The 1153433-nt window shown below is 40.7% G+C and overlaps 9 protein-coding genes, 1 non-coding gene and 2 pseudogenes across 24 annotated transcripts; 6 read left to right on the plus strand and 6 right to left on the minus strand.

The window, feature by feature from the left end:
• The first annotated feature begins 11953 nt into the window (after positions 1-11953).
• On the plus strand, positions 11954-63567 carry NT5C3A (5'-nucleotidase, cytosolic IIIA). 4 transcript variants are annotated; one of them, XM_046020161.1, is made up of 10 exons: positions 12079-12186; positions 48570-48624; positions 55081-55179; positions 56270-56339; positions 57426-57472; positions 58152-58237; positions 59725-59814; positions 61400-61562; positions 62120-62320; positions 62842-63567. In XM_046020161.1, the coding sequence occupies exons 2-10, from the start codon at positions 48589-48591 to the stop codon at positions 62941-62943; spliced, it is 894 nt and encodes a 297-aa protein (XP_045876117.1). In that variant the 5' UTR covers positions 12079-12186; positions 48570-48588; the 3' UTR covers positions 62944-63567. The 4 variants fall into 4 exon arrangements, with proteins under 4 accessions (XP_045876118.1, XP_045876117.1, XP_045876116.1 ...); XM_046020160.1 differs by lacking the exon at positions 12079-12186 and adding an exon at positions 43700-43796; XM_046020162.1 differs by lacking the exon at positions 48570-48624 and having other exon boundaries at positions 11954-12186.
• Positions 63568-68543: 4976 nt separating this feature from the next.
• On the minus strand, positions 68544-107765 carry FKBP9 (FKBP prolyl isomerase 9). The gene is made up of 10 exons (XM_046020159.1): positions 106455-107765; positions 95009-95154; positions 94394-94583; positions 93581-93726; positions 89838-90027; positions 84148-84293; positions 79980-80166; positions 76142-76287; positions 73664-73827; positions 68544-71081 (listed from the first exon to the last, which is right to left on the minus strand). The coding sequence occupies exons 1-10, from the start codon at positions 106679-106681 to the stop codon at positions 70905-70907; spliced, it is 1719 nt and encodes a 572-aa protein (XP_045876115.1). The 5' UTR covers positions 106682-107765; the 3' UTR covers positions 68544-70904.
• Positions 107766-110774: 3009 nt separating this feature from the next.
• Positions 110775-128053, plus strand: LOC123951775 (annotated as a pseudogene).
• Positions 128054-162171: 34118 nt separating this feature from the next.
• KBTBD2 (kelch repeat and BTB domain containing 2) lies at positions 162172-183767 on the plus strand. The gene is made up of 5 exons (XM_046020741.1): positions 162172-162635; positions 173202-173403; positions 173518-173709; positions 176924-177089; positions 180178-183767. The coding sequence occupies exons 3-5, from the start codon at positions 173540-173542 to the stop codon at positions 181711-181713; spliced, it is 1872 nt and encodes a 623-aa protein (XP_045876697.1). The 5' UTR covers positions 162172-162635; positions 173202-173403; positions 173518-173539; the 3' UTR covers positions 181714-183767.
• Positions 183768-207669: 23902 nt separating this feature from the next.
• AVL9 (AVL9 cell migration associated) lies at positions 207670-267254 on the minus strand. Of its 2 annotated transcripts, none has more exons than XM_046020737.1 (16): positions 267122-267254; positions 245276-245396; positions 243558-243643; positions 240690-240761; positions 237564-237653; positions 236181-236247; positions 235303-235343; positions 234523-234561; positions 229222-229291; positions 228384-228919; positions 220422-220556; positions 219100-219319; positions 216490-216607; positions 212587-212640; positions 212020-212108; positions 207670-207959 (listed from the first exon to the last, which is right to left on the minus strand). In XM_046020737.1, the coding sequence occupies exons 1-16, from the start codon at positions 267212-267214 to the stop codon at positions 207892-207894; spliced, it is 1899 nt and encodes a 632-aa protein (XP_045876693.1). In that variant the 5' UTR covers positions 267215-267254; the 3' UTR covers positions 207670-207891. The 2 variants fall into 2 exon arrangements, with proteins under 2 accessions (XP_045876693.1, XP_045876692.1); XM_046020736.1 differs by having other exon boundaries at positions 207670-209171.
• Positions 267255-273725: 6471 nt separating this feature from the next.
• LSM5 (LSM5 homolog, U6 small nuclear RNA and mRNA degradation associated) lies at positions 273726-276686 on the plus strand. Its single transcript, XM_046020901.1, has 5 exons — positions 273726-273800; positions 274913-275008; positions 275262-275289; positions 275946-276018; positions 276425-276686. Exons 1-5 carry the CDS (start codon positions 273755-273757, stop codon positions 276455-276457), a joined length of 276 nt encoding a protein of 91 aa, XP_045876857.1. The 5' UTR covers positions 273726-273754; the 3' UTR covers positions 276458-276686.
• A 9754-nt stretch (positions 276687-286440) lies between these two features.
• LOC123951510 lies at positions 286441-287976 on the plus strand (annotated as a pseudogene).
• Positions 287977-376946: 88970 nt separating this feature from the next.
• LOC123952345 lies at positions 376947-377083 on the minus strand. Its single transcript, XR_006820608.1, has one exon. It is a non-coding gene; the product is annotated as a U4 spliceosomal RNA (small nuclear RNA).
• Positions 377084-387657: 10574 nt separating this feature from the next.
• Positions 387658-924150, plus strand: PDE1C (phosphodiesterase 1C). 8 transcript variants are annotated; one of them, XM_046020565.1, is made up of 20 exons: positions 403752-403852; positions 492409-492459; positions 521806-521977; positions 815379-815492; positions 817827-818009; positions 818969-819035; positions 824359-824475; positions 826644-826784; positions 835558-835658; positions 838158-838286; positions 839376-839477; positions 840032-840152; positions 849310-849391; positions 852720-852840; positions 853739-853914; positions 862550-862780; positions 875152-875229; positions 906601-906669; positions 912153-912213; positions 923526-923651. In XM_046020565.1, the coding sequence occupies exons 1-19, from the start codon at positions 403768-403770 to the stop codon at positions 912164-912166; spliced, it is 2154 nt and encodes a 717-aa protein (XP_045876521.1). In that variant the 5' UTR covers positions 403752-403767; the 3' UTR covers positions 912167-912213; positions 923526-923651. The 8 variants fall into 8 exon arrangements, with proteins under 8 accessions (XP_045876526.1, XP_045876521.1, XP_045876518.1 ...); XM_046020562.1 differs by lacking the exon at positions 912153-912213 and having other exon boundaries at positions 923526-924150; XM_046020564.1 differs by lacking the exon at positions 923526-923651 and having other exon boundaries at positions 912153-913838.
• Positions 747140-747978, minus strand: LOC123951681 (synaptosomal-associated protein 23-like). The gene is given in 1 exon segment (XM_046020571.1): positions 747140-747978. A coding segment is annotated over 1 exon segment (636 nt). The 5' UTR covers positions 747895-747978; the 3' UTR covers positions 747140-747258.
• Positions 924151-957636: 33486 nt separating the features above from the next.
• Positions 957637-976830, minus strand: PPP1R17 (protein phosphatase 1 regulatory subunit 17). 2 transcript variants are annotated; one of them, XM_046021156.1, is made up of 5 exons: positions 976761-976830; positions 971049-971155; positions 967143-967310; positions 965493-965645; positions 957637-958869 (listed from the first exon to the last, which is right to left on the minus strand). In XM_046021156.1, the coding sequence occupies exons 2-5, from the start codon at positions 971128-971130 to the stop codon at positions 958790-958792; spliced, it is 483 nt and encodes a 160-aa protein (XP_045877112.1). In that variant the 5' UTR covers positions 971131-971155; positions 976761-976830; the 3' UTR covers positions 957637-958789. The 2 variants fall into 2 exon arrangements, with proteins under 2 accessions (XP_045877112.1, XP_045877113.1); XM_046021157.1 differs by lacking the exon at positions 967143-967310.
• Positions 976831-1015611: 38781 nt separating this feature from the next.
• ITPRID1 (ITPR interacting domain containing 1) lies at positions 1015612-1122081 on the minus strand. Of its 3 annotated transcripts, XM_046021044.1 has the most exons (15): positions 1121986-1122023; positions 1113864-1113889; positions 1093709-1093890; positions 1092372-1092420; positions 1091999-1092042; positions 1082331-1082382; positions 1079295-1079381; positions 1076865-1077067; positions 1073103-1073677; positions 1066288-1066345; positions 1028443-1028525; positions 1026801-1028066; positions 1021312-1021439; positions 1020198-1020309; positions 1015612-1019731 (listed from the first exon to the last, which is right to left on the minus strand). In XM_046021044.1, exons 3-15 carry the CDS (start codon positions 1093866-1093868, stop codon positions 1019426-1019428), a joined length of 3123 nt encoding a protein of 1040 aa, XP_045877000.1. In that variant the 5' UTR covers positions 1093869-1093890; positions 1113864-1113889; positions 1121986-1122023; the 3' UTR covers positions 1015612-1019425. The 3 variants fall into 3 exon arrangements, with proteins under 3 accessions (XP_045877000.1, XP_045876999.1, XP_045877001.1); XM_046021043.1 differs by lacking the exon at positions 1113864-1113889 and having other exon boundaries at positions 1121986-1122081; XM_046021045.1 differs by lacking the exons at positions 1113864-1113889; positions 1121986-1122023 and adding an exon at positions 1105318-1105352.
• Positions 1122082-1153433: the final 31352 nt, after the last annotated feature.

Below are 1153433 nucleotides of genomic sequence, written 5' to 3' on the forward strand. Positions count from 1 at the left end.
TAACTACTTTATGTTGCCAAATAGTTGGGAAACCATAATATTTAACAATATTTAGGTCTGAGGACAGGGTGTACAATCCTTGAGAAACCCCAAAGTATGCCCTCTGAATGTAAGGCATTTCTACATTCTTTTGGTGGAACCTCAGGGTCCAGATTTTCCTTAGAAATAATGTATTAGGTATTCAGTGCAGTTTAATCTCTCCTACACTTCTTTTCCTATATAATTTTCTCTTTTCAGTTTTTCCCCTAAATTTGGCTGTTTTCATTACAGGCAAGAGAAATGGTTGAAGAAAAATGGACTGTTTATATGTACATTCAACAATAAAGGTGTTATCAGTTCGCTTTTTTAGTAGCCAAAGAGTTATCTGGATTCAACCTAACTACTTTGAGAGTTTTGGGGGAGAAAAAAGCTTATGCCTATGAATTATTAAAAAGCAAATGCAGGGGTGCCTGGGTGGCTCAGAGGGTTAAGCCTCTGCCTTCGGCTCGGGTCATGGTCTCAGGGTCCTGTGATCAAGCCCTGCAGGGCTCTCTGCTCAGCGGGGAGCCTGCTTCCCTCTCTCTCTCCGTCTGCCTCTCTGCCTACTTGTGACCTCTCTCTGTGTGTCAAATAAATAAATAAAATCTTAAAAAAAAAAAAAAAAAAGCAAACACAAGGGGTGCCTGGGTGGCTCAGTGGGTCAATGCCTCTGCCTTCGGCTCAGGTCAGGATCCCAGGGTCTGTCAAATAAATAAATAAAACCTTGAGGAAAAAAAAGGGAAAGAAAGCAAATGCAAAATTTAAATAAGTGATACAGAACTAAAATATTTTAAAGATCATTTAAAAACATACAAAGATGCAAAGAAGGTGTTATAGCTGAATTGGGTTGAAGTCAAACCCCCAGGAGATCACAATGTGACTGTGTTTAAAGATAGGGCACTTAATGAAGTAAAGGTAAAATGAGCTCATTTGGGTGGGCCTTTATCCAGTATAACTGGTGTTCCTACAAGAAGATGAAATTAAAGACACAAACATCTGCAGGCAGAAAGACAATATAAGGACATGCTGTGAAGGCAGCAGGTCATGGAGAGGCCATAGAAGAAACCATACCTGCCAAAACTATGATCACACCAGAACTATGAAAAAAGAAATTACTGTTATTTATTCTTTTTAAAGATTTTATTTATTTATTTGACAGACAGAGATCACAAGTAGGCAGAGAGGCAGGCAGAGAGAGAGGGGAAAGCAGGCTCCCTTTTGAGCAGAGAGCCTGATGCGGGGTTCAATTCCAGGACCCTGAGATCTTGACCTGAGCCAAAGGCAGAGACTTAACCCACTGAGCCACCCAGGCGACCCAAATTACTGTTATTTAAACCACTCACTCTGTAGTATTCCTTATGGCAGCCCTAGCAAACTAATGCAAAAGCAAATAATATAAGAATAGGATAGTGTGTTATATGTTGTTTTCAGTAACATAATGTGAAAAAAAAAAAGAAATAACTTTTATAGCCAACAAATAAGCCAGAATAATTCATGCATTCTGGTATGACTGGCTCTCTTTTCCACCAAAAAAGGAATATGAATATTCTTGTACATTATTATTAAATATAACATTTCTTAATTTGAAATATTCTTACTAGCTCTACCCCCACAAATATAGGTTTTTAAAAAATTAAGCCTCAAAATTTTCTTTGAATGCCAACAAATTAATATGTAAGCAACAACACAAACCTGTACCTCTCTCTAGAGAAGGGTAAGGTCCCTAGATAACTGAAAGGTGGAAGCTGGTCACCAGAAAGACCAAAAAAGATAGGAGGATTTGAATTTTAAGTTCCTTCCTCACTTTCCCAGAGGGGAAGTTTGCTGAAGATTGTATGGGAAAAAACAAAACAAAACAAACTTGAATGAGGAGATTGAGAGAGCTTTGTGTATCCCTTTTCTACTAAATTCGACTCTCTTCATAACAGGCAAGAGAAACAGAATGAAAAATAGCTATTTGTATATATACTGATGTGATGGGAAGATGATGCACCAAGAGAGGGCCTATATACTGTTTGCCATCCCCAAGCCCCATACCGTTTCTTAGACATGTTTTCCATTTAACTATGTCCTTTATAGTAAACTGGTTAATATGTGTGAAGTTCTTTTCTGAGATCCGTAAGTTCTAGTGAATTTGCAAACGTGAGGAGGAGATGATGGGATCCCCCAAATTAGTAGTTGGCTGGGCAGATGTTTGGTGGCCTGGCCACCCCATTTGAAGCTGGCATCTAAAGTGGGGGCAGTCGTATGGGGTCTGCGCTAACTGGGTGTTGTCAGAATTGAATTGTCCAATTCAATTAAACCTAGTTGGTGCCAGAGAATTAATTGTTGTTTCAAAAATATGCATTTGGTGCTAAAAACAGTGAAATTCACTAGAACTTCCTTTACCTAGGTAAACCTATGGTTGGGAAGAGAATGCATAAAAAGGCGGTGACAAACAATCTGATTCCTGACAGACCACATGATCACCCAAGATATGGAGCAGCAACTGGCCTGCTAAACTAAAAGGTAACAATGAGATTCAGAGATAGATTCAAATCCCAGGGATTTGGTTCACTTGATGCATAAGGAAATGCAGACTAATGAGAAAAATGTGAAATATATAACATCTTGGTTGTTCTCAGGGTTTCATTTTGTTTTGTTTTTGGTTTGTTTTGTTTTGTTTTTAAGATTTTTATTTATTTATGTGACAGACTCAGATCTCAAGGATGTATAGAGAGAGAGAGGAGGAAACAGGCTCCCTGCTGAGCAGATAGCCTGATGCGGGGCTTAATCCCAGGACCCAGGAACCATGACCTGAGCCAAAGGCAGAGGATTTAACCCACTGAGCCACGCAGGTGCCCTGGTTGTTGTCAGTTTTAATAGCTGAAATGAAAATAAAAGAGACCAGTGGATTGAACCTTGATGCTGGACCAAGCTCAAATATTTGTTAGTCCCAGCTCAATCCACAGCCTCAAAGCCACCCCCAAAGAGAATAATTATTCTGGAACAACAGAAATTACTTCTAAAACCTCTGGTCACCAAGAAAGTATTGCACACTGGAGGAGGGCAAAACCACGAACTTATTGAAAACAGGGGGTTCCAAGTCCTGAAAGTGATTGAAATTGGCAAGTGGATTCTTTGTGTGCTTGCCTGTGGTGGCCACCTGGGTGGATTCAGTGGGTGGATGTTTGAGAAGACTCAGAAAGGCAGAGATGGGTTGAATGTAGCCATATTTTTTTTGCACCCTCTGAGGTATGAAATGTCAATAAAAACTGTCTGTTTGCCAACCAAGGGTCAGAGACTGCAGATAGCTAAGTGTCAGATTCCCAGTGCAAAGGCTTTGAACATGGCTGACAAAATCAGACTGATGCCAGTAGCCCCAGGAGGCTACAAATGGGTCTTGATAGGAATGGACACTGTCTCAGGGCTGGACTTTGCTTTTCTAGTCGAAGCAAACACATCAGAGTACTTCAAGAGAATCTGAACAGAGAATATTACACCAAATTTGGACCACTGAATCATACTTCTTCAGACCAAGGAAAACAGTTTACAGCCCATAATGTCTAAAATGGGCAGAGCGAGGGGCACCTGGTTGGCTTGGTCAGTAGAGCATGTCACCCTTGATCTTGGGTTCTGAGTTCAAGTTCTACATTTGGCGTAGACTTTACTTACTAAACAAAAAAGAATAAATAAATAATAAAATAGCAAAGAGATACCCTCCTCAATAATACGTCGATAGGGAATTGGAAAAAGCAATTGAAATATTGGTTGTCTAAATCTGGGGTGTGAGGGAAGATAGGCATGAAGGACTGGCTTACACACCTTCATGAATATGTACTTAACTCAAGATTTAAGGGGAGTGTCCCTACTAGATAGATTCCTTTGTTTTTCTGGCAGATCTGGCTATGAGCTTCTGAGGGAGGTTGCTGGTATGACTATGCAATTTTTCCCAAGGAGAGGGAACTGATACAAACTATATACTTAACTTTCTTCCCCTTACCACCTCAACCTTCTTCTTCCTACCTGATGCAGTAGTCACAGGACCAGGGACAACTACAAGTGCTGAAAGCACTTCCTCAGCAAGGAACTGTAACTATATTTTTAAATTATTATGTCTGAATTCATTAAGGGCCTGATAGGGAAGGATTTCACTCTGTCTGGCAAATTGAGGTTAACAGTGAATGCAGCTGTATTACCTAGTGATAAAAATGGCCCACTAATTCTGTATCTATGTAACCTTGTTACTGAAAACCCAACTTCGACTGCCTGTTGCTCAAAAAGCCAATACTCAAGAGACTAGTTTTGACTGGAAAGGAATATGAGCTTTATTCAGGAGGCTGGGTACCTGGAGAGAAGGCAGACTAAGGTTTCTGCCCAGCCTAGAGATTTTTTAAAGGGGTTTAGATCAGTTAATCAGTTAAGGGAGTGCAGTGGTCTGTAACATTTCTCAGTGCACACTACAGATGCCAGCTACAGATTTTATCCTGGTGCTCGGAGGTTATGCAAGGGGGTCTGGTTTCTTTGGTTCCTAGGGGTATTGTGCAAAAGGGTCTGGTTCCTTGGTGCCCAGGAGTGGTGCAACAGGGTCCAGTGACATGCAGAAGAGCTCTGTTCTTTTTCTAGGAAAGAATGCATGATTTATAGATATACACAGAAGGGTTTAATTATTATTTTTTAAAGATTTTATTTATTTATTTGAGAGAGAGATAATGAGAGAGAGAGAGAGAGAGCATGAGAAGTGGGAGGGTCAGAGGGAGAAGCAGACTCCCTGCCATGCAGGGAGCCTGATGCGGGACTCAATCCTGGAACTCCAGGATCATGACCTTAGCCAAAGGCAGTCACTTAACCAACTGAGCCCCCAGATGCCCCAAGAAGGGTTTAATTAATCAATCACATGGACTAAGGTGTTTGTTAAAGCTTGAAGACTGCTAGCTTGGCCTGGAGGGGCTGAGGCAACTTCATACCCTGTGTGAATGGGAATGGGGAGATCCCTACTAAACTAGTATTGTTGCCTGCAATACAGACCAGGACACTGACCCACCCTAACATTCCTTCGGAAGGTGGAAAGGTTTAAGTATAAATGGAGAGAAGGAGGAATAGTAGCTGAGGATAAAGGGATGAGTAAACGGGTTATGAAATGAGGGAAATCCAATATTACATTAATACCTGCAAAGAGGCTCAAAATAAGAAAAAATAATCTTTTTTCTTTTTTTTTTAAAGATTTTATTTATTTATTTGACAGAGAGAGAGAGATCACAAGTAGGCAGAGAGGCAGGCAGAGAGAGAGGAGGAAGCAGGCTCCCCGTGGAGCAGAGAGCCTGATGCGGGGCCCGATCCCAGGACCCCGAGATCACGACCTGAGCCGAAAGCAGCGGCTTAATCTACTGAGCCACCCAGGTGCCCCAAGAAAAAATAATCTTGTCTCTTAGTTCCATTATAAATAATAGTTGCCTAAAAAATGAAGCCATTTCCAGTATTAGAACACTTAAGATCTAGAAAGCAAGCCTACAAACATGAGAAGGCTCACCCTGGGAAACATTTTCATATGAAAAGATAATGGACTGGACTAATTATTAATTATTGAATGGGACTTTAGTAATGTGTCAGTATCTTAATTCTTATAATCTTTTTTGTTAGAGATCCATGGCCTGTGGTATAAGGAAAACAGACATGTGGTATCTGTCTCTGGACAGAGCTCCTAAACATTCTAGTTATTTCCTTAGTAAAAAGAATATCTTTTGTAATTTATAACAAGCCCCTCTGAACCACAGAGAAGTTTAACTAATAAAGTGACTCAGAATCCAAACCTCTGAATAGTCCAAATGAAAGCTGGTCACCAGAAAGACCAAATTGGTAATTAGAGGTTTGGAACTTTCAGTCCCACCCCTCAGCCTCCAGGGAGGAAAGAAAAAGTGGAGCTGGAGTTGTGGTTCAATAAAACGATTCAATCTGGCCCTATTTTTTTAAAAAAGATTTTATTTATTTTTTTGACAGACAGAGATCACAGGTAGGCAAGAGAGAGGGAGAAGCAGGTTCCTCGCTGAGCAGAGAGCCCGATGCGGGACTTGATCCCACCAGGACCCGAGATCATGACCTGAGCCAAAGGCAGAGGCTTAACCCACTGAGCCACCCAGGCGCCCCTCAATCTGGCGCTATTTATTAAGTACCCAATGAATAAAACAAAACAAAACAAAAAAAAACAGATGTCCTTCAATGTGTAATGGGTAAATGGTGAAACTTGTACATCCATACCATGGAATCCAAATCAGTCCAAGAAAAGAGGAAGTATTGATACACAGAACTTAGATGGACCCTAAGGACATTAGCTGAATATATCAGTGGTTTCTGGGGGTTAGTTTTGGGTAAGGATGTGGCTAGAATGTGGTCATACAAGGGAACTTCATTGGGAGGGTGTTTGGGTCTTGTTCCTGGATCCTGTTCTATATCCTAATCCTGATGGTGATTTCATCTGACAAAATTATTTAGAACTATATACCAACAACAAAAGAAAGTGCTTGTGAAAACTGATGAGATCCACAGAAGACGTGTAATTGACTTTCTATATTTTACCTATATGAATTTACTTTGTAATTGTGCTATAGATATAAGATATAGTTGTCAGATAACATCATTCGGGGGAAGCCTGAATGAAAGACACATGGGGAACACCTGTGTGGCTCAGTAGGTTGGGCGTCCGACTTTTGATTTCCGCTCAGATCACGATCTCAGGGCAGTGAGATAGAGCCCCACATCTAGCTGTGTGCTCAGTGGGAAGTCTGCTTCTGTCCTTCTCTGTCCTGTTCCCTCTGTCCCCCCTCCACCGCTGCTTGGATGCTCTCTTTCAAAACAAAGGAACAAACAAACAAAAATCTGAAAAAAGAAAAGCACATGGGAATCCTTTGTACTACTTTTACAACTTTTATGGAAGTTTAAAATTATTTCAAAATGAAAATTAGAAATACGTGTAAAGAAAAGAAGAAAAGAATGAAGTTTTTACTTCCAAGATACTTCCAGCCAATGTCTTTTCTTTATGCTAGGAAGAAAGAAATTAGTCAGATTAAAAAAAAAAGTCTTGGTGGAAATATAATATGTAGCAAATAAAAAATGATATGTAGCAAATAAATGTATAATGAATATTAACATTTATGGGAGAGTTTCTGAAAAACATTTACATCACTCCTTATTGCTAATTGTGTTAATAACCATGTAAATCAGCAGATGATTAAATTTCAAGTCTGAGAGTGACTCTTAAACAAATCTAATAAATCCTTAAAATTCACATTTATTGATTTTTTTTAATTTGAAAGAGAAGTGACAGTATTTATTAAATGGCCCATATTCTCGTTTATGTACCCAAATGCATAGAAATATTGTAATATATGTAATATGATATTTTTGGACCACCAAAGATACGTCATTCCCTTGCAGCCCAGATCACAATGTTCCCTAGCTTTCCAATATGAAATATCACGTAGGTAACTGTGAACCTTCTGATGACCCAGAATCAATGATGATATTCTCATGTTTTCCCTGGACCTGCTTCAAATCACCTGCATTCTTTTAGTGTAATTTAAAACTGAAATAGAATTACCAAACCCATTCCAACCAATGTTCAAGTATCTTGCAGCAGCCAAGCTTCCAGTTCAAATGTATTCCATGACATTAGCCAGGGTAGACAAAAAGAATCATAATTAATGAAGCCATTAGTAAAAAGTAAGACAAGGCAGAATTTAGTGGAACTTAAAAAAAAAAAGTAGGCATGGGAGATGAAATGTTAAGTCAATGTTCTGTTTATTCTATTTATAGAATAATTACCTATGTCCCATCAGGCTACCAAATTACTCTTTTGCTGTACAGTTAACTTACTTTTCTTACATTCAGATGTAAGAAACTAATTCTTTAACCCAGTAAAAGACTACAGTGGTAATTGTAGAAACCACAAAAATCCATTTGTGAAAAGATTTTGTACCATTAATTTCCCTTCCTAAGAACTGAGTAGATTTAAAAAATCACAGTGGGTGCCTGGCTGGTTCAGTCATTAGAGCAAGTGACTTGATCTCAAGGTCTTAATCGTGGTCTTAAAATCAGCTAAATTAATCTAAACTACTGTGACAAGCAGGGGAAATGGCCTCAATCCCTTGCAAGAGACCTACAAACTAGAGGGAAATAGAAGCAATAATCCTATTGCAAGAAGGAATTATGAGGTATTAGTACATGCATCCAACTTCAATCATAGGCCAGAATTTGTTTTACCATTTGCTGAGAACCTACTGAAGTGTAGGTCACAGGGAAGGATGCTCAAGTACCACATGACATTCCTGAATGGAATACTTTAAAATTTTTGTCATCTTTTTCTCAGATACATTCACAGGTTCTCACATATATTGTGCTTGTATTGAAATGAACCAAAAAAGCTAACATCCTTCCTAAGAAACTGATCACTCCATATCCCCAAAATCATTTTATGGCATCAGAGGATCAATCTTGTCCACAAAACAAGACACAGAAAGGGCATTCACGTCCTGATAGTTAATTCCAAACTTGTTTTCTTACCAGATGCCTAATCAGGTGGGACCTACTTTACATTTCTAAGAACACTCTCTCCACAAATTTCCCTTTAAGAACTCCTGCTAGGGTTCTAGAAAGTTGGCACAGGGCTGGAACAACATGATCAAGAATGGAGGGTAAGAGAAAAGTAACCCTTAGCTTCACTGCTACCTCTCATTTGCTCTTCTCCTGCAACTCGTTCCATATCCCAGGCAAAAAAGGAGCTTCACCAGGCAATGCCACTAACTCCAAAGAGCTTCTCTGGATCCCTTCTGTGTTACCCCTAGAGACAAGCAGGGTAAACGACATCAATCCCTTGCAAGAGACAAGACAGGCAAGAATAAGTCCCGATTCTTACAAAGAGGAGGAAATGAGGTGAAGCATTTTTGGCCATTTGTATGTCTTCTTTAGAGAAATGTTTGTTCATGTCTTTTGCCCAATTCTTGACTGGATTTTTTGTTTTTGTTTTGTTTTGTTTTGTTTTGTTTTAGTGTTGAGATTGAGAAGTTCTTTATAGATCTTGGATACCAGTCCAAATCTGTAATGTCATTTGCAAATATCTTATCCAATTCCATAGGTTGCCTTTTAGTTTTGCTGTTTCCTTTGCTGTGCAGAAGATTTTTATCTTATGAAGTCCCAATAGTTCATTTTTGCTTTTGTTTCCCTTGCCTTTGGAGACGTGTCTAGCAAGAAGTTGCTGAAGCCAGAGTCATTGCTGCCTATGTTCTCTAGAATTTTGATGGATTCCTATCTCACATTTAGGTCTTTCATCCATTTTAAGTGTATCTTTGTATGGTGTAAGGAAATGGTCTAGTTTCATTCTTCTGCATGTGGCTGTCCAATTTTCCAAGCACCATTTATTGAAGAGACTGTCCTTTTTCCATTGGACATTCTTTCCTGCTTTGTCAAAGATTAGTTGGCATCAGGGAGATACAAATCAAAACCACAATGAGATACCACCTAACACCAGTCAGAATGGCTAAAATTAACAAGACAGGAAACAACAAATGTTGGCAAGGATGTGGAGAAAAGGGAACACTCTTACGCTGTGTAAGAGTGTTACGCCTTACAAGGTGGGAGTGAAAGTTGGTACAGCCACTCTGGAAAACAGTATGGAGATTCCTCAAGTTAAAAATAGAGCTACCCTATAACCCAGCAATTGCTCTACTAGGTATTTACCCCAACGATACAAATGTGGTGACCTGAAGGGACACCTGCACCCCAATGTTCATAGCAGCAATGCCCACAATAGCCAAACTATGGAAAGAGCTCAGATGTCTATCGACAGATGAATGGATAAAGAAGATGTGGCATGTATATACAGTGGAATATTACTCACCTCTCAGAAAGGATGAATACTTACGTGGATAGTATTATGCTGAGCAAATTATGTCATTCAGAGAAAGACAATTATCATATGGTTTCACTCATACGTGGAATATAAGAAACAGAGCAAGAGGTCATAGGGAAAGGGAAGAAAAACTGAATGGGAAGTCATCAGAGAGGGAGACAAACCATGAGAGAATTTTTAAGAAAATATTTTATTTATTCATTTGAGAGAAAGAGACAGAGCACAAGTAGAGGGAGAGGCAGAGGGAGAGGAAGAAGCAGACTCCCCGCTGATCTGAGAACCCAATGTGGGGCTCCATCCCAGGACCTGGAGATCATGACCTGAGCCAAAGGCAGACACTTAACCATCTGAGCCACCCAGGTACCCCAAACCATGAGAGGCTCTTAACTATAGGAAACAAACTGAGGGTTTCTGGAGGGGAGGTGGGTGGGAGGATGGGGTAATTGGGTGATGGGCATTAAGGAGGGCATGGGATGCGATGAGCACTGGGTATTTTTTTTTTAAGATTTTATTTATCCATTTGACAGACAGAGATCACAAGGAGGCAGAGAGGGAGGCAGAGACAGAGTGAGGAAATCAGGCTCCCTGTTGACCAGACAGCCTGATGTGGGAATCCATCCCAGGACCCTGGGATCATGACCTGAGCTGAAGGCAGAGGCTTTAACCCACTGAGCCACCCAGGCGCCCCAAGCACTGGGTATTATACCCAAGTGATAAGTTATTGAACACAACATCTAAAACTAATGATGTACTGTACATTGGCTAATTGAATTTAAATAATAAAAAAAGAGGAAATGATAGAGAGGCAGTGAGTGGGATATAGCAGAAAAAGGACAGCAGTGGTGAAAGGAACACTGCCTAACTTCATCTTTACCCTTTTGTCGTAGCACTTTTTATTTATGTATTTATTTTAAAGATTTTAATTTATTTGAGAGAGAATGCAAGAGGGAGAGAGAGAGAGAATGAGGGGGGAAGATCAGAGGGAGAAGCAGACTCCCTGCTGAGCAGGGAGCCGAATGTGGGACCCAATCCCTGGACCCTAGGATCACCACCTGAGCCAAAGGCAGTCACTTAACCAACTGAGCCATCCAGGTGCCCCAATCATAGCAGTTTAAAAAAAAAAAAATTGTGATATAAAACACAGAAAATTTGCCAACTTAACCGTTTAAAAATGTATAGTGCTCTTAACTATAGACACATGGTAATGGATCTCTAGAACTTTTTCATCTTCCAAAACTGAAACTCAATACTCAATTTCTTCCTCTTCCTCCAACCCTCACAACCACCATTCTACTTTCTAAGACTTTGACCATCTCATGTAAGTAGAATAATGGAAGTATTTGTCTTTTTGTGACTGGCTTATATCACTTAGCATAATGTGCCCACGATTCACCAGTGTTGTCAAATACTGAAGAACTTTCTTCTTTTCAAAGGCTGAATAGTAGTATTCCATTCAATGTATATACCATATTTTCTTTATTCATTCATCTGTTGATGGACATTTCAGTTGTATCACATTTTAGCTATGGGTGTGCTGATATTTGAGCGCCTGCTTTCAATTCTTCTGGATATATACCAGCATCGCTGGATCATATGGGAAATCTATTTTTCATTTTTGAGGAATTTCTATAGTTTTCCATTATAGCTGTACCAATTTACATTTCCAACAACAGTACTGTTGGTTGTATCCTGTTGCATAGCAGTTTGTAACGCCTTCTGGGGGCTGTAGTCGGAGTGGCTGAGGAGGGTGGAAGGTGGAAGACGGATGACTTTTTCTGCTTGGGTCTGTTGGAATCAGATTTCTACTGTAGGGAGCTGGAGTGAACCACTCCGTGGTCCTCATCAGCACAGAGATCATTGATGCAATTCCCTTTTGGGTCCTTGGACAGTTCCTCAGAGGTAGGATCCAAGGAAGACCAGCCTCACACCCACCTTCAGCTGCAGACGCAGGCCACGCCCCCCACGCCTTCCCCTCCCGCGAGTCAGCGCGAGGGGTGGGGCTTTCCGTGGGGCAGGGCTTGTGCGGGAGGGGGGGGCGGAGGCGGGCTCCCGCAGAGCGGCCGCGGGGCAGGGCGTCCCAGCTTCGGTGCAGAACTCAGCAGTCCAGCGACCTCTTCTTTTCTGGCCGGGAGGCGCAGGACTCGCCATTCATGGACCGGACGGCTGTGGCGAGGATGGGCGCGGTGGCCAGTGCCAGTGTGTGTGTCCTGGTGGCGGGGGTAGTGCTGGCCCAGTACATATTCACCTTGAAGAGGAAGACAGGGCGGAAGACCAAGATCATCGAAATGGTGAGTGCAGGGCCCTGCATGCCCGAGCGCTTGATGGGCCGCAGGGCGTTCCATCTGCTCTTACCTTCCCGTGCTGGCGCTGCTGGAATGCAAAGGGCACACTGGGGACCTGTTCACCCCGCAAGTGGCAACACCGGGGCCCGGTGACCTGGTCTGGACCCTTCAGGGTGTCACTTCTCTGTCTTTTGTTGTGTCTCCTTTTGAAACAGAAAGGCAGCAAGTAGGTGACTCGGAAACCAGCCACCTCCTGCAGCAAAAGCCATTTCTCAAGAAATAAACGGAACGTTCTAGGCTGGGTTGCTGCCTAGTTCCTGCAGCCAAATGCTTGTGACTAATCCAGTTCGGACTGAGTTGTTTCTGCACTCTGGCTAGAATGAGTTAGATTATGGAAAGGTGTAACTTCTCAGTGGTTGAGAGAATGCCGGTTGAGCCGATTGGCATTCAGAATAGTTTATTTTATATTTGAATGTTATTTCTTCTTGTCTCAAACTGCCAGGAAGTATCTTTGTGTTCGTTCCCCCCCTCCCCAACCTCTTGCATAACAGTATTTTAGACATTTATTTCCAATTTTATTGTGAGAGTGTTTCAAGAATCCTACTTAAGGCATATGATAAGCAGTGTTTGCTTCAAAGTTGAGGATGTTTTCAATTTTGTTTTGGTTTGGTTTTAGTTTTTGTTTTAGTTTGGTTTTTAGTTTTTGTTTTTTAGTTAGAATCCACTCATAAAGACCAGTGACTCATAGAGTTACATTATAATGCGCTTACTGGAATGCATAAGCTCATGTTTTCTCCCAATAATGTGCTACACATGTGAACATTTGGGGTCAAATATTTATGAAAACTAAGTTGACAGTCTATCACCATACTAAATAATATCATTTTAGGTTCATATACTTAGAATACTCAGCCTCAAGTATGTTTTCATTGATCAAAGACACTGTCCTCTTGGTTGCTGTTGGCCCCAGGTTGAATACAGAAATATTTTCCCCGTAACTAATAGTAAAAGAAATGGTAACCCTGTGTCTCATGCCAATAATACTTGAAAGTTTTGTTTATTGCTAGAATTAAATTATTCTTGGATTACTATTTTTTCCTCTACTTCTGTGGGTACAGCTGCAAATGTTTTATCTCAGAAATTTTATTTTATTTATGTTGCTGTCTGGTTTAGAGAACTTTCATGGCCTCCTTTTGCCCCAAACCAAAAGTTTATATTCTATAAGGGGGTGGGGGGAACCAACTAATTGTCGTATCTTCCAGCGTGTACTTAAACTGTGAATTGGTTTGTTTTATCACTTTTCTAAACTGAATAGAGTTAAAAATTAATTCTTTCATAAAATCCCACATTGATACCATCCTAAAACAGTTTGCCATCTTTGTGAAAAATAATGAAAGCCATCAGGCAGGCGAACTTTACTTATTTGTAGTATAGAAATCAGTCAATCTAAAGAACACGGAGGACATGGGGAGATGGAGAGGAGAAGGGAGTTGAGGGAAACTGGAAGGGAAGATGAACCATGAGAGACTATGGACTCAACCAGAGGGTTTTGAAGGGGGCGGGGGTTGGGAAGTTGAGGAACCAGGTGGTGGGTAGTAGGGAGGGCACATACTGCATGGAGCACTGGGTGTGGTGCAAAAACAATGAACACTGTTATGCTGAAAATAAACAACAAAAAAAGAAAGAAATCAGTCAATCTTATACATATGTATATGTAATGTTCTATTAATTAAGATTGTGATATACATGCAGACTGCTAGTAGCTTTTAAAAGGAAAAAGTTGAAAAAGCTCTATTTTTTTTATTATTATTTTTTTAAGATTTATTTATTTTCGAGAGTGGGGAGGGGCAGAGGGAGGGAGAGAGAGAAAGAGAGAGAGAGAGAGTATTAAGCAGACTTCACACTGAGCATGAAGCCTGGGTTGGGGCCAGATCTCATGGCCCTGAGATCACAACCTGAGCAGAAACCAAGAGACAGGGCTCTACCGACTACGCCACCTAGGCGCCCTGAGCTTTATGTTTTTAACTTGTAATTTTAATAGGCTGCTACTTCAAATGGGATAAACATTTGATTGGGAATCTGAAGATTTGGGTTCAAATCCTGGTTTTCTGTTAATAACCATGCGTTAGGGGGCATGTTTTGCCCATTTCCCGCCCTATCCTCCAAACTCCCACCTTAGAGAATCTGTACAAACCTGTGAATGTCCAATGGATGTAACTTAAACTGCTCACAAGTAATGGAACCAACAGTAACTACCTAAGCAAGGTGGGCCTATTCTTACTGTCTAGGTAAACAAATAACATCTGGCACTGGACTTAGATTATGCACCGCTTTAAACGCTTTGAATTAGAAGACACAATAGTGTGGCTCGTGGGGTGTGCATGCTACAGCTGAAATGTCCGGTAGGACAGCAAAATAAATATACAGAGTAAGCCTATCAGAAGACATGGCCTAACATGTTTAGAGGTCAGAGACATCTGGGTGGCTCAGTCGGTTGATGGATTCTTGGTTTCTGCTTGGGTCATGAGCTCAGGGCCATGGGATTGAGCACCTCAGTAGGCTTGTGCTCAGTGGGGAATCTGCTTGAGATTCACTCCGTCTGGCCCAAACCCCCCTCAAGTGTTCTTCGCCCCTTCAAATAAATAAATAATTTTTAAAAGATTTTATTTATTTATTTGACAGAGATAGAGAGATCACAAGTAGGCAGAGAGACAGGCAGAGAGAGAGGGGGAAGCAGGCTCCCTGCCGAGCAGAGAGCCCAATGTGGAGCTCAATCCCAGGACCTTGAGATCCTGACCTGAGCCGAAGGCAGAGGCTTAACAGAGCCACCCAGGTGCCCCAATAAATAAATCTTTTTAAAAAAGGATGTTTAGAGCTCCGAAATAACCCATTTTTCATAGTTAATATACTGCATTATTAAATTTTTATTTTAGAACAGTTTTAAACTCACAGCATAATTAAGCAAATAAATAGAGTCCCAGCCAGTTCTCCTATTACTAACATTGCACATTGGTATGGTACATTTGTTAAAATTAATGAACAAATATTCATACATTTTTAAATATCCCTACTTTGTTCAAATTTCCTTTGTTTTTAGCTTATGTCCTTCTCTGTCGTAGAGTTCCATCCAGAATACCACCCTATTCATGTGTCCTTATCTCATCTTGGCTGTTACAAGTTTCTCAGATTTTTCTTGTTTGTTTTATCTGTGGTACTGTAAGAAATATATATTTTGTTTTTGTCGCAGGTTCCTGCCACATAGCTCCTAAAACACTTGGACTCTGGGAAGTGTTAATAGTGTCCTTTATATGCTAATGAGGCAGGCTGAGCGGTGGGGGGTTCCCAAGATGGCTTCAAGAGGGGGGCTGGTTGCCATAAAGATCAAGGCATGATTAGAGGATTAGAGCTTTCAGCATGTCCCCTCTCTTCTTTGAACAAGGGCTGCTGTTCAAGCTGATCACCTGGTCAGTAATTTATTTGATCAATCTTACCCACATAACAGACCTCCATAAAGACCTCTAAAGGAGAACTTACAGGTTTGCAAATACCTTGAGGTGTGGATTGAGTGGTGTGTTCTAGAGAGGACATGGAAGTTCTCCACCCCTTCTTTGTCTTGCCCTATGCTTCTCTTCCATTTGGCTGTTCTAAATTGTGTTTTTTTGGTTTTTTTTTTTTTTTTTAAGATTTTTAACTTACTTATTTGACAGAGATCACAAGTAGGCAGAGAGGCAGGCAGAGAGAAGGGGGGAGGAAGGCTCCCTGCTGAGCAGAGAGCCCGATGCAGGGCTCAGTCCCAGGACCCTGGGATCATGACCTGAACCGAAGGCAGAGGCTTTAACCCACTGAGCCACCCAGGCACCCCCTAAATTGTTTTTTTTTTATATGAAACCTGTTATAGTAAGTAAAGCACTCTCCAGAGTTCTATGTTATTCTTTCAGATTATGGAACCCCAGGAGGGAGTTGTGGGAATCCCCAAATTCACAACTGGTCCATCAGAAGTATGGGTGACAACCTGGGGCTTGTGACTGGCATTGGAAATGGGGATAGACTTGTGGACTGAGTCCTTACCTCATGGGATCAGGCACTAACTCTACATAGTGTCAGAATTGCATTGTATTATACAAAAAGTTGGGGCATGGTTGGTGTGAGGTGTGAGAAATGTGTTTTTAAAAAAGTTAAATATAGAACATTTAGTAATATCTGGCTCATAGTAACTGCTTATTAAATAGTAATTGTAATTATTATACCAAAACACAGACTATCAGCCAACTCTCATATCTTAGTCATTTGTCCTTATGAACACTATTAGGGCAAAAAAAATTTTTTTTTAAAGATCCTATTTAATTATTTGACAGCAAGATAGAGAGAGAGCACAAGTAGGCAGAGTGGCAGACAGAGGCAGAGGGAGAAGCAGGCTCTCGGCCCAAGCAAGGACCCTGGGATCATGACCCAAATCGAAGGCAGCTGCTCAACCAACTGAGCCACCCAGGTGCCCCAGGGCAAAAGTTTTGACCACTGGTATTATTTTTCTCAACTTTCTCTCTCCTAAGCCTTCATTGTAAAAACTACATATATCCCCAGTAATGATGGCTTGCAGTTTTTGTAAACTGGACCAAAAAGATCAAGATTGCCAAACCTGTATAGAAGTTGATAACACATGCAGTAGAATTTTGCACATGTGAAATTAGTATTTGGGGTGAACTGTATTTGGGAATGAATTTCCCCAACCTCTCTTAGATTCTGCAAGTTTCAAGTCCTTCGTCATTGCTGTTGACCATCACTTATCACTTGGTCTTGAGTTTAACTCACCATTCTAATAAAATGTGCCTGCTCAGATAGGACTTGTTCCCTCTGTGGCCTTTTTAGTTACTCTTAGTAAAAAAGATTCTGGAACAAAGCTTGAGCACTTGCTAGTTTCCTATCAGACAGAGAAACCTACTCCAACACAAAATTTAGGCTTTGAAGAATGAGGAATGTAATCATATATATAGTCTTTCATACAACTCCCTTATTTTAAATGATACATGACAATTTTAGTATTTTTTTTTTTGGTTGATTTTTACTCATGGGCAATGCTTCCATATTTTATTCTATTCAGACAGCATTTATCTACTTTCAAATTAATTTGGCTGAGTATAAAAGCATTAACAGATCTTCCTTGATCTGTGGGGTTATGTCTCTATAAACCATCATTAAGTTGAAATACGGTAAGTCTGTAATGCATTTCATACACCTACCAAACATCATAGCCTAGCCTAGCCTACCTTAAGTGTGCTTGGAACACTTACATTGGGTTACAGATGGGCAAAATCATCTAACAAAAAGCCTATTTTATAATGAAGTTTTGAATATCTAATATAATTTATTGACTGTACCAAAAGTGAAAAACAGAATAGTTGTATGGTACAGAATGGTTATCAGTGTAATGGTTGTTTATCCTCGTGACTGGGTGGTTGACTGGGAGCTAAGGCCACTGCCAGTGCCCAGCATCAGAAGAGAATATTTTACCGTACATTGCTAGCCCAGGACAAGATCAAAATTCAAAGTATAGCTTCTACTAAATGCATGTCACTTTTTCATGACCTAAAAGTCAGAGAATTACAAGGCAAACCATAAGTTAGGGTCATCTAATAAAATTGTAAGGAAATAGTAGGAACTGTAATTTTTCCTCATAAAAGAAAAACCGAGTGCTTGAAACTAAATAATGCTAAGTGTTTAGTGATTAAAAAACAGAAGTGTACAAATTTAAGTATTAAATGTGGCTTCTAAAGAGAATTTTAAAAAGTATGTGGTCAAACATCTGGGTATTAGGACAGCACCAGTGAAACTCCTTTCTATTTTCTGGATACAAGATGCAGTCACTTTTAAAAAGGAAATTATTTTATTTTATTCTATTTTATTTTTTAAGATTTTATTTATTTATTTGACAGAGAGAAGGCACAAGTAGGCACAGCGTCAGGCAGAGGGAGAGGGAGAAGCAGGCTCTCCACTGAGCAGGAAGCCCGGTATAGGCCTCGATCCCAGGATCCTGGGATTGTGACCTGAGCCAAAGGCAGCTGTTAAACTGACTGAAGCACCCAGGTGCCCCAAAAAGGAAATTATTTTAAAGTAAAAACATTTTAAATATATGTGTCTATATATTTATACACACATATCCTGTTTATAAGAATTTGTCTTATTCTTTCTGGTTTCTGGACTACGTTAGGAGAAATCTTACAAGGTTTTTAAAATTTATGAATGAATGCTAACTTTCCTGTCCTGCAGTTACTGGCCACAGAACTTCTCTCCTGCTCCAAGAATCTCAGTTTTCCCCACTGTTCCTCTTTAGTCATCATTCTTACTAGATAGATTGGCCAAAAATGTGGGCTTTATTTATTTTTATTAAATTTTGAATTTAGCTGTCCAAATCTACATTGATCTCTTAGTACAGTAACTTAGAATTTCGTCTTTTGTTGTATTAATTCCAGAAACTAATTCAGAAAATTTATTTCATGTCTTTTAGGACAGAAAATGTAATGCCCTTAAGATACTGATAACAAATTGACCAACTTTTCCAATTATCAGTTTTTAATTTGTGCTTTTGAAGTTTTTTAGAAAGCAGACAATATGTTTTATTTTTTTTAAGGTGGTTTTTTTTTTTTTTTTTTTTGAGAGAGAGACAATGAGAGAGAGCATGAGAGGCGAGAAGGTCAGAGGGAGAAGCAGACTCCCGGTGGAGATGGGAGCCCCATGTGGGACTCGATCCTGGGACTCTGGGATCGTGACCTGAGCTGAAGGCAGTTGCTTAACCAACTGAGACACCCAGGCACCCATGTTTTATTTTTTTATTTTTTATTTTTTCCATGTTTTATTTTTTAATCCAAACTGCTAAAAGATTGAAAACTGACTTTTAAATTAAAGGCCCATCTATGTATGTCACTCTTCTGTTTGCTGTTAAATTAAGTTGAAAATACACCTTTCCCAGGGAGTTTAAAAACTTAAATAAATTATGTTCTTGGAAGAGAATGACTTCATTAAGTTAGACTAGTAAGCAGAGCTGGCTGAGGAAAACATTTTTTTTTTTTTTTTAAAGATTTTATCTATTTATTTGACAGAGAGAGAGAGATCACAAGTAGGCAGAGAGGCAGGCAGAGAGAGGAAGGGAAGCAGGCTCCCTGCTGAGCAGAGAGCCCGATGCGGGACTCCATCCCAGGACCCGGAGATCATGACCTGAGCCGAAGGCAGCGGCTTAACCCACTGAGCCACCCGGGTGCCCCGGAAAACAAACATTTCTAACCTCACATATAGAACTAGAATTATAGTCCTTAAGCTAGAGAAAGATAAAAAGGTCTTATTATGAAAAATAGAGCTAAGCTTGATTTCTGTGATCTCTTCTAAAGATGTGATTAATATATGAAGTCAACATGATGCAAGGGATGTAAATAGAACACAACTTTATTTTGCTTTCTGGTGGCACCTTTCAAATCTACTCGGTGATGGTAATTTTTCTTGCCACTGGTGAAAATTCTTGTAGGCCTGTGACTTATTGCTCACTCTCAGATTGTAAAAGACAGTCTTTTAAAATCACAAGCAGTCAGTCTCATTTCTGTAAATACCAGTGTCTAGTCATGTATTATACATGACTTCAATATTAATTCTGTGGTGAGACTCCTGGATGGACATTACTAGTACCCACCAATATTTTTAGCTCTTTTCCCCTTCTTATATTTGGGCAAGCTTTGCTGTTCTGGCCAATAGACTGCCTGGAGTTGGTATGGCCACTTGTGGGCCAGTGTAGTTATGAAAAGGGACACAGTTGTCCGTAGTCTTTGCTACTGTTGGAGTAAATCCTGAAGTATCATGATGACATGGAGATGACACAGTAACAAAGCAGCCTGGAATATTGAGCCAATATGTGGAGGACAACTGCCCCGGAAAGTCATCTGGACCCATACTGGACTTTGTGTGAGTGAAAAATAAACTTTTGTGTGTGTGTTAAAGAACTGAGATTTTTGTGTTGTTACTGCCTCATAACTTACCCTAACTAATACAGATTTCTTCACTACCCCAAAGCTGTGGCTTACTGCAGGTGGCTCCTCCCCTCCCTAGTTAGTGGTGGCCAGTGATCTGGGATGAGAGAAGAGGAGATAATCAACCTCTCCTGCTCTTTCCCCCCACTAGCCATCGCTTCAGATTTGGGGGTTAATAGGGTAGGGGGAAGGATTTCTTTCACTGAGGAAGTGAAGAAATGAGAGGGATTTTTTAAAGGTTAATTTATTTATTTGAGAGAGAGAACATGAGGTGGAAGAGCAGAGGGAGAGGTAGGGAGAGAGTCTCAAGCAGACTCCCCACTGAGCATGGATCCTGACACAGGCCTCAATCCCAGGACACTGAAATCATGACCTGAGCTAAAACCAAGAGTCAGACCAACTGAGCCACCCAGGCACCCCTTTTCTTTCTTTCTTTTTTTCTTTCTTTCTTTCTTTTAAGATTTTATTTATTTATTTGACAGAGAGAGAAATCACAAGTAGGCAGAGAGGCAGGCAGAGAGAGAGGGGGAAGCAGGCTCCCTGCTGAGCAGAGAGCCCAATGCAGGACTCGATCCCAGGACCCTGAGATCATGACCCGAGCCAAAGGCAGAGGCTCAACCCACTGAGCCACCCAGGTGCCTTACTCCTTTTCTTTTTAAGGTTTATTTATTTATTTTGGAAAGAGAGAGAAAGCATGTGTGGAGAGGGCCAGAGGGAGGGGGAGAGAGTCTTAAGCAGACTCCATGTTGAGTGAGGAGCCCTGTGAGAGGCTCAATCTCAAAACCCCAAGATCATAACCTGAGCCAAAACCAAGAGTCAGACACTTAACAGATTGCCACCTAGGTGCCCCAAAATGAGAGTTCTTACTTGACTAGTTAGGTTTGTTCTCTCTGGGCCTGCAAGGTATTTAAAGTTGACTTTCTCTTCTTTCACTATAACCTCATAATGTGGGCACTTTTAAAATTTAATTTAATTTAATTTTTTGGCACCCCTCCTACCTCAGCCTGATTTTTTTTTTTTTTTTTTTTTTTTTTTTTTTTTGAGTGATCCACCCCATGTGGGCTCTTGCCTTTGAAGTCCCTCCCTTTCAGGTGGTTAAGGGCCCAGGAATCATGAAGCCAATTCTCTCCATTTTCCTTTCCTCACCTTAGTAGGATACCTGTCCCTGAATTAAACTGAAACAGAAAGATTCCTCATTTAACATCTATTACGTAAGTTTAACATTCTGTGAAATTTTTTTTAGATGTTAATCACTGTTATGAACTGAATTGTGACCCCCTCAAAGGTTCTTTTCACTGGACTGAGAATCAACTAAAAAATCAATTGACAGGGACACCTCGGTGGCTCAGTGGGTTGAGCCGCTGCCCTCAGCTCAGGTCATGATCCCAGGGTCCTGGAATCGAGTCCCGCATCGGGCTCCTTGCTCGGCAGGGAGCCTGCTTCTCTCTCTGCCTCTCTGCCTGCTTGTGTGCTCTCTCTCTCCTTCTCTCTGACAAATAAATAAATAAATAAAATAAAATATTAAAAAAAAAGAAATCAATTGACAGATTAACAGGAGAAAATCAAATTTAATAGCATATGTATGGTAATCCACACAGACATGGAAATTCCAAATACAGGGAAAATGAGGTCTGTATGTCATTCTGAACAAAGAAGGGAGTAGGGGCCCGGGACTTGACAGGAAGAGAATACATTCATAGAGCAGTAAGTAGAGTAGATGTTTGCCCAGCTGTATAGTTGGGTCACTCAGGTAAAATGTATCTCTTCTTATTCTGGAAAGACCCCCACTTTAGAGTTCTTCTAGGTTGTTAAAGGATGGGCAAAAGTTTCTCTTGAGCCCACAGGCCCTTCATTGCCTCCAGCTCAAAATAATCTTCATGCCAGAGTGGCCTACCTTGGGGCGGCCTGCCCTCAGCCCCTACATGCTTTTGAATGATAAGCAAACATTCCCATTTCTTGAGTCTCAGCCTCTATGTTCTGTGTATTCCGTGGCCAATCAGCCCTGCCTGTGGGCGATATGACTTTCATCTAGTATTCAAGGTGGACACTGGCTTCACTTTCTCTAGAAGCTCCCCAAAATTATCATTTCTTTTTTTTTCCTTTTGTTTGTTGTTTCTTTCTTTCTCTTAGGATTTTATTTGTTTGAGGGAGGGAGCGGGGGAGGGGCAGAAGGAGAGGGAGAAGAAAAAGCAGACTTCCTGCTGAGCAGGGAGCCCAGCACTGGACTTAATCCCAGGACTCTGTGATCATGATGCCAGGGAAAGGCAGAGACTTAACAGACTGAACCACCCAGGTGCCCCATTTCTATTTTTTTTTTTTTTAGTGATATTTATTTATTTATTAATTTATTTATTATTTTCAGTGTAACAGAATTCATTGTTTTTGCACCACACCCAGTGCTCCATGCAATACGTGCCCCCCTTAATACCCACCACCTGGCTCCCCCAACCTCCCACCCCCGAGGTGCCCTCATTTCTAATTTAAACACTTCTCAACTTTTTACAAAATTATTTTTATTAACATATATTGTATTATTTGCCACAGGAGTACAGGTCTGTGAATCATCAGGCTTACACATTTCACAGCACTCACCATAGCCCATACCCTCCCCAATGTCCATAAACCAACCACCCTGTCCTACCCCTCCCACCACCCAGCAACCCTCAGTTTGTTTTGTGAGATTAAGAGTCTCTTATGGTTTGTCTCCCTCCAGATCCCATCTTGTTTCATTTTTTTCCTTTCCACATCTCAACTTTTTATGGCTTCCTTATAAACACCAACAATTACTCCTTATAGGTTGGTGCTGTTTTTGAAACTTGAGTGAGTTTCCTTCCTGGAGATAATTTCTAACAAAAATGCATTCCTTTCTTCTATTTTAAGATAACATTAGATGTTCTCTGGGTACTATACTGAGTAAGTGGAAAGCCCACTATTGAGTCTATATTTAGAAAAAGGAGGGGGCGGGGAACCAAGATTTAAATATGACTGCTTAAGTGGCTCAATGCTCTTACACAGGCTTTTAAAAATATCTCTGTATCCCAACTTTAATTTGTATCAGCACTCAGATTTATGACCTTTTAGGACCTGTTTTTTTTTTTTTTTTTTTTTTTTTTTTTTTTTTTTATGCATTTAAGAGAGATCACAAGTAGGCAGAGAGGCAGGCAGAGAGAGAGAGGGAAGCAGGCTCCCCGCCGAGCAGAGAGCCCGATGTGGGACTCGATCCCAGGACCCTGAGACCATGACCCGAGCCGAAGGCAGCGGCTTAAACCACTGAGCCACCCAGGTGCCCCTTAGGACCTGTTTTTAATTCGTTTGTTTTATAAAGCATATTCTCCACAACTCATGTGGCATTTCCTGATGGTTTTTCATAAAGTAGCAGTTTATACACTGTCTTGTATTGTTTACTGTTATGTGTGTTCTTTAAGGGTCTAGGCTGGTACGTATTTCTTTGTCTTTTATTTTTAAGATTTTATTTATTTATGTGAGAGAGAGAGCATCCACATGGCGGTGGCGTGGGGTGGGGAATGTTACAGTGGAGGGGTGGTGCGGTGGGGTAGGGGCAGAGGGAAAGGGAGGAGGACGCTCCTTGCCAAGGAGGGAGCCAGTTGTTGGGCTGGATCCCAACTGACCTGAGCCTAAGACAGACACTTAACCTACTGAGCCACCCAGATGCCCCCTTTGTCTTTCTTATTAGTTGTACCTAGGAGAGAGACCCAAAATCAGTGTCTTTAATAAACAATAAACATTTTATTTTTCTAATATAAGGAGAGGTCCAAAAAATAGGCAGTTGATGGCTAATTAGGGAGTACAAGGATGTCAAGACAGAGGTCTTTGAAATTCTCTTAGCTTTTCTTGTGGTCACAAGATGGCAATTGCAGTCCTGGCCAACATGTTCATCTTCCAGGGAGGATGACAGTCAATTCAGTAAAGCAGAACTTTCTTCTCACATGTCACTGGAGAGAACGGTGTCATATAGCCACCCTAACTGTGAATCTGAGGAGTTTTTTTGGCTGAGCAAATGGCCACCCTCCAACAAAATTGAGATTCTATTAGTAGGAAAGAAAGGGAGGAATTAGGTAATAAGCAGTCTAATAGTCCATAGTCCCTGTTCCTTTACCATATCCTATACTATAGTCCCAATTCCTTTTCCATATCATTTGCTATTCAGTAAATTTATTTAATAGTTGATCAAATAAAAGCACATATATAGAATCTGGTATTCCTGGTGGTCAGTTGGCTGGTAGAAAATAGAACATTCCAGCTGTTACAAGTCTTTGGTAATACAGCAGGACAGAATACAGACTCAGAATAGCTTTGCTCTTCTGCCCACCTCAAGCATAAAGATTTATTCGTTTACCACTAGTTCTTGAGACATCAGTGCTGCCTTCATACATGCTAATGAGATTTAGAAGCTAGTGTCACAATTATGTGTCACAACTAGCTTAAAAGTTAGAGTCCTAATGGTGTGAAATGTTGGGGTTCGAAGAGAACGGTCAGGAAAGGATTCTTGAGGGGCACCTGGGTGGCTCAGTCGGTTAAGTGGCTGCCTTTGGCTCAGGTCATGATCTCAGGGTCCTGAGCCCCACAACGGGGGTTCTGCTTCTGCCTCTCACTGTCCCTTTGAGCTCTCTCTCTCTCTCATAAATAAAAAAATCTTAAAAAAAAAAAAAGAAAAGATAAAAATTCTTGAGATTTCTTCAGTGCAAAAAGGGTGGTTTTATTAAAACACAGGGACAGAACCCATGGGCAGAAAGAGCTGCGCTGGGATTGTGAGGAGTGACTGATCATACACTCTCAAACTGGAAGGGGATTAAGTCTCTGAGGAATTTGGAAGCAAGGTTTCCAGGACCTTGAGGGACTAGCTGTTATTAGGAAAAGGTCATTTACTACTGTCTTGGTACAACCTTAGTCATGAGATCCTTCAGATGTATATCAGTGGGCCATATGGTTGGAGGATGATTGCTAACACATATCTTGGGGGATAGGTATAGAGATAGAGGAAGTTTCCAAAAGGATTTTCATATGTTGAAGTAGACTTACAGGATCATGGAGGTTGGGCTAATGTCAATCTAAGGTTGCCTTTCGCCTTTAGCAAAGTATTAACATTGAGGTAGTTGAGTTCCTGGAGGAAAGATCACCCTTCCTGTCCCAAATACTTGTCAGTGGGCTGTAAGTTATAAGGAGCTTTAATTTTTTTTTCTTTTGCCTTTGTTCTCCACATCATTAACAGTACTTCTATAGTGAATGGATAAAAATGTGAGAGATGGGGCTCCTGGGTGGCTCAGTGGTTGAGCCTCTGCCTTCGGCTCGGGTCGTGATCAGGTCCTGGGATCGGGCCCCGCATTGGGCTCTCTGCTAAGCGGGGAGCCTGCTTCCGCCTCTCTCTCTCTGCCTGCCTCTCTTCCTGCTTGTGATCTCTCTCTGTCCAATAAATAAATCTTAAAAAAATATATATTAAAGAAATGTGAGAGAGATCTCAAGGAAAGGGTGTGTGAAATTCAAAGGAATAGGAGATTACATTGGGTAATGTTTGATGGCTGTGGTGTTTGAAGGAGAACAATTATGATTGGTCAGTCTATATAAAATATATTGTAAATTAAGGGGAATTATATTAAACTCTTAACATTGGCAAAGAGTGTGTTCAAAGTCATCTTGAATCCACAAATTTGCAAGTATGGAGTAACTTGTACCAGACATATAACTTTGTCTTTTTTTTTGCAAATCATGTTTGTCATGTTTCCTATGTATTATCCTCATTCAAGTTTAATCATATTTGCAGCTTCAACAAGAGTGAGCTCTTATCTACTTAGCTGTTTTTAGGTTAGCCAGAATACTTCCTGAAACAGCTGGAGTTTTTACAAATTTTTTTTTTCTTTCTTTCTTTCTTCCTTTCTTTTTTTTTTTTTTTTAAGAGTTTATTTACTTACTTGACAGAGAGAGAGAGACACGGCGAGAGAGGGAACAGAAGCAGGGGGAGTGGGAGAGGGAGAAGCAGGCTTCCTGCCAAGCAGGGAGCCCGACATGGGACTCAATCCCAGGACCCTGGGATCATGACCTGAGCTGAAGGCAGACGCTTAATGACTGAGCCACCCAGGCACCCCAACGAAGTCTCTTTTCTAGGTAAAAAATATCACATCCTTAGATCGTTGACTTTAAGCTCTCCACGTGATTCCAATGGATGCTAAAATTTGAGAACCGTAGGAGTGAAGAATTCAAATTCTTTTTTTTTTTTTAAGATTTTATTTATACATTTGACAGACAGAGATCACACGTAGGCAGAGAGGCAGGCAGAGAGAGAGAGAGAGAGAGAGAGAGAGAGGAGGAAGCAGGCTCCTTGCCAAGCAGAGAGCCCGATGTGGGGCTCGATCCCAGGACCCTGGGATCATGACCTGAGCGAAAGGCAGAGGCTTTAACCCACTGAGCCACCCAGGCGCCCCAAGAATTCAAATTCTTGACACCAGCAAAATTACAAAGTTTACAAAATTTGTTTAAAAAAATCCAGTTTAGGGGGCACCTGGGTGGCTCAGTGGTTTAAGCCGCTGCCTTTGGCTCAGGTCATGATCTCAGGGTCCTGGGATCGAGCCCTACATCGGGCTCTCTGCTCCGCAGGGAGCCTGCTTCCTCCTCTCTCTCTGCCTGCCTCTCTGCCTACTTGTGATCTCTCTCTCTCTCTGTCAAATAAATACATAAAATCTTTAAAAAAAAAAAAATCCAGTTTAGTTGCTGACAAATCATCAAAACTGGGGGCACCAAACACTGCATGGAAAGAGAAATCTGAGTCATGAGTATATAGAAAAATGGGCACTTTTGTTTATTCTGTTGAAAGCATTATATACATTGGTTAAATTATAGTGCATTGCTTACACTGTGGTACGGTTAGTATAATAAAACATTGTGCAACTTTGAAAACAAAGTAGGGGTGCCTGGGTGGTTCATTCCGTTAAGTGTCTGACTTTGGCTCATGTCATGATTGACATAGGAAAGGTGTTAGGGTTCCAAGCTGATGGCCAAGAAAGAATTCTTGGTAAGTCTTTGGTGCAAAATGGTTTTTTTTTTTTTTTTTAATAGATTTTATTTATTTATTTGACAGAGAGAGACAGTGAGAGAGCAAACATAAGCAAGGGGAGTGGGAGAGGGAGAAACAGGCTTCCCGTTGAGCAGGGATCCCAATACAGGGTTCGATCTCAGGATCCTGGGATCATGACCTGAGCCGAAGGCAGATGCTTAACGACTGAGCCACCCAGGTGCCCCAAAATGGTGGTTTATTAAAGCACAGGGACAGGACCAGTGGGCAGAAAGAGCTGATCTGGGGTCATGAGGAGTGGTCCATTATATACTCTCAAGTTGGGAAGGGGTTAGGGATAGCATAAGTCTCTAATGAATTTTTGTGTTTTTTGTGGGTTTTTAAAAAAAAATATTTATTTTTTTAATTTCTTTTCAGTGTTCCAGAATTCATTGTTTATGCACCACACCCAGTGCTCCATGCAATACGTGCCCTCCATAATACCCACCACTAGGCTCACCCAACCTCCCACCCCTGGCCCCTCCAAAACCCTCAGATTGTTTTTCAGTGTCCACAGTCTCTCATGGCTCATCTCCCCCTCCAGTTTCCCCCAACTCCCTTCTCCTCTCCATCTCCCCATGTCCTCCATGTTATTCCTTATGCTCCACAAATAAGCGAAACTGTATGATAATTGACTCTCTCTACTTGACTTATTTCACTCAGCATAATCTCAGGAATTTTTGAAGCAAGGTTTCCAGACCTTGAGGGGCTAGCATTTATTAGGATAAGGTCATTTGTCGGGATGTGTGGGTGGCTCAGCTGGTTAAGTGTCTGCCTTCAGATCAGTTCATGATCCCAGGGTCTTGGGATCAAGTCCCACATCTGACTCCTTGCTTGGTGGGGAGCCTGCTTCTCTCTCTGCCCCCATCCCCTGCTGTGTACATGTGTGCTCTCTTTCTCTGGCAAACAAATAAATAAAATCTTAAAAAAAAAAGAGAGAAAAGAAAAGGTCATTTATTACTGTTTAATAAAACCTGAGTCATGAGACCCTTCCAGATGTATATCGGTGGGTCATATGCTTGGGGAGGTGATTGCCAACCTGTATCTTGGAGGGTTCAAAGATAAAGGAAATTTCTAAAGGAATTTTTGTATGTTAAAGTAGACTTACAGGATCTTGGGCATCAGACGAAGATTGCCTTTGCCCTTAGCAAGGTATTAACATCGAGGCAGCTGAGTCCCTAAAGGAATGTCACTCTGCCTGTTTTAAGGACTTGTCAGTGGGCTGTAGGTAATAAGGAAATTTAACAATTTTAGTTCTGCCTTTGTTTCCCATGTCAGTGAATTTAGGATCCTGGGCTTAGCCCTGCTTCAGGTTCCCCACTCAGTGGGAAGTCTGCTTGTCCCTCTCCCTCTGCCTCTCCCCCTGCTTGTGCTCACATGCATGCTCTCTCTCTCAAATAAATAAAATCTTTTATACATACATACATACGTACGTACATACGTACGTACAAGAAAGTAAATCAAAGTTAACATCTTAAAAAGTTCAAAAGATGGTAACTAAGGGGAGAAAACACGTAGTAGAACAGTTGTGGCTCCAAGAGAGATATGCATGTATGTGCTTGAATGTCATTGGAAATTCGTAAAAAACTGCACTAGTAGCTGTTTGTAGTTGTTACTAGTAATGGTGGAACTTGGGAGGATGAGACTGAGGAAGGAGACTTGTACTGTTTCATCCTTTAATGTTTCGCACAGTTTGAAATAGCATGAGCATGTATATCTTAAAAAAAAAAAAAGATTAATTGAAGCAACATTTAAAAAAGTATGTTGGGACCACATTGTAGAAACATCTGAATTGTCAGTAGTGGGGTGTTTGCAATGAACTTGCTGAGGAGCCTTTGAGAGTGTTCTATTTTTTTAAAAGTGGTAAGATCTGGAATGCATTTTAGTTGCTTAATCTCGTAGCTGAGTACACTTAATTAGCATAACTAGAATCAAGAGGCAAGGAAAGTGAGGAAAAATAATTTTCCCTCCACCTTTCTAAGTTCTCTGCTGGGGACCCTTTAACAAAAGATAGAATTAACAAGAGAAAAACAAGTTTTACTAACAAGTATACATGAGAGATGCCTTGGGAAAAGTAACTCTCTTAGGTGGTTTAAAATTATACCAGCTACAGTAATAAACAAAAAGAAGGGCATGGAAGAGGCCTATTGTTGGGTGGGAGGAGGAAAAAGGTGGTAAGCCTGAATAAGAAATGATAATTCAGACTTAAGTGCACTCCCTCCATTGATTTGAATTTGTGGTGCTTTCTTCATCTTCTTCTGCCTTCTCTTTTGGTACAGAGATGGAGAGGCACATAGAAATGGAGATTTCCTGGGCGCCTGGGTGGCTCAGTGGGTTAAAGCCTCTGCCTTTGGGGTCCTGGGATCGAGCCCAGCATTGGGCTCTCTGCTCAGCAGGGAGCCTGCTTCCCCCTCTCTCTCTGCCTGTCTCTCTGCCTACTTGTGAGCTCTGTCAAGTGAATAAATAAAATCTTTAAAAAAATTAAAAAGTTTAAAAAAAAGAAATGGAGATTTCCTTTATAAACATAATTTCTCTGGTAAAAGGGAGCTTCTACTCTTTTCAGAGCTTCTCCTGTGTCTACTGTTTCTCTGAAATAATCAGCTCAAAATAATCCTCATGCCAAAAAGGCATATGTTGGGGCGGCATTCTGTCACTGCAGGAGCAGGAATTGAGATAAGCCTGGATTAAAGAGGATGAAGCCCTAGACTGCTATGGGAGCTAGAGAAAGAGGACAGAACATCGACGGATTGCAGAGGTGAAATCTGTAGGATTTGAAAGAGAACAGTATTTGTAACCCCAGAATATGCCATCTTCTTTTTTCTTTAACTAGAGATGGTACTTAAGATGATAGCTTGACCCATTTCAGGGAGTCCCTCCATTTTCCTGGGTGTCTCCCATGTATTCAGGAGGGATGCATGTTATTAAATTTGTGTTTATTTTTCTCCTATTAATCTGTCTTCTGTTATAGGAGGATTTCAGTCAAGAACCTAGAAGGATAGAGAAAAAATTATTTTTCCTCTCCCACAGATTTTATAATCTTTGCAAAGTGTCTCAGATTATCCTTAATTCATCATAGCAGTTTGAATGTTCCCTACAGCTTATGTTAAATCATTCCCATAGATTTCTCTTGTTTGCTTTTAAAGTAATCCAGACATCACATTATTTAGATTTACTGAATTAAGCCTCTAAAGAATATTTAAATATTCTTTAATATTTAAAGTTAAATATTAAATCCCATTTTAATCCTTATTCTCTTTTAAATTAGGTGTTGTAATTTATCTCTACTTTTGGCACAGTAACTTATATGAAATCTAATGTCAAACCTTACCTGAGGTTCCCCCTGCTTTAAAAACAGCATCAGGGAACTCTATCCAATTCCATTTTTGTGTCAGCAGGTGGCAGACTTGGTGCTTGGTGCTTGGCTTGATGCTAGGTTTCTAAATTACCTTTCTTGTTTATGCATTTTAATGCTCACTCTCTCACTGTCACCAGCCTGAGGGGAGTAGATTTTGTCGCCCCAAAGCGTGCCACTTTAGTATGTGGATTATTGGGAGCTGAAGACAATCAAGACTCAAAGGGGTCAGAAAGAACTTTTTACCTCCCTTTTAACAGCCTAAAAGATTTTAGAAAAGGAGCCTGTACCAGGAAGAGAACTATTATCAGAGATTACTCTTTTATCTGAGAGACTTACCTGCATGAAGGCAAACATTGCTCTTCTCATTTTCTTGGAATTTCCTTCTTCCCCTTTGAAGCCCCAAGCCTCTCCTCCTTTCTCCTTAGCTCAGGATGATTTATAAGCCTCAATTGCCTGACTGCCTTTGAGTCTCTTATCTTTGTGGGTTCCCATTTGTGTGAAATTAAGGATTTCTCTATTAATCTGTCTTTTTATTATGGGATGGATGGCCTCAGCAAAGAACATAAAGGGGTCCAGGGAAAATTATTTTTCCTCACCTAAAACCATTAATTTATAAAATTTAAACCAACTTCGACAGCCTTTGCTGTTATAGATTGAAATGCCATTGTCTATTTTTTCCACATGTGTTATTTATCTTCCTCATTTTTCAAGGTGCTAATAGATTATAGCGTTGTTTATTGGTTGATTGGAAGGTTGCTCAAGTTGTTTAGTAAGTTCCTGCTTGTGAGTGGGTGGAAATAGATAGTCACATGTGGGTTGCTGCAAGATCCTTCCTGTCCCCACTTTATCTCTGAAGCCTTGTCATGGCACAGCCCTCTCATTTATTTTACCTCAAATGCCCGACTCAGAGCCTGGGCTCAGAAGAACATCATCCCCCCCCTGAAAAAAAAATCATTATCTTTTTATACAGTCTCCCCCTGAACAGTTTACATTTGTCTAGATTTCTCTGTCACAGTGTTCTAAGGAAATAAGACACTGGATCAGTTTTGATGGAGATAGGAAAAGTTTGAGAACCTGAGCATTACGCATAGTGAAATGTTACAAAATTGAAACCCACTAAGTCACATTAAGAAAATAAGGGGGAAAGGAAAACGGGACTACACTGGGACTAGAACTAGAAAACAATTAGAAACTGATTCCCATTTGTGTTTAGTTGGGCACTGCCCTATTATTCATTAATCAAGGAAAGGGAACTAAAAATTTGGGGTGTCTACTTATGGCCAAATTCTCCGTGCATGACCTTATTAAATCCTTAAAAACACAGTCCAGCTGGTAAATTGTCATAATTTTTATTAATTTGTTTAGGATGTAGCTTAGTAAGTAGCAGAGACAGCACTCTGTCAGACTTTAGCTCTTTCTTAAAGTAAGCATGCTTCTCAGTTGGGAACAACGATTACTTTAATGAAGTTTTGTTCTGATGCTGATCTTTAAAAATTTTATCTCTTGAGGTGCCTGGGTGGCTCAGTGGGTTAAGTCTGCCTTTGGTTTAAGGTCATGACCAGAGTCCCAGGATCAAGGCCCTCATCTAATTGTGCTTCCCCGCTCAGTGGGGAGTCTGCTTCTTCCTCTACCCCTCCCCGCTCTCATGCGCTCTCTCTCACTCTCTCAAATAAATAAATAAAACCTATAAAAAATCATAAAATAAAAATTTTAAAAATAAAAATATTCTCTTTCCAAGCTAATTAAATGTTTTATTCTATTTCATTTTTTTGTGCACAACTATGTATGTATGTTATATATATATAATATGATGTATATATACAGAGATGTCCATGTGTACGTATATGGTTTTATCATATAGCCCTAGTTTTGGTAGGATGGGGAAATGTATCTAGCATTCCATAATTACTCAGTTATTCTGTGCTTTATAAGTATTGTGGCTTATCTAGTAAATATAACTTCTTTAATAAATTACATAATTGATTATTTGAACTCTAGAGTATCTTGTAAGGAAATGAAGTTATACAATATAATGTTTGAGAGTTTTGTAGTTGGTAAATCCTTGCTTCTGACGCAGCCCTGCCATATTCTGATGGTTTAACCTTGGACAATTTCTAAGTCTCAATTTCCAGTTCTTTGGACTGGAGAAGATTCACCTAAAAAATCTTCTGCCCCCTTCTTTCTTTCAGGATGTTATATTAGGAATATGTTCTTAGTGTTTATGTTTTTTATTTTGCTTACTTTTTAAAATAATTATACTTTAGGAGAATTCCAGTAGTATATTCTAAGTATCTATGTGGGTTGTTAAGATTTAAAAAAAGGTGATATGCATACAGTTTCAAACTGTTTACCACATAGTAGTTATTCAGTAAATATTTTCTTTTCTTCTCCTTTCTTGAAACAAAGCTATTCTTTTCCCAACTTTCTTTTATTTTTAAAATTTAGTTATTTTTACTTAAATTCAGTTAACATATAATGTATTATTAGTTTCAGAGGTAGAGGTCAGTGATTCATCAGTCTTACATAACACCAAGTGCTCATTACATCACGTGCCCCGTTAATGCCTATCACCCAGTTACCCCATCCCTCACCCCTGCCACTTTAGAGTCTCTTACTGTTTGTCTCTCTCTCTGATTTCATCTTGTTTTATTTTTTTCTCTTTTCTCCTATGATCCTCTGTTTTGTTTCTTAAATTCCACATGTCAGCAAGATCATGATAATTGTCTTTCTCTAATTGACTTATTTCCCTTAGCATATAACCCTCTAGTTCTATCCACATTGTTGCAAATGGCAAGATTTTTTTTGATGGCTGAGTAGTATTCCATTGTATATATATACCACATCTTCTTTTCTTTCTTTTTAAATACCACATCTTCTTTATCCATTCATCTGTCGATGGATATCTGGGCTCTTTCCATAGTTTGGCTATTGTGGATGTTGCTGCTATGAACATTGGGGTGCAGGTGCCCCTTTGGATCACTACATTTGCATCTTTGAGGTAAATACACAGCAGTGCAATTGCTGGGTCATAGGTTAGCTTTATTTTCAACCTTTTGAGGAACCTCCATGCTGTTTTCCAAACCAGCTTTCTTTTAGACATGATGTTCTCTTATAAGAGATTCAGATTAAGTAATGATTTAACAGTTGTCTCTAAACAATATTTTCTTTGTGCTCTCAGGTTTGGAGATAAAAGAAGAATGTTTAGTTAGAGCATCATACATCCTTAAAGTTAAAAAGATTGGGAATGGAGAGATATCCAGCATCCCAAATGTTGGGTAACGGTTTTGTCTTTTTTTTAAAAGATTTTATTTCCTTATATGAGAAAGTGAGAGCATGAGCAGAGGGAGAGGGAAAAGCAGACTTCCCGCTGAGCACAGAGCCCAACATGGGGCTCCATCCCAGGACCCTGAGATCATAATCCCAGTTGAAGCCACCCTGGTGCCCCTGAGTAATGGTTTTTAACCTGAGTACCTAGCACTCTGGGGCCTAATCCCTGCCTGCCTGCTATCATAATTTGTAGATGGTTAAATTGACCTGAGTACCATATGTAAAAGCTTGGCATATATAGTTATATCATTTTCAGTTACTGAAATTTAATTTTGCTGAGATCGTATGGGAAACATGGTTTTTTTGTAAAGCATAAAGTTTCTGTATGCATTCGATTCATTTTGAATCCCTTCTAATGCACTTAAAGCAAGCACAGATCATATGATTCAGTATAGATGTTTTTAAAAAATTATTCATGGGGCTCATGCATGTGGATTTCCAGTCATGTGACTCAGTTTTAGGGAATTTTTAATAATTAAGGACTACCTGTATTAAGATACAATTTTTAGGAAAGAATTTCTTCCTTTTTATTTACCTATTTTAGGTTTCATTTTTCCCTTGATTATTTTTTGTTTCTGATACAATACATGCTGATATAAAAATTCCTAAATCTAGATAAACAAAAAGAAGTAATCTGCAATTTTCACCACCTTAAAAAAAACGTATTTTAGTAAGTGTACTCCATTATTTTCCTATTTTCCTATTCATATAACTATTAAGTATCATTTTTTCCCAGCATGAGCTCACACTGTAACATTGTTTTTAATAAGATTAACCACTTTTTTTTTTAAGATTTTTATTTATTTATGAGAGAGAGAGAGAGCAAACAAGGGTGGGAGGGGCAGAGGGAGAAGCAGGCTCCCTGCTGAGCAGAGCTGAGGCCAGGCTCCATTCAAGGACCCTGAGATCATGACCTGAGCTGAAGGCAGAGTTCTTCATTGTTGAACATTTAGATTATTCACCATTTTTCATTATGATAAATATGGGTTAGTAAACATTTGTGTTGCATCTGTGCAAGTCTAAGACTGTTTAAGTGGAATGCTGAGTCAAAGGGCATGTGCAAATCTAAAGCCTTTGAATGTGCTTCCAGTTTACCTTCTGAAAAAGTTGTACCGATTTACATTTCCACTAGCAGTATATACAAGTACCTATCTCCCAGTTTTCCTGGCAATAAGTGTCATTTTTCCCCTTATTTTTGCCAAATGATAGTTTTTTTTAAAAGTATCTGTTACTTTTGAAATTTAACTTTTAAAATTAATTGGCCATTTATTTCCTTTTCTGAATTGTCTAAGTTCTTTTTCTTGATTTGCAAGGACTTTTATAAAATGTTTTTAACTGTAGAAATATGTTAGAGGGGCGTCTGGTGGCTCAGCGGGTTAAGCATCCGCCTCCGCTCAGGTCATGATCTCAGGGTCTTGGGACTGAGCCCCGCGTCAGGCTCCCTGTTCAGCAGGGAGCCTGCTTCCCCACTCTCTGTCTGCCTCTCTGCCTACTTGTGATCTCTTGCTTTCCTCTCTCTCTCTCTCTCTCTCTCTGTGTCAAATAAATAAATAAATAAATAAAAATCTTTTAAAAAAAAGAAAAGAAATATGTTAGAAATATATTTCCAGGTTTGTTTTTTTGTTTTCACTTTCATTTTTGAGTAGTCTGTGTATGACCCTCCTTTCAAATCTTTTCATGGCTGTTCTTGCTGCTGCTTCTTTTTATTGAAGTATAGCTGACTACAGTGTTACATGAGTTTCAGGTGTGCAACATAGTGATTCAGCAATTCTGTAGTTACTGGCCTTGATAAGTCTAGTCACCATCAGTCACCATACAAAGTTATTACCGTCTAATTGACCATATTGCTTGTGCTCTACCTTTCATCTCCATGATTTTATTTTATAACTGGAAGTTTATACTTCTTAATCCCCTTTCTCTTTTTAGCCCCTTTCCCCACCCACCTAAATGGCTTCTTTAAACTGTGGACTAATACTTTATAATGTCTTACAGAGCTTAATTTGTATATGACTCCTCATTTACACATTATGACTTCATTTGGTATCCAGAGTGGGAAGAAAATATAGCATATTGTTTCGTTTGTGTTGCTTACTCATTAGTTTATCCTCCCAGAAAAAGAATGAGGAAGGCTACTCCAGAAAACATAGTAAGGTGGAATTTTGCCTCAATAGATAATTTTCATTTTATCTTCATAAACATGACTTAACATATGCCATGTGCATTTTGTCAAAAGATATAGTAACATTATGTACACTTATGCTCTCTTGGGACATGTACCTTTTAAAAATATTATTTGTTTCCTTCTGGGTATAATAATAGATTTATTACAGAAAATTTAGAAAATACCAAAGAGCATGAAGAAGAAAATTCTTCTGTGATGACTGTTGTTTTATAATATATTTGATTCACCCATGTTCAGTGATTATCTGCACTATTGAATTTAGTTTGTTACTGGCTCATTACTTAGGACTTTTATATCTATATTCATAAGTGAACTGAGGTTATGTTTCTTCTTTTTGTACTATTTTTGACAGGCTTTGTCTCAGGATTTTATACTAGTTAGTTTCATAAATGGAATTGGCTAGCTTAACCTTTTTGTATATACTGTTAAACAGTTTATCTAGCATGGGGCCATCTGTTCTTTAAAAGTTTGAAAGAGTTCACTAGCATAACACCTGACCATAAAAAGCACTTTGAAGTCCATTCTCTGATAAACCTATTTTTGTAAGTTCTATTCTGATGAGCATACATTCCATCATTGGACAGAATATATGTTACCAAGACTTTGCATAGGTAAGTACTTTGGTTTAACATACTGAGTTTATTAATATTGAAGGGTGTTTCAAAAGGACTATATTTTGTGGTTTCTTCTATTTACATACCTTTAAAACTCAAGTTAGCACTTATCCTCCATGTAGTTTCAACTGATTCTTTGCTACAGGTTATTCCTTCATGAACTTGAATCTCTTTCCAAATAATTTACTTCATCATTTTCTTCCCTTACTATATTTTTTAAAGATTTTATTTAATTATCAGAGAGAGAAAGTCAGAGAGATAACACGAGCAGGGAGGAGAGGCAGAGGGAGAGGGAGAAGCAGGTTCCCCGCTGAGCAGGGTGCCTATGTGAGGCTCTATCCCAGGACCCTGGGATCATGACCTGAGCCGAAGCAGACACTTAACCGACAGAGCCACCCAGGTGCCCCATTTACCTTACTATTTTTAAAATGAGTTTATCCCGCATAGAAAAAAGAGGATAGTAAGCTAAGTCTTTGTACTCTCCATCTAGAGGTACTGGATATAATACACCAATAATAAAAGCTTAAGTAGCATAACCATTTTTGCCATTTTTAATGTGACCCATACCAAAATAGCAATCCTAAACAATACTGTTTCTTTTTAACAGACAGAATGCCAACTGTATGATATGGAAGGAGTCCAAAATTAAAACAAAGTTTTTCTTAATTCCATTTCAGACACAGAGATCCAGATATAATAAAATGAAAAAATTTCAGTGTAAGCATCTTGAAATATTAGAACATACTGCATTTGAGAGGAGAGCTAGGAAAGACTCTCTTTGTTTATGATGTTGTATTACATACGAGTTTCTTGAACTTGACCTATTTCAAGTTCCTCTAAATGTCATTTCCTCTAAAAGAGTTTAAACTACAGAATTTATTGCCTTTTTAAAAAAAGATTTTATTTATTTATTTATTTGACAGAGAGAGAGAGAGACAGCAAGAGAGGGAACAGAAGCAAGGGGAGAGGGAGAGGGAGAAGCAGGCTTCCCGCCAAGCAGGGAGCCTCATAGGGGACTCAGTCCTCGGACCCTGGGATCATGACCTGAGCCAAAGGCAGACACCAAATGACTGAGCCACGCAAGCGCCCCAGTATTTTTACTTTTTAAGTTAAAAAGATATAAACTATGTTTGTATCTTCATTTGAGTTTCTGAAAAATAAATTACTCAATCCTAGATTGTTGCAGAGTTTTGAAGAAATGCATTGAGATTGGAACCATAGTTTCTCCTCAGTTTGCATATATGTATACAAACTCATAAATGCAGCAGTCAACTTCACTAACAGTCACTTAATAGTCTAAGTTTTTGGTATGATTTTAAGTGATAAGAAACTTTCTGAAAATCTTTACTTCCTGTTCATTTCTCCAAAATGTAATAATTCATTGTTCCATCTTTGGTTTTGCTCCTTAAACATTTAAAATCATATTCATATAACTATAGGAAATAAAATGAGGGTTGCTGGAGGGGAGCTGGGTTGAGGGGATGGGGGTAATTGAGTGATGGGCATTAAGGAGGGCCCATGATGTGATGAGCACTGGGTATTATATGCAACTGATGAATTAATTTATTGAACTCTATCTGAAACTAATGATGTACTCTATGTTGGCTAATTGAATTTAAATTAAAAAACAATAAAAATAAAATCATACTCATATAAACATTAGTAGCATCCGTTCAGTTCGGTTTTGAACAGTCACAGTACTAAAGTTAGTTGACTGTTGCCTTCTTTAGAGAAGTTTTAAGAGAAGTCAGATGCCTAGATGGATGTTTTGGCATGTTTAAAAAAATCATCTTCCTATATATATCATGTAGCAATTACAACAATTAGCAGGAACAAGTTTTGCAAGAGTCCTTATAAAGTATTGCGTCTCACCTCCTACTGAATGGTTTCCTTATATGATTTTATTGTTTTGTTTGGAATAATTTCTTAGGGTGTCAGTCAAGTTCAGATTGAAAAATACATTCCATAGCCAAGTAATAATTGGATTGTAGTAAGCTGAGCTAATAGTTAAGTCTGAGATTGGATAATTGAGAAATAAACTATCTTTAGTACAGGTTTTATATAGAATTATGAAGTGATTTCTTTTTTTTTAAAGATTTTATTTATTTATTTGACAGAGAGAGAGAGAGAACACAAGCAGAGGGAGTGAAGAGGGAGAAGCAAGCGCCTCGCTAAGCAGGCAGCCCGATGCGGGGCTCGATCCCAGGACCCTGGGATCATGACCTGAGCCGAAGGCAGATGCTTAACGACTGAGCCACCCAGGCATTCCTGAAGTGATTTCTTACACATACGACTATTAGTTAATGTAATATTTTTATTCCCTTTACTTCCCTTACCCCCGATTAAATGAACCAATTAATAAGTTGCTAAGGTTTAAACTAATAGATTTTATTTTCTACGGGCTTTTTGTTGTTTTCATTATTTTGGAATTTTGAGAAACTTTTTAATGGCAAAATATGAAGTGATCATTTTTAGCTTTTCAAGTTGATTGAATAATCAACAGTATCTAAAACCTTGTAACTCGTCCCTCAGAAGTACAAATGGATATTTCTTTCTCCGTTGATAAAGACAGCCTGTTATAACGATGTTATAAGGGGAGAAAAACCTTCCAAAGATTTGAGTCCTGTATGAGAATTTTTCTGCTCTTTGGTGTGTCAGTTGTAGGTGTAGTGTTTCCTTTCAGAGCTTTACGGGTGATTTCTGTTTCTATGACCAAAAGTAAAGAAACTCCAAGGCAACAGGGACCAGTCATTGAGTCCAGAGATCACAGATCATTGTGCTGCTAAAAGAGCCTCCCTTTACAAATTCTTACTTCTAAATCCTTTATATTCCCTTTCAAAAACAAAACAAAAAACAATATCTAAGAGCTATTTGAAACAAAATTCATTTTCTTTTACTCAGTACTTTGCTTATATTTGTGTCCTTGTTCTTTTTTCTTGGCACAGTTTCAAAACATTATTCTTATTCACAGACATTTCTAGCCCTCCCATGTAAGTAATGTGTATATTATTGCCTAGAAACAGCATGATATAATAAAGTCACATAAGTAGTAAGTAACTTCTCTAGACCTTAGGTTTCTTACCAGTGATAAGGGGAGAAGTATTATCTTTCTCTTAAGGCTTTACCGAATAAATAGAACATATTGTCAGGGAATAAGAATATCCTGTCCCCTCGGGGTCCTTCTAGCTAGAATAAGAATCAAATTGACATGAGACAGATTTACAGGAGAAAATCAAACTTAATAGCGTACGTATGGGGAATCCACAAATTCCAAAGACCATCAGGCAAAATGAGGTATATGTCATTCTGAACTAAGGAGAAGATGGTGTAGGGGTCTGGGAATGCAGTCCTCTGAAAGAAGGAAAGAGAGTAAATGTTTGGTAAACAAATATTGTTAGGTCACTTGGAAATGGTAGGATGAGATCAAAGAGGCCTTGCTAGGTTCTTCTCCATGGACTATACCTAGTTCATAGCATAATGTAGTTATCTATGGCACTAGCTCTCTTCCTGGAGCAGGTCATTTATCTAAATTCTTTTTAGGCAGTTGTAGAGGGTGGGTGGGGGTAAGGAGCTTTTCCTAAATCTGCTGGGTCTTGCTTGCTTTTAACTCAAAATAATCTTTCTGCTAAAGTGAGCCATCTTGGGGCACCTGGATGGCTCAGTGGGTTAATCGGCTGCCTTCAGCTCAGGTCATGATCTCAGGGTTCTGGGATTGAGCCTCTCATTAGGCTCCCTCCTCAGGAGAGGGTCTGCTTCTTCTTCTCCCTCTCACCCTACTCCCGCTCCTGCGCTCTCTATTTCTAAAATAAATAAATAAAATCTTAAAAAATAAAAAATAAAGTGAGCTATCTTAGGGCAGCGTGCCCTTGGTCCCATAGTATATAAAAGGCCATTGCATGCTTCTGGGATTCTGACAGGGTAGGAAAGTGCTTGAAAAATGTTAGTCCCTCCTGGAGGGACAGCCCACCAGGCATCCCATCCCACCCCAAGTGCTTATACACACTGGGTAGAATTGATCTTATGGGAAAAGTTCCCTGTAGTCAGGGAGCAATGCTCCTCTATTTCCTCTCTTCTCTCCTTAGGCTAGCAGAGCAGAATGCTAGCAAAGCCAAAGCCAAAGTCATCCTCTATCCCCTTAACATACTAGCCATCTTTCTTTTCATGCTGTATTTTGTTTTGTTTTAGAATCAACTGGCTGAATTCCTTGTTCTGTCTCTACTGTAGAAATACTGTTTCAAGTAATCCATCCATGATGTTGACTAGCTCCAGTTGTTTTACTTTTTTTTACATTTTATTTTCTGATTATGGACGTGGGTGGTGCTACTACTGTAACATTTCTAAGAAGCCATTTTTTGTTTCCCAAGGAATGTATTTTATAAAACTCAGAAAATAAAAATGACCCCTTACTCCCATCTAATACTGTCTTATATATTCTATTTTAGACTTTCCTATGCTTGTATAAAGACTTTTGCCCAAAAATTAGACTCTTGCTGTAGATATTCTCATAACTTTTTCACTCAATCGTAGATCATGCACTTCTGAGTATATCTGTAAATCTCGATCTCACAGAGCCTTGGTGTCCAGCGATATACAGACGTGGATTCTGAAGTCAGACCTGAGTTTGAATCCATTTCTGCCACTTCCCAGCTACTGCCTTAATTTCTTCACCTCAAAAATGAGGATAATAATAGCACATACCTTCTAGGGTTATGAGTATTATATGAGACGAAGTACGTCAAGTGTTAGAAGTACCTAACACATAGCAAACATACAATAGATTTTAACTATATATAATAATAATTTTGGGGAACTGTATAATCTTATATTTTGTGTGTATACCGCAATGTATTCACCTCTCTTATGTTAAGGAACATTTAGATATTGGGCATTTAGGTTGATTACTGTTTCCCAGTATTATAAAACAAGTCTATGAGGCGCCTCGGTGGCTCGGTTGTTGAGCATCCTACTCTTGATCTCAGCTCAGGTCTTGATTTCGGGGTCATGAATTCGAGCTCTGTGTTGGGCTCCACTCTGGGTGTGGAGCCTACTTAAAAAAAAAATTCTATAGAAGTCTATAGTATATATCTTTGCAACTAAATCATCGTGTACTGCCTTATTTCCTTAGGTTAAAATCCTTAGCACATAAAATTGGTGTGTCAAGGGGAATGTATATTTCTGAAGCTATTTTTTTTGAAGAGTTTATTTATTTATTTGACAGAGATCACGAGTAGGCAGAGAGGCAGGTGGGGTGTAGGGAAGCAGGCTCCCTGCTAAGCAGAGAGTCTGATGCAGGGCTCGATCCCAGGACCCCGGGATCATGACTAGAGCAGAAGGCAGAGGCTTTAACCCACTGAGCCACCCAGGCACCCCTGAAGCTTTTAGTAGTAAGAACTCTTACTCCAGCATCCTTTATTGTTCTTTTTTTTTTTTTTTCAAGTTTTTTTATTTATTTGATGGAGAGAGAAATCACAGGTAAGCAGAGAGGCAGGCAGAGAGAGGGGGAGAAGCAGGCTCCCCGCCGAGCAGAGAGCCCAACCCAGGATCCTGAGATCATGACCTCAACCCACTAAGCCACCCAGGCACCCCTCCTTTGTTGTTCTTGAGAATGACTTATCTTGAGTCATCTTTCTAAGTGATATCTTTAAAATTCTTATCATTGCTACCTATATTAATATATTACAGGTCAGTTAAGTCATCATATTCATACATAATACAGGAGTATTTTCAAAAAGGATCACCTGGTAGACCTTGAGCCTCCTATAGTAAAGTATAAAAGATTTTTCTCGTAGAAGAATGTTTTGTTGTGAATCTTCCATTTTATTAAAATAAGATAGCAGTGCCAAATTTTTAACCTTTGGTAGATTCCAAGTTTGGGTAATTTGTTAGTGGCCTTTTAAAGAATCATTTAAACATTTTTTGCATTGTTTTTAATAGAGCATACTACTTCACAAAGTTTGATTACTGAAATGCTGCGTGAGTTTGATTTCTCTTGAACATAGCAGAGAGAAGGCAGATATAAAATTTTATTTACGAAAGTGTAGCTTCCTCATGTTCCTAATGATAAAGCTTCCCAGAGGGCCCATAGCATAACTTATCTATCAGACCCTGACATATGGTATTAGCATATTGCAATCCTGTTATTCGGGTTAAAAGCAAGACTGGGTCTCTTTAAAAGTTAAAAATATTTTTCTTCATAACAGTTTGACTGTTTTTATTTGCAACAGGAAAGTAACTTTTTTTTTTCAAATTTTTAACCTTAAAAAGTAGTTTTCGTTGTTTGTTTCAGATTTTTTTTAGCAAATAAAATTTACAGTGTAGGCGATATGAAGAAAAACATGAAAGTCACTTAAATCCCATGCCCTGCAGTAAAGGTTCTGAACATTCTAGTGACCACACTTACATGCATCATGTCTTTTCTCATGTGTCTTAAATGAGGTAACCTTTTTAAAATTGTGATAAAATACACACAACATAAAATTTGCCATTTTAACTATTTTTAAGTGTATGGTTTGGTGGCCTTGAGTACACAGACATTGTGCAACCGTCACCACCATCCATCTCCAGAACTCCTTATTTTCCAAACTGAAACTTTGTACCCATTGAGCAGTGGCTCCCTATTCTCCTCTTCCCCAGCCCCTAGCAACCACGACCTACTTTTTTTTTTTTTACTTTATATTGAAATATAATATTCATACAGAAAAATGCACATACCACAAGTACACTGACAGCCAAAAACAGGATGAGGGAGTATTTTTAAGTGTTAATATGGAAGTTCCGTTTTTCTTCACAGCGCACGTTGCCAGCTCTAATAGTTTTACCTTCTCTGAACTGTCACATTATCTCAATTGATCATTTTCTGTAGATTGGCTGGTGACTAGCTCAGAGCTAGCAAGTGTCACCCGGAGTATAATAAAGCACTGTGTAGTAATGCGTCACAAGACCATTTTTGCATAGAGCTTAGCCAAGGCTTTTGGAACCGCCCCCGGTTGCACCTTGTGCTATATTAGTACTTCTCAGACAGGAAGAATTTTCTTTCACTGGTGTAGCTTGTCCGGTTACCTTCAGGGTAAGTGTGTACAGTTCATGTAAACAAATAAGTTTCTTGGCTTAATTACTTTGTTTGACTCTTTTTGGTTCAGGATCTTGTTGAAATTGTAGGTATTTAAAAATACAGATTAAGGAAATAAAAATAGAGTAAAGCACTATAATGTAAAACTTTACAGTTTGCAAAGATATAATTATGTAACACTTTGCAGTGTGTTGGGTCTCCTAAATTACAATTTAAAGCATCTAATTTCAAGAGTTTCTTGTTTCACATGTAAATGTTGAGAAAAAGCAAAGTATCCTCAGAAATCTCTTTTCAAAGGAAAAAGAAAAGCACTGTAAGATCCAATTTTGTTGTTCATTTAGTTGCTCTGTGACTCAGTTTTGCTGATTACCACATGCTTTGTATCCCTAGGTCTAGGAACCATATATTATGCCTCGTATAAAGATAATGCACTTTTATTTTGTACTTATTTTATCTAAGATCTCATGGAATAGGATTATACTGGTAATGTTTTATGAATTGAGAAAAGCTGGATTACAGTCTCTAAGGTTTATAACAAATTGTATTTTGAAAATTAAGGTTCAAGATATATTGCTATAAAACCTTAGAACGTTGTGGCTAACTTAGTTTTAAATAATTGAATTTACCTTATTTTTTATAGTTTTGGTATTGTTTTCTTCGTGTGTGTGTGTGTGTGTGTGTGTGTGTGTGTGTTTAAATCAGGAGAATTAGTTAATTCAGCAAACCATTTCTTAAAGCAGTTTACTTGGTTTTTATTGGCAGTCTTTATCCAAGCCCCTGCATCTCTGGGTATTGCTTACCACCTATGCTCTTGTTCTAGGACAAGTTCAAGGACAGAACTCAGAGTACGCTAAGGGTAATCAGTATAAATTACTCAATCTCCATGCACCTTGATTTACTCAGCATGAAAAATGCCATGTTAGGGTCGTGGGGGTGGGGATCATATATGAATAAATTCCAAGCTCCGAAATTATCTATTTTCTTAAGTATCCATAAAATTCTGACTGAGAAGCCAAGGTTTACTATTTGAGAAAATTGGTATAAATTGCCAATTTTTAAAACACTAGCATTTGACATCTATTTTTCCTCTCTTCTATTTCCTTCTCTTCCCTTCACACCTCAGTTTGTTTTCTCTTTCCCCCAACAGGCTCAGGAAAGACCTGAGAATATTCAGTTTCATTTTTGTTTCATGTCTGTATCGAGAAAGTTTCACTTTCCAGTTTGTATATTTTTTTTCACTGCTGCCTTGAAAATCTAATTAGGAAGAATTATTTAAATACTCCAAGAAACTGATGTACAATGCTACCAAAATAACAAACTTACTTTTCTTGTGCTAATCACCCTAAGAAAGTGCCATTATTAAAAACGTAAGTAAGTTTAGGAAAAGCAATACAGGTTGCTGGAAAAGTGCAGCAAAAATGGAAGTTTAACACTGTGACTGATACCCTGTCCATATTATAGTAATACTTGCCTTTTCCTGTGTAAGTAATATACAGTTTACCGTTCAAAATTTCGTTAGTTTATTGTTGTGTAAATGTTTCGGCAAGTATAACTGAAACAGAATCACAACTTCTTAAGCCAATGATATTGATGAACTCAATTTTTTCACTTTCCCATAAGACAGAGTCAAGTGGGCCTTTAAAAATATTCAGTTTGCATTCAGATACTTTAAAACTTATATAAGGCAAGTAAAATTTTCTCATGTAGACATAGAAATTTTCAGTCATTGATTTGTCACTATCTTTTCAAGGTAAAGTTAATGATCTTAGAAGGAAATACCACAATCACGAAAACTTTTCAGTTATCAAGTTTGTGCTATTCCAGCGAAGTTCTTACCTCTTGCTTCAGTCTTTAGCTTTGTCCTATATATTCTGTGTAATGAACACCATTAGAGCAGAGACCTTAACCTTATAGTGAAAGCACACAGAGTAATTATTTTCCAATTTCCACACTTTCCAGATGACATTTAAAATTCAAAAGACTTTAAAACTTCAAAACTTCCTATGAAGAGGGGTCATACTTCCAGGCTAGTATTTTCTATTTTTGAACGTGTCTTCTACACTTGATGTGTTTTTCCAACAGCTCTTCTCTTGAAGCATCTGCAACAGATGACTGCTGGCCAAGTGAGCCAGAACATTATATACCAAGTATAGGTTTACATGCTGATTGGTTTAAAAATACCCTGCCCTAATTTTCAGTGCCTTCCTTAGAATAGTGCCAGAATGCTGGCATTTATGCTTTACTCTTGACACTTTTGTAATAATAGAGACAATGGGGTGATTTTTTACATTAGGACACAGTATCACTTTATGTGATATTATCTCTGAACAAGGATACATTCTGGTCAGATTGCCAGTGAGGACTGGGAAGAATGAAGGACCTTCAGTTGAAATTTGTATAGTATCCATGAACTAGTAGGTTTATCTATCAAAAATAATGTCCTAAAATTATCAAATTTCTGATGACTCTTTGTTTTTGCGTTTTGTTTAAATAAAATATGTAGAGACCAACCATGAGAAAGACAATTACTTTTTTACTTCCTGACACTGTTTTCTTTCCCCCTTTTATCTTTTCTTACTAAATGTAAATGAGCCAAACTTGGTGGTGGGGGAATAGGAATTGGGCTGCCTGGCTCTATGTGACAAGAAGATCTGAGATTCTTAGATATTAAAATGTATTCTGCACTGCTTGAATTCTGTATTCCTTTGGGCTTTTCAAATGCTTTGTAAACTGTACAGTACTTTTCCACATTCTCCTTCCTCTTTTTCAAGCTAATAAAATGGTTTTATTTAAAATTGTGCTTTCCGAAAAATATACACCCCTGTTCAGATATTAAACGTCAAAGGAAAACCATAAGCATATTGTATGCTTTGGTTTCTATAGTGATTTAGAAAGTGATTTAACAGGCAACTTCTGTGACATCTCCTTTTTTTAGATCAAGGACCAACAGAAAGGAAGGGTTACTTCAGTTTGACTATAATGATCTAAAGATTACTGACCCCCAAACTACCATTACAGTTACATTTGGGGGGTAGTGATCAAAACATTTATAATTTATAGAGTGTATAGAAAGATAAATAGATACTTCTGCAAATACTGTATTATTTTTTTGGACATGAAAAATTGGTGGCATTTTACTATTTGAAATAATGTTTATTCAGCTCGAAGATGCCATCAAGTATAAGACCATTAACTTACTAACGGCTTTTCTGAAAGGGTAGGGAGAATACCTCTTTATAAGACACTTGCAAATTTTATGTATTTAAAATGGAAGGGGGGAGGAATGAATTTTAGAATTGAGACAATTTTATTTATCTGCTACAATACATTTTAATTATAAAGAACATAGATATAATGTCTAACTTTTTAAAGATTATTTTTTTTAGAGAGGGAGAAAGCAGGAAGAGTCTAAAGCAGACTCCACACTGAGCTCAGAGCTCATTAATGGGTTCGATCTCACAATCCTAGATCCCAACCTGAGCTGAAATCAAGGGTCAGTTGTTTAATCAACTTAATCGCCCCTATGATGTCCAACTATTAAGAAAAAGTCAGATTTTTTCCCTTTTGATAAATTTGCCCTTTTAAAGTACTGCTTTTGTTAAAAAACTTTTTACTTACCTAGTGTAAAGTAAAAGTGGAGTCATTGAGGAACAAAAGTAAGTAATTTTCGCAAAGATTGATACTGAAAAAATGAAAAAAAAAATAATGATAAGAGGTATTTTATTTTACTAAGAGATATTATAGGGGCGCCTGGTTTGCCCAGTGGGTTAAACCTCTGCCTTCGGCTCAGGTCATAATCTCAGGGTCCTGGGATCGAGCCCCACATTGGGCTCTGCTGAGCAGGGAGCCTGCTTCCCCCTCTCTTTCTGCCTGTCTCTCTGCCTGCTTGTGATCTCTCTCTCTCTCTCTCTGTCAAATAAGTAAATAAAATCTTAAAAAGAGAGATTATAAAGCTATATCTTTTAGTTTGACAAATTGATATGTATAAATTCCACCCAAACCTGTAAAATTATCATTTAGTTTACACTATCACATACTTATTCTGGGCCAGACACTAACTCAGATAGTAGTTGCCTTATGTCACAAAATTAGAGTTTTGTTTTTTTTTTTAAAGATTTTATTTATTTATTTGTCAGAGAGAGAGAGAGAGTGAGCACTGGCAGGCAGAGGCAGAGGGAGAAGCAGGCTCCCTGCCGAGCAAGGAGCCCCATGTGGGACTCGATCCCAGGACGCTGGGATCATGACCTGAGCGGAAGGCAGCTGCTTAACCAACTGGGCCACCCAGGCGTCCCAAAATTAGAGTTTAATATGAGAAAATTGAAGAATAAACTTGACTTTTGTATATTACATTTCTCCTTATGTTCAATTCATATCTTCCTTCATTGATTCAGTAATAGTAAAGCATAATATTCCCACAAACTTCATCCTTATGTATAGAGAAAATGTTGATAAAATATTCTTGTAATAAAGCATTTTCTTGCAAATATAAACTTTAATTATTCAAGTCTTATTAACACTATGTAAGTTCTTATAGGGGAGCTGCAAATTTTTCATACAAAATTCTTAACCAAAGCCTTTGTAAGATAGAGAAAAATCTCTGCTGAGCTTCTTAGGAAAGAGGAAAAGGTGCGGTCAGTAACTTGGTATTTAAGTCAAACCAAAGTTCCACCTTACTATGTCATTAACCTACAGGAACAGCCTGAAATATATGTATGTCACGTGTACTTTTTTTCTCTCTCTTTTACTGTGACATCACCTGGGGAAATCCAGAAGATTGGATAACCAAGAAATGCCTAATCAAGATTCTGCTGTACATGTGAAAATGGTGGGTATTTGAGTATTTCCAGTTCCATTTATCTATGGTGAATCTTCACCACTTTTGCCTCTTTCTCTAACCAGATCATCAATTATGGGACTGTAACTTTATGCAGTCTTTCTTCACAGTGTTTGATTCACAATAGAACCTCAAATATTTGTTGAATTGGACTTCAGCTTACCTTAGAAAATTTTTTTGCATGAAATATAATGTGTATTGTAGTCTTTCTCAGCATATAAAATGGTTATCCCATTCCTTTTAGTGCTAAATTTTCCTTGTTCAGCAATAACACACTTAAATTATACAGCATGGGATGTTTTAAGCATCTGAATTAAAATGATAAATGTTTAAATTAAAGAAATAAAAAACTTCTTGTATAACAGTAGAGCTCGTTGCATTATAGACATTAGAATGAGGATGGAAAAACATAGGCCTTGGAGTCAGAACTTGCTTCAGATGTTAATTTAGTCCTTAAGAGCTGTGATACCCTTGAATGAGGGTAATAATCTCGCCTTTAAGAAATTGCGTGAAACCACCAAGCTCTCGTTTTATTCATAGTTTTCCCAGCTTTCTTAAGATATAGTTGACAAAATTGTGAGATATTTAAAGTATACAATGCTATGATTTGAGATTTGGTATACATTGTGAATCACCTTTCCCATCTAGTTAACATATCCATCACCTCACATATTTACCCTTTTTTTGGCGGGGGAGGTCGTGGGGGTGGAGAACATTTAAGTTCTACTCTCTCAGCAAATTTCAGTTACAGACTAGAGTGTTATAAACTACAGTTACCATAGCATACATTGGATTTCAGACCCTATTCATCTTATAAGTGAAATCTTCTTATCATAGTTTAATGAAAAAGTATGTTAAGTGCCTAATAGCACATAGTAAGCACTCAGTAAATGTTGATTTCCTATGTTAGTGAGTGTTTTAACTATGTAAGTAGCATTTGTATGTAAGGAAAAAATTGTCTCTGTTTTCCATATTCACAGTGGAAAAATCCTAAAAAAAAATTCACAATTTATCCCTCTCTTTTAAAGAGGACAGCTCCCCCCATGATCACCTTATATCTTCTCTTTCTGTTGTTTTGTTGTCATTCTTCCTTTTCTCTTGTCTTTTTTCTTCCTAGTTTTCTTTTCATTTGAGTCTATAAACCAGAACATGACTTAGCATGCAAACAGCTTTGTATCACAATTAATAAACCTCTTGTTCAGCTTAGCTGTCCTCATCCAGCATGTGACAGGAGGTGAAGCCTGCCTCAAAGTGCTGATTAAGCTGCTGTCGTGTAGTGTTATTGCTGTTAGGATGGAACATATGAAATTGCTGTACTTTTGTATTTTGAATAGTCCAACATTGGCAGTTTCATTTGGTTCAGCCTAATACATCGGCATGACCTTTGCTTCCATTGCATGATTAGCATTGCAATTTGTCTCTGATATGTAAAATTCAGTCAATCTAAACTTTTTGGGCTTGAGTTGACTTTTTTTAACCAAAATAAAGACAAGTGATGTAGGAATGTCCTACCATATAAATTGTTGTTACCTGGGTCCCAGAACTCTCTAGGGTGTCTTCTTTGGAAATGAGTAGCACTGTAGTCAACCCATAAAGAGACCGAGAAGGAAAACCAGCCAAAAAATGGGGTGTGTGTGTGTGTGTGTGTGTGTGTTTTAAACTATCATTGCATTACGTTGCGTAATTTTTACCTTGGGGTTTGCTTTTCTAAAAATGTTGATACATCTTTTAAGTTGTATCTTCTTAAGTAGGTAAGGAGTTGACAGCTCCTGAGGATGTTGTTCTTAACTTCTCATGATCTGGGTCCAAATCTCTTCCCATACTTTACACACACAACTCTCTCTTCCTCTCTCTCTCTCTCTCTCTCCACCACATACAGTAATGTTCCAGACAGAGCTGTTTATCTTTTTCCTACATTAGACCCTGCACTTTGGCTCATGATCTCAGCGTAAACAAATCCTGCTACTCTTTGAGAGCCTAGCTCAGTTGGCTTTTCCTCTTTTGGCCCCAGCAGAGGTAATCACAGGTCTCTTATGTTCCTCTTATATTTTATCTGGATATCTGAGCTATGCTTTACTTATTTGGGCTCCTGTATTAAAATCCATGTTAGAGAACATGTGCCTTGAGTTTAAGATGTTTATCTTACTAAAACTTTTGTATCTCTTACAGAGCAACCTTACGTTTAGTGACTATATGCTCAATGCATGAATTTGGCCTACACTCCCTTAATGTGGAAATGGGCCAAAAATGCGATAGGCAGTGGGAATTGACTATCGTTACACTTTAGTAATGTATCGTCTTCCAAATAAATCGTCCATGTATGTGAGTGGCTATACCAGTGGAATAGGTGGCTTTGGATCTATACTTTTTTTAAAAAGATTTTTATTTATTTATTTGACAGAGAGAGAGATCCCAAGTAGGCAGAGAGGCAGGCAGAGAGAGAGAGAGGGAAGCAGGCTCCCCGCTGAGCAGAGAGCCCAATATGGGGCTCCATCCCAGGACCGTGGGATTATGACCTCAGCTGAAGGCAGAGGCTTTAACCCACTGAGCTACCCAGCCACCCCAAGAGCTATACTTTTTATAAAGTTGTAGTGCCCACTCCTCTGCACCAATGCAGTAATGAAGTCTTTTGCTTCTACCAAATATGAACATTGGAAAACAAAACAAAAAAAAAATTTCCCCTGAGAACTTCAGACAAAGATCCTTAAGTCATGTAAACTAATTTTTGTGTGGGCCATTTTCAGAGAAATACAGGTAAAACATCATTAGGACAATTTTGTGACTATGCCAGGCAGGTACTCTGTTATATCACAATGTATCTGCAAGATAATCAAATATTGCTGTAGAGTTGTGAATAAAACTGTATAACTTTGAAATGAACGTCTTCAGAAATCATTGCTTTTTGATTATGGAAGGAAACTAATGATTAGGAGCTCATTTCATCTGTAAAAATGCATTTTACAGCCAAAATACATGTATTTTAGGTTTTTGTTAGTCATCTTTAGCATTAAGTCAGATTTGGCTCCAGTCAACCAAAATGCCCTGATTCTTGTCAGGAAAACTTTGCTCCTTCAGCATTTTACATTATGCCTTATAAAATGAATTTGTTTTCTTTTGTTTGCAAGTGGCAAACATTTTAGCCCCTTATTTTTTTTACCATAAAATTACATCATAATCAAGTTGAAAAGTTTTCATACAGTTCAAAATAACTTGCCCTTCCGACTTGAAGCATCGTTATTTTAAGTGCCCCCAAACAGGTGTGGTTTTGTCCAAGAAGAATTACCGAAGAAGGGATTTGAGGAGGTAACGAAAGTGTGTGATGTATGATGAATTTGTATTCCTACAGTATACTTTTTAATATCGTGATATTCTGACATTCTTTGACATATTTCATGTAGTATTGAAAAAATATATTTCTTAGGTTGCATTGTAAAATATTTGAGTAAAATGCCCACTATCTCAGTTTCCTGAGAAATATTTATAATATGCTTTGGTGAATTGTCTATGTATTGTGGGGGAGGGGGACAGTATATTTCCATAAAATCCAAAGCAGATATGGTTATCATTTTTAAAGTTCTTACACCTGTGTCCTCTTTACTATTGTATTCTCTGCTGCTCTTCATCTGTTCTCGTCAGTGTGATTTCACCCTGGTGCTATTTGGGTATTCACTGCTTATTTATCTGAAAACGAAGGGCTGTTGTACAGAAGCAGGGATATCAATCCTCCGGCCTCTGGTTGTCTTTCAGGCCCTAGTGATACTATAATCCAGTCTAATAGTTGTTAATTTAGCAGAAACCAACCTACTTTGAAGTGGCTTTGGTACTATTTTCCTATTCATTATCTGAAAGAGTTTATCCTATCCTATTTAGATTTTTTTTTTATTTGACAGACACAGATCCCAGGTAGGCAGAGAAAGAGAGATAGGGGAAGCAGGCTCCCTGCTGAGCAGAGAGCCCGATGTGGGGCTCCATCCCAGGGCCCTGAGATCATGACCTGAGCTGAAGACAGAGGCTTTAACCCACTGAGCCACCCAGGCATCCCTATCCTATCCTATTTAAATACAGGTGTTGTTGTTGTTTTTTTTTTAATTGAATGTATTGTAGGATGTTATTTGCATGAGGCAGGACATCTTTGTCAGTATGGACACACTGAGATAAAATGTTTAATTTTCTTGGTGAAAATATAGTTAGTAATAAACATTTGCTTTCAGTAATGGGTTAGTTATTAAGTCAAACATATGCTGATTACTATGCATCTGCCTGTTAAGGCAGAGGTAAGACCAGAATTTAGTTGTTAGGAGATGGACTTACTAGTTAAGTATTCATAAGGGAGCTACAGAAGTAATACTCCAAAACAGCAACGGTTTCTAAAACTCAAGAGGAAAACAGTGTAAATACTGCTAATCATCATATCTCTTGCATGTAGCATCTGACACAAAGTAAAACACAGGTAAATATTTGTTAAGTGAATTAATGGGTTAATGAATGAAGAAAAGGAATTTAGGAATAATTGCCTATTTACTTTTCTCATCTATTGAAACATCATTGTAAAATAAATATTTAGGTAACCATTATTCTGTTGACACCTCTAAAGTCCAATTAAGTTAAAAGAATCACTGTATGAAAGTTAGTTGCATGGCAGGTTATCCTGTGCTATTTAAATATGGCTTTTTAAAATTAAGTATATTGTAGCATCTTTCATTCATGGAGAAAAGTTTAATGTTAGCATTTCTTTTTCCCATACCCTTCCATTTGTATCTTTCAGTCTTAGGAAAACATTTTAGCCTTTTCCAATTTTCTAATCTTGTCTATTATGCAGAGACAGCATAGGACCAGAGAGACTCAACTGGTCACATGCTCTTGGAGCAGAGCTATAAGGTCTAGGGAATTTTCCATAATCATTTCGGTGATACACATGAAATATGTTAATATTGGTGATAACATACCCAGAATAATAGCATATAAAGTAAATAAAGGTTACTGGGTACAAACTAGTATAGAACCTTGATCCGAGGTTCTCCTACTGTCTTTTTATACTGTGGAGCTATTACATGCCCTCCAATCTCCTTCCCCTGCAGTCTTCTTGTACACATGCGCTAAGAACTCTGTGAGCATTTTACTCTCATCAGTTTCATTCTCTTTATGATAGGGTAGAAGAAAGAAACAGTATTTAACATTAAATTATTGAGCAACACTAAATCCTGAATAAACCAGCCTAGTAGCTGCCTAAGCCCAGGTGTTCTAATATGTTTGTTTGTTTGTTTGTTTGTTTTTAAGTAGGCTCCATGACCAACATGGGTCTTGAACTCACGACCCAGAGATCAAGAGTCTCATGCTGGTGGTCTCATACTTCTTAGTAGTTGTCTTAAATTGAAATAAGTCTGTTGTAAAATTTATGCCAAGAAAAGTGAAATTATTTGGGATAATTTGTATTATATATAGTACAATAAAGGAACAAAGATCTTGAAGCACCTTTTCAAGTTAAATATACTTAAAATATATTTTAATTACCTATACAAAGGTACACTTGTAGGATTCGATGCCCTGTGTGGAGCCCAATGCAGGGCTTGAACTCACAACCTGAGATCAAGACCCTACGTGAAATCAAGAGTCGGATGCCTGACCAATTGAGCCACCCAGGCGCCCCTTAAGGAGAAAGATCTTATAAGAAAACTCTTTATCACTAAGTTCAGATATTCTCCATTCCACTCTAGGGTTTTATTTTGATTAATGAATAATGCATAAAAGATTGTTATAATAGTATATGAAATAATAATTTTAAAAGCTGGATGAAAAAATATATGAGAATGATATAAACTATTCATATACAGGCATATTTGTAATCATAGAAATGAAAATAATGGAAAATAAATTTAAACGTTTACTTCAGGTAATGTTACTTCAGGTAGTAGAATTCTAAGCCATGTTTATTTTCTTTTTTATATGTTTTTTGTTATTTCTGTGGTAACCATGCATGACTTTTATAATTAGAAGAATTACACTTTCTGATAATATATTACAATATAATTTGTCTTAATCTTTGAGATAGAAACTGTTGATGTGCTTCAAAAAATTTTATGTGTGTAAATGGTAATTTGATATGATGATTTGCCTTTTTTATTTTTTTTTAAGATTTTGTTTATTTATTTGACAGACAAAGATTACAAGTAGACAGAGAGGCAGGCAGAGAGAGGAAGGGAAGCAGGCTTCCCGCTGAGCAGAAAGCCCCATGCGGAATCGATTCCAGGACCCTGGGATCATGACCTGAGCCGAAGACAGAGGCTTTAACCCACTGAGCCACCCAGGCGCCCCATGATTTGCCTTTTTTAAAAATAAAATGCCTTAACATTTTTACATCTTAAAATAATATAAGCTTCTGCTTGGTATCAAAAGAACCTGGGAAAAGAGGAATTAAAAATAGTTAATTAACTTCCTTTTATTTTTTAGATGCCTGAATTTCAGAGAAGTTCAGTTCGAATCAAGAACCCTGCAAGAGTAGAAGAAATTATCTGTGGTCTTATTAAGGGAGGAGCTGGCAAACTTCAGGTGAATAATTATCAGGAAGTCTTTATTATTAAGACTTTATTTTTAATGTTCAGGTGGACTCATCTCATGTTTTGCTCAAGTCTGTGTAATACTGAGTTCTAAGCTAACAAATGCAGTGCATAAGTATTAAACCATTTCAAGAATAATATTCAAGTTTGGGACGCCTGGGTGGCTCTATCAGGTGAGCACCCAACTGTTGCTCTCACCCTAGGTCTTGATCTCAGGGTCGTAAGTTCAAGCCTCCCATTAGAGATAAGTTTTTTTATTATGGTAAAAAACACATACTATGAAATCTGTTCTTTTAATAAATGTTTAAGTGTACAGTACAGTGTTGTTAACTCTACGTGAATTGTTATGCAGCAGATCTCTAGAATTTCTTTATCTTGCATGACTGAAACTCTATACATATAGAAGGGCAACCCACATTTCCTTCTCCTCCCACCCGCCAGCCACTGACAACCACCATTCTATTTTCTGCTTCTATGAGTTTGACTAAATACCTCGCGTAAGTGGAATCATGCAGAATTTGTCCATCTCTAGTGGCTTATTTCCCTTGGCATAATATCCCCTCAAGGTTCATCCATGCAGTATATGACAGAATGCCCTTCTTTGTAATGGGGAGCTTCATAGGGTTTAATTGCCTCCCCTGCATTTTTGTACATTGACCGGGTGGGTTGAGGTTGTGCAACATTTTATCTGTATCAAGAACAGTAGCCCAGTCACCTGCAACTATAAATTTTTAAATCAATTAGTAAGATTTGATTTGGTGAGGATGCTGGGGCACTTAAGGTATTGCTGCATAATTAAGGTGATTCCCAGGACTTAACTACGAAGTTATACCTTAAGTGCCCCAACATTGTCATGAAATAAAATCTGGTTAATCAGTACAGGAGTTTGCAGTTGGAGGAGATAGGGCTGCTGTTCCCAGTAGAGAGCTGCATTAGAAAATAGAATGCAAAGAGAATAACCCATGGGGTGGGGAGCAGGTCAGGGACTGAGTACAGTCCCATACCTCTAGGAAGGGTGCAGTACAGTACGTGTCTGCCCTCAGTGGCTGTATGTTCCGTAATGCCTTTCCCCTTCTTTACAGATAATAACAGACTTTGATATGACACTGAGTAGATTTTCCTATGAAGGGAAAAGATGCCCAACGTGTCATTGTAAGTATGGCATTCATAAACAAATTCATGAAAGTAATTCTTATTTTAAGATCCTTTCTTACCTATATGATCTATGAGATTGACTGGGGTTTGTTTTTCTCCTCCTCCTCCTCCTACTACTTCTTCTTCTTCTTCTTCTTTTTGGACATTGAAAGTGAGAAGACCTGCCCCTTTTTTAAATTTCATTTCAAGGATTTGTTTTTTCCCCATGTTGTATAAATGGCTATTTTCAAGTGTGATTTTAATTGCAAGAGAAATGAAGACTTCTGAAAATTTTCTCCAAATGTGGTCTGTTCATTATTTATTCAAGAAACATTTACATGGGTTTTAAACTATGGATAACCTAAAGAAATAACATTTATCAACCACTCTGGTTTTCTAAAAATGTTACTGAATTTTTTGTTGTTGATAAATAAATAAAGTAAAAGAATGATTAAAGAAATATCCAGTTAAGATGCGTTGGTAGGATAATATACCTTTTTTGTTCTCCAGACTTGGTAGTGAGTTTTAAAAATAATACTCTTCAACCTGACAAAGAAGGAGTGAGATAAGGGCTCTCATCTACTGGAAGTACATGTGGAATTTGATAATTTATATTAAAACCACTAGAAATCATACCCTTTGGCCCAGTAGTTCTTTTTTTTTTTTTTAATTTATTTATTAAACAGATAGAGATCACAAGTAGGCAGAGAGACAGGCAGAGAGAGAGGAGGAAGCAGGCTCCCTGCGGAGCAGAGAGCCCGATGCGGGGCTCGATTCCAGGACCCTGGGATCATGACCCAAGCTGAAGGCAGAGGCTTTAACCCGCTGAGCCACCCAGGTGCCCCTGGCCCAGTAGTTCTTTGAAGAATCTCTAAAGAAGTACTCCCAAATACAGGAAAAAAGCTTTAGATCCAGAGTTTAGATTTTAAAATCATTAAGTTCTCTAGCAATGCCATGTGTATGGTAGCACTAAGGCCAAAAGTTATAATGACCACACTAGTGGACTTGGCATTTAAACTTAAAAGAAAAGTAGTAAGTTATTTCAAGTAGTGGTAGTATCAATCAGAATATTTCTTTTAATGCTAGTTTGCTTTCACTCTTCAGATGTCATTGACAACAGTAAGCTGATTACAGACGAATGTCGAAAAAAGGTAAACACTAATGGGAATCCAGAGTTACTCAAAGACTTCTTTTTGCCTGAGAATTTCTTCAGGTTCATTCACACAAACAATAGGTATAAGCACTTCTAACCATACCTAGCACATAGTAAAGACTGGGTAAATGTTAGTTTTATTGTGTGGGTTATATGCTCTCAACATTATTTTAATGAAAAAATTAACTTTTTAACAAAAACAAAATTTACATAAAAAACATGATTATCAGAATATTCTGGTGTTCTTATATTAGCGTACATTAAAACAAAAGTACTTTGGTTTTGTGTAGATTTTTCTCCTTTAAATTGACCAGGAAATTGCCTCAGTTCTCTCCTTTCCTTGAATATGTGTCTGTCTGTGTTTGTGTTAACAACATAGGACTCCAAAGATGAATCAAATTTAGTACTTTCATATGAGAACGAAAGGTTTTTTTGTAGTAATAATTTGATTATTAGTCAGTTTCATTGAATTGCTGACCTGAAAGTACTTTGCTACATATACACTAGATCAACAAAGATCTCTTCAGTTGATATATGCATTGGCCAGGTATTCATGATCTCATCTTTAACAGCAATTTATGGAAACCATTTGTTTATATCATTTTGCTTTCTGTAAAACTCAGCAGCTTAATAACAATTCTGTCATCCTCATGATTAAGTTATTCATTTATTTCTAGTTACTGCAACTAAAGGAAAAATATTATGCTATTGAAATTGATCCTGTTCTTACCGTAGAAGAGAAGTACCCCTATATGGTAGAATGGTAAGTGTGTATCAGGCAAAGGGTGGGTTAAAATTATAATAAAATAACACTGCAATTACAACTGATGGTTTATTTTCCCCCTGTACCATATATCATAGATTCATAAATTATCCATCTAGTTAGAGCAGTGATTAAATACAACAAAATGAGCTATAATTTTCTAATCACTCTAAGAGTCTAGAATTTGTTTTGTTTTGTTTTCTTTTCTTTTTAAGATGAAGGTCAGTGAGGATAAATTTGGAATCCTGCACTGAAGACTTAAATTAAAAAGCAAGCATTTTTTAAAATATATAGATAAAATGTGGCTGAATGTGTATAGAAAAAGAATTGTGATTTAAATTGACTCTGAACCGAGCTGGAGCCAGCAGGTTGACATAGTTGCTGAGAAATGGACCCCTGGTGCTGGTTGCTCTAACAGAAATGCCGCCTTCCAAGCAGACCACACTGAAAGCATTGTGTTGAGTCCAGAGAGGATGATGTTATTAAGAGAAAGTTGACAAGCGTAGAGGCTGTCAGAAGAAGCCACTAAGAAAATCACAGGAACTGGAGCCATCCCATTTGGGGAAGATTTCATGGAATAGAGAAAGCTGTGATTTGAGAAGCAACAACTGTGGTTTTAGAATCTTAACAGACCAGGAGCAATGTTGTTTATCTTCATTATCCTATGACCTAACCTGAATACCTTACACACTTAGTTAAGTGTGTATGAAGTGCTATGAAATGTTGAAAAGTTGAACCTGGGCCACATACCTGTGGAAGCAAAACTGGAATCAGATTTGGAAGTTTTAAGAAGACTGATTTCAGCATGATGAAAGAGAGGACTGTTTAGTAATTAGAATTTTCTAGCAATAATATAAGCTTCCCTGGCAGAACAAGCTCACTAACTTAGTGATGGGAGCTGACCCAGAGTGGAGGGTCACAGGGCTTCTGTGTATCAGGTAGAGAGGTTCTAAAGGTCTGTGACTAAGATGCAGTGATTACAGGTGCTTTGATATAAAGCATCATAACAAGGATTTTCTCTTTTGCACTCGAAAAATAAAATAACTTGAAAGATATTCATTTATAGCATTTATAGCATTAATTTGTAGCACTAAGGTATTTCATGACAATTTAGACTACACACAGGTGAAACAAATGGCTTTTCTCCGATTCTTCCTATAATCAGAGAAATGATTATGTCTCCTGAGGTTGGATATCTGTAGATTAAGGAAAGTTTTACACATAGTATCCTTTCATCATCTTACTAACACATTTAAACTAAGAGACTTTGGGGAGAACTGGGAAATGCAGTAAGAACATGTTCTATTACATTTTGAGACATTAGGGTATACATTCATGAGTGACGAATTTAAATTTCTAAAATTTAATTCCAAATGATAATGAATGAAATACTGCATTATCTTTCACTGAAGAATGCTTTTTAATGAAGATGATAGTTTTAATTTGCTTTAATTGATACTCTCTTTTTCTTTGATAATAAACTCCAGGTATACTAAATCACATGGTTTGCTTGTTGAACAAGCTTTACCAAAAGCTAAACTTAAAGAAATTGTGGCAGAATCTGATGTTATGCTCAAGTAAGTTTCTTGGGTGTTTTTTGCTGTTAATTGTCTACAGACTTATAAATGTATTCAGGTGTGTGCTTTTATTAAAATAATCTGTAACTATTTGCATATAAAAACGTAGCCCTAATACGCCACCTGTCACAGAATAGGGTGAGGTAAGGAATTTAGAAAGACATACTAGATCTTGGTATAGGGAATAACAGCCTTATGAGATTTGAGTTCGTTCGTTCTTTCTTGCTTGCTTCCTTCCTTTCTTTCCCTCCTTCCTTCTTTCCTTTCTCCTTTCTTTCCTTCCTTCCTTCTTTCCTTCCTTCCTTCCATAGGCTCCACACCCAGTGTGGAGCCCAACTCGGGGCTTGAACTCATGATTCTGAGATCAACACCTGAGCTGAGATCTAGAATCAGATGCTCAGCTGACGGAGTCACCCACACATCCCGAGATTCTTCACATTAAAAATTTTAAGAGTAAAGGTGCCTGGCTGGTTTAGTCGGTAGAGCATGTGACTCTTGATCTCAGGGTCATTAGTTCAAGCTCCACGCTGGGTGTAGAGATTACTTAAATAAATAACACTTTTTTAAAAATTTAAGACTAACTTAAAAATTTATGAAACCAGGACCGTTTTGAAATTTTTTAAGAGAATACTTCTGAAAAGACATGAAATATAAAAGGAATGTTTATAAATCAAGTTGAAAAAAATTTTTTGCTCAAAGTTTATAAAGTTACATGAATCTACTTTCTGAATTCTCAAACTTCCTTGAAAACTATCTCTAGGAAAGGTGACTATGATTTAGCAAATAAAAATATTTGTGGTACATGAATGATAAGATAAAAATTTTTTAAGAAGCTTCTTTCAATACGGTTTACCACTTCTAACAATTTTGAACTCATTAGGTAAATATGATGATGCCATTTCTTTTTTTTTCTTACTTTCTTTTTTTCTGATGATGCTACATTTTAAGGTGGTTTGCCTCTAAGGAGGAAAGCATTAAATGTCAGAAAGAGTGTGAAGACAGCTACTGAGTATTTCATTCCTTTGTAGGCAGCTTAACCTGTGGCCCAGGAAGAGCAAGAAGGCAAGAAACTTAGATTAATAAGATAAGAACGTGACCGACAACTGTTACACCCTAGGTAGGAGAGATGCCAGCTATAAAGAGAATGCCCCTCAGCTCCTCCCCCAGCCCTGTTTTCTAAGAGGAAGTAGTTGAGCAGGATGGCCAGCAGGAGGTGCTCCAGCTCACCCTAAAACCCTAAATGGGTTTTCCAGGCTGAGGTTTTTTCAAGATGTGGTTAACTATTTGCTGTTAAAGGGTATAGATTGTGAACTGTAGGCTTATATCCATATTTAATTTGAGCCTAAAAGCATCTAATTTGTACTATTAGAATTTATTAAACGGAAGGCAAACAGTTAACTGTTGTTTGAAAAACTTGTACCAGTGTTGTCATAGACATCAATAACGGTGCTCTTGGGCAGAATTCTGAAAAGGGAATATAAATGAGCCATGGAATTAGGTACAAAGGTTTTGCTTTTTTCATTTCTAGGTGAAAAAGGAGATGTATCTTACTCTTTAACAATCACTTCCTACCTCCATCTTGCAGGGAAGGGTATGAGAATTTCTTTGATAAGCTCCAGGAATACGGTATTCCTGTGTTCATATTTTCGGCTGGTATTGGTGATATACTAGAGGAAGTAATCCATCAAGCTGGGGTTTATCACCCGAACATCACAGTAGTGTCCAACTTCATGGATTTTGATGACAATGTAAGTATAGGAAATCATTCTAAATAATTACTTATAAAATCGGAATATATTTTAATCATATAAAGGCAGTTGTTTTTTATTTAATGTATATTCATTAAATTAGTTCACTCAAAAGGCCTACTATAGGACTCATCAACTCCCAGGGTTATATACATATCCATGTTTTAAAAATAATATACCCTTCTTAAACTTTTGTTTCCTAAGCTACAGACTAATATTAAAATTAGGGAAAGTTCTTTTAATGTGATTTAATGCAGCAACTTTGAAGACTCACTATCCACAGGTGGGAAAAAAGAAGGAATTAGAACTGTCATTATTTGAACAAAGTCTTCTCATCAAAACAGTACATTGTGTGATATATAGAAAATGGGATCTCCAGTTAGGAAACAAATGAAAAGTAAAAATTGGATTTTCAGCTCATTGTGTGTGACATTTAAAGTAGTCTCTAGAAAGTCATCAACTTCTCAGAGCCCTTCTTGCCAATATGAATGTGAAAATAGAACAAATAGAATTTGCAGTTTGAAACCTATTGTTTCAAAAGATTTATATTTTTATAGGGAGTGCTGAAAGGATTTAAAGGTGAACTAATTCATGTATTTAACAAACATGATGGTGCCTTGAAGAACACAGAATATTTCAATCGACTAAAAGACAATAGCAACATCATTCTGCTGGGAGACTCCCAAGGGGACATAAGAATGGCAGATGGAGTAGCCAACGTTGAAAACATCCTAAAAATTGGGTATCTAAATGATAGAGTAAGTATGTAGATGTGTCATTTAATTTTCTTGTAGAAAAATAAGGATGGAACTTAATGGGCAGTTGTTACTAAACATGTGTGAGAAAGTAGTTAGAGACATTTTGATTGTTCTTAATCCGTTTACTTTGGTGTGGTTAAGGGGGTTGGGATGCACATGTGTGCCGTCGGTATTGGGGTGGCTTCCCTGGCCTCTTCCCACTAAAAACCTGTAGCACTCCCTAGTCTTGAGAGTCAGAAATGTCCCCCATGTTGCCAGGTATTCCTTGGACGGTCTCCCCAGTTGAGAACCACTGGACTAGAGAGAAATGACTTTGGATATAAAGCCACCATGTGGGATAATTTCTATGTCCCTAAGCCTTCACAGTTTGAAAGAATTTTTTTATTTCACAGGTTTTATGAAAGTAGATTTAATTTGCTACATTTTGCCCAAAAGATTGAACCTAACAATGAGATTCATACTGAAACCATTTGTTTCTCCTTTCTGCATATCCATTTAAATTTTCTGTTGTTGTTGATTAGGTGGATGAGCTTTTAGAAAAGTACATGGACTCTTATGACATCGTTCTAGTAAAAGACGAATCACTGGATGTAGCGAACTCTATCTTACAGAAGATTCTGTAAATAAGCATTCTTCAAGAAGACCTCACTCCTGTGGGTGCAACTGACGCGAGAACTGCTCACCTGTTCATCCTGCGGAAAGACTTCTATTTATAATGCGTTCTTGCTCTTGAAGTTTTTTTTCTCTCCATTACTGAGGTATTTTTGGACATAGTGAATCCATCAACTGGAAGCTCCTTTTTCCCCACCTCTCTCAACACACTCCTCAACTCTATTTTTTAACAGATTGAAAAAGCAAATCATAAAGCCAAAATTTGAAAAATAACTCACTGCATTTCCAGAGTGAATTTTTTAGTGTAATGTTATCATGAGGTTTTTGAGGAAACTTTTTACTCTGGGAAAGTTTGTATAAGTTTAAAAAGAAGTTTTATGAAGTGGTGAAATAATGTATGATTTTAAGTGTTGCCACTTTTTTTGTAATTGGGGTGATTTATACTGATGATATCACCGTCTCCTGAAACTGTGTTATGTTTGGCTATTCTGTTTTGTGAAAGTCAGTATTTCCGAGGAAATATTGGCACTCAGTGTTTGAAAAAACCTTGCTATTCACATGCCACTAATCATTACAGAATGTTCTATATTGAAGCACTGATAATACACATGAAGTGAAAATCCTTTTTAAAATTATACTGTCAAGACAATTATTTATTCAACAAATATCTATTAAGCACCTGCTGTGTTTTTCCTGTGTGTGTGTGTGAGAGAGAGGGAAAGAGGGAGAGAGAAATCCTACTGTCATTGTCATGGTGTCTATCTAAATTGAATATTTTTATTTTTTTTTAAAGATTTTATTTATTTATTTAACAGACAGAGATCACAAGTAGGCAGAGAGAGGAGGAAGCAGGTTCCCTGCTGAGCAGAAAGCCGGATGTGGGGCTCGATCCCAGGACCATGAGATCATGACCTGAGCTGAAGGCAGAGGCTTAACCCACTGAGCCACTCAGGCGACCCTAAATTGAATATTTTTAAACTTACACATTATAAGTTTAAGGGTAAAAAGATAGTTACAGAGGAAATTTCACCAGCCTTAGAGAAAATACTGGGGACTGGGAAAACAATTTCCCTTCATTGAAAGTATCAGTAAAAGAGGGTACTTTGTTCTAAGTCTAAGAGTTTCAGAAATAACCACAGGCAGGAAACAAAGTGTAGCTGGGTCTCCTGTTAACTAAAACTAAGTACTACTCAATTCCTCTCTGCAGTCTGACTTCCCATTCCAAATTTCTACTGCTCAATAATGGGTTTCCATAAGGTTTAGACTTTGCCATTGTGATAAATGTGACCCTGATTCTAACCATTTTTACTCCAGAGTCTACAAGCCACTAACTCCATAAAGCATCAGAGCTGTGATACAGAGCATGTTCCAGCTGGTTCTGGACATGCAGTGTGGTTGGCAGTCTCTAGTCCAGTTTGATGTGGCAGGTAGGCAAGGTCTTGCAGTGAAAACCTTTTCCCTGGGGCAGCCCATCCCATCCTCTACCACTACTCGTCTTTTTTATAATAAACAATGAAACAAAGTTTGTAGTGGCCAAAAGTAGCCTACTCCCTGCTTTAGTTGGGAATTTCTGATCTAATGGTAGCTTTTTAATCCCATATTGCTACTAGAGTTGGTCATATTTTTTTTTTAAGATTTATTTATTTATTTATTTGACAGGCGGAGATCACAAGTAGGCAGAGAGGCGGGCAGAGAGAGAGAGAGTGGAAGCAGGCTCCCTGCCAAGCAGAGAGCCCGATGTGGGCCTCGATCCCAGGACCCTGGAATCATGACCTGAGCTGAAGGCAGAGGCTTTAACCCACTGAGCCACCCAGGCGCCCCTAGAGTTGGCCATATTGACTGTTTTCCAAAGGAGCTTATAATAATTGTAATTACAAAAATTGTACAGTTATAAAAATTATAATTTCTTCTACAAAGAAGCGTGATGCATGGAGTAAGTGTGAAGAATACTGAAGTTATGACCTCCATTATAATCATGACTCAGCCCTGTACTAAGGCTATAGGTCAGGCACCTCCCTATAAAATGAGGGCCTGGAGGGCATGCAGCCTCTCTAGCCCCTTCCACCCACGCCCTAACTGGATTATCAAACCAAGGCCCCTGCCTCTTCTCCTATGACCCTATCACCTCTCGCTGCCCATTTCTACCGATATTTAAAATAATTGGTTTCCAAGTTCAGCTTTCAGAGTAGTTTAATATAGCCACTAGGAAATTGGCTATAGAGTCACTGTCCGGATTTGAATCCTCTTTCTACCAGTTAGTAGCTGTGTGACCAGGACCCATTAACCTGTGTTCCAGCTTGTGTATCCATAAAGTGGAGGTAATGATACATCCTCTAGATATAGCACTGTGAGGGTGACATGTACTCATCAACACCGATGTGTGCCTTTAATTTTTGTATTTGCATTTAGAATAGCTTAGCACTCGTATCCAATATGGTTAGCTCTTACCCATCCACGAAGGCATAAGCAGTCTGGATGGATGGAGGGGACAGAAAGCTCTTTCAACTCCCTAGTGAACACTGGCAGTGTGTAGTAACTACCGTGTTCTCTAAAGGGTCTAGCATTAGCTGTTAGGAGTTTTTTGGGTTTCGTGGGGTTTTTTTTCTTTAAATTTTGAATTTTACTTCAAGAGGTAAAGCAGTTTTGGGTGCTGAGATGAACAATTTTGATAAAACTGAAAAAGGAAACAACTGTCAGAGATACTAGTTTGTTCCAGAGTGATTTTGCAAGAACTCTGCATTCCATGGTGTGTTTAATAGACACCAGAGTTGATTAAGTAGATTATTAAAGGTTTGGGTTTTTTAAAAAAGATTTCATTTATTTATTTGTCAGAGAGAGAAAAAGAATGCACAAGCAGGGGAAACGGCAGGCAGAGGGAGAAGCAGGCTCCCTGCTGAGCAAGGAACCTGATGTGGGACTCGATCCCAGGACCCTGGAATCATGACCTGAGCTGAAGACAGACGCTTAAGCAACTGAGGAACTCAGGCACCCCATTAAAGTTTTTTTTAACCAGACTTTAGGTTCAAGGTTTTCTCTTTAGTGTACCCCATGGAGCATTAGGAAGGAAAAGATACGTGGGATCTTGAATAACTAAACTTGAATAACCTGCAACTTGTCCAAGTTTCCCTCAAGATTGACCAGTCCTGCCATGTATTATACTTACTCTGGTATTTCAGTACAACTTTAGTAGATAAGATAAAATGTGCCCAAGGTGGAAGGGGCACAGGCGTTCAAGTCAGTCAAACCTGGATCTGAGTCTTAAATTCTCTCCAGGATTCTCTCCAAGGATTCTCTCCTTGGTTTCCTCATCTCTAAAGTTGGGTACGAACTTGAGGTGAGGACTAAGCAAACAGTCACTTGTTCAACAAATACTGATGTCCTTGCTGTGGGCTAGGTCCTGGAGAAACAGTAATTAACACATCCCACATGCTTCCTGCCCTTGTGTAGCCTACATCCTAGCAGATGAGTCAGAAATAAGATACTATGAAAAAACCAACACAAATATTTTAGAGAAGGTAGCTAGAGAAAGCTCTGAGGAGATATACTATTTCAGCCAAAACCTTAAGGAGAAGGAGCCAGCCATGTGAGGAATTGAGGGAGAAATATTCCAGGGAGAGGTAACAAAGTCCAGAGTAAGAAAATTTACGGTGTTCAAAGAACTGCGAACTGGTGTAACAGTATTATGAGCAAAGGGAAGAACGGAATCATGAATGGCAGGTGAGGGTGTCAGATCACACACTTTATAAATCATGCATTTGGTTTTACTGTCCCTGCAAAGGAGTGCCATGATCATGCAAAATGGACTGGTGGGGCAGATCTACCCCAGCGAATCAGTTAGGAGGCTGCTGCAGAAATCTGCACTAGAAATTACAGTAGGACTCAGAGGGAAGTGGATCATTTTCAGTAGTTTAAGTTTAAAAATGACAAGACTTGCTTTTGGATTAAACGTGTGGAGTGAGAGGAGGAAGGGTCTCGATGATGTCTGGTTTAATCAAGTGGGGGCAGGAGAAGAAAAGAACAGCCTTGGGTGGAAGGTGTTGGGAAGGTTGTGGGGATGTACATTCTCTTTTGGACATGCAAAGTTTGAGGTGCCTGTGGGGTATACAAAGGAAGATACCAAACAGATTAGAGCCCAAAGGAGAAATTTTGGCTAGAACCATGCATTAAATATCTGTGTTTACATGAGATCCAAATATGGCGAGTGTAAGCTGGAAGGAATTCCTTGTTCAACATTAAGGAATAAGACCACACAGAATCAAACACTATTTTAATAAGCATGAAAGTTTTATATCTTCATCTAGCAATAAATAATTGGAAGCACTATTCTTAGTTTATAAAAAGATGCAGATCCTCCAAGAAAGCCAAGGGAAAATGTCTTCAAAGAAAGCAAACTTGGGGCACCTGGGTGGCTCAGTTGGTTGAGTGTCTGACTCTTGGTTTTGGCTCAGATTATGATCTCAGGGTCATGAGATCAAGCCCCATGTTGGGCTCTGCACTGGGCCCAGTATCTGCCTGAGATTCTCTCTCCCACTCGTGCTGTCTCTCTCTAAAATAAATACATGCATATGTACATAATATACAAAAAAGAGAGCAGTTCCTAGACACCTAAGATGCTGAAGTGCAGTGTATCAGCGCTTACGTAGAGTTGTAGTCAGGTCAACTCTCCTGCCAAAATGAAATGTGTTCTGTCTTTTAAGTAATAATTTTGAAAGGTATTATAAATTCGTAAGTAATCAGAGATCAAAACTCACTGTAGATTTTAACAAAATAATGCAGATTGCTGATGCTTGCAAGGTAGCCTAGTGGTGTTTCAAGCACACAGGACACATGCATGCTAAAGTGTCATGTTCACAGTGATACTCTAATCTCCCCCTGGGCATCAATGACCTACTTCATGTTTAGGGCCCAAAGTTCAAAATCTGCATAAGTCCTAAGTTAGGTGGTCCCAATCTAGAGCCTGTGAACAGCTTTCTATCAAGAGATTCAAGCTGCCTCAAGCAGCAACCCAGAAACTGAGTATAAAATATGACTAAGAAAAGTGCTCTGTGGCATCTCTACCCTGTATTTGGCTCCCTAATGAGTACTCACAGTCCTGCCGGCAGAGCTGTAACCCATAATCATAACACAAATGTAAACACGTGTTGCAGTAGCATTAAAAAGTGAGCCCATCTAAGCAGCTGGTCCTCCCAGAGACTAAAGCCCCTGACACACTCACAGATAACTGAATGCCCTCCTTAGCAACAGGGAAGAATGAGTACCCAGGGAGCCCCCAACAAGCCAAGGGTTTAGAATGATATATATTATACATTATTATTTATATGTAGCATTAAAAAAAATTAAGCTGAAGTCACAGAAACAGAGTACAAAAGTGGTTACTGGGGGATGGGAGAAATAAGAAATTGGTAAGAGGGTACAAACTTTCAGCTGTAAGATAAGTAAGTTCTGAGGATTTAATATGTAACATGGTGACCTATACTGTACAGTTTTTAAAATTTGCTAAGAGAGTAAAACTTAAATGGTCACACACAAACACACACACAGTGAGGTGCTATGTCGAGAAGAGATCCTTTCCAAGTAAAGGATATACGTATATCAAATCGTAACATACACTTTAAATATCTTACAATTTTATTTGTTCATTATACCTCCACAAGGCTTGGGAAGAAAAAGAAAAAAAACAAAAAAAACAGAACAGGCGGCAGGCTAGAGACCCAAGAAGAGCCAGCATTTCAATCTGAGTCTGAAGGCCAGAGAAGACCAAGGTTCCAGCTCAGCCATTGGGGCAGGCAGTTTAAAAACAAAAACAAGCTAAGGGTTCCCTCTGTTCCTGAAGCTCTGAGGCCCACAGACCTTAATTTCCCCAGAGAAACATGTCTTTTATTCAGCCAACCTCTCTCCAGCACCAAAGAAAACAGCCAGTGAAGAAATTCAATCAGAACCAACTGAAAATCAGAAGCAGAGAATAAACACCAGGTTTTTATCTTCATGAAGATGCGTAAGGATTGTGAGGTGTTACAGGTTAAATGCATTCCAAAATGCAATTCAGCAAGATTATTAGCCTATCTAGTACACTGAAGGAATTCGGTTAAACAGAAAATCTGGAGTGACTGTGTGCTCTATAGAAGACAGGTCGAGGAACGTTAAGTTACCACGACAGCAGCAGCCGGGAGGCCGTGGCATGCGGCTCATCTGCCTTCCAAAAGCCGAGTCCCCGAAGTCGCTTCTGCAGAGTAAACAGTAACATCTGCTTTTAAAAACATATTTTTCTCTATATGTGCCGATCATTCGCCCATTTGCTCCCACTCCAACCCCTGTAGTCATTCTCCACCTTTCTCTGTGCCCCCAAAAAGCTGACCTCTAAGACTCCTCTTCCTTTGGCCTCTGGATTGGGTTCAGCTAGTGGGAACCAGGGACAGGACAGAAAAGGGGGTGTCTCTGCCCTCCTCTGCTGTAGTACCAGCTACAGTTCTGGGCATGGCTGTGGCTCCCCTTCACCTTTCAGGCCTGGGGTGTAGAACAGCCTCCTCGTGGTGCTCCCCAAGCGCTGTCATGTTACCTTGACATCCTTACTAGGTCTCTGAGCCCTGTCCCCACTCCTGTAGAGTTCTTTATGCAGCTTCTCTTCAGAAGTCCCATGTGAGGGTGTGTTTCCTACCAGAATGCTGACTGACACACCCCGTATACTCTACCTCACACTCCTTCAAATGCAGAGGCAGTCCTCCAATATTTAAGGGGATTGTCAACGGATAATTGAGGTGTATTCTCATGAGATCCTCTCAGCCTCCAAGTAAAACTCCACAAAACCTGATATTACAACTCGACTTTTTTGTATACGAAACGAGTTTTCCAACATTTATTCCATTGAATGAGTGCACAGCATTTTCATGAACTATCTCAGGGCTACATCAGTACAAAACAGTTTAAATTAGTAAAATAAAGCAGTTTCAAAAGGAAAATCATTGGTTACTTCAGGGTGGATGCCGCCACCACTTGGGAACAGAGGACATAAGGCAGCTAGGTGGTTACTGCATAACATGGGCACAGGCTGGCAGGTAACGGTGTCCTTGTTTCCCTACACAGAGAGAGGTCCCTGGGCTTTTGGGCACCTCCCTCTCCACGACACGAATGAGCGAAAATAGGTCACCTTGTTTATCTTTTGGGGTGACATTTCCATCTTGGTCACAGTGAGAAACTCTGGAGCATGGCTTAGCCACCAGTCCTGTGCATATCTATCTGATGGAAAGATTGAGGGAGGACGGAGCAATGGGAGTCAGAAAGGGTGAAGCAGATAATCTTGCATAGCAAACACAGAATCAATTCTCTATTCGTGGTCCAGGATGCCTTTTGTTTGGTCCACTGATTTTCTTCTTAACTTCCAAGTTAACCCAGCCAACTGGAAGACCACAACAGGTAGGGCCTGATTAACTATAAAAGCACATGTGTACAAGTTGTGTGTGTGTGTGTGTAGCAGGAAGTGGAAGCTGGGCATTACCAGATCCTATATAGGCTTTTGGGGAATACTGCTGGGACATGGCATTCATCTTTCTGCTCATCTGGAGAACACTTAAAACACCAGCTAGTTAAAGAAAAAAAAAAATGTGAATCCTCTTCATGTGGATATCCTGGACACTTTCTCTTCTGTTCCCACTAAGATGATTGTAACTTCTGTATGACACTATTTTCCTTCAGTAACAAAACTACCCGGAAGGCTCACAAAACAATGGCTGACAGGGCAGCCATTTCAGTATTCTGCTCAGCCTCTTCTGAGGCGCCTCACTTCAACTTTGTTTCGTATCACTGCCATGTGGCCTAAAATTCTCACCATGTGCATCGACCCATCCCTGACATGCCCCAAGTACTGTGTTACCATCTACTGCTTATGGACAATTCCCCTTCTGAGAGACCCTCACGCCTCACTTCACATTCTGCCACGACAGGGGGCTTGGTGTCACACAAGTGGCCCGAGTCAGGTTTAGAGTTCATCATGTTTGGCCTCCTGGTCTTTGAGTTTAAATTCTTCCGCCGTGACCTTCCCATCTCCATTCCGGTCCTGGTTGGTGAACATATTCTTCACGATCATCTCAGCATCAAAACCAGGAGCAAGTTTCCCTTTGCCAGATGCCACCTGGGCATGAATGTACTCTGAGAACTGGAGAGGGAACAGGACAGATCATGAGATACGGCAGCCAAGCCTGGGCCTGAACAGAAACTGAACAGAGCAACCCAAGAGCAATGGGGCTGGAATTGGAGTCTGAGCTTACAAAATGGACACAATTTTATGAGCTACACAAACTGGTTTTTTTTTTCCCCCTCCAGATGCAGGTTAAAAACCCCTGATTAATGACTCCAGGAGCAGGTTCCAGGCAGCCAACACTACAGCGATTGGAGCTATCCTGTCTTCCCTAATCAACACTTAGTTCTCCACCAAAGGCTGATCCCCTAACCACCTTAGCCTCTGAGAACACTACTGCCTGCGTTCATCCATACAATAAAAACATTATCTACTGTGTGCTGAGCACCATCCAAGATCCTAGAGAGACATCAACTTAAAAAAAAACCTCCCCTTGTAATTCTAGCATATCTTAGAAGGAAAGACACAATTAAAAAGGAACATTTAAGAAATAAGTAAATCGGTGTGCCTGGGTGGCTCAGTCATTAAGCGTCTGCCTTCGGCTCAGGTCATGATCCCAGCATCCTGGGATCGGGTCCCACATAGGGCTCCCTGCTCAGCAGGAAGCCTGCTTCTCCTTCTCCTACTCCCCCTGCTTGTATTCCCTCTCTCTCTCTCCCTCTCTGTGTCAAATAAATCTTTAAAAAAAAAATAATAAGTAATCACATATTACATTAGAAAGTGAAATACTCTAGAAAACTGAAGAGTGAGCCAAGCAAGGAAGATCAAGAGTACAGGTAGGGGAGGAGGTTGAGGTCCTAATCCAGCAGTCAGGGTAAAACCCTAGTGAAAAAGGGAGACCTGTGCAAAGGCTTGAAGGAAGGGAGGGAACCAGCCAAACAGTTATCCAGGGAAGTGTCTTCTGAGATGACAGGCAGCTGGTGCAAAGACCCAAGGTGGGTGCATGCCTGGTGGTGGTGGAGAGAAACAGCTGGAGAGGAAGTTACAGTGAGCAGGTCATGGAGAACCTTTGTGGGCCTTTACAGGCCACTGTGAGGACTTTGGAAAAGGGGGCTTCCGCAGGGTTCTGAGACAAAGCAAGCCATGATCCGATTTAAGTTTTAGAAGGACCGCTCTGACTGCTGTGAGGGGTAGGGGTGAAAACACGAAGACTTTCATAGAGGTCCAAACCAGAGGTAGCAGGCACTGACCACGGTGTTACAGAGTGGAGATGGTGAGAAGTGGTCAGGCTCTGGATAAATTTTCAAGATAGAGCTAGAATGATTTCCTGCTGGATTTATTATAGCCTGTGTGAGAAAGAGAGGAGTCGAAGATTACTGAGTGCTCTTGCCTGAGCAAGTGGAAGGACAGAGTTGCCATTGGAGGAGATGAGGATGGCTTTGGCTGAAGCAAGTCCATGGGAGGGAGGTAGCAGGGGTTCAGAAAGTGAAAACGTCAGGTGGGTAGTTAGATGTAGGAGTCTGAAGTAGAGAAAGAAGACCGAACTGGAGCTGTAAGTTTGGAAGTCATGCGTCTTTGAATGGCAAAGCCATGGCATTGGTTGAGATCACTCAGGAAGTGACGTTAAGGTGGAGAAGAGAACAAGCTTAGGACTCAGGCTGGGGCACTCCCGTATGAAGAGATCAGGGGGAAAACTACTGAGAAGGACTTAACCAAGAGGGAGAAGCAACACCAAGAAAGTATGGTCTGGAAGCCCGGGAAAGAAGGCATCCTGCAAAGCAGTTGGCTTTGTCCAAGTATGACGAGAATGAAAAGTGACCACTGGTTACAGCAACATGACAGGCACAGTCACCTTACCAAGACCAGGTTCAGTGACATGGAGGGAAAAAATGTCTGACAGGAGTGGGTTTAAAAGAGTTTTGACATTTTTGCTGTGAAGGGAGCAAAGAAATAAAAGAAATGGAAAGATGCGCCAAGAGAAGGGAAAAAAGAGCATGTTTTCGTGCTAATGTGAACCACCCAGTAGTTGGGAACATGTGACTGCTGTCAGAGAGAAAGTGGAGAAGACTGGAGCCCTGTCCTTGAATAAGCAGTTACAGAATGGGCAGAGTAGTGGAATTCAGCAAGGTGTGACAGGATAGACCCCTCTACTGCCCAGCTCTACGAAGGGGCATTTGCTACAGAAGAAACCACCCAGCACCTAGATGATCAAGATGGGAATATGAATCCTGGCTCAAACTGCTGCGTAGCTATGTGACCCTGGGCAAGTCATTTACCTTCTCTGCGCACAGCTGCTTCTTCTGAATGGGGATGATGATTACATGGCTGCCACAAGGGCCAGGCAAGAAAATATATGTGAAAAAGTCTTAGCATAACGCAGTATACAGTGAGCACCCAGGAACTGAGAACTGAATTGTGAGCCCTGCACTCAATCCCCATACCTCTCAGGGGCTCAGTTTCTTCAGAGGAACTGTGAGCTTCAACTGAGAGCGTGTGTTAGAAGTGCTTGGCACGTGAGTGTGTGCAGGTTACCATCATCACAAGAAATAAGCACAGGTGTCCTCCTCACCCTGAGAAGGCTTCACATTCGGAATGGATGCCCTGACCCGATAAGTCTGCCTGGGCTCCTTTAGTCCCGCTTTCCTTCAAAGGTCAGTTACCTCTTCAAGGAGGACTTCTCCATTACCATCCTTGTCGATTTCTTCAAAGAGGTTGGGTGAAACCTCGCCGTTCCATATGAACATGTACCCCTCAGGCAGACCGGCCACGAGCTCCAGCAGCTCAATGTCAAACACCAAGACAGCGCTGCCAGGCACTTCTCCATCTGCCACACCAATAGGGGAGGAGACAGTGTTAGCACCACCAGACAGCAGGCATGCCCAGCTCAACCTCCCTCCCCCACCCAGGGTTCCAGCTGCTTCATGGAATGCAAGCATTTCTTGTGAGAGCAAGAAAGTTCAACCCTAGCAAGAAGGTTTTTCCAAACTGTACAGGTTTTTTCCAAACTGTAGGTAGTGACCATTAGCGGATCATGAAATCCATTGACAGGATGGTGATCAGCATTTTTTTAAATTAAAGAATGAAATAGGTAAGGTATTATCATGATATTAATTATTATTAATATAATAATTATATTTTTATAATATAAAGGATATTATAAAATATAAGGATAGGTATGATTTTATGAAACTTGTGTTTCAATTTTACATATATAAAACTAAAAGTATATGTATAAAGTGCATGTTTATGTGTGATATAAATGGGAAGATAAAATGTATTTCTTATTCTTTAAGAAGTTTTTACTTATTTCTTTTAGAGGAAGACAGAAAGGGCGCATGTGTGCACACACAGGGGGAGGGGCAGAAGGAGAGGAAGAGACTCTCAAGCAGACTCCTCACTGAGTGCAGAGCCCAAACTGGGGCTCGATCCTAAAACTCATGTGATCATGAACCAAGCAGAAACCAGGAGTCAGATGCTTAACCAACTGAGCCACACAGGTACCCCCATGAAATGTATTTCTTACTGTAGGTCTTGGTGAAAAAAGTTTGAAAGCCATTATAGAGACTACAATTATAGAACTTTTGAATAAATCCCACAGCAGAACTTTAAGAATAATACAGTATGCCTTAAAGTCCTGATCTAAGATATGACTATAAATACAAATTTGTGAATAGTATATACATTATGAGCCCAAAAGAAATTACATAAGCATGTGAATATATATATATACATATATAATATGTCTTATTTGAAATTATTTTAACTATTTATAATACATATCCCATGGTCTTATAAGGTACACGTTTTTAAAAGTGTTTCTTCTTGAATTGGGGGGCACTAGCAGGCAGTTGGGATTTTTCAGTCTTTTTCTTTCTTTTTTTTTTTTTAAAGATTTATTTATTTGACAGACAGAGACCACAAGTAGGCAGAGAGGCAGGCAGAGAGAGAGAGAGAGAGAGAGAGAGAGAGGAGGAAGCAGGCTCCCAGCCAAGCAGAGAGCCCAATGCGGGGCTCGATCCCAGGACCCTGGGATCATGACTGAGCTGGAGGCAGAAGCCTTAACCCGCTGAGCCACCCAGGCACCCCGGTCTTTTTCTTTTTTAAAGGAAGCTCTACACCCAACATGGGGCTCAAACTCACGACCCTGAGATCAAGAGTCACATGCTCTGTGGACCGAGCAAGCCAGACATCCCAACAGACAGTATTTTTACAATTATTTTAAAATTGTGAAAAAGAGAAAATCAATCCAAAGTGTATATATCTCTTTTATAAATTAGCACTTCCCATCTCTACATCCCCACTCCAGAGAGTAGAAGCATAAAACACTGAAGAAGGTGAGTTTCCAAATCCCCTATGTGTAAGACTCATTTTGGCCCAAATCATGAAGTACACCATACCAGCTGTGAGGGCAAGGTAAAGCCAGTATTTCCAGAAACTGAAACTCATCTCTTCCAAAAGGAAATCTTCATAGATAGCTTACAAGTTCAGCAGAAGTGAAAAGTGAAGGCCTGTAGCATTCCACTGTCCCAGGAACCTGTTCCAGAAGGAAGCCTCAGCTTCACTTAAGACAGATCACCTGTAAATCTCCTTTAGACATTTCCCACACATGGCTTTGAACACCCAAGGCTTTTTTTCGCAAAACTCCTGCTTTCTTAAGGAGGTGTGGGGCATTAACAAGGCATTAACACTGAATCACTGAATTCACAGGACTCTTTAAACAAAGATGTTAAATTTAAGTATTAACTCATGATATGAATTATATTATCACATATTATAGTATTAATATTATATTTTATCTACAACAAATATATTTTAATTATAATGTATAATATTATGATTATATATTATAATATTAATTAGTTAATGATATTAATTATAAACCCAGAGGTTCTTTGGGATTTTTTTAAGTTATTTTTTTTTTAAGATTTTAAGTACTCTCTACACCCACTGTGGGGCTCAAACTCACAACCCCAAGATCAAGAGTTGTATATCTGTCAGTAGAGCCAGCCAGGCAGCCCTGATTCTTTGGGTTTTAAATGGAAGAAGCATATTGTGGTTCTAAATACGGCACCCCTCAAGGCACAACATTCAGACTATGAACATGCCCCAGACATCCCGTGATGCTGTTGCTTACTCACCCACACCAGCCTCCCCATAGCCCAGGTGGGGTGGAATGATCACTGTCCGTTTCTCTCCAACGCACATCTCTCTGAGACCCATATCCATTCCCAACACAACTTGTCCAGATCCCAGAACAATATTATACGTCTTGCCTAAATTCCACCTGAAAAATGAAACAGAAGAATCCCTGATTAGGTCATCAACCTATTGATAGTTGAAAGCGTTTTCGTGAGAGCACATCTACATCTCTTCTATGATCTTTCTGCCAAAGATACAAAACCCCTGTCTAATCGGGAGAAAACATCAGACAAGCCCAAACTGAGAAACTACAAAAATAATGCAAAATTCTCCAAAATAATGAAAACGTGCTCTTCAAAAGTGTCAAGAAAATCAAGGGAAGTCCAAGGAGCCATTCCAGAGCACTGGAGCATACAGAATGGGATCCTTTTGCTGTAAAAGACCTTATAGGAACAACTGGCAAAACTTAAGTGGGGTCTGAGGATTAAAAGATAGTAACATACCAGTGTTAGCTTTCTGGTTATAAATTATGTGTTGAATTATGCAGGAGAATGTCCACATTTGTAGGAAATGCACACTAAAGTACTCAGGGGTGACGGGATGTCATGGTGGCAACCCACTTCTCAATGATTCCAGGAAAAAAGAAGTCCTTTGGACTGCTCTGAGAACTCTTCTCTATATTTTAATTCCCAGTAAGGAATTTTCATGAATTTGAAAAACACATTATAAAGACTCTGGGTTTTGGATTTAGCAAGATCTGTGTTTGAATCTTGCTTCTGCCACCTAACTGGACCCTGAGAAATGAAATCTTCCCATTTCCCCATGTAGAAACTGGAGGTAGTAATAGCCATCTCACAGGGGGTATTCTCAGTAGTAAATAATATTCTCTGCTGGCACCAAGGACAAAAGTGTAAAGAGCTCAGTAAGTGTACAGCCTTGAGTGTGTGGAGCACTTATATCTGCAATAGTTTTTGATTTTAGAAAAATAACTGGAAGTTTAACCTGAGCCATGGTTTAAAGTATCCTTGATGTCCACAGTCCCGGTGAAATCCACATACATAAAAGTTGGGGCTCTATCACCTCGATCACTACTGAAAATAAATCTCTTTCCAAACATACGGCACTACTACGTTCTACCACTTCCTAAAGATAAACAATGGGGCTGTTCTTCAGTAGCAAGGAAGAAAAGCCTCCCCAGTATCTTGGAGTCCCCTTGATGCCCGTTACCAGGTGGCAACAGCAGGAAGGCACAACCCCTTTGGGTTCACATCCCTTTCTCAGGCTCTCCAGCCTCCCCTGGGGGCAGGGCTACTGCCACCTTCCGATCTCAAACTGGTTCCCAGGGCCAGGCTGGTTGTCAGGCACGCACCAAGCAAAACAGGGTTTGCATTTGTCCTACCTGGGACAAAGTCAAAACAAAGCCAACTCTGGCACAGGACGCCTTGGCCCACCGCCTGTGGGAGGGAGCAGGACGTCCTCTGTCCCGCCTCCCACACAATTCCTCCTTTGTCAGCAGCACAGAGACACCCTCACACCGCCTTTCTCCAGGGACCCTTGGCGACCTCCCACAGGACTACTCTGTTTCAAAGTCTTACAGAATATTCAAAAACTCATTTGGTTGTCAAATAACAAAGGTTTATTCTTCCTCTCTGAGGCCAATTTAAACACACATTGAGAAAATCCTCCAAGCGAACATTTTGCTTTCCTGTGTCACCTCTGGATGCCCCAGGAATTCTTCTCCCTCAGATCAACCTTTTATTTTTATTTTTTTGCCAGTTCTTCTCTGACATTCTCCTCATTCCTTCTGTGCATTCCCAGCTTCCCATCCACTGCAAGCTTCCTGTTTCCCACTTGCAAGCTGCCCTCTCTGGCTCTTTGCCCACATTTCCCTCCACCCTCTCAGCAGCCAGCCTCTCTCAGCGCTGAGGAAAAGCACCCACAGCAGCACCTGCCTCCTTGTTTACGGGCCCGTGGACGGCTCGGGGTGGGAGCAGGTCTCCCCTCCCTCCCCCACACACAGGAGGCAGACACCCACCATACATCCCATTTTCCCATCATCTTGCAGCTTACACCCAGAACAGACCACAGGGATGCCGGATGTTACTCTTCAGTGTGGATTTACACGGAACACAAATGACTCTCATGGTCTAGAATGGAGTCTGGTGAGAGGAAGGAACATCACATGGCTCCCGGATACCCTGTAGGAATGCTGTGAATCCACCAAACATTAGAAGGCAGGAAGGCCGATTCTCCCCACCCTACATGAGAAGCATATCCTGAACCCACTGAGAAGGAATTCCTTTGTTCATTTTCCACCCCCACTTCCCCTCAGCCCTGCCCTGGAGTAAGAGCACCAGACAAGAACATGAACATTAGCAAGAGCAGTGACAGCAAACCACTGACCTCACAGACGATTCTAACCTTGTGGACCATTTTCACACGCATAAGCTCGCTTGACCCCCCAAGCAACAAGCCATGCTTCTCCGCTGCCCTCCAAAGGCTTCTAATATGAATGCAAGGAGGTTGGTTGCAAAGGGGGTCCTTGTAAACCTGAGCCCCAGAAGCTAGTACGTATTTCATTGATTGTACAATGCACATATTTTCACATTTTAACATCTCTATAATTGCGATACACTTTATGATCAGCAGCATGTTAACTTTTACTTTCTCTGAGATACATAAAACACGACACTTCTAATAATCAACACATTTTAGATCTGATGAAAAACACTAAATGCATTAATACACAGGATCTCGAAGCACCAAAGAGAATATTGTCAAGAACGTGTTCCTAGGGCTCTGTCTCCATGTCTGGCTCTTGCCAGCCACCCACAATGTCACCTGCAGCTAGGAGGCAGAGGGGCAGGTGGGAGAAAGAGAAGGCCCTCCTCAGGCAGCATAAATGCAGCAACTCACATTTACATGAAGCCCTTCTTTCTCCCCAGCCCAAACTTGGGAATCTAAGTCAGACTCAGTTTGAAAATGGATGTACTAAAATAAAAATATAAAGGAAGGCTGAGATGTTTCTTTCCCAGAGAACAGAATATTTTACTAACTTACAACTATATCTGAAGATTCAGAAACATAAGAAGCAAACCTCCTTTTTACCAAAATTGGCCAATGATACTCATTTATACTGTTGATTCCTATTAATAAAATTTCAGATTCACTTCAATCAATTAACATTTATAAAATGCTCCCTGTGTGCTATACTCTGGGCTAGGTGTAAGGCACAAAAATATGACTAAACATGTTGGGTTTCTCTAAGATATTCAGACCAGCAACAGAAATGGAAACAATAATAAATAACTAAAAATAAATAACTATGTTTTGCTAATAAAAATAATAACTTAAAACATTATGAGACACAGAAATGGGAGCCACTGATTCTTCCTAGGAATTAAGGTAAGACTTTGCATTTTAGCCATGGCAGAAGTTGGCCAAAAGGAAGGGTTTAGGCAGTGCACATCTTGCACCACTGCACCTGGCAGCCCTATGAGGCAAAAGATGGGCCCTAACGGAAGAAGAGATCAGTCAAGCAGAATGGAGCTGACAAGTAGAGCCTAAAGCACCAGACTGTGGAGTTTGTAATGTAGTTGTGGGTTAATTTTTAAGGACAGCAGTTATAAAATGACATCTGCTTTTTCAGAAAGACAATTTCACAGGAGCAAAGTGAGATTATTCATAGGGAACTTTCAGAATAATGTACCTGAGCAATGAAGAAGCATGGAGAGAAAAGCCCTCAACCAGTATCTGACGAAAAGAAAAGGAGAATCCTGGGAACCTACGGCTATTATCCTCCAGGCTTGCTCCCCTACCGTCCCCAGTGGCCCTTACGTGGAATCCAGCAGAGTTCCATCCAGAAGCGAGGCATTGTAGTGATACTTGAGGTAATCCCCCTTCTTACTCAGCACGGAGCAGTCAGGAGGCTTATAGTGGGAGGTGATGCTGATGGAGTCAGAAGGGTTGTGGAAGTCAATCACATGGATGTCAAACACCAGCACAGCCGAACCAGGGATATTCCCTAAAAGTCAGACGCAGGAAATGAATGAGTGAGTCCTCCAAGCAGCAGCACACATGCCTCCCCGTGTCACCAGGGATGTCCCCACAGACCTCCAGTGAGAAATACAGGGACCTAGACAGGAAAACCTAGCGAACAGTGGGAGACTGAAGCTGGAAGGGCCATTAGAAGTATCCTAACCCTCCTGGGGAAACCGAGTCACAGAGTTGCCCAGGATCACACAGCCAGTTAAGAACACAGTTTGGACTACAATTCAAGAGGATGAGCTACTGCCCATGGGATCGCTGAGCCTGAAAGAGTATACTGAGTTCATCACAGACAAGGAAATTAACTCAGCCAAATTTAGGCTCAGTTGGCTCCTACAGAAGTAAGACGGGAGACGAGAAAATCCGCTGTAGAGGAAAAGTTCACTCCGGTCCCCCACTGCTGTGCAAGAGAAACTAAACTAACAGAAACGTCACAGGGAGAAACTCCCAGCCAAAACCGGCCCGTACACACCCCTTATGATATAGCATACCTAACAGTTCACAAAGTACTTTACAACACATCCCAACTCTTCTACACAAAATTATTAGTATAGTTTTCTTTTCCATCATCTCCACTTTTGAAAACATTACCTACATCTGAATAATAATTTTACAGTTTACAGAAGCATTTTTCACATACGCTCTCTCATTTTTTTAAAGATTTTATTTTTAAGTAATCTCCACACCCAACAAGGGGCTTGAACTCACAACCACAAGACCAAGAGTTGCAATTTGTACTGACAGAGTCAGCCAGCATCCCTACACTCTCTCATTAAATCCCTGCAGTCACCTTGTGGGGGATTACTGTAAACCCAGGATTAGCAGATGCTCCATGAATTTAAGGACAGCTCAGGGGGCTGGTGAGGGGCAGGGGAACTCGTTAAATATATGCATCAGCAGTTAGACATGCCCCCAGATCATTTCAGAAAAGTTTAAAACTTTGTAATAGCGTTACTTAGGGGGCGGCTGGGTGACTTGGTCAGTTAAGGATCTGACTCTTGGTTTTAGCTCAGATCATGATTTCATGGGTCATGGGATCAAGCCCTGCTTAGGGATCTCCACTCCGCGGGGAGTCTGCTTGAGATTCTCTCTCTGCCACTCCTGCTCACATGTGTGATTCTCTCTCCAAAATAAAGAAATAAATCTTTTTAAAAAATTACCATTCTTAGAATCAAGGATGTATAATACTTTCATTAGCATTTTACAGATAAAAAGCCAACTCAAATAGACTTTGTTCAAGAAAACAGCACGGCAATAGACAGAATTCGATAAAGATGTGGGACACTAACAGTACCTACCTCCCACACCTGCCACACACCACACACAATTTTCTGTGTCCATTTCTTGGTTCCTCTAACACACAAACACACACACACACACACACACACACACACACACAGTCGATGCTTATTAAGTACTAAGAACACTTCTAAGTGCTTTCTGTGTACTTATTTATTTCGTTCTCATGTTGATCCTATATTCCCAACCTAAGAGTGCTTAGAAGGTAATTTGGAAGTTGGGGGATACAAAACAAGGAAGCAATGTTTCCACAACCCCTCGGACAGAATCCATTCTCCGCTTCAGGGCTGCAAACACAATCAAGCATCCTAATTTTAGAGTGGACCCTGTGGAACAGAGTAGACAGCAGGGAGGCGCAGAGCCTTTCCAGAAGGCCTACTCCCTCTCTTCTACCAGTCCTGCAGGGGAAAATGGCCTCAACAAAATGAAACGCCAAGAATGGAGCTGCAGAACCCCATGGAGAGCCCAGCATTTCATTCCTTCCACAAATATTTATTGAATGTTTACTGTGTGCTTGGCCCCATGGTATGCACTCCATGTCCTGACACCCTTCTGGCGTCAGTCCCTGAGGGATTAACATTAGGTCCAATGCAAACCCCACAAAGAGGCCAGAGAGATGCTAATCCAAAGAAGACAGAGGTGCCCCCCGCTGGCCCTGTGCAAGAGCACCTGGGGGGTACCTGTCAGAGTGTCCCTGCCCCTACAACAACATATGATTTGAGATGAAGCAGCCTCTTAGCCACAGAATTTATGAGTCTTCAGATGTTTCCCAGAGCCTTATATAATTCTTTGCAGAGCTCTGGCTCATACTTGGTAGAAAGCCAAAAGGAAAAAAATAATTTCAGCAAATGTTTTCCATCAATACATTATTTTTAGAGAAATGAAGGATTAATCCTGAGGGCTTACAAAACACGAATCCTCAGAAAGTATTTGTCTATTTCTGTACATATTTGAGTAGAAGTTTACGTGATACAAAACAGTGGGTCATCAAGACACAAACAGGACATGAAGCAAGGCCTGTTGACTATGTCTTAAGTTGTGACCTGGTGCGGCTTTATAGATCAGACCTTTAGCAGGGCCCCTTGCTGGCTCAGTCATAGAGCATGTGATTCTTGATCTCGGGATGGTGAGTTTGAGCCCCACACTGGAGGCAGAGTTTACGTTAAAAAAAAAGAAAAAGAAAAGGAATCTATTGTATTTATTAGTGTAGGTGAATGTGTATTTTCACTTCATGTTTTTTTAGTTTCCTATTGTTACTATAACAAATTTCCACAAATTTGGTGGCTTAAAGCAATGCACACTTATTCTCATAACTCTGGAGGGTCCAAAGACTGAATTCGAGGTGTTGGCAGGGATGCGTTCCTTTTGGAGGCTTCAGGGGAGAATCTGTTTCCTCACCTTTTCCAGCTCCCTGTAGCTTCCCTCATTCCTTGACCTGTGGCCCCTTCATCCAACTTCCAAGCCAGCATTTTCTCCTCTCTCTGATCTCCTGCTTCCCTCTTACAAAGGCTCTTGTAAGCACCTCAAGGCCACCTGGATGACTCAGAATAACCCCCCACCTCACGACCCTCACCTTAATCACACCCACAAAATTCCTTCCACTGGGTAAGGCAACATATTCACAGGTTCTATGGATAGGACAGGGACATATTTGGGGCCACTATTCCACCTACCCCATTACAATGTTTATTCCTGCATGGAGGAATTGAGGGAGATTTTTGTTTTCTTTCATTATCCACATTTTCTTTTTTCTGAAGTCAGCACGTATCATTTGTATAATGTTTAAAAGGGGGTTTGCTGGGACACCTGGGTGGCTCAGTTGGTTAAGCATCTGCCTTTGGCTTGGGTCATGATCCCAGGGTCCTGGGATCCAGTCCCACACCGGGCTCCTTGCTCAGTGGAGAGGCTGCCTCTCCCTCTGTCTGCCACTCCCCCTGCTTGTGCTCTCTCTCTCTCTCTCTGACAAATAAATAAATAAATAAAAGGGGGTTTGCTATTAGAGAGACAAAAGTGTTCTAAAATTGGCTTAAGGTGATGGTTACCCAACTCACTACATTTACTAAAAGTCACTGAATCGGGGATGCTGGGTGGGACAGTCGGTTAAGCATCCAACTCTTGGTCCCGGCTCAGGTCATGCTCTCAGGGTCATGAAATCGAGCCCTATGTTGGGCTCTGTACTCAGCATGGAGTCTGCTTGAGATTCTCTCTCCCTCTGCCCCTCCAGCTCATTCTCTCTCCAAATATCAATAAATAAATCTTTCAAAGTCACTGAACTGTACACTTAAAATGGGTAAATTTTATGGCATATAAATTACACCTCAATAAAACTGTTAGAGACCAAAGACCAAAAAGGGGGTGGTTTGCAATAGATGTTCAAATGGCTCAAAAAAAAAAAAAAAAGAAAACTGTAATTAGATAGAGACGATAAATACAGTAAGATGTTAATAGTTGAAGAATCTAAGAGTTCATCTCAGAGTTCTTTCAACTTTGGCATAGGCCTAAGAATTTTCAATAGGAAAATGGGCACCGGAGACAAGAAGAAAGAATAGACCATCTCTAGAAACCAAAGATATTGGACATTCAAGTCTTTAGTGAGACTTTTGGCTTCCACATTTTGGCTCTCAAGAACCAAAATTGCCTGGAAGCAGTCAGAAATCACCTCTTCCTTCTTCTCCATAGCCAAGGTGAGGTGGGACCACAATCCTCCGCTTCTCTCCGATGCAAACACCAAGTAGACCTTCATCCATGCCAGCAATCACGTAGCCCTGCCCAATGTATGTGTCAAAGGTGTGGTTCTGTGAGTAGCTAGAAAAGAAGGAAAGAAAGAGGTTCCTCACAAGCAACACCACAGTAGCTGGGTATGCTAGTCAGCACCACAAGGCAACAGGAAGGCAGAGGACTCCAGATCCCGGAATAGGCTGAAACTTAGAATGTGAGGAAACAGGCTCCCCTGAGAACCCACATTCCCAAGAACTCACACACACACAGAGCGGGAGCGGCCGTAAACAAAAACACTCCCAGGAACAAGCCCTCCATCCCTCTGGTTTGGTCAGGTTATGGATGGGATGCACATGACAAGAAGCAACCACACAGAAATGCAACTACTGTACATTGGACTATGCTTGGTAACCAGGTCAAGTTAATGAAAAAGGCATCCAGGGTGACTCTTACTAGAAACTAAGAATGTGTCCCAAGGACAATGTCTCCAGTATCTAAAGAAAAGAATATCTGTATATATGAGACATTAATATTTGGATTGCCAGAAAAGTAATACACACGCACGCACACACACACACACACACACACACACAAACACACACACACACATATATATATATACACACACATACATACAATTTAACTCTGCAGTCCCCAACAGAGCCTGGATGACTCTTCTTACTGAAATCCCTCCTCACCAAGCCACCTTCTGGTGAGATACTTGGGTTTCCCAAGTGCCACTGGCAGGAGGCCCAAGCATTCTGCTCAGTGGAGAGATCCAGCCTTTTTATAAGCTGCCAATTGAATCCGATTCCTGTGAGTTTGGTGAGGACAGGAATCAATTCCCCAAAGCCAGATGTTTCTAGAATAAAATAATAAAATTTAATATGCCACGTCTACTACCAAAGTCTGAACCACAGTGATCTGCATTCATGTGGCAAGAAGCCTGTCCTGAAAGAGCCAGTCTGTTTAGCCATTACTTCAAACGCGGCCAAAGGATGACTGCCTCAGAGAAGACAGCCAGCTAATCGGGGACAGGGGGATGAGAAGACCGAGCTGTGAGGGGCTGTGCCTCCTCAGTAGCCCTCAGAGACCAAACACAAGGCCAAGGGCCATAAAAATGAGAGTAGCAGATGATTTTCCTCATCCAGGAAGACCATCATCTACATAGCACCCCAGAAGAGACTATGGAGAAATATCCTTTCCCCCACATTGTGGAGTTCCAGCACTCAGCCCCTCACATGGGCCAGGAGGGCCAGGAGGAGAACACAGCCAAGGAAGGCAGGCTTGGCTCCCTAGCATCCTCGCACCATGAGCCAGCCTCTCACCTTCCCCAGGTTACTAGCTCTCTGGAGATCATCACCGGAGTACACCTTACCACCAGACATTCAGGAAAGAGGAAAACTCCTCCCAGATGGGGTCCCTTATAGAGAGACACTAAGCAGTGGGAGATGGCAGGTGCCTCAGAGAAGTTTGAGCCACTGGGTGAAACAGCAAAGGTTCCATGGGGTTTGGGGAGACAGTGGACACTGAGGAGGCAGGATCTGCACAGGGGAAAGGAACTGGGGTAACAGTGAGGCCAAGGCCAAGAGGCAGGAAAGAGCCTCAGAAAACAGGAACGACGGAGCAGAGTGGCCATAAAATGTAGAGAACTTTGAATAACTTTAAAAGAAGATTTATATGGGAAACCATCATGTTCCCCAGTGGGAAAACTGAGAACTAGAAAGCTGTCAGTGCTCCCCCAAACTAATTTATGAATTTTGAAACAATTCCAATCAAAATCCGAACACCATGTATGGGGGAGGAAAGGGACTCAAAAATTTATCTAGGGAAAAAGAACCTATTTAAAATGATATTTTGAGGGGCACCTGGATGGCTCAGTCTGTTGAGCAATCCTGCTCTTCATTTCACCTCAAGTCACGGTCTCTAGGTCGCGACACAGAGCTCCCATCAGGCTCCATGCTCAGCAGGTAGTCTGGTACTCTCTCTCTCCCTCTGTCCCTCCCCAGCTTGTGCTCACTCTCTCTAAAATAAATAAATAAATATTTTAAATGAATGAATGAATAAATAAAATTATGTTTTGGGGGCATCTGGCTGACTCAGGACAGCATGCAACTCCTGATCTCAGTTCGAGCCCCACATTGTGGGTAGAGATTATTTAAAAAAAAAAAAAAAAAAAAAAAAGAAACCCCACAAAACTTAAAATTGCTGTTTGGAAGGTACAGGATATAACAGGCTCTCATTCCTGTAAAAAATTAAACTGAGAGAATGTATTTCACTGTATATGTGTGAAAGACCTATGAAATTAAAAATACTGGCTCCTGCAGAGAGGAGAGTATCCGAGTTTGAGCCCCACACCAGGTGTAGAGATTACTTTAAAAAAATTAAAATCTTGGGGCACCTGGGTGGCTCAGTCATTAAGTGTTTGCTTTCACCTTGAGTCAGATCCCAGGGTCCTGGGATCGAGCCCCTTGTTGGGCTCCTTGCTCAGCAGGAATCCTGCTTCTTCCTCTCCCACTCCCCCTGCTTGTGTTCCCTCTCTCACTGTCTCTCTCTCTCTGTCAAACAAATAAATAAAATCTTTTAAAAAATTAAAATCTTTAAATAAAAGTCACATTTTAAATGAGTGAGGGAAAAATAGTTTTCAGTAAAGTATGTTTGAAAAACTAGCTAACCATCTGGAAAGACATAAAGTTAGATCCTTATTGTCACACTGAATACCACAATAAATTCCAGATGGATTGAAGATTTAAACATGAAAGATTTATGAACATGGAGAGACACTGTGGAAGGTTATTAATATTTATGGCTAAAGGGGTTAATGGTAAATATTACATTTTATTAAATTATTAAATTTATTAAATTATTACATTACAATACACCTTTGTATTGTTTCACTTATACAATAAGAACATAATACTTTTTTTTGAATAGGCTCTATGCCCAACGTGGTGTTTGAACTCACAACCCTGAGATCAAGAGTCACATGCTCTACTGATTGAGCCAGCCAGGCACCCAAGAACATAATACTTTTTAAAATAGAAATTTTAATAAAGATTATTTTTTTAATTTTTTGAAAGATTTTATTTATTTTTTGACAGAGAGAGACACAGTGAAAGAGGGAACACAAGCAGGGGGAGTGGAAGAGGGAGAAACAGGCTTCCTGCCGAGCAGGGAGCCCAGGACCCTGGGAACACGACCTGAGCTGAAGGCAGATACTTAATGACTGAGCCACTCAGCTGCCCCAACATTTTTTTTAAGGATTTTATTTATTTATTTGAGACAGAAAGATACAGAGAGAGAGAGAGAGAGAGAGAGAGCACGAGCAGAGGGAGAGGCAGAGGGAGAGAGAGAAGCAGACTCACCACTGAGCCAAGAGCCCGATGTGGGGCTCGATCCCAGGACACTGGGATCATGACCTGAGCCAAAGGCAGATGCTTAACCATCTGAGCCACCCGGTCAACGCCCTTAATTTTTTTTAAGGATGAATTTATTTATTTGGGAGAGAGACAAAGAGAGAGTATGGGAAGAAGGGCAAAGGGAAAGGGAGGGAGAGAATCTCAAGCACACTCCCCGCTGAGCACAGAGCCAAACTTGGGCCTTGATCTCACAACCCTGAGATCATAAGCTGAAATCAAGAGTTGGACACTCAACTGACTGAGCCACTCAGGTGCCCCATGGTTCCTTTCTTATGGAAAGAAATCTGGTATACACTAGAAAAAATGGTCTTTTAATTAGTAGATTTTAAAAATTTTAATTTAATTAATTTAATAGAATTCCATGGAATAATGGACAGAACCAAGCTCACAAGTAACAACTAATAACACACACACACTGAATATTTTCTGTAGTAGAAAAAGAATAAAGACAACTCAAATGTTCATCAGTAGGAGAATAGTTAAATAAATTTGGAATATTCACCCAATGAAACACTAGGCAGACATAAAGTATAAGTAATTCCTCTCCCACTGTGTGTGTGTGTGTGTGTATGTGTATGTATTTTTTATTAAGTAGGCTCCATGCCCAGCATGGACCCCACTGGGGGCTTGAACTCACAACTCTGAGATAAAGCCCTGAGCTGTCTCACTATATATTAATATGGAAAAATCCCAAGGTGAAAAAAAAAAAAGCAAGAGGCAGATTAGTGTATTCTGTATACTATATACTATACACTATAAAGGGGAGAAAATAAGATAACATCCATAGTTGTTTATATCTGCATTAGAAAAAAATCCACACAGTGGAGGAATAAAAAAGAAACTTATTAAGAAAAGTGGTTAAGGGGCACCTGAGTGGCTCAGTCGGTTAGGCATCTGCCTTCTGCTCAGGTCATGATCGCAGTGTCCTGGGATCGAGTCCCACATTGGGCTCTCTGCTCGGCGGGGAGCCTGCTATTCTGCCTGCTTGTGCTCCTCTCTCTCTGTCAAATAAATAAAATCTTTTAAAAAAATTTTTTTAAAAAGTGGTTAATTTTAGGGGTGCCTGGCTGGCTCAGTAGGTAGATTGTGCAACTCTTGATCTCAGGGCCATGAGTTCAAGCTCCACATCGGGTATAAAGCTTACATACATACATACATACATACATACATAAAGGAAAGTAGTTAATTCCAAGTGGCTAGGAGAGAGGGAGATGTCAGGTAGGCAGGGGTGGGTAATAGGAGATATCGTAATCCACCCTTAGTTTTAATTTTGAATCATATGACTATTATTTTTCCCCCAAATCAAATGAAAATTGTAAAAGAGGAGACCCTAAGAATAGGAAAGATACATCATTCAAACAAAACAATGCCATCTAAAAATTCTTCTGTACTGTTTTCAGGTGATGGGAGAAATTAGAAGTCCACAAGCCTCGGGGAGACAGGTGGGCTGCTGTCACTACCTGTTTGCTCCACAGGAAGCTGAGGAGGTGGTTTCCAAAGAGCTCGTGCCGCTTGAAGGAGCAAGACAGAGCAAGCCACCTGCCCAGCCACCTGCGCAGCTGCGGAAGCCTCAGAAGCAAACCAGGACAGTAAGTAACAACAGCGGCATGGTAATTCGCCTCTGCAGCGGGACGGGAGCTGGAAGCACACAGCCCGACTCCTCCAGGAGCCTCTGAAGTTCACAGAGCACTCTCGCCCCCCCACCCCCCAAGTGATGTTATAGAGTAGTCTTACATACCTTGTCTCTTTAACCATTTCTGGGGAAAGGTACCAGTTACAGGAGGAAAACCCTGGAGTGCAGGGAGGTCAAATGCCATGCAAAGTCACCACACACCAGGACAAGAACCCAGGTTTCCTGGCACCAAGTGTGTTCTCTTCTCATCCTACCACCCAGGACTCGGTTCTGGCCACTTCCCATTGTGGATCCCATAGCTGGCTGCACATTTGGATAGTGGGGCACAGTGTGGGCGATGGTGGGAGTAGAGGCTGAGTCACTCCTGTTTTCCGGCAAACTTATTCCCCGCAGACCCCAAGAAGGAGACCGTTCTAACAGCCTCTGAAGGAATTCAATGTCAGAAAACAAAGATATGTTGGAGATGAAAATACTAAGTATAAATCAGCATTGACAGAGTATTCAGATCATGGTCCAGCCAGAGGTAGACTGTATTTAATAAAATGTTCTGATGAGTGAAGGCTCCAGTTGTTTCCTTACCTGGAATCAAAGAAGGTGCCGTCCAGAAGGGTGCCATTGTAATGATACCTGAGAAAGTCCCCACTTTGACTGCGCCGCTCACAGTTTTCTGGGACTACCTTATTCTCAATGGAAATGCCATCCTTGGGGTTATGGAGGTCCAGTAACGCAACATCAAACACCAGAGATGCCTGTCCAGGAATGTCTTTCCCTAGCATAGAATGGAGGAAGAAGATGAAATCAGGACACAAGATTTAGGAAGTCCTTTTTTTTTTTTTTAAGGTTTTATGTGTTTATTTGTTAGAGAGAGAGAGAGAGAGCACAAGCAGGGGGAGCGGCAGGCAGAGGGAAGAGCAGGCTCCATGCTGAGCAAGGACCCTGGACCCTAGGACCCTGGGATCGTGACCTGAGCCAAAGGCTGATGCTTAACTGAGCCATGCAGGCGCCCATAAGAAGTATTTTTAACTACAACTCAACTCCCACTGTGTTGGTATTACTCATTCCTTGAAGTTTCCAAGTCAAGGAAAGAAATGTTCTTTCACATGTTGGGTGGTCCCCCAGGGTGTCCAGCTATGTTCTGTCACCACTGTGTCCATGGTGCCCAACCATGCACTGGCGAATATAATTTGAAGCCTGACTTCTTCAGAAAAAGGAGTAAACCGATATTAATGACATGCGAGACTACTACAATCATATTGTCTGCTAGTGCTGACAAATCAAGGCTCTATGTGGGTGGTTATGAACCCATATGAAAACCCAAATACATGCCTCCGTGGGCTTCTGTTTGTGTACAAATGCAAATCAGACATTTAAAGGCATAAATTCTAAAACTTGGACCTGGTTCTACAGAATACTACATAGACTTGTTCTCTGGAACCAGCCACCAATTTTTTTGAAAAGGCAAAATGCAAAATTCAGTTTATTAAGTGCATCCAAAACAGGAGATAAATAAAATTAAAACTAGCTGGAGGTGGGGCGCCTGGGTGGCTCAGTGGGTTGAAGCCTCTGCCTTCGGCTCAGGTCATGATCCTAGGGTCCTAGGATCAAGCCCCGCATCGGGCTCTCTGCTCAGCGGGGAGCCTGCTTCCCTCTCTCTGCCTCCTCTCTGCCTACTTGTGATCTCTGTCTGTCCAAAAAAAAAAAAATCTAGCTGAGAGGGGGAAAAATGGCACCCCTAACGCAAAATATAAGTCATCAAATTGCTTCTAACTTCTGGATGGTACTGCTCCTTTTGGATACTCCCAACAGTGGGGACTTCATGAACATCTACAAAATGATAATCTACATGAAGAGATTATTGGGTACTAACTCATCAAGCAAAGATCAACATCAACCAATAAATAACTCAATTCGGTCCCTTGAGATAAAGGAAGTTAACTGACAAACCACCTATCTCAACACTCTTACTTGCCATTTGTTACACCTTGCAAAGGAGTAGGCTTGGGCGAGTGAATGACACAGCATACTAAGCCTGAGTTCCTTCAACCAGCTCTTTGGCAGAGCCCACCCCTCCTCCTTCCCCTCAAGGGAATAATGAAATCTTCAGAAAGGGGCTGCTGAGTCAGCCTGTGGAATGTAAGGTGTGGTCAGTCCCCGAAGTGTGCGAATGGGTGTATGTGTGTGATAGAATAGGAATCTTTTATACTTTTATGTATTTTTTAAATTTAGGAGAAAAAATAAAACCTTAAAAGTAACTCCAGAATTTAAATTTTTCTAGCATTATCAGGGACTAACTGAATATTGGTTTTTCAATAACAACTTTATCAAGATATAATTTCCGTACCATACAATTCTCCTATTTAAAGTTATACCTGGGGCGCCTGGGTGGCTCAGTTGGTTAAATGTCTGACTCTTGATTTTTGCTCAGGTTATGATTTCAGAGTTGTGAGATTGAACCCCGAGTCAGGCTCTGGGCAGGGTGTGGGGCCTGCTTAAGATTCTCTCCCCGCCCCCGCCCCCTGCTCCCTCTGCCCCTCCCGACCCTCTCTAAAATAAATAAACAAACAAGCAAATAAATAAATAAATAAAATTATTCCTGGATACCTGAGCACAGTATTAAAGTAGTAAAAAACAACTATTTCAAATAAACTGCTTACTTCAAATATTTAACACAGTTTTTATTTAAAATAAGTAAATAATATTCCTCAAATTAGGCCAGGCATCTAGTTTTATTATGTATGAGGTATGCATCTGGATGACATCGAAAGGATGTGAGAGCCAAGGGAAATGGACTTGCACTGGCTAAGGACGAGACCACTAGAGTAACAATCAGAATAACAACATGTCTTGGGGAATGGAGAATTAAGATGTATTTACAGCAGTTGTTTCCACATTTTATTTTTCTTTTAGCAAGGAATCCCCACCCTGCTTTTTGAAGGGACTGTCTGGAGATCCCCAGCAATAAAAGAGGAGGTGGACAGGGGAAAAGGCTGAGCCCCGCTTCCTCCTCTCTCCTCCTGCTGTAGACATAGAGTGCCAGGAAACATAGCTTGGAAAACATTATCTTGGGTTATTGTAAGTTAGGTAAACTTATTATACAATCAGTATAACAAATGTCACCGTCAGTAAACTTAAATGCATCATGTTTCCATTTCAATTCTTAACTACATATACCGGGTTGTTTAAATGCCAGGGGGTTCTCTTTGATGTGTTAGCCTGTCAGTGTGATTAAATATGCCTGAAATTAAAATATGAGTAGCCACAAAATGCCATTTACCAGCCAATACTCTGTTTGCTCCCTTCAAAAAAGGACACTAGTTTGAATTCATGCTTTTTCTAATATGAGGTTTTGCATCTGTCCACAGGGAACGAATGTCACAGGTAAAACCCACCCTGGAGGTACAAATCAGGGGTGGGGGGATGGAAATGGCAAATCTGGCATCATATACTAAATTTCTACCTTGAGATCTACAACATTTGGACTTTCTAGTTTAAATCTCATTTCATAGATGGGAAAATGCAGGCTGGAGAGGCTGGTGCCCAAGGTTACAGCTTATGAGGCAGGGGCAGATGCTTTACTTATGAACGCCAATGACCATGAGTAAGTGGAAGTTTCCACAATTCGGTGCTGAGAGGTAGATGATTTGGACTACCATTGCCCAACGGAACTTTCTACAGTGATGGAAATGCTCTGTACCTGCACTGCCCGGGACAGCAGCCCTCGGCAACATGTGGCTCTGAAGTACGGGAAATGTGGCAGTGTGGTTAAGGCACAGAATTTTGGATTTTACTTAATTTTAGTTTATTTTAAATTTAACTATAAATAGCCACATGTCGCTAGTGGCTATTATATTGGACAGTGCAAGTCTAGACCAAAACATCTGGCAGGTTTCACGTGGTAAGCTGAATGAATGACAGCAATAAAAATATAAGGACAGATGAGGGGTGACTGGCTGGCTTAGTTGGAAGAGCACGCAATTCTTGATCTTCGGGTCATGCGTGGGGGTCCCAAACTGGATATAGAGATTACTTAAAATTAAATCTTAAGGGGCACCTGGATGGCTCAGTAGGTTAAGCATCTGCCTTCGGCTCAGGTCATGATCTCAGAGTCCTGGGATGGAGCCCCATGTCAGACTCCCTGCTCAGCAGGGAGTCTGCTTCTCCCTCTTCCCCTGCAGCAGCCCCAGCTTGTGCTCTCTCACCCTTTCTCTCTCTCTCTCTCTCAAATACATACATAAAATATTTTAAAATAAATAAATAAAATCTTAAAAAAAAAAAAAAAAAAAGGACAGATGGGAGCGGCTTGAGGAATGAGAAAGACTTACCATCTCCCTCTTCTCCATAGGCCAGAAAAGGAGGTATGGTGATGATGCGCTTTTCCCCCACACACATCCCCAACAGCCCTTTGTCCATTCCAGGAATCAGCCAGCCAATGCCCACATATGTGTCATATGTTTTCATGCGATTATGACTGAAAACCAATGAGAAAGGGGGAAAGTTCCATGCTATTGAGGGTGTTTCCAGCTCATTCCTCAATAAGGCTTTAGGAACCCAATTATCAGATAAATAGTGAAACTATACCCATCCCTGACGACAGGCATTTTTAGGTCTTTGTTCCCAAAGACAACAGAAGTCCCCAAAGTTAGAAGAAATTAAAGTCATGTAATTAAATCACAGTGATTCACAAAAACAGGCCTGGTACTCTATCTAACCAAATACGCTATAACAATAGGAACGCCCTTAAGGGTTCGCTGTTCTCTACCTTAGCACTTTACTCCTTGCATTTTTCCATAGCTTCATAAACATTCAGCCTTCCCCTCATCCCTCCATGGGAAAACTATAAAAATGGACTTAAAAAAATGCATCAACCTACTTGGAAATAGGGCCCTTCACTTAATGATGAGCTTCCAAGACACTTAATTTAGATAAACATTGTTCTTACATTCCTGTAAAATTTATTAAAATTTGGACTCTGGCTTTACAGAGCATGACACATTAACCAAAAGCCATGAGTGAGGGAGTTGGCACAATGGAAATTGTGAAGGGTCTCTCTTCTGGTTTCTCCAAGGGCATAAAAAGCAGGTGAGACAGAAGGAACTAAGGGGCATCTCGATATTATCTGGAATGGTGGCACTTACCTTGAATCAAACAGTGTCCCATCCAAGAATGTTCCATTGTAGTGGTACCTTACAAAATCCGACACCTGGATGGTCCGAGGGCAACTGGGAGGTGTGAAATAAGTGTGAACCTGAACTTGATCTTCAGAATTCCAAATGTCCATCAGAAGTACATCAAAATGAAGAACTGAATCAGGGGGGATCACACCAGCTAAAAATCAAAGAGAATTCCCACTGAGAAGCTGCTGCCGTTCAGGCCAGATGAATAAACACCTAGGATGCTGCCCGGGTGTTCAAGAGGGTCGCTGAACAATTCCAAAATCGGTCATACTCCCTCCCTCATTCCTCAAAATAAAATTGAAAGAAATGAGAAAAAAAAAATGGTCCTCCTCTCAGCAAGGGTGACATTCAATACAACTGTGTTAATAACAACTTCTTTCACATCTAGAAGAAATGAACCAAAGATGAAATTTTAGCTGTGTGTGTGCGTGTGTGTGTGTGTGTGTGTGTGTTCACCGCTTCTCATTGTCCTTGATTTAAAGCTTCTGAAGATTCTCTGATCTCCCTGACTGAATACCTCTCAGAGGATCTGGTTGTTTCTGCAAATGTGTTTATAAACACAGAACAAGAACTTACAAACTCCTTCACTTCCATAGGCAAGCTTTGGGGGGATCTTCACAAAACGCCTCTCATTTACACACATCCCAACCAGAGCTTGGTCCATGCCTGCAATCAGTTGTCCTTTCCCCACAAACACGTTGAAAGTGGAGTCTCTGTCATAGCTGAAGATCCACGAGGTAGAGAAAAAGAAAAGTATAAGTTAATCCTTCCCTTAGTGAAACCAACCAGTAAAAATGTACCCATGGACAGAGTGAGGGCACTGGAAACCAAAAACAGCCGGAGAGGAGTTACTGGCACAGGAAATGTCTTCACTAACAGTACTTGCGGGGCTGGAATTTTTTTATTACTTTGAATATGGCCAGCAAATCGAGTTAGATAAGCAACCCTGTTTATATATCACTTTACAAAGTAGCTACCAACACTTTCGCTAAAAGAGTTTACTCCTTTTCCATGTCATTGGTATTTAAAAACAACAGCATAAGATACTAACACTCCAATTAACACAAACACTTGATTGTTCTTTTGTTTCTTTAGGTCTATAAGTTAAAGACACAGCATGGTGTAGCATAAAGGATATTTAAACTTTCTGAAACTGTTTCCTCTACCGCAAAATGGGAGTAACAATAATAGCCACCCCAAGATCTATACGATACTACAATCTGAAAAGTGCTCAGAAAACCTCAGAGTTACGTCAGTGTTACTATAATTATTACAGGTGATGGGAAGTCTGATATGGTCTTGAAATCACAAACATATGTGATTTAAAGGCTGGCTGGTGATGGCCTTGGGTTGGAAGATAAATAATGGAACTGTGGCCAACATCCATGCTCTCATCCTTTTTAATGTCAAATTCTGCATCCAATAAGGGTTTGCCTATTAGGAGACTGTGCTAGGTGCTTTGGAGGATATAAGAAGTCCAAGGCGTGGATTATGCCTATTAAAAAAAAAAAACTAGCAGAGATATCCAGAGAGTTTCAAACACTGTGTTTACAAAAATAACTACAGGGCTTGGTTTATAATAATGAAACACTGGAAAGAGCACAGAAATTTCAAAGGCATGGCACTGGTTGCATTTAAGGCAAGGACATACAATAAAATGCCCTACGGCCATTTAAAAATACCAGATTTATATCCATTGGCACAGAAGGACATACACAGTAACAGAGTACGGGTTACAGAGCCATAGTATAAAATCATTCCATTTTGAATTTATATATAGATGCATGTGAAAAAATCCACTAGGTGATATATAAAATATTAACAATGGTAATCTATGAGTAGAGGATTTCAGGTGGTTTAATTCTTAATTGATTACTCAAATGATCATATTTGATCATTTGATCAAATGATCAATAATTCAAAATGATCATTTTGAAATGATATTTCAAATATCATTTTTGAATGTAATATTCATGTAAGAAAATATTAAGAACTGGGAGTCTGGGTGGCTCAGTGGGTTAAGCCTCTGCCTTCAGCTCAGGTCGTAATCTCAGGGTCCTAGGATTGAGTACCCCATCAGGCTCTCTGCCCGGCAGGGAGCCTGCTTCCTCCTCTCTCTCTCTCTCTCTCTCTCTCTCTCTTTCTCTGTGCCTACTTGTGATCTCTCTCTGTGTCAAATAAATAAATAAAATCTTAAAAAATATATATTAAGAACTGTTGAGGGGTGCCTGGGTGGCTCAGTTGGTTAAGTATCCCACTCTTGATTCTGGCTCAGGTCATGGTCTCAGGGTCATGGGAGGGAGTCCCGCATTGGGCTCTGTGCTCAGCATGGAGTTTTCTTGAGATTCTCTCCCTCCCTCTCCCTCTGCCCCTCTACACCCATGCTCTCTCTCTCTGTCCCTCTCAAATAAATAAATAAAATCTTAAAAAAAAAAAAAAAAGAGTGGTTGGGACTGACCTCATTAGGATGTCCTACCCTTCATTTGGCATATTACTTCTTCATTTTCCCTAATAAATAGCTTAGAAGAGCAACACAGTCCACTTCACCACTCGTCAGGGCAGCTTCCTCAGACCTGCCCCTTTTTTTTCTTCTACCTCCTAGTTTTACAATTCATTTTAATAGCCTTTTTTTTGCAGGGTCAGGGAAAAGAAAGCAAGACTCCAAGTTCAGGTTAGCAAGCCAGAGGACAAAAACACATGGTCAGCTTTGAGGCCAAGACAGCTTTACACCTCCAACCTCTACCTCCAGGGACCAACACCCGCCCCGTGGAATGCCAGCTCTTTCATTTCACTTAGCTGGGGACTTGCCATGCCCCGCACCACCATCCAGCTGGTGGGTTTATATTAATAATGAACCAGAACTGGAAGCTTCAAAGACATCCCAGGTACAGAGCATGTGCAAACAGCTACAATGTACTGGCTGGAAACCACTTCATAAATTAGTCTTCCATCCATGGAACCTGAATATAGTTCCCAAATTTAATACGAGTTTTTAATAAGAATTACCATTTAGAGAGTGTTTATTACGTGTCAGGCACAATGGCAAACTAAGCTTTCTCACATGCTATCCCTATTTAATCATCACACAACACTTCAAGATAGACGCTGCTCCTTGGGCTCCTTGGAGTCAAAGAATCTCCCAAGCTCACGATGTTAGCCAAGGGGGAAAACGCTAGAACCCACGTCCATCTGACCCTTCACCTCCTAGTCCAGGCCCTTCCCCAGGTGGCATATAAAAATTGTTGGCTCCTTGCAATATTAATATCTTCATTTGACTGCCTCAGCAAAGTGCTAAAAACCAACAAAAATACACCTTCTGAAAGAAGAGTTTATAATTTACATATGTGAGAAACTGACAATGCAAGACTAGTCTTATCTCCGGCTTAAAACTGACCATCTGGAAAAATAAAGTCGTTCTGAGTAAATCTGTGCTCATCAGCACAACTGGCCCAAGTTCATAGGCAGTGTCAAGCCCAGAATTGGTTATGAAAATTATTTCCGCAAGCTCTGGAATAAGCACTTAATAGAGCCTGTCCCCATATCTGGCTGATTTACACCTTTTGCAGACGTCCCACTTGAGGTCCTGCAAGGAACAGATGATACACCCAAAGTAGGCAGCTCCAGGAAAGTTTAATGAAGGGACTGTGTGCAAAGGAGGGTGCAGGGTGCAGAGAACACAGGGACAACGTGGTATCTCTGGGGACAAGTAAGAAGTGTTATTGTCAAATCTGGGCTTGAAGGATCCAGGGACAGAGAAGGTTCAGGGCCACCTGACAGAGGCTTAGCTAGGACCCCCAGTCTAAGGACACAAATGGAGACTCTACAGGTAGGGAGCCAAAGGAATAAATCTCTCCACGTCACTCTCCTCCCTCTGATCTGCTGATGTCACACTGGCTGAACCCAACCAGAAGCCAGGTGACAGAAACGGTCATTGATACAACCCATACTAAGTATATGTATTTCATACAGCCTCACAGAGCAAAAAGCAATAGATCAGAAGAAGAATGGACCTAGAAAGGCAAATGAAAATCATCTAGCACATACAACAACCCCCTTTCCTCTCCATCAGCTTGTTTTTCTCCCTGCTCATTCATTGCTGTAAAGCCTTTGATTGCTTCTACTTTCTCTTGCCCCGAAGGGGTGATGAGAGGTGGCTGCAGCAGCCCCCAAGGATGCTCTTCAAGTTTCCTGGCCCAAGGATCACTAAGACAGGAGACATCACATAAAACCCATCACATGCAAGTCATTAAACCATCTACACATGAGCACACATGACCTTGTGGCATATTCCTCAGGATGAGTAACTGCCTCTGTGCTGCATTCCTGAAGCATAAATTTCTAAGCCCAGAAGCTATTTCTTTTCTTTCCTTTTTTTTTTTTTTTAATTTGACAGAGATCACAAGTAGGCAGAGAGGCAGGCAGAGAGAGAGGAGGAAGCAGGCTCCCCACAGAGCAGATGTGGGGCTCGATCCCAGGATCCTGGGATCATGACCTGAGCCGAAAGCAGAGGCTTTAACCCACTGAACCACCCAGGTGCCCCCAGAAGCTATTTCTAAACATAGGTTTCAATCTGCAGTGAGGATGAACTTTTTAAAAGAACATATGTTGGGGCTCCTGGGTGGCTCAGTCGGTTAAGTGTCTGCTTCAGCTGAGGTCATCATCTCAGGGTCCTGGGATTGAGCCCTGGGGCTCCCTGCTTGGTGGGAAGTCTGCTTGTCTCTTTTCCTCTGCCTCTCACCCCTGGCTCAAGTTCTCTCTTGCTCATTCTCTCTCTTAAATAAATACAATCTTTAAAAAACAACAATGACATAAAAACACATGTCATGGGGAGCCTGGCTGGCTCAGTTGGAAAAGCATGCAACTCTTGATATTGGGGTCATGAGTTTGAGCCCCATATTGGGTGTAGAGAGTACGTAAATAAATAAATAAATATTTAAAATATATAAATAAAAACAAAAGAACGTGTGTCAAACTGAACATACTCTCTCCCTAGAGCCCCCAAAGCCTATTCCTTCCCCAAGTTCCTAGGCTCTGCTTCATCAAAAACAAAACAAAAAAAAAACAAAACAAACAAACAAAACAGAAAAAACAAACGACTTAGGAAAACAGAGAAGAGACCATTGCTGTCAAGAGCTGGCAACAAAATTTTAGCAGACGGAATGGGAACAAAAGTGTAGGATCTGCCGTTGTAGGAAAGAAACAGAATCTCTGGGAAACAGAAGGGGACCTGGCCAAGGGTGGAGCCGTGTGCCTCCCCAGTCTGCAGAGGTGCAACGTGGAAGGTGGCAGCACAGAGGGAAGGAAGCCTGGAGCTTGAAAGTCTGCATCCAAATCAGCTATACCCCACTCCAAGTCCCTTCTCTTCCTGGCAGCTGGGCAAGTACAGTTCTAAGCTTTATGGAATTACTCACCTGATTTTTAAAACTCAGATTTTAAAAACTTATATGCAAAAGTAATACAGGATACATCGTTTAAAAATTAAATTAATTTTAAAACTTTGACAAAAACTTATATATGCTTATACTACTTGTGGCTGAGATTATTTTGATCTTGGATCCAGAAACGAAGGAACAATGGCCATTACAGAAGGAAGAGAAAACTGCCCTGGGGTTAGAACTGAAGTCCTGCTCAGCTAGGAGAGGACATGTCCGCTTTCTCTATATGCCAATTTTAGAATCAGTTCAGACAAATAAATGCTGAATATGGTACTTTTCCCCCATTTTTATTGAGATATAATTGGCAAATAAAAATTACATCTGTTTAGAGGTGCCTGGGTGGCTCAGTGGGTTAACCCTCTGCCTTTGGCTCAGGTCATGATCTCAGGGTCCTGGGATCCAGCCCTGCATCCGGCTCTCTGCTCAGCAAGGGAGCCTGCTTCCCCCCCACCGCCGCCTGCCTCTCTGCCTACTTGTGATCTGTCTGTCAAATTAAATAAAGTCTTTAAAAAAATTACATCTGTTTAAAGTGTATGATTTGATGTTTTGATATATGTATACAGTGTGAAATATCACCGCAATCAAGCTGATTAACATATCCTCCCTTAGTTACCATTGTCTTTGTTTTTTCATGGTAAGAACACTTAAGATTTACCCTTTTAGAGGTACCTGGGTGGCTCAGCGGGTTAAAGCCTCTGCCTTTGGCTCAGGTCATGATCCCAGGGTCCTTGTGCCCTCCATTGGGCTCTCTGCTCAGTGGGGAGCCTGCTTCCCTCTCACTCTCTGCCTGCCTCTCTGCCTACTTGTGACCTCTGTCTGTCAAATAAATAAATAAACTCTTAAAAAAAAAAAAGATTTACCCTGTTAGTAAATTTCAAGTATAAATAAGGTATACTTAAATTTCAAGTATATAGTACAGTATCACTGACTATATTCACGATGCTATACATGAGACTGAATTCCTTTTTTTGAGGATTAAAGAGACTGCCATATTTTGAGAATGCATAACAGGAGGGAAGCAAGAAAATAAAAAGCCAGCCCACTGGGCATGAGAACCATGTTTTGGGTGCCTGAAAGTTGTCCCAGTCTCAGGCCAGCTCAGATGACTGGCTCACTTGGGACCAGCCGGACAGGAGGACTGTGGTCCTACCAGAGCCATCCATGAACGGGGCTGAAATACGCATGAAATGCACAAAAGCAGAAAGTCACCTCCTAGCTGTTAGCCTTGCTCTGAGATGACCCAGGTAAGATTCAACACCGTCCCCTGGCTGAGTTCTACCACTGAGCCTGAGCCCACCTGCAGATTTGAAAAATCTGACTTTTCTGCCTCCCAACTCTCTCCCTGGGCCACATGCTCTCAAAGGTGACTCTGGGCTTCCCAGACCCTTTGCCCAACATTACTTCCCCCAAATGGCCACTTCTACCAGCTGCTAAGGAGCCGTGCGTGGCAGGGGAAAAAGACAAGCCCTTAATGAACTGGCAAAGTGTCTATCGGCTAACAGATGGAAAAATGAAGGACACTGCCATACAGGAAGAGAGAGAAGGTGAGGGAGAAGAGAGGAAGGAGTAAGAGTGAAGAGGAGGGAAACGAGAAAGAGCACGTCCATTCTTGCCTCCACAGAGGACCAGACCCTGAAACGCAAGCAGTTGGCACGTTAAAGTATCATTAAGAGAAAAACTTTGCAGAGCCAAGTGAAATCATTCCACGGCTATTGTAGATATTTGTTTTTTCAGCAACTGCACAAGTTAAAATATTAGAGCTCTATAAATCTTATTCTACACAAGTTCTCAGCCAGTAAAATCTAGCCAAATTAAATAATCACTGTAAATGCACAGTCGCTCACAATGACCCACAAATGAAAATTAAAAACAATGACTTTAAGTCTTCACAGGGTGTTTACTTGTTCTTTAAAAACAGGAGGCTTTAATATTTTATTTATGTATGTATTTATTTGAGAGAGAGAGCAAGTGCAAGCAGGGGGCAGGAGGAAGAGGGGGGAAAAATCCCAAGCAACTGGAGGGCTCCATCTCACGACCCATGAGATCATGAGCTGAGGTAAAACCAAGAGTCAGATGGTTAATTGACCAACCCACTCAGGTGCCCCTGCAGGTGAATGGCCTCAAGAAAACGCTAGTTTCTTCAGAAACCTCCTGCCTGGAGGTTGGGCTCTTTTCCTAAACTCAGCAGAGCCCCACTGGGCTAACACACAAACAGTAACTTCCCATCCGGCACCGGGCTTTTCCATAGGAGGGCCGCTATTCTGATTCACACTCTAAAACCTCCCTAAATGAGCCTTGTCATGACCTGACCAGTCTCCCCATCACCAATTAACCTCTCCAGTCCAGCTTGACACCATCTGTACCGCACCCAGTTCCCTGGCTCTTCTCAGAACCAATCCTGCAGAAGGGGTGAGGCTTAACACGCTTTCCCTCAATACCCACCAGGTGCTAACGGTAGATACTCAACAAATATCTGTTGAATGAATAAATATATAAAATTAAGCAGACCCTCTGTTAATAAGTCTTTGATTCTTTTAGAGCAATAGTTCTCAAAGTGTGGTCCTCAGTCTGGCAGCAAAAGCATCACCTGGGAACTTAGAAATGCAAATAAATTCTCAGGCCCCACCCAGACCTTCTGATTCAGAAGCTGGGTAGAACAAGCTCTCCAGCTGATTGTGACGCATGCAGAGTTTGAACATCACTGTGTGAGAGCATCTCACCCAACAGAGCATGCAGTAGGCACAGAAAAATGTTTACTGAGCCTCAGGACCTTGAGGGTCCGCAGACAAGCCTGGAGGCTGTGAAGGAACTGACCAGATGCTGGCTTTGCCTACTAAAGATAACAGGAACTTAACAAATTTCAATCACTGGAAGGAAATTAGAGCAAGCAAAGAGGCCGTCCCCCTCACCCTTATTGCTAGGAAGGCTATGGAACTCCTAGAAAAGCTGAACAGGAGTGGCTGACAAGGAGCTCGCAAGAGCTGGAGAGGGTGAGCAGGAGCCCCCTGGAAACTGTAGCCTGGGAGCTGCTGTCTTCTTCGGTCTGGAGCAGCAGCCACAGAAGCATATTAACAAGCCCACAGAGGCTCCATTGCCAAGGGCTAGAGGGCTGGGCCTCCTGGCAAGTGCAAATGCTCATAAGCTGAAATGATATTAACTGCTCCCAAGAGATGCAGGAAGAAAGCTCTATGAAAAGAGGAGCCCTTTGTGGCTTATGGCTCTGGTCAGGGTAACAGCTATTTTCTTCTGAGCAAAACCTCCAAATCAGCACCCAGAACCCAAAATACCTTAGATTTATCCTCCCCTAAACTTTTTGGGCAGGAATGGCAAAGTTGTGCCTTAATGCTTCATAAATTCCCCCAAAAATGGAGGCCCTAGAGAAAAACCCACACTGGTGGAACATCTACTGTGTGTCCTGCCCTTTCCACCCCGCTCTCCACACTGCAGCCACAGAAAAGTCTGATCTCTCACACCCCTGATTAAAATTCTTCAATGGCTTTCCATTGTCCTAGACAAAGTCCAAATTCCATAGCCAGGCAAAAAAGATCCTCAGAGTTGGGCCCAGCCTTCCTCTCCAGCCTCCTCTGGCCTCTCTTTTTTCCCTATCGGCCACTCCCCCACTCTCACTCCAAACTCAGGCTGTAGTGAAGAGCTTTCACAGATCCCGAAACAACACTCCCACTGCCCACCAACAGGCCTCCGTATCCGCTCTGCCCTCCACCAGCCACATCCTTTCTTCCCTCCACAGCCCTCACCCCTCAGCTCAGCTCTGGTCACTTTTTTTTTTTACTTTATTTTATTTTATTTAAGATTTATGCATTTATTTTAGAGAGACGGGAAGAGCACGAGCGAGAAGGGCAGAGGGAAAGAGAGAGAGAGAGAGAATCTCAAGCCGACTCCATGCTGAGCGCAGTGGGGCTCCATCCCATGACCCTGACTGAGATCAGGGCTTGAGCCAAAACCAAGAGTCACTCAGGTGCCCCAGCCCTATTCAATTTTAATCATCTTCAGGTCTTAGCCTTGCAATCTTGGAATTTCATCCCGACCACTCTCTCTCTCTCTCGCCAACCCCATGCAACACACAGTTTGAGCTTTCTGTGTGTTTCCATAGCTCCTTGCCTTTCTTTCATTATATATATGCATGGACCACAGACTACAGAGTCTGGCTGCTCAAGTTCAAAACCTCACTCTGCGACATAGTAGCCAAGACCCTTGAGCAAATTACTTGAACTTTCCAAACCTCCGTTTCTTCATTTGTTGTTAAGGTACCTACTTCATTGTCTTGTGAGGTTAATGAATTTCTTTGAGATTAAATGAATTCATACATTGAAAGGTATATGGTAAGAACTGTGTGAACTCTACATGACAGACAAAAGTGTATGCTGTTATTCTTTCTGTGTATATCACACGACACCGTGGCCCGGACTACAAGCTGTAGGACAGTGAAGGACACTGTCTTCAGGGGCAGACACTACACACACATTTGCTGATTGGATGGAGTGCCTCCTTCTAATGTCTTCTATTGTCCCACACTGCCTCACAGTGGCTGCCATGACTAGAGGGAGGAAAGTACCAGACAACTTGTTCTAGTGGGAATTATTAATTACTGTCAGCACGAGCAGGAAATTCTTCATTATCTTCTAACTAAAGAAGCAGATGAAAGAAGATATACAAATGGCCAACTAACATATAAAAAGATGCTCAGCATCATTAGTCATTAGGGAAATGTGAACCAAAAGCACAATGAGATACCACTTCATTCCCCCTAGGAGAGCGAGAATAAAAAAGAAAATTACAGTTGTTGGGGGAGAATGTGGAGAACTAGGACCACTCATCCATTGCCGGTGGGAGTATAAAATGATGAAGCCGCATTGGAAAACAGTTTGGCGGTTCCTCAAAAAGTTACACAGTCACCATAGGACCCAGCAAGTCCACTCCTAGGTATAGATCCAAAAGAAAGAAAAGCACATATCCACACAAAACCCTGTACACAAATGTTCATTGGCCAAAAAGTATAAGCAATACAAATGACCCACAACTGATGAATGGATAAACCATATACGTATAGTCATACCATGGAATGTTACACACCCTTAAAAAGGAATGGCGCACTGGTACATGCTACAACATGATGAACCCTGAAAATATTATGCTAACTGAAAGAAGCCAGATACAAATCACTACAAATTATAGGATTCCATATAGTGATAGAAAGTAGATCAGTGGTTGCCTAGGGCTGGCGGGGAGGGGAGTGACCTAATGGGTCCAGGCTTTCTTTTTTGGAGTCATGAGAATGTTCTAGAATTAGACAGCGGTGATGGCTGCACAAATCTATGAATATACTAAAAACCACCAAATCGTATGCTTTAAATGGGTGAATTGTATGGTATGTGAATTATATCTCAGTAAAGCTGTTAAAAATAAAAAGCTACTGAAACAACAGAAAGAAGGACCATCTTTAATCACTTGCCTATGTACCAGTTTGCATGCTAAACTGCTTTTGTATATTTATTGTCTGAAATTCCAAAAAAGTCGAGAGAGGCTATAAGTATTTTTTAAAAGATGACTTCTGGAATGAGCCTGCACAGGCTAGGGCAGAGGCTCAACCAATTGTTCTCTTTGCCTAAGCTGGTGATTCACTGAGAGAAATGCAGGCACAGACCTGGGTTTGTACAAAGTCTTAGGGAAGAGAGCGGACTGTAGCTGGAGAAAAAGGTCTCTTAACCCTAAAGCTCCACTGGAGAGAAGCTGCGAACAAGCTGGGAACAAGTACTGTGATCTCAGGACAGAGATGAGGGAGGGAATCCTGGGCATGGTTCAAGGCTCCAGGGCAAAGCTGAGTGACCTGCCCACATCCAGTCGCCAAATATGAAGGGGCAGTAGTACTTTCGAGCACAGACCCTGACCTTGGACTGTCAGGGTTTTCAGTCGGACTCCATTTTAACAAGTTTCTTAGCCTCAGTGGCCTCAAGCGACCTCACTGGTAAAATAATGGTACCCACCTAAAAGATCTGTTGTAAGAAATGAATGAGTTCATTGTACAGAAAGCACTTAGAACTATTGGAACTATCCTGGCACATTGTAATAGCTCCATAAATGTTAACGGCTGCTATCATCAGTTCATCGTCACCATTACCACCATCATCATCTACAGCGAGACACATCATCTTATTCAACAAATCTGTCTGTCCAAGGGAAAGGGAGGTGGCAGACAGACATCAACATTTACTCTTGGGGTGGAGGTCTATTTGCAGAGTGGCCATTTTACACCGATTTCACGTTGTGTGAATGCGCCGGGAGGACAGGAAGTTCCAGCCTCTCTGCGCCAGGTCCTATCCAAAACTCCAGCCCCAGGCCGGCGGACCAGGGGAGCGTAAGGCTCGGTAGGCTCACCGCACCACGGAGAGGTTTAGGGTCGCTGGGCTTTTGGGGAGAAGGAGGAGGAGGGGAAGGAGGAGGAGCGCAGGGGTTCGCGGGGCGGAGCTGGGGGAGGTCCGTCGGGAGGGAAAGGCCCGTCCGGAGAGAGAGAAGCCAGAGAGCGGGCGCTGCTGCTTCAGAGGCCCGGCCGGGCGTCCGGGGCGCGGTACCTGGAGTCGAACTTCTGGCCGTCGGGGAATGTCCCCACGTAGTGGTAACGCACGAAGTCGCCGCTGCGCACGGTGCGCGGGCACTCGTCGGGCACGAAGCGCCGCTCGATCTGCAGCTCCGTGTCGAGGCCCAGGCCCGCCACTGGCGCCGCCTGCCCGGTCACCCAGAGCAGTAGCAGCAGCAGCGGCGGCGGCGGGGGTCGCCAGCTCCGGGTCCTGAACGCCATCAGGGGCGTCGAGGAGAGCAGCGAGGGGCGGGCGCGGGGCGCGACGCGGAGCCGGCTAGGGCGTGCGAAACTCGGGCGGCGAGGGTCGGAGCTGGGCGCGCCGCGGCGTTTGCAAACGTGGAAAAGACTGCCCGCCCTCCCCGGGCGGCAGCCGCCACCCCTCTCTCACCCCCCGCCCCCCACCCCCCGGCCACATCCAGCGAGGGGAGGAGCCGCAGCCGCGCGCCAGGGCTGGCCTGCCGCGCCCCGCGCCGCCCGGGCCCTGCCCGGCCCTGCCCTGCCCTGCCCAGCGAGCGGGCCCGCCAGGGGAAGCCGGCTGGCAGCTTCAGAGGGAACCTGTCCTTGAGGGAGAAATCGTGAACTTCTCGGGACGGGGCTTCGGCCCAAAGTTGAAAAAGGAAAAGCGTTTACCACCCAGGCCAACTCGCCGGCCCCCGCCCGTCCCTGGAGACTCTCCAGATTTAGCGCCACCAGAGACTCCTACGTGGCCGCGGATCCAATTACTTCTGGCTGCTTTGAGTAGGGAGGGAAACTTAGATTATTATGTTTTTTAACTTAGTTACAAGAATGAATTCCACATGAAAGAGACTGAAAACATTCTTCAGGGGGGTTTTGTTTTTTTGTTTTTGTTTTCAGGATAATACTTAAAGAGAAAGGATGAGGCGTGTATTCTGAAACTCCCCTGATAGCTGTCCAGAGAAGGTTTTAAGTTACTGTGACTGTTCCCCAAGCCATTAGTGGATGGACTGTGAGCTAGTACTTAATAGCAAAGTAATAGCAAAGATTGCGCATGGTCCCGCAAACGTGACTAAGCTAGGTAGGACTTCACAGTAAAGATCCAGAAACCCCAAGAAATTCTTTTGCGTACTTAAACGAATTCTTAACTTAGAATTGGTTGTTCTTACTTATTAAAATTTTGAACTAATGAAAGCAAATCACCAAGGCTTTCTCAGCTTTTCTGGAAAGCAAACTATCCCGAAACTAAAACCTGGTAAACACGGGGAGAGAGAGAGAAAAACTGGGCACCAATCTAATTTATAAATATAACTACAAAAATAATAAAATGTGAGCAAATTTGTTTGTTTTTATGCAGAAAGGCATTTTTATTATAGCACGGGACATGACCCATCTGTAGAAAGAATTGCTGGTCAAGATTCTTATAATTGCAAGTGAGAGAAACCCAACTCACCTGGTTGCTGCATAGAAGTATATCCTAAGGTTTTCAGATTATTTGATGGCTTGTTATAAGGTCACTGGTTTTAGTTGGAGAACATCTGTTCGTTTGTTTGTTTTTTTCCTTTTATCTTTTCCTTCTTCTTTCTTCTTCCTTCTTTTCTTTTACTTTAGGGGCATAGCTTGGGCAACAATAAAGCCTTTTGAGGATGGGAGGAACAATTCTGGTTCAGCTTGGTTGATCTGAGACCCTTAGATTTACTTTGGTTTGCACTGTGGAGTCGTCCGACTTGGGTTTGGGGTGGTTAGGCACTGGAGTCTGGCCAGGCATCCCTCTGTTTATTGAATCTCAAGGTTTCTTCATGTGATTTCTCCTCATGAGTTAATTTGGGCTTCCTCACAGCATGGTCACAGCTTCAGGGCAGTGGAACAGCTTACATTCCTGAAGGCTTTAGGAGGAAATATTTCAAGAGAACCATGTGGAAGCTATACGATCTTTTCGGATCTAATCTTAAAAATAATGAGGCATCACTTCCACTACTTTCTACTGGTTACAGTGAAATCACTAAGGTTGGTCTAGATTCAAGGAAAGAGGCATAGAGCTCATCTCTCTATGGGAGGAGTATCAAGATCATTTGTAGAAGACAAATGAGAGAGATTATTGCAGGCGACTTGGATAATGCCATTTGCCACAATAACTAAAGTCATAAAATATTAGATTACAAATTGCAATGTCAAGTTACTAATTTACAGGAGGAGACCTACTGTTCCACTCACCCCAATACTCAGATCTGAGAAAAACAGCATTCTCCTCATATTAGAATCTGGTATAGTACACTGTCAGGATGGTGCTGGGTGAGAATGGAATCAGAGCACAGAGGCTTGGTGAGTCTTGAAAGGTATTTCCTTTAAGATGGGGCCAAATTTTGCAGCATTATTTACTACAACCAAAATATGGAAACAACCTGTGTCCATCCATACATGAATGGATAAAGAAGTGAAATATTATTCAGCCATAAAAAGGAATGAAATCTTGCCATTTTTGGACAACATGAATGGGCATAGATGGTATTATGCTAAGTGTAATAAGTCAGACAGAAAAAGACAATATCATGATTTCACTAACTTGTGGAAACTAGAAGAAAAAACAAAGGAATAGAAACAGTTTCATAGAGAACAAATTGGTGGATGCTACAGGGGTCGGGGGGAATGTGTGAGATAGGTGAAGGGGATTAAGAGGCACAAACTTCCAGCTATAAAATAAGTAAGTCACAAGGAAGAAAAATGCATCACAGGGAATATAGTCAATCATATTGTCGTAACTTTGCATGGTGACAGATGGTAACTACACATATCAAGGTAAACATTTCTTAATGTATATAAATGTTGAATCATTATGTTGTACACCTGAAACTAATATTGTATGTCAACTACACTTCAATTAAAAAAGAAAAGATGTACTGTTACGCTGAAAAAATAAATAAAATGGAAAAAAAATAAATAAATAAAAAAGAAAAGATGGGGCTAGGGTTGGTCAAATTTATGCCTCATTCTCAATGGTGCATATTTCTCTAGTGTTCAGAACACTTGTCTGTTTATATAATTTGTGTCTTCAGCAGACAATGCTGGACAAACACCATCTTTTTTCCCTGGTTCTCCTTTTTTAGATTCTATAGACCATTTTCTTTCTGTAATACAATTAATTCACACTTTTTGTTTCTTTTTTTTTTTAATTTTATTTATTTGACAGAGATTACAAGTAGGCAGAGAGGCAGGCAGAGAGAGGAGGAAGCAGGCCCTGCCAAGCAGAGATCCCAGTGTGGGGCTCGATCCCAGTACCCTGGGATCATGACCTGAGCCGAAAGCAGAGGCTTTAACCCACTGTGCCACCCAGGTGCCCCACACTTTTTGTTTCTCAATAATATCTTCCTTAGACCATATTCTCCTCGACTAGATGAAAACATCTTGCAAGACATTTACAGGCTACTTTTTGGCCCAGCAACTGGATTGGTTTATGCAACAGTTCCCTTTCAGAGGGAAACCTGATTTCCAAGCTCTGGGATACATCAGTGTAACATGTGTATCTGTTCATAGCCTTTGTGTGTTGGTTCATTTGGTTTTTTTCTAATAGATATGAAGGAACTCCTTATATATTTTAAGTATTACATATTGAACGCCACATTTGAGGGGAATATTCCCTATGCTGTTACTTTTACTTCCTTTGTGGTTTCTTCCATTATGTTAAAGCTAAAATAGTGAGCGGATAAAATAGTGAACAGATGCATTTACAAAATACAACGTAGTTAAGCACTTTAACAATTCGCGGCCTGGCTCCATGACTAATACTGCTGCATCCTTGGGCATGTTATTTAACTCTCTAGGCCTCTTTATCTATAAAAGAATGGTAACACACACGAGTAATAACAGCGCCTTGTAAGTTTTTAAAAGATTAAATCACTTTTCTTACTGGCTCAGCTCAATGACGAGCACATAAAAAGCGCTCAGTGTCTATAGCCTTCCGTGCAGCACCCAAACCTTGTCTAGATAGACTGCAGGATGGCTCTGTCTTAACCAAGCTCTGGAAAATCAGAGAATTTCTCTGAGGTGTCTTGCATTCTTCAAAGCTGAGTGATCCCAGCACCAAGTAGCAGCAGCCAATGTTTAGCCAGGGGGGCTGCAAAGCCTCCCTGTTCAGGTCCCCGGGTCCTCCCAGGGAAGGGGCGCGCGTGAGGGGGCGGGGCTCCCCGGCTGTTCCGCAGGCCTCCACCGCCCCGCTCACGGCCGCCGCTAGGGGGCGCGCTCCGGCCTAGCCGCGGGGCCCGGGAGCTCCCAGCGCGGACTTAGGGCCACTACACGGAAGGCGGGGACCAAGAGGCCTCGGCGGGGACAGCTGGCCCTACCCGGGCGGGCGGCGGGAGGGGGCGCTGCGGGGCCGGCCGGCCGCGGCACGGAGGAAGTACCGTCTTCGCCGCCACAGCCTCCTCAGGCCGCCGCGGGGCCCTTTCAGCCGGGCGGGCCGCGATGTCGTCCCGGCCGGGGCGCGACGATGCGGGTGCCGGCGGCTTGCGGCGGCCGCGGGATCCGAACGAGCAGGAGCTGCAGCGGCGCCGGGAGCAGAAGCGGCGGCGGCACGACGCGCAGCAGCTGCAGCAGCTCAAGCACCTGGAGTCCTTGTGAGTCCCCGCCGCCCCCGCTCCTCCGAGAGGCGCTGGGTCGCGGTGAGCCGGCGCCGCGGGGGCGCGGGAGGCCGGGTTCCCGGGGACCCGTGCGGCGCTGGCACCCAGACTTGCAGTTGCGCCTCCGCGAGGAGGAAAGGGCCGTTCCCTCGGCGCGCCGAGCGGCTTGGGTCAGCAGGGGAGCTCGGGCTTTATTCCCCGCCCGAGGTCATGCGGCCGCGGCTCTGCGTGGCGCTGAGACCGTGCGGCACTTCGTGGTCGCTGGGTGGAGAATTGGGGACTGAACACGCGGCAGGTGCGGTGAGCGCTGCCGTCCGGCCCTTTCAGGGTGGTCGGTTCACGGGGCCCGTCGGGCACCGGATAAACCCCCCATTCTCTTCATCTGCCGCTGAGAAGGGAAGAGAACACGCCGTCTTCTACCGTTAGTGCGGTGGAGAGGGGAGGGCTGGAGAATGGGGTGACGGACCTGTCCCTAAAGATCCCAAAGATGGAAGAGTGGAGACTTGTTCTCTTTAGTCTTGAGGGCTTTTACCAGCAAGTGGGGGCTACAAAGAGGCCAATTCCAGCTCAGCCAAAAGAATTAGGACCAGAGTCTCCTGGGGTTGCTGGTCAGCATGGCCTGACCGAAAGGGGCGCGGTGCGCCCCCAGCTCCGGCGGGGTCAGGGAGAGAGCCTGGAAGCCGCGGGAGGAGGGCGGGTTGTAAAGGAGACTGAAACCTCAGGTGGGAGATGGATTCATGACCTTCCCGTTCTTTTCTGTGATTCTGTCTTTCTGTAGTTAGCTGGCAGACTTGTAAGATTGGTGCTCACGGAGTTCTTCCATACACACTTCGATTTGATTTCAGGCACTTGCATTACCTAAGCTAAGATGATGATGTAAGGAAAAGTCCTCAAAGGACTCAGATTCTTTATAATTAATCTGGGAGCTTTGACACAAAATGCATTGCACTGTTGGAGGCTGGCCTGCTCTTTTCAGTGTGACCCTTGAGCCATCAACTATCTTCCTTTATATTTGTGAGAACAGTTGTAAATGGGATTTTTTAGGGAATGTGATTGCTAAAGATTTCACAATGTGTAGTTCCATCACACTCCTTTTCATCTTGGCAATAACAATTACATATTTTTCAGGAATTTGGATTTCTGTTAATTGGCCATATGTTGTTTTTGTACAACTCCTGTGGCTCATAGGAAGTATTACTGGATTATTGGATTCATAGACTACTACCAAACTCCCTTTGGTCTCTGTGCATAAGCCATGGCATCAGTATTTTAAATGAATGGCTGCAGATGAACTATATCATTTCCCCAGTTTGTGCAAATTTCCACTGTTCTCCTAGATTATGCCACCATGTTGTATAGGAAAATATTTTAAGCATTTGCTTTGGAAAAATCACTGTACCACACCTAAGAAGCTAAATCTATTCATGCCTACTTGTTTACTATGTAATCTTCATGGGGCAGATCCTCCTCTGCTCAGAAAAACTCCAGATTAGAGACTCATGGCCTTTGTCATTTACTCCCTGCCAAGTTGTTTTCTTCCACCTCTGTTGCCCCAGATCTTAGCCTCTGTGATGTTAGTGCTCCAGTCTAGAGGTGCCTCATAAGGTTCTTGAGAGCATGGACTTGTCTTCAACAAAGGACTGAAGCCAGCATTGTGAAGTGTGTGGGATAAGTCAATTGCCCAAAATACACAGTGAGAATGAATCGAAATTCAAACTAAAAGTTTTTACCTCCAAAGCCCATGAAGTTTCTACCCTGCCTTACTTTCCTTCTGCAGGATTCACATTAACACTGATTTAAAACTGAAAAATACTCCTGCTAGAATTCTACCTACTCCAAGAAGTTAGAATATTTCCTTGTATCAGGACAGTTATAAAGATGTATTGTCATTTCTGAGAGCAGTTTTCTTTATTTTATTTTATTTGATTTTATTTATTTGTCAGAGAGAGAATGTTTGTGTACATGCACAAGGAGGGGGAGCAGAAGGCAGAAAAAACAGCAGGGTCCCCGCTGAGCAAGGACCCTGGGATCATGACCTGAGTCGAAGGCAGAGGCCTAACCAACTGAGCCACCCAGGTAACCTGAGAGCAGTTTTCATTTTATATGTTTTTTGGATTTAACTAATTATATCCTTATGCCCTTAGTTCTCCCTTCTAGTACCTAACAACATGCCTAGCACAATATTTTATTACTTCTACAAGGAGTAAGTTTTTATATGGAATCTTTAATACTACCTGAATATCAAATTTAATTTTGCCTATTGTACCTGATCCTTTTTTCTAGTAGGAAAATATCAAGTTAGTTAGGGCTAGGATGGAGGTTATATTCCTCAAACTATTACAGAAATAGCATTGATTATTAAAACAGAAATCTAGCATATATAACTCTATAGCAGATATGAACTCCTAATAGCATATTTTTGCCTCCATTTTTCTTTCTTAGTCCCAAGTTATCTTGGTTTTTCTTTCAGAAATATATTGACCTGTGTTTATACCGACAGAGCTGTAATGTAGTTACCACTGATTTCATTTTCTTTTGCAATTAAAAAGCATTTTGCAAGTTAATGCATGTAGATTTGAATAGAATGAAAAACAAAGATCTCTTCCATTTATAATCCTTAGTTCCTATCCCTAGGGGCAAGCATGTAACTAGTTTCTTTGCTATCCTTTAGAGGTACCTAAAAGGTGTGTATCTGTGTGGCCATATATAGTCTCTTTCTTCCCATACACACAAAATAGAAGTTTATGAAATACACTGTTTTGTTCTGTATCTCCTCCCCCCCCCCTTTTTTTTAAATTTAAACTGATATGGAGCTTGCCCCGTGTCAATATATAATTCACTTTTTAAAGATTTATTGATGTGTATCTGTTCATAAATGTAAATCTGTTCATTATAGAACACCTAATTACTCACCCTTGCTTCACCATCTGGGTGCAGCAACGTTGAATCTCTCACATTTCCAAGTTTCTGGAATCTTCACAATTTTAAGCCAGCTGCTATGCCCAGATGTCCTCAGTAAAATGTTCTTTGTGGGGGTGCTAAATGGACCCAGGATGTTTGGTTATCACGTTTCTTTTTTTCATTCTTATTTTCCTTCATGGTCCCATAGGCATTCACAGTTAAAAGCCAAATAAACACCCACGTGGTGTATGTTCTAGCTAGAAGTGGGTCAGCACTGAAAAGTGAACATGAGCATTTGGTACTAATTATCCAGATTTGGAGTCCAGAATCCTTTTGGGGCAATTCCGGCAGAGTAATGGGAAGTGAAAATGAATTGGTTGCATAGGCATATTGTATATGTTCCCTTGGCGGGGGTGGTCTGAGCGCTCAAAGGGAAAGTCCATTCCCTGCTTACTCTAGCAGTATTCTTACTGAATGCTGCCTGTCGTCCAGGCACTGTGCAAGGGTCCTGGACCCTGGGTCCAGTGAGGCTGTCAGAGAGCTGAGGAGCAGATGGCTCACTCTGCAGGCAGGGTGTGTGGGCAGAATTTGAACCAGGATCTGCAGGGAAATGGGAGAGGAAGCCTCTAGGACAGATCAACTCCATTTCCTTCCCTTCCAACAGGCCCTTCCCTCCAGCTTTGCTCCTGCCTCCCCGCCTCATGCTGCCCCCAACCAAGTAAGAAAAGACTTCTTAACCTCCTCCCCCATGTGCCTCTTCAGTATTGAGTAAGTGGATGTTATGCTACACAAACTGACAGCTGTGACAGTTTGGAACCATGATTAGCTCACAGGTCTTCTTTGACATTTCCCCTGTAATCTCTTGCTTTCTATTCTTCAACAATAAAGTCACTGTGCTCAAACAGCTAGTTATTACCTCAGTGAATTTCAGCTCTGGATCTCTGCAAGATGTGGTATAGCATCAGTTTATTTATATGGGATCTCCAACTGCTGGGCATATTTTATTAACTGCTTTCAATTTAATGTACTTTTAAGGTTTTACTAAAAATATCCTTATTTTGGCCTGCAGTTGCTTTTTGTTCACTAAAACGTGTTACATTCCTGTTAACATGATTGATGATGATTTTTTCTTTTCATTTCTAGTTATGAAAAACCTCCTCCTGGGCTTATCAAGGTCAGTGTGAAGTTTGTGCCTTTGGTCGTCCTCTTAGACATATTTGACTCAGTGCTCAGACTCAGTAACTTGTTATGAAAACCTGTTGCATATGGTTTTAAACGTCCTTTTATGGAACCCTGCTTCTTCCTGCAGATGCCAGTCGATTCATACACTTTGGGCTTTCTGTGTCCAGCCTGTGCCTTTGTAGAAATGTAATCAGCCATGTGTCTGTTCCCTAAGAAACGGTGGCAGGCCCACATGTTCCTCAGCGATCAGTCCCCTTCTCCCTCTCCCTCTCTCTCTCTCTCTCTTTCTCGCTGTGGCTGCATCTTCTCGCAGCTACGCTCCTTCTCTGACTTGCTGCTGGTTTCCTGAGTATCATTAGCTCAGAGAACAGTAGTCTCTGAGGAAACTGGAAGGTCTCCTGGTCCTGCCCCTGGTGCAGGACACCCCCCTACCCACCTCCACCCCTGGCAGCACCTGGCCCTAGAGTCCAGTCTCTCTGCGGGAGGGAGACCTAGAGGGCTCCGTGGAGGCCAGAACAGCTTTCTGCTTGCTCTGTTCAGTGAAAAGGAAAGATTGTTACAAAACCTTCTTTCATTATAAATTTAATATTCATGGGAACTGAAAACAATCAGATGGTTAAAAAAAAAAGCACCTTAATTGTGTAACAAAGTTATTTGGTGGTAAAACACACTTCATAAATACAGCAGGTATGAGATTGTAAAATATAACAGTGGTTTCCAAGGGATAATAATTTTTTTTAGCTTAACATGTTATTTTTATTATTTCAGGAAATCTTGTTTAACTCTATACTTTGCTTCATTCTACAAGGCTTTTAAAGGTAGCAGAAAAGTTTGTGATCTGAATCTAATTTTTGTGATCTAGAATCAGGATTTGGAGCTCACAAATCATTCCCAAGTGAACAATACTAGTAATATCTCTCTAAGAGTAACTATATCATTTTTATGATATAGTTCTTCTGGTACATTTATTTCTGGTTTTTCTGTCAGATATAATTTGTTTTTCTTTCTAGTACTTGAGAGGGTGACTTAGGATGACATGGGCATGTCCAGCCCATGAGAGGGCCAGCCAGTGCTGTGTTCTGAAGCAGGTAGGAGAGAATTCCTGGGCTTTTTTGCCATGTTGTGTACAGGCTGTTTCCTTTTTTAGGAAGATGAGACTAAACCGGAAGACTGTATACCAGATGTACCAGGCAATGAACATGCCAGAGAATTTCTGGCTCATGCACCAACAAAAGGACTTTGGATGCCACTGGGGAAAGAAGTCAAAGTTATGCAGTGTGAGCACAGGAGAGTTGCAAGTAACACTCCTCCATACACGCAAGTTATACACAACGATTTACAAAGTGTGTTTACTTTTTTTGTTGTTTAATTTGTTGTCACCGCAGCCCTGTTAAGCCAAGGCATAATCTCTGTTTTATAGTTAAGGAAGCTGATCTGCATATGTGTTCGTAGTCTGAGGTAAGAGGTAGAGGAGAGCTTTAACTCCAGGGCTTCTGACTCCAAGGGCAGTGGTCACCCACAGGACCATAGCTGCCTTTGGAGTTCACTCTTCAGCAATACTCCAGTAACAAAAAGGATATTCCATTGTAGAAATGCCAGGAAGGACAAGGGATGTATTGGAAGGCAGGTCCCTTTGGGTCTTGCATCATCATTCACCACCACACCCCCGCATCAAGGTCAGTGTTAAGGTTTCATCCATGTAACCTGAGAGGAGCTGTGGGCCCCAGAGGGTGGGTCCATAAGGTGTGTTGTTCGTGCACGCCCCCACCCCACCAGGGCCACAACACTTTCATCTAGCATAAGATGGTATTTGAAGAAAGGGTAGTGCTACCTTTTAAAGACATTTGTTTGTCCAAAGATTCTTCATACACATAATTAAAATAGTTTCCAATCTCTTTTTCTCCATTTCCATTTACAGATTTTTTTTTTTTTACTTGGCTATTTTGATATTTATCTTCATATGTCTAAGATCACATATGTATTGATTTTTCAGGTTTAGGTGTTATTTGTTGACATTGTACAATGGAAGATGAGAATTTAGCTCTCTCCTGGTCCTAACACACACATCTACCCTTATGATATCACATCTTCCCCAAAATGGTTTTTTCATAATTTTGGTTAGATAAGTCTTTGATGTTTATTTTGTTATGATAATATCCAAAGCTGAATCATATAGGAAACTGATTACTTTTCGTTTCATGCATCCTGAAGACTTCCCTTCTTTTCCCTGGATTAATGGTTGTCTTGTTTTTTGGTATTTGTGTGTGCATGTGTGTGTTTTGTTTTATTCTGTTATTGTTTTTGGCTTCTATGTACTGATTTTTACTCAACCTCAAATTGTTCTAAAGGTTCAATCTTAAGACCTTCACATGCTTAAGGCATTCTATTAATTTCATCCTCTGACAGTGGTTGCTCCCACGCTTGTCATCCAGAGATCTCCCTTTGCTTTGGGTTTTGAATTGAATGTTTGTGTCCCTCTACAAATTCATATGTTGAAGCCCTAATCCCCTGTGGGATGGTATTTGGAGATGGGGTCTTTGGGTAGTGATTAGGATTAGATGAAGTAATGAGGGTGTCTCTGATGATGTGATTAGTTCCTCTTAAGAAGAGACCAGAGAGCTTGCTCTCTCCACTGTGAGGACACACTATGAGAGGACACAGCTGTCTACAAGTCAGTAGAGTAATCATCAGAAAACAACCTTGTTGGCAGCCAAATTGTAGATTTCCAGTGTCCAGCACTGTGAGAAAATAAATTCCTGTTGTGTAAGTGACCCAGTCTATATTTTGTTAGGGGGATCCCGAACTAAGACACCATCATTCTGCAGTTTCCCTTAGTTTCTTTCCTCTGTTGAATCTTCTGTTTCCTATATGTTGAGTCATCTTTTTTGTTATGATCTCCTGTTATGTTGGAGCCAAGACCATTAAATGGGGAAAGGACAGTTTAAAAAAAAAAAAGAAAAAAGAACAGTTATTCCCATGCAAAAGAATGAGTTGGACCCTTATCTACTATAAAATCTCTTAGAAGAAAACTTAGGGCAAAGCTGTACAAAATTGGATTTGGCAGTGATTTCTTGGATCAAACACCAAAAGTACAAGCAACAACCAAAAAAAGGGACAAATTTGACTTCAAAATTTTGTGAATAAAAACATTATCAATAGAGTAAAAAGGCAGGTTTCAGAATGGGAGAAAATATTTGCAAATCATATCTGAAAAAGGATTATATCTATAAAATATAGAGAACTCCTAAAAACAATGAAGAGACAATCTGATTGAAATTTGGTAAAAGACTTGAATAGACATTTCTCTAAAGAAGGTATACTGATATCCAGTAAGCTCATGAAACGATTCTCAGTGTCAATAATCATTCAGGAAATACAAATCAAATGTACAGCGAAATATCACCTCATACCCATTAGGATGGGTACTAATCAAAAAAACGGAATGTAACAGATGTTGGCACATGGGCACATCCTTCTAGCTTCCCAGGATCGTGTCAGAATTTTTGAAAGCCCTCCATGGACATCTCACTCCCCAGATCTTTTACATTTTTAGCTGGGTTCTTGTTTATCAAATGATATCACAGCCATTGGCAACTGTGATGTTACACAATTGCAGGTGGTTGTTTTCAACAGATATCCTGAGGGATTGGGCTTTAGGAAACGCTGTATGACTGGTTACATAGCAACAACATGCTGCCAGTGTGGCTCTATGCTCTGGGATTAGGGGTTTTTGGGGGGCTCAAAACCTGGTCTTACCCCCTTGAGGGTTCAGGACTCTTGCTTTTCATAGCTGGCATGGTTGCAAGGCTGTTGGTTTTTAAGTTTATTATGGAGATCAGGAGAGAGGGCTGGGAGTGGGTCAGGTTAAAATGCCAGAAATCCTGCTGTTCTTACCAAACTTCACTAGTTTTTCTTTTCTTTTCTTTTTTTTAAGATTTTTATTTATTTGACAGAGAGAGATCACAAGTAGGCAGAGAGGCAGGCAGAGAGAGTGAGAGGGAAGCAGGCTCCCTGCCAAGCAGAGAGCCCGATGCGGGAGTCGATCCCAGGACCCTGAGATCATGACCTGAGCTGAAGGCAGTGGCTTAAACCACTGAGCCACCTAGGCGCCCCTTCACTAGTTTTTCTTGAATGAATGCTCCTCAGATTGTGGCAAACCTTTGGTTAATTTCTAGAGTTTCAAATAAATTGATTTGGGCAAGTTTGCAACTATTTCCAGTGCTTTTATGTCACTTTTTTTTGTCACTTGGGCTTTTTTTTTTTTAAGATTTTATTTATTTATTTGACAGATAGAGATCACAAGTAGGGAGAGAGACAGGCAGAGAGAGAGAGAGGAGGAAGCAGGTTCCCTGCCAAGCAGAGAGCCCGATGCGGGGCTCCATCCCAGAACCCTGGGATCATGACCTGAGCCGAAGGCAGAGGCTTTAACCCACTGAGCCACCCAGGCACCCCCACTTGGGCATTCTTGAATTGCTTCCTGGCTTGTTCCTTTTGAAAAGAATCCTCTTCATTGTCATATTTATGGGATATCAGGAAGAGAATGAAAGCAAGTAAAAATGTGTTTAGTTTGTCATCTTTACTTGGAAATCTATAGGTTTGTGGGTTTGTTTGTTTTTTTTAAGTTTGAAAACCACTGCTCTGTTTTATGAGGTGGTTACTTACATTATTTATTTTAGAGAATGGGAATGAGCATGGTTAAGTGGGGGAAGAAAGGGGCAGAAGGAGAAAATCTTCAAGCAGACTACCTTCTAGCTGGGAGCCCTGCCCAGGGCTTGATCTTACAATACATGAGCTCATGACCTAGCCAAAACCAAGAGTCGGATGCTTAACAGACTGTACCACTCACGTGCCTCCATTTCAATTACCATTTTATCATTATTTGCATTGACTTGGAAAATAAGTGTCTGGACTGGGACCAGAGCCAGTTTTACTCTCTTCTGATTTTCAAGGGCCCTCAGGGGACATAATGATGTGTTGATATGGTCATAAATTTTGTGAAATTTGCCAAGGCAAGATTTTTTTTTTTTTTTCCTAAAGAACCCCCACCATAATTTAAACTCAGGCCCCACAAAATTTTGACTCATCCCAAGTGGGATAAAAGACACATGTACATGTACATCCTTTCATTGATTTTACTGATTGTGGTGTTATCTAGAACAGTGGTTCTCAAACTTTAATATGTCTATGAATCACCAACTAATCTTAAAATTCTTGTGTTTCCGCATTTCTGGGATGGGTCTAACACTATGCATTTCTAACCGTCTCCCATGTGTTGCTGATTTTACTTGCCCACGACCGCATTTTGAATAACAAGAATCACCTTTCCTTTAACAGTAACAGAATTTTGAACCCCAAGAACTTTGGTTGGAAGGAGTATAATCCTTCTTTCCTGAACTTTAAATGTCTGGGGAGTTAAAGACAGGGACAGCTCAGAGGCAATCAGCAAAGAATCTCCAGACTTCATTCTTTTGTAATGGTTTCCTGTATCCAACCCTCAGAATTAAAAGAGAACATCCCTTCTCTTTCACTTCATACTTTGAGTACCTGTCAGCACAGAGCAAACTTGGCTGATCTTACTCCTGCTTCCTGCTTCCTGACTTCCTTGGTTGGAGTTCCTTAACATCCAAAAACAGGGTCTCACTTAACTCACCACTCATATGACTTCCTGATTGCCTCAAATCCAGATGGTTCTGAGAGGATGAAAACAGGTGAGGGAAGTAACAAGGATCTCACCCATTCCTGCTTTGTTCACCACTTCATTTTTCCCACATCAATGCCAGATGCCAAGTCTGTAGTCACTGAAATTCCATGAAGGTGTGTGTTTCCCTCTTTTGCCCAGGAATGTGTGTGTGCATTTTCCTATTATGCCTCCTCCCAGTTCCTCATCAGGGCCATCTTCTTCTAATAATAAACCTTTTACAAAGGACAGTTTCCCTATTCAGCAGGTGAGGCTATATTAGAGTGCTAATGGAATTAACATTGTAAGATAATTTCTGATTTGTTTTAATTAAAGGTGAGGGATTTTTTGGTAGTTATTTACTCAATCAGAGAAAGAAGTTATTTGCTCTAGTATCTAAAATTGTAAATGAGAATCAGAGTCTCTTGATGAATAGAAGAGACCTCCCCTTTGAAAAATACTATAAGCTACAGTCTAAAAACAATTTCACTCTATAGTACTTTTACATTGGATTACTTAATACCTATCTGGTGAAGTGATATTTATTCCTAAAGCTACATGAATAAAGATTGTTTGGGGAAGCAATTAGTTTCCCTTTATTTCCTAGGATCTTACATGGTTTATCCACTCATTGCATTTGCTTTTAGAATTGGAGTTTAATGAAGAAAAACTTTAATATGATCTACTGATTCTTCATCTTCATTAGATGAAATTGTTATCTTACAGACATATGTCTCTTTTTCCTTTGTTTTTAGGTTGGCGGTGTAAATGGTATGGTCACCGAACAGGCGACAAAAAAATGACCTTTTTTTTTTATCAAAGGCAACCAGAAGTTAGAACAGTCAGAGTAGTAAGCAGAACCCTACCTTGTCAATTTACATTTTTCAGAAATAGTGGATAGTAATGAAACAGGCAGTAATCAGTGAACTGGAAGTTCACATAAAATACATTTGCAGAAGCTTTTTCGCCAGAGTATCCGGTGTTGACTACATCTCTCTCTTTTTTTTTAAGATTTTATTTATTTATTTGACAGACAGAGATCACAAGTAGGCAGAGAGGCAGGCGGGGCGGGGTGGGGGAAGCAGGCTCCCTGCATAGCAGAGAGCCTGATGTGGGGCTCGATCCCAGGACTCTGGGATCATGACCTGAGCTGAAGGCAGTGGCCTTAACCCACTGAGCCACCCAGGCGCCCCTACATCTCTTATTAAATTACATTTGTGTGACAGTTAACAAAAAACTAACTTTTTATTAAAGTGTTATTTGTTTATACCTTGGGAATGATTCTTTTTCTAAAGCAGACTTTGTTAATTATTCAATCACTTCTTTTAACTTATATAAAAACTCATGTTTCATGAATTTTCATGAGGGTTTTAGTTTCCCAGTCTTTAAAGACTAGATGTCTTTAAATTATAAGCTAGAAGGGCACCTGGGTGACTCAGTGGGTTGAGCCTCTGCCTTCAGCTCTGGTCATGATCTCAGGGTCCTGGGATTGAGCCCTGCATCAGGCTCTCTGCTCAGCAGGGAGCCTGCTTCCCTCTCTCTCTCTCTGCCTGCTTGTGATCTCTGTCAAATAAATAAATTTAATTTAATTTAAATAAATAATAAGCTAGAAGTGTTATATAAATTGTATATGCTCTTCAGTTGACAGTAAAATGGTATATCATTCCCTTACTTTATTTTATTTTTATTTTTATTTATTTATTTTTTAAAGATTTTATTTATTCATTTGACAGAGAGAGAGATCACAAGTAGGCAGAGAGGCAGGCAGAGAGAGAGGAGGAAGCAGGCTCCCTGCAGAGCAGAGAGGCCGATGCGGGGCTCGATCCCAGGACCCTGAGATCATGACCCAAGCCGAAGGCAGCGGCTTAATCCACTGAGCCACCCAGGCGCCCCTCCCTTACTTTATTTTAATAATATCTAAGTGTACTGAGATTATCAGCATATATCAAACTGGGGCCAACATTCACTAAAGTTTTTAAGACATTTAAAGCATTGTGGGGGCGCCTGGGTGGCTCAGTGGGTTAAAGCCTCTGCCTTTCGCTCAGGTCGTGATCCCAGGGTCCTGGGATCGAGCCCGGCATCGGGCTCTCTGCTTGGCAGGGAGCCTGCTTCCTCCTCTCTCTCTCTCTGCCTGCCTCTCTCCCTACTTGTGATCTCTATCTGTCAAAAAATAAAATAAAATCTTAAAAAAAAAAAATAAATAAAATAAAACATTGTGGGGCAGGGGTGCCTGGGTGGCTCAGTAGTTTAAAGCCTCTGCCTTCAGCATGGGTCGTGGTCCTGGGGTCGTGGGATCGAGCCCTGCATCAGGCTCTCTGCTCGGCGTCCTCCCCCACTCTCCGCCTGCCTCTCTGCCTCCTTGTGATCTCTGTCTGTCAAATACATAAATAAAACCTAAAAAAAAAAACATTGTGGGGCAACTGGGTGGCTCAGTTGGTAACCTGCCTTCAGCTCAGATCGTGATCCCAGGGTCCTGGGACTTAGCCTCACATCAGTCTCCCTGCTCAGCGGAGAGTCTGCTTCTCCCTTTTCTTCTGTCCCCCACCCGCTTATGCTCTCTCTCTTTCTCAAATAAATAAACTCTTTTTAAAAAAAGACATTTAATTATGGCTTTAATTTTCTGAAATTATTTAATATTAATTATTTAATAATTATTTAATAATCTGAAATTATTAATAACCTAGGTGGAATGTCAGTTTTTACAGATACTATAACTAAAATATAGTTTGGTGATAAATCTCAAAAACTTTGAAGATAATCGTATTTTTTTGGGCTCAGAAATCCGATTTAAGGAATTTAAGGATATAAGAGAAAATCAATATGTACACAACTGTTTATGAATAAGGATATGTATATATAAGGATAATTCTTATAATTTATGATTAAAACAATGGAAACAAAAGAAAAATGGTAAATTTAATAGTCCAACATATCAACATAAATTTCTGTAAATGCAGATTAGTCATTAGAAATTATTATTTACATATTTTGAGATTTTATTTTTAAGTAATCTCTACACCCAGCCAGGGGCTGGAACTCACAACCCTGAAATCAAGAGTTGCATACTTTACTGACTGAGCCAGCCAGGTACCCCAGGAATTATGTTTTAGAGGACATTATGTCAGGCACCTGGGTGGCTCAGTCTGTTAAGCATCTGCTTTCAGCTCAGGTATGATCCCAGGGTCCTGGAATCTAGCCCCACATCTAGCTCCCTGCTCACTGGGGAGACTGCTTCTCCCTCCACTCTGCATGCTCTCTCTCTCACTCTCAAATAAATAAAATCTTAAAAAAAAAAGGACGTAATGTCATGAGAAAATATTCACAAAGACATAAGTGAAAAACAAGAGTTGTGTATATAAGAGGATTACAGTTTTTCATAAATTACTAATAATGATTGAAAGAAAGAGATCAAATGTTAATAGTACCTCCCCAGGAAGGGAGGTAATAGGGTCTTTTTAAAAGATTATTTACTTTGAGAGAGAGAAAGAGAGTGTATATACATGTGCACACAAGTTGGGGGAGGGACAGAGGGGAGAATTTTCACGCATACTCCCTGCTGAGTGCGGAGCCCAATGTGGGGTTCAGTCTCATTACCCATGAGATCATGACCTGAGCAGAAACCAACTGACTGAGCCACCCAAGTGCCCCAGTAGGATTTTGTTTGTCTTGCAGGGCTTGAACTCACAACCTTGAGATTAATACCTAAGCTGAGTTTTTTGTTTGTTTGTTTGTTTTTTAAGATTTAGAGTGGACATCTAACCAACTGAGCCACCCAGGTGCCCCTTGTTTGTTTGTTTGTTTTTTAAAGATTTCATTTATTTATTTGACAGAGAGAGACAGCAAGAGATAGAATACAAGCAGGGGGAGTGGGAGAGGGAGAAGTATGTTCTTATGTTCTTTATGTTCTTATAAAGGATATTTCAATTATAATCTATATTTTTCTAATTAGAAAGTCCTTTGTCACAGCCTTCAGCAGGTTTGCAGTGATAATAACCCTTAGGAAGGATTAGAACATGTTAAATAATTATACCAAATAGGAAAAAAAAACTGCTTTCAGTCACATATGGATTTAATTTTTATTTAACTAATAATCCATGAAGCCTAACGCAACCTTAACCTTTTCTCATCCTCAAGGCACATGAAGATCCCATGTATGACATCATACGAGAGAATAAAAGACATGAAAAGGATATAAGGTGAGATGGTCCTGGTGCTAACAATACCCCCTTAAAGTCTGAAGTTATATAAAGTTGGAAACACCAGTTCCAGTATTAGATGAGTGTTTTGGTGACTATGGTACTTCAGTTGTCAACTATTTGGAAGGCAGGAATCATCACAGGAAAGGCCAGTGGGTAGGGAACCTGCAGGACAGCTTCATTTCACTTGGGTTAGGTTAAAGCAGTGGGCTTGGTCCTGCCTGCTCACACCCTGATAGTTGATGTTGACAGTTGTAACTTAGTTTATCTTCTCCAGTGTCTTTACAGAGCTGAGCTATTCTTAAAAATTATCCTTAGACATGAATAAAGATAAGATGAAGAAAGTGGAGGGTTTGATTTTCTCCAACTGGTTACATAGAGTTCTGATTGTTAAAGAGATAGATTATCTAGATTATCAAGTGGCCAACTTGAGTGGTTGTGGGTGGTTGGAGGGTGCTGATGAAGGAAGGGAAGCATCTGTTTGAAGTTATGTAGCAAGGACTGGAAAAACATGCAGAAATATTTAGGACAGTGAAAAAAATACAGAATGTTTTATACACTGGATACACTCCTGTCAAAGAGGCACCAGTGTGGACAAGAATGGGGAAAACATGGACAAGAATGGGGGAAAATAAAAATAGTATCTTCAGTAAGGTGGTTATTCATGATGTTTTTTACCCTCACTGCTGCTCTTACATAATTTTTATCTACCTTTTTTTCGAGTTAAATATGGTTCTTTGGTTAATCTTCTATGTGTAGGATACAGCAGTTGAAACAGTTACTGGAGGATTCTACCTCCGATGAGGATGGGAGCAGCTCCAGTTCCTCAACAAGTAAAGAGAAACACAAGAAAAAGAAGAAGAAAGAAAAGCATAAGGAAAAGAAGAAGAAGAAGAAACAAAAGCATACATTCCAAGTCAAATGAGAGTTCAGACTCGGACTGAACAACTCGACTTGTTCAACATTCTCTTCTCCCAAATCAGACACTGCGGCCAAAGACCAGAGGCGTGCGATCGGGGAGGACTAGGAGAGAGCCGCCGAGAGAGCAGGGTATTTGGTTTCCCGCATGTGAATTCTCACCTGCCTTCCAGCAGAGGTGTGACCCCAGGAGGGTGAGTTGTACTGTCCTGGGCGCTAGCTCTGGACAGCAGCTGATGTCAGGCAGGAGAGCTTTGTCCACTGTCGTCCTCCCGCTGATCCCTGCAGTTTGTGATTCCTTCAAGCTGCCTCTGCCAGGGAGGCGGGACCGAGGGAATGAGTCTCTGAGGACGCTCCAGGTGCTGCTGCAGCCTTTCCTCCCCAGGGCGCTACTTAGTTCCCAGAGACTTCAGGTTTGATTTTTCTCTGTATGCGAGGATAATAAAAGCTCATTATTTTATTTATTTAGAAAATATTCATTATTTTTGAATCGTAATATACTTACACAGTCCAAATTTAAAAGGTTCATAAGGTGTGTTTGATGAGGAAAAATCTTCCTCTTCTCTCTCCCAGCCACTCAGTTCCCTTCCCCCATGGCTAATTTTACCAATTTCTTGTGAAGTCATCCAGAAATATTTTTATATCATAGAAAAAATGTTTTCTCTCTTTTTAACATACCATAAACATTTGTCTGCACCATTTCTTTTTCATTTTTTTACTGAACAATATAAAGCATATTGGGCCTTCCTGCACTCAAAAGATCCCTGTTCATAAACCCCTGGCATGATTGCTTGAGATTTTTTTTTTTTATAGTGAGATATACTGTAATACCATTGATAAATCATGTATTTAACTTGCTTATGTTTTATTGCTATTTTCCCATGACTATTATTATTTCCATAATAATAGATTCAGAAAAATTATAATGGTATAGAGATTATTACACTGGGTCAGCTACCCACATCCCCATATACATCTTCATCCCGTTGGCTAAGCACAGCCCACCTGGGAACTTGTCCCTTTGACTGCGCTGCAGCTGAGGCAGCTCAGCAGGTTGGGTAGGCCTGCAACTTGGGGAGGGTGTCTGTTCTTTGCCAAGCCAAAGCAGAGCCGGATCTTGCTCATAAGCAAGTGTCCCTCCCTCACCATCGTCTGTTGCTGCTTTCATCATTCTGGGTCCCAGGAACACATTATTCCTACTTTATGCCACTTTCCCTGGGGATTCCCCCTCTTTTTTTTAATTTTAATTTTTAAAAATTTTTAAAGATTTTATTTGATAGTGGGCATGTGTGCACATAAGTGGGGGAGGAGCAGAGGGCGAGGAAGAAGCAGGCTGAGCAGGGAGCCCCACGTTGGGACCCATCTTAGGACCCTGGGATCATGACAGGCAGACCCTTAACAGACTGAGCCACCTAGGCGTCCCGCCCCTCTCTTTAAAGTATAAATGATGCAGGCCGGGTTGACTCTTTCTCCAGCTCTCTTCACTTAGTGCTCCTAGTCTTGGCCTTAGAAAATTTATCTCAGTAACACAGTTGACCCAGATTGGAATGGCCAGGATTTGTCAATACTGAAAATTATAAGGCCAGTAAATTCAGCCATGTCTTACACCTACCCTTGGCATCCTAGCTCAACATGCAGCAGGAAATTCTCCTTGCAGGAATTTTCTTCCTCCTCCAGGAAACCCATTCATCATAAACATACTCAATGACAATACAGGAGAATAATATAGATGATTGTCAAACTTACGGTGCAGCAAAATCATCTGGGGTGATTGTTAAAACAGATTCCTGTGTCTTAACTCCTAGAATTTTAGAATTTCTGATTACTAGGTCTGGAGTGGACTGGATAATTTGCGGTTGTGACAAATGCCCAAATGATGCTGACACTGTTGGTCTGGGGGCCAGACTTAGAGAACCACTGCTCTAAATGTTAAACCTCTTCCTGATTTTTTATTGTTATTGTTATTGTTGTTTTTAATCTAATTTTTTTCAGTGTAAACCTCTTTCTGAAGCCTTCCTTTACTTCCTGCTTTAATTGAGATCTTGTGATGCCCCCTGGGTGGCTCAGTCCATTAAGTGTCTGCCTCCAGCTCAGGTCATGATCTCAGGGTCCTGCGATTGACTCCTGTATTAGTCCCCTGCTCCACAGGGAGCCTCGTTCTCCCTCTCCACTCATGCTCTCTTTCACTATCTCAAAGAAATAAATAAAATCCTTGAAAGAAAGAAAGAAAGAAAGAGAAAAAGAGAAAGAAAGAAGGAAAGATATCTTGCCATCTACTGCAACCCTTGCAAGTTAATTCCTGTCTCTTCTCTCTCACTCCAGGTTTCTCTGTCTACTGTTTCTGGCCTAGGTTCCATGGTCCTTTACTACAGTCTGTCATATCCCGTGACCTGTAGTCTTTTTGCCCAGTTTACCCAGAAGAACGTCAACCTAACCTCTTTTTCCTCTGCTCCAACTCCCAGACTACTGAGCCTATCAAGCTGATCAAAGTTCTTCATCCTAAAATCTCCCCTTTCAGACTCAGTACTCTCCAGTCCTATTTAGGAAAGGAAGAGAAGTCACCAGACCTCCTTCTACTAAGGTATCTATCAACCTGTCATTGTGGTTGTGGTAGGCAGAATTATAAAATAGCCTCCAAAATTTTTTGCCCAAATCTTGTCGAAATGTTACTATAATGGATTTTACCCACATGATTAGATTATAATACACAGTTGACCTTTTCAAAGGGTGCAGGGCTGTATGGTGTGGCCTCTTACCCCAGTTGAGACAACTCTGCAGGATCATTGCAGCTCAGGAGCTCCCAGTGGTACTTTGGCTAAAGACTTTGTTGTTACTGCATCACATCCATACTTCTTTCCTATGCTTAATCAGGCTTTCTTTGCCCCTTCAGAGATTTTATTCCCCATAACACTCCCCACTAAATTTTCTGCACACAAATCTTCATGTGAGAGTCTGACCCTAAGGAACTCATTGTGCCAGGAGGTGCAGTAACTGCTTGGGAAAATGAAAGGGAAGGTGTTGTCAGGATGTACCCTTCATTTGGACTTATGTTTCACTTCTCTTTCAGCCTCTAGAATAAAGGTAAGACTTTGGGAAGGATTACAAAGCAGGCCCGTCCTCTTTTTGTGCTTGCTCTTCCATATACCAGCATTACCATCTTCCCCACCTTCTAGGGTCCAACATCTTCCCAGTAGCCAGAGAGCCCCAGTTATGGTCCATTTAAGTGCCTTCAGTTAGTCCACCAAAAGCACTTGAAACTCATTTTGCAGATGTCAAAAAAGCAATCAGATTCAACTCATACTAACACATTAATGAAAACCACACTCTTTAATCTTCTTATGAGCATTTATAAGCAAATGAATTAGATTGTTGGAATTTGAACGAATCAGGATTGTTGGTGGGGAGTTAGAATAGTGGATGCCTTCCTGGTTCCCAGATAAGCAAGGAAATTGGATTATATGGACTCAAGTCTTCCTTATTGTTCAGTTACTCCAGCTAATGCATTCCTACCTCAGCTTTCCCATTTTGATTATGTTCTGGGCTTGGAATGATGGAACAGTGACAAGGCCAAAACTGTTCATCTAAATTGACACTAAGCCATTCATTCGCAAATATTTGAGTGCATATGATGTGCTAGGATCTATATGAACTATTCCATGGAGCTACCAGCGCTAAGGAATACATGGTCTCGAGGGTGAAAAGTAACTCTCTTGTCATGTCATGGGCTATGAAAGTGAAAATGCAGGTGTTACTAAAACACACACAGGAGAGTTCCATACTCCAGCCATGGGTGGGGATAGGCATCACAGATATTTTCCTAGAATATCTACCCAATCTTTTAGGTAGGGGTTAGGAGGGAGATAAGTCACAAAAGCTTATCGTAAGACCAACTTTAGAAACCGTACTATATTTTGCTTGCCTTTTTGCATCTCAGTGAAAACATGCAATGCTATCACTTTGCACCATCTCCTTAATGCATCTTGAGAGTTAACTTTGTTACCACAGGTAGTTAAATGCAGTTAAAAATATAAAAATAGAGTAAACAAGTATAGTTAACTCATCACTGGGCAACTCAGAGGCAATACTGAGTGAACCCATCCATAGGTATCAAAATATTATTCATACCATCACCCAGAAAGCCCTTCCAGGAAGCAACTCTAGCCTTTCCACATGTGCCCTGTTCTTACAAATACCCTTAAGGACAGTCTTCATCCACATATAAATATTTTGGCACTTAGTCACAGACTTAACCTGTACCATATATTGGGAAAAGACTGGTTCCACAAACTGACCATATAGGTTGTAGTCTCTGAGTGTAAGGAGCTCTTGTTTGCCTTGTTTCTGTGAGTGTACACTGGGAATAAGTAACATATACTACAACTCACCAATGGACATACCGGTCAGTGGAGCTACTATAAGCCTGGTTTCCATTTGTAAAAAAAATAAATAAGCTGCTGTCTCTATCATCAGGGTAGTTCCTATTTGGGGGCATCCTTCATCTCTTTATTCTGTCCTCAACTCACCATCCTCTTCCCCATTTTAAAGGTCCCTGGAGATAACAAGACAGTAATACACCTGGCAGAAGTATTCATGAATAACCCAGCTCTACTGGTGGTGTTACCAGTGATGTGGCCATTTGGAGAGAGGAAGAAAATGCTTGAGAATCAAACACACATGCAATTCAATTTATTTGTTGTTTTAGTTCTTTTAATTCCAAAGGCTTTATAATGTCACATTTTCTTTATGTTGGTATAATTGCTTTCTTAGTTCAAATCAAGGGATAATCCTGTGTTCTAGGCCATCATGATGATGTACTATTTAGCTCTTCTATGGAGCTGGAACACAGCAATTTGTTTCCTCTGAAATAACAGAATAAAAGAGTTCTTTAAATTAGCTGTATAACAAACTCAAGATATACAGAGAGTCATTACTAGTATCTTTAGTTTTCATCTTTACGATAAAGTTAAAGGTCTTAACATTTTGCCTGAGCAGTATTAGTCTTTTCTTATGACCACTGTAGCATAGGAATGGCCTTCAAAGGGCCAATAACCATGTGTTCCCTGACACCCTAGGCCTAGGGGTTGAAGGTGTGGCAGGGATACCAAGACTCAGTGTGAAGAGAAGCCCGTCATGCCACTAGCCCCTTAAGGAAGACCTTGAACTTCAAGTACCCAGTTCTCCAAGCTCTAAACTGGGACACTTTGATAAACCACTGGGATAACTTACACAATCCCATATAACCCACAACAGACTACAATTAACATCCCTGGGAATTAAACGTGGAAAATCAGCATAACAATGACATTCCATGGAACTGAAAGGCTCTGGCTCCAATCTACTTATAAGGAAGGATCTATAGATCTACAGATCTGTTACCCAGTCAGAATGCTGCCGTTTTTCACCGCCCACAAGCAGTGTTAGTTTTGCAAGGCAGAACACGCACTGAGTAGGAAACCCCAAACAAAGCCCTAAAAGCCAATCATGAGACACCCAAATTAGATACAGAATAGATACCAACCTCTGTACCTGCTATTTCCTAAACGTTACAGTATCTGGCTCGAATCTCTTTGAAACTTTGTAAGGTACCTCGGTTTTCCATCTCTCACAGTTACCTGAGGTAAGAAGTGATTCATACATTAAATAATCCAAGTTACTTAAAAAAACCAAAGGGGAAAAAAAAATACACCCTTCTTGAAAAAAATCTATTGTTCAAGATACTATTCTGTATCATTCTATAGTCCTTGACAGAAGAAAAAAAAAAAAAGTAATGGACACAATCTAGACAATTTGGCCTGAAAATTACCATCTTAACTGTGTAACCAAGAGTAAATTAGAGTTACCTTCTTCACAGGGCTGTGATAGAATGGAATAAACTGATTCCTACACACTGATGGGAAATGACAGCAGAGGCAAATGAGACTTTGAGAAGACTAAAGATAAGATGGACAGTGTTGGGGCACCTGGGTGGCTCAGTTGTTAAGTGGCTGCCTTCGGCTCAGGTCATGATCCCAGGGTCCTGGGATCGAGCCCCACGTTGGGCTCTCTGCTTGGTGGGAAGCCTGCTTCCTCTTCTCTCTCTGCCTGCCTCTCTGCCCACTTGTGATCTCTCTCTGTCAAATAAATAAATAAAATCTTAAAAAAAAAAAAAGATGGACAGTGTTTTGGTTTAGAAACTAGGACTAGAATTTAATTAAATTCTCCCGGGGGCCCTTATGCATCCCATTCGTCACTTATCTGCTTCATTTCATTTTTGCTCCCCAGGTATAATCATCTCCCAGACTCTACTTTGGGCCCTTCCCACTTGTTTGAGCCCTCTCCCTAAACATGAGGTGATCCAAACTCAAGCTTCAACCAGGTATGTATGATCTGCTAGTCCGGTCCTCCCACTGACAACCACACAGTAAAGCAAGACAACTTCCTTTCCCAAGCTTCCTTGTCTATGGATGTTATCATTTTCTCTAGATACAAGTTCAAACCCCAGCCTTCTTTTTTTTCTTTTGACAAGAGATAGAGAGCACAAGCAGGCAGTGCACCAGGCAGAGGGAGAGGGAGAAGCAGGCTTCCTGCTGAGCACGGAGCCTGATGAGGGGCTTGATCCCAGGACCCTAAGATCATGTCCTGAACCAAAGGCAGACGCTTAACTGACTGAACCACCCAGGTGCCCCTCCAACCTTTTAATTTTTTCTTAAAGAATCAGTTTTGTTAATGGATTCTCTGAAATGTTATCTTTTACTCCCATGTGAGTTAGGACCCTTTATACCCAATGTTCAGTTAAGTGTTGGTGGTATAGTGGTGAGCATAGCTGCCTTTCAATGTTCAGTTAAACTGACTTTATACAGGGGTTCCAGCCATATGGATCAAATTCCTCCTCCACTATACTGCCAGCTGAAGAGGCCTAGAGCACATTACTTCCTGTCCCTTCTCTACTCAATTTGCTTTGGGCACCTCCTTACTGCCTACAGGACAAAAATCTCAAAAGGAAAATTTCTACTATTTTAGCCCAGTCTGCTTAGACCCACTTGCCCAACTCGTCACTGGTCTCCCTTCCGGCTGGCTCTTCTCAGGCTCAATCCCTGGAACACACTTGACCTCTCCTGGCTACACAATCGAGCTCATGCTACTGTCTCCATTCTTACTCCAAACCACAGCCCCCAAATTTGTATCAAAATTCACCATGTCCACATGGACTGCCTTTTCTCAGCAACTCCACCTAGCTCTATGTCCATGACTCTTTTCCCTCTCAACCCTCCTGTCCTTTACCACCACCCAGCTTTCCGTCAACTCCTACAGCTCTTTGTTCAAATTACATCAGTTTCCTAGAATGCAGGACTTCAAACCTGGAATCTCTCCCAATCCTACAAACATGGGCACCTACAGTTGTTTAAGAACATACCTCCAAAATGAAGAAATACTGCTGATCTATGGCTGCCTTTGCATCCAGGACCCAGTGTGGAACCACCACAGACAACCAAATGGAATGAGTCCATTAGTCACTTACATTCCCAGGACTTGGGAGAGGCTCTCTTGGACTCCAGTCCCTCCTGTACAGCCATGGTACGTTCTCCTCGGAACCTGCCATCCTGGCCTGTTACTTTGCACACCACAGGGATGCTCTCGTATTCCCCAAGCTTTAACCTGTACTTTTTTCTAGTGCGCCACACAATAAGTTGGGGAGGGAAAGAGCACTCAGCTGGCATCCTGATGATCCTGCCAACCTCATGATAAATCCTCCCTTTGGAAGACATCACACAGCCCAGTGGACTAACTTCTTCAAAGAGGCATTCTATCTCAGACATTTCATCTTCAGCTTCCTCTTCCAAATCATAGTCTTCTGAATTGTTGGGAAGTACAGTGTTTAAGGCACTATTTTTCTTCAATAAATAGACTGTGTTCCCACTTGAGATGTTGCTCAGGGATTTCTGCTTCCTGCCTTTCACAGTTTTTTTAATCTTTGCACACTTTTTGAAGTTCTCATGATCCTCCTCCTCAATCTCATCATTCATGGTCATTTCTTCTTCATCTGTGTTCAGTCTCCCATTCCTGATGGTTCTTCTCCGTGATCCCTTAGTTTTGCAATCTGCAGATGGCTCTTCATCATTGGAAGGCATTTGCTCAAGGGATCTCTCCAGCTGTGCATCCTGCCACCAGCTCCTATCACACTGAATCCCTTCATCTACCCGCCTGTTATTCATCTGGGCCAACCAGGCAGAGCTAGACACATACTTTGAGCAGCTGTTCCACTCTACCACCTCTTCCAATTCTCCACATCTGAATTCTTCTGTTGCCTTTCTGCTCTCTGGTGAGGACTCAGGAGATTTCTCATGCTCTGCATCCTGCCACTGGCTCATATCACACTGAATGCCTTCATCAACATGGCTGAACTGGGTGAGGGAGGGATGGGGGAGGACATAATTCTCAGGGTAGCTGTTGCGTTCTACAACTTCACCTTTGCCCACCTTCACAGGGAAGCCACAGCCCCCACTACTGTTGTCTGTCATGCTTTCCCCAAAGTGAATGGGACTCCGGGTTTTGGACTCTAGGCTCAGGTCCTCAATGGCCTTATTGCTGGAGCAGACTGGCCTTTCCTGCTGGAGCTTATCGCCATCTCCAGAAGACTGGCACAGACTGGAATTCAGAGTATCCTGGATTTCATCTCTGTCTTTTGCTTCATCTGGAGAGGACAGGAATTGGAGAACAGCTGCATAGCCTTTTTCTTTACCCAAATTCATGTCCATGATGGAGCCCGACTTTACCACCTCATTATGTCTTATACCATGACACTGTTCCGACCACAGAGTGCTTTCTTCATCTTTACACATAACGCCATCTGCACCCTCGTGACGGTTATGAAGCACACTTCTACTCTCCCGAGAACTCTGTGAAATCCCACTGTGCTGCACCATGATGTCTGGCATGGCTTTACCGTAAGCCCGGTCATACAAATGGATAGTTTCCTTCAAAGTCTTCCAGAACTGTGTTACAGGGGATCCTTCGCATTGTTCTAGCCCCATTTTCCCTTTCTCAGATGCATAGTTTACTTGAGGTGATGCTCTATATACAGTGTTAGAACGGCTCTCACCATGTAGCTGCTGCTTCTGGGCAACAGAAGACAAAACCCCATCTGTTGCTTGAGGAATGTTTTCAGTTTCTGTGTCACTATTAGAAGTTGGGATACTGGTCACATCACCTGCTGAGTGGGTGTCTTGTTTCTGAGTCTTGTTTTCAGCCTGATGAGGTTCAGTCTGAGTCCCTTTCATCTTCGTTTTCTTTCCATAGCCACTACACTGCCGGAACTGTGCTGTGTTACAAAACATGGGTCTTCGGTTAAGGGCAGTGGGCAATGGGGACTGAGGGATGAGGAAGCCAGGAGACTCACTGAGTATCACTGAATATGGGAAATACAGACTTCCATTTCTGAAACCTAGGAAGAGAACACAGTAGTTAGCCACTCGGTCTCCTGCAGCCAGTCACAGCATTCAGCCAGGATGCAGCCAGCTGACCACACCAGTTGGTCAAATATACAGTGTTTTCAATGCCAGTTGGTAGCTGCTGGCCACCACTTCTCCCTGGATATCCTCAGGATTCGACAGGGGAAAGGACAGTGACCAGAACCATGGGGCCTCCAGAACCTTCTTTCACCATGAGAGCAGGTATAGGTTCTGATGGGTTGGTCACCAGGCCATCAAATATTCAGTGTATTATGAATCACCCCTACTTAGTAGTGACTCTTTTTCAGAGAGACCTAGCACCCAGTAAGGGTAATTTAGGATTGTTGTGGCTGGGGAAAGAATAATTATGTCAGCCCGAATAGAGCAAAGAAGAACAAAAGTTCTTTGTATGCACAGGCCTTTCTAAACCTTTTTATTCAGCACTACTCATTCACAGACCCATCTTCAGTCTTCCAGTTTTCCAGTCTTCAGAAGTAAACAGGGCAATGGTGCTAATAATGCCAGACACATTTCTGTCATACAAATTCATGTGGGGAATGGGATTTGATTTCTCAAGACAGATATAAGTGACAAATGAAGTTAAGATAAATCTTCTACTTAGTATATAAAAGCAATAATTATATTCAGATCAGTGTTCATCAGGTAATTTACTCAATATTAAGGTTGATCTAATGAACTCAATTTTATGGTTTAAGGCTGCATCAAAATGCCTCTTGGTCCTGGCCTAATCTACTTATATATAAAAGTATATGGATTTCTTTCTTTATCGAAAGGAAGTAGATGAGTCTCAGCTTGACTTCGACATGGCCTGCAGAGGTTAGAAGCCAACAGAATAAAGTTCATGAGTCAGATAACTTCCTACCATACATGTTGTACTATATCATACAATGGACCAAAATACCTTAATGCAGGTCCCTGCCACTAGCATCTCTCCCAGGACCCTATTCAGCTACCCACTGCAGACACATTACTTTGTCCATCACTAATCAGCAAAATCTATGGCTACTCTTTGTAATACCTTCCCTGTTCTGCTACCATGACCAGGACTTTAAGTCATCTCCATGTTTTTACTTCAGTAACTACTACTAGGATCTTCCTTTACCCATCTCCCTGACATTCACAGGTCTGTAATCCAAACTAGTTCCAAAATTATCTATATTCCTACCTTTTCTTTCCTTCCTTTTTTTTTGGGGGGGGGGGGATCTCTATACCCAGTGTGGGGCTCAAACTCACAACCCTGAGATCAAAAGTCAGATCCTCTCCCAACTGAGCCAGCCAGGTACTCCCAGGATTATCTTTCTGACTCAGGTATGACCCCTCACTTGAGAGACAATATTTGAAGTATTGTCACTGCTAGTCGGGAAATGAGGAACAATGACCACAATCCTTAGGATGCCATAAAAGCCCTCATTATCTGACTGGTCAATCTATCATCTCATTCTTCCACTAAGCCTATATGCTCTAGCCATATGTGGGTTCCCCCACAGGCTAACTTCTCTTCACTTTTCAGAGAACTCCTCCTTTCCTACTTCTTCCACTGCTACTAAAACCTTTTGTTTTTTAAATGGAAATCTTGCCATTAGTGACAATAGATGGACCTTGAGGGCATTTTCCTAAGAGAAATTGGACAGAGGAAGACAAATGCCATATCATCTCACTTCTATGTACAATCCAGAGAAGATGAACTCAGAAACAGAATAGTGGTTACCAGGGGCTGGGTGGTTGGGTTAATGGGGAAATGCTGGCCAGTGGCAAAAGAAAACTAATTCATCTTGTTATACAAAGGAGGGTACTGAGGCAGCAAAGAGAATTTAATATTGATTCAAAATCAGCCTATTTATAAAAACATGAATTTGGCCCTCTATTTCAATTGTACAACTATGTGTACTGCATGCCTAATTAATGTTAAAAGCTGGTAGAAGGGGCACCTGGGTGGCTCCGCCTTTGGCTCAGGTCAAGTTCCCAGGGTCCTAGGCTCAAACCCTACATCAGGCTCCCTGCTCAGTGGGAAGCCTGCTTCTCCCTCTCCCACTCCTCCTGCTTGTGTTCTCTCTCTTGCCATGTCTCTCTCTGTCAAATAAATAAATAAAGTCTTAAAAAAAAAAAAAGCTGGTATAATTTCTGGTTGTACGTAAGAAGAATATGTAAGAAGTTTGGAAGTCACTTACTCTGAACAAAGTAAAAAGCTCAACTGAAAAATCAAGAATTCTTCCCAGATTCTATACAGCAGTAGGTTACAGAGCAAAGTGCTATTCCCAATGTTGGAGAGATACGTGAATGTAGACAAGCACAACTTACAGGGGCACAAACCCAAGAGGTAAAAATTCCATGGGAACTAGTAGTGGATAGGGAAACCTGAACTGTTATCGACAAATTAAAGGCTCAGAAAGAACAAATCAGAGAGTTAAAAAACTTCAAGGGGACCCATTCATAATGAACCCTTGCCCCCTCCCTTGTTTTGAGTTTTATCTGCAGTAGCTCAACCAGTTTCTTACAGTAAATCTAGGGAAGAAATCCCACAGGAAGAGTGGGGAAGAGAAACAACGGTAACATATACAAGGAAAACTCTATTCCTACTGAAACTGGACATCAGGACAAGCTAGTTAACCAGAGCCTAACTGATAAGGGGGTAGGCAAATACTTATCTCAACCCCACCCTAACAACCCTTCCTTATCCAATGGGAGGAGGAAGGTGAAGAACATGTATAGTTCAAAGTTCAAAGGCACCATCTCACTAAAAGACCAAGACCTAAAACTACAGTTCTTCAGTAACCATAGGACTATCATTCCTGTCCCACCTCCCCAACTTAACATGTTACTAAAGGCCTATTTAGAGCAGTACTTTTTATCCAGCACAGAATGCCTGGCAATCAAGAAAACATTACAAGATATACTAAAAGCCAAAACCTGTGTAGTCTGCAAAAAAATTCACTTTCAACATAAAGACAAGGATGAAAAGTAAATGCATGAAGAAAGATGTTCTGTGCTAATAGTAAACAAAAAAATGGCAGATGCAGTGGGTAAAAAAAAATCACTAAGGACAATTGATCTAAACAGCACCTTTAACCAACTGGAAATAACTGACATCCACAGACTACTTCATCAGGCAGAATACACATCTCATATCCATATGGAACATGCACCAAGACAGTCCATACCATGAGCCAGAAAACACTTACACAAATTAAAAACTACATTAATCATATAGAGTCTGCTCTTAGCCTACAACTGAGTATAGAAAATAAAGATAGCTGTAAAATCCCCCAAATACTAAATAACACTAAATACTAAATAACACTGAATCAACAAAGACACAAATGACTAATATCAGAAAAGAAAGAGGGTACATCACTACAGATCCCACAGAGAGTAAAAAAGATGGAAAGAATCCTATGAACTTTATTGTCACAACTTTCCAAACCTATAAAAAATGGGCCAATTCCTTGAATGATAAAGTTGGACAGACTCAGACCAGTAGAAATGGACATCTGCACAGATTTTTATGTATTAAAGAAATGAATCACTTAACTGACAACCATCCAGAACAGAAAGCATCAGGCCCAGAAGGGCTCACTGGTGAAGTCTACCAAACACTTAAATTACAAATAGATCAATGTAGGATAGAATAGAGACCCTACACACAGACCCATATAAATATAATCAACCAATATTTGACAAAGGAGCAAAGACAATACAATGGACCAAGGACAGTTTTTTCAAAATATCATCCTGGAACTGGACACATATGTGCAAATGCAACCCTAGACACATAACTTACAACAAACATCCTTCACAAAAATTAACACAGAATGGACCACAGACCTCCATGTAAAACACGGAAACTGTAAGAACAAGAAGATAACACAAGAGAAAACCTAGATGTCCTTGGGTATGGTGATGACTTCTTAGACAAAATACCAGTGGTGTACATGATCCATGTAAGAAAGAACTTGATAAGCTGATCTTCCTTAAATTAAAAACTCTTCAAAAGATACTGATACTATCAACTGAATGAAAAGTCACAGACTGGGGAAAAATATTTATAAATACATGCCTGATAAAGGACTATTACCCAAAATATACAAAGAACCCTTAAAAATTTAAGAAAATAACCTGATTTTAAAAGAGGCTATAGACCTTAATAGATATCTCATACACAGGGGTGCCTGGGTGGCTCAGTGGGTTAAAGCCTCTGCCTTTGGCTCAGGTCCTGATCCCAGGGTTCTGGGATCGAGCCCCACATTGGCCTCTCTGCTCAGCGGGGAGCCTCCTTCCTCCTCTCCCTCTCTCTGCCTGCCTCTCCACCTACTTGTGATCTCTGTCAAATAAATAAATAAAAATCTTTAAAAAAAAAAAGAAAGAAAGAAAGAAAATACACAAACGTTGCCAGATAAACATGAAAACGTGCTCCACATCATATGTCATCAGGGAAATGCAAATTAGAGCAATGAGATACTGTACAAGTACTAGAATGGCTGAAGTCTTAAACACTGATAATACCCAGTACTGATGAGTATGTGCAGCAACAGGAACTCTGATTGCTAGTGGAAATGCAAGATGGTACAGATGCAAATGCTATAAAATAGTGTGAAAGGAAGAAAGTTTGGCAATTTTTTGCAAAACTAAACATATTCCAAAACTTGGGAAAAACCAAGATATCCTTCAGTAGGTAAATGGATGTATAAATGTCATAATTCAGACAAAGCAATATGATTCAGCAGTAAAAACAAATGAGTTATCAAGTAACAAAAAGATATAAGGAAACTTAAAATGCATATTACTATGTAGAAAAAGCCAGTATGAAAAAACTACATACTATGTGATTCCAATGATACAACTTTCTGGAATAGGCAATGCTATGGAGCCAATAAAAAGATAAGTGGTTGCCAGGGGTTAGGAAGAATGGAGGCATGAATAGGCAAAGAATTTTTAGAGCAGTGAAACTATTCAATACAGTATCATAATGGTGGCTATCTTTCATGACGTATTTATCCAAAACCACAGAACATGCAGCTCTAAGAGCACACCCTAACATAACCTGAGGGTGAAATGTGCCATTTTAGATTCACTGATTATAACAAATATCATGCTGGTGAGGGATGTTGATAATGGGAGAGGTTATGTACAATGGAGGGCATAAGGGAAATCTTTCTGCCTTCTGCTCCACTTTGCTGTGCACCAAAAGTTGCTCTAAAAAATGAAGCCTACTAGGGGGACTGGGTGGCTCAATTGGGTAAGTATCTGCCTTCAGCTCAGGTCGTGTTCCCAGGGTCCTAGAATTGACCCCCGCACTGGGCTCCCTGCTCGGTGGGGAGCCTGCTTCTCCTTCTCCTGCTCCCCCTGCTCCTGTGCTCATTCACTCTCTCTCTCTGTCTCTGTCAAGTAAATAAATGAAACCTTAAAAAAAAAAAAATGAATCTATTGAAAGAGAAAACCAAAGTTGGCGGCATCACAATTCCAGACTTCAAACTCTATTACAAAGCTGTCATCATCAAGACAGCATGGTACTGACACAATAACAGACACATAGATCAATGGAACAGAATAGAGAGCCCAGAAATGGACCCTCAACTCTATGGTCAACTAATCTTCGACAAAGCAGGAAAGAATGTCCGATGGAAAAAGATACAGCCTCTTCAACAAATGATGCTGGGGAAATTGGACAGACACATGCAGAAGAATGAAACTGGACCATTTCCTCACACCACACACAAAAATAGACTCAAAATGATGAAAGAGCTCAATGTGAGACAGGAATCCATCAAAATCCTTGAGGAGACCACAGGCAGCAAGCTCTTTGACCTCAGTTACAGCAACTTCTTTCTAAAAATATTGCCAGAGGCAAGGGAAGCAAGGGCAAAAACAAACTATTGGGACTTCATCAAGATCCAAAGCTTTTGCCCAGCAAAGGAAATAGTCAGGGCACCCGGGTGGCTCAGTGGGTTAAAGCCTCTGTCTTCGGCTCAGGTCATGATCCCAGGGTTCTGGGATCAAGCCCCGCATCGGGCTCTCTGCTCAGCGGGGAGCCTGCTTTCCCCCTCTCTCTGCCTGCCTCTCTGCCTACTTGTGATCTCTGTCAAATAAATAAATAAATAAAATCTTTAAAAAAAAAAAGTATGGAGGTTCCTCAAAAAGTTGAAAATAGTGGTACCCTACGACCCAGCAATTGCACTACTGGGTATTTACCCTAAAGATACAAATGTAATGATCTGAAGAGGCATGTTCACCTGAATGTTTATAGCAGCAATGTCCACAAATAGCCAAACTGGAAAAAGCCTAGATGTCCATCAACAGATGAATGGATAAAGAAGGTGTGATGTGTATGTGTGTGTACACACACACACACACACACACACACACACACACACACACAATGGAATACTTTGCAGCCATCAAAAACCTGAAATTTCGCCATTTGCAACAATGTGGATGGAACTAGAGGGTATTATGCTAACCGAAATAAGTCAATCACAGAAAGACAATTATCATATGATCTCTGATAGGAGGAATTTGAGAGGCAGGGCGGGTCATAGGGGAAAGGCAGGGGGAAAAAATGAACAAGATGGGACAGGGAGGGAGACAGACCATAAGAGACTCTTAATCTCAGGAAACAAACTGAGGGTTGCTGGAGGGGAGGGGGATGAGAAGGATAGGGTGGCTGGGTGAAGGGCATTGGGGAGGGTATGTGCTATGGTGAGTGCTGTGAATTGTGTAAGACTGATGATTTGCAGACCTGTACCCCTGAAACATCATACATTATATGTCAATAAAAATTTTAAAAAAAATAAAGCCTACTAAATACAGGTAGAGATCCTTGAATATGCATAGAATATATCCAGAAAGATACCCAAATCACTGGCAATATTTTCTGACTCGGAGGAGACTGGGAGACTGGGAAAAGGGATTAGGGGGTAAAGACTTCATTCCTTGTTTATATACTATTTTAATTGTTAGCCCATGCATTTGGTTAGTTTTTCAATAAAAAAAATGATTTAAGGGGCGCCTGGGCGGCTCAGTGGGTTAAAGCCTCTGCCTTCGACTCAGGTCATGATCCCAGAGTCCTGGGATGGAGCCTCACATCGGGCTCTCTGCTCAGCAGGGAGCCTGCTACCTCCTCTCTCTCTGCCTGCCTCTCTGCCTACTTGTGCTGTCTGTCAGATAAATAAAATCTTTAAAAAAAAATGATTTAAGCCAGTTTCAAGTGAAGAGATGTTCTGTTACTCATAGAATAGTTACACCTCTCATTCTGAATAATTCCTAGTCAGAATGACTAGGTACAAAATAAACCACAATAATCCCTGCCCTTTAGGTTAATACATCCAAAATGCTTTGAGTCCACTTGTTCAACTGAACTCATGTTATATTCCCTCAAGGAACATCTTTACAACCTTGGCTATGATAGACATGCTGTTTAATATACAATTTCATCAAGCTATTTAACAAATTCTAATATATTCCTCTCATTTCCTACTTAACTCTATCCAAAAATGATGTAAATTATCTTCAATCAACATCTTTCTGTACTGGCATCCATTCTTCTCTTGGCAATAGGTCCTTCAAGCTCCTTTGAAAAAGGAGAGACCTTCTCTATCCAAAGGGAATCTGACAGGCTCATACCACCTTCAACATGGGGCATATAACCTAGACTAATCATGGAGACTAGTTCATCTTCTGGTGTGGTAAGTAGAACAAGGATAACATGTGACAAAGCCAAACCACCAGGAGTCAGCTTTGGAACTCTTTTTGAAACTACTGGAAGAGAAGGCTCTTCTCTGGGATCCTTAGCCAGAAAATCATTACAGGCCCACAAATTCTGTAACTATCTTTGTCACTTTGAAATGGCTGAGAATGAGAACAATACAGAGAAAGCCAAAACCTAGGAAAAAAACAAAATTAGAAATAAAGGAATACAGATTCTAATATGGATTACGTCCTTGGAGTCCCTATTTACCTGGCCTGAAGTGGCTTCTTTCTTGGAATTCTTGGTTGCACAAAACAATAAGTCATATGAACTTTTTTTTTCCCACTAAAATATCTGAGTTAGGTTGCAATTAAAACAAACAAGCAAACAATACAGATGGGATTCCTACTCCCAGTACTTATCACTCTAATTCTCCTAAACCACAACTCTCAGGACAAATATTGTAAACCTTAAGGTGAATTACATGAAAAAAGTGCAGAAGTACAGAATCTCAGCCTTTTAATTAAAGTTCAAGATATAATATGCATTTCTTTCAGGAATTTTCCACCCTCTGACCTCAAGAATCTTTCTCAGTTTTCCTCAGAATTCCTTCATCTGAACTATTCCAAAATCACATTTCAACATCCATATGAATTAGGGATCACCAGAGAAAGCTAATGGAATGTTTATATATAAAAATTTCTTTAAGAACTAGACCATGTGGAGGTACAAGTTCAAAATATGTCAGGTAGGCAGTCTTGTTGGAGACACAATGAGGAGCTGAAGTCCATAGGTCATATGCTGGCAAAATTCCTTATTCCTCAGACTGCAATTTTAAAATGGTTTCCACTAGGAGCTCCTTGGACTAAAGATTCTACTACTTAGGTGGGATCAGTGATTGATGGATGAAAAATCTGTCCTTATCACACTTAGTTTTCTCCTTGGAAAACAGTTGCATACAATACACAACATGCTTTATCTACAGCAGGGTACACTGAAGAATAGATTTATCATTATCTTTGCCACTGGAGGCACGAGAATGGAGAATCACTCCATGGATACCTCTGCCCTGCTTAAACCCCCCTCCCATCCCATAATGCATGAAATCCTAGATTTCTACCTCCCAAACATTTAAGCCTCATCGTTCTTCTCCCAAAGTACTTTTTTGACCTCACCAGGACAGCTTTAAGAATCTTTAGGCCTTGTTGAAAAAATTATAGGGACTAGTAGCTCTAAGGTGCCTCTATAAGACTGGTCTCATAATAATAGAATTTTGGTTTGACTCCTGTGTAACTCTGGGCAAGTCCAGGACTCTGAGCCTCTGTTCCCGGATTTGTAAAACACAGACAGCAATAATACCTAGCTCATGGGGCTGTTGAGGTCAAATGAGAGAACCTACTTCCAGTATTTGGCAGAATAACTGACATATGGGTAGAATTCAAATTTTATCTATTAATGTGAACTTCAAACACTGGCCCTGTGTGCTGTCATAATCTCTTTGTGTCAGGACAGGGTGAGGGAAGGGAAGTCATGGATTTTAAGGTATTAGAAACCGTCAGGCATTGCTTGAGGAGGAGGGTCCCTAACCCCACTGAACTTCTTGGATCTCTTACCTGCTCCAGGAACACAGAACGGACTATAGCTGGAATTCTGGTACCAAGGACTCGGGTAAGTCTGCTGGCCCACGGCGTGCACATAAAAAAAGGGTCTGGCGTTACCGCCCTCAAAATGTGCATTGTTTTCTGGAGAGGAGTTCATTTTCTAGGCTAAAAAACAGGTGTTCATATTTAGGAAAGTGCAGTGGCACTCAGCGCTGTATGCTGCTATGAAGGGAGAAATCATCCTAGTTCCCTTTCAGAACCCCAAGCGTGGTGGCAGGGTCCTCACCGTCTCTTCCCACTCGCCTGGGATCAGAGACACAGGGCTGCACTGCACTGAGGACCTGAGCAGTGCTGCCCATGGGCGGGGCCGCATCTTGCCAGAACACCTCAGTTCCGAGGTGTTGGACTGAGGCCTGGGAGGCCAAGAGGGAAACTGTGCAGCGCCTGGAGCGCCAGGGACAGCCCAGGAGCTCCACCCGGGGCAGTGGCTTGGACCCGGCCTGCAGGTACTGGTCTGTTGGCCTCACCGCCAGCATGCCTACCCCATACCACCTCCTCCCCAGTCTGAAGGCGCCCATCCCCTGAGCCCAGTGTCTCCTTATCCACAGCTCACCTCCCCGCCCCCCACCCCGCCCTGGTCCCACAATCCAGTCCACTCCACTCCCTCGGGACCCGCAGCCCCGCATACCCATCTGCTCCAAACCTACCTCTGTGACCAGCAGAGTCTCTGGCAACTAGTGCCCTGGCTCCTGCCCTTACATACCCTGGTTGGCACGTGCTGCCTGTTGCGCAGGTGCAGCTCTTGCGCAGATGGCCCGCGCATGCGCTCCGGGCGAGGCCCGCTCCCGGGCTGCCCTGACTGAAGGCACCTGAAGAAACTCGCGTGGAGCTTTCTGCACCGTGCGAGCTCCAATGCGTGCACACCCAGGTGTCAGTGCTTCCAGAGGACGGATCAGTCCCTGTCCCTCTTGCTCTCCCAGACTGTCCCTTCCGTTTGAGTGTGTTCAGTTAGGACAGCTTAGGACACCTCCTCTGAGCTCCTGGTGTCCCTTGGGCCTAACGCTTCAGACACAGGAAGAGGAGCTGACCAAGGAGAAGGAGAGAGGAAGGAGGAAGCCAGCCTGGTCGGTGCAGGCGATTCACAAAGGAGGGGCGCTCCAGCCTGCTTCCCACTGAGGCGAGTAAAAACCAGGGGAGCAGAGACTCAGGCAGTTAAGGCGCCATTGGTTGGGAGAGTGAGGGACAGGGGGCCTGGAGAAGTGGCCTGTGCACTTGCAGGTGGGCAGGTTGAGGGAGAAGCTGGAATACACGGACTCCACTTTTTTTGCACGTGGGAGACAGGAAAGACTTGTAGGAGAGTAGTTACTGTGGGGTTGGATGGACGATTGTGAATTTTTTGTTTTGTTTGTTAAAGGTAGAGATTTCGGTATCTTTATGGCCAGAATGGACAGACGGGGAGATGTTACCTATAGTGGAGAGAGAACGGATGTTAGGAAGCACAAGGCAAGGTTAGCTCAGCCTGGTTACAATGCTGTGCCTTGGACAGAAGTTACTGAGATAATTGGGAAATGAAGTCCCGAAGGCAGGGTTTCAGTGCTTTAGCATCTGATGACCTTGATTTTTTTCAGTGGAGGGCCGGAATAAGACTTGCAGGGAGCCCTGAAAATTTGGGATGACTCTTTGTATTACTAGGTAGAAATTGTGTATGAACAGAAATAGTAGTGCCTGAAACTGGATAAAAGTTTTTCTTTCACATGGAGAAGTCTGAATATATGCCATCCATCTAGCGCTGGTCTGGAAGCTCATTGCTGTCACAAAGAACCCGATCTCCTTTCTTTCTGCTCTGCCATGCTTAGCAATGGTTTCCCTCTTCAAATTGGCAAGCGTTTCAAGATGCCTCTTCCAGGCAGAAAGCAGGGAGTTGAGAGGGGAATGGGTAAAAAGGAGCACAGAGGTTACTACAGCTTCTCTCTGTTATCAGTTTTGCTTTTAAGGAACTTTACTAGAACACCTACCCAACTTCAGATTATACCATTTTGGCTTCCATGGGTGAAATGTAGGTGCCTTTTAGCAGGCATATTTCTACATGAAATAAATTGAGATGCTGTGACTAAGGAAGAAAATGGGTATTAATTAAACTGACAGCTAACAATGTCTGCCATACTGCTGCAGGGAAGAGAAAAAGCAGTCATCTACAGATGTGCAAAAGGGTTGCTGGTAGAGTTGAAGGCTGACCTAGAGTGAGGATTAGCAATTTGTATTGTCCCTCGTCTGCAGTGGTATGTCACTTGCTCAGTCATACTCAGTTGCATGGGAGAGACATTGAACAACTGGATGGATCAACGAGTGGTTTTGCAAGGCTTGTGGAAAGAAGGGCAAGGATTCAAGAAAGTTCAGTGTAATGGTGAGAAATTAAAGTAATGCATCATACTCATTATATATACCATGCCCTTGCATGACCCTGAACATGAGTGCTTTCTTAAATTTTCACCCTAGAGTGCACCCTACTTAGTGGCTAGTATTTAGTCAGGAAGAAAAAGGAAGTAATGTTGGAGAGGAGCTGAACAAGTGGAGAAAAAAATTAATGGGGATCTTTCCCATGAGAGTGAAAGAGATAGAGGGAGGGGGCTTGTGGTCAGAGAATGAAAAATTTAAATGTAGGATTTCAGAGTTGGAGCAGTTGCAAATTGTATAACAAGGTCCACATGGTGGCCAAGCAGTGGTTTGCTGAAATGCTGTGGAGTGAAAATCATTGACACTGAAGAAGGAAAAGATCAGGGAATATGGAGTTTTGGATGATTCACCCCTTCCTTCATATGGTATATGGCAGTCATTTCAAGGTTCCAGTATCCTCAGTGAATGTAGCAGAGTGATCCACAAAGTGAAAGAGAGAAGTATCAGAAGATGTTTGTATTTATAATTTTATATTTTTCTTAAAGAGAGTCCCTGAATTTTGTAGTACTCAGTCCCCAGAAAACTTGGATTTTCCACAAGCTAGTGTCCATGTCTCAGACCTGGAGTGCATGAAGACTGGGAGAAAGAAGAACCCCCTTCTGAGGGCAGCTCAGAACAGGAGTGTCCTTGGGAGAAAGCAAAGCTTAGCAACTATTCAGTAAATAGGTTGAGGGATATATTGGGTTGTGATTAGCCAAACAGGACTTCTAAGTCACATAATTGAGAGGTTGGTAGGTAGATCATTAGGGAGAAGAACTGGAATGAGAGTGTCCCAGAAATGCCAGCTAACTGGAAACTTTGGATTTGGGGCACTCAGGAAGATGTCAGGGATGAAACTAACTGATTTTGTACTACTCAGCCCATAGTGGTACTATCTGGTCCATAGATACCAACTTGACCTCTGATGTAAGAATGTTTTTGTGCCATCTGTGGCATTTTGTGTGGGGTGTGATGTCTGAGGTTAGATGGTGGTTGCTATTTTTGTGTTAAGGTCCAATTAGTGAACTCTGTGTTCTCTGCTTAGGATTCCAAATGGGTATTATCATCATCTCTATTTTAAGATGATGACACCTGAGATTCAGGGAGGTTAAGTAATCTGCCCATATATAGGAAGTTGCTATCCTAAATTGAAAGGAGATTGGGCTAAAGCCTTTGGATCCCAGTTCCAGTGCCTTTTCTGTTGCTTGAGTTGTCCCTGACCTCCTCTTTTTGACAGTGGACAGTCTCTGTCTCTCATTAAAGTAGTGATTTATGCTTTCCCCTCAGCTGACACACTGAATTTTAGATTTTAGAAATGCTAGAGATAAAAAAACATTTAAAAAATGAAGAATGCCTTTGATGAACTCAATAGACTGGACGTGACTGAGCAATGAGTAGTGGATATAACACAAGAGATTTCAAAAAGTGAGAAAAGCAAAGAGAAGAAAGAATGAAAAAGAACAAAATATTCAAAAACTGCAGGAACACTATAAAAGGTGTAATTTGCATGTAATGGGAATACCAGAAGAAGAAACCAAAAAGAACAAAACCAATAACTGAAGTAATAATGACTGAGAATTTTCCCCAAATTAATGTCAGACAGCAAATCACAGATACAGAAACCTGAGAGAACATCAAGCATGATAAATACCAAAACCAGCCAAACAACCAACCAACCAACAAAAATACTACACCTAGGCATATCATTTTCTGACAGGTTTTTAAAAAGATTTACTTATTTATTTTAGAGAGAGAGATAGCATGATGGGGGGAGAGAGAATCTCAAGCAAACTCCCTGCTGAGCAAGGAGCCCACGGGGCTCAATCTCATGACCTCTCAAGATCACGACCTGAGCGGAAACCAAGAGTCAGATACTCAACCAACTGAGCAACCTACGTGCCCCTAGGCATTTCATTTTCTTTTTTTTTTTCCTTAGGATTTTATTTTATTTATTTGAGAGAGAGAGAGTGCCCGTGCATGCTCAAGCCAGGGGAGAGGCAGAAGGAGAGAGAGAGAAGCAGGCTCCCCACTGAGCAGGGAGCCCAGTTCGGGGCTCAATCCCAAGACCCTGGGAATCATGACCTGAGCTGAAAGCAGATGCTTAACTGATAGAGCCACCCAGGCGCCCCTTCTTTCAGGACTTTTATCTTTCATTTTCTGTACTTAGAAAATAATATGCCAGGGAGCCTGGGTGGCTCAGTCGGTTAAGCATCTGCCTTCAGCTTGGGTCATGATCCTGGGGTCCTAGGATGGTCCCAGAATCAAGCCCTACATCGGGCTCCCTGCTCAGTTGGGTGTCTGCTTCTCCCTCTCCCTCTGCCTCTCTCCCTGCTCATGCTATCTATCTCTCTCCCTTAAAAAAAAAATCTTGAAAGAAGACAGAGGAGAAAAACATCTTAATGATAGACAAGCAAAGCTAAGGATTATATCCAACTTCTCAGAGTCTATGCAAGCAAGAAGAGAGTGGAACGAAATATTTAAAGTGTTGAGAGAAAAAGTTCCACCAACCTGGAAATCTGTACCCCACAAAATTATCCTTCAAAAGTGAAGGAAAATAATGACATTCACGGACAAAAATAGAAGGAATTTGAAAGATTTCTTGAAAGAAATGTTAAAAGTTTTTAGAGAGACAGAAAATGATGTAGGTGAGAAATTTGGATCCATATAAAGAAAGGAAGCTTGGGCCTCCTGGGTAGCTCAGTTGATGAGGCATCCAACTTGATTTTGGCTCACGTCATGGTATCAGGATTGTGAGACTGAGCCCCACTTGGGCTCAGAACTCAGTGGGGACTCTGCTTAAGACTCTCTCTTCCCAGGGCACCTGGGTGGCTCAGTCGGTTAAGAATCTGCCTTTGGGTCTGGTCATGATCCTGGGATCCTGGGATCCATCCCTGCATTGGGCTCTGCTCAGCAGGGAGCAAGCTTCTCCCTTTCCCTCTACCTCTCCCCCTGTTTGTTCTCTCTGTCTTCCAAATAAATAAATAAATTCTTTTAAAAAAAGATTCTCTCACCCCCTCTCCTTCTGCCTCCCTGGGTGCTTGCTCTCTTTCTCTCTCTCAAGTAAATAAATCTTTTTTTTTTTTAAGATTTTATTTATTTATTTGACAGACAGAGATCACAAGTAGGCAGGGGCAGGCTAAGAGAGAGGAAGGGAAGCAGGCTCCCTGCTGAGCAGAGAGCCCGATGCGGGGCTCCATCCCAGGACCCTGGGATCATGACCTGAGCGGAAGACAGAGGCTTTAACCCACTGAGCCACCCAGGGGCCCCTCGAGTAAATAAATCTTAAAAAAAAAAAAAAAAAAGGAAGGAAGGAAGGAAGATCATCAGGGAAAGAATATGTGAAAGTAAAGTAAAAATGCTCATTTTCTTATTCTTAATAAGAAAATCAATTAAGAATGTTGATCTTGATTGATCAACAGATAATAGTTTATTCAAAATAATAATAACAAGGGGCGTCAGGGTAACACAGTTGGTAAAGCGTAAGACTCTTTGTTTCCACTCAGGTTGTGATCTCACTGTTGTAAGATCAAGCCCCTGTAGGGCTCCACACTGGGCCCAGAGCTGCTTGAGATTCTCTCTCTCCATCTCTAAAATAAATAAATCTTAAAAGATCATACCAGCAGTGTATTCAAGTATGTGTGTTTATGTGTGTATGTATGTACACACATTTATGTGTATATGTATAAATGGAATGATAGCAATGATAAAAGGGACAGGAAGTAGGAATTAGGAATAGTTTGTTATTATAAAGTACTCGCACTACCAAAGAAGCAGTATTATTTGAAAGTGGTCTTGGATTAGTTGTAAAAGTATGTAACAATTTGTAAGGCAACCACCAAAAAGAGTGAAAACAGAAGTACAACTGATATGCTAAGGAAAAAGAGAAAATGGAATCATATAAAATGGTTGATGAAAACCAGGAGAAATGAGTGAAAGACAAACAAAGAATAAGGGCAAGAAGTAGAAAACAGTGGGATGCCTGCTTGGCTCAGTTGGTTAATCATCTGCCTTTGGCTCAGGTCATGATTCCAGTGTCCTGGGATCAAGTGCCTTATCAGGTTCCTTGCTCAGCCAGGAGCCTGCCTCTTCCTTGCCTGCACTTGCCCTGCTTGTGCTCTTTTTCTGTCTCTCTCTCTCTTTGACAAATAAATAAACAAAATTTTTAAGAAAAAGTAGGAAATAGTAATGTATATGGTAGATATTAATTCAGCAATATCAGTAATCTGTCGGTGATCTCAATGCATCAATTAAAAGATGCAAGTTACATTGGATCAAAAAAATAAGAGTCAGCTATGTGTTGTCTATAAGAAACTGACTTTAAATATAAAGACACATAGAGATTTAGAGTAAGTGGATGGAGAAAAGATGTACCATACTAACACCAATCAAAATCAAGTGGAAATAGCCATATTTATTTCAGATACAGCAGACTTCAGAGAAAGAAAAATGGTCAGGGAAACAGCGGGGCAATACATAATGATAAAAGGCAAACCATTCTTAAGATGTATGTGTATAACAGGAAAATACAAACTGTTTGAGGCAAAAACTAATAAAACTGTAAGGAGAAATAGATGAATCCACTCTTATAATTGGAGACATCAATACCCCTCTATCAGAAACGGACAAATCCAGCATAAAGAATATCAGTAAGGACAGAGATAAACTCAACAACACCATCAATCACCTGAATAAAAAGAATAACTATAGACTACTTTGTTCAACAATAGCAGAATCCACAGTCTGTTCAAATTCACATGGAACATTATACATAATTGTGAGAAACTTGAAGTTTTCCCACTAATACCTGCTTTAAAGTAAGGATATCACCTCTCAAGACCCTGAGATCATGACCTAAGCCAAGATCAAGAGTCAGCCACTTGACTGACTCAGCCACCCAGGTGTCCCCTACTGTCACTTTTCAATGCCATGCTGGAAGTCCTAGCTAAGCAATAAAATAAGAAAAGGAAATTTAAAATATACTAAATTGGAAGGAAGAAACACAACTATCTTTCTTTGTAGACGAAATGATCTCCCATGTCGGAAATATGAAAGAATGGACATGGAAACTCCTGGAACTAATAAGTGATTATAGCAAGCTTGCAGGATAAAGGGTTATTATTACAAGAGCCAATCACTTTCACATTTACCAGCAATGACAAAGTTCACTTTGAAATTAAAAACATTACCACTTATATGGGCAATTTCCCAAAATGAATGACAAAACATGTACAAAACTCTAATGAAAGATATCAAAGAACTAAATTAATGGAGAGAAGTTCTATGTTTAGAGATTAAAAAGACTCAATATTGTCAAGATGTCAGTTCTCCCAAACTTGATCTATAGGTCCAGTCAAAATCCCAGCAAGTTATTTCATGGATACCTACAAACTGATCCTTAAGTTTATCTGGAAAGGGAAAGACCCAGAATGGTCAGCCCAATATTAAAGGAGGACAACAAAGTTAGAGAACTGACATTACCTTACTCCAAGATTTATTTATAAAGCTACAGTAATCAAGACACTGTGGTATTGGTATTGGCAAACAAATCAATGGAACAGAATAGAGAGCCCACAAATATACCCACATAAATATAGTTAACTAATCTTTGACAAAGGTGCAAAGACAATAAAATGGAGCAATGATAGTATTTTCAACAAATGATCCTGGAGCAAATTAACATCTACATGCAAAAAAAAAAAAAAAGAATCTAGACACAGACCTTACTCTTCATAAACTCTTCACAAACGTTAGCTTAAATAGATCATAGACTTAAATGTAAAATGCAAAAGCTACAAAATTCCTAAAAGATAGCGCAAAATGGTATGGTAATTACTTTTTAGATACGACACCAGTGATGTAACTTATTTAAGAAGGAAATAATAAGCTGGGCTTCATTAAAATTAAAAACTCTATGAAAGACACCACCAAGTGAATGAAAAGACAACAAGACTGGGAGAAAATATTTGCAAAAGATATATCTGATAAGGGACTGTTACTGAAATATACAAAGAACTCTTAACACTAAGAAAACAAACCTCCCAGTTAAAAAATAGGCTACAGACTTTAACAAGTACCTCACCAAAGAAGATACGCAAATGGCAAATAAATGTGAAAAATGTGAAAATATGCTTTACGTCATTATGTCATTAGGGAATTGCAAATTACAACAACATTGAGATACTACTATACACCTATTAGAATGGTCAAAAGCCTGAACACGGACAACACCAAAGGCTGGAGAGAATGTGGAACAACAGGAACTCTCGTTCATCCTTGGTGGGAATGCAAAACGGTACAGCTGCTTTGGAGGACAGGGTGGCAGTATTTTATAAAACTAAACATACTCCTACCATATGATCCAGCCAAATTAAAAATGCACATTTTGTCTCTGCCACAGTGATAGTAACAATTTTGCTAAATAAAGTACTAAGGACTCCCATCAGTTTTAGGATTAGAATATTTCCCTTTTAAGCTAGGAAGAATCAAACAAGACACAGTAGTACTGTATCAAGTTATCTTGTTTTAATTGCACAATAGAATCAGGAAGTAAGCACAATTATTATTTTTCCCATTCTACAGATAAAGAAACTGAGACTTAAGTAGGTTAGGTAATTTGTCTCAGATCACAGATCTGGTAAGTGACAAAACCAGGCCAATTTTCATTCTTTTCTTTTTAACTTTTTTGGAGTAAAAATGCATAACATGAAATTTGTCATTTTAACCTTTTAAGCACACAATCCTGTGGCATTAATTACATTCACAGTGTGATGCAACCATCACCTCTATCCATATCCAGAACTTCTTTATCATCCCAAACAGAAATGCTCTATGCATTAAATAAGAACCTCACTCTTTCCTCCTACTAGCCCCTGACAACCATCATTCTATTTTTCTGTTTCTTTTTTTTTATTTAAAGATTTTATTTATTTATTTGTCAGAGAGAGAGAGAGCACAAGCAGAGGAAACAGCAGGCAGAGGGAGAGGCAGGTTCCCTGCTGGGCAAGAAGCTCATGTGGGATTCATGACCTGAGCCGAAGGCAGATGCTTAACTGACTGAGCCACCCAGGCATCCCCAGTTTTCTGTTTCTAAGAATTTGACTGCTCTATATACCTCATGTCAGTGGGATTATACAATGTTTGCCCTTTTATGTCTAGCTTATTTCAGAGCCTGATGTCTTCTAGGTTCTTCCATATTGTAGCATGTGTCAGAGTTTCATATATATACATACACACATATATATGTTTCTCATATATATATAGTTTCACGCCCCATGACATAGTTTGATTATTGTGGGAATTGCTGCTATAAACTTTGGGGTGCAGGTGACCCTTCAGATCACTACATTTGTATCTATGGGATAAATACCCAATAGTATAATTGCTGGATAATAGGGTAGCTCCATTTTCAACTTTTTGAGGAATCTCCATACCATTTTCAAGAGTGGCTACAACAGGGGCGCCTGGGTGGCTCAGTGGGTTAAAGCCTCTGCCTTCGGCTCAGGTCATGATCTCAGGGTCCTGGGATCAAGTCCCACATCGGGCTCTCTGCTCAGCAGGGAGCCTGCTTCTCCCTCTCTCTCTGCCTGTCTCTCTGCCTACTTTTGATCTCTGTCAAATAAATAAATAAAATCTTAAAAAAAAAAAAAAGAGTGGCTACAACAGCTTGCATTCCCACCAACAGTATAGGAGGGTTTCCCTTTCTCTACATCCTCACCAACATCTGTGATTTCCTGACTTGTTAACTTTAGTCATTCAGTTGCCTTCTTTTTAAAGGCTGAATAATATTCCATTCCATTGCAATAATATTCCAATGTTATATGTATGAAAAATATTCTAATATATATTATGATATTTTGTTTATTCATCCATTGATGGACATTTGTTTTTACCTTTTGACTATTAAGAATAATGTCTTTATGTACATGGGTGTAAAATATTTGCTCGAGTCCCTGCTTTCAGTTCTTTTGGGTATATACCTGGGAGTGGAATTGGTGGATCATATGACTATTTTATATTTAACATGTGGAAATGTTAGACATTTTAACAAATGTTACTTATTAAGTGATTAGTGTGCTAGGCATTTTATTATGTTGTCTTGAATCCTTGTACAATCCTAAGGTACAGTATCCCCAAGTTTTTTTGTGAAGAAATAGGTTCAGAGAGGTTAAATAACTTGCCAGGATGACACAGCTACTGAATGGCTGCTTGAAGATACAATCCAGCCCCGTGCTCTTCTGAAGGACACTCTCATTGCCTGCATTGGTCTCATGGGTTAATTGTGTTTGTGGCGGACATTACTGATGGTCTTACCAGTGGGCTGAAACACCTTTTGCCTGCTAAATGAACTCTGATTTTGTCCAGATAAAGAAAAGCAATATGGTCAGAGAATGTGGGACTTTCCCCCTTCTAACCCAATGAATGACTGGAAACCAATTACAGCAATCTCATTTTCTTGCCAAGAGATGTGAGAGGAACTTTGCTGAGCAGTTTGGGTAATATTTTTATCTCATAACCCAAGAGAAGAGAAAAGAAATATCACCTCTTCTACCTTCTTGCTCATACTGCTGAGAAAATGTGGTAGTTCCTAATAATTGAAGTGACACGAGGATGCAACTGGCTAGGAGGAAAGAAGGCCGAAAAACAGAGTAAAGATCATAGAAAGACTCTGGTTCCAGACAATCTAGATTTTTTATTTTTATTTTTAAAAAAGATTTTATTTATTTATTTGAGACCGAGAGTGAAAGAGAGAGAGAGAGAGAGAAACCCCAGCTGGGGGTGGGGCACAGGGAGAGGGAGAAGCAGACTCCCTGCTGAGCAGGGAGCCCTACTTGGGGCTCCACAAGGGGCTTGATCCCAGGACCTTGAGATCATGACCTGAGCTGAACACAGATGCTTAACCAACTAAGCCATCCAGGTGCTCTCAGACAGCCTAGATTTTAATCCTAACTCTGCTGGCTTATTAGTAGTATGGTCTAGAGTGAGTTAATTCATCTCTCTGTGCTTCAGTCACTTCTTCTGTAAAGTGGAGACAATAGCAAACTCATAGAGTTGTTGTAAGGACTAAATGAGTTAATATGTATGAAGTACTCACCCAGCAAGTGTTAGCTGTTGTTGTTATTATTATTGTTGTTGCGAAACAAAGTCCTTGGACACTCAGAGGCTGGTAGACATATAATCCCTGGAGTGGAATTCGCAATTATTAACAGCCTACTTTGCTTTCCTCTGGTAACACACAAGCTACTCAGGTACCATTTGACTTTTTGGAACATGGTTACTTTTGCATTGTCTACACAACCTTTCATATTATCTTTCTGTAACACAAAAGAAATTACTGTCTGCTGATAATTTTCCATTTCCTTTAGGATAGATTCCAAACATAACATATAAGATGCTTCGTGATCTGTACTATCTCTTGTTTTCCTCTCTAGATAGCCTGTCATTCCCCACATTTACTCTGTGTTTCAGTCATGGCCAAAGACCTCATTCATTTAACAAATAGTTATGCTTGCCTAGACAAGAACTGTGTAAGGCACTGGAGAATCAATATATAAAAGTACTTTCTGCCTTCATGGAGCTTACATTATAAAAACATTTAGTTAGGGGTTGCCTGGGTGGCTTAGTCAGTTAAGCCGCTGCCTTTGGCTCAGGTCATGATCCCAGGGTCCTGGGGAGTCTGTCTACTTGCTCAGCGGGGAGCCTGCTTCACCCTCTCCCTTTGCATGAAGTTCCCCCTCCTTGTGCTCACACATTCTGTCAAATGAATGAATAAAATATTTTTAAAAACCCAAACATTTAGTTACAATCATCACAAAGGTTATAAGGTAGAAAGTGCTGTGTGCAATAAAAACATATAATAGTGAAACCTAACAGAGCTCATTTAAGCCGTTATGACTTGACCCATGCTGTTCCTCTCTTGATCCCTTCTTTTTCCATCTGCCCTACTCCACTTTTTCTGAGCAGCCTTTCTTGACTTGCTTGTTCTTCTGATGGACTCTCATAACACACATTGCTTTCACATATTGAAAGCATATTGCTTTCACAGAATTTATCCCATTGTTGGTTTGCTTGGGTTTTTTCGTCCATCATTTCTATATGTGTCTTTTATCTCTGTACCCCAGGGCACTAAAATAAATCTTTGTTGAATGAATGGTATCCACTTTAAAAAACTTTTTATTTTGAAGTAAATAGACTCAGAAGAAGTTGTAGAAATAATACAAAGTTCCTTGAGTACTGATCACCCCAGAGGTAACATTTTACATAACTATGTACATTATCAAAAGTAGGAGACTGACACTGGCACAATGAAATTAACTAGACTATAGACCTTACTCAGATTTTATCACTTTTGTATACAGTAGTTTTAAGTAGGTATTATATATAGTTCTATTATGTTATTGTATATATTGATTTGTGATTACACCACAATCAAGATATAGAACTGTTCTGTTACCGTAGAGAACTCCCGTGTTCTACCCCATAATAATGATGTCCATTTTAACTATTTTTCTCTGTATTATTACAGGGAAGCAAGAGGGAGGGGATATATTGCACAATAGCTCTGGAATGCACTGTCCCCTTCGGAGATGGCCCTGAGAACTTCCTCCCCGAAATCCAAGATTTTTAAATTGGTTAGAATGTTAAAATTAACAATAATGTTTTAGATTATTTTATCATCTTAAATGATTATGACTTATAACATTCAAAAATGGTTAAGCACAGAAAAGACTCACATTTAGAAAATTTATAGTTGCATCTTTTCTTTTTCCAAGAAGTATTTGTTTTCTTTTCTAGAATCATAACAATGTTTCAAATACAGTCTTAGGAAGATACTGTTTCATGGCTTTTGGCATTTAATTAAAAGAAAATGCCTTGTTAACTGAAAAGGAGAGCTTGAAACAATGTCATATGCCTGGTTTTGGATATAGATCACAGGGGAGCTGCTGTACATTGCAGAAAAGTTAATGTAATCGCTAGAAAATACTATTTATGATCTCCCTAAAGTAGACACTGTTAACTACTTGTGATTGTTCAGCTTCCAAGCTGAGGGGCAGGATCTGTTAAAAAAAAAAAATGATGTGGTGTTGCTGCTAATAATGCCAAGCACATTATAATTGTTCTATAATAGCAGCTGTAGACAGAAAGCTAAACAAAGAGTCAACGTCCTCTGACTGCAGCAAGCCCCCCACCCCCAGCCCTTTTTAAAGATTTATTTATTTATTTTAGAGTGTGCGAGAGAGTGGGGGGTGGAAGGGAGAGGGAGAGAGAATCTCAAGCAGACTCCCTGCTGAATGTGGAGCCCACTGTGGGGCTCTTCTTACGACCCTGAGATCATGACCTGAGCAGAAGTCAAGAGTTGGAGACCTAACTGACTGAGCCACCCAGGTGCCCCTGTCTCTTGTTCTTGCTCAAATCTCCTCTGAGGCTTTTAAAGGGGGTATAAACCTTGAGAGAAAAATAGCAAACAAATAGAAATATTTAAGGATAAAATGTTCAACCGGTTCTTTTTCTAGTTAAAACAACCAAAAGACTGGACTTCTAGCCTTAATCCAGCCTGCTAGCTCTCTGTTTGTTTGTTTTAAATAATTTTATTTATTTATTAAGTAGGCTCCATGCCCAATATGGGACTTGAATTCATGACCCTGAGATCAAGAGTCACATGCACTACCAATTGAGTCAGCCAGGAGCCCCAACACTCAGTGTTTTAAATGTTAAAACTGGGGGCACCAAGATGGCTCAGTGGGTTAAATCCTCTGCCTTCGGCTCAGGTCATGATCCCAGGATCCTGGGATTGAGCCCCGCATCAGGCTCCCTGCTCAGTGGGGAGCCTGCTTCCTCCTCTCTCTCTGCCTGCCTCTCTGTGTACTTGTGATCTCCGTCTGTCAAATAAATAAATAAAATCTTTAAAAAAATTTTTAAACTGATGCTTCAAGTCTTAATGAACTAGCAGACTGCTATTTGTCTGATCCAGCATCCATTCCCAATGCTTTTCTGTCTTATAACTTTGAATTAGAGCTTGGAAAAACTTAGGTCTTCATAGCTGCATTTGGCCAAATTATGGTTCTAGACATAGAGATGCATATGGAAGTCTGCTGAGTTGAGGGTATGAGGTGCTTTCTTGAGAAGCCTTCTACTTTTTGAAAAAATAAAAATAAGCATAGATGGCTTAGGCCACTCCTTTCCCTATCTTCCTGTCTTCAGTAAAGTATGAAGGCTAAAACTGCTGTGGCCATCCTGCAACCATGAGAAATGTCAAAAGAATCACAGAAATTGTGGCTCTGCTGTTTTTGAGCTGTTGAAACCAGGGTAACTGACTACCTACAGACTTATATGACCAAATATTTGCTTACTGAAGTCAACGGGATGAATTTTTTAAAAATTTGCAGTCAGATGCATTCCTAACTGTACAGCTATTAAAATGGCACCTTTTTAGTCCTCTCTTTCATCCTCACAATTAGCTACACTTCTGTAGTGACTGATATAACTGTCTAATTACCCCAACTAGAAAACTCAGCCATACCTCACTTCTTATTTTCCTTTACCCTCTTATTAACCAAGTCTTGCTTATTTTATTTAGCTAGTTTCGTCGTCGTCTTCTTTTTTTAAAAGATTTTATTTATCTGAGAGAGAGAGAGAACGTGCACAGTGGGGTGGAGGGGCAGAGGGAGAGAGAGAAGCAGAGTCCCTGCTGAGCAGGGGGATGAATTTGGGGCTCAATCCCAGGACCCTGGTATGGTGACCTGAGCTAAAAGCAGATGCTTAACTGACTGATGCTTAATCCTGGCCACCCAGGGGCCCCATCTAGCTAGTTTCAAATCCATCTCTGCTTCACTATTCTCATTGCCACTGAGTTTGGACTCTCTCTCCATCTTCTATCTGGGCTATTAACAGCTTCCTAACTAGTTTCCCTACTTCCAGTCTGATTACCCATCATGCTTCAGAATTATTTTTCTGAAATTTTATCAAGATATTCTGCTTAAAAATTATAAATGGCTCTTTTGTCTACAGGATGAAACACAAACTCTTTTCTTTTTTATTATTTATTTATTTACTTAAAAATTAACATATAATGTATTGGGGGTGCCTGGGTGGCTCAATGGGTTAAAGCCTCTGTCTTCCGCTCAGGTCATGATCCCAGGGACCTGGGATCGAGCCCCATATTGGGCTCTCTGCTTAGCAGGGAGCCTGCTTCCCTTCTTCTCTCTCTTCCTACTTGTGATCTCTGTCTGTCAAATAAAAGAAATAAAATCTTAAAAAAAAAAAAAAGTATTATTAGCCCCAGGGGTACAGGTCTGTGAATCGTCAGGCTTATACACTTCACAGCACTCACCATAGCACATTCTTATCTTCTTTTTAAAAAAGATTTTATTTTATTTTCCAACATTTATTTATTCATTTATTTGATAGAGAAAGAGCGAGAGAGGGAATACAAGCAGGGGGAGTGACAGAGGGAGAAGTAGGCTCCCTGCTGAAGAGGCAACCTGATGAAGGGCTCAAACCCACCTGGGATCATGACCTGAGCTGAAGGCAGACACTTAACGACTGAGCCACCCAGGTGCCCCTATTTATTTACTTATTTTTAAAATATTTAATTTATTTATGCCAGAGAGAGCACAAGCAGGAGGGATAAAGGGAGAGGGAGAGAGAATCTCAAGCCAACTCCAGGGACAGCATGGAGCCCAATGTGGGCTACATCTCATGACCCTGAGATCATGACCTAAGCCCAACCAACAGTTGGTCAGTTAACCCACTGCACCATGCAGGAGCCACAACACAAACTCTTACCAAAGGTATCATTTGTGCCTTCTTGTTCAGACTTTGCAGCTCCAGGGTCCAATTTGGCACAGAGTAGGTGCTCAAATGTGTTAAATGACTGAATCTTTTATATATCTTCTCTGCTGTTTACTATCAAACCACTTAAGCATTTAACCAGGCTAAGCAGAATGATACCATACCTGGCACTCAATAAAGATTTGTTGAATGAACCTATTTTCTAAATTCTACCGTAAAATCCTTTACCAGTATTCCCAAATACACACATCTTGGCGTACATTCAGTTGATCTAACCTAGCCTACAGGAAGAGGCTCTTTGGTAACTAAAGGCTTTTAGTTTATAATTAGTCATGTACATATTCCAGATTGGGAGAGTGTAAATTACAAAGGTAGGTGAGGTCTGTGTGGGCATTCCTGACAATTTTGCATCCATGAATAACTTCTATCAAATGAGAGAGCAAATCTACAACTTTCTGCTTGCTAGCAAGCTGTACCAAGTTAACCAAACCAGCGTGGGCCACAGCCATCTGCTGCTACAAAGGCTTAAGCTTGTGAAGCTGAAGGCGCTCCTTTGGAACTTGCAGGGGTGGGGTGGGGTGAGGTGGGGGGAGCAGGTAGCCACCGCATTGCAGCACAAACCTATCCGAGGGATTCATATACAGCTGCTCCCCTCCTCACCCTGACAACGGTTTCCTCCACTGAACTGCGGGCCCTTTTAGGTGCTGCTGTGAGGTTTTCCTTGGTCTTGAAAGACCTGGACAGAAGCCTTTCTAGATGAGATCGGGAAAGCCAACCCTGCTCTGAAAGTGGAAGGCGCATTTTGGAGAGCAGGGACTGAGGAGACAAAGCCCATTCGGGCAGCCTCCCAACGTCTCCCTTCTTCCCGTGGTCTGACGTTGTCTAGTCTTCCTCTTTCCCTATTTCTGACCCAACCTAAACATTTCTGTATTTCAAGGGGGGGAAAACAGCCTATGGCATAAAATTTCGTGCTTTGGTGTCTGGGTTTCCTAGGACCAAATTTCTCGGGCCTCTCCCTTTGCCGGTCAAGCCTAAAACCTCCGGCGTCCCAAGGCCCCCGGTGTCGCGGCGACCACCACGACGCGCACGCGCCCTCAGCGGGCTATCGGCTGACCTCCGGGAAACCCCTCCAAAAGCGCCTCCGCGTCACCTCTCACCGCCCCCTCCCTTCCTCCCTTTTCCGCTTCCTTTTTCGCGCTTGCGCGGACCCAATTGTTTTGGCTTTCCGGTGGGATCCAGCAAAGGAAAAGGGCGGGGGAAGCTAGGGTAAGGGCGGGAGAACGGGGAGGGGGATCCTCAAGAACCCGGGAAACTGCAAAACTGCCGCATGTGCCGCTGGGCGGGCGCGAGCGGCGGGAATTGAAACCTGGCGGAGGCTGGCTCACTGTCCGCTGCCGCGCGTTCCCGGGCCGCGGAAGGGGCCCGCGAAGGGGGCGAGCGCGCGCCGCAGGGGCGGGGCAGGAGCGGCGAGCCGGGCGTCTCGCGGCCCGGCGGCTCCCGGGGGAGGAGTCTGGCGGTGGTCGGGCCCTGAGGAGCGTGCGGCGGCGCCCGCAGAGGACGCTGCTTTCCGCGCAGGACGGGCCGACCGAGGGAGGGCGCGAGGGGAAGCCGGAAGGAAGACGAGGCGGCGGCGCCAGGCTTCCTCGCGGGAGGCGGAGGCGAGACCCCGGCCCTGGCCTGGGCGGGAGAGCCACGCCCCCGCCGCCGCGCCCGAGGGACCCAGTGTTTTCGGGGTCGCCGGCCGCACCGGATCCCAATCTTCCGGACCTGGGGACACTGGTGAGCAGGCGTCGCCAGCGCCGGGCGAGAGGGAGGGGCGGGCGGGGAGAGCCCGCGAAGACCTGTGGAGGAATTGGGGAAGGAGGGCAGCGGTGGGAGGGGGCTCGGCCCTTTGTGGCTCCGTGGGCGGGTGGGGGTGGCCAGGGGGCGGCGGCGGCATCTTTCAAACCCGAGACGTTTCCGCCGCGGGCGGGGGAGGGGCGCGGGCAGCCGGCGCCGCCCTCCGCACCCTGCGGCGGCCCCTCCGCAGCCCGGCGCCGGGCAGGTTTGTGGGGCTGGGGCGCCGGGGTGCGCCGCTCGCGGGGGCGTTTCCGGCCCCGGGCCCCCGGGCGGGGCCCGGGCCCTGGCCCCGGTTGGCGCCCGCCCTTGCCAAAATAAAGCCGTTTCCCTTAACGCCTCGCGACGGGTTTGCGAGATGGTGGGCCGGGGAAGGGCAAGCCCTTCCTTATATATTTTTTTCTTTACCGGTGCATCTGAAGTAAGCAAGAGATGTGTAGATTAACAGGGAGCCCATTAGGATCTAAGGATTTTTAAAAAGCAGAAGCTGCCTTTTGAAACAAAATTGTGTACGTGTTTACTTCAGACTGTGAAATCGTTAACTTATTTGAACTCGACCACCTCCCTCTCCCCATGAATTGACAAACCATGAAGTATAAGAATATGCCTTGGTTTGACTTGAAGCAGTTATTCTGAGTTAACGTCTTCCCCTTCCTCGGCCCCCCGACCCCCCCCCCCCCCCCCCGCAGTTTAGCTATCGTAGGTCTTGTTTTACAGCGACCTCCAAGGGAGAGGAATGAATACACACTTCATGGGCTACAGACCCTTAGGATTGTCCATTACCTCTGGTCCCTTCACGTGAAAATGGAAAACCCAAAATGTAAAATGAACTTTAAAAGAGCATGTTTGTATGTAGTGTTTATCTTCTATATCGCTCAGCCTTATAAAAATGTAGGGTACAAGGCTGGTCACGTGTTGTTTATACATGAATCTGTAGGTCTGGCTCACTGAGCATTCAGGCATTCAGAAACAAAACCGTATCAGCAATGTGGTCTGACCAAAATTATATTTTCTTCTATTGAGGCAGCTAATAGGGTGGAATTTTTTTTTCTCCTTCCCTCTGAATTGTGAGTTTTTGCCTGAATTTGGGTAATAATGGACTTCAAATCTCTTGTGATTGTGACTTAGTTTAGTTATCCTTTGGTAACTTTTTTTTTCAGAAGGATTTTTTTTCCCCCCTGACCTAAAGTAAATTGAGAAGTCAAACCAGTCTTTTGTTTTCTAGTCTTGATAATGTGACATTTTGCTGTTCTTTTCATCTGGCAGCTAACTAATGTTAAGCTTACTTCTTCACTTTCACCTTTCGTTGGTCTAAGTGCTAATTGAAACCCCTTTAGTTTGGGTACGGAAATCCTCGTCTGTGGGTAGACTATATAGTACTATGACATTTCTGTTGAGCATCCCTTATCCTCACTTTTCCACGTAGTGCTATTTTCTCTACACGGAGTTTTGTAGGAAGAGTTCAAAGTGTTATAACTCTTCTCCCCTTTTTGTTTGCTGTCATAGGAAGTATAAAGTCTGTTAACTTTATTCATGGGGCCTATAAGGAGGAGGGTGGGAATAGCTGTGTAATAGTTCCTAAGCCCACACAATTCTGTAGATTTTCTTTCTCCTAGTTAATGGAAATAATGAGCTATTCCATAAGAATCAAACATTGAACAGTGAATTCCTAGAAGTTTGAATGTAATCTGGAAAACCAAAAGATTTTACACATTTATTTAGACGAGTTGTTTTTCTTATTGCCTAGCTTCCTAAGATTGGGGAAAAAGGATTTGTCCTACAGTCATAAAACACGTGAATGAAAATGTTGAACTTCATTATATCTCAGTCTTATCATTTTCAGTTTTGTGGAGTTTGGATAGAACAGGTAGTATTTGAGTATTAGAAATGACAGGTTGAGGTCACCTGGGCGGCTCATTTGGTTAAGCGACTGCCTTCACTCAGGTCATGATCCTGGAGTCCTGGAATCCAGTTCTGCGTGGGGCTCCCTGCCCAGTGGGGAGTCTCCTTCTCTATCTGATCCTCCCTCCCCATGCTCTGTCTCTCATTCTCTCAAATAAATAAAATCTTTTAAAAAAATGAAATGACAGGTTAATTACAAGTAATTTTTTAAATATTTGAAGATTACACCTGGTTCCCTTGCCAGGAATTTGCAGTACCTAGATTTCCTCAGTGTGAGAAGAAGGGATTGTTGTGGATTTGGAGAAAATGTAATTTAATGAGAGAAGCTTTCAAAATTCTTGGCTGTCTTTGCTCCACTTCCATACCTCCTACAAATGGTGACATGTAGTAGCTTCCATGGTAGGCAAAGGATTCTAAATATTCCTCAGTTTACTTTTTTTTTTGGAAGAAACTGAGAAACTTTAGTAGTCATAATCATTGTTAACTGACTGTACCCTTAATGACTATACCAGTATGTTTGAGTATCTGGGAAATACTTTCTTCTGCTGTTGTGACTGAAAAAAATAATTGACTTGGTGGAAAATGAAATCCCAGTGAGAATGTTAAGGTCAGTTTTGCTTTAGTCTACATTTCTCTAACTTTCTTAAGTCATTGCAGGGCTGATGAAAGAATAAAAAGCAATATCCAAATAAAAGGACATACTATAATCATAGGATTATTCTGTCACAGGTGGCATCTCCTTTATGGTCTTTTTTAATATTTTTGAAGTGAAATAACTTACTAATCGTAATGTAGTACGAAGCTTATACTTCTGATCTGAATTTACTTGATGGGGCCCTATAGAGTTTTCATAGTGGTTGGAAATGAAGAACATAGGAATAGACCTGAGGTCTGATACTTGGTTAGAGTAGGGGAAGCTATACTGACATTTACCCAGCTTGATAAATTCTTCAAAAGGCAAGGTGTTTGTTTTTTAATAGATGTTTGTCACAGCTCCAAAAAATTCTGTGTAGTGGTTGACAGTCATTCTAAAGATAGAGTACTTTTCCAGGTATTCTCAACTGTGAGGGTGGTTTTGATAATTTGAAAGCAAACTTGCTGGCACCAATATTTTGTCCTCCCTATGGAGAAACCTATCACTTCATTAATACGAACAATGTTTTATTTTGTCACTGGTGCTTTCTGGTTCTCCTTTAGTTTTTTTTTGGTTGTTGTTGTTTTTTGTTTTTTTTTTGCACTGGCATCAGCCCTTTCAAGATTAGCCTTTGTTGAGGCAGATTCATGATTTGTACCATCAGAATACTCCCTAAATCTTTGAATGTCTAAGATCCCTTTCACCCAGGGTAAAAAGAGAACTGTGTTTGAGTGCTGAGACCTTGTAACTGGGATGCCTGGACCTGGTACAGGTGTGGAGATTCAGGAGTTGGGAAAGTGCCACAAAAAGTTTAGCCAGTGAGTGCATTAATAAGTACAACTGTAGATGTTTATGTAGTAGTGTAATGTGTCAGGCACTGGTCCTAAGATCTTTATGAAATTCACTTATCAACTCATTGAGAAGAGTTCCATTTTTATCTTCCATTTCACTGATTAGCATACTGTGGCACAGAAAGTAACTAATTTACAAAAGGTTACACAACTAGTAAGTTGAAGAATTGGGCTTTCACAACTCCACAGCTCATGCTCTTAATTTTTTGGCGATAACTTGACATTCAGAATGCCTTGGATCCTTTCCAAGAAAAGTTTTCTATCTTCTGTGTTGGCGATTGTGGCGTTGAAAGATGCAGCACCATCTAAGTTAATAATGTGCAGTAGGGAAGCACTTTGTCCAGATGATGACCTACAGTCCGCTGCCCTTCCTCTCTGTTGTTATTTCATCCTTTGTAGAATTTTGTCCAGATGATGACCTACAGTCCGCTGCCCTTCCTCTCTGTTGTTACTTCATCCTTTGTAGAATTTCTTTGCAGTCCTTCTTGGCAACCTCCTTCTCATCTTTTTATTTCATTTAACATACACAGCTCAGTTAATTGCAAATTAATCTCATTTTTACATTCAGCAGTTATTTAATACTTTATTCTTTCCTTGATCTTCCAGGCTTTGCCTGGTTAACAATGGAAAAGCTTGCTTTCCTTCTATTTGTGTTTCTGTGGCTGCTCAGTGGAAGGGTACTACAAATGACACACCTATGGGATGAAAAACTAGGTATCAAAGTGAAATTAGACACCCCGCACCCCCAATAAAATCCACTGCCATCAACATCTGAAATCTTTGTGTTTGGAGTTATTTTTTAAAATTTTAACCTTTTCATGCCTTTCTCCAGTTAATCTTGGTTTCTACTCCTTTAATAACAATGTTCAGAATCTATAAAATATATAGCTTATTGTTACTATTCTTTAATTGTGATTAGCAGTATTTACTTTGTGTAGGTTTTCCTTATGGATAGAGTTTTGGGCATATTTTGGCTTTTGAAACCTGTGGACTTAAGCATCTTTTTTGTAATACTGTTATTTTACAGTCACATTATTTGAGGAAAACCTGTTTGAATAAGTTCCTGTAAGAGGTGTTTCAGATTTTTAAATAGAATTGTGTATGTTGGGGCGCCTGGGTGGCTCAGTGGGTTAAGCCGCTGCCTTCGGCTCAGGTCATGATCTCAGGGTCCTGGGATCGAGTCCCGCATCAGGCTCTCTGCTCGGCAGGGAGCCTGCTTCCCTCTCTCTCTCTCTCTCTGCCTGCCTCTCTGCCTACCTGTGATCTCTCTCTCTCTCTATCAAATAAATAAATAAATAAATAAATAATCTTAAAAAAAAAAAAAAAAGAATTGTGTATGTTAATCTGGATTGTTGACTGATTGAATCCTAATCACCTAATAGCTGTGTTTGTTTCGAAGCTGTTTTGTGTGGTAGAATTCACTCAATAGAGAAAAAAACTTATTAGAACCCCAATTTTTTCTTTTTCGTTTTTCTTTCAGTCATAGTTTATAAAATTTCCTACTTCTATAGGTAGCCCTTAGATTTAAAAATGAGGTGGACTTTGTCCTCTACTGTTTTGCAGGAAGTCAGTGGGTAGAGAATAGAAGAAGGGATCTCGTCCTGTGTGTGGCATTCTGACTTTATTTAGTACTGTTATTCTCTGCCATCAACCAGGTCAGTAAAAACCATTGAATTGAGCCTATAACTTAGAAAAAGAAGTTATAATACCCATAATTTTTATATCAAAGTTCATTGCACTTTATTAGATTCTGAATTTCATTATATTATGTTTGTACAACTCCCATTTAATTCTTCCTCTGGTTGGCATTTTTCATTGTGGAATATGTTCTGATTCTCTAATGACCAGCTTTAAAATACAGGATTTTAAAGCATATCTCTTGACACAAAAATTGTCTCTTTACACATCTTGTGGTTCTCAGATGTATGCAGTTATTATTGTAGTTGATGAAATAGAAAATGGGTTGTGTTTCTGACTCTCTAATATTTTTTCTCATTGTTTTTTCTTTATTTTTTTCAACAGATTATCTTGGAGAGGAATGTCCTTTATGTTTTTAACCTCAGTAAAGGGTACTCACAGTACCCAAAAGAGAAAGTGTTTCAGAAATCCACTGAACCTGCAGTAGGTGGAGAAAGCAGTTAGTTGTGTGATTAGGTAACAGTTCTTAAAATATTTTAGGTGAAAGTGGAATATATACAGGTTACATTAAGAATTAACATTTAATTCAACTTTTAAGCATTTAAGGCTTGTGCTTTTCCCCTGTTTTTGTGATCTAAAGGGAAAATATTCTTCTAGGAAAAACAACTTGAATTATGCATTTTAATCACAGACTCTTAATATTTGATCAAGAGGCAGTCTGAAGCAGAGATTGGTACATGTGGTCTGTAGCCTGTTTTTGGAAATAAGTTTTACTGAAACACACTATGCCCGTTTGTTTACATACTGTCTTTTGCCGCTTTGGGGCTATACCAACAGAGTTAAGCATTTGGGACAGAGACTTTACAGCTTGCATATTCTCTAGAATATTTTGTCTTTGTGATAAGAGGAGAAAGTAGTATACCCTTTAAAGTTTATTTTTTCTAAATTAGATAATCATTGTGTATGTAAATTTAGAAGGCTTGAAAAAGGTCTTCAGTAAGTTTTTCTGCTTTTTGTAGTGTGAACCACTGTTCGTAGTGGAGCCAAGTGCTAGCTACCTCCTTTGCTCATTAGTACATTGCAATTTTTCTTACGATAGAATAAAATTTTTTGTTCTTGTGTTATCAGAAGTATGGAAATGAAATTTCAAGACAGCTAGGTTTGTTTATTTTTTAAGATTTTGTTTATTTGTCAGAGAAAGAGCACAAGCAGGGGGGGCAGCAGGCAGAGGGAGAAGCAGACTCCCGGCTGAACAGGGAGCCTGATGCAGGACTCCATCCCAGGACCCTGGGATCATGACCTGAGCCAAAGGCAGACGCTTAACTGACTGAGCCACCCAGGTGTCCCAGGACCGATAGATTTTAAGAAAAACGTTGCTTCGTTTTTTCTTTTCCTCTATATTTTGCACTTTTTAGTTCTTAAAATTCCTTACTTTCTTAAAAAAAACTTTTTGGGGGCACCTGGGTGGCTCAGTGGGTTAATAAAGCCTCTGCCTTTGGCTCAGGTCATGATCTCAGGGCCCTGGGATGGAGCCCCCCATGGGGTTCTCTGCTCAGCAGGGAGCCTGCTTCCTTTCCTCTCTCTCTGCCTGCCTCTCTCCTTACTTGTGATCTCTCTCTGTCAAATAAATCAATTAAAAAAAAAACAAAACAAAAAACACTTATACGTGACTTGTTTCACCTATTTGCTGCCGCCTTTTTAGCTTTTGTTTAGAATAACTAGTTTTAAAACTTTAAATGATAATCATGGTTTGGGCTATAGTCTGTGGTAAGAATAAATGCTTATGGTGTTTTGGGGCTCTAGTGGCTGGCAACTCTCAGTCTGAGTACTTAACAGAACAATGACCAGCACTTAATGAATACTCAGCAAACATTTGTTGAGTTCAACTTAAGCAACCATTAATTCATGATAGAAAATTAAATAATTTCTTGATTCCTGGGAATCGGTCTGTGGGTGCTAACTTCTGCAGATAACAGGATGTGTGACTTATTTTGAAGCTAATTTTAGGTATAACAGAATGGTATGTGACATAATAAATTTATTAAAAAGGGAAAATTCATAAAATATGTCAAATCACTGGTAGTACAGTACAGATTATAAAATATCTTTAGGATATTGATTTCAGGTTTTGTTTTTGGGAGAGGAGGAATCTTGTTATAGTAAATGGTTATGTTATGGGCATTTGAGGGTTGTTAATTGATCATTTTAAACTTTGCACCTTTTCACGTTTTTAGTTAAGATATTTTGAAGTCTGTAGTCTCATAAGTGACAGCTTTATTTTGAATTGTACTATATACAGATGTTTAAATTATTAAACTTAATTACTTGATATCTAAATTACTTACCTTTTCTGCCTCCTTTATTTTATTTTAAAGATTTTATTTATTTGACAGAGAGACCACGAGAGGGAACACAAGCAGGGGGACTGAAGAGGGAGAAGCAGGCTTCCCGCTCAGCAGAGAGCCCGAGTGGCTCTATCCCAGGACCCTGGGATCATGACCTGAGTGGAAGGCAGCTGCTTAATGACTAAGCCACTCAGGCGCCCCTCTGCCTATTTTAGTATTAAGATATTGTAAATAAAAATTACCTTATCAGGAAGAAAGTGAACCTTAGATTACAAAGTAAGGCCTGGGAAATAAGGGTGCATAAAGCAGTCATAATGAGGATTACATAAAGTTGGCTAACTGTGTAATTTTATAAAAGCAGACTTTACTTGTTTCAGTATGGTTTCATGAGTATGATTAAAAAAACTCAGATCTAGTAAAACCCAGACATAACAAATAAGGCTAAAAGAGTTACAGCAAGAAATCAAGTCCCTACAAAAAATCAGGTCATAGTATGAAGTTAAAGAAATAACCAGAGGGAGAGGCTGCTCAGCTAATCTGCAAGGAAATCTGGGGTCTAGCAGTGTGATCCAAATCCATCGGGGCCCTGGCTACCAGTTCCTCTCACCTGGGGTAAATATGGATGAGGACAATTTTGGGTCTTGAAGCTAGGGTTAGGACTTCCCAATTTATCAATGCATGCATTTCTGTAAGATAAATTTCTAGAGGTAGAATCGATAGATTGAGATATTGAATATTTACATTGCCAGATATTCTGCATTCTGTAGTCGTTCACTTGTAGTTCTGAAATTCAGAAAGCTCTTAAAATCAAGTTTGAAGAGAAAACTAACAAAACTCAATCTGAAGTAACATGAGGCTATTTCTAGTATTGTCTTCACACTGTTCGTATTTCTCACAGAAAAGATCGTAATATGTTCAGTTATGGAGTGCTGCACCAGACTTCTTGAGAGAGTCCTGTAATACATGATATATATACCATATTACCTCTGTAAAACCTGAAAAATTCTAAATTCCAGAACATATCTAGCTCTAAGGATTTTGAATAAGGGCATGTAGGTATGAATTGGCTTATGCTCCTGTGTAAGAATACTCGTTGTCCCACACTGTTACTAACACTGGATCTTGCATCATTGATAAGTAAAAATAGCCAGTGATTTTAGGTATTATTAGCCTTAGAGGTTGTAGTAGTAGATGAGATTTATAGCGTAACTGTGAGATCTGGAAGAGCAAAGTCATTACCTTAAGTGACCCAAAGTCTCACTCTGCCTTTGCACCTGTTTTAGTTACGTTTAGAGTTAAGTTGGCTGGAAGTTTGACAGTGTATATCAAGTTAGCAATTCGTGTAATAGTATAGTTTGGCAGGAAGTACAATGTGATCTTCTCTTTGACATATGGGAGATACTTTGTGAGAAAAAGTGTTAGTGGTTTCAATCACGGTATTATTTCACGGTATTATTTATAGGTTTCCTGTGAGTAGTACTTGATTTTTTGATTATGGGAACTAAGAGTTATCTAATTAGAGAAGAAGTGACAATTTTTAGCTATTTATTAATTCTGTATGGGTTTTACCTCTTTTCCTGATTTGTAACTCCTTTGCCATATGTTGTAATTACTGATTTCCAAATAATTTAAATTTTATTTCAGCTGGAATTTCTTTTAATGAATGCTTTGCAATATAACATTTTTTCCTCTCAGGTGGTTAGTGAGTTGTTCCAACATTATTTGTTGAAATAAGGCAATCTTTCATTTTAAAATGCTAGTGTTTAGTCTCTCTAATTTCTTTCTTTTTTTTTTTTTTAAGATTTTATTTACTTATTTGACAGACAGATTACAAGTAGGCAGAGAGGCAGGCAGAGAGAGAGGAGGAAGCAGGCTCCCCGCAGAGCAGAGAGCCCGATGCGGGGCTCGATCCCAGGACCCTGGTATCATGACCTGAGCCGAAGGCAGAGGCTTTAATCCACTGAGCCACTCAGGTGCCCCTAGTCTGTCTAATTTCTTACATTTACTTGGGCTTATTGTAGATTTGTAATATATATATATTTTGTAATATATTTTAATATTTGATAAGAATCACGAGGAAAAACTTGTCCTCCCTTCCCCTCAAATATCTTGGCAACTTCTGTGCATTCTTTTAGATGAATCTTCTGCAGATAGGATTTAGATTGGATTTGTCTTAAAGTTACACATTTTGGAGAGCGTTCATATTTGTATAATATGGAGTCTTCCATGTAGTAACACATGTCTCTTTATCATGTTTTAAAAAGTTTTTTTCCCCAGTAAAATTGTATACTCAAAAATTTCTAGGATGGGGGCGCCTGGGTGGCTCAGTGGGTTAAAACCTCTGCCTTCGGCTCAGGTCATTATCCCGGGGTCCTGGAATCGAGCCCCGCATCGGGCTCTGTGCTCAGCGGGGAGCCTGCTTCCTCCTCTCTCTCTCTCTGCCTGCCTCTCTGCCTGCTTGTGATCTCTGTCAAATAAATAAATAAAATCTTTAAAAAGAAAAAAAAAAAGATTTCTAGGATGGAACCACTGTGCAAAGATACATTGCATATACTTCCCTTACTGGACTGAAATACACATATAAAAAACATAGTGTATACTTTGGAAATAAACTAATGGAATCTATTTACCATATAGTTTAAGTAATTTAAATTAAGTATAAAACCTTTGTAAGCACATTTAGACTATATCCTGAAAATAAGGTTCTCCATGCAAGAGAAAGGGTTGTTTTTTGTGTGCGTGTGTGTGTGTGTTTCCTCATAAATTATGGTCCTGTATTGCCACTAAACAACTATGAGATTTGGCTTTGCTGCTAATTTAAATTTTTTATTTTAAAATAACTAAAAATATGTGCTTATTATTCTAGAATGTTTATATTTTGAAGAAAAGACAAAAAGTTCATTTAAAACTGTAAACGTTATTTTCTTCCATCTTTTTTATTTTAAATCTAATAAACTTTAAAATGGCCCTTTTCTCATGGTTCATTTTTATGGTAGTGTCTGTAGTTGAACTTCAAATAAATACAATTTATATATAAATCTGCCTTTTAAGCACTGTATCCTAAAAATGTACTGGCCTGGATACTCTGACCTTTTTTTTTTTTTTTTTTTTTTTTTTTTTTTTTTTTTTTTTTTTTTAGTTACTCCAGAGGATTCGCAGAACATAGGATGTCACTGCAAAATCTACCTCGTGTGTTACTCTCTTTAACTCATGAGCTGCACAACAATTGCAAATTTGAGCAAGACGGCTGCAGACTGTGTTGAGGAACTGAAGAACCTAATTAACACAGGATGACCTAGGAGTGATTCTAAGCATATAACAAGATACTCATTAGCGAATGTGTCAGTCTTGATTCTGAATGCTGCAGATAACAGCAAGCAGAGTTTCTCCTTTTTTTATTTCTGAAGCATTCACTTGACCTTCCATCAGTGACTGACTTTTCCAATCTGTTCCAGGAGATATTAATGGAATACAGTCATGTCCACTCAAGACGAGAGGCAGATCAATACTGAATATGCTGTGTCCTTGTTGGAACAGTTAAAACTGTTTTATGAACAGCAGTTGTTTACTGACATAGTGTTAATTGTTGAGGGCACTGAATTCCCTTGTCATAAGATGGTTCTTGCAACATGTAGCTCTTATTTTAGGTAAGTACTTTAATCTTACTTGGTTTTTAATTTCAAAATGCAGAATGCCAGCTTATTTTAATGTTTTAGTAGGAATTCTTTTAAATGTTTAAGTTAAAAAAAAAAGATGTCTTAATGTTTTGCTTAACTTTTCTATCCCAATGGTGTAGTGCTTGCCAGATCACTTCCTTGCATAGAAAGGACAGGTGAAAGAAGTTTTTACAAAGGTTTAAATATAAGAAATTTGTTGAAATTAACTCAGGTGAAGTTTTAATTATGGGGAGGCAAAAAGATTGAAAGAGAAAAATTGAATAATTTTTATTTACCATTGAGATTTTAAAATACTACATTTAGAAAAGAGTAGTCTTTGTTGATAGATATAAGTAGGCTTGAGAATAACTTTTAGAGGATCATTGTTGCTATTCAGATATGTTAAGGACTTTATTTCCTTAGGAAAAATGTTTTTCTCATTCTTGGTTATTGTTATCATTTATGATATTGGCCTTACCAGACTCCTTGCCAGATTTAAATATTTAGTAATTAATAACATTGTTCTCTGTGCCTTAGAATTTAGAAGCTGATTCTTTGTAATAGCAAATAAGTAAGTAAAGCGTAACTTTACATTTTTATGATCTTCTGAAACTTTTAATCTTTTTTAGGTAGGTTTCTCTTTATTATGTGTTTTATGCGAGGAATAGAAGCAAAGGCATAGAAATTATTTGTGGTCTGTCCTTAGGTTGAATTTTTTTTAATATCTGAAAGGGACAGGGTGAATAAAGATGAGTTAAATGTGAACCAGTATAATCTTTTCACAGATATTAGTGGCCATAAAGTGGAGATCATCAGTGAAAGTTAATTTCTGCTGTTCTTTAGTGACAACTGTAGACAGGACTTGATTTTTTAAGGTTAACATACATGAAGGTGTAGAAACGTTGCATTTCTTAATGTAACATATCTCATGATTGCAGAAGCTGAGGCCCAAATGCTAATTACCTTTGCTGTGTCTGCAGTTGTTTCAGGTTAAACTGTGGAGTTTTCATGCAATTTCAGACACTGATTTTCTTAGAAAGCTTAGCATATTTGCAAACAGTGGTTCTAAAACTTGGTTGATCATCAGACTCCTCAAGTGCTTCTACAGAGATTCTTGGATTTCAGACCTAGAAATTCTGATTTAGTGGGTATGGGTTAAAATTTCAGAATTTTTTATGTTTAAGAGCTTCCTAAATGATTGTGATAGTTTCTTCTTTAGATCTGTTGGCTTAGTTAGATGGTATTAGAAATTGGAGGTTATAGATTTGAGTCAGTACCTAAGCTTATTAGCTCTCCCCTTTTAAAGATTTTGAGAGAGTGAGAACAAGCACTGGGGCGGGGTGGGGGGAGCAGAGAGAATCTCCAACAGACTCCCTGCTGAGTGCAGAACCCCAGGCAGGGCTCAATCCCAGGACCATGATCTGAGCCAAAATTAAGAAAGATTCATCAGAGAAGTAGTAAGCAACAGTCCAGTACCATGCTGCTTAGGACAAGAGAGGTGGGGTATCAGAAAACTGGAGTCAAGGGCAACACACGCCACAAAAGCAGTTAGGTAGTCACTGGTGTAGCTCAGAATGAGGACTAAGGACAACCTTTTCCCATTCTTTCTCTTTTTTTATCCTCATTGAACTTTACCTCAGGTTAGTCATTGGGATTCTGAGTGCATTTTTGAGTGTTTTAGTCGCCCTCAGATAAATTACTCACCTTTAACACATGTCACTTTGTAAATAAATAATTCATAGCCTGTTGCATTAATGCTTGACCTTCTCCAGAGTTTCAGCAATATTAAATACTTAACTGATTGTTGCATTATTTCCTTACCTTAAAGGTATCCAAAATTTAACTCCCCCTTTTCCCAGGATTAACTTGACCTTGCAATTCCTTGTCCTTAAAATTTTTCTCTCAATGACTAGAAGTATTTTTTCAGGCACTTAATTGGAAAATAAACACATAGCTTTATTTCCCTCTCTACTCTATTCATTTCCTCTGTTCAGAAAATCACTGGATCTTGATTCATTGTGATAGCTTTTGTAATTTCTGCCACCTTGGGGTGGGTTCTTCTTATTCCTGTTGTAGATTATTGCAGTAGACTCAGTCTGTTTTCCTGTCTCCAGCCTTTGGCCCTTGAGGTCAGTAGAGTAGTCGTCCTTAGAATACATTTTATCGTGCTGATAAATCCAGGCATGAAACCCTTCTCCACTGTAAGGAAAAGCTCAGACATCTCCGTCTCTCTTTAAAAGCCCTGTGACCTGACTGCCACTCAACTGCCCAGCTTGCTTTCCAGTCTCTTGCATGAGCTCTTATGTCCCTGGAAAAAATGGTCATGTTCTGCCGTGATTCACTAGTGTATCCATGTTGATGGCTTTTCTCATCTTGTCGTTGAGGAGCCTAAGCTAGGGCTATTGTGATACCCACTTTTGATCACATACAGATTTTTCTCAGGTATGCATGCAGTACTATTCTTCGCATTGTTCTTTTCATCTCTCAACTGTAGTGGGTGTTCCACTTTTTCTCTACACCACCAGTTGCCTTTTTGGTGTGGTTTCCTGTATATAATACTTTTAGGGAACCTACCATGTATATTTTTAGGGAATCATTTGAGCGAATGACATTTTTAACAGCTTTATTGAGTTATAATTTACATATCACAAAACCCACCCATTTTAAATGAATTTTAGTATATTTACAGACAAGCAGAACCATCTCTACCATCTAATTTGAAACATTTCACTCACCTTTGTGCCCTTTTACAGTCAGTCACCATTCTTACCCACAGTCCTGGGTAGCTTCTGATCTCTCTTCTGTCTCTATATTTGTTTTTGGCGGGGCTATTTCATATAAATGGAATCCTACAAGATGTGGTCTTTTGCATCTGGCTTCTTTCTTTGAGCATGTGTTAGAGGTTCATCTATGTTGTAGTACGCATCAATACCTAGTTCCTTTTTATTGCTGAATGGGATTCCATTGTATGAATATAGAGAGTAAATGAATTTTGATGTTTTCACTCAGAATGGCATAACAGAATAGTCTGATACATCTTTGGCACTGAATTGTGCTTTTTTCGCTGTCTCCCTCAAAGCTTTCCCTAGAACATGTTCTTCAGCAAATGCTCTAAATAAACATCTGTGTTGTCTCGTTTCCTTTTTATGTCTATGTATGTTTTACCCTAAACCCTTAAGCTTTGTTTTCTCTCTCTCTCCGGTAGGGCCATGTTCATGAGTGGACTCAGTGAAAGCAAACAGACACATGTGCACCTGAGGAATGTGGATGCAGCCACCTTACAGATAATAATCGCTTATGCATACACGGGTAACTTGGCAATAAATGACAGCACTGTAGAACAGCTTTATGAAACCGCTTGCTTCCTGCAGGTAAGCAGGTCTTCCTGTTATATACATAAACTGTGGTTTATCTATTCAAGAGACATTGTTTCATAAGTGTTGTGTTAATCAATAAAACTTTCTTACTTCAGATTTTAGAAGGTAGGGTTTTCTCTTTTTAAAATGTACAAGGGAGGACGCCTGGCTGGCTCAGTTGGAAACACAGGCAACTCTTGAGGTCAGGGTCCTGGGTTTGGGCCTCATATTGGTGTAAAAAGATTCCTTAAATAAATTTTAAAATAATGTATAAGGGAAAAACAATAGGATTTGATCAGCCAGTAAACTTCTTTAGTTTTATGATGGGAACTTAATTAAAAGATGGGTGAAAATGTCATACTGGTTTCACATTCTGATACACCTGAGAATGTGGATTTCAAGTAAAAAAAAAAAAAAATTTTTTTTTAGAATTTTATTTATTTATTTGACAGACAGAGATCACAAGTACGCAGAGAGGCAGGCAGAGAGAAAGGAAGGGAAGCAGGTTTCCTGCTGAGCAGAGAGCCTGATGCGGGGTTCAATCCCAGGACCCTGGGATCATGACCTGAGCGGAAGGCAGAGGCTTTATTTAACCCACTGAGCCACCCAGGTGCACCTCAAGTAAAAATAATTTTTTTTTTTTTTTTTAAAGATTCCATCCATTTATTTGACAGAGGTCACAAGCAGGCAGAGAGGCAGTCAGAGAGAGGGGGGAGCAGGCTCCCCGCTGAGCAGAGAGCCCGATGTGGGGTTCCATCCCAGGACCCCGAGATCATGACCCGAGCCAAAGGCAGAGGCCTAACCCACTGAGCCACCCAGGCGCCCCAGTAAAAATAATTTTTAAAAGTACTTATTAAAAAGTACTTATTAAATTTAAGCGCTTCAGGGGCACATCATGCTCTCTGCTCAGCAGGGAGTCTGCTTCCCTCCCTCTCTCTGCCTGCCTCTCTGCCTACTTGTGATTTTTTTTTTTTAAGAGAATCTTTTTTTTTTTTTTTAAGATTTTATTTATTTATTTGACAGAGACCACAAGTAGGCAGAGAAGCAGGCAGAGAGAGAGAGAGAGAGAGAGAGAGAGAGAGAGAGGAGGAAGCAGGCTCCCTGCTGAGCAGAGAGCCCGATGCAGGGCTCGATCCCAGAACCCTGGGATCATGACCTGAGCCGAAGGCAGAGGCTTAACCCACTGAGCCACTCAGGTGCCCCAAATCTGAAGATTCTTATGGAAATTATCAGACTTTAAGTATTTATAATAGCCATGTGACTATATTTGAGCTATTAAGGAGAACTATTTAAAAAAGTGATCATTGATCCATTTACAGATAAACTATTTTACTCTATTTTCCTCTCAACATTTAAAAAAACACTTAAAAGGAATATTAAAAAAATACATTCCTCATTCCTTTCTCTGGTTTTGAAAGAACAGTTTGTACTTCAGGAACAGTTTCTCTGAGGGGAGACCCTTGACCCTAAAGGTATTTGGGGAGAGCAGGTCATGATACGTACTAGGTACTTCATAATGTGTGCTGCATTGAGTATGAATGACACTGAATGGAATTCTGGGAACCAGAACTCAGGCCATGTTTTATACAGTGTCCTGCTGTACTTCCAACTCTGGGGAAATTGAGGTCCATAATAGCTTCCTGGTGATTTAGAATTAAAGGCATTCATAACCTAATTCCAAACCTGAAAGGAGCAAATGCGTACAGTCTGCACGGTCTTTCCATAGTTTAAGTTTTCAGTAACCTTTTTTAGAACCAGAAGCTCAAATCAAGTATTTTTTAGAATTGGTGGCTCAGTGGGTTAAAGCCTCTGCCTTCGGCTCGGGTCATGATCCCAGTGTCCTGGGATCGAGCCCCGCATCGGACTCTCTGCTCTGCGGACAGCCTGCTTCCTCCTCTCTCTCTTTGTCTGCCTCTCTGCCTCCTTGTGATCTCTGTCTGTCAAATAAATAAATAAAATCTTAAAAAAAAAAAAAATTGAGGAATTTTAGGAAATTTGGGTTCCAGGGTACTTTATTACTGTAAATAGTGACACTGTTCCTTACAACTTTTTTCCGACCATGTTAATGAACTCTGTATGCACATAGTTACCAAATATAACACAGGACTCTTTGTAACACAGTAACTCTTTGTGACTACCAACATGACTTTCCATATTAACCACAGAGAATGATAATGCTTTTATATGCCTGCTACTATTCTAATGTTTTATCTAGGTTAGAGGTTGTGCTTTATCTATAGGTATATAGATATCATCTAATCCTTATTATAATCATTAGTAAGGATCTCCCCATTGTATACAGGAGAAAACTGAGGCTTAGAGGAGTAAACCTGCCTAATACTGCCTAAGTACTGACCATCCAGTCTAAGCACCCTGACTTCTCACTGTAAACTATTTCTAGTTAGTTTGCTGTGGTATATTAAGTAGAGTAGGTAGCACTGCTGATTCAGCTGAGATCTACTTTTCCTTCTTAAGGGGAAAAAAAACAAATCTAGGAAACACAATGGCTAAGGTGGGTTATTTAAATATAATTTATAACTGCATATTAATATATTTATTCCTTCGGTGACATAATCTTTCTAGATAAGAAAGGCAAATAAGTACTTAGTCATTGTGCCTGGTTTTCTTGTTCTGTGGTACTATCTTGTTCATGTTGAGGAAACCAGATTCTACTCAACAGCAATCATTTATAATGAATGATTATCATTTATCATTATAAATTTATGTACTGTGATTTATATTGTTTCCATTTGTTTTTTTTTAATTACATATTTTTAAAGCCTAGAAAAGTACAGAACTTAATGTATACATTTCCATACTTTTCCTTTAATACCATTTATTGTTAAGAGCCTATTTTTAATGTTACACTATTAGCTCCTAAATAGGACACTTAAGTAGGCCACTGGACCAGTAGTAGAAATGAAAAACTATGCAGATTCTTCTAATTTTATTATTACTGGAAGGCATTATCTCTTTGCCCAAGCATACATATCTAAAAATAGAAACTATAGTATAGGAATTTGATTAATAATACTTGGATTTTAAAAAAAACTTGCATTTTATATAAAAGTAAAATTTGTCTTTATCACCCCCCCCATTTTAGGTAGAAGATGTACTACAACGTTGTCGAGAATACTTAATTAAAAAAATAAATGCAGAGAATTGCGTGCGATTGTTGAGTTTTGCTGATCTGTTCAGTTGTGAAGAATTAAAACAAAGTGCTAAAAGAATGGTAGAGCACAAGTTCACTGCTGTGTATCACCAGGAAGCTTTCATGCAGCTGTCACATGACCTACTGATAGACATCCTCAGTAGTGACAATTTAAATGTTGAAAAGGAGGAGACGGTTCGCGAAGCTGCTATGCTGTGGCTAGAGTACAACACAGAATCACGATCCCAGTATTTGTCTTCAGTTCTTAGCCAAATCAGAATTGATGCACTTTCCGAAGTAACACAGAGAGCTTGGTTTCAAGGCCTGCCGCCTAATGACAAGTCTGTAGTGGTTCAAGGTCTGTATAAGTCTATGCCCAAGTTTTTCAAACCAAGACTTGGAATGACTAAAGAGGAGATGATGATTTTCATTGAAGCATCTTCAGAAAATCCTTGTAGTCTTTACTCTTCTGTCTGTTACAGCCCCCAAGCAGAAAAAGTTTACAAGCTGTGTAGCCCACCAGCCGATTTGCATAAGGTTGGGACTGTTGTAACTCCTGATAATGACATCTATATAGCAGGTGGTCAAGTTCCTCTGAAAAACACAAAAACAAATCACAGTAAAACAAGCAAACTTCAGACTGCCTTCAGAACTGTGAATTGCTTTTATTGGTTTGATGCACAGCAAAATACCTGGTTTCCAAAGACCCCGATGCTTTTTGTCCGTATAAAGCCATCTCTGGTTTGCTGTGAAGGCTATATCTATGCAATTGGAGGAGACAGTGTAGGTGGAGAACTCAATCGGAGGACTGTGGAAAGATACGATACTGAGAAGGATGAGTGGACAATGGTAAGCCCTCTGCCTTGTGCGTGGCAGTGGAGTGCGGCAGTTGTGGTTCACGACTGCATTTATGTGATGACACTGAACCTCATGTACTGTTACTTTCCCAGGTCTGATTCATGGGTAGAAATGGCCATGAGACAGACGAGCAGGTCTTTTGCTTCGGCTGCGGCTTTTGGTGATAAAATTTTCTATATTGGAGGGTTGCACATTGCTACCAATTCTGGCATAAGGCTCCCCTCTGGCACTGTAGATGGGTCTTCAGTAACTGTGGAGATATACGATGTGAACAAAAATGAGTGGAAAATGGCAGCCAACATCCCTGCTAAGAGGTACTCAGACCCCTGTGTTAGAGCTGTTGTGATCTCAAATTCTCTGTGTGTGTTTATGCGAGAAACCCACTTAAACGAGAGAGCTAAGTATGTCACCTACCAGTATGATCTGGAACTTGACCGGTGGTCTCTGCGGCAGCATATATCTGAACGTGTACTGTGGGACTTAGGGAGAGATTTTCGGTGCACTGTGGGGAAACTGTATCCATCCTGCCTTGAAGAATCTCCATGGAAACCACCAACTTACCTTTTTTCACCAGATGGGACTGAGGAGTTTGAACTGGATGGAGAAATGGTTGCACTACCACCTGTATAGCCGGCGAGTTGAGGGAGTGCACGCCTGATGTCTGTGCTTTGTCATTTCCTTTGCTAAACAGGAGAGGCTATGAAAGGACTAAATATGAGTACATAAAAGTCTATCTTTGATAAATTTTATTTTTATGCCCTACTTAATATTTGCATCAGTATAATATATATCCGTGAGTCTTACAGAAAGATATGCTTCCATAATATGAAATAGATTATCCAATAATTGAGAAACTTCTACGTGTATCATGAGAGCATAAGAATCTGGATTATCTAATAACATTGTTAGCCCTGTGTTATGTACAGTTCAAAAAGTTCACTTATTAAAGTAGTTTCCTGTTCCTAGTGTGGTATATCACAAATTGTGCTGAGGTTATTTTAGTATACGTATTTCATTCCCGTGCTTCTGTTCCAAAGTCCTAGAATACTTTTTTTTTCAGTGTAATTAATTCAGCTGCACTTGACACTAGTGTCCATGTTGGTACAGAAATGTCAAAACCCTATACTATAGTTGAGGAAGATCTTCCATTTTATGGTATTGCACAGGGAAAGCTATGACTGCAGGATCAGTCTAACTATACTATTAGGTGCATGTATTCTCTCTTCACTAACTTATATTGTCTATCTAGAATACAGGTCTTCCAGTCAGCTGGTCATTTACCAGGTGTGGACTTAAGTTGCTGGGCTTGCAATAAGAATTGCTAGTCCCTCGTTGTGCGGGTCTGTGTGGAGCTTTAATCAGTAAATGGCTCCACTTTCTGTATTACATTAACATTGGCTCATGCATATAACTACCTGCTGCTGTTGTATTTCTCCATCTTAAAGATTTAGAGTGGGTTAACCAGGTCATTACATCCTAATTTAATAACAAGCATTACTGTAGAGTGACTGTATAGTTACCCACTAGCTGTCAGGGTGTGTGTGTGGTTTTTTTTTTTTTGACCTGTTGTGTGCGTGTGTGGGGGGGTGGAAGTAGAAAGGTGAACTGTTCAGGAATTCTCTGCACTAGCCGTGCAGATGAGCAGGTAACTAGTGCTGCTCTGGCATTAATCCCAGGAACCACTAGCAGTAGCGGGGCGCCGCCAATCTAACATGAGCACAGGTGCTTCATGACAAACCTTACTAGCATGTTCAACTGCATCATGTTCTGGCACTGTATTTTGAATGACATTAATTTATTAAATAAATTGTATATATTCGATATCTGTTTTTCTTTTGTGATGGGAATGGTGTGCTTTTAGTTTTAATTTTGCTGGGTCAGTTTAGCTTGTTACAGGTAGGGTTCTCCCCCCCCCCCCCCAAGAATTTAACATATCCATCCATCTATCCTGCTTTCCTTTATTACTGTCTGATTTGAGCCTTACTGTATCAATATAAACTACACAGAAGAGACCATGCCTTTCAACCCTGGTCCTGGATTAGGATCCTTTGGAGTACTTTTAAATGCCTGAGCCTCCCCTGAGCTGAAAGGGACCACAATTTCTGGTGGGTGGACCCATTAGGTATCTTTCAAAGCACTTACTCAAGATGATTCTTTTGTGCAGTCCCATCGAGAGCAGTTGAGTGAGGCCTTAAATAAGGATTGCGATAAGGATTTCCTTCTGGATGGCCAGTCTTCCTACAGTCTTCCTACAGCACATCTCAGTCATGTTCACAAACTGCCTCTCACTGCCTACTGAATAAAGTCTGCAATTCATGAGCACATTTAAGGCTCTCTGTAATTTGAGTTTAAATTACTTTCACAGCCTTATCTTACATTATTTTTCCATAAACTTTAACTCCTAATCAGGCTTTTCCTATACTCTGCTGCCTTTGCCTGTGCTACTGGTCTACTCACAGTAGTCTTTTTGTCCCTATTCTGCTTGTAGCTGTCTTTCTATATTTAAGATCTATATAGTCTATATGAATGCTTTCCTGATATTCCACCTCTTACCCTGTGCAGAATAGAGTCCCTTCTCACACATCTTTAGTGCCTTTCACCTTGATCTGTTGATTATGCCAATGGTTCTACTGAGTGTTCTTACTGGCACTCTCTGCTATAAAATGATCCATGTTTCTTTTCTTTTTTTCTTTTAAAGATTTTATTTATTTGACAGAGATCACAAGTAGGCAGAGAAGCAGGCTCCCCGCTGAGCAGAGAGCCCGATGAGGGGCTCGATCCCAGGACCCTGAGATCATGACCTGAGCTGAAGGCAGAGGCTTTAACCCACTGAGCCACCCAGGTGCCCCTAAAATGATCCATGTTTCTGAGAGTAGGAATTTTCTTACATACAGCTCCACCCCCCTACAGTGTAGCATTGTTGGTGATAAAAATGAACAAAAGCTGGTCCTATAAAGGCCTTATGTTTGAAACAGTCAAACCCAAAATATACCAAATTTTTTATTCTCATTAGGAGTTCCACTTAAAGTCGTCATCTTTCTTCACTTAACTCTCCATCCAGCTTAGATCTGTCCTCTTACTACTTCTGCCACTTTCTTGGCAAGATCCTAGACTCCTTTGTTTTACTGTCATTATTTTATAACTGTGTGGCCAAACCCAAATCTCAGCTGAGTTCCGTTCAGTCTGCCTCTGACTGAGGAACATAACCCAGTGAAATAAAAAATGATGGCCGTGGATTACACTATAAAATCAAGAGTATCGTGGAGGAACTTCAGAAATAAATTTGTGTCTTAGCTTAGATGGGACCTTTAAGAAAAGCCATTTCTAGGGGCGCCTGGGTGGCTCAGTGAGTAAAGCCTCTGCCTTTGGCTCAGGTCATGATCTCAGGGTCCTGGGATCAAGCCCCACACGGGGGCACAGGCTCGCGCCACTATGGGATTGGTGGTCCCCATCCTCAAAGGTCTTCAGCAGGAGCAAGACACCCATCATTCAAGGCAATGTGAAACCTCCAGTCTTACGAAATCTTCACCTTCCCCCAACTCTACAAGCAGATTAGTTCACAGGAAAAAATGGAAAACTTCCTGAACTGCGTCACCTACTGCACCTGCCCCCACTACAAGTTCTTCCTCCGACGCCAAAAGAAAAGAATCCAGGATCTGTACTAGACACAACATCCTTTCCAAGCTCCTTACAAAGTCTGCTCTGTGATTACCCTGGCTCCCAAACTGGCTTGTGCACCAGCATCCTGTCAGGAACTGAAATACTCCAAGACTCTACCCAAACCTTGAACTTGAAGTAATCCTTCCTGAGTCTTACACAGCCATTGCGTTTCTTCACTATCTTCAACTTCTCTAAATGGGTCCTTTCCTTTCTTTAGATAGGACCAAACCATTTTTGTTTGTTTTTTTTTTAAACAATCTTTTCATCCCCCCCTTCTTTCTTTTCCCCTTCAAAAACTAATTCCTTGCCTTTACTGTCTTTTTTTTTTTTTAAGATTTTATTTATTTATTTGACAGAGATCACAAGTAGGCAGAGAGGCAGGCAGAGAGAGAGGAGGGAGCAGACTCCCTGCCGAGCAGAGAGCCCAATGCGGGGCTCTATTCCAGGATCCCAAGATCATGACCTGAGCCGAAGACAGAGGCTTAACCCACTGAGCCACGCAGGCGCCCCACCTTTACTGTCTTTTGACACTGCATCTCACCATTTACCAGTGAACACATGTGAGATTGGTTTCTGCCATTATCACTCCACTGAAACTTTGTAAGTTCAGATTCCACTTTGTCTTGTCTTGACACATACTACTACTTTAAACTGCTGAATACTTCATTTGAAAGACTCTAAACTTGACTTGTGACATGACACCCCTCTGTTTTTTTCCCCTACTTCTGGGGCCTTTGCTTAGATGCAGATTTCACCTCTAAGCAGCTCTTAAATCTTGATCTTATATTCACGTATCTTAAATAATGCTGTTTACTTAAATGACTTAAGTTGATTTCCTCTGGCCTAGATCTTCACCTGAGAGCCACATTTGGAATAGCGTGGTCGCTAAAACAAAGTGCCATTGACTAGGTGACTTATAAAGAACAGGAATTTGTTTCTCACAATTCCGGAAACTAGAATTCTGAGATCAGGGTGCCAGCATGGCCAGGGTCTGGTGAGACCCTCTTCTGGGCCGTACAGGCTGCGGACTGCTTGTATCCTCACGTGGCAGAAAAAGATTGAGCATGCTCCCTGGCCTCTTACAAGGATACTAATGAGATCATGAGGGCTCCATCCTCATGACCTAATTACTTCCCATGACCTAATTATTTGCCAATACCATCAGGTTGAGATTTAGAGTTTCAGCAAATGAATTTGGGGAGTGGGGGGAGGGGACACAGTCCAGAATAGATAATCCAACTTAAATGTCTCCATGTTAGCTCAAATTCAACATGTCTTAAGATCTTCCCCCACTCCCATCTCACATGTATGGTTGAGGTTCCCTTAGTAAACAGCACTGTCATCCATCCCGCAGCTTAAGCAGAATCTTGAAAGTTCATTTGACTTTTCCCTCCCTCTCACCTCTGTATCCTGTGAGTCACAAGGTCTTACAGTTTCCCTTAAAACATTTCTTGAACCTCTCCTCATTTCTAACACATTAATACAGAGGCCCTATCATCTCACCTGGAGAACTTAATTTTCTAAATCTCCTTTAAAAAAAAACACAAACCTGGGGCACCTGGGTTGCTCAGTGGTTTAAGCCTCTGCTCAGTGGGGAGCCTGCTTCCCCCCCTCTGCTTGCTGCTCTGCCTACTTGTGATTTCCCTCTCTGTCAAATAAATAAAAAAAAAAAAAACCAAACCTGCTTCACTGAGCTGTAATTCACATACCAAACAATAATTCAGTGGTCTTTATATTCACAGTCATAGTCATGCAGTCACACAATCAGAGAACATCTCATGATTGCAAAAACCCATACTGAACTCTCCATCCCCCCCACGCCCCCGCAAATGATCTCTGCTGGTACTCTTTTTGCTCATGCTTTTACCACATTGCAATCAACATAATCTTTTCCCAACAATTATGTCATATTTTTGCTTAGAACTTTTATTGTCCTTGGAATGAAGTCCAAGGTCCTTTCTGATTTACAGGGCCTTTAGAATATGATTTCTCCGTACTCTTCTGGCCTCCATTTCTTCCTTACAGTTTACAAACTCACTAAATGGAGATTTTTAGTTATTTTAATAGACTGAGTCTTCTTTCACAAATGCTTTTATTTGCCTCACTCTTCCCCTTTGGTTAGATCTAAGGTAACAATATATTCTACTTTATACTTGTTTTCCCCTTCACTTTTAAAAATTTTCCTGTTTGGGAGCACCTGGGTGGCTCAGTGGGTTAAGTCTCTGCCTTCAGCTCAGGTCATGATCCCAGGGTCCTGGGATTGAGCCCCGCATCAGGCTCTCTGCTTAGCAGGGAGCCTTCTGCCTCCTCTCTCTTTCTGCCTACTTGTGATCTCTCTCTCCCTGTGTCAAATAAATAAAATCTTAAAAAAATAAATAAATAAATAAAAATTTTCCTGTTTGGATGATAAAATACTATGGTAACCCCTGCCTAAATTCAATTTACATGTCAAGTAATCTCCTTTAGGTGGCTTAAAAAATTCTATTGTGGGTTCCCTTTATTTAGATCACAATTCATACCCAACATTGTCTAACATTCCTCAAGCTATCTTATAGTGACTTGTTTTGATTGTCTTCACCACTGCTTTGAGGGTAAGGGCTTGCATCTACCTTCTTTATTTCTGTATCCTCAACATGTAACAATGCCTGGCACATGGTAGACACAAAATAAAATCTATACAAAAGAGTGCATAGGCACAAAGGGAATTTGAATTCAGGCCAGTATTTTGGAATTGTAATTGGTAGTAGAGTATTTCTGACACTATGGAGAAAGGATTTAACAAATAAGTTAACATCAAATGAGCTGGCATTTAAAAAAGAAAAAAAAAAAAAAAAAAACAACTTACCAACATAAAGGGTTTGACCAAGTAGATTTTATCCCAGGAATGAAAGGGTGATTTAACATCTGAAAATCATATAACATAACCATATTAGCAGAATAAAGGAGAAGAATCATATGATCATCTCAGGAGACATAAAAATTTGACAAAATCCAATATCCATGTATAATAAGAACTCAGCAAATTAGAGAAGGAAATTCACTCAATCTGATACAGAACATCTGTGAAAAACCCAGAGCTAATACACTTAATGGTGAAAGACTGAAATCTTTCCCCCCTACGATCAGGAACTAGACAAGGATGCCTGCTTTTATCACTTCCACGTGGAATTGTACTAGCCAAGGCAACAAGGTAAGAAATGGAAAAGGCAAACAGCTTAGAACTGAGAACAATAACAACTAGAATAATAGCAAGTATCCTTAAGCAAGGATACAAGATCAATACATAAAAACAAAAATCAGCTGTATTTATGTATTATCAACCATAAAAATTCATTAACGATGACATAACAAAATTAAGAACAAATTTAACAGAAGACGTGTAAGACATTGATAACTACACAACATTGCTGAGCTTGAAGAGCTAAAGAAATAGAGCATGTTCACGAATTGAAAGAATCAATATTGTTAAGATGGCAATTCTCTTTGAATTGATCTACAGATTCAATGTAATCCCTATCAAAATGCCAGTACACTTTTTTCTCTCACAGAAATTGAAGAGCTGATTTTAAAATTTTTCCAGAAAAGCAAGGGAAATGCAATAGCCAAAATCATTTTTACAAAAAGAACAAAGTTTGAACACCTACACAGAAAATTTCAGGTGTGCCTGGCTGGCTCAGTTGATAGGGAATATGAATATTGATCTCAAATTGTAGGTTCAAGCCCCACATTGGGTGTAGAGATTAGTTAAAAATAAAATCTTTTAAAAAATTCAAAGTTTTACTATAATGAAGACAGTGTGGTACTGGCATGAGGACACAGAATATAACAGAACCCAGAAATGTATTTTCATGTGTTTATGGTCCATTTTTTAAAAAAAGATAGTATTTATTAGAGAATGAAAGAGAGAACACGAACAGGGGGAGGCTCAATCCTAGGACCCTGAAATCATGACCTGAGCCAAAGTGCAGATGCTTGACAGCCACCCAGGTGCCCCTATGGTCAATTTTTTGACCAAAGTGCCAGGATAATTCAACAGGGAAAGACAAACTTTTTAAAAAATGGTGTCTAAACAATTTTTTTCCCTTTAAATTTTTATATATAGGAACATTCGTAGACTTACCAGAAGAACATGGATGAGTTCCCCTAGGTCATATTGTGACACCTGCTGGTATATAAGAATATTTCAAGTTGTTAGTATTTCTAATATCTTTAGAGAGCTTTTATTTATGTATTTAAAGATTTTGAGACGCATGTCTCATGTACGCATGAGTGGGGTTAATGGGCAGGCAGAGGAAGAGGGAGAAGCAAGCTCCCTGATGAGCAGGGAGCCCAATGTGGGCCTCAATCCTAGGACCCTGGATCATGACCTGTGCCAAAGGCAGATGTTTAACCAACTGAGTCACCCACGTGCCCCTCTTTAAAGAGCTTTTAGAAATAAAAAGACTGGGATGCCTGGGTGGCTCAGTTGGTTGGGTGTCCAACTCTTGGTCTAGGCAAAGTTTGTGATCTCATGGGGCTCCCACTCAGCAGGGAGTCTGCTTGAAGATTCTCTCCCTCTGCCCCTCCCCCACTCATGCATGGTCTAAAATATATTTTTTTATAAAAGTTAAAAAATTTGGGACACCTGGGTGGCACAGTTGGTTAAGCATTTGCCTTTGGCTCAGGTCATGACCCCAGGGTCTTGGGATTGAGTCCCACATCGGGCTCCTTGCTCAGAGGAAAGTCTGCTTCTCCCTCTGCCTCTCCTGCTCCTCCTGCTTGTGGTCTCTGACAAATAAATAAAATCTTAAAAACAATAAGAACTAGGGTGCCTGGGTGGCTCAATGAGTTAAAGCCTCTGTCTTCGGCCCAGGTCATGATCCCAGCATCCTGGGATCGAGCCCCGCATCGGGCTCTCTGCTTAGCTGGGAGCCTGCTTCCCCCTCTCTCTCTGCCTGTCTCTCTGCCCCCTTGTGGTCTCTCTGAACTGACAGTCACCCAAATAAATAAAATCTTTAAACAAATAAATAATAAATAAACAAAATCTTTAAAATAAATAAATAAAATCTTTTAAAAAATAATAACTAAAAGAAAATTTAAAAGACCAAGGGCTCTATAGGAAGTTGATCCTGTGAGATAATCAATGAACAGGGAAAGATATGGCTAACGATATGAAAACATGCTCACCTCATTCATGTTAAGTGAAACACAAAGATAAAACCAACAATGAGATAACTATTTCTCATATATTAAACTGGCAAAAATCCAAAAGTTTGACATACTGTTGTTGGAAAAACACTCACAATCAAGTGGTTGGGAATTTGACAATACCGGTAAAATTACTAATTCTTTTGACTAGCAATCCCTCATCTAGTGCTCGCTCCCAAAAACAAACTGGCAAAAAATGTTTTTTAAATGTAAACATGCACAAGGCTGTTATCCCTTACAACATTATTTGTAACAGCAAAAAGACCAGGAACAACTCAAATTTCTATCAGAAGAGGATTGGTTAAATATCAAATCCATAAAGAGCTCCAGATTAAAAAGCAAAATGGAGAGAGTGAGTGGGTGGGTGTGTGGTAAAATATATACTATTTTATGTGTATTTGCTTCTGTGTTTAAAGCAGAACAATAAATTACAAACATTTTTAAACAGTTAACTAGAGAGAAAAGAAAGGAACACAACAAGGGACAAAAATTAAGTCATTTTGACTATATCTAGTTTGGTAAATTTGACTTTGGAACTAGGTAAATATATTACACAATTATAAAACAAAAGTAAATTTAAAAACTTGAGGATAAAGCTAATGAATCTAAATTAGTATCCAGTGGGTGGCATAACCACACAAAAAGTAACTCTTAAAGCAGTAACTTATGCATCCCTAGTGGTATAAACCCTAAGGAAAAAAATCTCTGGGGTACCTGGGTGGCTCAGTTGGTTAAGCATCTGACCCTTGATCTCCACTCAGGTGTTGATGTGAGTTCAAGGTCCAGGTGAGGTTCCATGCCGGATGTGGAGCCTACATTAAAAGTAAATAAAAATCTTTCCCCGTCATTAGTCACATTATCAGTGGTCGTGTTAGTATCCCGAGACTGTTGGGTACGTACCATGTATTAAAGTAAATGAGTCATAATCTAATTTGTTATTACTAGAATCTCTACAACTGGGATCCTCTGCATGGGAGAACGAAATACCTAGGTACAACAGGGGGAAAGTCAAATCCTTGTGGTCTGAGTTTGCAGTGCAAGTACCTGCATGGACTCACAATACATCTTAAACAAAACAAATTTTCCTCTTTCTGCTGAATAGGCCTGCAAATAACTACCAGTCAGTGAGCAACTGATTCACTCCTGGACTGAAGTTTTGAGGTAATATTTCCTACTAAATGGAACCACAGATTCTTGGAGAAAAGGCTGATTCTAGATATGGGGCAAGGAATGTACAAAGGAGGCTAGAAATACCTTATACCAGCTATCGAGTTAGTGATCAAAGAATGCTGCAGTCATGCCAAAGACCTGGGAACCAAGCAGCCAACAGGAACCACTGGCCAGGCCTGACCAGGGCACCGTGGGATGGGAAACACCTAGGATTCAAGTTAGCTGGAAAGGCCTGAGGGCCCACCAGGACAGGAGGGGCATTTGGGGTCTGCCAGCAGTCACCACGCAAAACCTCCTCAATGCCAGCCGGATGGTTGGATGGATGGATGGATGGCTGATGGCAGGCCTCATCCCACTGGCTGGAAGGGCTGATGCCTGAGGGAAGGTGTGGGGAGAAACTGCCTGCGTGAGACAGCTCCTGGGATCAGCCCCCGGTGTGGCTTGTAGGGAGAGATGGGGGCCATAGAATTTCTTAAAAAAAACAAAACAAAACAAAACAAAAAAAAACCACCACTGGCCAAAGAGAGGACAAAGTGAGCAACAGTAAGAATAACTCCAGGGGCGCCTGGGTGGCTCAGTGGGTTGAGCCGCTGCCTTCGGCTCGGGTCGTGATCTCAGGGTCCTGGGATCGAGTCCCACATCGGGCTCTCTGCTCAGCGGCGAGCCTGCTTCCCTCTCTCTCTCTCTCTGCCTGCCTCTCTGTCTACTTGTGATCTCTCTCTGTCAAATAAATAAAAAAAAAAAATCTTTAAAAAAAAAAAAAAAAAAAAGAATAACTCCAACAAGAGGAAGATAAACACATTAAGAAATTTTTGAAAAAATTAAAGCTTCTGAATCATAACACATAACCCTTCACATACTGTGGTTAATTTTCTCGGCCTTTTATCATCGTACTAGTAGCATCATTTGGCGGGGGCAGTAAAATTCAAACATCAGTAAATGTATTTGAAAGCAGACATCTTTCCCACACCAACACATACTGTGTCATGTATCTTCTGTGTTGAAAACATTTCCTCTGGGACGCCTGGGTGGCTCATCAGCTAAGTGTCTGCTTAGGCTCCGGTCATGATCCCAGGGTTCTGGGGTCAAGTCCTGCCTGGAGCTCAGTGGGGAGTCTGCTTCTCCCTCTCTTCCCCTACTCTCTCTCTCTCAGAATCTTTTTTTTTTTTTTAAGAGTTTATTTATTTATTTGACCGAGAGAGACACACTGAGTGAGGGAACACAAGCCGGGGGAGTGGGAGAGGGTGAAGCAGGCTTCCCGCTGAGCAGGGAGCCCAAAGCAGGGCTCCATCCCAGGACCCTGGGATCATGACCTGAGCCAAAGGCAGATGCTTAATGACTGAGCCACGCAGGCACCCTCTCTCTCAAAATCTTAAAAAAAAGTAATTCCTCTCTGTGAGGATGCCAGCTGTTTAATGGTACATAAAGGGACCTATTTTACCCTTAATCTACTGAAACTCCTACAGGATACCACTATATGTCATTGGTTTTTTCCTGCTAAATGGTCTACTAAATATTTAACCTCTTTATCTTCTTTGGAAATTAAAACATTAGCATGAAAATTTTCAAACATTTTGCCTTAACTTTATTTGAAAAAAGTGTACCCATATTTGAATTATTAAACCCTAAATGACTTTATATCAAAAAAATATCATTAATCATCTAATGTGATGAATGACAAAGACTCTATTCATGAGTTCCTGCCAAAACGTGACAACTTATTAAAAAAAAAAAATAGAACTCTTATGTAAAAGAAAACAAAAAAACCAAAACAAGAACCACCAAAAAAATACCACTCCAGTGGAATATATTAAATATGTTTAATCCACCAATTCATTTTCAAAACCCACAGTTGATCATTATTAGAGGATAAAACAAAGGGAAAAATTGAAGCATTTTATCCTTCCTTTTATATACAAACTAAATCATGCAGTAATAAAAAAAACCAAGGGCAAATTTTTTCTTTCTATTATATTCCAGCTAATAGATAAGAAATGACAGCATGAGACTATCATTACTTCTTATGGCAAAATGGACCTGGGCAATGATGATCAATGGCTGCTATTAAAAAAAAAAAAAAGATAATTAGGTTGGTAGGGAAACAGCCTACCTATAGTCACCTTGCCCTTCTCCATCAAGACTGAATCTGATATAGTTTCTACACCCAAGTACCGGTTTATGAAAGCACAGATGTTAAAAGATCATGTTAAATTATGCCAAGAGGATGCAATCAACAAAATCCAGATTTTGGGAAACTGCAGGACACAGGACTCAAATATCTTAACAAACTGAAAAAATATATAAAGTTGTGGAAGGAAGAACCTATAACAGAGATTTATCCACCAATAGCATTGTGTAGACTTTACCTTGGTCCTGATTCAAACAAAAAATAAACATGGCTTCACAAACACTTGCACACAAATGTTTATAGCAATGTTATTTATAATAGCCAAAAAGTGGGTAAATAAAATGTGGTATAGCCACACACTGGAATTCAGAAAGAAAAAAAAAGAATCAAGTAAGGGGTACTTGCGTGGCTTTGCTGGTTGAATGTCCAACTCTTGATTTCAGTTTAGGTCTTGATCTCAGGGTCATTGGTTCAAGCCCTGCCCTGGGCTCCACACTGGGTGAGGCCGTCTACTTAAAATAATAACGTACTTATTCATCCTATAACATGGATCAGCCTTAAAAACTTTATGCTAAGGTGAGGAAGTCAGACAGAAAAGGCCATATAGTATTATTCCATTTATATGAAATGTCCATAACAGGTGAATCCATAGAATGTATCTTAGTGGCTGCCAGGGGATGAGTCGGAAATGGGAAGTGACTGCTAATGGATACAGTTTCTATTTAGGGTGATGGAATTAAGATAGTGATGATGACCGTACAACTTTAAGCCACTGCATTGTACACTTTATTTCTTTTTAAATGATTTTATTTATTTATTTGACAGAGACAGACAGATCACAAGTAGGCAGAGAGGCAGGCAGAGAGAGGGGGAAGCAGGCTCCCTGTAGAGCAGAGAGCCCGATGTAGGGCTCGATCCCAGGACCCTGAGATCACGACCCAAGCCAAAGGCAGAGGCTTAACCCACTGAGTAACCCAGATGCTACTGAACTGTACACTTTAAATGGGTGAATTTTATGCCATCTGAATTGTAGCCCAATAAAAAATATGGCATTCATGAGACAAATGGAAATTTAAATACAAATTTGCTATCTGGTAACACCATTATCAGCTTAAACATTAAAACATTTATCTTTTAGAGATACATCTTAAATATTTATGGATTAAATAGGATGCCAGGGTTTGCTTCAAAAATAATACAGGGTAGTTGGAAAATCAGGATTTTGCAGCTGTCAGAATAAGAACTGAATCAGGCAAGAATCATCAATGGATGCTGTGATGATCCTAAAATATGGCTGCAAATTCTTTATAATCTCCCTTCAAGAGTTGGTACTTAAAAAACAAAAACGTTGGAGCTTAATTCTTTCTTGTTAGGTGGCTTAGACTTAGTCACTTCTAATGAGCAGACTGTAGTGGAAGTGAGTGTATGAACCCCCCAACCCCCGGGGTCCGTCCCAAAAGGCATTGCTCTCTCAGGACCACCTGCTCTAGAGGAAGCCACTCCATGCCATGAGGGCACAGAAGTAACGCTAGGGAGAGGTCCCTGAGGCAAGGAGTGACAGTTACAGCACTAACTTGCCAGATGTGGGAATGAAGCAGCTTGGAAATGGATACACCAGCCCTAAGCAAGCCTTCAGATGATGGCAACTTCTGGCCAACAATGAAATCTAATCTCACCAGAGCCCCACATTGGGTTTCTTGCTCTACGGGGGAGCCTGCTTCTCCCTGTCCTCTGTGCCCCCCCACCCCATCCCTCATAAATAAATGAAAAATCTTAAAAAAACTAAACAAAACAAAAACCTGGGATACAAATGGTGTGGAGATAAAATCGACTCAGTGTTAAATTTACTGAAAGTGGTAACTATACTCAATGGTATGTAAGAGACTATCCTTATTTTAAGGAAATACACAATGAAGTAGTTCAAGGTAAAGGGCCAGGATATATGTAACTTAACCCCCAACGGGCGGGAAAAAAAGTGTTTGGGGGAGAGGTGCGTATGTGAGAGAGGCTGAGAAAGAACATATAAAGAAAAGCAAATGAAATAAAACGATAGTAACAGATGAACCTGAGTAAAGGATAGTAGGTGTTTGGTTTTGCTTTACTGTTTTCATTTTCATTACTTACTTATATCCTTGAAATTACTTCCAAATAAAACGTTTTAAAAATAATTCTGTGGGATGGAGGGAAAAAGTGAGGGTAAAGATGAATTTAGATTGGCTATAAACTGACAGCTATTGAAGCTGAGTTGTATACTGTAAAAGGAGGTTTATTATACTCTTCTGACTACTTCTGTGTTTGAAATCTGCCACAGGAAAAGGTGAACGGGAAGAGAATTGAACTGGGAAGATCCCAAGTGTCTCTTCCAGTGGTTCCATGGTCTAAGGGCATTAAATAAATAAATAAATAAATAAATAAATAAATAAATAATTTTTTTTTTAAAGCACATTCACAGGGTGTAACCATCAGCACCATCCATCTCCAGAACTTTTTATCTTGCAGAACTGAATCTCTGTACCCAGTCAGCAGTAACTCCCCACTCCCCCCTGCCGCACTGCTTCTGGCAAGCACCCTTCTGCTTTCTGTCTCTGGGACTGGGACTACTCTAAGTATGTTACACAAGCGGGATGATACAGTATTTGCCCTTTTGTGACTGGCTTATTTCACTTAGCATCATGTCTCCAAGGTTCATCCACGTAGCAGCACAGGCAGAATTTCCTTCCTTTTAGAGGCAGAATAATATTCCATTGTGTGTATACCGCACATCTTGCTTATCCGTTCCTCAGTGGCTGGATGCTGCTCGCTTCCACCCCTTGGGACTATCGTGGAAAATGCTGCCCTGAACATGGTGCATGTGTACCTCTTGGAATCCCCACTTTCCAATTTTAAGCCTGGATTTTTACAAATTGTTAGAGAAAGAAAGTTATATTTTAAATTCCTCTTGCCATCTATGATTTAGTCTGATGTTCTTAAGTGATCTTTAAAGGGGCAGTGATAATGCTTTTCCTGATAAAACAGCAACACAGTCTTGACCACTGAAGCTGAGCTTTGGCTTCATTTGCAGTGAGTTCCTTCACGTGCAGTGCTATTCACATGACTGCTTGAAAGTTGTTTCTGTTGGATTTGATAATAGAAACCTTGTTGTAGGTTTTGGACACTGTGTAAGAACAGGGTAAAATGACCAAGGCTGGTCAAGTTCATGAGAAAGGGCACGTGGGCCTGGTTTCTCTTTAGCCGCACAGTTCTCTCCTTTGAGGCCCGAGAACTATTCTCCCCGTGTACCCCAGGATGGTGGCACTTCTTCCCACTCGCCTCAAGGGCTACACAATTGCATGGACCAGCATCGTGGGCCCTTTTCCACTTGGACGGTATTTTCTGGAACTGCTAGATTTCCAGATGAGAAGTGTTTATTCTGGATCGGACTTAATTTGGTCAGCTGAAGTCTCTTGGGTATGGAGAGTTTTTCTTACCCTTGGCCCACTTTCTGTGGTACTAAATATCCTTTTACAGTTTCACCCAGCACTCTGTAAAATAGAAACAGTTGAAAGCACTGCTTTATTTTGTTTCCTGAGCTCCTTTTGCTCTTTCAGTACTCAGTTACACTGCGCTTGGTAAGCTGTAACCACAGAGCCCCGCACTGCGAAGGAAGGTTTTGCTCGTGTCACAACAGTCATCCACTGCCTCCTGTGTGCCAGGACCCGCCCCCCACCTCCCCCGGCCATTAGAGCACTAGCTAGTTAGCCCCCAGAATAGTAGGCATGGTGATGGAGACGCATCCAAGGCCGGAGAGGCTTCTACTCACAGGCAGTGTCTTCTCTACCTCCATATGTGCTTGGATCGTCCCCTCCCTCCAATGCTGTAGCCAGCTTCTCACAGCAGTATGGGGAAAACGGAGAAAAGGTACGGGAAGGAGGAAGAAAAAATGCAGAGAGAAGCAAGTCAGATTCCTGCCCACTATGAACCACCTGTCTTTGGATAAATTTTTTCGCCCCTCTGTATTTTCATCTCTGCATTACCCCACTTTTCAGTGATTAACAGCCATCTAATGTGACAGTGAGCACCACACTTATTAGTATCACACTTAAGTATCATGGCAGTCCTTTTGGTTGTTTCCAAGTTTCCATTATTCGTTATAATGACACAGAACTCCATACACATACCTTTTTCCTCCTTCTGGATTTCTTTGATATAAATTTAGGAATGGAATATTGACCAATCTTAGGATAAGATTAAGTCCATTTAAAATGAGTTAGATACTCACTTAATTAAGGTACAGAGCCATAAAAATGTTCACTCCAGCTTTAATGCTTGATCCTGCTTCTTAGAAGAGCATTTTTCTTTTCCTTAAGTAGCCTCCATGCCCAGCATGGAACCCAGTGTGGGGTTTGAACTCACAACCCTTAGATCAAAAGAGTCGGACATTAACCGACCGAGCCACCCAGGTGCAAGGGCATCTCTTTCAAAGCAATGAAACAAGTATTAGCTTAACATTCAAACACACTCAAAAAAGCACTCTTTTGGAGTGTGGGAGCCTGATCTTCTACAGGAAGCGTGGACACCTAAGGGAGGAAGGAATGGTCAAGTGCTGAGGAGAGGTGTCCACTTCAGTCAGAGTGGCCTTACTCACCACTCCTCCAAGACTCAAGCAACTTTCCAGTGGAGAAAGTAAGTTGGCCCTTGAATAACATGAGTTTGAATTGTGTGGGTCCATTCATACATGGAGTATTTTGATATAGCACAGAACTGTAATGTATTATCTCTTCCTTATGATTTTCTTAATAATGTTTTCCTTTCCTTAGCTTACTTTACTCTAAGCATACAGCATACAATACATATAACAAACAAAATATACATTGACCGACTGCTTACGTTATCAGTAAGGCTAGAGGTGAACAGTAGGCAATAAGTAAAGTTTTAGGGGAGCTGAAAGTTAACACAGATTTTTGACTGCACGGTGGAGGGGTCGGTGCCCCAATCCCTGATTTGTTCAAGGGTCAACTCTACTTCTTTTACTTCCTGTATTTGCCACTTAGGGGATTTCCCCCTCCTTACTCTCTAATGTGCTCTCCTTATTATCACCTCTTACCCCTTTCTTTACTCACTCTTATCTGTTCCTTTTCTGCATCATAGGCCATGGGCCTCCCTGAGGGTGGGCTAAAAATCTGCTCTTACCTTTACTGCCTCTATTCAGAATCTTACCTTCTTCACTCACTCAAGAATAGAGAGAATGCCACTTCCTCCAGGAAGTCTTCTCTGATTGTCCCAGCAGAAAGGAACACCATGGCACTTTACTGGACTTCTTAAGACACTCAACACTTTATACCAAATTTTTGAGCAGGTCTCCTCTTGTCTTCTGAACTCTAGACAGGATTATACTAAGTGGTTTTGAATCTTTACTTGCTGCTGCTAGGGCTGTAGCAGAGGGGAGCTAAGTTTTTAGCTGTCAGGTTATAAGTTAACATTTTTTTGGACTCTTATACAGAGCATTTCAGTTCTCTAGCGCCTTTATACTATGTTTTCATATATACACTGGCTCTCTGACATGTAGGTTTCTACGAACTGAGACAAAGCCCCCATGAAGGACATTTTCAATACAGGAAATCCATCCGCATACCCTAGGAATTGTGTTAGAAACTTTGGAAGCACAGCCTGCTCTTAAGGGAGAAGAGTTGCAGGATTTAATCTGGTAACTTAAAAGGAAACAAAAAACATGTTTCCCAGCCAGAGCAGTAGTGACTAGTATCCTTCATTTGTAACAAAGACCCAAAAGGAAAAGTCTACGGATTCATTAAGCCCAGATACTCACAGCAGAGGAATTAACAGCACTCAGGACAAAAATGTTTTAAACTCTGGGAGTCTCAAAATGAGGGAGCTGTCACCAATAGAAAAACATGCTTCAAAGGTGGGAAAACCACCTTTTAAGAATTTAAGACTTAAGAATTATAGTCCTCCTGTCCCCGTGATTTTAAATAAAGTGGGTGATACAAAGAAATGCTTTCATCTTTATCTGTTACAACTTTACCTGGGAATTTCCACTCCAAAGGCATCTAGTGGGCATGAATGATTGACGGAGGCCACTGAGGCGGCACTGGTGTCTCATGAATGACCTTGCACAGGGGGCCGGGGCCAGGGCCAGCACAGGGTCACTGCAGCTGAGGATGGTGTGGTTTAACTTCGGTCTCAGTGGATTCTAGGAAGTACGGCCGAGGGACCATCTTCTAGGGCACAGCCAGGAGGAGCAGGTGGAAAGGCTGCTTTTCAAATTCTCTGCTCTCCTACTTTGACCTAATTATCCTACAGAGCAAAGCATGTGGTTCATCTGGGAAGTCAATCAGAAAAAAAAAAATTCATGGATTGAAGTGAATATGAATGAGAATTCATGATGCAAATGGACTTTTCAAATATACAAAGCACTCTCTCCCTGCTTGTAAACTGTGTGGAGGAAAAGTGAGTTTTACCCAAGTCTAAACCTATCCACACAGAGCTGGTGAGGCAGGTCTCTGGGTCTCCTGGTAACCAAGAAGAGTGAATTAGATGCTGGAGTGTCCCCTGCACACCCTGAAATCACTCAGACTTGCTTTTTCCTAACAAGCCCTACTAAACTTTGGCTAAATCAAAGAAAAACACATGTTCTCACAGTGATTGCTTTTTGATGGAGGGTAGCATCACAGGGGTTCTGTTCCTGGGCCTATTGTTCAAGGCACATGTGATCTGAAGTCAGCAGAAAGGGGTGAGGCTGGACTACTGCAGAAAGGAAAGGGTGCTGTTGGTTCAGAGAACATCAATGAATTTATGGCCAAGGGCAGTGTAATGGTAGTGGTATCCCCTCCTCAACCAACTTTCTAAAATGCACACCCAACCTGCCTCTGGTCAGCAAAGAAGCGGTTCCAGGTTTTCCCCCTGCCTTCTCAAACCAGTCTATACCCCTTCTCCTGGCTCACAGGGTTCTCCCCATCCTGACCTGGCCATTAAGGTCCCAGGCACACCAAAGAACATTCACTTCTTCCAAGTATGCCTATGCTGTCTTCCCAGCCCCAGAGCCCTCTATAGCTTACCACCTTTTCTCCCATCCCCACCTCGCTCCCACAACTATCACCCAGGCTACAGGTCTCAGCTTAGGCTCCCAGGGGAGGAGACTTCTACTTGTACCTGTCAGATGCAACTGGCCATGTGATGTGCTTGAACATAACCTTTGCTTATGCCTGACCTGGCCCTCTTTGCCCCGTGGTAACTGCTCACCTGCCCTGCTGAACACCAAGCTCCAAGAGGGCCAGGAACCACGTGTGTGGCACATGCTATGTGCGTGCATAGTGGGCACTCAAATACTGGATAGGGAGAAGATAGGGTTTAAAATGCAGTATGGGGGCGCCTGGGTGGCTCAGTGGGTTGGGCCTCTGCCTTTGTCTCAGGTCATCATCTCAGGGTCCTGGGATCGAGCCCCACATCAGGCTCTCTCCTCAGCAGGGAGCCTGCTTCCCGCCTCTTTCTGCCTGCCTCTCTGCCTACTTGTGATCCCTCTGTTAAATAAATAAAAAAAATCTTATAAAATAAAATAAAATAAAATAAAATAAAATAAAATAAAATAAAATGCAGTATGAGGGACTTTGGTTCATCTTAAGAGTGGCTTCCCAGGGTAAGTAGCCAAAGATGTACAAAATCTTGGGTCTCTGGAGGCCAGTGTGCCTCTGATGCAGTGTTAAAAGTTCTTAGGGTCTGTGGCTGCCCAGGACAGCTCGGGAAAACACTGGACCTCTATGTGATTGTTAGACTTGGGGAATGTCAGCCCTTCGGAGGAAAAAAATGAAGTTCCTTCATCCATCTCCATAAACCGGTGCATAGAACCTGTAACAAAATGAGAAAAATTAAGACGAATTAAATTAGTACAACTCAAACAGTTAATTATTTGATTTAAAGGGTTCTCCTTTCCTCTGACCCTATGCTCTTCCCATGTTTTGGTATTAAAATGTCTCTGTATAAGGTGATAATGGTAAGATAATTTAGTAGTCCTTACTTGGCAAAAGAAGAAATGCCAAAACTTTCTGGCCACATTGGGAAGTCGGGGTGGTGGGAGGTATTGGACTTCTACTAGAGATCACTCTAAAAAAGAAATTCCAGGTGTTCAGGTGAATAAATATGAAAGGCAAATTTTAAAAGCTGCTAGAAGATTATATAGAATATCATGACCTTGAGGTAGAGTAGGGTTTCTTAAATAAGACACAAGAACATATAATTTCCTCTAATCGTAAGAGGAAAGATAGATTTAACTATATTAAGAATTCTAGTCATCAAAACATATCATAAAGAATGAAGACAAGACAGAATGAGGTATTTGTAACATACATAATTGACAGAGAAGTAATATCCAGAATACATACATATATATACATACAAAAACTTGCAAAACATTTAAGCAAGTAAGAAACAGACAACCTCATAGATAAATGGGTAAGAGACGGGAACAGGCATTTCACAAAAGTAGAAATATATATGGTTAATAAATAGATGAAAAAGTACTCAACCTTATTAGTACTCAGGAAAATGCAAATTAAAAACTACAATGAAATAGCATTTCACACCCACCAGATCGGCTAAAATTTAAATTTCTTGTGATACCAAAGCACTGGAGACACTGAAAAAATATTCAGCAGTTTCACTCTCACATTTATACCCTGGAGAGACAGGTGCAAGTGCCCTGGGACATGCAAGCCAGAACAGAGTAGCACCGCTGCTCCCATCAGGCCTGAACAGGAAACAGTCAAGTCTACCTATGGCAGACTTGATGAACTGTGGGACAGTGGCACAATGGCATGGTATTATAAAACACTGAAAGAGAAAAATCCCTCAAAAAACAAAATTAACAAAGAAAGACCTAATACAAAGGGTTGATTCTATTTATGCAAGTTCAAAAATAAACAAAAAATAAACTATGCTGTTTGGGATACATACATAGGAAGGAGGGGGTAAAATTATAAAGAAATGATTATCTCGAGAGTTCAAAACACTTCTGGAGGAGGAAGAATCATTACTGGGGAGACATGGACTGGGATTTTTTTTAGGTGCTAATACACGGTTTCTTATGTGGCTCATGGTTACATGAATGGTCGCTTTAGTTTTATTTTACTGTATGTCCTTTAATCTTTTCTGTACGTGTATTTCACTTGAGTTGCCTTTCTCTTTTTTAAAAAAAGTGTTTTACTAATAGCAAATCTCCAAGCCTGGGAGCACCTATTCAGGTAGTACTCGATATATGCCGACTCCTAGTGTTTCGGAAAGGACTCAGAGTAGCCCCAGGGAGACTTTAAGGGAGAGAGGCTGGAGCTGGGCCTTCAACTGTGGGTTCTCTCAATAATGCTTCTCTGACAAATAGGGGGGTGGGAAAGTGATACACAGTGAAGGTTTCAGTTGGCTGGGGGGCTTGCGGAGGCTAGGGGAGCAGTGGAGAAGCTAACAGAGGACGGGTTACCATGTTCTAGGCTCTGCGTGCCTCACTTAGGAATCTGGCCTTCATTCCATAGACAGTAAGTAGACACTGAAGGTTACCATGGAACAATTAAAAATTCCATCATGTTTTAGGTCTCTGGGTATGGAGGGAGGACTGGCAACAGGGAAACCAGTTAAGGGTCAGACACAACACACTGGGAATGTGGAAGCAGAGTTGGGAGGAGATGGGACTGAGACATAGGACTCTGGAAGAACAGTGAGAACTTAGTGAGAGAGTAACTGACTTTTCCAAAAACTGCTCTTCTGTCCTTTTCTATTCTAAGCTAACTCGAGGGGTACAAAGAGGAACTCAAGATAGATGCTGCACAAGGACAAATAGCTGAATCATGGAAGGTAAGAGGAGGACTAGCAGACATCCTTGATGCCGAGGGCCTGACCTTAGTCTTTAAATTCCCTACAACTACTGAAGAGAAATGCCTGGGCAGGAAGCAGCAAGAAAAGGACAGGACGGCAGTCATAACCCAAACCAGAACGAGCAGTCTAACGAACCCCAACATAATCATCACCTGGCTTCAACAATGATCAGTATTTCATCATGTGGCTTTCGTCATTCTCCCACAGTTCCAGTCCACATCTGTGTGCTCCAGGAGTGTGGCTGGGTCCAGTGAAAGATAAAACACATACATTGAAATGATCTGAATCTTGGTTCTTGTGTTGTGTGGGGACCTCTGCAGTTCCAGATGCGGGTGTTCGCCAGAAGAGCAAAGAGCATGACCATTCTGATCTCTGGTGCCAGCTATTCCCTAGCTTCAGACTCCAGAATCACACAAAGTGTGTTTACCTGCGATTCCCTAACCTTGTGGAGATGAAGCCCAAGCAGAGAAGACGTCCGTGAAGGGTTGTTCCTCGGAAAAAAAAAAAAAAAAAAAAACTGGCTCCACGACATAGTTGTTCTAGATGTTACCAGATTAAATAACTGCCACTCCCATCCTATCAGAGTAAAGAACAGGCAGTTGTGACCTCGGAGGTGAGGGGGAACTGTCCGCCTCAGCACCGCAGAGCCTGACGCCAGGTGACAGAGGTCCTTGGAAAAGGGGAGATGTCGGCAGTGCCCAGCTCCACTGTCCCCAAATACCTCATCATCTCTGGGGTGCTAATGGTCCATGTCAGAGAATACTGGGACCTTAAACTTAACCCCACACTCAAGGAAGTGCACCTTTCCCCGGGGGCAAAGAAAATTGTCTGCTTCTGTGAAGTGTGTCACAAAGCTCCTCCTTTGTAGAACAGCTGTAGGAAAATCACAGTACATGGAAATAAATATGAAAATATGCCAGGAGCCCTCAGCAGAAATGCCAAGGGCTATTCTGAAGCTTACCAGTCCAGGTGGGAAAACAAGCTGCTCTTGACAATGTTCTATTCCCCCTGGGGGTTTCTGTCATGAGCGTGGGATGAGGTATTATCACGTGACCAATCATGCAATAATAAAAAGCATACTTTGTGCACTTAGCATTCCAGAGAAACTAAGGGGTTCTTCCCACAGGGGCCATCACCTTAAAAACAGAGGCACCACCATAAGCAGTATTAAAATGAGCTATTTTAAATGAGCAACGAGTCCTCTGGTTCAGTCTGTGTGCTGGTTTCTTACATAAAGCTGGCACTGCTGGCCACCCGAGAAGCAGGCCAGAGACCACACTGACAATATGAAGTGCACTTCTAGAAAGACAGGCCAAGTCCGACTGTATGCAGGACAAACAGGATAATTTTATTCTTATTTTTCCTTAAAATAAAGATACAGTAGAAGTTTTACAATTCACTATGATTAGACGTGATTTATAATTTTAACATTTTTTTTAAACAAATGACAACAGAAACAAAGAACTAGTACAAATTATAAAACTACTGGAGCAAAGAGGAACTATTTTTCCGATCAAAACATGTGCCACAGCTAAACCTCCTCAGAAAACTTTCTAAGATTTCTTAGCTAAACTTTCTTAGAGAGGGTTTGTGGGAAGCCTTTAATCTCAAATGTTTAACTGTTTTTGTGACCACTAAATGCCTTCACCAACTTGTTAATCAAAGGCTTCCTAAACTTAGGAACCAATGACCAAGTGGCCTGAAACACATAAATCTTGCTCCCGTTTTTTCCAGCTATAAATTATTAGTATTTCAAGAAAACAAATATTTTCTAAGCACAGAAGCTTTCTAAAAAAAACTTCAATTACCTTTTCTGGCTCAGTACCTGACTGAAATGTTCAGATGTTTATATTGCACACGAAAAAATTTGAGCAGCATACTATGTGTATGTGAGAAGCTGATGAAAAATAAGACTGGAAAAAACCCCCTAAATTGTATCCCATTTACATGATTTAAATATATAGTTTCTATATCTTTAATTAATATAAGTAAAAAGGTAAACTTCAGAACAGCACAGAAATACAAATCATTAGAGTTTTACAAAATATACTCAACCCCTCTACGTGCACAATCGTTTAATTCTGGAGTTATCACACAAGGGAGGAGCTAATTTCTTCCCCTTCGTAGGAAAGCAGGAAGTCATGTGTACAAAGTTATTTATATGAAAAGAATAAAGATCCACATTCCTTTTCTTTGTCCTTGACAAATATTTATGGAATGTTAGAAATTATGACAAAACAATTCCAATGTCATGAAGTCCAAAGACCTGGAATGAAAAACTCCTAGTGGCATGCTGTGTCGCGTGGAAGGACAATCATCTTCTAGAAGCTGGGACTGCGTTCCCTGTCAGCCTCAGAGGCTACCACTGATTTGGATGGAAAGGCCGCAAATGCTGTGCCACCTCTGGTCAAAGAATCAGAGCATGCAAATGCTGATGTCATTTCAAGAGTCCCAACAAACTGCCCAATGAAACGTGGGTGATATTTAGCAGCTACCTTTCTAAAAGGCTACTTCCCCAAACTGCTGACACAGATAAAAGTTCATGCGGTTCAAGATCAGCTCACTGCCCCTCACAGAGCTGACTGCTTCCCAAATCATCATGAGGCCCGGGGGGGGGGGGGGGGGGGAACACTGGCTGGCTGTAACTTCCACAAAACAAAGAAAGAATAAAACCTGACTGTCAGGTAGATAATGTTATAGCTTCATTTTAAAACCTGTAGTTAGTAGATTAAAATTCTAACTTCTTTGTAAAAGAATTCTTATAACCTTTAGCACATTAAATACTACTTTCAAAATACCTTCATTCAGATTTTAAGGAACTTGTTTCTTAGCCTTGCAACTTCTAACTTGTCTCCCTTCTAATATGCTTTCTCCTTGCCTTTCTAAAGTAAATTATTCTTAAAAGAAAAAAAAAAAAGCAATGCTTAATATAGAACTCAGAAAGCAAGATAAGGTTGAGGAAATCACGTCATATGCTCTGGTTCGCTGCCCGTGTATATTTCTGCTGTTTCTTAGAGCAAAAAGTAGATGAGGATTGTTTTAGAGCCTGGGTGCTAGCACATCACCGGTGGATCTGGGGACAGGCTATTCACCCTGGTTACGAGAGTCAAATGCATACTCAAGATAACTATGCCTCACTCTGACATGCAAATTTTTCTATTCATTTAGCCCACGACAGGCGGCTGGTAGCCTTAACTCTTCTCCTTCCCTATGTAAACTATCATTACAATGCCTTAGTAGGAACTAAATAATGCCAGGGACTTATTGCCAGCACTCCTTTAATTTACCTAGATGGCAGTGAGGCCACCAGCAAGCTATAGATGCAGTCCCTGTGCCTGGCACACCCTGGAAAAGCCTGGCTGACCCTAACTCCCTCAGGCCTACTTACAAATGCTCAATTCTTCGACAGAAAAGCACTGGAGCAAGTATGGCCCAACAAAACATCCACCTTTACTACTGAGATGTCCAAAGACGGCCCAAGGTTGGCTCCCATCGCTCAAAGAGCCAAGGAGGCTAGAGCCTCTGGGGCTGGCCACTTAGCTGACACCTGGAATCCAAGGGACAAGCACAAAGGCTCATGCGACAAAGGGCCAGGCTTCCTAACATCAAGTGTGCTGGCTGCCCCCAGGTCCCTGCCAACAACATATTAGCTTATGCTCCCTGAAAACTCCAATGCCTCCTAGAACCTGAAGGAAATATGGTTCAGTCTTTTGACTACTTCTCCAACAAAAGTTCTATCTTTTGAGATATTCAATTTATGTTGAAAGCCAGTTAAATAACCACCTTAAAGAGTTGAACTCTTAACCAGAAACATTAACAGAAAGTTCATTAAAAGTATATATAAAAATGGCGAACAAGTGATCCTAAAGTAAAGTTAAACTACTTTTATTTCAGTGGGGTATCAAAATGTGGACTGGCCTGCTTCTGAACAGTGAGAAATGGGAGTTTGCCCTAAGCCCTCACACCATCCAAACTGGAGGATGGACCAGTAATGTGCTGGCTTACCTGTCACGGTGCTCTCAGTTCTGTGAACTTTGGGCAGGTGAGAGGTAACAACTGCACACCAACACCAACTACACAACCACACTATGACACTCCAAATAATGATGTGGCCACATGAAACAAGATGTTAGAATGAATTCTTTAAGTGCAACACTGATTAAAGTACCTTTTAAGGTTTTGTTTGGTATTACTTTCTTCTCTTCAAATAATATTTCCTGAGAAGGCTGTTTCCCAGCAGAAGTGGAATTAAGAGAGTTCTCACCATAAGCCTTTTCATTGATGATCACTGAATTTGAGTTGTCTCAAATTGAAATACACTTTCAGGTTTGCTGGACTTGCATTAAAACACAAATTGGAAAATTTAGAGATATTTAGAATTATGTCCCTATGTCCATTCCACATGCCCTAGAAAAATTTACTTCTTAAGTAAACACTTAATTTTTTAAAAAGATTTTATTTTTCTAAGTAGGCTACACATCCAATGTGGGCTTGAACTCATGACCCTGAGATGAAGAGTCACATGATCAACTGAGCCAGCCAGGCGCCCCATTCTTAAGGGATAAATCAAATATAATCAAGTGTTCTCCTTAATTAAATGTTTTCCCAATACTCTATCATATGTAGCTCATACTCACAATGTATTTTCCAAGTGTCCTTTGTTACTGAACAAGCAGTTTGTCCCCTGTTAAGTACTCCCTGAGAACACCCATCCAAAGTCCCCTTGAAAAGCAAATGAGAGCTGAGCACAGCAGATACAGGACGTCCAGTTGTGTAAAAATCTTCAGTAGACAGCACACATGCGCATGTATCTAAAGTGAGACCAGAGGTCCTTTGTAAAAACCGGGGCTGTGTTTTTCTTCTCTTGCCTCTTGGTTTTCTAAATGTGAGCACAGATGAGATTTCTACTCAGTATTTATGGATCATCTTGTTTTTCTTTTATAAATACTTTTATAAGGGGGTAGGATTGATTACAGAAGGATTTTCCATCAGGGAGTGGGAAGGCCAAATGCCTTGAAAAGCTGTATGAAGAATAAGACTAAGAAAAAAACCTGTACATCTGTAAACACCCATGGAAAACGGTTCAAAAGAAGAAACAGAAGGCACAAACTGTGGGTTAAAAAATGCTTGTAGAAGACTGCAACATAACTAGGGTTGACAGAACTAACACCAAGGTCTTCCAGAGTCTCGCTGTAAATACACTCATGTTAACCTGCTTGAACACCATTGCAACCGGCACCATGCTCTTTCTCTGCACACCCACCTGCACAGTTGGGAAGAGGAAGAAAGCACAGTGACACTCCTTGACGCTTCAGAGCAAGTGTTTAGGACTGGGAAAGAATAAATTAAAAACATGAAACAAAACACTCCATCCTCAGAACTACCACCTCTGGTTTTTGTGTTTCTGGGAGGAAGTGAACTGATAAATATATTTTGTGGGCAGAAAACCAACCAACAAACAAAAAATCATCATATAACTCAGCAAAGTAATAACAAAGGGCTGGATTGTATGGCCCCTTAACTTTATAAGCACATTTTAGGGCCAACTTGAGAGAAATCAGAATAGTAATATAACTTAATTTTAGCACATATAAATGACAGTGGCCATCTGGATATTCAAACAGGAAAAGAGAACAAAATTTACAAAGTAAAAACTTGTCTAAAGTAAACAAACGTATACTATCAGAACTGAAAATTCATTAGAAGTTTCACTGTGTTTTAATCAGGCTCAGACTGAAACAAAAGTAGTCAATTTAAACCCCAACCTGGAAAGCCATCCCTGCTATGGCTGCGATTTCATCTTTCCAGCATCCTGCGACAGTCAATTAGACAGAGGACAACCGTCCCTGTAAACAGTTCGACGTCCTGGTCCCCTGCTATGGACCTGTGGCCGATGAAGAGAACAGTCTGGGAGCAGCAGACAGACGGAAGACATTTAAACCTAAGGAAGCAACAGCAGCCTCTGGACGCCGTGCTCAGGGCTTCCCGTCGGGGGGCTCAGTGAGACTCTGGGGGGCGGGACTGGTGAAAGTAGAAAGCCACGAAGACATAGCTGTCTTCGCACTGGAAAAAGCTCCTCCAACTGACTGGCCTGGATGGAGAAGAGGGGAAAAACAAAAGGAAAAAAGTCTTCACTTTTGTTAATAGACAGTGAAAGATCAATGCTAATCAACGAATGTTAATTTACTGTAACATCAATATGTTAATAGTTGCTAAAATACCATTTAAATTACTAGTTTCAAAACAATCCCTGTCTATGATGGTCTAGAAGGAAACTGGGTAACTTCGGGAAAAGAGCCTCCTCCCCTAACCATTCTGAAGGTGGTCAGCCGACTCTTCCCTTAATACCTCCCATGCTAGGCCAGTGGTTCTCAACCCTGGCTGTGCATCAGAACCAGTTGGGAGAGCCGAGAAAGAACTATGTGCTCTCAGTAGCATAAATCCAAGTTGATAACTAATAACCACCTACACAGGGAACAGTGGTTATATGCTACTTAAAGGAACTGTGCTTTTGTCATCTGAAACGATACTGCAATAAATGAAGATGTCAACTGCTCTATCTGCCTCAGGTTGGTTTTGTTTTAAAAAACCTTATCTCCAGGGGCGCCTGGGTGGTTCAGTGGGTTAAGCCGCTGCCTTCAGCTCAGGTCATGATCTCGGGTCCTGGGATCGAGTCCCGCATCGGGCTCTCTGCTCGGCAGGGAGTCTGCTTCCCTCTCTCTCTGCCTGCCTCTCTGTCTACCTGTGATCTCTCTCTGTCAAATAAATAAATAAAATCTTAAAAAAAAAAAAAAAAACCTTATCTCCAGGGGCGCCTGGGTGGCTCAGTGGGTTAAGCCTCTGCCTTTGGCTCAGGTCATGATCCCAGGGTCCTGTGATCGAGCCCCGCATCGGGTTCCCTGCTCAGTGGTGAGCCTGCATCTCCTTCTCCCTCTGCCTGCCACTCTGCCTACTCATGTTATCTCTCTGTCAAATAAATAAATAAAATATTAAAAACAAAAACAAAAACAAAAAACACCTTATCTCCAAAGCTGATGCTTTAATTATTTAAGTTGAATCACATATTCCCACTATTCTTAGAGAGAGGGAGTGTGGAAGAGAACTGGCCTTAGAACGTAAACAGCAGGAGCATCACTAAAAATAAAGTAATGACTGACATCTTAAAACGAAGTTTTAAGACACTTAAAACGAAGGAGAATTTTTCCTTTAAAAAAATAAGAAATCAGAAATTAAACGCATAATATTGTATGGAAATAAATGCTTACATATTAGATTCCATTCCCTTTAATGAAACGAACCCACTGATGGAGCTATGTGCTGTGTGTCATTTAAAGGGACGGGTCTATTGAGTACATATGTAATTCACTCACCCTGTCTATCTCCAGATACGCAGAATGTTAGAGCTAGGAGGCCTGCACAGAGATCCCCGAGGTCCAAGGCTTTTGAACTGTGATCAGTAAGGGTTAGTCAACCTCTCCCAGAAGCTAAGGAAGGAGATGGCTCCTATTTTTACATATTGATATGACAAAGCAAATGTGGCAAAATGTAAATAACTGGCAAATCTGAGATAACTGGGAGCTCCTTATACACTGCTGCACCATATAAGTTTGAAATTATGTAAAAAAAAAAAGTTAAAAATATAGAAAAGGAGTAAGACTTTTTTTTTAGAACGGATATGGAACAAACTTTAAATTATTTTAACTGAAGAAAGCTAGATGCAGAAGAATGCATACAATAATAGCAGGATACCATTTGTCTGGCTTCGGTTGTCAGGGTAATACCGGCCGCATTAAAAGAACTGGGAGGGATGCCTGGGTGGCTCAGCCAGTTTAAGTGGCTGCCTTTGGCTCAGGTCATGATCCTAATGTCCTGGGATCGAGTCCTACATTGATCCTTGCTTACTGGGGAGCCTGCTTCTCCATCTGCCTGCCACTCCCCATGCTTGTATGCATGCGCACACATTAAATAAATTTTGATTAAAATAAATAAATAAATAAATGAACTGTGTAAAATTGGTAGTATTCCTTTAATATTTGATAAAATTCATAAGTGACGACATCTTTGCCTGGATTAAATTAAAAAACCTGTGGCATGATTTTTAATTCGATTTATTTAAGAGATATAGGGCTATTTAAATTTTTGATTACTTATTGAATCAGTTTTGGCAATTTGAGTCTTTCAAAGAACTTGCATATTTCATCTAAATTGTCAAAAATTGTTCACAGTATTCCCTATAATCCTTTTAATTTCTGTAAGATATATAGTGATGTCCCCTTTTTCACTCCCAACACTGGTAATTTGTATCTTTTCTTATTAGTCTATAAAGGTTTTATTAATACTGTTAATGTTTTTAAAAATGACCTGTTAGTTCACTGATTTCCTTTATTTTATGGTAATACCTTAGAAGAGAGCATTCCTAATGCCTACATTATTATGGTGCTCTACTACTTATAAAAAATTGCAGGAGGGGCGCCTGGGTGGCTCAGTGGATTAAGCCGCTGCCTTCGGCTCAGGTCATGATCTCAGGGTCCTGGGATCGAGCCCCGCATCAGGCTCTCTACTCCGTGGGGAGCCTGCTTCCTCCTCTCTCTCTGCCTGCCTCTCTGCCTACTTGTGATCTCTCTCTGTCAAATAAATAAATAAAATCTTTAAAAAAAAAAAAAATTGCAGGAAATGTTGAATCCTTGTAAACACATCAGAACACATCAGAAAATTGGTATCTCCATCAGGTGTGGCAAAATTTGCTGAACTCTGATATTATCTGATGTCATAAGAATTTTCAGGAATAAGGTGAAAACGAAACCTTTGTATTCAACCATCTTGTATTATTATATGATACAAAGATCTCTACAACTTTATGATTTTATCAATGACACGCTGAGTACAGAGAAGAGATGTCTTACAATTCTAATCTGTTTCTGTCTAAAGGCATATCTTACCAACAGCTTTTCCCGTTTGTACAACATTTCGGCTGGTTGTGACCATGACGTTTCCAATTTTTTTGCCGCGTTCACTGTTTTGAACAGAACTAAGTAAAGCAAAGAAGTTTTAGGTGTATTACAAAAATTTACAAATACCACACCCTATAACCACCCCCAAAACTGGATTATTGAGAAAAGAAGCTAAATTACTTATCATGTATCAATTAATTTAGTAACCTTAGGGACGTAAACTTCCAGAAAATACTAAAATAACATGCAGACAAACCAAAAAAAGGCCATAAGGATGCATGGTTAATTCTCCCTACAGTTATGACTTGCTAAAGTTACTTCACCGGAATAAAAATGGCAAATTCTGTTATTAGTTCACACCATTCTCTATGAAACAGCAGTGTTTTCACTCTGAAACATACACACTGCTGAGCTAGAGAATGTTATGCACATATTTGGTTACTATTTGAAGCACAAGTCTATCAAGTGGAGAAAAACAATTCCTAATTAGCAATGAAACACATGGCATAAACTCAGACATAAAAATTTTCCTAGTTTTTTTTCCTAAATACTCACTGTGAGAATCTTAACTTCATGTCTGACACGGAGTACTGGCCTTGAAAAGGATGGCTGTAAAACAAAGTTTGAGACTATTAGACTATGAATTTTACGAATAAAGCTGCAAACAATGCTGTCACAAGGAAGCATCAGTAAACCTTGCAGGGGTGACTCAGCTGGGTGGGGGTGTTCTGCACATGACAGCAGGAAATGGGGCTTTGAGCACAGATCATTACTCACAGTCCTGGGAGCCTCTTTGAGCTTATTTCCTCCCTTGTAATATAGGTGGGTATTTTTTTTTTTTGGAGTGGGGGGGTGAGAAAGAGGTTTGTGTTAATGCTACACTAATGTTCCGATTTATTTGGTCTGGGGCTGGACTTAAGCATCAGTGTTTTTAAAAAGCTCCCCAGGATAGTCAGGGTTAGTCACTACCTTAGGCCACAACCATGGACTGTACCTTGATTCTGGCCGTCTTATAAATGCTTGCTATTGGTCATCTGGAGATTTATGTACATCAGTAAAATCTGTACTTTCTGGGGTGCCTGGGTGGCTCAGTGGGTTAAGCCTCTGCCTTCGGCTAGGGTCATGATCTCAGGGTTCTGGGATCGAGCCCCGCATCGGGCTCTCTGCTCAGCAGGGAGCCTGCTTCCCCCTACCTCCCTTTCTGCCTGCCTGTCTGCTTGTAATCTGTCAAATAAATAAATAAAATCTTAAAAAAAAAATATGTACTTCCTATCTGGAAAGCAACTAAAAATTTAGGTCTTAAAAATGTACAAAAGAGGGGCACCTGGGTGGCTCAGTGGGTTAAAGTCTCTGCCTTCGGCTCAGGTCATTATCCCAGGGTCCTGAGATAGAGCCCCGCATCAGGCTCTCTGCTCAGCAGGGATCCTGCTTCCTCCTCTCTCTGCCTACATCTCCACTTACTTGTGATCTGTCAAATGAATAAATAAAATCTCTTAAAAAAAAAAATGCACAAAAGAGGTGGGTGGCGCCTGGGTAGCTCAGATATTTCAGCGTCTGCCTCTGGCTCAGATCATGATCCCAGTGTCCTGGGATCAAGCCCTCAGGGAGCCCACTTCTCCCTCACCCTTTACTGTTCCCCCTGCTTGTGCTCTCTGCTCTGTCAAATAAATCTTAAAAAAAAAAAAAAAAAAAGAAGTACAAAAGGGAAGAAAGGAAGAAGTGTATGTGTGCATATATATACATATACACACACACATATATATGTATATGTGTGTGTTTGTGTGTGTGTATAAAAAATCAGGCAACTTGACCAAAGCTGTACTGGAAAAGGAGTCAATAAATATCCACATTCTTATTTCACCCTGAGAGGTCTCTCTCAATGTCTAACAAAGACAATGACCCTAATGAAATCTATAGCTACACTTACAAAAACACCAAAATGCTATTCATGGCTTTTCAAAAGACAATAAATTTCCTTATTGGCCATATTAAGCATATGGGATACAATTATTTTTTCTGGATTCCTGACTCACAGGCTGACAGAACTGAGAGGACTTAATCAGCATTTCTTCATATTCCTGGGAAGCCCTGCCTCAAGGATGAAGCATACGGGTTGTTCACTAAGTTAGAGGACTGCCTCTCTCCTCTTCTGAAGCTGGACAAAGGGTTTCATAGATCTCAAATCTTACAATTACTTTGGAATACGTCCAAGTTATATCCCCTGACAACAACTGAAGACTAGCATTTCTTGTTTTTAATTTGGTAAAAATAATGAAAAACTGCTCTTGTATCTGCATAATTTCCTTACCTATATATATCAGGTCTTTCTTCAGCTTTTTCTTCAATCTAAATAACCCCAATTTATTTACACATGTTTAAAAGTACAGTTTTATGTCCTTTAAAACCCATTCCAGCTAAGCCTCTTACAGATCGGCATTAAAATGTGACCAGGTTATCAGTACAGAACATTGGGGAAAGAGACCTTCCAGGCTGCACTGTGAACGATAGAGGTGGACCGTCAGTCGCTACTCCCCGCCCTGCCTCCCCCTCCTGCCCCATCACAGTGAGGGCCACCAGGCAAACAAACTCACATCTGCTTTTCTTCATCATTCTTTAAAACACAAACCTTGTGGTTAGTGAGGGAGAATACTTTGAACTCTAAGCTCTTTCATTTAATACTATTAAGATTTTTTTTGCCTTTTAATCCTCTCTGTTTTTACGACATTCAAATGCCAAGAGAGGTTTCTGTTATAGCCCAGTGTGAGGATTAAATTCACCAAAATTGTTGCTGAACCCGGTCATTTTTCTTGATAGATGATATAAAGTTTAACAGACACGTTCTTTAAAACCCGGCTATATTTCATCCCTGCAGATGCTTCCCTAAGTTACTTATGACATAAATATCTGGATTCTGTGTGGGGAGAGGGAACAGTCTTTATAGAACCACTTAAATCATATCCCCAGTCTAGCTAAGTTAACCCCAGCTCCTAAATAATAATCAGGACAAAGCTGATTTTTGTCCAACTCTTACCAAGAGGTATAAGTTTAAAATACAAAGGAAAACATTCAGTGTATACTTATATCACTAAAAAAAATCATTTTAATCATGTAATTTAGAAAATAAGTCCCTGGGATGTACAGTAGTTCCCCCTTAACTGCAGAGGACACATTCTGAGACCCCAATGAATGTCTGAAACCACAGACAGTACTGAACCCTATATGTTTTTTCCTATATATACATACCTACAGTAAAGTTTAATTTATAAATTAGGCAAAGCAAGAGATTAACAACAGTAATGAATGATAACATACAACAATAACAGCAATACTCTATAATAAGTTATGTGAACGTAGTCTTTTTCTCTCTCTCGGAAAATAGTTCTTACTGCACTGTACTCACCCTTCCTCTTCTTGTGATGATGTGGGATGGTAAAATGCCTAGTGATGAGATGAAGGGAGGTGAAGGGCATTTACTGTGATGTAGCGTTAGGTTACTACCAACCTTCTAATGACACGTCACAAAAAGGATCATTTGCTTCAGGATTGTGGTTGACCCCGAGCAACTGAAACCATGAAGAAGGGAAGGGATACTACGTACACATTCTATCAATGGAGAGATCTCCTTAGATTCTACTCTGTTCCATTCAAACAAGGTAACATTGCTTCATAATAGCCCCACTTCACAGCATGTTTAAATGTCTTTTATGCCTATATGGATAAAAGTCTGTCAACATTCATTATTCTGACAGGTATTAAATTTTGCTGGTTTTAGAATCTGAGTTGGAAACTAAGTTTGACCACGCATCTAGGAATTCAAGTATCAACTTTAGTCTTTTCACACTTCATGTTTTAAAATAACCTCTCAGGGACACCTGGGTGGCTCAGTTGGTTAAGCCACTGCCTTCGGCTCAGGTCATGATCCTGGGGTCCTGGGATCGAGTCCCGCATCGGGCTCCTTGCTCGGCGGGGAGCCTGCTTCCTCCTCTCTCTCTGCCTGCCTCTCTGCCTGCTTGTGTGTACTCTCTCTCTGACAAATAAATAAAATCTTAAAAAAAAAAAAAAAATAATAAAATAAAATAACCTCTCAGTCTCAACCAATGGTATTTCCTTCAAGGGTTCTATCTTGTTTGACCATTCTGCTAAAGCACAGATCCAGGGAAAGGGAGAGAACTATCATGTACTGAGCATCACCATGTGCCAGACTTCCTCTTCTGAATTATGCCAAGAGCTGGGAGAAATGTTAATCCTTCCAAAAATGTCTTGAGCTTTTTGTGTAAGAAGTAAGAATAGGGAAGCAGTTTTCAGCTGCTTCTCTGTATTTGGGATTTTATAATCTACTTAAGGAGATTTTTGGAGATATTCACGTTGTCATCAAAGTTAAGATATGATCTTTATACTGGGGCATACTTCGTAAATCAACTATGTTATGTACTATCAATCCTCAGAGGATGTGCTTACTTCGGATTTATTTCTGTAAGTGCCGGATGCTTGTTGCTGTTCCACACCCTGTAGTTGTGAGTATTCTTCCAAGCTGTAACAAAGGTTGTCCCATAGTCCGATATTATCTTTTCATTATCTGTCAAGTAAATATTTGAAAGTTCAGCCAGTCTGTAGCCAGTCAGGGATATGAAGACTCATAACCAAAATGGGTAAAGGAATGGTTTTATGCCCCCCACCCCCATGCTTTTTGGGGGAGATAGCCTACCAGATATCAGGAAACTTGGGTCTAGTTCCAGAAATCCTGTTAAGAAGCTATGTGGCCTTTGGCAAGTCACTTAATCACTCAGAACTTCATTTTCCTAACCAGAAAATAAGAGGGTTGAGCCAGATATATTCTAAGGTTCCTTACAATTCCAAAATATTTCCATGTTCTCCTTACCGAGGTTTGGAGGCATAGTATTATTTATCAAATGAAAACTGCAGACTGGGCAGTGAGTAAATGTATTGATGTATACACATATGGAGTAGGCAATAAGAGCACCTTTCTATCTTTCCACAAATGTTATATTTCTTTAAAAAAAAATCAGAATGGGGGCGCCTGGGTGGCTCAGTGGATTAAGCCGCTGCCTTCGGCTCAGGTCATGATCTCAGGGTCCTGGGATCGAGCCCCGCATCGGGTTCTCCGCTCCTCAGGGAGCCTGCTTCCTCCTCTCTCTCTGCCTGCCTCTCTGACAACTTGTGATCTCTCTCTCTGTCAAATAAATAAATAAAATCTTTAAAAAAAAAAAAAAGAGTATGTATTCAACAAATTAAAAAAAAAAAAATCAGAATGCATACATTAACTGGTTCTTTGAGTCACTCTTTTTTCTTCCTTGAATTTTTTCTTACTATTTGGTGAAACTCACCCTTTAATCTCCATGCATTTCACTGTCAAAATACTTAAGAAACAAAGGAATTTTCATATTTAATGTTGAAAACTTTTCGGCTTTTTTCATTATCATGGGGAAGCTTTAATGCAGAGCACTTCTGCTTGGAAGAGTAGAAAAGGTTTGGAGAACAGATTCAAATGGCTTTTGCTTCATATACTAACTGTAAGTTGCTTGCTTTGAAGGTGAAACAGGACTTTTGTTGCTGGGAAAGGAAGAGGATACACAGGATTCCAAATGCAACATTAAGGAACTACTTTTAAGAACATATTCCTCAAAGAGCTCCCTGGGCTGAATCTCCTTTAGAACAGCAGCATGGGCCTGAGCCAGATTATATGAGTTTGATTTACAGCTCAGCCTCCACCAGAGGGATGAGTAAGCTACTTAACCTTACTGTGCCTCAATGCCTCTCCTGTAAAATGAAGAGGACATGGTCTCTACCTCTCTACTTCCAGAATTGTTGCTAAAGATGAAATGAGTTAGTAGAAATAAAGTGCTCAAAACAAAACAGGTCCCTGCACATATGCCAAAAAGGAAAAAAAAAAAAAAAAAAGCCTAGTTACTGTTATTACTCAGCATTTAGAGCTACCTAGGCAATTATGTTTAAAAAAGTAAATTACTCATGAAGCTAACATGACTGGTGGAGACTGGGGTTTCCTTCTTAGATTACTGAATGATTCTGAACTAGAGCATTTAATCTTGGTATCTCAGCTGTTACATCTGTAGAAGAGGCAGATATTTAAAAATATCCTATTAACAAATAAGGAGTTGCTCCAGAGCTTTCCTTTACAGATGAAGCACACACCCAAAGCCTTGATTTCAAATGCCACACACACTTCATGAAGAACTAACCTGGGAGGGCACAGCACTGATGGGACAGTGTGAACACACTGCTACTGTCGAATTACGTGCTTATAGACGGCTACAATGGTAAATTTTAGGTTATGCGTATTTCATCACATTTTTAATAACTTCCTCCAAATAGTGGTTAATTGAAAAAAAAGGAAAACCAAAAGCTCAACAATTTAACAACAACAACAACCATCACCTAAGTATTTGCTACATGTCCACAGTGGTAGGCAACCATGTGCAAAAGCTCACTGTAGAGCTTCATTTTCTCTTTTTAGTATAGATTTCTTTCCCTATGGAAATGAAATGGTTTTAATACAGGAGTAGGTCTATCTTTACCTGCTCTATTTTAACTATTTAATAGGAATAGGATTTCTTAGAATGGAAAATCTGAAGGTTTAATCACTCGGAATGTGATTTCCAGCAATTTCTTTCATATTTCTTTTCTCCCTTTACATATCTTAAAAACATGTAAGCAATGTTTATAAACAGCCCCCAGATACTGACACATCCTTCCTTCCACATGGTCCTTGGGAACACTAAGCAGCCATGTAAAAGTGACCTGCATTTACTGTCTTGATAGTTTTTCTTTGTAACAGAAACATAAACATAAGTTTCAAAAAATATTTGGAATGGGATCCATTTTTGTAAAAGGATCACCACAAACACCACAAAACTAAAATCCAACACATATGCATAGAAGAAGGTCTGGAAGGTTATAAAGTACTCAAAATGCTAATAGCAGTTATCTCTGTATGAAGGAGTAACAGATAATTTTATAATGAAATTGTCTTCCTTATGTAATTCAAAACCTCATAAAGATTATGAAAGGAAAAGGAGCTGTGCTCCTTACCTAACTGCAGTGTGGCAGCCAGGAGTGCGTGGATGTAGACTGCAAACTGGGCTCGGATCCACTCGTCACCTCCCTCCCAGCCTGTGCCATCCAGGAAGACATCATCCCGGTTCTCTGTCACGTGCCTCACTAGGTAATCTGCGAACCTGAGGTCTGCAGTGGTTGGGTTAAGCAGCTTCCTGAGTTCTGGATCATGGATCTGGATCAGAGCTTCTTCTACCTAGAGGGTACCCAGGTACAAGTCAGAGTCTGGGCATTCACGCGGACATCCATGCCATACTTTAAAGAGTAACTACTGGGAAGTTGAAGCTGGAAATAAAAAATATGAATAACAGCATTCTCAAAAAGTGAGGCTAAGAAAGAGACAGGTTTTTACACTGAAGTTTTTTTCTTTCTCTATTTAAGAAATCCTCATTTTCTTTTTAGAAAATATATGCACATTTTATTTTGAATTATAAAAGTAACTTTCATTGATTGTAAATATCTTGGAAAATAGAAATGTAGAGTAAAAATCACCTTTGTCACACAACCAGAAATGAATACAATTAATAAGTGCAATTCCTAAAAATTCTTGAGTATACAGATACTTTGGAATATTATTATATAATATTTGATATACAAAGAGAAGTATGTAACATACAGGTTAGTTTTGAAGTAATACACACATACCCAAACAACTTTAGAACTAGGACCTAACCAATAATGTTGAGACAACTGTGTGGTCCCTCCATCTGTATCCTCTGCCTTGGAAGGTATCAACCTATTTTAATTCCTCAAAATTGGGATTCCAGATTTTTCATTTATGATACTAGAAACATTTTCTGACAAAGCATGTTTTGGTACTTTTGATTAGAAACTACAAAAGCCTGGGATGGGTGAAATTTCCTTTTTTTAATTAAATCTATTGTAAAACTAAACACGATCTAAATTTTTATCGGTTGATGTCAAATATTTATCTGTAGCGCCTTCCTCCTGATACCAGGAACATATTAAAGGGGCTAAAAGTATTTAAACAATAAACACATTTTAAGTATGAGATCTTAGTAGGACCAGACTGTCTGGCTTGCAACCTGGCTCACCCAATTACTAGCCGTTTGAATTCTCTGCTCCTTAGCTTCCACACGTGTAAGATAGGAAAAGCAATAATGCCTATCTCACAGGCTGTTAGAATTACATCAGTTACTATACCTAAGGTGCACAGAATGCCTGGCACAGGAATTTTTACCTTTATTAGTGTTACTCCTATGCTGTCAGAATTCTAGTTAAGAAAAAAAAAACAGGGACCAGCAGTGTCAAGGACACATGCTCATACATAAGCCCACCTCCACAATGGCATCACTGAGGTGCTTCTGCTGGCGGAAAAGGATGTTAGTAGCCCCAGCAACGAATCCACGGACGGTGACATCAGAGAGAAGATGATGCTGCTGCAATGCCATGTAAGGCAAACACAGATATCCCTAAGAATCACAAGAGTGAGAGACAACATCAGGAAAGTAATGGACAGCCACGTGGCTCTCTCTTCAAGCCTAGAAGAGCTAAGTAGGAAAGGAAACTTCTGAACCCTGCCCACTGCCATACCATCTCTAATACAGCCCATCTCTGACTCACTTCAGTACTATTCCAGGGGAACTGCACGCCTTGACTACGCCAGTTAATTGCTTCCCTCTTCCATGAGTGGTGGTCAACATGAAAATTGTCTTACTTTATTATTTTATTCTCAGGTCAGCTTAAAAGCTTCCACAGTAACTAAGGAACTGGACTTTTTCATTTGCGAAATGACATTTTAAGCCCATGAAATAGTATGCTATCTAGCAGAAAGCTGTTAGTTCTTCCAGAAAAATTTGAAAACACATAATCACCAATATACTGTTATGAGAATACCAAAGCACTGAATGGCATTTGTTTTATTGCCCTATTGTTAAAAATCATGCACAAATATTTCAAGATATTTGCTATTACATGTTTAAGGCAAAAAAAAAAAAAAAGACACTAGCAACAGCTGTATATTTAATTAACTTCTATTTGAACTGTATTTAAAAATACTGCCCTGAAAATTATAGTTGGACTGCCAAACCACAGTTGGCAATTAAGTGGACAAAAAGCAGCATATTTCCTGAGAATAAAGGTGTTAACACTTCAAAGATGCAATGAAGGAAGATATGGCACTTCTGCTGGAAGATTCTAAATCAAGACAAATTTCCAGTAAGTGGCACAACTTGTATATGCAGCCAGGAGGGCACACTTGTTACACCCTGAACTTGTTTTCAATCTCAAGTCCTGTGACAATATCACTTCTTCTCACTGTAAAAATAAATAAAGAAAGAAGAGAACCAAAGGCACTGAGCTAGAGAGCTTTCTCTGGATGATGTGTTACTAATATTATGAGACAAATCTCTGTGACTGTAGGAGGAGACATCTCTTTTGCTACTTCATGTTCTTTACTGTATCCTAGAACATGCATTGTACCTAACAGGTGGTTGTTAAATAAATACTTATTATGGGAGAGGAGACTTCCAAAAGTTTGAAGACAGGTCTAGTAACCTGGTTTTATTCTTTTTCTTGACAGTATCTTTCTCTGTTCAATAAAATGCTAACTAATAGAGGCAGCAAAAATAAACCCATGTGTATGCATTAGAGATACTCAGTACCGTGCTTCTCAATCGACGCCCCTCTTGGGATTAAAGGCTGAAAGGACCTGGGCTCCTCATTTAACGTCACTCAGCGGCTTTAAGGCTCAGGGTTCATGCTTTACTTTGTGAGCTATGTATTAAAAACAACAGACTCGGGCGCCTGGGCGGCTCAGTGGGTTAAGGCCTCTGCCTTCGGCTCGGGTCATGGTCTCAGGGTCCTGGGATCGAGTCCCGCGTCGGGCTCTCTGCTTAGCGGGGAGCCTGCTTCCTCCTCTCTCTCTGCCTGCCTCTCTGCCTACTTGTGATCTTACTCTGTCAAGTAGATAAATGGAATCTTTAAAACAAAACAAAACAAACAAAAAAACACAACAGACTCCCCTTGCCCCCAGGTACCTATTTCTAAACATAAATATTATAATGGTGAAGTCTCTTTATATAATAGCACGAAAACAAAGAATCTTTTTTTAAAGATTTTAATTTATTTGTGTGTGTGTGAGAGAGAGAGCGAGCAAGAGCATGAGCGTGAGAGGAGAAAGGTCAGTGGGAGAAGCAGACTCCCTGCTGAGCAGGGAGCCTGATGCAGGACTTGATCCCAAGACTCCAGGATCATGACCTGAGCTGAAGGCAGTCACCCAACCAACTGAGCCACCCAGGCGCCCCAGAAGTTTGTTTTTTAACATCAATAAACACTTTTTAAAAAAATATACAAAAGTGCATTCCCTAAAACACTATACATATGCTCTTTGACCAGCATTCTACTTATAATTTATCCAGGTATACCTGCTCACATGTGAGATCTGTAAAGAGTTAATTATTGCAGCATTGTTTATTATAGCGAAAGACTGGAACCCTAACTACTCATAAGTGGGAAACTGAATAAATCGCTCATCTGCACAATGGAACATCTGACAGCTATAAAGAGGGAGAAATTCACTTCCAAGGAATATTTGGTAAGAAAGATTAAAGGTATAAAAGTGGGGAGGGATGTCTGGGTGGCTCAGTTGGTTAAGCGCCTGCCTTCAGCTCAGGTCATGATCCCAGCGTGCTGGGACTGAGTCCCAAATCCAGCTCCCTGCTCAGTGGGAAGCCTTCTTCCCTCACTGCTTATGCTCTTTTGGGCAGATAAATAAATAAAATCTTTTTTTTTTTAAAAAAGTGAGGAATAGTCTGCTATTTTGTATATAAAAAGAGGGGGAAATATCTACACATTTATATATGTATAAAATACCCCCAGAGAAAGACACTGATAACGCTGGTGACCACTGGAGGAGAGGGCACCTGAATAGTAGGGGATGGAATGAGAGGGAGACTTTTTTATAGATGGTTTAGAATCTTTTGAATATTGAGCCATGTGAAAGTATTACACATTTATAAAATTAAGAGTTCAAAATGGCCTTAAAATTATGTCAATTACTTCAAAAAAAATTGTAGATATATAAAAGATTTCTATTTATTCACCTGAGAGAGAGAGAGAGAGAGAGAGAGAGAGAGAAAGCATGAGCCAGGGGTAGAGGTAGGGGGAGAGGGAGAAGCAGAATCCCCACTGAGCAGAGACCCCAATGTGGGGCTTGATCCCAGGACCCCAGGATCATGATCTGAGCCAAAGGCAGACACCCAACTGACAGCCACCCAGGCGCCCTGTGTCATACTTTTAATGATGATCTATTTTTCCTAAATCTTTTAAAGTTCCCTATGTATTGTAGCAGCAAGAGTTCAGGTCCTTTCACATAAAACAGCCTCCATACCCAAGCTCACTTCTGACTTTTCACTTTTCTAGGGTACTTTAATTTCCATGTTTGGAGCTGTAATATATAAGAGTAAAAAAAACTACCAAAAAACCCAAATAAACAAAGAAAACAACAACAAAAATACCCACCAAAAAAGGCCTGAAACAGTATCTGCACACCCATGTTCAAAGCAGCAGCATTTGCAATAGCCAAAGCGTGGAAGCAACCCAAATGTCCACTGACAGATGAATGGATAAACAAAGTGTGATATGTATGTACACCAGATTATTATTCAGCCTTGAAAAGCATGGGAATGATGACATATGTTATAGCATGGATGAAGCCTGAGAACATTATGTTAAGTTAAACAGGCCAGTCACAAAAAGATTAATAATGTATGACTCCACTTAAAAAGGTGTTAGAGTAGGGGTGCCTGGGTGGCTCAGTGGGTTAAGCCTCTGCCTTCAGCTCAGGTCATGGTCTCAGGGTCCTGGGATCGAGCCTCGCATCAGGCTCTCTGCTCAGTGGGGAGCCTGCTTCCCCCTACCTCCCTTTCTGCCTGTCTCTCTGCCTACTTGTGATCTCTCTCTCTCTGTGAAATAAATAAATAAAAATATTTTTTTAAAAAAAAGGTGTTAGAGTAGTTAAATTCATAGAAACAAAAAGGGTGGTGGCCAGGGGTTGGGGGAATGGGGAGTTATTATTTAATGGGTATAGTTTCAGTTCAAGATGAGGAACTTCTGGAGATCTACAGCACACCGATGTGAATTTAACTTAACACTACTAAATTGTACACTTAAATATGGTACACGGCGGGGTGCCTGGCTGACTCAGTCAGTTAAATGGCTGACTCTTACTTTAGGTTCAGGTCATGATCTCAGGGTCAGGAGACACAGCTCTGCGTCTGGCTACAGACTGCATGTGGAGCCTGCTTGAAATTCTCTGTCCCCCTCGCCTTCTGCCCCTCCCCCCTTTAAAAAAGATAAACAGAGCAAATTTTATACACACACATACACACACACGGATTTTTTTAAACCACAACTAAAAAACAAAAACCCCGCACCTCAGCTTGGTAAACCTAGCAAAACTGTCATGAGCTAATTTGCTAAAGAGCTGCAAAAGCACACAGTGGGCCTTCTCTCTTGTGACCTGGAAGTGGCTACTGTGTGATAAGGACTGGATGCCATTTTCTCAGCTTTCCTCTGGTCAGGGATGATAAACATGCTCATGAACTGGAAGCCTCCCTGTTACAGGGATGTCCCTTCTCTCCACAAGTTATCCAGAGTTTAAAGGTAGTCCCTACCAAAATCTCAACCTGTTCGAGAACTTAAGTTGATCCCAAAATTGATGTGGAAATGAAAAGGGCTAAGAAATGCTTAAAAATCAATAATAAGCGGCAAAGCCTTTTTTCTGCCTGACAGAATATGCCTATGGGGGGAACTGCCCCAGGGATGGACAAATAAATCTATAGTACCAATGAAACAACAAGAAAAAGTCCAGAAAGATTCCTTCCTCAAACATACAGAGATTAGTTCCAGTTAATAAAAACCAAACTGTGAAAGTCAAAGCTATATAGCTTTAAAAGATAACCTAGTACACCAAGGTAGAGGGGACTGCTTAAATAAGACCTCCAAGGCACTAACTATAAGATAAAAAATGATAAACAAAAGGGTATTTAGAATATATGAAGTCCCTCAAATCAGTGACGAGAACAATCCAGTAGTTTTGAAAAAATACCACACAAGGGGGAATCCAAATGGTTAACAAGAATAGGAAAGATGTTCAATCTTAACAATAATAATTTTTTTAAGATTTTTTTTTTTAAATTTATTTGACAGAGAGAGAGAGATCACAGGTAGGTAGAAAGAGAGGAGGAAGCAGGCTCCCTGTCGAGCAGAGAGCCTGATGTGGGGCCAGATCCCAGGACTCTGGGATCACGACCTGAGCCGAAGGCAGAGGCTTAACCCACTGAGTCACCCAGGTGCCCCTAAAGATTTTTATTCATTTGACAGAGAGCACAAGTAGGCAGAGTGGTAGGCAGGGGGACAGGGAGAAGCTCTCAGCAGAGCAGAGAGCCCAATGTGGGGCTCAAGCCCAGGACCCTGATATCATGATCTAAACCAAAGGCAGACGCCAACCGAGACACCCAGGCACTCCTCAACAATAATTATTGAAAAAAAAAAATGCAAACCAAGAACCACAAAAATACTGTCAGATTGGCTAAATATTAAAAATCTGACAGGGGCGCCTGGGTGGCTCAGTGGATTAAGCCGCTGCCTTCAGCTCAGGTCATGATCTCAGGGTCTTGGGATCGAGCCCTGCATCGGGTTCTCTGCTCGGCAGGGAGCCTGTTTCCTCCTCTCCCTCTGCCTACTTGTGATCTCTCTCTCTGTCAAATAAATAAATAAAATCTTAAAAAAAAAAAAGAATTAAAAAAAAAATCTGACAATATCAAGTGTTGGTAATAATGCAGAGCAATTGGGAACTCATACCCTGTTGTGGGAATGGTGGAAATTCTCAGAATCACTTCAGTAAACAACTGGGAATTCTAGTTAAGCTGAAAGCAACCATTCCACATGATCCAGTATTCTTGCTTTTAGGTAACTGAATGCTCTACAAACTCTGGCATGTGTCTAGCAAGATTCCTGAAAAAGAATTTCAGAGCCTTCTTTAGATGAATGGATAAAGAAGATATGGTCCATACAATGGAATATACAATGGAATAATATGCCACCATCAGAAAGGATGAATGCCTAACTTCTGTACATGGATGGGACTGGAGGAGATTATGCTAACTGAAATAAGTCAAGCAGAGAAAGTCAATTATCATATGGTTTCACTTACTTCGGAAGTATAAGGAGTAACATGAAGGACATTAGGAAAAAGAAGAGGAAAGTGAATTAGGGAGAAATCAGAGGGGGAGATGAATCATGAAAGACTGTAGACTCTGAGAAACAAACTGAGGGCTTTGGAAGGGAGGGGGTGGGAGGATGGGTGACACTGGTGGTGGGTATTAAGGAGGTCGCGTACTGCATGGAGCACTGGGTATGGGGCATAACCAGTGAATCTTGGAACACTGAAAAAGTTAAAAAAGAAAAAAAAAATTTCATAGCAGCATTATTTGTATAGCTAGAAATTGGCAACAATGCAGATGTCTATTCATACAATTGACAAGCTTCACAACAGCTGAAATGGAAAACTATATAGGAATAACAAAACTCAGTGTAATGCAAAAACATGTATGAAACTAAAAATAATGCCAAGAGAAAAAAAAGTATATATATATAAATATAAACATATATATATGTGTGTGTATATGTATGTATGTATATATATATATATATATAAATATATAAATATAAAATTTTATTTATTTGACAGGGACACAGTGAGAGAGGGCACCCAAGCAGGGGGAATGGGAGAGGGAGAAACAGGTTTCCCACTGAGCAGGGAGCTTGATGTGGGGCTTGATTCCAGGACCCTGGGATCGTGACCTGAGCCAAAAGCAGACATTTAATGACTGAGCCACCAAGGCGCGCCCCTGTGGTTCCACTTAAATAAGATTCATAATTTTTGGCTAGCCAATCAAGGTATCTTTGATAACCTAAATTTGAAAATGAAAAGCTGTAAGCAAGCAAACTAAATATAAACTCAGAAGCAATACTTAAAGGAGATTAATACATGTGGTAGATTAAAAAAATCTGGTTTCTAACTACATATATTTTTAATTTTTTCATAAATTTATTGTTTTACTAAAAAAGTTACAAACTGATATTAAGATTTCTAAATTAGGGGGCGCCTGGGTGGCTCAGTGGGTTAAAGCCTCTGCCTTTGGCTCAGGTCATGATCCCAGGGTCATGGGATCGAGCCCCACGTTAGGCTCCCTGCTCAGCAAGAAGCCTGCTTCTCCCTCTCCCACTCCCCCTGCTTGTGTTCCCTCTCTTGCTGTGTGTGTGTGTCTCTCTCTCTCAAATAAATAAAATCTTGAAAGAAAGAATGAAAGAAAAGAAACTTCATTATTTCAATCATAAAGCAAATTAAGATAATTTCAGAATCCCCCAGCAGGCCGTAAAATGAACAAAGCATTCTCTGTTAACCATTCAGCAATACTGACTTGGGGCAAAAACTTATTTGTAAAGCTAGATAAACACAGGAAGAATTTATTATAGAGGAACGAATACATATTCCAGTCAACACTACCCATCTTTCTTTTCCACACAGTCTTAATTCATGCACGAAGGACAGTATTTAGAGAAAACCATAGAACTTTGCTCTAGTTACCAAAAAGATGTATCTGTCTTTCATGGTAGACTGCAAGATCATAGAAATAGATCATAGAAATAGAATTTAGAACTTAGCATGGCACCTGGCATATGTGACACTAAGCTCATAGACAACCACAGCATTATATATTTTACAGTTTGAAGGAAAATTTTCAGACCTGAAAATGTGTTCAATACTGTAAGTTAAATTCTAAAAGGGTTGTTGGGGACACCTGGGTGGCTCAGTCAGTTAAGCGTCCAAGTCTTGGTTGACTCAGGCCATGACCTCGGGCTCAACACTCAGCAGGAGTCTACCTGAACATTATCTCCCCCTCCCCTCTTTCTCTCTCAGACAAACAAGTAAATTTTAAAATAAAAAAAAAAAAAAAAAAGAAAAAAAAAAAGGTGGTCAGATTCTTTAAGGGCCTTAATAAGGAACACTAGGGGCATCTGGGTGGCTCAGTTGGTTAAGTGTCTGATTCTTGATTTCAGCTCTGGTCCTGATCTCAGGGTCATGAGATTGTGCCTACACTGGGCTCCTGGCTCAGTGGAGAACCTGCTTGAGATTCTCTCTTCCACTCTCTCTCTAGCCATCTCTCCATTTCTGTGTGCACTCTCTAATAAATAAATCTTACACAAACAAACACACACACACTAAACTTTACCTTTGTGAAGATGGCCAGGGGCATGCCATATTGGTCTTCTTCCAAACCGGAAATTAGCCCTGGTATCAGTACCACCTGGCCTGTGTTAGCTTGAGGTTGTACAGTAATTGGATGACTGTCTGAGGGCACAGACTCCTTTGGAAATGAGTTTGTCTGTTCTGACCCCTGTTCCCTTTCTTTCAAGGTAGGGTCCTCTAAGATACTAGGATCCAAGGTCTCCCAGTCACTTTCTGAAGACTCTGGAGATGGGCGAGAAGGAGGTTTCAAATATTGACTGGTTTCATTGGGTTCCTGTCCTTTGCTGTTGTCATCTTCTACTTGGAGCAACGGTTCTTCGGTCTTGATGACAGCATCTCCTCCGTGGTTTCCTGTCATCATTTTCTTAACAGTTCCTGAGTTGGTATTTGAAATGGCAGGAGCAGACATAGATACAAAATCATCTGCAGGGTGATTACTTTCGTGAAACCCAGCATCTTCAGACATACTCTTTCGGGGTCTGTACTGAGAACAGTCACTGAGACCATGTTCAATCATGCCTACAACATACAATATTGGAGAACAGCTTGGCTTACAATCAAGTGGGAAAAGATAAGAGTTGCATATTCCATTCTAAATAGTAGAACGAACTCTCCTATAAAAATTTTAGTAAGTTATGCTTACTCACATTTTAATTAAAAAGAAAAAAAGAAAAATCTCATACAAGAGAAACCCAATGTCAAAAGAAAACCATGTCAAAATAAAAATGTTATCCCTAGCAAGTTTATTCTTAAAAATTTTAGCATTGAAAGTTCAAGTAAAAGTTAAGCTAAATAAAGAGTAGATACCGTTACCCTCTTACCTGGAAAAAGGGATAACACAGTCATCAGGGCACCCACCAATTTATTCACTGGAGAAATATAAAAGAGAACCTGAAATGAATTAAGTCAAGATTAAATTAGAAAATCCACGAATCTACAACATAAAAAAGAGGGGGGGGGAGATAGAGAAGGAAAAATTCTTCTTTATAGAAGGATAACAGCTAATACAGCATTAATGAAAATTAATGATTCAGTTGAAAATTACCAATGGAAGCTAAAACTACTGTGAAAGGTATTCACATAGCTTCAAATTTATCAACCCACAGATTAGCTATTAATGGCAAAGGGAAACACAAGTACCTCATTATGAAGAAATCTGGGGATTACCACTTTAATCAATGATCAAGTTTTCCATTACCAATAATACTACAAATAGTTATGGACCTCCTGGTGTGATAACTCTGAGAAGGACACACCTGTATAGTATGCTTGCCACACAAGTTTACTCTGAAACTAGTCAAAAGAAAATAACCAGACAAATCTAATAGGATTCTTAAAAAAAAAAAAAAAAAAAAAAAAAAAGCCAGTGCCATGAAAAATAAAAAGAAACTAAAAAAAGAGCAAGGTGGTAAAGCTGTTTGAGATTAAAGGATTAAAGAGAATTATAAGGCAATACATGATGCTTGGCCCCCTAGAAACAAACAGTTTATAGGACATTATTATAACATCTGAGGAAATTTGAAAATGGACTGCATTTCTTGAATGTGAAAATGGTATTTTGGTTATATGGAAATATACTCTATTCTTTTTTTTTTTTTTTAAGATTTTATTTATCCATTTGGCTGAGAGAGATCACAAGCAGGCAAAGAGGCAGGCAGAGAAAGAGGAGGAAGCAGGTTCCCCGCTGAGCAGAGAGCCCGATGGGGGGGCTCGATCCCAGAACCCTGGGATCATGACCTGAGCCGAAGGCAGAGGCTTTAACCCACTGAGCCACCCAGGCGCCCAAATATACTCTATTCTTAAGAAATACATCCTGGGGTGCCTGAGTGGCTCAGTTGGTTAAGCATCTGCCTTTAGCTCAGGTCTTGATCCTGGGGTCCTGGGATGGAACCCCTTGTCAGACTCCCTGCTCAGTAGGGAGCCTGCCTCTCCTCAGTTGTTCTGGTCTTTCACTCTCAAATGAATCAATCAAATCTTTAAAAGAAAAAGGAAAAAAAAAGAAACATAGCTTAAAGTTTTTAGGGGTAAAGTACCATGACTTTAAAATTATTAGGATTGGTGGCAGGGTGGGAATGAACATATACAAAGCAATATAATGCATAAGTAGCAAAATGTTAATCATCAATACAGATCAAGAGTGTAAAAATTCATTAGGGTGTTTTTTTCAACTTTTCTGTAGGTTTGACATTTTTCAGAGTAAAACTTGAGAAAAAAATCAGAAACAAAATTAGATGTTTAAAAGCAACACTGGGTAATCATTAAATTAGTTGAAAAAAAAACAAGCAAAGATTTGCTTAGGCGAGTTTTTTGGGTTTTTTTTGAACAATTAAATCATTCAGTGACACAGAAGTGCTACTTGAGAGAGGAGAGGACCCACAATTGTCTATGCTTTCCTTATAGATGATCTTATTTAAGGAGTGCTAAGTACAGAGAAACAAAATGCTGCATTAAAGGACATCCTTATTTCAACAATTCAATATAAAAAGAGTGTATCTGTGATTTGCACATTAGATAAAGTTATATGATCATAAATGTCACTACATGTAGCTAAGCTAAGTACTATTTTGGAAGATTTTTGTTTTAGATACATATACCCATGTGTGCCCTGGGTTGCAATGCAAAATACTTTTTATTATGAACTGCAATAACAAAGTTTGAAACCTACAACTCAACAAGTAAAGAAATAAACAAAAAACACCAAAAAACCTGATTAAAATGGGCAAAGGACTTGAACAGACATTTCTTCAAGGAAAATACACAAATGACCAATAAGCATATGAAAAGGTGCTCAACATTACTAACCATTAGGGAAATGCAAATCAAAACAGGAGATACCACCTCACACCTATCAAGATGGTTATGATAAAAAAACTAAAAAATAACAAGTGTTGGTAAGGATGTAGAGACACTGGAATCCTTGCACGCTGCTGACGGGAAGATGAAATGGTGCAGCCATTATGGAAAACAGTACGGTGGTTACGCAAAAAAAAAATGAAAATAGAATTACCATCTGACCCAGCAATACCACTTCCAGGTCTACACCCAAAAGAACTGGAAGCAGGGTTTTGAAGAAATGTATGCATACCAACATTCATAGTAACATTTTTCATGAAAGCCAAAAGGTGAAAGCAACCCAAGTGTCCATCAGAGGACAAACAGATAAACAAAATATGGAACGTACATACAATGGATATTATTCAGCCCTTTTTATTTTTTTTTTTTAGAAGATTTTACTTATTTGACAGACAGAGATCACAGTAGGCAGAGAGGCAGGCAGAGAGGGAGAGGAAGAGAAGCAGGCTCCCAGCTGAGAAGAGAGCCCAATGCGGGGCTCGATCCCCGGACCCCGGGATCATGACCTGAGCCAAAGGCAGAGGCTTTAACCCACTGAGCCACCCAGCTGCCCTTGCTCAGCCCTTTTTTAAAAGGAAGGGAATTCTGACACATGTTATACATGGATGAGCCCTGAGGACACTATGCTTAGTGAAGAAGCCAGTCACAAAAAGACAAAAACAGCATGATTTCACTTTTATAAGGAACTCAGACTAGCCAAATTCATAGAAACAGTAAGTAGAAGGGTCACTGTCAGTGGAGAGGGAAAAATGGGAAGTTACTGTTTAATGAGTGCAGTTCTAGTTTTGCATAACGAAGTTTGTGAATGGATGGTGATGACAGAACAACACAGTGAATGTACTTAATGCCACTCAACTATATACTAAAAACTGGTTAAGATGATAAATTATGTGTTTCATGTATTTTACAACAATTAAAAACATTTTTAAAAAGTTAAAACATTGCACATATAGTACGTTAGATTCATCATTTAAAAAATTACCTTTTTTCTCTTTGAAGAAGAAATACATACTCATTAGAGAAAACCAGCAAAGCATTTCCTTCTCACTTGGGTGGCTCAATCAGTTAAGTATAACTCTTGATTTCTGCTCAGAAATCTCGGGGTCCTGAGATCGAGCCCTTTGTCGGGCTCTGAGCTCAGGGTGGAGTCTGCTTGAGATTCTTTCTCTCCTCTCCCCCTCTCCTTCTGCCCTTCTCCCCTGCTCATACTTTAATAAGTAAATAAATAAATAAATCTTGAATAAATAAAAATATTACCTACATTCTCACCAAAATGCTCATGTTGTTCCTTCCAGTCTCTTTTTATTTTTTTTGAAAGACTTTTTAAACTTATTTGAGAGAGAGAGAGAATGAGAGAGAGAGAGCATAAGAGAAAGGTCAGCAGGAGAAGCAGACTCCCTGCCGAGCAGGGAGCCCTATGTGGGACTCAATCCCGGACTCCAGGATCATGACCTGAGCTGAAAGCAGTCACTTCACCAGCTGAGCCACCCAGGCACCCTTCAGTCTCTTTTTAATGAATATATATTAACTTATAAAATTGGGATCATGGGCTTGATACGTACTTGGACAAACCACATAACATTCAATGAAACATCTTTATAATAAAAAAATTCTCAGAATCTCTTTAGTCATTTGGAATCATATACAATATACAAGATGAACCAGTACTTATTCACTGATTACTCATTATTATAAATTATTCTGTGACAGAATGTCTTAGATGAAGCTTTGTGTCCAACTCACATTAATTCTGGAAAATAAATCTCTAAGAGAAGAACTACTGGATCAAAGGAATGAACATTTTTAAGGTAACAAACCACACTGGACATTATAAATGGCTGACTTTCCAACATCCATTCTGCCCCTACTCCACTTAGCACAGTAATATGCGATACAAAACTGGCCCCAGATCCAAGGGCAGCTCCTGTAGTCTAAACCAGAGGTCAGCAAACTTTTTCTATAAAGGATCAAACACTAAGAATTCTTCCTTTGCAGGCGATATATATGGTCTCTGTCACAACTACTCAACTTTGCCACTATAGGGCAAAAGTAGCCATAAGCAGGAAGGAAAAGAATGGGAATAACTGTGTTCCAAAATAAAAATAGATGGTGGGCCAGATTTGGCCCTGGGGCCTAGTTTATAAACCCTTGGTCTAAAATCATGACAATCCAATCTCTTTGTACTAGAGAATGGTCTGGAACTAGTTTAAACCAACTAGTATATGTACTTTTTTTTTTTTTTTTTAAAGTATATACTTCTTTGGCAACAATTATTTGTTCACTTCAGGTACATGGGTTCACGAGTCTAAACAAATAGCAAAGGAAGATTATTATATGATTTGGGAATAGGTATTATTTCTACCACCAACGCCAATTATTATTGTTGTTTTAGATTTCATTGATTGATTGAAGGTTTTATTCATTTACTTTGGAGAGAGAAGAGCAAGGGAGCATGCTAGCACGCAGGGGGAGGTACAAAGGGAGAGGGGGAGAGAGAGGGACAAGCAGACCCTCCGTGCAAAGCACAGAGCCCAATAGAGGCACTGCGTCCCCCAACCTTGCAATTACAACCTGAACCGAAATCAAAAGTTGACCACTTAACTGAAATCAAGAGTCGGCTGTTTAACTGACTTAGCCCACCCAGGCATCCCAATTTATTTATTTATTTGAGAGAGGGAGAGTGCACGTGCACTAGTGGGGGGAGGGGCAATGGAAGAGGCTCTCAAGCAGACTCCCCACTCAGCAAGGAGCCTGACCCAGGGCTGGATCTCACAATCCTGAGATCATGACCTGAGCCAAACCAAGAGTCTAAGACTCAACTGACTGAGCCACCCAGACACCCCTATACCACTAGTTATAAGTGAGAGAGCATACAGACCAATTACTGTTGGCAGTTAACCTACACTCCAAGGGACACCAGGAGCAAGATAAAGCTAGCACTGCAGACTGTGGAGCAAAGAGATGGAAAAAAATCTCAATAGTTAATTATACGGTAGAAGAATTCAATTAATTAGCCATGAAGTCTGCAGTAATCCAATACATCATTTCACTACTATTTAAGTCTGTTTAAATTGGTTAATGTCAAACTGCCCCTAGAGAAGACTAAACAAATTTATACTTCTGTGGTAGTGAACAAGAATATGTGCTTCAGTCCACCAAAATATGATAGGCAAAAAAGCCTTAATTTATACTTTACCATTAGTTTTAATTCTATGTAGTATTTAAGGAATGTCAACAAATGTTAAATATTCCGTTCCTTCAAATCTCACCTTTTTTTCAAGAAGAATTAGTTTAAACAGGATTAAGACCTAAAGAAAAAATATTGTATTAAAATAAGAAACTCAAAAAAAAAAAAAGAAACTCAAGCCTATTACTCATTTGCCTTTTCCCTTCCTCAAACACAACCAAATATCATTTAATCAATAATATTAACTACAGTGCTCAAAACCACATTGAAAATTATGAACTTACACTGAAAATTTTAAAATTATGTATTTACTAAGAACCACTTAAATCTCTAACAAATTATGCTTTTTGGAAGGAGTTATGTTATTTTTGCTTGAAATATCTGCAAGCTCCTTCGAGGGAAGGGACTATTCATTGGATGTCCTCACACAGCAGATACTCAATAAATGTATGTAAATGAATGATCAATGTGTGTATATCCCAGTCAACATATCTTTAATAATAAAGATCACAAGACGTAAGTATAGATATTTTATTAGAAAATGTTTCACTCTCAGAGCAACATATAAACTACTCTGTAAAATTAAAACATGTTCCTTTCCACTCTAATTTCATGACATCTGAAATTACAAAGACAAGAGAAAAAATAATCCTCTTCTGTACAGAAATAGACAGTATTCCTATATTTTTAAAAATGTCTATCAGCTCAACCAACATTTTCGACTTTTATCATTATGAGAACTGTCTTAGAAGAAATAAAATATGGTATGCTACAATCTGTATTCAACCTTGCAGCAAGAGAATATGCTCAGTTAAATGAACACAGGTTTAGGACATTATAAATTAAATAAAAGGTATCATACCTTGTGTCGAAAATGAAGCACAAGATCTCGAGGAGACAGACCTGCAATGTTACCAAAAAAGCTAATCTGTGATGACAACCTATGGGTTTTGTCAAAGAAAGTTTCCTCCCACCAAAGGAAAGGTAGGTAAAAGTAGGAACAGTAAGAATATGGGAATATTAAAATATTTACATAATATCTGATTATGTAACATATATGCTTGGAATTTATCAAATAACTGTTAACAGTCAAACACAGCAAATTCAGTAGAACTTCCTACAATAATAGAAATGTTCTAATCTGCATTGCTCAATACAGCAGCTACATATGACCAATGAACATTTGAAATGTAGCAGGTGTACTGACAAAAGGACTTTTTAACTTTAACTTTTATTGATTCTAATCTAAATGTAAATAGCCACATGAGGCTAATGGCTACTTTATTAGTTTTTCATCATGCAAAAGATATTTACCAAGTGACTATTGAGCACCTTGGATACCAATGAATATTGTGGATTATCAAAACAGTATAAATCAAACAAAACTCCCAACTTGAACAATCTTAGCATAAAAAGAGCTGAGCAGTTATAACAGGGAACTGACTTGGCCAGCATTACCATAAGAAAAAGAAAAAACTTCCGTTATTATTCTGAGAAGCAGAAATTTGCTTTATAGGATAATAGTTCTAAATATTGCTACAATTATGTTATAACCTTTCTCAGTAGAAATAAATACTGGTTAAGAAGATATTTAAGGTATCAGCAACATCAAACATTGAAGAATTTAAATTTAGATCCCATAAGAAATTTAACTTTGATTATGAAGTTGTACACGCAACTCGGTTTACCAAATGTAAAGAAACAAAGGCGTTTCTTCTGATTTGTAAAAAAGCGACTTACCAAGATATACTTGGGATCCTTCTAATGAAGTTCCTCCCAAAGAACTATTCATATGCTCATAAAGCTCCTATAAAATACAGATTCAACTTAGAACATTTTATAATCATTTCAGACACTAAATTAGAAGTATGATGACCAGGAAAAAACTGGTTCTTTAACTGAGGCTGTTTGTTTTGACACTAACAATGGAAGTCTCTCTCTGAAACCTTACCAGTTTCTAGCACTCCCTCCTTCTCTTCCTCTTCATTTTACGGCTTATTAGTTCACTCACATGATGGTATGGATTCTAGGCTAAGTTCCCTCTACTTTTCCTGCTAAACACCTTACACCTTATTGTCCTATACTCACTAAAATCCAGGTGAGATCCGTGTTCTGTACATTCATTGCAACCAGTCATGTAGTCTGGTTTTTTTTGTTTGTTTTTTGCTTTGGGAGATTGGAACCAGAAAACTGATAAACATATTGTGCAGTATATTAATAAGACAAGCAAGCTTAGAGAAGCAATGCCATAGCAAAAGAGGTACTATCCACTAATAGAAACACTTATGTTAATTTTAGTCACTTGTGGTCATTATTTCCTAATTAAAGGCAGTTTGGTTAAACTTAATAAATCTCAACTGTACATTTTGGGCAGATCCTTGCTTTTCAATGTTATTTCCTTTTCTTTTCTCAATTTGCAAATCTCTGTGGAATTTTTTTTCTTTTTAAATTTTTATTTAAATTCTAGTTAGTTAATATACAGTGCAATATTGGTTTTAGAAGATTTCAGTGATTCATCATTTACATACAATAGCCAGTGCTCATCACAACAAATGCCCTCCTAAATACTGGGTACCCATTTAGCCCATCCCCCACGCACCTCCCTCATCAACCCTCAGCAGTTTGTTCTCAATCCTTAAGAGTCTCTTATGGTTTGTTTCCCTCTCTCCCTTTTTCCCCCTCCCCTTTCCATATGTTCATTTGTTTTTGCTTCTTAAATTCCACCATGAGTGAAATCATATAGTATTTTTCTCTGACTTCTTTCGCTTAACATAATACACTCTAGCTCCATGCATGTCATTGCAAATGAAAAGATTTCATACCACATCTTCTTTATCCATTCATCAATCAATGGACACCTGGGCTCTTTCCATAGTTTGGCTATTGTTGATAATGATGCTATAAATACACTTGGGGTATACATACCCCTTCTGATCTGTATTTATGTATCCTTTGGATAAATAACTAGTAGTGCAATTGCTGGATCATATTAGGGTCAATGTTACTTTCAAAGAAGAATGTCTTTCTTAAGCTAACAAGATTATCTTCACAGTATTACTGATGAGAATAACTGATTCATTAATCTGTCTTCAGCCAAATATATCTATAGAGGGATATAGTTACCTTTAGAATGGAAATTTGGGAAAAATCCTTCTCTTCAAAATATGCATGTGTAATCAGCTGAAGTTTTGCTTGAAGTAAGCCATAGAGAGGCTTAGAGAAAAAAAAAATACTATTAGTTTGGTAATAATAACAAACAAACAAACATCTTACAACTTTGTAATTGAAAGAATAGGGAGGAAAAACTCACTTCAATTTTAGTATCTTTATTATTCACAGCTAAAAGCTGTTAAATCACCTGTTCCAGCTCTATGGCTCCTGCCAAAAGTGCCTGACACACTTCTGCTCTTATCACTCAGCGACATAACCTGGGCACAGAACCTCTCCACATTTGTTTACTGATGTGAACACTGGCATATGAAAAGATAGTACATCTCATGGGGTTGTTTCCAGAATTAAATACCACAGGTAAAAGCACTCAGAGTGTCTGGCACTTGGAAAGCATTTAAACGCTGGCTATTACAAAATTTCAAACATTTTAATTCTGCACTGTTTTGCTGGTGTGTGGTGACACTTAATCATCCTTATAATGGCCAGTTCTTATTATCTAGTTCAACATTCATAATTAAACTTAGGTTCATTTCCCTTTTTTGCATTCTACAGAGGCTTGGAACAACTAGTCTGTGTCCTTTATGAAAATATTCTTTTTCATCCTTCAACAAAATTATTCCTTAATTCTTATTTTTATTTAAGACCCTCTTCGCTATTTCCATCCTTTTTATTTTCAATGTTCTTTCCTAGATGTTTCCTGATTTGTGTTCTTCTTAGAATGCAGAGACCATGTTGTATATATACTCTAATTAATTAAAACAGTACCAGAAGAGCTCCTCCCCTACCAATATCCCTGTTAACACACTATTACCATCTAAATTATTTAATACAGGGTGCGTGGGTGGCTCAGCGTGTTAAGCCTCTGCCTTCGGCTCAGGGCATGAGAGTCCTGGGATCAAGCCTGCATCGAGCTCTCTGCTTGGCAGGGAGCCTGCTTCCCCTCCTCTCTCTGCCTGCCTCTCTGTCTACTTGTTATCTCTGTCAAATAAATAAATAAAATCTTAAAAAAAAAATAAAGTATCTAAGTATAGTCACATTTTATATATTTTAAATAGATATTTTATATCTATTTCATGTTTTTATATATAAAGACTATAATCACTATGAGCCACCAAACGCTTTTGCTTGAGCTAGCTCCCCCATCCCTTATGCTGTTTAAAGACAGTTAAAATCAGATTTTCACCCCAATTTTATCATATAAGTTGATGAGAGTTTTTCTCTCATCTCATATATTTTCTCTCATCTTTATTTGTAAAATGAGAGCAATAAATACTTAGATCTCACTGCTTTTATATGAGGATTCAAATGACAATTACATCTAAAAAGTATCTGGTATAGGATTAATGCCTGACCTACAGGCATTTTACAGAATGGTATTTATTGTTATTGTAATTCTTCTTTGAAGAAAGATTACACAGGATGTCTTTCAGCATGTCACACTTGCTTTAATATCTGGTACTCCTATACCTTGATCATCTGGCCCAGTATAAAAAAAGAATTCACTGATGTCTACTTTTTAGTATCCTTGTGGAAACTATCTAGGTGCAATCTGCCAATGTTCTGATAGTGGGGTCTTTTACAACCATTTTTTTTAAGGAGTCTATTCTTGTCCTCTATTTAAAATTATGATCTTGGAAGCAATATCTGATCCTCAAAATCTTATTAAGTCCCACAGTATAAACTATTATTTAGGGTTTTTTTAAGCTTAGTAGTAAAAGTCCAAAGAAATCCCATTTTGCAAAATTCAACATATATTAAGCAAACTACATTTAAACTGTCTGTGGATATAAGAAATTGGACCAGACAGGGGCACCTAGGTGGCTCAGTCTGTTAAGCAAATGCCTTCAGCTCGGGTCATGATCTCAGGGTCCTGGCACTGAGCCCTGTCTCGGGTTCCCTGCTCAGTGGGGAGTCTGTTTCTCCCTCCCCTTTTCCTTCTGCACCTGGCCCCGCCATGCTGTCTCTCAAATGGATAAAATCTTAAAAAAAAAAAAAAAAAAAAAAGAAACTGGGAAATGCAGAAGAAATAACTAAACAAAACCTACATACATTTGGTGACTAGGCAAATGAAATAGTCTCCATTTTGATTTAGGTTAAATGCAGAAACATCTGTATTCAATAATCATATAGCTATAAGATAATTAATATGATTGAGATCTAGATTTTCTCCCCAGAAAGGAGATTTGGGAGATTATATTTATATGTAGAATTAGTCATTCGATGTTATTTATAAAGGTGCTATTATCCCATTAGTTTAAAAAAAAAGGAACATTACAAATGATTTAATGAAGAGCTATGAAAAATTAGATGTTATATATTTTCTTCAAAAAATAAAAGTTAAAATATACACTTGCATCTGATCAACCTGTACACAGATGAAACAATTTTAAAGTAGATTATTGTACAATTCATTATGTCATTCCTGTTCCTCAAAAATTTTAAGTTTTTTTAAAGATTTTATTTAATTTTTAAAGAGGCCAGAGCATGCCCACAGGAGCATGGGGTGGGACAGAGGGAGAGAGAATCCCAAGCTGACTTCCTGCTGAGTGCAGAGCCCCACCCTGAGCTCAACCTCAAGTAAATCTGAAATCATGACCTGAGCTGAAATAAGAGTCAGACGCTTAACCCACTGAGCCATCCCAGGTGTCCCCCAAATTTTAAGTTTTTAGAGAGCAAGTTAAGGTTACAATTTTTCAAAGCAAGAAATAATCTGAGCGCTTATGATATTTTGAGTTTTAGTAATATATTATTTACCCGAAGTCTTAAAAACAAAATAAAAATGGATAAATGAAATATATCAGCTACCTCATTTTGGTCAAGTGTCAACCTATTTTCCGAATACCTAGCTAGGAGATTTCCTTTGTCTTATCTAGTTGTGGATAGAGGGGCAAATGAGAATAACACTGCTGAAAGGTAAAGAGAAAGAGGAGATGCACGACAATAAATAAGAGCCCCTAATGAATTTTAATCTATTACTGTTTCCATAAATCTTTCCTTATTCTAATAGTGCCTTATTCTCAAGTAAAAATCTGCCATGAATTCTTAACAAACACATTAACAAGTTATTTGGTCTCTTACCAACTTGCTTAGAACACAGACACTTTTCTGAACGGTCTCTCTGGTGATATCTGCTTGCCGTACTTTCAATGCCTGTGTGAACAGTCATTATTAGAAATATTCCATAGAGATATTTTAAAATCATCATCTTTCAACATAAAAATAGCAGGAAGATAGAAAAAATTTCTTAACTTTAATTAAACTCCATATATTGAGAATCTCAGAAAATATTTATTGACTGAGTCAGCCAGGAAACTTTGTGCTAGAATCTGGTAGGCACTAGGAATGTAACTGCGAGAGATAATCCCTACTCTCAAGGAACTTACTGTATGATGGAGAATACTTTATGTGTAAGTTGCCACACCCATAATGCAAATCAAACGTCCTTCATTCTGGTTTGAAATGGGCACCCTTTCAGAGACTACTGTTCCTGGTGAGAAGAGGTTAGTTTAAGACATGACAAAAACTCCCAAGATGGAAGAACTGGCAACAGTTTTGTTAAGGTGGTTGTTCTTTTTTGTGTGTGTGTTAGCAAATGCTACCATGCGGAACACTAAACTTTATTCACTTTATTTATATATTTAACAGTCCTAAAGTATTTACTTCCTGCTTTGACAAAAAATGAAAAATATAGGAGCACTGACTGACTCCTCTTTAGGAGAAAAGGATAATATGTACAGCTACAGAGAGTACAGTTCCTCCTTTACATACAAAGAAAAATATTAATAAAAAAGTGCTTCATTGATCGAAAAGGGCTAAGAGCTGCAAGCATTTATTCACACTGTACATCAGACCCAAGAAACCTATATCATAACCTCTTGGCACCTGTCACTAGGAACTGCACAATCTTTAATTAGACTGACTTTTCCCCACCTGCTCAGCCAGACCATACAGAGTATGGAGAACATAAGGTGGTTGTTCAATGCTTCCTGGACGTTATCCTGGCAAACTGGTATTGCAGCCCAGCCCTGAGCCTTGAGGATTCTGAGGATGACCACATGAGATGTCTATAGTTCTCTGCTAGTAAGGAACAAGCCTTCATTTGATCAACCTCAGATAATTCTGTGAAGGAAGTAAGAACTATTCTTCCCCTCTGTAGTATACTACTGCCTGACACCTCCTTGGACCTGTCCTAAGGACAAAGGGGCCTCAGTGTCTTCAACTGGCTGATGACTGACGACTCTTCATTAAACTAAGTCAAGAACAGAGAGCTTTCCCTCAATCTGTTTTCTACCTCTCTGCCTTGATTGGACTCATCTATCAGGTCTCACTTTCACTCAAAGGGAATCAGTCTTTCTCCTACACTCTAGGTCCTTCCGGTACCTGTCTAATCCTTCTGGTTATCGGGTAAGGATAGAAAAATTTGGAGAAAACGGCAACCTCCATATACTGCGAGTGGGTCAGACCCAGGGGGTTAGGAAGACAGGCAGTATGAAATGCCATTTAAAGGCTATGCAGAGCATGACAACTGTTACTAATGTTGACAGCTTTGGAGAAATTTACTAGTGCTTACACAACCTATAGGAGATGATGGTAAAAGGAACAGATATCCAAGATAACCGGGGGGGGGGGGGGCGCAATTCAGTTCATCTCAGAGAAACATTAAAGTTAACAGTATATGAAGCAATCAAATGTACAAAGCTATCAGACTAACTCTTACTCTTAGGTTTATCCTTATCTTTAAATCCAGTTATTCCATAAATATTTTACTAAGTATGTCCGATGTTCCAGGCCCTGTGCATGAAGGGCAATTTCACAGTAGTTAACTACTTTGAGTAAGATGGAATTTACACCTGCCATTTATTTTGAAATGATTTAGGGAAAAATACAGACACATTCTCAAAGTGCGTGTGCTAGAATGCTGACATCTGTTGAATTTAGACGGTGGGCATACAGGTGTTCATCATACAATTCTTTTAATTTATTTGCATGATTGAAGTGGTCATTATAAAACGCTAACATAAATTTTTTAAAAGATGAAGTTAATTATTAACCTGAGGAAGCTTTTAAAACTTATAATTGCCTAAGCTCTACTCCCAGAGATTCTGATTTAGTCACAGCAGAAGGAAAGGCCAGGTGTGTATTTAAAAAGTCTCCAGGTAATTCTGGTTAAAAATCACTCTTTTAGAGCAGTGGTTTGCAATCTTGGCTACATAATGCAATCACCTGAGGAGCTTTTAAAAACTCCTGATAACCAGAACATTAAATCAGAGTTTCTGGAGCTGGGACCCAGTCAGCTCTAGCAGTTGAAGCTTTCCAGGTGACTCCAATGTACAGTGATGTTGAGAAACACTCACTACTTTAGAGTATTAATGATGTCATGTTAGGCAAGAGATTTTTACTCAGGGTATTTTCACCACAAAAAACTAGTGCTGCTCAGAAGCAAACCAGCATGAAAGGGAAAGCTACCCATCTTGGCTTAATTTATTACTTAGAGTTATTACAGTATTCAGGAATTGGCTGGCAGGTAATTTAAGAATCAACAAAACCTTAGTTGTAGATAATTAAGACAAAATGCACATATTTCAAAGCTACTAAAGTACCTTCCACTAATTCTAAACAGCTGCTTAAAGAACAACATACATTATCACTTCATTTTTCTAAAATTATATAACAAACACTAGAAAAAGAAAATTCAAGAACATTATAAAAGTTTAAATACAAAAAAAAAGTTTAAATACAGTATTTTGAAGACAAATGGATAATTTAGGTATAGCTATATAAAAACAATGGGCAAAATATTTTATGGTAATTATAGTTACCCATGTCAACTTACAAAAACAGTCATGTGAATAAACTGGTACTACAGGGGAAACAGCTTCAAATTGTTTATAAAAATCTAAAATAGTATCAGTGTTTTGTTGTTGTTGTTCATTGTAACTATCATACCTTGGCTTCAATTTGTCGATAGCAGGAGATACCATATACTGTGGCTCCATTTCCATTTCTGGGTGGCAAGTGAAAAAAGACAGTATCTAAGAGATACACAGAAAAATGTAAATACCAAAGTGAATTATCCTTATTAATAAATAATGTAAACTGAAGTATTATAATACAGTTAATTATAACCAAAATGATGATGTAACAAGGAACCCAGGTCATACCTACTTCTAGCATCACGAAACCAATGTCTTCTTAGAACCCATCTTATTGCTTTACTATGTACATTCAATTATGCACATTCTCAAAAAGCCCACAGGGCTGAATTATAACAGGTTAAAACTGAAACTATAATTATTTATCTCAGAAAATACTTTATCAAACCATAAGAGATTCTTAATCATAGGAAACAAACTGAGAGTTACTGGAGGGAAGGGGGTGGTAGGGAATGAAGTAACTGGGTGATGGACATTAAGAAGCACATGGGATCTAAGGAATACTGGGTATTATATAAGACTGATGAATCACTGACTGCTACCTCTGAAACTAATAATACATTATGTTAACAGAATTTAAATTTAAAAAATTTTAACAAAAAAGAATATACTTTATTTCAGATTGGAAGAGGTAGAGAATCATACAAACAAAGGTAACACATGAATCTTGAATAGAACTAAGAAATTCTTGGAATAACTGAAGAAATTTGAACACAGATTAGATAATTAAGACAATATTACTGAATTACTGTTAAATCTCTTAGCTGTCATAATGGTACTGGAAATTATCCTGAGGAATGATCTTATTATTCGTAAGAGTGCATGATGAAGTATTTAGAGGTTAAACTCTAATGTCTGCAACATGGTGTTAGACTTTCAAATAGGAGAGGCAAAACTGTACACACACATAAATATAATTTGTGGGGTATCCACTATACTATTCTTTCCATTTTTCTGCAGGTTGGAGCACCTGGGTGGCTCAGTGGGTTCAGCCTCTGCCTTCCGCTCAGATCGTGACCTCAGGGTCCTGGGATCGAGCCCTGCATTGGGCTCTCAGCTCAGCGGGGAGCCTGCTCTCCCCCTCCCCCTGCCTGCCTCTCTGCCCACTTGTGATCTCTGTCTGTCAAATAAATAAATAATTAAAATCTTTTAAAAAAATAAAAAAAGATTTTATTTTTAAGTAATCCCTATACCCAACATGGGGCTTGAACTTACCCAAGATCAACAGTTGCATGCTCTACCAATTAAGCCAGCCAGCCATCCCTTACATGTAAACTTTTAAGCAGAGCACTGTAATAGCAGTGGTTCCAGGGGTAGGTAATCCAGGGGAGGTAATCCCAGATGGACACTGGAGTACTAATCAGTATGTCTGCAGCTAGAGCCCTAGTCAATTGGTAGCTAGTACAGCTAAGCCCTTTAGTTTGCCTCTGAGAGGAGTCCGAGGATAAATGCAGAAAGTGCTACCAGTAGCACATGTCCTAATCTGGCCACTTACTTTGCTCTCCTGGCAAAAGAATAGCTAACGCTCATTAACATTACTAACATAAACCCAGCACTCCTCTGGAAATCTTCTAGTGCATGACTAGTCATCTCCAAACAAGCATTTAAATATTTTATGAGTAGTCACAAGAAGCCAAAGGCCTTTCATTTACCAAAATACTTAGACTCTAAAATGTCTTGGTAAATTAGAAAAAAAAAAGGCACCTACTAATTGCTCCATTGTTTACATACCTTCCTGGTAGTTGTGTGCGCCATCTGGTAAGGCAAGGAAGGGCAAATACTTCCATTCTTCAGGTAAAGTGTGGCTGTCATGACCATCTCCTGGAATCAGGGGCGGGTAAGAGAATTCAACCTAAAATAGTAAGGAATATTGGCCAAAAGGTTTAATCATGATCAAGGGAGCATTTTATCCTGATAGGCAAAAATACTTTAAGAAAGATTGTTTAATTTGAGAGGGAAAAAACTCTCAAGCAGACTTCCCGCTGTGTGGAGTGCAACATAGGGCCCTATCTCATGACCCATGCAATCATGACCTGAGTATCTCAAGCCCACAGCTTAACTGACTGAGCCACTCAGGTGCCCTGGCAGCAACAATTTTTTTTTAAGATTTATTTACTTTAGGGGCACCTGGGTGGCTCAGCGGGTTAAACCTCTGCCTTCGGCTCAGGTCATGATTTCAGGGTCCTGGGATCGAGCCCCGCATCGGGCTCTCTGCTCAGCAGGGAGCTGCTTCCCCCCTCTCTCTCTGCCTGCCTCTCTGCCTACTTGTGATCTCTCTCTGTCAAATAAATAAATAAAATCTTAAAAAAAAAAAAGATTTATTTACTTTAGGGATGCCTGGGTGATTCAGTTGGTTAAGCGTCTGCCTTCGGCTCAGCTCAAGATCCTAGGGTCCTGGGATTGAGGCCCACATCAGGTTCCTCGCTCAACAGGGAGCCTGCTTATCCTTTTGCCTACCCTGCTTGTACTCACTCTCTCTGGTCTCTCTAGCAAATAAACAAAATCTTAAAAAAAAAAAAAAAAGATTACTTTAGAGAGAGCAAGAGAGTGCACATGGGGAGGAGGGCAGAGGGAAAGAGAGAAAATCCCAAGTGGACTCCACATTTAGCTCAGAGCCAACACAGGGCTGGATCTTATGACCCTAAGATTACGATATGAGCCAAAATCAAGAGTTCAATGCTCAACTAACTGAGCTATCCAGACGTCCCCTGGCAAAAATACTTTTAAACTGTGAATGACAGATGTAAGGATCAGCTACACTTACTGATGCCATTTGGCATTTTCAGCAAACCTACTATACATAAGAAGAAGAAAAAAGGAGTAAAAGGAGGAAAGATTTGTAAGTCTTTTCCCCCTATTTAAAGGTGTTCAGATTTTAATATGCATAGGAGGATAGCAGGTAAAGTGGTAGTGACAAGACTGGAGATTTACATTTGTGAATTATCATCAAATAGCCATGAAGCCCTGAGAAAAACCAACATCCTACTGAACTGAGTAGAAGAGGTCCAACAAAGACGAATGAGAAGTTTGAGCCAAGATCTAGGTTTGCTTCTCATCAATTGGCTCCCTTGCTCATAATACTTGTAGCTCTGAGATATATATATATATATATATATATATATATATATATTTAATTTATTTGGGGCACCTGGGTGGCTCAGTGGGTTAAAGCCTCTGCCTTCAGCTCAGGTCATGGTCTCAGGGTCCTGGGATTGAGTCCCGCATCCAGTTCTCTGCTCAGCAGAGAGCCTGCTTCCCCCTCTCTCTTGCCTACCTCTCTGTCTACTTGTGATCTCTGTCTGTCAAATAAATAAACAAAATCTTAAAAAAAAAAAAAAGATTTAATTTATTTGACAGAGAACACAAGTAGGCAGAGAGGCAGGCAGAGAGAGAGAGGAAGCGAAGCAGGCTCCCTCCTGAGCAGAGAGCATGATGCGGGGCTTGATCCCAGGACTCTGAGATCATGACCTGAGCCAAAGGCAGAGGCTTAACCCACTGAGCCACCCAGGACTCTGAGATCATAACCTGAGCCAAAGGCAGAGGCTTAACCCACTGAGCCACCCAGGTGCCCCCAAATGATTTTTAAATAGGTGACCTAGTTCCATATTTACAATCCTTAAAGATACTCAAAATCCTTAATCCAAAATCCTTAAAGATACTTCTTTCACTAAGAAGACTCTCTCCGACCCCTGACACTACCACTCTAGCCATCTAGTCATCTTCTTGCCCCCACTTGCAGAAGAAATCACTGTTTTCAGTTTGAAAGGATTTTTTAAAGATTTGGGTTATGGACGGACTAACTTCTCTCAGAGATCAGTCATTTAAGATTAATTGGCTGAAGGCTGAGTATAGATAATCTCAAATTATATTTCATGTTTCTCTGCATTTTTTCTATGTATCACAGAGGTTTCACATATTGTGTGGAAGAAGGTGCAATATGAAAAAGAAGTAATGGAGACATATTCAAAGTTGATACTATGAAGCTGGTAGTTACAGAGTTAAAAACAAAAATCCCAATTCAGAATTACTTCAACACCAAAAAGCCAAAACAAAACCTAGAAATAAGGAAATAAATCATTATATTTTATGTAATCAACAACAAAGCCTAATATACACTTATTATTAAGAAGTCCGGGTAATTATTACAACATGTTTCCTTTTGGGAAGCCACAAACCTTAATGTATAGCTATTTATTTAAAAAATGTTTAGTATAGTGTAAATATGCTTTTAAGTAAATACAAACATTCTGGACCCAAATTCTCACAAGTTCGTCATGAAGTACGTTGCTCTTTATGTCCAAATGTTTAACATGAAATTCCAAAAGAAAGTAGTACACCAATGCTCAACCTTAACTTTTAATGATGGAAATGCAATTTGGAATAATAAAATTTTTACTCATATATTGAAAAACATGAAAAAGATTATTATTTTGTGTTTACAAGAGTATGGGTAAATAAATAGGCTTGGCTATGGGAATGTGAATTGGTAGAACAGTTTAGAAGGCAATTTGGCAATACTATCAAATCAGTAACACATACACCATTTGATTCAGCAATTTCAGTTTTAAGAATTCATCCCACAGATACAAGGATATATTCATACAGATATGTACAAAAATGTTCCTAGCAGGACTTATCATCACATTAAAATTGGAAACCTAAATATTCATAAGAGTGATTACATAAATTTTATATCCGTTCTATACAGTTAAAAAGAATGTTAGATTCACATATACTGATAAAGCAAGCTAGGTATGGTATATAGTGTGGTAGGTAAAATAAAAGCCCTCAAGAAACATCCATGTCTTATCCCTGAAATCTGTCTGTATGTTACCTTACAAAGCAAAAGGGACTTTGCAGACACAATTAAAGATCTTAAGATGGGGGTTATTGAGGTGGGCCACTGATTTCACAAGGGTCTTTTTAAGAGAGAGGTGTCAAAGACATCTGAAGATGCTAAGCTTCAAGATGTTTGGAAGACTGAAGAGGGAACCATTAACCAAGGATTGAAGGAGACTCTAAAAAGTAGGAAAAAAACAAGAAAATCGATTTTCCCTAAGTGGCCTGAAGAAACACAGCCCTGCTTGATTTTAGCCCAGAGAAACCCATTTCTGATTTCTAACCTCCTGAATTCTATATTTGTGTTATTTTAAGTTGCTAAGTTTGTGGTAATTTATTAGAGAGCAACAGAAAACTAATACATACTGTTAAGTTTAAAAGGCAAGCACAGTATCAGTAAATATAGTACAATCCTACATATACGATGATTCCATTTATGCAAAAAACTATAATACTCTATCTTTCCAAATCAATTTTTTAAAAACTTGCTTGAAAAGATGCAAGCTTAACTGCTAACAGTTTACCTCTGGAGGGTGAATAGGGTTGGGGACTGGAGATAAAGGAATATTCCTGATTTTTGTTTTTAATGTCCATCTTCTTTTTTAGAAAAATTTCAATTTACAAAGAAGTTGAAAGAATATAAACAACCTTATAAACTTCATCTATATTCACAAACTGTTAATATTTTGGCCACATGTGCTTTACCTGTGTTGCATGTGCATACACACACTTTTTCTGCATCACTTGGCAATAAACTGAGATTATAATTTACTTTTAAGTAAACTAGTATTTATTTTTAAATGGATATGCATTGCTTTTAGAATTTAAAAAAGAAAGAAAGAAAGAAAGAAAACCACAAACAGCTTCTAGCTTTTGAAGAAATCTTATTTCCATCCTAGACTCTTGGGACACAAAGGTACATATACAGAGATACAGAAATCTGTCTTCTTTTCTGAAGATTTAGTTAACAAGTTACCAACAGCTGGAGTTTAATATCTGATGCTTTGCTATGTTCAATATATTCTTCCAACTCCTCATTCTACTGAATGAAGATGTTTTGTATGACTCTAGCTGGAACTTAAAATGAAATCAACTCATAAAATTGTTGTTAAGTGTTGATACTACATATACTCTAAGAATTCCATGACTAAAATTAGGTTGACTTTAGGCTGACTTGGGCCCAGAGTACTTACAATATTGTTTCTTTGAGGTGTTAAAAGGAAACCCCCAGGCCCAAGCCACTTAGGCCAAGTCCCCAAACCAGGCTTAATACCTAATCTAACCATAAATTTCAACCTCCCTGAAAAATGCAGTCTTAACCAGAGAGTCTGGAACTTTCTGATCAGCACTCTTTGACGTAATCTGTCATATAGGCCCTCTCTATCCTGCAAAGGAAGATGAGGAATTCGCTTAACAGAACACCCTGCCTTTCTCCCAAGGGAAAGTGACTGTGCCCTGGAATAATCCTTCCTTTTCTTTTGTGAATAACTTCCTTGCCCTACCCGCCTTCTATAAAATCCTTCCATTTTGTACAACTCTTTGGAGTTCCCCACTACTTACTAGACAGGATGCTATCCCAGTCAACAAATCGCTTAATAAAGCTAATTAGATCTTCACATTTACTCTGTTGAGTTTTTGTTCCTTGACAGGAAGAATGTATTCAAAATTTCAATTTTAGTGTATGTGCTGCCGAAGCAAGCACCGTATTAAAAATTTCAAACAGCTAACTTTTGGGACACAACTTTTCCATAAATTGTATACTGCCTGTACTGTGTTGTCAGCTCTCTTGAATTCTTTCTTCGGCTGTGTTATTTGCTACCAACAAATTCTTGCATCCGGAAACTGCTGAAGATACTAATCAAGTTCAAAACAATTCACACAAACTCTGTTCTCTGTCTACACATACACAAAATTTTCAGGGTGATTTAGTAATGTTTCATGATTTAATCAATCCTCTACTGCTGAACACTTTTTTCAGGGTTTTCTTTTTTTTCTTACATCTTTATAAACTGTTTAGTAGTATTCAAGTGAGGCATAATAAAAAATATATACTGGGTCCTGTCCTTGGTTCTGGGCCTACAACTCTTAAAACCCTGGTATTTCATGGGTGAAGGGAGCACCTTTTGTTATTTACAAGACAATTTCAACTGTATCGGGGTTTATCTAACGAGGGGACTTGGTGGTGGTGGGTCTACTAAAAAGCCTTAGGATGGGGCCTGGTCACCAGAAAGCCAGACTTCCAGGAAGGACAGAGGGGCTGGAGATTAAGTATAGTCACCAATAACTAATGACTAAATCAATCATGCTTATGTAATGAAACTTCAATAAAATCCTCTAAACAATGGGATTCGGGGAGATTCTGGCCTAGTGAAGACAATGAGGTGCCAGGAGGGTAGCATTTCCAGTGAGGTCATGGAAGCTCTGTACCCCAACCACCACACCTGGTCCTATGCATCTCTTTCATCTGGCTACTCCAGAATTGTGTAGTAATTTTATAATAAACCAGTAAAGGTAAGCAGTTTTCCTTAGTTCTAGTTGTACCAGCAAATTACAGAACCTGAGATGGGGGTATGAGAACCCTTGAATTTGTAGCTAAACTGGAGAGAGGCACAGGCAGCCTGGGGACCCAGGACTGGCATCTCAAGTGAGGGTATTTTGGGGGACTGAGTCCTTAAACTTGTGGAGTTTGACACTAACTCTGGGTAGTTAGTGCAGAATAGGACTGAATTGTAGGATACCCAGTTGGTGTCTGGGGAAAAAGAAAACAAAAAAAGACTTTTATTTCCCAATCAACAGGGCTGTAAAATCTTAAGTCGTATAACTTCATATTTTGAATACTGACCACTCTATATGTTCCCCTTTGGATATGTGCAAAATAATCCAGACAGACACAGTTCATGGCACAGAGGCTTAAGAGAAATTCTCCTGGAAGTTACCTGAGATTCTCAAATACTCAGTTGAATCAAAATGTAATTTAGACAATAATGCTAATTAAACTAAGCAATACCATAAAAAGTAAAGGTAGTTATAGTAAGCTGTCTCACTGCACAACCCTGGTGGGAACGACCAACAATAGTTTACATGAAGGGCTCTCTCTGCAGCTATGCTGTGCAGTCTGTACAGATGTACATGACAGCCCTAAGTCTATGTGAAAAATCATTGACAAAACCAAAGTAAATTTCCAAAGACTAAAAACAAAACAAAACAAAAAAAAAACAGAATGATTATTATCCAGTAGGGTTTTACTATTAAATAATGACAATTTACAGTCCAAACTTTTAAGTTAAATTTCAGGATCCAAAAAAAAGTATCTGGGGGCGCCTACGTGGCTCAGCTGATTAAGTGTCTGACTCCTGATTTCGGCTCAGGTGATGATCTCAAGGTTGTGAGATCTAGCCCTGCCTCTGGTGGAACTGGGCATAGAGCCTGCTTAAGATTCTCTCTTTCCTTCTCTCTCTGCCCCTTCCCCACCTTTAAAAAAAAAAAAAAAAGATCTAGTAGGACATCAGAACATACAATATGTGACAGATATACCAATGTCTCCCCAAAAGGTAATGTTATTAAATCCTGCATATTTCAAGTATCTCTTTTTTTGTCAACTCATGTTCACATGACTGAATCTATTTTTATCCCAATTAGCAGTAGTAGTAGTTGTTTACATACTTCCATGGCTGTAACAGAAGAGGGGGAAAGAGACAACAGCTAATTTCTAAAACGTGAAATCGGAATAAAGATGCTCTAATCACAGGGCGCCTGGGTGGCTCAGTTGTTAAGTGGTTGCCGTAGGCTCCGGTCATGATCCCAGGGTCCTGGGATTGAGCACCACATCAGGCTCCCTGTTCAGCAGAGAGCCTGCTTCTCTCCCTCCCATTCCCCATGCTTGTGTTCCCTCTCTAACTCACTCTCCGTCAAACAAATAAATAAAATCCTTTAAAAAAAGAAAAAAAAAAGATGCTCTAATCTCAAGGAATAAAAAGGCAATTTTTCTAAAGGCTAAATGAACCGTGTAAGAAATGGTAATGTTTGTTCACACCATGAATGGTAAAAAATTACCACCTAGGGGTGCCTGGGTGGCTCAGAGGGTTAAGCCTCTGCCTTCGGCCTGGGTCATGATCCCAGGGTCCTGGGATCGAACAACGCACTGGGTTCTAACACCGCACTGGGCTCTCTGCTCAGCGGGGAGCCTGCTTCTTCCTCTCTCTGCCTCCTTGTGATCTCTGTAAAATAAATAAAATTGTAAAAAAAAAAGTACCACCCATTTTCAGAGTTTATAAAGCAAACTGTAAAGATGTCCCCTTAGGACACCTGACTGGCTCAGTCAGTAGAACATGTGACTCTTTATCTCAGGGTCATGGGTTCTAGCCCCACAATGGGCATGGAGCCTACTTAAAAAAAAAAGAAAAAAAGAAAAAAAAAAAGACTGCATTTATGTGGTTCTCAGTATACAAAAGACTGAGAAAACAACAAAACAGTAACATAGTACCCTGGTGTGAACTCCAAGTACTTCAAAAGTATCCTCTGTTTGCTTTCTAACAATGAAACATCAGGGAACCATACAACTAATAGAAGCCACCATGCCAAAGAGCATACAAATCAAACACATTTATAGTACTCGCAGATACTGCCGGCCCAAGAGGTATGCTTCCTAGAAATGCTGAGTCAGTGCTCTGCCTCTACTCCCTTTCTAGGCACCTCAAGGATTCCACCTACCCTTCACTCAGAAGCATGGGTGTTTGTTTTCTTAACAGTTAAAACATTTAGGCACCAAAGTCAAGGCCTTGTCATGTTTTTGTCTTTAAAGACAAACTGTCAGGGGGCACCTGGGTGGCTCAGTGGGTTAAAGACAAACTGCCTTCTACTAGAAGACATGTCTTCTCGAAGTTATTTACTTTGCCAAATCTCTAGAAGAGTCAACATTACAAGAGAACTGACACTTTACCTCTTTTAGTCTCTTAAAAAGTTGGCAAATGACTATACTTGTCATCTGTTTATTTCTGAAACAGACTGTGCTTAGCACTCTTCTACCTCAGCATGATACATTATTTTATAGTTTCATGAGCGCTCTGGATGCCTAGAAAAATAAAGTGTGTACTGTAAAAATGCAATGGTACTATTGAGCCTTAACAATTAAAACCAAGTTTTACCGTTTTTAAAATTAAATGGAAACAAAACAAAAACTAAATGAAACAAGTATCTTAGTTTAAAACATGTGCTTTTTTATCTTTAAGTGAATAATGGCTGCCAGTTCTATTTTTCCTAGAATTAAAGAACTATTATACTATTCCACATTCCTTTATTTGAGATGAGATACTTGGGCCTTTTTTTTTTTTTTTTAAAGATTTTATTTATTTATTTGACAGAGAGAGAGATCACAAGTAGGCAGAGAGGTAGGCAGAGAGAGAGGAGGAAGCAGGCTCCCTGCGGAGCAGAGAGCCCCATGCGGGGCTCGATCCCAGGACCCTGAGATCATGACCTGAGCCGAAGGCAGCGGCTTAATCCACTGAGCCACCCAGGCGCCCCTACTTGGGCTTTTCAATTGGAATGGTCACTTCCAGTAATTCACCAAAATGACCGACACAAAGGGAAAGAAGAGAGGCACCAGCTCTATCCTCTAGGCCTTTCAAAAACACAGAGTTGTTCCTTCAGCCACATACATGCAAATCTACAAGAAAGGTTATATTGTGGACATGAAGGGAACTGCCACTGTTCAAAACAAAATGCCCCACAAACGTTACCACAGCAACACTGGAAGAGTCTACAGTGTTACCCAGCATGCTGCTGGCATTGTAGACAAACAAGGCAAGATTCTTGCCAAGAAAATTAATTTAAGTATTGGATATATATTTTTTCTTTCTAGGTAGGCTCCATGCTCAGCATGGAGCCCAATACAGGGCTTGAACTCAAGACCCAGAGATCTGGATAGGAGCCAAAATCAAGAGTCAGATGCTTAACTGAGGGAGCCACCAGGCGCCCCTATGTACCAAACATATTAAGCACTCAAAGTGCTGAGATAGCTTCCTAAAGCATGTGAAGGAAAATTATCAGAAAAAGGAAGCCAAAGAGAAAGGTACTTTAATTCAGCTGAAGTGCTAGTCTGCTCCACCCAGAGAAGCACACTCTGTGAGAACCAATGGAAAGGAGCCTGAGCTGCTGGAACCCATTCCCTACAAATTCATGGCAGGATAAGTGTAAAAAAATTAAAAGACCTCAAGACTGTAAACAAGACAAAAAACAAAAAAGACAGTTGAGGTACTTGGATTACTAAAAAAACAAACAGATGATGTGTACTTTAATTTAAATAGAGAGTTTTTTTAGGGGTGCCTTGCTGGCTTAGTTAGCAAAGCATGTGACTCAATCTCAGGTTCTTGAGTTTCTCTCTGTATCTCAAATAAATTAAAAAAAAAAAAACCAACAACAAAAGACTATTATATGGAAGAACAAGATATTTTGCTGGTATCAATATTACATTATCCTGTTTTTCTACTTTAAAACTACTGAAACTTTACATAAACATACACGTTCATTAACATGAAACTGTATACACAGCCATTAAAAGTCTATAGAAGACTTTACAAAGCCATGCTCTTTTAAAAATTATTTCTTCCAGAAAGGAAAAATCTTTAACTATATATGAAGAGTGAAATTGAGAAACTCTACTAGTAAGTATTCATCTCCATTCACCTCAAATATATTTGAGAATATATAGCCTTATTATAAGGATTTGGCATTCTTTGAAATACCATTATTTGCAGATCTACAACTCACAAATCAGAAATGCCATCAGATATGGAATCAATGAATTTGTGTTTCAGAAAAATAAAGTACCATTTATTTCCAGTAATACCAGATTACTTTTGTAGTGCTACTTTATGTAAAACTTGGTAAAGACAGCTTCAAATGTATTTACTAATTATGAGGTCTTACTCAAAAGTAAAAAATAGTTTTGAAGAATCTGAAATGTATTTTACTCTCTAGGATCCTTTTACGTTACAGAAATCTAGAACTCCTATATTAATCTAGGTTCCAAATAAAATAAACACTTTGGTCATATAGCACAAATGTGTATAACTACATGGAAAAAAACCCCAACTTTCATAAACTTAAACCTGATAATTAAGAAAAAACAAAAACAAACAAGCACTTAAATTTTAAAGTAAAATGTTGTTTTATTTGTAACATCCCCAAACTGGGAACAACAACTCACATGTCCTTTAATAGGAGAAAGGGTCAAGGATGGCATACAAATATATATTATACAGAAACTGCTGACAAAATCAACATGGATCAATCTTAGACATAACACTGAGTGAAACAAATCAGACACAAGAGACACAAATCTATGGTGACGTAAGTCAGAAGAGTGGTAACCTTCAGGCAAGTCATGACCAGGAGGAGGCGTCTGCATGGAATTTCTGAAGTGCTGGAACTGATTGTCTCTTGATGTGGAGGGTGATGACACACATGTGTGTATGTAAAAACCAATCACACTACACCCAGAAGTTGTGTGTACTTTATTGTTGATAAATTATGCCTTAAGAAAATCAAATACTGCTAAACCTCAATTTCCTTATCTATAAAAGAAGGCTAATGAAACCTTGGTGCATTGAGAGGAATAAATGGGATAATAAACATCTAACAGTACTCAGTATACAGCAAACATTCCATAAATGGCAGCTAATACTATCGCTAATAATATTTTCATAGAAGAGCAATAATAAATTGCATGGTGACTAAACCTTGTATTGCTATAAATTCTTATTAGTTTTTTAAGTCATTCACGAAGGCAGGAATTATATTTAGGGCACATTAGAATTGTTGCTACAACTTGACTACAAAGAGTGGAGAAAATCACTGTACTTAATGGAAATTTATGCTTTCAGTTATACTAGCATCCAAGAGATGTCTGTGTTTTTGTATTAAGCTATAGCTTTTAGGGGCGCCTGGGTGGCTCAGTGGGTTAAGCCGCTGCCTTCGGTTCAGGTCATGATCTCAGGGTTCTGGGATCGAGTCCCGCATCGGGCTCTCTGCTCAGCGGGGAGCCTGCTTCCCTCTCTCTCTGTCTGCCTCTCTGCCTACTTGTGATCTCTGTCAAATAAATAAATAAAATCTTAAAAAAAAAACTATAGCTTTTATATCTCTGAAGATACCATGTTTATTTAACACAATACATAGAGGACATAAAAAATGAACCATTGTTTCTTTGAGTTATTCTTTTTCTCAATTATACACTTTTAATGCTCAAAATTCAAAGACTGCAAATGGAGAATTTTTACTAAGTCCTAGCTCTGCACAAGTAGGAGTTTAAATGAAGAAAATCATATGAATAGTAGTTTTTGAAATAGCTTTTTTAAAGATTTTAATCATTTGAGAGAGAGAAAAAGAGAGCACAAGCACGGGGAGGGGCAGAAAGGGAGGGAGAAAGACACACCCTGCTAATCAGGGAGCCTGGTGAGGGACTTGATCCCAGGACGGAGATCATAACCTGAGCTGAAGGCAGACCATAACCTGAGCTGAAGGCAGACGTTTAACCCACTGAGCCACCCAGGCGAAATCGCCCTTTCAAAAGTATTGAAGGATGCAGAATGGGGCACCTGGGTGGCTCAGTGGGTTTAAAGCGTCTGCCTTCAGCTCAGGTCATGATCCCAGAGACCTGGGATTGAGCCCCACATCAGGCTCTGTGGGGAGCCTGCTTCCCGCCTCTCTCTGCCTGCCTCCCTGCCTCCCTGCCTACTTGTGATCTCTGTCAAATAAATAAAATCTTTAAAAAAAAATGCAGAATTTTGTGTTTTTTTTTATAAAAAGAAAAGTTAAAAAAAAACCGTTTTATTTTTACAGATTTATTTTTAAGTAATCTCTACACCAGCATGGGGCTCGAACTCACAACCCCAAGATCAAGAGCTGTATGCTCGGTAGACTGAGCCGGCCCTAAAAAATAACTTTTAAGTATTTAGATTTGAGTTGTTATTAAAAAGTATAAAAGGCTAAGATCTTAAGTGTACAGATTTCATTGATTTTGATAATTTATACAGCAACAGGCAACTATTCCATCAAGACACAGAATTATCATTATCTCAGAAAGTTCCTCTGTTCAGATGGCTATCAACAAACACTAGTTCTGCCTCTTGAACTGAAGCATATGTTTCTGCATGTAGGTTCTGATGATGGGTATTTAGCAAATGTTTTATTTCATTTTATAATAATGTAAATGAAGGGGAATCTTAGCAATAACCTATTTAGAACCCTCATTTTATAGACAAAGAAACTGAAGTCCATAAACATCGGGCAACTTGCCCTAGGTTACACATCTAATAACCATTAGGGTCAAGCTAAAACTCGGGAATCTTAATTACCAGATGCACTTTTCTATTATTCAAACAGAGAGTGGTAAAAGAGAATCTATCAGAGCTGAAAGTACAAAGGAATATTAGAAATATTATATACAAAGTTCCTCTACAATGGAAAAGATAGGACAAGGATTTGTATAAAACATGGTAGAGTGACAGAAACCGGTCTTTTTTTTTTTTAAGCCGCTGCCTTCGGCTCAGGTCATGATCTCAGGGTCCTGGGATCAAGTCCCGCATCGGACTCTCTGCTCGGCGGCGAGCCTGCTTCCCTCTCTCTCTCTCTGCCTGCCTCTCTGTCTGCTTGTGATCTCTCTCTGTCAAATAAATAAATAAAATCTTAAAAAAAAAAATGAAATCTCCATATTCAGGCAAAAAGGAGCAATGATTCTACCAGAAGGATGTCCTTTGTAGCATTATTCAAAATAGCAAAAAATGTGGAGTACCACCTGAGTTTCTAAAAAGGAGAAAAATTTAAAATTTCCAAAAAATACTATTTAGCTACTTTAAAATGCTGTAATTCAATATTTACTAATATGGAAGATACTAATGGCACAGTTACATAACAAGGCAAGTCATAGAACTTGATTACAGTATAATGTTTTTAGAAAAAGTTATGTACATTTGTAAGGAAAAAAAGGAGGGATAGTCATCAAGGTCTTAAGAGCAGATTTCTTTAGGATACAGGACTTTAAGTGTTAGTTTTCTTTTCTTTTTTTCCTCTGTTTTCTCACTTCTTTATTGGTGAGTACATATTATTTCTAATCATAAGAAATGTTGTGTGTTTTTTTTTTTAAACAACTGGAATGATTTAAAAATTGCCCAAAGTATCAATTTAAATAACATCCTCAAAAAATATCCCAAGAACAAACCACGGTTTTAACCTGATGGTATCTTAACCAAAGAACATAATAGGGCCGGTCTTTCTCAAAATTATTAAGACTCCTCTTTCTCTATGACTTCATCTTCCTCTTGTAGTGCCCAACCCCCAGTAGATCAGAGCCCTTCTGTAGACTTCCCTCATCTAGCAAAAATCCATGCTCCTCAAAGGATGTGAATCACATTATACCATAAGGAAGAAGGTTATTTACAAAACCCAAGCATTTTACTAGGGAATCAAAGACTTAAGCCGAAGAAATTTAGGCCCTATTAGGCACTTTCTAGTTACCTAAGAGGATTTATAAGAATTATAAGATATATAATATATATAAGAATTATAAGAAAACAAAAGAATTTCCACTTATTTCTAAACTTCCATGACACAGGTTGACACCTAGGATAGCTATGATGCCAAGGCCTAAAAGAAACTATTCCACTGGGTTAAAGCTGCTGCCTTCGGCTCAGGTCATGATCCCAGGATCCTGGGATCGAGCCCCGCATCGGGCTCTCTGCTCCGCAGGGAGCCTGCTTCCTCCTCTCTCTCTGCCTGCCTCTCTGCCTATTTGTGATTTCTCTCTGTCAAATTAATAAAATATTAAAAAAAAAAAAAAGAAACTACTCCACTGCTAAGGTTCCAGCCTTGCAAAGTCATAGATTTTCATAATTTTGGTATATAAAAGCATGACTAAAATCAGACAAAAACCTCTACTAAACTAATCAAGTCCAAGAAATGAAAATGCCAGAAGAGGCTAGAAAATGAAATCTTGTTTCAGGACAGTTTCTCTGAGTAACTAAAAAGAATCTTTAGATATTATTCCTTCCCTAACCTCTAACTCCCCAAAAGTTTGTTCTTTCTGTTCCAAAGGGCTTCTATTCCAACAAGAAATCACAAACAATACTCCAATATTTCAGCATGGTCACCACAGGATTCCATCGATAGCAGGTGCCAAAACCGCATGCTTGTTGGGCATCCATTTGTCACCAAAACCTCAATGGGTCAGGGCTTGGCGCTATCACCCTAACATAAACCAACCCCCCTCCCCCAATTTCCTCAATCCAGCCCTGAATCTGCAATGTAACATTCTGCTACTCATGGAGATTTTCCCATGGTCAGCCCACCCAGACCAAGAGGAAAGTGTCCTTTTCTCTTCCCTTCTTCAGTTGCTTTATTCACCTTGGAACTAGTATAAACATGAGTTTTAGTTCTTTCATAATTTTTTAAAGAAGTATATTTTTTAAGGAAGTATAGCCTGGTAAACCAGTTTATTCAAGAATTTAAAACAGCTAGCCATGTATACAAAACTATGAACTCTATCAGAACAGTGGTAAAAAAATCAAGTAATAATTCCAACTTTTTATGGTATCACTTTGAAAAATAACGGTTCCCTATTAATTTTGGTGTTTAAAAAAGTTCCAATCTGGGGAGCCTGGCTGGCTCAGTCCATTAAGTATCCAACTCTTGATTTCGGCTCAGAACATGATCTCAGGGTTGTACGATCAAGCCCTGAGTCAGACTCTGTGTTTGGCATGGAGTCTGCTTGAGATTCTCTTTCTCCTCCCTCAGGCCTCCGCCTTCCCTCTCTTAAAAAAGGTCTAATTTATTTTTGAAAGAACCTAAAAGTTTGATATTTATTTGATGATTTTGCCAAAAGTCATGCTAATCTGACAAATACATTTTTCATATTTACCACCACAAATAAGGAACAAAAATCTGGAACACATAATCTGTAACAAACTACTACAGATAAGGTGTCTATAAATTACACCACATCAAAAGTTTTTGTTTTGACATTGGGGAGGCGAGGCGAACCATAAGAGACTATGGACTCTGAAAAACAACCTGAGGGTTTTGAAGGGTCAGGGGTGGGAGGTTGGGGCAACCTGAGGGTTTTGAAGGGTCAGGGGTGGGAGGTTGGGGGAACAGGTGGTGGGTAATGGGGAGGGCACGTTTTGCATGGAGCACTGGGTGTTGTGCAAAAAGAATGAATACTGTTACGCTGAAAAAATAAATAAAATGGAAAAAAAAAAAAGTTTTTGTTTTCTTATTATCCCCCCCAAGGTATTGCAGGTGAGCTTTTAAGGAAGACGAGTCCTTAAAAAAAAACCAAAAAACAAAAAAGGAGGCGGGGAAGAAGAGTCCTTTGCCAAATGATAAATTAAAAATAAAAAAAAAGTTCAGCAAAAGAGTTGGAATGGATAAATAGTTCAAAACTATTTTAAATGTCAGGTTAGTACTTTCACTTAAAATGATCTAAATGCTAAGTATATCAATAAACAAGAAAAATCATCACTAGAAACCAACCTGTTAACCTAGAGAAGAATTCACTCCCACAAATCTAGGTGAAAAAATGATCAAGTGATAAACTTAGATGTTCATTTAATTTAAAAGAAAGAATTTTTCGTTAGGATACATCTGAACAGGGGAGCCTGGATGGCTCAGTTGTTTAAGCACCTGCCTTAGGCTCAGGTCATGATCCCAGGGTCCTGGGTTCAAGCCCATATTGGGCTGTCCACTCAACAGAGAGTCTGGTTCTCCCTCTCCCTGCTGCTCCCCTGCTTGTGCTCTCTCTCTCCCTCTTTCTGTCAAATAAATAAATGAAATCTTAAAAAAAAAAAAGAAGATACATCTGAAGGCCTGAAAGGTGGAAAAATGCAGGAAACAAGATGAATAATCATCTTCTATGTCTAGTTTGGGGATCTTCAACACAACTGTATTAGAAGATGCCTTTAACCTTGTGGTTCACGTGAAACTACCCGACTCCCTTATCATATCACTACTGAGCACCTGTATAACAGAAGAGTCTACAAAGATTTAGTACATCCTCCCATGTTAAATTATCATGCTTATTAACCCAGCAGACTGCTGAAAGGCATTATTTTTAAACAAAAGTTTTACTTCGGTGCACTTCAATGTAAAAATTACTATCCACAAATGAGTATGGGAATTTTCACCATGAATAATCTCAGGGCATGGAGATGGAGCTTTATTAGGTTCTTTAGTCCCTGAACCTGGCAGCCTGATAAATGAACATATGGCCTGGCATGCTTTGAATCTCAGGGCATGGAAAGAAGTGATCAACAAGACCAACAGCATTCTGAATACTTGGAAGAGTAGTTTAAGAAAGCACACTTACACAGCCTAAAATAATCTGAAGTCAGAATCACAATTCAATGAGCTATGCACTTTAAATCCTTTATACCTGTAGTAAAATCTTAAACTGGAGAATAAAGTGGTTGATTAACCCATCCTGGGAGAAATCTTACATTATTAGAGCCTCTGAAACACTTGGTATGTTGATTAAAGAAACAGCAGTCTCTAGGACATTCTAAGAATGCATGTAAGCACTCACTTTCCAAAACAATTCGATTTTGAAGGATTAAGAAAGCAGAGTTGTAGGACATCTAATCTTTTTTTTTTTTTAAGATTTTATTAATTTATTTGACAGACACAAATCACAAGTAGGCAGAGAGGTAGGCAGAGAGAGAAGAGGCAGCAGGCTCCCTGCCAGGCAGAGAGCCCGATGTGGGGCCCGATCCCAGCATCCTGGGATCGTGACCTGAGCCAAAGGAAGAGGCTTTAACCCACTGAGCTACCCAGGCGCCCCGCTCTAGGACATCTAAAATGACACTGAGGGGTGCCTGGCTGGCTCAGTCAGAAGAGCATTTGACTCTTTTGTTTGTTTTTTAGATTTTATTTATTTGACAGAGAGAGAGACATCACATGTAGGCAGAGAGACAGGCAGAGAGAGGGGGGGAAGCAGGCTCCCTGCTGAGCAGGGAGTCCAATGTGGGGCTAGATCCCAGGACCCTGAGATGATGACCTGAGCCAAAGGCAGAGGCTTATTAACCCACTGAGCCACCCAGGCACCCCAGCATTTGACTCTTGATCTCCGGGTTGTAAGTTCAAACTCCATGTTGAATACGGAGATTACAAAACAAAATCAAAAAACCTTAAAAAATAAAAGACACTGATTTGCAGAAGTGAGGAAAATCCTCAAGAGCAAATATAACATATACTGGAAATTTTAGTACACTTTTTTAAAATAATACTTTTCCATCTGGCAAAATCAACAATGTTCTCAATATTTTATAAAAATAAGACAAGAGGAAGGGCAATCAAAAAATGAAAAATTATAGCTGAACTATTTTCCTATCTTTTCCAATACTATTACTCATCCATTGGACAAATTAGGTCTCTGGCAAAAGTTTCATTGTTTTTGACTGAACTGACCAGTCAGTTCTGCTGTCTTGAGTGGAATGACTGTTTTACCATTCCCTACACCCAACCTGGCTTTACCACAGAGGGTTTCCAATGAAGGTTTTTTAGATTATACATTCATCCACCCTTAACTCTCTTTAGAGTTCAGAAATCATCTTGTCACCTATCCAACAAATCTTCATTAGAGGAATAAAAGAAAATTAACAGAAGATTACTAGTAACCAAAATTTTCCTGAGAAACAGTAAAAGTTCTACTAAAATGTGTGACTCTTGTAAAAGCTAGAGAATACTCAATATAAATCTAAAAATCACCTTTTTACTCACTGTGCATTTTGACTTTGACTAGATATAGCAAATTCTTATTTGATTTGCAAAATGAGATTCTTAAGTCTTCTATTTTCTGCTATAAGAGAGATAAGTTTAATTTTTAAGAGCTGCATTCTTTCAGTCAGCAGTAAGAAAATAACCTATTGGGAATGCAAACTGGCATGGTCACTGAAAACAGTATAGAGCTTCCTCAAAAAATTAAAAATAGAACTACCATATGGTTTACTAATCACATTACTGGGTATTTACCCAAAGAACACAAAAACACTAATTTGAAAAGTATTTGTACACTTACGTTAATTGCAGCATTACAACAACCAAATTATGGAAGCAATACTCATAGATGAACGGGTAAGAAAATGTGGTACATATATAATGGAATATTATTTAGCAATAAAAAATGAAATTGTGCCATTTGCAAAAATGGATGGAGCTAAGTATATAATGATAATAAGTGAAATCAGGCTGAGAAAGACAAATACCATACGATTTTACTCACATGTGGAATTTAAGAAACAAAACAAACAAAGGGGAAAAAAAGACAAACCAAGAAAGAGACTCTTCACGGTAGAGAACAAACTTGATGGTTTCCAAAGTGGAGGTGGGTGGGTGGATAAAATAGGTGACGGGGATTTCGCTATATTGTAAATCCGAAACCAATGTAACACTGTATATTAATTATACTGCAGTTAAAATTTAAAACTTTAAATAGAAGAACCTATGCTAGATTTCTCATCTTTCAATGCACTGTGGCAGACTCCCTTATATTTTCTTCCACTCTATCAGCATCCCAGATGAACAGACACTACTCAACAAGTATATTTATTAAAAAATAATTGCCCTGGTCTTTGTGAAGTATCATGTGCATTACAAAAAAAATACAAGGCATGTATTTTTCCTTTTTCCTTTCTACTAAGCGCTTACAACCTAAAAGTGCTATTAGAAGAGATAAAATTGATTACAACGACTAGGGACATCTGGGTTTCCGTGTTATGGCTGAGAGTCTCTTCTTAACCAAAATTTCCTTAGGCTCCTCAGAACTCTCTTCTTAATTAGGGCCTTGCTTGTTGGGCTTCCTTATTCTCTGCATTATCTAATTTTAGCATGACTCCTTTTAGCTAGGTATAGCTAGAAACCCCCTTTACTCCTGATGTAGCAATTTTCCATCCACTGACCCTCCAACTCTACTCTTTGGCCATAAATGTCTCCTTTTCCTCATATTCAGAGTTGAGCCCATGTGCTCGCTTCAGAAGCACATACATAGTTGAGCCCAGTTCTTTTTTTTTTTTTTTTTAAGATTTTTAAAAATTATTTTGTCAGGGACAGAGAGAGAACGCTTACACACACAACAGGGGGAGCAGCAGGCAGAAGCAGGCTCTCTCCTGCTCAAAAGCCCAGTGTGGGACTCCATCTCTGGGGTCCTAGGATCATGACCTGAGTAGAAAGCAGACACTTAGCCGACTGAGCCATCCAGGTGTCCTAGTTCTATACTGAGGTCTCTTTTCCCCTATTAAAATAGCTCTCCTGAATAAAATGTTTTTATTTCTTTAACTATTGTCCAGTTCTGGTTTTTCTGACAGCACCAAACCAGCTAAGTGTTCTTAAGTTGCTTAACGTTTTTGGGTTTCAGTTTACTCATCTGTAAATTGAAGGGAGATGAGAGTAGAATGAACTCTAGGGACCCATGCCAGGTCTAAAATTCTCATGAAGAAACCTGGTAGAGGAAAATGAGGACAGAACAACTAAGCGATCTGGATTTGCTCGAGGTCATGGGAGCTGTGAGGCCAGAACCATCCTCCAGGTCTCCCGATTCCCAGAACAGTGTTCATTTAACAAAATCAGCTGTCTTTACCTCAATGCTGAAACCAAAAGCCTAACAAATCCAATGAAATGCCATGGCATCCAGCAGTGCTACTTTAGCTGAAAGTGCCTCCTTCATTTTACAATCTGTTGTTCAGTTTTCTTTAATCTCTAAGCAACACCACATTTGTTTCCTAAAATAAATAATTTTTTTTCTTTCTGGGAATATAAGCAATATTCCTTTTGACAATAAAACTGGCATAAAACATAATCCTGAATTTAGATGACAGCAAAGATTAAAAGATTTTATTCTCTCTCTTACCAATATTTCCTTCCTGTTTTTGAGATTTTATTTATATGAGAAAGAGAGAGAGAGCATGGGGCGGGAGGGTCAGAGGGAGAAGACAGCTCCCTGCTGAGCAGGGAACTTCAGCGAGCCCATTTGGGACTCGATTCTGGGACTGGATCCTCGGACTCCAGGATCATGACCTGAGCCGAAGGCAGTCGCTTAACCAACTCAGCCACCCAAGTGCCCCTTTCTTCTCGTTTTTAAAAGTCCCAGTTTGGTTTGGAAGTGGGCCCCTACTTCTTTATCCTAAAAGACTCCTAAATGCCATACGGCTCAGCAGAATGAACACACTGATGGCAGAAGCAATTCTACATTTGACTCCAGGACTGTTCTGCAGTGTGACCTCAGCAAGATCAATTTACTTCCTCCAAGTTTCAGTTACTTCACCCATAGCCAAAGTGAGTTGTAAAATGATAATTAAGATCAAAGATGTTAAGTTTTAAAGTACAAAAAATCTTTAAGAAACAAAAAGAAATAAGGAAAAAAAGAATCAAACCAAAAAGGAAAAAAAAACAAAACCCAAAAAACAAAAAACAAAAGTCCAGACTCTTATTAGAGAATTGTGGAAATCACTGTATTGGACACCTGAAACTAATATAACACTACATTAATCAAATTAAAAATTTTAAAAGTATTAAAAATCTAATGTACACGGTGTTTGCATGCCAAGATACAATCTCAAATATCCACCCTCTTCTAAATATAAGGCCATGTTTTAAAAACTTATACTCTACTGCTGCTACTTGGAATTTTTTTTAATACCACACTAAATAATGCCAGTTTCTCCTCCGTGTCTTTCTATGCCATTTTCCCCTGAGAGACAAGGAACAAAATACCATACTACAAAGTTAAGCAATGGTTAGAATACATACAATCACAACCATCTATTCACTCCACTTTCCTGTTACCATCCTCTAATGAATTTAAATTTTGCCAGCAAAAGTCTTCTAAAATGTTATATTTTCTGTTAAACGCAAGAAATGAAATGCTACATTACCTAGTAGTGGCAGTCAGAATCTTTAACACATTTCAATTTCCTGCTCACTAGCACATTATGACATCATTGCCTTCCAGCGTTTGGGCTCCTGAAATAATTCTTTCTGTTTTGTTCCCCTACCTCCAATGTATATACTGCAAACGTTCCATTGTTCCCGTTCACTATTTCAGTGAAGAAGCGTGATAGAAATGACTTTGTATTTGCACACTCCTCTGCCCGGTAAATATACCATCTCTTACCGCAACTGAACTGGAAAGGTCAATTTCTCACCAAAAGGCAAGATTTGGACAAGATCAAATAGCAAAACCAAGGGCCCAGTGGGAAGGGGGGGAGGAGTCAATACACCACCCAAACAGGATGCATTCTAGGGCTTCCACAGATAAACAAAGGAAGTTGATTTTCCCACGACGACGCCTGGGCTTCAACCAACCCTAATTTGTGTGGAAGCCCACTGAGCTCATTACCTTGAAAACGCAGCCCAAGTGCTGAATTCTTCTAAAGGTTCCCATTATAGGTGGACACCCAGAAAGTCAATAGAGGCTCAGATGAATGAGGAACTGAGTGGGGCTGACCTTCGATTCATCCTCCCACTCCACCAAGGAGCCTGAACACCTACCAACCCCAACATACCAACACAGAACTCCTCCGCTGCTCAAAACAATTTCGGGGGCAGGAGAAAGAAGGGAGTGTGGGGAACGCGCCTCGGGTGCGCCGAGTGCGAGGAGCAGGTGTGAAGTTCAGAAGCACCGAGCCGAGCTGAGGGGAGTGGGCACCAGCTGCTCGCGACCGCACGAACTGCCGGGGGCGGGTTCGAACTCCCTCTCACCTGGCAGCCCTTCTTGTGATGAAAGCCGACCACCACGATGTGCAGAACGGGCCCCCGGGGGGCGCCATCGCCTCCCCGCCCGGCCTTCTCCATGGGCGGCCGCCGCGGGCCGGCAAGCCGCCGACTTCAACCGCCAAGGGCGGCGGGCCCGGAGAACCCCGCGGTCCCCAGGAGGACGGCGAGCGGGGGGTTTCAGGTGTCAGCGAGGGCGCCGCATGAGGGCCGCGCAGGCGGCCCGGAGGAGGCCGAGGCTCCCGCAGCTCCGTGCCGCCCCCCAGGGCCGCGGCCGCGCTACCCTCATCCGCTTCCGCTGCTTCCGGGCTGTCACCTGATGCGGCGGCCGCCGCCGGCGACGAGGGGCGGGGCAGGACCGGGAGGGAACCTGACGGGGCGGGGCCTGGGTGTGGAGCTGGGCCCCAGAGGAGAGGGCACAGGTCGGGGGCTGGGCCTGCGGGGCCACAAGGCTCCTCTGTCTCCTGCCTTTTCGGTGCGACCTTAACACGCTTTTTTTCCCTTTGCCCTCTCTTTTTCCTTCTTAAAATCTCCGCCCCTTCCGTCCTCTTTCTTTAGCTTTCCTCCTTTTTTAACGTCTTTTCTTGTTCACTCTCTATTATCCAATTTCTTCATTCATTTCCTTCTCCTCTCTGGCTTCGGTAACAGGGAGTCATATTGGTGGGGCTCTGTAACTGTGTATTCAACCTTTAAATTACTTGCTTCTCCAGGTTTTTTTCTTTTGCTTCGTTCTAGGTTTTTTTTTTCTTTCTTTCTTTCTTATTTAAGTATTATGTATAGGAGATTGGAAGCGCCTCAAGGCCTGCAGTAAAATATCCTCGACAATAAAGGAAGTTTACAAGGAGACCTGTAAATGATTATTCTGATTCCGATGTTTAAATATATACATATATATATATATTATTTTCATTCTTTCTTTTTTTCTGCCTTTAGTACTCTGGTCAGTACAAAATATACGTGGTCTGTTGTCACCAGTATATCTAATGTCCTAACTGATTGTACTACAATTTTATTTTTAAAGACTAAAGGATAGGTACCTCCTTCAAATAGAATTCGAGATTACTGCAATAATTGGCTGTGAAGTTTACCATTACCAGTTGCCTCTTAGTTTAGACAGCCTTAGCAGGTGTTATTTTACACTCCTGGCCTTGTAATTTAAGGACTTGCCTTCTAATTGAAGTAGCTGAGAAAACCAGTAGGCTTCCTATAAATGAATTTAGCTTCTATGATTCAGCAGGAGTGTGTTAATGCTAATAAAAATACTGTAGAAATCTTTCAAGGTGTTTCTCCCATTTCTTTACTATATTAGAAAATTCTTGGTGTTGGTTCAGAACGGTGTGTGAAATTATAGTATTCCCTGCATGCAGAATATCTTACAGTTTTTTTTTCCACCTGCCTCAATATTTTCCACAATTGGCATACCCCAAATTAAAGTCTAATAGAACAGTCTTTTTAAAAAGATTTAAGGGTAGGGCATTGGGGTGGCTCAGTCAGTTAGGTATCTGCCTTCTGCTCAGGTCTTGATCCCAAAATCCTGGGATCTAGCCCAGCACCCCTCCCTCCCTGCTCAGCGGGGAGCTTGCTTCTCCCTCTCCCTCTGCTGCTCCCCCTGCTTGTGCTCTCTCTTTCACTGTAAAGTAAAAATCTCTTTAAAAGAACTTTATATCTATAGTGAACACCAATTACTTAATTCACTGTGCAGGAGACTCAGTTAAAGCTTTTTTTTTTTTTTCATTTGACAGAGATCACAAGCAGGCAGAGAGGCAGGCAGAGAGAGGAAGGGAAGCAGGGTCCCTGCTGTGCAGAGAGCCCGATGCGGGGCTCGATTCCAGGACCCTGAGATCATGACCTGAGCAGAAGGCAGAGGCTTTAACCCACTGAGCCACCCAGGCGCCCCTCAGTTACAGCTTTATAAAAATCTGTAACACTTTGCATCCTAGACCTTCCAACTAAGATTAAATCATTTATTCATAACTATTATGTTGCCCAAATGCTTAAGAAGTATGTTATTAGGAAAACTGGGAGAGAAAGTAAACAAGGGAATTTCCAGAAAATTTTCCATCTCTAAATATATAGGCTGGTCACTTAACAGTCTAGAATGACAACCTTTACATTGTGGTTTGTTTTTTTTTTTTTAAGATTTTATTTATTTGTTTGACAGAGAGAGAGATCACAAGTAGGCAGAGAGGCAGGCAGAGAGAGAGGAGGAAGCAGTCTCCCCGCAGAGCAGGGAGCCCAATGCGGGGCTCGATCCCAGGACCCTGAGATCATGACCTGAGCCGAAGGCAGCGGCTTAATCCACTGAGCCACCCAGGCGCCCCCACTGTGTTTGTTTTTAAAAGATTTTATTTATTTATTTATTTGAGAAAGAGATAGCAAAAGAGAGCACACGCAAGAGGTGGGGAGAGGGAGAAGCAGACTCCCCACTGAGCAGGGAGCCTGACATGGGGCTTAATCCCAGGACCCTGGGATCATGGCCTGAGCTGAAAAAAGACGTTTAGTTGACTGAGCCACCCAGGTGACCTTACATTGTTTTTTAAATGAGCTGTATTAATATAGAATAAATTCACGAACAAGATATTGTCTTTAAGGACAAATAGCTGTTGAGGGAAAAAAATAGAAATTTCTACTTATTTTAAATGTTGGAAGATGACCAAGATTGTAAATAATTTGAGATAACAGAATATTTTCTGAACATTATATTGAAAGGAAGCTTTTGCATGTATTTTTATGATGACATTTACCACCAGGGAAAAAATTAGAAGTGCTTCTCTGAACACATAATAAATTGAAGAGCCTCGGGGTGCCTGGCTGGCTCAGTGGGTTAAGCCGCTGCCTTCGGCTCAGGTCATGATCTCAGGGTCCTGGGATCGAGTCCCACATCGGGCTCTCTGCTCAGCAGGGAGCCTGCTTCCCTCTCTCTCTGTCTTTGCCTGCCTCTCTGCCTACTTGTGGTCTCTCTCTCTGTCAAATAAATAAATCTTAAAAAAAAAATAAATTGAAGAGCCTCTTCAAGTTACTTATATTTTATGATGAATTATGGATTCTATCTTATGTCAGCTCTGTAAGTAAGAGCTAAGGGGAGAAAAACCCTAGAGATACAGAGCAATGACATGTTTTCAAGTTCATTAAAAATTCTCCATCTGGAATTGGACTGTTGTTTCTTTTTGTATCTTGCCTCAGGAGAGAACGTGATAAAATAAAACCACTCCGTGCAATCCCCATTAACTCTACTGTGTAAATGAACTATATCTCTTTTTTCAGAGTATAGAGAGACTTACTTCTTTATCGATAGTATTGAAAATTGCTAATGGAAAACAAAGTATTGACTTTCTGAAATTATATTTTTCCTGAATTTTAAAGTCTATTAAGTAGCGAGAGTGCTTTGAATTTGGTCCCTACTCTCATTATGGTGTGGTGAAAATAAAACAAGAATAGAAATAGAAAAGAAAACCAGGAAAAGAAAAGGGCTTTACAAACAAATTTGGCATTACTTAGTCTTTAGAATCTTATGAAGATTAAGCAGAATATTGATGAGGATGAATAAATAGTGAGAATCAATTTAAAGAACATTTATTAGACCCTACAATATACCTGGAAGTGTGGTAGGCACAGTGCATCAAAAGAAATTAAAGGGATGCGTTGCTCAGTTGGTTAAGCATCCGCCTTTGACTCAGGTCATGATCACAGGGTCCTTGCTCAGTGGGGAGCCTGTTTCTCCCTCTGCCTGCTGCTCCCCCTGCTTGCCCTGCTTGTGTGCTCTCTCTTTCTTCACACAAATAAATAAAATCTTAAAAAAAATTTTTTTTTGCCTCATCTATGTCTGGTTATGAAACAAGATAAATGTGAAACCAGCTAGCAATGCTAGCTTTTGTAGCACCTACTCTAAGCCAACCATCATGTTAATAAGTATTAGGAAATAAAGATAAGCAATAATAGCTTACATTTAACGGATAGGCACTGTGTGTCAGTCTGCTGGCCATTTTTCATGGATTATTTCATTTAATCTTCATAACAATCCTAGGGACGCCTGGGTGGCTCAGTGGGTTAAAGCCTCTGCCTTCGGCTCAGGTCATGATCCCAGGGTCCTGGGATCGAGCCCCGCGTCGGGCTCTCTGCTCAGTGGAGAGCCTGCTTCCTCCTCTCTCTCTCTGCCTGCCTCTCTGCCTACTTGTGATCTCTGTCTGTCAAATAAATAAATAAAATCTTTAAAAAAAAATCTTCATAACAATCCTAAAGTAGATACTATTATTCTCATTTTTTCCAGTGGGTAAATGGACACTTAGAAAGGTTAAATAGCTTGCTGAAGGTCAAATGACTAGAAGGAATTGAAGTAGGGATAGGATCTGAACCAAAGTCACTTAACTTCAGAACAAATGAATGTAATTTCTGTACTCTACTGCTTACCAAAATTCTTGACATTGAGGAAATCACGGTCTTTGGGGAGGGAGGTAACCCCCCATAAGGATAATTATAGGAGAATACATTGAGAGAATTTTAAGAACTGTTAACATTGTGAAACAACGAGAGAGCCTACCAAATCTGCAGGTCAGAGAAACTTCACAGACATGGTCACATTTGAGCAGGTCTTGAAGGATGAGCAGGATTTTACCAGAACTTGTGGCTAGACCATCTGAAATGTAATAAAGTAAGATCATTAAGGACTGGAGTTAAAGGAAAACATTTGGGGAGGGAAGAGTTTTATGCCAAAGTTAGAAGTATGTAAAATTGAAATAAAAGTGCAGCAAATAGGTTTGGTGGTGGGCACATGCCAACTGCACATGGTGTTCCCTCTGCTTGAAAGGCAGCTCCTGCCCCCTTTCTGCCTATCCAGTTCTTATAACCCTTCAAGGCTAGACTTCTATCAATTTCTCTGTGAAATTTCCCAAACTGCCTATGCGGGCAAGTTATCTAACCTCTCTGAGCATGAGGAATTCCATTTGAACACCTGTCTCACACGATAGTCATAAAAATTTTAATTAAGTGTATCTAAGTTTTCAGGCACACAGTAGGTGCTCAGTAGGTGTGAAATGCAAAAAACAAAAAGAAAAACAAAACCCACCCCATAAAACCCAAAAAACCAGAATTGGTTTGGTGTTTAGAAGTCTGAACCCTAGGAAGTTTAGAACTGAAGGAGTCATCTGTTAGGACTTCTGAATCTTCTTACCGACATTTCCTTAAATCACACCAAGGATCTCTAGTTCTCTGGGGTCCCTGAAACTAAGAGGTCTTTTTGCTTTATATGCTAAATTTCATATGCCTTGTACATAATGTTTGTTAGTAATCTTTCTCCCCGCATTCATCCTTAAGCTCCTACAAGGGCAGAAGACGTTGTAGTTGTTTTGTACACTGTTTTATACTCAGCAAAAATGCCAAGTAGTGTGTAACTAAATGCATATTTGTTCAATGAAAGAATGATGGAGGCATTACAACTATCTGTTGTATGAACGAATGATGCTCTTTCTGGACTCCTGTTTAGACTCTTCAGCTTTATGTTCCTGGGATACAAATATAAAACATACTTAATGCAAAGAATTTGCTTTCTATTCTTTTAAAAAGAGAAGTGCAAGGGTGCCTGTGTGGCTCAGTGCTTAAGCCTCTGCCTTCGGCTCAAGTCATGATCCCAGAGTCCTGGGATGCAGCCCCAAATCCGGCTCCCCGCTCAGCGGGACGCCTGCTTTTCCTTCTCCCACTCCACCTGCTTGTATTTCCTCTCTCACTGTGTCTCTGTCAAAAAAAAAAAAAAAAAAAAAAAAAAAAAAATCTTAAAAAGAACAAGTGCAAAAGCATGGTTTCCTAAGTGCAATGACTTTAACAGAGAGTGACATCTGCTGGTTGCTTGTTAGACAAGACAGTGAGTGTTGAAAGTGAACACGTAGTCTGTAATAAATTAGACTCCTAGATATGACAAGAATGATAAGGTAGTAGAAATAAAAAGAAAATGAATTTTAAATTTCCACCTTAGAAAAGTTAAAAAAATGCTGGTTGTGGGTTTTTAACGCACTGGACTTTTAAAAGAAGCCATAGATTCTTTGTCTCTCCTTCTTTAAGTAGGCTGCACACCCAGCGTGGAGCCCAACCAGGGACTTGAATCCACAACCTGCTATCAAGACCTAAGCTGATATCAAGAGTTGAAGGCTTAAGCTACTGAGCCACCCAGGCTCCCCAGGAGTACATTCTTTCAAAAATGGTTTTTACAAACACTGCAACACAGTGAATTGGTCGCGGAAAAAATGAATTGGTTTGGTCTGCAGAAAGATCCTGGCTTGAGGTGAGATGCATCTTCATAGGGGCAATAAGACGACTCAAAGGTTGCTGTGGTTTGCAAAACCTGGGTTACAGGAAGACTTTATTCACAAGGCAAGATACCTTTAACGTCTGTCGGAGCCTGGGGAAACGGGTAACTGCCGAGACTACACATTGTTCAGTGGACAGAAACTCTTCCCGGGAAAGAAGCGGCTGGGCGCGACTCCGCGGACTGGTTGGATCACACGTTCGGTCTCAGATTGGTCGAGCCTGCCCGGGCTGCGGGAGAGGTGGGGCGGGGGCGTGGAGCGGAAGCGCGCTCTTTCAAACTCGCCGTGCGAACGTCGTTGCGGGCAGGCCACTTCCGGCGTAGCCATGGCGGCTAACGCTACCACTAACCCGTCGCAGTTGCTGCCACTAGGTAATCGTGGGGTTGGGGACCGGGGTGTTCAAGTTAAGTTTTTGGGGCCAAGGGGCTGAGGCTGAAGTAGCCTTTAGCCGAGTTTTGGGGGAAATGTGTCGAGGAAGTGCTTTACCCTCCGCTCCTCGTCCCTGGGCTCCCAAGTCTCTGTGGCCTCCGGCCGCCCAGGCGTTTTCAGCGTGGTGGGGTCCTTGAGGCGGGGACTTGTGACTCCCCAACCAAACGTCACCGGAAAGGTCCACACTTAGTAATGCGTCGTCAGTCGTCTCTGTTGTGGGCTTGCCTCTACAGTCATGGGTAGCACACGCACTCCTCCCCTGGCATTTAAGCACCCCAGATAAGACCCTGTTGTATGGCTGGTTTTTGAGAGAAGCACTGGCTCCTGGGATGAGCTTAAAAGAGATATCTGGAAACTGGTTTTGTTACTCAGCAGTTAATGAGCCTCTATGCACTAGACACAATGGCTGGTCACTATTCGACAAATTTAAATCACACCCATTGCCTTCAAATAGCACACAAACCATTGGAGGAGCTAGAACACTGGACAAGTAAACGTCATGCTAAGTAATGCTAAGCCTGCTAAAGAGATGTTCAGACTGCTTTCAGAGCACAGAAATAGTGACAGGAAGAAATCTCTGGTGAAGACGACTGTGCCTCGCAAATTTTTGTCGATGAAGAGTTGATTTATTAGAGGTGGCTGTAACTTAGAAGTTTTCATTCCTTCATTCCACAAACTTTTTGAATGCTTGGTGTATGCCAGGCATTGACCATTGAGGATATAGTTAGGGGAAAACAACCACAGTCTCTGCTCTCATGGGACTCAGACTCTGATGTTGGGCATTCATGTGTTAATTAGATAACCTAAACTAACATAAAATCATAAACTGTGATAAACTTCAACAAAGGAGAGGTAAGTGGTAAAAAGAAAATTTTCGTTAATTATGCAACAGGGATATGTGCTATAAGATCTAAGGTTTTTGAATGAATTCCTGGTTTATCTTTCACCATATGCAAGTAACAAGTGCCAGTAGCACACAAGTATTTGTTGAAATAATGAATAGGTAAAATAATCTTTTTCTTCCCCCCCTTTTCTTTTTTTTTTAAATATATAGAGCTTGTGGACAAATGTATAGGATCAAGAATTCACATTGTGATGAAGAGTGATAAAGAAATTGTTGGCACACTTTTGGGATTTGATGACTTTGTCAGTATCCTTTTGAAAAGTGGTGGTGTGGGTTTTCCTTGAGTAAGAACAGAAGTAAGAATATCGACAGTTAGTACTTGCTGATTATTATAATAAAAATTTATTCTCAGCATGATAGTGTTCTAAGAGGTGTGTGTACTGAAAGAAGAAAAAGTTCCTGCCACTTACAAGTATTTGAGCCATTGCATTAAACATTGTAATTAAAACTGAATAAAGGTAGAAGCCAGAGTAAATTTAACCTTGACAGCAAATTTCAGATATGGTACTGGAGGATGTCACTGAATTGTGAGTAGTATTAAAAATTAAAGAAATGGCTGGGGGGGGGGATCTCTCTTTAAGTCAATTTTAGTATTAGTGAATTTAAAATGATTTATGAGAAAACATTGCCTGTTCGAAATACCTTAGAGATAGAAATTTTTTCTCCTGACTCTGGTAAAATTGGATCCTGCAGTTACCATGTAATTATTAATGAATTGTTAGGAAGTTAATGGAGACAGAGCTTTAACACAAAAGAAACTAAAAACAGGCGAGAATGTTTGGGCTCAGGCAAATCAAGGTACTGATAGTGGGAGCATTTAACTATAACATAAAATATAAATGATGGCTCTATTATATTAGTTATAAAGATCACAACCATTGTCTGCTTTCAAAATTGGGATGATTACAGATTGGTTTAATAGTAAACATTCCATTTCATGTTTGATATTCTTGGCAAGTTTCAGCTTCTTTTATGAAGATCGGCCCTAGTGCATATGGATCTTAGGCCAGTCAGTTCACTATGTTGCTTTTGGTCATCCAGTGGATGACCTATGTCCCCTAAAACCACAGATAGAATTGCTTGACCTCACATTCATTTATATTCAAGAATAACTTTTTAGGGATTAGAATGTTGACTTTGACTTTCATTGTTTATCTTGATTATATTTTATTTCTCCTTTTAGTGAAATCACACCAGAAGGAAGAAGGATCACTAAATTAGATCAAATTTTGCTAAATGGAAATAATATAACAATGGTAAGACAGTGAAGCTGTTTTCGTTGTTGTTGTTTCAGACACTAGCCCATTTTTTGTGAGGCAGGTATTACAGATTACCTACCTCGACTAAATAAGTGTTCATGGCCCAGTGGCGTTTAAGTTGGGAAGGAGATGCTCTTGTGATCAAGGCTCTAAAGCTGAGCTGAAAATGACAGTAGGCTTGGAGATTAGTTTGCTTGGGCTTTTAAATCTTTTTGTTTGCCAAGAATTATTTAGACTCTCAATATTAATTGATGATATTGTGAATTGTAAACAGAAGCAATGACCTAGAGAAAATGGGAGTGTGAGGGAGGAGCAGAGAGGCACAGTGGCTTTGATGGATGAGGAGGGCTTTTTAGATGGTGTGGGTGGTGGTGTTACTAATACTCTTTTTCCTTCTATGCAGCTGGTTCCTGGAGGAGAAGGTCCTGAAGTATGAATGGATTTCCTTGACTTAACTGTTTTGTGTTATAATGACAACAAGATAGACATTTTTTTTTAACCTTTTAATGTTTGGATTCTGTAAAGCTGAGTTTCCCGTTAAAGGGAAATGTTTTGAAGATGCATTGTAAATGCCCATTTTTGTAAATTAATCATTATTATCTTGGAAAAAGAAGAACAGTTTGTTCTTTGAATACTAAAATAAAAGCGTTTTTGGTTAACTGTCATTTTATTTTTTGTACTGCAATAACCAGTGTAACAAAGATTATAGTTATTTTTTTTTTTAACATACAATATATTATTTGTTTCAGGAGTGCAGGTCTGTGAATCATCAGTCTTAAACAATTCACAGCACTCACCATAGCACATACCCTCCCCAATGCCTATCACCCAGCCACCCTATCCTTCCCATTCCCCTCCCCTCCAGCAACCCTCAGGCTGTTTCCTGAGATTAAGAGTCTCTTATGGTTTGTCTCCCTCCCCATCCCATCTTGTTTCATTTTTTTTTTCCTTTCCCCTACAACCTGCCCTGCCTCTCAAATTCCTCATGTCAGAGAGATCATATGATAATTGTCTTTCTGTGACTGACTTATTTCACTTAGCATAATACCCTCTAGTTCCATCCACATCATTGCAAATGGCGGGATTCTGGGTTTTTGACGGCTGCATAGTATTCCATTTGTGTGTGTGTGTGTGTGTGTGTGTATCACATCTTCTTTATCCATTCATCTGTTGATGGACATCTAGGCTCTTTCCGTAGTTTGGCTATTGTGGACATTGCTATAAATATTCGGGTGCACGTGCCTCTTCAGATCACTACATTTGTATCTTTAGGGTAAATACCCAGTATTGCAGTTGTCTGGATCGTAGGGTAGATCGATTTTTAACACTTTGAGGAACCTCCATACTGTTTTCCAGAGTGGCTGCACCAGCTTCCATTCCCACCAATAATGTTGGAGGGTTCCCCTTTCTCTGCATCCTCACCAACATCTGTTGTTTCCTGACTGGCTAATTTTAGCCATTCTAACTGGTGTGAGGTGGTATCTCACAGTCATTTTGATTTGTATTTCCCTGATGGCGAGTGATGTAGAGCACTTTTTCATGTGTCTGTTGGCCATTTCAATGTCCTCTTTGCTGAAATGTCTGTTCATGTCTTCTGCTCATTTTTTTTTTTTTTTTAGATTTTAATTAATTATTTGACAGAGAGACACAGTGAGAGAGGGAACACAAGCAGGGGGAGTGGTAGAGGGAGAACAGGCTTCCCACAGAGCAGGGAGCCTGATGTGGGGCTTGATCACAGGACCCGGGATCATGACCTGAGCTGAAGGCAGACGCTTCACAACTGAGCCACCCAGCGCCCCCTGCCCATTTCTTGATCGGGTTATTTGTTCTTTGGGTGTTGAGTTTGATAAGTTTTTTATAGATTTTGGATACTAACCCTTTGCAAATACCTTCTCCCATTCTATTGGTTGTCTCTTGGTTTCGTTGACTGTTTCCTTTGCTGTGCAAAAGCTTTTGATCTTGATGAAGTCCCAATAGTTCATTTTGCCCTTGCTTCCCTTGCCTCTGGTGATGTTTTTAGGAAGAAGTCGCTGTGGCTGAGATCAAAGAGCTTGCTGCCTGTTTTCTCCTCAAGGATTTTGATGGATTCCTGTCTCACATTGAGCTCTTTGATCCATTTTGAGTCTATTTTTGTGTGTGGTGTAAGGCAATGGTCCAGTTTTATTCTTCTGCATGTGTCTAATTTTCCCAACACCATTTGTTGAAGAAACTGTCTTTTTTTCCATTGGACATTCTTTCCTGCTTTGTCGACGATTAGTTGACCATAGAGTTGAGGGTCTATTTCTGGGCTCTCTATTCTGTTCCATTGATCTATGTGTCTGTTTTTGTGCCAGTACCATGCTGTCTTGATGATGACAGCTTTGTAATAGAGCTTGAAGTCCGGAATTGTGATGCTGCCAACTTTGGTTTTCTTTTTCAACATTCCTCTGGCTTTTTGGGGTCTTTTATGATTCCATATAAACTTTAGGATTATTTGTTCCATTTCTTTGGAAAAAAAAAACAAACAACTGATGGTATTTTTTTTTTTTTTAACTGATGGTATTTTGATAGGGATTGCATTAAACGTGTAGATTGCTTTAGGTATCCATGAGCATGGAACATTTTTCCATTTCTTTGTGTCTTCCTCAATTTGTTTCATGAGTACATCGTAGTTTTCTGAGTACAGATTCTTTGCCTCTGATTAGGTTTATTCCTAGATATCTTACTGTTTTGGGTGCAATTGTAAATGGGATTGACTACTTAGTTTCTCTTCTGTCTTGCTGTTGGTATATAGAAATGCAACTGATTTTATTTCTCCAGAAAGAGATTCTCTAGTATCTTCCATACTTTTTTCAAGCCCAGCTAGCACCTTGATAATCATCATTCTGAACTCTAGATCTGATATCTTACTAATGTCCGTATTGATTAAGTCCCTATCTGTCGGTACTCCCTCTTGTTCTTTTTTTTTTTTTTTTGAGGTGAGTTTTTCCCCCTTGTCGTTTTATCCAGATAAGAATAGAGGAATGAGAGAGCAAAATACTAAAATACTAAAATACAGAAAAATATACCCTAACCAAATCTGAAGAGACCCAAAACTGGGAGAATAAAGGAGAGGGGAAAAATATATATTATCTATATAGATATATAGATATAGATAAATATATATGGTAAAGAGTGTGATCAGGCTGGTGACTAGAACAAAACCATGTGCTAGATTTAGGATATACTTTGATCTGTTAGGAGAAACTGTATCCCAAAATTTTAAAGAAAGAAAAACCTATATGTATACAAGAAATAAGGTTAAATAGAATGAAGGGATAGAATATGACTTTAACAATGAAAATTAAAGATTTTTTAAAAGGTACTGAAAAGATAAAATAGTTAAAAAATGTTAAAATAGGAAAGTGGAAAAAATTTTTAAAATAGAATAAGAAAAAATAAAATTTAAAAAATTTTACTTTGAAAGACTAAAGAATCATTGGAAAAAAGCTATGAATTCCATATAGTGTATTCCCATATTTCTGACGTTTTACAGTTCTCATTGATCAGTGAACTTGGTCTTGGCTGGATGTTCTTGCCTATTTCCTAAGGGAAAAGGCCTGTTGTAGAGATTCTGAAATGTCTTTGCCCAAGGCAGAATTACACCGACCTTGCTAGGGGCCAGGCTAAGTAATCTGTTTGGCTTTGCTCTTAGAAGCTTTTGTTCCGTGAACACTTTCTGTAGAGCTGTGGAGCTCTGGAGGACGGGGAATGAAGATGGCGGCCTCCTGATTTCCAGCTGGTAGGAGCCGAGAGCTTGGGGCCCCAATCCTCAGTGTGCCCTCAGAGAAAAGCAGTCAATCACTCCTTTCTCCCTGGTTTCCTGCTGCATGCTGTGCTCACCCAGCCTGTGACTGAGCATTTCTGTCTCTGGCGTGTGGCCTGTTTGGAGTCTCCAAACCTTGCAGATTCCCGGAGGAGGAAGGAGGGGATCTCCCTGCCATTTGTGGAGTCCCTGCTCAAAGAGCAGTGGCCTGATTGTGTCTCAGATCATGGTTTAAGGTAACTTCGAGCTGAGAGCCCCTTCTCGGCTCCATCTCTGCAGCCGGCTTCCCCGCTCTGACACCTGGGGGCTCTGCCACACTCAGACACCCCTGGTCTTTCTGTGACCCCACAGGTCCTGAGATAACACTGTCCCTGCAAGGGCTCCACCCCCCTGCTTAGCTTCCGGACCCACATCCCTCAGCGGAGCAGACTTCTAAAAGTTCTGATTTTGTGCCCCTCCCCCGCATCTAACTTCCCATATGTCGCCTCAGATTCATTTCTCCGCACGTCCTACCTTCCAGAGTGTGGTCACTTTTCTGTTCTAGAATTGCTGCTCTTCTCTTCTATCTCCTGTTGAGTTTGTAGGTGTTCGGAATGGTTTGATAACTATCTAGCTGAACTCCTGGGACCTGATGATATTAGGTCTCCTACTCCTCCACCATCTTGCTCCTTACAAAATTCAGTTTAAACTCTGGTGCCTTGAAATGAAGATTTTTCTACTGAATTCAAGTTCTATTAACTCCAATTAAAAACAAGCAAACTTCCAGTTATAAATAAGTCTTGAAGATGAATAGTACAGCATAGGGAATATAGCATATAATATTGTCATGACATACAGTGACAGATGGTAACTACACATGTCATGGTGAGCACAGTGTAATATATAACATTTTTGAACCACTAAGTTATACACCTGAAACTAATAACATATATTGACTGTACTTCAATAATAAAAAAAGGCAAAGTATATGGGTAATATACATAGATTGTAGAAATGGAGATAAGTAAAAAAGGAAATATTCATTACATTTCTGCTGTATAGCCTCTTAGACTTTCTCAGTACAATAATACACGTTATTTTTACAAAAACTTGCTCATCCAGAATATACTGTTTTCTAGCCCCATTTAAGACCTTAAAAAAATTTAATTGGTGCACATCTTTCCATGTCAAATATTTCAATAATATTTGTGTTTGCATCATATTTCATTAAATGGTATGCCATAATTTAGCCTATTTTTACTACTGGCCACAGTAGTCTAACTCTTTATATGTTTTTATTTTTCTTGGAAGAAATTGATAATGTGAGGTTAAAGGGTACAGTAATGTTGCCAACAAATAGTTTCTATCATCCTGCACTTTTTCAGCAGTTTTTCATGGTATTCTTCTTCTTCTTCTTCTTCTTTTTCCATAGTGCTCTTTACACACTTCCCAGCATTGGCTATGTTCTGTCTTCTCCTCGCCTTGCTACTGTGATAGGCAAAACCTGGTATGTTTAAAGTTTTCTTTTGTACTCATTTGTATTTTATGGATTACTTATATGAGGCTTTGCCATTGAGATGCTTGTCTTTTTCTTGCAAATTTGTAAGAATTGTTAAGAGGTTACTCTTAGTCATGTATTTTGCAGATAATTTTCCCAATTTATAGTTTGCCTTTTATTGGTACTTTTTTGGACATAAATAATGTATTTTTATGTAGTCATATGTTAGTCTCATCCCTTAGAATTTTTGTTATTGGTACACATGGATTAGAAAGGCCTTCTTTGGTATGATTATATTTTTTGGTGATATATACACACATATATATATATATATATACACACTTGTATCTTTTAAATCTTGCATCCATCTTCAATTTTAGGGTTTCCATAACAAAAAAGGATCCAGCTTTCTTTTTTCTTTATTTTTTAATCCATCTTTATTTATTGTTTTTCTAAAAAACAAAGCACTGCTTTGTGGTTTGGTTTTGTTTTGTTTTGTTTCATGGTATAAATACTCCTACTGTGGCTGATTTCAAGCTGCCAATGGTTTAACAGCTAGCTTGCAAGCTTCCCCAAAGATATAAGGGTTGGTTCTCAGGAGCTACTAGGAGCCTATTTTGTTCCTTGCTCCCCCAACTTCTGACTCTTGCTAGAGAATATTTTCCTCCTGTTATTTCTTTCTCTTTGGAAGGGGATCAAATATAATAGTGCCCTCTTTTTACCTTTTTACTTATCACCCAATGGGAAATGGGCAGTCATATTCAGCTCTTAATTTTTTCCCTAGGAGTTAGCTACAAGGAGCTCATTTTCTTAACTTCAACATGCTAGGAGTTTTAGAGAAGGCTGACTTCACTTAGGGAGGCATGCAATTACCTGTTGCAAGGTGGATGAGTCTGCTGGGGTTCTTACCTACAGATAAGTGGTATCTCTTAATCTAGTCTTTAACAGTAATAAAGATGATAGTATGACTCCCATCTGCTTCTGCTTTTGTCTTATGCTGCAATTTGTTTAGAATGGGTACTACTGTAAATAAGGGTCTCTTGACCTTGACACTATTGACATTTTTGTCTGGATAATGCTTTGTCATGTGGACCATCCTGTGCATTGAAGGATATTTAGCAGCATCCCTGGCCTTTACCCACTAGATGCCAAGAGCATCCTTTCTCTTCTTCCCCAGTTGTGACAACCATGGCTCCAGATGTTACCAAATGTCTTCTGAAGGCAAAATAATCACCCATGGTTGAAAATCACTGTTCTAAACGATAGGGATAGTAGTTATTGGATAGGGATAGTAGTTACTGGATTCAAAATTCCCAAATGTTTGGTGCATGGGTGAAGTGTACTGTATCTAGACAATAAATAAAAATTGGGAAGAAAATGCTGTGATTGAATATTCCAGTGGGATAAAATGGGTGGTTTGAAGCTGAAATGATCTTGTATTAGGTGCTGACCATATAGGATTTTCACTTTGGCACGTTGCTGGGGAGTGGCTGTTTTCCCACCGGTATTGTTTCCTCTCTGGAGGCAGGGCTGCATGTGCTGGGCCCTAAAGTGGTGGTGAGGCCTTAGCAAAAATGAGAGCAGCAAAGGCAGAAGGTTTGCTGGCACCGATGACTGTTGTGAGTTTTCCCTCAAATTTTGGTTTGAAAAACTATCAGAATCACTCAGAAACTAGCAAAGAACACTGTGGTCCAGGCTTGTTGAAGTGGGGTGGGGCCTTGGGCCTTTGTATTTTTATAGTGTTCCCAAGTTCCCCTGATAATTAGAATCCTCACCAAAGCTTGAACCCCACCGTCTTAGAGTAGAGACTGTTGCAGGGATAGTTTTTAAAGTGGGTGTGATTGAAACATGGTTTGATGATAGAGATGAAAATCTTGTATATGTTAGTGAATGGAACAGTTTTTGCTGCATTTAAACTGCAAGGCAGCCAAGTTCCTTGTGTACTATGGAGTACTAGTGGAGTTCTAGTTTACATCGTTAGTGCCAAGCCTTCGTAGGCAATTATTCATCTGCAGCCTCCAATGCCAGACTTTGGTCTGGACCAAGGAGGAATTTGTCCATAGGCAGGAGTAATGCTGTTCTTCCCCATGCATCTCATAACCTTGAGTTTTGATGATTGCCAGGTTTCTCCATTGTAAAGTTACAATTTCCCCCATTTTTACTAAATGTTTTGTGTGGTGATTATCCAAGACCTTGCAAATATCCTGTTAGTCATCCCACTTTAACCCACCAGTTTTTGTATTCATCAATGTTTCTTACTGAAATTAATTAGTTATTAATTATTACTTAATAAGTAGATAATGTATTAGAAGGCAAGGTAGCAGTCAGACTCACAGGGATAAGACAAGAAACTACTTGAAGGCGGTTGTTTCTAAGTATCACAAATAGAATAAGGACTAAATATTAAAACATTTTGACAGACAATCTACTTTATCTAAGACTGACCCTGACTCTGGTTGGTGCCCATTTTATTTTTAAATTTAAGAAAGATCATGAATGACATAAACTGACCAGTAGAGGGCACTGTGGACCAGGCAGCGAGTTGCTGAAGTCCATGCTTCCAGGCTTTTGCCCTTTCCCCAGATCCTGCTTTTGGATTCAGATTTCTGGTCTTACACTCTGTTGTACTTACTATTGGATCATACCTCAAGGGCAGGTAAAGGGTTGAATCCTTAATATTTTGCACTTATTTTTGACAAAGAAGAATCTTTTCATTCATATTTTCTATATGAGTGTCTTTTTTACTATAAAATTTATCTTTTAAAAAAATACTTATTTGAGAGTGTGTGCACGAGTAAGGGCGGGGTGGAGGGAGAGGGACAAGCAGACTCCACTGAGCTTGGAGCCTCATGTGAGAGCTTGATCTCATGATCCTGAATCATGACCTGAGCCAAAATCAAGAGTTGGATGCTTAACCAACTGAACCATCCAGGTACCCCTATAAAAAAATTATCTTTAAGTATAGTGTTGTGGATAAAAACATGGGCTCCAGAATCAGACTTACCTGGACCCTAATCCCAATTAATCCTTTATTAGTTGTGTGAGTTTAGGTGACTACTTAATGTCTTTGGCCTCAGTTACCTCATTTGTAAATTGGGATTATGACCTCTTAGAATTGTAAAAATTAAGATAATATATGTAAAGTATCCAGTATAGTTTCAACCATATAGTAAGTGCTCAATAAATGGCAGTATCACTATTGTTTAAAGAGCTTCTGGATCAACTTATTTTTATCGTTTTCCATCACAGCATTTCCATTTCAACAATTCAGTCCATTTGCCTCTTAGTCTATAACATTCTCTCTGAGAATTGAGCCTTTAGTTATCTTTGAATCTTTTATCACAAAGCACAGTGCTTGGGCAAAGGGGCTCAAGTGCTACTTGTCGAATTAAGAAGAGACATCAGAGTAGGAAGCTTTTTTTTTTTTTTTTAAAGATTGAGATTGAGAAAGTGGCCTTTATTAATCAGAAAATGGCCGAACTTCCAAAGCAATTAGCTTTGAGTTTTAGAGGGAATAAAAGAGGCAGGGAGATTTTAAATTTTGTCCATGGTTATCATTAATTCATTAATAAAGCAATCATTTATCAAGCACTTACTTTGTGCCTGCCTTTCAGAAACTCACATCTTGGCCAGAAAGCTAGGAGAGATCTCCATAGTGTGGTACAGTGTGAGGGATGCATTAGCTTTTGGAGTTGGAGCATGTGGAGAGGGCAGGGTGGATTTTGCTTGTGTGGGAGTGGGAAGCAAGAAAGGCCTTTTGTCTCATAATTGCTGCTCCTTGAGACATGGGTCACATTAACATGTCCTCATAGTAACCCTGTTATTTGTCATTAGTTTCAGCCAGCTTCATGGGTCAACATCTCATGAGGGTAGTACGAAATGGGAAGGACCTTATTTTTCCCTTTACTGAATTGTCTGGAGAGCATCTCTTGGTGATTGCAGCTGGAAGTGTGACATTTAATTAGTGGAGAAAATTGAGTCAGGCAAGAGGCAGCCTGTGCCAGCAAGGGGGTGAGAAAAGGATGGGGAAGAAGTGATATGCTCAATGGGACAGTTTGGCCCAGGTTTTCATGTAGGTCCAGACTGGATGTTCATATTGCCACAGGTGGAGATTGTAGAAGCTTAAGGACTTTTCCATAGTGATGGGAACCACAAATGAGCTAGAAATGGACTCCTAGAAATGGAGTGGGAAGAGGGGCTGTGGGTACACAAAGTGAAGGGGAGAGTGATCACCTCCACTACAAGTAGTCTGGAAAGGCTCTCCAGAAAAGATAATCATTGAGCTGAGTTTCAATGTTTGTTTGCCTGCTAAAGGGGAAAAACATTCTAGGTAGTGGGAATAGACTATGCCAAGGCACTGAAGCTTTCTTTTCTTCTTTTCTTCCTTTATTCTTTCCTTCGTTCCTTTTTCTCTTTCTCTCTCTTTCTTTCTTTTAAGATTTTATTTATTTATTTGATGGAGAGAAAGGGAAGTAGCAGGAAGAGGGAGAGGGAGAAGCAGACTCCCCACTGAGCAAGGAGCCCGATATGGGGCTCAATCCCAGGACCCTCAGATCATGACCTGAGCCAAAGGCAGACATTTAGCCAATGGCAGACACTTAACCAACTGAGCCACCCAGGGAAGCCAGCACTGAAGCTTTCTAAAATGCCACAAAGAGGGGCACCTGGGCGGCTCAGTGGGTTAAAGCCTCTGCTTTCGGCTCAGGTCATGATCCCAGGGTCCTGGGATCGAGCCCCGCATTGGGCTCTCTGCTCAGTGGGGAGCCTGCTTCCTCCCCTCTCTCTGCCTGCCTCTCTGCCTACTTGTGATCTCTCTCTCTCTGTCAAATAAATAAATAAAATCTTAAAAAAAAATTAAAATGCCACAAAGATCTGATGCATCAGTGTTTTAAAACTCATATGATGGACGGCCACTTATATCACCCAGACTCTAAAACTTATTCCACCTGTGGGCAGAATCTCTCCACTTAATAGGTGCTGAATTTCTGTAATCCCTATCTCTGAAAAATGTCCCCCGCCCCGAGAGGGAGGTAACATGTTAAGTTTCTGCCCTGTGGCTTGTTCCACATCAGTCCCTCCTCATAAACTCAAAGCAGCAAAAATAGCTGGATATGTAAAAGGTTTGTGTTGAGTGGGTGTGTATTAAGGAGTGGTTTACATGGTTCAGGTTCAGGTATGATTTCAGGATAAGATGTCTTGGGACGGTCAGATTCACTTCACCCAAAGCTCTAGGAGGACTGGAGCTTTCTGAAGTTTCCAGGAATTTTTTTTAAACATGGGTCCCTTGATCTAAGGGAAATCTTTTTCCTGAGAGGTGAAGAGGCTCTGGTTTCTCCAGGAGGTTTTGGAGTTAACCACCATTGGTTTTGCTCTTGGCTGTGTCACTTTCTAGCCTTTTGAGATGGAGTGAGTTTATTCTCTCTCTAGATCTCAGTTCTCATAGGTATGTGTATGTGTATATGTATATGTATATGTATGTAGAATTGGGAGGATATTATGTATGACATAGGGCTGTTTTGAGCATTATCCTGAGTCCATGTATATATGGAACCTGGCCTATTATGCATACTTAGTACATGTTAGGTCTTGTCCTTTCCTGAACTATTGCTAGGGGCTGGGCTAATGCACACTGTGGGGAAACCATTCCCCACCCAGTTACTGTTTGAATCCAGATAAATCTAGTTAAAATGGACACTAGGAACATCTGAGAGAGGACATTGTGTTTGAGACGTGGAGGTTAAGGAGTCTGCCTGTGGATTGGATTCTGGGAACTGTAAAGGATGCTGTCAATGCCCCCTGCGATAGCCCTGAGGCCCACCATGGAGGTCATTTGTAACTTGGGTGGACGGTTCCCATGTCACGCCAATGACCCAGTCAATCACATGATTCTGTTTGAAGGTTTTCTCCAGCCTAATGAGCATGCTATGCCTGGAAGTGCTGGGGAATTACTGTCCCCAGGAGTGGCTCTCAATTAATGGGGATGGGAGTTGATGGATAAAAATCCAAGCTCTCTTGCTTCTAGGTAGGGACAGTTGTTCTGTGCAGTCTTTTGGAGGGTCCCCAGTGGGATGGAGCCCCAGTTGTCATAACAGCATTAACACATCCTGTCACACCAGGTAACACACTTCTCTGCTCCCCCACTTGCTTCCTGGGATGACCTCCAGAAGTACTTGTATGCAAATCATTCTGTGCTTCTACTAGCTGGGGCAGATCACATCATTACCGTGGGCCTACATGCTGCTCAGATCCAGGGCTTCTGTGTTATCCCTGTGAGTGACTCACATATAGAACCAAGAGAATATTGCAGACCAGAGGAACTGTGTCATCCTTGCCCACAAAGCAAGAGGCTGTATCATTCACAGATAGACTGAATGTGGCATTTGCCTTGCAACACAGAGAAGGAAGGAGAGTCATGGAGATGGGTAAGATGATTCTGGTTGGTGATTAATTAAAGATCAGGTGGCCATCCTCGTGGATGACATGATCAGCACAAAATGCAGGCAAGAAAGCCACTAAAGTTTATGGTGTTTTTACTCATGGACTCTTCTTGGGGGCAGCTATTTGCAGAATTAGTAATGCTGCCTCTGAAGCTGTTGACATCACACACACCATTCTAGAAGAAGAGGACAAAACGAAACACTGCTCTAAGATTCAAGTTATGGGTATTTCAGTGATTCTGGCTGACGCATTCTGAAGAGTGGACAACAGTACATGTCTCTTAGTCATGGTCCTTCATATCTCCAGAATATTATGATTTCATCCATGATATTCTGAATTAAAGTTTTTTTTTACTTTAGAATTCAGTAAAATACAGAACGATGACTATTAAAGCATCAGATTTCTGTTTTAAACTTTGGAGCACATCTCTGTGGTTTTAGGAAACAGTGGTTAGCGCTAGAGGAATGTTTGTTTTCCTTTTAATTGAACTTGTCTTGAATGAGAAGCTTTGGTGTCGTTTTGCCTTGTGGTAAAGGGGAACTTTTACCTTTGTTCTTATGATACTCTGAAGCCACAGTCATAGAATTATGTAATTTTCTTATATAATCCCTTTGTGGAAATTCATAGTTTACATATTTCTGAGGTTGTCAAAGATAACGTCCTATTAAAGCACTTTGTGCATTAGTTTATGTGTAATTATAATATTATTTGGATAAAAATGATATTAGCTCTTTCTTTTTGAGTGTACATTAGAAAATCATGAGATACCCTGAATATTGACTTTTTGAGTTCAAGTAAACTAGTTAGCAATTTTGCTTAATTTAAAGAATTTTATTTAGCTAAAAATTCCAATGAGTCTTTTATTTTCTACTAGACAAATCAGAGGCAATTTAATCATAACTAAATGCAGTTTTATTAATTGCCTCTAATGCAATTGGGACTATCACCACAACTTTTAAACTACCACTTCTAAAGACATGTGGTAACTGCCCACACTTACTTGTACTTCTGAGTCTTAAAATTCCAAAGTCAAGTCCAGCAACAGAACTAGTCTCTTCAAACTTACCATCATATCGATGAACAATTTCTGATGGCCTTAGTGGGTTGCAAATTAAAGTTGGAAGACGCACAGAACTGCCAATTCTTTGAGGTACACTGTAATATATCCTTCTGTTTTGTTTTGTTTTCGTTTTGCATTGTATTTGACCCCCTATCCTTCATTTTCCCCTCAATAATCTTATGTTGTGGATTTCCCTCAAAATAAAGACTACCTTAAATCCATTAGCACTTATTCAGTTTGATCCTCTTTTTTTTTTTTTTTTTTGCTTTTTGATAGAAGAAATGGGTAAATCTGCTATGAGTGCTTCTAAATGCATATTTAAACACTATCTTCTTTCTGTATTTATTTCATTCATATCAAATATACTTTTGCTTTTTGTATTCTGAAGCAGCAAATCTGTCAGACAATGATTATTTTAACTGCAGTTTTTAATCTGAAAAATATAGATAAGAGAATGTCAAGAAAAAGGTATTGATAAGTAAATCTTAATTGTTTCATTAGGATAATGTTCAAAGATTTTCAAAAGTGATGATGAGGAAAACCTCACTGAGGATTATATTACCCACAGGCTGATAGTTTACTACAGTTCCCTAAGTGAGGTCTCCTGCCACCTAGATAGCTAAAGAGAAGAGTTGAACTTTAGATAAACATTGGGTGGAATATCCAATCTGAATAATTCAGATCAAAAATAAAGGTGGGGATTTGCCTGGCTAGACAGAGCTTGGGAACCTGCATTCTGCTATATTTTAATAAAGGGAGAGAATATACCCTCTGATCTAAATTCTGAATTTAAAAATCAAAGCTATTTATCAAACAAATTTGAATAACATTTCCAGTTTTAATCTCTGACAGAGTAAGGTCAAAATTTAAAGCTAGCAAGTAGCATTTCGTTATTACTGAAGAACCAGTGTAGAGCTTTCAAGGGAGAATTTCTTTTAAATCTGACAAGCATTACGGTGTAACAGTGCATCTCTGGAAAGAACTGGTTTAGCATGATGAAAGGACGATGGTTTGAAGCCGTGTACTTTCTGTTATTTTTGAGAAATCTATGAACTCTGCATTTGAATATCTTTCCTTGGAGAAATGGAAATGTAGTTTTTGATTTGTTTATGAAGACATCTTGACATGCAAATATAGACATGTTGACATGGCTATCACCAGTTGATTTAAAGATAAACATTTGGCTTTGAGTCTAAGAATATACTGAACTAGTTTTACAATAATGATTCTCAGACAGAAAATCTGACCTAAAAATCTGCATTGTCAAGTGCCTGGGTGGCTCAATCAGTTAAGTGACTGCCTTCGGCTCAGGTCATGATCCTGGAGTCTCAGAATCGAGTCCCACATCAGGATCCCTGCTCAGTGGGAGTCTGCTTCTCCCTCTGATCCACACCCCACCCCCACCCCGGCCATGTTCTCTCTCACTCTCTCAAATAAATAAAATATATTTTTAAAAAATCTGCACTGTCTTTCCCTGGTTTGAGAATTTATTGTTCTATCATTACTTAACATTACTTTTGTATTCTGAGTATTTTATATTATATACATTTGTGAATTAATTAGTATGGATTTGGCCATACTCAGGCCAAATTTTAAGACTTAGGGATTGTAATCCAGCCAGGTTGATAAAGATCCTCTGTAAACAGCTGATCCCAGGACTTCCCCAACTCTTGTTCCTCACTGGTCCAGAAGACCAGCCACATTTTCTGGTCATGTCTAACTTTGTTGAATTAGGAGAGGCTCAGCCTCCATCTAGGGATGGGAAATATGAACATGCAAAACTCATTGAACCCCAAACTCAAATTATATAAAAAATTTATAGACATTCTTATTAAACCATATTATATGATGGTAATGTCCAGGAATAGTGACTCCGTAGTGTCTGTATGGAATATGATGCTTCTCCAGTACCATGCTAAAGGTTTTTAATAAAATCATGTAACAAACTAAAACAAGTGACAAAAAAGAACATCCCTTTTTCCTTAAGGCTATCTTATTCCTTCTTACTGAGGGTGTCTTGGAAGTTATTCCAGTCAAATGTTCTTTGTAAGTTGAAGGAGTGAAGAGGCATGCCAGAACTATTTGGGATCCACACAGAAATCTGTACAAGAATGTTCATAGTGGCATTATTCCTAATAATCAAAAAGTGAAACAGCCCAGATGCCCACCAACAGATGAATGGATAACAAATAGTGGTATATCCACACAGTGGGATGCTACTGAGCCATGGAAAGGAATGAAGTGCTGATACATGGTACCACACGGATGAACCTTGAAAACATTGCACTAAGATAAAAAAAAAAAAAAAGAAAAAGAAAACATTGCACTAAGAGAAAAAAGCCAAACACAAAAAGTCACGTGTGATTCCTTTTATATGGTATATCCAGAATAGACAAATCCAGAGACAGAAAGCAGATCAGAGGTTATCAGGGGATTCGAGTAGGAGTGACTGAGGAATGACTTCTTAAATGGGTCCAGGGTGTTTTAATGCGGGATGGAAAAGTTTAGAAACCAGAGAGAGCTGGTGGTTGCACAACGTTGTGAATACACTGACTACAACTGATTATATACTTTAAACCAATAGTGCTTTAAAAAAAAAGATTTTACTTATTTATTTGAAAGAGAGAGAGAGAGCACTAACTGGAGAAGGGGCAAAGAGAGAAGGAGAAGCAGACTTCCCGCTGAGCAGGGAACCCAAGGCAGGGCTTGATCCCAAGACCCTGACATCCTGACCTGAGCCGAAGTCAGATGCATAATTGACTGAGACACCCAGGTGCCTCAAAACTGGTTGAACACTTTAAAATAGCTAACTGTATGTTATGTGAATTTACCTCATTTAAGGAAAAAAAAAAACCAAAACAGCTGGGAAGGTGTTCAAAAAGTCTGAGCCTTGACCTTTCCCAGCCCCACACTGTGATTTGGCTCCTAGGGAGCATATTGACGTCCAAGCTCATGTTGTAAGCAACGTGAGGTGACTACCTGGCTTAGGGTGACTCATCATCATTTGTTAAGCAACCTGGAGGCTTGAGAGCAGTGCATTTCGGGCAATTTGCTGATTCCTTTAGGCACTCTTAATGCTGAGCTCTGTGGGTAGCAAGAAACAGCATGTGATTAGAGCAGAAGCAATTACTCTTAGAAAAGCATCATTAATTTTAAAAGCTCTTGTCCTGAGCTATGTGGCTAAGTGGAGACAAATTAGGATGCTGTCTAGAAGAAAGAAAGTGTTTTCCCCTCTTGAGGAAAGAAAGGAAACTTAAAGTCATCTGTTCAAGTAGTTAATTCTTCAGGGGGTGGGAGTGGCAGGTTTGGGGGCTTGATGGCGTTTGGTGGTGGTTTCGTTGTAGGAGACTTCGGGTTTGTGTCAATTCTACCGCAAGCTGCTTCAGTTCTTTGTTGCTTTGTCTCTGTGGCAATAAAGAGGAGCTGTTCCCATTTCCCACTTGCTTCCCACCTTCTGGAAGACAGACTTCAGAGTCTTTCTTAGTCTCGTTGGTAAGGAGGAAAGGGCAGGGAATCATTCTCAAAAGACCTGGTTTGTAGGATTTGTTCTGGGATCCCTTTTTCAGGCCTTGCCCTTCAGTAAAGCAAAACAAAACAAAGCAAAACAAGATAATCTCCCAGGTTCTTATTTAGAACCAGATCCCGAAATGCAAATTCTTACTAACAAGGAATTCAAAGCACTTGGACAATGGGAACTTTTACTCTTCACTTCTGAAATCCCAGTCTGACAGGATGTAAAAACCAAACCAAACCTCAATGAGTCTTTCTCTGAGGCTTAAAATAGTACATATTGAACACATAGTGTGTCCTAGGCTTTGTGCTATGTTTTATAAAGAGTATGTCATTGAATGATATTTTGAGGTATTACCATACCTACTTTACAGAACTAAGGTCCAAAGAAATTGCACAACAACCTGAAATCTCAAAATCAGTATTTGAATGTAATTTTTTTTTTTTTTTTTTTTTTTTTTTTACTCTAAGTCTAGTTCTCTTTCTACATCACAATATAGCTGGCTTTGCTTTGGGAAATGACTGAGCTGCTGTATTTACACTTTCTCTTCCCACCCTTCTCCCCTTTCTAGTTCTAAAATAGAATTCCGATTCCTTTAAAAGAAAAAAACCCCACACATCCAGTCTCTATAGTTCTATACCTCCGATTCCATTTTTATAGCCCATAGTAATATGACTTCTGCCTCTTTCTTTCCAGTGTAACACTGCAAAAGAGCGTTTCCAAAACACATGGGCATATTTAATTCCTATTCTTGCTGGACCTCTCCATGGTGATTGCTTTGTTGGCCACTTCTTCCTCCTCCTCTGGTTGTCTGGTCTTGGTCTTTTCTGGCTTCTTTGCTCTCTGAATGTTCTTCCTCAGTCTCCTTTGAGGGCTCCTCTTTCATTAAAAGAATGATCCACAGTGGAAATATCCTGGCACTCTGAGGGAAGCCCTGTTGCCACTCACAGTTACACAATGGTTGGATATCAGTGCATTTCCCAAAGTCTGGATGATTCAAGGTAGCTAGCACACATACAGGACAATTCCCAGGTTAGGCTGAGACCTTGTCTTCTTCGCTTCTGAATCATCACTGCTTGGCCTATTATTGGTATAGAAAGGAATATATGCTGAATAAATAGAATGATGGGCATAAGGGTCTATTTAGCCAGAGCGATTCCATCTGGTTAAACGGTGATTTTGTTGTTTATGCAGTACAACTTAAACTGACCCTGTCTCCCCACCCCCCTAGGGGACTTACTTAAAAGCAAGTCTGGGAAACCAGTCCCAGGTAACAAAGCCCAAATACAAGGGCGGGTCAGGCCAGATGGAGACATCTAATCAGTGGGGCGTGCATACTGTCTCCCTAGCTACCAAGGAGTATGGGCCCCACCTTTTGGGCGCCTTTTGGGCACCAATTCTGACCAAGGTGATAGGCTAGTTCAAATATCTACTATAGGGTAGATTGTAATTCATTTGGTCACTTATGTGTGACCTAGCATGACTGTGCAGCTTTCTCTGTGTGTTACAATCTCATTGGCCACCTGTGCGTGGCCAGGCCCAACCACATGGCCTTTGCCCTTAAAAGCTAGTCTGTAAGGCAGAGAGGGGTCACCTCTTTGTAAGGACGGCCCCGGCTGGTCGGTTTGATTCTCGATGCTTGGCGCGAAATAAAGCTTTGCTTGACCTTCGCTTTGTATCAGTCTCGCTCCTTTGATTACGGACCTAACAATGGATATATCAACAAACAGAGAGTGGGTCCATTCCATGTAGAGGGTGCAGAAGGTGCCTGTGAATGTGGCCAGAAGTACGTGGGGCTTTCCTAGGCAACTGTGAGGAGCACAGTGTGGCAATAACATAGGGGGAAGTGCTGAAGAAACTGTGGATGATGAGGCTGGAAAGTATAAAAAAAAAGGTCAGACTTTGAAAGGGGAAAGAAAACAAAAGAAAAGATCACTGAGTATCTTATAGAATGCTGGGCATTGTCTAGTGCACTCTTCCATATTATGTGGTTCTGTAATGGTCTATGCCTCTCACTCTCTTTGAGTTATTTCCAACCTTGTAAGTTAAGCAACTTAAAGAGTAAGGCACATGATTCTTGTCTATAGAAATGAAAATGAATTTTGTCAGGTGGAGATGCAGTTGAATGCCCATCTCCTTCAATCCCAAAGGATACAGGTGGAAGGAAGCATCCAGTTTTGCTTCTGTTAACAAATTCATTTCAGCTTTTCTGAGTGCCTATATATGTATCTGCTCTATGGATACGCCTTTGGACTGGATTTTATTTTATTTTGTTTTTTAAAAGATTTTATTTATTTATTTGACAGAGACACAGCAAGAGAGGGAACGCAAGCAGGAGAAGTGAGAGAGGGAGGAGCAGGCGTCCTACTGAGCAGGGAACCTGATGTGGGGCTTGATCCCAGAACCCTGGAATCATGACCTGAGCCGAAGGCAGATACTTAACAACTGAGCCACCTAGGCGCCCCTGGACTGGATTTTAACACCTTACCAGTTCCTTATTAATTAGTGGGCTAAATAAAATCTTTGACAGGTGTTCATTTCATATTTGTATGAAGTCATGATTTTACCCTTCATAAAAAAGTAATTTTGGTAAAAGTAGATGGGAGTTAAATTCTGAAGGGTCTTGAAAGACATTCTAGAGGGTTTAGATTTTATATAGTGTTAGAGGCTTTAAAAAAAAAAGATTTATTTATTTGAAAGAGAGAGATCAGGGGGAGGGGCAGAGGTAGAGAGAATCTCAAGTAGACTCCCCGCTGAGCACAGAGCCTGATGCAGGGCTCTATCTCATGACCCTGAGATCATGACCCAAGCCAAAATCAAGAGTCAGATGTCCAACTGACTGAGCCCCCAGTGTCAGAGCCTCTTAAAGCTAAAACAAAATGGGTTTCATTTTGTGTTTTTGGGCTTTGGAGCACATGTGGTTGGGATGGAGAGACCAGCTCCTGGGTGATTGCCAGAGTCCAAGTAGGAGATGGTGAGAGATGGAAGAGGACTGAGCACAAAACCTTAGCATGCAGAATCATGCATGCTGCTTTGTAAGCACTTAATGAAGGAATAAAGCAATGGATAAATTAAGTACTAAGTTTAGAAAAGAGACAGACAGAGAAGCATTTCTGAAAATAAGTTTAATTAGACATACCCATTACCTTCCAGACTCAATAATTTAAACCTTCTGATTAAATTCTTTGGGTTATATTTTCACTGACCCTTATTAATATGATTTTTTTAAGGTAGCACCAATTAAAAAAGCTTCTTAAGACATATTCTGACCCTCTTTACCTCAATTCTATATTCACTGTTACCAGGTGGTTTCTGGTGACTCTGAGAGTCTTTAGGCCATAGGGTACCTCAGTTGTCCTCCATGAAGAGTATTATGCTCTTCAGAGAGGTAAATGAAGAAATTGGCACTTTGACATCGTGGTAGACAGTGAGTCCCCAGTGAACCCGGTGAACCACTTGTGGACTCTCCTCCCACATTGGCCTTGTGGCTTTTTTTCTTTCTTTTTGATTTTAAAAAAGATTTTCTTTTTAAGTAATCTCTACCCTAATGTGGGGCTCAAACTCACAACCTTGAGATAGAGTCACATGTTCTACAGACTGAGCCAGCCAGGGGCCCTTCCCTGCGGCTTTTTTGGCCAATAGGGTATTAGTAGGCATAAGAAAGGCAGAGGCTAGATACACAGCAGTACCTTGGGGCTTGTCCTCTGGACCACTCTGGCAACCGTATACCATGCTGTAATGAACGTGAGGCTGCTCTGTTAGAAACTGCATGGGGAGGAGCTAGATTTGGAGATGTCACATGGAAAGAAAGACCATATGAAGGAGAACCAGGGTCCCTAGCTGAGTTCCCCACTAAATGCAAGCTGCATGAGTGACCCCAGCTACAGTCTCCCACAAACTTAAGAGAAATGATAAATTGTTATAGCTTTAAGCCAGTATGTTTTGGAGTGTGTGTGTGTGTGTGTGTGTGTGTGTGTGTGTGTGTGTTTCATGTAGTGATAGAAAACTGAAACCAGGTGACAGCAGTTTGCCTAGAGGGCAACCAGGAAGAGTACATCTGAATGAAGTTCACTGTTTGAAATATTCTCAGTCAGAGGCCTCAGTGATTCTGTTCAACCACAGTTCCGATCTCCAGGAAAGTAACAAGTTCGTGAGCTCTTTCAGCTTCAGCACTCAGGTGGTTGAGGTCAGAGGGTCTTTCAGCACCTCATTTACTTTGTCGCCTGCCTTGTTCAGCCTGGGTCCCTCTGGAGGGAAAAGTAGCATGGCAAGCCCTGAGATACAGCAGATTCTAGAGGGATCCCAATAATTGGCTATGTCAGACAGACGCCGGTAAAACTGGTTTCACCATAGCAAGCTCTCAAGGGGCTTGGGGGAATTGGGTCCATTTGGCTAATTATTCTTGATATTTCTCTCTCATTCTCTCTCTAACACACACACACACACACACACACACACACACACACACAGAAATTTGGAACGCAAAATTAGAACTAATGAAAATAAGGTATGACAGCCTGAAATGATTTGTCTTGTTCTTGCTTTGAATACATATTCATCTTACAGAGGTGGGATTTTTTTTAAATGATTTTATTGTTTGGATTAGAGAGAGAGAGAGCAGGGGGAGGGGCAGAAGGAGAGAAAGTCTCAAGCAAACTCCACACTGAGTGCAGAGCCCAACATGGGACTCGATCTCATGACCCCAAGATCATGACCTGAGCCAAAATCAAGAGTCAGACACTTAACCGACTGAGCCACACAGGCGCCCTGATAGGAATTTTAATTGCAAAAGTTAGCTACTCTTGGGTAACCTAAAATGTGACTATGTGTCCAAAGATATAAAAATCAACTCTCTCGGGGGCGCCTGGGTGGCTCAGTGGGTTAAACCGCTGCCTTCAGCTCAGGTCATGATCTCAGGGTCCTGGGATCGAGCCCCGCATTGGGCTCCCTGCTCTGCGGGGAGCCTGCTTCCTCCTCTCTCTCTGCCTGCCTCTCTTGTGATTTCTCTCTGTCAAATAAATAAATGAAATCTTTAAAAAAAAAATCAACTCTCTCTTTCCAACATTGCCTATTAGGAATTACTCACTTTAATTTCTACCTTTTATTCCTTGTTCTCCTACTCACTCTACTTATCAACATCTATAATATTGAATGATAACTTTAGTTGCTTTGCTTGAAGAGTAATATTTGGTTATAGGTCCATGAATGGCTGTGGAGCCTTTGGCCTGGTGGATAACCCTGGCCGAAGCAAAAGCAGACTACTCAGGGCAGTTTTTGTAGAGGATCTGTGAAGGAAGGGCAAAGGAGTGAAATAGTGAGCTCCCAGAGTAGGTCTGGAAGTGTTAACCAAGGGAGAGTCGTTGGGGGTGAAGTCTGTGTGCTGAGCCTCTCCACAAATCTGTTTCCCTTTCTATGGACTCTTCAGTAAAATACCCTTGGATAGTAAATTTGTTGTGGAATCAGTCTGTTTTGATATTTATTGAAGTGCTGAGTCCTTGGGTGTGGGGTATAGCAGAGACTGTCCATGGAAATACACACCATCTGGGTGCCAAGGGTAATGTTTGTGGCAAGAACGCCAGTGGCGTAAATAGTAGAAACTGGTGCTCACACAGTGTGCCTACCCACGCTTTGAGAAGAACACTCCTCTTCTGTGAGCAGGCCAAGAGGATTTGATTCATTAAGGACCAAGGTCTTGGGGAGAGGGAGGGGTAATGGGTAGGTTGGGAACACGAGATGGAGCCACTGTTGCTTGTGTAATCTTGTTAAAAGAAACTGATTTTGTTTGGGAGGCAACCACAGCCTCAAGGTTGGCTTAAGCTGATCACAGGTAATCATGGGATTCATGGAATTTCCCCCCACTTTTTTTTTTTTTTTTTTTTTGCTAGTGATGCTGTTTAGGGAACTGGACACAGGACCTGGTTCCAGCCAGTGAGATGTAAAGGGGGACATTTGCTGGGTGAATTCTAGGGTGCAAATTTCCTCCCTAATATAAAAGAGAGATCTGTACTAAGAGAGGGCCCCTTCCCACTAATCCTCTTCCTTTCTGCTTGGATTGTTATTGTGTGAGGCTGCAATCCTTGGAGATTTGACAGCCATCTTGTAACCCCAAGAAGAAGGTCAACACAATCACAGAGAGGCTGAACAACCTTGGAACTACCCCCTTCCAGACATTTTGTTAGGTGAGATGAACAAATATGCTTGTGGTTAAGCTACTGCTGGTCAGGTTTTCTGTTACGTGCAGCAGATACAGAACCCAGGTAACCCTCACCCCTACCTTTTGTCATGGGCGAGATGAAGTTGGGTGCTTTGGTGTCCTCTCCTTGCATGCAGAGTTGGGAATTTCCAAGTTGCAGCCAGAGGCAGCTGCAGAAGGGAGGCAGTGTCTGGGGCTGTGAAGGGTTTGCTCTCTTTGCTAGGCAGCAAGCCGCCGTCTAGTCCCTACAGAGCTCATGCCAGCACTCGGCACCCGCTTGTTCCTTCTCTCTCTCTGCTTCCTTTACCTTCATCTACACTCTCTCAGTTCTTCCTCCAGGAACCACATACGCCTGCGGGGGCAGTAGCCTCCAGAGAGAACCCCGAAGCAGCTCGTGCTCCAATTCACTGGAGTGTGTCCCACTTTGCCTAGGATCTTTTCAACCTAGACAAGGTTCCGTGAAGCCCCCTTGGCTCATGGGTGTAGGGGCAGTGCATCACTCACAACCTCCTCAGATCCTCTCTGAGGAATGCCCCATGGTGTTGTTGTCTGGCCCCTTCTTCCACTCCCTGCCAGGTACCTGAAGCTCTAATGCGAGCTCTGGCTATAGCATCACTTAAAGGGCAAGTCATTTAACCTCTTTCCGTCACAGTTTCCACACAGCTGGCTAATTAGACCTCTATTTAATTGTTATTGTGGAGATGGAGGGGAGTGGAAATTCCCCGTCTCAGTGGGGCATTGCCCTTCCTCCTATTTTGGCCTCCTGTACAGGTTTGGTGGTCCCCGGACTCCCTGCTGATGGCTGTGACCCAGCCCTCTCATCACACCCTTGACCTGGTGACTCATCCTTTGTTTTTCAGGCCAGGGCTTGATAGTCTGTGGTGACCCTAGTTCTATTCTGAATAAAGAGCTTTTTAGATAAACTGGCAAAAAAAGTTCTTTAGAAGTTAAAAAATAGAATAAATGCACAGAGATACAAAACAATTCTGTCATTTTGAAAATGCTGCAGATTTGATAAATGGTGGGAGTTTGGCACAGCACAGTGGTTAAGAACATGCGTGGGTCTGAGTCAGAAAGACCTAGATTTGAACTTGCATAAACTTGGACAGGTAGCTGAACCTCCCTGAGCCTGTTTCCTTGACCATAAAATGGGATTAGTACCAAACTGACCTTGCCATATTGTAGTGATGACCTGAGATGATGTATGCTGACATGTTAATGTTTTCTATGGGCCAGCGCTGTACATACAGCCGGCATTGTACAGATGAAAGACCTGAAGTGTAGAGGTGAGATAATCCCCCAACATCATGCAGCTGGTAAGTCACGGGACTGGGCTTTGAATCTAGGATATCTGTCACCAGAGGCAGATGCTGTAAACTGTAAGTCAATGCTGTAAGTTAATGCTGTAAACTGTAAGTCAAGTGCTGTATTAGTATCTCCCAGCACATAGGAAGTGCCCACGAAAGACTATGTCTGGGGGCACCTGGGTGACTTAGGCAGTTAAACATCTGCCTCTGACTCAGGTCATGATCCCAGGGTCCTGGGATTGAGCCCCACATTGGGCTCCTGGCTCAACAGAGAGCCTGCTTCTCCCTCTCCCTCTGCCTGCTGCTCCGCCTGCTTGTGCTCTCTCTTGCTGTCAAATAAATAAAATCTTTAAGAAATAAAAAGAAAGACTACCTCTTATTATTATTATTTATAAATGCTCATTAAGTCTGAAGTGTCATTAGATGAATTTGTTCAGAATTCTTTAAAATACTCCAAAGATGGTACAATAAGAATAATACAAGCTAGTAGATGCGAGGACACTGAAAAAAATGTTAAAAATTAGTTTTAGCTTAAAACTTAATTTGTAATCATTTGCAAATAATTGCAGACGTACTGAAGAGAGTCCCAAGACCCTATGGTCAGATGTGGCCTGCCTGCTTGTTCTTGCGTATATCACTTTCTCCTAGGCTCTCAATCACCATGTCACTGTTTCTGCCTTCCTGCTAGGCCCCACTCATGCCCATGATGGAGCCTGGTAGATAGGCCCTGGGTGATAGACCGTTTCCCTCCGGGCAGCTCTCTCCCTGGGCTGGTCACTGGCTGGGCCTGCCCCCTACCGGACGCATGTAAGACCCCACCTGGTTTCATTGGTTCCACTTTTAAGTTTCTGTTCTAACGCACATTCATAAATCTTAGTTTATGATTTTGATAGCCATTCTCGAATAAGTGAGTTTATTAGGTGTAATTGCTAACTACTTCCTAGGCAGTAGCCCATTTAATTTGCACAATGAGATAGATACTCTTATTAATTCTAATCTTAATATAGACCTTCAAACTCTTTGTTTAAAATAAAAAAAATCTAGCTAGAATCATAGGTTTTAAAATAGCTTGTACATGTGGGAGAAAAGCAAAGTGCCATTATTTTTTTTTCCTAGCTTAAAGAAAATTTACAAATATTTGTACCTCCCAGAAAACAAAGCTATCAATTTAAATATCATTACCAAGGCAATACATTATTAAGAAAAAAGGCCAAGTAAAATTACAGACTTTACGAGCTGAAAGCTTACTTTCACCATCTGGCTGTCTTAGAAGACTCCTTTGTTAGAAAAACCATTTGCAAAGGCAATTTTGTGATGTAGACTCTTCATTGCTTTTCTGCAGCTGGAAAGGAGACCAGTCTTGTGGAGATTTCTTTCACCAGCTGTTGAGGGCATTTCTTTTCCACAGCCATGCCTGGTATTTTTCATTAGTCAGTACTGAGAGAAATAAAGGCTGGCCTGAGAAGCTTAGAGCCTATAATGAGCTCAGGAAAACGGTAGAATAGAATTATTGGCAAAGGGAATTTGGGCACTGTGCTGAGACAAAAATAGTCTCACTTTGCCCTTCCAGATCCACTCTTCTCTCTTTTTTACCCTGCTCTATGCCCTGGGATATCAGGTTGCTGGATGAAATATAGGAGGCTCTGTTAAATTTGAATTTCAGTGAACAAATCTGTTTTGAATGGAAGTATTTCTCTTGCATTATTTGGAACATACTTATACTAAAAAAAATTATTTGTTATTTATCTGAAAAGTTTTTAAAGATTATTTATTTGAGACAGAGAGAGATGGAGAGAGAGAGAGAGAGAGTAGAGGAAGGGGAAGAGGGAGAGAATCTTCAAGCAGACTTCCTGCTGAGCGTGGAGACTGATGCAGGGCTCCAACTCATGACCCATGAAATCGTGACCTGAGCTGAAACCAATAGTTGATATCTAGCTTACTGAACCACTCAGGCACCCCTATTTATCTGAAATTTAAATTTGTCTGGGCACATGTAATTGTATTTGCTAAATCTGGCAATCATACTTGGGAGGCTGTTCTGTCTTTGCTGCATTGACAGACTTCTGTTCTCTGGCTTCCCATTGGGTTTGATCAATGGGAAGCACTGGCAAGAGAGGGGGGACAAGAGGAGAAGGAAGGAGTTGGGGTATTATTCTCTTCTGGCTTACCGCAGATTGACTGTCTCCCTCCAATGAAGCCACAGCTCTGAGGTTCCCTTTTATTTTATTTTATTATTATTATTTTTTTAAGATTTTGTTTATTTGACAGAGATCACAAGTAGGCAGAGAGGCAGGCAGAGAGAGGAAGGGAAGCAGGCTCCCTGCTGAGCAGAGAGCCCGATATGGGGCTCGATCCCAGGACCCTGGGAACATGACCTGAGCCGAAGGCAGAGGCTTTAACCCACTGAGCCACCCAGGCGCCCCTGAGGTTCCCTTTTAGACGTAGGATCCCCTGGTCTTTCTCACACTGGGATATTGCACTATCCCTTGTTGGTTTCCCTATACAGCTCACACCTTTGTAGATGAGAGCCTTTATTCAACTCTTGTTAATTGTCCAGTTTGAGAGTGCCATCTGCTTCCTGCTGTACCCCAACTGATGTAATATTTTACATCTAAAGAAGATACTGTTATTAATTCTATTTTGCAGATGAAAGCAATGAGGTTCAGAGAAAGGTTAAGTAACTTGCCCAGGGTTTCAGTGCTATAAATGGTGAAAACTAGGTAACAAACCTAAATTTGTCTTTTCCAAAGCTCAGTTTGCTGCTATGCTTGCTTTATTAATGAGCTTGATGTGACTCAAGGCTGGAGCTATGGGACAGGTTACATGAGCTTTATTGTTTATGCTTTTATACTAGTATGCAAAATCAGAGACAGATGCCGTGAGGTCCCTATACCCTTGGCCCTGATGCCCTGATACTTCTCTCCTCCCTATGCTGGGGGCCCTACTTTCCTGCCTTCTTGACTTGGGTTTGACCATATGACTTGCTTTGGCCCATGGAATGAGTCAGAAGTGATGGACGCCAGTGATAACACTCAATGAACCCACAGAACTTGTAAGATTCAAGAAGGACATATGAGTGGAGTAACCTGAAGTAGAGTAGGGAGTGAGAACCAGTCTCCAGGTGGAAAATTGGAGGTTCTGGCTAATCAGATTGGCACAGAGGTCTTCCCATTGCCTGGGGTATGATTATTGATAATTGCTGTTTTGCTGGTACCATTCAATATTCATGAACATTTTTCTAAAAAGTCAACAAACTGGTTGTGGGAAGATGTTGCATCTTAGTTTAGTCTCTTTTTTATAGTTTTCACTTTTCTGGTTTGTAAGAGCGCAAGCAACAGTGAATCAAAGAAATCCTTAAATTTAAAAAAAAGTAAGAAATTTCTTGGATTTATCATTTTGCTGGGTAGACGTTGAGAACTTTGTCTTAACTGTCAGCAGAACAGATAAAAAAAAACATTTCCTCAGTCCAAGAGCCTTGCACTGCCTATGAGGGCAGTGAAATCTCTTCTGGAAGGTCATGTGTCAACAGCTCTTTGTAGGAAGCTCTAATTCCATCTCTACAAGAGATAAGGGACAGACTGCCCTCCTTGTAAGCTTCGTATGTACCTGTCTCCCCCACAGTGGCCACGCCATCTTTATCTTTTATTCTCAGCATCTGATGTAGTTCCTGGCATGTAGAGGTTGTCTGATGTCTGTGGCATTAAAGTGAATTGTAGTCTTTTGCATTTGAGAGATTAATATACAAACAGACAATGGTGAGACTATTTTAAAAAATACAACTTGGACCAGTTGTGTACAGCAACTGGTCCAGGAAACCAAGTGACAACTCTTATAGCAACTGGCCCCAAACGACCACGACTTGGTTAATAACCGACAGCTTCTCTACTTTTTACCCCTGCTTCTAATTCAGGACCAACTGGAGATGGCCAGATATGCTCCCCTAGCCAGTCACATAGGACACCCCATTTCTCATTAGCCTGCCTACAGTCTGAGCTTGCAATAGCCTCTAGTTGGGCACAGCCACAGCCTTCCCCTTTTTCTACCAAAAGGCTTCTCCACTCCTCTGCCTATTTTTCGTCTCTCCAAGGGTAAGTGATGGTAGCTGATGCCCTTGCTATAGTGAACCCTGAATTAATAGCCTCTGCTTATTCTCATATGGGTGCCCTTCATTTATTTTCAGATATTTGGAGTAGCTGCTTCATGTAATGAATTGAAATAGGGAGATTTAAACTATTTTAATTAAAAGTAACAAACATTTATTGCATGCCCAGTATTATGTCATGTGCTAGGCATTTTCCTCTTTAAAAAGAAAATGGTTACTGTAATAATTTTAATTTCTAAAATTTAAAATTTAAAAAATAATAATTAAAACTTAAATATTTAACAATTTTAGTATAATAATCACTGTATTTTGTGACTTTATAAAAACGTAGACTGATTTATTATTTATTAAATTATTTTATATTAAGATCTATTATAATAGAAGTGCATGGGTAGGAACAAACCCCAAGTCACTTGAAATTTTATTGGCTTTTGGATCCAAAATATAAGTTGCAATGCTAAATCTATGAAAGAAACTATATCCTGGTATGATCATGGCCACTATCCCTTAGTAAACTATTTCTGTAAATGGCTAGATAGTGAATATTTTTTGGCTTTGTGGGCCATATAATCTCTTGTCTAAATGGCTCAACTCTACTGTTGCAACTATAGATAATATGGAAATGAATGTTGTTTTATTCCAATAAAACTTTATTTATGGACCCTGAAATTTGAATTTCATATACTTTTCACATGTATGAAATGTTCTTCCTCTTTTTATTTTTTCCCAAACATTTAAAAAATATTAAAAAAAAATTCTTAGCTCATAAGCCACATAAAAACAGATGACAGGCCAGATTTGGCTCTGGGTCATTATTTGCCATGTAACATAGAAATACACTGAATTTCTTTTAACTTAATAGGATACAGATGATATTGAGATTAACCATTGCTTTTCCTACATATTTCTGCTTTTCCTATGAATTTCTGATTTTATATATCTTTCTATATGATATATGGTAAAGGAATCTATCTATCTTAGGAGGGATTGATTTATACACACATGCACATTTCATATAAAATAAAAAAATATTTTCACATACATATACTTCATATAATATGTATATGTATCATTATATCATATATATATGTATCAATATAATACGTACCATTAAAAAACATTATTGTAATGTTTCCCTCTATCCGCTGGTGTTCTTTAGAATTACGTTTCCTCTTTCTGATTTAGACTCTGGCTCACAATTGGGTGGGTGGGGATGAAACAGAACCATCAGCCCAGCACATGCAGATGTCCTTTAAAGTCTGAGGGAATTACAGACATTAGACATACAGACTACAGGGTAGGGAAGAGGAAACTGAAACACTCCTGCTAATAGCCTTTAGATTTCAATCATAAGACCTCGGGCAAAAAAAAATTCAACCACAGTAAAACCCATGGGTCCTTGCTGGCAAATTGGTGGCATACTGGCCTCTCTCTCTCCTTCCCTCTGTCTTTGACAGATACCTTTAATCTATCACTGTGCTCTTTCCTGCTCTGCATGGATGTGGCTCCAGATTCCTGCTAAACACCGTGCTGCAGGCAGCCACTGCCAACCAAAAGCAGGCATAACGAATGAAACTGATTGGCCATGTCTGCTTTACTTTTGTCTCAGTCTTGATCTAACAAAAGCTCTGTTGTTAAAATTTTATCCTGTGAATGGTTGAAGACTCTGGGAAGGAAGGCTCCTGTGACTTATAGATTTGGTCTTTTTTATTTCAGATCATGAAATCTAGTGTATTTTGTTTGTTTTTTTGGGGGGTACTTTTAAAAATTTATTATCCTTGGAAGTGGTTCGATTTAATGTAATTTAACACAACTGAGGCAAAACATATGAACTTAAATAGAGTAAGAATAGATTAAAAATTCTGCATTTAGGTTCAAAGGTCCATGTACCAAGGGAGGGAAGCAGCTTCCAGAAAACGGGCTTAGGGTATTAGTACATAACGATCTCAGAAGACATTGTTGGATGTCCGGGGTCTGCTAGATTATAGGAAGGAGCAGTTCCAAAGTTTTCTACCTCGATTAGACCACCTCCAAATCATGGTCTTCAGTCTGGGAATTCAATTTTAAGAAAAACATTAAACAAGAAAACAATAACAACAACTAGAAAGTATTGAAAGGAGCACAACGGAGGAAAACAAAGGCTCTGAACAGCCTCTAGTATGGGGAAGAGCTGATGAAGTAGAAAACAGTTCACTTGAGTGAGAGAAGGCTGATGGAGCACAGCTGCTGTCTTCATCTACTTATAATTTTACCACCTAGAAGAAGGCACAGGTCGACTTTGTATTGCTCTGGGAAGTCGTCCTTTGCTTCTTTTTTCTAAATAATTGCATTTAATAAAAATTATAAAATACACATAAAACTTACCATCTTAAATCATTCGTAAGTGTGCAATTCAGTGGTACTAAATATATTCACATCATTGTACAATCTCCAGAGCTTTTCTTCTAGTAAAACTGAAACTGTTCTCATCAAACAACTCCCCAGGCCGCGTTCCTCCCAGGCCTCGGCAACTGCCATTCTACTTTCTGCTCTGTGAGTTTGACTTTTTTAGGTTTCTCATATAAGTGATATTACACAGTATTTATCTTTTTGTAACTGACCTGTTTGATTTAGCATAGTGTCCTCAAGGTTCATCCCTGTTGTAGCATATGTAAGAATTGCCTTCCTTTTTAAGGCTGAATAATAGTCCATTGTCTGGGGGCGCCTGAGTGGCTCAGTGGGTTAAAGCCTCTGCCTTCGGCTCAGGTCATCATTCCGGGGTCCTGGAATAGAGCCCCGTGCCCAGCTCTCCGCTCAGCGGGGAGCCTGCTTCCCTTTCACTCTCTGCCTCTGTTTGTCAAATAAATAAATAAATAAATAAATAAATAAAACTCTTAAAAGAACCCAACCAAACAAAAAACATTTCTTAAAAAAAAAAAGTCCATTGTGTGTATATAGCACATATTTTTAAATCTCTTCATCTCTTGATGGACATTTTGGATGCTTCCACGTTTGGCTCTTGTGATTAATGCTGCTATGAACGCGGGTGTACAAATATCACTTGGAGCCCCTCCTTTCAATTCTTTTTTTTTTTTTTTTAAGATTTTCTTTATTTATTTCACAGACATAAATCTCAAGTAGGCAGAGAGAGGGGGAAAACAGGCTCCCTGCTGAGCAGAGAGCCCGATTCGCGGATCGATCCTAGGACTCTGGGATCATGACCTGAGCCAAAGGCAGAAGCTTAACCCACTGAGCCACCCAGGAGCCCCCCTCCTTTCAATTCTTGTGGGTATACCCCCAGAAGTGGTTTTGCTGAAGTGAAAAAAGTGGTTAACTTTTTTGAGGAGCCACAATCCTGTTTTTTATAGCAGCTATCTCATTTTACATTCTTACCAACAGTGCACAGGGTTCCAATTTCTCTACATTCTCATTCGTACTTGTCATTTTCTGTCAGTTTTGTTTTTTTGTTTTCTTTCTTTTTTTAAAAATAGCATCCCTCCTAATAGGAGTGAGGTGATATCCCAGTTGTGATGGGGAGTGTTTCTTAACGCATGGAACTCATGCTTCTTTTGAAGGAAAATAAAAATCTCAAGCCCTTTAAAATGTTACTTGAAATTTCAAAATAAATGGAATATCTAGTCCCAAAACAAATCCAAGCAATGGTCAGTTTTAATGTGCTTTTCCCAATCACACAGACTTTTAAACCCCACCAGGGTGACCTTCCTCCTTCCCACAATAAACCTCTCCAGTAGAAAAGCTAGAGCAGGGTTTGGCAAACTATAGCTCACAGACCAAATCTAGCTTGTCTACTGCTTTTGTACAGTTCTAGAGCTAAAAATCATTTTTTACATTTTTATTTTTTCTTTATTTGAGAGAGAGAAAGAGAATGAGCAGGAGGAGGGGTAGAGGAAGAGGGAGAGAATCTTTGTGAAGATTCCTGCTGAGCACGGAGTTGGAAGCCTGGTTCAATCCCATGACCCCAAGATTGCAACTTGAACTGAAACCAAGAGACTCAACCAACTGAGCCACACAGGCGCCCCTGATATTTACATTTTTCAATGGTTAGGAAAAAAGAATCAGAAGAAGATTTTGTGACAAGTGAAAATTGTATGAAATTCAAATTTTAGTATCCATAAATAAAGTTTTGTTAGAACATAGTCATACATATGAATTGATGTATTGTGTGTGACCACTTTTATGATCCAATTGCAGAGGTGAATAGTGTGACAGCAATTCTATGGCTTATAAAGCCAAAAATATTTGCTATTTGGCTCCTTATAGAAAAGTTTGCCAACCTCTGCCCTAGAAGAATGTTTTCTAAAGAATTTGTGCTCTAGGGGCACCTGGGTGGCTCAGTGGGTTAAAGCCTCTGCCTTCGGCTCAGGTCATGATCCCAGGGTCCTGGGATCAAGCCCCGCATCGGGCTCTCTGCTCTGCAGGGAGCCTGCTTCCTCCTCTCTCTCTGCCTGCTTCTCTGCCTAGTTGTGATTTCTCTCTGTCAGATAAATAAAATATTAAAAAAAAAAAAAGAATTTGTGCTCTACTCTGGAGTAATATAAATGTAATTTATGTTGTGATCTGGGACATGGACACACACCATCCTTACACACAGAATGAATCAAAAGATTCATGAAACAGTTCCTGACTTTATTTATTGTGATACATTCTAATTCTATTCTATTCCATTCCATTCCATCCCATCCCATCCCATATGAAACAAAGCCCAGTGGAAACCCACTAAATTCATTTCATGACCCAATGGCGGATTACAACTGCTCGAACAATTCTGCTGTAGATAACAGAACCAAGGACAAAATGAAATGAGACTGATTTCAGCACAGTATCAAGACCAGCTTAAAAAACTTTTTTGTTATGGAAAATTTAAAAATATACAAAAATAGGGAGAATGGGATTAGTAACTCTCATGAGCCTATTACCCTGCTTCAATAATTACCCATTCACAGCCAATCTTGTTTAATGTCTATTCCCTTCATGCCTTCACCTGGGTTATTCTGAAGCAAATCCCAGACCTATCATTTCATCCGTGAATATTTCAGAAGGTATCCTTAAAAGATAAGGGTTGTTCATGGAAACTTAAGCATAAAATTCATGTAATCTAAAACATTTACAATAATTCCTTAATACCATCAAATATCCAGATAGTTTCATATTTTCCCAATTCTCACAGAAGTGTTTTAATAATAGTTTATTTGAATCAAGATCCAAATAAATTACAACTGTTTAATATGTTTTTTTTTTTTAAAAAGATTTTATTTATTTATTTGGCAGAGAGAGATCACAAGTTGGCAGAGAGGCAGGCAGAGAGAGAGAGAGGGAAGCAGGCTCCCTGCCGAGCAGAGAGCCCGATGCGGGACTCGATCCCAGGACCCTGAGATCATGACCTGAGCCGAAGGCAGCGGCTTAACCCACTGAGCCACCCAGGCGCCCCTGTTTAATATGTTTTAAAAATAGCTTTTATGGGGGCACCTGGGTGGCTCAGTGGGTTAAGCCTCTGCCTTCGGCTCAGGTCATGATCTCAGGGTCCTGGGATTGAGTCCCGCATGGGGCTCTCTGCTCAGCAGGGAGCCTACTTCCTCCTCTCTCTCTCTCTCTGCCTGCCTCTCTGCCTACTTGTGATCTCTCTCTGCCAAATAAATAAATAAAATCTTTAAAGAATAAAAATAAAAAATATCTTTTATGTATAAGATTCTGCCCTACCTTCACCTGTAATTTATTTGTTGAAGAAATCAGTTGCTTATCCTATAAAATTTCAGAGTTTGGACTTTTGCTTTTTGTAATTCTATGTTGCCATTTATCATGATCCTCTATCCCTTATATTTCCAATAAATTGGTGTAGATCTAGAGCTCTCGTTAGTTTTGGGTTTGATATTTTTGGCAAGACAGCTTCCTAGGGGGTGCTGTGAACTGACATCAGGAGGCATATACTGTTTGTTGGTCTTGTTTCTCTTGTACTCTTAGGGGCCACTGCAGATTATTGCCTAGAACATTAATAACAGCTTTTTAAAACATTTGTGCTAATTGGTAAGCAGACTGCCTCTGAAAACAACAAGAGTCAGTTAACCAATTCTCCTTAGGCTAATCTGTAACATTGACTGCATTTCAAATAACATCTCATCTTTTCAGGGGAATGTGATAAAAAGGTAAATCTAGAAAAAAAATAGTATAAGAAAATCCAAGGAGATTTTAGAAAGTTATTAAAACATTATTAAGTTGCAGTAAATAAACTGTTCACAGGAGCAGGATAGTAGATTAATATTTGTCCCATGTTATTTTTATAAAAGTGAAAAATGGCAATAACTTAAATGACCAACATTAAGGTAGAGGTTAAGTATGTTATTGTGTGTCAAGAAATGAACATATTACAGACATTTTAAGTTGTGTTTTATGAAAAATATAATTAAGTATGAAGATGATATATTAAGGGAGAAAATCTGGTCTCAAGGTAGTATATAATAATCTGATCCTCACTTCATAAAATCTGGATATATTGGACTGGATATCTATGATTGGATGAGTATATATGATTGGGAGACACTCTCCCAAAAATAATATAAGTCATATCTTAGGTATTATCCTATGTAATACCACTAAAATAATGAACATATACTTCGTTTATGTTTTAATGGTGAGTAAGATAAAGTGTGGTGGGGTTAAATTTTATTCTTTATTTTTTTTATTTTATGCTTTTCTGTAGTTTCTAAATTTTATCCCATGAAAGTATATCACTTTAATGATCAGTGAAAGAATATATTATAAAAAGTAATGAAAAAAATAATGAACCCTCCATTACTGAGACATTAATTAGGGGCCATAAGTTGTGATTGTTGTTTTTTTTTAAGATTTTTATTTATTTATTTGACAGAGAGAGAGAGAGCAAGTGAGAGAGGGAATACAAGCAGGGAAAGGGGAGAGGGAGAAGCAGGTCTCCCGCTGAGCAATGCAGGGTTGGGGGGCTCGATCCCAGGACCCTGGGACCATGACCTGAGCCGAAGGCAGACACTTAACGACTGAGCAACCCAGGCACCCCAGGGACCATTAGTTTTAATTTTACTTTTTTTTCTTGGAGCCCTATAGAAGGAAATCCGTCACTGGATAGTAAATGGGAACAGACAGATGGAATAGATAGGAAGATCCAACTTAAATTTTGTTTCTGATTTTTACAATAGACAGAACAATTGTTGGAGTCAGAGACCTGAGAGTCAGAGCTAGACTTGTGTCTTTTCTTACCACCAGTTAAGTTTGGGCCATCCATTTCAGCTTTTCAATTTTTATATTGTTTGGATCTAGAATAGGGTAGATAATATCTTTAGCCTTTCTAATTTACTAGGATCCTACCATGACAAATGTAACAATGGAATATCTAGTGGGAAAACATCCTGTGTGTCACTGTTTTGAAGAACAATACTTGTGATGTTTATTCCTGTATTGTACCCAGAGGCTTAGCAATGCCGTCACAGTGCCAGCGCTCTGTGTCCCAGCCCTTTTCCGCCTCTCAGATTTCCCTGGAGCAGATCATCCTCTGACCTTTCAAGGTGAATTTTTCCTTTTATTTGCCAATGCGTGTGGTTACCGCTCAGCCTTCCAGCATTGTATTATATTCCTATAGGCCCCCCTCCCACCCTGGGCAGGAACCATGTCTAATCCTATGTTTGGCTGACCATAAAATGCTGTTGGCACCCCATCAGTGTGAAAGGAGCCTGGCTGAATTGCTTCTTTGCTCCCGTGTGTTCTGACTTGACTTGAAATCATTCAGTTTCATGAGTTTGGGGTCTTCTCTAGAGTGCTCTGAACTTTCTTGGGAATTGTTTAGGCTTCCTCAGCAGAGAGCAGTGAAAATAAGGCTGAAACACAACTTCTGTGAGTGAAGCTGGTGAAAATGTTAACTGTTGTGTTGGGATGAAACGGTGGCTGGGGTGTAAGATTTGGGTTCTACCTTGGGCTCTGCGGCCCCTAACATGCTGCTAGCTCTAGTCACCCCAACATGACCAAGGAGGAGGCTGGGGGCTGTTGTCTGTCTAGAGCCTATGATTTCATTTATGACCTGGGTTCCATCTGGCCTTCGTAGGGTCTTGGGAAATCATTTTCACATTTCTGAGCCTCAGTGTTCTCATCTGCAAAATGAGGATAATATTATTTATATCATAAGATTGTTGTAAGGATTAAATGAGACAAACTACCCGGTGGGTTCTCAAAGTATTCTTTCCTACCCTCTTTCCTTCTTCTTCTTTTTTTTTTTTTAAAGATTTTATTTATTGGGGCGCCTGGGTGGCTCAGTGGATTAAGCCGCTGCCTTTGGCTCGGGTTGTGATCTCTGGGTCCTGGGATCGGGCCCCGCATCGGGCTCTCTGCTCTGCAGGGAGCCTGCTTCCCTCTCTCTCTCTCTGCCTGCCTCTCTGCCTACTTGTGATCTCTCTCTCTGTCAAATAAATAAATAAAACCTTAAAAAAAAAGATTTTATTTATTTATTTGACAGACAGAGATCACATGTAGGCAGAGAGGCAGGCAGAGAGAGAGAGGAGGAAGCAGGCTCCTTGCGGAACAGAGAGCCCGATGTGGGGCTCGATCCCAGGACCCTGGGACCATGACCTGAACCGAAGGCAGAAGCTTTAACCCACTGAGCCACCCAGGCGCCCCCCCTCTTTCCTTCTTTACTCAGACAGGGATAAACTAATCTCCATAAAAAGAATTAGCTAACTAAGGCTTAAAGTACTCTCTCATAGGGATACTTATAGTCTACAAGAGGTTCTTTTTTCATTTTTATTATTTTTTAAAGATTTTATTTACTTATCAGAGAGAGAGAGAGAGAAAGAACTCTCACGGTTGGGGGGAGGGGCATGGGAGAGGGGAGAGAGAATCTTAAGCAGATTCTGAGCTCATTACAGGGGTTGATGAGGGACTTGGAGCCAGGCTTCACCCAGAGTTCCACACAGGGCTCACACGGGGCTAGATCCCTTGACCCTGAGATCACAACCCTGAGATCACGACCCTGAGCCAAAACCAAAAGTTGGGCACTTAAATGACTGTGCCACCCAGGCAGTCCTCCACAAGAGATTCTTTTTTTTTTTTTAATATTTTAAATATTTTTTTAATATTTTATTTATTTATTTATTTATTTGACACAGAGAGAGAGAGATCACAAGTAGGCAGAGAGGCAGGCAGAGAGAGAGGGGAGGAAGCAGGCTCCCTGCTGAGCAGAGAGCCCGATGTGGGGCTCTATCCCAGAACCCTGGGACCATGACCTGAGCCGAAGGCAGAGGCTTTAACCCACTGAGCCACCCAGCGCCCCGCTACAAGAGATTCCTAAAAGATGATGTCAAAGAAAACAAATCTGAACTTAGTAAGGAGAGGCTTTACTCTCCTGCCCTGCAAGGGGGGAGGGATTATTGTGATTGGGAGAATGCCCTGACCATGAGATCTGCAAATGTCTAAAGAGTTAGGCAAAAGGGCTTTTTGTTTTCGTTTTTTTTTTTTTTTTTAAGATTTTATTTATTTATTTGACAGACAGATCACAAGTAGGCAGAGAGGCCAGCAGAGAGAGAGAGGGAAACAGCTCCCTGCTGAGCAGAGGGCCCAATGTGGGCCTTGATCCCAGGACCCTGAGATCATGACCTGAGCTGAAGGCAGAGGCTTAACCCACTGAGCCACCCAGGTGCCCTTCATTTTTGTTTTTTAATAGAGAGGAGTAAACAAAGCCAGAAAGAACTGGATATAGTGTAGTGGGATGAAGGGGTGAGAGTATCGGATAGTAGATCAGGGAATATTTTACCCTGAGCCCAGCCTTTTCTCAGGAGGGTTGTGTGCTGGCTCAGGATGAGAGCAGGCCAAAGTTCAGAGGTCTGAAAAAAGTTCAGAGAAAGGAGAGAAGCTTAACTAAAGTTTGGTTAAGAAGCATTTTGTCCAGTTGATCAGTGGGGATAAAATAGTTCAGCTAATCATTTATGAGGCAAACAATGGAAATTTGGGGGGTCAGTGTCCTAGCTTTGTCATTGGTAAATGAAGAGGCAACCTTGGGTCTTATCTAAGTCATTTGAGGAAGGGTGATTTTGTAGTAAGCCATTTTTCCGAACATGGTAGGGCAGGGGTCTTCTCGGCTTTAATTATTTTCCAGGAGCACAGGGCTCAGGTAAAATTCAACACTGCCACTGCTAAAACCTTCAGGATCCAAAGGCACCTAGTTGGTGTCATCTTTGCAGGATTTTGATGGGTAAGTCAGAAGGTCTTTCCAATGCTCCTCAATGCGTACTCTGCAGAGCATCCACCAGTGGAAATCTGGAGGGAGACCTCCTGTCTTTCATGGATCAGGTCAGAGGCCTGGAATAGGAAAGACAAGGGCCATGAGAATATCACCTATACCTTGCACGTTCTCTCACAGTTTCCTTTAACCATACAAAGCCCCCCTTTTTGAAATGCTCATGGAAAAAATAGGAGTGTTTTAGTTTTCCAGGCTCATCTCTTCTCACTGACAAGAGAACTGGGAGATTCTGGTTATCAGGAGCAGCAACATCAATCAAACTCTGTTGATCTGAATCTCCCTCCAGGAGAAAGGTGTGTGTGCATGAGTGTGTGTGTCCTGGGAAAGGCCTGGGTTAGCTGGTATGGCAGAGAGAACTCTGGAGGCTTAGGGTAGCAGTTCTTTACCATCCCATTCAGAAATACTATGTTAGGTACTTTCACAACAGGCACAGCCAAATGGAATATGTCACTTAGCCCAAGTCCAGAACATCTTACCTCTTTCCACACCTATCTTTATATTATTGCTAATGATGCCTATGTCAGGTTTGCGAGAAAATCAAGTCCAGGTGCAAGAATAGTGAGAGAGCACAAGCAGGGGGAACAGCAGGCAGAGGGAGAAGTAGGCTCTCCGCTAGGCAAGGAGTGCAATGTGGGACTCAATCCCAGGACCCCTGGGATCATAACCTGAGCTGAAGGCAGATGCTTAACTGATTGAACCACCCAGGTGCCCCACAGTTGAAGATTTTAAAAAGTTTTTTTCTTTTTTCATCTTGGGATTCATTGATCTGGAAGCTATCTCTATGCTAATACTACCTTACACATACTTATTTGTATGCCATTTTACAGATGACAATGTCAAGTGTCATGCTGTCACAGAAAGGGCACTGAATGAGGAGGAAGGGAGGATGGGTCCCAGGCCAGTTGTAGAACCACTGATAAAGTCTTTCTTTTCACACACTTCAACCTTATTCTGTGTATCACACAGTTGTTTGACTTCACAGTTCAATGTCTGAAAACCTTTGGAATGGGAAGCAGTGTGGTAGGAGACTGGATCTAGAGAAAGGAGTCCCAGAGGCACCTGGGTGGCTCAGTCTTTAAGCATCTGCTTCAGCTCAGGTCATGATCCCTGGGTCCTGGGATTGAGCCCCGGATCGGGCTCCCTGTTCTGCTTCTCCCTCTCCCACTCCCCCTGCTTGTGTTCCCTGTCTCCCGTGTCTCTCTCTGTCAAATAAAAATAAACAAATAAATAAAAAATAATAAAGGGGTCCCAGACATAAAACCCAACCCAACCACCAACTGGCTGCATAACCTTGGGTAAGACCTAAAACCTATCTGGGCAACAGGATTTTAGCTGAAACATAATACCAGGCTTCCCTTTCTGCTTCTGGTCCCACATTAGGTCTCACCACCTTTCCACTGCAATCAGAGAAAAGCTGGGGCCAGCTGCGTAGGCCTGTTAATATGGCCCCTGGATGCTCTGGCTTCCCGTCTTGAGAGCCTCCAGGGCCCGTCGGCATCTGCCTCCCTGCTTCCCTGCAAGAAATTATCTGAGTGGTCCCCCCTTGCGCCTCCACCATCCTCTGAGACTTCAAACCCCCCAGCCCCCAAAGTCTTGGTTTCCACAGAGGAAGGTGCCCAGGTGAGGGCCAAGGGAGGAGGCACGCTGGGGAGGGGGATTGCCAAATCTTCAGGGACAGCTGGGAGCAGGGCTCCTCTAGAAAACACAGTCTGGAAGTGTAGTGACATTGGCTCTAAGAAGAGTGAGAAGAAAACAAATGTAGGCTCCTCCTCTACCCTCACTAAACCCTCCAATCTTTTGGGGGACAAAGAAGGCCCAGAAAGGAGCTGCAAGGACACACCAGGCCCTTGGCCCCAGGTGAACCAAGTACAGAAAGTAGAGAAAAAAGTATCTCTCACTTTAATGCCATACCTCTTCCTTCCCCCACCCTTCAGTAAGTTCTCTAGACAGCAGCTGCACGCCGACCCCTCCAAGTGTCCTCATTTACCAGACTGTAGAGCACAGAAACGCCCAGGTTGTCCTGGGTCCACCCTGGAGCACGCTCTCCCTTCAGCCTTCTCCTCCTTCTCCAGAAGGGGCTGCAACCCGCGGGGTCAGAGGCGGAGCAGAGACTGGGGGCGCTCCGGCGAGAGGAAGGTGTAGGTCTTTGGCAGGGAAGGGGTGTGGGTCCCTTGAGGAGACGTGGCCGCTCACCTGGGCCCAGACTGGCCCTCTGAGATGGGCTCCTTCTCCTCCGCGCTGGCTCGGTCCCGAAGCTCTGTGGTGCACTTGGGCTCGTCGCCACCGCAGCGCGAGGAGCCACTGGCTGCTCCCGCTGCTCGGAGAGATACATTCGCCTTTCTCAAGACCCGGAGGCGAGGACCCGGGCGGGCAGGGACGCCCTATCCGCCGGCAGCTTGGGAGGCTCAGCCAGCCGCGCCCAGCCAGGAAGAGTGCGCGAAGTTAGCGAGTCCGGAGCTGTCCCCGGTGCTGAAGCGTGCAGAAAGTATGTCCCACCCCGGCTCGCCCCGAAGCCGTAGCGCCACGGGTAAGTCCTATTTTGTATAGGGATGTAGAGAACGCAGGGAGCTGCTGCCTGGAGACCTGTGGGGTTCTTCTAACCACCAGGGGAAGAAATAAAGGCTCTGTTTCTTAACAGTACTTCGCTTTCCTTGTTCTCCTGCCCATAACTTTTTTTTTTTAAACAAGTTAAGATTCATTTCTGGTTCAACAGAGAGTTATTTTGGATGGACCATCTTTCACAGGGATTTAAACAATACATGCAAGGCAGTTTACACTGTAAGGATCCCTTTACCCAGCTTTCTACTGGCACCAGAATCACGCAGAGACGTCATCCTTGTTGTCTTGGAAAGATAAGGATAAATGAGGCTCATCTTCCCATCTCCTTCCAGGAGAATTGGGAAAAGGACAGAAGATCCCTGTTTGTTTAAGACCTTGGTTCCATCTGTGAAGAAGGAAACCAGTATTTGACCTAGTGTCTTCTGAAGGGTTTGTGGTGCATGGTTGGGGGAAGACATTGTTAAGGTAGGAATCAAGGGAGAGGGGAAAAAAGCACACAAGATTTGGGGTCAGGTGGATCCGAGTCTCCAGCTGCTGCTTTCATTTTGATCTTGGGCAGGATGCTCTCCTTTCGCCTCAATTTTGTCATATATGACAGGGATGATAATAACTCGAATCTCACTAGATAGCTGAAAAATCTAACCAAGACGCAGTGCATGTAGAACTTTGAAACTGAAAAATGCTATGCAAATATTCAGTATTTTGCTGGAAACTGATCTCTGAACTCTTCAGCTGAAACTGAAGGGACTAGTGAAACTTTTCAATTTTTAGTTTAAGATGTTCAAAGGCTCCATTTCATAGGACAGGTGCTATTCTGTGTAAATGGGTATAAAAGTCTTTAGTTGGTACATGTAATAAAAAAACACCACACGGGCACCTGGGTGGCTCAGTGGGTTAAAAGCCTCTGCCTTTGGCTTCAGGTCATGATCTCGGGGTCCTGGGATCGAGGCCCACATCGGGCTCTCTTCTCGGCGGGGAGCTTGCTTCCTCCTTTCTCTCTGCCTGCTTGTCTGCCTATTTGTGATCTCTGTCAAATAAATAAATAAATAAAATTTTTAAAAAAAAACACAAAACTCTCACACTAGTGAAGTTACTAAATACATCAGCTGGCCTTTTGTTTCATATGAATTCCCACTTTATCCCAGGCAAGGTTGTGATTATTCTCACTGCTATTGTTTGTTGAGTTTTCAAAAAGGATTCGGTGTAATCAGTGGACAATGTTGCTTCCCCTAAAGAGAAAAAGATGCGGTTGGTGAAGAGGTAGATTGGCTTATACATTGACTCATAAGAGGATACGTGTATCCCTATACCTTTGTGAATTTTCTTCTAAAAAATATTGTGAGTTTATTCGTTGACTTTTATTTGTTCTTGGGTCATTCAAACAACGTTCCTAAATAAAAATTATGAGAAGGTACATACATACTGTCCTTGCAAGGATGGATTTATCATTTTAAAATATACTAGTCTTGGGGAGCCTGGGTGGCTCAGTGGGTTAAGCCTCTGCCTTCGGCTCAGGTCATGATCTCAGGGTCCTGGGATTGAGCCCCACATCCGGCTCTCTGCTCAGCAGGGACCCTTCTTCCCCCCCTCCCCCGCCTGCCTCTCTGCCTACTTGTGATCTCTCTCTCTCTCTCTCTCTCTGTGTCAAATAAATAAATAAAATATTAAAAAAATAAAATTAAATATATTAGTCTTTTCCACTCATAGGACCTATTTTTGTGGTATTAATGGAAGGAGAACCAGATTTGGAGTCAGGGTACCTGGGTTCTGCTAAGCCCTGCATTCTAGGGCAGGAGACCTGTAGTCTAAGCCTGTATTACCTGCTCTTTTAAAATGAGTACAATTAGGGGCTCTTGGGTGGCTTCATTGGTTAAGTGCCTGCCTTCAGTTCAGGTCATGATCCCAGGGTCCTGGGATCAAGCTCCACATTGGGTTCCCTATTCACATTATCTTTTTCTGTCAAATAAATAAATAAAATATTTAAAAAATAAAATAGAGTACAAGTAGAGTTGTACCAACTCCTATGACATGAAACTCAAAGGAAATTATGGAGAAAAAATGATTTGTAAACTGTAAGTGCTATACAAATGTAAGGTATTATCAAAGTTTCTGGAAGCTTAGTATTTTCTAATGTATAGGATGCAAATTTAATTTTTTATAATCTTATTATGGTCTATCATAGTTACATTGGATGGAATATGGAATCTGCTGTGAAACTCTTCAATATTAATTTGTGTGATATTAGTTGAATTACAAATATATATCTCCACAGAAGAATATTACCATATTTTTTCCTCACAGTTTTGATGATGTGGACAGACTATTTGGGCATCACAATTAATTCACACATTTATGATGCCTGCAGACCAATTTCTAGGAATTTGCATTCAATTAATTTCTGCTCTGGTTTGATGAATAAACCTATAAATACTACTAACTTTAACTCTGTATAAGAATTAATTTTTTCTATTCCTTCCATTTTATTTCATAAAGAATATCACCAATTAAAAATGACATTTTGAGTTTTATATTACCTAGGATATGTATGCAAAGTTATTCAATTTTTATATTTTGCTCTTTAAAAAATGGTATTTGAGCTTAAATCTTTGAAGTGTGGTAGGTTTAGATAGCTGGAATTGTAGATCATGCTCAGTTTTATCATCTCTAAAAATCAAGGGAAAAAGACAAGGTTTACTTACATTTGCTTAAGGGAATATTTAGTAATGAGTAACTTTTCAAGTAGCCAGAGGTAAATGTTTATACACCAACTTAACAACAGCAACAAAAAAAGAGGGGTAGTTTAGGGCTTTAGTGGGCAAGTATGGAAGTTTCTACTGTGCTTTTTGGGTGCTAGTGGGCAGCTGAATTTTCACACTTCCCAGTGTTAAGTGTCAGTCTTTTCTGACTCTGGAAATGCCCTCAGAAAAGGAGGGCCAATTGCAACTGTATTTTTAGGAGGCTCTGCTTAAGTTTAGGCAATGATTCTTACTATTGCCACTGATCAGATGCTTTTAGTTTAAAGTAAATTTCAAATCATTTTGGTGGGCTATTTATTTCTTCATCAGCATTTGCCTAGAACTCAGTACCCTCATATGTTAGAACCAGAGGTTTTCAAATTTTGGTGTTTATCATAATCACCTGGAGACCTAATTCGAGAGGCCCAGGTTTATAGGTATGGGATAGAGCTGGGAAGGAGGCGGTGGTTCTTTGTACTTTAACCAAACTTCCCAGGTGAATCTGTTACCACCAAAGTGTGTATTACACTAACCAGGAGGCTGGTAAAACACAGAATCCTGGGCCCCATCTCCAGAGTTTTTGATTAATAAGTCTGGTAGGCAACATAAGAATTTCCATTTCTAACAAGTTCCCAGATGCGGCTAATGCTGTTGGTCAGGGACATTTTTGAAAACCACTGGTCAATGCATAGAAACCACCTAGAAGGGTCACTATTCTTAGGTGTATCGTATTAGCCATAATTGAGTTCTTGATTTTGCACCTTGATGCATACTATGGAGGAGAGAGAAACTGGATGCAAGATAGTTTTCATTTACCTAATCTTTCTGTTCTACCTGCCTAGATCCTTAGTGCCACTGTCTTGTCAATTTCTAAAATATCAGGATAATTATGATTCTTTATCAGTTTAATTTGGATTTTTGTTTTTGGAATTTTTTAGCTGAATGAAAAAGACTTGTTGAGGAGCAATATTCTTTACCTTTTAAGATTTTTCTGGTTAGTCTAAAAATTAGATTGACATGAGACAGATTAATAGGAGAAAATCACATTTAATTATTTAGATACAGGGAATCCACGTAAACATAAAAGTTTCCAAAAACAGGCAAAATGAGGTGTATATGTCATTCTAGACTAAGGAGAAAGGGGTAGGGTACAAAGGGAAGGAAGACAATTGAAAATGAACACAGTAAATGTCTGATAAACGAATGTTTACTGGGCCATCTAGAAACAATGGGACATAGAGAGGAATTCTAACAAACAGACTTTGCCAGGATCCTCCCTGTCTACCATACCTAGATCATATTATACTGTAATTATCTATGGTGATAGCTCCATTCCTGCAGCAGGTTGTCTGTCTAAATTATTTTGGAAAGTTAGGAGGGGAGGTAAGAAATAAGTACTTCTTGGGTCTTCTATTTCTCAAGAATAATCAGCCTAAATTAATCCTCATTCTAAAGAGACACATTTTGGGTGTCAAATTTTCTCCCCTGCAAATTGAGTAATGTGAAAATAAAACAAAACTCTTATCATTTTAAAGATCAGTGGGCGGGCGGTGATGCAACTAGTGTCTTAATCTTCAACACTTCAACAGCATCTCCTAGGATAGGTCCCTGTTCCAGTTCAACTCACCGTTCACCCCAGTGAGGGGTGTGTGTGTGTGTGTGTGTGTGTGTGTGTGTGTGTGTGTGTTTTAAGCTGCCTTCTAGGAGTGAGCAGTTAACATTAACACCGTTAATTTAAAGTTAATTTAAATCCAAGTTAATTTAAACATATACGAGCAGCCTTCTAAAAACTTAGCTTAATGACAAGGAATACTGGTGTGCTGGGCGAGTGCTGGCCCCCATGGATTTGGCATTATTTTCAGGAGCTACTCTCCTCTGCCATAATGCCTTCTACTTCGGGAGGCAGTAGGACACCCAGTGTCCTATTAAGTCTAAGAATTCTCCGAACCACTTTCCTTTCATTCTCTTTCCTAATAGTTACTGGAAGCATTGCTTTCAAAGGCAGTTCTCACCTAAGGTCAGAGTTGAGTAACCTCTTTATCCCTGAGCCCCTACCAGTGTATTTACTCCTGTTGGGTGGAAGACTTGGGGAAGAATGCTTCACAGCTTAGAAAACCCCTAGAGTCTCTTTATTATTTGACCTTCAGGACAGTTTTCTGAGGTCGATGGGACAGATGGCCTTATTGTTCCCCTTTAATAAAGAAAGGGAATTGAAATAAACTTTTTATTCATTATTGATGACATGCTTTATCCTGGATCACTTGCAGTTAGTTAGATTTTTCTGGTGGGCCATTGTTTCTTCCAGGAAGCATGGTGCCAGGGAAAGAGGTTCTGGAATCTTAATCCCTGACCCTGACACTTCCTGACTACCTAAATTGAACTTTCTCAGAGCCCATTTCCTTATGTGGAAATGGAAATAGAAATAGTATTGACCTCATTTGTATAAGGTAATTGATGTAAGGCATTTAACCCACGCTTTGGGACATGATAATCCTTTAGTAAATATTGACTATCTTTACAGATAAACGGACTCCCATAGCACAGGCAGAGCAAAGATAGAGATCTTTTGATTTCTAGTCCAGTTCTCTTTCCACAATGCCATATTGATTCTTCTGTGGAAATAGAACAATTAAGCGTGGTGAGGAAGGTAGGGAAGAGAAGTATATAGAACCAGAGAAAGATTGAGGGCAGAGGGGAAGCCAGCCAAAAAGCACAAAGCAGTTCATTTGATGTTAGAGGGTTGGGGTCCTAGCTTTCCCATTTTTGGGATAAGGACATAGTTTCCACATACTTCTGTTATCCTTGGTGTTATGTTGTGTGTAATTTACTCACTATTCAACCCAGACAGTGGTGTGTGTGTGTGTGCATGTGCACGTGTATGTGTGTGTGTGTGTGAGTTTTAATCTGCCTTCTAGGAGTGAGCAGTTAACATTAATACTGTGATCAGAAATAATAAGTATATTCCTAAATTCTTCAATCATTCCTTGAATTGCTCCAACTGTTATATCTAATTGCATTAAAGGATTTAAAAATTGGTGTAAAGGTTATTAGAAGTGATTTTTCATTGGTCAAAATGGGTAGTGCTTAAAGTATGTCAGTTGGTAAGAAATATTGTCAGACACTTCTGTGCTTTCATGAATGAGGTATAGGAACATGGAGAGTCCACAGATCTGTACCACCTCAAGTGGCACCCTACTCCTAGGTTTCTGATTTGGTTCTGTATTTTCCTCTTTGGCAGAAGATTTAGGGTTTGTTCTTGCTTGGACTGCCATCTGGTCCTCCTGAAATATGGCTCATCCACGTGCAGTGGGTCAGAAACAGTTTTCTGTGTGTCCAGGATGAGGAGCAGAACCATAAATGTTGTGAGCACTGAGGACATGAGCACATTTGGAGTTGTTTTTCCTTGTTTTAGCTGAGGAAATAGGCTCATGAAGGCCAGGTGACTTGCCCAAGATCACAGAGCTACTAAATAGCAAAGCTAGGATTTAAACTTGAAATTTGGTTGGTGAGATGATAAATCTAGGTGAAATAAAGGTGAACAGTGTCAGATGGACTTCAGTTATTTAAGTTGCATGGTATGGAACATAGCAATCTTTCTCAAAGTATGCTCAGAAACCCGCCTCAGAGTTACTTGGGGTTTTTGTTAAAACACATTCTTCTGGGCCCCTTCCAAGGCCTACTGAGTCAGAATCTGACAGTGGAGCCCAGAAGTCTGCATTTTTACACACATACCGGGGGAATCTTTTTTATACTAACTTTGAAAGCTGTTCCCCTTTGGTGTTCACAGCACCCTTTGGAGAGTCTAGGCACCTTGCTCATAGACAGATTCGGGCCTAACTGGGACCAAGTGAGATCATGGGTGTTCGAGGGCTTTGAAAGAGTGTGCATACATCAGACTTTGATTTGATTTTCATGGAAGGGTCCAGACCAAGAAAATAAATGTGCATACTGGGCCAGAGCTGGCAGCAGCTGGACCTAAGGAGCAAATATCACAAGAAAACTGCTGTGGGCTTTGTTCAAACTTGCCCTTCTCTGATGTCACTTGTACTTCAAAATCCCTGAATCCGAGTAGAAGAAATAACATCATCTTTAGCAAGTCACTGATTTTAGTTTACAAAGGTTTTTTTGTTTTCTTTTAATGAAAATTGCCTGCTGAGGGAATGGAAGCTAACCTCCAGAGGAGTCTTCCTGAGCAGGAAGGGAGCTCTTAGAGAGGCTGCTCTTTGCTCAGTTGCTCTCTGTCATGATCTCTCTCCACATTTACTATTTTTTAAAGATTTGTTTATTTATTTAAGTGGGGTGGAGCGGCAGAGGGAGAGGAAAGAGAGAGAATCTCAAGCAGGCTCCTCATCAGTGTGGAGCCTGATGTAGGGCTTGATCCAACGACCATGAGATCATGATCTGAGTGGAAATCAAGAGTTGGGGGCTTAACTGACTGAGCCATCCCACTGCCCCTCATTACTATTTTTTGAATATCATTTTAGCAAGATATATCTTACTCAACTTTCTGGAGGATACTAGAAAGTTACTAATTTGAACAATATATGAATTAGAAGTCCAAATTCAGTGACAGACTCTTAACTCCCACCACTTTCCATTCCCTAGGTTATAGATTTCAGGAGGATTCCATCATATAGCCATTTTTTCCCTGCCACTTAGAGTGCTGGGCTTGTTACTGATGTCACATCTTCCTAATAGACCTCACTAAAAATGAAAGGAAACCTTAATAAACCTCAATAAAACTGTGCGGAAGAAAGGAACCATAAAGATCAGTACATGTACAACCTATTCACTTAATCTTCTTGGTATCATGGCAAATCTTGCCTATCGGCCAAATACTCCAAAAATTGGGTGGACCTCATTTCCATGCTGTTAAGAACTCTTTATAGGAAGGCTGTTTGGAAAAGTGTTTTCTTGACTTCTTAAGACCTATCTGGCTGTTTTTGTTGAATTCGTTCCTGGACTTTGACACCCTAACAATGAGCATTTTCTTCCAGTCATGGAGGCAAGAAGTGTTACTAATCAGAGAGCACCCCCACCAGAATAAAGCCTCTATTCTGAAGGAAAAACTGAAGCTTGGTCTTAAAATATATGTGTTGCTTTACCTTCCTGTGTCTGAATCTTGTTATGCAATGGTGCTCTTTGGACAGCAAGCAATGAAGGTTTTTTTTGTTTTGTTTGTAAATGATTGTCAATGTGTGGAGAAAAAAATTAAATCATTATATTATATTGGATTATATATTATAATATGTATTATAATATATTATATAGAATATATTATATTACATTATATTGGAACAATAGAAACTAACATTTATTGATTACTTACTATGTGCTAAGAAACTGTCCTATGCATTCTTTATGTACCAGCATTACACTACAAGGTGAGTACTGTGTTATCTCCTTTTTATAGATGAGGCACTAAGGCTAGGATAATTAACCAAGGTCACATATTTAGTGAGTTCACACATCTAATGAGATCATGCATCTAGTGAGTGCTGGGGATAGGATTTGAACTCAGGTCTTAAGCACTGTGCTAAACTTTTAGACCAAGGCATCAGCAGCTTGAGGCTGATGAAAAAATTTGACCAATTTGTTACTGCCATAGTAGTAAATAGTATGTGAGGAAGACAATAATGCTGTAAAAGTTTCCAGAAGTACATTTATCATTATGTTTCATTATTGTAATGTTGTGGGCTAAATACAATGGTGAATATATTGATAGGTTGACTATAGATAATGTTCAAATTACTATCTTGGCTCAGATTATCTCTGGTTAAAATTAAAATAAGAATATAATCTGTCATATATATATTTTTTATTATAAGATTATAAATTTATGATATCAGAAAAAATTTGAGTTAAAAGAAAAAGCTCCTAAAGTATCATCTCCTTAATGAAACAGCTATTTTGGCATTTGTGTATGCCATCCTGTTTTTTGTTTATGGGCATAATATGACATTTACCTAGTTGTGATTATAGTATTTTTTTTAATAAAAATTTTCCTGGGGAGTTAATATTATTTAATTGTTAAAAGACCAGGCTCTAGAGTGAGACAGTTGGGAGTGAGAATCCTGGTTCTCCCCTTATGAGCTCTGTGGTCCTTGGCAAGTTACTTATACTCTTTGAAGGTCAGATTCCTCATCTGTAAAATGGGAGGCAAACAACTGGCTTTACTGAGTTGTTCTGTGGGTTTAAGGGTTTAAGGCAAAGCTCCTACCATGGTGTAAGGCACAGAGTCACTGCTCAGTGGACATTAGCTATTATTTTTATTATTAGATGTTGATGAAAAATTATTCTGCTACTTGTTAAAACAGTAAGAAGGATTTTATTCAGGACTCTTGCAATAAGAATATTACAATACAATAATACAATATTATAATTGCAGTAGGAATATTACAATTACAATAGAGAAAGATTTCACTCCTAACTCTGGGTACAGCAAAGATAAATGGGGATTTTTTAAAAAAAGATTTTATTTATTTATTTGAGAGAGATCACAAGTAGGCAGAGAGGCAGGCAGGGAGAGAGAGAGAGAGAGAGAGAGAGAGGAGGAAGCAGGCACCCTGCTGAGCAGAGAGCCTGATGTGGGGCTCCATCCCAGGACCCTGGGATCATGACCTGAGTTGAAGGCAGAGGCTTAACCCACTGACCCACCCAGGTGCCCTGATAAATGGGGATTTAGAGCTTAACTAGCAGAGTGAGGGGTCAGTGACTAGAAATTACTAACTTTTACCAAATTACTACAAGGAGACATCAGGGGTAAGAGGATTTTTGTTGAACTGACCTAACAGGATTCTTGCTAAAGGCAGGAGAGAGATCTGGACATCAAAGAGAGGCATAAGAACTTGATCAGATATCAAGAGTGATCAGCTGTCAAAGGCAGGGGGATTCTTGCTAAAAATGCACTCGGCAGGCCTGGCAAGGACAGGAGGAACAGGGAAAGCCAAGGGTGAGACCTTATTGAGATAGAGACTCAGAGAAGCTTAACTAAAGTTTAGTCAAGAGGAAAGTCTTCGACAATGTATGATTTTATTAGTGGGAGTGAGGCATTTTTAGTATAACTTCCTTAGATCAGTACTAACCAGCAGTCAGTGCTTAAGAAAAGAAAAAAGCAGTGCCTTTGAAAGGAAATCAGTCAGAACTAGGATTAACTCCTGCTTTGTATCAGCCTTTCTGGGTGCCTCTCAGCTTTTCTCCTAGATGTGGGTATGGTGAGAGCTTCTAGACTGAGTGGAACAACACAGGGCCTGAGGGACTGGTGTCAGGCTTTGCTCCTAAGGTGCTTGAGCTCATTAGAGGCCCAGAGCATTGGTCTTTTGGAGCTTCTACCCAGGTCATTCTGCCCTGAGAGGGGGCGGCACCATTTTCAAACATTCTTGTCCTTCTGACCCTTGGGCGAAGTGTGTTGGCCAGGAGAGTAAGGCATGGGTGGGGGTTTAAGGCTAGCTCCCATCTGTGGTTCTGCTATCAGTCTCTAGACTCTCACAAGTCAGTAGTTGACCCTCCGCACCCCACCCCCCCACCAACCTGGGGGGTCACTCCTTCCGCAGCTCTTCATCGTTGGCGGGTCCTTCTCACTCATTCCCTCACTCCACCTGTCCTGATTTACAGACGTATGTTCTGAGTCTATCATAATGTGACTTGACCCCCCAAATATTTTCTTTTCCAAAGAATATGTATAGACCCCCACCCTAAGCCTGAACCTTACCCCGTCTCCTGCCTTGTTCCTGATGCGTCTTAGTCCCTGACAGTGTCCTTGAGCCTGTCTGTCATCCCAAACCCACTTTCCCTTTACAGTTTGAAGAAAATATAAGCTGGGTGAGGGTCAGGAATGGGTGGGGGCTGAGGGATGAGGCTAGATGGTTAAATTGTTCACACTGCTTAGTCACGCTTAGTTAAAAAACACCTGCTCACTTCAATACAGCCGCATCAAAATGTCACCTGGTTTCTCAGGAGGGGGTAACCATTTGGCCATATCCCTCCAGGGTTATATTTTGAGTTTCCTGGAGGAGCAGGGCAGGGATGTCTCCACATCTGTCTCTCCCTTCCAGGCCATCTCTCCCTATTTCCAGGGAATGCCCAGGGGTTCTTCTCACCCCTATCCCTGAATATAAATGTCCAGGTCATTCCCAAGCACACTCTGAGCCTCTGCATCCCAACAGGAGGGAGAAAGAAAAGGAGGAAAGGAGGAGGTTCCTGGGGGGAACCTTTTGAATTTAGATCAAAGATACTCAGTGTGTCTTGCCAGCAACGCCCAGGCCCCCGAGTCCATATCAGCGCCTGTCGGTGTGTCTGTCTGTGCACGCCCTGAAGGACTCCAGGCTCCAATCCCTGGTACATCAGGTCACATCACAACCCAAGGCTGTGGGAGTGGAGCCGTTGGACACAGGGCTGTAAGGGATGTGGCAGGGATGGGTGTGGCCAGCACCACTCACTGGCCATACCCCCTTGCCCCTACCATCATCTTTTAGAAGTCTCAGATCCTTTCCCTAAGAGCAGTCCCTGCCTAAATCAGGAAAAAGCTGTTCTGCTGGGATTTTCACCTCTCACATGACCTTGGAGATGACTAACCTGTAAATCAGTCATCAAGACTTTTTGCTCTTTCCGCTCTGTCACTTTTTCCACAGCCACACTAATTGTGGGCTCCCCAGGGAGAAGGAAAGGAGGCATGTCCTTGGTGCCCCTGCCCCTCCCCAGCCTCCTGCCTTTTGCTTTGTTATCATTAGTCCTGGGTTTCAGGCTCCACTGGGTACAGAAAAGGGAGAGGGAAAGAGGGCCAGTTAAGTAGGGGCCCCGGATCTCTGTTTCCAGACCCACACTGCTTCTCAAGCTGTCTTGGAATGGAAAGAAATGATAAGGTGAATCCTTTTTCTTTTTTTTCTTTTTGGGGCAGAGGCCATAGAAGGAGAGGGAGAGGGAGAATCCTAAGCAGGCTCCATGCCCAGCTCAGAGACCCAGGTGGGGCTCGGTCCTTGGACCCTGAGATCATGATATGAGCAGAAATCAAGAGTCAGATACTTAACTGACTGAGCTACCCAGGTGCCCCAGGAGAGTCCTCTTTATCCCCTTTAAGAAAATTCCTCAAAAAATATATATATTTTTTAAGTGGCTTCCTTGGACATACAGACTTTGAAGGGCCTAGGAAAAAAGCAACATGTGTAGTATTAATATATTTTTTTGATACATCTATTAAAAAATCTCGGGATGCCTGGGTGGCTCAGTCGGGTAAGCGCCTGCCTTCAGCCCAGGTCATGATCCCAGGGTCCTGGGATCGAATCCCACATTGGGCTTCTTGCTCAGCATGGGAGCCTGCTTCTCCTTCTGCCTGCTTTTCCTTCTGTCTACTGCTTCCCCTGTCTACAAACCATTTATTTGTCTGACAAATAAATAAATCTAAAAAAAAAAATCTCAAGTTGTAGAAAATTTAGAATATTACTTTTTCTACTGTTATACTTCATAAAACAATTGTGCTTAATCTTTTACATGCATTTTTATCATTAGTATAATTGTGTTCTGTAAAGCCATTTTGGGGTCATCTGACATTTTTCACAGCACATCATCCTCCCCTGTGTCTAAGTTTGTACAACAGAACTCTTTGAACCTGTAAATCGTGCTGTCGCTAGAAATTTGACAAGGCAGGCACTGACTGAAGTTTAGGTTTCAGTCACTCAGATTTATGTCTTTCCCCTTTTTGTGAAGTCTGAGTTCTATTCCACTGGGAAGGAGAGACTGGAGAACTCAACTGTCAATCCTTTTTTGAGGGCTAATTTTGTGCACACACAAACAAAATCCTTGTTCAATATTAGGGCATTCACAGCATTAATTAATATTTATAGCTGCTGGGACCAAAAACATCATCTGATAGTGGCTAATGATTTCTTTTACTATCTCAATATGAGTGAAAATAGCTTTATTATTTTCATAAAAATAATGCAAGCTTTTGGCAAAAAGGTCAAACAATAGAGAACAGTACAAAGAATTACAGCACAAGTAAACTACAAGCCAAAGATACCTACTGCTAATAGTTTGATAAACATGCTTCCAAGTATCTCTCTAGGCATACACACAGAAAACACACATAGGCATGCATACATATATACATATCATATTACTTAAATGGAACCATTTTATACATGCTATTTTATAATGTAATGCCTTCCACTCAATAGTATTTTGTAATCATTTATTATATTGCTATAGTCATACATCATCATTTTAATTGGGTGCCCTTCTGTATACATAGTATAATTTACCTTTTACTCTCCATCTGATGGATTTGAAGACTATTTCCGGTTTTCTTTATCATCAACAATCCTGTATCTTGCTAAATTTTCCTGTTGCTTATAGCAGTTTTTTTGGTCAATTCTCTTGGGGTTTCCAGATATATAACCATATCATAGTAATAGTTTGATGTTGCTATTTCCAGTTTCAATGCTTCTCATTTCTTTCTCTTGTGTAGTTATATTTGTACTGACTTATTTGGAGTCCAGCATGGGGCTTGAACTCATAACCCTGAGGTCAAGACCTAAGCTGAGATCAAGAGTCAGGTGCTCAACCCACTGAGCCCCCAGGCATCCCCAGTAGTTATATTTATAATTACACTTTTATTACCCTGGGGACCAGGTTAAATTATAGTAGTGAGAATGAGCCTTCTTATTTCTGACTTTATTATATTGCTGTCTTTAGAATAAGTGCATATATGTGTATATATAATATATATGTGTATATGTATAATATACACACATATATGGAAAAGAATATTTGTTATATTAAGGAATATAATATCATATTAAGGATATATATGTGTGTGCATATATATTTATGCATCTCTCTCTCTATATATATATGTATAAATACCTCCCCTATGGAATTATCAAAGATTCCTATTTTATTGGGCTATTTACTTACATATTTTTTCTCCACATTTTTATTTGAATTCCAGTTAGTTAACATGCAGTGTAATACTGGTTTCTGGCGCAGAATTTAGTGATTTATCATTCACATACAACCCCCACTGCCCATCACAACAAGTACCCTCCTTAATACCCATCAGCCATTTCACCCCTCCCCCTGCCCACCTCCCTTCTAGTAACCATCAGTATGTTCTCTATACTTAAGAGTCTGTTTTTTGATCTGTCTCTCTTCTCCCGCCTCTATTTTCGTTTTCTTTATTTCTTAAATTTCACACATGAGTGAAATCATATGGTAGTTGTCTTTGTCTGACTGACTTACTTTGCTTAGCATAATACACTCTAGCTCCATCCACATCATTGCAAATGGCAAAATTTTTTTTTCTATTTTATTTATTTTTTCAGCGTAACAGTATTCATTGTTTTTGCACAACACCCAGTGCTCCATGCAAAACGTGCCCTCCCCATTACCCACCACCTGTCCCCCCAACCTCCCACCCCTGACCCTTCAAAACCCTCAGGTTGTTTTTCAGAGTCCATAGTCTCTTATGGTTCGCCTCCCCTCCCCAATGTCCATAGCCCGCTCCCCCTCTCCCAATCCCACCTCCCCCCAGCAACCCCCAGTTTGTTTTGTGAGATTAAGAGTCATTTATGGTTTGTCTCCCTCCCAATCCCATCTTGTTTCATTTATTCTTCTCCTATCCCCCTACCCCCCCATGTTGCTTCTCCATGTCCTCATATCAGGGAGATCATATGATAGTTGTCTTTCTCCGATTGACTTATTTCACTAAGCATGATACGCTCTAGTTCCATCGACGTTGTCGCAAATGGCAAGATTTCATTTCTTTTGATGGCTGCATAGTATTCCATTGTGTATATATACCACATCTTCTTTATCCATTCATCTGTTGATGGACATCTAGGTTCTTTCCACAAATGGCAAAATTTCATTCTTTTTATGGCTGAGGAATATTCCATTTTATATATATATATATATATATATATATATATATATATACACACACACCACATCTTTTTTTTTTAAAGATTTTATTTATTATTTATTTGACAGACAGAGATCACAAGTAGGCAGAGATGCAAGCAGAGAGAGAGGAAGGGAAGCAGGCTCCCTGCTGAGCAGAGAGCCCGATGTGGGGCTTGATCCCAGGACCCCGGGATCATGACCTGAACCGAAGGCAGAGGCTTTAACCCACTGAGCCACCCAGGTGCCCTGACACCACATTTTTTTTATCCATTCATAAGTTGACAGACATTTGGGCTCTTTCCATAATTTGGCTATTGTTGGTGCTATAAACTGGGTGCCTATATCTCTTCAAATCAGTTTTTTAAAATATCTTTTGGGTAAATACTTAGTAGTACAATTGTTGGATTATAGGATATTTGGCTTTTAAAAAAATCAAGAATAGGGGTAGATATTTGTCAAATGCCCTTTTAGCTCCTAAGAAATCTGTATGGCTTTTTTCCTTAGATCAATAAATTTGAATAATCAATACATCTCCTGATATTAAACCATCTCTGCTTCCTAGAATCAGTTTTACTTCGATAATGCATATTATTGTTTTGATATGCCTTTGCCTTCTGTTGGTTAATATTTTATTTATGATTTTTGCATTGATATTAAGTGAAATTTGTCTTTAGTTTTTACTGTGTGTGGAGTATTGAGCAGGTTTTGATATCAATGTAATACTCTCTTTACAGAAATAATTTAGAAATTTTTCTTTCTTTCTCTAGACAAATTTAAATACCATTGGAATTACCTGTCTTTGAAAGTTCGTATAATTCTGCCAGAAAAACCTTGGTCCTGGTGCTTCTTGGTGGAGGGGGCTGTTTTTTGACAACTTCCTCTTTCTTCTCTAGAAACTAAAAACCACTGAAGATTTTTGGTTTCTTCTGAGAAATCTTTAGGCAAATTTTATTTTCCTAGAGAATTCTCTATTTCATTCAGGTTTTCAATGTACTTATTTAGGCTTGAGTGGTGCGTTATGTCTCTCTGAATTTTACTGAATGCTTAAGCAGTATGGGCTTGAGCTTCCCTACCAGTTTAATTAGTGGGCCACACACATTACTCCCAGCCACCCCAAATTTCTAGTGTCCAGGGTCTGTGGACCTGTGCGTTTCTTCCCTCTGCATGCTGTTGCCTGCACATCCCCCCACTGCGGTCCCAACGAACACAGCTCTGATTCCATGGTTCCTTGAAGTACCACTAACCAAAAATTGTGGATGTAGCAGTTTATAGAAAGTTTTTTTAAAAAGATTTTTTTAAAAATTCATTTTGAGAGAGAGAGAGAAAGAAAGAGAGTGTGCATGAGAGAACATGAGCAGAAGGGAGGGGCGGAGGGAGAGGGAGCAGCAGATTCCCTGCTGAACCATCCCAGGACCCTGGGATGGTGACCTAAACGGAAGGCAGACACTTAACCGACTGAAACACCTAGGCACCCTAGAGAGGAGATGAGCGACCTTGATCTCAACACAGCAAACAATTTAAAATTGTATATTAAACTCCTCTGTTCTTTCCTTCACATCATCTCTTGGCCTACCTCTTGCTGTTTTGCTCTTTTCTCTTTCCAGCCTAGTATCATCTTCCCTGCCCCTCAAAATTTTCTTACTTATTAGAGTGGGTTTTCTAGTTCTTTTAGTCTCTCTCCTCTAGTTTTTATGGTAGAGCTTATCTTTTTCGCAGTTGAATACAACAGAACCCAGCAATAATGGTGCCCGGGGATGAAAAATTTCAGATATAACACAACTAACAATTTTCCTCCCTCTATGGAGCTGGATTTTAAATTCCAGTTACCTGGGGTGGGAGAGTGTGATGGGGGGTTGGGAGGGGGAAGGGGGAAGGGACTCCTCTGTGACCATGTTGGATGTTCTCCGTTCAATGTGCACTAGCTGGTCAGGTACAGAGTCTGGGTCTTCCTGCCCTCTTCCCTGCCAGGTTACCCCCACCCTCACAGGGTTTTGACTGGACGGTGTTTCTCTCTGCCTGTCTCAGTCAAGAAAAACCAAACAGTTCTAAGGAGTACCTCTACAGTCCCAAACGCATGCGCATTATACGGTAACTGGAAACCCCTCTGAAAAATATTGCTTTTCATTAACCTTGCAATAATGCAACTTTAGCATTTCATGCAATTGGATTTTCTGGATTCCATTTTTTTTTCCCATTATGGTGGGGTTTATTGTAAACATCAATACATTTTGCTGAAAAGAGGAAGTCTGCAGCCAGCTTTGAATAGCATTTCTCCCCCCTCCTACATACACTAGAAATAGAGGTCATCAGTGCGTCTGGGCATGCTTGATGTTCTTCTCCTTACTGTTCTCTCTACAGTTTGTACCTGAATGTATTGTATTTGAGGATTTTACTTTATTTTCCTTCTGCTGACCTAGGAGCCCCAAGGAAGGGCTTTCTTTTCTTTAGTTTTTCAATCCAAGTGCCTGGTCCTGGGTCTGGCTCACAGTAGGAGCTCAAAAGGTGTGGTGGAAGAATGCATAAAACGCCGGGAGATGAATCAGTCTTTGGCTGTGAGAGGAGCTTGGTGGTGGAGATCTGGAAAGGCAATGAGTGGGTGGAGCCTGGATGCTACTTGCAGTTTAGCCCCTGTGGGGGTAAGACACTTAGCTTCTCTAGGCCTTTATTCCTTTTCTATAAAATGAAAATAAAAATACCTGGAGTATCTATCTCATGGGGTTGTTGCATTTACCAAAGAATGTAATGGACATGAAAGGCACTTTGGAAAGTATACTGAGCTGCAGAAGCGTGATGACTCAATGGTTTAATGCATGGGAGATGGGCGTGCCTCTAATGGGTATACAACTATGCTAATAGGCTTCTGACTTCCGTCCGAGCTTTACGGCGGAATAGGGATTCTGAAAACTCATCTTATGAATTCCTAGAATAATTGATAAAGCACAGCCAACATTTCTTAAAATGCAGAGCTGAGCTTGTGGGAAGTTAAGAGAATCTCTTAGGGGAACCAAAGAAGTGCAATGGGGCTGCTGATCGCAGTAACCAGGCTTTAACTCCTCTGGGGGGAGGGGGTGGCAGGAGACCAGACCTCAGGCTCAGGTTAATTTGGGAATTGGGACTGAAACCCTTGCATAAAGCAAGGACCCTTGTGACTGAATGTGCCAGAAGAAATTTTGTCCACCAGCAATAAGAAAAAAAAAAAAAAATAACGGCATGTTATATATTTTGTCCTGGGCTTGGGTGGAGGAAAAGAGAAATCTCTTTTAAGCCTTTATTTCTGAAGGTCTGATGTTTGCGTTTGAGTTCCTGGTTCACACTATCTGTGTGCCCTGGGACACTATAGTGTTTATTGTCAGGTTTCTCGGTAACTAAATGGAAATGAGACCGCCAAGACAAGCGAGGGTCCGAGAACAGATCTTTATTGCGGGCACCCTCCGGCGAGGTTCCACGACTCAAAAGAGGGCAGTGAATCGGGGAAGTCCCGCGCAAGACTAGGTGGCAGGGGTTTACATAAAGTTGAAAAGCAGAACTCTTTCCTGTTGGTCGGCTCATATGCAAAGGAAGGATTGTAATTCGACCAGTCAGAGTTACTTCCTCTTATGCAAAGGAAGGATCATAATCTGACCAGTCAGAATTACTTCCTTTTCTGGGGTTTGAGGGGTATTGGGTTCGGTTGGGGAAGTCCAAAAGGAGAGGTGTAGGGGTCGGCGTCGAGCTGTCAGCAGGTCATTGATCCATTGGCGTCCCAAGAGGAGGTGATGACGGGAACCTCGGCCATTTTGGGGTATCCGCCATCTTGAAGAGTTTCCCTTCCTGTCCAGCCCCAACATTTATAACATTCAACATGTATAATATAAAAATGTGTACATCATAAAAATGTGTACATTTTTATAATATGTGCTAATGTGCAAAATAAAGTAGACTTGGTTGCTAGTGCCCTGGGCTCCAGGCAAAGGCAATGTAAGTCCTTGCTTAACACAGGCCTGCGGGGCTCCCACAGATAAAGTCCTGCTCTATTTAAAGTTGTAGGTACACAAACCATCTTCAGCTGAGATATTTCAAGTGAGTAAAGCAGGACGGATAGAAATATATTATCATATGATCCCATTCTCAAGAGAACACCCTCTCTCGTCTCTCATCCCGTATGCACTCATATACAGCTCCTCCCTGTAAGTGTGGATATGATTCACTGAGCATAAACAAAGTACAGGCAACATATTGGTTGTCAGCAAGGGTGATCTAGAGTGGGTATATGACAGGAAGGGGGGCAAGGGGCAAGCAAAGATGGAAAAGAGGTCTACGCAATCCTGGTTCTTGCCTTCTTCCTCCCACCCATGCCCTAAAACCCTCTGCAGGGTTTTGATGGGAGAATGTGTTTCCCTGCTTCCAGAAAAATGAAACAAATCCAAGGAGCACCCCCGGCCCCTTGCCTATGGAGCAAATGGGCACGAAGAATATGTATCATCACGAAGAATATGTAGAGTCAGCAATGCCTGTGAACAAATAAATAAGTTATGGGACGTGAAGTTGAACACTAGTGTGGATGCCGTAATTAACAGTACCCATTTAGGGACTGCTTGCTCTGTGGCTAGCACTTTGTAAATCCTTTGCATGTACAACTCCTTCAGCCTTCATAACATAGGGATCATCCTGGTCGTATTTCAACCATGAGAAAAGGGAAAGGCAGAGAGTCCACAGAATGTGTCTAAGGTCACAGGACCACCTCCCTGACTGGAGGCGTCAGGATTCAGGCCCTACAGCTCACTGCCCTGTGCAGGGGCTTGGTCATTGGGCTAATCTGTATGAGTATGGAGGGCCGCATGCAATAGTGAAGATTTTTTTTTTCCAAGTTTTTATTTATTTATTTGACAGAGAGAGACACAATGAGAGAGGGAACACAAGCAGGGGAAGATGGGGAGGGAAGCAGGCTCCCCGCAGAACAGGGAGCCCGATATGGGGCTCGATTCCGGGACTCTGAGATCATGACCCAAGCCAAAGGCAGACACACAATGACTGAGCCACCCAGGTGCCCCGACAGTGAAGATTTTTGTGTCGAGGGTGGTAACATGGGTACATTTTGAATTATTGTTGTTGTAATTTAATTTTTCTTAAACTTTCTACCTTTAAAAATAAAGAAGAAATGGGAAAAAGGGCATCTGTCATCTTTCACAGCTCTCTCCTCCACTCCCAGTACCTAACACAGTGACTGGGAGGTACTATGTGAGAGTAGTTACCGTGTGCATCATTGAATCTGTCCATATAAAAGGTGACTTAGGGGGTTCCCTGCCAAAGTGTAGGGGTAGCAGAAGTGTTTATTGAATGGAATCAGATTGAATCATGGAGTGGTTTCCCATTGATTGTGAACCAAATCAACAGCCGTGAAGGGCAAACCAAGCCAATAATCCTACAAATTTAGGGAGGTCAAGAGTGTCATTGTTGCAACCTTCACGTTTCCACACCTCAGGCTGCTTTGAATGATTAAAGTGATGAGTGGTTTTAGTGCTAGTTTACATTTATGATATGGCTTCTTCCTTCTGAGTGTCTCCAAGCCTTAGAGTACGTCTTGCTGGGTCTCACTGCTAGGGAGCAAGGTTGATTATTTCATAAGAGGGAAAGGGGCCAAGCAGGGGAGTGAGTGGTTTAGAACTCAGATGTAGATAGAGCTCAGAAGAGGAGGGCAAAGGGACCATATGGATTTGGGGAAGTAGCAGTCTATGGCGGAGAAGGGTAGAAATGAGGCCTTCAGGTCACCGCCGTCCAGGCAGCGTGGGACCCAGGTCTGCAGGTTTGCAATCTTCCTTTGGAGTTTCAAAAGTGTCAGTTTATTAATTTACTTGCCATGTTATAGGACATTAATGGTCAGTGAATTCTCTCCTACACGGAGAGCTGAAATGTTTTCAGAAATTTGCGTGATGACCAAATTTGCGTGAGGTTCTAGGCTCCCACCTCTGCTTCGGGTGGGTCCTCCAGGCAGCTCTGAATCCCCTGCCCCCAAAGCCATGGGGCAGGGCCTGGCACAACCTACACATTCATGTCTTCTACAGGCTCCCAGCTTTTCTGAGTACCTGCTTTTCTTAGACGGGGCCCAACATGGTTAACTCTCTCTATAGCCTTATTCTGATGACTCACTTCTTAAAAAAATTTGTATTAGCAAATAATGTATTATTAGTCCCAGGGGTACAGGTCTGTGAATCACCAGGTTTACACACTTCACAGCACTCACCATAGCACATACCTTCCCCAATGTCCATAACTGATGACTCACTTTTGACACCTTTTTGGGGACTTACTGGAAGTTTGACAATAACTGCTGATATTAGCTGCACCCAGGTGCCGTGCTTACATTTTGCAAGTGCCGTTTATCTCCTTTTCATAGATAAAACAACAGAGGCTCAGAGAGGGTGAGTGGGAGGCAATAGAGTGCGGTGCTCAGGAGTCTGGAATTTGGAGTCAGATAAGGGGTTCACTTTAGGCAAATTATGCAGCCTTTTACTGTCTTGGTTCCCTGAGTTATTAAATGGGGATAATAATATCTCAATTGCATGACAGACATAAGGATAAATAGATCATGTGTATCAAAGTGCTGAGCAGACTACCTGACCCCTAGGAAATCTCTAATAAATGAGAGACGCTATTAGTACGGAATAGTATGTGCTAAAGTCACATGCCAGCAAGATGATAAAATCAGAACTGGAACCCAGGTCCCCTTCAAGCTGAAGCACACTGTGCTGAAATGCTGAACTGCTGCAGATTCTCTGATGAAGTCTAGTCACCCCCCTCAGAAGCAGGAGTGGCCCCTTAAGCAGAGCTGTCTGCTCAGCTTGGGAGCTTTTTTTTGTGTTTTGCCCTTTTTTTTTTTTTTTGCTTTTGCTCAAACCCTGAAGGCTGGTCTCCAAAGAGAGGGCCATGCACACCAGGGGAGCCCCAAGCAACATGCTGGGGGTTGTATGAAAACATTAGAACTTCTACTTATGTTTATTTTGTTTTGTTCATCTGATTTACATTTCCATTCTTACAAGTTTTATGAAGATCGTATTATGTTAGGACAACAGAGAGTACCCATAATTTACAAATAAATGAATAAGGTATCTTGGGAGTGCATTCCAAAATATTTTTACAGGTTGGGATGTACAATTAAAACTTTGGGGAGGCTCCTTGTTGAGATAATGGTGCAAGCAAGGTTATGACCGTAAATTAGGTCAAATCTATGGCGATTTTCAAAGGGTGAGCAACTGGGAAATCCGTGTATACTGGGACCTCAGATGGAAAATTGATGACATTTTAGCCAAGAACTACTTAGGCAAAGTGAAGGTGGGTTCTGAATCACCCAGGAGATGTAGGTGATTCTGGCTTGGAAGGTGCCTGCGAGGGTGGGAGCTGCTCAGGAGTGACCCTGGAAGCAGACCTTCTGCACTCTGGCCCTCCCAATACAAATGCTAACTAATAGCACATTCATGAGCTCACTCAACTGACATCTGTGATTTGATTTTCACTATCTTGCTTGGAGTTAACCAACCAGTTGGAGCTATTCTGTGACAACATAAAATATCAGCAGGAAAGAGCTTTGAACACCTTTCTAGTTCAGTGGTTTCTGACCTTCCTAGTTCCATGAAAAAAGGAAGGTTTCCATGGCCAAATGCTTGTTGGAATTGCTGGCAAGACAAAGGTAGACTGGTTTACCCATTGCTGGGCTTCTCAGATGCATTGTTCTAGAAATGTGCTCTGTGACTCCAAGAGCAGAATCTAGCCTGATTTTCCCATTATTTTACAACTGTCTCAATCATAGAGCACCCACCTACGCTCCCCCCACTCTTTTTTTTTTTTTTTTTTTTTGGTATAGAGCATCTCTGTAGGAAACACTGGGGGAAAATGAATGAGGACATTCAGGTTTAGAGAAAGAAACTGATTTGTCAAAGGTCATGACTTGAGTAAGGCTGATGCTTCTGTGCCAGGTACTGTGGTATAAACCCGAGTAAGGCAGAGTCCTTTTCTGTTGAGGGCTCCCACTCTTGTTGGTGACACAGTTGTAATATGGTGTGATTTTAGAGACATACACAGTGTGCTGTGCTTCTCGGAGGAGGCAACAGTGAGCTCTCCAGGTTTAGAGCTCTGTCTAGGATATCAGACGATTCCAGGACTTTTAAAAAAGAGTATCTTGTTCAGTTTGTATAAGGATTCCATGAAGTACTTGTGTCTGTTATTCCGATCATTCTACATCCACAAATTTAAGGATATAATGGGGAAAAGGCTTTAAGGAAAAGCAGTGGTGTATTGGAGATGGCTAGTGGGTTTGTGCAAACTAACTGTGTACCTGTGTCCCCAGTCCCTCCTTCTGTGGCTTTCTGTGGGGGTTAAAAATCAGTCATGCCAAAGTATTTACACCATGGAAAACACTAGAAATCAAGGCCCCCCCCACTCAGTTGTTAAACATTTGCCCCCATGCCACTGAACAAAGATGTTCACTATTTATTATACTTACGAAGTGGGTATAAACTAAGTATCTGGCAAGAGGACACATTAAACGATGTTCTTTTGTTTTATCTGAGGATGATTTTCCAGTTCCTCTAGAGGTTTTTTTCCCCCCTGGGAGTCCTTCTTATTACACCCTAACAATTGTTTAAAAAAAGATTTTATTTATTTATTTGATAGAGATCACAAGTAGGCAGAGAGGCAGGCAGAGAGAGAGAGAGAGAGAGAGAGAGAGAGAGGAGGAAGCTGACTCCCTGCTGAGCAGAGAGCTTGAGGCAGGGGTCAATCCCAGGACCCTGGGATCATGACCTGAGCTGAAGGCAGATGCTTTAACCCAGTGAGCCACCCAGGCACCCCCCTAACAAATTTTTTTTAATAAAAGATTTTATTTATTTATCAGATAGAGATCACAAGTAAGCGGAGAGGCAGGCAGAGAGAGGGGGAAGCAGTCTCCTCGCTGAGCAGAGAACCCAATGTGGGGCTTGATCCCAGGACAGTGGGATCATGACCCAAGCCGGAGGCAGAGGCTTTAACCCACTGAGCCATCCAGGTGCTCCAATAACCTAACCATTTTTATTGTTACAAATTTTATTGTATCTCAAATATCTCTGGCTGTTCTTGGTGTTGATCATATTCTGCAAAACAACTTCCTTGTTGTTTTGCAGAAACAGTTCTAGCTAATTAAAATGCTTTTCCTTATATTGGCCCAATATTTTTTCCCTATAATTTATGACTTCACCACAGTTTTTACTTTAGCTCAATTAGAATAACATATGAGAACTATAATTCCCCTTCTCAGCTTGCCAATAGGAGTTTAAGCCCAGCTTTCTTTTTTTTTTAAGATTTTATTTATTTGACAGACAGAGAGCACAAGTAGGCAGAGAGGCAGGCAGAGAGAGACAAGGGAAAGCAGGCTCCCTGCTGAGCAGAGAGCACGATGCGGGACTCGATCCCAGGACTCTGGAATCATGACCTGAGCCCAAGGCAGAGGCTTTAACCCACTGAGCCACCCAGGTGCCCCTCATTTTTTAAAGATTTTATTTATTTGGGGCACCTAGGTGGCTCAATGGGTTAATAAAGCCTCTGCCTTCGGCTCAGGGAGCCTGCTTCCTCTCTCTGCCTGCCTCTCTGCCTACTTGTGATCTCTGTCTGTCAAATAAATAAATAAAATCTTTAAAAAAAGATTTTATTTATTTATTTGAAAGAGAGAGAGAGAGACAGAGAGAGAGCATGAACAAGGAGAGGAGCAGAGGAACAAGCAGACTCCCTGCTGAGTGCAGAGCCTTGCTCGGAACTCAGATGCTCCAGACCTATCCTAATTGGCCTCTGTGTACCTGTTCAGCTTTTCTACCTCTACCTCCTCCCCTTACTTTGCACCCTGGCAGTGTGGAATCACATAATTCCCCATATATCCCCTCCCTTTTCATGCCTCTGTGCTTCTCCTTATGCCTCTTCCTGTAGTCCTTGCCTCTTCATCTTTTTGATAAACTTTGAGTTCTCTGTTGAACAGACACCTCCTGTAAGAAACCTTCCCTGATTTCCCATCATATATCGACTTTCATAGCATAGTCTTCCCTTGACCTGTTTTGACTGGCACTTATTACATTGTGAGGTAATGTGTACTATACATGTCTTGCCCTCCTTAATGCTAGTTTCTCTCCATTCTTTTATTACTAGCATCTAGTACAGTTCCTGGTACATAGTATATACTCAAATTTATCACCTTTTCCATTTTCTTCAAATAGTTGGAGATCCCTATCATGCCTCTCCTTCAGTTCCCTCTTCTCAGGTCTCTGTCTCTCTCTTTTTTTTTTAAGATTTTATTTATTTATTTGACAGAGAGAGAGGGAGAGACACAAACAGGGGGAGTGGGAGAGGGAGAAGCAGGCTTCCCACTGAGCAGGGAGCCCAATGAGGGGCTCAATCCCAAGACTCTGAGATCATGACCTGAGCGGAAGGCAGACACTTAATGACTGCAGCACCCAGGCACCCCTGTTCTCAGCTCTTTTAAAAATTTCCCTTATGATATACATTCTGGATAATCTCCTATTGTTTGAAAAAAAAATTGAACCAGAGAGACATTTCATAGTTTTCCACAACCTTTGCATCACTAGCAGACAATACACCTTAATTACCAAAACCCAGGGGTCCCAGTGGAGGGCCAGATAACCCAAAAGCTTTTTGTTACTTATTTCTCAACAATTAAATTTTCCACAAATAGCCTTGTACAAGGTCAGCTCTACACGATGTTATTTCTGAGTAATTAGTAACCTGCATCTTTTTTGGTATCATTATTAAGGAAAGCCTAACAGGTATACATTTCCCAGAAGTATTGAATTGTTTGTGGCATTGGGAAAGTAGCTCATAAAACATTGGTTAAAGGAAGACATAAAACGGAGTGAGTGTTAACGATCTCCTGGCAACAATAAAGCAAAATATATGATTTGAGTGTTGGCACAAATTCAGGCAAAATTCTTGGCAGGAAATCTGAAGAGGCCTCCCAAATCAAGTTGCATTAGGATTACGTTTTTAAATTTTATGTCTAGATGTTCTAACCATTATTGGGAGTGATATTGAATTCTCCTTCTACTATTGTTGAGTTGTTGGTTTCTTCAGTTCTGTCAATTTTTCCTTCATGTATTTTAGCGCTTTGTTTTTAAGTGAATATATCTTCGTTTTTAGTGAATATATCTTCTTGATGACTTGGTCTCTTTATCATTATAAAATGTCCTTTTTGGTTATAATAATGTTTTTTCTTAAAGTCTATTTTTGTCTGATGTTGGTATAACCACTCCAGCTTTTTCTGTGATTACTATTTGCAAGGTATATCCTTTTTCCTCTTTATTATTATTTTTTTTCCTTACCTTCAACTTATTTGTGTTGAAGGGGAAGAAGAAATTTTCCTCTAAGATTTTTCTAGCTGGACTAAGAACTAAATTTACTTTTTAAGATTTTTCTCTTTAAGTTTAGTGTTTTATAGCTTGACTACAATGCATTTGGTATGATTTTCCTTCTGTTCATTCTGCTTAAAATTTACTGGTCAACCTGGAACCACTTTAAACTTAATGTTTGACTTAGGGTTTTTCTATCATCACAGGTAGTATAGATTCCAGTTCTGAATCCATATGAGTAAAGTCTTGTGATTAAGAATTCTCTAGGGTGATTCCCGCCTGCTCCGCCACCCCTTTTTCATGTTCTACTCAGAGTCAGGATCAAAACATTGACGATCTCCACTGTTTGCCCATGCTATGGTGAAGGTTTTTTTTTTTTGTTGTTTGTTTGTTTGTTTGTTTGTTTTGTTTTTTTAAAGATCTACTTCATACCATTGAGGATGGTGTTTTTTGGAGGTCCTGGTTTTCAGTGAGACCTCTAATTCAGTCTTCCACCTCATTCAAGTTCCATGCTTTATTTCCTGTATGCCTGTGCTCAAGAGGCCCATTAAAATCAGTCCCTAACCACCAGGGATGGACAGATGCCTCCAGAGAGAATGCCAGTTTTTAGTACTTGCATATCTCTCTGGATTTATGGTTTCTCATTGTTTCTAACTTCTGAGAATTTCTTTTACTTTTCTGCCAGCTCAGCCATGTAAGTGAAGGAGATTTAAAAATGTTTTACTAGCATTTTAGGTGTCCTGTGCCAGGAGTCTTTTTCCTTGACAACTACATCAGTCTTATTGCAGAAAATTAAAGTCAGTCTATTCATTCAGTAGAATAATCTGGCTATTACATGTGGAAATGATCTTGGTATCACTCCAAGCAGTAGCTGTGTGAGACTCACCATCTATTGAAGGGGCATAATATATACACATAATAAATTGATGTAAAGGATATGATGGTTCTCTATAAAGAGTAAGGGGGGACACCAGGGCAGAAGTGGAGGGTCTAGGAAAATCTGACAAAAGCTGACTTGAGCTGGGTTTTGAAAGGAGGGTAGAGAGACAAAGGAAAGAATGAAGGGAGCTGGGTCAATAAAGGCATAGAGGTGTGAAACATCATCTTTCCAATCCCAAATCCAGAGCTCCTTGGCCATTCCAGTCTCTGGAACAAGTCTCAGGCCTGGTTTTGGGTGTTAAGGAGTTCCAGGCCAGGATGTGTCAGCAAGCAGTAACCTCATGCTTGGTCCTATTGATTTTGTGCCTTGATTTCCATAATTAGTCTGATGCACAATGCCAGTTTCCTCCCGTATTTGTTTTTAATTATTATTTTATTAAATTAAAAAATTAATTTTAAATTAGAATTAAATTTTAATTTAAATAAATAAATGATTAATATAAAAATTAATTAATTAATTAAAAATTAATAAATAAATAAAATTTTTAAAAAAATTAAATTTAAAAAAAATTTAGATATACTTGACATATAACATCGTGTAAATTTTAGGTGTATAAGTGTTGATTTGATTATATTGCAACATGATTATTACTGTAGCATTAGCTAACACCTCTAATATGTCATGTGAATTTTTGTGTATGTGTATGTGGTGAGAAAAAATTGCAATCTGGTCTCTTAGCAACTTTGAAGTTTATTATACAGTATTGTTGACTATAATCCCTATGCTGTGCATTAGATAATTCTTGACTTATTTATCTGGTAGTTCTCAGGCTGTGTCCTTAGCAACCTCTCCCCAGTTTCTCTACCCACCCTGAGGCCCTACCATTCTACTCTCTATCTTTAAAAGTTCAGCTTTTTTAGATTCCACATATAAGTGATATCAGGCAGTATTTGTCTTTCTCTGTCTCATGTACCTTACTTAGCATAATACCCTTAAAGTCCATCCATGTTATTGCAAATGGCAGGATTTCCTTTCTCATGGCTGAATGATATTCCATTGTATATGCATATACACCACATCTTCCTTATCCATTCATTCACTGATGGACACTTGGACTGTTTTTATATCCTGCCTGTTGTGAATATTGGTGCAATAAAAATGGGAGTGCTGATAATATTTTTGATATCTCTTTGAGATGTTTTCACTTCATTTGGATATATAGCCAGAGGTGAGATGGATGAATCATATGGCAGTTCTATTTTTAATTTTTTGAGGAAACTCCCTACTGTTTTCTGTAGTGATTGAACTATTTTACATTTCCACCAATAGTGCACAAAGGTTCCCTTTTATCCACATTCTTGCCAACACTTGTTATGTCTTGTCTTCTTGATGATAACCATCCTAACTGGTATAAGGTGATGTGTCATTGTGTTTTTGATTTGCATGTTGCTAATGATTAGTAATGTTGAGCATCTTTTCAGGTACCTGTTGGCCATTTGGATGTCTTCTTTGGGAAAATGTCTGTGTAGTTCCTCTTCCCATTTTTTAATCACTTTGGGTTTTTCTGGTTGCTGTTGTCCTGAGTTGTATTGGTTTTTTTAAATATATTTTGGATATCAACTCCTTATCTGATATGTGATTTACAAAAACTTCCACCCATTCTGTATGTTATCTTTTCATTTTGTTGATTGTTTCTTTTGTTGTACAGAAGCTTCTTAGTTTAGTATAGTCCTATTTTTGATTTTTGCTTTCACTACTGTGCTTTAGGTGTTATATTAAAAAAAAAAATTACCAAGACCAATGTCAAGGAGCTTCTTCCCTATGTTTTCTCCCCCAGAATTTTGTGGTCAGATCTTATGTTTAAGTCTTTAAAAATTTTCAGATTAATTTTTTGAGTCATGTAAGATAGGGGCCCAATTTCATTTTTCTGCATTTGCTTTTCCAGTTTTTTCAACAACATTTATTGAAGAGACTGTTCTTTCCCTGTTGAGTGTTTTTTTGGCTCTTTTGTAAAATGTTAGTTGGCCATACATGCAGGGGTTTCTCCTGTATTTCTTGTTTCCCATACCTGCTCCTGTCTGGAGCTTATCTGACCTTCTGGGATTTAAATCCTGCCAAGTTCTTGCTGGTTCCCCCTGGGTATAGTACTTCATGTGACTATAAGCTAGCTCCTTCTTTTCAGTCTCTGCCAGGCATAGTGTCAGATAGCCTTTGTAATCTTCTCTCATTTCATTTTCTCAAACACTCATTGAAGGAGATCGTGTTTGGATTTCAGTGGACAGAAACAAAGTACTAAGATGAGCTTCCCACCAGAACTCTGTCAGGAAGCACTCATGTTCCTAGTACACCCCCACTCATGTTTGCTTTTGGGGGACCATGGGAGAGCAATGGTCATGCTCAAGAAGGAAGTGCCATGGAGCCACCTGCCCCCTGCTCCTCACATTGAATGAAGGTCTTTCGAAGGCTGTCAGAAGAGAGGAAGCTGTAGCTCTAGTTTCTTTGGCATTATAGAGAAGCAAAAATAAAATTTACCTCCTGCTGGCTCCCAGATATATGTCTTTAGTCTAGAATTGTCTTCTGAACTACAGACTGGCATATTTAACTACTTACTTGGTATCTGTACTTCGAATTTTCTGAGGAAGCTCAAAACCATCATGTGTATAAAGATGAATTCATCTTCTCACCTAAATTTGGCTTCTCCTTCTGGGTTCCAGTGTTGGTGAATGCTACCTTGATTCAGTCAGATGCCCAAGCCAGGGATCAGAGCAACATCCTTGCCTTCTTCTCCCTACAAATCCTGCAATAGTCCATCTCTGCTCATTTTTTTCTGTTTCATTAGCCACTTCCCCAGCCCATTTCCCCACTATCATTCATCCAACTGGTGCCCCTGCCTCCTTTCTCCTGCTCTCTTCTCATCTCTTTTCCAAAACTAGCTAGAGTCACCACTTTAAAATCTTGGTGCTCAAAGTGTGGTCCGAGGACCAGCACCAGTGACATCACCTGGGAGTTCATTAGAAATGCGTGATCTTAGAATCCTAAAATCCCAGGCTCCACCTCAGATCTACTGAATTAGAATCTGCGTTTAACAAAACCCTGAGGTAATACCTAAGTACATTAAGATTTGAGAAGCATAGCTCTAAAATGACTATCTACTGATGTGTCTGCCTTTTAAAAGCCCTTAAAGGCTCCCTACTGCCCTCAGGAAAATCCCACCTCCTTAAATGACCCCATAATGCCCTTTAAGAGCTGGTCCCTGTGTACTTACACAGATTTGTCTCTCTCTCGCTGCGTGTGACCTCTGAGCAACAGTCATTGAACTGCTGTCAGTTCTCTGGTAGACTGAAATCCGTGCCTTTCCTCTGTATTTGCAAGTGATTTTTCTCTGTCTGGAATAGTCTTTCTTTGAAACATTTCTTTCTCAAGGAAGCCCTTGTGACCTTCCATATCTAATTTGGTTTCCCTTTTATGTGGTCCCATGGTACTCTGGATTTCCCTTATCTTGCTAATTAATTTTTTTTCTTTTTCAAATAACATTTATACAGCACCTGTCTGCATTGTGCTGAGATGCAAACCACTGAGAATATCTTGGATTGTAGATGCTTGTTTTATGCATGTCTTCCCCTCTAGACCCAAGGCTTGGTGTAGATGGAAACCATGTTTATCCACTTTTGAATACTTAGACCTAGCACAGAAACTGGCATGAAAGGATACTCCATAAGAGCTTATTAAATGAATGGGGAGCTCCAACTATACTGATGATGAGTATGGGATCTAAAAGACCTATTCTGTGAGTTAAGAAGCTAATTTTGGCTTTTGAGCAGTCTGTGTGGGTCCAACCTTTTCAGATTTGTGTGTGACAGACTTTTATTTCCTTTGATTTGAGTGTGTCTTCTCAGTCTTTGGGAAACTGGTAAATGGAGGCAATGGGAGCTATTATCTTATTTTAAAGATGCAGAAACTGAGGTTCAGGGAGGTTAAAAAACTTGCTAAAGGTTTTATTGGCTATAAGAGTTAGACCTGGGATTCCCTCCCAGGAGGGGCTGACTCCAAAGCTAAGGACTATTCCGAGTCAGGACTTGAGTAAAGGTCAGGTTGGCTGATTCTGTCCTGAGTGAATGAATGAATGAATGAATGAGTGACTCCATCATTCTGATAGTTATTTTACTAGATCAGATACTTTGCATTCGAAGGTCATCCATCTCTAACCCTGGTCTTTCCCATTAACAGCAGACTTTCCTTTGGCCCCTGCCATGTGGGATCTGAAGCCTCTTTTTCTCTCCATAGAACGCCAGATCTAAAGGAGACCTCTATAAAGTCCAGTTGATTCCATTCTCTGTTCACCAAGGCTCAGAGACACAGAGTAATTTCCCCAAAGTCACACAGCAAGTGAGTGACAGAGCTGGTGTTCAAACCTGGACCTTTGAGTAGTTAATTCAAAGCTCTACCCCCTGGACTTTGCTACTTAGTTTGCAGTAGGTATGGCACAAATGTTCGTGTCATAGTGCTCGTGTCATAGTCTGGTGGTTGCTGCTCAGTGCTGGCAGCTCCTGCGGTGGATATAATGACTCAAGCCTCAGTCACAGGCAAGTCCCCTGTGAGTTTTAGTAAGCAAAAGAGACGTTCATGTCTTGAGCTGTAATTATCCATTCAAATTCCTGCAATTAATGTCAAAGATAATAACTTGATAGTTATTATTAAATATAAATGTGGATAGTCCTGAGATGCCCCAGTGTAGCTGTCTATTAATTTTGAGTGGAGACATCAGCTGGCTGAGGTCTTGCCTCATGACTGTGTGTGTGCATGCGTGTGTGCACGCGCATGTGTGCTCGTTGTGTGTGTATGTGCACGCGTGTGTTTGAATGTAGCACTTAGTCAGCCAGAGCAATGTATTTGGGAATTTTCTATCTGCTGTTGTCTTTGAGGGGCATGAGGAGCAGGCAGACATGTCCTCAGGCTAGAAGAGGTCTGCCTGGTGGCGGTGAGGAGTAGAGAGAGCACAGGTGCTTGCGTCAGATGGACTGTGTTCATATTCCCACCCTGACCTCAGGCAAATTTCTCAACTTTGTGAATTTGTAAAGTGGGTCTTAGAATGCCTGTCTCACAAGATTACGTAAGGTAATGTGTGGGAAGTTCTGTACACAGTGTCTGGCAGCTTCTAAGTGACGCAGGAATGATTAATGAACTATTGAGGAGGAACTGGTAATGTTACCCAGTAGGTAGGGGCTTGTGGAGGGACTTCTTCCCAAAGGCCAGCCTTGGAGGCAGTCATAGGCTGCCAGTCACATTTCCAGGGGTCAGCCGCCTGCAGCTTGTCCTGTTGCTCCTGGGATGGGCTTTGTCCAGAAAGTCCAGATAACACCCGAAGGCCTCTGGGTCTGTGGCACACTCAGAAGCCTTCTTGTTTCTGGGAAGGGGTCTGGCAGGACCCACTTCTGGGGACAAGGATTCTGGGCAGGTGGGCTAAGACAGAGACTTAGGACCCTTACCGAAGAGTAAAACAGAGACAAAGCTACCAGAATTTGGGCCCAGGTCTCAGCAGGGCAGAGTCATGCAAGCAGAACTGGGGCCAAGATCAGAGGCTAGTGCTGGATGGTGAGTCCAGGCAGGATGGGTCCTCAAAAACTCCTCCAGATTAGACACTGAGCTCCTTAAGGGAGGTGTGTTAGAAAGCAGGTGCTGGGCCAGACTACCTTCATTCAAATCCTGGTTCTGCCGTCTACCAGCTTTGAGATTTTAGGCAAGATACCCCACCTCTCTGTGCTTCAATTTCTTCTGTGAAATGGGAGTGATAATCATATCACTTATCTTGCAGTCTCTTTGGAGGATTGAATGAGTTCATTTATGTAAAGCCCTCAAATCTGTGCTTGGCATATGGCGGTGTTTGGTAAAGATTTAGAAGGTCTTCTGTGTGCCAGGCACTGTTCTAGGCTCTAGGAACATGGCAGAAGACGAAATAAAGTTCCTTCTCTTGTGGAGCTGATGTTCTCCCCGTGGCGGTGGTGGTAGGAGGGGTCCGACAGACAATAAACAAATATACAAATGAATTTATACTGTTAAGGGATAATCTGTAGGGCAGGTAGCAGGGCAAGAGGGTTGAAGAGGGGAGATATTTTAGGTAAAGTGGTCAGGAAAAGCCCCTCTGGCTAGAAGGCTTGAAAAGAAGCATGGGTAATTGAGAGAGTTGTGTGCCCATTAGTTCTGTAGGCTAAAGAAAGAGTAACTGGGACGCCCTGAGGTGGGAGCATGTTTGGGCATTGAAGGAGCACTAGGAAGGCTAGTGGGGCAGGAGTGGAAGGAGCCAGCAGGATAGTGGGGAATGAGGCTGGAGGAGGGGTTGGAGTACGTCACACAGAGACTCAGGGTGAGCCACAGTGAGGACATTGGACTTATTATAAGGGAGATGGCATGCCACGGTGGGTGGCAGGCAGTTAAGCAGAGCTGTGCAGGTTCATGTGGGGTGTACTGACAAACGACCTCTCTGGGGGGCCGAGTGGGCAGGAGACTGGTGACCGGGGGAGCAGTGGAGCAAAGTTCAACGCTACTGCCGTAGAACAGGCAGAGAGAGTGGTGACTTGGATGAGAGAAAAGCAGTTGTGGGTGAACAGTAATCATTTTCTGCATGTAATTTGGAGGTAGAGCGGATATGGAGAAAGAGAGCAGAGTCAAGGATGACCCCAACACCTGTGGTCTGAGCAGCTGGAAAGACGGAGTTACCATATCCCTCTGGATTTGAAGAAGGTGGAGCAGTGGGGGAGGAGAAGGGGCTGAGGGGAGAGCATCCCTTCTGCTTTGGATGTGTTACATTTGAGCTGTCTCTGAGACATCTAATTGAAGTTTGCCAGGAAGGTTATTCAGGGGAGAGACTGGAACTGGAGGCGTGGAATGGGGACGTTGTCAGCAGTATGTGGGCAAGTTCACCTGGGAAGTGAGAAGAGAGAGAAAAGAGATTTCCGGGGACTCAGCCGAAGGGTACCCCAAAGTGGGAGGTCAGAAAGATAAAGAGTCCTTAAAAGAGGCTGGGAAGGAATGGACAGTGAGGTGGCGGGGGGGACCAGGGGTGAGGGGTCTGGAAGCCAGCGGAGTGCATGTTTCCAGAGGGGAGTAGAGATCAAACGGGTCACAGGAGGCCCAGTGGAGTGAGAACTGAGGTTGACTGTTGATGTGGGGTTGGAGTCATTGTTGAACTCGGTAAGAGTGCGTCAGTGGAGCAGTGGGGATGAAAGCCCAGTCAGGGCAGGCTCAAGGGAGGATGGGAGGAAAGGAGAGACGGCAATAATTATAGATTCATTTTTCAAGGAGTTTTATTATGAAAGGGAGCAGATAATTGGAATTCTAGTATCTGGAATGGTGTGCAGTTGAGCAAGATGATCTTTTTTTTTTTTTTTTTTTTAAATTCTAGAGCAAATAACAAATTTGTGTGCTGCTGAGAATGATCCCGTAAAGAAGGGATGCTGGTAATGCAGGGGAGGGGGGCAATTGACAGGAGCCAAGTCCTTGAGTAGACAATAGAGATGGACCTGTGTGCCCCGGGGAGGGGCTGGCCTTAGATGATAGCTCATACCCCTCAAAGGAGCCCCTGGGGTTGGCTGGGTGTTTCCTGAGTGGGGAGAGACTGCTGTGACACAGTGAGTTCTGCAGAGAATGTTGGAAGACTCGTTCCAACGCTAAATTCTTTTTATAGTCTCAGATTTCTGGTCTTAGATGTACAGCGAATTTGATGCACTTATTACCGGAAACCAGAGAGGGCAGCCACTAAGAGCAGCTGCAGGAAATTCTTGGCTTCCAAATTATGCAGTTGTCCATCAACAGCTCAATTAACGCTCTCAGGCAGCCGTGGGTTCGTCAGCTGTGTCTGCATTAAATAGGGTCAGGGAGAAACCCTCAGGAAAATGAATGAGATGAAAGTCCACTGTTGGGTTTATTTTCAGTTATTCTAGGCAACTCTTATAAGGGTGGGATCTTGGGCCACTTTATTTCAGCGTTGCTGAGAATTGACAATCTGAGAGGATGGCCCTTCAAATAACAGACTACTTCCTGAAGCTTCAGGGACAAAAGTCTTGCTTTTTTTTTTTTTTTTTAAATTAGAAGGAAGGCAGTTTCTTTTTTTCAGGAATCCTGAGTTGTAGGAAGTCTCTGTTTGCCAGCCCTAATTATGGCTTATAATAACCTCGTAGGCCAGCTGGGTTAGCTGGTGTCATTGTCCTCAAACAGGACATTTGGCGATTTTGCTGTGGGTGAGAATGCCGCTCTATGTGTTTCTGACATTGTTCTTTCTCATTGCAAGCCAGATCTCCCTTCTATGTCCTTTTCGTTTGCAGCCCTAGTGATGGTCTTGGTTGGTGTCTCTGATCCTTGGGTCTTTGACTCAGGGGGTCTCTAGCTGTGGTATTCTTAGCTGTGTCCTATCAACTGGACTCGGGCTTCTGTGTGTCCTACCTACACACCTCACTCAGTATGGCTGCTGAGTTTCTGGCTGCCAGTCCTATAATCTAATTGGCAGAGGGATGGTACCCCAGGCCTCACCTAAGGCCTGATGAGATCCACCTGACTGTCTGGATCAGCCTCCTACCTGTATTGAAATGCTACAGTGGGCCAGGCCTTTTGCTTGACAGAGGGACCAAGAGATAACTGGGACAGTCCCTCAGGGGGATCACAGGACAGTAGGGAGAGCAGCCACAGGGAGAAGTCAGAGAGAGAGAGAGCTTTTTCAGGGATCTGCGAGTCCTGGGATGGGGCTGGGCTGAAGAGCACTGGAGTTGGGGCTGGGGAGGAAGCAGGCCAGAATCTGGACCCCTTGCTGAGGGCAGTGGGGAGCCACTGAAGTTTTAAGAAAGCAAGTGACATGTCAGATTTGCATTTGAGATTTGCATGCGAGAATCTCTCCGGCTTCCGCTGCCTCCAGGAGTATGGATTGGAGGGGGCAGGAAGACTGGTGAGCAGGCTTTGTTCATCTTTGCCTCTGCCTGAGCCAGGGAGGTAGCAGAGGGGATGTGGGGGCTGATATCAAGGAATGTAAATGCACTCCATTGGCAGGACTCGCAACTTGGCTTTAGGACATGATGCCACTGAAATAACTTGCACAAATCCAATTACTTCCTGTCCCCATACAAACCCCTTACTCTCCCAGTCACATGGGCTGAGCAGCCGTGTGACTTTAAATATTGCCTCTCCCTTCTAGAAATATTCTCTCTTTGTAGAGATTGAGGGATGGGATTATCTTTCTTTGTGGACTCTCGTGCACCAGAAATCATGACGCCAGTCTATGGGAGGTTGAGATAGAATGGAAGAGGAAATTCACATGCTGTTTGCTTGGTGAGAGGCAGTAGAATATGGCATTGGAGAGCATGAATTTTGTACCTAGACTACCTGGCTTTGAATCCCAGCCCCACCACTTATTAGTGATTCTGGGTGAGTGACCTACCCTCCCTATGCCTCAATTTCTCCATCTCTAAAAGAAGGATAATAATTGTAACCTATTTTATGATATTACCATGAAGATTAAATGAAATAATACCTGTAAAATAGAATAGGACTTGGCAAGCTAGGATTTAATACATCGTAGCTATTATTATTGGTGACTTGAAACATTTCAGGACAGGAGGCAAGCATGAAATGCTTCTCAATGGCAAAGTAACTATAAAGAGACCCACCAAAATAGTCCTTCCCCACTGGGGTACCAAAGAGGCAGGGCACGGCCCACAGACTATTTAAAAATAGCTAATAGAAAGTGCACATTAATCTGGGGCGAGTATCACAGGCTAACCAGGATATTGCAGTACACTGTGGTTATAACAGTGGTAGGAACAAAGTGCTTTGGGAAAATAGGAAGACATCAGTGCTGTTCCTGGTGGGAGGGCTGGGAACAGGCAAGGAGATTAATCAGATTCCCACACTCCTTCCCAGAGACCTGCCTCACACACTTGTGACTAGATGGACCACCTCTGGCCAGCTCCCACTTTGCTCAGCTATTGAATGTCCTGGGGTCATTGTCTAAGCCTTTCCATTTCACTTTCTAGTTTGACTGGATAATGGGAAGGTAGGGGGAGAGATGGCAGTATCAAAGAACACAGTAACTTGTATCTGGGTCCATGAAGGGGTGCCCAAACTACATGAATGCTTATGGGATCTTTTTTCTTTATTAAAATAAATTTTTTTTTTTTAAATAAGTAAGCTCCATGCAGGGCTTAAACTCATAACCATGAGATTGAGACCTGAGCTGAGATGAAGAGTTGATGCATAACCGTCTGAGCCACTCAGATGCCCCTATAGGATCACTGAAAAGAAGTCATCGTATTTTTATATTTCTACAAAGAGGCATGGGCTCAGGAAGCTCAAATGCTGATTTAGCCCATTAGACTTGCTGCCAGAGAGGGTGCCCCATGGAAAAGAGATGGCTTGAAGGTTAGGAAGAGAGCAAGGGCAGAGAATTCTCTGGTATGGTGGGTCTACCAAGAGCAGCAAGCACCCCTTCCAGGGGTACAGGGCTCTGTGGTTAAAGACTTCACCTGATCCTCCCTCCCAACAACCCCAGGGGGCAGGGGAAGGCAGAGGCAGGGGGCACTGTGTTTTATGAGAATTTGAGAATGCATGATATAAAATATTAAGAAAATCTTACTTTATTCATGAAATGAACATGATTCTCTCAAGTGTTAAAAAATCTTTCAGGGATCCCAGAATTTCAAAGCTGGCTGGCAGATGGAATTACCAGTGGTGTTTATGCTAATGCCCTGTGGCTGCCTGGTTTCAGCTGGTAAACAGAACTACCCACCACTATGCGTAAGGGTTGGTTTGGAATTATTCAAGATTTAAATCACATCAGGTCTTCAAGATTACTTCCTTTGCATGAAAAAGCAAAGTCCTATATTATCAAGGTCCTAATTTGACATTAGGCTCGGGGAAGTTGCGTCTCCGGTGCAGTACATAAAGCTGTTGGCAGCAGAGCAAGGACTGGAAGCCAAGTTGCGTGACCCCGATACCAGGGCTTTTCCAAGGACAGCCTATAGCCGGGTTCCTCAGCCTGCACTATTTGATGTTTTGGGCTGGATTCTTTGTTGTGGGATCTGTTCTGGGAACTGCAGGATGTTTGGCAACATCTCTGGCTTCCACTAGATGCTGGTAGAATGGAGACCCCTTCCCCTCTCTCCTTCACCCTCTCCCATCCCTTTAAGTCCTCCCCAAATTATCCTTTTTTATTTTATTTTTTTTTTACAATTTTATTTATTTATTTGACAGGCAGAGATCACAAGTAGACAGAGAGGCAAGCAGAGATAGAGAGGAGGAAGCAGTCTCCCCGCCAAGCAGAGAGCCCCATGCGGGGCTCGATACCAGGACCCTGGGATCACGACCCAAGCTGAAGGCAGAGGCTTTAACCCACTGAGCCACCCAGGCGACCCCCAAATTATCCTTTTTATCATCTATTTCCCCAAGGGACTTAGGAGTTACAAGGACTTTTATAATGAGCCTGGTTCCTGGGAACTCAGTGGTGCTTGTCTACTATCAGAGATGATGTGTAACTCATGGTTTTGCCTTGGCCTGAGTGGAACTGGGCGTCGTGGATGTGGGATTGGCTGAGAGCCAGGGTAAACCTGAGTTCACGTGAAGATGGTGGTATATTCATGCAATGGAATATTAGCCATAAAAAAGAATAAAATCATGCCATTTGCAACAACACGGATAGAGCTAGAGAGTACACTGCTAAGTGAAATAAATCTGAGAAAAACAAAAACCACATGATTTCACTCATATGTGGAATATGTGGAATTTAAGAAATAAAACAAAAGAAGAAAGGAAAAAAGAGACAAACCAAAAAACCAGACTCTTAACTATAAAGAACAAACAGGGTTACCAGTGGGGAGATGGACAGGGGATGGGTCAAACAGGTGATGGGGATCAAGAGACCAAAAGACAACTGACAGAATGGGAGAAGATATTTGCAAACGACATATCAGATAAAGGGCTAGTATCCAAAATCTATAAGGAACTTAGCAAACTCAACACCCAAAGAACAAACAATCCAATCAAGAAATGGGCAGAGGACATGAACAGACATTTCTGCAAAGAAGACATCCAGATGGCCAACAGACACATGAAAAAATGCTCCACGTCACTCGCCATCAGGGAAATACAAATCAAAACCACAATGAGATATCACCTCACACCAGTCAGAATGGCTAAAATGAACAAGTCAGGAAATGACAGATGCTGGAGAGGATGTGGAGAAAGGGGAACCCTCCTCCACTGTTGGTGGGAATGCAAGCTGGTGCAACCACTCTGGAAAACAGCATGGAGGTTCCTCAAAATGTTGAAAATAGAACTACCCTATGACCCAGCAATTGCACTATTGGGTATTTACCCTAAAGATACAAACATAGTGATCCGAAGGGGCACGTGTACCCGAATGTTTATAGCAGCAATGTCTACAATAGCCAGACTATGGAAAGAACCTAGATGTCCATCAACAGATGAATGGATAAAGAAGATGTGGTATATATACACAATGGAATACTATGCAGCCATCAAAAGAAATGAAATCTTGCCATTTGCGACGACGTGGATGGAACTAGAGCGTATCATGCTTAGTGAAATAAGTCAATCGGAGAAAGACAACTATCATATGATCTCCCTGATATGAGGACATGGAGAAGCAACATGGGGGGGTAGGAGATAGGAGAAGAATAAATGAAACAAGATGGGATTGGGAGGGAGACAAACCATAAATGACTCTTAATCTCACAAAACAAACTGGGGGTTGCTGCGGGGAGGTGGGATTGGGGGAGGGGGAGCGGGCTATGGACATTGGGGAGGGGAAGCGAACCATAAGAGACTATGGACTCTGAAAAACAACCTGAGGGTTTTGAAGGGTCAGGGGTGGGAGGTTGGGGCAACCTGAGGGTTTTGAAGGGTCAGGGGTGGGAGGTTGGGGGAACAGGTGGTGGGTAATGGGGAGGGCACGTTTTGCATGGAGCACTGGGTGTTGTGCAAAAAGAATGAATACTGTTACGCTGAAAAAATAAATAAAATGAGAAAAAAAAAAAATTAAGGAAAGAAAGTTTGCAAGTGCCCTTTCTAAACAGACCCATAATTTCCAAAAAAAAAAAAAAAAAAGAGTGCACTTATTGTGGTGAGGACTGAGTAATGTCTGGAATTATTGAATAACTATATTGTACACCTGAAACTAATATAATGCTGTGTGTTAATGATACTGGAATAAAAATAAAAGAAAATTAAGGGACTTTATTTACCAAAAATTTGAGTTCATGTGATGTCAGGGATTCAGAATGTTTTCTATCTTGCTCAAAACCTTTGATCAATGGGGTTTACCTTATGGCATCTGTTCTAGTGACTATTGGTATATAACAAAACACTCCAAAACTTAGTAGTTTAAAACAACCATTTTATGATTCAGTAGATCAGGAATTGAGACAGACACAGAAGGCATGGTCTGTCTCTGTTCCATTGTGTCCTGGGAGGGTCTCAGCTGGGAACACATGAAAGCTGGGTGACTCTTGACTGGGGGCTGGAATCATCTGGAGGCTCATTCGCTCACACGTCTGATGCATGGAACGACTAGAAGACAGACTGCCTCTCCATGTGGCATGGGCGCCAGCATGACAGCTTCCATGTGGCTGCACTTCTTACACAGTGGTTCCAACACAACATGTGAAGGCTCCAGCCCACAATCAGTCACCTTTGATCTCACCCCAAAGTCACATAGCCTCAGTACTGGGACACTCTGTTAGCCAAAGGGGTCACCAGTCCACTCAGATTCAAAGGGAGAGAACATTTCACTTTTCCATGGAAGGAGTGTCAAAGAGTTTTGTGGCCATTACTGAGATATAATTCACATACTAAATCATTCACCCGCTTCAAGTGTACAATTCAGGGTTTTTTAGTGTGTTCAAGAGTTGTGCAATCGCCACCACAATCAATATGAGACTATTTTCCTTACCTCAGAAAGAATTCCCTTATCCATTAGCAGTCACTCCCCATTTCCTCCTGGATTCCTGTTCCCTCTGCCCTAGGTAACCACCAGTTCCTTTTCTGTCTTTATAGATTTGTCTATTTTGGACCCTTATAGACATGGAATCATATAATATGCGGTCTTCTGCGACTGCCTTCTCTCACAACATCGTGTTTGCAGGGCTCCTCCCTGTTGTAGCATATGTCTGCTCTTCATTCCTTCTCATGGCTGAATATTGTTCCGTTGTGTGTATACACCCCAGTTCTTTACCCACTCAGTGCCCGGTGAGGGGCTGCTTTCTGGTTCATAGATGGCCAACTTCTTGCTGTATCCTCAGATGATCAAAGGAGCAAGGGAATGCTCTGAGGTCTCTTTTCTGAGACCATTAATTGCATTCATGAGGGTTCTGCCTTCACAACCTGAGCACCTCCCAAAGGTCCCATCTCCTATGACATCACATCGAGTTTCAGGGGACACAAGACCTTCAGGCCTAGCAGCATCCACCCATGCCATTCATTCAGTGAGTATTGACTGTGTATGTACCGTAGTCAGGCATCCCACTAAACACTGGGAATACAAAGGGCAGCAAAAGCAGGCGTGATACATAACTTCCTGAATATATAAGCCTGGGGAGAGCAGACACATGTCAAATAATGACTCAAATGGTGGTTATTCACAAACTGAAAAGGGCTATGAAGGAAACTCTTGGTTGCTTTGAGGTTGTATAACAGGGAGGTTTAAGCTGGCTTGGAGAACCTGGGAAGACTTCCCAGAGGAAGTGATATTTGAGTGGAGGTTGAAAGCATGCATAGGAGTGTGGTAGGTGAAAGCAAGGGATACTTTTGGGGGGAAGGAGAAATAGGGTAGAGGATAGTATGCGAGACAGAGGAAGCATTGTAAACAAAGAAGCAGAGACTGAAAGGAGCAGAGCAAGGTGACGTGAAGTAAGGTCCCCAGCATTAGATGAAGGGCAGCTTTCTGAAGGCGGAGTCTGGTGTGACCGCACCTGCTGCACACTAGAAGCCGACCGTGGGTTTCTCCTTCGCCTACAAAGTTTTGACCTCACAGCATTCGAATGCACAAGAATCAGAGCAGTGCTGAATTTTCTCCCACAGCTTCCCTTTGAAGCCAAGTCAAATTACACTGGTTTTCAAAACAAAACCCGAACATTTGAGGAAGAGGTGGGCAAACTGATACTGCCTTTGTCGTCGTGTTTTGTCCTCTCCAAACCCACTGGATCTGTGCCCTTACCTCCTTTGGGAATGCTCACCATAGCAACAAATAGGTTTGTTTCGGATCACTCATCTTAGTAATCATATTCTGTGCCCAGACACCTTATAGATCACAACTAAAATTAACATTTAGTGGACAACAGGAGTGGCTCACTAGTTGTTTCTCTTCATTCCAGGTAGGTCAGCGCCCGTATTCTAGTGCTGCCAGGCCAGGAAGGTGAGCTGAGAGGTTGGTCCTTTCCCTGTAAGTGGTGGTCACAGACCTAATGTGTGCCTGGTCCTTGCTGCACTCTGTGTGGGGTTTAGAGTCAGGAAAGACATCATCTTCGTTCCCACCCACCCACTCCCCAGGAATTTGCCATTAAATAAGGAAACTCTATTTCATTAAAAAAATTAAATACCAAATTAGTTTCATCTGTAATTATAACACAATTCAAAGGTGAGATGGACATGTGTGGGCCGGAGGATTGGAGAAGACTGGCATGCATGGGGTTTGAGTTGACTTTGAGGGATGGGTGGGTAGGATTTGGATGGGTGCTGGGGAGGAAGGAAGGCATTCCAGGTAGAAGGGACTGCATGAGCAAGGGTTCTGCAATGGGAAGGACATAGTTATGCCCACGAGAGTGAGGAAATGGATCCGAATGGAGCAGAGCAGAACGCAATAGTTTGGGTCAAAAATAAACATTCAGTAACAATCCTTTACATTTGTACAGTTTGCATTTAAATAATGTAAAAAGAATGGCCATTCATAGAGAGGTAGTATGGCACAGTGGTTAAGAGCATAAGCTTTGGAGCTAGATTCTTTCATTCATTCTTTAACTGGTAACTGAACCCTTACTACGTGCTAGGCACTGTTACAGGTATTGGAGATAAACATGTAACAAAACAGGAAAATGTTCCTGTTACGGAATTTATTATTTTATTTTTATTTTTACAGATGTATTTAATTATTTGAGAGAGAGAGCGAGCGCACAAGCACGGGTAGTAGGAGAGAGAGAAGCAGACTCCCTGCTCAGCAGGGAGGCTGATGTGGAGCTCAATCCCGGGACCCTGGAATCATGACCCAAGCTGAAGACAGACGCTTAGCTGATTGAACTACCCAGGTGCCCATAAGTTTCTGTTATGGAATTTACATCCAGTGAGAGAGACAGATGATAAAAAAGTAAATAAGTATATAATATATACAACATACATATAGATAACATGTATGTTATACACATGTGCACACACATATGTCTAATATTAGACAATGAAATATGCTATGGAGAGTAATAAAGCAAGAAAGAGGGATCTGGTGTGCTGGATCTAAATCCCTACTTTGCTACTTACGAACTGTATGATCTTGAGCAAATTACGTAACTTTCCAGTATCTCAGTTTCATCATCTGTAAAATGGGAATAATAATAGTCTTTGCTCATAGAGAAGTGAAGCTTCCGTGAGTTAATGTGTTCACACTGAGCCCTGTACCAGGTGATGCTCTACGAATGTCGGCTGTGCTATGTGCTCAGCTCTCCTCTAGGCTCTGGGGGGTGCAGGGGTCATCCAGGTCTCTCTTCCCCATACAACCCCCCAGCACCCCCAAGTCTAGTCTTTTTACAGAGCCCAGCACGTCCTGATTTGATCCTGTGAAGGGGGCGTGGTCCAACTATATTATCAGCTCCTCTTGCTACTGGAAACACTGCAGCTTGGAGTAAGCAGGTAAACGTGCTAGAGAGCGAGCTGGGAAGGAGTAGGGGCTCTGATTTGATTCCAGTTATATTGTGCTGCTACTCAGCATATAAGAATTGCTCCTTTCTGGGGCGCCTGGGAGGCTCAGTCCGCTGAGTTTCAGACTCTTGATCTCAGCTCAGGTCTTGATCTCAGGGTCCTGAGGTCAAGCACTGTGCTGGGCTCTGTGCTGTGCATAGAGCCTACTTAAAAAAAAAAAAAAAAAGTTCCTTTTTGATCCCCACTTTCTCTGGCCTTGGAAGTTAACATTAAACTTCAAAAACTAAAAATGCCTGTTGGGATTGTGGAAGAAAAGATGCTGCTGTATTTGGTTAGCTTGTTCTGGAGAGTGCTGGCAGTCCCTTGATTTGGTTTGGGGACCTCTGAAAGAGACATACTTTGGTGGTGGGCAGACACTGAGTGGGATGTGAAGGAGGAAGAAAGAGAACAAAACACAATACAAGATAAAATAAGACAGGAGTTGTGTCAGGCAGGTTCTCCTAGGGACGGAGGAAGGCTCTGGTCAACGGCACAAAGCCCGTGGACTCCTTGTGGGGCCACTGCCTGTTCCCTGTAAGTGCCTTTGGGCAAATTTGAAAACCTGAGAATTGCTAATTAGAGACAAAACAGAAACTCATAATCACTGGAGGTCCTAGACGGAGCTGGACATTTCTGACCTCTTGGGCATGAAGATGCGTATCTTCCCCAGTGAGCAGGATGAAAAGCCTGTGTAGACAAATGTTAACATTGCATCAGTCCTAAATCCCATGGAGTGCAGCCCTGAAGGTCCAGGCTCCAAAGTTCTATGTTCTGACTATGAAGGCAGGTCGATAAAGAGATGTGGGAGTTAAAGCACTGAAGTTCTTTCCAGGGAAGCAAAAGGAAGTGGGACCTGGTTCAAGTGAATTTGAAGTAAGCTTCTGCTGATCTTGGAATGGTCCACCTAATTCTGTTAGAACACCCCATTTCTATCCCAGCCTTTCCTAGCACCTAAACTCCTCAATGTCCACGAAGTTGAGTTTCCTCTTGCAATGTTTCTTTTCTGAAGCCAGTCCCCAGAATCAATGACAGAAAGAAAATAATATGTATTTAAAAATATGGGTCAAATTTAAATACAAGCATATGTTTTATTTTACATTTTCTCTGGATTACACACTGTTAAGCCACATCACCATCTCCTAAGTTGTTTATCCACAAATGATATGCTCCAAAGTGAAGACTGGCCTGGGGCCTCTGGGTGGCTCAGTTGGTTAGGCAACTGCCTTTGGCTCAGGTCATGATCTCAGGGTCCTGGGATGGAGCCCTGCATCAGGCTCTTTTCTCAGTGGGGAGTCCGCTTCCCCCTCTAGCACTGCCTTCTTCTTGTGCTCTCTCTCTTTCCCAAATAAATAAATTAAAAAAAAAAAAAGTGAAAACAGACTTTTGCAGATTAGGATGTTTGTGTAGATCTTGACAAAGAAGATGTGTCATCCTGGGAGGGAGGATGTTCCCTCTAGGACTCTCCGTTCTGTGAGCATCCTGTCCTCTCCCATTCTAATCCAGGCAGGAATTATTCTCTCTCTTAGGTATGGAAATGAGCCTAGAATACACTTATTCATCATTCATTTGTAAAGTAAATGAGTTTTCTATTCTGAAATAGCAGGTATAATTAATTCAGTATAAATCTGAGAAAGCAAGGCTGGAATAACAGAAGTAGATGGTTAGGTAACCATGACACATTAAGTAGAATAATTAACAAGCCATCAGCTAGTTCACAGGGGGAGGATTCTCAACAAACTCTGCATGGCACTCCTGTTGTGGATTTCTGTCACATTTATAGAATTTCCACGATAATTTGTGAGTATGCTCCTAGATCATGTCCATCCAAACAAGATTCCGGATAATTTAAAACACCTATGTTAAGTACAAAGGACTTTGGTTCCCCCAGGGCCCGTGTCTTCTGGCCTTTGTGCTCACTCCGTGTCCTCTTTTAACAGCTTCCTAGTTAGCAAGGTTTTATTTCACTAAGCAGGCACTTATCTCTTGAAGTCATCAAGGCAAGATCATTGTAATTAACAAGGGGCAGAACGTTTTTATTTTGCTCTCGCAGTGTGTGGGGAACAGGAAGTTTCCCAGGGAGACATTTCGGGGTCATTGGCAGTTGACCAGTATCTTGGATGAGAATACCTCTGATTTCCCGGAGTTCCAAAGTCGGAGGGCTGGCTGAAGCCCTGGTGATCATTTGCTCTAACATGCTATCCCTGTCCTCCACGATGTCCCTGACAAGACCATCCACCCACTCTGTGATGGAACAGATCATTTTCCGCCATCTGATCTTGGTCCCCCAGTTGTCCCTTCTGTGCGTCGTGGGTCCCAGATCTTATCATACAGTCATGTTTCAAGATCTTATCGGGGGAATTCATTTCAATGAGGAACATATCCCAGTGAAATAAAAAATGATGGCGTGGATTACACTATAAAATCAAGAGTATCGTGGAGGAACTTCAGAAATAAATTGGTGTCTTAGCTTAGTGGGACCTTTAAGAAAAGCCATCTCTAGGGGTGCCTGGGTGGCTCAGTGGGTTAAAGCCTCTGCCTTTGGCTCAGGTCATGATCTCAGGGTCCTGGGACCAAGCCCTGCATTGGGCTCTCTGCTCAGCGGGGAGCCTGCTTCCCTTCCTCTCTCTCTGTGTCTCTGTCTACTTGTGATCTCTGTCAAATAAATAAAATCTTAAAAAAAAAGAAAAGAAAAAGAAAAGCCATCTCTAGTATTTATAAAACCTTGAAACTCCTTTAGGAAATATCTATCTCATAAATTTGCAGTGATGAGCTTTAAGGTGTAATTAAGTTTAATTTTTAATTCAGGTGACATTTGTTTTTGCCAGGCCCTGGGATCAGTCAGGAGACTGCAAAGAGAAATAAGTCATGGTCCCTGTCCCAGGTCTACCTGGAAGGCAGATGAATAAACAGACGATAATACAGCATACTGTGAGATTCTTCGGAAGAGGAACAAAGGGGGAAGGAAATTCAGATGAGGGCGCATTCGTTCATCCAGGTGTGGGTGGTCAGGGAAAGCTGAGAGGTAGCCCTAAAGATGTTGGAACTTGCAGTATCCTGACACGCCAGCGGGAGCTGTCGGGATTTGGCGAAGAAGCAGGAGCAGGGGAAGAGGACGGGCCTGGAGTGAGAACGCACTGTGATAATGCACACGGAGATGCCATCTCCTCGTTTTCAATAGAAATGCTTTCAGACTCAAGGTGCTGCAGTGAGTGCCTGGAGCACGACTACCCCTCTTGCCCCTTCCCGCGTCTCCTGGGAAGTCGTGCGTGTTTTCCACTTAACTGTGGATCTGCGGTGCGGGGTAGGGGGGGCTTAGCTTGCCACAGGACGGAGGTGCACCTAGAGTCTTACCTCCTCTACATCCTAGTTAGTTAGGATGTTAGTTAGAAAGTTCAGAGCTCCCCTTATTAACCGCAAGTGCAGTTTTTTTGGATCAGCCCATGACCTTTCTGCCATATCTAGAGTTCTCCCTGGAGGCCACAGGTCACCTTGAAGACTACCTCCCTGGAGGGACTTGGAAAGTTCCTTGACATTTGAAAGTGAATTTGCCAGCAATCCCCTTGGAGCAGAGGGCTCACTTGTTGTTTCTTTGATCGCATGACTCCCCCTGGTGGTTCTCTGGTAGAATAGCATCTTCGAAGAGCTGTCTTACCCTTTGGTTGTGCTGCAGAAAAGGATTTAGAATTCATCTTTGTCACAAGTTTGCGCTAATAGCAGCCATTGCTCACTTAGTGCTGTTTAATGTGGGAGGGGACAGTACAAGTGAGCTCATCTGCATATGATAGGGCTATTTGATGGTGCACTTGGTTGAGTCAGGGACTTCAGGGAGTCACTGGTTTAGGATACATCCTTTCTGGCCTCCTACGGAGTCCTCTTACCCCAGATATGGACCTGAAACTCGATCCATTGTCTTTAGAAGACCACTGTTAAAATGCACACTCACTTTTTGGGTTAGGCAGAGAGAGGGAGTCTTCATATGGGCAAAGAATAAAATAACGTTTATTGAGTACCTATTGTCTGCCAGGTACTGTTCTAGGCTCCTTCCCATATCTTCCCATCTTTAGCTACCTATGCTGATGTTCCTGGGATAAAAATGATTTCAGACCCAGGCCATTTCCCTGTAAGGTCATTTGCAGTCTTTAGACTATGGATGCTGATTTCAGTTCAGTAAACCCAGTTGCCATGTGTGCAGTCTACTCCCATGAACAGAGCAGCTCAGATGTTTTTATTATATTTAGGGTTGGACAAAATTACGGATGCTTCCTTTGTGTGGCATCACAAAAAGTGTATAGTTTTCAAGTGTATAGTCAAGTGTATAGTTTTCTTTTTTATAATCAATTACATAAACAGAAGTTTAAAACAACATACATTTATTATTTTCCAGTTTTGGTGGTTTGGGAGGTCCCACTGTTGAGGATCTCATGAGACCACAGTCTAGGTGTGGGCTGGAGAAGTGTCTGCTTCTGAGCTCATCTAGGTTGCTGGCAAAATTTCTTTTCTTATGGCTTTCTGAAGACTCTAGCATTTTGCTGGCTTTCAGCTGAAGGCTGCCTTCAAATTCTAGAAGCTACCTACCGTTCTTTGATATGTGAATTTCCTCAACATGGCAGCTTACTTTATCAAACCCACAAGGCAGATCCTTAACCTTAGGTAGGGCTCTGACCTGATTAAGTCAGACCCACCCTCAATAACCTCCCCTTTGATTAACTCAAAATTAGCAGATACGGAACCCTAATTACATCTGCAAAATACCTTCTTCTTTGTCATATTCTATTGGCTAGAAGAAAGTCACAGATTCTGCTTATAGTCAAGCGAAGGAGATTATACAAGGCATGACTATGAGGGAGTAGGGATCCATGGGGGCTGTCTTAGAATTCTGCCTACTGTAATAAGATTGTTCTTTATTCTTTCTTATTACAATATCATGAAAACTGCCAGTCCACAAAGACAGACTAGCCCATAGAGTTCCACTCTTCCTCAGTTGTTCAAAAAAATTCAATATCTAGCACTAGCCGGTAGCACCTGTATTGTTCTACCTCTTGGCAGAAGCTGCCAAGGTGTTCAGTTGCCCAGGTGTTCTCAGCTTCAGGACTAATAGTGTTTTCTTGGTCATAGGCCAAGGGGTTCTTGTGCTCTGCAGCTGAGTCTCTGCTGGCCTAACCAGGCTCCATTACAAGATGTGAGTGTGGGTTATGGGAAATGGGTTATGGGGTGAGGACTTTAGATTCTCTTTTAAAAAACTTTATTGAGATATAATTTGCATACCATTAAAATTTATCCATTTTAAGCACACAGTTCAATGGGTTTTAGTACATTTATACATTCAAACCATCCCCACAAGCCAGTTTCAGAATAATTCCATTACTATAAATGTTCCCTTGGGCCAATTGCCTTCAGTCTCTGCTCCTACTCCCCAGGTCCAGATCACTGCCGAACTGCCTTCGGCTCTACAGTTCTGCTCCCCCGCACCCCAAAATATAGAGATGGAGTCTGCACTATGTGGTCTTTGGTGCCTGGTTTCTTTTATCAAGCAGAATGTCTGTGTGGTTCGCCTTGCTGCATAACCGTTATCTGTTCCTCTTTATTACTGCATAGTATTCCTTCCAGGACTGGCTACATAATTTGTGGCCCAGTGCAAAACGAAAATGGCAGATCCCTTATTCCAAAAAGCAGGAAAAAGAGCCATTATAGTTTTTAAAGTGCACAACTTTCTCCTCTCTTCTGTAGTCTCTTTCTCAGCCTGTCGTGGTGTTTTTTATTTGCTATTGACTATTGGTACCGTGTTCCCTTAGGCATGGGGATATTGTGTCCCTGTGCACATGGCCCACCAGCAGCTGGTTTGCCTTTCCCATCAGCCACAGGACCAACATGCTGTGGCTTGGCTGGGGGAGCAAGTTGAGGCAGGCATCTATCTTTTGCATGGGCCCACTGCCTCAGCCTATGGTGACAGGTGACCCCCAAGGGTTGCATTACCTCTCTGCTAGGATGTGCTAGGTACCTAGATCTGAAGCATGTTCTATTGGACTTCACTGACTGAACAAAATTCAAGGATAGATTTACTAAAAATTTCAAGACAGCGACCATAGAACATTGAACTGTAAGTGTGGGGCCTTTCTAAGTGCGGGGCTGCATTCCCATGAAGCTAGCCCTCATTCCACTGTGTATTCTATCATTTTGCTTATCCATTCACCAGATGATGGACATTTAAGGTTCTAGTTTGTGGTCAATATGGGCATTTGCCTATGAAAGTCTTCATGTGGACATATGTTTTCTCTCCTTCTGGTGGGTACCTGGGAGTGTAATTGCTGGGTCATATGCTAAGTATATTTTTAACTTTTTAAGAAACTGTCAAATTGTTTTCCTACATGGCTGTGCCATTTTACACTTCCTTTAACACTATCTGAGGGTTTCTTCACATCCTCACCAACACATACTATCTGCTTTTTTTTTTTTATTATAACCTTTCTGCTGGGGGTGTGTGTGATGATATCTCATTATGATTTTGATTTCCATTTTCTTAATGACCTGTAATACTGAACATCTTTTCATGTGTTTGTTTGCTATCCATAAATTTTCTCTGGTGGAATATCTATTTACATCTTTTCCCATTTGTTTTTAAAAAAGATTTGTTTATTTCTTTTGTGGGGGAAGGGCAGAAAGAATCTCAAGCAGACTGTGCACGGAGTATGGGGCTCTGTGCGGGGCTTCATCTTATGAACCTGAGATTATCACCTGAGCTGAAGCGAAGAGTCAGACGCTTAACCAGCTGAGCCCCCCAGGCATCCCTCGTATTTGTTTTAAAATTGGGTTGTTTGTCATCTTATTGAGTTGTCAGACTTCAAAAAAGATATGCTCAGGATATAAGTCATTTCAGCTCTACGATTCACAATTTTCTCCTGGCCTGTGACATGTCTTTATTTTCTTAATGGTGTCTTTAGAAGAGCAAAAATTATTAATTTTAGTGAAGTCCAAATTATCATTTTTTTTCCTTTATGGTTCTTACTTTTTTTTAAAAATATTTTATTGATTTATTTAACAGAGAGAGACAGAGAGATCACAAGTAGGTGGGGGAGGGGGGGAAGCAGGCTCTCCGATGACCAGAGAGCCAGATGTGGGGCTCGATCCCAGGACCCTGAGATCATGACCTGAGCTGAAGGCAGAGGTTTAACCCACTGAGCCACCCAGGTGCCCCTGGTTCTTACTTTTGATGTCATCTGATTATTTTTTATTACTCTCCAAGGAAGAAAATGGGGGCCAGGCAGTCACCATTCTTTTACTTGATTTGGGGCACTGAAAGAGAGATTTCTCTTGATTATGTTATAGAAACGCACAGAGAAAATGAATGTAATTTTTAGATTAACAGAGGCTTTGCGGCCATCCTCTGTCCTCCTCCCCCTTGTGGGCATGCTGCATGTACTTTGGGAGAGGCTTGGGGGTAGGCTTAGGGGCGATGGAGAAGAGCCACAGCCTGACAGATACACTCTATGCACACAAAAAGGGAAAACGTGGGAATTTCAGGGATAAGGGGATCCTCAGGTTCTGGATGAGGGATTTTTTCCCCCAGAATCTATGACTGCATGATCGTGTTAGGAGGCGAATGGTTTGAGGCGGAAGCTCTAGTTACTCTTTGTTTCAAAATCTAAGCACCATTCAAAGCTAATGACCAGACGCAACCTCATCTAGCTAAACATGCACGTGGATAGTAGATGCAATCCTTGTAATATAAATGACTGAGAGATGACTCGGGACATTGTTAGATTCTTTTTTTTTTTTTTAATATTTTTTATTTATTTGACAGAGAGAAATCACAACTAGGCAGAGAGGCAGGCAGAGAGAGAGGAGGAAGCAGGCTCCCTGCAGAGCAGAGAGCCTGATGTGGGGCTCGATCCCAGGACTCTGGGATCATGACCTGAGCCGAAGGCAGAGGCTTTAACCCACTGAGCCACCCAGGCGCCCCACATGGTTAGATTCTTAATATCTTTCTGTTAGCTTAAAAAATACTTACTGAACACCACATATACCAGGCACTGTTCTGGGCCCCAGAGATGCCTAAACAGGACAAAACAGACAACAATCCTTGCTCTTGGGGAGTTTATATTCTGGGAGGAAGGAGACAGAGAAAACATAAAAAGGAGGGAAAATGATACAGTGTAACAGAAGTGATAAATGTTGTGGGAAAATGATGGGGGATCCCATCCCCTACTATCTGGAGACATTTCATATGTCTACAGGGTGGTGAGGGGAAAACTCAGCGAAGGCACTGCTATTTGAGGTGGGGAGTACTATCTGGGGGAAAGAGCAAGAAAGGAGACCCCAAGAGGTGGTATGCCCTTCATGTTCAAGGCCTGACACAGAGGTCAGGTAGACTGAGCAAGGAAGAGTGGAAACAACCAAGCTGGAGGCAAGCCAGAGAGAAACAGAACCAGTTATGGAGCCCTCAGAAACTGGCCAACCTTGAGCTCTTACAGAGAGTGAACTAGAAAAAATTTTGTGCAACTATTTACTATTTTTTACATTTCTGTTCCTCAGGGGTATAATAGTTACATTTTCCTCAAGTGATTTCCCCGAACAATATAATGAATTCAGCGTGTCATTGAATAATAGTTAACTTCTTAAAATGCGAAATGGTACAGTGTGGATAATAACATAGAACAAATGGATCTAAAATGTTATTACAGAGCTGCCAAAAAGAAGAAAATACCAGCCTATGTACAAATGAATAAAACCGAAATACAAAAATGCATCTATTTTCTTTGAAATGGGTTTTAAATGGATTAATTAAAAACAGAGACTGTGGGAAATTACTAAAGATAATTTATTACAAAGGAGGCTATAAACAGAGAACCACTGTCTTACCACGAGGACAGATTTGAAGAGCAACTCAACAGGGAGTGCAGTGCAATTATTAGATACAAATAAGATGCATGCTTGAAGATATTTTTACACATACTCGAGTAATATGGAGAAATGTGGATGGTAATTCAAACACAGTGTCTTCTCATGCGGGAAAGGAGGTGCAGCATGAACGTGCTAACTCTCCTTGCAATGCTGGCAGGGCCCACCCTGGGTGGCTTGTGAACCCAGCTCATGGTCTATGAGAGAGGAAGAGACTTGGCAACAAGCTCTAAGTCAGGAGGCAACATGACTCTTCCAAAAACGTGTGGAGTATGTGGTTTGAATCAAACAGATACTATCAGTTATTTAAATCAGAATGGTCTCCAAGCTCGAGGGTCCTAAATTGCCAAAACTGGATCTTTAAATGTAAAGAAAATTCCTGTTTTGATCCGACTGGAGTAGACCCAGAAGTAATTCCTGTACAAATTGACCTGTTTTTGTCTTCCTTGACGGTCACCTTTGCCCAGCTTCGTTAGAAACTGTTGTTGGCGCCCTCTCGTGGCAGGACCAAGCCGCAGACTAGTGACTGGCAACACTCTGGGGTTAACATTCCCTGACAGCCTTTATATGATGAGGAATGCCTGGATCAACTTATCTCATGTAAAATCTAACATTTCTCTTTGTTAAAGATGCATATTACAGAGTCTAGTAAAATCACTCAAATGATAAGTTGGGCTTAAGAATAAATAAGCACAAAATGGGTTAAGTATAAAAATTTTGTTGGAACATTTCTCCGTGATAATAGTAACTAATACTTTAGGTTCTTACTATACTTCTACTTTTTAAGATTTTATTTGGGGGGGAGAGAGAGAGAGAGAGCGAGAGCGAGCATGAGCAGGGAGGAGGAGCAGAGGGAGAGGAAGAAGCAGGCTCTCCACTGAGGAAGGAGCCCAGTACAGGTCTCGATCCCAGGACTTGGGGTCATGATCCTAGGACCTTGGGGTCATGACCTGAGCCCAAGGCAGACAGTTAACTGTCGGAGCCACCCAGGTACCCCTAGGCTCTTACTATTCTAAGTGCTTCATATTTATTAACCCATTAAGCCACACAACAACTCTATGAGATCTATTGTATTCTCATTTTACACAAGAGAAAACGGAGGCCTCATTTTCACAAAGTCACACAGCTCAGTGAGTGGGAGAACTGGGATTTAACTCAGGAAGTCTTGTTCTAGACCCTGTGCTCCTAACCACTACTCCACATCATTGCTTATGTGGCTGAGCATACAAGTGGTTTTATGTGATGCCTTGATCTCTAGCATTGACTATCATCCTTTAAATAACTTTTCAAAAGCAAAACAAGATGATGTATTTGTACATATATTTTTGTGTATATATATACATATTATATGTATGTGTGCACACTCATATATATATAAAACATATTTGAAGCAAAATGTATCACCTAAAGACAGATACATAAAAGGGAGAATTATATATACAAACCTAGATAAAAACATGACTTTGACTTTAATTATAAGCTTTTTAAAAATTTTATTTATTTATTTATGTTAGAGAAAGATGTAAGCGTGAGTGGGAAGGGCAGAGGGAGAGGGGATCCTAAGCTGACTCCACACTGAGCATGGGGCCCAACACAAGGCTTGACCTCATGGCCCCAACGTCACAACCTGAGCTGAAACCAAGAGTCAGGTGCTTAACCAACTGCACCACCCAGGCGCCCCATGACTTTGACTTTAAAAGAAAAATATTTTGTAGATTTTTTTTTCTAGTGATGCACATATTCCCAATAATATTTGTTATCAATTTTTTGTTATCAATTATTTAACGCTCTTCACATTGAGATTGATAATTAAAAATTCTGCATGTCTTAATCTCTATTAGTCTAAGCTTCTCGAGAGCAGAATTAGGGTATGATTCATCTCCGAGTGCTAGTAGTGGAGACTGTTTGCATTTGTTGAATGAATGAACAATGGAATGGACGAATCAATATATCTGCCAAACTTTTTGCAAGGTAACGAGTATTCACAATACGGATAGCAAATGGTCCTGTAGTGTTTATGATTCACGACTCTCATAACTACTTCCTATACACCGACTCGCCTTATCTACAGCAACCTCATGAGGTAGTTACTATTATACTCTTCATTTTACAGATAAGGAAACTGAGGCATGAAGGTTAGATAACTTGTTCAAGCTGTAAGTGGCAGAGCTAAGATTCAAACCGGGCAGTTTTGTCCTGGGGGCCATGAGGTCAGCCATCATGCCACGTGACTTGCGCAGACAGATTTGTGCTGGCCTTGGCTGTAATGAGCGTGCTTACAGAGCTGCAAGGCTACACACCCAGGGGCTTTCTCTGTGCTTCGTGCTTCTGTGAGAAAAGTCCTGGGCAAGGACTCCCTTCAGCTCTGGGAAACTCAGACTTCCCATCCCGGCCCCCCAACCAAACTCACTGTGCACTGCTCCCCATCCCCAAACAGACCCCTATTCTGTGTCCCTGTCTCAGCAAGTGGCAATAACTTGTCTGGGCCTCCTTTCTCCAGGGTTGTCCCTGTCCTATTTCAGAGTGATTTAAAAAAAAAATAAAATAAAAGGACTTGATTTTATCAAGCTGTTTTACGTTCACAGCAAAATTGCCTAGAAAACAAACTCAACGTGGGTAAAGCCAGGTTAAAGTCAGTAACCCCACACCTGCCCCCCTCTGAGCTGCTGCGTTGCTGCTGGAGAAAGGGTCACAACCATGCCAGTGGGACCCATTTCACCTAGAAGACTGCAGACCCCAAAGAGTCCCCCTATACCCCTAGAAAGTCCCACGGTTCCTTACAAACGTTCTTCAACCTTGCTCATCTTCTCTACCAGCCTTGACCCCACAACCTCCTCCAGCTGTGACCTCATCTCTATGGTCCTATTCAAAGCTAAACTTTGAAGTGGTTAGGTGGCTTCCCTAGTGCCATTTCCTTACCCTGCAGTCTCCCTCCTGTCTACATTTCCACTGGCTTCTGTAGCTCATTCTACTGAAATGGCTTTACCAAGTCTCCAGTCCCATGTCTTACTACACACAGTTACTTAATTATCAGCAAAATGTACAAAAAAATTTAAATGTTTTTTTTTTTTTAACTTCTCTCCCAAATTTTTAAATGTTGGTGAAATACACACAATACACAATTTGTCACCTTAACCATTCTAAAATGTACAGTTTAGTCATGTTAATGCACAATTCACATTGTGCAACCAATCTCCAGAGCTCTTTTTGTCTTGCAAAACTGAAACTCTGTACCCATTGTTGTTGACTTGTATGACTGCCTTAGGTATGCTGGACTTTTTTTTTTTTTTTTTTTTTTTTGCTCCTCCTCCTGTACATCCTGGACATTAACCTCTTTTCAGATACATGATTTGCAAATATTTTCTCACATTCTTTAGGTTGTCTTTTCACTCAGTTCATTGTCTTCTTTCATGCACGGAAGTTTAAAATGTTGATGTAGTACAATTGATCTATTTTGTTGTTGTTGTCCATGCTTTGGATGTCATATCCAAGACACCATTGCCACAACCAACGTCATGAAGCTCTTTTCCTGTATTGTCTTCTGAGAGCTTTGTTGTTATAGTCTAGCTCTTTGATCCATTTTGAGTTAATTTTGCTATGTGGTGTAAGACGTCCAACTTCACGTTTTTTGTGTGTTTTGTCAGTTTTCCCAGTGCCATTTGTTGAAAAGGCTTCACTCCCTCTTTTCTGAATCCTTTCTCTTCTATTGCTCTGTGACTCCTCATGCTCCTGCTTTGCCTCTTACCTCAAAGACTCTTCCTTTTCCATCCATATTGCTGGTTCCTCTTCTTTCTGACCTCTGATCTACACAGGCTCAGTACGTGTCTCTTGCCCCCTCTCTTCTCTGGGTGATCTCATCCAGCCCTGTGGCTTTAAACAGTGCCACCCTGCCTGCTCCATTCTCTCTCTCCATCCCAGATCCTGGACTTTAGGTTCACACATCCATTTGCCATTTTCATGTTCTCATTCTGATGTCTAATAGACATCGTAGCCTCACATCTATTGATTACCTCAAAGAATTCTGCCCATTCTTTTTTCACTCCCTTCTTCTTTGCTGATTCTCCCCTAAGAAAGAATATGTATAGCAGTGAACGTTTTTAAATACCATCCCCCCTGCATTTTGCTTCTCTAGTTTGGGTCTCCCAGCTGCCTGCCTTTGTAGTACCTGCTCTTTCACTATGAAAGCACTCAGAATGTTAGCTGATTGTAATGGTTTGTTTCCAGCGATGGGCTCTCTCTCCAAGTAAACTATTCGCGCTAGGGTATGCGCCCTCTTTGTTTGAGTATAATGTCTATTGACATTATATATTGAGTATAATGCTCAGTATAATGTCTAGTCCATAATAGAGGCTCCAAAGGTATGTATCAATCGAACAAGTGAATTATTTGACAGTGGGGTATGGGAGGTGTACAGGTTAGGAGACCAGAGTCAGGGAGTCCATTCAGGTGTCTCTCTAGGTCAGAGATAATAAATACCTGGGCCAGGGAAGTAGGAATATATTCCTTGGAAAGGAAGAAATATATCACGAAACATGAAAGCAGAATCTATGGAATACAAACGTCTGGGGATGGGCAGGAGAGACGAGGACGCAGGACACTGGTGTTGAAAGTAGGCTTCCAGGATGGGGCCAGGGACTTCTACATCATGCTCACCAAAGTCGTTTGTTCCCATGCTCCAGTACAGAATTCTCCTCTTTTCTATGGAAAGTTCCCTATAGGCAGTTCCTGGGAAAGTGTACCGGTGTCCAATGTGTGAAGATTGCAGAAGATATTTAAGTGTTGCTTGGGCAACTCTGTTCTCTGAGCACTAACACGCACTTTCCAATCCCAAGTTATACCTTGTCTCTTATGTCCAGTCTTTGAGCATTTGGTTTTGGAATTTAGTCTACGTTTTTTAGCTTTTTTTCTTTTTCCTTCACAGATGTATACACATCAGCTTAAGCTCAGTGAACTCTCAGTTGAGAGAGTCCCTGATTCCAGCCCACATGATAGTTCCCATTTCTGTGTTGATTGTAGTAAGGTGATGAGACGTACGTTTCTAATCACTAGTTCCATCGTGTCATTTTCCCATTTTCTACACACTTACTTGACATAATAAGGGCAAAATGCAGTGAAATATTCAAATAAGTGCATAAACAATCTCTCTTTAATGGATACAAGTGGGGGTGCTGTTAAAATTGAACTATCAGCTGAAAGCTGGCATGACAACCTGAACGGTTTGCTAATATACAAGAGATTCCCCGCACTGAGGCCACCTTTGCTAAGCAGTGCCCTGCTAGAAGGGAGTGAGGGAGATGGAACTCTACCTATATTTTAGGAAATTTGCAGATAGTTCCATATCATATCATTAATGGACTGTTGCTATTATCAGACCCATTCCTTCCACTCACTGTGTTCATTTCTTTTATAAGAACTTGTTAGCGGATGAATTGTGTCCCTCCAGAATTCATGTACTGAAATCCTAATCCCTAGTACCTCAGAATCGGACTGTGTTTTGAGACATGGCCTTTAAGGAAGTAAGTAAGGGAAAATGAAGTCATATGGACGGACCCCAATCCATTATGGCTTAGAAGAGGCAAAGAGAAGTCTTCTTCTTCTATGTGAAGACACAGGGAGGAGATGACCATCTGCAATCCAAAGAGAGGGGCTCTAGAAGAAGCCTTCCCTGTCAACATCTTGACCTAGGATTTTACTATTTGAAAATAAATTTCTGTTGTTTAAGCCACCCAGTTGGTGGTACTCTGTTATGGCAGCCCTAGGAAACTAACACAGAGCTCTTTGACTGAATGTCACCAGCCTTGCTGAGACTTCTTGGCCAACATCTGAATCTCACAGGGTCTCTGCAAAGAGTGGTAGGGGAAGTGGAAAGGCAGACCCTGCAGGGCCCATGTGAGGAGGAGAGGTTGTGAGCAGTAGGACTTGTCCAGGGTCACGCACAATGTAGAGGCCAGACTGTAAACTTAAGGTCACTGTTCAACACATAGTCTCCATAGAAGATTTGGATGGGTCAAATTTTAGTAAGTTTGAAGAGAGGCTACTCAAGGCCCAAAGTCTTGAGTATGTCCATGCAAACACTTATATGAACAGGTCTTTATTTTTTTAGGTTATATGATAATGTTCTTCAGTGTTTCCCAAGAATGGTCCAAATGCAAGAAGTTGTAAGAGAGAAAACAATGATAGAGGAGAGAAGAGTTTATGAATCTACCCTCAGATTTCTGCCAAGATGTAAAAATAAAATAAAATAAAATAAAAAGAAGTAAAAGTCAATTGCAGATCATTTTTAAAGAGAAGACTATTTTCTTGTCTCATTTTAAAAGTCATAGATATTTATGGTGTAAAATTTGAAAGGCAAAATTTAAAGAAAGAAACGTGTCTCCCTCAATCCTGCCGTTCAAAGATATCTCTTTTGAACATTGGAGTAGCTGTCTGTTCAAAATCTTATTCTAAGGCTGTGCAAATATCTATCTCTATCTTTGTATATCTCACAAAAGTGACATTATGCCTAGTATATACTATATTATAGCCTCTGTTTTTGCAGGCTCCACACTGGGTAGGGCCCAAAACCATGACCCTGAAATCAAGACGAGAGGTCAAGAGCTGGATGTTCAATTGACTGAGCCACCCAGGCGCCCCTGAGAAAACCCTTTTTAAAGGGTGTATTGTCTTCAGTTACCTTGAAACTAAGGTTCTTGATTTAAGCAATCGCTACTGAAGTTATTCTTTCTCAGTAATTATATGTTGTCACTGGAGGTAGTTTAGTTTTACAGAAAGAAAAAATTTTTAATATTTTATTTATTTATTTGACAGAGAGTGAGATCACAGGTAGGCAGAGGCAGGCAGAGAGAGAGGGGGAAGCAAGCTCCCTGATGAGCAGAGAGCCCGATGAGGAGCTCAATCCCAGGACCCTGAGATAATGACCTGAGCCAAAGGCAGACTGAGCCACCAGGTGCCCCTACAGAAAGAAATCTGATTAAAATATGAAATTAAATAAAATGTATTTGATGACTTCTAAAATTTTTTACTTCTTTTTTCATTGATTTGTTTATGGATGGTTCATCTTTTTTGGACTTCTAGTGTGTGTACCTGAAAAGGTATCTGTTCCATGAATTCAAATTTGAGGTTTCAATGCCCTTCCTCCTCATCTTTGTCTCCTTCTCCTTCTGAAATACAGGGCCTGTGGTATTTTTAAACTTTTATTTTTTGTTGTTGAAAATGTCCAGTCTATGAAGCAAGTTCAAAAGGCCTGACCTTTTGTTTTCATTAAATTATGGAGGAAATAGAGAAAGTTAATGTGTTTACTTTAAAATGAGGAGAATCACAAGACAAAAAGCCTGCTGCATTGCTATGATTGTTTAGTATCTGTTCAGGGCTGACTGAGTCCCTGCCCCGCACGTCCCTCTAAACGATTTCGTTCAATGCTCGCTGTACTCCAACAATTTAGGTTGCATTTCCTCCGTTTTCTCTGGGCAGAAACGGAGTGGAAGAGGTTGACTCACTCGTGCAGGGGCACACGGATGATGAGTGGTGGGCGCCAATGCATGTGGTTTTTCCATTACACAGAGCCATTTTTTCGATGACCAGAGCAGCTCCTCAAATAGTTTCGGGATGTCTTTAATTAGCAATAATCGCGCCTCGGATAAACCTCATTGGCTACGATACTGCCACTGCGCAAAGCTGTTTCGGGATGTCTTTAATGGGCATTTGGTGGTAAGGAGCATGTACACACAGGCCAGTAGTGATGATAAAATACTCAGACTCATTCTGTGGGTGGCTATGGGAATCATTCTCATTGTTTTGTAGTCATGAAGCTGTATCATGTATCGTATATATCATGGTGAGTAAATGCGTGTGTGCGAACATAGTATATATATGCGTAAGAAAGACTGCCCTGAAAGGGACACAGCCATGCCTTCACAAACCTTCAAAATACAGCCATATCCTATCGCCAAAACAAAAATTTGCAGCCAAATGCTGTAACAACAATATGTCAAGGCCAAACACTTAAAAAATGCACAGAAAATTAATATTTGTAACTACAATGATTTTACTATTTATTATTATTATTTTTTTTATCTTCACTCCTTAGGCTTGATGCTGGGCACTGATGGGCTGTGACCTTGGTTTACCTTGACTATGATTTTGGTTATTTGTTGCAGTGGTATCTCCTTTGACTGCCAGCTGCTTTTAAAGTCTATTTTTATTGATGTATAGGACAGATATATTTATTTTTTAAAAAGATTTACTTGTTTATTTTAGAGAAAGGGTGTGTGTGTGCAAATGCAGTGAGAGAGGGGCAGAGGGAGAGGGAGAGAAAGTCTGAAGTGCACTCCTCATAGAGCCCAGAGCCCACCTGGGGCTCAATCTCATGAGGACTCTGAGATCAGGACCTGACGGGAAACCAAGAGGTGGTTGCTGAACCAACTGGGCCATCCAAGCGCACCCAAATATGTTTAAATGTAGACAGATCACAAGGCACAGGCTGACAGATTTTCATGAAATGGACGTGACAGTGTAGCTGGCACCCAGATTAAGAAAAGGGATGTCACCAACATCAGAGAAACTTTGTACCCAGTCTTAGTTTCAACTGCCCCACCCCCAATGGATTCCACTCTCCTGACTTTTGTCACCAGAGATTAGTTTTGCATGTTTGTAAGAGTCACATAAACTGAATCACAGAAAATACTATTTTGCATTTTGTTTCATTTTTCTTTCTTTTTTTTTTTAAGATTTTATTTATTCATTTGAGAGTGACAGAGACAGAGAGAGCACGAGCAGGAGAAAAGGAAGAGGGAGAGGGAGAAGCAGGCTCCCGATGTGGGGCTTGGGGTGGGGCTCCACCCCAGGACCTGGAGATCATGACGTGAGCCAAAGGCAGACACTTAACTGACTGAGCTGCCCAGGTGCCCCTTGTTTCATTTTCCCACATGATGTTTGTGAGATTCATCGACGTCCTCTTATGTAGCCTATAGTCCTTTCTAGGTAGCATTCATTTGTGTCACTACCTCAAATTTGTTTTATCCATTCTCTTGTGGATAGACATTTGTGTTTTCCCCAGTTTTTGAATGTGATGAATGGTGCCCCTAAAAACCCCTTGTACATATCTCCTGGCACAAATATGTCCGTATTTCCACTGGATAAATGCCTAGGAGTGGATTGCTAAGCCAGAGGGCCTGTGTATGTTTAGCTTTAGTAGATGCTGGCAAATGCTTTTTCCCCCAAAGTCACTGTATCTGTTTAAATCCTACAAATAATATATGACTAATTTAATTGCTTTAAATCTTTGTCAACACTTGGCATTAGTATTCTTTTTCATTTTAGCCACTTGGTAGGTATACAGTTGTAGCTCATTATGGTTTTCTTTTGTGTTTATCTAATGACTAATGAAGTTGAGCACCTTCTTCAGAAAAAAAAATGTGGTTAACATACAATGCAATATTGGTTGCTGGAGTCCAGCACATTTTTTCATATGTTTACTGATAATTTGAGAATCCTTTTTGCGAAATGCCTGTTCAGATCTTTTGCTTATTTTTCTATTGGTTTCTCTATGTTTCTGTTATTTATTTATTTATTCATTTATTAAACCATAAAGGGCATATAATATATTAATTTCAGCTGTGAAACATAGTGATTTGATATTTCTATAACATTACAAAATGATCATCTTGATAGGTCAAGTTATCATGTCACTATACAAAATTATTACAATAGTATTGGCTACATTACCTGTGCTGTAACAGCACTATGTTTTCCTTACTGATTATAGGGATTCTTTATTAATACATGTCCCAGATAATGTAGTGGCTGGCGGTAGCACGAAAGTCCTGGGATTCTGAAAGGTGTGGTATGGGGGAGGGGTGGAGAGAACAGAAAGGGAGGTTGTGGCCCCAGAATAAAACCTCACTTTCTTCTTCTTTCCGCCCTGACAGTCCTGATATTTAAGGTAGCTATGCCTTTAGTGCCTCTGGTGGCTCTGTGCTTCACCAAGGGGTAGACTGGCCCTCCCTCTTGTCCTGTTAATCTGGGTTTCAAAGCCTCATATTCTGGGAATCTATCCAGTATTATAAATTCACCATTTCAGGTGATTTTGTCTAGTCCCAAACTTGGGAGTCATCTCATTTTTTCTCACCTCTCCTCCAAGCTCTCACCTCTCCAGTCCCACTGCGTCCTGTTGATTCTATGTCCAAAGCAGGCATCCAACGGGATCACTTCACTCCTCTTCTACCAGCAGGACCTGGCTCAGGGCACATGGTCTCTCCCCTAGGCCAATGAGATGGCTTCCAAATGGGCTTCCAACTGCTACAGAGAACTGTTTCGAAACATAAAATTTGTACCTTTCTTTACTGTTCTTTATTCTCCCTGTTATTATTCCTCATAATGCCTTCTCTTTCCTTCATAGCACGTATCATGATTGGTAATTACATGTTTCTTTCTGCCTTTGTTTTCGTGTCTTCTCCACTGACCTGTCAGTTCCATGAAGGGATCAGGCCTACTTTGTACATCAGGCATCTCAGTAAATAGTTGTTGAATTTGAATACGAGTGATTGAATTAATGCCTCGTGTCAAGTCTGAATCAAGCCCCCAGTGCTCCCTTCAAGAATTCATCCAGCCTCTTCTAGCTACTTCAAGGGTTGGAGCTCTCACTGCCCCACGGCCACCTACCCTATATTTGAAAGGAATGCAATTATACCTACCTTCAGTGTTCAGGAAGGAGGCAAAGTGTGTAAGTTGAAGGAAGCCTAGGTCTCAGCAAGACTGAAAACAGGAAAATCTTCCCAAGGCACCAATGTCCTCACTTAATTATTTTTGTTGGAAAACTCCCCTCAGTTAGCAGATGCAGTTCTCGGCTCTTAGGCCTTAACCTCCCTCCCACCCATAGTGTTTCTAGGGAACTTGGTGCACTTCTGTTCTGGGGACAAAACAAGGTTGGGGGTCGATCCTCTTCCCATGCCCTGCTTCTGACCTCTTTTCTGGGACTGAGGTCTAGAGTGGAACAAATTATGGCCTGGGGCTCTGAATAGGCTTCACCCATCTCCCAGTGGCTCATCTCCTTACCCAAGTGTGTATTTAACACCCTCTCATCAAAGGTGCTGGCAGGGAGCTAGATATCCAAATGCATCACTGGAAAGAGACAAGACTGCAGTTTGAAATTCTGGCTGTATTGAGGCCGTGTCCCCAGTGTTTAGCTAGTCTATTAAGTAGTAATCTAACCCTGTGATGATCTCAATTAATTTGACGTTTTCCCCAGTCCCCTTTAGATAGTCTGTGTTCAGTGCTGTGGGTTCACGAGCAATTTGAGATCCAGCACAGGAAAAGTCTGCCTCTGTTCTTTCTCCTTGTACTCTCACAGTTCAAGGTCAAGGTGGAATCTATCAGTGTTACTAAACAAGGCCGTGAGGCCAGAGAGATCTGGACTGAAGCTTGATAGAGTCACTTACTAAGTGGGACCCAGGCCAGGTCACTTACTTTGCTGAGCCTCAACTTCCTCATCTGCAAAATGGAGAGAATACTTATCTCCAGGGCCATTGTGAAGATTAAGTAAGCTATAGAAGGTGTCCAGCGCTGTGGCTAGCAAAGAGCAGGTGTCCTACATGAAACAGTTCTTTTCCAGTCTCCCATCTTCTGGTAACAATGGCAAAGATGGCTTCTGAATCTGTTTGGTTGTTCTAGGAGATATTATATTTACTCTTGATTTCAGAACAGTATTTGTTGAATTGCTGTGGGTAGTGCCAGTCTCCTTTATGTTTCTGATTGGGGAGACAAAGGCAAGGTGTGAAAGGTGATTTCAGCAAATGAGCTAGAAACAGGTCCAGACCCTGAGGCTCCTAATAATCTATCTCCACTTTGTTCTCAATTCATTTCCACCGGTGTGGGCACAGAGGGCTTTAATTCCCTCCTACCCATAGCACAGACCTGAATAATTAGAATCCCCCAGATGCCCTACTTTATGTAGTAATTTCAGACATGTTCTTATCTGAGTCTTTTGTACAACACTGACAATGAAGGAAAAAAGAAAAAGCAAAGATTTGGAGACAATTTACTGATGTTTCCTGGGTAGTAGAAGAACCGATGGCTATTATTTTTCTCTTATCAGATATCCACATGTGGCAAGTGATAACTTATTCACATCACTAGTAGAACTTCTCCTTCTCCCTCCTCACACAAACATGCTGAATTAAAACACTGGGCAAAGTAATTTAAATGTTAAATTTAAATGTTACTGCACCGCTGAAGTAAGGGTGAATCTATATACAGTGGTCGAAAGTAGAAAGCAGGAGGCTCAAGTCATCCCAAGGTTATCCATACTGGAATAAAAGCTAACCAACAATTGAGAGGGAGCATTGATGTGTTTTTGGTTGCAAAATAGACAGGGCTTATTCCATTCATAGTAGGTGCTCAGTAAATAGGGACTGTGTTGATGAATGATGCTTCTCTTCTGAACATCTCAGAATATTTTGCTTTATCTATTTTCCTCAGTGAGGAAGGGTTTAGATCCTCCCAAAACAGGGATACATTTATTAAATCCATCAACTGATAAAAATTGATTGAGTTTCTCTTATGTGCTGAGCAAGGAGCCAGAGGCAGGGCTCAATCCCAGAACCCAAGGATCATGACCTGAGCCAAAGGTAGAGGCTTAAGTGACTGAGCCACCCAGGTGCCCTGAGTCTGGGTTTGTTCTGAGTGTAGTGGGAGCCATTGGAATGTTTTAAGAAGGGGAATAGTGCATTCTGATTTGTGTTTGAGAAGAATTTTTCTGGCTTTTACTGGGAGAGTGGATTGGAGGGAAGCAAAAGAGGAAGCAGGGAGATTAATTCAAAGGTTATTTAACAAGAACCTTTGGATGCCTGGGTGGCTCAGTAGGTTAAGCCTCTGCCTTTGGTTCAGGTCCTGGTCCCAGGGTCCTGGGATAGAACCCTGCATTGGGCTCCTTGCTCAGCAGGAAGTCAGCTTCTCCCTCTTCTGCTGCCTGCCACTCCCCCTGCTTGTGCTCTCTGTCTCTCTGTCAGCTAAATACATAAAATCTTAAACAAAACAAAACAAAACACCGAAACCCTCCCCAAGAACCTCAGTGACATGGCATTACATACCACTTGAATGGCTAAAATGGAAAAAAGAGAATATAATATCAAGTGTTGGCTAGGGTGTGAACAATGGAACTCTATATACTATGATGAGAGTGTAAAATGATATAACCATTTTGGAAAGCTGTCTGGCAGTATCTACTAAAGCTGAATGTATATATCACTTATGAACCAGCAATTCCACTCTCGAGGATATGCTGAATAGAATTGCCTACATATGTCTACATATGTGCACCAAGAGATGTGAAGGAAATGTTCATGGCAGACTATTTCTAATAGTTGCAAACTGGAAACAATCCAAATATTCATTACAGTAGAATGGAAAAATAATTTGTGGCACATTTGTCCAAAGGTATATAATTCAGCAGAGAGAATGAACTGTTTCTACACGCGAACAACATGGATGAGTCTCACAAATAGAATTTTTTTAAAAAATCAAGTAACATACAGTGTAGTGTTAATTTTCAGCAGTAGAACCTAGTGATTCATCACTTACCTGTAGCTCCCAGCACTTGTCCCAACAAGCACCCTCCTTAATGCCCATCACCCATTTAGCCCATCTCCCTATCCACTGCCACTCCAGAAACCCTGTTTGTTCTCTATAGTTAAGAGCCTCTTATGGTTTGCCTCCCTCTGTTTTTTAATCTTTTTTTTCCTTCCCTCTTTTTCATCTGTTTTATTTTTTCAATTCCACGTATGAGTGAAAGCATATGATATTTGTCTTTCTCTGACTGACTTATTTTGCTGAGCATAGCTTACTGTAGTTTTGTCTATGTTGTTGCAAATGACGAGATTTCATTCTTTTTGATGGCTGAGTAATATTCCATCATATAACACACACACACACACCCTATATCTTCTTTATCCATTCATCACTTGATGGACATTTGGGCTCTTTCCATAATTTGGTTATTGTTGATAGTGCTGCTGTGAACACTGGGGTGCATGTACCCCTTCGAATCAGTATTTTTATATACTTTGGGTAAATACCTACTGGTGCAATTGCTGGGTCCTAGGGTAGTTCGATTATTAACTATTTGCGGAGCCCCCATATTGTTTTCCAGAGTGGCTGCACCAGTTTGCATTCCTACCGACAGCATAAGAGGATTCCCCTTTCTCTACATCCTTGCCAACAACTGTTGTTTTCTGAGTTGTTAACTTTAGCCATTCTGACAGGCGTGAGATGGTATCTCACTGTGGTTTTGATTTGTATTTCCCTGATGATGAATGATGCTGAGCATTTTTTTCATGTGTCTGTTGGCCATTTGTGTGTCTTCTTTGAAGAAGTGTCTGTTCATGTCTTCTGCCCATTTCTTCACTGGATTATTTATTTTTTCAGTGTTGATTTTGATGAATTCTTTAAGGATACCAGGTCTTTATCTGCTATGTCATTTGCGAAATCTTCTCCCTTTTTATTGGTTGCCTTTAGTTTTGTTGATTGTTTCCTTCACTGTGCAGAAGCTTTTTATCTTGATGAGGCCCCAATAGTTCATTTTTACTTTTGTTTCCCTTGCCTCTGGAGGCATGTCTAGCAAGAAGTTGCTGTGGCTGAGGTCAAAGAGGTTGCTGCCTGTGTTCTCCTCTAGATAAACAACATTTTGAGTGGAAGAAACCAGATGCTGAAGAAGCTGTACGATTCCATTTACATACATTTAAAAATAAATGAGGGGCACCTGGGTGGCTCTGTTGGCTAAGCGTCAGACTCCTGATTTTGGCTCAGGTCATAATCACAGGGTTGTGAAATTGAGCCGCACTTTGGGCTCAACGCTGGGTGTTGGCCCTAAAGAAGATTCTCTTTCTCCCTCTCCCTCTGTCCCTCCTCCCTCCTCTCTCTCCCTCTCTAGAAGGAGGCAGGGAGGGAGAGGGAGAGAGAGAGAGAGAGAGAGAGAGAGAGAAATAGATGAAACTAATCTATGTTAAAAGAAGTACAGATTTTGGAATGGTGGTTCTTCACAAATTCCTATGACACTCTCCCAGTCTGTTGGTCACCCATCCTAGGTGTGCTCAGGCAGATCACACTTTTGTGTCATCTTCTGATTCCACATCTGTCTTTACTTCAACTGTGAGCTCCTTGAATGTGGACCTGTAGAGGCAGCTTTAGAGTAATGATTAATTGCAAGGGCTCTAGAGCTAGGCTGTCGGATCCAAATTCTGGTTCCATCACAGATGATCTGAGTAACACCAAGTAAGGTACTAAGTAACGCAGTCTACTTTATCTGTAGAATTGAATAACAGTAGAACATTCTTCATAGACAGCAAGGACTCAATAATGCAAATATACATGCAAGTGCCCAGAATAATATTTGTCCTTAGTAAGGATTCACTGAAATCAGCTATTATTGTAATCATGTTGTCTTCAAAACCCATCAGATGTCTGTCCGGCACATGTTATATGGTACATAGTTGATACTTTTACTATGTATATAAGATGCTAATTATATGAGCAGAAGCATAAGTGGAGGTAGAGGAGAGAGTGATTCTTGTGAGCTGGGGAAGGGGATTTGAACAACCGACACAGTTTGAAATCGGTCTTGAAAGGTTGGTAATGTGGACAGATAGGGAAGGTTAATGGTTAATTCAGCAGACATTCATAACCTGTTCTCACAAAGTTAGGCCATTTGGTAATTATAGAAATTGAATGTGAAAAATAATTAGCATTAAGCTGATTTCATCTCAAGTTAGCAGCAGACCTGGTATCAAAATTCCATTTCTCTCTTCCCCGGTGTCTGCTGAGGTGTTACTAAGTGTTTTGCTCTAGGAATATAATAGATTTTAATTATTGAACGACGCACTTGAGAAAGCAGAAAGAAGTCAGGAACATTCTGTGACTCTGGGGCATCTACTTTACACATTCTGGAGAAATTAACATACTATGCTTATGTTTCCACAGCCACCCAAAAGTAATTTTACGGTGACTTGGAGATTGCTTCCCTCTCCCACATCCATCGTCACTTTGCCTTTTGTGAATTATTTTTCCTTTTGGAACTCACCTGTGCGGTCTTCTGGCAAATCAAAGCCAAGCTAACAATGCATGGCTCTGCTCTGTGATTGTGTTAAAAGAAAGGCTGCTTCACAGAAGAAGAGAGAGATATTAATTTGTCTTTTTGGGGATGTGCATACTGATTGTGGTTGACATAAAACTCTTTGAGGTTTTTATCCTTTTGTCATTGGGCAATCGTTTCTTCAGCTAAGAGTAGATGAGGGCTGCTGTATAAGAGGGATCAGGACTGTTGTGAAATTTATCTTAGTCTTCCCGCACTCCAAAATTCATAGCCTCTGGGGCAAGATGGAATTCACTTTGAACAAGGACTCTGTCACTTGGTAGTGGTGCACCTTTGATTTTGAGCCTTACTTTCCTCTCCTGTAAATTGGGCTTATGACCTTGTAGGTGGAGTGGGTTTCAATGAGATGGATTGCTGCGGTGACAGTATGAGGCAGAGCCCCAGAGGGGTATAATCGGTGCTTAAGAAATGCTTTTTTCCTTGCTCTCCCTTTCTTTTCTCCCTTTCTTCCCCTTTCCTTTCTCCTTCCTTTCTCTTCCTTCCTCTTTCTTTCTTTCCTTCCTTTCTCTTTCCTTCTCTCTTTCTTTTCATTTATTTATTTTATGTCATCTCTTTCTCCCAGAAAGGGTGTTACATGAACACATTTAAATTGACAGACATGTAAAAATTAATGTGCAGATGAGACTCTCATTTCATGAATGTGTGCGAGACTGTGGATGGATGTGTTTACGCGTGTGAGCTTCCGGAGGGCATGCAGGTGCAAGTGTGACAATATTCCTAGGATAATATCTTGCGTAGTACCTTCAAGACCACCTTTTCCTTCTCTTCTACTAAGCAAGCAAATCTATTAACCAAGAACGACAGAAAAAAGTAACAGACTGGTCTGAAAGTGCATTGGACAAGAAAAACCTTTTTTATTCTTATAAAATCTTTGATATTTATGACACACATGATACTTGAAATTCAAAATGCACAAGCAGTTGTCATTCTCAAAATATGCTATACATTGGTTGGTCTCAGTGAAACTCAAACCTCTGTGAACTGTACAAAATATTACTATACAGAAGGTGTGGTTAGTCAATAACCCATCAATTAGTAGGTTGAAGATTCTGTTTGGCAAATTGGCATTCATTGAGTTGACCTCAAATCACCTTGTCTTCTCCCCTCCGACCTCCACTTGGCTGGGCTGCGTGTAGGGAAACTTGCTCTGTGTCCCAGGCTATGGCATTCTGGGGGGTCTTTTATCTAGCCTCTTCATTTTGGATTTGGGAATAATAAAATGTGTAATTGTGTTTTATTTATTTATGCTCAGAAAGCATAAAAACTGTACGAAACCGAGGGAAATACTTTTAGTCATCATAAAATATGTGCAATTAAACACCATATCAAGAAACATTTCTGCGGGAATGTTTTCACTTTAGAATAGACTTCTTAACTTTTCAGACTTTGAACCCACAGGGCTGGCAGTGGGGAGGAAGAACGTGCAGCAGACCTGTTGAAGGCTTGTGTTTAAATCCTGACTTTGCCACTTATGAGCTCTCTCATCTTAACATTTCTAAGGTTGTTTTTTTTTTTAATTTATTTATTTTGGGGGGGTATTTGAAAAATGGGAATCATTTTAACTACTCAACAGGGTCGTGGCAAATGACATTCTACAGCGGAGTTTGTCCTGGTTTTCTATTCCTGCCTTCTCTGGACCAATGCTCTCAGGGTGCAGGAATATTTCCCACATGGGGTTCTCCAGGGGTCTGAAGGAAGCTCCGTTCACTTTCCCAGATGGTCCCTTTTCCCGTGATGGTTTGCCCATTGTCCATATGGTTCAGTCCCTTCATGTGCTGGTTGAAGAGACAGAAGTCGCGGGGGTGGGTTGGGTGGGTGGGGGACCGATGCCATCACCTGGAGAGAGAGGAGAAAAAAGGAGCCTGTAACAGAACACTTGGGAACAGCAGTGGTTAAGGGGCAGAGGGAGGGAGGAAGGCCAGCCAGTGGGGAGCAGGCATGGGAGTGCAGGAAAAACCAAAGTCAAAGGCCAGGCAGAGGCATCCAGGATGTCCACCTCTGGTTATCACCTGGGGCCTGACAAGATCTTTCTTTTCTTGGCTTACAGAAGCCAGGAGTACAGCATCTGCAGAGGAGTGCCACAGCCCTGGGGAGCCTGCGGAGAAACTCAAGGGTGCAGAAGAGCAAGGTAAGCCCCACAGAGCCACACCTGACTTCGCTCAAAATCCTCCAAATGCTCTTCCTTCTGCTCTCGCCAAGCTCAAGGGAGCGGGACAAGTACGGTCAGTTCCACTAAAATGATGGCTCAACCAAGACTCAGACACAAATGCTTTTGTCAGCCGTTGCGGAGCTGGGATTTGAAACTAGGTGTCCTGAACGTGAGTACTGAGTTCTTTGACTGGACTGGCTGTAAAATTAGTCTGGAGACTTCTAAGTGTTTCCTGTTCCCAGGAAGCAAGGCAGTGCCTCGTGCTGGCATCCTGGCCATGCCAAAGGCCTGGATGCAGGACTCTGCGCTGTTTGTTTTTGTGGGAAAATACCCAGGCAAATGTGGTCCGTTTTAACATTCTCATAGCCAGTCTCTTAGTGATTTTTCGCCTTTCCTCCTGGGCTCACTGCCCTTTTCCCTGGTCACTTCTGCCGGGTAAGTGGGGGTCCTTTCCTCCCAGTGAGAAGAGACCACGGGCAGCCCAAGAAGGTACGTGCACTTCAGAGAACAGAGAAGACTCCTGCTGCTTTCAGTTGTCCTCAGTCACTTGTTCTCTTAGCATTTCCCTACTTCGTGTTCCTGCTGCCTTTCTGGTTTTTTTTTTTTTTTTTAAGATTTTATTTATTTATTTGACAGACAGAGATCACAAGTAGACAGAGAGGCAGGCAGAGAGAGAGAGGAGGAAGCAGGCTCCCCGCTGAGCAGAGAGCCCGATGCGGGGCTCGAACCCAGGATCCTGGGATCATGACCTGAGCCAAAGGCAGAGGCTTTAACCCACTGAGCCACCCAAATTATTTAAATTCAAGTTAGTTAACATATAATGCCTTATTGGTTTCAGGAGTAGAATTTAGTGATTCATCACTTCCATACAATGCCCATTGCTCATCACAAGTGCCCTCCTTAATGCCCATCACCCATCTACCCCAACACCCTGCCGACCTCCTTCCAGCAGCCCTCAGTTTGTTTCCTATAGTTAAGTCTCTTATGATTTCTCTCCCTCTCTATTTTTACCTTATTTTATTTTTCCTTCCCTTTCCCTATTTTCATCTGTTTTGTTTCCTCAGTTCCATATATGAATGAAATCATTTGGTATTTGTCTTTCTCTGACTTGTTTCACTTAGGATAATACATTCTAGTTCCATCCATGTCGTGGCAAATGGCAAAATTTCCTTCTTTTTGATAGCTGAAGCCTGTTGCCTTTATGTTAAGTGACCCTCCCCAGGGGAGCAGAGTGGAGCCTTGCCAACACACGGCGCCCCCCAGCGGTGCTGGTGGGAGGCACAGCCATGAGGCCCATGTCCCCAGGGGCTCCAGTGTGGAGAAGAGGAACCTGTGTTTCCCAAAGTTCCTGAGGCTGTGGGTAGTGGTTGTTTGGGGAGTGCTAGACACAGGGACGCTGTGAGAGTTTGTAGTGTGGAAGGATTTCATCACACTCAGAAGGAGACTCGGTTCTGAGTCCAAGCATCTCTGAGTTAACCCCAGGTTAACCATCAGTTAACCCCAGGTCCTCTGATGTGTTCAGTGTTGCGGGTCACGTTGTCTCCTAGTGCCATTCCCCTCCTTGTTTATGAGAAAGGAGCACTGCAGTCATTCAGGCTTTTCAAGGAACTTTCTTCTGAGAGGTCAGGGTTTGTAAACACTGAAGAAATGTTGCGAAGTGCTGGAAATCACGTGGGCGATCAGAAGTCCTGGAGGGAGAATCGCACTACTAGTCGTTAGGGCAGTCTGTACCCCTCTCCGACCCTGTCCCTTTACCTACCACTTGCCACTCTTCACAGGTGACTATGTCAGAGACTCCTGTGAAAGCACAGTGAAATGCGTATGGCTTGAAAACAAGGGGTGATGCCTGGGTGGCTCAGTCGGTTAAGCCGCTGCCTTTGGCTCAGTTCATGATCCCAGGATCCTGGGATGGAGTCCCGCATCAGGCTCCTTGCTTGGCAAGAAGCCTGTTTCTCGCTCTGCCTCTGTCTGCCACTCTGCCTGCTTGTGCACACACTCTCTCACTCTCTGACAAATAAATAAACTCTTTAAAAAAAATAAAAAAGAAAACAAGGGAATGGTGACAAAAAGAGCAGATACTGACACTGAGTCATTCCTACAGGCTGGACACTGCTCTAAGCACCTTTCACATCTTAAGTCATTTATTCTCACAACAGCCAGATGAGGTACTGTGATTGTTAGGGTACGGAGTCGACCACCCCTCAATTAGACAGAGAACACTCTCGATAATGCAAGTCACACAGTGAGGTTTATTTCCAGCTAGCTGGGGTCCAAGTATCTGCCCGGCGCAGCAGATTTCAACAAGGGCCCCGAGCACTCAAAGCCAAGGGTTTATATAGCACTTTTTTGTAGCTACATACATGTCTTGCCCCCCACTTTGACGGTTTAACTTTGTTTAACTTTTTGGCACCCCGGCGTCACCCTGGTGGTTAGGTGAGATTTAGGTTTAGAAGAAATTTAACTTTATTTACATTTCCCTCCGCCTCAGCCTCCTTCAGTTTTATGGTGGGGAGGGTGACATTAGGGCTTAAGGAACTGAGTTATTTGTCTCTTGAAATTGGGCTATTGAGAAGTTAGCTTCTTTGTTATAAATCACTAGGACATTCGTAAATCGAGGGAGACTCCTGTCTTGCAGGATTGTGATCTCTGCAAGTTAACTATTTGTTTTTTATTAACATCTGGTCCCTGTGGCACCACCGCCTAACCGCCCTGGTGGTATATGATTAAGTTGCTATTTCGGGTTTTAGCTAGTTCCTCTTATCTCAAGTTACTTAGGCAGGTCGGCGGGTTAGGGATGCTCAGTGAAATGGCTTCCCGGCCTTCAGGATGGCCATTCTTATGCTAACCCACTCTTACAGGATCAGTCATGAAGAAACTGAGGCCGAGCCCAAGGTCAGATGGCCAGTGAGAGCAGGGCCAGAGTTGGACCCGGGCAATGGAGCTTGTGCTGTTCTTTGCAGTGTTTTACTGTCTGACTGTGAGGATGGGAGAGATGAAAATGATGCAAAATGATTAGCGTGAAAATGACACTAAGAATCTAAAAATAAATCCTATCACTTTTGTTTATAGCCTTTTTTTTTTCCATTTTATTTATTTATTTATTTGTTTATAGCCTTTTATCACTCTATTTAAAAAATGAGACTAGCATTGGGGCATCTGGGTGGCTCAGTCATTAAACAGCTGCCTTTGGCTCAGGTCATGATCCCAGTGTCCTGGGATCGAGCCCCGCATGGGGCTCCATGCTCAGCAGGAAGCCTGCTTCTCCCTCTCCCTCTCCCCTGCTTGTGTTCTGTCTCTTGCTGGGTCTCTGTCTGTCAAATAAATAAATAAAATCTTTAAAAAAAAATGAGACTAGTGTTAATGTTATCTCCTCCAGGAGTTTGTGGACTGGACTAATAGTGCCCATGCTGCATCCCCTCCCCCCAACTTCCCTCTGTCTTGGCACCATCTATGACTATTTGTCGATTCACTCAAGGGTCAGCAGGTGTAAACCCTGAGCTGCCTGAAGTCAGGGACCAGGGCAGGTGGACCGTGGGGCTTAGAGTTTGGACCTCTGGGCACTCATACAAATTTCTTCCGATTTTTCTTTCCCTTCCTATTTCTTCGATGTCCCTCACATGTTCCTAGGAGAGGCTCTGTTGAGAGGTTTCAGGGGTCCATCTGGGTATCAGGGATGGTGGTCTGTAGTCCTCTAAGCAGCTGCTGATTTCAGGGCAAATCATCTTCATGGCATCTGGGATTTTCTCCTTTATTTTGGTGCAGCAGGAAGCTGCGGGTGGTCAGTGCTAGGGGTCTGTGACAGTGCTATGGAAGGGAACCACACCTGTCAATGATACTTGGAATCGGGGGTGGGGGAGAAGCTTGGGAAGTGGGTAAAGGCCCCCTCCCCCAGGGACAGAAACCTCAAAGGCAGCTCAAGGGCTGTTAACCTCAAGGACATAGTTCTGTATTCCAGGTGTGGGGCTGGGAAAGGAAGAGGCCTCTGACTAGCCCCGGTCTCCTCCCTGCTTAGTTAGTTCTTTGGATTTTGTTAAAAAGGAAGAAGTTGAGAAAGTAAGAATGAGTGGAAGGGCCCTCAATCAGATGGGAGTGTCTGGAACTTTACACCTTTCAGAAGAAGAAGAGAGGCAGCCTAGCATGGTGGATGGAGGCCTGGAGAGGAGTCCGATTGGCCCCCATTTCCATCTCACATCCACCTTGCCGCGGCTGGCCTCGTTTCTTCATGTGCAAACTGGGAATCACTGTGAGGGCTAAAGGCGATGTGTACGTGAGAGGGTCAGGCACAGTGACCTCGACAAACAGGAGTTGAAAATGAAAACAACTACTAGAAGGACATATTGGCTTTTCTCTTCTTTTTTTCAGTTTAATCACTGAATTACCACCTCATTTTCACCCTTTTCCACTTATTATTTCCAACACGTGCTCTTGCATTTCCAGTGCCCTTCAGTTTTCCTTGAGAGGCAATTTGGTTGTCACACATTCTTAGTTGATCCCATAACTGTGTGCTCAGTGCAGGCTACGTGTCAATGACAATGCTTTGTGGTTTGTAGGGTACCTTCAAAATCAGAGAGAGAGTTAACGAAGCCAAGAGGCAGCTCGTGGGAAAAGAAGAAACCAATCACCTCCATTCTTCTAAATGCCCTTTGCTGTCTAGAGAGGTGTTTTGTAAAAAAATTGGATTGCCAAATAGATGTGTGAGAATTTATCACAATGGAAAAAAAAATACCTTTTGGTAACTTAAATAGCTGACAAAAGCATCTCAGCATAAATCATTAATACTCCCACCTGCTGCCAACTGTAGCTGCTTTCTTTTCTCATGATAATATACACTGATTCTCTTGCAGAGTTTTGGGAGCAGCAACATAATCAACATCTGGAAGAATCTGCTTGTGATTCTAAGATTTCTGTCGTCTTGTCAATGTAGAGATTTGTGCTTTCCCTACCCTTGAAGAATTTTTTTAAAAAATTCATGATCATAGTTTAGAATTTCAACTGTCCAGGTGCATAATCTATGTCTTTGGGCATCAGCTTGCCTTGTTTGGTGAACATAAAGTTCCAATGTAGAAGATGTTGCATTACTGACGATGTGGTAGCAGGATTTCCCCATTAGGTCCTGGTATGATGGAAGAATGAAAATACCTTCTAAAAAGAGGAGCCAGGAGTGTTTGGGCAATGAACATGAATTCTTTTTTACTAATTCTTATGGTAAAGAGGGACCATCTTATCCTGGTCCATGGAGCATGTGGAGAGCATATCTTTGACTTAGAAGGCTGACATGTTCATTTCCATATTTTTGCTTGAAGCTACTGTTAGAACCCAAATACTCATGTATTCATTTAACCAGTATTAACTGCCTGCTAGGTGCTAGACATTGTTCTAGGTGTTTGGACTATATCAGCCAATGAAATAGACATTGACCTCATAAAGCTTAGGGATGGGTCATTGATCTGGCTCAGGATAATTTAGTTTAATATACATTTTATTTTATTATTATTTTTAAAGATTTACTTATTTATTTTAGAGAGAGAGAGAGAGAAGGGGAAGAGGGAGTGAGAGACTCCACAGGTGGTCTCCCTGCTGAGTGCAGAGCCCAACAACATGCAGCCTGATCCCAGGACCCTGAGATCATGACCTGAGCCAAAACCAAGAGCTGGTTGCTTAACCGAGTGACCCACCCAGGCACCCCTAATATACATTTCAAATTATAAAATGTTTTAGACATGAGAATACAGGAATTAATTTAGATATCCATGTCTGTACTGACAACTGATTTTAAAATGTATATTTTTCTTTCTTTTGTAATTATGGGCATAGTATAACATTTAGAGGACACATCAAAGAAGTAACGATATTTCACTGATGTTCCTGGGTGGGAGGCCACCAAGGGTTCAGCCAGCCTGTGTACCTGTGAACTAGATCAAGCCTGAGCTCACCAGCTCTGGGAAACCAAGTCACCTATGACCCCAGCACCAGAATATGATCATCGGTCCCATTTTGGTGGGTTTTCATCCTGTCTTTCCGAAGTATATTTTTACCTAATTGGAACCATATTGCATCCTACTTTGTAGTTTGTTCTTTTTTCTTAATGTAGTTAATCTTTACTCTAACTGTGTTGGTCTGTCACATTTTCTCCAAAATACCAGCATCCTTATCATTAACAGCAGCAGAGTCCACATCCAGACACAAAAGTGGAGTATGGTTGTGTGCGTGCGTGTGTGTGTGTGTGTGTGTGTGTGTGTGTGTGTGTGTGGCTAGCTGTGTATATCTGTGTGGGTACATGTTTGCTAGTGACAAAGAACATGTTTGCTATCCTGTTGGAGGTGAATTACTAAGCTGGAAGAAAGTACGAGATGAATTTAGCTGCCAGTGAGCAACAGATGGAGGAGAATCTATTATAAGTCATTTTGTACTTGTAGTACGAAATAGTTGGATCCAAATTGGTGAACCCATTTTGATGTTGGAAATCCTCTTTTGGGCTGCCTGTCTGTTTTCTTTGGTTCCAGCATTCCTGGCGCTCTTGATAATTCTGTTGCCAAGGTTGCCACTGAGAGGAGTTACTTTCTCCAGGGATTTCAGAACTGCAGTGAGATACTCTTAACTCCATAAAACATTCTTGTTATTGGAGGTCTTGAAATGAGGTGTATGCATAGAGTCCTTAGAACAGAGCCTGGCGTATGGTGGCTTGAGCCGTGTTAGACCCCTAAAAAACTGTGCTCCCTTACCCACGTCCAAGTGCATATGGGAGCAGATTCTACCTATAACAGGTTGTCCATTTGGGACCTATTGCTATGCAAGTTGTTACCTTGGATGCTCTGTATTTATTCTAATCCCCTATTCCCCTGAGCCTCATCAAGCATGTTTGATGCGGCACATTTTGCTGGCCTACTAAGGATCATTCAGCAATTCTCTCTGTTATTCCTCTTGCCTCTTAACATACTGGCATTTTTCTGTTTTTATATATTTAGGTTTTCTAGTTACAAAAAGAAAAAATCATATGTCACAAGAATCATGTCATTTTTAACTACTAAATGAATTATAATTTTGGCTTGCTTTCTAAAGTCAGAGCTATAACATACTATTAGAACTGTTTGTACTCTTAAACCTTCTCTAAATGATAACACCAGCAACAGAACACATGAAAAAGAGGTGTTTTTTCTGGGGCAAAGCTTTAATTTATATTGTGGTGGTGGGCTTAGGTGCTTTGGTCAAGTGAGCCTGGTCTTTATTTATTTTTTTTTTTAAAGATTTTATTTATTTATTTGACAGACAGAGATCACAAGTGGGCAGAGAGGCAGGCAGAGAGAGAGGGAAGCAGTCTCCCCGCTGAGCAGAGAGCCCAATGCAGGACTTGATCCTAGGACCCTGGGATCATGACATGAGCTGAAGGCAGAGGCTTTAACCCACTGAGCCACCCAGGCACCCCAAGTGAGCCTGATCTTAACATTGAAATGTTATAAATCTCATTTGGGGGTAGATTTTTTTTCCTCAGCCCTAGCACAGGTGTATAAACTATGTTAGCACCTGGTGATTTGGATGTCAAATTTGGTTAAAACAGTGGTATGGATAGGGTTTCAAAGGATTCATGTTTACCAAACCCTCTTTTCTTTCTTAGTTTCATTTCTCAGATACCCTCTTACAGGTTGGTGGGGCCATGTGACTGATTTTTGGCTAATGGAACTTGGGAGGAAGGGATATGTGTTTCTTTCAGGCCTAGTCCCTAAAATTCTTCTTCATGGTCTTCCATCTTTTTTCTCTCCCTTCATCTGTCAGCTAGATGTGGGGCATCCATTGGAGGACCCTGGGGACCTAGGGGTCAGTGGAGTGACCTGGTGGAAGGAGTCTGGGCCCCTGAATCAGTCCACAGTTACACACCTTCCCTACTCACTGTTGGGCTTTGTAATGAACAAGAAATGAATCTTTATTATGGTGCCGGGCCACTGAGACTTTGGATATTTGTTACAGAGGTTACCTATGCAAACTAATTCAGGATGTGGCAGATAGTAGGCACTATATGTATATGATTATGATTATGATTATTATTTTTCCTATGGGCCTCCAAGAAGCAACAGAATGTCAGAACCCTCTCAAGGAAGTCTGAAATGAGAAGAGTTGATAGGGTGTATCTAAGTGAAGCCCTTGAGAGAAAGTGAAGAATCAAGAAGGAAACCCAGATACAGGTGGGGTTTGCAAGGGAAGACATGGCCTTGGGTCAGGAGCCAGATGGAACCATCATGATGGAAACAGATGGAAACATCATGATGGAAATAGGTTGGAAATAGACCAGGAATGTTTGGGATGAATATTGCAAACCAGTAGTAGTTTTTATCCCTGGCTTCTCACTAGAATCATCTAGTGAGCTTTCAAAAAATACCAGTGCTTAGACTTCCCATTCAAGACCAGTGAATCAGAATCTGTTTTGGTGAATCTTGGTGTCTGTATGATTTCTAGTTCCAAGGTGATTTCAGCATGCTATTGGCATGAAGAACCACTTTTTTTTTTTTTTAAAGATTTTATTTATTTATTTGAAAGACAGAAATTACAAGCAGGCAGAGAGGCAGGCAGAGAGGGAGAGGGGAGGAAGCAGGCTCCCTGCTGAGCAGAGAGCCGGATGTGGGGCTCGATCCCAGGACACTGGGATCATGACCTGAGCCGAAGGCAGAGGCTTTAACCCACTGAGCCACCCAGGCGCCCCAAGAACCACTGTTTTAAGTGGCATGGAAATGTCTGTGTTTTGCCTTCGTTGAGCAGTGGCAGTGGGTACCGCCTAATCTTATAGCACACTAAAGAGGTAGTTGCAGCCAGAAGAAACTATGGTTCAAACACACCATTGCCCAAGATATCTATAACTATTTTTCCTGCAGAGATATAGAAGGTCAGCCCATGGGTTTGCCATGGTGCCTTTGAGTTCCACTGGGTCTGGGTGCTCTGGTCAGGGGACCAGGCTTTGTCCCCATTCCATAGTTGTCATGAGCCATGTTCATGCTGTCCTGGGGAGTGATGGAGCTTCATGTCTATGAGCCTGGCTTTGTGTAGAGACAAAACAGCATGGAGTCAGCGGCCATTGTGGACCATGGGGCATAGTGACTGCTAGTAAAATATTATGCTTTTAAGGGTGTGGGCAATCACTTTCCTGAGCCACAAGGCATCTCTTTCCAGCAGCTGGAAAAAGATACTGGAGAGCCATTAATGGAGCTCTCCAGAGTGAAGAGGATTGTTCAGCCAGAGAAGGAACAGTGTGAGGAGGTAAGAGCTTCCAGGATGAGGGGTTTCCTGGTTACATGACAGTAAACGAATTCACCAGAAAGCTGGGAAACAAATCAGGAGCAAGCTGTGTCCTGGATGCCCAGGAACAAGAAGGCATCTTAAGGAGGCTGCTTGGTCCACTGAGTTAATGCTGCCAGGAGACCTAGAAGATAGGAGCCACAGCACATCTACTAAATGCCTGGGTGTGCTAATGTGTGGGTGATGAAAATGTTGTGGAATGGGGAGGCCACTGGATGCTGGTGTGTGTGCATGGGTGGAGAGCAACCGAGCATCTCCTCAGGTGCTGTCTGGGCCACGCCCTGTCTAAGCTCTGGACTCCAGCTCTGAGGAGCTCTGTGAGTGTCCGCAGCTCAGCTGAGGCCTGGAACCTATGGCTCCATTGCTCTTGGGGTGACTGATTCTCTGGAGCTTGGAGCCAGGGGTGAGAGGACCCTAAGCCTTGTTTCTCTTGCCTCCAAGTATGGGTTATCTCAACACTATATGTAGAAAACAAGCACAGAAGGGACCTAGTGTCCTAGTGATGATGATAATTTAAAAAAACATTTACTGAAAGTTTATCATGACTCAGGTTCAGGGTAAGTCTTTTTTTTTTTTTAAAGATTTATTTATTTATTTTGGAGAGAGAGAGAAAGAGTGCAGAAGGAGGGGCAGAGGGAGAGTGAGAGAGAGGAATCTCAAGCAGACTCCCTTGCTTAGTGTAAAGCCCTAGGCGTGACTCAGTCTCAGGGCTCCAAGTTCATGACCTGAGCCAAAATCAAGAGTTGCATGCTTAATGGACTGAGCCACCCAGGTGATCCTCAGAATAAGTCTTTAACATAAATTAATCATATTATAAATCACCTATTCCCTATGAGATAAGTATTATGTCTCCATTTTATGGATTCAGTGTGGCTAAGCAATTTGTTCAAGGTCACACAGCAAGTAGAGGAGCTTTTTGCTTTAGTTTATTAATTTTAAATGTTGCTAACCTGTTCATTATGGAGCTGTGTTTTGAACTGGCTCCGAATCTCATCATAGAGGAAGACGGAGGAATGGCAGAGGGAGGGAATGCCTGAGAATGAGTCTCTTACCCCGTCATGTCACCTCTTGGCATGCAGCATTGCGTATTACATCCGTGTTCACTCTTTAATTCATTAAATCTAGTGAGGACCTACTCTGGGGCAGGCACTGTACTGAGCCTGGGATGGAAGATCCATCCCTGCTACCAGGAGCTCATATCCTCATGGGATGACCAGCGTGCAAAAAAGCAGTATGAGTGCAGTGTGTTAGTTCTAGGATGGACATCCAGAATGGGGTCCTGGTGAGGCTCCTGGGACCAGCCACTCCTGGAGTGGCCATCTCCCTCCAGGAAGGACAGGCAGGAAATACTTTCTGGAGGACCTAGGACATCAGTGGAGACTTGAAGTTTGAGGAGGAGGTCTCTAGGCAAAACCAAGTGGTCTGAGGGGAAAGAATATTCCAAGCTCATATTCTGGATTATGTAAATTAAATTCAAGATAGTCTTTTTTGTCACTCGCATTCTCAAAATCTCCAGACTACAAAGGCTATTGGAAAGATCTTCCGAAATTCTCAGTGCAAAAAAGAAATAGAATTTACTCTAATTTGCTACTTAATCCTTTTTGCCACTGAAGAAATTTTTGAGACACTGAAGGCAGGTACTGAAAAATAGTCACTTTCACAACTGCACTAATAACATATAAACGTAGTAAAAAGAGTAGACAGGAGGTTGTCCCTATCACAAAGCAAAATTGCCTTGTGTGCAAATAGAATTCTGTAATCTCCATCAGGGCCTTCGAAGTATCTTTCCAGCACCTTTCTTGGACCCTCAAAGGTGTAGGCACTTTCCTTTTTTCTCCCTGTTTACGTAGATGGTCTCTGCCATCTCTGGGCCTAATTCATATGAGAAATAAAGAATGGGCCCTAGGGAAGCAATAGGGTAGAAGCAAAATGAAACTGAGAGGGGTGTTAGTGACGGCTGAAGAGGACTTGCCTCCCGACATGCAGACTTTGTGAGGCTGTTCTCTCATTCCGATGCTCTGTTCCAGAGACCGTCTGGGGCTTATTTTTCATGTAAAGTCCTCAAATCCAGGGACCACTTCTTGGTTAGCATAATGCCTAACATAGTTGGCATTCAATAATGATTGATTGATTCCTCCGTTTCTCCGTTCATTTCTTCTTCCTCTGTGCTCTGCTTTGAAGGAAGTATGTTTGGTGGACTAGTGAGCACTCCTACTTGCAAGCAAGAAAAACTCCCTTATGCTGGGTCATTCACAAAAAGGGAATGTAGTATATGGTATTAGGGCATTTTATGGAACTTAGGAGGGGCTAATTTTCAGATACTGGCTGGAATGGGTCTTGAGTGTCCTGAAACTAACCATCTTCCTTCCTTCCTTCCTTCCTCTCTCCCTCCCTTCTTTCCTTCCATTCCTCCTTTCCTTCTTTAAAGATTTTATTTATTTATTTAAGAGAGAGAGAGTTCTTGTGGGCATGTCTGTGTGGGGAGGGGCAGAGGGATAAGTGCCCTGTGTCATTCCCACAATCCTGAGATCATGACCTGACCCCAAATGAAGAGTCAGATATTTAACCGGCTAAGCCACACAGGCACCCTTGGGATGTGCTGGAACTTTCTTTTCACCTCTCATAATTCCTGTTCCCAGCAAATATACTCATTAGCTCCATCTAGATTTTACCAATTACAACCCGAGGAGCAGGGTTGCAGTTCAGAAACTTCATTGCCTGCAGCCATTCCTGTGATCATGTGAAAGCGAGGGGGGCCTTTCCCAGAATTTGGAATAGCTGTCAGATAGCTCAGTGGGCGTTCATGAGGGGTATGAACAATGCTCTTACTGGGGCAACCTGGGTTTACAATTCTTCGACCATTAGCTATTGGGAGAATTCCAAATGGTAGACAGCTTCCTACCTGAGAATGGTTGAAATGTGTTAACAAAATGTCAAAGAGCTGTCTTTTCTTTGGTATGACAGATAAAAAGTTATTTTCTTGGAAAGCTGACTTTTTGATAACAGATGCTACATACAGCGTCTCATCTTTTTCTAGACATTTTGACCAACAAACAATAAATACATGTTATTGGCACTCTTTCTCATAAAAACCCCAGCACAGCGAGTTTCCAAGGACATGAGAGTAGTACCTGTGTCAAAGGGGTATCCTGCCAGATTTTTACTATTTCGTATGTAGTTGTTACATTTCGAAGGACATGATTTCATCCACGAGCCATGAGCTGATTTAGGTACTGAGTTATTAAGATGAAGTAGGGTCATGCATTACCTCTTGGGAGAGAGTCATCTTAATCTAATTAATATTGGCCAAATACTGGATCAAGCTATGAATGTGTATATTGTTTTTTCCTTCCTTCCCTCATGACACATTTGTTGCTGTACCTTCTTTGTTAGAATCCACTCTAATAGTTAAAAAAAAGATACTTCCTTTCCAAACTTATTTTATCTTATTTTAGATTTAAATTTTATTTTATTTGAGAAAGAGTGTGCATGTGCACAAGCAGGGGGAGAGGTAGAGGGAGAGAGACAAGCGGACTTGCTGCTGAGCAGGGAGCCCCATGTGGGGCTCTATCCCAGGATCCTGAGATCATGACCTGAGCCTAAGGCAGACACTTAACCAATTGAGCCACCCAGGTGTCTCCCCTCAACTTATTTTAAAATAAATGTAATAAAACTAGAAGTTACCCAAGTCCAGACAGGTGTAAGATATTTACTGTAATCTAAGAGCAAACATTTTCTGTAAAGGATCAGATTGTAAATATTTTTGGTTTTGCAGGCCATACGGTCTTGGGCACAACTACTCAACTCTGCCTTTTGTTTTAAAAGCAAGCCATAGACAATATGTAAGTAAAGGAGTGTGTTAATGTTCTAACACTGAAATTTGAACTTCATATAGTTTTAACATGTCGGAAGACATGGTCTTCTTTTGAATTTTTTTCACTCACTTAAAAATGTGAAAGCCATTCCTAGCATGAAGACTACACAAACAGGTGACAGGCTGCATTCGGCCTGGTGGCCTTAGTCGGTCAACCCCTGGTCTGACAAAGGTTGCAGCATCCATACATCCAAACAGCTTAGCTGTTTGGTTTAGTTTTCTTACTTCATAAGCATTCTTCACTGAGCATTTCTGAGCAAGCAAGTGAAAGCAATGCCTCTTTTGATCTTAGTCTCAAGCTCATTCTTTCTTGGCTTATGTAATGTTAGCTCTCGACTTCACTTGGTTTGGTGTGAGAGCTCCACACTGAGAAGGCTGCTTTGAGACTTTGCACTTGAAGCAATGCATTTAGCGGTTCGTAGGTGTGCAATCTCTAAAACCAGGGAGAGAGGTAATGATTCTGGGGAGAAGCAGTTTAAAAACAGTTCTAATTGTTCAGGCAAGTTATTTTTACCAGTCTTTAGGGGACAGATAAATGATCACGTTGTTATTATTTTTATAGATTGTATTTCAAAAAGCTTTTCTGCTAAGAGTGATTAAATACCAAGTTTTAATTTCGCTCACTCAAGGAAAAATTTCCACTGCATTAGGGTTTTCTTTTTTCTTGATAATTTACTATAGGAGATTATCACACCAGGCTTTCAGGCTCCTCACTCCAGGATTTACTGTGACACAAAAGAAGGCAGGTGCTTCTGCTAAAGGTTTGGGAAAGTGGGGGAAATACAGGGGAATGGGAACTATTGGAAACTCCTTTTCATTACTAAATTTAAAAATATATCTAATATTTTAGGTAATATACATAAAAATGTTATATGTAAAATTTTCCTTATTTACAAAATTAATGGTGATAGCAATAACTAAAATATATTGTTGTCATGGAGAAGAATTTTCCAGTGTCTACATAATGAAAGTTGGGAGCCACTTGGCAATTGTAGTAACTGAATGCCCACTGTATGTCTAGGTTTCATCCTCTCACTTAATCCTCGTGATAAGATGAGGAAAGCAAGACTCATGAAGGTCTAGCATCTTTCTCATGGTTGCACAGCTGGTAAATGGTGGAATCAGATTTCAGACCCAAGTCTGTCTGTCTGTAGAGCCCTTTTGATGCTTTCATGTTGTAACCACTTCCAGTCTCAAGGAGTATCTTAGAGTCGAAGCAACCCCTGGCTTCTAAGCTGAGATGTGTCATTATGTGTGACATGAGGTCCTTGTCACCTGTTGCCTTGTGGATCAATTAATCTTGCTATTGATCTAAGGATACTATCAATATGAGTGTGGGTCTAAGTGTCTAGGTCTTTCCTGAGATAATTTATAACTGAAGTTCCAAGACATCTGACATAAAGAAAGAAACACCTATGTCTCTGAAAGTATATGGTTAATTGAAAGAGATTCAGTTCCCTGAGACATTCATTAACCTGGGGGGCTTAAGGGTTTTATGAGTCCCCTGAAATTGTGTGTAGAACACTGCACATGTGTGTATTCGTGCCTTTTTTTTGGAGAGGGTGTCTAATTTTAATTAGGTTCTGAAGACTTGTGGACCCACTGCTCCCTCAACTCAACTGGAACCAATTAGGAATAAACCTGATTGACTCTCTAAATATACTTTAGTATATGTGCTGCCAAAGCGAGCACTCTCTAAATATACTTGATTGACTCTCTGACTGATAAGTGTTTATTAATTGTGTCAAATCCCATCACAGCAAATGAAGTTAAATTATTTGTAGTCTCCCAATAGTTTGAGCATAGCACTGTCATTCTACGTGTGACAGTGGGTGGACTCCACCAAGGGACTGGGCTCTGGTCTATTCATATGAGCTCCCTAGTCCCCGACATAGAACAGTGCAACTCTAAATCCTCAGTAACTGTTAGCTGGTCATTTCAGGTACTGGAAGGGCCAGGGATCGGTGTCAGAAAGTGATACTATGTCTAACCGCTGCCACTTTCTATCTGTAGGACCTTAATAAAGCCTCTCTGAGGCTCAGTTTCCTCATCTGTAACAAGAGGGTTAGCTGTAGGACTGGTAAAATCTCTTACCTCCCTAAATTCCAGATGTCAATTATTTGGCAAAGCCATACTGGAGAGAGCTGGGACGTGCTCTGAGGAATGGGCTAGAACACGGTTGTAAATCGAATAGGTTCGAGCCTCTGTGTGAAAGCACATGGCCACAAATATGGGTTGCTTTGATAATCATCTCTAGTGAGGGACTGCTGAGAAGTAATCTTTTGGAGCTCCTGGCTAGTTGGGGGGACAACTGCTGGGAGGAAGTGGGCGTGGCGATTTTCCTGACTTCCTTGTTTGGAGTAAACTTTGGCAGCATCTAACCGGCTTAGATGTTTGCTTTTCCATCTGTTGATGTGCTTTTTGGGAGCTCTGCTGCCTGCCAGAGAAAACATCTAGAAGCACGACGCCAGATCTGAGCCATTCCCTTGAGTCCCCAAACCCCACCAGCCCCCAGAGAGGGGAAGGCGAAGTTGAGAGAGAAAACAGGCGAGCGCGCTGGCTTCGGCGCTCACAGAGAGTACGGTGGAAAAGACAGGGATTTCGGCTCAGCCCCCGTCCCCACGCTGGGGCGCGCGTCGCCTCCCTTTCCTAGTGCTCCACGCGCCCTATCTGGAACTTGGCACCGGGGATGGGGCAGTGGCGCCGCGCGCTGATCGCTCTGTGCGTCTAAAACCTCGGCGGACTTGCAGCCACAGCACCGGCAGCCGGCGCTTCGGGCTCGCAGTGGGCAGGCGGCCGGGCTGCGGGGACCGCGCGCCGCGCGGCTGGGGGAGGGGACATTGCCGAGCGCGGGGCGCGGGCGCGGGGTTGCGCGCTGCGCCGCGGGGAACCCCGGGACGCCGCCGGCCGAGCCATGACGGACGCCAGCAACAGGAAAGAGGGCTTCAAAAAATGCCGGAGCGCTACTTTCAGCATCGATGGCTACAGCTTCACCATCGGTGAGAACTTTATAACCTCTGTCCGACTCCTGGCTCCTTTCCTCTGGCTGCGAGGGTCCTTCCTAAGTGGGGGCAGGAGGTGGTCAGGGGTCTGGCGGGGCCCCGGGGCTCTCGCGAGGGGAGCCCCGGGGAGCGGTGACAGGGCCAGGGAGCCGCGTGAGTGGGGGCTTGCCGCGCCCGGGGCTGTCCCGGCGGTGCCGCTCCCACCGCTCTGACCCGGCAGCCTGCTGGAGCTGGTTTTCAGGGTTACCCCTTTCCGAACAGCTCCATTTCCTTGCTGCGACTTTAGCAACGTAAATCAGAGAGGAGAGATAGAGACAGGGATGGAGGCAGAGAAATGGAGAGATGGATCTAGAAATACTAAAAGAGGGAAGTCAGAGAGCGACTGAAAGACGTGGACACCATAGAAACTGAGACAGAGATACACAGAGACATTATGGAAACACCTAGATATCAGGTCAGAAACAGAGACAGAGACTAATAGAATGACAGAGAGGTGGGGATAGTGACAGAAACAAGAGATGCAGAAGCTGAAAGAGACAGACACACAGAGATAGAGTCAGAGACAGCATGAAGGACGGTTTTTACAAAAGTTTAAACGAGGAGAAAGGGGCACAGAGAAAGGCAGGTGAGGGAAGTAGGGATGTATGTAAGAAGGTAGGGAGAGGGAGAGGAAGAGGGGAAGAGAGAACCAGCCCGACAGGCACAGAATCTAGGCAGGGACGGATGGATCATGTTACTGAAATGTTTGAGCCAAAGGGGTCCCCTGTCCTCTGGACTCGCTGTGGCTCTCTGTTTTCTTCGCTTCTCAAACCTGTTACCAAGAGGGGTACCAAGAGGGGCTATTAGAGGTAGCAGGACTAGTGGGCTGACCCTTTTGAGGCTGAATTTCAAGTGAACAGTTCCGGATGTTTTCACTACAGGTCCCATGCTGTGCACTGTTTTGAAAGAAATGGCCAGAGATTGGCCCCTCATCTTCCCAGGAGGTGGACAAAACCAGGGAGGCTTCCTTTCTGGAATGTCAGAGTTTGGAGAAACAGGGCAAAGCCAGGTGCCAAGGAGCTACTCCAGCATTTCTACTTCTGGGTATGCTCTGGTCACTATGGCTTTAAATCTGAACTTAACCCCAAAACCTTTGAAAATGAGGTGGTATGTTAATTTGCTTTTTGGTGGGCTGCCTCTGCTTGCCATTGCAGCAGGAAATTGCCAGGGGCAAAAAGGTACCAATGGAGAGGAGCTCATTTTTGGAACACTTTGTTCCTTTTAATGAAGTGGCCCAAGATTTCTTGGCCATGGACTGAACACGTTCCTTTCAGAATTAACTCTGAACTCCTTAGCCTGCTTCCCAAGGCTCCCCATTCTGGCTTGAGCTAGGGTTTCCTGCCTCAGCTGTCACTTCAAACGTGTATCTTCCCCACACTCATCATTATTTGCCTTTACCCAGATCCCAGCCCTCAGAGCCTTTGCTCTGTTCAACCAAGAATGCCATTTCCCTAACTCTGCTTTGAAAAATCTCATCTATCCTGTCTCTCACTGGCCACCTCCTGTGCTGTCCTTCCCCATCAGAAAGAAGTTGCCCCTCTGCACTCCCTTGGCCTCATTGTTCTTTGTGAGAGCGCACACACTGTCTAAATTACTTATTGAGGTGCCTATGAAACTATGTCTAATTTATCTTTCGCCCTCTAATGGTGATGATGACTGCTTGGGAGTTTTTGTGAAAATGAATTTAACCTTGCCAAGGTCAAAGGGATTCATTAACAGGCCATTAGCAGGCCATCATGTTAATATTAGTTTTCTTGAATCTGGTAAGAAACCTTCCAAAAGTGATTTTTAAAGCTTTACTTGGTAGTTCCCTCTGAGATCTTCTAAAACGTGTGGCTTCTAAAACCCAGGTTTCTAGTATGTTCCTCCTCCACCTAAACCCTTCCGTCCTTTTGCTCCCGTCTTCACTAGGAGAAAAGATTTGGCACATTGGTATGGCCTGCAAGTTATAAGGGACCTCAAAATTGAGCTGGTCACTTCCTGGTGAGAGAGCTGCCAACTTATTTCAGATCTCTGGACATTTATTCAGTTATACCTTTCCATCTGTCCTTCTTCCCTCCTTCTTTTGAAAAGTGCTTACTGAATTTTACTATATTAAAAGATACAATTTAGCACAATACCTGGCACATGGTGCTCCTTCAATAAATGGCAATTGTCATTATTCAGGGCCCTAAGTTAGTATCATGGGGGAGTTGATGAAGATAAATCAGACTTAGAATCTGGTATTCAAGGAATTTGTACTCTTGAGGTGATGTGATTTGTCCATATATGACTTTTTACTAAGCTGAAACTTGTATGTGACTTTAGAGATATTTTAGAACTTTTAGGCCAATATAGACATTTGAGAAAACACAGATAATCAAAAAGGAAGAAGAAAATCACTTGTGATTTTATCAGCCAATGCTAAAAATTATTAATGGACATGTTAAAAATGTTAATAAAAAATTATTAATGGACATATTAATATGACCTTTATATACTCCCAGTACTTTTTGGTGTATATACTTTTTAAAACAAAATGTAATGATAATATTTGGTAGTCTATTTAACATCTTATTAGCTTTGCTTCATGTTATATGTAAAGCATTTGTTTAATCAATCTCCTATTGTTGGTTATTTAGTGTCTTTTGATTTTTTTTCAGTTTTCATAATAATGAAAAAGGACTAAATCTTTGAGAGCATCCATAAATACTTTTGCGAATACATTTCTAGAAGTATAATTGCTTGGTCCAAGACTATGTATATTTTTAGGGATTTAAAAAAATACATTTATTGCTCAACTACCCTCTGGAAATACCTACTTACACTCCTACCAGCAGTTTATCAAGCTGCTCATAGACTCTCATGAATGCCAGACACTTATAATTTCAAAAGAAGTTGCTGGTTTGAGAGTTGGACAGAAGTATCTCAATTCCATGTTATTTCACTTCTTTTGTAAAATTGTATTTTTATTTCCTTTGTCTATATGTTTTTCCTCTGGGTGATTTTATTATTCATTTTAATTTGCAGGTACTTTTAATTTATAGTGTGTAATACATGTTTATTATGCATATAATCATATATTAATGATAGATAATATGTAAGTATAATGCTGTATATTAATGATATAATATACAATTACGGTATATCAATCCCATAATTATATAATTAATATATATCAATAATATACATTATATACGCACATGTCATTTTTTCTTTAAGTTGGCTGGGCATGGAGCCCAAGATGGGGCTTGAAATCATGACCCTGAGATCAAGACCTGAGCTGAGATCAAGAGTCAGACACTTAACTGACTAGCCATCCAGGTGCCCCAATGCATACATATATGTCTCTCTGTGTGTATATATATACTCCTATATACATATCCAGTTGATCCTTGAACAACATAGTTTTTTTTTTTTTTTAAAGATTTTATTTACTTATTTGGAAGAGAGAGATCACAAGTAGGCAGGGAGGCAGGCAGAGAGAGAGAGGAGGAAGCAGGCTCCCTGCTGAGTAGAGAGCCCGGTATGGGGCTCGATCCCAGGACCCTGAGATCATGACCCTGAGCCGAAGGCAGAGGCTTAACCCACTGAGCCACCCAGGTGCCCCGAACAACATAGTTTTGAACTGCACCGGTCCACTTATACATGGATTTTTCCCCAGTAAATACAGTTCAGTACTGTAAAATATATTTTCTCTTCCTTATGATTTTTTGGATAACATTTTCTTTTTTCTAGCTTACTTTATTGTAAGACTATATCATGTTGTACATATAACATACAAAATGTAAGTTAATCAACTGTTTATCCTATCAGTAAAGCTTTCAGTCAACAGTAGGCTATTGCTAGTTAAGTTTTTAGGGAATCTAAGTTACATGTGGATTTTCAGTTGTGTGGTGCATTGATACCTCTGTCCTCCACATATTCAAGGGCCTTTCTCCCCACTTCCTCTCTCTGTGTGTGTGTGTGTGTGTGTGTGTGTGTATGTATATATATATGCACACTTAACTTGTCAGTGCCGTTTCATGTATATTACAAATACTTTTTTCAGGTAGGAGGACTCCTATTCCTGCAACATCAGTATGTGGCAGTTAAGACTTGCTTTGAAACATACAGATATCTTGTAGTCCACACTCATGGTTGCCAGTGTTAGGGAGAAAAAAATTTTCTCTACTGTTTAAGATTCTTCTAGCTGAATTAAGAATCAAACTGACATGAGACAGATGAACAGAAGAAAATAAAATTTAGTTCTGTACATACTGGGAATCCACACAGACATGAGATTCCAAAGACAGACAAAATGAGGTATATATGTCATCCTGAACTGAGGAGAAGGAGGTAGGGTCTGAAACTTCAAAGGGAAGGAAAGCAATTCACAAGAAGATGGGAAAGAGTAAATGTTTTCCAAACAGATGTTTGCTGGGCCATTCAGAAACAAGGGGCATAGAGAGGAATTTTAACAAACAGACTTTGCTAAGTTCCTCCCTGTCTATCATCCCTAGTTCATATAATACTGTAGTTATCTCTGGCTCTCTTCCTGGAGCAGGTCCTCTAAATTCTTTGATGTAGGGGGAAGGTCAAAGTTTCTTTCTAAGTCTTTTGGGCCTTGATTGTTTTCAGCTCAAAATAATCTGCATGCAAAAGTAGCACATTTTGGGGGTGATCTGCCTTGGCCCCTACACCAACTAGTCACATGGTTTCTGCAGGGTGCAGTAAGTAGACAGCCCCTCTCTCACCATGTGAGAGAAGATTCCCGATGAGATCCTGGTGGCTCCCAGATTGTTTCTTTTCAAAAATGTCTGACATTGTCATTGGGAACCACCTCCTGTTCTAGTCTAAATTAATAAATGCAGAATTTCTAGGTCAAGGGACTTTACTAAAAGAATTCATGTTATGGTACTGGCAACTCGAAAGATTCTTACTAGGGGAAGCTGATGAGGACAGTGGAGGTCTTAGGAGTTCTGTAGGAGGGGAAATGTGACCCACCCTGTGATCAGGTCAAGAATAAAATTTGGGGCACCTGGGTGGCTCAGTGGGTTGGGGCTCTGCCTTCGGCTCGGGTCATGGTCTTGGTGTCCTGCGGTCGAGTCCCACCTCAGGCTCTCTGCTTGGTGGAGAGCCTGCTTCCCCCTCTCTTTCTACCTGCCTCTCTGCCTACTTGTGATTTCTCTCTCTGTGTGTCAAGTAAATGAATAAATTCTTTAAAAAATAAAATAAAATTTGGAGGGCTTCTGACAAAACTCTCTGTTGAATGGACATTTCTGCTCTAAGGGGAGGGAAGCATCGACTTCTGGTTCAGACTGGCAGGGAGAAGGCTTCAGCTGTGGTTCTCCATGGGGGTGGTATACCTTAGGGGGTGTTTGGATATATATGGTGCACTTTTGGTAGTTGCATGGAGCGGGGCTGTGGACAAGCTCTAGAGACAGTGAGCAGAGTGCAGAGGAGTTCAATGTTTTACAGAGTGAGGTACAGCTCTTCATAATGGGGAATTTCCCTAAAGACCAACAACACCCCCATGGAGAAAAACTGTGAGAATTCCCTCTGACATGGAAGCCTGGGGCCCTTAAACAAGCCTGTGCCCTGGCTTTGGGACCTCTGGGACATTGATGGTCAAGGCTGCAGTGAGAACAGGTGCTGCCATATATCAAGCGTAGCTGTGTGGTTTGGACCAGGCTCTGATCTAGGTGCTTTACTCAGCTCATTTGATCACTTTTTGTAATTCTGAAAGTTATCCGTTATGACCCAATTTTAGGAGAAGAAACCCCTAAGAGACTCTGAGAGGGACTAATTTGCTGGAAGTCATCAAGCTAGGAAGTAGCGGAGTTGGGTTCAAACCACATATGCTGTGACCCCTCAGCCCAGGGTTTGCCCCACACCATGCTGCCTCCCACAGTGGACTTAATTTCTGCCTACATCTTGGAACCAGTCTGTTATCCTGATGAAGAAAGACCAGGGAATTTGCCATGTCTGCTGGACCAGCCCAGGCGGGGGCAAAACCAGCAAGTGTTGGAGCATTGTCACAGATTGGGCAGGGCTGCTTCTGGGGGGAATATCAGGTTGAAGAAACAAGGGCTTGCTAATCTGCTTCCCACCAGGATTCCTCTTCAGCCTCATCATTCCGCATGTCGTGATGCAAATGTTCTTATGTCCTCTTTATATAATTTGCTCAGGTCATGAAATCAGGTGTGCGATCAAGAGGTCTTGGAAATAAGACTATAATGTTGAACATGTGCCCTACCAGAAAGCCCCAACTGTCATCCAGCATTCGTGCTTTGAGAGTTCCATCCCTAGGAAACCATTGAATTTTCAACTGTAGCAAGTGATTATAGTGATTAGTATTAATTCAAGCTGTATGTTGAAGTTCAAGCGTAATTTGACTCTGGTGAGGTACTTGTGACCTTGCATCTGTGGGTATGGGTGTGGGTGTGGGGGGAGGGCAGTATTCTTGTTTTCCAGGGGAACTCTCCTGGTCTTTTGGGGCTTGGATATCTATTTGGGTTTTATTAAGGACATGCACAGATTTTTACGTTTCCCATGAGGCTGCCTAAAATATAAGCACATAGCCTTCCCCACAAAGTGAGGTATGTCTGCAAAAAACAAAAGCACTGCACTTTTTTTCTTTTTTTTTTTAAGCTACGTGAGTGGGTCTCACTTAGTCTCTTTCGGTACTCCTTACCACTTACTCTACAGATGAGAAAATGGGGCTCCAGGAGGGCCCTCACTTCCTTTCTCCCCTCTAGGGCGTTGTAAGGAAATGGGTGAAGCCATGGGCTGGGAGGATGTGAAGTTGGTGGCGTATATGGCAAAGAAGCTGCTTCCTTCAAAAATGAATCTGGTGGTGTGGAAAATTCTAGGCCTGTACTGAAGCGGTGTTGCTAATAGAGGGATGTGTTTCCTGTAGCAACTGCCACTGACTCCCTTGCCCCTATGTTTCTCTCTGCAGGGTTGTCCCAGAGGAGGAAACATAAGGGGCCCCTAGACAGCAGAGGCCCAGGGGGCTGGGAGTGAGGGTTCCTGTTCTGCCCTTGGATTGTCGGAGCTGGAAGCCCATGCTAAGTGGAGAAGGTCTGCTGGTAGACGCTCCTACCACAGGGCTTCTGGGGTGGGCAGGGGTCTGTGGTAAACAAGGCCAGGGTGACTTGGCTGTATGCCTTGGGGATGGGGCCCACTCTCCATCCCAGTCATAGAGGCCCCTGTCCTCCCTTGGTGCATATAGCTCAGGATTTTCTCAGTCCAGTGTGGTCTCTGGGGTCTCTGAATGTTCGGGCTCTTTCCATCTGCCCGCTGTCTGTCTGGGTGGAGGCAAGACATTTGCGTATTGCCTGCTTGGTTGGGGGTGATGGTAGGGAGCAAAGAATCGAATAAGGATCCAAGGCAAAATACTTTACAGCCACCTCCCAGTACCCATGGCCCTAATTCCCTCCTCTTCCCATCTCTGAGAAGGCTGGAACAGAGTGAGGGGAAGGGGTATGTGGAATGAGGGGTCGTGCTGCCTGGGCCTTGCCATCTCTGCTCTGGCACCCATCTCCCCGACCCACTGTGCCTCTAGGGCAAATCATTCTCTGAGCCTCCGCTTCCTCATATGTGAAATGTAGAGTGTGAGTCTTAGATATGGAGCAGTAGTGAGGATCAGGTGAAGTTATAGGAGAAAAAAATAGCTTTAACTCTAAAATGCCATTCAAATGCTTCTTATTATTAAGGAAGACTTTATACTGGTTAAAATTTGTACACCCTTCTTGCCAGCATTTATACTTGAACAAAGGGCGGCTGTATCTGTGGCTTGAGGAATGAGGCTCTCACGATGGGGTTCTGATTGTCCGCTAGCAACAGGAGTACACAGTTTTAGGGATGGGTGTCTGTGGGGAGGTTGCATTTGTAGTGAGAAACCCTGGGCTTTGGGAGTCACGCAAAGACTTATTGTGCTGGCCAGGCAAGTCAGTTAGCTTCTCTGAGCCTCAGTTTCTTTCTTAGAACAAGTGAGGTAGTACCACCTTCCTTGTGGGTGAACCACAGCATGGAGAGTGAGGTGCCATGCACCGTGCATGTCTGTCACACCGTATGTCTTTGCTCAGTGTCCCTTCCCTTTATCTGAAATCATGCCATGCCTAGAGCTGGCTCTGGCTGGGAGTGGTGCAGGTCAGTGGTGTATGATCCTGAGGGTTGGCGGGTGCCCTGTGGCAGGCTCAGTGGTGGGTCTGTCTGTGCTGGTGTGGGAGTGAACACTAGGAAGTACAACCATGCTGGTCCCCAGCCCAGGAACAAGAGCGAAGTGTGCACTGGGCACTCCTCTGCCATGTCATGGACTGGTGCCCCTCCCTGGGCCATACAGTGTACCTGCAATGTCTACCCAGCTTCCACGGATCTGGCAGAATCCACCTGGGGCCATGAGGAAATTGGAGTAGTTCCAGAATTGTAGGAATGACCTTCTGAGCCAGGCCTGTGGATCTGTCCTGGGACATAGAAGGAAAAGGGGAGCAGGATGGTTAAATTGGACTTATTTGAGTACAGAATATGACGAGCTCTGGAGTTAGACACCCGGTTTCATATTCTGAACCCCATCTTCCTTTTGTTGCCATCTTAGAGAGCTGACAACACATGGCTGAAGTTCGGTGTCATAAGCTATAAGTGGACACGATAAATAGTATCTACCTTGCTGGGCTGGGATATTAAATGGGATAAAATGCAAGTAGAGTTCCTAGGTGTTGTCTTAGTCCATTTGTGTTGCTGTAACAGAAAACTGCAGACCTGGTGGCTTCAACAACGTGACTTTGCACAGTTCTGGAGGCTGGGAAGGCACCAGCGGATTTGGTGTCTGTTGAGGGCCTTCTTCCTGGTTCATAGATGGCCATTTTCTCGCTGTGTCCTCACCTGACAGAAGGGTCAAGGGACCTCTCTGGGTCTCTTTAAAAGGGTGCTAATCCTATTTCTGAGGGCTCCACCCTCATGACCTAATTACCTCCCAAAGGCCCCACTTTCTAACACCATCACATTGGCGATTAGTGTTCAACATATGAGTTTTGGGGGGACACAAACACTCAGTATATAGCACTATTATTATTGGAAGTTAATAAATATTTGCCAAATATAGCATGAACTAGACACTATGGAAGAGCGGGAGAACCATGGGGGGGAAATGTCCAATTCTGGACTCAGAATTGAGAGTTGGGGTGAGTTTCTTACCAACTTGCTCTTTCATCCTGTCTGAGTCACTTAACATGGGCATCATTTTCTCCATCTGTAAATGAACTGGTTGAGTAAGGCAATCTCTGTGGTTCCTGCCACTCGAGAATGAGGTGAGCCTTGAGTCCTAAGGTCCACCATAACTTTCCCAGAGTGGGAAGGTGCAGGGGAATGGCTAAATGAGGTTCACTGGATTTCTGGTGAAAGGTGCTTTGCAGAGTTCAGAACAAAGCAGAGGTAAATTCGATGTAAGACTAGTAGAGAGTTGGGTGCTTGGGTGGCTCAGTGGGTTAAGCCTCTGCCTTCGGCTCAGGCCATGATCTCAGGGGCCTGGGATTGAGGCCTGCATTGGGCTCTCTGTTCAGCAGGGAGCCTGCTTCCCCCTCTCTCTTTGCCTGCCTCTCTGCCTACTTGTTATTTCTCTGTCAAATAAATTTTAAAAATCTTAAAAAAAAAAGACTATTTAAAATTAGTTAAAAATTAAAAACAAATAATTAGTTGAAATTATTCTTGGAGTTAAGTAGCCTAGATTGTGTGTGTATAATTTTGTGTGGTAATTCTGATTCACAGTGAGTTTGATGACCACTGAGCTAGACACAAGGAAGGAACCAAAGGCAAGAGACTGTGTCTATGCCTGGGCCTTCCAGGCATTCCACTTTTATGATATCAGATCCTTGTGGGAAATGGGGCAAATGAGTGGAGATTTCCAAGTGTATTTTTGTCAGCAGGGTTGGGTTTATTCTGATGGTATAGGAAGTCTTCATGACTTCAGTTCATGTTCCTAGATTTGTTTATTATGAACCATAAATGTGATAATAGATTTATAGTTATGGGAGCATCTATCATGGGTTCTGCTTCATAAATGCTTGCTGGATTTGAAAAGCAGTATGTACGGAGGTTAAGAGCATGGATTCTGGAACTTGACTACCTTGGTTTGAATTTTGTCTTCATAGTTTATTAGCTGTGTGATCTTGGACAAGTTACTTACCCTTTCTCAATGTGCTCATCTGTTAAATGGAGATACATTATCTGTCTCCTGGAGTGTTAGAGGATTAAATGAGTTAATGTATATCAAGCACTTGGAACAGTACCTGGTACATAGTAAGTTCTGTATAAATGTTTGTTATAATATTATTTTTGTGTTATTATTATATTCATGATACATATCCATAATGACGATATATTTCTACTATAATATTATCATGAAGATAATACTAATAACCAACTCTAAGTCCGGTTTCATCAAACACTTGTATATAGTGTTCTTTGAAAAGCTGTAATTATGACCTCGGTCTTCTTTCTGATATTCAAATTTGGCATTTCCTGCCAAAAGGCATTCATTCACTTTTGTGTCCTTGGGCATTGGTGTCCTGATGCTGTACAGTTATTTTCAATGAATCCATGGTGGACCTACAAATTCTCCCATCTTTTCAACCAGTATCATATTTTAGGATTTAATGTGTCACTTGTGATGGCTTTGCATGTGAGTCCCTAATTTCTAGGCCCCTTTTAGATGATTAACTCTCCCAGGCCAGGATGGTAGGTGGAAAGGAACGTGATGCAGGAGACTTGGGCTCTAGGCCCAGTGCTGGCCTGTTCTGTCCCTGTGACTGTGGGAAAGATCATGAATCTCTTTAAATCTCAGGTTCTGCATTTGTAAATGGGGTTGGCAATTCCTTCTTGTCGCATTGGGAGAATTCAATAGGATGAAGAATGTAAGAACCTAGCTCACTGTAGGTGCCCAATAATTGGTAGCTATTGGTTATGATGATGGAGAGGCCCTGCAATCAGGGAGCGGGCAAGGCTCCCAGGCCCACAGCTGCTTCCCTGGATGGTGCTCACCAGCCTGCTCCCTGGCTGCCTCCCACAGACCCCCACCAGCCACTTATGTTGAATGCTGGCAGGGCTGCAAGTCTGTCTTTGTTTTAGTATAGGATTTCTGACCAGGCTGGTATCTGGAACTCCTGACTTACCCCAGCCGAATGCTTCCAGCAGGGTCTGGGTAATTGATGCCAGCTGCTCTGGGGAGAGCTGGTTGGCACTTCCTGTGCTGTTTGGCAGGCAGGCTCTGGAGTGTGGTGGGAGCTTGGCCCGAGAACCAGGCCTCCCCCAAGGAGCCCTGGGGAAGTGGGTCTTGGAAGCAAAGTTGTTGGAAGTTGGTTTTTACTTATGGACTTAAGAGTTTCTTCTCTTAACGCTTTCCTTTTTTTTTTTTAAAGTAGTCTCCATGCCAAATGTGGGGCTTAAACTCAGGACCCTGAGATCAAGAGTCACTGACTCAGCCAGCCAGGCACCCCTCTAAACTCTTTCCTATGCATACTTTCCCTTCTATCTCCCCTGCCTTAGTTCAGACCTTTCACTTCACTCACTGATCTACTGGAATATTTCTAGCTGGACTCCCTTCACACTCTTCTCAACACAGCAGCTAAATCTTCTTTTGGAACATACAACTGATCTCTTTGTTCTCCAGTTTAAAAACTGTCCAGTAGCAAATTTCTGGGGAAGATGACAGAGTGGATACCTGTCCCATGGATACAACTAGAAAACACCCACATCAGTGTAAATAACCCAGAAAAAGACCCAAAGATGGGTAGAACAGATTCCACAGCTAAATGAAGAGAAGCCATCTCATCAAAGTGGGTAGGAAAGGCAGAGATGTATTTGGGAGCTAAATGGACCCACAGGGACTGTCTACAGGACAGGAGGGAGAGATACTGCAGACTCACGGAGAGGAGGGAAACAAAGCCTCACATCAGGCACCCCAGATATGGGGAACTTGCATGGGGAAGAGGAATCTCCATAATATTTGGCTTTGAAAACCAGAGGAGCCAAATTTCAGGAATTCTTACAATCAGCAGGGCTTAACATTTGGAACTTTAAAAAATCAGTGGACTTGATTTTGGGAGAGCTGGATGGTGGTTAGGAAGCTGGGTCCCTGCCCTTAAAGAGATAGCACAACAGTCCCGGAGATACAGCATAGAAGGAGCAGTTTGGAAAACATCTGATGCATACATGAGGGAGATTTGTTTACTTAGAGCATGTGTTGGAGGGACAGGAATCATTCAGAGACTCCTCCAGGACCTGAAGAGCTGGTCGGCACCATTTTACTCCCCTGCCCCCAGCCTAGACACACACAGACACCTGCAGGAACCAGTGTGATGCCAGTACTCACTACCTAACTTGCTAACACTGCTTGCTCTGCCCCTGTGTGCTTTTTTTGGACCACTCCTCTGGACCTTTCTAGCACCATGCACATTGCACCCATGCTTTCCTGAGAACTCGCTGCCTCCAGCCTTGTGGCAGAAGTTTTTTTTAAAGTAGCTCCAGTTCTCCTCCCACAACAGACCTGTGCAAACCTTGCTAACATTGCACATTCTGCCCCCATGTTCTCCTGTAGTCCTTCGAAATTCCCCCTCTAATACGCTCTTGGCTAGAGCCTATCCAAAGTGGTACCCTAAGCCTGGCAGTGTGCAAGCAGCTCTGATGGGGGCCAGCACTGCTCTAAAGTGACTCTTGCCGTGGGGAGATAACTACACACACAAGTCCAATTGCAGCCCCATCTGTGGGCTGGGGGCAGACATTTGGTCTGACTACAAGCACTGCCCCAAAAATGAAGGCTTCTCAAGAGACAACCCAGGGAACATGCCTTGTAGTTCAGTGCTACTGCATCTCCGGCCTGGTCTGACTCAGGTCAAGCCCAAGTGGCCCCACACTGGCCCAGTAACAGCGCAGAGACCAAACCCTGTCTAGATCAGGCAAAGAGAGACATTGCAGTCAACTGGACTGAAGGCAAATGCAACTCTGCCAGAACAGTAGGGTGCACACAACACACATAGGAGACATCCCCGAAGCACCAGGTTTGGGTGAACAGGGGACATTGCTTTGCAGGGCACTACAGGACCTCTTCATAAGGCCACCACAGTAAAAGCAAAAGAGGTAGCTGACTTTTCTAAGACAAACAGACACAGAGATTTAGACAAGATGAAAGACAGAGCAATAGGTCCCAAATGAAAGAACAGGACAAAATCACAGCAAGAGAGTAAATGGAACAGAGATCAGTAACATACCTGATAGAGAATTTAAAGCAATGGTCATAAATATATTCACTGGACTTGAGAAGCGTGGAGGACCTCAATGAGACCTTTAACAAAGAGACTGAAAACGTAAAAAGGAACCAATTGAAGATGAAGAACTCAATAACTGAAATTAAAAAATACACTAGATGGAATAAATAGAGTAGAGGAAGAAAAATAATGGATTAGCAACCCGGAGGATGGAGCAATGGAAAAAAAAAGGAGTGAGAAAAAAATAATAATAAAAAATGAAAATAGACTTAGGGAACTCAGTGACACTATCAAATGTAGTAAGATTCGGATTATAGGGATCGTAGAAGGAAAGAGAGAGAAAGATGCAGAAAATGTATTTGAATAAATAATAGCTGAAAATCATCTGAATCTGGGGAAAGAAACAAAAATCTAGATTCAGGAGGCACAGAGAACCTCCAAAAACATCAACGCGAAGAGGTCCATATCAATACACATAGTAATTAAAATGGCAAAAAGTAGTGATAAAGAGAGAATTTTAAAAGCAGCAAGAGAAAAGAAAACAGTTACATACAAGGGAAACCCGATAAGGTGATCAGTGGATTTTTCAGCCATAACACTGCACACCAGAAGGGAGTGGCATGATATATCCTAAATGCTGAAAGAAAAATCTTGCAGCCAAGAATACTCTATCCAGCAAGATTATCATTCAGAATAGTAGGAGAGATTAAGAGTGTCCCAGACAAAGAAAAGTTAAAAAGAAATGTCAAAGGGGACTTTTTGAGTGGAAGGAAAGACCATGAAAAGGAATAAGAAAATAGGAAGCACAAAAGCAGTAAAATTAAGTATATCTATAAATATCAGTCAAGGGATTCACAAAATAAGATGATGTAAAGTAGGGGCACCTGGGTGGCTCAGTCATTAAGCATCTATCTTCAGCTCAGGTGATGATCCCAGAGTCCTGGGATCAAGCCCCACATCAGGCTCCCTGCTGAGTGGGAAGCCTGCTTCTCCCTCTCCACTCCCCAGCTTGTGTTCCCTTGCTGTGTCTCTCTGTCAAATAAATAAGTAAAATTAAAAAAAAAAATGATGTAAAATATAATACCACATATCTAAAAAAAAAGAAAAAGAGTAAAGAATGGGTTCAAACTTAGGCAACCATCAACTTAATATAGATTGCTATATGCATAAGATGTTATATATAAATTGAATGGTAACCACGAATGAAAACCCTGTAATATATGGGCAAAAAATAAAGGGAAGGGAATCCGAGTGTATCACAAAAGAAAGTCAGCAAACCACATCAGGAAAGAACAAGAGAAGAAAGGAACAGAGAACTACAAAACAACCATAAAACCAGTAACAAAATGGCAGTAAATACATACCTATCAGTAATTACTTTGAATGGATTAAATGCTCCAACCAAAAGACATAAAGTGAGAGAATTGATAAAATAGCAAGACCCAATTATATGCTGCCTACAAGAGACTCACTTCAGTCCTAAACATGTAGTTTGAAAGTGAAGAGATAGAAAAGCATTTATCATGCAAATGGAAGTGACAGAAAACCGGATATCAATACTTAGACAAAATGACTTTAATTAATTAATTAATTAATTTATAAAAAAGATTATTTATTTGTCAGAAAGAGAGAGCACAAGCAGGAGGAAAGGCAGGCAGAGGGAGAAGCAGGCTCCCTGCTGAGCAAGGAGCTCAATGCGAGACTCAATCCTAGGACCCTGGGATCATGACCTGAGCCAAAGGCAAATGTTTAACCAACTGAGCCACCCAGGCATCCTGACAAAATTGACTTTAAAATAGACTGTAATGAGACAAAGAAGGATAACTATATAAGCATAAAGGAAACAATCCAATGAGGAGATAAAAGAATTGTAAATATTTATGCACTCAACACGGGAGCACATTTAAAAAGATCAAAGGCATTCCTTGCATCTTTTCTGACCACAACACTATGAACTTAGTAATCAACCATAAGAAAAAATCTGGAAAGAACACAAATACATGAAGGTTAGATAACACGCTCCTAAACAATGAATGGGTCAACCAAGAAATCAATGAGGAAATAAAAAAATAAAGAAATACATGGAGATAAATGAAAATGAAAATATTAGTCCAAAACCTTTGAGATGCAACAAAAGCTGTTCTAAGGGGGAACTTCATAGTGATACAGACCTACCTCAAGAAGCATGAAAAATCTCAAATAAATAGTCTGACCATACATACACCTAAATGAGCTAGAGAAAGAAGAACAAACAAAACCCTAAACCATCAAAAGGAAGGAAATGATAAAGATCAGAGCAGAAATGAATGAAATAGAAACTAAAAAACTAAAAAAAACTAAAAAGAACAGATCAATGAAACCAAGAGCTGTTTCTTTGAAAAGATCAATAAAATTGATAAGCCTTTACCTCAACTCATAAAAAAGAGAGAACTCAAATAAACAAAGTCAGAACTAAAAGAGAAATAACAACTGACACCACAGAAATACAAAAGATTATAAGACAATATTATGAAAAATTATATGCCAACAAACTGGACAACTTAGAAGAAATGGATAAATTCCTAGAAATATATAATTTTTCAAAACTGGATCAGGAAGAAATAGAAATTTAAGCAGACTGATTTCCAGTGATGAAATGGAGTCAGTAATCGAAAAAGCTCCCAACAAACAAAAGACCAGTAAAGTCCAGGATGAGATGACTTCTACCAACATTTAGTATATGTGCTGCCGAAGCGAGCACTTCTACCAACATTTAAAGAAGAGTTAATACCTATTCTTTTCAAACTATTCTAAAAAATAGAAGAGGAGGAAAGCTTCCGAATGCATACTATGAGACCAGCATTATCCTAATCTCAAAACGAGAAAAAGGGGCACCTGGGTGGCTCAGTGGGTTAAAGCCTCTGCCTTCAGCTCGGGTCATGATACCAGGGTCCTGGGATCGAGCCCCGCATCGGGTTCTTTGCTGGTAGGGAGCCTGCTTCCCTCTCTCTCTCTTTGCCTGCCTCTCTGCCTACTTGTGATCTCTGTCTATCAAATAAATAAATAAAATCTTAAAAAAAAAGAGAGAAAAAGTACGCAAAAGGGGAATTATAGACCGACATCTCTGATGAACATAGATATAGAAACTTTCGTCAAAATACTAGCATACTGTATCCAACAATATATTAAAAAAATCATTCACCATGATCAAGTGAGATTTATTCCCAAGATGCAAGAGTGTTTCAATATTTGCAAATCAATCAACATGATACATCCACATCAACAAGAGAAAGAATAGAAACATATGATCATTTCAATAGATGCAGAAAAAATATTTGATTAGGTACAACATCCATTCATGATAAAAAACTCTCAACAAAGTAGGTCTGGAGGGAATATACCTCAACATTATAAAGGCCATATGTGAAAACCCCGCAGCTAACAGCATACTCAAAGTGGAAAAACAGAGCTTTTCCAGTAAGATCAGGACAAGACAAGGGTGTCCATTCTCACCACTTTCAACTTAGTACTAGAAGTCCTAACCACAGCAATCAGATAAGAGAAAGAAATAAAAGGCATCCAGACTGGTAAGGAAGAAGTAAAACTGTCACTATTTGCAGATGACATGACATTGTATGTAGAAAATCCTAAAGACCCCATCAAAAAACTGATAGAACTGACAAATAGATTCAGTAAGGCAGCAGGATACACAATCAATATGTAGGAATCCATTGCATTTTTATGCACTAATAATGAAGAAGCCAAAAGAGAAATTAAGAAAACAATCCCATTTATAATTGCACCAAAAAATAATAAAATGCCTAGGAATAAATGTAACCAAGGAGGTAAAAGCCCTATACTCTGAAAACTATAAAACAATGATGAAAGAAACTGAAGAAAACACCAACAAATGGAAAGTTATTCCATGCTCATGGATTGGAAGAACAAATATTGTTAAAATGCCCATGCTAAAACAATCTACAGATTTAATGCAATTCCTATCAAAATACTAACAGCATTTTTCACAAATCCAGAACAAATAATTCTAAAATTTATATGATCACCAAAGACCCTGGATAGCTAAAGCAGTCTTGAAAAAGAAGAGCAAAACTGGAGGCATCACAATCTCAGATTTCAAAATATACAACAAAGCCACAGTAATCAAAATAGTATGGTACTGGCACAAAAATAGACACATAGATAAATAGAATAGAGTAGAGAGCCCAGAAATAAACCCATGCATGTATGGTCAATTAGTCTTTGACAAAGCAGGCAAGAATATACTATGGGAAAAAGACAGTCTCTTTAACAAATGGTATTGGGAAAACTGGACAGCTACATGCAGAAGAATACTGGACCACTTTCTTAACCATACACAAAAATTGACTCAAAATGGGCTAAGGACCTAAATGAGACCCAAAACCATAAAAATCCTAGAAGAGAGCACAGACAATACTTTCTTCAACATCAGCTGTAGCAGCAGTTTTCTAGACAGGTCTTCTGAGACAGGGGAAACAGTAGTAAAAAGAAACTACTGTGACTACATCAAAATAAAAAAGCTTCTCTACTACAGAGGGAATGTTAACAAAACAAAAAGACAGTCTACTGATGGGAGAAGATATTTGCAAATGACATATCCCAAAAAAGGGTTAATAACCAAAATATATAAAGAATGTATACAACTCAACACCAAAAAAACCCAAACCCAAATAACCCAATTAAAAATGGGCACAAGACATGAATAGACATTTCTCCAAAGAAGACATATAGATGGCCAACAGACACATGAAAAGATATTCAGTGTCACTAACCATCAGGGAAATGCAAATCAAAACCATAATGATCTATCATCTTACACCTATCAGAATGGCTAAAATCAAAACCCACAAGAAACAAGTGTTGGTGAGGATGTAGAGAGAAAGAAACCCTTGTACATTGTTGGTGGGAATGCAAACTGGTGTAGCCACTGTGGAAAGCAGTGTGGAGGTTCCTCAGAATATTAAAAATAGAATTGCCATATGATCCAGTAATTCCACTGCTGGCTATTTACCCAGAAGATACTAAGACACTAATGCAAAAAGATACATGCACCCCTGTGTTTTTTTTTTCTTCTTCAGCATTATTTGCAATAGCCAAAGTATGGAAGCAGCCTAAGTGTCCATTGGTAGATGAATGGATAAAGAAGATGGGAGATATATATAATGGAATATTATTCAGCCATAAAAAGGAATGAAATCTTGCAATTTCAACAGCATGGATGGACCTAGAGAGTATAATGCTAAGTGAAATAGTCCAGTCAGAGAAAGACAAATACCATATGATTTCACTTATATGTGAAATTTAAGATACAAAACAAATGAGCAAGGAAAAAAGGAGGCAAACAAACAAACAAACAAAAAAACCAGATGCTTAACTACAGAGGACAAACTGATAGTTACCAGGCAGGAGGTGGGTAAGGGATGGGTGAAATAGGTGAAGGGATTAAGAGTACAATTATCATGATGAGCCATGAGTAAGGTACAGATTTGTTGGAGTTTTATATTTAAATGGGATCATACATGTTTTCTATTACTTGCTTTTTAGAACATAGTGTTGGGCACCTGGGTGGCTTAGTTGGTTAAGCCTCTGCCTTTGGCTCAGGTCATGATCCTGGGGTACTGGGATCAAGTCCCACATTGTGGGGGGGGGGTCCCTGCTCAGCGGGGAGTCTGCTTTTCCTCCTGCTCCTCCCCTCAACCCTCACACTTGTGCTCTCTCTCTCACAAAAATAAATAAAATCTAAAAAAAAAAAACCCCACCTCAAAACCTAATTGTGTATATGGACATTTAAAACCACTCTGCTTACTCTCTAACTTAGTACCTAGGTCCTCTTTCATGCTTATCTCAGTTTTCCTAATCCCCCCACTTTGTGATACCCCACAAGCCAGGTGAAACTTACCTGAGCATTTCACAGCATGGCCTGTTTGGACAGTGATGTCTGACCAGTTCTCTCTCTCTCTCTCTCTCACACACACACACACACAAACACACACACACACTCCACATACACTGATTCTCTCTCTCTCTCTAATTGAGCATTTGTGGTTTGCTAGGCATTATTCTAAGGGCTTTGCAAGTACCTGCTCATTTAATTCCCTATTTTCTGATCAGGCAGGGAAACAAAGACTCTTTCTTGGGAAGTGGAGAAACCAGGACGAGTCCGGGGTTTCTGAAGCTGCGGTGGTTATGTGTGAACCTGACTATACATGGGAGATGTCAGAGGAAGGGCTCTTCCTGTTCCTGTGGCACATACCTTAGGTAAAAATTCAAAGCAGTTTGGGACATCTACCATTTCCTCTTCTCCCAATGAGAGGGTTTATGATCTTGGAGGCTGGTAGACTGATATTAAAAAATAACATCCCTGGGCCAAGTGTTATCTGAGGGATTTATAAAGAATGAGGCTAACACGGATAGGAAGGTCTCACTGCCTACAGGAGTCAGCAAAGGCTTGGACTCGGTTTTTTTTCAGTCTTGTCTTATCTTTCCCTCCCCTTCCCTTCATTCAGTTTTATTGAGGTGCAATTTACATACCATAAAATTCACCCATGTTGAAAGTACAATTCATGATTTTTAGTAAATTTATGGAGTTGTGCAATAATCACTATGTATAACCACTCTACTGTTTTATTTTGAATAGTGTTCATTATATTGATATATACGTTTGTGTATCCATTCGCTGGTTGATGGACACAGGTTATTTCTGGTTTTTTGTCTATTACGAATAATGTTGCTCTAAACATTCATATACAGGTGTTTGTGTGGATATAGGTTTTCATTCTCTTGTGTGTGTTCCTAGGAGTGGAATTGCTAGGATTGTATGGTAAATTAATGTTTAACTTTCAAGAAACTGCCAGACTGCTTTCCAAAGTGGCTGTACCATTTGACGATCCTACCAGCAATATATGAGCCCTTGAGCAGAGTTTTAAAGAAGTAGGAATTAGCTAGATCTGTGTTTTTCAAATACTGCAGGCACAGGCCTGACTGCAGAAGAACCCAAGGAGGACTTTGTTAAAGATTTCTGTTACCAGGAATTGGAGATCCTGATTTCTAGTTATGCAATGGAGCCCAGGCATGCACATTTTAGAAAGCTTTCTAAGTAGCTCTGATGTGCAGCTTTGTTTGGGAATCACTGAATTGGATGAGGTTAAGGATGGGATGGGCATGGGAAAATTTTGGGACATTCTAGGCAGAGAAAATGGCATGCAAAACCAGCATAATATGTCATTTAATGATTAGCAGCAGGAGTCTTGGGATTTCATGTTCATTGTAGGAGAATTTATTTTGCATTCTGATATTGCAATTGATTCTCTCTGGCTTGCTGGGCAATCACTGCTATTTACCCTTCTTTTCTGTAGGTTAGAGGTGTATTAGGTTTTCTCTAATGGAAATGACAATATTTTTTTTTTTAAAGATTTTATTTATTTATTTGACAGAGAGAGAGATCACAAGTAGGCAGAGAGGCAGGCAGAGAGAGAGGAGGAAGCAGGCTTCCTGCAGAGCAGAGAGCCCAGTGTGGGGCTCGATCCCAGGACCCTGAGATCATGACCCGAGCCGAAGGCAGCGGCTTAATCCACTGAGCCACCCAGGCGCCCCTGGAAATGACAATATTTAAACATTCTAGGGAGACACAATATAGATCCCATAGTTAAACACCTTGAGGCTTCAGTTTATGTCTGCTTCCGTGCAAGTCGCCTGGCTCCTTCTTCCCTCCTGATCCCTGTTAGTGGAAATTGCATTTACTGTCTGTGCCGACACTTGACCCCGGGTCTCTGGTGGCTGTCAGTCTGAGTTCTACAGAAGTGGGAGATTAAGGCCCTCTGTGAATAAAGAGTTGGAGTCTGTGGTAGGGCTGTTTGCAGAGTTGGATGCATGACGAGGGGAAACTTGTAGTAATTACTGAACAGATGCCCTTAATGAGGTCTCTGCTGGGTTTCCAGCTGTCAGTGAGAGCCCTGCATTGGGATGGGAACATCGCAGTCACTGGATCATTATGTGACATCACATCCTCCCCTTGTTGTCATAGCAGCTGTAATCATCCCCCTGAAAGTGTCCCTCAGGGTGAGGGCAAGACACATCTTTTTCCATTAATGGGAATCCATGGTGCTTTCTTCCATGCTAAGGAGAAAAAAACTAGCATGTTCCTGCTCTTTGAAAGGAGAAAAAACTTAACAATTTTCAGCATGATTTTACTACTATTATTGCTACTATTTTAACAATTACTATGCATGTCATACATGCTGATTATAGAGACATTTACAAAATAAAGAATGGCAAGGAGAACACAAAATCCTACTTGTAATATCAATATGTACAGACAATCACTGTGAACATTTTGGTAAATTTTTTTTTTCTGCTTGAGTTTTAACATGTATGTACACTTATTATTGTTTAAATATGAGACCATTGCTGTATGGTTGTTTACCTTTCCCTCCTACCTAACAATATATAATTAATATCATTTCATAGCAAAGTCTTTTTCTTCAACAGAGTTTCTAAGGTATTGTGGTTATTTAGCTGATCTCTGCTGTTGGATGTCTATGTTCTTTCTGTTTCCTTGCCATCATGAATACCATTCAGTGACTCTCATAATTTCTACATCTTTGTAAATCATTTTGCCTTAGGGTTAATTCTTTGAAGTCAAGTTGTTGAGTAGAAGTATTTTTGAAGGTTTGAAATGTACAATCTAACCTCCCACAATGTTGATCTAGTTTACAATTGCACACATAATGTGTAAATTTGCCTGTTGACCTTTACTTACATTGGATCTCAACCTTTAAACTTGTACTCTGATATGTCAAACAATGGCATGTAACTCTTCTGTTAATTTATTTGATTATTTTTGGGTTTGAACCCTTTTTTCTCATGTTCTTTTATAAGCAGCATCTGTATTTCTTTTATAAATAGCATATTCATTTTTCTATTTGGGTTTCTCTAATATAAAGCTTTTATATATTAAGGCTGTTAAACTTTGGTAATATTTGCTGTAAGTAATTTTCAGCACTCGTAAATATCCCTTTTAACTTTGATGTTCAGACATTATATTTTATTTATTTATTTTTAAATTTTTATTTATTTATTTGACAGACAGAGATCACAAGTAGGCAGAGAGGCAGGCAGAGAGAGAGAGGGGGAAGCAGGCGAGCAGAGAGCCCGATGTGGGGCTCGATCCCAGGACCCTGGGATCATGACCTGAGCCGAAGGCAGAGGCTTTAACCCACTGAACCATTCAGGTGCCCCCAGACATTATATTTTAAAATAAACCAAACAGGGGTGCCTGGGTGTCTCAGTGGGTTAAGCCTCTGCCTTAGGCTCAAGTCATGATCTCATGGTCCTGGGACTGAGCCCCACATCGGGCTCTCTGCTCACCTGCTACCCCCTCTCTCTCTGCCTGCCTCTCTGCCTACTTGGGATCTCTCTCTGTGCATCAAATAAATAAATGAAATCTTTAAAAAAATAAAATCAAACAATTTTTTCACTTATGGTTCATGTTTAGAAAAACCTTTTATACAGGGATTAGGAAAATCTGCATCTCTCTTTTCTTTTAGTACTGTATTTATCACTTTATTTTCATAAAATCTTTAATTGAAATCTCTGAATCCATCTAAATTTTTTTGTAATAAGGTAGAGATTTAATTTTTTCCCCTCCAGATTATCCATTTTTTCTCTGCATTAATGTAAGAAATTAATTTCATAATATGATAATATTGACACACATCTACATATACACATTTGAGTCTCTTTTTGGAATTTCTATTTCCTTCTTCTTCCAGTCTTTTCCTATACTAGTGTGATGCTTTTTAGCTGTTGTAACTTTGTGATACATTTTAAGATCCAATATGGCAAGGCTTCACTCATTCATCTTTTTCAAATGTTCTTGGCTATACTTACTCATTTTTTTTTTTTTTGTTCTTGATGGACTTTAAATTTCTGGTTTAAAATTCCATTTAAGAGTCTTTAGGGGAGTGCCTTGGTGGCTCAGTTGATTAAGCATTTGACTCTTGATCTCAGCTCAGGTTTTGATCTCAGGGTCGTGAGTTCAAGCCCTGTGTTGTGCTTCAGGCTGGGTGTAGAGCCTACTTAAACAAACAAAAAGTCCTTAGGATTTTTAATAGGGTTGTAGTTAAGAGTGTGACTTAGCAACTTCCTAGGTGGTCTGATTTTAAATAAACTTTAAAAAATGTTACATGGCCACTGAGAAATAGAGCCTATTTTCTGTTTTCATGCGTATCACGAAATATATTTATTAAATTAATTTAATTATATTATAATTATATAATCCTGACTAATTACCCAGATTAGTAATCATATTACTGCAATTATTCAGATCCTTATCTATTTTTTGACTGCTTGAGCTGATGAAGACTACTTGTTTATCAAAGCCTTCTCATTATTGTATCTTGCTCTTGTTTCTCTTTGCTTTTAGCTGTATATGTATTTTGTTACACTATAATTTGTTTTGTAGAATTAATGAGAATTATATATTCACTTCAGTTTTATTCTTTTTCAATATAGATGATTCTCTGGATATGTACCACTAAGTGGTTTTATCACTGTCTTTCTTCAGTTTTACACTATCCTTTGTTTGTATGTGTTTGTATATGTGTGACTATATAGTATTCTCATTATCAAAAATTCAAGTTAATCAGTCCTCTCCCATTTGCTTTCCAAAAACATGAAACTCCCTAAATTTATATCTGACATCTTGGTGAACACCCTTTACTTTATTGGGTGTGTGTGTACATGAACATACACATTCACAGTGTGCTCTGGGGTCATTCTGTACATGTTGGTGTGTAATCTACATTTTTTTCCACTTAAAACTATGTCACCTTTTTGTTGCCGTAAATAAAAAAACCCCATTTAAAAAAAATTTTTTATTTATTTCTTATTTTTTTATAAACATATAATGTATTTTTATCCCCAGGGGTACAGGTCTGTGAATCGCCAGGTTTACACACTTCACAGCACTCTCCATAGCACATACCCTCCCCAATGTCCATAACCCCTCTCCCCCTCTCCCAACGCCCCCCCCAGCAACCCTCAGTTTGTTTTGTGAGATTAAGAGTCACTTAGGAAAGCCCATTTTTTAAAAAGATTTTATTTATTTATTTGACAGACAGAGATTACAAGTAGGCAAAGAGGCAGGCAGAGAGAGCAGGGGAAAGCAGGCTCCCTGCTGAGCAGAGAGCCCGATGTGGGACTCCATCCCAGGACTCTGGAATAATGACCTGAGCCGAAGGCAGAGGCTTTAACACACTGAGCGACCCAGGCGCCCCCAGACGCCCCCAAAACTCCCATTTTAAATGAAGGTCTTGGTTTGAAATGTTTCTATTTTTCATCACATCAAGAAATTAAGCTTCTTTCTCATTTTTTCCCTTATCCTTTTTGTTTTACTCTGTAAAATATTTTGTTTTTCTTGCTCCACTTTGATAGTTTTAACACTTTAAATTGTGGAAATTTAATATAATTATCATTATAATTGTTATATTTGCCCTTTCTGACACGAACAATCTTTCTACTGAAAGAAAATGACATGTTTCTTTCTTTCTTTTTTGGTATATGGACTATATTTTCTTTCTTTCTTTTTTTTCTAAGATTTTATTTGTTTGACAGACAGAGATAACAGTAGGCAGAGAGGCAGGCAGAGAGTGAGAGGGAAGCAGGCTCTCCGCTGAGCAGAGAGCCCAAGGTGGGGCTCCATCCCAGGACCCTGAGATCATGACCTGAGCCGAAGGCAGAGGCTTTAACCCACTGAGCCATCCAGGTGCCCTGGACTATATTTTCTTGACCTTTTCTCTAGTGTTTGGAAGACATGTTGTAGTATTAGTTACCTTTCATTTTTCAGAAGCTCCTTTAATCAGCTTTTTCAGATAGGGTCAGATGTGACATGGCACCTTTGGTGATAAGGTCCCCACTTCTTAGGCTATGTTGATACAACCTGGGGCTTAAAAATCCAAATAGTTTTTTATATGATTCTTTTTAGCATTGTAGATTTTTCTCTTTAGGTAAGTTTTGTATTTGATTTAAATAAAATAAAGTGATGGTTAATTTTATATGTCAACTAGAGTAGGCTAAATGATGCTCAGATAGCTCTGGGGGTATTGTCTGTGAGGGTGTTTACTGAAGAGATAAGCATTTGAATTCATAGGCCGAGTATAGATCACCCTCCTCAGTGCTGGTGGGCATCATTTAATTTGTTCCAGATAAGAAACTTCTTATGTTCATTATTGTGTGAGCCAATTCCTATAATAAATCACTTCCATATATCTGTATGTATCTAGTTGGTTCTGTGTATCCAGAGAACTTTAATATAAACTGCTTTCTTGAGATACAACATACCATACAATAACCTACTTAATTATACATTAAATTATTTTTTAGTAAAATTACAGAATTGTGCCACTGTCTTACCATCCAATTTTTGAACATTTCCATCATCCCAAAAAGAACCCGTATGCCCTCTGATAGTCCCTGAACCCAGTTTCAGGGCCGGTTTTCTGCCAATTGTTTATCTCTTTTAACTAGTTTTATTTCTCACTGCTGGTTACTTTTGTGCTTTTCTGGAACTCTTGTCTTAATCTTCAAATTGTTGGATTGCAAATTCAAGAAACTTTTAGAAGCTCCTGTGTCTCTTAAGAGCTCATACATGTCAAAATACTTTCTTTTTTTTTTTTTTTTTAAGATTTTATTTATTTGTCAGAGAGAGAGAGAAAGAGAGAGAGAGCGAGCGCACAATCAGGGGGAGTGGCAGGCCTAGGGAGAGGGAGAAGCAGAGTCCCTGCTGAGCAGAGATCCTGATGTGGGGGCTCTGTCCCAGGACCCTGGGATCATGACCTGAGTCCAAGGCAGACGCTTAACTGACTGAGTCACCCAGCTGCCCCTCAAAATACCTTTCTAACAGAGCAGATAAATGGGTGGCATAAAATTGCTGGGTGGTAACTTTTTTCTTCGTCAGAATTCTATAGGCACTGATTCAGCATCTTTGGATTTAGCCTAGCATTGGAGAAATCTGAAGCCTGACTGATTTTTCATACTTTATAGGCAATCTGGCTTATCTTCTTGAGTGCTTATAGTTTTTCTTTTTTTTTTTAAATTAAAAAAAATTATCCATGTAGTTAAATAGTTTTTAAGTGTAGGGGTATATGTGAGTCTCTCTCTCTCTCTTTGTGTGTCTCTTTTTAAAATTATGTTATATAGTCACCATACAGTACATCATTATGGATCTCTTTTAATGGACTTTTAGAGAAAGTCAAAGTTCTGTTTGATCTGCCTATGCAATTCTTCTTCAGGTTAGGAATGATTTCTTCTGTTGTATCTTTGGTTATTACTTGTCTTCCATCTGTTCCATTTTCCTTCAGGAACACCCATTATCCCTGGACTGGCTTCCATACTCTACTTTCCATAACGAGAATCAACTTTGATTTCCATGTTCTTTCCCTGACTTCTCTTTGATTTGACCACCAACTGGATTTTGTACAGCATCTTTTTGTTTTTTAACTGTTTCCGGTGTGTATTGCTTCTGCTATTGAATTTTTATTTTCTCAGGGTCCTTCTTTTCTCTTCTGCACTTGTTTTCTTTGCAACTTTAATTGCATTTTAATTTCCATCTGCTCATGTTTATGCTTTTTTTTTTTTTTTTTTTTTTTTTGCCATGTAGTCTAATCCTCTTATCATGTATGGGGCATGATGGTATCATTACTCCCAGCCCAGTTTCCTAATTCCATTAGGCCATTGTCTGATGAGCCCTGCCTCACTGCAGTGGCGTCTTTCATCTCCTCTATTGCTGGATTCCTTGGCACTCTGAATGTGAACAGCCATCCGTGTGCATTGGTCATCAGGGCTCATCCTGATGGTGTATGGCCTTTATCTACAAGAAATTTACTGTGCTGTCACCAGGTCTTTTCTCACCCTCTCAGTGTTGTACTTTCTAGAATTTGTGTTTTCTGATTAGAGTTGGAAGCGGTAGGGGGTGGAGTTGGGGACGTCCATGAGGGAACAGAACCTGAGGCTGAGAGATGGAAGGGGAAGTTTGAAGCATCTTTATTTCTGTCCATCTCTCTCTCTCTCTCTGGTCTTGTGGTCTGTTTCATTTATCAGAGGCAGGCTACATCAAGATCCTCAGCAGCTGTGGCTTCAATCCAGTGCCATCGACTTTATAATCCTCATCACTTGCTCCCAGGTTCTGATATTGGGCTGTTTTAGTTTTGTTGTGACTTTTTATCTTTTTCTTATTTGCTATTAGTGAGAATTCAGAGGCATCTGCATTGTGGCTCTATGCCATTTTGGGCCAGAAACATCTATAGCCGGTTTCCTAAAACTTGTGCAAAAAATTTTAAATGCCTATTGGCAATTGTTGAAGACTGCAAAAGTGAGGTCTAGAGAGGATTAAAAAATATCTCTTCATATCTGAGTGGTGCCATATGTTGCTTATTGCAGGAAAACGTGGTGTGTATGCAGTTTATAAGTGATGTGCAGTGTAGGGATTTTTAATTTTTTTAAAGAATGAATCCAGGAGCAGAATAATGAACAACTGTTTTTGATAAAAGCCAGGATTTTGTTCTCTCTGTGCTAATCAAAGCTTCATTTCCTAGTGCTTTCTTTCTCCAGTGGTGGTCTTAGAAGAAGTAACTGATGTTTGTTCCTTAGTTCTTGTGGACCAGGTACTGTGTGAAGGCTTCACAGGTAGTAGATCTCTTAATTTTCACAGTAACACTGTGAGAGGGCATTCTTCCCACAGAAAGTTTAAATGATTCGCATAAGATCTTAGAACTTATGAGGGGCAGAACCAGAGTTGGAATCCAGCCTGTCTTGCTCAGGATCCCCAACTCCTAACTCTCACACAGCACCACCTCTCAAAATAGCTGTGTTTCCTGAGGTAGCCAACCCCCTTCTAGATTCTGAGATTCCATTTAACCCCTAACTGTAGGGCTTAATGTCTGCTTGCTCTTGCCTTAAAAATACCTCTCGTCTGTGTTAACAGAAGACCCGAAGATGATGTTTGGGAGGTTTAAACTTTTTCTCTCACTTGTTTTTTGAGTTGTGTTTAGATACCATTAATACCTAGGTAGGAAAAGACAAATGCTCATTTAAGTCTTGTTTGTGCTTGTTTTGCCAGTTCTGATACCTTCTTTCTTGTCTTTGCCTTTGTTTACTTTCTGTAAAGTGGGGCTGAGAATAGAAGTTACAGTGAAAATGAAAGTGCTCATGAGTCTAGAGTACTTATAACAGTGCTTGGTACATGGTAAATGATCAACAAACTTAGCTACTGTTGATAGTATTATTGCAATAAAATTTTCTGCTCTCATTATGGCCATTTATATTCCAAGTACATGCAAATATGTTTGCATTTTCCAAGTTGGCTATCTTGCCATTTGTAGATAAGGTTTGCTAACTCACTGAACTGTCAGCAACAATTAGAGGGTCTCCCTAAGTGAGCATGGTTAGGTATCATGTCATTATGTCAATGAATTTGCTAGATGTTTTCACCTATGCAAATGACTTCCTGTCTTGGACTTTTAGTTACACTAATGTACAAGTGATTTATCAGCTTTCTGTGGTCATGAGGTTTGAGAGCTGGTGTATAAGTGAACCACTAGGGAAGCTCTACACTTTATTTCATTGCCCATTCCAGGAGCTGTTTGCAGGGGCAATCCAGGAAGACTTGTGGCTTTTGTTTTATTTTTCCTGATGTTCCCGCCAACTTGCAGTAGGGAAGTCTTAGGCTAGACGCCAGGATACAGAATGGGGTTTTGGAGGATTCTCATATGAAAGATGGCTACAGTCAAATTGAACTCTTTGCCTGCTATGGTATTTCTTTGTTTGATGCCAAACTCTTACTGTGAAATATGTTTCCAGGTTGACTTGCTTTCTCACTTTTGGTTCAATAGGATTCATGGAGGAAGGGGCCACTTGTATGAGTGGCTGTGCAGATCTCGTACCCACAAGAGGAGCTTGTGTGAGCCCCACTGACATCAGTGGGAGCAGGGCATGGGCATGTTGCAGAGAAGTTTTTATTTAGAAGTATTTTTTTTTTCTCATTTTAAACTCTGAAATACACATCAAGGAATAAAAGCTCCCGTCTCATGAAATATATGAGCTTACTTTCCTTGCTAGAAATAAAAAGTGTGCTTAAAAAAAAAAAAGTGTGCTTATGTGGAAGAGGAACACTTTTTTTGTTTTTTTTTTTTTTTAAAGATTTTATGTATGTATTTAGAGAGAGAAAGAGAAAGTGTGAGTAGGGGGAGGGGCAGAAGGAGAGGGAGAAAAATCTCATGCAGACTCCCCGCTGAGTGAGGAGCTCCTCACAGGGGTTGATCTCAGGACCCTGAGATCATAACCTGAGCTACAACCAAGAATCGGTCACTTAACCAACTGACCCACCCAAGTGCCCCAAAGAACAACTTTTTGAGCAATAATCTCCTCAACCTGAGCTTGAATTCGTCATATATGAAATTGAGGAATTTAGGTTGATCAGTGGTTTTTCAACAGTTGGTAGAATCCTGGGGCCTAGGAGAGGTGCTGTAGGAATCAAGCATATGTTTGATTAAAACATCAGTTGTAAAATACATTTTTAACTTTTGAAAAAACTGCTAAATACATTCACTTGTTCTATCAAATATACTAATTTTCTTGAACATGTCAACAATTATAAACATGTTAATTTATGTTGTAAGATTAGCTACTTTTCTAGTAGAACTTGTAATAAAGCTTCTTCTGTTATTTCAGTTTATTTGAAAATTATCCTGAGATTATAGGGTGAAGAGAAAAGCTTATCTAGTTTGTCCTTATTTATAAGTACAAATCTGATTTTTTTTTTATCCTGTGTAACCAATATAGTACATGACATGCTCATATAATCCATAGGAATCATCCTTAAATCCCAATCTGAAATGTTCACGCCTGACAAAACAGCATCTAATTGACCTCATTGACCCACTTTATAATAAATACGTGAGTTGGGGCGCCTGGGTGGCTCAGTGGATTAAGCCGCTGCCTTCGGCTCAGGTCATGATCTCAGGGTCCTGGGATCGAGTCCCACATCGGGCTCTCTGCTCAGCGGGGAGCCTGCTTCCCTCTCTCTCTCTGCCTGCCTCTTTGCCTACTTGTGATCTCTCTCTGTCAAATAAATAAATAAAATCTTTAAAAAAAAATAAATACGTGAGTTTTACCTTTTAAATAAAATTATGATAATTAAATACCATTATATCCTTATTGGAGTTCTGGATGCAATTCCATTTGAATAAAAGGTTTACTGCTAAAAATGTTTGAGACATTGTACTAGATGTTTCACAGTGTCCTTCTATTCCAAAACCCTCTTCAGATTTAACTTTACTGTAAGCCTTGCTGTTGTCCTTTGGTGTATGTTCATTAAGTACACAACCCTCCACAACTCTCTTCTGTAATGACAGGAGACAAGCTTCGGATCTTGTCTTAAGATCTCTAGAAAAGAGAGAGAAGCATGAGTTGATATTCTAAGGGTATTATTCTCCTTAAGAACCCAAGAAAGTGGTGATACTAGGAATCAGTGTCTTTAGATTTGGGACACTGGCACATATGACTTCGGTTGTCTAGGATTCTACCACAATTACAGTATTGATGCAACTGATTTTGTTAAGAGTCAGTTGGCTTCATGCTGACTAGAGACACAGCAATAGCCATGATGCCTTCACAAATTGGTTATACTTGTCTTCAAAGGCAAAATTTGAATCCCCTGGTTTTCAAGGATGTTTTCCTCTGACCATCACCATGCCCATCTCTTCTGCCTTCTGAGCCCCGAACTGTATTCCACCTAACTAACAAACAAATGCAAGGGCCAAAAGAAGAACTCCAGTGTGTTCTGAAGTCGAGTACCAGTTCCCACTCTGACAACTCTTTGTCCACTGTGGCTAAGGAAATCGTTGTGGGATGACATGTGTCCTCTGGTGTTACCCCAACATACTTTCAGAAGTACTGTAATTACAGGAAGTTCTTGGTTTATGTTTATGCACTGGCTCAAAGCACAGGACCAAGACTTTACCAATTAATTTTTATGGACAGCTTTGTTTTCCTCTAATATTTTGCAGAATAATAATAACTTTGCAGAATGCTGGCTGCCTACCCCCTGGTTTACGGGGTAGGCCATGTACCATCATTCTCTGAGTATGCACCCTTCTCCGTGTCTGTCATCGCTGCTGCTGCAACTGCTTTTCTTTTTTTGCAGCTAATGTTATTTGAGAGCTGTGCTGGAAGAGTCACTTCCTGGATGTGATCCAAGCTGAAGTAGATTTCTTCATTGCCAGGTGTTGAGACATGTTCTGCTTAATAACCTAAAGGTCACCAACCATACCTCTATCTTGAAGCAGATGCTACAGAAGTTACTGATGAATTATTCCATACCTAATAACATGGGGTTATCTAAGCATATGGAAGATGCTTAATAAATAGTTGTTGAAATTATAGGATGGACCCGCCCTCTTTTGCCCAATGTATTCTTTTTTTTTTTTTAAAGATTTATTTATTTATTTGACAGACGGAGATCACAGAGAAGCAGGCAGAGAGAGAGGAGGAAGCAGGCTCCCTGCTGAGCAGAGAGTCCGATGTAGGGCTCGATCCCAGCTCCCTGGGATCATGACCTGAGCCGAAGGGAGAGGCTTTAACCCACTGAGCCACCCAGGCGCCCCGGCCCAATATATTCTTTTACACTGTCATGTTTGAACTGTATGCCCAATGAAAATAGCTTTTACAAGCACCTGGGTGGCTTAGTCAGTTAAGTGTCTGACTCTTTTTTTTTTTTTTTTAAAGTTTTATTTATTGATAGAGGAGAGAGAGAATGAGCATGAGCTGGAGGAGGAGCAGATGGAGAGGGCTAGCGAGAATCTCAAGCAGACTTGGGGCTGAGCATGGAGCCCCATCCCACAACCCCAAGATCATGACCTGAGCTGAAAACAAGAGTCCGGGATGCCTGAATGGCTCAGTAGATTAAGCTTCCCACTCTTGATTTCAGCTCAGGTCATGATCTCAGGGTCCTGAGATGGAATTCTGCATGGGGCTCCCCACGCAGTACAGTCTGCTTGAGATTCTCTGCCTCCCTCTCCCTTTGTCCCTCCCCACCATGTTCACTCTCTTTATCTCATAAAAAAATAGCTTTGCATTTCTGTTTTTGTTCTCCAGATCCTCGCTTAATGTGGCCATATGGCTCCATTAGCAGGTACTTCCTTAAATCTCATTGTCTAGAAGTAGGTCATGTGCATAGAACAATCTCTGGCTTCTTTGAAAGGCATTGTTATTGACTTAGACCATTCATGAATCAGTCCCTGGACTGGGTCCAGTGCACCCAAACATAATCAGGATTCTGTCTGGTAGGATTTGCAGGGAGAATGGCTGTTGGTTAGCCAAAAGTTTCTGACACAGGCAACCTAACTGACTGTTTTGCTGGTTGAAAGTCAAGATTTTTTCTATGTAATAAATCTTACTGCAGGCCATGAACTTTGGCCATGAATCTTACTGCAGGCTTTGAGACTCCATTGATTTGTGCAAATAAGTGTGTTGAGTTTTCAGAATATACTTGAATGGGAGAATTCTATCTTCATTTGTTCAATGAAAAGTAACTTACCTTTTGCAATCTCCTTGTGAAACAGGTAGCTATATATGTACATGGTCTGGTCCTGTGGGATGTTCAGAATGTTTGTCTTGGATGTGTGAGAATGTAATCATTTCCTGGTCCAGCTGCATCTCCCAGCACAGGGCAGTCAAGCTGGGTTATGAGGTCTCCCACTGAATCTGGGCCTCATTGTGCTTAGATGTACATCTTATTCCTTGCTGGTCCTGCTGTTCTTTCTAACCTGTAAGGCGAGTTTCCATACTCTCTGGGCATAGAGAGCTCTCCAAGTTTCATTACGTATTGCTATGCTCCCCAGTTTATTAACTCAATCTAATAAGCATCTTCGTATCTCAGGCAAGGTCCCTCCCAGGCTGAGATGCTGCAGGGATGAATGGGTTAAGACACAGTAGAGGTGGGGTGCCTGGGTGGCTCAGTGGGTTAAGCCTCTGCCTTCGGCTCAGGTCATGATCTCAGGGTCCCGCATCGGGCTCTCTGCTCGGCGGGGAGCTTGCTTCCTCCTCTCTCTCTCTGCTTGCCTCTCTGCCTACTTGTGATCTCTCTCCGTCAAATAAGTAAATAAACTCTTAAAAAAAAAAAAAAGACATGGTAGTGGTAACTTAGTGGCACTTGTTGCAGGTAAACCAGTGGGAGAAATGACAGGTCTGCAGTACCCAGGCATTTTCCAGAAGAGGGCCTTGTTTATCTTGTCAGATTCTTCCATTACGGCTCCATCGTTTTATTTGCAACAGAAAGGCACCTGAGAAGCCTCTCCAGTCATTCTTGAAGGTGGAGCTAATAGACCACAAAAGGCTGTTCCCCTGACTGGTGTTTGTTTCACTCGCAAGCATTTTTCCATTTACCATTATCCGATGGTGGAGGTCTTGTTGCCAAGTCAGGGAGGCATGGTGTACAACCTCTGACAGGTGGGCCAGCCCCTTCCTGTCCTGCCTATTTGTCAATAAGGTGTGAGCCTGTTAATTTTCTTTTTTCTTTTCTTTCTTTCTTTCTTTTTTTTTTTTTTTGGAGGCTGTTAATTTTCTAAATCATCACAGGTAATTTCTTTAAGTTCAGTTAATCTGATGCCATAACTTCCTCCAATACAATGGATTTCCTTCTGATGAAAGCTACCCATTTCACAGCATCATTCCTATTTCAGAAATGCTTCTGTTCCTGGATAAAATGTTTTTAAGCTTTTTCTTTAAAAATTGGTACCTCTTGTGGTTTATCTACTCTAGACTATCATAGCATTCTATCATCATATCCACTCCTTCAGAGGAAGGAACATGTGCCCAGTTTAGCACAACAGTATGTGCTGAGGTTAAAAAAAAAAAAAAATCCTTCTATAGGCACCATCCCTGCCTGACGGGTGGATTAGATTGTCCAGCAGGCTCACCACTTGGCAGGCTGGCACTGTGGAAGGGACTTCTTAAGGGTCCATCTCTTTTTACAAATTCATCCAGGCGCTGTTTGCACCTCTATTTTGACTTGGAGGAAACTGATATAGAAAGGTTATAGGCCTTCTGCTAAATGGCAGAGCTGGAATTTGAATCTGGATCCCACCCACTCCAAAGCCTGTGCCCTCTGCACTGTGCATCCCCAAGTACCATAAGATTGTTGAACAGGATTTCTAGGATCATGGCATCCAGCCTGGGGGCACCTCAGGTCTTGAAGCTAGGTGGCATCTTGGTCACTCTTCCTGATCAGCTTCTTCTATGTGGACTTTCAACTTGCCATTGCATGAGATGTTTTCCTTAGGTCAAGCCACTGGAAACCAGTCTCTTTTTCTAAAGATCTTTGGGGCACGGTGATGGGTGGCATGGTCACATTTGAAATTAACTTGACTTCCTGAGAGGTGTTTCAACTCTTTCCTTCTTGACTGTGCCATACATATATTCTTACCTAATAATCCTGGGAGAAAGCATTTTCCTAGGCCTCATTACCTCTTGCAGATTTTCCTTTTTTTTTTTTAATTACTCAAATGCTTTTTGATTATTGTAAAAAGAAAAAAATCAGAAAATACAGTTGTGCAAAAAGAAAAATTAATTAAAATCACTCTAAATTTTACCACCTGGAAATGAGTACTGTTAGATTTTGTAGTGTCTTATTTTAGATTTTTTTACATGCAAAATTTGCATATGAAATAGAATTGTTATATATATGCTATTTTGTGCTCTGCTTTCTAAACTTTTTAATTGGATAGCCTGCTTTTATTGCTTAACAATATGTACAAACTCCCTTCCATATGAATGTATATAGATCCACATCATCATTTTTAACAAGTACACATTATTCTAATATACATTTATTATAGTTTAAGCAAGGCCTTGCTACTCAAAATGTGGTTTGTGGGCCATATCGGAAACTTCTTAGTAATGCAGAATTTTGCCCCTAGCCAGAGATCTACTGGCTCAAAATCTGCAGTTAAACACAACCGCCAAGGGCTTCAAGTCACATTGAAATGGGTGAAGCACGGGTTTAATAAAGTCACCATTGTTGAACATTTAGGTTGCTTCCAGCATTTTAACTATAAACAACAACATGATAAACATTTAGCAGGCATTTTTATATATACCTATATACGGCTACTGTCCCAGCTGTCATGACAACCTGACTTTGGCAAGGTCGGGTTACTAGTGTTTTATAACTCTTGGCCTCTTTCAGATCTCATGGGGAAGAATTCACAAGATACGAGAGGGTCTCTTCAAGTGAGCATAGCAAATGGTTATCAGGGGTGCTATCTGGTACTGCTCCCTCTCTTGGCCCCTCCTAAACATCACTCAGGAATCCTTTCACCCGGCATGTGTTTGAGGATGGAGAGGGGGAGAAAGGTGTAGTTCAATGCTATTAATTATAAATAAATTATAAATAAATGTTATTTGAAATATTACCCATTATCCTAAGTGCCCTTAAATACTAGACTTATTTTCCCCATTCCAGTGAAAGGCTGGAATTCAAATAATTGATATTAAAAACAAGCTAATAAATTGCATTGTAGGCAATTTTTTCCTTATTTTTTTTTCTCCAGGCTCTCTTTGGGACATCAAGCTCATTAGTCTTTATTTTACATGAACCTAGTCAACAAATATTTACTGTGTCCCAGATGCGTTAACTCTCTTTTGGAACCAGACAAGGTAGAAATAAATAAATGTAAAGCCCCCACATTAAAAAAAAAAATTACTCAGTAGTATTTTTCTGTATCCTTTATATTCTGTGCTTTATATATATTATTCAATCCTTTTATCATTCCAGAAAGACAGGTGTCATTAGTCTCATTTTCTTTCTTTCTTCCTTTTTTTTTTTTTTTTTAAGATTTTATTCATTTATTTGACAAACAGATCACAAGTAGGCAGAGAGGCAGGCAGAGAGAGAGAGAGGAGGAAGCAGGCTCCCCGCTGAGCAGAGAGCATGACTCGGGACTTGATTCCAGGACCCTGGGATCCTGACTTGAGCTGAAGGCAGAGGCTTAACCCACTGAGCCATCCAGCCCCCCCCCCCCTTTTTAAAAAAGATTTTATTTAGTCTCATTTTCTAGTAGAGGAACTGAGACTGGAGAAGTTGGTGACTTGCCTATTGCCATGGGTGGGGCATTTGGTGGGCCCAGGGTTTAGACCCAGGTCTGTCTCCAAACTCCACTCGTCATCCTGTCACCAGGCCATATTGAGCCAGGCACCTTCCTAAGCCTTTTGGAAAAATGTAGGGAGGAAACATTTGGACACATCAAGACTGAACTGAACTTAAAATTTCCTACATCTGGTCTTACCCTAACTTCCTCAGTGCTGGGTCTAAGAAGGGATCTGCACAGCTTGGGCTCCTGACCTGGCGAGGTCTACAGGGCCAAGATGACAACCCCAGGAGCCTGCTCCTTTTCTGATTTCATTGGACTTACCACATCTAGTGTGCTTTCCTGATAGCATGCTAGCCTGCCTTCTTTTACTGACAGGCACACTCATTATTACCTTTAGGACAGTTGTCCTCCCTAAGCCTTTTTGAGCCTCTGTTTCCACTTCTTTAAAACAGGGAGAATAATCCCTAATTTCATGGATGCATATAAAGGGCTTGAGCGCTCCATAAACTGGAGGCATCATAATTGGTGTTTGTGGTTGGCCTCTGCTGGGCAGAGAAATGAAGCCTTGATCAGGAGAAAAAGAAGCAATTTCAGAAGGGATTTTCTCCCACTGTGACATTATATCCCTTTCTAGTCACTGACAGGGGTATGAGAAGAGATCCCACTTCAGGTAGATGGGGGTCATTTGCTGGAAAGTTAGAGCATGAGAGAGAGATAGAGATAGGGAGGGGGGTATTTTTTCCGTAGTTTGAGGGGCAAAGCACCTTTTGTTTTCCCCTTCTCTTCCAAGCCATCCCTGCCTCCAATGCTTCATGGGTTCCGCCCCTCCCCACTTTTCTCCACCTATTCTTTGCATGGAGATGCCCTCGGGTTTGGGTATCAGCCAACCCTCCTTTTCATTGTACTTGCTCTGAGTGTCCCAGTCATTTCAAGGTATTTGATGCTACCCATGTGCCAGACATTCCCAGACTTTTCTCCTGAGTCCTGAGATCACTCAAAAACTCAGAAGCCATGCTCTCCACTGTTTACTTGACATCACAACCCTACTGTCTCTAGAGGCATCCATGTCCCTAACTGACTGCACTCTTAACTCCTCCCTCTGCCCTTAGCTGAAAGAACCACAGTGTATGATCTGGCCTGGACACCCCTTTCCGACCACATCTTCTTCTTCTTCTTCTTCTTCTTTTTTTTTAAAGATTTTATTTATTTTACAGAGAGATCACAAGTAGGCAGAGAGGCAGGCAGAGAGAGAGATGGGGAAGCAGGCTCCCTGCTGAGCAGAGAACCTGATGGGGAGCTGATCCCAGGATCCTGGGATCATGACCTGAGCTGAAAGGCAGAGGCTTAACCCACTGAGCCACCCAGATGCCCCTCCGACCACATCTTCTACCTGGGAAAGCCCTTCGGGTCTCTAACTTCGGAGTGTAATTGACCAGGACCTCTCTGCCTAGTTTGGCTTGGCAGGGGAGTGCAGGCTTCGCCCATAAGGCCTCTGGCAGCCAATGACTGGGTTTCAGGGAGGGAACTGTGGGGCTCTTACTGCTGGTTGGGGCTGGGTACCGGCCTGCCACACTTCTTTCAGATGATGGTGTAGCTCAGGGTGCTTTCACCCGTCCTGCTCTTCCTGCCTGCTCCCCACGGGTTGTGGTCACCTTCTCCAGCTCCCTCCCCCATTTACTCACAGGGATCTCAACTCGTGACATTCTTACCCATATAATCCCATTTTTGCATGGAGGACCAAGGCTAGCGCACTATTATTTGAGCTCATTCTCCTCTCAGGGTCTTTGCCCTTGTAGTACCCTCTGCCTGGGATGTTCATCCTCAAGTCCAGCCCCATCTCATCATTCAGGTCTCTGCTCAAATGCCATATCCACAGACAGGCCTGTCCTGACCATTCTACCTGAAGAAGTAACCCCCTCACTTGTGGCCCCAGACTTTGTCACTTAACAGATTTTGATTCCTTCATAGCTTTCTGAATTCTTTTGTATTTTATTGCTGACTGCTTTCCCCCAGCTATCAATTAGAAAGTAAGCTCCAGGGTTGGCTGGGTGGCTCAGTTGGTTAAGCCTCCAATTCTTGGTCTCGTACTGAGCTCAGACCTCATACTGGGCTCCATGTTGGGCATGAAGTAAGTCTACTTAAAAGAAAAAAAAGAAAAAAAAAAAAAAGAAGCTCTTAAAAGGACAGGGACATTGTCTGTCCTGTTTGCAACTGGGTTCCAGTATTGGCAGCAGTTCCTGGCATATGCTAAGTTCTCAAAAATGATTTCTTGATTTGTTGTTCTCTGTATCTCTTCTCCTTCTGCTGATGGTGCTACTTGCTTACCCTAGTTTTCACCTTATCAGAAAGTTGGTATTTCTCCTTAATTCCTCTCCTGGAGATTTTCCCTCTTACATATTTTTCAAACCATCCCTCTCCCTTTCTACAGCCTCTTTCCTGTCTTTGTTTCTCACCAGGATCATGGCTGTGACCACCTAACTTGTCTGCTTTGACAGATCTGTCTCTTGTGCATTTTTGAGATTGATCCTTTAAAAATGAAATACCACTGGTCAAGCCCTTTGGTGCCTGGCTTAGATCCTGATTTGAACAAAACAAATACAAGAAGACACTTTGGGGTTCTTTCTAAATTTTGTTGAAAAATATAGTATATTCTCCTAAGATTACTCTCTTAATAAATTATTTTCTGTCAAATTCATGAAACTCAATTATCAACTATAGCAATGTTTTAATTGCCATAATGTGCAACATATTATCTTAATATTTGAGGCCACATGTATAAAAATACACAAAATTTTTACTTACACACAAAACTTGAAAATAAAAACATAGTAATATATTCAATGGTTGAGCTCCTTTCATTTACAACCCTTAATTTTATATTTACTTAGGTATTTGTTGCTTGGGTGTAGCTGATACACAGTGCTGTATTGGTTTTAGTTATATAACATAACGATTTGGCAATTCTGCACATTGTACAGTGCTTGCTATAATAGGTGTGTTTGCCCCCTGTTATTGTACAAACTTATTACAGCGTTGACAGCTATATTCTCGAGATTGTGCTTTTCTTCCCTGTGATTTATTTATTTTACAGCTGAAGCTTGTATTTCTTAATATGTTTATTTAGTTTTATATACAATAAGTAATGATTCTTTCCAGTTTAAAAAAAAAGACACTTTGGTTATAACTGATAATTGAGCACAGACTGGGTATTAGATATTATTAAGGAATTATTAATTTTCTTGTGTATAACAATGCTGTTATTAAGTTTAAAAAAGTTTTTATCTCTTATAGATAGGCATTGAAGATTTCATTCATGAAATGATGTCTGCAGTTGGCTTCAAAATAATGTATGCTTTTGTTTCTTTTGTTCTTCTGGCTTGGTAATATCTCCTTTCTCTCTTGCCATTTCCTCCCTCCCCTTGGAGAGGAGGTTCTCCAGATATTCCTACATATCTTTTAGGAGCTTGCTCAAATACCACCTCTTTCATGCAGCCTTCCCTGATTGTTCCATTAGACATGATATCTTTTTTCTGGGAACACACATGACACTGTATGTTCTTAATTTCTGACAGTATGATTCTGACCCATTTTTCAGTTATTTGGATATGTCAGGATTCCTTTAGTGGTAAGTGACTCAGTTTAACTGACGTCAGTGAAAAACTTTACATAGGGACTCACAAAACAGAAAACACCAAAGAGTAACCTAGATTTAGGCACAGCTGGAGTCCATGGCTCAAATTATGTCCTTGTGCTTCTGTCTCTGTCTCTTTCCATCTCTTGGCTCTACTTTCCTGTGCATTGGCTTTACTCTTAGGCTAACTCTGTCTTGGTGGTGGCTTTCAGTTACATTATCATTAAAACAAAAGAGAAAGAACATTCTTCTCTTTCCCTCTTATTTCAGGCATATATCCCTATGATAGCGTATCTCTATGATAGAATTTTCTTGGCTTGAATTGGATCATGTGCCCATCTCTCATCTTCCTCTGTCTGGGGAACATTTGGATACACTGGTTGGCCAGGCTTAAATCAGGTTGCCACCCCTAGAGCTGAAGGATGGGACCAGATTCATTCAGGCCTCAGCAACTGAGAGGAGGAGCAATGTAATTATCTGGGCAAAAGGGCAGTGAGACAGAACAAGGTACTGATGAAATGAGTTCCCTTCTTTCTTATTTCTTCCTTGCTAATCTTGGCCTCCCTGGAGTGGTCCATCTTTTCTGTTTTGTTAACTGCTTAACTCCATTATTACTCTTAGAATTTTTTTAAAATTAATTTTTTATTGAGATACAATTGACATAACATTCTATTAGTTTTGGGGGTACAACATCCATTACTGCTCTTCATTTTGTATATCTGAATGAGTTCTTCATAAACTGGACTATTGCCCTTGCTTCTTGGCAAAGCCATCCCAGATTCCAAAGGGAAATGTAATTTGGATTAAAGAACAATAGGGGATATTGTAGTGTGAGCTGGCAGAACAAAAAAGCATCTGTTTGGGCATTTTGGAAAAGCCTGCTTGAAAAGGAAGGGAGAAGTGCAAAAGGCTTCCAGGCAGAATGTTAGTTAGAACTGAATGGTTGGTTTTTTTCTAGCTCTGTGTTAGGACCACTCTGCTTCATCAACTTTAGGACAGCTAGAAGGAGGATAGGATCAGTGTAGGCACTGATTGAGATCTCCCTCCCCAGTGGGCACAGTGTGATGAGAGACCTGACAGCTTGGATCCATTTTTGAGGAAATCAGAAACAAGTTTTGAAAATAACTGTGTATAAAATACATGGGCTTTTGAGTCAGATGGACCTCCATTCTCAGTGCAGTCATTTAGTACCTATTTGACTTTGGGTGTGTTAGCTAATCCCTTTGAGGCTCAGTGTTTTAATCTGTGAAAGAAGGTGGTCACGAGGGGCGCCTGGGTGGCTCAGTGGGTTAAGCTGCTGCCTTCGGCTCAGGTCATGATCTCAGGGTCCTGGGATCGAGTTCTGCATCGGGCTCTCTGCTCAGCAGGGAGCCTGCTTCCCTCTCTCTCTGTGCCTGCCTCTCTGCCTACTTGTGATCTCTGTCTGTCAAATAAATAAATAAAATCTTAAAAAAAAAAAAGAAGGTGGCCACGAAGGGTCATTGAGGTACTATATATAAAGGGCTTGAAGATGATAGGGGCTTGATGAATGTTGGCTTCTTTTCCTTATTTGATAAACATGAACATCTTAAATAACGCCTGTCATTTGCACACTAAATCTTCAACACCTGTCAGTGTTTTGGGGGTTCTCTATTCAGTGGTTCTCAATTGTTTGGAGTGTAAAGGTATCCTAGCGATCTGGGGACCATTTACAATCATCACTTTGCAAACATCATAGTAAAGTTTGGATCAGTCAAAAATGATTGGTGGATACTAAATCTAGAGGTTGGGTAGAATTTTGGGGAAGAGGAGTATATTTGCCTGGTCCTCAAACATCTCGCAAGGAAGGAAATAAAACAATAGGGATATTGAGAAAAATAGGACATTACCTTTGACCAAGTGATCAAAATTAAAATGACCTGTGAGAGATAGATGGACATTGTGTGCCTCCAAATGTGAGACTATAAGAAAGAAACACCAACTTTTCTATTGCTGTTTGCTTTGTTCAGTTACCCCCCTTCCCTTCACTGCCTCCCTCCCCAACCCTGACTCTGATGGTCACAGGCTTCCGGCTTTGGGCCAGACTCAAAGCCAAAGTCCTAACCACAGAAGTCTTCTCTGGTGAGATGACCATTATTAGTGGGCCTGGAAACAAGAAGACAGGTTAGGCCTAGTCCTCAGGGTCTGATGATACCTTTTTTGGGGACTAGCCCAGTATTTAGGTGGAACAAAGAATTTCTGGCTGGGGGGAAGCTGGGCCATGCTGTGGTTTGTGTTGTGTGTTTATGCCGTGACATTGACAGACGTGTGTAACGGAGGTTGTTGAGAAGAAAGCTTGTGGGATAAATGGACTCACCCTCTTATGCAGGCTGGAGGAGCTTGTTACGGGGACAAGTAGCCTCTATTGACAGCGTTCTCTTTCTCTAGATCTACTTCGGCTACTGTAGCAAGATCACAGGGTGGAAATGTGGTGATGTTTGCTTCGCAATTTCCCTTGGGGTGGATGAGAGAACAAATAAAATTCTTTTAAGAGCAGTGTTTTTGTTTGTTTGCTTTGCTTTTAAAAATTTCAGCCCAAGAGTAGTGAGAAAACCATTTTAAGTCAGATCCAGATTCAAGGCCAGGAAAGCCTCATCACCCCTATGAGGACATGTAGAGTTTTGGGAGCTTGTCCAAGGTTCCCCAACTGTTGAGAGGTGGAGTTCAAGTTGAATCCACTTGTTCTGACTCCAAAGCAGTGTCCTGTCTAGAGCAGAGACTTGGGCAGGCCCTGAGCACTTGAGGCATTTGTCCTGTACCTTTGGGGCATTGTCCAGCCATGCTCACCTATGCTAGTACGCAGGTGGAATGTAATGAGGCACTGATGAAGGCAGTGACTTGGGGTCTTGGTGCTGCCCCTCACTAGCCTCGGTCCTCTCTTCCTCTCCTCTTAGAATATGGGAAAGCAGTTTATCGAAACTTCTGTTTGGAGGAGAAAATTGCTGATAGCATCTCTGGGTCCAGGGAGTTAGGAAACACACACCATACGAAATGTTAAAAATTCAGGACTTTGTATGGAGAGGGTGGTTGGGTGATGGACATTGGGGAGGGAATGTGCTATGGTGAGTGCTGTGAAGTGTGTAAGCCTGACGATTCAGACCTGTACTCGTGGGGCAAACAATATATTATATATTAATAAAAAATAATTTAGGACTTCAAAAATATCTTTTTCCTCTTGATAGATTTTACTGACTGCCTACCATGTACGGTGAATCATCAAGGTCCAAACTGTGGAGTGAGATGGATGAAACCTATAGAACCCGCCATGTGCTGGGGTCATGGCGGATGTCACCTTTTTCAGTCCTCAGAGTGGCTCCAAGCACCGATGTGTAGACTGAGGCTCCAAGGGGGTAACTGACTTGGGCCTACTAGGCTTTTCAAAAAGCAAGAGCAAAAGCTATTTCTGGAAGGAGCTGAGCCTTTCGAAGGATTCTTAAGAGCATGAGGACAGATGTTTTTTGGCTTGAATGAAAAAACCACAGAAGGCTGCAAGCTTGTCCAAAATAAAGTTTCAGAAAGTTGGCTGCCTTGTCCACTGGGCTTCCTGGAGCTTCTGTGTGTGAGCCAGTCCCCAAATTGAGGCCCTACATTCATTGACCTGGCTACTTTTTTTTTTTTTTCCAAGCATGATGTTTCCTTAGGGACCCCAGAGTCTTAAATTCCCTTGCTGGCACAGAGCGTGCTGGGCACACAGCTTGTTAATTGAGAATTCGCTAGGGGCATGCCCTTGCCTTCATCCCTCTGCACTCCAGCCATCCCCAGGTCATGCCACATGCGGGGGCCCAGCTCTCATGGGTGAGAAGGGAAGCACGTGGAAAATGTGTTGTTGAGAAACTGATTGTCAGGCTTTGTGTCTTGAAGAGGCAGGTTACCAGACAAGACAAGGGCTGATATTGATCCCGGATTCAATGTAGACTCCATTGCATCCAGTTTGGAATGACTGTGATGGCTCGGTGCTTGTGCTAGCATATGAGTTAATTCTGAGAATTAGGTTTTATTATCCCATTATATAGAAGAGGAACACAGATTTTAAGTGGTTAGGGAACTTTACTGAGGTCTGCCAGTTGGTAGGAGACAGATAGCAAATTTGAATTCAGAGGCATTTGTCCTGTATCTTTGAGGCATTCATTAGTTCATCTGCTGCCTCTGGAAACTCTGCTCAGGGGTCTGGTGTCTTTGAATTTGCCCATCTGGCTCCTTGGAGATCATCCAATTTGCCTGAGCAGATAGATGGAATGGGCAGCATGTATCCATCCCCATGGCTGTGGAACAGCCCCGGTGAGAGCTGGTCTTGCCTGTCCCTCACAGAGGTGGTGTCAGGATGCAGTGAGGCTATTTGGTTCCACTCTCAGACATAGGAGGTGGCCAAGCAAAGTCAGAGGGCACCAGACAGAGCTTTGCTGGTGAGTTGATGGCCAGGAGCAGCCACCGTGCTGGGGCTCTAGCCTCATCAGGAGCCTATGCTGGGCTTGGGCAATGGAGTGACATGTGAACTTGAGTGAGATTGTCTGTCCTGCTGCCCAGCAGAGAGCCATGACCTCTTCTATGTCATGATGACATTATGAATTGGTAATAATAGTAATAATAGTAGTAATGGTGGTAACAATAATAAAAATCACTCATAGAATGATGACAAGGTGCCAAGCACGGTTCTAAGCATCTTAGAAATATTAACTCATATTAATCCTCACAACAACCCTTTAAAGTAGGTACAATTTTGATCTCTTTTGTAGATGAGAGTACTGAGGCACAGAGATGTCACATCATTTGTCCACGATCACACAGTAGATGAGGGAGCTGGGATTTGAGTTTAGGGAGTTGGTTTCTGGCACATCGTTGAGGTGGCTGTAAGTCTTCATTGAGCCACTGTCTTTCAGGCCCCTGTCCAGGCCCAGAATAGAGGCGAAGCAGACACAGACAGCCACAGCAGGTGGTGGTAGTGCTGTTCCTCTTTCTAATTTGTTTGTTTTTCTCCATGACCTGCCTTTTCTCTAACTTCCCTAAATTCTTATCTTTACTGTTTCTGGGTCCTCGTTCTTGCCTCAGTTCTGCATTGGCACAGGGTAGCCGGCTGTCAAATTCGGGTTGGGGTGGCTTGTGTGTGAGTTCTCGGAAGTCAGGAACAGTACGCCTGATAATCCCAGCAGCAGCATGAAGCCCGATGCATAAAATATGCTTGTGGAGTGGAGAGGTGGATGGATGGACAGATGGACTGATGAATTTCAGCCTTGCTATTCCGTGAGCAACTTCAAAATGACCTTTCCTGGGTGAGGGAGGGGATGGGGACTGGCTAAAAGAAGGTAGAGACAAAGCAAGACACTGAGGTCAGAGACTGGGCCGAAATTGGCAAGAATGGCAACACTTACTGATTTGCAATTCATAAATTTGCAGTTTAGGGGCACCTGGGTGGCTCAGTCGTTGGATGTCTGCCTTCGGCCCAGGTCATGATCCCAGCGTCCTGGGACTCCCTACTCAGTGGGAAGCCTGCTTTCCCTCTCCTAGTCCCCTTGCTTGTGTTTCCTCTCTCCCTGTGTCTCTCTCTGTCAAATAAATAAATAAAATCTTTAAAAAAATATATTTGAAATTTATATACATTGTCATATTTCATTCTCACAATAGCACACACTAGAGGTAGAGCAGGTGCTCTTAGTTCCATTGTCCAGACGAGGAAACTGAGGCCAGGAGGAACAGTGACTTGCCCAAGGTCACATTACTGTGTATTCAGTGGTTCTTTCACTGCTCCATGGGACTGACCCAGAGTAGGGCCGGGGAGCCAGCTGAGCAGTGCCTGGAGCCAGCTGAGCCTGAGTGGGGAACAGGAATTCCTTGGCAAGTCTGGTAGAGATGCTGGCAGAGGGAACTGGCTGCTTGTGGGAGAAATATAGCCCCTGGTGAGCTGGCTGCCTTTAGCCCCAGGGCTCATGCTCTGGAGAAAGGGAAGCGGGGATGTGGATGTCCAGGGCTTTTCCTCCAGATGGTGTGCTCTGCTGTCCCTCTCCTGGGCCTTCCACTCCAACACCTGGCAGGACAGTCAGACTGCCTGGCCACGGTGGGAGCCCCTTCTCTATAACTCCAAAGAGGATGTCTATACTGAGCTTTGGGAAAACTCCATTAAACAAGGAAATAAGATTTTTTATTTCCATTTGAGTGGAAGCCGGGAAATGTCTGGTTATTCAAGTTCAGATGCTCAGGTCTCTGAGCTGGATTCTTGCTGGGAACCCTACCTCATGTCAAGTGGCAAACACGTTGGAACTAGGCTGGGCAATTCTTGTGAAATGCCTTTTGATGTCTTTCCCTCATCTTCCCTGTGAATCACTCTGGGTCAGACTTTTACCAGCTTTTGCCTCCTGAATGGTTTTCTTTCTTCTAAGCCTAGTCCTCCCATCCTTCTCCACAGCTGCCACAGTGCTCTGTCCAGAGCACAGAGATGACTGTGTCCCCTCTCTGTTTCAGCATTCTATGTGTCCTTATGTCCCTCATGAAAGATAGCCTACCAGGCCCCTTTGGCCTCGCCTCTCCTGTCCACGTGTACCTAACTCTAGGCCCACAGCAGTATGAGCCACGTCTCTCCCAAACTTGCCATCCATTGTCCTGTGTCCATGTTCTCGTTTCTGCGGGAATGACCCCCATCCTCTTTCTCTGTATCCTTCAGGGCTCCCTGCAAATGTACCGTCCTCAGTGAAGCTTTTCATACCTATTACCTCCTGGCAGGCAGGACGAACATCCTTCCCTCCTCCATTTCCATAGCATTCATAATATTTCCAGTGTTATATTTAAAATAATGCATTTTAGTCATTTGCTTGTGTCTGGCTCCCTGGATTTTCTCAGGGACAGGAGAGAGGGCCTGTCAGCTCAGTCCCCGGTCAGCACAAACCACTGCTGCGTCTGATGATGTTTCATAACTGATGACCGTGAAGCTGGATGCCAGTAGGGCAGTCCCCTACAGCTGCATTCTCTTTCCTTCTTCTCAAGCGCAGCGAAACGTCCAGGAACCCAGAGAACTGAGAATATTTCAGTAGAGGAAGGTGTGCCTGCCTCTGTGTGTGTGTGTGTGTGTGTGTGTGTGTGCGCGCGTGTGCCTGCACGTGTGCATGTGACGCTTTCTGGGATTTGGGTTTCAGGACCCTGGAATTCTACTTGTTTTACTGTCTTGGGAGCTCATGGCTCTCTTAGTGCAAAGCTCCAGATTCCATTTTTATTCCTTATGTGCCAGTCACTGAAAAACAGGTTCTCTTGAGCACTGCCCATGGTGACTTTAGGGAACAGGTATTATTCTCATTGGAAAGATGAGGAAACTGAGGCCCAGGGGGGTTAGATAACTTGGCAGAGGTCACAGAGCTAGTACGTGGTAGCCTAGGGTTCATAGTCAGGATGCATTGGCCTCACCTGGAAGCTTGGGCAAAATGCAGATTCGTAGGTGTGCACCAGACTCACTGAATCAGAAACTGCACAGGAGGCCTAGGAATTACTCGGAACTATCCAGGTAGTTCTGATGCACACTCAAGTTTAAGGACTTTGAGTTTGGTCTAGCTGTATTCAAACTAAGCTCTACTCCAGGCCTCTCCAAGGCCTGTTCTCATTCTCCTGCTTCCTTAGTGAGAAGGGGGAAGGGTGTGGGGCCAGACACCCAGACACAGAAATAAATCTGGGCAGTTTATTCTGGTGTCTTCCATCTGAGTGGCCTTGAATCCCATGAACTCATTCATGCTCTTAACAGCTTTGTGAGGTGACGTCAGCCACCATGGGGTCATGCTCTAGACCCTCACCAACCTCTGGTACCTCTTGTTATCAAGGCAGATGATTTCCAAAGCAGAGAGCCTTGGGTTTCATAGCTCTTCTGGGAATAGTTTGGCAATGGGAAAAGATTCAGTGTTTTGGCCACTTTAGACTGGCTGCTTTCAGTAGAGTCCTGAGGAGAAAGGGGAGTTGTTTCTTTGATTTTTTTCCTGGTCAGATTTTAGGATGCGCCTTTGACTTTGTGGGGCAGCCATGATCTCCTGAGAGAACTTCCTTGGCAGGAAAGTCCTTCTTGGAAGCACAGAGTTGATTGGAGGGCCCTAGAGCCCTCTCTAGGACAAGACCTCCTTAGAAGTAGGTAACTCCTTCTAGCGGGGGTCTCTGAGGTCTATTCTGCCTTCCTCTTGCTCTCGTGTGCATTTGCATACCCACACGTGCATAGGTGCCTTTTCACATGTGCACACACACACACACGTGCACAACACACTCACACATGACATTCACCCAGTCTGGATGGATTTGCCCAAGTTGGTGCTGTCTCCAATGAATAAAAGAGCAAAAGTCAGCATCTTTCTCTTCTTCATCTGCCTAGAAAATAGCATTTATTTATTGCTTTTGGTCTATGGTGATAGCAGTGAAGGAAGCCATTGGACATCCTGGTTTCATTTTAAAGTGTCTTCTCGTGAATATATGCAGAGGCCCTGTTTCCCGGACTTGTCAGTACGAGATCGCAGTTGCAAATATCACTGGTTTTTGTCCCCACCTATGTAACATAGGACTTCCAGCCTCCTGAGAGTCTCACTGTTGATTCTGGAGATATCCATGAAAGAGTTTCAGGTGTATGCAACCATTTTTTTATTCTCTTATAGTCATGACAACTGTGACTCGCATTCACATATGTTCTTGGAGTGGAGTCCAGCTCAGATCCTCAGATATGGTCTCATTTCCTTGTTTTACTGGTGTACAGGCCTTCTGGGGTTCCCCTATTACTGTCCTGCTTTATACCCTTGCCCTTCTTTTTCTTTTTTCTAAGTAGTGAGCTCCCTGTGGTTTCCAAAGGCATCATGCTAATCCCTGTCCGTATGATGGTATTCTTAGACTTGTATGCTTGGGAATTTTTTTCATCTGTTTTCAAAGACCAGCTACCACCTTATCCAGGAGTCCTTCTCTGACTCACTGACCCCCTGCTCCCAGAGCGGACACTGCCTCTTCTGGGTGCTTCTGTGTATATGTGTGTGTGTCTCCGTGTATGTGTGTGTGTGTGAGTCTGTGCAGCATTGTGTTTACCATGCAGCATTGCCTTTAGTCACTTACACTTCATCTCCCATGTCTGTGACCTCAGTGTGTAGCTCAACACCTGGCCCATTGCTTGTGCCAGAAATGTTTTTCTGAATGACATTGAAACCAACTTTCCCTCAGTCCTGCAAGTGAGCCAGAGGAGAAATTATTGGCTCCATTTTGTAGATGTGGAAACTGAGGTTGAGAGAGATGGCTTGATAAACCCTGGGTCTTCTAGCTGATATGTGATGCAGGTGGGTCACAGGTACTTCCTGCCTAATGGCAAAGGGCTCCTGAGCTGAGCTGCCTTCTGGCCTTCCTTCAGCCCTTTCCTTCCCTAGCTGCATAAACTCAGTTGTCTTTTAGAAGTCGTCAGGACCCCTTGGAAATCCGTCATTTTAAGAGAGATGAGAAAATACTAAAACAACAGCCCATTATAAGCAGATTCTCATTCCAAGTCTGGGGTTTCATTCATTACAGAGCATTTGCATGAAGAATGGCAGCTGTGTTCTCTGGCAGTCTGGGTAACACTGATCAATCATCATGGGGTTTCAATAAAGGCCACTTTGGCTGTGGATGGCATAGAAAGGCTATTTACAGAAATAGTAAAAAAGGGTCTTGTTATAAGGTCACCAATAAGATGGCCCTAAGGATTGTATTTAAATAAGATTTTGGAGAGTCTGGACTTACTAGGTTTTTGGAAGTGTGAATCCTACTTCCAAAGATGACCTTAGATTTCACTGAACAACCTGTTTATAGGTTGTTGCAAACATTAAGTATCATTTTCTCTAAGGCGTATCATCTCATACCGAGATGCCTGCAGTAGCCCCGGTTGCCCCTCCCACCCAAACCTGTTCCCCTTCCAGCCACCAGGATGATCTTTGAAGAACTCAATTCTGAATGTACCTTACCCATTCTTAAAGTCCACTGATGGCTTCCCATCCAATATGCTACTCAAAGTGTGGTTCCTGGACGGGTGCCTGTTTGTTATCAGTAAGCCATGACAAGTGATGCAAATTGAGAGCAGGCATTTGAAATCTTTTATAGTAACTGGCAGAATTATTTTGTGTCTGTTTGGTAGTGAAAAAAATGGGGCTTGCATTTTGTATGCCTTTCAATTGTTAATTTTCTGGTAGTAAACTTTTATTGGTTTTAACAAAAGTATCAGCACATGACATACTGGAAATAATTTGAACAGCACTGACCTGCTAGGCCTGAAGCCTCAGGCCCTGCCTGCCTCTCTAGATTTGGTTTTCGGTCCTCTCACATCCTCCCCACATGCATTTTCCCTCCATGTGGAGCTTTGCAAACGCTGTTCCCACTGCTTAGAATGCCTCTTCCCTGCCTGTCCTCACAATGGATTTAATTTCTGCTTGTCCTCCACTCACAATTTTCCAAAGAAGTCTTTTTTCTTTCTCCTCCCAGACTAACTAGTCATATGCTCTCATTGCCCCTGGTTCTTCTTAGTACTTTACAAAACCATCATCAAATAATTGTACAATTTGTTGCTTAAAGCCTGTTTTTCCTGGAGAATATGTTCCATGAGGGAAAGAGCTGTGCCTGTTTCATGGTTTGTGCCCTGTAATTGTGAGATATTGCACAGTGCCCCACTCAGATGAAGAATCAATGGGAAAATGTGCTTGCTACACGATTTATATGATTATATTAGCTATAATTTTAAAACAAGAGAGAAGTTGCCTAAGTAGGCAAGTTAGACAGGAGGGGACACAGGTGATGATCTGTTTAACATAGAATTAGATGGTCACCCCTGAATAATTGGCAGTTACCTGAAAGATTCATAATCCCTAAGTGTCCACTATATAGGGAAATACAAAATGGAATCCTCTCTGGAGACATTAGCCATCAGCTGCGTTGTCTTTCCAACCCTGGGGCTGATTACATCAATCAGATGCAGTCTCAACTAAAAGAACTTCACCTTGGGGTGCCTGGGTGGCTCAGTGGTTTAAAGCCTCTGCCTTTGGCTCAGGTCATGATCCCAGGCCCTGGGATCCAGTCCTGCGTCCGGCTTTCTGCTAATCGGGGAGCCTGCTTCCTCTCTCTGCCTGCCTCTGTGCCTACTTGTGATCTCTTTCTGTAAAATAAATAAATAAAATCTTTAAAAAAAACAAGAAACTTCACCTTGGCTGGAGTGCAGAGAGGGAGGGATGAGGGAAGCAGCAGGTGACACACCTGGAGAGATGACTAGGACCGAGCTTTGAGAGCAATCACAAGGACTCTGGACTCTATTGTAATAGCAAGGGGAGCTGCAAAGTTTTAAGGGGGGTGGGGTAGAGAACAGAGAATGGAGAAAGGGCAAGAGGTTATAAATATTTTAATTATGCCTTTCTTATTCATGGGTGGATAGTTTAGTGTGTATATTATCCTCCTCTGAGCCAGGCAGCTCCTCTGTGCAGGTGCTGGGGAGAGAGCAATTCACTGACAAGGAAGAATCGTGAGTCTGGAGAGCAGTTAGGAGCCTGCTATGGTGGTCCCAAGAGGGAGCATGGCATTGGAATAGGAAACCAGGAGCATGCTGGCAGTGGTGGGCTGGAAAGAGGCAGGCAGATGACAGGTAGAACCGACAGCATTTGGCAATGGATTTGTTGTAGAAGGTGAGGGAAAAAGAAGGAAGGATGATGGTGACCAGGTGCCCGGCCTGGAAAACCAGGTAGATGAGTCAGCTTTCCCCTGAGCTGAAGCTTCAGACTGCTTTTGCTATGTTTAGATTGGGCTAGCCCAGCTTCAGAGGTGCAGGCAGAGGCGTGTGGGAAGAGGGCTTACAGGGCAGAGTCCCGGGCTGCCTGACTTAGGCCTGGGTCTGCCTGGACTGTGGACGTGCCAGCTGCAGGTGGGTGAATGCCAGCTCTCTCCAGCTGTGAGAGGCTAGGGAGGGCAGAGGCCACGGAGGAGAAACAGGCTGCTGGGGAATCTGCTACTACAATTTAAAGAATTTAGCATTAGCCGTGTGTGTGTTTGTGTGTGTGCATGTGTGTTTGTGCGCTGATAATCCGTCATTTTCTTTATCTGCATCATGCTTCACTAAAGCACTTGACTTAATCCGGCTTGACTTATACAAATGTCACCATCTGGCACTAGATCATGCGCCTTTTCAATCAAAAGGAGCGGAATGATTCCATTCAGAAATGCAAGTCCATGACCAGACGCCTTCGTGGTGCGTTACAGCCAAGAACTTGTAATCAGCCTTTGAGGTATTTTTTAAGTAAAAAGCTTATTTGGATTAACTTTGAGACAGATTTCATGCAGGAAAAGGTCTCAGCAGTTTTGGGGCTGTACTCTGCCCCGAATCATCATGACAAACCTCAGGCAGCTGGGCGTGCTTAGGGAGGGACGTGGGTCATGTTGCTTTGGAGATGAGTTGTAAGAGGATGTGGCTACAGCATTATCAGGCGTAGTCATCATCCTCCAGCATTTTGTTAATAGCCCTCGCCGCACTGGGCAGGGAGCACGGACATGGTTTAGCAGGAAGTGCACCAAGCAGAGGTGATACGCCGCTGGCAGGGTTTCTCAAAGTGTGGTCTGTGGACCATCCATACCAGCATCAACTGGGAAAGGAGCGGGTGGGATTCTGAGTTGGCTGGTCTGAGATGGACCATGGAAGCTCAACTTTTAGCAGGTGTTTCTGACACACAGAGAACTGGAGAATCACTCTGAAAAGCCCATGTGTTTGAGTCAGATAGACCCCGGCACCAGCCCTGCTCCTTCTTGGCTGTGTGTGAGATCCATGGTTACCACTCACTCTCAGCCCTCATCTGTAGCATGGGGACAGTAGCAGTGACTACCCCAAAACTCAGTAGTTGAGAGGATTCAGTGAAATACTGAACACAGATGTTGGCAGGTAAGTGCCAGTAAGTGGGAGCTATTGGGCCATTATTCAGCTTCTGCTAGGCCAGCTGACCTAGGGAGGCTCGTGTGTCTTACGACAATGTTGTAGAGTTGAAGATGCTGGGCGCATGGTGGAGTGATAGCAAAGGCTCATTTGACTTAGGTATATCTTAATTTCCCCCTCTCTCTTATGTAATTTAAAATTCTCCGAGCTTATATTTTGCATATGCATTCTTTATTAAACACTGCCTTACTGCGTGCATTTACCTTGCACGTTGTTTAAAACGGTATAGAGAAGACCAAAGAGACTGTACTTGACAATTGACTTAAGGGATTTTCAAAGGCAATCCTTAAGCACATGTGATCTTTGCTTTCTGAGCTAACTTTACAGCCTCACCCCCACAGAAGGTGTGACTCCGCTACTATCTTAAGATGCAATGATTGACTTATTTTTGTGCCTTTGACTTTTTTTTTAAAATCTGCAAAATGGAAATAATCTCATGGATTGTTGGGTGGATACATGAGAGAGCGGTTGTGAAAGGTACTTAGTTCTTAAACAGAAAAAGTTTTAAATTACTCCAAAGTAGAATTGACAAAAATAATCACCAGAGTGGTGGGATGGCTCTTTAAGAGCAACTCCAAGAAAGCGGAATTTTCTGTACCATAGTCAGTTTTGTTCCATAACATCCCTGGTACGAGTCTGTTCAGACCCAGGTTAGATACTTCCAGTGATGAAGGGGAAATTAACATCCCCCATGGCAGCCACTTCCTTCTAGATACCTTTGATGATTGGACATTTTTTTTTTTAATAATGTTTTATAAAACATTTGACTCCCAACAGGCTCTCATGCATTAGCACTCAGAACATATACCCAACCCCTGTTCTGTATGACAGCCGCAATATTGGAAGACTATGGATGCTTCTCTTCTTTACTATAAACCACTCTGCGGAGACTCCCACCTAACATGTCTCATGTCTGTTCTTCACATATGTAGTAGCAGTTAGGTACAAAAGGAAGCTTTTCATAAAGTCTTTTCTCTTCAGGTATTGTGTTTTCCTAGAGCTGGTGACATTTGGCCCATTGGTGTGGTTCAAAGTTAATGATGGTGCAACCCCTGGGTCAGAGTACTGGCTGCAGCAGAGGGTCCTGGCGTGTCTGTTTGATGAGAGGTAGTATAGGTTGTTTGCAAGGGTTGCATTTTTCCTTTTGCACGTCTTACCCGTCCTTCAGGTCTTGGTAGAGCTTACCTTCTCTAGAGGTCTTCCGTCAGTCTGTTGTGTCCTCTGGCTTTTTATCTTTGTAATTCACTAGGTAGGCTTTGCTCCAGGTTCTAAAAAATTCCTTCTGGGGCTGAACCAAGCTGTTGTTTTGGTTTTACATGTTTTCATCCTCCGTACATTTATTTCTCAACTCCCCCACTGCACTGTAAGTTCAGTTAAGGCCAGGACTTGGGCTTGTGCGTGTAAGTATTTCTAGTCCAGTGATTTTTCACGTTCTTGGTATTCATTGATATGATATGGATTTGAGGACGATTTGGTCTTTCCTTCAATACTAAATTCTCTCCCTTGGAGACCTCAGCCATTTGTTTCTGAGTAGTGGTTTCTGTGTGGAGTCCTTTATTATCTAGAGCAAACTCCAGACTTCTATGTCCCGTTGCCAACTGAATTTCAGATACAGTACTAACTAATTACCTTTTACTCCCTCACCTGGGCCACCCAAGCCTGCTCTGAGTGGAAGCATGTCTTACTTCAATAGCCAGTGCTTGCCTGTGCCTACATAATATATTCAGTTTTTGAACTGAGTCAATTCAACTTTGGAAATGTCTGTGAAATCCATTCCCTCTTCTCTATCCCCACTGTCATGCCTCCCTGGAGGCCTGCACTACTACCACATAATTCACACATTCCTTTTCTTGGGTTTTCTTTTTGGCTATTTGCCATGAGCTCAGTGCCATCAATCTCCACTCTTGGTTTCTTCAAGGCTTGTCTTTCCCAAAAGCCATCTGTGAATTCTTAATTTTAGAAATCCTGAGTTCAGTGTTTTTCAGATATAAGCATGGATCAGAATATTGTTGGGGTGGGGGGATGGCTCGGTCGGTTGAGCAGCTGCCTTCAGCTCGGGTCATGATCTTGGGGTCCTGGAACGAGTCCTGCATCCAGCTTCCTAATCAGCTGGGAATCTGCTTCTCCTTCTGCCCCACCCTGCTTGTGCTTTCTCTGTCTCTGTCTCTCTCTCAAATAAGTAAATAAAATCTTAAAAAAAAATACAGATTCTTGGGACCCCCATTCCCCGAAAATCCCAATCCAGAATGTCTGTGTCAATCTGGGAATATGCAAGCTTCTTGGGTGATTCCAATGCAGGAGGCGGGTTGATGACACACTGAGAAATATTTGCCTGCTCCCATTTACAATATTTTTATCCACAGAGTCTTCTAATTCATGTGACATTTCTTTTTTTTTTATTTTAAGGTTTTATTTATTTGACAGACACAGATCACAAGTAGGTAGAGAGGCAGGCAGAGAGAGAGAGGGGGTAGCAGGCTCCCCGCTGAGCAGAGAGCCCGATGCGGGGCTCGATCCAGGACTCCGGGATCATGACCTGAGCTGAAGGCAGAGACTTTAACCTACTGAGCCACCCAGGTGCCCCTCATGTGACATTTCTTAATCCGCAGATTTATGGAAACAAATGCTTGCCTTGGAGAACTAGGTATAAAATACCTATACTCACAGTTAGGTCTAAGATAGTCTCAGATGGTGGTTAATGCTTTTAGATATTCATGTGACAGTCAGAGAGGAACTTAAAATTGGCATGATCTTCATGATGCCTCTTTCTAAAAGATTTAGTGGACTGCATGGGTGGTGCAGTTGGTTAAGCGTCTGGCTCTTGGTTTCGGCTCAGGTCATGATTTCAGGGTGGTGATCGAGCTCTTCCTCGGGCTCCAAGCTCAGCATGGAGTCTGTTTCAGACTCTCTCCCCACTGCCCCTCCCCACCATGCAAGCTCTCTCCCCCTCTCTCTAAAGTAAATAAAAACATCTTTAAAAAGAACAGTTTTTGGTTTACACTATTGTCAAGCTTCCTCTCTTCTGAAGTCCTATATCATCTTGTTTGTACCTCTTTCGTGATGCCAACATCTTAAAAAAAAAATCATTACATTCTCCATGTGTATTTGTAGAATGAAAGAATGCAACATCTCTTCCCTTTTGAGGAGTCCAAGTCTTTAGCTTAGGTCTGTTTAGTGGGTGACTGGGCAATGAAACTGTGAGAGTTCCATCTTTGAGGATCCCCAGGAAAACACCACTTCTAGGGGGTGTGTTCCATGTATGGATGGGAAAAGAGTTTTCTAGTCATGTACATTTTAGAAACACCACATTTATCAGGTTTCTTTTTTTTTTTAATATTTTTTATTTATTTGACAGAGAGAAATCACAACTAGGCAGAGAGGCAGGCAGAGAGAGAGGAGGAAGCAGGCTCCCTGCAGAGCAGAGAGCCCGATGTGGGGCTCGATCCCAGGACTCTGGGATCATGACCTGAGCTGAAGGCAGAGGCTTTAACCCACTGAGCCACCCAGGCGCCCCTTATCAGGTTTCTTTACAGCAGAACATCATGAGGCTGTCGTATGCCGATCTGCCCTGCATGTCTCTGGGATGGGAAGGCTGTTTGTAGGGTTAGCCAGCATTATCTGGCAAAGCACTTTCCTATACCTTGCTGCTACTCCATAGAATGTCTATTAGAAAACAGTGCTTCATAAAAGACATCCAGATGGCCAACAGACACATGAAAACATGCTCCACATCACTCGGCATCAGGGAAACACAAATCAAAACCACAATGAGATACTACCTCACACCAGTCAGAATGGCTAAAATTAACAAGTCAGGAAATGGGAGATGCTGGTGAGGATACAGAGAAAGGGGAACCCTCCTACACTGTTGGTGGGAATGCAAGCTGGTGCAAACACTCTGGAAAACAGCATGGAGGTTCCTCAAAAAGTTGAAAATGGGGCTACCCTATGACCCAGCAATCGCACTACTGGGTATTTACTCCTAAAGATACAAATGTAGTGATCTGAAGGGGCACGTGCACCCAATTTTATAGCAACAATGTCCACAATAGCCAGACTATGGAAAGAACCTAGATGTCCATCAACAGATGAATGGGTAAAGAAGATGTGGTATATATATATATATATATATATATATATATATATATATATATATACAATGGAATACTATGCAGCCATCAAAAGAAATGAAATCGTGTCATTTGCGATGATGTGGATGGAACTAGAGGGTATTATGCTTAGTGAAATAAGTCAATCAGAGAGAACTATCATATGATCTCCCTGATATGAGGAAGTTGAGAGGCAACGTGGGGAGTTTGGGGGGTAGGAAAGGAATAAATGAAACAAGATGGGATCGGGAGGGAGAGAAACCATAAGAGACTCTTAATGTCACAAAACAAACAGAAGGTTGCCGGGCAGAGGGGGGTATGGAGAGGGTGATTGGGTTATGGACATTGGGGAGGGTATGTGCTATGGTGAGTGCTGTGATGTGTGTAAACCTGGCGATTCACAGACTTGTATCCCTGGGGCTAATAATACATTATATGTTAATAAAAAAAAGAGAGAGAAAACAGTGCTTCAGACTGAGGGAGCTGGTGATAGGTGAAAATACTAAATACCCACAAAGGAAAAAGGAACTAAAGTGGATTCCATTTTCCACATTCAGTATCAGGGCTCACAGGCACCTGCTCTCAGAATGCTGCTTCAGTTCAGGACCAGCCAGACCAGGGCAGATGGTTCTGGAATAATGAAAGAGCTCTGGAGGGCAGGTTTCATGTGTGAGTTGGGCTTCATGGCCTTCAGGTGTACCGAAAGCGTTAAGACCAGCCTGGGCTCTTGCCCTGTTTCTTGTAATCTAGCACTACTGCTTATCCCAGACTCCGGGACTGGGTCCCTGACTGCCTCTGTCTCCCTCCTTGGGCCTTACATGGCCACTTTTCCATGTCATTGTCCTTTCTCTTCCCCCATCTCTGCACAAAGGAAAAACACAGCACTCATTCATTCCACAAATTGTGGGAGTTCTGCCTTCGTATCCTGCTTTAGGCCTCTTCCTCCTACATTTCCATCATTTGTCAGAAGGCAGAAGGAGCTTGCTGAGAGCGGGAGCGTGATGTTATCTTGTTTTTGTAAAGGAAGTGTGTCTCATAGTAACTTTTGTAAAATCTGTCTCCTTGGAAACCCACTGACACATAAATTGTCATCTTGAAAGGCTTTTGAGACATGCTTCATTCTTTCACCATTTCCAAAACTCTTATGTCTGTCCTTCGTGATCAGGAATACTGAGACTTTCTTGTCCTCTTTGTCAGGTCGTAGTCCCCAGATTTCATGGTTTCTTTTTGGGAAAGAAGGTGATCAAGAAGACTATCACGGATTTAGTCCTAAAAGCTCAATAGACTTTGCTCTTCACAATTACTCTCAAAAGCTGGTATCATTGCCCCCCATGTGTCCATGAAGAGGAACTAAAATTAGGTAGATGACATCCCCCAGGATAGAGGCAGGATTTGAACCTACTGACTCTTATCTCCAGCTGTTTGATCCTTAGAAGGACTCTTCCAGGCCCCACTATCACCACCTCCCACCTCAACTGCGATGTTCTTAAAGACCCCAGTTTCCTTCAGATCTGTGTGATGGATGGGGGACTCTATTTTGGTATTTCTCATGTGCACCTTAAACCATTTTAAGTCCACCAGCACCATTTCCCATGACATGTGGGTCAAGGAGGTGTGGATCATGAACACCCATAGATAATTTCCATATCCCATTTTAAACTAGTGTCACCAGCTTCCTCCTGCTCAACAATGTCACCCCAAACAGGTGAACTATGAGGGCTCAAAGGACTAATCTGAGTGTTCCCCATGCTCCCTGCCTTGTGGGCGACGTGCGTACATCAGCAGAGGAAGACCAGCACTGCCAGCATGTGGGGCCACCCCCTCCCGTGTTCACTTGTAGGAAGCTCTTTATCTCAGAGCCATTTCCCTAAGAAATACATCATGCATATGTTCTTTGTGCAAGTGTGTCATGCCTGGGTGATCCAGGTAGGCCTCATTCTTCCTCCTCCTAACATTCTTCCTTTCCACCTCAGTTGCCCAAGAGATGGTTTTTCCACACTTGTCCACCAGGAGTAACTCATTTGTGACAGGCACTTTGGAAAGCCAAGATCCCAAGTCATCCATCACCATCTTCCAGACACTCATCTCCATATGGCTCTTGTATCCTTTAACTGGACCAGTGTCTCTCTTCTCCTTGTTCCCTTCAACCTTCCACAGGGCCCAGTGGAACCCTCATTCTCCTATTTGTAAAAATCCCCTGTGTCCTCTCTTTTCTCTGAGTGGCTGGCTGCTTTGCCTCTTTGCTCCATCTAGAACTGAGCTGGCTTCAGAGGACATGGCTTCCACGGGGTGTTTTATTCTCCCATCCCCCACCAGGCCCAGAGGTGTGTACGTGAACAGCTTCCTCCTCATTGCTGCTTCAGGCCACTGTTCTTTCCTCCTCCTGAAAAGCCCCCAGGTCTTGGGGAGCTCCTGCCTCAGTCTGTACTACCCACTATAACTATCCAGTCTGTTATAATCTTGGGTATACCATCTCCAGTCATTCCTTGAAGACTTTTTTTTAGGGAACAGTTGGATATCCATTTCATTTTGCATTTCACAGCTTATAAAAACCTTCCTGTTCTGTCTCAGTCCTTATCAGAGCCCTCTAGGTGGGGACTCCTAGTTTACTATTTAAAAGCAAAGATACAGGGGCACCTGGGTGGCTCAGTGGGTTAAGCCTCTGCCTTCGGCTCAGGTCATGGTCCTAGAGTCCTGGGATTGAGCCCCACATGGGCTCAGTGGGGAGTCTACTTCTCTCTTTCCCTCTAACCCTCCCCCCTGCTCATGCTCTCTTTCTCTCAAATAAATAAAATCTTTAAAAAAAACTATAAAAAAATAAAAATTCTTGACCACGTGAATCTCATATTGGACCCTTATCCTACCTGGCAAATCTTAATGCTTATCTTCCCTTTGAGAGACAACTGTTGTATATCCTCTCACGTCTTCTCAGAATTTTTGCACATCTTATCACCTCCTCATTCTCTGCTGATAACCTTGCTTCTTATTTCTCTGAGAAAATAGAAGCAATCAGAAGAGAACTTCCACATGGTCCCATTGCCACATCTTCAACCTTTCTTGCATCGGTACTTGCATACCCTGCATTCATATTTTACACTTACTGTTTCTCCCTGAACGCACTGTTCTCATACAGTGGATGGACTGTGTCTAAGGCCACTATCTCTACAGTGCAATGGACCCTATATTCTCTCTGCCTTCTCAAGAACTTTGCTTGCAATTATCCCTCCTCCACAGCATCACCAATTTTTCTTTTTCTTCTGGATCATTTTCACTGGCATGCCAACATGCTTTAGTAGCTTCTATCTTTAAAAAAAAAAATCCTGTATGGACATAACATTCTCCTCCAGTAATCACCCCATTTCTTGGATCTCCTTGATAGGAAGATTTCTCAATATAATTTTTACACATGAGGACTTAGTTTTTGCTCTTCAGTCTGTGCCAAACCCACACTCCACCACAACTATAGTGACACTGCTTTTGTCATGATCATCACTTCCACATTGACCTCCACATTGGCCAAATCCAGCCACCATCATATTTGATCCTCAGCAGCATTTGACATAGTTGCCCACTCCCTCCTTCTTAAAACTCTCCTCCACCTGGCTTTATGTGCGTGAGTGTGTGTGTGTGTGTGTTAAAGATTTTGTTTATTTAAGAGAGAGAGAGAGCACAGGAGCAGGGGCAGAGAGAGAGGGAAAAGCAGACTTTTGATCCTTTTGAGACATGTATCAGAGCACATCCTTCTCTTGCTCAAGGCCACCTGATGGCCTTCCATGGTCTGGAAGGTCTTGTTCCCAGATCTCTCATTCAGTTGCAGACAAAGGGGTTTCCTTGCTCTTTTTCTCCCCTCACTTTCCCTTCTCTTCCACCTCTGCCCTGACCCACTACCAGTCTCCGTATTATGGTTCTCTGCTCAGATACTCCTTTATCAGAGACTCTCCTGACCATGCTGTTTCAAAGAGTGCTGTTTCTATTTCTATCCCTTTAACTCTGTTTTGTTTTTCATTATAGTGAATAATGCCATCTGATTTATTAAATATGCATTAGTTTGTTTTCTGCTTTCCCTCTCTGAAGCTCCACAAGAGCTTTGACTTTTTTTTGTTTGCTATTGAATCCCGAGCCCCTGGAGCAGTGTCTCGTACATAGTCAGCCCTCAGCTGATATTTGTAGAACGAGGGCAGGCATCTTCTATCCTTAACCTAGGTAATGATTCATTACCATCACATAAAGATTATGGAATATTTTAGGCCTACAACATATAGTGAATAATATAATGAGCATCTGTATGCCCACCGTCAAATTAAAGGAATAAAATGCTATTTTGTTGGGATGGGCGAGTTTACGTTGCTATACCAAACAATTCTCAGATCTAAGTGGCTTAAGACAAAGAAACAAACACAGGTTTTACCTCTCACTCATGCTTCACATCCATACATGGGGGACAGAGACCCAGTCCAGGATCCAGTCTGTGGGTATTGTTGTCAGTCATGGAAAGGAAGAAAAGAAGACCAAGCACAATTTTACTCAAAGGCTGCCACCTACAAGTGACACTTCTGTATACACTTGCTTGGCAGAAGCAAATCACACATACCTGCCTAGCTTAACGGAGCGGGGACATGCACTTAAGGGAGGGGAACTGAAATATTTGTGAGTAGGCCTACTGACTGTCAGTTACACATTTTGTTAAAGCTCTCTGTGAACCACTTCCTGGCTCCATTTTTCCCCTATCTCTAGAAAACATCACAATACTTAGTTTGGTGGCATTTCATTGTGGTGTTAATTTTCATTTCCCTGGTTATTAGTGAGACTGAGCATCTTTTTGTGTTTATTAACCATTTTGGTTTCCTCTTTTGTGAATTGCCTGTTTATATGACTTTACTAATTTAAAGAATTATTACATTATTTCTTGCTTTTGTATTGTTTTACTAGAGTTCTTTGTGTAGTTTGGAGACGAGCACTTTGCTTGATGGCTTATATTGCACTTTATTTTTAGAATCTTTGAAATACCGTAGTTTCAAAATGCTTTATTATTTTTAAAACTCTTTCCTTTTATGGTTTGTGCTTTTTGCATCTCACTTAAGAAATCCTTTCCTACCCTGAAGAAAAAACATTTTCTTTTGAAAGTTTTGCTTTTCATGTATAGGGCTTTATTTACCTGGAGATGAGAGTTGTAGATGGTATGACTAAGACTTACTTTTCTCCAGTATAGATAATAAACAGTTTCAGCACCTACTAATTTGCGATGCCTTTTCTGTCTGTCATATGTCAATTTTCCATGTAGCAAATATTTCAGGACTCTTTATTCTATTCTGTTCTTTGTGTTTCCTCTTGGGCTGATAAAACATTCTTTTTTTTTCTGTTTTTTTTTTTTCATTTATTTTCAATGTAAAAGTATTTATTGTTTTTGCACCATACAGTGCTCCATGCAGTACGTGCCCTCCCTATTACCCACCACCTGGTTCCCCAACCTCCCACCCCCCGCCCCTTCAAAACCCTCAGGTTGTTTTTCAGAGTCCACAGTCTCTCATGGTTCACTCCCCTTCCAATTTCCCTCAACTCCCTTCTCCTCTCCATCTCCCCATGTCCTCCATGTTATATGTTATGCTCCACAAATAAGTGAAACCATATGATACTTGACTCTCTCTGCTTGACTTATTTCGCTCAGCATAATCTCTTCCAGTCCCATCCATGTTGCTACAAAAGTTGGGTATTCATCCTTTCTGATGGAGGCATAATACTCCATTGTGTATATGGACCACATCTTCCTCTGATAAAACATTCTTAATGGTTTCATAATTAAGTTCTTTTTTTTTTAATATTTATTTTTATTTGTTTATTTACAGCATAACAGTGTTCATTGTTTTGGCATCACACCCAGTGCTCCATGCAGTACGTGCCCTCCCTATTACCCACCACCTGGTTCCTCAACCTCCCACCCACCCCCCACCCCCCTGCCGCCCCTTCATAACCCTCTGGTTGTTTTTCAGAGTCCATAGTCTCTCATGGTTCATCTCCCCTTCCAGTTTCCCTCAACTCCCTCTCCTCTCCATCTCCCCATGTCCTCCATGTTATTTGTTATGCTCCACAAATGAGTGAGACCATATGATACTTGACTCTCTCTGCTTGACTTATTTCGCTCAGCATAATTTCTTCCAGTCCCGTCCATGTTGCTACAAAAGTTGGGTATTCGTCCTTTCTGATGGAGGCATAATACTCCATTGTGTATATGGACCACATCTTCCTTATCCATTCATCCGTTGAAGGGCATCTTGGTTCTTTCCACAGTTTGGCGACCGTAGCCATTGCTGCAATAAACATTGGGGTACAGATGGCCCTTCTTTTCACTACATCTGTATCTTTGGGGTAAATACCCAGCAGTGCAATTGCAGGGTCATAGGGAAGCTCTATTTCATAATTAAGTTCTAATATCTGGTAGAATGAGAATTTTTTTCCTCCCACCTCTGTTCTTTAAGATTGCTTTGGCTGTTTCTGGGCCATTGTTCTGTTTTAAAAATTTTCGAACATGCTTGTCAAGTTCTATGAAAAACCTTGTTGGAATTTTGATTTATTTGTTCAACAACAATTCTGTATCACTTACTCTATGCCAGGCACTGTTCTAAATGCTTTGCAAATGCTTATTCAGTTAAAAGGTATACTTTTATTTGGAGAGAACAGATATCTTTATGCTGCTCAGTTTTCCCATTCATGAACGTGGCAAAGATCTGGCTTTCTTAAATATCTTTTAATAAAATTTTGTGATTTTCTCCATAATGGTCTTGATGTTTCAGTCCTTGGCACCTTGTAAATTTTTAGTGCTGTGGTAGAATATACCATTTGAAAAGTTATACTTCCTAATTGTCCATGGCTGGTGTAAAGGAATTCAGTATAGATTCTTATTGTTAACCTTAAATCCAGCAAGTTTACTCAACTCTCTTACTAGTTCTAGTTATTTGTCTGTGAATTTTCTAGGATTTCCTACATGAAAATTAGAACCTGTGCTGGTAGGACTCCTAATTGAGCAGACGTGGCTATAGTGGGTATGCTTATCTCGTTCCTGACTTTCTTTCTTTCTTTCTTTTTTTTTAAAAAAAAAAAGATTTTATTTATTTATTTGACAGAGATCAAGTAGGCAGAGAGGCAGGCAGAGGAGAGAGAGGGGGAAGCAGGCTCCCTGCTGAGCAGAGAGCCTGATGCTGGACTCGATCCCAGGACCCTGAGATCATGACCTGAGCTTAAGACAGAGGCTTAACCTTCTGAGCCACACAGGTGCCCCCTCATTCCTGACTTTGAAGGGACTCCTTATTCTTCACCACTGAGAAGAATGTTTGCTTTACCAGGTATGTAAGTTTCCTTCATTTTAGTTTGCGGAGAGATTTTTTTTAAAAAAATATTTTATTTATTTATTTGATAGACAGAGATTTCAAGTAGGCAGACAGGCAGGCAGAGAGAGAGAGGAGGAAGCAGGCTCCCTGCTGAGCAGAGAGCCCGACCCTGGGATCATGACCTGAGCTGAAGGCAGAGGCTTTAACCCACTGAGCCACTCAGGCGCCCCGAGATTTTTGTTTTTTGTTTTGAATTTTATTTTTGAAATTAGCACAGAATATTTCCTGGTGTATAGTTCTAGGTATTTTAACACATGCTTAGATTTGTGTAAACACTGCTACAGTAAGGGTATTGAACAGTTCTATTACCCCCAAACCCTTCAGCTATCCTTTATAGTTAAACTTTCTCTCTAACCCTCACCTCTGGCAACCACTGATCTCTTCTCTGTCATATAATTTAATTCTTTTTGAGGATGCTACACAAATAGAATCATGTAGTATGTATCCTGTTGAGCCTGGCTTTTTTCACTCAGCAGAATGCGTCTGAGTTGTATCAAAGTTGTGTGTATCAGTTGCTTGCTGCTTTGTGTGGTTGAGCATTATTTCTGTTGTATGGTCCTAACAGTCTGCCCATTTACTCACTGAGGGGCATTTGGGTTGTTTCTGGTGTTTGATGATTATGAACGGAGCTGCCATAAACATTTGTATACAGGTTTGTGTGTGATGTAAATTTTTGTTCCTTTAGGATAAATACTTATTATAGTAAGTGTATGTATACCTTTGTAAGAAACTGCCAGAATGTTCTCCAGGACCATTTTGCGTTCTCACCAGCAATGTTTGAGAATTTCAGTGTTCTGCATCCTCACTAGCATCTAGTAAAGTCAATTTTTAAAAAAAATTTAGCCATTTTACTCATCCTAAGAGGTGTGTAGTGGTATCTCATAATGGTTTTAATTGCATTTCCCTGATGGCTAATGAGGTTGACCATCTTTTCTTTGTGCTTTGTAAGCTTGCTATATATTGTTTTCAGTGAAATGTCTAACTCTTTTGCCCAAATTTTTGTGTTGTTTCTTTTCTTACTATTGAATGTTTAAAGTTGTGGTAAAATTTACCACTTTATCATTTCCAGAACTTTTACATCATCCCAAACAGAAATTTCATTCATTAAATAATAACTCTCTAGAATGCTTAGTCAGTTAAGTGTCTGCCTTTGGCTCAGGCCATAATCCCAGGGTCCTGGGTCTGAGTCCCCATCAGGCTCTTTGCTCCATAGGGATCCCATTTGTCCCTCTGCCTGCCACTCCCCCTGTTTGTGCTCACTCTCTCTCTCTCCCACATAAATAAAAATAATCTTTAGATAACAACTCCCCATTCCCTGCTCCCCCCAGCTCTGAGTAACCTTTATTCTCCTCCCTATCTTTATGAATTTACCTATTCTAGGTTTCTCATATGAGTGGAATTATACAACATTTGTCCTTTTGTGTCTGAGATGTGTCCTTTTGTGTCTAGCATAATTTTCAAGGTATATCGTTTTTAAGGTATATACATGTTGAACCCTGGATCAGAATTTCATTGCTTTTTATGAATGAGTAATTTTCCATTGTGTGCATAGTCCACAATCTGTTGATCCATCAACAGATGAATAATTGTGTTGTTTCCATCTTTTGGCTATTGGGAGTAATGCTACAATGGACATTGGTATACAAGTATCTTGAGTCCCTGCTTTAAGTTCTTTTAGGTATATACCTTGGAATGGAATTATTGGGTCATGTGGTAATTCCATGTTCAACTTTATGAGGAACCTCCAGACTTTTCCTTAGTGGCTGTACCATTTTGCATTCCCACCAACAGCTTACTACTCAGTTTTGAGAGTTCTTTTTTAAATATATCCTGAATACAAGTCTTTGTTTGGTATGTGTCATTTATAAATATTTCCTTTTAAAAAAAAAAAAAGCTAAATTTTAAAAAAAGATTTATTTATTAATTTTTTTATATACATGGTTTATTTATTTTTTTGAGAGAGAGAGAAGGAGAATGTGTGAGTGGGGGAAGGGTAGAGGGAGAGGGAGAGAATCTCAAGCAGACTCCTTGTTGAGTGAGGAGCCCAATGCAAGGCTGGATCCCAGGACCCTGAGATCATGACCTGAGCCAAAATCAAGTGTTGGACACTTCACTGACTAAGCCACCCAGGTGCTCCTGTACTTTTGGTGTCATATCAAGAAATCATTGCCAAGACCAATTTCAAAGAAGATTTTCCACTATGATTTCTTCTAGGTGTTTCATGGTTTCAGGTCTTACCCATGAATCTTTAATTCTTTATGTGTTGATTTTTGTGTATGGTATAAGATAAGGATCCCATTTCATTCTTTGCCTATAGATTTCTAGTTTTCCCAGCAACATTTATTGAAAAGGCTATCCTTTTTCTATTGCATATGCTTGGCACTTTTGTCAAAGATCTGTTGATTGTGTATTCATGGATTTATTTCTGGGTTTACCATTCTATTCCATTTGTCTATATGTTTGTCTTTATGCTAATGTTCTTCTTTATCTCTGGTCACTTTCTTTTTATGAAGTCTGTTTTGTCTGACTAATACAACCACTCCTTTTTTAATTTAATCAGTTTTTTCATGGTATATCTTTTCTCACCCTTTTGGTTTTAGCCTTTCTATAGCATGACATTTAAAATAAGCTTCTTGTAGATCTCATGTAGTTGAACTCTTTTAAAAATCCATTCTGGGGCACCTGGGTGGTTCAGTTGGTTAAGTGTCCAACTCCAGGTTTTGGCTCTGGTCACAATCTTGGGGTCCTGAGATTGGGCCCCATGTTGGGCTCTGGGCTTGGCATTGCAGTCTGCTTGGGATCCTCCCTCTCCCTCTGCCCCCCCCTTCACTGGTGCTCTCTCACACTCTCTCTCTCTCTAAAATGAGTAAATAAATATTTTAAAAAATCCGTTCTAATGATCTCTTTTAATTGTTGTATTTAGATATTTTGCATTTAATATATTATTGGTATGTTTAAGTTTAAATCTATTTTATTATTTCTTCGGTTTGTTTCCTCTGTATTCCTCTTTTGCTTTCTGTGTTCTGCTTACTTTTGGGTTATTTGAACACTTTTAGTCTCTCATTTTGTTTTCTCTGCATTGTTTTACTGAGACTGTCTATCTTTCTATTATTTCAAGAGTAGTTGCCCTTCCTTGTTGGAGAATTTTCATAATAGCTGCTTTAAAATTTTTGCCAGATAATTCCAACAACTTATCATTGCAACATTGATATCTGTTCATTGTTTTTACTCATGTTTATCATCATATCCAGAAAATTTTTTGAATTTTATCCTAAACCTTAGAATATTGTATGGTGAGACTTTGGGTCTTATTTAAATCATAAGAATACTTTAGATATTTTTGTTTTGGCAGATGGAACCAAGGTGTGTTCAGACTTAAAGTTCTGACTTGTTTTCTGTAGGTTGTGATTAGAATATCAGCTCTGTTTACAAGCCTTGACAGTGTTACTTGGATCTGTCCCATGTGTACCACTCAGCAGTCAGGCTGGATAGGTACTGGTCTATTGGTTCAGCTTTTAAGGTCTATGCTAGTCTGTTAAGAGTCAGATTCATGGGTGCCTGGGTGGCTCAGTGGGTTAAGCCTCTGCCTTTGGCTTAGGTCATGATCTCAAGGTCCTGGGATCAAGTCCTGCATCGGGCTCTCTGCTTGGTAGGATCCTGCTTCCAACACTCTCTATATCTCTGCCTGCCTCTCTGCCTACTTGTGATCTCTCTCTGTCAAATAAATAAATGAAATAGTTAAAAAAAAAAAGAGTCAGATTCATACATGTACTGCTCAGAAGTGAGCCTGGAAGCTCATACAGCTTTCACTGGTTTGTTTTCCTGAACTTCTCCATAGCTCCCCTCATACTTTATGGCTTTTTTAGGCTCCCCTTTTAGGTCTCTGGTGAGAAAGCTGGAAATATATTTAAGTTTCTTTAGTACACATGTCCCATGATTGTACCTGAATCCCTGGCCAAGGAGTGGGCAGGAAGATGGAGAGAGAAAAATAATGCACTGGGGGTTTTATCACTCTCTTTGGACCACAGATCCTTTGATCAGAGAGGAAGATACTCCCCTTTTAGAGTTGTAAGGGCTTATGGGTGTCTAGGGTCTAAGATACAATAGAATACACAAAATAAGAAAAAAGATACGTGGATTTTCCCTACTCAGACTATTAGAAGACTCATTTTCCAATCCTGTTCCAGTCCTGGATGTATTCACCTCGCATTCTGTTTTTTCATGGTGATGTCTACTCTGTATTCATTTTGATATCCACTTAACTTGAGGAACGGCCAGGGGACAATGGAAGAAAAATGGAAGAAAACGGAGAAAACTTAACACTGGTTTGGTGGTGCTTTGAATTGTTGTTTCTTTTAATTTGCCTGCTATGGTTTACTTTCAGCATCCTCAGATAGGGGCTCTGTGCATGTTACCCAGGTTTCATAGCTGCCTCCAGTGGGAAAGGTGGGCTGGAGGCCGGGCTTCTTCCATCTTATTACTCATCCTTTCTGTTTTATTTTTATTTGTTTTCTTTTAATCATAAGTAAGCCTTGAGTTTTTTTCAAAGTCTTTCCCTTTATCTGTTGAGATGATATTTTTGTTTTCTTTTTTTTTTGATATTTTTGTTTTCTTATATAGTCTCCTAATATTCTAAAAGAGAGAGATTATGAGATGACTAGATTCTCTGGCATTAGTCTTACAGTTCTTTGATAAGGATAATTTATTTAAGCTTTATAATAAAAAGGACATTTTTGCTTACCGTTTGCTAACTGGTGTTGGGTCTGGTGTTTATGTACTATTATTTCACCTACGTCCATGTTCGTGTTAGTAACATCATGGAAATATTCTATTTTCCCATATTCTCTTCCTCTTTTAAATAAATATTCCCCCCTGCCAGCTTTAAGATGTACTTAGCTCCTGTGAAATGGTGGGTTGGTCTTTATGTTACAAAAATTGGACGTAGTGTGAAGGAAGAGGTCAAACTAGAAGGTAGCTGTGCAGAGACATCCGTTAGCGGTCACTGGAGGCTGGTACAGATGTTGTATGACAGCTCCCAGTATCAGTTTGCAGGTAATTCAATAGTCTGTTCTTTTCTGGGCTGCGCAGGGTGTGGAACCTGGGAGCCTGGAGTCTTGGGTCCTCCTCCTGCGTGGTTCCGAACCAGCTGTGTACGGGAGAAGTCTCAGGGACTCGTGTAGCAAAGTTCACATAAGGTGGGAAGGACTATTTTCAGGGATATTTAAAATGTCATCTCATGAATGTGGTTGAGCCAGGACAGACCAGCTAAGTGATTTTAGGCAGTCATCCTGTCTCCCTGAACTTTGGTATCAAAGTGGGGATCTCTGTGACTCTAGAGATCTTCAAGGCCATCATGCCTTTGAGCCTACTTTTTTTTTCCAGCTCCATTGTCTGGAAAGGAAACTGGGAGGCCTTGTCGGGGTGGGAGGTGGTAAGAAAGGACCATTCATGAGGCAGCCCAACAGGAGCAGGGCCGAACAGCAGCCCCAAAGGGTGAAACACTTTAATTGGCATCTTCCACAGAACAGCAAATTGAGTCCTCGGATTTCCTCCCTGTGTTCTTTCTCCCTTGACTCCTCCTGTCACCCTGGCTAGAGCTCGGGCAGAACTGGGTTGCTGCCTGGGGGCCATCGCCGTGGTGTTCATGGGCTCCCAGTGAGGCCTGTGCAGAATCTGAGCTCTCCCTTCAAGGTGGTTGCCAACTGCCTGGAGGGCCACTGGGGAGCACCTAGAAGCTTCCACTTAGCAACAATTTCCCTCCCAGGACCTGAAAGGCCTGCAGAGGAATGCACTTCATGCTTATTCCGGAGAAACTTCTGAGCTCTGGCCCTTTCAGTTCCTACTTCCTTCCAACCCTCTTTTAAGCCTGGGCTTTAGAAAATTGTCTGGTGAGGGACGCTTCCTTGAGATCCTTCACTCTCTGCCTCCACCTACAATCAAAAAAGTGATACTGATTGAAAAAAGAGTTGAGATGACTCGCTTAAGTAATATAGCTCTGATTCTCTATGGTTGTTCTTAGAACAGCTTTCCGGTGGGGCCAGACCTACCTTCAGCTGCACGGAGGCAAGCCCCAGTTATGCTATACCCAGCCGTATAATCTTGGGGAGTTCAAGTCTCCTCTCTGGGCCTTGTATTCTTCCAATACAGAGGGAAGTTCTTGAGGTAGGTTTTTGATTACCAACATCTTTTCCAGCAGGGATGGTCTAGAGGTCTATGATGCCATCTTTGCCGGTTGAACTGTGAAGAACTTGATATGGAAATGCTTGAAGCTATCCCAAGGAAGGTATAGAGGTCTGGTGGAAAGAGCAAGTGTTTTGGAGTCAGGTAGATGCAGGATCTAACCACTACTGACCAGGAGGTTGGTAGTTATCTAGTAACCATATATACTTTTGTATGAGTTGGAAAACTATATCCCTTCTGAAGTCACTTTTTCCCACTTCCTAGAATTATGCAGTGAACATCCTGTCCAGCTATACACAGCTGTTGTCTGTGTCCTAGGGCAATTTATTTAACCTCTTTGGACCTCTGTTTACTCATCTGAAAAAAGAGGATAGTGATGCCTATCTTACAGGATGATGGTGAGGATAGACATATGTGTAAAATGTCCACAGCTCATACAGAGTAGTTGCCCTGGAAGTATAAATTTCCTTTTTATTTTTCCAGGAACAGCCTTCCTGAGATGTGGGCTTTAGGGCCCAAGGCACCTCCCCCTTCCAAAAGAGCAGCCTAGTGTTTCCAATGTGGTTTTGGAGCTTGGAATCACATCCTGTCAGTATGCCTCAGATTCTGTGCTGTCTGGGGTGTTCTTTCCAGGATGCCTTGGGATGCCACCTCTGTTTGCCCTGCAGGAGGGAAGGGGGGCCCCCAGTGGCAGCGTGATCACCTAGGCACAGAGTAGCGTCACTGTTGCGAGGCAGTGGGGAGGCTCAAGAGAGCCGAGGCCAGAAAGGAAGAATGGCACAGACCTTGAGGAATTTCCCCTGGCCGAGGGTGGCCCTGGAGACGGAGAGTCAGAGGCTGTTCATGCCCCCTCCTGTTCCACCTGGCAGGCAGGGCAGAAGCATTGGGTCACCCAGAGTCAGGAGCTGGGGTGGAGGCGCTGTGGTGCCTGGTTGAGGAATCATGGATTTCTCCTAACAGAGGTGTTGGGAAGAATGCCAGCTATGGTGTTAATTCCTCCTGCTTTGAATTTGGGACTGCCACTTTTGTCCTCCCAAAATTCATATGCTGAAGCCCGAAGTGATGGTATTTGGAAGTGTGTCTTTGGGAGGTAATCAGGTCATGAGAGTGTAGACCCCATGATTGGATTAGTGTCCTAAGAAGAGGAAGAGAGCAGCTTAGCTTGGTGGGTTTTGGCCCATAGTCTCTTACGAGGCCACATTCAAGACGTCAGCTGGGATTATAGGCCTCTGAAGCCTTCATTGGGGCTGGAGGACCTGCTTCCCTGTGGCTCACTCACATGACTGGCCAGCTGATGTTGGCTTTTGGCGGGAGGCCTCAGTTCTCCACCATGGGGCACTCTCCACAGGGCCACCTGAGGATCGTCATGGCTTGACTATCTGTCTCCCCCAGAGCAAGGGATCCATGACAAAGCAAGGTGTGAGTAGCGATGTTTTATGGCTAATACTTGGAAGTCACACAGCACCCATTTACAGTAATCTGTTCATTGTGTGGTGTGTCCTGACGCACTGTGGGACAAGAACACACAAGGGTGTGAGCATGAGGAGGCAAGGCTCAGGGGAACGATCTTGGAGGCTGATAGTGTGTTTCCACAACAGAATGAAGTGTTTTGGTGTTCAGCCGCATTCATTTATTTATGGTGTCTTTCTGTGCCCCAGCCACATGCCAGCCCTGTGTTAGGTGCTGGGAATGTGGCTGTGAACAGGACAGACAAGGTCCCTGCCTCATGGGACCCACAGTCTAACTAGGAAGATAGATATTAATTCCCCAAGTCATGATTCCATCACAGTTTTCATAAACGCTGTAAAAGAAAAGAAGGAAAGGAACGGAGTTCAATGAGAACACATGATGTGGGGCTCATGTAGCCTGGGGCAGGGATGGAAGGTGGTTGTCCGTGAGAATGTCCTCCCCTCTGTGTTTCTGGGGCACTTTGCACTGAGGTCCACCCTGGTGCTGCTTCAGTTTTTTTCCCCCACCCCTAGCTCCCCAGCAAATAGTGAGCTCCTCAGGAGCAAAGATGTCACCTTGATGCAGCTCCGTGTCCCCAGTGCCTGGCCCAGAGCTGAGCGCACACTAGGGGTTCAGTGTGTGTGAGCTGAGTGACTGCACGATCTGACGCCTGCAGAGACCTCTTCTCAGAGGCTGTGTTTGGGGCCGGGGAGAGGGCGAGTGTGGAAGAGATAGGATCCAACTGAGGATGAAATAGAGCAAATCTGCCGCCCTCCTGTGCAGGTACTACTCTTTAATGGCCTCTGCCCCCTTGTGGCTGTTTTCAGGAGCAGCATGGAAAGAGCCCCCAGAGTTGAATTCTGACTTGGAAGCTATGATCCGATGGGGCCTAACTAGCATCTGCCGTGGTGCATTGGGTTTCCTTGGCTTCTTCAGCTTACCCATCAATGGAAACTGGCTGTTTTGGCAGCAGTGAGAAGCATAGTCATTATCACAGAGCTCCTGCTTGTTGCGTGCTTATTATGTGCTGGGCGTGGCAATGTGCATTCTCGCCATCACGTTGTACCGCAGGGCCTTTGATTCTGCTGCCTGCTGTGCTTCTCTCTGGACATCCCCACCTCCTGTGGGTGCCTGCTCAGGTTTCCTCCTCATCAGAGGCCCTACCTGACCATCATGTCTTGAGGTGCACCCTTCATCTTCTCAGCCCCCTTCATCATCAGGCCTCTTCATCTTCTCACCTGGCTGCATTTCTAACCTTTATTGTACTGATCATATCTACTTATTTTAAATATGGACTCTGGGCACCAGAGTCCATGTTTTAAATATGAGCACCTGGGTACTTCAGTGGTTAAGAATCCGACTCTTGGTTTCTGCTCAGGTCATGATCTCAGGGTCCTGGGATCAAGCCCCACATTAGGACTCTATGCTTAGCAGGGAGTCTGCTTGAAATTCTCTCTCTCCCTCTCTATTCCTTCCCCCAATCATGCTCTCTCTTTCTAAAAATAAATAAATACATCTTAAAAAAATACAAATTCTTAGTCTTAGTCTGCTTGGGTTTCTATAACAAAAAAGCCATAGACTGGCGGGGTTTAACAACAAGCATTTATTTCTCACAGTTCTGGAGAACTGCACTTGGCTGGGAGTCCACGATCAAGGCACCAATGGGTCCAGTTCTTGGGAAGGGCCCAGTTCCTGATTAGTAGACAGCTGCCTGGGACGCCTGGGTGGCTCAGTTGGTTAAGTAGACAGCTGCCTTTTTGCTGTATCCTCACATAGCCAAGAAAGAGAGGGGGTGATCTCTTTTCCTCTTCTTATAAGGTCACTAATCCCATCATGGGGGCTCTACCCTCATGACCCATTCACCTCCCAAAGACCCTGCCTCTATGTTAGGGCTTCAGTGTATGAATTTTTGGGAGACACAAACATTCGGTTAATGGCACATAGAGAGATAAGTAAAGGGGTCACAATGTTTGTCTAGGGGAGTAAGACATTAGAATTCTCTGGTTAGTTGAAATATAAAATTTCATAGTGGGAACAGAAATCGTGTTGAAAGCCTCATCCCTTTATAATTTACAGAGTGTTTCCTTTTCCTTTTTCTTTTTTTCTTAATTTAAAAATTTTTATTAACATATAATGTATTATTAGCCCCAGGGGTCAGGACTGTGAATCGCCAGGTTTACATACTTCATAGCACATACGTTCCCCAATGTCCATAACTCCCCCCACCCCGCAACCCTGTTTGTTTTGTGAGATTAAGAGTCTCTTATGGTTTCTCTCCCTCCCGATCCCATCTTGTTTCATTTATTCTTTTCCTACCCCCCAGACCCCCATGTTGCATCTCCACTTCCTCATATCAGGGAGATCATATGACAGTTGTCTTTCTCCGATTGACTTATTTCGCTAAGCATAATACCCTCTAGTTCCATCCACGTCATCGCAAATGGCAAGATTTCATTTCTTTTGATGGTTGCATAGTATTCCATTGTATATATATACCACATCTTCTTTATCCATTCATCTGTTGATGGACATCTAGGTTCTTTCCATAGTTTGGCGATTGTGGACATTGTTGCTATGAACATTCGGGTGCATGTGCCCCTTCGGATCACTACATTTGTATCTTTAGAGTAAATACCCAGTAGTGCAATTGCTGGGTCGTAGGGTAGCTTTATTTTCAACTTTTTGAGGAACCTCCATGCTGTTTTCCAGAGTGGTTGCACCTACAGAGTGTTTTCTTATGACGTAACTCATTTAGCCCTTTCTTAAAACATCGTGAGGAATGCAGGACATGTATCCTGCCTTTAAAGCTGTTTTCTAGAAGCAGCTCTGGCCCTTAGAGGCTGAATGAGGGAGTCAGGACCAGGCAGAGAGAGGCTGGCATTCACATCGTGCCCTGGAATCCTGAATCCGGAGCTTTGTCTCTGTACCGTGTTATCAGTGATAAACCACAGTGGCCATCAGGGTCTGCAGTCCTATGAAAATGACTCTCATGACACAGCTTTGCTTACACCCTTTCCAAAATGAGTAGACACAACTGTTGCCATTGGCTGTTCCCATTCCCTTTGTCCTTTCTTTCTAGGTTCCCTTTTGCAGGGCTGTGCAGAGTCTAGCTGAGGAATGGGGAGAGGCTAAAGCAGTGTATTTTTTCAAATCTCACCATGAGCTTATATTTAATTTCATCAGAGAGCTCTACTCTGCTCCCCTAATCTAAAATATGCACCCCTACAGCCTTCCTGTCTCTTGAGAGTACCCTGGACTTTTCTGTCACAGTGCTCATTCCAATCCTGAACTAGACTCCAATCCAAGCTCATTAGCAGAAAAACCTTAAGAGGAAGAAGGTGAAACCTGCCACAATCCAGCAGGCAGTCGGGGGATGTGCGATCAGTGTGTGTTCTGGGAAGAGTAAGAGGGAATTGTATAGGGAACAAACAGGGCTGCTAGAAGAGCGGTGGGTGGGAGATGGGGTGATGGGCATGAAGGAGGGGGCTTGATGTCATGAATACTGGGTATTATATGTAAGCGATGAATCACTCAATTCTACCCCTGAAACTAATAATCCAGTATATGTTAATGGAATTTAAATTAAAAAAAAAAAAAAGGAATTCTGTAGAAACTACAAAGGGAGACACAGAGGAAACCACATCAGCCTTGTCCCTTGAAGGTTTGTAATGTGTGTTCTAGAAGCACAGTGGCTGCCTGTCCTCCCCTTACCGCACTATGTCCTCTTAGTGGGGATGCTGTGGAAGTTTCATCCAGCCAGGCGGCTGTGACGTGCTGAGCAACCGCCTTCTCTGAAAACGAGTAATGATCGGTTTGCCCTTAATGCCTCATCTCTTGCTCATTCACCAGTAGACTGTAGTATGGTTTAATAATTTTTTTTCTTAATTAATAAAGCTGACCACCAACAGTCAGCTCCCTGGGAGTGCTCATCATCTCCAGCTTGTCCTCTTCTACCTCCTCCCAGAGACCACACCTGGGTCCTCCTTGCCTCCTTTTCTATGTCAGTTCTAACATAAGATCCTGTATGCACAGTTTTTGTCCATCTCTGTTTTTTCCTTATTAGTACTAACACAAAAGGACCAGAGCAAGGTTTTGACCTCCTGTGATCCCAGAGTTATCTGGAACCAGAATCCCAAGATACCATTCCTGCATTTCTGCAGAAGATGGTTCCTGAGATTCACGTCATGTGTGCACTTAGCTGTGAAGATAGGAAGAGGATTAAGAGTGTGTCCCTGCTTTCATGGAACACACATATTGTTGGAAAGGTAGGCCTTAAAGAAATAACACCGACCCCATCACGTGCCTTTTGTTGGGCGTCTCACCATGACTGTGGGCTAAGGTGGTGCTGAGTGTTTTCCACATTTCAGCTTTCACCTGGACAACCTTGAGAGGTAAGTGTTGTGACTTAAAAGTGCATGTGAGGAAAATGACTTGGAGAGGTTTGGTAACACAGCAGAGGGGCCAGCATTCTAGGGGAGGTCTGTCTGACTGGAAAGCCTGCAGTCTCTCCACCTGTCATGACAGGAAGCTGGTGTCAGGAGGACAGGAGCTGGATCACAGAGCAACTTGTTCTTTCGGGACATTTGCATTTGGCTTGTGATGGGTGAATGGGCATCCATTAGTTGGAGAAAGGGGAGAAGGACATGAAAGTCGAGGAAGGGCATGAATAAAGGCCTGGGTAGAAAAGCGTCCAGAGTGGGACCCCAGGCAGAGAACTCAGGATGCGGGAAATGGTGAGGTCTGAGGCCAAAGCAGGGGCTGGGGCCACAGTGTGCAGGACCTTGGCACCCGGGCTTGGACTCCGTCCTGTGGAGCAGGCCGTGGGGAGACTACAGATAATACACAAGATACGACAAGATGGAGGATTGAAAGCTCAGAGGCCTTCAGAGTCCAGGCAGTAACAAGCGAGGCAGTGGGCTGGTTCATTATTGCTGAGGGTGCTTTGGGCCAGGCACAATTCTGAGTTCTGGGGGTACAGAACATAAAGGTGCTAGAAGCTTCTTCCGGGAGCTTATACCCTCTTGTGTCTGTGTTTGTGATGGAGAAGTGTTTTAACTCTAGATACTGACAGGTACTTGAGAGGAGAGGGTGATGGTCTGAGAAGGCTCTGGGGCCCTGCCATTGGGGCGGAGACCTGAAAGGTGAGGCGCTGCTGTGCAAAGGATGAGATCTGTAAGAGACAGGGTATGAGGTAGCCCAGAGCAAGGCCCTGGAACTAGACTGCACAGTAATGGATCTGGTTCTGCCACTTACAAGCTGTGTGGCCTTAGGGAGGTCACCTAACCTCCCTGTGCCTCAGGTACCTCTACTACCCCTTAGGGTCATGAAGAGAACTACATGAGTTAGCACCTGTAAAATGTTTAGACTGGCCCCTGGGCATGGAAGGTCCTAGAAGGGGAGCCAATGCTGTTGGAATCCTTGTTACTGGTATAGCACAGCATTCCAGGCAGGAGGAGCAAGTGAGAAGGCACTGACGTGGGAATAGCTTTGGTGGCTTTGGGAGGGAGAAAGGAGGCTACAGCAACGTGGTCAAGTAGCAGATGAGGAGAGGAGATGAGGTTAGATCAGGGAAGGATGTGTAGGCAGTGATTTGAACACAGTGAGAAGTGCTGGAGGGATGTCAGCAGGGAAGCCATGCAGTCTGAGGGACTGGTGGCAGACGGAGAAGGGGCGAGAGTAGAGCGGGAGAGCCCGGGATGATGCTGGGGTCATCTACACAAAGGACCGTGGGTGCTTGGGCCCAAGTTTTAGGAGAGGGGCTGGAAGGAGTGGTAGGAGTTAGGAGATATTTTAGAGGTAAGCGATATAGGCCTTATTGGCAGAAGGGCTATGGGTATGATGGAAGGAATGGAAATTATGTAACTTCACACATTTTTGTCTTGATCAGCTATGGTGGGGAAAGGAGGGTTGGGGGGTGATGGTGGCATTTACCGAGCTGAGAAAGCCTGGGGAAGAGCAAGATTTCTGGGAGAAACGCAGTCCTCTTTGGCCATGTGCTGTCTGAGAGTCCTAATGCATGGGTCTCAGGTAGGCAGCGGGGATGCAGCCCTGCTGGTGTGAGTGGCAGGGATTCATGCCACAGTGGCTAGCTGTTCCCAAGGGAATTTAGACCTTTTACTCTTGAACACTTGCTCGCCAAGTTCAGTGCACCTGCCTCCAGTTTGTGACTCTCCTTACCCCAAGTGATTCCCAAACTTCCATCCAGTCAAGAAGATAAATTGCCAAGCCAGGATCATTTTGCAGGTTGAAAGTGGGGCTCTTTGGCATCTGCGGAGGAGGAGAGGTCCTGGTAGCCTGCCAGTCTTTGTCCCAGGGCTTCTGTGGCTTCATGGCCAGACCCGGCTTCCTGCACTCCTTCGCTAGCCCTTCACTCAGCTGCCGTGTGTTCAGGCCCTGCATGAGACTGGAGGGAAATCGTCTGGCAGATATGGGCTCCACTGTGGGGAGCTCAGCCCAGTGGACATCTGAGTTCCTGTGCAAGGGTACAGTGACCTGTGCCTAGTTTTATTTGTTCCATGCCTTTGATCGGCTCAGCCTACAGCTGGTCAGTAACGGCGTGATGATCTATGCTGCTGGACAGAACAGTGCCAGCAGCACGTGCCTGAGCCAAGCTCGGGAGCTGAGTGTGCACGCCAGCCCTTCTGGGCTCAAGGTCCTGCAAGGAGCATGCGTGAAGACGGAGCAGCTCCAGTGAGTGCCGCTTGGACTGGACATGGACTTCTTACCTGGGAACTGGGGAGCTCTTGGCTCATTTTGGGCTTTGCACCCTGCTGGCGGCATGCTTGGCATGGGGAGTGGTTTTCTGGTTCAGCTCTGTTCTTTGTCAGGCCCATGGAGGGGTCTGAGCTTCCGTCTCCCTCTCTGCTTGGACACCCTTCTCGCATGCATACACTCTCAGTGTCTGTCCTCCAGTAGGTTTTAAAGTCACACTGTGAACAGTTCTTCCTCACAAAGCTGCTGAAAGAAACCAAAGGAATTGGATGTTAGATTCCATAGTGTATGTTTTCAAAACCATGCTGGAGCTTTCTCTTAGAAAGTGTGCTTGGCTGTTCCTTTTCTAAGTGGGTTATGTCCTTTAACACCTCCCTATTCAGAGTGGGGTCTAGGACCCACACCATTGGCATCACCTAGGAGCTTGTTTGAAATGCAGAGTCTCAGGCCCCACTTCTTTTTAATCTGCATTTTGATAAGATCCTCAAGTGATTTTTATGCACAGTAAAGTCTGAGGTGATGTGCTTCAGACAGCGGCCTTCTGGAAAATACTCAGTCTTGGACAGCTCCTGACTATACAGTCCACGAGATGGTTCCCAGATGCCCTTTGTCTCCTGAGAAGATGGGGATGTGGCTTAGCCTGAAGATCACTGTGAAGGTGAATATTGTTCACCTGAAGGCGAATGTTGTTCCAGCAATGGGTGGCTGAGGCCTACTTGAAATAACACATATAGGGGCACCTGGGTGACTCAGTTGGTTAAGCCTCTGCCTTCAGCTCAGGTCATGATCCCAGGGTCCTGGAATTGAGCCCTGCATTGGGCTCCCTGTTAAGCAGAGAGAATGCTTGTCCCTCTCCCTCTGCCCTTCTGCCCTGCTTGTGTTCCCCCTTTCTCAAATAAATAAAATCTTAAAAAAAAAAAAGACACACACATATTCTCTTCTTTTGGCAATGATTTAAGTGACTTGACTTTTGTGGGTGAAGGCCTCCAGTTATTTTTGTCAAATGAGGGGGGACTGGGTGTGTCAGTCTGGGGATGAGAGGACCAAGTGGCTGAGGTCAAGACAGTTGTCATCGAATGTTTCATCAAAGCCAAGAGCCCTCAAAGATTGTACAGCGGGTTAAAGGTGAAGGAGCCTATCTCCAGAGGGGGTGTACTCCCATTCCTAAGGGTGATTCAGGCATGAGCTTGCCATCCTCTTATCTGGGATAATGTAGGAGATCCAAACAGGACATGTGGAGTTTAATCGGACGCCTTTTAACATGCATTCCAGCTGTGGTAACTACAGAGGAAGGAGCAGAATGGCTCACAGAACTCAGTTTCATGCCCAGCTTTCCCATTTACTAGCCCTGTTTTGGACAAATTACTTATCTTTCCTAAGCTTCAGTTCCCTCATCTGAAAATAGGGATAATAATACTCACCCCGGGGCGCCTGGGTGGCTCAGCGGGTTAAAGCCTCTGCCTTCAGCTCAGGTCATGATCCCAGGGTCCTGGGATCGAGCCCCGCATCGGGCTCTCTGCTTGGCTGGGAGCCTGCTTCCTCCTCTCTCTCTCTCTGCCTGCCTCTCTGCCTACTTGTAATCTCTATCTGTCAAATAAATAAATCTTAAAAAAAAATAAAATAAAATAATACTCACCCCATGGGCTCGTGTGAACATTAATGAAAATTATGGACGTAAAGTTCCTACCAGCGCCTGGCGTGATGTGGGGGTGTAAAACATTTTCACGTCCCTGTTCTTCTTCTTTATACTTTTCTTTGCCTTGTTTGGAGTGAGCTCTAGTTAGTGAACAGTTTGGACAGCCAGCTTGATACTGGGTTTTAATCTCATACAGTTCTGATTCTTGTTCTTCTGTGAACAAGGACCTTTCATTTAGCATTTGGCAGAATTTGGATCAGGTCATGTATTAATATTATGTTTCCCCAACTTGGCCTCAGGCTCTGCGAGGTTAGGGTCCAGTACCTTGACCAGGTGGTTTCCACAGAAATACCAGCACCATGATACATTTATTTTGTAACTACTCCAGTAATCCATGTCAGGAAACTCCATGCCCGACCTTTGGGTCTCAGCTGGACTCCTGGCCACCTATGGGCCAGGAATGTCCATCCTTGTATCCAGTATAGCAACAGGGAAGGGGGGACCCAGGGGGGACTCAACAGAGGTTAATCAGTTGTTTGATCTAAGTCAGAGGACGCCGTGAAAAGTCAGTTTGAAACCCAACAACTTGGAAAGAGGGATCAGGAAAAGGAAGCAAGAGAGCGATTGAAATAAATAAATTTCACTTTTTCATAATATTCCGTTTTGTTCCATAAAGGATTGGTGCCTACAGCAAAATAGAAATAAAATATAATTTGTGGAATGAGGTAGGATATAGGTAAATAAACAAACGTATAAAATCAGGGTCAGGGAAGAAAGAAATACATTTCACGAGTCTTCCCATATGACCCAAATTCCTCCAAATTAAAAAAAGAAAGTAAAGGAAAAATGTTTCCCAAGCAGTCTTCTCAGGTTGGCAAAGGCTTGTATAATTTTCCTTCTGTCTGTGTTTCACTGCACGCTAGGCTGAGTGAACCAGTGAGCTGTTCTGCCCTCTGGCAAGTAAGCCTTGCCCTCTGTAAGGATTTGCCCATTACCCTAGGAGAGAAAGGCCTGGAAGGTGCACCATCCCTGCCACTCTCAAATTATCAGCCCTGATGAGTCATCACTACAAATTGGTTTTATTTTCTTTTGTGCAAGAGCTTGATTCAGAGTCGATTTGACAGCCAAATTGGCCCGGAAGGTATAATGAGGCGATGCCGAGCATCTCTGAATATAGAAGGGGGGGAAGGAACAGGCTGAGGGGTGGTGATGTCTTTTATGTCATTTGGGCACCAGTTCCAGCTGGATTGCAGAGCTCTGTTCTGTGTAAGGAACAGGAGAGCAGGGTGCATTCCTCTGTGAGCTCCTAATTTGAGGCTAAGTGGGGAGGAGACAAGGGCCTCTCCTACCAGGTCCGGGGAGTAGTCGGGCTCAGCAAACAGTAGTAACACTCAAGTGCTGAGATGTGGCAGGGAGCACACGGGTCAGGAGCACAGGGTCTGGAGTAATGGAGCACTGGATTCAGTTTCCAGATCTGCCACTCACTAGTTTCATCTCGGGCAATTTTACTCAAGTTCTCAAAGACTCAGTTTCTGCATCTGGAAAATGGGAAAATAGTAGCAATAACCTCAGAGAGTTGCTGTGAAGATAAAATTAGGTAACAAAGGAGCAGAACTTCGTCTGGTCCTTAGTTATTACACAGCTAGCATTTCTCCTTTTAAGCAACCCCAACAACGTATTTTAGATAAGTGTTTAACTCAGTTATCTTTGTGAATTAGGCATGCTGTGGCCCTATTCTTTGATGTGCCAGGTAAGCTGACGGACTTTCCGATGTACCCGTCCGCCCTTCCCCTCCGCCTCCCCTGTCCCGCCCACCGCAGGCTTTGATCATATGTCAGACTGGGCTTCAGAAGCCTCCTTGACACAGCACTTTTACATTTTTGTGCTTAAAATGGATCCTGGGGTTGTCAGGCATTGATATTTACCAAACCCAGCAGGGGGGAAAGGAAGCCAGACCCTTTACTTCCCCCTCGAACACACCTCCATGTGGGAGTTAAAAAGACTGACTACACCCCTTTCCCTGAGAATGCTGGGCTCGGAGCCGGAGACACGGATATGTTTCCGACTCCGCTCCTTGGCTCTGGTCTGATCTTGGACAAGTCACTTGATCCCTTGGAATGTCAGTTGCTTCCCCCGTTAAAGAGAACCGGCCTCTTGGAGCTGTATTTGTGAGCTGTAGTGCTTCTCATGCTAACACGAATCTGATTCTTGTTCCTATTCCCTTGTCCCTATTTTCTCCCTAGGGAGGATATAAGAGGGTTAGGGAGTCAGCTGGTAGCTGGGGCTCTTACACGAACAAGGCAGTGAAGGTCCTTCCTTTGTGTCTGGCGTCTCCCTCTTCTGGATGCCATTGCTGTGAGTCCTGGCGCCCGCACCCGCCTCTCAGAAGGACCCCTCTCTACTGACGGTCTCTGGGCTTGTGCCAGGTAGGAGGTCCCGGGCAGGTGACCTCCTCCACTCTCTGGAGGCCAGTAGGTGGCTTTCGGAGGGGTGGTGGTGCTAGGGGCTTGAGGGAGAGGGGCAGGCCTCAGTAAGATGTTTCTCCAGGTGTCGCCCTCTCCGGAGCATGGCTCCAGTGTGCCTGCCCCTCTTGGGAAGCAGAGAAGCTAAACGGAAAGAACATGGACTTTGGAGCAAGATACACCTGGCTTTGGACTGGAGTTCTGCCATACAACTGCAGGTTCTTAGAAAAGTTACCTGACTTCTGAATTCCAGTGGCCTGAGTACATTTCACGTGGGAATGGCAGTCTCAGTGTGAAGGCAGGGGCCGGGACTTGTTGTTCACAGCCTTACCTGGTAACTACAGTTGAGTCAGGGCTTGATAAACATTGCTTAATATTTCTGAGGGCTGCATTGATACCTACAGCCCATGTAAGTGCTCACTGTGTGCTAGCGTCCTTCCACCTTCCTCCTCCACTTCTTCCAGTTCTTGGTGCCCATTGTATTCCAGGCGGTAGTTTGGTAGAAGGTTGGTCATCAACTTGTATGATAAATATTGCGTGCCAGGCATTTAGGCACTGGGGGTGGGGGGGGCGGTGGGTAGAGAATCCATGCTCTGAGTTTTGCTTGCATCACCACGACCATGGGATCATGATCATGGCCTTCTTCCCTGGTGCTGGTCGGGAGAATCCATTGTAGTGGCAGGAGGAAGGCAAAACACCCAGTGAAGGAAGTACAGAGCATATGAGAAGGTGACAGTGCTTGGGGCAGGAGCAGAGCAGGGAAGGGGAATGGGCGCAGGGAAGAGGGGGAGTTGGGAGTTGTGATCTTAGTAATGAGATCACGGAAGGCCTTGCTTAGAAGGGGACAGCTTAGCAAATGTGATATCTTGGGCCAAGTCTCTTTCTCCCCAGCATCCAGCCAGTTTTCCTTGCCATTGCCTGGGTTTTTGCAAGCTGAAGGCAATGTGAGCAGTTCTGAGCTTCGTCTTTTATAGTAACTTAGGAAGGTGTCTAGAACCTCATTCTAAGGCTCTCTTCTCAGGGAGTCCCTTGTGCCTGGCTTTCTGGCCCACCAGGCTTCCCAAAGCACGTCCCCTCGAGCGGTTCCTGGGCTGGCCTCAGAGACTGTGGCAAAGCAGCAGACAAGCCACGCACGGGGCAGATTTCCTTTCAGGAAGCCAGACTCTGTTCCCGGCTCGCTTGCTAACCGTGTTTTGGCCGTCGCACCCAGTACCCCAGCTGCGTTTATACTCGCCCAGGTGCCGGAGCTTCCAAAACAAGGGCGGTGGTGTTTTGGGGCCTACTTTTGGTTACAAAGCAGTGTGCACCTGCCCAGGCCACCACCACAACTGTTTGGACCACCCTCCCTCCTGTTCTGATGGCCTGGATTGTTCGCAGCTGAGCTGGGACCTCATGGCCAGGGACTGGGGTGCTCATTGTCCTGAGTTAACTTCCTGTCTCTCCTGCCTCTCTCTCAACGGTCTCCATGGCAAGCCCTTCCTTTCAGATTTGCTTCTGGCCATTTTGTCTTTTTGGGGAGGGGGGGGCAGGGAGTGTGCACTATGACAGACATACCAAGGGCATACTTCATTTACAGGGCTGCTTTTCTCATAAGAGTGTAGCTTCTGAGGAAATTGATTAAAACCCAGACTCCTGTCCCCACTTGGAGGGATTCTGATACAGGGTTTCTGGGTTGGGACCAAGGAATCTGCACCATCATCATCATCATTATAATTTTTAAGTCCGTTCGCAAGCTCATGGTAGATAGACCCAGACTGAAAGGCATCCCTTCCCCCCCTAACTTATTTGTATGTCAAGATGGAGTGAAATCTACTATGGTAGTCCCCCCAGAGCTTTGCCTAGTGCTGGGCTTATAGTTGGTGCTCAGGATACGTGTGGAAGTGGGAGGCAATCTTTTTTTTTTTTTTTTAAGATTTTATTTATTTATTTGACAGAGAGAGAGATCACAAGTAGGCAGAGCAGCAGGCAGAGAGAGAGAAACAGACTCCTTGCTGAGCAGAGAGCCCCATGCGGGGCTCAATCCCAGGACCCTGAGATCACGACCTGAGCCAAAGCAGAGGTTTAACCCACTGATCCACTCAGGCACCCCTAAATCGTTTTATAAGAAACCCTTCTCAATGTGAAGAGTTGCTCACTAATGGGTCCCCACAATTATGTTTGCAGTCTGAACAGTTGATTTTTTTCTTAATGCAGAGGCATATCTCTTCAGGCTTTTGATGACAAAACAAAAGCATCCTGAAAAGAAGAACTGAGTAGGGATGATTGTTTTGAAGGAATTTGAGCCACACCTTCCTTCCCGAATGTTGCTTTGGTAACGATATGTGAAGTTACACTATCAGTGCCTCTCAGCTGCTCAGGGGGATCGGGGGCCCCTTAACAGGTGTGAAGCTTGGGTCCCATCCCCAAGGCTCTGTTTCATTGGGCCAGGGTGTGGCCTAGGCATCAGGATTTTAAGAAGTTCCCTAGGAAATTCCCATGCGTGGCCAGGTTTGCAAATCCCTGACTTAGAAAGTGTGGAACTTCTTGTAAAGGAGAGTGGGAGACTTGTCTCTTGAATCTTAGAGGGAGTCCTCTTGGACTGAGATGGAAAGTCCCCTGGATTTTGTGATCCAAGACTGCTTGGGAAACTGAATCTAAAACATAATTTGTATGAATAAATAGACATACACATACAGTATCTAAAATGTTAATGTATATCAAATAATAGTTAATTGTTTTCTATCCCTTTAATAAAACATTTTTCCTGATTATAAACGTGGTACACGACTATCATAAACTATTAGGTTTATGCAGAAAACCTATATATAGTATATAGTATATATATATAGTATATAGTATAATATATATATAGTACATATATTATATATATATACTATATATATATAGTATATATATAGTATATAGTATATAGTATAAAATAGGTTAAAAATCTCCCCAAATGTCAGCATACAGAAGAAATAACTATTAGTATATCTCATACACATCTTTCCACTTGTTTCTCTTTGCCTGTAGAGACATGCAGCCTAGACCTACAATTCAGTGTCAATGGAATCAATGATATATACAGGTCTGGGTGTTTTGCCCAACAGTATGATATGGATAAATTTCCTTAAATCCTCATAATCACTTTTATGAGATTTTTGCCAAACGCAAGCTCTAATTGGGTCTGATGAATGGATCATTTACTTTGCTGTTAAGACTTGCTGTATAGGGGCGCCTGGGGCTCAGTGGGTTAAGCCTCTGCCTTGGGCTCAGGTCGTGATCTCAGGGTCTTGGGATCAAGGCCTGCATTAGGCTCTCTGCTCATCAGGGAGCCTGCTTCCCCTTCTCTCTGCCTACTTGTGATCTCTCTCTGTCCAAAAAAAAAAAAAAAAAAAAAAAAGAAAAGACTGCTGTATATCTATATATTTAAAATAAAGGGCAAACAGCAGAGGCCGAGGGCCCCTGTGTTGGTCAAGAAGCGTGGATGTGTCTGAGCAGTCGGTGAGCTGGGCACAGAGAGCTCAGCAACCACTTTTTGTAGTGTTGGTCTCTATTGAGTTTTAGTTTCATTATTTAGGCTTTTAAACAGTTTTTGTTTTCATTTGCTTTGTGGACCACGCCGAGAATAGAGAACGTTGTCTAGTGCCAGTCGACAGAGCTGCCTCCTGAACATGCAGGAGGCGGAACCACCTGGAGGGGGCGTCTCGGCGGTGATCCATTGCTGGCCCTTGGACTGGATAGCTATTCAGTTATTGAGAAAAGACAACAAGTCTGAAGGATTCTCTGGCAAATAGAATGAGTTGAGAAGAATAGATGGGGCCAGGTGTTGCCTACCAGGTCCCATTAGCTGGATTGTGTCTTGTAAGTGTTGGGACATGACTGGAGACCTTGGTGTAAGGGAGTGTGGTATTAGGAAAATAATACCACTGGCATGTTTCTTTCTGAGTAGAGACAACCCTCTTGATACTTCACTGGCCTAGATCTGGATTCCTGCCTCTCCTGGTGTGATTTGGATCTGGGTCAGCAATTCCCATCCTTGGGTGGGGTGGTGGGGAGAGGAGGGAAAAGGTCTTGCCTGAGGAAACAGTCATTGCTGCATGTGAAATTGTGACTGCAATTGTCATATGTCACTGTGTCCCCTTCCTTCCCACAGGGAAAATGCTCATCCTCCAAGCTGAACATTTTAGTGGGTGCTAGTGTTTTCAGCAATGGCAGTGGTCTTTGTTTTCCTACTTTAAAAGCAGCTCATCATTTTCTGCAGCAAATATTTTTGGGGGAAAACCCTTGCTCTGTTTTCTTTCCTTAGCGTTTTATGATGTTTAAAGAGGAAACCATTTGAACTCAAGGCCAGGGAAACTCATGTCTATACCTTACTAGGGCTTGCTTCTCCCTCCCTCTCTCGCCCTCTTTCTTTTTGAAATGCTGGGAGGTAGTGGGAGCAGGCTGCAATGTCATCTCCCCCTGCTGGTCGTTTTGTGTAATGTCTTGTTGGTAATCTACAAAGCCAGCGCAGACAATGGGCCATGCAAATGACAGAAAAGTAGACCCAGATTGGATCCATTAACTTTAAAAATTTGTCCACACATAGTGCATTGTGAAATCTTTAGCTTTGTGAGAGGGTGAAAGGATTTTATTTTTTTTTTAACTCCTTCCATTCTTTGCCCATTGATGTAATGTTTACAAAGCGGTTATTTCTTTTGTGTGGCTACTGCAGCTTTGCGTGCATTCATGATTACAGCAATCCCTTCTATTCTGCCACTTAATGAGTGGTTTTTCTTTTTTCTTTTTGGTAAGTTAAAATGAACAGGTTTTCCCAGTTAATTGCTTTGGGTGCTCTGTTCAAGTTGACCACAAGTATCTGTGCCTGTTTACTATGAGTATATAAAACAACCAAGCTGTAATCCTTATGAACATTAAAGTGATATTTAATGTGAGTGAAGCTTGTGTTTCTACTTGATGATCGATCTCTGTTTTTAATCACAAAGGTGGTGTTCATAAATAGGGGATTTTCATAATGACTCTATCCGCATGGTAAATTATATAGAGACATTTCAGAGGAGGGTGAAATGCTGAGAAACTTTAAGGGTAAGGTTTTTCTAGAGCAGTTCTCTGAACAATTCCACTCCCCTCGCCCCTTTTAAACTTCTCTGTTTGGGAGCATCTAAATTTAAACTAATAAAAACTAATCTTGTTGTTACCTTCTGAAATCCTGTCTTGGCTTTGCCCCTGTGTGCTGAGCAGATTGGATTTATGGGGTGGTTGCATTTATGTGTTTCAAGACAGTCTGATAAGAGGAAGCTTGAACCAGCTTGGAACTCAGGCATTCTCGCCTCTGACCACGGAGGTGCAAGTCAGTTCCCACCTCGAGGCATAGTAAACTATGATACAAGAGATATTGTTTCGGTCCTCTCCAGCTTTATTCAAATGCACTCATCAAAATGATTAAGACATTTACCCTCATTTAGACATTGAGAGCAACCCCGGAAATAAGAGAAAGAGAGAAGTGAAGTCGCTTTTATTGTCTTACAAAGATCCTCAAACATAGTTTAATGTCAAATCATCCAGAGGGTTAGCTGTAAGTTGGGCGTATTCTGTGGACTATGTGTCTTGTTCTTATTGCATTGTCTGCCTTTTCTTTTTTCTCCAGTTGCAAATGAAGCTGGAGACAAGACCGCCAGACCCCTTGCCCGCTTCTCCCGTGAGTAGATCTTGTTTCACTCCTTTCCTGGCCTCCTTCAGAGGCCTTTTTTACCTGCACGCTCCACCGCTCTAATCCTGACAGGTGTCGGTAGAACACTGTCAATAAAAGAGTCATATAAAAAATATCTTCATCGGGTTAATATTTCATTTGAGCCCCACCGCGGGTGAGCTATTCATTGCTCTTGCCTTTTCAATCCTTAGAACCATGTGTGGTTTATCAAACTGTGCTCTAGTGTTTTGCTATGCCAAGTGGGGTCCTGGGAGCCACAGAACTAGCATGCCTGGGGATTTTTAGAAATGCAGAGCCCCAGGCCCAAGGAATCAGAATTTGAATGGAACAACCCCCTAGGTGATTTCTGTGCACGTTTGAGTTTGAGAACTGCCCATTGGGAGTCCCTGCAGTGGAGCTGGGCTTTTTATGAGGATAGAGTGAGGAAAAGTATGTGAAATGCATGCAGTCGCCAAGGTCCACACATGTGTGAAACCGTCATCACCACCCAAAGTGATTTAGGGGCTGCCTCCACAGGGTTTCCCTCCTTTAGGTGACATTTTTGAAGCTCAGATAGATTGAATGGTTTTCCTTGGGATCCCATAAGGGTCTTGGAGCTCCCCAACAATTACTCTGGACTCTTCTGTCTCCCGGTCTTGATCGTAATGGGAGAACAGGAGTCAAACACTTCTCAGTGTTTTCTGTGCTCCTGCGACCAGCAAACCACACAGCCAATTAACGCTGTCCCTGGAATGAAAACCCAGATCCTAACAAGGGAGCAAAAATACCAGAGGTTGAGCAGAGCTGGGTGGAGGTGCTCCCCAAGGCCTGGAGCAGAGAAATGGTGGGGCTGTCCATCGAAATGGATGGATTTTTCTTTCCTTCTCCATCGGTACTTGCTGGCTTTTGCTTAAAGTAATTTCATGGCTACTTTCTGGGCCTCAGTTTTCCCATCTGGAAACCAGAAAATTCATACCCATCTTCTCTGCTTTATAAAACGCTTACCTACTTTTGAAGTCATGGCACACAAATTCCCCATCACTGCATAGTTTGCATAAAGTAGATCAAGTCGTGAGTGTGGATACCACCAGAGTAAGCCTCAATGCCTAGAACTGAAAGTATCATTTCTCTATCTACAGGGCTTTCTTCTAAATTCTGCCTTCCAGCTCTGCTGGGGAGGCTTCAAAACTTTTGAGACTGATTCCTAGAAATGGTTTTTATAGAACTGTAATAATACATAGTAATGCGAGAGCATTAAGTGCTCACATTTTAGAAGCTGTGAAATAAAACACTCGTTTCTCACTGCCCTCCTACCTGGAACTTTACTTCCCAAAATAAGTATCTCATCCCACAACTCATTGAGAATGATGAATATGCTTTTAGTCCCTTTCTTTATCTCCTGAGCAGTAGTCAGGCAAATTAATAAGCTGAAATCATAATCCAACCACTCTGCATGCCTGGTGGTGCTCCCACCTCTGTGAGGGTGACTGGAGCTTTTTTTTTTTTAATGATTTTTCTTAAGATTTTATTTATTTATTTGAGAGAGAGCGTGCAAGAGAGAGCAGAGAGCACAAGCGGGGAGTCGGGAGGACAGAGGGAGAAGCAGACTCCCAGCAGAGCAGGGAACTTGATCCCAGGACTCGGAGATCATAACCTGAGCAGAAGGCAGAGATGCAACCGATGAGCTGCCCAGGTGCTCGTGAAGCCAGAATGACAGCTGCAGCAGCTGGTTCCTTCCCAGACAGAAGAGGTTGACTTTGCTTGTAAATAGCTTCCACCACTTCTGAATTGTGTGTCTGGGTTGGAAGGATGATATGTCACTCAAAAGCTTATTCATAGAAGATAAGTGAGGACATGAGAGAAGCAAAATATATAGGCAAAAAGTAATTAGTGGCAAACCAGTCAAGTTGGGTTGTTTCTGGAACCAAAAAAAAAAGAAAAGAAAAAAACTTCCGGAATGTGCCATGTTCTGGGGGTGGGGGGGATCAGATGGTATCATTAGTTCCTAAATCTTTTCATAGCAGATAATAGAGGAAGAAAATTAGGTGGCCTTTAGGAAGAAAAAAATATATATTTTTCTTTTTTTTGGTGGAGGAACTGGGGATTGAACCTAGGACCTCGTGCAGGAAAAAATAATTCTTAACATAGTATTGTCTGACTGACACTTTGCTTAACCGCATTGAAAATAACATTGATGCTGTGGTGTGGTGTGAAAGAAATGTTCAGTTTGGGGAGATTGGAAGGATTTGGATGACAGACTTCTCTTTGGAGGTTTGAAGATGAATACTGCAACCTTCTCCAGTGTTGGCAGCCGCTAACACACGCGTCAAACCCTGTGGTGTGCACTGCCCAGCATGGATGTCAGCCCAATGGGAGTGGGAAACAAGAACACAGGCTGGAAATGCTGTGAAAGCTGGACCCGCTGAGGTGGGGGAGGGGTGGTCTGCAGAAGAGAGCTCGAGGCTGGAAGGAAGGAGCTGGCCCTGGGCCCTCCCAAGTGGTCCCAAGGTTTTCATTCCCCTGGGGGGTGGGGGTCTCACATCCTGATTCCTGATGCCCCTAGAATATGCGGCTCATTTCTGTATAGATTTTGCCCGTGCTTGAATCAATATACTCTTCTTGGCTTCCCTACATTGCAAGAGATGAGCTGTGTTGATTCTATTAAGAAATCCTAAAGGAGAATGGGGGGAAGTAGAGGGTAGGAATCATGAAAACATCTAGCTTTTCTGAGCCCTGGTTTCTGATCCTGCTCTGGCCAGCTGGTCTACCAGCCTTGTAGGCCTCATCTGGTCGCTTCTGCAACACGGCCCACACTGGGGTTTCTTCTTGGAATCCATGTCTCTAAGTGGCTGACATGGCTACCAGGAGGCCCCTGGTGGACCGGTCACTGGCTGACATTGAGGCTGCTGAGGCAGATGTTGCCCTGATAGCCCGGGATAAGTAATACGAAGCACAATGTCTGCACGCTCAGTGCCCAGTAAGTACGGGAGATCGTCACTGTGTATATTACCACCCTTCCTGTCCCCATCCCTCCTCCCTCCTCTCATTCATTCCCTTCCTCCCTCCTTCTTTTCACATATATTTATTGAGGACTTGTCTATGGTAAACCCTAGAGACACACACAGGAGTGAGTTTGTCTTCAGAGAGCCCACAGTCTGATCAGACTATGTAGAAGTAAATGGTTCCAATGCAGCATGTGAAGGGAAACCCTAGAGATTGGTACCAGGAGCTACGTGAACCAGATGGGGAGACCTCATTCGACCTGGAGTGGGAGTGGATTCAAGGGAGTCCTCCTGGAGGAGACAAGTATTAGCTGAGATTTAGGGAGGGAATGGAAGTTAATAGGGAAAGAAGATAACTTCTTAAAAAAAAAAAAAAAGGCAATACAATTTTTCAGGGACTAAAGGTTGCATGCAGTGCTCAGATGTGGCCACAGTGTGGCAGCAGAAGCCCAGAATTTGGTGTGCAAGGAGCCTTGAAGGAGGCAGGCATCCAGTGCCCGGGACTTTCAGGGAGGCAGCCAGGGCTTTGAAAGAGCCTGTGCAGCGGGAGGTCTGGCCCCAAAGCTTGTGTAGCTGGGCAGCTGCACTGTGGAGTTTTTCCTGCTTCGCTTTCTCCCCTGAGGTGAGCTGTGGTTGAAGAGAAAATAGTGGGATCAAAAGCAGTAAGGCGGTGGAGCCCCATTTGACTTCTGCTTTTGGAGGTAAAAAGCCAGGTAGTGTTGAAAACAGATCATCCTATTGAAGAGCTGGAGTAGTCTGGGGGGATGGATGTTAAAGCAAAAGGAAGGTCACTTGCTGTTTTTGTACTGGGTGTGTAATCAGGGTGAATGATCCCTTTCCCTGGGTAGAGAATGGGCGGGGGCAGATGGGGGTGTATACTGAGGGTGAGCTCTGGGGTTGGGATAGAGAGGAGCCAGCACCTAGTACAGGATGATACCCATTGTGGAACCCCAGGGCAAACTCAAAATCATATCCGACAGAGTGCTAGAGTCTGGCCAGAGAACTTTCTGAAATTGCTTGTCACAACTAGGAGGGTCTGTTGTAAGCATTAGGAGCTCGAGTTGGAGTTGGATGGGTTATGGAACCCATAACCATGGTGATGAGAACAAGGAGAAGAGACAGTGGGTGGGCGGAAGGGCTGAGAGATGCCATAGGCAGTGCACTGTGGCCGGTGGCTGGGTGCTCATTGGTTTGGGGGGCAGGGACTGTGGATGAGTCCGAGCCATTTGAAGGACCCAGGATAGGGCAGGAACTAGATTTGGAGATTTTCTCATTTGTCTTCAACAGCCCTAACTATTTCTAAAAAGTTCAGATCCTGTGTGGAGCTCTAGGTCTTACCCCAGTAACATTTAATGACCGAACGTCTTCATTTCCCACTTGTTCCAGCAGAAACTGGAACTTTATCTTCAACAGTGGAAGCTCTAGAATTTCTATGCACGAGGGACATAGGGGTAGCGATCTAGGTCAGTTGTCCTCAAAGTGAGGTCCTTGCAACTTGTGAGAAAGATAAGTACTGGGACCCCTTACCAGGTCTGCTGATGCAGAAACTCCTGGGGTGGGTCCCAGCAAAAGCTATTGGTGATTCTAGTGTACGCCAGTTTCCAAACCACCACTTCAGCTGTGATGGTGATGATGGGGGGTAGAGGCAGAAGCCAGGGCACAGAGCAGCGCAGTGTTTTTGTTTATAGATCATGGAGTAATACAATTAGCATTTTTCTATAGCTGCTTGTAGTTATATATACACACGACAGAGCAAATGTTAGTTACTCTCATCAAAGAATAGTGTTTTATTTTTATTTTTTTTAAAAGATTTTATTTATTTATTTGACAGACAGAGATCACAAGTAGGCAGAGAGGCAGGCAGAGAGAGAGGAAGGGAAGCAGGCTCCCCACTGAGCAGAGAGCCTGATGTGGGGCTCGATCCCAGGACCCTGAGATCATGACCTGAGCCGAAGGCAGAGGCTTTAACCACTGAGCCACCCAGGTGTCCCAATAATAGTGTTTTATTATTTTATTTTTATGGGAAGGGATTGTGGGGGAGGCCTGAAGGTAATTATGGGAAGAGAGTCTAAAGATACCCCTACTCAACCTTAGACCTGGCACTCTCCTCATCCTCTCTTGAATCTAATTCTCTTTTCTCTTTCTGAGGTCATCTCCTGCCTGCTCTTGGCCTTTCCCCCTTCACAGCAACATCATTGTAAGAGCTGGTTGGCTGGCCCACTTGCCTCTTGCTTCCACCTTGGATCACCTGAGCCATCATCCTTAAACCCCCCCTTTTTTGTCATGACATGTTTGTGTTTCAGAACCGCAGACAGTTAACTCCCCAACTTTTGTTCACCCAAGTGTGTCTGCCTGACCGCAGTGGATTCCACATTGTATTGTACTCCTTGTCTCCTTCCCTTTCATCAAATCCAGTTTTTATCAGCCAAATAAACCAGTTTGTGTTTATGACAACAGACATACCAACCCATTATCTTATATTTGAACACTTTCAAGTTAGACTAGAACTTACAGCTGTCCAGTCCAAAGCTCACCACCCATGTAAAATTCAAATCCTGTTTATGGCATCCCTGTCAGGGGGTCATGAGCTCTCCACAAAAACCCATCTAGTGGGGAAACTCTGCTTGGCCTGGAAAGGATTGAAGGTCAAGGTCATAGTGAAGGCCTGGAATATGTATGTGTGTTTAGGGAACTGAGACTCACTTTGATTTTCTCTTTTTGGATGTATAGGATTGGGTATATCCACTGTATTACTTGGTCCCCAATATGTTAACCATTGGTTTACTGGTGGACTATATGGTGATACTAGAAGTAACGTCTAGGAGCTTATGGGTGATATGTAACCCAGGTGTCAGCTGGAAGCTCCTGGTCCTTTGAGATCTAGGGAAATAGGCCCAGACTGCTACTGTGTGCCCTTTGGAAGTTCAGAGCACTCCTTGGTGTCTTCTGTGAATACTGGGGATGGCCTAATATTCTCCTTGCCCTGATTTCCCACCTCTGTTGACAGTTTCCTTCTACATGCCTCTGGCTGTCTTCTTACCCGCTCTGAGATAGGTTCAGATGGGAAACAAAGCCCCCTTTCTTCTTTTGGAGTAACCAAAGGCTGTTGGTCAAAGCAGAACTTGAGTGAAGATGAGAAATCCACAAGAGAGATTACAATATCCAATTGTGTGAAGACAACTTTAATTCACAGTTCTGTTTTCACAGCCCTTTCATCCATCTCACCACCAGTAATTTCGTTAAAGACCACTTTGCCCATGTAGCTGCTGGTCTGCCGTCCCTCAGTCCTTTGTGCCTACCCTCCTCCACTTTTTGCCCTGTATTTCCATTTCCCTCCTGGGAACTGAGAGACACTCCTCCCAGTCTCTCACACGGCAGCTTGATCATCATATTAGTTGTATTGGTATCTGCTGATACCTCTGCCCTCAGCTCCTCACCTCTACTCCTTTTGACTTATTATTATTATTTTTTAAGATTTTATTTATTTATCTGACAGGCAGATAGCACAAGTAGGCAGAGTGGCAGGCAGAGGGAGAGGGAGAAGCAGGCTCTCCACTGAGCAGAGAGCCCGATGCGGGGCTCCATCCCAGGACCCTGAGATCAGGACCTGAGCTGAAGGCAGATGTTTAACCATCTGAGCCACTAGGAGTCTTGACTTATTTTTTTTCCTACATGCAGACTAATTTCTTTTTCTTTCATGGGAATTATAGTCCAGCCTGTTGAGATAGTAACAAATATTTACTCCTTCCTACCTGTGTGCAAGCCTACACAATTTGAAAATCTGAATAGAAATTTTTTGTGTATAATGTACCCTCAGGGAGGGCAAGGGAGACATAGGTTGACTGTTGCATGCCAAGCACTTCCTCTTTTCCTTTCTCAATGTACGCTCCTTTGAATAAAGTTAGGATGAAGTTTCTGGTTCCAGCAAAAGGTAGACTAGGATAGCCTGAAATCCTCTATTTTTCATGAGCATGTAGAAACGCTGAGTAAAATATTTTTAAAAATATTTTTAAATGCATAGTTAAACTTGCAATGAAGAAACTCTGCAGGTGGAAATGAAGGAGGAATTTAATATTAGTACAACAAGCTGTAAACATGCCTGCTGTTTCTGTAGGTATGCGGTGTGGGAGTGTTGCTGCCAAGGTTACAGGATCTGGTACATGGGGTAAGGATTTCAGGTCTTGGGCTGAAGTTGGAGTTGGAGGAGTTGGATCTGAGACTCCTGCCTGAACTTGGACTCTTAAAACTTAGATGGAATGGACTACTTTTTTGAAAAACAGAAACTACTACAACTCACCAATTATGAAGTAGGTAATAGCTTTATAACTATTAAGAAAATTGAATTAATAATTAAAAATGCCCCAATAGAAATCCCAGACCCAGTAAGTTTAGCTAGAAAGTTCTACCAAATTTTTAAAGAAAAGTTAACACCAATTCTATATAATCTCTTCCAGAAAACAAGGAAGAGGAAACATTTCCCAATTCATTTTATGAAGTTAGTGGTACCCGCATACCAAAACTAGGGAAAGATGGCAGACCAATATCTTCATGAATGTAGATATAAAGCTTTTAACAAAATATTAGCAAAACAATTCCACAATATGTAAAAAGAATTATATACCATACCAGGTGGGTATGAAAATTTCTGTATTGAAAATTAATATAATTCACCATAGTGAGCTAAAGAAGAAAAATAATATGATCATATCAATTGATGCAGAAAAAACATTTGACAACATTCGGCATTCATGATAAAAACTCTCAGGGAAATAGGAATATAGGGGAATGTCCTCAATTTTTTAAAGAGCATCTATAAGAAAACCACAGCTAATGGTAGACTGATGCTTTTCCCCTAAAATTGGGAACAAGATGAGGATATCTACTCACATTCTTTTATTCAACATTGTGTTGAAATTTCTAGCCAGTGCAATAAGGGAAAAAAATGAAATAAAATGCATACAGATCAGAAACGAAGAAATCAAATTGTCTCTGTTGCAGAAGACATGATTATCTATGTAGAAAACTGTCAGGAATTTATAAAAAACCTTCTAGAACTGGCGTGCCTGGGTGGCTCAGTCGATTAAGCATCTGCCTTCAGCTGAGGTCATGATCCCAGGATCCTGGAATCGAGCCCTGCTCAGCGAGGAGCCTGCTTCTCCCTCTCCCTCTGCTGCTCCCCCTGCTTGTGCTCTCTTTCTCTCTGTCAAATAAATAGATAAAATCTTTAAAAAACCAAATGAAACCAAAACCTAGAACTAATAAGTGAGTTCAGCAAATTTATAGGATATAAGATAAACATAAAGAAAATCAAAATTAAAAATACAGCTCCACGTCACTCGGCATCAGGGAAATACAAATCAAAACCACAATGAGATACAACCTGAGGGTTTTGAAGGGTCAGGGGTGGGAGGTTGGGGGAACAGGTGGTGGGTAATGGGGAGGGCACGTTTTGCATGGAGCACTGGGTGTTGTGCAAAAAGAATGAATACTGTTACGCTGAAAAAATAAATAAAATGGAAAAAAAATAAAAATACAGTAGTAGTAGTGTTTTCAATTGCTCAAAAAAAGTGAAATGTGTAGGGGTGCCTGGGTGGCTCAGCTGGTTAAGCATCTGACTCTTGATGTCATGTCAGGTAATGCTCTCAGGGTTGTGAGATTGAGCCCCTCATCAGGCTTCACACTGGGCATGGAGCTTGCTTAAGATTCTCTCCCTCTAGCTTTGCTTCTTCCCCTTCTCTCTTTCTCTCTGTCTAAAGTGGAAAAAAAATGTGAAATGTGTTGATGTAAATCTAACAAAACGTGTAAGACTTACATGAGGAAAACTACACAATGGTGATGAAAGAAGTCAAAGAAAATCTAAATAAATGGAAAGAAATACATTCATGGGTTGGAAAATTCAACGTAGTGAAGATGTCAATTACCCCTAAATGGATAAACAGATTTAACAAATTCCTATGAAAATCCCAAGGAGGGTTCCATAGACATAGACAAGATTATTTTAAAATTTATATGGAAATTCAAAGGAACTAGAATAGCTAAAACAATTTTAGAAAAGAAGAATGAGGTATAAGGATCAATCTATTTGATTTCAGAGCTTAATGTGCAACTACGAAGTAAAGACTAGGTAGTACTGGTCAAAAGATAGATTCATAGGTCAATGGGACACAGTAGAGAAGTCAGAAATAGATTCATACAAATATGCCCAACTGATTTTTGACAAAGGCACAAAAGCAGTTTAATAGAGCTAATATAGCCTTTTCAACAAATGGCGCTGGTGTATTTGGACATCCACAGGCAAAAATACAAACCTTAACCTAAGTCTCAAACTATATATAAAAATTCACTTGAAATGGATTATGGGCTTAAACATAAAACATAATGCTATGAAACATTTAGAAAAAGAAACAAAAAAAAATCATGGGATTATAGCACTAGGAGAGAAAGACCTGTCACCAAGGGCATGATCCATAAAAGGAAAAAAATTGATAAATTGGACTTCAACAATATTAGAAACCTTTGTTCTGCAAAAGACCCTTTCAAGATGTTGAAAAGATAGGCTACAAAGTGGGAGAAAATTATTTTTGCAAACAATGTTGCTATCCAACAAAGTTCTATTATTACTATATATATATATATATAATAATTATTATTATCTTTTTGAGAGAGAGAGAGGGAGAGAGGACAAATGGGGGGGATCTGAGGGAGAAGCAGACTCCTCCCTGAGCAGGGAGCTTGATGCAGGACTTAATCCCATGACCCTGGGATCATGACCTGAACTAAGGCAGACACTTAACCGACTGAGCCACCCAGGTGCCCTAGCATTATAATATATAAAGAATTCTCAAAACTCAAAAGTAAAAAAGAAGACAACCCATTCAGAGTATGCCAAAAGGCAGGAAGAGACATTTTATCAAGAAAGGTATAACAGATGACAAGTTCTTGAAAAGATGTTCAACTTTATTGGTCAATAGGGAAATGCAAATTAAAACCACAATGAGATACCACTACCCATCTACCAGAATGGCTAAAATTAAAAAATAGTGACAACACCGAATCTTGAGAACTGCATTATTTATGCATTGCTGCCTAGGCCACTTTAAAAAAGTTTGGCCGTTTAAAAAATAAATAAATAAATAAACACCCAAGTACCATATGGTCCTGGAGTAGCACTTCTGGGCATTTATTCCAGAGAAATGAAGACTTACATTCACACAAAAACCTGCACATGTGATCTCACACCTATTAGGATGGTTAGTATAAAAGAAAGAAACCCAGAAGTGTTGGCAAGAATGTGGAGAAATTGGAACCCTTGGGCACTACTGTCGGGAGCGCAAAGTGGTGCAGCCGCTATGGAAAACAGTATGGCGGTTCCTCAAAAAATTAAAAATAGAATTACCATATGATCCAACAATTCTGCTTCTGGGTATATACCCCAAAGAGTTGGAAATAGGAGTTTGAACAGATATTTGTACAGTCCTACTCCTAGCAGCATTATTCACAGTGTAGGTGGAAGCGATCCAAGTGTCCATCAGTAGATGAATGGATAAACAAAATGCCTCCAGACTAAAATGTCCGTACAATAGAATGTTATTCCGCCTAAAAAAGGAAGGAAATTCTGACGCAAGCTACAACATGGGTGTGTCTCGAGGGCATTGTGCTAAGTGAAATACGCCAGCCACAGAAGGATACTGTATGATTCTACTTTCATGAGGTACTTAGAGTAGCCAAATTCATGGAGACAGAAAGTAGAATCACAACCATGGCGGGGACTGAGAGGAGGAGGCAATAACTTTCATGGGTACACAGCTCAGTTTGTCAAGAAGGAAAGAGTTCTGGAGGTGGATACAATGTGAATGTATTTAATGCCACGGAACTTGGTTACACAGAAAAATGGTGAAGATGGTAAATTTCTTTTCTTTCTTTCTTTCTTTTTTTTTTTTTTAAAGATTTTTAATTTATTTATATGACAGACAGAGATCACAAGTAGGCAGAGAAGCAGGCAGAGAGAGAGGAGGAAGCAGGCTGCCAACGTGGGGCTCGACCCCAGAACCCTGGGATCATGACCTGAGTGGAAGGCAGAGGCTTTAACTGACTGAGTCACCCAGGCGCCCCCTCATGCATCTTTTTTTTTTTTTTTAAAGATTTATTTATTTATTTTGACAGACAGAGATTACAAGTAGGCAGAGAGGGAGAAAGGAAGAAGCAGGCTCTCTGCCGAGCAGAAAGCCCAATGCGGGGCTCGATCCCAGGACCCTGGGATCATGACCTGAGCCGAAGGCAGAGGCTTTAACCCACTGAGCCACCCAGGCGCCCCCCCTCATGCATCTTTTACTACAGTTTAGAAAGCCCCACACGTGAATCATTAGAGAAGTTTTATTCATGATAGCCACAAAGTGGAGACATCCCAGATTTATTTATACAGTGTATGGTTCTTTTCATACCATGGTATACTGCTCAGCAGTGAAGAGAACGAGCTACCAGTACATGCAACAGCCTGGATGAATCTTCAGAGAATTATGCTGAGTGGAAAAGCCAATCCCAGAAGGTCATATGTATACTGTATGATTCCATGTACACAGTGTTATTGAGATTACAGAATTACAGAAATGGAGAGCAGGCTAGTGGTTGTGAGGAGTTAAGGAGGGAGGGGCTGAGAGGAAAGCCGGCGCGGCTATAGGCAGATAACGGGAAGGCTCTCCTGGTGGCTGTGTTCTGACTCAGCGTCACCATCCTGGCTGTGATACTGTACTATAATGTTACAAAATGTCACCACTGGGGGGAATTGGGTAAAGGGTACATGGGATCTTTGTATTATCTCTTGCAAGTGCATTTGAATTTATAATTTCTGAGAGTCAAAAGTTTAATTAAAATAAAAAAGCACTTTTAAGATGACTTTTCATAGCCTACAGAATTCAGTCAAAATCTTTGACATGTCGGGACGCCTGGGTGGCTTAGTTGGTTAAGCGGCTGCCTTCGGCTCAGGTCATGATCCCAGGGTCCTGGGATCAAGTCCCATATCGGGCTCCTTGCTCGACAGGGAGCCTGCTTCTCCCTCTGCCTCTGCCTACCTCTCTGCCTACTTGTGATCTTTCTCTCTCTGTCTCTCTCTCTCTGACAAATAAATAAATAAAATCTTTGAAAAGAAAAATCTTTGACATGTCACACCAGGCCCTTCAAGAGAAGGCCCGAGATGACTTCTTCTGTTAAGCCCTAACTCATCATTTCAGCCTCAGAAAAGTGAAATTAGTTGTCCTCTCATGCAGTTTCACTCCTCCATGCCTTTGTACATGTGGTTCCCTCTGCCTGAAATGTTCTCTCTCTCTGTTGATCCCCAAGCCAACACTTTCGTCTCTTAAAACTGTAATAGACCACCTTTTCTGTAAAGCCTAGCCTGACCCCTGTAACAAAATTATCATTCCCTGCTTTGTTTAGCTGTATTATAAATAAGCTCTTTAATGACTGTCTCCCTACTAGATTTTTGAGTACCTTGAAAACAGAAACTGTGTCTTGCCAATCAGTACATAGTAAGTGTTCAATAGATGTTTGTTCAATTGGGTTGAAAGCAGAGTGACTAGAACTGTTCCAGATCTGTAGCAATTTCAAACAAGGGGATAAAACCACTTATCACTGGGACAGTTCTTAGAGATTCATACTCAATTACCTGACTAGAAAAGAAGTCAGATGCATTTATGGGACTTCCATGATCTTCCAGTCTCAACTTCCCATGGTAGTTTCTTTTCAACAACTATGGAGGCCTACTGTGGCCAACCATTATGTCCTGTCCCTCTCCATAGGCAGGTAGACTAAGGTGATGAGTGGCTCCTGGCCTTGGCTAAGCCTTGGGTTGAAGCCCAGGTTGGACACATCTCGTTTTGTCGGCTGTAAAATGTGCAACTATGGAGGTCACCATCCTGCCGATGAAGCTATGGACATCTCCCCTGCAGTTATGAAGTCCTGGGGAAATTCTCCTGTTAGAGCTGCAGTTCTTGGAACTTATGAAAGAATTGCCTAGTTTCCAGGCCAGTAAATTTTGTGAAGCCAGGTTCCCAGTCCCATTGGGCTACATTGGAAGAGAGGTCAAGGTGTGAAGCCACTTGTGTGAGAAACTGAAGAAAACCCATGCATGATACAATTGATGCCCATGAAAGGAAGAAAACACTGAGAAGTTTATTGAAGTTTCTTAATGTGGTTTCTACAGCCTCAGAAGCAGTTATCTTAGAAGCATATGAAAAAATTAATTTTGAAAGAACATTTTGGGTACACAGGTATAAAAATGAGTAAGTCACAGTTCTTTCTCTAAAGGAGCTTATCACCAACAAATGATCTATTGTCTTTATTTTGTTACCAGGAATGGCTAGTTTGGGCCAGAAGGTGAAAGAGCTCTTCTCTGTGACTAATACATTACCCCAAAGTCTCTGTTTTTCTGGAACTCTTTTTTTTTTTTTAATTTTTTTAAATTTTTTTTATATTTATTTTTATTTGTTTATTTACAGCATAACAGTGTTCATTGTTTTGGCATCACACCCAGTGCTCCATGCAGTACGTACCCTCCCTATTACCCACCACCTGGTTCCTCAACCTCCCACCCCCCCACCCACCCCCCTGCCGCCCCTTCATAACCCTCTGGTTGTTTTTCAGAGTCCATAGTCTCTCATGGTTCATCTCCCCTTCCAGTTTCCCTCAACTCCCTCTCCTCTCCATCTCCCCATGTCCTCCATGTTATTTGTTATGCTCCACAAATGAGTGAGACCATATGATACTTGACTCTCTCTGCTTGACTTATTTCGCTCAGCATAATTTCTTCCAGTCCCGTCCATGTTGCTACAAAAGTTGGGTATTCGTCCTTTCTGATGGAGGCATAATACTCCATTGTGTATATGGACCACATCTTCCTTATCCATTCATCCGTTGAAGGGCATCTTGGTTCTTTCCACAGTTTGGCGACCATAGCCATTGCTGCAATAAACATTGGGGTACAAATGGCCCTTCTTTTCACTACATCTGTATCTTTGGGGTAAATACCCAGCAGTGCAATTGCAGGGTCATAGGGAAGCTCTGTTCTTAATTTCTTCAGGAATCTCCACACTGTTCTCCAAAGTGGCTGCACTAACTTGCATTCCCACCAACAGTGTAAGAGGGTTCCCCTTTCTCCACATCCTCTCCAACACACGTTGTTTCCTGTCTTGCTAATTTTGGCCATTCTAACTGGTGTTAGGTGGTATCTCAATGTTGTTTTAATTTGAATCTCCCTGATGGCTAGTGATGATGAACATTTTTTTCATGTGTCTGATAGCCATTTGTATGTCTTCATTGTTTCTGGAACTCTTGATTAAAACACCAAATCTCCAAGCAATTACTTTCAAACACTTTATTTTTGATCACAGTACACATACCATTTCAACATGTCTAGGATGAATGTGGCACATTCTTCCAAGTGCTTAGAGCACTTTCATACATACTATATCACTGAATTCATTCCTACCAAGTTTTTATAATGAGGTTAAAAATCCATGCTGGAACCTCCCAGAGGAATACTAGGCAGATTTACAAATGAATCATCCAGCAGATGGTAAAACTTGGGTTTTTGCATGTTTTGCAGACATTAGCATATTTCAAGGTAGTTATGCATTGAAAAATTTTCACTTAATTATGGGGGTGGTGGTGTCTGAATTAGTGAACGTCTAAATTATGGCAAACTTAAAAAAGTGCTCTCTTTTAACTCTCAAGTACCTAACTTACACTGACCATTAACAAAATCTTTGTCAAGTAGATTTCACTCTCAATAGATAAACTTCTCTTTTAATTAGTGTACTAAATGAGTGCTGTCAGGGTTCTTGAAAACAACCTCCCTTTAATCTTGTCTACATCATTACTCTGCTGAACAGACTCACTCTTCTGACGTATGACAAAGAGTAATTGAGACTTTTCCTCTTGGAATTGATGGTCTCACTATATAGTGATCTACTGCACCATATGAATTTCTAAGTAGACTTTGAAAATTATGTGGGAGCTTTGCCCATCAATTGGGTAAAGACAGATGCAAGGCTTTACTCTGAAGCAGGTTGGTCACAATTTTTTGTGCTCACTCTTTTGGCTTGGGTTATGCATTGCTTATCATGATAACTATTTGGATAGAAATGTCAGTCTTACTCTCAGTTCTTTCTGCTGAACTTATTTGGAAGCCCAAGGAGACAGTGAGTGAAACCCAGAGTGACCTACATTCATTGCCTTTTGGAAAACAATAATCTCTGTATGAGACTTTTTGTATTCCTGAATGACCAAAGTAGGGTTAAGTCCAAAATAAAACTCTAGCCAAATATGAAGAACTAGGAAAGTGAAACACCATCGTAAAGACGTTGGGAAGAAGTAACCTTCTGAAAAATGATTTAATGTAGAAGTCAAAAGGAAACATGCAAATGCTACTTCACAATCTCCATAAGAAGCAGGGAGACATAGCCCTTCTATGATAGGAGCAGAAAGCCATAAGAAGCAGGTTGATTTTGAGTAAAGATGAAAAGAAAGTAAATATGCAAGCTAGGAACTAAAATTCACGTTGAAATATAGAAATGACACTGAAAAAATTTAATTAAGGATTGGAAGACAAACTTGAGAAACAGTGTTTACACTATAGAGGAAAATGATAAGCAATTGAACATGAGACAAGATAATAGGAGGTCAGAGAAGAACCAACACATGTAAATGAATCATCAATGTTCTGAGACTAAAGCTAAACAAAATAATTGGAACAGAAGTAGTAATCAAAGATAAAGTTGAAGGCAACTTCCCTGAGTGGAAGAAAGGGCTCAAGTTTCCATGTTGAAAGGGCTCATTGTATTCCAGAAAAATGAATTTAAAAATCAGTAAGAAGTCTATTTTCGTGTGTGGTGTAAGGAAGTGGTCCAATTTCATTTTTCTGCATGTGGCTGTCCAATTTTCCCAGCACTCTTAATCTCACAAAACAAACTGGGGGTTGCTGGGGGGAGGTGGGATTGGGAGAGGGGGAGCGGGCTATGGACATTGGGGAGGGAGGCGAACCATAAGAGACTATGTACTCTGAAAAACAACCTGAGGGTTTTGAAGGGTCAGGGGTGGGAGGTTGGGGCAACCTGAGGGTTTTGAAGGGTCAGGGGTGGGAGGTTGGGGGAACAGGTGGTGGGTAATGGGGAGGGCACGTTTTGCATGGAGCACTGGGTGTTGTGCAAAAAGAATGAATACTGTTACACTGAAAAAATAAATAAAATGAAAAAAAAAAGAAAAAAATCAGTAAGAACAACTCAAAATTCTAAATATGCTAGCAAAATATTTGGAATACGAAGATGAAAAAAAATGTTTGCATACAAAAGAAAGAAAAACTATCAGACTTGGCTGCTAATTCTCTTCTATAGTGTATAAACAGCAGAAGATAATTAAGAAATATGTTGAGTTTAATCTAAATTCAGTGAATCTGTACTTAAGTTGTTGCTCATGCGTAACTACCTCATTAACCGTTCATTCTGGGAAAGAATTATTTGAGGGTATACTTCAAGCAATTGAAACATGAACAAAATAGAACTGACTGTCCCATGCAATGTAATTCTGGAGCACTTGAAATGTGGCTAGTGTTTTTTTTTTCCCCCCTAAGATTTTATTTATTTATTTGACACAGAGAGAGAGATCACAAGTAGGCAGAGAGGCAGGCAGAAGAGAGGGAAGCAGGCTCCCCGCTGAGCAGAGGGCCCGATGTGGGGTTCGATCCCAGGACCCTGGGAACATGACCTGAGCTTAAGGCAGAGGCCTCAACCCACTGAGCCACCCAGGCACCCTGAAATGTGGCTAGTGTTAACTGAGATAGGATGTAAATGTAAAATATCCACTGGACTTTGGGAAAAAAAAAAGAATAATACAAGACTTCATTAATATTTTTATACTGATGACATGTTAAAATGAACATATTTTGGATTTATTGACTTAAAGAAAATGTGGGGTGTGTATATCTTTTCAAATTATTGTCATCATTTTCTTCAGACAAATGCCGAGAAGTGAAATTGCTGGATTATGTGATAGTTGTATTTTTAATATTTTGAGGAACCTCCATACTATTTTCCACAGTGGCTGCACCAATGTACATTCCCACCAACAGTGCACAAGGATTCTCTTTTCTCCACATCCTTGCCAACACTTGTTATCTCTTACCTTTTTGACAGTGACATGTGTGAGGTGATATCTCTTTGTGGTTTTCATTTCCATTTCATTGATGATTAGTGATGTTGAGCATCTTTGCATGTACCTGTAGACCATTTGCAAGTCTTCTTTTTAACTAATTTTAAATTTAAATTGCTACATAAACCAATGACTCCCCTAGTGGGTAGCACAGCCCTTGGAAGTAATCAGACAAGAAAACAAATAAATACTCAAACTCTTAACTGTATAGATGAAGAGTAAAATAGAAAATGCATAGAAATCTATGCTAAGGAATTTGAATCTCTCTAAAGAATGGCAGTTTTTAAAGGAAAATACTCCAAAAGAAATAGATATATGGAATTCAGCAGTAGCATGTGATGACATTGAAAAAATTGTGAAGTGATTACTTTGCTAAAAATACTTTGGATCTCAAGAGTTTTATAAGCAATTATATTCAAATATCAGGGAATAGGTTATTCCTGTGATGACAGCTACATAGAAGAAGAAAGTAAAGGCTAATCTTTATGAAGATAATTGCAAAAAACTTAAAACAGAATTCTAGCAATGCAAATGTATAAATATACAACATGACCAAATAGAATTTATTTGAGTACTTCGAGGTGGCTTTACTATTATCAAGTATTTTAATGTATAATCTAGATGTTGTACAGACGTGGTCTTTCAGACATTTAAGCTCCATCCCACAACCAGTTTGAATTACTAAAATTCAATGAGTGAATTTTTCAGGGGTTCTCCAGGTTTCTTCTTCTTACTTGTCAGCATCATTTCCTGGGTCTGTTGAATTTTTTGGTACACTTTGTGTTTTGTAGATGTTGATTTACTTTTTTTCCCCAGACAATAAACAAAAGATGAGACACAGCTTAGTCTTCATGATTTTCAAATCCTCTCCCCAATATCACTTTCATACAGCAACAAGTGAGTAAGACTATTTTACTGTTTTGGGGAGATGGTTATATTGCACTTCCACCCAGCATTTAACTTAAATGTGGATATCAGATTTAGATGTTCTTTGAAGGATCTGCCATTATTGTATCCCCCTAAATAAAAATAAATCAGTGATGATGGCTTTATCATCTATTGAGATGATTGTGTACTGTTTCTCCTCCCTCCCTCCTCCTCCCCTCCTTCTTCTCCTTCTTTTCTGTTCTTTTTTCTTCTTCTCTTTCCTTATCTGTTCTCTTCTTCTTACCTCTAAATTCTCTTTGTTTCATAGGCAGAGTAGTGTAAGTCTTTCTTTGTTGTCTCTTTTCAATTCATACATTTAGGGCTTTTCACCTACTCTCCCCCCAACCCCTTGTTTTATGAAATTATTTTTCCAACAAAGTTCTTCAGAGGAAATTTGATTCCACCTGGAAAATAAGTTTGTTTGTTTTTGTATCTTGCTATCAATACAACACATCAGTAGGTCAAAAGGAGGGGGAAAGAGAGAGAGAGAGGGAGGGAGGGAGGGGAAATAATATATGATCACCTCAATAGATGATAAAGCCATTATCACTGTTTTTTTTTTTTTTTTTTTTTACTTTTTGGGATAGACATTCACAAACTCAATTATAAAAGGGAAATTTATAATAAGACTACAACAGAAAATTTATATATATATATATTTTATTTGTTTATTTGTTTATTTACAGCATAACAGTGTTCATTGTTTTGGCATCACACCCAGTGCTCCATGCAGTACGTGCCCTCCCTACTACCCACCACCTGGTTCCTCAACCTCCCACCCCTCCGCCCCTTCAAAACCCTCTGGTTGTTTTTCAGAGTCCATAGTCTCTCATGGTTCATCTCCCCTTCCAGTTTCCCTCAACTCCCTCTCCTCTCCATCTCCCCATGTCCTCCATGTTATTTGTTATGCTCCACAAATGAGTGAGACCATATGATACTTGACTCTCTCTGCTTGACTTATTTCGCTCAGCATAATTTCTTCCAGTCCCGTCCATGTTGCTACAAAAGTTGGGTATTCATCCTTTCTGATGGAGGCTTAATACTCCATTGTGTATATGTACCACATCTTCCTTATCCATTCATCCGCTGAAGGGCATCTTGGTTCTTTCCACAGTTTGGCGACCGTAGCCATTGCTGCAATAAACATTGGGGTACAGATGGCCCTTCTTTTCACTACATCTGTATCTTTGGGGTAAATACCCAGCAGTGCAATTGCAGGGTCATAGGGAAGCTCTGTTCTTAATTTCTTCAGGAATCTCCACACTGTTCTCCAAAGTGGCTGCACTAACTTACATTCCCACCAACAGTGTAAGAGGGTTCCCCTTTCTCCACATCCTCTCCAACACATGTTACAACAGAAAATTTTATAGACATTTCATAAATGGAAAATTAAGTGAAGCTAGCAGAATCATAAGATTGCTTGCTATTGCCAGGATGGTTCAAAATTCTTCTGAAAGTTTTAGCTGATGCAGTAAGACTCAAAATGGAAATAAGAGGCATAATAATTAAAAAGAAGGGAAAACTATTGTAGATGGTATGTGTGCTTAGGAAAACAAAAACAATGAAGCCAAGAAATCCTTAGAAAGAGTGAGAGTTTAGTAAGGAGAGACATTGTTAAGTAAATACAATAAATACAATACATAAATAGCTATCTTATATCCCAGCAAAAACAATTTAGAAACTGTAATCTAAAAATGTACTCTCTGGACAGAAGTGGGCAACCACATACACCGTCCAGAAAAACAAAGAAAACCAAAACAAACAAAACAAAACAACTACTATGAATTTCCAGAATCAAGGAAAACTAAACTTTACTGATGGAAATAAAAACCTTGAGTACTTGCCAACCTTGGTGGCAGGTGACTGGAACCTGATACAAGCTGTCTTAAGCTCAGAGTAGGGTGTATTGGAAGGATACTGTAGTAGTTCACAAACCTATGAAGAGCTGTGAAGTCTGCAGAGAGGAGGGATTACAACCAGGGACATGCCCCTCTCAGGACTTTTTCCGGATTTCCTTAGGGTAGTCTTCATTTTCTTAGGCATATTTAGTTATTGGGATGTGGTGGCTTGCATTAGCAACCTACTAAGAAAGAACAGGTACTTCCTTTTAGTTCCAGCATGGAAAATACCAGGGAAGAGCTGTGATTATCCAAGCTTGGGTCATATAACTACTCCCTGACTAATCACTGAAGCCAGTGGAGTAACATAACCAAAAGCCCTAAGAGTCATATGGAAGGAGTAATGTGGGAGGGAATATTCTCAAAATAAAATGAGAGGGGCTGTTACAGTAAGGGAGGAAAATGTACGTGGGTAAATAAATACAACAGGTATTCCGTACCCGAAGGACTGCTCATCTACCTGGATGAGAGCATGCTATATTGTTAAGATGATTATTCTTTTCCTTGAGTAATTAATTATAGTATTCTTAAGTACTGCCTCAGTATACACTCAAAAGGGAGAGTTCTCTTCAGAAATTGATAATGTGATTTTAACTGAAGTTTTCTTAGAGACATAAGCAATTAAGAATAACCAAAAAAAAGAAAGGAGGAAGTCTTGCACTATCGGATATTAATAGATACTGTGAAGTTATACCAAGTAAAGTAATGTGATCCACTCATTAAAAAAACAGGTTAATCTAATGGTATAACTCAGAAATAAACCCTAGCATATTTAAGAATTTAGAATATGTCATTACAAGTGAAGTTGTATTCTTACATTTTGATAGAGGAGAATTTCTCACCCTCGTATGTATGATATTAGAAATAGAGTTAAATTTAAAAACTTTTTAAAATTGCAGGAGAAAAAAAATCTCTGAAATGTTTTCAACATCAAGAATTGGTATGTTAAAAGTAACAGAAGTGCCTATGTGACTGATTTAAAGATACTCAAGTCTTTATCGATACCTTATTTTTTTGCACTGTCATTGTTTTTAGTGAGCATAAAACTTCTCATCTGGGTTTCATTAAGTTCATTCCTGACCTCTGTGCTCCAGTCCCAGTTTTCCCACCCAGTGGGAATTTCAGGACCGTTATCCTCTCAGAGGGAAAGGATACCTACGAAACCATGTCACAGATATTTTGAGAATCATTGATGGTTTCTAAGAAATTTTTTTCACCTTTTTGGAGATTTAACTCCCTTTCCTCTGTGCTTTTGCAGGACTCTAATTTCTCAGCTTTTTGCCAGCATAATCTTTGTGTATTTTTCTTTTTTTAAATCAGGAACTGAGTTGATAAGTCACTTGTCAGATTTAAATAGGATTACCAACCACATCACCTTGGGCTCCTCCTGCCAGCACTTCATCAGACTGCCGCCATTAGACACACTTCAGAGTGAATCTGTAGCTATTTCTGATTTAGATCCTTCTGATCTCATTTTCTTGCTTTCTTAAGAAGTCTTTTCTCAACCCAATTAAACTCACCTTGCATTATTCATCTCCCCCTGCCGTCCAAACTTCCTTCTTTACAGGAAGCTGCACATGGCTTCACGGAAGAGACTAAGTAACCTCAAGGCTCTCCCTAGCTGCAGATAGAGTGTATCTTATTTCTTTTGTAAAAGAATGTTTGTTTCATAATAGCAAATCTGGACTATTCTGCTTGATCTCTTTATTTGCTCATAAATAAAGTAGAAACAGTGTGGTGGAGCCCTGGATTAGGAGAAGGAGAATTTTGGGTCAAAGAAGCAATCTGCTGTTTTCTAACTCCATGGTCTAGGTTATTTGGTGTCTTGGAGTCTTAATGTCCTAGTATTCAATAATATTTCAGTAATATTTACTTCCAAGGGTTGATTTGATGATTGAATAAGGTAACACAGGTGAAGCCCTCTTTACAATGCCTAGCACATAGCAACTGCTGAACAGTGTTTGTTACATCTTGTTCTCTTGATAATCTCCATGGTACAGATGCTGCCACCAGAGTTTATGAGTCTGGAAGATTTATAATCAATCTAGAGGTTTCCTGGGGTACACAGAAAGTTGTCTCTGTAAGAAGAAAAGAGAGGATTTATCGCAGAGACAGAGGGGGAAATAACAGAAAAGGAAAATGTAATAAGCATCAAATGAGAGTCAGGGACAAGTCAAGGGAGACAGGAAACCCGGAGTGGGGAAGGGAGGGGAGTAGGCAGAAGCAGATGACATGGAGTGGGCTGAATGGAGTTGCTCATCTCCTGCACCTGAGCCACACTATTTTTGGTACCCCGAAGGCTTAGTTTATCTATGATTTCCCTCATGGGGTTTTTGATATTATTGAGAGAGACCTGTGTAACTCTTATCTGTTTCCATATTTTTGCTTTGATTTAGTCAGGAACATTTCATGCCTTCAAAATCAGCTTAAAATAAATCAAAGCAGGGGAATTTTTATTTTTCATTTTGTCAGAGCAGACCATTCCAGTGCCCCTTGAGGGTGCTCTGCCCCTATTTGTGGAGACTCAGAGGAAGAGTTCTTTTCTGCTCTCAGAGTTCAACTCCAAAAGGCCCACATCATATTGCCTTGGGAAGAACCATGGCAAGGGGCTGTTGTGATCCTTCTAAGGCAGGAAAAAGTAGCAGCTGGGATTCTGATTGTATTTTCAAGGATACAAAAACTGTGTGGGAACTCTATGTTTTGGGTACCTCTTGTACCCAGCTTCACATCCTCTTGGCCCACTTTTTAAGCTCTAGCTGTACTGTTTTCTCTTTATTTATGTCCTGGGGATTCTCTGATGATGTGGGAATTGTCCCATAGTCATGCATAGTTGACCCAGAAAGCCTAGGGAATTAATATCATGTGGTGTTTTGCTTGTCCCTGGGAATAGAGCTTGCATATAAATGTTCCTTCTTCCTTTCCTCAGGAGGATAATTCTGAGCATCACTCACAGCTCTTCTGAAGATTTGACAGCTAGGGTACAAGGGGTAAGAGGGAGGAGTTAGGATTATTTTATTATTATAAGGTACTAACACTATACATGAAGTGGTATGGTGGTATTTGGAGGTGGACTTGGATAACTGTAAATGTATGTTGTGAATCTAGGGAGACCACCAAAAAATAAAAATAAAAATAGGAAAAGAACTATAACCAATATGCTAAGAAGGAGAAAATGGAATCATGTAAGATGCTCAATTAAAATGACATAAGGCAGAGAAATCATGAAAGACAAAAATAGGAACAACAACAAAAAAGAGCAACAAATAAAAAGCAGTAATGAAGATGGCAGATATTAATCCAATTATGTCAATAATCATTTGAATGTCAAGGGTCTGAATGCACGAGTTAAAAGACAGAGATTGCCAGAGTAGATCAGAAAATAAGAACCAACTTTAATTGCCTATAAGAAACCCACTTTAAATATAAAAATATCTCCAAAGTCAAAGGAAACAAAAGCAAAAATGAACTTTAAGGACTTCATCAAATAAAAAAACTTCTGCACAGCAAAGGAAACAGTCAACAAAATAAAGAGGCAGCCCACAGAATGGAAGAAGATATTCACAAATGACACTACAAACAAAGGCTGATATCCAAGATCTATAAAGAAGTCCTCAAACTCAACACCCAAAAAACAGAGAATCATGTCAAAAAATGGGCAGAAGACATGAACAGACACTACTCCAAAGAAGACATACAAATGGCTAACAGACACATGAAAAAATGTTCATCATCATTAGGCATCAGAGAAATTCAAATCGAAACCAGATTGAGATACCACCTTATACCAGTTAAAATGGCCAAAATTAACAGAACAGGAAACAACAAGTGTTGGAGAGGATGTGGAGAAAGGGGAACCCTCTTACGCTGTTGGTGGGAATGCAAGTAGGTACAGCCACTTTGGAAAACAGTGTGGAAATTCCTTAAGAAATTAACAGTAGACCTGCGCTGTGACCCTGGAATTGCATGACTGGGTATTTACCCGAAAGACACAGATGTAGTGAAAAGAAGGGCCATATGTACCCTAATGTTCATAGCAGCAATGGCCACAATCACCAAACTGTGGAAAGAGCCAAGATGCCCTTCAACAGAAGGTTCTTATATGTCTGTTGTAGTCTGGTTCCAACAGAAGTATGGTTCACATATAAAGTGGAATATTACATAGCCATCAGAAAGGATGAATACCCAACTTTGCATTGACATGGATGGGACTGGAGGAGATTATGCTAAGTGAAATAAGTAAAGCAGAGAAAGTCAATTATCATATGGTTTCACTTACTTGTGGAGCATAAGGAATAACATGGAGGACATTAAGAGAAAGAAAGGGAAAGTGAATTGGGGTAATTTAGAGGGGGAGATGAAGCATGAAAGACTGTGGACTCTGAGAAAAAAAACGGAGGGTTTTGGAGAGGAGGAGGGTGAGCCTGATAGTTGGTATTAACGAAGGCATATATTGCATGGAGCACTGAGTGTGGTGCCTAAACAATGAATCTTGGAACACTGAAAAAATTAAATTAAATTAAAAAATATAAAAACTCACATAGATTAAAAGTAAATTGGTGGAGAAGGATATGCAGTAGTAATAACTATATTAATTTCAAACAGAGCAGACTTCAAACAAGGAAAACTATCAGGGATAAAAAGGAATTGCTAATGATAGAGGGGTTAATTCTCCAAGAAGACCTAACAATTCTTTTCTTTTTCTTTTTTTTTAAGGTTTTATTTATTTATTTGACAGATCACAAGTAGGCAGAGAGGCAGGCAGAGAGAGAGGAGGAAGCAGCCTCCCTGCTGAGCAGAGAGCCCGACACAGGACTCGATCCCAGGACCCTGGGATCATGACCTGAGCGGAAGGCAGAGGCTTTAACCTACTGAGCCACCCAGGCACCTAAGACCTAACAATTCTTAATGTGTATGTGCCTAACAACAGAGTGTCAAATATGTGAGGCAAAAACTCATAGAATTGCGTAAAGAAATAGGAGGTGAATTCACTATCATAGATGAAGACTTCAACATCCTTCTCTCAGAAATGGACAAATTCAGCAGACAGAAAATCACCAAGAATGTAGTTGGACTCACCACACGATCAGTTTGGTGGAACTGAAAATCCATCTCTAAATAGGAGCATTTATCTTTTTGTATTGAGTTATGGACCCCTTTGAAAATCTAATAAAAAATCTGAAACCTCCCCTCAGAAACAAACACAAAGATTTATTTATCAAGAAGTATCTATAAATAAAAATCAGGTCTTTTTACACTCTATAAAGTTTTCATCACAAATCAATTTTAATAGGAATAGTTATAAATGGATAGTTCTTCAGATGCTAATTAGGAAAAAAAGGTGGAAATATTTTTTTTTGACATTATCATCATAAATCTTTAGAAGGACTTATCTATCTCTGGGATTGGATAGTGAGAGGAAATATACCATAAAGTTATATATAGCAAGGGGTATGGGATTCCTTATGTGCATCAAGAGTGACCTGTATACTGAATATATACTAACTCTTGTATATATATAGCACTCTTTATGTATATAGATGCTGCTTTAATGAATGAAATAAAATTTATTTAAAAAGAGAAGCCTGCACCATCAATCAACTGGATATAATCGATATCTGTAGTCTGTTTCCTCCAACAACAGTGGGATACACCACATTCTGGGTCATAAAACACAACTTAAACAAAAATTAAAAAGAATAGAAATCATGCAGTGTCCATTCTCAGACCACAGTGGAATTAAACTAGAGACCAAGAACAGTCTCCATTTGAGACTCCTAATGGAGAGAGAGCTTAGGTCCCATGACCCTTCTGATTCACTCACTGAGAAAATGGTGAAAAGGCTATTATGAATTTGTTAGTGCTTTTACATGAATTTGTAATTTATTAATCACATCTATATATACTTAAAATTAGTCATAAATATGTGTAAGACTTTACTTCATCTAAAGATAGGACGGATTCATGGACCCTTTCATATTACCATGCTATTCCTCACAAATTCACTGCTTTGTAGCACGCCAGCCTCCTTTCTCAAAAACAGATAGAGCCTTAATTCTTTTTTGTCTAAAAAATACTTTATAAATGACTAGCATTTTATTCAAGGTACTTTACAACTTGTCCAACCAGCCTTTGACCTTTTCTCTGGTCACCGTCCTCTCTCACTTTGCTCTAGCCTTTACAAGCTACTTTGTTATCCTCTGAGCCTTTGCACATACTATTTGCTCTGGGAATGTTCTGTTCTCTGTTTTTTTCACCTACTGAAGATCTGTTTCTGCTTTAGATCCATATCAGATGTGACGTTTTCTATGTAGCTTTCCCCTGAGCCCTGAAGCAGAGTGGGTGAGCCCTCCCCTGTCTCCTAGAGCACTTCATTTGCCCTTAGTTATGGTGCATTGTGATTGCTTATGGGTTCATCTTTCTATATCTGTGGGCTGGAATGGGACCTGGCATATTGAGGGAATTAAATATGTCTATATTGAATGAATAAATAAAAGAATGAAGGGAAATGGGCAGGGAGTTTATTGTAAGGTCTTCATTTAGATCAAATTTAAGAAAACAGGCTGCCTCTGTTGTTCTTCCTACTAGAACCAGACCTTAGTTAACATAGAACAGACCTTTACTGACATAGAACCAGACCTTCATTAATAGGACCAGATCTTATTAGGGTATCTGTTTAGGACTTTAGAAATGCTGTACTGCATTTCAGGACTTGGAAGCATCTGTTGCCTGGCGCTAGTGTGGTTTAATTTTCTCTTGATTAATACAAAGGCAGTTTGGATGTGGGATATCCCAAGGGGAGCAGTCATAGCCATGGTCCATGACAGAGTTTTTTGCTGACCCATATGTGTCCTTAGTGAAGGTTCAGAGATCTTTGTGAGATACTCCCTTTTGGGTATAAAGTTCTTTTGAGCTTAGTGACAAAGCTGTCCTTCAGGTGATTTCTTCTGTTGTAGGCTGCTGGTAGCTGGTTAAGGTCCTGGGGAGGCATCCCCAAGTGCATACGGATTTATTCTCTGCCCACCTATCATCACATGCATATGCATTAACTGGGAGTGGTTGTTACCCCTCTGTGCCCACCCCCTCAAACCCCATAAAGAGCCTTTACGTCAATTAGAAAAAGGTTCTGCCTTTGTACCAGTGGGGTAGAAAAAGCCAACCCCTTCTGGATGGACACAGCTCCATGGGTGCATGTCTTGACAACCCATTGGTATCTTTGTGCAAGGATAAAGCTTTCTTTCCTTTGGGAAGAGGATAACAAGCACAAGCCAATGGTAATCCAATAATAACAATAGTAATACTCTCAGGCTCCACTTACAAATTTTTTTTTTTTTGCTTATAGACTTCTTTATAATAGCTATTTTTATAGTATATATTTGTATTTTTATAATAACTTTATTTATATATTTTTATATTTATATATTTTTAATATTTAATTTATATTAAATAAATAAAATTTATTTTTATTTTTATTTTTTATAGATTTTATTTATTTATCAGAGAGAGAGAGAGAGAGCACAAACAGGCAGAGCAACAGGCAGAGGAAGAGGGAGAAGCAGACTCCCTGCTGAGCAGGGAGTCCGATGTGGGGCTCAATCCCATGCCCTTGGGATCATGACTTGGACTGAAGGCAGTCTCTTAATGACTGAACCACCCAAGCGCCCCAAATAACTTTTTATTTTAGAACAGCTTTAGGTTTGAGGAAAATTTGCAAAGGTAGGATTGAGAGTTCCCAGATACTCCATTCCCATTTCCCCTATTATAATTAATGAACTAATAGCGATGAATTATTACTAACTAAAGCACCTACTTCATTCAGATTTCCTTAGTTTTAACCTAATGTCCTTTTACATTTCACGATCCTGTCAGGACACTACATTGCATTTAGTCATCATGTCTTCTTAGACTCCTCTGGACTGTGATGGTTTCTCAAACTTTCATTGTTATTTGATAACCTCAACAGTTTTGAGGAGTACTGGTCAGGTGTTCACAGAGAATGTCCTTCATTTGGGGTTTGTCTGATGTCTTCCCCAAGACTAGAGTGGGTATTTGGATAGATTTTTATTATTATTTAGGTATGGTAGGGCCAACAAATTTGGAGATGACTGCCATTGAAAAGATAGTTTTGTGATACTTGCAGATCCCCAAAGAGTGGGTACATGTCTCACCACGGAGGCCATGCAGAGGGGCACTGAGATAAGTTATAAGGCAGAGCTGGGGTGGAGGAAACTGTGGGCAAGTGACTTTATTGTGGCTTCTGTAGGGAGTAATGGGCAAGGCAGGGTAAGCAGGCTTAGGACTGGCTAATTTGAAAAATTTCAGTGGACTGTAGAGCATAGGAGCTGTCCCTAGTTGCTCTGGGGTGAGTGGGGCAAGTAAATGGTGGCCCAGAGTGCAAAAGCTCAGTAAGGGAGGTATTATGGGGGTGGACTCTGGTTTGGTTGGTTTGTATTTGAAAAGCAAGGTGACTGAGTTGTCCAGAGCAAGGCATGTCTGAGATATGCACATAGGACTGATGTTAAACATCAGGTTGACAGAAGCTAGGAATATGCTTAATACACTGGGGCTATATGTTTTGGGGAGGAAGACCACAGAGGTGACGTGCCAGTCTCATCACATCCTATCAAGGGTGCATGATTTCGGTGTAACTTGTCCCTGTCGAAGTTGCCCTTGATTGCCTGGCTGATCAGGCCCTATTTTGTGACACTATTACCACTTCAGGTTTGTCTTTAATGTTCATCTCATATATTTGAAGTGTTTGTTGGGTAGAACATCAGTTAACATTCAGTGTAATTTCCTTGGGTCTTGATCTTCTAAAAGACTGAAACTGCCTAGAGTGAGCTCTGGGTTTTAGAAGTGGGGCCCTGTTTGAAGTGGATGTCTCTGCAGAATGGAGTCTTGAAGCTTGGTCCTTGCACATGCTGATTTTATAAGGGACACTTGTGTCTGAACATCCTTAGTCTTCTCTAAAATGGTAATCTTTGTATACTTCCAGTTGTTCAATAAATATATATATATAAATGTCTACAGCTCTATAGCTCTACCAGGAGTTGGAGTTGATCGCCCCTGAAATGAGACAAGATTGATATCCTTAATACTTAGCTATGGGTCAAAATAATCAGGATGTTAGCTTATTTTCTGTATTTAAATTTAAAACTTCCTGGTTGCTCCATAAGTTGCCTGACCAGTATCTTTTGGAACCCTCAGATGATGGTGGAGATCATGAGAAATATATGTTTCCCTGCTTTGATTTTGAAAATCCCGAGTTGGGCAAGGCAGGACATGTTGTTGGTTGGAAATTGATGGCACACCTTTCTCCTCTCATACCTCAGGGTCTAAGTCGCAGAACTGTCTGTGGAACTCCCTCATCGACGGGCTCACAGGGAATGCCAAGGAAAAGCCACGGCCAACGATTGTCCATGACCCCCGACCACCAGAAGAGATCCTAGCTGATGAATTGCCTCAGCTCGATAGCCCAGAAGCCTTGGTGAAGACATCCTTCAGGTTTGGTGGCTTGCAGTCAATTTGTTCCTTCTTATTTGCCGCAGAGTTATTTCAATCCAACTGGGTGCATCGTTAGCGTGGCCAGAAAATTACCTCATTTCTCTGCACTCAGTAAATTAGAATTGATGAAGGAGTGTTGGAATTAATGCTAGCTGGACTTCTGGCTGGATTTTCTGAATGTAGTGAAGATGCTATCAGTAGTTAAGTTGCTGTCGGTATTTAATTGGTATTGGCACTTAAATGCTGAGGCAAAGGATTTACTGATGTTGACAATTTGAATTGGATTAATGAGTCTTTTGCTTCAAAGGAGGATGACGGATGGAGATAAGTGCACAGAGAAGCATGTGTGGGAATGAATTCAGCACCATGCTTTTACATTCTCTGGCTGGGGGAGGGTTTCCAGTCGTAAGATACATCAGAGCTGCTGCTTCCTGAAATGATCTGCAGAGGCTACTGACTCTGTTCTTGTTCATCTTTTTGTCTTCTGTCTAATGTAGGGACCTCTTGCATTTTCTTCCTATACTGGACTCTACTTCCTCATGGCTCTGGCATTTACCCTTCCACCATGTCAAAGAAAAATCAATCTGAGTATGGGATGTGGTGGATAAAAGTAATTTCTTCCCCTGAATGGGTCTTTCAAGTTCACTTTTGAAATACACAGCAGGGCTGGTATCGGAAATTAAGGTTGATTTTTTTTTTTTTTTGGCAGCCTGCCTTCCTCCCCTCTTTCCTCCTTGTTACCCTAGTTTTATGTCTTTCACTTTTATTTCCATTATAGAAGGCTTTCATACTCTTCACTTGGCTAGCAGAACATAGAAACCTCGCTTTTTCTCCTCCCATAAACAACTCAGACAACTCTTGGCATCCATGAAAAATGTGCTCTCTCTGGCATCCAGGTGATGTGTGTAATCGCTCAGTAAAAGCCATTTCATTGTGTGAAGCTTCTTAGTGTAGACTGAATTATAGATGAGCTCTGAAAAGCAGGGATGAATAGGTGTTCGATTTCTTTATGTAATGTGACTGATGCAGTGGTGGGGCAAAAATTGCAAAGCAAATGCTTTTCTTTTTCTTACTAAAGGTTTGGTTCCTGCATTGTGAGGTTTTACATAAAATAAAACCCACTCAGGTAGAGAGAAGTAACTTCCATGAACCTGTGACTCTTGGCACGTGACTGTTGGTGGGAGAGGGAAGGGCGAAAGGCTTTCTTAGGCTGTGTGTTCTCCTTTTGGAGTGTCTCTGGTGGAGTTCACCCCTTCACCTGGGGTCTTCTATAGCAACTCTTCCCAGCCCAGAACAGGTTCATTGTCCTCTTCAATGAACAGCTAAAGAGGCATTCTCATGAAAAGAACATCTCATTTGCTTGCCAATTCTATTACCAGCATCTCTCCTCGTGGCCTTCAGTGCTCTTTAATAGAGAAAATGTATTGATGGCCGTGAACTTCATTTGATCTGCTGGTTGGGTTATGTATCAATGTCTGGGTTCCAGAAAAAGGATTCAGTTATATTTGTTAAGGTTGGGACTTACTTTTGGTGCCTTGTAAGACTTGGTGCTGTAAGAAAAATGTGGCAGGTATAAATATACCAACCTTCAGCAATTGAAACTAGAAATCCGTTGGCATTTGTTATTCATATATTTGTCTCCTTAATACAGCTGTGTGTTTTTCTGGCACCATCCTTTCTTCTGAACAAGGTAAGTGTTTTCCATGGCAATGTTAGAGGGTAAATATCCTCTAATGTCATTTTCCTTAACTGTGGTGGTCACATCGGTTGTGGGATTTGTTGTACGTAAATTATCATAAGCAAAGTACTGACATGTGGGAACAGTTTATTTATCAAGAAATATATTAGATCAGAATCAAGGTTACCCATGTAATAGAGCTGCTTGTTTTCTATGTGCTTTTTGGATTGCAAAGAAATGAGTCATCATGGGATTTTAAATAAGGCTGATAGGAATATATCACTTATGTGTTCTCTCTTGCCTCCCCACTCCCCCATTTCACATTTCACTCGAGTGAAAAAAACAAGAGACTTGCTGACTTCCTAATGCCAGTGCCTCTGGGAAATCTAGGACGAATGGTTTGTTATACCTGCACATTTTTAAATTTCAAGAGTGCGTCAGTGATCAATGCTCTTGGTCCCTGAGATAACTCCTTTTACTAAGCAGTGCAGTCTTACCTCTACTGAGGTTGAAATGTTGGGTTCTTCTTTCTGACTCTGAAAAGTCAGAGCTGCTCAACCCTGTAAGTGTGTGTGTGTGCACGCATGTGTGTGTGTGCGCGGGTGCATATAAACACATTTATGCACACCTGTATACACAGTTAAGGCATCTGGGCATGTGATTGTTAATATCCCGTCTTTCTCAATTATGGAGGGTCTTCTTTGCTGAAGAGGAGCCCATGGTTCTCATCAATTTTCATTGCCTGTCCTCATAGCTACTCTGTAAGATTGTTACCACTTGAGCAACATAGTAGCAACTTTGCATACTCCCTTTTCTTTCTTCTTGTTTCCACTTGGGGAGCCATTAGGAATCCTGGGTCATGAAATAGGGTCATCAGCTTTTATTACCAAATAAGATCTAAACTGCAGTGACAGTAAGCCCAACGTGACAGATTACCAGGAAGTCTAGTCTTTTCTTGGGGGTTTGTCTCCCTAAATGTATCCAGGGACTTCAGACTTACTGACAGTGATTACAGACTCAGCCCTTAGCCTGCTCTGCCTCCTTCCACCAGCCAGGGCAATGGGATCGCATGTTGAGGGTGGACTTTTGGACCTCAGTGAAGTTCTAAGTCTGTGTCCAGTCCAGATCTCTTCTTTCTTGTGATGCCTCCTCCAGCTGGCTTCTGTTATCTTTTCCTGACACATGATCTCAGTTAGCACCATCACAGTTTCTCAGATGTATGCTAATGATGTTGATCCTTAGAAGGAAGGGGTCAGTTGTTTCATACCACTTTCCCTAGAAATCTTTTCTAGCTCTCTGCAAGTATGTGGAGACAATTACATACAAGCCACTCCCAGGACAAAGAAATGCATACTTGTATTTATGTTTGTATAATATTTCCATTCAAGTAATTCCTTCTTGATCAAAGAGACAGCCTGCCCTAAAGATAGATTCTATTCACTATTTCCAGACATAGGAAATGTTTATAAATTTAAAAATGGTAGGTGTTTTTCAAAAAAGCTTCAAGAGTTTGTGTGTTTCAATGTCCCCCCCCAGGCTCTGTATTGCAACAACAATAATGGTAGGCTTCTTAAATTGCCAAGCATGACCCTAACAACCCAAAGATGATGTCCATTTTAGAAATGGAGAAATTGGCCCAGAAAAGTAGAGCCCATAGTTCTGCTTGAGTTCAAGCACAAGCTAATAAGGACAGTTGCTTGCTAATCGCCTGTCATCAATGAAGCAGATGCAAGGCGTAGCTTGGGTAGGCTTTAGGTGTTACTTAGGCTTTAGCAGCCCCTGGAATCCCACCCCAAATAAATGTATCATCTATAAACTCACATAAAAGGCCTGCCTGTGGGGGCGCCTGGCTGGCTCAGTCAGAAGAGCATGCAGCTCTTGACCTTAGGGTTATTGGTTTGAGTCCCATGTTGGTCGTACAGGTTACTTAAAAAATAAGTATATAAACTTCTTAAAAAAAATGATTGTGATGCAAACATGGCTTCAGGACACTCCTCTTCTAACCAAACAGGCACTGGTGGCCAACACTCTGTTTATGTCAGTTAGCAATAATGCAAGGGGGTGTAGCAGAAACTGAGAACTTGACACACAGATTTAGAAATAACGATTTTAGAAAATGAGAGGCACCGCCTCAATCCCCCAAGGCTTGTAAGTCAACAGTTGAGGTGTGTGCAAATGCCCTCTCAATTCTGAATGCGTTCCCTGGCACATTCCCTGCAAGTCCTCCTCTTTGTTGGGCAGCAGCGAGGGGGCAAAAGTCCCATGTATCAGGGCAGACAGTTCAGCAGAGTCTTGAGAGGAAGACCAGTTCATGAAGGGAAGGGACTCCTCATTACAGTCCAGGTTCAAATCCTAGCCAGTAACCCTGGCAGCTAACAGTTTTGTGTGGTTGTACTATGGACTTTAGTCTTTAGTCCTCATGAAAGAGATATTCTAAGCTACCCAGGAAAATTCAACTCCTGAAAGTGGCTGTACTGGGCTTTATTTTTTCCTTTTTTTAAGATTTTATTTATTTGGGGTGCCTGTGTGGCTCAGTGGGTTAAAGCCTCTGCCTTCAGCTTGGGTCATGATCCTAGGGTCCTAGATTGAGCCCCTCATCAAGCTCTCTGCTCAACGGGAAGGCTGCTTCCTCCTTTCTCTCTCTCTCTCTGCCTGCCTCTCTGCCTACTTATAATCTCTGTCTGTCAAGTAAATAAATAAAATATTAAAAAAAAGATTTTATTTATTTATTTGGCAGAGAGAAAGAGAGATCACAATTAGGTAGAGCAGCAGTCAGAGAGAGAGGGGGAGGCAGGCTCCCTGCTGAGCAGAGAACCCGATGCGGGACTTGATCCCAGGACCCTGAGATCATGACCTGAGCTGAAGGCAGAGACTTACCCCACTGAGCCAGCCAGGCACCCTGTACTGGGCTTTAGTCTTGATTCGGTTACCAAGGCAAATTCTTTCATCTCTTTGAACCTCCATTGTCTTAACTGTCATATCCGAGGGCAGACAAGGGCAGTGGGTCTCAAACATGGGCGTGCATCATAATCACTTTGTGGGTTGTGAAAACAGATCGTTGAAGTCCCCCCATGTCTGGGTGGGGTCCTAGAATGTGCCTTTCTAACAAGGTAGTGCCTATGCTGCTGGTCCAGGGATCATGTTTAGAGAATCATTGGACCAGATGATACTGAATATTCCTTGGAACTCTAAAATATTTTGCTGTATTAGTTGGAGCAGGTCAGTGATCTCATCTGGCCTCAGTTTCTTCATCTTGGAAATAGGGATAAAGGTGCCCACTTCCCAGGATTGGTGGGAGGCTTTAAAGGAGGTAATATAAATGAAAGACAAGCATACGCACAGTATGTGGCATCTGGATACTAATCTCTTTCTATTCAGCTCTCACTGGAAACCTTCTATGCCTTTGAGTGTTATACACATGGAGTAAATAGGATCAGACTTGGGTTTTGTGGCTCCACAGGCAGACATTATGGGCTCTGAGAGTTTGCTAAGCTTCTGGCATGAAGAATCTGCTTTTAAGACCTGAGACTTTGGAAAAGAAGAAGGTGGGAACTGTAACTTAAAAAAAAGAAAAAAAGCATCATTGTCCAGAAAGTAGACACTCCTGGGAATTATACACCCCAATGCCTGTTTCCTTCTTCCTCATGACCTGTCTCTTTGAGCTTGTTGTTCTGCTCAGGTTTTTCTTTAAAGAGATGTGAGAGAAAACTGAACCTGGAGCTTGAGGAAGAGAGACAAGCCCCACCAGTCTGATTAGTGACAGGACTCCGAGGGCCCGGAGAACAGGAAAGAGCTGGCTGCCGGCATCCCTTTCTTTCCGCAGCCACTAGTGTGCACAGTTGCAAAGGTGAGACCCAGTCCAAGTTGCACTGGGAGGCAAAGAAACCAATGTTTATTGAACATCTGCTATGGCCGGGAACCGGACATTCATTTGCTCCTTTAATCTCTCCAAACCAGGGCAAGGTGAGAATCATTATCCCAGTTGTACAGGTCAGGAAACTGAGGTTCAGAGAGATCACAGTCTACCCAGAGTCACTCAGCCTGTGGCAGAGCTAGGAATTTCAGCCTGGTCCACCTGGCTCCAGAGCTATGACTTCTCTACCCCATCACCTTGGCTTCTGGGTCTGTCATTGGTGAGTAAGACAGTGTGATTGGTTCTACTAATTTGGATGTGGTGATTGGGATATATAGTTTGATGCTTCTCCTACCGACCTACCCTGTTATTTTGTGCTAAATCCTTTCTCTAGTTCAGATTTATGTTTTTAAGCCACCCATGCTTTTGGATAGGGCCCCTTTAAAGGCTGCGCTTCTCAAATTTATGAATGAATTCCTTCAGGGATCCTGTTAAATGCAGAGCCGGATTCAGTAGGGCTGGGTTGAAGCAGGGAATGTGTACTTCAAACAAACTCTCAAGTGATGGGAGGCTCTGAGGACCACCCTCTGAGTGGAAGGGACTGGGCTTTGGACTGTCACAGATACCAGTTTGCAAATGCTCTTCTAACCCCTGGGATCTGAGTCTCAGTTTCCTCATTTTACAAATGGAGACCGAAATAACAACACAGGCCTTGGGGACTGTTGCTGGGATTAAGAGGGCTAATGAATGTGACAGCCATTAATTCCTTCTCTCCCAGTTTTCAAAACCCTCCGCACCTTGACCCCTCTTTATGTGCCTGGGTTGTGCAATGAACCGCAGGCTGGGAACAGGAGCCCTGTGGGTGCTTTCTGTGCAAGGCTGTCCCAGCCTGACCTCTTTAGATGCTAGCGGAGATTCTGAAGCCATTCAGGGCATGGGCCATCTCGGTTACTTCCCTTGAGCCATGTGACTCCCAACATGGGTTGAGTTACCAAGTTTTGATAATTTTGCATTAGGAAGAATAGCATGCTTGGTCCCCAGAGAATCACTGGGGTTTTGATGAGCTTCTCTTTCCACTGAGAATGGACTTATTTGGGCTTTGGCAAAAGTGTTTCCGATTCTATACATAGCTTACTAAGAATATGTTGCAGAGAGTAGAACTGCATTGAGCCAACGCCCTCAGCTATGGATGAGATTAAGGCCTTGTCAGATCCCATTTAACGGATTGTGTTTTCCATGCAGAATTAAATCGTTGAACTCATCCTCATTTTGGTTTTTGGCAGTCATTTTTTCCACTAGGGGCTACTGCCAAGAAGCCAGTTTCTGACTTGATTACTTTCAGGAAATGTGCAATCTGGCTGATGATACGGCGTGGCGTGGGGCGGTGGCCCCTGCAGCTTCAGACCCCACCCCAGGATGAGTCATGGGTTAAAATTCCCAGTTAGCTCATGGGAAGTCTGGTCACACATCTTTCTCTATCACCGTATGCTGGTCACCTACTGGGACTTTTGGGGACACCTACTTCCCTGACTTAGTGCTGCCTCCCTGGAGTTGACATTTTCCCCTTCTGGTCTTTGCGAATCCTAATTGTAGAGTCTTCCTTAAGTTAGTTAAGGGGAAAAAGGAAAGAATGAATTTAGAGGGCTTTTTTTTTTTTTTTAAATTCAGAGGAGTTTCTATTGCAAAGATGGCTTCCCATTAGGGAAATACTTAGGCTTCTTTTTGGTAAGTTTTTATGGACAGATTTTTTTAGTCTTGGAAATTAACAAAGCATGGAGCATGCAGACACTATTCCTCTTGTATTCTTCCTGGTCCTTCCATGGTATTTTGGGAAAGAGGGGATCTATCTTTGTGGCGGCCATGCAAATGCACCTTTCACATCTCCAAGCACAAGGAGTGTACTTGACCCAAGGCCTGAGCTTCTGTGTGAGGAAATTTGTTTTGGTGTTGGCTGAGCCTGTGTTTCCAAGTGTACTCTCAGCCAGTGATTGAGAGCATCTGAGATGCTAAGCCTGGCCATTCCTGGGAGACATGGGACTTCTCTAATGGTGACATTGGTTTGAGGACTCCATGATGGCCTTGCTGAACTTTCTTTGGAACTGTCCTGTAGTCTAAGATATTTCCATTCAACTTTCCTTCCTTTTCTCCTTCACTGGGAATCAGACCTGCATCCCAAGTCTGCCAGCCTCCCTGGCTTCTTCCCCATGTTCTCTTACAGATGGTCCCCTGATATATTTCTTGCAGGTCTAATCCTGTCTTGGTATCTACTTCTCAGAAGACCTGGGCTAACGTGGTCCCCTGTCTCACTGTGATCCTCTGCTGGCTTACCACTTCCGGCTCTGTGCTGCGGGCTCAGATCCGAGGCTACTAGCCTCAAGATCCTGGGTCAGTCCCTCTATTTAATTTAACATTTTGTAGTTGATGTTGCGCCTTCCTCATGAGCTCTAGTGCTGGGGTAAATATGGGGCAGGCCACAATTTTCTTTATTTCTTTAGTATCTTGTACTTTTATTGCCTACAAAAGACTTTGTGAAACATTTGGATTCACTAGAGAAACTATAATATAAAGAGAGGGGAGAATTTTAAACCATACCCAAAATACATCTGTTTCTGTTGTCCAAGAGAAATGCTTAAAAATGTTGAACATCATGTAGACGATTTGTTTATGGACACACTCCGGTTTCCAGCCAGTGGACTTGTCTCCAGGGCTGAGTTCCCCTAGAGAGTGCATCCTTCTTCAGACCAGACACATTCTCACTGGACTATTGGGGAATCCAGACTTCCAAGCACAGAAATGGACTTCACCTGAGGCATCCTCAGCACCACAATGTATACCCCTCAGAATAACTCCTAGAAGCACATTATACAAAGTGTAAGTGACTCATCCTTAAATAACCCTATGGGGAGTATCAGGCAGCTTCAGTACTGTCAGGTGGGGGGCGGGGGTTGTGACACTCTTGGAACCTCTATTTCCCTGCCAGTGTGATGTGTGGACCAACCTCCTGTGCTTCCTGATTAGCAACAGGAACTTCTGCTTTAGGCCACTCAGAGACCTGAAGTGTGCAGGGAATCCTTGATGCTCTGTCTCAAATGAAGGAAGGCCTCCCCACCCCCAACCCTCCTCTGGCAGTGCTTTGAGACCCATTGCTTTCTGGTTATGATTCTAATATACTTCTGATCAGTTGGTCCAGATTCCTGCCCTTGGCTACTTTGTCTCCATGACAGCCTTACTGGTCAACTCTCCAGTCACAGTCCCATGTTATTTCTGAGGTTTAGCCTTAGGAGCTCATGGGAACATCTGGGGCCTGGCCAAACCACACAGAGCCTAAGAGACAATGGGAAAGCTAAAACCTAGCCTCCTACTACCTAATGTTACTGGCCACTGAGTGTAATTGGATGTGGACCTTCTGGTTTGTGGGAGGATGTCTTTCTAGAGAGAGAAGAAGACATACAGTTTTCATCCCTGCTTCTCTTCTGCTTTGGTTTCCCTTCTCCCTGTAATCCTCCGAGCCAGAAAACCTGGACCATGGCTTTCCACTTCTCCTACTTTATATCCTCCTCCTCCCCAATACCAGGTCTTGGGCTTAGGCTTAATGGTAGATGAGGTGAAGAGACAGATTGGCCTACTGATATGGGACCCTACACTGGGAAATATCTCAAAAGCTCCATATGGTATTTCTTATAAACTTTCTGTGATGAATGACTTTACTGTATTTTTTTTAAAGTAAAATTAAAGTGCCTGAATAAAAATAAAGCAAAGCCCTTTAAAACTGTGTCCAGTGATAATGCAGATAGGATATCCCTTGATTGATTGTTGGTCCCTCTCCTCTGCAGTGGGGGCTCTTGTTTATATTATTATCTCATAATAACATGACCCTGCATTTTACTCTACAGAATTTTTTTTCCTACTTACAGCATTAGGGCAGGGGTTCGGCCCTTGTAGCAGGGAAGGAGCAGTTTCCTTCTTAATAGAAACTTTCTAATACCAGATGCTATCTTCCCATTCAAGTGCTCACTCTACACTTACATCCTGTGCCATGCAATGGAGCCACCTGGGGGCACCCCCCTGGCCTCACATTGATTAATGAATATGATGGCACTTGGTGTAACCATGAAACAGGCCACTCTGGATCATGGTGTCCATGAAAGAGAAGCAAAATGAGCAGTGTGAGTCAAGGTTGGGAGGCAGGAAGACAGGCTGAAGGAACTGGATTTGTGTGTAAGGCATATGAGAGGGAGGCAGTATTGGAAAGGTAAAGTAGGAACCAAGTATGGTAGGTTTACTGTGGGTGTAAGGTTCAGTTTTATTCCATAGGCACAGATCTTTGGAGCTCTTATAAAATCTTCAGGGAAACAGAAAGAAGATTGCATTTTCCATTAAGTTACAGAACTAGAAATTATACTTCCATGCCTCAGCCCCCTACACACAGAGCATCAAAACAAAGGTTTCTGGCCTTCAGCAGAGATGGAATAATGGAGCTAGAGAGAAGCATGGGGTCTAAACATCGAAGGTGACTGGAGGATATACATGGACAATTTGGGGAAGAAATCCATGAAAATATGTTTTTCCACATGGATTGGAACTGAGACCATTTTTTAAAATTACTTCTAAATGCAGTGGTAGCTAATGGTTATTGACTAGACAGCCCCATAACTATAATCTACCTGCTCCCCATTTATTGATTACTTAACAGAAGTGCAGCCAGAAGTGAATTTGCTACAATAAATTACCTCCAGACCCTGGGGGTCAGCTTAGTTGGGGAAGGATTGTTATTTGAACAAGAGCTGCAGACATGCTTGTTCTCCTTTGGAAGAGGTGATAATTCTGGCTTCAGTGATGTAGCTCAAGTAGTTGGAGGCAGGCACATTGCAAATTGCTCAAGAGTGTGACTTGAACACTGTCTGCAAAGTAAAAAACAGGAAGATATGAATCAAGTAACAGTCTTGCATTATGGGTCCCAAACTTTGATCTGTTCATCATTTTCATTCTTTGAAAATGGTTCAGATTTAGAATTAGAGAAGGGTATATGAAGGGGGTTTGAATTATATTTATTAAATTATGTGTTTCTCTAATACTTGGCTGATTATTCTGTCCTTGACTGTGACTAGTCGTGTTAGGGTTGAGTTTCGATGGTGGTTAAGTATACAGGGTAGCAATGAACAAAAAACTATCATGTCTAGCTCTAAGCCAGTCCACAAGTCCTGATATTTAAGAAATGACTTTGCATTTGTATTTTTAAAACCTATTTCAAAAGTTTTTAAACTGCCAGAAAAGTTGCAGACTAGTAAAATGAAGAACTGTCTAACCTCTACCTAGAGTCACATTTGCTTACTTGCTATCGAATATCTATCCCATTTCATCTCATCTTATATCATAATCTATCTTTTTTTTTTCTGAATTTCTTGGCCCTAAGTTGGAGACATCATGATCTGTCAGCTTCAACTTGAATTTCTGTGGAATGAGACCATTTTCTTGCATGGCCACAGTAGAGTACTCAAACTCAGGCAGCTTAGCATTAATATAATACAATTATTACATAATACTATATTCAGCCCATATTCTAATTTCACCAAATGTTCCCATAATGTCTTTAATGGCAATCTTTCCTTCTGGCCCAGGACCCATTCCTGAAGCACACATTACACTGAGTTGTCACGTCTCATTCATCTCCTTTAATGTGAAGCAGTTTCTCAGCCTTTCTTCGTCCTCCATATCGTTCACATTTTGAAGCAAACTGGCCATGTGTTTTGTTTTGTGGAGTGTTGCTCTGTTAGGGATCGTATGATCATTGCCTTGGGGTTGGATTCAAGTTGTTCATGTTGACAGGAATACTATGTAAGTGGTGCTGTGTCCTCAGTGCGGCCTTAGGGAGGAGGATTGCTGATTGTCCTTGTTACTGGTGATGTTAATCTTGAGCATTTGGTTAAGGTTTTTTCCCCCAATTTTCCACTAGAAAGTTACCTTTACTCCTGAGTAAGTAATGTTCCCTGTGGGGAGATACTTTGAGACAATGCAGGTAGCCTCTTTGCTAACAACCATGTAGGCACTGGTTTTAGTACCACTTGATGATTCTTGCCTGAATGAATGGTTACTTCTAACTCTGTCATCCCTTTTCCATCTATTAAATGACAATTTGACTGTGGACAGGACATTTCCCTTCCCTTCCCTCTCTCTTTCCCTTTCTAGAGTATAGTATCATAACAGATTCTGGATTCTGGAGCAGATTCTGGATTCTGGATGAAAGAATGAAACAGATTCTTCCATCCAGTGTTTTATAAGCCATGTGTCTTCATTGCACCTGGAGCCCAGGGCTTTAATTACAAGAGAAAGGCCACAAAGGCCAAGCAGAGGGGTAGTATGAGTGGTCTTACAGTCTCAAATGCATTAACCCTAATGGGTGGAAATAAGCTCCACCTGGAATATGAAGACATGTAGCAGCAAATCCAGGGTGTAAACCCCTGCCCTGGTGATAGGGGTTCTTTGGGGTCCTCTGATCTGGTGGAAGGCAGTGTCCTTATCTGGCCCTGTTGTAACTACAAGAATTAGTGGAAATTGCAGAGTGGAGAGAGTCATGTGGAGTGGGTTGGGAAAGGCGTGACTTAGCCAGAGAAAGGAGTTTGAATGTATTATTTGGACTCAAGGCGGGGTCTCCAGTTCTTTCCCCTTCTCACCTCTTTTTGCCATAATGCTCCACTCTCTGCTTCCTTGTCCTGCTGGCCGGTATCAGATGATTCTACCAAACACCAGTCCAACGAGCTGCTTGTATCTTATTGGTGAGGTATAGTGTGAATATTTGAGCTCTGGGTTTAATCTAGCTTCACTCCTTGCCTGCTGTGTGACCTTGAACATGCAGCTTAAACTGAGGCTCTGTTTCTTCATCTGTTTAATGGGATTAGATATTCTTTTCCTCATGGGATCCCTGTGGGGAGTCTAGGAAAGCTGCACATGTTGGGCAGTGAGCACAGTTTCTGGCATAAGCAGGGGCTTGATAATTAGTAGGTAATATGATTCAGCATCAGCATCCTGTTTAATGCTCTCAGAAGGTGTGCACTTTGCTCTAGGTCCTGTGTGGTGTGGTGTGAAGGAATTAACGTCATCTGACTTTAACAGCCATGCTCACATGTACTTTAGCATTGAGTTGCAGTTCTGACATCTAGGACCTTTGAGGTAACCTCTACCTCTCTTTTGTTTCTGGAACTGTGTTGCATCATCATCATCATCATCATCATCATCATCATAGCTTACCTACATACAGATGGAGAAATAGGCATGAAGTAGTTAACTAATCCAAGCTTATATCACCAGTGGGTAGGTCTGGGATTCAAAGCCAGACAGCCTGGCTTTAGAATCCACATTTTATTTTGTTTTGTTTTGTTTTATTTTATTTTATGTATGTATTTGAGAGAGAGAGTGAGAGAGAAAAGATGAGCAGGGGGAAGGAGGGGGAGAAGGAGAGGGAGAAGGAGAGGGAGAAGCAGAGTCCCTGCTGAGCAGGGAGCTGGATATGGGGCTAAATTCCAGGATTCTGGGATCATGATCTGAGCCCAAGACAGACACTTAACTGACTGAGCCACCCAGGCACCCCAGAACCCACATTTTTGTCACTCGGCCACCTTGCTTTCTTAGTCTAGCATCAAGGAGTGGGTTTGTGTCTTCTGGTTTTGTTGTTAGTGTAGACCTACTTTCCAGTTAGGTTCCCGATGCCTGCCTGCATCCCTGCCATTCTGATCCAGTGCTAGATGCCAACATCTGCCTGCTTACTTCATTTCCTGCCATTTCCTGGTACCTGGGGTGGATTTTTACCACATCACCAACTGGTCTGCTGCCTTAGGCTTCATTCCCTCCTGGCCCCTTCCCCCTATAGCTTTAGCTGCTCTTATCTGGAGACCTAGAAAGCCCTTCCTAAGACGTCCTACTCTCCTGGTTGTGAGTCTACACACCTGCTGTCATAGGCCTTTCCACGAGCAACTCCTAGCATCTCCCTGCAGTCTTGCCAGAGCTCTTTCACTCTAGGGACCGTGAACCACAGAGGTGTGCTCTGTGTACTCTGTGCAGGATGGACCTGGCTCAGGAAGGTGGTGTGGAACTGGGGCTCAGAATCGGACAAAACTGGATTTCTGTCCCAACTGCGTCACTTACCACCCTGGGAAAGTTACTCTTCTGCTTGTCTTGCCCTCAGTGTTCTTTTCTGCAAAATGGAAACAGTGATGATGGAAGGGAGGAATGAAAAAGTACATGTAAAAACACTTAGCACAAAAACTCCTGAAATCTGATATCTAAGTATGGTCGCAGTCCAGATAATCAAAATGTGTCAAAGTCAACTTTCTTTTTGATATCATACTGTAGTGTGTATGATGATGTCATTGGTGGAAGCTGGGTGATGGGTACATAGGAATTCTCTGTACTATTTTTGCAACTTATTGTGTATCTATAATAATTTTTAATGAAGGTTAAATAAACTTAGTATGGTCCCTAATACCTATTAATTGTAGTTTTAAAGATTACAAAATGTCACCATGAATTTTGTTGTTTGGCTTAAACTGAACTGATTGAAGTGTGTGTGTATGTGTGTGTGCTATCTGTGTGTGTGTGTGTGTGTGTGGGAGAAGGAGGGAGAAGAAGGAGGGAAGGGAAGGAAGAGGGGAGGGGAGGGGAGGGAAAGGGAGAAAGGGGGGGAGTCTACCTAAGAGAAAGTATAAAAAATGAATTCTAAAGTTCTATCCATTTTCTAACTTATCGAACAAAATCAATGGCATCACCAGCAACCACGAGTGGATTTGCTCTGTGCTGTAATTTCATCTTCTCCCAGTTGAAAACCTTGTCTTTTACCTCACCCAGTGGTCTCTGTTCTCTTCAGATTTATTATCTCTCTTCTATTTCAGTGGTTCTTAATCTAGGCTGCACAATATACTCACAAGTGATTAAACCAACATCCCTGGGGTGGGGCCCAGGCCGCTGTAGGTTTTAAAAGACTCTCTGGTTAAGCTGAGTACAGCAAGCCTGAGAACCACTGCTCTGCCTCTGCCTGCTTTCGTCGTCCCTTCCTCCCCTACGTTCTCCTACATCCGCACTGTCTTGGAGTATTCAAATACTCCACAGGGCACCATTTTTCTGATGGCCGTTAAGGCCTTTCCTGACCATAGTCACCAGATACAGACTTTGCTCCCTTCCTACAGTATGTATCTGGAACGGGCGTCTAGAGTTTTGGAATGATCACAGAATGAGCTCTCCCACCCCCCGAGACGCCATATGTCCGTGCCATTTTCGATAACTGAAGTGTCACCAAATGTTCCTTGTGTTGTCTTTCTCCAAAAGCCAACTCAACAGAATGCAGGCAAGTTGCATGTTTTCTTTTGGGAATGTGATATGTGGACGTTTTCAGAAGCCTGCTAGGCGCTGACAATTTTTACTTACTATTTCAGTGGCTGATATGTTTTCACCACCTTTGGGATAAACTGACTTTGAGACATTGCCTCAGTTTCTCAGTCACCCGCCCTCCTTTCTTCACCTTTCCAAAAGGAGATTTTGTCATGAAAACAATGTGCTTACCTTGCAGAACATTTGACAAATGGTAAAAGAAAAAAAAAATCTTGAATATAATCCATGCTATATCATTTTGGCATCCTTCCTGAAATCTTCCCATCTATGCCTTATTCTTACAGTTGTAGTTATGGTATGGACACAGTTTTGTATCCTGTTTTTTTTTTTTTTCACTGAACATTTTATCTTAAGCATTTTTCTATGTTGCCACATAATGTGTGTGTGTGAATGTGTGTTGGGCAGTTAGGTTGTTCCCAGTTTTTCATTCTTGGAAAGAATGCTATGATAAAAAATCTTTGTGCATCTAGATATTGCCATATCTGAAGCTGCATCCTAAGGGTAGATAACTAAAAGTGGAAACACTGATTCAAAGGGAAACTTGATTCAAAAAACCATACCACAGAAGAGCCCTGAGTAGCCTCTTCCAATAGGGTTTCTTCCAGTCGTTCCAATCAACACTGAATTCATTGGATTGAGTGTGATAGTGCTCATTTTTCACAGCTTGGAATTGAGTATTATTATTATTCCTAAGGTAGCCTTCCCTTTCATTAAAGCCATATGGTGCCCATGCTGACGGTTTCTGTGTCTTTTGCTAACATACTGTTCATGGGAGTAATACAGTCACTTTTTGTTCTGCTCCTTGTAGGTGTCAATATCATCCCTCTTTTACACATTAGCAAAGTAATGTTCAGAAGAAGTAAATAATTTGCCTCTGGGCACACAACTGAGAAAGAGCAGAACCAAGGGTTAAACCTATATCATTTTGGCCCCAGAGTCTTTGAGCCTTCCACTCCACTGACTCCCTGGCTGGCAGCAGAAGCACAGATAATGGGTTCATAAATTGTTCCTGGGGCAACGAGTTCGGGGCAAAGGAGAAGAGAGAACACATGCCCAGGAAAGACCCCAGGATAGTTCTTGCCCTCAAGGAACATAGAGTTTAGTGAGAGAAATATAAAAGTAAATCAGTGGTTACTGTACTTTTACAAAAAGCTTTATTAAGATATAATTGGTACAGAAAAAAACTGTACATATTTAAATATTCAAATGGATGAGTTTGACATTTGTATACACCCGTGAAGCCGAAGTTTGAATGGTTCCATCTGCCCTTCTGGGGGCCCATCAGTAAAGTGTGAGATTTTGTTATCTTGGTAGGGATCCTTCTGTATTTTAGCCTCTGCTTATCCTTGGGAAATCCTACTGACTTTAGAGCAAAGGTGGTCAATTTCATAGGCACAACAGCAGGGAAGCCTGGGAGTTTTGGAGAGTTTGGGAGCTGTCTTTGCCAGCCCCTGGCTTGCTGCAAGGACATTTCCTATTCCAAACTCTTTATCACTGAGGACTTAATGTGACTGACTCTTAGAATAGTGTGAACAACATCTCCCAGAGCGGGGTGGCGAATATCCAAGCATGTAAGGTGACCCCACACTGATGTGGCCCAGTGTGAAGTGGGTCTCCTGGAAGGCAGCCAGGGCTCTTTGGGAATCTGAGCAGCTTTGCAGTGACAGTTGAGTTGTATCTGTTGCCTAGACTCATTTCTACAAAGCCGTGTAACCTTGGACATTGAGCTAGACTGTCGCCGAGCAGTTGCCACATTTTTCCAAAGGGTGATGATAGTTCTTGACCCACCCAGTAGCTTAGATCAACAACTCAGCGTAAAGGATTATCTCCTTGATTATGAGTAGAAGCTCATTTTTCAGACAGAAAGTAAGATATATATATATATACTTTTTTCTATTCCTATTTCTAAGTGATGCATGCTCATAGAAAAGGTAAAGGGAGAAATATCACCTATTGTTCTTTCTTTTCATATTGTTAAAATTTGATTGATTTCCTCTTGGATGTGTTTAACTTCTTTTTAATCACACGGTATCATGTTCTAAAATTGAACATTGTAAACCTATCCAACATTTCTCCACATTTAAACTTTCATAAACATCAAAGAACTTTAAATGTCACTTAGTGGATGTACCATAATTGAGCCAACCATTTGTTGATTTGGACACTGAAATTTTCCCAGTGTTTTTGCAAATGTAATATAAGCAACTCTGTGATAAACATCTTTGCATAAATAGATTTTTATAGATCTAGGGTAATTTATTTGGGTTAGAGTCTCATATCCGAGGCAGAATTTGTGGAACTGCCCAGATGAGCAGTGTTTCTGTGATCAGAGGTTCTCTGGATAATAGTGACTTTGTTGTCCTTCTTTGGATACTGTTCCAACCCTCCTTCACTCAGTATTTTCTTATCAAACAGATATCAGCTGTAATCTCTTTGGTCTTAGAATGTTTTACCTTGACCCTTCCTTTCATTGGTGTGTAGGATCTATGTAATTTTGATACTCATGTTGTGTACTGACATAGGACATGGCGGAGAAGACTTTCTTTCTTTTTTTTTTTTTTAAGATTTTATTTATTTATTTGACAGAGAAAGATCACAAGTAGGCAGAGAGACAGGCAGAGAGAGAGAGAGAGAGAGAGGAGGAAGCAGGCTCCTCGCAGAGCAGAGAGCCCGACGCGGGGCTTGATCCCAGGACTCTGGGATCATGACCTGAGCAGAAGGCAGAGGCTTTAACCCACTGAGCCACCCAGGCGCCCCCAGAGAATACTTTCTCACCTGTAGTCAGCATATTTTGTGTACTCTGCAATTTTTAATTCAATTCCACATACATTTTTTTGATCACTAAAGAGCAGCTATTAGTCAGTTAAAGGAACTTTAATTGGGATTCAGAAAATCTAGGTTCAAAATCTGGCTCTGCCCTTTACTCTTGACCACACACACAGCAACTGAGCTTCCTGAATCTTGTAATTTTGTTTTCCACATGAAAAATTGAAATAATATCTTTCCAGTGGATATTTGTGAAGATGAGTAGATGATAGTAAACTCTTCAGTGTTATGTAAATGAAAGGTACCATTATTTTCATTTATGCAAACTGTTCTGTTGGATACCTAGGTGACACTAAGATGAGCAATTCATCCATTCATTTATTTAAAACACTTACTGAGTACTACTACGAACAAGGCAATGATCTGGGTACGGGGCATACAGTGGTGAATAAGGCTCTTTAAGCCCTCAAGGAATTTTAAATCTACTAGTGTAGACAGCTGGGCTGAGCTATATGGTAGCCATTTACTACATGTGACTTGTGCCGCCAAGCAACAGCTTTTTAAACTTCATTTACTTTTAATGAATTTAAATCTAAGCTTTAAAATCAGTTTAAACCTTTAAGATCAATTGAGTTATGGAAAACTCCTACTGTTTTCCATTAAGAGTTATAACTGAACAACTTGAGTATGTGAATCTATACTTTCAGCTGTATACTTAAATCTAAACATAATCAGGTATTTCCAATGAAATTTTAGCTTCCATATTGAGATATGCTACAAGAGTCAATTACACTTATTTCTAGGATTTAATATATACAAAAAATAAAATACTAATAATTTTAATATTGCTTAGATGTTAAAATAATATTTTGGATACTTTAGGTTAAGACATATTATTAACTTACCTATTTTTACCTTAAATGTAAACTGGAAAATTAGATATGTAGCTTGCACCATATTTCTACTGGCAGTGCTGAAGTAACTAAATAGATCCATGATCACAGCATGAAATCTCACGAAATCTAGTGCAGAGTGCACTGAAGGGCGAATTCTGGGGCTGGGAGACAATGAATCATTCCACTGGCAGGGGCCTTCAGAAGGGCTTCTTGGAACAGTATCATTGACTGAGTGTTGAAGGCAAGATATATGATTTTATGGTTAGTTTTTGTGTGGATATAGCAAGTTCTAGTGAAAGGAAGTAGATTTTGCAAAAGAATGGTGGTCAGAGAGTTTGGAGCCTGGTATTAGGAAGTATAATGGCTTATTTATTAATTTTTCCCCCTTTTAACTGCCATCAGCTTTAGCTCTGCTTTATCTGAAGTCTCTGAGGTTCAGTCTTTTCATGCTCAGGCTAGGCCAAGGTGTCCTATAGTATCATCCAGTCTCCCAGAGGGCAATAGAAAATATGGAATTTCGGTCGTCACAATGCCTGGAGGTGAGAGTAGGGGAGGATTTTAAGATCCTAAAATACAAAAGACAGTTCCATACAAGGAGGAATTGTCTTGCCCCAGAGCCAATAGCAACGCCTTGAGAATCTCCTGATATAACCAACCAAATTGCTTTGGGAGCTTTTCCTACGTCCCCCAAACTACCTACACATTTTCATTTCTCCCTATTTAAAATTTCTCCTTGGGAAAATCCAAGTAACTAAAAACCCAAAGCTAGATGATAATCCAGTTCTCAGATTGGGGATACAGTTTTATTTAGTAATTTTTACTGAAAATAATGAGAACCAAAATGAAGTAGAAAAATCATGGTCCTAGGTGTCAGGAACCTGGAGTTTCAACCTTTCCTTTGACAACAGTCTGTTCTGTGATTTGGGACACGTCCTTCAGTCTGACAGCATTTGTGAAATGGGGTCAAGAACACCTGTTTCAGAATTATTGTGAAAATAAAATAAATGGAGATAAATGAATGTGTAAAGTGGTACAGTGCTATAAAACATGAGGCACTCTTTTGAACAGTTATTAGTAATAATATTTTTACAGTAATTAATAATTGTGATTATGGCTATAGTTAATAATATCCACACACAATCATTCATAACCACCTATAATCACCAACAATTATTATATGTTATTATTTATATATCTTAAATTACAATCAATAAGGAGTTATGGGGAAAGAAAACACTCCTTTGAATCTGAGAGTAAGAATTTTGCTTAGACAGGAGTTCCCACATCTGTCCCAGTCATGTACTTTCTTCAGTGTGTATGTCTTAGCTGGTGGACAAGCAGAAGAGTTGGTGGGGGAAGGGGGTGGAAATGCGGGACTTGGGAGCTGCCAGTCATCACTCTGGTGTTCTCCATTCAGTAAGTTGTGACATCCTGCAGGACCCCTGTAATTAGTTTCTCCTTTTGTCATTCTCTCCAGCTATTAGTTTGGCTCAAGTCCTTGGCTCCTCTCACCTTTCTCTCATAATAGCCTTCCAACTGGCCTGTCTGCTTTTAGAATCTCCTCATCTAATCCATCCTACATTTTAAAACCTTCTGTGGCTCCGCATTGCCTACAACATCTGTGCACAACCGAGGCACTGGGAGACATCGTTGAACCGAAGTAATTTGTTACTACTAATAATTAGAGAGCAGAGGTCTGTGAATAATTTATTCTCTTTTCGTTTTACTCTTTAAAAACCAATTACAGCAAGGTTCACTGTATCATTGCTGTCTAGTGTGAGAGAGTAAGGGTGGAATTAGAGCTAATGCAAGGAAAAAAAAAAAGATCACAAATAACCCCCAGATATGCCTGCAGATGGTGTCATTCATCATTTATGTTGTGGGAGAAAATAGTTGAGAACCAGTAGCCTGAAGAATAAAATCCACATTCCTTTGCATATCCTAACAGGGATCCACATTCCTTTGCATATCCAAAAAGGGTCCTTATTTTGTTTTGATTTTTCCCTCCCATCACCTCACCACTCCCGTCTTCCCACCCACTGTGCTATTCCCCAGCCACATCAGTTGTACTGACATTTGTCTCCTAGCCTGCATGTGTTCTTTCTTTTGATGGGAGCAGCCTCTGAGCTCCTTTGGGGAGATTGTTTCTCTACTTGTGTCCACAGGGCTTGGGCGGGGCTGACCCCAGCTTCAACCTTCCAGCTGGGTCTCGTATCCAGGCCTGGCTGGTGAAAGTACGGGATTGGAGATGGGAAGGTGCCTTTAGCCATTTCAATCAAAACTAACCTGTGGTTTTGCAGGAGTTATTGGAAGACTGGTACTGAGCTGGTAGGATGTGTGTCTGGTGCTTCAGGGGTAATGTAGTCTCCATGGGGAAAAGCCTATCTGGATATAAGGCTGACACAGAAGAGAGGAGTGCTGAGAGGCAGGTGGACACAAAGTCTTAACAGCACCATTTGAGCACCATTTGCTTAACAGCACCTGAAGCTAGATAAAGCTTGGTTTTATGGGCCAATACTGTGTCCGTCTGTTTGTCTCTTTCTCTCTATTTTCAAAAAAAATTATTTATTTATTTGTTTATTTATTTATTTACTTAGAGGGAGTGTAAGTGAGGGGATGGATAGAAAGAGAGGAAGAGAGAGAATCTCAAGCAGACACGTGCTGAGTGTGGAGCCCGATGTGGGGCTTGAACTCACCTTCTTGAGATCATGGCCTAAGCCGAAATCAAGAGTTGGACTCTCACTGAGTGAGATGCCCAGGTGCCCCTCAAACCACCACTATTCTACGTATCTGTCCAGGGCTGGGTCAGATATCCTCGCTTCCTTTCCATTCTACCTGGGCAGGATGAGTCTTCTCCTTGTGTTCCTACAGTTCAAGGTCACACATGTCATTGCACTTTGTCTTACAGTTAGCTACAGGTGTGTTGGAATTTCTGGCCCCTTACTGTCGGATGCTTGTTTTCAAATACTTGTTTTTTTTTTTTAAGATTTTATTTATTGATTTGACAGACAGAGATCACAAGTAGGCAGAAAGGCAGGCAGAGAGAGAGGGGGATGCAGGCTCCCTGCCGAGCAGAGAGCCTGATGTGGGGATCCCAGGACCCTGGGATCATGACCTGAGCTGAAGGCAGAGGCTTTAACCTGCTGAGCTACCCAGGAGCCCCTTCAAATACTTTTTTTCTTCCTTTTTTATTTATTTTTTATTTAAAAAATTTTTTTATTTTTTTATAAACATATAATGTATTTTTATCCCCAGGGGTACAGGTCTGTGAATCGCCAGGTTTACACACTTTACAGCACTCACCATAGCACATACCCTCCCCAATGTCCATAACCCCACTCCCCCTCTCCCAACCCCCCCCTCCCCCCAGCAACCCTCAGTTTGTTTTGTGAGATTAAGAGTCACTTATGGTTTGTCTCCCTCCCAATCCCATCTTGTTTCATTTATTCTTCTCCTATCCCCCTGCCCTCCATGTTGCATCTCCACATCCTCATATCAGGGAGATCATATGATAGTTGTCTTTCTCCGATTGACTTATTTCACTAAGCATGATACCCTCTAGTTCCATCCACGTCGTCGCAAATGGCAAGATTTCATTTCTTTTGATGGCTGCATAGTATTCCATTGTGTATATATACCACTTCTTCTTTATCCATTCATCTCTTGATGGACATCTAGGTTCTTTCCATAGTTTGGCTATTGTGGACATTGCTGCTATAAACATTCGAGTACACGTGACCCTTCGGATCACTATGTTTGTATCTTTAGGGTAAATACCCAGTAGTGCAATTGCTGGTCATAGGGTAGTTCTATTTTCAACATTTTGAGGAACCTCCATGCTGTTTTCCAGAGTGGTTGCACTCTGCATTCCCACCAACAGTGTAGGAGGGTTCCCCTTTCTCCGCATCCTCGCCAGCATCTGTCATTTCCTGACTTGTTAATTTTAGCCATTCTGACTGGTGTGAGGTGATATCTCATTGTGGTTTTGATTTGTATTTCCCTGATGCCGAGTGACGTGGAGCACTTTTTCATGTGTCTGTTGGCCATCTGGATGTCTTCTTTGCAGAAATGTCTGTTCATGTCCTCTGCCGATTTCTTAATTGGATTGTTTGTTCTTTGGGTGTTGAGTTTGCTAAGTTCCTTATAGATTTTGGACACTAGCCCTTTATCTGATATGTCGTTTGCAAATATATTCTCCCATTCTGTCAGTTGGAAAATTGGACAGCCACATGCAAAAAAATGAAATTGGACCACTTCCTTACACCACATATGAAAATAGACTCAAAATGGATGAAGAACCTCAATGTGAGAAAGGAATCCATCACAATCCTTGAGGAGAACACAGGGAGCAACCTCTTCGACCTCAGCTGCAGCAACATCTTCCTAGGAACAATGGCAAAGGCAAGGGAAGCAAGGGCAAAAATGAACTATTGGGATTTCATCAAGATCAAAAGCTTTTGCACAGCAAAGGAAACAGTTAACAAAACCAAAAGACAACTTCAAATACTTTTTAATTTAAATTTATATTCCCAACACTTCGCACAGCTTTTGTGAATAGACGACAAATATTTATTGACCTGAATTTCATATAAAAAGAGAAATACTGAAAGGAAGAAGGATAGAGAGAGGAGAAAAAAGTACATTTTACCCTTTACAATGTGAGTCTTGGACGTGGTCTGTGGATAGAGGAAGATGGGAACAAGTTGTTGAATAACAAGTTAAACCTATTTAATCTCTTTTTCTGGGAACTGTTTGTACTTGACAGCTGCAAAATATATGGTAGCCCGTAGATGGGAGGGATTTAACATAGCACATGGGGACGGCAGGAAGAGAATGAAGTGATGATTCTTTCTAAGTTACATAAAGTCATGGTCAGTGATACTGTGTCCTGCACAGCTGCGAAGCCCTACCAGCTGATGGGATGCTAGCTCTTGGAGGGTCTCTAAGTACTCTTGACCCTTCTCACTGTCCCCGAGTTCAGGCTGTCCCCACCAGACTGCTCCCATAGTCTTTTCACACATAGTTCATTCTGTGTGTTAGGTTAGAAGGACTCCTGTAGAGTAGCTCTGCTCCTATCACACCCTCACTTAAAAACCTTCAGTACCTGGGGCGCCTGGGTGGCTCAGTGGATTAAGCCTCTGCCTTTCGTTCAGGTCATGATCCCAGCGTCCTGAGATCGAGCCCCGCATCGGGCTCTCTGCTTGGCGGGGAGCCTGCTTCCTCCTCTCTCTCTCTCTCTATGCCTGCCTCTCTCCCTACTTGTGATCTCTATCTGTCAAATAAATAAATAAAATCTTTAAAAAAAAAAAAAACCTTCAGTACCTGAGATAGAGGTTTAAAACGTCACTTAGGACTTGCTATAGTGAAGCCTGGTTTTTCTTTCACAGACTCATTTCCCAGCACTCCTACCCTTCCCTGTAGTGTTCCAGGTAGAGTGAAGCATATGACAGTCTGCTGTTGACCATGCCTTACCGTTTCTGTCTTGATAGTTCCCTTAAGGACATCTCTCTACCTGAAAGATTCAGTTCCCGACTCTGCAACCCCCAAAGTTTTCGTCCTTTGAGGCCAGAGGCTAGTGCCAGCTTTTCCCCTTTCCACATTCTGAACTGCTCTAAAGTGTTTTGGTCAGTAGAGTTATTGATATATACATGCTGTATTAGGGTATTCTGGCAGCTATCTAACACACAGACCTCCAATTCCAGCAGCTTACCGCAGTAAAACTGTTTCTCATTTGGCCACCGTCCCATGGAGCTCGGGCATCTTTTGTTTGGCTACGTCCCGTCAGAGACTCAGGAATCTGGGCATCTTCTCTCATTAGCTTTACCACCTTGGCGGCCTTAGCTTCCAGTTGTCTGTCTGGACAGCAGGAGAGAAAGAGAGGATGCTGGATAGTGGGAAATATTTTAGAGGCTAGAGTGGGAAATGGTGTAGGTTGTTTCTACCTGTGCGCCACTGACCAGAGCTGAGTCATATAGCACCAGGCTAAAAGCAAGGATGACCGGGAAATGCAGGTTTTTGTTTTTGTTTTTTGTGATTTTGTGTGTATATGTGTGTGTTTTTTATGGGTCCTGGAAGAGGAAATGGGATTGGAGAGACTCTGGCCTGTCACTGCCACCTTCCTAGTGCAGAAGTTTGTCTCATCATTTCCACACCCCGTGGCATCTCTGTACAATAGCCGGAACGTATCAAGCATCTGCGAAATTGACACCCTGAGGACCAGTGTGTGGGCAGGACTGTACACACTAGTTTTTGCTATTTTAATTTTGCTTCCTTGCTCCTGAATAGGGACAAAATCTTGTGTGCCTTGCCCTTTTTGACCTTCCCCTCTACTTCTCTTCTTCTTCAACCTTCTCCTTTTTTTTTTTGTTTTAAAGATTTTATGTATTTATTTGAGAGACAGAGATCACAAGTAGGCAGAGAGGCAGGCAGAGAGTGAGAGGGAAGCAGGCTCCCTGCCGAGCAGAGAGCCCGATACGGGGCTTGATCCCAGGACCCTGAGATCATGACCTGAGCCGAAGGCAGCGGCTTAAACCACTGAGCCACCCAGACACCCCATCCTTTTTTTTTTTTTAATTGAAGTATAGTTGACATTTTTTTCCTTCTTCTTTCTACATTTTTCCTTCTTATCATCTAAAATTTTCCTATTTTCTTAGGGTGCTTGGGTGGCTCCTTCATTTAAGCCTCTGCCTTTGGTGCAGGTCATGATCCCGGGGTCCTGAGATGGAGCCCTCTGTCATGTTGGGGACTCCCTGCTCCACAGGGAGTCTGCTTCTCCCTCTTCACATCCCCCTGCTTGTGCTCTGTCTCTCTGAAATAAATAAAATCTTAAATTTTTTTTCCTATTTTCTTTGCCTTTTTTTTTTCATTTGCCTTTTCTTAACTTACTTTTTATTCTCACCCAACACCTAATTGCAAAAGGCCAAAGTGCAGAGTCAAGAATGGATTATGTGTGTGTTCTGGGGTGGGGGGAAAGAGGGAACCTGTTCTACTTTTATTCTCTTTTTTGGTGGTGGGGGGTGTTGGAGAGGTGTTAAATAAACTTTTTACTTGGGAATTATTTTGAATTTACAGAAGAGTTACAAATGTGATACAGAGTGCCTCCGTTTACCCCTCACTTGGTTTCCCCTAATCTTACATTTTGGTACTTTTGTCAAAACTTAAGAAACTAACATAGGTACATTTCTTTTAACTGAACTCCAAACTTTATTTGGATTTTGCCAATTTTTCCTCCCAACATCCTTTTCTCTGTTCTAGAATCCCATCCAGGGTAACATATTACTTTTGATTTTCATGTCTCCTTAAATCTTTTCTGGTCTATATCAGTTTTTGTCCTTGTTTTGGATGACCTTGACAGTTTTGAAGGCCAGATATTGTATAGACTATAGACTATCCCTCAATTTGGATTTAATGTTTTTCTTATTTTTAATTTGGGATTGTACGTTTTGGGGAGGAAAACCATAAAAGTGAATTTCTTTCCTCATCACATCACGTCTGGATACATGATATCATTCATTATGATAAACCCAATCACTTGTTTACATAGTACTTGTCAGATTTCTTCACTTCCTGTTTTCTCTTTTCCATACTGTTGTTCTTTGGATACCAGTCACAAAGTCCATCCCATACTCAAGGGAATGGGATTAAGCTCCACTTCCTGAAAGGAAGAGTATCTACTTAATATTATTTGGAGCATCCTATTCTTATGCTTCCTCACTTAAATGCTTTCAAAGTTCCTAAATAGATTTGAGTCTCAATGGCAGACATAAATCCTGGCCTCAAAAGCTATCTCCCTGACAACTAGATGAAGACACTTGCACATTTTTATTCTATAGGTGAGTGAAAGGGTCCATCCTTAGGAATCAAAACAAAGCAAGAAAATGAACCCATTACTATGTAATCATGCTGTGAAGTAGCACACCTTGGAGTTGGCTGATAACGCATAATACTGCTTGACTCACTCACTGCCTTCATTATTCATGAACGCACATCCTTACTCTTGGGTAAAGTGGTGAGGCACCTAGGCTTTTCAAAATTACTCCTAACCTTTGTGGCAGGCCAAGACGATGAGGTGTTTTGTTAGCTGGCAAGGGAAGAGGGCAAGAGAGTGCAGCCACAATCCTACCCCTCCTAGGCAGCTTATCCAGCATCAAGCATGTTAGAGGTGAACCTGCAGAATGTCTGATGGGAGGTAGAGTTTCTGGCTTCAAAGCCTGCTTTCTCAGCTGTCACAAAAAGTATGAAGGGAATGCTTTTGAAATAAAAAATTGAAATGAATCACAGCTCTAATTGTTTCCCATTTATAATCATAGTTGGGTGAGATCAGTTAGGCGGATCACTTTATTCTACATGTGAGGATGGGAAAAGTAATGCAACTCAGTTGTAACAGTGAGGCCACTTTAGGATTTAGCTGCTAATGCACAGCCTCATTGGGACATACAGTTCTGAGAGGCAAGAGCTGGAAGGGAATTAGGGGAGTTTCAGCATCAGGCACACCTGAGTTTCAATCCTGACGTTGCCATTTATTACTCAAGTGACATTTGCAACTTCATCTCTCTTGAGCCTCATATTTCTCAGCTGCAAAGTGGAATTAATGAAAAATTTCTTGGATGATTGGTGCAAGGATTAAATGAGATAATGCCTATTAAATACCTACCTGGTACTTAACACATGGTGGATGTATCAGAATGCTTTTGGCCCAAGTAACAGAAAATCCAACCCAAAGTGGCCAAAGAATCAAAATCACAGAAATCGAAGAGTGGTAGTAGGATTATTCCAGGATTTGTTGCTACAGATATTCAATATTGTCATTAAAATCCCAGGTTCTTTCCACCTTTCTGCTCTGTCCTCCTCAGCAGGATGTGTTAGTCCTCAGAGTAGCTCCCCTCATAGTCATAATATGGCTGCTGAAGTTCCAGGCATCACATTAATAGATGAGAATCTTCAGAGGAACATGAGGTACCTCTTTAGTGTCTTTCTTATGAGTGAGGAAACCATTTTCTTTTCTTTTTTTTAAATATTTTATTTACTTGACAGAGAGAAATCACAACTAGGCAGAGAGGCAGGCAGAGAGCCCGATGACGCAGGGCTTGATCCCAGGACCCTGGGATCATGACCTGAGCCGGAGGCAGAGGCTTTAACCCACTGAGCCACCCAGGCGCCCCAGGAAACCATTTTCAAAAGCAAACCCCATTCCCACCCTTCCTTTCCAAGTTGATTACTCTTCATGTCAACTGAGTTGACTAGAATTATATCACAGATTTGTATCTAAATTGTGGGTTGCCCTAATCCACTCCTGGGCCTGTGTAATTGGTTTTGACCAATTAGAATCCCCTCCTGGGGCAAAGGCTTGTTCAGCCTTCTTAATGCAATAGCCACACTTTTACCTGAAAAGAAAAAAATCTAGATTCTCTTGAGAAGGAGGAACATAAGAATATGTCAGAAATTTGGAGATTCAGCAAACAAAGTTGCTGAGATAATTCATGAGGCTGGTCCTTGGATTTACTGGTTAAGATGGAGATATTTTTCCTTCCCTTTAAAGTGGCCATTTGTAGAGTTGTAGAGTCTCAGGCTTTACAGAAATCTCTCTAAAGTGTATCTAAAGAATGGTTATTCCTTTGTCTTGAAGTCTTGAGTCTCTCCCTATAGCATGGCTGAATGGCTTCTGGAGAACCAACCCTGGGGTTATATCTTTTTAAAAAATTTTTATTCCTTTATTTCTTTTAAAAATATTTTATTTATTTGTCAGAGAGGGAAGGAGAGAGAATAAGCAGCAGGCAGAGGGAAAGGCAGGCTTCCTGCTGAGGACCTTGGGATCATGACCTGAGCCAAAGGCAGATGCTTAACTGAGCCACCCAGGTGTCCCTTATTTTTTTTTTTTTAAGATTTTATATATTTATTTGTCAGAGAGAGAGAATATGTTCACATGTGCCGATGACAGGCAGAGGGAAAAGCAATCTCCCTGCTGAGCATGGAGCCTTATGCAGGACTTGATCCCAAGATCATCGCCTGGGTTTGTATCTTAAAGTGATTATTTATATCAAAATTAATTGAAATTAAGTAAAATTATAAATTTAGCTCCTTAGTTGTACTAGGAACATTTCAAATGTTTAATAGCCACATGTAGCTAGTAGGTATATTGGACAGTATAAATTACGTAACATTGCCATTGCTGTAGGAAGTTCTACTGGACACTGGTGCTCTTGATTATTCTCCAGATTTTTTCACTTTTAAAATTCTGAAGGAGTAAAAGGCTCAGGACTACTGATGTCAATGTATGGATTTAATAATTTGATTGGTAAATTGATGGTTGAAAAATAGAACAGGGGCACCTGAGTGGCTCAGTCAGTTAAGCGTCTGCCTTTGGCTCAGGTCATAATCCCAGGGTCCTGGGATCAAGCCCACATCAGGCTCCCTGCTCAGTGGAGAGTCTGCTTCTCCCTCTCCTTCTGTCCCTTCTCCCCACTCATGCTCTCTCTGTCTTTCAAATAAATAAATAAATAAGTAAAATCTTTAAAAAGAGGAGAAAAATAGAACAAATAAAATGATTTATGGGTCGACATATAGAAATTCCTATCATAAGTTGTCAGTTGATTTATGTAATCTGTAATCAATGATTTTCGATGTGCCTACATTTGCAATATGACTTTTAATTGTTTAGTATATAACATATTTTGTGCCTATTCATTTATGCCCACAAACCTCAACTCTTGGTATTCTGGGAATAATCTCTGACTTTATCATTTTCTCTCTTGGCTTGGTCTGCCCAGTACCTTGCATTTCCCAGTTGTTCACACATTTATCAACCAGAAGATGGGGAAAGGAGAGGGTATTAAATTCAAATAGTGAAAAATTAGAGCTTGTCAATGACTTAGGGAAAGGTTCGGAGAAGAGAACATTGGTCCCAATGAGTTTGGGCCATCTCTTGATTTAATTATCTACTGGTATTATTAATAATAGTATCTTATATTAGAATATCACTTTCATATTTGTTATTCCATTTAATTTTCACAGCAAATCCATATAAGTTATCATATTATCTTCATTTTTAGACAAGAGATTAGTTACTACTGTGTAATGTGGTACATTAGTTGAAGGTTACTTTTTTAAAATAAATATTTGGCTCAATAAAACTCTCACTGATCATATACAATATGTGTTTCAAAAGATCACAAAACTAGAATTTAAACCCAGAACTCCTGATTCAAAATTCATTGCTATTTATATTATCCCAGCTTGCCTTTTTATTGTTGTTCTCTATTATATCTTAGTATCTTTCTGCTTTGCCAGAGATATTTAACATGTGACCATGCTAAACTCTCATAGGAAGTTACGAAATACAAAATAAATGGATTCAATTCGTAAGTAATCATTGAAGGGCTTAGAGATCTTGACATGAAAGCTCTGCTAAATTATGATTATATAAAGAGGATATAAGCTATGATAAGATTTCCTTGATCAATCAGAAGTGTAAACACTAATGGATTGACACAAGCCCTCTTATTTATTGTAAGCTACTGTTACCATTTACATGCTGGGATGATGTCAAAGAGAGTAGAGAGTATGAGTAGGAGATGGTGAGTTGAATGGATAGATACTCTGCCCTAATATATTCCCTGTTAATGTTGTTTCCAGAGAGGAAACCCTCTTTCAACTGATGTAGACAAAACTTAAATAATAGGTCAAGTGAATTGGATAACAAATATTGAAGTGGAGAATGATTATTGGCTCTTTTCATTACTTAATCTGATGATGAAAAGCCTAGGAGAACTCTCTGTCTGCTTCTTCTCCAGGGGACAGAAGGAGATACAACAGCTGGCAATGAATCTATCCCTTGCCTCGTTGATTATTCAGTTTTAGAGCCTTTATTTAGCTGTGGTTGCTAATCAGGTTTTTTTCCAAGCAGTCTTCACATTGCTTTTTAATAATGGGGATGCCCAAGCAAAGCATGTGACAGGGATTAATTTGATTATATTGTCCAGAAAATGGAGCATGGGCTCAAAGAGTGCTGCAATTGCACAGCCCTTGAAGAACCAGGTGATGCTGACGTTTTTCCTAATGGAGAGTAAAGATGGAAAGGGCTGGAGGTGGACCCTGGTCTATTTTTAGATTGCTGTGGATTGCTTGCTATGCATCTTTGCTTGCAGCATGAAAGCTGGTTTGTGGAAGCAAACTTCCCTTCACAATATGTATTGTGTTAAGTGTTTTGTAGGGTCTTTATTGAACCAGACCCTTAATTTATAAAAACACTATGATATTCTTATGCCACATCCTAGATTACTAGATACAGGAATAAAATGAAAGAAAGAATGAATGAATGGGTAAATAGATGACTCTGTCAGTAAGGGTGAACTACATGAAGAAAATACAGTGCTTTATAAAAGTAGGGCTTAAAGATTTTATTTATTTACTTTTGAAAGAGAGAGAGACCATGAGTGGAGGAGAGGGGCAGAGGGAGAAGCAGACTCCTTGCTGAGCAGGGAGCCTGATGTGGGACTCAATCCCAGGACCTTGGAATCATGACGTGAACTGAATGAAGGCAGACGCTTAATCTACTGAACCACCCAGGCGCCCTATAAATGTGTGGTTTAAAAGGAAACTCTTCTGGGTATAATTACTTCCTTCTTTTCTATTAAGGGCTGCTAAATACACAACACCAAACTACTTCCAATTAAACAAGTGAACTTTGCATATTTTTTTCACATGAAGGCAGCTTTTTGGAGAAGGAGGCACAGACATTTTAGATTCTCTTAGGCCCAGACACTTCCTCTGTTTAATTATGATTCAGTAGAGTTTTTTTTTTTTTGTTGTTGTTTTTGTTGTTGTTGAGATACAATTGGCATATAACCTTACATTAGTCTCAGGTGAACACCATAATGATTAATATTTGTATATGCAAATTGTGAGTGATGAAGTATAGATTTATTTTGGATACAAGGAACTGAGCGAAAGCTATGTCAACATGGATCAACATTTTAGTAACTTTAGCCTTACTGTTATTGCTATGTGCTTGTTTTGGCTCCTCTCTCTTTGTAACTAAATACCCATTTTTGTCAGAAAGAGCCCTTTGATAAGATAAAATCCAAGGCAGAAGTAACATTGAGTTATTTTAAACCAATTCATTCTTTAACAAATGTTTTTGGGCATTTACTGTATGCTGGACACTTCTGGGAACAGAGGAAGCAGAAATGGATGAATGGACTAGGGTAAAGTTATTGGGGTTGACCACAGAGGGCTGTGCTTTCCTCAAAACCTCCCTTGAGATGTCTCACTTTTCATCACCACTACTGCAAGAAGTTTTTCAAAGTATTCTTTCCAACAGTCTACGGGACTTGTTATGAGAGGAGTTCTGGGAACACATTTTTCTGTTTTGCATCACATTTCCTTTGATGTTTTAGTGTTTCTTCTAGATTGGCATGTTGGGAAGCAATACTCAAGAACCTTAATCTGTTGTGAACTCTTTCTTCTTCTTCCTCTCCTCCTCCCCCTTGCTCTTTCTTCCTTCCCCTTCCCCTCCTACTCCCCCCCACCCCGCTCTTTCCTCCACCTTCCCCTCCTCATTCCCCTCCTCATTCCCCTCCTCCTCCCCCTTCTTCTTCTTCTTCTTCTTCTTCTTCTTCTCCTCCTCCTCTTCTTCTTCTTCTGGCTTTAGGTCTCTGTATTAAGGTCTGCTGAATGGTTTACCTAGGAGTAAGACATAATGAATTTTGCAGTTTAGATGTTCCCTCTCATCAGAGTGGAGAATGAAGTCCTTGCCTCTCTTCTTATCTTCTTTTCTTTCCTCAATCTCTTTAAGCTCTTGCACTTTTTTCTCTTACCTCTTCATTGGGATTGCTCTTGTCTGGGTTTTCACTGATTCCCATGTTGCCAAATGTAATTGCTACTTCTTTGCCTTCATCTCACTTGGTCCATGCTACTATGCTGCGCAGTTAATCATTTCCTTCTCAAAACACCTTTACTCTTCCTCATGTGATCACCACGTATGTCTGTGTTTTTATACCTCATTGGCCATTTTTTCCTTAGTTACATCTACTGGCTCTCCATCCTGTACTTGACATCTCCATTTTAGGGAATCCTGTATCTTAGTCTTCATCATCTTCTCTGTCCTTACCTTAGGTGATTTTATCTGTCCCAGGTTTTTGTCTTTTAACACTTAGACTATGATGTACCTAGATGTGGTTTTCTTGACTGTGTTATTCCTGGATGTAAATTTTTCTGCTTGCACTGTTGTGTAAGTATTGGGCACTAATTTTGCCACTGGAGCTCTTCAATTTGTACATTTTTGTCTTTTAATAAATTTGGGAAATTCTGGCCACTTTTTCTATTATTTTCTTCTGGCCCAATTTCTTTCTGTTCTCCTGGGACTCCAACTATCTCTATGGGAGACTTTTGAAATTTCCCACAAGTCCCCAAGGCTCTTTTAATTTTTTCAGTATTTTTGCTGTTTTTACACTAGATGATTTCTATGAAATCTATCTTCAGATTCATTGAACTTCTTTGTCTGTCTTCCCCTACTATAAACTCCCTGAAGTTAGGGTCCTGTCTGTCTTGTTCCCTGCTGTCTCCACTGTCTACAACATTCCCTGGAAGTGCTAAATACAGAATTGCTGAATGAATAAAGGAAAGAATGTGAAACCACTTGGAAGGTAATGTCTGTGGTTTAGAGACTAGGAGAAGCTGAACTTGGACAATGGCAATTAGGAGGAAGAGAGGACAGGCCCAGGAAGATACCTTATAATGAGTCATATTATCAGATCAGTTTGAAATTCAATATAAGTAAATTATCCTAAGGCAGAGAGTGAGTGAATTAGGCCTAAAAGCCTTATTGACTCTAATGAGATGGATTCATTAGGCCTCCTGAGGGTCACTAATGCATTACTGGGAGCCCAAGGCTCAACTCTGGTGTACAAGTGACCAAGCATACCTTAAGGATTTAAAATATTCATTTCATCCACCCAATGAATCAGTCAACCAACCAACAAATTATTATCCTTACTGAGAATTGGGTCCTGGGCCATATCCCAGAGATACAGAGGTGATTACTTTATGTTAGTTTATGTTGTGAGACTAGTACTGTCAGACATTTAGAACAATCAGTGCCATCTAGCATGATAAAATGCTCTAATAAGGGGGTTGTGCCAGGGGCTCTCACTCTGAGCATGAATATAAAAGATTCAGGAGATTTGAAAGGAGATGCTTGAGTTGTGACATTTGAAGGACAAGTGAATGCCTTTTAGACACCAAGGGGAAGGCTTATGGGGAAATTTACAAGGGGTTCATAACCTGTGGGAAAATTCCAGCACCCTCTGGTGGCATGTAGCAGCCTTGATCCACCTAGATTTATCCTGACTTCCTCAACTTCAACAGACTAAACGTGAAGCGGGACTTAGATGCCCAATAAAAGTTAGCCATAGTAATGTTACTCGCCGTTGTTAGTGTAACGGTGACTGGGCAGAGCACGAGTTCAGAAGATGGTTTTGAAGACGCAAGAATGATTCATTAACATCATTTTTTTTCTTTTGATCAATCACTACGTTGATAAAGAGAAGCTTGAGAGCAATTATCTATTATATTTTAACAAACTGAAAATAATTTGTTTTCCTGTTATGAAACTGTTATGTTCCAAGTTTATTAATAAACTGAATTTGGGGGCTCCTGGCTGGCTCAGTTGGAAGAACATGTAATTCTTGATCTTGGGGTTGTGAGTTCAAGCCCCATGTTGGGTGTAGAGATTATTAAAAAACCCAAATAAACTTAAAAAACTATACTGAATTTGGTAAGCAAATAAGTATATATGAATATATTGAAATAGCATAATAATAATCAAAAAAGAAGAAAATTTAAAAGTGTAATTCTAATATCCAGCTATAATCATTGCAGTATCTTTTATATCTTTTTACTGTTGCTGTATGTTTTTCTCAAAAACAATTTTCTAATTTTAAATTATAATTTAAACTATAATTAAATTAATTATAATTATAAATTTATAATTTAATTTAAGTGATGATTATAAAGCAAGTCATAATTTGCTTCCTGCATGAATAGTGTATTAGGAACATCTGGAACATCTTTCCATGTCAGTAAATGTGCATCTTCAGTACACTGTTCTCAACCATTTTTTTACTCCAACACAATTGAGGGATTAACTACAGTATTGATAGTGATATTCAGTGTCAACTTTTTTTTAAGGGGTCAAGAAATAAGATGGAGAAGAAGGAACAAAGATGGCCAGTTATGTTAAAAAAAAATCATGTGACAAATACTAATATGCTACATCACTTTTAATGATTGTGTAAATTACAGTGTTTTAAAAACAAGTCCCCATGTGTTGGTCATTTAGGTTATTTCTCATTTTTAACCACAGTGTTTAATATTGATAAACATTTTTTTAATGTCAGACTTCTCCCCACATCTAATTATTTCCTAAAGATAAATTTCTAGATGTAGAATTACTTTACCAAAGAGCTTTTCCTGCATTAGTAGTACATTGACTTTAGGCCATTGGCATATTTTTCTCATTAGTATTATACAAGTTGATATTATTATTATAACAATTTAAGAGATTGTCCGTGTTCTACCATTTAAGCCAAGAGCATTAAAAAAATCAATGCCAATTTGATGGTACAGAAATATTATCTTTGTTTAATTTACATTTTAAGACTAAATAATGAGGTTGAACTTTTTTTTTAAGATTTATTTATTTTATTTGAGAGAGAGAGAGAGACAGTAACAGCATGAGTAGGGGGAGGGGCAGAGAGAGAGAATCCCAAGTTTACTCCCAGCTGAGAGTGGAGCCTCACATGGGGTGGGATCCCACCACATATTAGATCATGACCTGAGCCAAAATCAAGTGTCAGAGGCTCAACCGACTAAGCCACCCAGGCTGCCCAACACTTTTATAATCTTCTAGACCATTTGAATTCCTTCTTTGTGTATGTATGTCTCTTGATATACATATATATTTATCTTACTGAATTAGTACAAATTACTACATTATTTTATTTATACCTCATTTCTCCATTATATGGTGTATACTTTTAACTTTACGTCATGTGTTGACACATAACAATTCTTGCAAGGTGAGGTTTCTCAATCCTTTCTTTTTGGTGCTTAGAAAAAGAAATTTTCTGAATAAAATTTCTAGATAAAATTTTCACTTTCATATTATGTAAGCAGTTCCTTAAACTGTAATTTAGCATTCATATGGCTTCATTTATTTTTAAAGATTTATTTATTTTGAGAGAGGGAGAGAGGAAACAGGTGAGTGGGGGCAGGGGCAGAGGAAGAGAGAGAGAATCTCCCCCTTGAGCAAGGAGCCTTATGCGTAGCTCTGTCCCAGGACCCTGAGATCATGACCTGAGCCAAAACTGAGTTGGGTGCTTAACCGACTGAGACACCCAAGTGTCCTTCATGTGGCTTCATTTTCAAAATTTATATCTTTAATACATTCATATCTACTTTGGTGTCTTGCATAAGATACTCACTAATTTTTTTTTTAGACAAATTGCTATATAGCGAACAGAATACCAACTCTTAAAATTCTATCTCCTAAAGAAAAAAAAAAAGGAAAAAGAAACATGGTGCCACCTGTGCCTTGCTCTCCTGGGGTAGACGATCAAACCAGATGCTACAGATTCTGGCTGGGGTGAACCTGGCCGGCCATTTGGTGCAGGGCAGCATGGTCTCCCCTCCATGGCCATGAAGGGGTGAACAGCAGTAGCAGGAAGCAGGACATGGGTGACATCCGCTGTCAGATCATGACAACAACTGACCAGAAATTGGATGAGGCACAAGCAAAGAAACATGTCCCGGACAGTCACAGAATGAAACCCTCGCTCTTCAGCATCCTGTGTGAGATTAGAGAAGACAGGTCTCAGCATCAGAGGAGCCCAGGATGAGGGCCCCGATCCCCAGCTAATGAGACTGGATGATATGCTTTTGGTAGAAGGGGTTTCGGCTCCTGAGAAAGATGGGGTATCAGCAGCACCAACTGCAGCAGGGACTCTCTGGAGGTTCTTCTGATAACTCTGTTGAACACGCAGTTTACAGAACAAAACTGACCCAGATCAGACCAATCTATCACAGAGAACTGCAGAAATATGAACAAGTCAGCAGTCACCATTCTCATTGTCTTGCCCAAACCCTCTATTGCTCTTTTATTAGACTGCGCTAACCACTTCCGAGGGCTGTGAGGAGTAGGTATTAAAGCAAAGAGCAAAATAAATAAGGTCAATGCAAAACTCTCCATCCCCCCAAAATAAATTTTTATCTCTACCAATGTTAAATGCCATCTTTTCATATGCTAAATTCTCAAGTCTGCTTCTGTTCCTTTTTTTATTTTAGATTTTATTTATTCATGAGAGAGAGAGAGAGAGAGTACGTGGGGGAGCACAAGCAGGGGAAGGGACAGAGAGAGGGGGAGAAGCAGGCTCCCCAAGGAGCATGGAGCACAATGTGGGGCTCCATCCCAGGACCCTGGGATCACGACCTGAGCTGAAGGCAGGCACTTTACTGATTGAGCTACCCAGACACTCCTACTTTAGTTCTTTTTTGACTTCCAATTCTAGTCCATTAATCTGCCTCCTCCTTTTTTTTTTTTTTTTTGCATTAGCATCATATTGTTCTATTTACTGTAGCTTTATTTTTAATTTTTAATTTTTAAGATTTTATTTATTTATTTGACAGACAGAGATCACAAGTAGGCAGAGAGGCAGGCAGACAGAGAGGAGGAAGCAGGCTCCCTGCTGAGCAGAGAACCTGATGTGGGGCTCAATCCCAGGACCCTGGGATCATGACCTGAGCTGAAAGCAGAATTTTTTTTTGCTCACTGCGTGTGAAAGCAGAAGCTTTAACCTACTGAGCCACCCAGGTGCCCTTTACTATAGCTTTGTAGAGTACCTATTCTGGTTGGGTAAGTTTCCTTTCGTTACTATTCTTTTCCCCGGAAACATTTTAATCAATGTATACATTTAACCTTTCAGGAAAAATTTAGAGTCTCTTTGCACATATCCCCCCAATCTTATGGAAATGGCATTAAGTGTATACATTATTTTAGGGATAATTTAGATCTTTACAATATTGAATCTTCTAGTTCAGGAATTGGTGTGTTCTCTACTTATTTTAGTCTGCTTTTATGTTCTTCAAGAAGATTTTATCAATTTTTTGATATGGTTCTTGTTATGCTTGTTTCTAGGTATTTTATATTTATTATTGTTATTAGAAAACTTCCACCCTCCTTCCACATTATATTATCTTCATTATTCTTGTTGTGTAAGAAAATTATTACTTTTTGTAATGTATTTTGTTACTTTAATGAGTTCTTATTTGTTTTCTTTTGAGTTTTCCTGGTAGACAGTCATGGCATTTGCACATCAACCCAGAAAAGTTTTCTTCTATTATGCCTTTGATTTTTACTCTGTTTTATTGCTTCTACTCTTTCTTTAGGGACTTCTATTATATTAAAGCACGTTCTCAGTGTTTTTCTTTGCATTCTGAGGAGCTCTTAAGTTGGTTTCAATTCCTGCACCAGTTAGGGTTTTCCAGAGGTACAGAACGAATAGAATATATGTATAGATAGAGATTTATTGTAAGAAATTGGTTCATGTGATTATGGAGGCTGATAAGTCCTAAGATCTGTAGTTGGCAAGTTGGTGACCCCAGAGAGTCGATGGTGTAGTTCCAGTCAAAATGCCAGCAGGCTTAAGATCCAGAAGAGCACTTTGAATCTGAGGGCAGAAAAGAACCCATGTCCCAGCTTAAGACAGTCAGGCGAAGGGAGTTCCCTCTTACTCTTGGGACACTCAGTTTTAAGCTGTTATGGAGACTGGAACCTTTCCCATTACATTGTTGCTTTTCTAAGACCCCTCTGGCAGCTCCCAGTAGGAGTCTTAAATGAAGCAAATCTGGAGATATGTTTAGGACTTTGCCTTAACCTGGGGCTTTTCAATGTCATTCTGTATGTTTCTAGCTGACAGTTTTGGCTTAGCAGCTTGAGTGTTAGCAGTCTCCCTTTATTTCTTCCAGTTCCCTGAGAATCCTCTTCAGCTTTCTGTAGACTTGGAATTTTAGTATAAACAGAGTATGTCCAAGTATATGTATGAATCAGCGTGGAAAGCAGGGATTCAGTGAGAAAGGGACAGAGGAGAAAATAAAAACTCATTTTTAGCTTGCCATTGAGACTGACACCTTTTAGCTCCCCAGTCTACATGTCTTGGACACCCTCTCATATATTATCTGTCTTGGCATTTTGTGCTACTCTCTATCTTGGAGGAGTCCTTCTAGAAGGAGTTCTGGGTAGGATCCAAAGTTAGTCATATCACCATAGCATCACAAATAGCATATAGCAACTGCAAAATGTTTTGACCTAGAGATACAAGAAATGTCATATTTTGTTTCATTTTTCTACATGAAATCAACCCTGGATTTAAACCTAACTAGCTATGATTGGTGAAGAATTCTAATGTTCATTTTTATTGGGGTTTTCTTCTGTATGGGATCATGCAAGGATCTCTGTAGTGATGTGTGTCTTGGGAAATGAAGGAAGGACTTGACCTTAAGTCCATGGTGCTCACCATCATTGGTATCCTTCCATTTGTTCCTACATGCTCCAGTTGAGACCTGCTCCCTTTATATCTGTCAGGCTTTGATTTTATACTTGTCTGTGGTGATGCCCCTAAGATCCCTCCTTGCAGGCACGACCATGATGCTATGCAGTCTCCCAGTTCCTCTTTACTTACCCCTTACTTCCTCATATACACTCACATAACATCTCAGGTTCTAGAAATCTAACCCGCAGGAATAAGACAAGTCTCTCTTCCTCTTGTTGTACCAGTGTCCATCTGTCTTCCGCTTAGAAAACTCTCCTAAATTCCCTTCCCTGAAAGTAACAGAAACTAGCCCTCAAGAACATAGAGACCAGCTCCCTCTTGGGAGGGGAAGGGGAGAATAGACTTAATTTTTTTGGCTAATGAGTTCACAACAACATCCTACCCCCAAATTAAAAGCACAGTAGCAATTTAACTTCTCAATAATTCATTGTATTCCAGAATTTCTATAGTCATTTAGGAGAAAAAGATGAGCAGTGGATTTTGAACACTTTTGACCACAACCTACTATAAGAAATATACTTCTGGCCACAATGGTCAAGAAAATATGAGAGAAGACAAATGAGCAATATTAGGAATGAAGAGGGGACATCATATTGATCCTGGAACACACATGTGTATATGTGCCCCCATGTGTGTGCCCACATATGTGATAAACTGACCAACTGTTATAAGTTTGAAAGGCTTGAAGACACAAAGAGTTGAAGGAGTATTATGTTGGAGTTGAAAGCTTAGGTTCTACTTATAGCTCTGGTAATAATTTTGAGCTCATCTCTCAACTGCAATGGACCTCAGCTTTACTGTGTACAGAAGAGTAAATCAACCTGTACCAGAGGCCCTGAGGCCCCAAAGAGAGCATGGACACAGAATCCTCATACAAATTATAAAGTCCCATTTACATATGAGATCGTTTTCCTTAGTTATTATTATTAGTATAGTTTAGTCAAATAGCTTTTGGTCAAATAGTGTGGAAAGCCTCGCCAGCCAATGTGCTTGAGATTAATATATATTTTTTTCTTGACCATTAAAACAAAATCTGTCTGAGGGGTTGGACAGAAAGAAAAATTATCATGTCAAGAGAGGTAGAAATTTCAAGGATGTTTTCCCTGTAATGGGCTTCCAGATGCATACTGAGCAGGAGTTTGATTTCTACATCTGCATACTCCCAGGAGCAGAGAGGCAGAGCTTTTCACTTGCATAGTTGAGTAATAATTTGCAAATAAAAATGCTTTTCCCCATATGGTCGAGGAAGTCAGAGTGAGATGAGGAGTGTTAGCACTCCCCTCTAATGGCTTAGCTTATTGCCATGCAATGGGCTATAGGGTGCTGTTGATGAACTTGTCCAGAGATGTGACTGAAGCTTTGTAAAGAAGTAACTATATGTTTGTGAGGAGCACAAATTTTATAATTCCATAGTTTTGTAGTCCAAAGCAATAGCAAAAGAGGACACAAATCACCTAATGGGGATTATGGAGTGAAAGGTTTCAGACCAACCTCTCTTGTTCTGGTTTCCTCTCACTCTCTAGTTCACTGCTTCTGCAGCTCCTGGCTCCCTCAGCTCCAAGGTGACTGCACCTTCTGTGTTTCCCAGGGCTCATCAACACTCTCACCCCAGGTGGTGGAATCTGGAGAGGAAAGTACAGGTGGCAGAGAAACTCTGGCACCTTCTCCTTTGCTGTTTTACATATGTATGTGCCTATTATGAGCAGCCCCCCTGCCATTTGGGGAGGTCATTAAGGTGTTTACTTGGAATAAATCTGAAAAACCCCTGCCTGCTTGGTTATTATGATGCATCAGCTTTAATCTGAAGCAGCAAGGGCACACTACTCACATCCCTTGAGAATAGCATGTGTATTATCTTATGGGGTTTGCTGAGCACATTAGGAGTGTCCTTTGGCAATGTGGTAGGTATAGTTCTGTAGTAGGAGAGAGAGCCGTGCATCAAATCTTCTACAAATTGAGTAGTGTATGAGGAGTAGCTAGCAAACCTAGGTGCAGAAATGAAAGGAGGAATGGATTGATTTAGGTAATATTATCAGAACATCACCTCAAGTTTCAAAATACCCTTTAGTTCCTCCCCAGAGATATGTCACATTTAAGGACAAAGCTTTCTTGACTCACACTTCTGTAATGTTTTAGGGATTTTAAGGGCTTGGTGTAAGAATCTTCTTCTAGAACACCCTCATTCTCTTGTTTTAATACTCCATTCTCATGGGTATATTTTTGCACTATTACTTGAGCAGTATCCATGCATCTATGCCATTTTGTCCCCACCATATTGGTTCCTTAGTCATGTGTGGCTGTGCAAGATGGGCTTCTGACAAGTCACAGCTTTCCACCATGCAAAGCCTTCTGGGAGGTGTAGTTCTTTCCTCTGATGGCTATTTCATACAGAATCTGCCCATGCACATTTCATCCTTTTTCTCTACAGAGAGTTGGGGAGAAGGAAGAATCTAAGGGGGCAAAGGAATTGGAGAAATATGGTAACGTAATTTACATTTATAATTGTATCCTATAATGATTAAATTATCACACTGTTGTTGACTGACCATTTGGCACATTGCCTAGACTCATTTTTTTTTCTTTGTTTGTTTGTTTGTTTTTGTTTTTGTCTTTGTTTTTGGTTTATCTTCCTTTACTAGGAATATTTAGCCCCACAGAGTTTAGAAATCAGAAGATATAAGATAGAGCTTAATATTGTAAATCTTGGCTATGATTTTTTGTAGAAATTAACACTTCAAAGACAACTGGTGGCCAGTCTCGTTTCTGAATATAGACACAAAATTTCTAAAAACATTATCAAATTGAATCTTGCAGCGTCATGACCAAGTATAGTCTATGCCAGATAAATTGATTTCAAGAGGCAACATCCATTTCTTTTTTCCCCCTAATTATTTTACTTTATTGTGTAAGAACACTTAACATGAGATCTACCTTCTTAGCAGATTTTTAAGTGTAATGTTGGCAATGTCCATTTCTGAGTAAATCTCTTACAAAAATAGAAATAGAAGGACAAGTTATTTTTAGGACACAAAAAATGGTAACAAGGGAGGTTTTCACTATTGGAAAGATGTATTATGAGCTATAATGATTAAAACACTGTGTACAGATTCAAGTATAGATAAACATAGATGAAGAAAATAGAGTAAAAAGTCCAGAAATGGACCAATGTCTATATAAGAGTTGTATGTGTAGTAAAGAAGGCTTCTAATTGGTGGGTAAATGGCGGCTAATTCAATAAAATGTGTTGGAACCATTGGTGAAACATTTGTTAAGAATGAAGTTGGATCACTTATGTCATTCATACAATAAGCTTTAGAAGAAAAAAATGTGAAAAGAAGAGTAAGAGGAAAGAAGAAGTTGAAGAAGCATGAGGAGGAGGAAGTGGAGGAAAATAACATGGAAGTAGGAGAAAAAATCATTTTGGAGATGAGGAAGGCTGAGTGGGGTGCTTTCCAGAAGCCTGCAGTGAGTACCTGGAATTGGGGGAAAACCCATGAGAAGACACATAACCTCATTGAGGGAGACACAATCTTCAATATGGAGATTCCTTTATGATTCCCAGGGTGTTTAGAAAGTTTAAGTTCTGATGACTCCTCTTTCGGCAACAGAGAATTACGTGTTTTGTTTTTTTTTTAAGATTTTATTTACTTATTTAACAGAGAGAGAGAGAGAGAGATTACAAGTAGGCAGAGCAGCAGGCAGAAAGGGGAGGAAGCAGGCTCCCCACTGAGCAGAGAGCCCGATGCAGGGCTTGATCCCAGGACCCTGTGATCACGACCTGAGCCGAAGGCAGAGGCTTAACCCACTGAGCCACCCAGGCGCCCCGAGAATTTCGTGTTTTTTTGGTTGAAGGATAATATTGTAGCCATGAATGAGTTAAAGCAGTATTGGGTAAAGATACCAAAATGAGGTTAGGAGAACATCAAGGAAATTCAGTTTTATTTATTTTCCTGTGGAATTTTCCTGTAAAATGGAGAGGCAGGTCACTTATATGAGTTTATTATGAGATCTTGTTTTGTCTATCTTTCTCTCACCCTTACCATTCCTATACTGACCAGCCCTGACAAGAGTGTGGCTTCTGCACCCCTGCCCCCTTCTCAAGTTGTCTGTCATTGTTCTTATCTTCTCTTCTTAGCTCTGGGCTCTTTTTCCTGCAGTTCTGGCTGCTGTCTGATTGTAGTCCAAAGGTCTCCTGATCTGAACCTGAGTTTCCCCGACAGACTTGGACTTGGTGGGTTCGTGGCTCCCAACATTTCTGTGGCTCCAGAAGAAGCCAACTCCCAACCGTGGTGCCACAATCTCAGGCTAATTGGTTGTGACCAAGCTGTCCTTCCCTGCCACCTCATTCCACCTCTATGCCTTGCACCATATTTTATGGTGGTGGTGAGTTTCCAACAAATTTAAGACAACCGGCACCTCACACTCACACAGTTGTGTGTCTTTAACATGCTATGAGTGTGCTGATAATTTTTAGAAGATTTCAGGATCTGTAATCAAACCTACTATCTTTGGTATCTCAGTAACATCCTTACTGTCACTTCACACCTGCCCCTCTGCTCCAAGCTTAAAAATCTAGGGACTTTGCACTAGTGATGTATAATTTTAGCACTTTCTGGTTTCATCTGCTTACACTTTTCAGATTTTTAAGAGATTTCATCCTTTTGAGTCTGATTCAGAGAGTGTTCTTGACTTTGTTGTGGGACAGAGAAGGAATGGGAAGAGCCCCTTACTCTCAGAAGCCTTGTCCTACCATCTGGTTACAAACCCTGTTTCCCACTGTGGTGTGTATGAAGGGCCTCACTACGAGCGTAATTTGTGTCAGTTGACTGCCTCCCAACAGCACCCTCCAGCTTTGTTTGCTTAAATGAGAGTACGTTCAACGTGAGATGTTGTATTTCCAGCAAATGTGTAGTTGTGCTTTAGGCTGCTCTGGAGTTTTGAAATTTCTCTGGGGATTTTAAGGAGATTTTTAGTTTCCTCGCAGGCAAAGTCATCTCCTAATAAGCTCAGTTGTTGCTTTCCCCACCTGTTCCTGAGAACTTAAAATGCAATAGTTTGGAAAATACCACCCATCTATGGAGTTTTGTCAGATGGCAGTCTCTGAGAGGCTGCTGGGTTGGTGGCAGCGGCACCACCTTGAGGGACAGTGATTCATCAGCATCATTGTTACAGTGGTGTATAGATTGAGCATCATCTCTCACTTTAAATTAGGCAGAGAGAGAGGGAAAGGGTGGAAAGGGTGAAGAGATGATGATGGAAAGGGCCAGTAGAGTGGGACTTGGGGTCCGAGCGTGTAGCTGCCATCTTCTTTTGGTCAACCAAGGGAAAGACCCACTCTTCTTCAGGTCTCATGGTTTCTTCACACAAGGCAGCAGGACTTTGTAATGAAAACAGTGGTGCTATATGTATCATCCTATGTGCTAAGCATTGTCCTAAACTCTGAATAATAGATTTCATTTAGTAGAAAGTTCCTGGGCTTTGAAGATAGACACACCTGGATTTATCATTTGTGTGTTGTAGTCCTGGGTAAGCTACTTTGCTAAACCTCAGTTTCTTTACATATAACCTGACCCTGAGGGTAGTGAGAGAACCTGCTGTAACAATGGCCCATGACAGTCCCTTCATGGCAATTTTGTTTTATGATCCTTCATCAGTTTCTCTTGACTTGGGTTTGGCATAGCTCATCTCAGCCCCAAAACATGGCCTCTTTGTGCACTTAGAAATTACACTTCCCTTCTTTACACCTGATCTAAACATACTACTCTCCTTTCATGTAATGGTTTAGGGATTCTGTTTGGCTGTCCCCCCGTCCTGTACACATTCACATGTCTATCTTAAAATGCAGAGCCTTATAGAGGGCAATGATCAGCTCTCTGCCACTTCCTCTCTGCAGAGCCAGGCTATGGCCAGGCAGAGTTCAGTGGATAATGACTATACTTTGACAATTCTCTCAAAGCTTAATGGAGGTAGTGAGTAAAAATGCAGGCATACTTTCCCAGTTGGAACTGGCTCTCTGGTGGTTGCCTCAAGAATTGTGCTGAGCATTGCATAAGGTATAGAATTATGAAATCAGTTTGTTGTGCACCAGAAACTACTATAGCATTGCATGTCAACTATACTTTATAAAACAACAACAGTATAATCTTCCCCTCACCCCCAAGCCAATTCAGGCATATGTATGAATATATTGGGAAGAACATGTGTTCCCATGGTGGTGAATTTACATTCTTGGTATTTATTTTTTAGAATGTTGCATGTACCAGGCATTGCTCTAGGCACTGGGCATATAGCAGTGAACAAAACAGACGAAAGTCCCTGGTCATATTTGGCTCATATATACCCCTATAGCTAGGAGTAAATAAGTAACACATAGAGTGTGCCACAGGAAGATGAGCTATAGAAGAGTCATGTCGGGAAAGGGAATGGGTGGAGAGTGCTGGAGTGAAGTGAGGGATCCTAATTTCAGTTAAGGCCTCCCTGAGAAGGCAACTTTGAGCAGAGTCCTGAAGAGGTGAGGAAGTGAGTCCTACAGACACCTGAGAGGGAATTTCAGGCCAAGGGAAGGGCAACTGCAAAGTCCTAGAAGAACGAGTTGGTTGAGGATCATCAAGGAGGATGAAGGGGTAGAGCAGAGTGAGGGGGAGAGGGGTAGGGAGGGGACGGCACACAGTCAGATGTGGGGCCTTTGTAGGCCATTGTAAGACTTCACCTGGGGGAGCGGGCTATGGACATTGGGGAGGGGAGGCGAACCATAAGAGACTATGGACCCCTGGGTGGTTTTGAGCAGGGGAGAGTCGTGATTGAATTTCTATTCTAAAAGGATCACTTTGACACCTCTTCTGAAGAGAGACTGAGGAGAGGTGAAAACAGAAGCAGGGAAACTAGAGAAGACTGATCATTAGAGTCAGGGTGAGAGGTGGTGTATAGAGGCAGTGGAGGTGTAAGATGTGGTCAAGTTCTGGGTATATTTTCAAGGTAGAGCTAATGAGATCTATGTATGCGCAGTGAGAGAAAGCAGGGATGTCAAAGTGGGAAAGGACAAGTAGAAACTGTGTCCTGTGGCTCCAGAATGCAGAAGTGGGGACAAAGAATGTGATAGAGGAGCTGGTTTCGGCTCAGGAATTAAAGAAACAACCCAAACCTTACACTCAAAGCTGTCCAGTGAAGAAATGGACTGCCCTTGCGCTGGTGAAGCCTTGGTGCCTGGGGGAGTCCCAGCCAAGGCCTGCCATCCTAGAGGGATACTTGTGCATGGGAGGAGGGGTCACCAAGCTCCTTCTGTGAAGGGTCAGATGGGAAATATTTTAGGCCTTCTGGGCCATGCAGTTTCCACACAACTACTCAGGTCTGCCAGTGTAGCGTGAAAGCCATCATAGATAGTTCCTGCAGCTGGGTTCCAAAAAATTTTTAGTTACAAAAATGGGTAGTGGGCTGGATTTAGCCCATGGCTGTAGTTTGCTTATCGCTGGACTAGAGGGTCACCAGAGTTCCCTTTCACCTCTACAATTCTGTTATTCCCTAAATTAAAAAAAAAATCGTCTTCATTTCAGGTGTATCTAAGTATAGACGTTCAAGATCCAAGCTCAGAAAGTATACATTTCATTTTGGGTTTATTAACAAACTCTGCTGACCAGGGTGTGCTCTTTGTTTCAACTTGACAATGCAGTATTTTAAAAATATTCATAGTTCCTTAAGAAATAGAAGCTCATGCTATGAAAATCAGAAGATACCTCAGAAGACTTCTTCATTCTAAGAAGAAAAGACAAATCACTTTTTATCTCACCAAGCAGAGACAGCTGTGGTTAAGATTTACTGAATAGTAAAATACCATATCTATACTATGCACCCTTCCAGACTTCTTCATTTAGGGCAGTGGCTCTCAACTGGGAACACTTTTGATCACCCCTACCCCCAGCTGCATTGGCAGTGTCTGGAGACATTTTGAGTGGTTCCAACTGGGGGGTAGCTATTTACACCAAGTGGGTAGAAGCCGGAGGCGTTGTTAAACATGCCTACAATGCACAGCCTAGTCCCCACAACCATCATCTGGTCCAAAATGTTGATAGTACTGAGGCTGAGAAAGTTTATTTTTTTAAATTTATGTATAGTTGACGCAGTAATTCAACTCCTCCATACGTTAGGTTGTGCTCACAAACGTAGCTCCCATCTGTCACCATCAACACCATTACAATACTGTTGAGTATATTCTCTATGCTGTGACTTATTTCCATGACTTATTCATTCCGTAACTGGAAGCCTGTATCTCCCATGCCCCTACACCCATTTTACCCATCCCCCACACTCCTTCCTTCTGACAACCATCAATTTGTTCTATTTCTAGGTCCAATTCTGCATTATGTTTGTTTGTTAATTCATTTGTTTTATAACTGTACTTATATTAAAAAAGAAAAATGGAATCAAAAGTATATACTATTTTGTCATATGTTCTCTGGCAAAGCAATAAGCCTCTATCCATCTGTCCATGTATCTAAACTCTCTGTTGTTATTAAAGCCTATGTTATCCTTTTCTTCATGTGGATGTATTGTGATTTAAAAAATCTCTTCCTTATTTTCAGATATTTAGATTATTTCCAGTTTTTTGTTTTTGTGATCACAAACAACAGTATGAAGAGAACTCTTGTACATAAATATTTATGCATTTGGTGAAGTTTGTACCCCAATGACATATTGTGCCTACAATAGAGTGGGTACTTGATAAGTGTACCCCAAGGCTGAGCTTCCATATCTCACTAATTCTTTTGCTCCAACAGTATTTGTGGCCAATTCCCTACATGTTTCTTTGGCCAAGGGGCCTTATTTTACCTCAAGTCCTGGAATGTGGACCAGATGAATCAGAATATATGTGTGCCAGGCATAAGGCTGAACTGAAGAGAAGGCACAAACATTGGAACGGAAGCGTATGGTAGCCAGTGGATTGCATGGAATGCAGTCATTCCAGTGTAATGACTCAGATTCCATCTAAAATCTCCATGCTCTGGCACAACCCACAGGCCTGGTGCTGTGGGCATGGGTTGGTATCTGACAGAGGGGCCAGAGGGGCTGGAGGGGACCTGGGTTGATATCTGACAATGTGAGATGCAGGAAGAAACCATGGCTAGATTTTCTAAATTAGGAACATTTATGCTATTCATCTTATATGCTAATTAACACAAGGAGGGAGCAAGTTGATATAGGTCTAGAGCCAAATGTTGACCTTTGTCATGGTATTAGGAATATTGTCAGGGCACAATAAACGCTTAGGAAAGGATTGGGGCTGAGGATCTTGCTTTTCTATAATTTTCTTCTGGAATCATGACCTGGACAAACCCTTTGAACCTTCACTATCTTCTGGATTGATCCTCTAATTTTTTTTAACCTTTTCTATTTTTGTTTATGTGGTTTTTTCTTTTTTACTATACTCTGTAGAAGAGTCCTTCAGCCTCTATTATGACACATTAATTCAATATTTAATTACTTTTATTGTATCTCTAATTTCCAAGAGTTATTTCTTATTTCCTTATCTCACTGCAGGTAAATGTAATCTTTTTTTTTTTTTTTTTTGTAGACAACATGTAGTCAGGTTTTGTGTTTTATTCATTACAATAGTCTCTGTCTTTGAATTGCTGTACTTGCCCCATTCACATTTATTTATTTTAAAATATTTTATTTATTTATTTGACAGAGAGAGAGATCACAAGTAGGCAGAGGGAGAGAGAAGGGAACAGGCTGCCTGCTGAGCAGAGAGCGGGATGTGGGACTTGATCCCAGGACCTTGAGATCATGACCTGAGCCAAAGGCAGAGGTTTTAACCCACTTGTCCTTATTCCTTGTTTTTTTTTTTGTCTTCTAATTTTTTACCTTCTCCAGTTTTAATTGAGCATTTTATATAACTGCATTTCCTCTTGTCTTAGTGTATCAACTTTATTTCTTTCAAAATTTTTTGTTAGTGGTTGCTCTAGAGTTTGCAATATGCATTTGCAATTAATTCAAATCCACTTTTAAATGACACTGGGCTCATCACAGGTAGTGCAGGCACCTTATAACAAAGAATTCCCAATTCTTTCCTCCCATTCTTTATAACATCACTGTCATTTATTTTACTTAGCCATAAGCTGCAATTATCAAGTACATGATTATAATTATTATTTTTTATAAATTGTTATCTGTCAAATAAATTAAAAATAAGAAAAAATATTTTATTTTAGCTCCATTTATTCCTTCTCCACTGTATTATTTTTTTAACTTATGTACATCCAGGTTTCTGACCTATGTCATTTTTCTTCTTTCTGAAGAATGTCTTAACATTTCTTACATGGTAGTTCTATTGGTGACAAATTCTCTCAATTATCATTTGTCTCAGAAAGTCTATTTCCCTTTTATTTTTGAAGAATAATGTTGCTGGATATAGAATTCTATGTTGCTTTTTTCATTTAGCACTTTAAATGTTTCACTCCAGATTCTTGCTTTGCATGGTCTTGGAAGAGAAGTCCAGTGTACTTCTTTTTTGTTGTTTTTCTGTAGGTAGGTGAGATACCCCTCCCTTTGTTTCTTTCAAGATTTCCTCTTTGTCTTTGATTTCCTGAGTTTGATTATGATAAGTGTAGATTCTGGGTATTTATACTATTAAGTGTTTTTTTAGCTTCCTGGATCTGTGGTTCGGTGTTTATTGTTAATTTTGGAAAATTTTCAACCATTATCACTTCACATATTTTTGTTTCTTTTCTTTCTGATATTTTCCTTATGTATATGTTAGACCCTTTGCATTTGTCCCACAGTTCTTTGATATTCTGTTCTCTTTTTTCTTTTTTCTCTTTGCATTTAAGTTTTGGAAATATCTATTGACAGACATACAGTAAAGATCATTATTTTGTCTCTTCAGACTGTTTTGTCATTAGTATGGCTTATAATTTTTTTCTGTTAAAAACCATATATTATGTATCAGGTAAAGGGAATGGAGGTAGATAGGCCTGATTTCTCTAAGAATTAGATTATGTTTACTGTAGCTGTGGTGTCAGAGGTGAAAATTTTCTCTTGTGTGCTTTTGTCTCTTGTCCTTGGGTTCTCCTGGAGGCTCAATAAATGGAATGTGAGGCTTGTAGTTCTTTTAGCTGTAATCCCATGTCATTATAAAGAAGCCCTATTGATGTGGTGTGTGTGTGGGTGATAATTTTTTTTAATTAAAAATTTAATCTTACAAAATCTCTTTTTCCTCAGGCTTTCCCCTCTCATACCCTGTCTTTTACATTAGAGGCTTCTCTCAGATTCTGATGCTACATTATTGGCTGTCCATATTTAAGAGAAGGGCACTAAAATGCCACTTAAAAGCTCTGTGTATGGGTGGGGAGGGAGTGGTAGGATGGTGCTTCTAGATTGTGGACTTTACCATGATTGGTTGAATTGTTTGGGGGGAGAATCTGTGATATCAGTGTATTTCTTTTTTCTTTTCTTTCGTTTTCCTTCTCCTTGTCCTTTTCATTCCCTTTCCTTTCCTTTCTTTTCTTGGGTTAGTGCAGATTGCACAGAGGAGAATTTTTGTAAAAAATTTTCAGTTTCCCTGAGGGTTGCTGGAGGGGAGGGAGTGGGAGGGATGGAGTGGCTGGATGATGGACATTGGTAAGGGTATGTGTTGTAGTAAGTGCTGTGAATTATGTAAGACTGATGAATCACAGACCTGTACCCCTGAAACATATATTAACATATAATGTATTACATGTTAATACAGAAAGAAATAAACATTAAAATATCAATGGAAATGACTCTAATAAAAAATCCTAACAGCAAAAAAATATTTTTTTTTCAGTTTTCTTTAGACCGCATTTGCATTTCTCTTTCTTTCATCCTCTCAGTATATGACATTATTGTTTTTCTTGATCACCACTATGCAGTGTCTTTATTTTATCTTGATATGGGACCCAAGAAACAGGAAATCCAATTTAGGAAAGAAGTCAAGTTGAGCTGTGGGGGTAGCATCTTCTGTATAGCTGCCTAAGAAAAAGAATACATTTTTTTTTTAAACCTTGTATGTCTGAAAATGTCTTTATTCTATTCTTATGCTTGTTTGAAATTTTAGCTATGCTTAGTTTTAGGTTGAGGAAGATATTTTTTTCCAAAACAATTAAGTCATTGTTTTATTGCCTTTAAGTTCTTGGGTTATAATTGAAAGCTGTGTGCTCCCTGATTCCAGTTCTTTTAATGTGAACTGTGACCTTACCCTCTGCCCTGAAGTTTTTAGTATATTTTCTTTAGCCTTGGCATTCTGATATTTTATGATGATATGCCTTGATATACGTCCTATTTCTCATCATGTTGCTCACTTTGAGGATCCTCTTAATCTAGGAACTTGTGTCTAGTTCTGGGAAATATTACTCTATATTCCTCTGGTAATTTCTTTCTATTATTCTCTTCCCTTGATCTGGAAACATTTGTAGTCAGATGTTAGATATTCTAGATTGTTCTCTTATTTTTAAAGATCTTTTCTATGATTTTCCATGTCTTTGTCTTTTTGTTTTACTTTATATTAGATTTTTACAACCTTACCTTTTATCCTTTGTGTTGAATCTTTTAATTTTTTCTAATATATATATATATGTATATATATATATTTGCTTTTAATAGCTATTTTTTGACTTTTATCATGTTAAATAATTCTCTTAAATACACGATAAACATTGTCTGTCCATTCATATTTAAGAGCACTAAAAGCTAATAGCAAGCCCTCTCTATGCGATTGGACTTTAAACCTCTTGAGCTTTACTGTAGGGGTCATTGGGCAGTTTTCTGGCTGGTCCCTTTGGGGAATTCCATGTTAGTATCTAGTGATATTTTCTCTGGAAAATATCTCTGGATATTTTCTCTTCTTCAGTTTCTCAAGAGTCTTCCAGCCTCCTGCTTGAGCAGGAATGGGTGGGAGATATCTCTGGCTGCCAGACCATGGGGATAGAAAGCAGGCTAATATCCTCAGCTCCATCTTCATCCATATCTTCCACTGACCTTGACTGCTCAGGTTTTGGGTTTTAGGATTCTGCAGGATGAATCACCTCGCCCCTTTTGTGGAGGGGTACAAGTATTTTGATTGTGGTATGCTCTGTTAGCATAGTCAGACTATACCCATTGCCCTTTCCTGCTTCCAGATAATCTGGTGGAATCTTTTACCCTCCCTTGTCTCCTTCACATTCTTTTTGTCTATTTTTATGCTTATGGGTGGAGTATTGGGTGGGAGAGGCAAGCTAATAAAACCTGAATATAATTGATTATATTTAACCAGTATCCGCTGGACTTGCACTTTTAGTCCAAGCAGCTCTCTCTATCTGTAAGTGGCAACTGAATTTCACCTGGCCTAGGCAGGAACTTCTCCCTTATTGAAAGGGACATGGTTTTATATGGGTGGTCATGGGCTCCTCAACACTGGAGAAAACCCTACAATCCTGACTTCTCTATGTGAAGCAATCCCACGGAGGCCAAGGGAGGCTGAAAGGTCTCCATGGATACATGTTCTGCGTGAAGAATGTCTATAGTAAACCAGCTTCTCCAGGACCTGCCTTTGGCAGCAGGTGAGGGGCCCATGCCTCTGGCAGTGATCTCCAGGAGACCACACCAAAAACACAATTGTTAAGCAGCAGTCACCTCAAAAGTCACTCTGCCCCTGTGTCTCCCTGTTGCGAGCATGTTATGCTGTAGAAGCAGTTGTCACTCCAGACCTCTCAGGAATGAGTACAGTTTTTCCCAAACTGTTGCTTCCTACCAGAAGGGAAGGGAAGGAGGGAAAGGAGTTGACATTGACTGAGGTAGGCAGCATGCCAGCTGCTTTCTATAGGCTTGCTAACCTCATTCTTATATAACAACCCTTTCAGAATAGTATTATTACCCTCATTTTGTAGAAGGGGAAGCTGAGATTCAGGGAGGTTAAGTAGCTTGCCCAAGGGCATGGTGGCTAAATGGTAGAATGGATATTTGAACCCAAGTGTGTCAAGCTCAAAAACTAGTAGACCTTCAGTAGACTACTGTGGAGGGGAATAATGAAGGGGCCTCCGTTCCCAGGAAAGCCAAAAGGAATCCTGCTCTGCGTTTAGTGCATACCCAGGATGGGCTCAGTAAATGTGGTCTTAGTGAACAAATACAATGGAAGGGTTCCCTTTTTCTTATTATTTAAGAGCTTTAAGAATACCTGATATTATAGATCATTGTTTAGAAGAATCCAGAAACTTAGATACACAACCAACTTTGAGTTGCCTTTGACCAAGAAATAAATCTTGAGGATCTGACCAAATTTTTATTATTATTTTCAAATAATTCCCTCTGTGGGGAATCCATTGTAAGAATAACTTTGTTGGTTGATGTCACATTCATATGCTTGAGAAGCAGGTTGACCTTCTTTTGAGACAGTTTTTTTTTTTTAAATATTTATTTGACAGAGAGAAATCACAACTAGGCAGAGATGCAGGCAGAGAGAGAGGAGGAAGCAGGCTCTCTGCGGAACAGAGAGCCCGACATGGGGCTCGATCCCAGGACCCTGGGATCATGACCTGAGCCGAAGGCAGAGGCTTTAACCCACCGAGCCACCCAGGTGCCCCTTTTGAGACAGTTTTTGAAAGGACATTTTAAAAAGTAACAAGGAAAAAAGCAACATATATTCAGGAGGAAGAGAGTTTGGATGTGGACCTTCTTAATTTCCAGCACCATGGTTTTATGTTGAGCCTGGGATCCCAGTGTGGAAAGTGACATCAAGTGTGACCAAAACATTCAGTTGATCCTGTCTATTGTGCCATGTGGACATTACATTAGTAAGAACAAGGTAATGTTGAATCATATCAACCACTTCTAAAGGGTTTAAATTAGTTCGTGTTTGTCTAATTCTTTTTCTCCAGCACATTTGTTCAAGTATTGGGGAGAACATAGGTACACCAGATCTGGCCAAGGTAGGGCTGTAGGTTGGGACTAAGTTGTTCAGCAAAGAGAAGATCAGGAGAAGAATAATAAGTGTGTGTGTACATGTGTTTGTGTATGCATGTGTGATCATCTCAGGCATTGTGTTGGATACTGTTTGGTGTTTTGGGATCACCTTTCTTATTCTGTCAAGTAGGTGGGCATGGATAGATCAGTCTAGATTAAAAGGGAAGGTTAATATCTGACTCTCTAAGGCATTATGTACTGCTTTAGGCAGGACTTTACATGGCTTTCTGAAAAATTCAAATAAAACACTGTCTTTACTTTTTCTTTAATTTAGTAGATATTGACATTTGGGCATGAGTATGTAATTTAGGAGATAATAGGTTAATATGCTACCAGGGAGGAATTTAATTTATGGCATTGGATGACTAATGCGAGCCACCAGAACTATGTATTTATTTTCCCATCAAGCAGTGAATTTATACCACTGATTTCCTCAAACAAAAAGTTCTCTAGGAATACCATATTAAAACATCCTGAAGTTCTATGGGACATAGAAGTGTTGCTTCCCTCTTTTCATTTCTTTCTTCCTTTTGTTCTGTCCACCTTAGCTGAGAAATGGCCGCGTTCCACATGCTGTGCTAGGTACCTGGGAGTGGAGTGGAGTCTGAGGGGCCATTCCGTGGTACAGACTCACATGCCAAGGAGACAGTCATATTTTTAAAAAGTGCATTGTGAGTACAACTAACAGTGGGAGGTGGAAATAGGGATGCACCATGTTAACTAGACTTATGGTGGTCATCATCTCATACTACCCACAAATATCAAATCACTGTGTTGTACACCTAAAACTGATACAATGTTATATGTTGATTATATATTTCAATTATAAAGCAAAGCAAAATGGAGAAAGAAACAGCAACATAAGCCCTAAGCAAACAAACAATGAAGATTCAGGAGGTAGCCCAACTGGTGTGATGGTCGTGGTGATGATGATGAAGGATGGAGGCTTGAGATGGTGAAGGGCGGAGAAGAACTCATTGGAGGGGTCAGGTCAAAGGAAGGATCAGAGGGAACCAGGAGAAAATGTACCCATGTCAAAGGTATGTGTGAGGGGAGAGTAGGCAGAGCAGGGGTCTCTAGCCAGTGGAGAGAGCATCCTCAGAGGCATGGTGGATGGTCCACTTGAGAACAGGGGGAGAGTCATGGGAGAGGAGGAGACTGGAGCAGCAGGCTTGTGGGGTCTTGAATGCATGTTCAGGACTCAGATGGGATTTTGCAGACAAGAGGGACCCTGCAGAGGTTTGGTGGTTTTTGTCTTTTTAATCAGTCAATTTAGTGTTTTTCTAATCATATAATATATACGGACTTATATAGAACATGCAAAAGTTTTCACAGTTTATAGAACATTAGAGTTAAAAAGGATCCAAAGTATCACTTCTGCACCTTTTCCTTCTAGATGACAGTATTAACACTGTAGAGGCGAAACACACATGAACAGCACGCAGAGGTTTAGGGGAAGCAAAATCAGATGTAGTCCAGGGTTCCTTATAAGGCCACAGATGACGTTTCCTCCCTTTGGGTACTTTCTTCTCTTGAAACCAAGTAATCTGTGTATAGCTTTTTTTCTTTAAAGACTTAAACCTTTTTTGGATCTGGCTTATGTAATATATTTTATCTCACTCTTTTCATGTTTATGTAAAAATATTTGAAAAGCTATTTTTTTTGTTGGTTTTGTCCTTTCTGTGTATTTTCCAAGAGCTATTATTGCTGCTATAGTCATTTTTCAGAATAATTCAATGTTTCTTTCTCTCTTTATGGTTCTTGGGGCACCTGGGTGGCTCAGTGGGTTAAGCCTGTGCCTTCAGCTCGGGTCATGATCTCAGGGTCCTGGGATCGAGCCCCGTATCAGGCTCTCTGCTCAGCAGGAAGCCTGTTACCCCCTCCCTCTCTGCCTGCCTCTCTGCTTACTTGTGATCTGTCTGTCAAATAAATAAAATCTCTTTATTGTTCTAATGTAGGAGAGCATACACAATATAAGATTTATCATTTTAACTCTTCTAGAGTGTCAAAGTCTGTGGTATTAAGTCATGCATGTTGTTGTGTAACTATCACTACTGTGCATCTCCATGTACATTTTCATCAGGATCTGATTTTTCATCCTCTTAAGCTGAAACTCAAACCTTCTCCCAGCCCCTGGCCTTAAACTGTCTCCATGAATCCCCCATATTTTTAATGAAAATTTTTAAATATGCAGCTAAGGTGATAGAATTGTACAGAAAACATCATATCTGGACCACCTTCCCTCTGTAGTTAACAATTGCTATATTTGCATTTCCATAGATCTGTCCGCCTGTCTATTTCTCTGTCATCTATCAGTCCCTGTTATTTTTTCCCCTATGTTTTTTTTTTTTTTTGGGGGGGTGGAAAATATTTTTTTTTTTTATTTATTTTTTCAGCGTAACTATGTTTTTTGATACATTCCAAAGTAAGTTGTAGACATCAGTATCTTTTCCCCTAAATACTGCAACGTGTGTGTCTTACCAAGAGTTCAATATTTGTTTACAGCCATAAATAGATATTTTAAATCTTAACACCAGGGACCAACTTCTTCAGATAGTTCAGTGATTTAGAAAAAGAACTCGAGGCCCATGTGCTAGGGGAGATAAAATGGGAGTGATCTAAAGGAAATTACTCCAAGGTTTATAGCAGGCCTAAAATACATATAGATCCAGACTCACCCTAGAAAATCCTGAAGGATGTTTAAACAGAGTAAAACAGCAAACTAAAAACCTAGTGTAACTAAATCTCTCAAACTTAATGAAGCAAAAGGAGTAAAAGCTTTGGAATCAGAGAAATCTGGATCTTCATCTCGGATGTCCTATGTGTCCATCTTTCCACCCATCCTGCTTCTACGATGATTCATAAAGGATTTGGTGTGGTTTATAAAGGCCTAAGAAAAATAGACATTGAAATCTACGTGCAGGGATTGTGTTAAGATCATTTGAACTCGAGTTTCCTGGCAGCAAATACAATCATTTATATAATTCTCATTGTCCATGAGAAGAAAGACTCTCCAAGATCAAGTCACGTATCTTACGTGAATCCCATTTCTCTCATCTATAAGATGCGGAATGCAAATTCTTATATGTCTCAGGATTGTGGGGAGAATTATGTGGGTCATTGCCTTTGAAGGGCCTGGCTCACTGCCTAAAATACCTGTGCTTAGCAGTTGTCAGTCCCTCTCCCCTTTCCTGCCATGTTACCTTGTGACTTGTGCTCCTACTCAAAGTAGAGTGTGAGGAGTCCAGCAGAAGGGAGGTTTTAGTTAACGTCTCATAATTGAGGTTCTAGTGCCCATGGCAACTGTTTTCCTATTTACCCACACATTTCCCAGTGATAGTCTTCATGTATTTTTTAACTATTCATCTTTTCAGGGTGGGCAGAAGTTTGCTAGGGTGCTTCATTGTTTTTTTTTCTTCTAAGATGCACCAACAGGGTAGAGCTCTATGATTAAAAAAGCAAACAAAGAACACATTGTCATCAGCGTGGGAAGCTTTGTTTGATGGCTAAGAGCATTTTGACTTCCGTTTACAGTTTTCCAAATGTTGGTATTAGAATGGAGGCATGATCTGCTGATCTTTGGGGGCCAGTCAGTGGGCAGCAGGCAAGATTGTTGGATAGTTCACTGTAGCTAGATTATTAAATGAGTCCTCCAGTGCTTTAGGCATCTTGGCACTAGAATTGGGCTGTCACTTGGCATTTCAATTTGCTTCTTGGCACATTGGTCTTCTGACAGCCCCGAATTCCAGATTTACTCAACTTAGTTAATTCAGTAGATGTATTTAGATGTTGTGATGGTTAATTTTGTATTTCAACTTGATTGGACTATGAGGTGGCCAGACGTTTGGCCCAATATCATTCTGAGTTTGCCTATGGAGATGTTTCTGGATGAGATCAGCATTTGAATCAGTAGACCAAGTAAAGTAGATGTGGTGGTCTTCACCCAGTTAATTCAAGACCTGAGTAGAGCAAAATGCCTGAGTAAGAGGGAACTTCTCTTGCCTCCTGTTCCAGGGAGCTATTCCAGGTCTATTCCAGCCTTTGGACTTAGATTGAAATAATCTGTTTTCAGGTTCTCAAGGGTGCTGGCTTTCAGACTGGAACTTACACCATTGGCTCACCTGGGTCTCCAACTTGCCACCTACATATTTATCTAGGGACTTCTCAGCTTCCATAATCTTGTGAGCCAATGTCTTGGAATAAATATACATATATAGTATATATCTGTACATATAAAAATACACAGTTGTTCTTTGAAGAGTGTGAGGTTTGGGGCACTGACCCCGGCACCATCGAAAATCCACATATAACTTTATATTCTCCCCAAACTTAGCTACTAGTAGCCTACTGTTGACTAGGAGACTTATCAGTAACATAAACGGTCAATTAACACACATTTTGTGTGTTGTATATATTATATACTGTATTCTTACAATAAGGCAAACTAGAGAAAATGTTAAGAAAATCATAAGGAATAGAAAAATGTGTTTATAGTACTGTACTGTATCGAAAACAGTCTGTGCATAAGTGGACCCATGTGGTTCAAACCTGTTTTGTTTAGGGTCAGTTGTATATACATATATATGATTGTTTATAGATCCTATTCATTCGGTTTCTTTGGAGAGTCTTTATTAGTGCAGTAGCTTGGACTAGAAACATCACTTCTATAAACATAGAGCATAGGTTATTTGCATAAGACATAGTGGGACATTTTCCATATCATAGAAAAATAATAATTTTAAGGCATGAATTAATTGCTTTTTGTTATGTGATGGTATTTATTGCCTTATGTAATTCTCAACGTAGCCCTGCAAGGCATTTTAGAGCCAGTGAACAGGAGCAGAGCCAATATTTTCATGCAGGTGTGTTTAATTCCCAAGTCTATGCTCTTTCTACCATGAAGAGAATCCTAGGATATCAGGAGGAATAAATAGTTTATTCTCTTGGCAGGATTAGAGGCTCTATATGGCTTTATAGTTTAGGATTAAAAATTTTTGTTTTGGAGATATTTTAACATTTTCTGTTTAACATTCTGTTGCCTGACTTCAATCTGTATGATGGCTTGAAAAAAAAGTCTTCCAAAACCGTTAGTGCTTTCTTTCCTTGGCTTTGATTGAAGTGCCTCACCTGCTCAGTGACTGAATGAACTCACGAGGCTAGAACTGGATTCTCAAAGTTATATTGGGAGAGCGTCAGTGCCTACAGGTGATTTGCCAAAAAAGGGAAGTGAGTGGGGGTGCCCATTGTCCATTAAGTTGGACCTACATAATATACCTCATTTTGGAGGATCGTGATGTACCTGAGAGTGTTAAGTTCTCAGATGTCCTCCAATAAAGATACCCTCTTCACATTTTGTAACTCAGCATTTCTAGAACTTATTTGACCCAAGGCCATTTATGATGCCAATTTAGAACCTCATGCAACATGGTATTACGGGAAATGCTGGCCTCAGCATTGGATGAATGTCTTCCCTTGGTACTTACTGAGGCTGGAGAGAGCCCAGGTATGAAGGACCCTGTGTTGTGCTCCTCTGTAGGTACTTTACTTACAGCCTCGTTTGTGTAGGTCTCATTTGAGTGAAGGCCTGGAGGACATACACATTTGCATCAGGATAGTCAACACATGATGCACGCTGTTCTAAAGTCCAAGACACAGAAAGAGCAGCGTTCCCAGAAGTAGCAGTGTAATTGCAAACTTCGTGGGTGAACATCCCTCTAGCAGCAGCATGCTGGGTGCGTTGGAAGGAGGACCCAGAGCCATACATTGAAGCCCCAGGTGGGCTGGAGAACGGGGAGAACACATGCTTGTGTCTTGTTTGGTATTCCCTGACCCAGTGTGATTCTAGCCAAGGCCGTAGCCTCCGCAGCTGCGTCCTGTGACATAGCAGCAAAGGGCAGATCGCTCCTGCTGGGCGTGATACAGCTCTTACCATTGTCTGGGAGGAAGAAACTGTCCGGGAAGGTGGGACTTGATGCAAACCTGTAGAGGGTGATGGATCGGTCTGTCCTGGGAACATGGTTTTTGATTATTGTCTGACTTCAGCATCATCAGAAATGCCACCATGGTATGCTTTCTTTCCCAAGGAGATTTTCAGTCTTCAGGCAGTCTAAGCACACAGAAGTCTCTTTGAGCAGCAGGAGTCTTTTTCTTAATGAAATAGCAAGATGATTTCAGCAGGCATTTATCTGACATTTCCTATATGTTCTGGAGGACAGACTAGCCTAGTCCTTCCCTTCAAAGAGTTTACTTAGTTTAGAGGAGGCAAGAGTGTCTTTTAAAGAAATAAGGACAATAAGGTAGCAGAAAGCTATGCAGATCTTAGCTGGAGATGGTGGATGGGTGAAAGGAGGAGTATCGCCAATAGTGGGGTAGAAGGTATGACTTGAGGCCAGAGCTGGGAAAGAGCCAGTCATTTAACGGAAATCCCGAGTACTGTGGCTGGAGTTTAGATGAGGTCACAGGGCTGGTGAGGAGAGGTGGGATCAGGGCCAGATAGCCTCTGTGCCATACTACATACATATCTGGGACCTTATCCTATGGTTAATAGGTAGCCACTGGAAGAATTAAAACATCATCATATCTACACTGTAGACAGGATGCTTGGACTCCTGTATGGGGAAATGCAAACAAATGAATAAATCATAAATAGGGCTCGGGACTCAGATTTATGTTCAGTTGGCGGTCTTATCCACTCGGAGGTGGTCCCCTTATTTGTTTAATAATAACTGCTTTGCCTCTTTCACAGCAGTTTTTTTGGTTGCACTGAAATAAAACATGGGAACTTGTTTAGCACAAGAGAAGCAGATTACTTGGCTTGACGTAGTAAAAAATACAATAAAATAAAATAAAAAATCCTTCCACTATATTCAAGCCAAGTGTGATGCACTTCCTCTGTCCGCTTCTGTGGTTCGGTCATTCTTACAACAGCAAATTCTTCCTCCTCCATCATTCAAGAATTGGGAAAGTGGGGCTAAAGAAGGACAAGGCGTTGAGTTCTTCGTGTGAGGATTTGAGTGGTCGTGTGCTGGAGGCGATTGTTAGCATTTCTGCCCAACTCTGTGTTCCGTGACATCATGTTGGTAACTGGAACCTGGCCATGGTGGGAGTATTTCCACTGCAGAAATCAGCAAATGCTGCAAAGAAGGTCCTACCCTGCACCAATTAAACATTGACTGGCCCACTGTTGCAAGGAGGGACTTGCAGAAGCAAGAGCCGAGATAAGCAGGGGGAAGAGACTCCTGCTAGTGGAGTCCCTTCCCATCTATTTCTGGCTCACAGTGACATATTCAACTCTCTTTGCCTTTTGGGCATTAGCCCTGAGAGTAAGAGCTGAACCAGAGACCATGCCTTCCTGTGTTCCCAGCCTTGTGGAGAAAGGTGTACAGTAGGGCTCTTCTGCCCCTTGAGTCCACCCTGCCAGCAGTGTCTAAAACACATAGGGCCTGTCAAGGGCCTGTCACCCCAGGCACAGCTGGGCTGGCTGATCAAGGCTCACAGAGCCTAGTGCAACAGTTCCACTATTCTGGCTTATTTTTGCCCCTCAGTTTCTTTGATCAAATCACTAGATGGTAAAGAGGAGGAGGATGTCTTCTGTGTCAACTGTCAAGGTCTAGGTCCCAAGACATCATACCAGTGAGACTCTTTGTAAAGAGAGACCTTTGCCAATTGACAAGTTATGTGACAACACTAGGCTTGGCTCAAAGTTGGCATAAATGTCTGTGGAATGAGTGAGGGAGCAGTACTAGCAAGTGGGGCAACGCAGGCTTGGGAGAAATAACACCACTTTCCTGAGCAGAGGAATTTTCTCTCAGGTAGCTGGACTCATTGATGTCCCGTTGGAAAGACATTGGGTAGATTGGTCAGGAGTATAAATTACAATGACTTGAGCAAGAGTTACAGTTGACATTTTGCAGCAAAGAGATGCAAAAGGCAACGGGATGTGGGAACACTCACAACTGGCAAGCTTGCTGGGAGGCAGCTGGAGAACTGATCCTCTTGTGGAGTTGAATGTGTAGGAAATTGGGGATTAATGTTGTGCAGCAAATTCTCACAAAGGACTCCCTCTTGTGATGGCAGAAGATTGGCTATTAACAGGGTGGGAAAGAAACCTGTTCTTCTTGAAGGCAGAACCCACTTTGGAGGCCATATTTACCTTAAATAAGAGTGTGCACTTATAATTTTCCCAATGATGTTTTAAAACTTCTACTCAGTTTTCCTGGTATTCATGACATGATTGCATTTTTTAAAAGATTTTATTCATTTGTTTGACAGAGAGATAGATCACAAGTAGGCAGAGAGGCAGGCAGAGAGAGAGGAGGAAGCAGGCTCCCTGCGGAGCAGAGAGCCTGATGCGGGGCTCGATCCCAGGACCTTGAGATCATGACCTGAGCCGAAGGCAGTGGCTTAATCCACTGAGCCAACCAGGCGCCCCCCATGATTGCATTTTTATGGGCATATTTTCATTTCAAGAGGCAACGAGGTGACTCTCTATGCTGGTTTGCTTGAGACTTTCCTGCATCTCAAACTGAAAGTCCTGCATCCTGGGGACCTTCTCAGTCCCAGGCACATGGGGGACAGCCAGTCATCCTAGAGCAGCTATGGTGGAAGCTGTTATTTGTAGTCGGACAGATGTATGGATTTACTGAGTCACTTTGGGCAAGTTGCTTGACCACTGTCACCAGAACAAGGGTGAAAATTATGCTGGCTTCCTAGGATGTCGTATGGAATTCAGCAAAACAATAGTGCCATGCACAAAGTTGATGGGCAATGCTTTTTTTTTTTTTTTTACACAAATATAGCTTTTCTATCATCCTGGCTTTTTCCACTTTAGCTTTTTTTTTTTTTTTTTTTTAAGTGAACCCTTGATGGAAGTAAGTGGGAGACTGACTTACCCTCTGCAACCCTTTTGCTTTAACCTCGTGTAGACTGTCTCCTTGGCTGTGCGATGTGTTCTGGAAGCAAGCTCCACATTCAGTTTGATTGTGTCCAGAGCTGAGGGCTCAACATTTGCCTGGCAACCCACGCTAGCCAGGAATGCTTGTGTTTTTCATGGGAGGAGAGGGGACAGCCCTGGTTTCTCACTCTTGGTGTCAGATTCGGGTCACCTGGAAGTCAGCATCGGCCTGGAGCTCCCTGTTTCAGAAAGCTGTTTGGAAACACTCGTGGTCAGTGGCCAGCAGCTCATTTCCACTACTGACCTGGAGTCCAACAGAGCAAGAGAGAAGGTCATGCAGCCTCAGATATGAGGGTAGGGAGTGAGACAAAAGAAACACTTTCCGGAGCCTGCTTTCTAACACTCAAAAGTGAAAAATGGGCAGTTTTTAAGGAATTCTTCCTCTTTTCTCACAAGGCTACATACAAGAATTTCTCTCATGTAAAAAAGAAATATATTTGGAAACTGTATGGAAACCGTAAGCACATTATTTTTCTCAGGTTGGTTTTAAGGCCTTGAGAATAAGAGCAGGCTTTTTTTTTTTTTTTTTTTGCCTACTTAGAAGGTGGGGATGAGCCTAACAGATGTCAGTTTCATTTCTTGGGCCCGAAACCTTGGAGTCATCCTTAACTCCTCTCTTCTCTCACAAGTTCGGAGTATACTTCTCTCCATCTCCACTGCTGCTACCCTGGCCAAGCCACCATCATCTTTTGCCTGAAAAACTAGATGTGGCCTCTCACCTGATCTCCTCACCCGATCTCCTCACCCCTTCTCTCCATCCTCATGTCAACAGCCAAAATGGTCTTTGAACACGGAGGTCAGATCATGCCTCTGCCCCACTCCGTATTTGCCATGAGTTCCCATTTCACCCTGAGTAAAAGCCGTAGTCCTTACAATGATTGACACGAGGTCTTTCTGCAGCCTCCCATCCCCAACCTTACCTCCTATGACTCTTCCCCTGGTCTCCCAACTTATTACTAGAGCTACAAGGTCTACTTCTGATTAGGGCCTGGCCCTGGCTGTTCCCCTCCCTGGCATCCTCCTCTGCTTAGCGCATCCTCTCATCTGCTTCCAGGCTCTGCTCAAATCTCACCTTCCAGAGAGGCCACTGCTGACCACCCTGTGTGTGTGTACCTGTGTACCGTGGCCTGGCCTGGTCCCTCCACGTGCCCCCAGCCCACCACTCTGCTTCTCCTCTTTCCTGCAAGTCTTGCCAGCATATCATTTGTGTATGTCTTTGCTTTAGTCTCTCATACCAAATGTTCATCAAGACACAGGGGAAAGAGGATAGGCAGATCTGAGTTCAAATCCCACCTCTACTAACATTTATTTCCTGTCTGATTTATAGAAGTTGCTTAACCTCTGAAAGGCTCAGTTTCCTCTTCTGCAAAATAGTGGCAATGAATTCACTCAGCAAGTAATCTGGGTCAGGGGGAGGACCAGCACTGTGAAAGGCACTGGGAGGGAGAAGTGAAAGGGTAAGACACAGTCCTTGTTAATGCATGATTGTAAAGAGGATTAAATGCACATATGCATATCATATACCTGGTAGAGAATTTGGCACGTATTTGGTGTTCATTAAATACGGTTCACTTTTTAGGGATGCCTGGTGGCTCAGTCAGTTAAGCATCTGCCTTCAGCTCCGGTCATTATCCCAAGGCCCTGGGATCGAGTTTCCTTCTCCTTTTAGTTCATACCATTTTCATTTAGTGCTAAGAAGAGCAAACTACATTAGAACACACACACGTACACACATGTCATTGAACCACAGTAGGATTGTGGCAAAAGGAGCCTGGAAGAGCTCCAGAAGAGTCCAAGAGTCTCCTTATATATGCAAATTGTAGCATGTAGGTTTAATTTAAATAGACAGAAACTGTAGTTTTTATCAGTATCTCCAGGAGTGTCCTTGACCCATAAAAATTTAAAACCACTCTAAAACCCCATGATTGGTCCACTATTCTGGGCTTCTCTAAACAAAGATTTGTAATGGAAACTGAAATGATGATTAATTCCAGGGTGGAAGGTGGCTTTTTTGTGGTATTGGTGCTGAGCCCCCAGCTTCCTGGGTGGTGAGAGGAAAGCCTGTGTATGTCAAGGTCATTGCCTTTTGAATCCCTGGTGCCGCTGGAATTTAAAGGCTTGTTCCTACACAAATGAAACCAGCCCTGACATGGCTGGGATGACAGTGTGAGAAGTGTAAGCACAGGTGTTATGAATGCTTCATTAATCTGGGTTGAGTAGAGATCACAGAGGGCAGAGCCCCTCGGGCCCTCTGCATAATTCCGTGTTCTGATTTGGGAAGCCCGAGTAAAGGACTGCCGCAAAGGGAGATAAACGCAGAAGCGTTGCTATTATTATCATTATTATTACTGTCATTATTATTTGTATTATCGACGAGGAGCCTGCTGCTCATTTAGCTCTGTGCGTTGCTGTCTGCTCTGGAACATGTCAGCTCTGCTCCCATCATTGTCTCTTCATTTGCATGTACCATTCCAGGAACACGCTTTCTTTTCATTTCTTGCAACAGAAGAATTAGATGAGAGGAATGAGAGAAGTTTAAAAGATAGGAAAACAGTGCCAAGAAAGTATTTTGTCCTGCCTTAATGAAGCAAGCCAGTTCTATTTTTACTATGGTCTCTCCTCTGGAGGAAAATGCTGCAGAGGCAAAAGCAAGACCATGGAGTGGGTGAGAGAGGGTTTCCTGGGTGTGTGATATGTGGGGTTTCTTTCTGGAGTCCCTCACTGCGTTCTCTGTTGGTCAATGGAAACCCGGAGAAGAGAGCATGCCTCCCCGGGAAACCGGTGGTGCATGCTGTGCTGTGTCTTTCTGACCATGAGGCTCTATTTGTAGACCTTTAGATGAATGACTGAAGCAGTTCCCATAATAATTAAAGGCTCTTTCTTCCCCAGCTTTATTGAGGTATAACTGACCAATAAAAGTTGTATATGCTTAAAGTGCACAATGTGATATTTTGATATATGTATACACTGTGAAAGGATTACTACAATCAAGCTAATTAACATACCGCTTCACATAGTTACTTTTTTTTTTTTTTGGTGCTGAGAACACTTAAGATATACTCTCTTAGCAGTTGAACTCATAAAAGCAGAGTCAAATAGTGGCTGCCAGGGATGATGAGGGAGCAGAGGAATGGGGCAATGTTGGGCAGAGGTTTTTTGGCACAAACAATGTTCGTACAAAGTTTTGGTAACTCGGGATGATTACATCCTGGAGATCTAAAATGTAGCACGGTGGCTTACAGTTAGCACTCCTATATTGTATACTTGAAATTTGCTGAGAGACTAGCTGTTAAGTTTCTCACCGCAAGGGCCTTCTCATTTCAGCATACTGCCTCTGTCTGCCAGTGTGGTCTTGGGTCAGTGGTCGTGGCTCTACTCTCCTCTCCCTGTTCTTGTCTGTAAAGCTACTTAAAGATGGCTGGAAATGGTCTGCAGTTGCAGTCATTGTACCGTTATCAGAGGGCTCTGGGTCAGAGGGCTGTTGGTTAACCAGACGCTTAGCATTAGCCTTCCAGCTTACACAAAAATACCTACTTTTGGGAGACACCATAGTGGGTAGGCTGATGAAAGGCTTCGGTTTAAATCCAGTTCTGCCACTTACTAGATGACCTCGGGCAAGTTAAGTTTCCTCTGAAGTTTTCAAGCATTGTCATGCTTACAAAGTGGGTGATACATACTACATATAGTAAACAGTAGCTAATATTACTATACTGCTACTCTTACTATTACTAACTCACATTGGTAGCAAATATTTATTTTTAGGGAGAGGAGAGACTGGATCTGTCCTTCGGACACTACGCAGGGTTAAGCCTGCCCTTTCCGGAACAGTGAAGGCTCTGTATGCACATGGCCTTTTAGAGCTATATTTTGACAACTGCTCAATTACCCAGATAGCTGAAAACTATGTCAGCCACGATCCCGATGCATTATTGATGTTGGCCCTTTTCTTCCAGCGGCATCGCCGGGTCCTTGTCAGTGGAGAACAGGAAGGGTATTCTCTCTCTCTTGTGTCCCTTGGAGGCAGGCCAGAGTGGAATCCTTCTCCAAAATGTTACTTCCCTTCAAAGGTGAAAAGCGTGAGTCACAGCTGGTCGTCCCCCTGGGTTATTTCTGCGGTGCCCCTCCTCCGCACCATTTCACGCTTGATTAAGGACAGGCAAGCGCACTCCACTGGGAGTGAGGACAGAGCCGGCTGTGGTGCAAAGAGGGATTTTCCTTCGCTGAGCAAACACCCAGCGACGTCACCGAGCCTCTGGGGAGCTATCAATTGCTGCAGTGAAAGGTGAAAGCGCCTTCCGAGGGGATATTGATTTGGTGTGATGGTTAGCAGCAGCTGGGACAAATGGAGCCTCCTTGCCGCTGCGGGCTTCTGGCTGCCTTGGAGGACCTGGCCAATGAGAAAAGTGTGTTCTCAATGTTTGCAAATGCCAGGCGAGATGGTCTCAGCCAGCGGCACGAAATGACGTGGAGTCAGGCTGCTGCCAAGATGCCCAGAATAATGCGTTCACATGTACTTTTGGAGAGCAAACTCTGATAAGCACTCAAATTTAAGCACCTGCTTAATTGGTTTAAAGAAAAGAGAAAGAGAAAGAAAAGTCCAATCACCACATTTTCAGAAGGTGGTTTTTTTTTTTTCTTCTTTTCATTTTATTTATTTTTTCAGTGTAACAGTATTCATTCTTTTTGCACAACACCCAGTGCTCCATGCAAAACGTGCCCTCCCCATTACCCACCACCTGTTCCCCCAACCTCCCACCCCTGACCCTTCAAAACCCTCAGGTTGCCCCAACCTCCCACCCCTGACCCTTCAAAACCCTCAGGTTGTTTTTCAGAGTACATAGAAACAAGATGGGATTGGGAGGGAGACAAACCATAAATGACTCTTAATCTCAGAAAACAAACTGGGGGTTGCTGGGGGGAGGTGGGATTGGGAGAGGGGGAGCGGGCTATGGACATTGGGGAGGGGAGGCGAACCATAAGAGACTATGTACTTTTTTTTTTTTTTTTTGCCTTTAAATTTCCATAGCCTTTTTTTAGGAGTTTTGGTTTTTTTTTTCCTTTCTTCTTTCCCCCATCCCACCCCCTCCTCCTTTCCTTTATGTTTTAAGTGGTTTATGATGATGCATTTATTAGTCGTGGTTTCCGGGGCTAGATAGTAACTGTGGGCGGTAGGTGATAGCTGCAATTTTAATCAAATTTATAATCAGATTGAATGATAGAAGTCTCCCTGCCAAGATTCTGACATATGCACATTTTCATTTTGATGAGAATGTTGTTTCTAAGAGCCCTAGTTATCAAACAAAGCTCCCAAGGTGACCAGCAGTAAATGACCAGCTCGCTGTCAATAAACCCTTCACCAAGTTTGATTTTGCTGTGGGAGGTAGAGGGATTTTGAAAAGGTCATGCATGCATTAAAATTTCCTCTCTGACCAGCTGGTTCTAGAACAAAGAGATGGATAAATCCTGCAGTAAATGAATAGGAAATGTGGTCCCAAGTCCCAGCTATAGTAGTATCTTTAGGAATTGCTTGGAATTGATCTGGCAGAATGTTTTCTGATAGATTGGGTCAGACATAGAGCAGTAGTACATGGGAAATGATTACTGTGGTCATTAAAATTGGAACCTCCATGGCAAATGAGACCGATTTCTGCCCCAGATGGAGAGGCTGCTCCTGCTCCTGCTATGTTGTGTGGATGGTGAAGGGTGGGAACTGATTTTCACGAATGCTCTTTGGGCCTGAGTGGGCACGGGAAATAGGAAATGGAATCTTTGTTATCTGGAGACTGGTGTGGAAGGCTGTTTGGTGTGCCTATAGTGAACGCAGAAGGGCTGCAAACAGGATCTTAACTGACAAGATTGGAGCTCTGTTCAAGGACTTGGTACTTTCTTTTCAATGCTTTGGTTAAAATTTCTCAAGTGCTTCTGAAATCCCACTGAGGAGAATTATTTTCATTTCTTCACTTACATTTAGCCCAGGCAACGGAGAAACCACAGGACGGTGCCTGTGGGAGTCCACCCTGTTCCATGGCGGTACTGGTGACACATAGGGTTTTTAGAGCCTCTGGCTAAGATTTGCTTTGCATGCTAATTACTTTTCCAATTGTGCCCATAAATTTCCATGCCTCTCCATAAATCAGGTCCCACACCCTGCTTATAGGAGTCTGTTTATATCTCAGAAGTAAAAATATAAGCATATGCCAACTTCTGATGAATCTGTCAGTCTGTATGTAAGAAGGATTATGGGCCAGATCATGGTGCCTTCAGGGTCTTTTTTATTAGTATGAATCTGTCAAAAATGTATGGGTGGAAGGTATTCACGGGGACATATTTTATTCTTCTGGATCTTAAAAATCCTTTCACTTCTGCGAATCAGAGGGAATAGAATGGGCCATTTAGGTGTCCTGGAGGACAATTTAAAAAATGCCCTCTGGAGCATTTTCCCTAATTTCCCTTGTGTCCTTAATCACACAAAAAGTAACATTTCACTTATCTGGACGTACAGTTAACCTTTTATGCACCAAAATGTAACCTGGCCAGCGCCTTACTGCCTTTCCCCAAACAACCCCAAATTAGCTTCCCACCTAGTTGAAGACATATTTGTTCCCATGTCTCAGGTTTGCTCATTGAATATAGTTCCTATGACAGGAATCGTTTTGGACTATAAATGAAATAAATTTCATAATCCTTCTCTGAGAAGCCCAGTTGGTCATGGACCATTTGTTCTGTTATAACCTCAGAGACAGTGGACAGGACACTTGTGATCTCTGCCCTCTGGGACACTAGTCTCATGAATCCTGTAGTAATACTACCAACAGGAAATCAGTTCATCACTGATTGGATTAGTTCAGTATTGTCACTTCGGGTTTTGGATGCTGGAACTCATGGGTCTAGATCTCTCCTCAGTTCAGGTCACTTTTTTTTTTATTTGTAAAGTAAAGATTATTTTTTTGAGAGAGCAAGAGAAAGAGAGAGAGAGTTTGTGGAGGGAGGGGCAGAGGGAGAGGGAGTGAGAGAATCCTCAAGCAGGCTCAGCCCTGAGTGCAGACCTTGAGGTAGGCTGGATCCCAGGACCCTGAGATCAAGACCTATTGGGAAATCTAGAGCGGGCCTCTTAACTGACAGCCCCACCCAGTGCCCCAGGTTACTTTTTGAGATCATTTGCATTCTTACTCCTTTCCAGACATTCTTCATGTAGCAACCAGAGTGACCCTTTACAAACACATCTCTTGGAATCCCTAAGTGATTTCTCCTTGTACTTCAGAGGAAAGCCACCCTCAAATCTGCCCTCAGGGCTCTAGTACCGCACTACCTGGCTCCTCCCTGGCTCCTCCTCCCACTCCCCCCACCCTCCCACGGCTCTACCCTTTGCCACATCACCCCAGCCACCCGCTAACTGCCCTCAAGCTCCTTCCTGCTCCAGAATCTTTGCATATACTGTTCCCTCTTGTCAGAAATGTTTTCCTCCTTTCTGTTAGCTGGATGACTTCTTTATCTTCTTCAGGTCTTGGCTCCCATGTCACCTGCTTACAGAGGCCATTCTTGACCACACAGGTGGATTAAAGATGGCTCTAAAATTTGTGTTGCTTTCTTTCCTACCCACCCCCCAGCCTTGGAAGGTAGAATTTATTTCTCCTGACCTTGAATCAGGGCTAACACTGTGATTTCAAACAAATACAGTGGAAGTGATCCTGGCCCAGCCTTTGAGAAGAATGGCAGCTTCCCCACCTTCGAACGCTTGCTCTCACAAGCCAAGTCCCCACGTGTGCGTGAAGTCATATTGGATAGTATGATTGCAAGTGCGGGAGAGACCCCAAACAAGACCAGTGGAAGAACTGCCTAGTCAACCCTGAAATCATGAGAGGCAAAAAATGGTCGCTGTTGTTCTGAACCACTACATTTTAGAGGGTGGTTTGTTATAAAGCAGTGGTTGGTTGATGACAACTTATTTATAAATAGGCCCCACCCCTATTGTTTTCTGTACTGGATTCTGTTATTGTCTTTTTAGCTTGTTTCATGATTTGCGATGATGTGTTTATTATCTGTTTCCCTAATTAGACTGACATTCCTTGGTGGAGGCACTGGGTTTCTTATTGACCGCTGCATACCACTTACCACAGAGCGCCTTGCACATAGTAAGCACTCAGCAAAGTTTGTTGAATGAATGAATGGATTTTCAAAGTTTGGCGTTTGTTTGTGACATTGGGTCTGTGTCATCCCACCCTCCCGCTCCCCATCCTGCTACAGAGATAAGAATCTGCAAATCTTTTTCTCTCGTGGCAGTTCAAAACAATTTTTTGAAAAAAAAAACATCGTTCTTTATAAATTATACTTGATAAATCAATTCTGCTTTGCATCTACTACACACCTGCTCAACAGATTTTAACAGTGCTCTACCAACAAGAGCATAAAAGGACTAAGCTTCCATGTGGTGGCCCCAGCCCACCTCAGTTGGTGTGTCCAGCCTTTGCTGTCCCATCCCTGGGCCCCTACACCGGACACACCAACTCCTTGCCATCACCTGTACCACCACACGCATTTCCACTTTCCTGGAGTTTCTCTTCTCTAGTTTTTTCCTTCAGGAAGCCTTTACCAATGGCCTATGCCTTTAGTGGGCATTCCCTCTTCTTATCTGTGAACAGACCATTGAACCACATCCTTGGATGGGAGCAGGAGCCATTCTTGAGATCTGGGAAGGAGGCTCAGGGATAATGGAGCACTGGCCCATGGCTTCTGCTCTCAGCTCTGCCACTGGGCCTTCTGCACTGGGCTTCACTGAAACTGGCTGGGCTACTTGTTCCTCTCCGTATGGTTAGCATCTTGGCTAAAAGGGTTGCTAAGGTCCCTTTCTGTCCCGAGGTTTTCCACTTTCAAATTTGCTTTACAGCCATCGGAAGAACAACCCGCTGATTTATGTGCATTTGGGTCAGAATTTGGCTGACTGTAGCATCAGCAGTTTTACATGAACGGAATTTTCAATTTCATTAGTACAGCCACGTTAATTCTGCTGGGTTGGCAGTGTCTTCTGAGAGGCAGAGTGGCCACGAGAGCGAGGAGTCAGGAAGCCACATGCTGTCGTGTTACCTGGCCACTAGCCGGAGGGTAGACCAGCGGAGGGAGGCCTATGGATCTCTTGGACCTCATCCACTTCGTTTCTAAACTGGGGATAAAAATAACATATTTCGCTCACTTTAGGAACACTTTGAGGAACTCACTTGTATAATAATGGCAATGCCTTGGTAGGCCATTATCAAACTGTTACTGAAACAAAATTATTGGGGCACCTATTTATCAAGATAAAAAGTCTCCTTACATTTACCTCAGGTCTCCTGCCCACCCCAAGGTCCTATACCATTTCCAGTTTCCTTGCCTTCATGTTCTATTGGATGGATGAGATGGGAGAGGAACTCTACTATGCTAGGAGAGCTTTCAGTGTTTAAGGCACTGGCTATACATTTTTTTTTTAAACCCCTACCAAAAATCCTCTATGGGAATTCTATTAGTCAGAATTTTTATGGTTTTCAGTGGCAGAAATCTGATTCAAGTTGTTTATTTGGTTCATATAACTTTTGGGGGGAGGGGGTTGGGTTTTTAAAAATTTTTTTTAATTTTTTTATTAACATATAATGTATTATTTGTTTCAGGGGTACAGGTCTGTGATTCATCTGTCTTATACAATTCACAGCACTTACCATAGCATATATCCTCCCTACTTAAAATGTCCATGGATAGCTCTGGCTTCAGGCATTGTAGAATCAAGGGGCTCAAAATATCCTTTAATATTTGCTTCTTTGTGTCTGTAGTTCTTCCCATTTCAGATGGGCCAGAGAATGGGAGTCCTTTGGCCTTAGTGGTTCACCCTTCTTGTACTTTCTTTTTTCTGGTGGAAGTGATTCCTGAGACTGAGTCGGTCCCAAATTATAAAACCAAAATGAGAAGGCCTCAAAGGGAAAAGACAGTGTGACTGTCACCAGAGAGGCCCCTTGCCAGAAAGGGAAGCCGATGGGAGAGGAGAGCCTCCGCTGACAGTGTGTTATGGGGCTGGCTCACATCTGGTGTGAACGGGAAGGAGGAGCTGCAGTCCCTGGCGGTGCTCCTTCCCATATCCTAAAGTTTTCTCTAGAACTTCCCCCTCAGCAGACTCTCTGGATGATGCCACTGCCAAATCATGAAAAATGTAACAAGGGCGCTGGTGAGCCTCATGAAGGTTGAAGGAGGCAGTCCTGATCTCGAAGCTTCTCGAAGTGTTCTTTGGAGACAATGCCGTGCACTTTTTGGTTGTGTCTCTTTTCTTCGGGCAATTCTTCCTTCTTTGTAGGCTGAGGCGCTCATTTGTATTTGATAGTCCGATTCCTCTTAAGGAACCCTGGTTATCATTTGCCCCACGGTTGTTGCATATGCCCCTGGCAGGTTCCTGGAGAGCTGATCTCAGTGTATGATGTGTATTCAGGGCAGTGAGCACCCTTGACATGGGACCATGTCTTCCACTACCTAGCATCACCCCTCATTCTCTGTCATCTGGAGAGAGCCTGAGTTTCTTCCATGACCATAGCCTGGCTGATCCTTCCAGCCTTTCCTCCTGTTCTTGGTTATGCACTTACAGTCAAGCCACCTAAAATAGTTTGGGGGCAGCTGCACACCCCACACCTTCTCGTGCTTCTGTGTTTCTTTTCATGTAGTGTGCCCTTTCTGGAATCACCTGCCTTCACTCATCTTCCATGTAAGCAACTTCTCATCCGTTTTCAAGATCCGGTTTGAGTGTCACCTCTGCTTTCCTAATCCCTCTCCCCCCAGCATCAGTGACCCTTCCTCTGTGTTCCTGCAGCCCCACCCTCTCTGTTATCCACCCTTTTACTTACCTTTTTATGTGTCTGCAGGGACACATAAAGGAAAGGAACAGGAGCTTTGCACTCTGGTCTGGGTTTAAAACCTGGCTCTGCCATTTGTTAACTGTATGTCTTTGCAAAAGGGATCTGACCCGAGAGCCTCTTCTTGCCTTTACTTGTAAATGGGCATGAGGAACTCTTCTGAACTGTTTGGTTGAGGATGAAATGAAACAGCCTGTGAGGTGCTTAGCATGATGCTTGACAGAAGGTAGTGTTCAGTAACAGGTAAAAGTAGTGATTGTGGTTATTATGATTATTATTGGGTTGTGATATCCTAGAGATGAAAGGGACCTGAGGGCTCATTCTTCACATATAAAGCGTGATGCCTACTTCCTTGTCGGAGAGTCACCCAGCTTCTCCTTGAACTCTGCCACACAAAGGAACATCACTTTCTCTCTTATCTTTTGATACTTAATGCTGCTGATACAGAGGCTTGCCTAGTGCTTAGATTAAGTTACTCTATGTTTATTTGGGGAACTATTTTAAATTGGCAGTTATATATACATACATACGTATATGTATATGTATGTATATGTGCATTATATATTATACATGCATGTGTGTCTGTCTGTCTTTCTTTCTATCTATTTAGTGATGTTTCACCATATAAGACTTCCTAAAAAGTCTTAATGAAAAAGCTGGTTAAGGAAGTCACAATGGAAATTAACTTCCCAAGCAAAGTTGTGAGTGGCTTTTTATTTCCTTAGATCTTTAGTTTCTCAGTGGGTTTGCATCTGTTTATTGCTTCTCTCTGTGTGGCCTACCCATGGAAATTGTTGTTCATAATGTTGCTGCAATTGTCAAACATATCCTGTCTGTGATAGATGAAAAGAATAAAACCTGAGTAACATAATAACATGATGCATCTAATAGTACTAATACTTTATTGGCAGGGAGAAGACAGAGTTTTCCTAATGTGGTTTAGAAACAACCCTGGATTAGGAGCAGGAAATCCTAAAATAGTTTATGGACCTTTGGCTTCAGTTTTCTCATCAGCGAAGTGGGAGTATTCGTCACACAGAGATGGGATATAGAGAAGGCAGAGGTGGACTCTGTCCCTGAGAACTACGCATTTCCTCCCTGCCCTATTCAACCAGAGCAGCTCTTTCTTTAATTTTTCAACATGAAATAGCATTGGAGTCCTTTATAAAATGTTATTCTAAATAAACTATTCTGTCACTTAAAAATTTTGTAAACTTCTAAACCATATTATCTTTAAGGTCTCTCTGGCTCCAAAAACTATGTCTCACTAAAATAAAGAAGAGTGTTGTATCCTTACTAACTTTCTGATGCATGTTCAGTTTTTAAAAATGAAACAAAATTACTTTTTAGAAACTTATTTTTAAAAAAGATTTTGTTTATTTGACGGAGAGAGACACAGTGAGAGAGGGAACACAAGCAGGGGGAGTGGGAAAGGGAAAAGCAAGCTTCCTTCAGAGCAGGGAGCCCAATGCAAGGCTTGATCCCAAGATCCTGGTGTGGGGCTCCATCCCAGGACCCTAGGATCATGACCTGAGCGGAAGGCAGCTGCTTCACGACTGAGCCACCTAGGTGCCCCACTTTTTAGAAACTTTTTTAAAATAATATTTTTTGTCTTCCCTCTTTGATTGGCTTAATTGCAGTGAAAGGCTGTTCCTTTTCTTTTTCTTCCAAAATTTGCTCTTTTCTGACTTAATCCAAATCACACATCCGAAGAAAAGGTGATAGGTATGGTGGAGGACAGGAAGACAAATAGGCTTTATTATTGCCTTGCATCCTTTCATCCTAGGCCAGTCCTTGGAGAATGCATACCATAATTAAAATATGTTTTCAGCAACATGCATCTCCCTTTTCCGTAGTTCCTTCCCCCCCACCACCCCGTTCTCTCCAGATGACCTTGTAGAATCATAAAGGTGGAACAGATGTAAAAAAATCTTTATACCTAAATTCTTCGCTTGAACCATGTGGAAAATGGGACCCTGTGAGGGGGACAGATTTGTACTGGATAGGGTAATGAGCCATAACTCAAACGCTGGTGTTTTCCAGGTCAGTTCATTTTCTAGTAGGTCTGGAGAACCTCCTGTGCTTTAGCTCTCTTATTGTAAAATAGGGATGATAAGAATAGTATTTGCCTATTAGAGTTGTTGCTAATATTATGTGAGCATAGAACCTTAGAGCAGTGCTTGGACTATAGACAGTCTTGGATACCTGTTTGCTGTTACTCTCATTACTACACTTCCATATTCTGACAGCAGGCTGCCCAAGGTGCACAGAGATGGTAACCTCATTTGGAACCATGCTGCCTCCCGTCTTGCATCCCTAAAACAAGTTATTAAAATATGTCTTTTTCTTTTTTTAAAAAACATCTAGTTTTAGCAGGTTATTGCTCCCTGCTGGGTGACATTGGGTAGGTAATAGGTTTTTCAGATAAATGAATTTCATGTTAACATGTTGGCTGCTTAATGCTATCTTTGTCTGGTGGTAATGTGTTAACTCAGTGATAATGTATGTGCTTCCAGAAAATCAAGAATTGACTTTCATGAGGTGACTTCAGATTGTGTGGTAGGTGAGTGTGTAAGCCGTTTTCAATTAAATGGGTCAGTCATCTTACCTGGAGGAAGGCACTTTCTTCCACTGGAATGAATGGGGGTAGTCATGCCGTTCTCATCACTCTCACCTCTAATTTCTGGAAAGTAAATGCCAACTACCAAATGGGTGAGCATTTAGGATTTAGACACTATCATTGTATTCCTTTATCAAGGTCTATCAAGGTCGTATGACTGTAACTTTACTGGAACAATGAAGAAAAACTAGCTCTTATCTTTATCACTATCTTACTTTTGAGAAGCAGGCATATAACTGATGGCTAGCCAAAGGATTCTGGGAGTGTGAATGAAAGAATCTGCCAGGGAGGGAAATATGGTTAAGGGGCAAGCTGCACTCACAATCTCAGGAGCCCTGGGTCCCAGCTTTGAAATAGCCCTGGGAGGTGGTAGTGGCTTCATCTAGATGGGAGTTTGGCTGCAATCAACTTGAGCCAGGATCTTTCCTTTTTCCGTCTTTGGTCTCTCTCTTAATACCCACTCCTTCCTCCCTTCCCAACTCCATATCTGGTCCCATTCCTCCAGAGCACAGTGCTTTATTGACACTGTGAATGACCTAGGGGGACACAGTGAGTCCCCCTCACTTTGCCACTTTGTGGAGCTGAAACTCTTTGCCAGTCTCAACCCCTGCCCAACCATTGCGCCCCTGCAGGGACCTCTTGAGGAAAATGTGGCATTAATCCGTGGAACCTCCTACCACCTCAATGTTGGTTTATATTTTCCTTCCCGGCAGCGCCCCCCTCCCCCCGTACCCCTCCCTCCACCCCATCATGGGTCGGGGAGGCGGGGAGGGATGGACAAATGAAGGCTCTCATTAGTAAGAACATATCAGGACTTTTTAAGTGTGATGTGTGATTACTTTAATCCCTACCAATTGCTTTAATATTTCAAAATGGACCCGGGTGTCCGGCGGGCCTGTAGGTGAGCCGCACCTGAGAGCTGCCGGCGCGAACTCCGCGGAAGCTCGCTGCACGGTTTTGCCAGCAGCCCTCTGGGGGGCCGCAGCCCTCGGTTCCCCGGGACGGCGCGCGGGGCACCTCGGGCGTTGTTTTGTGCGCGCCGGGGCGCTGCGTGGCGCGCGCGGGGCTCCCGGTCCGAGGCCCGAGCGTGTGCCCCGTGGACGGCGCTTCCCCGCGCGCCCCTCCCTCCGCGCCCGCGGGTGTCAGACCAGACGCCAGTCCCGGCGCGCTGACAGACGACTTTTCTCAGTTGTCAGTTTTCTCGCTTGTCAGCAGAGCTGCTGGTAAGTGAAAGAAAACAAGAGACGGGGCGCGAACGCGGCGAGGCTGGGCAGAGAAGGTGGGACGGGAGGAGGGAAGCCGCGGGCCTCCCGCGGCTGGGGGCGGGGGGCGCAGGCCAGTGGGGTGCGCGGCCTCCAGGTCGGACCACCGGCTCGCACCAGCTCCCCCTTGGCGCTTCCCTTTCCCTCTCTCCCCTCTTTCCCTTCAGTCTCCCCCTCCCTACCCGGTCTCCCTTTCTCCCCCAAATCCATCAGCTGCTACACTGATCGTTTCTGTGGCTTTTTCTTAAAGAAAAAAAGAAAGAAAGAAAGAAAGAAAAAAAAAAAATCCGAGTAGTTTCGAGGTGCTTTCTCCTGGAGCAGGAGCACAATCCCTGTTTCTGGGGATTAGCTCGGGACCATGGCTGGTTCCTGCAGCTGCCTCCGGGAGGCACCTGGGCCGGAGGTCGCCCGTGCTGCGAGCCCTCAGTAAGTCCGGGTTTGGGGGCACAGAAAGTGACAGGCAAAGGCGCGCCGCGCCGGGCTGGGGCTCGGGGCCGGACCCGCGAGGAGGCGGGGAGAGGGCCAGCCCAAACTCTCACAGCCTCACTTCCAGTGATAACCTGCAGCTATGGAGTCGCCAACCAAGGAGATTGAAGAATTTGAGAGCAACTCTCTGAAGTACCTGCAACCCGAACAGATCGAGAAAATCTGGCTTCGCCTCCGAGGGCTGTAAGTAAATCTATTTACTTCTCTTGCCCCGGTTCTCTCTGCAATCGGTATTTTAGGACCCTGCTACAGCCATGACTGCTCACCCCCTTCCTGCAGGTCCCTTTAAATACAGTCCTGGACGTTCCACAACTGCTTCTCGGTTAATTACAGTCACTGCTACCTTTTTTCCCCCCAAGAGACTTGTTTTGTTTTGTTTTGAGTATTTTAGAATGCCTTGCTATTTCCAAAGCATACTTTCTTTGGGGGAAGGGGAAATATCCTTAGATTTCAGTTGTAGTTAGCTCAGTGTCCACGGAGATGGTTCTCACCTTTTTAATTCAAGGAGGAAAGTCTGGGGGGACTCAGGCCACAGACTGTTAATCAAAGGAAGGTACTCTCTGCAAAATGCTTACAAACATCTTGGCAGGTGGTCCAAGAATTTACCAACAGATCAAATTCAACATTCATTCTGGCTGCTAAATTTTCCTCTTCCTTGCCCCTGTCTAGTTCAACTTCTGACATTTTCTTAGGATTCTTTCTATTGGGGAAATAATTACTAGAAGGTAGGGCTGTTTTTGGAGAAAGTGGGGGGGTCAGAACAAATATTGGAGTTTACTAGCAATACTGGAATAGTGAAATAGCACATTTGCTTTCAGTACAGTGGCCAGAATTCTAGTTGGACTGATGGACAGAGATCTCTGAATTCCATTCACTTCGTTGGTTCTGTCTGGTTTTGGGTGCTGAGGAGAGGTGTCCTGAAAATACATGGTATTTTCTGTGAGAAGATTTCATAAACAATGAACAGCTGGTTATCCTGGTCAGGAAGCTATAGTGATAGCTATGCATTTACAGCTTGCCCCTCAGTTGACGAGGCAGATCCCCAAAACACCTTTCATAACTACCAGATACTCATTTCATGAGACATTTGGCATCAAATATCTAGTGCAGTTAAAACAACAAGAACAACAACAACAGTTTTTTTCCAAGTATATTCTCCATTCTCTTCCTTATGGACAGTGATGGGAATACGAGCTCCCTGGCAGTTCGTTTTGCAGTAGTTAGTATGTTTGTAAGTGTGCATGCGTGCACGCACACATACACACAACCTGAAACAAAATGAAAAAGGCGCTGATGTAAGTTAGGTTCATCCTAGAGGAGACCACATCCCAACCGGGATATTCAAAGTTTCTAAAGGGAAGGGACAGGCATATATGTTTCTTTAAGGCATGTATGCTTTTTCAATGGCACATTGAAAGCGCCATTTATAAAAGCCCTTCCATCAGTAATCCAAGTGAGTTTCATTGTCACCGATCTATACAGGAAACCATGCCAAATAAGATGATTTTTGGGTTGTCTGGCTGCTGCAGACAGAGGCGGTACTTGGAGATCTTGTCTTTTTGGTTGGCAGGCTGTCCTGACCATTGAGGTGCATTTGGTGTTTACAGTAAGCACATGTCGTATGTATGAACTTTACAACTGATCATATTGGGGTGCTCACAGAAAATTGTTGCGTCTGCAAAGTCGGGGTCCGAGGTAGGCAACATCAAAGTGCTGCTGGGGGGTCCCCTAAAATCTTAGCTGGAGGGACTTGTCCACACACATGCAGGAGCTGCTTCTCTCTGGCTGCTTTATAACTACAACCAACCCCATGGAGCTGCTCAGGCTAGAAGGGAGTGTTTGAGTTAATCAGCCAGACTGAGCACGTGTATGAAAAAGCATTTAGTGCTTATAACACACTGTCTTATTGCTTTCTGGTTCCTATCTTTTAGGCTTCTCTCCCCAAGGTGTTGGGGTGTAACATAATCACATTTTCGTTCTCTCGTCTCTTCCATCTACTCAGCATCCTGTGCCTTTGAACATAAAAGGTGTGGGTTGGTTCTTCTCCAAGTGTGTGTTTTTGAATTCCTCTCTTTACCCTTCCTACTGAAATACCCTGCCTAAAAGCAATCTGAGGAGATCTGTTGCTCCACTTTCTATTTTGAAAAGGACATGTTACTATCGTTATTGTGAAACACACACACACATACATATATTTTTTACTACTGTTAATGGTTCTTACTGCCACTTAAAAAAAAAAAAACACCCAAATAGTAGTGCTATGATAAGTTGCTAAAGACTCTGGAAACCAAAGGCATGCTTATTTATACCATTTGGAATAACACTCTTGCAGTTCAAAAAATAGAAACTCATAGGAGGTGGAAGGGTATGTTTCTGTTTGTCCACACAACAGATTTTTGGTAAGAGAGAGGAAACAGCCCTTACAACATTTTAGAAAGACCAAATAGCCACAATTGAATTTTCACTATTACCTTGACTCCTTATAGAAGGGGCTTTATAGGCAAACACAGATAGCCAAGAATTTGGTTCAGTTTGTTTGAGAGCCATCTAAATTCAGGACTTGATCATCTCATACCTGGATGGTTCAGTGGCATCAGTCTTCTTGTAAGTATCTTCTGTATTCAGTCTACTGTTGAATTTTTCATCTCCTCTGTTAGAATGTAAGTTCCTTGAGGATGGATACCTTGTGTGTCTTACTGCTATACCTCCAGGGCATAGAGCAGGGTCTGGCACATAGTAGATGTTCAATTAATAGATGATGATGGAAACATAAAGAACCACATATGAACTTTTTAATAGTAAAAAGGAGGATAAATATATATTGGGGTCAGCTTAGAGGCCACATGACCTATCAACACTGTATTGCTTGAACTAGATAGGAGGCAGGTTTTGTTAACATCATTACCCAGGTTGGGCACAGAAATCTAAACTGAAGTAGGAACAGGGTAAGATGTGGGAAAGCCACAACCCAGGGCTGAATCCCACTCTTTGATTTACCTAGGTTCTCTTTTTCCCTCCCCATATCCTCTCCCCTTTTGTGTACTGGCCAGGAGTGGTCCTTACCAGCAGAAAGGGGATTGTTATTGCTGTTCTTATCTGCCAAGAATCCACAGTGTAGGAGAATATAGGGGATGATCCTTTACGTGTTACAACCTCCACCTGTCCCTCTTTCATGCTTTGTTTCCTTTTTTTTTTTTTAAGATTGTATTTAGTTAAGAGAGACAGAGAGAAATTCTGATAGCGTGAGTGGGGGAGGTGGGAGAAGGAGAAGCAGACTTCCAGCTGAGCAGCAAGCCCAGCGGGAACCCCTGGGATCATGACCTAGCTCAAAGCAGATGCTTGACTGACTGAACCATCCAGACGCCCCCCATGCTTTGTTTCTTTTCTCTTACACATCTCACCACCTGAAAGCTATGTATTTTGCTTACTTATTATGTAAATGTGTTTTACATGTGTATTTATTTAATTTGCTTATTATGTACTTTATTTACTTATTGTGTTTATTGTCTGTCTCCTCCAACTGAAATATAAACTTCATGAGGACATAGTTTTTTGGACTATTTTTTTTTTTTAAATTTATTTATTTATTTTCAGTGTAACAGTACTCATTGTTTTTGCACTACTCCCAGTGCTCCATGCAATACGTGCCCTCTCTATTACCCTCCACCTGGTTCCCCAACCTCCCACACCCCCGCCCCTTCAAAACCCTCTGGTTGTTTTTCAGAGTCCATAGTCTCTCATGGTTCATCTCCCCTTCCAATTTCCCACAACTCCCTTCTCCTCTCCATCTCCCCATGTCCTCCATGTTCTTTGTTATGCTCCACAGATAAGTGAAACCGTATGATACTTGACTCTCTCTGCTTGACTTATTTCACTCAGCATAATCTCTTCCAGTCCCGTCCATGTTGCTACAAAAGTTGGGTATTCATCCTTTCTGATGGAGGCATAATACTCCATCGTGTATATGGACCACATCTTCCTTATCCATTCGTCCGTTGAAGGGCATCTTGGTTCTTTCCACAGTTTGGTGACCGTGGCCATTGCTGCTATAAACATTTGGGTACAGATGGCTCTTCTTTTCACTACATCTGTATCTTTGGGGTAAATACCCAGCAGTGCAATTGCAGGGTCATAGGGAAGCTCTATTTTTAATTTCTTGAGGAATCTCCACACTGTTCTCCAAAGTGGCTGCACCAACTTGCATTCCCACCAACAGTGTAAGAGGGTTCCCCTTTCTCCACAACCTCTCCAACACACGTTGTTTCCTGTCTTGCTAATTTTGGCCATTCTAACTGGTGTAAGGTGATATCTCAATGTGGTTTTAATTTGAATCTCCCTGATGGCTAGTGATGATGAGCATTTTTTCATGTGTCTGATAGCCATTTGTATGGTTTTTTGGACTGTTTTGATCACTGGTGTATCCCTGCGCCTACAGTATTATCTGGTATGTAGTAAATTCTCAATACGTATTTGAAACCTAGAGCCTGTTCACATATTTCTCTGGGAAAAAACTCTTTTTTTTTTTTTTTAAGATTTTTATTTGTTTATTTGACCGAGATCATAAGTAGGCAGAGAGGCAGGCAGAGAGGGGTGTGGGGAAGCAGGCTCCCTGCTGAGCAGAGAGCCCCCGTGCGGGGCTTGATCCCAGGACCCTGGGATCATGACCTGAGCCAAAGGCAGAGGTTTAACCCACTGAGCCACCCAGATGCCCCTGGGGAAAACACTTAATCTAGTCTTGTAACAACATCAAGATGCTAATAGCACATTGACTATCAGAAATGTGAATTTTAAACACTATCTACCCCTCCTGAGATTGCAAAACCCTTGCAAGTTTTGATGTTTACTATAATGATGACTCTTATCTCCCTTGAGCAAGGTACTGAACACCCGTGCATGGAGGCTGACTGTGATTCGAGGCTCGTGGTGTTCCTCAGCCTCCCTCTGCAGCCCTGCCACCATCTCATACCCATGTTCCTCTAAGCCATCGGGGGACAAATACTACACACCTGAGCTTTTTAATGATCTCTAACAAAGGGATGCTGTCCGCTTACGTTTCTGGGAGGAGCCCCCCCATTTCAGTTTCAGTAGACCTCTGTTGTCCCCCAGTACCATTGTCATACCTCTTTCCTCTGTAGAGATGGTGGAATCCGTAAGAGCCCTCCCCAGTGGCTGTTTTGTCAGGGAATCTTCCAATCAGGGAAAATATGACAAGGGTCGCCCTTTATTCTTCTGGTGATGTCAGGGAACCTCAGGACTGCATAGGTTTGAGTCATGACTTGCACCTTGGGTCCTGATCAAGAGTTTTCCTATTGCTAGCCTGTTCTATGATGACAAAAAAATGTTTCTATACTTTTTTTTTTTTTTAATTGAGAGCAAGCCAACAGGTTTCACTGACTCCTTGGCATTTATTGTCACCATTGTAGTTAAGCCATTATGTATTTATTTTGCCCAAGTATAATTAATTTTATGCTTATGTGACACGATGAAGATGATTTCTTTTGCATTATCTAAAACAATATTATGATATAAAGGGAGGTAAATGGCTATTAAGGTAACAGACCAGGACTATTGATTTTTTGTATTCAGTGAGCTTTTTGACTCCCTAGTATGGTAATGGGCGCTGTCTCCCTCTACTCCCTACCCCTGGCTTAGGGATGAGCTCAATGTCCAGGACTAGCCAGTCTTAGGATTTCACCCTAGTGGCAACAGTGGTAGGTGTCAGGTGTGGCAGGGAGACCGAGCAGAAGTGGTAGAGTCCTTCATTGAGACTGCTTTCTTGGCTGTTGGGGAGTGCTGCTTTCCCTTCTTCTGGGTTTTCCTGGTGGCTGCCACTGGGTCCACTTCCTACTTCATGGAGAATAAAACCTTTCTGTGATAGGGGACAGGAGAACCAACACTCAGAGAAAAGCATATGGGAGAACGTGGAGTGGAAAACCCTGGTCTGCTCCCAGAGGCCCCAGTTCCTGCAACTATTTCTCAGATTCGGGGCTCTCCCAGCTCCAGGATCAATCGAGCTGTTTCTGCTTTGGGTGCTTGGAGTTTGATTTGTCTTAAAAAGTCTTCACTAGTACCCCATTGAAGCACAGAGAACTTAAGTGACCCTTCCAAAGATGTGGAGAAAAGCCATAGACAAAGAAGCCTGCATCTTTGCTTTCATATTTCTTATTTAATTAAGCCCTCTTATGCTGTATTTTCTCTGTACTCATCAGAAATTTTTAATAGTGCCGTCAATGTTCAGGCAACATTAGTTTACTCAATTAACATTTACTGAGTGTCTATTATATGCCAGGCACTTTGATAAGCTCTGGGTGTGCAAAAGCAGATAAGATACCCGCCCTTTGGCCCTTGCCAAACTAGCAGGAGAGACTGAAAGGAGAAGCTGGAAGTGCTGACTATAGTTACAGAGGAACGCACAGGGGCTCCTCCACCTGGGATGCCGGGAGAAGGTGCTGCAGGCTGGCAGTGAGCTGCAGATTTATTCTAGCAGAGTCCTTAGAGTCACAAGGAAGAAACTTGCACAGATCCTTTTCATTCATATCAGCCTTCTGCAAAGATGCAAAGAAGTCTTTTCAAAGATTCGAGGAAAACAAGGAATCCTCTCTAGTCAGCCCAGAATAAACCAGCCCAGAATTCTGAGCTGATTTTATGGAAAATGAGAAAAGCTGCTTCTACTTCCTAGGGATATAGCCTGAGTCCTAGTGCCCTTCTCTATGCCTCTAACATTGAGTTATTGGATAGAAATCTCTCAGGTCACCTCAAAAGGAGTTGGCCCCCAAATTGGTCCCTGGTCTCTCAGGGACCTCACAGAGTTACCTTCCCCTACAAATCAATTCCCAAGAACCTTAGTTACTTTCCTTGAGAGGTAGCTATGTGATATCCTCTTGCAGTGTATCAAGTACAATATGGAGGGATAGATAGAAGCTAATGAATGGAGGTAACAGAGTGTGCAAAGTACAGAGGCACGAGAGATATTAGCATGTCAAGGAGGAGTGAGAGATAATGTTGGACAGGAAGCATGGGCCGGGTAGTGATACATGGAATTTTGAAAAATTTGCTTTTTGTTTTATTCAAAACTATACATGCTTATAATTTAAGGAGGTAAGTACTTTAACACGTTTTCCTACGTTACACATACATAGAAGTGTGTCCCACTCTCCACTTATCTTGTAGAATCTTTTTTATTTTGACACATGTAATTTTAAGGAGTTTACATTTTATCCCTTAATTTATAAGGAATTGTTAAAAGACTTTAAGCTAGAGAATAAAGATTGAGACTTGAATTTTAGGATGGGTTATTCTGGAAGAAATGTGGAGGGCAGACTGGTGATGGAATCTGAGGTCTGGAGAGCAGTTGGAGAGGATTCTTGAATTTAGGGTAGTGCCACTTAGTTTTGGAGAAACTCTCCAAACTCTCTCTCTCAGAGAGAGAGAGAAGGAGATATTGGCTTCCAAGTTTGTTTTGGCTTGGATGTCTTAGTGAGTTTGTTGCCATTTGCCTTGTTAGGGGCCATGGAGAGAAGAGCAAGCTTGGATAAAGCAGGATGATAAACTTGGGTTTGGACATGTTGAAATGGAGTTGCCTCTGGTAGATGCACGTAGCTATTGGTGAAAGCAGCCTGGAACTATGGAAAGACCTTTGGCCTGGAGCAGAGTGTCTGAGAGTCATGATTCTTGGGTAAAGCCTTGTGAACAGATGGCCTAGGGAAGAAGGGCTTCACCCGACTCTCACTAATAAAGCAATGCCAAAAGAATAACCTAAAAAACTCTTTACGTCCACCAGATTACATATTTTAGTATATTAATGGGTCCTTCCACTCTCTCATTTAACTGAAAATGTCAAGTGGCTGAGCATACTTTTGTAGAACTCCTATTATATACCAGATACTAGGAGCTTCAGAAGAGATGTAGAAATATCAGGAGTAAAGCCCTGCTCTCAGGAAATTTAGAGTCTAGTTAAGGAGACAAGATAATTCTTTATACATGTGAGAAATTAAAAAAAACAATAGAAGTATGCACAGTAACTAATTGCTTATTAAGTAATATTGACAGGGTCCTAGGGTTCTGAGAAGGAAGACATTCGTGTGTGAGGAATTGTTTTTGTCTTTCTTTTCCTACTAAAGATCAAGTAAGTCTCATCTGAATACTTCCTTAATGTGTATTAAAGGGAAGAAAGAGGTGAATAGAAAAAGGGTAAGTAGGTTCTTACACTTAGAATGAAATTTTCTGTACTTGAATACTAATGTAGTATATTAGCACATGCTCGCTTGCTTCACATAATTTGGTTTTGCTGACTTATTAGCTAATTACAACTCAGTATTTATCACTTAAGTATTTATTATTTTGACCAAGCTTTACAGCCTCTGTTGGCTGGGAAGCAGCCATAAGCAGAGAAATTTCTGCATTTCTAGCTTGATTTTCTATCTTTAATTTTCTTTGGCTCATAGAAGATGGCTTGGTTCCAGTTTTCCCGTATGGGGGGAAAGTGCTCACCTGATCTAACTCATGGCTTTTCAATAAAAGACTAAGAAAAATAATTGTTGAACATGAGACCCATAAGGTAGTCTGTAATGGCTTTAAGAATGGCCATCGCAGTTTCTCATCAGTAATAAAAAATGAATTCTACAACAAATAAAATACTCTATTCCTAGAGAAAGTGTACTGAGTCCATGTGAAGCTTTGGTATTCTTCAGACTTACTGGAGTGTACTCTTTTGACAACTCTTATTAAACAAAATAAATGAGACTTCATGAGTGTATGAACATCCTAGATGTTTTTAGGTTGTGAAATAATGAAAAGCTTAAGAGAATAATTCAATCAAGAAGACATAATTTATAATTATAGGTAATGAATTTTATTTATATATTTGAATGAATACACATACATCTTATGCAGGAAGGTCATCCATCACTCATTCACTAAGTGAACACTTTTCCTGGCACTTACCAGGCACCGGGCACTAGAGAGTGGGAAGCAAGATAAAGGCTCCCTCTCTTTAGGGAACATTCAGTCTACTGGTGGAAGCAAATATTAAACATGGAATTCCACAAGTAATTATTTACATTGATGAGTGCCACAAAGAACTATAGGGCACTGTGGAAACAGGTGAGGGGCTGAAACCTGGTCCAAGAATCAAGGAAGGCTTCTCTGAGGGAGATTTAAGCTGAGCTATGAAGAACACGTAAGTATTAGTTAAGGAAAGAGGTGAAGGAGAGTATTCTAAGGTATTCAAAGCCTAGGAAAACAGCATGTGCAAAGAGCTAATTGAACATGGAAGCTCTTAAAAAACAGGAGGGCCAAGTAGCTATAGCCAAGACTCTATGGAGGTGGGAGGCTCAAGACACAGCTAGAGAGGGATCAGATCTTGCATTTTATTTTCTTTTATTTTACTTATTTAATTTTTCTTTAGCCAAGGCAGCAGAAGAGATGATTTATTATATACATGTTACATTCAGCCACAAATGAAAACAGAATTAGTCCCAAAAGTCACAGGTCCAGGGCAAAGGACCAAAAGGAATTGTTTTGGTATGAGCAACGTGGGTCTTTCAAAGGTGGTAATTGTGATCAGATGGTGATGGATATTCTTGGTCCATTGAATCAAACTCTAGAAAGTAGGCACACAGTCCAACAATTGGTATTAGTATCCCTGGCCTCTGGCTTTCCTTATCTCTGCTCCTGTGGCTTCCATGGGTGCATAAGCTAGTGGTTTGCTTGGACCTCTGCCTCACTGTCTTCTTTGATGCTTTAGCCTACGCATTGGCTTCTTCCTCTACTTGGCTCTCATGGTATGGCAATTTCCAAGAAGAGGTGCTAAGGTCAAGAGGCATCTTTTTTAAGACCAGGGGTTTTAGCAATGGGAAGCCAATGTGGGTCTGTAGGGATGGATTTGAGAGATTTTCAGGAGATAGACTCAACAGGACTTGGATGTGGAAAATGAGGAAGAATGGATGAATGGAGGAAGAATGGAGGAAGAATGAGGAATCTAGGATGACTCCCAGGTTTTTTTGCTTCATTTCCAGATGCTATTTTCTTAGATCAGGACCACTGAGGGGGAGCAAGATTGCAGGTTTTGTTGTGCATGGGAGCAGAATGAATGGAGATTAGAGGTAATGAGTTCAGTTTTGGGCATATTGAGTATGAGGGACCTATAAGGTGTCCTTGAGGAGATATTGGGAAGGCATGAGCAGTTGGATAAGTGGGTCTGGAGATGAAAGTTCTGGATTGAAGGTATAATGGATAGCCCAACAAAGTAAGAAGAAAAAAAAATTGTGTATTTGTATATACACATAGACATACACACATAAGAGAGCACAGTTTAGTGTGACACCCTAAATGGTCAGAAGGTACCAGAAGACTGTAAATTCATACGTATTTTCTCATTGACCTTTTTTTTTTTTTTAATCCAACATATGGGAGAGGCCAGCTAGCCATTGGTGTACATAGCTTTGCTTGGAATCTTTATGTTGACTACTTGGTGCTATGCTCACCATAGCATAGATTTGGAGTAGAGACAGAAACCTGGAGAGTAGGAAGGATCATTCCCAATATTCTAAGGGTAGAAAGAGACCATGACCCAAGAAGCCAAATAGAATCCAGTCCCCCATTACAGACCTTCTGGGAAAACAGGGCATGAGCCAGGCAGTGAGACCCCAAGTGTGGAGCCCATCACCACTGTACAGCCTGTTGAAGGTTGGCTGGGTGGGGGTTCTCTGGACTCTGCAGGAAGCCATCCTTTGTCTAGACTTGCCCAGTGCTACCCTGTGGGGACAATGCTGTCGTAGAGGAGGCCTGTGATGGACACACTAGGTCTTTGTCTCTTGGGGCAGTGCATAGGTTCTCTTGTGGTTCTCACCCTCCATACTACATGTGCCTTGTTCACGGTCCTTTCTCTGCTCTTTAAGGGCTTCCCCAAATGGCCCCCCCTCCCTTCACTTTCATTCTCTTCCAGAGGGACCCAATATTCAAGATTCCGCTGAAGCTTTCCTTTCCCTTAATGCCACCAGAAGAGTGAAAACTTAAACAATCAACGTGAGAATGCGTTGAATATTTTGGCTGAAAGTCACTATTGGACATCCAAAGAACATTAAGTTCTGTTTATCCAGATTCCAAACAACCAAAATGCTGAAATAACCAAGACTTTTCCTGCACTCTAGAGACACTCTGAGTAAATCCAGTAGTGAAAGATTAGTTTTTGAAAGCTACTTCCATGTGTGTTTTAGGAATAGTTCAAATTCAGACTAATATCTGACTCTTTTTCCCTCTACCTCTCTGACTCTTGTCTAAGGATGACTCTGACAGGTCTTATAATACCTTTAAAACACCTCCCCTGAAGAATTTTATACTTAGTATACTAGTCCAGGTGGTTGCTATTTGGAAATCCCGTCTGCTAACTATGAGGAACCACAAACACTTTCATGAAGAGAGTCCTGTGTTGCTTATTTGTGAAACAAAAGGATTAATTACTGTAAATTGAAGCCCCATAAATATTGTTTAGAATTGTCATTCTTTCTATAAAACTATGGACTGAAATTAGTCATTGTTTAAAAAAAAAGAAGGAATTGTTCAAAGTACCCATTTCTGGGAGTCTTTGGATAGTTGCAGTAAAGGTTATCCTCAAGGAGAATTTGTTTCCAATGTTCAACTCATTTCCATTGGCAGTAGACGCTCAAAATGGTCCCTGTGAGTGCACCTGCCGCTTAACTTTTTCCCCCTTTTTCCTGTATTTTGGATGTTTGCCTCATTTCTACCACATTTAAATTGTTGGAATTTACAGAGTCTGTGTCCAGAGAAGAGCTTTATATGGATGATGTTACTGGGAGAGAAGGTTTTAGAGGAAATAGGAAAGACCTCTGCTCCCCAGGAGCTGGTATATTGACTTAAATTCCCCTGCTTTCTGCCAGAAGGAGGTTTTGATAAGAGCTGGGAGGAAGGGTCTAAGAGAGCGGGAAGGGAAGGAATACTCCTGGAGTAGATGGGAAAGGCTTGGAAAAATTAGACCAGTCACTGACATTAAACTTGGCAGAAGATAGAGTTTTTGTTCTGGCTAAACACGTATGGGGAAGAACAAAGTAGGGAGCTGAAGCAACTCCCTGGACAATTCAAGTTAAAAATTCTACCCCTCCTCTAATTGCAGGGATAGATCTATAAAGAGTAAGATGTTGTCTTAATCCTTTGGATTTATCCCCACTTAGGCAGTGTTGCACAGATATTAAGAAATATTTTTGTTTTCAGCCTTTCTCATTGATGTTTATCTAAACAGGAGCCAGGCGCCCAGGAAAGCGGTCACAAAAACCTCTTCCAGTCCCACCCACGCAGTTTTCTTGTACTTATAACACAGCAAGTGGTTGTAAATGCGTGACCAGAGGGATAAATAACTTATGCAAAAAAGTCCTACCTCGGGGCGCCTGGGTGACTCAGTGGTTAAGCCTCTGCCTTTGGCTCAGGTCATGATCTCAGGGTCCTGGGATCAAGCCCCACATGGGGCTCTCTGCTCAACGAGGAGCCTGCTTTCTCCTCTCTCTCTGCCTGCTGCTCTGCCTACTTGTGATCTCCATCTCTCTGTCAAATAAATAAATAAAATCTTAAAAAAAAAAAAGTACTACCTGGACTTCTACAAGCATGACATTTACTTTCTATTTTCTTTCTTGAAAAACCCTTTTCCATATTTTGTTGCTGGTGCCAGTAATTAGCTCATTGCCTCGCTTAAAGCAAGATGGAAATAATGCTTGGTCTGCTCAAAAAGCCACGCTTTCCAGAGGAAGATTTCAGCTTTCTTTGGGGAGGGGTCCCATTTGGGGAGGCGTTCGCTGGTAATTTGAGTGCTGGAATTTTTAACCCAGGCCCAGGAGAGAAGCAGGCATGCACAAGAGATTTGGATTTCTGTGTCTGGCCAGCTGTCTGCAGGCAGACAAGGGGCCTGGGGAGGGAGAACAAAGAAGAAGCAGGGCTTCGGGAATGTGGGAGCATGGGACACAGTGTGGATTGGCTGTGTGAGCTGGTGCTGTTCCAGGTGGGGCTTCCTGTGGGGTTGTTCAGTTTAGATTAATCTTTCTCAAAGATTTCTCCTCTTTCCAGTGTCCAGCCAGCAGTAGATAGAAACATACTTGTTTCCAGGAGTGAGTTAAGAATTGATTGTCTTAGTCACAGCTCTGTTTCAGATTAGCATTCTCTCATTCTTCAGATTCACCACCCTTACCCCCAAACCTTACTTCTTCACTTGAATTTGATCTCATCACTTTGGGTTAAACATATTGCAATTTTGTACTTTGGGACTTGCTGACCCTGAGTATGATTTTCCTTTACTAAGAAGGCTAAATGAAAGGGTATGAATCTGTGGGACAATTATCCCTAATAAAAAAGCAAGCAGAAAGATTTTCTAGAAGATTTACAGAAAAACAACCCTTTCCTAATTATTGGGTTATTCTAGGTGAAAGTGAGTTTATGTCACTTCACTATTTTTTATTTTTTGTATTTCCTTAGATCTTCGGCCAAGCAGGAAAATAGAATCATTGCCTACATGGATTTTCACTCTGCAGTTTATCAGTTAAGAAATATCTGAACTAGTAAGGGAAGAAAATCCCTCTCTTTCTCTAATGTTGTCTCCCCTTCCCCAATACTCTACAAGAAGGTGCCAAGCAACTGCAATTTATATACACTTTCTTATTGGCGTTGACTTATTCAAAATGAGAAGTGCCATCAAGCAATCAATATACACATAGCTTTGCAAACCTAGGTTTTAATGTATGCATCATGGAAATGAAATCACTGGTAGGAATAAGAAAAACATACAAGGACCTTCCATTCTCATCAACATGTAGAGGAGGTCCTACAAATGATTTAAGGCATGTTCAGTAGAAGTTTCCAGATACCCAGTTCTGTTCAGTCTGCCCCCCATATGCTAGTGAAAAACAAAACCAGAGGATCAGATGATCATTCAGATCCTTGCTCATTTTATGGGTATTTGTGACATTTTATCTTCGTCCACTTTCCCACAGGGAGTTGCATGTGACCTGAACTCCTGAGAACATTAGTGAACTCCACACAGTTAACTGAGTCTTGCTGTGTACTTTGTTTTTTCTGAGTCTGTCCCCCAGTCTCCACTCCCTTGAGGGAACTGAAGGCTGAGAACCAAGATTCCCAATGCTGTCTGTGCATTGGAGTGGTAGTGACCTTGGTAGGGTAGGATGGAGACAGGATCTGACGGGATCTGGATCAGAATGAATCATCCTTGCCTGGAAGCGCGGGAGAACACTGAAGGCTGAGCTCGAGTTCCCACTGTTCATGTTCAGTTGTTGTAAATTCAACTTCCCATACCAGAAAACCTTCTTGTGCCCAACTGGGAGGTATCTTGCTGTCAACTTTGAAACTCAGCACAAGTTTTATTTTTTTTAAAGCCAGCTTGTTTGAATATTAAGCCTATTTATAAACCTCATTATTGCAGCACCCATATGGCTCTTACTCAAAGATACTCACTTCGAAAAAGTGAAAGACTGCCAGCCAGCCTCTTCATAATTTAACATCAGTGCTTAATCAGCTCTCACTTATCCAGGCTATCAGGAATGATTCCCAAATCATCTGTTTGACTTTGGAGTATGTGAAACTTAACATTTGTTTGATTGTGGGCATGCCCAGTACGTTGGGAATGCCTAACCATCAAAAAGTGAATAAAGCCCTTCAGAAACATTCTCTCTCCCACCTCACTGTTTTTTGGTCCTGTTCCCTGCAGTCTGTGCTCTGCCCCCAGGCAGGTCCAGGTTTACAGTGGACAGAATCACCCCTTTTACACTTGCTTTGTTTTCATCCTTTCTCTCCCTGGCTGAAGCCAGGAGAGGTAAAATGAAACTTAGGGTCTAGAAACCTCTGCTAGATGACACAGCTATGGAGAGCTTTGGGGAACCTTTTTAAACATGGGTTGGGGTAGTCAGTGGTCTTTGCTCTTTGATGATGCTCCTGGATCAGTTTTCACTTCTTCAGATGTGATCAGCTGGATGTAAGTGGACTGAAGTCTTTGGGGAGATTTTCCAGCTCCTCACTTCCCATTCTGTACACAGACACACAGATATACACACAGTCACAGACACACACACATGCACACACCGTTTGATAGTTCTTTGGCAATCCATGGTTCCATAGAAACATTCCAGGCTTAAACAGACCCTGATTTTCAGTGAAGACCAGGAATCTTCTAATTTGTCAAAGGAGTAAGTGGATATGGGTCAGTCAGTGCTCGTTATAGTACATCATGTCTCTGCATTGACTTTTAACTTCTGGAGGGTGAGTAGGGATTCTTTGTAAGCAACTCAATGGGCTTCAGTTTTTAGGGAATTGTTGATAAAAAGAATCCTTATCAAATGATAACTTTAGATATTTCTAAGGATTGTTATGGTTTCCAGTTCATAAATACCCAGTTTTACTTTTTTCCCTCCTACCTTCTCAGCAATGGCCCTACTTCAACATTGGAGGGAAGTATGTAATTTTGCTAGGTTAACTGGGACCACAGAGAGGGTAGGTGACAAGGTGTATAACCTATGGGGTTTGGGGGGAAAGCTGGACAGAGTTTCAGCTACTCCCCTCTTAGGAAGACTCAGAATAGCACCTGCTTCCTCTCTGGTTCAGGTGTTCTTAAGGAGAATTGCAAGTATTTAATTTTTTTTTTTAACCTTTAGAAAGCAATCCGCAACTTTTTTTCATTACTTCATTAATGAATGAAAGCCTTTTTATTTCCAAACAGAATTTGGAAACCTGTTGAATGGAAATACCATTATTTTTGCAGCGCTGTTATTAATACAGTAGCTGACCCTCAAACACTTCCTTGGTACCCAGCCCTGTGCTAAAGGCTCTTTGTTGTTCTTAACACTTGATTCTCACATCACCCTGTGAAGACGTTGTTATTATGGCCCAGCTTTTGCAGATAAGGAGACTGGTGGTTGGGAACCTGATGTCAGTTGCTTAAGGTCACATTGCTTATTGGCTGGAGTAAGTTGGAGATGGCTTTGAGCTCAGGCAAGGGATCTCAAGCATTGTGCTGTAACGTCTCTCAGAAGAGCGAGGAGGGCGGACTGTGTTCTGGGGAGTTTGCAAAGCACTACTCTAGCCCTTCATGGATGCGGTTTCCTTGGCCCAGCCTTGTGGAGATGACCCACCTTCTGCCCGAATGTGAAGCCCTGCTGTCTCCATCTCCCACAGGGCCAGCTTTGCCAGATCCCAGAGAATAACAGCTCCTGGTCATTCTCTACTTGTTACGGCAGCTCAGCCAAGCTATGTGAGTCTTGAGATTTGTGATCTGAAGTTTCAGGTTCCAAAAAATTGTAAATATGAAATAAGTTTGAAAAACCAAAACAGAACATTTAAAAACATTCCTTTTGTCTTTCAGGTTATGAATCAGGAATAAATTCTTTCGAAGTTCTTAAAAACAAAAGGCCAAAAATAAACTGGGTTCGTCTCCAATTCATTTCCTGCATTTGGAAGGGAAGGACCCAGTTTGTTTTATTGTTGTTGGTTTTGTTTGTTTTTGTCTAGTGTCTAAGTTCCCTTTTGGCACCCTTTGACTTCTTTGCATACTTTCTTGATTTTCTTTGAAGACTTCAGAGTTTGCTTTCTTTCTCAACCAGCTGGAGGTTCTGTATCCTTAGGCAAGTTACTTAACCTCTCTGAGCCTCGCTTCCATCAAATGTAAGGTCAGGTAGACCTCCCAAGGTCTGTAGGGGTCAAAGTGAGTGAATTTGTATAATAGGCATGGAACTGAGGAGATGCTCCACAACTGTGAGGCCCCCAGCCTCCTCTCATTATATTTTTCCTGTGTGCAAAGAACTATGGCTATGGTAGGCCTCCTCACTGCTTATTGTATATCATTTCTACACAGAAGGAAAATGAGTAGGAAGAAAGCATTTTTTGATCAGCTTCTTGACTAATCCACTTATTCATTCCCTGCTAATATATTGAGCAGTTGCCATTTGTCAATCACTGTGTGAGGAAGGAGAGAGCACCAGGAGGTAGTGGACAAACCATCATTGCCATCAGTGTAACAGATCGTAACTACCTGGAATGACAAGTGCAGTGACGTGGGTGAGCTCTGGCGAACATGGGGCATACAAAAGGGGCACTATCCAGTCTGGGAGACTGTAGAAGGTTTTCAGGAGGAAGTGATGTCTCGGCTGAGAGCTGAAGGATAAGTAAGGCTCATTCAGTCCTCACTGATCCTGCCCAGTCCAAATGATCTGTGAGTTGGATCTTGAGTAGGGTAATTTCCAAAGAAGTATATTTTCTCTTGTACTTTAAGTGCCGACTTTCAACTCCAGTAGAAGATGACACTGTTTGGATTGGGTCTGTCTTGGTTCTGAAGTGTCCAAATGGGACAAGATGGGAAGAGAGCACTTGAGGACGATGAAGCCAAAGATGGGTTTAGGAAGGTGGGGAGTGAGTACCAAGAAGGTGGATAGTACTGAAAATCAAAATTTTGGTCTTTCTTTGGGTCTACCAAATGCACAGCCAGTATTTGATAAGTGCGAGGGACAGCTATAAATGATTCATTTATTTTGCCAGGAAACACGTTGTGTGCCATCCATGTGCCGTTTGATATGTGAGCCCTTGGAGGAGATACACAGATCCATATAACAGGACCCCTGGCCTCAAGAAGCTCAGAATGCCTACATGGCATTTTCAGAATGCCTACATGGCAGGCATGTACTCGGCAAATTCAAAACACTGTGTCCTCTGAGATCATTCTTTCTATTTTACAGATGTGGGTACTAAAGCTTAATTTAGCAGAGAGCGTGCCTGAGGTCTCACAGCTGGGGGGGGGGGGCAGGGGTGGGTAGTTGGGTTTTGAACCAAGTCTGTTACATCCCAAAACCCTATTGTCTTTCCACATAAAGGGAGATGAGACAAGGCACTGCAAGAGGTAACCCCTTCTCCCAGGTATCATTTTTTTTTTTTTAAGTATACATTGTATTACTTTTTCTACCTTTGTGCTCAGCACTTTTTAGGCTTATAGCCTGCTATCTCCTTCTATATCTGTCTGGGCTGGGCTGGTTTGAGGCCACTAGACATACCCTCCTTTCTGTTTGCCTCGTAGTTAACATATTTCTCCCTCTGAAATCCCAGCCGTCAACCAGGACTACCTCTTCCACAAAGCTTTCCCAGCCGCCCCCCTTGTATTGGTTGTTATCATAACATAACACTTTTTAGGTACATATTTTAACTTCCATTTTTAGAATAACAATTCTTTCAGAGAGTGAATTTCAACAGTGCTATTATCATGAGAATTAGCCATCTATGAAGTGCTCTTTACTTGTAGGTGCTGAAAATGGAAGCTCTTCTTATTTTTGTCCATCTTTGATTATCTCAGTGCTCCCAGCAGTGACTTTGTATGGTTCTTGGCAAATGCTGGGAGAGTTCTGTGGAAGCCAACAACAAAGGTTGTCTTCTTCTGACCTTTGAAGATACCCTCTGCTGATAGAATTAGTTGGGCTTCTGGTTCAAAGCCAGGGGCATCCATCTGGCCTGACTGCCCCCTTGTCTTTGGTCTTTGCACACTCTTAATGGGTTATTTTTTGATCTTTTCTTAAGAGACTCCTTAGCCCAGTTTAGTAGACAGTAGTCTTAACAAGGGCAAAGGGCACAGGCAACACCCATAACACACTGTGCTCTGCGCCTGTAGATAAATCCTCTGCCCTTGGCTACTGCTTAACAAGTGATCTGTTCCTGCTGATGGGGTCCAGGCACAGTCTTTAGAGGGGGCACAAGACACTATCTTAGGCACTCAGTTACTATGGGGAACCACACAAAAATCTGCCTTTGTGGGGTTGACATTCATGAGGATTATCTCATTTATTTCTTTTTTTTTTTTTCACTTTTTTAAAATTTCTTTTCAGCATAACAGTAGTCATTGTTTTTGCACCACACCCAGTGCTCCATGCAATACGTGCCCTCCCTATTACCTACCACCTGGTTCCCCAGCCTCCTACCCCCTGCCCATTCAAAACCCTCAGGTTGTTTTTCAGAGTCCATAGTCTCTCATGGTTCATCTCCCCTTCCAATTTCCCTCAACTCCCTTCTCCTCTCCATCTCTCCATGTCCTCCATGTTCTTTGTTATGCTCCACAAATAAGTGAAATCATATGATACTTGACTCTTTCTGCTTGACTTATTTCACTCAGCATAATCTCTTCCAGTCCCGTCCATGTTGCTACAAAAGTTGGGTATTCATCCTTTCTGATGGAGGCATAATACTCCATCGTGTATTATCTCATTTATTTCTTACCATAATGTCTTGAGAGAGGTTCTCTGATTATTCCCACTTTATAGATAAAGAAACCAAGGCTCAGAGGGGTTGAATAACTGGTCTCATACCGTAGAGCTCAGTGCCAGAGCCAAGACTGGAACACATGGAGTTTGTTCTAAAGCCCAAGCTTTAACCCACTCTGTTAGTTGGGTATATATGTATATATATGGTATAATCCAAACATAAATATCTTCATATATTTGCATAGTCTTATATGTATATATCTACATATGTGACTACATACATGTGTAAAATAATAGTAAAAATAGTAAATATAAAAGCATTAATCCACTGCCCTGGGGTCATGGTTATCATTTTGGTGTTTCCTTTCAGATAACTATTTGGTACATTAGGTAAAATCACCCTGTACGTTTTTTTTTTTTTTTCATTTTATTTATTTTTTTCAGCGTAACAGTATTCATTGTTTTTGCACAACACCCAGTGCTCCATGCAAAACGTGCCCTCCCTATTACCCACCACCTGTTCCCCCAACCTCCCACCCCTGACCCTTCAAAACCCTCAGGTTGTTTTTCAGAGTCCATAGTCTCTTATGGTTCGCCTCCCCTCCCCAATGTCCATAGCCCCCTCCCCCTCTCCCAGTCCCACCTCCCCAGTTTGTTTTGTGAGATTAAGAGTCATGTATGGTTTGTCTCCCTCCCAATCCCATCTTGTTTCATTTACTCTTCTCCTATCCCCCTAACCCCCCATGTTGCTTCTCCATGTCCTCATATCAGGGAGATCATATGATAGTTGTCTTTCTCCGATTGACTTATTTCACTAAGCATGATACGCTCTAGTTCCATCCACGTCGTTGCAAATGGCAAGATTTCATTTCTTTTGATGGCCCCGAATGTTTATAGCAGCAATGTCTACAATAGCCAAACTATGGAAAGAACCTAGATGTCCATCAACAGATGAATGGATAAAGAAGATGTGGTATATATACACAATGGAATACTATGCAGCCATCACCCTGTACGTTTTATGTTGCATGCTGCTTCCTTCACTTAACAATCAGCACCACTGTGCATATGTTCATTTTAACAGAGGTGTAACAGATCATAATGATTCTGAATCTGAAAATCTGTGCCCTTTTTTAAAAAAAAAGTGTGACATATGGCTCTATGAGCAAATTAGTGGATTGGCTTCCTGGGTGCAGTGACTGTAATGGGAGTGCAGGTGTGGAACTAAGGACAACTGGGAAGCATTGCACTTCCTGGAGACGCTACCAGAAGGATGCATTTTCCTATTCTAGCACTTTTCTTTCCTTGAATCCCCTCCAGTAAAGGGCCTCTTCAGACTCCTTTGAGAGACTTCAGAGCCTGCGAAAAATGACACAAATCTGAAAACCACTGAGATATTGGTGATATTGGGATAATAAACTTGGTGGCCACTTTCCCCTTGAATGCCACTATGACCTGGGTGAAATAGCCAGGGCCGATGTTATCTCTATTTGATAGATTAAGAAGCCCTATGCCCAGTAGATTTGCCCAAGGCCGAATAGCAGAAGTAGACTAGAATTCCAGCCACTTCTGCTCCTAGGGAAGTTTCTTCAGAAACTGACCCACAGCTGCTGAGCCGTTAACAAGTTCCTACTGCTGCTCTCACCACTCTTTATTCTAGACTTTCTCATTGTCCCTTTCCTCCCTTCTTTCTTATCTGAAGAGCTTGTGTCTGATCTTAAGACTTAGCTACATGATTACTCATTTTCACTGTAAAAGACACATCCTTAAAGGGACTTCAGTGCTATATGGTGGGGGTAATAGTAATAATAGTGACAATACAAATACCTAATGGTTATTGGCCATTTTATATGTGCCAGACAAAAGATGCTGTATAGGATCCTTTCCAGTTACTTCTCACTAAACCCATGAACCTAATAAATGGAGGGGCTGAGATTTGAAACCTTTAAAACCTGACTTCAACCAGATTCTAGAGTGCTCTCAAAGGGGAAGAATGAACATAGGAAGGCAGAGCCATTGAGCTCTCGGGATGCTATTTTTAAGTGTTAAGGCTGGTCATAGGCATCTGACCACAGTATCACACAATAATCCAAAACTTTTTTAGCTGGGCTTTGAAACCCATAAGCCTCACCGAAAGAACCTCCCACAAAGTTCTCCCCTTCATGCCTGTCCCTGCTGAAGTTATCTTTTCTAATTCACTGCCTGCCACAAATTCTTTTCTGATGTGTGTTTATGCTTCTTTTCCTACAGGAGGAAATATAAGAAAACATCCCAGAGGTAAGAGTGTCTTTCTGAGAAAGGGGAGCTCGTTGGTTGAGTCATTTGTGGCGCAACTCGTCAGAAGCCTGGCTCATGGTGGACGTTCAGTGTAATGAACAGTCTCTTGGCTCCTTCTCAGCGAGGTGCCTGCTTCATCTCTGGATCACTACTGCTGCTGTATTAAACATTGGTTGTAGACATTTAGTGTGGCACCATAAGTGTCTGTCTTCCCGTGAGAGTGGATCTGGTGGATGAAAAGGCCTGTTAACTATAGATCTGCCTATAGGCAGTGATTTTACTAAAATCTTGACCAGAGAGGGCCTGGGCTGGGCGGTGCTGAAGCTTTATGGATGGGAGCATAAAAGCATCTTTAAGTATTTGAATTCTCCTTTGCCTGCAATTCCTATTTGCCTCATTTTCTGATAAAATGCTGTTGAGCTCAAAGCATAGGTACAAATTCCTTTAAGGGCACTAATGGTCTTTTTTTTTTTTTAACCATGGAAAAGGTAATTTAAAGTAGAATATCATCTTTTATCATCCTCCATTACTTCATTTTATTGAGAAGAGTTGGGAAAGCACATTCCAAAGAAATAGAGTTGCTCAGATCTTTTGTTTGCCAAGCATTAGAAGCCCAGAGTTCAGACTAAAAGGCTAGTGTCTGCTTTTCATTGATTGTATTTGATTTTGGTATTATGACATTAAACAGATTATATTCAGATTAAAAAAAAAAAACCCACCAATGCAATTAAAATCTGCCAGTCGGTTTCAGCAATGGTACTTTCAGTCAGATGACCATTTTAATCTTACCTTTTCTCTTGACCATCGTCTCAAGGCAGAGAGTCCTGTCCTGTGGTTTCCAAATAAAGTCAATAATCCACAGTAGGGGTGTTACTGTTTGATATGCAGTGTAGAGGTGCACGCATCGTTGAGAGAAGATGAATGCAACCTTAGGGTTTCCTAGCAGTTGCTATACTTTTCTAAATATAGTGAGCTCACACAGATGGCTAAATAATTCTGTCTTGTTCAGGTTCATTGGGTTCAGGGTAGTAATTGCTTGTGAACCACTGAACAGGATGTAAATTAATCACTCAGATTAGAGGGCATAATAGTCATCAGTAGTAAAAGGTAATTTATCATTTTTACATGTAGTTAACCTGGGGTATGAAATATTTCAAAGTTGCTTCAATTTTTTTTAAAAAGAGATAAATAGACAGGTTAGAGGAGTTTTACAAGAGAGCCGCTCAAACCTGTCAAGTTTCAAATTACTATGTCGATTATTTTTGAAAGCATATTTTTGCATATCTTACATGAATGCTATCGCATTTTTTATTATGTCGATCTAATAAAAAAATAGACTGTCTTGTTCCAGCTTCACTGAAGTCATGTAAAGTGCAAATTAATAGAGGGTTGGTTTGGGCTCTTCTATTTTAAATCGCATACATATTTCGTATGAAATTGATACATGTCTGCTAATCTCTCATTGATTACAAACCATCTCTAAACTTCTGGCTTGAAACAGCCATTTTATTCTGCTTACAGTGATATGGGTCGGGAATTTAGGAAGGACTTGGCTGAGTGGTTTGAACCTGATGCAGCTGGAGTGGGCTGCAGCTACTGGAGACGGAGGGTCCACTTCCAAGATTGCTTCTTCACGCATGTGTGCAGAGACTTGGTGGTCTTTGTTTCTTTCTCTCTTTGCATGTGGCTTTTATCCTCCAGCATGGGAGCTTGGGCTTCTCAGTGCATGGTGGTCTCGGGGTGGTTGTACTTTCTGCTGCCTTCCTAGGCCCTATGTGTTCAACAGACAGGAAGTGGAAGATGCTGGTCTCTTCATTACAGCTTGGGCACAGAAACTGGGGCAATGTCACTTTTGCTGCATTTTAATGGTGAAGGTATTACAGAATCAATTCAGATTCAAAAGAAGGGGACATAGATTATAGCTCTTGATGGAAGGGTGTTAAAGAAGTTGAGACCGTCTTCATTTACCAAACCTGTAGTCTTTTTCAGAATGATCTTGCTTGAGAACTTTTCTAGGGATCTGTAAATTTGGATGAAGTGGATACCTCATTTGATGAATGGTAGACACTTTTAAGTATATCTTGATATCTCCGTCAGAGGTTGGTCTATTTGGTGATTCATTTGGACTGAGAGGAGCTGTGACTCCCTTTTCATGTTAGGGACAAACATACTAGTGTAAACTCAATGGGCTATTTGAATGCTAAGTGTCGTTATTTGACTTCAGTTAATAATTAGTCAGATAAAGCCAGTGGCTTCATGTAGGGAAACTAAATGTTATATTAAAAAGCTTTAGATCTCATGGGTTTGCTTTGGACATTAGGAGAAAGAGAGTCCAGGATACAAAAATAATCTACCTTTGTTTAAACTTCTTGTGTTGGGTTTCATTTCATTTCACTTATGTATTTATTCACCTTTTCAAAGCCATGTTAAAGAAAAAAACAAATCCTCTGACTTTCAAAGTCATCATCATCCTACTATATAGCTCAACTGAGGTAGGTATCTTGCTTTAAATATTTTATCAAGTACTAGGCAGATTTCAGTAGAGTATGTTATGATAGTGATGTCTTCTGAATATCACTGTTAATATTAAGGGAAATGTACTCATTTCTTCCAAGACCAGAAATTCAACCAAAAGAATGATGTTATAAAAACTCTTTACTGGGTTAGCAAGAGCATCAGTAAGTAGAAGATAAGATTCTCCCTGCATAGAAGCCCTTATTGGGTTAGGCTTTAAATCAACACAATTAAGGGGAGCCATCCTTTCACCTTGTGATTGAGCCTTGTCCACAGGGGCCAGTCATTCCAAGAGATTTGTTGAAGTGGTGACATGGTAATTTGACAGCTAGAGAGGATTACCCAGGAGAACTGCTCCCCCTAAAATTCTCATCAGGTTGTTTTTAAATAGCAGCAACTTCAAGTTATCAGGTCTGGCTCTGAGAAGTTTGTATCTTTGAGAAAGAATGCTAGATCATGTACAAAATAATCACAAATACCCAGAAATAATCTAATACTTCTGGGCTGCCACTAAAGAAAGGATTTGCTATCAGAGATGGTGTTGTAAGCTGAATCTATGTTAGAAGCGTTTCCAGCACACCCACACACATACACACACTCACACCTCTATTTTAGTGTGCCTGGAAATGCTGTGGTTGGTCAGCATAATCAGAGGCAGAGGTACAAATAATGACTTATCTACAAACCTCAAGGACCTCTGCAGACTCATGTGCAATTTTCATGTCTGGACTATGGAAATACTTAGGTCAGAGTGGTTAGGAGTTGGAGTTTTAAGCCGCATCAGATAGTGAAAACTTTCATTAGAATAAAGTTTTTTGATTTATCAGGTATAAATTCTAGGTTGGTGGGTGGGTTTGTTGGTTGCTTGGTAGATTGTGAAATCTTAGTTAAGTTTAGATAGTGTAAGAAGTTCTGGTTCTGACTATATCTGATTTACTCATTTTATAATTTCTGTGATGAGATAACTTTTTGATAATCTAATTAGATTGATAGTCACATGTATATAAGTTTTGACTCCCCCAAAACTTAACTACTAATAGCTTATACTGTTGACTGCAAACCTTACCAATAATATAGTCAGTCAACACCTACTTTGTATGTTATATATAGTATGTGCTATATTCTTAACTTAAACTGAGAGAAAAGAAAATGTTATTGAGAAAGTTATAAGGAAGGAAAAGCACAATTATAGTACTGTATTTAACTAAAAAAAAAAAGATCTGTGTGTAAGTGGACATGTGCAATTCAAACTTGTGTTGTTCAAGGGTCATCTGTACAAGAAATTGCCTGTGATTTGTGAAGAGAGAGGTACATGGTTTTGTAGTTAAGACATAATGTGAAAAGCAAAATAGAATGTGGTACACACTATAATAGATCTGAGTATTGAAGGTCATTGGGAACAGTTGGGTCATTTGGGAAGGTATTTACATTATTATATACTCTTCTCTCACTAGACCACAAAGAGGGCTATAGTGTTGCTTCTTATTCACGGTGCCTGGAAGTATGGGCATATTAAAGTCTAATAGGATAGCTGAGAATTGTTTCTCTCTGTTTTCTCCATGTTCTCATTTATCTTAAAGCTGTATGTTTTGCTGGTTCTTTAGGCTTTCTCTCAAAGGGACACATGTCTCAAAAACATTCTGGACAGTAGGAGGAAGACAGCCCAGGATAAAAACATGTGGAGATAATCGGTTAAGTGGATATTGCACATGTAGATAACAGAGCGGCCTCTATCTGTTGCCAGGCAAAATAAGGAGTTATTTTTTTTTTCCTCCAAGTGTCTAATACCTTCTTTCACTTGGATTTTTATGTGACTTAGTAATCACATTTGATGAGGCCAATAATTGATTAAATCCAGCGAATGATTCCCTTAGTCAGGTCTGCCTGTGCTGTCACGAATCAGCATGCTTAATGAGTCATCAGCAGAACCACCACCTTGGCTGTTAAGAATAGACTGTCGTGTGTGTGGTGGGGGTGGGGTGGGGTGGCAGAGGGGGTGGGAAGGCCAGTGGATCTTACCCTCTGGGAAGGCTGCCTTCTAAGCAATTGTATCCTTGTATGAGCAAGTGCATCTTCTGCTGAGCTGTGCCCCTTTCTCATTCTGGGACATAGTAAGACTCACTGGTGAATTCTGAAGCTCTTTCAGCATCGCAGACATAAAATCAGTGGACTGTTTTCTCTTTTGCAGTGAAAAATGACAGTCAGTTGAAGGGGATATAGGATAAAGCAAGGCACATAGTTTCACATACTTATGAGTGACCAATTTCGCATACTACTACTTACTTTGTAGTGTTGATATTTAGAGCCTGAGTATTAATAGTAAAATCAGACAAGGGAAACTTCTAAGTGGTAAAGTCCTTTGAAAAATATTTTCCTGTATTGTGATGACTATTAAATTCTCAGAGTAGTAAGGACATGTGCATCAGCTGTGAGAATATGTCCAAATTACATTCCAAGATTGCCAGCTGAGTCTAATTGACTTTCCAGTGAAGCTACACCAGACAGAGCAGCAAAGTGGTTTGGTTAGAGCACAGATCACAGATGGACACTGAGTTATCCACAAAGGAGAATACCCAATGCAGTTACCATGGAAAATGGCCTACAGGTACTGAAATTTCAGGTGAAACACAACCTGGGGAGAAAGGGAGGGTGATGGAAGGTCTATATAGATAGTTTGGTCAGAGGTCAGGGTCACCCTCCTACTATATATCAGCAGGAGCCTGGGGAGCACAGGTGCAGGGATCTCGAGCCAGAGAGGTGGTGTAGGTGTAGCAGGAGTTAAGAACTAGGTGTAGGGAGAGAGGGCACTGAGATACAGTAAGTAGCTCAGACACTGAGTCTGAGTAGTGTATTTAGGTACTAGTAGCAGTAATGACTTTGTCATTGAGCTGCTGTTTTCCGAGCCAAGGGGATCATCTAGGCACAATTCAGTCTTCATTTCTTTTCCGTCTTCGTGTCTGATAATTACTACCATTCTCCCACTTGCCCAGGATTAACACTTTTGAGTCACTTCATATGAGCTTCTGTTGTGGTGTTTCTCCAACTTTAACTTTTGGTTCTTCTTCTCCCATGTTAAACAGGTCTCTGGCAGGTTGTTATGGGCTTTTCCTTCTCACTATTTTCATTCTCATGATCTTGCTCCCATCTCAATACTCATCTCTTAAAGAGTATTGAATGACTTTTCCTAACCACTCTCTTTACTCTGGTTTCTTCATTTCATTCCGTATAGCCATGTCTGATTAATCTTTCCACAGTGTCTCTGATGTGCTGTTTAAACAGCAACAGCAAACCTCCATTAGCTTTCTTTTGACTAATAAAAGTTGTCTTCTTGTTTAGGATTTTAAGGGTTTCTACAACTGCATCTACCTCACTTTCCTGCTTTGCCTCTGTTATTTCCTTCTGGTCATTCCAAGTTCCAGTCAAACTGAACTCACTGACTGCCATCTTTGCCTTGCGTTTTCTGTCATCCTTTCTTCATTCATAACTTTCTACTATTTTAAATGTTCTCATTTTTCCCTGTTGAAAGCCTGTGTTTTCTTGGAGATCCAATCAAAAGTCATTTCTTTCCATGGAGCTTCTTAGATCTTTCCACCTAAAAGAGATCTTGCTATTCCAGTTATTGCTGGTCTAATTCCGTATGCAAGAAATAGCTGGGTGTGGGTCATTCTTCTTGGCACTAGTGTGATTTTTTTTTTGAAAAGGGAATATGTTCCCCCAAAGCATGGTGTGTTGGACATGATTGGTATTTGTTAGGTATGGGTTGGATTTATGAATGAATCAGATTGGTGTCCTTCGTATATTTTTACCTTGGGTCAGAACTAAAGTCAGAATTACCAAGTGGAATTGTGGATAAATAACTTCAGATTGATGAATGACTCATACTTATAAGTGGCTTTGCAGATCACCATCTATTCCCACATCCAGACTCTCATTTAGTCCTCACACTGGCCAGAGTGAAGTCCTCTGAGGTCAGCAAGCCAGATGGCATGCATGGTCAAGAACCAGAAAATGTTTAATTGCTTGGATCATCGACTCTGCTTTTCTCTTCTATATGATTTCTGTCAATGTGGAACTTCACCTTTGGGTGGAAACTGTTTTCGCTCTATTACCAATGCTTCAATCTTTATCTTTCCTCCATTTGAACCATTGATTCTAAAGATGTTTAGTGCCATGACAAATGCATTTGTTTACAGTGCATTATTCTAAGTATTTGATAACTGTGGTATGCATCATTTGGCTGTTCTGTGGTATTTTGCCAAAATGGTTTTGAGAATCACTTTCTTACGTTGTCTAATAAGATTTAAGTATGACTTTAAGACTTCAGTAGCACTCATGCTGGACATATTGCCTCAGAAGTTAAACCTGGACTTTCAAATTGCCTGGGTAGGCAAGTCTCTAATCCCTCCAAATCCCAGTGGCCTTCAATTCTAAAGAAGCAGAATTGACTTGATTGATTCAGTCATTGGTGAAGGCTTCCAAATTGGGGCCAAGTCCAACACCCAACAGGAGCAGTCTAAGAGGCAGATTTTGGAGTCTCTAGAGACACTGGATTCAGTAGTGTAGATAAGAGCTTCTTAAGCTTGACCCTATCGTTACTTCCATTGTGAGGATTGCCTGTGGATCAGAGAATGTTTACCTCTATCTCTGGCCTCTGCTCACTAAAGGCCAGTAACAATCCCTCATCCCCTACTTGTGATGACCAGAAAAGTCTCCTGGAGGGCAAAATCACCTCTGACTGAGAACCACTGGTATAGATGAAAAATTAAGACTCAGATTTTGATTTTGCTGCTAGTTTAGCTTTGCCAAATTACTCTACTCCTCTGTGGTCTCAGTGTCCTCATCTGTGAAGAAATTGAGGTTGAATATGAGGATTTTTCTGGTTCCTTTTGGCTCAAAAATGACTATTCTGTGATTCTAAATACTGAGGTCCTTCAAGAAGAAAGCCTAGACCACGAAACAATATTTGCCATGATGGCAAGAACTCTAGGACTTAAAATGAATCATGGGAGAGGAGCAGCATTGCAGGTGAGCATGGAGGTCACTGAGCAGGTAACATAGGCCCCACAGTGATGGTTCTTTGGCCACCAACCAGATCACCCTTGGTTTAGATATTTCTGATTTTACCTAAATAATGTGAACTAATCATGAGAAAGCCATTAAAAGAAAAATTGTCAAAACACGGTCTTTTCCAAAAATATAGAAATGCCTAAAGGGTACTCTATTGGTTAAATTTATTGTGTATCTACTCTGTACCAGGTTCTTCACATTCATTATCTTATTTAATCTTAACAATTATCCTGTTTTTTGGATGAGGAACTCAGGGAAAATAGGTAACCGGACTGAGGTCACAAAGCAGAGAAGTGACTGGGCGAGGGTTTAAAGGCAGGACTTTGAGATCTATTCAAGTAGTTTCACAATTTTTTACAGCTCTGGAACTCTCTCACTCCCACCTCCAACCTCCCGAAGAAAGCAGCTTGAAGATGAATAAAATCAAAGGGTCAGAAAGAAATGTACTTTTGGAGTTCATTTCCCGAGTTCGCCTATTGTTCTTTTTATCATTAGGACATTTTACGTTTGAAAGTTTTCATATTTGTGTTCAGCTCTCAGGAAAGTTGAAACTCTCACGAAAGTTTAATGAAATCTTTAAGAAACTTTCAGGAAAATTTAATGAAATCTTAAATACAAAAAGCAAAAAACAACCCAACAAGCTATATTTAAATAGTGTGATTGAAGGCAGGGAAATTCACCTCATTTCCACCCCTCCTTAATTTTGTGATATTTCAGCATGTATATTCTCAAGGTGTGGGCTACTAATTGTTCCTAACTCTTAAGGTTGTTGATAAGGATTAAAGGAGACAATGTATGTATGGTATATGACCTGGTTCTAGGCATATAATAAGTGCTTAATAAATATTAGCCGTTAATATAATGCCCTCCCTCTCTATAAAAATTAATGACTATTGAATGAGACCTTTCCTCATAATAAAGAATGAGACCTTGCTAACTCTCTGCAATTTTTGGCCTCCCTCAAGGACTTATTCTGCTTGTGCAGAAGATTGATTAATTCTTCAGGATCTCATTAGTCAGAGGAGTAGCTGGACTGGTGCCAGCAAATTATGGACAGAGGTGGGAGAATCTGCCTTGTGCTTCAGGCCGATTCATAAAGTTGTGAAGATAAAGTACAGGTCTCTAGAAAGAGCCTACAAGAAGGAATCCAACTGTTTAGTCAAAGATTCTAGGTGTTACCTGCACTCTGCTATTCTCTTGGCCCCCGTGTTTATCTTTTAAGATGTCCTGCCATGAGATTTAAAAGAGGAAGTCAAGTTGCAAAATGAAAAGCTAGGCCACATGGTTGCATTAACAATACTACTCAGAGGTTGAACAAAAAGCAAACCAGAAATATTTAGTTTTAAAAGTGGGTTCTGGGGCACCGACTCAGTAGGTTAAGTGTTCTACTCTTGATTAGATTAATTAAATTAAATTAAATTAAATTAATTAAAATTAATAGCCATTAATTTTGTCTCAGGTCATGGTCTCAGGGTCATGAGATCAAGCCCTGTGTGGGCCTCCACACTCAGTCTGCTTGAGATTCTCTCTCCATCTCCCTCTGCCCCTCCCCCACTTTCTCTTTCTCTAATGTATATAAAAAAGATAAAAATGAGTTCTGTCAAAAGTATTGAATAAAATAAAATCAGCATGTTTTATTGGTAGGTATAGATTTTGGCTTGTCTGATTTCATTCCTAGACTCTTCACTTTACTGTATACTTATTGAGTATCAGCTGTGTGATGGTCAGGCACTGTGAGACATTAAAAAATAACAATAAAAGGACTAAGATGTGGTTTCTGTCCTCAAGGAGCTAAGGACATAATGGGAAAGAGAAAGGTACCCAGGCAGGTTATTTCAATATGAGGTTTTTCATAGAGGTACAGAGGAGTGCTCTGCTTAGTTTGGGGGCTCAGGAAATCTTGTTGGAGAAGACCCTGAGCTGAGATTTAACGGTGAATAAGAGAAAATAGCCAGATATGGAAAGTTTTTTTTTTTTTCCATTTTATTTATTTTTTCAGCGTAACAGTATTCATTCTTTTTGCACAACACCCAGTGCTCCATGCAAAACGTGCCCTCCCCATTACCCACCACCTGTTCCCCCAACCTCCCACCCCTGACCCTTCAAAACCCTCAGGTTGTTTTTCAGAGTCCATAGTCTCTTATGGATCGCCTCCCCTCCCCAATGTCCATAGCCCGCTCCCCCTCTCCCAATCCCACCTCCCCCCAGCAACCCCCAGTTTGTTTTGTGAGATTAAGAGTCATTTATGGTTTGTCTCCCTCCCAATCCCATCTTGTTTCATTTATTCTTCTCCTATCCCCCTACCCCCCCCGATATGAGGACATGCAGATATGGAAAGTTTTTATGAGTATTTATTTAGAAGGAGTAACATGAACAGATACTTGATTTTAATAAGTTTTGTTATCTGAGTCCCAGTCTCTGCTCTGGCTTGAGTGGGGTTTGGTATGCAAGGGTAGGGCAGGATCAGTGTGCTATGGGTCTCCTAGGGGGTGTGTCATGAATACTAGTGAGCTGCTGCTCAGAGAAGTAGGTAATCACTTCTATAAGGGCTGCAAGCAAAGCAAAGGAGACAATTAATAAAGATTTCTCTTTATTTGAAGGCATGTACTGTGGCCATCTGGACCCTGCAGACCACTGGCCTGTTAGAATGGCTCATCCCAAAGAAACCTCATCCCAAAGAAACCAAGAACTACTTCAAAATAAAAAAGGCAGATAAAAAAAGAATCTCCTATATCTTCTGTAAGAGAGTAGAGATTAGAAGTAATGATGGAAAATGTTCTGTCCTCTATTTTCTCAGTTTTTATAAGGCTGGTCTTTTTTTTTTTTTCTGTTTATTTTAATTACCTAAATAATTTCTGAATACATTTTCATTGTAAAAAAATCAAAAGATTAGAGATAAAGGCAAAGTTTCTTTTAATCATTGGTTAACTGTGTTCTGTTTCCAGGTAACCACCGTTATGAACTTTTTTTTTTTTAGATTTTATTTTTCATTTATTTGAGAGAGAGAGAGAGAGAGAGCATGAGAGGGAGGAGGGGTAGGGGACAAACAGACTCCTGACTCAGCAGGGAGCCCAGTGGTGGACTCCATCCCAGGACCCTGGGATAATGACCTAAGCCAAAGGCAGATGCTTAACCAACTGAGCACCAGGCACCCCTACTATCAATTTTCTTATATTTCACTTTTATGTGTTAGATAGAATTCATCAGTGAAACCATCTGGGTCTGGCCTGGGCTTCTTGTAGGAAGAGCATATTCAAACATATTCAAAGTTCTCCAATGATACCAGAAAGACCAGGAAGGTCTGTTAAAACACAGCTTGCTGAAACTCACCCCCAGAGTTCTGATTCTGTAAATCTGGGATGAGGTCTGAGGATTTACATTTCAGAAAATTCCCAGGTGTTGGCTGATGCTGCTAGACTGAGGAACCACACTTGGATAATCACTGCCTTAATGGGTGTAGGGGTACTCTGATTTTCTCTTTTTTCCTTGGGTCATTCTTGGTAAGTTCTCTCAAAATTTGTTCATTTATCTATATTGTGATATTCATTGATATGATATAGCTTACCGTCTTTTTAGTTTCTGCAAAATCTGCTGTGATACCCCTTCTTTTATTCTTGATAATGGTAATTTGTGCATCTCATTATTTTTTTCAGTTCTGCTACTTGTTTATTATTACCTATTAATGTTTTAAAAGACCCAACTTGTGTCTCTAATCTTTTCTGTTGATTACTTTATATTTTGTTGCTTTCTGCTCTTATTCCTTTCTTCCTGCTTACTTTGGGTTTAATTTTCTAACTTCTTAAGATGAAACATAGAGCATTTACTTTAAGCCTTTCATCTTTCTAATATAGATATTTAAGCTATACAGTTCCCTGTAAGTTATATAGTTCTTCCTCTGTATCTCCATGTTGTCTATGCCTACAGTGTTATCACACTGGATTCTAGTTAGTTCATCTCCCTAAGAATCCCATAAGCTCCTTCATGTAAAAGGCCCTCTTAATCATTTTTTGTTTCCCTAATAAATCCAGGATGACTATGTCAGAGCAAGTGGACAAGTGAATATGGTTGACCTCGTGGCTTAGATGCCTTCTCCTTTGTCCTTGTTTCTTACATGTGTGGTTCTCAGATGCAGGAGCACCATTTATGGAAGGAAAAGTCATTTTTGAAGCAAACTATGTGGGAGTGGAGATGTCCTTGTTTTGAAATACTGTCATAATAGGTGGCAGTAAGGCCTGCTTGGCACTCGGAGAACATTATTCCACTGCCTAAGTTGGTTGAATTTTCTCTGAGCTACCCCCTCTCTGGCATTTTCTTTGGAGTCCAGGCCGCTCTTCGTGCTCATTACCAAATGGGGTCAAAATGAAATTTCTCTCCCTTCAAGTTGGATTTCACAATTGACCAGGTACATTATGGCTGAAATGTGGGGCTGCTTTTTCCATTTCCACAGCAGCTGCTGGTGTGGATGGCTGTGAGAGGCCAGAACTGCCCTCTGCTAATGTACTTATATACCAGAACAGATACGGGCTGATCCCGTTGGAATTTTGCACTACTGGGTCTTCAGAGATTTAAACTCTCCCATGCATGGATTTTCTGGCTTTTGGCAACTTGTTCAAAGGAAGAAGCATTATGGTGTTTGTTTCCCCAGGGAAAATGGGAACTTCTTTGGAGCTTTGAGCTTGGAGGCCCATCATTATACAAGCCATTTACAGTAAAGTGTTAATAACAAAATATCATTACTTTATTCTCAAACTTTTAAATCCATATCAGGGGTATAGATCTCAAAACAAGCACATAAACTAGGCTGAGGAGACATTAAACTTTGATTAGAAATCACAATGACTGTGATGATAATAATAATAGCTATGATGGTACAGGATAATACCTGATAGTCATTGTATTCCTGGCACTAGGCTAAGTGCTTTCTGCAATTATCTTATTTAATTTTTGCTATAACCTGTGGTGTAGGTGCTTTTGTTGTTCCTATTTTATGGGTAAAAAAAAGTTTTAGAGAACACAAGCAACTTACCTAAGGTCAGAAAATAGTAGGAATTAGTTTCAGCTGAGGCCAGTTTGGCACCGAAGTCCTCTACTGTTTCTTTGACTCTGGGAGATGGCAAGATGGTGACAAAGTGGGGTTGTAACTGTGCTTGCACAACAGTCCATCATCAGGGCTGGTTACAGTCGTGCTGATACAGGTGACTTGGGCATTTGCTTAATTCCTCTATTTAGTTTCCCTGTGCATCGGAAGCTGATGATGACTAGGGGCTACCTTGAACATACCTGGGGGAGAAAAGGAAAAATAATCCTTGTGGAGAATGAAGACCTTAATGAAAGCTGTACCAAAGGGTTTGCTCAGCCGTTTCTTGTACTGCTCAGGGGAGGCAGCATGCCAGACTAGCATCTCTGTCCGAGGCACAGATCTGTCCTGGCACAAATCAGCACTTCTTCCTTTTTGTGAGATCTCTGATGAGATGTGGCTTGTGATCAAGTATAATTGAGGTGGGGGGGGTATCTAGAAGCTCCAGTCCCATCTGTGGGGTCACAAGAGTACTTGATTTCTCTTTCTGTCTGCTTTTAGAAGTTCATTGAGGAAACCAGTTTTTCCAGTTCTCTCTCTAAGATTCCTCCCCCCCCCCTTTTTTTTTCTTGCAAGAGGCTGATTTCCAGGTGCTCTAAACCAGCAAGTGGTTTTCCTGCCCACTGTGACCCCCACGATAAGAAACGATTTTATACCGTGACTAAGTGTGTACTTACACACACATGCTCACACCCCCACACACTCACACAACTAAAAGTTTATCTCACTATGAGTAATTAAACCTGATATCTCATATTCTATTCTATTAACATAGTAAACTGGTTTTATTACCCACTGATGGGTAGCAACCCATAATTTGAAAATTACTGGTGGTGATCAGTGGGTGCTGAAAATAAGGGCATAAATTATATCATTTTATGGATATATTTGAGTGTCCAGGTCTACCCCAAATGCATTAGTAAATTCAAATGTGTGTTTTTTTCTAGGGATAATTTAACATCTCTCCAAGAGTCTTGGGGTTTTCTGCCAACCTAAATTAGAAGCAAGCTGTTTGAAACTCTCTCAGGTCGGTAGGTCGAACCAAAAGAAATGGCCCACAAAGGAAGAGCATGGTAGAGTGTCACAATGAAGGCCCAGGGCCCTTGGCCTTTGCCTGCCTACGTGGTTCGAAGTGAAAACACAAAGTAGTGGGAGTGGCCTGTGTCTTAGGGAATCACTTCTTGCTCTAATAAACCCCTGAGGATCTGTGTTCTTTGGGAATTCGCAGTAGATAGCGCTAGTAACGGAAAGCAAGATTTTCTTTTTCCTTTTCCAAGTGCTGACAGGAGGAAGGATATTTATCCCTTTGATAATGAAAGGAATTGGGCTTCTCTGACGCACAGGGCAGCATGAAATGCAAATGTATTCTGTATTCCGTATGCGTATCCATTCTTCACCCTGCCTTCCAGACTGTGAGTTCATTAAAACTACTGAATGAGTTCCAGGGTGAGGAAGACGAAGCTGTCATTTGCTGTTTTCCATGGTTTGCTTCTCCCTTTTCTCTAAGCTCATTCATCTGTGGCTGAGTCACAAAGAAACAGCACATTCACCCCAGAGCATCCTGCAACCTAGGACCACTTGGCGACCTGACATTTATTTGATTCTGTTAGAATACAATCAAGACAGAGTTTACCCTTCCTCTCTTGCCTTCTCCTCCTCCCTGTGGATTCAGTTCTCAGTTCACCATGGGAAGATGTAGGCTTGTTTGTTGATCTCAGCTGATGATGAGTTTTGAGAAGTCAGCTTCTGAATTAATTGTGTTGGTGATGGAGTTGGTATTTTCCAGTTCATGGGCTGGTCTTCTCGCACCTGCATCTCTCTGCTCACTCGTTAGCTCTTTGTGTACACACGCTTTGCTGCTGCATCACTCCTAGGAACTCTGCAAACAGCACTTCTGAAACTTTGCTGTGATCACCTTAAACATGTTGTTAATAAAATGCAAATTTTGATCCAGTACGTCTGGGGTGGGACTTGAGACTCTGCATTTCTACTGGGTGATGCTGAGGCTCCATAGGCCGGCATGTAGGTGCCTGAGAGGCCACTGTTGTGTGGATGTTTATTGGTTTCAATACACAGTGTGTGACTAGGGGGTGGTAGATTTTAATCTATAATAAGAGAATCAGGAATCATCATTTCTTCTAGGTAGAGTTGGTCTGTACCATCCAGTCAGATCACTCTTCTCTCTTACAGGAATAAATGCCCTGTTTCCTATCAGGGGCTGTCTCTCCATTCCTGCAGCAGTAAATGGATTCGTTGAGACCTTGATTCTTGCCTTGGAGTTGTGAGGACCAGAGTAGGCCCAGGTGGCCAAGAGATGGGAAATTCTCAGGGTGTGAGAGATTCTTGAGAGTGACATATTTAACCAGGAAAAAGCAGCCAGGGACTGTTGTGAAGTTCCTGCTGATCTGGGACACCACCTGACAGTGGAGTGACAACAAATAACTTTGTTTTCCTCTTCAGGAAAGCTCCTCCAACAGCCCCCCCCACCAGTGGCGGCCCGCCCCCCCCCAAACACAAATGAAGTCAAACCCTTGCTGCAGCCTCTTCTTTCCAGGATAGCACATGGCTTTTCTCACTAGTGGTGGCATTGTGGATTTCTGCAACACATGATTAGAACTCTACCACGATCAATTTAAGAGAAAGGATATCTGATCCTTTGATATTGCTGTAGCTTTGGCCCTAGAAGGAATCTCAGATGTCATCTGGTTCAACCTCAGGTGAAGCAGCAAGCTCATATGGTGAAGGGTTGTGGTCAAGGCCAAGCAGCCTGCAACTAATTGCTTGACTTCCAAGAAAGTAGAAAACTGGTTTCACAATCTCTTGCTGTTTATCCTCCAAGCAGTGCTGCTCCTGGATTACAGACCTATGGCTTTGGCTCTCCAGTGCAGATACTGTGACACTGAATCGGGCCTCCTTGCCCTGCTTCCTCCTATTCCTATGCCTCTTCCTGTGTGCACGCCCATGGACCCTTATGGTTGGAATAGGACCCTTCTGTTCTTCACACCAAATATACTAAATGCCATGTCCTTGTCTTTGTTCCCTGTGTCCTGCTTAAGTTATTGATTCTACTTATCCATTAAGGCTCTGGTTAAATTCAGTTTCTTTCTTGAATCCAAGATCACTAGCCTAAGTGTCAGGAGCCCCAAGTTCTAGTCCTTACCCCAAATAAGCTATGTAACATGGATAAGATCTTTATACCTCTGTGCCTCAGTTCCCTCATATGGGAGAGGAAATTTACCTTGATATTTTATGATTTCTTGATCTCCAATTCCACACCAACTACTCCTTTCTCAGAATGTTACCCTTGAGACACTGTGGAGAAGGTGTTAGCTAGACCTGAGTTAGAATTTCCGCTCTGTTATTAATCAGTGTGTGGCTTTAAGCACATTATTAATCTCTCTGGGCCTCATTTTCTCACTGGTAAAAGATTGGGTTGTTGGGAGGATTAAATGTATAGTAAAATTATCTAGCACATATTAAGCACTGTGAGGATACTTTTTTTAAAAGGTAAAATTATAATTCATTCAGGTGTAAAATGAGTATGTTTAAGATTTTATTTATAATGATTTTTATTAACATATAATATATTATTTGCCCCAGGTCTGGGGTCTGTGAATCGTCAGGCTTACACATTTCACAACACTCACCATAGCACATACCCTCCCCAATGTCCATAACCCAATAAGATTTTATTTAATTCATCATTAACAAAGGAACGGATAAGAGGTTACAACCAGGTTATCCACCATGAACAAGTGGGATTTATCCACGGGATGCAAGGGTGGCTCAACATTTGCAAATCAATCGATGTGATAGAACAAATCAATAAGAGAAGAGAGAAGAATGACATGGTCCTCTCAATTGATGCAGAAAAAGCATTTGACAAGAGACAGCATCTGTTCCTGATTAAAATGATTCAAAGTACAGGGATAGAGGGAACATTCCTCAACTTCATAAAATCTATCTATGAAAAACCCACAGCAGATATCATCCTCAATGGGGAAAAGCTGACAGCCTTCCCTTTGAGATCAGGAACATGACAAGGATGCCTACTCTCTCCACTGTTATTCAACATAGTATTAGAAGTCCTAACAACAGCAATCAGTCAACAAAAAGAAATAAAAGGTATTCAAATTGGCAAAGAATAAGTCAAACTCTCTCTCTTCACTGATGACATGATACTTTATATGGAAAACCCAAAAGACTTCACCCCAAACTGCTAGAACTCATGCAGCAATTCAGTAATGTGGCAGGATACAAAATCAATGCACAGAAATCAGTTGCTTTCTTATACACTAACAATGAAAATATAGAAAGGGAAATTAGAGGATCGATTCCATTTATCTTATGGATATAAGATACCTGGGAATAAACCTAACCAAAGAGGTAAAGGATCTGTGCTCGAGGAACTACAGAACACTCATGAAAGAAATTGACAAAGACACAAAAAGATGGAAGAGTATTCTATGCTCATGGATTGGAAGAATAAACATTGTTAAAATGTCTATACTGCCCAGAGCCATCCCGATCAAAATTCATTGAAAGTATTTTCAATGCCATCCCGATCAAAATTCCACTGGCATTTTTCAAAGAGCTAGAACAAACAATCCTAAAATTTGAATGGAACCAGAAGAGACCCTGAATTGCTAAGGAAATGTTGAAAAAGAAAAACAAAACTGGGGGCATCACGTTGCCTGATTTCAAGCTTTACTACAAAGCTGTGATCACCAAAACAGCATGGTACTGGCATAGAAACAGACACATAGACCACTGGAGCAGAGTAGAGAGCCCAGATATGGACCCTCAACTCTATGGTCAAATAATCTTTGACAAAGCAGGAAAAAATATACAGTGAAAAAAAGACAGTCTCTTCAACTGGTTTAAATGGTCATCCAAAGAACAGGCCTATAGATTAGAAAGGTACGAATGGAGGGCAGAGATTTTTCACAGTGCAGGAGGGAAGTTGACTGCCTCCCCAGCAGACAGACTGTATCTGCATGTCCATAGACAAGAATTATTTTGTATTGGGGTAGCTGGGTGGCTCAGTGGGTTAAGCCTCTGCCTTTGGCTCAGGTCATGATCTCAGGGTCCTGGGATCAAACCCCACATTAGGCTCTCTGCTCAGCAGGAAGCCTTCTTCTCCCTCTTCCACTCCCCCTGCTTGTGTTCCCTCTCTCACTGGTCTCTCTCTGTCAAATAAATAAATCTTTAAAAAAGAAAAAAGAATTATTTTGTATTATTATCAGTTATCTACAATTTACAGAGTTGTCAAATGACTCAAAGGCTATAGGGGTTATGCCTCTCACGGTGACGACAGAAGCAGGAGAGACAAACCACTTGGTCACCTTTAACACTTTTGCTTCAGGAGTATATGTCATGACTGACTTACACTCCTGTGGGCAGAATGGTCTCATGGCCAAGTCCAACATCAGTGGGATTGAGAAGCCCTCTCATAGGGGTAGAAGAGGTCTATGTAGCAAATGACAATAGCATCTAATGCAGTTTGTGTTTATTTTATAAATTCTTAATCAGTTTTATTATGAAGTCAGCCAAAGACAAAGAGGAGCTGTGAATCATAGTTGCAATCCTGCATCAAGCTCCGCATCCAGTGAATTTCGTCATTTTATGTTTATTTCACAGTATTACCAAGACCTTGAATCATACACAAGTAGAAGCATACGAATGTGTTCAGGTTTACATAAGAAGATTTGCGGAGATGTGAATTTTTAAAAATATGCAATTCAAAGGAACTACTTCTCTGTATTCAGGGACACATCCCCATGTTCAAATATCTACACAGATATGGTGGGAGAAGCTTTTTTCTTAGGCGAGCACAAATACCTAAGTGTGAGTGTGGTTGGTTCCAGTACATTAAATTTTGATATGGGATAAACACATTTTTTTTTAAGATTTTATTTTTATTTATTTGACAGCACGCGCGCGCACGCGAGAGAGAGAGATCACAAGTAGGCAGAGAGGCAGGCAGAGAGAGAGAGAGAGGGAAGCAGGCTCCCTGCCGAGCAGAGAGCCCGATGCGGGACTCGATCCCAGGACCCTGAGATCATGACCTGAGCCGAAGGCAGCGGCTTAACCCACTGAGCCACCCAGGCGCCCGGGATAAACACATTTGAGAGTGTGCCTTGTTGTTTTATTTTTATTTTTATTTATTTATTTATTTATTTGACATACAGAGGTCACAAGTAGGCAGAGAGGCAGGCAGAAAGAGAGGAGGAAGCAGGCTCCCTGCGGAGCAGAGAGCCCGACGCGGGGCTCGATCTCAGGACCCTGAGATCATGACCTGAGCCGAAGGCAGCGGCTTAATCCACTGAGCCACCCAGGCGCCCCTGCCTTGTTGTTTAAAAAATTTTTTTTTCTATACAAGTAAAATATGAATGTATTTGCCCTATAAAAAATTGAAATATTACTGAGAAAGCTAAAGTGTTCAGTCTCCTTTGACTCTCCCTCTGTCCCTCCACCTATTCTGAACCCAGGTTCCTCCTGAGATATTAATAACTATTATCAGTATGGGGTGTACGTATTTAATATAATATGTATTTCTCAGCGACTTATTTTTTCAAGCAATCATATCTTGGATTTTTAAAAAGATTTTATTTATTAATTTTAGAGAAAGAGAAAGAGAGCAAGAGAGAGCACACAAGTTGAGGGAAAAGAAAGGGGAAAGGAAGAGAATCTCAAGCAGACTCCGCATCAACCACAGATCCCAACACGGGCTCTATCTCACGGCCCTGATGTTATAACTTGAGCTGAAACCAAGAGTCAAATGCTTAACTGACTGAGCCACCCATATGCCCCCATATCTTGGAAATCTTTGTTAGCTCCTAAAAATTTATCTCTTTAAAAAATTAATAATATGTCTAAATCATAGTTAATTGGGCTGCTTGCCTAATGGTAGGCATTTGGTTGTTTCCAGTTCTTTGCTATGGTGAGTTATGCTGCAATGAAATAAGAAGGCCCATTATAATGTTTATTTTATTTTATTTTTTTTATACCCACTCAAATAATTTTATTTTTTTTTCATTTTATTTATTTTTTCAGTGTAACAGTATTCATTCTTTTTGCACAACACCCAGTGCTCCATGCAAAACGTGCCTTCCCCATTACCCACCACCTGTTCCCCCAACCTCCTACCCCTGACCCTTCAAAACCCTCAGGTTGCCCCAACCTCCCACCCCTGACACTTCAAAACCCTCAGGTTGTTTTTCAGAGTACATAGTCTCTTATGGTTCGCGTCCCCTCCCCAATGTCCATAGCCCGCTCCCCCTCTCCCAATCCCACCTCCCCCCAGCAACCCCCAGTTTGTTTTGTGAGATTAAGAGTCATTTATGGTTTGTCTCCCTCCCAATCCCATCTTGTTTCATTTACTCTTCTCCTATCCCCCTACCCCCCCATGTTGCTTCTCCATGTCCTCATATCAGGGAGATCATATGATAGTTGTCTTTCTCCGATTGACTTATTTCACTAAGCATGATACGCTCTAGTTCCATCCACGTCGTCGCAAATGGCATGATTTCATTTCTTTTGATGGCTGCATAGTATTCCATTGTGTATATATACCACATTTTCTTTATCCATTCATCTGTTGATGGACATCTAGGTTCTTTCCATAGTCTGGCTATTGTAGACATTGCTGCTATAAACATTCGGGTACACGTGCCCCTTGGGATCACTATGTTTGTATCTTTAGGGTAAATACCCAGTAGTGCAATTGCTGGGTCATAGGGTAGTTCTATTTTCAACATTTTGAGGAACCTCTGTGCTGTTTTCCAGAGTGGTTGCACCAGCTTGCATTCCCACCAACAGTGGAGGAGGGTTCCCCTTTCTCCACATCCTCGCCAGCATCTGTCATTTCCTGACTTGTTAATTTTAGCCATTATGACTGGTGTGAGGTGATATCTCATTGTGGTTTTGATTTGTATTTCCCTGATGCCGAGTGACGTGGAGCACTTTTTCATGTGTCTGTTGGCCATCTGGATGTCTTCTTTGCAGAAATGTCTGTTCATGTCCTCTGCCCATTTCTTGATTGGATTGTTTGTTCTTTGGGTGTTGAGTTTGCTAAGTTCCTTATAGATTTTGGATACTAGCCCTTTATCTGATATGTCGTTTGCAAATATCTTCTCCCAGTCTGTCAGTTGTCTTTTGGTTTTGTTAACTGTTTCCTTTGCTGTGCAAAAGCTTTTGATCTTGATGAAATCCCAATAGTTCATTTTTGCCCTTGCTTCCCTTGCCTTTGCCATTGTTCCTAGGAAGATGTTGCTACGGCTGAGGTCGAAGAGGTTGCTGCCTGCATTCTCCTCAAGGATTTTGATGGATTCCTTTCTCACATTGAGGTCCTTCATCCATTTGGAGTCTATTTTCGTGTGTGGTGTAAGGAAGTGGTCCAATTTCATTTTTCTGCATGTGGCTGTCCAATTTTCCCAGCACCATTTATTGAAGAGGCTGTCTTTTTTCCATTGGACATTCTTTCCTGCTTTGTCGAAGATGAGTTGACCATAGAGTTGAGGGTCTATTTCTGGGCTCTCTATTCTGTTCCACTGATCTATGTGTCTGTTTTTGTGCCAGTACCATGCTGTCTTGATGATGACAGCTTTGTAATAGAGCTTGAAGTCCGGAATTGTGATGCCACCAACTTTGGCTTTGTTCTTCAATATTCCTTTGGCTATTCGAGGTCTTTTCTGGTTCCATATAAATTTGAGGATTATTTGTTCCATTTCTTTGAAAAAAATGGATGGTATTTTGATAGGGATTGCATTAAATGTGTAGATTGCTTTAGGTAGCATAGACATTTTCACAATATTTATTCTTCCAATCCAGGAGCATGGAACATTTTTCCATTTTTTTGTGTCTTCCTCAATTTCTTTCATGAGTACTTTATAATTTTCTGTGTATAGATTCTTAGTCTCTTTGGTTAGGTTTATTCCTAGGTATCTTATAGTTTTGGGTACAATTGTAAATGGGATTGACTCCTTCATTTCTCTTTCTTCTGTCTTGTTGTTGGTGTACAGAAATGCAACTGATTTCTGTGCATTGATTTTATATCCTGACACTTTACTGAATTCCTGTACAAGTTCTAGCAGTTTTGGAGTGGAGTCTTTTGGGTTTTCCACATATAGTATCATATCATCTGCGAAGAGTGATAGTTTGACTTCTTCTTTACCAATTTGGATGCCTTTAATTTCTTTTTGTTGTCTGATTGCTGAGGCTAGGACTTCTAGTACTGTGTTGAATAGCAGTGGTGATAATGGACATCCCTGCCGTGTTCCTGACCTTAACGGAAAAGCTTTCAGTTTTTCTCCATTGAGAATGATATTTGCGGTGGGTTTTTCATAGATGGCTTTGATAATATTGAGGTATGTGCCTCTATCCCCACACTTTGAAGAGTTTTGATCAGGAAGGGATGCTGTACTTTGTCAAATTCTTTTTCAGCATCTATTGAGAGTATCATATGGTTCTTGTTCTTTCTTTTATTAATGTGTTCTATCACATTGATTGATTTGCGGATGTTGAACCAACCCTGCAGCCCTGGAATAAATCCCACTTGATCGTGGTGAATAATCCTTTTAATGTACTGTTGAATCCTATTGGCTAGTATTTTGGCGAGAATTTTTGCATCTGTGTTCATCAAGGATATTGGTCTGTAGTTCTCTTTTTTGGTGGGATCCTTGTCTGGTTTTGGGATCAAGGTGATGCTGGCCTCATAAAATGAGTTTGGAAGTTTTCCTTCCGTTTCTATTTTTTGGAACAGTTTCAAGAGAATAGGAATTAGTTCTTCTTTAAATGTTTGGTAGAATTCCCCTGGGAAGCCGTCTGGCCCTGGGCTTTTGTTTGTTTGGAGATTTTTGATGACTGTTTCAATCTCCTTACTGGTTATGGGCCTGTTCAGGTTTTCTATTTCTTCCTGGTTCAGTTGTGGTAGTTTATATGTCTCTAGGAATGCATCCATTTCTTCCAGATTGTCCAATTTGTTGGCGTAGAGTTGCTCATAGTATGTTCTTATAATTGTCTGTATTTCTTTGGTGTTAGTTGTGATCTCTCCTCTTTCATTCATGATTTTATTGATTTGGGTCCTTTCTCTTTTCTTTTTGATGAGTCTGGCCAGGGGTTTATCAATCTTATTGATTCTTTCAAAGAACCAGCTCCTAGTTTCATTGATTTTTTCTATTGTTTTTTTGGTTTCTATTTCATTGATTTCTGCTCTGATCTTTATGATTTCTCTTCTCCTGCTGGGTTTAGGGTTTCTTTCTTGTTCTTTCTTCAGCTCCTTTACGTGTAGGCTTAGGTTGTGTACTTGAGACCTTTCTTGTTTCTTGAGAAAGGCTTGTACCGCTATATATTTTCCTCTCAGGACTGCCTTTGCTGTGTCCCACAGATTTTGAACTGTTGTGTTTTCATTATCATTTGTTTCCATGAATTTTTTCAATTCTTCTTTAATTTCCTGGTTAACCCATTCATTCTTTAGAAGGATGCTGTTTAGTCTCCATGTATTTGGGTTCTTTCCAGCTTTCCTCTTGTGATTGAGTTCTAGCTTCAGAGCATTGTGGTCTGAAAATATGCAGGGAATAATCCTAATCTTTTGATACCGGTTGAGACCTGATTTGTGACCCAGGATGTGATCTATTCTGGAGAAGGTTCCATGTGCACTAGAGAAGAATGTGTATTCTGTTGCTTTGGGATGAAATGTTCTGAATATATCTGTGATGTCCATCTGGTCCAGTGTGTCATTTAAGGCCTTTATTTCCTTGTTGATCTTTGGCTTGGATGATCTGTCCATTTCAGTGAGGGGAGTGTTAAAGTCCCCTACTATTATTGTATTATTATTGATGTGTTTCTTTGATTTTGTTATTAATTGGTTGATATAGTTGGCTGCTCCCACGTTAGGGGCATAGATATTTAAAATTGTTAGATCTTCTTGTTGGACAGACCCTTTGAGTAGGATATAGTGTCCTTCCTCATCTCTTATTATAGTCTTTGGCTTAAAATCTAATTGATCTGATATAAGGATTGCCACCCCAGCTTTCTTCTGATGCCCATTAGCATGGTAAATTGTTTTCCACCCCCTCACTTTAAATCTGGAGGTGTCTTCGCGTCTAAAATGAGTTTCTTGTAGGCAACATACTGATGGGTTTTGTTTTTTTATCCATTCTGATACCCTGTGTCTTTTGATTGGGGCATTTAGCCCATTAACATTCAGGGTAACTATTGAGAGATATGAATTTAGTGCCATTATTAGCCTGTAAGGTGACTGTTACTGTATATTGTCTCTGTACCTTTCTGATCTACTACTTTTAGGCTCTCTCTTTGCTTAGAGGACCCCTTTCAATATTTCCTGTAGAGCTGGTTTGGTGTTTGCAAATTCTTTCAGTTTTTGTTTGTCCTGGAAGCTTTTGATCTCTCCTTCTATTTTCAATGATAGCCTAGCTGGATAGAGTATTCTTGGCTGCATGTTTTTCTCGTTGAGTGCTCTGAATATATCATGCCAGCTCTTTCTGGCCTGCCAGGTCTCTGTGGATAAGTCTGCCGCCAATCTAATATTTTTACCATTGTATGTTACAGACTTCTTTTCTCGGGCTGCTTTCAGGATTTTCTCTTTGTCACTAAGACTTGTAAATTTTACTATTAGGTGACGGGGTGTGGACCTATTCTTGTTGACTTTGAGGGGGGTTCTCTGCATCTCCTGGATTTTGATGCTTGTTCCCTTTGCCATATTAGGGAAATTGTCTCCAATGATTCTCTCCAATAGACCTTCTGCTCCTCTCTCTGTTTCTTCTTCTTCTGGAATCCCAATTATTCTAATGTTGTTTCGTCTTATGGTGTCACTTATCTCTCGAATTCTCCCCTCATGGTCCAGTAGCTGTTTGTCCCTCTTTTGCTCGGCTTCCTTATTCTCTGTCATTTGGTCTTCTATATCACTAATTCTTTCTTCTGCCTCATTTATCCTAGCAGTGAGAGCCTCCATTTTTGATTGCACCTCATTAATAGCTTTTTTGATTTCAACTTGGTTAGATTTTAGTTCTTTAATTTCTCCAGAAAGGGCTTTAATATCTCCAGAGAGGGTTTCTCTAATATCTTCCATGCCTTTTTCGAGCCCGGCTAGAATGTTCAGAATCGTCATTCTGAACTCTTGATCTGACATATTACCCATTTCTGTGTTGATTAGGTCCCTAGCCTTCGGTACTGTCTCTTGTTCTTTTGTTTGTGGTGATTTTTTCCGCCTTGTCATTTTGTCCAGATAAGAGAATATGAAGGAGCAAATAAACTACTAAAAGGGTGGCAAAGACCCCGGAAAAATGTGCTGTAACCAAATCAGAAGAGACCCCAAATTGTGGGGGGGAGAAAGGGGATAAAAACAGCTTCAGAAAAAAAAAGAGAAAAAAAAAAAAGAAAGAAAAAAATTTAAAAAATAAAACAAATAAAAAATATAAAAAAGAAAGAAAAAAAATATATATTTAGATGAACTAGTCAGAAAATGTTAAAAAAGAAAAGGGTAAAAGTTTAAAAAAAAATTTAGCAGAAGAAGAAAAAAGAAAAAAGAAAAAAAAATTGAAAAAAGAAAAAAAAATTGAAGTAGCCGCAAGACTAAAGAATCATGGGGAGAAAGCCATGAGTTCCGTGCTTTGCTTTCTCCTCCTCTGGAATTGCTCTGCTGTCTTAGGAATTGAATCTGCTTTCTCCTTGATAGATGAACTTCGTCCTGGCTGGATATTTTGTTGATCTTCTGGGGGAGGGGTCTGTTGTAGTGACTCTCAAGTGTCTTTGCCCGAGGCGGGATTGCGCCGCCCTTACCGGCGGCCGGACTAAGTAATCGGCTCGGGTTCGCTTTTGGGAGCTTCTGTTCCCTGAACGCTTTCCGTAGAGTTCCGGAGGACGGGAATGAAAATGGCGGCCTCCCAGTCTCCAGCCCGGAGGAGCCGAGAGCCTGGGGCCCCACTCCTCAGTGCGCCCCCAGAGGACAGCACCCAATCACTCCCGTATCCCCAGCCTCTAGCCGCGCTCCGAGCTCACCCAGCCCGCGACCAGTTCAAGGTAACCCCGAGCTGAGAGTTTAGTCCTCGGCTCTGTCTCTCCAGCCGGCTTCTCCGTTCTAATACCTGCGAGCTCTCCGACACTCCGACACCCCCGATCCTTCTGTGACCCTGCGGGGCCTGGGGCCACGCTGGCCCCGCGTGGGCTTCACCCCGGTTTAGCCCCTGGAGCAATGTCCCTCAGTGGAACAGACTTTTAAAAGTCCTGATTTTGTGCTCCGTTGCTCCGCCGCTTGCCGGGAGCCGGCCCCTCCCCCCGCGGTCTATCTTCCCGTCGTTTTAGATTCACTTCTCCGCCAGTCCTACCTTTCAGAAAGTGGTTGATTTTCTGTTTCTAGAGTTGCTGTTCTTCTTCTCTTCGCTCTCCCGTTGGATTTGTAGGTGTTTGCAATGTTTAGATAAGCTATCGAGCTGATCTCCTGCTACCTGATGTAGTCTCAGGCTGCTACTTCTCCGCCATCTTGACCCATTATAATGTTTATTAAGGGACAGTCTTTAAAATGCACAATTGCAATGGCTAAACTCTGTGCTTTCTTAGTTTTTCAGAGGTATTGGTGCATATAATTGATGTTCATCAGTTTGAAAATCCCTTTTATAACATTTACACTATTATTTAAATCTAGGTCCCATTACCTATTTGGGTAAAAGTCATTAAATGTGAAAATCTTGCTCTCAAACTCGATTCCTTAAGTTTATTTCTGTGAAATGCTGTGATATCTGCCCCCTTCCCCACTGCCTTCTCTCCTCCATTCCATCTTTCGTCTCCTCCCACTCCTCACTTCACCTCCCTCTACTTTTTTTTTTTTGCAGGCCCCAAATAGCATCTCACATACTATTTCTTGATTTATTCTGCTTCTATAAGATCTGTAGATCATTGTTAAAACAGAACTATGTACAACATTACTTTGAATCATAAAGATCAACTTGGGATAAAAAATTCTCTGTTTTTCCAAACAGGATGGGAAGGATATGAACTGGAAATAAAATTAACTACAACAATAATAAAACTTAGATTGAGCTGGTTTTCACATGAGCATGGATCTTAAACTTGTTTTTTATTGATTTGCACGTACTGAAGGGGTGACTTAAGTGCTCTTCTTACTCTGCTGAACTTTTTAAAAAAAGATTTATTTATTTGAGAAAGACTGAGAGATAGAGAGGGAGAAAGAGAATGTGAGTGAACATGAGGGGAGGGGCAGAGAAAGAGAATCTTCCAGCAGACTTCCTCACTACACTCTGCGCCAACGAGGGGCTGGATCTCATGACCCTGAGATCATGACCTGAGCCGAAATCAGGAGTTGGACCAAGACACCCTACTCTGATGGACTTCTAGTGGCAAGAATAATAAGATATGTGAAGAGATTTAATAACTGCATTTGAATTAATAAACATTTGAGAAGGGGGAAGCATGGGACCTTTTAGATTTACACTGAAAGTCCAAAATCTCTGCTGTCCCATATGGCAACCACTGGTCACAAGCAGCTATTGAATCCTTGAAATGTGGCAACCACGGCTGCGTGTTGAAATGATAAACATTGGGATACCTTAAATAAATAGTGAAATACGCTGTTTTAAAATGTAGCTACTAGAAGATTTTAAATGCCACCTGTGACTCTCAGTAAATTTCTATTGGACAACACTGCCGTAGCTGGGAACCAGGAGGAAAACTGTCCCTAGCCAGATTTACTTTTGCATTCCCCTCTTTGGTAAAGACATACTTAAGTTCTGATCCTACCCTTAGTCCCCAAAGATGATTAAGTTGAAATCCCAAGAGGACTTGCCTGTGCTTTTTTTCTGATTGGTTTTGAAGATTTAATATGGTTTCAGTGTAAGACTCATTATATCAGATTTTTGCTGCTCTGAAAACACGAAGTGAAGAATTGAAGGAAATGGTAATCACTACATTAGCCTAGCAGATAAAAACAATTTCTTTTTGAAGTTTTTCTGCAGTAGATTGTAATGCAGCTCATAACAGTGAGACTCATCTTGATAGAGATTCAGAGTTGTGATTTTTGATTGATAAAAATTCCTTACTTTAGCCTCTTTACCATTTTTGATAAGCTTTTTTGCCTTTGCAAAGAAAATTGAGGCAGTTACATTCATCTGTGGCATATTTGGAGTCTTACTCTTTCCCATCTTGGTAAAGACAGCATTTCTTTGGATTGTTGTAACTTGATAACTATTCAAACACACACACACACACACACACACACACACACACACACACAACCACTGATTTTGCATGTCAATGTTTTTGGTTTGGTTTTTGTCAGTCCCTGAAGATTTTTTTTTAAATAAATTATTTTTTAGTTTTACCTTCACTGGAAAACTGAGTGTAAAGTACAGAGAATTCCCATATGCCCCTGCCCCTACACACCTACAGCTTTCCCCACCATCAACTTGATGAACCTACACTGACATATAAACATCACCCGAAGTCCATAGTTTATATTAGGGTTCACTCTTGGCATTGTACTTCCTATGGGTTTGGACAATGCATTATGACAGATATCCATTCATACGGAGTAATTTCATTGCCCTAAAAATCCTGTGTTCCATCTATTCATCCCTCCCTCCCCCAACCTCTGGCAGCCACTGATCTTTTTTAGTTTCCATAGTGTCATCTTTTCCATAGTGTCATATGGTTGGAATCGTAAAGTGTATTGCATTTTCAGATTGACTTCTTCCACTTAGTAAAATGCATTTAAGATTCTTCCATGTCTTTTCATGGCTTGATAGCTCACTTCTCTTAGCACTGAATAATGGTCCATCATCTGGATGTACCACAGTTTATTTTTCCATTTACCTACTAAAGGATATCTTATTTCTTCCAAATTTTGATAAATGATGGATAAAGTGGTATAAACATCTCTGTGCAGGTTTTTCTGTGAACGTAAGTTTTTGGTTGATTTGGGTAAAAACCCAGGAACATGGTTGCCAAGTTATAAGATAAGACTATATTTAGTTTTTTTTCTTTTAAGATTTTATTTATTTGAGAGAGAAACAGTAAGAGAGCGCATGAAAGGGGAGAAGGTCAGAGGGAGAAACAGATTCCTTGTGGAGGTGGGAGCCTGATGCAGGACTTGATTCTGGGACTCCAGGATCATGACCTGAGATGAAGGCAGTTGTTCAACCAACTGCGCCATCCAGGCGCCCATGTATGTTTAGTTTTTTAACAAACTTCTAAACCATCTTCCAAAGTGGCTGGACCATCTTGCATTATCATTAGCAATGAATGAGAGTTCCTGTTGCTCCATATCCTTGCCAGCATTTGGTGTTGTCAGTGTTCAGGATTTTGGCTGTTCCAGTAGGTGTGTGGTGGTGATGATTGCTTTCATAGGCCCAGATCAGTGAGTGATTCAGTTGGAATTCTCTTGTCCCAGCAGAATACTGTTTTTAGAGGACTGAGGTATGTTCTTGATGTTCTGAAATGGACAGCGAGTCCCTTCTGTGGTGGCTATAGAAGGATAAGAGGAGATGCAGACCAGATGGGACACCAACACTTCGTCTGACATGCAGGCTGTGGCCAGCTCTGCTCTGTGGGTGAACATAAGGAGAGCACAGGCTATGCACTTGGCAAGGGGAAAAGTGGGAATGCTCAGTTTGAGCTGGAGACAGCCTTTGTTCCATTTGGTGTGGATTCATTCTAACCATGGTTTCTGAATTATATTGAGGGGAGTGTGTGTGTGTGTGTGTGTATGTACAAATGAATGCTTGTGCGCATGTAGGGGGTGGATATCAGTTACCTCAACGTGTAGCTTTTGTTCTCTGAGAGCAGCTTGTGTAACCAGCTGTCAGATGGAGGGCCCTGATTAGCAGAGCAAATTCCTGGGACGGTATTACAAGGAAACAGAAGCTGCCAGAACTTGGTTGGCCTGAAAAGACACGATTAGGTAGGTGTCTGATCCTCCTCCTTAAGATCAAAAAAAGAATGTACTTCCTTGTGAACAGAGCAGTGGAGAGGGAGCCTGTATCCTGACTGTGTGTGACCTTCGGCTGTAAGTACAGATTGGGAACTGCGTCTATGACATGGGTGCTGAATATGTAATTGTGGACACGCCAATCCGCATCAGCCAATAATTGACCTTAACTGTCCTCTCCCTGTTGTAGTGAAATCCCACCCGTGGCAGACCTACCTCATGGCTCTGCCTTATTTCTGATGCTGTGAGAATTGGCTCACCCAGAGCTGCTATTCCTCCTCTTCCTGGCACTGCCCTTCTGCCTTCTGGTTGTCTGCCCTATCTTAGAAGCCTCAGCCAGCCCTGCTAGGATCAGCTCCTCATGTTCTGAGTGGTAGCAGGCAGCTGTTTCAGTGATGTCTTCAAGCCGTGAATACATACATGCTTCTAATTACCATCTTCATGCCCCATTTGTTTCTGCTAATTCCTGCCACCATTGTTTCCTACCTCCACCTCCTCACCACCCCCTGGACCCTCACCTTGGCTTTCAGGCTGTCCTTGTGCTTGACTTCTCTCTTATACTCTGTTTTTGGTGTCTGGCATCAGATGAATGTAAATAGGTAGAACATTTAGAGATGGGAGAAAGTTTTCTGAGAAGATGGTAACTTTATATGAAGATGACTCTTAGTATGCTGCCCATTTTTCTGCCTTGTCTGCTTTGACCCTTGAGGTCAGGAAGGATCCATTGCATTCTGGCTTCTAACAGCTGATTCTGGGACCATTTCTTGCTTTACTGGTTCTTGGCCTGCTCAACTGTTCCATTTAAACCTCCTGGATGGATTCCCTCATTGGGCTGGTACTTGAAGACATCGCTTTCCTGGTGGCCTGTTTGCCATCTGTCCAGGTCATTACAATTCACTAAAAGGAACAATAGGTGGCGGGATTATATGCACTGAGAGAAGTGAAATTGCAATGATCTTGGGACAGAGACCTCTGTAGAGAGCTTGAGTGTTGAGTATTTTGAGCAGGATCTTGTTAAAGTGCTACATTTCAGCCCTGTGGTTGAACTGTATATGGGATCCTGTGCTTCTGAGAGCTTACAGAACTGTGTCTTTCTGGTTTAGCAATTAAACTTAGGTCTCCTTAAAACAGATGCTCCTAGATGAAATGAGCTCTGATTTTATGCTTAATCTTTGCTGTCTCTGATGATTGTTGAAGGAGGAAGCAATAATTTTTTTTTCAGGAAGGCCATGCAAAAGAGAGTAAGGAGAGAAGAATAAAAGCATAGAGAATTTTTTTCTTTTTCTTTTTGCTCATTGGAAAAAAATTAATACACTTGACCCCTGAGTGATATGGAGGTTAGGGGCACTGACCCATCCCATGGAATTGAAAATCTGCGTATAACTTTCGACTCCCTGAAAACTTTACTATTAATAGCCTACTGTTGACCAGAAGCCTAATTGATAATCAGTAAATTAATACATATTTGTATGTTTTATGTATTATATGCTGTATTCTTACAATAAAGTAAGCTAGTGGAAAGAAAATGTTACTAAGAAAATCATAAGGAAGGGAAAATACATTTATGAAATTGTACTGTATCTATAAAAAAAATCTGTGTGTAAGTAGACCTGTGCAGTTCAAATTCATGTTGTTCAAGGGTCCACCATATTTCTTGAGTCCCAGCTCTGACTAAATACCACATATGCTTCTCTATTTTGCAGAACTACCTTATTAGGTTGTATGTGTCGCCATTGTATAAAGGTATATTGAAAGCTTAAGACAACTTTGTAAATTGTTCCTCAAATCAAGTTTTCATCAATTTTTAAAACTTTTTAAAAAAGATTTTATTTATTTGAAAGAGAGAGAGAGAGAATTCAACCAGGGTAGATGCAGAGGGAGAACCAGACTCCCCACTGAGCAGGGAGCTTAATGCAATGCTTGATCCCAGGACCATGAAATCAGGACCTGAGCTGAGGTCAGATGCTTAACCAACTGAGCCATCCTGGTGCCCCTTAGCAATTTTCGATCTGCTAGGGATGTTACACATCTTCCTCCCTTCTCTCACCCATATTTTCTTCAAAAAAGCATACGTTTTATAGCTTATTTCTGCACTTAGTATTTATATTTTAGTAGAGATAAACCTCCTGACATGTACTGATATACATTGACCATATACGTTAAGAACTTGTAATGTTTAAATAATGATAGTTTCAAAGGAGTTTACAGAGAAATGTGCAGGGAGGTCTTGTGTATCCATCACTTAGTCTCTCCTAGAGGTACATGACTATAGTAGGATGATTTCCAAACCAAGAAATTAACATTACTACAATCCATAGAGTTTATTCAGATTTTCTCAGTTATGCATAAACTCTTTGCCTGTGTGTGAAGCTCTATGCAGTTTTTGCACATGTAGCTTTGTGTACTGAGCTTCACAATCAAAAGACTCTACTGTACCATTACCAAGGGACACTTCCATGTTATTCCTTTGTAGTCATACCCATCCCCTCTCCTCCATCCCTAATCCCTGGCAAACTCCTGATCTGTTCTTCATCTCTATACTTTTGTTATTTCATGGGTGTGACATAAGTGGAATCATACAGTATGTATCCTTTGAAGATTGGCTGTTTCTTCACTCAGTAAATTTCTTCAAGTTTCATCCAAGTTGTGCATTATCAATACTTCATTTGTTTTGATTGTTGAGGAATAGTTCATGGTATGGATATACCACAGTTTGACAGTTCGCTTATTGAAAGATAGTTTGGGTAGTTTTCAATTTGGGGCTGTTACAAATAAGGCTGTTATGAACATTTGTGTGCGAGTGCCTGCATGAAAAGGAGGTTAAGTTCTTCTGATCTATGTTTAAAAATTCATTTGGGCTTAAGCACAGAAAAACTCATCATGTTGTATGGGAAGTTTGATGGCTTAATAATCATGGTTGAGGTTGTTTTTCAGCAAATAAAATCTTTAGCGAACATCATGGGTCAGAAGAGATTTCAACCATTGTAAGCCGTATGTTGAAGATTTCACTAATCCCACTGGCTTTCATACTGATTTTGTTTTATCCATCTTATTCTAGAGTTAACCTTTCTGCCAGGACGAGTTGTATGGAAGTATATTCTATTTTTTAGTTTTTTTTTTGTTTGTTTTTGTTTTTGGAATAGAAATAATGCAGCCACAAAAACCAGCAGCAAAGTACTTTATTGAAAAATTGGTTGGCCAGTCTTTAATGTGTATATGTATTGGTGGGGAGTAAGTAGGCAAGAGGAAGATTAGGAACAAAGTCTTTTTGGGCTTGCTTTTAAATGTTTAAAAAAAAACAAACCAGAAATAAAAAGGAAGGCAAGAAAAGCAAACTCACAGTGGATTATAGTTTTGGTAATCAGAAAATAAGAATCAATTTCATATTGATTTCTCACATCCTTGAGATTAAAATAAAGTGACATGCAAATACCATGAAATACATAAAATTTTATCATTCATTTTTTTTATTCAAGAAGATCCAATTTAGTGAAAGAAGGCTTTCCAACAATATTCTTTGCAAAGTGATAAATATGTAATTTGCAATTGATATCAGTGGATACATAGTAGAAACCGTATTCATATTCTTCTTTTAAGTGCCAGGCCTAAGCGATTTCATTTGTTCATTTATTCATTTACTTATTCACTTAAATGATCTCCTAAATCATTACTAAGACTTCTGCTGTATGCCTGGCTCCAGAAGGGGCCCCTCCCATATTGCAAGCTCCTCTTTTTTTTTTTTCCATTTTATTTATTTTTTCAGCGTAACAGTATTCATTGTTTTTGCACAACACCCAGTGCTCCATGCAAAACGTGCCCTCTCTATTACCCACCACCTGTTCCCCCAACCTCCCACCCCTGACCCTTCAAAACCCTCAGGTTGTTTTTCAGAGTCCATAGTCTCTTATGGTTCGCCTCCCCTTCCAAAATTTTTTTTTTTTAATAAACATATAATGTATTTTTATCCCCAGGGGTACAGGTCTGTGAATCGCCAGGTTTACACACTTCACAGCACTCACCATAGCACATACCCTCCCCAATGTCCATAGCCCCCTCCCCCTCTCCCAATCCCACCTCCCCCCAGCAACCCCCAGTTTGTTTTGTGAGATTAAGAGTCATTTATGGTTTGTCTCCCTCCCAATCCCATCTTGTTTCATTTATTCTTCTCCTATCCCCCTAACCTCCCATGTTGCTTCTCCATGTCCTCATATCAGGGAGATCATATGATAGTTGTCTTTCTCCGATTGACTTATTTCACTAAGCATGATACGCTCTAGTTCCATCCACATCGTAGCAAATGGCAAGATTTCATTTCTTTTGATGGCTGCATAGTATTCCATTGTGTATATATACCACATCTTCTTTATCCATTCATCTGTTGATGGACATCTAGGTTCTTTCCATAGTTTGGCTATTGTAGACATTGCTGCTATAAACATTCGGGTACACGTGCCCCTTGGGATCACTATGTTTGTATCTTTAGGGTAAATACCCAGTAGTTTGCAAGCTCCTCTTAAACTACTTTATTTCCCATTACCCCATGATTTCTCACATTCAGGACTTCTTGGGACTACATTTGCCCCTTATGATCACTTGACTGAATTCTATGTTCTTCAAGGCCCACTTCAAATTATCTCCTCTATTGATTTGCTCCTGACTTTCCCTAGCTAGAAATTACATAGCTTTCTTCTGATTTTCCTCAACATTTTATTTGTGGTCCTTTAATATTTTCTGCTTTTAATTATGGTTATTATGTGTATGTCCCATCTTTGCTACTCTGTTGTTAATTTCTTGAGTGCTGAGTTCCTCTTTGACCCTTCTTAGTATTTATTTGTTCTCTCCTCCTCTCCCCTTCCTTTTTTCCTTTCTCCCTCTGGCTCTTTCTTCCACTTTTCATCCCTCTCTCTCACTGTTCATTTTTTTTCTCTCTCTCTTATAGGTATTCATTAAATATTTGCTGACCACCTGCTATGTGTTAGACACTATAATAGGGGCTTTGGATAGAGAGTATAAAAACAGGTATTAGACCCCTGGGGGTAGCTTGATTATATATTTAAGTTAAACATCAGGAATGAAAAAAAAGATTTCTTTGATTATTAGAGAATCCAGAGACATCCTAAGAGAAAATGTATTGAGTTTTCTTCTTCAGAAATTTTAAAGGAGTGTAAAGTATTTTTTTTTCCTGAGAGAGAAGTATGTAATATGGTCTTCCTTAATGGCAGTAGACTGAATAGGATCTATTTTATTCCTACATCCAGGATTCTGTGAATTTAAGAATGTTCCTAAGTTTTGTTGATAGACATCAAGTGGACCTCAGCTAATGATATAAACTAAAAATGTCAAATAAGACATGATTGGACTTCAAATCACGGGCTAAAGTAACTTTTATTGGTGCTCAAAATATTTCAGCCAAGCATTCTGGAAGCTCTGAAAACAAAAAAGACACACAAAAGTACAGAATAAGTATTTGATTTGCTTATCACTTACGTATGTGGGATCTAATTTGTGTCTTGTCTCATGGCTTAAGTGCTTAATAAATGGCAAATAGGAATTGTGTCTATATAAGGTAAGATGTGTTTTCATGCCATCCTCCTTTTTTTTTTTTTTTAAAGATTTTATTTGTTTATTTGAAATGGTAGTTGAGGGGGAGAGGGAGAAGGCAACCATAAGCAGGGGGAGTGGACAGCCGGGGAGGAGCAGGCTTCCTGCTAAGCAGGCAGCCTGATGTGGGGTTTGATCCCAGGACCCTGGGACCATGACCTGAGCCAAAGACAGCCTCTTAACCAACTGAGCCACCCAGGTGCCCTGCTGTCCTTTAACTCTTATCTGCCTTTCTCCCTTCTCTCAAAAACAAACAAACAAACAAACAAACTGCGGAAAGAATGCACTCAAAGCTGGGAACTTCTGCTGAGCATAATTTGTTTAGAGAGAAGTAAGTGCAGTAGGGATTTGTAGAGCAAAGTCTACAACGCTGTCAGAAGTTCAGTGCCTTGGGGGGGGGTGTGCGCCTGGGTGTCTCAGTGGGTTAAAGCCTCTGTCTTCGGCTCAGGTCATGATGTCAGGGTCCTGGGATCCAGCCCTGCATCGGGCTCTCTGCTCAAGCAAGGGAGCCTGCTTCCTCCTCTCTCTCTCTCTGCCTACTTGTGATCTCTGTCTGTCAAATAAATAAATAAAAATCTAAAAAAAAAAAAGAAGTTCAGTGCCTTGGATTTTATGTGAAGAATATAAGGAACTGGAAGAAGTCCATTTCCAAACAACAGAATCTCTAAGAAACCTTCCTTTCAATGCAGTGTGAGGAAGGCCTATGGAAGAATGAATGTGGGAATATTAAGGATATGGGCCTAGAAAATACAGAGTCAGGGCAACCTCTACTGTCAGGCTTCATTTGGGATTAAATCAAGAGTGTTATAGCAGGGCGCCTGGGTGTCTCAGTGGGTTAAAGCCTCTGCCTTCGGTTCAGGTCATGATCCCAGGGTCCTGGGATCGAGCCCCACATCGGGCTCTCTGCTCAGCAGGGAGCCTGCTTCCTCCTGTCTCTCTACCTGCCTCTCTGCCTACTTGTGATCTCTGTCTGTCAAATAAATAAATAAAATCTTTAAAAAAAAAAGAGTGTTATCACTCATAAAACTGATCAGAGTGCAAATTCGGGAAAGACTCTATAAGAATGTATCGAGGAGTTGTTTCTAAAATTCTCTTACATACCTTCCTCAGATGTTAGTTTTGTGTTTGCCTCCTGTGTGTAGCTGGTTTCTAAGCGGGGCGGAGCATTTGGCAGCGGAGACTGTAGTTGTCCCCGCTGTGTCACCGCCATAATGGCTTAACCAGACTGAGGGTATAGAAATTACTGCAGTGTAAAACATGGCTTCAAAGTTTATCTTATTGGTGGTTTTGATGAAAATGAGCAGTATATGATCTGTACTGTCAGGAAGGTTTGGATTTGCTCCCCAGAGCAAAATTCTAGATTTGTGTGGAATTTGTCTGACACAGACTGAACTCTTTGGGGCCTTGTTTGAATACACTTTATCCTCATACAGACTGCCAGGATTTGAGGCTCTCATGTGCTTTTCAGAAAATATAACTTCAATTTTACACTAAATGTCTTTACTCTATAAAACCAAGAATCTGTGGGATTTCCCCCCCTCTGTCTTGATTTTAAAGTATTTGCAAATTTCTCTGCTTCAGGTGTATGAGATTTGGCTCAAGTGCCTAATTTTTAGCAAAGAACCTATTAAAAATTTTGGTATTTTGGAGGCTCTTGTATCATTTTATGAACTATTTCAGAAAAACAAATTTAGAATTTATAAAATTAAATTACATTCTGTCAATAAAACTTAGGAACATGGTTTTTCTTAAATTCACTGAATTGGGGATCTGGGAGTGAAATGGATCCTAATCAATCTGCTGTCATTCAGGAAGACTCCATTTATATACCCCTCTCTCAGGAAAGAAAATAATTTACCTTCCTTTAAAATTTCAGATGTACTGAAGAGAGTCAGAGAGGGTACGTGTGTTGGGAGATAGACTACCTGGGAGCTGCTGGTCCTGCTGGCCAGCATAGACCCACTCCTCCCATTACCAGTGTTTGCTATTAGTATATGAGCATTTAGCAAAATGATTATAACCTAACACTTGTATTGCACTTTTGAAAAGCACCCTGCTGATTGGGACCTGGGATCTGGCTCATGGATTAGAGTTTTCTTTTTACTGCTTCCTTTCAGAAACCACAAACCTCATCAAACCCTCTGCAACTGACTATACTTCATTGATGTCCCCTCTCCTGAGAAAAAAGGATTTCTTCATTTGCACATTGAGCTAGGGCCATTTGGAAGTCCTTGCATTTGGCAAATGTTCCTGGGGCTGTTTCATTTCTGTGTGTTTGATTTCTCCTCTTCCTTGAGAACTCACAAGCCGGAAGCACTCTCTGCTAGGACCTGCCCATACTTCTTTAGTAGAAACAGGCTCTCCCTGGGAGCCACTTGCTGGGGTGCCCTGAGCTTAGCTGTGTCCTTCTTGTCCCCTGCCCAGCTAGGCTTTGTCAGGGCATGGGATTTGTTGGTGTCTTTATATTGCAGCACCCAGGATAGCGCTTGGTAGATGGCCTTCCATTAACATTCTTGGGATAAAGCTCACTGAAGATGCACAATGGGGCTAGCATGTCTGGGGGCTAAGGGAAGAAGACCAGGTTCTTTAGCAGTCAGACCCTAAGTGCTTATGCTGACCAAGCTGACTGCTTAGGACAGAACAGAAGCCCTTGGATGGGGCAGGAACTGGGGTTCCCATGGCCCTAGAGTTAGTGGTCTTTGGGGTCTGCTGCAGGCCCTCTTCATTCTCTTTCCTGACAACTCAGCTTCTCCCAGAACTTCCTCTAGTCTCTTCAGAATCGTGATTCCCAAATCCATATGCCTCCACCAGCTCTCTTCCCTGACCTCAGACCTATATATCCAAACTTTGTCTTCACTTAGAAGTCTCATTGGCACCTTAATTTAGGAAGTCCAAATGTAATGGGTTTAATGCATTCCATTCCAAATTTGCTTCTCTTGCATGTTGTCTATTTTGGTAAATGGCATCATCATCCATCTGGTTGCCAAAGCCACAACCTGGGGTTGTCCATCCTTCCTCCGGTTTCTCTGTCCCATATACGAAGTTGTGTCCCATCAATTTGTAAGTACCTCTTGGATCGAGCTGCCTTTCTTTGCTCACACCGTCAGTAGCATAGTTTGGGCTGCCATTTCTTACCTGGTAACCTCCAAATTCAGATATTTGCTTCTTATCATATTTCCTTTGGGTCATGTAGGTATCCTGAAGCCAGAGTAATCTTTCTAAAACACCATCCGCCAGTGTTATAAGTTTTCTGTTTAATGGTTCTGTATTGTTTTCCAATTAATACCTGAACTCCCTAACATGGTACACCTGACCTTCCATGAAGAACCCTACTTGCCTTTTACCACCGAAGTGCACACTGTCTTCTCTGACCACAATGCATGTACTTTATTTCCCCCAGACAATGTGTGGGTCTCCAGTCCTTGCAAGTGTTCTATCTGGCCCAAATCGATTCCTTCTTTCTCCAGCACTTTTGCTTGCTAACTCTAATTCATCCTCTAGTTCTCCATGTTTACGTCATCACTTCCACGATGCTTCCTTTTGCCAGCCTGCCACATGCTGTCACGTACCTTATACTTTGTCCATCTTGCATTAATGTGACTTGTGGTGCCCCTCCACTCAACTGTAAGCTTGATTAGGGTTTTTCTTATTAACATATAATGTATTATTTGTTTCAGGACTACAGGTCTGTGAATCATCAGTCTTACACAATTCACAGTGTTCACCACAACACATACCCTCCCCAGTGTCCATCATCCAGCCACCCCATCCTTCCCATGCCCCTCCACTCGAGCAACCGTCAGTTTGTTTTCTGAGATTAAGAGTCTCTTATGGTTTGTTTCCCTATCTGGTTTCATCTTATTTCATTTTTCCTTCCCTTCCCCTATGATATTCTGTCTTGTTTCTCAAGTTCCTCATATCAATGAGATCATATGATAATTGTCTTTCTCTGATTGACTTATTTTGCTTAGCATAATACCCTCTAGTTCCATTCATGTCATTGCAAATGGCAAGATTTCATTTTTTGATGGCTGCATAATATTCCATTCTATCTATCTATCTAACTCACATCTTCTTTATCCAGTCATCTGTCAATGGACATCTAGGACATCTAGGCTCTTTCCATAGTTTGGCTATTGTGGACATTGCTGCTATAAACATTCAGGTGAACGTGCCCCTTTGGATCACTACATTTGTATCTTTGGTGCAATTGCTGGGTCATAGGGTAGCTCTACTTTCAACTTTTTAAGGAACGTCCATACTGTTTTCCAGAGTGGCTGCATCATCTTGCATTCCCACCAACAGTATAGGAGGTTCCCCCTTTTTCCGTATCCTCGCCAACACCTATTGTTTCCTGGCTTGTTAATTTTAGACATTCTGACTGGTGTGACATGGTATCTCACTGTGGTTTTGATTTGTATTTCCCTGATGGCAAGTGATGTTGAGCACTTTTTCATGTGTCTATTGGCCATTTGGATGTCTTCTTTGCAGAAATGTCTGTTCATGTCTTCTGCCCATTTCTTGATTGGATTATTTGTTCTTTGGGTATTGAGTTTGATAAGTTCTTTATAGATTTTCATTTCTAGCCTTTTTTCTGCTATGTCATTTGCAAATATCTTCTCCCATTCTGTCGGTTGTCTTTGGTTTTGTTGACTGTTTCCTTTGCTGTGCAGAAGCGTTTTATTTTGATGAAGTCCCAATAGTTCATTTTGCCCTTGCTTCCCTTGCCTTTGGCAATGTTTATAGGAAGAAGTTGCTGCGACTGAGATCGAAGAGGTTGCTGCCTGTGTTCTCCTCAAGGATTTTGATGGATTCCTATCTCACATAGGGGTATTTCATCCATTTTGGGTCTATTTTTGTGTGTGGTATAAGGAAATGGTCCAGTTTCATTCTTCTGCATGTGGCTATTTTCCCAACATCATTTGTTGAAAAGACTGTCTTTTTTCCATTGGACATTTCTTCCTGCTTTGTAGAAGATTAGTTGACCACAGAATTGAGGGTCCATTTGTGGGCTGTCTCTTCTGTTCCATTGATCTGTGTGTCTGTTTTTGTGCCAATACCAGACTGTCTTAATGATGACAGCTTTGTAATAGAGCTTGAATTCTCGAATTGTGATGTCACCAACTTTGGCTTTCTTTTTCAACATTCCTCTGGTTATTCAGGGTCTTTTCTTGTTCCATATAAATTTTAGGATTATTTGTTCCATTTCTCTGAAATAAGTTGATGGTATTTTGGTAGAGATTGCATTAAATGTGTAGATTGCTCTAGGTAGCATCGACATTTTCATATTTGTTTTTCCAATCCATGAGCATGGAACATTTGTCTTCCTGAGTTTCTTTCATGAGTATTCTATAGTTTTCTGAGTACAGATTCTTTGCCTCTTTGGTTAGATTTATTCCTAGGTAACTTATGGTTTTGGGTGTAATTGTAAATGGAATTGACTCCTTAATTTCTCTTTCTTCTGTCTTGCTGTTGGTGTATAGAAATGCAACTGATTTCTGTGCATTGATTTTACATCCTGACACTTTACTGAATTCCTGTATGAGTTCTAGCAGTTTTGGAGTGGAGTCTTTTGGGTTTTCCACATAAAGTACCATATTATCTGCAAAGAGTGAGAGTTTGACTTCTTTGCTGATTTGGACGCCTTTTATTTCTTTTTGTTGTCTGATTGCTGAGGCTAGGACTTCTAGTACTATATTGAATAGCAGTGGTGATAGTGGACAGCTCTGCCGTGTTCTGACCTTAGGGGGAAAGCTCTCAGTTTTTCCCCATTGAGAATTATAATTACTGTTTGTGTGGTGCAAGAAAATGGCTTTTCATAGATGGCTTTTATGATATTGAGGTATGTATCCTCTTATCCATATACTGTGAAGAGTTTTAATGAAGAAGGATGCTGTACTTTGTCAAATGCTTTTTCTGTCTCTACTGAGAGTATCATATGGCTCTTGTTCTTTCTTTTATTAATGTATGGTATCACATTGTTTGATTTGAAGATGTTGAACCAAACTTGCAACCCAGGAATAAATCCCACTTGATCATAGTGAATAATCCTTTTAATGTGCTGTTGTATCCTCTTGGCTAGTATTTTGGTGAGAATTTTTGCATCCATGTTCATCAGGGATATTGGTCTGTAATTCTTTTTGATGGGGTCTTCGGTTTTAGGATCAAGGTAATGCTGGCCTCATAATAGGAGTTTGGAAATTTTCCTTCCATTTTTTTTTGGGGGGGGGCAGTTTCAGGAGAATAGGTATTAATTCTTTTTTAAATGTTTGGTAGAATTCCCCTGGGCTCTTGTTTGTTGAGAGATTTTTTGATGACTGCCTCAGTCTCCTTACTGGTTATGGGTCTCTTCAGGTTTTCTGTTTCTTCCTGGTTCAGCTTTGGTAGTTTATGTTTCCGAGAATGCATCCATTTCTTCCAGATTGTCTAATTTGCTGGCATATAGTTGCTCATAATATATTCTTATAATTGTTTGTATTTCTTTGGTGTTGCTTGTGATCTCTCCTATTTCCTTCATGATTTTATTAATTTGGGTCTTTTCTCTTTTCTTTTTGGTAATTCTGGCCAGGGGTTTATCAATCATATTAAATTCTTATTTATTTCTTTGTTTATTTAATTTATTAAATAAATAAATCTATAAATAAATAAATTTATTTATAAATTTATTTAATAATTTATTAAATATGATTATATATAATCATATTTTAAGTATTATTTAGATAGTTAAATAATATGTTATATAATATATAGTAAGTATAATTATTATATATTATACAATTATTTATTATTTATTTATTAAATTCTTTACTTTCCTGGTTGACCCATTCATTCCGTAGTAGGATGCTCTTTAGCCTCCATGTATTTGAGTTCTTTCCAACTTTTAATTAAGTTCTAGTTTCAGAACATTATAGTCTGAAAATATGCAGGGAATGATCGCAATCTTTTGATACTGGTTGAGACCTGATTTGTGACCCAGGATGTGATCTATTCTGAAGAATGCTCTATGTGCACTAGAGAGGAATGTGTATTCTGTTGCTTTGGGATGGAATGTTCTGAATGTATCTGTGAAGTCCATTTGGTCTAGTGTGTCATTTAAAGCCTTTATTTCCTTATTGATCTTTTTCTCTGATGATCTGTCCATTTCAGTGAGGAGAATGTTGAAGTCCCTTACTATTATTATATTTTTGTCAATGTGTTTCTTTGATTTTGTTATTTTTGTAAAAATTTTTATTAACATATAATGTATTATTAGCTCCAGAGGTACAGGTCTGTGATCGTTAGGCTTATACACTTCACAGCACTCACCATAGCACATACCCTCCCCAATGTCCATAACCCAGTGATTTTGTTATTAATTGGTTTATATAATTGTCTGCTCCCATGTTAGGAGTAATTAGGGTTTGCTACGCCTGGCTTAGCACCGGTGCTCAATAAAGAGTTAAGGGGTGAGTCATGGGGGAGGAGTCAGTCATGGGTGAATATGAAAAGGAAGTGTCTGGGGCCTTAACTGTTCAGTAGGAGATCTTTTTAAACTATGTTTTTTTTGCTTCTCTTTTAAGCTGCTGGCTCTTCCAAGGTCATTCTTAAGAAGTGAAGCTCAGAGTAGTCAGGGAATTAGAAAAATGTAGTTCAGTACTAAAATATTCACCTATTTAACGTGTATAGTCAATATATTTCATGTATTCAGAATTGTGTGACTATGACCAAAATTTAAGTTTAAAGTCTTTTTATCATTTGAAAGGGAAACCTGATTTTGTATTTTTGTATTTTGTAAATTTGTATTCATTCCTCATTCTTACCTCCCATTCTCCCTCAGCTCTAGGCAATCACTAATCTACTTTTTGCCTCTATATATTTGCCTTTTCCAGACATTTCATATAAATAAGATCATACAATATGTGGTCTTTGTGTTTGGCTTCTTTCACTTAGCATGATATTTTTGAAATTCATAAATGTTGTAGCATGTATTAATATTTTACTCCATTTTATTGCCAAATAATATTTCATTGCATGAATGTTTTAGAGTCTTTCTGTTCATTGGTTTATTGACCTTTGGATTATTTCCACATTTTGGCTGTTATGAATTATGCTGCTTTGACCATTCCTATATAAGTTTTTATGCGGACATATTTTTAGTGTTTTCATTTCTGTTGATTATATACCTCGGTGTGGAATTGCTGAGTCATGTGGTAACTCTGTGTGTAACATTTTGAGGATTGCCGAATAGTTTTCCAAAGCAGCTATAGCATATTAAATTCTCACTGGCAGTGAAGTAGGGTTTCAATTTCTCCACATTGTCTGCCACATTTGTTATTATCTGTCTCTTGGATTGTTGCCACCCGAGTGGATGTGAAGTAGTAGCTCATTGTGGTTTTTATTTGCATTTCCTTAATGGATAATGATATTGAGCATCTTTCCATGTGCCTACTGGCCATTTGTATATTTTCTTTGGAGACATGTCTGTTCAGTTCTTTTGGTCATTTTTAATTGGGTTATTTGAACTTTTATGATTTTTAAGTTTTAAGAGTTCTTGAAATGTTCTAAATACTAGTCTCTTAGCAAATGTATGATTTGGAAATACTCTGCCATTGTGGATGTTGTCCTTTGCTTTTTTGATGGTATTCTCTGAAGCACAAAGTCTTTTAATTTTGATGTTGTCCTGTTTATCAACTTTGTCTTTTGTCACTTATATTTTTGGTGTCATGTTTAAGGAAATATTGTCTAATCCAACTTTCCAGGATTTACTCTTGTGTGTGTGTGTGTGTGTGTTTCTAAGCGTTTTATAGTTTTAGCCCTTACTGATTGGTCTATGATCCCTTTTGAGTTAATTTTTGTGTATGGTATAAGGTAGCACTCCTCCTTCATTCTTTTATATGCAGATAGCCAGTTGTTCCAGAACCATTTGTCAAGAAGACTTATTTTCTTATCAAATTTTTTTTTCATTTTATTTATTTTTTTCAGCGTAACAGTATTCATTGTTTTTGCACAACACCCAGTGCTCCATGCAAAACGTGCCCTCCCTATTACCCACCACCTGTTCCCCCAACCTGCCACCCCTGACCCTTCAAAACCCTCAGGTTGTTTTTCAGAGTCCATAGTCTCTTATGGTTCGCCTCCCCTCCCCAATGTCCATAGCCCCCTCCCCCTCTCCCAGTCCCACCTCCCCCCAGCAAACCCCAGTTTGTTTTGTGAGATTAAGAGTCATTTATGGTTTGTCTCCCTCCCAATCCCATCTTGTTTCATTTATTCTTCTCCTATCCCCCTAACCCCCCATGTTGCTTCTCCATGTCCTCATATCAGGGAGATCATATGATAGTTGTCTTTCTCCGATTGACTTATTTCACTAAGCATGATATGCTCTAGTTCCATCCACGTCGTCGCAAATGGCAAGATTTCATTTCTTTTGATGGCTGCATAGTATTCCATTGTGTATATATACCACATCTTCTTTATCCATTCATCTGTTGATGGACATCTAGGTTCTTTCCATAGTCTGGCTATTGTAGACATTGCTGCTATAAACATTCGGGTACACGTGCCCCTTGGGATCACTATGTTTGTATCTTTAGGGTAAATACCCAGTAGTGCAATTGCTGGGTCATAGGGTAGTTCTATTTTCAACATTTTGAGGAACCTCCATGCTGTTTTCCAGAGTGGTTGCACCAGCTTGCATTCCCACCAACAGTGGAGGAGGGTTCCCCTTTCTCCGCATCCTCGCCAGCATCTGTCATTTCCTGACTTGTTAATTTTAGCCATTCTGACTGGTGTGAGGTGATATCTCATTGTGGTTTTGATTTGTATTTCCCTGATGCCGAGTGACGTGGAGCACTTTTTCATGTGTCTGTTGGCCATCTGGATGTCTTCTTTGCAGAAATGTCTGTTCATGTCCTCTGCCCATTTCTTTTTTTTTTTTTTAATTTTTATTTTTTTCCCATTTTATTTATTTTTTCAGCGTAACAGTATTCATTCTTTTTGCACAACACCCAGTGCTCCATGCAAATCGTGCCCATTTCTTGATTGGATTGTTTGTTCTTTGGGTGTTGAGTTTGCTAAGTTCCTTATAGATTTTGGATACTAGCCCTTTATCTGATATGTCGTTTGCAAATATCTTCTCCCATTCTGTCAGTTGTCTTTTGGTTTTGTTAACTGTTTCTTTTGCTGTGCAAAAGCTTTTGATCTTGATGAAGTCCCAATAGTTCATTTTTGCCCTTGCTTCCCTTGCCTTTGCCGTTGTTCCTAGGAAGATGTTGCTGCGGCTGAGGTCGAAGAGGTTGCTGCCTGCATTCTCCTCAAGGATTTTGATGGATTCCTTTCTCACATTGAGGTCCTTCATCCATTTGGAGTCTATTTTCGTGTGTGGTGTAAGGAAGTGGTCCAATTTCATTTTTCTGCATGTGGCTGTCCAATTTTCCCAGCACCATTTATTGAAGAGGCTGTCTTTTTTCCATTGGACATTCTTTCCTGCTTTGTCGAAGATTAGTTGACCATAGAGTTGAGGGTCGATTTCTGGGCTCTCTATTCTGTTCCACTGATCTATGTGTCTGTTTTTGTGCCAGTACCATGCTGTCTTGATGATGACAGCTTTGTAATAGAGCTTGAAGTCCGGAATTGTGATGCCACCAACTTTGGCTTTGTTCTTCAATATTCCTTTGGCTATTCGAGGTCTTTTCTGGTTCCATATAAATTTGAGGATTATTTGTTCCATTTCTTTGAAAAAAATGGATGGTATTTTGATAGGGATTGCATTAAATGTGTAGATTGCTTTAGGTAGCATGGACATTTTCACAATATTTATTCTTCCAATCCAGGAGCATGGAACATTTTTCCATTTCTTTGTGTCTTCCTCAATTTCTTTCATGAGTACTTTATAATTTTCTGTGTATAGATTCTTAGTCTCTTTGGTTAGGTTTATTCCTAGGTATCTTATAGTTTTGGGTGCAATTGTAAATGGGATTGACTCCTTCATTTCTCTTTCTTCTGTCTTGTTGTTGGTGTACAGAAATGCAACTGATTTCTGTGCATTGATTTTATATCCTGACACTTTACTGAATTCCTGTACAAGTTCTAGCAGTTTTGGAGTGGAGTCTTTTGGGTTTTCCACATATAGTATCATATCATCTGCGAAGAGTGATAGTTTGACTTCTTCTTTACCAATTTGGATGCCTTTAATTTCTTTTTGTTGTCTGATTGCTGAGGCTAGGACTTCTAGTACTGTGTTGAATAGCAGTGGTGATAATGGACATCCCTGCCGTGTTCCTGACCTTAACGGAAAAGCTTTCAGTTTTTCTCCATTGAGAATGATATTTGCGGTGGGTTTTTCATAGATGGCTTTGATAATATTGAGGTATGTGCCCTCTATCCCTACACTTTGAAGAGTTTTGATCAGGAAGGGATGCTGTACTTTGTCAAATTCTTTTTCAGCATCTATTGAGAGTATCATATAGTTCTTGTTCTTTCTTTTATTAATGTGTTGTATCACATTGATTGATTTGCGGATGTTGAACCAACCCTGCAGCCCTGGAATAAATCCCACTTGATCGTGGTGAATAATCCTTTTAATGTACTGTTGAATCCTATTGGCTTGTATTTTGGCAAGAATTTTTGCGTCTGTGTTCATCAAGGATATTGGTCTGTAGTTCTCTTTTTTGGTGGGATCCTTGTCTGGTTTTGGGATCAAGGTGATGCTGGCCTCATAGAATGAGTTTGGAAGTTTTCCTTCCATTTCTATTTTTTGGAACAGTTTCAGGAGAATAGGAATGAGTTCTTCTTTAAATGTTTGGTAGAATTCCCCTGGGAAGCCGTCTGGCCCTGGGCTTTTGTTTGTTTGGAGATTTTTGATGACTGTTTCAATCTCCTTACTGGTTATGGGCCTGTTCAGGTTTTCTATTTCTTCCTGGTTCAGTTGTGGTAGTTTATATGTCTCTAGGAATGCATCCATTTCTTCCAGATTGTCCAATTTGTTGGCGTAGAGTTGCTCATAGTATGTTCTTATAATTGTCTGTATTTCTTTGGTGTTAGTTGTGATCTCTCCTCTTTCATTCATGATTTTATTGATTTGGGTCCTTTCTCTTTTCTTTTTGATGAGTCTGGCCAGGGGTTTATCAATCTTATTGATTCTTTCAAAGAACCAGCTCCTAGTTTCATTGATTTTTTCTATTGTTTTTTTGGTTTCTATTTCATTGATTTCTGCTCTGATCTTTATGATTTCTCTTCTCCTGCTGGGTTTAGGGTTTCTTTCTTGTTCTTTCTCCAGCTCCTTTACGTGTAGGGTTAGGTTGTGTACTTGAGACCTTTCTTGTTTCTTGAGAAAGGCTTGTACCGCTATATATTTTCCTCTCAGGACTGCCTTTGCTGTGTCCCACAGATTTTGAACTGTTGTGTTTTCATTATCATTTGTTTCCATGAATTTTTTCAATTCTTCTTTAATTTCCTGGTTGACCCATTCATTCTTTAGAAGGATGCTGTTTAGTCTCCATGTATTTGGGCTCTTTCCAGCTTTCCTCTTGTGATTGAGTTCTAGCTTCAGAGCATTGTGGTCTGAAAATATGCAGGGAATGATCCCAATCTTTTGATACTGGTTGAGACCTGATTTGTGACCCAGGATGTGATCTATTCTGGAGAAGGTTCCATGTGCACTAGAGAAGAATGTGTATTCTGTTGCTTTGGGATGAAATGTTCTGAATATATCTGTGATGTCCATCTGGTCCAGTGTGTCATTTAAGGCCTTTATTTCCTTGTTGACCTTTTGCTTGGATGATCTGTCCATTTCAGTGAGGGGAGTGTTAAAGTCCCCTACTATTATTGTATTATTATTGATGTGTTTCTTTGATTTTGTTATTAATTGGTTGATATAGTTGGCTGCTCCCACGTTAGGGGCATAGATATTTAAAATTGTTAGATCTTCTTGTTGGACAGACCCTTTGAGTAGGATATAGTGTCCTTCCTCATCTCTTATTATAGTCTTTGGCTTAAAATCTAATTGATCTGATATAAGGATTGCCACCCCAGCTTTCTTCTGATGCCCATTAGCATGGTAAATTGTTTTCCACCCCCTCACTTTAAATCTGGAGGTGTCTTCGCGTCTAAAATGCGTTTCTTGTAGGCAACATATAGATGGGTTTTGTTTTTTTATCCATTCTGATACCCTGTGTCTTTTCTTATCAAATTTTCTTGGCACCCTTCTCACTGTCAAAGTATTTGTCTTAATTGTTTTCAGGATTATTATTTTATTTACCATATAAGTAACACGAGTAGAAAATGACAATAATAATAATAACAACAATAATTAGTAGTACTGAGTCTTTACTAGGTGTCCTGAATTATTCTAGGAGAGCTACCATTTAGTACTCATAGTAACTCTGTGAGGCAGTTATTATCCCCATTTTCAGAAAGGAAGCAGAGGTATGGAGAACTTAAATAATTTGAAAAAGAACATACAGTTGGTAAGTGTTGGAGCCAGGATTTGAACTCAGTCAAGCTGACTCTACAGACTATTTTCTTAACCATTGTGCTATCTCTATGTATTTTTCACAGGACACATAAAAATTTGAAATAGTCAAAATTCTACTTTCCAGAGAACTACTGTCAACATTTTCATATACATAGTCTTCTAAATCTTCTTCATGCAAAAGAATATTATAAGAATGGGATTAGACTACACATACGTTCTTGAAATGGTTTTATTTACTTTATTGAGATATATATATATATATGTATATATATATATATATATTTAAAGATTTTATTTCTTTGTCAGAGAGAGAGATTGAGAGAGAAAGAGAGAGCACAAGCCGGGGAACAGCATGCAGAGGGACAAGCTGGCTCCTTGCTAAACAAGGAGCTGGGATCATGACCTGAGCCAAAGGCAGACACTGAACGGATTGAGCCACCCAGGTGTCCACACTTTATTGATATATTAGTGACTTTTCTTGTCCATGAATCTGCTTCTAAAGCATCATTCTTTATGTCTTCGTAATATGCTTCCATATGTTTGTACCATTATTGATTTAACCAATCCACTATTGTTAGACATTTAAGTTGTTTTAATTTTTCATTTTATAGACACTGTTCTGATGCATGCATTCTTTTATGTACTCTTCCAATTTTTTCCCTAGGATTATAAAAATCCCTTTAGTGGAAATTTAAGGAATATGAAATATCTTATAAAGATTTTAATACATAACGAAAAATTATTCTCTAGGAAATTCCTAAATGCTTACCTTTGATATTTTATATTTTATATCTGATAGGTAACTCTGATCCTACATTGCTTTAGTGTGCATCTTTTTGATTATCAGATTGAACATGTATCAGGAATGACTATAATTTTTCATTTGTGAATTAGCTATTTGTGTTTTGTCCATATTTCCAACTAAGTACTGTTTATAGGCTAAAAAATATGAATCCTGTGTCTTTTATTTTTGCTTTCCTTCTAGTTTATCATTGCTTTTAAAAATTTTCCTCATGATTTCTTTTGATGTGTAGAAAATTAAATTTTTCAGTAGCAAAATCTATTAGCAAAACATATATCAGCCTTTTCCTTTATGGCATCTTTGTTTTTAAAAACAAGAGGTCAAAATATTGTTGCCAGTACCTGGCTTCCATGTACTGAGGGAGGATATAAGAAATAAAATAGTTTTCCTTTATATTTCCCTGGCTTGTTTTATCTTAAGCATTGGTTATCTGGATTCTTTTAGCTTACAGAGAAACAAACCATCAGTTTTAACCATTTGGCATTAAAAATGTTAGTGGTGAGACAGGCTGGAATGGAGAACTGGGGTCTCCTCTAAATTGTATGGTTTTCAGCAATATTTTCTTCTCCATGGTTTGTACTCATTTAAATTTGCTCCTAGCATTTAGATGCCATACAACTGGATTGTATGAGGTAGTATGGACTTTTTCAGAAACGTTGGTTAGGAAAATCCCAGACTATCCAATCCTGAACTTCATTCAAGTGCCATCTCAATACAACATGGAGATTTGGGATTTTCTGTCTGAATGAACTGGTTATTTCCCAAGCAGTGGAACAATTTCTGGCCTCCTAATCTGGTTTGTTGTGATGATGATGGCCAATAGACTGATTTCACCCAATTGATTTAGAAAATGGGTTTTCCCCATTTTTAATCTATTTTTTTTCTGTATATATGAAATACATTTCTAGTTTTGACTCCAGCTCTATGTCTGATTTATTCTTTTTTTGGAGGACTAGAAATGTACCTGCCTTCATTAGAAGCTAATACTAAGTACTTTCTTTTGCAAAACACTGTGCTGAACACTTTATAAGCTTTATCTCACTTAATCCTCACAACAAAATATACTAGTTTTGTGCAGGTTTTACCTAAGACAAAACTGAGACTGAGTGAGGTTAAGTAAGCTGCCCTAGATCAGAGAGCTAGGAAATAGCTCTATGGATTCAAACCCAGGTCTCAGACTGTATGTAGGGCTGTTCTGTAGCACTTCTCAGGAGAGAAAAGGAGATAAAGAACTTTATAGACTTTAAGCCTAGTTGAAACCTTACCCATGTAGCGATAAACCCCAGTGCCTGTACAGATTGGAAACCATTATTATTATGTGACTACAATTGTAAACACCTGCAAACTAGAGGGTCACCATTTAGACTGTCAGTTAAGCATTTGATTCCTCATTTTTTGGCCATTTCTTCAGTCATACCTGTTTTGCCTCTGTAAGTTCTAAATATACACATCTTGAAACGTAGGGTTTTAGCAGCATGCTTTTAATTGAGATTCCTATGCAGAACTATAGATCCTGTCTCTTTCTGTGAACTGGGAAAAGACGTGCTAGGAATAAATGAGGACTTTCTAATCTCAGAGTTTAAGAAAAACTTTGATATATTTCTTAAGGATATATAGTGAAATAAAAATTCTTGAAGGTTTTTGTTCCTAAATAGATCACATCTATAGGCATTATAACAATGTCACTTTTTCACTAACCATTGCTGTAAGGTGTGATCTCTTGAGTCAGATTAGATCAGAAGTGTCATTGACTAGATAGTTGTTTTTTTTTTTTTTTAATGTTTTAAACTGTCTTCTTGTGGACTTGACATGTAATGCGCCGCCCCCCCCCCCCCTTTAAAATGCCTTTTGGATGTAAATTTTCCTCATTTTGTTTTCTAAAATCTCAGTAAAGTACTTGGTATCTTGCCTTTTTACTAAGTTTCACAGTGCTGAAGGACATCTTTCCAGGCCGGGTCTTCCACTCACATATTATAAGGATGCTACCCATGCCTGTCTCTTGTCTTTGCACAGCCCCATAGGCCCACCCATATGTTCCCATGTGAGGGGACTGTAATTATTCATGCATTCTTTCTTGAGGGTCCAAGCTGCACAGATGTAAAAGGAACTTTAAGTTGAAAATTTTGAGGTGTGTGTGTGTGTGTCTGTGTGTGTGTGCAAAACTAGAAATGTAGTTTTGCCAACTGCAGTTGAGGAAGGATTATATAAGTATAAAGAAGGATTATTTTGCTGAGACTGTATGCAGAAACCCATTGTGTTAATAATAGCAGGGTAAGTCACAGTGTGTATTTGAAAATACAATTTTAAAGGATCAGAAAACACACTTTGATTTTCTGCCAATACTCTTTTTGATTAAGCAAAACTCATTTACGTTAGCAGTCTGAAACATCGAATAGGAAAGTGGAGAACACTCAGCTTTCTAGGTTCTGAAAATATGGATTGTATGTCTTGTCTTTCAAGGTAGATTTTCTAGGAAGTTAAAAAGTAAGCATGAGTAATTTCATTATTGTTATTGTTAATAATAGCTACAATTTATTGAGTATTTCTTATTTTCAGACACTGTGTTAGATATCAGTTGATATCTACAATAGCCCTGGGAAGTAAGTGTTATGAATCACCATTTTGCAGTCAGAGAACGTGAGCCTCAGAGACAGACTTGTGTTAAGATAACAAAGCCAGAAAGAGGTAGAGCAGGACTTGAAACAGAGGCCATCTGAATGTGAAATGAGTATTTTAACATCAGCTTCATTGAGTATAATTCACACGCAATCAATTGTACTTATGTAAAGTGCACAATGTAAGTTTTAACATATGAACCCATTACCATATTCAAGATAAAGAAATATCTGTCACCTCCAAAACTTTGCTCACGATCCTTTTAATGCCTCCCTCTAGCTCTGCCTTGCCTTTTTCTTTCTAAATGTCCATTTCTGGCTATCTGCTTTCTGGCACTATAGATTATTTGGCATTTCCTAGAATTTTATGTATATGGAGTCATACAGTATGTACTCTTTTCAGACTGGCTTCTTTCACTTAGTATCACTGTTTTCAGAGTCATCCATTTGGCACATATCAGGGCTTCCTTCTTCATATCATGGAATATTATTCCACGCTATGGATTAAATGCCACAGTGTTTTTATTCATCCGCTCTTGATGGGCATTTGAGCTGTTTTCAGTTGGGGCTATTACAAATAAAGTTGCTAAGAATATTATAGGCAAGTTTTTGTGTGGACATAGACTTTCACTTTCGTAGACTAAATACCTAGAGGTGGGATGGCTAAATCATATGGTAGCTACATGTTTAAAGTTTTAAGAAACCACCAAACTATTTTCTAAGTCTGTGCCATCTTGTATTCCCACCAGCAGACTATGAGAGTTCCAGTTACTGCATAGCCGTGAAGCACTCAGTCTTTTTAATTGTAGCTTTTCCAGTAGATGAGCCGTGGTGTCTCATTGTGATTTTAGTTTATAGTTCAGTATCATCTAATTATGTTGAACATTTTTTTCATGTACTTATTTGCCACTTGTGTATCTTCTTTGATAAAATACCTGTTCACATCTGGTTCTCATTTTAAAGTTGTTAATTTATTATTGCTTCTGGAAGGTCTTTGTATAATTTAGACACAAATTCTTTATCAGACTGGTGATTTGAAAATATTTTCTTGCACTGTGTCTTGCCCTTCATTTTCTTAACACTGTCTTTTGAAGAGTAGATGATCTTAATTTCGATGCAGTCTAGTTTATTAATTTGTTGTTTTTATGGATTGTGATTTTGATGTCTATTTTAGGCTGAATTATGTTTTCCCATAAAAGATATATCCAGAGTCCTAACTTTTTGTGCCTCAGAATTTCACCTTATTTATACCTATTTATACCTATAGGGTCTTAACAGAGGGAATCAAATTAAGATGAGGTCATTAGGGTGGGCCTTAATCCAGTGTGTGGCTGGTACACTTATAAAATGGGGACCGACGTCCTAGAGAGATTGAAGTGCTTTCTGTGGGTCTTCTGAGGCAGAACAGAGTAATAGGGCCAGATCAGGTCACCTCGTTCTGGACCCTGCCCTCCTGCCACTTTGGATTCATTGACTTTCATAATAAGGAGATTGTATGGTAGTTCAAGAATCCACCTTTGTCATCACATGTATTCCCACTGGGCTGCTGGGAAGGAATATCTTTGTTATTGCTTTAGGGAAGGCTGAGGGAAGGACGCATACCCCGTGCTTGGGACCCATATCAGGGTCAGGGAAGGCAGTAGTTAGCTGTACTCAAGGAAGATGATTTACAGAGACACAGGATAAACATAGCCATCTACAGGCCAAAGAAAGAGACCTGGAACAGATCTTTCTCTCTCAGCCCTCAGGAAGAACAAATAAATAAACAACGGGCTAATACCTTGATTTGGGACTTCTTAGCCTTCAAAACTGTAAGACAATAAATTTTTTTAATCCACCCAATTCATGGCACTTGCTTATGCCATAGCAAACTAATACAGTGTCATAAAGATTTTCTTTTATATGTTCTTTTAGAGGTTTTAGGATTTGCATTTACGTCTATGGTCTATTGTGAGTTGATTTTTTATATGTGGTGGTGAGGGTGGATTGAAGCTTAGATTTTTGTATATGAATGTCTAATAGTTCCAGCCCCATTTGTTGAAAAGACTAGCCTTTCTCTGCTGCATTGCAATTACATCTTCGTTGAGAATCAGCTTTCTATATAGTTGTATGTTTATTTTAAGACCTTATTCTGTTCTGTTGCTCTATTTGTCATCTTGATGTTAATGCCAAATTGTCTTTGTGATAAGCTATGAAATCAGGTTGCTTTCCAAAGTTTTGCAAATCTTTGCTCTTTTTCAAAGTTGTTTGCTATTTTAGAACTTTTCCACTTCCATATGAATTTTAGAATCAGTCTGTCAATTTCTACAAAAAAAATCCCTCTCTAATTTTGATTTGGATTGTGTTGACTCTATAGATAAATTTGGGAGAGATTTGACAACTTAACAATATAGAATTCTCTGACCCATAAACAGTATATCTCACCATTATTTTAGGTTTTCTTTAATTTCTTTAAACAACATTTTGTTGCTTTTAGTATTCAGGTCTTAACAATCTTTTACCGGATTTATTGTTATTTCATATTTTTTGTGTTATTATAAATGATATTATTTTAATTTAAATTTAATTTTTATTTTTTCCCCTAACTGTACAAATGCTTATGTCTTGATGTAAGAAGTTACTTCAGTGATGGCTTGTATACAATGTAGTTTCAGTGAGTGAAGCACCAGGCTAAACACTTCTATCTTAGTGAGAGAAGATGGTATTTGAAGTTCTTTTATACTAAGTGGCATTCTTTTTAAGTTTCAACTTCTTATTGTTCATTTATAGTACATAGAAGTACAGTTGGTGCTTGTATAATGATCTTGTATCTTGCAAGCTTGCTGGACTGATTAATTCTAGTAGCTTTTAGGTAGAGTCTATCAAGTTTTCAACGTAAAAGATCATGTTGTCCATAAAGGCAGTTTTCTTTTTCCCTTCCAAAGTATATGTCTTTTATTTTTTTCCTCTTGCTTTAAGGTACTGGATATAATCTCCAGAATAATGTTGAATGGAAGTGGTGAGAAGAGGGGCGCCTGGGTGACTCATTCCTTAAGCATCTACCTTCCATTCAGGTCATGATCCCAGGGTCCTGGGATTGAGCCCTGCATGGGGTCACCTGCTCTGTAGGGAGCCTGCTTCTCCCTCTCCCACTCTCCATGCTTGTGTTCCCTCTTACGTTTTGTCTCTCTCTGTCAAATAAATAAATAAAAATCTTAAAAAAAAAAAAGTAGTGAGAAGGGATATCCTTATCTTTTTCCTGATCTTAGAAGGAAAGTGTTCTTTCTTTTACCATTAAGTATGATGTTAGTCAGGGGTTAGCAAGTTTTTTTCTGTGAAGAGCAAAATAGTAAATTTTTGGCTCTGAGGGCCATATGGTTGCTGCTGTAATTTCTTGACTGTGCTGTTGCAGTAGAAGCAGCTGTGTCTTCCTCACACATATGCACTGACATTACGTAGCTAGATGCAGGTGGGATTCTCGGCAGATCTCTGATATTTTCTCTTTGTGCAATTCTTCTTTCTCAGGTAGTCTGTCCTGCACATTCTAGCTGCCTTGGTCTCTTTGGAATTTCACCTCTGTTTCCTAACTCGGGGAGTGCGCCAGGCTCCACCTGCGTTCCCAGTCCCTGCGCTGAGCCCTGGAAACTTTCTCAAGGCAGTAAGCTCTGGCAATCAGAGGGCTCCCCTTGTTTGTTTCCCACGTCTCAGGTCTCAGATACCACTCTTTGTTGCCTGTTCTTTGTTGCCTTGATGTCCAGTGTCTTGAAAACCACTCAGTTACAGATTTGCCTATTTTTAGATTGTTTCTTGCCAGAGTGTAAATCTGATCACTGCTATTCCAGCTTGATTAGAAGCGTCATTCCCCATATTTTTTTCTCAGAGCCTTGCCTTGTACTGTGTCTCTGTGAAGAGTCCATTTATCATCCAAGCAGGAATCTACAACCATGAAGTAAAATAGCAGCTTGTTGGCAGCTAAGCTAATGGGGTAAGAGCCTAGGCCATTGATCCAAATGGTACTAGACTACCCATAGCTGCCACTTTTTATGTCTGATGAGTTGAACATATGTGGGGCAGGCATAAGTATCCCTAGGGTTGTGGCAAACGTCTGGAAAGGAGCTGTTTTTTGCTGAATATGTATTGAAGGGATTCTGAGATGAAATATTAAAAGCTACACTTGAATTGCTATCAGAAGATTCAATTTTTAAAGAACATGTTTCTGTCATTTACCTCGTAAATTTCTCCGAAACCCATTATTTAGTATTGTCATATTATATTAATTTTTACTTTTCATGAAATTCTTTATAGACAGGGAGTCTCAAAGAAATATTACATCTGGACTGATTATTACATATTCAACAAATATTTTTGAATTCCTGCTTTGCATGAGGTAGTGTTACAGGTATGGAGGGTATAGGAGTAAAAATGAAGTGACAGTTTCTTCAAGCTTCATTCTAGTAGAGTGAGGCATAAAATAAAGTACCTAAGTTAAATATATGGAACTGGCAATGCTATGGAGAAAAATAAGGCCAGTTGAGACTGGGGATAGTGGTGTTGGTGTGCAAGCAAAAATAGTGAGGACAGGAAAGGCAAAGACCCAAAGTAGCTGATCGTTATTTGTATGACTATTTTGATTATTTATCTTAGGAGAAACCATCATGATATAAGAAAAAGAGTCATTACAGTCATTTTACAGTTCCTTTCAGTGGCCTCTTTTCCCCACGCTCCTGATCCCAGCCAAGAGAATTAGTGATACAACTTATCTGGTTTACAATATTCTAAAAGCCAGTGGGCTGAGGCTTATGTTGGAAACAAAGTACAGTTAGGAGGCCAGTATGGTAGGTGTGCTGAGGTGGCTCTTTGGAGGAAAAGAGTTAATGGGGCATATGTGAGGGCAAAGTTTGTTTCTTAGGACACAAGGCCTATGTATAGACAGAATTATTGAACAGACAGCAGTAGGCAATTAACTCTGACACAGGTAAGTTCTATTTTTAAAATCTCTCTGGATCCTAATAGACTTAATTAGGCAAACTTAATTTAAAAATAGGGTTGCTCATGGGATTCCAGATTCTGAACTCACTGTTGTAGTCATGATGCATGCGCTGAATATCATAAAAATAAGGCAAGCCTTGGAAGACACGAGACTTTGATTACACCAAGGATTATCATAGAAAGTGAGTGGGGAGGAGAGAAAGGGAGACCACCACCACTGAATGTGCCAGACACTGGACTCGTTCCTATTCTTGTCCTGCCATATGGCCACAAAGCAGGAGGGTGGCTGAGCTGGGATTGACGCTTGCCCAAGCTGACTTCGTAGCACGCTGGCCCCTTTTTCTGACAGCACGGGGGTGACCCCAAGGGCTACCACGTCTTCCTCTCTCTCATGTCTGTTGGCCATATGTGTGTACTTTATTGCCAGTGCCAACCATGTTTCTCTTTCATACCCAACTTACCCCTTTATGGAATTGTGTCGTGTTTTCTGTCCATGAGCAGAAAGAGAACACTCCAGTATGGAGCTCTTATCCTCGTTTGGGAAGTGGCATCAATCTGTTTTATAGTGCTAGGACCAGCTGTAGGTGATGGGCCTAGCAGGGAAGCCCTCCTTGAACATGAGGCTTGTGATCCAGGACACCCATCCGCCGCTGGTGTCTGTAGGATCTGGGACCCAGGCCATGTTTTATGTCTCCTGCAAACATCTACTACTAAGGAAATATTTCTTTTCTTTTAATCTTATAGCCTCTACCCCCTTGAACTGTATAGCATGGGAGAGCATTTTGTACTTAAGTGTGAATAAAATAGTTTTTCTAAATTAATCAATGTAGAAAATGTTAATTCTTCTGAGGGCATTGTACCCATCAAGTGAAACTGCTTCACCGATTTAATGTGCCAGAAGAATAAGAAGGGAGTCATTTTCAGGCAAAGAAATAGAAGTCAATTATCTGTTAAAGTTTTAAATTCTTTTTTGGGTGATTTTGTTTCTAGATTAAGTAAATGAAACCCCTGTGCCTTTTCTTACCTGATTTGCTTCAGTCAGAATCAGTGCCAAAAAAAGGGGCAATAGACCTATCATTGATCTGCAGAAAGAAAATGCCACTAAGGAAGGGAGTAAATACATTTTGAAGAAGTGACTTTTGAAAAAAAGTTATCCTGGAAAAATCTGATTTAAGTCTGGCTTGACTATTTCAGTGTATCTGTGGGCACCAACTGAGTTTGTGCAAAATGTCTTTAAAATGACTGCATTCAAAGATGAGGATTCAGCCGTTGACTAGAAGCAATCCCATAACGTCTGGCTCTATGCCAGAGTGTGAAGTGTCTGTTCTGAACTAGACCTTTCAAACATGCAGCTCCTTGCTAGTGGGATTGGAGGAAATCCTTCTTTTATACTTTTATGAACAGGCCAATGAGGAGGAGAGGGAGCTTCAGTGAGATTTGCGTGATTTACCAGAATCTCAACTTCCTTGTTCTGTTGTGAAGATGCAATGAAATGGTGTGAGTAAGGGTTAGTGGGCACTTGATAAAAAAAGGGCCATGTATGGGGCAATGATGAGAGTTTATAAGCTTAGGATTTGCATGAATCTAGTCTGATTCTTTGCACTTGAAGTTCAAGTTTCAAAAACGCACTGTATCCTAGAAAACTCTGTGGATTAGTAAAGTATTAGTAACTGTAACAGCTTGTAGGATATGCTCTTTGAGGCCAGGGAAGCAATGTTTTATATATTTTCATTCTCTATAGAAGGTGGCACCAATATTAAAATACAGTATGTGCCAACTAAAGAATTATTGATTATTGGAAATGTTTCTCTTATACCAATCTAGAATTTCTTACAAATGGCTCTTTGGATATATTGGGAAGTGTGTTTGGTTCCCAATAATTTGGTATTAAGGAGAATTTACCTGTGGTATATGTTTGGACTTTTTCTGTGGCATGTGACAGAATACCCATCTTAAGCTAGTATAAGAAAAAAAGAGATAATTTATGGACCAGTGAATTTGAGACTCAGAGAGTATGTTGGCTTTAGGTGTGGCTTGATCCAGGTGTTCAGATGAAGGTATCTAGACCCACTGTCTCACTCTGTTTTCCCACATTCCTTTTCCACATAGGCTCTATTCTCTGCCAGGTTTAGCCGTTGCCGGTAGGCCTCATGTACCTCCAGGTTCAGTCCCACAGAATGAAACATTATCTCTACTCACTCTTGCACAAATCCCAGGGCTTACTTGGACTGGAGAAGTTTGGGCACATGTCCATTCTGTAGCAGGTCCTGTGGAGAAGGAGTGGGTCAGTGTGCACTCTGGCCAGGTCTGAGTAAGATATTCTTTCCTGGAGCTGGCAGTCCAGTTCTCTCAAAGCAGGAGGCCTGAAAGTGGGGATGCGAGGAGTGTATGACTGCCAGAAGAAAGGGGGGGTGGACACTAGGTGACTGATTTACAGTAAATATTCCCTCCAGCTGTGGACCTTTGTAACTCACTCCTCCTCTGGTAAAGTTTAGAGAAAGGATATTATCCTTAATGAGATAATGACAATTCAAATTAAACTATTTTGTTCTATGAGTCCTCTTTGTTTTCAGGTGTCTGGGAAGCCATTTAAACAACAGAGGCTCCCTCCAAGTGTCTAGACCATACTCAAGGGTCTGTCTGAAAAGAACTCTCTAGGGATCCAGGAAATCAAGAGATTTTGGTGCATGGAGTTGGTTTCAGGTTTTCACGATGCATCTTAGCTGTGACTTTCTGGAAAACTGAGCATGTGGTTCTACCATAGAGCCCTCCAGAGGTGTGAACAGAACAGCTGCATTAATTCTGTGCAAAGGACAATCTTTGCATGAAGCCCCTTCTCATCCATATTTTACCTCATCAGAAAGGCCTTCCTGATTCTTTTAAACAATATATCATTACCTGAAATAACCTTTTTTTTTTGTTGTTAGTCTTTTCTCACTAACATTAAACTCCATAAAAGCAAAACATGTCTTCTTTTTTCTCTTCTTTTCTTTTTTTTTTTTTTGGATAGCCACAGTACCTGGAACAGCATGTGACACAAAGTAGTACTCTCAACAAACAGTTACTAGGGAATGAATGAATGGCTCCAAGAACCAGTCTTCTGCCTCCCTAGGAACAGATTGTTTTTTGTAAACATGAGGTTGGCTTGAATAACTACAGGGCTGAGTCCAGCCATAGCTATGTTGTTGTAATGGATGGGCCATGTAGTGTAACGAAGTCATTAAACTCCCAATGTTTGTGCTTTATCCCAAAGACATATGACTGGCTTTAGGCAAAGAGTGCATCTGGCTTCCATGATAGATGGGGCCTACAGTTAGGCAATAAGCATTGTAGTATGGGGTGCTTGTCTTGAACCATACAATTATATCTGAAGACAGACCATATAGAAATGGAATAAGGTTTACTATTGGTGCATTCTTGGAGCTCCATCTTACAGCCTGCTTGACAGAGATACCAACTTGCAGAATTTTGTCAGAGTGCCTGGAAAAGAGTTAGAGTTTCCTTTGCCAGAAGAAAGGAGGGGTGGACCCCAGGTGACTGATTTACAATAAATATTCCCTCCAACTGTGGACCTTTGTAACTCACTCCTCCTCCACCCATTCCTCCCCACTCCCACTGAGCTTTGAGAACAAGGACTGATTTGAGAGATTGCCTTTTTTTACAGGGGATCTACCTGTCCCCACTGCAGACAGCCTGTTGATTGGGTCTCTGCGTAGGTCTGTGGAACCCCGGGCTTTTTTGATGAATTGTATTCATTTGGTCAAATGCGTGGGCTTAAACTTTGCAGAAATGAAGTTGAACGAACATCAAGAGGAGCTAGAAGTCTGATGGCTTAGCACACTGGTGGGACTCAGAGAACAAGTTAGTTTTATTTATAGATATTGCTTTTATGGCGAACTACCTAAAAAGACATCCACAAAATGAAAAGAAACTGAATTTCAATTTTCAAAAATATTGCTTGTAGTTATCAGTCTGTGAGTCTAAATGATTCAGGATTTTTCGTTCCACTTTGACATTTTTAACAAACATGTATGAGCACGATCCAGGTGTTAAGCAGTGAAGATATATAATTGAATAAGGTACAACTGTTTTGCTTTCAGAAAACATTCAGTCTAGAAAGGAGGCAGATCTGCACATAACTCATTTGAGTATCTGTGGTAAATGGTATGATATAGTTTGTGCAAAATACCGTAGGATGTGGCAAGTAATTCTTGGGGTGGAATGTGTGTGTGAACACATGCTTGTGTGTACATGTGTGTGTGGTGTTTATGCTCTGGCTATGACTATTTATCTCTAATAATAATAGAAACAGTAAGCACAACCAATTTTCATTGAGTACTTGTTACATTAGGCAGTTTTCTATTTACTTGTTACCTTTATCTCATATAATCCTTGTAGTAGACCTTATGTGATAGGGACCTAAATCATCCTCATTTTCAAATGAGGAAACTGAGGCTCACAGAGGATCATCTTTGTCCCAGGTCATGTGGCAGAACCAGTACTTACCATGGTGACTGTTAGCAGTGAGTGCTCAGCACCACGGGGCTCATGTTGGTTGCCTGGATGCTCCCAGAAGTGCTCCCTGTGGATCATAGCGGGTGGTTTTCTTCCCCTGCAGGTTACTCTGCTCTTCTATGGAATCCATGCACATGTGTGTGCCCCTAAGGTGACCTTACTGGTATGAGGATTAATTTTATATGTTAACTTTGCTGGCCATGGGTGCCAGATTGAGCATTGTTTCTGGGTGTGTCTGTGAGGATGTTTCTGAATGAGATGAGCATTTGAATTGGTGGACTCAGTCAAGTAGATTGCACTCCCCCATTGGGTGGGCCTCATCCAACTGGTTGAGGGTCTGAATTTTACAAAGTGTGGAAGGAGGAGGAATTTGCCTCTCTTTATCCTGCCTCACTGCTTGAGCTGGAATATGTCATCTCATTTTCTCCTGCTTTTGGACTGGTTCTCAGGCTTGCAGACTGGAACTAAATGACACTGATGGCTTTCCTGGGTCTCCAGCTTGTAGGCAGCAGATTCTCCATGATTACATGAGCCAAGTCCTTGTAATAAATCTCCTTATATATATATATATATATAGATATATATATATATATATATATGTATTATATGTGTATAATCTCCCATTGGTTCTGTTTCACTGGAGAACTCTGGCTATTATAACCTGTCTCAGGGGAAAAAATCTTACTACATTTGTGTGTAATGAAATGATGTTTGTCGGTCTGATTTGGATAGCTCACTTAGTAGTCTCCACTCTGGTTCTCACTGGGTTTTCAGCATCAGTCTCAATGCTGGTACTGAGCTCAATCTACTATGTTTTAATGTGCCCGCCACAGCTGATGGAAGGTTCTGCCTGGGAGCCTTGGGGACCTGGATTTTGAGCTCCTCCCCCCAAATTTTTGACTTTTGGCTTCTCAACATGTCCTCACTGGACCTCAGTTTCCACATCTGCAATGTGGAGATAAGGATGTGTTTGCTCCCTCACCCATGGGGGTGTTGGGCAGGGCAGTTATTCCTGTGTGTATTCGTTCAGTTGGTTGATGATGATCTCTCCAGGAGGTGCTGTCAGCCAAGGCCAGTCCAGACAGTAGCTATTCTCATGGAGTTCACAGCCCCACTGGGGAGATCTGATGTACCTGGATAAGGTTGAGAACAGTTACTACTACATACAGAGTTACTATACAAACAATTATATAATAATTATCAGTCACTAATTATACAATAGGTTATTTAAAAATATTTTATTTATTTATTGAGAGAGGGAGAGAGAGAAAGAGTGAGCAGGCAGAGGGGCAGAGGGAGAGAGAGAATCTCAAGCAGACTGTGCACTGAGTATAGAGTCCCACGTGGGGCTCAGTCTCGTGACCCTGAGATCCTGACCTGAGCGGAAGCCAAGAGTCGATTACTTAACTGACTGAGCCCCCCACGCATCCCTACAAGTTTTATTATTACACATGATGATAGTAGTGGTGACAGGCAGCTATTACTTAACCAACAACTTACTGTGTACCTGGAAAACATACTTTTATTTAAACATTAGAATGAACTTCTGAGATGGGGTTTCTTAATCATTTTTTAAACTCATTAAAAAACATTTAAAGTAGGGGTACCAGGGTAGCTCAGGCATTAAGCATCTGCCTTTGGCTCAGGTCATGGTCCCAGGGTCCTGGGATTGAGCCCACATTGGGCTCCCTGCTCAGCAAGGAGCCTGCTTCTCCCTCTCCCATTCTCCCTGCTTTTGCTCCCGCTCCTGCTGTCTCTCTGTCAAATAAATACAATCTTAAAAAAAATTTTAAAGTAGTACATATGCATGGTATAAAATTAAGATGTAGGAAAACTACAGTAAGTGAAAAATTAGTCTCCTTTTCATTGTAGATCTCTCGATCCTACTCTCCAAAGAAATCTCACTATAAACATTTTTTGTAGCCTTCAAGAATTCTTATTCACATATGGGCATTATACTTATATCCATTCTTTTGCACAGGTGTAACCATATTACATCTAATTTTATACAAAAAAGATCAGCGTCTACCTCATTATTTTTGATAGTGATTAGTACTCTTTCTCAGAGAATCAGTAGGTTAAAAAATCACATTATGTGAAGGTGTTCTATAAAGGTAAAAATATTAAAAAGTGACTATAACCATAAGAACTGGACAGCATATTGGAGCTCGAGCTAAGGGGCTTCAGTAAAGGACTTTGGATTCTGGGGCAGCTTGATGATCCAATGGAGGGTGCAATGTGGCTTTCTAGGTGTGCAGGTGAGCACAGAGAGGGTTTACTGGGCATGTGTGTGTCTAGAGCTCATCTCGGACCCCTGCTCTATAATGAAAACACTGATTCCCATCCAGCTGGCTGGTATCTGGGGCTGGTGGGAGGGTCCCATGCTGGTTAGGATTGGCTTAGGGACAGAGTGGGACAGAAGCAGCCAATGACAGAGACCTAGGAGTACAAGGGTTATCTTCTTGGGCCCCTGCCTTCCCACACCATTTTTCTACTCTGTGTTTTTTGTTTTTTGTTGTTCTTTTTTCTACATTTCCACCCCTCCCTTTCCACCCATACTCCCACAAACTTAACTGGTAAAATCCTGGTTTAACTTCAAAATCTTCCCCAACACCCTTGCAGCTCCTTCTTACAGTACTGGGAGTATAGCAGGATAAGAGCGAACTTGTTGTGAATTCTCACTACATTCCAGACAGCATTCTAAATTCTTTACATGAATTTACTCATTGAATCCTTATCACAACCCTGGAAGAGACTATATCCCTTTTTTATAGATGAGGAAGCCGGGGGCACAGAAAGGTCATACCTTTGATGAGTGATGAAGCCCAGTTTCAAATTATGGCAGTCTGATTCAACGGTTTGACATAATACCCATAGTTGCTATTATTTGTTTTTTGCAGTGATCTTGAGTAGGTGTGGTTGTCTCCATTGTCACAGATAGGAGGGAGAACTGGGTTTCCCATGCAATTCTCATGTTCTTTCCCTTCTAACTTGCTGCTCTGTACAGACACCTCTGAGAGTAGAAGGCCTTGTGCCTGATCTACCCACCACTACTGGGGGTCTCTTTCTTCTCCCAACAGTAGCCACGCTTGGCATTGCTCCTGGCAGATGGCAGGCACTCAGTAAGTAAAATTGGCACGATCAGTCTGTCTCTTGGCCGCTCTATGTGTGTGGGTTCCTTACGTCACCTAAACTTAGAGACATGTCTCACCATATATCATACTGAAACTATATACGGAAAGGTATAAAAACCTGTGATGACTTAATGTGGACATGCCACCCGGAGTTCATCTGAGTTCTTGTTTGAAAGTGTTTTTACGTTCATGTAGGAGTGCCATTCCCTCCATGTTCTTGACTTGGCATGTCACCGACAGATGGAATAATGCATCAGTGTCACATGGGCTTATCATGAGCTGTGTGCGAAGTGGCTGCAGGGTCCACGAGCTAGGAAACTGCAGGGATTCCTGGTGCTTCTCCCAGGCTCTGCTGTGCTCTGCTGAGTGTGGTTGGTGCAGATCCCCTGGCCGAACCCATGCCGGGCTGTGTGGACCCTATATGGGGGTCTGGATGGGGCTGTAGTAGGGTGTGTCAGTTATCCTGGCTCATTTACTCATGTGCATGTTGAACAGATGATGTGGCCTTATTGAAGGGTGTATTTGCATATTAATGTGCCTGCATTTTGATTCTGAGCCCTTTATTTCCTTAGGACTATGCCCCTGAAGTTTATGCTTAGGTCTGAGAATGCATGTCAGTTCTAGCCATGCCGGTGTCTGATGTAACTGTCCCCTGGCACAGGACTGGGCACACTGAGCAACCATAAATATTGAGTGAATGAATGGTCATGTCTTTAGGGAGTAAGAAAGTTTTGGGGTAGGAAAGAGTTTTTGAAAATCCTCCAAGGGTATTGGTTCTTCCACTACTGAACCCCAACATTTCCTTTGTGTTTCAGTACTTGCAAATGATTCGTGGTGTTCTGACAGCACAGCCATTAGGAGGTGGCATAGTAACCTTGGTTGGTTGCAGTAGGTTTGCACAGAGAGTTGCTAAAATTAAACTGTTGCTTTGGCTTAGTGCTGTTGATCTGCTTTCATCATTTGAGAAAATGTGCAGATATTGGAAAATTTGCCAGGGGTTGGAATTTGGCTGTGGAAGTGAATTTTGGATAATCCTCCTTTTCGCTAAAAGAACTTCTAGTATTACAATTTGCATATGTTAACCAAATTGTTAATTATGCATAAAGCAATGTGTATGCTGACTAAATTACCATATTTTTATTACAAATGGTCATTTTCTGCTTTAGTCTTTTTAATTGTATTGTGAACTGTATACATTCAAAAGAATCCTGTAGCATTCTTTTTTTGTTGTTTTTATAAAGATTTTATTTATTTATTTGATAGAGAGCAAGCGGGCACAAACAGGCAGAGGGGCAGAGGGTGAAGGAGAAACAGACTCACTGCTGAGCAGGGAGCCTGACACAGGGTTTGATCCCACGACCTTGGGATCATGCCCTGAGCCACAGGCGGATGCTTAACCAACTGAGCCACCACGGCATCCCTATAGCATTCTTTAATGTAGTTTAACAGTTCTTTTGTGGATCACTAATATAAACTCACATCTGTACCTAGATGTGTACAAAGATAATTGACGATAATCCAGTGTATTACCTTGGCCTAGCACAGAGTCAGACACATGGGAAAGAATTGCTAAGTATTTAGTGATCCATCTACTCTGTATACATCCATTTTTCCATCTGGTGATAGTGCTATTAAAATATATTTTAACAGCCATATCAGAGTATTTTCTTAAGTAGGTAATATTTATTCTTATATATTTCAAATTTAAATTATTGTTCCAGAGCTCTATGATACAGATTCTGGAATCCTAATTCATTCTCGTCTAAGCATCTGACAGGTTTAGGATGTATGTTTTCTCTGAGTTGAAGAATTGGCTTTGTCTATAATGGTGCCTATAGCCAGCCCTCCGTATGGAGGTGGGATGGCCCACTCTCTGGGTGAGACAGTCAAAAAGTTGTTAATCCCACCACTTGGCGATGAGTCCTGTAGCAACTCCCAGACTGTTGTTGAGACCATTGTGATTCTAAGAAGCCAGCCACCATTCCTTCAGTTTCTCCTGGTTTATTGTTGCATCTGGCCAGCAATTTATTCGGACCATTGTAGAATCTTATCTACACTCTCAGTAGAATGCCCTCAAGGGCATTAGGTCTCTAACTTTTGTCCCATCCACATGGAGACCTGAAGCCAACCATTGTGAATGGGGATGAGGAAAGGGAGAAGGAACCAACATTTCTTCTGTACCTACTGGTCAGGTACTGTACGGGATCCTTTACCTATGTTATCTCATTTGGTCCTCATGACAACCTTATGAAGTAGGTACCAGCACCTCCATTTTAGAGATGAGGAATCAGAAGCTTCGTGTGCTTAAGTAGATTGACCAATGTCCTAATTACTAATTTGAACTCAGATTTGTCTGTTGAGAAATCCATACTCAAAACTTCTGTGCTGACTTGCTTCATGTAGCACTGTGATATTATGTTTTATTAATATTTGTCAATCTGTCCATCCATCTTTACAGTTTCATGCAATGAATTGCTCCTGAATTCAGTGCCAGGAAGACCTATCTTTCTGTAAGCTAGTAATGCTCCCTTTTATTACATCGTGAGAGTTATTTTACTTCTCATGATTATCTTTTTGCTTGACTGGAGAGCCAAATTGAGTGCTCAGTTGTAGTAGTCCCCATCTCTGATTTCTGGTACTTTTATCTCCCCCTTCCTATCTAGAATTTTACTGCTCTCTATTCTCTTATTTTAACTCCCTTCTAAACTTCCAAATTATTTCTCAAAGTTAAATTATCATAACATTTTTCAAACAGTTAAACCATTTTACTCATCTTGGACATTAGCTTAACAATGTTCAACAATAAGGAGATACTGGATCCATTTAAGCAATACAATTTGTGTCTTGTCCTTCCACACACATGTGTGTATAGAAGTGTATGCCAGGGCACGTGCACACAAATATTAAGAGGGCATGCCCTCTGAACCTCCCATCTATGACCTGCATGGGTCTGTCCTGATGTTTGTCTCACTGACTCTTTTAGGATTTGATCAGAACCAACTGCAAAGTGTGATGAAAGATCATCCATCAAAAGGACATTGTCCTTCTTACTCCTTAACTCCCCCATGTGAAAGCTGTTTTTAAAAAGGTATTTTCTGACTGTTTGAAGAGTTTACTCTAGGTCTGTGACCTTGAAATTTAGTTTTGGGTACCATTTTGGATGATCTATAGTAAGTGTTTCAGGCTATCAATTACTATTCTAACATGAGGCCTGGGGCTGGAGCAGAACAGGGACAGGGTGGGAAACGCTTTCTCCCATACAGGGGCAAACCCGTATAGTAATCATGATGGTTCTTCAGTGAATGCTGCTTCAGCCTCTGCTGTGAAGTAGACATTTCATGTTGCCAGCTTCACTCTCCAACCTGGGTTTCATACCCAGTCAGTGCATGGAGGAGTGTGTGTGTGTGTGTCCTGAAGCATAAGGAGGCAGATGGTTCTGAGGGCTGGCACAGAGTGGGAGCTTCCTGCTGAACAGATGTCCCTCTTGGGGTAATGCCGGCTGCCCACTAAACCTATGTTTTCTGGCATCTATCCCCATTACCAACGGTTCTTTCACCTTTTGAATAGGCAGCCTGTATCTCAAGTACATGGTGGGGGAGGCGGGGTGGGAGACATGGACCAACCAGAAACTGGGAACAAGTACAAACACATTTGCTTAGCCTAGATGCTGGGGATAGTTCAGTACTAATGTTTTTTGTTTGTTTGGGTCCTAAGATTTGATGCTTTTGCTAGGAGACCAGTTGGTCTGTCGGCTATAAACAGCACTGTGTATAGATGCAAAACTCCCTCCATGAAGTTACAAAGTTGGGTAGAAAATCTATTCTTATTTGTAAGAAAGTGGTGAGCCAGTCAGTGTTTTCAATGCCAAAACCTAGAGGGGATGAAAAACAAATGAAAAACTCTGAAACAACTCTTTAGTTCATAATTAGGAACGTAATATAATTATGTTATAATTTTAAACATAATTTTAAAATGACTTACTCTTACATGGATTTAGATGCACAGTTGAAAAATATAAAAGTGTTGGAGAAATATCCTCTACTGTAGAACAGGACTCCTGGGCACTGAAGGTGTGGAAGAGAATGAGTCACTGGAAGGTAGATGTATAAGCTTATATTTTGGCTCCTTAAAAATTGCAAAAGTGGACTTGTCCATTTAGTATTTACAAAATAGACCTCCAACCAAAAGGGTCCTCACTGGCTCTCTTCCTTCCCTTTACCCTCCCACTATAATTCTAGGAGACCCTAGTTGTAGTTGTCTGTAACTAAAAGGGATTCTCAGGGGAAAGAAAAAGCTGCCTTTCTGAGTAAGAAAAAAATACCCAAAATAGTATCTGGAAACAAGCATATCCATGAAAAGGGCAAAGATCATCTGGGTATTTGGCCTTCTCTCCAGGATGATTCTGTTTATGATACAGATGGGAAAGCATTTCTAGATGTACTATCATAGTCCAGTCAGTCCTGCCATGTGGGTTTTGTTTCAGGGGTGAAATCACAAGACTAGGTTCCTGCTACATTTTGACGGGACCAAGGATTCTGAGGTAATTTGGAGTCTTTGGTAAACAAGCACTTGCTAGCACCTGCTGCCATTGTTTTACAAGCCAGTTAGGAACAGTGACTAAGCAAGCTTCTAACAATCTTCAGTTACTGTTCCAGGGTTTGAATAAAGCTTAGGTTGAATTCACTTCTTCTGTAGATGGTCCTTCACCATCTGGGGATCCTGAAGTTTCCTAATTGTTGGACCTGTAAAATTTAATGGCTGAAGGAGAGTGGGAAAATGGTTCCTAGTTTCCTTCTGAATGTGATGAGGCTTTCGAGAACTTACTTTTCATAGTTCAAAAATACCATATATTGGATACTCCTAGTTGGATTTGGTACTCTCCGTGTAGACAGGGAGAATTTTACCATTAGCCCTTATCAAAGGCGAGAACTAAGAGGTCAGAATGTCACCCAGGTCATCGATAGCAAATCTGCTCTCAGAACTAGTTTTTTTAATTTCCAAGTTCAGTGCTAGTTCCATTAAGCACATTAGCACTAAAAACTAGGACTTTCTATTCTGAAATGTTTTGATTATGAATGTGTCTAAAGTATTCATTCTTTTTATAATAAGGCAGTTTAGGTAGTATTAACACATATCCAGATCAGAAAACTAAGGCATACAGAAATTTGGAGGCTTGCTCAAGGCCATAAAATGAAATTAGAGGCAGAGCATCAAGAGAATTGTGGCCCTTCAACCACACACAGCCGCTGTTGTTTGTGTTTGTATCTGTCTTCTTCCGGTTTGGAGCACTTGCCACAGCTGGTGATACTGAAGGAATTAGTCAATGGGACTTCAGTATCAGATAGCAACAGTGATTTGGCGACATAACGGACTTTCCGCTTCCTGGTTTCTCTTCCTTGGGGCGCTAATGATTTAGTCCGTCTTCTACGTAGGGCAGTTGGGAAGACATACGGATAAACTGGTCATATGCTTTTTAGCATAAACACTGTCCAACGAGGGAAAACTCAGGACTACTGCATTTGGCCAGTTACAAAAAGGTTTTTATTTGTTTTTAAGAGATCAGGTTTGTCCATAATTTTCTTTTTACTGATAAAGAAAGAGATTGAGAAAGAGGAAAAGACTTGTCAAGGTTGCAAAGTAAGTTAGTGTAAGTTTTACGGTCATACATAAGTTAGTGTAAGCTTTAGGATCAGCACTTAGGCCTTCCAATTTTCTGTTCTGTTCACTTTTTACTCTCTTACATCTTTGCATATATTAGAATTCCAATTATTTATTATTTTAATGTTACTGATTTGTAAGATTTTATGAGGCTCCTCACTGTAAAATTTCTTCCTTTAATTTCCCATACCCAAAGATTTTATATCTATAAATATTACACTGTGAAATAGAGAAAAAAATTAGATTTGTAGAGGAAATCCATCCATTCTCCTGATTTCTAATTGATCACATAGGACAGCTGAACATACATGCTCTGAGGGCCCTTGTCTCCCTTTCTTGTTTTTCCCCAAGCCAGGTCCTCTGGAACTATTTGCTCTCTACCCCTGGGGCTGGCTCAGACTATGATCCTTTGTATACCTCAAAATGTCTTTAAATCAGCCAGCTTGAGTGTTAGATTATCTATTGGGTTAAACATTCATACCGAGTGATCAGGAATGATTATGTTGGAGTTCAAACAGTAAGCTCACAGACATTCTCAGTCTCAGACATAGCTGAGACATTCAAAACACTTTTTATTATCTCAGTATGAAGCCACTTAAATATTAACCAGTACATATTGGCTTGTATTGGAAAACACAAAAGCGTAATTATTGGGTAAGAAAAGCTCCTCTAAGAGATGTTCCCAGAGCAACTGGCATAAACTAATTAGAGCTTAACTATTATGGACAATACACTAAGTAAGTACTGATTGTATGGCGTGAAGATTAGTGATCAGAACTTCATCGTGTTACGTATAAAATGCCACTGGAGAATGGAAAACAATAAAACTTCAACTGATTATAATTGATATTTATACAGCATCTTCCTCCCAAGATCCTGACAAGTGCTAGCAAGCCATCATTATCTGCCATCTCTGTGTGGTGATGAACAATAAGGTTTTAGCAGTTTTGCTTAAAAAAGGAGTCACAGTTATTAATATTGGTGCCATAATATTTAGAAACGCTATTATTTACACACCTATAATGTGTTTGCTATTAAGCTGTGAAATGCCCCCCTTTCCCCCGTGACTGTGAGCGCTGCTGCAGACACATGTGACTGAAGGCTGCAGGACTTTGTCCTTGGCTGTCCCCTTCCCTCTGCACCCTTCTCAGACCCTCCCAGCCTGTGGATTGCCACTACATCTCAGGACCACCTCTCTGCCCCCAAGAGAAGTCTCGCCCCACTTGATTGGGAGTTCCTGGGGTTTCTCATATGTGATGAAATAATTCTCTCATGGTTTTCCTCCCTGAAGCCTTCCTTCCCTGGTGTTCATGGGGCTTGCTGATGCTAGGCCTCAGTGCTTCAGCCATCCTGGCCCCATGGTGTTTCCTTTAGGAAAAGGACTTCAGCGATGAGCTGGTGCAGATTCCCAATTCTCCTAAAAGTGCAAACTCTGGTATCATCCCAGTGGGCACTGTGGTTCCCTGGATGTCACTGAGCTGAAGCCACATGCATTCTATGCATGCACGAGAAGGATTTCCTCTTGTCCACTTGTTCACACCCTGGGTATCCTTGTGAAATACCCTTGCAGCCTGTGAGCACAGCCCTCCTTTGCACTGGGCTCAGGCCTTGTGTGTGACACCCCTCTGGGGGACAGGCACTCTTTTTCTCTTTCACCCCCGACCCCAGGGCCTTTTTCAGGCCATGCGGATGAACTCGTGGAAATCGATGTCTCTAGGCTTGCCTCCTTATGCCTTTTCCAGATTAACCCAGAGGTCTGGAACCAAGTAGAAACCCTATAATATATTATCAGCCACAAAGACGATGGCTTTGTGACTTCTAGAAGAAGCGCTGTGATTCATTCTCCAGTGGCCCAGGGACAGAATGGTGAGCAAGAATTCACAGGTTGTGTCAGTGGAAAAGGAAGCAGGCTGTCCAGGAGATTGCTTAGAGCTGGTGGAAATATAAGCCAGTATTTACTGAGTTCTTACTATTCAAGGGACCATGTACTTAGTATTTACTGATTTTATGCACACAGGTACATATACACATAATACATACACATAACACACACACACACACACACACACACACACACACACACACACAGATGCATTTCATTTAGTTCTTTTTTCAGTCCTACAGTGAAAGACAGTTTCTTCATTGTCCAGGACAGGTAACAGGTTCAGAAAGCAGAGGGAGGAATGGAAGGGAGCCAGTATTTACCGAGTGCCTACTTTGTGTCAGGCATTGTGGAAATACACAGCATGTGCTGCTGTATTAATCCTTACAGCCATTGCCGTTTTGTAGGTGAGGATATGGAGACACAGAGAACATAATTTCTCGGTGGCCACAAAGTTAGTAACTGATGAATCCGAGATTCTGACTTCGGTCTGTTAGAGTTCAAAGCCTTAGCTCTCTCCTTGGTGCAGCCCAGGGGACCCAGAGACCTCACTTAACTCTGTACCCACATACCTGTTTCCAGCCTTTGCCTCAGAGGCCCTAACCTCATTTACTTAATCAGAATCAGCACTCTAGGCCTCTGAATTTCACCCTTGCCCGTATTCTCTCCATGGAGATGTTGTTTGATGTGGTGACCAGAGCCTGTAGTGTTAAGACTTTTGAGGGCTAGCCTGGGAAGCTAGGCACGGTTAGGTAGCATCTCTGTAGGGAAATGCATGTCACATTCCAATTAAATGTCTCACAAATAAACTTTGACTCTATAATACACATTCATTCATATATGAATGAGGGAGCTTCCCTTGCTATCTGGAGGCAGCTCAGAGTTGCTGGTAAAAAAAACATGTAAGAGGCTCCTTGGTACAAGGAGGAAACAGTAGCTGTTCAAATATGAAATGAATATCATAGTAAGATCTCAATGATGTATTGATTTTTTTTTTTTTAAAGAAAGAAGGTATAGGGAGAGGCAGAGGGAGAGGGAGAGAGAGTCTCAAGCAGACTCCCTCCTGAATGCAGAGCCAATGCAGGGCTCAGTCTTACGACCCTGATATCACGACCTGAGCTGAAACCAGTAGTTGGATGCTTAACTGACTGAGCCACCGAGGCGCCTCGATGTATTGAATTTTTAAGTATGATTTTATTTATTTATTTTAAAAAAGATTTTATTTCTTTGACAGACAGAGATCACAAGTAGGCAGAGAGGCAGGCAGAGAGAGAGGAGGAAACAGGCTCCTTGCTGAGCAGAGAGCTCGATGTGGGGCTCAATCCCAAGACCCTGGGATCATGACCTGAGCTGAAGGCAGAGGCTTTAACCCACTGAGTCACCCAGGAGCCCCTCCTTTTCTATTTTGATAGATATATGAATATAGACACAGACACAGATGTAGGTATAGGTATAGATATGAAACAAGCCTTCACCTTTGGTCCAATGGTTTTCCAAACACTTTATGTGTTCTTACACTTCAGTGTCCCTGCTAATCTGGAGAACATTTACTTTCTCCTTTGTCGCCTTTTCCTTTTACTGACACCGCTCATTACAGCCCTTGTTGGCCCCTGACTGGTGAACTGTCCTTTGCTCTCCCCAGCTATGATAATCCAGAGACCAGCTCCTTCAGCCTTCTTCTGGGCTCACACTCTCTCCTGCGTGCTCCATCACTTTTTACCATACAGTCATATTTAATGATCTGTTCTCTCCTGAGTTTCAACTTCCTCAACTAGAAAAAAAAATGGGAATAATTAAGTCATTTACAGAGTCGATTACATAGTAAAGACTTCCTGAAGACTGGGCACTGGGTGGGGTACAGGGAAGCTGGTGAGTGTGAAAGAGCCCCTCCCACAAGGAGCTTGCAGTCTGGTGTGGGAGGCGCAGAGGAACAGAAAAGCAAATATGGTGCATGAAGCCTTCTCAGAAGAAGGGACACTAACCCAAGCCCCTAATTCTAAATTGGAATTAGATAAAGAAACACCCTCGATAATCTGGTTGATTCTGAGAATTATGGGAATAGTATCAGTCCAAGTTGCAGCAGCAGAGAAATCCTTATCACAAGTGAAATTAACACAGATTTACTTGAATTCTACTAGGTTTAAAGCAAAAAGTATCTGCTTTCGTGAGTCTGACTACCAAACTTAATTCAGCTTCAAAATTAAATTGATTGCTCTGCGGGAGAGTCACTGAGAGCGGCAAAATGCAGGGGAAAAAATGAAATAAAATAAATAAATAAATAAATAAATAAAAATAAATAAATTTAAAAATTAAATAAAAAATATTAAATTAAATTAGCTCATTTTACCTCTGCCTCAGTCGTTAAGTGTCTGCCTTTGGCGCAGGTCATGATCCCAGGGTCCTGGGATCGAGCCCCATGTCGGGCTCTCTGCTCAGCAGTGAGCCTGCTTCTCCCTCTCTCTCTGCCTGCCTCTCTGCCTACTTGTGATCTCTGTCTCTCTTTCTGTCAAATAAAGAAATGAAATCTTTAAAAAAAATAGAAAAGGAAAAGTTGGTTTATTAGGAAAATGTCAGTGTCGGATATGTATGTAAATATATATTATACATAAATAAATAAAAACCTGATATGCATGTTTGTGAAAATGTTCTTGGTTTTATGGTAGGGGAATAATTGGAAATACCTGCCTGCCTAGGGTTTACAGTAGCAGCACACGTTTAGCAAATACGTGTATGACAGTGAACTAGCTACTGGGTTGGGAGGAGACATACAGTTTAGTACCATTCTGTCATTGGTCTTAACAAGTTATTAGCCAGAGAAGGAGGATATGCCCTGAACACAAATGAAAATAAAGCAGAATGAGAAAAATACCCTAAGTAAAGCCCCAAATCTTAAAACTTCATGTATATATATGAAGAGGCCCAAATATGGAAGAAACTGTATGAAGTTAGAATATATGTTAAAGATGATTCTTGAAGGATGGGCAGATAAAGGTGGAATGGAGAAAAGGCAGGTAAGGCAAAGTCCTGTTAGGAGTTCCTGTGATTGCTTATATGGATTACATGAACATATTTTAAGTTAACTTAACAGATGTTGGCATTGTTATCAGTCGTGGCTCTGGCTGGAAACCAATGGCAGACCCAAGGGTTTAACTCAGGGCCACTTAATACAGGTACTTTTTACAGACAAATGGGCACAGTTAATAGAACCAAGAAGAATAATGAGACACCCAGGGACTGGCAATGGTGGGATGCTGTCCCTGCCTGGGTCTGATGGGGCAGGGGAGGTGTGAAGTGACTGAGAGCTGGAGATAGCTCAGAAAATTATGAAAGGAGCTGCCTCACCTGGTGCTATCAGAACAATAGTGATCTCAGGATGTCATGTCCTAAGCACCCCGTCCACTCTAACTTCCTTCTCTTTCCACTCTCTGATCTTCTGCTGGTGCCTCCAACAGAAGCTTGGTGGGGAAGTGGAGGGCCACAGTGACTCCAGGCGAGTCACCCCCAAAGGCACCCTGAGAAGGGTGGAGAATGGATCCAAGCTAGGAGAGAACCAACACAGATACGGAACATACTCCACTCATGCCAGCGTGATACCGAAGGTTCATTATGGAACTGTTTACCGCAGAGAAGAATTCAGCAAAAGATAGCCTTTTCATTCAAAAGGATTTTATTACTGAAGTTACCAGAAATAATTTCTTTTAAGTCTACTTTGTATGCTAATGAAACTATAGTAAGTTTCACTAGAAAAAAATTGTGATGATGCTTTGATAAGTTAGTTTTATTACTGAAGGGGATATTTTATTATCCAAGACCCTGTCCCTTCATTTCATCTGGGTATTTGCAGAGAGAGAACAAAGACCTTCTCGGGGATCAGAACTGGAGCCGATTGTTTTCTCTTCAGGCCCGAGTGTGGTTTTCTCTTTAGGCAGAGCTCTGTAATATCTTCCAGGGCTCCAGAAAAGGAACGGAGGCAGAGGTAAAATGAGCTCAGCTGGATGGGCCCACCCTGTTCTGGTTCCTAAATGCCCCTGGGAATGAATGCTTTAAAATTGCACATCCCATTTGCATCTCTCTGTTTACTTTTCTTAATCTCCTGGAGAATCCTTGGTTTATCAAGAACGGGTTATTTCTTTAGCAGGGATTTTCAGGTAAACAATTTAAAGGTCTTTCTTTTTTAAAAATATTCTAAGAAATAAACATTGTATGAATAAATATCTAGTAGCTTAATCCCAATCTATCTAGGAATTTTTTTCCACATAACTGTTTAAGGTACAGAGTCAAGAAAATTTTAATACTTCTGACTCCTATTCATTTGATTTAATCAGTGTAGACATTAAATGGTATAGATTTGAAATTTGTCTTGAAACAGATGAATTTCTCCCTAGTTTCTTTTTCCTTGGAAAATGGAAACTCATAAAAGTGTTGTAATCATTCACCTTCAACAACTCTTCATCACTCCCCTTCCCCGTTTATTCCTAGGCTGCTCCAGAAAATTACCACAAACTGAGTGGTTTAAAATAGGAACATACTCTCATAGTTCTGTTGTCTGGAAGTTCACAGTCAAGGTGTGGGTGGGCCACGCTCCGGCTGGTGGCTCTAGGGAAGAATCTCTCTTTGACTCTTCCATCTTCTGGCAGCTCCATACATCCCTTGGTTTGGGGCTGCAGGGCTCCAATGCCTGTCTCAGTCTTCACTCTGTGTCCTTCCCACTTCTTATAAGGTCACCGGTCACTGGATTTAGGGCACACCTGAATCTAGTAGGATCTCACCTGATCCCTAACTAATTACATGTGCAAAGACTCAATTTCTAAAGAGGTCACTATACTGAATCAAGTTCTCCCAAAATTCATGTTCCTGGAAACACAGGATGTGCCTTCATTTGGAAATAGAGCCTTTGCAGGTATAATTAGTTAAGTTAACTGAGGTCATGCTAGACTAATGTGGGCCCTAAATCCAATGACTGGTATCTTTATTAGAAGGGGATGGTGGGAACCCTGAGAGAAGAAGGTATGTGAAGTAGGAGAGAGTGGGATAAAGCAGCTATAAACCAAGGAACAGGAAGGATTGTTGGGAACCTCTAGAATCTAGAAAGAGACAGGAAAGAATTCTTCTCAAGAATCTGAAGATAATATGGCCCCACCAACACCTGGATTTTGGATTTCTGAGCTATAGAACTATGAGTGAATAAATGTCTGCTCTCTTAAACCAATGAGTTTGTGGCAATATGTTATGATGGCCCCCCAAAACCAATAGTCTCCTTCTGGCTTTCCAGGTAGACATGAATCTGGGGGGGGGGCACTAGTCAATCCACTATCCTCCCTTCTTCTACTCCTCTTTGCCAGTTTTAAAACATTTACTGAATGCCTGCTCTTACCAAGCAATGTGTCAAGTGAAGTGCCTGAAAAAATAAACCCAGTCACTGCTTTCAAGGGGCTCACAGTCTAGTGAGGGGAAGAAAGACATCTGAAGGGAACTATTACACTGTACTGTACCAAGTGCTGTGGTAGGGTGGAATGCGGAGAGGTATGGAAGAATGCAGGAATGTTGTCCTTAAGGAATGTTGGGGTGTGTGGTGTGCGTCACACACATGCATTCGGGAGGACTCTTGGAAGAAGTGACACCATAACCAGTACCCAAACTGAGATCTAAAGGATGAATCACATTCCAGGAAACCAGGAAGCCAGAGTAGAATATGCATTTTAGGGGTTTAGGAAAGCCACTGGTAGAGGACAGGTGGGGACTTGGCTGGGGTCACACCCTGCTTATGACAATTTTGGGATTCAGGGCAGGTGCCCTAATTCCAAAGCCATGTTACTGGTGAAGAAGGAGATCCTGGGCAGCATCTGTAGCTGGGCAAGGCAAGGGTGGGCAGGGACTGACAGACTTAATTAGTCTGAGTGAGAATAAGGGGGTCTTAGGAAACATCCTGAGTTAAGGTGAAGAAAGGGAGCTGTCCAATGTATAATAGCAACACTTATCATTAGTGATTAATTTACCCAATTTAAAAAGCATTTATATATGAATGAGCTTCTTATTTGGCCCTTACAACAACCTCACGATGAGGTGTTGGACAGTGTTGTTCTACTTATTAAATAAATGGGGAACAAGGTACTGAGGGGGAGTACAGAGCAGAGACTGGATTTGATTTGATGTTGTAAATTAAAGTTCAAAATTCTTTTATTTTGGGTATAAGAATTCTCAAGGTTTCAGAGAAACCATTCCATTGGGGTCAATCATAAATTTAATTTACCCAATTATGTAAACAGCCTTACTATCTAAAAAATATGATCTAGGACCCTTTGTGTTTTAGTGGAGCAAAGAAGGATCACGAGAAAGCTCATTCCTTCTTTGTGAAGATGTGGTATCATTTCATGACCGCTGTAGTACCAGTTGGCTGGTTTGCTCTCAGCCCTTGTTCCCGGACTGGTAAATCTTCCCTCAGAAGAGAAAGTATGCACTCATGGCTTGAGGGTATCTCAACAGCAGTCTCCCTGTGTTTTTTCTTTTCAACATTGATTTTTGGTCATTTCCCTATACTTCTCTCTACTCTTTTGCATAAGGGTCATCTTTCTTTCAGAAGGACTGAGGAATGGACCTGGGGCAGGGGTTGAATGAACAGCTTCTCTGAAGGACTGTGTCTTTTTAATTTGGTGAATTTCCTGTCTGAAGCTTCCATTTCGCAGTCAAATGCTCTGCCACTGAGCTATACCCCCTAGGCTTCCATTTTGTATATTTTTGATTTACTGGAATTTTTCAGAGACAGAGAAAGAGTTTGTATTCCTCTATGACAAGATCCACTTATGTCAACATTTGATCTAGCAGTCAGTGTTTTTATAAACCAAGGTTGTATACAATCCACAAACTCAATCAGTTTTTAAAAGATCATTGCACCAGAGGTGACCTTCCTTAGGAATTATTTTCCACAACTCTCTGTCTAGACTGGTGAATCCCTAATTCTTTTAGGCAGAACCAGCAACATAATTTGCAGGACCCAGTGAAAAATGAAAATGCAGGAGCCTGTTGTTCAAAAATTATTAAGAATTTCAGGACAATGACATCAGCACATTAAATCAAGTGCAGGGGCCCCTATGACTGCAGGCTGATGAATCTGGCTCAGCTTCCAGGATGATCACCCAGGGTAGAGTGGTAGAGTGGAGGGTACAAATGGGAGAAGGTAAGTCAAAGATACTGAAGTCTGCCTAGAAGGAATAAGAAAAGAATAAGGCAAAAAAACAAACAAGCAGGGAAATAAAGGGATGGGGATGACAGACACTCGAAAGAGATGGAGAAGGAAGTGTAACTGCAAGATGGTATGGGAGAGAAGAAGAGGGAATGGACTAGATCATCTAGGTGCAGTTTGCCCAGCACATTGCCTCAAAGTCATTGCCTTTGGTTTCTCTTTCCTAAGGATCCCCGTACCATCTCCCAACCTGAATATCACTTTCTCTTCACTGAAGAGTCAGTGCAGAGTTCCTCAGCTCATGGAGACCTTTCTTGAATTCCTGGACTGAGGGTGGGAGAGCAAGATGCTTTCAAGGCATTGCAGATAAGTCAGTATTTGCACTTTGGCTTTCAGTTATACCTGTACTTAGCTAGACTTCTCCTCTTTCCCACCCTCCCACCCTCATGCTGAAGTACATTCTGACTGTCTGTCTGCTAGAAGGCTTAGTGCTTCTCTGGGCTGGAAGGATGATTCTGGAAAACAGAATCTTTCTTCCATAGCAACCACTTACCTTAGTTATCGTTCTTATTGACTGATGAGAAACTCCCATCAGGTCAGGCCGTGTGTTTTTCATTGCTCTGTCTCCAGTGCCTAGCAGCATTGTGCTGGTACATAGTAGACCTTCAGTTAACTATCTGTTTGTGTATGATCGAACATTTCAGATTATTATTGTTGGCTTACTCATATATTTACATTATAGACTTTGAGTTTTTCCCTGTGATGGTGACTTTTTATATCTTTATATCTTGTTTCTCTCCAAGTTTACAGTGCATGAATGAATGAATGATTAGAGAATTCATTGATGAGGGTCACCAGAATGTGAGAAGGAAAAACAAGGCAGAAATTGCAGAGGGGAGAGGTGTTTCTAGGAATATTGATTCTCGATCTTGGCCGCACCTTGGGAACACCTAAGTAGCTTTTAAGAATCCCAGTGCTCAGACTGTACCATAGAACTCTTAAATAAAAATCTCATGCATCACAATTTTGAAAAACTCTCCAGGTGATTCAAATATGAAGTCAAATTTGGGAACTGCTGGTATTGACAATGACTGATCTCTTCATGGAGGAAGGGGCTAAAACTTCATCTGTTCACATTATTGTAAAGATTGGATAAGTCAACATGTACAAAACACTTTTCACAATATCTGGTATTCAGTAACTCACCTGCATGTTATTCTTTTACTGAATGTATACTACAGGACCTTCCGTGTATACTCACACATTTTCTTGCTCTGGTAGATAGGTTCTATCTTGTTATAGCAAAGCAACAAAGCTCAGAAAGGTTTAAAAGCTTGACCAAAGTTTCCTGGCTGGCTGGTGCCCACATCCATCTGTTGTTGGCCTTTCTGTGACAGATACTACCATTGAGAAGTTGATAATCCTCAATTTATGTTTTTATAGAGGGTTTCTGGTAACTCGGTTTTCAGAGCCTGTATACGCACTGAATACTTTCTTCAACTACGTTTAATTGGGTTAGCCACACACTGAAGATTCATCTGCTTGTTGAGGATTTGTTTGCAAAGGATAAGAAGGCCTCTTACTCTTACTTTTTAACTCTCTGTATAGTTTGTTTACTAATTCTATATAGTTTGGCCACTAATTTCTAAAAGAACTTTCTGTATGGTTTGGTTATGAATTTTTAAGATTTTATTTATTTATTTGACAGATAGAGATCACAAGTAGGCAGAGAGGCAGCAGAGAGAGAGAGAGAGAGGAGGAGGAGGAGGAAGCAGGCTCCCTGCTGAGCAGAGAGCCCAATGTGGGGCCTGATCCCAGGACCCTGGGGTCATGACCTGAGCTGAAGACAGAGGCTTTAACCCACTGAGTCACCCAGGCGCCCCTGGTTATGAATTTCTGCCAGTATTATTTCTTTAGAACCAACTATAGCCAGCTGGGATGGCCATGGGCTGGGGGTGAAGGATGCCAGAAAGGAGTGGGCAAAATAGAAAGATGAAAATGGAAAAAAAAAATCCCAGAATACAGCGTTATCAAAGCAGTGAAAAGAGAAGGTGGTGATCTGAGAAGTGGGAAGCGAGAGAATGAAGGGGAAGAGGGAGGTCTGTGGAGAATAAGTTTTGGTGCCCACAGCAACTCAGAGAAGTTCTTTGCACCTCTGCCAAGAGTTGCTCATTTTTTTTGCTTAGTTGGTTTTACAAACAAAATAAATAAGGTGTTAGCATTATAAATCAGAGGACTATTTTATTTACCCATTCAATAAATATTTATTGAATAGCCTAACAGGAAAAAATATTAAAAAATGAAAATTTTATTAAAAATATAATACAGGGGCAGCTGTGGGGCTCAGTGGGTTAAGCATCTGCCTTTGGCTCAGATTCTGATCCCAGGGTCTTGGGATGGAGCCCCATGTTAGGCTCTCTACTCAGTGAGGAGCCTGTTTCTCCCTCTGCCTGCTACTCCCCCTACTTGGTCTCTCTCTGTCAAATAAATAAATAAAATCTACAAAAAAAACAATAGAGATTGGGGCACCTGGGTAGTTCAGTCAGTTAAGTGTCCGACTCTTAATTTTAGCTCAGGTCATTATCTTAGGGTAATAAGATCAAGCTCCACGTTGGGCTCCACACTGGGTGTGGATCCAGCTTATGATTTTCTCTCACCCTCTGCCCACCCCCACTCTCAAAAAAATTATATATATACCTATATATATTTATATATATAAATATATATTTATATATAATTTATATATATATTTTATTATATATATATTATATATATATAATAATATATATATATTATATATATATTTTATTATATATATATTTTATATATAATTTATATATATATTTATATATATTTATATTTATATATAATTTATATATATAAATATATATAGGTATATATATATGTATATGTATATATATATATATATATATAAAAAATAGAAATTGAGGCAGTAAATATTTTATTTAAGTGAGGTTACAAATCAGGAAGAATATATAAACTTTATATCCAAAACCCCCAAAACATATCAAACAAATTCTAAAAATCAGAATTCAATTGGTATTTTAGATTTTTACATACACATACTTCTCCTGTCTTTGAAAGATGAAATAGATATTAAGGAGATACTAATTTTCCTAAAAAATCGAATTAAGAAAGAAATAGAATACAAAGAGAGCATGCATGCATTTTTTAAAAGCAGTAGAGACTACATCTCATTTTGAAACATCCATAAAACTTGATTATATTTTATCAAGTATTTCATTAAATTATCTCTAATTTAACTCAGAGGCCTTTCTAATGTTTGAATTAACTCTCACGCGTAGTGGAAGAAATAAGGAGGCATATGCACAATGCTATGGAACATAAGTTCTGCGCAGCAGCAGCAGTGTGTTTCTCTGTAAACCATGGCCCCTTTTGATTCTCATTTCATTTTTTCTCAGGAGCACTAGTTTCACTTTCTAGTAATAACAAATTATTTTGGGTTGTCAGCTGTGATAGTAAATGGAATTCATGTTTCAGTGCATTTACTCTTGTACTATCTTTTTATTATTTTATTTTATTTTATTTACTTTATCTTATTTTTAGAGGCGGGGAGGGAAAGGAGAGGTAGGAGAGAGATGATCTTTAGTAGGGTCCATGTCCACTGTGGAGCCTGAGGCAGGGCTTGATCTCACCACCCTGAGATCAGGACCTGAACCGAAATCAAGAGTTGGACACTTAACCTACTGAGCCATCCAGATGCCCCAACTTCTGTACTATCTTCTGTGGTGTGTTAGGGAGTCATCCATAAATTGGTTTTAATTGAGGCTCCCTCTATATCTCTGTCCTCCTGGACACTCTCCACCTTGGCTCTCATTTCCTTTCTCTTGTGTAGAAGCTTCCATAAGACTCTTTTTGATTATTCATCCTTTTGGGAAATTTAAATTCACTAAGGAATATGTAGTCATTAGAATGTTCACCCATACCTGTCTTTGAATCCGTGCAGCTAGTAGCGATTGCGAGATTTTTCTGTCATTGCTTAACCCTGGGACAGTTAGTACTCTGACTTAAAAACAGTGTGGCAAGGACACTTACACGAAAAGAGGGATGGGTTAGAATATTTTAGTTGCTATTCTAGTATATGTCAATATGACACGATCTGCAAGAGGAAATTTCTCTAAAGAACTGAACTCTACACCAGTCACATTTTGTTCATTTAGAAGAGGTGTGAAGCAGTGTGGATTTCCATTTCTTCAGGTGGTAGATATTATATGAATTTGGGGGGTAGGGCTGTATATGTATGAGTTAGCTGATTTGTGTGAATATGCCCCAAATTTATACAAATTTGTCCAAGTCTAAGTGTTTTAAAAGTATCTTATGAATTACTTTTTCTATTCTACTTTATTTCCAACTATTGATTTTGAAATTTTCTTTAAACATAAAGGAAAGTTAAAAGATCAGTATAATGAACATTCTTATACCCCCATCTAGATTCAACAACTATCACAGTTAGTTGATTCTTGATTTCAGTTAGGCAATATGTGTGTGTGTGTGTGTGTGTGTGTGTGTGTGTGTGCACGCGCGTGCGTGCTATTCTCAGGCCCGTTTCAAAATCTATTGGTTTTGGCTTATACTCAAAATTATCCAAACTAAGAGGGACCCACTTCTGCCTATATACATGGGGGGAAAAAAAAGCATGGAACCTTCTATAAATAGTATCTTCAATTTCAGGAATTTGTTATTCCTATTGATTCCAATGAGTATTCCTATGTTCTGTAAATTTTATTTATTGTTATCCTTTCATCCTCTTTTGTATAGGCTACTGAGAGTTGACCACTAATTCTTCCTGAACACACGTTTTTGACATTAAATTCCTGGTTGGTAACTTACCATAACCACTCCCAGGACAAAAGTCAGATTTATGTCATATGGAACTGTTCTTCATTCTTTTCAATTTGTACTGATGTGCTTGTTGACAAAGAGAGAAATATTTGAAAAGCAGAAAACCTTGGGATGACCTCTAATCCCAAGAGCTCATTGGAAGGGCTGCTTGTCCATGGCACCAGGACTGAATGGCTGCCACGTCAGAAGTCAAGTTGAGAGCCATTGCCAGGACTGCTTTTGGTTCCTTAGAGGAGACACTTAACCTCCACATAACTCTGTTTGGATATTTTCAAGTAGAAAGCATAGTGTACAGCTCTGTATTTCAGGTGGAACATCAGGCAAAACAGTGAATGAGTTGTGTTTTACAGTGCAGAAGGGGAAGGTAATGTAATAGGCTGTTTTTAAGACACTGACAAAAAATATGATATATTTGAGAATGATTGTTTTACTGGAACATCTAGAACAAAGTCTCAAACATGAAATGTACTCAGAAAAATTCTATTCTCATTCTGCTTACAAGGCATCAGTTTCATCTGTAAGATAGGGGGAACTTTCTTTTTTTCTGTCTCATTTTTAATTCTCAGATATAAAACTTTCTAAATTGCTTTGACATCATCAAAAGATAAAATATACGCAGTTAACACTTTCCCTGTTATCTCCTCTTTTATGTGTATTGACACATACCACTATATATAGTAGTATGTGTGTGTCATCTACTCAAGCTAAGAAAGTAGGCATGACTGTCTAGAAAAAGTGCTCGTAGGCAGATATAGTTTTAAAACTAAAGCATTGATAAAATGTTGTCACTTGGGGTAGTGGGGTAAAATGTAGCTCATAGTCTATAAAAGTCTTTATTCTTTTATTTTAAAGATTTTATTTATTTATTTGAGAGAGAGAGAGAGCATGAGAGGGGAGAGGTCAGAAGGAGAAGAAGACACCCCACTGAGCAGGGAGCCTGATGTGGGACTTGATCCCAGGACTCCAGGATCATGACCTGAGTCAAAGGCTTAACCAACTAAGCCATCCAGGTGCCCCCAAAATCTTTATTCTTGAGTAAAAGTATTATTGATCAAAATCCATAGAGATGACTTGCTTTGGGTTGATCATTATTGAGACATTTGAGTATGAAGCAAATTAATTTAATTTGAATTTTTCTTAGCAAAGAGTTTTACATTTAATGTATGTAAAATAGACCGATTAAAGACAAGTGATATGTTATTAAAACTTACTTATAACCTTATCTACCAAATCTCAATTATCCATAAATCCATAGGTTTATAAAGGCCCAAAAGCAGAACTTAAGATTTAAAAATTTTTCTAGACTCTTTGTCCCCCTGTTTATACAGGTGGCATTGTATTCTTGGCTGTAGTTTAACATAACTTAGTATAAGGTTGCATTATTAGATCTGCGAAGATGGTATATAGTTGCAAAAAAACTTAAAATTCAGTTTGACATTTAATGGTCTCATAGAACATAAGAAAAGACTTTAAGAAAGCATTAAGGATCAACAAGGTAGGTAGAATAATGCCCTCCCACAGCTGTCCACATACTAATCCCTGAAATCTGTGAATACATTACCAACATGGTTAAGTTAAGGATCTTGAAATGGGAATTATCTAGTGGGCCAAACGTAGCATAAGGCTACTCATACAAAGGAGGCAGAATATCAGAGACCAGGAGAGATTTGAAGACACCGTGCTGGCTGGCTTTAGAATGGAGGAGGGGCTCGTAAGTCGCGGAATGCAGGCAATCTCCGGAAGACGGAACAGACAAGGAAATGGATTCTCCACTAGAACCACCACGAGTGCAACCCTGCTGATGTCTTCATTTTAGGCCAGTGAAACATGTATTGCCCTTCTGAACGCCAGAACTACAAGATAAGTAATTTGTGTTGTTTCAAGCGACTAAGTTTGTGGAATTTGTTGCAACAGAATAGGAAACTAATAGAGTCAGGAAGCAAGCCGGTCATAAGTATAAATGTTTTTTGACCAGGAAGGTGAAGGTGAAAACCCTTTTGCGGCTCATTTCATAGAGTACCAACCCAAAGGCCTTATGAAATATAGAAAAAACTAATCTTGCCACCCAGGATTTACTGAAACCTTGGAAATTCATCATCTAGGAGGTGTTAGACAAACTCGAAGTACTTTTATCAAGATTAGTCATCATAATTATATTAGTAGGTGGAAATTAAGCCAGAATTTAAATCATTCTGCACAGGATAAAGCTTTAACTTCCATACTTTTAAAAATCAAATATTATTTCTAAAAAATAATTACTTCCTGAAATCTTAATCCCTGATACTTAAGGTTCGCTTTTTATCTGTGACTCACCTGAAACTTTGTGATGAGCTGGGTCTGTGCAGCTTTGTGCTGGGGTGCAAGCAGAACGCTAGGTTGAATTGCTGGAAGAAGCCAGTGTCTGTCTGGCTGGAAGCCTCATCATCTGCAGACGAGAGGAGAGCTGACAGCTGTGGGGTACTTCCTGATGTCTGAGCTGGTATGAAGAAGGCTGCTTTTTCTTAAAGGATCTCTCTCCTGGAACATTGACTTAGGCCTCCACCTCCTTGTGATAATTTATATGTTATTTCTCCCCTCCTTCAGGATAAGATGAGTTCTTTGAGGTCTTATTATTTAAAGAGTGTTCATACTACCTGTCACCTGTCAGGAAGATGGAGACCAACATATGTTATAGTTGTTGACCTGTGGCAAAATAATTATTGGGTCTGGTTAATTCTGCTGCTTCTATTTCTTCTTGGTTGATGTTTGGATTAATAAAGTAAGTCTTTATATTTTTCTGATAGCTTTCATATGCAAAGCATATGATAGCTTTCAAAGCAAAGCATGTACATATTTTTTAATGCGCTTTCAGGAAGCCTGGCTAATGAGCGTGTGAACTGTCTTCTTAATACATGCGGCTTATATGTGTGGACTCTGGAGTTAGGCTCCCTAGGTTTAAATCATGGCTCTGCCACTTACTGGCTGTGTGACCTCGAGCAAGTTACTTTACTTCTCTATGTCCCTATTTCTTCAGACGGGGATAAAGACACTTTCTCATAAGATTATTTGAGGATTAGATGAGTTAATATGTGAAAAGCACCTAGAGTAGTACCTAGCACTTTTTAAAAAAATAAAATGATGACTATCACTTACTTGAATTATTTAATCTCTATAACCTCCATATAATGAATTAGGGACTATTTTTATTCCATTTTTCAGATGGAAACCAGCACACACTAAAGGAAAGAAGCTAAGATGTGAAATTTTGTTGAACTTCAGAGCAGTGCTCTTCACGGCCAATCTATGCTGCCTCACCTACTTCTTTATTTCCATACAGTTACTCATGATAGCGAAGGCCTGTCATTTTTGAGTGCTGTTCTGACTGATGGATTAAAGACCCTAAGGTTTGATTTATTAATGCCATCTGCCATGACTCCTGCAGTTGGGAAGGTGAATGCTCAGCATAGTCTCCTACACAAGGCTCAGTATCTTTACTGGAGGATTTATTACTCCCATCTAGTCTTATAAGCAAGTATGACTGGCTGTGCAGCATCATTTGGAGGCCAATACATATTCCAAAAGTAGTTTTGGAAATGAGATTTCATAATGTGGAAATACACCCTATCTTTCTGAATGCAGTGAAACCACTGAATAAAAATAAAGAAACAATTTGGTTTAAAGAACTTCACAGACCATTGACTTCTCTAGAAACACAGGGATGGATGAATATGTCCTTGAAGGAGTAGGATCTCATTCATTTTTTGTAGGGATTCTGTTGAAAAGTGGAGATCTAAGACAATCTCAATATCCCCAGCATCAGATTATTGGTTAAGAAAACTTTCCAGATTTTCTTCCTTTTTAAAGGGAGAACAATATTCCATTGTATGTACATACCACATTTTTAAATTGAAGTATAATTAACACACAGTACTATATTACTTTCAGGTGTATAATGATTCAGCAATTCTATAAATGGAACTCAGGGCTCATCAAGATCGTGCACTCTTAATCCCCTTTATCTATTCTACACACCCCAACCCCCTCCCCTCTGGAAACCACCAATTCTCTGTTTTTAAGAGTGGTTTCTTTTTTTCTTTGTTCATTTGTTTCTTAAATTCCACATTTGAGTGAAATAATGGCATTAGTCTTTTTCTGACTGACTTATGTCACTTAGCATTATACCCTCTAGATCTATCCATGTTGTTACAGATGGCTAGATCTCATTCTGTTTTGTGGCGGAGTAATATTTTAACATGTCTTCCTTATCCATTCCTTTATTGTTGTACACTTGGGCTGCTTATACATCTTGGCTATTGTAAATAATGCTGCAGTAAACAGAAGTGCATATATCTCTTTTAATTAGTGTTTTCATTTTCTTTGGATAAATTCTCAGTAGTGGAATTATTGGATCATAAAATTATTTTTAATTTTTTGAGGAATCTCCATACTCTTTTTTACAGTGGCTGCACCAATTTGTATTTTCACCAACAATAACTGAGGTTCTTTTTTCGCCACATCCTTGCTAATCCTTGTTACTTCTTGTGTTTTTTATTTTAGCCTTTCTGATAGGTGTGAAGTGATATTGTGGTTTTGATTGCATTTCCCTGTTGATGAGGGATGTTGAACATCTTTTCATGTGTCTGTGGGCCATCTATATGTCTTCTTTGGAAAAATGACTATTCAGTTTTTCTGCCCATTTTAAAATTGGATTATTTGTTCTTTTGGTGTTGAGTTGTACAAGTTCTTTATTTATTTTATCTATTAATCCCTTATCAGGTATATCATTTGCAGATATCTTGTCCCATTCAGTAGACTACCTTTTTGTCTTGATGGTTTCCTTCACTGTACAAAAACTTTTTAGCTTGGTGTCATCCCAATAGTTTAATTTTGCTTTCATTTTTCTTGCCTGAGGAGACAGATCTAGAAAAATGTTTCTGTGGTCAATGTCAAAAGGAATTACTGCCTGTATTTTCTTCTAGGAGTTTTATGGTTTCAGGTCCCACATGTAAGTATTTACTCTATTTTTGAGTTTATTTTTGTGTATGGTGTAAGAAAATGGTCTAGTTTCATTCTTTTGCATAGCTGTCCAGTTTTCCCAGCAACATTTGTTGAAGACACGGTCTTTTCCTCACATATATTTTTGCCTCCTTGCTTTCTATTCTGTTCTATTGATTTGTATCTTTTTTTTTTTTTGCCTGTACCATGCTATTTTGATTACTACAGCTCTGTAATCTATCTTGAAATCAGAGAATGTGATATCTCCAGCTTTATTTGTCTTTCTCACGATTGCTTTGGATAGAGCATGTAGGTGGCTCAGTCAATTAAATGTCTGCCTTCGACTCAGATCTTGATCCCAGGGTCATGGGATGAAGCCCCACATGTGTTCCCTGCTCAGCTGAGAGCCTGCTTTTCCCTCTCCCTCTGCCTCTCCCCCTGGCCCCCACACATGTGCTCTCTCTCTCTTGCTCTCTATCTCAAATAAATAAATAAATAAAATATTTTAAAAATGTTTAAAAGATTGCTTTGGCTGTTTGTATACCATATTTTCTTTTTCTGTTGATGAACACTTGGGTTGCTTCCATATCTTGGGTATTGTGAGTAGTGATACATTGAACATGGAAATGCTTGTGTCTCTTCCAAATCTGGATTTCAGTTCTTTTTGATATATATCTATAAGTGCGATTGCTGGACTAGATGGTAGTACAGTTTTAATTTTTTGAGGAACCTGCATCCTGTTTTCTACAGTGGTTACACCATTCTACATTTCCACCAGTAGTGTGCAAGGTTTCCAAAATCTGCCGTGCAAGATGAAAAAATTCTAGAAATCTGCCATGCAACATTGTCCTTATGGTCAATGATAACATACTGCACACTTGTAATTTGTTAAGAGGGTAAATCTCATGTTACATATGTATATTATATGTGTTATATATATATTTACATTAACAATTTAAGTAATAGATATTTTAATCACAATTGAGAAAAAAAAGGAGAGAAAACTCTCTGTTGTCTTGTATCCTAGGGCTGCATCTACGAGCTGCAGAGAAGTCTTGGCAGGAAAATGCATTCTCTTTCCACTGCATCTGATAGCCTTTAGTTCAGTCCTTCGGCCCCAGGGTCCAGGCCTCCTATTTTGTCTTGTTCTCTGGCAAAGCTGGGCTTCTCACTGATTTCAGAGTTACAGGACCACCTCTGAGTAACCTGGCCTACTTAGCAAGCACATATTTCTCCCATCCTGACCCAGCTTCCAAAAAAGACCAATTTGGTCTGCCTTAATGTCTGCTTAATGCTTTCTAATTTGACACTAATCTTCTAAACATCTGTACTCAATTTGAGTCTTCTGAAATGTACATTCTCTAAGTACCCATCAGTTAACATTATAATTTTGTGAAGCTTAGATGACAGAATTGGCTCCCTTGCTGCCTAGCTTCCATATGTAGATCTGACTTGGGAAGACTGCTTCCTCACTGGGGGGCCTCCGCAGGGAGACTGCTGAAATCCACGTTGAAAATTCTGTGCAGATGCCTTTTTCAGTAAAGGCAGGATAGGATGGTGGTACAGAATATGAACTCTGGAGTTAGAGAGCCTGGGTTTGAACATTAGTTCAGCAAATACTGGCTCTGTAGTCTTGGGCAATTTGTTTAACGTCTCTATGTTCAGTGTCTTCATCTCTAAAGTGGAGATGATGATATTTCTACTTCATTAGCTCTAGGAAGAATTAAGGAAGATGCCAGAAAAGATTTAACCCAGGGACTGGCTCATAATGAGCAGACAATTTGGGTACTTGTTGTTATTAATCAATATGGAGTCTTTATCTCTATTATTATTCTAACCTTATGTTAAGTGGTTTTATACAGGGTTCATTCATTAATTTATTTTGTAGCTGTTGAGCAACTATTGTTTGCAACCTATTGGGGCCCCAGTGGTTAATAAGACAGAGAAGATCTTTTCTCTCAAGTTCATGCTTTAGTGTACAGACAGAAAATCAACACACGTATCAAATAAAATGAAGTCAGATTGGGCTAAGTGTTATCAGTGGAAATAGTGTCATATGCTAGAGAGTAGCTGGAGTCAGATGGAGTTTTTATGTAGTTGATAGAAAAGAAAGGAGTAGGAAACAGAGACCCAGTTTGTATTTTCAAACAGGAAGCATCATATTCTTTTTCTTTTACTTTTAGAAAAGCCACAAGTTGTTAGCTCTTCAAAGGATGTTTTAAATCAGATTAATTTTAAATGCCTTTAATATTTACTAAAAGGAAACACTTTTCCCTGCTACCTTTTGTCCTCCTTTTGTATAGGTCATTTCACTTTTGCACAGTCTGAGTTGGCTTCCCTACCAGTGCCTATGAGGGTAATATGTGCTGTTTCAAACTAGTAATAGTACACTCTGTAGATGACCCCCTTCTAAGCTATATTGTAATGAAGCAAGATCAGTAAATTGCAATAAAGGGTGATTATTACATGGGGATGACTACTACATTTGGGGTCCATTTGCACCAGATTATTCTTTTTATTGTTATTATTACCTCCTATCTTCTTTACTCACTTGCTGCCAAACTTGCTGTTGGCCACGAGTACACCACCAAGGGGATCTTAAGGAACATTGCAGGCATCATTTTTTCCCCTTAGGTGTGTACCAGTCTCCATTCAGTCCCAAACTCAGATACCCTGGGTGGTTTTCTGGGTCTTTATTGATGCTGCTTTTTGCTGTAGACTTCATTTGTAATGTTCCTCATCTTTATCTTCTTAGAACAAATTTACTCTGAATAAAAGTGACCCATGTCTTTTAAAATTTTTCATGTAGATGTTATAAATTTATACTCAGGTTAATCATCAAATTTGTCCCTTCCCCCAAAGAGATTTAATAATTTAATTTGATAGGTTTTTTCAAAGATTTACTCTGTTGTAGGGAGACCAGTTAGGAGACTATCTGAATTATCCGTATTTGGGACCATAGTGGCAGTGGGATTGGTGGCAGTGAGGTACACAGATTCAACATGCATTTTGAAGATAGACTTTGATGCTTGTTGATAGTTTGGTTATGGCTAAAGGGGAAAAGTACTAGTTAGGATGACTAAAGTAATATTGAATACTTAATGGAAATTCTGTATCTCTTAAGAGATGTTCATCTTAGTTCATTTCATATACCTCTCATGAATTTAATCATCATTGACCCTGAATCTTTTGTTAACTTGCTGAAATTAAGGGCCCCAAAGCATTTCACTTATGCTCCTTTGTAGCATACATTCCACCTGCAGATCACAGGTTACCGCCTTCTAGACTGGCTCTTTTGTCATTTCATACATCATTTGCTCAACAAATGCTTGAGTGGTTGTTGAATGAGTAAGTTTTTTCTTCCTACACTGGATTGCAAACAGAGACCTCCATAATAATTCTTTTACTGTGGTATCATGCAATTACATATTATTTAATTTCCTAGGTTATATGGTAATTCTTTATGTGCTAAAATGTTAATTTTCCTTTGAAAGAGACCTGGCTATTGTCCATATATATTTCCCTGCCTTCTTACATAGTGTTCTAAGCAGAGGTTAGAATTTTCTTGACATATTATGGCTTCAGAAGAAACTTTGTTTATTGGCATAATCTCTACAGATGTGTAGTTTTAAAAGTAGATGGAGATGCTGGGGATGTAAGACTGAATGCCCATTGGTCTTAGCTGTGATTTTTTTTGGTTGAACTTAGAGTTTGAACCGAGGTCTTCGACCTGGGTTTTTGACAGTTTTTTTTTTAATCCATTCTTTTCATTGCTGCTAACATAGTTTTTGACTTGTGTGCAGCAATCTTTATTCTTTTAGCTCTTTTCCACATGGGTAACCATCTTGTTAGCCCCTGTGTAGCTGCCCATTATCTTTATAGGTCTGAAAAGGAAAGGGTTGGTGCTAATCTGGGCAGAATTGCAGATGTCTTTGTTACCTTAAAGGAAAAAATAATATTTATAGACATTGACTGTGTGCCTTGGGGGTACACAAGAAGAAATGGCTAATTCTACAAAGAGGGTCAAAAAAGTTTCCTAGAATAAGAATTAGGTTGATCTGTGTCTTTGACACCGTTTGGTGTTCATCAAGCAGCTGCAGTGAAGAAGACAGGAAGGCAGAAGGCAAATGAGCAAAGTGAGCAGATAGGTGGGGGTGTAAACCCACCTCAGATCTGCTGGAAATGGCAGGTTGTGCAATAGACAGAAGCTAAGTGGAGTTGTGGGTCAGAGGACTGGGGAACTCAGAAGGTAAAAAAAGATAAGATGTGAGATAAGCAGGAATGCTTACATGAACTTGGGCTTTATTCCAAGGGCAATGGGGAGATTTTTCTTTTTTTAATATTTTATTGATTTGACAGACAGAAATCACAAGCAGGCAGAGAGGTAGGCAGAGAGAGAGGAGGAAGCAGGCTCCCTGCGGAGCAGAGAGCCCGATGCGGGGCTCGATCCCAGGGCCCTGAGATCATGACCTGAGCCAAAGGAAGAGGCTTTAACCCACTGAGCCACCCAGGTGCCCCGCAATGGGGAGATTTTTTAAAAACAGCTTTATTGAGGTATACATTACATATAAAATTCATTTACTTGTACAGCTTCATCATTTTCAGTCATTTACAGAGTTGTACTACCGTTACCACACAGTTTTAGAAAAATTCCATCACCCCCTTTTATGCCCCTATGCAGTCAGTCGGTTCCCATTTTATAGACTTATTAGGCATTAGTTTGGCATTTCACTCAAGAGTTCTAGGAGTGAGGTGGGGATTTGAGGGAGATAAGCCCAGAGTCTGGGTCTCTCTCCTTCGCTTTCTTTCTCCCTTTTGTCCATCAAGCTTGCATTTATTGGACACTTAGCTTGCCCCAGTATATCTCAGTGGCCTCCTCCAGTCCCAGAGTAAATGTCACTCATAAACAGGGTTGTCGCCTATAGGGAGTATTAGGGTGGTTTAGGTTGACAAAACATTTCAGTTTCCTCCTGGTTTACAAGAAACCACAATTCTGGAAATAGTTACCTATTAGGAAAAAAAAGATAATATTGGCCTAAAAAGGACAGTTTTATCTTGAGACTATACTATTTTCAAATTTGCAGAAGATTTCCATTGTTCAGTGTAACAATATTATTTAGCTGTCTCATTTCTTTGTGTGTTTTCCCTTTTAATTAATTGAATAATGAAGAGATCTGCTTTCCATATTTGAGAGTGTATTTATCTTAATAAAAATCATTGAGCACATTGGTATGATTTAATAAATCACAGATATCTTTTACTATATGATTCTGGCTGAAAAAAAGTATTGTTTTCACTAAGTACAGCTCCAGGTTAGACTCAGTTCTGAACAAAGAAAGTTATTAATATTTAGACTTACCTAATCCATAATGTCCAGCCCTAATATATTTTGAAGAAAAAATTTAGAGAAAAATTTAAAAGAAATACCTGGAATGAAGTTCTGCATTATTTCTTGTCTAGTTTTTAAAGACCTTCTTGTTCTTTTTGGTAATTGATTATACTACTACTTCTGTGCATAGTAGAGTACAAAGTCTCAGAGTGCCTGAGTTTGAATCCTCAGCTCAGCCTTTTGCTAGCTCTTTGTCCCTGGGCAAGTTAATGAGGATAATAATACTTACCTAGTAGGATTGTTTTGAGAATTGAATCAGTTAATGTTTGTCAAAGGGCTCATAAGTATCTGAAACAATGTAAATGCTATATTGAATTATGTTTATAAATATAGGTATGTCTCTATATATCTATTTGGCAGAAATCAATGTGCATTTTCTGTATACAAAGACTTCCCAGTGCATAATATCAACTAACTTTGACTTTTTAAATATTAATCCTATTATATCTTTTTGTCATTAGCATTCAGAAGTTTATTATGATGTGTCTCAATGTGGATTTCTTTGAGTTTTTCCTGTTTGGGGTTCTCTCAGCTTTTTGAATCTGCAGATATGTCTTTCAACAACTTTGGGAAGTTTTCAGTAATTACTTCTTTGACTATGCTTTCAGGCCCTCTCTCTCTCTTCTGCTTCTGGAACTCTAATGATCTGACTATTAGATATTTTGCTGTTGTTTCACTGGTGTCTCTTTCTATTGTTCTGTCTTCAAGATCACTTATTTTTTTCCTCTGTCTCATTCATTCTGCCATGGGCAAATTGAGTACTTCCAGAGAGCTACTGTTATTGCATTTTAAGTTCTGTAATTTCCATTGGGTTCTTTATATCTTTTTTTTTTTTTTTTTGCATGAGATTTTCCATTTTTTATTTGTTTCAGAGGCATTTGTAATCCCTTTATTACATTAAAAAATGAAGGATTTCAATGCTGGATACTTAAAAATGATTGTCAGAATTCAAATATCCAATTCATTTCGGTATTGGCCTCCATCGGTTGTCTTTTCTCATTCAGGTTGTGATTTTTTGTATGGTCTGTGATTTTTAAAATTGTGTCCTGGACATTTGGATATTATGGTAGGAGGTTCTGTTTCTATTTTAGCAGACAGTTGCCCTGTTTAGATTTAGAAATACAGTTGGACTTATTTTGCTCATGACAATAAGAATAAGAATTATTCAAATACCTTACATGTTTGTCAGCACTTTCTGGACATTATAATTTCATTTGGTCCCCATAACAGTTCTGTGAGGTGGCAAAGGCTAGAACTGGCTATAGCATCTCTCCCCGACACCATCATAAAGGAAGACTCTCAAGACCTGGAAAGGCAAAGGGACTTCTTTTCAGTCATATAGCTTGTAGGAACAAGCAGCAGGGCTTGGGATGGAGCCAGGATTTTGATTGTAACCTGGTCTTGACCCAGTGGGCTCATTTAGAGTGCCCTCCTCTTCATCTCCATAGTTCTGTAGTATTGGAGCCTTTTGAATTGGAGGATCTGCTCAGGCTGCCATAAAAAATATATATATACCGCATAGACTGGGTGGCTTATATAACAGAAAGTTATTTTCTCATGATTCTGGAGGCTGGAAGTGTAAGATCTAGGTGCCAGCAGTATTGGTTTCCTGCGGCTTCTCTTCTTGGATTGTGGATGGCTGCCCTCTTGTTTGCCTCTTTTCCTTGTCTTCCCCCTGTGCATGTGGCCCTGGTGTTCTAATCTCCTCTTCTTATAGGGATTTGGATTAGAGCCCATGTTAACTGCCTCATATTTAACTTAGTCACCTCTGTAAAGACCTTATCTCCCTAAATGTTCACATTCTGAGGTACTGGAGATTGGGATTTCAACATATGAGTTTTGAAGAGACACAGTTCAGCCTGTGATAGGGGTAGGGAGGTTATCACGCACATCTTGACAAATTCTGACCTACTAGACACAACTGTGTTCAACAGTGAATGGGTGCTGTGCAGCAAAAAACTGGGAACATTGGTTTTTGAAGTTTTGTTACTTTGTTATTTCCTCTTTTTGTCATAAGTGATTTAACCTAATTTCACTTTGTTTTTGTTTCTCTTCTGTCCTTCTTTCCCTACCCTCTTTTCCAATCTAGGGAGCCAGAAGTTCAATGTATGGCCCAGACTGTTGTTGATTAACTCTGTGACTTTTGCTAATGAGAGTCACCTCTATGGGCCTGAGTTTCTTTAGCTTTGAAAAGGTAGAGACTGAGTGAACTCTATGCCCAATGCTTTTATTCCAAATGGAAATAGTTCCATGATGTTATTGATATCTCCATGCCAAATTTTCTCTTTTTCTCCTGTGCTTTGGCTTGGTACCACTACTTAACTTTATCTGTTCTTCTTTCCAAAATGTAAATGACTTCTGTGGAAAAGATATGGGTAAAAGTTGACCAGTACATTTTAAATCACTACTATAACACTCAGATGAGGATATAGCATTTATCAAATTGTTCGTACTGACAATTGTGAACATTTATTGAGCAGTGACTATATGCCAGGCAGAGTTCCTCCTGTGGTGGCTGATTGTAATGGGTCTGGCATAGGTAATGCAAAGGTAGACAGGAAGGGGACCTCTATGAAGAGAGGATGGAGTCCCATGGTGTTCTTTTTGAATAATCAATAGAAAATTGATGTCACAGAAAATTGATAAGGACAAGGCAGGGGCCAAGCTTGCGGTTCTGGTTAAGGCAACAGGGATACCAAGTGGGGCCCTAGGCTAGGTTCTCCAAGTGTGTGCAGAATCAGGTAGGGTCTGATGGTTGTAGGATGCTCATGACATTGATATGGAACAATGAGGGAGAGGTAATTAGATGGCAAAATGAGCCACATTTTGGGATGTCCAGGTGGACACTTTTATTCATTTATCCATTCATTTATTCACTTACCCATTTATCAAGTATTTATTTTTGCTTATGTTCTAGGCAATAACCCAAGGGCTAAGTAGGAGTTAGTAACAGGAAAGGTGAATATAACTATATGACAAAAAGGATGATTAGACCTGGATGAATAGAGTGTGCATGCAAGGTGGCACAGATGACAAGGAAGTGTACCTGAGGCTGCCTCTTTTTCATTCTTTCTTTTTTTTAAAGATTTATCTATTTGGAGTTGGAGGGACAGAGGGGGAAAGTGGAAAGGTCTTAGCAGATTCTGTACTGAGCTCAGAGCACATGGGCTTCATCTCAGGACCCTAAGATCATGACTTGAGTCAAAACCAAGCTAAAACGACTGTGCCACCTAGGTGCCCCGAGGCTGCCCCTTTCTTCATGGATCCACTGGATTCCAAAATATTCTTATGGCACTTCTCTCTGAATGGAAGAACTTTTATAAGCCATCACTTAATCCTCAGTGAAATGTCCTCGCATCTGGGGCAAAACCCAACAGCTGTGTGGCTGTGTGGTACAATGTACAGGGCAGGAAATGCGTATAAGTTCTGTATCCAGCTGACATTGCAGCTGGGAGTTGGGATTGGCAGAATATAATTATTGAAAGTGGCAAGTTGCCAAGTTCTCAGAGCTCATACTCTGTGCTTGCCTTGCCAGCTTGGAGCTTGTTGATGATCAGCAATTGTCAAGACTACTGTTTTATTACTCCGTTCCAAAATGGGAAATTTGCAATGATTCACTAATAATGTGGGGTCACTTATAAAATTGCTTCAAGTCATCAAAACTGATTACAGTCATGTGAAACACTATGGCACATTACTTTGGACATTTCATCTAATGCGCCTAAGCTTCACATAGCAAATTGTGCACCAAAACAAAAACATGAAAAGATCCACAGAAACAGCAAAAGGGAAATACTGAAGCAAATACAAATTTGAGTCTTTGAAAACATACAGTACGCCTCTTTTGGATATTGCATCCAATATCCCTTGAGCTTGGAGGGTACAAATAAATGCCCATATTATTCTTTAACTGAGTAATTGCATGCTTATTCATGCCCCGTGGATTGATTAGCAATTACACTTGGAATTGCTAGGGGAAAAATAAGACCTGCTAAAGAGGCTTCTGTCAGGTCCTAACTGAACATGGTTAAAAATGATGGCTTGCAAAATCACTCTGGTGGTATTTTGATAATGGTGGTTTCCAGAGTTTGAGGTTTATGGTAAACAGTTTTCAGAAGGACTGAGAAAAACCGTGCTGGCTATAGTTTGGGCATATTTTTTTTTTAAGTTTCTGTGAAGGGTTTTTCTCAGAATAAAGATAAATTAGTGCTTCTCAGAAGAAAGTTGAATTGTAGTTGGTGCTATGTTCAAGATTGGGTTTGGACCAACCAGGGTAATTGGGGGGAAGCTTTTGATGAGATGGAGAATGTTTTTAATTATTGTCAAAATAAGTCACCAAATGCATTGTTTGGTAATTGCCAGCTCTACTTTAACAATGCTCCCCTCCCTTCTAAGAATGGCTATTTAATAATATTTGGTGGTAAACTTCCACTTTAGTTTAAATTTCCATTGGCAAATGAGTGCTTTGTAAAGCACTGGTATTGGGTCATTGTGGTAGTTGGGTCCCTCATTGACTAACCCATGATTTTTGAGTTTGGGTATCAGTTCGGGTTTGGCAGGGAGCAGACTTCAACTCAGATGGGTTAAGAGCTTTTAATGAAGGAAAAACTTACAAATGTAGGCCCAGGAGTAAGGGGATCACCGAAGGGTTGTTGGTGTACCCAGAAACTAGTAACAATGGGAAGTTATTACTACCCTTAATTCTGAAGGCACAAGGAGAGGAATTAGCATTGTAGGAAGCCATTAAGAACAGGAACTACGGAAGAGGGGTCTGGAGTTGTGGGAGGGTACCACCATTGCCAGAAAATGTAATTCAGAGGAAGAAGAAAGTGGAAATACCTGAACTTCTCTCCTCCTGACCTCTCACTCCTTGTTAGTGGTTCCCACTGGTCTTATCCAAACACAGCCCTACCAGTGAGGGAGTTCTGGTAATTCATCTTTAGGAAGAAGTCTTGTGTCATAAAGCAGGGCAGAGAAGGCAGGAGGATAACCCAGAACTGAAGTGGAGACAAACAGAAGAATCATCTTAGTAATACATCTTAGTAATAATGGCTATGACTTATTACTAATAATGCCTGCCACCAATTGGATTCTTGTTATATGTCTGGCACTGTGCTAAGTGTTGTATGTATCTAATCCTCAGTGTCCGTAGATCCTCATCATATTCTATATACATAGAATATACATAATCCTTGCAGACTCGGAGGTTTAGAATAGTTGTAGTATAACTGAGGTGCATGTACACAGGCTTGGGAGTATGAGCTGGGTTCAAATACCAGCTCTGATGCTTACTAGTGAAAAAAATTTTTTTTCTCTGTATTTTATTGATGAAGAAGCTATCTCAAAGTCATTGAATAACTCACTCAAGATCATATAGCTGGTAAACAGTAGAGCTGATATTTGAACCCTACCCTTATGTTCCCAAGCCTGTGTGTATATGCTTCAGTTATGCTGTAACTACTCCAAGCCTTGGTTATCAAGGTGTGATACAGAGGTAATACACCCATCTGAGAAGGTCATTTTGAAGAAGAGCCTATGAAGTATGAGCACAGTCCCAAGAGTATAGGAAATGCTCAGTAGTGACTCATTCTCTTCCCATCCTCCCCTTTCGTCATCTTTCTAGATTAAAATGGAGAAAAAGGAAGCGTGGTCTGCAGCCCCATGTGGCTGGGATGCCTACTTTCCCAGTAGAGGTGGTGTGCTTTAAATGGTCTTTCCACCTTGTTCCTTCAAGGATTCTAATCTGAAACATTGGTTTAGTTCTAGTGATGTGTTGGACTAAGTAACTAAATAGAAATTCAGTGCAGGGAGCAAAGGTAGTTAATAAGTAGCAGTGAAAATAGATGGCTCTACAAGTTGTTTATTTAACAATGCAATTTTCATTTCTTTGGAAAAGTGAAACCACAATAAATTCTCAACTTAAGAAAAGAGATTTGTGTCTAAAACAATTGAATAAATTAAGACTCAAGGAAGAAGGCAGCCCCATGCTTTTTGACTTACCCATATCTTAGCAACGTGGTTCAACTCCAAGAAGTAGTTTCATAAATCTGTTGTTCCCTTTCCTCCTTATCGTCAAGATTTTTCAGTAAGAGTATTATTGATTTTTTTCACTGTTTGAGGAGCTACAGTGATAGAGTTTAGTGGGTATTTGGAGTTCACCATAAAGATGTTATTCTGGTGTTATATTAAAATCTCTGTGTTTATATTGGATTCTTATCTTGTAACTGCCCATTGACTAGTTATAACATAAGCTTGTTTATTTTGGTGGGAATTCTTTTGCCAGCTCAGCTTTCTAGGGACTTTCTTAATAAATAGCACAGGTGGACTCATGTTACACAATTTAGTATTTGCTATCTCTGTAGATGCTAACAGATTTTCATACATGAACTTCAACCTCCTACCCATTTTGTAAACTCTCTTTCATGTCAAGGTCAGTGGTTTCAGGATTCTTTTATAACCTTCTAGTGTCTAATTCACTGGCAGAATAAATCAATAAGTAGATGCTCATTGATGTTTTGTATCTGCACTTATTTCTGTGTCTTACAAGGAAACCAAATCAAGTTAACTGCTAGTTACTCTTCCTTTCTCCGTTTCCCCATGGCTTTTAATCCTTAATAAAAAAATATCTTTGGTCTTTTTCTTAAATGTGACAGATTACCCGAAAAATTATAGGGAATCCTAAATATATATATATATATATATATATATATATGCACACACACACACACACACACACACAATAATATAACTGGGAGAAAAGAATCCCAGTCCTACCTGCATCAAAACTAAAGAATAAACTCGACAGGTTGTGAGCAGAGCTGAGGAACACTAGTTCTCTACTGTCAGAAGCTTTGAATAATTTGGGAAAAATTCATATTTCTGAATGGGGAGACCTTAGTTTTGTTTGTTTGTTTTTTTTTAATATTTCATTTATTTATTTGACAGAGAGACAGCAAGAGAGGGAACAGAAGCAGGGGGAGTGGGAGAGGGAGAAGTGGGCTTCCCACCGAGCAGGGAGCCCAGTGTGGGGCTTGATCCCAGGACCCCGGGATCATGACCTGAGCTGAAGGCAGACACTTAATGACAGCCACCCAGGTGTCCCGACTTCAGATTTTAATATAGAAATTATTTCATTACTAAATAAATGCTTATGTGCAAAACAAATAAACAAATGAGCAAATATGTGCCAAACAATATAGCCTAGTGATTCAGCATGATATTTGGTTTTAAATATCTGTAAAATGGGTTTAACACTTTTTTCTTACCTTTTTTTAGGTTATGTTTTACAGTGAGATTAAAATAAGAATATATCTATCAAACATTTATGAGTGACTAGCATGGTAATTGATCCATAAATATAGGCAGTTATTCTTATTTTGGATTTATTATTACTTATATACATAGTGGTTAATGATGTTTATCTCTGTGGTGAGCATCTGGCTTGTTTTTTTCTTCTTTGTATTTTCCAATTTTTCAAATGCACTGCTTTTATAGTAAGAAGTTAACAAAAGTTGCCTTTAATCAGAGGGGAAAAGGACAACCTAAAGACACCAAAATCTAGATATTCTGTAACCGGGGAGCCAAACTTAATGGTGGAGTTGACCTGGTTATGGGCCATGGTCAATTGGACCAGGCAAGTGGACCTGTCTTTTCAGAAGACCCTGAATGTGCTGAGGTTCAACTTGTGGCCTGTCTCCATTCTCAGGTAATTCCTGCTTGTATCTGCTCAACTCCTGATCTGTATGTGTGGGTCTTGACTGGTGTGGAGACAGGGAGGCATTAGATGGCAAACTCAGATGTGTAAGTGCTGAATCATTTGGCTCAGACCAGTCCTAGGGAGACATATTGCCCTTCTGGAACCCTCCCGTGGGTTTGCGGGCCTCCCATTTGTCAGCTACCTTCCCCTGTAGGGCTCCTTGAAATTAATGGTGTCATCTCCTCTTCCTTTTGTCTCCTGCTGATGGCTTCTCTCTGTTCTCTGACCAGAGAACTTTAAGGTCCCATTATTTTAGTTCTAATTTTGCACCTCCTCCTTCCTTCTCTGACCCCCTCTAACCCACCGCACCCTCTCTGCAGCCCTTATGGAATACAGTTGAAGCAGAAGTGAGTCACACTCTGAGTGGAAAATGTGGCCCATAAGACTATCCATTGCAAGGTTTATATTCTGTCTCCACAGAACTGTCATAAACTGGAAATCTTTGGTTTTCAACTATTACAAATAGCAACTGTTACAATGATTACAATGATTACAAAGGACTCCTTTTTATTGTGTGTAGACTCTTGGGGGTCGTTGGCACTTACCAGCCAAGGTGAACTTGCTTTGAAAGATGTCTGCAATTCGGTGCTTACAAGGTGAAGAGATTTTAGGAGTAGCAACACTTTTGAAATATTATCTAGGCTCCTTTAGTTAGAATTGGTTTGCTTTCAGTAAAAGGCCCGGGAGGTCAGTGGGAACAAAGTGCCTCTTTATTTTGTGCTATTTTGATGGAAAGGTGCTGGAAGGCTTTTGAGCATTTAGAAGCTGGCATTTGATTTCTAATTATGAAACTCTGGGCATGATAGAAAGGTTGACAGTATATCAGGAATTTTCTTTTGACATTTACTCTAGATTTTACTGGGATTGTTGGCTGTAAGTTTGTCTTTGTGTCTTGAGATTTGAACTGTCTGTGGCTTAAGGGACTTCTCAGCAACCTGAGGCAGGATTTGTTTTTGCAGATATCTACTTTCTTCTGTTCACATATTCATTAAGTCCTTTTGTTGAGAAGAACAAAAGGAAATAAACTGATTTCTGAAGTTTTTTTTTTTTTTGAAAAGATTTTATTTATTTATTTGAAAGAGCGAGAACAAGCAGAGGGTAGGGGTAGAGGGAGAGGGAGAAGCAGACTCCCTGCTGAGCTCAATCCAGGAACCCTGTGATAATGATCTGAGCAGAAGGCAGACGCTTGACTGACTGGGCCACCCAGGTGCCTCCTGGAGATATTTTTATTGGTGTTGGTTCATGCCTGAGTTTGGGTGAAATGGTCTATTTTTGTTAATGTCAATGTTAAATATATTCATGTATGTAAGTTCACTTCCATATGTATATTATGCAGCATGTATATGCATGTACATGTATCTATGTTTGTGGGATAGGAAAATTCCAGCATGCCCCAGCATGATCCATTATGGAATTATAGATGGGTACCTGGGAGGGCGAATTTCTCAATTTAGTTGAATAATCTCTACCTATGATTTTATACAGTACAAGTCCCTTGTCCCATTTTGCCCCCCTGTTCTTATCTGTCAGATGGGATTATTTTCTGTTTTCCTCAGAAGAATGGAGTGGAGACGAATGAGAGCTTATTCCATACATTCTGAGACTGTTGCGGGGTTGCAGGGTTCTTGTCTCATGGGGTTGAAGAATGACTCTCACGGACACAAAAGGGTGAAGTGAAGTGAAAGCTTATTAAGTGAAGGAGAGAGCAGAAAGGAAATAAAAAAGCTCTCTAGAGTGAGAGGGGTCCTGAATGGATTGCTACTGTGGGGTTTTGCTGATGGTCTTTTATTAAAAAGTGACTGGAAAGCTTGTGGCCTTGAAGTTCTTGTGCCGTCTTGGTTTAAGCGAGGACTATTGATAACATCCTTAATGGCTTACTTCTTTGAGTTCTGGTCATTTTTGGTGATTACAGTGTAGCTGCCAAAAAAATACATCCTCTAACCTTCAGGGCCAGGTGGTCTGGTTTGTTCCCTTATTTCTGTTTTTGTATGCCTCAGCATTTCTCCACATCGGGGTTTCTGTGAGCCTGGTCAAGGGAGTCAGGAGCCTCCTATCTCTCTCTGCCGATATCTTAACCCTTTCCTTACTCAAGACCACATATAAAAAATATGAAATATGGATTTAGAGCTACATCATTCTCTTTAAAGAGAAATCTCAATAATATACCTTGTATATTTTATCACAGAGAGACTTTATCCATATGCTTAATGCTCAGTTATATATATGTGTGGGGTGTATATATACTGTATATATAGAATACATATGAAATATATATATAGGCTATAGATAAAAATAATTTAATGATGGTGAGGAGTTTTGGATACATCTTGTTTTCTTTTTTCTCCATATGCTGACAATATAAACTCAGGTTAATTGTAGATCATTCATCTTTAAACTTAATTAACTTGTTGCCTCTCTAGGCAAACAGTTCATGCTTATTAAATAGAAAGTGATAACTATCTTTACTATTTCCTAAGAAAGTGGGAGACAGAGAGAGAGTATCAATTTGCAAGACAAAATTGGGAAAGGAGATGATAAAATTCAACACACAGATCTCATTGTTGGGAAATGCGTGAATGGGAGTTCAGGAGAGCAGAAATTGTATGACTGACAAGGATCCTGTTGAGAGAGAGGAGCAGTCCAGAATTTTCAAGGATTTTACCAAATTTTGACTAATAATACCTGGTAAGACTCTGGAAAATGATGTATTCACTCCTATATTTTAATTTTTTTTTAATCTTATTTTTATTTTCGAGGGCATGAGAGAGAGCATGAAAAAGAGCACAAGAAGGGGGTAAGGGTAGAGGGAGAAGCAGACTCCCTGTGGAGCAGGGAGCCCTATATCAGGCTTGATCCCAGGACTCTGGGATCATGACCTGAACTGAAGGCAGACGCTTAACTGACTCAGCCATTGAGGCACCCTTCCCATATTTTAATTTGACATGTAGATTTTATTTTATTTACTTTTTATTTTGAAATAATTACAAACTTATGGAGAATTTCTAGAGTAGTACAAAGAACACCCATAATACCCTTCACCAAATTCATTGTTAATATTGTTAACATTTTGCCAATTTTCTTCTTTATTCATTATCTGTTTGTCCATCTGTTTATCTACCTACCTATTTTTCCTTTGAACCATTTAGGTTAAGTACTCCCTTATTCTTATATACTTCAGTGTACATTTCCAATGAGCAAGGACATTTCCACCATAATCACAGTACAATTACCCAAGTCAAGAAGTCTGATAAAAAACTGTTATCACACTTACAGTTTTGCATTCAAATTTCATGTCTTCATGCATAGCAGTTTCATCTAGTCCAGGATCACCTATTATAGGAATCCAAAAGAGTTCCTCCATCTTCTTTGCTTTCATGATCTTGACATTTTAAAGAATAAAGACTAGCTATTTTGTTGAATATCCCTCAGCTTGGGTTCGTCAGAAAATTCCTCGTTATTAGATTCAGGTAATGCGTCTTTCACAGGAATTTCCCAGAAGTGGTGTTGTGTCCTTGTCACTATGACACATTAGGAGTTACAGGATACCAGTTGTCCCAATCTTGGTCTGTTAACTTTGATCCCTTGGTTAAGATCATATCCTGCAGATTTCTCCACTATAGTTACCTTTTAATTTTAGTAAGTTGAAAACTGTTATTTCTGATATATTATAAATATTGATAGTTTAAAATGAAACTTATACATCAGTCCTTAAAGTGTATACAACACAATATTTGACTTAATTTGATGTCTAGTATCATCTTTAAAAAAATAACAGAAACAAGTTCTTCACCACTTGGAAACTATTTATTCCACTTCTTTTAGAGACTATTATCCTATGTTTGAACATCTCTTATTGATCACCCTATCATGGTGTCTTGAAAAAATATGAATATTAATAAAACTGCATTTATTTTCTATTTTTGTGACCATAAGTCTTTAAGTGTTAACCTTTTTCCCCTCTGGATTGGATAATCTTTAGAATTATTATTAGTATAAAGTTGATGAATATTGGGGCGCCTGGGTGGCTCAGTGGTTAAGCCACTGCCTTCGGCTCAGGTCATGATCTCAGGGTCCTGGGATCGAGCCCCGCATCGGGCTCTCTGCTCAGCAGGGAGCCTGCTTCCTTCCCCTCTCTCTGCCTGCCTCTCTGCCTACTTGTGATCTCTCTCTCTGTCAAATAAATAAATAAATAAATCTTAAAAAAAAAAGTTGATGAATATTATGTGAATGAATTATAATTTTTAAAATAAATAATTGTTATGTGTACATAGCAAAGCTATTTACAATGTAGACAAAGATAGTTATGGTACTTCGATTAAACAAGGTGTTGAGGACTGCTATTTTGTCTTGTCTCTTTGTTTGTGACTTCTTGGGTTTTTACATGGGGGGAAGGAATGGTAGGAAGGAGAACTGGTAGGAAGTCTCAGCTACAGAAAGATTAGTTCTGGGGAAAACTACACAGAGAAGTCAAGAATCTGGAAATTGATTTCCCAAGTGACTAAGCTCTCTGATAGTTAATCCAATCCAAAGATTTCTCTAAAACTCAAAAATTCCATGGAGTCATTTAATATCTGATATATCATGAATATGCCCAAATTATTCCAAGTTCAGAAACTTGTACATAATTTTACAAAATGTGTCTGGGTGCACTGTGATATATATAGATTATTTTGTGGATTTCCTGAAGCTGCACTAAATCAGAATATTTATTGAATGAGCACTACCATGTGCTGTGGTAGGCATTTTTTTTTATATATATACTTGATATACAAAGACCGGGAGTTACAAAATAGATAAATTAAGGCTGGATGTTCACATTGCAAAAGAGAATTTTGCAAAAGAAATAGTCATAGACTTTCTGTAAATAATGAGTACTCTTGACTACATGTTTAAATTTCTCTATTAAAAAAGTCAGTTTACAGACAGTTCTTTAGGAATATTTTGACCATATATGTCAGATTCACCTGAAGCAGCAAGTATTTATAAAAGATAAAACATATCTAAATATGATTGCAGTTTTTAAGAGAAGCAATTACTAATGTTGATTGGAAGCTTACTAGGATAAATTGATGAGACCTGGAAAAAATGCATGAGCCTGAATGAGGAAACTGAGATCAAGTCTTTCTTGTCTGTGTCACTTAGCTTGGCTCTAGCATGACTGTAAGGTAATTTGCCATGCAGAAGTTTGGATAAGAAAACATTGTATGACGTTAGGTTTAAAACAATTTGTAAACCAAAAAAGACGTTTCATTTAATCACTGAAGTATATTCAGGTTTAGAACACCTCAGTGAATGAAAAGACAACTTACTAGCATATCCAGTATTGCAGGTGGACCAAACTGGAGATCCGTGGCTGGAAACAGTACTTTTAGTAATACCCAGTTGATTTTCAGTTATTTATCATGTAGATGGCAACTTGTTAAAAAATATAAAACGCATCAGGTCCTGGTTGTTGCTCAGTGGCTTGAGGGGGATGATGTTTTCTACCTGCTTTGCCCTTACCCCCTACCACTGCCAGCAGTAACCAAAGCTGCAGCGGGGAGGTGAACTGCTGAGAAAGTGCATTTTGGCTACTCAGGAAGGGAGCACCAGTGTACGTAATGCTGCATAAAAACTGGCCTAATGTGGCCAATGTTCCCCATTTTTAAAAAATGACAGCACTAAAGAAGTATTCTCTTATTAGATGTTATAGAGAACCAAACTAAATTTGCCAGTGATTTCCCAGTTCTCTAATGCCGAGTCTCTTCCTTTTATTCTCTTGCTCTGCCTCTTGACTATGAACCCTGTGCATCAGCTCAGAGGGGGTTGGGTGCAGTTGGTTCTGTCCATACAGGGGAGCTGTTTTCTGCAACTGTTTTCAAGGTCATATAAAAAGACATTTTTGAATGATGGAATTAGGTGATGCTAGGGTTACTGGAAAAGGTTTCTATTTATGCCTGATAACCCCAAGTTAGCTAATGTCCAGAGTAAAAGAACAAATGGAAAACTGACCCGTTACCCTTATGCTTGAAATGCCAAATACTGAGTTGTGTAGGCACAAAAACGTATCTTTATGTCTATATCAGAGGGGTTAACTGACTTGCCTATCTAGTGTGAAATGTAAGACAGGAGAAAATATATGTGTTTAAAACTTCTACTTTAATAGCACTATGGTTTTAGCATGGGACATTTTCTTTTGTTTCTGTAAAAAGGAACATTAATAAAATATCTCCATTTTTTATTCCTTAGTGTGCATATTGGCCAATTTTGCCTTGGATGCTATCATATGTTCAGATTATGATCTCTCTGTAGAGAAATTGTGTATGCTTATTAGGAAGAATATTTTATTCCAGGAGAAAAATCTTTTCTGCATGGTTGGACACGCCAATTTATGGAAGGGAAGCAGACACCTGTGCAAATATAAATTGGTTTCATTGTTTATCTGCTCATGATTTTGACTGACTGGCATTCAATTTTCTTTTTGTGGATTTTTGGTAAGACACTTATAATTGGGATAGAAGTTAGGAATTTTGATTTGACTGTTGAGTCTTTGTTAGAGAACAAAGTTTATGTTTTGTTAGAAAACAAAGTTCATGAGTTAGTTTTAATTTGAATTTTTGCTTGACAAACTCATTCTGAATTTTGTTTTCCCTTGTTGGCTGTAGGTGATATGGATAGGTAGGTTAAACAGAAACAGATTTCAGGACAGGGTTCCCCAAAGTGTGAGTTGAAGTGATTTAAAAGGTGACTCTGTGTTAAGAGAGAGAAAAACTTAATAATTATAAATGACTTCAGTCCAAACCCCAGTTAACAAGTTTTCACTTCATTTAACTTATCTCTATCTACTGAGAGATTTAGAGAGCCCATTCTTCTGGATAAGAGAGCTCATGTACACCTATGGAAGTTTATTTTACTTGTCAATCTACTCGGGAGTACATTTTGAGCATGCATCAAACTGTTTTATGTATTAACACATTAAAAGCTATAAATATTAAAAGTTTAAAAATCTTTAATCTTTCATGATGTGCCATGGAAGACAAATCAATCATCTTCACCTGTGACCTGGCAGAACAAGCAAAGACAGGGAATATCAAAACATGAAATGTCAAATTAGAGGTAAAAAGTGTCATTGTGTTTTTGCAAAGGAAGAAACTGAGTCACTGTGAAGGAATTTGCCCAGGGCTACTCATAATCAATATTTAAACTTACATTTATGACTCACACTACAACTCTATTCTCTTATAATCACTTCCATCAAATAGTAGTAATTTGGGATGATAAGCCAAGCTGCTATAGATAAATGGAGAAAAGTGTAGGTAGCTATTTCCGTAAGCCAGAGGGACAGATTCTTGGCAATCTTTATAGTACCTAAAATCCAGGAATAGATGAACCAAATTTTTCACTAGAGATAAATAGACCTGTTAAGAGACCCATCAAAAAGAAAACCTGTGTAATAGAAAACTGAGATAGCAGATTAGACTGTTTAGGGTAATGCTAGCTGCTGTAACAAACACCAAACTGTCAGTGACATAGCATTACTGAAATTTACTTCTTCTTCACATGTTCCTTGTCATGTGGCCAAGCTCCCAACTGATCATTTGGGTGCCCAAGCTCTTTCTATCTTGGGGCACATCCTGTGAAATGTCTGCATTCAGCCAGAGAAGGGGGGGGATGAGTGAAGAAGGGACAAGTGCTTCTTAAGATTCTTGGTCCTCACGTGACACTCGTGCCTTCCTTTTGAGAAGTAGTCCCATAGTTTCACCTCCTTGCAAGCAGGTTGGGACAGGTGGCCCCTGGTCGTGCAACCATTTTTCAACTACCCAACCCAACCATGAATGAGGGAGCATGAGTCTTTGGGAGATCCTCAGCCCTTGGCTACACAAACAGGACCTTTTTCAGCCTTCTAGACTTCACAGCAATAAGTTTTGCTTACAGAAGAGGATTGAAATGGAGAATATATTTGGGAAAAGAATAAGGAAATATGCTTAACTTCAAATGACAAAGTGTTAAATCATCACAGTTTAAAATGTTCCCCTCAAAATACTGTGCACCAAGGTACTAAGATACCCCATTTCTATAGTTCTACTTTTCCTATTTTATTGTTGATATCTATCTATCTATCTTTTGCTTAATATTTTACAAACTCAAAAGAACAGTACATGTTGCCTTATTTTTTCCCTTTCTTTTTCATGCAAGTTACCATGAAAATGCTCTCTGGGTTGTAGCTCTCAAAAAATGATGAGTCTTTTTTTTTTTTTTTTTTTTTAAAGATTTATTTATTTGACAGATAGAGATTACAAGTAGGCAGAGAGGCAGGCAGAGAGAGAGAGGAGGAAGCAGGCTCCCAACCAAGCAGAGAGCCTGACGTGGGGCTCGATCCCAGGACCCTGGGATCATGACCCGAGCCGAAGGCAGAGGCTTTAACCCGCTGAGCCACCCAGGCGCCCCTGTAATATTTCTTTTTTTTTTTTTCCCTTTTTATTTATTTTTTCAGCGTAACAGTAATCATTCTTTTTGCACAACACCCAGTGCTCCATGCAAAACGTGCCCTCCCCATCACCCACCACCTGTTCCCCCAACCTCCCACCCCTGACCCTTCAAAACCCTCAGGTTGTTTTTCAGAGTCCATAGTCTCTTATGGTTCGCCTCCCCTCCCCAATGTCCATAGCCCGCTCCCCCTCTCCCAATCCCACCTCCCCCCAGCAACCCCCAGTTTGTTTTGTGAGATTAAGAGTCATTTATGGTTTGTCTCCCTCCCAATCCCATCTTGTTTCATTTATTCTTCTCCTATCCCCCTACCCCCCCATGTTGCTTCTCCATGTCCTCATATCAGGGAGAAGAAATGAAATCTTGCCATTTGCGACGACGTGGATGGAACTAGAGCGTATCATGCTTAGTGAAATAAGTCAATCGGAGAATGATGAGTCTTTTTAATGGCATCATCTGAGATAGTTTCTACAGGTATTCTGATGTGTCAAATACATTTATCTTAACATGGAACTCCTGTGTCAAAGTACCTGGTAGGATGAATGGATATTTTCTCTGGAGAGACTCATTGGAAACAAAACCAAAATCTGAGCTTATAGAAGAAACCTAGAAAGTAGAATTTCCCTAGTGAAGATGTTCTTGTATAGAGCCGTCAAATGCTCCATTTTGGGTTTTCAGTTTTGGCCCCTATACTTTCAGTAATTTTGCTGAGAATCTGTCCATACCAAACATACACAGTGGGGCAAATTATTTTGTGTTTACTTGGAGACTAAAGAATCAAAACCTCACTTTTTTCTCAAGGTGTGTCCCCCTCTGCCTTCAGAATGAAGTGTGGAAATTGGATGCAAATAGTGGAGTCCATTAAATTGAGTTAGGGGTAGAACGTGCCATGGTTATCAATCAAATAAGCACAGCTACCAACCTGTGTTCTTGTTGCCCAAATTCAGGAAGATTGGTCAAAGATAGAATTAGCAAACATTTAGTTACTTTTGAAATAAATTTAATCTCTCTTTTTAAATGGCTGCCAGTTAATACTAGCTTTCAGGCTATGATGGTTGACATACATATTTATTATCAACCAACAACATGATAGTTTTTGAATATCTACCATATGAAAAAACATGTAGGGCACACTATCGGAAATATCCATAATAATGAACATCATCTCCAAAGCTGAGTACTTGTGGCTCATCTGCATTTCAAGATAGGTGCATGTAAAAATTTTAATAATACCAGCTGTAGTGCTTGTTTAATTTTTGTCAAAACTCATTCACATGCAGCCTCTCGTTTTTTAGTTTTTCAGCTCTGTGCAGTGTGAAGAGCAAGTATTATTAGTCCATTTTCTAGATGGGGAACATGAAGCACAGGGAGGCATAGCAATAGCCATGCCAATGATACATAGTGCGTGACATCTAGGACTAAAACAGTCCTAGATGTCTGTCTTTTTTTTTTTTTTTTAAGATTATTTATTTATTTATTTATTTATTTTTAAGATTTTTTATTTATTTATTTGACAGAGAGAGACCACAAGTAGACAGAGAGGCAGGCAGAGAGAGAGAGAAGGAAGCAGGCTCCCTGCCGAGCAGAGAGCCCGATGTGGACTCAATCCCAGGACCCTGAGATCATGACCTGAGCCGAAGGCAGCGGCCTAACCCACTGAGCCACCCAGGCGCCCCCTTTCTTTTTTTTTTTTTAATAAAGATTTTTTTTCCATTTTATTTATTTTTTCAGCGTAACAGTATTCATTCTTTTTGCACAACACCCAGTGCTCCATGCAAAACATGCCCTCCCCATTACCCACCACCTGTTCCCCCAACCTCCCACCCCTGACCCTTCAAAACCCTCAGGTTGTTTTTCAGAGTCCATAGTCTCTTATGGTTCGCCTCCTCTTCCAAATTTTTTTTTTTTAATAAACATATAATGTGTTTTTATCCCCAGGGGTACAGGTCTGTGAATCGCCAGGTTTACACACTTCACATTTATTCATTTGACAGAGAGATAGAGAGAGAGCACAAGTAGGCAGTGGCAGGCAGAGGAATGGTAGAAACAGGCTCTCTGCTGAACAGGGAGTCTGATGTGGGGCTCGATCCCAGGACCCTGGGATCATGACCCGAGCCAAAGGCAGAGGCTTTAACCCACTGAGCCACCCAGGTACCCCAGAAATAGTACTTTTTCCATGAGACCTCTCTACCTCCCTATATAACAACCTTTTGTGAAAAATAAATCATTCCCTCATAGAGGTACATTCTTATACCTAAGTTGAGTAGGAAATTTATGCTTGAGTAAGTAGGAAAAGATAGTCAATAAAACTTGAGTGTTGGAGATAGATTAGAATATTAACTCTGCCATTTATTAGTTTTATGATCCTGAGGGAGTTACTTCTCCTCTCTGAGTCTTAGTTCTCCCTTCTGTAACTACATAGATTTGTTGAGATTTGAAAATGTAAGGGGAACACATAGCACAGTGCCTAGCACACAGTAAGTGCTCACTAGCTCTTACTACTCTATTGAGATATAACTGACATACATCACCGTCTAAGTTTAAGATATATAGCATAATGGTTTGACTTACATATTTTGTGAGATGATTACCTCAATAAGTGTAGTTAGCATCCATCTTCTCATATAGATAAAATACAAGAAAAAGCAAAAACCAAAAAAGACTTTTTTCCCCTTGAGGAGAATTCTTCATATTCACTCTCTTAATGACTTTCTTGTATCTCACACAACAGCACTGCAGTTTTCACATTGTACATTACGTCTCTAGTACTCATTTGTCTTACAACAGAAGCTTGTGCCTTTTGATCATCTTCCTCCAGATTCTCCTTCCCCAACTTCCTGCCTTGGGTAACCACAAACCTAATCTCTTTTTCTTTTCTTTTCTTTTTTTTTTTTTTTAAGATTTTTTGTTTATTTATTTATTTGGCAGAGAGAGAGAGATCACAAGTAGGTAGAGAGGCAGGCAGAGAGAGAGGAGGAAGCAGGCTCCCTGCTGAGCAGAGAGCCCAGTGTGGGGCTGGATCCCAGGACCCTGGGATCATGACCTGAGCCGAAGGCAGAGGCTTTAATCCACTGAGCCACCCAGTCGCCCCTAATCTCTTTTTCTATAGGTTTGGTCGTATTATTTTGTTTTGTGTAATTCCATTTATAAGTGAGATCATAGAGTATTTGTCTTCCTCTGTCTGACTAATTTCACTTAGCATAATGCCCTCAAGGCCCATCCATGTTGTTGCAAATGGCAGTTTTCTTTTTTTAATGGCTGAATAATATTTCATTGTATATATATACTACAACTTCTTTATCTATTTATCCATCGGTGGACACTTAGATCATTGCTGTGTCATGACTATTGTAAATAATGCTGTTATGAATATGGGGGTGCAAATACTTTTTGAGTTACTATTTTTATTTCCTTTGGCTATGTTCCCAGACGTGGAATTACTGGATCTTATGATAGTTTTATTTTTAATTGTTTGAAGAATCGCCATACTGTTTTCCATAGTGGCTATATTAGTTTAAGTCCCACCAACAGGGGTGTCGGGGTGACTCAGTGGGTTAAGCCTCTGCCTTCTCATGATCACGTCATGATCTCAGAGTCCTGGGATCAAACCAGGCATCTGGCTCTCTGCTCAGCAGGGGGCCTGCTTCCACCCTGCCCCTTGCCTGCATCCCTTGGGATCTCTCTCTTGCTGTCAAATAAATAAATAAAATCTTTAAAAAAAAAAAAAAAAAAAAAATCTTTCTTAAAAAAATAAGTCCCACCAACAGTACAGAAGGGTTCCCTTTTCTCCAAATCCATGCCAGCCTCTGTTATCATCTGTGTTTTTTAATGATGGCCATTTTGACAGGTGTGAGGTGATAACTTTTTGTGGTTTTGATGTGCATTTCCCTAATGACTAGAGGTGTTAAGCATGTTTTCAGGTACCTGTTGACCATTCATAAATTATTTTTGGAAAAATGTCTGTTTAGGTCTTTTGCCTATTTTTTAATTGGATTTTTTTTTCTGTTGAGTCATATATCAGTTCTTTATATATTTTGGGTATTAGCCCCTTATAAGATATATGGTTTTCAAATATTTTTTTTCTCATTCCATAAGCTGTTCTTTTACTTCATTGACTTTTTTTCTGTGTTGAAGCTTTTTGGTTTGATGCTTTTCCACTTGTTTATTTTTGGATATTTTTGCTTGTGTTTTGGGTGATGTATCCAAAAATCATTGCCAGGACCTGTTTCAAGGAGGTTCTTACCTATGTTTACTTCTAGGAGTTTCATAGTTTCAGGTCTTTAATTCATTTTGAATTAACTTTAGTAAGTGGTGTAAAAATAGGGATCTAGTTTCATTCCATTTTAAAAAAAATATTATTTATTTATTTGAGAGAGAGAGAGAGAGAGAATGAGAAAGAGAGAGAACATGAGAAGGGACAAGTCAGAGGGAGAAACAGACTCCCTGCTAAGCAGGCAGCCCAGTGTGGGTGTGGGACTGGATCCTTGGACTCCAGGATTGTGACCTGAGCCAAAGGCAGTTTCTTAACCAACTGAGCCACCCAGGTGCCCCTCTAGTTTCATCCTTTTGCATAGGAACATGAATGTCTATTTTGTCCAGCACCATTTATTGAAGAGACTGCCTTTTCTCCATTCAGTATTCTTCCCTCCTTTGTCAAATATTAATTTACTGTGTATAAACTTAGGTTTATTTCTGGGCTCTCAATTCTGTTCCTTTGGTCCTTCTGTCTGTTTTTATGACAGTACCAAACTGTTTTGATTACTATAGTTTTATAGTGTTGTTTGCAATTAGGAAGTATATTATTTTAATTTTAATATTTCAATTTATTTAAGAATTTCTAGCAATGGTGAGGCAAGGAGAACTGTAAATTGGTATTTCCTGTGAAACGCTAAAGGAAGGGTAGGTATTGAAACCTGGAAGGCACAGCGTCCAAGGTTCTGTGTCCCGTGGGTGGCGACAGTCCAGCTCTCTCATACACACGGTTAAGCTTAGCTGCTCTTGGAATCAGGTGTTCAGTCAAGTAAAACAAAAACTATTCATCACAAAAATGACCCATGAGGGAGTGCTGGATAAACAAAGACTCTGCCAAATTGTGGTTAGTTACGAATGGCCAGTCTCAGCCTGCTGAGTGATGCCCACAGTTGGGATGAAGAACTTATAACTGTGCAGTAGCAACTGAAGCAACTGTTGGTTTCACCATTTCTACTTTGCCTCATTGCTCAGACCTACCTGGCTACTGGTACCTGCTGGACAAACAGTAGAGATAAATAGAGTAAACTTGGGGAGGGGAAGACAGCTTCACTGAAGGCTGAAAGAAGGGCCAGTGGCTGAACTGGCATATGTGTCTTGAGAGCTTTGGGGTCTACTCTTCTTTGCACATATTCATGGATAATTTCTGGGTCAAATACATCTCATTTTACTAGGAATAGTAACTAAACTCCTGGAGGTTACCATGCTGTCAGCGTATCCTGTAAGTTAGTGGACAATTTTAACCTTTTCTAACTCTTTTTCAAGTTTAATTCTTACTGATTTTGTAAGTAGAATTTACTAGACTGGATTCTCTGGGCAGTGTCGATTGTGGATGGATTTTGTGGGGGATGTCACAGTAATTTGCTACTAATAATAAAACCATAAAGTTTTTGAATGATTTACTTAACTTGGTGAGCGGACTCAAGCCATTCCTAAGATCTTACTTTTCTTCAAATATACTTTTCAGGAGTGAGAGAGAAATGGAGTGGAATTATAGCAAGAACACACACATATGTGTGTGTATGCTTAAAGTGCACTCACACATACTGAAAGTCTTTTCCAAAGAGAGCCCTTTTCTGTTACACGATATTACTCTACTCTGTATATTTTTAAGGAGTTGTGGAAATTGGGATGAGCTTTGAGAGTGTACTTCAGTTTACTGAAATTTTACTTCAGTTTATTGAAATTGGGATGGCCTATAGAAGTGTTTTTTAGTTTATCAAAATTGGGATAAGCTATAGGAGTATATTTCACAAAAAATTTATTGATTAATGGTCAGCTCTTAATAAGACCTCTAGGGTGTTGTGTTTTTTTTTTAAGATTTTATTTATTTAACACACAGAGAGAAATCACAAGTAGGCAGAGAGCAGACAGAGGGGGAAGAAGAAGCAGGTTCCCTGCTGAGCAGAGAGCCTGATGCCGGGCTCAATCCCAGGACCCCCAAGATTATGACCTGAGCCAAAGGCGGAGGCTTAACTCACTGAGCCACTCAGCAGCCTCAAGTCATCTGTTTTTATATCAACACCCTCTTGAGCCCTTTGGGAGTAGAACTTGCATCTTTTTTATCTTTGCATACAATGTTGATGGATTACAGTGCCAGTCTGATAGAGAGATTTATAAATATCTGAATAGGAGTTTAGATTTTTTAACTTGGGGAAGGACAGCTTGAGGACTAGGTTAGCTAACTGTTACCAAAATAAAGCAAGAGAAATAGCCAAGAAACACTGTCTGCTCAAGCATATAGCTTTTCTTCATCAAGTGAGAGTGAAAAGATGTGCACATTTTTTTTTCATGTGGAAGCTGAAAAATTATGCTTTTGAAACATATGAAGCTTTTAAATTTCACTGGAGCAGGTCTTTATTTTTTTTAAACTTTTCTTTATGTACATAATCTCTCACCCAACGTGGGGCTCAAACTCAAGACCCTCAGTTCAAGAGTGGCATGCTCTTCTGACTGGACCAGTCAGGGGCCCCTAGAGTAGCTCTTTAAAAATGTCAAACACCAGTTAATCTGGAAAAAAGAAAACTTAATAAGAATGTAAGCTAGCAACAGTTTATAACCCTTGGCTGCCTTTGGGAGCTCCATATGCTTAGGATATATAGTTCATTTATCAGGCATCTGTGGGGAATCAAGTGCTCCACATAACTTAATTTTCTAGATTACCCCTTTACGTCAAATTAAGAGATGAAAATGCCTTATTTGGGGTGGAAATGTCTATAAAATGTTGAAACTCTCAATCCAGAGGACAGTGAACCCAATTCAACTTTTTTATGCAACATTCATTACCTCATTTATTTTATCCTATGTTGTAAGATATACAATACTGAATTTCATTAAAGGAAAGAAACACTGTTAAAAAAGACATCACTTCTAAGACTCATTTTAATTTCTTAAACATTAAAAAGTAAAAACATATATATAAGAATAGAGGGAAAATGGTAGTAATTTTTTTTTAAGACCAAACGGTGCAGGGTTATTGAATATAGTTCATCAGTTTTAAAGACCCCAGACTCCATTGTTTGAGGAACTTTGCTTGTTGTGGGTTTTTGTTCATTTCCAATATAACCTCTCCTGGGGACAGCATGTCAACCTGTTGCCCTTGCCCACCGTTAATATTTGCAATTTCCAATATGCTAAGAGTGGTAAGTCAGTTTGTTACACAAGGTTAGGGCTAGCCATAAAATTAGGGGGTTTCCAGTAAACTGCACTGATTTGAATGCATTGACTTATAGGGCTCCCCCTTTGCTGTGCCCCAGTTTAGAGCTTGTTTTGGATCTTGGTTGCCAGATATGTGATTGCTATTAAACTACAATGTATAGCTTTTATAAAAAAAAATCTTCCTCATCTAGATGACTAAGAAAGAGTACTAGGTGTTAGGATGATAATTAAAACAAACAATAACAACTGCCCCCAGAAAACCCACAAAACCAAAAATACCCCTCCCATCTCCCCCCATCCCATTCCTGAGACAACTATCCTTCTCCTCCCAAAAAGTATAAGTAATACTGAAACATCAAGAACAGGGACAAGTAAGGAAAGAAAGTTGGGAGCAAGAAGAGATCTGGAGAAAATATCCAGAAGTGGTAATTTTGAATACTACTTTATTTTATTTTATGTTTAATATGACAAGAGTGCTAATTGATTCACAGCCTTTATGGAGCTAAGTGAATGTAAAGGAACGAATCATTTCCAAATACTAAGAAAATAAAATTCAACTACCACTTAAGTAATTGTTTTTAAACTTCAGCTATTTTCTTCAGCCAATACCTAAACTATTGTAAAAAAGGGAAACTTTTTTTTGAACTGTACTTTAAACAGAGTTTATCATTTACAGCTTCTTTTCTGGGTTGCCAATCAGCTAAGATATCTATGTTTACTGAGTAAGAGAGTTCCTATTAGTCAGATCCAAAGTACACATAACTGTATTGATAAGGGAGGACCTCTCAAATGAGTTATTGACACTGATATCTCTAGAGAAACTGGAATGTATCCTTATGTGGGTTTTTGAAAACATGACAGATGGTTTCCTATTGAGCTGGGTTGTTAGAAAGTCCTAGAGAGGGGCGCCTGGGTGGCTCAGTTAGTTAAGCATCTGACTCATGATTTCAGCTCAAGTCCCATGTTGGCTCCATGTTGGCTCCATGTTGGCTCCATGTTGGCTCCATGCTGGGCACGGAGCCTACTTAAAAAAATGAAAGTCCCAGAGTGAAATTGCGGTTGACAACTGGCAATGATTCAGGTGCTGATCTGGTTACTGTTGGGTTTAGCCTCTCAATCTTGTTGACACGATCCTGGAAATAGAGGTAACATTGTCCCTCACATTTTAATACCATCACTTGTGCATCTTATTGCATTTTCTTTAGACTTGTAACATAGCTAGAGTGGAGTTTCCCAGGTAAATGCACTTAGTATCTGGACTTAACCTCTTCTTAGGAATGTATGTTGAATTAATATGTTGTATATTGTCTCAACTATATTTGAATTATTTGCTTCTTTATATGTTCTACAATGACTTGATTGCAGTAAATGTTCAATCAGTATTTTGAGTAAATGCTAACTTAAGTTTTTAAAAGCTATTTTGGGACGGGTACTATCAAAATATTTCCCAATGGTAAGTTTGTGAAGATCACTGAATCGGCTCAATAAAATGGTACTTGGAATTCTTGCTTAGTGGTGGTGAATGATTGGGGACTTCTCCTATAAAGAGTGGGTACTATGAAGACCTGGTTGACTTTGGAGGGGTATAGTGATGCCTTTGGATAGGAAAGAGACTCAGCCTAACTTGGCCTCAAACACCTGCCAGTTGTTAAAAGTTATCATCATCATTATTATTTTATAGAGGTTAATCATGGATTTAATTCAAATATAATATAAAATAAATTCATGTGTCAATTTGACACATGACCTCTGCTTAAGCCACAGGACCCAGATATTTGGCCAAACATTATTCTAGATGTTTCTGATAAAATATTTTTTAGATGAGTGCTCGCTTGGGCAGCACATTAATACTAAAATATTTTTTAGATGAGATTAACATTTAAATCGGTAGGCTTTGAGCACAGCAGATTACTCTTTATCAGTTGATCTAATCAGTTAAGACTGAACAGAAAAAAGACTGACTTTCCTGAAAGAAGAAGAGTTCTGCCAGTGGACTGCCTTTGGCCTTGAACTACTTTAACTTTTTCCTTGGTCTTCAACCTGCTGGCCTACTCTGCAGATTTTGGACTTGATGGACACCACAGTCACTTGAGCTAATCCCTCTCTATGTCCATCTTTATCTACTACCTCTATCTCAATCTCTGTTCCTTTCTCTGTGTCTACCCCTATCTCTACGTCTACCTCAACCTATTTCTCTTTATAGACATAGATGTATTACATATATGAAATATACACAAATACTCTCTCTATATACATATGTATACTCTATCATATATATAGTATATAGAGAGATATATATCTAATGAAAATTTAAAAAAACAAATGCACACTATCGATCGGTCGGTCTATCTATCATCTCCTAATGGTTCTTTTTCTCTGGATCCTCACTAATACATGTGTCAGATATATTATTTAATGCCTTTGTAAATGCGAGAACTAGTAAGATAATACAGCTCATTCAAAGGAGAGTTCAAAACTCTCAAAGTACCAAAACTTTAATAAATGAAGTGTGTTTCAAGAAAAATTGCATGATTATTTGAGGATAATCTGGGCCTTGGAAAATGGTAAGATCAGTCATCCAATTTGAGAGATTTTATTTCTAAGCAAATTCCATTTGTGAGAGTGAGTGTGAATATACAGATTTAGCGACTGGATGAAGCTATTTATTATATTTCCTTTGCAACAAGTCTTACCACACATTGCTGATAGGGTTCCTGCGGCTGTTCCACTTGAAAGAATTTGAAACTTTCATGTCCTGAAATTTGATTCTTCCATATTTAAGCAACCAAATCTGTTTGGTATCACTAGACCTTATATTTATACAGCTAAAGAATGTGTTTACTTAATTCGAGGATGGAGGATTATGATTTTTCTGTTAGAACTTTTTTCCTGATCAGTTGATAAAATGGTGAATTCCTAAATCGTTATGGAAGAGATTATAAATCATAAATGGCAAATCTTAATTTAAAAAATCAAATAATAATGGAACACTAAAAGCAATAAAATGGTAAAATAATAACTTAGTCAAATTCTACTATTATGAAAATAATTCACAAAGAGAAAGGCAAAAGCCTATAGTAAATATTAAAGAAAAGCAATTCATTGTAGCTGTTAATGCAAACAAATGGCCACTACATTAATTTTCTATTGTTAAATTACCACAGACTTAACAGTTTAAAACAACACAGTCATTTTCTTGCTGGCTGCTGAGCACAGGTGGTGGTTCTCAGTTTCTAGAGGCTTCCCATGTACCTTAGTTTGTGGTTCCCTTCCTCTATCTTCAGAGCCAGCAGTGGTGGGCTGAATCCCTTTCATGCTTCACATTTCTCCTGTCTTCTTCTTCCACCTCATTTTCTGACTGCAGTAGGAAAGGATTCTCAGCTTCCAAAGGCTCCTTTGAGTATATTTGATCCTCCAGGATAATCCAGATTACTCCATTCTAAGATTCCTAGCCCTAAGTCTATCTGCAAATTCCCTTTGTGTGTTCAAGGGTTCTGGGGATTAGCTTGTGGACATCTTTGGGACGGACCATTATTCTGCCAGCTCCTAGACACATGGTGAATCATGTGCCACGCATGTACTTGTTGACTTTAGATGAATGTTTGAGCATGACTATGATGGAGAGAGAACACCAACAATCAGTAAGATGAGGAAGTTTCAAAAAAGTTTGAAAGTGATAGAGGATGGCTATTGATTGGTCTTGTTCTGGGGATTTGAAAAGTGGGGTTTGGCCTAAGTGGAGTTTAAATACACAGTAAGGAGTTTGTTTTAGTTGAGGGAAGGCCACTGGGACAAGAGGACAGCAAGCTGTGCTGGGAATGATGTGAGCAGCTTCAGCTGGAGACTTCTGCTTGACCGCAGGATGTTGCTGTTGGGGTCACTTGGGAAGACTTAATAAGTATGAATTTTGTCCCACTTGACTTTTTTTTTTTAAGATTTTATTTATTTGACAGAGAGAGAGAGATCACAAGTAGGCAGAGAGGCAGGTAGAGAGACAGGAGGAAATGGGCTCCCTGCTGAGCAGAGAGCCCCATGTGGGGCTCGATCCCAGGACCCTGAGATCATGACCTGAGCTGAAGGCAGAGGCTTAACCCACTGAGCCACCTAGGCGTCCCTGTCCCACTTGATGTTTTTTGGTAAGATTATTTTTTATCTAGCTGTCCATATCTTTAAGAAATAGTATTTTAGAGATTCCCCTGTAGTTTTTCTGAGCATAATTTTTTTTTCATGGTAGGGATCAACAAAGTCTTCTTTTTTTTATTTCTTTTTTTTTAAAACTTCTTTTCAGCATAACAGAATTCATTGTTTTTGCACCACACCCAGTGCTCCATGCAATACGTGCCCTCCTTAATACCCACCACCTGGCTCCCGCAACCTACCACCCCCAGCCCCGTCAAAACTTCAGATTGTTTTTCAGAGTCCATAGTCTCTCGTGGTTCATCTCTCCTTCCAATTTCCCTCAACTCCCTTCTCCTCTCCATCTCCCCATGTCCTCCATGTTATTTGTTATGCTCCACAAATAAGTGAAACCATATGATACTTGACTCTCTCTGCTTGACTTATTTCACTCAGCACAATCTCTTTCAGTCCCATCCATGTTGCTACAAAAGTTGGGTATTCATCCTTTCTGATGGAAGCATAATACTCCATCGTGTATATGGACCACATCTTCCTTATCTATTCGTCCGTTGAAGGGCATCTTGGTTCTTTCCACAGTTTGGCGACCATGGCCATTGCTGCTATAAACATTGGGGTACAGATGGCCCTTCTTTTCACTACATCTGTATCTTTGGGGTAAATACCCAGTAGTGCAATTGCAGGGTCATAGGAATCTCTATTTTTAATTTCTTCAGGAATCTCCACACTGTTCTCCAAAGCAGCTGCACCAACTTGCATTCCCACCAGCAGTGTAAGAGGGTTCCCCTTTCTCCACATCCTCTCCAACACACGTTGTTTCCTGTCTTGCTAATTTTGGCCATTCTAACTGGTGTCAGGTGGTATCTCAATGTGGTTTTAATTTGAATCTCCCTGATGGCTAGTGATGATGAATATTTTTTCATGTGTCTGATAGCCATTTGTATGTCTTCATTGGAGAAGTGTCTGTTCATATCTTCTGCCCATTTTTTTTTAAATTTATTTATTTGACAGAGAGAGATCACAAGTAGGCAGAGAGGCAGGCAGAGAGAGAGGGGGGAAGCAGGCTTCCCGCTGAGCAGAGAGCCAATGTGGGGCTCGATCCCAGGACCCTGGGATCATGACCTGAGCCAAAGGCAGAGGCTTCAACCCGCTGAGCCACCCAGGTGCCCCCTGCCCATTTTTTGATATGATTATCTGTTTGGTGTATGTTGAGTTTGAGAAGTTCTTTGTAGATCCTGGATATCAACCTTTTTTGTCTGTACTGTCATTTGCAAATATCTTCTCCCATTCCATGGGTTGCCTCTTTGTTTTGTTGACTGTTTCCTTTGCTGTGCAGAAGCTTTTGATCTTGATGAAGTCCCAAAAGTTCATTTTCGCTTTTGTTTCCTTTGCCTTTGGAGACATATCTTGAAAGAAGTTGCTGTGGCTGATATCGAAGAGTTTACTGCCTATGTTCTCCTCTAGGATTCTGATGGATTCTTGTCTCACGTTGAGGTCTTCTATCCATTTCGACTTTATCTTTGTGTATGGTGTAAGAGAATGGTCGAGTTTCATTCTTCTACATATAGCTGTCCAACAAAGTCTTCTAATCAGTTTTGATCTCAATCTTTGAAATTTTGATCCTTTTTTTTAAATTTAAGGACCTTTGCTTTATTCAGTTTGTTAAGAGCTGATGAAATTTTTGCCCTCCAGCCCCCACCAAATAGTCACAGAAACATATTACCTATTTGAAAGAACAATTCCATTAGTTAGTTATAAAATTTAATTGTAAAGATCAAGCAGTCATGTTGGTCAAACCAATCCACATTAATAGCTTCGAAGTGTGCAGATACTACTTCTTAAATAAAGGTGACAAATATCAATCAGATTCTTATAACACTGTTCAGGATCTAAATAAATGTTATTCTAGACATAATTCAATCTACAAGGCTAACTGAATGATAGTGCAATCATCAATAATTAAACCAAAGGCATAATTTTCCAAATCACTTTTAGTTAAACAGAATAAAGTCTTGCTTTTTAAAAGAAGTCTAAAGCTATAAAAAACACAAGGTAATCTAACTATTTTTCTACCTGAGATCAAAGCAAGTTTCTTTTTTCCTATCTAAACATAATTCTTGACATTGAGATAAATCTGAATTCACGTAATATATTTTGTCAAACTTTTCCCAAAAAATTTTAAGTCCTGCTTTAAAGAGAAATTCTCATGTTACAATACATATTTACATATTTTTTCTTCAAAGACTAATAACAAATTTACGAGGTTAATGGGCATGTAATGGGACCATGTTACTACTAATGATGTGAAAATAAAAAGTCATTCATTTATACAAAGTGTTCCTGTATGGTGCAGTATGAAATGGGATCACTGTCTATGTACATACATAAATCACCAAACGTTCAGAAACTAAGCCCACTTTGAAAAAGTCATTCTATTTTTTTTGGAGCAGAGGTTGCCAAGTTGTGATGTATAACAAAAATACCGTGTATAAAAGCTCCGAAACCAAGTAGTAGCCTAAACTGGCAATAACTGCAACTTAAATTGAAAAATTAAACCCAACTAGATCTTTACTGTGGCTATGCAACTTTTGCTTTGTGGCCTGCAGGTTTTACTGAGGTAACAACCTCTTATCTCTTGCCTCTCCTCCTTGTGCTCGCTCCCCCTGCCTCTAGCTTCCTTCTTCATGGCTGTCTTTGGCAATGCTTCCAAATCTTGAAAGCAAAAGAACCTGCTAAAGTAAATGAGGAGGATGAAAAGTAATACTATATATGATGTATAAAAACCAATCTAAGACTATGAACCAAGGAACAAAAAGTACTAGAAGAAGTCTGAGCAGTAGTATACCCTCAAGGGAAAGAGATCATAAATGAATAGGGGGGTCTGTACTCCTCGCCTTCTTGCACATTATCTCCTGATTAAAAAGAGCATGGAACCAAAATGTCAAACTCTGAAAAGGTAACGACTTTGAAGGAGGAGCTAGAGAAGTGAATACACGATAAAGAAGTACAGCAGCAGTGTTAGCTGTCAATGAGTTTCTTTGCTCTGGCATTGGCAACATCAATACGATCTTTGTTGGTGTCAGCCTTTTCTGTGATCTGGTCTATTTGTCGGTTCTGAGCCTCCATCTCATTGCCCATGTCCAGGACCATGTTCTTTAGGCTTCCTAGGATACTTCCCACTTGAGTTAGGTTCTCTTCCATCTCATCTTCTCTGGCATCGTTAGTTATACGTCTAATGTATCCACCACTAGCTGCTCCAGTGGTTGTTTGTTGAGGCTGACCGTTTGTCACTCGGCCTGGCTGCTTAGATACTACATTGCTAGGAGAGTTGTCTCCACCATCTCCCCATGTTGCTTTGTAGGCCTTACCAGACTCAAAGTTCTTTGTCCTATTACATGGGCAGACGCAAAGGCCACAGCACTTGTTGAGTTCCGTTAAAGTCTTCTCAGACTCTCTCATGTCTTTATTTATTTGGTCCATGCCTTCCTCTATGCGGTTTAGTTGTTCCCCTTGTTAATCCAGCATAGTGATAATCTTGATTCCTGCATCCTGAGACTCAAGGGCTAAACCCAGGTTTCTCCTCGTACTTTCCAGAGACTCATCAGTAACCTGGTGGGCTCTCAGTTGAATTTCTTCTGATGACAGATTATCCATGATGAATTAAAACTTTTGATAAGTACAGAAAGTGAAACGTGGATATACAAGCAGTTCTGGCCACTCCTCTCGCGCCGCAGCCGCTCAGACAACCGAAAATTTGATCCTTTTCTAATGAAATGTATAGTTTATCTTTCCTTGAGAGAAAGCACTCATGCACATGCCTCTGGAAAGAAGACTCCCTGTGTGTACAGAAATTCTGGGGAGAATGAATTAAGTATATTGGAAGAATTACTCATTACTTAGGGGCTTATACCCCTGGTCCTTGATGTTTATGAGACCATAATTGGTGGGCTTGCTTTCACCTTAAGATTTGAGTACTAATTTTAGGTTGGCAGAAAATGAGGAGCTTAATATCTCCAGGTGTATTACCTTTGGCAATACAAATCAACTTACTTATCTGTTGCATAAAAAAATACAAAATAGATCAACAATCAATATAGCTTTTTGTTGAACCAGACTTCCTTTGGAAAAGTGGTTCCCATAAGCTTTCTGACTCCCAGATATTTGGTGAGCAGATACTCCAGGGCACAGGTCAAATATGTGTTCTGAGCCTCACTGGGCTAGACTTCTGATATCTTTTTGATGTTGGGAGCTAGACCATAGACATAACTCTTACTTATTACCTTACATGGAACTAATCTGGCAACATTTGTTCTGCATTTAGAGCATGCATGCTCTGAAGCTCAAAGCTTTCCAAATTGTTGAAAGACAGGGTCTTTTTTAGAAGTAGCCTAACCAGGGGAACACACATAGAATAGGGATTTTTTATGTTTTCAGACATTGGAATTTCCTTTTTACTGGGAGCCTGGTCCTGCCTGGCCCATCTCTATGGCTACAGCTACATATTCTCTACCAGTCATAGCCAATTGTATTTTTTTTTTTTTTTAGTGTTATTGACATCTTGCTTCTGCAATAGCCTAGATGGTACTTTTTTTTTTAAATACATGTGCTTTTATTTTACTTTTTGTAATAGCTTTATTGAGATATGGTTTCTTCGGTTAAGGCACATGTCCTAACTCATCAAATTATATACATTAAAAATGTGCAGTTTCTGTATATCAATAAGAACAGTAACAATAACATAAACCATGGTACAATTTTATTTTATTTTTTATAAAGATTTTATTTATTTATTTGACAGACAGAGATCACAAGTAGGCAGAGAGGCAGACAGAGAAGGGAAAGCAGGCTCCCCGCTGAGCAGAGACCCTGATGCAGGGCTCGATCCCAGGACCCTGGGACCATGACCTGAGCTGAAGGCAGAAGTTTAACCCACTGAGCCACCCAGGCGCCCCTGTGGTACAATTTTAAAAACGCATCTAAGTGACAAGAACCGGATTGTTAGATTTATCAGCAGAAAAAAAATTCCTCAGTGAATGAAGAAATCTTGTAATCACATGTGAGGATCAGCTGTATTGGATGAACTTTTAAAAGAAAACAATATAGATGGTGTTTATTTTTCACATTTGTGCATGTCCCAAGTATAGCCGTCGCCCACACGAGAGATGGAATCCAGGCAATACCATGCTTTCTTACTACAGCCTCCAGTGACGTTTGCTTTCCTCTCATGGTGTCCTAGAAGAATAATCTCAAGTTTCTAAATCAGATCCTTCTAATATTTTGCATCATCACTCACTTGAACAGCATCATTTATTACGTATGAGACAAACAGCAGCACACATCAATTAATACCCCTTGGATCAATTTCAATTCATGCCATTTTAGGGTATATTTCTTCTGGGAATTCAAATGGCTTTGACATCTTTGTTCTGCTCGGTTCATAAATTATTAAGGGTCATAACTTTAAAAATGCACCCTTTCCTGGGGGCAACTAGGGGCAGCATGAGGGAATTGGGTTATGATAAAAGGCTATTCGAAGGACACAAGTTGGGAGCTAGCAACCCTGAAACTGATACTGTTTCTGGAGAAGTTTGGAGGGATTCATGATTCAGACTGATACAAAACACAGTGCTTCATACTGCTTATGATTTCCCTCCTGGGCTTTGAAATGAGGTATCCATGCTTTTCAACCAGAGTCAGTGTTACACCTCTGGCTCTTTTTACTGTGGTTTCCTCAGGCTACTCTGGGAAGAGAAAAATGGGTTGTTCTTTTTTCTACCTTTAGAAAGATGTTTAGCTACTATTTTTAAACATAATTGTAAAAGGAAACCCAGAAAGGTAATCTACCTCCCCACTCTGTCTTCACATGAGTAGTGATATCTGTTTCACAGACAGATAGCTGATTCTCAGTTTTACTGGCAATATTATTTCTTGTTTTGTGTATCTTTGCTTTCTTAAGTATCAACAGTATTTGTTGTATGATTTTGTCAAACAAAATCACTGAAAATACCACTAAATTGTGATTAACAGTTTTTAAAGCACTTTCATACACCAATCTTATTTGAGCTACATAGGAATACTCACGTTATCATTGTAAGAGCACAAATAACAAACTCTTGACATAAGAAGGTAAGGAATACCCCAGTTACTGCGTTAAAGAGCTATAGAGACAAAATTAGATGCCAGATGCCAGACAGCTTCAGTTCAGTGTTCTTTCTCCAAAATGTTGGAAAGTTTTCCATTAGGAATGACTGACCAGAGGGGATGTTGGAAAGGTCACAAAATCCTTATTATTTACATATTAATATGGTATACAGACGTTATCTCTTACCTCTTCCCTGGATCTGTCACGATCTGATTCAGTTCTGGGAGCAAGCAGTGTGGTAGGGCTGAGAGGGGTGACTGTAGATGAAGGTTCCAAGGTAAGGATAGTGTCCCTTTCTACGCTGTCCATAGAAACTTATATGCCTTTGGCAAGGGGATCTTCTCTCTCATCTAGCATAGCTTCTGTGGGTTTTAAACCATTGGAATTGGTACTGATATCTTCTGCAAGATGATTAGCTTATTCTAGAGATAACTTGACTCGAGAGACAGTGCTGGTGAGCAAGTCTTCTCTATCCTTCAGCTTCGAGTCGGTGGGTTTCTTGTCCCCTGTGAAGGAGGCTTCCTTTAGGCTGCCATCTTTTCTTGCCCTTTACCATTGCTTTTTAGGGTTCTACTCAATGTACTTAGAGTACCATCTTAGGATTTTGTTTCCAAAGGCTCACGATAGCCAGAGTTCAGGTCACCTTTGCTCTACTGTGGAATGTTCTGGTAAACTTGTGCCTTGGGAGGCTGCCATATGCTTGGGTGGACAGCTTAGGTAAGTGGCTGCTTAGTGTTTTGAAATGCCAGTTTCCATTCAGAAGATTGGGTATCTTGCTTATTCTCTGTCATATGCAGAACTAGGGCTTTAGCTGGAATTAATTTTATATTTGCAATTAACTCTGAATTTCTGTGTGGATGTGTGATGTGGAAGGTGTGTGTATGTTTTGTTCTTGTAAGGGGTGAGATAGGCAGGGCAAATTTACCTGGAGAGAAGGGAAGGATGGAAATGACCTGGTTGGTCTATGTGGCTGGAAGAAGAAGACCCAGTTAGGATGATCAGGGTTAAACTCTGGGTTCACTAGCCCACAGACAGTGACTGGTTTTCATTCACCTTGTCATTCCCAATTCCTTACCAGAATTAGTGTTCAGTAAATGAGGACCAGGGAGGGACCAAATGTTCATATGAAACAGGTTCCTGCTCAGGTTACTAGACACAGTCTTTGTCCTCCTCCAGGGAAGCTCTGACTTAGAATCCCTATCTTTATCCCTAATCTTTTTTTTCTTAAAGATTTTATTTATTTATTTGACAGAGCGAGATCATAAATAGACAGAGAGGCAGGCAGAGAGAGAGAGAAGGAAGCAGGCTCCCGCTGAGCAAAGAGCCCGATGTGGGACTCGATCTCAGGACCCTGAGATCATGACCTGAGCCGAAGGCAGCGGCTTAACCCACTGAGCCACCCAGGCACCCTCTTTATCCCTAATCTTAATGCCTGCTCCTAATGTCTCCTTGTGTTCTGTGGTATCCCTAGACTTCTCTGCTCCTGCTATTTCTCCTGCCCCCTCATCTCCTTTCCTCTCCTTAGGCTGTCCAGGTCAGCAAAGCTGGATTATTTGAGTGTTCCCTAAGGTCCCATTTTTTGTCTCAAACAGAAGTCTTTGCAGACATTTTTTCCTAGTCTGAAGGATGAATCAACAACCTACTGGGCAGGGAAGAACTGGATAATTATTCAGGGGAAAGCCTGATGCAGATTTTTCCAGTCTGTTCTCCCAATTACTGCTTCCATCTTAAGCAGTAAGTCTGCATCTACCTGAGAGTATGTCAGAAGAAAAAATATAGCCTAGACAACTCTACCTTCCCAGTACAGCATGGTTAGTCAGAGATAGAAGGAGGCAACTTGGTACAATAGAAATGTCATGGGATTTGAAGTAAGACAGCTGGGAGTGCAAATCCTGTCTTTGTTATTTATTAGCAGGAGCCTTGGGCAAATAACCCCATGCCTTTGACTCCCATTTTGCTCCTTGCATGTAAGAATTCTTTACCTGGAAGGTGACTGTGACAGAGAATATAGATGTAAAATCCCTGACACAGAGTATTTGATAAGCAAATGGTATCTAGGATGATCATGATTAATAGTAACCTCTCACCTTGTTGTAAGTCTGATTTGTTTCAGGACTTTGGGTCTATTTGATCCCATTGTGATTTGAAACTGAGAATCAGAACCACATCCCAGCTCTCGGGTCAAATATAGAGGGGTTATGAGACCACAGGCCAAGTCATCCAGAAGGCTTAGTCCCCCAGTGATCTACCAAAAAACATGGGAATGTGGGCCTTACAGAATGTATAACTCAACTACTTGCTTCTGGGTCTCAAAAATGAAAACAAGGGCTTTCCCCAGCCAACAGTTAGACATATCCCAGATAGTCTTGGATACCCAGGCTGAGACTTTGCCCTGAAGTTAGAGGAACCCCAAAAATGGTTGCTAGCCACCTTCATAGGAACCTCTCATGGACTGGAATCTTGTTTCACTCCTCTGTACTTCTCTAGGATTAAGCAAAGAAGTTGGAGAGAGGGGAAACTCAATGTTTGTTGACATTGGAGCTTCCAGTGACTAGTCAAGAGATAAAACATAATATTCACCTTTAAAGTCCTTTCACTAGAGAGAGTGTGTATTCATTCACAAAACACACATTTGAAGAGGGTAGGGATCAGTTTTTTGAGAAAGGGTAAGCATATTTTTCACTACTTGACAGATGGGAAGCTCAAAGCCAAGAAAGAACAGATATAGACCTGAGAGAGGGACAGTGGTTTGCTGACTCTTATTTCTAATCTCTCTTCTTAGAACCCAGTATCTAGTGTCCCAGACAAACATGAGTCAGGGAATAGTTATATCCTGTCCTGGGACAGTGAGTCTGCCTATTGCATTCTGGGATGAGTATTTTCCCAGAGCAAAGACATTGGTTTGAAAAGTTGGGCTTCCTACTCACAGGCCACAGTCATACCATCGGGGCTCTGACCTACTTTCCTGCTTGGAGGAGGTGGTGGCCCTTGTCCAAGTCTTGACCTTCCTCTGCTCTGCTTGTTGTATTCCACATCTTCCCCTTTCTTAGATTCATTCTTTTGGTAATTGGAGAATTCTTTAATTCATGTTCTGTGGAGGCAAAGTCTTCTGAATGCTAGAAGGCTTGAAATATGTATATAAATTTTTCCCTTTCTCTTTGAATGTCAGCTTGATGGGAACAAATTCAAAATAATATCCTATCCATACTCAGTGAGAGTTGTCCTTTCTCTCCTCACACTCCAGTGTTGTCGATGAGAAATTTGATGTCAATACGTACCTTTGTAGGTAATCTGTTTTCTCTTTTCAAGCTTGTACTATTTTACTCCTCACTAACTTTGATGTTCTGAAATTTCACCACAATATATAAGTATAGTTTAATTCATCTTGCTTGACACTTGAACCCTTTTCAATTTGAAACTTGTGTTTTTAGCTCTGGGACTTGTGTTTTTAACTCTGGGATTTTTTTCCCCCTAAAATTTCTTCACTTACTTTTTTCTCTCTGCTGTTTTTTTTCTCTCCTTCTGAACACCTGTTAGATATATATTGAAATATCTTGATCCATCCTCCTTTTTTCTTAACTTTTCTTTCATATTTTGGAGGTCTATTTTTTTATATTAAAATTTTTTAAAATTTAATTTCTTTTCAACATAACAGAATTCATTGTTTATGCACCACACCCAGTGCTCCATGCCATATGTGCCCTCCATAATACCCACCACCTGGCTCCCCCAACCTCCCACCCCTTGCCCCTTCAAAACCCTCAGATTGTTTTTCAGAGTCCATAGTCTCTCATGGTTCCTCTCCCCTTCCAACTTCCCTCAACTCCCTTCTCCTCTCCATCTCCCTATGTCCTCCATGTTATTTGTTATGCTCCACAAAAAAATAAAAAAAGTGAAACCATATGATAATTGATTACTTTTAAAAAAAAAATACTTACCATTGAAGTACAGTGGATATACAATGTTTTATTCATTTCAGGTGTACAACATAGTGATTAATAATTCTATACAGTATTCAATGCTCACCACAAGTGTAGCCATCATTTGTCACTGTACAATGTTATAATACTGTTGACTAATTCTCCAAGCTGTACTTTTTGTCTCTGTGACTTATTTTATAACCAGAAATTTGTACCTTTTAATTCCCTTCACCTATTTGCTCATTTCCTCACCTCACCCTTCTCCCCTCTGGCAACCACCAGTCTGTTCTCTATATTTATGAGTCTGTTTCTGGTGTTTTGTTGTTGTTTGTTTTGTTTAGATTCTGCATATAAGTGAAATCATATGGCATTTGTTTTTCTCTGTCTGACATATTTCACTTAGCATAATGTCCCCTCGGTCCATCTCTATTATTGCAGATGGCAGATCTCACTCCTTTTTATGACTAATAGTACACATACATGCATACACACGCACATACACACAGGAACTCTATATTTTTGTTCTGCATCCTGGAAGAGTTCCTTGACTTGTTATTTCTGTTTCCTAAATTACAAAGTGCTATTTAGCCCCTCTATTCAGTTTTTTGTCCAATGATCAAAATTAATTTAAAAGATCTTATGGATCTTTTAATTTATGGATCTCATATCTTTTAATTTATGGATCTCATAAATACCATATCCCATCTCTTGAAAATTGTCAGTGTATTTATTCTAAATTTATCTTTGCTCTATTTCCTCAGGTACTAGTTCTGTTGAGTTTGGTGTTGGGTTTTCTAAAACATTTAGTGATTCTTGCTAATCTTTTTTCTTTGTATTTGAAAATCCCTTTTTCCTCTCTGCTTGACCTACGATACTATATTTCCAGTTAACGTGGAGATGATCATGCATTCTTTTGAAAATGTTTGCTGGTAGCTTGTCTTCTGGGTATTAGGAAATTGCTGTCCTTCTTAGTGTCTGGTACACCCTCAGCCTCTCTGGCTCTAGCCCCACACTCTCTGCTTTAGCCAGTGGGCATTGTCCCTGCTGTCTGTTGCTTAGCACAAGAGGAACAGTGGTGAAGCCTTAAATGGCAAGGAACTCCAAACCTGTCCCTGGTGAATACTTCAGGGGTTTCTCCTGGTATTCTGCCTCAGTTACCCGTGAGTTGGCTTTCCCCAAATGTTTTTACTTTTTTTTTTTAAGATTTTATTTATTTGTCAGAGAGAGAGAGAGAGAGAGAGAGCGCCCGCACAGGCAGAGAGTGGCAGGCAGAGGCAAAGGGAGAAGCAGGCTCCCTGCCGAGCAAGGAGCCCGATGTGGGACTCGATCCCAGGATGCTGAGATCATGGCCTGAGCTGAAGGCAGCTGCTTAACCAACTGAGCCACCCAGGCGTCCCCCAAATGTTTTTACTTTATAAGCAGTTCTTGCCTCTATGAATTTTGGGATGTGGTTTCATTCTGGTTTTGCTTCTGAGTTGGACTGTTAATTGTCTATGATATTTCCTTAAATTTTCTGTTTCACCATGGAAACTTTTCTTAGCTTGCAAGGATGTTTTGCACATTTAAAAATACATTTTTAGTTATTTCATGGGATTTTAAGGGGAAGGCAGGGAATATTTATGTGGTCCATCAGTCATCACTCTCCTTCTTCTCCACCCCCTTCCTGCCCTGCCATTTTTCTGTTTCCTATGTATGGAAGACATAGGCTTTTAAAAGTTTCTTTTTGATTGGTTACATCATTTATTGTAACATAATAAGAAATCTCATTGGAACCAGATGCTGATCAGAGTATAACACAACAAACTTTTTTTGTGATGGGCTGTGTTGGGGTGGGTCCTCTGAGGTAGCAGGAGAAGTGTCTGAGTGCGACATTCCCTAGTCTCACTTTCTAGTGCAGGGGTCAGCAAACATTTCTATAAAGGACTTGATAGTAAATATTTTAGGATTTATGAGCCACATAATCTCTGTCACAGTTACTCATCGCTACTGTTATAGAATGAAAGCAGCCACAGACAGTATACAAAGAAGTCAGTTTCAAATAAAACTTCCTATGAAAGCAGTCCAGTGGACAAATTTGACTTGAGCAATAGTTTGCTGACCCTTGCTCTAGTGTAACTTGCTGATTCAGTTTGGGGTCTAGAGCATTATTTAGAATATAAACTATTTTTTCAGATCAGAATTTTATGAGAAAGTTGATCCATCAGGTAAACCCCACATACAAAATTTCAATATCAACATAATACTAGAAATGTCACTTATCTTTCTGTTTATGTTTTGAGTTATTTTCAGTCAAACATTACTGGAGAGCTTGAACAAGATTGTGGCCTGGGTCATATCTGAAAATACTGTCCTCTGATGGAGAATTGATAGATGTTAAAGAAGTTATCTCATGAATACTCAGTTATGAATTTCTGAAATGCTGAAATGGAGAACGACCAGCATCCTTCCTACCCCATAAATAAACTCTGTGCAGGGAGAAGTGTGGGTAGGAGCTGATGGTAGGGTAGAAATGACAGTAATGTGAATCTGCTGATAAATGAAAAGACTCTGAGAGCCACAGTGAAAAAGATGAGAGGCCATTTTGAAGGAAGCTACTTTGATAAGAAAATGGCTTCTCTTCACTGCAGAGGAGTTTGTATAACAGTCCAGCCCTTCACTTTACATTTATGGAGTGGAAAGCCTTGCCTGAGTTGACATAGATGAATCAAGACTCAGACTGAGGCCTCTGATTTTCCAGCTTGTTGCCTGTCCCATGACAGACAATGTCAACAGATGCCACGGATATCCTTAAGAGAAAAAAGTAAAAAAAAAAAAAAAATCACTGGGGAAGATGAATTACAATCCCCCTTTGGCTGTAGTTTCTTTTCTGTTAGACAGTTGGGGTGGAAATCATGATTCTCAGCTCTGACTATGGATTAGAATTGGCTAGACAGCTTTAAAATAATTTCTACACACAGGTTCAATAGGAATCAAGTGAATCCATGTTTCCAGGAGGGACCTGGGCTTCAGGATTTTGAAAGTTCCCCATGTGATTCTAATGTGTCGTCAGAGCTGGACAGCATTGGTCTGACATTCATTGCCTTTAGTTTGTGGGGACTCTCCTGGATTCAGTTTCTGTATTTCACTTTGTGGTGATGGTTGTGGACGGCTGAGCGTGCTTCTTCTTTATGAATTTCAGTTGGTCCTGAGTGGACTTTTTGGGAGTTGCCAAGACTTTTTATCCTTCTAGGTTACTTCATTCTGCCTTGACCTTTGTCATATACCATCTTATGTCTTCCCTCTTCCTTCCTTTCTATTTATTTTGATCAGTTTCTGTCATATTTCATTTGTCCATTTGGTAGAAAAGAGATAGTTACTGGCCTAAGCATGGCCTGATGAGTCAGGCAGGGTGAGAACTGTTCCTGCATGTCTTGAGGTGGCTCTCTGAAATCTTTATTTACCTTCTTCTATCACCTCCCTCTGATCAGTTCTTTCCCCTTAAAAATTCTTTGCTTTTCTCAACTGTCAAATTTGTTTCTTATTTGTTTCTTACAAGACACTTGTCATTATCTCCTCTGTTCTCTGGCACTATGGGAACATAGTGATCATATCACTAAATATTAGAGAAGATCATATCATCAAATATTGAAAACAAAGCAAGGATTTACCATTAACAGTTGTTTTCCTTTTAACTCTTGTCCAACTTTGTCAACTTTATGGATAGTAACCTTGAGAACTGAGTGAAATTGTGTATTCATCGTTCACCCAAGTCAGTGATGTGTAACTAAATAACCATGTACATGAGTCAGCTACTTTCTTTACAAAGAAAGTGACTGTGTGTGTGTGACTTGAAAAAATAAAAAGTAGTCTGGCCACCTCAATAGTTTTGTCCCCGCATTGTTAGAATAGTAATTTTAAGTTAAAGGTTTTACTGGTGTTTGGGCTTCTTTAATTTGGACACTCTTAAAGGATTTAGATTATGTGTCCAGATTTTTCTGTGCAATACTTGAACATACATTTAGGAGCTAAAAATGCTTTAGTGCTGGTGGTAATGGTGTTGCTGAGGCCTTGATGTTGCTGTATTCACAGTGCACTGTAACCATAATGACGATTAGAAATATAACCTAAATAGTTTATTCAATTATTCATTCAACAAAAATTTTAAATTATTGAGTACTTATATGTGCTAGGAGTTAATTATGAAGTATGAAGATGATTCAAAGTAGGTTTTGTTAAAGCTTTGCAGTAAACTTTTGTCAAAGTTTTGGCATTTGTGAGGTAGAGGTATATATATATAATTAAAATGAAAGTGTTCTAAAAGTAAATATTGTATTAGGTATAAAGGGATTTCCACCAGTAAAACTGAATCTGGCTTTAAGCTGTTTGACTGTTGACCCTCACTTTATCCAGTTGGTTTGCTCTTTTTTGAGATGTTTTACAGGATAAAAGCTACAAATTTTGGTAATCCTATTACCAAAATTTGTGACTAATTTTGAAAACTGCAAATTCTAGTCCTCGACAAACCGCATTTTATTTATTTATTTATTTATTTATTTATTTATTTATTTATTATTTTACAGGGGGTGGGGGAGAGGGAGCTTGGAGGAATGGCAGAGGGAGAGGGAGTAAGAGAACTCAAGCCAGTTCCACACCCAGCACAGAGCCCAATGCAGGACTCAATCTCATGATCCCCAGATCACGACCTGTACCGAAATCAAGAGTCAGATGCTTAACCAACTGAGCCACCCAGGGACCCCTACAAACCATTTTTAAATGTGTTAGATGCCTACTGATTTTTTTTTTCCTAGGATGCTAGATTAATAGCCACTGTTGAATAAAAAATAGATCTATCTTCCAAGATGACATTGCAATGATTTCAAAATTGCTTGTAAGTCGTGTAAAAGGTGTTAGACTGTGTCTTCACAGTAAGAAATGTGCAGTGAGTAAATAAGTAAAGGGCTCAATCAATATAGATCTCCAGCCTGTATGATTAAGGATAAAAAAAAAAGGGAGGCTCTTTTCCTCATCACAAGGGAGTTTATTTTAAATGAAAACCAAATACCATTATAAATAAAGCAAGGTGGGCTTTTTTTTTAAAGGCAAAAATGGAGAAATTCTTTATTTATCTTGTACTGTCTGGGAATGGAGTGCCCATCTTAATGAATTTTATAAAGAACCGAAATTTGCTACTGCAAATGGCACTTATAAAAACTGTATTGTATTGGACAGTCCTGAGAGTAATATCCATGTTCATTCTTAAGCATAATGTACTGAATAAAATGAGTTTCTTAATGGTTAATATTGTTAGCATTGACAGTTGGTAGTGAGCATTAACTTGATGCGTATAAATATTTATTAGGGCAATAAATGGTTCTGGAAGTCTTTTTTAAAAAGATTTTTATTTTATTTATTTATATATTTTAGAGAGAGAGAATGTGCGGAGGTGGGGGGAGGTGCAGAGGAAGAGGGAAATAGAGAATCTTAAGCAGGCTCCATCCACACTTAGTGTGGAGCCTGGTGTAGGTCTTCATCTCACAATCCTGAGATTATGACCTGAGCTGAAATCATGAATCAGATGCTTAACTAACTAAGCCACTCAGGCACCCCTAAAAAAGACTTTTTAAAAAGAGAATTTTATTTATTTATTTGAGAGAAAGCGAACGCATATGGAGAGCACAAGCAGGGGAGTGGCAAAGGGAGAGAGAGAAGCAGGTTCCCCACTGAGCAGAGAGTTCAGTTCCAGGACCCTGGGATCATGACCTGAGCTGAAGGTGGACACTTCCTTAACAAACTGAGCCACAAACAGGCATCCCCCTGAAAAAGATTTTTAATTGCAAAAAAGCACATCTTAACCATTTTATGTGTATAGTTTAGTAATGTTAAGTATATTCCCATTGTTGTGCAACAAATCTCTAGACCTTTTCATCTTGCAAAACTGAAACTCTATACCCATTAAACAACTTCTCATTTCTCTCTTCTCCCCCAGCCTTGGACAACCACCATTCTACTTTGTTTCAATTAATTCAAACTGCTTTAGATACTTCTTAGGTAGAATCAGAGAGTAGTTGTCTTTTTTTTTTTTTTTAAGATTTGATGTATTTATTTGATAGAAAAATAGAGAGCACAAGTAGGCAGAGTGGCAGGCAGAGGGAGAGGGAGAAGCAGGCTCCCCACTGAGCAGGGAGCCCAGTGCAGCCCTGGATCCCAGGACCCTGGGATCATGACCTGAACTGAAGGCAGCCGTTTAACCAACCGAGCCACCCAGGTGCCAAAGAGAGCATTTGTCTTTTTGTGATGGCTTATTTCACTTAGCATGGTGTCCTCAGTGTTCTTCCATGTCATAACCTGGAACAGAGTTTCCTACTTTTGTTCCATTTTTATTGAGAAATAATTGACATACTGTACTGTCTGAGTGTAAGGCATACAGCATGATGGTTTGAATTACATATATTGTGAAATGATTACTATAATAGGTTTAACTAACATCCATCATCACATACAGATACAACAAAAAGAAAGAAGAAAAAAAATTTGTCCTTTTGATGAGAACTCTTAGGATTTATTCCTTCAACAACTTTCTCATCTATCACACAGCAGTGTTAGCTATAATCATTATGTTGTACATTATGTACAACATAATGAGTATGTTGTACATAGTACTTATTTGTCTAGTACTTATTTGTCTTATATCTGGAAGTTTGTACCTTTTGAACATCTTCTTCCAATTCCCAGACCTCCTCCTCTGGTAACCACAAGTCTGATTCCTCTTTCTATGAGTTTGTTTTTGTTTATTTTGTTTTGTTTTTCAAGATTCCACATATAAACAAGAACATACAGTATTTGTCTTTCTCTGTCTTACTTATTTCACTTAGCATAAGGCACTCAAGATCCATCCATGTTGTCACAAGTGGTGGGATTTTTTATGGCTAAATAATGCTCCATTGTGTGTTTATACACAACTTCTTTATTCATTCATCCACCAATGGACACATAAGTTGTTTCTATGTCTTGGCTATGAACATGAAGGTACAAATATCTTTTTGAGTTAGTGCTTTTATTTCATATGGATATATTCTCTGAAGTGGAATTGTTGGCTCATATAGTATTTGTATTTTTAGTTTTTTGGAGGAACCTCCATATTGTGTTCAATGGTGGTTGTACCAACTTACAATCCTGTCAATAGTGCAGAAGTGTTCCCTTTTCTCCACATTCATGCCAGCATTTACCTCTTGTCTTTTTGATAGTGGCCATCTAATGAGCATGAGATGGTATCTTCTATGATCTTAATTTTTATTTCCATAATGACTAGTGATGTTGACTGTTGTTTCATGTACTTGTTGATCTTTCAAAGGCTGAATAATAATTCTATGGTATATATACACCATGTCTTATTTATTCATTTATTTTGTGGTCATCTGGGTTTCTCCCATCTCTTGGCTATTGCAAATAATGCTGTTACTTTAAATTCCCAATAATAGTGCATAAGGGTAAGAGTTGTACCACATCCCTACCAGCACTTAGTTTTAGTTTTTGTTTTTGGTTTAGGTAGTAGCCATCTTAACAGGTGGGATATCTCATTGTGGTTTTGATTTGTGTTTCTCTAATAATTAGTGATGTTGGGCATCTTTTAATATGGTCGTTGGCCATTTCTAAAACTTTGGACAAATGGGAAGTCCAGAATGTGTGTGTGTGTGTGTGTGTGTGTGTGTGTGTGTGTGTGTGTTTAATTAACCCCTTATCAGTTATATGATTTGCAAATAATTTCACTTATTCTGGGTCCTGGATATTCTTTGATCAGTTTTTAATACATTGCCTATTATAAGGCTATTAAATGTAACTCATTTCTTCATTCATTCATGGAACAAATATCTACAGTACCAGCACTATTCATATGCCTGACCTTAGTTTGCTCTCTATCCACTTTCTATTTCCTTGTCTCTAAGTTGCTATGAGTTTTTAAACCAGAGAAGTTCTTACACTTGTATGCAAAATATGAGTTCATAGGTCTATAAAGCTCTAAATATCTTGCTTATTATTATCACCTTCATGAAGTTTAGTACCTGAACCTAGTGTGGGGAATTCTCTTGACCCTTCCTATTTGTGTACTTGCTTATATATGTTTCTGATTCCTATTAAGTTTGAGATTAATGAGGTGCTGTAACTTTCTAGAGTTCTTTTCTCTCTTGGAAGGAATAGAATTATAGTGCCATAAGTATAGTTTTTTAGAGCACATTGTTGAGTTTCCTTTCTGTAGACCTTTTCGTTAAAATCTCTCGGAAAAAGAATTTAAGTTTTTATCAACAATTGGCAGAAACAGTCCTTCTTTCTACTTGGGTTTTGTTGTTGTTGTTGTGTGGGTAGCATCAGTATTAATATAGTTTGGCTGTGGTGAAATTTGTTACTCTTTATGTCAGCATATCAGTGAACTTTATGGGCCATTCCCTAATTCATCAAGGCTATTTGTCAAATATACAGCCATATGTGATTCAGTCTTTGGTCTTTCAAACCAAAAGATTATATTTATATTTATATTTATATTTATACAAATATATATAGGACAAGTTTTTTTTTTCTTCTTTCTTTTTGTTGTATCTGTATGTGATGATGGATGACGGATTTGTACCTTCATGTTCATAGCCAAGAGGTTTGGAAAAAAAAAACAAACGATCCTTTGTCAGACCACATGTCTCATAGTTTTGGTTTGCAGAGTATGGTCACTGTAAATGTATATAATGAGAAATAATGGAAACGTGGACAGAGGTTGCTGCCTCTATCCCATGGAAGATATTCTTTCCTATGTTCACCTATAGTGAAGTCCCCTCCCCTCTATCAAAATGTGAGAAGTGGTGGGGCGTCTGGGTGGCTCAGTTGACTAAGTATCTGACTTTTGATTTCCGTTTGTGTCTTAATCTCAGGGTCATGAGTTCAAACCCACTCTGGGTGTGGATCTTACTTAAAAGAAAAAAAAAAGTGAGAAGTGGGGATAATAGGCATTTGTTGTCCTCACTTCTCCCCAACCCATGCTCAGTGCAGTGAGCATTGCAGAAGCTACTATTACTGCTAGAAATGTCTTTCTTCCCCACCCATTGCCCCTTGGTGATGTTACGCCTTGATAAATAGGAGACTGCAGAGGTAACGAAACTTTAGTACAAAGGATCCCAGAACGCTATTCTTGGGACTATTATATCATTTTATTTTGTTTTGTTCTTAGCACATGTACCTGAACTTTAATTCCTTTTATCCTTCCCTGCACCTCAACCAGATCTTAAATACCTCGAGCCAAGGCTCTAAATAATATTTGTCATTACATCTGTCTCCAGGGCCTAGCTCTATGCCTGACACAGAGTGGTTGCTTGTGAATAAACAAATAAATGAATGAATGTGCCCCCTGGTATCATTGGAACCTTTTTCTAACCTTGGCGTTGTTGGCTTTTCATTTGTACTAGAGCTGATTTATAGGTTTTCCTTTCAGAAATATAAACTTCAGTGTGAAAAGCAAAAGTCAGAAGAGAATGAACTTGTGCCCTGAAAATCAATAAGAGGGAACTTCTGTAAGAGCGAGAAGTATGGGCCTGGGGTAAGGGGCAGAGTGAAATAACTGACTTGATTTGTTAAGGAAACGGGAGAAAGCCCAGGGCCCAGGGTTGACAGCCAAACATTTTTTATTTTAAAGTATTGATTTCAATTAAACAAAGGAATTTCATGTTAGTATATGAGCCTTTTTATTCCTTTCCACGTACCCAGGATGCCTTCTCTTCACTATTTCAACCACTCAGCATTTTAAACTTTATAGACCCATCATATATAGATTAAAACTTTATCCATTGGCTCTTTTTTTTCCCCCAAAAAGATTTTGTTTATTCCTCTGAGAAAGAGAGTAGAGAGCATAAGCAGATGGGTCGGGGGAGAGAAGGGCAGAGGGGAGGGAGACACAGACTCCTCACTGAGCAGGGAGCCTGATGTGGGGTTTGATTCCAGGACCCGGAGATCATGACCTGAGCCAAAGACAAATGCATAATGACTGAACCACTGAGGTGCCCTATCTATTGACTCCTACTAAGAAAGCATTTGAGGTTTTGCTGCCTGTCATAAGAGAAGGTTATGGGATAAAATGAATCCATTCACTTGACATTTTTATCCTCACATGTGTGCTCCAGAAATGAGGTTTTTAGTTTAAAAATGCAGTATTATCATTGCATTTTAAATAGGAAATAGTACATAATCATTTACTTTCCTCCCCCCCCCCCAAATCACGTATTTGTATTATCAGAAAGGGAATTTAGTATTTGAGGATTCTATTTCTTGTAGAGCTAGACCCTCATAGTCATCTTGCCCATGGTGATCCTACAGACAATGGAAGGTGAGACTGGCTGTCAGTCACCCTGAGAACAGCAAGTGCTACCAGAGACTTTTAGTGAAGGTTCTGGTCACAAACAGGCTCTTAGGAGAATGGTGACATAAGAAAAACATACCTCTTCCTCATCCGTACTACAAATCAGATAAGTTTTGAGTACTTTTACTATTAACACTTCGATTGTGAGATAAGAGAGTTTTACCATATAAACCTGACATCAACTCACATAAACGAGTGTAATTTTTTTTACTGGGTGTGCTATCTGAATTTGCTGGAGATTTTTATGTCAGAAATTTTCCACTTCAAAGAGGTTGTGTTGTGAATATAAATTCGTTTCAATGAGAAACACGCTACACAGATAAGGGTGCCACTGGACTAAATGGCAGAATTACATTAATTGTTACGTTGTTTTCTGAATTATACTTACCAATGAAAATATTGTTAATGAACTAAAACAAATAGTCTTAGAGAGCTATACAATTACTATTTGATTTAAGTAGATGCATTTAAAAAAAACTGAATTATTTTTGAAACTGGTGTCATTCTCACAGCAGAGATGGGCATCAAATAAAGCATTCTTTTTCATGCTGTGAAAAGTTCTCCTTACGTTTCATGGTGTCAGAACATTGTGCCACCCAGGAGATACGGAGTCTTTTGGTAGAGACCTGGGAGGTAGTGCTAAAAACTTTTGAGAAAATTCTATATTTTTTCCTATACTGTGGAAAAGCATAAGTGGAACAAAGCATGTTCAAGGGCCTTGAAAAAATAAAATTCATTCTTTGGGCATAGTTTTTTGAAGTCATCATAAAACTGTTATATACTTGTTTAACATAATAAGCCTATTGGCTGTGCTTGGCATAAAAATCTCTTATTTAGGTAGAAAGTTTCCTTTTATTTATTTATTTTTAAAAAGATTTTGTTTATTTATTTTTTAGGAGAAAGTGCATGTGGGTGGGGGGGAAGGGAGAGGCAGGGGGAGGGGGTAAGAATCTCAAGCAGAATCCCTGCTGAGCATGGAGCCCAGTGTGGGGCTCAATCCCAGGACCTTAAGATCATGACCTGAGCTGAAACCAATAGTTGGATGCTCAACTGACTGAACCTCCAGGCACCCCAAAAGTTTCTTTTAATATGATAATTGGTGTTGGGGCACCTGGGTGGCTCAGTGTGTTAAAGCCTCTGCCTTCAGCTTAGGTCATGATCTCAGAGTCCTGGGATCGAGGCCCGCATTAGGCTTTCTGCTCGGCAGGGAGCCTGCTTCTCCTCTCTCTCTGCCTACTTGTGATCTCTGTCTGTCAAATAAATGAATAAAATCTTTTTAAAAAATATGATAATTGGTTTTGAAAAGCAAAAGACTCCTCAGTTCTGGGAAATGAATTAGAAACCGTTCTTTCATGTCAGTGGTTACTGTAGCATCACTTCCAGAAGTAAGTACTTAGGTATTAACCCCATTCATGTTTTAATAAATTGGAAATACTGTATAAATATACTGGTTTACTATTTTATCAGATTGTTAGTTTTCTGTCATAGCTCTTTTAGAGGCTATGTTCTAAAATGCTCATAGGTTTGCATTCCCCTTTTTTAAGTAAAGATTTTATGTGTGTGCGTGTGTGTGTGTTTTAAGATTTATTTATTTGAGAGAGAGACAGAGAGGGAAAGCGCTGGCGGAGAGGGCATAGGGATAAAGAAACTCCAAGCAGACTCTACGCTGGGTGTAGAGCCCCATGTGGGGCTTAATCTCAAGACCCTGAGATCCCAACCTGAGCTGAAACTGAGAATTGGATGCTTAACCAACTGTGCCACCCAGGCACCCGTCACTTTCAACTTACATATTTAACACACTGACAGTCTGCTGTACTATAAACTTAAAACTACAGTTTGCTGAGTTGCTGATTTGTGCTGAGATCTGAGTTAGGGACTCTCATATGTTTCATTTAACTAATTCTCATGACAATGCCATACGTAGGCCGGAACATTAGCATTTACAAATCTCTGAGTTGGAAAACATTTTATATCATAGGCCCTTGAATGACTCACTGAAAAAGGAAAAGCATTTGAAGACCCACAGTTGGCAAGTACACAAATGCCAGGCTGTATATGTGTGTGTAACTGCACACACACAAGCATGAGTGTAGGATAAATATAACGTAATCTATTCATCCATCATGAATACAAGATACAGTATTCTGTTGATACGCTGCTATGTGTAGTAACAAGTATACTTGTGTCTCACATTATAGCTGTTTTGAGAGGACTGGCAGCCTTGCACCTGGGTGGGCAGGAGGAGAGAGATTTACGATATATTTAAGACATAAGGCACAGAGTGTGCACATACGCACACATGGAGATGCGGGTTGTGGTGCATATGTGTGTGAGTCTGTGTGATTTTGCATGTTTGCCAAATCTCTAATCATTTATTGAATTCTAATTTTACATGAAAATTTAGCCCTAAGGTTTAAAATACATTTGAACATTAGGTAAAATCATGAAAACTTGTGGTTTTTAAAATAATTTTTTTTCTCATTTTCAGTGATAATGATGTCTACTTCAGAAAATGGTGCTTGTAACTTAAATATTTTTAAATTATGAAATATGAAATATAGATGTATATGGTAAAAAAATGCAAACACTGTGATGAAAATTAAGTTTTCCTTCTACCGCAAAGAGGCCCACTCCCCAGAGATTGTCAGTGGTTCCTGGTGCATTGTACTAAAAGTTTTCCCTGTAATGATGTGCACATACAAATATAAATATAGATATAAATAATTTTTAAAAGTGCAAATGAAAGATACTTTGCACATGATCATATTGCTGTTTTTTCCCCTTGAGTTTCCCCCTAGCATCCTGTATAGATTTTCCTCATTCTTTTTGGACAATATGGAATTTTATTGTACTGATGACCTAATGTCTTAACTAGAACCTCACATATAACAGACACGGAATAAACATGTGCTGACTTAATAAGTTAAATAATTGAGGGGCGCCTGGGTGGCTCAGTGGGTTAAGTCTCTGCCTTCGGCTCAGGTCATGATCTCAGGGTCCTGGGATCGAGCCCCACATGGGGCTCTCTGCTCAGCAGGGAGCCTGCTTCCCCCTCTCTCTCTACTTGCCTCTCTATCTACTTGTGATCTCTCTATATATACCAAATAAATAAAATCTTAAAAAAAATAATTGATTTAGTTATTCCTCCCACTGATGAAGAGGGACAGCTGACTGATACAGACGTATTTAGGGAAAAAAAACAATCTAATAATGAATCAAATTAATAGTGAGGTTCAAATCAGCCTTACAGACCTTTATCCTTTGGAGTCCACTTATTGGTGGGGCTCTGTTTAAATAAATTCTTCAGCTCTGATCCCAGTAGTAATGAATCTCTCTCTCTCTCTCTCATATCTCTCTCTCTCTCTCTCTCTCTCTCTCTCACACACACACACACACACACACACACACACACACAGAGAGATAGAAATGTCTCTTCTTAGAGAGCTGCTTCAGGCATATGAACACATTTTCAACCAGGTATTTTCTATAAATTCAGCTGACTGAGCCATACATTTGGGAAATTTTCATTGTTGTCTGAGTTAAGGACTATTTTTTTCTGCTCTGCAGTAAGAGCTCTTCGGTTAATATAGTTTGGTTGGGGTTGATCGGACACTGAGGTTCCATCTTCTTTCTGCATCTCACAAAGGTATGGTTCATACGTAGATCTGTGATATGTCACCTTTCACTCATTTGTCTCCCATCTTTAATATATTTTGCCATTTGGGGTAGTGTGTATCAACTGACTTGGCAAATGTAATCGAATAAATTATACTTCAAAAAGAGTACTATTGACATATAAAATAGTTATGGGAATCTAAGATTCTATTTGCTAAAATTCTATTTGCTGATGGTCCTGTGCTTGAACTTCACTCTTTTGGTTCCTAAAATTATTTTAGAAACAGAACCACAGGGGCGCCTGGGTGGCTCAGTGGGTTAAGCCTCTGCCTTCGGCTCAGGTCATGATCTCAGGGTCCTGGGATCGAGCCCCGCATCGGGCTCCCTGCATAGCAGGGAGCCTGCATTCTCCTCTCTCTCTGCCTGCATTCTCCTCTCTCTCTGCCTGCCTCTCTGCCTGCTTGTGATCTCTCTGTCAAATAAATAAATAAAATCTTTAAAAAAAAAAAAAAAAAGAAACAGAACCACATTGTCTCCAAGGCACCTGCCTTTCCCCCTGGGGAGAATGCAGTGTTTTGGACTTTCTAGTTGCTTCCAGCAGCAGAACAGAGAGTGAACCACTGCCCATCTCCTTGAATAGAAAAGGCATTAGAGCAAACAATGTCACAGTGCCCTTCTTCTGAACCCTGCCTATATATAAATGTGGAGTCCCCAAAAGGAAGGAGCAGCTGCTGGATCAGTGCAGGAAATGAAGAAGAGGCTCTCTACATAGACCAGGTGCCTGTGGCTCCCATTGATTTGTTGATCAAAGCTGTCTGAAATGCTGCGAGGCAGGGATTTATCAGTGCCAGTCATGCGCCCGCAGGCGACAAGCCAGTCCCTTCTGTTTCCTAGGTTGGATTCCAAAGGTGGTCACATGGGAAGAATGAGAAATGCTTGTCAGCTCAGAGGAATCTTCTACTAGGCTTTGCCGCAAATTGAAGGGGGTCTCTACTTGCTTGGGGGAAGAACCTAGATACCCTTCTCTACTGAAAGTACCCAAAACAGTGCTAGCCAAGGTGATAGGAACCTTCACACTTGTGTTTTAAAACTCAGGTTTCTACTGACTTAAAATCAGAGCTACTTAGTAATGGGATCCTGTGTAATAGAAAAAGTTCACCTTAGGAAGTTGGGACTATTGCATTACACTTGTTACTGAGAGGATACTTCGTTGAAAGCACTGTACTCTGATGACCTTGCCTTGGCTTTGCTGAGACCAAATCCCACTTCTGATCTGCAAGGTCCTAACTTTTCCACGTCTACACTTCTTGATGTCGTATACTGTATGCCACAAACATATACAGTTGACATAAAATATTTTCAGTTATTTACAAGCGAAATGTCATTTTAATTTTACATAAGGGTAGCTGGTCTCTTCCTTGTTACTTAGGAGAGAGAGAATTATTAACCATCATTAAATAAACTCTGGCAGCCACTCACCCTGAACCAGTGGTTCTTGACTCTGGCTGCTCCTTAGAATTACTGGGGGAGCTTTAAAAATGCTAGTGTCTTGGGGTTCCTCATCTATCCCCCAACTCGCAACCCTCCCATAAATTCCAATTTAACTGGTCTGGCTGGGAACTGGGTACCCATAGTCTTTAAAAGTCCTCCAAATGGTGCTAGCGTGCAGCCACTGTGTTTGATTCATGCTGTGCGGCTCAGGTGAGAAGCAGCTCAATCCAAAATCAGAAGGGCAGTTCAGAGCAGTTGCCACTGGAATTATTGATTTTGGGACTCACATTTAATATCTCTGTTGGCTTTCTCTGTTTAGAGAACCTTAATGCACATTGCTGGGACCTCCCTCCTGTGCCTCAGCGTCAGCTGCTCCCAGTACGCCTCCCACGTCTCTCTGCCCCAGTCGATTCAGCATATGTCCCTGGTCTATGTTTAGTCGTAGCTTCCCTAACGCACACTCCCAGTTTGCTGCAAATGCGCCCAAGCTGACAGAAACGTCTTTATAGAGAGAGGGACACATGGAAAGAAAGAAAGAAAGGGCAGAGGCTTCCAATTCTGGGAGAGCGGACCCACTTTCCCAATCGTCGTTATCCATTGTGTAGTCTTTTACATTCTTTCAAGGACTTTTAGTAATGATTTTTTTATATAAAACTCATTCTTAACTGTACACTTCTATCTTGAAGATTAACATATTTTTTTTCTCTTTTGCTTATAAACCACTGAGTGAATGATTTTATTTGCTTCAACTGTTTCTCTAAGCATAGCTGTTAGCCTGTACTATTGTAAAAATGTCCCATAAACAGGATGGCGTTCCTACATTTTGTCCACCCACATCACTTTGTTATATCCTCATTTGCTTCAAATACCCTAATGTAATTTGGTTAACTGTAAGAGAGAGATATGCCAGGGAAGTTTTATGACAGCCTGTGCTTCGATTAAAGCCTTCAGAATACATTTTACCTCTGAAATATGCTGCTTAAAGAAAATAAACATTTATCCGTATTCAGAAAAATAGGCATACAGCGAAGTTAGTAGGATTACAGCCTCCAGACTGGCATTTTTGGAATGTAAATTCAGAATTAAAACTCTATAAAAGCTGTATCGCTATGCAAATGATGGAGAAAAAAGGACTATTAAATTATAAGCAAAATCTGGCTCTAATTTCGCAGAGCATTCTTGCCTGGGGCAATGAGATTTTACATTTTAAAAGCTCCATTCTGTTGGTGTTTCCAGAGCATTTCCCCAAGATTGTTAAATAGTGTCTACCCAAAATAATCTGAAGTATTTGTAAGAGAGGTCATGGCCATCACACAGGAAGTATTTAAAGAAAAGTTAAATACTACTGATGTAGACTCCCTTTTCATTTTCCCTGCCATGGAATTTCAAATGGATATTGAGGTAATATAATAAAGACGTAAAGAAGGAGGTGAACTTTGGAGGCTGACTGGATTCAGACTGTAGTTCTACCAATCCTCAGCTGTGAGACTTTGGCAAACTATTTTTTAGCCTCTTCTAATTCCAATTTTTCACCTCTACCTTGAGTATTAACAATATGGATCTCATATAGTTGGGAGGGTTAAATTAGTTAATATAGTTCAAACATTTGGCATAGTGCCTGATAGAAAATAAATGCTCAACAGATAGTTATTATTTAAGTAGTTAAATATTATAATCATTAATAATAAAAGAAGATTGATTTTTTAAAACTTTATTTCATTTTTTAGATCTATTTGTTTATTTTAGAGGGGATGGAGGAGCAGAGGGAAAGAAGGTCTTACTTAAGCAGACTTCACGCTGAGTGCGGAGCCTGACTCAATCTCATGACTGTGAGATCACGACTTGATCTGAAACCAAGAATCGGCTGCTTAACCAATTGTGCCACCCAGGTGTCCCCAGATTTATTCTCTTGATTCTCCTGAGGAATGAAGACTAACCTTTCACCAGGAAAAAATAAAACTCAGACACCAGACCAAGATGGCAACAGAGGAGGGTCCTGAATTCCTTCCTTCCAATGATGCACCAAATAGTGTAGGTACCTGTGGAGCAATTGCCTCTGAAAGAAAATCCAGAAACTTGGTTGGGTGACTCCTAGACATCAGGCCACTGAAAAAATACTTACGTCAAATTGGATAGTATAAGCTGAAACACACTCTTGTCATAAATCCTACCACTGACACAGCATATACAGGAATGGAGAGAAACATCCAGCTCCCAGCCTCTCCCCAAGGTACAGAGGGTTTGGATCACATATCTAGCACTTCAACTTTTAAGGCTACTACTGTAGAGGGACAGGCCCCCAATCACACAGCTCTGAAAGCCAACAGGACTTGCATTGATGAGTCCCATAAGACTATAGCAAACAAAGAAGCAGTTAACAGGGAGCAAGCACTGGCAGCTTGCTATCCCCTCAGGGCTTAGAACAGAGGGAGAAGATAAAAATGCCCACCTCCCAGTCTTTCTCTGGAAGGGGTTCCATTGCACACTTTACAAGTGCTCCCTGAGGGTCTGGATTATAACTACCATGGTACTGACTGAGCTCCTTCCTTGAGCCCAAAAGAGGGCACATCCTCTCTCTTGGTCCAACCAAAAAAGCAAGTTGCCAGCATCTTTCTGGAAGAAGCCTGTCCACACCTCTGGATCCCCAACTTTTATGATTACTACCTGAGGAATAGGTCCCTCATCACCCAGCTCTGATAACCAACAGGACTTGCATTTATGAGTCCCACGGGACTATAGCAAACAAAGAAGTAGCTTTTATTTGTTTCTTTTTAATTTTTTAAAATTTTTATTATTATTATTTTTTAATTTCTTTTCAGTGTAACAAAATTCATTGTTTATGTACCACACCCAGTGCTCCATGCAATATGTGCCCTCCATAATACTTACCACCTGGTTCCCCCAACCTCCCACCCCGCTCCCCTTCAAAACCCTCAGATTGTTTTTCAGAGTCCATAGTCTCTCATGGTTCATCTCCCCTTCCAATTTCCCTCAACTCCCTTCTCCTCTCCATCTCCCTATTGTCCTCCATGTTATTTGTTATGCTCCACAAATAAGTGAAACCATATGATAATTGACTCTCTCTGCTTGACTTATTTCACTCAGCATAATCTCTTCCAGTCCCGTCCATGTTGATACAAAAGTTGGGTATAGGAGCACCCCCTGTGGCTATACACCTGGGCTCAGCAGAGAGGGCAAAGGCAAAAATGTCCTTCTCCCAGTTTCCTCCTAGAACAGGTTTGACTGCATAGTTTCCCAGCTGCTGCCTGAGGGTGTGGCTTCTGGTCAGCCAGCATCTGGGTGCTGACTGCAGATCCTCCCCTTTGGGACACTGATGAATCTTGGCACACACTCAACTACTGGGAGTTACTAAGAAAACAGATGGTAGCTTGGACAATCACAGAAGTTTGAGAAGCAAATAGGAGCTTGGGCTGGGCTGATCGACAACTTCATTTCCTGCAGGAGATCAATCTGTCAAGACTGGGAGGATGACTATTTTATCTAATGTACAACACAGAGAGTTAAGGAAAAGAAAGAAACAGGAATATGTTCCAAACAAAAGAACAAGGTAAATCTCCAGAAACGTTAATGAAATAGAGGTAAATGATTTACAGAACAGAGAATTCAAAATAATGGTAACAAACGTACTTGCCAAAGTCAGGAATGGAATGTGTGAACAAAGATAGAAATGTGACAGAAATAGAAAATCTAAAAAACAAAAATAAATAAAACAAATTTTATTTTAAATAAAACAAATAAATAACAAACAAAAATAAATAAATGAAAAGTACCAAACAGAAATTAAAAAGATGAAGAATATAACAACTGAATTGAAAGTTGAGTAGAGAGGTTCAACCACAGCCTCGATCAAGGCGAGGAAAGCATGTGGTATTCTTTTCTCAGGTCATCTTTACTCCATGAACTGTACCTTTTTTACTCCACATATGACAATACTGTCTATTAAGGATTATATGGGTTATGCCCTGAGATTATGACTCAGGTATTTCTGTTTTCTTAAGTGTTACTCCCTATTTTTAGTTTCTTAATCAGATAGTAAATAATTGGTCAGATAGTCAAATTTGAACTTAGAGATTTATCTGTAAACCCCGCCATAATATATGACTTACTTATAGCAGTGCTGCTGGTGATCATTAGTTACATGTAATCTGATCCATGGAAACAGAGGAACAAGAAAGAAGAAAAGGAATGCTGTTCACTTTTGAAATGTTAGTCCCACCTTCAAAATCAGCCATCTTGGGTCAAATAGATTTAGATTATAGTGTATGCTCTAGTACAGGGAAGACATCTGACCAAATATGGTGGATTAAACACATGGATATACCCCTGCTCCTTCACAAAACTGTTGCATATGACAGCAAAGCAATGAAGAAGGCATAAATGTACAAGAACAGAAGGGGAGAGGAAATACCGGAAGAAAAGGGATGTCAACAAAAATTCGAGAGCTGGAAATTGCATGAACTGATCTTAACAGTCACAGCATTCTGGACACAGCAGAAAACCCTTCAGAGAGGGAAGGCAGAGAGGGACCAGTTCATACTGGCTGCAGAACAACAGAAAGACTATGCAGGAACTGGGGCCACAAAGAAACCCTGAAGGACTAGTTCATGGTCTTCATAGGAGCAGTCAGACCTCCAGGTCCTCTCTGCAACATGCACAAATTGCATCTCACCCTCTTTGTCCCTCTTCCTCCTCCCTCCCCCTTTCCTCTCCTCATCTCTGTCTTCCTCTTTACTCTGGGATGAAGAAATCACTGGATTTTCATGGATCTATAGAGCTGGCCTGAGCATACATGCGTCATATATACATATACAGAAATGAATTAATACATTGCCTCAGAGTTGGCTGTTTGATACAAATTTTGTTCCATGTGGGGTATTCCATGTCCAAAACTCTGAAGCCACAATGGCATGGACTTGTGATGCAAACTGTCCCTGTCTTGCTTGAATCTAGGACACTGAGACTACAGGTGAGGTGGGGGGTTCTGATTAATCTTTAATTGATAGCTGTCATTGAAATAGAAAATGAGCATGTTAAAAAATCAGTAGTTACTCATGGATCTGTTTGATACAATAAATCAGTAAATGAATTTACATTCTAATTAAGGAGGTCCAATCACCTTGACCTCTTAGAAATCTCCTAGGGCTTAATATTGGAAAGGACTTCAATATTAAATATCTTTGAAGGTCTTTGATGTATGGGGTTGTGGGCAGCACTTGATATTTATATTATTTATAGTATTATTATTTCCACATGGTTTAAATCAGGGCAATGATTTAAATCTAAACTATTCAATATATCATTTCTAACAAAGGCTTTTCCAGAACAGAGGTTATAGATATTTTTAACAGGTCCTTTGGCAAGGCTTTGATGTTTAATTATCAAAACATGATTGAAGAGTAATGTATTACTTGATTTAAGAGTATAGCTATTTGGAAGAAATGGAGAATTATGAAGAGCAGATCAATAGCTTGCCAGGTCCTGAATGCAGGTTCAATGTAGTAATTTGGGAAAAAAGAACTTTATTGATTTGATTTCTATTTTTTTTTTAAATGTGTTTGTTAGGGTTTTTCAGGGGGGATGTTTTGCTCTTTGTTTTTTACATTCAGTTGCTATATGAAAAAACAACTTACCCAAATGCAATATCAAGACAATTAATGTCATTAAGTAAAATATTTCTTTAGCAGGCTTATTCAGGAAGCCAGAGAATTAAAACTACTCTACAAAGGCTTGGTTTTGTCAGTGTAATTAATGTAATGCTCAGGAACTCGTAAGTCTGACTCATTTATACTTGGTTTGACATTAATTTGCTTTAAAGAAGAATACTCATCTATGATTGTTGCATTGGTAAAAGGTCGTAAAATCTTGAAGGTGCCTGAAAACCCTTTAAATGAAATTGATGACTATAACTTTTCATTTTCTTTAAAATAATCCCTGGGATTTTAGAACACATGAGGTAACATATCTTCTATTCATAAAAAGAGAATTATTTCTACCAAAATGAACTCTCTGTTTATCTTGTGATTGTATTTGAGATGGGTCCTAGATCAGGATTGACATTTATTTCTCTACTTGTGACTTTTCCCATTCAGGAGAGCAGCCTCACTTTGAGCTGCTGGACCTCCATAGGGCCATTTAGGTTTCTGCCCATAACCGGTACTGGGGTTCTTCCTCAGGTCGGCTGTGAAGTATAGACTTTTAGCATGAGGACTGGCAGCAAAATAATGACGTTACACCCTCTCAGCATCACATCCATACATTTCCCTTTACCAACCAGGTGTTAGAGGAAACTGGTCTGGTGACTCTAGAAAGAGGTATGAATAAATGGAATGGGAACTGATAGTGTCACTGTAGGCCGTATAATAGAGCAGTCCCTCAATATTATGCTTCACACTTATCACAATTTAATATAGAGTAATGTTTTTACTATCTACACCCCATCCACCTCCCCCCGACGAAATGTAAGTTCCACAAAACAGTGCTTTTTATCCATTTTATAGTGGTCTCCTTATACCTGAAACAGTCTGGCACAAGGCTGCTTAATAAATATGTGATGAATGAGCATGCCTAAGCTACCCTATGACATGCCCTTGTCCAAGGGGAAATAAATTACGTAAAACATAAGGTCTGCGTAAATACATTGGTTCTTATATCAGGAAAACAGTATAGTATGAAGATGGTGCATAGAACCAACAGTACAGGCTTTTGGCTTTCTTGCGTTTTTGGCTCTTTTAGTGACTCTATGTCTTTAAGTAGGCCATTTGATTTCTATGGTCTGACTTTCTACAGCTATATGATAAACATAATATTTCTAGATATCTTTGGTAAGTACTCGGTAATTCAATTTTATTGGACAACCACTTATCTTATTGCCTAAGATATGCAAATCACCCTTTACGTCTGAGGGGTTTTAAGAATGAAATAGACACAGTCTGCATCTTCTGGGATCCTGCAGCTTACTGGAAGAAATCAACAATAATGGTAATAGTAATACTAATAATAACACTTATAGGGCATGTATTGTCTGCCAGATACTTGTAAATTTCTAAGTTTTATATACTTAAAAACTTATAAAATATTAATGTTTAAAATAGTAATAAAATATATATAATTTAGTCTTTATAGTTTCTCCGTGGTGGATATAAATGTTATCCTCCTTTTATAGATAAGGAAACCAAAACACAGAGTAGACATTTAAGGCTAAGCAAGCCCAGACAAAAACTCTATGGATTCAATGAAATGTGAAGGATATATGGTTATCACGAATCTGCCAAATAAAGAAGTAGCATCATCTAGACCAATTTTGTCAATATCAAAACTGGACATTAGGCCGACTTTCGTGGTGAAGTAACTTGGCAGCAGACAAATGGCCCAGTGGGCAGGCAGGGATTTTTAGGAAGATAAAACAATTTTCAGTCAAGATGTAGGTGAAAGGGCTGTAACTTTGCAGCCAAACATTGAATATTGGTAAAACTCAAGAGGAAGGCCAAGACTGGGTCCAGGACTCTTGGGGAGCATCTAGGTTGGGCTGATATGACAGAGATTGGGACATGAAAGGACACCTCTCATTGGCTAAGGCAGGATCTTAATAAAGGACCCAGATTCGGAGCCCACAGATCAGTCTTCACAGCAATTAGATGACTTTAGATTATATTCTTGAGGGACCTTAAATCTCATCCTGGGTGGCAAATGGGTTGGTTTAAGAGGGATAATAACGAATGAGTGAATGAAAGTCATCTTGGTGCTAAATAGAGCTAAATGAATTGGAGATATTTAGGGGCAGACAGACATATCATTGTCACATAGTAAGGTTTTTTTGTGGTAATGGATTTATTCTTGAGCAAAACCCTCGCATAGCTTCAGAGAAGTAGTAACTGTCTCGTGATTCAACTGGGGTGTTGTGTTGTCTTCTCAACTCTTTTCATCTGGACAGCATTTTTTGTATCATAGATGCTGACAGGCAACATTTAAAGTGGAAGAAAGATTTTGAGATAACCATAAGTTACATTTGTTTATGTGGCATGAGCATCTTTTGCCAAAGTTGTTTTTGAGGCAATTCTTTTTATGTATTTGGTAGTTTAGTATTCAACCTTTGTAATGATTGAAGGAGACAGCTGATAATGGGGGGAAAAGGAATGAATTTGCAGAATTCACATCTCCTTGTCTTGAAAACACGTATTTAGTGTGAGTTCACTATAGTTAAAGATGTATTATGTTAGATTTGCTCTTTGCTTTCCCTAGATTCCTCTTCTTATCCTGGCCAGTATAAGCATCCCTATTTAATACACAAATAGAAAAGCAAGATATATGTTGACATTTGGGTGTAAATGGATCAAATTGGACATAGAATTGCTAAATTCTTCCCTTAACTCCTTGTCATCAAGTGTTTCTTTCCTGCCTATGCTTATTTTTACACATACAATCCAAACTCCAATCTTTATCTTGACATGATAAGGTTTTCCAGTGATAATCTCTATCTTCTCTAGACTATATTTTAACTAAGATCTTAGCCTTTGACTTTTTTGGTAGTTGTTTTGGCAATATTTGTGTAATTAATTCATACTTGGTATAGAACCAACTTTGAATCTGATTTGTAAATCAGATTGAGCTGCTTAAAAATTATCTGAGTGACTTTGAGCCAATCTGAGTTACGTTTGTATGAATTTATTTTAGCTGGTATACGCTTTTCTTTTTGTTTTGCCTTGGACCTAAACCAGACTAACTGTACGGAGTGTCAGTGAGAAAGAATGAGGATAATTGCTGGTTTAAAAATATAACTGCTGTGGATTTAACTGACGTACAACCCTGAGATGTAGGCGGAACGTAGCAAGCTGAAGGGTGATTAATGAAGTGGACTGTGCAGGTTCTTTTTGAAAAACATTGCTCCTTGTGCTCATGAGCAGGCATGGCAAACCAGCACACAAATGCTGCTCAGTAGCCACAGCCAGACTGGTTTTCGGAGGCTAGGACTGGAGAACTTTGTGTAAGGACGAATGCTAGTTTGTCCTTGCTTCCTCAAAAGGGGTGCCAATGACATCTCTTGAAATGATTTAAGACTGTTCTTGTCTTTGTCCCAGCTCATAAGTTCCAGACTTGATCTGATCACTTGGGTTGCCTTTTTACTTCAAATCACCCCACTCCTTGCCCTGTTCAGATCCTGGTGTCTTATCTGCTATTCTTGAGTTCATCCACAGTCACATCTCTAATTTGACCCCTGCTGCTTAACATCTGCCTTTGTGACTCCAGGCTTTGGGTTTGTCTTCCTGGCCCAAGGCTGATTGTTGTTACCATTAGCCTCTCTTCTCCTATGTGACCCAATTGGCCACAACTTATTATTTATGGTATTTTATTTCCCCAGCTTACTCCGTAATAAAATGGAACTGGACACAACTCTTGTAAAGCATTGGCTAGTACCTTGGGGATAGCCTTTGTTTTAAGCAATCTCAAATTTCATTGAAAATTCTTATTGAAATTTCATGTGATTGGCTGTGTGCCTACCATGTAGAGAGCTAAAGTGAAAGTTGAAAATAAGGCTTCTGAATTATAGACAGTGTGGGACAAAATGCAAACTCAAATGTATGCATCCTCTGTGATGATGACGATGAACACTTACCACTACCCCTTCTCAGGGGGAGAAAGCTGAGGTCCATGATGTTTGTGTCCTTGTGTTATGTGGTAAATCAACAGGGTTGGGAACACATCTCAGTCCCTGAGCTCTAGTGTCTCTTGATCACCAAAGCTGGTTGAAGTATGAAATAGTTGGTCTAGCCAACCACGTGGGCTCAAGAAGATAAAAAACAAGCCCAACTATGTAGGCAAACATTTGAGTACTCATCTGTGAAACACAAGCATTATCAGTGACTATCTGTTAAACATGTTTCTGTGTGCAAGAAAAAAAAATATTTATTTCATATTGTTTGTAGCCAGTCAACTCTGTTGTCTTTTTAAAAACAGCCCTGTTGAAGGCATCCTGCTGTTTTTCAGGGAACTCCCTGTCTCAAAGGCCAAAATAAATTTTTTTATTATCTATGTTTTAACATACCATGATATGAAAATAGTACTTCCTCTCTCAAAGTAAATTTCATTTTAGAAATACATGTTTATCCAAATGGAAAGAAAATCTATATGTAGGCACCTGAGTGGCTCAGTTGTTAAGCATCTGTCTTTGGCTCCAGTCATGATCCCAGGATCCTGGGATCGAGCCCTACATCACGGTCCCGGCTGAGTGGAGAATCTCCTTCTCCCTCTCCCACTTCTCCTGCTTGTGTACCAGCTCTCGCTGTGTCTCTGTCAAATAAATAATTTAAATCTTAAAAAACAAAACAAAGAAAAAAACGAAAAAGAAAAAGAAAACGTGTATGTTAAGTCAAAATATTCTGAAATGAGAGACTATGGACTCTGAAAAACAACCTGAGGGTTTTGAAGGGTCAGGGGTGGGAGGTTGGGGGAACAGGTGGTGGGTGATGGGGAGGGCACGTTTTGCATGGAGCACTGGGTGTTGTGCAAAAAGAATGAATACTGTTACGCTGAAAAAATTAATAAAAAGGGAAAAAAAATATTCTGAATATTTATGGTAATAACTGTGTGGCTAAGGGACTATAAGATTAACTAGGTTTGAAATAGAATTCTTCCTTCTCATTTGTTATTTCAGAATTAATAGGTTTTGTTGATTTTTATCCTCCTTCTGATCATAGAGACTTGTATATGTTTTGCTGGTCTGTTAACATTAGGACTACCTCTGTACAGTAACGCTTTGCTTCCTAGAAACTAATGGATTTAAATTTTGATTAAAAGAAAACACGTCGGGGGTGCCTGGGTGGCTCAGTGGGTTAAAGCCTCTGCCTTTGGCTCAGGTCATGATCTCAGGGTCCTGGGATCGAGCCCCACATCTGGCTCTCTGCTCCTCGGAGATCCTGCTTCCTCCTCTCTCTGTCTGCCTCCCTGCCTACCTGTGATCTGTCTCTCTCTCTGTCAAATAAATAAGTAAAATCTTTAAAAAAAAAAAAAAAGAAAAGAAAACACGTCGAATTTAATGCTACCTACCTGAACAGGAACAACAGAGAAGATAAAAGCTCCTGCCACACTTTGGTCATGCTGAGAAGGAGAAAAAGGGAAACCAATTTTGCTTCCTCTGAAGGCATAGATCACAGGCAGCACACTTCATTTACTTTTTATTTTTTTTTCCATTTTATTTATTTTTTCAGCGTAACAGTATTCATTCTTTTTGCACAACACCCAGTGCTCCATGCAAAACGTGCCCTCCCCATTACCCACCACCTGTTCCCCCAACCTCCCACCCCTGACCCTTCAAAACCCTCAGGTTGCCCCAACCTCCCACCCCTGACCCTTCAAAACCCTCAGGTTGTTTTTCAGAGTCCATAGTCTCTTATTTTTTAAAGATTTATTTATTTATTTTGAGAGAGAGAGAGAGAGAGAGAGAGAGAGAACACGTGCAAGAGAATTGGGTGAGGCCAGGGAGAGGGAGGGGAGACTCCCTGCTGAGCATGGAGCCCCATGTGCACCTTGACCTCATGACCCTGAGATCCTGACCTGAGCCAAAATCAAGAGTCAGCTGCTTAACCAACTGAGCCACCCAAGCATCCCAATAGGCAGTGCACTGTAAAAGAAGTAAACAAGGAAACTCAGTGGCTAGGTTGAGATGTAAGCATTGGGTTTCCACATGGATTTCTTAGTTGACTTGAGGAAAGGTTATTTACCTTCTCTTAACTTCAGTTTTCCCATCTGTAAAATGGGCATAATAACAGTACCTAGGTCCTAGATTGATGTGAAAGGTTTCAGTGTCATGAGCACATCTAGCACACAGTCAATGAACCTGATTTATTATTTACCATTGAGGAGGGAACTGAGGGGGAGCGTTCCCTGGCTGACACCTCCTGGGATGGGCAGAAGTGGATTTCAGGGTGTATCAGAGGGGCTGAAACAGGAATGACCTTAGGGAAGTTAACAGCACATGCTCCCTTCTTTGAAGACAGGCAAGCAGGGTGAGATTTGCTTTCGCAGTTATGGCAACTCATGTAAAATACCGTAGTTAACTTAGAGGATTCCGGGAGCCAACTTAGAAGTTGTGTGATTACTCGGCTCCTTGAGATTGTCCTGTTCCTGATGGTTATACACCAGGCCTGAAAAGTGACAGGGAGCATCATAGATACCATAAAGGCCTCTCTCAATTTTCAAAGGGTTAAATTTCTGTAAATATATGTTTGCTAGTTTACGTGTGTGTGTGTGTGTGTGTGTGTGTATAAACTAATCGAAAATGATGGCTTAATTCCATCCTCCTCCTCTGAATATACGTTAAGCAATTGGCTTTATATTTTTGCTGGATTTAGGCTTGGTATTTTGATGCGAGTATTCTATTTAAAAATTAGGCTGATGGGTGCCTGAGTAGCTCAGTCATTAAGCGTCTGCCTTCAGCTCAGGTCATGATCTCAGGGTCCTGGGATGGAGCCCTGCATCAGGCTCCCTGCAAGGTGGGAAGCCTGCTTCTCCCTCTCCTACTCCCTCTGCTGGTGTTTCCTCTCTCGCTATGCTCTCTCTGTCAAATAAATAAATAAATAAATAAATAAATAAATAAATAAATAAATAAATAAACTTTAAAAGAAAAAAATAGGCTGACAAATTGGAAACCAGTCTCTCAAGCTAACCTGAAAACCTACCTCAATTGTTTTTAGAATTGGGTTTCTCATGATCACAAAGAGTTGTCTGTTGTTTGCATAGACCAGGTATTGCACTCTTCTAAGTGTTTTATAACAATTGCATGAGATGGGGGCTCTATTTTCCATCTTGACAGAGGAGGACACTGAAGCAGGGGAAAATCCAGTAGCTCAAACTCATACTGTTTTTGTGTGACAGAGCTGGGATTGAAACCTAGGCCATCAAGCTGTAGAAGCCATGCACTCACCCATCACATCTGTGGCCTCTCAACTTACAGGCTTTTGAGAACTGATGGGTCTTCTGATCAGAACATATTGCAATCAAGTCATGTTATTTATTTGCCTGGATTTTACCATGCTACTAGCTTTTGAAAAGCCTCTGCTTGATTTCTTCATTTGGCCCAACTGGGGCAAGCAGGTGGTTCCCATTATCTGTCTCTGGGGTGTCAGGTGGAGCTGGTACAGGGCAGCAGCAAGGGAGCAGGGAACGCTCCACTTGCAAAAGGCAGGTTGCGGGTAGGGGGTAAATGCTTTCTGCACCTCCAGAGGTGCTTCTATACTCCACTTCACCTAAACTGAAGGTGAAAACTTAAGTGAACAGAAATAGGACATGGCAAAGGATGGAAAGAATACTGCCTGAAGGACCGTGCAGAATTAAAATGGGAGAAGGCAGTAAAAGCAGGGTAAAAATAAAAGAAGAAATCGGGAGGAAGGACCATCTTATGGGAAAAAAGTTAAGCTAAGCAGTGGTCTTGATTTTTGGAGAGGACCCAAATTTTTTCTGGCTGTAGTGGAATTACCCTACATATGTCTTCATTTTTAGAGAATATATATTGCACAATGATTAAACATACCCCAAAGAAAATGATTCTCAGTCAGGAGTGATTTTGCCTACCAGGGGATGTTGACAATGCCTAGAGACATTTTGGGTTGTCACAACTTGGGCTGGGTGCTACTGTTACTGAGTAGGTAGTGGCCAGGGATACTACTGAATATCCAACAGTGCACAAGGCAGCCCTTCACAACAAAGAACTAGACCAACATGTAAATAACAGTGCCAAATTTGAGAAACTCTACTCTAGAGCTAGACTGCCAGGGTTCAAGTTTTGACTCTGTCCCTTACTCTTTCTTTGGTCTTGGGAAAGGTACTTAGCCTCTGTGCATCAGTTTTCTTCATCTGTAAAATGAACTGAAGACCCACCCAGTTTCATTTAAATAAGAAGCTGTGAAATATAAGATAATCCTCCATTTTATGGAAGATAAATCGGTGCCAAATAAGTCATTCTATAGATTGTACAATGTATTTCTGTTTCAGATATATTAAAATGTGGAAATAAATGTGTCTTAGAATTGATGATATATGGTATGATCTGTTAATTGGATTTTAGAAAGATTAAGTAGGTTTGTGTTCTTAGGTGGTTCTTAGCTCACACGTGGTAGGTATTATATGAGCTTTAGAGTAATGGGGAATGAAGAAAGAAGGTTTCCTTTTCCTTCCCTCTCTTTCCCTCTTTGGTGTTAATGAACCTAAAAGTGCCAGTGCCCTGGGGGCTTTATCTCTAACATAGCATACATTCTGGATGCTGGTTATCAGCTCCAAGTGGAACAGAATGAGGGAGCCAAGTATGAATATGAAGCCCAAGAGTCCAGGCAGTTGATGGTCAAGGGTGTGATAGAAAAGGTGACTATACTCATTCCTCAAATAAGAGGGCACGAGGCCTTATTTAGAAAGTTCCAGGGGAATGTTTTGATAGTAGACAATGTCCAGGGATCTGTGTGTTCTCTGACAATGATTTGATCAAATCACTGATCACCAATGTGTAGAAATAGCCATAATGGCCAAAACCCATCTATTTACTTAGTTATAATTAGACACTGGCATCTGGGTAACAAACTAAGAGGACTTAGGCCATATATTTTTTTTTTTGGACATTTTTATCTTTGACGGACGCATTTTCCTATTTCTCAGAGGTGATAACCATGTTTTCATATTTCAGTGGTTAGGTCAGAATTCAGTGGAATTCTGAGTGAGAGAGTTAAACAGTTCATATGTATGAAGTGCTGTCTTAAAAATGAGAAATTCATGTGGAACTTCTAAAGAATGAAAGGCTCTCAAGCAATTCTTTATCAGGATCTGTAGTTTCTGTGCTAGAGTCTCGCATCCTTTGTACCCCAACCATTGCAAGCAAAGAATCTAAGAGATAGAGCACAAGAGAACCGTCAGCTGAATCAACTCATTCATTCACTTGCTCATTCACTTAGAAAACATTTTCTTGTGCACCTACTATGTTATAGGGATGAGTAGCAGTTTAGGGTGTTTATTAAAAATGCACGTATCTGTGTTTTGTTCTTCTTTAAAATTTATTTTTCATTAAAATAGTGGTGGGGACCCCTAGCTGTTGCTAAGTTTTATGTTGCTTCCAGTATAAAGTCGCTAAACCCCTTAGCAATAGCTGGGTGTTTCTTGAGTAGAGGCTGATAAACCGACTAGAATCTCTACTACTCTTTGCTATGTAAGAATGCAGGAGTCATTCCATCAGTCAGGCTTTAACTGGAGAAGTGATTGCCATAGGAGATATATATTAGATTGTGATTGCTAGGGGCAGTCTTACTCAATTCTGGGGGCTGCCAGGTGAGACCCAGATATGCAGGCCATCAGGCAGGGCAGCCTGGAGCTCTTTGACATGGTTGAAGCTGCTATCCAGCAGCAACGTTTCTTCTGGGAAGACTCAGTTCTGCTTCTAAGGCCTTTCAACTGGTCCACTTGTCTAGTATAATCTCCTTTATTTAAAGTCTACTGATTATGGTCTTGTATCATACCTACCTTCATAGCAACACCACGATCAGTGTTTGGTGGAATAACTGGGAACGAGTCTAGCCAAGCTGACACCTCAGAAAGACCATCACAGGGCATCTGCGTGGCTCAGTGGTTAAGCCACTGCTTTTGGCTCAGGTCATGATCCCAGAGTCCTGGGATCGAGTCCCATATCAGGCTTCCCCTGCTCTGCAGGGAGCCTGCTTCTCCCTCTCCCTCTGCCTGCCACTCCCCCTGCTTGTGCTCTCTCTCTGTCAAATAAATAAATAAAATCCTTTAAAAAAAAGACCACCACAGAAATGTTTGAAAAAAATTTGTTTTAAACTGTGTATTTTAATGGATAAGTAATGGCCAGATTATCTCAGTCTACTATTAATTTTCTAGTAGTACTTTGACATTGTTACATTATTTGGACTGTATTTATAAAACATCACAATTAGTTGATAAAAATCAATGAAAGAAAAAAATAGAGGCATTTTTGCATCAATTTTTTTGATGCAAACTGTCAAATTTGATGCATTTTGCATCAGTTTAGTCAATTTATAAACTAAGATGTAAAAGGTATGTCATTAGAGTTGTGTTAGCATTTCGAGGATGATCTCTGGCTACTAATATTTCTTTTCATCATTTAGCTCATTCATTGGATGCCAGTCTCCATAGTATTGGGCATGGTCTTGGGATCTAATTTTAACTTGGGAAACATACAACTCAATATTTAAAAATATTCTATCTCTAAGAAATATGGTCACAGTGTTTGTGTTTTAGTGTGTCTTATTTATCTGTTCGGTCATTTGATAAGTCATCCAATCTATGTTATTTATTGAATTACTTAATGGTTAAAAACACCGGTTCTTGAGTCAAATGCCATCACTTTCTAAGTGTGTGACCTTGGAAAAGTTATGTACACTGAGCCATTTTTTTCCTTGTGAAATAGTAATAATAATATAACTAATTTGTAGATTTGTTTGGAGGACTAACTGAGGTTATCCTGCAAAGTCAGAGTGTTTCCTTCTTGAAGTCATGGACCTGATTTTCAATCTCTGTTCATCTTGGCACAGCACAGGGACTGACTGACAGAGGCATACAAACTGCCCATAATAACACACCATGATGTGTCTGTTAATGCTGGCTGTCCTGAGCGTGGCAAAAGCCCCTAGAGTGAGAATACCTGCATATTCTTACTGTGGTGGGGGGTTTCAGTCATCCATTCCTCACATGGTGAACCTTAGCCCCACTATCAAAACTTGGCATCGAGATTACGATCTCGATCTCGATACCAAGACACGATAAAAAGAGGAACTGTTCCCCCAAGAAGCTGAAATTAAAGAAAGAAAATTATATTGAAATATTTCATGGAAAGTCAGGTCCGTGACCTCAAGAAGTAAATTTAAAGATCCTAAAGAAATTTCTAGGTTACAGAGCAATATTACTAAATGACTGAATATTACCTTCTCAGAGATTGATCTACTGAGGGTTGTCACATGAAATCCAGATTATCTGTATCCTGTAATTAAATCATTTGTGGTTATGGGCCCATTTTAACTTTGTCTTTAAATTAGATGTAAATTAAATTTTACATCTTCCCCTTTTATCTGCCCCCCCCCCTTTTCTGTACACTCATGTATTTCTCTCATAAGGTTTTATTTTACCCTAGTTCTTTGGCTGCATATAAATACTTCCTGACTTGTAGGAGTAATTTTTACCTGTTCCCAGGTGATTGCTGGCATTGAAAGTAAATGACTCTGTCAAGTATATTTCCAAAGAACTTCTGCACAGAGAACTTAACTCACTTTATGAATGCCTTCATATAAGAGATATATTTTCCATCTTTGTATAATAAATCTGCTTATATCTTTGGGATATTTTTTCATATAACACAGATTTTATTGTTTTTTATTAGATTACTTTTCACCCTAAAATAAATTGCCTACCAATGAGTTGCAATACATTAACTTTCAATGAAGAATGAAATGAAAGGGAGGAATATAAAATTATAAATAGGGGTATGAATGGCATTATCCTAACCACAGGAGACTTATCATAGTCTAGTTTGTGGGGCATATGATTACATTTCCCGTCATTGTTCACAGGCAGACCACCTCACAGTACTTCATATAATACTTTTGTTAGGCTTGTGTTCCATAAAATGGGACTCAAACACCTGCTTCCCATAAAGTTTTACAGGACCTAATTTATTAAATACCATTTATGTTTGCTGATTGTTCTTGGTGATAGTCTCCGTATAGAATGAGCTATGAGTCACAGTCGACCTTATCTATGGAGGCCTATATGTTTTGGGAAGGAAGGAATGGTGCCCAGGAATGCAGATGAGGCCAGATTACTGTATAATATAACTTGGATGTCATTTTTCTTGCTCTTAGCTTCCTTGGATAAGGATATTTATCTTGCTCAGAACTTTCCACAGTCTGAGGTTAGTTCTGACTCTATACACACACACACATGCGTGCAAATTCTCATGATGTATTAGGAGGTTGTTGGCTCATTCTCAAAACCTATTCTTGCTCATCAACTTATCTCTTTTTAAAATATCGTCTTGCATCATAGTTATTTATATACCTAGCAGAGTGCCTGGCACAAAGTACACACATATGTGCATGCATATACGTAGCAGCCGCTGGGCATTTAGAAACACTCTGATAACCACTCTACATGCATTATTTTATATAATTATCACCAAACCTGTGAAGCAAATACTCTTACCATCCCTATCTTATCAAAGAAGAAATGAAAATACTGGGAGTTTGAAAAACTTGTACAGAGTCATTTGACTAATAAACATAAAACTAGATCTCGGAACAGAAAGTTCATATCCCATTGGCCCATCGATAATCTCGATGCCAAGTTTTGATAGTGGGGCTATCAAAGACTGCTGGGCAAACCCTTGTCTTGTTCACTTACTGTTGTATGACCGGATGCCTACGCTCCTCAGTGAACTGGAAGCTTCTTGCACCTTGTCTCTCAGTAGCCTATACCGCACCTGTTGTGGCTTGGCAGCAGCAAATGCTGTTATCTCAACAATACATTTGACCGAGGGCATGGGGATTTTGGATTTACACCTCTTCCGATATCAAGCCCAAACTAAGAAAAGTGTATGTTACTGTACAGCTAATTTATTTAAAGCAAAGGCAAAAAGATGGATTTGCAGAATGACCCGTTATTCTTGTAGCAGCTTATACTGTAATATACAAAGTTAACACACTCTTGGGATTGAAGAGAAGTTGACACTTGGGAGATAATAACTAACTAGAATCTCATGATTCTTACACTGTTAAAAGAACCTGAAAAAACTGAAAGATTTGTTTAAGAATGAGATGACTGAAGGTGTAACATGTGGTGTTTGTGAGGAAATAATGTGGGAATACTTAACATAAAGAGGAGTTATGGTTAGATAATGACTTCAAATATATGAAGATTTTGGGAGAAATGTGATAGTGATCAATCAGTTTACACTTAAGAGAAAATGTACTTAAAGTAAAATGTTTGGCTTGCCAATTATTATTCATCCAACATATTTACTTAATGCCCACTATGATCCTAGCACTACCAAGAAAATTTCAACCATAAGGGATTTAAAAGAAAAAAAAAATTGCACACATTAAGTTATATAGTTCCCACTCTCCATTTAAAATGACAAATTATTTCCCTGGTTCTAAAATGTAGAAGGAATTGGGATGCCTGGGTGTCTCAGTCAGTCAAGCATCTGACTCTTGAGTTCACGTCTTGATCTCAGGGTTGTGAGTTCAAGCCTTCCATTGGGCTTAAAAAACAAAATTAGAAAACAAAAAACAAAATGTAGAAGGAATTTATTTCACAGATAATTTTGCAACAAAAGACATACTTTTTTCTTTTTTTCTTTTTTTCCATTTTATTTATTTTTTCAGCGTAACAGTATTCATTCTTTTTGCACAACACCCAGTGCTCCATCCAAAACGTGCCCTCCCCATTACCCACCACCTGTTCCCCCAACCTCCCACCCCTGACCCTTCAAAACCCTCAGGTTGTTTTTCAGAGTCCATAGTCTCTTATGGTTCGCCTCCCCTCCCCAATGTCCATAGCCCGCTCCCCCTCTCCCAAGACATACTTTTTTCAAATAGACATTTTCATCTCTAAGAATTTTCTAAAAATAGGTGGCATAACATTTTATCTTAATTTGATATGTTTTTCAAGAAGTCAAGATAACAAAGTCCAGGTCTACTGATATTTAATTATATAATATAGTGATAACACTTAGCTAGTCTACAAGAATAGAGATGTTTGTTCTTATTTGTACGTCTGAAACCACATAGAAAACTGGCAGTTTGTGACCTATTTGCTCTTGTTTCCTTGGGTCTAGAATAACATATAGCACATTGGCAATCTTCAAATGTTTATTAAATCAAATTAATTAAATTAAGTGAAAACAATCATTGGAGATCTTGCACTGAATTTGCGCTGTGAGGCTATGAGCAACATGAGACCAAGGTCCATGTCATAGATTCCTCCGTTGTTCTCCACAGTGTCTAACAGAATATCTAGCCTAGAGTAAGTATGTTTATTCATCACTCACTGTATGAAAGAACACAATAAAAGAAGTCTTAGTCCCAAGGGAGACAAACCATAAATGATTCTTAATCTCACAAAACAAACTGGGGGTTGCTGGGGGGAGGTGGGATTGGGAGAGGGGGCTTTGGACATTGGGGAGGGTATGTGCTATCGTGAGTGCTGTGAAGTGTATAAACCTGGCGATTCACAGACCTGTACCCCTGGGGATACAAATACATTATATGTTTATTAAAAAAAATATATATATTTGGAAGGGGAGGCGAACCATAAGAGACTATGGACTCTGAAAAACAACCTGAGGGTTTTGAAGGGTCAGGGGTGGGATGTGGGGGAACAGGTGGTGGGTAATAGGGAGGGCACGTTTTGCATGGAGCACTGGGTGTTGTGCAAAAACAATGAATACTGTTACGCTGAAAAAATAAATAAAATGAAAAAAAAAAAAGAAGTCTTAGCATAGACTTTACCAAGTTTTTTAACCGAATAATAATTAAGATAACACATTCGACTGCTGGTTAAAATGCTCCTAGTTTGTGATGATAAAAAAAAAAAGCATCTCATCAACAAATATGGTCAGTTGACAAAGCTTCCAAAGGGTTTCCATAAGTCCTTTGAAGTGTGTTAATTCCAGTGGTGAAGCATAGAGGTTTGGATGCATAATTTATTTTTAAAGTATTAATTTTACTCACTTTAATTGACATGGCAGGTCTTTATTGAGTTGGTTCTTTCTCAAAAGAATAGTGGAAATTCAGTGATTGTTGGAAAAAATTCTTATTCTTATCCATTTCTACAGTGAGTTGAAGCAGTACTTAGCAGTAATCAGTAGGAGAAAAATTATACATAGAACCTGCTTCCTTCATATTTGTGTGTTCAGACACACTGGATTTAGATATTTTTAAGAAGTGAGTGGAGATGTGATATCTTCTTTTAGGAGAATCTGAAGAATCTAAAAAATTAACAGTTGTTGTAGGACCCTAAATTTAAAGCCTTTACATTTAAGAGAAATTTTTTAAATTGTATATAATTTTTTTTCACTTTCAGTGATTTTGCTTGCAAATTTCATATTGTCTCCAAATTCAAATTTCACTGTTACCCCTAATGAGAAATGCTAAAAGTTTCCTTAGAATTATTAGTTCATTAAAGTTTAAAGTTGTTTCTCTTTGCTTTTTCATTATGTTCTGTGCTTCTCTTTGCTGCTTATCAAATCAAGAATGGGAGGGATGGGATGGCTGGGTGATGGACACTGGGGAGGGTATGTGCTATGGTGGGCGCTGTGAGTTGTGTAAGGCTGATGAATCACAGACCTATATCTCGAAACAAATAATACATTATATGTTAATAATAAAAAAAGGAAAGGAAATGGCTTATTTACTATTGCCTGGTCTTGCATCATGAGAGGCTGAATTCTGCTTCTGTCCTGAGTTGGTGTGGAACTCTACTGACAAGCATTCCCCAAAAGACTACACATAGAGTCTCTATGTTCCTGTACTCTGAGAAGGTTGCCATGAAATTCCGAACATTCTCACTGTCTGAGTTTTCTTTTGCTCTACTTACATGTTTAAGTATAAGCAGGGAAACCAAGATTGAGAGTCAGAATAGGTTTAAGGGGGAAATGACCATTTACTGTCTTCTCTTAATCTTATTTTTCTAAATTATAGAGATAACCAAAGAACTGATTATTACATAAGCAATAATGCTGGCCCTTTGATTAAAGCTGTACATGTAATTTCCTAGATGTCCCATGAGCAGCTGTAAAAACGTGATTAGATTGTAATAATAAATGAGTTTGACCAATTGTTTTCCTGTTTGGCTCAGGCTGCTATTTTTGGAGAAAACTCCCCTAAGGAAATGGTCTTCCCATTACGTGCTCTCATTTGGAAAGCTTTGGCAAAAGAATGGATTATCCTGAAACTTAAATTCTTAACTAGTATAACATAACGTATAGACTAACTAAAGTATCTAGGACTCAAAGATTGACAAGTTCTACAGTGACTATAAATGCAAGAATTGAGCTAAGAATCTGACTTTGTGGTATTTGAATGCCATTTACAATTGACTGGAGTACTGATGTATAAAAAGTTATTCATTAGAGTTCCTTACTGAGTGAATTAATTTTTCAGTGGTGTACATAAGATTAAAAATTTTTCCATGTATTTTCTGGTATATTTGTAAAAATAAGATCCTTGTGGTACCTATAGAAAAGAAAATACAATTTGTTAGTTTTAGTCATCACATATATCTTCACATATTTTCTGTGCTCCATGGAAATACTTATTTTAGTATTTTAAAAGTTTCTTTGTAGAATCCCAGATGCCAATATTTGCAGAAGCTTTATTTTCATATCAAAAAGTTCTTTTTTTTCTTAAAAAATTTAAATATTGGGCACCTGGGTGGCTCAGTGGGTTAAGCCTCTGCCTTTGGCTTAGGTCATGATCTCAGGGTCCTGGGGTCAAGACCTGCATTGCATAGGCTCTCTGCTCAGCAGGGAGCCTGCATCCCCCTCCTCTCTCTGCCTGCTGCTCTGCCTACTTGTGATCTCTCTCTCTCTGTGTCAAATAAATAAATAAAATCTTTAAAAAATTTAAATATTTCCTTTAGATATGGAATTATTTAATAAAAAGCACAGTTCCTTATTAGTGCATTAACTCCTTGCTATTGGTTACTTCCTTAAGGTTAGTGGTATAGCTTTGGCCTTATTTACCCATTAGTCCATAAAGTTTATTTGTTCAAATGAAATATGAAATATCCCAATATGTAACAGAAAACACAATATAACACTTTGATTTTAGAATTAAGACATACTTTTTTGGTTTTTTTCAGCATGTCATTTGGGAAGGCTAAGAAAGATCTATTAAGTCAATTCTATAAGTTATCTGGTAACTATGTATACTTACCCATTTCACTTTGTGTGTGTGTGTGTATGTGTACATATATATATGTGTGTGTGTATACATATACATATACATATGTATATATATACACATATACATATGTATATATATACATATACATATGTATGTATATGTATATATATACACATACATATATACATATACATATATATGTATATGTACATATACATATACATATATATATGTATACACACACATATGATTATGTTATATTAGTCACCATTCAGTACCTTATTAGTTGGATCTGTCTGTATCACAGGTGTTTGCATCTGCCCAAACTCATAAGATTATTCACATTAAATATGTCTACATCTTTGCAAATCAGTTATATATCAATAAAGCTTTAAATATAAAATAAACAAGAAAATCAGTTAATTAAGTAGAAAAGTATCTATGGTCTGCTAGTGACTTTTTGTTCTTTAGCTTATTTTATATTAGCATTTATTTATTTATTCATATTTTATTTATTTTTTAGCTCTTTTATTTATTTTTTTAATTTAATTTATTTTTTCAGAATTCCGAGATTCACTGTTTATACACCACACTCAGTGCTCCATGCAATCCGTGCCCTCCTTAACATCCACCGCCAGGTTCACCCATCCCCCCACCCCTCTCCCCTTTAAAACCCTCAGTTTGTTTCTCAGAGTCCACAGTCTCTCATGGTTCACTTCCCCCTCCGATTTCCTCCCCTTCACTTTTCCTTTACTTCTCCTAATATTCTCCATGTTATTCTTATGTTCCTCAAGTAATTGAAACCGTATGATAATTGACTTTCTCTTCACTTATTTCACTCAGCATAATCTCCTCCAGTCATGTCCATGTTGATACAAAAGTTGAAGTCATCCTTTCTGATGGAGGCATAATACTCCATAGTGTATATGGACCACATCTTCTTTATCTATTCATCTGTCGAAGAGCATCTTGGCTCTTTCCAGTTTGGCAGCGGTGGCCATTGCTGCTATGAACATTGGGGTACACGTGGCCCTTCTTTTCACTACATCTGTATCTTTGGGGTAAATACCTAGTAGTGCAATTGCAGGGTCATAGGGTAGCTCTAGTTTTAAATTTTTGAGGAATCTCCACACTGTTTTCCAAAGTGTCTGCACCAACTTGCATTCCCACCAACAGTGTAAAAGGGCTCCCCTTTCTCCACATCCTCGCCAACATTTGTTGTTTCCTGTTTTGTTAATCTTTGCCATTCTAACTGGTGTAAGGTGGTATCTCAGTGTGGTTTTGATTTGAATTTCCTCTATAGCTAATGATGATGCTCATTTTTTCATGTGTCGCATTTTTTTTAAATTGAAGGGACAGATTGCCAACGGCATTGCTTTTCTCCAATAAGATCTCTAAGTGCAGATAACTAAGCTTTTGTTTTCTTTGGAGCAGGGTTTCTTAGCATTACTCACATTTCAAGTCAAGTAACCCTCCGTTGTGGTGGGCTGTCCTGTGTATTACATGGTTAGCCGGATCTCTGGCCACTAGTATATTAGATGCTGGTAACACTCTTGTTACAAACTGAATGTTGCCAGACATTGCTAACTTTCCTGTGGGCAAAAAAATCGCCCCTGCTTGAGAATCACTGCTGAGGCCGAGGCAGTAATGTGCACATTCAAGATTCAAGTTTTGTCTAATGGAAGACTTTGGGCAAAATGAAATAGGTAATAGATTAACCTGCTTCCTGTCACTTGTGGCGGGAAATACGGGAATGCTCATTTCTAAGGGTTTACACATTTTTTCATCACTCTTTCCTCTCCTGCATCTTTCTTTGGCCCCCTCCTTTCTTTCCTCACTTTCTTCTTTCGGCCTCTTTTCCTTCTCTCTGTCCCAACATCTTTCTCATACAAACATAAAATCTGTAATTTTTAAAAATATTTCTGTTAATAACTGGGCATTTAGGGATCTTCTGAGACTTGCAATATTGGTTGCCACTTCTTGATGCTTTATTATCTACAATCAGGACTGACTGGTGTGAATGGGACATCTGTGATCTTGATAAAGACTGGAGCCATGAACAATGCTATGCTAAGGGCAATCTGGCAAGAGGCTAGACTGCATGAATGATGGAAAGCTTCTGAGTTGCTAGGCAGAGAGGCAGAGAGGATCAAACATGACTTCTTCACTATTCTATATTAGAAACATAAATAACTTCCTTCAGTTAAAATCTAATTGGAACAGAGGGGAGCCATTCCAGTTAAAGATGATAATCTTATATCAAGCCCTTTATTACCCCCCTTTCTAAAATTTCCATTGAAAATCCAAGGAATTAAAAAATGAGATGAAATATATATCTATGCAAATGTATTTCCATTGCCTTTCAAACAGTCTTACCAGGTATTTGGGAAGGTCTGGAGAAGTGGGCATGCTCTTGTTCTGCTGGTGGAAAAGAGAAGATTGCTATATATTTTTTAGTGGTGGCTTTAGCGATAAGCATCCAAGAGTTGAGAAATATTCTTTTCCTTTAATCCTGATATTGGACTTCTAAATTTTATCCTCATAAAAAGTGCACAAAAATACAGCCATAAAAATTTTATTTAAATATATTTCATAATAGCAAAAATTAGAAACAACCTGAATGCCCTCCATTAATAGAGTGATTATATAAATTATGGTATATATTCAGTGACAAACTATGTTATTGTTAAAATTATGTTGGAGAAAAACATTTATAACATGGGAAGAGATTTATAGCCTATTAGGTAAAAAACATTCTTCCAAATAATTTGTGTAAAGAAGGCCAAAAAATCATGACTTAGAAAAATCTATCTATGGGTATATGATAAAATATTAAAAATTATTATCTCTAGGTAAAACAATTTGATGTGACTTTTATTTTCTCTTATTTTGTAACAGGCATTTTATAGATTTTCTGTAATGACCAGGTATTCTTTTTGAAGTAAAACAAAGTTTGTAAAATTTAAGAAAACCTAGTGGGGTACTATACAGAGAATGCCATTGACAAGTGGCTTATCATTTGTGAAATACTATTTCATTTGGAATCGTCTCTGATATTTTTTTAAAGAACATAAACTAGGGAAAACTTTATTTTTATCTCACATTTGTACATGTGTTACAGTAAACACAAAAGAAAACAAAACCAACCCTAAGTTGCTTAGAAGAATGTTATGAAAATTTTAAATAAAACCCAAGAAAAATTTCTCAGTTTGTGTTAAAAAATGTTCTGTGGTGGGTAAACAACTTATTATTGGTTGTCTGACTAGTAGAAAAGAAAGGAGTAAAATATTAATGCATGTCAGGTTATTCATAGTTTTGACCAGAAATTCTTCTAACCAAAAGCATGTGAATGAGGGAGAATAACTAGGATATGGTGGTTCTGTGTTTAATTCAGGAAAATTATTCCAAATGTGAGAACTGGCAGTCATAACGATATGCCCATTTGTCCTTATAAATTATGTTAGCCAGTCATCCGGGAGTGTCCAAAGAGAAAAAGAAAAAATACTACTAGAGACAAGTCATAAGAGACAAAGGGAAAGAATTTTTTGAATTATTCTTCCATCATTGCAGAAGTAAAAATGAATTACATCAGAATATCTGAGACCACCTTTCCTATTTAACTTATGAAATCTTTGGTTAAGCAAGTGGTAATGTCACAATACTAGAAAAGAGTGGGTGAAATGTCCTTAAAATAGAAAGCTGGTTCAGGGAGAGTCGCATGTTGTGGTTACCGCTTTGCTGCCATAAATGCATAGTCTTGAATCTTTTTTTGCTCTTTATCTTTTTCTCTCACTATATGATAGAAAATTTTAAGTGCGTGAAGAGGAGGGAAACTGTCTTGTGGTATAATTGTCATTTCACCCCAAATTTGCCAGATCCGTTGGCAGAGCAGTGCTCCCCAAATCCCATATGATAGGACCTTCAAGCCCTGAAGGGGCTTTTCAACCCTGAAGGGGGTTGAAAAACACAAATCGTTTTGTCAGATGTGGGGGGGAAATACCTTACACAGTAATCTTACCTCATAGAGTCCGAGTGAGTGTCGCATCCGTGGTAAAAGATCTAAGAAGACGAACACCGAAGTTTGCCTAACTGTCTTTAATGTGGATTTTCACAACATTTCCATCTAGAAGTCTCTTTGTGAGCAATGCCTGGTAACATCCCGTGGGCCAAGTGTTCTGTGGAACACCACTTAGAAATGCTGGTCAAGATGATTCGAACCACACAAGACCATTTAATGAATCAGAGTATTTGTCTGAAAGTGTTACCACCACCCTACCAGGTCAGAATTACCAGCATGATTTTGTTCATTTCATACTTTGGTCTAAAATCTGCCCTGGGTTTCTGTATTTTTGAAAGCACCCAGGAAATTCAAATTCAGTGTTGGCTTTGGGAATCATTGCACTAACATAAATTTTAGAATAATGCCAATACAATGATCACCTTCACCATTCCTGTAATAGTAGTACTACTGCTATTACTTCTTCAAAACCCTTTCTTTCCTGCTTATCTCATTGTCACTGCCTGTTGACTCGCTGCCAGGGTGCAAATAGATCACAAAAATGTGAAGGACAGTATGTGCTGGACAATATGTTCAACGAAGTTGAGTTAGCTGCTCTCATTCTTAGACAACAGGAAGAACGAATCCTTACCATGTGGATCACAAGGGCCAGTAAAAAGTCTCTAAGAATAAGGAACCTTTCTGGTAATAAAATCAAGTAGTTGGGTGATCCATCTTCCCCAGCCTTCCCAACTTCTGTCCATTCTCTGTGTGGGTTCTGCTCCCCCTCCCCACTGTGGTCTGGGAGCAGACATGTCCCAGCTCTCTGCAGAAGCCTCAGCACTGGTGCCCAGACACCCGCTCCTCTAAGCTCGTCTTGGGCCCCCCACCTTTGGAGGGAAACACTAATAGGTATGTAACGTCTTTCTGCCTTTGCATTCATCCCTGTGAAAGGACCCCAGAGCTTTGCCCCATGGCTACATATTCATGACCTGTTTGAAACGACCACCAGAGAGTCACTCTCCAAAGTAGGGGGGTGGTCTTGTCCCACATCTGCCCTCTACTCCCGAGATTCAGGTAGGATAGAAAAATGAAAATAATAAGAACTACCCTGTTTAATTGTGTTCTGTCCTTTAGGGATCCCTTCCCCTCTTACAGACCACATTTTGGAGTAGAAGAAACTTTCAGAAAAGGTCTTCCTAATGTTTTCTTCCCTGTGCCTTCATCTGTTTGAGACAGTGTCCACTACTACCCAAAGGATATCGTCTAAAGTGGGCACTACTGACCCGCTTCCTTCCTTTATTGTTCTTCCGCCTTTCTGGGAAGGGAGCAGGGCTGTTGGATGGCAATTGCCCTGTTGATGGCCTAGGGAGACATAAATAGTATACTGGACTCATGGTTACTGCCTTTTCAAGTGGGACCAAAGGCATTATAATCCCAAATATGAAGGGAATAAATTCAGGAAATCACTTGGAAATTATCTCATATTTCTCCCCTCCCCCTTCTCTTCCCCTGACCTCTTCTCAGAATACCTATTTTAAAGTGCTCTCTTTTCCTAAGTAGGAGGTGGAGGGTCCCGTGAGCTTTGCCACTGATTGCTTTCAACTTTGGGTTTCTTGGTGTTCTTTAGAAACTGAAATCAACAAGTTCAGACCTTATAATTTTTCTTTAATGCCCAAAGCAATCTATTTTAAGACTTCAAGTATTCCATAGCATTTATCTCTTGGTGCCTGCCTCCCCTACCAGACTGTACCCTCAAAATGCATGGGCCCAGCACAGCTGCAGGAATATATCAGGACACATGAAATACTTGTTACATTGAGCTGTCCAATCTCGCTTGCATGTCTACACCTGTGGAGCCTTGTCTGACCTCTACTAGGAATAAATTCCCCCTTGTGTGTGCTCCAACAATATTTGGTTATAGCTCTGGCCCAGGATTTGCCAAAGAAGATTACGGTGGGTTTGCACTGAGCTCCCATGCCAGGTGTGAGTGCCTTGGGAGCAGGCATGGTGCTGCACCTGTTTCTCACATGCCGCGCCTGCCTCTGAGTTGCTCAGCACAGTGAGTGTAGACGGGCAGTGGATAGAAGGCAGAGGATTTCTCACAGCATCCTCAAGATGGGCAAAGAAACTGTGGCTTCTGAACTTCCTGTGTATGATATGATCTTCTTCATAAGCTTTCTACTCTGCTGGGTCTGGGTCTGGGTCTGTAATGGGGTATTCCTGTGTGTGTGTGTGTGTGTGTGTGAGAGAGAGAGAGAGAGAGAGAGAGAGAGAGAGAGAGAGTGTTTGGTGAAGGTGGAAAGAGAGAACCTGTAATACAATTTATGAAACTCCACCCAATCTAATAATTTAGATGGTTCTTTTAGGTAACTCCTGTTTAAAAATATTTAAATACATAGACTTACAGATTTCCATATTTCTTTTCCTGTCGCTCTCCAGGACAGCATGGGGACTTATGGTCTTGCCTTGTTCTCTGACCCCTCTTCTCTCTCTTGTCCACTTGGTCACTGCAAATCTCTAGCTAAGATTTGTATTTCAGCATTTCATTTCAGCATTTCAGCCCTGCTCTGCTCCTGGGACTCTGCAATCTCGTTGAGGCCTGGCTGTAATTCCCACTTGGTTCCTGTGGCCCTCACCCATGGCAACACTCTTGGTAGTCCCACCAGTCAGCTCTGTCAGCTGTCCCGTGTCCTTATGTAGGGCACAGGGGACTTCTCACACCTCCCTTCTTCCCACCCAGGAGCCGAGGGAGACTTGAGTGATCTGAACTATGGGCTTGCTCTAACTGTCGTCCAGAATCTGCTTGTACTGTGATGTGCTGGGTTGGTGTGAGAATAGCCTGGGTGTCACTGCAGGGAGTCATTCCCTTGCCAAGTCCACAGAAGGCTAGATGACTTAGCTCTCAGTGTCCCCCTGACCTGTCCAACAGCCTCCCACCTCAAGATTATGGCCAAGCACACGATGCATGTCCTAGGCTCTTTCCACCACTTCCTGGGGACCTGTCATAGTAAGAATGGCCGTTGGCAGCAGTTGGTAGAATTGGGAAGGGGAAAGATGAAAACACAACATTGTCTTTTTTGTGATGATCTTTTTTGTGAATCCGGGCAGTAGATTTCCCTGCACGAAGGGGAACTAGGGTTCCCTAGGGAGGGGAGGTCACTTGGGCCATAGGTTTTTACCTTTCCAATTCTGATCTGATGGCATCTTTGTGCTAAGAATGCAAGGGCTAGGAGAAAAGGGGGAGAAGGAGTCCACACCTGGTCCACAGGAAGTGATGGTAAATAGCCCAGAACCAAAGCACATACAGAAGTGGCTGTTCCCTGAGCCATATGGGGGTGACTCTCCATTTCAAAGAGCTGTCCCCAACTATAGCAGAGATGCTTTTGTTGTTCTTAGTTCACACTAGCACTGGGGCCAAGCCCAGCCACTTCTCCAGTTCCACAGGGACACCTGTCATCAGGTCTGACTGGCCTTCTGTCCTGAGGACAGAGCAGGTGTTCCCTCAGCTGCTCTACCAGGTCAGGGTTATCCCCAAGCCCCAGTTGTGTGGGTTTGCAGTTCCTTGAAAGAAAAAACTTCTCTTCTCCAGAAACCCTAGATAGCATAGGTGTGACCTCACCACCACTTCCTCGAGACTTGACAGATCTCACGTACTCTTCCAAAGTCAGGATGGAGTGTTGAACATTTTGTGATTCCCTCAGTGTCTCTGTTTCCTTTGACAGAGAGTCATCGAATGGGAATGTTTCCTCCGCATTTTAGTCCTGAGCGAGAGCCTCGAGCTAAACAAAGCTCTTCTGAAAAAAGTTCTTTTCACATTCAATAATAAAACATATTACAACACCACAGAAGTTCAAGTGTCATTAAAAAAGTCTTACAGAGTACATACTGAGTTTTAGAAGGTTTTCAGAATGTGACATGAGGGAGTCCTTGTGTAATGGGGGCTCACAAGGGGAGAAGTCCAAAGCATAGGAAAGTATTTTTAAACCATAAAAATGACCCCCATGAACCCTGAGAAATAATTTACTTGGGGTAAAGTAAGGTTTACTTGCAGGGTAAGCAATATCCCTATTGATCCATCAGTATTTGCTATGATTGCTGCTAATTCCATGTAAATCAACCGTCCTTGTAAATTCTGACAGAAAATAGCTAACAGAGGGTGAGCTGTGTTCCTAAATAGTTATGGGAGTTGGGTCCTGTCTTAGCATTTACCTTATTTAGCTACCTGCGCTATAACAAGTTTGTGTTTCCAGCCACAGAGAGGGTGGGACACGAATCCAACAGAAGAGAAAGCAGAACAAATCCCAGCCCTCAAGTACAAAGCGAGGGGGCTAATGCTGGTGAGGGAGATGATAATGCCTGAATAAAAAGTCTTCTCAACTCTTTTTTTTTTTAGTATTAAAATATAGCAAAAGAATGGAGAATCTTGTGGCTTTTGACACATTCAGTTATTAGAATGTGCTGGAACAGACAGACAATGAATGATAATGCACTACAGGTTCAGATCCCTACCTGCCCCCCACCCCAGAGCTATTACAGAATGATTTACGGTTGGCAGGAAATTGAATGGTAATTATGTGGAAAACAAACTTCAAATGTTAATAATATGCAAATTGGTTTCCTGTTTGATTGGAAATGACTATACAGTACAACACAATCGCTGTGACAGGTTCTTTCACACCCCTGCCTACTTACCCTCACTCCATCAGCCTCATGCCTAGCTCTGAATTTCCTTCTTCACAGACCCTTCCTGGTCAGCCTGCCTTAGTGAAATCAGCCTCAAAATGAGACAGACTCATATCAGGAACAACCTGAGGGTTTTGAAGGGTCAGGGGTGGGAGGTTGGGGGGAACAGGTGGTGGGTAATGGGGAGGGCACGTTTTGCATGGAGCACTGGGTGTTGTGCAAAAACAATGAATACTGTTACGCTGAAAAAATAAATAAAATGGAAAAAAATGAAACAGACTTCTGAAGATGAACTGGAGAGGGAGAGCAGAAATGCAAGGAGAGAAGGTGCCTCATACCTCAGAACTCTGTAGGGATCATGGCCAGGAAAGGTGGAACCTGGGACCATTTAGGCAAGTCACTGGAGGTCTTCTTCCCTTGTCTTGTTAGTGTGCCGACCATCCCTAGCATCTCCGTTTCTTCAGCTGATCCTGAGAATTTCCAGCATGAAATCGCTTTGAGTCGTTCCCTGGTTCTTACCATGCTCTGAACACCACTGGTTGTAAGCCCTTGTTGGATCCTTTCCAAGGCCATCAGACAGTTAACAGCGCACCCGTGAACATTTCTCCCTTCCTCTGCTGAAACCAAGCAGAAGGATCTGGGAGGTAGATAGTAAACCCACCACATGAACAGAGAGACCCTATAAAAGCCAGGGTAAGGACAACCTAAGTCCAGCCTGTTACCACCAGTATTCCATTACACTGCAGGGCTGTGTCCCTTTTTCTTTTCTTTTCTTTCTTTCTTTTTTTTTTTAAAGATTTTATTTAATTATTTGACAGACAGAGATCACAAGTAGTCAGAGAGGCAGGCAGAGAGAGAGAGAGGGGGAAGCAGGCTCCCCGCTGAGCAGAGAGCCCAATGAGGAGCTCGATCCCAGGACCCTGGGATCATGACCTGTGCTGAGGGCAGAGGCTTTAACCTAACTGAGCCACCCAGGTGCCCCGGTGTCCCTTTTTCTAAATTAAACTTTTTTCTGTTGAGATTGATGCAGATTATTACAAGAAATAATAGGGGAAGATTTCCCACATACTTTTTACCCAGCTCCCCCAAGTGGGAACATTTTGTAAAACTGTAGTACAACCAGGATATTGACATGAGCACAATCTGCTTATCTTCTTCGATCCCCCATTTTTATTGTATTTGTGTATGCACATCTGTTTAGTTCTATGAAACTTTATTACCCATGTAGGTCTGTGCATCTTTACCACACTCAGGATCCAGGATAGTGCCATCACCACAGAATCCCTTTTATGTTCCCATCTTTGTCCCACTCTCTGCCCCCTCCCACTCCTGGCAACCACTAACCTGTTCTTCATTTCAAAATCCTGCCATTTCAAGAACACGATACAAATGGAATCCTTTAATATGTAACCTTTGGGGTTGCCTTTTTTCACTCAGGGTAATTTCCTTGAGAACGATCTCACTTTTATCAGAAAGTTCGGGAAGTTATCTCATAATCAGCATGATTATGTTTCTCAGTTTCGTAGGATTATAAAGTTATTTCATATACAGTATTCCATTTCATCCTCTCAGCAAGGTAGAAAGAAAAGAGTTAAAAGGAAAACAAGTGTATGTGACAGGATTCCGTGTTCCAGCTGTGGCCAAGGTTGGCTGGGTCTCCAGCAGACCAGCTCCCTCACCCCCCACACACCCAGACTACATCTTCTAGCTTTTCTCTTGGAAAGGCATGGCCATGCAACTGGTTTCTGGACAATGGGAAGTGACCAGCGGTGATGAGTTTCAATTCTAGCCTGGTTCAAAAAACCCTCCCACCTGTGTCCTTCCACATTCTCTTTCCTTCTGTGGCCTTTTGGAACCTATGTCGAACTTGATGGAGCCATGAAGTTGGGACAAACAACCCTGATTGAACTTTCCTGGACCTCTTGACCTTTAGAGCTGTGAGTCACCAGAGGTATAGGGGTGGCCACTGTGGATTTGGAGGCAGTGGAAGGGAGGAACAATTGCAGACGGTAACACTTCCTTTCCTATCATTTCCTCCCCGGGCCTGGTGGGGCTGCCTCCTGTCCTAGCCCAAGGACACGCACTGCACTGTCCTCACACAAAGCACCCTTGACTCACCTTGGGAGTGTCTCACAGTTGTTTTTTTTTTTTTTTTTTTTTTTTTTTTGGTGGGGGGAGTTGTATTTTTATTTCTTTTGTCTGTGTGTGTGTGTATGTTTTTTTATTTCTATAGTTCTTCTGGAATTAATCTTAAGGAAGGGAGCTGGGCTAACTCAACATCTTGTTAGCCATTCTTTGTAGGTTTTTATCCACAAATTCATTTTATTTATTTCTGTTATAAAACCAAAAGTGGGGTAAAAAGGTAATCCTGCATTTATCTTATTAAAATATACTATGTTTCTAGTATGGTAGAATTTCTGTGATTTTGCTGAGTGAGTGAGCTTTAGCTTCTCTGGGTAATCATACCAAGGCAATGCAATTCAGACTGAATAAGGAGCTGAATTCAAGGAAGGAAAACGAGGGAGCCTTGGGGCTGGCTTGACTCTCAAGATGTAGAGAAACATGTTTGTGTTTGGTTTCAACCTACCTAAATCTTCCACAGACTTTCCTCTGATGTTTGCTCATTTCCCTTTTCTCATTACCACCATTCAAAGATGTTTTTAGTTCTTCTCATTCCTTTGGTCTATCGAAACAGATGTTTTTGAAGTGGCATGTTTATCCGCAGACAGAAGTGATGGCGATTCTTTGCACATGAATAGCTGCAAATGAAAAATGGCTTCTAGAACTTACCTATCGGCAGCCTGGCAGGATTTCGTCTTCCCCCTGCACAGTCCCCAGCATGGCCTGTGGTGGATTCTGAATGATGCTCTGGATTTTCTTCTTCATTCTTTGTATTTCTTTTTCCCGAAGAAAGTGGGCCAATAAAATGGGTTCTTACATTAGCATCCTTTCCTCATAAGCTTTGCCTGAAAAGAGTCGTAACTTTAGAGAGGCAGTGTTTTCTTTCAGGAATAAAGATTTTCTTAGCCTAATTGTGCGTCTTGCACTTTTTTTTTTTTTTTGCTCTGTCTCCTCTTAACAGAATGTGTGAATTGAGTGACAGTTATAACAAGTTGAGGGATAAACTGGTTTTGAGGAAATATTTCTCTAGAAGACCAGGAATGACTAGTGGGGGCCCCTTTCTCAAGCACTGCATTACATTACTATAAGAACTCCTGCAGGAGGACAGTCAATATTGGAAACTCAAAATGAACTGAAGCTTTAACCCTGGGTCATAATACTTCCTGAAAGATCATCAAAATAGAAGCCTTCTCTTGACCTGAACAGCATTTTCTGTCTAGTGTTGATAGTGAGCTGGCATGTGTGTGCACACATGCTCACTCCCTCTCTCGCCCATAAACATGCATCCTGAAAGGAGATATACTCTGTAGAACAGAAAGCAGAAAAAGACTGACTGTGCAGGTATGTTTCATGGTGTAGCTTCATGAAAACAAAAGGAATGCAAATATTCATCAGAACATCCACAGTAACCAAGAGAGTGTATAGCAATACCTTTGAGTAGGCATCCAAAGAATGGGCCCATGCTGATGGACCAGAACAGTCACACGGAGAACAGGATAATTCAAAAGCAGTTTGTGTTTAGCTGTTTTAATTATTCTTGTGCAGGTTCCCTTGCCTGCTTATGTTGTGCATATATTGATATAAAAGGACAGGTGCATATCCTTATACATAACCAGCTGGATGTTGAGAGGAGAAGGCTGGAATAGCGTGGTGGTAGAGGGACACAGGCCCAGAATTGAAAACTTTATAAGACTTGTTATTTGGGAGTATACATTCTTCAGCTTTGTTCCTTTTTATTCAAAACTGTATTGGGTATTTTGGTTGCATTTCCAAATAAATTTTAGAATTAACCTGTCGGTTTCCACCAAATGACCTGCGGAGAATTTATTTGGGATTAGATTGTGTCTGTAGATGAATATAGGCAGAATTCATATTTTTTAAATACTGGGGTTTAAATTTCATGAATGTGGATTATTCTTTAATTTATTTAGGCCATTTAGATATCTCTTAAAAAATTTTATAGTTTTTCTCTATAGAGTTCTTTTTTGTCTTTTATAAGGTTTATTTCTGTATACTTTTTATTATGATTTTTTTGTAGTAGTACCCTTTTCCAATTGTTTATTGCTATTTATTCAGTGACTTTGCTAAATTCATCTTTTAATCACAATACTTTCTTGGTAAATTATTTTAGATATCCTGTCTATGTATGATTTCATCTGCATTAATAATTTTATTTTTTCCTTTGCAGTCTGTATACATTTTATTTCTTCTTTTTTCTTTCTTGAGCTTGTGAGAACTTCCCATGCAGGCTTGAAGGGAAATAGTGGTAATAGATGTCCCCATGGTTAGTTAACTAGCTCAACAGGAAAACTTACTGTATTTTAGTATTATGTATTATGATGTCTGCTGTAGCGTTTTGGTTTTAAACACCATATCAGATGTAGAAAATCTACTTTTTCTCCTTCTTTGGGAAGATATCTATCATGAATAGGTGTTTCCTCAAATGCTTTTTCTAAATCTGTTTTGAAGATTGTATCGTGATTTTTTTTCCTTTCATTGCTTTTAAAATAATGAATAATATTTATTCATTGATTTAAAATTTTAAAGCAAGCTTGCATTCTTGCAAAGTGTGCTTGGTGTTTGCTTTCCATTTTATTTATCTCTGGATTTAATCTGCTAAAAATTTTATTTAGAATTTTTGCATCTATGTTTATGAGAGACTGGTCTGTAATTCTTTTCTTATAACATTCTCTTTTGGTTTTGGAAACAAAAGTATGAGCTGGAAAATGTTTCCTTTTTTTTTTTTCTCTGGAAGATTGTGTTATTTCCTCTTTGAATGGTTTAGATGAATTCATTGATAAAGTTTTAGCACTGTAGTTTTCCTGGTAGTAAAATATTAAGCTGTGTTCAGTTTCTTCAACAGATATAAAAAAGTCTTTTTATGGTATCTTTTTTCTTATGTCTGTTTTGAAAAATTTTCATGGATTTTAAAGTTTCATCTAAATTTTTAAATGTATCTGCACAAAAGTATTTATATTTTTAGTACTTTTTAAAATGTCTGTAGTATCTGTAGTAATAATCTCTCTTTGATCCTTGATATTTGGTTATTTGTGCTTTTTTTGGTCTTGATCAGTCTTGTTTGAGTTATCCATTTCATTAAACTTTTCAATTATTGAATATTCAATTAAGCTTTCTTTAGTTACCTAGCTTTTGGCTTCGCTGATTTTTTTTTTTTTTAAGATTTTATTTATTTATTTGAGAGAGGGAGAGAGCATACAAGAAGAGAGGAGACACAGAGAAGAAGGAGAAAGAGACTCCCTGATGAGCAGGGAGCCTGATATGGGCTTGATCCTGGGACCCTGAGATCATGACCTGAGCTGAAGGCAGACATCTAAAGGACTGAGACACCCTGGTGCCCCGATTTTTGTTGTTGTTGTTGTTATTTTGACTTTGTTCGTTTTCTAGGTATAAGCTTGTTTTCTACTTAGTGAAGTTTTGTTTACTGTGTTTATTTTTTGCTATCATTTTTTATTTTTTTAAAGATTTTATTTATTTATTTGAGAGAGAGAGCGTAAGTGGAGAAATGTCAGCGGGAGAAGCAGATTCCTTGTCAAGCAGGGAGCCCGATGCAGGACCCGATCCTGGGACTCCAGGATCATGACCTGAGCAGAAGGCAGTTGTCCAACCAACTGAGCCACCCAGGCGCCCTATCATTTTTTAAATTAATTTGTTCTTTTTCTGTTTCTTGAGATGGATAATTTATTCTTTTCCTAATTTCTTCAGATGGATAATAAAATCACTTATTTTCAGATTTTCTCCTTTTCTAATATATTTAGTTAAGTCTATGTATTCCCTCTTAGCACTGCTTTACCTGTATGCTTCAAATTTTGATGTATGATATTTTCATTAACATTTAGAATTATTTTCTCATTTAGTCTTTGACCCATGATTATTTAGAAGTATATTCCCAAATTCTCAAACATTTAGAGAATATTTTCTTCCTTCCTTCCTTTCTTTCTTTATTTCTAAGATTTTATTTATTTGAGAGAGAGCAAGAGAGAGCATGAGTGGGGTGGGGGAGGGGAAAAGGAAGGGGCAGGGGAAGAAGCAGGTGGGACGTGATCCTAGGAGCCCGAGATCATGAACTCAGCTGAAGGTAGACTTAATCAAGTCTACCTGGAGCCACCAGGCACCCCAAACATTTAGAGTATTTTAAATCACTTTTGTTATTGATTGCAGCCTGACTTCACTGTTGTTAAAGAACATTGTCTGATTTCAATTGTTTGGAATTTGTTGAGATTTTTGCTATGATTCAGCCTATGGTCAGTTTTGATAGCTGTTACTTGTACACTTGAAGAGAGTATTGTATTCTGCAACTGGGTGTAGTGTTCAGTATGTTTCAATTAGGTCAGTTTTCTTAGTGATGCTATTTAAAGTCTATAACCTTATTTTTTTACTTGTTAATGACTTATACAGAGAAGTAAGTTAAAATATAGATATGCACTTAGACCCCTGTTTTTTTTCTTAAGTGAAAGAGTAATTAGAGCCCAATTATCTATTTAAATCTATTGAATGTCTGCCTAAGCGTGTGTTATTAGGAACCATAAAGCAAAATTGTCTTTTATTTATGAGATTAGCAAAAGGTAAAAGTTACATAACTAGTCTATTTTTGCCAGTCATCATTTTGATGGTGTTCTTGCTTTTGGTTTGGAGGTAACCGAATCAGGAAAACACATGCCTAAAATAAGTCCTTTTTCAGAAACTATGAAAAGCAGTAATCCATACTACCACCAAACTCATGCAGCGCCCTACCACGGGGCTGTCACATGAGAGATGATATTCGTACTGCACTGTTCAGGCTACAAGACAAACCTTATTATAACAAAAATGCATAGAATTTTCCCGTTTATTAAGAACCAGATCTCCTCTACTCTGCGGCTAGATCGATCTTTTAAAATGCAGATCTTATCATACCATTCCCCAACCCGATTTAAAAATTCTCCAAGGGATCCCTAATATCTCCAGGAGAAAATTAAATTTCTTCAGCTTGGCATGATAAGCCCATCAGGTGTAGTTTCTTTCTGCCTTCTTCTAATGTTTTATCTCTTCACATATCCTTAAGCTCCAGCTACCCATGGAATTCCTGCATGGATCACAGTCTTCTGGCTGTTCTCTCAGTCCAGAGTTTGCCATTTTTTTTTTTTAATGCTATCTTGCTTGCCTGGCTGATACTTACATGGCCTCCAGTAGCTCTGACGTCACCTCCTCAAGGGAGGGCCTTGCGTTTTGTATATGCTTTCTTAGCACCCTCACCACCTCTGTCATCATGCTTTGCTATACCTCGCAGTAGGGGCCGATGAGCCTTCATCTTCCCTAATTAAGGGAAGGCACTCTTTCTGGATAGTTAGAGCCTGTCACAGTGCCTGCACCCAGAAAGGACACAGCAAATATTGAATGAGTGTTTCAAGGGCAGCCATCTTAATTAATTATAAAAACAAACAAATGACCAAAAAACACTCAGATGGCATTAAAGCATATGCCTGAAGGTCACTTAGAGTATCCCATTTGGAGGAATTGTTTTAATTTTCTTTCTATGGCGTTTAGATAAGTCACAGGGGGATGGGAGTGACAGGGGGATGGGAAACAGGTGTGTGAAAAGTACACAGAGACGCCTTTGCCTTACAAATACACGGATGTGATAAGCTGAAGCATTGAGGTTTTTATTCAAAAGAGTTTGTAGGACTCATGATTCACTGAGACATGTACAGGAAGTGTTTTAAAAGATTCAGTTCCCTTTTATGTTCTTTCAAACTAAACAAAACCTGTCTGAAATAGCAGCCATCGTTGGCCACCCAGGCATTTTAGGAGTTACTCACCATTCTCAGAGGGAATGACCTTGGACAGAAAGGACAGATATAAGAAAACACATTTCCTGGCTTTTTATTCCAATTTATTTTTACTCTGTAGGCTTTTCTGATTATTCATTGTAGTCGTGTGTAAAGCTCAACACATGTGTACGCTTTCAAGGCATAGTATTGTAGGGTTTTCAGTACCTTACTAGGGTGGGGAATAGTGCCTAGTTGATTGTAGGGCAATTTTCTGGGTTATGAAGTTGAGTCAAAAAGTTATCTCCTGGGGTGTCCAGATGGCTCAGTCTGGTTAAGCATCCAACTCTTGATCTCAGCTCAGGTCTCCGTCTCAGGGTCATGGGATCAAGCCCTGTGCTGGGCTCCATGCCGGGTATGGAGCCTACTTAAAAAAAGAAAAAGTTGGGGCACCTGGGTGGCTCAGTCATTGGACTTCTGCTTTTGGCTTGGGTCATGATTCCAGTGTCCTGGGATTGAACCCCGCATTGGGCTCCCTGCTTCGTGAGAAGCCTGCTTCTCCCTCTCCCACTCCTTCTGCTTGTGTCCCTGCTCTCACATTCTCTCTCTCTCTGTCAAATAAATAAATAAAATCTTAAAAAAAAAGGAAAAAGTTATTTCCTAATAAAATCAACCCCCTTGGTCCTAGAAATTATCTTTGTACAAAAAAAAAAAAAAAAAGAAGAAGAAGAAGAAGACGTTCTCTTTTCTATTCCAACAGCCTTTTCAAATTCCAAAATACAGTGTTCAGCCTTTCCTTCCTTAGTTCTTCTCTTGTGACGCTTTTATGCATTTCAGATAATTGCATAGTCTCAAGGTAACTCAGTATCTTGGACTTGCCCTGGGCTCGAGGGCACAGAAAACTGAAGAAGCACAGCATTTCATCATATGTCTTGTAGCCAGGAAGCCTGTAGAAAACAGTGTCTGTGGAGAAATGGAGGACTCACGTAAGGCTGCCGTGGCTCATCCACAACGAAATTACATGCCATCCTAACAGGGAGGCGTGTTGCCAAAGTTTGAAAGCATAAGCTATTCCTAAAATGGTGTTGCACTTCTATATTGGAACTATTATCTGGCAGCCATGGTGACAGAAATGGATGGAGTGCTGGAAACTATGAACATTCACTTAGAAGAGGGACTTTATTATTGTTATTGTTGTATATTTCCTTTTCCCCTCCTTCAACTTTCTCCCTCTCTCTCTTTTTAGGTGCCTGAACCAGAATTATTTATGAATAGTATTAAATAGCTAGTTATATGGCGTACAGCTTACCATGGGATCTGTCCTTGGGGACATAGGCTTTTAGGTGAAATGAACCCACATGGAAAAACATCCAGACGGATTTCAGGAGGAGAGCAAAGGAAGGCATCAGAGCCTTTCTGCCTTAGCTAGTGCTCTCCAGGGTTAACAAAAATACTTTATAATGTGGCTATGAGATACTTTATAACATGGCTATTTTCAGGCAACCGTTCTTAAGATGGATTCAGATCTAGGGAAAACCTATACTGTGATGGAAAATAGGGAATGATGCCCCCTTATTCCCAGAAACTTGAGGAATTTTCAAAATTTTTGAATCTAGTTGGTGTCAGTGGAGAAAGGGCCCATTTGAAACTCTTTCATTCACGAAGCAGCAATTTCACCAAGAGGTAGGTGGTAGGTGGGGAATGATGGGGCATCATATTGCAGGAGTGATAAAGAGGAGAGGGTGGACTGAGGGACCAATGGAGGAACACCCATCTGAATACTCACTTCGAGCCCAACAATACTTGACAATAGGACACCTGGAACCTTCTAGGGCTTGTGTGACAGCTGCATAAAGCACAAGGCCGACAGCTATGTGGGCAGGCACAGGTATGGATTGTACCTGGTAGGTGCCAGTCCAAATAGGAGCTTGATGTCTAAACAGTTGGTCACCATTTACTTTTTTTTAAAGTTCGTGTAGTCTTTCTATTGTCATGTTTTGTTTCTTTATAATTTCTTTTCTTGTCTCAGTAGATTTGCTTTTTATTACATTATGATTTCTGCTTTCACCTTTGTTTCACAGATCCATGTTTTCTTGAATTTTACTGAACACAAATTAGATGTTCCCTAAAATTTACCATTAGTACATTTGTTACCATTAGTACATTTTATTTTCAAAAGTGAGTCCTGGACACCTGGGTGGCTCAGTGGGTTAAGCCTCTGTCTTCAGCTCAGGTCATGATCTCAGGGTCCTGGGATCGAGCCCCATATCGGACCCTCTGCTCAGCAGGGAACTTCCCCCTCTCTATCTGCCTGCTTCTCTGCCTACTTGTGATCTCTGTTTCTCTGTCAAATAAATAAGTAAAATCTTTAAAAAAAAAAAAGTGAGTCCTTTCTCTGCATTTTGAGTGTGGTATTCTCTGCATTCTTGAATGCTGCAATCTTTTTGTTGATATATATATATTTTCTGTTCGGTTGTTTTTGAATAAAGAGAAGTGGATGTCAGCTGGGTGTTCTCCATAAACACAGCGGGTGTGTTTTAGGTTTCCTTTATGTCTGCCAGGGTGTTGATAGAACCTTTTACTCATCTCACAAGACAGAGAAACGGGAGTAGATATGAATTTTTAGTACTTTTTATGTATCCTAAAGATACTTCGTTCTTTATTATCTCTTCTCTGGATTTGTTGAAGCCACTGTGTTATCAGTTTTGCTTCTGTTTACAACTTTCTGTCAGGGCAGACCTTCACACCGGCTACATAAATGTGGGTGTGCCCAGTGTTGGTCTGGTACTCTTGGAGACTACATCAGAATCGAGGCCCACACTCTTGATTTTCTGCTACTGGTGGCACTCGGCCTGGGACTTTCCAGAGGAGGTGGTTTTCGGTGCTCTGGTCTGAACTGTTGCATGGAATTCTAGGTGATGCTTTCACCAGGCACCTCACCCCTGCTTTGGCCTACAGCCCTGGCTGCCAGATCCCAGGATGATAGGAAGCTCTTCCAGGCTTGATTGTCCTAATATTGTGCTTTTCTGGGAGTGGGAATCGTTCATAATCATGGATTCAAAGTGAAACTCTATATGATGTTCTTGGTCCTTTCGATAGTTTTTGACTGATTATCATTGGTTTTTAGTTCATGAAAGAGACATAGGAAGCCCTTCTACTAGGAACTTCTTTTCTCTTAGGACGAGAAGTGTGAGTCATTTTCATATTTACTTGACTTCGCATAATTAGCACTGTATTTCATCTGCCACTTTTAAACACTCTTTTGAAACTGCTTGTCTATTTTGTAAAGATGGGCTTTGTTAAATCTAAGTCGCAAATCCATAGTCCACTTAATGGGAGACCTAGGAATCTACTCCCACCCTTGAAAGATCACTGTTCTAGAATATGCCTTCAAGTTTTTTGTTTTTGTTTTTTGGAAAATCATATTAATGATGAAATTTTGAACTTGCCCACACCGGAGAATATATTTTTTGGCAGTCTACTAAATATAGGTATAGACATAGATATCTTAAATTATACCACATTGTTCTCAAAAAATGGTATGACTGTTAAATGGCTTTCTGGTATTTGGTAGAAGTCTATGGCTAACTTACATTTCTGTTATTTTCTAAGTCATATATTTTATTTTCTAAGATATGCCGTTCTTTTCTCTATTCTTTGAAATAGAAAATTATAATAGCATATGTTTCCTGGTTTTATCTGATCCCTGTTTATCTGCTTATAAAGATTTTTCTTCAGTCTAGGAAAACTTATTTGATTAAAGCTGCATGAGTTTGTTTATTTCTTATGGAAGCCCTATTACAGGTGGACAGGATCATCTGGTTTATTTCTATTAATGTCATATTTGCCTGGTCATTTTTTTCTTTTTGTTGTTTTTCCTCTTAGTTTTCTCAATCTCTCAATAGAGAGTCATGTCAATTCCTGGTAGAATCTTCAAGCCCTCAAATGAAGGGAGAAAATTTTAAAAATTCTTAAATTTACCCTCATTTTACTTTGCTAGTTGAGAGTCCAGACAGCTTGGGGGTATTTGGGCCCCTGGAGGTGAGAGTCAAAATTAGAGGCAAACCTAGCCAAGAATGTGTTTTGCTAAAGAGCTTCCAAACCTTATTTGGAATAGATCTCAGGGCTCACAGCTACAATCTCCCCATTCTTTGGCAGACTGGCCGTCCACTCTGTGTGAGTGACTGGTAAGCCCTTCTATGCCAACTCCCTGTCCTGCTGTCCCTGAAACCCAGAACACTTCCTAATGGGAACCACAGGGCTGATCCTCACCTCTGGGCCCACAGAGGCCTCTGCTGGTTTCCTTTGTCTACTTCCCTGTTACATGTTGGAGAGTCATAAGTCAGGTAGTGACCACGCTCAATCTAACTTCTTCTGTATTTTACATTGTTGAAATCCCTGGGAATTTCTTTTGTATGGCTGATCATACTGTTTAAAGTGGATCCAGAGTTTTCCCTCAGGTCTTTACTGCTGATCATTTTCATGGAAATCTAGAGGGGAATAATTTACACCTTGTCATGAAGTAAACTATCCTCACTTAGGACGGCAAATCTTGAGAATATTTTGAAGTCAGGAAAGTGCAAACAGGCTTGGAGATGGAGACTTGATACAAATCTTAAGTATATTGGTAGAATGTTTCCCATCTGGTTGCCTGGGATCATCAAGGTCACTGAATAACAACAATGACAATGAAGGTAACAATTGCCTTTAGCAAAACAACCAGGAAAGGGGAGATGTTGATCAAAGAATATAGACTTTTAATTTTGAGGTGAATAAGTTCTGGGGATCTAATGTGTTTTGGTGATTATAGTTAGCAAATTATTAGTTTCAAATATTGCATACTTGAAAGTTGCTAAGAGTAAATCTTTAAGGTTCTCACCATGAAAAAAGTTATAATTGTCTGAGATGATGGATGTGTTAACTAACCTTATTGTGGTAATTGTTTTGCAATATATACGTGTATCCAATCACCATGTTGTACACTTACACAATGTGATATGTTAATTATATTAAATAAAGCTCAAAAAACCTCATGTTTGATGTGAATATATTAGTATCATTTTGATTTAACTTTATATCAACTTAGAAAATTTGGTGGTTGGATCTCTGTCATTTAGCTGACACTCAGGGAAGTTAAATATCTTACCTGGTATAACATAGCTAATATGTTGTGATGTGGGGCTCAAACCCAAGGTTGTCCTCAAAGCTCCTGTTCTTTCCTTTGCTGGCCATCAAACAGCCCAAGGAGTTGTCCAACCTCCACATCTCTGATTTTTACAGTGTTCTCAGTTACTGGAGTTTGATCATCTGTTGTTATTTTTTTGCTCTCATATATACTAACCCCTTCCCCGTGGGGATAATGTTGGTGTAAATGAAAGGGCCTGTTTTATCATTTCTCTTATACTTTCTGGAACACTTGACTAGCAGGGCAGAAGATCTTGTCTTCAGTACTTTGCTTTACCATCCAGCCTCTCTCTCTCTCTCTTTTTTCCTTAAAGCTGAGGTATTTATCTACCCCTAGAGGAATCCCTCCTGCCCAGTAAAGTAATTTATCTTTGTGTATTCCTTATGTAGTACTCTGTGGGTATTTTGGTGCTCTGAATCTCTTCATCTGTTTTGGAATATGAATTGACCATGAGGTTTCTCATGCAGGCTCAAGAAGTTGGTCATGGCTGAAGAAACATAGCATAATTTTTAACATAGCAGAATCTCAAGTGGTATTTGGTGACATTGGTGTGGTTCATGCTTTACTATATCCAATTAAAATTAAAAATATTGAAGTTAGAGAAGCAGCAAAATAATTGCTAATTTAGGGAATTCCTAGAAAGATAAAAGACAGCTAGAAGTCTTGGGGATGGTCTGTGCCTGGTGGATGAGAACATTTTTGTTCTTGGTTCACAATGGCAAAAACGTATATATTTCTTTTATAATTTGCTCCTTTGAGAAATGCTGGTCAGCTCCATCATTATTAGATTTCTATTTTCCTTCCAGGTAAATTGGAATAAATAAAAATACTCCGTGCCTGTAAAATGTGTTGCTGGGATTGTAGGATTGTTCATAGTCTTCTCTATTCTAATTTAGTTATGTCTTTTTCCCCCTAGGTTACGGTCTTTGGTCAAACAATTAGAGAGAGGCGAGGCTTCTGTGGTAGATCTTAAGAAGAATTTGGAATATGCAGCCACGGTGCTTGAATCTGTGTACATTGATGAAACCAGGTAAGCAAAACATGTCAAAAAGTTAGTACACTGAGGGTCGGTTTTCTGTTATGTGGCTTTTCTGAACTGTCCCCCTTGGCCTGTAATGGGGTACCACTCAAATGGTGGGTGATGGAGCTTTGGTTTCCACAAAACGAAATTTGGACCTCTCTCCTAGCCTCTGTGCCTCCTCATGGGAGAGAGAGCTAACTAAACTTTTCTCACATGCCCATTGTGATAATGAAGTGAGAAAATGGAGGAGGAGAAAAAGTGATTTTTAAAAACATGGTTAAGGTTTCTTCTCAGCTGTAGAGTTCCACTGTAATAATTGCACACTGTTAGCCTCAGCCTAAAAATTGTGTTCATGTGATAATTCACATTGTCTGTCAATGGAGGTGCCTGAAGTGACCATAAAGCATTTTTCCTCTTAAAGACCCAGAATTCCTCCTTTGACCTTGTATATTACCAATTTTCTTAATAGACCCTTCCCACCTGAATTATTGAAAGGTATTAAAGCACTGCCTGTCACCAAATTCATCTGAAAGGAGCAAAAGAGTTTTTCTTTTGAAAAATGTTGACCTGGTGAATTTACAAGGCTTTTCTTCTCTTTCCTAATTCTGGCTCCTCTTTCAGTCTTAACTTCTCTATGCCAGTTTCCAATCTGAAAGGGTTTCTCACTAATCTGAGGAGTATGCACGTGGTTTAGTTTTTGGTGACTTCCTTGGTTCCTAATTTAAGGAAATTTGATAGCATCATTTTTTCCAATGTTACATTTTATCCGTCCTCCAATTGTTGTGTCTAAAGGAAAAAAACAAAAAACAAAAAACCCAATAACCTTTTTTTTTCCATTTTATTTATTTTTTTCAGTGTAACAGTATTCATTGTTTTTGCACAACACCCAGTGCTCCATGCAAAACGTGCCCTCCCTATTACCCACCACCTGTTCCCCCGACCTCCCACCCCTGACCCTTCAAAACCCTCAGGTTGTTTTTCAGAGTCCATAGTCTTTTATGGTTCGCCTCCCCTCCCCAATGTCCATAGCCCCCTCCCCCTCTCCCAATCCCACCTCCCCCCAGCAACCCCCAGTTTGTTTTGGACGTGGATGGAACTAGAGCGTATCATGCTTAGTGAAATAAGTCAATCGGACAAAGAAAGAGAAACTATCATATGATCTCCCTGATATGAGGACATGGAGAAGCAACATGGGGGGTTAGGGGGATAGGAGAAGAATAAATGAAACCAATAACCTTTTTTTAAAAACTCTTTTTACTGATACCTGATTACAGTTTATTTTTAGCAGGGCTTAATATAAGTGTAAAATACAATTTTATTATAACTTACCATTATTTATGTTCTCTTCTGGTGGTTTGACCTAGGAACAAATTTGAAAAATCATCTAAGCATATCTTACAGATGACTTAAATCACTGAGCTCAAATAAAGAACTGCATTATTTTGGAAATTTTGCTTGAATTTAAAATTTACATTTCTATACTGTTCTATCAAACTAGAATGAATATCAATTGGCATCATTTCGGTTTATAACCACAGAGGACTGGGCTGATGTGATTTGGGTAATATTTTACAAAGTCTTTTTCTTTTAAAAATTTTTAATTTCTAAAAAAATTATTTTTATTTTATCTTAAATTTATTTTTATTAAAGATTTATTTTATTTATTTATAACTGATGTATAACTTTGTGTAGCTTTAAGTTGTACAATGTGTTGAGTTAAGGCATTTATATATTGTAATATAATTACCACCAGAACATTGGTTAACACCTCTATCATGCCACAGAATCATAATTATTTTTTGTGCTGGGAATAATTAAGGTCTAGTCTCTTAGCAACTTTGAAGGTTGTGATACAGTATTGTTATCTATAGTAAAGTCTTTAAATGTTCTTCTTTTTTTTTTTTTAAACACAAACTAACACCACATGGTCCATCTAAGCAAACCTCCCCGTGAATGCATTATTAGATGGAAGATTTAGATCCCATTCAAATTCCACAAGATATTGGGTGCTCCTTAGTGGAGTGGGTCTGGGACCCACAGCCTAAGATGGAGCATACTTGACTTTCTCTGGTTTCTTTGTTTCTGTGTACAGTCTGGTAAAGCGAACCATCCTGAAACACAATGTTGACTTTTATAAGCCTTACCAAAAAGGGGCTGCATTTTTTGTGGCCATTTTTGTTTGGTTTCTTTGTACCTGTGTATTCAGGTGGGGTGGAAAGGAGCAGCTGATCTGAACGGAGAGCTCCAACTGCAGGTGTAATCTCAGTGTGTTTCCTGTATTCAGGAGACTTCTGGATACAGAGGATGAGCTCAGTGACATTCAGTTGTGTTTCCTGTATTCAGGAGACTTCTGGATACGGAGGATGAGCTCAGTGACATTCAGTCAGATGCAGTGCCTTCTGAGGTCCGAGACTGGCTGGCCTCCACCTTCACCAGGCAGATGGGGATGATGCTCAGAAGGAGCGAGGAGAAGCCACGGTTCAAGAGCATTGTCCATGCGGTGCAGGCTGGGATATTTGTGGAGAGGTAAGGAGAGCTGCCATTCAGTGACCAAAGCAGCAAAAGGGACACCAGTTTCCAATAACTGGAAACTTTGCTTTGATGTAATTTTTGTATCTTTATAAACACTGAAAATGCTGGTGGTAACAGGTAGTCTTGAAGGAAAGATTGCAAAAACGTATTTGTTTCATCTTTGTAGCATCATTAGGACAATTCTTTGCCTTTGCTCAGAACTCCTTTTGTTAACTAGAAAAGATTTGGTGTTAGTTCAGTCTCCCATTTTTAAAAAAGAACATCATCTAATCCATTGTCCTTTGACATACATGGAACAGGGCAGGGATGCCTTGAGGTTGTTGACCTGGGCAGTGACAGTTTATTTAAAGGCTTTGAGTTCCCCATGACGCTTTCCAGTTTTGTTAGCCATTTTGCTCTTTAAATTAAATTGCCCCCTTCCCCAGAAACAGATTCCAAAAATTGATTTAGTTTTCCTACGATCATTATTTCACAAATCAATTTATTGTTCCTGTAATCCTTATTGCACATTCACAGGTCTTATAAATGCCACATTCAGTTCAAAGGTCACCTGGGGCATTTTCCTTCTTGTTTTTGAGAATTCTAAAGAACAAGGTCTTCCAAATGAGTTGCCCATAGGTGTTCCTCATTCAGGTTAAAGTACTCCTTTGCATACTATCTATGCTATACTATAATTCACTTCTGGCAGAAGAAGTGACCGTTTTAATAACTGAATTTCCAATTTGAGGCCCATTGATTAATTTTTGTTTGTTTCCAATGATTCATGTATTTGGAATTGCTTTAATTTCTCTCGAATGTAACTCTGTCTGAGGCCACTTGAATGACTGTGAAAAAGGTTATAAAAAATTGTTTCTTGGTTCACCGGATGACCCAACTTCTCATATTTGTCAGTACTTAGTGTAAGTCTTCTTTGTAAGAAATAATACTGCATTTTCCCCCTCTGACTTTGCCAGAATGTATAGAAGAACATCAAACATGGTTGGACTGAGCTACCCACCAGCTGTTATTGAAGCATTAAAGGTAATACTAAAAAAAGTCTGACAGTGTACATGGTATCGTATAAAAGATACAGTTATATTTGTTGTTAGAAAATAAAAGGCTTTTATTTATGGTTCACTTACAGGTTTCCCAGTCATTCCTGACTTATTCTTTCATTGTTTTTTACTTACCTGTTCTTACAGTATCATGATCTTTTTGCCTTTGACTTGCTAATTTTTTTTAAAAAGTCAGACTGTGTGGTCTCATGCCTTTCTACATCACCATCGAGGGGGGTGGGGGGGTGGGTCTTTGATGGGATCATAGTTGTATCATTATCTGATTATCTACTCTAAGTCCATTTTGTAGATGAAGAAACCGAGACTTAGTGAGATTTTTAAAAAGATACAGTTAACTAGAGCCAGAAGAACTATGGTCTGATACCGGAGTTCCAGTCACATAGTAAGCGTTCAATAACATTTTCCTCCGTGAATGTGTGTCCCCAGAACCTATACGTACTCCTGTTTACCCAAGACTCTCACGGAGCCCAAAAGTTCCATGGGAAGTTACACAGGTATTTGAGTTTCAACGAGCTAAATCTTGCAGAATTACTCCCATTCAGGCAAGCTCTTAGAATTGTATAGAATATTCTCTAAGAGCCTCAAAGTGCCTGTATTCCTCTTAGGGCTGTGTCAGTTCAGATCCACTGGTTGGAGGCTGTCCTGGCTGTGCTAAAGCTGATTTGGCTTCTGGATTTGAGCATGGGGGGTGTGCTAAGGGTCAGTATCACTCGGCCAATTGACACTGCATGGTGTCTATACACGGAATCATGTCATCCATTTGCTTAGGGACATCCTAGCATATGGATGCGTGTGTGTGTTAAGATAGATTTACTTATTTATTTATAAGATTTTGTTTATTTATTTGACAGAGAGACTGCGAGAGAGGGAACACAAGCAGAGGGAGTGGGAGAGGGAGAAGCAGGCTTCCTGGTGAGCAGGGAGCCTGATATGGGGCTCAATCCCAGGACCCTGGGGTCATGACCTGAGCCGAAGGCAGACGCCTAATGACTTACGCACCCAGGCACCCCTTATTTATTTAGTTTAGAGAAAGAGAGAGAAAAAGAGCATAAGCAGGAGGAACAGAGGGAGAGGGAGAAAGAACCTCAAACAGACTTCCTGATGAGTGTGGAGCCCAACATGTGGCTCAATACCACATGTACTTGACCTTGAGATGATGACTTGAGCTGAAACCAAGAGTAGGGCCCTTAACCAACTGCCCGACCCAGGCGCCCCCATTCTGACTATTGTTATGGCTACTGTTGTCTATATCTGCAACCTGAAACATGTATTACACGAGACTTAAATTACCTACTCATGGAATCAGGGTTGGGAGAGCTTCATGATCAACTTTGTCAAGAAAGACTTTTAGGGCCATTTTGATTTTCTATTTCAGTCTCTTTCTCTTGCCTCCAAAGACATTCACTATTTAAATTTGTGAGACCCTATATTCAAACTGCCAGTTGTCCATTTTCTGTCTCTTAACTCATCCTAAGAACAGAAAAGATGCTCAAGAAGGACGCAGCAAGAAGACACATGTTTCTTCTCACTCCTCTTCAGTTCCCCCACCAGTGTCCAGTGCACCAGTGTAATTTATAGCCACATTTGCCACGTAATCAGTGAAATCACTGCATGAGATCTGATGTTTCATAACACCCGCTAGGAAGCTGCATTGATTTTCATAACTGAACCCAAATCATTCAATGAAAGTCTTCGGGACATTAAAAGAATCCTTTATCTTTAATTTCTTCTCTTGTCATGAACATAAATACAGGTGGTTATACAAGTATTAAGACATTTATAAAAGTATTTCCTCTGGATTGGAGCATCTTTTCTGTGCAAAATAACTGTAAAAGATGTGGAGCGACTTGGGATATGAAGGTCACTCTCAGATGCCCACATGTTGTCTTTCTGAGGAGAAAGGAACCTAGATGATTCAGACCAAGATTAAGTGCTGCTTATCTTAAGTACCCTTAAGTTAACTCTCTGAACTGCCACCCTTCTGCAGAAGTATTGCTGATAATGCGCGTTAGTCTAGAGCTGCGTGTTCTCCTGAGCCTGGTCCCTGTTTACTGGGGAATTTTAAGATCTTTTTACAAGGTAGTATTTTTCCCCCTCCTTAGACTCTGGTTTTATCTGCAGTGGATTGAAGATGAGTTGGCGGAATCGCACAGATATTTTCTTTCTTTCTTTTTTTTTTTCCTTTCTGTTTTTAGGTAGTACCTGTTTAAGAAATGGTTATTTCTACTTCACTGACAGCAGTTTATATGAAATGGCCATTGCTTTCTTCTATTACAGGAAAGTCTCCCCTCCAGCTGAAAGAGTATAATTCAGTAAAATGGCTGTCATGCCACAGTCATATTAACCTTTGTGATTAATGTAAGAACAGGGCATGAAATCACATTTAAGTAGGAGAATATCCACCAACAATCTCTAAATTTGAAATATGTTTCAGCATTGTTCTTTTAATTTTTTCCATCCAATATATGCTAGCTTCTGATTTGGGGGGTTCTTATCTCTAGGCTTTGAGGTGGGGTTACTGGAATTGTAGAAGTGTGTTGTTGTTTAGAAGGTGTCTGTTGTGTGGCTTAAGAAGAGACACTCTAGGCAGACTCTAGGTTTAAAGTGGAAGGAAAAGAGGAGGTTCAGGCTTCCATTACATTAGACTGATAGGAAGTTCCTGAAATTTTCCCTTGGGAATGGGACTTGGGCCATGTCTGGTAGGAGAGGAAGAATGGCTTAAGATGGTTAAAGATAGTTAAACTCAGTCCTTGTTAAAAAGGCAGATTCTAGGTCCCAGGCCAGGATTCTGGAAGTCCCTCAGCTGAGAATCAGCATTTTTTTCCTGAGCATTTCAGGTGGTTCTGTAGAACATTAAAATTTGAGAATGACAGCGAAGGCCCTTTTAAAAATGAGTAGTGGGACAGAACATCCAAATGACTATTCACACTCATCCTGTATCTCTACGTCCTAAGATCCTGAATCACTCATGACTTCTTACTGTGATCATTTCTCTATTTTCAGCGATAGCTCTCCTCTTTTTTATTCATTCTGGAGAAGAAGAGTAAACATTGCAGATGTTGACAAAATGTTTTCTCACCTGTTGAGTTGTCAGTGAACTTTTCCTTAGGACTAAGGGATGTCATGACAACATCAATTATAGTAGCTAAGGTGAAGCTTTAGGTCTTGGGTTAATCTTTTATTTTTTTTAAAGATTATTTATTTATTTATTTATTTGACAGACAGAGATCACAAGCAGGCATAGAGGCAGGCAGAGAGAGAGGAAGGGAAGCAGGCTCCCTGCTGAGCAGAGAGCCCTCTGCGGGGCTCGATCCCAGGACCCTGAGATCATGACCTGAGCCGAAGGCAGAGGCTTTAACCCACTGAGCCACACAGGCGCCCCAGGTCTTGGGTTAATCTTAAAGGGCCCTACTGTCTATGGCCTAGGCCCTATTGGGGTATTTAGGGCATGAGGCTTGGGTCACAGCATGTATTCATTGAGTTTACAATCGCATCTATTGACAATAATATCACTGTTGACAATGATGTCAGTGGTGTTACTACCTAGTTCTGGTACCAAATGGCATTAGACACTTCCTTTAAAGTGGGGGAAGTAACACTATATGTAGGCTTATGAGGATGAGCAAATGTATATAAACCCTTTTCACTCTGCCTGGCACAGACAGTGTGCTCAGCTTGTAGCTATTTCTTTGGTTGTTATAATGGAAGAGAAATGTTAGAAGGCTGAGGTGAGGTTACCACTAAGAGTCAACTGAAACAAGTCAGTTGAAAGCCTTTCGGAAAATTTGGCTTTCCCTATATATACTTCAGTTTTCCTGTGCCCTCCTGTCCATGAGGGAGACCCTTAATAGCCTCGGGATGATCTTCAGTGGTTGGGATGTTTGAGGAAGGACAGGATTGGGATAGATGGATGATGTTGGAATGCACTGAGGGCTGAGGTGAGAGCCCCTCAGGCCAGCAGTTCCAGAAGAGTCTCTTCCAGGGAACCATCTGACTTTTCCTTGACTCTGTGTGGTCTCGCATGTGTCCTTGTGTGGTCTCATGTATGACACTTATGACAGCACACTTTCTATAACTACTGAAAGTGAAACTCTTCTTCTTCTTCTTCTTTTTTTTTTTTTTTTGGTAAGATTTTATTTGTTAGAGAGAGAAGGAGAACAGGGGGAATGGCAGGCAGAGAGAGAAGCAGGCTCCCTGCTGAAGAAGGAGCCCAGTGTGGAACTCGATCCCAGGACCCTGAGATCATGACCTGAACCAAAGACAGGCACTTAACTGACTGAGCTACCCAGGCATCCCTGAAAGTGAAACTTTTGACACAAGAAAACCAAATGACTGTTGCTTTGGCTGCTGCTTAAACACACCTTTGTTTACTATATCCACTGGTAGCTGGATAAGTCAAAGGCACATCAGACAATGTTTACATCTATTTTGGAGTAGCTATTTATAGACAAATAAGGTTTTGAACTTAAAGACTGATGCGTGAGGAGTGCGTTCAGCTTAGCTCTCAGTTTTACTTTTTTTAGTAAAGTGACTCACAGATTTGAGGACTAGCTTCGCAGATCAGTGACGCCAGAAGTGGTCGCATTTTCCTGTTTTGTGAAATGAAGGCTTTCTCCACGGTTTTAGCTCAGCAGTTGGAACTGAAGGGACACATGATTTGTGTTCCCAATCGAACATGTTTCTGAAGACTTTTAAGTGGATTAACATCATCAGTCAGCTGTGGGCTAAGAGGAATTCAGTAGATAATAGTAAGGGACTGGGGAGATGTTTGCAATAGGGAAGCACTTTAGGTTGTCATGAATTGAAATAAACGTTTGAAATTCAGCAGTGGTAGTGACAGGCTTAATGGAAAGAGCCTAAGCTTAGGCATCTGTTGACCATGTTTGTGTCCTGATCCCACTTGGTCCCTAGTACTGCCCTTGTGATAGGTCTTAGGGAAATGAACGTCTCAGTTTTCTCATCTGTAACATGTGAATAATAATACCTGCCATTTAGATTCGTTTTCAGGATACATTATGTATTTATCACTGATCACAATGCCTCGCATATGGTAGGCACTCAATAAATTATAGCTGTTCTTGTAAGTAGTAAGACTATTTAATTATGTATCAGTAAATGCTATGTGGGTCTGCCAAGCTGGGAAAAGTTTGAGGGCAGAAATGGTGTTAGAGTCTTGGGCTGTGAAATCCTGTGTGAAGGTTGTGGGGCGACTCCCCAAGTGGGGAGACAGGTATCTGTACAAGTGGCTGGGGACTTAATGCATTCTTTCTCCCTTCCCTGCCATGCAGGATGTGGACAAGTGGTCCTTTGATGTCTTTTCCCTCAATGAGGCCAGCGGGGATCATGCACTGAAATTCATTTTCTATGAATTACTCACACGTTATGATCTGATCAGCCGTTTCAAGGTCAGTGCCTACTTTTAAAAAATGCATGCATTTGTCCATCTCTCCTTTTTTTAAAGATTTTATTTATTTATTTTAGAGAGAGTGAGTGAGAAAGCAGGAGTTTGTAGGGGAAGGGGAGGCAGAACCAGACTCCCCACTGAGTAGGAAGCCCAATACGGGGTGTGATCCAAGGACTCAAGGATCATGACCTGAGCCAAAGGCAGGTGTCCAGATGCCCCACATTTGTCCATCCTTTCATGACTTTTGGGCTAAGGCCAAGGGAATCCTTTTAATATAGACTGAAGATTGCTGTGGGACTTGGGAAGCATCACCCAGACTGCCACTGCCCTGAAATCTGTGGTGGTGGGAATGTTTCCTTAAGCCCTTGCCGGGTGGGGCTCACAGCAGGCGAGAGGATGGATCTGCACAGTTTGGTCCCAGTCTTCCTAGAAGTACAGCCCGAAGTGTGGGCTAGCGGGACTCCTCGCAGATCTCATTTCAGTCTGATGTTGTGTACCGTCGATCACCGCTGGTGTGGAGACAGTAATGGAGACAGACTGAGCATCTGCTGTCTCTGCAAACTTTTTTTCCCACCCCTTGGCTCAACCGTAGACAACTGCTCTCACTTATCATCCATGACAGGTCACTGGTATTTCACAGCCATTCATGCTTCAAATTAATTCTTCAACTTTAAGTGAAGAACATGAATCGTTTCCAGTGTTCAATCCCCTCTGCTTTGTAATACCACTGGCTCTAGGAGTCAGACCAGGTTCTCCAGGGCATCTGTGCATTTGTCTGGTGACATCTCTCCTATTGTGCTCCTCAGACTTCTCTCATCATGGGGGTGAGCCTTTGGAAAATGCAGGGTTTTGTTTTTTGTTTTTTGTTTTTTTAACATAACGTATTGATTTCTCTAGACGGCATGGTTCTTTATCATTTTCCTAAGGACCGTGTACTTGGGAGCATGTTTCCTACATAGCCATAAGTGCTGTATTTATGGTTCTTAATTTCTTTGTGTCAGAAGTGGGCCTGAGAATCTGGTGGGTGCTCAGGACCCTTCCCACAGAACAAAGCTTGTACACATATGCACACATTTACCTGGCATTTTTGTGGCTCACGGATCTCTCACGAACAGCCCCGGGAACCTGGGCTTATTGGATATTCATTTTTAAAATTGATAATCAATTAATCTCTGACATAGGAGAGGCAATATTTAAATTTTTAAGAATCCACAAATGGTAAATATGGAAGGATCTGCTCAAGGAAGAACATGTTATAGACTCTGCTGAAGCATTATGTAAAGCATTTTCCTGAAAATTTTTTTTCTTCCTAACATGGTTATTGGTCTCCTGGAACACATGCTCTTTCTTTCCCCCGCAGGGTTGTATTTGATAACTAACCCTAAGCCAAGGAATTAACCCAAAAAGGAAATACGATGAATGTTTTCAGGGTCCCCTTCTTTTGTACAGGCATTTTGCAGTTGTTCCTTATTTTCTGCCACATAGAAAATGAAGGCATGTATATTATACATATTTGAGACAGAAAAGGAATTGGGCTAATTGGAAATATTATTCCAAAAATTGCAATGCAACAATTATAAATTGCCAAGCAATAGACATAAGAACACAGTCTGTTTCTGTTCTTGTACAGAACAGGCTATCACATGTTTTGTTTTGTTTTGTTTTTAAATGTGTGTCCAGCGCATACAATCAGTCCCTAAAGGGCCCAGTTTTCAAGAGGTGGCAGCTTGTGTTGGTTTTGCAGCCATTTTACAACTTTAGATCTTTATGTACTTTATGTTTTCCCACAAAATACATGAGATGTGCTACCCGATATGTATCCGTTTATTTCTCAAGAAATAAAAGAGTCGAACCTTTGCTTGAAAAAGAGATGAACACATACCCTTCTGCCCTAAATATCTTTGACACGATTCTGGGGTTCTGGACTGAGAACAAAAAAAAAAACAAAACCTTTCGCAGGGCAGACTGTTCTTAACCTAGGGACTTCCTATGAGATTTTCAAATCAGCTGCTAATTTCTTCAGTAGTTTTTGCTAATTTTGAAAAGTTCCAGTCTTTTCATGCACAACGTTATGCTTCCCGAAAGATGCCACTGGAGTGCCTTCGACTTCTGCTTCCTCACTTAAAGCCACCAAACCACTGGCTACTTAACCTTACTGCTCTCTTTCAGATCCCCATTTCTGCCCTTGTCTCATTTGTGGAGGCCCTGGAAGTAGGATACAGCAAGCATAAAAACCCATACCACAATTTAATGCACGCCGCCGATGTTACACAGACTGTGCATTACCTCCTTTATAAGACAGGAGTGGCGGTAAGTACTGATAGGAACTCAAAGATGACACAGAAGATGTGATGATGATTCTTTTTTGTTGTTTTTGTTTTTAAAGATTTTATTTATTTATTTGACAGAGATCACAAATAGGCAGAGAGGCAGGCGGGGGGTTGGGGACCAGGCTCCCCACTGAGCAGAGAGCCTGAAGCAGGGCTCAATCCCAGGACCCTGAGATCATGACCTGAGCTGAAGGCAGAGGCTTTAACCCACTGAGCCACCCAGGCGCCCCATGATGATTCTTCTTATTGGAGGCTGTTCCTATTCTGATGTGGTTGGGCCCACAAGAAGTGCACTGGGGAATGGACTTCCTGCTCCCCAAGAGTTGTCTAACCAATCACCGAAGGTCTGGGAGTTCTTGTAGCCTCTGATATTTTCTTCATCCTGGACTCTATTAAATAAATATGTGGTGGTGACTTGCGTCTTTATTAGGCTATTACCAAAGTAAATATAATTTCTAGAACTAAATATGTATTTCCAGATATGGAGAGTGGTACTATTAACCTCTTGCTACGTTCAGTCACAGCGCTATCCATGCATACTGAAATCATATCAAGGGTGCCTGGTGACCACATTGCACAAAGTTAGCTTTTGGTTAAAACCATTTGATCTTCTTCACGAGGATTACAGTTTTTTCTTATCCTATTTTTTGTGTGTTCAATATGTTTGACCTTAGGGGCAATCTTTACTTCTAATAATCTGAAATTTTTCTTACTTGTTTTGACCCAACATTTCAGCTCTTTAGATGTCTTTGAATCTCTGTTCGGTAATCCATTGTATGAACTGGCCTGTTTAACGTGGTTATCTATCCCTTTGCCTTCTTTATCTTGATGAAAGCTGTTAATTTTACAAGATACAGCTATTAGTGACAAACAGCTAGTTCTCTATATTAGGTCTCTCTGACTTTTCCTTTTAAATCTTCAGCGTCGACATCAAGGTAGACATTGTTTGGTTATGGTTATTAATTAGCCCATAAACTCAACACATCTGTTATTTTTTCCTCTAGGGCATGTTGAAAGGCTTGGTCTAATATCTCACTGAATTAAAAATGGAACACAGTGGGAGGAGTGTGGGCTTTGGAGCTAGACATAGTGGGATATAAATCCTTGAGTAGTTACTTATTAGATTTAGTGACCTATGATAAATTGCTTAAATCTCTGAGGCAGGATTTCCTCATTTTTAAAATGGTGAAAGATATTCTATCTTGTAGAAAAACTGTGATGGTTAGGAATAAACTATCAGAAATAGGAAGTGCTCTGTCTGCCTCATGAAGGAACCTCAACAGTTAGAAATTGTTTTTAGTGAAACTTTGCTGAATTTTCCCAAAACCTCTCAACAATTTTCAGTTCTTCCTTATTACAAAGTTGGCGTCTTGAAAATATTATTTTAAAAAAGATTTTATTTGTTTATTTGACAGAGAGAAACACAGTGAGAGAGGGAACACAAGCAGAGGGAGTGGGAGAGGGAGAAGCAGGCTTCCTGTGGAGCAAGAAGCCCAATGTAGGGCTTGATCCCAGGATCTTGGGGTCATGATCTGAGCCGAAGGCAGACACTTAACAAGTGAGCCACCCAGGCATCCTGAAATATTATTTTAAAAAGCTATAATTTTTTAAATTATAGAAACACTATCAAGGGGACCTATTTAATGTGATAAAAAATTTCTGTCAGAAGCATAGAGCAGACTTAGTTAATGGTGGTTCCTGGAAAACATGTAGCAAAACAGGGATGGCTACACTAATGTTGTTATTGAGCATTTTTCTGGAAGTCTCAGAAAATGCCATCTAGTATCTAAAAAAGTTGAAGTATTCTATGAAAATAGTTTGACCATTTCTTTTAAAAAATCAAGAAAATCAACTACAAATTATTAGATCAAATAAAAGGCCTCAATCAGATGTCAACAAAATAACTGTCCTAGGGGACCTGAGGGGCTCAGTTGGTTGAGCCTCTGCCTTCAGCTCAGGTCATGACCTCAGGGTCCTGGGATCAACCCCTCCTTCAGGCTCCTTGCTCAGCGGGGAGTCTGCTTCTCCCTCTGCCCCTCCCCCTACTAATTCTCTCTCTCTCTCTCTCTTCCCCTCCCCCTGCTAATTCTCTCTCTCTCTCTCTCTCAAAGAAATAAATAAAATCTTAAAAAAAAATGCTGTCTTAGACTTTGGAAATTAAGAAGTGTAATAAAGGAAAATACCTTCCAGAGAGTTTTTTTTTCCATTTTATTTATTTTTTCAGCGTAACAGTATTCATTGTTTTTGCACTCCAGAGAGTTTTTTTTTAAACTGATAAATTACTAATGAAGAACTTGAAAACTAATAAAAAGGAAACTATAAATTAAAGAGCAGTAAAACAATGTTAAAATAAGAAAGGAAATACATTATGTTTTTAATGCAAAGCTTCAGTATTATACAGATGTCAATTTTCTTCAAACTAATCTGTAAATTCAAAGCAATACCAATAAAGACTAATGAAACATGATAAGCTGAGTCTGAAATTTATGAAAAATAGATATTTCACAACTTCAGAAAAAAACGGTCTTGAAAAAGACAATGTATGCTGTGATGTAGTTCTTATTCTACTTGGTGTTAAAATATCTACTGAAGCTATAGTAACAAAGATAGGGTGGTATTTGTGCAAAAAATCACTAAATATATGAATGAACTGGACACAAATATTTATTGAGCACAGTTTTGATTTAGACATGTTGAGTTTCAGGTCCTTATAAGACATCATTGTGGAAGTGCCAAGCAGGAAGAGAACCAATGGAATCTAGAGCTCTGGGAAGAGGTCAGGTATGGACATGTAGATTAGGCAGTGTTAGCTCTATCAATATTATAGAATGATGGAATTAATTGAGATCATCTAAAGAGCGAGTGTGAATAGAGAAGTAGGTAGGGGCTCTGAAGTGAGTCCTGGGGCAACCTAAAGTTTAAAATGAAGGTAAGAAATTAGAGCTAACAATAGTAACTAAAACGGAGTGGTCAGTGATGTTAGAATAAAAACCAACAGAGTGTGGGGTCATGGAAGCCAAGGCGAGTAAGTGCTTCAAAAGAGAATAGTGAATTGTGTGGGACATGACAAAATGTCAAGTAGGATGAGGATAGATAAGTAATCACTGTCTTTGGCCACATGGAAGTCATTAGTGCCCTTGACAGGAGTGGTCTCAGGGCTTTGGTGAGGATGGACCAGGGACCAGAGTATAATGAAGAAAGAATTCAAGTGAGAAGGTAAGGACAAGTCTATAGACAACAACATTACAGGGAAAAATGACTCAGTTCAAAATATGTTTTGGGAACTATGGTTCATTGGGAAAGAAAAGAACGTTTTTGTTCTGCTTTAAACTAATCACCAAATATTGGGAAAATGAATTAAAGATTTGAATACAAAAAAATTTGATCACATTAGAAGAAAATATGAGAGTATGTTTATTTCCTTGAAACAAGACAATATTTGTTATATAAGTCTCAAAACACAAGTTGTATAAAAATATTGATCAAACTGAGTGTATTAAAATTAAAACCTGTAGGATAAAAAGAATCACCATAATGATGTAAGTACTTGAGGAAAATATAGGATTAAGATCCAGATTATATAAAGGAATCAACAAGAAAATGACAGAATTTCAGTAGAAAAATAGGAGGAAACCCATTCACAGAGATAAGATTGCCCTGTTATAAAGTCTCTGTCATAGGCAGAATTTAGTCTTTCCCTTCCCCTGCCCCCCGTTTATATTGTTGGAAGTTCTAATCTCCAATGCCTCAGAATGTGACTGCATTTGGAGGGAGGGTCTTTAAAGAGGTACTTTAGGTCACATGGGTGGTCCTGATCCAGTACGACTGCTGTCCTTATACAAAGAGGAGATACAAGGAGACATGCTCGCGCACAGAGGAAAGACCATGTGAGGACACAACACCAAGATGACCATCTGCAACCTGGAAGAGGGCTCTCACCCAAGCTGACCCTGCCAATACTTTGATCGTGGCCTTCTAGCCTCCAGACTATGAGAAAATAAAGTTCTGTTGTTTAAGCTGCCTAGTGGGTGGCATTTTGTTATGGCAGCCAAATAGAGGAGCGGAGTTATGATTTGATCCCAGGACTGACTTCTCTCTCTCTCTCTTTTTTAAAAGATTTTATTTATAACACCATGCATTTAGATATTTAGCCATACTTCTACAATGGCTGTGGTCCAAAAAAAAAGGCGCCCCTGATATTCTTACACCTCAGTATCCTCATGTGATACTTGCAAGTATCCTAGTGAGGATGAGCATAGATGGACAAATGCACTTTGGACTCATCTATTCAACATATATTTAGTTAGTACCTGCTGTGTACAGCATACTATGGAGATAAAAAGTGAATCATACACAGCTTTTCTAACCCTCAGGGAAAATCTCCCAAGTATTTATGCTAATGCAAGTTATCATTAATGTGAATGTTACAGCAGCCAACGATCGTGACGTTCAGTGTGCTGTTCTTAAACGAGTACATTTGCCATTGAATTTTCATTATCAATTCAGGCCATATTCAGAATCATTCTTAAATATAGAAACTACTTCCCACCCACTCTCTCTTAGAAATGCAGCTCAAAACAAACTGCTTTCATTGCAAGCTTACAGAAACAGTGGGGAGCATTCTGATGAATGGAGAACATATTGTTACTCTAACCTTTCATTACAAACCAGGAGAGGGAAATGCTTTAAATCATTTCAGTTTTATAAACTGTAAGACACATAGGGAATCAAAACATCCCATTGATAAAGTGATGTCTGGGCTTCAACATCAACAGTATTACTCATTGTAATCTGTTTATATTACTCATTATTGCTTTACTTAGATGCCAAGAAGATGTTTGAATCCTTTCCGAATTATTTCGCCCACTTTTAAGGGAAAAATCCTTGAGCAGAATTAGACTGAGAAGTTGTTGATTGAATAAATATGAATCAGACTTTGAGCTCTAGTCAAATTTTGATTTAGTCCAAAAGTATAATATATGAATTGTATATTATACAATTCATATATTATATATAATATATATAGAAAAATTATATAGATTTTTCTATAAAATCTATATATATATCTGTATGTATATATACATATATGTATGTATATATGTATATATACATATATGTATGTATATATATATATACATATACATATATATATGTATATACATACATATATATATATCTGTATGTGTATATATATATATACATATATATATGTGTATACATATATATATGTATATATATATATATATATATACATACAGATATATATATATATAATTTGACCTAAAATTGTTTAGGTCAAAGGATTCCAAACTCCAAAGCCATCCCTTGGCCCCTTTTATGACTTTTGTTAGGCAAGTGCCATTAATTTTCCTTTTGCTTATTGTTGTTTTTTTTTTTTTTTTTTTTTTTTTTTTTAGAGGGGAGAGCCTGTGTATCTTGTTCTTTTGATCACATCTGTCATCATCATATTTACACGGGAAACACGAAATGGCTAAGGAGTGTTTAATAATTTTATCAATGTTTGTGGTCAGTAGAATTTTGGCCTCCATGACCTTTGCCCTCTGTTATAACACTAATGTTGCACTAGATGGCAAAACACCAATACAGTGAAGGTTACTAATCCAAGGACCATAAAATCTAGGGAGATGATTCCCCAGGTGGGCCCAGTGTAATCTTGTGGGTCCTTGCAAGTCCAGAGGCAGGACACAGGAGCTGTGAGGACTCAACCAGCTGTTGCCAGCTTGAAGATGGAGGGAGCCAAGTGGATGGAAAGTCTGAGAAGGAAATGAAATTTGCCAATGCCCTGAATGTACCTGGAAACAGATTTTTCCACAGCGCTTCCAGAAAAGAACACAGGCCTGCCAACACCTTGATTTCAGCCATGTGAAGTCCTCGCTGGAAAAATCCAGCCACACTGTGCTGCCTTCTGACCTCCAGAACTTTGTGCCAATAAATGGGAGATGTTCTTTGAGCCTTAAGTTTGTGGCAATTTAAGGTAGCAATAGGAAACGAATACAGGGGTGGAAACATTACTAAAGAAACTGTCATTCACGTACAAACCCCGCAACTTGTGAATAATGTCCCCTCAAGCAGTTTTGTCCATGTTGCTTTCCTTCACTGTCCACTACCGCCCCTTGCCCTCATGCCCATGCACACAGGGCTTACTTCCTGAAGTCTATCGCTACCAGTTGTCCTGTCATTGAATTAGTTGTGACACTCATTTTTATGTGGTTGGGAAATACTGATTGAATCTGTGGCTTGTACCTTGTCACGCTTTGATAAATCTGGAATAAAATTCATGCCATACTTAATTTCTTACTTCTTATGGGTTGTCACAAAACCTTCTGGGTGCATAGTAATTAACTGGGAAAAGACAAGAAAATCTGGACCATATAAAAATATGAAGCCTTGCAGGGCGCCTGCGTGGTTCAGTCAGTTAAGTGTCTCCCTTCAGCTGAGGTCATGATCTGTGGGTCCTGAGCTTCCTGCCCAGTGGGGAATGTGCTTCTCCCTCTCCCTTTGTCCCTGTCCTCCCCCAGTCCCCGCGCATGCTCTCTCTTTCTCTCAAATAAATAAAGCCTAGTTTCCCTCAAAACAACTTCTCCATCTCTGTCTCTTTTAATGATGCTATTTAATGCCACCCATCATTTTTTTTTGTTTTGTGTTGTTTTGTATTTTTGTCACTCAGGCTAGGAATGTTAGGGTCATCTTTAATTCATTCTTCTCCTTGACTGCAACTTCTTCCTCCCTCCCGTATTCAGTTAATTGCTAAGCCAAATGAGTTCTAGCTTCATACTGTCTATACATCCTCTAAGGACTTTCCCATGCAAAAGTACTGCTCTAATTTCTCTCCCTCAGTGGCATGCTGACCATGCTGCACTCTTGCTTCATTGCCATTTGGATCCGATTTGTGTTCCTCACTCTGGCTTTTAATGCCTGACACCACAGGGCTCTAATCAGCTCTAAGTGCCACTCCACTAAAGGAACTCATTTCCTTACCCATGATGAATCCCCTTTTGACACTGGGACTAGCTCATGTGTTCATTCTTCTGGAAATGTCCACTGCCATTTCTTGTTCGGTTCATTCTTCAGGGCCCATCTGTGAAGATCTTCTTCATCTTTTCTTTTCTTTTTCTTCTTTACTTTTTCTTTTTCTCTCCTTCCTCCCTCCCTTCTCCTCCCCACTTTCCTTCCTTCCTTTCTCCCTTCCTTCCTTCCTTCCTTGCCAGGTACCATCTGTCCTTTCTTCTTATCCTCAAACAGCAGAACCAATTTCTAAGCATCCACAGGGTTTGTTGAAAAGCAAGAGTGTTAAAATGACTTTTATAGGCTACGGTTTTATTTTTTGTTGTTGCTTATTTAAAGCATTTGTTGATTTTGATTTATTGGAAGTGGGCTACACCTAAGATAGGATCTTATTAGTATATTTGGGTAAAGGGGAGAAGTTACACTGATATTTATAATGTGAGAACTGTAATTATGTAGTTATTTAGACACCTGCTGTCTAGATTGATACTCTGTGATTCAGATTTGTTTAGATGGTATATTGGCTCTCCGTCTTAATCTTTTTATTGATTGATTTATTGATTTCACAATAGAAAAAAAATCTGCCCTTTTATTTATTTATTTATTTATCCATGAGTTTAAATCCTTGAAGGGTATATATAGCATAGTATGGGTTCGATGTCCAAAAGCTTTAGCAGAAAGTTTGCTTTGGAATTTGGCATGAGTCATGTCACTGTTTCCATGAGCATGAGTAACCTTTCCTCGGATGACTTGGGTTGTGTTGGGTTCACCATCAGGAGTCACCTTTTCCTTTGTACACATGAGCACTCTCCTGCCTAGACAGAATTCGGTTTCATCTCGGGTATAAGCACTTCCAGAGACCCTACTTAGAGCCAACAGAAAGAGCCTCAGGCTACAGTGTTCCAGACATATTTGTCATTTTAGAAGTTCTTTTCCAAGCAGGCTCGACAGGTTCCAAGATAACCTTGTAATCTTATTTTAAAATGTTAACTTTGCATAAATTTGGAGAAAGAGCTATGCTGGTGGTGAGGGGGTAGGTAGAGGGAGTTGAGGCTGATAGGTGGGGACAGGGTACTGGGGAAGGATTGAAAGAAATGGCCAAAATGAAAAAATATATATATATATATATATATAAATAATACCAAGAACATGTGTAATGTAAACTTCCAGACAATGCTGCCTCTGGTGGTCCAGGGAACACAATTTGAGAACCTTGGACTATAGTCAGTTTCGGTGGCATGCATGGTTGGGGGGGGGTGTCTTTTCAAACATCAGGGTACATAAAGCAGAAGGCCAGGTTTTTCTTTCCTTCTGTCTATGTACAACCACTTTGTAGTAGATATACATTAAGTTTTCTGTTACTCTTAATTCTCGGTATTGTGCTGAAAATTTTAATTTTTTTTTTCCCATGTCTACCAGGTATCTTTACTTGGAATTTAGGAAAGAATACATGAGGGTTTTTAAAATCTTCATGTTCCTTGCATTTTGCTTCCTTGAAAAAAAAAAAAAAAGCTTTCTCAACCTTGCTGAGCATGCTACTTCCAGATACCATATTCCTCAGTCTCCACATAGGGGAAAAAAAGAAATTCTGTCTGTCAGAAAACGTGTGTTTGGCAGTAGCTTGCCAGCTGCAGGGTGGAAAGGCAGTGATGCGGGTGTGTTGTCAGCAAGCTGAAGACTGTGTCGGAGAAAGAGATTATCTGATTGCCCTGCAATCTCCCTTTCAGAACTGGCTGACAGAGCTGGAGATCTTTGCTATCATCTTCTCAGCTGCCATCCACGACTATGAGCACACCGGAACCACCAACAATTTCCACATTCAGACACGGTGAGGATGTTGGATGTTTGGAGAGGAGGCAGGAGGGGGAAGGGATAGAGTTTGAGAAGTCGGAAAGGTGTCAGTCACCCTTGTTTTGCATGGTTACTCTGTTTTGCTTTTCTGAAAAAGAGAACTTTTCCATAAGAGATCAACCTGGTCAGCTTCGGTCAAGATTTAGAGTTTGAGAAGCCATCTGCTCCCAGTGCTCCTACGTTATTCCCATGAAATACAGATATCCTCTTCTTCTCTACTGGAACACTAGCTATTTGTTTCCTTATGTATGCATTGTGCACACTCTACATGTCTCTACTACATGATAGAACAGTTGGCACAAAGGTGCAGAGGCCAGGTAGACCGAATTAGTAAGGATGGGCTGGGATCGGGTGTTTCTGTCCACACATACAATACCTGAGCCTTCTTGCCCTGTGACCTCTGGGATTCTGGGGACACTCTTCTCATCCTTACTGATTTCATCCCTGCTGTCTTTAGTACTTGCATTGCTCCCTGGCAGAGGGCTTGGGGAGCTGGGTTGTCTCATGCAGACTGCCTTCACCATAGATCATCTGTGTACCCACTATGATGAACTGCAGAGGTAAACCCACATCTCTGTGGGGTGAACAAGTGCCCAACTCTGAACCTCTTGACTATAACAGACATCGCTAATCAATTTTTTTTCTTGACCAAGCGTCGTATTTATCCTTAGTATTCCTCTCAGCACAGAATTCCAGACAAGCAGTACCAGTCACTTGTCTTTTCCATTTAGGATGAATCCTTATCTGTCCTGTCCTAGCCTAAGAACTTACCTTCCCTTAAGATGGTTCTGGGAAGATGGAGAGATTCTGATAGTAGGGTTAATTGGGCCTTGACATAGTAATCAAAAGAAGCTAGAATTTGGGAGAAGGTGACATGGCTAAGAGAAAGAATGGAACAGGGAGAGATGAGAATTTGAATAAATACTTGAGGTTTCACTTGAAAAAAGCAGGTGCCCACACCAGATAGGTTTGTGTTCATTAAATCAATCTCCATGTATTTAATGAACCCAACACTTCATTATGGGGAACATAAAAGAAGACAGTATTGTCTGATCTCTGTTCAGATGGGGAATTTCAATAGAATGGCAGCAGACAAAAGGATGTAAGCCGCTAGCTTCATTGTCTGCCTCCTGCTTCCTCACACAGAAGAGCCCAGCTGCTGGGAAGCAGCCTTTTGTGGTTCTGTGGCAAGGGCTTTAAATACAGGGAGTGCCACAGAGCAGCTCTATTTCATGGATGTCTACAAGTGGAATCTTTGCTCTGAGGACAGAGGCTGTGGTGAACAGCACCTGCTGAAGGAAGAGAGGTGTGTGGAGCAACTGTGCCTGGGTCTTTGCTGGAGCCCAGTATCAAAACCCATCTCCACTCAGAGGAAATGGCTTAATTACAGCAGGTGGAAAAGAGCTTAATGTCACAAAATGCACATCAGTTGGAGCCTGTCTTCACAGATACATGATCAGATCTTTCACCACAGGGATTGCGCATTTTGTGTTATCTCCACAGGAGTGAGGAAATTCCAGTGGATTCAGTTATGCTTGCTTTGGAATAAAATTTAAGCATTGGCCTTCTTTAACAGAACTTTATTCAAAGCATCTCAGCCCGTGTGAGCCCCATACAGAGAACTAAATCCGTAAGCAGGTTCTTTGTCCCTTGATGGTATGTTAAGCCTAACACTTTAAAGCTATGCTAGATATATCCCAAAGGTTGGCCAGTGACAGGCACAAGTTATTGGGGGGAGCAATGGCTGAACGGTCAGAAGGCCTTGCCTTCATCTCGACCCTGCCATGTAGGCACTGTGGGGCTCTCTGAAGTCATTTTACATCACTGAGACTCAGTTTCCTTGATGAGAAACAAATAACCTATAATCATCTAAGTTTTAACTACATTGAAGATATTGAAAGAGTGTACAGCTCTGTGTTTGGTGTAGTGGTCTGTGAGGAAGTGATTAGCAACTGTCCTATAATCCTACATTCTTTACTCTCAATCTTACACATGCTTTCCATATGGCAAAATGTTAAGGTCAAGGTACTACCAGAGGACTTGGCAAACTGTACCTACCAGGTGGCACATGTTCAGAGAATTATAAAGATAATAAATAAATTCTTTCATTGAATAAAATTTTTAAAAACTAAAGACATTCCAGAAAACAGAAGGAAGTTTGAGTTGACCAATGTTTTATGAAATCCCCGATGCTAGTGGTAGAAATCATTGAGGTCTGGTTATGAAACAGCTTTCAGAGAGTTCTCAGTGGGATATCACATATTTCATGTTAACATATTGACATTAAAATACCCTGCATTTATCTATTGATAATTTGTACTGCTGGTTTTAGCTTACTGGTTGGCATAAGTGACATGGGGGCAAAGATAATTGTTAAACATAAGAAAAAAGATGGTGTATTTTAGCTTGAGAGAGTCATCTGAAAAATCTCAACCATTTAACATCCTGAATTATTTTTCCTTGGCTTTCGGTTCAGGTCTGACCCTGCTATTCTGTACAACGATAGGTCTGTATTAGAAAATCACCATTTAAGTGCGGCTTATCGCCTTCTGCAAGAAGATGAGGAAATGAATATTTTGATCAACCTCTCAAAGGATGACTGGAGGTAAGGATGAGACAGGAGAGAGATTTGGAGGCCAGGAAAGGAAACATGAGGAGATATGAAGTATGCTGCTTTTGGAGAAATAATGCCACCTGAACTGTTTATGACACCCTTTCTCTCTCCTTTCTCCTCATCCCGTCTTCCTCCCTCCCTCCTCTTCACCCCTCCTCTCCCTTTTCTTTATCTCTCCTCCCTGCCTTCTCTCTCTCTTTCTTTTTTTCTTAACACAATTATTCAAATATACTATAGGCACTTTGGAAATACTTGCTGCTTGTTATGTTAGGAAACTTGTATTGCTTTTGTCTTAGCTTCTTAAATCTGTTTTTTTCTTTTAACCTTTGTTTTTCGCCTTCTGTTTGATTGGAACTTCTCTTAAAAATCCTTCCAGACTTGCTAAGGGAATTATTTTGACACTCAGAACAAATTATGGGTACTTAATTCTGTTGCCTAAATGACATTGTGTGTCTTTGAATGAATTTAGGCACAACTGAGCTTGAATATGGACACAATTGCTAGTTGTATGACATTTAGGAAGTTACTTAACCCCTTCGCACTGTTGTAAAATTTAATTTCTAGAAAACAGATGACAAAATATACCTCATGGTTTGGTTAATGTTATAATAAACTATATAATCCATTGAAAACGCTTAGCACACATTGTGATGTATACAGCAAGCCTGCAAGTCTTTTGCAGCTACAAATACAGGTCAAGGTATTTCAAAGATTAGAGGCAAAACCATTCAAAGCCTTGCAAAGTTCCGAATCTGCTGCAGTGCAAATAGTACTTATATTTTAATTAAGTGATCAACTATTCATTGACTATCTTTGTGCTAGCCCTTATGTAAAGATCCAGAGAAATAAGCCATACTGTGTGATATGTATGTTCCACATGTCATATTCCTAATAAATGATTTCCTTAATTCTTAACCTTCACTTATTCCTCATTAAAAACAAAAGTCCACCTAAAAGGCTCAAGTTGATTAGAATTGTCACCACTAATTAACTGATTTTACTTAGAAGTGGCAAAAAACGAATTTTTACTTTCCCTTTTTTTACTTCCATGTTTCTCTCTCCTTGGGGTGTCCCTGAAAGGGAGTTTCGGACCTTGGTAATTGAGATGGTGATGGCCACGGACATGTCCTGTCATTTCCAACAAATCAAAGCAATGAAGACTGCTTTGCAACAGCCAGAAGCGTGAGTGGACCTGTGACATCATGAATTTTCATAGGTGTTTGGACTGGTACTTGTCCATGTTGTCGTACCTTCTTCAGAGAGTTCCCTGAATGGTCTCATGACGTGGGGCTGGTGGAGGAGAGAACCTGACAGTTGTACCTGTCACACGTAGATTTTCATCAGGGTTGAAATAAATCATAGGGCCAGTAACAATTTGCCCCCAGTTAAGAATTTAAAAGAATTCTTTGTGGGAAACTAAGTCATCAAAGATTCACTTGGTACAGGGACAACAAAAGTCTGTGAGTGACTTGTAGATCCTTGTTGTCTTTTTGAAGGATGCAGTCATTCCAGAAATTGTTTTGAGTCGATTTATGAGGTGTCCAGCTCAGTAAGCATGGAGACCAAGCTGATGAATGTCCCAGCTGTAGGATGAAATGATGCTTTCCCCCCAGTTCAGCCGATGTGGGGTTTGAGGTGGGAGAATGGAAGAGATTACGAAATTAAAGATTTTTGAAAACTCTTATTGAGGTTCTGAAAATTTGGTTTTCACGTGTCCGGGTCGTTTGCACTTTTAGAATTGAAAAGCCGAAAGCATTATCTCTGATGTTGCACACGGCAGACATTAGTCATCCCGCAAAAGCATGGGAGCTCCATCATCGCTGGACAATGTCACTCCTGGAGGAATTCTTCAGACAGGTATCTTGTTGTACTACTCCTCAAGGCCATCAGCCCTATCTAGATAGTTTCTGAGTATTCTATTTCAGCAATGCTATAATAAGACGACTGGCATTACAATCATTTTCTTTGGGGAGGAAGAGTTGATAGCTTTTTTTTTTTTTTTTTTTTTTTTTTTAAATTTCCTGGCCTCTTGCTCATGTGATGTTTGACTCTTACCTAAATTTTGGTTCTCAGAACATTATGGTGTTTCTGTCCTACGCATTTCTGTTTGGAAACAAAATTTCTCTTTGTCAGTTTCTTGTCAAAATGTCATCTGGGTACTTTCCCTTTTACTCATCATGCTAATGTGCTGACAAAATGACAGTTGCTTTTGCATCATTGTGTGGGATTAAGAGGTTAATCTTTAACTTACAATGATCTATTATAATAGATTATGTTGTTTCTTTGGAGCAGATAAGCCATGTTGTCAAATTCCAAAGTGAGGTGTGGCGTTTTTTTTAAAGATTTTTATTTATTTGACAGAGAGAGAGATCACAAGTAGGCATTAAGAGAGGGGAAGCAGGCTCTCCACCGAGCAGAGAGTCCGATGTGGGACTTGATTCCAGGACCCTGAGATCATGACCTGAGCTGAAGGCAGAGGCTTAACCCACTGAGCCACCCAGGCGTTCTGAGTTGTGGCAGTTTATGGTCAGGAAACCCCTAGAAGCTACTGTCAATTATGTTTAAACATACTACCTCCTAAAACTCAGGGTTGTGTTTTCTAAAAAGGTAGCCAGAGTTTTTCATGAGTAGGCAATGCTTTAAAAAAAAATTTTTCTTAAAGGTACACAGAAGTAGAGAAATCAGGAAGTTAATACGTAGTATCAAAACTGGTATCTTCTCAAGAAGAGCTGCCATTAAAACATGTGCTTCAAGACATGAGCTCCTGAGATTGAAGGCAAGATGACATGCAGACTGGGGGCCCTCCATGATAGAAATTCACATCAGTACAGTTAATTCAGTTACTTCTGATACTTCTTGAAGGGTGGTGCACGTCATGTACTAGGAGACCTCTGATACCAAACAAAACACTGCTCATGACACCGGTCTCAGCCTTGTCCCCTAACCTGACAAGAGATAGGCTCTTTCAGTGGTTACTCGATTTCTGGAAGCAAATTTCTCCTGTGATTACTCTTATTCTATGATTCTGGTTTGAATGGAAAAATTGTAAAAGGCATCTGTACGTGTGTGTTTTTCTTCTGAAACTGTACACAATATCTAGTGATGAGGTGGGAGCAGAATCAACAGCATATTCAACAAAGTTCAGAAGACCCTTATTGTAGTTTTAGTTCCAATTGGTTCATGGAGCTGATAGAATCCCTCTGCCAGTTCCCAATGGTCTTATCTGTGACCTGTGTTTTAGGAGGTGGTGGCAGCAGGAAGGAGTTAGAGGAAGATTGGGCCAGATGTTTCCTTCAGATCCTTCTGGCATTAAATGTTCTTTACTCCCTCCTGTCTAGTGGTGCACCTCAACACCTGCACACACATGCTCCCCTAAGCTGTTATGTGAATATACCATCAGGTACCCTATCCTGCATATGGCTGTTTCCCCGTGCAAAGTCATTGCTTGGTCTCAGACTTGTTCTCAAGAAGAACCCAGTGGTGCACAAGGACAGGAGGGCCTTGTATATATACAAGAATGACTCTGCCATTTTTCTGGAAGCTATTTTTCTAATATTAATGAGAGGATTTCCTGTAAATAAAACCATTATCATATGCTTTCTTTAATATTGCTTGTGTAATAATAACCCCTATGGCTGGGAGTATTTAATCTACAGCCAAAGGGAGGTGATAGCCAACTCAAAGAAGTCTGAGATATTGAAGTGATTCCTTCTTTTAATTGTGAGTGGATATGAGAAATTTCTTAAATATGTGCACATTTTTCCCCCATAAAGGAAACCTTGCTTGCATACACATATGCTTGAATTGAATGAAAAGGTGCTAGAGGCAATGTGAAAACAACCTTATTGAATTTCTTGCCTATTGGGAATGTAATGTTAACTCACTGGACTGGAACAATTTTTCAGTAATTATGATTCAGTAAATTATTTTTATTGACTTAATATTTTAACCCAGATGCCATAAGCCATTGTAAGTAACCCATGTAGGAGAAATGTTGCCTCAGCTCTTAACTATAGATTTTAAATCGGACAGTTCAAATGGGAAATCTCAATGGGACTGTAGAGTCTTTGAAAATATTACATTTGGAAGTTGGGTTGTAATTCAAAATAAGGGCATAGCCTCAGTGCTGATAGACCAGACCTCCCATACTTTGCTAAAAGAGTAAGTTACGTGTTCAGTATTATAACCGTATTTTACAAAACCCAAGCTGTGTCCTTGGGGTGCTTCTCAATGAAATATTGACTTTAAAGAAGTGTAAGTTTGCCTCTTTGGTAAATACATGCTATAAAAGTCTTGAGGTTCATTTCTCTTATATTGCTGTTTATGTTTGTACTTTGTAAACATCCCCTACAATTCTTTTTATATCCTCTGTGTTTGTAGCTATTTTCCCATTTCCAATTCTCATTTCATGTATTAATGTTTCTCCCCTTGCTTCTTTATGAAATTAGCTAATCATTTGATTATTTTGTTTCTATTTTATAATACCTTAATTGAAGTTTTCATTTTTACTAATTCACTTCTTCTGCTTGAGCTTATTTTGTTCTTTTGCCAGCTCCCTGAGTTGGATGCTCTATTCACTTATTTCATTCTGTCTGTTTAGTATTAGAAAATATAAGGGTAGGAGTTTGTCTTTTTCTTATGAATCGCATAGATTCTGATATGCAGTATTTTCACAATCATTCCTTTCTAAATATTCTGTAATTTTGGTGTAGATTTTTCTTTTACTCAAGAGTTGGTTCAGATAGAGGTATTTCTTTATATAATTTTCCATTGGTGGGCTCGTCTGCTTTCTAGTTTTGTAATTAATTTGTGACTTACTGAAATTCGATCAAGAATTTTTTCATTGCTTGGATTTTATTGTGAATCATTTGTCAGCTACTGTATAATCAGTTTTGTGAATGTTCACTGCTCTTGAAAAGTAGATTTATTTTCTACTTATAGGGTATAGAATTCAAACAATACCCCATACATCTACCTTGTGAATTATGTCATTTAGGTATTTTATATATCATTTAAAAATTTTGATCTTTTGTAGGATGACAGATGTCTCTTTTCTTTTTTCTTTCTGCACAGTGTGAATGTTGGTTCTATGTTATTTGATTCTTGGATATTCATAACTATTAGATTGTCATAATTTATTGTACCCTTTATCATTATAAAGCCTGCTTCTTTGCCTCCTCTAATGCTTTTACCTAGAATTCAGATTTGACTTGTTTTAAGAATATGAGCCTTGTCTCTGCATAGGTTTTAGCCTTTTAGAGATACTTTGGTTTGGGTGTGCATTTTAAACACTATATATATAGTTGAGGTTTTTTATGAGGCCATCTAAGATTCTTTTCTCTTATTATTTGAAATCAGCTATTTTCATACCTATTGAAATGACAGAAACATTTGATCTTAGGCACCATCATATTTTATATTATGCTTTTCTGTTTTTATAGCTTCTTCATAAATAGTTTATAATAGATGTGCCACTTGCCTTGTCCTATATTAATTTCTTCTGATGACTTGGAAGTTTTATATTGTGTTTTTAGCTCTTCCAGTGGCTAACTTGATAATAAAAATTTTACGTCCTCTATTTATTTAGATAGTATCTAATGACTCCTTGTTATAAAAAGTAGTAAACTTCTACTTCCTCTCTCCTCTTCCCCAGCACCTGATTTTTGTGGGTCTTATTAACTTGTTTAATTCTTGTAGTCTGTCCTTTATTATTTAAGTATAGCTCTATTTTTTTATATGTCAGGTTTAGATGATATATTCTTATCTCCAACAGGTGAGACAGCTGGTGTTTATTCATTACCTCCCAACACCATTCCTCATTTTCCTTTCCATAACATAATTAACTCCTTGTTACTATTTGTTGGCTTTATTATTTCTAAGTTTTTCTGATTTTTTCTTTTTTTTTTTATTTGACAGAGAGAGAGAGAAATCACAGGTAGGCAGAGAGGAAGGCAGAGAGAGAGGGAAGCAGGCTCCCTGCTGAGCAGAGAGCCCAATGCAGGGCTCAATCCCAGGACCCCTGGATCATGACCTGAGCCGAAGGCAGAGGCTTTAACCCACTGAGCCACGCAGGTGCCCCTGTTCTGATTTTTTAAATGAGTGTTCTATGGCATGTATGACATGCTGCTTACAAAAGATACACCTTAAACAAGGTGACTCAGAAAGGTAGAAAACACATCTGGCAAGAGCATAATTTTCTAGTTATTCTTATCTCAGTTCTCCTTAGTGTTGGTACTTTGGCCCTGGTTGATCATCCATTGGTTGGCCAAGGTTGTTCTTGGGTAGTTTCTTCTAGAAGAGCTAATGAAACCACACATTTGCATACTTGCCTATTTTTGTACTGCTCTTATACTTGGGCCGTAGTTTGCTTGGGTAAAACTTCTTTTTTTTTTTTTGGATCAAACTTTTTTCCCCTGCAGCCTTTTTTAGATTTCAGTCAAACGTCTTCTACCTGTGGATATTGCTATGGAGAGGTTGGAGGCCCTGCTGTAATTATTTTCATGTCTAGGTGATACAACTTTTTGGTTATGTGCCCTTGAAGCTCACTGACATTACTAGGATATATTTCAATGATTGTTCTATAATAGCTATTCTTGGGAACTGGGCATGTTCTTTCTTCTGTAGATTCAAGTTACATTGATTTCATCTTTGAATGCTTTCCCTTTCCATTTGTTAAGTTCTCTTCTTTAGGGAAAACAGTTATTCATATGTTGAGTCTCTTTTGTTTCTCATCCATGTGTATATTTTTCCTTTAAGTCTTCTTTAACTCTTTGATCAGTGGTCTTTGTTTGGCCTGCTTTTTACATTCCTGACCTCCATACCCCTTAATGTGTTTTCATCAAGAACAGCTCTTGTTTGTGCTGCTGCCAGTGCAGCCTTCTTTTATGCAATGTTTCTGTTTTTCTCTTCCATATCTTTCCTGAGCTCTGCTAGCTCCTGTTTCCCTGAGCCCTTGTTTTGTTTTTTTCACTTTTTAAAAATTTCTTTTCAGCGTAACAGTATTTATTGTTTTTGCATCACACCCAGTGCTCCATGCAATACGTGCCCTCCCTATTACCCTCCACCTGGTTCCCCAACCTCCCACCCCCCGCCCCTTCAAAACCCTCAGGTTGTTTTTCAGAGTCCATAGTCTCTCATGGTTCACCTCCCCTTTCCAATTTCCCTCAACTCCCTTCTCCTCTCCATCTCCCCATGTCCTCCATGTTCTTTGTTATGCTCCACAAATAAGTGAAACCTTATGATACTTGACTCTCTCTGCTTGACTTATCTCACTCAGCATAATCTCTTCCAGTCCCGTCCATGTTGCTACAAAACTTGTTCTTGATAATTTCAGGCATTTCTTTCTGTTCATGACAACAGAACAGAACATTGGTCAACAGGTGGCACTGTTTTTTCTGTTGTTTCCTATCTGGTTTTTGTTGTTGTTGTTTGTTTCTTCTTTTATTCCCTTTTTTTTTTCTTGATTTGAAATATATTTTCACAGGTTTTTTTGTTGGTAGTGATGGTAGTGCTGCTGCTTCTTCCTCCTCATCCTTCTCCTTTTTCTCCTCCTCCTTCTTCATTTTTAAAATTATTATTATTTACTATTGTTAAATGAAATGCATTCTTTTAAAACTATTTGCAGGAGGTATATGCCAGGGAGAAACCAGAGCAGCAATATTCTAAACTAGCAGACATTCTTCTTGGTTTGTTATGAGGCTTCTGTGATGTGCGGTGTGTGTGTGTGTGTGTGTGTGCGTACGTGTGAATCTGTACTTCTTCCCAGACAGCAGTAGGCAACGATTGTAGGGCTGCTCACAATTCAGACTCTGCCATCCATCATCCTCTTGCCATGCCTATGTGTTTCCTCATCCAGTGTCTCCTTTTCTACTATTCCTAGGGACTAATTAGGGCCCACGTTGCTCCTCACATCAGAAAGAACCAGGAGAACTAGCTCTTCAAGTTTTACCTGAGATCTGGAGTCCTGGGCCTCTTCTCTGCGGGTCTTATCTCACCCCTCTCTGATATTCACAACATTTGGCAGCCGTTCCTCATCTAGTTCGACTTGAGATTACAGATTTTTCCTAGCATTTGTGTTTCTGTTTCTTGCTCTCCTGTTTTGAGAGGATAATTTCGGAGAAGAAAAGACACAGATGTCTTCACTATATTATCTTAAACACAAAATCACAATGATTTTTCTTAGACCTCCTACTTGTAATTTCTTCCCCTGGGAAGGAAGAGTGTACATTGCTGTGATTTTTTTTTTTTTTTCTGTGATGCTTTTGTTACCCTCTCCAAAAAGATACTTTTTCTTCACTCCACCTGAGAAAACTAGCTTGAGATGTCACCTGCCCCGTGAACTTACATTATGGAAATAATCTTTGTTTTTCTTGATTGGCTTGTTTCTTACATATGGCTTCTGTAAGAAACCCCAAAGTGAATAATGACACACATCAAATAGAAGTTTATTACCCACTCATGTAAAGCACAGGACAAGTGTTTCTTGACTGGCAGATAGTTTGCAATCAGCAGTGATTTTAGACCCAGACTCTACATGGCCTCCATGTTGCTTATCTCTGTCAAGCCAGCAGAAAAGGGAAGAACGTGGAGAAGTAGGCATAGGAGATTTAAATGCCAGAAGTTTGGTGGAGGTATGACCCCCATCTCCTCTCGTTTTATTATATAGCACTAACTGGCAGAGATCCTGGGAAATATAGTATAGCTGTGTGGACAGGAAATAAAGAAGGAAAAGGAGGGAGGCCTTATGAACAGCCAACTGCCTGACTGCTGCCCCACCTTGCCTGTCATAAATGTCTGTGTAGCCGAAGAACTTGAGTGTTTCTAATCAAATTCATCTCTTCTTTCACTCGACAAAATGCATTGTGCTCCTTTTACAGATTGACTATATGACTTTATTAGTTTAACTCCTATGGTAGGAATACTAGTTACTTATTTTTCTGTATTATCCTGGAAGAAAAATATGAGTTAGTTAAAAAAAAAAAAAAATCCGTTGTGCTGAGACTTTTGCCCTTTTAAAAAATATTGACATTTTCAGTAAAAGGAAAGGGTATGAATAATTCCACACAGGCCAGTAGTTATAGAGTCATAAAATATTGTTTCAGTCAAGTTGAATTCACCTGTAGAAGTACATCCTTCCATATTACTTTCTGCACATTTTTCCAATTCATAAATGTATCCATTCTCCAAAGGAAGTTCAATGACTACTATTTTAAAATAGGCATTTAATAGCTCAACTAAATCCAAAAGATGTAAGTGATGTGGAGATGTGGTATGGACAAGTCCATGGGATAAGAAGTTACTTAATAGCTTGTACTTTTTCACTAATACAATCCAAATTAACGCATATACCTTAATAGCCAAGTGGTTAGTGTTCACCACCTCTTCTTCTTGATCACCCCCGTAAAAATGTACCCCAAGGCCAACTTGTATCCCTGCTTCATAGGGAATAAGAGTGGGTTTTACTTGCCCTTAGCTGAACTGTCCTGCTAAACCATCAACAACAGTTTATGTTATAAATACTCTTCCTTCTCTTCATCCTGCCCAAGTAGAAATAGCTCAGGAGTAAATTATTTTTATCCTGCCACTTGAGAGATAATACAGTCTTCAGCAGGGTGTACTCAAAAATGGAAGAGCCATTGTGTCCCGTGGGAACAAGAAAGTGTGCAGAAGGAACTGAGCCACTTCAGGACTGTTCCTGAGGCCCTTGGATGTCCCCACCACCTATTGTGAGCCCACCATTCAGCTTCCTCAGACGCCCATTCCTTTTCCTTCCTTTCAGTAGATGTTCTGTGTGTGTGTGTGTGTGTGTGTGAGCCAATGTCTTTTCTCTTTGATAGCATGCCTTAGAAGGAAAAAGTATTTAGGTTTTGAACCTGGTCTAGTTTTTGTTGTTATTACTTTTTATGTACTGTTGATTTATTGGTAATATGTATTGTAATCAGAGTGTATTTGGTATAACAAATTGGCTAAATGTTTCTCAACTCTTGACATCAATATTAGAGATACCTAAGATACCTAATATTAGAGAAACAATAATAGTTCTTTTATTTATTTATATGTATTTCTCATTTAATCCTCGTCATAACCTGATGTGATAGAGGTTATTATCCATACTTTATAGAACATAAAACTGAAATGTAGAGAGGGAAAATAAACTTACTATGATCACACAGGTAGAGGGAGAAAGGCCAGATTCAAGCTGAGGGCAGTAGCCATTAACCTGAGCAGATTCTAGCCTAGTAAAATGAATCAGCGCAACTTCACTACTGTGAAAATGGTGCCATATTCTCCCTTTCCTCTAGCTGTGTGACTAAAGTATGGAGCTTTTCGTCCAGGTTTTCAAAAACCATCTCCCTCATTATTTAAACTTTCATAATACTTACTTGTTATAGTGGTGTTTCTCGGTGAGCTTAAGAATATATTGACCCGAGAATTATTATTGTCTAGCTTGAGAAACAGAAGCAGTCATTTACTCTGTCTCTTTTTTGGTCCACATTCCATCATGGACCAAGCCCTGTGCTCGAGACCCAGGAAGCACTTAACCCAGTTGTGTGTAGCATTAGGTAGCAGCACTGGGGGAATAAGTCCACATCAGTCCAGTTTGAATTTGTGTCTTGGCCACTGCCCACAACTGGGGGAGCTTCACTGGCTCAAGAACGGCTGCAGACTGACACGACAACTCGAGAACACATAGGAATTCTGACTGCAGTGTTGGCTCTAGGCCACAGGACGCAATGGCTTTTCTTGTTTTCCTCGGGGGACATTTTGCTGCCTGAGGAGGCTTCCTATTCAACACCACGTGCCTTTGCAGTTGGATGGAATGATTGGGCCCCAGAGGGCTTCAGCTTCTTGGTGTCTTTTATACAAAGGAGCAGGCTCCAAAAGGACTTCTTACATGATGTAATTGTAATAATTATAATAAAGACCAGGCCTTTGTGGCAGTTGAAGTTGCTAAATAAAATCTGGGCAGCTTTGCCTACTGATCTGAATTTACTATGACCTCCTGTTTTTCTAGGGTGACAGAGAAGCAGAGCTGGGGCTGCCTTTTTCTCCTTTGTGTGATCGAAAGTCAACGATGGTTGCTCAGTCGCAAGTGGGTATGTGTTGACAGCCCTTTGGATGGAAAGAAAAAACAGAGGGTGCCTGGAAGTAAGCTCAGATGCTCCCTGTGGTTCTTTGACTGGAAACCTGGCTCCATTCTGCTGTGCTGTGCTCATGGCTCTGGCTGGTTGGGTTGATGGAGCTGCTCTCCCCATCCTGCTCTCTGGAATGTGGCTGGTTTGTGGGAAAATTAGGCAGTGATGCTCTGCTATCTCTGTTATTCCCCACTAAGAGCAAAAGGGGCCTCAACTTTCCAGTGCAATGACAAGAATCAGTGACAAGAAGCCCATTCTATTTCAGCCTCTCCATTCTGCATGCAATACCGGAAGTCTCCCTGGCATTGCTCCTCAATGATGCTTCCTCTGGCCTTGTTTCCAAGACAGTCCATTTCCTGGATGACCCTACTTCTAGGAATGGTTCATTTTAAATGTTTCCTTCTTTTTAGAAATGTTTTAGCACCTTTTTTGGGGGAAGATAATTTTATAGTGCTGATAAACATATTATGTGTGCATTACAAAAATTCTCAGATATGAGAGAGGGTACCTGTATCACACATAAATTAACTATCAGCAGTGCTCTTCACTTGGATGAGTCTGAAATCACTTAAAAAAGAAATTCAAAGATTTACTGATTTTTTTCCTCCTTGTATTTTGAGTACTCATTCCTTTTTTTCATAATAATATATTGAGTTTCTGTGAGGTGCCAGGTGCTAATGGGCACTAAAACAGATGTTATAAAAAACAAATACAAATTATATATGATATCTGCTCCCAAAGACACTGAACCAGTATTGGGTGGTAGGTAGGATGTTAGGAAAACAGAAGCTGTGTGAGTGTTACAGTACTAAGGTCGAGTTTTGTACATGGCACACTTGGGTACGCAACAGAGTGTGTGGACCGTTAGAGGCAGAAAGACTTGTTGAAGGGTATATTTGAGTTGGGGCTTAAGAAATAAGTAGATGGTGTTGTTGGTTAGAGGTGTGTAATGGGTGAGTGGAAGGGCATTCCAGGTAAGGGATTAGCATATACTGAGGAGGGAAATTTAAAACAGTCTAGTATGGTCAGGGCATTACAAACAGCTCCATACGGCTGGAGTAGTGGGCGGGGAATAGGATGAAGTGAGCGACATGCCTGGAGAGAAAATCAGGGCATATCTAAAGAATTTTAAATACGATTTTAAAATATATAAATTGATGCTTTAGAATAAGAGTCTGTAAACTGTAGCCTGGGGACTAAATCTGGCCTACCACTTGATCCTATAAATGGTTTTATTTTAACACAGCTAAGCTCATTCATTTGCAAATTGTCTGTGGCTACTTTTACACTACAGTGAGAGAGTTAAGGAGTTGTCATAGATTTGGCCCACAGAACCTAAAATATTCACTGTCTGGTCCTTTATAGAAAGTTTGTTAACCGCAGTTTTAGAAAATTTTTCTATCAGTAGCTGGGAGGGTTCTGAGTTAGACTAGAGGCAAGGAAATCAGCTGGGTGCCTTCTGCAGGATTATACGGAAACAGTGATGGGTGATAGGATGGAGGGAGGAGAGAGACTTTCCAGGAGAGGGGTGGCATGTAATATATTAAGGATTCAGCTGGAGGCAAAACTAAGGTGAAGGCAGCAATCCAGATTAAGTGGTTGGACCATGGTCCCATTATAAGGGATGGAGGGGAAGCTGGTAATTTAGTTCTGGTTTGGACCTGTTGACTTTAACTTGAACGAAAACAAAAAGGTGAAAACAGCGTCATGAAACACTTAAGTTTCAGCTTAAGCCAAATTTATAAAATTAGACTGCAATTAACTGTCATACAAAGTTGGCCATCAGTTTCCTTATCAGGATACTATGGGTATTTGGGACAGTGCTTGTTTTGCCAATTACATTGTAGGACTTTCAGCATCCTTCATTGTTGGGCATTAAATGCCAGGATCACCCCCACCTCAGTCATGAAAACCAAATAGCATTTGTACAAAACACCATATTTCCTTCGATTGGTATTTCATTTCCTTCCAACTTCCATGTGGCTGTGTAATGAACCACCACCAGTAGTTTCAGATCATATATTTTCTACTACTCAGGCATTTTTGGGCCATTGAGACAGTGACGCTAACCTAATATCAGTTATCTCCCCAACATGGCAATATCTCCAAGTTCCAGTTCCAGATCCAGATCTGACCCCTCTCCAGTTTCCAACCCTTGTTCTTCCAGTTCTGCTTGCCCTCTCTCATCTGGATATGTCCCTGGCACATCAGAGTCAGCACATCTAAGACTGAGACCATTGTCCTTTACCCTGGCCACAGTTTCCCCATCATCCCTCGATTCTCTGCTTTGCTGTGGGAGGTCTCTGAATTCCCACTTAGAAGCAGCACTCCCCCCCCCCCCCGCTGTGCTTGCACCTGTGCCTCCGTGACACCCTCATCCTTCACTAGCACTAGATCCTGCCTTCCTTACCATTCCTTCAAGCTGTTGCAACAGCTTCTAAAATGATTTTCCCAGCTTCAGCCTCTTCTGCTCTCTCCCTTCATGTCCATCTTGCCTGGTTAACTTTCCCAAGGAATAATGTAAAAAATATAACTGTGATTCTTTCCACACATCTCAAGGGGCTTCTAGTACACATCTAGGTCCCACCCAACTCCTTAGGCAGACCCTTAGGAACCTCCCTCCCTGAGCTGGTGACTACCTGCCTTCCCAAACTTACCCTCTCCAACTCCAAAAATATCCTTAGATATTCCTCAGATACATCCTGTATTTTCTCCCATCCTCATCACTTGGCTTATCCTACCTCTTCCACCTAGAGTGAAGAGACTTAGGGCTCAGCTCAAACATCACAACCTCCATAAAGCTGTTCATAGGCCTCTCAGTGGGAAGGCAAATATCCTCCCTCCCTTACCTTCCCAGGGGCCTTCTTTGGGCTTCTCCTTTGTCCTTTTCCATGTACTCTAGGGGTCATTTTTGTGCTCAGTTAATCTCTCTTATAACGCCTTGAGGGTAGGCAGGTTGTGATCTACATCTTTGTCTCACAGGCAGCACCGACCAAGGCATTTGTTGGATGGAGGGGGCAGGTTGAATATGTGTTTCTTAATCACTCGATTGAGCTAGCTACTAGAAAGTCATAGAAAAGTTATGTAGGAGAAATGGAATTGACTCACGATATTCAACTCAAGGCACATGTTCAATGAATAAAGACCAACTTCCTCTTTCCTAATCTGATCTGGAGTTCCTCTGTGGATAAATTTTAAAAGAAAGTTAAGATTCATCAGTTTCTATAGGAAAATATGGAAAGGCCCAATTAACATGTAGTTCCTCTGAGGTGTTGCTGTCTCTTTTCAGGTTTTATTGATTTCATCGTGGAGCCCACCTTCACTGTGCTCACGGACATGACTGAGAAGATTGTGAGCCCTTTAATTGATGAAACCTCCCAAACTGGTGGGACAGGACAGAGGCGTTCAAGGTCAGTGCAGAAACTTGAAGGATGGGGGTCACGTCAGCCTGTCTGTGAGGACAGAGTTGTTCCTTTGGGAGAGATGGGGGTATTTTATGATGTTGGCCTTCCCTCTCTTATAAGGGGGATGCCTGCCTCTTGCTTTTTCTCAGAGGAGTGGAAGCTGGACTGTCTGTGCTCTCCAGGCTGGCCTGGAAGGGAGTGACCAAGATTCACACCATGACTGGTGGGTTTCCGGTGCTGGTCCTCCACCCTGTTCTCTCTTTTGGTGCTTTTGCTCATGGCAGCACCCATCATGGCACTTTGACCTTCTGGACCCAGGCAGTCCTTGCTCCCCATACAGCAAAAAGAAAGTACCCCCAATCAGAATTCTCACAAGAAATGAAACAGACTTTCATTTTTAGGTTTAGGAGAATAAAGAAGTAGAGGAAGGAAAAAGAACCTGGGGTCAGAGGCACTCCAGTATGGGGTGGGAGACTGGAGCTGGAGAAAAAGAGGTAGAAGTGACTGGGTAACTTGGAAAAGTGGTCAGTGTCAAAGCAGGTAGGTGCAGTGGGGATCCAAGTAGAAGCCCAGTTTCAAAGGGGTTAATTTCAGAGAACTGAAGACAGAGAATTCATGTGAGAGAACTCTAGTCATATTGAATAAGAGGATACCAATCAGCAGAGAAGAAATATGGGGAAAAGCGAGACTCATGAGGCTGAAACCTTGGTTTTTTTTTTCCCTGCTGAAAATATAGAATTTCCTATTTGTCACATATGGAAAATAGGAATCGCGAATTTCAGGACCCAGGAATTTCGCAACACAACTTGAGGAGTGTTAACCACTCCTTCTTGGGCTCACTCCTTGGCATACATTTTTTTTTAAACACTAAACTTCCCCTTTGGTATGACTTTGTGTCCTCCAGTTTGAACAGCATCAGTTCAGCGGATGCAAAGCGGTCAGGTGTGAAGAGCACTGGCTCGGAAGGAAGCGCCCCCATCAACAGTTCTGTCATCCCCGTTGACTATAAGAGTTTTAAGACGACTTGGACTGAGGTGGTGCACATCAACCGGGAGAGATGGAGGGCCAAGGTGCCCAAAGGTAACATGCTACTGGGGAATCTTCCAGGGGATCTGTCCAGACCCACTTAGAAAACAAGGCATTGCCACCCCTGATTTATAGGAATTACAGAGGAAGCACGATCTCAGTATCTGGATTCAAATGGCTTGATTGGTAGGATCCAGTGTGTGTACCCCTCAGTGCACAATAGAATAAGGCAAGCCCCCACTTCAGCATGACCTTTGTGCTATCTGACTAAATTCCTCTTGTTGGTGTGAAGATTCTACCGTGGATGGGCATTATTTCTTGGTTTCTGCGAGACCACCTTGTCATTCTCATTTTGTGTCATGTGACACAATGATGAGGCCTACTTTCTTCCTTTATCTGAGTACAGCCTGGCCAATAGCCACCTCTGACATTACATTGGGATAAAGGAACTTTAATATTCTTGCGAGCATTTTTATCCCCCTTTCATGTTCTCAACTTATCTCCAGTCATGACTCAGGAGCCTTCTGAGACCAGACAAAATTTAGGTCTCTTACTCCTCCACCATCTTGTTCCTCCCCTCAGACTGATCTTCTGAGATGAAGGTAACTTGTAGGCAAAACTCACTGAGACCAACATCAAAATTCAGATGAGAAAAGTCAGGACTCTTGGTACTATACATAAAAAAGACTGAAATCCTTGTGCTTCTTGACAGCTGAAATCTGTTTGCTCATACACATATTCATGTTTCTCGAACACATGCTACACGATCCATACATACGACATGCTCAGCCTGTAGCCTAGGGAGGAACACGTACGTGGCATAGGGGTACGATGCCATGGCACTGGATTCTAGGGAGAGACGCAAACATAGCTGGCTCTTGGAGCTCAGGGAGGGGGCTGACCCCAGTGGGATTTGTGGAGGTGAGACTTCAACAATAGTCAGTGTTTGTTAACATCTACCGAATGCCTCCTACGTGCCGAGAGTATGGAGATGAATCACAGACATCCTGGTCCTCAGAGCTCACTGTCTCCTGAGGGCAGGGGGCACTCTCACAGAGTTTCCTCCAAGGGGAGGATGGAAGTTCAGTTGCGCTTGTCGACAGCACCCATTGGCCCTGGGCCCCAGGCCCTCATTACAAGAGAGGAGAGTTTTATCCTCAAACACAACCCTGACACTTTTATCCACCAGGGCCCACACAGCAAGTTGAAGGAAGTGTGGGAGAGGCCGGGCAGGACACATTCTGGCCCTGGAGACCCCTCATACATCAGGGGCTTCTTCTACTGTGGGACCGAAGAGACCAACCCACTGTTGCAGTTGTTCAAATGCCAGCCACTGTGGCTTGTCCACAAAATCCTGTCCGAGTGGTTGCTCGTTTCAGGTGGGGCAAAGGGTTTGTATTTATGGCGCTTTTAAGGCTTAATTGGGCCCTTATCATTTCAGGACAGATGTTGGGCCCTGAGCTTCGGAGCCAACACCCTTCCATATTTTAAATGTAGCCTCTCCCAGTCTATTCTGATGCTGGAAACATTTAAATTCTCCCTGTTGTCAGAGCTTGCAAGCAGCAATTGCGGCTACTATATCATCTCAAAAGAACCGCTCTCTTATAATCAATTACACTCATTACATATGAAAATCCAATTCCCGACAACACACAGTCTAAAGAGGTACTTCAGAATAATTTGTTTGCAGTTCTCTGGCTTACTTAAGGTACCTTCTGAAACTGATCACCGAGGGGAGCCTTAGCCGGCTTCTTTTCCAGGGGAAAACTGGCCCTTTGAGAATGATGTAAATAAATACTAATAATTACAAAATGTTATGCTGATTGTGATATGGTTAAGCTATTTTGGAAGCATAAAGGGACTTGTCCCTAAATCTGCCTAGGGTGTTTGGGAAGGCATCCTGTAGCCAGGACTTCAAGGATGCCTGAGGTTGAGTTGCAGGAGGTGTTAGATTTTAAAATGGGGAACAAGGAGAAAAGAGATGGACGGAGGCACAAAGCCTGGGTTATAAATGTTTCGTGGGAAGATAGTTTGAATATCAAAGCAAATTTCAGTTAGAGGGGAAATGGAGAATTGAATCCCTACTTGCACGGGCTCTTTGGCAGATTCATGTAGATTCTTTGAGAAAATTACCTTCTGAGGATGATAATAGATATCACAGAGTTGATGCAAAAAACAGAAATAGATTTGCAAAGCACTGAGAATGGAGCCTGCATGTGGTTAGTGCCTGATAACTCATAGCAGTTATTTTAAAAAAACTGGAAAAGAAAGAGGTTTGAATGCAGAGTTAAGAAGATGGTGCTAAAAATATCAACCTATATCTATTACTCTATCTTACCGTTTTCATCCTCCCAGAAATCCTGTTGACTAGTTCACTGGTGCTAAGAGATCCATTTACATCTTTCTTTCCACTGGTGGTTAGTTTGTACTTGATTATCCCAGGCTGTTTGCTCTTATTCTTTTCTATCAGAAAACCATGATTTCAAGAAAGTCTGACCTGCATGGGGCACTTGAACATATCTTGTTATTAAATTGATTAGGGGGATCTAAAGTTTTAGTTTTATTAACCCAATCTGATAGACAAAGCTTGCTAGACCAGAACCCATAGTTGTTAGAAATGATTAAATCAATATTTCTTAACAGCTCTCAGGGCTGAAAATTATTATTTTCAAAGATACATAGGCATAATAATTTGTAAGTCTGATCAATATTGATCAATTTTTTTTAGTATTTAATTCTTTATAAACTTTTTTTTCTGGTGTAAAAATATGTGTTTAGGTTACAATGCTGAACTATAAATATATGTGTAAAGAAAAAAATAAAAATCACTCCTAACCTCTTCAGCCAGATATTGGTGAAATTTGGATATGATTCTCTTTTTTTTTTCCAGATATGATTCTTTTAAATTTTATTTATTATTCATACATATTTATATAAGTAAAAATTTGTATTTTGTTTTACTTATTCCTATTTTAAGCATTTTATCTTGATACTGAATATTCTCAGAAAGTATGATTTAAGTGGCTGCATTTTATGTAACACTCCTCTATTTCTGCACATTTTGATTTTCAGTTCTTCATTATTATATATAACACAGTTATAAACATACAAGTTCAAAAGTCTTTGAACCTGCCTCTGATTACTTACCTAGGATAAATTTCTAGATGTGGAATTCCTCTGTCAAAGTAAATGACAAACTATAAAGCTCTTGATATGTATTATCAAATTTCTCTCTGGAAAGTTTCTTCTTCTTCTTTTTTTTTTTTTTTTAAACTGATGTCTTCCAAAAGAAGTGGGAGTTATTTCCAATAGAAGTAGGAGGTATTTCCCACTTCATTTTTCTCATTAGGATGTTTATATGTTTATTATTGATTCATAATAATTCTTTACATATAAAGGATGGCAATTCTTCAATTGACAAAATATCTTGGCAGTTTTGGTCATATCTAGCTTGTCATATGCCTTTTAATTTTTTGTCATATGCCTTTTAATTATGTTCTTTTTTGATAAGTATAGTCACCATCTGTCAACTTACAACATTCTTATAGTATTATTGAGTATATTTCCTATGCTGTAGTTTTTATCTCCATGATTTATTTATTTTGTAACTGGAAGTTTGTACCTTTTTAATCTCCTTTATCTATTTTGCCCTTCCCCCTACCCATTAGCAAGCTTTATAAATGGTCTTTTTAAATATATCCTATTTGGGGGGTGCCTAGGTGGCTTAGATGGTTAAGGTCTGTCTTGGGCTCAGATCATGATCTCTAGGTCCTGGGATCAAGCCCCACCCATATCAGACTCCCAGCTCAGTGGAGAGTCTGCTTCTCCCTCCCTCCTGCCTCTCCCCCTGCTTGTGTTCTAATGAATAAATAAAAATCTTTAAATAAATAAATAAATACATCCTAATTTTATTTTCCCAGAGATTACCTTTACATTTTTATTGACTTATGTGTCTATCAATGTAAATATGAAATTGTATATAATGACACTCTTTGCAAATGCTGAGATATTTTTTGAATTTTTATTTATTTCTTCCATAATTGATCAGTTTTTGTTGAGATACCATGAGATTTGTAATCTGAATGATTATAAGTAAATTGTTATTTTTTAATTAACTTAACCTTAATATTACTTTTAATATTTGCTTCAAGTTTTATATCTAGCTTAACAACAATTTTTTTAACACTAAGATTTACTAGTTTTATTGAACATCATTTATATATTTTTCTCATTCTTGAGGATCTAATACTGGTTGAATTTTTCTCCCAGCTGGAGGACTTCTTGGCTTCCATTTTTAGAAAGACCCCCTGTGAACACCTTCTGAGTCCTTAAATATATAGAAGTATTTTTTTGTTGTTTTTGTATATAACAAAGAGTTAACTATTCAAAATTCATATAATATTTTGGTTGTTTGTTTTTCTGTTAGTTTCTCTCCTTTTCTTTCTCTCTCTCTGTAGGTAGTTTAAGTAGGCAATTCAGAAAATTATATCAAGGGATAACTAGTTCAATGCCATTTTTAACCAAGAGACTATAAACCATTATTCATAAAGGGAAATTGAACAAAGAAATCAATGTACTTCTCCCAGAATATGTAGGCATTCAGTGTGGGATAGAACCAACTCTCAAGAGGAATGAGAATTATGGGTCATGAGGGCTCTGCTCTGCCTTGCTCTACCTTAACTCATTAGCTGCTTATTTGGGCCATTTTCATTGTGAGTCAAATCATTATAGATAGTCTGAAACAGGAAGCAAAAGGAAATGGAATTGAACTATGACATTTCCTTTCTACTAGTCTAGAAGCCTACCAGTATGACTCAGATGCCTAAAACTAAGTGCTGAAAACTTAATTCTATCTATATTATCCTCAGAACCTTGTAGCACATACAAATTAATTGTGCACTTAACCTACTTTTTCTCTTTGTAAGAAAGGTTTAGGTATATTAATAATTTCACCCTGAAAATATGTGGCACAAACATACCTCCTGTCAATTTTTCTTATTCACATGCTTGCTTATTTTTGTTTGTTTTAAAGATTTTATTTATTTATTTGACAGAGAGAGACATAGTGGAAGAGGGAATACAAGCAGGGGCAGAGGGAGAGGGAGAAGCAGGCTTCCTGCCACGCAGGGAGCCCAATGCAGGGCTCGATCCCAGGACCCTATGATTATGACCTGAGCTGAAGGCAGACGCTTAACAGCTGAGCCACCCAGGCACCCCTGTTTTTGTCTATTTAGAGTAGTATCACTGGGTACTGATGGCTGGTCACCCTAATATATATTTCAAAGACTCAAGGAGAGATGCAAGTAGAGAAGTTGAAGAACATTGCAGAGCCACCTGCTGGAACACAATTGCCCCAGGGAAAGGAGTCATGTAGTGGAACAGGTCACCTAGGATCTGATTATGATGTCGTAGGAGCTACCATCATTAATGTAAACATTAGTCGCCTGCTGTCCACAGTAGTTGAGCAAAACCAGAATCATTTCTTTTTTTTAAATTTTTTTAAGATTTTATATATTTATTTGTGTGACAGAGAGATCACAAGTAGGCAGAGAGGCAGGCAGAGAGAGAGGAAGGGAAGCAGACTCCCTGCTGAGCAGAGAGCCCGATGTGGGGCTTGATCCCAGGACCCTGGGATCATGACCTGAGCCGAAGACAGAAGCTTTAACCCACTGAGCCACCCAGGCATTCCAAAACCAGATTTGTTTCTTTCTTTTTTTTTTTTTAAGATTTTATTTATTTATTTGACAGACAGAGATCACAAGCAGGCAGAGAGGCAGACAGAGAGAGAGGAGGAAGCAGGCTCCCTGCCAAGCAGAGAGCCCGATGCGGGGCTCGATCCCAGGATCCTGGGATCATGACCTGAGCTGAAGGCAGAGGCTTTAACCCACTGAGACACCCAGGCACCCCACCAGATTTGTTTCTACAATGGACCTTCTCCCAGGTTTTTTTCTGCTGGATTTTCCATAAAAAATTGTTCTGACTCAGTTGTCAAATGAATTTTTCTTGCTCAGATAATATTTTATGCTCTTCTGTAGCAAACCAGAATTTAACACCTTCAGTTTTTATCAAGTTCCTTTTAACTTGGGATATTTTGAGTGTTGGAAGTTTGCCACAGCTACAGTGGGGATTCTGTGAGAGGACCATGAGTTATTTAACATGGTACTTGAATATGAGTGAAATTCCCTTCCCTATCACTTTTCCTCTCTGTGTGGTGAATACAGTCATCTTTTTACTCACCTGTATTAGTGGTTAAGGAAACCAACATTTGTCAAATGTAACTCCCTCAGGATAGGACTTTAGAGTTTGTGCACTTTCTGTATTTCACACAGGCCTGGATTAGAGATGATGGAATATGTACAAGTCAGGTTCACTGGCAGATAGAGGAACCATACCCACTGTGTTTCATTTAGTTAACAGATACTCCATGTGTATCTGCTATGTGCCAGGTGCTGGAATTCAGTGATGGAGATGACATTTAACCTCTGTCCTCAGGGCACTGTGGGAGGATGAGAGGAAGTCTGGGTGAATATTCTATGGGGCCTTCTGTGACCCTGTAGTCCAATGAGAATGCCATCTCAGCATCTGCAAGGGCATTCTCTTACCCTTTAGTTGTACCTTTCTGTAGAAGTCAGAAGGCAAATTATACTCGATATGTGCATAATTATTTAATTTTGTAAAGAAATCTTTACATACCTTGTCATTATGAAGTATAAATGCATCTTGCTGGGTAGCAGAATGTCAGGACATATTGAATGGCAAACATTTAAAATTTAAATCCATGCTTGTCCGTACTGATTGCATATTAGAATCATCTGCAGAGCATTTAAAATATCCTACCCTTGCCCCTCTCCCTCCACAATATGATTTAATGTGTCTGGGGTGAGGCCAGGGCATTGAACTGGATGGGTTGGAAGGATGAATCAATGAAAAGATTAATGAAAACTTCATAAGATATTTAGGAGGACATTTGAGCCAGGCAGATATGGGGGAGGAAAAGCAAAATGAAGCCGGAGATCAAAGACATTCACAAAAATACAATGCCATAAAGCCCAACAAACATGTGAACTGGATCAGATTTGGGCTTTTGTGCTCTTAAGCTGCTAGGACAAGGGGAGACATAACCACCCTAGTGCCCATTAAATTACAAACAAACTTGTTGTCTGTAAAGGCTAGCTTTTTCAGGTGCAAGACTAACCAAGGAAAATAAAGAGGACCCTTGATAATGAGATGTGGGATATTTTTAACCCATCTAGAGAAAAAAATGCAGTAGTGCTTTTTATAATGGATGGCACAATCTGGAAGGCCTTTTGAATCAGTTGGATGCTAAACGGGCTGAGTCTGTCCTGTAAGGGAGGACTGGTCTCTGTTAGGTGCGTGTCACTTCCTACAGCCCAGCGCCACTTCATTGCCTCCAACCCCCTGTAATACCTCAGCTCTGCCTGTCCTTGGTCGTTTGACCACTTCATCTGTCGCTAACTGCTACCAGATCTGTGTTAGCCATACTGACTAACTCAGTATCCCTTGAACATACCAAGCTCATTCCGACCTCGTGGCCTCGACGTTTTCTATGTCCTCGGCCTGGAATGTTAGTTCCCCCTGATTATTTCATGGCCGGCCATTCATCATTAAGAATTTGTCAGATAGCACTTTCTTTACCTCCTGATCTAAGGCCACCTCCTCCCTTACGCTGAGCCTGTTCCTTCATACTACTTTGCTTTCCTTTTGGCTTTACCTTTTTCACCACCTAAAATCATCTTACTGACTGGTTTAGTTAATTATGGTCTTTTCAGTTCCCATAAGTCTTGTTTGCTCCTACATTCCCAGTGCCTAAAATGGTACTTGATACTGTCACTCCTCAATAAATATGTCGAACGAATGAACCAATCTTTTCATGAATACTTGATTATAGGCAATGATGCTGTTTTTGATGAAACACAGAGTCAGACCTTTTCAGAGTAAGGAGAATTGGAAATAAGGCTGACATCATCTCATTAAAGGAGAAGATGCAGACCAGGGTACCTGCCCAAACTAAAGACTACCTTTAATCTTGTGGACAGTTTGAAGCCTGTGCTTTTTGTAAGGCCTAATTATCCTCTTCCTACTTTTAATTTCACAAACAGTGACCTGAAACGGTGGCAGTTATTTTTCCTGCCTTTCTGTTTTGTCATCAGTTGTTTGTGTTTAAACTCCAGAGCCTAAGCAAATCTCCATGAAACTCCTGATTTCTACTGTGGCCATGGGAGGGTTTTGTAGTGTCCCTGAGCCTTGACTTCACATTTCTAAAATCGGGTTATAATAATGGTAGCTACTGCCTAAGTCTGTTTTGAGAATGAAAAAGTAATCCTTAGAAAGCACTTAGCATAATACCTCGCAAAGAGGACACACTCAAGAGAAGTTATTGATGATAAATATTGAAAATGCCAATTGTTATATTGGTTTATTGTTATTATCCTTATTATTATTACTTTCTCCCTGCCCCTTCTGCTCACCCACTATTTCCAGAAATGACATCACCAGGAACCGATTTTATTGGTTTCCTGAATATGGACACTAATCTCACTTGAATTAACCAGAAATAGACCCCAAACACTCAGTGCAAATACTTGTTTTTGTTTAAAGAGGCAATTCTCCTAATAGCGTGACCTCTTTTCATCTTTTCTGTCCCTTTCCTGACTTGCCATGGGTATAGAGGAGAAGGCCAAGAAGGAAGCAGAGGAAAAAGCTCGCCTGGCTGCAGAGGAGAAGCAAAAGGAAATGGAAGCCAACAGCCAGGCTGAAGAAGGTGCAGCTGGCAAAGCCGAGAAAAAGACATCTGGGGAAGCTAAGAATCAAGTCAATGGAACGCGCACAAACAAAAGCGACAACCCTCGTGGGAAAACTTCCAAAGCTGAGAAGTCCTCAGGAGAAAAACAACAGAATGGTGAGTACAGTTTCACTGGTGAAAGGCTCTTTTCAGGGTGTTAATGATGTGATGAATGGAGACTGGCAAACAACCGCACCTAGGAGGATGGCTCTCAGAGCCTGTCTCAGAGCCGGTCCCCCCAGCTGCTGCTCATCACATCTCACTGGGCCATGGATTCCATTAGGATCCCATCAAAAGAAGCCAGAGGCTGGCTTGGGCCTTTCTCTCTGGGGAGATTTATGCTTGTCAGACCTTTCCCAGCTGTTCTGGAGACTCTGGTCAGTGCCGGCCTGTCCACTGGGGAAATAACTATTACCAATCTGAGCACATTCCTGAGTGCGTACAGCCCAGATGCGTAGATGGAAAGTGTCTCCCATATGCACCCTCCCTCTAGTAGGCAGGGCTGGGACTCAGGTCTGTGTGTCTGTAGGTGAATAAGTATATACATTAGGATGACCACCTGTCCCCTTTGCCTGGGGACTGAGGAGTTTCCTGCATCTAGAGCTTTAGATTTTAAAACAGAAAAGTACCAGTCAAACCCAGATGATCTGGTCACCACCTTAAATGCACTATGCTTGACGCTGAGAATTTAGAAGTAGAGAGGCCATAGGAAGTCCACAATCTCATAGAGGACATGTGCATCCTTAGAAATAATTCTGAGCAAGTAATAGTCATGGCGGGGGGAGGAGTCAAGATGGCGGAGAAGTAGCAGCCTGAGACTACATCAGGTAACAGGAGATCAGCTCGATAGCTTATCTAAACATAGCAAACACCTACAAATCCAACGGGAGAGCGAAGAGAAGAAGAACAGCAACTCTAGAAACAGAAAATCAACCACTTTCTGAAAGGTAGGACTGGCGGAGAAGTGAATCTAAAACGACGGGAAGATAGACCGCGGGGGGAGGGGCCGGCTCCCGGCAAGCGGCGGAGGAACGGAGCACAAAATCAGGACTTTTAAAAGTCGGTTCCACTGAGGGACATTGCTCCAGGGGCTAAACCGGGGTGAAGCCCACGCGGGGCCAGCGTGGCCCCAGGCCCCGCAAGGTCACAGAAGGATTGGGGGTGTCAGAGTGTCGGAGAGCTCGCAGGTATTAGAACGGAGAAACCGGCTGCAAAGACAGAGCCGAGGACTGAACTCTCGGCTCGGGGTTACCTTGAGCTGGTCGCGGGCTGGGTGAGCTCGGAGCGCGGCTAGAGGCTGGGGATACGGGAGTGATTGGGTGCTGTCCTCTGGGGGCGCGCTGAGGAGTGGGGCCCCGGGCTCTCGGCTCCTCCGGGCTGGAGACTGGGAGGCCGCCATTTTCATTCCCGTCCTCCGGAACTCTACGGAGAGCGTTCAGGGAACAGAAGCTCCCAAAAGCGAACCCGAGCCGATTACTTAGTCCGGCCGCCGGTAAGGGCGGTGCAATCCCGCCTCGGGCAAAGACACTTGAGAGTCACTACAACAGGCCCCTCCCCCAGAAGATCAACAAAATATCCAGCCAGGACAAAGTTCATCTATCAAGGAGAAAGCAGATTCAATTCCTAAGACAGCAGAGCAATTCCAGAGGAGGAGAAAGCAAAGCACGGAACTCATGGCTTTCTCCCCATGATTCTTTAGTCTTGCGGCTACTTCAATTTTTTTTTCTTTTTTCAATTTTTTATTTTTTTTTTCTTTTTTCAATTTTTTTTTCTTTTTTCTTTTTTCTTCTTCTGCTGAATTTTTTTAAAAACTTTTACCCTTTTCTTTTTTAACGTTTTTTGACTAGTTCATCTAAATATATATATTTTTTCTTTCTTTTTTATATTTTTTTATTTGTTTTATTTTTTAAATTTTTTTCTTTTTTTTTTTTTCTTTTTTTTTTCAGAACCTGTTTTTTATCCCCTTCCCCCCCCCCCCAATTTGGGGTCTCTTCTGATTTGGTTACAGCGCATTTTTCTGGGGTCTTTGCCACCCTATTAGTAGTTTATTTGCTCCTTCATATCCTCTTATCTGGACAAAATGACAAGGCGGAAAAAATCACCACAAACAAAAGAACAAGAGACAGTACCGAAGGCTAGGGACCTAATCAACACAGACATTGGTACTATGTCAGATCAAGAGTTCAGAATGACGATTCTGAACATTCTAGCCGGGCTCGAAAAAGGCATGGAAGATATTAGAGAAACCCTCTCTGGAGATATTAAAGCCCTTTCTGGAGAAATTAAAGAACTAAAGTCTAACCAAGTTGAAATCAAAAAAGCTATTAATGAGGTGCAATCAAAAATGGAGGCTCTCACTGCTAGGATCAATGAGGCAGAAGAAAGAATTAGTGATATAGAAGACCAAATGACAGAGAATAAGGAAGCCGAGCAAAAGAGGGACAAACAGCTACTGGACCATGAGGGGAGAATTCGAGAGATAAGTGACACCATAAGACGAAACAACATTAGAATAATTGGGATTCCAGAAGAAGAAGAAACAGAGAGGGGAGCAGAGGGTCTATTGGAGAGAATCATTGGAGAGAATTTCCCTAATATGGCAAAGGGAACAAGCATTAAAATCCAGGAGATGCAGAGAACCCCCCTCAAAGTCAACAAGAATAGGTCCACACCCCGTCACCTAATAGTAAAATTTACAAGTCTTAGTGACAAAGAGAAAATCCTGAAAGCAGCCCGAGAAAAGAAATCAGTAACATACAATGGTAAAAATATTAGATTGGCGGCAGACTTATCCACAGAGACCTGGCAGGCCAGGAAGAGCTGGCATGATATATTCAGAGCACTCAACGAGAAAAACATGCAGCCAAGAATACTCTATCCAGCTAGGCTATCATTGAAAATAGAAGGAGAGATCAAAATCTTCCAGGACAAACAAAAACTGAAAGAATTTGCAAACACCAAACCAGGTCTCCAGGAAATATTGAAAGGGGTCCTCTAAGCAAAGAGAGAGCCTAAAAGTAATAGATCAGAAAGGTACAGAGACAATATACAGTAACAGTCACCTTACAGGCTAATAATGGCACTAAATTCATATCTCTCAATAGTTACCCTGAATGTTAATGGGCTAAATGCCCCAATCAAAAGACACAGGGTATCAGAATGGATAAAAAAACAAAACCCATCAGTATGTTGCCTACAAGAAACTCATTTTAGACGCGAAGACACCTCCAGATTTAAAGTGAGGGGGTGGAAAACAATTTACCATGCTAATGGGCATCAGAAGAAAGCTGGGGTGGCAATCCTTATATCAGATCAATTAGATTTTAAGCCAAAGACTATAATAAGAGATGAGGAAGGACACTATATCCTACTCAAAGGGTCTGTCCAACAAGAAGATCTAACAATTTTAAATATCTATGCCCCTAACGTGGGAGCAGCCAACTATATCAACCAATTAATAACAAAATCAAAGAAACACATCAATAATAATACAATAATAGTAGGGGACTTTAACACTCCCCTCACTGAAATGGACAGATCATCCAAGCAAAAGATCAACAAGGAAATAAAGGCCTTAAATGACACACTGGACCAGATGGACATCACAGATATATTCAGAACATTTCATCCCAAAGCAACAGAATACACATTCTTCTCTAGTGCACATGGAACCTTCTCCAGAATAGATCACATCCTGGGTCACAAATCAGGTCTCAACCGGTATCAAAAGATTAGGATTATTCCCTGCATATTTTCAGACCACAATGCTCTGAAGCTAGAACTCAATCACAAGACGAAAGCTGGAAAGAACCCAAATACATGGAGACTAAACAGCATCCTTCTAAAGAATGAATGGGTCAACCAGGAAATTAAAGAAGAATTGAAAAAATTCATGGAAACAAATGATAATGAAAACACAACAGTTCAAAATCTGTGGGACACAGCAAAGGCAGTCCTGAGAGGAAAATATATAGCGGTACAAGCCTTTCTCAAGAAACAAGAAAGGTCTCAAATACACAACCTAACCCTACACGTAAAGGAGCTGGAGAAAGAACAAGAAAGAAACCCTAAACCCAGCAGGAGAAGAGAAATCATAAAGATCAGAGCAGAAATCAATGAAATAGAAACCAAAAAAACAATAGAAAAAATCAATGAAACTAGGAGCTGGTTCTTTGAAAGAATCAATAGGATTGATAAACCCCTGGCCAGACTCATCAAAAAGAAAAGAGAAAGGACCCAAATCAATAAAATCATGAATGAAAGAGGAGAGATCACAACTAACACCAAAGAAATACAGACAATTATAAGAACATACTATGAGCAACTCTACGCCAACAAATTGGCCAATCTGGAAGAAATGGATGCATTCCTAGAGACATATAAACTACCACAACTGAACCAGGAAGAAATAGAAAACCTGAACAGGCCCATAACCAGTAAGGAGATTGAAACAGTCATCAAAAATCTCCAAACAAACAAAAGCCCAGGGCCAGACGGCTTCCCAGGGGAATTCTACCAAACATTTAAAGAAGAACTCATTCCTATTCTCCTGAAACTGTTCCAAAAAATAGAAATGGAAGGAAAACTTCCAAACTCATTCTATGAGGCCAGCATCACCTTGATCCCAAAACCAGACAAGGATCCCACCAAAAAAGAGAACTACAGACCAATATCCTTGATGAACACAGACGCAAAAATTCTCGCCAAAATACTAGCCAATAGGATTCAACAGTACATTAAAAGGATTATTCACCACGATCAAGTGGGATTTATTCCAGGGCTGCAGGGTTGGTTCAACATCCGCAAATCAATCAATGTGATAGAACACATTAATAAAAGAAAGAACAAGAACCATATGATACTCTCAATAGATGCTGAAAAAGCATTTGACAAAGTACAGCATCCCTTCCTGATCAAAACTCTTCAAAGTGTAGGGATAGACGGCACATACCTCAATATTATCAAAGCCATCTATGAAAAACCCACTGCAAATATCATTCTCAATGGAGAAAAACTGAAAGCTTTTCCATTAAGGTCAGGAACACGGCAGGGATGTCCATTATCACCACTGCTATTCAACATAGTATTAGAAGTCCTAGCCTCAGCAATCAGACAACAAAAAGAAATTAAAGGCATCCAAATTGGTAAAGAAGAAGTCAAACTATCACTCTTCGCAGATGATATGATACTATATGTGGAAAACCCAAAAGACTCCACTCCAAAACTGCTAGAACTTGTACAGGAATTCAGTAAAGTGTCAGGATATAAAATCAATGCACAGAAATCAGTTGCATTTCTGTACACCAACAACAAGACTGAAGAAAGAGAAATTAAGGAGTCAATCCCATTCACAATTGTACCCAAAACTATAAGATACCTAGGAATAAACCTAACCAAAGAGACTAAGAATCTATACACAGAAAATTATAAAGTACTCATGAAAGAAATTGAGGAAGACACAAAAAAATGGAAAAATGTTCCATGCTCCTGGATTGGAAGAATAAATATTGTGAAAATGTCTATGCTACCTAAAGCAATCTACACATTTAATGCAATCCCTATCAAAATACCATCCATTTTTTTCAAAGAAATGGAACAAATAATCCTCAAATTTATATGGAACCAGAAAAGACCTCGAATAGCCAAAGGAATATTGAAGAACAAAGCCAAAGTTGGTGGCATCACAATTCCGGACTTCAAGCTCTATTACAAAGCTGTCATCATCAAGACAGCATGGTACTGGCACAAAAACAGACACATAGACCAGTGGAACAGAATAGAGAGCCCAGAAATCGACCCTCAACTCTATGGTCAACTAATCTTCGACAAAGCAGGAAAGAATGTCCAATGGAAAAAAGACAGCCTCTTCAATAAATGGTGCTGGGAAAATTGGACAGCCACATGCAGAAAAATGAAATTGGACCACTTCCTTACACCACACACGAAAATAGACTCCAAATGGATGAAGGACCTCAATGTGAGAAAGGAATCCATCAAAATCCTTGAGGAGAACGCAGGCAGCAACCTCTTCGACCTTAGCCGCAGCAACATCTTCCTAGGAACAACGGCAAAGGCAAGGGAAGCAAGGGCGAAAATGAACTATTGGGATTTCATCAAGATCAAAAGCTTTTGCACAGCAAAGGAAACAGTTAACAAAACCAAAAGACAGCTGACAGAATGGGAGAAGATATTTGCAAACGACATATCAGATAAAGGGCTAGTATCCAAAATCTATAAGGAACTTAGCAAACTCAACACCCAAAGAACAAACAATCCAATCAAGAAATGGGCAGAGGACATGAACAGACATTTCTGCAAAGAAGACATCCAGATGGCCAACAGACACATGAAAAAGTGCTCCACGTCACTCGGCATCAGGGAAATACAAATCAAAACCACAATGAGATATCACCTCACACCAGTCAGAATGGCTAAAATTAACAAGTCAGGAAATGACAGATGCTGGAGAGGATGTGGAGAAAGGGGAACCCTCCTCCACTGTTGGTGGGAATGCAAGCTGGTGCAACCACTCTGGAAAACAGCATGGAGGTTCCTCAAAATGTTGAAAATAGAACTACCCTATGACCCAGCAATTGCACTACTGGGTATTTACCCTAAAGATACAAACATAGTGATCCGAAGGGGCACGTGTACCCGAATGTTTATAGCAGCAATGTCTACAATAGCCAGACTATGGAAAGAACCTAGATGTCCATCAACAGATGAATGGATCAAGAAGATGTGGTATATATACACAATGGAATACTATGCAGCCATCAAAAGAAATGAAATCTTGCCATTTGCGACGACGTGGATGGAACTAGAGCGTATCATGCTTAGTGAAATAAGTCAATCGGAGAAAGACAACTATCATATGATCTCCCTGATATGAGGACATGGAGAAGCAACATGGGGGGGTAGGGGGATAGGAGAAGAATAAATGAAACAAGATGGGATTGGGAGGGAGACAAACCATAAATGACTCTTAATCTCACAAAACAAACTGGGGGTTGCTGGGGGGAGGTGGGATTGGGAGAGGGGGAGCGGGCTATGGACATTGGGGAGGGGAGGCGAACCATAAGAGACTATGGACTCTGAAAAACAACCTGAGGGTTTTGAAGGGTCAGGGGTGGGAGGTTGGGGGAACAGGTGGTGGGTGATGGGGAGGGCACGTTTTGCATGGAGCACTGGGTGTTGTGCAAAAAGAATGAATACTGTTACGCTGAAAAAATTAATAAAAAGGGGAAAAAAAAAAAAAAAAAAGTAATAGTCATGGCAAGGCAGCCAAATTTAGCTCAAGGATCATGTCAAAAAAGAGACATTGGCCTTCTTGTGTCTGAGGCTCACAGAATGGAGAAATGTCCAAGAAAGCTACAGGGGCTGGTGGTGCCTGAGCCGTTTTCAATGCTGAACTTTGCTGGTCAAATGGGGGGTGGGGACTTCTTCACCAGAGGGACCAAGACAAGCTGAGGCACAAGGGCATGGAATGGTTACCTTGTTTAGGGAAGGGCAGGAAGTTCAGAGTCTCTGGAACTTTCAAGGGCCAAGTTGTAGCAAGGTAGTTTTGCAGTCTGACAGACTTGGATTCGAGGCACAATTGTGCCTCTCACTTCTTGGTGGCCTTGATCAGATTACTTAACCTTCTACTGGTTCTGTGAAGTGTGCAGAGTAATACCAGTTCACGGTAGGGCCACTTATGAGCCTCCAATAATGAGAATGAGAGCCGGAACAATGACAACAATAGAATAATTAGCATTTATTGACTATCCACCAGACGCTCTTTTAAGTCCTCTCTTTACTTGTTTATTCTCTTATCCGCCTGGTAGGCCACTCTGTAGCTATTCTGTATGCTACATAGTCTAAATAAATGAGGAATATGTAGAAGATACTTAGCACAACACTCTCCAATTATTTTTACAGTGAACATATAGAACATGTAGAATCAGAAAACAGTATTTTAATACATATGATAATGTTAATAACTCATATCATGTTCTAAGAACTTTGCATAAATTCCTTCAAGTAACCGTGTGAGCTCCCCAGGAGGTAGAAAAAACTTGTCCTGTCCCTCAGCAACCTGGTTCTGGAGACTGCTCCTAAGTAGCTTTGTATTCAAGTGCACTATTGTCCAGAAAGTATGTTCAATTATATAAGAATTTATGATATACTGTTTGGAGTTTTTAGAGGGCAGTGCAAAGGACACCCTCTCATCCCCTCCGGAGGTCAGAACCAACTAAGAGAGAGATACCAGAATCAGAAAGTCAGTGGTCAACATATTAGCTCTCTTGCAACTGGAGTTGAATTGGAAAGTGTGACTAGGTCTGGTGAGCACATGGGTTTCTTCACACATCTGCCTTGAAGTGAGCTTAGCCAACCAGATACTGGCAGGGCAGGTGGGCCTAGGACCTGCCACCTCATTCCCACCCCAGCACCCCAGCAAGCCAGCACCCCAGAAGGCTGCTTCTGGAGTGATGCAAAAAGTGTGTGTCTTGTAGAAAACACATCTTGGAGGGGGCTGGGAACTAGATAAATAGGTGACTGAACTGAACTTTGCATTCTCAAACTCCTCCTAGATGAGCCTCTCCTTCTCAAAGGAGGAGTATGGAAGGGCTCCTGAGAGAGGCAAGATATGTTTCTTCCCTAATTTTTTTTTCTTTTAGGAAAGTGGGTTAAAAAGGCCTTTTCCTTCATAAAAGTAATATGAATAACATATTGAATGCTTAATATATGCCAGACATTGTACATGAGATTTTACCTACATTAAATCATTTAAAAATGCTAACTCTGTGAGGTAGATATACTGATTCCCGTTTTGCAGATGAGGAAATGGAGACTCAGAGAGTTAAAATCACTTGCTTATAGTCAAACAACAACTAAGTAGAGATTTCAAGTCCAGTTCAGGTCTGGGTCCAAATTCTGTGTTCTATTATCAGCATGTCACTTCTATTAGCAAGTTTTGGCGCTGTTGGGGAGAGTAGGAAATCAGAGGAATATTGAGGCTCAGCCGAGGTCCACGAGAAGCTTATAATCTCTTCCAGGGTTTAGCGTACTTTTTCTGTAAAGGACCAGATAGTAAATATTGTAGACTTTGAGAACCATGCAGTCTCTACTGCAACTGCTTAACACTCCTGTTTTAGTGCAAAAGCAACCACAGATAACATATAAACAAGTGAACATGGCTGAATTCCAATAAAACTTTGTTTCTAAAAATGCAAGTTTGAATTCTATATACTTTTCAAATACCATTAAATATTCTTCTCTTTTTTTCAACCATTTAATAATATAAAAACTATTCTTAGTTTTGGGGCCATATAAGACCAGGCACTGGGAGCACGTTTGGCTCATGGGCCAGAGTTTGCCAACCCCTTGTCCGGTCAGGGAGAGAAACCAATGAACATAAACATGCCAGTCATAGAGAGGGTTATAAATTCTATGAGATAGGTATAAACAAATACCCAGAGAGGGCAGAGGTGGCAGAAATCAATTCTGAAGACCATTAGAGGGAGAGCCTGAAAGAAACAAACAGGAGCCTGAGTTTTTGACTAGGCTGGGTTGATTTCACAACTGTGTTTATTTCCCAAAGTAATCAACAGTCTGCCATTTCCCTTAAAAATTAAGTATTAAATGAGAGATGGGAAAAGAAGTCAATTTTAAGCAATAATAAGAAAGGCTAATGGTGGTTCGGGACTGTGTTACAGCAGCCTAATGAAAATGATTTATAACTGTGCAGAAAGGCTCTTTTGTTTCCCCTGTTTATTGAATAACAGCTCACATCAGCCATTACTCCATATACAACCCATGGGAAATTACCTAATGGATTCTGTTCAAAGAACATCATCAAACAAACATGTGTCACTTTCCCATCATCCTTCTTTGTGGTCTCCTAAGATACTTCTGGGATGGAACCAGAGGACGGTGGTTAAGTGGAGGTTCTAGAGGTGTTCTCATCAGCCACTATGAGATCCCATTTGGTCTCCATCAAATTACTTCCTTTCTCAGCCTCCCCAACCCTGACTGAGGACAAGGCAGGCTGCCCACAGACTGTTGGCTGGCAAATTGAACCTCTCCTGCGACTTCTGGAAGACATCCTGGTCTTGTTGCAGCTGTGGATAAAGCTCCAGTCCAGGGAAACCTTGAAGGCCTAAAGTATTGTGAATTAGGGTATAAAGGCTCATTTAGGAAAGAAAGACATTTTTCTGCAGGGAATTAGTTTGACTACAGGACTCAAGATCCTTGAGTCCATCTCTGGATCCTTAAAAGAAGAAGGAGCCAGTATTTGGAGTGTTCCGCGGGACCTCCAAAGGAATCCTCGCTTTGGCCACTGATGGTGGTAAAGGGTGATGAGTATGGCCTTCACTTGAGTTCCTCCTGCTTACACTCTGGCTAGAGTTGACCCCCTTTCCCTTCAATCCCTTCATCCAGTTCATCACATTTCAGAATTAAGAGTAAGAGGAAACTTGGGGAATTTACTGACTCCTAACTTGGCTTAGGATTTATCAAATTCCATTGAAAATACTTACTTTGTCAAATATATCACAACCCAAAATGGTCTTGAATCGTCCTTAGATAACCAATTCTTTATAAATCTGTGGGCCAAAAGCATTTAAAAAATGGCAGCAATAAATAGAAGCCTGAAATTGGAAACTTGAGCTTCGTAGGGAAGTTACAGCTTAGCTTCTAGAATCAGACCCATCTATGTATATTGTGGTAGATTGCTTTATTTATGCCTTAGGTTCCATAGCCATAGAACAGAGATGGTAATATAAGTTTCATATCCATTCTTCACAAGTCGGTTTGAACAAATCACTTTGTGGAAAGATCAGTTGGCCATCTCTGTAAAAACTCTCAGACAGATGGCTTAAACCAGATCTACGGCTGCCAACAGGAACAGTTTTACTGCTGGAAGGAGCCACATGCAAGGTTATGGGCAGAGGCGGGGCCCAGGGTGGTGTACAAACCACTGGCAGGCGGCTGGCGTGCTGCTCAACACAGCAGGACGGACCAGGTGTGACTCAGTGGCTACAGGGAAGCCAGAGGAAAACTCACCCTTGGAAAATATCCTCAATCATTTGATGAGTTTGTTATTCTGCAAATTGATGGTTTTGTGAATTAAACTGTGATGAATTTGTCTACTTTCCATCGTAGTACCTTCATAATGGGGTTATTAGAAGAATTTAATGAAACGATGCAGGCAACATGCCTGGCACAAAGAAAGCAGGAAAGATAAGACCCTGCTTACTCCTTCCTGGCTGCAATTATTCTTAGGGTCTTCTTGCTTCAAGAAGTTTGAGTATTTTAGTTGTAAAGTATTCTGGGTTTTATGCAGGCTAAAAAGAAAGATGCCACTAGTAAGATTGTAAGAAAAATTTCCAAAACTTGAGAATAAGGCTGGGGAAAGGATGCCATGTCCTTTCAATGTCATAGTGGCAAACTGTTGAACAGACATGGCCAGGGATTATTTAATTATCTTAGACAGGGGTCAGCAAGAAGTTTTCTGTGTTGGTCCAGCCAGTAACTCGTTCTGGTTTTGCATGTCTCTGTTACAACTATGCAGTGCTTATCACTACAGCGTGAAAGCAGCCACAGACAGTATGTAAATGAATGCATGTGACTATTTCCAATGATTTCTGTTTCCAGATTGGCCCCTGCGCTACAGGTGGATGACTCCTGCTTTAAGAGAACATGACTGTTTAACTTTGTCATTTACTATTGACACAAGCGTAGGTACTGCGAAGTTGTGTGGTAACTTACAGATTTTTGACTGTTAGAAGAGATTACCCCCTTGCCCACAGGTTATGATTTTATTGCCCTGTAGGAGATAACCAGTTTTGTTTCTAACACAGCAATCTCATTTTAACGGTTTTCTAAAAGGCCTATAAATACCCATTTCCTTAACTGCCCTTGGCACCATCCTTACTATCTCTCTGCTTCTTTTGTGAATGAATTAAGTTTTTGACACATGTTTATTCTACATCTATTTGCATAGTGTTTCTGAACACCTACAAATCATATTTCGACAAGCTCGTTACTTAGAATACCGTTTATAACTCCGTTTTAGAGTTCAAATATCATTGCGTGATGTGCCAGAGATCACATTCACTACCTTAAATACATTTGTCCTTATAGTATGTCTATAAAGTAGCTATTATTATCCCCATTTTGCAGATGAGGAAACTGACACTACAGAACTTGAGTAGCTATGAGCTGGCATAATTTACATTTGACCTAAGTTTTTCTGCTCTCCACAGCCCAGTAATAAAGCTGAACTTCCTTTCTCGAAAATGAACATTATTGGCTCAAGGACAATGTCTTAATTTCTGGATCATAATCTAATTTTTAAGACCTAATATATGGTTTAAAAATGTACCCCCTCATGACTAAAATTATACAACTTTTTTTCCATCTTTTTACCTTGACAAGTTTAGGACTATTTATAACTTCCCTTTTAGCTGTATACATATGCTGTTTGTCATGTTTATTACTTTCAGGTGATGTGAAAGATGGTAAAAATAAGACAGACAAGAAGGATCAATCCAGTGTCGGAAGTGATTCAAAGAAAACAGATGGTAAGAGCATAATTCCCATTATATTTTTCCATAAAATGTGCGATTTAATGCAGGTTTGTTAGAATTACACCTAGAATTGAATTGTGATTGTTAATATATTCTTATATTATACCGTTAAAAATCCCTTCACTACATGTGGGGAGTACTCGATCCCTATTTCAGTAATTTACAGATTATCATTGTATCATTGTATCATTCCTCCATCCTATGCTCCATCTCAAATGCATTCTATACCCTCTCTCTTTACTACTTGCCATTTTTTCATTTTCACTTTAAAGTTGCCTCAGGACTTACTGATTGGAATGGGATGGACTACAAGTCTTTTGTTGTGAATTGTGCAGCATAAATGGGAAATGCTCCATGTTTTCAGTTTTAGCATTTTCTCTTTTAATGAGAAATTATTGCTTTTGGTAAGAACAGAAATCTGTTCAGTGTTATCACTGTGTTGGGAGACCTACATGTTGGAGAACGTGCATAGTTGTAGAAAGCAGGTTAGTCAGCAAGAATAAGTCTCAAAGGCAAGTTCCGAAAGGCAATCCCCACCAAGCCAGTTAGACTGAACCTACCTTGTGATGTGCTCCATGAACATTGCTTTTACTTTGCACAAAGAGCATTCTACTCTCTCTAAAGCCTGAAGAGTTCAGATTATATTATCTTTCGGACTTTGTACTATCCTACTGAGAAAACTGTTCTCACCTTTTATATCAGCCTCCTGTTTCATTTGTAACATGGGCTTATTCTTGGCGACTCCTTCATACACGTACATGATATTGAACTGAACATGCATGCTTACTTAGGCAGCACATATACTAAAGCTGAAAATGCAAGCTTCTAGTTAGTGATTTGTGTTAAGAGTCCCAGATGCTTTTGAATCATACCTCCCTAGAGACATTGCATTGGATGCTAAGCTGTTCTTCGATGGTTTGGTTTTAATGTCATTGAAGGACAAATACTGAGTATCCAGATTGAGGAGTAAGAAGAAATTTGAACACAACTCCACCTATTAAAAAGGAAGCAGCCCCTCTAGCTTTCATCTCTAAGCCACTGTGACAGGCTTTCTTTACTCATATGCACGAAATCAGTTCTCAAGCCTTTTCTTTTAAGCTCATTTAATAATTCACTCCAGGTGTCTTATCACATAATACCTAGGGAACACCCATGTGCCGTTTTTCACCAAATTGTTTATGCAAATGGAAACCATGTATCTAATAAAAATAAAAATAAATATCTCCTTGAATGATTGTGACTAAGACATGAATAACACTGAGACAAAACAGAATTCAAGGGGCACCTGGATGGCTCAGTGGGTTAAGCCTCTGCCTTCAGCTCAGGTCATGATCTCGGGGTTCTGGGACTGAGCCCCACATTGGGCTCCCTGCTAGGTGGGGAGCCTGCTTCCCTCTCTCTCTGCCTGCTGCTCTGCTTACTTGTGATCTCTCTCTCTCTGTCAAATAAATAAATATAATCTTTTTTTAAAATTTTTTATTTATTTCTTTTTTTTATATAAACATATAATGTATTTTTATCCCCAGGGGTACAGGTCTATGAATCGCCAGGTTTACACACTTCACAGCACTCACCATAGCACATACCTTCCTCAATGTCCATAACCCCCCTCCCCCTCTCCCAACCCCACCGCCCCCCAGCAATACCCAGTTTGTTTTGTGAGATTAAGAGTCACTTATGGTTTAGGGAGATAAAATCTTTTTTTAAAAAAACCCACAAAAAAACCAGAATTCAAAATGACAGTCATCCTAGCCAAACTTTATTGTGGGTAAGGTTTGTTGCCAGATATCATTAAACCCAAGTCAAGATAACACAAGCCAGAACATGTACAGTAGAGGAGAATGGTGTTAGATATAAACCCAGCACCTGGATACCTGGCCCATTCTGCATCCAGTGACTAGCCCATCTGAATTCCTACAGCATAAAAGTGCAGAGTAACCCAAATCTTTAATGTGGGATCTTATTGCATTTTTATATTCTGCTACAAATATCTATAATATACATACATCATCTGTTATGATGGTGTCATGTGGACTTGTGAGTTAAATTTTATTACCTTCATTAAGCACTTTTATTTTACCTGTGCCATTTATAATTGAATTGTCCCCAAGTATTTAAAATAATTAAACAGCTTTTTTTAAAAAGAGGGGTGTGGGAAGGGGTCAACAGATATTATGTTCTATTGAACAAATAAATGTAAAGCTTAATTGTTTAATGAACATTGTTCTGGGTCCCACTGGACAATGAAAAGAGTTCAATAAATAAAGAAGAGATATTTTCTGATGTCTATTCCTTTTCCCCTCCATAACTCTAACTTTCTTCTGCTTCCAGTGGGTCTGGTGTGTTTATACTATCAAGTTTATACACAAACTTGGACATGAACAACTTTCTGTTTTAATTTCATTGATGGGCTAACATGACATCAGTCATTCTCACTGCTTTGATATCATAAGGACACAGATCACTGGGCTTTAGTTACTTGTGCTATCTTGGCCAAAAATCTTTCCCAGGACTAAAGCCATTCTTGGTGGCATGAAGTGGAATAGATTTTGATCAGCCTCATTTATCTCTTCTATCTTTGGTCATCAAAAGTCTCTACTTAAGGAAAAATTTTAAGTGATATATGGATCAGAGGGTACATTAATTATTAAAATCTGCTAGTAACAATCATATACATTTTGAACATTTCTTTTTAATAGATCCTATTACATTTGATGATGAGAGGTAGTCAGTTTAACTATTGTTAATGCCTCTCCCCCTAATACAAGCCTTGGGAGCTAGAGGTGACCAGCTCTGTCTAATTTTTGAGAGGGAGTATCCAAGCACAATTCAGTGCCCAGTATGACCAAACCCACTATGGTTTGAAGTTGGAGCATTGTACCCATTCAGAAAGAAACCTGATGGAAACTGGACCACAGTTGGTTATTCCCAAATCCACTGAGCTGAGGCACACACAGAGGGAAGGGGTGTGTGCTAAAAGCATAAATTATATCCTGGCATAGTGAAAACATTGCAGTTGAACATTATCTCTGTCAGGCTACTGAGGTACTATTTAGTATCCTGCAGCACTAATTTTCAAACTGGCTTCAAAGAATGAATGTCCTTTGAAACTACATTGTTTACTCTTAGGTAGAAATGTACTAACATAAAAAGATCAGGGCCTCTGAGCCAAGGTTCTCTCAGGGCCTAAACTTTTACAGTGTCACTGGGAGACTGGCGGAGTGCCAGTGAATGAATTATTTTCAGTGTGTTTTTAGTCATGTTTGAAACAGCATAGTCTCTTGGACCTGCCATAATTTTTTATAGTTGCCCAGAAATATGAATTTGCTTTTAACTTTGACTACATTAACAGAGATATAAGAGATAGCCACCATTTGTATCTCTCAGAAGATTGATTATAATTAGGCCCTACAGGGTTAATTGCCAAGTCCCAGAGAGAGAGTTCAGCAGGAATTTCTCCTTCACTGATTGTTCTGGAAATTGGAGTGTTTAAGGGTTTAAATTTCATGAAATTTAAAAGCCAACTGTGTAGAGTGAAAAGAGTGGACAAAAGACCATCTATGTACCTCTGCTTCTGCCAAAGAGGACTAATAAGAATTAGATTCACCCTTTCACCTGAAACAATAATAATCATAATAAAAGACAACTTACATGGAAAAATAGTTTTCAAGATACTGGACATCAAGAAATGAAGAACAGTAATCTCCAAGAAACAGGAAACAAGTTATATAATACCTATGATTGCTCCAGCTTACTCCTTTGAGAGGATTTCCAAGCAACATAGGAGGGAGAACCGAGGCAGACCTGATGGACTCCTTGAGTTGAAGAGTTGAATAAGGGTCTGGGGAGAGCCACTGTGGCTCAAGTTAACAAGATAAAGTACCAGAGAGGGGAGAACTATAGAGATATAGAACTCCAGAAATCTAAAGAGTAGTCATTCATCAGAGTCCTGATTGACCCATACAGATAAGAAACTACCTGAGATCAGGAAAGAACCATTCAAGAGGATTAGAGGGAATGGTCCCAATGTTCACACTTCATATAAGGCAAGAAAAGTGCCTATTCCCAATAGCCAGACTTGAATACCTCATAATTTACAGGGAATTGGGTAGAAGCCACCTAAATGTCTTATTTTGTTAGTTGGGAAGTAAATAGCTATAAGCTAAATGCTGCTTTGTTCTCACCAAATAAACCTTGAAAGCAAGACATAAAAAGATCAAAGTGTTTCTAAATAACTGCACCCCAAAGTTCGTGTATAGGAATACAAAATTATCCAGTACCCAACAAGGTAAAATTCACCATATCCAATATCCCATCAAAAATTGCTGGATGTGCAAAGAAGCAAGAAAATACTATGCATAATAAGAGAGAGAGAGAGAGAGAGAAAACCGAAACAGAAGTTAGAATAGCAGACAAGAATATTACAGCAGTTCTTATAACTATAACCCATATGTTTGAAAGTTGATTAGGGATATGGGAGATATAAAGAAGGGAAAATCAAACTTCTAGAAATAAACACTATAATGTATGAATTAGAAAACATACTGGATGCTACTAGCTGAAAACTTTGGATGAGATTAATAATAAGTACAGTGGGTGAGATTAGACATTGTAGAAAAAAAGAGTAGTGAAAAACTATCCAAAATGAAACAGAAAAAAATTATGAAGAGCAACAGTGAATTTTAGGATATCTTCAACAGCCTAATGTATGTAACTGGAGTTCCTAACATAAAGAAGAGAGAGAGGAAGAAAGAAAAATATTTGATGAAGTAATTTACTTGGGCAAAGCAAATTTTGCCCAATGATGAAAACTACAAATGCACAGACTCAAGAAGCTCATTAAAGCCCAGGCACAAGAAATTTGATAAAATTACACCAAAACATGTCATAATCACATTATTCAAAACCAGTAATGAAGAGAAAATTTAAAAACAGCAAGAGGGGTAACAAATTCATGTACAATTGGACAAAGATGAGGATAACTATAGATTTCTTATCAGAAACAATGCAAGTGAGAAAACAGTGGAGCAGCATCTTTAACATGCTGAACGAATAAAATAATTCAATTAGAATTCTATACCCAACAAAAATACCTTTCAGATATAAAAGCTGAAAGAAGTCATTACTGGCAGACCCCACAGTACAAGAAATGTTAATGAAAGAGAGTAGGGTAACTATGCCAGTTGGAAATATGGACCTGCCCCAAAGAATGAGGCACATGAAAAATGATAACTAGATGGATAAAGATCATTGCCTATTTGAACAAAATAATAGTAATACATCATCTGATTTATAACACATACAACTGAGAGGTACCTGTGTGGTGCCGATAGTCAGGTGGCTTACTCTCGGTTTCAGCTTAGGTGGTAATCTCAGGGTCATGAGATCAAGTACCACGTCGGGCGTCATACTCAATGTGGAGTCTGCTTGAGATTCTTGTCCCCTCTCCCTCTCCCTCTGCTCCTTCTGCGTATTCTCTCTCTCTCAGATAAATAAATCAGTAAATCTTAAAAAATAACATATGTGACTGAAATAGCATAAAACAATAGCATAAACAGACAATAGTCATAAAAAGCTGGGAAGGGAGAAAAGGAAGTATACAAATGTAAAGTTCTACTATACATGAAGTGACATAATATCATTTGAAAGTTGATTGTGGTAAATTAAGAGCATATACTATAAACTCTAAAGCAATTAAAATAATAAAACAAAGACATATAGCTAATAAGCCAACAAAAGAGATAAAATGGAATTGTAAAAATACTTAATCTGCAAGAAGGTTGAAAAAAGATAAGAAGGGAACAAAGAACATATGAGACAAATAGGAAACAAATAGCAAGATCATAGACTTAAAATACACATATCAGTTATGACATTAAATGTCCTAAAGACCCCAATAAAAAGCAGAGATTAAAAAAAAGAAACCACACAAATAGCCCAAAAGTAAAAGGATGGAAATTGGTATATCAAGGTAACTAATTAAAAGAAAATTTGAATGGCTGCATTAATAGCTGACAAAGTAGATTTCATTGCAAGCACTATCACCAGAGATAAAGAAGTTCATTTCATGATAAAGTTGTCCATTTATAAAGACATTATAATAATCTTTTATGCACTGAAGTACATAAAATTAACTGAGAAAAATAATTTTTTTAAACTTTTTAAGATTTTATTTATTTGGGGGAGAAAGAGAGAGAGTGAATGCATGAGTTATGGGAGAAGCGCTGAGCAGGGAGCTGAGGGCTTGATCCCAGGATCCTAGGATCATGACCTGAGCTGAAAGTAGATGTTTAACCAACTGAGTCATCCAGGCACCCTCAGCAAAAAAAAAAATGAATCCATAATTTTATTTAGAGACATTAACATTCCTCTCTTAATCATTGATAGAATAAATAGATGTAAAATCAGCAAGGAGGGAAGATTTGAACAACACTACCAACGAACTTCACCTAAGTGGCATCCCTAGAACACCCAACAATAGAGAATATGCATTCTTTTCAAGTGCACACGGAAGAACATTTATCAATATAGACCAGATTGTGAGTTATAAAACAAGTCCCAATAAATTGAAAAGGATCCAAGTCATACAAAGCATATTTACAGGTCATAGTGGAATTAAGTTGGCATAAGGATATTCATATTATTTTAGTATCCTTTTAATTTTTGTAGAATATATCATGATCTAATCTGTCATTTTTTTATATTGGTAATTTGTCTTTTTTCTCTTTTTTCCCCTTACCAGTCTGGCTAGAGGATACGTTTTATTAATTATTGTTATTAGTATTCTCATTGTTTTTCTGTTTTTATTTCATTGATTTCTTATCTTTTTATTTTTTTTCTTCTGCTTTCTTTGGGTTGAGTTTGCCTTATTTTCTAGCTTTTTTTTAAGGTGGAAGCTAATTTGAGTTTTTTTCTAATGTAGGCATTAAGTGCTGTAAATTTCTAAGTACTACTTTAGTAGTATGTCATAAATATTAACATTCTGTATTCACATTTAGTTCAAAATACTTTCTAATTTCTATTTTAATTTTTACATTGATTTAAGAATTATTTAGAAGTGTAGTGTTTAGTTGCCAAATATTGGGGGATTTTCCAGAGATAGTGGAAATGTAAGTCCTCTCCAAATTGATCTACAGATTCATGCAATTCAATTAAAATCCTAGCAGCCTTTTTTTTTTGTGGGGGGTAGAAATTAGCAAACCAATTATAAAACTTATGTGGAAATGCATAGCACCCAAAATAAACAAAGCAACTTGGAAAAAGAAGGGAAAAGTTGGAGGGCTAAAAAGGAAGACTTTGAAGATTTACTGTAAAGCTTAGTGATGAAAGCAGCATGGTATTAGGATCACGATAGACAAATGGGTCAATAGAACAGAGAGTCCAAAAGTAGATCCACATGTACATGGACAACTTACTATTGACAAAGGGCATTCCATGGAGAAAGGTAGTCATTAACAAATGGTGATGGAATAATTCACTATTGATATGCAAAATAATTATCTCCTATATTTTACATCATATGCAAACATCAAAATCATAAACCTAAATTGAAAATGTTAAAAAATATAAAACTCAAGGTTAAGAAAACAGGAAGAACCCTTTGCAATCTCAAGTTAGGCAAAGGTTTTCTAGGTATGACACCAAAAGTACAAACCATAAGAGAAGAAGCTGATAAATTATACTTTAATAAATTAAGAACATCTGCTCTTCAGAAGCTTCTATTAGGAGAATGAAAAGACAGCCCATAGACCTGGGGAGAATATTTGCAAAGTCTACATGTTTTAAAAGAGTTACATCCAAAATATATAAAGAAACTTCCATGTTCAATAATAAGAAAATAAACAACTTCATTAAAGACATGCAAAAGATTTAAACATTTCACAAAGAAGAGATGTACAGCTAGCAAATAGGTACATTAGGGAGATCATAGTTATCAGTAGGAAATGCAAATTAAAAGCCAAATTAAAAACCATAATGAGAGAAAACAAAACAACACCTATATACAAGTGTAAAATCATTCCCAGATGATTTTACACTTGTATATTATATTCCCCCTAATAATTTCTTAGCTCTCAACTTCCCTTTGCCTGTGAGGACACAACTTTGTCAGTTCATTTCCTTATAGCCACTCTTTCTGCGTATTTCTTAAGTTGCTCCTGGTCTTGTCTTTAGGCTCTCAATACAGGAAACATAAAAGACAATTGAGCCGATATTCTTGTTAGTTCATGTAGAACAACTACTTGAAATTAAAAGTTCTGTAGTGTACATTCATGAATTTGCTTGTGATGTGATTCTTCACACGACTGGTATCTCATGACCTTGACTTACTGCAGGGCTCACAAGAGTCAACCAAAGAAATGATTGTGTTTTTCCTGTCTTCTATCTAGATGATCCTACCAGAGTAGTTTGAAAGTGGGTAAATAACTGGAATGGATGACTTTGACTTTGCTGGATGCCTTTGGTTCTGTTATAATAGATGCGCCAGTTTATAAAAGCAGCAGAAGGATATAGTCTGAACTTTTACACTTGAGTTGTACTTGGTGTTCTTATTTTTCAGCTGACATTGAAAATATTTCGTTAGTTGCCTTAAGGGTGGAGTGTCATGACTTGCTTTGCAGTGGAGTTGGTAGTGAGAGATAGATAGGGCCTGCCCAGGCCTCGAGGTGTGCCCTTCTCTGCAAATCCAGGGAGGAAACAGTCCAAAAGCAGGTGCCTGAGAAGGTGCGTGAAGAACTGAGACACATGTCTGTCTTTACAGCAAAGATAGTGTCTGACTTAGTTCATGTTCAGAGATTTGAGAATCAACAAACACACTGGCACATAGATCATTATTCAGGAGGCATGCATTTGTTGAGACCATCATCAGTTTTCATATCTGTATAAATACTTGTACCCCAGTATTCTCTTCTCAGGGAATCATGCTCACCTCATTCTTTCTTCCAAGTATTTTTTCCCCACACTGCTCAGGACAGTAGTTGTTAGGCTGTCTTTATACACCAGAATAAAGAACTGCCCTATTTCAGATCTATCAAAACCATAGCTTGTAAGTCAATGCCTCCTTTTATTACCTCATTGTTCCAATCAATGCTGTTTCTTCACACAGGGCTTCTTAGTATCACTTGCAGCTGATGCTGTCTGTGCCTTGGTCCATGCAGAGCTATAGAAGCAATTGAACACTTTTGCCCACCTTCAGTATACTCGTATTTAAATCAATCCATACATCTTACCTAGCCACGGGAAACTTTATAGGCCCTTATATTTATTTAATATTTTCTTCAAGTTTTGACAGATTGATTTGTTTCTAAGCAGCTGCCAATATGATTTTATTCAGAATCTTAATGGGTTACAAGTCTTAGAGGGCAGGCAGTGTCTTAATGGCCATCTTAGTTGAAACTTCTGTCCCAATTTGTTTTACGTAAGGTATACATAAGACAATTTAGTAATAGAAGAGGTAATGGAGTCTTGAAAATTCTTGACATAGGATTTGTGACGTGAAGTCCACTTTGTGGATTTTCATTCATTTTGTTTTGTATGTAAGAACTATCTTATCTGGAAAAAAAGAATCAATCCCTTCATTTGGGAGCCTACACTATGAGTGCTGTTGTAAAGGAGACCAGCTGATTAGCAAGAAGGGCTCCACACAAAAGCAGAGGAGTTTCCTATTGACAGTAAATGAAGAGTTGGTTATGCTGCAAAAGTTCTGTTGACACTAACACCTGTACTCCTAACCGATGTATGGTTTTGACTGCTAATTTACTGATGTACAATATGTGCTGGAATACTCCTGTCAACTGGCTAGTCAGTGGTTTCTTTCCCCTGAAGGAAAACCTACCTGGGAACTCAAATCACATCAGAAAGTTCCTTGACAAGCTGAGAATGTAAGGAGAGTTAGTTGATGAAGTGTGTAACTTCAAGGTAGAATATCTTGATACATCTGTCTCCACTTTGGGATAGATTTGCCAAGAAGAATAATGTGGTGGCCATCTTGCATGCCCTGTATTCTGACAGTGAAAGAGGCACTCCTCCTTAGCACCTCTCTTTCTAGTCTCCTTTTTGACCACACATTCAACCATCAGAGAGGTTGATATCTTGAGGTAGATGATCATTCTAGTTTACTTTTAGTCCCTTGTGATTGCATTTCTGGACCTTAATCTTGAGGAAACCTCTATGTTTTTAAGGTATTGTTTTTGATTCCCCACCATAGGCCACCAGATTTTCATGACCTTTATAAATCTCCACAGGTACGATCAGATTATGAACTGTGATGAGTAAAAAGGGCCAAGGATGGTGAACAGTTCTGATAACACTAGTTGTTACCCTGTCCTTTCCTCTCACATCCAAGGCAGTACTACTATAACAATAACCTTGAGTCCTTCCTAATTTACTTTAAGAACGGAACCTATAAAACTTTAGTATTTAACTGCTTTTAGCAGTGAATGATTTGCAATACATCTCACTATTGATCATGCCACTGAAGTCAACCTCTGCTGTCTTGAGGTAGTTTCTATAAATAGCTAATCCCATCTTTTGTGTATTTTCTTTGTTTCCTTCTCAGAGGATAACTGTTTTTTTCTTAGTTCTGGGAAGATATTGCACTGTAGTCCTTTATGTATTAACAAAAAGGCAGCCTATTTCTTTAATGAAGAATTTTCCTTCAGCATGAGAATCCAGCATCTTTATGAGTTATTTTCCATGAGTGTACAGGGACCAAACATCTGGAGTCCCCTGAGTCCCGGTTAAGATAAGTCATCATAACAACACATGTTCTGATTAATACCCCATTTCCCTTAGCCATTTGTTCATGAAAACTCCTGTGACCTATTTACTTAACAAATGTATGTGTATGTACTAACATATGGAGCATCAACAGTGAAGAAATGATATGGCTTAGCAAGAAAAACCATGAGATATTTGTTTTTCAAAACATTTTACATCCTTATTTTCTCAAGTAGTAAGATAACCCAAGGGTCTATACCATGCACTCCCATATCCCTGCCGAAGGAGAACTACAAAAAGTTTGATAAATGCAGGAGAGGATTGCAAAATTATTTTTTAGCTGCCTGTTGTTCTCATGTATCTGGATAAAACCTCACTAATTAGATTTTAAAGGGTTTTGTTGCAAGACATTTTGATTGATATACTTAAGTGTTATTTTCTAGTTATTTTCAGAAGCTGTACTGTAGGTTGACCCAATAAGAGTTATTGTGAGTTCAGCAACGCTGAAACCCAACACAGTTGTTTTTTGAATGGATTTGGAGGAAGACTAGTAACCATTCCATGATATGTGGATAGGACGTGGTCAAATGGGGTGAACTAAATAATGTTCCTGCTCTTTTTACTACCGACTTATACTCTTGAGAGCTTGGAAGTACAAAGGCTATTACTTACGCATGGTTCTAGTATCGGTGAGTCACAGTGAATCAGAACAGTTAGCTCTTTCGGTTACAAACATGCATTTTATAAATGCATTATAAACTTTCAGGTTTAGTGAATATCTTTGTGCTTCTTAAGGAGGGGGTATAATAGATATCCTCATGATGGATTAATTATAAATGCAATAAATAACAATAATAAATAAATGCAATGTAAACTTTCAGGTTTAGTGAATATTTTTGTGCTTCTCAAGAAGGGGGTATAATAGATATCCTCATGATGGATTAATTATAAATGCAATAAATAACAATAATAAATAAATGCAATATAAACTTTCAGGTTTAGTGAGTATCTTTGTGCTTCTCAAGAAGGGGGTATAATAGATATCCTCATGATGGATTAATTATAAATGCAATAAATAACAATAATAAATAAATGCAATATAAACTTTCAGGTTTAGTGAATATCTTTATGCCTCTCAAGGAGGGGGTATAATAGATATCCTCATGATGGATTAATTATAAATGCAATAAATAATAATAATAAATAAAAGCAATATAAGCTCTCAGGTTTAGTGAATATCTTTGTGCTTCTCAAGGAGGGGGTATAATAGATATCCTCATGATGGATTATAAAGGAACAGGTGGCATGCTACTACTATCATCCTCCTGTCCACTTTTGTGCTTTTGGAATTCACATTTGTAGTATTGAAACAGTAACACTGAAACATATATAGTATATACATGTGTATGTATATTGCATATATAGGTGATATAATCTATATAATACAATGTAAGATTGGTGGGTTTAAAATAATTAAATTGTGTTATACCAAAGAAAACTTCTGAAGTCAATTCATGCTTTTTACATTGCCATTTAGATTCCAGTCTCTTACCAAATAACTACATAGTAGAAATGTCAAATAAAAGTATATTAGGTACACTTTGGTAATGACAAAATTAATCTTTTTAAACAACTTTTCCCTTGGAATTACTGGTATATAAGCTTTCGTTGTTTCACTTTGTCTTCTAGACATTTCGTTACACTCTTAATGTACCATTGTATTTTTAAAGGAACCCAGTCTGACAGAAAGGATTATAATTTTGGAACTGTGGAAAATGTGATTTTCCCCCCTCAACACTGATGTTCAGGATTAAAAATAACTTCTTAGTATTCATGAAATAAATATTTATCTATTTTCCCCCTAAAAATTTAGATTTTGTCAGATTCTTGACAGGAGATGGGAGGAACACAAGTAACAATGCATTTGTCAAAAGAAGCTCTATTAACGTTATAAAAAATTCATTAAAATAACAGCTGCCTTTGCAATAAATATGTGCCAATTCCAGGAGCTAGCACTGTCTACATTGTTAACGCCATTTCTTCTCTAGACACCCACACACTAGGAGAACCGTTAAAAATGCAGTATCAAGCAAGTATCGAAGCTTCCTCTTTGTATTTATTCTTAGCATTCTCCACAGAAGGGCACCACAAACTTCAAGTGACATCTGTATTTCATAAGTATTCGCCCTCTATCATACATGCTATTTTTATTTTCTACTCTGGAGTCACAGTGAAAACTTGAGAAAAAATATTTCTTTGAATCTTACATTGCTTCTCCTGAACTAATAAAATTGAGAAAACATGAAGAGCAGTCATAATGTTTCAGGTCTAAAATTCCAGCCTCACTTTCTCTGAAGGACTTCCTTGGTCTCTATGGTCTCTGGCTTCTTGTTGGCTGCAACAACAGCAGATTCAAAGACTGGTCAGAAATAAAAACTTTCGTATACAGACAATTCTAGGTTGTCTCACCAGCACCAAGGAGTGGTATGGGCTGCTGCTGCTTGCTGTTTACTTACCTCTCAAGAGTGGGGCAGGCCTGGGAGCACTTACAAAGTAGAATGTTTTCATTGTTTCCTTAGGCATTAAGGTACTAATTTCTTGATAAGAGATGAACAACAGTAAAACACCTTGGGCAGTGTGGGGCAGAGATTCACAGATTTGCAGTTTGGAAAGACCATGCTGTGTAAAGGGAAAGAGAAGGCAGACAAGTTAGAGATTAAAACTTTAATACCATCATTATTCTCAGTGATAGCACGGATGCCATGGATCAAAAGAAAAGAAAAAATTGGGCAAGGGTTGGAGCTAAAAACTGCCATCTTTTGTTCTGTTCTTATTCTGTGTATTTGGATCAAATGGGTAAATTTTAAGATCTCATCATGTTGGCATAGGCAAGGTTTCAGGAAGTTAATATTCCCATAAATTTACTTACTTACTTTGTCCATCTGTTAATCCATCCACCCATCCACCCATCTATCTTAGCAGGGCTGTAGCATTAGTATTACATGCAGTGAAATTAACTTAAAACAATCATACTGTAATCATATCCGTTATCATTTGGGGCAGGGAGAAAGCAGGCAGTATATGTTTTTGGATATTTAGGGATAACCATTTAAAATAGCACTTAAGACCTAAAAGAGTGAAATCTCTGGATAAATTCTAACAGCTATATCTAAAATAATATTTGTTTGTTTTTAGCATTTCCTCATTATTAAAAAACCAAGCAAAATCAGAACCCACTTATAAGCCCACAGAAATTCTACTAAACATATAAAATTGGGTTTGATTTTGCCACATTTATTCTTCCTTTCCATTGCTTACTGTATTTTGTTGTTTTCATAGAAAGTTGACTCCATAAGGAGGCAGCTATGATAGAGTTTCTGAAACTTGAAAATCTGGTTTGAATCCCAGCTCTGTTCTCAGCCAAGTCAGCTTATTTCTTTGAGCTTGGATGATAGTTGAATCAGGCTGTAAAAAATCAAAACCAAGAAAAATGAAAAAGAAAAGTGTTTACAGTTGTTTTTCAAGCCTGGTGCCAGATTCGTAGATGATCTGGGAATAAACATTATGACAGATAAACACATTTTAAGAGTCAAATCACGTTAAATCGAAATTTAAGCCTCTTCTTAAAGCAATTATCTTTAAACCGAATGGTTTCAGACAGCATCTCCACTTACCTGTAGGAGGAGTCGAGTGGGAAGAGTGGAATAAACAAGGCCACACTGTTGTCAATTTCCACCTCCTTTACTCTCCAAATGAAGTTGCTGAAACATTTTTTGTTGTGCATTTCGTTGGAGTAAATACAGTTCTGTGAATTCATACAGCCTGTGCCTCAGGATTCAGAGCCTCCATGGCTGCCCCTTTGAGAGACACAAGAAGTCTTTGGTCAAGGGACAGGTGGGTGGGTGAATGGTACTCCCTTAGATATTTTCTCGCAGTATCCCAAGTTAGATGAAGATATTTTCCATATCTGCTTATAGATCATAAATAGGTGTCTGAGTTTAACTGCTTCTTGTGACCTCCAAAAAGCCAATGTAGATTTACAATCAATGAAATTCAGAGACCCTAGAACAAAAAAATAATTCTTTATCTCAGTTAATCACAGAGTGGCCTCTTATTTGTCTTCAGGAACATGTTTTCCTAATGCTTTGTGGTCTTACCCAATTTTAGCTTAAAATGCTTGTCCAACTTTAGTTTAAACTGAAAGCTAAGACGCAAAACCCAACCACAACAGAGCAAATATAGGACACTCAGAGCTGAGGGAGGAAGTGTGGAATGAGGAGGGAGCAAGCCTGATTTACAGACCACATCAAAGCCACATGTACAACAGGTGCCCCTTCTCCGGGGTGTTAGTCTCCACAGTGGGGCAAATTCTTCAAAGGAAGTACATGCATTTGACATATTCTACCTTGCTATTGAATAAAATATAAAATAAATACATTTATGATTTTCTTTTTAAATTTTGTTTCCTGCTATGAAAAGATTTTCAAAAAGGTTGGTGAGAGACTTCCGTACCCATCATTATGCTTCTGTATCTGTCCCATCTACGTGATACTTATTTAATTCACTTCCTTTCAATTAAAAAATAATTTGTTGAGCATGTGCAATGTGTCAGGCGTTGTAATATGTGCAAAGAGTTAGGAAGATAAGTGATGTTTCTCCTGCCCTCAGGGAATCTACATCTTGTATGTAGATGTGATAGAAGACACCTTTTAGCAAATGCCCTAAGAGATTTAGAAACAGAAACTACTTTGGGGAGAACCTGTGTTTGGGAAGGCTAGGAAGCCATGCGGGTCCCAGACCCAGCTACAGAGCAGCTTTTAATGTGGGTTGTACTTAATGAACACAGGTGCAGCTTAGACACACGTTTCCTTTATTTACCTCTTCCCTCCTTCCCTTGACCAGAAGACGGCAGAGGGGAGGGTGGACATCCACAGCCTGTCACTTCCCATCTCATTCAGAAGCAATGACTGGAAAAGGAAAAAGGTCTTCTTTCAAGGGCCTTTGGGGTCCATTAAGATCCTAGATGGACTTCCTTTCATCTCTGGAACCCCGCAGGCTGGACAGCTGGCTATCGTTCACAGAGGCTTCATGAAAGAAGATGTGAATCACTTCCCTTGTTGGCTAATTGAGGCTCACTGGTATAACAGTGGTCCTTGTCAGCTCTCCCTAGCATCCTTCCAACCAATGGGTCATTTATTAAACAATCAACCTCAGACTTACATCATCATAATAAAATTGGGTTTTATATTTGGGGGGCTGGGGACATCTCCTAGGGTAATTAGTGCTATGATGACTGTCTGAAAGGAGTCATTACATCTGACCTCAAATGGGTAATGGCAGGGCCAAATCACTCAGGAGGAGACCTGCCTCGTAACTGCCACCCAGACCAAATTGTGCAGACGATCAGAACGAGGGGGAAATTTCTAGTCCTCGATTTCGGGTTTTATTTCACCCCTTTCCCTCACTGGCAAGTTCCAGAGAGGCAACTCGTGACTTCCCTCACTGCCAGTGCCAGCATCAGACTAAACTGGTCAGAAGTTGTTCTCTTTTCTGTTACTTCTGCCAACTGTGTGAAGGTGCTGATGGAGGGTAAACATGCACGGAACCAAAATGAAGAAAGAGGAGCAACAGGAGGATCGGGTCAATGACTCCTGGAAAATTGAAAATTGATAGTAATTACAAAAGATCAGATAGCACTCTCCTATTTCTCAGGTAGTTTGCTGCCTAATCTCAACTACTTCTCATTTAGGACAGTATCTCAGTCTTTTGAGTTGAATAGGAAATGTTGCTTATCCCAAGTGACTCCTAACATTTCTGTAGGAAAACGGTGTTATCCTTAAAATCTAAGCCACTGTACTCCTCTCCCTGCATAAGAGGGAACCATCTCTAACTATAAGGCATGATAACTTCTAGACCCTGCAACATGCATGGGAAGCAATAACATATGCTTTTTGTTTGTCTGCTGGCTTTTTAGAAATTCTGTCCAAGCCTAGTGAGCTTGCATGGGATAGAGTATGCCACATGGGGGGAAAAAAAATCCAGTACTGTCTATTTCCATCAACTTAGTCCTGTTTCCATCTTTGTCTTCCTCCTCCACCACCTCACTCTGGGTCCAGTAGAGAAGTCAGGTGATTTACCCATCTGAATAATGACTTCACTTGGGATACATCTTGCTTTAAATCTTCTTGGGGAAGCTTCTGAGGGGGAGGTGGGTGTGCAAAAATTCTAAGAGAGAAACATTGCTTCTGCTATGGAAATTGTTGGGATTTGATGAATCCGATTTCTTCCAATCCCGCTGACCCCTGAGGCATATTGGCCAGATCTGGCAGTCACTGTCATCTTGGTTCAAAATAAGGTATTTTAGTATCCATATTGCATGAACCAAATGTTTGATAATCAAGTTGAAAGTAACTATTAAGATTTTGAATGTAACCAGTGTTTAAAATTCTCCACGGAGAGTTTCCCTTTATGAACAGAGTGAACGGTGCTGCAAAGGAGACAGCAATGACTAGTATGGAAATGTTTAACTGATCCTCCCTCCCCCCTTTTTTTGTTCCTCAGATTTTTTTCTCCTCAGACCCGGCGGGTGGAGAAGGGTGGGGGGAAAGGCAGCATTGACACTTTTCTTTTTCTTTTTCTTTTTTTCAGATTCAGAAGAGTAAAACACACCTCACATACAATAAAAGAGGCTGCCAGTGTCTTGCATCATTTTAGCTGAGCTTCTTCATTCTCCTTCTCCTCCTTCCACAAAGACCCATATCTGGGGAAGGTGTCCAACTTTCAGAAACAAGCCCCCCCCCCCACACACACACTTGGCCTTCCCTCATGCCAGATCCACCCAGAGATGGCTCTCTGGGAGCTGGTTTGAGGTCTAAGAACTCTGGGGAAATCCTCCCCCAAGCAAACCAAACAACTTGAGCTTTTTGCACAAACAGAAACAAAACGTGAAGGGACTTCCTCAGAATTCTTTGCTAATGCCCTGGCTTTCAAGGCACCTGTCTGGCCTGATGAGGATGGACATCCTGGATATGCTGAGGGAGGCCTGAAAAAGCCACATGCACAGTAATTGCCATCTTACTACTGTCGATGCCGTTCCTTTAAATTGTTATTTTTTTGACTGGCTACTGATGGTGGATGGATACAGCCGTGCTGGCCCTTCATCACAGCTAAGATGATGACTCCAGTCTCTGGTTGTTTCTTTCCTGAGTCTGGAACATTCTTTTTCTCCAGTTTTCTTTCAGACTTAAAAATTGTTCTTATGCTTGTCTTTCCAATTACATGAGACATCCTTTTTTTTTTTTAAAGAGATTATCCTATAGGACTCTTTATTTGTAAATGCTTAATTTATCTGTGCTTTCATTAATATAAACCTGAATGTTTCCGCTGATGACCATACTGTTTAGGTGGGAGACACATTGTTTTCATTGGGTAGCATCCATGACTAAATGGTTACTGAAATTTTTACCATTGGCTGGCTGGTCCTCTTCTTTTGGATATTCATGGTTTCACTTAATCACTCTTCTTTCTATTCAGGGAAATGCGAAGGGAATTAGTATCAGGGAGATATGTCAAATAACTCTTCTCATTTTAGTGAGTTTTTCAAAATAACACATAGGAGATAATTAACAGCACAAGTCAAAAGAAAGCATCATGGATGTAGCATGGAAGGAGAATAAAGCTTCACCCCCTGAATTCAAGTCAAAAATGGAATCCAGTGGAATCTAATTAAGGGTAATTTTATGAGTCTAAATGGTGTGATTTGGATAAAACTAATTCTTAAAATGTGGTTATGGTTCCCAAAGGAATCTTTGAGTCCTTCCCAAGGGGAAACCCCATGACTCTGCTGGTGATGAAGTGGGGGTTAGTCATAGGAAGAGAGAGAGAAAGCTAGATGTTAGGCTTAGGTGTATTCCCCATTGCAGATTTAATTTCTACGTTAAAAACGCCAAAACAAACGTTTAAAAAAATCTTATTATTACTAAAGCAAAACGTTGCTATTTCTTCAGACAGAAAGGAGACTGTGTATGTAGTCTACAGGGCCACTTGGCCCACTGAAATATTCCCCAACAGAAAGAGCTGAAGAACTCTTGCATAAAATGCCCAGTTTGTACTGATACTTAAACACAGTTCTTTGGTCAGCTTTACATTTTGCCTTGTAGTAACACATATTTTTCTGTTGCTCCTCTGCTTTTGTAACAGTGACCACAATAAATAATGTGGTCACAAATTCAAACCAGGGGCCTAATAGGTTGAGCAAATGAGTAAAGCAAGCCATGTAACATCAGAGTTACTGTGATCAACGGCAGTTGGTACCAGGGAGGCAGTAAGGAGCAGTAGGGACTGTGAGGAATTGGAGCTTTCTGTATGTTGAGGTGTGTCTTATGGAAACAGGGCAGTTACTAGTCAGCAACAGGATTAGTGCTATGTAGGAAAGGGGGTCCTAGATACCTGGGATTTTTATATAAACCCTCTCCAAATATTTAAATATTGGCAATGAGTTCAGAAAACTCCTAAGACTGTGCTAGTTGAAAAAAGTATGCCTATGTCCTACACACCATCCATGGGATATCGGTTTGCAAACTATGCTCTTTGAGATGTTATGGTTTTGTATAGGAAGGAAATACAACCAGGGCATGTCTAGTTTTTCATCTTGGAACCTGAAATTTTAACCTCATTTCTGTTCTGTACTTTTGTATGTAGAGCTTTGCAGCCAGTCAAAATAGTGGCTCAGTCAGTTAAGCGTCTGACTCTTTTTTTTTTTTTTAAATATTTTATTTATTTGACAGAGAGAAATCACAACAAGGCAGAGAGGCAGGCAGAGAGAGAGGAGGAAGCAGGCTCCCTGCGGAGCAGAGAGCCTGATGCGGGGCTCGATCCCAGGACCCCGAGATCATGACCTGAGCCGAAGGCAGAGGCTTTAACCCACTGAGCCACCCAGGCACCCCACAGCCAGTCAAAATAGAAAGCTTACAACTTCCCTTTTATACTCAACAAGTGAGACTAAACAAGATCTGAAAAAGAAACAGGAATATAGCCATTTTTTCTAGCAACAATAAAGACATGGTAACGTTTTCCATTTGCTTTAAGTCACTAGTTAGCTGAAAAAGAATGGGAGGAGCGTTTCATTCAGTATAGAACTCTGCTTGGAATTCTCATTGTGGAGAAGCAAAACTCCTGTAACTCATCTTTAAATCCTTAAAAATTATTTTGAAGGGGCATTGAGTAAAACTGCAAAGTTATCAACTTTTTAAAAATACAAACCAATGTATTATTGTAATATTAATACTGGAGTTGATAAAACATTGACCTTGTGATCCCCAGTCAGTATTGACTGGAAGAGCAATATTTCCACAACTCTGGTGCACTTTCTGTGGTCTTTCTGTTCTCTTGAAACAGCTTCCAAAGGAGCAGCGATATGGGATATGCATTCTTCCCTTTTTTGGAGTCTGGCATCTTACTCAATATTACACTGTCAGGCAGAAAGCAAGGGCTTACACACCTGAATTAAGAATTGATCAGCAGTAAAGGGACATTTCCACCATAGACAAACCACAATTTCTACCTGTCCCTGGGTGCAACACTTTCCAAATGAAGTTGACCCTGAAGTTTGGGGGTCCCTATGTCACCAAAGAGCTCCACATCCAGGTTCTGTGGATGTGGTAAGTTTTGAGACATAATGACCGATCCATTGGGAGGTCTTCATTCCATCTTTTATTCATGCCAACCTTTCTTAGGTTATGAGCCCTAATAACTTATAGCAGCAGGCAAGAGATTCATTTCTAGCCCATTAAATTTAAATGGATTTTCTTCCATTACCCATTTCATTCTTGGACCTTTTCAAAACTATTGAAAACATCTGACAGGATCCCATTAAAGGCCTGATACACTTAAACAGTAAAATCGTATCTACACATCTGAGAGCCAAAGAAGAATCTAGCGTGGCTGTTTATTTCATTTGCAGAACTAAAGCCACTGTATTGTATTTTCCACCTAGAATCATGCCTTTAGTAAATTTGGAAAGTGAACAAGTCAAGAGCAGCATTATGATGGGATATGAGGCAGAAGGCAGACGAACAGATGGAGACCAATTTTGTAATCCTAATCCATATTTTGGGAGTAAGAATACTGGTCTTTTTGTATCACTTCTGTGATGGATCACTTTTCTTTAGATAGATGATAGATAAATAGATAGATAGAAAGAATATATATTTTCCTCTATTCTTCATCATTGAGCAGAGACATGATAAACATGACTGCATAATGTCCTCTGTGGACTATAGGGAAAACAAAAGAAAAAAAGCAGTAAGTCTTTTTCTTTTTCTCATAATGAGAGAAAGATTCTAAGATTAAAGCCTATGTATGCAGTATTATGTCCCCAATAAAGGATATTCCAGTTGGAAACGTTGCTCTGATTCTGAGATCCCCACACATCCCAACAGGATCCGCAGTGCTGCTCCCTCGACCCTAACCACCACCGAACACGGCCCAGAGACAGTCAGCATTCAGGAAGCAGGTGCACAACTGTCTAGCTGTGTTCCGCTATCCACCTGTGAGTGCCAACAAAGCCCAACATCTCCTCTATGCCAAGCATATCGCTAAAGGCTTACTTTCCAAGGATATGCAGACTTACCCTAGTGACATGAGTAGCTTATCACAAGGGATAGAAATTGCAGGTGGTTTGGGGAAAATTGTCAGAGCAAGTTTATGAAAAAAATTAAAATAAAATAAAAATTTCTCTATGGCTTTCAGATTTAAGAAAAATAAAATAAAAACAGAACAAAACAGGATTTATCTGAAATTGTTCTTCCAAAAGGGATGATGACACAAATCTATATGAAATACCAGTGAACTTCTTTGTAACCTAAGTTGAAATAGTTAAAATCCAAAGTGGACTGTCTTGCAGCAAATAGGAGCCCCTATATGTGTGGCGTGGGGAATCATTGCCCAATTTTGCTCTGCTGATCTGCTGGTTGGTACAGCACTGAACCACAGAAAATTGGACATTAAAGAACATAATGGTGCAATAATGATGTTATATTAGATCTTATGTGTGAATAAATGGAAAGTAATACTTATGATTCATCAATATTGCTCCAGCATTAAAGGCCTCATTATCACTTAGCAAGTGAACTTTTAAAAAAATTGTAATGAATGGCACAATATTTCTATGAAACATCCCTCTGAGAACCGGGGACACATTACCTGCCAAGAGCAGATTTCAGTTAAGACTTCCTGTCGTCAAAGACCCTGAGCTTTGGGGTGAGGGTAGATTAGAATGGTGGCAGAACTACCTAGAACACGTGACGGAGTTCAGTTAATTTGGGTTCAGAGAGGTTAGAAAAAGATGGGACGTAGTCCTTTGGATGTTCTCGACATCTGTAAAAGACTGCACACTTCTCTGGGAAAGTCTGCAGTCGTCAAGAATTGTTTGATTGAAAGAACACCTTGTCTTTACATTAAACAAGTGTGGGTACAGTGGGAGATCGAGACTGGAAAATTCATGGAAATCTATTTAAACATTATTACATTATTACTTTGTGGTTCTTTTAACTTTTAACTTTAATCTGCCCCCACCTCTCCCATTTTTCATTAAAATATTGTAGATGTATTTGAGATGAATTTACATTTATGCTGGATCCTGTTCCCCAGGTAGAAGTGGATCCACACTGGCCATGGCTGGCTTCCCTCAATGAACTTGGACCCAGCATAGATTGCTATCCACTGAGCCAGGAGAAGCAGGGGCTGGTGTGTGGGTCCTTTCAGCACCCTAGGGGCACACTTATTCAACCTCCTTTGGGAAGAGTGTGCATCTCTGGAAATACATGCCGGCTGGAGCAGGCCAGGGGGTGCCCTCATGGAGGCTCCCACCTTTGGTCGGCTTCAGCCATGATCACTGAACCCATGTATTTTCATGGGAGCGGCCTTCTTAACCTGCAGAAGAATTTCTCTGCCAGGTTATGGTGCAGAGTAATTCCTTTAAAATAAAGCTCATTAAAACCCAATAGCTATGGATTGGCTTTTAAGTAGATTGCCCTGGATGCACGTTATTGTAGAGTCTTTGCTTCTTTGTCATGATCTATCTTGGGGTAGGTATTTGTATACTTATGTCCTTGTCTTTGAGTTGGTATATGTATGATGGTACAGAGACAGAGTCACTCACCAATATACATAGATTTATAGTAAAAACCTACAGCTGTAGGTATTGTCCAGTAGCTGATTCTAGAGATAGAACTGTAGAGTATACATTTTCCTTTATTTCTTGCTTTGATATTTTTATACGATTTTATATGCTGTAAAAAATTTTTAAAAAATATTTACTATTTTCATTTGTAGAGCTCAGTTGGGTTTTTATCGGCTCTGGTGCCCACTGTACAGCCTGTTTCCTCCCCCTACCTAATTTAAGAGTCTTCTCCCTTTTTCATACCTTTCTTTTACCTTTCGCTTCTTTTCTTCTCCCATTTTCTACCTTCATAACTCCTTCTTTCGCCTCTGTCCAGGCAAACCATTCTGTCTGTGGTATCATTTTAACACAAGGAAACACCAAATAATGGGGGAAAGAGAAGCATCTTCTTCCAGTGGAATTAACATGAGGAAAAGTCAGGTGCCAAGGATGGGATAGGTAGCTGCGGAGTAGGGAAAAGATTGAGGAAAGGAAGCAGGAAAAAGAAAATCCTCATGGGAGATCAGTTACCCAAAGCGAGATGAGTCACTGTGAGGCTAATGTAATGCATCACCTTCCCTCAGTAGAGAGCACAGGAATGGCCGGTGCTCACCAGGGGTCTGTAGCCCCTCTCCTAGCATGGGCACTGGCCCTGTGTGAGTGGATAACTCAGCTCATCTCAGTCTTAGACTTTGTTGCTGTTCAGCTGGATTTGTGAGAGGTGTCTGGACTAATACTGGGAATGTTTAACAAGACTCAAAAGAGGGAGGCAAGCAGAACCAAAACCCCCAAACTCAGTCCAAATCATGCCAAATAAGTACTTCTTTGAGGGATAAGGAGGAGATTTCTGGCTGTGTTCTGAGAATGCTCCTCCAAAACAGAAGATGGTAAAATGTACTTATGTTTGTTTTTAGAGCGGTGAGAGGATGTACTTCCATGATGTAAAATAGCTCTCTAGCCGATAAAAAGCAGGTTGCAATTTGCATTTGTATATCACAGGGCAAGAGAATGGCCATCCATTCTGAAGAAGAGTGTTTTGTTCCCTATGATGCTGGTTTGTACGAAAACAAACTATTCAAATACCATAGCATCACACCTCGAAATGCAAAAATTATTCCTCAAGATTCATGTAAAACAGAAATGCTAAACTGTTCTCAATAAACTCAAGATGTGTTTCTTGTAAATCTTTATTGCACAGCTGAGGCTGACAGTCTGTCGATGTATAATTTCCCCCATCATCTAGTGATGAATAAGTACCTGTGTGTTCTTCTGATTACCAAATAAAAACAAATGAGTTAATCTCTTGGTTGGAATTTGAAGAATCAAATGCTGATTTTTTCTTTCTTTTCATGTTGTCTGTGTTCTGTCCCATATATGGGGCTGCCCAAGAGCTCACTCAACCATCTGTCTCTTTTGTATTCCTCCGAACGCCATGTAATACCCACACCAAGTGCCTTTGCCTGCACCCTAGAAGCTACACAGTAAAGCTTGACTCCTGTCATCTTTTCTGAGGGACGAGGTGGATGGGTTATGAAAAGCTCCTCAGGGCTTAAGAAGTGTCAGCAGTCATGGAATGAAGCTGGCCTCCATATGTTTCGTTTTCTTCTGGGTACAATGACACGGTTTGACAATCCCGCGATGCCAGTTTTCAAATTCCAGGCTTTTCATCTTTCTTTCTCTTTTGAAGGGCCTACCTGGCAATATTTTATTTCTCTCCAGCAGTGGACATAAGGGGTCTGACTAGGGAATAGTATTACCCCTATTTGTGGGTGTACTAGTGATTTACATCCAGGATGGCACCCAGCCCACCTCCTTCTCACTGGCCACGAAGAGGGTCTTGTCTAGCAGGGAGGATGTGTCTGCCCAGCCACCTCCCCGTGCTGTTGCTGTATAGAACCCGGCTGGATCATTACCCTGACAAAGGGGGTGGTGACGGTCCTCCAAAGTGGCTGTGTTTGCCATGCATCGAAACATATTTTTTAAATTCTTTTTCTGAAACCTGAAACAGAAGTTACTCATTTTTAAAAACAGAAAACTATAATAAAATTAAATTCACCTGTAATACCATATCCAACAATCATTCACTGTCAGTTCTTTCCTCATTTCCGTATGGTTTTCCCTTTCCGGAGGCCATACAGTGCTGTATATTTACTTTTGTATTTTGGTTTGTTCACATAACGTTGGATTATAAGCACTGCCCCATTTTTTAAAAAAACCCTCTTTATTAATATAATTTCAGTAGCAAAATAATAATTCACTTGGCTCTGGCACAGTTTGCTTAACCAACTCTCTGCTGTTGGACAATTAAGTCACACATATTTCATTTTTATTTAATTATTTATTTTGCCATTGTAAATAATATAGCAGGGGAGTTCTTTGTATTTAAGGCTCTGTCGCATTTCTGAATATCTTTATTGGATGAATTCATAGATGTAGAGCTACAGAGTCAAAGCTTATGAACATTCATTTGACTCGTCATTTGCTGGCCCAGTTCCAAAGCATGTTCACCTATTAAAACAGCTATATCTAAAGAGCATATAGTGTTGCTTGTCTGAATATCTCTAGTGGTTTTAGTCATTGTTCTCTGTGATGAACAGAGATCCAGTTATAAAGCAGGCATGGTATCGCAGTGGGTGTATGGGGCAGGAAAAAAGGAATATGCAGTGCTAATTGATATACTATTAGAAAATGACTCTTGGGGAAGTATGGGTGGGTTTGAAGCCCTCCAAACTCCTTCAGTGATGCCCCAGCCCTAAGCAGAACGTGGGCTTCTCTTGATGCTCTTGTGTCAAGGATGGGAAGAGGTAGAACTGGGGACTTGTCCCAAGACAGCCGGCAGTGTCTTGCTGCCTTCTACTGCACCCCAAGTGGAACACAGAGGTGTTAGAAGATGTGCTGAGCCGTAGAGATCAGAGTTTGTGGGTATCTCAAAGGCAGACATTGCAAAATGCTAAAAGAAAGGGATTGAAAATGCCCAGTAGGGTGATGAACCCTTTTCCTCCTTCCGTCTTTCAGCACCGCCCCTGCCCGTGGGATCTGTCTGCTGGCTTGTAACAACATTCCTGCTGTTGCCCCATTACTAATGATGACGCTCGGTCTCAAGGGCTCTTAAAATACCCTTTCCCGGCAGGCTTGGCGGTGCTCACCCTGTTTTGCAGAAGGGAAATGATTTGTTCGACATCAAGCTGCGTATCCCTGGGGTTTACTGCTAACCTCTCGGTCCTGGGTCTTAGGTGTGTGTATCTGCCCCAAGGTCGGTTGTCACTTCGATCAGTGTCCTCTGCTCCAGACACTTGATGAATTGGATTCATTGCCCTTTAGCTGAACCAACCAAGGACATTAATTTGAAATATCTGAGAGCTATGTGTTTGTCAAAAGATACTTCTAGTCACACAGGCTGCAGTGATGACATTTCTGCCCCGAGCTGACTGATTGGGTTGTTTATTTGAACATTCACATGCCGTGGGTCAAGGACAATGTGATCTGTGACCTTAAAATGCTTATCTTCCAAAGATGACATATTAGCAACTCTACACATGCACAAACACACACCCCTTTCTTTCGAATATGAACTAATAATAAACACTGTATTGCACAGCAGTTTGCTAAGCACTTGTACGTGTGAACTCTGACTCGATCCTCACAATTGTACCCTGAAATGAATGTTTCTGAATTTTTAGAGATGAGGAAAATGAAACTTGGTAATGTCAGCCCTGATGTAGTTGTTTACTCATGGTTTCATTTTATCTACTTCATTTATAAAGTATTTTGGAATTCTAAAATCACATCAACGTCATCAATTTAAAAAAAATTTTAAGAAAGCAGAATAAAATCAGAGACAGAAAGGAGCTAGCGTAGATGGAATAAACCGTGGTAAATGTTAGTGTGTGGTCATGCAGGCTGAATTGGCCCCCCCAGTTCCCAGCATTATGTCATAAATTGGATCTGAGTTTCCTGGAAACCTAAATAAAAATGAAAAGAAACCATGTAAAATATTCACATCATCTATGAGGATCAGCACCTTGTTGTTCCGAAGCAACAGTGCTTTCCCTGACAACCGAAATACTGTTGTTAGGTATTCACTGAGTGTGTGTTTCTCACTCATGGCCACAGAGCAGGCTCAACAGGGAGCCTGAGAAATGCCCATGCCTGGGCCCCACTCCAAACCCACTAAACAGCATTTATGAGGAGGAGTGCCTGTGTATCAGCATATTTTCTTTACAATTCCCCAGATGATCCCAATGTGTAGCAAGGACTGAAAAGCCCTGACAGTGAGTTCCCAGTCACTCACAGAGGAGCAACCCAAGTAGATTTCTACAATAAATCCCAGAGAGGGTTCTCTGAGTCCCAAGATGTTCTTCTGGCATGGAACAGTAGGGCACAATTTGGAAGCTGATCTGGACTTAGACTAGATCTTCCAGCTAGTGTCTCTGATGTTCTCCTTGAGAATGGGAACAAGGGAAGGAGTGGAGTTTTAGAACATGAAACTCACAGAAGTTGGATATTATTTCCACAAATGGAACTGTGAGTCAAGTGTAGGTAATTTGGTGGCTGTGGCATAGAAAATTGTTTCAGGAACACAACCTCAGTGAATAGGGAGACAGTGGGAGGTTGACTCAGACCCTAAGCACCCACGGTGGTCCATGATGTCACCTGAAGGGTTGGGGAAATTGCAAACAGGTATTTTATATGTCTCCACCTGCCACCTATTTGTGACTCATGATTAGGAAAGGCATAGATGATTTCTCCCTTTACCTGATATATTGGGCATTTCATCAGGCACATAGAGAAACTAATCCCCTGTCTAGAGGACTTGCAGTCTTACTGTTCACTGCACAAGGCTCCCAGAGGTTCCCATCTCATTCAGTGCCTGCAAAGAACATACCAAGGGAATGAAAAGGTGCCAGCCTCAAGAAAACTGCAAACATTTAGAAGATCACCGTAGGTGATTAAAAAAAAAATTGCACCAAGCATTTTTTTGAAATCACCTGGTACTAGGGAATGTTTCTACAAGTAATAACACTGGAAGCTTGTCATTCAGTGCTTTGCAAGTTTTCAAGTGCTCACATAGGCAACATTATGTTTGATCTCTCGGGTTCACAAGAGTATCCGTAGAAAGTGGAGTGTCGTGTTTTCCAACAGTGAGACAAGAAAAAGGAAATTTCTTTCACTTGCAGTTTTCCAAGCCTGCCTGAAGATCAGAAACACCTGGGGCACTTGTCAAATATCCAGGCCCTTCAGGAAATCCTGGTTCACCAGTGCTTGGTTGGGCTTGAGAATCTGGTTTAGTTTTCCCTTTTTTTTTTTTAAATATTTTATTTATTTAACAGAGAGAAATCACAACTAGGCAGAGAGGCAGGCAGAGAGAGAGGAGGAAGCAGGCTCCCTGCGGAGCAGAGAGCCTGACGTGGGGCTCGATCCCAGGACCCTGAGATCATGACCTGAGCCGAAGGCAGTGGCTTAATCCACTGAGCCACCCAGGCGCCCCTAGTTTTCCCTTTTTATTAAAATTATTGCTTAGGTTTTTCTCATCTTTAGGCAAATTTAGGAACTGCATTTTAAGGCATTCTGGTTAAGGAGTTCGTCAAAAAACAGCAAGAGTCTTGGGGAAAAGTTTCTCTGGGTTTGAACTCTGATCTTGGCTTAAGGATTGCCCCAGACACTCAGTAGCTTTCTGCAAATTATTTAAACTTTTGTTTCCAAATTCCATAAAATGGGAATTATTTTACCATCAGAGAGTTAGTATCAGAAAAGATAACTAATTTACATTTAAATGTCTATAACGAATATGGTGCTTAGAACAGAGTAATTATGTGATGGGCAGCAGTGACTATTACTAATGACCAAGTGGTCAAATTGTGAATCCCCGCTCTGAATAAAAAACCCTGAACCCAGCCTCCATCCTAAAGCAATGGTTCTCAACTGAGGGCAGTTTTGCTTCTAGGGAATATTTATCATTGTCGGGGGTCCTGAGGACATTTTTGAGGATCACGACAGGGGAGGTGCTACTGACACCTAGTGGTCGAGGCCAGGAATGCAGCTAAACATCCTACTATGCACAGAACAGCCTGCTCTTGTGACCCAGGTGTGCTGCTGCTGAGAAACCCTATCCTAAAGGGACAGAGAGACAAGGACAATGTTTCATGAGCGGAATGTTTTGAGTCCATAGCATCCCCGTGTAAATGCAGATTCAGTGGAACCCAGAGGCACTTTTGTGGATCAGAAGGGGCTCTGGACAAGGTCAGAGGCATAGATCTGCATCCTGGTTGTATCCCTGATCAGGGCTGACTGTTTACACCCAAGGCCACCATTCTTTGTGTAGGATATGGTATGAATGGGACCCCTTGGAGCTGTGCAATTAGGCAGCCCTGGACCTGACCCAGAGCATCACTTTGGGCAAATCTTTTCACCTCGGGTGTGGGAGACACCTCATTCTGCCAGTGGTCATTAGACCCACCTGGGGAACTTGTTGACAGGCAAACTTCTAACTCCGTTCCCTGGATATTTCACTTTAGGAGGCTCAGGAAAGGGGCCCGGAAGCCATATTTATAAAAATCTCCTCAGGGACTTCGAAATCACGGTCACAGCCAGGTTTGGGCTCTCTGATTTCCCTGCCCACTCTGATATTCAGGGCATGTACAAGACCTGGACGATGGAAACGTGAAGTTCTGCCAGATATAGCTTCTCTCGCCTCATGCACATTAACCATTTTTGTGACTCTGAGGTATTTGGATTCATTTTGTGTTTTCTATTTCTTTTTTTTTTTTTTTTTTTTTTTTCAGAGAGGCAGGCAGAGAGGCAGGCAGAGAGGCAGGCAGAGAGAGAGGAGGAAGCAGGCTCCCCGCTGAGCAGATAGCCTAATGTGGGGCTCGATCCCAGGACCCTGAGATCATGACCCGAGCTGAAGGCAGAGGCTTAACCCACTGAGCCACCCAGGTGCCCCTTGTGTTTTCTATTTCTACTATTAGTCCTTCTCCCACTATTAACACCACTCTCCCTACTACAGCCAATAATAATGACAATGATAATAAACACAGAATGTCAAGCGTAGTACCCTGTTCTTTAAGACTAAAATGAAGCTGTCTCAAGCACTATCCCGGGGGTAATTCTCCACATCTCACCAGCGACTCGGGTTCACTTCCAGCCCCAAGTTCCTGCTTCCTCAGATGTAGATCAGTCGATGGGTCATCTTGTTATCTTTACCCAGGACTTTACACAGAAACTTTACACAGTTTCTCAATGAACACAACCTCCATAGACCCCAGGCCTGTCTGTGCCAAGTAGACTTTACAAAAAGTTTGCATAGGGTCAGGGGACTTGTAACACAAATAACCATAAATCATGTGTATCTTCTGTTTAAGAATTCTCTCTGTACTTCTGCCGGGCTCAGACTCCAGGCGTCTGCCATGTTGCTGGCTTCCGAAATCCAGGCCTCTTTTGCCCCACTGTGGATGGCAAAATAAGGAAAGAAATGAATGAATGAGTAAATAATCTTTGTATACATGTATATATGTAAGATATATGTGTATCTATGTGAATGTGTTTCGATATGTGCATGTCTGTGTCTATATAATAATATGTATGTGTATATAAGTGTGTATACACTCACACACACACACATACACATTTATGTAAATGTTCTTTTGCACAACAGCTCAGCCCTCCCTTCATTTTGCTCTCCTTCCTGATCCTCACTCCGGGGTCTGCCTTGTCACTCTCTCATGGCCCACAAAACCATTTGTATGAACAGATAGATAATCTGTTTCCCAGTGGGAGTTCTGATGCCAGCAGCAGGGAGCTCACAGACCCTGATAACGCAGCATTTGTGGAACGTCCTGCACACTCTCACATACCAAGGTCCCTTTCATCCTCACCAGAACACTTGGAGGTCACTGTGTGATTTCCCTCCTTGTGCAGATGAAGACCTGAGTTTCCAAAGACTCATGTTAATTGTGTGAGGTCCAACAAAGTGTAAAGACTATAGGGACAACCCCTACCCCCACCGCTGCCCTTGCCTGATTCCTCGATTCTAAACTGAGAACTTTCCCGTCCACAACAGCAGATCTTTACCCTGGACGCACATGAACATCATCTGGGGGACTTTAAAAATACTGATGCCGGAGTTCCACCCTAATACAATGAAGACAGAATCTGGGGGTGGTGCGCGGACAATTGTATATTGTACATTTAGATCCACTCTCTGGTGGATCTAAAGTGCGGCCCTCCTCCATGGTGTGTTGGTCTCCAACATACCAACCTACGAACCAGGAGACCGAGAGCCATCATGCGCACAGAAGTAAAGGCTGAGCTCCTGGCTCTTCTGGGCCATGGGATGCATGATGTTCCCATGAACTCACCCAGCCTTCTCCCAGATGTTGTTTTCCGACCCAAACATTTGGATCATTTGATAGTGTTTCAGATGAGCATTTCCCGTCCAACAGGTCTGTCCATGATCCTGCTCTTCCTTACCCCTCTTTTCCTCTTTCCAGGCACAAAGAAGCGCTCTCATGGCTCACCAGCCCCAAGCACTAGCTCCACAAGTCGCCTCACCTTGCCAGGTGGGTAAATGGCACCACACCACAATCTTAACAATCATAGGGAACAGAGAGGACTGGTTTCCCTGATGGACGGGGACTCTGGGCCCTTATCTCTCCAGTCCACCCCATGTTATCGGAGAGATTTTGCCTCTGTCATCAACATTTGTAACACTCCTTCAGGGACGAACATAAGGTACCCATATGTGGCTCATAATCTTTCCTGCTCATTGATGGAAAGAGTAGAATCTTGTTCTTTCTGGATGTTCATCTGGACATGCTATGGAAGAACTTCTTGGAGAGGCAGATGGTACAGGGGATGGAGTATTAGCCTTTGTGAGAGACTTGGGTTCAAATCCCGGCTTTGCCTTGTTCACATTGTGCAAGCTCACTACACTTACTCAGCTTCTCAGACCTCTGCTTCTCATCCGTCTGCGTGACAATAAGGATTAGAATTAATGCTTGCAAATTTAGCATAGTACTGACTTGTGGCTAATCTCTACTACTGAGAAATATGGAAGTAATGCATGGTCTGTCTTGGGTATCAGCTGACATTTACCGGAAATTCTTAAGCATTCATGATGATCCTGTGTATTTACTATTTAATATGAGGGGCCCCTGTTGGTCATTTCATCTCCAGGTATAGGCTTATTTTCTCTACCATAATCTAATTTTTACAAGTAAAACTTGGAAGAACACATTTGTTTAGGAGGAAGGAGAGGTCATAAATAGAGACAGTGGCAAATTTGAAAAATAACAAAAGTTATAAGAAGGAAAAATGTTAAAAATGCTAGCAAGTGGAGCTAACCAAAATTGCCTGTCCTTTCAGTCTTTATTAAATACTTTTTTTTCCCTAGATTGGAATCATATTCTACATAGAATTTTGTTTCCTCCTTTTTAAAACTTACTATTACATTATAGTTCCCCTGTGTTATTAAATATTAAATAATATTTCTGAGACTAACATTTCATATTATACCACAATTTATTTATATCTTCATGGGTAAATTTGGCTTTTATGTAGCTTATATTTTTGTTATTATAAATAACCATATATTCCTGTACAAAATCATCTTCTGCGTCTGTAAGTATGGATTTGGGATAGATTCCTATAGGGAGGATTACTAGCTCAAAGAATTTGTATGTATTTAAGTTCTTGACACATTATTGTCAAAGTGATTTTCAGGAAGGTGGTATAATTTTATACTTTTAGTGGTGAGTTTCCCTTTCGCTATGCTCTTGCTAATGCTAACACTAATACTTTACCAATCTGATAAGAGAAAAATTATATTCATATGCAGTGTGCATTCATTTTACCATTTTAAAAAAAGAATCTCTTTTCTAATGTTAATTTGTCATTTGCATTTCTTCTTTTGGGAATTGCCGAATTTCATCCATTCTGAGAGGGACAGTGCCTTGCATTTTAGTCCCTCTGCAGTAGGAATGTCTTGCAAGCAATGTTGTGTTATAACTGAATGAGCAGTATTGTTTTCTTGGTTGTACCTGAAATAATACTTCACTTTACAATCAGTGGCATCTTGGATTAGTTGAAATATAATCTTTATTTGTTTGCTTTTTCAACCTCCACTTCTGTAGCTCCCCTACCATAGTCCAAAAACTGGACTCCATGTCCACTGCCTAGCCCTTGAGCTTTCTTGCCACTGTCACTCTACCTGGAATACTCCTTACCCTTTTCTTCTTCTGAATAGTTTCTCTTTGTGGTCTTTCCAAATCATCTAGGTAGAATTAGTAGTGACATATAATGATTCGCTTGTAAATCTCTTTACTCATTTACAGGTGGCTTTTTCAAGGGTGGGACTGTCTTTTTTTTTTTTTCCCCCAGTGCCTGTCAAGGTGACAAGCATGCATTGGTTGCTCATTAATGTCTATTGACTGGGTATGTGGGTGTGTGAGTGAGAACTACCCAATTTCATTTATGACTGTATAGAAGGCAAACATTTTAAATAAACATATTTCCAAAGAAGATACAAATGGAACATGAAAAGATGCTCAACATCATTAGTCATTAGGGAAATGCAAATCAAAACCACAATGACATACTACTGTACAGGCACTAGAATTGTGACAATAATAGCAAGTGTGATGATGATGTGAAGAAATTACTAGCCTTGTACATTGCTCCTGGGAATGTAAAATGGTGCAGCCACTTTGGAAGAGTTTCGTAGTTTCTCAAGAAGTTAAACATACAGTGACCAAATGACACAGCAATTCCACTCCTAGGTATATTCCCAAGAAAACTGAAAAGATATGTTTACAAAAAAACTTATCTGCAAATATTCAAAGCAGTATTATTCATAATAGCTAAAGAAGTGGAGAGAAACTAAATGTCTACCAAGTGTGAATATATAAACCAAATGTGCTAATCTATACAACAGCTTTTTTTAAAAAGATCTTATTTATTTATATGAGAGAGAGAGCAGGAGCTGGGAGGGGAGGCAAAGGAAGAGGGAGGGGCAGACTCCCTACTGAGCAGGAAGCCTAATGTGGGGCTCCATCTTAGGACCCTGAGACCATGACCTGAGCTAAAGGCAAATGCTTAACTGAATGAGCCACCCAGGCATCCCCCATACAATAGATTATTATCTATTACCTGTCTAAAGGACTGAAGTATTGATACATTTTACAACATGGATGAGCCATGAAAACATTTTGCTAAGTGAAAGAAGCCAGGCACAAAAGGCTGCACATTTTATGATTCATTTATGTGAAATATCCAGAATAGTCTTACCCAAAAGAGAAAATAGATTAGAAGCTTGAAGAGAGAGAAGAATGAAGAGTGAATTCTCACGGGTATGGAATTTCTTTTCGTAGTGATAGAAATGTTTTGGAATTAAATATTGGTGATGGTTGGGGTGCCTGGGTGGCTCAGTGGGTTAAAGCCTCTGTCTTCGGCTCAGGTCATGATCCCAGGGTCCTGGGATTGAGCCCCACATCAGGCTTTCTGCTCAGTGGGGATCCTGCTTCCTCCTCTCTCTGCCTGCCTCTCTGCCTACTTGTGATCTCTGACTGTCAAATAAATAAATAAAATCTTTAAAAAAATATTGGTGATGGCTGCACAACCCTGTGAGTACGGTAACTGAACTGTACATTTCAAGTGATGAATTTTATGGTATGTGAATTATATCTCAATAAAAAATGAAAGAGCATGGAAGATAGATAAGTGGTTCTAAAGACTCACCTTAGGTGAAAAATACAGCTCAACTGCCATGCCTAAATAATACCAAGTGCATATCTAATGCTATTGTGTGAGGTTGACTAAAATTACCTCAAGAATGAGAAACTCTTTAATGTCACAGGAAGCTGGCTATATTCAAGCAGGTCACTTAAAATAACGTGACAACCAACTAATGGCAAAATTTGCATTGGTAATAGTAGATGCCAGAAGACAATGAAAATGTATCTACCGTGTGTTGAGGGAAAGTAAACTAATATATAATAACTAAAACAGTTCAATTATTAGTTATGAGTGAGGCAAACTAAAAACATTTTCAGGTATACAATGACATGGTTTGCCAACTGCAGACTTCATTAAAAGAAAGATTGAGGGATATACATTAAAAAAAAAAAACCCAAAGCAAAGTGTATCTTCTTGCATCTTGAGATATAAGAATAAATGGTATACACACAAGTAAATAAAACATGTTGGTAAATTTGAGCAAATAGTTATAAAAAATAAAGTTCAATTTCTGTGTTGAAATAGGAAATGGAAGCTATAGCTGGAAGGAGGTTTATTCAGTGGAAAGTTAAGGACTGCTAAAATCTATTTTATGTTTGAGCAGAATTTTGTAATTTTGTAACTTTTTAACACAAAGGAGCATCAATAAAATAACTGATATATGCCCTATAACATTTAAGTGGGGGAACTAAACAAAAAAGGGAATATAAAAATGTATCAACTTAATAGAAGACAGAAAGGAAGAAAAGGAATAAAGAATGATTACAAAATTAGATGGTAGAATCAAATACAAAACAAAACCAAAATTAGGTAGTAGAATCAAGTCCAAAATTATCAGTAATAATAATAATCGCAAACGGCCTAAATTCTGGTATTAAAATACGAGAGATTATCTGATTAGATAAGGAAAGCAAAATCCAATTCTATCCTGCTTTTAAGTGCACACTTTTAAGAAAAACCTACAGGAAGAAAGTTTGCTAACATATTGCAAAAAAAATTCTATGCAAAATATAAAGCTACTTCTTTGAAAAACCTTGTCCATTTTAATATCTGTACAGCAGTCTATTATATAAATGGGCCAAAGAATGTTTCATCGTTCTCCTGTTGACGGTTGTTTTTCATTTTTTGCTATTACAAACAATTCTTAATGTAATGTCCAACAAGAAAAGCAAGTTGCAACAAGATATATACCATCTAACACAATTTATATTATCCCTTAAAACAAGCAAAAATATTAGTTATTTAACAGATGCATACAAATGCAATAATTAAGTGTTTATATGCACAGGGATATCAAATTCTAGATGATGTCTTTTGTGTGGTGGGGGGAGAGAAGTATCCTGGAAGAGTGTACTGGGTACTTTAACTCTGTTTGTGACATTTAATCTCCTTAAATAAACTTATGAGCTAATACGCAAAATGTTAAAATTTGATTAAATCGTATTAAAAATACATGAGAACTCGACGTTATTATTATCCATACTTTTCTATATGCTCAAAATACTATGTATTAAGAATTTTAAGTGAAAAACCTATCGGTGTCTCTAAGACAGTTTTGTTTAGTTTCATCCACATAAACGTGATTTCACATATATTTCAGAGAAATTTAATGTTTTCCCTTTCTAACATATTGGAAGAGATGGGTGTTGGTATATGAGGATTCAGATATGAAGAAAGCCCTCTGGTAACATGCTTCAATCCAGAAGCCATCAGAGACCATTTCATTAAGGAACCGCTTCTGTGGCTTCTGAAATTATCAAAGGGGTCGTCCTAAAGCTCCAGCAACTGGGAAACTCTTCCTGGGACAGCGCCTTGATTCTTTGTGTATCTATAGCAAAGTGACTCTCATGTAGTAAAGTAATAGCACCTGCAGCTGATTTTTTTCTAGAACAACCTTCCACTATGCCCTATGAGGTCTGTGAACCCAATCACACTCCATGGGTGGGCTGGAAATGGTAGAGAGCTGAGGAAATGTCGGCTCTCGCTGGAGGAGTGGCCCAGAGCTTCAGCACTACTCACGGTCATGACCGCTAACGATGGAGCCTAGTCAGTGACTGATTTCTGAGCAGATTACCCAGGGCGCCTCAGTCACGTCACTTTCTGGAAGCGATCCTTAGGCGGAAAGGTATAGTACCATCACCTTTGCTGAAGCAGATAGCTGATGGCTCCTGTGTGCCTGCGGCTGTTGGCATGCACCCTAGTGTTGGCGTAGATGCAGCTCTGCTTCTGATCTCCATGCCTGATGTAGAAAGAGTTTGCATGTAGAGATGCCAGCTGGCTTGCAATGACATTGTCGTGTGTCCTATTCTAGGGGACTACGGATAAAACGTCCATCCAGAGGATTCCTCAGAAGAGAACTGACCAGCTCTGAGGTCTGAAGACATTTTAGGAAGCTTATGATTTTTATTATTATTATTATTAAACCAAGACCAAGTATTATGTATATGATAAGTAATGAGTGCTAAACTTCAAAAAGTAACTTCCGATCTCCCTAATACAGGTTTTTAACAATAAGTACTTTGATTTGTATTGCACATCTATTAACCATCAGGGATAATGCTGGATTCTTAATATGCATTACCTTATTTAATCCTCATGACAACTCTCTAAGGAAGGTACCTTATCTCCATTTCACAAATCAGGGAACTGGAGCCTAATTGGTAAGCAGCTTGCTGGAAGTTAGCAGGCAGCAAGGCAAGGCAAGCCTATGCTTTTTGCTTGAGTTTCATTGCTCCTGGGTAAAGACTGATGTCAAATAGTCCCTGCTGTAACCACCTTCCTTACTCTGCTGGGGGATTAGGCCAATTACTCCTGCACTAATTTTTCAGGTGCAGCCGTGGGTGCGGAGGGATCCCGCACTCTCTTTTAAGTGAAGATTCCATTGAGTGCTCTCTTTGTAATTCTTTTATCTTGAGTTCAGTTTGAGGAATGGCCGTTGTCATTCTTTCTGTGGATTGGATCAAAACTCATGTGACTTACTGATTTAGCACTTCAGAGCTTCAGAAACCTGGTGAAATTTAGCTTCGCAGGCTTCTTCTGGGATAGGTCCTGGCAGGTATGAACAAAGGGCAGAGTTCCTGACTGAGCCTTACACTACCCATTTCACATGCACATGTGGAAAACTGCACCATGACGGGAGAGGCTTAAGGAGAAGACTTAGTTTTTCTCCAAGGTATTTTTCTCATTTGAAACAGCATGCCTCACATACATTGGGTCTGCTGGGGCAAACAAAGAGAAAGAGCTAAACCAAAGATGATCCCTCCTTGAGAGAGGACTTTCTTGTTCTTTGATTAATTAAAATAGTCATTTATCAAATGGAACTATTAATCATTAAATGGTGAGGTCGCACGCAGGGCATTGAATCGCCAGCCATTGTCTAGGAAGAGAGCTTATTTTCCAGCCTTACTTAATAGCTCCTCCTCTTTCACCTCTTTGTCAGAGGGAAAGCGGTTCCAACACATGCCTCAGTGCCTTTCCATACTCTAGGAAGACCTGTAGAAACCAGCCGAGGTTGTAGTGTTTATCTACCGCAGGAGTGTTCAGGCTTCAGACTGGAGACTTCAAAGGGAAGGAACTTGCTGACTCCCTTCCTGGAGGAACCTTGGGCAGCAAATCTGGGTATCAAGACATTGCGGAGGCAAGAAGGAACTATCAGGGTCTGTAGATGCCGATCAACGTTGCCAGCTGGTGTGTATTCTAAGTGACTCGTTTATTCTTTGGTAAGCAGGAGGTTTATGAAGTTTACCAAATGTGATACAGAGTAGTTCACTCATTCATTAAATATTTCTTAGCACCAACTGTTACCAGTTTTGTGAGTAGGTTCTGGGAATGCAAGTGTGCCTAATATCCTGGTGTGTAGCTAGGATTGAGTATCTGTGGGGTAAAGCATAAAGAAGCGTTGAAAAAAACCAGGGTGTTCGTGATTCAAGAATAACTTCCAATGAAGGTGACTTGAAGAATGTTTATGCCTCAGCATAATAAATGCAAAGATTCCTAAGAATCAGAAGTGCCCTTGTTATTTTCCCAATTGCATCAAGATTAGAATACAAGGACTGAAACTTCTTTCATCCTGGTTGGTTATCTAAGTCACACTTCCCGTCCCAGCCAGGATTTCCAGCCCTCATTCACATTCATGGTTAGGCTTTGCATGAACATCCATATTTGTACATTGTATAAATAGTTTAGAATGTAGGCTAGATGTTTTTGCTTTGCTTCGAATGACACTTAGTTCCAGCAAAGTGGTTTCCTCAAGTAGTGGATATAAATGTCCATGTATACATGCACATTTTGGATGATTAGTTTTCCGGGAATCAGAATGACGTGTTCTCTGCCAAGTGCTCACAAGTAAATTTATTAAATTAACCTCTTCATTGTTTGGTAAGGTCTTCCCTGTAGTGATAGCCAGTTGTGCAGAGAATTACATGACTTTTCTACTGTAGAATAAGAAATCCATCAGGGAGGGCACCATTAAAAGGCCTTCAGTGAAGACCATTCACCCCTGTGCTATGGGATCATGGTTGCCACATAACACGTACCTACGACATCCTGGAAGTCCACAAGTTTACAAGATACTGTGTATACATGATCTCATTTACATCCTCTTTAAAATCCTCATAGCACCATGCATATTCTTCCCATTTTACAGAGAAACAAAAAACAAAAACAAAAAACCTGAATTCCAGAATAGTTTATCTCCTTAGGATCTTACAACTAGTAATAGTTAACCCAGTGATGTGTTGTCCCAACCCATGCTTTTCTTGTAATAATACCATACCACCTGTTCAATTCTTTTTTTCAATATTTTTATTTATTTGTCAGACAGAAAGAAAGACAAAGAGTGCACAAGCAGGGGGAGTGGCAGGCAGAGAAGAAGGCTCCCAGCTGAACAAGGAGCCTGATGGAGGACTTGACCCTAGGGTCCTGGGATCATGACCTGAACCGAAGGCACAAGCCACCCAGATATCCCTCATGGGTTCAAATCTTGTCATAGATCTTAGCACATGGCCAAGCGTTGCGAGCTCCTGCATGTAATGATAAGATCTTGCCAGTTGCCCCAGGCATCCTTCAATACCAAAGTATAAGTTGACTTAGTCTCAAAACCAACTTGGCACTCAAGCCAGTGTTTCTCTACCTGGGTACACGTTAGAGTTACTGGACATGACCAACATACTGATGCTTGGGTTCCATCTTAAAATACTGGATTGCTTCAGAGACTCCTAGGGCAGGAGTTAGTAAACTTTAAAGCTTTCCAGGTGATCTGAAGTGCAGCCAGGGTTGAGAACTGCAGGTGGAAGCAAACAGTTTCGGGCTGGCTGAAGGGCAACAAAACCATGTGGTTTATATTTTCCCTACGGACATAGGTTCCTCTGGGGGCCTGGAATGCTGACGGGGTCATCTGTCTATCCTAGGTAGGGTTTTGGTTCATGCACTGTTATCTCAGCTCCTTCTAGGTAGCTTCTCAGTTTCTGTGCTCGTTGCTCTGTGAAGTGAAAATACGGAACCAGGGGCGCCTGGGTGGCTCAGTCGGTTAAGCATTTGCCTTCAGTTCAGGTCATGATCCCAGGGTCCTGGGATTGAGCCCTGCATCAGGCTCCCTGCTCAGCGGGGACTCTGCTTTTCCCTCTCCTTCTGCCCCTCCTCCCCCTGTTCGTGCTCTCTCTCTCTATCAAATAAATAAATAAAAACTTAAAAAAAAAGAAAGAAAATATGGAACCAGTGGATTATTTAGCATTCTCATTTTTGAGGTGAAGTCCTTAACGAGCCAGCATCTTTTAAAATATAGATGATGGATTTCATTATTGTAGTTTTTTAAAAATGTTTTTTATTTATTTGTCAAGGAGAGAGAGCAAAGCAAGCGAGAGAGAACCCAAGTGGGGGAGGGGAGAGGGAGACACAGACTCTCCACTGAGCAGGGAGGCTGATGCTGACGTGGGGCTCGATCCCAGGACCCAGGATCATGACCTGATCTGAAGGCAGGTGCTCAACTGACTGAACCACCCAGGTGCCCATCATTATTGTTGTTTTAATATAAAATACACCTTGAAGAGTTTAAGAGTAGACAACAGTGCATCTAATGTGCTTAGTTTATGAGTGATTTTCTGGCTGGGTTAATGTTGCTAAATTGTGTTGCTACAAAAGGAAGAGACACCCAGCTGTGTGGCCTCAGTATAATGCGCTTGTGTCTTGAGGAGACAGATGAATTCCCTAACTGGGAAAGTATGTCGCTGCTGAATTTTCCTGGCAGTTGCAAACCTTTCAGGAAGGGATGGAAAGCAAGAGCAAGGCAGCACCTACTACGTGCCCGTACCATGTTGATGGCTCCACATGCGTGATTCCTTTCCCTCTCATCACAGCTCTCTGCGGTGAGACTTCTTAGCTCTGTTTTCTAAGTGGGAAACTGAAATCGTGTGCCCGCAGCATAGAAGGGTAGAGACAGAACTGAATCTGGCCCCTTCCAAGGATGGGGGCGGCTGCAATCAGGGATGTAAAAACACTGAAAACTATAGAGGACAGAGACCATGCTGCTGGTCTCCTTAAACAGCAGAGCCTTGGGTTTCTAAAAGGTTGTTATGTTTCACTTCCATTTTTTGAAGCGTCTCATGGGAAGCCTAGATAATGAACAAGAACCAAGTCTGTTTTTCTGTTGAAACAAATTAGTATCTTCCACTTACCCCTTAAGGAAAAGACCAGCTTGGAAAGCCAATTTAGCCAAATGCTAGAGGTTTAAAGGGAATGCTTCTGCTTTGGGAATGGGATGAACCCTTCCTGATTCAGTCCTCTGTGAAGCTGATGCTAACATTGAATGGAGACTTTTGGCTGATTTTGTGTTTTCTCATGAGCTCACCTTCAAAATGTCACTAATTCATGCCAAATTAGCTAATGTGGCTGATCTGGTCAGAATCAGACATAAGCCTGGTTTGGAATTCCAGATAATCTGAAAAGATATCCCAGAAAGAAGCTAGAAAGAGTCCAGAAGGGAGACAAATCCAGAGACATAGAGAAACATCAGGCAGATTATCTCAAACTGAGCAACACCTTAACTCGCAGCCCAAAATCAATCCTGCAGGAAATGTCAGTGCCTGTCCTAGAAGTCTTCTGGCATCTGTCTGTTCAGGGTTTAGTCCCACTTTATCCACCGGGAGTTACCCTTGGACATGATCATTATTACGACGATGATCTTAAGAGAATTCACCATGGACCGAAGGCATTCTTTATGCCAGACACTGTAGGAAATCCTTGACACACCCACTCTGGCGGAGTCGTCCCAGCAGTCCTACAAGATAGACAGCACTGGTACACCTGGGCTACAGAGGAGAAATGTGGAGCTTACACGTGAAATGACCTGCCCAGGAAAAAAACAAACAAACCAGGAATGGTAGAAGCAGGCTTTAAAACTAGATTTCCGCCTGCAAAGTTCTCACTCTTATCTTACCCCTCAGTCAGACATCAGGAACGTGCTCTTTGGTCTTATTTTTTCCTTTCCCACAAGTGAGATTTATTTAGAAAGCAATGGCTCATCTCACGGTTGGCTGTTCTTGGTGCGGGTCTTACAATCCTCAAATGATAGCACCGAAGTTGCTTTCTCCAACAAAAGAATGCCTTTTCATTCCTCAGAGCTTTTGTCTTCATGGTAGACCCAACAAGAAGAACAAAATGTGGTGGGCGGGGGTGAGGGGGTGGTGCGGGGAGAACATAATTGTGAAGACCACACGAAACCTTAACAGATTCATGTAAGGCTTCTCCCCACCCCAGGCAGTTTGTTGTGATCAAACTACAGCAGCAACATTAGCTAGCTCTCCACAGTTTCCACAACACTTTCAGTGTGTGCAAAACATTGGTACTATTGTTTCGTTTGTGAAGATAAGGAAGGAGACATTTGGGGAGACCAAAACAATAGCTCTCAAACTCACACACGGTGAGATTATCTGAAGAGCTTTAAAAACTCCTGAGGTCTCAGACAAACCCACATAGATTCTGCTTTCATTGATCTGGGGTACAACCTGAGTATTGGGATTTTTAAAAGCTCCCTAGGTTGTTCTCACATGTGGCCAGGGTAAGGACCACCCAGTTAAGCACCCACCCAAGATCCTGGGGCTCTGCTTGACTTGACTGCTCATCGACAGTCGTAACTTTTGGAATTCCTGTTAACATTCCAACCTGGCCTAAGTGAAGGGAGAGATAAAAGCAGTTACTTAAGAGACCTGTATATAATTCCTTCCTGAGCTATGACCACAAATTATACTAAGTGGGTATATCTGTTGGGGGAGATGATTTGCTTTTGCTTTGGGGGAAGTGTGACTGTAGCTACTAACAAGCATGTTCAAGAATCCTGTATATTACACAGATTATATCCTCAAATACTGAGAGTAGAAATGAGGTACTATTTTGACTCTCATAACTTATCATGGTAATTATTAACATTTACTCTGAGCTTTGGTGCAAAGTTGCTTTATGTATCGGGTGAAAGCTCTGAAGTTGAGCCGCTTGGACGTGAATCCAGAATCCTGCATACCAGCTGTGTAGGCTTTGGCAGTTTCCTTTAGTTTTCCTTGCCCCAAAAGGGGGTGATAACAGCGCTTGCTTCATAGGATTGTAGAGAAGATTCACATTAAATTCTTAGCATTGTGCCTAGTAAACAAGTGTTGTCTGATGTCATAACTGTCTTACCACGGTGAATCCCGACACAAAAATGACAAGTTTGGTTCTTTCACCATTCCATCCTTGATGGAGCTGATGTTAGCATTCCAATCCCTTGCAATTCAAAACTCGTGAATGATTTTTGTCCATTTTTTTATAAGAGATTTCCATCAGGGGGTGCCTGGGTGGCTCAGTGGGTTAAAGCCTCTGCCTTCGGCTCAGGTCATGATCTCGGGGTCCTGGGATCGAGCCCTGTGTCGGGCTCTCCACTCAGCGGGGAGCCTGCTTCCTCCTCTCTCTCTCTGTCTGCCTCTCTGCCTGCTTGTGATCTCTGTCAAATAAATAAAGTCTTAAAAAAAAAAAAAGATTTCCATCAGCTTTCAGGCAGATACTGCAAGTAGACCTGCTTTTAGAAATGAAATGTATGGCAGTAGGATTTTATTCCTCATGTAAAACAACATTTCAGAGGCAACAAATGATTATTTTTTAGTGTGTGTGTGTGTGTGTGTGTGTGTGTGTGTGTGTGTGTGTGTGTGAATGCAGGTAGAAAAAGTCTAGAATGGAAATATTTTCTTCCCCCAAAGGTGGTATCATGATATTATCTTTGAAAGGGCAGAAAACATATGTCCAACACTTCTTATTTTAAGAAGGTGCTAATATTTGAATTTATTCAGAAATTAAGAGCAGACCAAGTTGCTGCCCTCAGAGGTCGGGTTCTGCAACAGAGATCCAGAAATTCTCCACACGGAGTTGCTGCTGCCACATAAGAGGTTGGGGAAGATCCCCATGAAGTCAGAGAGGATGGAAAGAACAGAGACAGATTCTCACACAGATTGTTACTAAACTCACAGAGACTAGGCAGGGCCGACAATAGGTGAGGACTGGTGATAGTTCTGTGCAGCCTGCTCTCACTTAATACAAAACAACAAGGTGTGCTGAAGTCGGGATTTCTGATAGTATATGAGATGACACCGTAAGATAAGGATGAGGAATTAGGCTAGTCTTTTCTGAAAGTATTTTCTGCTAGACACTGTGAAGATGTCCTTGTGAAGGAGTTCCCTAAGCTAATAAAATGGAGAAAACCCACATGCTGTTGGCTTCTCTCCAGGATTCCTAAAACACATCCCCACTACTTAGGTGTCTGAAAGGTCCTGCCATGAAGATAGTAGTTTAAACCCAGTAAGTTTTGACTAAGGAACCTCCCTATCCCCCCAAAATACCTATCACACTCACAACTTTATTGAAGGGTATTTTGAGAAACAAAGCACTTTAAAAACCCTCTTTTACATCGCAATAGCTGAATATCAACTATATTAATTTGATTTAGGACTAATCTCAATCTATTTCTGAAGAATAATTCTATACACTTGTCTCCTACACCACAAGAAAAGTAACCATCAAGCAAAATGGTCTCACAGACAGAGACACAGAGGAGGAGAGGGAGAAACAGATAGGTTGGCGGTGGCCAAGGAAAGGGAAAAGATCATACACACTTTTGGGAGAACTGTGGTGTTAATGACAAAGATGAGATTTTGGGTGCCTGGGTGGCTCAGTGGGTTAAAAGCCTCTGCCTTTGGCTCAGGTCATGATCCCAGGATCCTGGGATCAAGCCCCGCATAGGGCTCTCTGCTCAGCAGGGAGCCTGCTTCCTTCTCTCTCTCTGCCTGCTTCTCTGCCTACTTGTGATCTCCATCTGTCAAATGAATAAATAAAATATTTTAAAAAAGAAAGATGAGATTTAAACAAATGGGGATTAAAACTCCTCAAAGAGCATTGCCTTTATGAAAAACAAATACTGTGTGTAATTGTGAAATAAAGGATGGTGATATATCGATTTTTGTCTTGCACTTTTCTTTTCCTAAGTACATTTGAAAGTAATATAGATAATAACTCCCAAATCCAGGCTCTGTGCAATGATACGTACCTTTGTCAAATCTTCATTAGCTAATTAGACCATTTCCAGCAAGTAAATTGCTTTAAGAGATGAGAGCAGATTTTGTGAATATGGCCCCAAGATTTAAAAAAAAAGGGTCTAACTTGCTAATAATTGAGCATATGGAGAGAAGGGATTCTATGCCCAGTTTGGTTCTTCTTCTCTACCCCTGGAGAAGGAGGGGTGGATTTTAACACTACTGCTTGGGTTCAGGTGTGGGACGTGTGTAGTTGTTGAAAGGAGAAGGATCAGATCCTCTTCCAGTATCTTGGGAATAGCCAGTAGACAAATGAAAGAGCCCTAGGAGGCCAGGCCAGCGCCCCAGAACAAAGGTCTCTACTAAATTCAGGGTGGTGTCCTTATCCCCGGTTCTCCTGTTTTTCTCTGTCATCAAATCACATTCCCCTGCAGACCGGAAAGGCAATCAATGCCTATAAAACAGCACTGTATGAATTTTTCTTTTTTTCCAACACTTTGAGTAAGGGCGACAGCAGGCATATAAGTATTTCCACAATCTTGGTGGGAGGCCGATCTCTATCAGCAGGTTCAACTCTATTTGCAGTGACTCTGGTGGCAAGGGGAGTTTTTGTTCAGACAATCAGAATGCCAGCAAACGGTAACTGCTCCTTCATGCTGAGAAGTGGGAAATTCAATAATGCTTTGGCTGGGTTCATGCTGAGTAGCGAAAATAGAATGAATATGGAGAGGAACTGTGACTTGAAGAGCAGTAAATCAGCTAGCCCAGACGTTTGCAACAAGCAGCTTTTAATCTGAAGTCTCTCTTGTTTCTACCCCATTATCCAGGGTAACACGGCTGTTTTTGTACTTGTTCCTAGAGTGTTTTGTGCTGTTTACCATAAAACTCAGAATTAAGTGCTCTGAGGTCTTTGAAAAAAACAAAACAAAACACCTCTCTCTTCTTCCGCGTGCATAATATGTCACTACCAGACCATTTGCTGCCAGTCTTTACTGAGTTAGCCTAACTGAGAGGCAAAGTTGGTGTGGGTATTATGGTAGTAATAGTGTCCCTTATATAATAGACCTGAACACTTTTTTCTTCTGTAAGCGAAGTGACAATTCTCAGTGGGGGGTCACTAAAATGGAAGTCCCAGGACAGCAGGGATTTTTTCTGTTTTCTGTTTTCTTCACTGTTCCGTCAGCAACACCTAAGTGCTCTAAGAAGTCAGCGAATGACCATTAGTCTACAGACGGGGTAAAGTCTAGTCAGCTCTGAGCTCTCTGAGATGCCTTGTACTAAAGCTCCAAGTGACCTCAGGTTTGCTGGCTTTTTGTTACATACGATCTTGCAGAATAGCTCTGACGTATGATTCTATGGAAGAAATTTTTAGCAGTATGTTTCTTTTTCAAAAGTCACATCAGCAAAACCTGATCCACATAGAGAAATTAGAAAATGGAAACAAAAAACCAAAAACCATGTTTAAACTCCTCAGAGATAACCACTGCTATGATGTAACTGTATGATCTTCTGGATTTTCTAATGTGCATATTGATACATACTGTAATGAGATTAGATTATATTTATTGCCTTTTTGATTTAACAGGATTACACGAACCTCTGTTTTTATTAACAGACATCTATATGGCTTTTCCGTAGTATCATAATAGTGTATTTTAAGAATGTACCAGAACTTAACCAACCCCTATGATTGTATATTTAAATTGTTTCTGATCTTTTGCTTGATCATATTGGAAGAGAGTTGTGGAACTGGTTTTCACAAGGGTAACCTTTTGTGTCATGGATCTGTCCCCCAGTCTGAGCCCTTCAAGCTGACCCACCTGTGTATTACCTTTCTTTGCCCACCCTGTGTTGTTAGAATCACTTCACCCCGAACAAGTGTTTGAGGAAATGACTCAGCACCAGCTCTGTCCTTCATACCTTTTACCTAATTATTCTATCTCATGGATTTGCGATGGTCATTTAACCTGGTTTTCCCTTTATTCACTCTTATACTATCTCACTGACAATGCTCTCCAGCAGGACCAAGAAGGGGAAGAGGTGGTGCCAGTGGTGGGGGGCAGAGCACAAGGGGGCACAGGGAAGAGGGATCAGTTAACACTTTATGTCTTTATGTGGCTTGACTGCTCGTTTCTTTTTATCACTGAATAATATCCCATTGTATAGTTGTTCTACAATGTGTTTATGCAATTAACTATTGAAGGAATTCCTGGCTTACAATTTTGGGCAATTACGAATAAACTTTTATAAAACTCATGTACAGGTTTTTATGTGGACATCAGTTTTCAGATCAGTTGGGTAAATATCTAGCAGCATAACTGTTGGATCGTGTGGTAAAACCATGACCAGCTTCCTAAGAGACTATCAAAATGTCTTCCAAAGTGACCGTAATACTTTACATCCCCTCCAGCGAGGATGGGAGTCCTGTCGCTCCACGTCATCCCCAGCGACGGGTGTCACCCGCTCTGGTTTGGATTTTATCCATCCCGATAGGTGTGTCGTGTATATCATTGCTGTTTTAATCTGCAGCTTGGCTTTCTGGCCGTGTGCATCTCTTCCTCACTGAGAAGTCAGTTCAGATCGTTTGCTCCTTTGTAAATTGGGTTGTTGATTTCTCTTTACTGAATTTTAAGAGTTTTAAAAAATATTTTGGAGACAAGACCTTTATATATGTGTTTGGCAAATACTTCTCAGTGCTTTTTTTTTTGTTTTGTTTTGTTTTTTAATCACTTCTGGATCACGCGCCACTTTGCAGCCCTAAAAGCTCACATCCGATGCTAAATGTTGGTCCATCCTACGGCTCTGCTCGCCTGTTTGCTTTGCTATTCCCAAAAGTGATCCCACCGCTCCCTCTCACTTCCTTCACTCCAACCATTCATTGTCAGAAAACATTCGTCTTCCAGCATCCTTGTTGTCTTTCCCTAGGAATTTGTCTTTTCTTTATTTTAAGTAAATGACCGAGGTGGGAATGTGTTTATTCACCTTTCTATAGTGAGAGCCCCAGTGAGGATCCCACTTGTCTGTTTCCTGCTTTGAAAGGAAACAGTCTGGGGAGAGCCAATGGCCCACAGTGTTTAGGTGGTGCCACATCATTGGTGAGGCTAATGGTTGTCTGTCTTCCTTTGCATGGCCGCCAGTCATCAAGGCTCCTCTGCGCCATTTTAAACGCCCTGCTTACGCATCTAGCTCCTACGCACCTTCAGTCCCAAAGAAAACCGATGACCATCCTGCGAGGTACAAGATGCTGGATCAGAGGATCAAAATGAAAAAGATTCAGAATATCTCCCATAACTGGAACAGAAAATAGGTCACGGGGAAGAGAGGGAGTGAAGGAGAGACCCACTCCTCTGCCTGTCAGCTCTCACCAGCCAGAGTGGGATAAGCTTCCAAGACCCTTTGGGGGCCGATGCTTTTGTGGTCGACTCCAGCGAGGCAAAGTGAAGGCCATGTGTGACTCTCCCCTTTGTCATTTTGTTATGGACCCATCCATCACTGGATCTGGGAGTCAACGCAGACTCCAGCAGTAAGAGGGTAGTCTCATATGGCTTTTATTTATATAGGTCTTTCAAAGTCTAAATCGGACCCCAGTTAAAATGATGTATCCTCTTTAGAAAATTCTTCCCACTGACACTTCTTTTATCCCTAAAAGTTGACTTGCCCTGGTAAGAATATTGGTTTAATAATCATCGTATTTAAGAAATGCACTTTTGGGGTGCCTGGGTGGCTCAGTGGGTTAAAGCCTCTGCCTTCGGCTCAGGTCATGATCCCAGGGTCCTGGGATTGAGCCCCACATGGGGCTCTCTGCTCAGCGGGGAGCCGGCTTCCCCCCACCCCCGCCTGCCTCTCTGCCTACTTGTGAGCTCTCTCTGTCAAATAAATAAAGAAAATCTTTTAAAAAAATGCACTTTTAAAAACAGCTTTTCCAATTTTAAACACAATAGGAAAAGATGCTTTTAGAAGTGCACTCCTCAAATACGGTGACTATAACAATATTCAAAATTCAGGCAAATATGTAACTTTCAAAGTAAACCCAAAGTTCTATTTCTGAATGTAACAATCGCAGAGGGATAAGAAGACTGATGAACAGCTGAGTTCACGGAGAATTCTGAACTGAGGCTCCACAAAGCAGATACAAGTCAAAAATAAAGACCCTTGCTTTGGTTGTCATTGGATGCATCATGCCCGATGGCCTCATTTTGTACCTTTAGAGACGTGAGAGTTTGCAGGAGACACATTTTGGCTCTACTTCTTCTAATTTGTTACTTTCACTTAACAGTTGATGATGCTAGAAATCAATGGGATGCCCATGCCTCAGAGACTCCAGGTTTGAGATCTGCCCCAGGAGAGGTCCCTTTGGTTTTGTGGGCCTGGGGCGGGAGGGTGTAAATTCCTGAACCTAATTTGAATCCCTTTCTTGCAGATTTTTGTCCATTAATTGAACAGGTTGGAGATACCTCTAAGTTAAATCCCAGATCAGTTTCCCAGCAGACCCTATAGAGGTGGCCCCTCGGGATCTCAGTTGCTCTCACAGGTCTGGCTGGAACGGAAGTCGATAACTCACCTCTCCTCACTGTGGCATTTTTAGCTCTTCTGAATCTCTCTGGATTTTGACTTTGGGACTAAAATCACACAAAATGGTAAGGAAATGTCCAAGGCCAGAAATAGCTTTTGATCCCTTCAGAAATGCTCTGGTGCAGTGAAAACTTTAGGTTTGCAGTCCAGCGGGCCTGATCGCCAGTCCTGTCCCATCTATAACTAGCTGCGTGTCCTCAGTCTAATGGCATAATCTTTAAAAGCCTAAGTTTGCTTAACTAGAAAGTGGGCATACTACCCATGGCCTTTTGTGGTGAAGACTAAGGATAACATAGGTTTGGATTGTTATCGCTGAACTCAGTGAGTGACCGGAGCACAACCGATGTGACTAGGAACCTTCCACGTCCAGAAAGGACTCTCAGGCACCCCTGCAAAGAAAGAGCTGTGCACGGATGGTCCCAGCCTTTGCGGTCTGATTCTAAAGGGTTTTGTGTGCTCTCCTTCCCCCTCTCACCCCAGCTCACTTCCCCAAACCACAGTTATGCAAGCTGAGCCAGCTCCAGAGTTTAGGGCCCACCGTGCTACTGAGCAATTTACTTACAACATGCTTGATGATGGTATTTCAGGGAAATTTAATTACTCTACCAAAAGAAAAATCACTGTGACTTTTGGTTAGGAAAGCAATTGCAATTCTTAACTCCCAGCTTGGTGCTGGAGCAAAAGGATCCTTCCATGGGCTCTTCCACCTGAAGTAGGTTAGCTCTGCAGGTAGTTCCTCCCTGTTTGTCTCCAGATGCCCAGAGCCACGTAGGCACACAGGGAAACTGCCGATGGGTAGCGGCCTCCTGGTGACCCAGTGCATCATCAGTGACGTTCCTCCAATCTTCCCCTTTCTTTCAGTCTTAGGCATTGAGACATCAAGGTGACTGTGCTTTCTCCACTGTGCTTCTTGATGTTAGGAGCCATGATCCTAGGGACGAAGGTTGGCTTGTTCTGTATATGTTTATCCCCAGATGCTGTTTTTCAGCTTTGGCTAATATGTTGATGGAACAAATGTACAGCTATTGGAATTCTGCTTTGCTTGTAAAATGCCTACCATGTTTTTTGCATGATGGATTGTATAGAAATGCCAGATTATATTCTTATAGCAAATAAAAAGATGCTTTTAAAGGACTTTCTTGTATGAGTCACCTTTTTCTTCTCCAGGATTCTGGGATTCATTTGGAAAGAGTTAGATTTTCCCTATGCCTGGCACGATTCAGTCCTGAATATCTCGTCAAGATGAATGACACCACAAGCTTCTCAGTCGGCTTCCTGATTGTATAGTTAGTAGGTGTTTTTTAAAACCACCTTGTCCCTATACCGCAAACCCAATCAATTACTTTGTTAGTACAAGTTACCCATAATACCAGCTAGTCTGTAGGTAAACACCTGTGTTATTAACTAAGTTTCTGTCATTCCAGGAGAAGCTATGTAGTTGGAAAGAACTGACATTCTGAGGCTAGAAAAACCTACCATTAAATCTTGGCTCCCTTTTGTTTGCTCTGAGAGCCCCAGCAAGTTTTGGAATCCCTCTGACCTTCAGTTTCCTCAGCCATAGACTGAGGGTAGTAATAGACCCTGGCTCGGCACAACGCAGGGCTGGGAATATGGTGAGGGCATCAATAAACAGTTGCTACTATCTCTTGGAGAAAGAGTAGAGTGTAGTAAAAAGTCAGACTTTTGAGTTTGAGAGCCATGTCCCTTACTAGTTCTGTGGCCTCAGGTACGTTGGTCAGATTCTGTATCTTCAGTAAAGAGAAGTTAATAATTTAACTAATAATTTGATTAATAATAGTTACCCACCTGGCCGTTCTCCCAGGTACCGATTTCTGCCTCACGTTGCACTTCAGTCTTTAATGTGCATTTCAGCATCCGGTTGGAAATCTGACATCCCGGCCCTCAGCTCTGCCTTCGCCTGTGTTTCCCTGCACTCTTGGAGTTCACGGGCATCTTCCATCTTTGATCTGTTATGGCTCCTTCTTGCTCTCATGTTCCACATCTCTGCACCCTTGACCACCCTGGCACCTTACTCGTACAGTTCTGTCCTTCATCTGTTCCCATTCACCCCATCTCGTCTCCCACACCGAATCCCTTTATTTTTCCAAAGTTCCACTAACACCAATCTATGGCATACAACGGACGTTGCCTGAATGATGGCATAACAGAACATCTACAAATCCAACAACAATATTAGCTAGTCTCAGATTTCTCATGGTCGTGTCTTCCTTAGACACCGATTTCCCTGTGTCTTCTTGGACCTCTCCTTCCAAGAAGACCTTTCTCCCCTCTTGAACTTTAAATTCCTGTGAATGTGCAGAGCAATGCGTCTCTTACTCCCCACACCACACAAACTCAAGGCATTTTTAAAGCTTATGAACTCACTCTGCCGCACAAAGGGCATTTACTCTGGGTCCTGCTCTTATAAGCACAGAGAACTGACGGAAGCTTCAAAATGGTATTTTTTTTCTTTGTAGTATAATTCAAGCACAGCTACCTTGTAATATAATCCAATTCTTAGGCAAGCCCAGTGCCTGTAAGAAAAGGGCAGTATAAATTGTTCTCTCCATCTTCCCACCACACCTCTGCCAAGAATAAGTCTACAAGTGTTCTGGAGGCTTTGGCCGGGCGGGGTGGGGAGGGGGGCGTTGGGGTTTTTTTGTTTGTTTGCTTTTTGTTTTTCCATCTGGTAGTAATACTAACGTCACATGGGTAGGGCAGTGACTGTCACTCATAGGTGCTCAGAGAACGCTAATTTCTTTCTTTTTTTTCCCCCATTTTATTTATTTTTTTCAGCATAACAGTATTCATTGTTTTTGCACAACACCCAGTGCTCCATGCAAAACGTGCCCTCCCTATTACCCACCACCTGTTCCCCCAACCTGCCACCCCTGACCCTTCAAAACCCTCAGGTTGTTTTTCAGAGTCCATAGTCTCTTATGGCTCGCCTCCCCTCCCCAATGTCCATAGCCCTCTCCCCCTCTCCCAATCCCACCTCCCCACAGCAACCCCCAGTTTGTTTTGTGAGATTAAGAGTCATTTATGGTTTGTCTCCCTCCCAATCCCATCTTGTTTCATTTATTCTTCTCCTATCCCCCTAACCCCCCATGTTGCTTCTCCATGTCCTCATATCAGGGAGATCATATGATAGTTGTCTTTCTCCGATTGACTTATTACACTAAGCATGATACTCTCTAGTTCCATCCACGTCGTCACAAATGGCAAGATTTCATTTCTTTTGATGGCTGCATAGTATTCCATTGTGTATATATACCACATCTTCTTTATCCATTCATCTGTTGATGGACATCTAGGTTCTTTCCATAGTCTGGCTATTGTAGACATTGCTGCTATAAACATTCGGGTACACGTGCCCCTTCGGATCACTACGTCTGTATCTTTAGGGTAAATACCCAGTAGTGCAATTGCTGGGTCATAGGGTAGTTCTATTTTCAACATTTTGAGGAACCTCCATGCTGTTTTCCAGAGTGGTTGCACCAGCTTGCATTCCCACCAACAGTGTAGGAGGGTTCCCCTTTCTCCGCATCCTCGCCAGCATCTGTCATTTCCTGACTTGTTAATTTTAGCCATTCTGACTGGTGTGAGGTGATATCTCATTGTGGTTTTGATTTGTATTTCCCTGATGCCGAGTGACGTGGAGCACGTTTTCATGTGTCTGTTGGCCATCTGGATGTCTTCTTTGCAGAAATGTCTGTTCATGTCCTCTGCCCATTTCTTGATTGGATTGTTTGTTCTTTGGGTGTTGAGTTTGCTAAGTTCCTTATAGATTTTGGATACTAGCCCTTTATCTGATATGTCGTTTGCAAATATCTTCTCCCATTCTGTCAGTTGTCTTTTGGTTTTGTTAACTGTTTCCTTTGCTGTGCAAAAGCTTTTGATCTTGATGAAATCCCAATAGTTCATTTTTGCCCTTGCTTCCCTTGCCTTTGCCATTGTTCCTAGGAAGATGTTGCTATGGTTGAGGTCGAAGAGGTTGCTGCCTGCATTCTCCTCAAGGATTTTGATGGATTCCTTTCTCACATTGAGGTCCTTCATCCATTTGGAGTCTATTTTCGTGTGTGGTGTAAGGAAGTGGTCCAATTTCATTTTTCTGCATGTGGCTGTCCAATTTTCCCAGCACCATTTATTGAAGAGGCTGTCTTTTTTTCCATTGGACATTCTTTCCTGCTTTGTCGAAGATTAGTTGACCATAGAGTTGAGGGTCGATTTCTGGGCGCTCTATTCTGTTCCACTGATCTATGTGTCTGTTTTTGTGCCAGTACCATGTTGTCTTGATGATGACAGCTTTGTAATAGAGCTTGAAGTCCGGAATTGTGATGCCACCAACTTTGGCTTTCTTTTTCAATATTCCTTTGGCTATTCGAGGTCTTTTCTGGTTCCATATAAATTTGAGGATTATTTGTTCCATTTCTTTGAAAAAAATGGATGGTATTTTGATAGGGATTGCATTAAATGTGTAGATTGCTTTAGGTAGCATGGACATTTTCACAATATTTATTCTTCCAATCCAGGAGCATGGAACATTTTTCCATTTCTTTGTGTCTTCCTCAATTTCTTTCATGAGTACTTTATAATTTTCTGTATATAGATTCTTAGCCTCTTTGGTTAGGTTTATTCCTAGGTATCTTATAGTTTTGGGTGCAATTGTAAATGGGATGGACTCCTTAATTTCTCTGAGAATGCTAATTTCTTTCTCTTCCTACCTCTTTCTAGTCCAAGCCAGTTAAGCCTTCCCAGGAACTCATCCACTGAGATTTTGAAATAGGAAAGGCCCTCCAGCACTCTTACTGTTATGATTTCTAATTCCTGTGAGGTAGAGGGGAAAAGTGAGATGGTTGATAACCACTATTTTGAAGTACAGGATTTCCATAAAGATCCATGTTCTTGGGACACTCAGAGGGCTCAGTCAGTTAAGCATCCACCTTTGGCTCAGGTCATGATCCCAGGGTCCTGGGATCGAGTCCCACATCAAGTTCCTTCCTCAGTGGGGAGCCTGCTTCTCCCTCTGCCTCTGCTTGCTGCTCCCCCTGCTTGTGCTCTCTCTCTGTCTCTGACAAATAAATAAGTAAAATCTTTTTAAAAAATCCATGTTCCTAAGACAGATGGAAGGCCACTTATTTACCTGCAAAGTTTGAATTTATTTTCTCATTGACTGCCAACTTCACTTGATCAATTACACTCTCTTTGATCCATTTCCAATCTAAAAAAAAAAAACAAACAAAAACTATTGGGCTGACATCTTGATTTATTGGGAGTCTGTCAAGTTAAATGTGAGGATTTGTTAGGACTGGGAGTTTGGTGTGGGTTAAGGATTAATAATTTGGCTCCAGGTGCCCAGGGCAAGGCCAGGAGGGCCAGAGAAGGTTCTGCAGTATTGTAGATGTAGGCGTGGCCTTTCCTGGTGGTATGGTTTAAAGACTAATTTAGGAGATTTATGAGCATTCATTATGCTTTTTTTATATTTAAAGAACATAAAAACTGCTTTTGGGGACTAGCAAGTGATAGTAACTACAGAATATTGTATTCAGTTGTGTATTTTAATGTTCAGCGTGGATTCTCTGTGCATGTTCTATGGCATGCTTTGTTTCGTACACCTGAGGAAGAGCTCCATCTGACCCATGCTTATGCTCCATCTGACCCATGCTTATAGAGGCACCTTGCCTAGAAACCAGCCACTATGGAAACAATTCATTTATGATTATTGCCCTTTTAACATCTCTTATGACTCACTGGGTAAAAAAGATTCCACACTTTAAGGCACAATGGTAAAAGGATATTAAATAAATGTAACACAGAGACAAATATCCAATTACAGTGGCTAAAAAAACTAAAATTATATAACACTGCTCTAGCTCAAGAGATTAAAATTTAATTAATGTTTTTTGAGAACCCACTAAGAGCAAACCACTTTAATATGTACTAATATATTTAAATTTTTTAAATGATTTTATTTATTTATTTGAAAAAGAGAGAGAAAGAGAGAGAGAGAGAGAGAATGAAAGCATACATGCATTTGCACAAAAGCCAGGGGTGGGGGTGGGGAGAACAGAGGGAGAGGGAGAGAGAGAATCCCAAGCAGATTCCATGCTGAGCTCAGAGGTTGATGATGCAGGGCTCGATCTCATAACTCTGAGATCAAGCCTGAGCGGAAACCAAGAGTCGGACGTTCAAACTCAACTGGCTGAGCCACCTAGGTGCCCCATAATATAGTTAATTCTCGAAAAACTTGTGTGGGAGTATATATTGTTTCCACATGCTGTGTTGCTTGCACACTTGATGTATCTCTTTGCTGAACCTGCTAACTGTCCTTATGCATCTTTTATCACTTGGCATGCTCTCATATGGCTCCAACACAGAAGCCAGGACCAGCAAACATAGCACAATCATTCCCAAACCAGATTGGCGGTACCCTCTCCAACTTGGACCAGTATTGTGCCCTTTGTTGAAACTTTACCATAAAGCTTTGCCAGGAGAAGCCCCACAACTGAGCTAACTTGGCCACTCACACACTTGTAGTTCAGTCTTTCATGGACCAGCACTCACTGAATGCATCTTCCTCACCTCCCATCAATTAATCCAAGTGGATGGCCCTTTCCTCCACTTCCTGCTTCCTTTTCCCCGTCTTCTCAACTAGAGCATTAAGAAAACACAGTCCATGGGGAAAACACATTCCTTAGTTATTTGGCTTCCATCCCCTGTGGGTATCCGACTCTATACCAATCTTTTATTTGTCCCTGATGTCTTAGAGGATGACATATTTCTTTTCCTCTTTAAAACCAACTCTCACTACTGAACCATATCCCTTTTCTACTGGCCAAATAAGCTTACATTTGATTCTCATGTAGAAAACCAGCAATGAAATTCAACAAGCAAGTGGATAGGTATCCGAACGGCTGAAGGACAATGACATTTCCACAGGCTTGTTCCCTTTGAATTTTTTGAAGCTTTTCACATTGCTGCCTGCACCATTTCATCTAGAAGCTCTCCTCCGTTTGCCTGTGAGCACTGCACTCTCCTGATTTGTCTTCGTCTCTTTACTTCACGGCTGGACTAGCAGCTAACCACTTCTCCTTCTCAGAGGACTTTTCCCAAGATCATGCCATCTCACTTCTCAGATTTCTTCCCATAAATTGTCCCTTTTAAGGACAAACTCCTTCTGCATGACTTCTAACTCTACAGATCTGTTGCTATCGCTTCTCAAGCCTACACAAGCATTCCCAACCTACTGGTGGACTTCATCTGAATGTCTTAAAGATACTGTAAGCCTCACTTTCAAATTCTTCTCCAGCTCCCATATGTGCTCCTTCTGATGTCTGTATTTCTGTTATTGCTCCTCCCCTTTTTTTAACCACCCATTCTCAAAGTCATTTATCTTCTTTATTTCTCCAAATGAGTCTTCACATTTTGTCACTGATACTTCTCTGGAATTCTGCTACCAGCTCCAGATCTCTTTGTTAGGAATTATGGCTTTTCGTAGCAAGAAATGATAATTCCTCCCACGTCAGACACCTCCAAGCTCCAGAAAAACCAACTTCCAATGACCAATGGTAGAGACTCTATCAAGAAACACATGAAGAACAAGTCTCTGCCAGGGTGCGTATTCCCCAGTGGGAGAAGTGTACGCACTGCTGTTTCATCCACAGGGCTCTTCACAGACTGAGGTTCAGCACCTTCCATGAGGGCTGGCAAGTTTGCAGAGAGCTCTGCCCAGTATCCTGTACAGGATCTCCCTTGCCCTCTTCCTCCCCAGCCACACTCAGAGGTCAGATGAATGCCAAAACATTCGAATTCAAGCATTCTAGGACTTAAAGGCATGCGGATATCACTGGGTGACTTTGTTTAATGAATGAATATATGGAGAAGGTGTTAATTGGGCCTTTTCCAGAAGACAAAGGTCCTTATGAAATGACACCCATCACCAGCAGCACTATTTGATACCACGCACTTTCACTTGGAACTATTTCCTGACTGAACCAGGCCTGCTCTCAGTTATGTTCACATCACTCTTTTTATGCAGTTCCTTCTACATTTTATGAAAATCTTAGTTATTCAAGACCCAATAGAAAATTTCATCTTCTCTGGGTCATATGCTCGGATCCCTTTGACTAGAATTGATCTTTTGCCTCCGTTATCCCTCAGAATGCTCTATTTCGCTTCTTACTGACACTTGAGGGATTCTGCCTCAAAGCACACAGATCTTCATTCTTTCTTACTATATTATCATCTTTGGGAGAGCAGAGACCATCCTCCCCACGCCTCCTCTAGTCCCTTACGACACACATTACTAATAAATCAGTGTACCTTTTCTCATCAAGTCCAGACACAGCCTGAAAAGGTTTCCCAACAGAGCTCCATGAAATTGGTTCAAATGTATTGGAGTTTCTATTCTGTTAAAATCAATGTATCATCCATGGATGAAGATATAACCCCGTTTTGCTTTTACTCTAATTCTCTGCTGACTCAATATCGCTTTATGTGTCAAAATCTCAGTTGATTCAGAAAAAGAAGTGTACGTTTAAAGATTGAAGTATCATTATGCTTTTCTAAAAAAGAAAAAAAAAACCTACTTGGTTGCTCCTATTTCTCTCCATTTCTCTCCATTTCCATTTCATTTGCTTTCCATTTCTTCAGACTCAAAATTCCTGGAGTAGAATGGAATACGACTCTAGACCCTGGAGTCTCACCTTTAAAAGTAGGTCGTGCACGTAGGCCCTTCTGTCCCACAAACACTGACCCATGGGGAGCCCACAAGATCCAGAGTTTTGGAAACAAATATCGGAGTGCGATCTCCTCATTTCCTAAAATAGGCTAAAAATGCCTGGGGTGGCAGTGTTGCATTGGACAACACAGTTGTGTTTTCAGTCAACAGTCTTTCACCTGAAGAGAATGTGAATGTTAGTAAGTCAAATGCAACGTGTCACTGAAAGGGCATGCTGCCTTGCCCATTTCGGTTGATGGGGCTGAAGCCGAAGTGAGCTGGTGGCACAAGGCTGTGGGTGAGGCAGGCTCACACTGAGAAATTCCTAGGGGTTTAGTTTTGTGGCCTGGAGTTAGGGACCTAATTGCACTCACTTCTTATGCTGTGCTGCCACCTGGTGGCTTCTAGAGGCGTGAGCTGTTTGCTGCGTTCCCAGACCATTTCACCTGAATGGTTTTTAGGGGGATGAATGTTGAATCTTCTTGGATTCGAAAGAGCGGGCAGGTTGCAGAGAATACCATACTCGCTCTGATAATGCTGCTACACTTCTGCACAGGTGGAGTGTGCTATCAAACACAGGGCATAGGTTCTTGAATAGTTTTATTGTTAAAATTATGTATATGAATATAAAACTATATATTAAATATAAATATAAATGAGAAGAATCCTTATCCTATGAAGAAAATATAGCTGGGGGAAATATTGGGAAGCAAATTATAGAAATCCTGATAGATATAATAAAGACAGAACTCTAGGTGGCTTCGTTGGTTGGGCATCTGACTTCAGCTCCGGTCATGGTCCTGGGATCAAGCCCTGCCTCAGGCTTCTCTACTCAGTGGGGAGTCTGCTTCTTCCTCTCACTCTCCTTCTGTGCTCTCTCTCTCTCTCTCTCAAATAAATAAAATCTTTTAAAAAAATAAAGACAGAACTCTAAATTAAAGAAAAGGTCCATTACATTTTGTAGAGGAGAATAAATAACAATTTTATTTCTAACACCATTTAATTATATTGCCATTACAGCACCATTAATTTCTATTGATTATCCCTAGTATGCTCGCAGGCTGGTACAACCTCTATTTCGAAGCCCTTTCCCTATTTTTGCAGGAGAAGCTGTGAAAGTTAGTATTCAATTGTCCAGTTTTCTTTCATTTAAGGGTGACCAGGTGACACAGTTTTTCCTAATGAGTTATAAAGCTGTCTCTTCCAGTTCTTCTTGCCTGGAATACTGACTTTAACCTGGATATACAGCAGCCATTTTAGGTCCATGAGGCAATGATGAGCATGGAAACGAAACCCAGCATGTTAACTGTAGGGGAGCAGAAAGGCAGAAAGACAGAAAGAGCTGTGTCCCCGAATACATCACTGAACCACTACACCATCCCTTGGAACTTGCTGTGTGAGAAAAATAAACTATTTCTTTGAGTTACTGTTAAGTTCCCATTTCTCTTGCTATGTCTGAGGTCTATTCTTTTTTTTTTTTTTAAATATTTTATTTATTTGACAGAGAGAAATCACAACTAGGCAGAGAGGCAGGCAGAGAGAGAGGAGGAAGCAGGCTCCCTGCGGAGCAGAGACCCTGATGCGGGGCTCGATCCCAGGACCCTGGGATCATGACCTGAGCCGAAGGCAGAGGCTTTAACCCACTGAGCCACCCAGGTGCCCCGTCTGAGGTCTATTCTTAACTAAGTAAAAGACCCTGCTTCCTTGAAGTTTCATTAAATAATTGTTTTACTTTTTTGCAGGACAGAATGTGTGTGAGTGTGTGTGTGTGTGTGTGTGTGTGTGTGTGTGTGTCCCCAGAGCTGATACAATCTTTTTGTTTCAGTTGTTGACACCATTGAAAACACAAGCTGCCATTTTTACTTTTACTCCTGTTGCCTCCTTTAACTTACTTGCTTGTAGGAGGGCAGCTGCGGGCATCTGATGGGTAGATAGGAATGAAAAAACTGAAGGTTAGGTAGGGGAGGGACAGCGCAGAACAAAAAGCATGTACCTGGTAAAATGTGAAGAGGTGCACATTACCAGAGCACAGTGACCAGTGGAGAGGCTGGCGTGAGAGGAAGTTCTCTGACTAGCCAGGGCTGATCACGTCGTGCTCCTAGAGGCAGACTGAAGATTGTGGATGTGATTCTAAAGGTAAGAGCAAGGTTTAAAATTTCTTTTACCATGGTTCCAGTGGGATAAAGTTCTTATTTTACAAAGATCACTGTTGCTGGAGAATGGAGAATAGCCTAGAAGGGGTAAAGAGAGAAAACCGGGAAGCTAATAAAGAGACCATAGGAGTGGGGAGGAATCGAGGCCAGGCTAGGAATGGTGTTGGAAACAGCAAGGTAGGTTGAGTTGATTCTAACTTGAAAAATAGGACCAACAGATGAGGGCTGGGGTGTGGAGGGAGGAGCGTCTACATGAGTGAGGGCAAATGAAGGCAGTGGTCTCCGAAATGGATGGACATGAGATGAGGGCAAGATGAAAGGGAGAGGTGAAGAGGAAGCATCGAGGGACAGAATGGAAACTGGCTATTCCATTAAGACCCACAATCAGGAGTTTGATTTGCTGGTTGGGAGCTCAGAAGAAGGTTTGCGCTAGAGCTGAATATTCCTCATCGCATAATCTTGAAATGTTCATGGTCTACTTGCTCTTACCCCAATGATACTGAGCATTACGTTTGGTGGTATAGGTGGGTTCTGTGACTTTAAGCTTCAAGAATGTGGGAAGCAAAGATCTTAGGGCCAATGCAGTGTTTCAGTGAAGGAAAATTGAGGAGTGTGTTTTGAATTCAGTTAAAATATAATCCTAAAGTCCTGATTCATAAGAAATTTGTAATTTTGTTGTGGCGGTGGTTGTTTAAGATTTTCTTTATTAATTTGAGAGGGGGACAGAGCAAGCGCTTGAGCTTAGGAGCAGGGGCAGGAGGTAGGGAGAAGTAGACTCTCCACCGGGCAGGGAGCCTGATGTGGGATTCAATTCCAGGACCCTGGGATCATGAACTGAGCCGAAGGCAGATGCTTGACCGACTGAGCCACCCAGGTGCCCAAGAAATCTGTAGTTACTAAAAGAACAGAAATGGCAGAGTCTGGACAGCGATCATCAAATAAGACCTTAGGAAGATATTGGCTTATTGGTCGATGGTAACAACTGATTGATAGCAGCAGAGCAGAGAGCCTTAGGGTTTTTCCTGAGCAAACAGAAGTCCTGTGAGATGTTTTTGTTCCTTACTGGTTTCCAGTGGAATATGTATGATATAGGCTCTCATTGTCCTCGAATATATACACACCCCATGCCGCTTTCATTTTCTTTATTCATGCCTCTTGTTCCTGGCTTGGAGCACCATTCATTCATTGTTTTATTGGACAGTATTGATTGAATCCCTTCACTGTGCTGTTTTCTGGGGCTATGCAGCCTTGGCGGAGTGGCAGTCCTCCGTCCCCATGGAGCTCTCATCCAGTGGGTGGGTAGCTTTATGAACAAACCCTACCAAACAGTGTGATGCATGAGAGCTGGACTCCAGCTGTGAAGAAAGTGTTTCCCAGAACAGAAAGAGTTGTTAACTCCAGGGAATGCTTTAGGAAGAGAACGGGGCATGCATGATCTGCCTCCCACCTTCCTCCCCATCTCCCCTGCAGCCAGTTCCCACCCCAGATCCTTTTCACTCTAGTTGTACTGAATTCTTCTTTCTCTCCCACTCAGTCCCTTTCTTCTTGGCCCTTTGCTAAGCCACATACCAGAGGGATATGGGCACGACTGCCCAGGAGGGAGAGAAACAGTTGCTGGATGCAGGTTGCTGTAAAGACCGTCCCCTGGTTAGGAGAATCTAAAAGATGAAAATGAATAGAAATAACTGAAGATAAACTGGAAACTAAATATTAAAAATAAGATATGAAGTAGTTAAAAACAGAATAGAATAAAATTGAAGGAAAAATGAAAGAAGAGCTTAAGAGTCCTCATGAATAAAAGAGAAAACTAATAATACTGAAAATAATTGGATGTATTTAGGTTTAGAGCAGAAAAGGCTAAAACGTAAAGATATAATATAGATTATATAGCCATAAAAATGTACAATTTTGATGGAAATGTATTTCTTTTTTTTTTTTAAAGATTTTATTTATTTGAGAGACAGAGAACACAAGCAGGCAGAGAGGCAGGCAGAGAGAGAGGAGGAAGCAGGCTCCCTGAGGAGCAGAGAGCCCGATGTGGGACTCGATCCGAGGACCCCGGGATCATGACCCGAGCCGAAGGCAGAGGCTTCAACCCACTGAGCCACCCAGGCGCCCCTGGAAATGTATTTCTTAATGAGACAATAAGTCTTTTTTTCTTCATTATATTATGGCCCCATTGATAAATATTATCTATTGCTGGAATGATACACTCTCATTTTTAGCATTGAGACAATGTTTGAGAAAACTGGTTCACATAAATAAAGATGTGGAAATAGACGAAGTTTTATTGACGTTCTTTAAATCTTTGAACTTCATGTGCGTAGTGTGCCAAAAATAAGCTCTGGTAATCTAGCACCAAATAATTATTCTGACAGTTTAAATAGGTCCTATTTCAACTTTGCTGCCAGCGAAATAGTGAAAATGACACGCGGTGGAAAGATCTATAAGCCAGGCATTAGAGTGACTCACCTGCTCAATTTTTTCAGGTGCACCAAAAAGTTTTACCCAGACTCTGAAAAAGGGACAGGCGGGGCTAAGTAGAGAGAAGTAGATAGGGCGCGCCCTGATGAGGCTCTCAGAAATCCCCATAATAAGGAGATGTAAGAAAACCTGGAATGCACCAGACCACCCTGCCCTAAGTGTCTGAGGGGGGAGTCTTATTTATGACAGTCTCTCGTGGTCAACAGAAAATAACCAGACCCGAAAAAGAAGGAAGCCATTAAAGATGTTACCACTAGCCCTTAATCAGTGGTGTTTCTAGTAGTGAAGTCAAAAAGATTTAAGGTTCCTGGTTAACTTTCTGTAAAAGACCAACCCTATAAGTCCTCAGAGGCAACCCTGTCGGGACCCCTCTCACTCCTGGGCGTTTTTTCCCCCTGTATCCTCACCTAATAAACTTCGATCGCTTTACTCACTCTGCTTTGTCCACGAGACTCATTCACCAACTCCGTTTGACAAGAACCTGGTTCTCGTGCTTTAACTCCTCCATGAGGAGTCTCCATGTCAGTCAGTCACCACTTGGAAAAGCAGAAACCCTCATTATAGCATGTCTTCGTCAATATTATTCTTTTCTTTGGGCACGTCAGAGCGTGGGGTGGTGGGTGACTTTGTTGCCCACATCCCCCCAAAGAAAGGGAGTTCCCCAAAGCAACAGGAAAGGAGTTCGCATGTCTCATGGGGACCCTTCGAGCAAAATGTTCAAGACGGAAGGCTTTGCTTAGCAATTCGATGAGTCTTCCACGGCTGACTGACCTTCTGTGGCGAGCCTTCCCTTCGCAGACTGAGATGGAAAATGGACACCCATGCAAACATGCAGACCAGTTCTCAGGCAGCTCAGTTTTAGGGGCGAGAGTAAAGTTAAGAGTTGAGAAAAGAAGTCATGTAGAATGTCCTATGTCCATGTGCCACTTGGGAAATCTTTGTGCTGCACATGGAGGGGCACGTCCAGTTCGAGGACTGCTGTTTGAAACTCTCAGCTGGGGCCTGCTTGGTCACTTTTGGGTGAGGATAGTAATTCCAGGATTTTACACATTTTCCTGGAGGATGGGAGATGAGGGGTGCTGAGGCATACAGTTTGCCAAGCTGGTTTTCTTTTCTTCTGACCACCTGCTAGACTTTGTTTCTCGAAGTCCCTTGCAATCACGTGGGCCATGTGACTCATTTCTGGCCAATAGAACCCAGGGAAGTGACGCCTACATCTCCAGCTCTTTCCCAGAACCTTCTGTACAATTCTCAACAATTTCTCTGTGGCCTTGTCAGCTGCCGAATGCAGTGGGCAGTGTGGTGGAGGGTGCTGAGGCTAGGGGTGAGTGGAACCTTGAGATGGAAGGTGCCTGAATGAGCACAAGGGAGAGTCTCCTCCTCCTCTCCCCCAGTCCTCCTGCAGGGCCACCAACCCACACTGCCCTGTGGTGCATCAGGAAGCAACCCCTTCCTGTAATAACCCACCGAGACTTGGGGCTCTTTATTTCAGAACTGGGCACCCCCCAACAATCAATGTTTACTTTCAAATTTCTGTGAACCGTGTATTCAAAACTATGCAAAGCTTTGCTTTCTTTTATAGCATATGGATTCTGACTAGTGATAAATTGATCTACATGCATTATTACTGTATTTGCGCGTTAGGTTTTTTATTTTGGGTCAGATGGAAGGGACAGGCCTGCTGGTCCCTAGATTACTGAATCTGCTTATTTCTAAAATACCTCTGGAGTTCTTTTATGGTTTTTGATATTTTATTTCACTCCCTATCATTAACAGGATAAAGTTTTATTTACATACAAAGACTTTACAAAAGGAAGGCATATCGGGTACAAACACACATATCTATATTCATGTAAGGATATATTTTTTCTCTAATTTTTGTGGATGGTACTGTAAGTAAAAAATATGCTTGTGATATTGTTGAATTCATGGTGACTTTTTCTAGTTACATATTTTTTTTCAAACAATGTTTTCTAAAAGTTGAAGTTTTTTCACATGAAAATGAGACATTTCTAATACTAATATGGATCGGGGGAGATGGGGCACAGATGGGGCATTGGAAGAGAAACTCCAGTCCAATGAGAAAGCACCTACTAGGTTTTCAGGCTTTATATTCTCTTTATTTAACCTATATAATAGTCCATTGAGGCAAGTCAGACTTAAAACTCCTGTCCTTTTCTCTCTTTATTTATGATGACCAAAATCAGAGTATTTTGGGATAGTTATTGCAGAAAAAATAGATACACGTTTAGGCTTTAGACTTATTATTCTACACTATGTCTTTGGAGTGGAGATGATATTTCATATGTGAGAAAATGAATTCAGACTGTTATTTGGGGAAGGTCAGTTTGAACTACTGAAAAGCCAATATTTTTTTTTTTTTAAAGATTTTATTTATTTACTTGACAGAAAGAGGTCACAAGTAGGCAGAGAGGCAGGCAGAGAGAGAGAGAGGGAAGCAGGCCCCCTGCTGAGCAGAGAGCCCGATGCGGGACTCGATCCCAGAACCCTGAGATCATGACCTGAGCCGAAGGCAGCGGCTTAACCCACTGAGCCACCCAGGTTCAAAAGTCTTAATTTTATTATATAGGAATATAAAGAGACCAAACTCGGTTAACGATGGTAATGCTCGTTAATTTTTCCCACAGCTAAGGTAGAATCAGACGAGTTGTTATAATGAGCAAATAATTTGTAAGTACAACATCACCTGCACTAAGTGGCCCCCCCTTTTTAAGTAAACGCCATACCCGATATGGGGCTTGAACTCAGAACCCCATTATCAAGAGTCACATACTCTGTGCACTGAGTCAGCCCGGTGCCCCTGAGTGACCACTTTTAAAGAGCCCCAAGGTTGGCCCTGTCCTGCCTGGCCTCTTGCATCTTTTCATACCATTGTCCACACTTTGCCATGTTCCATTTCTTCACAGGGCTTCCCTCCATATAACTATTCTCATTATGTAGGACGTCATCCTGGTTCAATCCCACTCACACCACACACACACACACACACACACACACACACACACACACACTTTTTTTGTGCACCCATTCTCTTAATTCTGTGACATTTTAATTGCTAATTAAAAATTTTTACAAAGCCGAAATAAGTCTCAACCTGTCTAAAGGATCACAAGAATCTGAATATGCAGGTTCCAAATCCGCATTTGCGGGGTATTGAAGACACGCACATTTGCCGGGCAACTGCAATGTGAATTTCTTCCAGCAGGTGGCGGTGGTGTGTAGGAAGAAAAGAAGCGCTCCGCGACAAGGGTCTTCAGGATAGACAAGAGGCTGGCTGGAAACCTTCCCTTTGAATCTGCAATCCTGTATTGGGCTCCTCTACTTTTCAGGCACCGCCCTAAGTGTGCAGGGGATCCAGTAGGAGTGAAGCAGGGTCATCTGGCCTGAGGACCTCACAGTCTTAGGGGAGAATGTGTCCTTGTCTATCAGGCAGGCCATTCATTGCTGCTGCTTTTGGAAAACAACTCAAAACCAAATCCCACACCTTGCACACTGCTGGTGGGAATGTAAAATGGTACAGCTGCCATGGAAAACAGTAGAGCAGCTCCTCAAAAAATTAAAAATAAAATAATTATATGATCCAATTCTACTTCTGGGTATATACTTAATCAAAAGCAGGAAGCAACACAAGAGTCCATAGACAGATAAGCAAACTGGTATAACCACAGAATGGACTTTTATTCAGCCTTAAAAAGGCAAGAAATTCTGCCACAAGCAACAGCATGAATGAACCTTGAGGACATTATGCTAAAGGACACAAGCCAGTTCCAAAAGGATGAGAATTTTAGGATGGCATTGGTATGAAGTACTGCAGAGTCAAGTCGTCAAATTCAGGAGATGGACAGGAAGAATGGTGGTCGCCAAAGGCTGGGGGAGGGGGAATGAGGAGTTACCACTTAATGGGTATAGAATTTCAGTTTAACAAGATGAAGAGAGTTCTGGAGGTGGATGCTGGTGATGACTACACAATGCAAAACCACCGAACTGTATGTTTAAAAATGGTTAAGATGGTAACTGTGTGTATTTTATCACACACACACACACACACACACACACACACACATCCCTCCACAGCAAGTCCTCTGGCCCAAATGCCTGCAGCATTTGCCATCATTGTAGGGACACAATGAAATTCCTAAGGCAAACCTATATACATTTCCAGGAAGCACCTCTCAGTATACGACCTGTAAAGTATGTATTTGTAATGGCTTGGCTATTGTAATAGATGTGATCCTCGATCAAATTTGATTTCTTCTGCAGCTGTGACCCTTCAAAGGTGCAGGGAGGGAAAAAGACATCACCTGCCCTAGAGCCACAGATCTAGGAAGTGAAAAGAACAATTGTTTATGGACCATCTATCTGGGCCAGGCTTTCTACTTCATGCTATCTCATTTAACTTCTTTACTACCTCAAAAAGCCAGGATCTGGCCATTATTCTCACTCAGCAGGTAAAGAAACAGAGGCTCAAAGTTCCGGATATAACCTAAGATCCAGAGCTAGTAAATGGGGGGGGGGGGCAGGGGGGGCAGATCCAAATTCTGACTCCAGGAGATACTCTGCTGTGTGGTGGTTAGGAGCATGGAGTCCTGGCTTTGCTTATGGTGTCCTTTGGACACTGAATGCAGAGCTTTTCAAATGTGAATGGAGTGTATGAGGATGCCCTGGGGCCCTGTGGCCTGGTGAAAAATCCCGTTCTGGATTGGGTGGGCAGAGGATTCTAGGATTCTCCGGAGCTCCCAGGTGACAGCAAAGTCCTGGAGCACAAGGTACTGGAGTCCTCTGCAGCGGTTCCCGGACTTTGTCTAGGGAGCTTTTTCTCAGGACTCCAAGCCAAAAGACATTCCTCTTCCAAGTTTTCAGTTGGTAGCTTCACACAACAGGTGTTCTGTTCTTAGAACTTAGTAGCCATTTGAAAAACTTATATAGATAAATTGAAGGAAAACTGTGGTAAATTAATTCTATTCTTAAATAACCACGGTTACTTACTAGTAGGATATAGGCACGCCCAGCCCTACACAACTTCTCACACCTTGGAATCAGTGTGGACACCACCTCCCTCAGTTTCTGTCCCATATTAGTATTTTATGTGTGATACTCACTCTTTAGCACAACAATGGTCAAAAATTCAGCTTCGAAAGATAAGATGTGCTGAAATTGTGAACCGCCTGGCGTTGGTAGTATCAAGTATTGCTGTGTTTCCCTCAGAAATGTAAAATATCTCACGGCGCCCCAGGGTTCCTTGGTGCACAGTTTGGGAAGCATAGCTTTAATGCACTCTTAATTGTATTAAAGAACAGTAGGGAGGAGCCAATCAGAAGACTTCTGATTGGGAGCCAAGGGACTCTTTCAGGAAATTACTTTGTGACTTCAGCAGGTTGCCAGGGTCTTGGGACCCTTTTCTGACCAGAGCAGGGACTGATGAGGGAACGGAAGGCAAGCTGAAGATAAAGCAGAAGTTGAAACCCCATAGTCCCGCCCCCCCAGATGGGATATGTGTGACATTCCTCACTCCTGGCTGCCCTAACGCTAAGGCAAGGAAAAACCAATGGTTAACTAGTAGAGATCACAGTCCTGCCGGACATGAGTCTCCCTCAGTTGACACAAGTCCGGGTGATTGACAAGGAAGAAGCTTTCTTGTCAATCGCCTGACTTCCAGAGACCCATAACTCAGTTTCCTGAAGGCCTAACATCACTCTTCCCCCCATAAAATTGAGGGACGCTGAGGCAGAAGGAAATGTAAATAAAATTGAATTTCATTGAAGCCTGCAGCCCCTTGATAAAGACCTGTGATAGGACGAAGGGGACATTCCTCCAGAAAGCTCCCAACTATCCTATTGTTAATGCCTTACTAGAGGGGTAAACAGCCTTAACTTGACTATGGCAAGGCGGGATCCTGTGAGTCTTCTTTAACATATGAAAATTCTTTCTCAGAAACCTCCCTTTTCCCCTAGCTCCCCCAACCCCTAAGCATATCATCAGCCGCTCCTCACAGCTCCCATCCAGCAGCTCTTTCTGCCCACGGGTCCCATCCCCGAGATTTAATAAACCACCATTTTGCACTAATGACGCCTCAATAATTCTTTCTTGGTTGTTGGCTCCAGATCTCACCCCATCACACCTCACATCAACTCTCACAGTGCCTTCTTCGCAGTAGTTGCTCAATAAAGAACTGGACATTCAACACATTTTAAAAACATCTTAATTTCCAGGAGGCTGGGGAAGGTGGAGATTTTTTTTTATTTTGAAATATCTTAAAACATTTTCATATGTGAAAGAAGTATGCCGGTGTTTTACTAGTAATTTTGAAAGGATGGGTACATAGTGGAGACATTTGTCCCATGGAATCCCAGAAGGACAGGAATATTAATAAGCAATGAACAAGGACTCAAAGCAAAAGAGTTGAGTCCAGTTCCAGGACAAGTGCTGACTACCTGCGTGGATTTGGGCAAGTCTCTGGGTTCTCCTTATCTCCTTTATTGGTTTCCTGGGAATCATCATAGCCGCTCTCTCCCATGGGATATTTAAGAAGGTACCGCATAGGAGCGCCCTTTTTGAGTTGGGAATTCTAGCCATCATGACCATGGTCCTCTCTCTATCCCCTCTGCAGAGCGTTGACATGACTGGGTCCTATGTTCAATAGATGTCATCAGCTCCCAAAAGCCTGAACCCAGAGGGAGATCCCTGCCCAACGTCACTATTGTAATGCTGGGGCTCAGATGTTATCCTGGTAATTTGGAAGGAACCATTGGGAGTGGACAAGGAGATCCTCAATCTCTATCCATTTGAGAGGTAATAAATGAGGCATTCCAAGTCAATTTATTTAATGAATACTGATTCTCTTTTGGGACAGAAACTTTCACCTTCATCTGAAGAACAAAAGAAAATGGATGTCAGCAGCATGCCAACTACTCTCATTCTTTTGGAATGACTTGCCCTTAAGGTTGGAAATTCCAAACTCAGAGCCTGACATGTGTCCCTAAAACAAGAGACACACCTTAAAATCTCACCTCAATGTGAAGATGAATCACTGGTCCCACCCGTCCAATTCAGCTGTCCTCCTCTCCCCTAAGCAATGAGGCCTTAGGGCTCTACCAAACCCATCTGTGAGAATCAGATTCAAGAACATCCAGCAATTAATCCTCAACGTCTTCCTTGGGTTGATAGTTTTACTTTCTTGTTGTTAGCCATATCGTTAAATTTAAAATAGACCAAACAGAAATGGTGGGACTGAAGAGTTCGAAGTGTGTGGTTGTGTACGTCAGAGTTCTTTAGAGGAACCAGTGACAGAGATACAAATTTAAGGAATTGGCTCATGGATTGTGGGATTTGACATGTTTGAAATCTGCAGGGCAGGCCAGCAGGCTGGAAACTCAGGCAGTGTTTCTATGCTGCCATCTGGAGGCCAAATTTTTTCTTCTTTGGGAAACTTTCAGTTTTTGTTCTTAAGGCCTTCAACTGGTTAAACAAGTTCCACTTACATTATGCTTTACTCAAAATCTAGTGACTTCGGTGTTAATCACATCTTAATAATACTTTCTCAGCAACATCTGTACTAGTGTTTGTTCACATGACTGGGCACCATAGCCTACTCAGGTTGACAAATAAAATTAAGCCTCACCATTGGTGTCCAAAAATGACTGAGTCCCTCAAAAACAGCCCCCAAATCAGCTACTCATCATAATTCTGCTGCTACCACTGTAAGATGAATAAAACCTACAGGGAGAAAAAAGATCTGGATGGAGGAACTTTTCCAGGTAAGTGTCTTAAGGAAATGAAATACTCAGGTCCCTCCTCCAACATCCCATATCTGGGCTTGCTGACCCCACACCATGAATGGGAACATCTGAGTGGGTGTGGGAACATCTGTCTGTGTGTGTTCACCAAAAGGCGATCAATCTTTGGGTTGATGTACCCTTTACAGCAACATTTCCTTCTCCACTAGGGCAAGTCCCTTCTGAATAACATCCTGCTTTTCCGGATTTGGAATTGAAGGAGGTTATGGAACTCTGGGAAAATAAACAATGCAAACAGACAATCAGGGAAAGGAATGTCCTCCATTCTCCTTCCTGCCCCCTCCCTGAGCCAGAATATGGACCAAATCAATCCCTGGCGAGAGGTGAATTTGGTGGAAGTTTGGCATCATGCCTGAAGCATTGTGTAAAAAGTGTTCCCGGAAATATTTTGCCTTAGTGCTTAGTGAAAAATGCCATTCCGCCCCTCCCCCCCCAAACATGTGGTACTTAGTTGTATTAGGAGGTGATTTCTGACCAACGATGGGTGGGAGCTTCAGGGAAGAGCTAAGCTATCCCACACCTTGATCTCTCAGGCTCTCATTCCGTCCTTAGGGGCTCGAAGGTTCCCATGGGCTTCCTGAATCTTGGTTAGGGTCCTGCGGGTCCCGTGAGCTTGCCGATGCCTCTCCTGCCTCCCTCAGGCACTCCCCACTGGACCGGAAACACAAACCATTCAGTGTCATTCCTTCCTGCAAGACCATCCAAAGGCTTCCCGTCAACAGGACAATGAAGGTCTGTTTCCTCTGGGGGCCTGCATGGCCCTCCAGGATATGCCCACCTGCATTTGGTCAGTTTCATTACCCCAGAACTCCTTGCATTTTCGATCTTCTCTTTAGATCTTACCAGGCTACTTCTGGTCTATTTCCTTTGTTGTTTCCTTCCTCTGCTGTGTTGTTTCCTCTTTTGTCCACCCTTCCTATCTGTTTTCATCTGTCGTCTCATCCTTAAGCCTTTTCTGGGTCACTCCGAGGTGTGACCGCTGACCCCCGAAGGGGTACCTGGTATCGCAGGCATCACAGCAAATCCTATGGACTTCTGTGTTTCCCCTTCCTCACAGAGGACAGAAACTATTCAGCCTCCCTGAAGCAATTAATAAAGTCCTTGCCCCAGAGTGTGCAGGCATCTCTTCAGTTGAAAAACTAAAAAACAGGTACTTTGCAAATGCTAATTTAACTGAGCGGGCGGAGAAGCCCAGTTCTTCTTTTCCACAGTTGCAGGGCTCATGGACTGAAATAAACCACGTCCTGTTAGGGGACAGCTCAGAGGTCAGAGAGGCCGAAGGGTGGTGGGGTGGCTGGCGGATGGAAACAAGGGTTGGCATGGCACTGGGTGAGCCCTGAGGGGCCCTGGGGGGGGGGCGTGGCTGGAAGCCTGGTGAAGGGAGTGAGGAGGAAGTAGAGTGGAGGGAGCAGAAATGGAACCCAGCAATTGAGGTTGGAGGTCAGTGATTCTGAAACATTTCTGTAGAGCTGAAAGGATCAGTGTGTGTGTGTGTGTGTGTGTGTGTGTGTGTGTGTGTGTGTGTGTGTTGAGTATGGGCTCTTGTGCCTGCACACATGCGTGTGATTTCATGTAGCACAGTACCTGTTGGCGAGACCACAGACACCAAGAGAAAGTGGGGAGGAGAAATGAACTAAAACTGAATTAATATCTCAAGGAGCCAGAGGCTTCTAAAGCAGATCTCAATTATTGTCCCATCAACTTGGCAAGGAAGGTCTAACCAAATCGTTTTTACAGACAAAGACATTGAGGCGAAGGGAGGCTGAGGAACTTGCCACAGAAGGCATAACTGGTGAATGACCGAGCTGTTAGTTTTACTAGTCATTCCCCATGGGTGTAGTTCCAGAGCTCCCCATTGCATTACATGTCCTCCTCAGGTGTCTCTCTGTGCTCGCAAATTAGGTGTGCAGACTTTTTCTACAGAATGGTCCCAGTGAAAGTTTACATTGCTTTGCCTCCTCTAGTGGATTCCATCAGAAAAACACAACTATTCTGGATCCTGTTAAAGAAGAAATATCTAGTATTTTTCCTCCGAGACCCAGCATCTCTCACTTGCCTGATCCTGTTCTTTTTACTGGACTGAACTTGTGGTCTAGAGCTGTCCTTCAGCCAACATTTTGGGCAGGCATCTTTGAGGTTATAGCCTTGCCTTTCTCCAGTGCCCTTGGTATGAGCAGCTTTTCCTTGATGTGGAAGAGTAAGTCACTTACTGGATCCTTTGAATTCAGATTTTGCTGAGGTTTTGCTGAGGCTAAATTTATTGCTACTGTTAAATTGAAAAAGGGTCACGCAAGCGGTGAAAATGCAAAAACCTCTTTACTCTTTTCTCTTTCTGGCTCCTCACCCCATGGCTACTCTGTGCGTGCTTGTGGTGTATTAGGAGTTGAGGTTTTATGAAATTCATCACTCATGCCAGAGTGAAGCATTTGGTAAGGAGCGAATGGAATTCATTCATCCCAAGCGAACTCCGACTGAGCCCGTCCCCAGGGTCTTTGGGCAGGGGGAGCCATGCCAGGAAGTCCGGAGTAGAAGATCAACGTTGTTCAATGGAATGCACAAAGAATTCAACTTTTTCTGAAAAACTTCTATTATTTTGTACCTCCTTTATGTACCTCTTTGCTTTTGCTCATGAATCCCTAGGACTGAGGTGCTCGCCTTCCATTCTTTCTTTTTTTTCAAAGCAAGCTCAGATGTCCCTTCCTTTGTGAGTTCTTCTAAGACCTCCCTGGCAGCACTTAGCCTCTCCCTAACCCCAACTCTTCCAGGTCCCGGAACCGACATTTATCTAGCACATAGGAGGTATGTTTTGCTGACAGCTTCCTCTAGGATGATGTGAGCTCTGGGAAGCCTGGGACCGTGTCTTACTTTATTGCTGAACCCTCAGTGCTCAGAAAACAGCAGATGATCCCTAAATACCCAAGGAATGCAGGAATAAATTAATATAACCCCTAGAAGTTCCAAATAGAAAACTGCCCCTAAGGACTCTGACATAGGTTCCAAAATGACACAGTCAGACCCCGAGCCAGGTCCTCCCAGCATTTTGAGAGAGTTTCACCTGATTAACACTCACATAGCCCTTAGAACTTGGTGCAAATATCATTCCTTCAAGGAAAACTTTTCTGACAGCCTCTCCTCCAAGATGAGGCCAGGCTCCCTGGTTATAAGTTCCCATAACCCTGGCTTAGTCAGTATAAATACTTAATTGAATTATTTATGTTTGATCCCATCCTCCTGGACTCGGAACTCCCGGTGAGCACTTTCCACCACTGTGTCTGGTGTGTGTCCCGTCCCTGTGTTCAAGAAGTGTTTGTTGAATGGATGTGTTATTAAATTTTATACCAAAAGAAGAACATAGAACTTTGAGTCAAAGACCGTGACAGCAGTGTCGTTGACCAGACCTTGGGCTCTGGAAGGACAGGTTGGAGTGAAATGAGAGCAGCATGCCTTCAGTCCACGTGGAGGGAGGGTGTGGGGGCCAGGGCTGGGCGGAGGGCTGGAGGGCTGGAGGGCACCCTTGGTGCTGGGCTCACAGAGGGCGGGGCTGAAGCGCAGGCGGGGAGGGGAGGGGCAAGTCCAAGGCTGAGGCAGGTACAAAAGCAGTCTGCTAGAAGTCCTTATCCGCAGAGGGACACAGCACCTTCTCAGGGATTTTGGTGCAAAGATGACAGGGTTCGAACCCCAGGAGTTATACTTACTAGTCATTTGAGACTTGGGCTCTTACTTTTCTGAGACTGTTTCCCCTTCCTACCGCCTGTGAGTGGGACTGTTGTGAGGAGGACGAAATGGGGGCCCATGGAGGCAAGCATTCAGCACAGGGCTGTTGTCAGACGGTCTCATCTCTCCAATTCCTCCCCTTTCAGCTGAGTCTTCTCTGTGCAACCATGGCTGTGGCTGGTCACTTAGCCTGGCTCTTCCAAGACCAAAAGCATCTGAGCACAGGTTTGCCTATTGATTGGAATTTCCTATCCAGAGCTTTCCCAAGCTTTGTTGGAAATCTAATTCCATTATTGTGGTTATTTAACATCTGGCGTTTCATTTGGAGTTACTAAACCCTCCTTCCTGTCTCTGCCCCACGAAGAATGCTAAGGTATCTTCCAACTTAAAATCACCTGCTTCTCTATACCCAGTCCAACTGCTTGGATGATAGATTGTTTCCATCCACAGCCTCCCAAATTAGGTACCTTTATATTTCAAACCTTTGCTCCGTATTAGAGTAGGCACTGTCCGCATGTGGCGATTAACATTTAAATTAATCAAAATGAAAAAATTGCATATTGAGTACCTTAGTCTCCCCAGCCACATTTCAAGTGCTCAGGAGATATAAGGTGGCTAGTGCCCATCATACTGAACATCACAGACCTAGAGCATTTCCATCAATACAGGGAGCCCGGTTGGTCAGTATGGGTCGGCATCGTTCCAAATAATTGGATGTCATTTGCTCATACAAAGTGCCACGATAAAGGAGCCGTGTTGTTGAGAGCCAATCGTGTCTGAATGGTGAACATAATTTCTATGCTAGAATTCTCTTTCTGTTGACCTCTCCTCCTATTACCCATGATTAGGGTTGAGCTTGCAGCGAAATGGGCCACAGAACATTCTGCCTTTTGCCAAGTATTGTGTACTTGAGGTTGGTTAGAGAGAAGATTTGGGGTGAGATTTATATGGTACGCTCATACACACAAGCATGCAATTGAGGGATTGGTCATCATGGAGACTACATCTTTAATCTCTTGTGACAAATCAAGAATTCTCTTTTTTTCCCCTCTAAAATTAATATCTGAGGCCGATGGGAATTTTATTGCAGAGGCAGGGTTTGGTAAAATCAGGCATGGATTTTCCTTTACTCTGCTCTAGCTAAAGTAATGCTTGAAAGTACTAAAAAGTATAAATATTTGTACTGTTGGCAAACGTACATGCCTCCTTCACCAAATACCCAAATGGAGGAAAAAAAAATAAAATAAAAGCTTCCTCTCTGTTTTGGGTCGTTAGAGCAAAGCTCTAGGAGGGGATTTATAACTACACAGTTACAAATTATGAATGTGCATTTGTTCAAAAACTACACCCTGTTGATTTGCTATTTAGTTTTTTTATTGCTGGCTTTTTGCTTTGCTCTATAGGAGACGGGCTGCAGATTTGGCGGCTGCTCAGACTGAGGAATCACCAGGGACGATGTTCCTATTCAGAAATGCATGGGGTATATCAAAGACAGAGCTTGCAAACATGTATATTAAAACCCATACATTACCCACACAATGAAAACCTGCATCCCACTCAACACGGGAGGCTTGGGGCTGAGTGTGAACCGAGGACTCCCACGTTGGAGGCAGTTGAAGGAATGCTTGTCCTCCCTAATTATCTCGTTCCTGTGCTTTCTAACTGTGCTCGGCAAAGTCCTCAGGATTTTCCTAAAGGCCAAAGAAGGTGATGGGGAGGAAGGGAGGAGAGCAGAAATGGGGGGCTTCCCACCATACTCTCACTTAGCACCTCTGCCGCTATGTGTTCTACATATTAGACTCCCCAGTATCATTTCCTTGCAAAAAAAGAATCCCTCAAACCCTTGACAATGAAAGCAAGAGGCTTTCCTGGGGGGTTAAGGGTTTGGGGAAGGGCAGAACTGACCATAGTGCTTGTTTCCCTTCTGAATAGAAGCCTTAGAGCCGTGAGGATTGACCAGGATGCCTTGAACCCTTCACGTGTAGGATGGCTCATTTCAGCAAATGTGTGGAATTCATTTTTGTTGCTACTACTGTCTGTCAGATGGAGCACAGAGTCATGTGGTTGAACACTGAGCCACGTGGTTGCGTGCCGGGATGGGGAGAGAGGGCAATGTGTGACTGGGGAAAGAATGAGGGGATCACAAGTCAAGAAAAGAGCTGTTTCCCGGAATGCATGGTAATTGACATCAAGACATTGTAATAGCTTTGACCAGGCCAGTAAAGAATTGTATCAGTCACTACGCACTAAAGGACAACCTTGTCAGCACTGCAGAAATTAGGGACGATGTCTTTTTAAAAATTTCCTGAAATTTCTTGTCTTACTAATGTTCACTTTTTATTTTATTTTATTCTTAAAGGTTTTATTTATTTTTTTTTTGACAGACAGAGATCACAAGTAGGCAGAGCAGCAGGCAGAGAAAGAGGAAGGGAAGCAGGCTCCCTGATGAGCAGAGAGCCCGATGCGGGGCTCAACCCCAGGACCCCGAGATCATGACCTGAGCCGAAGGCAGAGGCTTTAACCCACTGATTCACCCCAATGTTCACTTTTTAATTTCATCAATCATGCTGCTAAAGAAGCTGGTCAGTGAAAGTGGGAACGACAGATGATATTGGAGTAGCACTGCAAAAAATGGTGAAAGATTTGCCTTGGCTCATAGAAGCTCCCTTGTCCTTAGCACAGGCAGCATCTGTCTCTTGGGCACCTTGAGGGGCAGACTTACTAGGAAGCAAATGAAGCTATTCGTGGCTCCCTGCTGGGAATGGATGGTCCATTCGCTGTTCAGGCTGTGGTTCTAGAGCTCTTAAGAGTGGTCTGGACTTGACTATCCTCACTCTGGAGGGTGTTTCAGACACTTTCTCCTAAGATGGTCCCAGGACTCAGGACCAGCCCAGAGGGGTTACCCTGGGGGCCCGGCCACAGTTACGAGTTGAGGAAGTTTCTCTACAGCAGTTATTCCTCCACACCTGGCTGCCAGGATCATAGCACAAGGCAGGAAGTTGGTCCTGTCAAGAGATTAGGACTTTTTGTAACAGAAGGTCCTAGAAAACCTCCTGGCAAATGTGAATTCTTCTAAGACTCAGGCACAGATGAGCATGGGCTCTGAGAGCCTTGATCCCAGAGGACAATCTGACTCACCTAGACGTCACCTGGAATAGCAGGGATGACTTGGGCCTTGATGAGTCTCAGTCCACACTGTTCCTGTTTACCTCAGCCAGTTAAGGCATTTGATGTACAAGGAGGCTTGAATTCTCAGTGGTGTGACCCACAAGACCTTGGGCTAGAGACAGTGGGATGGACGAAAACTCTGCAGGCCCAGGGTCAAGGCTGATAGAAACTATGTCTTATAGCTCATGGGTCCTAGCCTAAGCTGTTCTGTAAAGTCGACAGACTGGAAAAGGGACTCGAAGTACACAGAAGTTCCTTCTGTGATGAGAAAAAAAACAAAGATGCCTTCACATATAATCAATGAGGAACCCAATTGCTATTGAAATAATAATAATAATGATAATAATACACATATATGAATAATAAACAGTTCCCACTAATTACATGGTCAAACCAACATCTTAAATTTTCTCTAGTCATTTTACCAGTTCTCAAGGATGATGGGCATTTTCTCCTCATACTGCATTACCACTAGGGGGAGCACGTAAGTCAACAATGCAGCCTCTTGTAAAAGCAGAGACCCTTGGTGCTAGAACTCAGCGACCCCCTCCCAATCCCTCATGCTGGAAGTGCCCTACTCCAGGGTCTGTGAGCTCACCTCTTAAGCCATGAGGTTACTGGGCAGCTGCCCTTCCCTCCGACTCCACCACTGATTCTGAGCAGAGAGGACTTGATAACAGCAAACCCTGCTCTTGGGGAGGTGGGCTGCACATTGAGAGAACTCTGCAGCCGACTGGAAGACCTGGGGTCCTGAGCACAGGCCCAGCTTGTTGTAGCTGGTGTTTGCATTCAGCTGTAGTGACTATCTGGTCCTTTGCAGGGGTCAGTGACCTTGTGTGCCTCCAGGCGGGCAGATGGTGTGGCAGCCATATTATGATAAGGGGCTTGGCGGCTGGCGAAGTTCATTCACCCACTTACTCGCTGATATTTCTTGAGCATTTAGATCACCCTAAACTCTATACCAGGGACAGGGTGGAAGGCGTACAAAATCAGATGCGGGGGAGGGAAGGGTGAGGAGCGTCCCTGGCGGCGGCAGGACACTGTGGTGTCGCACATATTAGGGAACACCGCACATGTTAGGAACTGTCACGAGACCAATGCCCTTGGAGCCCAGAGGGTGGAGGGAGCAGTCCCAAGCTCCAGATCTTTGCTTTCATTTTAAGCCAGGAGAAGCCGTTAAGAAGAGGTCTGACATGGTCAGATTTGTGTTTTGAAAAAGGTCACTCTGGGGTGCTTGGTGGCTTAGTCGTTAAGGGTCCGCCTTCTGTTCAGGTCATGATCCCAGGTTCCTGGGATGGAGCCCCAGTCCCAGTATGTCGGATCCTCTGCCTGCTGCTCCCCCTACTTGCGCTTGCTTTCTCTCTGTCGAATAAATACATAAAGTCTTAAAAAAAATCCCAAAACAGAGAAAAATGTCACTCTGGCTACAAAGTAGAGAATGGATAATATGGGAGCTGGAGTGGAATGAGAAGACAAAAATCGTATGCTTACCACCCGAAAGCATAGGGTCTGCTCCCCATCATCAAATTTTGGGTGTCTGGACATTGAACATATTCCCTATGTACTTATTCAAAAATTAAACTCTACAGAGAGGATGGGGAAAAGTCCCTAAAAGGAACCACTTACATATTGCATTTTTGTCTGGATCACTGAAAAATCTCCTTCTTTAACCTTCTCTGACATCCAGACACTGCTTTTAGGGGGATTTTCAGAACAATTCCATACTCTACAAAGAGCGCTGGGCTAGGAGTTCAGAGACCTGAATTCCCATCTTGGCCTCTCCTCCAAGTCAATCTCCCTGGCTAGTTAGCTATCTTATAATGGCTTCTGAGTATGAAATAAGATGACAGAGGAAAAAGGGCAAACAAACACAAAGTCTCAGAGCATGCTTTCCTTTTGTGAAAGATCTTATTTAAGTAGCGTTTAATACATTTTAAATATAGTTTATATACGATTTAGTGGATAAATATTAAAGCATGTATTGTTCTTCTGAAGCTCTCACATAAGGACAAAAGGATCTGGAGTTTGCTGTTTTATCCAACCCTGAAAATTCACATTTAGCATCAGGAGGAAGAGTGACATTGGTGAGGCTGGGTGTGATGGCGTTCTCTTTTCTTTTTCTTCTCGGCGAGTCCCCTGAAGAATGAGGACTCTCATCTTTTGGGCAGGATCTGCTACTGTAAGTTACCTACCCTTTTCTTCTAGTGAAAGGCAAGCTGATACCTGGGATTTTCGAGGGCAGAGCTCCTTCAACTGTGAACACATTTATGCATGAAGAGTCTTCTGCCTTGATTTTGTGGGTCAGGGACAAGGTCATCCCAGGGATCTGAAACCTCCATACAGAGATGAACCCCTCAAAGCCGGTTCAAAGCAGTCCTGTGTCTGGGTGGGGGGGGGGGGTTTCCTCTGCTCATCAAATTCTCTGCCTTAGAGAGTTTTTGAGTAACATTTTCACACTTGACCAATCACAAGTGGCAAGGGAGCGTCATTTCCACAAGATGACAGAGGGTCTACAAAGTCCATCATGGAGCTAGCCTCTTACTCTCGGCTAGGAAAAGTAAGTGCTCGACAAACATGCTATCTCAGTCCATCTTTGTTTTAAGAATCAGCCCAGGATGACACAGGCTTGAGAGGGAGAATTCACTTCATTGCACTTAAAAGGGAACACTACTTGAGTCCTTTAAGGTTCTATCCCCATCCTTCAGCATCAGGTCCTTTCTGCCTCTCCTAGTGATAATTAAGCATGCGAAGGTGACTCTGTGATCTCAGGCAATAGCTTTTAAAGAGGGTCTGGATTTAAAGAAAGGCACCAGTCATGTTGTGGCTTTTGAACTTGAACTTTTCTTAATTTTTATTTTTTAAAAGATTTTTATTTATTTGACAGAGAAAGATACAGCAAAAGAGGGAACACAAGCAGGGGGAGTGGGAGAGGGAGAAGCAGGCTTCCTGCTGAGTAGGGAGCCTTATGTAGGGCTTGATTCCAGGACTCTGGGATCCTGACCTGAGCTGAAGACAGATGCTTAAAGATGGAGCCACCCAGGCTCCCGACTGTTGGTGCTTTTGAAAGAGAGCTAAGTGTCTCAGGTCTGGTGCCTCCTCATGTCAGGTAGCCTGGGGTTGGTGGGTGCCTTCGGAAGGGACAAATGGCCAGATGGTTTGCCAGTTCTGTTGGGGTGCCTTTAATCTGGGCCTTCTTTCTGAATGGGCTCCGGTGTAATGCTTTTATTTACCTAATTACACTTTGTCGCTGGTGGGAAGTTATTCACAGTGTACCGAGAACTATTTTCATCTGAATGTATCCTCATTATTAAGCCTCTACTTTACCCACCCAGTAAAGGGCCACATGGGTCAAGGGGAGTAAGGGAGATTAGACTTCAATCCAAATCACCCCTATGATGTCCAGAGTTGGTTGAAAGTTTGCTTGGCTTTGTCCTCATTGCTTGGTAAATACTCCTTGGCAGCTAGGACTGTTACTAGGCTATTCCCAGAAAGAGGAGTGCTGATCTTTCAGTTAAGGCTGCATGAGCCATGGGATCTCCTTATTAGAAGTCTTTCTTTAGGTGCTGAGTCTTCGGCTCAAATTCTATACAACAGCTACCCATTTAATACCTAGGCAGTGGGGATTTGGCAATAGAAAAGGCTCTGAGAATCTCTTAAAATTATCCCGTGTTGATCGATCCATTTTTTTTTCCCCGCTTATGAAGCCCTTTGCCATACATTATCTCATTTAATTCTCAAACCATCAAGAAAACCAAATAGGGATTTTTATTTTCATTTTCAAGATAAAGAAACAGAGAGCTTCTCTGACACTTGCTCAGTGTCACACTGTTGGGATCGGAGCCCAAGGTCTTCGTCTCTGCAATAGTCAGTCTGCTCTCCTCACTACCCAGACCTCAGGATCGGGTTGGGCTTTCCCAACCTGGCCATGAGTTTATTGAGTATATTCTGCAGTCATGGCCGCAGGGACGCACCGGGCTTATCCGCAAATCTGATAGCACAAGACTGCATCTGGGTTTTTCTAGGCAGCATCCCTTGGTAAAAATTGCTTCCAGTGGAGATATAATCTCATCCTATTCTGTGCATGAATTGCCTTTGGCATTTTAAAAGAATTTATGGTGGCTGTTGCACTGCTTACACCTAAACCAGTAGCCTGGACACCCCCGACACGGTGACTGAGGCCATCGGAAGTGAAAGGGGAACCCTGGGATCAAAGAGGTGAGAGATCATGGGGAACACCAAGCCTTCACCAGAGGCTCCAAACCCAAATGTGAAGGCTGGCCGCTGAAGTCAGCGGGTGACGTAATCCAGCGTCAGAGGGCGAGTCGAATGTGTGCTCCTTCTGAAAGGGCGTCTGGTGCCCAGCATCAGCTGACAGGTGTCACACTTCTAATCAGGCCCAAGGTTGTCGGATCTTGATGTGTTTTTCTAAGAGGATCTGGAAATCTAGAATCTGATGCAAATTCTCCTGATTGGATTGTTAAATATTAATAGTGAATTCAAATCTTGGTAAACCCAGGTGGGTCAAAAGCAAACAAATCAATTCTGTGACTCTCTTTTGCAACCTCTTCTCTTTATATTTGCAAGTAAATAATTTTTAGAAGAAATGCACCAGGACAGAAAGATGTGGTCAGAAGCGTTTTTATTATCAGAAGTGTCCTGCATCTTTTCCACATTTGTGAGAAAGCCTCTTGGAGCCAGGGTGTGGACAGAGCTTGGAAATGACCATTTTCAAGCAAGATCTGTTTGAATTGCCCCCTTTCTACTTTTGAACAACATTTTTTGCCTTTCCCTATGTCTGCTGTCTGTTGGATGATGCAAAGTCTCCCTACGGCAGCCGCAGACAGCAGGCTGGGGCAGAGGTTCTGTTCAGACCCCTGCTCAGGAGCGAACACTACATCTTTCCTTCCCATCCAAGAAAGCATGGGGGGCCTACATAAGTGAGAATGCTAGACATATGGGAGTGGCCTGCCACTGGCTTTAATTAATTTTTGAAAAGTAAATCACAAATAATCACAAATAATATTCTACCTATCATTAGCAATGGTTCACGTGTGACCAGCTCACAAATCTCAGGACAACGTGGTTAAGAGATGTTTCAAAAAATAAAAATAAATAGGATATGTTGCTAAGCTTCTCAGTAGACCAGCACTCCCTATCTCTGGCATTTTCAGCCAATGCATGATTGATTGTGGTGACGCCCCTGCTTCACTCACCGTTATGGGATCGGTTACAAGGACCTTGGAAATGTCACCAGAGACACTTGGACTCTTGAGGAAAGACAAAAGAGATAAAAGACCATGTTCTCCAAAGCAATCAGTGAGTCTGCACCCAAACATTCTCAGCTCTCTAACTGGCAACAGGCGGTCTGCACTTGAACTGCTGTTTGGATAATGTGAAGTCAAGTCCACTAGCATAAACCAAGAAGTAAAACACTTCCATGCTGTTCTTATTCTTTGCTCCATGGATTGATCCAGAAGATGCAGAAACCTAACACTAGAGCTTTCCCTGTTACTTCCTAATGTAGAATGATCTGTTCCGTTTCCAACTGCCTCAGAAAATGAAAATTCAAGAGGTGGGAATAGAAACCAGATTCAAGAAAGAGGAGCGAGACAAAGAGGTGCCTGGCAATCTGATATAGCGTGCCTCTTGGGGGAAAGGTGTCTGGATCTCAAAGGCGGACTATCACAAAATGAGAGCAGAAGCAAGTCTATTTTTTTTCTAGGTCACCACCGGGAACCAATCTAACCTATTTACAAGTGGTCTCAGGGGAACTCTCTTTAAATAGCTATCTTGTCACCATCCTTTTCGTCATCTTCCATGATCACTTTGGGTCTCTCGTCCCTGAGCAGTGTCACACCTGCAAAACAAAGCACCGATCTGCAATTAAGTGTCTCTAATGAAAATATTAGACAACCTTCCAGCACAGACACGGCGCACAAGAGCATGGCAACCCAGAAATCCCTTAGCGTCTGCGGAGCTAAGTGTTAAAGGTGCTGCCCGAGTCAGGGCTCTGGGTGCCTTACTTGGCCTGCCCAGAGGAGCTGTGACTCAATGAGCCACCACTGTGGTGACCAGGAGATGCTCAACCTGGGAGTCAGAGGCAACATTGACCTCCCGGTCTACGGTCTGCACTTAAGCTTGCAGACCAGGAAGACAAGAGGCAAACAGGCTTTGGAATCCATCTGCTTCGGACCTCTCATTCTGCCTCTGGTCCAGTCTGGGTTGGGCCAGGTAACACTTTCACACTTGAATTTTCTTGGATAGAAAAGGAGTGCTCTGATACTTATGTAAAGGGTTATTTTTGCCACCTGAACAAGATACATAGACAGTGTTGAGCCACACCTGTGAGTCCGAGTCCCCTTCTCCTTTCCCTTCACATGGGCTAGTTCAGTTCCCCTTTCAAAGGAATGGGTCAGCAGCAGGAAGTCAGAGTTAAATACATTCTTCTAACACCTGGGGAAAAGATTGAGCAGGAGCTCTGGACATGCCATTCCTAAATGTCAGGACCGGTGGGTAATAAAGTTTACATGGTTTAGAGCAAAAGGAGAAGTTCAAGGAAGTGCAGTGAGTGCTCATAAAGTTATGTGGCTACAATTTGAAAAAGTTGTTCTTCTTTGTGCTCGCTTCGGCAGCACATATACTGAAAAAGTTGTTCTTCATTTTTTTGGATTTTCTCCTTTGGGGATGAAAATATCCTTTCTTTTTGGAAATTTTAGGAGCATCAGATGGTTGTTTTTTTAGCAGCCTTACTAGGCAAAATTCAAAACTCTCCTTGTGTTGGGCTCCAATATAGTTTATGGTTAGTTTACTGGTTATTGAAATTCAGAGGACTGAGCACAGTTTTCTGGACTGATCAGCCCAGTGAAGACCATCCAAGGAGGGCTGGGTGTTTCTGCTCATCCTGCAAATTATGAAGTAGGGCCATTTTAATAAAAAGACAAAGGAAGCTATGATTCAAGGCAAGTCCTCCACGATTTCTGTCATCCTCCCCAGCCAACCACCACTGCCTTGCATCGCCCCCACCTTCTCACAATTAGAGACCTTTCCATTCATTAAGCATTTCACAAAGATCTAAACATGAGGGTAAAAAGCTGTGCACCACAAGAGGCCTTTCTACAACACTGGACTCCATTCAACAGTGGCAAATTAATGAAAACTATGTGTTGATCTTAATGACTATTCATTTGATTCAGTTCCTAGTTTGTTCATATGGGTTCTTTACCAATTAGCTGATATTTATTGGAGGAGAAAAACAATTTCAAGAGTCTGGTTGAAACTGAGGATTTTGCATAAATCACTTATGAAACAGTGGGAGATATTTTCTCTTCTACCAGCTGCAAGGAGGTTTGGATTTTTGTTTGGAATTAAGGCTATCATGGTAGGAGAACAGAGAGTAAACTAATGCTAAGCCCCTAAACTTTCCATTCTGATTTCCTTGATATCTTTTCACATTAAGCCAGATTTGAGTTGATTCCAAGTGGGCAAGAGTGTTTAAATTCCCAGATCCCAGGGCACTTGGCTGGCTCACATGGTTAAGCATCTTCCTTCAACTCCGGTCATTGTCTCTGGTTCTTGGGATCGAGCCTCACGTAGAGCTCCCAGCTCAGCGGGGGATCTGTCTCCCCCTCTGCCTCTCCCCCTGCCCATGCTCTCTTTCTCTCTGTATCTCTCTGTCTCAAATGAAATAAATAAAATCTTAAGAAAAATAAATTCCCAGATCCCAGTCAAATTTCTGATTATTTGGGGTATTCTTGAAACCTAGTCAGATGAGCATCTGGGCCAAAAAAAAAAAAAAAAAAAGTTCTGGGATTTCAGGGAAGGGAGGAGCCCATTTAGCCATCAAGGTCAGCCCTTCCCAAAGTAGGCTAGGCTTTCCACGGGGACATGGGAGGTGATTTCAAGTGGAAAGTGAACTAGCATTTGTATTAGTAGAATTAACCATTATTTTTAGAGGCTGAAATCAGTGACTTCTGTGTCATCAATACATTTTTATTCCTGATGCTTCAGATCTTCAACTTTGTTCCTTTGAAAATGAACGAGGCTTGATAAACACGGGTCTGTGGTTTAGCTTAGTCCTGATCCTCTGTTCTGTGGGAAGCAGAGGTGTGTCATTGAAGGAATGTACACTAGAGCCAGAAAGCTTTGCCTTCCTTGGTTGTCATTTAACGTTGAGAAAGTCACTTAACCTGTCTGAGCCTCAGTTTATTCATCTGCAAAACTGGGGGAAAAAAAATCCTATCTCCCCCAGGGGGTGACGCTGCTGGGTAGACATAGACCGACATTCTTCGATGCTTCCAGCACACTTTTACGTGAACCTCCAGTAAAGCATGTTTCACTCTGTAGGAATCATTGGACAATACAACCATCCTCCCTACGGAACCCTGAGGTTCTTAAAGGATATTCTAGCATCTAGCGCAAGGGTTAGGGTACAGTAGGGGTTTAGAAAATGTCAGTTTCTACCCTTCCACTCTCTGTGGAGGTGAGTTTATGGAACTTGGCTGTTTGTTAGAACCTGGTATGTTTTTAAGGCCAAAGCTTTCAGTCCCAGGTCCCTGAGGGTCAAGAGTTAGCCTTGTAGCAAGCTGTTTTAGGCCATGATCCCATTCAGAGCTGGTCACCTGCATTACAGATGTATGCCTCTGATCTAAGGGAGCTGGGGCGAAGACACCTCCTATCCTGGCAAGCCACAGCAGAGAGAATACTCTATTCCCAGCAGGACAGAGGAGGTGTCACTTTCAAAGGACACAACAGTCCCCTTTCTCCAAGTATATTATTGAGCTTTGATTTCCAAATATTCATAGCTCATGGGCCAATTTTCCAAAAGGCTTCTCTTCAATGCTTCTGGCCTCATGATTCTTAACTTTCTCTTGTTCCCTTTGCCACAGAGCTTAACTAAAGACTTCTTTTTCCTTTAAGCAGGTCTCGGCTACTCGGATCTTACTAATCACAACCCAGTGAACCCTGCCATGTAGTCACCAAGATGGGGGGCCCTGGCAAATGTGGGCCAAGTTGGGAACAAACGTTGGGTTGGCAAGGAAGCCGGAGATGACTTCTCACTGAGGAGTTGCCTGGCAGTTGGAACCTGTCAAATAAACTCATTAACCTAGGGGAATGAAGGTAGTTAGCAAGAGATTTAGAAGAGAGAGATAATCCTTGTCCAGTCTTCACTTGCCAAAGGCTAATGAGAGGAGATGTCTCCAGAGTGCATTTGTCTGTGAGTTCCTCTCAACACCCTTATTAGAACCAATATGAGTCTCTCTGAACATCTGCCGAAGGCTCTATCCTTATCAGCTTAACTAGCATTTCGATTACTGCCAAATCTTTAGATACTAAAAGGCTCTTCAAAAATAAAGTGCTTCAGCTAATATGCTAATAAAAGCTAGAGTCATAGAACACCATCTATAATTGCAAAAACAACACAGAGATTTGCTGATTCAAGGAATTCCATAATGTGTATAGAGTCCATGAATATACAGCCTCCTTCTCCAGCTCTGTGTGCTTTGCCCTGTTTGAGAAACATTTTTTTATTCAACTAGGAAGCTGCTCTCCTAAGATGTAGATATTGGGATGCAGGCAGCATCCACGGCCAGATAAATAGGGCTCAACGTTTTAGGAAGTTCCTTGAATCAGTAGGTTTATATGGAAATGTAAAACACTGCAGCTAGGAACATTCTTACCTTTAGAAATGATTTGAGTAATCTCAGGGAACATAAGGTTGAGGGGAATGGAAGGAAACTGACATTTACTAAGGACATTCAAAAATCCAGGATCTGTGCTAAGTGCTTTATGTGCTTTATTTAATTATGTTAACAATCCTGGGAGACAGATTTTATGGTCCCCCTTTCAGAGAAGGATGAAATGAAGGAGGCTCTTTTGTTTGTGCTAGTTGCCCAGGGTCACAAAGCTAGAATGATCAGAACCAGAGATCAAACTTAGACCTTCTTGCTGTGTGCTAAGGTGACTCTCTGACCGTAAATATTTTTGTTCCACTACCAAGTCTTCCCTAGGAGGACTTCAACAAAAACAAATGCAAAAAATAGGTAAAAAATAAAGTCTCCCAATGAAGAACTTGCAACAGCAGAATTGCGATTCCAAATAGAATATCAAATCAACAGATACTTATTGAGCATTGCTATATAGAAGGGACTGGACTAGATATCAAGGTCAATACTAGCACAGTTCTCATGAATTCATCAAATGTAAGTCAACGTTAAGGACAGCTACAATAATGGCAGCAAGAGCCATGAAGACCATACTGAAAGAGATGACAAAGTCTTGGTATTTGCATGCCCATGTCTACCACAGAGTTAGTTGAGAATGGAAAGGATTCATTTTGGACTTGGAGGAGTCTGTTAGCAGAGGCTTTGAACTGGTTGAGTCTTGAAAGGTGACTGGAACCAGGAGAGAGGCAGAGCTTAGGGGAGAAATTTGTGGTGTGTCAGAGGATCAGTGCAGGTAGGAATGTACATTGCTTATGAGAAGCATGTTTGAGGCAGTTCAGTGCCTGCCAGTTTGTCCTCAGTCCATTTCTCCAGAGAAGTGCCTCCTTAGGCCCCATGCCTCTTTGCCTGGATCTGCTCCACAGAAATCAGTAACCTTGTCTGCACCCCTGACTGCCTATTCATGATGTCTTCTTCTTAGTCTTCTTTTATTTTTTTCTTTATTAACTAAAATAATGAGCAAACATAGTTCTGCAACAACAAAATCTCATCTCTTCCCAAAGTGTCCTTTCTGGAGTGCCATAGTGCTGAAAGTCCCAACTATACCACAGTACAGTGAGAAACTGCCCACAGGAGACACAGACCTGGCTTAGAGCCCCAGCTCTGCCACTCATTGCATTTGATCTTAAACATAATTTGGTCCTTTTATCTGTCCACCTAAACATCTCATCATCAATCCAACCAATCAGCCAAGAAGCTATCCATCCATCAATGCCATCTTTCAGTTTCTTTATCTGTGAAGGGAGTTAATAGCTACTTTTCTTGAATTATTTAGCTGATTTTAAAAAATCTATGAGACATACCAAACTCAGTATCTAATATTTAGTAGGGTCTCAATAAATACCAGTACATTTTCTTCTCTGCCACCCACCTCTAAATATCTATAACACACACACACACATGCATGCACACACTCAGTCTAATGATCTAATCATGAATGTACATGTCTTATTCCCTAACCTCCCCATAAAATTGTCAGGGAGAAGACTACACTTCACATATTGGTTGCTGTATAGCTTTGGGCTGTGCACAGAGTTTGGCAAGATTTGGGGGTTTGATTTGACACATATTAATATAGCTTTCATGAAGATGAGACTTTCAGGATTTAAAAAAAGTGAAATCTGGCCATTTGCAACTGCATGGATGGAACTAGAGGGTATCATGCTAAGTGAAATAAGTCAATCAGAGAAAGACAATTATCATATGATTTCACTCCTATGTGGAATTTAAGAAACAAAACAGGATCATAGGGGAAGAGAGGGAAAAATAAAACAATACAAAATCAGAGAGGGAGATAAGCCATAAGAGACTCTTAATCATAGGAAACAAACTGAGGGGTGCTGGAGGGAAGGGGAGTAGGGGGATGCGGTAACTGGGTGATGGACACTAAGGAGGCACGTGATGTAATGAGCACTGGGTATTATACAAAACTGATGAATCATTGAACTCTACCTTTGAAACTAATAATACATTATATGTTCATTAATTGAACTTAAATAAAATAAAATTTAAAAAATAAAATTAGTTAACATTTTTATTATGGGAGTTTTCAAAATAGAACTACGTATTTAATACTTGCTAACATTCTGTCATTTTTGTTTTATCTAATTGTCTTTATTTTTGAGTATTGTAAAGCAAACTCCCTCTAACACTTCCATATATGTCTCTAACACCAAAAGCTTTTTAAAACCGTAACTAAGCTGTCAAAACTATCATTATCATACCTGTCAAAACTAACAATAAATACACAATTTCATCTAAAAAAAAAAGATGATACTTTCCTGGATCATTTCTAGAGTTTGCTACTAAAGGTAGCTCTCACTATTTCTGCCCCTCACTTTCTCTCTCTCTCTCTCTCTCTCTCTCTCTCTCTCTCTCAGTGAAGATCTAGTCAATACATCCAGTCAGGTGTCTTGGGAGAATCAGCCATCAATTGTAGGATGCATGATCCATGGAAGGCTGGGGAGGAGGAGATTTCAAATCTTTTCAAGGACCCCCTGACATTTCTATTTCATTGGCTCAGTGGACCTGCCCAGATCTGCTGAAGCACAAGGAATGCTTCATGTCCACCCCAGTTCCATGTCAGTCCTTGGGGAGCTGCCAGGGAAGGTAAGCCTGAAAGGCAGCCGTAAACTCTGCTACCCCCACAGAGTACTTCTGGGTGACACAGGACAGAGGCCATGCCCGTGGTACTCCAGATGGCAGGACTCCTGAGCTGTTCCCATCACCCCCTGCAAATGCCTTGCATCAGCTCTTTTACCTGCTGCAAAGGGGGACACGTGCAGGGCAGGTGTGTCTTTTCTCCTTGGTTTTTTCGGTTCCAGGTCAGTGTTATGAAGAGCTGGACTCATCTTGCCTGTTGGGTGTCTCTCCTGAATGTCATATCTTTTAATTAAGTGTTCTGAAAGCACACCTGCATGGTTAGGGGAACAGAGGGAGAAACACAGTCAAATACATCTATCCTGGGATGCCTGGGTGGCTCAGTGGGTTAAAGCCTCTGCCTTCGGCTCAGTTCATGATCCCAGAGTCCTGGAATCGAGCCCTGCATCGGGCTCTCTGCTTGGCCAGGAGCCTGCTTCCCTTCCTCTCTCTCTCTGTCTGTCTCTCTGCCTACTTGTGATCTCTGTCTGTCAAATAAATAAATAAAAGTTTAAAAAAATACATCTATCCTGATATGTAAGGATGATGCGTGCGTATTTGCACATATCCCTAATGATGGTAGTCAACATAGCTTTTCAAACTTATTTTAATAAAAGCTTTTTTTATATTAGAAATCCACATCTATTGAGATGACACAAAGGGTTTTGCATGCCTGATTTTATTTTGCCTCACAAAACCTGGAGGAATTTAATATTACTGCCACTATCACCTATCTGGGGAAGGTGAGGCAAAGCAAACATGCCCACAGTGACACAGCTTGTAGGGGGCCAAGCCAGAAAGCCAGCCCAGGTGTGTCCTCCTCCGAGGTCCATCCTCCTGAGAGTGGTGGATCATTTGCTTCTCTGCAAGCCATATGCCCGACTCTTCAGTGACCTCCCTGCCTTCTCACTTCTCCCACACGTGGCATTTCTCTCCATCATTTACAAACTCCCTGAAAAGAGACTCTTCTATATTACTTTCCACAATCCACTGCCCAGGCTGGGTTCCTAAGGTCCTTCTGGAAGGACGTCATTACAGACTTACAGCTTACTGCGTATTTCAGCCATTTATGTGTTTCCATTATTTCTTAGAGGACTGACGGCTCCTTCTCAGGAAGCTCTGTGTTCTATTTGTTTTGTCTCCCTCCAAGTGGCTTGTGAGTGGAGAGAACATTACATCAGTGGCCCGGAGGGAAGGGGAGAAGGAAATAAGAACATACAAAACTCTGGGGAAACGAGAGAGTCACACATCACACACAAGGTTGTTAAAGAGACGTGTTAGCTGTTCCCCAGACAATTTTGCTTTTCTCCTGGGCACACAGCTGGGCGACATCTCTCTGCTGCCCTTGCAGTCAGGGGACATTTGTGGGTCACTTTCAGAGGAGCCAGTCTTCCAGTCTATTCTGCCCCTCCCCCCCAACCCCGCCACCTCTCCTACTTCCTTCGTCCCCCTGCCTGCCGGATGCTGATGCTCATGGGGACTTTGAATGCCATGTGCCAGTGATGTCCGAACTCTCATCAGCCAGGGTCCCTGAGTTATCATTTGGAGCAGAACCTGCCTCCCCAGCTGGCACTACTGATGAGTGAAAAAAACCCTTGCGTTGTACCACTAACATTTGGAATTCGTTTTCTATAGCAGCTGGCCATATTGTAACGAAGACAGGTGCAGGGATAGTACCAGTGATTTTAAACACCCAAATAGGTAAGGAAATTTTTCTAAGACCAATGTGATCTAGTGGTAACGGTTCCCCCTCACAGACACGCAAACCGACCTTGTTGTCCAGTCCCTGGTATAAAAGGTGGGATGTGCAGTGCTGGCGTATCTTTTCTCCTCGGTTTCTTTTGGTCTGACTCAACATTCAGGGTGACCTGTGCATTTTTCCCCTTTCTTGGCTTCTTTTTGAGATCACAGTCTTTAATGAGCTGGTCTGAAAGGTCATCTGATTTTGATAGGATGCAAAGACAAAAAAAATAATATAATGTGAGTAAGGTTCACACACAAATTGGTTGGTTTCCAATTACTGTAGAAGCCATTGGGTCTGAAAAGGAAAAGGATTTATATATTTTGGGCTCGTCTACAGAGGACCTTCATAGTCTTGCACAAATATATAGAATTAAAGAGAAAACTGGAATCGTCTATGAGACTCTGAATGACGACAGCTCCAATGGCCAGATAATCAAAGCAAAGAAGAACTTTAAAATACAGTTAGGCAAGTCACAGAGTGGGCTTGAGTTAAATTTCTGATAGAATAGGTTCTCTGTGCTAAATGCTCTTTAATATCCTTTGCTCAAGGCTTGTTCTCTTGAAGACTGCCTGGGCAGGTGCAGACCATGCATGCTCTTTAGTCTTCTGGGAATGTTCTCTGCAAATTCCGCACCTGCCTTCATTTCTGTGGTCAGCCAGCTCACACTAACCATTCACACTTGCCTGCAGCATTGGTCTCTTCATTCACAACCCCCTGGCTTTGCAATTCTCCCATTTGCCCATCCTCACTCCAGGTCCTCTTGTCTTCTTACTCAGCTCTTTACCTTCCTCCGTCCCCAGAGCTCATGAAGTTTGGATTCTACATCATGTCCATCAGATGTCAGTGTGTGTGATGAGTCCAATCTGATTGCTCCTCGCCCATGAGAGTATGTTCTCTGCTCCATCCAGCTCCTCAGTGCTTTGGCTGATGGTGTACTTCTTTGAGCATCTCTGTCATTGTTCTAGACGACACTTGTTTATTCTATTGTGGTTTATCTCCTGCTCTTGATGGAGCCTTCTTGGAGATTAAGGATTACATCCTTTGGATAATTTAATTCTTAATTGCCTCTCCCTCCCATAAATGCATCTTGAATGGATAAGTGGTATGGACTGATCTGAGTTCAATTGCTGACTCTGTCACTTATTAGTTCTGAGAACTTGGCCCTTAATTTCTAGGAACTTTAATATTGTCTCAGCTTCTCAAATGGGGATAATTTTAAATCACAGTGTGTGTGTGTGTGTGTGTGTGTGTGTGTGTGTGTGTGTATGACAGAGACAGAGAGAGATGACTACATTTGGTAAATGTTGAAAAGCAGTTGTTACATTTGACATATTTTAGATCCTCAAAAGAATGTTCACGCTGGTCATTGCTCACTCCCTAACCTTCTACAGGGTCCAAAGGAAGGTCCACCTCCTTGCACCATCTCCATAAGTCTTCCCAGTCCTGGGCGTCCTGTCTCATTTTCTGGATATCTACAGGATTTTTTCTCATGTAACACATTTTCTGCATAAGTCTTCTCTGCCTTCTTTGATGACAGATATCTTGTGTTTTATCCCCTTAAAACAATTAATAAATATTTGTTGAATGTATGTTTCAATGAACGACCTCAAGCATGTTGTGAATAAGGAGATAGTCCATTAGTGTTCAAAGAAGCCACAGACAATGAAGCTGTCTGCCTTCTCTGGAAACTCACTATGGCCTGGTTACAGTCTGGTACATCTACAACTGTGAATGAATTTGGGGAAATTTAGAGATTAACTTGATCTTTTCAGCCCCTTCTTCCTTTCCTTCTTTCTTTTTTTTTTTCGGTTCCTTTTTTTTAAAAGATAGATTTATATATTTACTTATCTAAAGATTTTATTTATTTATTTGACAGACAGAGAGCACAGGTGGGTTTCAGGCAGAGGGAGAGGGAGAAGCAGGCTCTCTGCTGCAGGGAGCTTGATGCAGGGCTCGATCCCAGGACCCTGGGATCATGACCTGAGCTGAAGGCAGACACTTAACCTACTGAGTCACTCAGGTGCCCCAGATTTATTTATTTTAGAGAGAGAGAGACAGAGTGCATGAGCTTCAGGGAGAAGCAGAAGGAGAGAATCTTTGAGTAGATTCCTTACTGAGCGTAGAGTCCAATCCTGGGACTCCCGAGATCATGACCTGAGTCGAAATCAAAAGTCGGGTCCTTAACTGACTGAGTCACTCAAGTGCCCCTCTCTCTGTTTCTTTTTATGAAACTATTCAAGTCAGTGTCTTTAAGATGTGGAGGATTAAATGTGTCAAACCTGTTTACTTTAGTTTTGTGGGTCTAGAGACAACCTGTGTCATTCATAATGTATTTATTCGACAAAAATTGATAAGCTCGTCCTCTATGCCAGGCTTTGAGCAAGATTCTAGGACTAAAAAGACAAATAAGAAATAGTTCTTCCTTTCAAGTTGCTATGGTCTATTGGGCTTTATGTCTGGACAGTCCTTTGTTTTAGAAAACCCAATATACATGAGAAAACCACCATTAGAAATACTTAGTAAACACTCATTATTATGCCTCCATCATCCAAAGATCACAGTACATAACCAAAAAATCAAATAGCATGATTCTCTTCAGCCATATTTAATAGGAATAAATATTTCCTTTCACCTAAAGGATTTGAATAAATCCATCCAATCATTTCAATTTAATAAACATTTATTGAGGTCATACTGCATGTAAGGCACTGAACCACATGCTTTTAAGATTACATATATAGGAAAAAAAGAGGTAAGAGGGGAACTTAATTGAGTACTGCTTATATACTAGATGATTTCACATCCTTTCGTGTAAAAAATTCTTTATTTAAATTCAATTTCATCAACATGTACTATATTATTAGTTTCAGGGGTAGAACTTAGTGATTCATCAGTTGCATACAGCACCCAGTACCCAGTGCTCATTCCATCAAGTGCCCCCGTTAATGCCCATCACGCCATCACCCCATCACCCCCTCCCCCTCCCCTATGTTTCTTAATGCCTGGCTGAAAATGCAACTTTAAAAATTTATTGCCCCATAGCACAGTTAACTTCTCCCCATATCTTACATACCGTAGACATTTGTTGAATGAATACGTATTGCTCAGAATGGGTGCTGCCCAGCTGTGGGGTCTCTGAAAGTACAGGCTGGATGTGAACCAGTCATGGGTCACTCTTCCACCCCAGGATACGACTCAATGCACAGTACAGGGAGCAAGAGATTTGCTTCGATTTTGCCTTTTACTTCCATTGCACTTTTCCCCCACTTTTGGAGAAATCCTGAACATAAACTATCTTGATGGCAAATGGGGAGAGGGGAGAGGAGACGGGGGGGAGTCATAACCAGGCGAGACATAAACAAAGGCTATGAATATGCAAAAAGCCCATCCATCAAAAGTCTGAGTGTCTCATTTTTAGAAATGGGTAGAGGCAGAAATGTTTCTGGTATTTTCATTACAAAGGTTATGCAAAAAGTCAGTTCTGGAAAGGAAACAGATTGACAATAAAGCAGAAAAAGGCTATTTAAAATTCTGTCTTGATAGGCAAAGAGAGATATTTGAAATATTTTATTGGCACTGCACATGGGGTGTAACTGTGCCGACAAATACTGGAAACAAACCGTGCTGCCACGTTCCATTTATTGCCTCAAAAATGCTCTGCCTGGGACTCTGTCAGACCCAAAAAAGAGGACAATGCCTTTTCTCGCTTTTTCTAGCTCTAATGAACCTCTCTCTCTCTAGTGCTTCCACTAATATTTACGTGGCAGACCCCACGGAGTCATGGCTATTTGCCTGTCCATCTGGTGTTGGCTGTCACCAGAAGGCCCACACGATCAGGTTTCAGGGGGCCTCCCTCTGACTTGCCTGAAAACCCAATGGCAGAGGCCCCTCCTTTCTGACTTCTGCTACTGCCATTCCCACTGGAGCTCTTACCTAAGTGGTCACAACGAGGGTCTAGCTTGTCCAGTCTGTCTTCTGAGAGCTCCAATGGCTGCATTTGCTCAGTGGACATCATCGAAGGAGGTGTTTCTTCTCCAGCACTACGGAAGCATAAGAAACAAGCCTATTAGTGTGTTCTCTGCTCATTTGTTCACTTGTGAAATAAGTATATTTATTGAGCACTTACTATTGTGTTTTCAATTTAATCCTATTTTTCAAATCTGTTTCTTTCACTTACCTACTAGAAGCTCTAACTTAAGATTTAAGTCAAAATAAATGAAACAACACACACAAACACACATACACACACACGGATTTGTTGGTAATTGTCATGCATCAAATGTTCAATATTTATCTTCTTTCAGAAGCACTGTGGAAGTTTCAGAATGAATACTTGTCAATTCTGAATTAGAAATGAGTTAGTTGAGAATTACAGAAAATCTTGGTTAAATCTTGCTTATATTTTTCTATTGAGTTCTGTATAATAAGATTATGCCTACTTCTCAGATGAAGAAACCAAGAATCAGAAACACGATTAATTTGTTTAGTCGCATAACTATTAAATAGCCAAGATTCAAGTTACTAAATAGCCTGGATCCAAATCCAGTTCTGAAGATTTCCAGTAGACAGGTAAGACCCTCAACAGTGATTCCACTGAACATAAATTGAACCAAGCTTCTGGTTTTCTATCATTACATGTTATGTTTTATATACACATATGCATTAAATATATGTAGCATGTATATAAATATTGCATTACACATATATAGCATGCAATGTATGCTGTAAAATAAGTATAAAGTAACGAGATTTCCTCCCTATCCACATTCTAGGTGGTAAAGTCCTGGTAGGAAAAAAATCTAATTCTTGAAATGGATCCTTATTATTTTCTCCTTAGAGAGTTCTGACATTAGAGCAAGTCTACTCGCCCCATTTTTCCTAAACCACAAATCCATTGAACTTTCTAGAGCTATTAGTTGTAGCCCTTGTCCAGGAGGAGTGGAAATCCAGAATGGACATGTGTCAGGTCTGAATGAAAAATGCATTAGTTGAGACTTACAGAATCTGATTCTGTTTCCTTCTGATAATTTATTACTCATGTCCCATCATAATAAGAAGGCTTAGAGAAGAGTAAGATTCAAATGACCCAAACTGATCCTTTTTTCTTAATATTCCTGGATCACTGGCCTATGGAAGAACACAGAGACCAGTGGTGTTAACATTTTGAGTAGAATGAGTTCAACTCCATCGTCTTCTGAAGAATAAGCCAGTTTTCCCCGGGAAGCCTGGAGGGCCTCTCCCCCTACCAGCTGAGATCACTGCATAGCAGATGGTGCTGTTCACAGGTTCCTTGACCCTGGCTTTTAGTGTTACTCTGAGCACACTGATTGTACTGAGTGACTTTAGCAGAAATCAATTCCGACCATTGTGTTAGTGTCTGTATAGAGACTGCCAGCTCCCCGGGACCATAAGGAGGTATGTGGCTCACTTGGGAGGCTAGCTCCCACCTGCTTGAGTGGAGAGAGGAGCTATGGGACCATCGGTCCGGATGAGTGGGCTCAATGCTGAGGCCTCCAGGCGAAGTGACAGCCTCAAATACGGCCCGTGCACCTATTTAACTAATCTTCCTCCTCTTTGGGCAGAAAAGGGCTCTGTCCTTGACTTTATGCTGAAAAGTCACCCCACAGAGGACCTAGTCAAAAATACTCATTCTCCAGAAAGACAGCTGAGGCTCAAAAAGATTGAAGTCACCTAGTATTAGTGTCATGCTTAGAGTCGGAGTAATTGTTTGAACCCAGGCCTCCTGCCTTCTACTCTAGGTCCCATCTGGCAATGGTCCGCCTCTTGTTTTCTTCACCCACAGTCAGCTCTTCTTTGTACTTGGGTCATATGGCTGCTTCTGTGTGCCCAATAGTGGGTTATTTAATCTGAATCTGAGCTTTTGAGTTCCAGTGGATCCAGGTAAATTTCAACTCTCTACCTAAAAAGCTGTATGACTTTGGTGAAGAAATCTTCGGGATGTAGTGAGGGTGAATGGAGCCCAAGCACAATATAATCACGCTTGCCTTTTCTTCTTACAAGCGACAGCTGCTGTGTTAGAATGAGCGAAGTTTAGTTAGCATCTTTGTGGTGCACCCATAGCTGGGCACCCAAAGACATAGGTCCCTTTCTGTCCCCCTATCCCATTCCTATCCTCCATTTTCCTATCTGTAAAATAAAGATATCAGTATTTTCCTCACCGAGTTACTATAAGGGTTAACTAGAAGAACTCTCTGCTTTGTACACTGCGCATACTCAGTCCATGACAGTCATCGTTCTGTAGCTGACGAAGGCCAGCTTGTATAACCAAAAAGTACTAAAAATAATCAAATCTTTCATTTTCATCTAGATACCAAACCACAGGAGAGCCAGGCTTCATCGGAGCAAAACAGCTTTCACAGTACCGGACTTGAGAGAGAGCGAGAGAAGCGTCCCCTAACAGGGGAGTTGTGCCAGTGTCTGAAGTCCCCGGACAAGGCAAGGGCCCACGCTTTTTCCCCAAGATAGCACCTAGTGTCCACGGGGGAAACAACACTGGTTTAAACCAGTGTGATTGCAAGGGTGCCAGCAGCGGACTGCCCAGCCTCCGTGCGCTAGCGGGCTGAAAGATGGTTTTCAGATTGGGGCTTTTACGGCAAAAAAATACTCTGAGCTGGGCAGGGGTGTGTTTGCCCAGGGGATTAGAAGAGACTTCTATGGTGGATGATGTCATTAAGCTCTTCTGGGCAGAGAAGTTGCACACAAAGAAAGGAACAAATACACGAGGAGAGGGAGGTTTGGGGCAGTGTCACCTCATTATCAACTGTCGCTTTACCTGCCCGTTGAGTGTTAGTGCAAGATGACCCCGTCTCCCCACCCACCCACCACTCCTCTCCTCAGGGAGAAGAGCTGCGCTTGGTGAGTGAAAACACTGTTAGACGTGAGCCAGTCTAATTCTTGAACTAAGAAATGGAATATTTTGGGGCCTCCTGGGTAGCTCAGTTGGTTAAGTGTCTGCCTTCAGCTCAGGTCATGATCTCAGGGTTCTGGGTTCCAGTCCTACATCGGGCTCCCTGCTCAGCGGGGAACCTGTTTCTCCCTCTCCTTCTGCCTGCTGCTCCCCTTGCTTATGCTCTCTCTCTCTCTGGCAAATAAATAAGCAAATCTTTAAAAAAAAAAAAAAAGAAATGGAATATCTCCACTTACAATTCCTGACCCTGCCCATGCTTTCCTTTCATTAATTTAGCCTCCCTACTCCATGCACCGGCCAGAGGACCCTGCTCTGGTCATGCTGCCCAGGAAAATTTCATCGTCTCCCTCAGCAGCTTGCTGTTCAGGAGTTTCTGAAATGCTGGCTCTTCTTTCATTCCTAAATTCCTGGTCCCTCGGGTGTTCAGATTCCAAGGGGCCTAGCCCCCCCCTTTTAAAGATTTTGTTTATGTATTTGACAGAGAGAGAGAGAGATCACAAGTAGGCAGAGCAGCAGGCAGAGAGAGAGGGGGAAGCAGGGCTCGATCCCAGGACCCTGAGATCATGACCTGAGCTGAAGGCAGAGGCTTAACCCACTGAGCCACCCAGGCACCCCAGTTTAGGGCCCTTCGTACCTGGTGCCTTGCGGGGATTGCATGAACTGTTCTCTAGCACAAATGTTTGCGACCCTTTAACATTCTCTTGCGGTTTCTTGTGTGCCTGGTGAGGTCTCTGAATTTTAACAATCACACAGTGACATATCCGATGCCATCAGGCTGCCCAGCCTCCCCCGGAAAGCATGGGGCTACGTGAGCCATGGAAATCAGGAAATTTTCCCTACATGACCCTCTTAAGAGGGGTCGCAGGAAACATCACAGTCACATCCACTACTTCCATAGCAAAAATATGAACATGTGCACCAAATGCCATGAGTAAAACTACCACCAAGATTCATATCCTCTCAGCTCAGGTCTTGCTACCAGATACATTTATGTTGAACTTAAGAACAACTGAAAACTTCTGGTCTTCAGAGTTTTTCAGATTTCTCAATTAGAGAATAAAGGATGGTGGGTCTGTATTAACTTTCTCGATGCCTTTGAGAGAATGAGGGCGGCTTGGTGTAGCATGTGCAGGAGGGAAACCAAGCGATAGGCTTTCAGGGGTTTGAGGAAGTTTTCAGGACCTGATATTAAACTTTAGCAACTTCCTCTTGCTAATTTTTACCTTCCTTTTCACAAGAGACAAAGCCCTTCTTCTCACAGAGAGACACTTGCAAATGCAAATACCACTGAGGGAGGGGCTACAGTAACTGACATCACACAACACACAGGTCACCTGTGCATTGAATGACAAGAGTCACCCTCTCTTTTGAGAATAAGACCTAGAACACCAGGGAGCTGGGAAGGAACTCCAGCAGAATGCAGACGGACAGACAAGGCAGGGCGGCTGCTGAAGCTGAAGACAGCGTGGGGGGGAGCCCACCTCCACCAGCACAGAGCCAGCTCCTGGTTTAGGGCAGGTGTGCCAGTTCCTCAGCTAAAAAACATCCGTCAGTTCAATCTGAGGTCGGAAGTGAGTCTGGGCATTTTGCCCTTCTTGATACAGAGTACATTCCTTTGTTGGATGTTAGAATATGAAGTTTAACTCAAGTCACTGACAGCAAGCATTTGGTGCAATATGGGGTAGAAGCAAATGTTTGATTACCTGTACTACTCTCTAGCTGGGTGAACTTGGAAAAGTGGTATGCCCTTCTGGAAACATAGTTTCCACATCTGTAAAGTGGGCTGATGGTGGCTTTTCTCCAGGATTGAGAGTATTCACAACACACTGTGTGTGAGGCTTCCAGCCCAGATCCCAGCGCATGCTGACACTTCAAGAAGTGTCGGTTGCTTTGTTTGTTCTTTGCGGTCCTCCCTTTGTGATTATGATGTGTATATCTCAACTGAACCATTGGAACCATCTCCTTGCCCCATCTCTGGCCTTCTCTGAGGCTAATAATGAGATTAGTGCAATCCAAGCTTCCAAGCTACAGACCAAAGGGAGACACTCCCCCTCCTTGTCAGGAGCGAGCTGACACTTGGCTTAGTAGTAATGAAATTCAAAAAAATTCTAAAGAATTTCCCCAAAGTAATCAACTCTGGATTTACTCAATGGAATAAAAAGTTAAAAGGTTATGTCCACAGCCCGATGTGATGTCTGATGATGTACAATTCATATCCTTTGTCAAATCTCTTTTTAACTAGAGGATTGAATTCAGGTCAAAAAGTACGACATTTTAAAATCAAGTTTGTTCATTAAAAGACTAAATGTGCAGTATTCCTCCTAGGAGTGACTCTTCTTTGAAGTAGGGCATGGAAAGGGATTTTAACTAAGCACACTCTCCCCAGCCTCCTTCACCTTGTGAATACACAGATATACCAATGTTCCTCTGGAAACTTAGCAACTGAATTTGCAAAAATTCTGACTCTCACAGAATTCAGGATTCTACCTTCCTTAGGAAAAAAAATGTCTTGAAGGTGATAACTTTCCCAGTTCCCCATCTAGCTCCAGCTTAGCCTTGCTCCAGAAAGCACACCCCTGCCCCCACCCCCTACCCCCCACCCTTGCTCCACCAGCTGCAGCCCTCTTTGTCCCAGCAACCATAAAGAACCTGTAACTTATTGGGAATTTGCTTTTCTTGCCATGAAAGTTCTTGGAGTAAAAATCAGAAGCACTTACCAATGAGTGCAGGCGCTGGGATGAGGCGAGAGATGGGGAGGGCAAGCCTTCTCTCTGAAGCTGGGCAGGCTTTTCTACAGCAGTGGCTGCTCCCGGGCTCCAGCTCCTCTTATCTAGGGACCAGCTGCTGCTGTTGCCATGGGGATGCTCCGTTTCACAGGCGCCAGGGCAAGGGGGATGGAGAGGGAAAGAGGACTGATCTCTCTACCACTGTTCCTGACTGCAATAATTGTCTGTTTCAAAAACTCAATATGGAGTTGTGCTTTGAGTACCTAGTTTGCAAGGCTGGAGAGACCCAGACAAGCCAGCTAGACACTTTAATCTCTGAAACCACCCTATGTAGTAAGGTTTTTGGTGGCTTTTTTTGGGGGGGGGGGGGGCTGATTTTGCAAATACAGTTGATGGGGCACAGTCAGATTAAGTGATTTGCCCAAAAGGTACCACAGCTGATTTTAACGCTTAAATCTACTTGAGTTTAAATTCCAAGTACTTTCACTCACCACCTGGGCCTCCTGGAATAGTATCGGGGTGAGAAGAATAGTAGCAAGCAATCACAGACATTTACAGTAGGCTTCTGGTGTGCTAATCACTCTTCTTTACATCTACCAAATCATTGCCAGAGAAGTAGCTGTTCACATCCCCATTTCACAGATAGGGCACTGAGTTGATAAATCATTGTGCAAGACTTCTCTGCTAGTAAATGGTAAGGCCAGAGTTTGAGCTGGGCAATGGGATCTAGAGTCCATGCTCTTAACCAGTTTGCAGTACTGCTTGCCGAAGAGAGCATTTCATGGCGAAGAAAGCAGCCCTCACTATCTGGGGTGGGGTGTAGAGGCCAGAGAAGATTTGCTCCTTCAAAGGAATGAAAGCAAATGTTCTAATATGAGGAATTCCCATGCACTTCAGGAAAGGGCAGGGGGAGCAAAAGGTGTTGAAGCGAGGCTGGTGGTGTGATGTGCTGTCATATAGAGAGGAAGGGTCTGTGTTTGGGGCAAGCTCACTGGAGGAAGTGTCCTATGCTGACCAGAGGAGCAGTTTGTAGTCAGTGGTCTGGGCATGAAGAGTAGGGCAGTTAGTCTAGGGGATGAGGTAGGAGTCAGTGGAAGGGGCTTGAGATCCCTGAGGGTAGCCAAGAGACAACCCACCAATGATGCCCAAAAGATGGATTCGAGGTACAGTGCAATCCACGCATGGGGTTTCCTCTCCTTCCATAGGTGCAGGCAGCATGGGTCTTGAGAAGCGACTCACTAGCTTCAATCACCTGTTGTCACCAGTACTGAGTGGTTGATTCTCCCTTTCCATTTGCCAACATCCCAAATAATAGGGCTGGAAACACATGAAACTCATCCTGAAGTTGACTCCTCGGGTTAGATTGATTGATTGATTGATTCAGAGGTCATGGTCACAAATCTGCAGGGAGCAGGCTTCCTTGTTAGAGCCGTTTGTCTTGGTCCTTCTTGGAATCTCCTGGAGAAAGATGGAGGCTTCCAATGCTCCTGGCTAGGAAGGGAGGCTCTGGATGCTAAGAGAAAGTCCCTAGAAACAACTCTCTGTTCTCAACTGCCTACTTTATCTTATCAATAGTCTTTTTGGCCAGTGGATTAGCAACATCTTCATTTCCAAACTTGGGTGGAAAAAAATACACTTTCTTCCTAAACTCTTCACTTCTTTTTTAAAATTAAACATTTTTTGAGATAATTTAGATTCACATGCAGTTATAAGAAATAGTACAGAGAAGTCTTCTGTACCCTTTAAGTAATTTCTTCCAATGGTGCCATCTTGCAAAACTATAGGAAGTATCCCAAGTGGTATATTGGTGCTGACACAGTCAAGATACTGGATGATCCCATCGCCACAAGAATCCCCCATGTTGCTCTTAACTAGTCACACCCACCTGCCTCCCCTTCCCTTCCTCATTCTCCCTGCTTCCACGGACCCCTTAACTCCCCCAACTACCGATCTAGTCTCCATTTCTATACTGTTGTTGTTTCCAAAATGTTATATGCATGGAATCATACAGTATGAAATTTTTTGGATTTGGCTTTTTCTCCCCACTCAGCATTATTCCTGGTGATTCATCCAAATTGTTTCATGCATCAATAATTTGTTCCTTTTTAATTACTGCCTGGTTTTCCATGATATGTGCTAACACATAACCATTTACCTGTTGTAGGGCATCTGAGTTGTTCCTAGTGTTGGCTATTACAAATAAAGCTGTTATAAAAATTCATGTATAGGCTTTTGTACGAGCAGAAGTATTCATTTCTCTGAGATAAATGCCCAGGAGTGCAATTGCTGGCTTGCATGGCGGTTGCATATTCAATTTTATAAGAAACCGCCAACTTGTTTTCCAAAGTGGCTCCACCATTTTCTATTTTCACCAGCCAATTAGGAGCGATGCAGTTTCTCTGCGTATTTGCCAGCATTCGGTGTTGCTAGACTTGTTTAAAGTCATTCTTATAGGTATAGGTGTAGTGGTGTCTCACTGTGGTTTTAGTTTGCATTCCCCTGTGGACTAATGATGTTACACCTCTTTTTGTGGATTTATTTGCCATCTGAACGTTTCTTTGGTGAAACATCTCTTCATGTCTTTTGCCCATTTTTTCACTGGATTGTTTGTTTGTCTTTTTACTATTGAGCTTTAAAATTTCCTTATGTATTCTAGATACTCATCCTTTCTAAGAAATACAGTTTTACAAATGTTTTCTCCCAGTTTAGGGAGTTGTCTTTTCAAACTCCTAACAGCATGTTTCATAGATCTCAAGTTTTAAATTTATATCAAATCTCATTTACCAATACATTTGTCGATAAATTTTAAAACAGATAGTTGAGAATGTTTCAGAGAAGCTGAACTGTGTTAGGAATTTTAAAACACTCTTTTGTCACTTAATTTCCCCAATGCAAAGGGAATCTTTCAAAGAGAGAAGAGAGTATGAGTTCCTTATTTCCCTTTGGACAGATATGTGTACTTATCCCAAGTTCAGGTTGTTGTGGTGGTGGTGGTGTGTGTGTGTGTGTTTCCCAGGGCTTTCTATGCATACTTTAATTGATTATGCCCACCACCCCCCTTTAAAAGCAGATGTAAACAGCAACTGAGATGGCAGATGGTAATGTAAATCTATACCTCAGAGAGCTCTAAGTAACAGCCACATATGTGCAGTGTTGAAGTCATAGACCCCTTGGCCTACAGCGCTCCCAGTGTAAGTGCAAGGAGCCATTGTGTCCATGACATGATTTGTAGGTCCAAGAGCCCTCTGATGTGTGGCTCAATTGGCCTCTGGCTTCATTCCTGATGGTTGCCTAATGGTAACTAGCTTTAAATGAATATATTTTCATTTTAATCACAAATATTCAATCTTTATGAATGAGAATGATCACAGTGATGAACATTTCCAGACAATTTATTTTAGTCAATAGCCATCAAGTGTGCACTTGAAATATTTGCCTTCTGAAATCAATCTAAGGCAGTTTCTGTGTTGAGGGGTGATGGGGCTCCAGTTTCTCAATCAAGGGGGAGAGAGAAAGAGAGAGAGAGAGAGCGTGAAGCAAGCTCAATGAAAATTTTGCAGGCACTGGTTTTATCCCAGACATCTTGCTGGATCTCTTTGGTTGTCTCTTTTAGCACTTAGAGAGGAGAAATAACTGTTCTGGATCAATATCTTCTGGTAAATAAGTGTCTATGTTCTTGCTTTGGGAAGCTCTGAATACCTTTTAGCTCTTTGTAACAGAAGATTATTTGAATTGATCAATAAAAAACTGATATCATTTATTCTCATTGGATTAAAAATTAAAATATAAAACACGCTTAATATTTCACAAATAAACTGAAAAATCCTTAGTAAGTGCTTGTTGAAATAAGAGGTCATGTTATTAATTTATTTGAGATTATTGCAGATACACATGAAATAATACAGATTCCTTTCTCTATTGTCTTTTGTGCTGTCATTTGTTGGTTTTGCTATCTAATTAGTGCTGACCTTGTATAATGATTTGGGAAGTATTTCTGTTTTTGTTTTTGTTTTTTAATTTCCTGGAAGAAACTATGATAAGCTTGTGTTGTTCTATTCAAATGTTTAGTAGATTTTCCATTAAAACCACCTGGGCCCAAAAATTTATTTGGGGAGCCTTCAAATTACAAATTCAATTTCATTACTGATTTCAGTGCTATTTCATCTTGGTTAAATTTTGGCCGTTGGTAGTTTTCAAGGATTGGTCCATTTCTTCTAAGTTATTGAATGTATGAGGCTAAGTTCTTCCTTTATTATCTTTTCAATGGCTGTAGAATATGTAGAGATATTCCCTATTTCATTCTTTTTTTTTTTTTTTAAAGATTTTTTATTTATTTGACAGAGAGAGATCACAAGCAGGCAGAGAGGCAGGCAGAGAGAGAGGGAAGCAGGCTCCCGCTGAGCGGAGAGCCCGATGCGGGGCTCGATCCCAGGACCCTGGGATCATGACCTGAGCCGAAGGCAGCGGCTTAACCCACTGAGCCACCCAGGCGCCCCCCCTATTTCATTCTTGATACTGGTGATTTTGCCTTCTATTTTTGTCAGTCTAACTAAAAGCCTATCAATTTTATTGATTTTTCCCCCAAAGAACTAGTTTTTTTTGTTTTCTCTATTCTCCTATTTTTCAATTTCATTGATTTCTCCTCTTCTGTGTATTACCTCTCTTTTTCTGCTTGTTTTGGATTTATCTTGTCCTTCTTTTACTAGTTTCTTGAGGTAGGAACTTAGGTTACTGATTTGAGAACTTTCTTCGTTTTGAATGTAAGTACTAATGATATAAATTTCCCTCTTAACACTGCTTTAGCTGCATTCCACATATTTTGATTTACTGTAGCTTTATTTTTATATCGTTGTATGTACTTAAAGTTTTCTGACACTTCCCTTTTGACCCATAGGTTGTTTAAAAAAATAAATGAAACAAGATGGGACTGGGAGGGAGACAAACCATAAATGACTCTTAATCTCACAAAACAAACTAGGGGTTGCTGGGGGGAGGTGGGGTTGGGAGAGGGGGAGGGGGTTATGGACATTGGGGAGGGTATGTGCTATTGTGAGTGCTGTGAAGTGTGTAAACCTGGCGATTCACAGACCTGTACCCCTGGGGATAAAAATACATTATATGTTTATAAAAAAAAAAATTGGAAGGGGAGGCGAACCATAAGAGACTATGGACTCTGAAAAACAACCTGAGGGTTTTGAAGGGTCAGGGGTGGGAGGTTGGGGGAACAGGTGGTGGGTAATAGGGAGGGCACGGTTTGCATGGAGCACTGGGTGTTGTGCAAAAACAATGAATACTGTTACGCTGAAAAAATAAATAAATTAAAAAAAATGCAAAAAAAAAAGTATGTTATTTCATTTCCACATGTTTGTAGATTTTCCTATTGTCTTTTTGTTGTTGATTTCCAGTTTGATTTTATTGTAGTTGGAGGGCACACTTTGCATAATTTCAATTCTTTTAAATTTGGAGGTTTGTTTTATGGCCCAAAAAATAGTCTAGCTTGGTGAGGGTTCTATGATTTATTTTTAAAAATGTGGATGGAGTGTTCTCTGTTTTTCAATTAGATATTTTTGGTTGATTGTGTTATTTGGATATTCAAGTTCTTTGGTAACTTTTTGTCTATTTGAAGAGATGGGAGTGTTGAAGTCTCCAACTTTTATTGTGGATTTGACTATTTCTCCTTTCTATTCTATTAGTTTGTGCCTTATGTATCTGAGACTGTCATTTGTTGCTGAGGCAATGAGGATCATTATGTCTTCCTGATATATTAATCCTGTTATTATTTGTAATGCTCCTTTTTGTTTCTAGTAGATTTTTGTTGTTGTTGTGAGGTTTATTTCGTCATATTAATATAGACATTCCTGCTTTTTAATAATTGTTTGTGGTGCATATCTTCTTCCATCTGTCTACATTCAACTTATTTATATTGTTGAATTGGAAGTGAATTGGAAGCAACATATAGTGGGTAGAGATTCTTCAGATCTCTGTTATTTGATATATTTAGACCATTTACATTTAAGATAATTATTGATAGATTAGCATTTAACTCTGATATTTTATTATTTGTTTTCTTTTTATTTCTTCTGATTCTTGTTCCTCTGTTTCTGTTTTCTTGCCTTTCCTTCAGGTCAGTTGAGCATGTTTTAGGATTCCACCTTCCTTTGTTTAGAAACTGAGCATATCTCTGTATTAGTCAGGATTCTCCAGAGAAAAAGAACCAACAAGCATATAGAAGGGTTTTTTTTTTTTTTTTTTAAGGAATTGGCTCATGTAATTATGGAGGCTAGCATGTTTAAAATATTCAGAGTGGGCTATCAGACTAGAGACTCAGTACATTCAAGTCTAAAGGCCACCTGCCAGCACTTAAGGGAGGTTATTTTTGTTCTGTTTGAGCTATGAACTGATTGGAGGTGGCTCAGTCACATTATGGAGAACGATCTGGATTAGTCAAAGTCCACTGTCTTAAATGTTAATCTCAGACATAAACACTCATAAAAACACCCAGAAACATTCAGAATATAATAGTCTACTAGTATCAACACTAACATTTCCGGGGAAGTGTGGAAACTTGAGTTTCACTTAGGTCCCTTCTCTTTCCCATTTTTAAACATCATTATCTTGAATACCAAATGGTGTTCTAATTTTTGTTTTAATCATCAAATATTATTCATAAAACTCATAAGGAAAAGTTTAGGTTCTTATAAGTGCCCATATTTCTACTCTTTCCATTGTTCTTTCTTCTTTCCTGATGCTCTGAGATTCTTTCTTTTATCATTTCTTTCTTGTTAGAAGAACTTCCTTAGGTTAAATTTTAAAGAATATATTTGCTAGCAACACAGTCTTTTAGTTTTCCATTGTCTGACAGCACATTTATTTCCCTCTAATTCCTGAAGGATAATATCACCAGGTATATAATTTGAAATGGATATTTTTTTTTCAATTCAGTACTTGAAGAATATTATGCTACTTCCTCTGGCATCTGTGGTTTCAGATGAGAAATTCACTATCATTTAAATTGGTCTTCCCCCATGTGTGATTTGTCATTTCTTTCTGGTTGCTGTCAAGATTTTTCCTATGCCATATAGTTTTGAAATTATAACTTGGTGTAATGCCTGGTATTAAGTTAACCCCTGGTTAGGGAGTGAAACATGAATAAGATTTGGTCCCTACCATTTAGGAGCTTGTAATCTGGTAGAAATGAGGGGAAATAGGCATAGAAAAAATGATGGACACACTGTGCATTCTAGCAGATATGAGCCAAATGCTATGGGATCATCCGGAAAGAAGCAAGGATCTGTTTCTTTGAAAATAATTTGAGGTCTTTGAAAAAAGGGAAGACTGATTTTGAATGAAAGGCAGAACAAGATAATCTAAATGAAGGAATAATAACCTATTCAGCTATCCATTCATTATTCCAACCATCCATCCATCCATCCAGCTGAACATTGGGGAATTATGTTCAGGAAGTGTGTTATGTACTGCAGGTACAGTGCCAAATAAAATACAGGGGCAGGTACAATGTCACCACAGTCTCAAAGTTCCTTACTTGGAATATGGCAGGGGTGATGGCCAAGGACTGCCAAGTTTTCAAAGTTGGAAGAATGTAGCAATTATTTACCTGTCCTTCTGAGAAAGAACAAAAAGTTGCAGTCTTTCTGTAGGGACAGTGTTATATATGGTTTCAAGAACCATCAAATTTTAAGTAAAGCTGTGAACTATTTCTGATATTTTGGCCCCAATGATGATCTCTCCCCGGGAATATGGGCGAATTGCATTTAAATGGGGTGGGTTGGTCCCTACTTTCCAATGTCTATTGGCTGTCTGAATGTCTCTGATGATGTGACACTCAGTTGACACTGAACCTGACGTTGAAGTCTTCTGATGCTTGACTGGGTATTCGATTTATCTTCCCTCCCCATTTTCCACACATTCCATATCTTTGATCTCTCTCTCTCTCTCTTTTATCTCTACCTTGATTTTCTCCTATTTCTTGCAGCTGATTCTGTTCTAAGCTTTGATCCACTTAGATGCTTGTCTACTAGTCTCCAGTCTTCTATCTGGCTTATACTGATTTGTCTTATCCAGTAGAGAGTTAGAGCTGTGATGTCCTTGAGTCTCATTCTGACCAAGAGGGCCATCATCCCATTGACACTGAGCAGCTTTTTCAGCATCTATTGAGAGTATCATATGGTTCTTGTTCTTTCTTTTATTAATGTGTTCTATCACATTGATTGATTTGCGGATGTTGAACCAACCCTGCAGCCCTGGAATAAATCCCACTTGATCGTGGTGAATAATCCTTTTAATGTACTGTTGAATCCTATTGGCTAGTATTTTGGCGAGAATTTTTGCGTCTGTGTTCATCAAGGATATTGGTCTGTAGTTCTCTTTTTTGGTGGGATCCTTGTCTGGTTTTGGGATCAAGGTGATGCTGGCCTCATAGAATGAGTTTGGAAGTTTTCCTTCCATTTCTATTTTTTGGAACAGTTTCAGGAGAATAGGAATGAGTTCTTCTTTAAATGTTTGGTAGAATTCCCCTGGGAAGCCGTCTGGCCCTGGGCTTTTGTTTGTTTGGAGATTTTTGATGACTGTTTCAATCTCCCAGCATTTTGACCCCATGGGACATAATCACACTGACTGATTTTGAACATTATTCTGATCGAAACCTCATTCACTTTGACCTAGCTACCTTTTATTAAGTTCCTATTTCAATCTCCAAACTATATTCTGGTTAATTCTCATCACATCAGTATGAAGTATATGTTATTTTATGTTACAGACTTAAAACCTGACTTTCAGAGACCTAGATCACTTGTCAATGCTGAAAAGAGCAAAAGAGTGATTTGAACCCAGATCTTTCTCTCCTGAGTCAGTGTTCTTCCCTCTACTTTGCTCTTTTTTTTTTTAAAGATTTTATTTATTTATTTGACAGAGAGAGAGATCACAAGTAGGCAGAGAGAGAGGAGGAAGCAGGCTCCCTGCGGAGCATAGAGCCCGATGCGGGGCTCGATCCCAGGACCCTGAGATCATGACCTGAGCCAAAGGCAGTGGCTTAATCCACTGAGCCACCCAGGCGCTCCTCTACTTTGCTCTTTAATGAATGTGAAACTTCCTAGCTGCATTGGTGGTCTCTCCATGCTTCATGCTCTTCTAGTCCCCTGCATCAATGAAACAGACCAATCTGACCCGTCACTTGTTCCCTTCTGAAAATCAGGCTGATTTTATTCTTTTTGAGTAATATGCTCTCAAAGCTGGACATCTGGCTACTGTATAAAATGGCGATCACCACTTAGCAGAACAACAAGGGAGCCATGTGGCTTTTATTCGGTTCCTAATCCAAAGCTTTGCTTGAATATTAATTCTATCATGGCTTCTCTGATGCTCAATTAAGTAAGTGTACTAAAGATAAGAAACATGCTGAAAATATGCTGACTAATGCAGCTCTAAGTCATCAAGGGTGCCCGAGTGCTCTCTGGTCACTGGTTATCTCTCACAGCATGTGAGAATGAATAGGCCTGCGGAGAATGGATTCATCACCATTTCCATGCTTGCCTCCTTCCAGCTAAGCTGTTATGAGTTCTCCAAAGCTGAGACCTGCCTGAATCCTGAGAAACCTCCACCAGAGAGGCAGGAAAATAAAGGAACTGAGCCTAATTCCCACTGTGTCACCAAAGCCGGGCAAATGTTACTGCAAGTGTTCATATAAGGCTGCCTTGTTGGAGGAAACCAGCAAGGGAATTGGTGTCAGCTACCAGATGGTAATAGTGGCAGACGTGCCACACTGTTTATGGGGGCTTCTAAACACAGAGGGAGCCAACACATATATTTTCCCAAAGGGCACATAGAATTTTAAGGTATGTGCAATGTAGTTTAAAGCTTCTGTTGCTCAGGGAGAAGTAGTTAAATGAAGGGTGATCATGTTTGAATTGTGCTACAAAAACATTAATAAGTAAGTTCATTAACTCTATGAGCATAAGGAAAAGTGTTGACTAAGGTTTTTACAATGTGGAATTTTTTTTTTTTTTAAGTTTTGGGACTTTGCCTCTTTAGTTTCAACTGCATGAAAAATGACACACAATTTAGGAATATGTGAAAGCAAATTTTAAACTCAGCATGTATTTCAAATAGCAGCTATAACTTCTGCACTTGGTTTCAAGGAAATTACATGCCTCATATTACTACCCTCATAAAGCCCAGTGGGAAACTCTCCAGACTGTTGCCAATGAGGAGGTCAGCTATGTGATTTCTGGCAAAGCCCTCTAGGCAGAGCTCTGGCCCCTCCTCCTGTCTACCCTGGTTTGGCAGGAGCAGCCTAGAATGCCTGCAGAGGAGTAGTCCTGGGGTGCACTCTGGTGGGAAGGGAAGGTTAGAAGATCTGCTTCTAAGCAGCATTTGCAAGCAAGCATGCGGTTATTACCACATTGTACGTTCGTTTGGGTTTGGATTGATGACACACACAGTGTGGAGACCAAGTCAACCAGCTCTTGACTCATCTAGTGTTTCCAGAAAAACTTTTCTTACATTCCCGCCACAGTATAGGAAGTTGCAATGATACCAATTGCCTTTGAGTTCAATTTCAAGCATCTACAAGTAGGATCACAGTTCACTTGATCTGATTCTGTATTACCTCTCCAACCTGGTCAACCACTACTGAATACGTGATTTCCTCCGTCTTCCCCGTGTACATTCTTGTCTTGAGCATATAACATTCTAGGAAAGAAAGCACAAGATGTGCAATCAGAGAAAACTGGGTTTAGATTCTATCCTATCTAGTTACACTCAAGAACACAAGCAATTTAGTTTCTGAGACTCAAGTCTCCCAGATTTAAAATGAAGACAGTAATACGGGGCTGTGATCAGTATTAAGAAGGAGAATACCACAGACATATCTGATATGCTTGGCTTACAGCAGTCACCTAACAAATATTCCTCCTCTTCCCTTTCCTTTGCTTCATCTTTTATTCTCACATTCCCATTCATAGTAAAACCAAGTTTAATTGGTTTTAAGATTAGAATCTCCTGGATCAACTTAGACAAAAGCTGTATCCGGAGGTTCAGCAGAACTTGGAAAATCATGTGTGAGAACATCTATAAGAGGTTAGAGCTCCATGACTATTCAAAGTGCATTCATTAAAATTGAAGTTGAGGAGAGACTTCTGCTGCCAGTTAGGCTATAAAATGTTGCAAGGTCTTAACAATGAGAACAAACAAGATAAACCACAAAAATCATAGTTGTTGTTTTTTTAACCTTGACTCCAGTCAAGGAGGCGAAGGAAGCTAAATGAGCTGAAAATTAGAGAAAGTGATAAATCTTTCCTAGGAGAAAATAGAGAAATGGCTGCCTTTATCACTGGGGAAGGGAGAGGAGATTTCATTGTAGGTGAAAAGAATTCATAATGACTGGGTATGAGCTGGGGGTGGTGATGGTGGTGAATTAGAATCCTGAAAAGCCCTGGCCAGAGAGCACTACACTTTCCCAAGGGTTTGCCTTGAGCGCAAGAGGATAAGTAGTGTGCTGAGGGCTGGGACAAGGCAGGAGGGCTGGAGGAAGACAAAATATTCTACTTAAGACTCTTGGCACCTTCTCTAAGTTAAATGCAGTGGTCCACTCCACTGAAAGCTGTGTGCGGGGCAGGAGAGTGAAGGGAATTTTCCTTGAGTCACCCGGGCCATCCCTTAATACAAGGCAGGAACCTACAGAAAGCAAGGATCAGAGCAGGAAAACCATGAGAAATCACTCCAGTGCACTTCAGGCCATCACCAAGTATACTTTAGAGCCTGTGAAAGATGAGAATTGGGGCAGCGGGATGGAGAGAGATCTTACAGAAATGCACAAAACCAGAAGGACTGAAAGGCAAAGAGAAGCCCTCAGTGACTCAAGCTGAGAGCTGAGCTGTTTTGCAGAGAGAGCTCTCCTGTGGTGCTGAAGGGGAGCAGCTGGACAGTGAATCTTAAAGAGATCTTGAAGTCATTAATGCATCGAGCCCAAGTCCTGGTGAAGAGAAGGTCCTTACACTGCCCTGAAAATATCTGGAGTCAGTGGTGAATGAAAGCTATAACAAAGCCCCAAACCAGCTTAACCTCAAATTAGATTTATTTAGACCCCCATGTTACGGCATGACAGAAGAATATGTGTGCCTTTTCCTTGGGGCAAATATGTATTTTTAAGGATTTTATTTGTTTATTTATTTGAGAAAAGACAAGAGAGCACAAGCAGGGGAAGCTGCAGATGGACAGGGAGAAGCAGGTTCCCCTCTCAGCAGGAAGCCCAATGTGGGTCTCCAACCTAAAACCTGGGGATGTGATCTGAGCCAAAGATAGATGCTTAACTGAGCTACCCAGGTGCCCATTTCCTTGGGGCAAATATTATTTGCTTCAGTCTCTACTGTTCTTTTACCCATGGTATCTGGCATATAATAAAATAATGTGAGGCATGCAAAAAGGCAAAAAAAAATACAACACATGGAAACAGTAAACATGTAAATAAACATAAAATACCATTATTTTTTCCATTTCTTTCTTTCTTTCTTTCTTTCTTTTTTTTTTTTTTTGAGAGAGAGAGAGAGAAAGCTTGAGTGCAATAGGAGGAGCAAAAGGAAAGGACCGAGAAAATCTCAAGCTGACTCCATGCCCTCCAAACCCAGTGTGGAGCTCAAGGTAAGGCTTGATCTTACAACCCTGAGATCATGAACTGACCTGAAATGAAGAGTCTGATGCTTAACTGACTGAGCCACGCAGGCACCTATATTTTTCTCATTTTTTAATTTTTAAAGTGACAACTGGATACTGAAAACGTAAAGAATACCAATTTATTATTGAGATTATATCATATAGAAGTAAAGTGTCTGACTATACACTAACAAAGGTTGAAGGACAGGTAACAGGAAGAATAGTGTTGTAAGGTTCTTAAATTATATGTAAAATGACATAATAATTTGAAAGTAGATTATAATACATTAAAGTTGCATATTATAAACCACAGAGCAACAACTTAACAAAACAAATTGGTGTGCCTAATAAATTGAGAGCAGTGATAAAATGGAATCCCAAGAAATAATTAATTCAAAAAGAAGGCAGGAATTGAGAGAAAGTGGAACAACGAACAGAGGGGCTACTTAGTAAATAGTAAGATTATAGAATTAAAATGGACAATATTTTAATTAGAATAAATGTGAATGAAATGAACACTTAAAAGGCAGAGATTGTCCAACTGTATAAAAAAGAAAGGTCAAACTGTATATGGTTTATAAGACACAGAATTTAAATATAAAGGAACAAATAAAACAAAAGCAAAAAATTGGGGAAAATATATCAGACAAAGAATAAGTTTAAGAAAGTTCAAATTAGAATATTAATATCAGACAAAGTAGACTTGAGGACAAGAAGCGTCATCAGAGATAAAGAGGGACATTCCATAATGATAAAAGTTCAATTAATTAAGAATATACGTAAGTTGTAAGTGTGTAGATATCTAGTAACAGGGTTTAATGAAACAATAACTGATGGAAGTAAAGGAAAAATAGAGAAACCTATAAGTATAGTTAGAGATTTTAATAATATAGTTAGGGATTTCACCCTCTATCAGTAACTCATAGTAAATGTAGAAAAACAATCAATAACAATTCAGAGGATTTGAATAACACTATCAACCAAATTAACTTAAGGACATTTTAAAACAGTCCACTCAAAATACATTCTTTTCAAGTTCATATGGGATATTACCAGTATATACTATATATTGAACTATAAACACACACACACACACACAAACACACACACAACTTAATTTCTAAGGATTGAAATAATACAGAGTATATTTTCTAGCCACAGTGTAATGAAATTACAAATAAAGAACTCAAAATATTTGGAAAACCCTCAAATACTTGACGATTAAGACACAAATCTCAAAATTGTCCATTAGTCCAGAAATAGAAATCAAAGACAACTATTTTGTACTGAACGATAAAAATATATCAATATTTGTAGAGTGTCATTAAAGCAATGCTTAGAAGACACAAATCACCAAAATGGATGCAAGAAAAAAAAACACTAGAAAATCTGAATAGCCCTTTGTCTATAAGGAAATTTAATTCATAATTAAAATCTTGCATGCGCGCGCACACACACACACACACACACACACACACAAAGCCTGCCAGTCCAGATGGATGGCTTCACCGCCAAATTTACCAACATTGAAGATGGAAATAATACCAAGTTTACATAAAATCTTTCAGAAAATAGAAGAAAGGGAACACTTCCCAAAACATTTCATAGGGCCAGCATAATTTTCATACAAAAACTAGGCAAGGACATTAAAAGAAAAGAAAACTATCAACCAATGTAACATCCAGGAGCATGTTCATGGATTGGATGACTTAGTACTGTTAAGAATCCTGTTTTCCCCTGTCTGTATAAAGATTCAATGCAATTCCCATTCAAAACCCTAAAATTTGAAAGACCAAAACAATTCTGAAAAAGAACAAAGTTGGAGGACTTACACTACTTGATTTTATTGTGATTTTATTTTATTTTTTAAAAGCTTAATTTATTCATTTGAGAGAGAGAGAGAAAGAGAGAGTGAGAGAGATGTGGGGTAGGGGCAGAGGGAAAGAGAGCCTTAACTCTGCACTGAACTCAGAGCCCGACACAGGGCTTGATCTCATGACCCTGAGATCACAACAGGGCTGAAACCAAGAGTTGGACACATAGCCGAGTGTGCCACCCAGGCACCCCTTGATTTTAAGACTTATTGCAAAGCTACCATAGTCAAGGCAGTGTTCTACTGCTGTGGACTGGTGTTTCTCAACCTTGGCACTACTGACATTTTGGGCCAGATAATTCTTTGTCGTAGGCATTGTCATATACGCTGTAGGATGTTAAACAGCATCTCTAGCCACTATCTACTAGATGTCAGTAGCCACCCCCTCTCTGAATTGTCACAGACTAAATTTATCCTCACATCACCAAGTGGCTCCCTCCCTCAGTCCCTCCAGAGGTGGAGAAAAGTCACTCTGGTTGAGAACCACTGGCATAGAACTAACAGAGAGAGAGATAAATTGACTGATGAAACCGATCAGACAGATCCACACTTACATCACCAATTGACTTTTGACAAGGCTGCCAAAGAAGTTCAATGAGAAAAGATTTTTCAATAAATTTTCAATCGCATCACTCATCAAAGACTCAAAGCAGAAACAGCCCAAAGTCTACCAACAGGAAAATGGATAAAGAAATTATGGCATACTTACACCATGGAATGCTACACTATGTTAAAAAGGAGTAAACAACCATTACACCAAACAATATAAATGAACCTCAAAATGTTTTGTTGGTCAAAGAATCCAGCTCACATAGCATATGGTTATGTTTTACATGATATTCAAGAATAGACAAATCTAATTTATGATGAAAAAAATGGGAAGTTGCTTATTGTAGAAAGGAACATTCTGGGTGTGATGTAAATATTCTTTATCTTATTTTGGAAAAGATTCCTAGAAGTGACATGATTGGATCAAAGGAAAAATACATATGACACTGTGGTCTACATTACAGATTTTTCCTGCAAGTTTTTATTTAAATTCCAGTTAGTTAACATACAGTGTAATATTAGTTTTGGGTGTCAAAATTAGTGATTCATCACTTACATACTGTACTCAGGTCTCATCACTAGTGGCCTCCTTAATGTCCATCACCTATTTAACCTATCCTGTTCATCTCCCCTCCAGTAACCCTCAGTTTGTTCTCTTTAGTTAAGAGACCTTGTCTTGATTTGTCTCTCTTTCCCCACTCTATTAATTTGTTTTGTTTCTTAGACTCCACACATAGGAGAAATCATATGGTAATGGTTATCTGTCTGTCTCTGACAATTTATTTTGCATAGGATAATACCCTCTAGCTCCATCCAAATTGCAAATAGCAAGATTTCATTCTTCTTTATGGCTGAATAATATTTCATTATATACTATATATCCATCTATAGATATAGATATAGATGACATAGATAGATAGATATCCCCCACATCTTCTTTATCCATTTATCAGCGGATGAACATTTGGGCTCTTTTCATAATTGGGCTAATGTTGATAATGCTTCTATAAATATCAGGATGCATGGATCCCTTCAGATCAGTATTTTTTGTATCCTTTGGGTAAATACCTAGTAGTGAAATTCCTGGGTCATAGTGTAGTTCTATTTTTAACTTTTTGAGGAACCTCTTACTGTTTTCCAGAGTGGCTGCACCATGTTCCCACCATCAGGTGTCGACAAGGATGTGGAGAAAGGGGAACCCTCCATATTACACATTTATGGCCACACTGGTACTGTTAAGAGAAGTGTTCATTTTCTCATAACAAATTAACAGACTTACTGTCCAATTTATGGATTTTTGCCAAAATGACATCTCAATACATTCTTAATTTTTTTCATTTGAGTGAAGTTGAATATTCTTTTATATAGTTAAGAGATATTTGTATTTCTATCCTGTGAGCAATCCATTCATACTTCTGATGACACTTTTCTCAGTAGCTCTTATGTTAGGATTATTTCCCCTTTATCTACAGAAGTTGCAAATACATTTTTCAAGCTTGCCATTCTTAAATTTGTTTCTTTTTTGCCATGTAGAAACTTTTTAAAAAAGTTATGTATTCAAATTTGTCAGTATTTTCCTTATTGCTTCTGGAATTTATATCATAGGAAAGATTTCTCCACTTCCAGATCATAGAGTAATTCTCTGATTGTTAAAAAAATATTTTTATGGTTTTGTTTTTTTACATTTAAACATCTAATTCATTTAGAAATTGGACTATCCTAGAAGAAATGGATTTGATTTCATCTTTTTCCATATGACTGTCTAGTTATCCACTTATTTCTTGTATCCTTTCACTCTTCACCCTGTACTTTGAGGTATCACCTTTACATATACACACACACATATATGCAACTACATATAATATATGCATATACATGTATATATGTAGTTTTATGTATATACATATATATGTAGTTTATAATATATTATAATACCTGGTAAGACTATTCCCTTCTCTCATTGTTTTTATATTTTAGGGGTTTTCTGGCTATCCTTGTTCGTTTATTTTTTCCAAAGAAATCTATTTAATTTGCCTACCTCCAGAAAAGTGGCATTGTCACAGGAATGGAATGAAATATATAAATAATTTAGGAGGGAACTGACATCATATCTTTATGAGGTTCAAATCTACTCTTTTTTTGGTCTTTTGGGACTGTCTTAGATTTATTCTCATATGGCTTTTGAATATTTCTTGTTAAATTTATGCTTTAGCGTATGTAAGTTTATTTTTGCTATTGTAGATGAGAATTTTTCTTTTATTGTGTCTTCTAGCTAGTTTTTTTGTACCTATGAAAGGTATTGATTTTTACATGTTAATTTTATAATTGCTATTTTATTAAACTCTCTTGTGGTTTTTGCAATTTACCTATCAATTCTTTGAGTTTCTCAGATATATAATTATGTCATCTGTAAGTAGAGATTTTTCTATCTCTTTTTTTGCAATTCATGCATTTCTAATTATTTTTCTCTCTCTCTTTTTTAAGGATTTTATTTATTTATTTGACAGAGATAGACGCAGTGAGAGAGGGAACACAAGAAGGGAGAGTGGCAGGCAGAGGGAGAAGCAGGCTTCCTGCTTGAGCAAGGAGCCTGATGTGGGGCTCAATCCCAGGACCCTGGGATCATGACCTGACAATGGCAGATGCTTAACCACTGAGCCACCCAGGGGCCCCTCTTTTTCTCTTTATTAACAGTGTGGGATCACCTGATCAGGTGGAGGGCAGGGGGCAGCAAAAGAATTCACCCAAGGCAGAACAAAGGAGATAGGAGTTTATTTCATTATACCACAAGGGAGCTGTGGACAGCAAAGCAAAAACTGCCAGGAGGCAGTGGTGGGGGACTCTAGTTAAGACGGAAGGGAGGAATGGGAATACATGGAATTTTTCTTTTTTGATACCTGTACTTGGTGTTAAGTAGTCCGTTGGTCAGCTAGGGCTTATCAATATTTTGTGCTGAGTTCACTAATAAGCCTATTTGCCTTCACCCTGGTGGCCACTATGGGCCCCTTTACCTTATTCAGGCTTCCATTGCTCAAGCCTGTTAACTAAAAGCAGCCCCTACAAATAGAATTGGCTGATGAAATATGAAAATGATGTTTAATAGTTGAGGAGATAGTAGGCTTTGTTGCTCCTGACTTTGGAAGGAAAATCTAGAAATTTTCCAAAATGTAGGGGTACTACATTGACTACTGAGTTGAATTATTAAGGGAGTATCCATTAATTCTTGTATTTATTTATTTATTTATTTATTTATCCTGCTAGTAGGAAGACTTTTTGTTTTTAATTAAAATATAATGTATTATTTGTTTCAGGGGTACAGGTCTGTGTATCATCAGTCTTACACAATTCACAGCACTCACTATAGCACATACCCTCCCAATGTCCATAACCCAGATACCTTATCCCACCTTCCCTCCCTATCCACCCCCCAGCAACCCTCAGTTTGTTTTGTGAGAATGAGAGCCTCTTATGGTTTGTCTCCCTCCCTGGTCCCACCTTGTTTCATTTTTTTCCCTCCCTACCCCTCCTGATCCCCACCCTGCCTCTCAAATTCCTCACATCAGAGAGATCACATGCTATTTGTCTTTCTGTGATTGACTTGTTTTGGTTAGCGTAATACCTTCTAGTTCCATCTACGTCATTGCAAATGGCAAGATTTCGGGGGTTTTGATGGCTGCATAGTATTCCATTGCATATATATACCACATCTTCTTTATCCACTCATCTGTTGATGGACATATAGGTTCTTTTCATAGTTTAGTTATTGTGGACATTGGTGTTATAAACATTTGGTGCACGTGCCTCTCCAGATCACTACATTTGTATCTTTGGGGTAAATACCCAGTAGTGAGATTGCTGGGTCATAGGGTAGCTCTATTTTCAACTTTTTGAGGAACCTCCATACTGTTTTCCAGAGTGGCTGCACCAGCTTGCATTCTCACCAACAGTGTAGGAGGGTTCACCTTTCTCTGCATCCTCACCAACATCTGTCATTTACTGACGTCTAAAAAAAGCAGCAATGTCTACAATAGCCAGACTATGGAAAGAACCTAGATGTCCATCAACAGATGAATGGATAAAGAAGATGTGGTATATATACACAATGGAATACTATGCAGCCATCAAAAGAAATGAAATCTTGTCATTTGCGACGACGTGGATGGAACTAGAGCGTATCATGCTTAGTAAAATAAGTCAATCGGAGAAAGACAACTATCATATGATCTCCCTGATATGAGGACATGGAGAAGCAACATGGGGGGGCAGGGGGATAGGAGAAGAATAAATGAAACAAGATGGGATTGGGAGGGAGACAAACCATAAATGACTCTTAATCTCACAAAACAAACTGGGGGTTGCTGGGGGGAGGTGGGATTGGGAGAGGGGGAGCGGGCTATGGACATTGGGGAGGGGAGGCGAACCATAAGAGACTATGGACTCTGAAAAACAACCTGAGGGTTTTGAAGGGTCAGGGGTGGGAGGTTGGGGCAACCTGAGGGTTTTGAAGGGTCAGGGGTGGGAGGTTGGGGGAACAGGTGGTGGGTAATGGGGAGGGCACGTTTTGCATGGAGCACTGGGTGTTGTGCAAAAATAATGAATACTGTTACGCTGAAAAAATAAATAAAATGGGAAAAAAAAATCTCCTGTTGAGTTTGTAGGTGTTCAGAATGGTTTGATAACTATCTAGCTGAACTCCTGGAGCCCGATGATATTAAGTCTCCTGTTCCTCTGCCATCTTGCTCCTCTAATTCTTGTATTATTGAGTGTTTTTTTTTAATGAATGAATTCTGAGTATCATAATTACTTTTTCTGCATCTATGAAGATAAAAATATAATTTTCCTCCTTAGCTTTATTGGTATGCTGAATTATTTTTTTAAAGATTTTATTTATTTATTTGACAGACAGAGATCACAACTAGGCAGAGAGGCAGGCAGAAAGAGAGAGGAGGGAAGCAGGCTCCCTGCTGAGCAGAGAGCCTGATGCGGGGCTCGATCCCAGGACACTGAGGTCATGACCTGAGCCGAAGGCAGAGTCACCCAGGCGCCCCTGAATTATTTTAAAAGACTTTCTAATATTTAACAAGCTTTCCATTCCTGGGAGGGGACACCACATAGACTATATAATTTTTTTTATTGTGCCACTGGATTCTATTGGCTAATAGTTTAAGATGTTTGCATTGATATTCATAAGTAAGAATAGTAAATTTTCTTTTGGCTATAATCTTTTTCAAGCTTTTGTGTCAATCTGCTTCCTTCACAGCTGAGTTTGGAAGTTTTCTCTCTTTGTGTTCTGGAGGAGTTTAAATAACATTACTATTATTTCATCTTTAAAAAGTTTGGTAGAATTTCCTTGTGAAACTTTCTGGTTCTGGTGCTTCTTTCAGGGAGAGTCCATAGAACTATTTTCTCTTTGTCTTCCATGGGAATTATCTTAGTTATGCTTTCTATCTCTGCATGGTTAATTTTACTGCTACGTCACTTATAAAATTATTCATTTCAATTTGGGGTTCCAAATTTATACAGAGAGCTGTGCAAAACTGGGGTGACCATAAAAATCATTTTCCAATTGAGATCTAAAGTGTGTGATCACTGGAAGCAATTCTGGGACAACAAGGTGGGACAAATGTTCATCCTCTGCAGTCATTCCTTACGATTAGTTCAAAGTCACTGATTGGTGTTACTTCTCCTTTGTCATTTTCCCACCTTGCCTTGCTTTTCTTTAATTATCTGGCTAACATTTTGTCTCTTTCATTTATTTCATTCAGAGAAACAGCTTTGTATTTATCTGATAATTCTAGTATTTTCCTTTTTTTTGACTCATTAAGATTTGGTTTTGTCTTATTAGTTCCTTCTTTTGGCTTTATTTTGGTTTACTATTTTTTTCCTTCTAGTTCTTAGAATTGGTAGGTAATTTATATATACACATTGTACTTTTATTGTATATGTTCTCACATATGTACGCTTATTTATTTACATAATCCACATATATGTAATTTTCCCTCTCACTAGTGCTTTAACTATACATCATAGCTTCTGATGTGTAATGTTTTCATTTTTGTTATTTTTAAGAACTTCCACGATTTTGTTTTGTATTTCCTCCTTGGATTAGGAGTTAGTGGTGCATGTGTTTGAATGTGTGTGTTTATATCTCTTAAAACTACTATTATTTGAAATTGACTTCTAGTTTTATTTCACTGGAGTCAAAGAATGATCTTTGTACCATATCCACCCTTGGGAGTATATTGAAATTTTCTTTGTGGCCTAAACTCTGGCCAATTTTCCTGAATGTTACATATGTACTTGAAATGAAAATGTATTTTTTTATTGTCAGTCTTCAGAGTTTGCATGGGATGTGTCCCTGACTCTGGTTCACCCACTATTTTTCTCTGATCCCTTGTTGATAGCCCTCAGCTCGGTTACACTGCCGTACCTCTTGCTTTTTGCCATGGGCTTCTCTGCCGCTGCTGTGTGGAGCATGGACAGGATGTGTTCCTGACAGAATGCTCGGTGTTCCACCATGTGTGCAAACCTGGGAGCACCGTGGTATTATTAGCAAGGCATTCAGATCTTCTGGGGCAACTCTGGGAGATGGGAAACAGGGATGAAATTTTCTTTCCCATGTCTCAGGCAATTGATTCTGAGATACATTCCCTGTCCATAGCTTTCCAGATGGGTACCTTGTCACTTCCTTTCTTGTAGATGTTGTCAGTGGATTTTGACTTTGCTATTCTCTTGCCTTGGCTTGTTTTTTTTTTTTTTTTTAATGGGTAATTTAGTAAGATTCAGAAACTACACTTCCACTGCTGACATTTTCTCATAGTTTTTCTTATAAATTTAGCATATGTTTATATCCCTCACCAATACATTCTTTTTGCATACTTATGGAGGCTAGGTATTGTATTGTATTGTAACAATTGTATTGTTGGTATTCTGCAGTAATTTGCCCTCCCCCCCTTTTTAAAGCTTTTCCAGATTCACTTGTGATGTATATAGTTGGTTATTTCAGTTAAGGAACTGACAAATGAGTACCACTCCAGGTATGAAATAGAAGGAATTTAATACAGGGCATTGGTTCCATGGAGGCTGAAGAGCCAAAAAGTAGAGGATGATGAAGCAAGCCAGATATTAGTAACAGCACAAGGACCCTCCACCACTAGGGTGGAAAGGACGTAGGGGGAACCTACTCTGAGTTCTCTGTGGACTTGCCTGAAACAGAAGGCAGCCTAAAGCAGCAAGTATGTGGCCTTGGCCTCATTGCCACCTTCTAAATTTCATGTCAGTGCACTTAATTGATTAGACCTAATTTGTGTTCTGTTTCTTAGCTACTGGGAGTCTGAGAATTTTTGTTTTTGTTTTTGTTTTTTGTTTATTTTTTTGAAAAGATTTTATTTATTTACTTGACAGATAGAAATCACAAGTAGGCAGAGAGGCAGGCAGAGAGAGAGGGGGAAGCAGGCTCCCCGCTGAGCAGAGAGCCCGATATGGGGCCCCATCCCAGGACACTGGGATCATGACCCGAGCTGAAGACAGAGGCTTTAACCCACTGAGCCACCCAGGCACCCCTTGTTTTTGTTTTTTAGATAAGATTTGTGCAGCGCAGGGATACACATCAGAGGAAAGGAGAAATGGAGTCTGTGCATCAGTCAACTACATCTTCAAAAACTTGTACAGTCTTGTCTTACCACCTAAGTCCTTAATTCATCAGGTCTTATGCTGTCGAGAAGGAACCTTATTTTATTTTTCCACATGGATAACCAACTGTCCAAGTACCATTTCTTGAAAATCTATTCTTCCTCTACTGGTCTGCAATGCTATTTTCATCATAAGAGAAGTTTCTGAGTATGTGTGGTTTGTTTCTGGTTTCTCCATTCTGTTCTTTTGGTCAGTTTTTCTATCTCTGTACCAACAACACACTGTATTGATTAATATATCTTATATATTTTTTTGATATCTAGCAATATTCCCTAATCTTGATCCTTCTAGAATTGTTTTAGCTCTTCTTTGGGATTTTGCTTTTCTTTTCTCTTTTCCAATATTTTATTATTTACATTTCCAAACATATAAAAAGTTGAAAACATTCTACAGGGAATATGCATTATACCTATTATCCTAATTTATCCAGTTTTTATCATTAACATTTTGTTATACTTTCCTTATCATATAGCTATCCATCTATTTATCCCTTTATCCTTCGATCAAGACATATTACTTCTGATGCATTTCAAAGTACGTTGTAGACAGTTACAGGCAAAACTGATGTATGATGGGAAAAAAAAATCAGAACAATGAGCAATCAGTCTCAAATGACCAATGACTTGGTAATTACCTTCCCTTTCCCTAATTTTTGCCCAGCTTCAACACAGGACCAACCAGATAAAGACAAGTATGTTCCCCCAAACCGATCATATAGATGACCCATTTGTAGCTAGTTCATTTCCAGGTTCACCATGCCAACAACTCCCACCCAGAGCACACTTGAAGGCTTCCCTTTAAGGCTTTCATTTGCCCATCTGCCCTCGAGTCACTGCCAAACCCAAGTGATGGTGGCTCACTCCCTTGTTATAGTAGGCTCTGAAGTGAACAGTCTTTGCTCGCTCTCATGTGAGGGCCCCTCATTTATTTCCACACTTCTGAACATGTGCAAAGAACGTAAATAGGTGATTCGAAGCCACAAAAGAAAAAAAGAAAGAAGAAGAAAAGAAAAAAAGGGTGAAAAGTATGTATGTTTGATTTCACTACTATTCGGATAAATGCAAACAAAACTCACATACCAGCCTGGTAAAGTTAAATGAATGCTAGTGCCTTATCATGAAGAGACTATGGAGGAAGGGTCATTGTTGGTGAGTTTATGTGGGATACTTTGTAGAAGGGGATACTTTGGCCACATGTATGTAAAGCTTTAAAAATGTTCATATTTTGGTCCTGAAATTGCACTTTTATTAATTTAATCTACCAAAACTGTCTGTCCTATGTACAAAGATATCGACTTCATTGTTAGTGAGAAGGAAATAGGAGAAGCAAGCTGTATGTCAACTTAAAGAATTAGCAGCGGCATGGGCATACTATGAAGGCACACACACGAGTTGTGTCTTTCTACAATGTCAGATTTATTCAGTCATAAAGCAAGGATAACATAATTATAAAGCAGGTTTAGGATCCCAAACTCAGTGACATTTCAGCATGTGAATAATTTGGCTTCTTACACAGCATACAAAGCAGGAGAGAAGACAAGTCACACAGCAAACAAGATAACACGGGGGACAGGAAGTTAATAGATCAAACACGAAGTCAGTCTGTTGGTGCACCATTGAGGTAAGGCCTTGGTCTGGTCCGGGTCAGCTCTCAGCACTCACTGCTTCTGATGTTCGAGCCGGAAGGATCTGAGTTCTGCGCAGAGATCCATCCATCAGACCTGTCAGCAGCAGCTGCTTTTTTGCAGTGGTCAGATGGAGAGGGGCAGTGTCTGAAGAGTCTGATGGTTTGCTACCCCAAATCCTCCTTTTAAAAAGGGATTTCATCAGTCTCGGGCCTCTGTAGACCAACTCTGCTTCTACTTTGTTGTCAATTCTGGGCTGTCATCAGCTGGTGCTGGTCTCCATGATATCTGGTAACCACAGTACCCTTACTGCTTGCATCATTGCTGACATTGGCCCCCGCTTGACAAGGGTGACTCCATTTTGCATTCCACTAGTAGTATTGGCAAATAGTTTGTAATTGCAATGTTCATGTTTACAATTATGTAATTTTTTGAAAGATCACACATATACTTTTACTTCTTGGTAAAGTATATCTCCTGCCCCTTACCACCCAGTTCCCAGTTTTTTTCTTTTTCTTTTCTTTCTTTCTTTTTTTTTTTTTTACATTAACACTTGGGCATGAATCTGAGACTTTTTGACACAGGAGAGGGGACTAATAATGCCTAGAATAAAAAAGTCATATCTTAGCTCTGAACATTTTAAAGTGCCTATCAAGATAAAAATAAAAACAGGACTTTAGGAAAGAAAATAAAAATACTAATTTTCTAGAAAATGCTCAAACTATATTTTCACAAATTGAGCATCAATCCTTAGAGCATGAAAGAGTGGAGGTTATGATAAAAAGAATGTTCCAATTTCACATCATGTACAAAAGCCCTTATGGGGTTGGGGTGGAAGAAGCTAGGAGACAAATAAGAGGGGACAATGAATTCAGTTTTAGTGTGGTTTTGTGCCCTAGTTCTGGTATCTTCCGGGTCCCTGTTAGATCTCTGTCCCTGACGGAGGTTTGGGAATCTCAGAGCTTAGGGGACTTACAGCTTGCTTCCCATGTGAGCTTCTGGTTGACCAGCTATGCGTCTGTCCATGGCTATATCTTTATATGTCCCATGGCTATATGGAGTGGGCATAACAGCAATGCCAGTATGGTAGACTTAGGTGGACAGAGGGTCTGAGAGAGGGTCGCATGATTCCCTTCAGCCCAGGCATGATGTTGAAGACAACCAGACATTCCAGTGTGCCCCAGTTTGGTGATGGGAGGCGGGGTATAGAGCGGGGAATGCATATTATGTTCAGAGTCAGTATCAGCTTGGCACAAGGGAATGAGTGACCAGTGAGGGACAATGGGGCTTTGCGACAGACGTGATACGATAGTCTCATCGCAGATCACCGGCAGGGCTGTGGGCCTGAAGTTCTCAGGTTTCTTGAGAGTCCGCTTTAAAGCCTCGCTTGATTTCTCTAGAACATAAGCAATAATAAGACAAACGTTATCAGCGAGATTTGGGCAAAACAAAGTTCACAGGGAGATGTGCAGCATCATAAAAGAGAAACTGGAGGAAAATTGCGCTGAAGCGGGAGCAGGTTTAGAATTAATCAACAGACTCTAAAATGGTTACAATCACCGGTGCATAGGCGTGGCTTAATCTTATGGAGGAGTGGCCATGGGGTATAAGGATATTTGGAGCTGGTTGAAACCCAAGGTATCAAATCACTCACAATTTCAAGGTTGATTGGCTCTTGACACAGAAATATCTGGGTTAACTGGAGAGACACCTTGGGACCTGTCGCGGGATGGGAGGGGGGCTGGAGGAGGAGTCCGAAGTGAGAGTCAGACATTCCAAGGTTGAGCATAGTATTCTGCTGAGCAGACCTCCTCTATGAGATAAAATGAAGCACTCAAAAGGAGGGTCAGGGCAGGGGGTTGGAGAAAAGAAGGGGCATTTTGTGCTCTTTTATTTTAAAATTTTATTTGATAACCAAAATGTCTGTAAGCAGCAATTTAGGCCTGGGGAAAGTGCCTACTGAAAAATTGCGTTGAATAGCAGACCTCAAAATCTCATTACATGAGTAATGGTCTAACAAAGCCTGCCTATTCTTTGCCACCCACTTGAGTTTGCACAATGCAAATAATCCCTTAGGCCAGAAGAGGACTCTAATGCAAATGCTGTTTTTCTACAGATGCCTTATTGTTCCTTTTCCAAATACAACCCTAAAGACTGTAGTTTGTTTGTGATGTTGGAAAATCATTTGGCTGCTGTGAGCTAGGAAATTGGTGTGGAAAGAGTTGTCACAGACACATGAAGTGGCCTGTGTTTTACTTTGACAGTGCTATTTGGAGTGAAAAAGCAGGTTTTGATACTAAATTGGGATAATACCATTTTTATAAGGACTCCTTATATAAAAGTAGTCTAAATTTTTCATTATTAATAGATTGTTCTCCTGTGACCAGTGACGTACAACTTATTAGAGGTACTAAAGGTTAACAGAGGGTCGAATACTTTGGCTAGTGTCTTTTTCTGGGATAACTCATGAGAACTGTTCTGCTAAATATAAAGTGACCTTGTTTTTTTGTTTATGATAAAAAGAAGAGAAGAGCAGAAAAGACTAGATAAGGGAAGGAATAAAAAGAAAAAAGGAAAGGAAAGAAAGAAGAAATCTACTACACTTCTGAGGTTTGCCCAAACTGCCATCATAGGTCTTGGCTGGCCTCCCCTGCTTCCCTCAAGTCAATCACCTCAAGGTTGTCAGACTCCTCTTACTATGCCTCACATCCTGTCACTATCGTACTTCAAACCCTCTGATGGCTTCTCATTACATTCAAAATAAAACCCAAGCTTCCCGCCCTGGCTTAATAGACCCTATCTGACCCAGTCTCTACTTGCTTCTCCTTCCCCAAATAGCTCCAGTCTTACTTTCTCGCTGTTCCTTAAATAGGCCAGATTTATTTCCAGCTCAGGTGGCTTGTTTTCTGTCCCCTCCCTGGAAACATTCTGTCTCAGGTGTTTGCATAATTACCATATTATTTTTTTTTAACACTTCCTTGGGATATAATTTACATACGATACAAGTAAACAGTTTAATGGTTGTTAGTATATTTACAGAATTGTGCGATCATCACCCATAATCTCATTTCAGGATATTTTCAATGCCTCCAAAAGAAATCTTGTACCCATTAACAGTCACCTCCATTCCCTGCCTCCTTCTCCAGACCTAGACAACTGATAATCTAAGTTCTGTCTCTACAGATTTGCTTATCTTGGATTTCTTACATAAAAGGGATCATAAAGTATATGGTCTTTCCTGGCTGGCTCCTCTCACTTAGAATGTAGTCAAGGTTCACCCATGTTGCAGCACATATTAGTAGTACTTTGTTACTTTGTTCTTTTTTATTGCTGAAGAGTGGCCCCTGGTACTGATGTACCACGTTTTGTCTATGCATTCATCAGGGAATAGTAATTTGTGCTGTTTTTACTTTTTGGCTCTTATGAACAGTGCTTCTGTGAACGTTCATGCACAAGTCTTTGTTTGTGTGGGCATATGTTTTCATTTTCCTGGGTGGACAGAAGTGGAACTGCTGGCTCAAAAGGTAATCCTGGGTTTAGCATGTTGAGCAATTGTTTTCTTTTCTTTTTAAGATGTGAACCTTCAATTTTTTATTTTTTAAACCTGTTTCATATTTTTATTTACTTTTTATTCTTTTTTATTTTTTTGATGTAGTGCTCTGTAGTGGCTGCACTATTTTCCATTTCCACCAGGAATGTAAGAGGGCTCCAATTTCTTTACATTCTTGCCAACATATACCATCTGGTTTTGTCCCGTTATTCCGGTCTGCACTCCAGTGACGGAGTTGGTCCATCTTGGTGACCAGCACAATAAAACCTCTACAGTCACCATCATGTACTTTTATGTGTTGATTACTTAAAAGTACTTATTTGAAATGTTGCTATTTTTGTTTACTTGTTTATTGTCTATTTGTACCCTGACCTTACCCATCAGAATGTCAGTCACGTAAAAGAAGATGTTGTCTGTATTGTTTTGTATGTTTGTGACTCTGCAATGCTGCCTGGCATATAATATGTGCTGAATTGCTATTTAATGAATAGACCAGTAAAGTAAGTAGAAGAACTAAAATAAATTAGTAAAGTAACATAGTTATCAAAGCAAGTTTGGGAGAATTTCCTTGAAATATACATTGACAGGAGACAGAGACTCTGCCTTTGATATAATCTGTGGAATCCCAAGGGTTGTTTCAGAAGTGTGTGTTTAATGTTACAAAAGATGGCTACATTGTTTCAGAACAGCTGCAGCCCTGTGCATTCCCACCAGGAACGTAGGAAACTTTCAGTAGCTCCACATCCTTGCTGGTACTTAGTCTTGTCAATTTATTATCAGTATTGTTGTTATGGTTATTAACGTCATTCTAGCAGGTGTGTTCTGGTAGGTCATTGTGTGTGTGTGTGTGTGTGTGTGTGTGGGTGTTTTAATTTGCCTTTTTAAATGACTAATAATTTGAGTCTCTTTTCATGTGCTTATTTGCCATCCATATGTTATTTTATTTGAGGTATTTGTTTGAATCTTATGGTTTGCTTTTTGTTTTGTTTTGTTTTCCCCAACTAGGCTGTTTTCTTATTGGGTCATGACTGTGCTTAACATATTTTAAATGCCAGTTCTTTATTAGATATGTATTTTCTAAGTATTTCCTCCCCATCTACAGCATGTCTTCATTTTCTTTCTTCTTTTTAGAATTTATTTTTATTTTTTCAATTTCTTTTTAGTTGGACCCTGGTATTATTCTCTCTCTCTGTCTAAAAATCAACTTTACTTTTTAGGTACATTTTTGATTTACAGAAAAATTGTGAAGATGGTACAGAAAGTTCCTTCCTAGATGTCTGAACCCAGTTTTCCCTATTATTAACAGTTTCCATTAGCTTGGTGCATTTCTTTCTTTTTCTTAGTTTGTCAGTAATTTTTTCATTTGTGAGAGTTTAGAAAATTTCACCTTTATGACTCAACTAATGAACCAATGTTGATATATTATTACAAACCAAAGTCTATACTTTATTCAGAAGTCTACATTTTTATTTCCTTAGTGTTTACCTGATGTTATTTTTCGGATCCACCATCCCACTTAGTGTAGCACGTTATAGTTCGTCCTTGGTCTTTTGGTAGGTTCCTCTTGGCTGTGACAATTTCCCATTTTCTTTGTTTTGATGTCTTTGACATTTTGAAAAGTACTGGTCAGATATTTTGTAGAATTCCCTTGAACTGACATTCTTCTAATGTCTTCCTTGTGATTGGGCTGGGGTTATATGTTCTTAGAAGGAAGACCACAGAAGTGAAGTGTCACTTTCATGATATCATATAAGGATATATATCTTGATCTCCTTGATCTCCTGGCTGAGACAGTATGTGTCAGGTTTTTCGATGTCAAGTTATTTCTTTTTCCTCTTTTCTGTACTGTGTTGTCTTGAAGGGTTTTACTGAGCATGTCCCACAGTTGCACATGAGGGAGTTAAATAAAGTCCACCTCCTTGAGAATGGAGTGTCTACATACATTATCTGAAATTCTTCAGATAATGATGCACCCAAGCATGGGTGTATTATCTCTTCTTCCAATTTATTTATTCATTCTAATCATTTATTTAGGTTGATGTCAACTTGTGGATATTTATTTTATAATTAGAGTTACAATCAAGATGACTTTATTTTGTTGCTCAAGTTGTTCTATCTTTTGCCACTGAGATCTTTTTCAACTGGTCCAAAGTCCCTTTGACACATCCCCATGCAATCAGAATGTTTTTGAACACTTGCTTACTTTCTGGCATCACAAGAGGCTCCAGGCTAATCTTATCTATTTCCTGCCCCAGTCCTAGAATCAGCCATTTCTCTAAGCACTCCTATTTTCTTTCATTGGAGAATGATGTTAGGATCTAAGGTCTATATGCTTCGTGTGATTGCTGCTATTGGAATGCTTCTAAGTACTTTCAGCTGATTAGGCATGAAGACATGTATGTTTGTATCTATGTTTATAAGGGATATTGATTGGCTTGATTTTTTTTTCTTGGAATATCTTTTTAAAAATTTTTGACATCAGGTTACAAAACCAATACACAAAAATTAATAACCTTCATATAGACAACAACAAAACCCCAAAATCATTTCCCTCTCGAGCTCTGTCACAAGAGAGACAAGGTGGGAGGTTGTCTCTTCTCGAATTTTGAATTTCTTGTTTGCCCTGTGATCTCAGCTCTCTGAGAAGCTTACAAAAATTATAATTTTTAATCTGGCTTTCCTCACTGTTAAGGGATTTTTTGTTTTTGTTTTTGGTATTTATTTATTTAGCATTCTAGGAAGAAGGGAATCTCTCAAAAATCAATCCTTAATGTAGCTAGTTGGTTCTGAATTCAGACATTTCATGGGTAAATGAGTCACAATCCAGGGAATAAGTTCACATTCCCAGTCTCTACTCTTATTCTTGAGACTAGAGCAGAGGTCTGAATGTTTTGGGGGCACTCTGGGATACAGGGCCAGTCTGCATAATGTAGACTAGAACAGAAGGTGGATCCTGGGGTGACATCAACATCTGTAGCTGAGGGATGTAATTTCTTGAAAAAATTAGTGGGAATTTTCATGGAGAAGTTTTGAGAAGGTGTGAGAAAAAGTCAAATCCTGAGGGCAGGTGAGCAAGGACACCATCTGGTAGGCATACCATGAAGAGACCTCCTAAGAAGTCCTTAACTTGTGAGATTAGAAGAAAAGTAAAATTTGGCATGCATGTTTAAAATAATTTCCCTATAAATCTAATTCCTTAGAGATTACTTATACCAATAGTTCTCAAACCCATGTACACATTAAATTTACTCCGAGTATTTTTATAAAATGCCAGTCCTTGGTTCCCATCCTGGACAAATTATATAAACATGTCTGGGTGTTTTTTTCTAGGCAATGGTAGCTTTTTGAAAACCTCAGATCATTTTAATGGGCAGTCATATTGAGAATCACTGACTAGATGTTTTACTATAATCTGAAAAGCCAATATAGACATGAAGTCCTAAAAGTAAAGGAAACCTGTCCATATTATGTTCTGCTTTGAAGCAGGCCCCTGGGAGAGAGTGAGTTCACAATAAGGGGAATTCAGGTAGCAAGTTCCAGGTGCTAGAGAAGCAAGTGGGGGCCTAGAGTGGAGAAAAAAAATCTTTGACATAGATTGTAGAATATGGAGTGAGGTTGGTTACCTGCAACCAAGAGGAAACTCCTCCTATTTAAAAGGAGGTGTAACCATGAAGGAAGAGTTAGAACACTGACTTGGGTTGCACTCACTTTATTAAAGACTTGCCATATGTCCTATTATCTTTTTCTTGACTTCTCCACTGTCTGGTGAAAATGATGATCCCAGGCTCAGAAACCTTGCTGTGAATAGGGAGGTTTTGAAAGGTCTAAGCAAAGAAGTAACATGGACAGGTTATTGGCTGTATGTGTTTTCCCCCAAACTAAAAATTCCTTGACGGGTTAGACTGTGCCTTATTTATGTATATCCAATATCTGTAGATACATGATTGGTTAATTTTCCTGTCCATTTACTCATCAAATTCTTTATGAACTTATTATGTTTCAGGCAGTGGTTTAGGCCTATGGATAAAATATGGAGTAGACAGACTAGTCTTTCCCCCAAGAAGCTTGCATTCTAGTAAGGGAGATAGTCACTGAATAAGATAGTTTCTGAACAAGTAAGTGAATATAAATCTAGATAGTAAATATCATGAAGAAAACAAAATAGGTTAAATGTACAGAGCATATGTAGAGATATTTGCAGGAAGAAACCCTATTTTGGATAGGGCTAGTAAGGGAAACCTTTCTGAAGACATCTGAAGATCTGAATGAAAAAGTACCACCTATATGTCTGGGGAAAGTGGAATAGCAAATGCAAAGAGGAAACAGCAAGGGAATTCCCCTGGAAGTGAGAGTGCCCTTAATACATTCAGGCATTGGCAAGACAATCCATGAAATTGAATCATAGTGAGAAAGGGAGAGAGTGGCATGAAATGAATTCTTGGAGGTATGCAAGACTGGGTCATGTAGAGCACTGCAGATCTGGGTGAGGAGCTGACATTTAATTATAAATATACTGAAAAACTATTGGAAATTCTTATTCAGGGGAGCAAAGTACCTGATTTGTCTTTAAGGGACTACTCTGGCCATTGGGTGGCAAGTGAATAACATAAAGAAAGAATGAAATATCATTAGGACACTCTCTTATGAGCATAAATGTCTTGGTTAGATGAGGTAGATTGAGTGTTCCAAGATACAGGATAGAAAAATATTCCATTCAGCCGTATCTCTGGGACATCATCATGATCTAAAAGGACTCAATTAATCTCTTTGAAGGGAAAAGTTCCTCTGAGATGCAATTCCTGTTGGATGATGTCCCATGCCGTTGGCAAGAGTCTATACACCATCTCAGACACAGTAATCCAGGAGGACCCAGGCACTGCATCTTAATTGCTGTCATCATAAACAGTTGCATCTGGTTGCTGGAGTGCCAGACACAGGAGTCCATGTTCCATACCTATGGTAACTGGAACATCATTTTCTATTATGTTCTATTTTGTTCTGACAGACAAATGATTAATTAGCACAATCAGCATCTCTCCTTGAAAATGGCCATGGATCAGTGTGTTCCTCTCCATCATGTAATTGAATCAGAGCCCACACACCTGTTTCCACTTCCTTTAAACAAACACCTGCCCAATAACCAACACAAAGCAATATTAAATCTCAACCTGTCTTGTGCATAAGTACATCTTTCAACTTGACCTAATCAATGCTGAAAGCTATGAAAACATGGGTCTCAGAGAAGACTGCTGCCTGATCCTCACATGTAATCAGAGTGCCTGCAGCTCATTCAGGGGGCTGCGTGACAGAGCTAGCCATGGCTATATTATGGAGTGATTTAGAGTTTGGCTTTGGGGTCAGAGCAGCCTAGGGTCATACTTGGTTTTCCAGTTGTGTGACATTGAGCAAGTCACTTAACCCCCATAAGTCTCTGTTTCCTCATCTATAAACTGGGGATAATGGTGTTTATGACAAATGTTTGTTGCTTTTCTACATGTAAATCGTGCAAAGTTTTAACCGTTTTAGCACATAGTAAACGAGTGTTGTTAGCATTATTTACTATATAATAATAATACTATATAATATATACTAATATATACTATATACTAATAAAAGAATATGAAGAACAATTAGATTGGCAAATTTTAGTTCTGGTTAAGATGGAGTAGATGCATGCCACTCTAGCTTTTCTGCAGATTACAACCAAAAGTCCTGAACAGAAGACATGAAACACCATCTGAGGACTCTGAAGGGTACACAGTAACAAGTTAACTGGGGAGGAGACTAAAAACTGGAAGAACACCTATGGAGAAGAGTTTGTTTCTTCTTTCCTCCCATATTTCCTGGCATAGATTCCAGGGAAGCCTGAATCTTGAAACTGTGCAGTAGATGTTATTAGAAAATGTTGCAAGAAAAATTCTCCTCTTAGGCTAGAAAGTTAGGAAAGGAGCTCCTGGGAAAGAGAGATCATTACCTCTTCAAGCGAGATGTGTCAGAGTAATGAAGGGGCATTCCCATGGTAGTGGCAAGAGCAGCGACAGTGGACAGTATAGGAGAAACAGCTACAGCAGCACGTGGTTTGAAGACTCTTTCCTCTTGCTACTTTGCTCTGAGATAGACCTAGTTTCAGGAAGTTCCATATAGTGCATTGATGCTAAAACAATGGTTTTCCAGGTAGAGCCATGAAAAGGAGCTCCTGGGAGTCAGTGAATATGGTGGCTTCACAGAAGGGAGGTAGCTGGAGAAAGGGATCCTTTAAATCTCTGTATACAAAATCTTGGGCTCATCATGAGTTGTGCATGCATAGAACTTGATCACAAACAACAGAGCAAACACTCTGAGAGCTGAACTGTAGTGTAGACCACTACCCAGGTTTTTAGACTGGGCCCTGAATGGTTCATGCACAGGGTAGGCCAGATATTACAGAAAGGTTGTGAATACTAAGTTGAAACTGAGCTACAGTGTGCAAGTGGGTAAGGACTATGGTCTGAACCTAGCTAGTTTGGTTGCCTACTAAAGCAAACAAACAAAACAAAACAAGACACTCCCCAGAAATTTTTTATCCAAAGTTAAATGCAGAACCCAGAGTTTCCTAGCATAATGGGAAAATGTCTGGGATACAATCCAAAATTACTCGACATACAAAGAAACCAAGGGAAAAAGTAATCAACAAGCACAAATTCCGAGATGACCCAGATGTGGGAATTATTGAACAAAGTTTTTAAAGAACCTCTTATAATGATGTACATGGAATAAGGCTGAACCTCTTGAAAATGGAAAGATAGAAATTCTCAGGCAAAAGACAGAAGTGATATCAAGAACCAAATGGAAATTTTGAATGGATAGATACTATAACAGAAATAGAAAGTCCACTGTAGGACCACCAAAGCAGAATGGAGAGGAGAAAGAAAAGAATCAATAAACTTGATGGTAGATCAATAAAGATTATTCAATCTGGAAAACATCGAAGAAAAAAAGTTTGATAAAATACACACAGAGCCTCAAAGAACTGTGGGACAGTATCAGAGCTTCTTATTTGAGTGTTATCATAACCCTGGAAGGTGAGGAGAAAGAAATGGTGCAGAAATTTATTTGAAGAGATAATGGCTGAAAATTTTCCAGATTTTATAAAGGAACATATATTTGCAGATGCAAGAAGTTCGTCAAACTTCAGATAAGATAAACTTGAAGAAAGCCATGCACTGACTCATCATAAAGAACAGAAACTAAAAGCAAAAAATCTTGAAAAGGCCAGATGAAAATAACACATAAGGAATCAGTAATTCAAACGAAGGAAGCTTTCTCATCAGAAACCATGAAGGCAAAGCAAAAAAAAAAAAAAAATGGAAAAGGAAATAGTGGAATAACATTTTAAAATGTTGTAAGAAAAATAACTGTCTATGCAGATTTCCATGCCCACTAAAAGATTCACTCAGGAATTTGGTTCTGAGATCAGTTCCCGTATATATATATTTTAAAGATTTTATTTATTTATTTGACAGATCACAAGTAGGCAGAGAGGCAGGCAGAGAGAGAGGGGGAAGCAGGCTTCCTGCTGAGCAGAGAGCCCGATGCGGGACTCGATCCCAGGACCCTGAGATCATGACCTGAGCTGAAGGCAGTGGCTTAACCCACTGAGCCACCCAGGCGCCCCCAGTTCCCGTATATTAAAATATGTTTGTTTTTTCACCAAATGCCCCTATCATGTTCTGATTACAGTTCTCTGTACAAACAATTCCAGAAAAATAAGGACTCAACTTTTCACTTTAAGGAACTTACTGTAAAGTCTGGGGAAATGTGGAAATGTGAGCAATTAAGTGCCATGTAGAGTTTGGAATTAAGGTTGGAGTCCATAGAGGGGACTCTGGACACAAAGGACAACATAGTTGTCTCTCTATTCAGGCAAAAAGAGGGAACCAGGTATAGTTTTAACAGGAGATTATGCTGAATATTCAAAGATATGTCTCAATGCTGGACACCTATTGTTTTTCTTAAATCATATTAACTACAGACTTGTAAAATAGTCCCTAATATCTTAAGATTTAAAAAAGAAAAACACAGATATCCTGTGACTCTGGTACATTGTCATCAACAAATAGGCAATTATTGAAGGATAAAAGAAATAAAAAAAAAAGTGTAGGTATAATTTAAGAATTGTTGTTATTCACTTCCATTTTCTTGATGAAGCACTGACTGAGTTCTTGGAATACTGAAAGGGAAAAGTCTTCAGTGTGATTCTAATAAGAAATCATCTTCAATGTGGAGGGCTCTTCTTTTACTTAATGTGGGGCAGATTCAGAAGGGCACATCCCATACTAAACTTCTGGTCTACTAGTGTTTTAAAATCAGATTACTAGAGACTAAGTTTGGGTAAAAACAGGTGCCATAAGTTTGGGTAAAGAAAGGCGGCATCCATATTTTGCCTTCTGCTTATATTCTCTCAATTTTCAAAAAAAGCAATTTGACGTCATTTTTAGTAACCCATGATCCCTCAAATTATGGCTGCTCTTCATTTTTTCAATTACAATTTGGAATTAAATTTGCAACCCACCAACCCACATAAAACACTTTGAAGCTTTTCTTCTCAAAGAGAAACTACTTTCTATCTTTAAATTCTGCACAATTGTCCCATTTTATTTGACTAGTGTTGTACTACAGAAACGGATGACTTTCTTAACAAAGAAAAAACAGTTTAATAGACCAGCTTTTCATGTCATTAGGAAGTCTTCTGATCTTTTTTTTTTTTCCTCCACAGAATTATTTCCTTTTGAAGACAAAATAACTCTGGTCTTGCAGACAAAACCCCACATATACGGTAATATCTGTTAAACAAAATCTAGTGGGACACTTTTCTGAGAAATGTTTATCTGTGGACAAAAAAAATATATTTTCTTAGGCAAATCTATACAGCCTATGCATATGCTGTGGTTCAAAGCAGTCTTTAAGGTTTTATCTTTTTGTCTCCATCATGCAACCTGGGTCTTCACTCATGCATAACAAAACCAAGGAAAATACGTGACTTGAGTTCCCAATATTGTTTCTCAAGTCAGTCTTCTCTATTCAAAGCTCTGGCTTTGAATACAGAGATGGCAACTGGATAGAATGAAATTAATACAGGGAAGCGACCTTTGTCCTTTTATATAGAAGAGGTTAAGCTGTTCCCTTTCCAATTTCTAAATTTGAAAATAAACAGATAGTATGGTTTTACTTTTTCCTTCTTTTTCATTGAAACAAAATGGCTCCAACTCTGAATTGGGTTTCAGAATTAAAGAGATTGCTGTTTTTAACTTCCTACAAATATTTATTGCAATAATCTCCTCTGTTTTTCAAATACGGGCCTGTGTTCTCCTGAATATAGTCAACTTGAATACAGGCAACTTTCAAGGAAAGAGAATTTAAGATGCTAGGACTTGATGATAGAACAGAAAGATGCCCCAGAAAATCATTCAGAGGCTGCAAAGGGGTTCTAGCCATCATTCCTGTCAGTGGGACAAGTAGTAGTAAGCTAAGATTTTTTAGGATGCTAGGTTCTTGAGGATTCCTATGTGGTGGAAGCCATTTTCTTGTATGAAAGCAACTCGGAGCCTGTATCTGACTGTAAGAGTCCTGCATGATTACCATAGTACAGTGCTTTTCAAACTTTTCTATAGTAAGGAGATGATTTTTTTTTTTTTAAGAAAAATCTCTGCTGAAGCCCACTATGTAATGTAGTCAGGAGCAGGGCTATTCTGGTTGATTTGGACCCATCAGTGGGCTCCCCATAAACCCCAAATCTTGGCAAAGCCATAAAAGGGAACCACTGGCAAAGCAGGGAATCATAGAGTCAACTCAGTCTCCTATTAGTTTCCAGAACTTAGACAATTTACAATCTTTTTGAGCATGTGTGTGTGTGTGTGTATTCATTCTTGCCTTTCAGGATGGTTGTGAAGAAAAGTGGTAATGCACATACAATGTCTAGCCCAATACCTTGCATGGAAGTAGGTATTAAGGAGTTTCCTCTCTTCTTGTTATTATTGTTATCAGAATCTTAATCATACTGAGCCATACTCAGTATGGAATCCTACTGAACCATATTCCAGGCTCGTTCTAAAGGGCTATATATGTATTCACTCTGATAATGTATGTATGGTGACACTGAGGCTTGGGGATTAAGAAGTTTACCCAACACAGATAATAAGTAGTAGAGTTGGATTTAAGCTTCAGACCCTGGATTTAACTCCGAGCTTGAGCTCCTACCCCCAGCATGCAGTTGCTTCTTAATAAAGCACAAGACTCAGTGTGTGCTTGTGAGTTCAGCCTCTCTGTATCTTAGCTTCCTCGTCGTTCAGATGGGGAATACTTCCTTTAGCACTGTGAGACTCAAATGAGATAAAGTTCGTCTCAGGCAAAGACTCCTATTTTTGTGTAAACAAATGGTGACCTGCATGGTCTGTCCATCCGTTTTATCCAGTTTGATCATATAAACTGGTAACAACCAAATCTTCATTTCCATCTGGTTGTGCGGAAGCAACTCAGGTAAAAAACACCTCTGAACTTCATCAAAATACATCTGGACTTCTAAGTGGAATCTTATTTAGCTTTAAGCTAGGTTCTCAGAAGAGAAATTTTCTGAGCGTAGGGGTGCCTGGGGGGCTCAGTTGGTCGAGTGGTTGAGCATTGGACTCTTGGTTTCAGCTCAGGTTGCATCTTCCTCTGGGGGTTGTGGAATCAAGCCCTGCATTGGGCTTCACACTCAGCGGGGAGTCTGCTTCTCCCTCTCCCTTGCCCTTCCTCTTTTTCTCTCTCTCGGATGAATAAATAAATCTTAAAAAAAAATTTTTTTTCCAAGCCTAGTGATCAGTTTTGCTGTGAACCCACATTTGAGAACAAGAGATTATAAGGTAAGTGCTTGGTATGGGACATTGTTTGTGTATCGCCCTGAATAAAGAGATAGGCCAGCAAGGGATGCCTGAAGGTTCAAGGTGGAAGGCATTTACTTTGGTCCAACATTCGTTCCATAACCGTAATGTTTTATTATATTTTAGTTTGAGTACATTGATATTGGAGTGAAACACTATAGCTGCTATAAATAGTATGATATACACATGAATTTTAGAAGCTTATTTATGGAAAAGGTGGAAGCATGCAAGGGGAGATCATAAGGTCAGAGTATTTGTGTTACCTAAATGCGTGTTGTAGATTATGTCCTTGAGAAACTTGCTTCATATCCCCATGTACTATAAATAATACCCAAAACACCCGGTTTTACATTTATATTTAATATTTACGCCATAAAGGAAATTTGTCTAATTGTTCACCTTTCTAGAATGTTTGTGCTGTGTCCTGCGGTGGAAGAACTATATACATTTAGAAGACTACTTACATTTCCATGATTTTTGTAATGGGCTATTTTATACAGATATTTTCCTCCAAGAGAAGGAAGGTGTTAAATAGAAGAAACAAATAATCCTTACCCTGACCTACTGAATCAAATACGTGTATTTAATCTGGTTTGTCAAATTTGGAATAGGACTTCTGGGAAAGGAAGGAAAACAGAACAAAGTCATCTGTTTACCACTTCTTTATACATAAAGATGAAATGTAAGAACTGATGAGCAAGGTAGAAGTCAATGCTGAAAAAACAGAAATGAAGTCCACACATCATTTTTTCTTTCTCTTTTCTCCCAATTTCATAATTCAATGGTTGTCAATGAATCATGAAAGACTTCTTTAGCTAAGAGGGGTGGTATAGAAAGAAAAATGGGAAATAAGAGAGTCCTTAGAAAACAAGAGGAACTGTTGAATTGTAAGGTAGGCTTTTCATCCAGAGCAACAATTTTAACTGCATATTAGAATAATTTGGGGAGCTGTTAGAATTTGTGGGTAGCTGGATCCCATCCCTGGGGATTCTTGTTTAATTGATCTGGGGTGGGGTTTCAATGTCAGTATTTTTAAAATCTCCCCAGGGAGTCTAAAGGGTATTCAAGATAGAGAACCCCTGGGGACACTAGCAATTACTTCATAGATCACCGGGTGGCCTGGGCTTCTAGAGGTTTCATGGTTATGGGAAGAAGGACATGAACTACAGAAGATGGTATTTGGAAGTAGTGTTGGCGATCGGGTCATGATGGACTGAAGATAGCAAAAGTTCTGGGTGGGATGGGCAGCTCTCTACATCTTAGTTCCCCTTTGGTACTCTTTGTTGGAGAATTTGGAGAATAAACAAGGAAATGCCATGAGATGCTTAGTGTTCCTTAGAGATTCCAGATGCTACCCTTCATCTGAAGGCAATGGGTCTTTTTTTCCTCCCCCTTCACACCTGAAGTCATGATGGCAAACTTTTCAAAGTCTACATTGGAAAAATGGAGATAAACAAGGATGCCTAGTGTCTGACCCAGGGAAAGAGTAAAAAGTTTAAAAAGTTTAGAAAGGGAAAAAATTGGGGGGGTACCATATACATACGTAATGTACATATGCACATATATATGCAGTATATCAGGAGCCAAGTTGGGGATGGAAGCTGAACCATGATGCAGGAGCAAAAGAGGGATGTGGTCCAGGGAAATGAGGCAGCAGGATGCAGGAGGGGGCATAGAGCTTGTTTGGGGGCAAGACTGCTCTGGGTAGGATGATCCTGGGACTTCTCTCTAGTTCTCTAGGATAGCCTAAAAGGACTCCCTGGCTACTCATCCTAGGCCAGGGTAATATGACCCAAGTGATGACCAAGGGAGACCACTTTGTCAGAGGCCAGTTTAGCTCAGAGAGAAAGAAGCTAGAGGCAATTAGAAGGCCCTTCAGTTGGGTGTTCACCAAGTAGTGGGTTCTGAGGGGGCTTGTGGGAATGACACTGTAGCCATACCCTCAGCGTTGATGTAATCATTGATCCTGAGGGAAAAGGATGAAGGAGGACTAGGAGACAACATGAATTTGTGGTTCTGAGTCTACACGTCAAGGAGAACAATAATGCCGTGGACAGAAAGTATCAGGAAGATGAACTGATTCTGGGAAATGACAGGATCAGGTTGGAGGCTGAGTGAAACAGACAGGCAAGTCTTCCAAGTGAAAATATGTTATAGAGAGTAGAGAGTGCTGGGCAGGAATTCTGGAGAGGGCAGGAACTGGAGACGGGTGCCTGTAGATTGCACATATTGGGGAAATTGGTGTGGAGAGAGAAAGAGAAGAGAATTAAGGATGGAAGGGGAATTTCCCAGTCTGAGAAAGGGCAGTCAACAGAGCAAACTGGAATAGTCCAGAGGGTAGGAGGGTTCCACTGAAGATAAAGGGTTTCCAAAAAGCAAGGGGGATGAAGAATGAGACGGGCTAGGAGACCCAATCTGGTAGTGGCTAGTTTCCAAAGAAATAGCTTCTGAGTTTCCTTGCTAGGAAGTGACCTCCACTGGCCCATCTCCTACACGTTATAACTTCTCTCCAGGGATTACTTTTTCCATGAAGTTCTTCTGACTGTTCTATTCTTCATTCATTCCCCATTTCTTAGAACTCCTCCAGGGCTTCAAGACTGCCAGTGCATCCCACGTTTCAGTGGGGTGGGGGGGTTCCCAAGCCTCCCCAGCTGCATGGAAGCAACTCGACACTTTGCTTCTTACCACAGGGATTACACCAACAGCCTCGTGTCCCTGGGAGCGCTGCCTAGCTGCAGGTCCCCAACGGCATGCTCCCCACAGGCAGTCAGTGGGATTTTTATGTAAACCAGACTATCTGACAATCCTGCTTAAAGCCTGTAATGGCTTCCACAAGGAAGAAGGATCCTGGCTTTCAGACCCCGGCATACAGTCAGCCTATGGACATCCTCGCCCTCCACGCTCCCATCACTCATGCGCTCAGCAACTTCGGCTTCTTCTGCCTCAGGGCCTTTAAACGTTCCATTCCTTCTGCTTTCAAGGTTCTTCCCTCAGAATTTCACATGGCTTCCTCTTCCTCACCATCCAGGTTTTAGCCAAATAGCCTCCTTTCAGCAAGGCCCTGCCCATCACCCTCAGGAATTCTGTACGCTTCTCTTCCACACCACCCCCTACAGTGTTCCCACGCTGTCTTCTCCATGGCAATTGTCAATGTTGAAGTTATCTTGTTGGTTTTTCTTCTTTTCTCCGCTCTCCATCCAGCTCTTTATGAGTCGAATGTCTGTCTTGTTTACAACTGTCTCCAGCATTGGAGGATCTCCTGGGTCATGTTGGGAACTTCACCAATGCTTCCAGGGACCGACCGCCTCAGGCCATTGGACAGGCTGGCCCTTCTGAGACCTGGATTTTCTTTCCCTCTTCTGTTGGCCCTCAACCAGGCCCTCCTGACAGCTTGATCTCAGTCAGATTTCCTGCTATATTCTCTTTCATAAAACCCTGTGATTTCCCTCAAATCTCTTTCACAGTTTTCAAATCCATATGTCTTTATGTGTCCACATTCTATCTTACCCAGTAGACTCTATGTTTCTGCAGGGCAAAGACTGTCTATCATTTGTATCTAGAGATTTGTATACATATTTTGGCCCCCAGGTATTCCCTGTGCCAGGCACATAGTAGGTGCTCACTTATTCTGTATTGAATAAATATTGAAATATTGAGTTTCTCCTGGGTTGAAACACAGAGTAGAATATTTTTAAAAATAGCTGAAGCAGGTTGACAGACACTTCTGGGGGGCAATTTAGATTTCCTTGTCTGGCTGGAATGTGCTCTTACACTTTGTAGGAAGGTCATCAAAACCACTCTGATCTAGAGGAAGACATTTGTACCCTTATCCCCAATAGGACAATTTGACAAGGGGGCTGGGCCTGACTCTGCCCCAGCTGGAGGAGACATCCGGGTGCTGCTCTCCAAGGTGGGTGAAGAGAAGGCAGGTAAATGGGTCACCCTTGAGCTAAGAGCCTGCTGGCCATCTTGGGAAGGAAAGGCAACCCGGGTGGCCATGGCTGGGTGGACTTTAGCACATGAAGTCTGGCCATTCTTTTCTTCTGTCCAGTTACAGTCATGCAGGTTTGGATAGTGTTCAGTTTGTTCCTCTGTGAGAAGCTCAACGTGCTAAATGGAAGATAAGAACAAAAAGAGTGTGCAACTTACCATATTTGCACCAAACAGATAAGCCAGACTCGTGGGAAAGATGCCCCTGGGTGGGGAATTCTCTGGAGTGGGCTCTGTGAGCTGGCAGCAAATTCTGGCAGTGGCTAAGCCATACTAACTCAAAAGTTGTGTTTCTTATTCTCAATGGGAAAATGGCCAATAATAATTATTATTAATATGTATTGCTTCTTTACAGGGCAGGAGGAAAGATTGGCATAGCAATTAGACGACCTGAGTTCTAATCCTCAACTGCCATCAACTAACCATGTGGCCTTGAGCAAAGGCTTCACTTTCTTTATACTTAAAATGAAGGTATTGGCACATAATCCTAGAATCTGAAAGGATCGCACGATCAGGTTTCTGATCTAATGCATCCCTCCGGCGGTCTGCAGGATGGAGTCAGGTGTCACCCTCCACTGCCCCGTACCAAGAGAATCTCCTCTTTGATCTGCTGAGCCCGGTCTCCGAACTGAAACGCCAGCTCTTCCACCTGCTGCTGAAGGGCCCAGCGGAGAGTCTGCAGCTGTTCGGCCTCCTGCCTGCAGTTAAAGAACAGAGATTGACCCCCTTTCCCATCATCTCCAGGCTCCAAGCTCAGTCCACCATCGTCCCTCTCAAAAGGTAGGTCACTCCTCTGACATCTCTTACAAGCGACCGTCACCTTCTTTATTTGTATCAGATATGGTATATCACCAGGGCAGGTGTTCTTTCTTTTTTAAACAACTCTATTGCAGAATAATTTATATACCCAGAGTTTACCTATTTTAACAGTCCAGTGCAATGATTTTTTTTTTAAACAGGAACACTGAGTCATCCCATCTTTTTTTTTTTTAAGATTTTTTATTTATTTATTTATTTGACAGAGAGAGAGAGAGATCACAAGTAGGAAGAGAGGCAGGCAGAGAGAGAGGAGGAAGCAGGCTCCCCACTGAGCAGAGAGCCCGATGCGGGGCTCGATCCCAGGACCCTGAGATCATGACCTGAGCCGAAGGCAGCGGCTTAATCCACTGAGCCACCAGGTGCCCCCAGCAATGATTTTTAATAAATTTGCCAAGTTGCATCACTCACCGCTGGTCAGTTTGGGATAGCTTCCATCTGCCCAATAAAAACTCGCATGCCCCTTTATGGTTAATCCCTATTTCCACCCCTCAGGCAACAGCTAATCTACTTTTGGGACATAGCTTTCAGCTATGTGAAAATAATGCAGATTTCCAAAACTCTAATAACCTCCAACACTTACATTTGCATAAGCCCCATTCACATCAATGGAAGATATCCTGCTGGCTATCCCCCATCTTCTCAGCTGACTGCCCATCTTCTGACCTCAAATAGCCTTGGCCTTAAAGAGTAAGTGTTGCTATCTCACAAATAGCTCTCACAGATCCCTACTGCGAAGCAAAAACAAGAACAGGAAAGCCAAGGAAAGGGACCCATTTCTCATTAGCCCCGCTCCCGGATACTCATCTGTCCTGCCCTGATTACATTTCCTTGCTTCAGGTGTGTGGGCTCTACTTACTTTTATGACTCTCTTCGATAATTACCTTTCCTCCTCTGACATGTCCCGGCAAAAGAATGCCTGCTGTCCTGTAAGGTGCTGTTCAATTTCCTCCAAATGCTCCTGGAAACTCTGGCACACCATCTTCATCACTTCCATCTCCTGGACTGTGCACTGAGAACAATTAGAAAGAGCTGAAAAGGAAGTCCTTTCGAATTCACAGCAAGAGCTCACGATGGTGGAGCCTGCCTGCCCCCCCAGGGCTCCCTTGTCTGCAGTGAAGCCCCATCACTAAGGCAAGGGAAAGAATAGATGGAAAGCCCAGCCTCTGGCTTCTCAGCGTGAGCAAAGGCAATATTTGCCTGGGACAGAAGGGCAGCAGTTGGTTGTTGATTGGCTCTTGGAGACATTATGTCCCAGAGACAGGACGGCTGTCTGAAGAACTAGGTGATATCAGGGTACAAGGACACAGATAAGGAAATCAGGGAGAAAGTGTCGGAGAGATGGCTTGTGCTTAGGAAAGCTGAGTCCTGTTAAATCTTGTTTAACACGGGCATTGAATATTGCGTCACTCTGGATCTCAATAACATTGAACACATCTGTCCCAATGCTATGTGTTTGATTAAAGTCTGCTTAGACTAATATATATATATGTATTTATCAGTCTTATCCCTGCTTAACCACAGTCCCTGATGGTGAAATCTGCAGGATCAGCTCCATGTGGCTAACAAGCTCACCCAGAGTAAGGGAGGCATCAGTTAGGCATCCTACTCTCTTCGTGAATTAGAATCTAGAATTAAACTCTGTCTATGCTCCCCATGCTCCCCATCCTGCTCCTTATTGTTCCTGATGTGAATGGTTCTTTATTTTTATTTTTAAATTAACATAAAATGTATTATTTGTTTCAGGGGTACAGATCTGTGATCTATCAGCCTTACACAATTCACAGCACTCACCATAACACATACCCTCCCCAATGTCCATCACTCAGCCGCCCATCCCTCTCACCCCCCTCCCCTCCAGCAACCCTCAGTTTGTTTCCTGAGACTAAAGGTCTCTTAAGGTTTTTTCTCCTTCTCTGGTTTCGTCTTGTTTCATTTTTCCCTCCCTTCCCCTATGATCTTGTTTCCCATATTCCTCATATCATCTGATCATCTGATAATTGTCTTTCTCTGATTGACTTATTTTGCTTAGCATAATACCCTCTAGTTCCATCCACATCTTTGCGAATTTCAGTTTTTTATCTGATGGCTGCATAGTATTCCATTGTATATATACACCACATTTTCTTTATCCATTCATCTGTGAATCATTCTTTAAATTGTTCTTAAATTTCTCTGTGTGACTCTGCTTCTGCCATGGTGTCCTAATTTATATATCTTCCTGAAGCCCCTAAGTCCAGTCCATTTGTTGAGAACCTGATGATTTGCTCAGTTCTTACTAGCTATCCACCTTCTTTTCCAGCCCAGGTTGGATCATGCTTTGAACAGATACATAAAGATGACTGGGTGGCTCAGTTGCTTAACCATCTGATCCCAGGAGCCTGAGATCCCAGAAACCTGAGATCAAGTCCCATATGAGGGTCTCTGTTCTGCAGGGAGTCTGTTTCTCTCTGCCCCTCCCCCCATTCTCTCGCTCTGTCAAATAAATAAATAAATAAATAAATAAATATAGATGCATGATCCAGAACCCCAACATCTCCACCCATCTGACTTTAAGCGACGTTAATGCTTGTTAGACCCTAATGCTTTCTCTACCATGCGTATGGGTTTGGCTGCCCTCCCCACTGCCCAGAGTAGCATAGCAGAGGCTGTTAGTCACTGTCTTTTTCCCTTTTATTCATATAAAGAGACTTCTAATATCTTAGGGTAACAATGTGTCTAACAAATGACATTTCCCAGCACCCCTGCAGTAGGATGGCAATGAGATCAAAGTGGAAAGCATGGGGTGGGGCTTCTGGAAAGTTCTTTAAAGGAAACTAGTTTTCATGGCAGCTGTCTTTCAACCTCATCTTCTTCTTCCTTCCATGGAGACCAGTCTTACACCTGTGTTAATTCCTCTTAGCCCTGTTTTAAGGAAGTCCCAGATTTCTTACTTTTCTCCCCCAAACCCCATGGCCAAGATCCTTTGAATTGTCATAATGGAAATACTTTCCTACAAGTGATGTTCTTATACTGAAAACTCCTCTTCATTTTGCTCTGAGAGTTTGGTTTGATTTTGTCCCCTAATTTTTATGTATGAATAACATATTTTACACAGCAAAACTCTCTAATTACTTTTGCTTCAGTGTCAGCGCATTTGAACCAGTTAGAGGAGTATTTGAAGTGTTATTGATGTTGGCAAGCATGCTTGAAAGGTGACTACAATTATGGCTCTTGAAACCAGAAAAGATCTTTGAGACCATGAAGGGCTCTTTTTATAGAGAGGTGTTCTGACAGAATGGCAAACTGACTTGTCCAAGCTCCAAAAGGACAGATTTCAAGCCTGAGTCATATCTTTTCTTCTCAAGATCTAAGTGAGTCACAGTAGTGTGCCTGGACACGGGGACAAGCTATTTGTCGCTTAGGACTGAGCTGGCTGAATTGTCCTAGTAGATTTCCTACAGGCCGACCAAACTCTAGGGATGGAAATATGGTGCTCAAGTAGGCTGAGCATTAGCAACATTAAAGTTTACGCTTCATCTAGTTATCCTGGGGTAACTCTTTGTGATTGGAAGGCACAGGGGTCTGGGATTCAGGAGTAACTGATAGCTGGTCCAGAAGGGTGTGCGGTGGAAGATTCTGAAATACTGCCATCTTCTGGTCATTTGGAAGTACTAAAAGTACATTTTTGTTCTAGAACAGGTATAGTAGTTTTCAGAAAAAAGGAAACACTAGGCAAGCAAAAAAAAAAAAAAAAAAAACAACAACAACAAAAAACCAAAAAACCAAAAAAACAAAGGCTGTCTGGAACTCTTTCTTCCAATGTAAGTGCTGGGTTATAACCCAAAGTCAATTCAAGGTCTACTTGACTGACCCAAGTCCATTAAAACAAACTTTAACTTCAATAGTAAGAGCAATACCATGAGAAAACGTTGAAATGTCACTTTTGAATTGGTTCATCTTATTTTTTAAGCTGTGTATGCTTTTTACTTAAATCTCAATCGTGAACATTATAGAAGAATTTTCTAATATCCAAAAATCTAATTTCAGATGTTCTTATTTTCTTGTATAGAAAGTATTTTTTTAATCGCTAAATTATTATGAAGAATTCACATAACATAAGAATTAATCCTAGGGGCATCTGGGTGGCTCAGTGGGTTAAGCCTCTGCTTTCAGCTCAGGTCATGATCTCAGGGTCCTGGGATCGAGCTCCGCATTGGGCTCTCTGCTGGGCAGGGAGCCTGCTTCCCCCTCTCTCTCTGCCTGCGGCTCTGCCTACTTGTGATCTCTGTCTGTCAAATAAATAAATAAAATCTTTAAAAGAAAAAAAGAATTAATCCTATCAACAAACCATGGTGACCCACAAGACCACCAAAATAACATTTACCAGTTAGTCAAGTGACTCTCTGCACTGTTATGCATTCTTCTGTAAGGGGAGGAGGTGGGAATGTTTTTCTGAGTCTCTTACCTAAACTTGCTCTTACTTTAAACACCTGCTTGGAACGGGTGGTAGATAGTATCTATCTATCCCTGCCTATAATCTCCACTTGGTCCAAATTCATTTTCCAGATTTTTTTTTAATAAATAATTTTTGTAACCCTAGTTAGCAGCTGGCATCTGATTTAGAGATATTTTTCTCCAGAATATTATTTGGGCCTTACAAACCCAGGCTCACTCACCACAGATACATTTTCTCTCTGTTCCTGAGTATGTTCTTTGGCTTAAGTAGCCTGCTCTTGTGCGCAAATGCAATCCCCCATTTCACTTGTTTTTCTGCTGGTCTCTATGTGCCTGTGTGTGCACCTGCCCATAAGTATAATAATGCACATGTAAAAAGACTGTTTTCTTTGAGTGTATGTTTGTGGTTCCTCGAATCTAAGTAAGGAGAAATGCATTGTCATCTAATAAAATCTAAGATAGTATGTATTTCAGGGTGTATAATCTCAGATCAATTCAATTCCCAGTGCCTGAAACCTTGCAATTTGAAAGATGATGAGTAAATCACTTATCTTTCATTGATTCTCTTTCTATGTTTGTATAACATTTATGCAGATTTCTAGATGTTGCAGGGCTAGGTAGTAATTGCCTTGACTTTCACATAATCACTTTCTCATGTTGCCATCACACTTCTTCGGATCTAGATATTTTAAAGCTAGACACATCATTGCCTGGAGTATGTTGTCCAAGACACCAAGAATCTGGTGTCAGCTAAATCTGAATTTGCATCTGAATTAACCACTTATCAGTAGGGGAAGTTGGAAACTTCTACTCTCTTGATTCTAGGTTCCTCATTTGTAAAAGAGAGAGGACTTGGCGTATATAGGAGGGACTCAGGATTTATGGTATGGGTGAAAATGCGGGTTACGCAGCATATGGTAAATAAAGTGATTAGCATAGGCACCCAATAAATATTTGTGGAATTAAAAGAATGGGAAGGTAACCTTCCCAGTCAGGCCTCAAACCGTAGGTGCTTAATAAATAACAGTTGCCTTCCACTCTCCTTTGAACAACTGTGCCACCTTTCCGTTTTTTCCCTTTCAATACAGGTGATTTCATGTGTGATGCTGTTAATTTTTTTTTTTAAGAAAAAAAGCCTAGATCATTTCTCACCTTGAAAATCACGGAAGAGGGGACATGGGAAAGACTCACTAAATGCTTATTGATTTATCAGGGGCTGAACAGGTTGGGGGTCACGCAGTTGTCAGTAAACTCAACGTCCACTTTTAAATAAACTCACCCATGATGGAGCAGGAGTCCCTCCATTTGACATGGAGCTTCTAGAGAAGCTCTAGATTCAAGAGCTGAACAATAATAAAATAATGATAAAAAGGAGTAAGAAGAACAGGAGCCACTCAATTAGCATTTTCTAGGGCCTTCTGTGAACTGGGCACTGGGCTGAGCGGCTGCGCATGCCAAGTGCCTTACAAGCTTTCTCTCGCTTAATCCTAAAACAACCCTGTGTCTGTGGCATTAAGAGTCTCCCTATTTTGCAAAGCAGGAACTAGAATCAAGAGAGATGTAATAATGGCTTGTGCAAGATTATTCAGCTAAGTGAAGTTAAGACAGAAAACTGTTCAGTTAGACTGAACTGGAGATGAGGTACAGATGTGTTAATATTTATAACCTTACACGTGAACTTAATGTTCTATATCCCGATGTCATATGAGGATTAATAATGAAATTTGCCTCCTTACTTCCGGAGGTGATTGGATGCGTCAGATAAGAAGAAATTTGAGAATATGTGGTAAGCTATAAAACACTCTATAGATATTACTCTGATTTGAGATGGAAGGGTTTGCCCTGAGAGCTCACATTCGGGAGGCCTGAACATTCTCCCTGAGGCGGTGTTGCTCCAGCGGCCTTCCGCCCTGTCTTGGCAGAGAGGAATACTTACAGAGCACAGCTCCTTCACTGTGGTGGCCTGAAGGACGCTCAAAGTCTTCACGAACTGGGCTTCCAGATGGTGAGGGGAGCACAGGCAGTGCCTGCAGGCTGAAGGCACAGGGCTGGGGCTCTGCCTCTCTGAATGGCAGTGGGGCTGGTGCTGACAGCAGACACAGCCGTGGGTGGGTTCAGCGTGGCACATGCCCGGTGGGCAGACATAAGGGAAGCCTGTGTCCAGAGAGACGGATTTGGTGAGGCGCCGGGCCTTGTTACTCCGCCCTGAACAGCAGTGCCAGGGTCTAAGCTCACGTATATCGGCCTGAACAGAAACATCACGGCACTGTCTTGGTTTTGTCTCCAGTCCTGTTTCTGCTGTGGGAGCAAGGTCACCCACGGTGCCTTCTAAAGTTGTTCCTTTAGAATCAGTCCCCAAAGCCCCAGCATTCGGAGCAGCCGATGCCAGGTTGGAGGACATCTGGATTGTCACCGACTTGGAACCAGCAGCGTTTGAGTCAGCGTTTGGAGGAAGCTTTTCCCTCTCAGATTCTGCTCGATGTGGTATTTGACCCAAAGCACAACATACTGGCTTTGCGGGGGGAGTATCTCCAGCAGGTTTGTCGAGGTGGGGAATGAACTTTGCAGATGTTTGAATAAGGTCAGCTGTATAGGACGTGACATTACTGGGCCTGGGGACATGCTGTGGTGGGCTCTCTCCTGTCACTGAGGTACCATTGGTGTCAGGACAGGTTGCCTCAGCGTCTACATGAAGGGGCTTGTCGTGAGCAAGACCAGCTCCCCGTGGTCTTTGGGACTTGCAGTGGTGGCTTTGCACGGATGTTGCCTCAGCTCCCTCAAGCTTCAGAAACCCATCCTTGGCTTGTCCCCAACCCAGAGGACAGTCCCACCTGGAGCTAGCTGGACCCACCAGGGCCTCAGTTCCAGTTTGGGGCCTGGGCAAGTCCTGCCTTGGACGGCTGTCTTTCCTTGGGTGTTCCCCCCCTCTGGTGGTCCCGTCAAGGGCTGTATATGAGGTCAATGGCTCTGGGGGCTTCTCCATATCCTCAAACAGAGACTCTTCCTCCACTGTAGATGTTGAGGCCTTTTCTTCCATGACACTCCAGTCTTGATTTGAAAAGGCTGTGTTCACGACACTCTTGGAATCAGATTCCTCTGACTCTTGCTGGCAGTCCTGGGGTGGCACTAAGCACTGGCTCTGATCCCTTGGCTCTCTACATCCATTCTCAACAGGACTCTGGCTGCTTGGCAAGGAAGGCATCTGTGTGAGAAACCAGGATAAAGGCAAATGGGTCAGGACGGTGGGGAAGAGGTTAGCTTAAGATGCGCCTGTGTCTGTCCCTTGTCATTATCCTTAACTAAGGGGTCTGGAGATAAAAGTTACAAACTCAGGTTTCCACTAGGTCACACTTTAACTAAGCCCGCTTTCTTGTTTGGTAAAATCAAAAGAAAATAAAAAAGAAAGGAATGCTAAGCTTTCTGGCACCTTGTTTAGTGTGACTCCAATCCCCCACCCCTTGGGTGCCTGTGGTGCATGTCTTCTACGGGCTGGCTGCCCTTCCCAAATAGGGCAGTGTGGTGTGCTTTCTGCTTATCTTTCCTTTTACTCCTATTCCAACCCACCAGTGGCCCTCTACCTGCAAGGAGAATGGTTCCAGGGGGTCATCCAGGAATCCGCTGCTGTCAGACTGGCAGCTGTTTTCTCTGTTCACTGTGGCACCTGTGGAAAGAAGTCACGAGGCCTGGGGTCAGTGAAGGGAAGTGGGGTGTCAGCAGGACTGAGATCAAACCCTCTCTGTGCCAGACAGGCTGTAGATCCTCAATAAATGCCCAATGCATGGAGACAGAGATGAATGGGGGAATTCCAAGGGTCTATTTTCTTGATTGTCAGAGGGTCCAGGTAAAACTGGGTCACTAGTTTCCTGATACAAGGAGTAAAACACAAAATAAAGGAGAAAGGATGACCATCTCTTAAGACAAAATAGCAAATGGTTGCAGATGCATCTTTAATAAGGGGAAGAAAATCCAGAAGGAAATGCATAGCCCTTAAATGCCATGCTGACAATACAATAAAAAACAAAATGTATATATCTCTGTATATATTTTGCAATGAACTGAATATTATGCACACACACACCCCCCCCTCATCATACGTTGAAATCCTAACTCCCATGGTAATGGTATTAGGAGGTGGGGCCTTCAGGAAGTGACAGGTAAGGAGAGCAGAGCTCTCATTAGTGGGATTGCTACTTTGTAAAATACCTTAAAAGAAGACCCTAGAGAGGAGAACTCCCTTGCTCCTTCCACCATGTAAGAACACAGTGAGAAGGTGACCATCTGTGGACCAGGAAGTGGGTTCTCATGAGACACTGAAACTGCCAACACCTTGACCTTGAACTTTTAGCCTCCAGAACTGTGAAAAATAAATTCCTATTGTTCATAAGTCACCCTGTCAGTAGTATTCTGTTATAGCAGCTCTGTCTAAGACATATATATTCTTTTTTTTTAACTAAATGTTAGATAAGAACCTTACTAGCTTCATCTGCACTCTATGTGACTATAAGGCCATGTTCATGTTTTAGACTGCTTCTCCTGTCATTGCAAAAGGCTGGAAGGAGCAAAGAAAGAACTACGTGAAGTGAGGGAAGGTAACAATTCTGTAAATATGAGCTTCTGGAAATTCTAAATCTATCTGAACTTTTACCATAGATATTGTGTTGTATTAACAGGGGTGGGGGAATATGGGTGGCTACTAGAGGATGAACCTGCTAAAGATTAAATTGGAAGATTTTTTTTCTCTTACCTAATGAGAAATACTTTATGGACTAGAAGAGGAAGTCGCCTGGGAAGAGGGTGGTTGGAGTGTAGCCCTTCTTCTACAAGAAGTAGAAAGAGGACCCTTGGGGCACGTGGTTGGCTCAGTCGGTTAAGCGTCTGCTTTTGGCTCCAGTCATGATCTCAGGGTCTTGGGATTGGGTCCTGCATCAGGCTCCCTGCTCAGTGGGGAGTCTGCTTCTCCCTCTCCTTCTGGCTGCAGCTCCCCAACCTCTCTCTTTCCCCCTTGCTATCTCTCTCTCTCTCTCTCTGTCATTATCTCTCTCTGTGCGTCAAATGAAGATCAGAAGATATAAATTTCAACAGCTGAATCCTAGAGACATGGAAGAAATTTGAGAAAACAATGTCTTTGACCTTGTTATTACCTCTCTTACTGTATAGATAAGGGTAAAATATGGAAAATACTGACGGGTCATTGACCTAAAGAAGACTTCTGCTTCTGGCAAGCTAAAGTAATAGGAACTAGATTTTCCTCCCACCTGAAACAACTGCAAAACTGGACAAAGTATGTGAAAAACGGTTTTAAGAATATGGGCATCAGGCAATTAAAAATGGGTGTTCCTGAGATGTAGGAGTAAATAATGTGAGCCGTATAATCACCCAGCTTCCTGCCTTGAGATAGTTTACAGGCTGTGGTGTAGTGAGGAAGGGCAGACCCAGGCAGAACCTGGCAGATTCTCTGAGTTGAAGAGACAGAATGAAGTCTGGAATGACTGAGCCAGCTAGAGTTTGCAGGGAGGAGTGGGAGAGAGGAGAGATCTTCACAGAGAGAACTCACAGAAACCCTCCTGAGTATTTAGCTGGGGGCTGAATTGCTCATGTGTGTGAGGAAACACCACAGGCTGGGGAAAGAATCACTGGAAAGGCTTAGAAGACACAGTGCCTAGGAGTCTCCAGGCTGGGAATAGTGCATGCTTCTATCAGCCAGACTCCAAAACCTCACAATTCCCAGAGCACTGATGGGACAGAGTACTCATAGGTGTCTTGCTTTAGGATTGAGGAATAGTTAGGTCTAGAATGAGCACTCCCCCCAACACCATATATCTTAAAAGTGAGACTTGAAAGGATTTGAAAGGACCAAGTAACTCAACTGTGTCCCAGACCTAAGCTCAAGTGTATTTATAGAAATAAAATAATATCTAGTAAAGTAATATCTGGCCCCAAGGTAAAATCTATAATATCTGGCATCTAACAAAAAATACCAGGCATGTAAAGAAGCAAAAAAAAAAAAAAAAATATGACCCATAGTGAAGGAAAAAAAACTCAGTCAACTGAAACCAATCTAGAACTGACAATGTTAGAATTCACAAGAAAGGACTTTACAACAATTACTATGACTATAGTCCATATGTTTAAGAAGCTAGAGGAGAGATTAACTATGTTAAGGGGAGACTGCTTGATATAAAAAATACCCAAATTGAAATTCTAGAGATGAAAACACGATGTCTCGGGTAAAATTTATACTGGATAGGATTAACAGCACTTTAGAAATTGTAGAAGAAAAAATAGTGAAATTGAAGACATGACAGTAGAAACTACCCCAAATAAAAAACAGAGATTCAAGAAAAAAAATTAAAAAAAAATAAAAAGAACATCAGTGAGCTGTGGGACAAACCACGTAGCTGAATAAATAGGTCCCTGGAATATCCCAAAGAGGAGGGGAAACACTGGAAGAAATGTTTCAAAGAAAACTTTGTTTCAAGATGTTCGACAAACCCCAAGCACAAGAAATATGAAAAAAAACTATACCAAAGCACATCAGAATGAAATTGTCCAACACCAATGATAAAGAAACATCTTAAAATCAGCCAGAGACAAAAAGACACATTATATACATAAGGGAAATGAACTCAAGGAAAGCAGTGAGTTTCTCACTGGAAATGATCCAAGAGAGAAGACAGTGGGATGACATCTTTAAAGTACTGAAAGAAAAGAAAGTGTCTGTAAGTTTGTTTGTTTAAAGATTTTATTTATTTATTTTTTTGATAGAGAGAGACACAGTGAGAGAGGGAACACAGCGAGAGAGCGGGAGTGGGAGAGGGAGAAGCAGGCTTCCCGCCAAGCAGAGAGCCCATTGAGGGGTTTGATCCAGGACCCCGGGATCATGACCTGAGCCGAAGGCAGACACTTAATGACAGCCACCCCAGCACCCCTAGGTAAGTTGCTGTTTTTGTTTTTTAATATTTATTTACTTAGAGAGAAAGAGAGGTTGCACAGGGGGTAGGGGCAGAGGGAGAGAGAGAGAGAGAAAGAATCTCCAGCAGACTCAGTGCTGCATGTGGAGCCCATGCAGGGTTGGATCCCAGGACCTCGAGATTACAACCTGAGCTGAAATCAAGAGTTGGGTGCTTAACTGACCAAGCCATCCACGTGCCCTGAGTATGGATACATTTTACAGATTTTTAAAAAATTCTCTAAATCTTTTAAAATAACAACAGACTATTTAAACAAAAAATAATAATACTGTAGTGTGAAGTTTATAACAAAGACTTAGAAGCATAAAAGGAAAACCAGCCCCCCCAAAGAAAACACCTGTTATAAAATTGAGTAGTTTGTGTGGAAGTAACTTCCTGTGAGGTTTTCATTTGACTATGATGTGCAATCTTTATAGAGGCTTTAGCCTGGCTAATAGAATACTTGTTTACTTGTTGTCAAAGGAAATAGTGTATACCCATTGTGTATTTATTATAAGGAAGTTTACTTGTGTAATATTTACACAATATGGTGTAATATTTAAGACTTCACTGCTCTTGTTATAATGAGCTATAAAACACTTCCAGCTCTTTTTAGAGTTGGAAAAAAATCACCTATTTTTCTTTTTATAACACCTATGGGTATGAAATCAGTGGTGATTATGGCAGAAACCTTTGAAATGGCCAGAGCAGAATATACAATATTTTTCTGGTACTCTACGAAGTTCTGGCCACTTCCGTTGGAACCCCTCCACTGAACAGCCTCACCAAGTGGGCAGCCCTTCCTCGTGAGTTTTCCACACAACCTTCCCATCCCAGTTTCTGTGCCGGTGACCCACGGCAGCTTTTCTACTTGGCCCCCAAAGCTGGTTTGCAGTAGACAGACCACGGAAAAGGAGGGAGCAAGATGGGACTGACTGTACCCCTCACTCTCCATCCTCAATCATGTAAGTGTTAGGGGGCCCAGAGATATTCAGCAGCAGGGTTGAAACTTGCTGAAGGATGAACAAAACAGGTTTGAAACCTCTTCTTTCTATATGTTTTGGTGCAAAATTTGCACGGTAAGCTGTGAAGGACTCCCGGTACGTCATTACCATTTAAACCTTCCAGATGAGCCCTAAGCAATTATTATGCTAGTATAAGCATCATCTAAAATGGTCACTCTTCCCCTTCTTACAACCTTTTTTTTTTTTTTAAAGATTTTATTTATTTATTTAACAGCCAGAGATCAAGAGTAGGCAGAGAGACAGGCAGAAAGACAGGCAGAGAGAGAGAGGAGGAAGCAGGCTATCTGCTGAGCAGAGAGCCCGATGCGGGGCTAGATCCTAGGACCCCGGGATCATGACCTGAGCTGAAGGCAGAGGCTTTAACCCACTGAGCCACCGGGGCGCCCCTCCCCTCTTCTTACAACCTTTAAGATGAAATTATACATTCAAGCACCAGAACAAAACTCTATGTCAGAGTTCATTCCTCCACGTGCTGGCTGGTCCATACCAACCTGGTCCAAATGAAAATAAACAACCACAAAAGTAAAGGGTCCCTAAAAGATAGAAAGAGTGATTTCCTCTAGGAAGGACATGTTTAAATTATAACTGTTACCATCAGTTAATGGCACTAGTATAAAGCACAACGAACAAGAACAAATAACAAAAATAACCTCCGGAACTCACTGAAGTGAATTTGTGAAACAATCAGATTTTGAGAGCCTTTCTGTGATGGTGAGATCAAGTGGTGGGATTGGGCATAGTTCTCCCAGGACTAGAGGCTTGTTTATCTTGTATTTTAGAAGTCAAATACACACATCCGAATCATTTAGAGAGCGTTACCAAGCAAAGTGTGGGCCAATTTACAGACGGTTTAGTTTCTTCAGAGAACTAAAAATCCTTCCCCGCCTATAAATCATCCTTTCAGCAACTAGATGGAAAAACACCTCGAAAATGGGTTTGAGTGTCCTAAATATTCTCTTAATGTTGCAGCAATTAAATGATACGAAGGATGAGACACTTCCTTGCTCAGGATGGCTACAATAGATGATTAAACAAACAGACGAATGCAAATGTGCTTTGCTTGTCCTGCCCATGTCCTCACACGGAGGGCATGACTTAAGGGAAGGCAGTAAGGCATCGGGCTAAGAGTAACCAGTGCCAACCCGCCAACCCAGCCCAGTGCCTGAAACCATCGAGGCTAAGGCTGGGAGAATTTTGGAAGCCTCATCAAAGGGATTTTCCACAGGCTTTTAATATGCTCAAGGAGCTACAGTTCTTCCTTACTTCCCTAGATTAGGGCCTTGACTTCCCACCTCCCCTTTTGTCCTAGCTGAACCTAATTAGTCAAACCCCCCCACTACTGGAGGGATCCTGCTCCAAACCACCATCAATCCCCTTATGGGTTTGTCATGTCCCTTGAGACAGCGGGCTCCCTTACTCTGCCAATCCCATAGTTCCAGGCGGGCCCCCTTCTCTGCAGGGTAAGCTACTGAGATCCAAGCCAGACCCTTAACTGAGCCATTTAGAAAATCTGGAACCAGATCTACCGGATTCAGAGTCTGACTCTGCTGCTGACTAGCGGTGTGATCTTGGGCACGCCACTTATGTCCGCGTGGAGTGTTTTCCTCACGCGGAAAAGAATAAATGCAGGGATGATGGGTCACTTGAGGGGTTGCAGCAAGGATACTATCTAATAAGATATACTGTATATATGAAGACTTCAGGCACAGGTAAAAGATGATCTAATCACGTATATAAATTTTTGCTGCAGAACATCCTCTTAATATTATCAATTAGAACTCGATCACAATGAATATCATTGTTAAATATCATTCATGTGTACTATTATTCATATTAATATTTGTTAGAAATGACCTTTTCCAGCACAGCCTGTCTTCCCAGAGTCAGATTTTACCCTCCCAGTTAGGTGGACCCCGCCTGGGCGGTACCCCTTCGCTGTCTAAGAAGTTTGCAACCTTTCCGCCCTCGAGGAGACCGATGCCTCAGGCACTTTGTCCAAATAATCAGCAGGTGGCAGCATTACACCAACCACAGGACCGAGGAGCCCGGGCCCTGCCCAGAGTCCCGGGAACTGCAAGAAAGTTCACCGCAAGGACTTGCTTTCCTGAGCTGAGCTGATAATAAAGGCTTTGAATCCTAAGTAGAGAGTTTTGAGGTTAGTGTAGTTTGAGTTCCCAGAGGCTCAGGAAAAAAGAAAGTCTATGGAATCAAAACATAAATGAGGGAGGGAGAAAAGGACAAGACATCTTTGGGGGTGCACCATAGGCTAGAGTTGTGCAGAGCAAAAAAAACAGTCCAGCCTTAGCCTGGGGCTCACAGTCTACACTGATCTATTCTACTTCACGGATTTCTCTGCCAGGGTCCTCTCTCTTCTGTTCCCCCAGTGGTAGAAAATTCTGTGACAGTGCTCGTGAAGTTGAGTCACAGAACAACAGATAAGATAACTTATCTTGGAACTGGATGGGACATTATAGACTATGCAAACTCAAACGCGGCAGGTGGCATAAGCTTGTTAAGCAGCTAAGATGCGAGACAATAGGGACTGTGTGGACTGCCTGGACTCCAGGGTTGTTCTCCTAAAGGTATTTTAAAAAGTAGTTGTAGGGGCGCCTGGGTGGCTCAGTGGGTTGGGCCGCTGCCTTCCGCTCGGGTCATGATCTCAGGGTCCTGGGATCGGGCCCCGCGTCGGGCTCTCTGCTCAGCGGCGAGCCTGCTTCCCTCTCTCTCTGCCTGCCTCTCTGCCTACTTGTGATCTCTCTCTGTCAAATAAATAAATAAATAAATAAATAAATAAATAAATGAATGAATGAATGAATGAATGAATGTAGTTGTAAATGTTTGGTAGAACAAACAAAAGTTCTCTGTGGGCCACAGACCGTCCTCCAGATTGGAAGATAGGATGGTACCACCGATCATCCAAAGTAGGAATTCCTTCCAGAACATTCCTTGCAGATGGCCATTTAGCTAGTGCTTACACATTTGTGGTACAGAGCCCTACCTCTCTCTGGTCGGAACATACCATACTTTTTACGAAATGCTTCTTTATATTGAGCTGAATCTACAATTGAATTTTCCATTCATCAGTCATAGTTTGATCCAAGGAGTAATACAGAACATGTTTAACCCTTTTTCCTCAAGACAGCTCGCTTGTACTCTGCAGGCCTTTCTTCCTCAGCTTAAATCTCCCCAGAGCCTTTAAATCAAGCCTCACAGGGCACCTTTCAAGTTATTGTGTCTTGGGCTTTTCAGTTAAGTGCTTATCTAGTCATGTTTGCTATAAAATCCAGCACTCAGAACTAGATTTAGGAGTTAGGATAGGGTCTGACCAACATGGAACAGAGGACTGCCCTGTGCCTAGTCAGAAGTTGAGCTCCCGGTGTTGGGTTATACACTAAGCTCAGTCTCTATTTTGTTCTCTTGTGAAATGGAATCTAGCTCAGTTGAGACTACATTTCTATGGCCTCAAGATGATTTTGATCTTCATTCTGAAATCTGTTTGTGTCATCTGCGGCCTTGCCACCCGTTCTTGCTGTGGGCCAAGCCACTGCTACTATTCTGAAGAGGATAGGCCACACCACACAGCCTGGGATTGGTTTACTGCAAACCTCCATTTTATTGTTTTCCACATTTCACAAATGTTACTGGGCGCCTGTGGGGTCCTACGCTGTTCTAGAAATTCCAGCATAATGTCAACAATGATACCCACTCTCACAGAGCTTATATTTATCTTGACTCTGATCCTAGAACTGAAGAATGGTTGAGAACATTCGTGACTGTGGCAAATATTCCTGAAGCAATTTAATTCTTCCTTCTATGCCAAGCATACTTGGGCGGAGGAGTTCCTATCCTACAAAAATTTCTACATAAGGTTTTTATAATTTCCACAAGTGCCCTGCTGATATTTTTGTTTTAATTTCTTTCTTATTACCTGGAAATTCTTCCTTCCCTCCTCCCCCACCCCTTCTCTCTCTCTTTTCTTTTTCTTTTTTCCCTTTCCTTCCTCTTTCTTTTCTCTCTCCCTCTGTTTGTTTATTGCTCCTAGTTTAGCAGTCTGTCCTCTGCTCTTTTTTTTTTTTTAAGGTTTTATTTATTTGAGAGAGAGAGAGCAGGAGAAGTGGAGGGTCAGAGGGAGAAGCAGACTCCCTGCTGAGCAGGGAGCCTGATGCAGGACTGGATTCTGGGACTCCAGGATCATGACCTGAGCGGAAGGCTGTTGCTTAACCAACTGAGCCACCCAGGTGCCCTGTACTCTGTTCTTTAGTGAGAATTACCCTCCTTCATCATTACAAAAGAGAAAAAGAAGAAGAAAAGAAGTTGCTTCTGTAAACTGCTTCTTTGAGCTTAATACCATTATTTGTTTTTTAGGATCATATAGTATGTGGTGAAGAAAATTTGGAAAATGAAAAAATGTCAATAAGAAAATAAAAATCACTTATCATCTAAGGATGAAGGAAAATAACAAGACTGTGTCTATAGCTCTTTCAATCCAGCTCAGTTTCTTTGTGCATATGTATGTGTGTATTTTGTAAAATAAAAATAATACACAATTTATAATTTTCTTTTTTTGCATACATATGCAAGTTTTTCTTTATCAAAAGTTCTTTATAATGTGAGTGTGCACATGTGTGTTTTGCAACTGTGTGCATTTCTGTTTCAGACTGTGATGTCATGACTGGGCTGCTGTGTAGAACATAACTGGACAGGCTTCTGTCTTTGTTTCTATGTCCTCAAGCAGCATGGAGAACTGATGTAGTATTACTTCCTTAAACTTGTAAAAGAGCTCAGCATTAAAACCACTAGCCATGGTACATTTTAAAAGATGAAATTCTTTGACAACTTTTAATTTTGACAATAAGTACTGATATTTCAGGATTCTTATTTCTTGGATTAATGGTATTTCTTTTTCTTATTTATTTTCCAATGCCCTCAGTCAAATGATTTATTTCTTTTCATTCTGAGGTCTCTAAAAAGAGAAAAGACTATGTCTATGCCTCTTAAGGTAGCTTTGGCCTTATTTCATAAATTTTTGTAAAAACTCCATTCTATCTAATGGTAATCCTATCATTCTTATTTTCCTTTTCTTTTGCTTTCTTTTTCTTTTTAAAGATTTTATTTATTTATTTGACAGAGGAAGAGAGAGATCATAAGTATGCAGAGAGCCAGGCAGAGAGAGGGGAAAGCAGGCTCCCCACTGAGCAGAGAGCCCGATGTGGGGCTCGATCCCAGGACCCTGACAGCATGATCTGAGCTGAAGGCAGAGGCTTAACCCACTGAGCCACCCGGGTGTCCCTTGTTTTCCTTTTCTTTTTCACACTGGCATGCTTTTTTGATATATTTCTGTCCATTCATTTTTCCTTTACCTTTCCTGTGATTCCTTATTTTAAATGTGGCTAACATTTTTACAAGATTTATTTATTTTATTTTATATTTTTAAAGTAAGTTCCACACCCAGTGTGGAGGCCAACATGGCACTTGAACTCACCATGCTGCCGTCAAGACCTGATCTAAGATCAAGAGTCACTCAACCAACTGAGCCACGAAGTCTCCCCATAAATGTGGATAACATTTTTAAAAGGACCTTTGAGTCTTTTCCTTTGTGATGCATTTATACCATCTATAGCTATTTTCATAAGAATGTACTGGGTCTTAGTGCTTGTAATTTTATGTTTTCTATTTTTATAACTGGGATTGATGTACCTAATATGTGGCACACTTGACGCAAATCTGAAAATAAGCATCATTAATAGTCCATAACAGTCTTTTCTGCTGAGCTGGAATCCAGCCTCAGAATATTTATCAGTTCAACATTACCAATGGCTAATATAAATCAATGAAAATTGGGACACAAGTTATAATCTATATTTGTATCTTACTGTTGTATTAATAAACCCCAAACTTCATATTTAAATAGACCTGATTTTGAACTGCACCATAAACAGCTATCTCAGAGACTTAAATGAGAATTAAAGGAGGTAATTTAAAATATTTAGCATAGTTCTTTATTATCTGAATGTTCAAAATGTGGCTCTTTGGCCTCAATATTTGATAGTATTATTAAAATAATTAATTTTTCATGTTTATTCTTTTGCCATGTGGACTATATTTTCAATGATTGCTTTTCCCCTCTGGTAATTCACAAGGCATGTAGAGTGTTTTTAAACTTAATTGGTGATAACTTTAAAAATCCAAGCATTTCAAACTGCAATTATCAACATCAAGAATTAAGCAGTATCTATTGACTCCCCAGTTAATCAGTATTTGCTGACAATTTTATTCTCTTCTACGTTCAGCTTTTTCTCTTCACATTCAGCTTTTGGATATGATCTAGGATTTTAGATCCAAGATATTATTGTTGAATTCTTTTTTTCATGTTTCTTTTCTTTCAAGATTTTTCATGGTATTTGCATTATGCTTATATGATTTATGATTCCTGAGACTTTGCTTATCTGAAATGAGGCTTCACTAAAAATATAACAACTCCGAAGGGTATAGAATTCTTAAGCTACAAAATTTCCACTTTAAACTGTGCCCCCATTATCTCTGGGCATCTAATAAGAGGATGTTTGTTGAGAAGTAAGTGAGCATGAAAACCTCTCTATTGGTCCCACTGTCTGACCATGGTATTTTTAATGCCTAATTCACACTGCTTCCTCTGGCATCTTTTCAATACCATTTTCTTAAAAACTGTCATATCAACAAATTACCTTAACAATTGTTGAAAAGCACACTTTAGAGTAATATATTCACAGGGAGTGACTTGTGATGTTTCTCTCTGCTCCCTCCTCCCCACAAGCTATGTTCCTACCCACAGGAGAAAAGAAGCCAGTGCGCCTGGAGCTAAGTGGTATAAAGTAATTAAGGGTTTGGTCGTACAGAATTTTGGAATGAAACAAGTTAGAAGTCTAATTCAATTAAATATTTCTAAAACAGAACATTTCTATGAATCTATAAAGATTCTATGAATCTATAAAAATCTATAAAAATTGCAATATTTCAATACACATATCTTCTTTGTGTACACAGATCCTTATTTATTAGGTGTTCCTGAGTCAAAAAAGAAGGGCACAGATCCAGTTTTTTTAATAGCAACCCTGCATTCACTGTCTTGGGAGAATGTAATGACACATTTAAATTTAGATCCAGTGCTTATCCTATATTTGAAAAGAGAAAATTAGAAGTTTTCAGGGTGAAATGAACGATGTCCCCATCACCATTTGAGACAACGGGTGGATTGCAAATTTTGTAATACCAGGTTCTTTGGAACTTTTAGTTTCTGTACTGATTTGACTACCACAGGCCTAGAGACAACCAGTCCCAATGATTTTTTGTATCTTTTTTTTCACTCCTTGTGAAGCAGTCTGGGAGCAAACATTATTGTTGCTTGAGTTAACCAGTTGATATGCAGGTGATTATGTCAAATCCTCAGACAGTAGGAGGAGGTAGTCCTTTCACGTGTTAGCCTACTTCATCAAAAGTAATAATCCAGGATTAAGAAAGGGGAAAATTTTTTGATTCGCCAAGCTGGAGAAGTAAGAGTCAGCTTATGATTTTCATCTAGATGCAGTCTAGGGGACAGATATGGGACTCATGCCTGCATCAGGGACAAAGGGGGACTCTGAGGGCCACCTGTGTGCTGGTTGCTTTCCATTTGCCTTTCCTTGCCTCCACTGCCTCACTCTGGTCATTCTCTACCCCATCTGTGCTCCAAGATTGCACTTGTGTTCAGTCCTTGGGAGGTGCCAATAGAAGTAGGAGGTAGAAGGGCAGGAGAAAGAACATGGAACATTTATTCACCCACTTCCTTCAGGATGTTTTTTGAAAATGGCTGCATTCCTTTACAGTAAGAGTCTTGATGAGGTGTTCTCTCTTTGTGTGTCTGTGCACGCATGTGTGTTCTATTTTCAGCCTTGCACTTTTACCTGGCTCCAGCAACATGATTCTTTCCCTCTGTCTTTTCAGACATGGCCTTCTACCCTTACTAGCCTTGGAGTGCTTCCCCATCTCTTCGTGGCCCCTTGAATCCAGCCCACCTTGGCAAATAGTTTCTCTTCAAACTTTTCCAGTCAAAACCTTTGAATATACTTTCTCTTTCTTACCTGAGTGATAGACCCAATACAATCATTCAGACAACTAAAAATGCCTTGCCATGATTAACTTTGACAGAGTATTGTATTCTTTCCTTTTAATCCTGAGTAATTTGCTTTTTAAGAAAAACACAGTTTGGGTTTTTAGAGACCTCAGCTCACTCAAGTTTGGAGAAAAGATGGACAGAGAATTGGGCATTGTCTTCCGTATCTGTCATATCTACCTACTCTCTTCTATTTGTCCTGTTTATGTTGATGATTCTCTAAAGAATATCTTCCATGTCAGCTTTTTCTTTTCTGTTTTGCAATACTCATGTTCTTTTTTATTACTCCCAAGTCATTTTAAATTCTGATAAAATTATTTCATACATATTCTCATTCATTTAACAACAACCACTTACTGAATGGCTGCTTTGTGCCAAGTACTGGATGAACAGTGAGGAGAATTGAAAGATCCAAACCCGGCTTTGACGAGCTTGTCCAGTGGAAGAGCCATAGATTAAGGATAGAGTAGATGCTAAACAAAAATTCTAAGACTGCCTTTTTATTTAATTTGATAGCAATGAAAAATATCCCAAGATATTTTTCCCAACCTATGTTTTTTAGAAACACACAATTCACAAAATATGCCTCTTGAGCAATAAAAATCATCTTAAAACTCATGGTTAGCTATCTTCTAGAAGAAGCTTGCCCTATTTATTAATTCATTCCACAAATATTTACCTACTGAGGGCATACTGTGTGTTAGTGTACTAGATGCAGGCGATACATGGCGAATAGAACAGTTCCTCTCCTCTCCAAAGCTCAGTCCAATGTTCTGAAAATGAACTTTGAGGATGTTAGTGGCCCTTACAAAGAATAAGCTGCTTTATAACAAGAGTTCGGGGGCACATTTAAAACTAAGCCCTTTTATCTGGGGCCCCAACAGCACTGGCTGCTCCAGTAGAGCACGATTTTATCGACATGGGAAAACTGGATTCAAATGCTAAAAACTATTCAGAAGAGAAATCTTGAGAAATCACTACAGAATTGAACTCAAATAAAGCTGTTCTTTGCAATATTCATGATAGCAAAGGGAAGCATGATAACAAACGGAAAGGTCAACCACAGATCTGTAAATAGTAAAATAGAAACAAGAAACGTATTAGGAAAACTTAGCACCAGTTTGGTGACGGCAATTTAAAATGTTACTAATGACAGGGAGGACAATTAAATGAAGGGCAGAAATCGGAGTGGGAGAGGAACCAAGAGAGACTATGGGCTCTGAGAATAAGCTGCTTTATAACAAGAGTTCGGGGGCACATTTAAAACTAAGCCCTTTTATCTGGGGCCCCAACAGCACTGGCTGCTCCAGTAGAGTACGATTTCATCGACATGGGAAAACTGGATTTCCAGTTTTGAGGTTTTCAGAGGGGCAGGGAGTGGGTGGATGGGTGAGATCAGTGATCAGTAATAAGGAGGGCACGGATTGCTGGAGCACTGGGTGTTATAAACAAACAATGAATCTTGGAACACTGCATCAAAAACTAATGATGTACTGTATGGTGATGAACATCACATCATAAAAAATTATGATAATATAAAAATTAATAAATAAATAAAACGTTACTAATGGCAGTTCTCAGAACATAAGGTTATCACCCAAACTTAAAATACAATTGTGGTCATAAGGTAGCCTATTTGCAAATCGCCCTTTCAAAAGGAGTCATGCAGTTGGTCTCATGTCAAACAAGCAATTTTTATCTTTAGTTGCATGAAATATCCTCGATTGCTTTATGTGATGCTATGATTTTTTTTCCTGGACTCTGCTCACACGAAAGGAAAACCAGAAGACGCATGCACAGTAACAGATTTGGAGGCTGAATTCTTTTTTTTTTTTTTTCCCTTGGTAGAACATGTTTTTGCCAAGATTACAACCCACTTGAACTTCTGTCTGTTCTTTGATTTTAGAATCAACTTGGGCTCCTTTTAACACTGGAAAAATCACAGATTGAGCCATAGATAAAGAAGTCTGAGCAAAGTTTTCTGAAGGTTTTTATCATCACTAAATATCCGTAAATAAACTTCTTATTAATATTTAGTGTAGCTGAATCTGAAATATAGTTTTTTTTTCTTTAAAGATTTTATTTATTTATTTGACAGACAGAGATCACAAGTAGACAGAGAGAGGCAGAGAGAGAGGAAGGGAAGCAGGCTCCCTGCCCAGTAGAGAGCCTGATGTGGGGCTCGATCCCAGGACCCTGAGATTATGACCTGAACTGAAGGCAGAGGCCTTAACCCACTGAGTCACCCAGGTGCCCCTGAAATACAGTGTTTTAATTTAAGGTGAGATCATTTTATTTTGATTAAGCATTTATAACATAAATTTATAAAGGAAAAGATTTTTATTTTTTATTTTTATTTTTGAGGAAAAGATTTTTAAAAAGACATCCTAAGAAAAGCCCACTCTGTTTTTTTAAATATTTAAAGAACACGCTTAATTTAAAAACCTCTTTGGTCATCAACATACATATTTTTAAATATATGCTCCGTGCTAGGCACTAAGGTAAATTAAGGGGATTGAAGAGAAGTCAGACACTATTCTTAACCTCAAAATGCTGTGGTATAGTAGATTTACCTGCTTAACCTTGGCTTTGTACATATAATTTCAACAAAGAATAAATTAGGATTGTGTTATACAGAGAATTTGTTAATCATTAAATAACAAGAATTGAAGATTCAAAACTGAGAGTCTTGGGTCTGGATTTGACTAATTATCACTGGCACTTGGAGCAAATCACTAACATCATGGGCCTTTGTTTCCTCCTCTATGAAAGTATGAGGGTTGGCCTAGAGATGTAGACATTAAGCCCTTTATCTTATAATGACAAAATTTTGATTGCCTGAAGATAAGCATGACCCCAATTCTGTCTTTAATTATCTAACTTGAGTATGCATATTGGCTCAACATGGTTCTCCGAAGCCTACGGAGATAGAGAAAGAATACTTCGCATGTATTTACAGATAAAGAAAAGGAGAGGGGAACTAAATCTCTTTTAAAATACTAATAAAATATTATGGTTAAAATGTAAAAACTAAAGATAATGTGAGTGTATTTTAGAGACTGGAAGAAGACAATGGTGAACACGGAGACAGGGAACAGTGGGAGGAGGGATTTCCTCTCTCCACCATACTATATATAAGGCAATGGGCAGTTGGGTAGTCCAGAGTGAATTCTGAAATACTTTGTGATTTCATGTGATAAACCATCTTATCTGTTTTGGCTTCTAATAGAATGCAATCTGCATCAGCAAAGCACATTTTATAATAAAGTTATTTACAGCATGGAATCTGGGCAGAGCATGCCATTTGGAGTCAGAAAGTTCTGGGCTTTGTCCTGATGCCAATACTTGCCAGCTGGGTGAACTTGAGCAAGTTTCTTAACTTTTACGAGTACTGATTTCCTTGTTCACAATTTAGAAATAACTGTGGGTAAGTCTTGATCCTCAACTATAATTATGGTGTTCTACATTATAACCCAATTAAGGAAGGCAAGTTTCTGAAAATCTGCTTCTGGCCTTTTTTTGGCTCCCATTGGCTTTCTTGGCTCAAGACCTTTTCTAACATCATATCTACCTTCTCTTAGGAGAAGAATCTCCTGGAGGCATTTCGTCTTGGAAGTGAGCAATGGATCAGCAAAAAAACCGTTCTGTACCTCGCCTTTCTTGACCAAAGGTTTTGTGAAACATGGGTACCCAGAGGTGGCAACACCTTGATGCTTCCAACAGGATTGTGATCTCAGAAGAAAAGGACGTGACCAAGGAATCATGGACACTTGTCCTCATTGCATTTTCCCATGAGCAGCCCCAGTTATTTGTTATGGGCTATTGGTCCTATTGTGGGGGAAGAGGGGCAAATTGTGTGGTGACTGGAAAGATATACACAAAGCAGAAAAGGTCTCGGGTTTGGAGAACTGTTTACACTATTGATCTTGGTAGGGACATCACAGCCCTTGCTTCTGTAGCACTAAGGCATTCAAGAGGGCATGACAATTCCTAAGGTCTGTGAGCAACATGGCTTCTGCCTTCTCCAGGCTTCCTTAGGATGACTGGAAGGCTACAACAAGTAGGGAATGTCTGAAGAGACGTACAATCTCTGAAACCACAATAAATATAAGTGTGCCTCTGAAATTCTTTTCCCACCATTTCCCTTGCTAAAATAGAAAAGGGACTATATTTTCTTCTCCTGCAGTGATTTGTGTTGTTAGAAGTAAATTTAAGCACATCTCTTCTGAAGAAGTCAAATATTTTTTTTCTGAAATCCAGTTATTTAATCTCCATTCCCTCAACCAAGTTAACTAAACTTATTTTAGATAGTGTCCTACTGCAAAAACTGGAGGGGGGTACAACCATAAGTCAGAAAATCATGAGAGAGTATGGTGTTTCTTTTTTTCCTTAGGAAATGAGACACTGGGGGCACTTGGGTGGCTCAGTGAGTTAGACATTTGCCTCTGGCTCAGGTCATGATCGCACGACCCTGGGATTAAGCCCCACTTTGGGCTCCTTGCTCAGTGGGAACCTGCTTCTCCCTCTCCCTCTGCCACTCCCCCTGCTTGTGCTTGCTCTCTCTCTCTCTCTCTCAAATGAATAAATAAAATTTTAAAAAAAGAAAAAAAGAAAATGAGACATTGAATTACTTGGAAAGTAAAGAAATTGCCCAAAGAACAACTGTTGATGGAGTAGACCAATTAGAATGACTTTTCTCTGAAATAATTTTGTGTGATCTCTTAATTTCTAATCACAATGAAGTTTTCTTCACAAAAAGCAAGATGGTTCTGATTTTGTGCTAATAACACATTTTCTTTCAATTAAATTGTTGGGGATACCTGGTTGGTGTTTCAATGCCCATCTTGCTTAACTTAGAAATCCTTAATACTGCACAGAACTAGGATACCTTTGGGCAATCTAACTGTAAGGCTGATTTCATCATAGGTTCTCAATGAACACTTGAGACAGAGTAATTCCTTTACACAAATCACCCTCTCCACAAAGGTCTACCACTTCTTAATCATTGGTGTTATCCCCATCCTAATGAGAGCAATGCTTTGCATCTGCTGAGGTTATAGGAGTAATCATAAGATCTTCTCTTCTCTAGGCCTTTCTTCCTGCAAGATGCCAAATGCTCTACATATTGAACAAGTCAACAGACCAATTGTGCTGGGACAGGCACACCCACTACTGATTCACACCTATCTCTGGGGCAGCTCCCTGCAGCTCTTTCCCACCCCACCGTGGTGCCCAGGAGCAGTCGGTTTAAAAGGGAAGAAGAATGCCACTCAGAACAAAAGCAACAGGGGGCTGGAGGAAGAGCACACGTAATTATCTAGATTGGAACATGACCAGGCCAGTGACACCATCTATGCAAACCACCAAGATTAAAATCATTGCATTTATCAATGGATTGCACAGGTTTTGAAAGGCAAAAAAGAAGGCAGGGGAGGTTGGGGAGTCTGACAGTTGTTTGAAAGACAATCTAATGTGTTTATGCTGTTGCATATGCATTTTAGAAACCTTCCTGGTCTTGTGTTTTTTGTCTCATTCACTTGTGCATAATCCTCAGGCTGTTTCTTGCTTTGGGCACAGAGGAAATCAGAAAAAAGCCATTGAAAACTACTCTTCTGGTTATCTGGAGGAATCTACTGTGTGACTTAGGTACTAGCTATTTTCAGAGCTAAAATACCAGGTACTGCCTGTGGACTCAATGAGATGATGAAAAAAATTAGATCTTAGCTGCTGTGTGAAGAGTGTGTTAAAAAGTGTATTACCTCCTTCTCATCACAGTCCCACTCCTCAGTCCCCCATGTTTGTTTGTTTGTTTGTTTGTTTCTGGGAATACATCTTAATAAAACACTTTAACACAAACCTTTCCCCAAGGTCAGTTTCTGAGATGAACAGAAATGATGATTCGTAACTGAGCTCTAGAACCTGCCTGTTAAAAAATCTGGTTATTAAAAGCAAAAAGCCCAGATACGTAAATATTTATCACTGGGCCCTGAAGAGCTTACCATAAATATAATAAATAAAGAAAAATAAATTAACAATGACTTACATTTTTAAAAAATCAAGAAATGCCACAATTGAAAGCCATGATCCATTAAAGATGATGCCGTTAATATACTGATAACAAACCACAATTCTTGAAATTTGCAAGAATTCCAACAATTTACATGTCTGTATTGTAAGAGGCATTTTGTAACACTGTCAAAGCAGGCCTCTTAACAGAAAACTGAGTTAGAATTCCCAGGACAGTCTAACATACCACTTGTATTAGTTTTTCTTTGATACTTAGAATATTACTAGTAACAGTCTTGATCTTACCTGAAGTTTAAAGTGGAAGCAATAACACATGCTTTACTAATAAGCATCAGAGAAAGGATTTCCATTTTTTAAATCAGTTAATGTTTCATTTTCCTTAAACAAGTAAGGACAATACATTGATAATCACTGATCATGTCTTTATATCTTTGTTCATAGAAATGACAGAAGAGGATTTGCAAATGATCTGTGGGATGAATCCACAGTCATAACAATAGTAATAATAGCTACCATTTCCTGTTTGCTGTTACTGCTTGTGATGTTCCCTACATGCCCTCTCTCATTCTTGCAACTGCCAAGTTAGGTGAATTTCATCATGCCCATCGTGAAAATAGGAGCATTGAGGTCTGTGGGCCTCAGATAACTTATCATTGGTCACACAAATAATACATGTGACCTGACCTTTTCCCAGAAAAGCACACATATCAAATTTTTGGTGTTTTCTCCAGTCAGTCCAATATCCACACCCAAAGAAGAAATGAGAATATATTGGCTGTATATATTTGGTGAACCCCTATCACTTTATTTTCTAAGGGTTAATTCTGGACGATGGTAACTTCTACAATTTTGCTAATCAATATATATGTCCTGGAAGCTATCTTATTCTCCTTTCAAAAATTAATCTAAGATTAATCTGAACTAAGTTACATTTTCAAGCCCGCAGCTTATAAGCTAAAATATCCATCTAGTCCCTTGGACGATGGTGATGGACACTATGAGCAGTGGACCCTCAGTGAGATCCCGTGTCCATCCCTGCCATTCTATGTCAGGGGACAAGAAAGGACAATTCAGGATTCCTCGTGATCTGAAAGCAGAAAAGCAGCTGCTAAGTCAGGAGTTTTCTCAGTGGCTCTTTCTGGAGTTGGTTTCAAAACAGAAGCAACGACTTCTCTAAAGTCAGGTGACAATGGTGTCTGATACTGTCTCCTCAGAAAACAGTCCTTAATTATCTCATAAAATATACCTCCATGAGCCAGGACACTCTAAACTATATTACCCCGTTTTATATTTTTATAACCTTTAAAAATATCTAAAATGATCTTGTTAGTTAATTAATTCCATAAATATTTATTGAACACCAATTATGTACCAGGATCTGCATATGTCCTAAGGATCTGGGGATATAGTGTTGAACCGCACAGAGAAAATTACTGTATTCATGAGGCGTATATACCTATTAATTATATGTCATCTTTTCTTTTTGTAGAGGCATTGTCGGTATTATTTACAGCTCTGGACGCCCAATGGGTGCTTAATAAATATTTGTTAAATGATTAGAAAAAGTATAAAGCCGCAGACCTATGTGCAGAATTATTTTTCACATAAGTGAACGAGCTCAATTCTCATAGTCCCTTCCATGCCCTCCTCCCCTCTAAAAGCAAAGGTATCTAGTTCCAGCCTTCCCTGGTAAAGGATCCTTTATTGGGCACATCCCTGGACTCACCTCCCCAACCCCCTTATCTTAGATGCTTAAGAAGATCTTGGAGGCTGTATTGGGTACTTTAAGCATTGGATGTTTGATACTAAACAATGATCGAACACTCCATCCTACCTGGGAGCAAGGGCACTGGATGGTGTATTGAAGAAATCTCTAAACTTTTTCATATAGGAGACCTGGATTCAGTGCCTAACCTTGGTGCACACTAATGGATTATTCTCTGGCAAGTCGCTTAACTCCTCTGAGCCAAAGTCTGGAACCTAAAAAAGATACTAAGCCTGACTGCTTGAGCAATCACACAGGTGATGTGAGGAACAAACCCATGAGCTAGAAAATATCGAAGCCCTTACTAATTGACAAAAAGGACACCAATGCAACTTAATATCTTTATGTTGTACAAAGGACAACAAAGAGTTCAAAACGATACCTGCAATCTAAATTAAAAAAAAAAAAAGATATCTGAATTTCTGAGGAGCCATTTTTCAAATTCAGAAATGTCCAGAGTGTTATTGGATATATAACATAAATATAAACATAACCACTGGATCTGGCTTCAGACTGAAACAAAACAGACTGCTGATCATATGGGAATTTAAAATAAAGATGGCCTTGACTAAGAATATCTTTCCTTCTGGTGTGTCTTACTACCTGATATTCTACTAGTAGCAAATTTAAAATCCATTGTTACTGAAAAATAACACAAACATAGGACTGGACTAAAATGCTAGAATGAATACATAATTTTTTTTCTTTCAATTATCCTACTAAAGCTCCAATAAAGGAATGTTCTATTACAAAGACATAAAAGGAGAGAAGTACTTCTAGACCTCCAAACCCTGTTACTCCATGAAAGCAACATGCACTGGAAAGAATTGTCAAAACTGACTCTTTCAGAACTCTAGAAATTAACCAAAGTCCCGCAACAATCTAAGGAATGTATATTCAAGAAAAAAGTAGCTGAATATAAGTAAGAACCATGCACTTTGTGGCATCTTACCTTACCTGAATCCTGTCATCCTCTCCCCAGCTCTATCTACATTAGCCCTAAAACCCAGGACCCCTGGAGTAATGAGAGCTATGAAAACCAACAGCTCTAGCACTTACTGGAGAAAACAAAAGGGATGCAAAAGCCCCATTCCTAGAGAACTGTCACTATTGAACCTGTGTGGCAGGTCTTCAGTAGGATTATGAAATGGCATAGCTGCTTTGGAAAACGATTTGACAATTGTTTAAAATGTTAAACAGAGAGCTACCATATGGCCCAGAAATCTCACTCCTAGGTATATTCCCAGAGGGATAAAAATGTATGTCTATACAAAACCTTATACATAAATGTTCAAAGAAGCATATTCATAATAGCCAAAATGTGAGAACTACTCAAATGTCTATCAGCTGATGAATGGATAAACTAAATGTGACATATCCATGTATTAGGATGTTATTCATCAATAGCAAAAGGAATAAAGTATGGATACATGCTACATTGTGGATGAAACTCGAAAGTGTTATGCTAAGTGAAAGAAGTCAGTCACAGAAGACCACAAATTGTAAAATTCCATGACATGAAATGTCCAGAATTGACACTGAGCCAAAAAGTAGATTAGCAATTGTCATAGGGAGCGAGAGCATCAGAAATGAAGAGGTGACTGATAATGGGTATGGAGCTTATTTTTGGGGTGATGAAAGTCTTCTAAAATTAGTGATGGTGGTTATTCACACAACTGTGAATACACTAAAACCTTTGAATTGATATATATTATAAGGGTGAATTTTATCATATATAAAGTATATCTCAATAAAGTTACTATAAAAATAAATTGAAGAATAAATAAAAACACATGAGGGGAGAACTAGAAGGAGATGCAAACACCTAACTTTAAGAATAGCATATGTCGGGGCTCCTGGGTGGCTCAGTCATTAAGTGTCTGCCTTTGGCTCAGGTCATGATTTCAGGGTCCTGGGTTTGAGCCCCACATCGGGCTCCCTGCTCAGCAGGGGGCCCGCTTCTCACTTTCCAACTCCCCCTGCTTGTGTTGCTTCTCTCGCTGTGGCTGTGGCTGTGTCTCTCTCTGTCAAATAAATAAATAAAATCTTTAAAAAAAATAGCATATGTCTTGGTAAGCTACTAGAGATATTCCTCCATCAGAGGAAGGCATCCCATGAGACAGAGAAGTACCAAAAAAAAAAAAAAAATAGAGATTCAACAAAGATTCAATCCAACTTTTCAGAAAAGGTAAACAGGAGAGCAAATCCGAGAAAAGCAGAAGACCTGTTTGTTAGTGCCAATATGCAAATTATTGAATTTTCAGAATGAGAAAAAAGTGTTAAAATTATTAACAAATAATTTGAAACCGAAAGCATGTATTTATGATTAAAATGGACCCTGGGGGCACCTGGGTGGCTCAGTGGGTTAAAGCCTCTGCCTTCAGCTCAGGTCATGATCCCGCAGTCCTGGGATGGAGCACCACATCCGGCTCTCTGCTCAGCGGGAAGTCTGCTTCCTTTCCTCTCTCTCTGCCTGCCTCTCTGCCTACTTGTGATCTCTGTCTGTCGAATAAATAAATAAAAATCTTTAAAAAAAAATAAAATGGACCCTGGATACTCAGTCCAGTGTATAGATATAGGCTCACACATATCATTATGAAATTTCAGAACACTAGAAACAATGAGAAAATCTTTAAATTTCTAACAAGACAGAAAAATAAAATGGGGTTCAACTTGGCTTTAGATTTCTTAACAGTTTAACACTGGAAGCAAGCAGACAGTGGAGGAAAGCCTTCAGAATTTTGCAGGAAATGAATGTAGAATTTGATGCTGAGCCAATTTATTAATCAAGTGTGAGGGCAGGATAAAGACATTTTCAGATATACAATTAAGAAATTCACCCTTTTTGCATACATCTTAAGAAGTTACTAGAAATATCCTTCCATCAAAGTGAAGACCTCCATCAAGACAGAGAAGTACCAAACAAAAACAAAAACAAAACTGGAGAGCCAATGAAGATAAAACCCAAAGGAATTTCCAAGGATATCTTGGCAAGATATCCTAGCACGACCACTATGCACCAGGCACGAAAGGGCCACCGTGTCTGATGGGAATGGCACAGTGAGGGCAGGACTTTGTTCTCTGATTCTACATCCTTTTAATCTAATGAAATCAGTGGAGGATGTTCTATGAACAAAACAAAACAACAAAACAAGAAAAGGAGAATTCAAAGACAGAAGACTTGAGCTCTAGGAAAGAGAGAATCTAACCCAAGAAAAAGGTAAAAGAAAAAAAAACTTAAGGTTGACTGCTTCATAGCAGGATTAGAAATTGTCCCAACCAGAGGAAAAAAAGAATGGAAATTACTGTAAGGGTAGATGCCAAGAGTAAACTGAAATTATTAGATTTGCTAGTCTACATGAGGTAAAATTTTACTTAAAAAAAAAGAATTGAGAAGGTATTGGAAAGTATAAAAGAGTTGGCACTAATTACACGGAAAATAAACAAGAAAAAAATGCTTTCCCAGAAATATCTTGGTCCATATCTCCTATTCAGTATCTCTATGTAAACCTCCAGTTTCTTCAATTTCCCTGATGAACTCCTCTGTCGATAGAATAGTTGATATAAATAATTGAAAATGAGGGTCTGATGGACACAAAAAAATCTTTTCTTTCTCTAAATTCAAAGCTCTTTTTCCCTATCATGTCAGACCAACAGAAGCCTATGATAGTGGATTGCATTATCTTTGCAAAGTTTTATCTGTGTGACCTCGGTTTCATTTCAGCCTCAGGGGATTGGCCATCATGAGTTTCTGTCCGTCCATCTGTCTTGTATCATTGCAGACATTTCCAGACAAGATCGAATGTCTTTTTATCATAAACAGAAGTACAGCTCCTGGGAAATTTTTGTCCATCTCATTCACCCATTGAACAAACCGTTTGCAGCTTCTAATAGGTGTCAGGTGCCCACTAGGTTAAAAGGGTATATGTGTCAGGGTCCCCCAACTGCTAGGAAATCATAATTTGTTCACTTTTCGTTAACAAAGAGCAAATAATGGTTTCTGAAATAGCCTTCTCATTCAGAATATAAGAATTTATACTCAGTATTATTCATCAAAATAATAGAAACAGTGATAAAAAAAAAACTTTGAAATTCCCTGGAGACCATTTCTATGTATTTTTAAGAGAGTCATTTAATGCAAACAGAGTATCTATAACTTCAAACCGTGTTATATTTTATAAAATAAATTGTAAAGCCCATTGGTTACAGCATCAGACCCTGATCAAGGTTAAACCTGTGGGACTGCCATGCAGGTGGGCAAATTGCACATGCTGCAGGAAATAGACCATGTCAGATACGATCGTTGACGTCTGTGTGGGCACCAGAAGCCGACTAGAGTTGGCAGTGGAAGAAACCAATCAAAATCTCAGCTGCTCTGGCCCTGTGCCTCTCTCTAACCTCTCTACCCAGGAAGAAGAATGAGCCTTACCTCTGGCTTCAACTTGCCCAGGGAAGGCCGGGAGGGGGAGATGCCAACTCTCCTTCCAAGATGAGGAGAACAACCAGAATACGATCAGTTATGGAAGGAAAAATCCTAACACTCCAAGCCTTCTCTAGCATGGGTTTCCTTTTCATTGGGGTACCCTGTTTGCTCAACCTTTTCTAGAGCCTCATGCTTACAGAATGCTGTTTGCTACACCAGACAAGAATTGGAACTTCCTTCTGACAGTGGAAAAGGGGCTGGGAAGCTATGACTTCCCCCTTGTGCTTTCCCAAGCCACTGATCTTCAGACTACCTCATATAACCTGGAACTTTAAACACACACACACACACACACACACACACACACACACACACACACACACACCCTTTTAATTAATGGTCTGGTTTCTTGATTAATGGCCTTGTTAATTAATGGCCTTGTTTCACCTTGAAAGGTTTTACAGGAGCGCTTGGACGATGATGAAAGGGACACAGAAAGGAGTAGAGGAGAAGAGGGAGGGCTGAACTGGGGTAAGAATAGGGGATAAAGGGGCGCCTGGGTGGCTCAGTGTGTTAAGCCGCTGCCTTTGGCTCAGGTCATGATCCCAGGGTCCTGGGATCGAGTCCCGCATGGGGCTCTCTGCTCAGCAGGGAGCCTGCTTCCCTCTCTCTCTCTCTCTCTCTCTCTGCCTGCCTTTCTATCTACTTGTGATCTCTCTCTGTCAAATAAATTAAAAAAAAAAAAGAATAGGGGATAAAACACAAGAGAACGAGCATCTGAAACACATCCACTTACTGTCCTTCCTTCATCTTTGCTTCCATCAACTACCTTGGCCACACCCTCCCTTCCCTGAGTGATCACCAATCCAGGATGGAAAACATCAGTGAGGGACTGATTTTTGAATCTCCTTCCAAAACAATCTCTCAGGATAAAATGAAATAAAGCCGTCTTGTTTTCATACCTGGCATGAACTATCTTCTGAAAACACTTTGAAACACATCTCTTGTTAAACCAAATTTTATAAGGGGCACGGCAAAGAACGTTCCTGTTTATTTTCGTATCTAGCATAGTTCTGTGGGGTTTTGAATAATAATATTATAATATTAATATAATAATAATTATGATTATGATTAAATCTGAATTTAAATAGACTCAATTCTTGGTTAAGTAATAAACTTTACTTTGTTCCCTTTGTTGGTGTGGACGATTTCAACCATGTGAATATACTTTGATTTTAATATTTCCTTAGAGATACAGCAGTGTTTTCTCTATTGACCTATCACTCGACTTCTACCTCCCTTTTTACATTATGGGGGCATCTTGGCGATTTTAACATAACAACATTAAAATTTTTGCTAGGGAAACAGAGGAGTGTTTCAGTAAAAATAAAAGCTTGGCGTCAGACAGAACTGTGAACCCCAGCTCCATCCCTCACTATCTGAGCTAGATTGATCAAGATTACTTACCCTCTCTGAGCTCGGTTTTCTCATCTATAAAATGGTAGTAAAATCCGCCTACCCCCATGGCTGTTTTGAGGATAAATTAAGAATGTAAAGTGCTTTGCAGAGTGCTTGGCACACTGAATGCTCAGTGAAGATATCTGTTTATTCCTAAAACCCATTCCCCATGCTCACCCCTCTGTAGACGTGACGCCAACCCTTAGATATGAAATGCATGGAGAGAATCCTTAAAAGAAGTAACAGTCTTTTTAGGGACATATGTCTTACACCAGCTAACTACAATTCAAGGAAAACTGTGGTAAGGCCTGGAGTAAAGGCATATGTCAAAATTTAGGGGAGCAATGAAGAAGGTATATCCCCACGAAACAGGTTTCTTGCAGGAAGTGATAGAAGAGTCATCACCAAACCAAGACACTGAGGATGGGTGATATTTGGCAGGTGGAATAGGAGATTGGGTGGATTCCATGAAAAAGAAGCAATGCACTGCAGAGATGGAAACGTGGGGAATGCTGGAGGGCACTGAGCAATCCAGTACCTGCAGAACAGCCTATGGGAAAGGAAGCGAGACCACAGGACGGACTGGGGCCAGAATGGGACAACCCTTGAATTCCATCCTAAGGAGATTCACATTCATACAGAGACAACTGAGAGAAATAATTTAAAAAAATTATGAATAAACACGACAGCATCCTTAAAGACACAAAAGCTACCAAAGAAGTGTAGGGTGTTTTATCTACTGAACTTTGCATCAAGCAACTGCCCCTTTCATTCCATCGTGGATAATACCAGGCTTCGCACCATTAGAACATACTCAGTCAATTAAGAAAAGTACTGATTGCCGGCTGCAAAATATCCCCATGGTGCCAAAATGTCTGTGGAGTGGGTGGGGAGAGGGAGGGAAGGTGTGATAATTAAAAGAATTGTTACTTGCGATGTCACAGGAGCCAATGTGTTAACTCCCGCATGCTGGGAAGCTAGAGTGCTCCCAGCTGCCATGGGGAGGGAGGATGTGGTTTGATCCCTGGCACCACTCGTTGGGACAAGATGAATCACAAATGTGTTAATAGTGAGGTTCCATGTCATCATGTGCCAGATGGAGGTGGTTACATCTCTGATTGATTGCCTCCTGGCCAAGACAGGGGTTTTCCAGAAGGCAAAATTGGCATTGGAGCTCTAAGGATCAGCAGGTCTTTATTTTGGTCAACGTGGACCTGACATTCTCGACTTGATGAAGTGCGGCTTCCCCCAAGACACGGGCAGCCAGAAACAGTATGTGGATGAAGAAAGAGGGCTTGAGGGTGTGACATACGCAAGAAGGAGTTTTGTGCTGGACAGAGCTTGCTGTCTGACCTTGGCCTTTAAGACATCCCTGGCAACAGGAGGTTGGGGGGTGGGGTGGGGGAGCAGCGCTGGAAATAAGGGATTGGGGTGTGGGTAGCGAGTCACCAAAGATGCCCTGCTTGCAAACGAATGAAATAACTGGAAAGGGAGAGAGAAAGTCAAGGAAGAAAAGGAGCCAGAGAAGGAGCTTCAGACACAAAACCCCCACAGCAGCGGAGCCCGGGAGCCAGGCCGAGACCACCGGGCGGGGCCACCGAGCAGAGCATTGCAAGGTGACCTTCCCGCCTCTTGCCTCTTCCCTCCCACTAACCCCGACCAACCCACGGACCATAACCACCCAGCTCTTTGTTGTGGTGGTTTCCTTCCCGGATACAAGCTTCCAACTATAAACAGCCAACGACAAGGGCAATAACTGTGGCGTCCTACTGGGAACCAAGGCAGCCTCTCGTGCAGGCGCTGGGTCCTAATACAGGACAGTGAATAAAGCTTCATTACCGAACAATGGAGTTAGCTGCCAGAGCCTACAGATTTGAATAAACAACAAATAAGCAACATCTGCTCCAGCATATGTGTATGGTAAAAAAAAAAAGTCACAAAATAAAAGAATTTGTAAATGCCAAAAGCAACACTAAAGTGCCAGTGCTACTGTAGAGTGAATTTTTAATTGCACATGCAAAGAGGCAGGCTGCGGGTATTAGTCTCACATATGTCTTGTTGCTGCCAACCTGGGAGTATAGATGAATTTAATTAAATAAGGATTATCCCTTCTCCCCAGTACAATTACTTATTTATAACAATGATAAAATTGCCTAATAAAAAAATTGTAATATTTCAAAAACAAGCCCAGAAAACACCCTGCTTTCTGTGTAAGTCGTTCAGGGCTGTTTGAGTTTGAGTGTGTCTTTTAAAATTAAGTCTTTGCCTACTGCCAAGGAAGGAAAAAACAAACAACAACCCTTATCATAAAGCCTGCTGCCGTTAAACAGCCAGAGACGGCATTACGGAGAAGTATAAAGAAGACACAGAGCAGCATGGGAATTGCCTTTTGTGGGGCGCGTAGAAAATTAAGCAATTGGACTCAAATGGAGGCCAGGCGACTGAGCCAGGGGACAGGACCACTGAGGCTTGGGCTCCCCCAGGGTGCTGGTCCTAATCTGTTTTTGTGAGCAGGCAGTCACCGGTGATCAATCAGTTCCCTTTAGTTTGGCTATCCCTTTTCCCTGCATGCTAATTCTCTGAAAACAAGGAACACTACCCAAACCAAACAAACAACAAAAGAGATGGGCACTCCAGCCCCTCTTCTCAGTGCCAGCGGAGTTCATTTTTTACCTCTGAGTTAGCAACCTACATCATCGGGGAGGCCAGTGGCGACAATCCAAGTATGAAACTGTAGAGGGTAAAGTAGAGTCATATGTAAATTACCACGGAAATCAGTATCTTCTGAGTCTCGTCATCTAAGTTAATCTTTGAGTAATTTCGTTGCCGAAATAGCTTTTCTGCGCTAGAAGTTAAGGCAAGTGCTAAGAGCTTATGACCAGGTGCATTGTCTCAAAGTTAATTCAGAAGCCAGCCAAAAACGAAAGGCAGTCAGGGGCTCTGGGCTGTGTGGCTGTGGGCAGTTACACCATCTCGCCACCTCAGTGTCCTCATCTGTGCAATGGGAAGAGTAGTGATCGAATCCACCTCCAAGGGAGGATTCAGTGCAGTAACACATGTAAAGAGCCTAGAATGGCATCTGGCATGGAGTAAGCGCTCAATAAATGTGGCCAAGAATTTAAAGGGATGCTTCAGCAAGGCACGCAAATCTGCACTTGGCTCTTTTCTGGGTGTTAGTAGATTTCGATTTATCTCCTGCTTTTCCTTCGTGACACATCACAATTTTAATTCAATAATTAATTGGTTTCTCCTGAAATTCACAAGCTCCATGAGACTAACTTCTGTTTTGCTTTTACTTGTATTCCCAGCACCTAGACCAGGTTCTTACATGTATAAGCGCTCACTAAATATTTGTTGAATGAATGAATTCAGTATGGAAGGAGAACTAGATTTGAATTCAAAAGATCTTGACCCGAATTTTGGTCCTTCTTTTTTGCCAGCTGTGTAAACCCAGGCAAGTTGCTTAATCTGTTGATGTTTTATCTCTAAAGAGGAAAGAGTGGTATGGTGACTATATTAAATCATGTAATTGAAATGGCTCAGGACACTGCAAAAGTGGGTATCAAATATAAACTGTTAATTAACAACGAACTACTTCCTAATAATAATTGTAATTGATTAGAATATCAAATTAAGCAACAGACTCCGTGTATATTAGGGAAAACAACTTTCTGAGAGATGTTGCTGGAATGTGTGCAAAACCAAAATAAATTAAGTCTACATTACTTAAGACTAAGTGCAACCTGCAAAAAGAAAGCACCAATTCATAGATTTGAAAGGAAGATACATATTGGATATAGTCCTAATTTACAAATACTGAAATTCATTCCAGTAAAATCATTAAAAATACCATGTGCTGCATTTTAAGATAATCATTATACTCCGCCCACAGTCCACCATTGCAACATTAAATCACCACTGGTGAATTCGAATAGAAACTCTTCCAGCTAAGGTAAGAAAAGTTTAGATGGTGTCATGCATGGGGTTCCCTGATGGGTCAGGCACTGTGTGAGGCATGGGGATGGCAGGTAAACGAGACAACAAGATTCCTACTCTAAAGCAGAGCATAATTTAGTGTAAAGGAGAGAGGCATAAGCAAATGGTTACCGGTTTTCCAGGTGAGTTCTGTAGAGGTGTTACTTACCAAGGCTAGCAATAGCATATAGGGAGAGCTTACAGGTTGAGAAGAGAAAGGAGGAATGGTTGTAAGGACTGCGGAATTTGCCTGCTTAAGAAAAGAGAAAGGCGGGCGCCTGGGTGGCTCAGTGGGTTAAGCCGCTGCCTTCAGCTCAGGTCATGATCTCAGGGCCCTGGGATCGAGTCCCGCATTGGGCTCTCTGCTCAGCGGGGAGCCTGCTTCCCTCTCTTTCTCTCTCTCTCTCTCTCTCTCTGCCTGCCTCTCTGCCTACTTGTGATCTCTCTCTGTCAAATAAATAAATAAAATCTTAAAAAAAAAAAGAGAAAGGGCTGTTTTTGGTGTTCTTCTGAATTAGAATGTCAACCCCTTTGAAATAACAGGTAGATAAGAGAGAGAGAGAATGAGAATGAGAAATTGAAAGAGAATAAACAGAATTTAGAGGTAACTGATGAGGAAGACCGCAAGGCCAACTAGGACACAAAGTATGAGACACTTCTTCAAAGCTACTTTTTTTCAAATCTGCTTTGGAGGAAAAATCCTATTAGCAGAACTTTAATGATTTAGCTCTCACTCAATCCCCAAATACACCCAATTTGTAAAAATGAACATTTAGCATTATCTTGGTTGAGTGATGATTTATTCTGTTGTGGACAAATTAGCAAATACAGAGAAGCAAAAGAAGGAAAAATCAGATGTCTCTTATCATCTAGACTGCCATCGTTTATACCATGTACACTTAGGCTTTCTCTATTTTTGTTTTTTTTTGTGTGGGAGGTTGAGGGTTAGAAACTTGTATTAAAAAATTTAACTTGTAGCATGTAAAATATTAGAAAAAAGAAAAAGAAAAAATACTACCTGAGACCCATCACCATGAGATGGTCACCAAACTGTTAACTGTAGTTTAAATCATATGCAATTTTTTAAAAAAGATTTTGTTATTTATTTGAGAGAGAGAGAGTGAGAGCACAAGCAGGGGGAGCAGTAGGCAGAGGGAGTGGGAGAACAAGACCCCCTGTTGAGCAGGGAGCCAGATGCCCACCTCGATCCCAGGATCCCAGGATCATGACCTAAGCCAAAGGCAGATGCTTAACTGACTAAGCCACCCATGCACCCACTTATATGCAATTTTTATGTGTATTATATAGATTGTATATGTAATTTTATATAAGCAAACTGAGAAATTTTTCTGTAAAAACATTTTATTTTATGACTTGCTGAAAACCACTGTGGCATGAAATACCAGTTCTCATTTTTGATGACCGCATGATACTCCATATAATGTATCATGATTTACTTAAACAATCCTTTATATTGGACATTGAAGCTAGTTCTAATTTTTTTACACCTCTTTTATAATTGCCTTAGGATAATTTCCAAGAGGACATACCCAGGTAGGAAGATAAACACTGCTGCAAAGCTTCTGATACATATTGTTGCGTATTGCCTTCCAGAAAGCAATGTGTATTCTTCCCGATATTAGGTTATATGATTTCTGAAATCTCTATCAATGTATTAATTCATTTGCCTATTTTAGTGTATATTTCTTAGATTACTACTGAGGTTGAAAACTGCTTCATTTGCAATAGCTTATTTAATAAAATTCCTATTGACATCTTTATTTTTTGTTCAATTCTCTTGCACTGGGAAATTTCAAACATGTACAAAGTATAGAAAATGGCATGACATGCATTCATTCCTTGTAACCACGTACCAGTTCTATTAAAATTTAACATTTTTCCATAGTTACTTTAGATTTTTTTTTAAAGGAAACATTAAAGATACAGTAGTGTTATTTACCTGCTTTTATCCCTTCCTAATCCCATTGCCTCCCTCCTTACTTTCTCCCCAGTGTTAACCAGGATCCTGAATTTGGTGTTTATATTTCCATTGTACATTTTTGTGCTTTTACTTGGTATATGCTTTAGTAATACACACCAAGTGTTGCTAAGGTAAATATATTTTATATATTACATGCACCTAATTGTGATTTATTTACCCCCACCATATATTTGTGATATTTTTTCATATGGACAAATTAACTTGTTTGTTTATCATCATTGTGGTATATTATATTCTACTCTGCGACGATGCTATGATATCATTAACCTTATTCTTATTGATTTGATTGCCTTCGGGTTGCTTTAAGTTTTTCACTATTTCACTATTTAAGTTTTTCATTATTTCGGTATTGAAAAAAATGTTTTTATATGTTCATTCATCTGCGTATATGTGAGGATTTCCCTAGGGCATATGCTACAAATGAAATGGCTGAGTCAAAGGGTCCATGGATCTTTTTTATTTGATTTTTAAACTTCTTTGTACAATGGCTGTACTTCAATGGCTTCCTCATTGGTTATTGGTGATGTGAAAATAATATTGATTTTTATATTTTGCTCTTGCATTCAACAAACTTGCTACACTTTGTTAATCTATGAATATGTCTATTAATTCTCTTGAGATTTCTATGTAGACAGTTATTTTGTCTGCAAATGTGGACGGTATTTAAGTTTACATATATCTTACTTTCATGGTGTTGTCGTTCTGCTTTGACCTTTAGTTTGATGCCGAATAAAAGGAGTGTCAACAGGTTTTTTTTTTTTCTTGGTTGAATTGGATTTCCTTGAAGGTTTCGTTGTTAGGATTGATACTTGCTATCAAGATTTAATAGACACCACTTACAGTAAGAAAATTTCCTTCTATTTCTACTTGCAAAGAGTTTTTGTTCATCCTTTATTGCTTGTGATGAAAATACACTCTCAGCTTGTCATTTACCTTTTAATTTTTTATGATTGTTTTTCATGCATAGATGTTCAATGTTAGGTAGTGAAAACTGATTAATTTAATTAGCTATTGCATTTTAAGCCAATTTTAAAAACAGTTTTCTATTCCAAAATCAAATACAAGTCATCTGCATTTATATTTTTAGCCCTGTAATAATTTGAGTGTGTTTTTTATATTTAGTTGTCTATCTGAAATTTCATTCATCTAAATTTCTGTTGGTAAACAGTGAAATATTTTGTAAATACACATATATTTTTCATAAGCTATCAAATTGATCATATCATTTATTTCATCTAATAATTTATCATTGTAGTTGATAAATTAGTTTTTCTATTTTTGAAACACTGAAATCTTCAAATGAAAGCTAGTTTTCAAAGATTAGCATACTTTTAATGTTTTACTGCATTTAAAGATTTTTTAAAAAATTTATTTGACAGACAGAGATCACAATTAGGCAGAGAGGCAAGCAGAGAGAGAGAGACAAGAAGCAGGCTCCCTGCCAAGCAAAGACCCTGATGTGGGCTTGATCCCAGGACGCTGGGATCATGACCTGAGCTGAAGGCAGAGGCACCTAGGCACCCCTGTTTTACTGCATTTAAATCCTCATTACTTTATTGAAAAATGTTTATATCTGTATTCATAAGTAAAAATGATCAATTTTCAGAGCTATCTTAGTCAATTTTGAAATCAAAATTTTGTTTTGTTTTGTTTTTAATCTAAAAGGAACTGGAAAGATTTATAAATGTTTACATTGTCTGGAAGATTTATAAAGAAGGGCAATTATCTCTTGAAAAACTGAGAGTCTACCCATGCAACTGTTGTGGTTTTATTTTGGCATTATTCATTGCTGTTCTTAGAGATAGTTTTTGGTAAACTCAAGTTTTGTTTGTTCCCCTTTTTTGTTTGTTCCCCTCAAGTTTTGTTTGTACCACTTTCTGGTATTAGTTGACTTAACAGTTATACTTTGTTACTTTGTTAATTTTTTGTTTTAAAATAGATATGTATATACGAATATTGGCAACATAATACCAGTATAAAATTTGGTAGTATAAATACATACATTTTCTAAAATAACATCCGTATTGATTATCCCTGATTTTAATTATACCACTTGTATTGGTATTAGTATTGCTTTATAACTTATATATGGTTTTGCATATGGTATAATTTCTTTTTTATATCAATGGTTCTGTCTTTTCTCTAATTTTTTCTTATCTAATTTTGTTTGCACTCCTTTCTCTCTTCTGTTGTTTGACAGCTTCTATTGTTTTTATTCCCCACACAAAAAAACTAGTGCTTGATTTTACTTACCAAATTATTTTTTTCTGATTTCTTCATGATTAATTTCTGGCTTATTAACTTCTAACTTTTAATTATGTTTATTTTATTGTTTTTATGATGATTTCATGATCCAAATAATTTATTTTAGTTTTTACTTGTTTGATAATGAAAGCAATTAATGCTATGAATTTGCCTCAGATTACTGCGTCTGTTCCAGTTCTTCAATTTTATATGAAACATTCATCATTATTATTGAAATGATCTGAACTTATAGTTCTAAATGAGCAACTTCTGCACTCTTTTTAGGATGGAAAACTCAGTCCCCAAGTTCTGGATTTAGTGTTTTGTTTTGTTTGTTAGGAGGAGGAAGTGTTACTTATATTTTTATTTTTGAATTAAAATATGACTGCATTTATCCATGTTAAGGTGGCCTATACATAATATGGGCATATATATATGGAATCAATGAGATAATCTTTGTATTTACAAATTGTTAGCTCTTTTAATAAAATATACCAAGAACACTGAGAAAGAAACTTGTTTCAATGTTTTCTATTATACTCATGTTATCAATTATAATATTAATATATTATCTATCACTTTTTACTATGTCATGTTTGGTCTGCAGAAAACTGATGGGAATATTAAAATCTTTCAATTTTGGAAGAGATGTTGGTCAAAGGATACAAAGTTACAATTATATAGAATGGATAAATCTAGGGGTCTAACGTACCTGGTGATTATAGTCAATAATACTGTATTGAATATTGAAAATTTGCTGAAAGAGTAGATTTCAGGTGTACCTACCACACACACAAAATGGAAACTGTGTGAAGAGATGATATGCTAAGTAGCTTGATTATGGTAATCATTTCAATATGCATATATATATTGAATCATCATGTTTCATACCTCAAATACACACAATATTTATTTAAAAATTAAAAAAAATAAAAAGTGTCCAAAAGTTTTGGACTGGTTGTCATGGGGAGCAGAGATTTAGTAACAACAAAATCTCTCATTTTTATTGTGTCAATTTCCTATAGTATCACCAGAATTTTTTGCTAAATAGTGTTATGAAAATAACATATGCACATGATAACAAAAGAAAATTAAAATGCCAATTAATTTAAAACATGTTAGTTTCCCTTCTGTTAAGTCACTTCCATTAGCAGTTCCTTATGTATTTTTCCAGAAGCATTCTGTACATTCTTTCTTCCCTCAGTAGAAATAGGTAACTTTTTTAATAAAAAGAGGTGTCTCTATAAAATATTTTGCATGTTTTTTTTCATTTAACAACTGTATATCTCAGAGACCTCAACACATAAATATCTGCTTCATTTTTCAAAGTGAAGTCTGAGTAGATTTTAATGTAAAAATGTACCATAATTACTTAAAGCTAATTTATACTTTTGGGTCAGTAGGCTGCTTCTAGCTGTTTGTTATTATAAATATATTTTTGCAGTCAAAATCCTTGTGTATACACTGGGGCCTACAAATGGTTCAAACTGCAGAACTGGAATAGTTGCATACATTATACAATTATGTGACATTGACAGAATATACTTCATGTAATTATTATGATTTTAACTGACAACCAACAATGGGTAGGTTTGTTTCATATTTTTACTATCTCTTGGTACTACTAAACTTGAAATACTTGTGACCTAGAACCACAGTTGATGATTATTTGTCATGGTTCTTTGGGTTGACTCGGCTCAGCTGTGTGGTTATTGGATTCTCTCATGTGGTGGCTGTTAGATGACATCTGGTAGAGGGGATGGTCATCTGAAAGTCTGACTGGGTTGAACATCTAGGTTGCCTCACACAGAGTTTCAGTCAAGGGTGTCTACCACAGTGGACATTCCCATGTTGTTTGGGATTTTCACGACATGAAGGCTGGGTTCCCAGAGGGAATGTTCCAGAGCAAGTATCTCAAGAGCCAGGAACCAGTCAGGTGGGTTAAGGGCTACACTCTAGACATAACACAGTATCACTTCTGCTATATCTTATTGGTCAAAGTAGTCCATGTACTATCATTTTTGAAAGAAGTCATCTTTTTAACTTTGAGTCAAAATTCATTCCTTGATATTCATATACAGATACATATACAAATTCATTCACATATATAGTTGGTTCATATATATAATGAATTCATTCATTCATTTATTCATATATAAATAAAAGTAATCCTTTCCCCTTTTTCCTATTAAGAGAAATAACAAATTTTTTTTCTCTGTCCTAGTTTTTCTTGGGTTAATGACACTGTTTTTGAAAGTAATAAATTATATTTGCTTTACTTTAGTTTAGATTTTCTCCATTGGGCTAACTGTCACCCATTTTACTTTGCTCTCTGAATTTGAAATTAAATGTAGGCTAGTGCTTTTGCCTAACTTCCCAAATCATTTTTTGGAATGATTGGGGAGACTTACATGATATCAGCAGACCTCTTAATTGAATGTTAAGGAAGGCAGCTCCTATTGGCACAGGGACCTCCAGCTTCATTGAGAAGCATTCAATTAGATGGAAAACAGATGCTTATTTTTGTCTTATAAACCTCAATGCAGGTTATGTGGTAATTACTTCGAAGAGCAGGATAACAATTTATGTAATCAGCAGGACCCTATAATTACTAATGCATAATTTCTAAACAGCATTTAGCAAAATGAGGCCCATACATACACTTCGTAATGAAAAAGATGTGTTTGACACCACACTAAATTAAATTAAAAATTTGCATATTTTCTTCCAGGAAATGCACTAGCTTCATCTGCTTTATTTTGCTTCACTAATCCCTGTCTACTTTTAGCTCTGTTATAGGATCATGGAAATGCTGAATCACAATGATGGCTGAATGGAAGCATAAGAATGAGGAGTAGAGAAAGCCCTCCTTCTCTGCTGTCTAGGATTCTATAACAGGATTCTGAGAGATTATTTGGAAAGTGACATCCAGCTACTTTTTTCCACAGAGAATTAATAGGAAGATCCTACCGTCACTTAATTTAATGTAAGGGCAAGGAGAGAACTTAAAAAATTACCTCCACTTCCCTAAGGACCAGTAAAATGATATGATTTTGACACATCGAGCTGTTGTCAGTAGAAGTTAGAAAGTATTCACTCAGTTAGTCCCAGTCCTATGTGGAATCCCTTCCGCTCTCCTGATCAAATCACAGAGAGCTAATCTGGGAAAACCGCATATTGCATCAGCCCCAGGGATGTGGGATGTGTCTGTAGTAAGTCGTTTGAAATTTACACGTACATTGGTATTGCTAGTAGGTTTTCAATAGTAGTAGGTAGAAATAATAACGGCAGTAAATAACAGTAGTAGTAGCCATGCATTTTCTGAAGATTATTTAAGCTCTACATATTAAGAAAGTTGAGTACTAATTATTTACATTCTCTTTCTGAAAGGCCATTGATGACTTAGCACACCGTGCTAAATCTTACCTGTAATTCCTGATGTCATGTCAAGAGGATTACCAGTCTCTTCCTCAAAGCTCTGAACCTGAGACACCAAAATACATCAATCTCATTAGGAATGTTTTCATAATAAATTCACTTCATTTATTTAATCAACATATAATGACTGCCTCCTGGCTACTGCTAGGAGGATTAACCATGACTTCTGAACTCAAAGAGCTTACAGATCCTCTGTAGGCAGATGGCATGTACAAGGCACTCAGGGTAAAGACTAAAGGAACTAAAGGAGATCAGGAGAGAGAAATGGGGGAATCACATCCTGGTGGGAGGAACAGAGACCCTGTGTGGAAGATGTAGCATTTGAGTAAAACAGAAATAATAATAATATTATTATTCTAGATTTTTTTTTTCTCCTAAAGAGCTTTAAATATATTTGGAGAAAGCAAGTTATTTTCCACATTTAATTTTATCTCTCTAAGGGATTTATTTATGGCTTGGCAAATTTATGGAGAGCAATTCAGAAAATTCACAACTCAGTTGCTATACGAGCTTAGACAGCTCAAAGAAAATTGGTTTTCCAAATTGATAGAGCAGAATTTCTTTTAAAATTCTTTTCAGAAATTAATAAATATTACTCTATTGTGAGTAAAATTATAGATAAAAGAAAATAATAAATATATTAAATAAATAAATAAATAATAAATATTATTTACAGAATATAGATTACTATAGAAGTTGGATAAATAAAATTAAAGAAGGTAAGAAAACAGTGACTGTTAATATTTTGGAATGTGTATTTGCAGGTTTCCTTTTTAATATTTTTTTCTGAATGTAGTTATGTAATCAAAAATTTTCACTCAAAACTTAGAAGGGGAACTTTTTCTCACTTGTAAGGTTTCTTTGAAAACACCATTTTTAATGACTTTACAATAGACCAAATTTGGAAGCTACATTAATTTACGTACTGGTTCCCCTAATGTTGGACTATTTCCTGAATTTTGCAAGTAAAAGTAATTAATAATGGTGAGATGAGTATCCTTGTACAGAAATCTTTTTCTACATGTCATATTATTTATTTGGACTGATGTCTGAATAGTGTAAGCTGAATCAAAGGACATTTAAACATTATGGTACATGTGGCCAAAAATGACCTCTAACTCAGGAAGAGAGGACCACAAGGATATAGCTCAATAATGTAAGAAAGACTATTTATTCCTTCTTTTTAATCCTTCATCTCTTTCCTTCAAAAAAGTTGTTTTATACTTACAATTAATTAGACATACTTCTTACCATTATTTTTATTAGTTTTGTAACTCAAACCAGCATTCATCACGAAGTTTTTAAGTACAATAAGAAAATTCTTTTGTTCTGATTATTAGCATGGAGAAAAGCCCATTTAGTGTGATGTGAAGTATGTATTCACGTGTCGAAAAATAACCCTCAAACAACAAAATTCCAACAATTTAAAATGAAAACTGAGTGTATTCTTGGGTTATTCCGCCCGAGCCAAACTAATACATTTTTAAAAATTAAAAATAAAGAAATAACTATTAACTTTGGAAACATTTTCCACCTAATCAGGATGCCGACTGGCATTGTTTAATAATATGGGCAATATTCTCACATATGGGAGTTCTAGAGAGTAGGATCCTTGTATGGAAGTCAGAGGGAGATTAAAATGCTTTATTGTGGGTATCAAGAAGCATCTTACCTTGACTTTACAATTGTATATGCTTCATCAGTATTAAATGCTCAATATGTTTGGGAGTTAATAAAGAAAGGAACAGACTCAGTTTTACTAAGTAAACTTAAACACAAAAATATGTTGATTTGTGCATTAAAAAAAATCTATGCATAATTTTCTTGGAATCATAGTTTTGAAAAGTGAGCCAAATAGTGCCAAATTCAGCCTTCAGTAGGATGTTAGGGAAAGCATCATAGATTGATCTGGAGGAAAATTTTGGCCAATTCCAGTTGAAATTCTGATAGCTAGATATTTAAGGACATTGGCTCATGTTTTAAATGCCATGAAAATCTGCCAATTTCACACATATTTTTAATTTCTTGTAATTGAATTTTAAAATTTGCCATTAAAAAATGACTATTAAATCTGGCATTAGCTCCTGTTTAAGATGCAACCTACCCAAGCTTCATTTACTCATGGTATTTCATTTACTCATTGGTATCGAGTGAAACAAGCATTTTTCTCCCAGACTGGGATGAGGATGTAATATTTTAAATATTTTTTAGAAAACCGAAATTCAAGTAGTGAGTTTCTTTTATATTGTTTTGGGGGTTCTCTCTGCCTTAGATACACAGACAGCCTCTCACACACACCAATCTGGGCAAATATTAAAGAAATACCATAAACAAAGTTGGCTATGTAGTTCAACAGAATATTTTGTTTCTCTATGGATGCCACCCACTGACTAAATTAATGTTATCAAATACTCTTCACGTTGATTTACTCATTCATAAATATTCACTGAGTACCTATATATGCCTAAAAACACATGACTTTGTTTTCTTTCATTTTGGTATTTGAGTTTCTTCCCACCTCCACATACACTACTAGATTGCTTTTCATTGAATAATTGTCATTTATGAATATTTGAAAGTGTATCATGCAAGAAATGACATTCTTTTCTCAGTCTTTTTTATGCTGAATATGATATAGCATAATATCATATAATCTCTCCCTGTTCTCTCACATATAGGTGGTATCTAATGGACATTATATTCCTCAGTCTAGCCTAAAGCATAAACAACTTTGTAAGGGACAGTAGCATCTGTGCGGCCTGCCAACAGGCTGGAGATGGTGACATTTCTTGTTTAGATAGTATGGTTGCAGACTGACAAATGGATTGCAGATTTTCTTGATATTCTTTATAGAACTTTAAGTATTAGCTTGGTAACTAAATAATCTTTGCAAGATTGAATTAAAAGAAAATAATTTTTCTTAGTGCCACATCAGTTTATCTTCAAATCAGGGCATGAGACCAAAGGTCTGCTTTTCTCTCCATTTGTAATTTTTATTCATTTGTAGGCTATCGGTTTACATTCAGATTAATATTTCAAGGTTCTTTTAAAAATATTTCAAGGTTCTTGAAATCATTTCGAATATAAGACATGTACACGTATAAACATATATACATATATGGCATTATATGGTATTATATGGTATTAGGAGCATTGACAGCTATGTATTTTGAGGCAACTGTTTTATCTCTGTTGGATGGGGAGGGCTATCCATAGGCATAATTCACCTACTTTCTCTTCTTTTAGGGCAATGGGTAAGCCTTACTTCCCCCAAGTTCACTGGTCCACTCAGTCCCCTGGCAGGTTAAGAACCTCTTTTCTTGGGTGCCTGGGTGGCTCAGTGGGTTAAAGCCTCTGCCTTCAGCTCAGGTCATGATCTCATGGTCCTGGGATCGAGCCCCGCATTGGGCTCTCTGCTCAAGCGGGGATCCTGCTTCCTCCTCTCTCTCTGCCTACTTGTGATCTCTGTCTGTCAAATAAATAAATAAAAATCTTTAAAAAAAAAAAAAGAACCTCTTTTCTTGCTCCTCAGATATTCCAGACATGTCTAGAGTGATATAAAACTTTACCAGTAGAGCTGGACCTCTCCCTGCATGTTACTGGTTTCTATACTCATCCCTGTTGCCTCACAGGTTCCCTTGGGGGAAGAGTCTGCCCCTACCCCCAACGCATTAGAGTGTCTTGCATGTCCCAGGCTCAAAGGAAAGGTGGCCCCACCTTGGAATTTCCATAAAAATATCCTGCCCCTCTTCTGGATAATTTACATGATAAAGGGGAAAATTTTGCTCTTTTGTTCTTCCTTGTCATTATATTAAAGAGTAGAGAAATGTGTGAAAATGTGTATTTTTTTTTAAAGACTGAGGAGCGGATGGGGGTGTCCTCTAAATGGGGGTGATAATCGGCACAAGTGAGGGAAGGTAAAGATGAAGGAACAAATTGCAAAATATGTTGTTTTCTTGTTTTGTTGAACAAAAACTCTTTATTGAATGATGTTAGCCTTCTCCCACTCAGGAGAGAGAAGCTTGTGGGGTTACAAGGCTCTCACCATGGGTGGATGGGAAATTAATGGTCTGGAGAGGAGAAAACAGGCCGTGTGAAGAGGCATGCGTGGGGAAAGGGTCTGTAAAAGTATCATTTTTTCCCTGTCACATGTTTCACACTCATGTTTTAAGAACAGAATGTATGGTTACCAAGCGGTATAAGATGTGGTAAAATAGATGGAGGCAAGAAGTCACTTGATGTGTGAACTTCAGTCAACCCACAAAAGCCATGCCAAGGGGCGCTGTGTCATGGTGTAGCCCAGGGAGAACCAGAAATGGGAGAAATACCCCTACACCTCAGCCTCAAAGGCATTCATACTTTTCTGGAGTTGAGTCATGGCGGCATAGAATGAGGCTGACAATGCCAACGGCACAGGCGCCTGAAGAAGGTGGGATCAGCCCCAGAAAGGTGTACTGGCCTAGGCATGAGGCTGATGTGGTAAATTCTTTTTGCACAGAATGGTGAATATATATTTGTGCAAGGGAGGTCAAGTTATGTGACTATCAATAAATTCCAAAGCAAGCAAACAAATAAAATACGAATCCTGTAAAATCAAAACCAAACCCAAGTCCCTACTTCTTTGTCCAAGACCCTTCACTAAGCATCATGGGGAAACTATTTCCAAGACACATCTTAAGGCCAAAAACTTGTCCTTGGGGAGCTGACAGACCAGCAGGGGAGATATCATCGACACACATGTACAGTCTCTGTTATACAAGCGCTCCCTACCAAGGCTGTGAGAACCCAGAGTGGAAATGCTGGGCAATTTCATTCAATGGGAAGTAGCTGAACTGACCCTCTAAGATGGTGAAATAAGGAAAGTTAGAGAGTGGATGGAAGCAAGCTAGAATGGCCTTAAATGTCCTAGACAAAAAAGTAAAACAAAACAAAAACAGGAGTTTGGACCAATAACATATAACCTTGAGGAAGTTAAAAGACTAAGGGGTCAGAAGTAGGCAGAAAGTAGGCAGAAAATGCCTTGGGGAGGGTTGTTCCCTTAGAAGTTGAGCATGTAGGAACATTCATGGAAGAAATTGAAAAAGACACAAAAAGATGGAAGACCATTACATTCTCTTGGATCAGAAGAATAAACATTGTTAAAATGTCTATACTGCCCAGAGCAATCTATACTTTTAATGCCATTCCGATCAAAATTCCACGGTATTTTTCAAAGAGCTGGAGCAAATAATCCTAAAATTTGTATGGAATCAGAAGAGACCCCGAATTGCTAAGGAAATGTTGAAAAACAAAAACAAAACTGGCGGCATCATGCTACCTGATTTCAAGCTTTACTACAAAGCTGTGATCACCAAGACAGCGTGGTACTGGCATAAAAACAGACACATAGACCAGTGGAACAGAGTAGAGAGCCCAGATATGGACCCTCAACTCTATGGTCAAATAATCTTCAACAAAACAGGGAAAAATATACAGTGGAAAAAAGACAGTCTCTTCAATAAATGGTGCTGGGAAAACTGGACAGCTATATGTAGAAGAATGAAACTCGACCATTCTCTTACACTGTACACAAAGATAAACTCGAAATGGATAAAAGACCTCAACGTGAGACAGGAATCCATCAGAATCCTAGAGGAGAACATAAGCAGTAACCTCTTCGATATCAGTCACAGCAACTTCTTTCAAGATATGTCTCCAAAGGCAAAGGAAACAAAAGTGAAAATGAACTTTTGGGACTTCATCAAGATCAAAAGCTTCTGCACAGCAAAGGAAACAGTCAACAAAACAAAAAGGCAACCCATGGAATGGGAGAAGATATTTGCAAATGACAGTACAGAAAAAAGATTGATATCCAGGATGTATAAAGAACTCCTCAAACAGAAAATCATATCAAAAAATGGGCAGAAGATATGAACAGACACTTCTCCAATGAAGACATACAAATGGCTATCAGACACATGAAAAAATGCTCATCATCACTAGCCATCAGGGAGATTCAAATTAAAACCACATTGAGATATCACCTTACACCAGTTAGAATGGCCAAAATTAGCAAGACAAGAAACAACGTGTGTTGGAGAGGATGTGGAGAAAGGGGAACCCTCTTACACTGTTGGTGGGAATGCAAGTTGGTGCAGCCACTTTGGAGAACAGTGTGGAGATTCCTCAAGAAATTAAAAATAGAGCTTCCCTATGACCCCACAATTGCACTACTGGGTATTTACCCCCAAGATACAGATGTAGTGAAAAGAAGAGCCATCTGTACCCCAATGTTTATAGCAACAATGGCCACGGTCGCCAAACTGTGGAAAGAACCAAGATGCCCTTCAACGGACGAATGGATAAGGAAGATGTGGTCCATATACACGATGGAGTATTATGCCTCCATCAGAAAGGATGAATACCCAACTTTTGTAGCAACATGGACGGGACTGGAAGAGATTATGCTGAGTGAAATAAGTCAAGCAGAGAGAGTCAAGTATCATATGGTTTCACTTATTTGTGGAGCATAACAAATAACATGGAGGACATGGGGAGATGGAGAGGAGAAGAGAGTTGAGGGAAATTGGAAGGGGAGATGAACCATGAGAGACTATGGACTCTGAAAAACAACCTGAGGGTTTTGAAGGGGCGGGGGTGGTATGGGAGGTTGGGGGATCCAGGTGGTGGGTAATAGGGAGGGCACCTATTGCATGGAGCACTGGGTGTGGTACAAAAACAATGAATACTGTTACACTGAAAAGAAATTTTTAAAAAAGTGAAAAAAAAAAAAAAGAAGTTGAGCATTTAGGTATAACACTGACCTCTTCCAATTCAAAGGAGTCCAGTGCTTCTCTTGCAAGATGAGACAAGCTCTTGAGCTTGTTAGTTTGGATGGAGTATAACTTTTCAGTTCTGTCCTTGACTGAGCCCTCAGACGTACAGGAAAGAGGAGCCCTCTTAGCCGATGTGGATGAGCGAGGCCATTGTTTGCTCACAAGAGCTCGGGGAGCATGACAGGGCACCAAATCATTGCAGGCTTGGAGAGACAAGTGTTCTGCCAAAGGAGACAAATGGCTTTGGTCATGGTTGTTTGTCACAACTGGTAACTCTGCTCCACAGCCTCCCAATTTTGCAGAGGTGATGGAAAATTTGCCCCTCATCTTCAGTGATTCTGATGCTTCTGGGCTACAATCTCTCTTAATGCTCTGCTTTGAAGTTCTCTTGAAAAATTTACCCATTCTCTTCCGATATCCATTGGCTTCACTCACTGAGGTTCTTCGTACATTTTCCCCTCCATCTTCCTCTTCATCTTTGTTCTGCAGGATGCTAACATTATTCAGCAAAGATGAGAAGGCATTGGCTACATGGTCCAGCATCTCCAGCTGTTGGAAACGACCTGAACAATACAATGAACACAGAATTTTTAGACTGGGTCCTTTCCATGAAACTGCATAAATGTAGTCAAAATTGAAAAAGTTGGTGACATATGTGATTTTCAAGGTCGGATGGACTACAAGCTCTTGAAGCTCTTGAACTTTTTCTCAGTACATGCCACTAGTTATTATGGAGGTGATTCCCCAACATAAGGAGATGCCGTTGTGTCATGCAGAAAAAGAACACCTCTTATATTTAAATATAAATATAAATATTTAAATTCATATATGCCTGTAGTTTTTATGTGTGAATACATAAAAACTATAGGCGAGGATGAATCTTAATCTTGCATATTAAACTAAATGACAAAGAGTGAATCTAGCTCTTTCATATGGGGTGAACTTACGTATTCCTCCATGGCTTTAGGTGGTAGATATCCTAATCATCACCTCCATCATCTCCACCTAGACTGTCACTTACAGTTTGCAAAGATTATGGAATATGGACTCAGAATCCCAATTCCAAATCCCAGGTCAACCAATCACTGCAAGTGTGATGTCAGAGTAAATGAATTAATAGACATATGGTGCCTAGCACTTGTGCCAAGCACATAGTAAATGGTCAGTTTCCTCATCTGGAGAAAGAGGGTAATAATACCCATCTATGTGTCCCTCACATCTGTGTAGAAAGCAGTGTTGTACAAATACCGGTAGTTAGAGTTATAAATGTGTAAGTCTCAGGACAGGAATATATTGTCTTCAACCATCGAAGAGAAAACAGCCATTAATGTGAAAATCCATTTGCCTTTTTACATGAACCAGCTCTCAACTTGTAAGTCTTTCTGGATGGCTCATTTAGGCAATATGCAAGTATTGACTTCATTATCATATGGATGAGACCCAGTGCAGCTAGTGGGACACATTGCCACTTTGAAAGAAAATAGTGAAAATCAGCTTTGGTATCTCCAGATAATAAAACCAAAATGATGGAAAAAAATTTTTGCTTTTATTACACAGCCTTTTTCTCAACCCCAGTGATAGCATGCCGGTTGCACAGCTCAACAGTGGTCAAGGGTCACGTTGGTGGGTAAGGACGCTGGCCTCTGTTCTGTTGTTTGCACCAGCAGAGCAATGCTATTCACCTTCCCATGAGCATATCCTTCCACCTACCTGCTCCCTTCACCAGAAAGAGGGACAGTGACTACTAATCCTTCTACTTTAAAAACTGTGATGGACTTTTCACAGAAGATCATGACATTCTTTTAAGACCAAGAGGAACTCTTGGGTTCTGGGTAATTTTAGAAGCATTCTGATCGCATTTTCAGAATGCAATCTTTTTAGTTGAAACTAAATCTTTTTGTGTGTGTGTGAGCCCCAGGGTATGACTGAATCATAATTGTATTTCTATGATTGTCTTAACATCCATCCTATAGCAGAATTGTTAGACTAAGATAAAATCTATCCATTTAACTGGTTAAGTTAATTCAAAGAACACCATCTTGTGGTATTAGATGTGTGGGAGTTTTTTGTTTTGTTTTGTTTTGTTTGTTTTGTTTCTTGTTTGTTTGTTTTGTTTCTTGTTTGTTTGTTTTTGCCTTTGGGGAGATTGAGCAATGAACCAATTGATTGTCATCCCTTTGAATGTGAAGCTATTTTAGTGACTCTGAATGAGACATACTTTCCCTTCTCTTTTTAGAACAACCAACTAATTTTATTATTGCTTGTTTTACATTTGACCATCTCAGTTTTCTTGAATCAAAAGTGTCCAGGTACGTGTTGCATGAGAACAGTTAGTGTGCACTATTAGCACAATGTTGATGGTGGAAATAAGAGTGGGGCACAATCACAAGACTAGGGACCATCTCCTGGGTCTTCTATAATCCGTGTGTCAATTTCATCTGCAAAATGTTTACTTCACAGCTCAGGTCAAACACTCCCCAAATAATAAGAAGTGTTATTATTGCCTCCAAAGAAAGAATTGATCTAAGAACTTGTATCTCCCTACGGCTTGGAGGACGAGACAACAAAGGATACTAATTTCCTCTAAAAGGTTAAAAAACATGGGTTGCAACACCTTCAGGGATATATATACTCTTTTTAAAAAAAAATGCATTGCTGAGATTTGAGACCCATTTCACCCACATGAAAATGGGGAAACAGAGACTAAAATGAAAAATCTGAGATATTTGTTTGAGAAAAACACTTTATCTCACTTGACTTTCATGAATTTATTTAAAGAATGTATTTCAGAAACAGAATTTTGGCATTTTCTCCAGTCCAGAATTCTGCTAACTCTATCTCATGGAGGAGATGCTCTTCAATGCTCCTCCAAGAGGGGGTTTCATATTTAAATAATTTTGAAAATGCTGCCTGGCATCTTCTCTAGGAGATTGAGAGTACACTTTGGCATATTAAGCAAATTCTGAAGTAAACAAACCTGTTCAACTGCCAGGTATCTTTCCCCCAATTTACTTGAGCATAGTACAAACACTCCAAGAACATCCTGTAACCTCCTAGAGAAAAGTATTCCATTGACCACCAGTTGGGGAAAAAAATAGCAACATGCATGATAATGAAGAGGGTTAGGCTGAGTTAGTCCACAAATATGGAGATGTGAGAGCTTCACACCTACCACTTATAGCTCATAGTGGAATAAGAAATGTTCCTAGCCTCAGACAAGAGGAAATTAAGGTTTTACCTTGTGACTGGTGATAAGATTTGTCAGCTCCTGGTTCCTCTGCCTCCGGGGTATGTGATTATGGTATATACTAGTGCTGTTCAGTGGTATGGCTCCCCCACCCCACCCCCGGACATATGCTGAGATGGCACATTCTTAACCCTTTAGAGTTAAGTGTGGCCATGTGACTGATTATGGACAAATAAATCTGACAATGATATCACTGGGTAAATTCTGAGCAGAAAGAGGTAAGAGTCAAGTATGATTCTCCATTTCTACCTTTTCTTTGTTATTGCAACTAGTGACATTCCAGATGACAGGGCCAAGTCCACAGAGGAGGACAACATGGAGAGATCTCCTTTCCCCAAAACACTTACATGAACCTGCATGACACTTCTGTGTTCTAGGCTGCTGCAAGAGAGGGGTGATTGCTAGAGCACACATTTTCCAGAGAGTTCCTCCTGATACTGTGGCTTTCTTCTGGACACTCAGCCCCATTGCTGAGATTTGGAAACCACGCAGCCCCCACTTACTGTACAAGTCAGGGTTCTCAATGTTCATTCGCTGCTTTTGAGCTTCAAGGAAGACCCGGATGTTGATTCCTCTGGCAGCTGAGCTACAACTCAGGAATCTGACTGGGACTTGTGAGCAGATATCCGGCTCATCTGCACCAAACCCCAGATCCAAGAGAATCTCCACTGGATCTTTTTCCCAAAATTCCAGCCATTCAGGAATGCTGTGGTAAAAATATGAATATCTTTATCCGGTAACAGTTCACTTAACAAAATCTGGTCTTTTTTCTAGTCCCCTGCCCTTCCTGCCCCCAGTCCTGCCCCAGTTTTCCAGAAACTGAGTAAAGAGGAATCTAAATAGACAATGAGATGGTGTGTCTACCAGAGCTCATACGTATTTATTTAAGGGACAGTCCCTCACTCCCACTCAGGGACTGCTTGTCTGTACTTCCTGTGCAAGAGCCATGAGTTTATTTACCTGACTTTACATTTCATAATAGGCAAATGTTACGTTAGGTAGGGCAGGGAGATTGTGGGTCAGAAGCCAGAAGCGATACACTGATAACTACTAAGAAGTGATAGTTTATGGCAATAGGAAACAGAAGAAAAAAACCAAAAATCTGTAGGGAGTGGAACTCAAAAAAGAATGTTTTTAAAGAGAATCAGTCTGGGGGCCTCATCAGCTACACAGATCTGCTGACCATAGTGCAAAATGCAGACTTCAAGGACTGATCCAAATAATGATTTTCAGCCCCAAAGTAGAATTAAAAGATCTTCTGGTTTTTTGTTTTTGGGTTTTTTTTGTTTGTTTGTTTTGTTTTTTGGACTTGGGTGAGAAATAAGACATGGTTTCTTCAAATTGTTTGACTCAGTTTTGGCACTTAAAATAATAAATTTGGTTATCTGGAAATTCTATTTATGTCTACCAACTCTTCCCAATTATTGACCTTCTCCTTGATGACAGTGCTCTTGACCTTTTAGAACTCATGGACTGTATGGGAAGCAGAACTTTTGATAATGTTTTCCTAGGTTTGATTGGCTCTTTTGTTGCAAGTCCCTGTTTGCCTCTACTATCCACGCAACCCTAAGGAGCTTATTTGAGATAGTTTGGGTGATTTACTTTCACGATTTCATCATTTAAATTGGATTAATTACAATTCATTTATTTAGCCATTCACACATTGAGCAACAGTTACCTGTAGTCTCCCTGGGTAGGCCCACTTACCACACATTACCCAACATCACGTTCAAACTTTCTTATGTAACATAGAGATCGGGTGCTTTGCCCCCCGATTCGATCAAGGAAGAAAAGACAAGCCAAAAACTCTTACTGGAGGGCTTAAATGGCTCAGGTTGGATATCCGAATCATTGGAAATAGCTGGAGAACAGGGGTACCAATCCCTTGATATCTTTTTTTAAATTTTTTATTATTATTATTATTTTAAATTAACATATAATGTATTATTAGCCCCAGGGGTACAGGTCTGTGAATCGCCAGGTTTACAACACTTCACAGCACTCACCATAGCACATACCCTCCCCAATGTCCATAATGCCACCCCCCTCTCCCTGCCCCCCTCCCCCCAATCCCTTGATATCCTAACATAAAAAAGTTTCAAGGGAGAAAAAAATTCTTGCAAGAAATCTAAATTGCATCTGAAAGGTTTAATCTGTGATCATATTGACCTCATTGTACACATTTTTATCCTGCCCATTTATACAAATATTTATTGAACATTTGTCACGTTCTATGCTCTCTGCTAGGCACCCATGGCACAAAAAGGAACAGGGCATAGTTCTGTCTTTCAGAGGCTTACAACCTCATGTCTAAGAATGTATTTATTGATTGATTTGTCACTAAACATATTTTTAATATCATTAACTCTTCTTATTTATATTTAATTATGCAAGAAACACATACATATATTCACCTTGTTAAAAATTATTATGTTATACATAAAGCTCTCTTTCCCCTTAGCCATTACACCTATCAATCCTGACTCCTTTCCTGCTAAATTTTATATTTATCCTTCTAGATATTTTTCTGTTACATATATGCTTTCTAGTTGTCACTGGTTCACTCTATAAATAGTAGCATACTCTATGTATCTTTCCACATCTTGCTATTTTCCCCTGAAAAATATGAATCAAAGATTGTTCTTAGTTAATGTATATAGTTCTCTCTGCCTATTCCTTTTATCATTGTATAGAATTCCATAAAATGAGTTGGCCAATTGTCTGTTTGGCCATCTCCCCATGGGCAGATATTTAGCTCGATGTCACTGAATCTTTTACCTTGTTCTTGCAAGTTGGAATTTTGAAAATCCTTTATTCATTCTCTCATCTGTTCATTCAACAAGTTATTTCTCAAGGGCCTATTTATACTTTCATAAAATCCACTGTCATACCGAACGATTTCTCTGGTTGACAAGTGCCTGGAAGTCACATACCTTTGTGGGAGACTTGCAGCAGAATGGCAAGAGTTGAAACTGGTCCCCCTGGAAAGGGTGGGAGTTTCTGAAAACGGATGCAGAGATCTATAGTCGGGGAAAATATCAACGATGAGATGTGTTGATTTAGATAGGCCCCTGGGAGATCATTGTGAATCTTTCCCTTCCAGGGCGAACATTTGCATTTCCTCCTCATTTCTAATAATCCCATAATGGCCACACCTTTGAGGAAGAGAGAGCATGCCGTGGAGAAGCTGCTCCTCTTTCCAAGACTGTCTTGTTACAGAAGGTGTGAGAATTTAAGTGTGAGGTGCCCGCTAGTGCTCATTATAAAGGTGACAGAATGTCTCACTTTTGACAGATGGCAAATCATTGGGGAACCTTTCAGACACACAGCTCTGCTAGGCACCAACTTTCTGAAGAAGTTAAAATTGTATGGCGAAAGAGGTACGGTGAGCCGTCACTGACGTGACTCTGTCTCAATTCCCATAATGGTGAAGGGTTCCATATTGCACGGTTCACAGTCTTTCAGTGCTGTCTCCCGGGCTCCAGGGGCCATCCATATGCAATAGTAACCGACTCCTCTACTACCACAAAAAAAGGTGTTACTCTATCCAAAGAGGCCTGCCTTGCAAGTCCTTTGGAAGCACTTCCAAAAAGAATGAAACCCTGTTGTCACATAGTTCAGTGTTACAGAGCTCAGATACAGCATCGACACATCCATCCTCATCAGTCATACAGCCAGGTGGCACGAGATTGGAATTAAGCAAAGAACACCATGTAGATATCAAGTTTCCCTAAGAGACCAAGTTGTCTTGAATTTGCCTTAGTCCCTGTCCCACAGGTAGTCAGAATAGCTGGTCTTTGCCTCTTTGTTCAATTGCTTCTCCACGTTAAGGCAGAGAAAGTATGTTTCTGAATAATAAAGACTCTGGTTTTAACAGATGGTTGAGTTTGCTGGGAACCCTGAAGAGAGGCAGAAGATATCCTTTTATTTATTGCCTCTCCTCAGCTTGTATTAAGCCTGCCATATTTCTGTTTCATTCTGGGTTTGAGGATCATGCCTCCCTTTGTAACGTTCATCAGAGCCACTCAGAAACTATGCAGGCCTAGGATCTAGGCCTTAGAACCTGTATAGTCACGGTTCTAAGCAAACGAGGAGAGCAGGAGTGAGTCACTGACCTTGGTTTTCATTTTCCTCTTCAACAAAATGAGAAAGTTACCTGAGAGACTTCTGGGGTCCCTTAGGGCTCTCTGATTCTGTGGGCAACAAAAATAGCTAATCTGCTAAGAGGGAAAAACTGGCAAAGTAGCATTTTGATTGTGAGTTGGTGGGACTCACAGGGAGACAGTATTGAATATTTGGTCTTCAATGAGTTGAGAGAATCTCGAAAATGCAAGGGTGGCTGAGGCATGGGAGCAGAGTTCCCAACCTCAAAAAGCTCGCAGTCTATGCCAGTGGTTCTTAAACCAGAATGTTTCTTGGAATCATCTGAAGGGTTTGCAAAAACACAGATTTCTGAACCCTACTTCCAGATTCCCTGACTCAGAGTGTCTGGGATGGGCCTCAAAAATTCTCAAGGCTATTAAGTTTTGAGGTGATGCTGTTGTCCCCACTGTCAAGCACCACCTTGAGATTTGTCTACCCTCATATTAAGAGAGTCTCACTGCTTTCTACATGTAACATTGGAAATCTTATGCACAGGTGACCCTTGAACAACATGGGGGCTAGGGGCACTGACCCCTGCCATTGTCAAAAATCTATGTATTAGTTTGGACTCCCCTGATACTTAATGGCTACTAACCTACTGTTGACTGAAAACCTTACTGAGAAGAGTCAACTAGCACATATTTTATATGTCATATACAAAAATTGTCCTTACAATAAAGTAAGCTAGAGAAAAGAGGATGGCTCAGTGGGTTAAAGCCTCTGCCTTCGGCTCAGGTCATGATCCCAGAGTTCTGGGATCGAGCCCCGCATCGGGCTCTCTGCTCTGCAGACAGCCTGCTTCCTCCTCTCTCTCTCTGCCTGCCTCTCTGCCTACTTGTGATCTCTGTCTGTCAAATAAATAAATAAAATCTTTAAAAAAAAAAGGAAAACACATTTATATACTGTATTCTACTTATAAAAAATCTGCATAGCAAAATACGTCAGTTGGAGAAGGACAAATACCATGTGATTTCACTCATATGTGGAACTGAAGACACAGAACAAATGAACAAACAAAGGAAAAAAAGATAAACATAAAGTCCCAGACTCTTAATACAGGGGAGGTGAGTGCCAGGAAGGGTGAAAGAGAATTAAGAGTATGCTTATCTTGATGAGCACTGAGAAATGTAGAGAATTAGTGAGTCATTACATTGTACACCAAAAACCAAAACTGTGCAGTAATTATACTTGAATTTGAAAAAAAGTCTGCATGTAGGTGGACCCACACAGTTCAGAGCCATGTTGTTCAAAAGTCAACTGTCTTATTGCCCAGCGAAGAGCATGGTGATGAATAACAATGACAATGTGAGAATATGAAAGCAACTCTTTCATGAATAGGTCCTTCTGGACAGTTGTCTTATAGTCAAATGCCTTTTATGCATGTGGTTTTTTTTTTAAGATTTTATTTATTTACTTGAGAGAGAGAGAGAGAAAGAGAGAGAGCATGAGAGGAGAGAGGGTCAGAGGGAGAAGCAGACTCCCTGCTGGGCAGGGAGCCGGATGTGGGACTCCATCCTGGGACTCCAGAATCATGACCTGAGCTGAAGGCAGTCGCTTAACGAACTGAACTACCCAGGCACCCCATGCATGTGTTTTAATTAAATTCCTTCCCCACCCCAATGCCAGTGTTCGTTGATTGAATTTGCTCATTGAAAGAACCTCTATCTCTCTCAAGGGTCGTGAAAGCATTGTAGGTGCTGTGGTTAAACCAGTGACAAGATCCCAAGCTCCATGGTGGTATTAAGAAGTCTCCTCACTTCCATTTCATTTGTGAAAGATGTGGCTCTAAAATACTGGAGTGAAGCCACATGGGTCCCACCACGTACCTCATATAGTCCTTCACAGTCATGTGCACCATTTCTTGTTCATGCAAAGAAACTGTAACAAAGAAAGATTGGAATTAATCAAAGCTTCATTTCTTTTAAGGAGCTTCATTTCCTTTAAGACAGAAGATTTTCGGGTCCTCGTCTGAATGAAGATGGGATTGGTTTCCGTATCTGAGATGGTATCAGCATAAGGTAGAAGGCATCCCTGCAGCAAACAAGACAGAATGTAATTAATGGCTAAATGGTGTGACAACCACATGAAGAAATGTACTTGTTCAGTCAAGACGGAAGTCGGTGGCCAAGGAAGTAGCCCGCAAAGGTTTCATGGAGAAACTGGTACGTGTCTTGGATTTTTAAGAAGGGGTAGAATTTGATAGATGGAAAAGAGGTGTGGCCAAGCACAAAGTGTGTCTGTAGCAAGTCTGATGAGAGCATAGGGCATTTTGGAAGACTCACTCATGGTCCACAAGATGAAGGAGTGAGTGTGGGGATAAGCAAAAGGATACATGGAGGACCCCACAGTTGTCCAGCACCTGCCACGCATTTGTATCTCCTAATTCTCATGGCAGTAAATTTAGGACCTATTCTGATTTTTTAGATTAGGAAGCAGACTCACAGGAGTCAAGTAATGAGCCCGGGATCACGCAGTCAAAAATAGCAGATCTGGGTATACATTGTCACCTTGGTGATTGATTATAGCAATAACAGCATCATTTATTTAGTGTTAACTTTATAGGAGGCAGTGGGCTAAGCGTGTTGCATGCACCGTCCCTTTTAATTTGTATGACCGATCTATGAAATAGATATTATGAATCCCCACTTAACAGAGAAGCAAACTGAGGCTCAGAGAGATTAAATGTATTTTGCACGGCCAGCAGGATGCCACAGCTTATTTTTATTTGTTGCTGTTGTTTCTTTTCAAAACACCACACTGCCAACAGAACGTCCGTAGCTTATTTGAAAACCAGAAAGAGGAGTTTATATGTATGTGTCGGGACATGGATTTTGAGCACACGAATAAATGTGAGAGAGAAGACGCCGACAGTCCATTTGTCTGGTTAGTGGTGCTGAAGACAGACTAGAAGAGCTCAGTACTGGGAGGCTCCGGAACGAGCCATGGCAGCCTTCAGGATCTGTGTCACGATGTAACGCAGCGGCAGCAGACGTCTGCAGAGGGAAACCTTCAGAACATGGGCCAGTTCTCCGAAAGTTCACCAGCCTTCTCATTTCCTCTCACAGTGGCTTTTTCTGGGTGCGAATGTGTGACATGTATAAAACTGGAAATGTCTCCACCCAACACTCCCATGAGAAAGTATAAATTTTTCACTGTAAGAAATATATGCAGGTGGGGAAAAATTTTGGAAAAACAAGCCTAAATGATTGAAACATACAAAAAAAAAAGGTTGAAAATAATAAAGGGCTCTTCAGTCTAGAGCCAGAGTTCTTGTCTGAGTGGGATACTACGAACAGATCTCTAGGTATCTGTGACCTTGCCTCTGAGTGCCAAATTTTGAGGGTGGAGATAAGAACATGTGTAGTTTCCAGCTGTTTTTTCAAAGGCTCAGTGACCCTGCTGAAAGGGGCAAGAACACTGGTCTAGAAAGATAAAGGCTTGAAGCATATCATGAGGTATGCGCAGACGGTGAGTTCTTAACTAAGCCCAGAACACACAACTACAGTTTTAAAAGGTAGCGAGAGTGCAGTTTCGATGAATGTCTGCCCTATGGAACAAATAGAACTCTGTCACCTGAGAGTCACAGGGAGTGAGAAACATAAACCCATCATGTGCCTTTCCAGCGCTGGGACCAAGCAGCTGAGAGTCTCACAAGACAGAATGAAAGTATTATTCCTTGCCTGTTGGAGGGTTTGTTGGGTTTTAGTTTAGTTCAGTTGTCGTTGTTGTTTTTCCACGTTGCTAATTTGTAAGATAAACTTCCTGGGCTTGTCAGGGTTGGGTCCTTGTTCCCTCTGTCCCTTTTCAATGATGAACCTGAACCAAGAGGCACCAGCTGGTGCCCAGTTCTCCGCCAGCCCTGGGGTTTCTAGAATTTCCTTAAAACTCGAAGGTAGGACAGCGTCCGCCCAGATCTCTTCTGAAAGCGATGCATGGGAGGCCATGTGTGCGGCAAACGCGTGCAGTCTCCATCCTACTCACTTGGTACTCACTCAGTTGTTATCCACCTGGGTCCCAGGAGCATTTGAGTCCGCTGCCTCTGAGCATAGGAATTTGACACCTAGGGAATGCTACCATGGGACAGACAAACTGCTGCTGGTACCCTGCCTTTCCTCAAGCTTCTGTAGGCATCGTGCTCCAGGCTGAAGGTGGGACACCTGCGAAATGTGCCTGTATCCATCCCATAAGGCCCTGCCTGCTAGGTCTCCTTACCTCCTTCTTGTGTCTCTAATGGTTTGGTCTCAGTATTTTTCTCCAATTTTTTTTTCCCTTCTATAACAGCCTTAGTAGGTTTTTAAAACCATTTTAAAAGCAACGGTGGCTGGACGAAGCAAAAAAAAAAAAAAAAAGAAAGAAAGAAAGAATAATAATAATGTCCTCCTCTCCCCAAGGCTCAAGGCTCGTAAGGGTTGAATTGGAAGAGAATCAGAGAAAGAAAAAAGTTCTCCGCTTTACTCACTACATCCCATCGCATGGGTTAAAATGCCAGTTCTGAGTCTCCAGCCGCCCTCCCGACTGTGAGGTGGACTTCTGCCATCTGAGGCAGCAGACACCACACTTAACCCTGCAAACTGTATTACTGTGGAAGATATAGTGAGATATGCAGAAGGCACTAATTAGCACCTTTATTGGCTTAGAAAGCATTTTTTATTTTGGTTTTCCTAAGCATTTCTGACTGATTCATGGAAGACATTTGGTTCTTTGGAATATCATCCAATAGACTAATCAAATTACATTTTCACAGGGCTCTAAAATAATAGCATTCTGCAGCTTTCTGTATATTTAACTCCTGCACGACCAAGACGCGGAGCAGAGGCCCTTGGCAGCGCTTATTTCTCTCAGTTTGTTCATGATTTCAATCTACTCTCTTACAAAATAAAAGATTCTTCCTTCTCCCTGACACTCAGCCTCAAGACCTTGAAGCCAGCCATGCTCTGCTCTTCTCCGCTCGCCTAGCTGCTTATTTCCCGGACACAGCTGACTCCTCCTCTCTCTTCCAGCACGGAGCCCCAGCCCCGGTGACCTCAAGCCCGAGTTCTCAACAGTGTCTTCCCAAGAAGTGCCCCTTCTTTCCTCTCGCCAAGATAAACAGTGGAATCTGTCATCTTTCTCCTCAGAAACCATTCATAACTCACTTTAATAGACATGGCAAGTGTTTAACACGCCGGGTTCAATTCCCCAGCGCTGCACCTACGGCAACTATCACTAATTATTCATGACCTTCTGTTCAGGTGAACAAAGAAACGGTCTTGAAATCCTCCTAACACAGACCCCAGTTACGACTACCTCTCCTTTGACTGGAACCTGAGATGATCGTCATACATCAAGTGTGGTTCCCTCTTTCTGGATTTTAAGGTGTTTACAACCAGACAACACCCTATTTACCAGAAGAATTTCCACCTTTGTTCCCCAGCATGAAACCATTTCTCTAGTCTGACCGCCTTTTATATGCTTTCCTGCACACATTTGGTTTTCTTTTCATTCTGTGCCTTTGTTCTAGCTCCTTGAACCAAGTGACATTGTCTTTCTTTGCCTCTTTGTTTTTTTTCAGAACCACATTTCTCTTTGACTAGCTCAAGTCACTCTTCTTTGAAGATTTCCCAATCTGACTCAAATCAGCTTCATTATGGACCAGTTGTATGAAGGTCTTTTGTTGACTAGCTTTGGGGAAATCAGATGTGTTAGAGAGCGTTCCTACCTCAGCAGGATTTACAATTTTGTTAGTGAGGCTGCTCGTATCCCTAATCATTTGAGGAAGCCCGGGCCAAGTACCATATGGGTAGAACCCATCACAGATGTGGCAGGTGTGCAGAAGAGAACTTGAGGCTCTTAGTGCAGGTGTCAGGAAGGGCCTTATAGAGAATGGGGGACCTGTGGCATGGCTCAAAAGAAGGCAAGAGGAGAACAGAACAAGAAAGACTTTACGGCAGGAGGCATTGGATGAAGAAAGATGAAGCATCAGGATGGCAATGAAAGGGGATAAGACAAGAGGGTCTTGTGAAACATGGGCACAGTTATATTAAGATTGCAACGGTCCTGGGAAGTCAGAGTGACATAGTGACACATGTAAGAGCAGGGGCCATGCATTCCACATCTTTGTATTCTCCACCAGCACAGTGCTTTCTTTTTTTAGAGAGAGAGTGTGTGCAGAGGGAGAGATAATCCCAAGCAGACTGCATGCCCAGTGGAGAGCCCAATATGGGGCTTGATCTCACGACACTGAGATCATGACCTGAACTGAAATCAAGGTCAGATCCTCAACTGACTGAGCCACCCAGGCACCCCTCTGCCCGCACAGTTCTTTGCTCTGAGTGTTTTTGTTTGATAAGCATTAAAGGAGCATCTCTTATGTTTAACTGGATTTGCATCGACCTCGTCTTATAGGCCACAGATTGTAGAATTTTATTTTGTAAGTTCTTATTGAATAAATTCCTTCTGGAAAGGTGTAACTTTATTGCTTAAGGACCTCTCTGGGGATTGGAGAAGAAATATCTAAATATCAAAAGGACAAATGAATTAATCACCTATCAAGTAATCAATGGATCCAAGATGATCTTTGACAAAAACTTTTTTTTTTTTTCTGTAGACATTGGATCTGTTTTTTTCTCCCCTCACAGTTATGCGTGGCTGTGTTATCAAACGAGCACACATTTTATAAAGCTCCCCAGTGGCACAGACATTCATGTAGGTGTCCGTCCCAGCAGGGTATCTCCAATGTACTCTCACAGGACAAAGGTGTTGAAGTCTAATTTGTTCCCCAGTGATGGAAACGGGCTTGTCAAAAACCAGCTCCTCTCCCTAGGCTTTCTTATACACAGTTTTAATATGGAATCTGGGATTAGGAAGAATCAGCAGCCTAAGACAGGCCTTCCTATCCATGACCACGTACCGTTTAGCACCCCAACTGACCCCAAAGAGGTTCCGACTGTCCTTTGTGTTTGTGGTTATAGGAAGGTCCACAGATCCTCAGAGAGCACAAACTGAGAATCAGACTTGTGCTTGCTTATGTTGTTGGTGACCAGTAGGAGGAGCTGATCTGCCCAGGGGTGGTGGTTCTCAGAAAGGGAAAAGCCAAAAAATGGAAGGATGTCCGTAAGGGTCTTCCCTGTAAGTCACCCATGTGCTCTGAGCAGATAAGGCTCTGGAGATACTTAAGAAGACTGCCAGACCACTCAGCCAAGATGGCCAATATTTGTCAGAAGACAGGACAGACAGTGCGACACCATGCTTTGTGAGATACTTCAGTGAGTCATAAGAGGCAAGCAGCCAGCCAACCTTCATGTGGCTTTCCAGAGGAATTATTTGATGCATCTTTTTTTTTTTTTTTTTTTTTGAGCTCCGGGTATGATCATTTTACATTTCTAAAGACACTACTCAATTGACATAAAAAATTAGTTCTACTCCAAAAAAGTGTAATTCTGGAGGACTGTGTTGTGGCTCTGAAGACAGGTGCATCAGAGCCAGATGACCTGGAGAGAGAAGTACACGCCAGTAAACTTGGCCACAATGCTCACCCTCTGACTTTCCTCGCAGGAGATAGATGCAGGCCTTGCTTTCCTGCTGGGGGCTCCCGTGTGTAGCACACAGCGTAAATGACCTGGGCCTCTGGAGAGGCAATGTGGCTACTGAGTCAGAGAGATCCAAATTCAAATCTTCACCCCCTTACCTACTCACTGGCCTACTTCGGGCAAGTTACTTAACCTTTCTTGAGTCTCGTTTTCCTGCTTGCAAAAGTTAGTGACTGTAATATTTACCTTGGGAGATCTCGGTTTGGGTAAATGAGATAATATAAGTGAAGTACCTAGCTGTGTCCCCTTCACACATATTCCTTTCTCTCCCCTCCTAGTTCTCCTGACAAAGACGCCGAAGTGCCAGGGTTAAGGCTTTCATCTAGCAAAATGGTACTGAGCACAATGGGAAATGGGCCAGCCAGATTCTAGGGTTTTTTTGCTTGTTTGTTTTTTGTTTTTGTTTTTTAAGGATTTTACTTATAGATTTGACAGACAGAGATCAAATAGGCAGAGAGGCAGGCAGAGAGAGAGGGGGAAGCAGGCTCCCTGCTGAGCAGAGAGTCCGATGCGGGGCTGGAACCCTGAGATTATGACCTGAGCCGAAGGCAGAGGCTTAACCCACTGAGCCACTCAGGTGTCCCGGCCAGATTCTAGTTTAATAAAAATGAGATTTTAGGTGGCCACAGAGCAGCATGAAAGCCATAAAAGGCCAACACCCCAACTTGGCCATCTCTAAACTCACAAGGAATTCAGCAATAGGACCCCTAAAGCCTTATGCCAACTACTTCCTCCCCATTTTATTTGGGACTCAGTCCAAGACAGGGAGGCCACTAGAATGCTTCCTATAGAGGGCTCTGTGTCACCTAGAAGGTGAGCCTCCACTTGGATCTCATTGCTGCTTCATTGTATGAAGGGCTCAGGCATGATCAATGAGGGAAACCAGCCTTAGAATACATTCTACTTGTACTGGGTTGAATTAAACTTCTGTATCAGAAATCTTATTTTATTTTTAAAAAAAATTTAAAGATTTTATTTATTTATTTATTTATTTATTTGAGAGAAGAGAGAGAGAGCGTGCGCACAAGTGGGGTGAGGGGCAGAGAGAGAAGCAGACTCCCCTCCAAGCAGGGAGCCTGATGTGGGACTCGATCCCAGGACACCGAGATCATGACCTGAGTTGAAGGCAGATGCTTAACTGACTAAGCCACTCAGGCGCCCCTGTAATCTCATTTTAGAATGTGTCTTTTATTTAGAAATAGGGTTTTTTGTAGATATAATTAGTAGAGGTGAGGTCGTACTGGATTATGGTGGGTCTTATGTCCTTATGAAAAGACGAAAGCTGTGTGGAGATGGAGGCAAGAGAACGGAGGACTGTCACCATAAGCCAAGGAATGCCCAGAGTTTCTGGGAGCCACCTGCCGCTAGGAAGAGGCAAGGGAGGATTCTTCTCTAGACCCTTCAGAGAGCGAATGACCTTGTCGCCACACCTTGATTTCAGACTTCCATCCCCCAGAACCATGAGAGAATAAATTGCTGTTTGAAGCCACCAAGTCAGTGGTAATTTGGTACAGCGGCCCTAGGAACAAATGAACCACTCTGGGTCATGCTAGGATTGCACGTGTTGTTCAGGGATTTTCCCTCAGGTCGCAACCCCTCGTCTCTCTTCTCTTCGGTTTCTTTTCATCTCACCACAGTTCTTCTCCTTGCCACCCTCACCACGACCTTCAGGTTACCAGCTCGTCCTGTTCTAGCTTCCACATGTTTTCAGTATGACCGCTGGCTTCTCTGAACTCTGCATTTATTGGTCTCATCGTGGCTGTGACTAACACGCAGAGGGCTGATAGGACGCTGGGATTTTGAGTTCCTCTGTCCCCTTCTAACCAGCTGGGTACCCAAGTCACAGTGCTTGATCACTCTGTGGCCCTGATTCGTCACCTGCAAAGCTCAGATGAATACCAGCCTTGCTCCCACACAGGTTACTGAGTTTAAAATATGATAGATCATAAACAGCCTTGTAAAAGTGAAGGCTCAATTAAACTTGTAAGAGGCTACTCCATTATTATTAAAACCGTCGCTGAAGATAAAAGACCTGGCGAGTGGGAACTGTGCATTTCTGCTAGACTAGCCCTTCTTTCCTCCAGCTTTGCACCTCTTGTCTGTGCCTTTACGCTTCATCGACTTGATTCAGAGGTGGAAGGACCATGGTGTCTCATTTCTGGGAAGTGAAGCTTTTAATAATATAGTTACTGACAACCCCAGAGTTAGTACCAGGCCTCCCACCACGCCCTGGGCAAGATGAAACATCAGGGGGATCTGACATCTCATCCTGGCTACATTTCGTAAGTTCTGCCCTGCCCCGCCCAGCCCTGCCCTGCCCCTCCCTTCCTTTTCCTTCCCTTCCCTTCCCTTCCCTTCTTTCCCTTTCCCTTTTCCTTTCCTTTCCTTTCCTTTCCTTTCCTTTCCTTTCCTTTCCCTTCCCTTCCCTTCCCTTCCCTTCCCTTCCCTTCCCTTCCCTTCCCTTCCCTTTCCTTCCTTCCTTCCTTCCTTCCTTCCTTCCTTCCTTCCTTCTTTCCTTCCTTCCTTCCTTTCTTTTTCAAGATTTTATTTTTAAGTAATAAACACCCAGTGTGGGCCTAGAACTCACAACCCCAAGATCAAGTCACATGCTCTACCAATGAAGCCAGCCAGGCACCCCAAGTTCTTGCCTTTTTTTTGATTCTGCACTACTATAAATAGAGAATTCAGTTTATTGGCAAACATCTTCAGAGATTTGGGGATCGTGGAACTTTTATATTAAAAAAAAATAAAGAAGCTTGAAGAAAGAGGAAATTTCAAGGATATACCTGGTTTTTTATTTTTATTTTCAGTAAAAAAAAAAAAAAGTCTAAATTTAAACTAGTTTGTAGCCAGTGGTCAATCTTAATTTAAGATGTCAGTGAAGGAAGTGAAATAATTAAAACCAGCCAAGTAAGTAAGCAGTAGACTAATAGTTTTCCCCTCTCATCATTAAACTCCTAATTTATGTCATTTTTTAACATACATTATTTATGGTGTTTCATCAGTTTTAAAACACGCATTTTGTCACATTTTAACATCTATGAAAGCAGGAAGTATCTTGTAGTCAGTGTTGCCTTTCATTTATAATTGCCAGGGCTTACTGTTTCATTTTCCTGAGTAGTACTTAATATGTGAATGTATTTTTCTTCCTTCCTTCCTTCCTTCTTTCCTTCCTTCCTTCCTTCCTCTCTCGCTTTTCCTTTCATTTTTAAGTACTCTCTACACCCAAGGTGGGGCTCGAACTCACAACCCCAAGGTCAAGTGTCACATGTTCCGCCAACCAAGCCAGCCAGGGTGGGGGTAGGCAGCACTGTGAGTGCATCTTACAATCGTATTTCTATGAAATGCAGTATTTTCTTTAAGGAATGTGGGAACTGTGAGATCAATTAATTTCTTTTTCTTTTTATAATATTCTTATCAAATCTCAGTGTAACAAGTGTGATACATTCTCTGCGTCAGAAATACATATTTTTGCCGTTTGCCATAGAATTCAGTCATCTGTTCTTTTTGAGAACAAACGCACCATTAGAAAGGGAGGATATAATTTGGAGACTGGAGAGTAGAAAGAAACTAGATTTAGACATAAAAGTACCACAGTGAGAGGAAAAGTTAGACAATTGCATTTCCATAATTACATCCTTGCAAAATGTCTTCATAGAACCCAGTGAGTTTTCTGGTAGAGTCTGAGCTAAGGATGTGGCAGGAGGCCTGGTTTGCAACCCCACATGCTGCTGGTGACCCCCTATCCTTCCTGAGCCTCTGATTTTTATATCAAACAAAGCAATTGAGCCGGATGGTTTTTGAGATCCGTTCCATTTCTAGAAAGCTCGGATAATTCTCATTTTAAGAAGATTTATTCAGATAAACGTTTTAATAATTTTACTCAGGTCCACAAAGCCTAAATGTTTCTGGTTCTCTTGTCTTACCAGTGTGGTCGATGACTTGCTGAAAGTTTTCATTTACAGAGACCCTATAAAGAAACAAAAATATTGCGAGTCAAACAATGTGTACAACTCAATTATACTAAATTGCATTTTAATTAAACAGAGGAGAGTAAATGCAAAGCTAGGCTTTATTACGGGGGGACTTTTTAAAAGCAATCAACAGCCAGGGACTGGAACAGTATTCCGTTGAGTACTTTCAAATTGATATATAACTTTTGCAATAATAGAGAGATCCTTCATACCCTCAGTTAAAATGAAAAGGTGGGCCTGTCTCACCTTGTCCCAGAAGAGTTACCCACATTGTTTTCACAGATTTTTGCAAGAGATATGTGTAAAGGCACGAAGAAACACTTACAAGAATCCAGAGTCCAGCCACTGCTGAATACTTGCTTGCTTGGAATCTTCTATGAAGGAGAAAGAAAGAGACCATCAATCAAAGCATACCAGCTGAAATAACGCTCCCCATTATCTAGCCACCACCCATAGCTCTTACATAGTTATTTCCTACATAGTTAGGCACATGTTCTAGAAGCACATTCACTTATTTTCCCAAGGCAAAATTTCCTGCTTTCCATAATCAGTCTTTCCTGAGAATGAAGTATAAACTTGCCAAATGACTGACATCAAAACAGAAAGAGATAAAGAAAGAAAGAAGAGAAAGTGTGAAAAGGAAGAAAAATAATACCGAAGTACAAGAGATGTCAGAGTAATTTTTAAATTGCCTTAGTGTGAACACGAAGAGTGAAAAAGCATACCAGACTTTTGTCTTTCTCTTGTCGGATAGAGATCACCATGGACCCTCTCCTTACTGAATCACGACGTTTACCTAAGGCAGCTAGCCAGTGATGTGTGTTTGCAAGGAGTTCTCTGCCAGGTTCTAAACCAAATTTGCATTCATTCCAGGGACAAATTGCACTGCAGTCCCAGGATTGCCAAAGGCACACTGTGTTAAAAAGGCACCAGTCTTTTAAGGTGGATCTTTGTCACTGGCTTAACCAAATATTCGAAGGGCAAAAAGGAGAGGATAAAAAAGCAGCATTTCCCAATAAATATTTCTTCCCTTTCTGGTTGGCTACAGGCTACTCTGGGCTGCTATTCTTTGACTTTATCCCACTGAACAGTGAAGTACTTGCCTTAGCCCCACACAAGGAGTCTGGTGAACCAGAAAGGCCAAGTAGGCATGCAAGGTGCTTATTTTTCAATTTAGGGACTCTAGAGGGGTAGAATGAATTGGGTGGTAGGCAAAGAAGAAATATCATCAGTTATATCACTGTGGAGGGAAAAGTGTTTTCCTACTTAACGAGTCTTTAAACTATTAAAATTATTACAGACACTTCATGCAAGACCCAGCAAAAAGAGCCTTTCAATAGAATGTTTGATGTTCTGAAGGAAGCGTCATGTCTCTGGCATGGATTCCATGCCCCTTCAGGGTCCTGAGGAACTTGAGATGAGGAGACCTTGGAATAGAAAGGGAGAAGCTGGTCTATTTCCATCAAGAAGATGTGTGTTTTGAATGTGTGCGGGTGGAAGTCAGAAGTGCCCATTTCATAGAAGTTTATAGCATCCTGCCAGGAACACTGGTATCTTCAAAGCCAAGTGTTTGTTCCAGAATCATCTGTCCCCAGCCAAGCCCCCACGACCCTCAGCACTCGCAGCAGAATGTTTTCAATAGCCCCGAGGGCCTGTTCTCACCCAGTGTGGGGATGGTGACACTCTGGCTTCCCTCCTCAGAGCCAGGAGGCAGCTGCTCATCTAGGGGAGCCCACACCCTCTTGGTGGACCTCAGGATCTCTCTCTTGCTCTTTTCTTGACCTCCTTGGGAGTTGCCGGATTCATGTGACTTCTCCGCCATTGTGAGAGAGCAATTCGGTAAACTAAAACATGGAGACAAACAAATCAGACCCCACGAGCCCGCTTTCTGGCTTGATTCTGTGAGAAGGAGAAGCGAGAGCGCTCAGAGGCCACTGCAGTCTTCTGGAACTTGGCTCACCCATCTGATCAGAGTTCCCAATCTCATTGGGGAGGAATGGTTCCCTCTCAGTGGTGACACAGCTGGAGACTGGGGACTAATGTGGCCTCGCCTGTTGTCAGGCCACATCCACCCTCTGGTGGATCCAATTGGGTGGTCCGCGATGTGGACGGAGAGCAAAGAAATTGTGGACTGGGAAGGCACTCCAGCCAGGAAGAAAGATCGAAAATATTGATTAATATAATCAGTATCCTTCAAGTTTATCTAACAGTTACATCTATAAAAATATTTTTAGAGAACCCAAAATGTAAGAAATAAGGACTTTGGCAACAGGTCAACCTGGATGAGTCTCACCTCTGCAACTTGTTGGGTGGCCTTGTGTAAATGATATAATCTTCCTACATTCTCTTAGTTCTTAGTTGGGTATAAATTGTACTGAGTGGTAATTACTGTTAACCTCAGTGAGTACTTATGATGTGCTAGAATCTATACTGAATTCTATGCATCCATTATCTAATAATTGCCAACAAAGGAAGCAATCTAACTGCCACAATTTCATTGTAAATTGGAAAAGCAGAGGGGTTGCATGCCCAAGCCAACCCAATAATGAGCACTCAAACCAGGCACTGGACTCCAAGCATATTCCTGTAATTAGTAAGCTAGACCATCTAACCGATAGGATGGTTGGGACAGTTAGAATATTAATAAATATATTATGCATACAGCTCAAGAAATATTGACCACCCCATTATCTCATTTAACCTTTGTTAATATCATTATGAGGCTTGCAGGGTAAGAGGAGGGGACAGAAGCTTAGAGCAGAGGAGTAAACTGTTGCAACTCCCCAGATTATCAAGACATTAGGAAAGAGGGTCTCCTTCTTACGCATCAATCTGTCTCCAGTATTTGGCTGAATTCCCAGCAGAGAATAGATGCTAAATAAATACATATAGACCTAAAGAAGTAAAGCTCGGTTTCAAAACCACACTTTCTGACTAAATCCTTTCCGTGGCATCTACTTGAATTTGCATTCATTTATACTTCAAATTTAGAGAAATGACTATATAGTCAAATACGTATTTCAGCAGCATGTCTTGCATCCTTAAACTCACCCATAATCACTGGCCACATGACTTAAACCATCTTTTCTGATCAGTGTTTAATCAAGGCAAGTCATTCAGATTTATTGTAAACATTTGAATATTTTCTTTTAAGTATACGTAAGCATTCTTGCTGCAGTTGGTAGTGAGAGTTTCCTTCCCTGCTTTGCACATTAGAATTCTGGTAATTCAACAGAAGTATAAATATACATTTATTGTTACAATAGTAAATTACTGCAAAAATCCATGACAATGGTGATGACTTTTCATTTTATGATCAAAAAAACAAATACTAAGAAATTTCAATTATTTAAAAATAATGGCAAAGGGTGGACAGGTGAGATCTAAATTAACGTGAGTCTTTTAGTCAGCCAACTTTAGAAAGTTAACTTTTGGAGGGTGCCTAAGTGGCTCAGTCAGTTGGGCATCCGATTCTTGATTTGGCTCAACCCAGGTCATGATCTCTGGGTTGTGGATCAAACCCCACTTTGGGCTATGAGTTCAGCAGGTGATCTCCTTGAGATTTTCTCTCTCTGTCTCTCTCTCCCTCTGCCCGCCTGCAAGGGTTCTTTCTGTCTCTCTCTCTCTCTAAAATAAATAAATGAATCTTAAAAAAAAAAAGAAAGTGAACTCTCAGAATATTCTATGGGAACAAAAAAATGTTAAAAAAATTTCAAACACAAGACAAAAATAATAAGATAATAAAAAGCAAAAATGATACAGATAAGATTATATTTCTAACTTTAATTTGGTATAGTAGGATGCATAACACTAGACAAAATCAACTTTAGGAATTGCATTTAATTTCTGGCTATTTAATTTTATACACGCTTTGGCTCTTTTGAGTAAAAAAAAGTCCTCTTTGGCAATGCCAAGCATCTTGCATGTGTATTCAACTCCGACAATGCACAATTTTGAAAGGAAGGAAAATCTCCAAAATCGTGCTCAACAAGATTCATGAGAGCTCAGACTCAGTAAGTGCTCAGGGTTTGAAGAAAACAATAATGATTTATGGAAAAATAAGATACCCCCAGAGAGTCCTGCTCCTCCACCAGCCTCGGCGGTAAGTGGGGTCATATTTAGCACAAAAGCTTCTGCTCTGTAGTGAGGGCCGGAGTTCTCAAGCAGCTGAATTCCTCAAATTGCCGCGTCTGTACTACAATGTCCAATTTTAACCGAGCTACCACCTTTTTTCAAAAAGAACGCTGTAAAAATCATCAAAGTTTTCGATAAAAGTGTTGCTTTATTGGTCTGTCCCCAAACTTCCGTTCTAAAATGGCATGTTTGACCTTAGCCACCAGGCTCGCACAACCGGCGAGGATATGCTCCCTGCCAGCTCGGTGGTAGTTGGCTTTAGAGCAGTAAAAGCCTGCCAAGAAAAGTGGGAACCTTTGCTAAAGGCAAGGGTCAGGGACCAGTTTGTAAAGAAAAACCCTTTTGTTCCGGTCTGTTTCAGTGGATCCCTTTCCACTTAGTAAACAAATCTGCTTTGGATTCTTCAGTGCTCATGCTGGATGCTCCAGTGTCCTTCCTTTGACCTCCACTGGCTTGACCTGAAGAGCAATTCTTTGTAAAGGGACAGGGATCAGGTGGCAAGTTTCGGATATGGTCTCTGCCCAATCCTCTGATTAACCCCTTTATCCCCAGGACCATTTGGAACCAAATTCTTGCCAATGCTGACTTGGTCCAAAGTGAATCTTCATCTCAGATTATGTTGCCGTCTGTGCCTGAAGGTCCCTTCCCTGTCTTCAGATCCTTTCTATCCTAATTATAATGCCATTACCCCTTATGTGTATAAAGAACTTCCTTTAACGTGGGAAATTTCTTATATTATCATGTTTAATTAAAAAAGAGGATGAAAAACAATATATGCAGCCAGAACTCAATTTTGTAAAAACAAAACTAAAGTGAAGTGTATTGGAAAGACAAAAAAGAGAAATGTACTGAAATATTACCAAGTTTTCCAATTTTTTAAAATACTCAAAACGAGAAAAAAAATTGGTGTTGTTACATTAACTTTACAAGACATTTTCTTTCACTTGAGCAAAGGCAACCATGTGTGTGAAGCTTTCAGCCCACAGTGAAATCACAGAATTTGATACTTTGATTCTTGAAGCAGGGACAATGGTTACATTCTTGTCCTCTGGGGTTATTTAACTTTTTTCACCTCTCTGCAAACATGTTGTCTTGCCAAACAGCTTGTTCAGAATGGAGAACAGGGACTGTGCCTTATTTATCTGTGTTCCCCACAGATCCCAGCACAGAACTCTGCCCAGGGTAAATAATCTGTAACTGTAAGCTGATCGCTTGGTTATTTGGTAAAGGGATACCAGCTGTTTTAGCCAGCATTCTTGGTTCTTATGTGGTTAAAAGAATAAATGTTTTCAGGTTAGATAACTCCAGATTTTAATCTCAGCTCTGCTGCTTTTCTGACATCTCCTTGGGGAAATTTTCAAACATCTCTGATAATCTATTTTTTCATCTCTGTAATTAGTAGGAAATAACCACTTCATATGGCTGTTAAAAAAATTAATGCAAAATGCATATAAAACAATCAATACCCATATTGATCAGTTTTTTTTTTTTTCTTTCTTTATGTTGCCTCTCTAGGTCACTTTCATGTCAATAACCATCAAGTATAGGAAAAGAATCACCGGTCAATGTAATAGTTGGGTTCTTTTTCCATAGGAGATCAATGCGTCACTCATAGTTTGTGGATAACCTGTGTCATCTTGAGGTTACTTAGTCTGAATAATTGTGAAGATATAGTTGGAGAGTATGAGAATAAAATATTTCTGTGACCATGAGAATGCAGGTTTACCTGAGACTAGAGACTCATATCAGAGTTTGGAAATATCTTCAACTGCAGTCTTAATTTCAAGGTTATAACTGATAATTGTAGGCTGTAGTTCTAGCCTTGGCCCCACTTGTAAAGGAGACCTGTGCTCAAGAAGAGAGCATCATAATGGGAAAAAAATTCCACAAGCATTCTGGGTCCACAGGAATCTCACCATCCCTATGTCTCTACAATGGGTCTTCATCATGACTGCCTCTGTTCAAGCCTTCTGTTAAGATCTCAAATGGTGTCCAGGCTTCCTTGCTCCCCTCCACCTGCCATATACAATGACTTTCACCAGCAGAAAATTTTGGGAGAAGTCTATATAGAGCCATATGCTCCATGAAGACCTGTCCCTTTCCCAGTTGTGACATCACTCACAGAGGTTTAAAAAGAAAGCCTTGAGAGCCCCTCATGCTCTGAAAAAGATGACCATGAGCCTTGATATCACTCACTTCCCTCCAAAGACTAAGATACCAGTCCTGGGAGGCTAACACTTAAAGAGAACTGATTCACGCTTCTTACTCTTGGAGACCATAGGACTAATCCCATCATGCCCTTGAACCATGCTCCTGTGGCAGTGGACATTGCCTCATCTGGCCCAATCTCCACCTTCTCCAGGCACTCTCAAACCCTGTGCCCTCTGGAATTCAGGGACTGTCACCTACCAAATCTCTTTTATACTAAGCTCTTCTTCGAATGTCCCTTCATCCCCCTTTTCTATTGAAACCTGAACATGGTTTCCTTCACCTCTTTCTTAGGCTGTGGCTTTTTTTTTTTTTTTTTTTTTTTTGTCTTTTCACCCATTGAATCAGGACCGTAATCTTGGAGATAGTAGATAGTTCCTCCATGTTCCTCATTGATGCTTTCAGATCTCGTTTCCTCTCTCCTTCGAAGCATAAGCTATCAGACTGTGTTGTCATCAACATCCAGGAATTCCCCCTCATTTACTGAGAATGGAATGGTATTTCTGTCATGCTCCTGGAAGATTTCATTGTCAATCTAGATGACCCATCAACAACTGACCACTGAGTTCAATAATCTGCTCACTTTCAGTATCCCTTCCTTCCACTCAGTTCCCATGGTCATACTTCATCACTATAAATGAACAACCTCCAAATTCCCAATTTCAAACATCCCTTGTCACCTCTATTCTACTCACAAACTTTGCTTATACACCATTTTCCTTCCCTATTCGATTGTTTCTTTTAGCTTAGAACATGCTGTCATATCTTTCATCTTAAAATTATTTTCCTTTGACCCTTCAACTTCTCTCTAACTCCTCTCTAGTTTTCTATTTATCTCAAGATGATTCCTGAATTCATATTTCCACATCTTAGAATAGAGGACCTAAGCTTCAGAATGGGGTATTCCTAGTCACTTGACATCTTCACTTGGATATTTACATTTTTAACATAATATGTAGCACCTTGAATTCTTTACTCTTTCCTTGACTTCTGCTTGATCCCCTATATACCTGCCTTTATTCCATTGGTCCCCATCTCAATAAATGGTATACACTATTTAGGCAGTTGTTCAGGCCAAGAACTTATGAGTCTTCCTTAGTTCCTCTATTCCTTTTACATCTCACATCAAGTCACTTAAAAGCGGGTGAGAGAGAGGGCCTTACAGTATATCTCACATTGACCTCTGCTGCTGTTAACCGTATGTGAATGAGAACTTATAGTCTCATTTGGATCACATAACAAATGCTCCAATATACAGACCAAACCACACCTCCCACTCTCTTATTACCCACCCAAATCAGTATGCTAACACTTAACTACTGTTCGTATCATTTCAGAATTTTCAGTAGTTTACCACTTCCTCTTAATGGAAACAATCTTTTCATTTCTTTTCTTTCTTTCTTTCTTTCTTTTTCTTTCTTTCTTTTTAATATATCTTGCTCTCTCAAATATCCTCCTATCTCACTCAAGGCTTTTTTTCTCAAGATCTTTTGTTGGCTTTTCTAAATTCTTTTTAGAGTGGGGGAAGGGGCAGAGAGAGTGAGAGAGAGAATCTTAAGCAGGCTCCATGCCCAGTACAGAGCCTGACATGCGGCTTGATCTCACCACCCTCAGATCATGACGTGAGTTGAGATCAAGAGTCAGATTCTTAACTGACTGAGCCACCCAGGAGCCCATGACGTTCCTAAATTTTGAGTGTTCAGATCTCAGCCCTCTCTTATCTCCTCTATCTACATGCTCTCTCTATGTGAGTATGGCTTTAATTGCTCCTCTGTGATCTAATAGTTTAATATAAATCACTATTAAAGTATGTTCACATTGTTTAATAAGTTTGTTCTTACAATTCTGTTTGACCATGTAAGATTTTCTTCAGGACAGAGATCTTAGCTCTCCTATCATAATTGTAAAATAATGTACTCAATATATGTTTGCTGAATAAATTAATGTTTAAATGGATGCTAACAAGAAATTGAGAAGTATCATTGCAAGTTTGGTTACAAAATCATTGATAAAACTTCGATATTCAGCAATGTCAAAGGTACAACTTGCCAGGAATAGCTATGTGGTATCAGAGAACAATGTAATCTGAACTAGAAAAATGATCAGATTATTATACAGATACATATATATTTGCACACATACATGCACATATATTTCAATATATATTCACTATATAAATATATATACTCTCTCCATTTTGAAGCAAAATTTTCTGGGTTATCATTTGAGGTCCACTTCCACTATTTCAACCAAAATTATCTGAGTAAATACTTTCTTTTACCTTCTCTTATGTGCCTTCCACCAGCTAACAGCAGATGAAAGATCTTAACTCATCACCAGGGAAACAAAAGGTAATTTATTTTAATTAATCAACAAATAGTTCATTGGCTGAATGACATTGGGTATGTGGTTTCAAGTTGTCATGGAATGTTATTTCCTCTTGCATGACATAAGAAAACTGGATGAAATGAGATGATTCCACAAGATGATTATTCTATTTCTAGCCTCCACGTAACCTATTTGTTGACTAAGGGAGCTCACATTTTAAAAATATTTCAGGGGCGCCTGAGGGTAGCTCAACGAGGTAAGCCTCTGCCTTTGGCTCAGGTCATGATCTCTGGAATGAAGCCCTGCATTGGGCTCTCTGCTCAGCAGGGAGCCTACGTCCCCCTCTCTCTCTGCTTGCCTCTCTGCCTACTTGTGATCTCTCTCTCTGTCAAATAAATAAATAAAATCTTTAAAAATAAATAAATAAATAAAAATATTTTAAAGGTATGACCATCAAAACTATACAAGGGATAAGAATAAAACACTGTTCCTATTACTTAGAAGACAACTCAAAAACTCAAGCAATAAAGCCAAGCCAGGAATGCCCTTCTGCTCTTCCTCCCTGTCCAAGTATCAAAGTCCCATAAATATGGTCTAAGATTTCCAAGTGATTCAGTGAAGTAGAAGCAGATCCTAGAGAATAGAGTGTTCTGTCAACACTCTGCTAGGAGGAACATGCAGTCTGTGATGATTCGCTCCGTGGGTGGCTTCCTCCCACTGTGAAATATGTGAAGGGTGCTCTCTCCTGCCATTTAGGAGCAAGCTAGATTTAAAGACAAGGCAGTTGCGCTCAAGTTGGAATCCAGAATCAGTTCTCTCAGACTTGGAGTTTTCATCTTTTGCTGGTGAAATAAGCAAAAGAGTATTAAGATGACAGTCAAGAACCATATATACAACTTCCTATAAACGTGAAATGCCTTTGAGCCTGGGAACACTGAATCAATGGATTCACCTACTGCGAGCCCTGTTCCAATCCCTTTCCAACTTCAAAGAAATTTTTTTCTTCTCAATGATTCTTTCTTTTTCCATTATTCCTACTCTTGTCTTCTCAGTATTTGCCTTGTCTCACCCTGGGGAAGGGGAATGAAAGGTGGTGGGGCTATCTTCATTCCCACAGCATCGCCATCCTGGTTCCTTTGTGTACACCGTATTCTGGATGCGCAGACCTATTGGTTGTTTTCAGCGTGCCTTCCTCTCTGCAGCTACGGGGTGCAGATCCCTCTGCTGGTGCTGCTTTTCCCTCTTTCCTGGATACCATTCCACTGAGTTCAGATGGAACTCATTCCGTAGAACTTTCTTTCCTTATCACTCTCCACTCCCATCCTAGCCCACTTCTGGCACTCCCAGCAATCTGCACAACTCCTTATGAAAGCACTTTTCTCACTCAGTTTATTTACTCTTCTGCCCTTCCCACTCAACTAAATGGACCCCCTGCAGACAAAGACCATGACTTTTTTTTTTTTTTTTTAATCCTTGGCACTTAGCCTAGACCATGAGTAATAATGGGGGATCAGCCATGACTGTTAATGAATGAATGGTTTTTCTGATACTGGACTCGTTTTTTTTCTCAGGAGCTAAGAATTATGACTTACCTTCATAGTCTCTGTCATATCAGAGACAGTAATGTGCACTTGTCATTCCTCATAAAAATGCATTGTATGCATGAACTATTACATAAATGCAATAATAACATCTACTAATTCAATGAAATATTTTACTGTCTATGGTATAAAAAGAAACTTTGAGGAGCTTACAGTAGTTTATAAAAAATAGTACTTATTAACTATATTGTGAAGTAGAACATAATATGCATTTTAAGAGAGGTATAAAACAACTGTTCTCAAATATTAAAGGAGGAAAATGCTCATTTAGGAACATAAAAAAGGTTCCTTTGAAGGGGAAGTAGTGGCTCTGGCTCTTGAAGATGGGTAAAGGACAGGCAAACATTCCAGACAGGGGGATTAAAATGCATGTGAACAATTATAGCATAAATTTCACCAAAGGGCTATTCAGCAGTGGATTTGCAACAATTAAACAGCTGTTCTTCAATGTTAGCTTACTGCAATCACAAGTCATCTTATCTGATAGAACGATGATTAGTATTTTGTGTCTACCTGACTCGGCCAGGGGGTGCCCAGATATCTGGCTAATCATGATTTCTGGGTGTGTCTATGAGGGTGTTTCCAGAACAGATTAGCACTTAAATCAGAAGACTGAGTAAAGCAGATTGTTATCCCCAGTGTGGACAGGAATTATTCAATCTGTTGAGGCCTGAAGAGAAGGAAAAGGTGGAGAGAAATTTCTCCTTCTCTCTGCCTGACTGTTGAGCTGGGACATCAGAATCCTCATGCTATAGAACGGGGGTTTACACCATTGATGCTCCTGGCTCTCAAGCTTCACACTCAGACTGGACTTACACCGCCAGTTTTTCTGGGTCTCCAGCTTGCACATGGAAGGTCATAGAACTTCTCAGGCTCCACAATTGTGTGAACAACAATAGGTAGGTAGATGGATAGATATAAATTCCTCCCTCCCTCTCTCTCTAATTAAATATATGGAATTTTATATATATATATATATATATATATATATATATATATATATACTAGCTCACTTCTCTGGAGAATCTGACCAACCAAAGCAGATGGCTATTTCTCTTAAAAATACTCTTAATTGGACTCTATAATACCTTCCTTCTATACACTTTTCCTAATACCTTGAAAAAATAACTGATCAATTTGCTTTAAGATTTTCAGGTGTACAAGGCACCTGGGTGGCTCAGGGGATTAAGCATCTGCCTTTGGCTCAGGTCACCATCCATGTGTTCTGGGATCGAGTTCTGCATTGGGCTCCCTGCTCAGGGGGGAGTCTGCTTCTCCCTCTGACCCCCCCCCCCAAATGCTCTCTCTCTCTCTCAAATAAATAAAGTCTTTAAAATATAATTTAAAAAGATTTTCAGGTGTGCACATCTCAAGTTTCAAAACATACTGTCACACAATAAAATTGCATCATATTTCAGTTCAATAAGAAACCACATAATGGTTAAATTCTTGACTACAATGAGAATGTGTTTCATCCAAGAACACGCAGACATAGCTGGCAGTGAGGAGAAGAGATCAAGATTTAAGCCAGCCCCTGGGTCTAAAGCCTCTTTCCAACCTGGATTATTCACAAAGGCATATTCTAACATATTCTTTACTCCTCTGACATCAAAGTTGTCATCATCTTTGCTTTCCCACCATGATCATAATCATAAAAATCTCAGGGAAGGTAGGGAAGAAAGTAGATATTATTCCTTATAAGTGATTATGAGAAACTATCCTGATATTACAACTTTATAGCTGTTAAGTATGTTGAGAAGACAAATCTTATTCCAGATAGAAATCTGCATATGCAGAAATAGGTTACCTATGCATTGTTGGAAGGATTCCTGCATTAAGGCAGATAAACTTCATATTATTCTTAGAACTGCGTGTGAATTTATAGTTATTTCTGAATTGAAGACTTAATGGAAAAAATACAAAGCAAAACAAACAAGACACCCCGACACAATTCATCAAAATGAGTTCCAATAGTGTTAAGGATTTAATGTGAAAAAAATGAAATGAAAATAGGCCTCAAAGAAAATATTGGTAAATATTTTTCTAATCTTGAGGTGGTGAAAGCTTATGGTGAAATGACACCAAAGGGAATGAAGGAAAATCACAATGGATTTAACCAGCTAAGAGTTTAAAAATTTCCTATAGCAAAAATAATAAAAATGTCAAAATGTTAAAAAATCTATAAAAATGTTGACAGTATATGTGACATGAAAGGCTTTTTTATCCTTGATGTATGACATGCGATTATAAATCAATAAAAAGAAGACACATAGAAGTAGAAACAATGTAATGAGGCAATTCAAAAGTAGGAAATCAAGGCACCTGGGTGGCTCATTCAGTTAAGTGTTCAACTTCTGACTTCAGCTCAGGTCTCGGTCTTAGGGTTGTGAGTTCAAACCCCACTAGCATGGAGTCTAGTTAAAATGGGGGGAGCATGTAGGAAGGGCTCAAGAATGTAAATATAGTGAACCTTATTAATATTCAAGGAAATGAAGACTAAAAAGACAATAGGTTGCCATATTAGATTCTCAGAAATTCATTAGTGTGAGAACACCTAGAAGATAGGAAATTGACACTCGTCGTTGTGGAAATATTAATTAGGGAAACCTCCTGGAGAGCTCAGATAATGTGTACTAATGTCTAAAGGAGGCAGACCTATGGGGAGATGGGAAAGCTATTCTTAGGGAATCCCAACAAATAACGATAGAAGGAACGACAGAAAATCATCCTCTGAACCAAATCATGGTAATAAGTACCAGTGAAAATGACACACGAGTCCCACTAGTTACAATAGAAAGTAAAAATAATTTCATCCTCTTACCTCAGAAACATTGCTTGACATGGTATTCACAACCAAAGGGAAGTAAACTAAGAATTTTGAGCCTAGAGCATTCCCATCCCCTTTATTTTTGACCTTTCCGTGTTAATGGCAGCCACCCAGGTCGTCATGGGAGTACGGAAATCATCCAGGCCAGAATCCATGACAATTAGATCGCTTACCTTATTGCTTATATATCTTTCTTCCTGGGCATTACCGGGTCACACTGCTGCAGGTACAGAAGTTTCAGATCATGTCACAGCTGCCCTCCCATTCCAACAGAGAGAAAATGAAAACAGAGGACTGAGACCCTTCCCCCACAGGCTGGAAACAAACAAATGGTAAGAATGACTCTTCCAGAAGAAAGGAATTTTGGCAGAGAAGTGGCCCTTGCAACTTGCTGTGGTTGTTCTCAGAAAGTGTCTGCTTCTATCTGGACGCCTTCCTGTCTCCTTGAGCATCACAGCTGCTAACATTAAAAAGTCCTTGTGAACACAGAAGCAGGTTTCTATCTGCTCCTGTTTAGGAGCTAGACATGGAAAGCCAGGGCAGTGGGCTTGCCCAAATCTACAGTCAACCTGGGGATAAAGATACAGAGGGATTCTCTTTAGCCTTCCCTCCAAGAAAGCAGAAAGTAGTTAGAAATGGCAAGAGAGATTGGTAGCAAGTCCTGGACTCAGGGGAGGAGTGTGGGGGAAGGAATACAATGGCTCCAGTTGTGTTTTTATTTCTCTGAACCCTTGGGCTGTTCCTTTAAAGCCCTTGACTTGCTGGCAGTAACATCAGGTCTGAATGCAGGGCTGGAAAGTACTTCACTGAGGAAGTAAGGCAAACTTGTCTTCATTTGGTTACCATGGTTATGGTACTGTGTGTAACCAACCCGACAATTTGCATTGCAAACTATCACTGGAGATGAGGACAGTAGAATTTGATATTCCAGGTGGAGAGACTCAATTCCCAGGAAGTTCTATTGGAAAGTTCAGAGGAAACGAAACATAAACATACGTGCGTATTCCCAAACCCATAAAGAAGGGACCAAGCTGTCAGGGCTAACAGTCAGTCCTACCTTCCATGGGATTTCAGTATTTGTGAAGAATTTTAATTGAAAAATCAGACAATCCCACTTTAGAAAGGTAAATAAGCACCATAGCAGCTTCATTTAAAAAAAATTAAATTTCACAGTCACATTCACCATGCATCCTTATAAAGGACACAATGCTAAAGCACTATTTAAAAAGGATTCTGTTCTTGAGTCGTGCATGCCAACCGTTCTTTTCATTTTGATAAGCTGCATTGTCAGAGTTTGGAATGATAGAAAAGACCATATGCATTTCAAACGATATTTCATTTCAAAGAAACAGGAACCCCAGGGATGCTTGGTGGCTCAGTCACTTAAATGACCAACTCTTGGTTTCAGCTCAGGTCATGATCTCAAGGCGATGGGATCTGGGCCTGAGTCAGGCTCTGTGCTCAGCCCAGAGCCTGCTTCAGATTCTCTTTTCCTCTCCCTCCTGCTCTGTCTCTCTCTCAAATAAGTCAAAAGTTTCAAAACAACAACAACAAAAACCAGGAACCCCAATAGATAAAAGTGGGAGGCTTCAAGGGGAATGAAGAGAAAGGCCTTACTATATTTCCCCTCTCCCCATGACAGTTTGAGAATTCCTCTGCAGAGTTCCTGGTGTCTGTGAGCAAGATTTGAATAGCCCTATAAACTGGCCTTGAAACTAACCTGGGAGATGTCCCTTGTCTCTTAGGATTTCTCTCACCTCTCTACCACTAGTGTCTGAGACCTTTACTCTCAGGAGCCCAGGAGTGTCTCAAGGTCTGAGGTAACACCACATCCTTTTCCTCCTGTGGCACCCACTGCCCATTTATCCTTGAGAAAATCAGAACCTGGGCGCCTGGGTGACTCAGTGGGTTAAGCCTCTGCCTTCAGCTCAGGTCATGATCTCAGGGTCCTGGGATGGAGCCCCGCATTGGGCTCTCTGCTCTGCAGGGAGTCTGCTTCCCCCTTCTCTCTCTGCCTGCCTCTCTGCCTACTTGTGATCTCTCTCTTGGTCAAATAAATAAATAAAATCTTTTTTAAAAAATAGTGAAATGGCAATTGATAGCCAGTGCATTGTTATGCTAAGAACAGCCTCCCAAATGGAACATTTCCTGCAGGGTCTTTCTTTCAGGTTGTAGAAGAATATCACTCAGGCACAAATAGATACTTACAGTGAGTGAACAGAGTTCACTGTCTGAGGGAGGAGGCAATAAAGTAGATCAAAATGACAATAGAGTTGCTAAGTTTTTCTGGAGAAAAAGAAACTATTATGGGACCTTATAGGTAGGGCTCTTGGCCCAGCTTTGGGGGTTTGGAAAAAACTCCTGGAAAATACCAAGTCGAAGCCTGGTCCTAACAGAGAATAGAAGTTAGTGGAGGAGGTGAGGGAGAAGAGAGGTAAACTAAAAGGCGGAGTTTCTCCGGTTAGCGGAGAGGTGAGAGTAGAACAAAAGTGAGATTGGATAAGTGATGCCATGCAGTTTCCATATTTTCAATAAGTAGGTCATTATCATAGCCTTGACTTTTTTGGATTAACATAGTAATCTTGTAATGGAATGTCAAGGATAAAAGGAAAATGAGACCCGGAAAAGCTAGTGATTTGACAGTTTAGCAAAATGAATTTTTTGGTATATTACGCGCTAGAACTAAGGTGTCAGGAATCCTCTATGTAATGCTTCTACCATTAATGGGTCATCCTGGGAAAACAGACTAAAAGAAGCCCAGTTATCAGGTGAGTTCACCAGTAAACCCCTTTGTCTGGGGTAGCCTTCTTAAAGTGCCAGTACGTAAATTTTAGCCCCTACGTTCTGCATGGGGTAGGAGGAAGGTAGAGGGAACAGCATGTGCATGGGACAGAAGAGGGAATAGTCCACTTGAAGAATTGCAAGAGTCTAGGTATGGCTACTGCGAAAACTATGAAGAGGTGTTTCAAGTCATACAGCTGGAGAGAGAAGGAGTAACGGGATCGTGAAAGATGTCATGTGCTATTAAGAGCTTTAAACTTTATTCTGAGGGTAGTGGGAAGTGACATGATCAAATTTATATTTTAAACATGTTCTCTTGCTTCAATATGGAGAATGGAATAAGTGGAAGGAACTGAACTGAAGGATGCGAGCCTGGAAGCCAGGTGAGATATAATTGTGACTACAACCATGGCCTCAAGATTAGAAATAAAAATGTGGGTAACTTGGGACTACTGTGGGAGAATAAAAAATCAGTAGGTTTCATTAATTGTCCACTATGTAGGGGGAGACAGTGGTCAAAGATTTTTCTCAGGTTTCTAACTTGGGCAATTGGGTTGGTACCATTTCTTTATTGAGCAGGGATTACAGAAGGAGGAGTCAGTTTATGGAGGGATCTAGCGTGTTTTGTTTTGCAAATGTAGCTTGAGGTTTCCGTAGAAACCCTCAGGGGAAGTATCAATATGCAGCTTGGATACTGAGTCCAGAGTTCAGTAGTGAAGGTGGGGCTAACATACCTGGGTAGCCACAGACTAGCTCCTACGTGAACCAAGGTGACAGATGAATTCATTAAAGGATGGAGTCTGGAGTGAGAGGAGAATCCAGACCGTGATGATGAGGAAAAGAGTTAAGAATGCCAAAGCAGAAGCAGACATGGGCTCTAAAGAACTAAAACGTTTGACCTACATGAGAAGCCACATCATAATCATGTTGCTTGGAGTGGAGAATAGAGTTGGAGGCATTGTTGAAATGTCTACTGGGAGTAAACTCTCATAGGGAGAAACAACAGATAGTAGGGGTTTTTAGTAAAAGGGCTCTCAGACCTGAATGAGCATGGGAGTTCCTGGAGAGAACTTTCTAGTCCATCAGTAGATCTGGGGTGGAATCAGAAAATCGGCATTTTTTCCTCAAGTCTTCCTCAAGTTTCCAGAACAGTGCAGATGTAATGAATCCCAACAACAGCATTTCAGAATCATTGTCTCTAGTGGGCTAACCCTTTCCCCTGGTTGAGCTCTAACCAGTTTTCCTTCTTGTTATTGTTCTTCTACACACACTCACCTTCTTTTATTAAACATTTAAAAAGACATATTGATTAGGCTAGAAGCGTGCTACAATTCCCACTTTTACCCTCAGAAAACTGCTTTTGCAGAGAAGTGAATTAGTAAATTAGTGAAGAAGTGGATTGGAATGATGGTAGATTAATGCTCAGAGACAGAGCCTGGGGTAGGGAGAGAAAGCTTCAGCCTTCCCAGAATCTTCATCAGACCCACATTCTTTACTAAGACCCATTGAAGTGTTTCCTGTTTTATGAAAAAGACTATGTCAACATAACTTCAAAGGTATACTCACTCTCATTTCAAGCTAGTCCTTCCCATACAGGAGTTCTGTATTTAGTAGTTATGATAAAAATAAGATGATAAGATGATGGCAATAATGGCTACTATTTATTTTTGACTTGTGCTAAATCCCACACTAAAAGTTTTACAAGATTTTCTTACTTGATTCTCCCAAGAAACTTAGGAGGAAGTCGTTCATTTTTTTTTTTAAGATTGATTTATTTATTTGACGGGGAAGGGAGTGGAAGGAGAAGGTAAGAAAGAGGGGAGGGGCAGAAGGAGGGGGAGAGAGAATCTCAAGCAGACTACCCATTGAGCATGGAGTCTGACATGGGGCTTGATCCCAGGACCCTGAGATCGTGACCTGAGCTAAAATCGAGTGGGATGATTAATCGACTGAGCTACCCAGGTACCCCAAGGTAGAAGTCATTTTTATCTTCATCTTGTAGATGAAGAAACTGAGGTTCATAGATATTAAAACAATTTGTCCTCAGTCACATAAGTCATATGAATAGAGGCAGGGGGCAGGCACATCTATATCTATCTGACCCCCAAATCCATATTCTTAATAATTATATGTATTTCCACAGCTCAAAAAGGAATGCAAGCAGCTCCTATACACTTTCCAAAATTATTAGTTCAAGGAAGAAAAGCATATCTTTTCAGAGATGTCAGTTTTCCAAGTAGATTTAGCCCTGGACTCATCAAACTGAGTCAGAGATATGGTTGTCATATCTGCTGAGAGAGTTTCTATGCAGTTCCAAGAACCTGGCTGAAAAGGGACAAGAGCTAAAGGTAGGCTTTCCTTCCTCCCACATTTATGCAGATATGCTCCAGTTCAATAGTTTTGTACATTCCCAATGAGCCAGAAACTTATGAGAAAATATAATCTCCATGTACAGTACAATTAAATGATGATTGGAACTGATTTATAAGTTAGTAAGCTACAAAAATAAATGGGAGGCAATTCTTTCCTAAGTAATCTTTAGCAGATAATATAAATCTAGATGCTAATGCTTGTTATGAGATTAACTGACCCCAAATAGCTCTATATTCCACTAGATGGACATTAAGATTGGATTTCATTTTAGGAAAACATTTCACAATGCTTTTTATATTTTAGCCCTTAGAGCTAAATTGGACACATCGAGACTGCTCAACAAATATTTGTTATTCATTCTCATCTCAATAATCCTGACTGAAGATCCAAATTAAAAGCTGCCTCTACTATGGAGGAGACTTCCTCCCCCTCCACCATTTTCCTCTCATTTTATTAATGCTGGTCCCAGAGCACTTAACACATTGTGCCTGTTATTAGACCACTGAGTCAACTGGAACTGATTTTACCAATGAGAACTTGGCGATGTCTGCAGACATTTTTGTTGTCACAGTGGGGTGGAGGACACCAATGGAATCTAATGGCTAGAGGCCAAGGAGACTGTTCAATATGCTGAACAGAGCAGAGCAGCTACCCTCCCCCAACAACAAAAATTTTTTCAGTTCCAAATATCAAAAGAGTGTTGAAACCCCCATACTACACAAAAGAGAAGCATAAATTGCTTAGGACTTAGGGCCCCAAGAGCTTAGTCCCAGCGCTGGTTCCAACGTGTACTATACATGAGACCCTGTAGGTCTCAATCCCTGAGACTCAGTATTCTCACCAGTAAAATGCAATCATTCATTCATAAGTGCTCCTCACACAATTATTGTAGGGATCACTGCCATAATGTATGAAAAATATTCTTTAAACTGACTAAAATCATGTTAGATGCATGGTGATTGGTATGTGTGATGACAATCATAATTATCATCATGCAGGCAGTTTGGATACATGGTTTTAGAGCTCAGTAATGAAAGAAGTTCCATTTCAAATCTAAGTAGAATGTTATTAGTTTTAATTTCATCTCAACAGGTATTTATTGAGCAATATCTCTGAGATAGCTTTCTTCCAGGTATTACACATAATAAAAATAAGATATTCTCCCTAAATTAAGGAGCTCTCTTTTTAAGATGGAAATAAAAGCATAAACAAAAAGTTATAATACTATGGGAAATAATGTAAGATAACAGAGAATAGGTGAATAAAGTTTTTTAGAGGCAGAGCAATCCAAAATATATTTTAAAAGTTTATGGGCTGTGTTATTGCTGGCAACAACAACAAAACCCTTTCTTTACTCTCTCCCTTTACTGAATCCCATGGGGGAAAATGTACATTTTTATGACTTAGATTACCCACTCTACAGAAGATGAAAGTTGACAAGAAAACTGAAACTGCCTTCTAACAATGAATATGTTCAATCTGACCATATAGGAAAGTAACAGGATGGAGGCAGCTCCCTAATCTTTACTCCTGAAATGGGACCACTAGCCATGACGCAAAACAACTGTATACACTGTGAATTGCTTATCACTGTAATTGAGGTATAAAATGCTTTCAGAATGCAAAGAACAGTATTTGAGGAAAGTGTTCTAGGACACTCCAGACAGCTGGATCATCATCTCATTTCTTGTGCTCATAAGAAATAATGAACTGATCAATAAATAAAGGTCTGATGAACTGAACCAATGTGACACGGTAATATAGAAAGGGGGCACTAGTTTTAGTTCTTCCTCTACCAAGTTTGATTGGAAGAGAGAAAGCCAAATATTCAGAGACATTTCATAGAAAACAGTAAATGGAGTCATTTTGCCTACACATTGTCTTGAGAATGGAAAAATATCAGGATCACTAAATAGCTGGTATATTAGTTATCTTGTGTTATATTAGATATATTCGGACACTATCCCTGTCATGTTCCTTTCCATGAATGTAGTCAGCATTGTCCACTCTAGTGGTTCCAAGCCATTTTAGTCTAAAGGTTTCTTCAGTAGTTCAAGAAGAACCACCACCCTTACGACTACAATTTCTGTCAACAAGCCTCACAAAGTAAGAAAAACGTCCAGATTTCTGACACAATCCTAATGAGCAATAGTGTATGTGTTACTATTTTGCAACAGGAACACACTGAATATGACATGGTTTGAGGTCATCTAAGATCCCTCCTGGATGCAATCCAGGAGAATCTCATATTTTTGTGGGCTTTCCCTCCAGGAAACCCACCAGGTCCTCATAGTGAAGATGAAGGAAAGATCCCTTCATGGTTCTAAGAGAGGGAGAGGAAAAGTAATCATTATGAAATATGTTCAGATCCTTCTCCACAGCAAAGGTCTACTTTCCAGGGGAAAAAGGATTTACCAGACCTTTACCCCAATTTAAGGGAAGAGAATTGTGGAAGAGAATTTCTCCTTTATTAGACCATTTTAACCTTGTCTCACCTAAGGGGGAAAAAAAACCACAACCATAGTTAACAGTGGTCAGATCTCCAAGAATATAGACAGGCAATTCTGCCAGGTAGGGCAACTATGGGCAGGAGGGAAAAGATTATCCCACCAGAAAAACACTTGTGAAAATCACAGCCCTAACACATAGGCCGTTTAAGACTAGATCTAATCAGAATATTATAGAATGCTTCCTCTCCCCAACATTTATCCAATACACCAATAGCGTTCCTGTATAATACTAGTGGGTTACAGTGAAAGAGTTGCAACCTCCGTCTCTCTTTTTCTCCAAGGAAGACCAAAGTAAAAATAGGAGCCCAAAACTAAGACACTAGAGGAATTTGAAACTTCTGGTACTTAGAGCTATAGCAATCATTAAACATAGTTCAACTTCTAGTTAGATTAACATAAATTCTCACACCAAAAGTTGTTTACCTCAGTTCCTATTACCTGATACAACATGTATGACTTTCAACAAAAATTTATAAAACACATCAAAGGCAAGAAAAAACATGGTCTGAGGAGACAATAGAATCATTAGAACCAAACTCAGGTATGACACAGATGTTGGAATGATCAGATGTACAGTGTAAAATAACCATGATTAATGTGTTAAGGGTGTAATGGAAAAAGCAGACAGTATGCAAATTTTTTGGATGGGTCATGTAAGCAGAGAGATGGAAACTTTAAGAAAAAAATCAAAAGGAAATTCTAGAAATAATATATATTGCAGCAAAAATGAAGAATGCTTTTGATGAAATCATTAGTAGACTCACACAGCCATGGAAAGAATCTGTGAGCTCAAAGATAGATCAGGAGAAACTTCCTAAACTGAAAGTCAAAGAGGAAAAAGAATGAAATCTAAAATAGAACATTCAAGTACTATGGGACAATTCTAAGATGTGCCATATACGACTTTAATATCAGAAAGCAAAGAGAGAACAGAGCAGAAAAAAATATTTAAACAAAAGCCGAGAACTTTCCAAAATTAATGACAGACTCCAAATCACAGATTCAGGAAATTCAGAGGACACCAGGTAGGATAAATATGAGAAAACCACACCTACCTATATCACCTTCACACCATAGAAACCTAAAAACAAAAAGAAAATTTTGAAAGGAGCCAGAGAAGGGGAAATGTACCTAGAAAGGAAGGAGGGTAAGAATCACAACAGACTTCTTATCAGAAGCCATGGAAACAAAACGGGAGTGGAGGGAAAATATTTCAAGTATTGAATGAAAATCCCCCCTCCCAAATTAGAACTCTCTATCCACTAAAATTATCTTTCAAATGAAGGGAAAGTAAAGACATTCTCAGAAACACAAAATTTGGGAAAATTCATCACGTGTGGAACTGTCCTGAAACAAATGTTAAGAGAGTGTCTTTGGGTAGAAGGAAAATGATCTAAGTCAAAAATTTGGATCTATAAAAGAAAAGAGAATCATGGAAGAACAAAAGATAAAGGTGGAATAAAATGTTTTGTTTTTCATACTCTTAATCGATCTAAAATATAACTGTTTGAAGTAATAATAGTAACAATGTATTGGGTGATTATAACATACAGATAAGTGAAATAAATACAGTAATATCACAAATGGATAGGAGGGAGAAACTGGGACTATTCCATACAGATACAGAAGGTATCCGTATGACAAAGGAAATGGTATAGTGTTATTTAAAGTGAATTTAGATCAGAGGTGGCTGGGTGGCACAGTCACTTAAGCATCAGACTCCTGGTTTGGGCTTATGCCATGATCTCGGGGTCCTGATCTCCTGGAAGATCGAGCCCCACGTAGGCTCTGAGTCTGCTTCAGTTTCTCTTTCTCTCTCCCTTTGCCCCTCTCCCCTGTGCTTTCTCCAAGAGAAAATTTACTTATTTAAATAAAATTTATTTATTTAAATTCACTTCTAAAAATATTTTAGAATAAATATAACTGACAAGCTAAGAGAAGAACTATAGAATTATATAAAATGCTCAATGAAACCAAAGAAAGCAGAAAAAGGGGGAGGAAAAAAAAAACAAGGAACAAGTGCAGCCAATAGAAGACAATTACAAACGCAGTAGATACTAATCCAATTATATCAATAATCTCTTTAAATGTGAATGGTCTAAATACGCCAGTTAAAAAACAAATACTGTCAAAGCGGATTAAAAAACCAAGCCCTAATTATATACTGTCTACAAGAAATGTACTTTAAACATAAAGACTCAAATAAATTAAAAGTAAAAGGGATGGAAAAAGATATACCACACTAATCAAAGCAAGCTGAATTAGCTATGTTTATTTCCAACAAAGCTGACTTCAGAGCAAGGGAGATTATCAGGGATAAAGATGGGCATTATATGATTATAAAGGTTTAAATTCGTTAAGAAGTCTTAACAATCTTGTGTATACACCTAATACAAGAGCATCAAAACATATGATGTGAAAACTGACAGCACTTAAAAGAGGAATAGACAAATTTACTATCATAGTTAGAGAGACTTTAACACTCCTCTTTCAGTAACTGATACACAAAGCAGGCAGAAAATCAGTAAGGGTATTGACAGCCTGAACAACACTATTAACCAACTTGATCCAAATAGCATTTATAGAAAACTGCATCCAACTACTGAAGAGTATGCATTCTTCCCAAGCTCACATGGGACATTCAGCAAGATCGACCACATTCTGGGCTATAAAATACAGTTACAAGATGAGATAAATTTAAAGACTTTATGGGTTTACAAGACTAGAAATCACACAAAACATGTTCTCATGAACAATGGAATCAAACTAGAAATTAAAAACAGAAAAAAACTGGGAAATTTTGAAATAGAGATTAAACAACAGAATTTGAAGCAACATAACATGAGTCAAAGAAGAAATCTCAAGATAAATTTTAAAATATTTTGAGCCAAATGAAAATGAAAACACAAAAGTATAAAAGCAGTGTTTAGAAGGGAATTTATGGTACCTATTTTAGAAAAAATAAAGATTAAAAAATGGACAGACTAAGCTACTACCTTGGGAAACTAGGGAAAGAAGAGCAACCTAAGCCTAAAGCAAGCAGGAGAAAAGAAAAGAAATAATAAAAATGACAGTGAAAATCAATGAGGTTGAAAACAGGAAAATACTAGAAAAAAATTAATGAAACCAAAGCCATTTCTTTGAAAAGATTAATAAAAGGGATAAATCTCTAGCCAGGCTGAGAATAAAAGGGAAAAGACACAAATGTAAGGCAGGAGCCAGATTTCTCACAGTTGGAGTGGAAATTTACAAATAAACAAGGGGAAGAGGCGGCAGTGACCCAGGTGGTAAGGGATTAGACTCCGGGACATCAGAATTAACTCATGATTAGCTTACTGTAGATACAGATGGTTACATATGGACATATTATAGGTATGTCTATATACAAGGGTGGACAGACACATATATATTTCCTCCTTCAGTCAGCTGAGAAGGCCTAGAAGCGAAATATTCCACCATTAATAAGCATGCCTAGTACCTAGAACTTGGTTTCTGATACCATTCTTCAATAAAAGGAACCAGTGCTCCTTGAGAGATGGCTGATTCTAGGTCTAGGGCGGGAAATATAAAACATGAACTTACAGCTCTTGACAGTGCTAGAAGGTAAGGACGTGCTAGACACACACACACACACACACACACACACACACACACTGATGTGTAATGTCAGAGATCCAAAAACCATCTGTGGAAAAAAAAACCTCCTAGTGGCCAAAGCTGGTACAATTTGAACACACACTGAATCAAACAGCATTAGACCAAGACCAAAAGTTTAAAATAACTAGCCATGAGTCCTCACTGATATAAATGAGTGATTGAATTAATAAATAATTATGGGGAAAGAGACCAATCTCCCATGCAGAAGAATTCCAAATAGTTTAGGTCAATACACCACCTTCTAAATTCCCACTCCCTGGAGGTGGGCTATGCATAGTGATTTTCTTTTAGAGGGTAAAGTATAAGGTGTGTTTGGGTAGAGACACCTGGCAGACAGTACCTGTGCGGGATGATCAAGGTCAACATTGGCAGCAATGTCATGTCGACTGTTATGTAGCCTTGACCCGACATGAGTAGAGTGCTATTTTACCTCTGAGTTCTTCCTCATAACCCTACTCTAATCATGAGACAAATCCCAGAGAAATTCCAACTGAGGGATAGTCTACAAAATGCTTGGTCAATATTCTTTAAAAAAAATTGCCAAAGTCATCAAAAACAAGGGAAGTCTGAGAAACTGTGTCAGTCAAGAGGAGCCCAAGAAAATGTGACAACAAAATGTAATGTTACATCCTTCATGGGATTGTGGAACAGAAAAAAGAGCATCAGTTACAAACTAAGGGAATTTAACCATGGACTTTAGTTACTAATAATGTATCAATATTAGTTCATTGATTGTAACAAATGTGCCACACCGATGTCAGATGTTAATAATAGGGAAAATAGATCTGGGAGACTCTCTGTACTACCTTTGCAATTTTTCTATATATCTCAAGTTATTAAAAAATAAGAAGTTTTATTTATGTGGAAATTGGCCTCGATGGCATTTAGTGTATCCACCCCAATGCTGAGATTGAGTGACTTTAAATAAGATATCCGTGAGAGTGCATTGTGACAACTAGTAGCAGGAGATTTTATATATATATATCCATTAAAATTATACATCTATTGAGAGTCTGGAAATCCATACGTATATGTATATGCACACATCTACCTAGAGATATAATAGCACTATAATCTCTGGACACTATCATTCTGATTATGGACAATCTTTATTTTCTTCATTCCATTGTGACAGTATTTTAAAAACAATTTACCTGGTGCCTACGTGGCTCCATTTGTTAAGTGTCTGCCTTCAGCTCAAGTCAAGATCCCAGAGTCCCGGGATCCAGTCCCCCATCAGGTTCCCTGCTCAGTGGGGAGTCTGCTTCTCCCTCTGTCTTTCACCCTGCTTGTGCTCACGCACGCTCTCTCTCTCTCTCTCAAATAAATAAAATCTTAAAAAAAAAAAAAGAAAAACAATTTACCAAGGACACAATTATTCTTGTCAACTAAAGAGAAGTTAATGGAAGTTTTTATTTTGAAAATCAATGAGTATCCATGGTGAGTGGGGCCTGTCGGGGCTGTGTGTCCTTACTCCAAACTCAGCTAGCACCCTGCGCTTACCTCTGTCATTGTGTTTACGAGAAACTGCTTTATATGTTTATGTTATTTGTCTGTCTTCCTTCTGCAATTACAAAATTCAATTACAAAATTACAAAAAAAAAAATCTGTACTCCTACCACCTTAGAAAGCCTGGCACGCATGCCGTGTCCTTGGGGGCGCAGGCAGAGGGGATCGCTCTGTGAGGTCTAGGACAAGTGACTGCTTGAGTTTCTTCATATGAAAATGCAGAAGGTGGGCTACTGCCATCTCTGGGGCTCCTTCCAGATCTAGGATTCAAGATTCTTTTCCCATCTCAATGAATTGGGCATAATTTCACAAAACAGGAACTCTAGGGGGATTATGTGACTCTCCCAAATTCTTCTTTTGCATCTTCTGGAAGGTGATGGAAGATCGAGATTCAGGAAATGTCGGCTCTGTTTGAATGGGCGCAGAAAGCCTTTTTCTGTAAGTTTTAAATAATTTATTATCTGCAGTTAAATTTGTCTTTGAAAATTTACAAATGCCTGAACAAACCAGAATGCTTAAAATATGAAAGGATTAAATACAAGGATAATTATTTTGTAAGATCTTTGTGAATATGTTTTTTAAATTTTCTACACTATGCAGAAAAGCTCCTGTGTGATAAAGTGAGCATATTGCTCTATGTGTGTCACTCAGATGATGCTGCTTTTTCCTGGGACCCAAGGATTAAGGAAGAATGATGGAAAAACACGATTCACTGTCTACACCTCTAAAAGTCACAATCTGAGGCTTTTCCAGCTTCAGTGATTCTGCCCTGTCTTGATCAGCAATAATCTCCCATCCAAGTACTAACCAGGCCCGACCCTGCTTAGCTTCCGAGATCAGACGAGATCGGGCGCGTTCAGGGTGGTATGGCCGTAGACGATCAGCAATAATCTCCAGCTATTCCACTCCTGTTCCTCAGTGACACTGATTGCTTGGAACCACTAGTTCACATAAAAAAGCCCATGACAGTGGTATTCGTTTCCTATTGAGCTGTAACAAATTACTACGCATTTAGATTGAAGGCAACACACATTTATTATCTTACAGTTTTGGAGGTCAGAGGTCTAAAATCAGTGGCACTAGGCTCAAATCAAGGCGTTAGCAAGGCTGTATTCCATTTTGGGGGCCCTGGGGGAGAACCCACTTCCTTGCCTTTCCCAGCTTCTAGAAGTTGCCCACCATTGCGTGCTCAGGACTGCGACTCCAGCTTCAAAGCCAGCAGGGTGGCATCTTTGGAGCTCTCTGACACGGACCCTCTGCCTGTGTCATCACATCTCCTCTCTAACTCTGACTCTCCTGCCCCTTTCGAACAAGGACCCTGTGATCACCCTGGGCCCACCCTGATAATTCCAGAGAATCTTCCCATCTCAAGACTCTTAATCATATCTCTGAAGTCCTTTTCGATACGTAAGGTAATGTGTTGACATCTTTGCTACAGGGGCCTTGATTCTGTCTAGTATATATCCTTCTTTCCTGTACTAGCCAGTGGAGCGGACATCTCTTGTGTGAAACCCTATTTTCATGAAACCTCTGAGTCAGGCATCTTCGGTACCAGTCGCATCTTGTCCCAGAGAAGTCACTGCTTTGTTGGTTCCACAAAGCTTGCCCTTTTAGAAAGTGTAAAATGATACGTGAGGCTCTAATTATAGCCTTGTGAGCATATAATACTTTCGTATCAGGCAGAATTGGTTTTTTTTCTTAAGAGTATAGCTTTGGTGGGACACAGATTTAAATCCGGGCTCCACCCTCTACGATCTCTGTCACTTAGAGTGGGTGGCTTGCTTTTTTTCCGAGCTTTGCTATCTCTGACTCAACCACAACTCCTGTCATCCTTATACTATATCCTCCCCTATCCCTGAGATTTCTCTCTTGAGATTTGAAGAATAGCCAGGGTATCTTAAATTACATAGTAAGGGGCATAACTGAACTTCATAGACTTTAATAGAAACAAGCAGAAAACAAACAAGTTCATATAATGTGGGTGGGCTTTTTCTATGAAGCCTAAAGTTTGACTTATTCAAATCCTGTCTCTGAAAACATTTTTAATTCTTATTTTCTAGAACCTATAAACACCTACCAAAAAAAAAAAAAAAAAAAACCTTGAAAAAGTACCTAAAGTTCCAGTAAGACTCTAAGGTGATGAATATTATGCACATAATAAAATATGATGTTTATAAAAAGGAGTTTACTATTAATCTTCTGGCCCCTTTCACTCCTTGCTCTACCCTGTGTCTCTGTGATTCTCTGTGTCTTGTTCAAGTTGTTCTGCGTGCCCCATGGTTTTGGGGGTCCAACTCCTTTTTCCTTTTTTTGAAAAGAAAATTAAATTAAGTTTCCAAAGTATTCCTGTCCTTCCCCAGTGTCCCTTTTTATTAATATTATATTGAATTGGTTAAAAATTCAATATTTAATTAGGAGCCTAGTATATTATTAGCAACATAATTTATTAAGGACTGATTATATATACACACACACACACACACACACACACACACACTTATTTTTTTTTCTTAGCGCAATGTCTTTGGCATTTTATAACATGAAATAGAAAACAGGCAGCCCCATCTGCAAAGGAGGACTCCTCGATCACATTCTTGGGATCTGTGCCCTGATTCCTTCTTTCCCTCTTCTCATTCTCTCATTCACATTCCCTCTTTCAGTCATTTTTTCTTTATGTAAGAAATGCAACACTTTGGCTCATTGCCAACATTTTGAACAATACAACGTATATAACACAAAGTGGGAAAAATGTTCCCATCTTCTCAATCTGGAGAAGTAATCATGATAAAAAGTGTTGCAAGTTTTGGCCTCCAGGATGTTTCATCTGTATACACCTGCTGGACATTATGCCGTGACCAAGTGTGTAGATCTGATTTATGTTTTACTGGCCACATAGGTGTCCATTGCATGGATGTATCACAATTTATTTCTCTTGAGTGCTCTCTTTACTGTTGCCGCAGAAAGCAGATTGTTTGTCTCATTGCATTTATCACTCCATGTATTTTTCAGGGGAGAAACACCAAAAAGGAATGCAAATGCAGCCCTAGAGCTATTTCCTCAAAAAAAAAAAAAAATCCTTTCTCCCAAACCCCCTCACTTCTTGATCTCTCATCTTAGAGGAGTGAAGGGAGTGGCCCAGGAAAGTTATTATTTAGCAACGTATTATCCACCATGAATAAACAATTACTGTGAAAATACCCCGGGAATGGTGATGTCAGAACCAGGAGCAGGGGAAGGGAGCCCTGTGCTGACTTTAGAAAAATATCTGCTGAAAATACAGTTACTTTTATTATGCAGCAAGACAGACAGATACACACACATATATAAAACAAAGGCTTTGTGTTTCCATATGTTGATATATAAATATACTGGAACATTCAATTTCATTATTCTTAGCATGTTTCATTAATTAACAACTTATATCTGCTAAAGATAAGGTACCAAAGCATCATTCTGCTTAGGGCGTGCTGAACATTGTTCTGAACGACATCCTCACACAAAAATTTCACCATCTGGAAACCAGAAATGGAGCATCATGCTTACAGGGGGTTCTTATCTCCTGGACTTTTCTACTTATCTCCCTCTCTCTCTGTCTTTTCCCTCCCCTCGCCTGGAGTCAGCCAGCTCTCATGGCCACACCATGTGTTTGTCAATTCCTAGCAACAGCTCTAGATTATGATCATCAGTGATGTGTCTCGACCCACAGAGAGACTCAGACTTCCTTCTCCTCCTTTTGTCTCCTCAGGGAACTCCTCAGCCGCCGTATCACCGACAGGATTTCTCATCGTTCTACTTGTTTCTAACAAAGGCAGTCTCATCCATGTCCTCCTCAAGCCTGTTAGCTTGGTCACAGTCACAGTCAAAAGAGACTTATAAATACTTATAAACAAAAAGTACTTAGAAATAGGAGAGGGAAAGAGGAAGGAGACTTTCTGTGTCCCTTCTGCAGTGACCAGGAAGAACATTTAGGTTGCTAAGGCACAAAGAGAAGTTCTTGACGAACAGTCTTACCTCTGCCCGGTGGCGTAGAGCTCGGGGGACAAGCAAAGCCCATCCCCTAAGGAAGCCAATCGTGACAGCCCCCTCTACCAGCCCCCATCTACCTGCAACGAAAGATCCACTCCTGAACTAACCGACAGTTGTGTACCTGGACAGTTCCTAAAGGAAACAGTGTAGCATTTGACTAATCTTGCATAATATTTTCATAATCCACACCCATTTGTCCCAAGGAAAAACCAGTTTCCTGATCTTTTTGTATCAGGAGACATTCCAGACAGGAGGCTGAGACAGTGGAGCTCCTTCAGACAAAGGATCCGAAGTAGAGGAGACTTCCTGTATGTGTGGGCACCACAAGATTTTGGGAGGTTTACTTCAAGTCGGGCCCAGGACTAGAAAAAGGAGAAATGAAGAACAAATCACTCTCCTCTCTCCAAGGATCTTGCAGACTTTGGAGGGATCACAATCAGTAACTCCCATGGAGAAATGTTGAGGACACAATGGGAGAGGGGACATATTATCAACCGGGAATTTGGGAAGGATTTACCAAGGAGTAGTGTCTGCAATGGGTTTTGAAGCATGAGTAGGAGTTCTCCTATTAAATGAGGATTGAGCTAGGCTTGGGTGGTGGGAAAGATATTGAAAGCCAAGAGATCAGCATACAAAGGTAATAAATTATTGAACAGGATGATACATTTGGGGAACTGCAAGTCTTCTGTATGGCCGAAACAGAGTATGTGGAAGCAAAGGGGAGAGATGAGGCCGAAGAAGTAGGAAGCCTCACATCATGGGCTGATTTACAACTTAGAAAGTAACAACTGTGAATTTGGATACTATAATGACTCTACACTTTACTGGCTGAACTTAGCATATTATTTGTAATTGCGAGGGGGAAGCATTGAAGGGAGGAGTTTGATGTATATTTAGTTACTCTGTGTGCTCAGAAAAAGGGTCGTCTGGTTGATCACACGACCTACTGAAGTAGGTCACTGAATACCAGCTTCCAAATAATTAGAATAGTTAAAGTCCATTAAATATTAAAGCTGCCATTAGTACATGTGAATACTTCTTTGACACTTCAGAAGGAACGTCAAGACTTCAGAAAGGGTCAGGACTGTAATCAGCCTGACTCCCACTCTGTATGAGGTCCAAGGTGATTGCCAACAAGGTCCATGAGGGAGGAGGTGAACTTAGGATTCTCCTATTTTAAAAATCACTTGCATTTAGAATATTTTTATACTTTATGTGCTGTGAAGCCTCCTGACAGATTGAATTTGAGCCAGTGTAATACATGAAGCACTGCACTAATAATGTTAATACAAACAAATAATCAGAATAAACCACATTTCCCCACGTGATCTAGTAAACATATGGTCTTGCGGTTGAAACTTGGCAAGTTAATTGTCATAAGAACCCTGAAAGGAAGGTGGAATGAATTGGTAATTCTATCCCTAGGTCAGATCTCCGTCCTTGATATTTCCCTGTTCCCACAGACTGGCAAACCCCTAAAACAGCAAGTACATTCTATTGTTAGCATTTCTTCCCCCAGTGAAATTGCATTAATGATTATAATTTGCTCCATTGGTATTGGTTTTACAGCTTCATTTAAATGCAACCATTATTTTACTTTGTTTTTAAAGATCTGTTAGATACCCAGGGCAGGAAAGATTTTTTTTTCTTTTCCTTTCTATATTTAACATGTAAGAAGCTAAGACTCAGAAAGGTGGTTGCTTTGTCCAAGGATACATAACATGAACTCTGGAACTACAATGGATGCTTCTACCTCTGGAATCTGAATTCCTGTTTTCACAATATCATATGGCCTCAAGGACATAACTGACTTACTTACTCAGTTTATTTTTTATTTTTTTTTAATTAACATATAATGTATTATTTGCCCCAGGGGCACAGGTCTGTGAATCATCAGGCTTACACAATTCCCAGCACTCACCACAGCACATACCCTCCCCAACGCCCATAACCCAGCCACCCTATCCTTCCTTCCCTCTCCCCTCCAGCAACCCTCTGTTTGTTTTCTGAGATTGTTACTCACCAGTCTAAACACTGCTTGTGTTCCTAACACTACCCTAATTAAAACCTCACATCAGACTAGCATTATAGGTACTACAGTTATTCCCATTTTGCAGATGAGGAACCTGAGATGTGGAAAAACTAGGGAACACAAACTCTCAAAGGAGGAATTAGGATTCAAATCCCAGTACTTGCTTGGCTCCAGAGTCTCTACTTTTTTTTTTTTTTAAAGATTTTATTTATCTACCTGACAAACAGAGATCACAAGTAGGCAGAGAGGCAGGCAGAGAGAGTGGAAACAGGCTGCTTGCAGAGCAGAGAGCCCGATGCAGAGCTCGATCCCAGGACCCCGGGATCATGACCTGAGCCGAAGGCAGAGGCTTTAACCCACTGAGCCACTCAGGTGCCCCCAGAGTCTCTACTTTTAATTACAGCCAATATACACCCCTCCAAGGCAGCTAATTTCCCTTCCCTGATGCCATTATTGTACCTTGCAATTTTACTACAATATCACTTGTTCTGTGGCTTTCTTCCCCACTGAACTTGAAGATTCTGGACAGCAGAGCCAATGACTTAATTATTTTTGTTTGTAGTCTTGTATTAGTTAAGCCCAGAAAATATTCCCCTGTATTTCCTGTCTTCTGATCTCAGTTAATGACATAATCATTGACTCAAATTTCAAGCCAGAGATATGACATTATTTTAGATTTTTCCCTTCTTCCTCACTCCTATCACAACCAAGCCCTGCCAATTCTTCTTCCTTAACTCCTCTCAGATTTATCCTTTCCTCGCTCTCCACCAGTACTACCTGTTTAAACCTGCACATTTCTCGATCATATCAGCCACCTTGTTGGTCTTCTTGCCTCCTTACTTCCTCTCATTCCAGTCTATCCTCACAGCTAGTCATGATCCAACCACATCACTCACTTACTCAGCATTGGACTCATTGGAACAACCCGAAGGTCCTTTCTGTTTTTGTTTTCCTCACTCATCACACCCATGTATATTTTGCTTCCTTCCTAGATCAAGAAGAACTTCCCTTTACTTCTTCGCTTGTAGAGTTCCCACTCATCATGTAAGACTCAACTCCATTTATTTTACTTATCCATTCCACCACTGATAAAATCTCAGCTGGGCTCCAGCACTGCCCCATTGCCTGCAATGAAATTTTGAGCATTCATGTTCATGTCTCTCATGGCTAGGCATTCATGACGTTGTATATGAGTTTATCTGGGATATATACCTTGTAGTCAGAGTTCAGGATCAGAGTCAGGCAAAGTCACAGAGGCTAGTCTAGAGTCACAGATTAGTGAGAAGGGTAACTCAGATATGGTCAACCTTACATTTTACTTTGTTTTTTGGGTAAATGATATACCTACGATCAAAGATTGTGGTGTTGTGAATAATCACAGCTCCCCCGGGTCTCTTTTTTGCTCAGGATACCTCCAAAGTTTTGAGGTCTCAGCTAGCCTTGACGAGTGAAGGCCATACCATAGCTGAGAAGCCCAGAGTCTTGGGCTATCTTCGTTATTTTGTTCTTTGTAAGGTGGGCGTGGCTAACATCAACATCCATGATCCACCCTATTACCACAAAGGGAATTGTATGCCATAGAAGAATTGAATGATCTGGTTGCTTTTCTGTCGTTTTTTTCCTTATGGTATTACTGCTCCTTCTCGTCTCTACAGGTCGGGCCATTGCCTACCTTAGAGGGTTTACACAGTTCTTATTTGACCCAGGTCTGCCACATTGCTCTCCAGAATGGTGTTGCCTTGTCGATACTCCCACCAGGGTTCAGGAGCGATCTCTTTTCCTAAGCATTTGCTAACTCTGGGTGGTATCTGATTTTCACTTAGATGGACAGAAAGTGGTATGTCTGCATTATTTTAATTTTTACTTCTCTTGTTACACTTTGACTAACAAAGTTGAGAATCTCTTCCACTACTTTTATCCTTCCAGGCTTTCCTTTCTTTGAACTGTAGCATCATAACATTTGCCTATTTTTCTACTGTGTTCGTTTTTGTTTCTGGTTGATTCATAAGAGTCCCTTGTATTTTCTAGATTAATCCCTTGTTGGTTTTTGAGGTTGCAAATATGTTCTCCTAATCTGCCACCCATATGTTAACATAATCTATAGAGCGGTTCGTTGAACAGAGGTCTTTAATTTTGATGTTGTCAAATCCAATTTTTGCCTTCTGGTTTGTGCTTTGGGGTTCTTATTTAAGAAGTACTTCTCCACCAGATGATTAAATAAATTATCATGCCCCCCATTCATTTTATGGCTTTACCTTTAATATATAGGTCTTTTAAACCCCTGGAGTTCACTCTAATATGCAGTATAAAGTGTGGACCCAAACTTATTTTTTATGCATATGATGAGCCAGTTTTCTGAATACCGTCTACCGAACAATCTTCAATCAATCCACTTCTTATTCTTTCTGTTTGTGGAAGCATTTCTTTACTATATCAAATCTTTGTGTGCGTGTGTCTCTATCTATCTCTCTGCCTCCCTCTTTGTCTCTCTCTGTCTCTGTCTCTCTGCCTGTCTGTCTATATGGATAGATCTTATAATATCTATCTATCTATCATCTATCTATTTATCTATCTATCTATCTATCTTTCTCACACATCCTGTTCATTCTGTTTCTCTGAAGAACCCTGGCTAATAAACTTGTATAGAAGAATGGTATTGATATAACTGCTTATTTGTTAATATATTTTTAATAACATATAATGTGTTGTTTTCCCCAGGGGTACAGGTCTGTCCATCATCAGGCTTACACATTTCACAGTACTCTCCATAGCATATACCCTCCTCAATGCCCTTGGCCCAACCACCTTATCCCTCCTCCCCCTACCCCCCAGCAGCCCTCAGTTTGTTTTGTGAGATTGAGTCTCTTATTATTTGTCTCCCTCCTGATCCCATCTTGTTTCATTTTTCCCTTCCCTACACCCCACAACCCCCCCACCTGCCTCTCAAATTCCTCATATCAGAGAGATCATATGATAATTGTCTTTCTCTGATTGACTTATTTCGTTCAGCAGAATACCCTCTAGTTCCATCCATGTCGTTGCAAATGGCAAGATTTCATTTCTTTTGATGGCTGCATAGTATTCCATTGTATGTATGTATGTGTATATATTATATATATATATAATTATATATATATATATATATATATATATATATACCACATTTTCTTTATCCATTCATCTGTTGATGGACATCTTGGCTCTTCCCATAGTTTGGCTATTGTGGACATTGCTGCTATAAACATTCGGGTGCACATGGCCCTTCAGATCACTACATCTGTATCTTTGCAGTAAATGCCTAGTAATGCAAATGCTTGGTCATAGGGTAACTCTATTCTCAACTTTTTGAGGAAACTCCATGATGTTTTCCAGAGTGGCTGCACCAGCTTGCATTCCCATCAACAGAGGTATTGATATATAGTACCCAAGTTTGTACCTGACAATCTTTGGAATGATATTGTTACCATATTTTGAAAATTCTGTTACACTTTCTGTGCAGATGATCCTGCAATTTACAGTAATAGCCATACTGTCCCTTTCTATCTTCATAGTTTTTGTTTTCTTTTTTCTTCCTCCATTAATTATTATTATTTTTTTCCTCATTGCATTGGCCAGAACTTCTAACACTATTTTAAACAACATGGTAGTAGTGATAGTGGGTATATCCTTGTGTTATTTCCTACATTAAAAGGATCAAGTCTGTATTTCTCTGTTTTGCATGTTTCCTGGATGTCTTTAATATGTAGACTTTATCAAGTTAAGGTGATGATCTTCTAATTCTAGTTTTCTAATAATTTCTCTGAGTTAGTCTTCCTTTTAGGTATTACTTTCCTAAGATAAATCCTCACTGATTATGATGTATTACCTTAGAAATGCATTAAGTATTCCATTAGCTAATACCTAATTTGAACTTTTAATCTGTTTTTAAGTGAAATGTCCACATAATTTCCATTTCTTGTTCTTCTCTAGCCTTGATATTATAAACATACTAGCCTCATGAATTATTTAATTACCTTTTCTTTTTAAAAAAACAAAAACATTATTTAAAAATAGAACTCTTTTTAAAAGTCATCTGGGCCTGGGGCTTTCTGCTGGCAAAAGCAGAGTGGAGGTATAAATCTTTAAACATTTCCTTGATAATGGGATTTATTCATGTTTTCTATTTATTCTTGTGGTATTTAATTTTGGTATTCTATATGTTTCTTGATATTATGCATTTGTCTCAAGCTTTACAAGTTGTTACCTGTAGTTGTCTCTGATATTCTATCAAACTGTAAGAGCTTTCCACTTTGTCCATAGTTATTTCTCAAATTTCTAAAATATTTTGCAGATAAGCATTTTTAAATTAAAATTTTAAAAATCCAAGTATAATTAATGTGCAGATAAACATTTTTAATTTTCTGATTAGTCTTACCAAATACCTCTAGTTTATAAATCTTTGAAAAGAAACCAAGTTATCGTTTTATTCATCTTCTGTATTGCTCTTTTGTTCTATACTCCATTTTTTTCTGCTCTAATCTTTATTATTTCTTCTTTCCTCATTCTATGGTTTACTTTCTTGCATTATATCTACCTTCTTGATCACTTGTTTTGAACCTATCAGGCTTTAAAAATTTTTAAATAAAATGTATTTAAAATTACATTCTTTTAAGTAATTATAAACATTTTAGTTTCCATGATGCCAATGATATGAAATTAATTGATGAATAGTACTTGAATTTTTGTGAATTTTCTGTGTAATATTGTAAGTAATGTGAGCTTCTCTTTTGCAAGCTCTTTGTATAGCTATTAGTTCTCACATTCCTTACATTCTTGAGTATATCTTTTTTTTTTAAGATTTTTATTTATTTATTTGACAGAGAGAGAGAGAGAGCACAAACAGGGGGAGCAGCCGGCAGAGGGAGAGGGAGAAGCAGGCTTCCTGCTGAGCATGGAGCCCAACGTGGGACCTGAGAGTATCTTTTTTAATGTTCAAGGTTAAGTGAGAATTTAACTGGATATAAAATTCTAGACTGAATCTTTTCTTTAAAGCTTTTGAAATTACATTCCATTGTATACTTGCATCTAGTGTTGTGACTGAAATCTGCGATCTTCCAGATTATTATTCTTCTGTAGATGATCTTTTTCTGCTCAGAAGCTTTCAGAACTTTCTCTTTTCTTTCATGTTCTTAAATTTCACCAAAACTGTAACAAATTTTATACCTTAAAACTCTTCTTTATGAATTCTTGCTCCAGCTTCATTTTCCCAACCTCCTTCTCTATCCCCCGTGAGAATATTCATTGAATAGTTATTGCACATTCATTTGTTATTTTGGCACTTAATATGTGCTAGGCACTATTCTGCAGGCTGGAAATATGGCTGGGACAGAACATGTCCCACTGAATTATATTATACCAGGGAGAGCAAACAAATAATCAAATAAATATATGTGAGGTGTTACAAGCACAGAAAAGAAATCTGAAGCAAAGAAAGGAATAGGAAATTCCTTGTGAAAATCCTATTTTTATACTTTTTATTTTAACATAATTTCCTTCTTAGAGAAAACTTATAAAAAATAGTACAAAGAATGTATACAGGCCATTTACCCCATATCCTTATTCTTTTTAAAAAAGATTTGTTTGTTTATTAGAGAGAAAGAGAGAGAGCATGGGGAGGGGCAGAGGGATAGGGAGAGAATCCTCAAGCAGATTCCCCATTGAGCGGGGAGCCTGAAGTAAGGCTTGATCTCACACGAACCTGAGATCATGACCTGAGCCGAAGCCAAGAGTTGGTTGCCCAAATGACTGAGCCACTAGGAGCTCCCCCACCCCCCAAATTCCTTATTCTTAACATTTTGCCACATTTGCTGTTCTCTGTCTCTCTCTATTTGAGTTTAGGTATCTTTATTTAGCTATCAATCTACAGATACAAGTAGATTTATAGACATACAGGTTTAAATCACCTGAGAGAAAATTATGGACGTGATATCTCCTTATCCCAAAAGACTTCAGTGTTAATACATACCACTATATGGTAATACAGTGATCAAAATCAGGAAATTCATATTGATAAAATACTAATATCTAATCTATAGCCCTTACTGAGAATTCACCAATTGTTCCCCAAATGTCCTTTAAAACAAAAGAAAATTTTAGATAATGAGTTGCATTCAGTTATTATGTCTCTTTATTCTGCTTTCATCTGGAACATCCCTAAGTATTTTAAATATAGTGCAAACAACATTTTAAAGCATTAAATTGCAGGATGTCCCTCAGTTTGGGTTGTCTAATATTTCCCCATATTAGATTCAGGTTATGCATTTTTGCATGATACCACTGAAGTGTTTCTGTGTACTGTATTCCTCTCAGTGCACTGTAGCAAGAGTCAAATGAAGTCAATTTGTCCCATTACTGGTGATGTTAACAGTGATAATTTCAAGGAGATGTCTTGCCAGATAGGTAGACATTTTTCTCTGGTCTATCAATATTCCTGTATTCAGTGTATGCTGTTCAAGTTGTTGTCTTCCTTTTTTTTTTTTTTTAAGGATTTTTTATTTTGTTGAAATGTAATTGCTAGGTGAAGAGACACGCATTTTTTAAAAGATTTTCTTTATTAATTTGAAAGACATTTATTTATTATCTGAGCAGAGAGCCTGATGCGGGGCATGATACCAGGACCCTGGGATCATGACCTGAGCCGAAGGCAGAGGCTTTAACCCACTGAGCCACCCAGGCGCCCCCAGACCTGCATTTTTTAAAAGAAGATTTATTTATTTATTTTAGAGAGAGAGAGTGAAGATAGGAGCAGAGGGAGAGAATCTTTGGCAGACTCCTGACTCAGCACGGAGCCCAAAAGGGCCTTGATCTCATGACCCAAGAGATCACGACCTGAGCTGAAACCCACCAAACCACCCAGGTTCCCCTGCTGTCTTCCTTTTAATGTTGCTTGCTCTTTAACGACCTTGATGTTTTTCCCTCTGAATTCATAGTGCTTTGGATATAGTGCACAATTTGACTGGTGGTGACCTATGGGAAAGAGTAAAAGCTTGGATGCTTCCTTATGTCCACAAGAGTTTAAATGGTGGGGGTGAAGGAAGGCCTCTTGGTGAGATGAGTCACTTGACTTCTCTTCGTACATGTGTGCTGACTCTGTTGCTTTTCAAGTTTTTCTCATTCACTTGTCATCATCTAACCAACACCTTGGGGTCAAGGAAGGTGGTAATTAAGGAGGAAAAGCTCAATTACTGATTGGCCCAGTTGTCAGGTGTCTGTTGCCACTGGCCCTGCAGCCTACCTCCAGCCCTACCGTAACCAGGTGTCCCATCACCTCATTTGGGCTGGTTGCTGATTTTTGTCTTTTAGAGGTGGTGGGGTGAACAGTAATCTGCCCAGGGTAGAGTAGGGAGAAAAAAAGAGCATGTGTGAAATCCTCTTCCCTACCTAGCGGCTCATCCATGGTTGCTGGTCCTTCTGTTGTCCAGGAATTCTGTAGGTTTCATATAGGTTGGTCGGGGTCTTTCTCTATCATCTGGGGTTGTTCCAGGGCTCAGTCTCAGAAAGGGGCCACAGGCCATGTTAGTTTTCATCCCGTGTAGTGATTTTAGGAGGATTAAGTGAATTCATTATATAAAAGCACCTGGAAAAGAGTGTATCACCAGTAAATGGTATCCACTACAAGTATTATTATATGAATATTATTATTGTCATAGTTCATTATAACCTTTAATTTTGCATAATAATAAATACTCTCACCAACATTTGAGACCCCATTCTGGATGAAAAGATGCAAGATGTATTCCATATAGGCCTTGCTCTGTGGCCCATGACCCAAATTACTGAGTATTTCAGTGTGCATAACAGAAGGGGCATACACCCACTTGAAACAGAGAGGGTCCACAAAGCCTCAGAAAGGAAAGGGTTTCTAAAGTCTTTGTGAATTTGCCAATATCTCTTACTCGATTTGGCAGAGAGGCAACTGACAGGCATGAGCATCTGTCTTCAGGAAAAGTAGGGCCAAGACTGTACCCAGAGAGCCTGCTGGGCACCCAGAGTGACACTGAGGTTGGACCTGACGACACCACATTGTGATTTGGTGGGAAGAGCAAGAAGACAGAGACAAAGAGAAGACATGAAATCGGGAACATAGTAGGGACTCCATAAATTTGGATTGTACTGATTGTTCTGGATTTAAGAACTGGACCAGCCCCTTATGAGCTCTTATGTGGCATTGGCAAGTTATCTAATTTTTTGATCCTCAGGTTCCTTATCTGCCAAATGGGGATAATAATGTCATGCCTGCCTGCCTCAGAGGGTGGTTTTGAGGTGCAAAAGATCAATAGATAATTCAGTTCCCTTGAAAACAGTCCAAATGCATTGTATTGATAACTTGGCACCTGCATTAGAAGATTTCACTGTGGCACAGAGACCCACAGTGAGCTACAGACCAGCGGAAGGCATCTCTCAATCCTGAGCATGGTCAGATGGCATGGTTGAATCTGGTACTTTTTAATTACTGATGCATTCCTGATCGCTGGGCTCAAGTTCATTTGCTAATTTCTTCTTCAGGGCTGAAAACACATGCTCTAACTACTACAACCCCTACCCCTTCCCCTCTGCCAAAGGGAGTTTCGTTTACCCTGAGTTTAGAGGTGAGTTAATCATACCAGTTACTCACAATCTAATTTCCCTCAGCTGAAGCCAAGTATTTTAGGCCACTGGCCAAACATTGTGGTGAGAGAACGGCACAGGTGGAATTCAGTTATGATGATGTTATTCCATTTTGGTGAGGTAGAGAGCATTATATTTCCCCCAGAAAAAGAAAAAGTGTTGGCCTACTTAAATAAAGAGGCTATCCTGGGCTTTCATTTTCATAGAATCTACCTGTAGAAGATTTCCCCATATGCACAAACTTTTTTTTTTAAGATTTTATTTATTTATTTTTGTCTGTGAGAGAGAGTACAAGCAGAGGGAACAGCAGGCAGAAGGAGAAGCAAGCTCCCCATTGAGCAAGGAGCCCGATGTGGAACTTGATTCCAGGACTCTGGGATCATGACCTGAGCCGAAGGCAGATGTTTAACTGACTGAGCCATCCAGGCGTCCGCCATATGCACAACTTTCCCTTCTCTCCTTTCCCGCTCCCATCAAACCGGAATGGACCTGCAACTTTGCAGAGTAGTGATGTTGAGTAAACTATGTTTTTACAACTTCAGAATCATAGGCCACTGTGTGAAGATCCCACAGGTTTGTTGAAAGAGCAAGAGTAGCAGTAAACATTTCCCAGGGAAAGGTATTAAGACATTACCAATTTTCATTCTCCTCTCCCATTGTTTTAGGAAGTTGAGCTCTTCTCATGGAAGCAGAGCTGGAAGCCCAGAGCTGATTATGAGGACAATGTGTGCAGTATGGGGAACAAGGGCTTTCTGACTTTCAGTCCCAGGAAATATGATTCCACAGTATCTCTCCCTCCCCACTCCCTGTATGTCTTCCATGGTGATGGCCTCGGGAACATCAGTTCTCCCCACCACGATTTACAAGAGGTCATGCAAGTCATAACTAATGAAGCTTGGGGGCAAACCGAGGCCTTTCTTATTTCAAAGCTGAGAGGTTTGAACCACGATATCATTGTGCTTATGTGTTTTATGTGTGTGGCTCACACAGGTCGACAGCCTGTCCAAAGCTTCTCTTCCTTTAGCTACCTGAAACCCACACCAAAGGGATCATACTTCTTCACTTGATAATCAAGACAAAATTGTACCTTTATGCATATAAAGTGGGGTGTTTAAAATGAAGAAAGTTCTGGAAAAATTTTGTATTGTTACCACACACCTTCCTCTCAGGCTCCAATATTTTCAGTAAACATTTACTAAATATCTATTGTATTCTTCAGTTTGTGTTAGGAGATAAAGACACTCAAAATACGAGCAATTAGGGCCAGTTATATACAAAAACTATGGTTTTCACTTCCTGTGTTAGGAGTTCCAACACCCAAGTCCTAGCAAAGGGGCCTAGCAACAGGAACAGCATTGCAATTCAAGGCCAACTTACATATTTTTTTTTTCACTCTACAAATCATTAAGCATTATGGTTCAACAAAACAAAACAACGTTCTATCTCTAGAACTTTCAATGTCCAGGATGCATCAGCACTGTGCTCAAGAACTGTTTGAGAATCAAACCATTCTTCTCCTTTGAAAAACTCTGTGGAATTATTCCCGTTAGGCTTGTGAACTATGGGACAGCACATCAAGGCCACAGTGGGAAGCTGATGGACACCTGAGATGAAAGGAAGCAAAGTCACCCCCAAAAACCCAGCCTGAGCTCAGCCAAGGGGATCTCCTTGGCATGTCGGCTCCCGCAGGCCTGGGACCCACACTACAGACATCTCCACCACCTAACACTTGGAGAAGAGCCAGAAATCAGGGCCTGAACTTTTTGACAGTCCTTGACGGACTGGGTTTCTAGCTTAAATAGAGAACAATAAATACTTCAGAGAAGTTTGTGGGTGGCAGGCCAAGGGGAGGGGATGCATATTTCCCTGACCAGTCAAGGCTCACCGTTTGGGGGCAGGAAAGGAATGTTTATAAGATGGGTGTCAATTGGGCAAATGTTTGCTGTTTCTTTCATTCTCTTTAGGACTCTTGCTCTTTTGAAGTCAAATTTCTCTCAGGTTTATAAAATATTTTACATCACTTACAAAAGCAAATTGAGCTGAAGGGTGAGGCGCTGCTGGGTAATAGGAGCTATTAAGAAAACAAAGAAACAAACAAACCCAATCTTCTGTGAATTTCACAACTGACCTTTCCTTAAGCCAACGATGTGACATCCTCTCCAACACCTATCCATCTCTGAGACCAGAGCAGTCATCTTCCAAAGACTTTCAACAGTTGGCCCTTGAGCTGAACAACAAAATTGAAAAACTCAACCTGGTTTATTTGGAAAATTTGCTTTTCCTTTACTGGTGCCTTCATACATTAACCTTTTGTTATCAAATTCTAGTGTCATTGCATTAGGCAGCGTTCAGGACTGAGGCCTATACTACATGCCTTCTTTGGAATTTTTGATCTCTGTATATGAGTTTATGTGTAATTGATTTGTGTACATGGGAACACGAGGTTATCAGACTCCCAGTTTGTAAGGATGTAAATGTGAAATGTATGTTTAAGATTATCTGTATTAGTTGTGTTACTCACATCACCTAAAATCTTGCTTGTTTACATATACATACTATATTGTGCACTTCATCTGACACAGAATTTTTAAACAGGCCAGGCTGTATCCAGACCCACTCTTTTATGATATGACTTCTTCATTCTTCAGCTCCTAATTTTGCTTACCTTCTTGTTTAATTGTAAAGGGTCAGCAGATAATTCTATCAAGTGAGATATGTGTGTCATTAATATATTTTATGAGGGATTTATCAGAAGACATATTTCTATTGCCTTCTCAAAATTGACTGAATCTAAAATTCCTGGGGCTAAAAACTTTTATTGACAGAGAAAAAAGCACTGCTTTATTGTCTACTGACATTTAAGGTTACAAATGAGAAACTGAGCTAAATTAATGTTTGTTTCCTTGAGGAAAACCTGTTTCTCTTATTTGGATCACAGTTGATTTTTATCTTTATCCTAGTTGTTTGTCTTTGTATCCAAAGGCCTAGATGTGCATGTTATTTCTTTGATGTCACATAGAATATGCAGAAAATGCTCTTTTATTATAATTTTATGTCTTTTCTACTTTTTCCAGGGTTTCATTCAGAAATAATAATAATTTGCAAGTTGGCCATCTATATTTGTCTTTAGTGTTTATAGCCTTTTTTTCTTCATTTTTTTTTTTTCATATTGACTCTGCATTCTGGAAGAAAATCACAGATTTGTCATTCATATCACTGCTGATTTTTTTTTACACATCAGTTCTATTCTTCTCCAATGTAAAATTTAATGCTGCTACTGTCTTTTAAGATTCTGTAAAAGTCTCTATTATCTCATTTAAATCTATTTTAATCCCATGCTCCAACCTTTTATCCTCAATCTGTTCTCCCCTGATGGCTCTTTGCTGATGTTTCACGTAGACCATGTCTTTTATCTTCATGCTGAATAATAACCTAATTGCTTCCCCAAATTTTCCTTCAGATCATGAAGGGATGATTTGTAAAAATATCTTCCTTTCCTTATTTTCTCCAATGATACGCTAGATGTGTCATTGGCTGTTATTTGCTTTCATGGTCCCCACACTGCTCTCTTACTGCTATTGTCTATCCTTCAAGAAAGATGAGATCTAGTCATTCCCCGTATTTATTTTCATGCAGGGTGTTTCCACTTAATGATTTCCCTTCTCCAATCTAAAGTGCAAGGGCAAGTCAATGAGTTCATCTTCCAGATCCTTGACCAGTTTCTTCTGAGAAGCTTTTAGCTCATGGCTAGTCCTCCTGCTATTCTCCTGCCTTAGTTCTCTCATGCTACAATCCCAAACAATCTGTGAAAATCGCTCACGCCAAGCTTGCTGTGCTTTACAAGTTTTCTTCCTCAGCCCTGGGTTTCGCTCATTTCTTTATAAGCTGTCTTTTTTAAAATGCTTAATTTTTTTTAGAGAGAGAGTGGGGAGAGGGGCAGAGAGAGAGAGAGAGAGAGGGAATCTTAAGCAGACTCCACACTCAGCATGGATCCCAACACAGGGCTCGATCTCATGACCCTGAGATCATGACCTGAGCCAAAATCAAGAGTCAGATGCTCAACTGACTGAGTCACTCAGCTGCCTCATTCACTATTTTCTTCATAAAATGGAACTTTCCAGAAACCACTCTGCCCAAGTCCTGTCCTCTGCACCTCTTACATGAGTCCACGGCCCCCTACCCCGCCCCACCGCCTGCCTCTCTGCCTACTTGTGATCTCTCTCTGTCAAATAAATAAATAAAATCTTTAGGGGCACCTGGGTGGCTCAGTCATTAAGCAGCTGCCTTCAGCTCAGGTCATGATCCCAGGGTCTTGGGATCGAACCCCACATGGAAGCCTGCTTCTCCCTCTCCGACTTCCCCTGCTTGTGTTCCTTCTGTTGCTGTGTCCCTCTCTGTCAAATAAATAAAATTTAAAACAATTAAAAAATAAAATGTGCATTTAAAAAAAACAAAAAGAGGGCACCTGGGTGGCTCAGTGGGTTAAGCCTCTGCCTTCAGCTCAGGCCATGAGCCTTAGGTCTCTGCCTTAGAGTTTAAAAAGTAGAAAATGAAGGATTGGAGAATGTACACAATGCTAGTCTTGTGGGTACAGTCCTAGTTCTTAAATCTGTAGGAGATAATATGGAAGGAAGGGAACATCTATTATTTCTTTAATCACATTATTTCATTACTTTAATCATAACACAAACTGGTCTCCTTTTTTCTGAAATAATTCCATTTGTGTTTTATTTAGTAACAAAGCATTCCAAATCTTGATAATAAGTTGTCTAAGTCTCATTTTCTAATGCTTTGGATTTTCTCTTATTCTGCCTCTTCCTAAGTATTTTAGTAAGAAGGTGGGAGAGACTATATTGGGAGTTACTTACCAAGCAACAGTCTGAACAATTCCGTAATGATCAATTTTTAGTAACCCTTTGGGAAAGATGGTTAAAACCATTGAGTCATTGGGCATTAATCTGTTAGAAAGCTTAAATGCCATATGGTCCATCTATCTAAGATACCGAAATGTGGTAGAAGAACTTGTGCCCCAGCAGACTCTCCAAAATCTGCAGTTCTATTGGAGGAGATCCTAAAATTTTCCTATTAGCCTCTATCTCTACCCCTGGCTATAGGTCAGGGGCATATGCAATGCTTCAGAGAAGCTAGGTACTAATCCCTTTGCCAGATTTCCTAAGAGAAGCTGATACAATCGGTCATATCCCAGCCTTTAGTCTCATCTTTCCGTACCAGGAGCTGGATTCATGTTTCTACCTTCCTCCATCCCCATCCCAGCTCCCAGCACTTCCAGGAACTCATGCCAAATCCCTAACAATGTGATTTCCCATCACATTCCCATTTGCAATATTCGTATAATAAAAGGTAAGAAGAAAAGTTGGGACAGTCATTGAGCTCAGTAGGGAAAGCAAGTGAAGTGACAGAATTCGTTTATCTGTATTCACCTTCTTCCTGTTCCCAGTTAGATGTGACGGTAGCACTACGGCTTTCAGGCTCTCTCTTTCTTTCTGTTTCTGTTATGTGCACAGACACACCACACCAAACACACACACACACACACACACACACACACACACACACACACACACACACGTACATCCACACAAAGAAAGCATTAATCATTGGCTGTTCCTGCCATGGCCTTGATTGTCTCATAAAAGCAGAATAAGCCAGAGTCTCACAATGAAAAGTCCAAGGCCTATGGAATGTTCATCCATATTACATGGAAACCAAGAGCAATCCTTGCACAGTAAGAACAACAATGAAGACCCATGGGGAAAGGCTTGGTGATCGAATACATTTGGTGAGTGTTGATTAAGCATGAATAGTCCTTGTAGCAGGAATTCTGAGGCTCTTTCCTGAGCTGATGTGCATGAGAATCTCTAAAGCCATGGAAAAGTAAGAAGTATTTCCCACCTTACTGAAACATGATCATATCACAGCATATACCCAGAGCAAGTTTTAGAAGCATGGACTAAACACCTTCCCCACTTTTCCCCAGAGCGTCCAGATTTGGGGGCTATGGAGTCCGGACGGCTTATATTTAAAACCAGATTCTGCTCATCCCTATGTGGCCTCTGTTGAGTTGGTAAACCACTCTCAGCTTTAGTTTCCTTTTCCACAAGAATTTAAATAATAATGTGTTTCATGAGGTGATTGTGAGGATTAAATGATAAGTCCACTCAAGTGCCTAGCAGAAGGCCTGTCTCCTTTCCCCTAAAGATTCGTTTCTCATAAAACATTTTAAAAAATGACAGTGAATTTGATGGACCCTACCCAAAAGGCACAGATCTCCAGCAACTGGCTGGTCCCTGAAGAAAATCTCCCATGGTCCCCCAAACCTCCATGAGTTTGCCAAACTGCCCAAACACTTCATATATTGGACATTTATATCAGAGCACTGAGGACTGTGTAAAATGCAGAGGCTCTTGCGAAGTCATGAAAACACTTAACGCTACTGTGTGAGTCAGCCTCTCAGATTAACATCTCCTAACCAACAAGGCCCCAAGGGACAGTAGCGGCTGAGAGATACAGTGTGCAAGGGCCTACCTTGGGGAGGCAGGATTTGAATCCCTGCTCTAAGACCTCACTGGTTGGGGATAGGACTGAATAATGCATGAATATCTTAGTGCAATGCCTAATGCATTATAGGTACTTATTTAAAAAGATGTGTGTATCGTTATTATTAGACACTCATTAAGTGAGCGATGACTCAAGGCCGGACACTGGGGGTACAGTTCTTACTCTCCTTACGGGGATGTGTTCACTAAGTCCAGCCATTATTTATGTAATATTAGGTCCTCCAAGCCTTGGAAGTCACTCTAATCCGTGTTCTTCCATCCAGTGATCGAATCCACTCCACCTAGTTCCCTAAAGGTCACCCAGGTTCTGTTGGACACCTAAATGACGAGGAAGATCTCTCCATTTTCCAAGATAGCTGATTCCATGTTCAGAAGCTGTAATGGTCGAATCTCCTCTCTTAGGGGGAAACACGGGTATCTAACACTGCCAATTGTGCTTCACGAAAATAACTTCCATGCACATTTCAAATAACCTTGACCCATGTTAAAATCACCGCCAGCATATTTTCCCTTGTCCTTTTTTAAACAGTAATTCATAGCTAAAACATTCCTCTTTACCTGCCATTCCTTTTGCCTGGTACCACTAGTGACCTTTGCCCTCCTTTTGTTTCAAGTAGAGCTGATGCCACAACATCTGACATGATTAACTACGATGTCCCTTTGGCTGCTTGATTAACTGCAAAATCCACTTGCCCTCCTGAGCTGCAAGGACTCCCTTCCCATTGTCATCATGGGTGCAGCCTTGGCAGTTTATGCTCATGTCAGCGGGGAGGTCCGTTCTCCTTGGGGACTGTTGGCTGTTTATTGCTGTCCAGCAGGAATAGCAGGAAGAGAGCTGCCTGTCCTTAGCTTCATCTGGGTCCTCATGACCTGTGCCCAAAGGAGCCACAGGGTTTCTGTTTTCCCCTCAGTGAGGGGTAGCGGGGATGGGATAGGCATGTTAAGGATCTTGGAAAATTCTTTCTTTTATATTTGGAAGGAACAGATTCAAGTCCCGGATTACTTGAGATAAATTTTCTACCAGGATTTATGTGGGTGAATGCTCTGCCTCTGCTCCTATCTTTTGCCTTCCCCATGCTCAGAGTCAACCCCCACTTGGAGGTCAAGGACTCATTACATCAAGTCTCTTTTTCTTCCCTGTTTTCCCCTCACTTTTCTAACAGTGGGTGGGCAAATCACTGGGTTGGCTGAGAAGGCAAATGAGATGTTGAGGAATGTCCAGTCTCATTTTCAAAGCTATTATTTCAATGCTATTATTAGCTTCAGTGACTGGGCTCAAATTCTGGTTTTGCCCTTTGCTAACAGTGTGACCCGGGCCAAGTTAATTCCCAAATGACTCTGGAAGACAGGTGTTGATAACCCATTTAGAGAAGAGAAAACTGTGACTCAAAGACAGTGACTTAACTAAAATCAAAAAGCAAAAGTGTTCCAAGGTAAGCTCTTAAGTCTGAGTCTAAAATCCATTCTCTGTTACTTGACCAAGCTCTCTGATCAACTAATAGATGCTGAATGAATTCATGCCAGTTGGCAGATAAGACTCTTCCAGATCGCCCATTCATGGATTTTCCTGGTCAGTGACAGGTTTTGCTAGTAGAGTTCTCTGTTCTTTTCAGTGATATTGACATAGGAACAAGCTCCCAAGGGGACTGAATTTGAGATCAAGCTCCATTTTGCCTACAGGGCAACTTATCTAACTTCTTTGAGCCTCAACTTTCTTATCTAAGAAGTGAAAAAATGATGCTTCTCCCATCGGTAGTGTCAGCATGACAGCTAAGCAATTTATACAAGTACATGGGATTACAAGTGTTGTTGTCCTTGCCAAGATGCATCCAGTTCCTTGGGAGCAGGAGCTTCTGGGCCATCTGAGCTACCCTTTTGCCAGAATGATAAGAGCATGTAGAGGAAATGATAGAGTCTCCACTTTTAGATTCCAGTAGAAAATTAGTAGTCTTAGTTCTTCTTGACACTCGGTCATAAAAAACCTATTCCTGTTACAGTGTACAGAAAACAATGAGGAAACAACTAGTCTTTGAGGCAAGTCATTCATGAACATCTCTCAGCCCCGGGCAGGAGTGGGCAATCTGGTTCTAGAATGAGAAAATTTGGCGGATCAGCCCGGGCTTAGGAAAAATTATTATTTCTGTCGATATAGTCAGTCACAGATCGTGTGTTCATTTGATGGCATTTTTGATCAATGGATCATCTTCCTCTATTACTCTACCATCATTATTCATTGATTTTTTTTTTTCCCAGTGATGTTGATATAAGAAACATCTATAATGTTCCAGGCTCTACACCTAGAGTAGTGAACAAAACCAATGAGACCCTCACCTCATGGAATGGACCTTCTAGCAGAGGGAGGCAAACAATAAATAATCAAACAAATAAATGATAAAGTCATTTCAAGTCATAAGAAGTGTTACCAAAAAAATAAAATACAAGAAGATGATGGTTTGAAAGGGATTGGTTCAAAAGATCCTTCAGATAGGGTAGTAGGAAAAGGCATTCTGAAGAGATGAGACCTGGATGACAAGAAGGAATTAACCAGTGATTCACCATTTAGCCCCATCCATGCCCTATTCTTCCCTGACTCCCTTCCCAACTGGTTTGCAAAGGGATTCGGCCAAAGGAGACACCAAGGGGCAGGAGGAGGGAGAGTTGGGGCATGGCATCTCTTGCTTTTTCCTTGCTTAGCACCTGAGTGTTGGTACCCTGGGGGGAGACTGTGGCCCTCCACAGCTGTGGCTCCCCTGGAGTGACACCCATAGCTCCAGCTCTGTGACAGGGAGCCTCTCACCCTAGCCTCAGTCCCCTGGCCTTAGAGGGAGCAATGGTTTTCACTTCTGCTCATTCCTCCGTTTCTCAGTTTTCCTAGTTGTTCCCTTAAGCGTATCCACACATCTATCCCTTCATTATAATCTTTGCATTAAGAAATTTGGGGTGATGGGCGCCTGAGTGGCTCAGTGGGTTAAGCCTCTGCCTTCGCCTCAGGTCGTGATCTCAGGGAGCTGGGATTGAGCCCCGCATCGGGCTCTCTGCTCAGAAGGGAGCCTGTTTCCTCTCTCTCTCTGCTTGTTTCTCTGCCTGCTTATGATCTCTCTCTCTGAGTCAAAGAAATAAAATAAAATCTTAAAAAAAAAAAAAAGAAATTCGGGATGAAATCTGCTCCTTGCTGCAATCTAAACCCATATACCTTGTGGAGATGAAGGGACCGAGCATTCGAGGCAGAGAGAACACCATTATGTTATGGACAAAATGAAGAGGATGATACTCTTCTTGGTGTGATTTTTAAAATAGATTAGAAGCATGGTTACATGTTTAATCTTCATTTAAGTCCCATGACCACACAGAAATTTTGGGTAGGTATTATTCCTATTTTACAAACTAGGAACCTGGAACTTTGAGAGATAAATGACTTGCCACAGTGTGACATGGATGGTCAACATGAGAGCCTAATCTCCAATACAGGTTTCTGGCTTCAAGTTCAGGTTCTTTACCCGTCATCTGTTCCTTAGCAGGCAGATGAACCAGGGAATCCAAGGACATTTCTCGAGGACCAGGCTACTATCTTCAGGGGCAGCTCGCAGAGCCTGTCACACTTAATTAATTGACAACCAGAATCTTGGTTTCAGTCATAGAGTCACTTGAAGCTTCAGAACTATCAAACCTCCTCCCAAGATCAGAAGTGACGAGGACAATCATCGAGTCTCATAGTGACAGCCACACAATTAAAGTCTTCAAGTTGATACCTCTGTTCCAGAGTATATGCATTCCTCCCCTTACTCAAAACATTTCTTTCTCCTAAAGACGTGAAAGTAGCCACAAATGATCAATTTTAAACAAACTGGGGAAGCTAGATATTTATTAGAATCATCTGATAGGAAAAACATATTAATAGAATTATTTTGATATGCAAATAACCAGTGCCTACTTGGTGAGTTTTGAAGTTGAGAATTTTGTATGAATGGTTCTTCTAAAGTGCGCACGCCATTCTTGTCACAATGCAGTCTTTATGAGAGATTTCATGTAAATCTCGGGCTAGCAGAACTTATTCTTCAAAGTGGAGTAAACCACAGAAAAACCCAGTCTCCGGCAGTAGATCATTGCTTCCAAGACTTCCACAAGCCACTTTGCTCATTAACTTATCATTCGAGCTTAAAATATCTCCAGGCACCTCTGTGATACCCCCATAGTTAGTCCTCTGGGGGTTTCCGAGCCAGACTGAACATCTGGATTTTGCAGCGAATCCTAAAGGTCACCAGATTCAGAGTGGTAGAAGTAGATAGATAGATGGGCATATGACACCAAGACAAACAGCTCCTGCTGGCCCAGGCCAGCCTCTGGAAGTTTCCACACATTGAGATAGATGGATTGTTATGTGGATGGATTGTTAGATGGCTTTGGAAAAAATCAGCGTTTCCTTTTCTTTCTCTCCCATTTGGCATTTTGGAGCCTGCTGTCAGGATTCACACCGATTTTTGGCTTGGGTTTCTAGAGGGTTTTTTTTTTTTTTTTTACCCTACTACAGTTGAGCTTAAAGAAAAATAGCGCAAAGAAATTGTTAAGAAGAGAGGAAATCATGCTCCAGATGGTTTTGAAGAACTCGAAATTGACCCAGAGCCCAAGAAAAGGCCTTTTATTTATAGAACATCGAGGAAAGCGGTATTCCTTTTATTTGGTCATAAAAGCTACAACTGAAACTGCTCTAAACATCCCTAAAAATGCACTCCAACGTGTGTGTGTGTGTGTGTGTGTGTGTGTGTGTGTGTGTGTATCTGTGAAGAGATGATACATATATACACATACATAACCACTCCTAGGAATCTCATAGAATGTGTGAAGAATACCGACTTACAATCTTTCGAATTTGCTTTCCCCGATGATAAAGGGCATCTCAAAACACTGAGAAATGATAGAACTCAGTCTCCCAGCGGCAAAAAGTTTCTGACAGATCCACTTTGGGAAATACAGACTTTCCCTCATGGTATTTAAAATACAGAATTGTTGGGGCGCCTGGGTGGCTCAGTCGTTAAGCGTCTGCCTTCGGCTTGGGTCATGATCTCAGGGTTCTGGGATCGAGTCCCAAATCTGGCTCTCTGCTCAGTGGGAAGCCTGCTTCTCTCTCTCCCACTTTTCCGGCTTGTGTTCCCTCCTCACTGTGTCCATCTCTGTCAAATAAATAAATAAAAATCTTTAAAAAAAAGAAATAAAAATAAAATATAGAATTGTTGAATCCTTACATGGCATACCTGAAGGTATTTTATCACTGTATGTTATCTCTACTGGAATTAACACTTAAAAAATTTTGAAAAGAAGAAATAAAATAGGTCGAGGCAGATGAGGTCCTGGGTAATGTGGGAATGCAGGAAAGGAGAGTCCGGCAGGTTGTGGGCAGCTGAGGAGGCTACAACTGTGATGCCTTCATGGTTACAGGTCATGGAAACCATATTCAAGTAAGCGTTGGCAAAACAATAAGGAAAAAGGATTGGTTATTAGGCTTCTGGGGCAATAAAGGAAACAAAGCAGTGTGGAAGGGCCAGGGCCTGGGATGTGGGACTGAACACAGTCCCAAGTACCAATCCATCCCTCCTTTACACCAGCCCCTCTGCTTTTGACTCCACCGTGCACAGTGCAGGCAGAGAATGTGCTCACAGTTGGTGTCTAAGCACCAAAGGCACATGGTCCTCCTGTTGGTTCCAATTAGGATAAACCTCAGAGAAGAAATCTGACCAGTGCAGCTTGGATCACACATTCCTCCCTTGACCAGTCATGGGGTCCAAGCCGATCATGCTGCCCAGCCTGCTTCCGCAGAATCAGAGTCTGAGCAAAAAATAAGTAGCAGTGGAAGGAGGGGCAGTTAAGGGAGACAGCGGGGTCAGTGCCCTGCACAGGTGAACACAATGTCCACCATGCAGCGACTGCAGGCTAAACCCATTGGGATGCTTTGTGTTGACCACACTTACCATCCCAAATAATATACATTTCAAAGATGGGGCACACGTTTTAAAGTTGGGGACATCTTCTTGTTGCATTTTGGGTGGTGTGCGAAGAGCTTACCCCAGCCTGCAGACGCTGCAAGAGGTGGTGGGTCGCCTCCCAGCCTGGGGACACAGGTGTCCCTCCTCTGTATAATCACACAGATCTTTTTCCAGGTCCCAGAGCACAGCAGGCTCTTTCCCTCCTGTGCAGTTAATGCATTTTATACCTTCTGCCTAGAAAAGCTTCTCCCTTGCTGTTTGCACGGTTGAGACCTTCTTGAACTTCAGGGCTCCTGTCTTCGGAGAAATCTTCCCTGAACCCTCTGTTTAAGTAAGCCTTGCTTTAAAATTTATCAGAGCACTTCGTTTAGTTTTTATGCTACTTCATCATACTGGGTCCATATATTGATTTGCTCGTGTCCTTGTTCATTGGGCCTGATAGACCATAAGCGTAGTAAGGGGTAGGTGTCATGTCTGGTTCTCTCATTGCTACGTTCCCAGCATCGGTGTGAATGTTCCCACCCGTAGTAGGGGCTTATAAGTATTCACCGAATGAAGAGATGAATGATGGAGAATGGATATATTGGCCAGTGCAATGCAGCGGCAAGCAAGGAATAAAAAGGGAAAATGAAATCCAGCCCGAAACGGAAGAAGCAGGATTCTGAGTGGATCCTGATGGGCAGTGCGGGACACACACAGGGCTCCTTTGCTTGCAACACCAGGGGGCGCCATTTGCATAGACTACAAGGATATTGGGGGGCCCAGACCATATCCTCCCACAGTTTGGTCCATGCCACCTTAGGAACAAATAAATCCCATCTAGAAAGTCACACACCTTCTGAGCTGTTTCAAACTGGAGATCAGTGCTTAAATCATCTGTGGTGAAGGACTGGTTTTGCAAGATGATTTCCAAACTGTTGCTCACCAAAACTTTTATAAACTATAACAAAAATGAATTGCTAAAAAAGAAAGAAACAGAAGACATACAAGATAAAAAACCCAAACTCGTAAATAGGTTGAACAGACATAAAATCACTCTGTCCTATTATTATAAAAATATACAAACACTTTAAATTTCTGTAATTAGCTCATTGCAGACCCACACTGGTTTATAGATCAAAAGAGGTCTTGGAGCCAGGCTCAAGCATCGATGCTTTCAGAGTCTCAAGTCCAAGTGAAAGACGAGGCACAAGGCCACGTGCGGGTTAACCCCCTGCATGGAATTCTTCCAGTCACCCTGTGAGAAGAGCAGGATGAAAAGTGAGTTGTAAGGGCAGGGCCAGAAACTGTTTTTATTAAATTTTAAAATGTATTCACCATGCAGTTCTTTTGCATTAATTTTGACCTCTAAAAACTATGATGTTAAATAATATTTTCTGGATTACTGAGTTTTTGGTGCCCCCTGCAATTTTTTTGTCCAAAGGGAAGTCTTTATTTTTTTATTATTATTTTTTTAAAGATTTTATTTATTTGACAGAGAGAGAGAAACAGGGAGAGAGAATACAAACAGGGGGAGTGGGAGAGGGAGAAGCAGGCTTCCCACCGAGCAGGGACCCCAATGTGGGGCTCGATCCCAGGACACTGGGATCATGACCTGAGCCGAAGGCAGATGCCTAGTGATTGAGCCACCCAGGTGCCCCAAAGCAAAGTCTTTATTCACCTCTCCCTGGTCCTGGCCTGGAGGAAGGGCAAAAGACTTACTGTTGTATATACAGAAAAGTACGCTAAAGATGCTTAATGGTTCAGCAGGTGAAAAAGTGACTGATGCCTGCACAGGGGTCTACCCCAAAGCCATGTCCTTTCCATTGTACCTCACTGCTGCCCATGCTGGGCATCCACCAGCCGTTCACCCGTTCACTAGCAATGCCGTCGGAGATCGACCCTGAGTGTGTGCTAGGTGTGTATCTAGGAATGAGTAAGTCAGGAGCAGTGAGCAGGGGCCGGGGTCGAGAAGAGCTTGAATATGAAGTCGAGGAATAGGGATTTTATCTGGAGTTACTGGGACATTCTAGAAGTGACATGGTCAGAGTTAACATTTAGAAAGTTCACTCTGAGTGCAGGGGGGTGATTTGGTAGACTGGAGTGGGCCGCACTGGAGACAAGTGCCCAGTTAATGGAAGGTTGCAGCATTCCAGGGGGAAGACGAGTACGAAAGTAAAGATTTGGAGAGAGTTCCTATACTGGCATTTTCAGGTTCAAGAGAAGAATGAAATCAGCCTGCTACTCCCCGTCCATGCCCCGCTGTGCTCACGAGGATAAGGAAAGACATAGCACAGGTCTACTGGAGAAGCCAAGCAATATATAATCGTACAAGGGGAGGGATAAGGAGGAAAACAGTGAGAATCTGGAGTGTGGAAAACGGGTGCAAGGAGACATGGCAATACAAGAAACTGGTAAAGGAGAGAGCAGAAGGCAGGCAGCATCTGCGTGCTCAAGGACAGGAGGAAGGAGGAAGGCGGGAGTAGGCGGAAACAGCAGTCAGATTCGCAGCAGCACTAAAATTGTCCCTGCCACTTGGCAGGAGTCAGTTCAGATGTCCCAGATCCAAGAGCCAGGCTCTTTTTCTCATTCATGCAACTGCACAAGGAACAAGTTGTTGAGACTCGTGGACCAAAGGATCCCTTGGTAAATATCACTTCTATCCTCCGGGGTGTTTTAAGCCCTCGAAGCTTTGTTTATCAAAGTGATGACGATGACAAAGGGTTATTTCTGCCCGAGTGAACTATAAGAAATTTCGTTTGTCTGATAAAAAAAAAAAAAAGTTTCTAAAGCACAGTTCAAACATGCGCCATGCCGTTTAGGAAAAATTAATTTAGAATTGAAATTAACACATAAATGGATACGATGATTCAATCTTTAGAGACCCAAAATTGTACTGTTTCCCTTATTGACTATTTTTATAATGGAAAAATGAGGCTCCTGATACTATGGACAACTTCACAATCCTCTCAACTTTCTCCACTCAGTTGTGTATTTGTTTTTGTATTTGTCGTGCATATGCACTATGCAATTGTTGATTTAAAAATCCTAGAGGGCAGAAAGGGCAGGAATTATTATTCTCATTTTGCAGAAGTGAAAACTGAGGCCCAGAGCTCTGCCAAGATTTGCTCGAGGTCACACATTTGCTAATTATCAGAGCTGAGCCAGGAACCCAGCTGTCTTAACAAACAACATTCTTTCCACCATTCTACCCTAAGCAGCCTGTGTTGTGTGGCTTTTCTGGAAATGCAGCCCAATGACCATTTCATCATTTTCTCCTAAAGATCTGCTCAAGGATCATTGTGAACCATACTCCAAGTGTCTCCTGTAGGACATGGTGGCAGAGCCGTGAGCTTGGAGTCAAAAGGCTTAGATGCTCCCACAGGGCAACCTACCAAACCCATGGTCCCAGGCAAAATATTGAACCCTGGGAGTCTGTTTCCTTAACTGAAAACTTGTGGCAGCTGTCCCTATTTGTTGTAAGGTGTTATTGTCCAGCAGGAAGGGGATGGATAGAGGGATGGGACACAGGGTCCAGCAGATGCTATTGGAGAAAAAACAGAGAAAGAATCCCAAGGTATTTGGGGTCCCTAAGGGGGATCAGACCCCACTAGAATGTATGAACACAGAAGAGGGCATGGAGAAATAAGTTAGAATTAGCACGAGTCCCGTAAGCTTCTGGAAGACAGAAGAAAAGTTTACTCCTTGAGCACTCAGTATGTGCCAAGGACCGTGCTAGACCCTTTGGTGGTACACTATTGTTTCCATGACTGTTTTTGACCACTTCCTATGTGCTGAGCACTGTTGTAGGTGTTGGGGACACCCAAGGGAGGAGATAGAGATCCGATGGCCCTGGAGTCTTACCTCTTCCCTTTAATGGCTTAACAATGAGAGTTAGCTCACTGGGACCAAGGCAGACTTTCTAATGAGGACAGTTCTCTACCAGGTTGCCCACTCCACACCCTGAAAACTCTCTAGAACTTCAAGGTAGTGGCAGCTTTCTCTCCACCAGAGCCACGGTGCACCTGACTTAGGCACCGTGCTCTGGGATAATGAACCTTGAATGATCATGTATATTCATTCTCCTTCTGCTTGTAATTTCCCCCAACATGCACCAGTTTGTATCACAGGATACTAGTGGCTCTCAGTGCCTTTGCTGCAGAACACAAAGACACTATTCTCATGAAACTAACATTCCTGGGACGAGGTGGACAGTGAACAATGAAATAAAATAGACTCTGTCATTGACTCCTTCCAACTTGACCACAAGTGTTCAGGTTGAATCCCACAGGAAACCTGGGTCTCACACCTAAACATGGCTGAAACTCTCACCTGGGTGCATGCTCTCAGCTACTCCTGTGCCTTCGATGACCACCTACAGACTTGATGAATCCTCTAAGCCTTTATCAGCAGCCAATGTTTCCCTTCTCAACCTTCTCAACCAGACTCAACCCTTCCACTGCTTCCCAGAAGTCTCCCCATGTGTTCGAGAAGCTCTGTACATGCCTCCTTCTTCACCATCTTCAGGCTTCCCTGACACAGGCACCATCCATCTTGCCACTCAGGCTATGAACCAGGGAATAGTCGGCCTCCATCTTGTCCTCATCATCTTCCTACCATCAGTCTGTCACCGTGACCTGCAGAGCCTCGCATTTCTGGTCTCTTCCTGTCTCTCTCTCTCCGCCCCATCTGCCTTAAATCCAGCCCCAAGATCTGAGGTCACGCTCGCCATAGTTTGCTAACCACTCCTCTTGCAATGACCCTTCTCTCCAGTCCTCCCTTCACCTGCACCAAAGTGGACTCCTCAGAGGACACATTGAAGCAGATTGCTTTCCAGTTTCCAAGAGCTTGTAGGAAATGGGCCCAACTCCCAAATGTATCTTGGCTTTCCCTCTCCCATCTCCCTTCCGGCTCCTCTCCCTAGAATTGGCCTATGCTCTGACCCCACCAAACTTCTCACCAATCTCCAAACATAACTTGCCATTTGAGATAGTCAAGCCTGCAGACCCTTCCTAGGCGCCCTGCTCCCTCACCAGCCTGAATATCCCAGCCCTCTACCAAGATGCACCTGCAAGTACCTTCTTTTAAAATGCCTTCCCTGGGGCACCTGGGTGGCTCAGTCATTAAGCATCTGCCTTCAGCTCAGATCATGTTCACAGGGTCCTGGGATTGAGCCCCACATTGAGTTCTCAGCTCCACAGGAAGACTGCTTCTCCCTCTCCCACTCATCCTGCTTGTATTCTCTCTCTCGCTGTCTCTCTCTCTCTTTGTGTGTCAAACAAATAAATAAAATCCAAATAAATAAAAACAAATGCCTTCCCAACTTCCCCCACCTAGAGAGTCTGGGTTCTCCAAACACTTAGAAAGATATATCTTAATCGTTTTTTTCTATATGCCTATTTTCCCACTAGACTGTGAACATCTTAAAGAGTTCTTTGTATGCTTAAGACTTAGAAATTGATATGTAATATTAATAAAAATAACAATAAATGATCTATCATTGCCTAGCACTTACAGTGCTCCCGGTAAGTTTGTGTCTATGAATGTGTCTTCACAATCTTCACAAGAATCCTGTGAGGTAAATGTTATCATTTTTCCCATTTTATAGACGAAGAAATGGAAGAAAATACGTTAACCGACTAGGCAAATATCGTATCGCTAGTATGTGGCAAACCTGCATTTTGAACTTGGGACCAGAATCCTTGGTCTTTACCACTAAGTTGACTGCATTGCACAGGGCACTCCACAAACTGGCTGCGGCTGGCTGACGGATTGGAGCTCATCTAACCCTGACTACTTCCAGAAGTTACCTTCTCTGGATACCCTTACACTGTGGGTAGGGCTTCAACATATGGATTTGGGGAGTGGGGGGAACATAATTCAGTCCATAATGCTTCTCTGATCCAGGAAGTGGGCATAATAGACTATTTGGGAAAACAAAGTACAATTCAATAAGGATATATATATAGATATGTATATGGCATGTATATATATACACACACATATAAATATATGCGATATTTATATACGATGACCTATAAATATATGATTTAATGTATTTATATATATGTATTATATATATATTTAATACACCTTTATAAAGAGTGGATATTTGCCTTTGAAAAGATGAGTTTCTTAGATTTTATCTCCTTACTTTTGTGGCCTGTCCACTAGCAGGTGAAGAACTAACTCAGGTACTGACTCCTCATCCAGTCCTCTTCCAGACCAAATACAGGGTTGTTGGTCAGTGGGAAGTGTCTGGCTTATTCAAATCCACAAACATTTTCCCTGAAAGTATTTAAATGTTTCAGGGCCTATGCTGGACCTGCATGGGGCGGGGAAAGGGCAAAGGTATTCAGCTCCACTCCAATGCTGCCGTCTAGACTAATGGGATTTCGGCTAAACCGACCACAGCTTCAATAAGAAGAAAATGACCAACCTAATGTCGGATGCTAGTAGTCAATATAGGGAGAAAAGGAAGGGCAGATGAGAAGAAAAGCTGGAGATCTTCCCTCCTGCAGTCCCTCTCTTGCCACTGCCCTCCACAAAAAGAGGAACGGGCATAAAACCATCTAAAAGGCAAAGAAAGATTTGTATAATTTCCTAATAAAATGGTACAAGTTGGCCTGACTCTAGTCAGGCGAGTGTTCTCGCCCCGCTGTTGGCCAGGCTCATAAGGAAAGCTTTGCACCGAAGAAGTTCGGGCATGAATTTTATCCCTCCCTGAACAGTTCTGAGCAATAGAAGGGGAGGCATTACTATGAAGTTTTAAAACTCGTACAACTTTGAAATGATCACGTAAGAACTGTCACAGGGGAATGCAGCAAGACTGCGATTTCTCCTTGTTTTACACCACAGGACTGAAAAAGGAGTTGAAGGAGATTAATTACATTCCCTGCTAATCAATGCAAAGACATATTTTTCTGCTTCTCCATCTCATAATTTTTATTTCATCTAGTTTGGGCTTTTTTAGGGTTGCCAGATGTCCCAGTTTCAGTGGGACAATCCTGCGTTTTGAAGGTACGTCCCATCTGCTCTTGAAAATATTTCTGTTCACTGCTCTCCCGTGGACTGTAGGGTTTTTAGAGCCGCCAGCCAGAGTACGGCTGCTGGAGAGAGGATGATAAATTATTGTAACACTCTAAAAAAAATTACTCACATCCACCAGCACCCCACCTTAGCGATGCTGTGAATTAATTCTACGGGAATCTTTGTCATGAAAGGTGAATCTCTAAGGTGCCCTATGGGAATCTGAAGCTCTTTCCACAGTGGCTCAGAGAAGATAGAAGACGTAGGCAGGGCAGGATAGGATGCAGGGAAAAATTCCTGGACTTGCCATTGGAACACCTGGCTCTGCCATTTTCACCAGAAGAGTAACTTTGGGCAGTTAGTGAAGAAAAGCAACTATATTTTGAGCACCTACGGCCTACCTGACTTAAGTTAAGTATCTGATGCAGTTCTAAAATAATATTGGATTGCATTGGTTTATATCCATTGTACAGGTGAGAATGTTGAGGCTCAGATGCACACAAATCCAGAAATCTACAGTGTCAAACTCCATGCTCTTTTCCTTACAGATGACCCATTCTCTTTGTCTATTAAGCAGGGATAATCATAGCCTATACCTTGCAAACTATGAATCGGAAGTTGGTGAACAGATTCTCTAAAGGTCTCCTCCAGAGCTCCTATAAGCTGGGTGTGGGAACTTGTCGGCTAAGGCCTTGTCTGTGAGACGCTTGAAAAGGACAAGTTCCACCAAGCAAAGCCTCTTAGTGTTGTTCTAAGTCCTTTTGAACTTGACCTCAGACTGGATGTCAAGGTCGGCACTATCCGAGATAAGCTCTGCCATGTCAGGGCAATGAAACCACCTTCTCTTCATCTTTTGTATTCTTACATCCTTCATGTCTCCTCACTGAGGCATTGAAACCTGCGCTTTAATTCTGCTATCACCGGAACGACATTATGAACAGCTGTGGTAACTTACCCAGAGGAAGCTTAGCCTATTTATTTTAACGGAACAAGTCTCTAACAGCAGAGGCCAGGCTGGGCAAACACTGAGGGTGGTTGCTGTCCCAGGTAAATCCTAGGAGAGAGGCATCGCAGGGGAAGCCATGTCACCACAAGAGAATGTTCTGGAATCCCTTGGGAAAGGCACAGGATGATTTCCCTAATACGCACTGCATGGTTTCCATCACACCAATAGCTGGATGTTTTTGCCAG

Source organism: Meles meles, chromosome 10 (genome assembly GCF_922984935.1).
Source record: "Meles meles chromosome 10, mMelMel3.1 paternal haplotype, whole genome shotgun sequence".
NCBI classification, from domain to species: domain Eukaryota; kingdom Metazoa; phylum Chordata; class Mammalia; order Carnivora; family Mustelidae; genus Meles; species Meles meles.

Bases quoted from the DNA above. Each gene is read 5' to 3' on its own strand.
- LSM5 (XM_046020901.1), top strand. From the start codon at position 273,755: ATGGCGGCTAACGCTACCACTAACCCGTCGCAGTTGCTGCCACTAG. The intron at 273,801-274,912 runs GTAATCGTGGGG...TTAAATATATAG, and splicing joins GTCGCAGTTGCTGCCACTAG to AGCTTGTGGACAAATGTATA. The intron at 275,009-275,261 runs GTATCCTTTTGA...AGCAAATTTCAG, and splicing joins GGGATTTGATGACTTTGTCA to ATATGGTACTGGAGGATGTC.
- AVL9 (XM_046020736.1), bottom strand. From the start codon at position 267,214: ATGGAGAAGGCCGGGCGGGGAGGCGATGGCGCCCCCCGGGGGCCCGTT. The intron at 243,644-245,275 runs GTATGTAAACAA...TGTATCTCTTAG, and splicing joins CGCACACAACTACCAGGAAG to ATACTGTCTTTTTTCACTTG. The intron at 236,248-237,563 runs GTAACTATATCC...TGTATTTTATAG, and splicing joins CCCAAATTTCCATTCTAAAG to GAGCTTTATGAGCATATGAA.
- NT5C3A (XM_046020162.1), top strand. From the start codon at position 12,049: ATGGACCGGACGGCTGTGGCGAGGATGGGCGCGGTGGCCAGTGCCAGT. The intron at 12,187-55,080 runs GTGAGTGCAGGG...TTTATTTTTTAG, and splicing joins AGACCAAGATCATCGAAATG to ATGCCTGAATTTCAGAGAAG. The intron at 55,180-56,269 runs GTGAATAATTAT...CCTTCTTTACAG, and splicing joins GAGGAGCTGGCAAACTTCAG to ATAATAACAGACTTTGATAT.
- ITPRID1 (XM_046021043.1), bottom strand. From the start codon at position 1,093,868: ATGGCGGAGAAGTCACATGAATCCGGCAACTCCCAAGGAGGTCAAGAA. The intron at 1,082,383-1,091,998 runs GTAAGACAAGAG...TCTTTGTTACAG, and splicing joins GCAAGTCATCGACCACACTG to TTTCTTTGCATGAACAAGAA. The intron at 1,021,440-1,026,800 runs GTAAGTATTCCT...AATTGTTCTCAG, and splicing joins CAGTGAAGGAGCTGTGCTCT to TGCACAGTCCAGGAGATGGA.
- KBTBD2 (XM_046020741.1), top strand. From the start codon at position 173,540: ATGTCCACTCAAGACGAGAGGCAGATCAATACTGAATATGCTGTGTCC. The intron at 173,710-176,923 runs GTAAGTACTTTA...TCTCTCCGGTAG, and splicing joins ACATGTAGCTCTTATTTTAG to GGCCATGTTCATGAGTGGAC. The intron at 177,090-180,177 runs GTAAGCAGGTCT...CCCCCATTTTAG, and splicing joins AAACCGCTTGCTTCCTGCAG to GTAGAAGATGTACTACAACG.
- PDE1C (XM_046020562.1), top strand. From the start codon at position 403,768: ATGACGGACGCCAGCAACAGGAAAGAGGGCTTCAAAAAATGCCGGAGC. The intron at 835,659-838,157 runs GTGAGGATGTTG...CTTTCGGTTCAG, and splicing joins AATTTCCACATTCAGACACG to GTCTGACCCTGCTATTCTGT. The intron at 839,478-840,031 runs GTGAGTGGACCT...TTGCACTTTTAG, and splicing joins GCTTTGCAACAGCCAGAAGC to AATTGAAAAGCCGAAAGCAT.
- PPP1R17 (XM_046021156.1), bottom strand. From the start codon at position 971,130: ATGATGTCCACTGAGCAAATGCAGCCATTGGAGCTCTCAGAAGACAGA. The intron at 967,311-971,048 runs GTAAGAGCTCCA...TATCAAAATCAG, and splicing joins CCCTCGTTGTGACCACTTAG to ATGACCTTTCAGACCAGCTC. The intron at 958,870-965,492 runs GTAAAAGAGCTG...TTTGTTTTGCAG, and splicing joins CGTGTCCCCCTTTGCAGCAG to GTGTGACACTGCTCAGGGAC.
- FKBP9 (XM_046020159.1), bottom strand. From the start codon at position 106,681: ATGGCGTTCAGGACCCGGAGCTGGCGACCCCCGCCGCCGCCGCTGCTG. The intron at 84,294-89,837 runs GTAAGGAAACAA...CTTCTTTTCTAG, and splicing joins GGCACCTTCTTTGATTCCAG to CTACTCACAGAACCACACCT. The intron at 73,828-76,141 runs GTGAGTAAGCAA...TTGGTGTGGCAG, and splicing joins CTATGGGGAGGCTGGTGTGG to ATGGAGAAGTGCCTGGCAGC.